This window comes from Cetorhinus maximus, chromosome 1 (genome assembly GCF_964194155.1).
Source record: "Cetorhinus maximus chromosome 1, sCetMax3.hap1.1, whole genome shotgun sequence".
Taxonomy (NCBI): domain Eukaryota; kingdom Metazoa; phylum Chordata; class Chondrichthyes; order Lamniformes; family Cetorhinidae; genus Cetorhinus; species Cetorhinus maximus.
This window is the reverse complement of record NC_135879.1, coordinates 88,910,119-90,063,551: the sequence shown is the minus strand read 5'-3', so window position 1 is coordinate 90,063,551 and position 1,153,433 is coordinate 88,910,119. Positions and strand designations below refer to the sequence as shown.

Below are 1,153,433 nucleotides of genomic sequence, written 5' to 3'. Positions count from 1 at the left end.
CTAAAAGGAGAACAAAGGGCAAGATTTCTGGAGTCCAGTCATCCTTGCTTTGATCAACAAACAGCAACACAGAATACTATGGCAGCTTTCAGAATAGTGTAAAATCCATCTCAAGTAAAGCTTGAGGAATTCAGTAAAAGGTCTTACTTTTTGATTTCATCTTCCACAGAACTGACACCATGTACTTGCGGATTGAGAATTTTGTGAGTTGCACTTCCAAAATCACACAGTACATAGTTTCCGTTGTCATTTAACAAAATATTTTCAACCTAAAAAAGATTGAAAAACAAGAAGAAACTTATACAAAGTAACTACTGTTAAGACAAGTAAATGCAATTCAAAGAGACAAACTGGCAAGGCCAACTTAATTCTCAAAATGAATCGAGAGATATACCTACCTCATATTATCTAATTTTTAAATGAAAATATCTTCTTCGTTAACTTAGTGCAGGGATCAACAGGATAGTTGTGGAGCCAATATTCGCAACGTAGAAGGTGATTAGAACTTTGTACTGATGTTATCTGTGATACTCAGTAGTATTGCAAAAATATGGAACACTTCTACTTCACTGTGATTCTTACCTTGAGATCTCTGTGAATGATTGGGGTTTTGCACTGATGCAGCCTTGCAACTGCCTCACAGGTATCACAGAAAATTTGCAGAACTTCTGTTTCAGCAAAACCGGTCTGCAGCCTCTGGTTCATTTTGTTCACCACTTGTCCCGCTGCCAAATAAAGACCATGAAATGGTTTCTGCTTGTGCAAAAACTAGTAGTTTCAATTTCAGAACAGTAAGGCAAAGAATCAAATATGTATACACGTTTAATATTACAACTGGATATGAAAAGGTCTCTGGATGAGCAAAAATTGCTACACAGTAATTGAAATTTTAATTATTTTAGCACATTGATTATCATGTAAAATCCCTAAGCATTAAAGTCATAAGTCTGTAAACTATTTCCCAATTCTGAAATGCTCGATTCTGACACTTGAATGACTTAAACTGGCAAGTAGTTAATCTCCAGTACCGGGCACACCTTACTTTAATAAGCATAAAATTGCAATAAAAAGGTAGGGTTTTTTTTTTGAAGCGCTAAGGGCTGAGCTTTGCACAGAAAACATTGTTTCCATCCTACCCTCACTGCCTTTCGTTTTTATAAATTTGAATAAACCAAGAAAATCATCATTCCACAGCATTTCCCCTTTTACTTTTTTAATGTTTCTGCCCACAGTTGCCAACAAGAAAAAAGTAATCACTGCACAGGCAGTGCAACCCAGATAATAAGGTGATTATGGTCACTTGATGGGTGGGGGAGGGGTGGTGGTGGCTGCGTTACAGATGCATCAGATTCAGCTGTTCAAACTTCACACCTGCTCATAACCAGGATCCTGAGTTTGCTCAGTTCTATAACATGTTGGTCCAAGCCAATTTGGAGGTCTGACAATTCTTCAGGTTTGAACATTCATTGCCAAAAGGAATTTGACATCTGCTGGCACTACTAAAAGTAGTAACAAATTAAACAATTTTCTATGAAGACTCCTAGGCTAGTGGAGTCTCTCTCTTAGTCCAGTCACTTGGTTTCTCAGAAGATAGTTCAGTTCAAAGGGCACAACTAAGGTAACTGAAAGAAAATATAGTGAAACCCATAACATGTGTGTGCATCATAAAACTATAAAAGACAAAACATTTCATAGGCAAGCAACTTAAAATAACACTCCTACCTCGGCAATATTCCATTAGAATAAGCACTTCCCAGACATTATCACTGATGGATGTAATGCCACAATCCAAGTAACCAACAATATTTTTATGGCCTGAGAGTTCTTTCTAAAAGAAAAGCATAACAGAGCTACTTATAAAAACATATTACATAAAGTGTTTACCCACGTTAAACTCTTATATTCTAGTTGTTAACATTTGCTGCAGTACACAGTGGCGAATATAGTGGACTAACATTTATCTCCTCACAACTGACATCATGGCTCAAATCTAGCACAACATAATAAGCTGACATAAAAGCAAAACAACAGAAGAGTCATACGGACTCGAAACGTTAGCTGTGTTCCTCTCCGCAGATGCTGCCAGACCTGCTGAGTTTTTCCAGGCATTTTTATAATAAGCTGACATTTCTTTCACCTGTTTTAAAGCTTTTTAATGAAATCAATTTGGGCACACTAAATCCACCCATCAGTGACCACAGCAATTACAGGTTAGTAATCTCACTTAAAGACAAAAAGTAGCGAATGTGGTAAATGAAAAAATTCACAACGGTGTAATAAGAGATGCTGCTTTAAAATTTAAAATTGAAATAGATAACTAGGTGCTTCACTTTACATATGCTCAGTGCTAGATTTGATTTAGGTATGTTACATGCTGAAAGAAACCTCAAAGGTATTCTATTCTCAAGCAATGTGACTCCTCAACTTGTAGTGTACTAACTTACACCAAAAATATGAATTTGAAATTTAGTACAGGACTACATTGACACAGAAATTGCTGAGGTGACACAAATTGGGTTATTTTTTTCTCCACTGTTCAAATAGTCCTATTTTTGCGACTTGAATTGCTGGGAATGCAAATTGAAAAGGCATTATCAATGGAATAATTGGGACTTTCTGAATGTCAGGAATGTTTACCTCCTTAGCCAATGAAATTAAAGGATACGGAAAGAAACTGGGTGAATGACAGAGAAGGAAATTAGGGTGTATTAGCGTCAAACTGCAGGTAGAAACAGAAATAAGAGAGAACAAAGGATTAAGAGAGAAAAAAAGTGACCAAAAGGACAAGAAAGTAAACTTTGAAAATGGTGTGAACTTGCCATTATTTTCGTAGCAATTTCTGGGCATTGGATCTCTGACATGATTAGAGGCTAATTTCTTTCAAGGAGGATAAATTGGAAGGGGGTTATTCCATGCCTTCCCAGGCAGCCTGGCTAATAGCCCAGAGCAACATTTGACAGATGCTTGAAGCAGGTTGCCAAACTTCTAACCATGATTGGTACATGGGATAGAAAGAGATAAAAGCAATTTTTTTAAAATAAAGTATCTTATTAAAAGCAGAACTGTATTTCCAGACCTCAGTTAGGTCTGTTCTACAAGAAAGGATTGCAATAATCCACGATAGCACCATGGGCGGTACTATGTTTCAGGTGCACATTAATTCATCACTTTCTTTGCATTATCCATGTTGTCTCCCAGTCCTGATGCTACACAATGTCACACATTTACATACTAAACCATTGTTTGGGCAATAACATAAAAGTAAAATACTCCAGTTGCTAGAGATCTGAAATAAAAACAGAAGGTGCTGGAAAAACACAGGTCTGGCAGCATCTGTGGAGAGAGGAACAGAGTTAACGTTCCGAGTCCAATATGACTTTTCTTCAGAACTGAAGAGAGGTAGAAATGTGATGGGTTTTGTGCTGTTGAAAAAGAGGGGAGGTGGGTCAGGTGGAACAAAAGGTAAGGTCAGGGAATGCTTAGAGGGCAGGGGAGATTAAATGCCAAAGATGTCATGGAACAAAGGCAAAGAGAATGGTAATCATAGTAGTAAAGAAGCAAAGCATTGGTCTGGAGTAGGTGTTGATAGCAGAATAAAGGTCAGCTCTATCTGAAAGCAAAAACATGAAAACATAATACAAAATGGCACTTAGAGAAGAAAATATTCAAAATGGGAAACAAAGTTCATGGTCTGAAGCTGCTGAACTCATGAGGTAAGGAGACCACTGAAATTGAATCAGGAGAAATTGGTGGGTCAAAATTCAGAAACTACTCTCCTGGATTACATATCAAATTTCAGGGAAAGATTGAACAGAGCATGTGAGTTGGCTAGGGAATATTTAAAGATATCATAGCAAGTGATGAAAGTTGATAAGAAGGCTAAAATTCATAGTTTTGTTTCTGGAGCGAAAGCGCTGTTTTGTTACCAGTACTAGGTGATCCATTAAATGCAAGATTTAGTGGGCCTTACAGAATTGAAAAGAAATTGAGTGAAGTAAATTATTTAATAAATACTCCAGATAGAAGAAAGCAACAGAGGGTGTGTCATGTAAATATGCTTAAAAAGTACAGGGAAGAGGGGCAAAAAGAGGTGTTAGTGATGGTGGATGATGAGAAAGAGGTAGAAATGCAGGACTCGGAAATTGATTTTCCTCTGATCAGATTGGATAATGAGGGGGGTGCTTGAAAATTTAAACGCAATATTGAGTTACCTTCCAAGCAAGTGTCAAAGTGATTTGGAAAAGCCATTGCAGTCACACAAACTCATTTGTGGAAATAAGTTGGGAAAGACACATTTAGCTTTACATGATGTATATATAGAAATATCATCTTCAGTGAGGCAACAACCTTATAGATTAAATCCAGCAAAGTTATCACCAGTACAAAAAGAAATTGATTTCATGCTTCAAAATGATATAATTGAGTCTAGTTGCAGTAACAGGAGTTCGCCTGTTGTACTGGTACCGAAGCCGGATGGAACACCGAGGTTGTGTGTGGACTATCGAAAAGTGAATACGGTGACAAAAGCAGATTCATGTCCCATACCACAGCTGAAGGATTGCATTGAGAAAGTGGGACAATCAAAATTTATCACAAAGATTGACTTGCTAAAAGGATATTGGCAAGTACCAGTCGAAAAGAGCAAACGAGATATCAGCTTTCTTAACACCAAGTGGACTATATCAGTTTAAAGTCATGCCATTTGGTATGAAGAATGCACCTGCGACATTTCAAAGACTGACAAAGTAATTGCGGGTCTAAGCAATTGTGTGGTTTATATTGATGATCTAACTGTTTTCAGTCAGATGAGGGAGGAGCATTTACAGCATCTGGAAGAATTATTTACTCGACCACAAGAAGCTAATTTGGTGATGAACTTGGATAAAAGTGAATTTGCAAAAGCTTAAGTTACACATCTAGGCCATCCCATTGGACATGGTAAGATGGCTCCGAGAGATGCGAAAGTCAAGGCTATCGTGGATTTCCCATTGCCTACAACAAAACGAAAAGTTTTGAGATTTCTGGGCATGAGTGGATTTTACTGGAAATTTGTACCAAATTTTAGCCAAATGGTTGCTCCACTGACTGAACTATTAAAAAACAAGAAGTTTCAATGGACACACAGACCATCATCCTTTGAAGTTTTTGGACAAATTTCGAGACAAAAGTGCAAGACTTTTCTGATGGAGTCTATTATTACAACCATTTAATCTACATATACATATTGCTGGAAGAGAAAATCTGTTCGCAGATGCATTATCAAGAATTTGAAGCTTAAAGGAAAATGGGGCATTTAAAACAAAACCTGGACACTGAACTGGAGTGATTTCTGTTGATACCAAGGGCTTGTGTATATATATTATGTTAGTGCATGCATCTGGTAATGTAATAGGGTAGTGATTATAGGAGATAGTGTGATATGGGTTATTAAAATTAAACCGTCTTTTAGAATTATGACGGTTCATTTTCTGATCGAGGGGGATGTCATGAAGCTATTAATGTATATAATATTTTGAAAGATATTTTTCTTTTAAAATTAAGTTTTAGTCTATGGGTGTGTCTTAATTGAGTTAAAGCCAACTAGTCTGGGTGCTTTGATGGGTACTAGTTTTGATATGCAAGAGAGATAGTGTGCATTTGCATTTTTTGAATAGAGCATTCAAGAAGTAGGGTGAAAATTGACACCTTTCTAGCAGCTACCAAGCAATATGTTTATATTACTAATAAAGTTGGTACTATGAAAGGGTTTTTATTGTTAGAGAGGTTTAGTTCAGAGGTTGTTAATACAATGAGAATTAACATTCGATGGAGCTGGTAGGTATAACTTCAGTAGTTTTCGGGTGTGCAGAGCAGAGGCAATGTGAGATCAAAAGGCAGCTGCAAGCCTCCAACTGGCCCTACAGGAACCAAGTGAAAGAACCTCATTTTGAATTCATAAGGTGAAAATGCTTTGCCTGGTGTTTGTTAAGTCTATGGGTTGCTGTTGCCTTAATGGAGATTAGTTTGGAAATTTGTTAAAAGTTATGATAGTGTAATTTGTAACCATGTGTATATCTATTCTAACCTGTGTAAATTAATTAAATGTTTCCTTTAGTTTAATGTAAAACCTCGAGAACTGTGGTCTGACTCCTGCTTTTAGAGTCGCATCTCAAGCATAACACTTAAAATCATAGGTTATGACAGTTGTTTAAAGTTTCTCTCTGGGATTTTTAAATAAATCCGCATTACCAGCTGCATCGGTCATAACAGGCGGTAGGACATATTGAGAAAGTGGTTAGCAAAGCATATGGAATCTTGGACTAGAGAGATAGAGATATTGAGTATACAAGCAGAGAAGTTATGCCGAACTTATATAAAGCTCTGGTTTGACCGCAATTAGAGTACTATGTCCAGTTCAGCCTGCCGCCGTGATCTTCTGGTCCCATCGCAAGTCAATGGGCTTCTGGCTGGAGCACCGCCTCGCCCGCTATGGGTCCCACCCACAACGGGGCCGGAAAACCACTGTCCTGGTCTCCACACTTAAGTGAAGTAGTGTAAATGATAAGTTGAAATCCCCGTGGTGCCATTAATTGGGTCAAGGTTAATTGGGTTAGCTGGATCAATGTGGCCAGAGAAACTCTGTCTTAACAATTGAGATATTCAATTAATAATTGGGTTAGCTGGAATAACGTGTTCACAAATACATGCAGTTCATAGCACCCTCGCCTTTGAATCAGAGGGTTGTGGGTTCATGTCCCACTCCCAGAAACCAAGAACTGTGATTGTACTCAAAAAGAGTTGCAATCTGTGACTGTTGATAACTCGAAAGAGTTTCACAAATACATGCGAGTATCTAAGAATCTGTACGGAGAACCCAGGATGGAAGTGCGCGGTGGGGTTAGAGCACTTAATGTAACAAATGCAATTGGGTCTGACACACTGGATGGAGAAAAAAAATTAATTAAAGCTGCTTGATGGACCGAGCACAGTATAATAGCGCACTTGAGGAACTGAGCGCAGGATACCCAAAAAATTAGGAAGAATTGGACTGGGGCTCAGAGGGGTCCATCACTAAATTTGTTATGGATAAACATAAGAAACAAATTAGGCCCATGCAGAAAGATGGATGGGATCCAGGTGGGACCCCGGAAGTCCAGAAGACGTGGTGGAAGGGACAAAGGAAAGATAAAGGGGAAAACAGGACAATAATTACTAAAAATATTTATCTGAACTTATGTCAGAAACACAAAAACATGCTCAGAATCAAAGGCAGACATCAGCAAATGTAGCAGCCGCACGACCAATGAGTAACCAAGATGACGATAGTGACAGTGACTGAGATGACAAAGACGAAAGATATTTGAAAAGAGATGCCGCCGAGAAATGGTGGGGTGGAATGAGGGCTGGAAAAAGCGATCTCCTCTGCCCTACAATGAAGCTAGGGATAATAAGCCATCTGCACCACCAATCGGAATGGCGCCAGTTAACCAACAAGGAAGGAGAATTAAAAGGGGAAATTGTGTGTGCATCAGCTGTAGGGATAGTTGTAATTCTTGTGTATGTCTGATTTCCCTGTGTGTTTCTAAGACAGTTTCATATATTTGTCACTGACTTGATCAACTCCTTGTGGTCTGGTTCTGTATGTTGTTTCCAGTTGATTAAGGAGTGAATGCAATTCTTTTTGCAATGGCACTTTGGGGCAGTGTGGCTGTGATTGTAAACTTTGTTGCTTTGATTATTCTGCAAGTCAACTCTTGAAGACTCTCCCTTTGTCTCCCGTATGCTGTGTGAGGCAGATGTAAAAGTTTTCTTGAGTTTTTACTTAGTTGTTTCAAAAGGTACCTTGAAGAAAGAACTGGGACTCATGCCTTAAGTTATCTTTTTGCTTTCTTTTTTAAAAAAACACATGCTATTTGTTTTGTTTTGATTTAGTTTTAAGGTGTAAGGTAAAGTGTATGAAAGAGAACGCCAGGTACAGTGCGGGAAGCTTCCGGAGAGAATGTGTGTGTGTAATAAAGATTTTGTGTGGATGTTGTACGTTTTAAGTTTTTTCCTGAAATTGAGATTCTGAAATACTAAGTTTTAGCACTTTCCAGTTTAAAAGAAATTTCACAATGGGAAGTGTTATCTAGGTTAAGGGAGAAGTAACTGAAACAAAGTAAACATTTTAAATTATAAATTTGAGTTGAATTTCAGGTCAAAGTTCTAATTAGAATTTTATTTTGCTAAACATGTGGGAATCTTAATCCAGACATAAAACTAACTCACACGCGAGGGCCTAAATTTGGAGGCAGTTAATTGGAACTTACAAAAAACCCAAACTGTTTGTTTCAAGCTCAGACTACCTAAAAAAGAGTTTAATAGTTGGGAAAATAGGGGCAATTTGAAATGGAGTTGAATAGCTCCATCCCTTTTACAGGGATACATGAAATTTTGTTTTTATAAACTGATAATATGTATTTGGACTAAACTAACTAATTTGGCCTTAAGCCAAATGAATCTTGTATTTTTTTTTAAACTAGGCGGACTATGCAATTAGCACAGCAAGCAACTGTAACATCTTTAGAAGTCAAGGAACTTTATCACAGTATTGTGATAATTTGAACTGAAGGTTTTGCCTTTTAAAAAAAGTGGCCTTAACACATGCAGATTTGTTACTATTTATTATGTTTCAACACTTGGTGTTTGTAAATTAGTGTAGTTGACTTGATTCCTACAACAGCATACACTCCTGTCTCTGATAAACTGATTTTAAAAACACCAAGCCTGGATATAATTTTTGAAATTTAAATTGATAATTTAAATTGGTATGAGTTGCTGTTCCATGCACTCCAAGAGAAAGGGAATTTGTGTTTATAGAGATCAATGGAATTTTTCAAGGAAAAGTTAATAAAAATAGTTCAGGTAGAGCAAGGAAGAATCTTTTTATTGTAAGAGAAATAAATTGAACACACATTTAGAAAACAATATTATTGTTTGAGTTTTGGACAAGTTGCATGGAAACAATATATCGTAATGATTTGGTGGGTTGCCTAGTGAAATGTTATCTAAGATACAGAACAAGCGAACATGTATCATCTGTCCTTTTAATTTTAAGCATTTATATGCTGCTAGTTTGGGAATTAACAGTACTCCTGTAAGTGAATAAGGGATGTTGTTCAATGAGGTGATTTGCATGAATAATAATGGGGTTTTATCATCAGTGGCTCTCTGGGTTTATGGAATGGAGACCAAATTACAAAAAAAAGTAAAGTATGTGCAGATCACACCACTCAGGAACTAAAGAAAAGAAAGAAATACACTAGTGATGAGATAATGGAGGAGTAATTACGGTCTTGTCCTGCAGGAAACTTGAGGCTCTAAGAATGTTTTTTTTTGAACGGTTAAAATAATCCTCATGAGAGTTAAACATGCTAGTAGGTATGTGCAAAGGTGGAATAAGAGATTTCCTTATAGCTCAACTAACTAACTTCTATTTTGAACTAGTCTGGATCTACACCGCTGGACGAAGACAAAAGCAAGAATTATTATCTAAGGAATTAAATGAATAAATTAATAGGGCATGTTAAGGCCAGAATCGGATGGAATGTTTGATTTCTGGAAGGAAAAAAAGGGACAAACATTATTGTTGTAGTGGGCAGTAATTTCTTCAATGCTCATGTATAAGATAATAGCTAATGGAATGTGTAAATTTTATGAAGAAAAGCGCTTGAGGGTAGGAGATAAATTTGAGAAAGAACACATCATAACAAATTGGGATCAAACATCATGGGTATGACCCATGTAAATTTAGTGAACATCAAGAAAGCGCAGATTAGACCAGTAGTTTGGCAATTTTCTCTTGGTAATGTTTGTGTCCTTGTTTGAGTTTTTTTTTTAAAACAATTGAATGGCAATTGATGTACTGACCATCACTGAAGGTATTGGGACCATGAAGGAGGTGGTCAGCAAAGACTTGGCCCACACACACATATACATGGCTTGAACTTTCGATAAGATTATGTGAAGTCCAGAAAGAGCAACACGATATTGGGATTCCAATACAAGTGTGTAGTTGTGGTTAGACATGAGTCTGTCACATAAATATGGAGTGACTAACATGTGAAAGTGCATGGCACTGAAGAATGGATTCCACACCTGTTTAGCTACTGGACTATGGCACGACATGGTTAAGGCAGTCAGAATAATACAAAGGAGTTTTTAGATTATCAAGGCATTGACACATACTTCCTAGAGAAACTGATTTCATAACAATTGGAATAAGATTTAACACAAGAGTAGAGGGCATAGAACAAAGTTAATGGAGTTTGTGTTGGGTAATTAAAGGGTTAGGAAAATAATGAAGGGAAAATAAGGGAATACGTACAAGATGGATACAAGTAAGGGAAGAACTAGTGGATTGGGACTAGAACTTGGAGTTTTAGAACAGGCCAAGGAGGAGTTCTGAACAATTATTGGAAAAAGGTTGCTTATAAACTGAGCAGTATAATCCCAGCAATAAAGGAGAATTGCAGTGACCGCCCAACATCGGTCACTTGGGCCAAGCATAAACTGCAGCAGCTGATCGATGATTATAAAAATCACATCACTCCTGGGATTGAGAAACCAAAGGGAAGAAGGAAGCGTGGTGTCCTTGGGATATCGGGGGTTTACTTGACAGTGCTAATTCAGCCCTAAACTCTTGTATAAATGACTATTCCTCGTAGGACGCAGGAAATTGCTGGACTTCAGTTTGCAGCCCGAGGGGCCAAATATGCTCTTACAATTGTAGATTTACAAGGAATAGGATTACTCAAAGGATTAAGACTGTTGGGCTGATCTATAATAGGCTCGGCTGGCTCACAATCTAAGGGTCAAGCCTGTGCTGTGTTAGCCCAAAATCTTGTTGAAAACAGAATAGCAGATATTGAAGATATCAGATTTGGAACAGTGCCCAGGGTACACTGAAATTGGTAGCTTGAGCCTGATTAACCTGTCACCAGAGTCCAGATAATTATTGTGACAGTGAGTGCAGGGTGGCGAGGTGGGGGGATGCAATGCAAACAATGCCCTCAAGTTTTTGTTAATCATGCCCCAAGGGGAGCATAAAGTTAAGTCCCTAGGAGTGGCACAGGGCGCGTTGGTATATAAATTGGCTCACATGGATATGTAACAAATGGAACTGATGGTATGTTGGCTCATGACTATGGATGAGTGCTGTGTGGAATCACATTATATCATGTGCACCTACATTACTTCAGGGCCACTAGGCAACAACTCTACTGTAACAATCTCGGTGGAACCACTGAAGGGGCCTTTCGAGCAGTCCAGACATCCCCATCTCAGTGGTGCTTACTAACCAACTAAAAGAACTATCTCTATGGGGGATTGAGTTGCCTGAACAATAACACGTTCTGCCTCCAAGTTTCAGATTCATTCGCCCTGGAAGATTTTCATCTGGCAGACAAAGCCTTGATGAGAATGATCTTCAACCCGTAGTGAGAATGATAAGCTACGCACAGATGACACACCAGAGAAAGCTGCCTATATGGCAGTAAAGAAAGCACATGGATCACCAAGGACTTCCTAACCCGTAGCCAACAAGTAACCACAATAGAAGAATTATGGTGCAACTGACCACCAAAGTGGCAAAAGACTAGAAGACTCAGCCAGTGGCAGCACTAGAACCAACCACTTGTCATATAACTGGTGGGAAGTGGGCCGTATGGCCGCCGGAACTGCCTCTGCAATCATCTTGATCATCAGCATCTACATTTGTTACTATCAAAAGGCAATGATTACGCACATCGTGCAAATGGTAACAATGTCAAATAGGGCTTGCCCCGGTCCTGACCACTCTGATACCACTCTCTAGGGAAATCTAATTATTGAGAAGAGATTGAAAGCCCAGATTCAACCCTATCAATTGGATACAGGAAAGATCATAAGAGGCCAAACTATTTTAGAATGCAAAACTCGTGAGAGTCCAGCAGGATTCCTGAACACCTTCATTAGCATTCTCAGAGTGGCTCCCTGGCCAGTAGTATAGCCAGGGTCCAAAAGGGGAGACTGAAGTAGTGTAAGTAATAAGTTTAGTAGTGTAAGCAATAAGTTTGAAATCCCCATATGGCCATTAATTGGGTCAAGGTTAGTTGGGTTAGCTGAAACAATACGGCCAGAGAAACTGTCTTATTGATTGATTGCTGCAATTGTTAATTGGATAAACTGGAATAACATGTTCACGGAAACTTTGTCTTATGATGCATAGCTTCCTCTATGGGGGAAGTCTAAATATGGCTACTGTAACCATTGATTAGAAGAGAAGGACTCTCCTTTGCATGCATGCTTAACAACCCAGTTTAATTCTACTCCCTTTGGATTCCGTGTGGTGACTGACATACCCCAGAACAGAAAGACGTGATTGTCCTTGAGGGGGTGCACAGGAGATTTACCAGAATGGTTCCAGGGATGAAGGATTTTAGCTACAAGGTTTGGGTTGTTTTCCTTGGAGCAGAGATTAAGGGGAGATTTGATAGAGGTGTACAAGATTATGACAGGTTTAGATAAAGTAGACAAAGAAAATATGTTTCCATTAGTTGATGGTACAAGGGCTAGGGGACACAGATCTAAGGTTTTGAACAAGAGATGCAGGGATGATGTGAGGAAAAGCTTTTTACCCAGCAAGCGGTAATGACCTGGAATTCACTGCCTACAAGAATGGCAAAAGCAAAGACAATGAATGATTTCAAAAGGAAATTGGATGGGTAAATTGAGGGAAATAAACCTGCAGGGCTACAGGTAGAGATCAGGGGAATGGAACTGAGTGGATTGCTCTACAGAGAGCCAGTATGGATTTGATGGTCTCTATGTGCCGTAATGACTATGACTCCTACAAAGACTTGACTAGTCTCATTTTAGAATTCTGCTCATCAACCTTGATACCAAAACTCTACCTAGAATTATCTCCTAAAAAGACTAAGGGGATTTAGTACAAATGGATATTTGAGAGTAGTCTTCCAGAATTCAGCACAAATTACATTTTTGATTCACAATTTATGCACCCAGAATCAAAATTTGCTTACCATAATAGTAACTTCCCTTTTGCAGATGTTCAGGTCATCCGCATCATTAACATACATGCGTTTCAGGGCACAGCGTACTCCACTGTGAGTTCGAGCTAAGAACACCAAGGAGTATCCACCTATAACATTTAAAAAAAAGATTTTAATGCAACTCAAAGCAATTACTTCAGACAAAAAGCACTTTGTGAATTGCACAAATTTAAAAACTCTGACTCCAGTGTTCTACCTTAATAGCATTCACATAGGAACATTGGACTTAGGAACAGGAGTAGGCCATTTGGCCCCTTAAGCCTGCTCCACCATTCATTAAGATCCTAGCTGATCCGGTTGTGGTCCCAATTCCACTTTCCATCTGCCCCCTTGAACCCTTGACTCCCTTGTCGATCAAAAATCTGTCTAACTCTTCCTTGAATAAATTCAATGACCCAGCCTCACTGCACTCTGGGGAAGAGGATTCCACATACTAACGATGCTCAGAAAAAAAATTCTCCTCATCTCAACCTTAAAAGAGAGACCTCTTATTCGTAAGCTGTGCCCCCTAGTTCTAGTCTCCCCCATAAGTGGAAACTTCCTTCCGGTAATCTACCTTATCAAGTCTCGTCAGGATCTTATATGTTTCAATAAGATCACCTCTCATACTTCTAAACTCCAGTGGGTATAAACCCAACATGTTCAGCCTTTCTTCATAAGGTAAGCCCTTCACCCCAGGGATCAGTCACGTGAACACTCCCTTTACTGCTCCTAATGTAATTATATCTTTTTTTCAAATAAGAAAACCAAAATTGTACACAGTACTCCAGACGTGGTCTCACCCAATGCTCTACACAGCTGCAGAATGACTAAAAAAGTGAGAGAAAGTTGAGTATGAGAGAAAGCTGGCTATTAATATAAAAACAGATCGTAAAAGTTCCTACAATCATTTAAATGGGAAAAGACTAACGAAAAAGCTAGTTTTGGTCCTTTAGAGAGAGAGTCTGAGGAATTAATAACGGAAAACAAGGAACTGGCAGAGGTTATTTTGTGCTCGTCTTCACTGTAGAAGACTTAGAAAACTTCCCAAAGATACTTGAAATTCAAAAATTGAATGGGGAGGAGGAACTTTAAACAATCACCATCACTCTGGAAAAGGCGCTGAGAAAACTATCAGACCTAAAGGCTGACAAGTCCCTGGAGCAGCTGGCCTGCATCCTAGGGTTTTAAACATCTACATAGGAGGTTCATTGTTTTAATTGCTTTTATTACTTTGCTTTCCATAGAATCGGGAAGATTTAACAATATAATCCACTAGCCTCTCGCCCAGGTTTATAGGAATTAGTAAAACCCTGAAACAGTAGCTCCACAATTTTCCAGTCAACTTTCAAACACAAATTATCTTGTATTTATATAGTACTGTTAACGTAGAAATATAGAAACATAGGAAAACAAAAGCAGGAGTAGGTCATTGGGCCTTTCGAGCCTGCTCCGCCATTCAATATGATCATGGCTGATCCTCTATCTCAGCGCCATACTCCCACTCTCTCCCTATACCCTTTGATGCCTTTAGAGTCTAGAAATCTATTTCCTTCTTAAATATATTCAGAGACTTGGCCTCCACAGCCCTCTGTGGTAGAAAATTCCACAGGTTCACCACCTTCTAAGTGAAGAAGTTTCTCCTCATCCCAGTCCTAAATGGCCTACCCTGTACCCTGAAATTGTGACCCCCTTCTAGACAGCCCCCAGCCAGAGGAAACATCATCCCTGCATCCAGTCTGTCCAGCCCTGTCAGAATTTTATACGTTTCAAAGAGATCCCCTCCCATTCTTCTAAACTCCAGTGAATACAGGACTAGTCAGCCCAATCTTTCCTCATACGGCAATCCTGCCATCCCAGGAATCAGTCTGGTCAACCTTTGTTGCAGTCCCTCAATGGCAAATATATCCTTTCTTAGATAAGGAGACCAAAACTGCACACAATATCCCAGGTGTGATCTCACCAAGACCCTGTATAGCTGCAGTAAGGCATCCTTGCTCCTATACTCAAGTGCTTTTGCAATGAAGGCCAGCATACCATTTGCCTTAACTGCTTACTGCACCTGCATGCTTGCTTTCAGTGACTGTGTTCAAGGACACCCAGGTCCCTTTGTACATCAACATTTCCCAATCTATCACCATTTAAATAATACTCTGTCATTCTGTTTTTCCTACCAAAGTGGAAAACTTTACACTTATCCACATTATACAGCATCTGCCATGTATTTGCCCACTCATTCAATTTGTCTAAATTACCATGAAGCCTCTTAACATCCTCCTCACCATTCACATTCCCACCTAGTTTTGTCTCATAAGAGACATATTAACATAATAAGACATCCCAAGGCACTTCACAGGAACATTACTGCACAAGATTTGTCACCAAGCCAAATGGAGATACTCAACAGATAGATTTTCAGGAGTGTCTTAAAGGAGGAAAGAGAAGTGGAGAGGTTAAAGGAGGAATTCCACGGCTTGATAGCTGAAGGCAGGCCACCAATGGTAGACCGATTAAAATTTGGAATGCTCAAGAAGCCAGAATCAGGGAACACTTCTAGAAGATTGCTAGGGATTTTTTTTTTCAGGATATACAATAAAAGCAGTCCAGATTTAAGTTTACAGCCGCAACATGGTCCATTACTCACTCCTGTTCTATTGTGGAGGCTTATAAGTTTGAGACAACTGCTCAATGGAGGGCAAATACCAACACAGACCGGCTGGACTAAACAACAATTTATGAGTTGCAATTTTCATGCAATTCCTATGAAACAGTACTCCTCCATGATGATCATACATTGGCGTATGCTTGGAGTGAAGCGAGGTGCACACACTTGGTAAGGGAACTTGAACATCAAGACTTGCTCAGTCATGCCTTTACTAATTGAGCTAGCCAAGTCTTGAGCATAGCTGTTCGACTCGACCTGTATCAGGTCAATACAAGCAGGTAATCCTCCTGATATCATCCTCACGAATGTACCCATCACAGACACGACCATTCATAGGCATTGGTAGGAGTCACCACCAGAAAGCCTCTTCTCCACGGAGTGGACATCCTCCAGCATGCAGAGTGGCAATGTGCAATCACTGCATAAATTGAGACAGCCGGAAGAAATAGATGATAAAAGATGGGAAAAGGCTTGAATCGACCATAAACACTGGCATGGACTGCCTGAGTTGAATGGCCTGTTTCTGTACCATTAATCCCAATTAATCATATGTATTCTTCAGTTGCCTGGATGAATGCAGCTCCACCAACCCTGAAGAAGCTCAACACCATCTTAAACAAAGTAGCCCATGTGATCGGCACACCATCCACCACTGCTGCACAGTGTCAGCAATGTGTACCATCTACAAGATGCATGGCAGCGATTCAACAAGGCTACTTTGACAGCACTTTCCAAACCCACGACCTCTACCACCTAAAAGGATGAGCATCAGGCATATGGGGTCACCACCAATTTCCTCTCCAAGTCACTCATCATCCTGACTTGAAACTATATCGCCATTCCTTCACTATTCCTTAGTCAAAATCCTGGAATTCCCTCTCTGACAGCACTGCAAATGTCCCCTACATCACATGGACTGCTGCAGTTCAAGGCAGCAACTCACCACCACCATCGCAAGAGCAATTAGGGATGGGAAACAAATGTTGACCTTTCCAGAATGCCCACTTCCCAAGAGCAAATTAAAACTGTTCAATTATGTCCAATCCACACGAGATAAGAATAAATCCAACTTTCCTATATATTAACCCATCAGACTCAGCTCAATCATCAGTCAGGTGATAGAAGGTGTCAAAGCCAACATTAAGTGACACCTACTCACCAATAACTTGTTTCCCGCTCCTCACTTCGGGTTCCACCAGTATTACTGGGCTCCAAGCCTCAGCACAGTTTTGATCCAAGCATGAACGTACCTTAAAGTGCAGCACTCTCTCATGTGTTCGTCTCCCGAGTGGAATTTTACCCCACTGACTTTGATGTTGGGCTCAATTTCCTCTATGATTAAAAAGATGCTATGACCTCAAGCTCGTATTAACAAAAATAATAAGAAATAGAAACAGCAGGAGGCCGTACAGCCCCTTGAGCCTGCTTTGCCATTCAATAAGATTGTGGCTGATTGATCTATGATCTCAATTCCACTTAGCCACCCACCGTCCTCGATTCCTCGAGAGTCCAAAAATCTATCTCAATCTTGAATTTACTCACTGATTGAGCACGCAAAGCCCTCTCGTGTAGGGAATTCCAAAGATTCAAGCTCTCTGAGAAGAAACATTTTTCAACTCAGCCTTAAATTACCCTGTAATCTAAGACTATGTCCCCAGTTCTAGGCTTTCTAACCTGGGGAAATTATCTCTCAGCACCTATGCTATTAAGTCCCCTCAGAAACTTATACAATTCAAGGTGATCACCTCTCATTTTTCTGAACTAAAGGTATAAGCTTAATCCACTCAGCCTCTCATCATAGAATATCCCTCTCATCCCAGGAATAAATCTAGTGACCCTCGTTGCATCACCTCCAAGACAGGTATGTCTTTCCTTAGATGAGGAGACCACAACCCTGCTCAATGCTCCACATGTTATCTCACCAAAGCCCTGTAGGAAGACTTCCTTACTATTTTACTTCAACCCCCTTACAATAAAGGCCAAAATGGCATTTGCCTTCCTAATTGATTGCTGTACCTGCATGCAAACTTGGGTGCTTCTTGGATGACACCCAAATCCTCACCCAATATTTAAAAGTTTCTCACTATTTAAAACATTCTGCTTTTCTATTCTTCTTGCATCTATACTGCATCTCATATGTTATTGCCCACTCATTTAACTTGTCCGTAAGCATACAAAGCGGCGAAGAGGAGTGGGAAACCAGGGGATTGGGAAGCCTACAAAGACCAACAGAGGACAACTAAAAAAGAAATAAGGAGGGAGAAGATTAAATATGAGGGTAAATTAGCCAGTAATATAAAAGAAGATTGCAAGAGTTTTTTTTAGATATATAAAGGGTAAGAGAGAGGCAAAAGTGGACATTGGGCTGCTGGAAAATGACGCTAGAGAAGTAGTAGTGGGGAACAAAGAAATGGCAGAGGAACTGAATAGGTACTTTGCATCAGTCTTCACAGTGGAAGACACGAGTAACATCCCCAAAGTTCAAGAGAGTCGGGGGGGGGGGGGCAGAGGTGAGTATGGTGGCCATTACCAAGGAGAAGGTGCTAGGAAAACTGAAAGGTCTGAAGGTGGATAAATCACCTGGACCAGATGGATTACACCCCAGAGTTCTGAAGGAGATAGCTGAAGAGATAGCGGAGGCGTATGTGGTGATCTTTCAGGAATCACTGGAGTCAGGGAGGGTCCCAGAGGACTGGAAAATCGCTAATGTAACCCCCCTGTTTAAGAAGGGAGTGAGGCAAAAGACAGGAAATTACAGGCCGATTAGCCTGACCTCGGTCGTTGGTAAGATTTTAGAGTCCATTATTAAGGATGAGATTTCAGAATACTTGGAAGTGCATGATAAAATAGGGCAAAGTCAGCATGGTTTCATCAAGGGGAGGTCATGCTTGACAAATCTGTTAGAATTCTTTGAGGAGGTAACGAGCAGGTTAGACAAAGGAGAGCCAATGGATGTTATCTACTTGCACTTCCAGAAGGCCTTTGACCAGGTGCCGCACAGGAGGCTGCTCAGTAAGATAAGAGCCCATGGTGTTAGAGGCAAGGTACTAGCATGGATAGAAGATGGGCTGTCTGGCAGGAGGCAGAGAGTGGGGATAAGGGGGTCCTTCTCAGGATGGCGGCCGGTGACTAGTGGAGTTCCGCAGGGGTCAGTGTTGGGACCACAACTTTTCACTTTATACATTAATGATCTAGATGAAGGAACTGAGGGCATCCTGGCTAAGTTTGCAGATGATACAAAGATAGGTGGAGGGACAGGTATTATTGAGGAGGCGGGGAGGCTGCAGAAGGATTTGGGCAGGTTAGGAGAATGGGCAAAGAAGTGGCAGATGGAATATAACGTGGGGAAGTGTCAGGTCATGCACTTTGGTAGGAAGAATAGAGGCATAGACTATTTTCTAAATGGGGAGAGAATTCAGAAGTCTGGAGTGCAAAGGGGCTTGGGAGTCCTAGTCCAGGATTCTCTTAAGGTTAACTTGCAGGTTGAGTCGGTAGTTATGAAGGCAAATGCAATGTTGGCATTTATTTCGAGAGGACCAGAATATAAAAGCAGGGATGTGCTACTGAGGCTTTATAAGGCTCTGGTCAGACCACATTTAGAATATTGTGAGCAATTTTGGGCCTCATACTTCAGGAAGGATGTTCTGGCCCTGGAGAGGGTCCAGAGGAGGTTCACGAGAACGATCCCAGGAATGAAAGGCTTAACATATGAGGAACGTTTGAGGACTCTGGGTCTATACTCGATGGAGTTTAGAAGAATGAGGGGGGATCTGATTGAAACTTACAGAATACTGAAAGGCCTGGATAGAGTGGACGTGGGGAAGATGTTTCCATTAGTAGGAGAGACTAGGACCCGAGGGCACAGCCTCAGAGTAAAGGGAAGACCTTTTAGAACAGAGATGAGGAGAAACTTCTTTAGCCAGAGAGTGGTGAATCTATGGAATTGATTGCCACAGAAGGCTGTGGAGGCCAGGTCATTGAGTGTATTTAAGACCGAGATAGATAGGTTCTTGATTGGTATGGGATCAAAGGTTACGGGGAGAAGGTGGGAGAATGGGATTGAGAAACTTATCAGCCATGATTGAATGGCGGAGCAGACTCGATGGGCCGAATGGCCTAATTTCTGCTCCTATGTCTTATGGTCTTGCAGCCACTGTGTCTTCCTCACAGATTACTGTCCTACCTAGTTTTGTATAATGAGCAAACTTGGGCACGTTACTTGTTGTATCTTCATCTAAATCATTAATATAGATGGCAAATAGCTGAGGTCCCCCACAATGATGCTAACAGTACTCCACGGCCTGCCAAATTGAAAACATCCCATTTATCCTACTCAGCTTTCTGTTCATTAATTAAGCTTCTACCCATGTTAATATACTACCCCACAACACATTAGCCCTTATGTTGTGTGCTAACCTGCTTTGGCACCTTGTCCAATACCTTTTGGAAATCCAAATATACTGCATCCACTGGTTCCCCTTTATCTGTCAGTCACAGCCTCAAAAGCTCCAACAGACTTGTCAGACACTATTTCTCTTTCGTGATGCCACGCTGGCTCTGCTTCATCAGATTCTGGCTTTCTAAGTGCCTTAATACCTCCTTAATAGATCCCAGTATTTTCCCGGCGACTGATGCCAGGCTAACTGGCCTATAGTTCCTGGTTTTCTTGCTCCTTCCAATCAAAACGTTTACTACTTCCAAACTACTGGGGCTATTCCTGAGTCCAGAAAATTATGGAGGATCATCACAGTGCATTTGCCATCTCTGCAGCTACCTTATTTAGAACCTGGAATGTACACCGTGAAGTCCAGTGGATTTGTTGGCTTTTAATCCCATTAGTTTCGCTAATAGTTTTTCCCTACTGGTAGCTACTTTAAGTTCCTTACTTACATTAGCCTCTTGATTCCCCACTATATGTGGTATGCTTTTTGTGTCTGCGACTGTGAAGACAGACAAAATATTGTTTAACGTTTTACTATTTTCTTATTCCCTATTACAATTAAACATAAGGACCAACATGTACTTTTGTTACTCTCTATTCACATACTTGCAGAATTTTTTTACAATTTGTTTTTAAATTTAAGAACATAAGAAATAGGAAGAGTGTACCATACAGCCATTCCAGGCTGCTTCACCAGTCAATACTATCATAGCCGATCTTCAGCTTTTCCACCCACTTCCTATATTCCTTGATTCACTGAGACGCCAAAAATCCATATCAGCTTTAAACATATTCAATAATAGAGCATCCATAACCCTCTGGGGTAGTGAATTCCAAAGATTCACAACCTTTGAGCAAAGAAATTTCTCATCTGAGTCCGAAATGATCTGCCCCTTATCCTAAGGCTGTGCCCCTGTGTTCTAGATTGACCAGCCTGGGGAAACAACTTCATAGTGTCTACCGTGTTAAGCCTCATCAGAATCTCATTTCTTTCAATGAGATCACCTCTCATTCTTCTAAACATCAGAGAATATAGACACAATTTACTCAACCTATCATCATAGGACAACCATCTCATACCAGGGACCAATCTAGTGAACCTGCACTGTAATGCCTCCAAAGCAACTATATCCTTCCTTAAATATGGGGACCAAAACTGTGCACAGTATTCCAGGTGTGGTCCCACCATAGTTCAACACAATTGTATCAAGACCTCCTTATTCTTGTACTTCAATATCCTTACAATACAGGACAACATGCCACTTGCCTTCCTGATTGCTTGCTGTACCTGCGTGCCAATGTTCCATGCACCTTGTATGATGAGAACACTCAAGTCCCTCTAAACATCAACATTTACAAGTTTCACAGCTTTTAAAAAAAATTCTGCTTTTCAATTCTTACTATCCAAGTGAATAACCTCACACTTCCCCAGATTATACTCTATCTGCCACTTTGTTGCCCGCCCACTTAACCTGTCTCTATCTCTTTGCAGCCTCTTTGTGTCCTCCTCAGTTTGCATTCCCATCTTACTTTGTATTGTCAGCAAACTTAGATACTTCACTCTCCGTCTCTTCATCCAAGTCAATAATATGGATTGTTAATCGCTGAAGCCCCAGCACTGATCCTTGTGGCATTCCACTAGTTACAGCTTACTAACTTGAAAATTAATCCCCACTCTTCGCTTCCTGTCCGTTAACCAAGCCTTTACCCATGCTAATATATTACCCTCAACTCCATGAGCTCTTTTCTTGTGCATTCACTTTCTGTGTGCCACCTTATGGAATGTCTTTTGCAAATAAAAGTATCTACTGGTTCCCCTTTATTTACCCTACTAGTTACATCCTCAAAAACTCTCAAACTTGTCAAACACAACCACCCTTTTGTAAAACCATGTTGATTCTGAATGATTATGCTATGATTTTCAAAGTGCACTATTAAGACTTCTTTAATAATAGATTCCAGCAGGTTCCCAGTGACTGATGTCGGGCTAACTGGCCATATTTCCCTGTTTTATCTCTCCCTCCTTTCTTGAAAAGCAGTTTTCCACTTGCTAACTTCCAATTCACTGGAACCTTCTAGAATCTAAGGAATTTTGTAAGATCATAACCAATGCATCCGCTATATTTGCAGTTATCTCTTTCAGAACTCTAGGTTGTGGATCATCTGGTCCTGGGGATTTGTCAGGCTTCAGTCCCTTAATTATCTTCAATACTTTTTCTTGGTTATGTTCGGTTCCTCACTCTTATTAGCTTCTAGGTTACCCTCTATTTCTGGTATGTAACTCTGTCTGCTACTGTGAAAACAGACAAAACATGTGTTGAAAGTCCCTGTCATTTCCTCATAAAAACTTCTTCTATCTGCCTCTAAGGGTCCAAACGCTTACTTTAGCGACTCTCTTCATTTTTATACACTTGTAAAAGCTCTTACAATCTATTTTCATTTTCCTGGCTCGTTTACTCATATTCTATTCTTACCCTTAACTTTGTGGTGGCCCTTTACTAGCTTCTAAAGCACTCCCAATCCCAAGATTTATTACAATTCTTTGCAAAATTATAAGCAGCTTCTGTTATTCTAATAACACTCTTAAGCTCCTTAGCAAGCCATGGACAGATCTTGCTGAGCCTTTGTTTTTCAATTAAATGTAATTTTGAATATTTTGAATAGTTTCTTTAAATGTTTCCAACTGTTTATTTACTGTCATACCATTTAGTCTATTTTAACTAAACAACCTTAACCAGCTCATGCCTCATTCCGATGTATTTAGCTTAAGTTTAAGACCTGGTTTGTGATTTGAGTATGTTGCTTTCATACTTAACATGGGACTCAGTTTATTATGATCACTAGTTCCCAGGAGATCTTTTACTTTGAGATTACTAATTAATCCTGCCTCATTATACAATAGGTCCAAAATAGCTTTATTTCTACTTGGTTTCAGTATTGGACCAGAAAACTGTCAGGGAAAAAAGTTCTACAAACTCTCTTCTAGATCACACTTGCCAATTTGATTGATCCAGTCAATATGAAGATTAAAATCCCCACAATTATTGCATTGCTTTTGTTACACACTCCAATAATTTCTTGTTTAATGCTGTCTAACGGTATAACTACTGTTACAGCATCTATAAATGACTCCCACCAGTGTTTTCTGATGCCTGCTATTCCTAATCTCCACCCATACTGAATCTACTTCATCATCCTTCCTTACTAAGGTCCTTATGTCATCCTTTATTATCGGGGCTACCCCATCTTCTTTGCCATGCTGCCTGTCTTTTCAAAATTGTGTGCGCCCTAGAATATTTATTTCTCAAACTTGATCACCATGTAAACATGTCTCTGCAATGGCGATGAGATCTAAACCGCTTATCTCTATTTGTGCCACGAGTTTATCTATCTTATTGCAGAAGTTTTGCGCATTCAGATAAAGAGCCTTTAGTTTCATTTTTTTTTTTACTACTATTCCCTGCAATTACATTACTCACTAATGCACAGTTACTTTTAAACTCATTGCCCTTTCTGCTCACCTTTATCTGCATCGCTACACTGTTTTGTTGCCTCGGCTTTTTTCTGTGAATTTCTAAATCTCTCTTCACCTGAACACTCACCCCCCCACCCACTAGTTTAAAGCCTTACCCATAGCCCTAATTATATGATTCATTACAACACTGGTCCCAGCCCAGTTTAAGTGGAATCCATCCCAACAGAACAGCTCTTTTTCCTGAGTACTGGTGCCAGTGTCCCATGAATACAAACCCTTCCTTCCAACACCACCCTTTGAGCCACATGTTTAATTCTCTAATCTGCTTGGCCTTTTGCCATTTGGCATGAGGCGCAGTAACAGAGATGATTAGCTTTGATGTTTGGTGTTTTAATTTAGATCCCCACTCCTCAAACTCCCAACAAAACATCATTCCTATATCTACCTATATCATTGGTTTGTTTGTGGACCTTGACAACTGGATGCTCCTGTTCCAGGTTCATCTCCAGCCACAAGGAGATGTCCTTAACCCTTGAACAGAGCAGGTAACAGAACCTGCAGCACTCCCAATCAAGGCTGCAGAGAACAGTATCTACCACCGCCACCCTGCCCCCCCATCCCACAATGTTGTCCCCTAACACCAACAAGTTCCATTTTGCTTCCCCCACTTGAATGGCATCTTGCACCATGATGCTCATCCATCCTGCAGTCTTTCTCCTCATCCACACAGGTAGCAAGCATATCATTCATATCTGTTGGTCGAAGTCAAAGGCTGAGGCTCCTCCATTTCTAGCTGCTGGATCCCATAGCTACCTGACTCTCAGTCACAACCTCCTCCTGACCACTGACCAACTCTAAAGTTCTACCTAGACTAAGGAGTATGACTGCCTCCTGAAAAAAAGTGTCCAGATAACTCTCCTGCTCTTTGATGCTCCCCAATATCAGCAGCTCAGACTCCAGCCAGTAACTCTGAGCCCAAGTTGCTCAAACCACAGACACTTACTGCATATGTGGAATGCTTTGTAGTCCTGGACAACCATATGTTGTAGTCACTGCTACTGCCAGGCAATTTCTATTAAACTAAGCTTAACATGCTTGCAGTTTTAAAGTTTTAAGCCAGAGCTTATTGTTGATCTAAAGTTTAGTTCAAGTAAAGCTTAACAGAGATATCCCACCTATGCTAAATTCCCGACTTAGTACTCATTCCTGGTCACGCTCAGGCCTCATCTCATTTTGTGCTTCCCTTGAAGATTAATGTCCCCACGATTATTACACAGCCTTTGTTACATGCTCCAATAATTTCTCGTTTAATACTCTGTCCAGTAATAACTACTGTAAAGGGGCCTATAAACTATTCCCCTCAACATTTTCTGACCTTTGCTACTTCTAATCCGATCTCCTCTAGTGATTCTAATTCACGATCTTCTGAGCCAAGATCTTTTCTCACTACTATCCATTATTTCATTCTTTACTGTCAAGGGTACCCCTCTACCTTTTCTATTCAGTCTTTCTTTTTAAAATAAAAACAGAATTACCTGGAAAAACTCAGCAGGTCTGGCAGCATCGGCGGAGAAGAAATCAGTTAACGTTTCGAGCCTTCATGGCCCTTCGGCAGAACTGAAGCATAGTTAGAAGAAGGGAGAAATATAAATTGGTTTAAGGTGGGGGGGGGGAAGAGACACATTGAGGGTGTGGTGATTGTGGAGATGAGCAGATAATCAAAAGATGTCACAAACAAAAGGGTCAAAGAGGTGTCGAAGGTGGTGACATTTGTCTGAGAAAAGTGCTAATTAAGAATGGAAGACAGGACACTCAAAGTACAGCTCTAGTGGGGGTGGGGTGGAAAGACTAACAAGGTTTTAGTTTAGATTTAAAAATAATGGAAATAGGTGGGGAAAGAAGAATCTATATAAATTAGTGAAAAAAAAAGGGGGAGGGGGGAGAAACGGGGTGGGGATGGGGAGGGGGAGTTTAAGATCTAAAGTTGTTGAATTCAATATTCAGCCCGGAAGGCTGTAAAGTGCCTAGTCGGAAGATGAGGTGCTGTTCCTCCAGTTTGCGTTGGGCTTCACTGGAACAATGCAGCAAGCCAAGGACAGACATGTGGGCAAGAGAATAGGGTGGAGTGTTAAAATGGCAAGCAACAGGGAGGTTTGGGTCTTTCTTGCGGACAGACCGCAGGTGTTCCGCAAAACGGTCGTCCAGTTTGCGTTTGGTCTCTCCAATGTAGAGGAGACCGCATTGGGAGCAACGAATGCAGTAGACTAAGTTAGGGGAAATGCAAGTGAAATGCTGCTTCACTTGAAAGGAGTGTTTGGGCCCTTGGACGGTGAGGAGAGAGGAAGTGAAGGGGCAGGTGTTGCATCTTCTGCGTGGGCATGGGGAGGTGCCATAAGTGGGGGTTGAGGAGTAGGGGGTGATGGAGGAGTGGACCAGGGTGTCCCGGAGGGAACGATCCCTACGGAATGCCGTCAGGGTGGGTGAAGGGAAGATGTGTTTGGTGGTGGCATCATGCTGGAGTTGGCGGAAATGGCGGAGGATGATCCTTTGAATGCGGAGGCTGGTGGGGTGATAAGTGAGGACAAGGGGGACCCTATCATGTTTCTGGGAAGGAGGAGAAGGCGTGAGGGAGGATGCGCGGGATATGGGCCGGACACGGTTGAGGGCCCTGTCAACGACCGTGGGTGGAAAACCTCGGTTAAGGAAGAAGGAGGACATGTCAGAGGAGCTGTTTTTGAAGGTAGCGTCATCAGAACAGATGTGACGGAGGCAAAGGAACTGAGAGAATGGGATGGAGTCTTTACAAGAAGCGGGGTGTGAGGAGCTGTAGTTGAGGTAGCTGTGGGAGTCGGTAGGCTTGTAATGGATATTGGTGGACAGTCTATCATCATAAATTGAGACAGAGAGGTCAAGGAAGGGAAGAGAAGTGTCAGAGATGGACCATGTGAAGATGATGGAGGGGTGGAGACTGGAAGCAAAATTAATAAATTTTTCCAGGTCCCGACGAGAGCATGAAGCAGCACCGAAGTAATCATCGATGTACCGGAGAAAGAGTTGTGGGAGGGGGCCGGAGTAGGACTGGAACAAGGAATGTTCCACATACCCCATAAAGAGACAGGCATAGCTGGGGCCCATGCGGGTACCCATAGCCACACCTTTTATTTGGAGGAAGTGAGAGGAGTTAATGGAGAAATTGTTCAGTGTGAGAACAAGTTCAGCCAGACGGAGGAGAGTAGTGGTGGATGGGGATTGTTGGGGCCTCTGTTCAAGGAAGAATTTTAGCTTTTAGCTTTCTTTTTAAAATGTTGTGTACCCTGGAATATTTTTTTCCCAACCTTAGTAACCTTGTAACCATGGGCAGGATTTTGCCCTTGGCAGAGGTGCTCGGCTGGGATGGGCGGGAAGCCGCCCATCGCCCGCAATCGGCTCCGCACTGCGATTTCGTGCGGGCGGGCTAATTAAGACCCACCCTGCGTGGATCTTGAGCGGCAGCATTGAGTGCTGCCTGAAAAGGTGTGGGGCCCGGGGGGGGGAAAGAAAGAGAGAGAGAGAGAGAGAGACAGGCCTAGTGCACAGTTCACTCATGCGCGAAAAAGGGCACTTCAATCTCCCTGAGGCACAGAGCTGCCTCAGGGAGACTGAAGCACTGTGCAAAAAAGAGAGAATAAAAATTTAATAAAACATGCCTCCTCATGTAACTGTCACATGGGCTGGGACATGTTTTTAATTCAAAAATAAAGTTTTTACTTAACGTTTATTTGCTTTAGGGAACCTCATCCTGCTCTTGGATGAGGTTTCCTTAAAAAATGTAAAGGCTGCTTGGCCTTTTCACCTACCCGCCAACCGTTTGGTCGGACGGACAGCGTAAATTTAAATTTAATTAGATTGTTAATGGCCTTAATAAGCCTTTTAATTATCGGCGGGCACGCAGTCGACTCCGGCGAGCATCCATCGAACAAAATATCGCGCATCATTTTACAGTTGGGCATGCACCCGCATGCCAATTGTAATACTCCGCCCCATGTCTCTGTAATGGCAATTTTAGTTCATCTATCTTATCGCGGATGTTTTGCACATTCAGATGAAAAAAACTTTAATATTGTTTTACTACTATTATCCGCATGGATCTTACTCGCTGATGGCATTAAACTGTCTGATCCTGTTGAAGCCCAACGTAAACTGGAGGAACAGCACCTCATCTTCCGACCAGGCACTTTACAGCCTTCCGGGCTGAATACTGAATTCAACAACTTTAGATCTTAAACTCCCTCCCTCATCCCGTTTCTTCCCCCCTCCCTTTTGTTTTTTCCAATAATTTATATAGATTTTTCTTTTCCCACCTATTTCCATTATTTTTAAATCTATAACTGTAATATCCTGTCGTCAGTCTTTCAACCCGACCCCCACTAGAGCTGTACCTTGAGTGTCCTGCCATCCATTCTTAATTAGCACATTTTCTTAGATAATATCACCACCTTTAACACCCCTTTGTTCCTTTTGTCTGTGACATCTTTTGATTATCTGCTCCTATCACTGCTTGCTTGTCCCTACAACCACCCTACGCCCCCGCCTCCAACCTTAAACCAGCTTATATTTCACCCCTCTCCTAACTTTACTCAGTTCTGCCAAAGGGTCATGAGGACTCGAAACGTCAACTCTTTTCTTCTCCGCCGATGCTGCCAGACCTGCTGAGTTTTTCCAGGTAATTCTGTTTCTGTTTTGGATTTCCAGCATCCGCAGTAGTTTTTTGTTTTTATCTCTGGTTTAAATGGAGCCCATCTTAATGGAACAGTTTCCCTCTATGTTTGATTCTATGCTAATTTACATGTGGCTCAGGTAGTAATTCAGGAGATTACCACCCTTGAAGCTCTGTTTATTAATTTAGAACCAGATTGGTTAGCAAATTATATTAAAAAGAACTCTGGTACCAGGAACGATCCTACTGGCAAAAATTTACCAAAGAAATTAACCTAATCTAGGATCCTTCGAAGTGACCATGCACACAGCACCTGAAGCATGCAAATTCCTGGATTTCCTCCAAACCAGAGCACATTTGGACATTCCACTGAGAGGCATAAGAGGACACCGACATTAAGGTCAACGTCAACTGAGACGTTACAAACAACCAAATCAGAGAAAATAATTTCCTTGCTCAGATTATGCCAGGTTGACACAGCCAACATTCCCTGCATAGTTTTGTACACTAAGGATCTGCAACACATACTCGAGAAGCTAGGATTGTAGGGGGGATTTAATTGAAGCGTTCAAACCTATGAGGGATTTTGATAACGGTAAATAAAGAGAAACCATCTCCACTAGTACGAGATGCAGTTTAAAAAATATTTGGCAAAAAAAATGAGGGGAGATGAGGAAAATTTCTTTATACACAATGAGTTGCTGCGATCTGGAATGCAATGCTTGAAAGCTTCTCTCACTCTCTTCAGGTACCATGCCCTATCAGGGACCTCCATGTTAATCTCGTCTAGATCATCTTCCTAATGGAAGCCAAACCTACAGTAACCTTCAAATGGGAACTGATTGTACTAGCATATAACTACAAAACAATTAGTGAAAATTAGCATCTTTAATGCAACAGTATGCTTTATATCCCCAACCAGGCTATTCCATCCTTCCATACCCATCTTAATTTTTTGTCCCTTTCACATCATCCTCATCCCATCTGTCCCTCCTCTGTTATCCCCATCTCATACCTCCCATGCTCTCCCCTACCCCTTCTTATGCTTTTTCCCCTCCACCCCCTCCAATGCCTTTCCCCCTCCTCTGTCCCTCCAACCAGGGTAACTTTGTTGTCCATTGTTTATTTCCTTCACCAACACCCCTCACCCTGACCCTGCCATCGCCACCAACTGGCCTGCCCCATGCCACTCCCCAAACTCAGGCAGGGGAACCTTTTGGGCTCCCCTTATCTTTGCTGTGTTTTTCCCCTTCACAAATCTTTTGTCTTCCAACCTGACAGTGCTACCAACCCACCACAACACCCCAATCTCAGCCAGGGCAATTGTTATTGGCTCCCCTTACCAACGACTGTTTTCTTCTTCCTCTTCCTTCATCAGCAGTCCCCCACACCCCGCAGCCACCAACAACTACTGGTAGGCCCATATGCCTCACACACTCCAGCTGACATCATATCAGAGGATTTACACCTCAAAGTAGCAACCAATGACTAAAGATCGCAGAAAAGTAGGCCTTTTTTCTGAGGGGATGTCAATGAGCACATGAACAGGCACAGCTTCGACCACTGCTCCTCACCGACTTCCTGATCTCTCAGCCTACCTTGATCGGAAGAAGTTGAAATGTCACCCATCTGCGAAGTGGAGGAAGGAAAGGGGACAGGAGCAGGGGAAAACCAGAAGAGAGAATCATGTCAGGTGGGCTCTGGCCTTTCCCGGCTACAGAGTATTCAGCAGTGGCTGGGGAGTCAAGTTTGAGTCCTGCCCAGCCTGTCAGCTGCAGTGTTCAGCCAATCAGAAAGAGAGACAACAAAATGACTAAATAAAAAAAAATAAACATTAGGGCTCTTTCACGATGTCTGAACTTAGCTACTTTATGACCTCAGATCAATGTGCCTCACATGCTTAAGTCCTTCAAATCAACCCACCAATCAATCAGAAAAATATGGACAGGCAAAAACTGTATTACTATTATGTAACAGAAAAATGTACAAAGCTATAAGGAAACAGTTATAACAGTGAGACCAATTGAATGGATGTGTACAGTGATAGTAATATTGACAATAGCCGTTTCCGTTATTGACAATGTGTCATCACTGCCAGTTTCTGCTGTTGACAAGGTATTTCAGTAGTGATTTCTCACCTTAATGCTAACCCCTAACGCCATCCCCAAAACCCAAGCCCAAATCTCCCATCGTCAACAACACAATGCAGGCTGCTGGTAGTGTTAATAACCACCCTGGTGCCACTGCTGATACAGTTGTCAAAAGTCATGCCGTAAAAACAACTGGTTCAGACCTGGTTCCTGAACTATTTAATTCTATTCTGTAAAGTATCTATTTGCAACCTTTTGTTGGATATGCACTGTTTATTCATTCCGATTTTCTCCCCTCTTCTCCCTCCAGTGCCTTATCAAAGACCCTATTCTTCACTTGCAAGTTTGGACAGTACGTGCTTACAGGAGGTACAACAGGGAAGTTCAGTTCTGTCCTCACTAAGTACGCACATGTAAACACACCCTTCAATAGGGGTCAGTGGATAATGACCAGCAACAGAAGATCTGGGTGACATTTTCAAACCCCAACCCTAGCCCAATTAACTGCCTCAACTAACATTATTGTCTTGTGTTATATACACACCCTTCTCATTTGTTTTCAAAAAGGTTGTCACAGGGATAACATTAGCAAGGCTATTCTTTGAACTACCCTGCCAGTAAGTGAGTTGATTGTTACTGTAGTAAAACTTGTAAACTACTTGATGAGGCAGTCACATGGTTTACATGTCTTGAGCTCAAATACATCAATTTTATATTACTTGAACAAAAGCAAATTCTCAAATAACAAAAACACAAAAAATGTGCATGCACAAAAAGAAAAATTACAAGGCATCAGGCAGAATAAAGATTATGATTAATATGGATTCTGAAGACATATTCTGCTCACTCCTCTGGATTATAAGAACACAAGAAATAAGAGGAATTGGCCCTTAAACCTGCTTTGCCATTCAATAAGTTTATGGCTGATCTTCCATCTCAGCAACATCATCTTGCACTATCCCCATATCCCTTACTGTCCAAAAATCTACTCAGCCTTGAATATACTCAACAACCAAGTATCCAAGATCACCAAGGTCCTATGTAATGTAGCAAGACTTCTTTACTCTTGTATTGCAATCCATTTGTAGCTTGGGATTCAAAATAACCTATGTAATTGAGTACATTTTATAACCAACTTCTGAAACAATTTGACTATCCCAACATCACTATATATCCTTTATATAGAAAACCTTTTTTTGCTTTATTTTGTACAGTCAGTTCAGTACAGAGGAAGTCCTCCACTGCAGCGATGCAGACTTTTGGAGAAGACATTAAAATGAGGCCTTGGCTACCCTCTCAGTTAGACATACGTTAGGAACAATGTATAGCTCTTGAGTTTAATTTATATTTGGGTGTTAAGAAAGGTGAAACCTGTTTCTTGCTTCATTTAGAGGTTTTTGAGAGCTGGGTGCCGGTCAGTCTGGGGCCCTGTTTATACACATGCATTTTTAATAAGGTTTTACAACTCTTGAAGTGAAGAGATGGGTTACCAATGGGTTAATTTGTTTTTTTTAAAAAACTGGCGCTGTTGCCTAGCGACAGACGTCCAGAGAGACACAGAGACAGGGAAACACAGAAGGAAGGTCAGTTAGTCAGTATATACACCACAGAGTGTAGGCAGAAGGTCTAATCTCTCCATTAAGAAATCCTGCAAGCCTGCTGGGGAACTGAGTTTAGGGCACTCATGTGTTTGCTCTGAAGTTGAAGGAACAGTGAGCTTAGACCACGGTATCTGGGTATCTCAGGGAGAGATACCAATTGAAGAAAAGCATCTAGGTGAATGCTCAGATTAAGTCCACTGGAAGAAAACTGTTTGAAACTGAGCTAACCCAAACAAGAAACCTTGGTGTTGAGACAGTGGTAAATCGTCACTGGGGTTGTGCCTGTACGGGTTGCTGGGATAAAGGTAATAGCGTGAGTTTGAATCATTTTCTGGTATCTGTATTGAAATCTTCCCAGTCTTTTTGTCTAGTGTAATATAACTCATTTTTTTCCTGTTTAGTAATTGAGTTATTCTTTGTGTTCACAGTATACTGGCAGACTCTTGTGAATGTGTTCAGCAACTGACCAGCAACTGTTCAGCAGCAAGTTTCTAAAGAAGAAAGGAAGTTAGGATCTGTTAAGCAAGGTTTCACTCTGAGATCTCACTTGTCCAGTTTTACCAGCTGGGATGATAACACACAAAAGATTCCAATGGCACTAGTTTGTGCAAGGGAGTTCTGGCTGATAGCAATTCCTTAAAGACCTAAAACATATTTTCTGGTCAGTACTGCTGCTTATGGGCCTTTGCTATACGCAAATTGGATATCAAGTTTCCCTACAACAGTGACCATATTTCAAGAAAATGTTTACTGCCTGCAAAGTGTTTTGGAACATCTGGAGATGAGGAAAGGTGTGTTATAAATGCAACTTTATTTTTTCAAGTGTACTAATTTTCACACACCATGATTTCTTCTCATCATTTTAAGCTTAGCAAAGAAAATCTCAGTTTTTACTATCGGGAACTTATATTCATTTCTAGGTTTGTTGAATAATCCAAAAAGGGTTATTAAATTGTAACAATGGCTTATATAATACAACATTGTACTTAAAAGTTACTTGGCCATAACATACAGCATCAAGACTGGAAATGTTTTTGCAAAAACAATCTTAAATGAAACACTCCTGATCACTTATATAAGGAAATTTCTTAAGAAGGGTCGGGCTCTGCCTTGTTTGCAGCTCTCTTGCGCAAGCCCATCCATGACTTATATTATTGGTTAAAAGTAAGTTTAATTATGCCAATTACACTTCCTATCATGTTTGTGAACACAGCTTCCGACTATGTTTCTGAGCATACTAGCTAGGAAGTCCGGAAGCTCAAGTCAGCAGTTATCTGCTTCCTGCGGTAACTGTCTACTGAAGGAATCCCGCATTAACACAGCAGCAGTCTCTAATTCCAGGTACAATTGAAAACATTCCAGATAAATTATCCCAAGTTACTTTAGTGCCAAAAATGATAGTGTTGCACATTGTGCTCAATGTCATGCATTTTAGCGGAGGAAATAAAGTCATATGGGGAGGAAAGGGAGGGTGAGACTTCTTGTTAACTGCAACACAACAAAGTTACTTAATGCTATCAATGAGGCCAAAATAAAACATGTTACACTGAAAAGGGATATGGCATGGCAAATCTCAATAAACAACATGTGCAGACATGTGGATTCTGAAATAAGGATCAATCATAAAGAAAGTGAAGCCATGTTCAGAGCTGACATTAACTTAGAGACAGATGAACAATTTTAACCAGAACAGAAGGATGGACTTGAGAAGTAGCCAGTTTGCATTGCAAGATATAAGGTGGGTTAATCATCAATGAAACCAAAATCGAGCAGCTTATTATTTTGAAGTTCATAAATTCAGTCTAAGATAATTGTTGAATGTGAAAGTTGTTACTCATCAGTTCCAAGACAAGGCCATCTTGCACAGCTTGATCTACATTCTAGCTGCACAAGGCACCATCGCGCTTGTTTATTTAGACCATTATTCTGTTATTCCAAACTCTCCGCAAGTTGCCCAGAGGTTAATCCCCAACATGAGTGAGGGTTGGCAACACTTCCCCGACTTCAATGCAGTTCATATGCCACAAGTGAGTGTATCCTGCATGCCATGAGCCCATTTTTATTATCCAAATCAGTCAACCTTGTATGTCAAGGCTCTGGGCCAAGTGCTGGTAAATGGGATTAGGTAGGTAGGTCAGGTGTTTCTCACGTGTTGGTGCAGACTCGATGGGCCGAAGGGCCTCTTCCACACTATTTGATTCTGTGACTTATTGGGCAAGATCTTACAGTCAATGCCAGGAGACTGCAAAGATAATTACAGCTCTCCTATTTCCATCCTTGCAACTAGGTCTTCCTTCGTGGCTGCAACAGCAATCCCTTGGCACAGCCATCCAAAGAGAGTAATGGCAAAGAGGAGCAGCGTAGAGGCCATGTCCATTTTTAATACACCACCTGAAAGATAAGAAATAGGAGGAGCAAGGCCATTCAGCCCCTTGAGCCTGCTCTGCCATTCAACTAGATCAGGACTAATCTTCTACCTCAAAGCCATTTTCCCACACTATCCCTATTTCCCTTGATGTCTTTAATATCTAGAAATCTACCGATTTCTTTCTTGAACATACTCAATGACTGAGTCGCCACAGCCCTCAGGGTTAGAGAATTCCAAAGATACACTTCCCTCTAAACGAAGAAATTCCTCTTCATCTCGGTCTTAAATGGCCTACCACTTTTTCTGAGTCTGTGTCCCCTGGTTCTAGGCCCCTCAGCCAGGGGAAACATGCTTCCGGCAAATCTGTCAAGCCCTGTAAGAATTTTATGTTTCAATGAGAAATCTCAATCTCATTCTTCCAAACTCTTGAGAACATAGGACCAGTCTCCTCAATCTCTCCCAATAGACAATCCCACAATCCCAGGAATCAGTCAGATGAACCTCCATCGCACTCCCTCTATGGCAAGTGTATCCTTCTTTAGGTAAGGAAACCAAAATTGTACACAATACCCCAGATATGATCTCACCAAGGCCCTACACAATTGCAGCAAGACGTCTTTACTCCTGTACTCAAATCCTCTTGCAATAAAGGCTGACATATCAACATCTTCCGAATTACTTGCTTTACCTGCATGTTAGCTTTCAGTGACTCATGAACAAGGACACCCAGGTTCCCAATCTCTCACCATTTAAGAAACAGACTGTATTTTTGGTTTTCTTACCAAAATGGATAACTTCACATTTTTCCAAATTATATTCCATTTGCCATATTCTTGCCCACTTCACTTAGCCTGTCTCAATCCCCTTGAAGCCTTTGAGTCCTCCTCAAAACTCACATTGCCATCTAGTTTGTGTGAGCACCTATGCTTTTAGTGTGTGGTGTGTGTGCGTGTAGGTAGACAGGTGTCTAATTACTCTGGTCAGTGGGGTGGGGGGGTGCTAGAGAGTCTGCTTGAGGGAGCGGTTGGTAGTGTGGTCAGAGAAAGGGGGAAAAAGTCTGGTCTACACCAGTAATTAACAGAACAAATGTGAGTGAAAATATCCTGCTAAATATCAGCAATAAGCTAAAGTCTCCGACATCAAGGTTGGTGTCAGAGACATTTTCGGATAGGCCTGGGCAGCGCAAATCAAACTTTAAACGTTCTGGGCAATTACCACATGCACATGTGTGGGTCAGGGCTTCCAAAGAATCCTGATGTGTGACATTGGTGAATATTTCAATATACACCACGGTTAAAACCAGTCTGGTCCAATGTATCAACGGGAGTCATCAATTGAAATGAGACAATACAGGCAACAATTGGTCAAATATGTTGTAAATATTTCTTTAATATGTTGATTTAGCAATATAAAAATAAATTTGTTTGCTCTTCGAGAAAAAGGGGATCTGGGAAACATGATCCACATTTTTAAACAAAGTTGAAGACATAGTGAATGTCAATGCAAACAGAAAACATATTTAAAATCACAAGGAATGTTCCTCCCCTTCCTCTTTTTACAACATCCTTCCCCCTTATCCCAGCCCTTAACTAAAGAAATTTCCTTGTGCTTCTATTCAAAGCAATCCAATTTCAAATCAGCATTAGCTATTGACTACTCATATTACAATCGTCATGTGACACCAGCTTTTCCAGCCTAAAATTGTCTGAAACCCCATGAGTAGAAAATTCACAGCTGAATGAATAGCTGAGATTAGCCAGAAACAATCGTTTGTTACTGGTTGCTATTTCAATTAAATGGCAGGGTTCAGAGACTGGCTTGGTGAGAACAGCAGGTGACGAAAGATGGTAGAACATCACAGGTGAATGACATGCAATTGTCTTTGAATAATGCATCCGAGAAAGCAAAACTTATTACTTCACTTTGTCAGCATCCTGGCACGAACAATTTTCAACATCCAACAAATGTGGATCGAAGTTAGAGAACTCAATGTGGCTCACTGTAAAGATTTCTAATGTGCTTTTAACACAACTCAGTTCCTCAGACATAAGCAGAAATAAAAGAATTTTTAAAAACAGAGATTCAAAGAATCGCAACATTTTCTTCCAAGAGAAAAAGAATAAAAATCAGAATTAAGCAGCCTGGGATGCTAACTGTCAACACTTCTCATTTAACATTCTAGAGAAATTGTGCAGTATTACTTTATTCATTTAAGTAGGCTATCAAGTTATTGTTTAAGCTTCACTGCAGCTGGAATAAAAAGGTCAAATCAAGGTCTAGAGCAAATACAGATAGAACTGAACAAATATTCTGTGGGTTAGAATGGGGTCACGGAAATGCTATGCCAAAGAATGCAACTAGAATATTTAAATACAAGATTTTTTAAGTTGCACTATGCACTGTCAGGCCACATTTAGAGGTATGGATTCATGTCGCATTCTTCTAATTATCCTAGAAAAACAGGATTCTGCTGGAAAGGTGCCAGCAGCTGTGATCCCAAAATGGATGAGTAACGGAGAAATATTAGAGAAATGACAACTCTAAGCATAGAATGAAGTCAAATAAGAGTAAGAGGGAAAATCACAATGTATGCGCAATATTAAATCAGAGTGAAGAAGTTATGGTATTTAAAAATAAACTGAAAGAATAAAAATTTAGAACGGAGATTAGGAAGACCTTCTTACTGAAATGTTTAACTGTTAATGTTTTTGTATCTGTGTCTAGTCCAGCAAATTATTTTAGTCATTCATTCAATTTGTGACTGATTGCTAAGGCAGGAGAGTGGGTACTACAAGGATGGAACAAATGATAATCCATGATTTATTTTCTTACAAAAGTAGAAGTGATAACTCGTTAGGACAACTTCAAGCAGAAATTGATATGTTTCACAGTTATGGAACACTTGAAACAGAGATTTGCACAATAGATCAGTTTAAAATCAGGAATATTAATATTGTTACTTTTCAGAATTGATCTTTTCCTCCTTCACAGGAAGGATCTGGGGAAAAAAAGTACATTTAAATTGAGATTTTAAAAGCAGCATCTATTCTTACAACTTTAAAAAAGGACATCCAAGACAAAAAGTGATCAATACGCCAAATGGAATTTGTTTATCCCCAAAGGTTAAATACTATTTAATTAATTAGTTGCCTAGCCTGGGTAATCATATAAAAAACACCCACCACCCACTGTGCAGATATACCCTTTGATCTCTGCCTTGTATGTGAAGCGTGGGTTAAGTGACGCAGACACCAAAAAAACTGTTTGGCTTTAGGAATCAGGACATTACAGAGTCAGGTGACAAAATGCATCAAAGATATGGAACTTCAGGAAGAGGTTCTGCACTGGGCTTTGGAACATAGGGCAGAATTTTGCCCTTGGCACGCGGGATTGGCAGGAGCGGGCTGGAAGCCGCCCACTGCCCAGGATCGAAAGCGCACTGCGATTTTATGCGGGCAGGTCAATTAAGGCCCACCCAGTGTGATATGAGAGCGGCAGCGCTGAGTGCTGCCTAAGTGGGTGGAGGGGGGGAGGTAGTGCGAACAGGCCTTGCACGGACTTCGTGCATGCACGCGAAAGAGCGCTGAGTAATCTCCCTGAGGCATGGAGCTACCTCAGGGCGATGAAGAAAATATTGAAAACATTATTAAACTTCAGAAAAATTTAATAGAACATGTCCCCTCAAGTTTTTAATTAAACATTAAATTTTTTTATTTCATTGGTATTTGCTTTTGGAAACCTCATCCTGCCCAATGAGGTTTCCAAAAAAAATGCAAAGGCTGCTTCAGAAAATTCAGGACAATTGATTACTTAAAAGCCTTAATAGGCCTTTTAATTGTCGACAGGGGCGCTGCTGACTTCGGCGTGCACCTGCCAACCGAGCTATTGTGCGACTATGCGTTGACATCGGCACACGGCCGACGTCAACACACATCATTTCACGCTCAGTTGGGTCAGGCGCTCATCCACCCGCTGGGCTAAAAATTCTGGCCGTAATGCAGAATCAAGGAAGACAGCCCATTGAAGTAGGATAACAGATCTATTATATTTAGATTATTTGAAGGTAAGCTTTGCTGACTGAAGTACACAAAGCTAGGATATATCTGCTGCATGGCATGATCACTTAGGGTGGAATAAAGCAGCTCAACAATAAGATATCCAAAATATTGTACTGGTCACACTTTGGGATTTCATTTTTTTCTTCACAAAGAATTTGGAAATGAGTTACATGCAAGAGTTGTTTCTTTTTTAAAAGTGCATTTTCACATTTTTTTTCAATCACAGGCTTTGGGAAAGAAGTTACATAGCAAACCTAGCCAAGTTAGTATGCAGAATGATGCAGCTTATCATCCACTTCAAACTGAGGCAAGAGTCCTGAAGTAGGAATCCAGATCATTCCTATTCATTTTGAGAATTGTTCAGAGGGGAGGTAGCCAGACTTAATGGCAAAGTAATAAACCAATACAAAGTTGACCAAGCTGGCTGCCCAATTACCTTCTTTATCCTTTCATGGAATATGGACATCACTGTCAAACTGAGTGGTTTAAGGGCAGTAAAGAGTTACATATGTATGCCAGACTGGTAAGGATGGCAGATTTCCTTCCCTAAATGACTTTAGTGAACCAGGTGAGTTTTCACAACAATCGATGATAGTTGTCATGGTCACCAGTACTGAAACTAGCTTTTACTTCCAGATTTTATTAACTGAATTTAAAATTCCACCAGTTGCCATGATGGGATTTGAATCCATGTCCCCAGGGCACCAGCCTGGGCCTTTGGATTACTAGGCCAGTGACATTACCAATATCCCGCCATCTCTCCCAGGTAAAACAGAAGAAGTAGGCAGTCAGCCAACCAGTTAAGTCTTCAGAGGAATTTTGGTCTAGTAAAGTGGGAAATCACTCACCCCAAACAGAGATGGTTAGAATAGTAAGGCTGACTTCAGAAAAATTAAGTGAACCCGCTAAGAGAATTACTGTGGGATATTATTTTACTTGCCCTCATGGAGGATTCTGCAGTTAACTGATATCAGGTGAGAGTTGATTGCAATAAATATCCTGTATATCGACTGATTGTGTAACATAAAACAGCTTAACAATTTTATCTGGCGTCATCCTCACTAGCATTTAAGTCCACCAGTGGAAATACTGGAGAAACATAAAAAAAAATACAGCTACAAAACCTAGTCCTGGCATCCTTGGAATGCGCTAACTGCTCCCAAATTTGTGTCCATCTTTTCCACAACTCCATAGTCTCTCCAAACAAGCTTTCACTCTGACAGTGCCCTAACCAAAATCACAAATTACATCCGCTGTGTCCACGACCATGGTACATTGCTCCTCCTCAGTCTCTATGCAGTCTCCAATTTGGTCAAAAATCCCACCTCAGCTGTTCAGCTGAGTGGAACTGCTCTAGCTTGGCTCTACTCTTATCTATCCACTCTTATCAAGAATATCTCAGGTTCTGCAGCATTACCTCTGCTAATATCCCCTTCACCTTCCTCATTCATTTACATACTTCCCCACAGTAAAATCTCTGAGACAAGTAATCAGTATCCAAATGTAAGCTGATGACACCCAGCGCTACTCTACCAGCACTGCCCTCAATCCTTCCAGTGCTTATTTAGACATCTAATCTTGCATGAGCCAGTTTCCTGCAATTAACCGTCATGAAGACTGAAGGCACCATCTTTGGACCCCACCACAAACCAAACAACCAATGTCAACAGCTCCTTTCTCTTCCTGAGCTACCATCTCAGGCTGAACCAGGTTATTCACAACCTCAGCATCATTTTCAAAGAAGCTGACCTTCCAACCCTGTATCATCTTCATCAAATGATGAAGGATCACCTTCATAACACCACCAACTTCCACCACTACCCTCCACCCACTTCCACCACTACCCTCCACCCGTCTGCTAAAACTCTCACCTCTAGACTTAATTATTCCAAATTTCTCCGGTCTCCATAAACTTCAGCACATCCAAAACTCCTGCCTACATCCTATCATGTACCAAACCTGTTTACCCAGTTTTGCTGAGATGCATTGATTTCCAGTCGCCCATTTTTCAAATTTTTTATTTTCAACCTCACTATCTCTAACCTTCTCCAGCTTTACAACCCAACTTTTCCAAACACTATTTCTCAGACTCTGATCTCATTCAACTTGCCTTTCTCCCTTTGCTCCATCCCTGGTGTCTGTTATTTTGACTAACTAGGTCTGTCTCTTTCATAATGTGGCCAAACAGGTTGATTATTAGCCTGTAAATCCTTCCTATATGTCAGGTGGCAGGCAGCAAGAGTGAGAGTGTTTCTTGGTCAGCCATAATGCAGAAGGCAATGGCAAACTACTGCTGTACTTTGCCAAGCATAACCATTGAGGAAGTCCATGAACACCAATGCCCTCCTCGGACATGGTACTTGAAGAAGGAAGAGGTCTGTCTCTGCTTGTCCCACCACCCCTTTTCCCCTATAAAAACCCTCCCTAAAATCCTCCATTTTTGTCTCCATTAAGACCCAAATAACATCCTATTTTTTGACCAAGGTGTTGGTCACCCCTATTAATCTCTTATACCTTGGATCAGCATCCATTTTAACCTTTTAAGAACCTGAATATTTTTTATCTAGATCAAGGGCATTATGTGCAAGCAGATTGTTGTCAAGCCATTAGCCTTATGAGGTATAGAAATAGGTGGAGCAAACATGGTCTCCAATACCAGCGTGCTGGTTAGAGCACATCCAAATAATTGGTCCGTTTGGTCTCAGGCTTACTGCTCCAGGAGAAGAAGAAAGCAGGAATTCAAGGAAGAAGCAAGTGGCAATAATGCAAGGGTGAACTACCTATATTTGAAAAACTATAGTTCAGCTTCAGGTGTACTCTTTTCAATTTGAAAATGCCACAGCATGCTAAATAACAGAACCTTAGCAGTAGACTGGCCAGACGTTTAGAAGAGGAGTCAGTTTGGGACAGCTTTTTGAGGCTTTTGACTCCTCCACAACTGTAGCTAATTAATCTGAGGAATAAAATTAATTTACCATTGGCAGATGGAATGATTTCCTTTTTACTTTAATTATCAACCATTGTAAAATGTACACTTGGAAAAGAAAACTAAAGTCACAATTGTCGGTAGCAGGCTTCCCTTGAGTAGAGGATGACATCTACTCAGGTTTGCGAGTTTCTGCCACAGATCTTCATGTGACTGAATGCGTCAGTTTTTTACCTGTATATCTTTGGGATCCAGAATGCAGGGTTTGCTTCTTAATGCTTGTTAATGTCTCATATAGGGTCTGTAGCCAGAGTAACAAAGGCTGGTAGCCAGAGGACACAGATTTAATAACTGGCAGAATAATCAAGATGGGCAATGAGGAGAAAATATTTTATAGTTATGCCTGAAAGTGGTGAAGCAAATTCAAGAACAAATTTTAAAAGCGAGCTGAATATATATGTTTGATGTTGAAAAATTTGCAACTCTATAGAGCAGGACAGTGGGACAAATTAAACAGCTCTTTCAAAAGAGCGAGCATAGCCACAATGGGGTGAATGGCCTCCTTCAATCCTGTATGATTCTGGACTTTAAAAAAAATGAATGTTGTAATTATCCATTTTTGATTGGTGTTATAGTAATGAATATGTACTCCATGAAATAGTATCCATTTGCTGATACTAAGACAATTAAAATTCTTCATGCCAAGATATTTAATAATAATTGCTCATTTAATGGACTAACACTGGATTCAGAATTAAAGAAAATGTAGAAGCAGTATATATTAAAACACAATTTTCAACAAAGTAGACCCAATGTAATACTACCAATTTGCCTTAAATTTTCAGGCAATACTCCAGTAATAGTGATGCGCACAATTCCACTGTAGAAATTGGATTATAATGAGAATTGATCAATCTATAAATTTGGCTCAAAGGGTAATCATTTAACATAAATGCTTATTATCCAAGTAATGACAGGAAGGCTATAAGATAGTAACAAGAGTCCTTGTCTACCTTGACTGCAAAAGTAAATTGGAACTTAACTGTATCTAACCCATGTTCCTCCTGAGCGACAAACTTTATAGCTGTTGACTGCAAAATACAGAAAATTTCTCAGGATTGGTATGAGAGAGTCCTTCTGGCCCATCAAGTCTATGTCAGTTCTCTACCGGTCAATCCAATCAGTGTCATTGTTCCACTCTATCCCCACAGCCCTGCAAGTTTATTTTTCTCAAGGGGTCTTCCAATTTCCTTTAGAAATCATGAATCGTCTCCGCTTCCACATCCTCATAGACAGCAAGTTCCGGGTCATGAACGCTCATTGCATAAAAAAACTTCTTCCTCACATCCCCCACATGCTTGCCCAAATGCTTAAATTTGTGTCTCCTAGTCCTTGTACCATGAGCCACTGGCTTTGTCTGCTTTGCCTAAACCCGTCATAATCTTATACATCTATATCAACTCTCACTGCAATTTCTTTTGCTTCAAGGACAAACACCACAGTCTCGCAAAAGTTTTAGAAACCAACCAAGCTACGAGACACAAAAGGTCAGCCTTGCCTGTGGTAGCATGAGTGAGAAGATTGTGGGTTCCCACTTTAGTGCATTATTGAGGGAGTCTGGCATAGTCAGGAGGTGTCATCCATCATGTGGACGTTGCAGATCCCATAGCCATATTTAAAGAGCAGCACAGGGATTCTCCTCGCTACTCTGTCCAACATTTAATCGTACTAAAACTGATTATTTGGCCATTATCACACTGCTGTTTGCAAATTGGCTGCCACATTTTCCTCCATTACAACGGCTACGCTTCAAAAGTAGTTCACTAGTTGAGAAGTGCTATACGACATCTGGAGGTTGTGAAATATTGTCCAACAAGACAAAATAACCTAGGTCTCCAAACATTCTGAAACAACTTGTATTTATATAGCACCTTTAACATAATAAAACATCCTAATACTCTTCAGTGTATCAAATGGATAGCCAATTTAGACATTTCAAGTTATTCACATCATATGAAAATAGTAGTACTACAGAGCAATGAAAATTTAATGCAAATCTTTGTTTCCTTTATTTAGCACTTTTTACAACCACTGGATGTCTCCCTTTACAGCTGTGAGGTATTATTTGAAATGTTGACACTGTTGTAATATAGGAAACGTGGCAACCAATATGCATGCAGCAAACTACCACAAACAACATCATAATGACCAGTTAATCTGTTTTTGTGATGTTGATTGAGGGATAAATATTGGCCAGGACACTGGGGATAATTCCCCTGCTCTTCTTCAAAAAAAATGCCATTGAATCTTTTACATTCACCTGGACAGGCAGATAGAGCCTCACTTTAACATCTCATCCAAGAGATGACACCTGTGGGGATTCCCTCAATAATGCACTGGAGTGTCAAACTTGGCTTTTGTTCTCTAAGCTCTGGAGTGGGGCTTTTTTTTATTCATTCATGGGATGTGGGTGTCACTGGCTAGGCCAGCATTTATTGCCCATCCTGAATTGCCCTTGCTCAGAGGCAATTAAAAGTCAACTGCATTGCTGTGGGTCTAGAGTCACATGCAGGCCAAAATCGGGTAAGGACGGCAGATTTCCTTCCCTAAAGGGTATTAGTGAAGCAGATGGGTTTTTAACAACGATCGGCAATGGTTTCATGGTCATCATTAGACTTTTAATTCCATCTTTTTATTGAATTCAAATTCTATCATCTGCCGTGGTGTGATTCAAATCCAGGTCCCCAGAGCATTACCCTGGGTCTCTGGGTTACTAGTCTTGAACCCAGAACCTTGTGCCTCAGAGGCCAGCATGCTACCAACTGAGCCACAGCTTTATAATAGGGTACTATGGTTGACTCGTATGATCCCCCGCTCAAGATATGAAAACAACCCAACTCTACAGGCTCCTTGAAACCAAACATTGTGATGATACTTTTTCACCGAGTTTGAACAATTGAAATGTGATCCTTAAAGTGGGCAGCACCACAGTGTTGCTTTTAGGTTATTAAAGAGAGGTCAGCATAAGAGCTTGCCTTTTCTATGTTAATCGTGCTGTTTGCCCAGTGGCTCTTAACATCCAGGCACTCAGATCTAACCAGAGTTCTGAAACTGCTATCTAACAATAGCTAGTTTTCACCTGCAAACAATACAACCCTAAAGAAGGCAAGGTTAGTCCCCTTCTGCATCACAAGGGAATTAACCTAATGATTCTGTGAGTGGCATTTAAATCCCTTCGCAAAAAGCTTTCACCCGATGGCCGGAAAGAACCTATCAAAAAACAATCAAGCACTTTTGACACATTACTGAAGAAGATTTGCTGAAATCTATGAAGGGCCATAAGATCTTGAGAGGAGACTGTACACAAAAATGTAATTAAGAGACTGCACTCTTACTGTAGTGAAACAATGTATATGGTCCTCCAGAGACAGGGGAAAAAATCCCCTAGCCAGCATCTACACATTTAACCTTAGTAAGTATACTCACTGATGCAAGATCTTGTACACTGTGCATCACACCAAGCTATTCTTACTTAAGAGTAGAATCAAATAAAAGAAATATCTGTCCCAGTGATGCAAACAGCTTCTTTTTCAGCGACATATGGATTGCATGCTTCCATTAGAAAACAAACTGCAACTAATGATACCTCACAAAAAGTAGTTAACAGGAAACTGACGAAGCATAAGCTGCTGACAAGAAACGGAATTAGTCAAATCAAGGAGGTATTGAAAAGTAAATTGTAGGTTGCAAAAATCAAAAGTTGTCTCCAGTGTCAAGAGATCACCACTCCTGCAAACGTTTTAAAAGGGTCTCAGCCCACAAGATATAAACACAGGATTCTTCTTGTGAACGGTGCGGGATGCAGAGCTTAATTCTATTGTAAGAGAATCTACAGAATCAGAAATTATTGGTGAAAACCGTAACATAACTGACATTAAATATGAAAAGTAAAACTAACCAATTAGAATATTCAAGACCTTAGTTTGACAGTACTAAGCTTCTCATTTTAATGATTCAGGAACTCCTCACAACAAAGGAGCAGGAATCACATTACAGATCTTTCAACCCACTTAAAATACAGATATAGAAATTATACTCCCAGTAGATATGCACACTCCTTCTCATTTGTGGTACTGAATATGTGATTTGAATTTTCACATACTTCAAATGAAATAGTGAACTGCAATGCTTGTGCAACACATTCCACAGATCAAGTGAGTCACTTGAGTTAATTTCTTACAAAATCTCCACAAAACTTCCTGCATGCAATAACCAAGTGTTAGCCAAGAAGATACAAGAGCTGTAAAACCACAGACAAGAAAAATAAGAGTAATACACTTTCCTACATTCAAAATGCACACCACTTTAACTTTTTCTGCAAAGATTCTGCAAGCTAAATTCAAACCGTCAACTCAAATGAACTGAATTCACCAGTTTCACTTATTAAAAAAATATACAAAAAGTTAAAATCCAGCTTCTGACAATGTTCTTGCCTTTTCCAAAAATGCAAAGCGGTATACTGAAACCAGACGTTAAATTTGTAAAATCATTAATTTCTCCCTGCTGCAAGTTCATTTATTAAAATTACAGTAAATGAATATCCTCTTCCAATATACAGCAAAGTATCAAAATTTAAAACCTTAATTACATTCCTAAAAAATCAAAATCGAATTTAGGAATCTCTTTCTATTCCAAAAATAGGTCGAAGATTCCCTGAGGATTTTTGACTATTTCCAGGCTACAGAATATGGAAAAATTTAACAAACCAGTACAGAAAGAAAATTAGTGGAAAACCGCAATTCATGGTCCTGCATTCTTCAGAAAAATGGAACTACACCACATAAGCTGATATTTCAGTTCTGGCAAGGAAAATCACATGCATTAAAATCTCAAGCATATGCCTGCTGACAAAGAAGTCTGAAGATCTTTCAGACAGTGCCAAAACAAATTACATTTTGAAAACCTATCATAAATGAATGATTGCAAAATGATCTGCCAGTCTACTCTACCTCTGAAGTAACTCACGATATTAATCGATAAATCTAAGACCACAACTAAATGAATCTGAAACAATGTAATTTACTAGAGAAATTGCAAAAAAATAAAATTGGACCAGTTTTTAAATGAATCTGGCATCATTCCACGTACAATCCTTATAAGTCCAAATATAAAATGTTGGAGCTCTTCTTTCTGTATAATATTAAATGCAATTGTATGTAATTATTGCATTATACAATGCAGAACACGCAAGTGATTAAACGTTAGCAACAAGTAATCCAACACTAAAATGTCCTAAAAGGTTCATTAAAATGTACACTACATGTAAGTGGTCAGAAGAATTACAATATCAAGTTGAGACTTCCAATAGCTTATAGTATTCCGATGTGGTCTATTCCAGGAACACAAGGGTACTATTCAACAAACTCCGAGTGAACATTATAACTAGTAGCAAAGAAATGAAATGAGCAAAACTGTAAATTACAGCAGTTTAGTCTTTCGTCCCTAGCACTTCTGGTGACATAGCAACTTCATGTGAAGTTAATTCAATAAACCCAGCAAGCAAGAATATTTTGGTTACAAGTACTGTTCACAGTCATTACAGTCGAGCAGGGCTGTCACATAGTACTACTTCTTAGGCAGTCCCTCAGGATCTAGGATGACTTTCTTCCACTCCAGGGTTGTGGATCCTGAGGTGACCAAAAAGTCCAATACTGGATCCTAACACTATGCCACAAGTGGGGCAGGTAGTGTTTTCTTGAGGCAGGTGGGAGGGATGTTTGGATTTCGGTACGCTCCTTCCGCTGTTTACACTTGGCCTTCACCTGGGCCTGTCGGAGACATTTGAAATGGTTGGCACCTTCACGGATCCTTCTTCTCCAGTTTGGGTGGTCGTAAGCAAGAGATTTTCACATAACGGTGCATTTTTTCAGGGTGGCTTTAAAGGTGGTTACCAAGAGGGCAAGTGAAACGTTTCACTTGCCCTCCTGGTAACCACTTGCCGTGACAAAGCTCCGAGTAGAGCTTGTTTTGGGAGTCTTGTGTCAGGCATGCAGACGATGTGGCCCAAAACAGCTCCTCTGACATGTCCTCCTTCTTCCTTAACCGAGGTTTTCCACCCACGGTCGTTGACAGGGCCCTCAACCGTGTCCGGCCCATATCCCGTGCATCCTCCCTCACGCCTTCTCCTCCTTCCCAGAAACATGATAGGGTCCCCCTTGTCCTCACTTATCACCCCACCAGCCTCCGCATTCAAAGGATCATCCTCCGCCATTTCCGCCAACTCCAGCATGATGCCACCACCAAACACATCTTCCCTTCACCTCCCCTGACGGCATTCCGTAGGGATCGTTCCCTCCGGGACACCCTGGTCCACTCCTCCATCACCCCCTACACCTCAACCCCCACCTATGGCACCTCCCCATGCCCACGCAGAAGATGCAACACCTGCCCCTTCACTTCCTCTCTCCTCATTGTCCAAGGGCCCAAACACTCCTTTCAAGTGAAGCAGCATTTCACTTGCATTTCCTCTAACTTAGTCTACTGCATTCGTTGCTCCCAATGCGGTCTCCTCTACATTGGAGAGACCAAACGCAAACTGGGCAACCGCTTTGCAGAACACCTGCGGTCTGTCCGCAAGAAAGACCCAAACCTCCCTGTCGCTTGCCATTTTAACACTCCACCCTGCTCTCTTGCCCACATGTCTGTCCTTGGCTTGCTGCATTGTTCCAGTGAAGCCCAACGCAAACTGGAGGAACAGCACCTCATCTTCCGACTAGGCACTTTACAGCCTTCCGGGCTGAATATTGAATTCAACAACTTTAGATCTTAAACTCCCCCTCCCCCCATCCCCACCCCGTTTCTCCCCCCTCCCTTTTTTTTCAATAATTTATATAGATTCTTCTTTTCCCACCTATTTCCATTATTTTTAAATCTAAAACTAAAACTTTTTTAGTCTTTCCACCCCACCCCCACTAGAGCTGTACCTTGAGTATCCTGTCTTCCATTCTTAATTAGCACTTTTCTCAGACAATATCACCACCTTCAACACCTCTTTGATCCTTTTGTCTGTGACATATTTTGATTATCTGCTCCTATCATTGCTTGCTTATCTCCACAATCACCACACCCTCAACTTCTCTCTCCCCCCGCCTCCCCACCTTAGACCAGCTTATATTTCACTTTTCTCCTAACTATACTCAGTTCTGCCGAAGGGTCATGAAGACCCGAAACGTTAACTGATTTCTTCTCCATCGATGCTGCCAGACCTGCTGAGTTTTTCCAGGTAATTCTGTTTTTGTTTTGGATTTCCAGCATCCGCAGTAGCTTTTAGCTTTTTGTTTTTATTTTTGGCCCAATATAGCTGATTAGCCATAACCAGTGGTTCGATACTCGGGATGTTGGCCTGAGAGAGGCCACTGATACTGCAGCATCAATCCTGCATTGAATTTGCACATAACATACAACAGCAGATGGAGCTCCACTGTAACCAGTTAGTCATATAATGTGGCATTCATTGTGCCACCTGCAAGTGCAACACCATTAAGATTTTGGCACCACATATGATAGTTAATAGGTTGTGAAAAGAAAGTAGGTATAATTGGACAACACTCACCCAATATTCTGCCTGGAATGTGTAATTTATGCAGTCAATGGCCGTGTACAATTGAAGTACAGACTTTTTTCACCCAAAATTATACTTTATTCATAAAATATCTAAAATTTCATTCCAAAACATTTCAAATTGAATATTATGGAACATGCAATAATGTTTAACTTTTCTCCATAGAGCGTGTTGCACTCTTAGGTGTCTCAAAATAATTATAATTACTATATACATTAAATGACAAGGATACAAGGGTTGCAGACCCTCAGTGTTCTATGGCTGAAAGGTCTTATAGTGGCCCTTCCCCACTGTGTCTTTGAGGTGACTGCCCCAAGGTTTAGTGCATCCCTCAACATGTAGCCCTCGACCTTTGAATGTGCCAGTCTGCAACACTTGGTCATGAACAATTCTTTGAACTAGAAGACCAATAAGTTTCAGGCAGACCAAAGAATTGACGATCCTCAAGCAAACAGTTGATATTTGTCTTGGTGTGCGTCCCTATAGAGCACAAAGTCCTGCATCATGGAGCTGCTTGGGATAAACCTCGACAAAAACCACTGCATCTCTTTCCAGACCTTCTTTGCAAAGGCACATTCCAGAAGGGAGTGTGTGACAGTCTCTTCCCCACCACAGTGCTTCAAAGGCAGCGTGCGGTGGTGCAGGCTTTGGGCGTGCACGAAGACTCCGAGGGTGAGTGCCCTTCAGCCAAGTACACCTTGGTGTCTGTTTGAGAGTTCTAGCGATGAGGCATTCTGCCAAATGACTTTGACAGTCTGCTCAGGGAGCCATCTGATAGGATCATCTCCTTTTCCTGCAGGGCCTCAAAGACATTACGTGCAGACCACTGGACTTGTGGTCAAAGGTGTTTTTTGTACAATCTTTTCCACGAGGGACAGGTGATACAGCACAGTCCAACTACCCGGAGCGTTCAGCGGCAAAATGCCAGGTCCATTCTTTGTAACACCGAGGACAGATAGAACTTCAGCACATAGTGACACTTGGTTTTGCGTTCAGAAGATCTATGCACAGATTGATGCCACCACACTTAAAGGTGCATCCCAAGCAACAGGATGAGGGCAACGCTGGGTATGCTTTTCCCCACTCTATCCAGAGCTTTGTACATGGTGTGCCTGCAAACACTATCCATCTTTGACCTCCAGATAAAGTAGGTGATGGTTTGGGTGGCCGCTGTGGTGCAGGATAGGGGTATGGGGCCACACGTGCCACATAGAGCAACATCAAGAGCACCTCACACCTGATGATCAGGCTCTTACCTGCAATGGAGAAGGACTGTAGCTCCCACATGCCCAATTTCTGCCACACCTTGGCTATATACATTTTCCACTTTTTGGAAAGCATGCCTTGGCCTCTCCGAACCACACCCCCATCACCTTCAGGTAATCTGACTTGATGGTGAAGGAGACAAAGGGTCAGTTGGGCCAGTTGTGAACAAGGAGCAGGAGCAGGCCATTTGGCCCCTCGAGCCTGCTCCACCATTCAATAAGATCATGGCTGATCTTATAGCAAGCTCAAATCTGCATCCTGCCTACCCCCGATAACCCATTACCCCCTTGCTTACCAAGAATCTATCCACCTCTGCCTTAAAAATATTCGAAGACTCTGGTTCCACCACCTTTTCAGGAAGAGAGCTCCAAAGAACATGGCCTCGCTCTTGCCATGATTTACTTTGGTTCCCAAGGCCAGCTTGAACTGGTCGCAGATGCTCAGCAGTCTGTGGATCCAAGCAAAAGGCAGCCACATTGTCCATGTACAGAGAGGCTTTGACCTGCATGCCTCAGCTGCCTAGGATCGTCACTCCTCTTATGTCCTAATCCTTCCTGATGGTCTCGGCAAAAGGATCTATGCAACGCACAAACAGGACAGGGCAGCCCTGCCTGACTACAGATTTGATTGGAGAGCTTTCCGATTCCAACCCACTGATTGAAACTGTGAGACTGATATTTGTGTAGAGCAGTTGGATCCAATTGTGGAGTCGCTCTCCAAACCCCATTTTGGAGAGCACTTGCAACTGAAGCACAGGTAATTAATCTGACAATCCACTGTAACGCCATGAACATCAAGCAAACTCAACAAAAACAGTTATTTCTCAGGTTAGTAACAGATCCTAACTAAGAAAAACTCAAAAGGCCCTAACAAGGGACAAGGTTTCAGAAGGTTTGAACTTTGTGGGGAAAAATGGCACACAAGCTCCCAGAAAGCAGAAGTAGCTGCACGAAACGGCTATTGATTGTGGATTTTTAAACATTTGAATTTTGAATTAAAAAAACAAATGAGGCGATGGCAGGTAAGAAAAATGGGAGAGATTTAAACCTTGATAGAATGCAAGCAAAGTGGTTATGGATGAGTTGGAGTTATGTATGGCGTTGAACCTGAGAGGCAAGCAGAACCACAAGAAAAGTTAAGCCTAGGTTACTGAAGGTGTAGCTAATGGTTTCACTGGCAGTGGAAGTGAGCATAGGGCAGAAGCAGACTGTGGCAGTTTTGGTAATGAACTGGATTTTCTTTTGTTCAGTCAAAGGATGTGGGCTTCGCTGGCTGGGCCAGCATTTATTGCCCAGCCCAAGTTGCCCTTGAGAAGGTGGTGGTCAGCTGCCTTCTTGAACTGCTGCAGTCCATGTGGTGTATGTACACCCACAGAGCTGTTAGGATGAGAGTTCCAGGATTTTGACCAGGCTTTGGGGTCTGAAACTCATGACATGGTCAAACGGGCTGAGGTTGCACCTCACTGGAGCACACTGGGTGCAGAGCTCAGGAACTGAATGGAAACAGGGCAATGGCTCTGAGTTTCGTTGGAAGTTAAACAGGGTCGCTTTCCTCTTACCAATGTTGAGTAGACAAAGTTCCGATATGCTGTTGCAAGTTTCAAGTCCACCTTAGATATTCTCTGGTGTTGTGGTACTAGTCACTCTGCAAGAGGGCTGAGCATCTTGCGTTCAGCTATGTGCCTGTAAAATTTAAATAACAAACCCAGGGATGTAACAATAGGACCCCTTTATAATTTTAATTTGATATTGCACTTATCGCATATTTGTCTCTTTCTCACCCCAGCTACCCTCCCCTTTCCCAAACACCTCTCCAGCCCTCCTAATGGCAGAAGGAGAAACACTTAGTGAGTCAAGACCTTCAAAATAATGATAGAAAAAACACTTTTATTTACAGGCATCAAGTCAACATACAGATTGACAGTCAAAGTAAATCCCACTTAACTTCTCAAATGATTTAGAGGAAAATTAATAAATGCTGTGTCCTGTCCTTTCATGGGCAACTTAACTGTTTATAAAAAAGCATTAATTGCAAATACTGCTGTCCTTCATTTTAGCTTCCAGCTCCTAAATTCGGACCTTCTTTCTCAGACTCTTACTTTTAAAACCTGCTCCACAAACATGTTTTTTCCCCTTTTCCTTAATTCTGACCCCAGGATACAGGAGGGTTAGAGTCTGATATTTGTCCTGTACAAAATTTACCAACAGGCCTGTCAACCAAGCCAAGATGCACAAATATTTTCTACCATGCCCACATTAACAGATGTCATAACCCTAAAAACGGGTAAATATTTAAGATAACAAACTGCTTAACATCTCTAATCATTGCGCAGACCTATTCAATACCTGTCTCATTGACACTTGGAGCTCTTCTATTCTGACAATTAATCTTTATTTTAAAAAAATCACAACTTTAAGTATAACTCAATCTCAAATCTTTTTAGTAAAAAATAAGAAGCAATCAATGTCTAAAAACATGATATTCACCCAGAGGTGAGCAGTTGGGTCAAGCATTAATTGGGCTTGTAGTCAAAAGTGGCAAAGAAGTGAATACAGCTTGGCATCTTCAACATGCACATATATCAGCGGTTCCCAAACTGTGGGTCATGAAGCCCAATGGAGGGTCACAGAGACAGCATCTGGGATCGCAAACTCACTTTCCTCCAAGACAGCAATGGCAGCTGTGGAGGAGAGACATTGATTGGACCGCCTTGGACCTACTGGATCAATGCTACCAAACAACAAGGTATGGACAGTGAGCTCAAAGCACCCTTTAGCCATAGGAAGCACTTCTAGTGGCAATTTCCAAGCAGAACTGGAATGTCTGTGCACCGACTTGGTGCAGGCAACTCACTGACTGAGTGCAGGAAAAACCAGGAGGTCATTAGGCTGAGTTGGGAAGGTGAGTGGCAGCTTCAAACTCTTTTGTGTTTCTACTCCTTACCTCAGGCTGACGACTCTGCTTCACAGGCACCAGCAACAAGGCCAAAGGGGAGTGGGGGAAGAAACGTGATAGAAGAGGGGCTTACGTATGTGTGTTGGGGGAGAAGGGCTGATTAAAGTGTGTATGAGAGAGGGGCTGAATACAGTGTGTGTCAGGGGAAAAGAAGGCTGATTACAGCATGAGGGGTTTGGGGTAGATGGCCTTCATTGAGTCTTCTGTCACCAGGGAATATGGAGAGCTTGGCTGAAACCTACATGAGTACATATTGCAACATTTTTTACAAAATAGATTTTCATATTTAACAGTATATGCTGATCAAAAATAAGCAAACTTTAATGATTATATTGCTGAAAGTTAATATGTTGCTTTATTGCTGTTTTGTTTTTGCTGGTGTCACATTAACTTTCAAGTGTTAAAATAGGGTGACATTGAAAAATAGTTTGGGAAGCAGTGATATACATGAAGCTGACCCTATAACTATGGATAATACTACCAATGGGGGGGCATATGGAAAAGGAAGAGACCACAGATTATGGATAGAATTTGGAGAATTAAAGAGACAGGACAGAAAAAGTCATTGTAGGAGATGTCCTAACTACATTAGGATATTTAGGAAATTAAATCTCAAAATAAATCAAGTCAAGAATCAAGCAACAGCGCAACAGAGGTGGCCCACTGAGGAGAGACTGTGGAGAAGATTACAGTTGTTGACTGTGATTGACAAGGGATGATGTTACAATAGACATTTCAGAGTCTGAACAGTTTTGGGCCTTTATACAGCCACTTCTGACATCTTCAGCCATTTCAAGAAGAAAACCATATAGTACCTGGGCTAGTGCCATAAGAAGTGTTCGACAGCATATAAGATTGAACCATTCTTTAAAAATATGAAGGTGTGCTTCATGCCTACGATTCCAATTATGACCAATTTAAAATGTTAAATCAATGTTATGAACAAGTGGAAAGCCCCTTGCCATTGGCAAATGACATGAAAAATACAAATAACATAATTTACTTAGCTGTTTTAACCACAATCTAGCTGGCCACAGCCCATTGGCAAGCACCTGCAAAGCGGTCATTTGTATGCCACCTTACATACAGGATATCTAAAGTCCCCAAGGCAACATCTCCTAAGTTATCTCGAGGGAAGTGGAAAGAGAGTTAAATTAACATTAAATACAAAGTTGCACATTTGTGTCTCTAAGTGTCTTCTTGCTCAATTTCACATGCCAGTGCAATCTACTGGCATATGTGGATTGCGTTAGCCTTGATTTATACTCAACCATCCTAATGCACCTTCAGTCATCATCTCGTCTGCCTGGCTATTAAGTGCAACTTTTTCAGATCATTATGACAACAGTATGCTTCTGTAACACCTTTAAAGTAGCAAAATGTCCCAAGGTACTTAACAAGGCCGATTACAATAGAAACATTTTTCACAGAGAGCCACAGAAAGAGAAACCTGGGCAAATGACCAATAGCTTGGTCAAAGATGTAGGGAAGTACATTAAATAGAATAGAGGAGGCAGGGAGATTTAGGGCAGGTATTTCAGAGCTTAGGGCTTTGGTACCTGAAAGCAGGATCATTAATTGTAGAGCAATTAAAATCAGAGATGCAAAAAAGGCCAGAATTGGAGAGGCATAAAGATTGCAAAGGCTTATAGAACTGGAAGAGGTTACAAAAATGGGTTTGGTGGGGGGCGGTTGCTGAGACCATGGAGGGATTTGAAAACAAGTGTGAGGATTTTAAAACTGAGGCAGTGTAAGACCACAATCCAGTGTAGGCCAGCAAGCAGAGAGGAGTTTGTTTGAATAAGACTTTGAGTGCACTTAAGATGTGAGCAGAGATTTGGATGAGCACAAGTTTAAGTAGAGCGTAAGGTGGGAGGCTAGCCAGGTGTGCATTGGAATAATTAAGCCTAAAGGTAACAGAGGCATGAGGATTTCAGCAAACGTGCTGAGGCTAGATCGGAGTCAAATGACGTTACAGAACTGCAACTAGGCGGTCCTAGCGATGGAGCGGACATGTGGTCGCAGGCTCCTCTCTACGTCAAACACAACAGCAGGGTTTCCAAGGGTCTGGTTCAGAAGGTTGCCAGAGGTGGAAACTGCAGTCAGGGAATGGAGTTTGTGGCGGCGACAAAAGACAGTGGCTTCTTTTGTCTTAATATTTAGTTGGAAGAAATTTCTGCTCATCTAATATTGGACATCAGATAAAGAGCGTGACAAATCAGAGAGGTGGTGAGATAGAGCTGAGTGCAATCAGCTCTTAAGTGGAACTTGGTGTTATGCATTCCGATGATATCACAAGGGGTAACATGTAGACGAGAAACAGAATGGAGCCAAGGATAGATCCTTGGGAGACTCCAAAGGTAACACTGTGTGATTGGGAAGTGAAGCCATATGAACATACATACATACAAATTAGTAGCAGGAGTAGGCCACTCGGCCCCTTGAACCTGCTCCACCATTCAACAGGATCATGGCTGATCTGACGGTAACCCCCCACCTGCCCCCAATAACCTTTCACCCCATTACTTATCAAGAATCTGAACATCTGCCTTAAAAATATTCAAAGGCTTTGCTTCCACTGCGTTTTGAGGAAGGGAGTTCCAAAGACTCACTATCTTCAGAGAAAACATTCCTCCTTATTCATCTTAAATGGGTGACTCCCTTATATTTGAACAATGACCCCTTGTTCTAGATTCTCCCACAAGAGGAAACATTCTCTCCACATCCACCCTGTCAAGCCCCCTCAGGATCTTATATGTTTCAATAAAATCACCTCTTACTCTTCTAAACTCCAGCAGATACAAGCCTAGCCTGTCCAACCTTTCCTCATAAGGCAACCTGCCCATTCCTGGTATTAGTCTAGTAAACCTTCTCTGAGCTGCTTCTAATGCATTTACATCCTTCCTTAAATAAGGAGACCAATACAGCACACAGTACTCCTGATGTGGTGTCACCAGTGCCCTGCACAACTGAAGCATAACCTCCCTTCTTCTATATTCAATTAATCCTTGCAATAAATTATAACATTGTATTAGTTTTCGAAGGGGCCATGTCTGAGGTATTAAATGAATACTTTGCATCGGTCTTTACCAAGGAGGTAATGCTACCTAGACCATGGTGACAGATGAGGAAACTCTGGCACTAAAAGGGTTCAAAATTGATATGGAGGAAGTGTTGAATAGACTGTCTGTACTTAAAGTTGACAAGGCACCGGGGCCGGATGAATGCATCCAAGGTTACTGAAGAAAGTGAGAGTAGAAATTGCAGGGGCACTGGCCATAATTTTTCAGTCTTCCCTAGACTCAGGGTAGGTGCCACAGGGCTGAAAAATTGCAAACATCACACCCTTGTTCAAAACAAGTTGTAAGGATAAGCCGACCAACTACAGACCAGTCAATTTAACTTCAATGGTGGGCAAAATTCTAAAAACAATTATTTGGGATAGAATTAATCACCTGGAAAAAATATGGGTTGGTGAGGAAGAGCCAGCATGGATTTCTAAAGGGGAAATCATGCTTAACTAACTCGCTGGAGTTTTTTGAAAAGTTAACAGAAAATGTGATGCTAGTAATGCTACTGATGTGGTATACATGGACTTTCAAAAGGCATTTGATACAGTGCCACACAACAAACTTGTGAGAAGATTTATTGTTCATGGAATAAAAGGGACAGTAGCAACGTGGATACAAAATTGGCTGAAAAATAGGAAACACAGAGTAACGGTCAATGGATATTTTTCAGGCTGGAGGAAGGTTTGTAGTGGAGTTCCCCAAGGATCAGTATTGGGGAACTCCACCACAAACCTTGCTTTTCCTGATATATATTAATGATCTAGATCTTGGTGTGCAGGGGACAATTTCAGAGTTTGTGAATGATGCGGAGCTTGGGAGTGTTGCAAACTGCAAGGAGGGCAGTGTAGAATTTTAAAAGGACTGGGCAAGTTGCTGGAGTGGGCAGATAGGTGGCAGATGAAGTTCAATGCAGAGAAGTGTGAGGTGATGCATTTTGGCAGGAAGAACATGGACACAATATAAAATGAGGGGTGAAATTTTGAAGGGGGTGCAGGAACAGAAGAACCTGGGTGTGTATGTACATAGATCATTGAAGGTGGCAGGACAGGTGGAGAGTGCTTTATTAATAAGGGCATAGAGTACAAGAGCAAGGAGGTTATGCTGAATTTATATAAGTCACTCGTTAGAATTAAAAAAAATTACCTCAATGGTGAGAGACTGCAGAACTCTGATATTCAGAAGGGTCTGGGTGTCCTAGTGCATGAATCACATAAGACAGTATTGTGTACAATTCTGGGCGCCACATTATAGGAAGGGTGGGAACACATTGGAGAGAGTGCTAAAGAGTTTTACAAGAATGGTTCCAGGGATGAGAAACTTCAGTTACGAAGATAGATTGGAGAGGTTGGAACTGTTCTCCTTGGAGAGAAGGCAGCCAAGAGGAGATTTGACAAGAGATGGTCAAAATCATGAGGGTGCAAGGCAGAGTAGATAGGGAGAAGCTGTTCCCACTCGTAAAAGGATCAAGAACGAGAGGGGACAGATTTAAAGTGATTTGCAAAAGCAGCAAATGAGATGTAAGAAAAAACTTTTTCACACAAGTGGTTTGGGTCTGGAATACACTGCCTGGAAGTGTGGTGGATGCAGGTTCAATCGAGGTATTCAAGAGGGTATTAGATGATTATTTGAATAGAGAAAAGGAGTAGGGATACGGTGAAAAGGCAGGGAAATGGCACTAGGTCATAATGTTCATTTGGAGAGCTAGTGTAGGCACAATAGGCCGAATGGCCTCCTTCTGTACTGTTAAAATTATGTGATTCTGTAATTACTTTCTGTACCTGCATACCAGCCTTGTGATTCATGCACTAAGACACCCAGATTCTTCTGAACACGAGCTCTGCAATCTCTCACCATTTAGATAATATGCTTTTTTTATTCTTCTTGCCAAAATGGACAATTTCACATGCCCGCAATATACTATTTGTCAGATCTTTGCCCACTCACTTAACCTATCCATATCCCTTTGTAGCCTCCTTATGCCCTCTTCACAATTTACTTTCCTAACTTTGTGTCATCAGCAAATTTAGCAACCATACTATTGACCCCTTCATCCAAGTCCATTTATATAAATTGTAAAAAGTTGAGGCCCCAGCACTGATCCCTATGGCACACCACACCATTACATCTTGCCAACCAGAAAATGACTCATTTACGCTTACTCTCTGCTTCCTGTTAGCTAGCCAATTTTCTATCCATGCCAATACATTACCCCTACACCATGAACTTTTATTTTCTGCAATAAGCTTCGATGCGGCACATTATCAAATGCCTTCTGGAAATCTGAATGCAGTACATTCACCGATTCCCCTGTATCCACAGCACATCACTCCTTCAAAGAACTCCAATAAATTGGTTAAACATGATTTCCCTTTCACAAAACCATGCTGACTCTGCCTGATTGCTGTTAATTTTTCTAAGTGCCTTCCATAACATCTTTAATAACAGCTTCTAACATTTTCCCAGTGACAGGTGTCAAGCTAACTGGTCTGTAGTTTGATGCTTTCTGTCTCCCTCTCTTTTTGAACAAAGGACTTACCATTTTTTATTTTCTAATCTAATGGGACCTTCCCCAAATCTAGGGAATTTTGGAAAATTAAAACCAATGCATCAACTATCTCACTAGTCACTTCTTTCAAGACTCTAGAATGAAGTCCATCAGGACCTGGGGATTTGTCAGCCTGCAGCTCCAACGATTTGCTAAGTACCACTTCCTAGTGATCATAATTTTCCTGAGTTTCTCTCTTTGTTCCATTTCCTGATTTACAGCTTTTTTTTGGATGTTGCTTGCACCATTTATAGTGAAGACTGATGCAAAATACCTGTTCAATTCATCTGCCATCTCCTTATTTTCCATTATTACCATCCCATACTCACTTTCTATAGGACCAATGCTCATTTTGTTAACTGTTATTTACAAATCTATAGAAACTCTTAATATCTGTTTTTACATTTCGAGCTAGCTTTCTCTCATTGCATTGCAAGTGATTTTCTGGCAATGATCCACTAGATAAGAACAGAACTAAGCAAGGGTCAATCCACCAAGCTGGACAATGGAAGTGGAGTACTGGAGAAAGATGCTGTGGTCAACGATGCCAAAGGCTGCAGTGCCAGGGCTATGGGCCCATTGAAGGAATTCAGACATGGAGTTGTGGAAAAGATGGGCATGGATTTGGGAGGTGACACCATATTCAAACAATTTAATTAGAAAAGGGAGATAGGGGCATGACCACAACTTTCCTCGACTCCTGAATAAGGTGCTAAATATATGCAATGTTTTTCATCACAATTAGTCTTAGCACTTGCTATTGGGATAGTTCACATAACTAGCTTTGTAATTCTTCTTGTTTAACTCATTTTCAATATATACACATCAGTAAGAATGTAACTCAAATATCTTTAATCTTAATTCAGGAATCAATGCCCTACATACACATCTCCACAATGCTGTCAGTTATCAGAACATTATTAGGAACATAGGAACAGGAGTAGGCCATTTAGTTGCAGGGGCTTGTTTTGTCATTTAATGAGATCACAGCTGATCTAATACTAGTCATACTAAATTTCCTCTGCTTGCAATGAGTTTGAGTATCGGGTCTGATTGAGTGACACATTGTGGAACACTCCCATTCTGTCTGCAAGCATGGCTCTGAGCTTCCGGTCGCCTGTCACTTTAATTCTCCATCTTGCTTTCACGCTGACCTCTCTGTTCTCAGCCTCCTGCATTGTTCCAATGAAGCTTAACGCAAGTTCAAGAAACAGCACCTCAGCTTTTGACTGGGCACTCTGCAGCCTTCTGAACTCAGTTTAACAGCTTGCTCCGTTCTTTGCAGGTTTTGGTTTTAGTCCCATGTTTTATTTGTTTTTGCTTTTGGACAGTAGCTGTCCATCTTTCTGCCTTTCACACCTCCTCTAGTCTCATGTTTTTTTCTTTTCTTGTACAATTACAACTCTCTTTGGCCTTGCACCCACAGCCCCTTTTGTCATTTAATTTCTCCTGCCTTTCACCCCATCACAGGCATTTAGCTTTGTTCTTTTTCCTCCCTCCCCAATTTCTCCTGCTCAAAACTTATTGTGTTTCTAACTTTTTTCAGTATTGATGAAAAGTTACTGACCTGAAATGTTAACTCTGCTTCTCCCTCCACAGATGCCGACAGACCTGAGTATTTCCAGCATTTTCTGTTTTTATTTCTAAATTATAGTTTCTGCCAAACTAATTTAAACAAAAAATTAAAATAAGTTTATTCCTCCAAAGAAGGTGGATACACATTAGTAGTGCAAGTCAGCCTAATTAGAATAGTACAGAGCAGCATCTGGCCTGTTTTCTGTACTGATTGCTGAGAAGTGAGCCTATACTTTCAAAGGCACGCACTACATTTCAAAAATCATTAGTTGTGTGAGGTGACGAGACGTTTTGATGCAATATGGCACTGTGTAAATAAACATGGGACATATTAAAGCCTTAGATTTTGCTTCCAGCAGGGTCTTTACCCTTACAAAGACTCCCCACAGAGCCTGAACTATCATATGTATTACTGTGGGTGAGAGTATCACTGGCAAGGCCAGCAACTGCTGCCCATTTCTAATTTCCCTTGAGAAGATGGTGGTGAGCTGCATTCCTGAACCACTCCAGTCCATATGTAGGTACACCCACAGTGCTGTTAGGGAGGGTGTTCTAAGATTTTGTCCCAGCGACAATGAAGGATTGGCAATATAGTTCCAAATCAGGACGGTGTGTGACTTGGAGGAGAACTTCCAGGTGATGGTGTTTCCATGTGTCTGCTGTTCTTGTTCTTCTCGGGTCACAGGTTTGGAAAGAACTGACAAAGGAGCCCTGGCAAGTTGATGCAATGTATCTTGTAGATGGTATACAGAGCACTGATGGTGAGGGAGTGAACATTTTTGGTGAGGGAAGGGGTGCCAATCAAGCAGGTTGCTTTGTCCTGGATGGTATCAAGCTTCTCCTGGAGTGATGCTGGAGCTGTGTTCATCCAGGCAAGTGAGGAGTGTCCCATCATACTCTTAACTTGTGCCTTACAGATGGTGAAAAAAGCCTTTCGGGAGTCATTCCCCCCCCAGACAACCCAGCCTTTGATCTGGTCTTGTAGCCACAGTGTGTGTATGGCTGGTTCAGTTAAGCTTCTGGTCAATGGTGAACCCCATTTGATGACAGGGGATTCAAGATAATGCTATTAAACGTCAAGGGAGTGGTGGTTAGATTCTTTGTTGAAGATGATCACTGCATGGCACTTCAGCGTCAAGCAACATTCTTCCCACACATCAGCCCAAACCCAAATGTTGTTCATGTCTTGCTGCAAATGGTAAGGATTGCTTCATTATCTGAGGAGTTGTGAATGGAACTGAATACTGTGCAATCATGAGGAAACATCATCATAACGTCATGATGGAGGGAAGAGCATTGACGAAGCAGCTAAAGGTGGTTGCGCCTGGAACATTGCTGAGATTTCCTCACCACATAGTCCTGGCGTTGAGATGATTAGCCTTCAACAACCACAACCACCTTCATTTGAGTTAGGTATGGCCCCAGCCAGTGGAGAGTTTCCCCCAAATCTCACTGATTTGAATTTTAGTAAGGCTTCTTGATGTCACTGTCTGTTAAGTGCTACTTTGGTGTCAGGGCCGTCACAAGTTCTGGATCACACATCTTCAGTACTACAGCCAGGATGTTGTCAGAGTCCACAGCCTTTGCTCTATTCAGTATCTTCTGACATTTCTTGATATCTATCTTAGCTCTGTCTACAGTATATTGTTTCCTATTTTTAGCATGCAGTCCTGTGATGTTTCTTCACCAGACTGGCACCCTATTTTTAGATATGTGGGTGTGCTGTCAGGTGTTCTGCTGTCATGCTGTCCTTTACTGCTCACTGGACAAGGTTTGGTCCCCAGGCTTGAAGGTAATGGCATGGGGTATGTTGGCCAATGAGTAGACAGATAGTGGTGGAATACAATTCTGCTGCTGCTGATGATGACCCCAGCACTTCAAGTATGCCAGTTTTGAGCTGCTGGATCTTTTTTTTTGTATTCATTCATGGGACATGGGCTTCACAGGCCGGGCCACCATTTATTGCCCACCACTAGTTGCTCTAGAGAAGGTGGTGATGAGCTGCTTTCTTGAACCACTGCAGTCCATGTGGTGTAGGTACATCCACAGTGCTGTTAGGAAAGGAGTTCTAGGATTTTGGCCCAGCGGCAGTGAAGGAACGGCGATATATTTCCAAGTCAGGATGGTGAGGGACTTGGAGGGGAGCTTCCAGGTAGTGGTGTTCCCAGCTATCTGCTGCCCTTGTCCTTCTAGACCGGCAGTGGTTGTGGGTTTGAAAGGTGCTATCTAAGGGACCTAGGTGAATTCCTGCAGTGCATCTTGGAGATGGTACACACTGCTACTACTGTGTGTCAATGGTGGAGGGAGTGAATGTTCGTGGATGTGGTGCCAATCAAGCGGGCTGCTTTGTCCTGGTGTCAAGCTTCTTGCGTGTTGTTGGAGCTGCACTTATCCAGGCAAGTGGAGGGTATTCCATCACACTCCTGACTTGTGCCTTGTAGATGGTGGACAGGCTTTGGCGAGTCAGGAGGTGAACTCCTACATGTGACTCCAGACCCACAGCAATGTGATTGACTCTTAAATGCCCTCTGAACAAGGGCAATTAGGGATGGGCAATAAATGCTAGGCAGCGATGCCCTCATCCCATGAACGAATAAAAAAAACCTGCTCTTGTAGCCACAGTATTTAAATGGCTAGTCCAGTTCAGTTTCTGGTCAATGGTAACAGCCAGGATGTTAATAGTGGGAGATTCAGTGATGTTAATGCGACTGAATGTCAAGGGGCGATGGTTAGATTCACTTTTGTTGGAGATGGTCATTGCCTGGCGCTTGTGTGGCGCAAACGTTACTTGCCATTTGTCAACCCAAGTCGGGATATTGTCCAGGTCTTGCTGCATTTGGACATGGACTGCTTCACTATCTGAGGCATCACGAATGGTACTGAACATTGTGCAATCATCAGCGAACATCCCCACTTCTGAGGTTATGATAGAAGGTAGGTCATTGATGAAGCAGCTGAAGATGGTTGGGCCAAGGACATACCCTGAGAAACTCCTGCAATGATGCCCTGGAACTGAGATGATTGACCTCCAACAGCCACAACTATCTTCCTTTGTGCTCGGTATGACTCCAACCAGTGGAGAGTTTTTACCTGATTTCAATTGGTTCCAGTTTTGCTAGGGCTCCTTGATGCCAAACTCAAGTCCAACGTAGACTTGATGTCAAGGGCAGTCACTCACACCTCACCTCGGGAGTTCAGCTCTTTTGACCATGTTTAAACCAAGGCTGTAATGAGGTCAGGAGCTGAGTGGCCCTGGCAAAACCCAAACTGGGCATCAGTGAGCAGGTTATTGCTGAGCAGGCGCCACTTGATAGAGCTGTTGATGCCTCTTCCATTAATTTACTAATCAAGAATAGGCTGATGGGGTGGTAATTGACCAGGTTGGTTTTGTCCTGCATTGTGTGTACAGGACATATCTGGGCAATTTTCCACATAGCCAGGTAGATGCCTGTGTTGTAGCTGTATTGGAACAGCTTGGCAAGGGGCGCGACAAGTCTTCAGTACTACTGTCGGAATATTGTCAGTGCCCATAGCCTTTGCAGTATCCAGTGCCTTCAGCTGTTTCTTGATATCACATGGAGTGAATCGAATTGGTTGAAGACTGGCATCTGTAATGTTGGGGACCTCCGGAGGAGGCCGAGATGGATCACCCAGTCGACACTTCTGGCTGAAGATTGTTGCAAATGCTTCAGCCTTATCTTTTGCACTAATGTGCTGGGCTCCTCCATCATTGAGGATGGGGATATTTATGGAGCCTTCTCCTCTTTGGAGTTATTTAATTGTCCACCACCATTCACGCCTGGATGTGGCATGGCTGCATAGCGTGGATCTGATCCATTGGTTGTAGGGCTGCTTAGCTCTCTCTATCACTTGCTGCTTTTGCTGTTTGGCACACAAGTATTCCTGTGTTATAACTTCACCAGGTTGACAGCTCATTTTTAGGTATGACTGGTGCTGCTCCTGGCATGCCCTCCTGCAGTCTTCATTGAACCAGGGTTGCTCCCCTGGTTTGATGGTAATGGTAGATTGGGGGATACGCCAGGCCATGAGGTTACAGATTTTGTTCGAATACAATTCTGCTGCTGCTGATGGCCCACAGCACCTCATGGATGCCCAGTCTTGAGTTGCTAGATTTGTTCGAAATCTATCCCACTTAGCACGGTGGTAGTGCCACATTACACATTGGAGGCTATACCATTCAGCACAAAATAGAGATACAACCGTATCACATGAGCTATCAAGATTTCAAATTGACATTGCCACCTTCAGTAGCACCCACCTTCCTGGGCAGGGACATCTAAAGGAACAAGCAAGGGGATAGCACTTTCTGCTGGAAAAGAAAGGCAAAGCTGACAACGACCCTCATGTCCAGAGTTGGTTTTGCACTGCCAGAATTCCCCAATTGTATGAATGAAAGACTCATGACACTTCATCTACAGCTCAGTCGTCACCAATATACCACCATCATCAACACTTATGCCCCGAACCTTGAATCCGATGAAGATATTAAGGAAAAGTTTTATTCTGATCTTGATGAAGTCCTCAGTGCCATCCCAAGAGGAAAAAAGGATAATTCTTCGTGGAGACTTTAATGCCTGGGTTGGCTGCTACTCCAAAATCTGGAGCAGAACCATTGGAAAAAAAAAAATGGGGTGGGAAAAGCCAATGCAAATTACAATTTTCTGCTAACAAAGTATGCTCAGCATGGTCTCATTATAACACCTTCTTCCCCCAGAAGGACAAATGCAAAACCACATGGAGGCATCCTACATTAAAGCATTGGCGTCTCCTGATTTATATCATTTGCCTGACCTAAGGGATGTATGCATCACTTGTTGCATGCAGGGGACTTATGCCTGCTGGACAGATCATTGCCTTGTTCAATCGGTGATCATCATCCATCTAGTACCAAGGCATCGCAAGGCCCAAAAGTCCAAGAGGAAGAAGATCAATGTCTCAGCCTATAAACAGCCTGACTGAAGTGAGGAATTCCAAGTGCAGCTCATGGCCAATCTGGAAAATCTTCACACATCAAACTCAATTCCAGAACAGTGGGATCAAATATAGTCAGCTGCACTAGATTCCTGCGCCCAGCCCATTGGTTTCAAGCATCGTCGTCAACAGGTCTAGTTCAACAAAAACAATGCTCAAATATGTGACCTCCTAGAACAAAAAGACAGCCTTTATTGCTTGGCAGAACAACCCAAGGTCACAAGTCAAGTCAGCAACATTCCAACAGCTCAAGGCTAATACCCAAAGACAAATCGAGAAGATAAAAGGATATGTGGTGGGAAGAGAAAGCCCAAGAAATCATACAATATGCTGAGCATCATGATATGCTTTTTTGGAGTCACCAGGGCCATCAATACACCGAGGTCAAATAGAGAAAATCCTCTCCTTTGACAGATGCCGTTTTTCTTCTTAAAAATGACAATCCCATCTGTCAACACTGAAAAGAACTTTTTTTTTTAACAACTCCAACTGTGAATCACAGTGGCAGTTGATTACCACAAGGCACTGGCGATAGCCTGGAGAGGGAGTACATGGGAAAACCACCATTGATGGGAGAGCTGCAAGAAGTAACCTAACAAATGAAAAAGCTCCGATGATATTAGAGCCGAGGTCTTCAGAGCTGTAGAACTTTGTTCACATTAAGACTCAATGCACTCATCCTACAGATTTGGGAGGAAAAAGAACTCCCCTCCCCCCTCCTGACTTTATAACTATCTCTAACAGGGAAATAGTTTCCATAGCATGATTTAAGGTATTTCCATAGCAGGAAAAATCCTGACACATTCTCCTGAATCACCTACTTCCTGTGGCTAAGGAAATCCTCCCAGAGATGCACTGTAGCGCAGGCTTTCCAGAAGAACCACCAACATGGTCCTTGCTGCCAGACAGATCCAAAAATGTCAAGAGCAACAATAGGAACTCTTCATTGCATTTGCTGATCTGACCAAAACATTGGACTTAGTAAATCGTGAGGCTCCGTGGATTGCACTCCGAAGATTTGGATGTCTAAGGAACTTCATTACTATCCTGCAATTGCTTCATGATGATATGACTGCAACTAACTTGAGTGGAAGATCTGAAAAATTCAGACAGGTGTAGCATAGCTGTGTGATACCCCACATACTATTTACAATCTACTGATCTAACGGTGACTATTCACCTCATCAAAGATCAAATGCCCTCTGGTGTTAGTATTAAATAACATGTAGATGAAGAACTCTAACCTCTATCGCCTCTGTGCCAAAATTAAACTGACTACCATAGATTTACATGATCTACAGTATGTGGATGACTGCTGTGTCATTGTCCACCCTGCGCCAGATTTGGAAGCCACTCTCAATCTCTTCACTTCCGCATACAAGAACCACAACCGGTTCTTCAATATTGCCTAAACAAAACTCATATCAACCACACTTGGTCAGCCAAATTTTCCACCTCCCATATATGTAGAAGGAGACACTCTGGGACATGTTGAGCACTTCTCATACCTTGGCAGTCCCCTCTCTCAAAAGAGCACCGGTGACGAAGAGATCCAACGCCAGATCAGCTGCCCCAGTTTAGCCTTTGACAGACTACAGCAGCAATTATTTGATAACAAAAACCTCCAAGTCAACAAAAGCTTTAGTGAACAGAACAGTTGTTGTCACCATGCTCTGGCAGCACAGCGAGAGCAAGACCCTGTATTAACGACATAAAACAGCGCTAAAGAAATTCCATCAGAAAGCCTCGGGCAGGGGAAGGTGGACAGAGGGGGGTGGTCACCCAACTCATGAATGCAGGTTGTCCTGAAAGATGGTGCACAGCTCTGTGAATGTCTCTCTGTAGAGGATGGAGTCTTTTCTGGCACTGCCTCAGACATCTGGTGGTAGTTCATACGGGTTCCGAAGACTCGCATCACATTGCGACCCTCCATTAGCCTCTCCCCTGCCTGGCCTTGTGCCTTCTGCCCAGCTGCAGTTGTAACTCCTGCTGCAGCGGAGTCTGTAATGGTGACTCTGCACCATGGAGTTGACTTTCTGTGCACATTTTCTCTAGCGCTCGTGGGTACAGGAGGGCTGCGTGGATGATTCCCATGTTCAAGGCACATATCATTTACTGTCTGGTAACCTTGGATGTGTTGATGCCACTCTAACCTCTTAGCACCTCAGATCTTTTTTTTATTCATTTACAGGATGTGGGCATCGCTGGCTAGGCCAGCATTTATTGCCCATCCCTAATTGCCCGTGAGAAGCTTCCCCTTAAGGCTCTGCCCCTCAGCTACTCAGATCTGCCCTGGGCTTTTCTCCAAACTCTTGCTTCTCTCTCTCCCTGGTCCTGGAACTTATTTCAACAGAAATCAGATCAACTTTCAAACTGAAAGTCAAAGGTACCTTGTGAAAACCACTAGCTTTTAAAGGACAGGTTTCTGAAGTACAGATGCCCTGGTCGCCTCCCAACAAATTGTAAGGCGTTATAAAATTCGGGTGAGTCTATGTACATTACAATTAACAGGCTTGAAAATGAGTTTAACAAGCTTCCTGCTGCTTCCGGGTAGCTTTGCCGCTTCGCTTCCTTCCTGTCGTGCAATTAATAGTGCTCCATTATCCCACCACCAGGACTCCGAAGTAAGTCCTACTGCGCCACTATCCTGTCCCGCCTGTAAACTTCATTAACTTCCACCCCATATCTATATAACAACAGTGGCCATATTTCAAAGGCATTTCGTTGACTTTTTAAAAAATATATAACAAGATACATCCTTGGATTACAATAAGAATGTAAGGTGCAGTATAAAAAATTCTTTCTCCTTTCTTACAAATTAAATGCTTGCATAAGTCCAGCATCACTACAGCAGCATGACCAAAATATGTCACAGACTTAGCCAAGTTCTCTCTTCCTCTTATTCCTGGGAACAAACAATTGATAATTCTTTCAATTCAATTTTCATTATTTTTAGAATGAAATATCAAAAACATACCTCTCAATCAATCCCAGAGGTTTTTGATGCAATGTGTTTGCATTAATATTTTAGTGGGACATAATTGGGCAGAAATAAGAAAACTGAGAAGGCGGCTCCAAGTTATGAATAGTGAGTAACGAAAGTTGAACACAATTAGAAATCAGCCAAGTAGAAAGGAAAAAAAACAAAACTAAGAAACAAATTAAATGCAGAAGAACTACACATAGCTGACAAATCAGTTACAAAATATAAACGCAAAGTTGTAGCCTGCTTATGAAACAAAAAGTAAAAAGGGGGATTTTTTCCTCTTCCCCTTTTACAAAAACCCCAGACATTTTTAAATCTTACAACAGCATCAACTGCTAATTTTCTGGTAAAGCTCTGCATTAGTCAAAGGGAGTATAAGGTTTCTAGACAATTAAGTGGATCATTTTGAAAAAAAATAGTTGACATTACAGAAGAGAAACTTGTCTGATAAGTGCAGATCAACAAATTATGACATCAATATCTTGCATTTATATAACATCTTGAACACTGGAAAAACATCCCAAGGCACCTCACAACAGGCACTAAGCTAACGAAGGAAAGATCAGTCAGGTAACCAAAATCTTGGTCAAAAAAGATAAAACCTTAAAAGGAACAGACGGAGTTAAACACATGGCTGAAAATTTAATTTGATCTATTGGGCGAAATGGAGAAAATGTACATTAGCTCGAGCAGGTGTAGTTATCGAGTGCGACTCAATCTTGACTAAGATACAGGCAGCAGGGATTTGGATGTGCAGGAAGTTTTTGGGATAAGCTGCAAGTTATGGAAGGTGGATGATGGGAGGCTGGTCAGGCAGGTTTTGCAATAATCATGTCTGAAGATAGCAAAGGCACAACTGAGAGTTCCAGCTGCAGTAAAGACAAAAGTGAACAAGGTTACCAATACTGAATTAGACAAACTTTGCGCCAGAGGAAATTAAGTTGGAAGCTCTGGATCAAATAATATAGTGAGATAACCTGGCTATTAACTATAGAGCTACTCACCACACAATACTCAGAAATCATTTTAATCTAAAACACAAGTTTGTATAGCACAAGGAAGCTTTTATCATATTATCTAATAGCAGGTTTTTGTATAATAAACACATTTCCTACTTAATTGTTTCATAGAAACTAGGTACTGTGCAATGCGTGATCAAATAAATAGCTTCCCTGCACTTAGCTTAGACTGAGATACAATGTTATATATGCTATATTCCAGTAGTCACTGTATGTACTGTGCAAAGTGAGTTGTGAAATACTGTAACAAATTAGTTTTGCAATGATATTTCTTGCAAGTATATATCCTTTGCCAGAACCGTGCCAACACAAACACTTTTGTCAACTTTCACTGGTCAGATAGTTTATTGCACTTAATCACCAAGGGGGAGGGGGGGTATCCCGTATTGCAAGCAGATTTAACAGGCTTCAGACCTAATACTGTACAGAAAGACACACACAATATCGAAGCGTATTTATCTGCTTTACAACAATGTTTACCCTTATGTTACTGTACAGTAAAGGTACACTGTCTAACATGCTCCACACTCTCATTCCTCAGATGTACTTGCTAAGTTTGATTTGCACGTGCAGTACTGCAGAGAGGAGAAAGAAAACTGAAATTTGTCACACTTACATTAAAACACACCGCTGGCTAAGGGATCAAAAGAAGACAACATTAAAATAAAATTCGACACAGAGCACGGGCAAACGGGTAATAAAAAAAGCGAAGTGTCATTTTCAAAGTATCTACAGTTCGCTCATGACAGCACCATCCGATCCCAAATCATTTCTTTTTATAAAAAGGGGAAATGCTGCCTGATCCTTAAAACGGGGGGTTTGTACATTAATATTGTTGAAGATAAAATCGTTTAGAGTAAATGCTGGAGGGGAAAATGTTGTCGGGTCCGGTCAGTGCTGGGAAGTGAGAGATGGTGGAGTGGACCGGAGTGTCAGAGACCCTTTCTTCCCCCCACCCCAAACCCCCACACACCTTCGGCGATCAGCTCCTCCACCGTCACCTGGTAACGGCCCACGCTGAACACTCTGCCCAGGTAGTTACTGGTGCTTCCCATCGAGCCGCCGCCGCCTCCTCCTCCAGCACCGACATAACCCGCTCCCTCGGGCTTCGAGATGCGGGAGAATTTCTTCATGGTTCACAGAACGTAGCGGCAACTTCCAGACCGGAGCGAAGCGAAACAAGCAGCCTGTCGTCCCTCTTCACGTTTACAGAGTGGACTTGGAGATGGGGGGGGGGGGGTGATCGGCCGCGACGCCGCCCGCCCAGCGGCTTGCAGAGCTGCGCAGGAGACGCGGTCTCGGAGCCGAGCGCCCTCCCTTCCCCCTTCTCCTCCCTGGCGGTAACTAGCGACCTAACGGCATCCCGTTCCACCGGGCACTTCAAATGATTCTAAATTCCGCTTCCAGATTCCATCCTGTTGAAGTTGGCACCGGGATAGGGCAGGAGCTGCCAGGGAGGGAGGGTTTCGCCCCGTGTGTTCTTCTATTTACCCAGCATACTCTGACCCCACAATCAACCCAACCGGTCCAGCTCCCGCCCACACTCCGCACTGGTTGGTCAGGTCACTGTCGCTCCTCCCACCGCTGCCTGCCTCCTCGATTCTAATTGGTGGATTCTGTTGCCCGTCATCAAACGCGCCCGCGCTTTTTCCGCCGTGAAGTTGGTCGTGACGCGGAAGAGTGCTGAAGCTTGGGAGTGTTTTTGTTTTCTATAGTGGTTAAACTGAACAGACTGAAAGTGCAAGTTTCTGAGAGGAAAACAAAACTTTACAAAAGTTAATTCGGACCAAGCAAACAAACAAACAGGGTAACCGATTTGCAAACATGTTGGGTGTGTCTTACAATGGACACTCTTCGCCCAGCATAACTTTTTGTGACTTCTTTCAAGCTGTAACTTAAACCTGCCATGAATTAGAAGAACCGAAATACCTCTTTTTCCAAAACCCATTATAACTTTGAAGAAGTGCATTCTAATGGCTCTAAAATGTGAAGTTCATGTGCAAACCAAATTTATTTCGGATGTCATGCATGCTTTAACTTTGGGTATGGGTTATCTAATTGCCATAATCAGAAGAACATACATGCAGATCTAACAGATTTACAGCTGTTGTTTTCCAAATTCTGTGGTGACATTATATTTGTTCTATTTGTAACAGGACATTGCTATGTGACCAACATCTCTACATTCCAAAAATCGATGGAAAATAGAGACCTCACTGGGGAAGGTGGAGTGAGGTAGTCCATGTTTTCAATTTTGGAATGATGGTATATTTTTTTAATGGTCAGCCTGGCAATTTCTAAGAGGTAAATTAGATACCAAACAGGTCTATTTTTACTTTTGCCTGAAGTGGAGTGGGGAACATTACTTAGATCATAGACTGGTGACAACACAAATTGGGAGACTAGTCAGCTCGTTGTATCTGTGCCAGTTTTCTGCAAGAGCAACTCAGTGAGTCTCACGCCTTGCCTTTTTTCATAGCCCTGCACAGTTTTTCTATCCAGATAATTATTCAATTCCATTTTGAAAGCCATAAATGAATCTTGGTGATTGGAACATGTTTTCAGGCTGCCTTAGATATCCTTTGGATTACAATGGTGAGGTTCACTGCCTATAAGTGATCTAAGCACCTTGCCTTGAGGAAAGTGCTCTTTACTACCCAATATCTAATTGTACAACAACATAATTTAGGACCCACATGTAATCGGAACTGGATATCATGGACCAGATTTTGCTGCACATCATCTAACGGCATCTGCCATTAGTTTGACTTGCCTTTGCACATTTCATTTTTAAAATGTTTTGCTTGGCAAGTGGCTGAAAGTGCATACAGTACTTGTAGCGATGCATTAGGGTGAACAGTGTGCCTGGGACTTGAGTGAATAGGGCAAGCAGCAGGGTACCTTAACTAATCAGATTGAAGGACTGAGAAATAAATGGCAGAATGTCTGAGCTGGAAGTGTGAATTAGAGTGGGTGAATTCAATTTCAAATCAGGCAGAGAAAGAGAAATGAAGAGAGGAAAAGAAAGATTTGATGAAAGGTGAAGACAGGAATAAAAGGATAGTTCTTTTTAAATTTTTGTTTTAGTCATCAGCAGTGATTAATACTTGAAGGAATAAGACTCCACTTGTATTAGAAGTATTGGCAGTAATTATCACTTATTCTGTTTTTAAAAGAGTACTTATATTTGAAATGATACTTAACTTTAGGTGATGAGTTTAATTTGCATCTACCCTGCAAATACAACAACCTCACACCATTCAATTCATGTCAATGATGAGAAAAACAGTGAAGTGTCATAAGAACATAAGAAATAGGAGCAGGAGTAGGCCATCTGGCCCCTCAAGCCTGCCCCGCCATTCAATACGATCATGGTTGATCTGCCCCAGGCTTCAACTCCTCTTTTGTGCCAGCTCCTTAATAATGGAGTTTAGCATCTTCCCAGTGACAGATGTTAGGTTGACTGGCCCATAGTTTCCTGCTTTTTGTCTCCCTTCCTTCTTGAACAGGGGCGTTGCATTAGCATTTTTCCAATCCGCTGGGACCCTCCCGGAATCCAGTGAGTTCTGGAATATTTCGACCAATGCTTCCACTATCTCTGCAGCCACTTCCTTTAAAACCCTTGGATACAGGCCAGCAGGTCCTGGTGACTTGTCTGCCTTTAGTCCCATTAATTTGTCAAATACTTTGTCCCTTGTGATAGTGACTGTTACAAGATCTTTCCTCCCATTAGCTCCTTGCTTATCTGATATCTTTGGGATGTTTATAGTGTCCTCCACTGTGAAGACCGATGCAAAGTATTGGTTTAAATTATCTGCCATTTCCCAGTTTCCCACTATCAATTTTCCAGTCACATCCTCCAAGGGTCCCATGCTCACTTAGCCACTCTCTTTCTTATTATATACCCGTAGAAGCTCTTGCTGTTTGTTTTTATATTTCTTGCCAATTTACTTTCCTAATCAACTTTCTCCCCCCTTATTAGCTTTTTAGTCATTCGCTGCTGGTCCCTAAAAATGTTCCCGATCCTCTGGCTTACCACTAGTTTTTGCCGCTTTGTATGCCTTAGTTTTTGATTGGATACTCTCCTGGACCACCATTGTTAACCATGGGTGGTTCATCCTTCTCATCGAGTCCTTCTTTTTGACCGGGATAAATTTTTGCTGAGCATTATGAAATATCTGCTTAAATGTCTGCCTCTGCTTATCCACTGACCTTCTCCTTAGTCTATTTTCCCAGCCTGCTTTAGACAATTCTTTCTTCATACCTCTGTAGTTGCCCTTATTTAAGTTGAGGACACTGATTTGAGACCCGAGTTGCTCGCCCTCAAACTGTATTGAAATTCTGCCATGTTGTGATTGCTACCCCCTAGAGGATCCTTAACTATGATATCTCTTATTAATCCCACCTAATTGCACATTACTAGATCTAAAATAGCCTGCTCCCGGGTAGGTTCTGCAACATATTGCTCTAAGAAATAATCCCTGATGCACTCTACAAATTCATCTTCCATGTTAGCCCTGTCAATCTGATTTGTCCAGCCAATATACAGATTAAAATCCCCCACGGCAATTGTAGCGCCATTCTTATACACCTCCATTATTTCCTGATTTATACTTTGTCCTACAGTAAGGCAACTCTTTGGGGGGCCGAAAGACCACTACCATCCGTGACTTCTTCCCCTTGCTATTCCTTATTTCCACCCAAACTGATTCCATATCACGATCTATTACACCTATATCACTACTCACCAGCGCACTGTTACCTTCTTTTATTAACAAAGCTACCCCACTTCCTTTTTTGTTTTGCCTATTTTTCTGGAATGCTGAATACTCTTGAATATTGAGTTCCCAGTCTCGGTCACCCAGCAACCACATCCCTGTAATAGCTATCAAGTCCTATTCATTTATTCCTATTTGTGCCATCAACTCACCTATCTTGTTACAAATGTTGCGTGCATTCAGATAAAGGGCCCTAAGCTTTGACTTTTTACCATTATTACTCATCCTGGTTCTGATTTCTGCTGCACTCTTCTGCTTATATTTTCTGCCACTTCCCTTCACACTTTGATTATCGTTCACCTCTTCACTACCGTGTACCTCTGCTCTCTCATTTTTTTATTTTTTTAAACTTCCCTTCAATTGAACCCTCCCCCCAACTAATTAGTTTAAAGTCCTATCTACATCCCTAGTTATATGATTCGCCAGGACACTGGTCCCAGCATGGTTCAAATGAAGCCCGTCCCAACGGAACAGCTCTCCCCTTCCCCAGTACTGGTGTCAGTGCCCCAATGAATTGGAACTCATTTCTCCCACACCAATCTTTGAGCCACGCATTTACTTCTTTAATCTTATTTACCCTATGCCAATTTTCACTTGGCTCAGGTAGTGAGCAGAAGAATATTACTTTTGTGGTTCTGCTTTTTTAATTTAGCCCCCAGCTGCTCGTAGTCCCTCAGCTTCTACCTATGTTGTTGGTAACTACATGGGCCACAAAAACTGGGTCCTTCCCCACCCACTCCAAGTTCCTCTCCAGCCCAGAAGAGATGTCCTTAACCTTGGCACCAGGTAGGCAACTCAGCCTTTGGGACTCTCTCTCTTTGCTGCAGAGAACAATACCTATTCCCTATGCTATCCCCTATTGCGACTACATTTCTCTTTTCTCCCCCCACTTGAATGGCGCTCTGTACCATGGTACTTGGTCAGTTCGCTCATCCTCCCTGCAATCTGTGCCCTCATCCACACCGGGAGCAAAGAATCTCATACCTAATGGACAAGGGCACTGGCTGAAGCTCCTCCAAAGCTAAATTTCGTTATTGCAGAGCTAATAATGGAGCGGTACAACGCAGAAAAGTTTGAATATTCATGTTTAGTTGTGCATCTGCTCCTTGCCTGAAGTTACTGTACCATTTACACATAAATAACAGCAAGTGCCATTAGCTTCACCTTTACCTTGATAGAAAATTTTGACCCAGTGTGCTCTGCACATCTTCATATGCACCTTTCCAATGTTTTCAAAGGTGGACAAAAACATTTGTAAGACAAGGCAGATATTAAATGTAAACTGCTTTTTTTTGCAGACAACAAATGAATTTACAGATTAACAGATGTAAAGAAGTTTCACTTTGAATTAATTAACTACTGAACCCTACTTCACAGCAAGAAAATTCAAAAAACACATCTGCTCAGTCTTCTGATCATGACCAGCTGTAGACTGGAGATGAGCGGAGTTCCCCTCGTGAGGCCAAGCCTCCTTTCTGAGCAAGCTTTATGATCCTCAGTCATTTTTATTCTCCATGTTCCAAGCTAGTTGGAAGGAAGTCCCTGTGATTGATTTCCCATTCAATAATTGTTTGATGTGTTAATAAAACAAGCTACTTTTCCTTTTTCCATGAGGGTGCAAACTTAAAGAAAACAGTTGCTATTCTCAATTTGGGACCATCCTATCTTCTTAGGAAATAGACCTTTATTGTTTCAGTTTGAAATAGAGGGTAAACCACAACATTCTGACTCATCTGGCTTCAATATATGCAGCCTATGGCTTTCTTTAAATCTGTGAAAATTCACTTTGTTTTCAAACACAACACTTAAACATAATTCATGCCCAAATCCCTGTTGTGAAAAAACAAATAATCAAAAATCCCAAGCACAGCAGGTACATTGTTGGTTTTGATGAATTTTTGGTATAAGAAAATCAAAACTCAAAACACAAGCTGTAATCTCACCTCTGCCCTGCCACCTGCAACGTTTTGAAGTCAGCAAACGGCGGAAGTTCTGCATAATCAAGAATTTGATCACATATACATGAGTTGACACAGCAAAATGTCTCAAAACATCTCACATGGCAATAGAGGAATAGCAAGAGTTAGCGAAGGTGTCCAAAGGCATGATCAAGCGGATTGGTTTTGAGGGGGCTTTTGAAAGCAATAAAAATGTTGATACGTTTTGCAAATAAATTCCCGAATACAGAGCCATAATGATTGAATACTTTGCTGCTGATTGTAGAGTTTAGGGAAATGGAATAGTGTTGTCAATCCTACAGAATTGTTCTGGAGTCTCTAGAAATTTAAGATTAATCTTCTGGACACTGCAGTGAACTGAGGAGACAAATCACAGGTAGCACTAGAATCATAGTATGGTTACAACACAGAAGAAGGCTATTCAGCCCATCATGTTCATGCCAGGTCTTTGTAAACACTTTTTTTCTTTGAACATTTTTGTTTATTCGTTATAAAACTATTGGAAATGGACAAAAAAGGCTGTTTGACTGGGCAGGGTGGTTGGAGGCAATAGGCCTGTGATGAAGCCTCCACAAATGCATTAAACCAACATTGGTGACCACAAGTGGAATTCACAATAGACTAGTGTTGGAAGTGAAGGGAATGCAAATTGGGTTTCATGAAAAGGACATTTAAGAAATAGGTAAAGTGAGATCATGGAAAATTTGTAAATAAGGACAAGGATTTTAAAACAATGTATTAATGGATAACAGCCGTAGAGGTCAATGAGATTGGAGTGATTTAAAATGGAACTTAGTGTGGAATAGGAAGCAGGTCGTGGAAGTTTCAGTGAGTGTATAGGGTGAAGCTTTGGCGAAGACAAGAAGAATTTTGTAAAATTAAAGCTTAGATATCAATATTAAATGTTAAGATGAATGTTAAGTTCATTCAACTAGCTCAGAATATGGTTATATTACTTCACAAGCCTTGTACAGTAATCCCCAGCTGAATGTTTGTCACCTGACCAGTGAGATTAAATTACAATCTTATCTTCAATGGGAAGTATTTTTATTATGTGCAAGATAGATTACATAGTGAGTCGTTTTCTTTGTGGTTCTTATGATTACAGGGCACTTATACAGTGCCAATACCATTGTCTTTACCATTTGAAACCAAGTGGCAGAGAACCAAAAGTGACTTTGGGTTCACAAGGAGCGTAACTCGGCTTTGGTGGGATGAAAAATGGGCAGTTATGGATTGGGTACCCATTATATACTCTGCCTGATTTTCCTTTCCTATTGACTTAGTAGGTAGCATTATATAGGATTACATAGGATATACGCCACAGAAACACCATTCAGCCCAGCCTGCCCATGCCAGTATTTAAGCTTCATTCATGCCTTCCCCCATCTTTTCTCATGTAAATCTATGACTGTAACCTTCTGTTCCCTTCTCCCTCATATGGTTGTCTTGTTTCCCCTTAAAGCAAATATACTTATCACTTCAACCACTCCATGTGGAATCAAGTTCCACATTCTTCCCACTCTTTAGGTGACAGTTTCTTCTGAATTGAATTTCCTTTTGGATTTCTTGGTGACTATATTATATTGATGTCCCCTAGTTATGCTCTGCCCCACGAGAGGAAACATTCTCCCTGTATCCATTCTACAAAACCTTCCACAATTTTATGGTTGGTTACCCCCAACCTTTTTTCAAAAGACGAGTGACCCAGCCTGTCAATCAATACCCATGCATTTTTAGGATCACCCTTGTAAATCTTCTTTGCACCCTCTCCAGTGTTTCAAAATCCTTTCTCATAATATGGTCATCAGAATTGTTTAAGTGTGGCCTAACAAAGGTTCGATAGTGGTTTAGCAACACTTCCTTACTTTTCAATTCTAACCCTCTCAAAATAAAACCCATTGCTTGGTTTGCTATTTTTATTGCCTTGCTAACCTGTGATGCAACTTTTAGTGATTGCTTATTTTGTACTCTGAGATCCCTTTGTTCCTGTACAAGTAATAAGTGACCTACTGTAATGTCCCTAAGAAATGAAAGAGATCATAAACTGTTTAAATCAAGCCTTACCTTTTTGCTTATTTAAAAAGTAGACTTTGCTAAACTAAAAGATGGCTACTACAGGTCACATGATTCACAAATTGGCTGCAGTTTCTAGAAATTTTTAACAGCAGTTACAGGACAAAAGCTTATCAGCATCCTTGTGGAATCTCATGCCTCTGATTGTAAGGACACATTACAATCAACAAGACCAGAGACCAGCACATGATTGGTCTCCCAGCCTGGTCCTATAACAAAGGAGCGCCATCGAAACTCGTTATATGTGCATAGGCATTAAAATCCACCATCTATTTCCTAAGGTGAACAATGGATTTTGACCAGAGACATAGAAATTGCTTGTTAGCCTGCAACTGACTCATTAATGGGCCACATCACATGGCCTAAGCTTCTGGCCTTTGGAAAGTTTTAATATTACATTTCTAGACTTGTAATCAGCCTGCTGTTTAAATTCCATCCTGCATGCATCAAAGAAGGACTCCAGGCTGACCAGCAGCCTGCATCAAGTCTAAGCATTCTCGAAGCCTGTTTTTTCTGGAAGATTCCTGCTATTGCCTACTGGGCAGACCAAGTCTCTGTGTGCCATCCTCATCTCACTGTGTCACCATCAACTTTAAAGGAATTCTGCAACTCCTGCTTCATCTAGCTAAACCCACCTAACAGTAGCTTCTCCATGAAGGAACACTCACTGGACTCTGGCTTTCTGGACTCTGGAAATTACGTGAACTGATATCCATATCGGTGATGCTTTTACTTTTAAGTTATTAATAGTTGTAAAACTCCTATCTTCTTACTAGGTGCTTGTGTGTGTGCATGAAGTTGCAATCATTACCCAGGTTTGAACGTGTGAATAAACTATACTTCTGATTTAACCTTAAAGAGAGTTTGTTGCGGGTCACTTTAAAAATTAACCTTAAATTTTAAAAATTAAGAGGGTTTAGGAAAACACAGAACAGTCTATTTCAGAAATTAAAATACCTCTGCTTACGGACAGACAGCAAGAAAAATAAAGGAGTTTAGTTTTGCCTCTCTCCCTTGTGCATAACATTACCGATGTACACCAACTCACATTTATCTATGTTGAACTTCATTTGCCAATTATTTTCCCATTCCACAAGGGAAAGTAGTGAGATGTGTAACAGCTCTCCGATCCACTACTCCTGTCCTGTGCGTATGTCAAAGTTTGATTTCACCAACTTAATGTGTTTAAGGAAAGAAATTGAAAAACTTAGATTTATGTGATGCAGTATCATGTTCTCATTGATGTCTCAAATGTTTCACATAACTCTTTGAAGTGAAATGTCTGTTCCTATATAAAAGGTAAATATGGTAGACAGTTTTACACATAGCCCTGGGCTCTGGAGTTTCCTCCCTAACCATTCTCTCTGCTCCTTTAAGACACTCCTTGAGGCCTAAGCCTTGGATCAGACTTTTGGTCACATATCCTGGTGTTTCCCTATGTGGTTCAGTGTCAATTTCTGTTTGGTGAAACTCTGTGAAGCACCTCAGGATGTTTTGCTATATAAATGCAAGTTGTTGCTGTTAGTCAGTGACCTGAACATCGAAAGGACCAGAGGCAAAATGAAGGACAAAAATTCTTATGCAATGATTGGCTAGGATTTGGAATGTACTGCCTGAACGGCTGGTGCAAACAGGCTCATTTGTAGCTTTCAAAAGGGAATTGAATGAATACTTAAAGGAGAAAAGATCAAAAAGATATGGGAAAGAGTGGAAGAGTGAAACTGATTGAATTGTTCTTTGAGAGAACTGGTACAGACTCCCTGGTTCAAATAACTTTGTTCTGTGCTATATTCTTCTATGATTCTAAGGTAGCAATGAGATGAATGACCAGCTAATGTATTTTTTACTACTATTGATCAAAGAAACAATAGTAGCCAAGTGAGTTTGCTTTACTTCTTAGAATAGAGACCTATCCACTTAAGGCACCAGAACAAACAGATGGAAAGTTGGTTTAACATTTTCTGAAGAACGGCACTTCCAACAATGCTGCATTCCTTCAAAACTTTGTTGATGTTTCAGTGTAGATTGTGATTAAATACTGCAGGAGGTCTTGAACCAAAATCCTTATGACACAGGTAAGAGTGCCACAAAGTGAGCAAGTTCAATCCAAGCATTTGGTCTTCGTATGCAGTTTGTTTTTTTTTGCACACTAATTTATTTTGTTTCATTTGTACTATTTTTAGCCTGATCTAGTTGTTTTGTGGTATTTCCTGCTGAAGAAGAACACCAATGGAATAATGTAACATTGTGAATCAGATAGGGAACCAATAAATTACAATCTAGCGTATATTATAAAACAAAATCTAAATTAGTAATCATAGTATTTTACAACTGTTTTACTTCATGTTCAATTTTGCTTCCAAATTTTATTTGTGCTTAATTTAATGATGCAAGTGGCTGGAAATGACATACCTCAGGGTGTAGGGAAGGCAGAACAATGTTGGGGAACTATTTTTTTGGTGTACAAATTTTGGTACACAATATTTCCATTACTTTTTCAAATACAAAATGTTTTAAGATAGGCTGGGTTTCTCTTACCCTTTTTAACTTCATCTAATGAAAACCTTTCCCCTCTGCCCAAAATGAAATTCAATTTTCCCTGTACATTATATCTAATGTATGTGCTCAGAGAGCACGCCACTTTTGAATTTTCTCCTCATAATTTTTTGTGATGCACATTAAAATTAGATTCAGTGATTTTGCCCACTAGGTGCTTAATAAGCAACAATTCGCGAGAAATATACAAATTTAGCAAGAATCTTTTTCCCAACATCACTTAAATTTCTCCCATTTAAAGCTGCCATTAAGATATTGGAGGGAGCTGTAGAGTTTGAGTGAACAGAGAAGCAATACTGCAAACTATACAGTGCTGTTTGCTCAGTGTCCCAGAGGAGGACCAGAAAGACCAGGAGACCCTGGTCTCATGACTCACAAAAACCCAAAGAAACGTCAGTACCACCAGCTTTTTCAACCTTGTTTCATCAAGCAGCAGTGTAGAAGGAAACTACAGCTCAACAGGGACTCAACCTCAGAAAAGCAATATTGAATGGCATCTACAGCAGAATTCTGATGCCAGTGGAGCCTTCAGGCATCAGTCAGATTAGCAGGATGGAATTCAACAATGTGACACAGAGTTCACTGATGCCTTCTCTTACTATGCATCTGCATGTATCAAGTTCAGCAGCAGATCTAGTTGAAAGAACATTCCCAATTGTTTCGCTTTGACCATCCTGGAATACAAGATCCCATTAATTGCATTCATCATCATTTATGCATGTGTCGCTATAACTACCGAGTTCATAGTTCATGGTAATATTTTAAAGGTAATTTTTAGTTCTGGGAAAATTAAGGTCTAACCACAGAAAATGGGATAAATGCAACTAAAGCCACTTGAAGACTATTACACTTAAAAGGTTGGGGCCATGTTGACTTAAACAGTTAACAGCTAGATAAGTAAAATCCTAACAAAGCAGGTGGGCTTACTTGGCTGGAGAATTGGAGACAAAGTATCTAAACTGCAAAGAAATGTAGTGAAGATGTTTCGGGGGCTAAAGCTACAATTAATTTAAAAGCGTTCATTGAGCCCTATGTCATCATGGAGATGGGTAGAGCTTAAGAAAGTTCTAGGGCTTCAATATACCTGGGTGTTTGCTGAGGGAGTGAGTGTTCTGCAGCAGGAGGAAAGGCCATACCAAATATGTGCTACTGTTAGCAGGCTCCAGACAGCAAAAGCGTTGCTGTTATGGAGAAGTCCCAGGAACCGGTTGATGGTTCTGTGCAGTTAGGTTTCAGGAAAAGGCCCGGGGAGCTGAGAATGTGGTAGAAGGTCACTGACTCGAGGCTAGAAAGGGTTAGGGCTCAGAAGAAGCCCTGGGAGCCATTTATAGCTTGGTGTAGCTGGGGAGATTGGAGCTTGGTGAAATCCTGGGGCAGTGTCAGCCCATTGAAGCTAGCCAACTACTGAAGAGCTGAAATTGCACCAATAGGTTGAGACTGGAGTGCAGAGTTAGAAATCCAGGTGAACAGAATCTCGGGGGATCAGATTGAAACCCTGGGAGGTGTGCACTTGTTGAGGCAGTCCGGGTGGGAGCGGCTTTGAGGAAAAAGTTTGGAATCCCTCATGAGACCCTTGCTGTTTGTGTTATATATTAACGATTTGGACGTGAACGTGGGGGGCACGATTGGGAAATTTGCAGATGACACAAAGATTGGCCGAGTAGTGGATAGTGTAGAGGGTAGCCATAATCTCCAAAACGATATAGATGGGTTGGTGGAGTGGGCGGTAAAGTGGCAGATGGATTTTAACATAGAGAAGTGTGAGGTCATACATTTAGGGAGGTCAAACAGTTACAGGGAATACACAATAAATGGGAATACACTAAGAGGGGTAGATGAAGTGAGAGATCTTGGCGTACAAGTACACAGGTCCCTGAAGGCAGCAGTTCAAGTAGACAAGGTTGTAAAGAAGGCATATGGAATGCTCTCCTTAATTGGCAGAGGTATAGAATATAAAAGTAAGGATATAATGTTGGAATTGTATAAAACACTGGTGAGGCCACAACTGGAGTATTGTGTGCAGTTCTGGTCACCACATGACAGGAAGGATGTAATAGCTCTGGAGAGAGTGCAGAGGAGGTTTACAAGAATGTTGACAGGGTTAGAAAAGAGTAGCTGCAAGGAGAGATTGGATAGGTTGGGGTTATTTTCCTTAGAACAAAGAAGGCTGAGAGGTGACTTGATTGAGGTGTACAAAATTATGAGGTGAATAGATAGAGTGGACAGGATAAAATTGTTTCCCTTGCTGGAGAATTCTAGAACCAGGGGACATAGAGTCAAGATAAGTGGCAGAAGGTGTAGGGGGGACATGAGGAAGAACTTTTTTATGCAGAGGGTAGTAGATGTCTTGAATTCGCTGCCCATGTCCCCCATGGTGGTAGAGGCAGAAACTTTAAACTCTTTTTAAAAGTACCTGGATCTGCACCTAAAGTGCTGTAAGCTGCAGGGCTATGGGCCGGGTGCAGGAAGGTGGGATTAGAAAGGGCACCTGGGTGTCCTCGGGCTGGCATGGACAAGATGGGCCGAAAGGCCTCCTTCTGTGCTGTGACTTTTCTACGTTTCTATGAGGGAGACAGAATTTCAACAAGATTGGTTAACTCAGTGTTTACTGATATCTGGGTGGGCTGCTGACAAATCCGAGAGATCTGCCTTGGTCGCATTTACTATTTATCGTAGTGTAGTGTGTTCGACCACAATCTGCCTGTTAGTTCACATGTGCCCCATATTAACTCTGAATGTTAGAGTATACGATAGATATTGTAAATTGAGAAGGTGGTGGTGAGCTATCTTCCTGAACCGCTGCAGTCCATGTGGTGTAGGTATACCCACAGTCCTGTTGTGGGGGGCGGGGGGTGGGGTGGGGGGGTGGAAAGGTCCAGGATTTTGATCCAGTGACAGTGAAGGATTGGCGATATAGTTCTAAGTCAGGACGGTGTGCCTTGGAGGGGAACTTGTAGGTGGTGGTGTTCCCATGATCTGCTGCCCTTAACCGTCTAGGTGGTAGAGGTCGTGGTTTTGGAAGGTGCTTTCGAAGGAGCCTTTGTGAGTTGCTGCAGTACATCTTGTAGATGGACAGCTGCCACTGTTGGAGGGAGTGAATGTTTAAGGTGGTGGATGGGGTGCTAATGAAGTGGGCTGCTTTGTCCTGGATGCTGTCAAGCTTCCTGAGTGTTGTTGGAGCTGCATTCATCCAGGAAAATGGAGAATATTCAATCACACTTCTGACTTGTGCCTTGTAGATGGTGGACAGGCTTTGAGGAGTCAGGAGGTGAGTTATTTGCTACAGAATTCCCAGCCCCTGACCCACCCTTGTAGCCATACTATTTACATGGCTAGTCCAGTTCTGTTTCTGGTCAACGGTAATCCCCAGGATGCTGATAGTGGGGGATTCAGTGTTGGTAATGCTATTGAATGTCAAGCGGAGATGGTTAGATTATCTCTTGTTTGAAATGGTCATTGCCTGGCACTTGTATGGTATGAATATTTCTTACCACTTATCAGCCCAAGCCTGAATGTTGTCCAGGCCTTGATGCATATGGGCACATGCTTCAGTATCTGAGGAGTTGTGAATAGTGCTAAACATTGTGCAATGATCCACGAAAATCCTCACTTCTGACCTTATGATGGATGGAAGGTCATTGATGAAACAACTGAAGATGGTTGGGCCGAGGACACTACCCTGGGGAACTCCTGCAGTGATGTCCTGGAACTGAGATGATTTGACCTCCAACAACCACAACCATCTTCCCTTGTGCTAGGTATGATTCCAAACAATGGAAAGTTTTTCCCCCGATTCCCATTGATTCCAGTTTTGCTAGGGCTCCTTGGTGCTACACTCGGTCAAATGCTGCCTTGATGTCAAGGGCTGATGCTTTCACCTCGTGTTTGGTGCACGTTTGGGCCAAGGCTATAATGGGTCAGGAGCTGAGTGACCCTGGTGGAACCCAAACTGAGCATCAGTGAGCAGGTTATTGCTGAGTAAGTGCCGCTTGATAGCACTCTTGACGACATCTTCCATCACTTCCCACTGTATTTCTATGGCTATCCAGTTAAGATTCTGTTAAATGGTAATTTATGTTGTGTTGTGCAGTGGAATTTTTTATGTACCACTCTTAATTATTGCCCTTTTGAAAGGAATAATTTTAAATGATTCTCAAGGAAATTCTAATCGACCTGCTTATGCTTCCACTTACTGTCTACATTTATGAGTGACAACCCTAGACAAGTCTATATGTGAACTGAAATTATTCTACCTGTGGGGCTTGAAGGCTTTGCGCGGCTACTGCTGTCATTTGGCCAGAGGCAGGTGCTAGCAAAAGGATTGGCATCAACTTGAGAGCTAGCTGCATGTTTTGCATGCTTTACATGCATTTCACTGTTAGCATGCCACTGTCCTGATGGGTTCTAATTTCCATCAGCAGAAAATGCTGCATTGTTATTTAGTCTCCATATCTTTGACACATTCATATCCCAGTTTTATTTTCAAAACTCGTCTTTATCATAGTGTGTAATGTGTATCTTACTGCCTCAGCATCATCAGCAGGAGCATTTTTGAGCTGCAAAAGCACTTGACAGTTGTGTAGCGATGTATGACATATGGTGGATGGGGGAAGATGGCTGTCTAAGACCTTTCTGCCATAGTGCACCGAGGGGTTGGGAATTGCATAGACCCCTCGGGCTGTACGGCTCACAATGAATGTATGCATTGAATACTAATTGTATTATAATTGTATTGAAGCATCTCAGAGTGCAACATGATGTATGTTGATAACTCCAATACCATTGCACTGTCTGACTGTCTGTAATGACCATATTGAAATGACTGTAATATTCATTGATTGTATTGAAGCACCTCGTGATCCACGTGTAAAAGTTGAATCTGATTGCACTTTTTGTGATGGCGATTTAGAAATGTTTTGTAATGTTCTTCCAGATATTTTATGAATAATGTATATTTTTCAAAAAAAAAGTATGACATATGGCTGTGGCCAGATGGGTCCATCAGTTCCAGGATAGACTTCCTGTTCTTGTCCCGAGCATTCACAGTCAGGTCCACCAACATCAACCCGGTGTTCTTCTCTGACCACTGCCTCCTACAGCCCGACTGTCACTTACAGGAAGGCCAGAAGATTGGCAGGAAGACATGGAAGGTGAACGTGCAACTGCTGACCCCAGAGAACGTTGAAGAACTCGAGAGGGATTACAAAGGCTGGAGAACAGTGAAACCCCTCTTTGAGCCCCTTACGCACTGGTGGGAAGCGATCAAGGAGAACATCAAGAAGCTTTTCATCCTCAAAGGTGTCCAGAAGGCGAGAAAAGAACAGAGGGAAGTGACCTGACTACAGAAAAACATGCAGCACCTGCTCCAGCTCCAGCTGATGGGGGTCATTGTCAAGGAGGAACTCCAAGAGGTGAAGAGCCAGCAAGCCTCGCTCTTTGACTTCAGAGGCCTCCAATATTGTCTTCCATTCCAGAGTCTGCTCTGTGGAGCAGGATGAGACGTGTTCACGTTTCTGTTTCCAAAAAGTACACAGAGTTCTGTGATCAACAGCCTGAAGGAAGAAGATGGCTCAGTAAAGTCATCGCAGTCCGACATTTTGAGGATCAGCACTGAATGCCCAACTAGGTCTTAGACGACAGTACAGGGGAGAGTCTGGACAAACCGCCAACTCCTGATGAACTGACTAAGGACCTTGAGTCCTTCGAGATGAGTAAAACTCCCGGAAGCAATGACTTACCGGCTAAGTTGTATTCGGCTCTGTGGGACAGGATCGGCCCAGACCAGTCAGAAGTGCACGAGAGTATGCTTCTGGCCAGCAGCCAGAATCCATGAGGAAAGGCATCATCACCCTCATCTACAAGCGGAAGGGGGAAAGGGAGGAAATTAGAAATTGGCGACCCATCTCACGGTTGAATGTGGACTATAAGATTCTGTCCAAGGTCATCGCCAATTGGGTCAAGTCTGCTCTGGAGTTGGTGATCCACCCTGGCCAGACCTGTGCTGTACCCAGCAGGAAGATCTCTGACAGCCTTGCGCTACTCAGGGATACGATTGCCTATGTACAGAACAGGGGTGTGGACACCCGCCTCATCAGCCTGGAGTAGGAGAAGGCCTTTGACGAGCATCGCACAACTACATGGTGGATGTGCTGTCCAAAATGGGTTTTGGGGAGGGAATCTGCAACTAGATCCAACTGCTCTACTCTAACATCTATAGTGCAGTTTCAATCAATGGGTGGGAATCAGAAAGCTTTCCAATTAAAGCTGGAGTCAAGCAGGTCTGCCCTCTCTCCCTGTCCTGTTTGTGTGTTACATAGAACCCTTTGTTGAGTCCATCAGGAAGGATCCGGGCATAAGAGGAGTGATGATCCCAGGCAGTGGAGACACTCAGGTCAAAGCCTCCCTGCACATGGACAACGTCACCGTCTTCTGCTCAGATCCGCTGTTGGTGCGCAGACTGATTGACATCTGCGACCAGTTTGAACTGGCCTCAGGAGCCACGGTAAATCATGGCAAGAGCTTTGGGAACTGGGCGGACCGATCCTTTATCCCTTTCACCATCAGGTCAGACAGCCTGAAGGTGCTGGCAATATGGTTCGAAGGGACTAGGGCATGTGTTAGAAACTGGAAAGAGTGAGTGGCTATGGTGAAAAGAAAACTGGGCATGTGGGAGCAACGCTCCCTCTCTATTGCGGGCAAGAACCTGGTCATCAGGTGTAAGACACTCTCGGTGTTGCTCTACATGCCGCAGGTCTGGCCCATTCCTCACTCCTGTTGCTGTGGCGATCACCTGAGCCATCTTTCGCTTTATCTTGAGGTCGAAAATGGATCATGTTCGGAGGGACATGATGTACAAACCTCTAGATAAAGGGGAAAGAACATGCCCAACATCGCCCTCATCCTGCTGGCCACCTTTGTGTGCGGCTGCATCAAGCTATGCATAGACCCTCAGTACACAAACACCAAGTGTCACTACATGCTGAGGTTTTACCTGTCCCTGGTGTTGCGAAGGCTGAGTCTGGCCACGCTGCCGTGGAACGCGCCAAGTAGTTGGACCACTTGTCCCTTGTGGAAAAATTTACGCAGCAAAACAATTTTAACCACATGACCGTCAGGCAGTGGTCTGCACATAATGTCCTAGAGGCCCTGCGGGAAAAGGAGATGATGGATCCTGTCGGATGGTTCCCCGTGCAGACTGTCAAAGTCATTTGGCAGAAAGCCTTATCGCCAGAACTTTCCAACAAGCATCAAGACATAGTTTGGCTGGTGGTGAGAAAGGCCTCCACGTCAGATCCTTCTTACACACCAAGAGTCTCACCCTCTCTGCACATTGCCCTCGAGGTGGCTATGCTGGGAAAGAGACTGTTATTCACCTCCTTGTGGAATGTGCCTTTGCAAAGTAGGTCTGGAGAGAGGTGCAATGGTTTTTGTCGAGGTTCATCCTGAGCAGTTCTGTGACAGAGGACTCTGTGCTCTATGGGCTGTTCTCAGGGACACATACAGAAAAATATCAACTGCAGCTGGAGGATCCTCAACTCAGTGAAAGACGCTCTTTGGTCTGCATGAAACTTGTTGATCTTCCAGTGCAAAGAGTTGTCCCCGACCAAGTGTTGCAGATTGCACATTCCGAGGTCCAGGACTATGTGCTGAGGGATGCACTAAAGCTTGGGGCAGCCGCCACAAAGGCGCAATGGGGAAAGGCCACTGTCTTAAGACCTTTCAGCCATAGTGCACTGAGGGGCTAGGAATTGTATAGGCCCCTCAGGCTGTATGACTCACATTGAATGTATGCAGTGAATACTACATGCATCACAATTGTATTGAAGTACCTCAGATAGATAACTCAAACACCATTGCATTGCCTGACTGTAATGACCACATTGAAATGTCTGTAATGTTCATTGATTATATTAAAGCACCTCATGATCTATGTGGAAAACTTGAATATGATTGCAATTTTTGTGATGACCATTTTGAAATGCTTTGTAATTTTCGTTCAGAGATTTTATGAATAAAATATATTTTTCCCAAAAAAAGTGTGCATGACATATGCCCTTGATGCAGCTGTGTGATGTTTAATGACAGCTGGCAGAGCAGTCAACATTTACTTTATGATATTATCCAACTGGTCGGCAGAATCCGTAATTCTGATCAGATCAAGAGAGAACTTAGTTGTTTGCCAGCCCCTGCTCATTAACTATCCTTCATGTCATCACAATTAGTGCAGAATAACAAAATTAATTCAGCAGGGCATTTGGCTGTACTTGACATGTACTCAGGAGCAGACAACCATTCCTCAGCTATCACCCCTGAACTTCTCAAGTTTACTAGAGTTCTCTGAGGCATCTGATTCTGGGGAAGGCTGCTTCCAGTAATGCTAATAGAACAGAATGCTGTGGTACTTGTGCTGTGACAAAGTAACTAGAGCAATTCTTGCAGACTATTCTGTAAATATGTAAAAGGCATCACAGGATGAGCACATGTGCATTGTTATGTACATTGCTGTTCTGTGAAAGAATACAAATATTGCTTTTAACTTGTTGAGCCACAAAGCAACAAAATTCTCACCCCCATACCTCCAGTGTTACTCAGGGCACATATGGTCTCCTAATCTATGATCTCTATTCTGACCTCATAGAAGATTTGGTTGAGATATCCATACTATGACCTATGGATCATATACAGATCATGCACTTTGGTTTACCATTCCAGTAAGTTTAGTGATTCATTATTTATTTGTGCTGAGATGTTGTATGCTGCTGGATTAGCCTTTTGTAATTTCATGGGTCAACACAAAGCTAATGTAACAAACTACACCACCTCACAATTGTGCCATCCATTCTGCTAACTCCTGCAGATTACTGTTTATTATCAATCTTCCTCTGGCGTACATGAAATATGATTGCAATTTTTGTGATGGCCACTTTGAAATGCTTTGTAATGCTCTTTCAGATATCTTATGAATAAAATATATTTTTCCAAAAAAAAGTGTACATGACATATGCCCTTGATGCAACTGTGTGATGTTTAATGTTATTGCCATAAAATACTTCCTGTGTATCCAAAACGGCTACTTTTGCATACTTTGTGATAGCATGACTGCAGTTCCACTCTAACTGTCAGTTAATGTGTGATATATTAAGCTGCAGTTGTACCCTGGCTTGCAGGTACACACTATGCAGAAATTATATTCATTTACAAAGTAAGCTGTAAACAGCATCTCCCAACTCTCCCAACAATTTCTAGAAACAATTATCCGGGATAGAATTAATAGTCATGTGGAAAAATATGGATTGATTTGGAAGAGTTAGCATAGATTTGTTAAAGGAGAATCATGTCTAACTATCTTGTTGGAGTTTTTTGAAGAGGTAACAGAGATAGTTGATGTGGGCAAGGCTGTTGATGTGGTGTATATGGACTTCCAAAAGGCGTTCGATACAGTGCCACACAGACTTGTGAGGAAAGTTATAGGTCATGGAATAAAAAGGACAGTAGCAACGTGGATACAAAATTGGCTGAGGGATAGGAAGCAGAGAGTAATGGTGAATGGGTATTTTTCTGGCTGGAAGAAGGTTTGTAGTGGTGTTCCCCAGGGTCTATATTGGAACCCTTGCTTTTCCTGATATATATAAATGATCTAGATCTTGGTGTGCAGGGGACAATTTCAAAGTTTATGGATGACACAAAACTTAGGATAATTGAAAACTGTGAGGAAGACAGTGTAGAACTTCAAAAGGACATTGACACACTGGTGGAGTGGGCAGATAGGAGGCAGATGAAGTTCAATGCGGAGAAGTACGGGGTGATACACTTTGGTATGAAGAACATGGAGAGACAGTACACAATAAAGGATACTATTCTAAAGGATGTGCAGGAGCAGAGAGACTTGGGTGTAAATGCACATAAGTCATTAAACATGGCAGGACAGGTGGAGAGAGCTGTTACAAAAGCATACAATATTCTAAGCTTCATTAATAGGGGCATTGAGTACAAGAGCAGGGAGGTTATGATGAACTTATATAAGACACTGGTTAGACCTCAGCTGGAGGATTGTGTACAGTTCTGGGCAGCACACTATAGGAAGGATGCGAACTCATTGGAGAGAATGCAGAAGAGGTTTACGAGAATGGTTCCAGGGATATGAGACTTCAGTTATGAGGAAAGATTGGAGAAGTTGGGACTGTTTTCCTTGGAGAGGGGAAGGCTAAGAGGAGACTTGACAGAAGTTTTCAAAATCATGAGGGGTCTGGACAGAGTTGATAGGGAGAAACTCTTCCTGCTCATAAACGGATCAAGAACCAGAGGGCACAGTTTTAAAGTATTTTGCAAAAGAAGCAAATGTGAGGTGAGGAAAAAACTTTTTCACAAAGCGAGTAGTTAGGGTTTGGAATGCACTTCCTGGAAGTGTGGTGGAGGCAGGCTCAATTGAGGCATTCAAGAGGGCATTGGATGATTATTTAAATAGAAACAATGTGCAGAATTACGGGGAAAAGGCAGGAGATTGGCACTAAGTTACAATGCTCAGACAGCCGGTGCAGACACGATGGACTGAATGGCCTCCTATACCATAACAATTCTGTGAATACTTATCAGTGTCTCCTATTGGCAATGTAACTTTCCAACAGAATTGTTGCACAGTCTAAGTTTATGGTGAAGGAAGGGGGTGAGTGAGATTTTGGAATTAACTGGTTAGTTTTTGAATAATGTAAGTGTTTTATATTCAAATGTATAGAAGGAAACATCACTGGGTTTAAGGGGAGATGACTCTGTCAAAGTAATGCCTGTTTTCTCCTAATCCTTCGCGGGGAAAAAAAAATATCACCCAATCTTCATTTCAAATTACCAAGAAACATCTATGAATACATTGCTCAATATTTTTAAAATTGCAAGTGTTTCCTTCCTTCCCAATTTTATTAAATTAATTGGTGGAATGTCATCATGATTTGGAGGTTCACTCAACGATACCTGGGATGGGGGGTGGGGGTGTGGTGGTTATTGTATGAGGAAAGGGTGAACAGGCTTGGCCTGTATCCATTGGAGCCTAGAAGAATGAGAGGTGATTTATTGAGAAATATAAGATCCTTCGGGGACTCGACAAGGTGGATGCTGAAAGTATGTTTTCCCTCATGGGAGAGACTAGAGCTAGGGGACACAGTTCAAAAATAAGAGGGAGAATTTTTCCTATGGCGGGTGGGAGTGGGCGGGGGCAGGCGTGGAGCTGATCACCACCTGCAATTGGCTGCGTGCCGCCATTTCACGCATGTGGGCTAATTAAGGCCCACCCAGCGTAACGCATGGCCAGTAGCGCTCAGCGATACCTGTGCGGGCGGGGGGAGGACTGAGAGTCGGGGCCTGCACTCTTTCGCACATGCGTGCAAAAGAGCGCAGCAATCTCCCTGTCACACAGAGCTGTTCTTAATAATTAAAATACCTTGCCTCTAACACCATGGGCTCTTATCTTACTGAGCAGCCTCCTGTGCGGCACCTTGTCAAAGGCCTTCTGGAAGTGCAAGTAGATAACATCCATTGGCTCTCCTTTGTCTAACCTACTCGTTACATCCTCAAAGAATTCTAACAGATTTGTCAGGCATGACCTCCCCTTGATGAAACCATGCTGACTTTGCCCAATTTTACCATGCACTTCCAAGTATTCTGAAATCTCATCCTTAATAATGGACTCTAAAATCTTACCAACGACCGAAGTCAGGCTAATCGGCCTGTAATTTCCCGTCTTTTGCCTCACTCCCTTCTTAAACAGGGGGGGTTACATTAGCGATTTTCCAGTCCTCTGGGACCCTCCCTGACTTGCGTGATTCCTGAAAGATCACCACTAACGTCTCCACTATCTCTTCAGCTATCTCCTTCAGAACTCTGGGGTGTAATCTATCTGGTCCAGGTGATTTATCCACCTTCAGACCTTTCAGTTTTCCTAGCACCTTCTCCTTGGTAATGGCCACCATACTCACCTCTGCCCCCTTACTCTCTTGAACTTTGGGGATGTTACTCATGTCTTCCACCGTGAAGACTGACGCAAAGTACCTATTCAGTTCCTCCGCCATTTCTTTGTTCCCCACTACTACTTCTCCAGTGTCATTTTCCAGCGGCCCAATGTCCACTTTTGCCTCTCTCTTACCCTTTATGTATCTACAAAAACTCTTGCAATCTTCTTTTATATTACTGGCTAGTTTACCCTCATATTTAATCTTCTCCCTCCTTATTTCTTTTTTAGTTGTCCTCTGTTGGTCTTTGTAGGCTTTCCAATCCCCTGGTTTCCCACTGCTCTTCGCCGCATCGTATGCTTTCTCTTTAGCTTTTATGCTGTCCCTGACTTCCCTTGTCAGCCATGGTTGCCTCGTCTTCCCTTTAGTATGCTTCTTCTTCCTAGGGATGAATTTTTGCTGTGTCTCCCAAATTACTCCCAGAAACTCCTGCCATTGCTGTTCCACTGTCTTTCCTGCTAAGCTCATCTCCCAGTCAATTCTGGCCAGCTCCTCCCTCATGCCTCTGTATTTGCCTTTATTCAACTGTAATACCGTTACATCTGATTCCAGCTTTTTCCTCTCAAATTGCAGGGTAAATTCTATCATATTATGGTCACTTCCTCCTAAGGGTTCCTTCACCTTAAGCTCCCTTATCAAATCTGCCTCATTACACATCACTAAATCTAGAATTGCCTGTTCCCTAGTGGGCTCCACCACAAGCTGCTCCAAAAAGCCATCTCGTAGACATTCCACAAATTCCTTTTCTTGGGATCCACTACCAACCTGATTTTCCCAGTCTACCTGCATATTGAAATCCCCCATGATCACTGTAACCTTGCCTTTCTTACACACCTTTCCTATCTCCTGGTGTATCTTGTGCCCCACATCCTGACTACTGTTCAGAGGCCTGTACATAACTCCCATTATGGTTTTTTTACCTTTGCGGTTCCTCAACTCTACCCACACAGATTCTACATCATCTGACCCTACGTCATTTCTTGCTATCGATTTCATTTCATTTCTTACTAACAAAGCAACCCCACCCCCTCTGCCAACCTGCCTATCTTTTCGATAGGATGTATATCCTTGGATATTTAGCTCCCAGTCCTGATCCCCTTGCAGCCATGTCTCCGTGATGCCCACCACATCATACCTGCCAATTTCAATCTGCCCCACAAGCTCATTTACCTTATTTCGTATACTGCGTGCAGTCAGATACAACACCTTCAGTCTTGGATTTCCCGTCCCCTTTCTCATTGTCGTCCCTTTATCTGATGTGCTTGAAGTTAGATTCCTAGCCCTTTCCAAACACTCTATCCTATTTTGTGTTCTGGGGACTTTAATAGCCTCTCCTGGGCTCTCCTTTCTTTTCAGTTTTTTCATAATTTTCCATGAAGTTGAATCCACCCCCCAACACGCTAACCTGCTGCTTTGTTTCCCATTAGTCATACTTCTTGGAGTTTTACCCTTCCCTCCCCCCACTTTCTAGTTTAAAGTCCTGTTGACCACCCTATTTACCCTTTTCGCTAGAACATTGGTCCCAGATTGGTTCAGGTGGAGACTATCCCAACGGTACAGATCCCTCCTGTTCCAATACTGATGCCAGTGCCCCATGAAATGGAACCCCTCTTTCCCGCACCACTCCTTTAGCCACGTGTTTACTTCCCTTATTCTCGCGTCCCTATGCCAATTTGCACGTGTCTCGGGTAGTAATCTGGAGATTATAACCCTTGAGGACTTGTTCTTTAATTTAGTTCCTAGTTCCTGATAATCCCCGAACAGGTCCTCTTTCCTAGTCTTACCTATATTATTTGTCCCGACGTGGACCACAACAACTGGGTCCTCCCCTTCCCTCTCCAATATCCTTCCAAGCCGGTCAGAGATGTCCCTCACCCTGGCACTGGGCAGGCAACATACCATGTGGGACTCTCGATCCTGCTTACAAAGGATGCTATCAATTCCCCTAATTATAGAATCCCCTACAACAACCACTTGTCTTTTTGCTCCCCCCTCTTGAATGGCCTCCTGTGCCACGGTGCCATGGTCAGCAGGCTCATCCTCCCTACAGCCCTGTTCCTCACCCACACAGGGAGCAAGTACCCCGTACCTGTTGGACAAGGTCAAGAGCTGAGGGTCCTCTGTTCCTGAACACAGGATCCCTCTACCTGCCTCACTTGATGTCACACCCTGCTGACCCTGACCACTGACTGAACTTGAGGTACTTAATCTACCGGGTGTGACCGCCTCCTGAAACAAAGCGTCCAGGTAACTCTCCCCCTCCCTGATGTGCCGCAGCGTCCGGAGCTCGGACTCCAGCTCATTAATCTGAGCCAGAGTTCCTCCAGCGACCAACACATGCTGCAGATGTGGTCACTGCGGCTTGCAATGGGATCTGCCAGCTCCCACATCATACAGCTACAGCACATCACCTGCCCAGCCATCTCGACTTAGATAATTAATTTATTAATTAGCTTTGCAGTGTTTTTTTCAGATTTGGTGCAGATTTCCTACCAACCAATCAGGTCACAGCTTTCCTGTGATGTCACTTTTTCAGTTTTGGCTTCAGTTACTCTGTGCCCCGAGGTCACCGCTCTGGTGCTCCTCCCTCCGAGTCTGCTCCCTGGAGACAAGGCCGTGAATCCCCGAGGTAAGCTAGGTTTATACTCACTGCTCCGGTGCTCCTCCCTCCGAGTCTTCTCCCAGGATTTACTCACCAATCAGCTGCTTTCTCTTTAAAATTCACTTTCAGAAGAGTGTCCCTCGCAGGTCTGGTGCACTCCTGAAGGCACTGCCTCTTCCTCTCTCTTTTTTTTAAGTTTGAGGAGGAAGGAGGGATGGAAACACTACAGCAAAGTCACACATATAACATTTACTTGTGGCAGTCTGTTACTTCTGAAATAGTCAGTTACAAAGCAAATTGAAAATGTAATTAAATTCAGCCAAAAGGTAACATTTAGTTCCATTGCATTTCTTGACAACTCAAAGGCAGCCTCTTAATTGGCTATCTCCAGTAAGATTGCACAGGCAGGTGGCCAGGCTTCACCAGCAGGTTCAGGACCCACTTTTGGTGCCAACCTCAGAAAATCTTCAAAGGAGACATGACTCTGCCTAATGTGTAAAAAAAAATATGTATCAATAGGTGGAATTCTGAAGCTGCAAAGCTGAGCTCTGTAGCTCCTATAACTTCAGCACGACTGATAGAGTTTTGGTACCAAAATGGTGTCCAGCATAGTCTGCTCATGATGCCATCTTAGTGAGGGCATTAGCATGGGTATTTGAGTCAGAAGTATGCAAATTGCGTCAGTTAGTGTGTAACACTGATTTGATGTCAGAGCTGCCTTTTTTGATCTCACCACTCCAACTTCTGTCCTGTCTTAAACATGCACAGCTGAACCTGTGTTCAGCAGCAGGCAAGGCTCTTCCCCCTACCAGCGCTATATAAATGGATCATCTGTAAGTTGCTGGTTAGTTGCTGATTAATTTATATTGGTTTTGCTTAAGTGTTTAGAAATTCTTGGCAGTCTGAGTGTTGTTTAAAGCTGCTGAAGTCAACAGGGACTGCTGCTACACATGGAGAAGGCCTTGGTTCTGACTTTAAGGGTCCTGGTCAGACCTCTTGCTCCTGCAGTCATAAGTACTGTAGTTACCATCCCCATTGGGCTGCAGCATGAGAGGGCGATAGAGCAGTGGTAGCAAAGAGGAGGACAGCTCCTTGCAGGGGAAGGAGGGGAAGGGGAAAATGACTATTTGCAGGAGACCTTTTTGACCTTGGGCCTTCTGGGAGTATTTTTCTTATGTCTATCTAGGCCAGGAGCAATCTGTCTGTCATCTGCACTCTACAGGTGAGATGGTCCCAGATCTGTGCCACTTCTTGCATCTAGCCACTGGTCAGAGGAGCAGTGGATGGCACCTTCCACCATGGGGAAGTCTGTTACTCTGGCAAAGACAGGTGTACACTCCGCCTGCTTTGCTCTGGTCAGAGAAAACATAATGAACGCCCATCTCCTACCATAAAGAGCCTCTATCACCTCTCTGATGCAGCAAAGCAAAGATGATGTTGCCAGTGGCTATGAAGGTGACAGTGACCCTGAATTTTTTTACTTCGGAATCCACCCAGGCGGAAGCAGGTGACATCTGTAATATGTCACAGTTCACTATCCACTGCTGCATCAGAGAGGTGATAGCGGCTCTTTATGGTAGGAGATGGGCGTTCATTATGTTTTCTCTGACCAGAGCAAAGCAGGCGGAGCGCACACCTGACTTTGCCAGAGTAACAGACTTCCCCATGGTGCAGGGTGCCATCCACTGCTTTGTGAGTACATCTAAATGCTGAGATGTACCGCAATCACAGCGGTTTTCACTCCCTGAATGTGCCAGTGATGTTCCACCATGTTCAGTACATCATGCTAGTGAATGCCAGGCACTTGTGATGCTTTTATTCTGTGCCACTCGCTGTCCTTTCAGTATTTGAGCCTCCATATCTAATTAGGGGGTGACTGCTGAGCCACAAGGGCTCTCTACTTAACATCTGACTCAACTCTCTGTTCCACAACCCAACCATAGTGGCCAGTGTGCATAAAAATGAGAGGTATGCTGCCACATGTAACCTAATCAAGCAGACCATTGTGGTGCTGAACGCTTCCCCTGCCTGAAGCGCCCTGGAGGAACCCAGCAGTACTCACTGGAGCATGTAGAGGCCTGCTGTATCCTCCACAACGTCACCATCATCCCTTGCCATCAGGGATAGGCTGAGCATCTCAAGAGCAGGAGGGAGGAAGAGAGGAGCAAGAAGAAGGGAGGAAGGAAGAGCAGAAAGGGAGGACGCAACCAACACATCCCCTTTCTGGCCGGGCTGTCCATGATCATCTCTTTCAACGACATTGAACACGACCCCAAATCCGCATTGTCCAACAGTCACAAATATTACCATACCTCCAGTACTGACCATCACAGCACCTTCTTGGCCACAGTGCTGAAATTAAAGCCACCACAAAACAAACATTCCAAACCAATTATCCAGGAAACTTTCAAATATTCGATACAAAAATCAACTATCGACCCTTGCGCATTCCCTTAGTACCTGTCTTCAGTGTGCCTTCTGCTGTCCTAGTCCTCCTACTCAGTGCTACCCCACTGGCAGCAGGATTGCTGGTGGAAGGCTGCTGACTTTCAGTAGGGGAGACTGCGAATGGCCTTGCGGCTTGACCTTGAACAGCTCTGGATTCAGACTGCACCACCTCGGCATGGGTGGAAACAATGTGAGCTGGTTTGTTGGCTGACAAGCAACAGCATGTACACCTGGCTGAGTGGCAGTGTGAGAGCAGATGCCACTCCCATGAATGCATCCAGCACTCATAACAAGATGGATGAATTGATAGCACAAATAGAAATAAATGAGTATGATATTGTAACTAGTACAGAGACATGGTTGCAAAGTGACCATGGCTGGTATCTGAACATTCAAGGGTATCTGACATTTCAGAAGAACAGGAATAAAGGAGAAGAAGGTGGGTTGGCTCTGTTAATAAAGGATAAGGTCAGTACAGGAGTGAGAGATGATCTTGGTTCAGAGGATCAAAATGTAGAATGAGTTTCATTGGCAATAAGTAATAGTGAAGGAAAGAAAAAGAATAGTTGACCCCTGACAGCAGCTACACTGGAAGACAAAGTATAAAACAAGAAATAATGAGGGCCTGTAAGAAATGTGCTGCAATAATCATGGGAGATCTTAATTTTCATATAGATTGGATGAATCAGATTGACAAGGGTAGTCTGGAGGATGAATTCAGAGACTGTATTTGGGACAGTTTCTTAGAGTAAGACATTCTGGAGCCAACCAGGGAACAAGCTATTCTAGACCTGGTAATGAGTAATGAGAGAGGATTAATTAATGACCTCATAATAAAGAATCCTCAGGATAAGAGTGATTGTAACATGATGGAATTTCAGATTCAGTTTGAGGGTGAGAAATTTGAGTCTGAAACTAGTGTCTTAAAATTAAAGGCAATTACAAGGTGCAATTGAAAAATAGGTTAAAAGGTAAGATGGTAGAGAAGTAGTGGCAGACATTTAAGGAGATATTTCATAACTCGCAACAAAAATATATTCCATCGGGAAAGAAATACACTATGAGAAGGGTGCACCATCTATGACTATCTAAGAAAGCTAAGGATCATATCAAATTGAAAGAAAAGAAATACAATGCTGCAAAGATTAGAAATAGCCCAGACGATTAGGAGAATTTTAGAAAACAGCAAAGGATGACTGGAAAAAAAAAGAGGGAGAAATTGGAGTATAATCGAAAACTCACAAAAAAATGTAAAAAACAGATAGTAAAAGTTTCTACAAGTACATAAAAAGAGAGTAGCTAAAGTAAGCTTTGGTCCCTTAGAGAGTGAAACTGGGGAATTAATAATGAGAAACAAGGAAATGGCAGTGACTTTGAACGAATATTTTGAATCTATCTTCACAGTAGAAGACAGAAAGCATCCCAAGGATAATAGAAAATCTTATCAAAAGGGAGGGAGGAACTTAAAACAATCAGGATCACTGGAGAAAAAGTATTAGTAAAACTAATGGGGCTAAGGGCTGACAAGTCCCCCGGACCTGATGGCCTGCATTCTTGGGTCTTAAAGGAATGGTTGCAGAGGTAGTGGATGCATTGGTTGTAATCTAACAAATTCTCTAGATTCTGGAAAGGTCCCAGCGGATTGGAAAACCACAAATGTAGCACCACAATTCAAGAAAGGAGGGAGACAGAAAGCAGGAAATTATAGGCCAGTTAGCCTAACATCTGTCACTGAGAAAATGATAGAATCCATTATTAAGGAGGTGGTGGCAGCATTTAGAAAGCCAGAATACAATCAAGCAGAGTCAACGTGGTTTTGTGAAAGGGAAATAGTATTTGACAAATTTCTTAGAGTTCTTTGAGGATGTAGGGGGATGAAGTGTAAAATTAGGGAAGTTTTGCTACAGTTTTACAGGGCATTGGTGATACCGCATCTGTAATACTGTGTACAGTTTTGGTTCCCTTACATAATGAGGGATGTACTTGCATTGGAAGCAGTTCTGAGAAGATTACTAGGCTGATTCCTGGTATGAAAAGGTTGTCTTATAAGGAAAGGTTCTGCAGGTTAGGTCATTACTCAGTGGAGTTTAGAAGAATCTTATTGAAACATGTAAGATTCTGAGGCAGCTTGACAGAGTAGATGTTCAGACAATGTTTCTTCTCATTGGGGAATCTAGAACTATGCGCACAATTTATGAATAAGAGATGTTCTATTTAAGATGGAGGTGGCAGGGGTGGGGGGAATTTCTTCTCTCATTGGGTCATTAGTCTTTGGAATTCTCTTTCACAGAGAGCAGTGGAAGCTGAGTCGTTGAATATATTCAAGGCTGAGTTAGACAAATTTTTGATTAGCATGGGAGTTAAATGTTAGGGGAGACAGGCAGGAAAGTGGCGTTAAGGCCACAGTCAGATCAGCCATGACGTTATCGAATGGTAGAGCAAGCTCGATGGACTGAATGGTCTATTCCTGCTCCTATTCCTTATAATCTTATGGTCAATCCGGCTGGCATCTGGACAGGGAACTTATCGGTGACATTACAGGCCCCTGCTGCATCAAGGTGCAGGGGAATCCCAACTTCCGGATTCCCTGTGACTTTGTGATCCTTCCTTTGCCCATTCCGACAACTCAGGAAAGTAAAATTCCAGGACCACATTTACAGAAAGGTCTTTTTAAAATTTTTCTGACGAATAAAATTACCCAACTCCCAGAGGAGGACTCTTTATCAGTTATTACTTTAATAAAATATTGAAAGATAAGTTCTTTTTTCAGAGTTACAGTTACTTTCTGGGTTAAACTATCCACTGGATCTGCTCACATATACAACTACATTTTGACAGTTAAAAGGCCGTCAACGATTTTGTACTCTGTTTTGCTCCATCCAGCCACTGGAAAAACTTATTTATTTCTCTTTGTTCTAGTTCATTGCATAATATATTTTGCTTTCTAATGTTGAAGTGTTTTCACTGTCTACTTAAAAATGTAATAAGTAATTCGTCTAATCTCAGTCCTTGTTTCATACCACAACAAACTAAATCAGCAGCAAAAATGATCAAACCATTTATCCAGGGCACAAAGTATTTCTTTAGAATGTTTACTTTTATGTTTTCCTTTAAATACCACCATGGCAGATGGTGAAATTTTAATTCAATAAAAATCTGGAATTAAAAGTCTGACGATGACCATGAAACCATTGCCGATTATCGCAAAAACCCATCTGGTTTACTAATGTCCTTTAGGGAAGGAAACCTGCTGTCCTTATCTGGTCTGGCCTACATGTGACTCCAGACCCAACAGCAATGTGGTTGACTCTTAATTAGGGATGGGAAATAAATGCTGGCCTAGGCAGCGATGCCTACATCCCATGAATGAATAAAAAATGTTAACAGTTTCTTTGTTAAGTTTTTTTATAAGTTATATTTTCCCTTTTTTATATATCATTATCTAACCAAGAGGACAGTGGCCTTTTAATGTCTTTACTGGATCAGTAACATTGTGGATTGCCCCATCATTTTTGCACTGCCAGGCGATCATTTCTTAAAACAGCAATCACTTGGTGATTTACCTGACCTCTTTCCTTATCTTAATCTGATATTCGCTTTGTTTTGTATGGTTTTGTTTTTACAAAAAAGTACAGTAAATGAATTGTTATCTCAAATAAACACATGTCTTTCTTGAACATTACTTGTCATTAACTGCTAACCTCTAGATTGATCTTAACACAAACAACTGGATGCCAGGCATTCTTCAAATGCTTTCCAACTCAATTATGCCATAACCTACACAAAAGCCCACAGACAACCAGGTAAGATTCATTGGTTATTCAAACACATTTCTTTTCTTTTTATTCCTGATGTTAAATCTCATTGTTGATCTCATTGAGTCAGTGATAACACTCTTGGAGTCAGAAGGTCATATGTTCAAGCCCCACTCCAGAAACTTGAGAACAAAATCCAGGAAGACACTCAAGTACAGTTCTGAGGGAGTGCTGCACTGTGACAGGTCTTTTGAATACTCTCTCAGGTAAATATAAATTCGAAGAGAAGGAAGTTCCCCTGATATCCTTCATCTAAAAGCAGATGATCTGGTCATATATTTCATTCTGTTTGTGGGACCTTATGTGCAAATTGGCGACCACGCATCCTAACAATGGCTACACTTAAAAAGCATGTCATTTGCTGTTACACGCTTTGGGACTTCCAGAGGCTATGAAAGATGCTGGATCAATACAAGTCCTTTTCATTTGTAATTCTCAACTGAAGCCCAACCAGAAGAACACTACAGAACAATAGCAACCACTTCAGATTTTTGCCTTTTGAGTCTTTTCTCAAGACAAGAATTTGGACAAAAAATTCTGAGCTGAAGGCAAGTCAGGATTTTCATCAGTGCAGGATTGAGGTTAATGTTTAGCAGAGGCAGGCAATATTGTGCAAGTAGACACAGGAAGTCTTGTGATTTATAAGATGCAGATATTTTTAGGCTTAGTTCAGACTTGAATAGGACAAGTATCCCACTGTTTGGTTCAGGTTAATAGTGGTGAGCTTTCTTTGAAATGTAAAGTGACTTCACATCTGATAATTTAAACAAATCCCCTCAAAAGGTGTTTTTAAAGGCAGTCTGTCCCTCTTAAAGGGAAGCTACACTTAATTACAGAAAGCTGCTGCTGAATACTATTGCTACAATTCTTACCACTGAAAGGTGAGGGGTCAGGAGATGCTCAAGAACAACCCACAGAAGGAATTAGAAGCAATGACTAGGGAATTTGGCATCTGACCCAAATGCAGCAGTGGCACAAGAGCTCCGTGGGCGATCAAGGTTACTGAATGTTCCACTAACCTCTCAGGCTGCTTTTTACACCACACACCTATTACACACTCATCAAAAATCCCAGGCACATAGGGCTCATACCTAACATTTAGAAACTCCACCTCACCATCCCACACCTATCAATGCTGCCAGCCCCACTCCTAACTCTTGCTGCCTCTATATACCTCCAGCTTTGCAGCTATGGCAGATACATTATCCAAACACAGTGCAATACAATCACCGATGTTCTTCCCTTTTTCTTGCAGAACAAGGTGGCACATAAGAGAAGGGAGCAGAGCAGAACTGATGGGGGACAAGGAAGCTTTCATCTCTTGAGCCTTACAGTGGAGATAGCTATCAGTATCAAGGGGCTGGTTACAACAGAGCTCAAGGCATCCAGCATTGCTGAAAACATTGAGGCATGTTCCTGCATTATGCTCATTACATTATGCATTATGATTAGCAAGGGAGTCGAAGGTTATGGGGATAGGCAGGAAAGCTGAGTTACGGCCACAATCAGACCAACCATTATCTTATTGAATGGTGGAGCAGGCTTGATGGGCTGAAAGGCCTACTCCTTCTCCTATTTCTTATGATCTTATGGCTTCAACTTGGCTGAGGAGATAGCGCAGATCTTCCCCCCCTCTGCATCCTCTGCTCCATTTTCCTGTTGTATCAGAGTCCCAGAGGGACTGTAACTACAGCCTCCCCATACTTATTGCAGCCATTGTTTAGACAGGTCACCAAATTTCCTGCCCTCCCTACAAAGATGAGGTAAAACTTCCCATGAAATCCAGAAACTCACCACAACACCTCCAATAATACTCCACCATACTTCCAAACACTTTGCAGTAGTAGAAGTCCTTGAAATTTGGCTTACTGGTAAGTTAACTGCCTAGCCCTTTAAATAACATTAGTGTTAGGCCCCACTTTCAGCTGAATGCTTGATCTTTGGTGCACAATGTATGAATTTATAAAATGGCCTTCATAGTCTAAATTTGGGCAACGTGTCACATCAGCCATTAGAGCTGTGTGACACCAGGATTGCACCAGTTTAGCTGCTTTCAGCGATTGCAGGAGATGCCTGTATGGGCAACTTCTTAAGATTGCACACTGTGCTAACTGTGTAAGGAGTGGCTGCTGACACAGCACACAACCCTGGAGAGGAATCAACTTCTGTAATGCTGCTGTAAATTTGTGGCACCCATCTAGGCTGGCTGGAACTGACCTATATAACTAAATCATGCACGCTATCAAAAATGTTGTGGGTGCTAAGTGTAATAAGTTACAGCTCATGCTATAAATGATAATAAATTTCCATTGCTAGAAATAACCTATAAATAACAAGTGTTAAAAACAATGGCTGCAAAATTCAAGTGCCTAGTGCCAATATTTTTGGTGCTGTTTCAGGTCTAAAATGGAGTCAAGTCATGCACACACAATTCTGTTGCTGCTCACACTGGATGCCATTTTGGGCAGGTACAGGCACAAGGAGCATAAGCCAGAAGTATGCAGCACAAGCAGCTCATGATGTAAGTCAGTGTGTTAGGCTGTTTTGACTCCAACAACATCACTTTCAAGTGCTCCAGCTGACACTCTCTTAATCTCACACAACTGAACATACATTCAGCAGCAGAAAAAAACCCACTAATTCCATTTAAAGGGATTATCAACCACTTTTAGGTTAGCTGTTGATTGATTTCTACTGCTGGTTGCTGAGTTAGTAGTAGTTTTTGGTAGTTTGTTATTGCTAATTAAAGTTGATGAAGTCTACAGAGAGTGGTGTGCTATGCTGTGAAGAGCTTGGTTCTCACTCCGATGCTTCTGCTCACAACACTTGCTCCCTATCATGCCGGTAAAGTTTATACCCTCCTTGGGCTGCAGCATGACCAGAAGAATGAGCAGGGACAGCAGAGAGGAGGACAAATTGCTCGAAGAGGGAGGAGGAAGAGAAAGGCCTTATTCGCGCCCAGAGTCCTCAAGAAGCATTTGTCCTATCTCACACTCACTGTGGAGAAGGCACTCACGAAAATCTGCTACCTATTGCAGGCAGACCTGCAGCATCTGAGCTGGGAGGGGGAGGGAGTGGTGGCGGTGGTGGATGGAAATTTTAGTGGCTGTGAAATGAAGAAGGGGAGGAGGAGATGGAAGGCAGGAGGCAGTTGGTATGTGGCCATGCTCAGCACATAGTGCAATGAATGTCCTAAATCCTGGCAGTATTCTGCACCAATCCACTTGTTCTCTCAGTACAATACTTGGGCCACCATAAGAGACCAGTCGGTGGCTGCTGTGTGAAAAGGCCTAGTGGTGACTACCTGGTTCATGACTCTGGCCCGCAACCAAACATGAGCAGCCTATGTACACTGTGAGCTATGCTACCACATGAAACATCATCCAGCAGATCATTGGAATGCTCAAGCAATACGTCCACTGCCTGAACCACTCTGGAGGAACCCTGCAGTATCCATCAGATCATGTGTCGCAATTCGTCATGATGTGCTGCATTCTGTTCAACCTCACCATCATGAGGGCATAGCCCTTGTCAGCAAGGATACAGCAAGCAGCTGAGGAGGAAGAGGTGGAAGGGAGGAAGCAACCAGCACATTTCCCTTCTAGCTACGCTGTCCATGATTGCCTCATCTGACTATGATACCAATGAACACAACCCCAATTCCCCATTCTACAACAATCACATATCTTACCATCCCTCCACCACTGACCATCACAGTGTTGTCTTGCCCACAATGCTGAAATAAAAGGCACCACAAAACAAACATTTCAAACCAATTTTATCAATCAGACAATCCAATATTATTTACAAAAGTCAACTAATCACCCTTGTGCAACCCCTTAATGCCTTTGCCTTGTCTCATCTGTGTGCCTTTCCCTGTCTTAGTACTCCTACATTGTGCTACTCTTGTGGCTGCAGCATGGCTAGTGGAAGGCTGCTGACTTTCAATGGGTAGGACTGAAAATGGTCATGAAGGACAACTGTTGCCCTAGAAGGCCAGGCTTCAGACTCCCGCAATGTTCCGGGCTGGCTGGCTGACAGACAACAACAGCAAGGGCACTCGTGGAGCAACAATTCATGCTGCAGTGGAAGCTGAGCCATCAGGTGATGCATCATGGTGGAATCCATTAGTGTGGTATTTGAGTTGGTCACCAATTTGAGGCTGGAAAGGCTCTGAGCACTGCACAAAGCCCCATGAAGATCTGGTGCTGGACTCCTCCATGCTCCTTGATCGTGACTGCAGCCTTTCTGACAAGCCCGCCAATGCACCAAGCCATTTCTGTGTGCTTACCCGTCAGCCTTTTTCTGCACGATGCCCATCATAGTTCTCATCTGAGTCTTCTGAAGCAGAACCTGTGTGCAACCTAGTCCTCCAATGAATTTACACCTGCCTTTTATCTTTCCCTGGACTTGTGCCTGGACTTAACCACATGGAGAACCCACCTCTAAGCTGGCCTCCAAAGTACCTTCAAGGCTGGATTATATACTCCCCCACCTGCAGGTTTGAAGATGTAGGCGCACATAAAATCCAGTGGGCAACCTGCCCGCCACTTATCCACCCACCCCTACCCCACTGCAATTTTATCACCTGCAAGGCATCGGGTAGTTAGTGGATCAGTTGGACCACTTAATGCCCATTTAAGGGCCTCACGTTACCCCTGGTGGGAGAGGCCCATGTCAAACACAGCCCAACAGGATTCCCTGCATAGGCTGGTTATGGGTGGGGCAGGTCCCTCCTTAATGGGCTCCCTGGAATGGAGTGCCCCCCAACATGTTACTTCCCGGTGGCAGTGGCACTGCCAATACTTGAGAGCTGATGGATTGGCTGGCAGCTCTCTGAAGTGGGACTTTCTGATCCAGAAAGGTATAAGTCCTGCCTCCAACCTATTAATGGCCTATTAAAAGGCTGTGGGGCAGCTGGTGTTTCCTTTGGCAGGCTCCCCCTCCCCACCCGCTGACATTTTACCCAGGGGCCAGGGAGTGAGGAATCTGGAGGCCTGTATAATTTAGACCTCAGTGTCATGTGAGCTGATGGATGCAAGTATGAGAGCGAGTGATGGTGTTTCTTCATCATCAGTTTCTCCTTCTTCCACATCTTGCTCCTGCATTACTGCTTGGCCAGGTGGCAGTTCCTGGGTAGCTAATAGGAGACAGTCTTAAGGTTGGCATTGCAGTGAGGCTGAAGTGGGGGGAGAAACCAGTAAGTGCATTTTTAGACCAACTGCAGCTTGTATATTAGAAGAGAAACTACAATGATACCGAGTACTGATTCCTCCATAGGGGTGAGGACATGCAGCCATGCTTGACTGATTAGATGCGGCTACCTCCAATTATGCACCACCTTGTCCTGCAAGAGAGCAGCAAATGTGTCAGTGAGTGTCATACAATCTGTTTGTGTGATGTGCCTACCATGGTTGAATAGTACGGTTGAAATGCATGCAAATTGTGAAATGTGGATGTGAAGCTTGCAGCAGTGTAAGAGTGAGATGAAGCTATGAATGTGAGGTATGAGTCTTGATTGATAGAAATAGTTAGGTAAGTGAGGGGATACATTAAGTAGTATGTGAGGCTAGTGGTTGAGTTGTAAGGATATGCCATATGAACATACCTTCACTGACCATGAACACTTGTATGAGGTCATTGGACTTCTTGCAGCACTGCATGCAGGCCCTCAAAACTAGACTCCTTGCATCGACTACAATGGCTATCTACTCCGGCTACTGAATGTCTGTTTGGAGGGACACTCTCCTCCTACCCACCTCCTGCATCAAGGTGTCCTGTGCTCTGTCAGAGAACCTTGGAGCCCACTTTCTGCCATGTTACAACATTCTCATCTCTTCGTCAGAGGAAACTCACTACTAGAATGATTTCCAGCACTTGCTTCAGTCAAAATGCACTTCCCCCTTAGGAAGTGCAGGTTGGTTTTGAGAGCTGGTGCAGGCTAGCTCGAGCTTGTGAAAACTTCTCACAGTTTTGAACCCCCTGCACAGGTGTCCAGCTACTCAACATTGCACTTAGTGCTAGTTTTGTAGCTGCAATCATATAAATGAACAGGCAGTACAAAGTTTGTGCACTGCCTTCATCAGAAGGAATGGGTGTGGATTAATTTTTCATTGCAATACCTGTGTTCATCATCAAGCATTATTAAATTTTGCTGGCAATAGTACAAGAGGGAGAATGGATTTTTGTGAAAGAAAAACATTTGAATAGCACTGCAAGCCAACCATGTCCTCTAATTGGTGTGTGTGAAATAACTTCTCAAGGGCAATTAGGGATGGGCAATAAATGCTGGCCTAGCCAGTGACACCCACACACTGAAAGAATAAAAAAAATATACAATTTAACAGACCTGATATGGATGATATATTTATTACCCTATTTTCACTATCATAATAAATTCATGGATTGCTGAAAAGTTCCTGTTTGATTGCTAATAGCTTAAGATTTACATCCAACTAGTGGCATACCTAAAATAAACTTTAGCAAAGTGTATCGTTGAATACCAATTATAGGACATCAGATAAATCAACAGCAACAAATTCAGAAATGGGTTATGTAGTCTCCTTCACTCAACTTCTTACACAGTATTCTATTTATACACTGTTTTCAGTTCTGTTTTTCAAAGTTATTTCATAAACATAAACTCTAGTTCATCTCTCTTTATTAGTGTCTAACTCAGTAACGTGTGAATAAATATCGCAAAAGTAAATCTCACGCCTGGCTGCAGTAAATTCTTTTTTGTTCCAAAATGCAATGCCAGACAATTGTGAACTATATTAAAAGTACATGCCACAACTGCATAGAAACTAAGCCCAATGGAAGAAATTATTCTGGCCATAACAACTTTAGTGGCGCTGGAAAATCAACAATAATGAGGGGAGAAGATGTGTTATGTTCTGTGGGTCAAGGGTGACAGGAACAAGTGTGAGGGTGACAGAAGGAGGGTGGAAGGTATAGGAACAGGTTTGGAAGGTTACATTCACCATCTTTTCTTGTTCACTTCAAACACACGCGGGGATGCCAAGATTGCAGATTGAAGCGAGAGGAAGATCATTTTTGGCGAGAGGAGTTAAGAGTGCAGACAATTGGCTGATTAAAGGGACTCCCTAATAATTAGTTAAATGGATGAGAACCGTGGACGAGCATGCTGTCACATGTATGGCTGCGCTCTTCACACCATTCAATTACTGCAATAATCATGGGTCTCATTCATCCGATATTCCTGCAAACTTGAGCGCAGGAGGAGAGAATGCCAAGAAGGAGACCTTTTGCTGTTCAGCAACAGAAGCCACAAAGCCAACAGCAGGCAGCGTCAGAGGGGAAGGCAGGTCTGGATGCAGACATCCAGGGAAGGCACTGGCGCGTTAATGCATCCAGAAGATCAGAACAAACTACCTCCAGATGTCAGAGAGGTGATGCCAGAGGCGCCTGAAGATGCCCCAGGAAACAGTGACTGAAATTTGTCGAATTGTTCATCAAGACGTGCAGCCACATGGATTTGGTGTGAATGCCGTCCTGGTTGCCCTCAAGGTTACAGGGCCTTTAATTTCTATGCCAGCAGCAGCTGCCAGGACATGATGGGTGACATATGTGGCATCTCAAAGGCTGCCACAGAGGCGCATTAAGGACCGATGCCGTATTTAGTCATGCCAATGATTTTATTCACTTCACCACCAATGAAGACAGCCAGGCAGCAAGGTCACCTGTGTTCGGTATAATCACTGGGTTTCCTTGAGTGCAAGGTGTCATCAGCTGCACTCATGAGGCCATAAAATCTCCCTGGGAACAGCCAGCTGCTTTTCTATACAGTAAAGGCCTTCGCTCCTTGAACAGGTGCTTGAAGGATCCACAGGAGAAGAATCATGCAGGTCTGTGCTCATTTCCCAGGAAGCTGTCGCAAGTCATACATCTGGCACAGCTCATGACTCCCTGAGCTTTTTGAAGTCCCAGCCAGGCTGATGGATGGATCCTTGGTGATAAGGGCTATGCTCTGTGTACATCTTGATGCCAGTGAAGCATCTCCAGAGCTACCATCAAACTCATGCCTCGACTAGACCCCTCATAGAGCACACCACTGGGTTTCTTAATATGCGCCTCTGCTGCCTTGACCGGTCTGAACGGGCTCTGCAATATGCACCCCAGAGGACCTCACGAATAGTAGTGGTCTGCTGTGCACTGCACAACCTGACGCTGCAACGCAGACAGATGTTGCAAGGGGAAGAGCATGAGGAATATCAGCCTTCTTCAGATGATGAGGATTTGTCGGAGCACGAGGAGAAGGGCATAAATCCTTGGCCTTTTATGGATGCCAGGGCCCTGGATAGTAGTGCAAGGGATGCCAGGAACTACCTGATCTGTACAAGGTTCACAGAACAATGATGCCTCTGCATGACCATCGCCCCATCAGCAGACCTCCATTGCCTTCCTGGGGCGCAGATCTAGCCCTGCCATCCTCCCTTGCTGAGTTAACTCTAAACCTGCATCCTCTACCACCTAGAATGGAATGGGGAGTGAAGCTTTGTCACACACACTCATTAGTGAGTGCTGGTGCCAAGGACATTTTAGGGGTATGTGCACATCCTGCCTTGTCCAATTATTCTGATCCAGCACCATCTTTAAAGTGCAATTGCACCTGTCTCATTTATACTCACTGAGAGTAAAGTGGGCCAATGTCCTCTGGATAGGTGGGAGCCAGCTGTATCTGCATTTTAAGCCATGTAACCACAGATTGACGATTACAGAAGTATCAATTCTCATGAACATTCAATTAAGAATGCACAAAAATGCAAACAGAATAGTATCTATGGCCATATCTCCTGTTTAGCCATCAAATTTTGAGAAACATGGGGCACGCCATAACCACTATATCTGACACTATGACAGGCTCCCACACTTGTCAATAATTACGAACAATTACAGAAAACAAATTATATAATGAGTATTTTTCCAAGGCAGAAAGACAAGGATAAATCACCTGTGCCATCTTTTACTTTTTTCAAATTCCTTTTCCTGCCACCACATCTAGGTGCAACCCCAATATCAGCGGTTGAGGTGGAGGCAGTCTGCTCAGTGTGATGTCCTGTTGCCTTGGAAGACTGTGGCGGGGGTCCTCTGGAGGGATGGGGCCTTAGGGCTTCAGCCTTCTTGGGGTCTCCTGCACTGGTGCAGGGCATCCCCTCAGCCTCACCTGCTGGAGCTGTTTGCGTCAATGGAGGGAATGAGGAGATGCCACTAACACTGGGAGTGCACTGAGAGGAAAGCCCCATGGCAGCTGTGAAACACTCCTCCTCCTTCTCAGTGCACAAAGGCGTCTCCCTCTCTCCCTGAGGGAAAGTGGCTCTTGGAGGGAGGCCCAGTGGTCGCAGCCTCCTTTTGCCTAGCCACTGCTGCACTGAGCCTATGGCTAGAGCGATGGAATGCAGGTTAGAGTGCATATGGATGGGATGTCAGACCAGGTTCTTCATGACCGTTACCATCTTTTTCATGGATGAAGCCATGCACTCAAATGCCTGGAACATGGCAGAACTCATGGAGTGCATGGACTTCTCCCTACTCACGCAAAGCTTCACATAATCCTTGGCATCTCCACCATTTTTTTCCCTTCGTCTCTGCTACATTCCAACTGCTGCTTGTTGCGTCGAACAGAAATCCATCATCAGTATGGGCTCATCAGGGGTCTGATCCCCAGCAGTCCTCCAGTTGTCTGGGACCAAGCTATCACATCCTCCCTCTGCTGCTGGGCTGTGTCTGAGGTGTGCTCACCAGATCCCGCTCCTGAATCCACACACAACGCTCCACAGCATGTGTGAAACTGTGCTGGCAGAGGTGAATGATGAGGCAGATGACAATGAATCCTCTGAGACCATCTTCAAGAAAGAGCTTCTGCCTTTCCCTGACAGCCTGGAGGAGAACATCCAGGAAAGCATCACAGAACCATGAAGCCGGTCTGCTGCAATGGTCAGATATGATGTCTGATGGGGTGTTTGAATGACCCTGTGATGAATGTGGCACTCTCCAATACTGCAGTCTTATGGAGTGATGGAGGTCCCCCCCAGACTGAACAGGAGGCTTTTTAAAAAATTAATTCATGGGATGTGGGGTTTGCTGGCTGGGCCAGCATTTATTGCCCATCTCTAGCTGCCTTTGAGAAGGTGGTGGTGAGCTGCCTTCTTGAACCGCTGCAGTCCATTTGGTGTAGGTACACCCACAGTGCTGTTAGGAAGGGAGTTACAGGATTTTGACCCAGCGACAGTGAAGGAACGGCGATATATTCCCAAGTCAGGATGGTGAGTGACTTGGAGGGGAACTTCCAGGTGGTGGTGTTCCCATCTATCTGCTGCCCTTGTCCTTCTAGATGGTAGTGGTTGTGGGTTTGGAAGGTGCTGTCTAAGGAGCCTTGGTGAATTCCTGCAGTGCATCTTGGAGATTGTACACACTCTACTACTGTGCGTCGGTGATGGAGGGAGTGAATGTTTGTGGATGTGGTGCCAATCAAGCGAACTGCTTTGTCCTGGATGGTGTCAAGCTTCTTGAGTGTTTAGGAGCTGCACTCATCCAGGCAAGTGGGAAGTATTCTATTACACTTCTGACTTGTGTCTTGTAAATTTGATAGCGGGGGATTCAGTGATGGTAATGCCATTGAACATCAAGGGGTGATGATTGGATTCTCTCTTGTTGGAGATGGTCATTGCCTGACACTTGTATGGCACGAATGTTGCTTGCCACTTGTCAGCCCAAGCCTGGATATTGTTCAGGTCTTGCTGCATTTGGACATAGACTGCTTTGGTATCTGAGGAGCCGCAAATGGTGCTGAATATTGTGCAATCATCAGCGAATGTCCCCTCTTCTGACCTTATGATGGAAATAAGGTCATTGATGAAGCAGCTGAAGATGGTTGGTCTGAGAACACTACCCTGAGGAACTCCTGCAGTGATATCCTGGAGCTGAGATGACTGACCTTCAACAACTACAACCATTTCCTTTGTGCTAGGTATGAATCCAACCAGTGGAGAGTTTTCCCCGATTCCCATTGACTCCAGTTTTGCTAGGGCTCCTTGATGTCACACTCGGTTAAATTCTGCCTTTATGTCAAGGGCAGTCACTCGCACCTCACCTCAGGAGTTATACTCTTTTGTCCATGTTTGAACCAAGGCTGTAATGAAGTCAGGAGCAATGTGGCCCTGGCGGAACCCAAACTGGGCATCAGTGAGCAAGTGCCGCTTGATAGCACTATTGATGACCCCTTCCATCACTTTACTGATGATCAAGAGTACACTGATGGGGCGGTAATTGGCCAGATTGGATTTGTCCTGCTTTTTGTGTACAGGACATACGTGGACAATTTTCCACATAGCTGGGTAGATGCCAGTGTTGTAGCTGTACTGGAACAGCTTGGCTAGGAGCATGGCAAATTCTGGAGCACAAGCCTTCAGTACTATTGCCAGGATAATGTCAGGGCTCATTGCCTTTGTATTGTCCAGTGCCTTCGGCCGTTTCTTGATATCGCATGGAGTGAATCGAATTGGCTGAAGACTGGCATCTATGACGCTGGAGAGGCCGAGATGGATCATCCACTCAGCATTTCTGGCTGAAGATAGTAGCAAATGCTTCAGCCTTATCTTTTACACTGATGTGCTGGACTCCTTCATCATTGAGGATGGGGATATTTGTGGATCCTCCTCCTCCTGTGAGTTGTTTAATTGTCCAACACCATTCACAACTGGATGTGGCAGGACTGCAGAGCTTAGATCTGATCCATTGGTTGTGGGATTGCTTAGCTCTGTCTATCACTTGCTGCTTATGTTGTTTCGCACGCAAGTAATCCTGTGTTATAATTTCACCAGGTTGACACCTCATTTTTAGGTGTGCTGGTGCTGCTCCTCCTGCACTTTTCATTGAACCAGGGTTGATCCCCTGGCTTAATGGTAATGGTAGAGTGGGGGATATGCCAGGCCATGAGGTTAAAGATTGTATTTGAGTATAATTCTGCTGTTGTTGATGGCTCATAGCGTCTCATGGATGCCCAGTCATAAGTTGCTAGATCTGTTCAAAATCTATCCCATTTAGCATGGTGGTAGTGCCACACAACACGATGAAGGGTATTCTCAATATGAAGGTGGGACTTCGTCTCCACAACAACTGTGCAATGGTCACTCCTATCAGTACTGTCATGGACAGATGCATCTGCAGCAGGCAGGTTGGTGAAGATGAGATCAAGTATGTTTTTCCCTCTTGTTCATTCCCTCACCACCTGCTGCAGACCCAGTCTAGCTGCTATATCCTTTAGGACTCGGCCAGCAGCGATGCTACTGAGCCACTTTTGGTGATGGACATTGAAATCCCCCACCCAGAATATATTCTGTGCCCTTGCCAGCCTCAGTGCTTCCTCCAACTGGTGTTCAACATGGATGAACACTGATTCATCAGCTGAGGGTGGGCAGTATGTGGTAATCAGCAGGAGGTTTCCTTGTCCATGTTTGCCCTGATGCCATGAGACTTCATGGGGTCCATTGTCGATGTTGAGGACTCCCAGGGCAACTCCCTCCCAACTGTATACCACTGTGCCACCACCTCTGCTGTGATGGTGGTGTCTGGGACATTATCTGTAAGATATGATTCCATGAGGGTGACTATGTCAGGCTGTTGCTTAACTAATGTTGCATCTACGGGCATGTCCCAATTTTGGCACTAGCCCCCAGATGTTAGTAAGGAGGACTTTGCACGGTTGACACGGTCGTTGTCGTTTCTGGTGCCTTGGTCAGTGATGTGTGGTCATTCCTTTTTTGTGACTTTGTTGTGGTTTGTTACAACTGAGTGGCTTAGCTAGGTCATTTCAGAGGGCATTTAAGAGTCAACCACTTTGCTGTGGGTCTGCCAGACCAGGTAATGATAACAGTTTTCCTTCCCTAAAGGGCATTAGTGAACCAGATGGGTTTTCCCGACAATGGTTTCATGGCCATCATTAGACTTTTAATTCCAGATTTTTATTGAATTCAAATTCCACCAGCTGCCATGGTGGGATTCAAACTCAGATCCCCAGAGCATTTCTCTGGGGCTCTGGATTACTAGTGCAGCGACAATACCACTATGCCATTGCCTCCCTCTTTAATCTCTCTTTAATAGGTTGCCTGTAGACGCAACATTGTCAGCTGATGGTGGGTTTCACCAATGAAAAGCTTCCCCCGCTTTAGCACTTAGAATCTTAATTATGTTCGCGTGAGAAATGGCAGAAAGAGAGAAAGCAGAAGTGATGCACAGTTTCGGTTATGATGTCGAGAACGGCTTGCTGTTCACAAAGTCCCAGCCATGATGTCTTATCATCTGTCCTTTTATTTCCATCAGTATTGATGTTTTTTTATTCATTCATGGGTTCCCTTCCTTAATTGCCCTTAAGAAAGTGATATACAGCCACCTTCTTGAATGGCTGCAGTCTTTGTGGTGTGGGTGCACCCACAGTGCTGTTAGGGAGGGAGTTCCAGAATTTTGACTGGAGACAGGGAAGGGTCATTATCTTTATCTTTAATGGTGTAGGTTAGGTTTTAAATATTAGAGTTATTAAATTCAAAAATTACACTAATTTTACTCTGAAGCAAAAGCAAAATACTTCAGATGTTAGAAATATGAAAAGAAAAGCAGAAAATGCTGGAAACACTCAGCAGGTCAGGCAGTATTTATGAAGGGAGAAACAGAGGGCTGAATCTTCTGAGGAGTGGCAACCCGACGGTGATTGCCACTCCACCCCTATTTTATTTAACCTTGCACCAGAGCTCCGCAGTTCTGGCCTGGTCTTCCAAAATGGACCTCTTCAGAAATGCAGAGCATACCAGTGCTGGGAGAACTTCCTCATGGTGCAGGATCACCTGGGGAAGCCAAGCCACGGCCCCTTTTTACAGCACTAGCTGCAGTAGTTTGGTAAGTCTTAATTCGCTAACACGGTGATAAGCTTTGGGTCACCTAAAAGCTTTTCACTGTGATAGTGAATGAGCGTGAGTGAGGTAAGTTGATAGGGTGGCAGAGTGGGTAGGGTGTAGGTGGTTGGGTGCCAGGTAGATAGGGAGGTGAGTTTGGGTCAGGTCAGATCTGGGGAAGTCCGATGGTTGGGAAGGGAGTTGGAGGGTTGGGGTCGGGGGGTAGTCTAGGCCGGGTAGGGGATTTGGAGGGTGGAGGGGCTCGGAGGAGAATTAGAGAGGTCAGGAGGAAGTCAGAAAGTCCTGGGGTGGGGTGGGGGTGGGGGTGGGGGGGGTGGTCAGAGGGTAGTTGGAAAGTCAGGGGGAGGAGAGGTAGTCGGAGGGGTCAGGGGTGTAGTTGGGGCTTTGGAGGAGGTTGGAGGGTCAGGGGTGGAGTTGACAGGGGGTGTCAGTGTAAGTGATTATGTATAGTTACCCAGGAATTGGACATGGTTTTTTCTGCATAACCTTTCCTGGGTAACTATCCAGGTAAGTAAATCAGCACCCTCCGAAGTTTCTGACTCTAACTCAGAGTTAGAGACTTTTACGGACGGTTCCAGAAGCAGGGAAATTTCCCATCAGAAGTCCAAACTTCCCAGGCAATTCCCACATAGTCAGTTTGTTGCGACTTTTGAGGGGTCCTGTGACGCATCTTGCGGGGTATGTCCAGGGTGCGACCATCTGGGGACTGGAAGCTCTGAGCCAGAGTTAACTTTTTCGTATGTTAGCTCTGTTTCTCTTTCACAGATGTTGCCAAACCCACTGAGTGTTTCCAGTATTTTCTGTTTTTAATTCAAATTTTAACTTTTTATTTTGGGCACCTGGCATCAGAATCAAATACTCCCAGGTCAAATAAAGTGTACATTATGTAAACATAAAACTTCATATGTAGAAATTATGGTGTTGCTGTTCCACCTCATGAAGTGTGGCAGAGTTGATCCTGTCCCAAATCCCAGGAGTAGGATTATTACCTTATTAGGTATAGGTTTGGATGCCAGTAGCAGTACTGGAGGGACATCAATCCAACATAAATACCAAAACCTTGGAATGGCATCCTTCCAGTCCAAGAAAGGGAACCACAACCCAGAGAAGCTGAAGAGAAAATGATGGCATTCATAGACTCTTCCCTGATTTTGGGTCCAGAAACCTTTTGGGATTGACTGCCATTGAGTTACTTCCAGATGGAACTCATCTACAGCCCAGAAGCCTAAGCCTGTTATCTGCTATCTGCAGGTGTAGGTATAACTGGACCAATATGATTCCTCACAGCAACTTTATAAATATTGTCAAGAGTCACCTTGTTTATTTGTAGGATTAATGGGCTCTTGGAAGAAATTCAGATTTTAATGTGTTTCTAAGTACTTGACAACCTTTATGCAGCTGCTCTGAAGAGTAAAACTGTTTATTTTGGGGATTTAAGGGTTCTTGGAAGCAATCAAGTTTTTAAAATATGTTTATAAGTACTTGACAATGTTTATACAGTTGCTCTAAAGTATCTATAAACACATTAAAGAGCTGTATTGCATACAAGAGCCCATAAAAACCCCAAATAAATAATTTAACCTCAGAACTGCTATTCTCAGCAGCTGTCTAAACTGAAAACATAAAAGTAATAAGAAGCGTTAAAAATCACTTCCCTTTTAAAACTCTTCCCACCTTCACATATCTAAAACCCAATAGCTGCTGAACCCCAGCAGCCTCACACAAAATTTTGAAAACTTTCTGGACATGGGCTGTTAATGAGCCCGCCAATTTGTAACGTAGCTTCTTAATAGTAGTGGTACTGTTCAGGTCCCATTCCACCCCCCCCCCCCACCCCGACCCTTGGGAAAATGGCAGAGGGCAGAAACGGAGGCAGGATTTCCAGCTACACCACTTGTAGGTCATTTTTTTTGCCATCCCGTTTCTGTTTGATTCAGGATGGGAAACTTCCAGCCTTTGTGTTGAAAGTCATAATAGGAAACACCAATTACATACCGGAACCAGAGGGTAACCAAGTGGTTAATAAGAGTGAGGAACTTAAAGTGATTTATAACAACAGAGAAGAAGTGTTAGGGAAACTTAATAGACTAAAAGCCAACAAATTTCCAGGATCTGATGACCTACATTCCGGGGTTCTAAAAGAGGTAACTACAGAGATAGTGGATGATTTTCCAAAGCTCCCTAGATTCTTGAACAGTCCCAGTGAATTTGAAATTAGCAAATGTAACTGTTCATCAAGAATGGAGGGAGATAGAAAACAGGGAACTACAGGCCATTCAGTCTGACATCAGTTGTCAAGAAAATGCTGGAATCTATTATTAAGGAAGTATTAAAAATGGATTTAGAAAATCGTATGATCAAAGAGAGTCAACATGGTTTTACGAAACGGAAATCATGTTTGATGAATTTATTAGTTTTTTTTGAGGCTGTAACTAGTAGGATAGATCAACAGGAGCAATAGATGTAGTATACTTGGATTTCCAAAAGGCATTCGATAAGGTGCCACACAAAAGGTTAATAGGCAAGATAAGGGATACCTGGAACTGGGAGTAATATATCCGCATAGATGGAGGATTGTACAATGGACAGGAAGCAGAGAATAGGGAAAAGCAAAACATTTTCAAATTGTCAGGCTGCAATTAGTGCAGTGTAGTAGGGATCAGTGCTGGACCCTCAGCTATTTGCAATCTATATTAATGACTTAGATGAAGAGACTGAGTGTAATGTAATCAAATTTTGCGATAATACAAAGCGAGGTGGAAATGTAGGTTGTGAGGAAGACACAAAGAGGCTTCTAGCGTATGGAGCATAATGTGTGGTAAGTGTGAGGTTTGGTAGTAAGCATTGAAAAGCAGGATGTTTTTAGAAGGCATGAAGCTTCTGAATGTTGATGTTCAGAGAGACTTGGGTGTACTGATACAAGGAACACAAAAAGTTAGCATGCAGGTACAGCAAGTAATTAGGAAGGCAAATAGCATGCTGGCCTTCATTGCAAGGTGATTAGAGTACAAAAATAAGAAAACCTTGCTATAATTAGGGCTTTGGTCAGACCACACCTGGAGTAATGTGCGCAGTTTTGTTCTTCATATCTAAGGAACAATATACATGCCTTGGAAGTAGCACAGCTTATTAGATTTGTTCCTGGGATGAGAGGGTTGACCTTTGATGGGAGGCTGAGTAAATTGAGTTTAGAAGAATGAGAGGTGATCTAATTGAAACATACAGGATTATGAAGGGCCTTGACAGGGCAGTCACTGAAATGCTGTTTCCCCTGGCTGGGGAATCTAGAATACAGGGGCATAGTTTCAGGATAAGGGGCTTGATTGTTGAGGATTGAATTCAGGAGAAATTTCTAAACTCAGAGAGTTCTGAGTCTTTGGAATGCTCTACCCCAGAGAGTTGTGGATGCTTCATTGTTGAATGTATTTAAGGCTGAGAGAGACAGATTTTGGTCCCTCGGGGAATCAGAGATATGGAGAACAGGTGGGAAAGTGGAAATGAGGCCAAAAACCAGCCATGATTGTATTGAATAGTGGAGCTGGCTTGAGGGGGTGTCTTGCTCCTATTTCTTACATTTTTATGAAACATTACATGACCTGATTCTGAAGTGGAGCAAGTAAGTGACAAAAAGATAGGGAATTAATTATTTTGGGAAACAGTGAGCACAATATAATTAGGTTCAGTGTAAGAATAGAAAAAGTTAAAGAAAAGTTCAGGACAAAAATATTTAACTGGAAGAAAGCATACTATGCTGAATAAAACAAAAGATCCTACTCAGGTCAAATGAATGGGAAAATTGGCAAACCAAACTACCTCAATAATGGAAAATAGTTAAGCTGGAATTGGAAAAGGTTTCAATAAAATATATCCTATTATGGAAAACAAAGTATAAAATCCTAAGATACCATTGATGAATAAGGAGATTACAATGGCAACAATGCACTTTTATAGCTCTTTTAATATATAAAAACATCACAAGTCAATTCACCGAGGTGTAAAGGGATAAAAAGGGCACTGAGCCAAAGGAGATATTAGGCAGGGTGCTGAAAACTTTCACAAAGAGTTGTATTTCAATGAAAATCTTAAAGGAGGAGAGGTATGTGGTGGTGGAGGGATTTCCAGAAAGATTTCCAGAATGTGGGGTCCAGATAGTGAAAGCATGACCACCAAAGGTGCAGGAGGAAGGGATGAAAAAGAGACCAGAATCAGAGAAATGCTGTATTCAGGAGGGGCTACAGAAATGAAGAGCAGTTGGCCATCAAGAGACTTACACATCAGGATCAAAATTTTAAGTTTGAGGCATTAGGGGATCAGGAGCCAATGTAGTGGCAACGAGAACAATGGTAATGAATGAGAAGGATTTGGTGCAGGATAGGCACTGTGCAGTAAAGTTTTGGATAAGCTGAAGTTTATGGAGAATGGGGGGCCATCCAGGAAATCATTTGAGCTAATCAAGTCTGGAGGTGATAAAAAACCTGGATGAAGGTTTCAGCAGAAGATGGGATGAGATATGGGTGAAGGCAGCCACAGAGGTGAAAGCAGATAGTCTTTGTGGAGATGAGATGGAATCAGGAACCTCTGGATTGAACAGGACACCATGGTTGTAAAAGGTCTAGCTCAGCCAAAGGTAGCAGCCAAGGAAAGGGATAGAGTTGATAGCAAGGATCAGGGGCTATAGAGTTTAACTTTGGTCTTCCCAAATATAACCTGGAGAAAGTTGAAGCTCATTCAATACTAAATGGAAGGCAAATTATGTGACATCACAGAGGCAGTGGATTAAAATAAATTTGAAATTACCAAAGCATTTGCTGCTTTAATAAAAAAATAGATAATACTGGAAATACTCAGCAGATCAGGCAGCACCGGTGGAGAGAGAAACAGAGTTAATGGGCCATATTTTCTTTCCCAAAGCGGTAGTTCAGGTCAGGAAATTTCCCAGCTTAATGCATCCGTTTTGGGAAAAAGTGCACCAAGTGGCGTGATTTTTGCTCTGGGGTGGGGCGGGTGCGGGGTGGAGTCAGGCCAGCCACCTCCAGACAAAGATCGGAGGTGGCCACAGAGGCTGCCAAGTGCCAAGGCGGGCTGTTTAAAAGGCAGTTTTAAAACCTCAGTTCTCTGCAACCTCATCCCAGTTGTTTTGTTAAACATTAGGCCCTCTAGCCCTGACCCTTCACACCCCTTCATCCCTCAACCACACCCTATGTCCATACATGCCAACTCATTCCAACCCATGCCCCCCACCACCCTTATGACCCATCATACCCTCCGTGCCAACCCAAGTTCCCAAGTTCCCCCCCACCCAACTCCATGCCCCCCTATAGCCCCTAAGCCAGCTTAGTGGCAACTCATGAACCCCACCCACCACCCTTTGCCCTGACACCAACCATGCCGACTCACTCAGTATCTACCATAGGCAGAGCTTAGGAGCCATACTGAGGTGAAATAAAACAAAGTTCTAAGCATCAATTACAGTCTTCACAATTTAAAAAAGCAGTCTGATTCATGAAAGCCCAATCAAAGCATTTAAATCCTCTCAAGCACATAACTCCTTATAAATACAAACATTTGTGTTCATAACCCCATATCAAAAACAACTTTTCTTTTAATAACCCCTCCTCCTCTACCCACCACCATCCCCCCCCCCCCCCCCCCCCCAACCCCACCGCGATAATGTAAGTTTTGGAAATCAGCCAAGCCTTAATAAAACTATAATGATAGCACTTAGTGTTATGTCAACAAACAGCTATTGAAACTACATTTTCCAACTCCCACAGATGCACCAGGCAAGTTTTTGTATTCAATTTTTAAATAGCTGGCCATTTAAATAACTTGAAAGCTTGACAGTTCTATTGACCTTCAAGTGGACCTGTGACCTCCCTAAAGATTTGTAACTCCCACATAGGGGATAAGGGCCTTGCCCCAGTGAAAATGGAGTCTGCTTGAACTCAGCATTGAATTCAAATCATCCTGCTCAGTTCAGATTTCCCTCATGTGGGAATCACGCCCCACCCCTGTTTCCCCACCCACCTTCTGGCGAAATTAGAACCTGTTGGAAATAGGGCGGGACTTCTGGATCAAGGTTGCGTCCACTATTTTTAAAGGCCTCTGATGCCATGACTGCAAAATCCAGGCCAATGTTTCAAGCTGATAACCTTTCATCAAGCAGTTAGTACTTGTAGGGTAAATAACAACAAAAAAAGAACCAGGATAGAAAGCTACATAAATGGAGTTTAGAAAGACCGAGGTGAGTGATGAGAGAAAATTTGCAAAAAAACAAAAAGAGCGATAGAAAGGCTTTATAAAGACACATTAAGAGTAAGAGCTTCATCAAAGGTAGGGATAGAGTTGCTAAAAATTGAAGGAGACAAGCTTGTAGTGGAGAATGAGGAAATGAGGGGAACAGTAAATAAGTGCATTGTCATGGTTTCCACTGAAGAGATGAATATTGAAGTTGTTGAAACATCAGAGGTAAAGGTGTAAATGGAGGTTATTATTCAAAAAGAAATTGTGGAAGAATAAAATACATCTACAGGTCAACTAAGGGTTAAACAGTTAGCACCATAGTGGAATACTACAGCACAGTTCCCTCTCTCGTTAGCACCATGTTGGAATACTACAGCACAGTTCCCTCTTTTGTTCTAGCAGGCACACCTGCAGCTGCCAGCTAATTGAGCAGGAGGGGAGAAAGGGGAGTGTCATGGGCAGGCTTCCTGGAGTCCTTGAGACGGGATGTCTGCCCCCAGGATCAAGCAATGGTCATCTGTTCTCTAGAGTGTACACCCCCTAGCACTAAAGATAAGGTCAAGCATGGTTATCTATTCTCTGTCTCACTTTTATTACTACGTGAGCTTCCCCCAATATCCTGTATAGTCATAAACTTAGAATAGACTAATTGTGTGACAATGATTCTCAATGTAATTGATCATTGAAAGTTAGACAGCCTTATCACCTTCAAGCTCTTTGATATGTACAACTTCTACTATAAATACGTGTGTGCTCTGATGCTTCCTCAGAGTGTCAGCTAGCTACCTTGTATGCTACTGGGCTCTCTGTGATATCACGATTAATAAAGGCTTCCGAGACAAACGTCCTGGGTCTGAGTGTTCACTCCGATTTCCGCGACAGAAATGGTACGGAAGAAATTACTCAAACTTTAAGGTAAGAAAATTATTGATGACTGGTGTTCTACATTTAAGGACCAAGTGGGGAGCTCAGAAAGATTTAGTAAAGGCTCTGAACATAATTTTAAAAATGTGTGGAAAGAATAGATGTATTTAAGGAGATGTTAGATAAACATACGAAGGAAAAAATAATAGAAGGATATGCTGATGGGGTTAGATGAAGAGCACCGGGAGGTGCCATACAGGCACAGACCCATTGGGATGAATGCCTTATTTTTGTGTTGTATATTCTGTGTATTTCAATTTAAGAATAATTGTGCCAGAGGACTAAAGAATCTTAAATCTTAAAAATGTAAACAGAGAGAAACAAAGAAAGTCTAGCCTAACTAGTCACTTTTAAATTGCCGGTAGGCCATGAAGGCAAAATGTTTCACTTTGTTAGAAAGTGGACTTTTTACTGACTTCCTTCTGGCTGACCTTGGTGAATTTCCTGAGGTCAATCTCATTATCTTAATGTAGTATTAGTGTGTTTGGGACTGAAAGGGTTAATGTGGAACTGGGGCATCAGTACCACACGTGATGATGGGAGTCACATGACTAGTAGTAGTCTGGTGGTAGCCTGAATGGAGATAGTTCATGGCTTGGACTGAAGAAGCCTACTGTCTTGTATATCTGTACATAGTTATGTTCAACAATAAATAGTTACTGTTCAGACTCTATGCCTCTGAACCACTTCCTAAGACAACCACAACAACATACAACATGGCAGCAGCAGGTGAAGGACCCCAAAATTTCTGAAAATAAAAGTTGAAAATCTGCAGTCTGGCCTGACTAAACAGCACCAAAATGGAAGACTTCAATGAAACGGTTGGAGATCACCAGAAAAGCCCCATAACAGACATGGAGGCTGAGAGGCAGAGAAGAAATCAACTGTGCAGCTCAAGAAGGACTCCACTATAGCACGTGGAGATTCGTTCAAAAATTCCAATCAGAAAAGCAGAGCTAAAGAACCCAGCAACGATCAAAGATGGGTGAGCAAAAAGTGCTAAAGGAATGCTTCTAAAGAAGGCGCAGATCAAGGCAGCACTGGGAGACAGTTCACTTTCAAGTGTGCGGTTTGAAACATGCTGCAGCCCAGGTCCAGAGTCAGTGCCACATGGCGACCGCAAGGTGAAAAAAAAGGAAAGAAAAAGATTGGCTACTAAAATTTTATTCCCCATCAACAGCAACGTAACTAACTGGCCTTAATAATTGTTTTAACAGCCTTTCCTGATATTCGGAGAAGGTTTGAAACCATTCAGTAACTGTGGCAGGTATCTGAATAACCCCGATCAGCGTGGGAAAATTCGATTACTGCAGGAGTATTTAAAAAATTTAAAACAAGCCTCTCCTGAGCTGAAAACAGCAATGGATTCAACATTTACTTTACCAGAACGATTTGGGCAGATGGAAGGCCGGACCAGACAGAATTAGACACTAAGAAGGAGGAGATTTTTAAGATACAGAATTGCATCAGGATTAAATAATAAATCAGAGCTGGGCAAGTTAATACATTTTTGTATTCAAATGGTTCCATTGCTGATGATGTGATAGCCAGACAAGGCATTAATGAGTCATCAACAAATTTGAGGAGGTCATAAAATCCTTTGACAGTTGCTTTAACCTGCAGAGTAACAAAATTTTGGACAAGGCAAAGGGTTCAAAAGGCTGGAGAACCTGTGGACACATTCAACAATGATTTGTGTTGGCTGGCTGAAGGCTGTGAATATGGTGATCTTAAGTCTGAGCAGATACGAAACCACATAATAGTTGGGGTAACTGACAATACCCTTTCTGACCTGCTTTAATCCGTTGAAGATCTAACTTTGGAGAAGACGATATAGATTGTAAGATAATCAGAGGTCTGTCTGCAAAGTAGATCCATATTAAGAGATGAAGGTAAATTATGCTACAGAACACCCCCAGTGACGATACAGCTCATTAAACAATGAAATGCGAAAGACACTCCAAGGCAAAAAAGACCTTATTCAATTAAAACTCAAGATGGTGATAAACCACATCAGTGCTGTGGCGCCAAAAAGCCTCACAGGTGCAAAAAGTGTCCTGGAAGCATGGCAGAATGCTTTCATTGTAAAAGGCTGGGACACTTTGGGAAAATGTGCAGATCAAAAACCTCTAAACATACAGAGGATCACCGGTGAATCCTCGCACAAAAAGCCATCAATGAAATAGAAGAGTCATACCAAGTCAAAGAACAACAATACTTCCTAGGCAAGATTAAAGATCCCAGATATATCTTCTGGAATGCTGACATATGTGTCAATAGGCACACCACTAATTTTAAGTTAGACATAGGAGCAAGTATGACAGTCCTGTCCAATAGAGAACTGTGGCTAGCCAACCTCTGGCTAAGGATGACAGACACATCATTATATGGCCTGGGAGGAATCAGACTACCAGTTATAGGCATGCTTCTAGAATCGCTCCAATTCAGGAACAAGCAGATACTGGAGACCCTATGTAATTCGCAATCAGGAATTTTCTCTCCTAAACCGAGGTGCCTGTGTTGCCCTCAACCTCATCAAGGAGGCTACATGGAGTCATCGCTCTAAAGGCAGAGCATGGCAGACGAAATTATTAAGAAGAACCAACATCAATTCAATGAATAAAGATAGGGAACATTGTTAACATAAAGAAAAGGATAAATTCATGACATCCGACCATGAAAGAGAAAAGTACAACAGCGGGGAGAGGAAGAAAAGGATCAAGTATTGAATCTCAAACCAACAAAACACCAAATATTGCAGCTTCTACTGAAGAACAGCCAAGTCAGAACAAAGAAATCCAAGTTCAGACTACCAATCCTCTAACCTTCAAAAGAACACAATCAGGAAGATTTGCGAAACCTTCAGACCGTTTAAACCTGTTAAGTCAGAGACTTAAGGGGAGAAGGGTTGGCATGTAAATATAAATGTAAACATATTTGGATAAAGACCTGGAGTGGGGTATAGTATTAGAGTGTTCACGACTGACAGGGGTTGTGGGACTGGGGAATCAGTACCACCCACATGATGATGTAAAGGGAGTCACATGACTAGTAGTAGCCTGTTGGTAGCCTGAATGGAGATAGCTCATGGCTTGGATTGAAGAAGCCTACCCTCTTGCGTATCTGCACGTAGTTATGTTCTACAATAAATAGTTACTGTTCAGACTCTATGCCTCTGAACCACTTCCTAAGACAAGCACAACAACATAGAACACTTAACGTTGAGGGGGGTTGGAGTAAGGGAAGAGAAAGGGATAAGAAAATGGCTTGTGCGAAACTCGACAGCGGCAGCAGAACTCCGGCAGGAGGATCAAATTAAAAAGAAAATTCAAAACCTACTGAACGCTGGATCATCTTTCAATTGATTAGATTCCTTTATGGGCCTTGCCATAGCAATCTGGATGCTGAGAGCACACTGGTGTTATTAAAAACCAAGATCGCCGTGTAGTAATGGCAGAAACTGATGTGTGATGTAATTCTGGCATCACCGTATAACATGAATGCATTTGCTCATATTTGGGCTGATGTAATCAATGAGGGGTGTTACTTTTAGAGGACAAGCTTGGCGGTGATGGTTATCAGTGGGTATCTGATGAGATGGCTCTATGTCCAACTTTATAGCCCATGTGCAACTGATCTGCCAAAAATTGGACAGAAACCATGTAAAATCTTGCCTTTAGAAGAGTCATCTATAATATGGGATGAAATTACTAAGTACTTGGAGAAATCTAAGTTAATTAACGTTAGTCAGAATGGATTGAGAAGCAGAAAATGCTAAAGCATAGAGGTAATGTCGAACTACTACAAGATCTTAGGGCTGTTGGATTTATGTGTGCACCCATGGGAACCCCATTATAGGAAGGATATAGAAACAATGGAAAAGCATAAACTCATTAGAATGTTACCAAGGATGAGGAGTTACACTCATAAATAGTGACATCAGAAGTTAGGGCTTGTTTTCACTGCAGCTGAGAAAATTAAGCAAGTGGAAAGGAATACAGGTGCTGGAAATCTGAAACAAAAACAGGAAATGCTGGAAACATTCTGCAGGTCAGGCAACATCTGTGGAGAGAACCCCAGGCAAGCTGACATTTCATGGGAATTGCATCAGAACATTACGGGGGTGTCCTGATGGGGGCTTTCAGATAATGAAAGCTTCCAATAAAGTAAATAGCAATTGTTTCCATTGATTGGCAAGATGGTAACAAAAAGGCACAAATTTAAAATGGGAACAGGTAGAAAAAATTATTTTACACAGATAGGGGTTAAAATTTACCATAGGCTGTTGTTAGACAAAAGTCTATAAATTATTTTAAAAATAAATACATCATTGTTTTAGAAAGTGGAACATCAAAGACTTTGAAGAATGAGCTGGAGACAGGGATTTGACTAAGTGGCTTGTAGAGAAAAGCGTTGGCACAGACTTGATAGGCCAGATGTGTCCCTGTGTTGTAACCTTTCAAGATTCTAGTGCAATAATGTGGCATTTCTCATTTCCTTCAAAAGCCTTACTGTTCTGCCTGAGTGAGGTTGTCAACTGTGCCAATTTTGGTTCAATGCCCACTAGAAACTAGTTTGTGCTTGTCCAACCACTTCCCACAGAGGAACATATGCACCAGCTAATGGATCTTTGTTGAAAATTTCAGACACTTTTCATCACAAAGGTGATGTAAATTGGCATTTGTGGTTTCGCTCAGTTTAATTTGAATTTATCTGAACTGAACCAGCTGTAATATACCATTGAACAACTGTTATCTTGCTAGTTATCTCCTGTGGTATGGATTGCAAGCAGATTTTTTTCTTTAATACCTCCTATAACTGTGTTGGACCTATCTCCCACCCTCCCTTTCTTCTGCTTTCTTTCTCTTGGATCTGATTTGTGAAAGGAAATATATTCTCCAACTTTTTGATATGGTACTACCGCCATGCAAACAGATTTTTAATAATGTTAGTGGATAATTTTTGGCAGTGAAGTCATGTACTGAACAGGGTAATGTAAATGGTGACACTTATCAGACATAAATTTCTGTGGTTGCAACCAGCATTCACTGGTCCTAAATAAGAACACGTCATTGTTTGAATTGAGTTTCAACTGCTAATGGCTCATGGGAAAGTGCTACAAGCCAGATTATTATCTCATTTAGACATGGAACAAGTTCCATACTCTGCAAACGTGAGATCAAGACTTGCAGCAATTCGTGGCAAAGAAAAGATATATGTGTCCTTCACAAATTGCTGGATGATTTGCATTGCTCCACCATTAGCTTCAACAAGAGAATCTACAACCTTGCATGAGCCTCCCCATTGAAATAATTGTAAGGACTGTGTTAATCAGTTGATTTATAGCTCTGACGTCGAGCTCAGTTTACAGGCCCAGAAGCTGTAGAGTCTCACTCCAGCAAGTAGTGAATTAATCAGAGAGGATGCTTACAATTTTAAAAATTTGTATTGACACTATTTTTGTGCCAGTCTTGCCAGCCAAACAATTTTCAGGGTGCAAACCTATTTTGATATTCAGAAATGCAAATTAGGTTTTTTGCTACTTGAGCTACCTTGCCTATTCCTGCTGAAGGTGTATAGTGTTTACAACCATGAAACAGTAAATTAAAAAAAACCCTAAAATTGCAGAGCTTTTCATTTCCTGCTAAACCAACATGCAAGTTGGCAAAATTTTTCCATTGAATGTTAACAAAGTATAAACACAGTTTAATCAGGCACAGCTCTGTAAACAATTCATTTTCAAGCACATTTGACCCCCAAAATGATTTTTTTTTGTTCCTTATTGTTATATAAATGACAGCCATCCTTCCTGGTGACCCGCATCCTGTCATTTGCAGACATACTTCCTTTTTAAGTCCATAGTGTATACGAAAGCAGCACACTTGTCATATTCCCTGCTTCATTACCAGTTATTAGTAAGCGTAATGATTTGTTTCTTGGTTAGTTGTAATAATCTACGTGGAATAATAAAAGAAGTTTCTACATTCAATTTTTTAGAAGCAAGGATCTCTCCAAATTCATATCTCTTTAGCATCTGAATAGCTACTTTGTAATATTTGCACTATCAGTTTGTTTTCCTGACAGCACATCCGATAATGTATCTTTGGCACTGCACCAAAGATGTTTTTAGGCCATTTAACAATAAAGAAGAATGGTATTTCCATTCATTCAGTCATTAATGCATAAGCTATTAAGAAGTGGAAATTATCCCATAGTGAGCGGAATTTTCTGTGCCCGCCGGCATCAGGTATCATGGTAGGCACGAGTGGACAATATGGCAGGAACCGGTTTCACCAGTCGTGAAACCAGTTTGCAGTTATCCGCTCTGCTCGTCAATGGTGGGCCGCGTTTCTTGCCACCGCACATCAGGAGCTTCACTGTAATGCATCTGCATATCATTATAAGCCCAGCTCGCCAGAATCACCCCCCCATGCTGGATCATCCAGGCCGTGCCAACATGTTTCACAACTGAACATAAGCGACGTGCACCTGGCGAGCTGCACTTCGCTCGGGTCTTTGAGGCTTGTTTGCCTCCCTTGCTTGGGGCAGCACTTGTGGCCATCAGCGCCAGGCTTTGCAGGCAGCACCACATCACTTTTAGGGGGGCTCAAGGGCAGGACTCTACTTATGAGACTCATTGGCACTGACTACCACTGCTGCCACCTCCCAAGCCGGAGTGGTGTCGCTGATGAGCCTCCTGCAGCCTGAGTGGGGGTAGAGGACATTGCGGCAGGTTCCAACGGTGTCCAGAGGGCGTCCCAGGGATGCGTCACTGGATTGGCGGGGCTGCAATCTTCTTGCCTTTCGGGGCCATGTCTTCTGTGCAGCAGTCCTGGGCTGGAAGCACTAAGAGTTGCGTGCACAGCTGCATTTTAAACATGGCTCCCAGAATGAGGAAGCAGCGAGGTGATAGAGTGGTGGCTGAATCGGAGGCCGCCCGCCAGCAAAACAGCCTGTTTCCGGGGAATGCATGATTAATGAGGTGGGATTGGGATGATATGGCGCGAAAACATGCCGCTGCAGCCAGTGGGTAAAACGTCCTTTTTCTTGCCCGCTACCACACTTGGTGAAAATCTGGGATGATTCCCCCAGTGTCTCTCTTTCCTAGTATAGTAATAATTTCCCAAAACTTGCTGTAAAAGTATTGGCGAATGAAAGGTGCCCACCATTATTAGTTTGCAAAGGTTGCAGCAATTCAGACCAAAGAAGAGATATACAATGAGTTCCAATTCTTCACAAATTGCTGGATGATTTGCATCACTGCACCATTAGCTTCAACAGGACAGAAAATCTACAACCTCACATGAGCCTGCCCAATGAAATAATATTGTATTGGCAGTACTTTTGTACCAGACTTGCCACCCACACTCCTGTCAGTGTAGCAAGACAACAATTTTCAAGGTGCAAACCTGTTTTGATATTCAGAAATGCAAATTAATTTTTTTTAGAAAACGATTTTGGGATACGGTTTATGATTGTAAATGTTTGTACCTTTCACTCACCTGCCCTAACAGCAATGACCTGCCATGAAAACCTGAGCCTCCTGAGGACCTGATGCTCTCACAAGTTGAGAGAGCCTATCCTCTGCCTGTAGACGCCGGGAGGAATCGTCCCAGATTTGCACTAAGTGCAGTGGCGGGCATGAATAGATGTGTTACTCACCGGCCGCAATGGCAAATTTTCACGCCGTATTGTCCCCTTCCCGCCTCATAAATTATGCAGTCTTGGGAAACACGCTGGATTGCTGGTGGCTGGCCTCCGATTTGTCCGCCACACATTTACCTCACTGCTTCCTCATCCCGGGCTCCATATTTAAACTGCTGCCATGCACACAGTTCTCAATGCTTGCAGCCCAGGACTGTTCCAGTGAAGATATGGCCCCAAAAGCCAAAAAGAATGCAGTCCCTGATTCAGTGACACATCCCTGGGACACCTTTTGGGCGCCATGGAGGCCTGTCGCGATGTCCTCTACCCTCGCTCTCGCTGCAGGAGGTCCATCAGTCTCACCACTCCAGCTTGGGAGTTGGTGGCAGAGGTGGTCAGTGCCAATGCTGCACACAAGAAGTCGGCCATCCAATGCAGGAAAAGAATGAATGATCTCATCCCTGCCATCAGGGTAAGTCAACCATCTTATCAATCTCAACTCACTCACTCACAAGCCCATCACACATTCACTGGCATCTCACTCACTGCCAGCTCAAGGGACATCACCACTCACTCTCTCACACACACCCCCACTTCTCCATCTGGCCTCATCTTTTCTGGACATTGCCTCCTTATCCCGTCCATGGCTCCACTCAGCACACTTGCACGCTGGCATCCATTTCATTTGGCCTGGCATGCGTCTTGCTCACACTTTCCATCTGTCTTTATGCAAGACAAGGTCACGCACAATCAACGGGAGATGTTCGAGACTGGTGATGGAGTGCCGGATATCACTCCATTCGAGAGTCACGCATTGGAACTGGCCGGAGAGGACCGTTCCTGTGGTGACGGTGAAGTCAGCAGCAAGCATCCATGTGAGGGTCCTGCACCAGGTCCTCCCTCTCTCAACACTACTCTTAAGTCAACTGTTCTGTGTGTAACGCAACTGCCAAGCGCTAATAATCACCACTTTCTCTCCTAGGCACATCTGCCACATCACCCTCAGGCAACCTTGACCCCGATCCAGCGCCGAGAGCGCCTTGGTTGAGGATCCTGAGGGCAGCAACCATGAAGACCCGTCATGGCACCCACCCAGACCCTCCACCATCGCAGCAACACACACCTCGATGGGAGCTAGATGTAGAGCAGCCTCGGGATCACAATCTGGTGAGCACAGCACACAATCTGTTCCACAGCAGTGGGAGGCAAGGACATCCTTTTTTTTAATTCATTCATGGGATGTGGGCTTCGCTGGCTGGGCCAGCATTTATTGCCCATCCCTAGTTGCCTTTGAGAAGGTGGTGGAGAGCTGCCTTCTTGACCGCTGCAGTCCATGTGGTGTAGGTACACCCACAGTGCTGTTAGGAAGGGAGTTCCAGGATTTTGACTTAGCGACAGTGGAACGGCGATATATTTCCAAGTCAGGATGGTGAGTGACTTGGAGGGGAACTTCCAGGTGGTGGTGTTCCCATCTATCTGCTGCCCTTGTCCTTCAAGATGGTAGTGGTCGTGCGTTTGGAAGGTGCTGTCGAAGGAGCCTTGGTGAATTCCTGGTCCGAGGTCAACGGCACTCGGAGGACTGCCGGAGGCAAAGAATCTGCTGAATCGGAGTTAGATGATGAGCCTCTGGACTCGGTTCTCAATTTGGGGGAGGCGGTGACGTAGTGGCATTGTCACTGGACTGGTGTTCCAGAGGCCCAGGTTAATTCTCTGGGGTCCCAGGCTTGAATCCAACCACGGCAGATGGTGAAATTTGAATTAATTGAAAGTCTGATGATGACCATGAAACCATTGCTGATTGTTGTAAAACCCATCTGGTTCACTAATGTCCTTTAGGGAAAGAAATCTGCCATCCATATCTGGCCTGGCCTACATGTGATTCCAGAACCACAGCAATGTGGTTGACTCTTAAAAAATGCTCTCTGAACAAGGGCAATTAGGGATGGGCAATAAATGCTGGTCTACTCAGCGACACCCACATCCCATGAACGAATAAAAAAAAAAGTTGGTGGAGTTGCAAAGCCAATCACAGGAACATCAGGAAGGGATGTCTGGTGCACTCCTCAGATTGCAAGGGACAATGGAGGAATCTGTCCGCCTTCATTCTGAGGTGATAGTGCTGGCATGTTGATGCATTGAGGTCAACACTGGCAGGATGGCAGCTGCCATAGAGACTTTGGTCCAGAACATCGGTCCTGCACTGTTGCCTAGGCTGAACTCCATCGCTGATGCCATACTTGGCCTCCAATAGTGTCAACGCGAGAGGGGTGCAGGGCAGCTCGCTCTCACTCCAGCTTCCCTTTCTCCTCAGGAGTCAGCCAGGGGCCGTTGGGCACCCATAGAGAGGTGGACCAGCAGCTCGACATCCCGGGGCCATCTATCCAGGTGATTCCGGGAATGTCTGGCCGATCTAAATCCTCTCTTCCTGTGATCCCATCTTCTCCAGCTCCACAGGCCGAGGAGGGTGCACCTGGCCCACAGCAGGATATCCAAAGCAGGCCAGGGTCCTCCAGGTCTCAGCCCTCCAGAGGACGCCCGCCAAAGTCATCACAGGCAACAGGGCGTAGCAGTCAGAAGGCTGCCTCCACCTCCACTGTGGATGTCGAGGGACGACCAAGACGTAGCAGCAAGGTTAGGAATGTTAAAATGTAACTCTTTTGTTATAAGATTTGAACCAAAGTGGGGAGACCCCAATGGATTTCAAAACCATCAGTTTAACACAGGTGTTAATCACTTGTACATAACATACACTATTGTAAATAAACTCCCAAGAATTTCTCCTTGTCTATTTCGCCTTGTTATAATGAGCCATGTTCATGTCTTTCAGATGTGAAACCCTGGTTCCTGCACAAGATAAAGGCAGGTGTTTCAGTCCAGGGCCTCTTCCCTGTGCAGTGTGTAACCATCAGAGCAAAGTGATGGTCCGGCTTCACATTCACTGGACACATCAGTGATGCCTGTACCTCGATGGTGCTTGTCATTGCTGCCAGAATGTCGTGGGCAGGCATCACATAGTTCCATCATTCTTTCTGTTGCTCTCAGCACCTTTGAGGTGGAGCTGGCTGCCCATCTCTTCAGCATCTGTGCCCGCTTCAGGTGTGTTCCTGAAGGGGACAGGTGCTAAAGGCTGCCAAAGGATAAGGTGTACTTAAAGTTTCACAGCTGTGTCTCCATGATGTGACCCTGATCACAGAGCACAAGCGAGCTGCCCTCAGCCAGGCATTCACAGAGGATCTATAAAGATCTATGGAGTGTCGCCACTGCATATCATCATCATCCTCCTGGAATTTTGTGACTATTAGGGCCTCTGCTGTGCTTCCATGACATGAGCCTGAGCACTATTGATATGCATGCTACCAGCCACACAGGAGTCAAAAGTTTACAGGTGCAAGGTGAGGATGTCAGGATTGTCTTCATTGCATCTCGGCATCATCCTCCATGAATCTTGCAGGTATTGCGCGCCTGCCTCATCTGGCCAATGTGATGTCCTCATCGACAGCATCCTTGCCTTTGAGGGCCTCATCACCCTCATCCCCTTTGATGTCCTCCTCAAGTGAGGAGATGTGCAGCTCTTCCACCTCTCCCTTAGCTAGGTCTCCCCCCCCCCCCACCCAATTGCAGAGCCAGGTTGTGTGGCAGGTAGCAACTATGATGATGTGCAACATACTCTGGGGACTGTATTGCAGTGATCCACCACATATGTCAAGGCACCAGAACTTCATTTTCAAGATACCAATCATTTGCTCCACCAAAGTTCGAGTTGCAGCTTGAACCTCATTGTAACGTCTCTCTCTTGCAGTCTGAGGCTGCCACATGAGTGTCATCAGTGATGTCCTACCCTTGTCCCAGGACCCAACTATGCAGCCTTTGTGGACCCTGGAAGATGCCAGGGACCTGCCGCAGATGCATATGTCCATGACAGTATCGGTAGGAGTGTCACCGCACAGTTCTTGTGGAGATGAAGTCCCGCCTTCACATTGAGGATACCTCCATTGTGTTGTGTGGCACTGCCACCGTGCTAAATGGGATAGATTTTGAACAGATCTAGCGACTCAAGACTGGGCATCCATGAGGTGCCATGGGCCATCAACAGCAGCAGAATTGAACTCAACCACAATTTGTAACCCCATGGCCCAGCATATCCCACACTCTACCATTACCATCAAGCCAGGGGATCAACCCTGGTTCAATGAAGAGTGCAGGAGGGCATGCAAGGAGCAGCACCAGGCAGACCTAAAAATGAGGTGTCAACCTGGTGAAGCTATAACATAGGACTGTTTGCATGCCAAACAGCATAAGCAGCAAGTGATAGACAGAGCTAAGCGATTCCACAACCAACAGATCAGATCTAAGCTCTGCAGTCCTGCCACATCCAGTCGTGAATGGCGGTGGACAAGGAAACCACTCACTGGAGGAGGAGGCTCCACAAGTATTCCCATCCTTAATGATAGAGGTGCTCAGTGGTTGATCCATCTCAGCCTCCTCCGAAAGTCCCCAGCATCATAGATGCCAGTTTTTAGCCAACTCAATTCACTCGACATGATATCAAGAAATGGCTGAAGGCACTAGACACTGCAAAGGCTATGGCCCTGACAATATTCCGGCAATAGTACGGAAGGCTTGTGCTCCAGAACTTACCACGCCCCTAGCCAAGCTGCTCCAGTACAGCTACAACACTGGCATCTACCCGGCTATGTTATAAATTGCCCAAGCATGTCCTGCACACAAAAAGCAGGACAAATTCAACTGGACCAATTACCGCCCCAACAGTCCACTCTCCATCATCAGCAAAGTGATGGAAGGGGTCATCAACAGTGCTATCAAGCAGTACTTGCTTTACAATAACCTGCTCACTGACTCTCAGTTTGGGTTCCGCCAGGATAACTCAGCTTCTGACCTCATTGCAGCCTTGGCTCAAATGTGGACAAAAGAGCTGAACTCCAGAGGTGAAATGAGAGTGACAGCCCTCGATATTAAGGCATCATTTGACCAAGTGTGTCATCAAGGAGCCCTAGCAAAACTGGGGTCAGTGCAAATCAGGGAAAACTCTCTGCTGGTTGGAGTCATACCTAGCACAAAGGAAGATGGTTGTGGCTGTTGGAGATCAATCATCTCAGTTCCAGGACATCACTGTAGAAGTTCCTCAGGGTAGTATCCTAGGCACAACCATCTTAAGCTGCTTCATCGATAACCTTCCCTCCATCATAAGATCAGAAGTGGGCATATTCGATGATGAATGCACAATGTTCAGCAGCATTTGTGACTCCTCAGATACTGAAGCAGTCCATGTCCAAATGCAGCAAGACCTGGACAATATCCAGGTTTGGGCTGACAAGTGGCAAGTAACATTCATGCCACACAAGTGCCAGGCAATGACCATTTCCAACAAGAGAGGTTATAACCATCGCCCCTTGACATTCAGTGGCATTACCATCACTGAATCCCCCACTGTCAACAACCTGGGGGTTACCATTGACCAGAAACTGAACTGGACTAGCCATATAAATACTGTGGCTACAAGAACAGGTCAGAGGCTAGCAATTCTGTGACGAGTAACTCACTTCCTTACTGCCCAAAGTCTGTTCACCATCTACAAGGCACAAGTCAGGAGTGTGATGGAATACTTCCCACTTGCCTGGATGAATGCAGCAACAACACTCAAGAAGCTTGACACCATCCAGGACAAATCAACCTGGCTTGATTGACACCACATCCACAAACATTCACTCCCTCCACCACCGACGAACAGTGGCAGCATTGTGTACCATCTACAGGATGCACTGCAGGAACTTACCGTCGGGCGAGTGTCCCGTGATATTTAAGTGGGCGGGCATGCGATGTTCTCAGATGCGTGCCCGCCATTAATTAATCAGGTACATAAGGCCCTTGAGGCAGCAATTGTCTGCAATTTTCTGGGGCCCGTGCAATCTTCAGGATGTCACACAGGCACAACGGGTAGGAGACATTTGTATAATCCACATGCTGGATAAGAGGGGTGAATGGGGTTGCAAGTGTTATCTGTTAGATATTTAATTGTGAAAGTTACCACTACTTGCCTGTGTGAGCAGGCACAAGGGGCGCAGGGCCAAAAGGTAGTCCAAAGCTGAGGCCGCAGAAGACGCCACTATCCTGCTGCCAGGGTATACAGGCAGCGAAGCAGCTAGCTCAATATGTCTGAGGTGCAGTGCCACAGGAGGCTCCGTCTCTCAAGGGAGAAAGTGACCTCCATCTGTCAGATGATAAGCCCTGAGATCTGCGCCAACTGTGTGGGTGGGCACCCCATGCCAGTGGCTCTGAAGGTCACAGCTACCCTCAACTTCTATGCCTCCGGCTCTTTCCAGGGGATGGCAGGTGATCTTTGCGGAGCCTCCCAGTCAGCTTTCCACACTTGTGTCAAGCAGTTGACAGAAGCTCTGTTCAGGTGTGCTTTGACTTTCAGACACTACCACTGGGACGAGGCCAGCCAGACAGAGCAAGCCAGAGGCTTCGCGGCCATTGCTGGCTTCCCCCATGTCCAGGGGGAACAGACTGCACACATGTGGCCATCAAGGCGCCAGTAGGTGAGCCCGGTGCCTTTGTCAACACTCCATGAACGTGCAGATAGTGTGTGATCACAAGATGCAGATTCTGCAAGTCTGTGCAAGGTACACAGGCAGCTCCAATGATGCTTACATCCTGAGACACTCCCAGGTGCCGAGGCTCTTCAGTCCTCCAGCCCGGATGGATGGCTGCTGGGTGACAAGGGCTATCCCCTCAAAAGGTGGCTCATGACGCCTCTCCGCCATCTAAGAACAGAAGCTGAGCAGTGGTACAATAGGAGCCACGCCTCCACAAGGGCTGTGGTGGAGAGAACCATCGGCCTTCTCTAGATGCGATTCTGTTGCCTGGACCACTCACGGGGCGCACTCCGATACCGCCCAGATTGTGTGTCACTGATAGTGGTTGCATCCTGCGCTCTCCACAATCTGGCGCTGGAAACGGGGGATGCTGTGGAGGAAGAAGATGTAGACGCAGTTGCTCCGGCTGCACACGATGAGTCCAGCAGTGAGTCCGAGGATGAGCACGCACAGGAGAATGCTGAGGGGGTAGACGCTGACCCGGGCATACTCCAGGGGGGCAGGGACACCCGGGAGGTTTTAATCCAAAGAACCTTCAGCTAGCCCACCACAGATGGACCTCCAACACACGCCAGGGCTGCAGGTTCCATACTCAATACCTAAGTGCTAAATCTGCCTGGATAGGAACATTAACTGAGGTCCTTGTCAATAAAGCTCAACATCAAACAACTCACTCATAACATCATGGGTTCCCTTCCGCCTGCAAAGTAAGGAATCACCCTGAGCCATGCTTACATATCAAAACTTAATAATATAACAAAATGAACTTCATAAACCAAAAAAAAATGTTGCACGTCACACCAAGTCTTAATGAACTAATAGTGGGGCAACATTAAAGTACCAGTGAGAAACTCATGGTGTGCCTAATGTCCCTTAAATTTACACTTACGGGTGCTACGCCTACGTGCTGTTCCCTCGCTGGCATTGGCATCGGAGACAGCCTGCTCACTGTGCTGTCCTGTTGGCCTTGATGACGTCCTCTGGCCCGTGGAGCCTTTGATGACCCTGCCTGGGAGGGAGCGGCCAGTTCCACAGCTGGCATCTCCCCAGTCACCGCAGCGTCATCGGATGCCACGGTCACTGGCAGAGGAGCGGAGGAGCTGCTGCCCTCAACCGGAGCATCCTGAGAGGAGCCCGCAGAGATGACAGGCAGCTGCTGCGCTGACATGAGGTTGCTTCAGACCTCCCTGCTCACCGTAGATGGATCGGCGCCGAGCTGGGATACATGGTGCCCAAACCATCTCCCACACTGGCACTGACCAACTGAGGTCAATGCCGCCGTGAGGGCTTGCAGGTCGGAGCGCAACCCCAGGAGGCCCAGATTGGTCTCCTGGAGGAGCCTCTCCACGAGAGTCCCCACTCTCTTCATGGAGGAAGCATGGTGCTTGGCCATGAGGCTTATTGCATCGGTGATGCTCTGCGTGGACTCCTCCAGCACGGGTACCATGCCGGGCATTGCCTCATATATCTTCTCTAGATCCTCCCGTATACCCTGCTGCACTTGCTGGCTCATGGACAACTCCAGAGGCACATCATCAGTCACCGACCGAGCATGTGCCTGGTCCCCAGCAGTCCTCCAACTGCCAGCGCCCTGGGCACTCTCTGTCTCCACCCGCACCTCAAGCGGGTGTGAAGTGCCTTCACCGCTGTGCCCTGGGACACTAGCCGAAGATCTAATTCCCACCGAGGTGCTAGTATCTGCGCTGGTGAGTCAATATTTTCTGGGCCCTCAGGAGGCCCTCTGCCTCCTCCTCCCAGCCTTGCTCCAGTGATGCTGAAAGGAAGAACAAGGATATTTGATTAGTTAAAGTGGAGACAATGTCAATTTGCATGTCTGTCCCCCAGATCATTATACGCTCATCCTTCCATAATCATAGAAACATAGAACATAGAAACTAGGAGCAGGAGTAGGCCATTCGGCCCTTCGAGCTTGCTCCGCCATTCACTATGATCATGGCTGATCATCCAACTCAATAGCCCGCTCCTGCTTTCTCCCCATATCCTTTGATCCCTTTTGCCCCAAGAGCTATATCTGACTCTTTCTTGAAAACATACAATGTTTTGGCTTCAGCTATTTTCTGTGGTAGCGAATTCCACGGGCTCACCACTCTCTGGGTGAAGAAATTTCTCCTCATCTCAGTCCTAAATGGTCTACCCTGTATCCTCAGACTGTGACCCCCTGGTTCTGGACTCCCCCACCATCGGGAACATCCTTCCTGCATCTACCCTGTCTATTCCTGTTAGAATTTTATAGGTTCCTATCAGATCTCCCCTCATTCTTCTGAGCTCCAGCGAATATAATCCTAACCGACTCAATCTCTCCTCATATGTCAGTCCCGCCATCCCAGGAATCAGTCTGGTATACCTTCGCTGCACCCCCTCTATAGCAAGAACATCCTTCCTCAGATAAGGAGACCAAAACTGCACACAATATTCCAAGTGTGGTCTCATCAAGGCCCTGTATAATTGCAGCAAGACATCCCTGCTCCTGTACTCGAATCCTCTCGCTATGAAGGCCAACATACCATTTGCTTCTTTACCTCCTGCTGCAACTGCATGCTTACCTTCAACAACTGGTGTACGAGGACACCCAGGTCTCGTTGCACATTCCCCTCTCTCAATTTATAGCCATTCAGATAATAATCTGCCTTCCTGTTTTTGCTACCAAAGTGGATAACCTCACATTTATCCACACTATATTGCATCTGCCATGCATTTGCCCACTCACTCAGCTTGTCCAAATCATACTGAAGCATCTCTGCATCCTCCTCACAGCTCACCTTCCCACCCAGCTTTGTGTCAACTGCAAATTTGGAGATATTACATTTAATTCCCTCATCTAAATCATTAATATATATTGTGAATAACTGGGGTCCCAGCACCGATCCCTGCAGTACCCCACTAGTCACTGCCTGCCATTCGGAAAAAGACCCGTTTATTCCTACTCTTTGTTTCCTGTCTGCCAACCAGTTTTCTATCCATCTCAATATACTACCCCCAATCCCATGCGCTTTAATTTTACACGCTAATCTCTTATGTTGGACATTGTCGAAAGCCTTCTGAAAGTCCAAATAAACCACATCCACTGGTTCTCCCTCATCAACTCTACTAGTTACATTCTCGAAAAATTCCAGTAGATTTGTCAAGCATGCTTTCCCTTTCGTAAATCCATGCTGACTCTGTCCGATTCTGTCACTTTTCCAAGTGCTCAGCTATTAAATCTTTTATAATGGACTCTAGAATTTTTGCCACTACCGACGTCAGGCTGACTGGTCTACAATTCCCTCACATTGTGCATCAATGGTCAACCCAAGTTGCAGTGTCATGGCTGCTGGAACACACAGGGTGACCTCAGTGCTCAGCAAACATATTTCCCCGTGGCATCCCAGCCTCACTGCCTCCAATGGACCTGGGCGCATGGCGCCTCTCCGGATCCATGGCCTGCTGTTCAAAAGGAGTCAAGGTGGCCAACTGGGCCGGGCTTCCGCCAGTCCACATCCGCTCGGCGGAATTGTGTGCAGCCTTCTCCTGAAAAGGAGAGAAGAGCATTGATTAATCCAGCCTGCACCTGAATTCCCATCGCATTCCTGCCAACCCATCCAGAGTGGGACATTGCAGGGCTCTAGTTCTTTGTCACCCCGCAGCTGCCGGCCACTCACACAAAGAAGCCAGGGCTAACCCCCCCTTGCCCAAATGCTGCCTCCAACACATTTGGCAGCATAAGGTGTAACCTTGCAAAGAAAGGAGGCACAAGCACGTGGAACGCAAAGGCCAACAGATGGATTGGTGCCCCGACACCTGGAAGCTCCCTTCCCAGCACGTTAGCACCCTGACTTTGACATGTTTCGCAGTTCCAGCACTTTGCCTAGGTGCAGATCCTTGACTTTCACCCCCATTCTATACTCTAGGTGTCAGTGTCACACATGCTGCGGATGCAGAACCCATCTCAGCACAACCCTCTCAGGGTCAACTATGCATGGGCAATATCTGCTGGCCCACCGAGTGAGGGAAACATGCCATGAAGGGTTCAATGCTGTAACTGCACTCAGAGTTGGTGGGGGTGGGGGTGTGGGGTGGGTGGTGCACTTTGGGGTAAAGGGTGAAGGCTGCATTAAGTGACCTCAGCCAACATGGTACTCACCTTTCCCAAGTGCAGGAGGCCGTTGAATCTTTTGTGGCACTGGACCTATGTGTACCGCACCACATCATGGGAGCTCACACTCTCAGCCACCAACTTTCACACACGTTTGGTCAGTTAGGCAGGCTTCCGCCTCCCGTCCCTCAGAAGCAGGACCTCTCACTGTGCTGCCACCTCCTCCAGGAGGGCAGCTGGGCACTCATCTGAGAAACAAGGGGCACACTGCCCCGCTGCCCTACCCTCCGGCCTGGCCTGCCCCACTGCCCTACCCTCCGACCTGGCCTGCTCCGCTGGCCTACCCTCCAGACTTGCCTGCTCACCAGAAGCCTTCTGGTGAGCCTTTCTCCCGGCCATTGTGAGCAGCCTTGCAAAGGCTGCCAGCGCTTCATTTAAACAGGCCGCCTGGTCGCCATTGGACCCGGCGGTCAGTGCACTCCCACCACCGCCCGTCCACTCCCGCTATACTCGGGAGTTGAGAAATATGCTGGGCGGGCCTTAATTAGCCCGTCCGCGATAAATGGCGGCGCGGACCTGATCGTGGGCGGCGATCAGGTCCGTGCCCACCCACGCCCGACCGCACCCGCTCCTGCTCAGCCCACCCGACATGGGGAAGTTTCTTGCCCAAAATTCTGGAAAGGTCCCAACTGATTGGAAAACCTCAAATGTAATATCATTATTCAAGAAAAGAGGGAGACAGAAAGCAGGAAACTATAGGCCAGTTCGTCTAACAACTGGAATGCTGGAATCCATCATTGAGGAGGGAATAGCAGGACATTTAGAAAATCATCATATAATCAGGAGAGTCAATAGGGTTTTGTGAAAGGGAAATTGTGTTTGACAAATTTATTAAAGTCCTTTGAGGATGTAACAAGCAGGGTGGATAAAGGGGAACCAGTCGATGTAGTGTATTTCCAAAAGGCATTTGATAAGGCTGCTACATGATGTTGAGGATGATATATTAGCATAGATAGAGGACTGGCTAATTAACAGGAAACAGAGAGTTGGATATATTTTAGGTTGGCAAAGTGTGGAGTGCCGCAGGGATCAGTGCTGGGGATGTAACTATTTATGGTCTATATTAATGACTGGGATGAAGGGGCAGACTGTATTGTAGCCAAATTTGCTGATGTACAAAGATAGGTAGAAAAGCAAATTGTCTGAAGTATACAAGAGTCTGCAAAGGTGTATAGATCGCTTTAGTGAGTGGGCAAAAAATTGGCAGATGGAGTAAAATGTGGGAAAATGTGAGGTTTTCAACTTTGGCAGGAAGAATAGAAAAGCAGAATATTATTTAAATGGAGCGAAACTGCAGAATGCTGTCGTTCAGAGGAATCTGGATGGCCTTGTACACGAATCACAAAATGTTAGCATGCAGGTACAGCAAGTAATTAGGAAGGCAAAAAGAATGTTGGCCTTTATTGTATGGGGGATGAAGTATAAAAATAGTGAAGCCCTGCTACAGTTTTTTTTATTCTTCCATGGGATGTGGGTGTCGATGGCGAGATCAGTACTTTTATTGCCTATCCCTGATTGTCCTTGAGAAGCTGCTGCCTTCTTGAATTGCTACAGTTCATGTGGTGTAGGTACACTCACAGTACTGCCATGGAGGGAGTTCCAGGATTTTGAACCAATGACAGTTGTACAGGGCATTGGTGAGACTACACTGAGAGTACGGTGTTCAGTTTTGGACTCTTTACTTCTGGAGAGATATACTTGTCTTAGAAGAAGTTCAGAGAAATTTCATTCATCTAATTCCTGGGTTGAAGGAGTTGCCTTATGAATAAAAGTTGAACATGTTGGGCCTATACTGATTGGAGTTTAGAAGGAAGAGAGGCAATCTTACTGAAATATGTAAGATTCAGAGGGGGCTTGACAGGGTAGATCCTGAGAGAATGTTTCCTCTCATGGGGGAATCTAAAACTAAGGAACATTATTAAAAATAAGGTGTCACCCAATTAGGACAGAGATGAAAAATTTCTTCATTCAAAAGGTTGTTATTCTTTCGAATTTTCTTTTACAGAGAGCAGTGAAGGCTTTTATTGCCCATCCCTAATTGCCATTGAGAAGGTGGTGGTGAAACACCTTGTTGAACTTGCAGTCAATGTGGTGTGGGTATACCCACAGTGCTGTTAGGAAGGGAGTCCCAGGATTTTGACCCAGCCACAGTGAAAGAAAGGTGATATAGTTCCAAGTAAGGATGTCATATGGCTTGGAGGGGAACTTGCAGTTGATATGCCCATTTATCTGCTGACCTTGTCCTTCTAGGTGGTAGAGGTTACGGGCTTGGAAGTTGCTGTCGAAGGAGCCTTGATGAGTTGCTGCAGTGCATCTTGCTGATGGTGCACACTGCTGCCACTGCTGTGGATCAATAGTGGAGGGAGTGAATGTTTAAGGTGGTGGATGGGGTGCCAATCAAGTGGGCTGCTTTGTCCTGAATGGCATCAGGCTTCTTAAATGTTGTTGGAAATGTGCTCATTCAGGCAAATGGAGAGTCTTCCATCACACTCCTGGCTTGTGCCTTATAGATGGTGGGCAGGCTTTGTGGAGCCAGGTGATGAGTTCCTCACCACAGAATTCCCTGCTCTTGTAGCCACACTATTTATATGGTTGGTCCAGTTCAGTTTCTGGTCAATGGTAACCCCCAGGATGTTGATTCAATCAGTGATAGTAATTCTATTGAAAGCCAAGGGGTGATAATTAGATTATCTCTTGTTGGAGACGATCATTGCCTGGCACTTGGTGGCACAAATGTAACTTGCCACTTTTGGACACAGACTGCTTCTGAATCTGAGGAGTCAGGAATGGTCCTGCACATTGTTCAATCATCAGCGAACATCCCCACTTCTGACCTTATGATGGAGGGAAGGTCATTGATGAAGCAACTGTATATGATTGGGCCTAGGACACTACCCTGAGGAACTTCTGAAGCAAGATTAACCCCCAAGAACCACAACCATCTTCCTTTGTGTTAGGTGTGACTCCAACCAGCAGAGAGTTTTTCCCCTGATTCCCATTGACTCCAGTTTTGCTAGGACTCCTTGATTCTACGCTCGGTCAAATGCTGTCTTGATGTCAAGGGCAGTCACCCTCACCTCACCTCTTGAATTCAGCTCTTTTCTCCATGTTTGGACCAAGGCTGTAATGAGGTCAGGAGCTGAGTGGCCCTAGCGGAACCCAAACTGAGCACCAGAGAGCAGGTTATTGCTGAGTAAGTGCCACTTGATAGCACTGCTGACGACCTCTTCCATCACTTTTCTGATGATCAAGAGTAGATTGATGGTAAGGGGTGGTAATTGGTCAGTTTGGATTTGTCCTGCTTTTTGTGGACAGGATTTCCTGGGCAATTTTCCACATTGCCTGGTAGATGCCAATATTGTAGCTGGGGCACAGCTGGTTCTGGAGCACAAGTTTTCAGTGATATTTGAGGAAGTTTGTCAGGGCCCATAGCCTTTGCAGAATCCAGTGTCTTCAGCTGTTTCTTGATAGCACATGGAAACAAATGAATTGGCTGAAGACTGGCATCTGTGATGCTGGTGACCTCAGGTGGAGGCCAAGATGGGATCGTGCACTCGGCACCTCTGGCTGAAACTATTGTAAATGCTTCAGCCTTGTCTTTTCCATTGATGTGCTGGGCTCCCCCATCATTGAAGATGGGAATGTTTTTGGAGCCACCAACTCCAGTGGGTTGTTTAATTATCCACCACCATTCACAATTGGATGTGGCAGGACTGCAGAGCTTAAACCTGATCTGTTGGTTGTGAGATCTCTTAGCTCTGTCTGTTGCATGCTGTTTGGCATCCTGTGTTGTAGTTTCACCAGGTTGACACCTCATTTTTAGGTATGCCTGGTGCTGCTCCTGGCATGCCCTCCTGCACTTTTCATTGAACCAGGGATGATGTCCCAGCTTGATAGTAATGGTAGAGTAGGGGATATGCCGGGCCATGAGGTTACAGATTGTGGTTCTGTGTAATTCTGCTGCTGCTGATGGCCCACAGCACCTCATGGATCCCAGTTTTGAGTTGCTAGATCTGTTTGAAAGGTATCCAGTTTAGTACTTGATATTGCCACACAGTATAAATGGGTAGTATCCTCAATGTGAAGGCAGGACTTTGTCTCCACAAGGACTATGCGCTGGTCACTGCTACCAATACTGTCATGGACAGATGCATCAGCGACAGATAGATTGGTGAGGATGAGGTCAAGTAGGTTTTCCCTCCTTGTTGGTTCCCTCACTATCTGCTGCAGACCCAGTCTAGCAGCTGTGATGCTACCAAGCCACTCTTGGTGATGGACATTGAAGTCCCCCACCAACAGTACATTCTGTGTCCTTGCTGCCACCCTCAGTACTTCCTCCAGATAGTGGAGGAAGGAGGGGTACTGATTCATTAACTTCGTGGAGGAGGGGGGGTGTTGTGGTAGGTGATAATCAGCAGGAAGTTTTGTTGCCTTTGTTTATCTTGAGACCATGAGACTTCATGGCGTCCGGAGACAATGTTGAGGACTCCCAGGGCAACTCCCTTCCGACTGTATAACACTATGACACAATCTGTGCTGGGTCTGTCCTGTCAGTGGGACGGGACATACCCAGGGATGGCGATGGGTATGGACAATGTCTGTAAGGTATGATTCCGTGAGTATTACTAAGTCAGGCTGCTGCTTGACTAGTCTGTGGGACAGTGCTCCCAATTTTGGCACAAGTCCCCAGATGTTAGCAAGAAGGACTTTGCAGGGTCGACAGGGCTGGGGGTGTCTTTGTCATTTCCAGTGCTTAGGTTGATGCCGGGTGATTATTGGGTTTTATTCCTTATCGACATTTCTGTGGTGTTATTTTACAACCGTGTGGCTCGCAAGGCCATTTCAGAGGGGAGTTAAGAGTCAATCACATTGCTGTGGGTCTGGAGTCACATGTAGGCCAGACCAGATAAGGACAGCAGATTTCCTTCCCTAAAGGGCATTAGTAAAGCAGATGGGTTTTTACAAAAATTGACAATGGCTTCATAGTAACTATTACTGAGACTAGTTTTTAATTCTAGATTTATTAAATGAATATAAATTCCACCAGCTTCAATGGTGGGATTTGAATCCATATCCCCAGAGCATTAGCCTGGGCCTCTCCATTACTAGTCCAGTGACATTATCACTGCACCACTACCTCCTAGGTCATCCAATATTTTCAAACTTGAGTTAGTCAGATTTTTGATGAACAAGGAAGTTAAGGGTGGCAGACAGGCAAAAATGGGGAGTTAATGCCACTATCAGATCAGCCATAATATTATTGAATGGCAGAGCTCGATGGGCTGATTGGCCTACTCCTGCTTCTATTTCTTATGATCTATGATCAGTGCATTAGTTGATTTCAGATAGGGTGACAGTAAAGTTCCTATAATGTAGTTTCAATGCCCCATAAATGAGACAGGTAACCTGTCAAGGTTCAATTCTTGATAGCTATCCAAGACTCTTTTTGTAAAGGGCATTTATATGAACATTACTTAAGCACTGGATATGCATTGGGTTTAGCTGTGTCTGTCTACATTCTAGGTCCTTGTATCTTATGATACTCGTTCGCTATTTTTAAAAGGAGTCAAATCAATAAAGTATTAAATTATTTTCTTGGGAGTCAATTTCAAACAGCTACTTTGATTTATGCCTCAATGATTGTGAAAGCCAGGGGAATGCATTTAATGTGCCCCTGCCGGGTGTGTTTTTGGCGGAGGGGTGGGATGTAAAATAGGGCGGGTGCCCACCCCACCACCTTCATACCCACCCTTGGTATCAAGCCAGTTGACGCTGATAATACACGGTCCATGCCATAAAATGTGGGCAGTCAGGCAGGCAGCCTGATTTTTTTTTACATTACCTCTTCAAAGAATGGGAAGGAAGGGGGGTTCTGTTTTCAGGGGCTTCCCTTTGCATATCAAGGGGTTGCCCCGCCTAAGATGAAACCCCCCTCTTTCTTTCTACCTGCCCACAGCCTTAAATCCACCCCCGCCCCCCAGCACCCTCCTCCCTGACCTGCCCCAACCCTTACAGTCCAAGATCCCAGACTTACCTGTCTCCGGGGATCCATGGGCCGCCTTCTTCCTCCTCTTGCAGTCCTGGCAGCGCCCACTAACACGCTCTTGGTGCTGCTGGGACTGATGGCAGGGCTCCCTCCTCAGTGAGGGTTGGAAGTCCCACTTGTTTACCCTGCCTGCTGGGCGTTATGACTGTAGGCCAGGCCAGTGTGAAGTGTGCCGGACTTTGTTTCCACGGGGGCGGGAGCGGTGGGGAGCTGTCAACCCCTGTATTATTCAGCCCAAGTTTCGCAGTTACTTTTATTCCAATAAACTGTTGTATATTTGGAGCCTTTTGCTTACTGTATTAAAACATCTGCTCTGCCCTTTCATCTCTAGAATTTAAGGTCAACACTTTTCAAAACAAAGGAAATAACAGCTTATTCTGTTCAATAGAGCAGTAAGGGGCTGCAAGTGCTAAGTTTGTGAAACCTCAATCCAATTCCCAGTAGATATGAAATTACAGCTTAAAACTATTTTCAAATTTTGCATTCCTGGGAATGAGCAATCTCGCACTTAGCGTCCATTGCTACCATTGACAAGGAGATCAAAAATCAGATCAGCTGTGCCAGCTCAGCCTCCTACAAACTATGACAGAGTGTTTGACAATAAAGGCATCCACAAGTCACCAAAAGTCCTTGAGTACAGAGCAGTGTTGTCACCACACTCCCGTGCTGCAGTGAGACCTGAACTGTGCATCAGCGACACATAAGGGTGCTAGAGAAATTCCATTAGTAATGCCACTGCCATGTCCTCCTATTTCAATTGAAAAGCCCATCAAACAAATGCTAGTGTCTTTCTTGAAGCCACTTCCATAAGCATTCAGACAAAACTCCTGAAAAATCAACTTCAGTGGACTGGACACTGTGTCCCAAATGTTGAAATGAGTCTCCCCCGCCAGGTCCTATTTTCTCAACTTTCAAATGGCCAACGTTCTGGGGAAGTCAAAGGAAGCACTTCAGAGACACTCCAAAGCTCCCCTTGAATGATGTCAGCATTAACATTAATGACTGGGAGAAGGTTGCTATCAATCTTTCAGTCACAATGTCTTAATGATGAGGAGAGTGGCGGCAGAGAGGAAAACAAAAGGAAGCAAACCATGCACTTCGGATACCACTGCCTAGTGGGACACCCAGCCCCATGTGTACAAAGATTTGTTGATTGAGAATCGGCCTGTTCAGTCACATGAGGACCCATGGCAGAAAGTTGTGACCCTGATTAGATGTAATCCTCCAATGGAGGGACAGCCAATGACAATGGTGACTTAGCATCCATATGGACAATGAGTGGGTGGAGGAATAGAAATATCATGATGTTATATAAAAGCTCCTCTTCTGAAGTTTAAGTTAAACTGCATTGTTCATCTTTCATATTTCCAATCACAAACTGCACATCTCAAGTTCAACTTCAGCATTATTCTACGCTGTGGTTTTTCTTATAAAATCTTCCTTTGTCCTCAATTTAACTGTCTTTAATGGTTTAAAAATTTATCTTTGGGTATTAAGATAAACAATAATACCTGTCACAGATTTTTGTTTGCCACATACCTCATGTCTCAATGTTTTTAGCAAAATGAATGTTGTCTGCTATACAAGCTGAATCTTTCCAAATAAAGATAGATACAATAAGGAAATAATGCACAGAGCTTTGATTTGAAATGTATTTGCTATTTGTTTCTTTATTAAGATAAAACAGAGGTGTTACAATGCAAAATATGAAAAGTGCCGTTGAACAGAACTAAAGTTGGCATAACTTTGAAGTAAAGATATCTCCAAACAAAGCAAATCATTAATAGTTAATAGCTATGATTCTGAATAAGCAAATTGGTTATAATTAGTTTAGCAGCTTACTAAAGATATGCTGCTACAGATTAATTGTTAAGGCTTTAATTTTTAATTTCAAAATGAACGCTAGAATACCTATGAATTATTATAAAGTGGTCAACACCAATCAGAAAGTGTACACCTGATTACTTTCTTTACCATGTTTGATATGGCAAAATATGATAGACAAAATTTTATCAGCATGAGTACACTATAATACCATTTTATGTAATTTATTGCTTTCCACAACTCTCACATGATCTGGAGACTCACTGAAATGGATATAGTTCTTCTACTCTACACGAAGACTGTATGCATCTCAGGTCTTAGGACAAAAAAATTAAGACAAACAGTTTTTTAACATTTAGTTGTGGTATAACAATTTATGTAGTTCTCACTCTATCAGATACATTTTATCCCACGTTTATTGACCTTTACATATCAGTTGATAATTAGTACAAGCCCAATACTGACTATATTATTGTAAAATGATCAATAGGGGACTCATTGTATGAGGCTGAAGATGTTGGCTAAAGACATTGGATTTGCAATGACAACAACTGGCTTTTACTAGCATAGGGATTGAATGAAAAATTGGAGAAAAGACATTTGACTATCCAGATGGTAATTTTCACCATCTGTATGCAATGATAAGATTATAGAAAGCAAAATCAAATCAAACAATTAAATGATGGATAATGTAACTGATAAATTTTGCTAATCTAAAAAGAACAAATGGCATACACAACACTACCTGTGGTTTATATCTAATTCCAGGCAACAATTTCTACACTCCCCTATTTAGATCAATCCTAAAATGGGAACACATTACAGCAGAACTCCCAGAGTCAGAGATTAGAGTAAATAAAAGATCAGAACATTAAACTCCGTCCTCTCTGTAATCTGATTTAACATCCTTCAGAGGAAGCAGAAACCAATCTGTCTGTTATCACACTTGTAAAACTGAGCAATTTAGATACAATATTGTGGATTATTGCTAGACAATTAATTGTTATTTATTTCATTCTAATTAAACATTATATAAACTCATCTATTCTCTACATTAAAGTCTAAGTGGCACCATTAATTTGTTCATCTGTTTGATGGCTGTCTAATTTCCTGTTCCGCAGAGTTTAAGCAAAGTAGTCCCGTAATCTCCAGAAGTTTCATCCTAAAGCCAAAAATAGACAGTAAGATATAATTTAGTTATAAATTTAAAATCAGTGTTAAAACAGTTAAAATATACTCACCAAAGCTTATTTAATAGTTAAGCGCAAAACTAAAACTCTGCACATAAAAGCCCTTCCTTTTTTGCTGTTTTTCTTTCATAAGAGTATATTACCCTCCTAAATCTCAATTCCATTTATATTGTTCAAAGAATTACCTTTATGAGCCGAGTGAGAGCAAGTTCAGGCTGGAGAGGGAAATGCAGAGTTCTACAGTGGGTTGTTAAGAGTGAATGGAACTGAAGGTGAATATTTGGGGTGCGTGATGGAAGGAGAGAAGGGACAGCTGGACCTGGGAGGTAAGCCCAGCACCACAGTAGTGGCTAATGTGGCAGTGATGTGAAGTAGAGTTTAATGCTCCTTAATTTAAGTTTATGGCTTGTAGAAGTCAAGGCATCTCTACATCAACATGTCGTAAAGGGAGTTGCAAGTTTGTGCAGATAATTTCACTGCAAATTTCACTGCAGTTTTATTCCTTAGACCAAATGAAATAACACTCATCAAAATCCACAATATTTAAAATGACACTATTATTAATAGCTTTCCTCACAATTTAAGCTATGTTAGCAGCTATGTCTCAAAGAAAGTTTACTATGCTGCATGAAATTTGGTAAGCAAAAAATGTGATTGGGGAGAAACTTGAAATGAGAATAAAAATTTTGCATAACTTGATTGCCTATTTTTACCTTTTCATCAATTAGAAAAGCACAGAAACTTAATTAATGAAGAAGAAAACTGACTGAAGGCTCAATGATCACAACACAGATGCCAGATCCAATTTACATGCCAGGTAAAAGAAATTTCATTATGAAGACACAATGATAAACTCAGATATCTTGCAGCCCTAGTAGTCAGGCTCATTCAATGAGCTGGATTTTACAGCCCCTACCGGCTTTTTTTGGTGTGGTACACATAGAATATGATGGGTGGGTAACTCATCGCCTTCCTGCCCACCCCAACCCAGTCCCCAAAACATAGTGTGTGGGTAAGATGCCCAGTAGGCTCATCGCCCTTAGGCCTATTGAGGCCCTTATTGGACACTTAAGGACCTCAATCCGCCTCCACTACCATAATACGCAGGGCTGTGGAAGGTGGGTGAGAGAGGGAAGGCTGTTTTTCACCAAAGTTAGTGAAAGGGTGGAAGGAACAAGGGGGAGGGGGACATCTGTTGTTGGGTGCCCTGTGCGCATTGGGAGCACCCTCCCCTCAGATCGTAATCCCTCTTTGTGCCTTCCCACCTGGCCTCCAGTGAAGCACTTCACTGAGAGAACAGGATCACTGAATAATTCTATACAGAGAATTTTAGTTATTTTTGGCCTATCTGAGTGTTGTCATTGCTGTTGCTATGTGAAACTCAATGAGATATATTTTCTGAGTAGGCTCCAATGACAAGCCAACACTGATGTGTACTTCAAAAGGTTTAGGCTTATATCTAGGTATGATAATGTTTACATTGAGAATTTAACGATTAAGTCATTATGGAACAATTTATAGCTGATTGCCAAGAAATCAATGGCAAATACATTGTACATTGATCTGTAAATAAACAAAGTAATAAAATAAATTCTATCCTGAGTAATATTGCTCAGTTTTGTCCCAAATTATTAAACATCAGGGTTTGAATTCCTACTTTTTACATGATCATAAATAAATACATTACGTTACTCATGAGGGAGCAGGAATGTGAAAATTAATATTAGCAACAATAGATCATACTGTTATACTGTGTATGTGTAACTGATCAATAAGTCTTTTCGAGTTGTTTCAGTTAATGTGAGCAGTAACAAATATTGATGTACTGAACTTTCAATAGGAACTATTTCCCTTATTCAAGTAGCATGAAAATTCTAAAAAAAAAATGCTTCCTGGTAAAATATGTGCATATTTTCCATCTACTCTCCTCTTTCTTCAGAGTTCTGCCATTATCTCCACTCTCTGCATAAAGTAGCTTATTGACACCAATAAGGGCTCCCTATGAGTAGCTCTACAGGATCCATGGGGTTTCCTGTGGAATTACTCATTGATCAGCTTCAATGCAATTTTTTTGTGCAGTGACTTCCTGTAAAGAGGTGAAAATTGAAAAAGGGAAGAGAAGTTGGAAAAATGGTGAATACTTCTCATCAGATTTTCTTTACCACAGTGTTTAAATGAGGGAAGATTTTTTATACTGAAAGCAATTTCCCCCACAAACACAAGCAATTTCCTTCTCTAAAAGATGAGCTAAAAACAGAGGAAAGCCAAGAAACTTGAAAAAATCATGTAAGAGGATGAAGAAAAGAAAAATAATGGAATAGATTTAATTGGCTGAGAGCAAAGAGAAAAGCAATTAAAGGAAAGAATGAAAATAACTTCATCTATTTGAATCACGTTAATGCCAATACTATATAATAGGGACAGTTATATGTAGTTATATGGTCGGGTGCAAGCAAATATAGGAGAGGGGGTTCCACCCTGCAGCCAGGTGATGTTTAAGAAAAGGACTTTTACTCATTTCATACATTACTGTGGGATAGGTGCTGAGGCCCGGCAGAAGACATAACCTAGTGCTCCAGTTAAGTAATTCCTCAGTGGAAGGAGGAAATTTGGTAGCATTTTGAACTGTATTCTTGAATGATGATGCTCTTAGTTGTAAAAAAGGCAGCCCTCCTTCGCAGCAATTTCTTGGGCGAAATCATCCCAGATTTGTATTAAGTGCCGTAGAGCGTGAGAAAAAAGACGTTTTACCTGCCAGCCGCAATGGTGGCTTTTCACACCATATCGTCCCATTCCCGTCTCATTAATTATACATTCCCAGGAAACACGCTGGGGGCAGCATCTAATTCACCTGCCCCGCCGTCACCTTGGGCCTTCAGTAAACCATAGTAAAAGGCCGTCCCTGCACAGAGCTGGCACTCTTCAAGGGATAGGAAGCTGCTGGGAACTGATGGCTGCCAAAGAGAGGAAACATGCTGGCCCCAGAATTAGCGATGCCTCCTTCGAGTGCCAACTGGACACAGTGGAGGCCCGCCGCAAAGTCCTCCACTCACACTGTGGGCGAAGACCAGCAAGCAAGATCACCAATCCAGCATGGGAGGTCAGCGCCAACATCCTGCAAAAGAGGACAGCCACCCAGTGCAGAAAGAGGACGGATGCTCTCATCCGTTATGCCAGGGTAAGTCATTCTTCTCATCACTCTCAACTCACACTCAAACCCATCACACATCCACTGGGATCTCACACCTCAAGGGACAACACCACTAACTCTCACACACACCCTCACATCTCCATCAGGCTCATATCTGCTGGAGCTCGCATCCTCATCCTGTCCATGGCTCACCACACAAACATTCCAAGCAGTGCCACGTGTCCTGCTCACACACTCTCCATCTGTTTTCATGTAGGAGAAGCTGGCTCACAACAGCAGGGAGAGATCCCAGACCAGGGGTGAAGTGGCCCACATTCGACCCCTCGCTTTGAGGAGTGTGCCATTGCACTGACTGGTGAGGACGTGGACCCTGCCTGCGGTGATGGTGAGGTCGGCGGCGAACACCTACGTGAGGATCCTGCACCACATCATCCCTCTCTTAATGCAACTGTGAGTGCTCTCTCTCCTGCTTTTGACTCTGCTGCCACGCACAATTGTCACTTCTTTGGTTCACAGGGAGCTCTGCCAAGCGATCAACACCCTCATCCAGCCAGTCCCTCAGCTCCATCCAGGTCTCCACCTCCAGCCAAGAGGACACCTCTTCCATTGAAGAGCTGGAAATAAGCAGCCTGGAAGACCAGTCACAGTACTTAGCCACAACCTCCAACAGCAGAGACACACACCTTGGTGGGACCTTGACCTAGAGCAGGCTCGGGTTCACAATCTGGTTGTCACCACTCGGACACGTGTCAGCAGGAGGAGGCAGGTTCAGCCGAGCTCCCCAGCACTCGGAGGACTGCTGGGAAAGAAGCATCTGTGAGGTCCGAGTCAGATGACAAACCTCTGGATTTGGCCCTCCAACACATGGAGAGTCAGCAGAAGGCGGGGTAACATCACAAAGCCTTTAACAGACTGGAAGTTAGAGGAGTGCGTCCGCCTGTACTGTGATGAAATGGTGCCCACATGTGCACATATGGAGGTCTCCATGGGAAGGGTAGCGGACGCCATGGAGACCATGGTCCAGCAGAACGTGCAGATGCATGCAGACCTGCACTCTATCATGGTAGCCATGAGTGAGTCCCTGCAGTAGCAATGTGAGAGGGAAACGGGCACCTTGGCATTCCTCCAGGTGCTCCTTCCCCCCAAGGAGTCAGGTCGGGGCCCTTGGAGGGAGGAGGAGGGGCAGCTGGACACCCCTGGGTCATCCACTTAGGAATCTCAGAGGCTGTCCTCTCCCTCTGAGTCTCCTTTGCCTGTGGCCCCCTCAACCTCATCCTCTGTCACCGCAGAGGGAGCAGGTGGCCCACAGGATGAAAGCCGAATCAAGCCGGGGCCATTGAGACCTTGGTTCTCCAGAGACCCACACCGAAGTCACAGGCTGCCTCCACCCTGCTGTGGAGGTCAGGGCAACACCTAGAAGTGGTAGGCCTAGAAAAGTTAAGAAATTCTGATCACCAGTTGTTGCATGGGTGAACACATTTTGAAACTTTATAATCTAGAAATATATTCACTTTCACCGATGATGTGTAATGTTGTCTTAAAGCTTCATTTACAGGCTTTGTGAGTCCTCTCTCTGCATCCCTCACCACTAGCAGTTCAGCTGCACACAGCCGGACCAGGAGTGATTCTAGAGGGAGAAGTGCGTGTGTAGCAGGGTCTTTCGGAGTCTCATGCACACATTCTCCCATGGAGGCTTCCTCCTTCACACCCATTTCAATGTCCCAAGCATTTCCAATGCTGCCTGCTGGGGCTCTCTTTAAGTTGTCTGTTGCTGCCCACCCATTGAGCGCACTCCCCTGCAGCACCTGTGCCACCCAACACGAGGCTCCTCTCACTTTGATTTCAGAAGTATGGTTGTTATAAAGTTGTTGTTTTCAGCTCCCCCGTCCTTTCCCCTCCCCCAGTCACCCATGTTCTTTCCCCCTTCACTGTTGAACCCCTGGCATCCCCTTCCCCACTGTCATCTGCCAGCCAGAACCCTTTTCTTTCCAGAAAGTCCAGATGAATGTGCATGTTCTCTATCTTCCCAAGAATCCCACCCCGATCCACATTTTCTTCCCCGACATCCTCCTTCCCACCCCCAACGTCAGTGTGTGCCTCTGAGTCCCCACCAAACACCTTTGCCATCCCTTCTACCACTGCCATCGCATCCTCACCCTCCTACCCTACTGGCTCACTCTGCCCTCTCTCATACTCACCCATTCCCTCCTACCACACCCACCCTCAGTTCGCTCCACAGGAGGCAGTCATTGACTCCACAGACCCCTCCGTTGCACGTTCACCTGGAAATCCCCCCCTTACTCCCTCCTCCATCCTTACTCCCTCCTCCCCGAACTCCCTCCTCCCCCTGGACTCCTCCCCCTGAACTCCCTCCTCCCGCTGGACTCCTTCCTCCCCCTGATGTCATACTGCCCTCCAAACTTCTACCCTTACACCTTCCTCCTCCCTTACATCCACCTCCTCAGTTTCTGCCTTTTCCCTCATTACACCCTCCTCCTCTGTACTCCTCCCCAACCCCGAGTACACCTTCCTCTCCCAGTCAAACCCAGACCTACCTCTCCACCCCCTCGACGATTATCCACAGCAGCCCATAGCCAAGACCCTGATGTCCCAAAGCAGACCCCAGACATCAACAATGACCTTCCATGAGCTGCTTTGCGGGGAAGCCATGTCCATGAAAATCCACCCAGCATGCGTTACACATATCCCTCCAGGGTCCGGTAGTTCTACAGCTTCAGCATCTTCTGCTCCTCAAATGTCTCCGAGCAAGGCCCTATGGCAAGTCCTGACTTTTGCACGTCTGCAATGTCAAGATGTGTTCTGGGCCAGTGTGCCTGGATGATCCAGCATGGGGGTGGTTCATTCCGACAAGCAGGGCTTATAATTACGTGCAAATATATTAAAATGACGTTCACGACATGCGGCGACAGGAAAGGCGGCCCGCCATTGACGGGTGGAGCGGCCATTTGCAAACTGATTTCATGAAGTCACGAAACCAATTTTTGGCCTTCTCGCCATATTGTCTGCTCATGCCCTCCATGACGCCAATGGGGATGCAAAATTCCAGCCCTTGATTTACATCCCTAGAGCTGTATTTTCAAAAGGATCTGTCCTGCTCTTTTTCCTTCTTGCTGCTATCCTGACCTCCTGTTTGTAAATGTTTTAAATTGGCAATGTGCAGCTCAGCATTAATTGTGAACAGCAACCCTTTGAGAGCTGCCAACTTGCCAAATATTATGTACACATACTCAATGCACCTCCTATTCATCAATAATTTTACACCTGCAATATGTCCTTAGTACGGTGAGCAACCTTGCAAGAGCATGCAATGTCATCTTTCACCCAGCTTGTGTGCAGTATGCGAAACTGGCATGATGGGATCATATAATTAGCCTCAATATGAATGTATCTGTATCACTGAAACATTTTTAAATCTATTAACCATGTGATCATGTAAAAATAAATCAGATTTTATGCCCTACTCAAATCCATCATCAAATTCTGAACTGAATGAAATTATGTTAGGAACTGTAATTCTCAGTAAAGTAATAAACAGCATTTGACTCTGAAGTAAATTAATCCTGGCATGCACTTACAGCAGTTTGCTGTTGGCTATCTGAAGCACTCATTGTGAGCTATAAAAGACTCAATGCTTATTTACAATTTAAACAGAAAGGACCAACATTGTAGCATATTTACATTCATGTCCCAGAATTATTGTGAGTGATAATGAATTCATTCTGAAGTTTTATTCGGTTCATTCAATTGCTGATCTTAGAGAATTCTAAAGCCCCATTGTATCATCTGAAGTACATGGAAGCTAAACAGGAGGCTTCACAGACAGAGACTGAGAAGGAAAACAGTTGAAAAAGAGCTATATTTACTGTCAATGATTGCAGACCTACCTTGATAGTAGCGTACAAGGATCTGCCATACAATTTCAAATACTCGTCTTGAATATCCAAGAGGTCAATTTCTGACCTGCTGACCATGATTCTTGAGAGAGCATTCTCATCAGTGCCAAGACGCTGTAAAAGAATTCCATGCTCTTACTTTATCAGTGTCACTGGTTGCATTACAATGTGAATGTTAGTTTAGATATATGGGATATTTGCATGTACTGCTTTTGTACAAGCACACCATGCATCCTTTGTTGATCACCATTGATCTTGTCTGAATGCTGGAATTTGCAATTTTAAATTCACCACATTAAAATCATGGTGTCTTTTAGTTCAACACCATTCAGCATGGTATAAATGAGGACGTATGCTAGAAAATGGTGAGGATTGACTTAATTGCTCCTTTCCTACTGACTGCCCAGGCATCCATTTCTCCCCTAAGGTACACTCTCAGTAGTCAGAGGGCCCATGTGGCTTAGCTATTTCAATATTCAAATTGGTGTCCTACAGGACTGCTGGTGCTAGTTTAAGGCAGTGTGTACTGTGTATTGTGCACCTGCCACCTCATATCAATTGGTCCAGTTGAAGGTGAGCCCAGATGATACATCTTCATTTATTCTCCTGGGGCTGGAGCAGCAGGGGTACTCCTCCTGGCTCCACAAAAAATAATCTGATCCACTGCCACACTGGGTCCACCCTTTCCTAAGAACAAACTCCACTCCCACTTCTCTTCCCTCACCTATCTTTTTTGACTTGAGTCAGCTTCAGGGTCACCCGATTTTCAGCTCACCAGCTGAATGGAAATGAGTCCTGTCCACTGGGCCTCCTATCAGGATGCATTATCTGTCCACATGGTCTGTATTACTGCAAAGTAGTTTTCATCTTGTAGTGATTCAAGATAAACAGCAGAATTGTAGCTGGGCTTACATTAGTTAAACATTTTGTGGAGGAAGTAGGTTTGCACCATTTCAGGACTCCAGTTTCAAACAGCATGAGCCAAGTTTTTAAACTTTAAGATTAAAGCATCTTTAATCTCCAGCATTAGTGAATACCAGCTTGCATCTTTGGCTCTTCTCTTTTTTAGAGTTCAAATTGATCTTGGGCTTTAGTGCAAAATGAGTGCTCATAAATCGGACACATACTTTACACCCTTATAGATATTTATTCCTTTATTTTATTGAAACCAATGGAAAGGAAAATCCAGTGGGATTTAAAACTGTCTTGCTGATTGCGTCTGTCCATCCTGTGCTATTACCCAAGATCAGAGGGATTCCCTTTATTTTTGGAATTTTTGAATTAGATAGTAATAGTTACAACGCAGGAGCATAATGAATACAAACAAAAAAAGAAATAAATTAAACTGAATTATGAAAAGATTAATATGACATTATAGTAGTGGCATTAAGTATGATACACTTGGGCACACACACTGCATTATTTTCAAATGACCACATATATATTGAAAATTGCTGTTGACATGTTTCCGAACAGACACTTGGAGGGCTGCTGTCAAATTCCTCTCTCCTCAATAAATGGAGGCAGTACTCCATTTTAGATAAATAGATTAATGGCTCTGTTCAATTGTAGAGAGAAGAATTTCATGTGTACATGTTAACATTCATAAAATAACATTGCCAACAGAAATTTCCCAGCTCATATATATATAGCAAAATGGCAGTAATCCAATAATAACAAACTTAATTTTGTGTGACTAACAATCAAATGCTTGAAGTATGATTAAAACAATCAACACTAATATCAAAAATCATTTAAGCTAAACCAAAATGCATTGATTTAAGAGTGTAAACAAGGAATAAACCCAAGAATCTTAGAAGCCCTCTTGCAGATTTGCATTCCAAGGGTGGGCCAGAACAGCAAGTCATGCAATTTATACAAGGGAAAAATCACTTCAAAAAAGCATGAAACAATAATTTGGGACAGAGAATGAACATTGCACAGGGAGGGACATAAGAGTCAAGTGCACTTAGAGGAGTGATTGCGACAGGTACAAGAATGCGTGAAGCATTCAAAATAAGATAAAACGAACAATGGCACAAATAGATCTAAATGGTTCAGATCTAATCACCATTAGAGAGACATGATCATGGTTACAAGGTTGGAAAATAAATATTGCAGTACACATAACATGTTGAAGGGGCGCGAGAGGAGACAGACGACTACACCGGGCTGAGCCGGAGACTGAGTGAGTAGCGAATTAGGCTCCCGTGGTAATTCGGTGTGCGGGGAAAGAGGTATGGTAGATACAGGAATTATTCTAAATCAGGAACAGGAGCAGCTGAGCAGAAATGGCCCTGGGTGTAAACCTCAACTTTGGCGCTATGTTTGAAAAAAAATCGAACAGTGACATCACAGGAAAACCATAAGTTCATTGGTTGTTAGGAAACTGTTCTTAGAGAGTGTCTTTAAATAACTGTAAATTAGAAAAGTTTATTATTTTTTAAAGAAGTACCTACTTGGATTTGAGTAAGAAACACTAGAAATAAAGGGAAGTTAGGGCCAGTAATATAAGTAAACCAAAGTAAAATAAAGTTAATGCGAGGGAAGTAAAGTTAAGACATGGCAGAGTAGCTGGGTCATGTAGAATGCATGTCCTGTAATATGTGGGAAGTCATGGGCTACTGGTGACCTAGATGACCACATGCAGCAAGCGCTGACAGCTGCAGAAACTTGAGCTCCGGGTTTCGGAACTTGAATGGTGGCTGGAGTCACTGTGGCGCATCCGTGAGGCTGAAAGCTCTGTGGATAGCATGTTCAGAGAGGTGGTCTCATCGCAGGTTAGGAGCATGGAGCAAAATGGGTGACCACCAGGGAGTCCAAGAGAACCAGGCAGGTAGTGCAGGAGTCCCCTGCGGCTCCGCTTGCTAATCAGTTTTCCATTTTAGATACTGGTCGAGGGTGTTGGTTCTTCAGAGGAGTGCAGCCAGAGCCAAGTTTGTGGCACCACGAGTGGCTCGGCTGTACAGGAGGGGAGGAAGAAGAAAGGAAGCGTAATTGTTATAGGATGTTCAGTAGTTAGGGGAATAGACAGGAATTTCTGCAGATGTAGACGTGACTCCAGGATGGTATCTTGCCTCCCTGGCGCCAGGGTCAAGGATATTACCAAGCGGCTACAGGACACTCCTTTGGGGGAGGGTGAACAGCCAGAGGTCATGGTCCACATTTGTACCAATGACTTAGGTAGGAAGTGGGATGATGTCCTGCAGACAGAATTTAGGGAGCTAGGTAGAAAATTAGCAAGCAGGACCTCAAAAGTAGTAATCTCCGGATTATTCCCAGTGCCATGTGCAAGTGAGTACAGAAATAGGAGGATAAGGCAGATGAATGCGTGGCTGGAAAGATGGTGCAGGAGGGAGGGGCTTTTGTTCCTGGGACACTGGGACTAGCTCTAGAGGAGATGGCACCTCTACAAGCCGGACAGGTTGCACCTGAATCTGAGCCAAGACTGAGTTCCTTGTGGGGCATTTTGCTAGTGTTGTTGCGGGGGTGTGGGAACCAGGAGAGAATATTAGAGAGAAACACCCAGGTGCACAAAATACTGGGAGAGACAGATAGCAATAGAATAGAAAATATTAAGTTAATAGGCGGAGTCAGAGTAAGGGAGAAAGTAATGCAGACTAAATCACGGTTATGCTGCATGTATGTGAATGCACATAATTTAGTAAATAAGATTGGTGAGTTACAGGCACAGATTGCCATGCGGATTTATGATGTCATGGCAATAACAGAGACTTGACTCAAGGAATGGCAGGACTGGGTGTTAAATATTCCTGGATATTAGGTGTTCAGGAAAGATAGGTCAGGAAGAAAAGGATAAAGGATGGCTGTATTGGTTAAGGGGAGCATTGCAGTGCAGGAGAAAGAGGATGTCCCAGAGGGTTCAAGGACAGAATCAATTTGGCTAGAGCTAAGGAACAAAAAGTGTGCAATTACATTGCCGGGTGTAGTCCATAGGCCGCCAACTAGTGGGAAGAATGTAGAGAAACAAATCTGCTGGTAAATTACAGAGTAATTACAATGGGGGACTTGAATTACCTGAATATAGATTAGGATAGTGATAGCGTAAAGGGCAGAGAGGGGCAAGAGTTCCTAGATTGTGTTCAGGAGAATTTTCTACAGCAGTGTGTGTCCAGTCCAACAAAAAAGGAGGCACTGCTAGACCTGGTTCTTGGAAATGAGGTGGGCCAAGTAGATCAAGGCCAGGATGTTACTTATGTGGGGGGTGCTGGGTGGGAGTGGGCGCAGGCGCGGAGCCGGTCGCTGCCTGCAATTGGCTCCATGTCGCCATTTTGCGCAGGCGGGCCAATTAAGGCCCACCCAGTGTAAATCGCGGTTCCCGAGATCAGTGGGAAGGGGCGGGCCGCGGCAGGAGGCCAATGACCACCGGGTCCAAGGGCGAACTGGCAGACTATTCAAAAATGGCGCAGGCAGCCGCCCATAGGCTGCCACTGATGCCGGACAGGAGGATGTCGGATAGCATTCTTGGAGAGCAGGCCAGGCAGGAGGGCAGGTCGGCGGGGCAGTCGGCCCCAAGGTTTGCAGATGAATGCCTTGTTGCCCTACTCGAGGAGGTGGCAGCACGCCGCAAGATCTTTGTGCCAAGGGATGGGAGGAGGAGGCCTCCCCACATAAAAAAACTTGCCTGGGAGGAGGTGGCAGAAAGGGTCAGCTCTCACAATATGATGCGACGCACCTGGGTGCAGTGCCGCAAGCGGTTTAATGACCTCTTGCAATCAGGAAGGGTGAGTACCGTGTTGGCATGGGTCACTTATCACAGCGGTTAGGTTGCCCCCCAACTCAGAATTTTGTTCTTGTATTCATTCATTCACTGAATGTGACCTTCGCTGGGTAGGCCAGAATTTAGTGCCCATGCGCTGCATGTGGTACAGGTACACCCACAGTAATGTTTGGGGGTGAGTTCCAGGATTTTGACCTAGCAACAGTGGTGGAGCACCGAAACATTTCAAAGTCAGAATGCTGAGTGACTTGGAGGGGAACTTCCAGATGGCGGTGTACCCATCTATCTGCTGCCCTTGTCCTTCTAGGTGGTAGTGCTCGTGTGTTTGGAAGGTCTTAGAGTGTGACTGGCAAATGTGATGGAGGCAGCATCTGGGCAAGGGGGTCATCCCTGGCTGCTTGGAATGAGTGTACGGCGGCTCCAGGGTCACGAATCGGATGAGCCCTGCAATGTTTCACTCAGGTGGGGGTGGCAAGGCTGCAATGGCAATGCAGGCACAGGGTGGGCTAATCAATGTTCCTCTCTCCTTTCAGGAGAAGACAGTACACAATAATGCAGAGCAGCTGTGGACTGGCAGAGGGTAGCCCCAACTTCTCATCATGACCAGATACGACCAGGAGGCTGTCGAGCTGGAGAGGTGCCATACGCCCAGGTCAACCGGCCACGGTGAGGTCACAATGTCTGTCAGTGCAAACATTCACTGCTGACTGTACATTGATTTCAGCATCCAACATGGGTTGCCCATTGATAATGGAAGGAGGAGCGCATCCTGATCCGGGTGCCAGACATGCACATTAACAGTGTAACGACTTCTACTAATCAAATGTCCTTGTTCTTCCTTTCAGCCTCACTGGAGAGACGCCCGGACTCAGGAGGCTGACAGACTGCCGCTAACCCCTGAGGGCCCAGAAGATATAAACGCACCAGCATCACACCCTCTCAGCCAGGCAGGCACCAGCGCAGATACCAGCACCTTGGTGGGGATGAGATCGTTGGCTAGTATCTCAGTGCACAGCAGTGAGGGCACTTCACACTCTGTTGAGGTGCAGGCGGAGGCAGAGAGTGCCCAAGGCACCGGCAGTCAGAGGAATGCTGGGGACCAGGAACATGCTCAGTCGGTGGCTGATGATGAGCCTCTGGAGTCGTACCTGAAGCAGCAGATGCTGGAAGTCCAGCAGGGTCTGTGGGAGGATCTGGCGGAGATACAAGAGGGAATGTGTGCCATGGTCTCCGTGATGGAGGAGTCCATGCGGGCCATGAGCAATGCAATGATCCTCATGGCCAAGCGCAATGCCTCCTCTATGGAGAGAGTGGCGACTCTCATGGAGAAGCTCCTCTAGGAGAACAATCAGGGCTTCCTGGGGATGCACTCGGACCAGCAAGCCCTCATAGTGGCATTGACCTCAGGTGGTCAGTGTCGGTGTGGGAGGTGGATTGGGTACCCAGTGTCCCAACTAGGTGTCCATCCATCAATTGTGAGCAGGGAGGTCCAAAGTGACCTCATGCTGGCGCGCGAGCTGCCTGTCATCTCTGTGGGTTCCTCTCAGGGCGTTCCGGATGATGGCTGCAGCTCCTCTGTCCCTCTGCCATTGACTGTGGCATCTGATGAGGCTGCAGCAACTGGGGAGATGCCAGCCATGCCCCTGGCTGCTCCCTCCCAGTCAGGGCCAGCACAGGCTCCACGGGCCAAAGGATGGCCGCCAAGGTCATCAAGGCCAACAGGACAGCAGAGTGAGCAGGCTGGCTCAAATGCCAGTGCCAACGAGGGGGGAACACCTAGATATAGCACCCGCAAACATAAACGTAAATCACCTTAGGCACACCACGGGCTTATAACTGGTGGTTTTCTTTTGCCCCCCCATTTCAGTTGTTTTTCAGTAAGTGTGTTGTTCAACGCCTTTTAAAGGACTTTGATTTCTGTATGCAAGTTGGAAATCATTAAATGTTTTGGTTCTCAACAAGCCTCTGGGTTCTTCATTAGTTCTGCAGGTGAAGGGGAACCCATGATGTTATGAGTGACTTGTTTGTCATTGAGCTTTATTGACAAGGCAATAGTTAATGTTCCTGACCAGGCAAATGTTACTCACAGGTATCGAGTATGGAGCCTGCAGCCCTGGTATGTGTTGGTGGTTCATCTTTGGTAGGCTAGTTGAAGGAGTGTTGGATCAAAGCCTCCCAGGTGTCCCTGCCTCCCTGGAGGTTGCCCAGGTCAGCATCTATCCCCTCAGCGTTTAATCCTGTGCGTGCTCATCCTTGGACTCACTACTAGACTCATCATCTGCAGCCAGAGCATCTGCATCTACATCTTCTTCCTCCACAGCATCCCCCCTTTCCAGCACCAGATTGTAGAGAGCGCAGCATGCAACCACTATCCGTGACACACCATCTGGGGGGTATTGGACTGCGCCCCCTGAACGGTCCAGGCATTGGAAGCACATCTTGAGAAAACTGATGGTTCTCTCTACCATGGCCCTTGTGCAGGCATGGCTCCTATTGTACCACTGCTCAGCCTCTGTTCTTGGATGGCGGAGAGGCGTCATGAGCCGCCTTTTGGGGGGATAGCCCTTGTCACCCTCCAGCCAGGCTGGAGCACTGAAGAGCTAGGATTGTCTTAGGATGTATGCGTCATGGGAGCTGCCTGGGTACCTTGCACAGACTTGCAGAATATGCATTCTGTGGTCACACACTATCTGCACGTTCATGGAGTGAAATCCCTTCGTGTTGACGAAGGCACCCGGCTGACCCGCTGTCGCCTTGATGGCCACATGTGTGCAGTCGATTGCACTCTGGATGCGGGGGAAGCCAGCAATCACTGTAAAGCCTCCGGCTCACTCTGCCTGGCTGGCCCCTTCCGAGCGGTAGTGAATGAAAGTCAATGCACGCCTGAACAGAGAGTCTGTGACCAGCTTGACACAACTGTGGACAGCTGCCTGGGAGACTTCACCTGCCGACCCTGGAAAGCGCCAGAGGCATAGAAGTTGAGGGCGCCGCTGGCATGGGGTATCCACCCACACTGTTGGAGCTGATCTCAGGGCCGATCACCTGACAGATGGAGGTCACTGTCTCCCTTGAGAGACAGAGCCTCCTTCGGCACTGCACCGCAGACATGTTGAGGTAGCTGCTTCATCGCCTGTATACCCTGGCAGCAGGATAGTGGCGTCTTCTGCGGCCCCTTCTGCCTTGGACTTCCTATTGGCCCTGCGCCCCTTGTGCCTGCACCTGTCCTCCCACAAGTGGCTCCCCTGGAGGCTGAATATGGATTCCTGGCCTCCTCCCCCTTCTGGCCCTCCTCAGAGGAGATGCTTCCAGCGGAGACCACAATCCCCATTCCTAGGGTAAGGGAAGGCTGTCTGATACTTGCAAGGCCCCAAGTACTATGATTCCTCCAGAGTCCTCAACTGAAGCCTGTTATTTCTGTCAAAGCAGCTCTGAAGAGAATTGAAGTTGCCCTGTTCACACAAGCAAGTAGCAATAAGTTTAAATACTAATGTGCTAACAACTCGCATCAGTAAGCCCATTCACCCCTCTTATCCCACCTGGGGGTGAGGTTTTTAAAAATCTGGCCTACCCACCTGCCCATTGCGCCCGTGCGACATACTGAAAATCGCATGGGGTGCGAAAAAGCATTGTCAATTGCTGCATCAAGGGCCTTAACTGGCCCGTTAATTAATGGCGGGCATGCCTTGCAACTCATAGCACCCGCCTTCCGAAATATCGCGTGTCATTTTACATGTCGCCGTGTCGGGCCTGCCCCCACATGCCAACCTGAAAATTCTGGCCGAAGTGTCAGTGGGGGAACATTTACACAACAGTGATCATTGTATCGCAAGGCTTAGGATGATGGCAGAAAAGGACAATGGGAAATCCAGAGTGAGAATAATTAATTGGGGGAGAGCCAACTTCAATGGGCAAGAAGGGAGCTGGGCCGGATAGATTGGAACCAAAGGTTGGCGGGAAAACCTGTTGCTGAACAATGGGCTACCTTCGAAGAAGAAATGGTTTAGGCAGAGTCAAGATATATTCCCTCAAAAGGGAAAGGTAGAGCAAACAAATCCAGAGCTCCCTGGATGAAAAAGGAGCTAGAAATTAAGATAAAAAAGAAAGAAAGTGTGCTTATAATAGTGTCAGGTGGAAAACACAATTGAGAACCAAGCAGAAGGCTCAGAGGGGAGGTGTAGAAGCGAATAAGAGAAGCAAAGAAGGATTATGAGAAAAAACTGGCAGCCAACAAAAAGGGGAATCCCAAAGTCTTCTATAGGCACATAAATAGTAAAAGAGTGGTAAAAGGAGGGGAATAGACCCAAATAGGTATCGAACTCCCTCAGCTGATGAATCAGTGCTCCTCCATGTTGAACATCACTTGGAGGAAGCACAGAGGGTGGCAAGGGCACAGAATGTTCTCTGGGTGGGGGCCTTCAATGTCCATCACCAAAAGTGGTTCGTTAGCAGTACTATTGACCGAGCTGGCCAAGTCCCAAATGACATAGCTGCTAGACTGGGTCTGCGGCAGATGGTGAGGGAACCAACAAAAGGGAAAAACATACTTGGCCTCATCTTCACCAACCTGCTTGCTGCAGATGCATCTATCCATGACAGTATCAGTTGGAAGTATCAGTTGGAGTGACCATCGCACAGTCATTGAGGAGACGAAGTCCTGCCTTCACATTGAGGATACCCGCGATAATGTTGTATGGCACTACCACCGTGCTAAATGGGATAGATTTCGAACAGATCTAGCAACTCAAGACTGGGCATCCATGAGGCGCTTTGGGCCATCAGCAGCAGCAGAATTGTACTCAAATACAATCTGTAACTTCATAACCCAGCATATTCCCACACTCTACCATTACCATCAAGCCAGGAGATCAACCCTGGTTCAATGAAGAGTGCAGGAGGGCATGTCAGGAGCAGCACCAGGCATACCTAAAATTAAGGTGTCAACCTGGTGAAGCTATTAACTGGACTACTTGCGTGCCAAACAGCATAAGTAGCAAGAACTAAGCAATCCCACAACCAACGGATCAGATATAAGCTCTGCAGTCCTGCCACATCCAGTCATGAATGGTGGTGGACAATTAAACAACTTACTGGAGGAGGTGGCTCCACAAATAAGTCCACCCTCAATGATGGAGGAGCCTAGCACAGCAGTGCAAAAGATAAGGTTGAAGCATTCGCAACAATCTTCAGCCAGAAGTGCCAAGTGGATGATCCATCTCGGCCTCCTCCGGAACTCCTCAGCCTTCAGCCAATTCGATTCACTCCACGTGATATCAAGAAACGGCTGAAGACACTGGATACTGCAAAAGCTATGGGCCCTGACAACATTCCAGCAATAGCATTGAAGACTTGTGCCCCAGAACTTGCTGCGCCCCTAGCCAAGCTGTTCCAGTACAGCTACAACACTGGCATCTACCCGATTATGCGGAAAATTGCCCAGGTAGGTCCTGTACACAAAAAGCAGGGCAAATCCAACCCGGCCAATTACTGCCCCATCAGTCTACTCTCGATCATCAGTAAAGTAATGGAAGGGGTTATCATCAGTGCTATCAAGCTGCACCTGCTTAGCAATGACCTGCTCACTAATGCCCAGTTTGGGTTCCACCAGGGCCACTTAGCACCTGACCTCATTACAGCCTTGGTTCAAACATGGACAAAAAAGCTGAACTCCTGAGGTGAGGTGAGAGTGACTGCCCTTGACATCAAGGCAGCAATTGACAGAGTGTGGCATCAAGGAGCCCTAGCAAAACTGGAGTCAATGGGAATCAGGGGGAAAACTCTCCGCTGGCTGGAGTCATACCTAGCACAAAGGAAGATGGTTGTGGTTGTTGGAGTTCAGTCATCTCAGCTACAGGACATCACTTCAGGCATTCCTCAGGGTAGTGTCCTAGGCACAACCATCTTCAGCTGCTTCATCAATGATCTTCCTTCCATCATAAGGTCAGAAGTGGGGATGTTCACTGATGATTGCACAATGGTCAGCACCATTCACAACTCCTCAGATACTGAAGCAGTCCATGTCTAAATGCAGCAAGACCTGGACAATATCCAGGCTTGGGTTGACAAGTGGCAAGTAACATTCGCGCCACATAAGTGTCAGGCAATGACCATCTCCAACAAGAGAGAATCCAATCATCGCCCCTTGATGTTCAATGGCATTACCATCACTGAGTCCCCCACTATCAATATCCTGGGGGTTACCATTGACCAGAAACTGAACTGGACTAGCCATATAAATACTGTGGCTAAAAGAGCAGGAGTCGTGCAACGGGTAACTCACCACCTGACTCCCCAAACCTGTCCACCATCTACAAGGCACAAGTCAGGAATGTGATGGAATACTCCCTACTTGCCTGGATGAGTGCAGCTCCTACAATACTGAAGAAGCTGGGCACCATCCAGGACAATGCAGTCCGCTTGATTGGCACCACATCCACAAATATTCACTCCCTCCGCCACCGACGCACAGTAGCATCAGTGTGTACCATCTACAAGATGCACTGCAGAAACTCACCAAGGCTCCTTAGACAGCACCTTCCAAACCCACGACCACTACCACCTAGAAGGACAAGGGCAGCAGATAGATGGGAACACCATCACCTGGAAGTTCCCCTCCAAGCCACTCACCATCCTGACTTGGAAATATATCGCCGTTCCTTCACTGTCGGGACATGTTTTTAATTCAAGTGTAAGAATTTTATTTTATTTTTATTTGCTTTAGGAAACCTCATTCCGCCCGTGGATGAGGTTTCTTAAAAAATGCAAAGGCCGCTTGGCCTTTTTGCCTGCCCGTCAACCGTTAGGTTGAATGGGCAGTGAAAAATTCAGCTCAATTGGTAACTTAATGGCCTTAATAAGCCTTTTAATTGTTGGCAGGCACGCAGCCAGCGCCTGCTGACCGAACTATCGTGAGAGTGCGCACTGACGTTGGCACACTCAGCCGATGTCAATGCACTTTATTTCATGCTCGGGCATGTCAGGCGTGCGCGTGCACACCAAGGGAAAAATCGTGCCCTTAAAGTTGACAAGGCACCAGGACTGGATGAAGTGCATCCAAGGATATTGAAGGATGTGAAGGTGGAAATTGCAGGGGCACTGGCCATAATCTTTCAGTCTTCCTTAGACTCAGATGAGGTGCCAGTGGGCCGGAGAATTGCAAACATTATGCCCTTGTTCAAAAAAGGTTGTAAGGATAAGCTCAGCAATTACAGACCAGTCAGTTTAACTTCAGTGGTGAGGAAGGTTCTAGAAACAATTATTCTGGATAGAATTAGTAGTCATATGGAAATATGTGGTTGATTAGGAAGAGCCAGCATGGATTTCTTAAGGGGAACTCATGTTTAACTAACTTGCTGGGGTTTTTTGAAGAGGTAACAGAGAGGGTTGGTAAGGGTAAAGCTGTTGATGTGGTGTACGTGGACTTCCAAAAGGCATTCAATACAGTGTTGCATAACAGACTTGTGAGAAAAGTTACAGCTGATGGAATAAAAGGGACAGTAGCAATGTGGATACAAAATTGACCGAGTAATAGGAAACAGCTAGCAATGGTGAATGGACATTTTTCAGGCTGGAGGAAAGTTTGTAGTGGAGTTCCCAGGGTTTGGTATTGGGACTCATGCTTTTCCTGATGTATATTAATGATCTAGACCTAGGTGTGCACGGGACAATTTCAAAGTTTGTGGATGATACGAAACTTGGAAGCATTGTAACCTGTGAGGAGGACAGTGTAGAACTTCAAAAGGGCATAGAAAAATTGGTGGAGTGGGCAGATAGGCGGCAGAAGAAGTTCAATGCAGAAAAGTGTGAGGTGATTCATTCTGGTAGGAAAAACATGGAGTGCCAATATAAAATAAGGGATACAACTCTAAAGCGTGTGCAGGAGCAGAGGGACCTGGGTGTACATGTGCATAAGTCATTAAAGGTGGAAAGACAAGTGGAGAGAGCAGTTAATAAAGCATAAACTATCCTAGGCTTTATTATATTTTATATATTTTAGCTTTTTGTTTTTATTAATAGGGGCATAGAGTACAAGAGCAAGGAGGTTATACTGAATTTGTATAGGACACTAGTTAGACCTCAGCTGGAGTATTGTATACAGTTCTGGGGGCCACACAATAGGACAGATGTAAATGCATTGGAGACAGTGCAGAAGAGGTTTATAAAAATGGTTCCAGTGTTGAGAAACTTCAGTTATGAAGATAGATTGGAGAACTTGGAGAGGAGAAAGCTAAGAAGAGAGGTGTTCAAGATCATGAGCGGGCTAGACAAAATAGATAGGGAGAAACTGTTTCCGCTCGTAAAAGGATTGAGAACAAAAGGGCACAGGTTAAAGTGATTTGCAAAAGAAGCAAATGCGATGTTAGAAAAAACTTTTTCACACAGCGAGTGGTTCGGGTCTGGAATGCACTACCTGAAAGTGTGGTGGAGGCAGGTTCAATCGAGGCATTCAAGAGGGCATCAGATGATTATTTAAATAGAACCAATGTGCAGGGTTATGGGGAAAAGGCAAAGAGAATGGCACTGAGTCATAATGCTCATTTGGAGAGCCAGTGCAGACATGATGGGCCAAATGGCCTTCTTCAACACCATAACAATTCTATGATTCTGTGAACAGACGGACAGAATGGAAAAGGAAGAGGAGTAATCCTGATAGTAAAGGGTAACATCAGGACTAGCGAGAAAGGATCTTGGCTCTAAAGATCACAAAGTATAATCAGTTTGAGTGGAGATTAGGAATAACAAGGGTCAGATGCTGGAGGGTGTAGTTTATAGGACCCGAGCAATAGTTATACTGTTGGACAGACCATTAAGCAAGAAATAATTGGAGCTTGTAAGAAAGGCAATGTAATAATAGTGGGGAAATTTAATTTTCATATGAACTGGACAAATCAAGTTGGCAAAGGAAGTCTGGGAGATGAGTTTGTAGAAAGCTTTCATGACAGTTTCCTGTTACAATACTTGTGGAACTAACTAGAGATAAAGCTATTTTAGATCTAGTGTTGTGTAATGAGACAGGATCAATTCATAATTTCATAATAAAAGATCCTCTGGGAAAAGTGGTCATACTATAATTGCATTCCATATTAAGTTTGAAAGCAACATACTTCAGTCCGAAACAAGAACCTTAAACCTAAACAAAGCCAATTACATTGATATGCGATGAAAGCTGGCTAAAGTTGATTTGGGTAAAGAGACTAAAAGGTATAGCAGCAAAAAAACTAGCAGGAAATATTTAAAGAAACAATTTTAAAATGTTCACCAAAAATATATTTCATTAAAAAACAAAAACTCAGCAAGAGATATCCATCCTTGGCTTACTAGGGAAGTTAAGGATAGTATTAGATTAAAAGAAGAGACTTAAAATGGTGGGAATGTTTTAGAAACCAGCAATGGGTGACCAAAAGTTGATAAAAAGGGGAAAAAAATAGAACATGAAAGTAAATTAGCCAAGTATGTAAAAAAAGGATTGTAAGAGCTTGTACAGGGAGATACAAAAGAGTAGCTAAAGAAAACATTGGTCCACTAGAAGCAGAAATAGGATGACTTATTATAGGAAACAAAATGACAAAGATATTGAAGAAATATTTTGTGTCTGCTTTCACAGCTAAGCATGCAAATTACATACCAAAAATAGAGGGTAACAAAGGGACTGATAAGAGTGTCTTAAGATAATTAACAACAGCAGAGAAAAAGTATTGGATAAACTTAAGGGACTAAACGCCAACAAATTCCTAGGATCTGATGGGTTACAACACCCTAGATTTCTAAATGAGGTAGCCACAGAGATTGTGGAGCACTGTTATGATTTTTCCAAATTCCCTAGATTCTAGAACAGTCCCAGAAGATTGGATGTTAGCAAATGTATTGCCGCTGTTGAAGAAAGGAGGGAGAAAGAAAACAGCGAGTTAAGGTATGACATCAGCTTTCCTCTCATATCTATGTAATTGGCTTTGTTTAGGTTCAAGGTTCTTCTTTAGGACTGAAGTATGTTGCTTTCAAACTTAATATGGAATGCAATTATTTGCTTGCTGGAATCTATTATTAAAGATGTCTTAACAGTGCACTTAGAAAATCATAGTACGATCAGACAGAGTGAACATAGAAATTATGTTTGACAAATTGTGATGGCCATGTACTTTGGGGGGAAAAAAAATTTCATCTTGAGGTGATGGAACCTTTAAGAAATAGGTCTGAATTTTCTGGCTGGCGGGGGGGTGGAGCAGGAGTGGGCACGCCACCATTTTACGCGGGCGGGCCAATTAAGGTCCGCCTAGCATGAATCGTGGCTCCCGAGGACAGCCAAAGTGGGTGGGCAGTGGTGGGTCTGCAATGACCACCGGGTCCAGTGGTGACCCGGCGGTCTGTTTTAAAAAGTTGCTGCAGCCTTTCCAAGGCTGCGAATTATGGCCAGTGGAAGGGCTCCCCAGAGCACTGCTGGTGATCAGGCCAGACAGGAAGGTAGGGCATGGGGCACTGTGTCCCTCATTTTTCTGATGATTGCCTTGCTGCCCTCCTCGAGGAGGTGGCAGCACGGCGGGAGGTCCTGGTACCCAAGGATGGGAGGAGGAGGCCCCCCGTACATGACCAAACGTGCCTGGGAGGAAGTGGCAGAGGTGGTGAGCTCCCGCGAAGTGGTGCGGCGCACCTGAGTCCAGTGTCGCAAGCACTTCAACAACCTGTTGCACTCAGGAAGGGTGAGTACCATGGTGGCAATGGTCACTTAACCCAGCAGGTAGGCTTTCTCCCCTGGTGACCCCCCCGCCCCTTCAAGTCTGAGTATAGTGACTGCACTGAATCATTGACGGCATGTGTCCTTCACTGGGTGGGCCGGCAGATATTGCCCATACTGAGGTCACCCTGAGAGGGTGGTGAAGAGATGGGTTCTGCCCCCACAGCAATTGGTACACTGTGATCCACATGACTGTTTTGGCGGCAGCCTGGAGGAGCTGCACCTAGGCGCAGTGCTGGAACTCCAGAGCATGTCAAAGTCAGGGAGATGACATGCTGGGAGGGGAGCTTCAAGGTGGCGCGGCACTGATCAATCTGCTGCCCTCTGCGCTCCACGTGCTTGCGCCTCCTTGCTATGGAAGGTTAGACCGTGTGGTGCTTAATGTGATGTAGGCAGCATTTGGCCAAGGGGGTGGGTGGGGGGGGACAGGCCTGGCATCTTTGTGTGAGTGTTCAGCAGCAGCGGGGTGAGAAGACACTGGAGCCCTGCAATGTCCCACTCTGGTTGGGGTGGGCCGTCCACGAAGAGGATCCAGGTACAAGTAGCACTAATCAATGCTCTTCCCACCTTTTCAGGAGAAGAATGTACATAATGCCGCCGAGCGGGTGAGGACTGGCAGAGGGCCGGCCCAGTTAGCGATTCTCAGCCGCTTTGAGCAGGAGGCCCTAGATTTGGAAAGGTGCCATGTGCCCAGGTCCACCAATGTCGGCGAAGCTGGGGTGCCACGGGCAGGTATGTTTGCCCAGCAGTGAGGTCACCATTGTTCTCCCAACAGCCATGGCAGTGCTGAATGTTCAGTGATTGAAGTTTGCAACATGGCTTGACCATTGCTTATGGAAGCATGAGTGCATAATGATCCGGGGACAGGGATACACATTGACATTGTCTCCATGTTAACTGATCCAATGTCCTTGTCCTTCCTTTCAGCATCAGCGGAGCAGGGCCGGGAGGAGGAGCAGCACAGGGGCCCCCTCTCACATCTGAGGGGCCTGAAGTCACAGACTCACCAGCGTCACACCAGGCAGGCACCAGCGCAGATACTAGCACCTCAGTGGGAATTAGAACATCGGCGAGTGTCCTGGAGCACGGCGGTGAGGGCACCTCACAGTCACTTGAGGAGCTGGCAGAGACAGAGAGTGCCCATGGCGGAGGACTGCAGGGGACCAGACACATGCTCAGTCGGTGCCTGATGATGTGCCTCTGGAGTCGTCCACAATGCAGCAAGCACAGGAAATACATCCAGGTGTGCGGGAGCATCTGGAGGAGATACATGAGGCTATGCTTGGCTTGGTGTCCATGGTGGAGGAGTCTGCACGGACTATCGCCGAAGCAATAAGCCTCATGTCCGAGTGCCATGCGTCCTCCATGGAGAGTGGCGACTCTCGTGGAGAGGCTCCTCCAGGAGACCCATCAGGGCTTCCTGGGGATGCACTCGAACCAGCAAACTCTCACATCGGCATTGACCTCAGCTGGTCAATGCCAGTGTGGGAGATGGTCTGGGCATCAAGTTTCCCAGCTCAGTGCCCATCCATCTACGGTGAGCAGGGAGGCCCGAAGCAACCTCATCTCGGCACAGCAGCTGCCTGGCGTCTCTGCGGGCTCCTCTCAGGGCGCTCCGGATGAGGGCAGAAGCTCCTCCGCCCCTCTGCCAGTGACTGTTGCATCCGATCAGGCTGCGACCACTGGGGAGATGCCAGCTGTGGAACTGGCAGCTCCCTCCCAGGTGGGGCAAGCAGAGGCTCCATGAGCCAGAGGACGACCGACAAGGTCATCAAAGCCAACAGGACAGCAGAGTCAGCAGGCTCTCTCAGATGCCACTCCCAGCGAGGAGGCAGCCCCAAGATATAGCACCCGAAAGCGTAAACACAAGGCACCTTAGTTTATTATTGTTTATCATTGGTGCTTTTGTGTTGGCCCGCAATGAGGTCTTTATGAGTTGGTGTGATTTTTAAGACATTTTTCATTTTGTTTCACTAAGTTTCTGTGGTTGCAATATTAAATTCAGGGACAATCTTGTTGGAAGTAGGCAGAAGACCCAAGAAATTTCAAACCTTATACAAATCTTCAAAGCAATACTGAGACCAAGCAGTTAATCTTCCAATTTTGATAAGTATTTGACTTGAGTTTATTGGAGGAGTAGAAGGAAAGCAGATTTAAGGAGTTCCCAGTTTAGATTATAAGTAACTGAGTTCATTGTACTTGTAATGTCTTTTACTGCAGAGATAGTAACTTACTGCTTAAGATAAAGCGTAGTTAGCAGCGTTCATGTTCTTTGATTTTTGTGTAGTAATTTTTTAAGTTTAAACTGTAAACCTTATGACTTCATTCTGGGTTTTCAGATTTTAAAAAATAATAAACCTATTATTGATCTCTACCGAGATCATCAAAAAAAACTAAAGTATTTTGAGGGTTTAACTAATAGGGTAGACAAAGGGGAGCCAGTAGATGCAGTAAACCTGGACTTCCAAAAGATATTTAATAAGCTGCTACACAAAAGGTGAGTAAGAATGATAAGGGTTCATGGAGTTGGTCATAATATATTAGCGTGGGTGGAGGATTGGTTAATGGACAGAGAGCAGAGTGTAGGGATTGATGGGGCATTTTAAAGTTCATCGGTTGTAACTAACGGATTGCTGCAAGGATCAGTGCTGGCGTCTCAGCTACATACAACATACATTAATGACATAGACGAAGAGACCAAAGAGTAAAGTATCCAAGTTTGCAGATGATACAAAGCTAAGTGGGAATTTAAGCTGTGAGGATAACACAAAAAGGCTGCAAAGAGATATAGGGTGGAATTTTATGGCCGTGTTGAGGCGGCGGCAGGGCCAGAAAATACAGCAAGCGGTTCAAAATTCCATTGACTTCAGCAGATCCAGAAGATCCCGCCGGTGGGAGAGGCTGTAAAATTCCACCCATAGACAGGTTAAGTGAATAGGCAATAAAATGGCAGATGGAGTATAATGTGGGGAAATGTGAGTTTTCACATTGGTCTTAAGAATAGAAAAGCAGAATATTTTTTAAAAGGTATGGAACTTCAAAATTTTGAAGTTCAGGAAGATTTTGGTGTACTTGTAAAAGGAACATAGCAAGTTAGCATACAGATACATAAAGCAATTAGGAAAGTAAATGGCATGATGGTCTTTATTGCAAGGGAAATGCAGTATAAAATAAGGAAATGTTGCTACAATTATATTGGGCTTTTGCGAGATTACACCAAGAGCACTTTGCCCAGTCTTCATCTCTCATATTTAAGGAACGATTCTTGCATTGGCGGCAGTATAGCAAAGGTTCACTGGACTGGTTCCTGGGATGAGAGGTTATCCTATGATGACAGGCTGAGTAAATTGGGTCTATATTATCAAGAGTTCAGAAGAATCAGAGGTGATCTTATTGAAACATAAAAGATTCTGAAGGGATAAAAGCAAAATATTGCAGATGCTGGAAATCTGGAATAAAAATAGAAAATGCTAGAAAAACTCAGCCGGTCTGGCAGCATCTGTGGAGAGAGAAGCAGAGTTAACGTTTCGAGTCCATATGACTCCGGATGGCTCTGAGGGTCATACAGACTCGAAAGATTCTGATGGGCTTTGACAGGGTAGGCATTAAGTGGTTGTTTTCCCTGGCTGGGGAGTCTAAACCACAGGGGCACAGCCTCAGGATAAGGGATCGATCATTTAGAACTGAGATGAGGAGAAATCTCTTCACTCAGGAAGTTGTGAATCTTTGAAATTGTCTACCTACAAAACCAGTGGGACCTAACGTTAGAGGAGCACCGTAACTGCATCAACATTATATTTGGAGGACAGGTGGCAGTGGCCACCTCTGCAAGGATGTCATATTGCTACTCAACTTTAATTAGTAGTGAAAGTTAGGATAAAAAAACCAGAATGCTGTTACTTTCTTGTTCACGTTAGAAATTGATCATTTAATCCCCCTCTCCCACTATGCCTTTTTAGGCAACTAGGGATCATAAAAACTGACTGTAAAAGTTTCTACAGGTATGTGAAGAGAAAAAGATTGGTGAAGACAAATGTAGATCCCTTACAGTCAGAAACAGGGGAATTTATAATGGGGAACAAAGAAATGGCTGACCAACTAAACACATTCTGTCTTCACAAAGGAGGACACTAATAACATACCTGAAATGTTGGGGAACACAGGGTTTAGTGAGAGGAAGGAACTGAAATAAATCAGTATTAGTAGGGAAATGGTGTTGGGGAAATTGATGGGATTGAAGGCCGATAAATCCCTGGGGCCAGATAATCTACATCCCAGAGTACTGAAGGAAGTGGCCCTAGAAAATAGTGGATGCATTGGTGGTCATCTTCCGAGATTCTATAGACTCTGGAACAGTTCCTACAGATTGGAGGGTAGCTAATGTAACCACACCATTTAAAAATGGAGGAAGAGAGAAAACAGGGAATTATAGACCAGTCAGCCTGACGTCGGTAGTGGGGAAAATTCTAGAGTCCATTATAAAAGATTTAATAGCTGAGCACATGGAAAACAGTGGCAGAATCGGACAGAGTCAGCATGGATTTATGAAAGGGAAATCATGCTTGACAAATCTACTGGAATTTTTCGAGGATGTAACGAGTAGACTTGATAAGGGGGAGCCAGTGGATGTGATTTATTTGGACTTTCAGAAGGCTTTCGACAAAGTCCCACATAAGAGATTGGTGTGTAAAATTAAAGCGCATGGGATTTGGGGTAGTGTATTGAGATGGATAGAAAACTGGTTGGCAGACAGGAAACAAAGAGTAGGAATAAATGGGTCTTTTTCCGAATGGCAGGCAGTGACTAATGGGGTACCACAGGAATCGGTGCTGGGACCTCAGTTATTCACAATATATATTAATGATTTAGATGAGGGAATTAAATGTAAAATCTCCAAATTTTCAGATGACACAAAGCTGGGTGGGAGGGTGAGCTATGAGGAGGATGCAGAGATGCTTCAGTGTGATTTGGAAAAGCTGAGTGGGCAAATGCATGGCAGATGCAGTATAATGTGGATAAATGTGAGGTTATCTATTTTGGTAGCAAAAACAGGAAGGCAGATTATTATCTGAATGGCTATAAATTGAGAGAGGGGAATGTGCAACGAGACCTGGGTATCCTTTTACACCAGTCACTGAAGGTAAGCATGCAGGTGTAGCAGGCAGTAAAGAAGGCAAAAGGTATGTTGGCCTTCATAGCCAGAGGATCCGAGTACAGGAACAGGAATGCCTTGTTGGTGAGACCACATCTAGAATATTGAGTGCAGTTTTGGTCTCCTTATCTGAGGAGGGATGTGCTTGCTATAGAGGGAGTGCAGCGAAGGTTTACCCGACTGATTCCTGGGATGGCGGGACTGACATATAAGGAGAGATTGAGTCGATTAGGATTATATTCGCTGGAGTTCAGAAGAATGAGGGGGGATCTCATATAAAATTCTAACAGGACTAGACAGGGTAGATGCAGGAAGGATGTTCCCGATGGTGGGGGAGTCCAGAACCAGAAGTCACAATCTAAGGATATGGGGTAGACCATTTCGGACTGAGATGAGGAGAAATTTCTTCACCCAGAGAGTGGTGAGCCTGTGGAATTCATTACCACAGAAAGTAGTTGAGACCAAAACATTATATGCTTTCAAGGAGGAGTTAGATATAGCTCTTGGGGCGAAAGGGATCAAAGGGTATGGGGAGAAAGCGGGAGCAGGCTATTGAGTTGGATGATCAGCCATGATCATAATGAATGGCGGAGCAGGCTCGAAGGGCCGAATGGCCTACTCCTGCTCCTAGTTTCTATGGGCAGAATTTTGCCCTTGGATGGCGGGCGGGCCCCACTGGCTCGGCGGCGGGTGGACAGCCGACCCCCGTCTCCGAAATGGGGCCTGCCGCCATGTTGAATGGGCGGGCCAATTAAGGCCTGCCCAGCTGCCAGCCCGACAGGAAGCACGCGAAAGAGCGCACTGCTCCCTGAGGCAAAGTCCTGTCTCAGGGTGATTAGTGACAGGTAAGAAAAGTCAAAAAATAGAAAAATTAAAAAGTTATTAACATGTCGCCCTCATGTGACAATGTTACACGAGATGGGACATGTTAATAAAAATGACATAAACTTTATTAGACTTTTTAAAAACGGACATGAAACCTCATCCCACCAATGGATGAGGTTTCATGCTTTATCAGAAGCCCGCTGGGGCTCGTGGCCTGCCCGCCAGCCTTAAGGTTGGACGGGCAGGTCTTTAATTATCTTAATTAGCCTGTCAATGGCCTCAATTGGCCATTGACAGGTCAGCAGGCGGACAGCTGATTTGGCTGTCCGCCCGCCTTCCTAAAAATATAAAGGGACCAAGATGACGTCTGGGGTTCCTCCTGATGCCATCCAGCGTCATTTTCCCGTCGGCGAGCGGGCTCCGTCCCCAAATCGCTGACGGGAAAATTCAGGCCTATGTTTCTATGTTAACCTTTATTTTGCAGGTGTGAAAACATTTTCCTGTTCAGTGCTCTCTAAAATGTTTAGATTAGCATGAGGCAGATATTAAATGGCTTAAAAAAATTCAGCCCAAAATTTATAAATTTTATCTGTTTTCTTTGTTTTGGTTAAAATGTCTGCGTGAGCAAACATGAATACTGGGTACTTAAAAGAAGTCCAAATAAAAAACAATGCAGGAGTGATGAGTAAACTAACTGAACAAAAGGTTTCTTCAACTCATTTTGCAATTCCAATGACAACATGTGTTCATATAGCACCATTGACCTAGTAAAACATCCCCAGGGGCTTCACAGGAGCTTTACAAAACAAAATTTGGCATCAAGTCACATAAGGAGATATTCTGTTAGATGGCCAAAAGCTTGATCAAAAGGGTTGGTTTTAAGTTGTGTGTTAAAGGAGGAAAGCGAGCTAGAGAGGTGGAGACATTCAAGGAGGGTATTCCAGTGCTTAGTGTCAAGGCAGCTGAAGGCATGACCATCAGTGATAGAGTGATTAAAATCAGGGATGTCCAACAGGCCAGATTTAGATGAGTGCAGATATCTCAGAGGTTTGTCTGACTGTAGGAGATTACAGAGAAAGGGAGGGGTGAGTCAATTAGATGGATTTAAAAACATAAATAACAATTTCAAAATCAAAATAGCTTAATCAAAAGCCAATGTAGGTCAGCAGGCATAGGGGAGATGGGTGAACCTGATGCAAGTTTGAATACGGGCAGCAGGGAATCTTAAGATTACAGAGGATATAACAATTCCAACATACCTTAACACTTTGGTGGATTCTTTCAGCAAAGTAGGCAGGTGTAGACTTTGAACAACTAACTAAAACAAAGTAAATAAAAACAATCATTTACGATAATATCAAAAACCTGTTTAGTGATCTCCTTTTCCCGCCATACACTGCTCCATCTACCAGCCCAGACAAAAATTAATAAACCAATGAGGCATGTGAGTTCTTATGGTGGAAATACAAGAACATACAACCAAACTCTTCTGATGGAGAGCCAAACTTCCTTTTACATGTGCTTCTGCACGACTAGAGAATAAATCTATTCCAGGTTCCCACCTCTGCTTGTAGAAGCACTCCATAATTAAAGATGCAAACCCTGACCTAAACCCTTGGAATGGGATTGTTATCTTAGTTGAAGCACATTGCCTGTACCTGCAAGAAGGTACAAAACATGAACACTTCAACAGCCGTATGAACGGTACTGAGTGGTGTCATGCCACTCAGAAGGAAGAGGACACTGAAGACTAAATAAAAGAATTGTCAAAATAAAAGAAGTTATAACCTTCAGGAAAGATTTAACAGAATGGGACTCTTTTCTCTAGAAAAGAAAAGGCTGAGAGGAGACCTAATAGAGGTAGTTAAAATTATGGAAGAGTTTAATAGGGCATATTCATAGAGAAAATATTTCCACTTGTATATAAATCCAAAACTAGGGGTATAAATAGAAGTTAGTCACTAATAAATCCAATAGAGAATTCAAGAGAAACTTACGGAGAGTGGTTAGAATTTGGAACTCGCTACCATAACAAGTAATTGAGGTGAACAGCATAGATGCATGCAAAGGAAAGCTAATTAAGCACATAAGGGAGAAAGAATGGAAAGATATGATATTAAAGTTAGATTAAATAGGGTGGGAGGAGGCTCATGTAGAGCATAAACCCTGGCATTGTAACCCTGGCATTGTCCAGGTGAGCTGAATTGCTTGCTTCTGTGCTTTACGTTCAATGCAATGCTACGTAATTCATTCCCTCCAGGAATTATTGCTATTAGTGAGACTTGGTTGCAGGTGAGGCAGGACTGGCAGCTCAATGTTCCGGGGTTCCGTTGTTTCAGACGTGATAGAGGGGGAGGGATGAAAGGGGGAGGAGTGGCATTACAAGTCAGGGAAAATATCACAGCTATGCATAAGCAGGACAGCCCGGAGGCCTCGTCTACAGAGGCCATATGGGTGGAGCTGAGGAACGGGAAAGGTGTGACCACACTAATAGAGTTGTATTATAGACCACCCAATAGACAGAGAGAATTGGAGGAGCAAATCTGTAGAGAGATAGCAGACCGATGTAAGAAACAGAAAGTTGTGATAGGAGATTTTAACTTTCCACATATTGACTGGGACTCCCATACTGTAAAAGGGCTGGATGGCTTGGAGTTTGTCAAATGTGTTCAGGAAGGTTTTCTAAATCAATATATAGAGGTACCAACGAGAGAGGATGCAATACTTGATCTCCTATTAGGGAACCAGACAGGTCAGGTGACAGAAGTATGTGTAGGCGAACATTTTGGGTCCAGTGACCACAATGTCATTAGTTTTAAGCTAATTATGGATAAGGATAGGTCTGGTCCTCGAGTTGAGATTCTAAATTGGAGAAAGGCCAATTTTGTGGAAATGAGAAAGGATCTAGGAAGAGTGGATTGGCATAAGTTGTTTTCTGGCAAGGATGTGTTCAGTAAGTGGAAGGCATTCAAAGGCGAAATTTTGAGAGTGCAGAGTTTGTATGTTCCTGTCAGGATTACAGGCAAAGTTAACAGGCATAGGGAACCTTGGTTTTCAAGGGATATTGGCAATCTGGTTAAGAAGAAGAGAGAGGTGTATAGCAGGTATAGGCAACAAGAAGCAAATGAGGTACTTGTAGAGTATAGAAAATGTAAGAAAATACTAAAAAAGGAAATCAGGAAGGCAAAAAGAAGACGTGAGGTTGCTTTGGCAGATAATGTGAAGGTAAACCTGAAGGGTTTCTACAAGTATATTAAGAGTAAAAGGATAGTAAGGGACACAATTGGTCCCCTTGAAGATCAGAGTGGTCGTCTATGTGTGGAGCCTCACGAGATGGGGGAGATCTTAAACAGTTTTTTTGCATCGGTATTTACTCAGGAAACTGGCATAGTGTATAAGGAAGGAAGGGAAACAAGCAGTAGTTTCATGGAACATATAGAGATTAAAGAGGAGGAGGTGCTTGCTGCCTTACAGCGAATAAAGGTAGATAAATCCCCCGGACCTGACATGATATTCCCTCAGACCTTGAGGGAGACTAGTGTAGAAATTGCAGGGGCCCTGGCAGAAAAATTTAAAATGTCCTTAGCCACGGGTGAGGTGCCGGAGGATTGGAGGGTAGCTCATGTTGTTCCGTTGTTTAAAAAAGGCTCTAAAAGTAAACCCGGTAATTACAGGCCAGTGAGCCTGACGTCAGTAGTAGGTAAATTATTGGAAGGTGTTCTGAGAGATCGGATATATAATTATTTGGACAGCCAAGGGCTGATTAAGGATAGTCAGCATGGCTTTGTGTATGGTAGGTCGTGTTTAACGAACCTTGTAGAGTTTTTCGAGGAGGTTACCAAGAAAGTAGATGAAGGAAAGGCTGTGGATGTTGTCTACATGGACTTTAGTAAGACCTTTGACAAGGTCCCACATGGGAGGTTAGTTCAGAAGGTTCAGACACTTAGTATCCATGGAGAGGTCGTAAACTGGATTCAAAATTGGCTGTGTGGGAGAAGACAGAGAGTGGTAGTGGATAATTGCTTCTCAGACTGGAGGTCTGTGACTAGTGGTGTGCCTCAGGGATCTGTACTGGGACCATTGTTGTTTGTTGTCTATATCAATGATTTGGATGATAACGTGGTGAATTGGATCAGCAAGTTTGCTGATGACACTAAGATTGGAGGCGTTGTGGACAGTGAGGAAGGCTTTCAAAGCTTGCAGAGAGATCTGGACCAACTGGAAAAATGAGCCAGAAAATGGCAGATGGAATTTAATGCGGAAAAGTGTGAGGTGTTACATGTCAAACCAAGGTAGGACATACACAGTAAATGGTAGGGCACTGAGGAGTGCGGAGGAACAAAGGGATCTGGGAGTTCAGATACATAATTCCCTGAAAGTGGCGTCACAGGTAGACAAGGTTGTAAAGAAAGATTTTGGCATACTGGCCTTCATAAATCAAAGTATTGAGTATAGGAGTTGGGATGTTATGGTGAGGTTGTATAAGACATTGGTGAGGCCAACTTTGGAGTATTGTGTGCAGTTCTGGTCGCCTAACTACAGGAAGGATATCAGTAAGATTGAGAGAGTGCAGAGAAGATTTACTAGGATGTTGCCGGGTCTTAAGGAGTTGAGTTACAGGGAAAGATTAAACAGGTTAGGACTTTATTCCTTGGAGCGTAGAAGAATGAGGGGAGATTTGATAGAAGTTTACAAAATTGTGAGGGGTATAGACAGAGTAAATGCGAGTAGGCTCTTTCCACTTAGATTAGGAGAAATAAACACAAGAGAACATGGCTTTAGGGTGAAAGGGGAAAGGTTTAGGGGGAACATTAGGGGGAACTTCTTCACTCAGAGAGTGGTGAGAGTGTGGAACGAGCTACCATCTGACGTGGTAAATGCGGGCTCACTCTTAAGTTTTAAGAATAAATTAGATAGATTCATGGATGGGAGAGGTCTGGAGGGTTATGGACTAGGTGCAGGTCAGTGGGACTAGCGGAATAATATTTTGGCACAGACTAGAAGGGCCGAATGGCCTGTTTTCTGTGTTGTAGTGTTCTATGGTTCTATGGTTCTATCAGCACAGACAGACTCTGGAGCATTCCTAAGAACCTCAATGAAAGTCACACACGTCTTAGCTGCCAGCTGTTCCATATCATGAATTGGGCAGTATTGGGCAGAATTCTTGATTGTAGTCTAGGAACTCTATTGGACACAACAAATTGATGTACAGACAGGAAGCTTTCAGCAGGTCTTCACAGAAGATAATTGACCCCTGGGAAACAAACTGCCAGATCATGCAGCGAGTGTGGATTGGCTGAACAAGTGATGTGCGTCTTGGTCACTGTGGTCTCCTGGAACTCATTTTGATCATTTTTGGGGGTAAGATGGTAAAACTATTACCTCTACTAAATTGACTCTTTTAAAAATCTGTTTTTGTACCCTTTCTGGAAAATTTTTTGTTGCTGGGTCAGAGCATTGCAAGTCATCATACTTAGTTGCAACATAACTGTCTGGGACAGGTTTGCTGAATCAATCATATGTATATATGTCTACCCTGCCATGCACAACCTCATCCCCCAACAGGAATTTACTGGTGAGGACACAGGGTTGGAACTACTCCAGCAGAACCAAGTTCCACTTGCAGTACCAAGTCCCAGGTGGGAAATGGAACCTTTCCACACATTCTCCGACTACCACAATTTTGGGTCCTACTTTTCCTTTTGTCCCTTAAAAAAATTACAATATTTATCATGAACACACAAATCCTGTACTGCAGCTTTTAAGTTCATCAGATAGACTTAGTTTCATACAAAAATATTAAACTACTGTACCACAATGAATCAAATTAGCTGTTCATTATTCACTACACACACTAGACAAATACTATGCCTCTTTACTACAACTAATACCACTCTCTTTGTATTTTGTTCCATGACATATTTGTCATTTAATCTCTCCCGCCCTCCACCCTATCCCAGACTTTCCCTTTTGTTCTTCCTCCTCCTCCCTCCTTTCAATGGCATAAAACTCATCATATTTCTAACATCCTTCAGCTCTGAAGAAGAGTCATATTCAACTCGAGATGTTAAGAACAGAAGAAATAGGAGCAGGAATAGGCCATCTGGCCCCTCAAGCCTGCCCCACCATTCAATGAGATCATGACTGATCTGCCCCAACCCTCAACTCCTCTTTCATGCCTGCTTCTCATCACTCTTAACTCCCTGATATTTCAAAAATCTATCTACCTCTTCTTTAAATACTTTCAGTGATCTAGCCTCCACAACTCTCTGGGGTAGAGAATTCCAGACGTTCACTACCCTCTGAGAGAAGTAATTCCTTTGCATCTCAGTTTTAAATCCGTGTCCCCTTACAGTTACTTATTCTGTAACTTTGTCCCCTAGTTCAGGATTCCCCCACTGGTGGAAACATCTTCTCAACAACTATCCTGTCAAGCCCCCTCAGAATCTTGTACGTTTCAATAAGATCACCTCTCATTCTTCTAAACTCCAATGAATAAAGGCCTAACCTGTTTAGCCGTTCTCGATAAGGCAACCCCTTCATTCCAGGAATCAGCCTAGTGAATCTCTTTTGAACAGCCTCCAATGCCAGTATATCCTTTTTTAAATACAGGAACCAAAACTGTACACAGCACTCCAGGTGCGGCCTCACTAACACCCTGTGCAGTTGTAACAAGACTTCCTTATTTTTAAACTCCAACCCCCTAGCAACACAGGCCAAAATTCCTGTGGAATTCTTAATTACTTGCTGCACCTGCATGCTAACGTTTTGTGTTTCATGCACAAGAACATCCAGATCCCTCTGTGCTGCATATTTTTGGAGTCTCTCTCCATTTAAATAATAGTCTGCCTTTTGATTTTTCCTGCCAAAGTGTGTGACCTTACCCTTTCCTACATTAAACTCCATCTGCCAAGTTTTTGCCCACTCATTCAACCTATCTATATCCCCTTGCAGATTCCTTAAGTCCTCATCACAACATGCCCTCCCACCTATTTTTGTATCGTCAGTAAATCTGGATACATTACACTCTGCCCCTTCCTCCAAATCATTAATATAGATGGTTAATAATTGAGGCCCTAGGACTGATCCTTGTGGCACTCCACTAGTTATGTCTTTCCAACCTGAAAAAGACCCATTAATCCTGACTGTCTTCTGTGTGTCAACCAATCCTCAATCCATGATAATACATTACCCCCAATACTGTGAGCTTTTATCTTGTGCATTAACATTTTATGTGGCACCTTATCGAATGCCTTCTGGAAATCCAAATACACTACATCTACTGGTTCCCCTTTATCAACTCTGCTAGTTATATCCTCAAAGAGCTCTAGCAAATTTGTCAAACATGATTTCCCCTTCACAAAACCATGCTGACTTTGTTTGATTGTGTTAAGCTTTTCTAAATGTCCTGCTATTTCTTCCTTAATAATGGACTTTAGTATTTCCCCAATGACAGGTCTTAGGCTGACTGGCCTATAGTTTCCTGCTTTTTGTCTCCCTACCTTAATAGAACAAAGAAAAGTACAGCACAGGAACAGGCCCTTCGGCCCTCCAAGCCTGCGCCGATCATATTGCCCGTCAACTAAAACATTTTGCACTTCCGGGGTCCGTATCCCTCTATTCCCATCCTATTCATGTATTTGTCAAGCTGCCTCTTAAACACCACTATCGTACCTGCTTCCACCACCTCCTCTGGCAGCGAATTCCAGACACTCACTACCCTCTGCGTAAAAAACTTGCCCCGCACATCTCCTCTATAGTTTTCTCCTCTCACCTTAAATCTATGTCCCCTAGTAATTGACTCTTCCACCCTGGGAAAAAGCTTCTGACTATCTACTCTGTCCATGCCACTCATCAAACTTCTATCAAGTCGCCCCTCAATCTCCGTCGCTCTAGTGAGAACAATCCGAGTTTCTCCAACCTCTCCTCATAGCTAATAACCTCCAGACCAGGCAGCATCCTGGTAAACCTCCTCTGCACCCTCTCCAATGCCTCCATATCCTTCTGGTAATGTGGCGGCCAGAATTGCATGCAATATTCCAAGCGTGGCCTAACCAAGGTTCTATACAGCTGCAGCATGACTTCCCAGCTTTTATACTCAATACCCCTGCCAATGAAGGCAAGCATGCCATATGCCTTCCTGACTACCTTATCCACCTGCGTTGCCACTTTCAGTGACCTGTGGACCTGTACACCCTGATCCCTCTGCCCGTCAATGCACTTAAGGGTTCTGCCATTTACTGTATAATTCCTGCCTGTATTAGACCTTCCAAAATGCATTACCTCGCATTTGTCCAGATTAAACTCCATCTGCCATTTCTCCGCCCAAGTCTCCAACCGATCTATATCCCGTTGTATCCTTTGACAATCCTCTTCACTATTTGCAACTCCTCCAACCTTAGTGTTGTCTGCAAACTTACTAATTAGCCCAGTTTCTTGAACAGGGGGATCACATTAGCATTTTTCCAATCCACTGGGACCCTCTCGGAATCCAATGAGTTCTGGAATATTTCAACCAATATCTCCACTATCTCTGCAACCACTTCCTTTAAAACCCTTGGATGCAGGCCATCAGGTCCTGGTGACTTGTCTGCCTTTAGTCCCATTAATTTGTCATTAATTACTTCGCCCCTCGTGGTAGAGACTTTTACAAGATCTTTCTTCCCATTAGCTCCTTGCTTTGGAATGTTTATAGTGTTCTCCACCTTGAAGACCGATGCAAAATATTGGTTTAAATTATCTGAGATTTCCCTGTTCCCCTTTATCAATTCTTGAGTTTCATCCTCCAAGGGTCTCACGCTCATTTTAACCACTCTCTTTTTATATAACTGTAGAAGCTCTTGCTGTTTGTTTTTATATTTCTTGCCAATTTACTTTCATAATCAATTTTCTCCCTCTTTGCTAGCTTTCTAGTTATCCGCTGCTGGTTCCTAAAAAATTCCCAATCCTCTGGCCTACCACTAGTTTTCAGAGCTTTGTATGCCTTAGTTTTTGATTGACCATGTTTGTTAACCACAAGTGGTTCATCCTTCTCATCGAGTCCTTCTTTTTGACTGGGATAAATTTTTGTTGGACGTTATGAAATATCTGTTTAAATGTCTGCCACTACTCATTCATTGACCTTCCTCTTAGTCTATTTTCCCAGCCTGCTTTAGACAACTCTTTCTTCATACCTCTGTAATTGCCCTTATTTAAGTTGAGGGCACCGGTTTGAGATCAGAGTTGCTTGCCCTCAAACTGAATTTCAAATTCTATCGTGTTGTGATCACAACCCCATAGAGGATCCTTAACTACGAGATCTCTTATTAATCCTACCTGATTACACATCTATTTCTCTCTCCACGGATGCTGCCAGAGCTGCTGAGCATTTCCAGCACTTTCTGTTTTTATTTCAGATTTCCAGCATCCACAGTATTTTGCTTTTATTGAATCAAATCATCTTTAGTTTAATATTTGAAAATTACTCCTGCCCTTTTGCCCCATTCCGGATCTGTGAAAAATGCACAGCATGTTGTGGCACTGAGCTACACTGGGGCAACCAGGGGCAACTCTGGCAAAACATGTTGTCTGCAGTGTTTCCGGCTTTAAAGAGGAAAAAAAATGATCCTGTGAGCTTCTGATCACTATCCAGCAATCCGTTTGAAGTATCTGGGGATACTCAATAAATACTAAATTGAATCAGCCATATGGTCAAACGCTCACCATTACTCACTACCAGGCTTAAAAATGAAACGTAGACACTTAAGTGAGGTGGTACAACCAAGCAACAACAACAACGATTAGCATTTACATAGCAGCTTTAACGATGAAAAGCTTTCAAAGAGGCAGCTTCACCTTTAGGAGTAGGAAAAGAAGAAAATCAGAGGGGAAAGCGAATGAGAAATACATAATCACAATTCATTTGTCTTTGGTCTTAACATTTAAGAAAGGTGCATTCATAAACAAATTGTTTATAAAACTGCAAATTTTTCCAATATACACCAATGGCAGGCAGTAAGAGAGGGAGAGATCCCTGGTCAGCCATGTGATGGAAAGAATATTGGAGCCTCTACTATCACTATCCATAGCTCCAGATTACAACATGCACGTAAAAAGTGCATGTTGCTACAGCTGGAACTCCAAGTGAGCTCTGACACACCACCACCTAACATTCAAATGATTAAATATGCCATTCCACTTACCCATTGTCAACATCAAATTCTTCAGATTCCCAGACAATTCGCTTTTAATGCTGTCTTCAATGCTTCTGTTGGTAACTGCTTTGTACTCTTCAAATGCTAACAAAAAAAAATGCTAATACATTCATTCTTTCTGTTCAAATTTTGAAGGGAAATAAAAAACAGTTTCAAACAATTGTCTTACTTATTTGTAACTGAGCAGGGCTCCTTAAGCACAGGACTTCTATAAATTTAGCTTCGTCTGTCCCCAGTCTCTTCTCACCAGCCTTGTAAAGGGCCTATAGGAAAAAATAGAACAGTTACATAAACAACCTCAGTTGCAGTAGCTACTGTTGTTGGTAAGAGTCCAACCCCTGTGTGGAAATTGTATATGTTGGAAACAGCAGCCTTCTTGAAATGCATGGTTTTTTGTCATTTCATATTTATCATCAAGGGAACAGCAAAAGTTTTATTTGGATTGAGCTCTAAGGGTAAATTTGTCTTCTGATGAAAACTGACATTGCATATTTTATTTATATAATTAATAACTTGTTAATTAAATGGTGGGAAGAAATGGGTTTGAAGGATGTAATTTCTGAGAATGAAATTACATTGCTATTAATTACAGAGAGAAAAATCATCAAATATCTATACAACATTATTTGTGAGCAAAATACAAGGCAAGCAAATTGAGGTGGTTGCAGAGATGTGAAATTGACCAGGAGAGCAAGGCTGAGGCAGAGCTTGTCTATTTTAGATTTTGTGATTGCTTTTACAATACTGCTGTCTGCTAGCTGAAGATATGACCTATCTTAATTCAGTTTGTGCATTATACTGACATGTCCTCTTACTTGTAAAAAAAGAGTACATATTAGCTTTGATAAATCAAGGATGATTAACTGAGGAGAATGATTAACAGTTTGAGGAGCTAATTGACATGGCATTCCCTGCTGTTGGTGTCATCATCATCATATAAAAGTACAAAACACACACCCTCTGTTTCTTAATTCCATACCAGGTGCCAAGATTATACTTCTTAAGTGAGAAAATTTATGCATTCCTGGAAGATCGATAAGTGTAACACCAAATGTCTTCATATATTATGGAACTTAGCAATTAGCATAATGATAGAGGGATATAATTAAAGGATGATTTCAAATCAACATTTGGATTTTAAGAAAGGACTGTTTTTGAACTCTAAAATTTCAGTATTAACTGAACTTAAGAGTTAAAGTTGAAACTAAATTATAAAAATCAGTGCCATGGAGAAATATGAGCTGGTCTGCTTTTCTTAAAATGATCCTGGGTAAATTTCTTGGTCTTAGATATTGGTGCATTATAGAAACTAATATCAATTTCTTTGAAGGCTGTGGTCAATGGTTTTTGATCCAGTTTATGACCAAATTACAAATCAGGATTTTATAAAAGCTGCCTCTATATCTAATTAATTATTTGATATAATCACAAAACTTCCCAATTCCAATCTCAGTTTAAATAAAAGAATAACATTTGTTTTTGTTTAGCTGTTAACTTAAGTGCTAAATTTCCATGGTCTGATCTTTTAACTGCAATATTGTATATAGCAAAAAATATTTGCAATCTGCAAAAAAGTTAAGTTTGTGTGTTGTAGAGGTATAGCATGGCTCCAACCACAAGGGTGGGATTTTCCGCACCCGCCCATCACCGCGATTGTCCGGTTCCATCGCAAGTCAATGGACTTTTGGCTGGGGCACCGCCTCACCTGCAGTGGATCCCACCCACGGTGGGGCCAGAAAATCCCAGCCGATGGCTGACTGACTGCTAGAAGCTTCATTGCCTGTGCATTCGTTTTGGAGAATGTACCAACACAGCTTAGTAATTATGGCTCCAGGGAGCATTCTGGCAGCATATTCAATAATAATTACCCATCACCATATCAGGCTTCTTAATTAAAAAACATACCTGGGCATCGCTCCTAAAAAGCCTTTCATCCACAACCTGACAGTTTTCATCCCTCCTTGCCTAGTAATAAACAAAATAATTAAAAGTTCACAGAACATGTGCATGACACTTAAGGCTAGATATTACAATTAGTGCTGGTCACATATCAATGCTTAATAGACTCATATCAAGTTCCTCTTCATGCTATCTTAATGCAAGCATTTAATTCTCTTATTCTGTAGCTCAGTCCTGTAAAATGCTTCAGTTCTCTTTCAATTCTGATCAGGGAACTAACACCAAAAAATTAACCTGCATTTTTTTTAGATGCCGATAGACTGGCAGTATTTTTCTAGGATTTATGTGTTTTTACTTTAGCAATTAATTATCTAGAAAACCCAAAGTATTGAAACAAGTGTGGGTTTTTGACCATAGGTTTCCTAGCCCATGGCACAGTACAATATCATGCTATTAAAAACTGGGTTAGCATGCTCAGCCTTTAAAATAACAAAGTATGACTGCGCAATACCCTCAAGATAGCATAACAGTGACTGCACTTCAAAGTAATCCAAATTTGTAAAGTACTTTGAACATCCTGAGGATAAGCTAAAGTGTTATACATAAATATCTCATTTGTTCCTAAGTCATCCATGTTGCACGAGCAGATTGTCCATTTTCGATGAGATGCATATGACATGTTCAAAAGGAAAAAGACATTCCATGCCTGGGATAACAATTCAAGATGAATTTAAATGTATAGAAAGAATTATTTGATGAGATACCTCTAGCAAAATGAGTAAAGCCCTTCTAAAATCCCCAGATGTTTCTGCAGCAACATCCTTTGCCAAGTCCCCTTTAAATTCTAGAAAGAAAATAATTATGAAGAAAAATGTGAATATTTTGCTCCTAATAATTACAGAAAAAAATAATGTACTTTAAATTGAGCTTAGGTACTAATGATAGGAGCTAGTACACCCAGAAATTATGAGATCACTAAATCACAATACAATCGAATTATTTTAAAATAAAAACTTCAAATCAATTAAGGAGAACAACAAACTAAAGAGAATTAAAATTGCGTATCTAATTGATGTCAAGTTGCTTACCTTTTAAACATTAATAATTAACGTGACTAGATTAATGTTGTAGGCTGGCCGAGTTGTACTATTAATGATAAAGTCAATCTGCAGACACTTCTTGGGTGGAAACATTATTTATAATATACTCAGCAGCAACTACGTGTATGCTTTCAACTCTAACTCTATCTCCACACTGATTGCTGAGGTAGCCCATGCTACCGTCCTATTGGTTACTATAGATCATGTGATCTTCCTTAACAAGTATTATTCTTAAAGGTACATTACACACTAAAGAAAACCATAATTACTACATTCCTCGACCTTTAGCTCGGTTATACATATATTCACAAGTGCATGTTTTTCAACACAACATAATATTTACACTGGGTGAGAAATTTATAAGTTCAGTCTTTCAGGTAGCTTCCTGGTACGTATGGAACATCGGAGCTCCACAACTTCAGATTCTTTGTCAGGGATCTCCTTTTTGGAGTTGCCTGAACATCAGCTGCTTCGGTGGGAACTTGCAGTTCTTTATCCTCACTTATTTCACTTGGTAACCACTAACCACTATGGTCCTACCCCGAAGTTTTTCATGTATACCGGCTCTCTCACAGTAAAGGTCCTCTCACGACTATGCCAGTCGTGTCTGGTTTTCTGGCTTCCCTGACTCTTTCCCACCTTCCCCTCTAATTTCTCCATTAAGCGCAATTTCATCCTGAGAGGGCGTTTCAACAATAACTCCGCAGGTGTGACACCTGTTGTTGTGTGAGGGGTAGTCCTGTAATGAAAATGAAAGCGTGCTAGCTTGGTTGCCAAGAAATTGCCGGTTAGCTTTTTCATGCCTGCCTTGAACGTTTGAACCACCCTTTCAGCCAGTCTGTTTGAGGAAGGGTGGTACGGTGCAGTTTTCACGAGTGATATGGTTGATACTGATAAACCGTTGAAACTCAGCTCTCGTAAATACCATGCCGTTATCGGAAATTACCACTTCTGGTACTCCGTGAATACCAAGGCTCTGACATAGTTTCTCAATTGTAGTGGCTAACTTTGGTGATTTCACCTCATAGATGTCCAGCCATTTTGAATGGGCATTGACAATGAACAGAAACATTGTTCCTAGGAAAGGTCCAACATAGTCAATGTGTAACCACACCCAGGGTCTACCTGGCCACTCCCATGGGTGTAATGGAGCTGCCGTTTGCAACTTTTGTAGTTGCTGACATTGCACACAGTGCTTTACTAAACTCTCCATTTCGCCATCCATCCCAGGCCAGCATAGATAGCTGCGTCAACAAGAAAAACAAAAAGTTCTGGAAAAACTCAGCAGGTCTGTCAGCATCTGTGGAGAGAAAGACAGAGTTAACGTTTTGAGTCTGGACTTGAAACATTAACTCTGTCTTTCTCTCCACAGATGCTGTCAGACCTGCTGAGTTTTTACAAAACTTTTTGTTTTTGTTTCCAATTTCCAGCATCCGCAGCATTTTGCCTTTTATAGCTGCGTGCTATGGTCTTCATTCGAGAAATTCCTGGATGGACACTGTGTAGTTCAATTTAAAAAGTGGCTCCCTTCCCTTTGGAGGAATTATCACTCATGCTCCCCACAATAAGATGCCATCCTGGCTGGTTATTTCATGTCTTCTGTTGAGGTATGGTTTCATTTTGTCAGATACAGGCTCCTGTGACCAACCATGTCGCACTTGTTCTCGTACTTGAGTTAGGACTGGGTTCCGACTTGTCCAGTCTCTGATCTGTCGAGCACATACTGATGAGGAACCTAAGAAATTTAACAGTAAAATAAGTTCCCGTGGAACTGGGATGTGCTCATCATTTTCTTGTAAAGGCAAACGACTAAGGACATCAGCGTTTGCGATTTCATTGCCAGGCCTATGTACGAAAATGTATTTGTATGCTGCCAGAATTAAAGCCCATCATTGTATTCTTGCTGAGGCTCTGGGTGGTCTAGCCTTGTCCTCACTCAACAATTCTAGCAATGGTTTGTGGTCTGAAATGATTGTAAAATGGCAGCCGTGTATGTACTGGTAAAATTTCTTGACATCAAAGATGATGGACAGGCCTTCTTTTTCTATCTGCGAGTATCCCTTTTCCGCAGTGGTGAGCACTCTTGATACGTAACCTATTGGCCGTTCTATGCCATCGTCCACCTGATGAGAGAGCACTGCTCCCACTCCGTGGGGAGATGGGTCACATGTCAGCACCAATTCTTTCGTCTGGTCATAATGCACTAATAGATTGGACAAGTGCAACAATTGTTTTACCTTTATGAAAGCTTCTTTCTGGGGCTCCTCACAAGACCAAGACTGGTTCTTTTTGAGTAGAGAATGCAGTGGGGCCAGCACTGTAGACTAATTCGATAAGAACCACCCATAATAGTTGATCATTCCTAGGAATATTTGAGCTCTGAGGCATTCTTTGGCGCAGATACCTCTCTTATAGCTCTCACTTTCTCCTCAACTGGGTGGAGGCCCTGTGAATCTACCTGGTGACCCAAATAGATTACCTCCCTCGCTTGGAACGTGCACCTTTCCATCTAGCATAGACTTTAATCTCGGCCTCCTTTTTGACTTCACTATTGGCCAGACTTCTCTCAGATGCAAACTCAACTTGTCTGAGCTCAGTGGCTGAGTCTCTCAAAATTTCATTACCTGTCTGCTTCTTGGGAAATTCTGCAACTTTTGACTCCAAAGCATCTTTGGTTTCATTTAGCTGATTCTTCAGCCCTTCCATCTCTTTTTTGTATTTGTTTGCTGCCTCCTGGAAAAGTGAGCATTGTTGTGTCTTCTCTGCCAACTCATTCTTCAGTTTGTTCAGAGAAATGCTGAATTCTTTTTGTTTCTCTTCATACTTTTCCAGAGATACAAACTTGGACCTGAGGGAACCTTGTAGTGTGTGAAGATCTTTCAGCGGGTTTTCTTTTTCCCTTCAAAGGTTGCTCACCTCGTCTTGAACTCTGTCAAATAACAGGGTTTCTTTGGGTTCCTTCTGCTGTTCTTCCAGGGTTTGACTTAAGACAGCTTGCATTTCTTCAGGTTGTTGAGTCCTTACACACTCCTTTTTCAAAGCAGGAATGCTTCCAGCTTCCTTTTGGAATCTCAGTAGTCAATCAAGGTTGATTTCCCTTAGCCAACTTTGCCCGGGAAGTTCTCTGCCTCTCAATACTAACACTGGTAGCTTTACTGATTGGCTTCCATAGTGGACAGTTACTCTGCTTATGCCGTTTACTTGAATGTCTTCACCCGTATATGTTTTTAGCTTGGCAGCTGTTTCTTCTAAACTTAATTGATGTTCACCATTATTCAAATATCTGAAGGTATGTTCACCAATTACTGCAGTGGAAGCTCCCATGTCCACTTCCATTCTACCAGGTTTGCCATTTACTTTCACTGTGACAAATATTGGCTCTGTCTTTCCAACTTTCAGATTAAATAACGAGTAAATATCTGAATTTGTTGTTTCAGGCTCTTCTACATTGTAGTGTTAATCGGACCTCTTTTGTTTACAAGCCTGCTTGAATCTTTCCTTTCATTGCCTCATCATATGTCCATTTCTATGACATTAGTAGCATTCGATTTTTTTAAACTGCCAATTGCTAAAAGACTGATTGTTTCCAACTTGATTTAAATTATTCTTCAATTTTGCTGCTAAGTTATTTTTCTTTATTCTTCGCATAGCAGGGGCTGTTTCCTGCTTCTCAGTGGAGCCTCACTTTTTCTCGCCTCTTTCAGCTGAGGTTTCCTGCCCGATGTGGAGGACGGTGCCATTATGCGCATCCTGTATTGCTTTTGAATCTCTTACAGTGCTTTGCATGGCCAGCGCTATCTCTAGTACCTTCTTGAAATCTAGACTTACTTCGGACAATAATCTTTTCTGAATAGTGTCCTCTTTCACACCACACACTAAACAATATTTGAGTATGTCGTTCGGAGTCATAGCAAACTCACAATGTTCCGTTAGCTGCTTCAGATTTGCCAGATAGCATGCAATTGTCTCACCCGGGGCTCTGTTTTGCGAATTAAACCTGAACCTCTGCGTCATGACTGAGGGCTTGGATAGAAAATGACCCTTCACGAGGTCCATCAATTCATCAAAATTCTTCGAACCTGGGGCACTGGGTACCATCAAACGTCGAATCAGACTGTCAGTTTTGCTCCCACAAGTACTCAAGAGGATCACTCGCCTCTTCTCTATTTCTCCGTAGGCTCGCTCACTTGAAAAAAGAATGTGAGGCATTCTATGTATTGAGACCAATCATCTGTGGCAGGTTCAAAAGGATCAATTCTCTCAAATTGTGGTATTTTGAGAGGGGATAACTTATCCAATTATAACGGAGCTTGCTACTTACAATCACTGGGTGAGGCACAGTGCCAATTTCTTTTTAACTTAATTTCTTCAGTTCAATCCTGTTTTATCCTCATCGCCAGTTTGTTGTAGGCTGGCTGAGTTGTACTATTAATGATAGAGTTGATCTGCAGATGCTTCTTGGGTGAAAATATTAAGTTTATTTACAATATACTCAGCAGCAACTACACTTGTGCTTTCAACTCTTAACTCTATCTCTACACTGACTGCTGAGGTAGCCTGCGCTATTCTCCTATTGGTTACTACAGATCATATGATCTTCCTTAACAAGTATTATTCTTAAAGGTGCATTCACAATAAATAAAACCATAATTTCTACAATGGTCTCATAAACAATGTGCACTCCTTTCAAGAAGACAGAATTACATGTCATTTTTTTAAAGTTAAGTCACAAAATCAAAGCTAATGGTGTTGGAGTTAACATATTAGTATTGATAATGGATTGGTTAACTAACAGGAAGCAGAGGAGGGACAAATCTTTCATTTTTGGGTTCGCAAGCTGTAACTAGTGGAGTGCCACAGGGATCAGTGCTGGGGCCTCAACTATTTGCAATCTGTATCAATGACTAGGATGAAAGCACTGAATGTACCATAGCTAAATTTGCTGATGACACAAAGATAGGTAGAAAAGTAAGTGGTCAAGAGGACTTAACGAGCCTACAAAAGGAATTTAGATAGGTTAAGTAGTGGGTAAAATTTTGGTAGATGAAATAATATACTTTGGCAGGAAGAATAGAAAAGCACTATTTGAATGGAGAAAGACTGCAGAATTCTATGGTATAGAAGGATCTAGGTGTCCTGGTTCATGATTCACAAAAAGTTAGTATGCAGGTACAGCAAGTCATTAGGAAAGCAAATGGAATGTTGGCATTTATTGCAAGGGGAATGAAACATGAAAGTATGCAAATATTGCTACAGTTGTATAGGACATCAGTTAAACCTCATCTGGAGTACTGTATACAGTTTTGGTCTCCTAACTTAAGAAAGAATATAATTGCATTAGAAGCAATTAAAGGAAGGTTCACTCAACTGATTCCTGGGTGAAAGGGTTATCTTATGAGCCAAGGTTGTGCAGGTTGGACCTATACCCATTGGAGTTTAAAATAATGAGAGGTGATCTTTTTGAAACATAAGATCCTGAGGGGACTTAACAGGGTGGATGCTGAGACGATGTTTCCCATTGTGGGGGAGTCTAGAACTAGGGGACACAATTTACAAATTAAGGTTTTCCTATTTAAGACTGAGATAAGGAGAAAATATTTCTCTCAGAGGGTCATTGGTCTGTGGAATTCTCTTCCCCAGGAAACAGTGGTCATTAAATATATTCAAGGCTGAGTTAGATTTTTGATCAACAATGGTATCAAGGGTTATGGGGGCAGACAGGAAAGTGGAGTTGGGGCCACGATTAGATCACCCAAGATCTAATTGAATGGCAGAGCAAGTTTGAGGGCCAAATGGCCTACTCCTGCTCCTAATTCTCGTGTTCACCTAGGGGAAGCATCAAGCGTAGGACTAGGGTTGAAAAAAGTACAGGGCAAAGTAAATCTGAAAATAGTGACAGGTGATGTCAAGCTTAAGTGTTTAAAAGCTTGAAGATTACAGGATGCAGAGACCAAGAGAGGTAACAAGTTCCACAGCTTAGTGGTCCCTGGAAAGAAGTTAGGAGTAGAGAATTGCATGATTTTAATACAGTGAGAATAAAGGAGGAAAGAGAAGGTAGAAAGACATATTTTCAGTTTAAGAGAGACACAAAAAAAGGTCAAAAAGAGTTTCAGTTAAAAGATAAAGAATTTGAGACCGGAAGTAAGCAACATAGAAATATTAAAATGGGGGCATCTCAAGCTTCTTCTGCCACTCTATTAGATCCCGGCTGATTTATACCTCAAATCCACTCATTTCCCTCTACTCCCACTCATCTCCTTTGATACCTTTACCTAGCAAAAATGTATTGATTTCAGTCTTGAAAATGTAATTTATCCCAGCATCTCCAGCCTTTTAGGGGCAGAGAGTTCCAGACTTCCACCACCCTTTGAGTAGGGGTAAGATAAATGATCAGATAACATGCTTCTCATATCCCGTCCAATGGTGTAAAATGTATGGGTTCAGGAGTGTGAAAACAGCATATCTACACAAATATGGGGGCAGTATTCAAATTTTGGATGGATTTGGGCTGTTAAAAAGTTGCTGACAGGAATGAGACATTTGGAACAGAAAAGGAAATTGTGATTCTTCTAGGCGTGGAAGGTTTATTTTAGATCAGAGGAGAGAGGGAAGCCAAGACTAAATAGAGGAAGGATGAAGAAAGCAGTTATTGAGTTATTTTTGTTTCACAGATATAGCTTGGTAGCAATGTAAAAGTAACAGTATAACTCTAAGTCACATCCCAATGTGAACATACAATACATCAGTTCTAGGGTAGAAGTGCGGGTTTGTCACTTTCTGGAGTAAAGTATAACCTGATGCTGCTTTTAAAAATATTTTGAAAAATGGACATTCTAGACTGTGCCCTCAAGCCACTTAAAATTTACCAATCGGTAGTGAGGCTCTGCACATTTGTGTAAATACGTGTGTACTTGTGTTGAATTCTCTCATGTAAAACTGCAGCCCATAGTATGCCAAACTAGTGCATATAACTGCAGCCTAATTGGAGACAAATGTAATATTGTACCTGTTGGCTGGGTTTATGACAGATGTGAAAAACTTAGGATAGATTTTGTGAGCCTCCGCTCCCAGCATGGAAACTTACTTGGTGTTAGTACAGATCTGTGAATCTGGCATGGATGTAATACACCCAACTCAATACTCTCCTAAACTTCTGGCCATTAATTTTAATTACTGGAAAATCAGAAGATCTCTGAATCAATTATTCAATCAGTGCTAGTGGGAAGTGAGGCTCCATAATGGAAATCTTATCTCATAAAATTTAACCTTGTGGCTTTAAGCAATTGAAAAAAATAAGATCATAAAGAATGGATGAAATCAAGATTTATTGATTCAACCACTGAACTATGGGAGAAATGGAGGTTGTGTTTACTGAGGAACTATGGTCTGAAACCGTTCAATGATCGTAGGGTGGAGTCATCAGCACAAAAGTGAAGTGTTGGATGATGAATGGAGGAGACTATTAATTCTTTGCATACATTTGTTTGAAAAGTGAGTTCTCATGTAGTAGCACAGTGTGTTGGCCCATCAACGTATGGCATTGTGTCAGTTGGAAAAGGAATACCGAGGTTTGATTTTTTAAAAATTCGTTCACAGGTTGTGGGCTTCACTGGCTGGGCCAGCATTTATTGCCCATCTCTAGTTGCCCTTGAGAAGGTGGTGGTGAGCTGCCTTCTTGAACCGCTGCAGTCCATGAGGTGTAGGTACACCCACAGTGTTGTTAGGAAGAGAGTTCCAGGATTTTGATCCAGCGACAGTGAAGGAACGGCGATATATTTCCAAGTCAGGGTGATGAGTGATTTGGAGGGTAACCTCCAGGTGGTGGTGTTCCCATCTATCTGCTGCCCTTGTCCTTCTAGGTGGTAGTGGTTGTGGGTTTGGGAGGTGCTGTCTAAGGAGCCTTGGTGAATTCCTGCAGTTCACCTTGTAGATGGTACACACTGATGCTACTGTGCATTGGTGGTGGAGGGAGTAAATGTTTGTGGATGTGGTCCAATCAAGCTGACTGCTTTGTCCTGAACAGTGTCAAGCTTCTTCAGTGTTGTTGGAGCTGCACTCATCCATGCAAGTGGGGAGTATTCCATCACATTCTTAACTTATGCCTTGTAGATGGTAGACAGTCTTTGGGGAGTCCCACACATTGTTTAATTATGGACTGAAGAGCTATTATGCAGGTTACATATGTCTCCCAGGCGGCTATTGTAGAGCAGCATCAGTGGAGACCTCTCAGATTAAGCAGTGCTCATCCAATTTTGAGTAAGGAACTTCAGCGTGGAGTAAGGTGTGGAAAACTAAAGGTTGATTTTAATGTGTGACAGTGATGATGAGCTGAACTAACATGCTTGTTACATGTTTACTGAAGTATCCGTAGCATTTACAACATTTACTGAGATTGATTCAAGCTTCCCTCACACTCATGGTTCTAAAGGAATTCCTCCCAATTTGAATGCAGATAACATCAGAGTAATAATGTTTAAGCAAAAATGCTCCCGATGTTTATGGCCAGAATCCTTACCTTGATGGGCGGGCAGGCCCCACCGGCTTGGCAGTGGGCGGGCAGCCGAACTCTGCCGCCGAAATGGGGCCCACTGCCATTTTGCGCTTCCTGTGCGGGGAGTGGAGAGATTCCCCATCTGTCAAAGTGCGCTCTTTCGTGCATGCGCGCAAAAGAGCGCACTGCTCCCTGAGACTAAGTGCTGTCTCAGGGAGATCACTGACAGTGTAAAAAACATTAAAAATAGAAAAATATAAAAATTATTAACATGTCCCCCTCATGTGACAATGTCACATGAGATGGGACATGTTAATAAAAAGGACATAAACTTTATTAAACTTTTTAAAAACGGACCATGAAACCTCATCCCACCAGTGGATGAGGTTTCATGTATTATCAGGAGCCCACTGGGGCTCCTGGCCTGCCTGCAAACCTTAAGGTTGGATGGGCAGGGTCTTTAATGACCTTAGTTAGCCTGTCAATGGCCTTAATTGGCCATTGACAGGTCGGCGGGTGGACAGCTAATTTCGCTGTTGGCCCGCCTTCCTCAATATTTAAATGGACCGGGATGACGTCGGGGGTTCCTCCTGAAGTCATCCGGCGTTATTTTCCCGTCGGTGAGTGGGCCCCGCCCCCAAATCGCTGACAGGAAAATTCTGGCCTACAAGTATTTTCATTCTTTTTAAATATGAGTATTAATTGTGATGCTTTTATTAGTAAAGGTTCTAGCACTCTCATGCCCTATTAGATTTATTTGCTATGCTAGGGGATGCTGGAGACATGTTGCTCCTAAGTGACTTTTTATTCACTTATTTCATGCATTTTCCAATTTTTGGAATAGATATAATCGTGAATCACCTTCCAGAACTCCTTCTCCCTTTTCTACCATTTCAATCTCCCTGAGAGCCATGCTTTGGAAATTCTGCCCATCTGCTACCCTTCCTATATTCTGATTTGCCAATCTTAAACATTCAAACCTTACAAGTGCAGATAATTAGGAATGGGCAATAATGCCAGTGATGCCCACATCCTCTGAATGAATAAAAAACATCGCTGACTACATATTTAACATGAGGGCTAATACAAAAGATTTCTGTAGCATTTTCACTGATGCCATTGCAAGTTCCTGGTGTGAACAGCATGGAAGATCCTATTGAGGTAGATGGGTGGGCATGTGAGTAACAATCCTCATTATTACATTTTTTTCTAAATCTAAGGATAGCTTGTTTTCAAACATGGCCATGATTATGGAAGGATGAGATATTAGATTGGCATAACCAAATCCATCCATATTGGCTTTTCCCTTCATTAAAATTCAGAAAATAACTATAAGTATGCATTTTCAACAGAAGTATCTCTTTGAGGGTTTCCCTGACTGTGGATTCAGCAAATATTCTTCTGATCCACACACAGCAGGCTTGTTTGAGGTTCAGTCTCTTATCTGAGAACAGAGAAGCCTATAGTGTTAAACTTTCAGATTTAACCAATAAAGCACCACCAAGTAAAGGACTTGTGATGATTTTTATTCCTAAAACCAGAAAGCCTGAGTATCACTTGAAGCTGCTAGTAAGGATGTTATAGGTGCTTAAGGCATTTTTATATTGCTGTGCTGGTTTTGGAGGACTAGCGCTAATTTGCTCTCTTGGCACTGATCTACCCAGATTACATTTACAGTAGACAGAAGTGGAATCACCAATTCTAGCAACACTCAATAAGAACCATGAAAAGTAGGTCATTTCATTCATTGCAGCAAGGCATATCAGGCAATTTTTATTTCTAAGTGCAAGAAATAGAGAGAAAACCACACATGTGTTGTTGACGGCTGTTTTTACAAGTGAAAGCCCATTCACAGCATTGATGGTCAGTACATCATTGAACCTTGTCTCTCCTGACACCATTTTGTGCAAGTGTTTAATTATTCCCAGTACACATGCCACACAATATTGTAGAAACAAATACTTTTCAATTTTACTCTGGTGTTTTTTTAAGTCCAAGAAAGATTGGCAAGAAAACAATAGTATAAATACCTGGCTGAATTCAAACAAAAATTACTGTGCAGGAATTCTTATGTATTGCAAGCACTCAAAATGTGTCTGTTGATTGAATGATTTGTAAAGTTCCTACCATTCACAATTACCAGTACGTTCATCACTTCTCAATTGTTTTAGTAGTTAAAGCAGAAATGAAAAGCTGAATATTAGAGCCAAGTGGTGAGATTTTGGAACTTGCTACAATGGGGAGCGGTTGAAGCAAATAGTATGGATGTGAATAAAGGGAAGCTGGACAAGCATATGAGGAAGAAAGGAATAGAGGATTATAACAGTAGATTTAGATGATGAAAGATGGGAGGTGGATCGAGTGGAGCATAAACATCGGCACGGACTGGTTGGGCCAATTGGCCTGTTTCTATGTGGTATATCCTGTGAAATCCTCTGTAATATTGGCCTGAGGGAATGCAGCATAGCTTTACCAGAATAATACCTAGAGCAGAATGTTATGCCCCTCTACACAGCAGAGGTGAGTTCAGAGGTGGGGGGACCGTTTGATTGGGCAGATGGTGGAGACCCGCCATTTTCCAGACTCCTACTGATCAATCTGCAGGTGGGAAAGGAGGAGGGTGGTCTTCCCACCTGGAGGTCAATTGAGACTTTTGCTTAACTTATGGGTTAACTTAAACCTAACTAACTTAACTTACTTCACATAAAGGGTTTCATCCCGTTGCCATGCAGAACAACTGTTCATAAAAACTTGTCGGGTATGCCTGTGTCCTAATACAGGGGTGTGGGGGGAGGGGGGGTGTGGTAGTGGGGTGGGAGAGAAGTGGGTGATCCCTCATACTCAGGCATGCTGTACCTTACCAAGGGACCTGGCATTGAGAAGGGCCAGGGGCTGCTGGAAGCCAGGACTCTAAAGGATTAAATTATGAAGAGAGATTACACAAATTAGGATTGTATTCCCTGTTTAGTCTTGAAAATTAGGAGTGACTGGATTGAAGTTTCAGATATTAAGGAGGATTGACAGAGTAGATGGGAAGAAACTATTTCTGCTAATTGGGAGTCTGGGACAAGGAGGCATAGCCTAAGAATTAGAGACAGGCCTTTTGGGAGTAAAGTTAGCAAACACTGGGGAGAATTTTTCTCCTGTTAGGGGGGTTGTGCGGGGGGTGGGCGCGGACCCAATTGGCACCCCCGATTGGGTCCGCGCCGCCATTTTACGTGGATGGGCCAATTAAGGCCCGCCGAGTGTGACGTCCGAACGGAAGCACTGAGCATTCCCTGTGCGGGTGGGGGAGGGTTCCCTGAGTTGGGGCCCACGCCCTTTCGCACATGCACGCAAAAGAGCGCAGAATTCTCCCTGAAGCACCCCCGCTCGCCGAGCCGAAAATTCTGGTCACTTGTATGCACAGAGGGTGGCAAAAATTTGGAACTCTTTATCACAAATGGAAATCGATATTAGTTCAATTGTTAATTTAAATCTGAGATTGATAGATTTTTGTTAACCAAAGGCATAAGGGATATAGGGAAAAGGCAGGTATACGAAGTTAGGTCACAGATCAGCCATGGTGCAGAATTTTCCCCCCATCAGGGGGGAAGTTGAAGAGCGGGCGCGCGGAGGCACGCCTCCGATCGGCGCCCCCGATTGGGGATGCGCCGCCATTTTACATGGGCGGGCCAATTAAGGCCCGCCCAGTGTGATGTCCGAACGGAAGCGCTATGCGCTCCTCGTGTGTGCGGGGGGGAGATTCCCTAAACCCGAGAGTGTGCTCTTTCGTGCATGCGCACAAAAGAGTGCACTCATCTCCCTGAGGCAAAGTGCTGTCTCAGGAAGATTGGTTGTACATTTAAAAATATTAATAATAGAAAAAAAATATTCCCTGACATGTCCCCTCATGTGACACTGTCACATGCGTTGGGACAGGTCCATAACTTTTAAAAACATTTTAATTAATTTTTAAAAAACTGACATGAAACCTCATCCCGCCCATCGATGAGGTTTCATGCTTTTTCTAATGCCCGCCAGGGCTTCTGGCCTGCCCGCCAACCTTAAGGTTGGACAGGCAGGTCCATTAATTACTTAAATGACTCTGTCAATGGCCTCAATTGGCCATTGACAGGTCGGCGGGCGCACAGCTGATTTTGCTGAGCCCCCGCCTACCTGAAAATTTAAATGGGGCACGGTGACATCAGGAGTTCCGCCCGACATCACCACATGTCATTTTACGCGTCGGCGAGCGGTCCCGACCCCTGCTCGCCGACGGGAAAATCCTGGCCATGATCTCACTGAATGGCTGCTAAACAGAATGAAGGTGCTAAATGTCTTGCTCCTATTCCTGCGTGTGTTCAGGGCAGAGTAGAGTTTTTGTTAATGGTCTTGGAGCTCTGCAGAACATCCATTTTATCTGTTAATCTGTAAACAGTGAACCTCCTGGATCTCCATAAGTTAACAATATGCCTTTCAATACTGTTTTCAGACTGATTAATCTAATCACAGGATACTTTTAAAGCAATCCGCATTGATTACTTTCAAGATTTTATCAAATAATATTAAAAAATAGATGTGCCTGTAATTACTCCAGCACATTTTCCAATTAGCAACTTGAACAAAACTAACAGCTCCAAATTCATTTTTGAGCATTAAATTCAGCCAAGGGTGTCAGAAAGCCCAGCTCTTTTGCAATCATTCAACAATGTGAAAGATTCCCTACATATAGATACATGTACCTGAATGGTAGGCTTCCTTTATTTCTTTTAATTGTTGATTGCTCCTTGTAGCAAGAATTTCAATTAGCGTATTTTCATCTGTACCAGGTCCCTAAAGAAATCAAAGGAAATTTCAGAACAAAGTGATATTAAAGTAAGATTTGTTTTCATTTCTTGCTGCTCTCTCCCCATTGTCCCCACTCTCTAGATGAGAAAGTTCACAAGGCTCTGCAAAAATTTCCACTGCTGTGTAATCCTGTCTGGAAGACTGACCAGAGCAGGCACAAATAAAGGCAGTAATACCAGACTACTGTTATGTACTCTTCTCCTCTGGAGCAGCATTTCATTTTTATTTTGATTTTTTATGACCAATGAAATTCAGGTATTCTAAATAACCAAACTAAAATTCAACAACATTGGAGCAGGGAAGAGTGAGATGATTCAGTGAGTTATGCTGCCAGACCTGCTGAGTTTTTCCAGGTATTTTTTAAAAATATTTTTGTTTTGGATTTCCAGCATCTGCAGATTTTTGGTTTTATCTCAGTGAGTTAACACGATGTGCTTTCATTTCTGAAACAAGACCTCAAATATCTGATGTATTTAATGTGTTGAGATGAAATTTAACAATGCTATGTGTGATGCGAAATGTATATTTTTATATCTGTGTGATTATGTTTTCTGTGTAGAAATGTGTGGGTGTGTGTTTGTCCAGGGTTAATTAAACAGGGGGAAGGTTACTAGAGACAAGTTGTCTTTGAGGCCTAAGAGATGAAAGGTCAAAGGAGTTAGGTTTGTGCATTTGTAATGAGAGGTTATGGTGGGTTTGAGTTACAAGTAAATAGGTTGGATCTGAAATTTGCATTTTGAGATCAGTTGGGGAATCGATTTTTCAGCTGTTGAATTTCAACAAGGAGTTCAGAGGTGACAAGGCATCTTACAGGGGTTCCATGAGTAAACAGAAGAAGATATCTTAAATTTTATTGACTTGAAAGTAGAGGCAAAGTAGAAAACGTGAAAGATTTATATATTTGGAGAAGTTGAGTTTCAAAAAGATGTTTGAGGACCGTGAAACCTGAGATGAAAGGGGAAAAAGATGTTTAACTATAGGGAGTTGCTGTGGGGGAACCCACTGAAGGCCAGTTTCTTTGTGTGTGAGCTGCTGAGAAGCTGTGAACATTTTGAATGGGAAGCAACCACCCAATGTTAAGCCAGGGCAATCTTTGTTTCAGAAAACAGTTTGTTTCTGAATTTCCTTTTGGAATTCCACAATAGAGTGGAAGTGTCTGAGAAGTCGTGAAGAATACCTTTATTAAAATGACAACAATTCCGCGACTTGGGTAATCCTTACTGGATTTTTATGGTTAAAAATCTATAAGGGGTCGTTGCCAGAAAGGTAGTTTGTGTATTTTTGACCAAGCATGTTTTTTGGGGGGGTTTTCTGTTTTAACTGTGTAACTTCTATCTTGTGTGCTTAGGTTTCTTTTCTTTTTTTAATAAATCTTTTAATTTTAAAAATTCTAAAGGTGTTATTGGAGTTCTGTACTTTTGAGGTCAGTAGCTCTTTCTCCTCATTTTCAAAATATAAAAAAAATATTGACAATCAGTGAGACAGACTTCACTCTGGTGTCTGGCTTCCTCAGCAATAACATCAGCTGTGGTCGTTACATGTGTAATTAAATCAAAAATGTCAGAAATCAGAACTTCATTATGTTACCAAACTTTTAAAATATGTGGCAAGAACATTTCAGCTGGAGCCCAAGCTAGCAAATGTGGAAAGGGTGAACGTGGGTATGGCTTTAGCAGAGATAGTATAAAGAAAGACATGGAGGAAAATTTACTGGTTCTTGTTTCTATGCATATTGAATTATCTGAATGTAGTGAATAAGAGAAAAATAATATGAGCAGAATTGCATGTCCCAGTTTTGTGTCCATTTAACAGAAAAGAAAGACAGGCATGCTCCCTTTTTGATTTTTTTGAAAATTGATTCTTAGGATCAGGTAACAGTGGCAAGGCTGTTATCTATTGCCTAATCCTAATAGCCTTGAAGGAATTAGTGGTCAACCAAATAATGTGTTACTGGAGTAACATGTCAGCTTGTTTCTCTGAAGGACATTACTAAGCCAGCTCTTAATGCCAATCTAGTAGCTTTTATGGCCATTTGGATCCATTGGTTGTGGGATTGCTTAGCCCTGTCTATCTGTAGCTTGCTGCTCAGCATGCATGTAGTCAGGTACTGTATTATAGCCTCATCAGGTTGGCACCTCACTTTTAGGTGTGCCTGGTGCTGCTCCTGGCATGCCCTTCTACACCTTTAATTAAACCAGGATTGGTCTACTAGCTTCATGGTAATCGTAGAGTGAGGGATATGCTGGGCTATGAGGTTACAGATTGTGGTTGAATACAATTCTGCTGCTGCTGATGGCCCACAGTATTTCATGGCTGCCCAGTTTTGAGCTATATCTGTTCTGAATCTAACTCATTTAGCAGGGTGGTAATGCTCATAACCCCACGGAGAGTTTCCTCAGCGTGAATATGGGAATTAGTTGCCACAATAACTGTATGATGGTCATTTCTCCAATACTGTCATGGACAGATGCATCTGCAACAGCTAGGTTAGTGAGGATAAGTCAAAGTAGGCTTTCCCTCTTGTTGGTTCTCTCACCTCCTGCTGTAGGCCCTGTCTGGCAGATATGTCCTTCAGCTCAGCAATAGTGGTGCTATTGAGCCACTCTTGGTGATGTACATAATATCCCCTGGCCAGAGTACATCCTGTGCCCTTGCTACTCTCAGTGCTTCTTCCAAGTGGTATTCAACATGGAGGAGTACTAATTCATCAGTTGAGGGTATGTGATAATCAGCATGTGGTTTTCTTGCCCATATTTGACCTGATGCTATGAGACTTCAGGGGGTCCGGCCTCAATGTTGAAGGCTCCCGGGGCTACTGCCTTCCCACTATGTACCATTGTTTCGCCAACTCTTATGCTTCTGTCCTGCCAGTAGGACAGGACATGCATAGAGATTGTTGATTGGCAAGTCTTGGATATTGGCTACAAGAAATGATTGGGTGGGTATTACTATGTCAGGCTGTTGATTGTCTCGTCTGTAGGAGAGCTCTCCCAATTTTGGCACAGGCTCCCAGATATTAATGAGGAGGTCTTTGTAAGTTCGACTGGGTAGGGTGTGCCTGCGTCATGTTTGGTGCCTGGGTCATTGCAGGATGGTTCATCTGGTTTTATTCCTCGTATTAGGTCTTCATAGCACAAAGCAGTTTGATACATCTGAATGGCTTAGGTGACTTCAGAGGCCAGTTAAGAGTCAACGGCATTGCTGAGTCTGGAGTCACATAAAAGTCAGATTCGGTAAGATTTCCTTCCTGAAAGGACATTAATAAACCAACTTACCTGGGTGAGATTTGAATTCACAACTTCCAGGTTGCCAGTCCAGTAGGCTACCATATATCATGAGCATGCAATATTCCCTGACAATGTTTGCTCTATGTGCTGTACTCAGGTGATCCAATATATTCAGGAATGGAAAATCTGCTACATTTTATTTGCTTTTAGACTCAGATATGTTGATACATTTAGACAACACCTGAATATCCTATCTAACTTTCTTATGAGCATACATACTTTCATACATATTCCACGCTTATTCTGTCTCTAGTTTGCTTTTCTTCCATCAAATACGCATTGCCTCTCTTCAAAAAAACTCTCTTCACTACAGAATTATCTGCAATTTGTTAACCGCAGTACGTCTGTTATTGTGCCATCAGTAAGATAATGATAAAGCCCTTCCTCCACCAGAACATTAACTCATTCGCTGCCAAGATCAATTTAAGAGCAATAATATACTGTAACAGGATACCTAACAGCATTTACTGTTAGATTTGCCCCTGCACCTTTCAGCTCAAGACTTTTTCCCTGTCAAATTGCTGAAAGTGTGACTCCTATCTGGCCGAGGGCAGTTCACATGCATTCTGTGATCAGGGTCATACCGTGGAGACGCACCTCAATGGTGCTTGTCATTGCTGTCAGAATGTCATGGGCAGGCATCACAAAGTTCCGCTATTCTCTGTGTGCTCTCAGCACTTTAAAGTGAGCCTGACCCCCCATCTCGTCAACATCTGTGACCAGTGACGCTGTGCTCCTGAAGGCGTTAGATGCTGAAGGCTGATAAAGGATGAGGTGCATTTAAAGTTTCACAGCTGCATCTCCATGATATGACCCTGATCATAGTGCGCAAATGAATGCCCTCGGCCAGACAGGAGTCAGACATTCTCAGAGGCCATGTGAAGATTTATGGAGTGTCCTCACTGCATGTCATCATCACCCTCCTGCAATCGAGCGACTATTAGGGCCTCCTCTGCGTCTCCGTAACAGGAGTCTTATCACAATGTGCACTTCCATCAGCCAGACTGCGGTCAAACGTTCATAGATGCAATGTGAGGATCTAAGGTGTCTTCTCACTGCATGTCGTCATCATCCTCCACAAATCTAGCAGCTATGATGGCCTCCTGAGCGTGCCTGCCTCATCTGGCCAGTGCGATGGTGTCATCGCTGTCATTATCGCCTTGGAGGACGTCCTCACCCTCATCCCCGTCAACGTCCTCCTCATCAGAGGAGACATCCAGCTCCTCCATCTCCTCCTCAGCCAGCTCCTCTCCCAATTGCAGCGCCAGGTTGTAAATGGCGCAGCAGGCGATGATGATGTGTGATGCCCTCTGTGGACTATATTGCAGGGCTCCACCAGACCAATCCAGGCACCGGAACCTCATTTTCAGTATCCCGCTGGCCTGCTCTGCCAAGTTGTGGGTTGCAGCATGAGCCTCATTATACCTTCGCTCTGCTGCACTGAGGCCACCGCACAGGTGTCATCAGCCATGTCCTCTGCCCTCATCTCCAATTAGCCCTCATCCCCGAGGAGCCATCCCTGAAGCTTCTGTAGAGACTGGAAGGCATTAAGGATCTGTGACTGACTGAGAATGTAGGAGTCATGGACACCCCCCGGGAACCATACGCAGGCTTGCAGGATACGTTTGTGTTGGTCACACATCAGCGAATGAATTCCTTGCGGTTGACATACTTGACCGCTTGTTGCGAAGGAGATCTGAGCACCATGTGATGGCACCCTGCACCCTGAACCTGCGATCTGAGCAAACCCCATCACTCTTGCATCCTGCCTTTCCTGGTCGCAGGTGAAATGCACAAAGTTGTGTGCCTTTGCGAAGGTGGCACCCGTGACCTCATGGATGCATTTGTGGGTGGAGACTTGCAATACCCCACAGAGGTCACCAGTGGAGCCCTGAAAGGACTTGTGTAAAAACTGAGTGCTCCGGTCATTTTCACAACCAGCCCACGGGAAAAATTTTCCCCCCGTCAGGGAGGTTGTGCGCAGGCGGGTGCAAACCCGATCGGCACACCAGATCGGGGATGCGCCGCCATTTTAAGTGGGCGGGCCAATTAAGGCCCACCCATTGTGACACATGCCCGGAAGTGCTGTGCGTGTTCGCTGTGCGCGCGGGGTGGGAGGGGAATTCCCTGAGTGGTTCACCTGCGCTCTTTCGCGCATGTGCGAAAGAGCGCAGAGATCTCCCTGAGGTACCTCCGTGCCTCTGGGAGATCCATTTGACATTTGTAAGTTTAAATAAAGGAAGGAAAAAAGTTTTGAAACATGTCCCCTCATGTGACACTGTCACAGGAGCTGGGACATGTTAAAGAACTAATGTAAGATTTTTATTACATTTTAAAACACTTCATGAAACCTCATCCCGCCTGTGGATGAGGTTTCATGAAAAACACGAAGGCCGCCTGGGCTCTTCGCCTGCCCACCAACCTTAAGGTTGGACGGGCAGCTCATTTAATTGAGTTAATGACAATTTAAATGGCCTTAATGGGCCTTTGACAGTTTGGCGGGTGTGCAGCCGACTTGGCTGCACTCCCACCGAACTGACAATCTAAATGACGCCTGGTGACGTCGGGACGCACGCCCGACATCACTGTGCATCATTTTACGTGTCGGCGAGTGGGCCCCACCCCGCCGACCGGAGAATTCTGCCCCATGTCCCTATGGCGCCAAATCCTGCAGTAGCTGGCAGATGTGACCGACCACTTCCCTAGACACGTGCAGTCTTCGGCAGCACTAGTTCTCGGTCATTTGCAGGAATGAAAGGCAGCCTCGATGGGCCCTGGGTCTAGTTAGGCGCCAAACAGTAACGGCTTGCTGTGGCTCTTCAGCGGCTTATCTGGGAGCCCTGAACACCCCTTCTTCCTGAGGGTACTGCTCCTCCCTCTGCCCAGCCAGGCGCCACTGTCACACTCTCCTCCTTTGTCGCCACTCTCTCTAAGCTATGAAGCATACAGCTAGGTCACCAGGCTCCATGATCCTGATGTACTCCACCTGCAAAATTAAAGAGAGAGACATGTGGGTTAGCTTGGGTGTTCCAAGAACCTCTCTTGGTTAAGTCTGAAGGCCCCTTAACGCATCCCGGAGAGTGCTGGCCACCACTTGGATGGCCAGAGTTTGGTACACTGCATGGGTTTCCGAGACCCCACCCACCTCCGCTTCATTCCACGCGACCAATTGGCAGCAGCTTTGCCCACTGGACTTCATGCTGTGCTCTCAGCTCAGGCGCAAGTATTCTACTAACCCACATTGCAAGGCTGCACTGTTAGCTTGAACCATAGGGGTGCCTGGCCCAAATTTGAATGGTGACATTGCAAGGATCTGTGAGTACCTCCGCCAATGACTGCTCCATGGCCAGCTTTAGCAAGCAGATTGTACAACATGCCCAGTTGTCCAACTGTTCTGCAGTCCACTAAAACGCTAATTAGTTTGCAGTTTGTACCGAGGCATGAAAAATTCAGGAGCATTTGGTAGCAATTTCATGCCTTTGCGTTGCTTGAGTGAGCAGATAAGACAAAGGCCCGACTCCAAGCATATCAATGTGGCTGCATCTGAACTGCCTCAGCTGCAGAGGAATGGACATTTTATATAAGGTTTCTCTAATGCATGGCTGCTTCCCTCCCCTCGGCCCTGCAGGTGCTTGTGCACTACCATCAACTTTGTGTAGTCCTTGATCCCCCCAACCACAGTGCAGCCCTTCATCCCTGAAGCTGACTCAACAACAGTGCAACCCTTGCCCCCCCCAACTTACCTCAACCACAGGGCAGCCCTAGCCCCGGCACCACACTGTCAGCCAGCCAGGAAAAAGTGACTTGCCTGTGCCCTCTCCTGAATGCGTGGCGCCTCAACCTTGAAGCCCAACAGAGGACCCCATAAAAGTGTTGCTCAACGTTACTGTGCACTCACCTCCGAGTTCCCTTCGAAGTGCAGCCCGCCAAGTGCACGTCTTACATATGCTGTTGTGAAACACGTTGGGGTGCAATCACACCCATGTGCTCAGATGATCCAACGTCGGGGAATGATTCCAGCGCGCTGGGCTGATGCAGATGTATTACGTTGAGGTTCCTGATGTCCGATTGTGGGAAACACGGCCCGCCATTGACAGACAAAGCGGACGGTTGCAAACAGGTTTCACAACGTTGTGAAACCGATTTTTGGCCTTCTCGCCACATTGTCTGCTCATGCTGTCATGCAAGATTTAACTCTCTGTGCCAAGTTTAATGGACAAATAGAGCAAGTGCCTGAATAAAGAGACCAGGATGAGATGACATTTTTGAGAAGTTAATGATGGAGCTGTGCAACTTGGCCAACAAAAGTTTTTGGATATTTGTATTTAGTCATGCATCTGCTCATCGTCTAAATTTGCTGCACCATAAACAATGCTGAAAACCATTAGCCTAGCCATTACTTTAAACAGAAAATTCTGATCCATTATTTATTTCATGGTTTTCAGCACAATACTGATTCTTATCTTGATCTGTATGTTCACAGCTCTCTAACCTCGGAGTATTGTGGCATTTAATTGGTTAAGTGATGGAGTCAGAATCTAAGTATCTTGGATTGGAACTCTGACAGGATTTACTTAACATTTTATTCTTTCAATTTGGATGAAACAGACCTTGAACTAGGAGAAAGCATGAGATTACACAGTGTTTGCTCTACACTCCTAATAACTGCCCATGTTCACTCCTGACTGTTCATAGAAACAGGATTAGGGTATTCAGCCTCTTAAACCTGTTCTAAAATTCAATTAAATGATGGCTGATCAACTCCATCTACCTGCCTTCAATAATTTCCCTTCATATGTTTACCTAATAAAACATCATCAAGGCAAATTACTGCAGATGCTAAAAATCAAAATATAGACAGAAAATGGTGGAAATACTCAGCAGGTCAGGCAAAGTCCGTGGACAGAGAAACTGAGCTAACATTACAGGCTGATGACCTTTTGTAAGGACTGGAAAATGTTACAGATGTGGCAGGCATTACACAGCTCCAGAGGCAAGGAAGGGAAGAAGAGAAAAGAACGAAAGGGAAGGTCTGTGATAGGGTGGAAGGCAAGAGCAAAGACAAAGCTGGAGGCACTTGCCAAGGAAGGAGATGTGCCTGTGAAGGCAGGCTTTAGTGGATAACTGATCAAACATGAGCAGTTATACTGAAAACAATTAAGTTAAACAAGCAAACAGGACGAAATTCTGTCGGAGAGAAGAGGAGGACATCTTCAAAGTGTCTCCACGGATGCTGCCTGGCCCATTTATAATGCTTGCCTCATTTTCCCATTTATGTTTCAGATTTCCATCATCAGCAATGTAATAATGTTGAATTCACTGTTACTTTTCTTCTAGCAATGCCCATATTGGAATATTGTGTACAATTGTGGGCACCATACTTTAGGAAGGATGTCAAGGCACTGGAGAAGACGTTTACTCCACAGGGATGAGGAACTTCAATTGTATGGAGAGATTGAAAAAGATGGGATTGTTCTCCTTAGAGCAGAGAAGGATAAAGGGAATCCGATTGAAGGCATTCAAAATTATGAGGGGTGTTGATATAGCAAGTAAGAAGAAACTTGTGCCCCTAACCAAAGGTCATAGGTTTAATTTAACTGGTGAAAGAACCAGAGGGGAAGTAACAAAAAATTTTTACACAGAGGGTTGGTAAGATCTGGAATACACTACCTGAAAGAGTGGTGGAATCAGATTGGGCATGTACTTGAAGAGGACTCATTTGCTGTGTTATGGGGAAAAGGCTGGTGGTTGGGGCTAAACTGGACAATTCTTTCAAAGAGCTGTTGGAGGCATGAAGGGCCAAACAGCCTCCTGCTGTGCTGTAAGAATCTGTGGGTGTAAAATTCTCTTGTGTACCACCAAGGCCTGGTGCCATTTACCAAGGGCATGCAGCACTGCCAGCAGCTTCTGGTGCAGTCCATACGTCGAGGTCTGCTCAAATTGACACCCATTCGCACATTCCCAGCATGCATGGACACCTGAGAAGCAGTGCTATCCTGATGCCACACAACCTGACTGGCTGACACGATGCCAGGATCACAAACTTGGGCATTGCTAGTACTGGCAATGTATTCATCCAGCACTTTGCAAAGACCTGGTGGGAGGCTGCAATATGGGCCCTGCACTAGCTTTGCCTATAGGGCCAGGCACTCAAAATGCAGATCAAGTGATTTTTGACAACTTTTTCTATTGTGATTGACTGGAAGTATTCTGGAGTGTTTCGGGGCATCTTTTGTGTTGAGTTCCTGAATTTGCTGGAAGGTGTTGCTACAGAAATGTAAATTTAACGTCTGCAGTAAGTCACACAGAGTTACATCAAAAACATAAACAAGCACATAAAAGTCAAGTCATTCACCAGGCCTTGTCGGAGAAGCACGGTTGTGCATGCGCGTGTACACACACACACACACACACACCTGTGCCTTAAAAGAACTTTAAGAAAGCCTACTGAATACTGATAATTTTACAAGCATGCCCTACTGGCAGGCAGTCTCACTGGCTACTGCAATTTATAACGGCAGTGCAAATGCAGGCAATGCAAATTGGAATTCCCCAAACATGAGGTAAGAGACCAGTAGCAGCATCTCCACTACTGGTGAATGAGGCTCCCAATGGCAGTTGGACTATGACTCCTAGCATTCACACAGCTCAAGTCAATTCAATGCCTCTTTGCCTTGTTGCAAGAGTGCAGAATAATATTAAAACTCTTCATACATGGAGAACTTAACTGCATAATTTTTTAAAAAATTATATTTCCAAGAGTTTATGTTCATGTGCATATTTTATGCAGCCTGTAAACATCTTGATTGCCTTGTTTGCAACTCAACACTAATACATGAAATTTTACTTTTTGGTGACTAGCTGTTTTCACAGTATTGTGTAAACAAGATCCCTCCATCTATATACAGATATACAATCAGTAACCTTGCAAAACAAATGTCAGAGAAGGTTAATTGAAAAACAAATGACAGATATTTCATTTTATATTTTTCTGGGATTTTCCCCGGACGTTCATCTGATAGTTGCCTGAAGTACAGCAGAAGCTTGACCGAAATCCTGTTTATGCACATAAATGGAATTTCCACAGATTGTCTAAAGTTATGGTGGTTAGTGTGAACTTCTTTGTGGGTTCTCCCTATGTCAGTGCAGAGCAATTTTACTTTTACATAGGTGGGGAAATCTTAACTTGCCTAGCCATGTGGTTGGCTGTACGTACAACTGGTTAATAGAGCAAAAATATCAATTTGTCAGGAAGCCGGTAGGGACCCACTGAATATCTTATCTAACAGGAGCATATTTAGTAGCGCCTGGGAAACCTCCTTGGGACACGAAAGTCTGACATTTAAATATGATAAAAGGCAATTGACTAGAATTTTAACCCTCGATTCTGCCTTTGACTTTCAGTGCATGGGTTTCTTTGGGTATCTGAAACTTGCTGGGTAAAACAAGGCAAGAGGACAGTGGACATTGATGAAATTCAGCAACTGAGAGGCTAGAAAGCCTTTAAATATGGCAGCTGCTTCTTTGTCTAAGTGAAAGTTTGCTCATAAGATTTGTTCTGACCGTGTGCTTTCACTACTTTGGAGATGATTTTCAATATTTCGAAGGTCAATTCTGCTGCCTTGGAATTAGGTCCTTTGATCTGCACTTCCCAGTTGGGGACCTGTAAAGTTTCCTGGCTGGCCTTCCCGCCACCCTCCTTCAAGGGCCTCATTTCCATTTCAGGTGCTGCGCCCCCTCCCCACTTCCCTGAAACAAGGTCTGGTACCTACCCCCTCCTCCCCCACCCCACCCCAGCCTCTCCATCGAGAAATCAATCCCCTTCTCTCCCACCACCACCCTCAGGCCTCGCCTCACTGCCCTCCCGCCCACCCCCCCCCGCCACCCCAAACACTCACCTGATCCTGGATTCTAGGACTTTGAATCTGGGGACTGCTTGTCGCCCCAATCCTGGTCACTGTTGCCACTGGTGTTGCTGGGACGACAGAGCTGCCGGCCAATCAGATTAATTGGCAGCTCTCTGAGGTGGGCCTTCCACCCGAGTGAGGGGTAGAAGTCCCATCTCCAGACAATTAACCCTCCATGGACTGTTAAATGATTGTGAGGCTGTCGTGATCGGTGGGTATCCGTTCCTTTGCTAACTAGTTAGACCTCATCTGGAGCGCTGCGTCCAGTTCTGGGCACCATACTTGAGGTAGGATGTGAAGACATTGGAGAGAGTACAGAGGAGATTTACAAGAATGATTCCAGGAATAAAGAACTATAGCTATGAGGATCAATTGGAGAGGTTGGGACTGTTTTCCTTGGAGAAAAGAAGGCTGAAAGAACACTTGATTGAGATATAGAAGATCCTGAGGGGTATGGACAGGGTAAATAGTGAGAAACTGTTCCCACTCAAGGGCACTTCAAGAATTAGAGGACACAGATTCAAAATAATTGGCAAAATGAGTAAAAGTGATGCAAGGAAACATTTTTTACTCAGAGGGTGGTTGGAGCCCGAAACAACTTCCTGAAAGAGTGGTGGAGGCATCAAGATATTCAAAAGGGAATTGGATTGCTATCTGAAAAGGGACAGGCCAGTATTTTTTCCTCATTGGGTGGGCTCAGCGGGAGCGGGAGTGGAATCTCTCTAAGGCATGGAGCTGCCTCAGGGAAATTGAAGCACTTTCTAAAAAAATCAATAAAGACAATAAAAATTTTATGAAACATGTCTCCTCATGTGACTGTGTCACATGAGATGGGACATGTTTTTAAAATCAAAATAAAGTTTTTATTTAATTTGTATTAGCTTTAGGAAACCTCATCCCGCTTGTGTAAAAATTGTAAAGGCTGCTTGGCCTTTTCGCCTGCCCGCCAACCGTAAGGTTGGACGGGCAGTGTAAATTTCAAGTTAATTTAGTTTGTTAATGGCCTTAATAGGTCTTTCAATTATCAGCAGGCGCGCCAGCGACTCTGGCGCGTGCCCACCAAATGAAATATTGCGCAAGTGCACCATGTCTTTGGGATGCAGGCCCGACGTCATTACGCGTCATATTACAGTCATGCGTGTCAGGCGCGCACCCACACGCTAAATGTAAAATTCTGGCCATAATGTGCAAGGATACGGAGATAAGGCAGGGGAGTGGGACTAGGTAGAATGCTCTTTCAGAGATCCAGTGAAGACATGATGGCTGAATGGCCTCCGCTATTTTAAAGATTCTCTGAACTCTTTGGGTGGCAAGGAAGGAAATCCACCCTCTGAAAAATTTTGCTGATCAGGTACACAGAAAGAGGATTAGCTTTCTGGATTTGACTGAACACCAGTGCATCAGGAGGCTCAGACTTTCCTCAGCAGACTTCTTCATACCCAAGGTCATACAGACAGAGCTAGTTATTAGCCATCTTTAAAAAGCCCTATCTTTACTGCTCACAGCCTACCAGGAGGCAGCCTCAGAACTTTGCCTGTCTCCTCTAATCAGCCTGCCAAGCCACACAAACCCTTATTGGAGGCCTCATAATCACACAAGTATCCTACTGAGATACTGGTTCATGACTTAATGTATTGTATGCTAAAATATAAAACATTTAGTAAAGGAGCAGTATGCTGCTGTGAGCTAAATGTTTGCTTATTTCACCTATAATCTGAACAAAACTGGTGCGGGATCAAACTGGAAGAACCATACAAACTAGACATTAGCAAATCTTCAAGAATTCATGCATTTTTAAGTCTACAGCATGAACTTCATAATTCAGTACAACCATGTTCTTATGATGCAAAGAATTTAGTGCAAAAAAAAATTCATTATTGTCGATAAGCTGACAATCCACTTCCCAAATGATATAAAAGAACAAACTCGAAAGTAACAGAAAAACAAGCTCACCCGCATTGCTCTTCCTAGCTCCTTTGCATCAAATACTGCTGGCGGCCACACCAGAGCAGTGATCACTTTTTTAAAGTCACCAGAAAGGTCACCTTTTAAATCTTCAATTAGCTTCTGAAACAGAAAAGCACATCAACCAATTCAAATTTAATAACAATGTCAAACAAAACTATTTAGTCATTTTGCACAAAATTGTTCAGCAATGACTTTTTCTGGTGCCCTACACAGTGATCTCTGAAGCATCCTGATGCTCCATCTGACATTTATATAGTACAGGTCACATCCTCAACATAGCCCAAAGCATTACACATACATACAATTTGTAGTGTAATCACTTGAAATGTAGGAAATTACAACAGCCAATTTGCACACAGCAAGGCCCCATTGACAGCAGTGAAATAGAAACTAGTTAAGCAACTCTGGGGTGTTGTTTGAGGAAAGAAGGTCAGATAGGACATCAGGAAGGCACCCCTATTCCTCAGGGATCTTTTGCATCTACTTGACCAGACAGACAAGGTTGCAGTTAAAATTTAGTCTGAAAGGCAAACTAATGGAAATGAAAATCAGGCAGTCCTTATATACACGTTGTCAGTCCACAATGCCGGTTTTATATGGAGATAACAATAAAAGTCTGTCTAGTTGCTCTGCCTGTAGAGTGGGTCTTGAAAATATAACCATCTATAGCAAAAGTGACGCCACTGACCACATTGGCATTTTGATGAGGTTAGCTTTTCTTTGCTCCTGATAGAGAAACCTCATGTTACCTGCTCTTCAATTATAACAGCCTCAATCTTAACCTCACACAAGTGTTTAATTAATGGGTATATTAATTAATCATATTATCTTACAATTGGCCTCTTCATAAACAAAATCCTCTGATAACTTATTTAAGAAAGTGTCCTGTTATAACATGATAAGAGTAGAAAATAGCTAATTTTAATTTCATCTCTATCACTCCCTGGTCTTTTCTAACAAATGTAAATATACTGTGGCTATCACTACTGGCATGCTCATGCTCTACCACACAGTTGATATAGGCTTGTGTCAGTCATGATGACTTTGTGCAATTGAATAGCAATAGGGGAAGTTATAAAGTGCCACTTTAGCATCTGCTGCTTTTGAGACTAATGGGAAAATTTTAAATTGCCCAATCTATTTATGAATTTTGTTAGCATTGATTGGTTCCACTTGTTAACAAGATTTATTTAACAACAATCTCAATAACATTCCTGCTTTTATATTGCTATTGTTGAATATCTCAAAGAAAATAAAGAGCAGAACATGCATTTGTCTTTCTGAGTCCTTTAGGAACTAGTAGCTACACACTGTTGATTCTGACAGGACTGTATTTCTTTTAAGTCCCCCATTATTTAGTGTATTTTGCCACTTTTACATTTTCAAGGATTCTCTAGAAGGAGATTTTGGGCAGAAAATTCGTTCCCAGACAATTGTGTTCTGTAATTAGGCAATGGGACATGTGGCACTAATTATTTTCATGCTTCCTTATAATACAAGTCCCCATCTTATAATTGGCAATTTCCCAGAGAACTGCTGTTAAGTGTATAAATCTTCCTCCATTTGCTAATGTGAATGATAACATTGTTGGCAACTAGAGGGAAATATATTCGTAAAGCAGGAAGTTGATGGAACTACATTTACATTGAAAAAAGTAGTATTTCCTTTAACAATATAATTAGATCTTAAGTGAATAAACAAGATCCATAAAGGATGGCATAGTTTACTCAATGTGGAGGTACGGTATTTGCAATTAACATGGAATTTGGGCCCATATCCATGATCCAGCATCACAGTGAGTTCCAATCTTAGCTATTCTGCTGTATTCAAGTCTTGAGTGGAAATCAGATAATTACCAATAATAATTATGAAGAAAAAGGCAACAAAATAGGACAATCATCTTAGGTCATTGCTGGGGACGCCCTAATGCTTATTAGTGCAGTGGAATTGATATAGGTGATGCATGGGATTATATAGTGTAAAAGTGAGGGGAGTGGGGGGAGAAAAAAACTCTTGAAGTTAAGTTCTGTCTATTTCGGAGACACAATAATTTGAGCAATGCGTATAGCAACAATTTTATCTGCATGCATTAAATTCAAGGCAAAAATCCATTCTATAGAGACCAAAATTATCTTTCTTGACAGAATATCTTAACAGCTTGAATTTTAGTACGCACACGTCCAACGGCCCCTTTATATTCTTTAGAGATCTGTTGACGTTGCCAGTTGCTTCTGTGTGTCAGAATTTCAATAATTGCTTGTTCGTTAGTTCCTAAAATTAGATTAAAAATGGATATCAGCTTCTCAGTAAGGGTACTTGTAACATTGTAAGTTTGGACAGGAGTTAAAGAACATATGATTTTAGGCACATATCCTTAAAGCATCTTTTTGTATATTGCAATAAAAATAAGTAACAAAGCAAAATACATCTTTATCAATGATACATTCTTCCCCTACCGGCACATCCTAGGGAAAAGCATAACTAATAATATTTTTGATAATTAAGGGTAAAGACTTATAATGCATCTCCTAAGTACTTGCTGAACCAGAGCTGTAAAATTAGTTCAGAATTCTGGCTGTATGTCCTGAAAAAACTGGGTATGTTCTGGAGACATGCACAATTGACATTGGAAGCTACTGAATTTACCATTGGTTCTGCAATTGTTGGAACCTTTCCTAAATTTACAATATTTCCAAACTGTTTTGGGATGACAGAAATCCTCAAATGAAGCATGTAACTGTCTACAGGTAAGGTATGTTATTTACCCAACTACTGTTACAATTCCAGAGAAACTCAACTTTCCTTCTCTAGCTTAATAGATTGCTCAGTCATTCATAGTCTTACTTGAAATAGACCAGCTCAGGTTCTAAATGATACTTCCCATTTAGAACCCCTCAACAATGGCAATCTTTCTGCCAGATTCTAAACATGATCTTTAAAATCTGACTAAAGAACTGGAAAAATTTGTAAGATTCTTACTGGTCTTTCCTGTCAATTATCCACAACTGATAAAAGAATGTAAATTGCAGAAAAGTAGACAGTAGTATCAATGGTGAAAGTCAAAACCTTTCAGATAGTTAGTTGAATCAGATGGCCAACCTCTTGGCTGATCCATCACAAATTAAAGTTGTCAGGCATGTTTACTAAAGTCTTGTCACCAAAATTAGGGTATAGCAATTATCAAAGGAAGTCCAAGACATGAATTTTTGTAAAGTGAGAAGGGCTCTGAGCCTTAGCAAAAATGGCGCTGGAGCCCGGAATCCGGGAACCCTGTCCGTGAACCAGCACCCACCATTTTTGCTGGGGTTGCTAGTGGGGGGGCAGGGGGGTGAGATGGGAGTGGTGGTGGGGGGGTGGTGGGGATGGGGGTGGACCGGGGCAGGAGGTATATCGCACATCAGAGGTTCATGGAGACAGCAGCATGTTTAAAAGTCCAGCTGCCTTCAAACAAAGCATTTTTTGTCATCAAAGTTTCTTAAACACAACTCGTGGGCTTTAGACATTTGAGGAAAAGGTCTAAGCCTAGCAGAGGCTTTGGAGAGATAAGGTACTCTTTTGGAGAGGTAAGGCACCCCTTTTGGAGAGGTCAGGTACCCTTTTGGGAGAGGTCGGGCACACTTTGAGAGAAGTCAGTTACCTTTTGAGAGAGATAAAAGCAAAAACTGTGGATGCTAGAAATCCAAAACAAAAATAAAAATAAAAATACCTAGAAAAACTCAGCAGGTCTGACAGCATCTGCGGAGAGGAACACAGTTAACGTTTTGAGTCCATATGACTCTTCAACAGAACTAAGGAAAAATAGAAAAGAGGTGAAATATAAGCTGGTTTAAGGGGGGTGAGACAAGTAGAGCTGGATAGAGGGCCAGTGATAGGTGGAGATAGCCAAAAGATGTCATAGACAAAAGGACAAAGAGGTGTTGAAGGTGGTGATATTATCTAAGGAATGTGCTACCTCGCTCGTCCTGCTTTCTACCCTTAATGTCACCTATTAGCACATCCCTTAGATAATATCACCACCTTCAACACCTCTTTGTCCTTTTGTCTATGACAGCTTTTAGCTATCTCCACCTATCACTGGCCCTCTATCCAGCTCTATTTGTCCCACCACCCCTTAAACCAGCTTATATTTCACCTCTTTTCTATTTTTCCTTAGTTCTGTTGAAGAGTCATACGGACTCGAAACGTTAACTGTGTTCCTCTCCGCAGATGCCGTTGGACCTGCTGAGTTTTTCCAGGTATTTTTATTTTTACCCTTTGAGAGAGGTCAGTTACCCCTTTGGAGAAGGCCAGGTCCCCTCTGGGATTATTCAGACAATGTCACAAATGTGCATGAAAAGCAGATATGCTCTGTGGAACTTTCAAGTTGTCAAATCATTTAAAACTCCTGCCTTTTAAATGTTTAAAAAATCAGCTTGTTGTGACTCTCAGTTGAAAAAAAAATCAGTGCTTGCAATTTCAAGAGATATTTGTTGACATAAACCTGGGGATTATCATTACAAGATTAATGCTGTTTGTCTGCTTCCACAACTTAATATTATCACAGTGGAGGTGGAGGTGGAGGGGGGGGCTGTAAAATCACTGTTTGATTGACAGCTCCAAGTGGTTATAGAGATCAGCTGTCTTTGAAGTGGGGTGATGAATACAAATGTTTGTTTTATAAGGGATTCAGTACTTGGGGGGAATGATTGTTTTCATAAGGTATTAAGCACTTAAAGGGATTTAAATGTATTGAATGGGCTTTCATCAATGAGAGTGTTTTTTTGTGATATAGTGAAGTCTGTAATAGATAGAAATTTATTTTATTTTATCTTGCCATAGCTCTTGAGGTCTGTCCATGGTGGATACTGAATGAGTTGGAATAAAGGGTGTGAGGGTAAAGGGTGATGAATGGGAGGACATGGGTTAACATGAGTAGGCACTACATTGGCATATTGGCTCCAAAGGGCTCTGGGGATGAGTGAGGGGTCATGGGTTGGTATGAGTTGGCACTCAGTTGGCATAAGCACTATAAAGGGTTATGGGGATGAGTGAGGGGTCATGGGTTGGCATGAGTTGCCGCTAAGTTTGCATATGGGCTATAAAGGGCCATGTGGGTAGGCAGATGGGCATAGGCTGGCATGGAGGGTATGAGGGGCCATGGGGAGGTTGGGTGGGGTATGATGTGGCAAAACTGGGTATAGATGGAGCCTGGAGCATGTGTGGGGGGTGAGGGGGTGTGTGAGGTGATGGCTAGAGGGCTTTTTTTTTGTTTTTTTTTAGTGTAACTGGGACAAAATCCCAGAGTACTAAGGCAAGCAATGTTTCTGGGGCAGCAGGCCCAACTTCAATTAACAACTGGCCCCCCGGAACGAAAATCAAACCATTCAGGGCACTTTCTCTCCAGTTGGGTTTGTAGAGTTGAGAATGTTACTGACCCTACTCTCCTGACTTGGAAGCAAAAATTTGGGCCCAAGTCAGAAACCTGATGTAGCAGTTAAGCAGAGCCAAGGGTATGAAAGAGTTTCTTTTGCTCTGTTTTGATGTTAATGTGTGATTTCTATATTTGTGCTGCTTTAAGACTTCTTTTAAGAATTGCACTGGCAATGTTGAAACCTCAGGACACCTCCTAAAATTGTTTGGCCAATTGAATACCCTCAGTGGATAACTGCCTCTTGGAATAAGTTAACAGGAAAGGCCAAATAAATCTGACCAGATAAATGGGTTCAATTTACCAACAATTAGATGTGTTTCCAGAAAAGGGAGGTGTAAATAGAATGTGGGGATAGATTTCTCTGATCTCCCATTGTGCGCTCAGTGGAAGATTGGTGGAATCCCCACCGAGAAATATCATACCTGGCTATTTACATTATTTCTCTGGAGTTTCCACTGAAGTTGCACCAGGAAATCAGGAGAACCCCTGTCGAAACTTCTGGTGATGGTGAAAAGGTGAGTAAATATGGTTAACTATGGCTACCAAAAAAAGATATAATATGTTGGACCTAAAGAATGTTCCTGTTCGTAAAGATTCCACCATCTCTTTGGTGTTTCAGTAGATCTTCCGCGGAGTTACAGCAGGAGATCAGAACCCCTGTGAAAATTCCAGGCTGTGTACTTATTCTGTTGGGCTGTGCCCATATTCTGTTGAGTCCATAAGATTAGAAGACTATAAGACGTAGGAGCAGAAATAGGCCATTCGGCCCATCGAGTCTGCTCCACCATTCAATGAGATCATGACTGATCTGATAATCCTCAAATCCACTTTCCTGCCTTTTACCCGTAACCCTTGATTCCCTTACTAATTAAAAATATGTCTATCTCCACCTTGAATATACTTAATGACCCAGCCTCCACAGCCCTCCGCAGTAAAGAATTCCACAGATTCACTACCCTCAGAGAAGAAATTCCTCATCATCTCTGTCTTAAATGGGCTCCCTCTTACTCTGAAATTTTGCCCTCTGGTCCTACGCTCTCCCACAAGGGGAAACAACCTCTCAGCATCTACCCCTAAGAATCTTATATGTTTCAAAAAGGTCGCCTCTCATTGTTCTAATCTCCAATGAATACAGACCCAACCTATTTCACCTCGCCTCATAGGAAAATCCCTCCATACCCAGGATCAACATAGTGAACCTTCTCTGGACTGCCTCCAATGCCAGTATATCTTTCCTTATATAAGGGGACCAAAATTGTTCACAGTGTTCTACGTGTGGTCTGACTCGTGCCTTGTATAGTTTTAGCAAGACTTCCCTATTTTTATACTCCCTTCCCTTTGAAATAAAGACCAACATTCCATTTGCCTTCCCAATTACCTGCTGAACCTGTATGCTAGCTTTTTGTGATCCATGCACGAGGACGCCCAAATCTCTTTGTGCTGTAGCTTTCTGCAGTCTTTCTTCATTTAAATGATATTCAACTTCTCTATTCTTCCTGCAAAAATGCATAACCTCATATTTTCCCACATTATATTCCATCTATCAAGTTTTTGCCAACTCACTTAACCTGTCTAAACCCTGTAGACTCTTTGGGCAGAATTTTCTGTCTGTCGAGCGGGCGGGAACGACCCAATCTCTGGCGGGCAGGGAGCCAATCCCCGCCGGAGAAGCAGGCCCCACCGCCATTTTACGTCCGCAGGGAAGCACTATGTGCTTCCTGTGCGGGCGGGGGGGGGATTCCCCAAAAGTGAGAGTGCGCTCTTTCGCGCGTGCGCACATCTCCCTGAGGCTAAGTGCTGCCTCAGGGAGATCGCTGTCAGTTCTAAAAACATTAAAAATAGAACAAAAAAAATCCTTAACATGTCCCCCTCATGTGACAATGTCACATGAGATGGGACATGTTCATAATCTACACTAAAACTTTATTAAACTTTTAAAATCGCTACATGAAACTTCATCCCGTCGGTGGATGAGGTTTCATGTTTTTTCTATTCCCCGCTGAGGCTCCTGGCCTGCCCGCCAACCTTAAGGTTGGACGGGCAGGTCCTTTAACTGTTTTAATGATCCTGTCAATGGCCTCAATTGGCCATTGACAGGTCGGCAGGCCCGCAGATGATTTTGCTGCGGGCCCGCCTTCATAGAGATTTAAATGGGATGGGTTGACGTCGGGGGTTTCCCCCGAAGTCATCCCGCGTCATTTTGCGCGTCGGCGAGTGGGCCCCGCCCCCTGCTTGCCAACGGCAAAATTCAGCCCTTTGTGTCATCCTGACTACTTGCCTTCCCACCTATTTTTGTATCATCTGCAAACTTGGTGATAGTACATTCACTTCCTTCATCCAAGTCATTAATATATATTGTAAACAATTGAGGCCCCAGCACTGATCCCTGTGTTACTCCACTAGTTACAGGTTGCCATCCTGAAAATGCCCCCCTTATCCCAACCTTCGTCGTCAATTAGTTAGCCAATCCTCTATCAATGCTAATATACTAACCCAACACCACGAGCTCTTGTCTTATTAAGTAGCCTTATGTGTGGTTCCTTATTGAACACTTTTTGGAAATCCAAATATATTACATCTACTGGTTCTTCTTTATCTATCCTGCTTGTTACCCTTTCAAAGAATTCTAATAAATTTGTCAGGCATGATTTTCCCTTCATGAAGCCATGCTGATTCTGCATGATTATATCATACATTTCTAGACTTATTTGCAGAGTCGTAAATATAAAATCTCCCATGGACCAGTGCAAATGTGTGGCTTTTCGAACCTTTAGAGAAGTAACCTGGTGCAGTGTTATTAATGCACTGAAAATGGGTTTGTCACAAAAAAGTCACCAATTTTAACAAGTGTTTTAATTAAAGAGAAACCTGATTTCAAGTCACTGAAAAAGAATTTTAAAAAGCTACACCGAACCATTTATTAGTTTCACTGGTGTACTGTTATCAGTTTCTTAACACGTTTAGATGAGCACTTGAAACGCCATGGCATACAGGGCTACGGGCCAAGTGCTGGAAAAAGGGATTAGAATAAATAGGTATTTGACGGCCAGCATGGACACAATGGGCCGAAGGGCCTGTTTCTGTGCTGTATAACTCTATGACTCTAAATGCCCTATTATTACATCCTTTCTCATAGACTCTAACATTTTCCCAATGACAGAAGTTAAGCTAACTGGCCTATAGTTTCCTGTTTTTTGTCTTTCTCATTTTTTGAATAAGGGTGGTATATTGGTAGTTTTTTAATCCTCTTGGACTTTTCCAGAATCTAAGGATTCTTGGAAGATTACTACCAGTATATCCACTATCCCTGCAGCTACTTCCTTTAATATCCTAGGGTGCAACCTATCAGGTCCAGGGGACATATCAGCCTTTAGCCCCATTAGTTTCCCTAGTACTTTTTCACTAGTAATAGCTATTGTATTTATTTCTTCTCGCCGCTTGAGTATATAGTATTTTCAGAATGCTATTAATGTCTTCTACCATGAACACTGATGCAAAGTATTTATTCAACTCCTCTGCCATTTCCTGGTTCCCCATTATTATTTGCCCAGCCTCATTCTCTAAGGAGCCTATGTTCACTTGGGCTTTCTCTTCCTTTTTATATATTCAAAGAAGACCTTACTGTCCATTGTTACATTGCTTGCTAGTTTACCCTCAAAGTTTATTTTCTCCCTCTATTATTTTTTGGTCACCTTTTGTTGGTTTTTAAACATTTCCCAATCTTTTGGCTTACCACAAACCTTTGCCACATTGCATGTTTTTTCTTTCAATTTATACTATCCTTAAGTTTCATGGTTGGTTTATCCCTTTCCTTGAATCCTTCTTCCTCACTGGGATATATCTTTGTTGAGTCATGAACTATTTTCTTAAACGTCTACCATTGTTCATCAACCGTCTTTTCTGCTAAACTCCAGAGTCATATAGACCAGGAAGAAAGTTTAAAAATGATGATTCCAGCCTTTTCTGCAAAACTTTGAATTACATAAAATTATATAGCAAAACAACAGGTGATCTGCTCCAACTGGTTTACGCTGGTGTTTATGTCCCACTTGAATCTCCTCCTACCTTACTTCATCTTACCATATCAACATATTCTATTACTTTCTCTCTGGTGTGCTTATCTAGCTTTCTCTTTAATGCGTCTATGTTTTCACTTTAACCACGTCATGTGGTGTAGAGTTTCACATAGTCACCACTCTACAACAGAGTAAATAATTAAGATCACTTTTCATGAAGACTTATCTAGACAAATATGGTTTTATAATATTTAGTATATGTACTTAATTAATATCTCATTGTTATTATCAAATAGCTTATTACAAAGCAGCTTTATAAAGTAAAAATCATTAATAGGCATGTTTAACATGATCTCTTCCAAAACAATAGTGGCAAATAATTACTGTTAGAAGTTACTTACAGAAATGATTGGAGCCGTATTTTAAAATCCAAGTCCAGATTTAACATATGCCTACCTAATCCTACTATCGCCTTGCGAAGATTATCAACATCTCTACCGACATTGAAACAGGTGCAATCTTTCACGGTCCCACGGCTCCCAAGCTAAATGAAATTATTAGAAGAGTATATTACAAATGACATTTGCATAACATGTTCAGTTACTTTAATGGCATTCATTAAAGGTAATTACTATTGATAATTACTATGACAAACTTTATTTGTAATAAACCCAGGCTTGGTACTGATCAAAATAGAAATATTCTGCTTTAATGTATCTGTGTGTAATGGCACTAGGGTGGGGAGTGGGTGGTTGCCACAGATTAGTTTGTCATTCCAATGCATAAAGAGAGGATAACAGCATAAATCTCCTGTTGGAATTCATTACACTTTCATTCCCTTGTAATATGGGCAAAAAGTATTCCAACAAAACCAGGGCCTGGAGTTGTGCTATTTTCTCAGCACAATGCAGTGACAATTGGCCAGTCCAAGAATTTCAAGCGCAAATTATATTCAGCGTAAATCAAGTTTCTGCAATCTTTTGGACTAGTTTGAAGAACATTGTGCTAGAAGCTGCTCTTGCCCTCAACACTGACCACGCCCCCAGATCAAATTGATCACCATTGGGAGATTCTGCTAATTGTGCCTGTTTGCAGGCCTTCATGGCCTTCAGCCTGTGTCATTAAAAGGGCGCATGGATTCCCTTCGCCGATGCTTTTATTCATTCATAGGATGTAGGCTTTGCTGGCTGGGTCAGCATTTATTTCCCGTCACTAATTGCCCTTGAGAAGGTGCTGGTGAGCTGCCTTCTTGAACTGCTGCAGTCCATGTGGTGTAGGTATACCCACAGTGCTGCTAGGAAGGGAGTTCCAGGATGACAGCGATATACTTTCAAATCAGGATGGTGAGTGACTTGGAGGAGAATTGCCAGGTGGTGGTGTTCCCATCTATCTGCTACCCCTGTCCTTCTAGATGATAGTGGTCATGGGTTTGGAAGGTGCTGTCTAAGGAGCCTTGGTGAATTCCTGCAGTGCATCTTGTAGATTGTACACACTGCTGCTACTGTGCGTCGATGGTGGAGGGAGTGAATGTGGTACCAATCAAGCGGGCTGCTTTGTCCTGGATGGTGTCAAGCTTCTTGAGTGTTGCTGGAGCTGCACTCATCCAGCTCAGTGGGGAGTATTCCATCACACTCCTGACTTGTGCCTTGTAGAAGATGGACAGGCTTTGGGGAGTCAGGTGGTGAATTACTCATCACAGGATTCCTAGCCTCTGACCTGCTCATGTAGCCATGGTATTTATATGGCTAGTCCAGTTTAGTTTCTGGTCAATGGTAACCCCCAGGATGTTGATAATGGGAGATTCAGTGATGGTAATGCCATTGAATGTCAAGGGATGGTGGTTATATTCTCTCTTGTTGACACTTGTATGGCATGAATGTTACTTGCCACTTGTCAGCCCAAGCCTGGAGATTGTTCAGGTCTTGCTGCATTTGAACATGGACTGCTTCAGTGTCTGAGGAATCGTGAATGGTGCTGAACATTGTGCAATCATCAGCGAACATCCCCATTTCTGACCTTATGATGGAAGGAAGGTCATTGGTGAAGCAGTTGAAGATGGTTGGGCCGAGGACACTACCCTGAGGAAATCCTGCAGTAATGTCCTGGAGCTGAGATGACTGACCTCCAACAATCACAATGATCTTCCTTTGTGCTAGTTATGACTCCAGCCACTGAGTGTTTTCCCCCTGATTCCCATTGACTCCAGTTTTGCTAGGGCTCCTTGATGCTACACTCGGTCAAATGCGGCCTTGATGTCAAGGACAGTCACTCTCACTTTACCTCGGGAGTTCAACTCCTTTGTCCATGTTTAAACCAAGGCTGTGATGAAGTCAGGAGCTGAGTGGCCCTGACGGAACCCAAACTAGGCATAAGTGAGCAGGTTATTGCTGAGCAAGTGCCGCTTGATATCACTGTTGATGACCGCTTCCATTACTTTACTGATGATTGAGAGTAAATTGATGGGGCGATAATTGGCCGGGTTAGATTTGTCCTGCTTTTTGTGTCCAGGACATAGCTGGGCAGCAGATAGATGGGAACACCACCACCTGGAAATTCCTCTCCAAGTCACTCACTATCCTGACTTGGAAATATATCGCTGATTCAAAATCCTGGTATGCCCTCCCTAACAGCACTGTGGGTATACCTACATGACATGGACTGCAGCGGTTCAAGAAGACAGCTCACCACCACCTTCTCAAGGGCAATTAATGATGGGTAATAAATGCTGGCGAAGCCCACATCCCGTGAATGGATAAAAAAAAAAAATTTTCACATAGCTGGGTAGATGCCAGTGTTGTAGCTGTATTGGAACAGCTTGGCTAGGGGCGCAACAAGTTCTGGAACACAAATCTTCAGTAATATTGCCCCCATGGTTTCCTGCACTGAGGGAGTTCTGCAGGATCCTCCAATGGAAGATTGCCCAGGACAATCAGAGGAAGGTAAGTGTGTATTTTTTTGTCGTCTTATCCGGGTTGGAAATAGGGGTTCGAAATCTGAACAGAAGGTTTGGGCCATTATGCTAAAGGTGCTATATAAATATAGGTTATATAGATATAAGTTTTTGTGGTTGTCATGATATACTTGAGCAACCTTTTACACTGCCAAATAGATGTCATTGTCATAGTTGTACTACTACAACAGGCAGCATTTTTGAGGAGAGAAATAGACTGGTTTGCAGGTGTTATTCATCAGATATATATTACTTGGGTAAGTATAGAGTTGTATTTTTATTTTTTTATTTGTTAATTAGCATGTTTTGATGAAAGATCTTTTCCTGAAACATTAACATTTTTCTTTCATACACTGGCGAACATACCATGCAATTTCAGCATAAAAAATGACACCACTAAGGAAGACTGAAACGCACTCACAAAAGCACCAGTGGGAACTGGAGTCAGATCTCCTCCGGGTGTAAGTTGCTCACCAACACCACCACAGCCTACAGGAGCGTATCCACCATTAGGCCACCAGGAATCACATGCCCCACCAGTAGACTGTCAGTAAGAAGAAAGATAAAGAATAATTTGCAAATTAAGTACTTTAAAAAAAAAAATCACATACACTCTATGAAGGATTGGAGACCCCCTTCCATGTCCCCAACCAATGCCTACTCCCAATTTCACCAAATAATATGGCTTGTAATTGCTGCTTTGTCATAGAGGGCATTTTTAGTGGATCCGGTTCTGCATGTGGAAAGGGAAAAAGGAATCGATTTTTATGATTCATGGGACATGAGCATCGTTGGCTAGGCCAACACTTGAGAAGACAATGGTGAGCTGCCTTACTGAGTCACTGCTGTACATGTAGTGCAGGCACACCCACAGTGTTGTTTGGAAGGGGGTTCCATGTTTTTGACCCATCGACAGTGAAGGAACAGTGATGAAGTTTTAAGTCAGGATGGTGTGTGGTTTGGAGGGAAACTTGCAGGGACTGGCATTCTCATGGATCTGTAGCACTTGTTCCTTCTCAGTGGTAGAAGTCACTGTTTTGGAAGGTACTGTTGAAGGAGACTTGATGAGTTACAGCAGTGCATCTTATAGATGGCATACCCTGTTGCTACTGTGCGCCTTTGGTGGTGGGAGTGAGCATTTAAGGTGGTGATAGGATACCGATCAAGTGGGCTGCTTTGTCCTGTGTGGTGTTGAGCTTTTTGAGTGTTGTTGGAACTGCATTAATCCAGGCAAGTGGAGATTATTCCATCACACTCCTGACTTGTGCCTTGTAGATGGTGGACAGGCTTCGGGGAGTCAGGAGATGAGTTGTTCACCAAGAATTACCAGTCTCTGACCTATTCTTGTCGGCACAGTATTTATATGGCTTTATCCAGTTAGGTTTTTGGTCAATGGTGACCTCCAGGATGTTGACGGTTGAGAATTCAGTGAATTCATTGAATATCAAGGGAAGATGGTTAGACTATCTCTTGTGGAGATGGTCATTGCCTTACACTTGCATGGTGTGAATTATACTTGTCAGTTATCAGCCCAAGGCTAAATGTTCTCTTGGTCCAGCTGCATGTGGGCATTAACTACTTCATTATTTGAGGAGTTGCAAATTGAATCAAGCATTGTGCAATCATCAGTGAACATCCCCCGTTCTGATATCATGATGGTTGGAAGGTCATTGATGAAGCAGCTGAAGATGGTTGAGCCTAGAACACGGCTATGATGTCCTGGGGCTGAGTTAATTGGCCTCCACCAATTACAATCATCTTCTTTTGTGTTAGGTGTGACTCCAACCAGTGAAGAGCTTTCCCCCTGATTCCCATTGACTTCAATTTTGTTAGGACTGTTTGATACCACACGGCATCAAATGTTACCTTGATGTAAAAGGTAGTCACCTCTTTTGTCCATGTTTGGACCAAGGCTACAATGAGGTCTGAAGCCAAGTAACACTGACGGAACCCAAACTGAACATTGGTGAGCAGATTGTTGCTGAGCAAGTGCTGCTTGAAAGCAAGGTCAGTGATACCTTCCATCACTTTGTTGATGATTGAGAGTAAACTAATGTGATGTTAATTGGTCAGATTATATTTGTCTTACTTCTTGTGGGCGATTTTCCACATTGTTGGGTAGATTCCACTATTATAGTTTCACTAGAGCTATTTGGCTAGAAATGCAGCTAGGTCTGGAGCATAGGTCTTCAGAACTAAAACCAGGACGTTGTCAAGGCCCGTAGCCTTTACTGTATCCAAAGTATTCAGCTATTTCTTGATCTCATGCTGCAAATTGAATTTCTGAAGACTGGCATCTGTGTTGCTGGGTACTTCAGGAGGAGGCCAAAGCGGATAATCTACTTAGCACTTCTGGCTGAAGATGGTTGCAAATGCTTCAAATTTGTCTTTTGCACTGACGTGCTGGGCTTACCCATCGTTGAAGGGGATGTTTGTGGAGCCTTCTCTTTCAGTTAGGTGGCTAATTGTACGCTGCCATTCACAATTGGATATGGCATGCCTGCAGAGATTTAATGTGATCTATTGGTTGTGAGATTGCTTAGCTCTGTCTATTGCATGTTGCTTCTGTTGTTTAGCATGCATGTTGTCTCACGTTGTATCTTCACTAGGTTGGCACCTCATTATTAGATAAGCCTGGTGCTGCTCCTGGCATGCTCTCCTATGCTCTTCATTGCATCAGGGTTGATCCTTCAGCTTGATGGTAATGGTAGAGTGAGGGATATGCCAGGCCGTGAGGTTACAGATTGCAGTTGAATACAATTCTGTTGCTGCTGATGGCCCACAGCTTCTCATGGATGCCCTGTTTTGAGCTGCTCGATCTGTTCTGAATCTATCCCATTTAGCACAGTGGTAGTGCTAAACAACACAATGGAGGGTGTCCTCAGTTTGAAGATGGGACTTTGTCTCCACAAGGGCTGTGTGGTGGTCACTCCTGCCGATACTGCCATGGACAGATGCATCTGCAACAGGTAGATTGGTGAGGACGGGCTCAAGTAGGTGTTTTCCTCTTGTTGGTTCTCTCACCACCTGCTGCAGGCCCAGTCTGGCAGATAAGTCCTTCAGGACTCAGCCAGCCCACTCACTACCAGTTGCTACAAAGCCACTTTTGATGATGGACATCAAAATTCCCTATCCAGAGTGTATTCTGTGCCCTTGCTACCATCCATGCTTCTTCCAAGTGGTGCTCAACATGGAGGCATTCTGATTTATCAGCTGAGGGAGGGCAGACAATCAGTAGGAAGTTTCCTTGCCAATGTTTGACCTGATGCCATGAGATTTCACAGGGTCCAGAGTCAAAATTGAGGATTCCCAGTGTATACCACTGTGCCACCACCTATGTTGGGTTTATCCTGCCAGTGGGACAGGACAGACCCAGGGATGGTGATGAAGGAGTCTGGGACATTGGCTATAAGATATGATTATGTGAGTATGACTATATCAGGCTGTTGCTTGACTAGTCTGTGGTTAGTCAATTGACTAGTCAATTCTCCAGATGTTCGTGAGGAGGACTTTTGTAGGGTTTTATTCTTTAGCAACTTTTTGTAGCAATTTGGTACAACTAAGTTAAAGGGTAATTAAAAGTCAACCACATTGCTGTGGGTCTGTAATCACATGTAGGCAAGACTAGATAAGGATAGGGCATTTTACCCTAATCCAGTTGTTCCAGATTATTAATTGAGAATTGAATTTAAATTCCCTGGTGTGATTTGAACTCCAGAGCATTAGCCCAGTTCTCTGGATTATTATTCCAGTAATATTACCACTACACCACTGTTCAATGATAGAGGCTATTTCTAACAACCCAATAAGTTTACAGTGCTGGCCCTACAGCCCTGACTTTGGTAGCAACACCACAATATGAATGAAACAGTGTTACAACGCTAAACTATACAAAGCACACAGAATAAACTGCTGACCAACTGCTTATACAAGTATAATTATTTGTATGGACAGAACAAAAATAATAAAACACTCCTGAATTAGAAAGACAAAGGGCAGGATTTTCTGGCCCCACCCATCGCCTGGATGGTCTGGTCCCACCAAAAGTCAATGGACTTTTGGCTGGGCCGCCGTATCCTCCACCATGGGTCCCACTATGATGGGGCTGGAAAATCCCAACCAAAGATTTGGACAAGAAACATACAATGTGAAACGTACAGCCTGTATCTTTAACCAGTATAAATAAAGAACAAATAACCCATAGTTTCCATTAATGATTCTCTCTCAATGTTAGAAGAGGATAATTCTGAAAAATTGGTCCCATGTTCTCTCAGAAAGCACTGAGCCCTTTAAAGCAAAGCCATATTATTAAATACTTAGATGTATCTGATCTGAGGGCAGTGCACTCTCCCACACCCAGTATTTGAATGCCACATAATAACCCACTTTGCTGAAGTGCATCTGCACTCCTGTAATTTCTGAGATCCCAGAAAGCTTTCCTAAGTATAGTTCAAAGAATTTAGATTCAGATGATTGCTATATATTTATGATTAGATGGAATCATAATATTTTTCAGCACAGGAGGAGGTCATTCACGCAGTCACCTCTTTGCCAGCTCTCCTGAGAAAAGCAGATGCATTTAATCTAATCCTCTGTCCTTTTCTTATACCCTTATTTTCCATTTACAAGTTTTTATCCACTTTCCTTCTCAAACTTTTATTCTGCCTCTACCACTGTCTTTGATCCTAACATTGTAATGTTAAAAAAAGTCTTCTGATTCCTCCTTTTAATCTTTTGGTGATGTCTTTTAGGTCAGTACTGATCAGTAAAAATAGTTTTTCTCCAATTTATGTTCTAATTTTGAAAATCTCGATTAAGTATTGATCCTTAGCTTCTCTTCTTGTAGAAAGAGTCCCAGATTTGCTGGTCCCTACTCATTATTAAAACCTTTAATTTCCCTTCATCATCCTTTCAACCTGCTCCATGGCTTTGACATTTTTCCTGGACAAATATTCTAACCAACGATGGTATAGATTTAACGTTACCTCAGCTTTTGTAAATTGAAAAGCTGTCTCCACAAATTTTCTAAACAAATCCCGCTCTTTGACTTCCATCTCTAATTAACACATAAGGTTAATCCTGCCAGTAATAACAAATTGATATGAAGCAGCATCAATAACAAATTTTAAAGAATCATCAACTACTCAGGCTGCTTCAGTTCCTGGAAAGGTCAAGAACAGGCAGATGAAAAATTAACTGTTGTTGGAACCAGTAGATGCCAACAAGCAGATCAGCACAACAGGAAATGTAATATTGTTTGTAGCAAGGACTTTGGTAATATAGCTTCTGCAAGCCCATGCTAATTCTTTTGACTATTTCAAAATAATTGTGGAAGTGGGTTACATTACATTAATGAATGATGTTGTTTCGTCAACAAGTGATGCAATTCTTGTTGCATGTTCCTACAAATATTACTGAAAAAGTGTGCAAAGCATTTTCAGTGGCAAAGATACCAATTTAAATCATACACCTGTAATTCAGAGGTCTCTGTTTAGACAACTAGTACCCCCTCCCCCCAACATCTTGGGAGGATGTATTTTTCAATGCTAATCTAAACTGGCAGATCTTTCCTCCTTGGACAGACTTCATATTGAATGTTACTTGTAATTTACCCATGTGGACGACATTTTCTTCTTCAGTTAAGAATGTTGTTAAGGATGCGTGCTCTACAAAACAAAAAAAAAGTTAAATAAATGAGTTACATGCTGTAGCAGAGGATCTAAAATTATCTGTAATATATGCATACAATAAATAGACACCCAAAGTTCTACAGATTATGATCCTGGCACTTACACTGAGATCGTGTATACTAATAGTAACCCTGCAGTGTACAGGGAGAGGGCATCCAACTGGTATGAAACTGCCAGGTACCGTGTTAGCAGAGGTGCATCTAGGGCACATCCCAACTTCCAAAGCTGCTGGGAGATCCAGTATCACTGGGTAGTTATTGGACCCTTGCCCCAGAAACATGTAAAATTGATTCCAAGCAGTCCCCTTTATAAAAGAACCTATTAGGCAAAAGAAAATTAACTTCTGAAGACCTTCAGGAATAGAGGACACTGTCTTGGCCTGGATTCACTTGCGCCACCAAAAAAGCTTGTCTATCTCTTTTTGCCAAAACAGCACACATTCCTTGAGTGGTTGAAGACAGGGGAATTCCCAGCATAAAGCATTCCTGTCCTTCGATCTTTTTCAGGAACAAAGGAGAGTCTGCTCCTAACAAAGCCTCACCAATACTGGTAATGCGGTACGGTACCAGGCATATTCAGCTTCCTGACAGTTTTCCAATCCCTCTACTGCACTCCTGCCAAAGTTGTGGTGGGAATGCATTGGAAGGACTGTGGTTTCCATGCCCTATGTAATTTTTCACAGCAAAAAAAAAATATTTGGTGCTTTTGTTTGCTGCAGAAACAGTCCTAACTAATAAATGTTGTGTTTTAGAATAATGGTTGGAAAGTTCCATTTTTTACTGACAGTCTATTCTCCAACTTTGGAAAGCTTAAAAGCCATATGCTTATGCACTTCTCAGTTTGAAAATGATGCATACAGTATTAGGAGGATCACAGGCCTGTGTAGAATTAGTTGACCCTTTGCAATGGCAGTTCTACAATTGACCTCAATGGTCACAGGTTGAGGTGGGAAAAGGCAAAAAGCAGCAGCAACACTTGGCCAACTCTTACCTTCTCCAGCCTCAGGATATTGCTTTCAACTAGAATCATAGAATTTTACAGCACAAAAGGAGGTAATTTAACTGATTGTACCAATGCCGTCTCTTTGAAAGAATGATCCAATAGTCCCACTTCTCTCCTCTTCTCCCATAACCTTGCATTTTTTTCTCCTTTTCATGTTTATATCCAACTATTGTAATTTCAACCAGACCAAGGATTGTGCTTGGCACAGTTTTTCTCTCTGCATTTGATTATATGTATATATACCCACTGCACCAGAGAACATGAAGGATTTTAATAACATTTAAATATAGGTCTGTATTTGCATGAGGGTTACACCCAGGACATTCTTGCAATTAGACTGATTTATAACCCAGTGTATCTCACTAAAGCTTAAATAAAAGTACAAATCTCTTCAGCTAGTTGTTAGAAATGCTTTTTCTTTCGTCAAAGGATCGTTATGTTCTAGGTACTACTGAGACATGTCATTCCATGGTCAGGACATTCTTTCAACCAAAGCACCACTCAAAGTTTTGACATGATAACATCTTGCGCTTGATATAATTATAAGAGCATAATGCAGTCAATCACAGACAAAGAAGTAATAAGAGACAACTCCAACAGTATAATCAACTGCAACCCAAACACAAGGTTGTTTGAATTTTTTTTTAAATCACTCGGTATCTCATTTTCAAAAGTAGGACATATAAAACAGAGGAAACGTATAAATTTTAAACACATTATAATGGACTCAGTTATAGAGTGAGGCAACTGGATCTTTGTTGTGGAGTTCACCATCTTTGGAAGCATTCATTCCAGCAGGCACATCATGATAACACACAAAAATCTTAGCTGCTATGGGTATGGTTATAAAGTGAGTGAATGTACTCAGACAAAGTGCTTCACATGTCTGACCCTCAGAAAGAAAGAGCTTGCATTGATTTCATACCTTCTTGCAGAATATCCCAAAGTACTTTACGGAGAACTAATTGCTTTGAAGTGCAGTTGCTGTTGGTTTGTAGGCAAAGCAGCAGCCAAATTGATGTTCATCAATCAGCAAAGTTAAACCTTTTTATTTGGTGCTGTTGATTGAGAAAAGAATATTGACCAGGCTACCTGCCTTGCTGTTCTTCAATTCATATCATGGGTTTTTTAACATCTTTTTAAATAGAAAAGATAAATAAGACATCATAGTAACATCTAATCTAAAAGGTGGCACCTCAGACATTGCCTCACCCTTTCATTATCACACACAGCTATTAAGTAATGATTGGTAGATTAGATGGTCATGCAAACTATTATATGCTCATATGAAGTGATTTCAAACTTCCCAAATCTTATCTAGAATTATTGGTACCGATGGCCAAGCTGGCAATCTTATGCAACTGGCCTGATAGGGAAGGTGAGAAATTGGGCATCGACAATGTGGAGCCAGCTGACAGTCTAAGCTGATGAGGGTGGAGTGGGTTTGCATACAGGCAGAAATATTTTTGTTGGCCCAGGAGGAGCATTCTGGCCTCACAAGAATAAAAGATGAAAAAAAAATTTAGGCCTCAATCTTGCATTCCAAGGTCGGGTGCGCACCCGACCCGAGCGCACGTAAAATTGCGCAAAAAGACATCGGGCGTGTTGCCCGTGCAATTTTTAGCTCATCGCATGGGCAAAAATGATGGGCAGAATTCACGTTTTAATCATTTCCTCATCCACGGGTGGGATGAAATCGCCGTTAGTATATACAATAAAAAGAAATATCTGGGGACAGCATTTTTATGAGGTATACTTTCAGATGCTTGATTGTGCTACGTGGAAGTTTTTGCAGCATTTTTGCGCTTTTTATTATTTGGAGGTCTGCAGCTCCCTGAGGCATCTGCCTGCCTTGAGCACTCACCAGCACTCATGGTGACATCGGCTAAAGGGTGGCACCTCAGACACCTCTTCCTGCTCCCACCAGCAGTGTCAAGCCTTTCTCAGGGCACACCGGGGGCCCGTTTCCCGTCCGCTCTGGGGCCTGTCAATCGCGCGCGCCCAGCGAGCGCAAAATTCAGTCCTTAGTCTATGTCAGCCCTGACTCATTTGGTAGCACTCTTGCTACAAAGTTCTGGGTTTAAGCCCCATTCCAGGACTTGACAAAAATCAAGGCTAACACTCTGATGAGGTACTGAGTGCTGATTTGTTCAAGGTGCCAACTTTCAGATGAGACATTAAACTGAGGCCCCTATGCGCCTGCTTGTATGGATGGGAAAGACCCCATGTCACTATTTCAAAGAAGACGAGCAGTGGAGTTATCCACAGTGTCCTGGCAAATTTTTATCCCTCAATCAACATCATAAAAAATAGATTTCCTGATCATTATCAAACTGCTTTTGGTGAGAGTTTGCTGTGTGCAAATTAGTTTCCATGTTTCCTACATTACAACAGTGACTATGCTTCACATCTGTTCCGTAATTCTGATAGGAGTGAGCTTTTGCTTGACATGGTGCAAGTCAAAATTGCTTCACTGGATGTAAAACACTTTGAGACATCCAGCATTCATAAATGCCAGCCTTTCTTTTTTGTTTCTATTCTTTGAGCTGTCTCCAGCAGTCCCTTTAAAGACCATTCTTTAGGCTTCTTAACACCACTACAAATGGGCAGAATATATGCTGCGTGTCTGCTGATTTGTACTTCAAAATGTGCAGCAAATGTGACATTTACCTAAATGTTATGAAGGGGCCCAAGAGTAGGGTAGAAAAATACAAAAAAGGACAAGGTTAAGATATCGGGGAAATTTTCACTTGCAGTGCTGGGAGGAAAACAGGCCACAGTCAACTGACCACCCGCTTTTTATTGTGAATGGGAGTCCATTTGCCGTCCAACAATAAAAATGAAAATTCAACCCAACATTTCTACAAATTAAATTAAAGAAAATGGCAGCAATAATTTTTCAAATATTAATTTGAAATCATTAGAGGAAAGGCTTTTCAGAAAGCTAAGGATAGATAACATTGTATGTTTGCAAATGTCCATAAATCATGCATTAATGTGGCTTGGCTTAATCTTTAATTCTACTCTTTTTTCTCCTAAGCTAGTGAAGACATTACCATATGTAGAAACACAGATATAAACCCAAGTCCTACCCTTTTTAATGTAATACAACAGTACACTCTATCAGTGAAGGTATCCTTTTAGCTATAATACTTCATTCAGTATGTTATCATCAGTGTGAGTAAACTGAAAGAAGTAAAACTTAATTAGAAGAATATTTACCAAAAACATCCCATGGCTTTGCTTGCTTACATCTGACGATTTTTTCTTTGAAGTAGTAGACACATTTACAGCTAAAAAAATCTGAAGATTCTTTCAATACAATCTGATTGGTGTTACTGCTAAATTACTAAATTTTCTTCCATATACTTAAAGCTCTGCATTTAATGTCGGGTAGAATGTTCTGCTATTTCTGCCAACAGCGGGAATCGTGGCAGGCAGGGGTGTTTAATTTGAATGATTGAATAGGTCAGTTTGTTCTCCTAACTTTAATGGCAGGTTAAAGGTGGGTTGAGTTTCCTGTTGCGCAATGTTGGGAAACCCATTTGCGTTCTTTTGCATTTCGTTAAGTTCCCCACCAGCGAGAATTTAGAATGTTCAGTTTTACAACTGTATATAAGCAGCATGCACATGGTGAGCTTCATCTCTGCCACAACTTTGAGGTCATTAGATGTTGCTTTCGCCTTCTTAGGGACCTCGCATAACTTCACTTGAGTGCCATTAGCAAGTGGTGCGCCAAGGCTGGAGAAGGGAGGCAAGCGGATGCTGGAGGGGAGGGGTAGGGTGGAGCGAAGTTTGGACAGGACAGGCAGGCTTATTGGGGAAGGGGGTGGAGAGTGTCTGGGGAAGGTTGTGGGGAGCAGCATCTTAGAGGGCAGCATTGGTGGTATTGACAGTGGGGTCCTGGGAGGTTGAAACAAGGTACTGGTGATAGGAGGGAACAGTCACAGTCAGTGGGATGTGGTAGGGTGGCAGGTCCAGAGTGAGAGTGTGATAAGTGAAGGAAGGTCTCATTGGTGTGGGTACTATAGAGGGAGACTGCACAGGTGACTTGGGAAACAGGACGGGGCAGATTCAGGGTGGGCATGGGGATAGTAGTGGGTGTCAGCTTGGAGGGGAGGGAAGGCGTTTGGAGATGGATCATGATTGGGTCCAGGAAGGAGGTTCAAAAGTGACAGAGGGGAGAGGAATAGTGATATTGGGTGGGTCTAGGGTGATGGCTGACCTTGAACATTCAGTTAGTTAGTCAGCGAGATCTCCCGAGGAGCGGCTGTTCGTTCTGTGCCATTTGCCATTGGCTGCAGTCAGAGGCAGCAGGGAGGGAGGGAGGTGGATGCCTTCAATGGCTAGTGGCAGGCAGTAAACTCCTGACTCCAAACCTCCATCCTCCCAGGTGAATAGGCGTGGCTGATGAGGGCTCATGTGGTTAGTCTTTTCATGCTGCCCAGGGAAGTAACGGTGTAGTGCTATTGACACTGGACTAGTAATCCGGAGGCCCAGGGTAATGCTCTTGTGGTAAAAACAGAAAATGCTGGAAAAACTCATAGGTCTAACAGCAGATCTGTAAAGAGAAAAACAGAGTTAATGTTTTGAGTCCATATGACTCTTCTTCAGAGCTAAAGAGAAGTAAAAATGTGATTAAATTTATACTGTTTAAGGAGGGTGGAGCAGGTGAAGCTAGATGGAAGGCCAGTGATAGGTGGGGACAAAAGAGAGATTGACAAAGATGTCATGAACAAAAGGACAAAGGAGGTGTTAATGGTGGTGGTAAGGGCTAAAGGTGGTGCTGATAGTGGCATTAAGGTAAGAAAAGCAGAATGTGATAATAGCAGGAAAAGGGTTAGCACTCTGAAAAGAACAACATAAACAAGTGACAGATGGCCCTTATGGGGGTGGGATGGAGGAGGGGACAGTGATGGGGAAAAAAAGATCAAAAATAGGATGAAAGGTGGGGATAAAACAATGAATAAATGAATAAAAATGAAAGTAAATTAAAAATAAAAATAAGTGGATACTGCATTCGCTGCTCCCAATGCGGTCTCCTCTACATTGGAGAGACCAAACACAGACTGGGTGACCGCTTTGCAGAACACCTTTCATCTGTCCGCAAGCATGACCCGGACCTCCCTGTCGCTTTCCATTTCAACACACCACCCTGCTCTCATGCCCACATGTCCATCCTTGGCCTGCTGCAACGTTCCAGTGAAGCCCAACACAAACTGGAGGAACAGAACCTCATCTTCCGATTAGGCACTTTACAGCCTTCAAGACTTAACATTGAGTTCAACAACTACATATCATGAACTCTCTCCTCTATCCTCAGCCCTTTTTTATCCCTTTTTTCAATATTCATTTTTATTTTTTTATTTTAATTTTTTTTTATCCACTTATTTTTATTTATTTTCATTTTTATTCATTTATTCATTGTTTTATCCCCACCTTTTATCCTATTTTCAATCTTTTTTTCCCCACCACTGTCCTCTCCCCCCCACCTTACCCCCACAAGGGCCATCTGTAACTTGTTCATGTTATTCTTTTCAGAGTGCTTACCCTTGTCCTGCTATTATCATGTTCTGCTTTCTTACCTTAATGCCACTATCAGCACCTCATTTAGTCCTTACCACCACCAGTAACACTTCCTTTGTCCTTTTGTTCATGACATCTTTGTCAATCTCTCCTTTGCCCCAACCTATCACTGGCCTTCTATCCAGCTTCACTCGTTCCACCCCCCTTAAACAGTATAAATTTCATCACATTTTTACTTCTCTTTAGCTCTGAAGAAGAGTCATACAGACTCGAAACATTAACTCTGTTTTTCTCTCCACAGGTGCTGTTAGACCAGCATTTTCTGTTTTTGTTTCAGATTTCCAGCATCCACAGTATTTTGCTTTTATCTTAATGCTCTGGGGACCCGGGTATAAATCCCGCCATGACAAATGGTGGAATTTGAATTCAATAAAAAGCTGGAATTATAAGTCTAATAATGACCATGAAACCATTGTCGATTGTTGTAAAAACCGATCTGGTTCCCTAATGTCCCTTAGGGAAGGAAATCTGCTGCCCTTACCTGGTCTGGCCTCTGAAGAAGGGCAATTAGGGATGGGCAATAAGTGCTGGCCTAGCCTAGCCGTGTGATGCCCACATCCCATGAACGAATAAAAAAAAAAGGAATGGTCTCTCTATAGAGTCTCAAGGGTAGTGGAAACAAGCAGAATAGTGTCAGAGGGAGGCTTCTTGCACATGGCTCTCATCAAAGAGCAATGTCTCCATATACAGTCATGTATGAATGGGAGAAACGCCTATCTCTGGTCCTCCAGGATGTTTGCCATGTCTAAACGGAGGGAAACCTGTAAGGGACATGCTCACTTCAATTTGTTCACGCATCCACTGGGGCTGCAGGTAACGCTGCCTTGGTAATGGCTCTCATCCAGATGAGGAGAGGGAAGGCCCATTACCAATTGGCACACAGCCAAGAGGAGCAAGGGCCTGAGCAACAAGAGACGGCGGGGCCTCTAGAAGGTCAAGGTGAACATGGATCATTGCAACGGTGAACATTGGCCCGACTATGTGTGTATTGCCGGAAGTGCTTTTATCTAGAGGTGAGCGAATGGCAATGCCCAAAACTTTGTACATTCCTGCATGTACACACCTGCCAGCTTCTCCCATATGAACTGTGACCACAAGGACAATGGAGGAGTAGTGCGGAGCTCCTGGCCTGCATTGAGTGAATGTCTGTACGAGTGCATTTTAAATATGGCACAAGGACCTTCGACCCCATGAGGTGACAGCAGGGCAGGCGACTTCCTTCCCACCCTGCCATAAGATTCTCTGAGCTCCTCACAGATGCATAATTAATAAGCTGACCAGCAGAAGATCGTGCATGTTCAGCCATCCCCCCACCGAGCGGGAATCACACCGACTTTCCTGCCCGCCACCAGACTTAGTCTCCAGAATGGAAAACTCTGCCCGTAATGATTCTTTTTCTTGTTATCAGTGTATCACAATGAAGTCTAACCATATAAGCAATTGTTTCAAACATGTCAATCTAGGTATAGAAGTCCAATCTGTCATCATTAATATTAGCTTAAGTTATGTGTACACTACACCATTGATATGTTTTCTTTTTTTTAAAAAAGCAAACCATTATATTCAATATTCTGATGAAAGGTCATTGATCTGAAACATTAACTCTGTTTCTCTCTCCACAGATGCAGCTTGACCTGCTGAGTATTTCCAGTATTTACTGTTTTCATTTCAGTATATTAAACAGCCTGGTACAAAAAAAAAACTGCAATGTTTACAGTAGGAATGCTTTACAATTTTTGAGTCTAACAGGTAAAGGATTTAGTTTAATAATTATACCACGGGACTTGCCAGAATATAATTCCATTCGATCGGCTTCACCTACCTACACTCGTACTTTCAGGCAAATGTCAATTTGAACCCTGTTCATCAATATCCATCATTGTCATTCCATTGATTATAGAATCGTATTCCTTGGCCCAATATTTATGGGAAGGTGGGGAGGGAGAGGGTAGTGGGGGCAAGGGACCATAACAACTGGGTAACCCAGCAATATGGGTACTATGGAGTTCCTGCTGAATCTAATGGCAGGACAACATTTCAATCTTTTCTCCATTTCTCATCCAGCCAGGTTGAGAGGTTGGTAGGGCTGTGAGTTGAGATCCTAAAAGCTGGAGCAGACTGGAGATTGTAAAGACTGGGGGTAGATCATAAAAACCAGCAAGGGACGTAGGTTGTGGAGCTTGTGAAGTTGGGTGCAGTGGGAAAGAAATCATAAAGATTGCTGGGGGCTTTGGGAAGATCATGAAAGCTAGGAGAGTGGGGCGAGGGGGTTGAGAATGGTGGCATAGATCATAAGAGTGGGGAAGGGGATGGAAGGTAGCTCAAAAAGGTTGGGGGGAAGGGAGATCAGAAAAACCTGGGGACGGTGGGGAGGGACTGGAAAGACTGGGCCAGGAACGGGGAGGGGAATGGAGATTTGAAAGGCCTCATTAAAATATTTGAATCACGCAGCTGCCTCTGGGGAGAAGGTTATTTGCCTGCTCCCAAACTGTTTTTTGAAATTTTAACCCCCATCTCCACCCGACACTCATGTACCCTAATTTGTTATTTCTCATTGATCAACCATCTTTCTATTCAAGTTGCATTAAAAATCACATTCTTAAAACCCATATAAACTATATCTATGGTGTTCTCTTTATGTATGGTGTGCTGAGGTAGTGAAAGGTGCTATATAAAAGGAAATCTTTCTCTTTAAAAATTTCAGATTCATTTCAATCTCTATCTATCCATAGAACTCTGTTTTTGATGCACCCCGTTTCTGTCTTCTGCGAAGGTATTTACTTTGTCTTCTATGCATCTCATATTTGAAAACCCTACTGCTGATCTGTCTATTTATTTGTTAACCTTTCTGTCCTGTCAATTGAGTTAGATGCATCTCCGTCTCTTCAAATTTCTGCCTTTTTCCAGTCTATCATGCTAATTCTTGACCCGTCATTATGTATTGTTATTCTCACGTTGAACATATCATGTTCACTTTGCTCTTCTGCCCTCTCATGAATGCTTGCGCAGTTCATTTCCTGGAACTAAAATTGAACAATGCTTCTTTTCATATTGCTACATGAACATAGTGATTTAGGAAGCAGTCATGAATACGTTCCACAAAATATGATCACATGCATTATCTTAATACCAGTTTGCCCTGCAAAAGTTGAAATCCCCAATATTATTCTTTGCTGCTTCTACACATCTCTCCAAACTGTATGAAAATTTAATCGCAATTCTTCTGTGGGCTGTAACGCACACACCGAGTTGCACCAATTCCTTTTCCATTTCTAACTAATCATGCGAGTTCTGACTTGACACAACTCCCTCGGACACACTTCCTTTCTAACACAATGGCAGAATCCTTTACTAACACTGCGATCTCACTCCTCCATAGACTGGCTTACTGTACTGAGGCAGTACACTTAGTAAAGTAATGAATTCTCTCAAAAAGTATTGCTTTTAATGTACAGTATACAAGTTATATTTTTCCACTGTCTAATTATTAATATTTAATAAAAATACATTCAAACATGAATCAATATATTAACTAATTTATAAGCTTACTCAAAAACATTTATCCATGTCAGCCAATCTATTGTTCTGTAATGGGGAACTATATAATGGACAAAATTTTGCAGTCAGTGGTGAAGGAACGGTACTTGCTGCTGACCTCAAAAAAAGCTGTCAACAAAGGTATAGTGGTGCCTATTGTGTCAATTGCCTCATTCCCGAGATTGTTTGAATCTGGCACCAAGTCAAGGGGATCTCTAGGTGTCCAGCAACAGTATTGCCATCAAGCAGGGATAAATAGCTAATCACGTTGAAGAATTCGCACAAACAGAAAACCAGGAAATGTAAACCATTGACTTCCTTCACTTTTAATCTTACAGATTAAATTTTATAGATACTGAAATAAATTATTTGGACATACACATAGGGAAGAATTTTCTCCCTGTTTGGGGGGAGGGAGGGCTGGGGGGAAGCACAGGAGCAGACGCAAGCAGGCACGCCGCCATTTTACGTGGGCGGGCCAATTAACGCCCGCCCGGCGTGACGTCCGCCAGGAAGCGCTCCTTGTGCGGGCGGGGGGAGGTGGGGGGTGGTATTCCCTCAGCCGAGAGTGTGCTCTTTCGTGCATGCCCGCGAAAGAGTGCACTGATCTCCCTGAGGCTAAGTGCTGCCTCAGGGAGATGGGCTCCAAATGTAAAAATGGTGAAGGGGCAAAAATAAAATATCCCCTCATGTGACACTGTCACAATAAATCAAACATTTATTAAATTTTTAAAAACCCTCATGAAACCTCATCCCGCCCGTGGATGAAGTTTCATGCTTTTTCTGAAGCCCGCCAGGGCTCCCAGCCTGCCCACCAACCCTAAGATTGGACGGGCAGGTCCATTAATGAGGTTCATGATTTTGTCAATGGCCTCAATAAGCCGTTGACAGGTCGGCGGGCGCACAGCTGATTTGGCTGTGCCCCTGCCCACCTGAAAATTGAAATGACGCGGGGTGACGTTGGGAGTTCCATCTGATGTCATGCTGCGTCATTTTACGCGTCGGCAAGCGGGCACCGCCCCCCACTTGCCAACTTCAAGATCCTATCCATGGAATTAAGGTAGAAGCTAAAATATTTTAAACAAATTTCGTTAAAAAATTCAAAATATGTAGAATTCTTATTATCATAATGGAGGAATTTGACATTCACCAAATATAAAATTATTCCTTCAGGGCCAATGAGGCTGGTTAGTAGTAACTATGAAATTAGGACACTGTTAAAAACCCAGCAACGTCTCATTCAACAAGGTGCAACTTTCTCAATGGTTTTTATAGCAAGACTAATGGTGCAAGAGTAAAATTCTCACCAATTGAATAATTTCTAATTGATTTTGGGGACTTCAATAATGTGTCCTTGAAGAAATGTAGAATCACTGACAGCAACCTCTGGATTTCTGTGTTATTCAGCACATGTGGGGACTTCAGAACTTGCTGTCAGGTTCAGAGGAGGAATGGCAATGAATGCTAATAATTTCACTGATAAATATTTCTGTGTTTACAGCAGTAATCCAGGGTTTATTTAATTTAGATAAATTGTGATTTAACATTTAAGTCCTCAATATTTTCTTTGCATGTGTCAACAAAGGAAAACATTAAAAAGTGCAACAATTTTGTAATTTTACAAATACACATATTTATAGAAAGAGAGAGAGACCTCAAAACACAGTACAACAATTTATTTTTTACCTTAATATCTGTGTAACCTTTCACCCTTAGTTGCAGCAGCCTGCAGAAGTGTTCTGGAACTCAAATTGACCAGTTCGCTCTGAGTCTGCTTTATATACACAATAACTGGGAGGAAGTGATGCAATTTGGGCATTACAGTGTGTTTTTGTGGTTCTCCATGAAGAGCTATCGAATTGCCTGCTTTCACCTTCAATTACAGGCTTATTTCATAGCCACACTAAAGAGGAGGGATTTACGCCACAATCTGCAATTCTAGGGACTCCACAAAATCACACTCTTTACTGTGGTTCAGCCACTAACTAAAGTAGGAATGTTCTCCTTTGGTGAAATTCCCCCCCATTGCAATAAAACTAAAAATGGAATAAAACCGCATTCAGCATACACCCTATCTGTGCATGTCGGTATAGTGATAATCTTAAATCCATATTTTAAGAATGCTTTCTACAATGGATCATTATTATTCCTGTCTCATCACTAGTGTTTCAAGATTATGATCAGATATTTCCTGTCAACCACTAAATGTTTCGCTGTTTTTACTTTCAATGTTCACCTGTAAACATTTGCAAGTACGAATATGTTAAGTGTGAGAATTTCCTTCCAATAAACTGCAACTTTACTAAAATACTTAAAAAAAATAAAAATACAGACTTTGGGGATATTTTCCTTTATGTGTGAAATGTAATTTGAAAAGATGTACAGTGTTCTGTTACTAATTATATTACTATTTATATTACTAGTTCCAGCTTTACTTTTATCCTGAAGTGGGTGTAATGAAATAGTTTTTAAATAAAGCTTGTTAAGTGCCTGTGTTAAGAAGGATATGTAATTTTGTTCTTTGAGGAATATCAAAGAAAATAGTTATTTGCTTCTATTTAGTTTGGGGAAAAGCTCCAAGAAAGATTTAAAGGAGTTAAATCTTTCAGCACAGGATTGGCACAAATTAGTTTGGCTGAGATTTGTCATCTGTATATTTTGGGTCAAGTGGCTTCTATCTGTTGTGCCATGGTGCAGCAGCAACTGCAGGAAAAGGACAACTCAAGGTTCTAGAGATATGTAAGGCACACCATTTGTAAAATAAAGAACCCGAGGAAGTAAATGCACTGTAGCAGAGTTAGTTACTTGGGTATGATGGAGAACTAACACGTACATAACAATGCTCAGCTTCAGCAAGAAGCCTATTACTGAGGTTGACTGGTTGATCCATGAAGATTTGGAGACACAGTCATCACTGGCATCTTAATTCACACTGAATGGTCTACACTCAATGATCATGTCACAGGCCAGCTTTTGAGGACATTGGAGGAGTCTGTTGATCTGCCAATTATGAAGATAACTGAAGCAGTCTTTTATAAATTCAAGGCTTTTGTAGATATCTTTGCAGGTACAATTGCGTCAGTCACTTCTCCCCCTGTGGTCTGAGCGCCTGCTTTTTATAAAAGTTGTCTCCTGCTACCCAATATCTATCTGGTCAGATTTCCATGTCTAAAGCACCTTTAATCTCCCCAAAGACAGAATGAGTAAACACCGGTGAGGTGAGGTTTGCTTTGAATCATAAGCTAGTTTACTTCATAGTTGACAAACCACACAAAGCAATGAAATTGATGAATCATTGTATACAATCGGTGCAACTACTGATTGCTAAAATGCAGAAGTGTTTTTTGAATAAGGAGACTGGGCCACAAAATGGCCATTGGCCTCTGAGAGAAACAATTTCTCATCTTGCATTGTAATGCCATCCATTTACCTAACAAGAAGCAAACAACATTTGCTAAAATGTTTGTGAAAATAACATGGGTGGAACTTTCCATTCTGGAGTCTAAGGCCGGGATTTTCCATGCCTGCCGGCATTGGGCGTGTTCAATGGCGTGAGCAGACAATATGGCACAGTCAGTTTCACAACAGCGTGAAATCAGTTCGCGATTGTTCACTCAGCGCGCCAATGGCGGGCCGCGTTCCCCACCATTGTACGTCAGGAACCTCATTGTAACACATTAGCATATCTTTACTGGCCTGCATGTCGGAATCAGCTGATGGGACGGTGAGGTGCCCCATTTCACTCTCACGTTGTCAATGCAGGAACTCACCCATGGCTGCCACGATGGAGTGTAGGTCTGCACACAGCTCTGCAGTCTGCTAGACCATGGCATCCGCCATCCTCCCCATGGAGACCTCCATGTACTCACATGTGGGCACCACTGCATCAGAGAGTAGGCAGACACACTCCTCTGACTCGCAGGCCACTCTGTAGAGGACTTTCAACAGCTCTGCGTGATATTCCGCCACCTTCTGCTGACTCTCCAGGATGAGTTGGAAGGTCAAATTCAGAGGTTCATCATCTGACTCGGACCTCACAGATGCCTCCTCCCCAGCAGTCCTCCGAGTGCCGGGGAGCTCGGCTGAACCAGCCTCCTCCTGCTGCGGATACATGTCCGTGCGGTGACCACCAGATTGTGAACCCAAGCCTGCTCTAGATCTAGAAGCTGTAGAGCTGTACCTCTGCACTTGTGGAGGGTGTGGGTAAGCGCTGTGACAGGTCTTCTGGGCTGCTTATTTCAACCTCTTCACTGGAGGAGGTGTCCTCTTGGCTGCAAATGAGAACATGGATGGAACTGAGAGACTGGCTGGCTGAGGGTGTCAGTCGCTTGGCAGAGCTCCATGTGAACCAACATAGAGATCATTAGTGCACAGCAGCAGAGCTAAAAGCAGGAGAGAGAGAGCACTCACAGTTGTGTTGAGGGAGGGATGATGTGGTGCAGGATCTTCAGGTGGGTGTTTGTTGTCAACCTCACCGTTGCCGCAGGCACGGTCCACATCCTCACCAGTCAGCGTGCTGGCATGGTCCTCAACGTGAGTGAGGGGTCGATTGTGGGCCACTTCATCCCTGGGCTGGGACCTCTCCCTGCTGTGAGCCAGCTTCTCCTGCATGGGAACAGACGGAGAGAGTGTGAGCAGTACACATGGCACTGTGTGGAATGTTTGTGTGGTGAGCAGAACCATGGACAGGATGAGGATGTGAGCTGCAGAGGCTGTGAGCCTGGTGGAGATTTGAGGGTGTGTGTGGGAGTTAGTGGTGTTGTCCCTTGAGGTATGAGATTCCTGTGGATCTGTGTTTGTGAGTGTGTGAGTTGAGAGTGATGAGAAGAGTGAGTTACCCTGGCTGAACGGATGAGACCATTCATCCTGTAGTGACACTGGGTGGCTGTCCTCTTTTGTAGGGCATTGGCAGTGACCACCAGTGCCACCGCCTGCTATGCTGGATTGGTAATGCCACTGCCTGTCCTGCGGCCAGAGCGGGGGTAGAGGACATTGCGGCGGGCCTCCACTGTGTCCAAATGGCATTCCAGTGATGCGTCATTAAACCTGGGGCCTTTCCTGGACATCTTCTCTGCAGTAGTCGTGGGCTGGAAGCACTGAGATGTGTGCACATGGCTGGACTTTAACTATGGTGCTCGGCATGATGAAGCGGCGAGGTGATGGCGTGGCGAGTGAATGAGAGCCCGCCCACCATGGAAACAGAGTGTTTCCCCAAAATGCATAACTAATGCAGTGGGTTTGGGATGATATGGCGTGAAAACCGGCCATTGCAGCCGGTGTGTAAATTGTTTCACCCGCCCGCTACTGCACTTAGTGCAAATCTGGGACGATTTGGCCCTAAGCGTGGACGAGAAAATTGGCATGATTCCCGTTGGGCGATGGGTTGGATTTATCCACCCGATTTTCTGCTTTTCGGTTTGTTAATTATGCATTAACAAGGAACTCATCAAATATCATAGTAGGGCATGCAGGGATTTGTCTGTCCCGCTGTTACTTAATAGGTTTGAATGTCCTGGCACCATATTTAAATGGCACCCACACAGATATTCACTCACTGCAGGCCAGGTGTAGTCTGAATGTCTGCTTCACCATGGCACCTAAACAGATAAAACCCTCAGATCCACAGTTCAGCAAGGCCTCCCTGGGGATTCTCCTCCAGACTGTCCAGCAAAGGCAGGCACAGTGTCATATGAGCTGAGACATGTCTATTAATTTTTTTTGAAAAATTTTATTCAAGTTTAAAAACCCTCATGAAATCTCATCCCGCCCGTGAATGAGGTTTCATGATAAATGCAAAGGTTACCTGGGCTCTTCACCTGCCCACCAACCTTAAGATTAGACGGGCAGCTATGTTAATTATTTCAATTCAAATTTAAATGGCCTTAATAAGCCTTTGACAGTTCGGCAGGCGCGCAGCCAACTCCAGTGTGTGCCTGCCGAACTCAAGACCTGAATGACGCGCGATGAGATCAGGACGCACGCCTGAAATCACCGTGCATCATTTTACACATCGGTGAGCAGACCCCACCCCCGCTCTCTGAACTGAAGATTCTGCCCATGAACAGTTATGCCCTCCTTCACTATGCAATCACTTAAATACAATTCAGTAGGCATGCATCATGGATCAGGTATTGAAGCAATACCTGATTTAGACAAAGTGTGTAACAATTGTATTGTGTAGTTCTCTCTGTGCCAGCAAGTTCTGAACTTGAATGCTGTTGTGCTCTTTTTAAGTTTGCTTCACTTTAGCAGAAGAACTCTTTGGAGGAAGATTCCTTCTGTGCGCTGTGTATAACAAAATTGTAAAGATATTTGTAAATGACAGATTACTTTTTAATTACATATTGAAAAGTCATCTCAGTTTCAGGACATCACTGCAGGAGTTCCTCAGGGTAGTGTCCTCAGCCCAACCACCTTCAGCTGCTTCATCAATGACCTTCCTTCCATCATAAGGTCAGAAGTGGGGATGTTCGCTGATGATTGCACAATGTTCAGTACCATTCGTGATGCCTCAGATACTGAAGCAGTCCATGTCCAAATGCAGCAAAACCTGGACAATATGACAAGTGGCAAGTAACATTCGCACCACAAAAGTGCCAGGCAATGATCATCTCCAACAAGAGAGAATCTGACCATTGCCCCTTGACATTCAATGGCATTACCATTGCTGAATCCCCTACTATCAACACCGTGGGAGTTACCATTGACCAGAAACTGAACTGGACTAGTCATATAAATACTGTGGGTAGAAGGGTAGGTCAGAGGCTAGGAATCCTGTGGCGAGTAACTCACCTCCTGACACCCCAAAGCCTGTCCACAAGGCACAAGTCAGGAATGTGATGGAATATTCCCCAATGGCATGGATGAGTGCAGCTCCAACAACACTCAAGAAGCTTGACACCATCCAGGTCAAAGCAGCCTGCTAGATTTGCACTCCATCCACAAACATTCACTCCCTCCACCACTGACACACAGTAGCAGCAATGTGTACCATCTACAAAGTGCACTGCAGGAATTCACCAAGGCTCCTTCGACAGCACCTTCCAAACCCATGACCACTACCGTCTAGAAGGACAAAGGCAGCAGACACAGGGAACACTACCACCTGAATGTTCCCCTCCAAGCCATTCACCATCCTGACTTGGAAATATATCACCATTTATTCACTGTCGCTGGGTCCAAATCCTGGAACTCCCTCCCTAACAGCACTGTGGGTGTACCTACACCACATGAACTGCAGCAGTTCAAGAAGGCTGCTCACCACCACCTTCTCAAGGGCAATTAGGGATGGACAATAAATGCTGGCCTAGCCAGAGATGCCCATATCCCATGAATAAATGAAAAGAAAGGAAATCATCCTATTTTGTTATCTGAATCATAAAAGAATGACAACAATGACAACAAATATTCAACATAACTGAATTTTATCATTCATCGGCATATTCAGCATTGGAATATATGTGCTGTAAAAGTGATGTCAAAGTTAATTTGCTGTTTGTATATGTGTATTGATTATATACACATTATATATTGATTGATACATTTCCCATTCTGACACATGTATTTTTGATGACTCTATATGTAGTTTAATGCAAAGCCTACTTTACCTATAGTGCATGTTTACTGAGGCATCTCACCAGCTGCATGGGTTTCATCTGTCCTGCTACCTTCAACTGTAACTGCATCTGAAGTACTGCTGGGGGACTGCTGATGGAATTCATGCGAGTTCAATTTCTCTGGATTCTGTACCTGTAATCACTTGTGAATGGCACAAGAGATACCACTGATACATGAGCTAAGTACTAGCTCCTGTGTATCTGCATGCATGTAAACACTGTCCACATGAGACCCAAAATCAAGCTGGCAGTTGCAGGCTGTCTTAATCCCACCCTCATTGTTGCTACTGTACATTCTTCACACAAATTGAATTCATTCATGATTACTGGGTGCTAATTTAATTATCAGTACAACACACTCCTGGCTTGGGTATCAATGTATGGAAACAAGTTGTAATGACTGCGAAGGTCTGAATCCTTTGATAATGAATATAGACCACAAGGCCCGTGATCTGCAGCTACACATCTGTAATCATTTCATCCTCATTCTATCATTTCATCACCCATATCATTTGTGTTTTACTCAGTGTTTGATCAACCACATCAACCACAACTTGCATTTATATAGTGCCTTTTAAGTAAAACATCATCTCCTAAATATTGCATGATGCTTCTATCTGAGCAGTACATAGTGTGAATGTATACATTTGTTTTTGCAGTAAGTGCTCCCTGGCTGCTGGCATTGCATTCAGGCAGCGTGAACTTTGAATTAATTTATATTTCACAATCTTTAAGAACTAGGCAATTCTACATTCTTATATGTAAATCAGCTGCCTGGAAAACATTGCACCTTTATCTTTTTTTCTGAAATGTTTTACAGACTTTCTACCATTGCTTCATTGTTTATGACCCTGGGTTCAATTGTCCCTGGATGGCTTCCCAGGCTTTTATCAATGACTGACAATAGTGGACTTTTCTACAAGACCAAAGTTTGTTCTTTCTTTGCATCAAAGGATAAGAATATCTATAACATGGTCTTTGAATCTTGCCTTGTAATTTTGTTTTGTAATTGAAAAGCTTTACTAGTCGCCTGTGCAGTTAACTGCTGTCTGAGTGAAAATTATTACATTTATAGGGATTAACTAATGTCACTGAGAAATGTTAAATCAGCGTTATTTTAGTTGAAGAATAAGTGAAAGAATTGCACATGTTGGAATTCTGAGACAAAATCAGAAACTGCTAGAAACACTCGGCATGTGTGGAGAGAACTGGTGAACCCAGTTTGACAGTTTTGTGCTAATTAGTATTACATCCTTTTGAATATGGGAATCCCTCTTGATCTGAGAATATAGCCACTTGTATCTACAATACAACATTATTGGCTGAGAGAAAAGTATTTAGGGATCTTTGAAATCAGTTGTTAGTAAAAGCTGATTTCTTTCCAAATTGGAGAGAAAAACTCCAAGATTTCCCATTGTTTTAACTGGAAATATTAGAAACAGATGTGTATAAATGCATCCATAATGTTTAGAAATGTTAGAGCCCTGATAATGATTACAGCTATGCTCTGAACAAGATTTGTACGCAATGATCACACTGTACTCATCATAGCATACAACTCCATTGCAAAACTTAACTTAGCATTAATTATTTCATATTTCAGTTAGAAATAGTCGCTTCATAGTACAGAACTTGAATATTGTGGAAAACAGAGATATGTGGTTGAAGCTTTTCATCTTGTACTCATCAGGACAGATGCAAGAATACCAATTTTCTTCAAAGGTGACAATGAGAAAAGGAGTGCTGATTGGTTAGTAGGTCAACACTGATTAATTATGCCATGGAGAATGCACCAGGAAACTATTATCCCTCAGGCTTTTGTTTAATTCAAGAATGGCGTAATGGCTGGAAATGTTCTTTCTGCTTACAAAGGACAGGCCCCTGCACTCGAATATTTGCAGCTTCTAGCAAACGTAAGTAAACTATATTTTGAGCCTGAGTGATAATCTTAAATTGGTTGCTAGTGTAATTATTAGCACACTTGGGATTGTTTGGCAAATGTTGTCCAATCGTGGAATCATATCTAATGTTAGACATTATGTTCTGAATTTTGCAAGCACAAGTTAATTGAGTACAGTCAGTACTCTGCCTATATGTGAACAACCAAAGGGACATGCTATTTTCAGTTAGGCTTAAAAATATTTGTGATTCATGATACTATGCCGATGATGTGCTAATTAAAGCATATATTTTATGAGTTAACGTTTTCCTACACACAGCCAATTCAGATAAGCCCAAATTTATGCAGGTGATTTCCCTTTTGGAAGAACCCTTATAGAAGTTCATGACCTATAAATATAGTTTACTGTTAAAAAAGCTTGACAGTATTTTATGATCTTAGAAACTTAAGCTACATTACCATTAGAACACTGAAATCCATAAATGTGGAGCCTATGAACAATACAAGTAATTATGGGTTGTTTATTAGCTTAACTAGGCCTTGCTATTCTCTCACTTGTTTTCTTGAGGTTTAGTGATGTTCAAACTAAGAAGCGACTTATTTTCTGTTTTTCTACAAATTTACGTTCTAATTTCTTGCCTCTGGATTTTGATGTTAAAAATAAAAATTGAAAATAAAATGCAAAAAGCCCAGACATTTTAGTTGGCAATAAAAACAAACTTTACAAACATTGTGTTACCAGCGAGGAAGCAAGCCCATAGTGGGCAGGATTTTACCGTCGGCAAGCGGGGGTGGGGCCCGCTCGCCGAAGCGTAAAATAACGCGCGATGATGTCGGGGGGAACTCCCGACGTCACCTCGCCTGATTTAAATTTTCAGGAAGGCAGGAGAGCAGCAAAATCAGCTGTGCGCCCGCCGACCTGTCAATGGCCATTTGCGGTCTTTAACAGGATCAGTTAAGCAATTAAAGGACCTGATGGTCCAACCTTAAGGTTGGCGGGCAGGCCAGGAGCCCCGGTGGCAACTAGAAAAAACATGAAACTTCATCCACCGGCGGGATGAGTTTTCATGTAGGGTTTTAAAAATTTTAATAAAGTTGTTATGAAAATTATGAACATGTCCCAACTCATGTGACAGAGGGGATATGTAAGAGAATTTTTTTTTCTATTTTTAATATTGTTGAAAGTAGAGACGATCACCCTGAGGCAGCACTTAGCTGCAGGGAGGTGAGTGCGCTCTTTCGTGCGCATGCATGAAAGAGCGCACTCTCGATTTTAGGCATCCCCCCCCTCCCCGCACAGGGACCGCATAGCGCTCACCCACGTAAAATGGCGCCGCACCTCCAATCAGGGGGCGCCGATCAGAAGTGTGCCCGCACGCGCCCGCCCATCAACTTCCTCCCCGACGGGGTGGGGGGATAATTCTGCCCAGTGAGTCTCTGATGTTTACGTGAAAGCAGCTTCCAAGTGGGGGGTGGGGGGAGGGGGGTTGCAGATATGGTGAGTTGGTGGAATTGCATGTGGGAAACCTATAAGTAAAATCAGTTGTCAGTGAGCAGATCTTCTTCTCGGAGGCTGCAGTTTTCTGTGACTACCTGATGGAGTAACCTCAGCCTATAGATGCCCTGCCCTTCCAAGAGGTCAAGGAGGCTGAGCCCCTGGCTGTAAACCCTGTGATATAAATAGTGCCTCCTACCACCTCAGCCCCCTGTTCTATGCACCTCCCTCCTGCTCACCTGCTGATCCCACCATTGCATGGCATTGTTGCTGTGGATGGTAATGGCCTTCCTCTTCTGCTGTGCTGTCAGCTGCTCCCATTCTGATCTTACCAGTTTGAAAGAATCCAAAGTTTTGAAAAATCTGCATCCAGACAAGAACTCTCTGCCACAGGTTTGCCAGGTGGGGAACTGAGCTTTAATTCAGATGGAACAATCACAGCTTTAGATACTCACATGAACTGCAGCTCAATCATGCCTTTGTTTCACTGGTCAGTTTCCTGCGCCCCAGGAAAACTGTGCTAAGGTGTTAAATTTAAAGGTCAGTGAAATTCAATTTGAAAAGACTTAATTAACTTCTCCTAAGGACATTAATTACTGCATTCAGTACCCATTTGCCTGCACTAATTGGAATATTGACTACAGCAAGCGAATTACTCGCAGGCACCCAAATGCACCTCTGTTAAAACTGAGAATAGGCCTGTTGGAACTTAGTTACATTCATGGTGTCATGAAAATATAATAATTTTCATAATATTATTGTAATTTAATGCAAAGGTAGGTTAATATTGGAGTTTGGATTAGTTTCTCTATGTGTAGGTGTGTGGGTTTTAACTGAATTACAGTCTGGGTGTTTTGATGTATCTGAAGGGGAACTAGGTTTGAAATGCTAAATACTTAAACATTGCTCAAGTTTTGGAACGTGAGGTGTGAAGAACATTGCATTTTTAGTTAAACTAGAGTAGTGAATTTCAAAGAGATGGTAAGGTGTTACGCCTAGCCATATGAAGCTAAGCCAAACAGTGTATTTATTTTTCTCAAAGATTACTGATAATATAAGTGCTATGAAAGATTTATATTATGGAAAAAGTAAAGTTGCAAAGACCTATTGGAACAATGGAATTTACATTAAAAACGGAGAAACATGTATAAAGGAGATGAGGGTATGTGTAAGGAAAGAAGGAATTCTAAGATCTAACAAGTGTGAAAAGCCTCCAGCCTCTTATGCACCAAGCTGCTGTCTCCAGGAACCGAAGCTAAAATAATTCACTTTGAATAGTGGGCAAGGATAGCACAAGTGCCAACTCCCCGGAGGGTGGGCTTGCATATGATTTCTGTTACAGAGAACTCAGATGAAGACTTGGATGACTGATGTACAGAAAAAGGCTGATGGACATTCACATCAGAGATGCTTGGAACCTGTTGTCACATAAGCATCAAGGAGCCGGGCTCGAATTTGGCACAGGTCTTCACATTGAGCTTGGAGTCTATTCTTTCCAGTGTGGAAGTGATGGACATCTCCATGAGTTGTGGACCCAGCCATGATGCAGCATCTGGTGACCAATGTCTCAGCTTCGATTGGAGCACAAGCAGAAACCATTCAACATTTGAGTGCTGTAGTGAAATCTCCAACTAAAGTTATGAAATCTCTGCTTGGTGCCACGCAGGTTCAGATTGCTGCCATCATAGCTGTGGATATTAGTGCTCAAAGGGTCTTGCAGGGTCTCACAGCAATCTTCCCACCCTGGCAGGGTGTCATTGTCTCCATGAACCTGCTGTGCTCTCTCAGGGTAATAGTAGTCACGCTCCCAACACTGTTCCTCCACTGATGCTGTTGTCTGTCAGCAGCCAGCGCAGACTGCTGCAGCCCAATCCAAAGCTGGGCCTTCAAGTCTCAGAGCTGCTTGAGGTCAACCTGCAAGGCTCTCTGTAGTCTCCTCCACTGAAAATCAGCAGCCTTCCACCAGTCGTGCTGCAGCTACTGGGGTAGCACTGCATAGGAGCACTAGGGCAGACAGACAACAATGCCCACAAGGCGATCATTTTAGAAATGCACAAGGCTAAATAGTTGAGCATTGTGTGAATTGGATGTGCTGTTGGACAAAGTTTGTATGGAATGGTTGCTTTTTGTGTCTTTATTTCAGGATTGTGACCAAGATGATCTGTAACTGAGAGTTGGTAAGGGGTAAAATAGCTGAAGAATGGAGAGATGGATTTCACCCATGGGAGCCAGAGTCAATGGATGCATTCATGGATCATCCACCTGGAATGTGAGTGTGCTCTCTGCCACCTCCCCTCCTCCTGAGGTGACTGCTGTATCTATGGTAGTAAGGGCTGTATCTTCATGATGGCCAGATTGTGTGGGATGCAGCAGACCACCAGGAATCAGGCCTCTCTCCATTGGGTATTGGAGGACTCCTTCAGAGCAGTAGAGGCAAGTGGAACTGTTGCTTCAGCTTGCCAATCCTTTGCTCAAAGATGTTCTATGTGGCAGCATGGCTCTCATTATATGAATGCTGGCCACATGTGGTTGGGTTGTGGAGGCGAGTCATCAGACAGGCATAGAGCAGATTGCCCCTGTTGCTGTGTAGCCACCTTCAGGTTTGATATGGTGGCTGAAAGGTGGACTGGAACAGGATGGACGCATCATGAGTGTTGCCAAGATAGCACGTCTTGTGGTTGCACACTAACTGCACATAAAGTGAGTGGTACATTTCAGCATTGAGATATAGTGCCCACAAAGCCACATATGTGGATTTGATGGCACCCTGCACCATGGGAAAGCCCGCTATCATGGCAAAGCCACATGCATACTCCTCCCGCTTCTCTCTGTTTAGAGAAAGGACAATGAAGTCCTCTCTCTTTGCATACAGAGCCTCTGTCATCTCCAGGATGCAGCATTGGGCAGCAAATTGTGAGATATTTGCTATGTCATCTGTTCCAGTCTGGAAGGATTCACTGGCTAAAAAATTCAGGGCAATAGTCACCTTGATGGCCACTGGCAGTTCCGTCCTCAGGCTGCAGGTCTGATTCTAAACAGTGACACTGTTCTGTGACCACCGCTTTGCTGAATTGACGCCACAGTGTCACCTGAAGACTCTGGGTGGATATGGCCTCTTGCTGAGAGCCCCTCTTCTCCTCCCTCTGTGAGCAGCTTGTCTTCTTTGCTGCCTCTGCTCCATCTACATTTGTGCTGCAGCCTAAGGGGGTACTGCAGATATAACCGCTTTGACTGGGAGCAAGTGGTGTAATCAGAGTCTTTGCAGTAACAACAAATAACTTCCCAACTTCCAGCACCACTTCTTGCAGACTTTAACAATTTTTGACAACTCTTCTAAATACACACTACTCCTCCAAACTCTGCAAGCACCAATAAATAGTAATAAGCAATCAATCTGAAAGTTGGATGGGTCCCTTTAAATAGCACTGATATCCCTTGTGCAGCTGAATGCATGTTCAGCTGTGGGTGTTTTAAAAGAGTGTGTTAACTAAAACAGTGAGGTTAAAATAGCAAATCAGCATTCAATACCAACTGGCGCCACAGTCTGCCTACTCTGCATAGTTCTGGTGCAAGCATGTAATGTCTGCACTGCCGCCCTCAAAAACATGGTCATTACCATGGGCCATTCCAAAAGTGGTCAGGAGTGCCTGCTTGATCCTACCATTTTCACCTCAACCAGCAAAATTAGCGCCAAAACTACCAGCACTATGGTGCTGAATCTTGCGGTTGTAAATTTTAAGGAAGCCCTTAAAGGAGTTGAAAGAGGTAAAGAGGCGGGGAATTTTAGGGAGTGAATTCCAGAGCTTAGAGCCTAGATAGCTGAAGACATGGCCAGCTGTGGTGAGTGTTTAAAATCTGGGATTTTCAAGTCCCCAGACTTGAAATAACTTGAAACAGGACATAGGAACAGGTGTAGGCCATTCAGCCCCTTGAGCCTGTTCCACCATTCAATGCGATCATGGCTAATCATCCACTTCAATGCCTTTTTCCCACACCATCTCCATATCCCTTTATGTCATTGGCATATAGAAACCTGTCAGTCTCTCCTTTAAACATACTCAATAACTGAACTTCTACGGCCCTCTGGGGTAGAGAATTCCAAAGGCTCGTAACGCTCTGAATAGAAAAAATTCTCCTCATTTCAGTCCTTAGTGGCTTTCCCCTTATTTTGAAACTGTGTCCCCCGGTTCTAGACTCTTCAAAAGGAGCACAGAGATCCTGGAGTGTTGTAGGGCTGGAAGAATTTGAAAACGAGTATAAGAATTTTAAAATCTAGGAAGCAGTTTATAACATCATCTAAGTTCCTTGATATATATTATGACCTTGCCACATACTCTAACATGTCTATTCTGTTTACAGTAGATATATTAGCAATTTTCTCTTTTAATAAGGAATTCAAACTTTGAACATTACTCTCTGTGTGCATAATTATGTCAGGCGCACAAGGGATTTGTTAACAAATGAAAAGTACCACTGATGGGATGCTAGTATAAAAACTGACAGCCAGCCATTAACAAGTATTATATCCTGATAGAAAAGGAAAATTGCAAGTGTGAAGGCAAGTCACAGACATAACGACATCATTATAAATGGTGAAGATAAAAGGCCTCTTTATTTAAGCCTTCACTCAGTAATAAAGCATAACCATAAAACTGAAAAATGAAAATATAAAATTTTGAAGGTACCTTGTTCAGGGTCATACGTCAGTCTGCCAATGATTCAAACATGTCCCTACATGGGGAGATTGGTTAAAGGCAACTAAGTCAAAAAGGAAAATCCAACACAAAATCAGGTCCAATATTGCATATATCAGGTGTTCTGAAGAAGAGTCATACGCACTTGAAACGTTAGCTCTGTCTTTCTCTCTACAGATGCTGTCAGACCTGCTGAGTTTTTCCAGCAATTTTTGTTTTTGTTGCATATATCAAGCCTTAATGGACTGGATTCTCTTTAAAAGCATAGTGCTCTTCATCTATTTATTTGTAAAATTAGGTTATGCACTTCTGTCTTTATGGATTTGAGTTGTTGCAGTGAACTGAAGGGACAAATATGATACTGAGCCTATTGTGCCTGCCTTGTTCTAAAATTAGCCCATGAGAAGGACCAGTGTCACACAATTGCAGTCAACTTAACTCACTAATATATAAAATAGTAGCCTTGACAGAGTAGACAGATATTTAAAAGTATGTAACTAATTACAATCATTTTTTTGAGTTGCATTACTTGAATGGAGCTTCCCGGCCCCCCAAAAATGTATAGGATTGAGATTGCATTACGCATGAATAATATTCAGAGGCAAGCCCAAATGTTATAGCTTTTTACTGTAAAAGAATATAGAATTAATTATCTAAAAACTTTTTTTTAACTCTTTATTACATTTCCCATATCATATACACCTAGGAACAACAGCAAAAAGAAAATGAAAATAACAAAATATATACAAAATAAACATCTAATCATTGATAATACCATCATTTACTTTATTTATTCATTCATGGGATGTAGGCATCGCTGGCAAGACTGGCATTTGTTGCCCATCCTTAATTGCCCTCAGAATGTGGTGGTGAACCATTTTCATTAACTGTTGAAATCTATATGGTGTAGGTACACCCACAGTCCTGTCAAGGAGGGAGTTCCAGGATTTCAACTCAGTCGCAATGAAGGAATGACAATAAATTTCCAAGTCAGGATGGTGTGTGACTTGGAGGGAAACTTGGGCGGTGATGTTCTCATTCCCTTTACTGCCTTTGCCCTTCTAGGTGGTAGAGGTAGCGGGTTTGGATTGTGCTGTCGAAGGAACCTTGCAAGTTGCTGCAGTGCATCATGTAGATGGTACACACCGCTGCCACTGTTTGGCAGTGGCAAAGGAAGTGAATATTTAAGGCGGTGGACGGGATGCCAATCAAGCAAGCTGCTTTGTCCTGGATGTCAAGCTTCTTGAGTGTTGTTGAAGCTGAACTCATTCAGTCAAATGGAGCATATTCCATCACTCTCCTGACTTGTGCCTTGGAGGTGGTAGACAGGCTTTGGAGAGTTAGGATGCGAGTTACTCATCATGGAATACCCAGGCCTGCTCTTGTAACCACAGTTTTTATGTGGCTGGTCCAGTTATGTTTCTGGTAAGTGGTGACCCCCACGATGTTGGTTTTGATTATGGTAATGCCATTGAATGTCAAGGAGATGTGGTTAGGTTTTCTCTTGTCAGAAATGGTCTTTGCTGGCATTTATGTGGTGCAAATATTACTTACCACTTATCAGCCCAAGCCTGGATGTTTCCCAGGTCTTGCTAATGTGGGCATAGATTGTTTCATTAACTGAGGAATTGCAAACAGAACTGAACATTGTGCAATCATAGGCAAACATCCCTGCTTCTGACCTTATGATGAAGGGAAGGTCGTTGATGAAGCAACTGTAGATGGTTGGGTCTAGGACACTACCCTGAGGAACTCTTATAACTCCTGGTGACAAGATAGAGGATAGAATGGTCACAGCACAGAATGAGGCCATTTGGCCTGTCAAACCCGTACTAGTTTTATCAAATCTCCTCCTAACCTTCTCTCCTCTAAGGAGAACAACCCCAGCTTCTCAAATCTATCCACATAACTGACGTCCCTCAAGTCTGGAACTATTCGTGTAATCTTTTCTTCACCCTCTATAAAGCCTTCACATCCTTTCTGATAAGCAGTGCCCAGAATTGGGAACAATACTTCAGCTGAGGCTGAACTAGTGTTTTATAAAGGTTCACCATAACTTCTTCACTTTTGTACTCAGTGCCACTATCTATAATGTCAGGATCCCATATGCCTTTTTGGATCACTTTCTCCACCTGCCCTGCCACCTTCAACAATTTATATACATATACCCTCAGGTCTCTCCATTCCTACACATCCTTTACAATTTTACATTAATTCAATTTGCCTCTCCACATTCTTCCTACCAAAATGTGTCACTTCACACTTCCCTGCATTAAGTTTCATCTGCCCATTCCGCCAGTCTGTCTATTTCTTCTTGAATTTATTACTTTCCACCTCACAGTTCCCAAGTCATCCACAGATTTTGAAATTATGCCCTGTACACCCAAGCCTAGGCTATTAATATAGATCATGAAAAGCAGTGGTCCTAATACCAACCCTTGGAGACCTCCATTATATGCCTTTCTCCAGTCCTAAAGGCAATAGTTCAACAATACTCTGTTTCCTGTCACTCAGCCAACTTTGTACCTATGCTGCCACTGTCCCTTTTGTTCATTGGGCTTCAGCTTTGCTGGCAAGCCTATTGTAATGCACTTTATGAAACGTCATTTGGAAGTCCATATACACCACATCAACTACAATGCCCTTATCAACTCTCTCTGTTACCTCATCAAAAAACTCAATCAAATTAGTTAAATGCAAATACAATCAAATTAGTTAAACACAATTTGCCTTTAACAATTCCACTCTGCTTTCCTTAATTAATCCACATTTGTCTAAGTGAAGAATATTGGCCTCCAACACCACAACCATCATCCTTTGTGCGTGGTAGGACCATGGCCAGTGGAGAGATTCCACACTCCACACCCCACCCCCACCCGCCCCCCCCCCCACTCCACCCAATGTCCATCAGTTTTAGATCAAATCCTGCCTTGATGTCAAGACTAGTAACTCTCACCTCACTTCTGGAATTCAGCTCTTTTCTCCATGGTTGGACCAAGGCTTTAATGAGGTCTGGAGCCAACTAATTGGCAAAACCCAAATTGAGCACAGTTGCATTGATTATCAGTAAGAATTGTCACTTGATAGCACTGTCAACAACTCATTCCATCGCTTTGCTGGTGATTCAGACTAGACTGATGAGACAGTAATTGACCAGATTGAATTTGTCCTGCTTTTTATGGACAGGACATAGTTAGGCATTTTTCCACATTGTTAGCTAAATGTCAGTGTTATCTTCAATAGCTTGACTAGGGGCATGGCTTGCTCTAGAGCACAAGTCTTCAGCACTGTAGCTGGGTTATTGTCAGGGCCATAATCTTTGTTGTAACCAGTGCACTCAGCCATTCTTGATAACACATGGAGTGAATCAAACTGAATGAAGCCTGGCATCTCTCGTGGTGGAGACCTCAGGAGGAGGCCAAGGTGGATCATCCACTCGGATGTTTGCATATATGTCTCCCTTGCCTTTTGCACTGATGTGCTGGGCTTCCCCATCATTGAACTTAGTAGTTTAATTGTCCACCACCATTCACGACTTAATGTGGCAGAACTGCAAAGCTCTGACCTGATCCATTGTTGTAGCTGTCTTTTCTCATGATGTTGTATTATGTACAATATAACTACCATAGTATAAAGGTGTAACATGTATCATATATCTGAAACTTTGTCTTGTCTTTTGAACCTAGATAAAATGATTTCACTAATTCACGAATAATTATTTTATCAGGCGTTTTTGTTATCTGAATGAAATAATTGTACATTGATTATCAGTCTCTTAATTGGCAGACTTGTTTAACTGGAAACTTCTTAATGAGTAACATATTAATATACAAAAATGAGTCCCTTGTTGATTGAGCTAAGAAAATTTCCATTGAGCTCTACACTTGCATAATATATTCTGATTCATGTCTTGTAGGTTAACTGAACTGTTGTAATATTTCAATGTACTGTTGTTAAGTATGTCCAAAAACCAGCTTCAGAAATAGATCATATGTTGTAAAGAGTGTTTGTTTCAGTTAAGCAATTCTTGCAACTTCTGGTGATATAACAGATGGAATGCTACGCTTTATACCAATGTGAATATAAGACAAATATGTTCAGACACAACTTCAGCAGAAACTTTTTTTATACAGTATATCTGAAGAGGTTGTTGTGAACAGTAATTCATCCGCAATGATATTTTGCATATATATAAAGTAAGGTAATTGGCCATAGTCATCTCTCTCCATTTGAGAGAGACCATAATTTATATATAGCTTGAGGGATACCACTCTACAAGGTAAGGAGGCAGGTCTCCATGAACGGCCAGTAAGGGATTGAACCCATACCTTTGGCATCATTCTGTATCAGACTCTAGCCATCTAGCCAAGTGAGCTAACTGACTCCCATTGTATGTATGGTTTGTATTATAATTTTAGTAAGTTACCTCATATTTGCCAATATTGCTCTTCATTTACAGGTAAGTACTGGAGTGGCGGTGAAATCAAATCCTCTGATCTTTGTTAGATGTTAGCCAATCCAAGCGAATGTGGGAATATAATCTGATTTTGTGTTAAATCCAACCAGCAGATTACCCCGAATAATTTAGAAGACTTCCTGCATCTAGAGACAGATGAAGCACATGCTCACATCTGTTTTCCATAGCTATTTTGTCCTGGAACAGGTTGCTAGCCTGAAGTCACAGGCTATAGCTTGAGGGGTGCCATTCCGCAACAAGCATGGATGACCAGAAGTCTCTCCCGCTCTCACCACCTGCCATTGGCATATGTTGGAAGGATTTACAGGTTGATACTTAACCTGTTTGGCCATGTGATGAACACACCTTCTATGGCCATCAAGTCCTGGAGTGGGACATGATCCCAGAGCTTTGGCTCAGAGATAGGGATGCTACCCATTGTACCGCAAGACCTCCTCTCTACCCCAGATAGGGTGGATGATTACCCTCAGGTCATGCATTCTTCCAAGGCAGAATATAGAAAAAGGACAGTTTCTAGGTCACTAGGAACAAGGCCCACTTATGGGATATGTAACTGTGGAAAGGCAAAACAATTATGTAAGACCTTGCAGTAAAACAGCGTGTGGGCAATGATTTTTTTTAAACAGAATACATCAAATTTCTTCTACCTTTCAAACTATCACAAATGTAGAACAGAGAGAGATTGGCAGTGAAGCAACATCAGTGTGTTGCATTATAGTTCCCATCATCAGGCACATGAGAATATTCCGCTCATGGTTATTTATTGCATACCAGAATAAAACAGCAATGGATAGAAGGACACAGACAGATATCATGAAAGTCAATAAGTCCTTTATTTGTATATCCTGGAATTTTGAAAATGAACTTCTGTTATCATACTCCCTAAACTTCATTACCTAACAGTTCAGATTAAGTTTTCAATTTTATAATTCCATTGAGAAACTTGCTTGGCGAAGAACTTTGTGCAGTATTTTAAGCAATGTTGGTATACCTGGGCCAGAATTCTCCCGTTGGTGCGTGGGAGTGGGCCGCTGACGGGAAAAATGACGCACGGTGACATCAGGCAAACGTCACCGTAATATTTAGGTGGGCGGGCGCACAATGTTCTCCGATGTGTGCCCGCCATTAATTAATAATTTAGTTAAGGCCCTTGAGGCAGCAATTGCAACTTTTCAGGGCCCATGTGACCTTCATTATGTCACACGGGCACAACGGGCAGGCGGGTAGGAGACATTTGTATAAACCTCATCCATGGGCGGGATATGAGGGGCGAGTGGGGTCGCGAATGTTATCTTTCAGGTATTTAAGTGTGAAAGTTACTGATATTTGCCTGTGTGAGCAGGGATACTTCAAAACTCATACCAACTGCTTGGACAGGTGTAAAAGCCTTCAGGTCAGGACTTTACAGTAAAGATCATTTTTGGGGCCTGCAGCTTTCAGGAAGCCTTCCCTTAGCCTGGAAATGCGAATTGTGCTCTCCACTGGAGGCACCTCTTCTGAGGAGGAAGGAAGGGCCAGAAGGAGGAGGAAGACAGGAGTCCACATTCAGCCTCCATGGGAGCCACCTTTGGGAGTACAGGCATGGGTACAAGGGGCATAGGGCCAACAGGAAGTCCAAGGTGGAAGGGGCCGCAGAAGACGCCACTTTCCTGCTGCCAGGGTATGCAGGCGGCGAAGCAGCTACCTCAGTATGCCTGAGGTGCAGTGCCAAAGGAGGCTCCGTCTGTCAAGGGACACAGTCACCTCCAATTGTCAGATGTTAGTCTTTGATCTCTCTGCAAACTGTGTGGGTGAACACCCCATGCCAGTGGCTCTAAAGGTCACAGCTGCCCTCAACTTCTATGCCTCTGGCTTTTTCAAGGGGTCGGTGGGTAATCTCTGTGGAATCTCCCAATCAGCTGTCCACACTTATGTCAAGCAAGTGACAGATGCTCTGTTCAGGTGTGCATTGACTTTCATCCACTACCGCTGAGGCCAGGCCATTCGTCAACAGGAAGGGCTTCCACTCCATGAACGTGCAGATAGTGTGTGATCACAGGATGCAGATTCTGCAAGTCTGTGCAAGGTACCCAGGCAGCTCTCACGACGCTTACTCCTCAGACACTCCCAGGTGCCGGAGATCTTCAGTGCTCCAGCCCGGCTGAATGGATGGCTGCTGGGTGACAAGGGCTATCCCCTCAGAAGGTGGCTCATGATGCCTCTCTGCCATCCAAGAACAGAAGCTGAGCAGCGGTACAATAGGAGCCACGCCTCCACAAGGGCTGTGGTGGAGTGAACCATCAATCTTCTCAAGATGCGCTTCCGATGCCTGGACCACTCAGGGGACGCACTCCAATACCCCCCAGATCGTGTGTCGCTGATAATGGTTGCATGCTGCGCTCTCCACAATCTGGCGCTAGAAATGGGGGACGCTATGGATGAGGATGACGTAAACGCAGTTGCTCTGGATGCACACGATGAGTCCAGCAGTGAGTCTGAGGATGAGCACGCACAGGAGAATGCTGAGGGGGTAGAGGCTGACCAAGGCATACTCCAGGGAGGCAGGGACACCCAGGAGGCTTTAATCCAAAGAACCTTCAGCTAGCCCATCACAGATGGACCTCCAACACACGCCAGGGCTGTAGGCTCCATACTTGATACCTGAGTGCTAAATCAGCCTGGATACTAACATTAACTCATGCCCTTGTCAATAAAGCTCAATGTCAAACAACTTGCTCATAACATCATGGGTTCCCGTCCACTTGTAGAAGTAAGGAATCAACCTGAGGCATGGAAACACATCAAAATTTATTGAGAGAACAAATGTAACTTCATAAACCAAAAAAAAAAGGTGTTGGACATCATACCAAGTCTTCAATAAGCTACTATGGGCCAATAAAAAAGCGCCAGTGAGAAACCAGTGGTGTGCCTAAGGTGCCTTAAATTTACGCTTACCGATGCTATGTCTAGGTGCTGATCCCTCGCTGGCACCGGCATCTGAGACAACCTGCTCACTGTGCTGTCCTGTTGGCCTCAATGTCGTTGACGGATATCCTCTGGCTCGTGAAGCCTTTTATGGCCCCGCCGGGGAGGGAGCAGCCAGTTCCACAGCTGGAATCTCCCCAGTCGCCGCAGCCTCATCAGATGCCACGGTCACTGGCAGAGGGGCGGAGGAGCTGTTGGCCTCATCTGGAAGAAGCATGGCACTCGGCTATGAAGCTCATTGCATCGGTGATGCTCCGCGTGGAGTCCTCAAGCATGGGCACCATGCCACGCATAGCCTCCGCCAGATCGTCCTGCATACCCTGCTGCACTTCCAGCATTTGCTGCCTCACGAACGACTCCAGAGGCACATCATCAGCCACCGACCGAGCATGTACCTGGTCCGCAGCAGTCCTCCGACTGCCGATGTCCTGGGCACTTTCTGTCTCTGCCCTCAAGCGAGTGTGAAGTTCCCTCACTGCTGTGCCCCTGGACACTAGCCGAACATCTAATTCCCACTGAGGTGCTAGTATCTGCGCTGGTGCCTGTCTGGCAGAGATGGTGTGACGCTGGTGAGTGGATTTCCTCTGGGCCCTCAGGGGTGAGAGGTTGGCCCTCTGCCTCCACCTCCCAGCCCTGTTCCAGTGATGCTGAAAGGAAGAACAAGGACATTTGATTAGTTACAGTGCAGACAATGTCAATTTACATGCCTGTCCCCCTGGATCATTATGTGCTCATCCTTCCATAATCAATGGCCAACCCAGGTTGCTAACTTCAATCATTGAGCATTCAGCAGTGCCATGGCTTTTGGGACACACATGGTGACCTGAGTGTTCGCCAAACATACCTTCCCGTGGCACCCCAGCCTCACTGCCTCTGGTGGACCTGGGGGCATGGCGTCCCTCCAGATCCATGGCCTGCTGCTCAAAACGTATCAGGATCGCCAACTGGGCCTGGCCTCCGCCAGCCCACATCCGCTCGGTGGAATTGTGCGTAGTCTCCTCCTGAAAAGGAGAGAAGAGCATTGATTAATCCAGCCTGCGCCTGAATTCCCATCACATCCCTGGAACCCAGTCAGAGTGGGACATTGCAGGGCTCCAGTTCTTTGCTACCTTGCAGCTGCCACACACTCACCCAAAGAAGCCGGGGCTGAGCACCCCTCCCATTGCCCAAATGCTGCCTCCTTCACATGTGGCACCACAAGGTGTCACTTTGCTAAGCAAGGAGGCACAAGCGTGTGGAGCGCATAAACCAGCAGATGGATTGGTGCCCTGCCACCTGGAAACTCCTCTGCCAGCATGTTAGCATCCTGACTTTGACATGCTTCCCAGTTCCAGCACTTTGCCTAGGTGCAGACCCTTGACTTTCACCCTCATTCTATACTCTTGGTGTCAGTGTCACACATGCTGAGGGTGAAGAACACATCCTAGCTCAACCCACTCAGGGTGAACTAGGCATGGGCAATATCTACTGGCCCACCTCAAGAGGGATATGTGCCATGAGGGATTCAATGCCGTTGTGGCATTCAAGAGTTGTCAGTGGGGTTGTGGGGGAGGTGGGGGGGTTGCGGGAAGTGGGGGCTGGTGGGAAAGGGAGACAGCTGCATTAAGTGACCTGAGCCACCATGGTACTCACCCTTTCCTGAGCGCAGGAGGCCGTTGAATCTTTTGCGGCACTGGACCCATGTTCGCCGCACCACATCATGGGAGCTCATCTCACACTCTCGGCCACCTCCTCCCACGTGGTCAGGTGACGAGACCTCCGCCTCCTGTCCCTCGGAAGCAGGACCCCCCGCCGCACTGCCACCTCCTCCAGGAGGGCAGCTAGGCGCTCGCCGGCGAAACAAGGGGCACATTGCCCCGCTGCCCTGCTGCCCTACCCTCCAGCCTGGCCTTCCCCGTTGGCCTACCCTCCGGACTTGTGTAATGCACTTTGCCCCTCTGCTGTGCTCTTCTCCCAGCCATTGTGAGCAGCCTTGCAAAGGCTGCCAGGCCTTCATATAAACAGGCCGCCGGGTCGCCAATGGACACGGTGGTCTGTGCACGCCCGTCGATGCCCGCCCACTCCCGCTATCCTCGGGAGTCATGAAATATGCTGGGTGGGCCTTAATTTGCCCCGGTGGGCCGTAAAATGGCAGCGTGGACGTGATCGCGGATGGCAATCGGATCTGCATCCGCCCATTTTTTTTTGCTATCATTAAGTTAGTAGATAACATGAAATTCTAACTCCTTAATTTGTATCCTTTGGATACAATTACCTCAGTACATCAGTGAAGTCACACCCCAGATTTGAATATGCTAATAGAATATTATATGAATAACATTTTTAAATTGTTACGATCAAGAGGGATAGACTGACTCTCCACTTTTCCCACTCCTCATTTGACCACAACAGGGATTTTTAAAAGGACACACTTGCCAATTCAGGGAGCATTTAACCAATTACATGTTCTGGCTGTAAAAGACACACACAGACAAGTTTCCTTTCAAGTTTTTAAAAGGAAAATAAAATAATGATTATTATGCTTGACGCCCGGTCTAAAAAGTAATGAAAATGTTTCAACCTTCACACACACACATAAGTAGGCTACAAAGTGGAAGGATAGATTAAGCAGTTTTTCTTAATTCCTATATAAGTTAGTGGTTTATGGATCTTGTATGATGACTCGGATGATTTCAGGTAGGACTCAATGGTCCCTCAGGATTCAGCGTAGAGATAGTTTAAAGATGTTAATAATGATTTATCTGTTCCCCTGGAGCTGCAGTTGCTGAGTTGATTCTTAAAACACTGCCTCCGGCAAGTGGATAGTCAAACAACAGGCAGGGCTTGGACTTGCATGGTTGGTGGAGAGAGAAAGAGTGTACCCATTCAGGGGTCCCACTTCTTCGACATCTCTCCTTCTTCTGTTCTTTGGCATGAAGAACAACAGTTTCTTAAACACAAAAAATGGGGTTAGTTGGGTCATCATGTGATCCCCTCTCACCAGCTGACCAGTTACCCAAACATAGTCATTGTAAGTTGCTTCCAGTTCCATGGTTTAGACATGATTATATTATGGTTGGATGAGTTCCTTTCTCAGCCAGAGTACATTGTTCAAAGTGATTACATCTAATGTTTGTTTTCCATCCAACTATACACACAGGTGATTTGTCTGGATATTGTATGAATAGGCCAGGAGATGGTCCATTCACACTCCTTCAAGGTGATTGTCTATGATGAGGTTTTCTAGACAGGCTGACTCCGTTTTAAAGGCTTTGGAATTCGTAAGGTATAGTGAGGTAAATGTTTAGCCATCTTAGTAGCTGCTGTCTTAAGTTACTTAGTTTAAAAAAAGTTGTTGCTCAGTCTTTTTAAAACTCAACCAGTGGTTTTCAGCCCAATAAATTAAGTTATTTTTGATATAAACATGGTCTTATAATAAAATTGATATGCATGTGTCACTTACTTAAGACTAAACTTAAGACTATTTTCTTAACACTATTTCTGTGCCTGAAAGGATAATTTAGCGTCCTCGTGCATGAGTCCCAAAAAGATAGCATACAAGTTCAGCAGGTAATAGGTAAGGCAAATGGAGTGTTGGCCTTTCTTTCAAAGGGAATGGAGTATGAAAATAGGGAAGTCTTGCTAAAACTGTACAAGGCACTAGTTAGACCAATCCTAGAATACTGTGAACAGTTTTGGTCCCCTTATCTAAAGAAAGATATTGGAGGCTGTCCAGAGAAGGTTCAATAGGTTGATCCTGGAGATGGAGGGATTTTCTTATGGGAAGAGGTTGAGTAGGTTGGGCCTATGCCCATTGGAATTTAGAAGAATGAGAGGCGACCTTATTGAAACATATAAGATTCTTACGGGGCTTGACAGGGTAGATGCTGAGAGTTTCTTTCTCCTTGTGGGAGAGTCTAGGACCAGAGGGCATAATCTCAAAGGGGGTGCCCACTTAAAGCAGAGATGAGGAGGAATTTCTTCTCTCAAAGGGTAGTTAATCTGTGGAATTTTTTACCGCAGAGGACTGTAGAAATTGGGTCGTTAAGTATATTCAAGGCTAAGATAGACAGACAGATTTTTAATCAGTAAGGGAATAAAGAGTTATGGGGAAAAGGCAGGAAAGTGGAATTGAAGATTATCAGATCAGCCATGACCTCATTGAATGACGGAACAGACTCGATGGGCCGCATGGCCTATTTTTGCTCCTACGTCTTATGGTCTTAATTTGAAGGATACAATTTATGAGGTTAGAACATTGTCTTGTTCCCAACTTCCATGCTTTAGTGAATACATTTCCTCGTTCCTGTGTTTCTCATCATAACTCTTATGCATTGAAGAATAAGTTTGTCTTGGGAGGTGACAGAACAGATGGGATCAGATTTTTCTTATTCAGATATTAATCGGCTGTCCATAATACACAGTGCTTAATAGTCAAATCCAATGCAGACAATGGTGTCTGCATTGCACCTTTCCCATGGCTCCAGTATGTTTTCTGTTAAAATTTTCCAAAACTGTTCATGTATTCCAAAGCTACCTAATAGCTGGCCCAGAATCTTCATTGCCGCCTTACCTTTATATTTAATGTTCCGACAGAGTCATAGGATAGAATTTAATCAGAAGAACATGGCTCCCGACAGTGGGACTGGAAGTGGGCACCACTTCTGTTCACGTTGTGGGAGCCACAATGCACACAATTATGATGCAAATTGTAAGTGTGCGCGGCACATGCCCCACCTGCAATTACACGATGAGGGTGGGCAGGAATTGTCCGCTCCCATCATCAACCGATTCAGTTCAGGTTGGGATGGCCTATAAAAGGCCTGCCTCCACAAATATTCAGTCTCAGCAGGCAAGGAAACCTGATGCTAAGTTTGAATACAGATCATTCACCTGCAGGGCCATTAGGTATTGTTTTGAAACTTACAGCCTCCATACCTCTTAACATCTTCCATCAATAGCTTCAGTGACTTATGTGCCAGTAAGAAGCCAATATCCTTGGGGGCAGCGATCTATTTTTATCATGTGTGATAAAGGTCTGCTCTCCTTGGCCTTCTAGAGGATAGAGGATGTGGGTAGTGAGGTAGCTCTGGATAGAAGCTGGCAGAGATGGGCACACATTCAGAGCAGGCAAAAGTTAGCAGGCGAGATACTGATGGTCATGTAGGTGGACAAAACAATTGAGGATGAGGTTGTTTCTCACAGCCCTGACACATTTCTCCATGCACCTGACACCTTAAGAGAGGTACCACAATATTTCTGTCCTCTTCCTCATATTCCTCTCCATCATCATCATTTTAGGAGATTAGCAGCTCCTCCGTGTCCTTTCATGGCAATTCCTCTCGAATTTGCAATGTAGTGTTGTGCAATGCACAGCAGACTATGAAAATTCCGGATACTCTCTGTGGCATGTATTGCAATTCTGCCCTGGACTGGTCAAGGTAGCAGAAGTACATTTTCAGCAATCTTATGGCCTGCTCTATGACCCTTGTGCTGTATTGTAACGCTGCTCCGTGGGACCATGGGGATGGTGCACTGGTATCATGAGCCATGTCCTGAGGAAATAGCCTTTGTCATCTAGGATCCAACTTGCACAGGGATCTCAAATAACTTTGGTAGCTGGGAGTTTTGTAAAATGTACAAGTCATGAGAGCTCCCTGGGAAATGAGCACACACCAGCATAATTCTTTTCCAGTGGTTACAGGCTAATTGAACATTAAGGGAGTGAAACCCCCTTCCGATTGACAAATGCAGCTGACTATTTCCAGTGAACTCTAGTGGCCATGTAAGTGCTTCAATTACAGCCTGTACTTGTGGGATGTGTGTGATGACCTCTCAGCCAACTGTTCTAGCCGGCTTGGCTATCAGCAGCTGTTGCAAATCAAATGAATTTGTTGGCCCTTTTGAATAGGGTATTGGTCACCTCCAATATGCATCTATGCGTTACAGCCACATATGTTCCCCATGGATCTCTTCAGCATCTACTGCTTTTCGTGGGAGACAGTTCCACATTTCTACCACCTTTTGTGTGAAGAAGTGTTTCCTAACTTCTCTCCTGAGTGGGAATTGAGCTGATAGTGTAGGAATTTAGAGCCACGGTCATGTTAAGGGTGATGGCATTGGGTTCCTTCCAGAGCCAAGGGGCTGCAGGTCTTATTGAAGGAGTGCACACAGGTTAATGACCATGGAAAGCCTTAGCGGTCTTTGGCAATGTCTCTCAGATATCTGGAGGTGGTTGATATGTGTTCTGAACACGCATTGACGTGTCAATGCTCTTCGCTGATGAATAAAGTCCTGGCTGCCTTCCTCATGACCTCTTTTCCCCTTGGCTGGTGGCGGCTGATGGCCTTGTAGCCTATGTTGCTGTGCAACCATGGCCCTCCTCTGGTGAATCCGCTCCCTCACTGCCTGAGGTTGCAAAAATATTGGGTATATGAGACCCATTGCAAATCCACAAAATGAACTGTGCGAAGAGAACAGGCAATAATATAAACATCACTTGCTTACATGGCCTTTATTCATAGAGCAGCTGTACTTGACCGATGGGCCACACCTAGAACTCGTCCCATCCCACAGTGACTTCCTCCCACAACAACCTGATCTCCTGCAAGCTCAAACTTTCTTAGCAGCCATGTCGATGACATGCACAATGTGACCCTGCAACTGCAGCTCATCCATCTCCACACTTCCTCTGTTGCCCTTGAGCTTCCTCCCATTCACCTTGACTCTCTCATCACCCTGCTCCTTTCCCCAATCATCCTGGAGCTCCAGCCATCACCCTGGACCCAGAGCCGGTGACCCTCGGCCTTCCATCTCTCACCCTCGACCCATCTCCCCCCTCATCCTCTGCCTTCCTGCTATTATCCTAGAGCCTCCCTCCATCATCCAGTGACCTACCCTTGGTATCCTTTGACCCTCTCTCGGAGACCATTGATCTGCCCTCCCTTCAGCTGGATTCTATGATAATTCTATATCTGCGCCCTGCTCCCCTTTCCCTTTCTTGATCTCTTCACGCCATAAGGAGTCGTTCAGACAGTAATAAGGAGCAGCTTTCTTTTAATCCCACTTCAAAACCATCTGTGAGGAGGAATAAACAAATGACCTGACAATACTCTCCCTCCATCTGGGAAATGTCTGGCTTCTGTTTCGTATCTCTATGTATCCTTCAAATTACACTCAGTGTCTGTAACTGTGCTGGTGGCTGCAACTGCTAAATCGAATGAAGGTGTGTCTTCATTTTCATCGTCTTCTTGTTCTTCCTCCACTGTCTGGCTGGGTTGCAGTTCTTGGGTAAATGAAAGGAAAAAGGGACAAAGATAGGATTGTGGTGAGGGAAGAGGAAGAAAATAAGAAGTGCAAATGTGAGAGCAGATTGTGGGATGAGGGAGAATGCAATGAGAGATGGAGGATTAGGACTGTAGATGCCCTCACTTTCAATGGCTTCAGCATTGCTGTTGACCACATGGCCCATCCCATAATAGCCAGCATGGTCTCCTACATGTGGGTTAGGACATGCAGGTGTGCTTTTCTGCTTCTGGTTAGCTCCTGCAAGAGAGAGGGAAATATATCAGTGAGTGTTGTGCAATCTGTGTGGAGATGTGGCTGTCACGATTGGGCAATTGGCAGTTTGTGCAAGCAATGAGATGTGGGTTTGAGATTTGCAACAGTGCTAAGTGTGTGAAGGTGATGTAAAGCATATGCTTATTAAAGGTATGTATCCTGATTGAGAGATTGTTGGTAAGTGAGTGATGGGGATATGGAGAATTGAGCAGTAGCTTAGGCTAGTGGTGCCATTGGTATGATATGGCATTAGAAGATTCATTCATGGGCCTTGTCCACTCATGTGAGATCATTAAACTTACTATAATAAAAGAAAAATACTGCGGATGCTGGAAATCTGAAACAAAAACAAAAATAGCTGGAAAAATTCAGCAGGTCTGACAGCATCAGTGGAGAGGAACACAGTTAACGTTTCGAGTCCGTATGTCTCTTCATCAGAGCTGACTGAACAGTTCTGATGAAGAGTCATATGGACTAGAAACGTTAACTGTATTCCTCTCCACAGATGCTGTCGGAGCTGCTGAGTTTTTCCAGCTATTTTTGTTTTTGTTTCATTAAACTTACTTCTCAATGCATCCATTCTCCTGGAGCCATGCTGCAGTTCCAGGCATTGACCCTCTCAGGTCTCTTACCACTGCTTTGAGCTTGTGTCTGGAGGGCCTCTGCCAACCCCCTCTCGCTCCACCCCTCTCAGCTAAACATCTCTCCTCCTTCCACATCCACCAAGACCTCAAGTGCAGCAAATGAAAACCTTGCTCCTCACTCTTTCTCATGGTCAGCCATTGTTGTTTGTTGTACAGCACACCATTCTCAATGGTCTCAGCACCTCATGCACCTTCCCTTTAAGAGGTGCAGGTTAGTTTTAAGTAGCAGTCAAACAGTGCAGGTAGAGATGGCTGCATTTAAAAATCATTATAATGAGCAAGCAGAATGAAGTTAGCATCCAGCCTGCATTCAGGTTAATCATTCATTGCAATCCTGTGCCTGTTTTGGGCGGCTATCCAATTTAACATTTAAATTCATTTTCTGTTTATTCATTCAAGGGATGTGGGCAACACTGGCCAGGCCAGTGTTTATTACCGATCCCTAGTTCCGAGGGCATTTAAGAGTCAACCACATTGCTGTGGGTCTGGAATCACATGTAGGCCAGACCAGGTGAGGATGGCAGATTTCCTCCCCTAAAGGACATTAGTGAACCAGATGAGTTTTTACAACAATCGACAATGGTTTCATGGTCATTAGACTTATAATCCCAGATTTTTGTTGAATTCAAATTCCACCATCAGCCATGGTGGGATTCAAACCTGGGTCCCCAGAGCATTACCCTGAGTCTCTCGATTACTAGTCCAGCGACAATACCACTACGCCATCACCTCCCCCCTTTTATAGGCATTTCATGCCTATCCACTAGATTTTATTGATTTTGAATTTGGACCCCAAAATCCCTCTGCTCCTCAACAGTCCTTAGCTTACTACCATTGAGAAAACACTCTGATTTATCTTTATTGTGTCCAAAGTGGATGACCTCACATTTCCCCACATAAACTCCATCTGCCACAGTTTTGCCCACTCACTTAATCTATCAATGTCCCTAAAAGGCATTCAGCTCTTTTTATGGAATTTCTGAAAAATAGTTTTATTTTGAGAGCAGCACATTAGGCTTCACATTTTAAGTAGATTTCAACTTTCACCATCAGACGTAAGCTCAGCATTCTGGATCCACTGCCTGTCACACACCCTACATGATTCCCACATTTATTTAAGTTAATAGAAAAGGAAATTTATGAGCAGTGATTAAAAGCAGACGACCCTCAAAGTTGAGGTTATTGCCCATTGGTGAAAGCTAAAAATCCACCCTTGTTTTCATTACTACATCGATTTATATCCATCATATAATCTGTAAGTGACCTCTTTCTGTGCCACAAAGAAAGAATGAACATGTACTGATATAGTCCCTTCCAAGCCAGCAGGATAGCCCAATGTGCTTCAGTGTCAAAATAGCTTCATATTCTGTGTTGATGCATAAATGTTAGTTGAAAAATGCTTTGGTGAAAATATATAAAAGAATTATAAAAATACAGACAGGATTCATTCACATTAAATAGAACGTTCTTTATTAGTTAAAAACTTCATGATAGGTAACATAGTAGTCAATTTACTCATATCATTAGCTCAACATACTGATGTAATGATAAAACTACAGCACCACAATTGGATTGCTCAGTTAACAACATGGACAAGTGCTCACTGAGAGGGCTGATACATACTGAAAAATAAATGTTGACAGTGTTTTGTTTCTCATAGATACATAATCAAATAATTGAAGACAGTGATGTGCTATTGGCTCCCACCAGCAGTGTCTGCTGGGGTTCTCTTGTGGATACAGTAATATTACAATTCAAATATGATTTGTCACACAGCTCCTTAAACAGTTTAACATAAACCCTGAAGTTTGCTTGTACTACTCCACTACACAGGATATAAAAGCAACAGTATATAATACAGTACATAGTAAATTGGTATTTGTTTAAAATAAATCACTTAAACTGAGATTACACTGGGGGTGCTAACGGTGTCCAAATATTTAATACCTTTCTGATTTTGGTTTGTCCAAAGTTCTGTTTACCACATGTATAAAAATGATAATTGAAAAATAACTTTTCAAGTTGAAATAAAGTCAATGAGGGCTACAATCATTCAGAAACACACAAGCTGATCGTTGCACAAGTTAACCTGGATGAACTTTGCCTCTAAATCAGAATTGCACTTAAAAAAGGATATTTACACATCTCATCCAGTTATAAACAAACTTTTATGTGAAACACATGAGTGCATGGCTGGAAACAAGGCAATAATACTCAAGTGTAATTTTAGTGGTTTGATCTTTCACAGGTATTTTTCAACAATTCAAATTATCATTCAACCCAGTTATAAAAAAAGAAAAAGCTTGAATATTTAAAAGCATGCACGATGATTGAGCTACCAGTAGAAAAATGTTAACAGAGATTATGGGCAGACAGAAAATACTTCACCAAAGGCATCTAGTTTTCAAAGGAGCTTATGAAGATATGCACCTGGTTTAACAAGTATTGTATTAATGTGGTACATGCTTGCCTAGAATGAGGTAGCTCAATTGCAAAATGGATCACACTGCACAATCACTACCACACAAACCATTTTCCCTTTTTTTACAATATTTTTTTAAAGACCACTCTCTTTCCCCACAAACCCTGTCACAAAAAATTACATATTTTGTAATAAAATTTGTCAATCATCAAACTTCTGTACCATCCTGTAAGTTATTCTGAAGCTTAATGTTGAGGTTTACCTGCTTAACCTTGACACCCTTTACCCGAATGATATCATCATTTTTATTTAATATGTTGATATTCTTCTCTGCACAGTGCTTGCCATTTAAATTCTTCTCCAGCCTATTCAATGCCTTGTTGCAAATTTCAACTTTTGTGTTCAGTGGATATTCCTCTGGGATCTCCTTGGGTAATTTCTTCTTATGTTTACATTTTCTTGCTAAAAAGCAAGCAGCAGTGAGGAACAGGAGTAGCAGCATTACAGCAGCGACAGCACCTCCTATTGATGCCTCTTTGTGTGAGGTCAATGCCATAGCTTCAGACTCCAGCCTTAAGTTCTTCATGTTGGTGCCATTCTTGACCTGATCATTCTCATTGTCATAAATCAAAGAGTCATCAAGTGTCAGCTTGCCATTCTTGTCCACCAGGTCTCGCTTTTGGCGTGGGAGTCGGTAGCTAAGTGAGCGTTGAACTCGTGGCCCAGAAAGTGATTCTGGACCAATAACGTAGATGACTTGCAAGTACCACTGATGGCCAGCTTCCACCTGATAAGAAATAACAAAGCTATAGCAATAAAAAGAAGTTTTGCCAATGGTGGTTTAAAATGTATAGGCAAGACCTGAGTAAGATCTGGCAATGGCCATCTTCAACAACCATTTCCCACTGAATTTCAATGGAATTATCATCACTGAATCCCCACTATCAACATCCTGGGAGTTACCAGTGAAACGTAACTGGACCAGCCATATAAATACTGTGGCTACAAGGACAGGTCAGAGGTTGGGAATTCTACATCAAGTAGCTCACCTCATGACTCCCCAAAGTCTGTCTACCAATGTACAAGGCACAAGTCTCCACTTGCCTGGATGAGTGCAGCTTCAGCAACACTCAAAAAAACTTGACACTATCCAAGACAAAGCAGCCTGCTTGATCAACATCCCATCCACCACCTTAAATGTTCACTCCCTCCGCCATCATCGCACAAATGGCAGCAGTATAAACAATCTGCAAGGTGCACCGCAGCAACTCACTAAGGTTCCTTCGACAGCATATTCCAAACCTGTGACCTCTACCACCTAGAAGGACAAGGGCACCACTTGCAAGTTCTTCTCCAAACCACACACCATCCTGACTTGAAAATTGATTGCTGTTCTTTCCCTGTTGACATGTCAAAAACCTGAAACTCACTTCCTAACAGCACTATGGGTGTATGTAAACCAAATTAACTACAGCAGCTCAAGAAGGCAGTTCACCACCACAAGGGCAATTAGGGATGGGCAATAAATGCCGGCCTTGCCAGCAACGCTCACATCCCAAGAATGAAGAGAATTTTTTTAAAAAAAAGTTTAAATTTGTTAAGAAGCCACATACAATATTGAAAAATTGCACTTGTAGCTAAAAATGTCACAAATAATCAATAATACACGTGATTTAAAACAAAATCTTTTTTCCCATACTATGCTGGAGGAGGTTCCTGTAGCACTGATCACATTCTGGTACTTCACTGAAGTGCCCATTATTGGCAGTGAGCTGACTATGAGAGGCATCATGCCCAATACCGCTGCTGTCCTGCTCGATAGATAGGGATCAGGAATGGGCTGCCTTTACCTCCCAATGTGAGGACAGTGAGGAAAATGTAGACATCATCATGGAGATCCAATGTGTAATTTTCCTGTCTGTATGGTTCAGCTACTCATTGAACAAACTTCAGTGATCCCTCATTGAGTGCACACCATTTGAGGTTGGTTGTGATATCCTCCTCAGCTGAAGGCTGTGGTTCACCACGATTATTTGAACAAATATAAGTGTTAATTCACTTGCTCACCCCAGCAAGCATGATTTGAAGAAGAATATCGGTGTTCAAGCCTTTTCCATTTATTTTGGAAAGACAGTGTGTTCTGGTGAGACTTTGTATATTTAAATATGCAGGCATGTTAAATTAGGGTACAACTTGTAAATGCCCATTGTCTGATCTATCAAGAAGATTTTATTCTGATCTGCTTCACAAGTCCAAGGTTCCAGCCGTATAGAGTAAATGAATTAAAGCTGTGTCAAGGGGAGCACAGCCTTGGTTTGGAGACAATTTAATAGTTTACTTACAAAGACAATCTGGAATGCGCTGGAACAAGGAAGATTCAATGTTGTTTCTCAGGTGCAATGCTACAAACTGTATTTCTCAAGATACATGTCTTGCCTCACAAATTTGATTGAATTCTTTGAGGAAGTGACAAGAAGAGTTGATGAAGGTAATGCAGTGGATGTTGTGTACATGGATTTTAGCAAGGCATTTGACAAGGTCCCACATGGCAGATTGATCAGGAAAGTAAAAGCCCGTGGGATTCAGGGTAATGTGGAAAACTGGATAAAAGGTTGGCTTTGTAACAGGAAACAAAGGGTAATGGTCATTGGATGCCCTTGCGAATGGAAAGTTGTCTCAAGTGGTGTTCCACAGGGCTCGGTGTTGGGACCCTTGCTGTTTGTGTTATATATTAACAATTTGGATGTGAACATGAGGGGCATGATTGGGAAATTTGCAGATGACACAAAGAGTAGTGGATAGTGTAGAGGGTAGCCATAATCTCCAAAACGATATAGATGGGTTGATGGAGTGGGCGGTAAAGTGGCAGATGGATTTTAACATAGAGAAGTGTGAGGTCATACATTTAGGGAGGTCAAACAGTTACAGGGATTACACAATAAATGGGAATATACTAAGAGGGGTAGATGAAGTGAGAGATCTTGGCGTACAAGTACACAGGTCCCTGAAGGCAGCAGTTCAAGTAGACAAGGTTGTACAGAAGGCATATGGAATGCTCTCCTTAATTGGCAGAGGTATAGAATATAAAAGTAAGGATATAATGTTGGAATTGTATAAAACACTGGTGAGGCCACAACTGGAGTATTGTGTGCAGTTCTGGTCACCACATTACAGGAAGGATGTAATAGCTCTGGAGAGTGCAGAGGAGGTTTACAAGAATGTTGCCAGGGTTAGAAAAGTGTAGCTACGAGGAGAGATTGGATAGGTTGGGGTTATTTTCCTTAGAATAAAGAAGGCTGAGAGGTGACTTGATTGAAGTGTACAAAATTATGAGGGGAATAGATAAAGTGGACAGGATAAAATTGTTTCCCTTGATGGAGAATTCTAGAACCAGGGTCATAGATTCAAGATAAGTGGCAGAAGGTGTAGGGGGGACATGAAGAAGAACTTTTTTACCCAGAAGGTAGTGGGTGTCTGGAATTCGCTGCCCAAGTTGGTGGTAGAGGCAGAAACTCTAAACTCTTTTAAAAAGTACCTGGATCTGCACCTAAAGTGCTGTAAGCTGCAGGGCTATGGGCCGGATGCAGGAAGGTAGGATTAGAAAGGGCACCTGGGTGTCCTCGGGCTGGCATGGACAAGATGGGCCGAATGGCCTCCTTCTGTGCTGTAACTTTTCTATTGAGCTTGTAAGTTATTGTAATTAACCTCCGAGAAGAAATGTGTGAACATCAGACTCTTAGTGCTTTCCTTTGTAACATGAATTAATTATGTCAGATTGATTGCAAATGCACCAATGATCCACTGGCTTTGAGAATGCTTTGAACCATGTCAACAGCCAGGTACATAAAGCAGATGCTCCCTACCAAGATGTCAACTGCAAATTCTCCATTATAGAATTTACAATATGGACAAATATTCTGAATGATGTGGAGGTCAGTGGCCAAGGGAAGGGTCCCAGTAGTCATGCGTCATCAATTATGGGTCAGTGGGGGAGCTAGTTCTGAAGTGATCTTGGTCTGGCAGGGGCGAGGGAATCCTGGGACGGGAAAGGCACAAAGTTTCCTCGTGGGACCTGCAGGAACACTCCGGCTCCCACAAAGAAACCTTTAAAAATTCAAACAGTAAAACCTGCCACAATCCTTCTTACCATTTAACGAAAGAGTTCCAGACTCGATAAGTCTTTATCAGTCTGGAGTTAAAATAGTGTGTGCGTCAGTAGTGTTAACACAGTCTTGGCACAAGGTTGGACTTGTATCTCATAACTTTCTCAGTGCATTGCAATTTGTGGAGGGGTGATGTAGCAGTTTGTCTGCTAGAAACACAAATATATTTACAGAAACAGAGTATAGGGAAGTTACAAAGCATATTGGGATATTTTTAAACTCCCCTTCGGGTGGAATCTTGTCCCCTTTAAGAATAACCATGAGGCGGGACCATTTCCAGGACCCGATCCTGTTCCCCAACTAAGCGGCCACCTCCAGGAGTGCTGTCCAATTAAGGATGACGGGCAGGTCCCTGAGACTTCAGGCTCTGTGAGAGGGTCAGCAGCTTGGAAGGATGGCAACCCCACTGGCAAAGATGGGCCTGACACTGTAGGAGGAGAAAATGGAAGGGTGCATCCATCTTGAGATGCATTCTGAGGTGGTCTTGCTATTATAAAAAATAAACTATGGTCATAGTTGCCAGGCCTCCCTTGTGGGGGTAAGTATAGGAGGCCTTGCCAGCTGCCTCCAAGAACCTGCTGGGCTTTGGCCTCAGCTGGGGGGCTTGTCCGGGAGGCAACCTAATCTGCCCACAATTGGGCACTTAATTATTCCAACTGACTACCTGCCGCTGCCAGACAGGTAGCCATTGCTGGTGGTGACATGCCTGCGGCAAGATTGTACGGAAGCAGGAACGCATCTGGCCACTGACCCAACACCCTCATTTCAGATTTTCCTCCCAGTCCTGTCTTCAAGCTTGCCTCTGTGGAACCAGGAAGTTTCCGCCTTATGTGTGCACATGAGCGCTATATTTTGTTAAAGGAATTAATGCCAATGTCCATCTTGACACAAAATGTAATTACTTCGAAATTAAAGGTAATTGTCCAATCCAAATCATTGTTTGCTTTTGCTTAAATCTTGCTCTGACAGTAACTACTGCGCAAGTGGATCACACAACCACTTCAGGGTTGTCCCATATATGAGGAATTGGGCAGGGCAATGCACCCATATTTATGCTACTAGAAAACTGCCATTGTAATGTCCCTAACAATGTAAATTGAATGAGCAGACAAACCTTGTAAAGAGCATCAACCTTCATTGTGAAACCATCCACTCCAGGCACATTCCTCATTGTGTGAAACTCTGGTGCATCAGATGCAAACTGAGCATCAAATGGTACATCATGAAAATACTGGTCAGTTACTTCTGGCTGGTTCCGATCCTTTAAAAGAGCAAATATTAATATTCAACAAAACCAGCATACAGGAGGCAATCTATAATAGGCAAACACAGTCTGTAATTAGACTGTGTAATTATTACCAAATCATGGGTAGTAATCAAGAAGAATCTTATAACAGGATTGCACAAGTTATAGTGGTTTTCCAAGCTCATAATAGGGTTGCATAATCATTATTAAATCAAAGGTAATTTTCAGGAGCCTGTCTATAACAGGACAGCATGTTTAGAAATGAAAAAATGTGGCAGACTGAGTGGAAGACTGAAAGGTAGAATATGGACTTATTGGGAAAATATTCCTCTTTCATACAATTGTGGAAGCAACATTCCAGGTCTATAGAGAATTTATAAGAGGACCCAGAGACAGGCTGAAGATTATATATCATCTCCATACCACACAGGATGATCTAAATGTTCTGGAGTTTTGAAATTCGAGATGGCAGCGACCAGAGTGCAACTGCAGGCCTTGGATTTCCTCCCACATGTTCTGGCGCAAGGCCCAGCAGAGGTATGATTCTCAGTAATCAAAGCACCTCAGGGGCAAAGTCTAATTAACTTTTAGCTTGTTTATTGTCTTCAGTAGTATAAATGGTGAAATATTCAACTATGGCACAGATGACAGCTGATCATTTTTATACACATTTTGTCAGCTAACTTCATACTATAAGACTACCAACATATCATAGTTTGAAAATGGGAGAAGTTCCCTCCATAAAATTTTGATAAGCAAATTTTTAAACGTACCAAAAGGAGGAATCTATGTTTCAGGTGTTTGTTGGGTTGGATGCAGCCATACTGTGGACCCTCATTATAAATAGTTCCAGTGGGATCAAAGAAGGGGACATAGCCATCTTTTCCGGTGCAGAGATACACCTTCTCTAATTGTAGCCTGTAGGCAGAGTTGAGGTTTTGCTCAGGATTCCAAAGCACACGTCCATACAGTCTCTGACCTATTAAAACAAGAAGGTATGAGAATCATCATAGCCTGGGCAATGTTTCATCATGTGAATATGACACATGTTCTATGGTAATTGATCACGTCTTGCTATACATAAGCACACTCTAAGATCACCATGGGCAGAATTTTATGTTTGGCGTGCGGGCGTATGCCCGAGCGTAATATGACATGTGTCCTGACATCATCGCGCACTCACGCGATATTTCGTTCAGCGGGCGTGTGCCGGAGTCGGCTACGCGCCCGCCGATAATTGAAAGACCTATTAAGGCCATTAACAAGCTAATTAAAATCAAATTAACGCTGCCCGTCCAACCTTATGGTTGGCGGGCAGGCGAAAAGGCCAAGCAGCCTTTACATTTTTTCGGAAACCTCATCCACGGGCGGGATGAGGTTTCCTAAAGCAAATAAACATTAACTAAAAACTTTATTTTTTTTATTAAAAACATGTCCCAGTTCATGTAACAGAGTCACATGAGGGGAAATGTTTTTCAAAATTTTACTGTCTTTATTAATTTTTTTAAAAAGCACTTCAATCTCACTGAGGCAGCTCCGTGCCTCAAAGAGATTGAAGCGCTCTTTTGCATGCATGCGTGAACTGCGCGCCAGGCCCGCTCTCCCTCCTCCCCCCACCCACACAGGCAGCACTTGATGCTGCCGCTCACGATCCACACAGGGTGGGCCTTAACTGGCTCACCCGCGTGAAATCGCAGAGCGGAGCCCATTGCAGGCGGCGTTCGGTCTCCCAACCGTCCCCCCCGAGCCTGCTCGACAAGGGAAAGATTCTGGCCCATGTGTTCATATCTCTTCAGGTGGAAAAATTATTTGATAATGCATAGGTCTCTCAATTACTTCTAATTATTCTTCTACTTGTATCATTTTGACTGAAAGGCAGGCGCAAAGTTAAAGAGGACAATCTGAAAATGGGCTGAGCAAGAATCAGTGTTTTTTTTTAACCCCGGTGCCAAGACAGTGTAAAGCAAAGGGCTTTAATTATGGACACTGCTGTGTAATCTTAAACAGAACTTTTAAATAGTATGGTTCAGCGCTGCCCCTCAAATTCTGCTATGTTAGGAGTCAGAAGAAGAAAAAATAATGAAAGACTGCAGTGAGTTGAATGACTTCTAAAAATAAAACTGTGGTGATTTATTTGTTTTTTTTGTAGTCAAAAATTAATCTCATGCTTTCTTTTGGAATCTTGAGAAAAGCTTTGAGTGTTCCAAACAGCTCTAGCGGTTGAACACTTACAGCAAAAACACCGAGAGCCAGGACTGCTGGTTAATTTAAGTTATGGAAAGTTTGCTAGCTCTCAGCTGGACCATTGGATAGAAAGCCATGCTGGATACAAGGTATTCTTTCCAAGGAAAGGAGTCTTGCTGGCAGGCCAGAATTGAATCCCATGCCTTGATGTTGGGCAGTGACAATAGTTATGGATTAGCCAACAGTTCAGAGAATCCAACTGCCTCAGGGGAGGGTGAACATGTGAAACTGAGCAACCTCCAACTGGAGACATTGTGGAAAAGTGACACACAGAAAAAAAGAGAAGAAACACAGTGGCCTGGATTTTCCCAATGATGGAGAGCCTTTCCATTGGTGCGAAAATGGCAGAAGAGGCCCGAATCTGGAAGCCCTGCCTCAGAACACAGCACCTACCGTTTTTGCAGGAGTGGGAATGGGCCGGGGCCAGGGTTTGCTCATGCATATTTTGTATGGTGGTAACTGCCCATAGAAATCAGCAGCTGTCTCCACTCATGTGATTTTGCTATGAGAGGTGGTGAAACCCGACATGCACAGATTAGACCTGGTAGGCGTAGTCTGAACTTTGTGGATTTGTTTGGATAGCGAGGGTACCCTTTTGGAGAGGTAAGGTACCCCTTTGGATATGATCCCGGGATTCCTTTGGGGGAGGTCAGATGCCCTTTGGAAATGTTAAAATTAGACAGGAATGTGTGCAAAGAGTGCATAAACTCATTGGAACTGTCAAAAACAACTGTCAAAGTGTCAAGATGAGCTGTCAAAGGGGGCAATCAAGCTGTCAAGGCATTAAAATTCCTGCCCTTTAAATCTTTGAAAGAAAACTCTCTGGAGTGTTAAAAAAATTTGCTTGCTATTTCACCCTGTCTGTTGACATAAGCCTTAGGGTTATCATTATTGGATTAGTGCTACATGGCTGATTTTACAACAGTCCATTATCACAGTAGGGTGCCTGCCATTTCACAGTTTGACTGCCAGATCCAAGTGATTATGGGCTCTTTGATGTGGGACTATGAATTCCAATGCTTGCTTTTACAAGGGACTATGCAATTGAATGAAATATTTAATATTTAAGGGATGATATAGTTGAAGGAATGTAAATATAGTACATGGGTTTTTTAAAAAATAAAGTCTGCAATAGTCACTTGTAACTTTATTTTGTTTACTGAAATTGGTTTGTAACATTAGAATGGATTTTCGCTTCCTGGTTGGGAGAGCAGAGTTGGGACATTTCCCGGCTCTGCCAACCTGATGTTACAAACCAATTTCAGTATCCTCTTGCTACTCATCTGGAAAGAGAGTAATTTCAATCACTGATATACAAGTTTTTAAAAAAAAGAAAACCACAAATGACAATTTGTAAGTGCACCTCATTCCATATTACTTGAGGCACAAGAAGGCTAGATACGAACTTAATGCTAGAAAATGTGCTGAGCTACTTGTTAAGAGTTACCTCTTGCACTGGAACAAGATCTCAGACCAGCCACAGAACTCTCACTCCCCAAGAAATGGCATGCGCCTTTTCTAGTCAATTAACTAGGGAATTTGCAGTGACCCACTGGGCAAACAGAATACTCTCTTTATCACTGTATTTCAGCAACTGATTGTATTATATGCTCAATGTAATCTTCCTTGATTTTGGAGAATATTCACATCAATATGACTTTGGTAAAGAACTGCCAAATATATTTATGAAACAGGAAGTGATAGGTGAACAGTAGCAGCAACACATTTTAGATTCACAGTATTTACAGGCTTACTAATTTCTTCTTGGAAGATGGAAAACAACAGTCACCTCTCCTGTGATGAACTACAATGCAATCTGAACCTGGTACAAGTGTCACTGAACATTAACATTCTGTGATGGTTCATTGTTAAAAGTCCACAGGGTTGGTTTGGTCTATCAATCTTTCTGTACTGGCTTCTGGTGATAGGCTAAGATAGAAGGGAGATTTTGAAGCCTCTTGCCTGGCATATAATGGGGCAAAAACACTCAAAAAATGGTTTGGTATGATTTTCTACCCTGTTCCTGCCAATGGTGGGTGGTGCTATATACCAAATGATCTTTGTTTGGTTGGTGACAGGGTTGACTCACCTGGTGGCTGGTTTTTTATAAATTTGCAAATAAGGGTCCTTTGATGTAAGTAGGTCTTTAAATGCCATGTTAGAACAGCACGGGGCAGAACACTCTAAAATTTCAGCTGGTGACCCAGCCGAAGAGGAACCCAGAAAATAGGCTTTAATTCATTTTTATGGGACAGAGAGGAGCAGGAATGCTCTACAGGCTTGGCAAAACAACCTGAGACACTGTAGTGCTGGTTCCATCCTTCCTCTAAGACCAGAATCCCATGCATCCCACTACCCCCTGAACTTTTGCCAGGTCTGGATGCCAACCAGGTCAAACTATTGTGGCGACCTGGAACCAGTGCACTTGTTTGCTGACTGCCGTATACTATCCATATGTTACTGAGACCCAGCTTTGAAAACAGGCAGAGTGGGCGGAATTAATGTTTCTGACGGGGGTCTTGCCCACCAGTTGGAGAACCAGTGGGAGCCCTGCGTCCCCTCCACTGGGAGAGACCCGCTGGTATTAGGTGCCCATTAGGCGCTTTAGTGGTCAGCATTAGGTCTTCCCCAGGATTAAGGATCCTGGGTGTTTAAATCCTGTCCCTTGAGAGCTGCTAGCCAATCATAGCGTGGCAGCTCTTCATTGCCTTCAACACCACTGGAAAGCGGTAGCAGCTGCCAGCAATGTACCTACCAGAGCTCCAGGATCCATGAGAGACTCCAGGCCAAAGGAGAATGTAGTAGGTTGTCGGGGTGATGGTGCAGACCTAAGGAAAGGGTGTGTCCCTTGATCAGGCATTGAGTGCCTTTAAATGAGGGACCACCCCACCACCACCACTGCCCTCCCCACCTCCATCCCATGGTAGCTCATTTTCGGATTCCCTGTGTGGCAACTCAGCCACCCACTTAAGGGCCACAACTGACGTTCGGGCAGGAAGGCCCTCCATGAGCCTTCCCGCCTTGGACTTGATTGGGTGGAGGAACGAAGGCAGCAGGGTCCCCACACATCCTTTCATCCAATCAAATGCATCCCCCGTCTCCAAACTTGCCTTAGTCGGGGGGGGTGGGAGGGGGGGCAAATTATGCCCAGTGTTTCACTGAGACAACTGGGCCACCAGCTGGCCCCACAGCCTAACTGTCCAAACAATGCTGGAGTCTGAGGGGGTGTGGGGTGGGCAAGTGTGGCTGGTGGGGGAGAGGGACTACCCCATTCTTTCAGTAATTTTAAGTGTGCATCCTCAAAGCTCAAAAGCAGCAGCTAAACAAACGAAGATTTAAGGAAAATCCACCAGATGGTTATATTTGAATTGAATGACGTGACCCCTCTCTTGGGTATTTGTTGCAGTTTGCTCTGGGACCTTTAAGCTGGGCCTGTTCTGTGGGTGAATGTGACTTTATTTTTAGTTTTCCTTCTACCTCTGGTATTTTATCCTCTCTCTACCATGAAAACGGATACAAGTCGTTGTTTAATAAAATCTGCCAGCATTTTGCTGTCTATTACATTGTCAGCTGCATCTGTCTTTACCAGACCCATATCTTTCTTAGACACTCTCTTATTGTTGATAAATCTATTAACACTTTTTTACTATTAGCCTTTATATTATATGCAAGTTCTTTTGTGTTCCTTTGAACAGCTTTCAATATTTTCTTTGTACTCCTCAGCTGATTTCTATATTTTTCTCAGTTCATTGGATGACCCGAGAGAGTGTCTCTCTTCCTGTGAGACACATAGGGCTAGAAATTGGTCCACATCGTTCGTTTTTTTGGGGCAAGGTGGGGTGGCGGGTTCATGTTTCTGACCTGACACCTGTTGCCGGAGAGGTAGGTAGCACGCAGATTTGATGCTGCCCCCTAATTGTACCATTAGTCTGAGAGGGGCCTGTGCTGCTGTCTACCTCAGTGCTCAACAGAGGGATGAGCAGCGTGTGCCGATAGTGATACAGCCAGCCTGCTCTTCCTAAAGGGCTGTCTGCTCCTTATAAAGAGAAGCTGCACTGAATCACAGGAGGCTCTTGTTGAATGTCATTGTTGCAATTCTGAAGAAAGAAAATGGGTCAGAGAAAGGGCTCCCAGGTTCACAGTTGTGGCACTGGAGGCCTCAGTCATGGAGGTGAACAGAGAGAAGGACCATGATTCTTCAGGGGGGAGAGGGGGTTGGTCACCAGAAGGTCCTCTAGGACAACCCTCAGAAAGGACTGGGAACTGATAACAGTGGCACAGGATGGCTAATGACCTTACATGCCTGATCAAGGTCAGTGCTTACATCATCTCATGACATCTCCTACCCACTGTAACACCAACCTCTCATGTTTCTCAATGTATCAAAAGAACATAAGAAATTGGAGCTGGATTATGCCATTTGGCCCTTTGAGTCTGCTCTGCCATACGTACGAACATACGAATTAGGGGCAGGCGTAGGCCATTCGGCCCCTCAAGCCTGCTCTGCCATTCAATAAGATGATGGCTGATCTAATGTTAACTCAACTTCACATTCCTGCCTACACCCGATAACCTTTCACCCCATGCTTATCAAGAATCTAACTACCTCTGCCTTAATGGTGTTCAAAGACTCTGCCTCAGCAACCTTTTGAGAAAGAGAATTCCATCTCTCAACCCTCAGAAAAAATGTTTTTCCTTATCGCTGGCTTAAATGGGTGATGCCTTATTCTTAAACAGTGGTCCCTAGTTCTAGATTCTCCACATCCACCCGGTCAAGACTCCTCAGGATCTTATATGTTTCAATCAAGTCGCCTTTACTCTTCTAAACTCCAGTGGATATAAGCCTAGTCTATCCAACCTTTCCTCATTAGACAACCCACCCATTCCAGGTATTAGTGTAGTAAACATTCTGAACTGCTTCCAATGCCTTTACATCTTTCCTTAAATAAGGAGACCAATACTGTACACCTTACTCCAGTTGTGGCCTCACCAGTGCCCTGCAAAACTGAAGTATAAGCTCCCTACTCTTGTATTCAATTCCTCTCACAGTAAACTATAACATTCTATTAGCTTTGACAATTACTTGCTGTACCTGCATAGTAGCCTTTTGCAATTCATGCATTAGGACACCCTCTGCATCTCAGAGTCCTGCAATCTCTCACCATTTAAATAATATACTTCTTTTTATTCATCCTGCCAAAATGGACAATCTCACATTTTCCCACATTATACTCCATTTGCCAGGTCTTTGCCTACTCACTTAACCTACCTATATCCTTTTGTAGCCTCCTTATGTCCTCCTCGCAACTTACTTTCCTACCTATCTTTGTGCCATCAGCAATTTAGCAACCATACCTTCAGTCTCTTCATCCAAATCATTTATATAAATTGTAAAGAGTTGAGGCCCCAGCACTGATCCATGTTGCACACCACTCGTTTCATCCCGCCAACCGGAAAGTGACCTATTTATGCCTACTGTCTGTTTCCTGTTGGATACCCAATCTTCTATCCATGCTGTTATGATATCCCTTGCATGATGAGCTTTTATTTTCCGCAATAACCTTTGATGAGGCACCTTATAAAATTCCTTCTGGAAATCTAAGTACAGTACATCCACCTTTATCCACAGCACCTGTTACTTCTTCAAAGAATTTCAATAAATTGGTTAAACATGATTTCCCTTTCACAAAACCATGTTGACTCTGCCTGATTACCTTGAATTTATCTAAGTGCCCTGTTATAACGTCTCTAATAATAGCTTCTAACATTTTCCCTATTGTAGATGTTAAGCTAACTGGCTTATAGTTTCCTACTTTCTGTTTCCCTCCCTTTTTGAATAAAGGAATTACATTAGCTATTTTCCAATCTAATGGAAACTTCCTCGAACCTAGTGAATTTTGGAAAATTAAAACCAACACACCAACTATCTCACTATCTTTGTTTAAGACCCTAGGATGAAATCCATCAGGACCCGGGGACTTGTCAACATGCAACGAGATCACGGCTGATCTTCTACCTCAACTCCACTTTCCCAGATTATTCCCATATCCCTTAATTCCCTTAGCACCCAAAAATCTATTGACCTCTGTCTTGAATATACTAGCCACACCCCCATCACTCACCCATCAGCACTCCCTGGCACCCAGGACTCATGCCTAACATCCAGATACTCCACCTCATCCTCACACACTCACCAATGATGACATCCTCACACCTAGCTCCTGCCAATCCACATACCTCCAGCTATTCAGCTATGGCAGGCACATCACTCAAACAGTGCACTGCAATCACTGACCTTTTGTTCTTTTGCTTACAGGTCCAGGTAGCACACAATAGAAGGGAGCAAAGCAGAACTGGTGAGCTGCAAGTATATCAGCATTTCATGAGCCCTATGGAGAAGATGGCTCTCTGCATCACGGGACTGGCTGCAACAGAACTTGTGACATCTGGTATTGCTGAGAACATTGAGGTTGAAGGTACATTCCTGCCTTATGCCTTTGTCAACTCCCAGCTTACCCTTGTCCTGTTATCTGGCATGATGGGCAAGCTGCAGATGATGTGACCACATGGACCTCTTGCTTCCCATCGAAACAATAACCTTCCCTGACCCCTTTTGAGTTCCTGCTTTCAGGTACCCAAGGACTGCCTGCACAGCTATAACCCACTCAGCAGCAGGAGAGGGAGCAACAGTATAGCACTGATGAAGAAGCCCTGTCATTTGATCAGGCACTCGCAGCCACCAGCTCAGATACTGGCATTGCATGTACCTTGGAGGATAACATAAAGTTGGATCAGTATGTGGTGAGTCACCAAGCATGAGGAGCTGCATCTGGGCCAGCAGGAAAGGTGCCACTGTGGGACCCACTTGGAGGACCTTTGGCTTCCATTGTATCATCTCCAGTGTTGCTACGGATCCAAATTTTGCGGCCACGCACATACACATTCTCCTTTCTCAGGGAGCAATGAATACATCATGGCTTCAGGGAATCTGGAAAGCTAAAATGACTTCAAGTGAATTGTAGTCCAGCGAGGGAAGGTTGCAGGGATGGTGTCGTGGAGCTGCTGATACCGAATACTAATTCTGTATGGACTTGGAACCAAGGCAACTCAGATTCAAATGAGCACACTGTTCTTCTTTGGGAAGGGTGGAGAAGGGTTCTTTTGGAGCTGGAAGGGTGTTTTTGGAGCAAAGTTATCAGTAAGCTTTTACTTTTTTTTAAATGTTCCTTTTCTCATATATTTCACTTTTTGGAATTCATAATGGGCTGAGTGCATATCATGGCAACTCTATATTGGAGAATTATGTGTTGGAATGGACCTGTACAGAACGTTTTGCTGGAATGTGACAGTGGAAAAAAGTTCTCCAAGCACGATAGTTGTTAGCTGTAGCTCAGTGTGTAGCCAGCACGCCCCCGAGTCAGAAGATCATGGGTTGAAGTCCCACTCTAGACACTTGAGCACATAATCCAGGCTAATACTTCAGTGTAGTACTGAGGGAGTGCAGCACTTTCAGTGGAGCTGTCTCTGAGATGAAATATTAAATTGAGACCCCATCTGTCCTCACAGCTGGACAGAAAATATCCCAAGACACTATTTTGAAGAAGGGCAGGAGGCTTCCTTGCTCGTATTTATTCCTCAACCAACATCTAAAAACAGATTATCTTGTGTTTATGGGAGCTTATTGTGCACTAATTGGCTGCTGCTTTTTGAATATGCTACATGCAAAAAAAAAGCGTATTTAGCTGTAAAGTGTTTTGTGCCTTCTTGTGATCATGAAATCTGGAGAAGGATCAAGTCCTTTTTTATAATAAAAGTTGAATTTTGTTTCTTATTCATCCATGGGATGTGGGCATCACTGGCTAGCCCAGCATTTATTGCCCATCCCTAATTGCCCTTATTCATTTTTTTTTAAAAGAGTGAACCACATTGCTGTGGGTCTGGAGTCACATGTAGGCCAGACCAGGTAAGGATAGCAGATTTCCTTCTCTAAAGGACATGAGTGAACCAGATGGGTTTTTCCAACAATCGACAATGGTTTCATGGTCACAATTAGACTTTTAATTCCAGGTATTTAGTGAATTCAAATTGCACCATCTGCCATGGTGCGATTTGAACCCAGATCCCCAGAGCATTACCCTGGGTCTCTGGATTACCAGTCCAGTGACAATACCACGATGCCATCACCTCCTCCAAAATAACCAATTAGAAAGGAATAAAGCTCACAGGAAGAGAACGTTCACAAAGGCAGCACTCAAGATATATCATGGCTGATGTTTATGGCAGATTTTATTCTAAGGTTACTGAGAACTTTATGAACATTTCCCATTGCAGTATTCGGACATTACCATATAGTAAAAAGGCAGCTGAATGACCTCAGTAGTTACTCTATGAACCCACCTCCTATCATGGTTGTAGGAGCTCTTATTCTCTACCCGACTATTGTCTTGACACCATCAATTATCATAAATGCAGTATTTTACTTCTCCATTCATTTTATGTTGTGATATGCACAATTGGGCAGATTTTGAATGATTAAGGCAATTGAAATGAGTGCTGGTCAGGATACCATAGGCCTCCAACCCCTAGTTTTCTGTTATTTTATATTAATGGGCAGAATTAAAGAGCTGCAGACAAATAATTTTCCAGCCAGCTCTCCGGGCAAGGTGTGGCCCTCGCTGGGAGTGCCCTATCAGAGAATCAGCTCTCATATTGAAAGCTTCCTCCTGTGTTCCAATGTGCTGATATCAACACTTAGCCATTACTGCTAAGCTCCATTCCTTTCCACAACCTAATCCTCATTTCTATTCTTGACTCAAATGACAGAAATAGAATAAAATCTATTTTTAACAAATGAAAAATGAGAGTTTTTTGCCTTAGGCAAAATATTGAAGAATTATTGCTTTCTGAAAATTATTTCATACAAATTCGCAAAATGGAGGAAATGATTCCCTTGGCACAGGATTGGCAGAGGGGAGGATAATTTTGACTTTGTGGAAACAGGTCCCGTACTGTAAGAGAAGTGATGTTGGATCAGACGCCCATTATGCATCTTTTCCGACATCATGGGCAGGAGTTTCCGCTCGGCACGCCCGACACGCCTGAGCGTGAAATAGTGCGCTATGACGTTGGGTGAGCGTCCCAACTTCATCACGCACTCGCATGATATTTCGGTTGGCAGGCGCATGCGAGAGTCGGCAGTGTGCCCACCGACAATTAAGAGGCCAATAAGGCCATTAATCAATAAATTAACTGCTATTTTTTGCTGTCCATCTAATGTTATGATTGGCGGGCAGGCGAATTGGCCAGGTGGCCTTTGGATTTTTGAGGAATCCAAGGGTGGGATGAGGATTCCGATAATAATTTAAAAAATAAATAAAAATGTTTGGGCAGAATTTTTATCATCAACATGTTTAGGTGAGTGATTTTTATGGGTGCAAATTTTTTCCATGATTTTAAAATCTTTATATAAGGGTTTAAAATTCTTCAGCTCTCTGAGGCAGCTCCCTGCCTTCGGGGAGATTTCATTGCGCGCTCCCCTGCGCCTGCGCTGACTGCAGCGCTTTCCCTCCTTCTGCCCCCACCCCGGCAGTACTGAGCCTTTCAGTGTGCGTTTCACACAGGCTAGCCGTTAATTGGCAAGCCAGCATGAAATCATAGGGATTGGGGGCCGATCGTGGATGGCGGGCCATTTCCTGGCTGCTCCTGGGCCTGCCGGCTGCTCCTGGGCCCGCCCGCTGCTCCCGCCCACGATCTCAAAATCCTGCCCTGTATGAAATTAAGTTGCACACACGTGGCTGAATTTTACGTGCCCCCAATGGGCATGTTTCCCGTGGAAGTGTCACGTACAATAGGGTGGCCGACCACCCCTGAGCCCATTCCCTTAATATGGGGGGTGCCCAAATCAGCAGCCCGCCTGCCATATTAAAATGAGCAATTGTTACCAAGCCTATTGACCCAAATAATATGCTACCCATGCCATAATGCATTTGGTGCGGGCAGCAGAACAGGAGTGGGAAGCCTGATTTTTAACCTGAAATGGTCAAAGGGCGGGAAGGAAGGGAGGGATCGCTCTTCAGGGGTTGCCCTTTGCCATTCACAGAGAAGCCCCCTTTCCTTCTTACCCACTCCCCCCTCTCTTAAGCTTAACCCCTCCCCACCACTGCCCACCTCCCTAACGATCCCAAACCCTCCTGGCCCAAGAACCCGGACTTACGTACTCCGGGGATCCTAGACCTTGGGCTCCATTCCAAACCTCTAGTCCCGGCAGCTGCCACTGATGCCTTCTGGCACTGCCAGGACTAATGGAGCTGCCAGCCAATCCGATTGGCCAGCAACTCCGGAGGGCGGGCCCCTGAGGCGCGGAAGTCCCATTCAGCCCTTGTTAATGAGTCCCGAAGCACTTTATTGCTGCAGGTCTGGTTGGTGTGGAGCTTATTGGCTCCACCCCGATGTGGTTTCTGGGAGAGGGGGCGTGCCATCCGCACCCCCGTAAAATTCAGCCTGTGGCGTTTAACATATCTAGAAATGAGATTTGCATGAGTTATTTTTAAGTTTGTCAGGATAGTGAGATGATGACAGTTGATTGACAGATGTAGGTGGCCACGTCCATTAAAAATAAAGCAGTAAAAGCAATGTCTGAAAAAAATTTATAACACACTGAACTCTTACACAGGGAGGTGGAGAGAGTAATCCTGATCTTGTCTAAAGCAGGTGCTAGAAAATCAGTGTGGAAGTGAATGGAAACAAAGATCAGGAGAGATGTAAAACAGGCATCTGAATTGCTTCAGCAGATTTTATACCATCACACAAAGCCAAAATCCCACCACCAGCTGTGCCAAAAAGTCTAGCGTGAATGATACTAGGTGCATTTTTTTAAACAACAAATGCTGTTTGTGGAACAAGCAACTAGTGCTTCAACCAGGGCCGCCTAAACAATTGGAAATGAGAGATTTGTAATAATTGAACCTATTATAAAAAGGTTAGGCTGTATTTCATAATGAGTTTAAAAAGCGTATACCCATAGAGAAGGCTCCTTTATAATCCATTTCAGCCAGGGACATCTCTGTTTCAGACGGATCCATCATAAAAACCTTCTCATTATTACAAAGATGAAACTCTGTATTGAGAGAATAGACAACTGGAACTGGGCGATTTGTCTGTTGAAAGGCAATAGGGACGAGGAACCTAGTCAGGAAAAAAAACACAAAGTCAATGTACTTATACTATCTCAGAAGACAGTTACTTAACAGTTATATTAAATGTTCTCTGCTATAAATGTAAGCAGCAACCACAGTTACAAAGACAAATTTCTTAAGAACTGGAAATCATATTGCAATTATTTCTTGATAAATCTACTTTATCTCTCATTTTTCACAATGGTTATTACACTGGCATTGAACACATACTGCTATATTAATGAAATAATGCTTTGAAATAATGACTTAAGAACAATTAAGGGTCAATTTAAATTCCAGGTGGGAATTGGAAGCGCAGGACCTAAAGGCGTGATCTGCCCATTCCCCCAGAGGGTGAGCTCCAGGAGATTTGCCCAACCCTGGCTCTGTTCAATGCCAATGGGGGTGATGTCAACTCTGCATTCCAAGAAGCATTGAGAAATACACATATGGCGCAGGATTTTCTGCTCGGTGTGCGGGCACATGTCTGACACGCCTGAGTGCGAAACAGTACGCGATGACATCGGGCGAGCATCCCGACATCATTGAGCACTTGTGTGATATTTCAGTTGGTGGGCGTGTGCGAGTGTCGGCAGCATGCCTGCCGACAATTAAGAGGCCTAGTAAGGCCATTAAAGTATTAATTAACTGCTATTTTTCACTGTCCGTCCAACATTACAGTTGGTGGGTGGACGAATTGGCGAGGTGGGCATTTGCTTTTTTGAGGAAACCTCATCCACAGGCGGGATGAGGTTTCTGACATTAATTTTTTTTAAAAATGTTTCAACATAATTTTTATTATGTTTCTGTTCATGTGAGTGAGTCCTACATGGGGACAATTTTTTCTGATTTTCAAAATCTTTATTTTTTAATTTAAAATTCTTCAGCTCCCTGCCTTCAGGGCACTTTCATTACGCTCTCCCCTGCACATGCACAGACTTTTGCGCTTGCCTGCCACCTGCCCACACCCTGGCAGCGCTAAGCTTCTCAGTGTACCTTTCACACTGGCTGGCCGTCAATTGGCCAGCCAGCGTGAAATCGTGGTCGGTGGCTGATCGCGGGCGGCAGGCCGTTTCCTAGCTGCTCCTGGGCACGCTTGCCCGACGACCCAAAAATCCTGCCCATGGAAAACCCAAATCTGGGATGGAAACTACAAACTTTGCAGAAATATGGTGGAAACAGGTCCCATCCCAGAATTCATCCATAAAATTGCTGGTGGACTACTCCGAGCCCCTACCTCGCCAGAAAAGCTCATTAAATTCAGGACCAATAGGTATAAGACAGCAAACAATGTATGAATAATAACTTTGTCAAATAAAGCTAAATACTTCAATTTTTTCTGGCCATTTGATAAATACAATTTGCTTTGGTTATTTTTTTCGATTGCTGATAAATCCATGCTTTTTTGCACGTGAGCTAGCTTTGCAAAACTCAAATCTGGGATATTAAACTAAATAAGGCCCTACTTATTTATCTGGGACATAGAACTGGTAATGTTGCTGGATCAGGAGATATATCCTATTGCATGTATTTTGAGGGCCTTTCTTCAGGTAATACAAGTTACACAGGTAATTTCCTTTCCTGTAAAACATGGGACAGCATGATATTTGGCAGTGGTGACGACATACTTGTCTCTTGCAGTCTTAAATCCTGTAATTTTAACTCTTTTCATTATCATTGGCATATTACAGATGGTTCAGTGATTACAAGGCTGGAAAAGGTAGTGTGAAGAAAGTTGTAAATTTAACTCCAGTTTTGCTTCTGCAACCTACTGAGCAATCTGAACCCCTCAGATAATTTTGAGCTTTTTATATCTCTAATGTTATGTGTGTTTAATGATAAAACAACACAAAGCAATTTCTCGTGACAGAAAAAAAAATGGAAAAAAAGCTGGATTTTAGATATTTTGTGCTGAAGTTGAAGAAATATTTGTGTAATGGAATTATAATACGTTCATACTTTTCAGGAGCATGTGCAGTACAGGCCAGTGGCTTATCTCCAGGGTCGATCCAAGGTTGTGTGGGTTGTACTGTGCAGGGGATCAGAAAGATTGTATATTCTCCTGAATAATCTTTTCTGTAGAAGAGAAAAGAACATCAGAAAGAAAATCATCCTGCAAATTCTTTAAAAAGCTGCTGGTATATCATATATCCCAAAATCAGCTGATTCAAGTCTACAGATATCCCACTATATCCTATTTAACCTAATACAATTAATAAAAATGCACTGAATTAACATTTGCTTGATGAAACCTTCATTCTAACAGCTGTAACTATTTTCTTGGATTCAAAAGACTTTTTAAAATAGAATGTCACAAATGGTAGTTTGCTGAGAAATGTACTTACTCAGTTTCAAATTCTGACAGGCTAAAAAATCACACAGAAATAGTCAGTAATGACAAAGAACGGTGACAATTAAAGATATAAGAATTTTTAGCGATTCTATACAAGGCAGAAAAGTCCAACATGTTTGTCCCCCTTTGACAGATCTAAATCCCAAGTTGTTAGCTTTCTAAATGTGCTCAACAGAATTCAAGGTTATCCACATTCTAGACTTAACAATACAATCCTACAGATTGGAGGGTAGCTAATGTAACCCCACTATTTAAAAAGGGAGGCAGAGAGAAAACTGGGAATTATAGACCAGTCAGCCTGACGTCGGTAGTGGGGAAAATTCTAGAGTCCATTATAAAAGATTTAATAGCTGAGCATGTGGAAAGAAGTGGCAGAATCGGACAGAGTCAGCATGGATTTACGAAAGGGAAATCATGCTTGACAAATCTATTGGAATTTTTCGAGGATGTAACTAGTAGAGTTGATGGGGGGAGCCAGTGAACGTGGTTTATTTGGACTTTCAGAAGGCTTTCGACAAAGTCCCACATAAGAGATTGGTGTGTAAAATTAAAGCGCATGGGATTGGGGGTAGTGTATTGAGATGGATAGAAAACTGGTTGGCAGACAGGAAACAAAGAATAGGAATAAACGGGTCTTTTTCCGAATGGCAGGCAGTGACTAGTGGGGTACTGCAGGGATCGGTGCTGGGACCCCAGTTATTCACAATATATATTAATGATTTAGATGAGGGAGTCAAATGTAATATCTCCAAATTTGCAGATGACACAAAGCTGGGTGGGAGGGTGAGCTGTGAGGAGGATGCAGAGATGCTTCAGTGTGATTTGGACAAGCTGAGTGAGTGGGCAAATGCATGGCAGATGCAGTATAATGTGGATAAATGTGAGATTATCCATTTTGGTAGCAAAAACAGGAAGGCAGATTATTATCTGAATGGCTATAAATTGAGAGAGGGGAATGTGCGACGAGATCTGGAAGTCCTTGCATGCCAGTCGCTGAAGGCAAGCATGCAGGTGCAGCAGGCGGTAAAGAAGGCAAACGGTATGTTGGCCTTCATAGCCAGAGGATTCGAGTACAGGAACAGGGATGTCTTGCTGCAATTGTACAGGGCCTTGGTGAGACCACACCTGGAATATTGTGTGCAGTTTTGGTCTTCTTATCTGAGGAAAGATGTACTTGCTATAGAGGGAGTGCAGTGAATGTTTACCCGACTGATTCCTGGGATGTCAGGACTGACATATGAGGAGAGATTGAGTCGATTAGGATTGTATTCGCAGGAGTTCAGAAGAATGAGGGAGGATCTCATAGAAACTTATAAAATTCTGACAGGACTAGACAGGATAGATGCAGGAAGGATGTTCCCGATGCTGGGGGAGTCTAGAACCAGGGGTCACAGTCTGAGGATATGGGGTAGACCATTTAGGACTGAGATGCGGAGAAATTTCTTCACTCAGAGAGTGGTGAGCCTGTGGAATTCGTTACCACAGAAAGTAGTTGAGACCAAAACATTGTATGTTTTCAAGAAGGAGTTAGATATTGGTCTTGGGGCGAAAGGGATCAAAAGGTATGGGGAGAAAGTGGGAGCAGGCTATTGAGTTAGATGATCAGCCATGATCATAATGAATGGTGGAGCAGGCTCGAAGGGCCGAATGGCCTACTCCTGCTCCCTGTTTCTATGTTAAAACAGACTCATTTTTTGGATATTAATTCGGAATCTTAACCATATAAGATCTTGTTGCTTGCAAGAGGAAAATGTTCCTGCTAGTCTTAGGTTCATGGAGGTGCTAGCCTTGCTGTTTTGTTTTAACCTAAATCGTATGAGTTGCCCAGTTCTTATTATCTACTATACTACCCAGTTTTTACCACCCACTATAGTTTCCCTACATAATCCCAGTCACTGCACTTCAAAAGTTACTCATTGCTTGGGGCATTTTGAGACCTTCCAATGTGACACAGCATTAATGTCTAAAAATTACTCGTGTTGATATTATCAGAAGAATGTTGCATTTGTATAACATTGCTTTTTCCCCAATTTAACAAAGAATTACAAACACATTACACATTCGTCCACCAATACAGCTGACAGAAATTTCTAGGTTTATATGAACGTAAATATTCCTATCCCACTAATTTCACAGATTGCCTTATCTGAAATGGTCTCAATTCTTTCAAAATCAGAATCCATCAATGAATCTGCCAAATCCTGCATTAAAACTACATCCACCATGAACAAGGAAACATTTTGTAGCTAATCACATTGTCTCCTTTTACACTTGCCACCTCATGTTGGGAGGCTACTGCTTAATTGAAGAATATCAGTGCCTATTGTAACGCATGATAAACATGTTCTGATTTTGACAAATGGATTAATTACTCTCTGGGATGTGTCTCAAAATGGGACTCCTGTGCTTCCCCGCCCCCTAGCATGACAGAATTTAATTTTCAAAGTAAATAGATAAACCTTAGGAACACATCAAACAAAAGGGAATTTTATTTTATATATAAAATCTCAATAGTTTAAATCAGATCTTTCGTTGAATATTTAATCCACATGCTGCTGTTTGGTGGAGATTCCGGCCTTTATGAAGGCTGCCTTACACAATAACTGGGATAACATTGGGGTTGCATTCCCACAGGGATTCTATGGATCATCCACCATAAGTTTGAGGGAAAATCCATGGAAACTCTGGAGAAACACTGTAAACAGTCTTTATGCTTTCCCCCCCCAGATTTCTGCAGATCTTCTCCCCAAGGTACAATGAATGATTGAGGGACCCTACTGGAAATTAGCACTGGTTGTCTCTCCTCCACACAATGCATTCTGGGTAGACAGTGTTCTCTGTGGCTATGCAAACATTTTTTAAAAAGAGAATTTAGGCCCATAAGCAAATCAGATATTTATTTTTTGTATGAATCAAAGCTCAATGAAAGGTTTTACATACAGGTACAGAATGCTGCATTACAGTTACTGAAATTGATGTAAGTAAAAGTTTTTAAAAATTGGCACTGTCATCCTTCCCAGAACAAACAGTATGAACATGCAAAGCATAGACCATAAGACCATAAGACATAGGAGCAGAAATTAGGCCATTCGGCCCATCGAGTCTGCTCCGTCATTCAATCATGGCTGAAAAGTTTCTCAACCCCATTCTCCCGCCTTCGCCCAGTAACCTTTGATCCCCTTACCAATCAAGAACCTATCTATCTCGGTCTTAAATACACTCAATGACCTGGCCTCCACAGCCTTCTGTGGCAATCAATTCCATAGATTCACCACTCTCTGGCTAAAGAAGTTTCTCCTCATCTCTGTTCTAAAAGGTCTTCCCTTTACTCTGAGGCTGTGCCCTCGGGTCCTAGTCTCTCCTACTAATGGAAACATCTTCCCCCCGTCCACTCTATCCAGGCTTTTCAGTATTCTCTAAGTTTCAATCAAATCCCCCCTTATCCTTCTAATCTCCATCGAGTATAGACCCAGAGTCCTTAAACGTTCCTCATATGTTAAGCTTTCATTCCTGGGATCGTTCTCGTGAACCTCCTCTGGACCCTCTCCAGGTCCAGAACATCCTTCCTGAGGTACGGGGCCCAAAATTGCTCACAATATTCTAAATGTAGTCTGACCAGAGCCTTATAAAGCCTCAGCAGCACATCCCTGCTTTTATATTCTAGTCCTCTCGAAATAAATACCAACATTGCATTTGCCTTCCTAACTACCGACTCAACCTGCAAGTTAACCTTAAGAGAATCCTGGACTAGGACTCTCAAGTCCCTCTGCACTCCAGATTTCTGAATTCTCTCCCCATTAGAAATTAGTCTATGCCTCTATTATTCCTACCAAAGTACATGACTTCACATTTCCCCACGTTGTATACCATCTGCCACTTCTTTGCCCATTCTCCTAACCTGTCCAAATCCTTCTGCAGCCTCCCCGCCTCCTCAATACTACCTGTCCCTCCACCTATCTTTGTATCATCTGCATCTCACTACCACAGTGAAAAGGTTAGATTAGCATCTAGGTTTTTTTCAAAGTGTGGCAGCAGGCAGTTCAGAATAAAACAGCAGTCTGTATTCATATCTAAAACACTAACATGTTTAAAATATACTTTTACATTGTAGCGTTCCTTAAAAAGCACTAGGTCAGCAAGGAAGATAGCTTTTTACTTTACCTGTTGTAGGAACTAGTTGCACGCCAAAGCTGATATGGGGAATCAAACGTCTGAGCACTCCAGAGCAACTGCAGGTCAAATTCAATGCCCCCTAAATGATCAGGAGCTACAATTTGAGACTTCTGCCCTGGCAGTGTATGGTGATCCATCACAAAGTGACCTGGAGAGGGACACATGTACAAGGTTCAGGCTTCTTCTCTCTCTGCTCAGAACAGCAGTTTGGTGCCATGATTGGATACACTTTCTTTTGTTCTCTATCATTAGTAACTTACATGCGCAATACTAACGCGGTCAGTGGATAGTGATACAGAATCATCTGATATTTGCTAACTCAACACAATCTGGAGTATATTTTCAACTTTAACTTCACACTACCTCCTTTATCATTCAAATCCTGTTCTACCTATTGTAATCTTTCCAATTTTTTGAAAGTGCAACAACAATCAACTTGCCTTTCTCCATTTGGCTGCCTATTTTCCACTTTGGAGGCGGGAGGAACTTATTTTTTAAGAAGAGAGTTCATTGATTATAATCAGCCTTGGGGCCAGCTTTGAAGCCTAGATGAAAAGCCTAGATTCAGAATACTGACACGGTTTCATGCCAATTTTTGCTCTATCCAAATTAGGAAATGCTGTGGGTGCTATGCTCAGAGTACTTTAACAAACCTTGAAAGTAAAATGTGATACAAAGGAAATATTTACTGAAAACAATCAATGCCTACTTTACTGTGTTATACATAACACAGAAGGGTGAACTTTCTTCATGATAGGGTTGCTACCCGAGCTGGTTGAAGCAAAGCATCTGCCCGTTGGTCTGAACCTGCTGTGACTCAGTCCTATTTTTCTGCACCTGGGTCAATTGAGTATTTCAGTGTTAATGTCAGTCTTCAGTCAGAGTCCACCTCTATGGGAGTGGATATGCTGTGCTTCTTTAGTGGCGCACTCACTGCAGCAGTTTCAATGAGCCAGTCAGCAAGGTTTCTCAACAGCAAAGACAAATGCATGGGTAGGATTCTTGGGAAGTTTCTGTTCTGTGGAGGGCTGGGAGGCAGTAGTACACCAAATTGTGGGAAGAAACAAATGCATGGTAACACCATGCATGCTTGCATCCCACTGGAGAAGTAGTTGTTTATTGGAGGCAGAGGAGCATTTAAGCAGAGAAAAATCCATATGCCATGCCTACTTGCCAATGATTTAGATGTGGTTGGCTAGGCAGGTGGAAGATACTGTGGTCCACCCGAAATGAGCAGAAGAAAATTGTGACCATTTTTGAGGGCAGTTAGTGGAAACCTTTCCTGCCTAGGACCTCCCCAAACCTGATGGCTTTCCTGAAGAAACACCACCCAGAACCTCATACCAAAGGACAAAATTTTTTCTTGACAAATTTGCAGTATCAACCCATCATTAGACCTATAGTATAACTATAATTACACAGCAATACCATGGCTGAACTGGCAGAGCAGTTGATGCAAAATGAATCAATGACTAAATAAAACCAACTGAAGAGATAAAAATAGTTACAAATGATTAAAAACAGATGTCAAGGTTGAAGTTAAAAAAAGACCCAAATCTATTGCTCTTATAGTTTAGGAAAATTCAGAAATTCTGCTTGTCTCGGAGCAGGATTCTGGTGTAGTAATTTTTTGTGCTGTAAATTTTCTGTGGTGGAGACAGAGACACTGGATTTGGTTATGGAATATGGATTTGGAATAGCACTGCTGAAATTTGTGTTCTAATCTCTCGTTAGATTATTCCTAAGTATCCATTATTTCTTTCTATTACTACATCAAAACGTAATGTTACATTTTTGGATTCAATAGTAACACAGACTTTACCAACAAACTGTTGAATATGAATTATGTTATTCTTCTAAAAGTGATTTATAGAAAACATGATTTTCTCTTGTAAAATATAAACTATAACTAACAGTTAATCCTTCAGTAAACCCTGGCTTTTCCCCTTTGTCAACATCCTTCAATCCATAAAGAAATTACTTGCCTCTAAATTTTGCATGGGTCTTGAATTCAATGACAAGGCGACCATCATCCCTTATATAAATCCGTATTATCTGAAGTCGTGCTGACAGTACACTGTCAGTTTGTATGCCTGTATTAAGAAGATCAAGTGAAAAACTTTACATTAGATAAATTTTTAAAATGTAAAATAGGAAAAGAAAACAATTTCTTTTCAACCATCTTTTTTACCTGTTCTCCATAGAACTGTGTCGTAAAAGAATGAGAACTCCATCTCAGTGTGATGCTCGAGTGAAGCCCAGCCTCTTGGTGCGGTTACGTAAATGTAAGAGACATACAATGGCACTGACACTGTCAGGAATGACTGGGCGGAATCTCGTACCTGCCAATTATAAGAACATAAGGAAATGTAACACAGGAGAAAACCTTTGGGCCCATTAAATCCTTTGTCACACAGACTATTAACATAATCCACTTCACTATGAACCCATCACAATCCACTGACCCTCCAAGAAATTGTTCTTCAAAGTCTCTCTCTGCTCTCACTCCCAAGATCATAGGCATTGTTATGCATATACTGTGGACTCAGACTAAGGCACACATCACCACACTAAATCTAAACCTGAATTGATAAGACACTGTAATTAAACTAAATAGATACTCTAATTAATAATGGCCTTAAGTGAGAAGATAGTCCAAACATAACAAGCAATATTTCAACTTTGTTTGGAATAGTCTCTTTTTCACAGAGTTCAACCACAATGTAAGTTTGCCTCATTTGTTAGGATTCCCATTCTGAGTTAGAAGACTGTGTGAGTGATTATGACTTTGGGGGCTGAATTTTCCCTCCATCGGGGGGGGGAAGTTGATGGACGGGCACTCTTCCAATTGGCGGAGGCGGGGCGCCATTTTAACTTAATTGGCCCGCCCAGCGTGACGTCCGCAGGGAAGCACTATGCGCTCCCTGTGAGGGCGGTGGGGGAATGCCTAAAATCGAGAGTGTGCTCTTTCGCGCATGCGCACGAAAGAGCGCACTCATCTCCCTGAGGCTAAGTGCTGCTTCAGGGGTTCATGTGACAATGTCACATGAGTTGGGACATGTTTGTAATTTCCAAAAAAACTTTATTAAAATTTTTAAAACCCTACATGAAACCTCATCCCGCCCGTGGATGAGGTTTCATGCTTTTTCTAGTTCGCGCCGGGGCTCCTGGCCTGCCCGCCAACTTTAAGGTTGGACGGGCAGGTCCACTAATTACCTTAATTGCTCTGTCAATGGCCTCAATTGGCCATTGACAGGTCGGCGGGCACGCAGCTGATTTTGCTGCGCTCCTGCCTTCCTGAAAATTTAAATGGGACGCGGTGATGTCGGGAGTTCCGCCCGACATCACCGTGCGTCATTTTACGTGTCGGCGAGCGGGCCACGCCCCCACTCACCGATGATAAAATCCAGCCCTGGGTGGCAGTGTAAAATGAGTGATATCAGCTCAGTCACCTACTGAAGCCAATGGAAACAAATATTGCGAGAAGTGTGTAATGGGTGACCCACTATACACCATCGTCCAAGGTCAAAGTTACTCAGTGTGAGTTCAAATCTTACTTCAGGTCTTGAGCACACTACTTAGATTAACATTTCAGCGTAGTACCAAGGGCATGCTGCATTGTTGAGGTGCCACCTTCCACATAAGATATTCAACTAAGGTTCCATCTATCTGTTATGTAGATGTGAACAATCTAGGCCAATATTCTTTCCTCAACCTCAACTATAACCATCAAAATCAGACATACTATTCATTTGATTTGCTGTTTGTGAGGCCTCCATATTAAGCTTCATGGCAGCATGTCAAAAGTAATTAACTGACCATAAAGCAATTCAAGAATGTCATGAGATGTTATTTAAAACTCTTTTAATAATTAAGAATCTGAATAATATAAACTTCTTCTCTCGTTAAAATAATGGAAAATACCAAAACAGAGCTTTTCTTTTTTGCTGTGATAGCAGTCTTTCATTTAATTGACAGAGATGCAAAGTAAAGTTGCTTATAATTTGGACCATTGTCAGTCAAGTAATTGTAGGCCATGTTCAAATAAGAATGAGCAACCAGATTTTTCTGGATCTAATCACCTGGAAGTCAGCTGTCACTGAGCCACCGCAGACATCAATGAGTTCTGTCATATCGTAGTAAGCATCAAATGTCCAGATACAGCTCTTCAGGTTGAGGTGCTTATACAGCTGGATGGTCTTGGGTTCTCTTACATTTGGGTCAAACTGGAATGGCCGATCATACCCAGGGCCAAGAGTGATGCTATCATAGTTGACATCATCCAGAAATCCAGAATCTGCAAACACATCTTTTCTTAATGCTTTGGCTATTATAACCTGCTAAGCTGATAACAGATATATTCCATCTCTGTATTAACACAGCAGGAATATTTGCTTTAAATGAATAAACAGAAAGCTTAAAATACAGACATAGTGTTGCTTTTTATTCTCTGACTTCTAAGGTGCAATTAATTTTAGAATTAGAATGATTTTGATGTGACAATCAATGTACAAATTATGGATAAAATTCAAAGGATACTAAATCAAGTAAATCAATAGCACAGATAAGGTAAAATGTTTGATATTGTTCTAAAATTGCACTTCACCCATTTCACAGAATTCCTATATTTTATATAAAAATTTATTTGTTTGAAACAAAATGTTATGGGCCTATTAAGGCCTTTGAGGAATTAAAGTAGTTAAGAATGCTGCTCGTCCAACCTTAAGGTTGGCGGGCAGGCGAAAAGCCCAAGCGGCCTTCGCGTTTTTCAGGAAACCTCATCCACGGGCGGGATGAGGTTTCCTGAAGCTTTTATAAGGTAAATAAATAAATTTTCCCACCTTTAGAAACATGTCCCAACTCATGTGACACAGTCACACGGGGGAACATGTTTGAATAAATTTTTAAACCGAATCTTTAATTATTTTCATATCCATTCATTCTCCCTGAGGCAGCTCCGTGCCTCAGGGAGGAGACCGTTGCGCTCTTTCGCGCACATGCGTTCCATGTTCTGCACATGGAACCGGTTATGGTAGTAGTACTTTGGAGTCAATAACAAGGGGATATATTTTTACAAAGACAGATGAGTTCTGCGCCTTAGCTAAAATGGTAGCGGAAACCCGAATCTTTCTCGCCCCTGTGCCCGGGCTGGAAGGGGGGTGGTGGATTGTGGGGTGGGGTGGGGGGAGGCAGGGAGTAGGGATATGGGGGCAGGACATATTTCACACATCTGTGGTACATAGAGGCAGCAGCACGTTTAAAAGTGCAGCTGCCTTCAATCAGAAGCAATTTTCTTCACTCAGGTCTCTGAAACACAACTCATGGGCTTTGTGAATCTGAGAAAGGCCTAAACATAACAAGAGTTCTTTGGAGAGGTCAGGTACCCTTTTGTGATTAAGAGCAGACATGAATGTGTATAAAAAGTGACTAAGGTCCATGGAACCATTAAGCTGTCAATCACTTAAATCCCCTACCCCTAGGAGTGCAGGGGGCAGGGGGGCATTGGTGGAGGCTAAAGTCCACAGTTTGATTGGCAGCTCCAAGTTATTATAAACTTTGATGTGGATCTATGAATAAAAATGTTTGTTTTTATAACAAATTAAGTACTTGAAGGGGTTTAAATGTATAGAATCGGCTTTTAACAATGAGAGTGTTTTTTAATAATATAGGCCTGAATCTTCTGGTCAGCGTGTGGGGGCGGGCTCCACACACTTATGCGTAAAATGACGCGTGGTGATATCAGGCGTGCGTCCCGACGTCACCTTGCGTCATTCCCATTGTCAGTTCAGCAGGCGCGCACCAGAGTCGGCTGCGATTCAGCCTAAGATGAAGATTCATCTGCTCGCTATTTAAACATAAACATATAGTTTATGGTTTCTTCCCTCAAGTTTAATTATTCAATTTCTTCAGCAGAATGTCAGAACTTTATTTAGGAAATAAAATTCTGCACTTTTTTAAAGTTTGTTTTTACAGAAATTTTTGGAAAAAGGTAAAACATAAAAATGAAGGACAGAAGATAAACAAAGACAGTTAGTTATATACAGTAGTCTGATCATGACCTGAAAACACTTTGAACATGCAGTTCCTCCTGTGAATAAAAATTCTAGGGAAAAAAATTGGCATGAGGATTCCTGCTTTGTCAAAATTACGAACAGAAAGAATTCTGCCCTTTCGAATTGATGGGTGGACATGTAAAGGTTTGCTTGCTTTTCAGTTGCCTATGAAAACGCAACACACTAAGACCTGAATTTCTGCTCTTCATCTGTGCGAAAATGCTGGCAGAGACCCGAATCCAGAAATCCCTCCCACAAACCTGGCATCCACCATTTTTGCGGGAGTGGTGGGGGTTATGGGGGCGGGTCGTAAATTGCATAGGTGTTGTTTCTGGAGGCAAATGCCTATATAAATCAGTAACGGCCTCCATTCATATGTAATTTTGATGAGATAAGTGCCTGAAATGTCTACAGATTAGACCTGGTAGGAGCAGGTCTGAACCTTGTGGATTTGATAGAATAACCAAGGTGCCCTTTTGGAGAGGTAAGGTACCCTTTTGGTCATGGTCCTAGGAGACCTTTGCGAAAGGTCAGGTGCCCTTTGGTGGAGGTAAGGTACACTTTGGGGTAGGACAGGTGTCTTTTGGGATTAATAAAAGTAGTCTACTTTTAATGTGCATAAAAAGTGCATAAACTCATTGGAACTGTCAAGCTGTCAAAGAACTGTCAAAGCTGTTAAAGAACTGTCAAAGCTGTTAAAGAACTATCAAGCTTTCAAAGCTCATTGGAATTGTCAAAGCTGATTGGAACTGTCAAAGCTGTCAAGGGATTTTAACTCTGCTGGACTTTGAATTTTTAAAAAATGTGTTGGTATTAGCTGGCTATTTCACTCTGTCTGTTGCCATAAGCCTAATTGTCATTGTAGGATTTGTGTGGCATGACTGATTTTACAACCTAACATCACAGCAGGGTGCCTGTTAAGTGAGCAGTTTGGTTGACAGATTCAAGTGGTTATAGAATGGAGATATTTGTTTTCATAAGAGATTAAGTACTGAAGTGAAATGTTTGTTTTCATAAGAGATTAGCTGAAGAAATTTTAGTGTTGCAATTTATTTGAAACAATGTTGTTTTTAAATAGTGATGCCATAAATAGACACCACTTTATGTCAGCATGTCTCTTGAGGGTTGTCCAAGGTGGATGCTAGGTGAACTTGCATGGAAATAAGGGAAAGGGTGGCAGGTTGGTACTAAGTTGGCTTTTGGGCTATGAAGGACCATGAGGATAAGTGGGGGGTATGGGTTGGCATTAGGGGTGTAGGGGCCATGGGGGAGTGGTTAGAGGGGCCTAGGATGGCATAGGGGCATCAGCAGCCATGGGGGTGGGTAATGGGACATAGCATGGCACAGGGAGTATGAGGGTCCATGGGGGTGAGTGGGGGAGCATAAGGTGGCATGGGTTAGCATAGATGGGACATGGGGAGTGTCGGGGGGGAGGGGGTTTGAGGGCTGTATGGATGTTTTTGTTTTATTGTTTTTTTCCAATCTTTCACACAGTGCCGGTGCACTGAGGCAGACCTTCTGCCCAGCCAATCTCAGCACCCAGCAGTCTCTGCACTCGTCCAGGGGAAATGGACCCAACCTCTAATCCAGCCCACGCCCCCGGAATAAAAATCACAACTTTCGTGCCTCTTTCTCCTGGGTTGGGAGCAGGGAGCCGGAAAATGCCCTGTCTCTGCACTCTGGACCTGGGAGCAAAAATCCGTGCCTAAGTTTTGAACATGATAAAACCTCAACTTTATATGTTGTAGTTTTTGTCTTTAAATTATATTAATAAAAAGATGGAAGAAACTTCACTGATGACAGTTTATGTAGCATGAATTCACACACGGTTCTACCTGTGATACTCCTCAGGTCCTTGACTGTAACCAGGTTGGAACAGATGTGCTGGTGCCGGTAGATGGATTCTGACAGGAGAAAATGCAGGTTATGCAGCGGCATGGTGGATACTAGAGGCAGCATCCCATCCTGGTGAGGGATCTGCACAGAAATGTGGATTCTGAACAAAATAAATGGAAAAGAAACCTATAAACATGCAAATTCCATTGTTTATTATCTGAATGACAAAAAAAACATTTCACAGTATTAAAAAGCATTTTATTTAATGAAGGCAATTGGGTGGTACTCCATTGTGACTGCTAATCTTGGTACCACATAAATACCGTTGCTTGATTGCTCTTTCTTTCCTCATATTCTTCAATCTGAAGATGTTTCCTGCAGAGTAGTCCTTTGCACTTCAGCTACACTGTTCCTTTAATAACAACTGTACTGGATCTCATATAGCTTTGCCCACGGAAAGACAAGACAAAGCAAACTTCCCTAAGAGACCATTAGTGATGTTGTAGGTACAGATACAAGGATCTTCAGCTTCTGGAGTTTTTGAAGCTCTTAACGGTTGTAGAAGCGTGCAACTAGGGGTGTGACTACATCACGGAATGGTGGTGCCCAATTAAGGAGTGCATGATATATTATCTGTTGACTTCAAACACAAAAGATAAAGGGCAGGATATAATGCCCCCTCCGCCATGGTGAGTTTGGTGCTGGAAGGGGTATGTAATCAGGTGGTGGGTGGGGTTACCACCGCCTTCCCGCCTTCACCCCAATTAGGCCTGTGGACAGCTGTCCTGCCCCACTGCCAATTGAAGCTCTTAAGTGGGCAATTAATGCCCACTTAAGGGCCTCATCCCGCCACTGCATTGGGCGAGGTCTCATCATGTGGAGAATACGACAAGCAAATCTATGGAGCGTTGCCTGTGGGCTTCAAGGGTATGTCCCTCATTCAAAGGCAATCAGTGCCTGATCAAGAGAACCAGCATTGGAAGGGGAGTCACCTGCTGAGAGCCACCCCTGCTCTTGCTGCTGACCCCCCTCCCCACCTGTCACCCACAACCCACCATCACTCACCCTCCTTTTTATTCATTTACGGGATGGGGTGTTGTTGGCTAGGTCAGCATTTATTGCCTGTCTCTAATTGCCCTTGAGAATGTGGTGGTGAGCTGCCTTCTTCAACTGCTGCAGTCCATGTGCTGCCGGTACACCCAGAGTGCTGTTAGGGAAGGAGTTCCAGCAACAGTGAAGGAACGGCGATATATTTCCAAGTCAGGATGGTGAGTGACTTGGAGGGGAACCTTCAGGTGGTGGTGTTCCCATGTGTCTATTGCCCTTGTTCTTCTAGATGGTAGCAGTCGTGGGTTTGGAAGGTGCTGCCTGGGAACTTTGATGGGTTTCTGCAGTGCAATTTGCAGATGGTACACACTGCTGCCACTGTGCGTCGGTAGTGAAGGGAGTGAATGTTTGTGGATGGGATACCAATCAAGCGGGCTGCTTTGTCCTGGACAGTGTCAAACTTTTTGAATGCTGTTGGAGCTACACTCATCCAGGCAAGTGGAGAGTATTCCATTACATTCCTGACTTGTGCCTTGTAGATGGTGGACAGGCTCCTGCTTTCTCCCACTCTCCCCCGCTGGCCTCCTCCACTGACCTCCCAACCTTTCCCGCTAGCCCCCTGCTTTCTCCCACTCTCCCCCGCTGGCCTCCTCCATAGAATGCCTGATTAGCCAATCAGAACATTCTGGCAGAGTGGCTAATCAGGGCACTGAAAGGCAAACCATGTGTAAGTAAATGGAACATGAGGAGTGGGGAAAAGGGGAGAGTCCTCAGTGGAGCTGAAAACCTGGGTATTTGAGCAATTTGGAGTAAGCCGTTGGGACACCAGAGCGCTTAGAGAAAAACCCGGACCGTCCCAGTGAAACCTGGAGGTCTAGTCACCCTAATATTGTTACAATTACAATACATCTCTACTCAGGTTGCTAATCTGCAATATGATGCACTTCCTTTAGCTCTTTTTAGGGTTAGATACATTTCTGAAACCTCTACATCAGCCAAACAGTATGTGAATTTTTTCAGAAAACACTCATTTATACCCAGATATCTGCAACAGTAGGGTTCCTTTCCCTTCTTACAAAAATGTGATGTGACCATCATAACAAAATATTCTGTTCCAGGAGTGAAATCATTTGTTTCATTACATGGTAACCTTTTCACTCTAATTAACATTAAAGTTGAGAAACAGTCACAGTAATTAAAAGCAAAGGACAGTGGGTGATCTAATTAATGAATGATTTCGCTGCAAGGAGCTATGTTGCCCTTGAAGTACTGAAGGACAGATGCACAGGCACCGTTGCTTAACTATGTGTAAGGTTTGCAACTATTATAGTCTACCATCTTCCTCATATGAGGAGGTTTAAAATCTACTAATTATAATAAACAAACTAGACTAATTGAATCACGTCTCTACATTTTAGATGATGCCCTGGATCCAAACTTCTCCCCTTTTCTTGTTGACTGTCATCTTCTTAGCCTGGCAACCCACATTTCACCATACTATCCACACTTGCTTTGTACTAGTGCCCTTAACTTGTATCCTTACTCCTCTAGTACCTTCCTTTCCTTTGGTCACCTAACACTCTACCACCCTCACGCTTTTTCTTCTTCTCAGCTATCATCATTCCAAGTGGCCTGGTGACTTAGCTACAATTACCCTTCACCTCAGTCAATAAATCCACATCCTTGGGTGATTTTAGTTTTCACTGAAAATCATCTAACCCACTCAATTTTAATTTCTGACCTTGCTGAAACCCATGCTCCAATAAACTCCCCATTCACAGCAGTGTGCTGGTCTTGCCACGTCCAAAGTTTCTATCTTTGACCAGTTAACCATTTCACTAAGCAATGACATTGTTCTTCATAAATGCCCCCGTGGGAAATGTTAGCTCCAGCCCGCTTTCCAACACTTTCTCTCCTCTAGCTATCCAACTGCCTCGGCACAGCTGTTGCATTTGCCCTGTCCAAAAGCAGCCCTGCTTCTGCCTTCATGACCTTCTTCTCCATCCTTAACTGTCTTCTACCCCCCCACATTTCTGGTACAATTTCCACTTCTCTTCCCTTAATTCCTAGCGCACCTGGTAGTCAGCTCTGAATTTGGATCAATCGCATAAAGCAATACTGCATTTCACGTTTCAGGTCCAAATCACTCCAATACTACAAGATTCTCCTGGGGATTAAGGATAATCTCAGGCTCCTCTTTTTGACTATAAATTACGTCCTCCAGCTGCCTTCCTCTGTCCCCTTCAAATTTTCCTCCAACATCAAAGATTGAAAGCTTATGCATTTCTTTATCTTAAAGACTGAAACTAAATACATTGCCAGTGTACAAGACTCTGTGCCAGGAACATGAATCTGTAAAATATATATTTAGTAATCAAGCTCATAATGAGAACAAGACATGAATTAATGAACAATGTAAAATTATTAAAACTTACATTTTAACTGATTTGTATACAGGTTGATTCTTTGATCTGATGCTTCTAATGAGGGGCTGCTCTCAAAGGAAGTGCATCTTGAGATATCACAGGCTCAATCCCAATGAAAGGATAATCAAGATGCACACCCTGCAAACGCTACTTCCAAATGGGAGTGCTATGAAATTGGGTCACCCTTATAGCATAATAACCAGGCCACTAGACCTCTCAGTCTAGTCCATATAAAACGATACAATAGAAGATCCACTTGTATTAAATAAAACAAAAAAATGTACTGACGTGGGTTACAGCCAATAACACCATCTCCTGGAGTAAGATAATGGTTTCAAACTTCACTGTCATGGATGCACTGACTACATTGCAGCTTTGTAACATAGTCCTGATATTCACTAAATAACACAAAACGGTATTACTGGAAATTCCCAATAAGGGGTATTTCCACAATTTATCATTGTTTTTCCCTTTCCTAATTTTCTACTGTTTTTTTCTCTTCTCACTCTGCCAGCTCATGCTGAGTTTTGGTTCCACGGGCAGGATAGAAGACCTCTGGAATTATCATTCTTCCTTAGACAATGACCCTAAAGGGATCACTGCTGAGGCTTTCCCAGACCAGGGACTAGAGTCTCACTGTATCATCCTACTGCTGCTGCAGCTGAGATCAGCTGTTGCAGCAAAGACCAGATATAGAAGTTGAAACATTCTTGATCTGTAAGGCTGAGTATCACATTATAAAGAGGGTGGAATCACAGAGCATTTGCAACAGCTTTCAGGTAAATGATTAGATGGTGAAACTAAAATTTACTGCAGCACAGAAGTATTCAGTTAAAACAGAAAATACAGCTAACAATATTGGATAATATTCTATGAATGAATGTTATCACAATACTTATGTGTTCACATTAATATGGCCTTTGATGATTATATCAATGTGTTATGAATACTCTGACATCATAATAATGATCTATTTTCTTTACAGTACCTGTTGGGATGCTCCTTGTGCTTGACATCCAAGTACTTCAGAGTTGCAATGAAGGATTGGGCCTGGAATCCCCTTGCTGTCCCTGCCACTACAGGTGTATGACATATAGAACTATCTGTTCCTATGGTGACAATATTGCTCCTCAGCGGTGTCCCAACATGGCCAGACTTGTCAACTGCTTTAGCAACACAACGGACATGGAATCGACGACTGAAGTAGATACTATCTAAGACCTAGGCAAGGGGACAAGATTATAGGAAGAGACATTAGTTTTCTGGAAAGGTACTTAAATATTTTTAGTAACAACATCAAATACATTTTGATACAATGGGAAAACCCTATTACATTTCGTTCAAAACAAGATGTCACAAATGAAATCATATGCGACTGTGACCAAGGTAATCTATCTCTCCTCATCCTTTCAACCTATGACACTGCTGACCACACCATTCTCCTCTAACACCACTCCACTGTCATCCAGCTGGGTGGTTTCATTCTCATCTACCTAATCACAGTTAGAGAATCACCTGTAATGGCTTCTGCTCCCACTCCTTCAATGTTACCTGTGTTGCCTCTCAAAGATCTATGCTTGATCCACACTAGTTGTCATCTACCTGCTACCCCTCAGTGATATCATCTGAAAACATAATGTTAGTTTCTACATGTACGCTGACACTCACCATCACCTATCTCAATCCCCCACACCCCCAACTGCATGAATTGTCAGAATGCTTATTCAACATCCAATACTGGATGAGAAATTCCCTTCAATTAAATATTGGGAAGCCATTTTCTTCGGTCCCCACCACAAACTCTGCTCCTTTGCCACCCACTCCACCCTTCTTCCTTGCAACTGTCCAAGGCTAAGCCAGACTGTTTGGAATATGGTGGCTTTTTTTGACCCCGAGATGAGCTTTCAACCACATATCTGCATTGTCACTAAAAACACCTATTTCCACCTCCGTAAAATCGCCTGACACTGCCACCTCAGCTCATTTGCTACAGAAACTCACATTCCTGCCTTTGTTACTATACTGACTATTCCAATGCATTGCAGGCCGACCTCCCACATTCGACACTTCATAAACATGAGGTCATCCAAGTCTCTGCTGTCTGTGTCCTAACCTGCCCTAAATTCCATTCACACATCACCCCTGTATTCACTGACCTACACTGGCTCCTGGTTAAGCAATGCCAGGGTTTTAAAATTCTCACTTTTGTTTTCAAATCCCTCCTTGCTCCTGCATATCTCTGTAATCTTCTCTAGACTCACAATACTGAGATATCAGGGCTCCCCTAATTGTAGCCTCTTGAATATCCTCTAATTTCTACACTGCTGGTGGCCACAACTTCAGTTGTTTCGGCTCTAAGCTCTGGAATTCCCTCCCTAAACCTCTCCACATCTCTTTCCTCCTTTAAGATGCTCCTTAAAACCTACCTCTTTTGCTAAGCCTTTGACATCTGCCTTAATATATCCTTATGTGGCTTGATGTCATATCTTGTTATCCAATGCTCCTGTGGAGTACCTTGGCACACTTTATTACCTTAAATGTGCTATATAAATACAAGCTATTGTTATAACAAGTCTCTTGAATTTGTTTCATCTCACAAAATTCAAGGAAATAAAATTCTAGAACTTCTTCCCCTCCCTTCCCTAGTCCCAGAGAAATCGGTAAAGCTCCATGGTACCAGTCAAGTTTTAGTCTGCATCGTTCAGCCTGAGTACATTCTATAGATGATGCCAAAAGGCCTGGAGCTAGAGTTGTTCAAACAGTATTTGATCATCCATGCCTATACAGTACTTTTAGACTTCAATCCTTTTGATAATCAGACATCCGTTCAACTATTTTTAAGTTTTAATTAGCATTGCATTAATTATCTTTGATGAAAGGCTATTCTACCTATCCACTAGATTGAGGGAAGCATTCTTCTAATGTCTGGTTTTGCTTGAAGCTTGCTAATTTTACAATCATTTCCTTTAATCTGTGACTGGAGTTTAAAGTTAAATAACTTTCTTATAACCACAATATCTGTGGCTTTTAGTGCTTTGTTTCCTTTTATAATTGCTCCCCCTATGTTGGCAGCCTCTCTGTATCCTATTCAGCCCCAGTCCAAAAAGCAAATAAGAGATGTTCCCCCAATTTACATCAAAGCCACTTCATAGCACTAAATTGTATTGATTTTTTTGTACTCAGTTGTTGGTGTCAATTTGGGAATTGAACTCTCAACTGCTCTATGGTTGGGTATAGTACAGGAAAGCTCTCTCTAGCCCTGATCAAAACATGTGCCTTCATCCCAAATTCAGAAGAGAACAGCCTCAACTGCATCAGTGTGAACTTTGGTGCCAGCTGTTATTGCAGCTGCACCATGGGCTATTAATCATTTAAAATAAACTTGAGAAGGGACATGATTTACACCATTAAAATACTAAAAGAATGGCAACCTTGTACAGAGGGCTAGAGCACTGCTTTTTCACCTTTATTACCTGCATTCTAATCCAATTGATACTGACAACGAAAAATAATCCTTTCCCAGCTGGTTGTTTGAGACCTGAGTGAAATCAGTGTAACATCTAACTCAACGACCTGAATCTTCTGGCCGATGCGTAAAACGACGCGCGGCGATGTCGGCCGTGCGTCCCGATGTCACCGCGCCTCATTTTGATCCTCAGTTCGGCTGTCAAATGCCTATTGAAGCCATTAATTAACTAATTAAACTGATTCTCAGGGCTGCCCATCCAATCTTAAGGCCTTCGCATTTATCATGAAACCTCATCCAGGGGCGGCGTGAGGTTTCATGAAGTGTTTATTAATTAAATAAAATTTTTTATTAAAATTCATTCACATAAGTGGACATGTCTGAATAATTTTTTCTATTTTTTTTTTAAGTTTTCATAAAGAAAATAATCTCCCTGGGGCAGCTCTGTGCCTCAAGGAGATTTCACATGAGCGAAAGAGCGCAGGCCCCGACTCTCCTTCCTCCACCCGCCTGCACAGGGAGTGCTGAGCGCTTCCGGGTGCGCGGCATGCTGAGCAGGCCTTAATTGGCCCGCCCACGTAAAATGGCAGCGCGCAGCTGATTGCGGACGGCAATCGCGGGCCCCGCTCCCGCCCAGCCCGTCCAATGGGGAGAAAACTCTCCCCCGTGGAGTGCGATTCCATAACATAAAACTGCTCAAATTAACCACATTTAACTTTACAAGCTCACTCAGTAAGACCACGTAGACAGTTGCTGTTGGCAGCAAAAAATAAATTGACACTGGTGTGACAGGAATGGATCTTCTGAATTTGGGAATTATGATAGTTGTGCATTTAATACTTATTCATCAATCAGGAGATATTCAAAACAGTCAGTATTGATAGCTGGTGCTGTTCATGATGGTATGTATTAAAGTGCTCTCTATATTTTTGAGGTCCATAAAAATGAAATAAAAATGTGAATACATTTGTAAGTAATTATTTTAAACATCCACTTATGCAAACATCATGCAGTGCGGGTAACACAGCCTGACCCAAATTTACTCTGTTTCCCTGACCTATATGTTCCTTAGTAGATTCTACATTATTTTTTTAAAAGGTGCCCCATACTTGTTATTGCTGTGTATTTGTTTCTTGCTACCCAACAAATATAAATTAATTTCAATGATGTGTCAATGTGAATCAGTATTTACATGCTGAAACAAGCTGTGGATTGTAGTATACTTTCAAACAAGCTGCTATGTTTGCACTCTGCTTAATGTTGACAGTGAAAGTGCAGAATTTTCAGTTTTCTTCAGAATAATTTTTGGCTACACATGAATTCTGTCCTTTCTATGACCATAAAATACCCATTTCCATTGTTCTCCTCAATGTAATATACTGTGAGAAAAGGCAGAGGGATCAGTGTTAGGAGTAGATGAAGAGTGTATCAAGATTAATATTTCCCCTGCATTGTATTCAGCATTAATGTCAATACATTCTCCCATCATAGTGAAATATTGATGGAGAGTGAAGCAATGCTGTCTTTCTGTCTGGGTGAAATTCCCCATTCAGTGGAAAAATGGGAGAATGGCTGTTCCTCAGAAATAATGATCTGTCAATGAAACTGCATTTTCCAACATCGCATGCCTTTAAGTTGCACAATCCTGGAATCTAATTAGCATGTCAGTATTTGCAAAGAAACAGTCAATCTCACATTTGTTGTTGGAATCGGAGCTCTACCATCTGGTTTAAACAGGTGATATTGCTTATTTTTAAAAACAGTTATTCAGCAGAGTCACCCACTGACAAAACAAGTTAAAACATGGTAAGTTTCTGTTTTGAACGCATTTGGGAAATTGCAGCCAAAATGCACTTGAAGTTGCGCTGTTTAGGCTGCGGTTCAGGGCCTGAATCTTCTGGTTGGCGTGCGGGGGCGGGCCCTGCTCGCTGACACTTAAAATGACGCGTGGTGATGTCGGCCATGCGTCTCGACGTCATTGTGCGTCATTCCAATCTTCAGTTTGGTGGGCACACACAGGAGTCGGCTGCACACTCGCCGAACTGTCAAAGGCCTGTTAAGGCCATTAATCCCCTCATTAAAGTCATTAATAGGGCTGCCCATCCACCCTTAAGATTGGCAGGCAGGCAAAGAGCCCAGGCGGCCTACGCATTTTTCATGGAACCTCATTCATGGGCGGAATGAGGTTACATGAAGGGTTATAAGTTTAATAAAATTACTAAAATTCATTGACATGTCCCAGCTTATGTGACACTGTCACATGAGGGGACATGTCTGAATAATTTTTTTTCTTTATTTCAACTTTTCATAAACAAAGTAATCTCCCTGAGGCAGCTCCGTGCTCTTTCGTGTGCATGCGCAAGAGCGCACAGGCCCCAACTCTCCCTCCTCCCCCCCGCCCGCACAGGTAGCGCTGAGCGCTTCCGGGTGCGCGTCACGCTGGGCGGGCCTTAATTGGCCTACCCATGTAAAATGGCAGCGCGCAGCTGATCACGGGCGGCGATCGGCTGCGCGCCTGCCTGCGCTTGCTCTTGACCGGCCCGCCCAACGGTGAGAAAATTCTGCCCCAAGTTTCTGATAAACTTAATTTGCATAATCAGATGAAATCTTCCATTAACCAGCTCAATTGGGCAACATAATAGCACATAACAGTATATATTTATTTCCAGTAAAAAGAGTTCCTCAAAGTATTTAAGAGTAGTAACTCGGTGCAGTTTTGCTTATTAGCAAATATATGCAATTTAATAAGGATGTCCAATCCTTCACATGTGAGAACTTGATTTAAAACAACTTTAAAACAAAAACTAAACTTTTAATACTTTCATGGTGTACATTGGTCAGCTTTCTTAATTAAATTGAATATTTTATGGACAAACTTTTCATAACTTTGAAAAGGTGACTACTACATCTTGGGTCTGAGAAAATGAAGGCAATTTGATGAGCCTTCCCAAGCCAACACCAAAGAGTGGAATTTTGCCATTTCGAGCTGAGGGTGTGACCCATTCGATGGACAGTGCCTGATCCAGGAGAACTGAATCTCAAACCTGCACAAAGGATTGAAAATATGGAAGTAAGTGGTTTGGGATGTTTCTCACATTTATAATTCCCTGGTCTTTTGTGCAAGTTTAGCCGATTGCACCCAGACTGTACTATTATTAATGGTGTAACAAGCAGAAACTATACCCCTGTAACTTTCTAATCAAACTGATTGTACCCAATGAGAACCAATGACATAATCTTCCATGGTCATGAATGGGACTTGAAGCCTTGGTCTGTTCAGCACAACAGATTTTTAACCTTGGCCACCTTGCCACTGACTTTGCAACAGGTGAGGCCAATGCCAGAATTTTCTGTGCCTGCTGGCGTTGGGCATCATGGAGAATGTGAGTGGACAATGTGGGCATCTGCATATCATTATAAATCCAGCTTGCCAGAATCATCCCTCCACACTGGATCATCCGGGCACTTTGGCATGATTGCACACCAATGTGTTTCACAACTGAACATAAGTGATGTGCAAAACAAAAACAAAAATACCTGGAAAAACTCAGCAGGTCTGACAGCATCTGCGGAGAGGAACACAGTTAACGTTTCGAGTCCGTATGACTCTTCAACAGAGCTAAGGAAAAATAGAAAAGAGGTGAAATATAAGCTGATTTAAGGGGGGGGGGGAGGTGGGGCAGGTAGAGCTGGATAGAGGGCCAGTGATAGGTGGAGATAACCAAAAGTTGTCATAGACAAAAGAACAAAGAGGTGTTGAAGGTGGTGATACCTGCTGAGCTTTTCCAGGTATTTTTGTTTTTGTTTTGGATTTCCAGCATCCGCAGTTTTTTGCTTTTATCATAAGTGATGTGCACCTGGTGAGCTGCACTTTGATCGGAACTTTGTGGTTTGTTTGCCCATCTTGCTTTGGGCAGCACTTGTAGTCATCAGCACCAGGCTTCGCAGGCAGCACCACATCACTTTTAGTGGAGCTCATGGGCAGGTCTCTACCTGTCAGTTCAGCTATAAGGCAGGGTTGGCTTTTCAATAGCTGCAGGGCTGGGGTCTGCTTGCAGAAGGAGAAGTGACCTCAGGCAAGGCAAGAAGCTGCAGGGTGAGGGCATTACTGGTGATGGAGGGTATCCCAGGGTGTGTATGGGAACACATGTTGATCTGTGCAAGTGGCCTCAAGAAGGTGAGGGCTGAGGAGGCAGTCTCCAGAGGAGATGAGTCCACATGGAGATGTGAGGGTGTGTGAGAGAGAGTGATGTCCCTTGAGTTGGCAGTGAGTGAGATGCCAGTGAATGTGTGATGGGCTTGTGAGTGCATGAGTTTAGAGTGTTGAGATGGTTGCCTTACCCTGGTGGCACGGATGAGATCATTCATCCTCTTTCTGCATTGGATGGCGAACCTCTTCTGCGCAGCATTGGCACTGAACATGGCTGCCACCGCCTCCCAAGCCAGAGTGGTGAAACTGATGGGCCTCCTTTGGCCAGAGCAGGGCTAGGTAACACCGCAGCAGGCTCCAACGGTGTCCAAAAGGCATCCCAGGGATGCGGCACTGAATTGGGGGGGGCTGCAGTCTTCTTGCCTTTCGGAGCCATGTCTGCTGTGCAGCAGTCCTGGGCTGGAAACACAGAGGTGTGCGCACAGTTGCACTTTAAACATGGCACAAGTGTGAGGAAGCTGTGAGGTGACGGCGTGGTGGTGAATCAGAGGCCGCCCGCCAGCAAAATGGCATGTTTCCTGGGAATGCATGATTAATGAGGCGGGAGTACGGCGAAATGACACAAAAACCCGCCACTGCGGCCAGCGGGTAAAACGTACTTTTTCCCCACCCATTATTTCACTTAGTGCAAATCTGGGACAATTCCGCCCCAAGTTTTTCAGTTGGATATCAGAATTATCTGGCAAGACACCTTCCTTCCAAAAATTGGCAGCTGTTACTTTGTTTTAAAATAATCCCAAAGAATAGGCATTTAAATGTATTCTTGATGATTCTCCATACCTACTATTTTATTAATAATGCAATAAATATTCAGGATTGATGCACAAAATCAATGTTGGATTGTTTTTTGCAGAACGACTATCATATTTGATGACATTCACTTATTGTGAAAAAAACTTCCAAAAACCATTGCGTGCACACAATGCAGAATTTTCAGTATGAGATTTTGACAAGAACATCCTAGGCTGGATTTGGCAATTTTGATAGATTTAAGTAAATCAGAGGAAGTAAACTTGAGAGCAAATAATGTTCTGAAAACATTAATAATAAATTAACATACTGCCATTTGAAATATTTACCCCCATAGTTTAACCCACTGGAAAATATTACAGAAATATATGGCAAGACCACTAATGGAAGTGATGCAGTGCACATCCAATAAAAATTCTCACACCAACGTGTGGTTACTTTCGCCACAACCACTCATTTTTAAATTATACTCAATTCCTGAGACAGCCTACTTTATAAAAGCTATTTTTAGGAAAGGAATAAGGAAAGTCAGGAATGAGAGAAGGCCATTCAGCTCATAAAGGTTAATCTCTCTAGGATATTAACTCTCCAACTGACAGGCAATATGACAGTTTTGGAACTGTCGTACTGGCCATTGGGGAAGTTAATCCCCAAAGTTGATATCTACTGCAGTGGGAATTTCTGCAAAACAGCCCTTTATGGGGAACTTTGACTTAAGTCGGAAAAATAATTTCAACTTCATATGGATAGAATCTGGCAGCTCATTTGGTTGAGCAGTGAACTGGATGCTTGAAAGCCCAGGTTTGAACTCTGTCAATGTTCACGCAGTTTTTCATGCTTCTGAGGTGTCATAATGAATGCCTTGTGGGGGATGGGGGTGCAGGTGACAGGGAGAGTAGAGGGACTGTAGGTATTGCAAAATGACTGCAAGATCTACCTTCAGTAACATTTGCATTTGGCAAAATAAATTGCAATCAGTATCTTCACACGCTACCATGTGGCAATAATGAGTAAAATCTCTCTCATTTTTTATATAGTTATAATTGGTGACAGAAATGACATAATTTGTGTTTTATGTTTCCAAGAACAGTGCTTTGTGCCTGTTGAACACACAAAGGTCTAAAATTTTGAAAGGGCTCAGTTGCAGAATTTTCACTACAGCATGTACAACTTGCAGTTATAGAGCATCACAACTCCTTTGACAGCACCTTCTGAACCCGCGACCTCGAACACCTAGAAGGACACGGCAGCAGATGCAAATTCCCCTCCAAGTCATATACTATTCTGACTTAGAACTATATTGCCAATCCTTAACTGTTGCTCAGTCAAAATCCTGGAACTCTTTTTTAAAATTCATTTATGGGATGTGGGCATCGCTGTCTAGGACAGCATTTATTGCCCGTCCCTAATAGGAAGGTGGTAGTGAGCTGCCTTCTTGAACCACTGCAGTCAATGTGGTGTAGGTACACACATAGTGCTGATAGGGAAAGAGTTCCAGGATTTTGACCCAGCAACAGTGAAGGGACTGACATATATTTCCAAGTCAGGATGGTAAATGGCTTGGAGGGGAACTTCCAGGTGGTCGTGTTCCCATGTGTCTGCTGCCCTTGTCCTTCTAGATGGTAGCGGTCGTGGGTTTGGAAGGTGCTGTCTAAGGAGGCTTGATCAGTTCCTGCAGTGCATCTTGTAGATGCTACATGCTGCTGCCACTGTGGACAGAATTTTCCGTGCCCGCTGGTGTTGGGCATGTTCAGCGACGTGCGCGAACAATATGGCGAGAAAACCAAAATTTGGTTTCACAACGTCATGAAACCAGTTTGTGATCGTCTGCTCAGCCAATTGGTGGCGGGGCCATGTTTCCATCAGATGTTGGGAACCTCATTGTATTACATTTGCATATCATTATAAGCCCAGCCCGCTGGAATCATCCCCACAAGTTCAATTGTCCAAGCAATCACGCCGACGTGTTTCACAACAATATGTATAAGGCGTGCACTTGGCGGCCTGCACTTTGAGGGGAACTTGCAGGTGAGTGCACAGTAACTTTGTGCAGCGCAGCAATCGAGAGGGTCACCTGTTGGATTTCAAGGTTGAGGCAACTGGGGCGGGGGGGGGGGGGAGCGGGTTGCGCAGTGGGGCGGTGGCAAGGGCTGCCCTCTGGTTTAGGTGACTTGGGGGGGGGGGGGGGGGTGGGGGCAGGGGCAGACCTGTGGTTGAGGTGATTTGGCGGGGTGGGGGTGGGCAAAGGCTGCCCTGCGTTTGAAGGTAGTGCACATGAAGATGCAGGGTCGGGGAAGGGAAGTGGCCACACATTAGGGAAATCGTGTATAAATTGACCATTTCTCTGCAGCTGAGACAGTTCAGACGCAGCCACATTGATATGCCGGGAGTCGAGCCTCTAGCTTAGCTGCCCACCCACTCAAGCAACGCAGAGGCATGAAAGTGCTCCAGAGCTCTTCACCCCTCGGGCATAGACTGCAAGCTAATGAGTGCTTTGAGAGACTGCAGAACAGTTGGACAACTGGGCACATTGTACAAAAGCTGGCCTTGTGGCAGTTATTGATGGAGGTGCTCACAGATCCTTGCAAGGTCATCATTCTGGTTTGGACCAGTCTCCCCCATGATTCAAGTTAACGGTGCAGCCTTGCAGTGCGGGTTAGAAGAATGCCTGTGTCTGAGCTGAGAACACAGCTTGCAGTCCAATGGGCAAAGCTGCTGCCAATTGGTCAAGTGGAGTGGGGCGGAGGTGGGCGGGTTTTCGGGCAGCCATGCAGCGCACTAAACTCTGGCCATAGAAGTGGTGGCCAGCACTCTCCTGGATGCATTAAGGGGCCTTCAGACTTAACCAAGAGAGGTTCTCAGAACACCCATGCTAACCTATGCGTCTCTTTCATCTTGCAGAAGGAGTACATCAGGAGCATGGAACCCAGTGAACTAGCTTTATGCCTCATAGCGTACAGAGAGCAAAGACGACAGAGAAGAGAGTGAAGGAGGCGCCTGGCTGTGCAGAGGGAGGAGCAGCACCCTCAGGAAGGAGGGGCAGCTGGGGTTCCTGCACATGCCGCCAAAGAGCCGCAGCGAGCAATCACTGGTCAGTGCCTAGCTAGACCCAGGGTTTATAGACGCTGCCTATCATTCCTGCAGATGACCGACAACCAGTGTCGCCAAAGACTGCACATGTCTAGGGAACTGGTCAGTCACATCTGCCAGCTGCTGTAGGATTTGATGACACGGGGACATGGAGGGCATCCACTGCCCATGGCCACGACAGTGACTGTGGTACTCATTTTTATGCCAGTGGATCCTTTCAGGGCTCCACAGGTGACCTCTGTGGGATATCACAAGCCTCCACACACAAATGCATCCATGAGGTCACGGATGCCATCTTCACGCATTTTTCCCAGGACCAGGAAAGCCAGGATGCAAGAGTGTTTGGATTTGCCCAGATTTTGGGTTTCCCACAGGTGCAGGGTGCCATTGACTGTACTCACAAGGCACTCAGATCTACATCGCAACACACAGTCAACTACATCAACCACAAGGGCTTCCATTCGCTGAATGTGTGGCTGGTGTGCGACCACCACAAACGCATCCTGCAGGTCTGCGCATGGTTTCCAGGAAGTGTCCACAACTCCAACATTCTCAGTTGGTCACAGATCCCTGACATCTTCCAGGATCCACAGAGGCTGCAGGGTTGGCTTCTCGGGGACAAGGGCTACCCACAGAGGACGTGGCTGATGACACCCGTGTGGCAGCCTCAGACTGCAGCAGAGCCAAGGTAGATTAAGACTCATGCTGCAACTTGCAAATTGGTGGAGCAAACCACCAGGATGCTGAAGATAAGGTTCCGGTACCTGGGCTGGTCTGGTGGAGCCCTGCAAAATAGTCCACAGGGGGTGTCACGCATCGTCATTGTCTGCTGCGCCCTTCACAACCTGGCACTTCAACAGGGAGAGGAGCTGGCTGAGGAGGAGATGGAGGACCTGCACATCTCCCCCAATGAGATGAACATCGACAGGATGATGGTAAGGAGGTCCTCAAAGGCCACGATGATGGAGATGAGGCCCTCGCACTGGCCAGACAAGGCAGGCACACTAGGGAGGCCCTCATAGCTGCTGGACTTTTGGAGGATGATGACGACATGCAGTGAGGAGACACTATAGATTCTCACATCGCATTGATGAACGTTTGACTCCAGTCTGCCTTATAGCAGCGCGCATATCCTCTGTGATGATGCTCCTGTCATGGAGACACAGTGGAGGCCCTAATAGTCGCTCGATTGCAGGAGGATGACGACGACATGCAGTGAGGACACTCCATAGATCTTCACATTGTCTCTGAGAATGTCTGCCTCCTGTGTGGCTGAGGGCACTTCGCTTGTGCTCTGTGATCAGGGGCATATCATAGAGATGCAGCCATGAAACTTTAAAAACACCTGATCCTTTGTCCACCTTCAGCACCTGAGCCCTTCAGGAACACAGCATCACTGGTCACAGATGCTGAAGAGATGGGGGCCAGCCCCACCTTAAAGGCACTGAGAGCACACAGAGAGAGTGACGGAACTCTGTGACGCCTGCCCACGACATTCTGGCAACAATGACAAGTACTATCGAGGTACAGACATCAGTAATGTGTCCAGGGATTGTGAGGCCGGACCATCACTTTGCAAACTTGAAGGCTGCACAGAGCACAGGGAAGAGGCTCTGGACTAGGACACCTGCCTTTATCTTGTGCAGAATGTCCATATCTGAGTGACATGAACACTGCTCATCAGAACAAGGAGCCATAGGCAGGGAGACATTATTGGGAGTTTATTTGCAATAGTGAACATTATGTACAAGTGATTAACACCCGTGCCCAGAATAATCACAAAACATGACTGTTAAATGGCAAGATTTTTGTTCAGTCTCATAACTGCTCCAAATTATGGGTGGAAATACATGATCCATTCTACTCAGCAACAGAGACAGGTTTGATCCCCATCTTTGCTGAGTTAACCCAGGCTGTACAACTGCATCTTCTTAACTTTCCTAACCCTGCTGCTACGTCTTGGTGCTCCCTGGACATCCACAGCGGAGGTGGAGGCAGCCTGCTGACTGCTATGCCCTGTCTGTGAGGACTTTGACGGGCGTCCTCTGGAGGGCCGAGACGTGGAGGGCCCTGACCTGCTGTTTGGCAGTGGCACCCTCCTCGGCCTCGGAGCTGGAGCTGCTAAGGTCACAGGAAGAGAGGATTCAGATAGGCTGGATACTGTTGGGTGACCTGGGTGGATGGCCCTGGGGTGTGCACCTGCTAATCCTCCTCCTTATGGGTGCCCAAGGGCTCCTGGCTAACTCCTTGAGGAGAAGGCGAAGCTGGAGTGAGATTGAGCTGCCCCACCCCCCCTCTCGCATATACACTGTTGGAGACCAACTATGGCATCAGTGATGGAGTTAAGCCCGTGCAGCAGTGCAGGAGTGACATCCTGGACCAAGGTCTCCATGGCGGCTGCCATCCTACCAGTGTTGACCTCGGTACGTTGGCATGCCATAACCTCAGCCTGAAGATGGACGGACTCCTCCATCGTGCCTTGCAACCTGAGGAGTGCAGCGGACACCCCTTCCTGATGTTCCCAAGCTTGCCTTAGCAGCTCCAACAACCGAGACATGACTGAGTGCCAGGGACCTGGGAAGTCCCTGCCGCCGCCTGCTGTGGATCAGACAGTGTGATGTGCTCACCAGATTGTGGTCCAGAGGCTACTCTAAAGCTAGGTCCTGTCAAGGTGAGTGCCTCTGCTGTTTCCCAGATGAGCCTGTCAAGGCAAGAAGAGACAATTAGTGCATGGCAGGGGCTGTGGAACAGGACACATCACTCACAGCATGGTTGTCTGATGGTAGAGCACTGCCAACCTCATTGTCAACACAGGAACAGTCCAGATCCTTGCCGGCCAGCTGGATGGCTCTATTTTCAAAGTCCATGAGGAACTTGATTTTAGGCATTCTTCCATCGGTCTGCAACCTCTCCCTCTTGTTGTGTGCCAGCTTGTATTGCATGAATAGAGATGGAAAGAGTGTAAGCAGGACACTTGCTAGGTCAGATGATAAATATGCTTGGCATATGTGGGTGGTGAGTGGTCCCATGGATGGGATGAGGGCAATGAAGGTGTGTGTGTGAGAGAGTGAATGGTGATGTCCTTTGAACTGAGGGAGTGAATGTTTGTGGATGTGGTGCCAATCAAATGGGCTGCTTTGTCCCGGATAGTGTCAAGCTTCTTGAGTGTTTTTGGAGCTGCACTCATCCAGGCAAGTGGAGCATATTCCATCACACTCCTGACTTGTGCCTTGTAGATGGTGGACAGGCTTTGGGAAGTCAGGAGATGAGTTACTCGCCACAGATTTCCTAGCCTCTGACCTGCTCTTGTAGCCACAGTATTTCTTTGGCTAGTCCGGTTCAGTTTCTGATCAATGGTAACCCCCAGGATGTTGATAGTTAGGGATTCAGCGATGGTGATGCCATTAAATGTCAAGGGGCGACGGTTAGATTCTCTCTTGTTGGAGATGGTCATTGCCTGGGACTTGTGTGGCGCGAATGTTTCTTGCCACTTGTCAGCCCAAGCCTGGATATTGTCCAGGTCTTGCTGCATTTGGACATGGACTGCTTCAGTATCTGAGGAGTTGTGAATGGCACTGAGCATTGTGCAATCATTGGCGAACATCCCCATTTCTGACCTTAAGAGCACAGTGGGTTCACCTATACTACATAGACTGCAGCAGTTTAAGAAGACAGCCCTTCTGCAATAAATGCTGCCCATGCATGAATAGAAAAAAGTCACAAGTTGCTTCAGATATAGGGGTTAAACCTGAGCAGGAAATAGAGATGTAGCCAAGGAGATATGTTTTAAAGAGATATACTTATGAGGACCTTATTGAAATTGCTGCACAATTAAACTGTAGGGATCGAGATTAGCTTACCATTTTATTTTTAAACATACTACAATGTCAGCAATAAAGGCCCATACTAAGCCAAGTGCAGTAAAAGTAGATACACACTCGAATGTGAACAGTTGCAAATGCACGTTTAAGCTGTTGTACAAATGTATTTTTACCTCACGTTTACATCCAACTGCAGGAAAATACATCAGTATGATGGGGAGAGAATAATCACAAAACATAACTGTTAAATGGCAAGATTTTTGTTCAGTCTCATAACTGCTCCAAATTATGGGTGGAAATACATGATCCACTCTACTCAGCAACAGAGACCAGAGATATGACAGGTTTGATCCCCATCTTTGCTGAGTTAAATAAAACAACACCTCACCTGCTGGCTTTCCCTGTCCTCGTCTAGAATGCACCCCTTTCTCTAGTTTCTCACCTATCTTCCCCCTGAGCTCATCCAGTCCACGATACCAAGCTCCTGCTCTCTTATCACCATTTCCCCATAATTCCTGAGCACCCAATTACCTTCCTGATCTCTATGTTAGCTGATATTTTGTTTCCTCTTTTCGGGTTCTGTCCTTGTGTTTTCAAAACTGCTATTAATCGCCCTTTCCTCAAAATCCCATCCTCAACACATTGCAAACTAGTCTGCCATTTCCAATCTCCCCTTTCTTCTCCATAATCATTGAACATGTAGTCACTTCCCAGATCCATGTCCATTTTTCCTATAACTCCATGCTCAAATCTCTCCAGCCAGGGTCCATCTCCTACCCGACAACTGAAACTGCCCTGAAACAGCCCTAATCAACGTCAAAGTCAAAGTGAGACCTACTGTGATTTTGACCAAGGTGCACTCTCACTATATGTCTTATTCAATCTCCTTGCAACCATTGACGTGGTGAACCACACCATCCTCCAACAAACGTCTCTCCACTATTATCTAGATTGGTGGGATCGTCCAGTTCCACTCTTATCTATCAAATCATCGCCAGAGCATCTTCAATAATGGATTCTCTTCCTGTCCCCTTGGGAGTTCCCAAAGGAATTTTTCTTCCTCAACAGCGACTACACTTCATTGGTTATGAAGCACTTTGGATCATCATGAGGCATGAAAGATGCTATATAAATCTAAGTTCAATCTTTACACTATTCCCTTGCTAACATTTTACCTCTCTCCACCCTTTTTCCTTTAAGACATTCCTTTAAACTCATCTCTTCAACCAAGCTTTTGGTTATCCTTTAAATATCTTCTTCTTTGTCTCAGTGTTGATTATTGTTGACTTATGCTTCGCTGAAGCACCTTGAGATGTACTTTTCTACATAATAGGGTGAAGTATAAATGCAAATTGTTGCAATTATTAGTTTTTAGAGGTTACAGTGCCATCCTTTGGAAGAAGTGAGGACAGCATGCACCAATACAATGTTACTTAATGATTTCAAAGGACTGGGAGACTAACAAGGTTACAATTCAGGTTTTCATATATTTGCAGGCTTTTCCATTGCAGCTACAATACTTCAAATGAAATGTTGAATTTCATTGAATTTGAATTCACAGACTGAGTATTCGCGTGGTATTTCGTTCGGCGGGCGCGCACCAGAGTCGACTGCGTGCCCGCTGATAATTGAAAGGCCTATTAAGGCCATTAACGAGCTAATTAAAATCAAATTAACGCTGCCCGTCCAACCTTACGGTTGGCAGGTAGGTGAAAAGGCCAAGCAGCCTTTACATTTTTTAGGAAACCTCATCCACGAGCGGGATGAGGTTTCCTAAAGCAAATAAACATGAACTAAAAACTTTATTTTTGAATTAAAAACATGTCCCAGCTGATGTGACAGAGTCACATCATGTTTTTTTAAAATTTTACTGTCTTTAATAATTTTTTTAAAAGCACTTCAATCTCCCTTGAGGCAATTCCGTGCCTCCGGGAGATTGAAGCATTCTTTCGCGCCTATGCTCGAACTGCGCACCAGGCCCGCTCTCCCTCCTCCCCTCCACCCGCACAGGTAGCGCTCCTGCTCGCAATCCACACAGGGCGAGCCTTAGTTGGCCCGCCCGTGTGAAAACACGGAGCGGAGCCAATCACGGACGGTGGTCGGCTTCCCGACTGCCCCTTCCGAGCTCGCCTGACGAGGGAACAATTCTGGCCTATAATTCCAAAAAAAAAATCACTGGTGATCATTTTTGATTTATTTAAGACCTTTATTTCTTATAAGATGGAAATAGGCTATCAGTGAATTCCAAACACTTGCTTCATGATGTATGGTCACTTGGATGAGGAATTGGAGGGCACCTGAGTATGAATTTGTGCCTTCAAGTTAAGAGAGAAGGGAAGTGGGGTAAAAGCAAACATGAAATTTCCATTACTCAGAAGGACAAGGGCAGAGGTGTATCTGAACATCACTATCTTCCACATTAGCCTGATTTGGGAATATATCCTTCATTGATATGCATCATTGCCTACCTTATAGAATTGAGTGAGCACCTTCGCCACACAGACTGCAACATTTCAAGAAGGTGGCCCAGCACAAGCTTCTCCGGGCAACTAAAGATGGACTATGAATGCAGGTCTTGCCAGTGACACTCACATCCAATGAATATATATTAAGATATATAAAATACTGTATGTCAGTTTAGAGGCAGGAGAAATAGCAGCTCGTGAACATCACTTTTTTTTTAAACAAAATAATAAGTAATGATGGTGACACTTATTACTGGTGCTAACATTTAAGAGCAGGAAAAGACCATCAGTTTGAACAAGCCTATCACATTTTAGTTAATCTCAATTCCATCAACCTGGCTATTTCATCATATCCTTCCTCCCTGAAAATTTATCTAATTGCCACAGCTATAATATCCATTACAATCACTTTCAATTTTGCACTAGTGAAGGGCCAATAAAATTCAACATTGCTTTTTGTCTGGTCTTTTAGCCATCTTGAGATCTCGAGCAGGTGTATTGTTTTCTACACTTACCATGTGGTTGATGCTGGTGAAGGGGGTATTATCTGTTACAGTCTCAAAGGGAGATCTGGCTCCACTTGCATCTGTGGGTGTGGCTACTTCCCAGCTGAAGCGAACAGTAGACTGGTTAATTCCTGCCTCGTCACAGCGTACTTTCATAACAGAGTGCTTAGGAAAATGTGTGTCACATGGTGTCACACACACCAGTGGGTAGCCAGGGGATGGGTTCTTTTTGGTTCCTTCCTTTGTCACTTCTTCAACATGATCATAATCAACCAAAGACACAACCTGGAGCGATACAGAGAACAATAAAAGTTTAAGATCAACCTAAATGTATTTCAGTTTTTAAAACACCGAATGTATATTATAGTTATTTTACGAATCTTAGAATATCTTAGGTGTAGCTTCATTTCTCCGGTATGCCACTACTGAACCCTGTTCTTCCTCCAAAAGTTTTAGTTGGGGTATTTCCATTCTGATCAGAAGATATTGGCGACAGCAATGGCACTGGTGGCAAAACTGAAGCTGCAGCAGAACAACTGGCATAAAGTCTCCTCAGCATATGAATTTCCATATACTTTCATTAATTGCTAATCCAGTGTGCTCACATCCCTGGGCTGTAACTATGGGCGGAATTGTCCGTGCCCACTGGCATCAGGAGTGTGCGGCTGCGTGAGCAGACAATATGGCGAGAAAGCCAAAAATCGGTTTCACAACCTCGTGAAACCAGTTAGCGATCGTCTGCTCAGCCCGTTGATGGTAGGTCGTGTTTCCCGCCATTGGACGTCGGGAACCTCATTGTAATACATCTTCGTATCATTATAAGGCTAGCCTGCTGGACTCATCCCCGCCATGCTGGATTGTCCACCCACATCGCATGCCGACATGTTTCACAACTGCACATAAGTGATGTGCACCTGGCACGCTGCACTTTCCTCAGGACTTCGAGGTTTGTTGGCCTGTCTTGCTTCGGGCGGCACTTGCAGTCTTCAGCTCCAAGCTTGGCACTCAACATCACAGCACTTTTAGAGGGGCTCACAGTCAGGTCTCTACCTACCAGACCAGCCATACGGCGGGGGTGGTTTTGTACAGCTGCAGGGCTAGGGCTTGCTTGGGGAAGTGGGAGAAGTGGCCTCAGGCAAAGGGAGAGGCTGGAGGGTGAGGAAGGGGGTATCCCAGGGTGTGTGTGGAGGCACAAGTTGATCTGTGCAAGTGGCCTCAAAATGGTGAGGGCTGAGGAGGCGGCCTCCAGAGGAGATGAGGCCAGATGGACATGTGAGGGTATGTGTGAGAGAATGGGTGGTGATGTCCCTTGAGCTGGCAGTGAGTGAGATGCCAGATCTCTACCTACCAGATCAGCCATATGGCGGGGGTGGTTTTGTATGGCTGCAGAGCTAAGGCTTGCTTGGGCTTGTGATGTCCACTGTGATGGGCTTGAGTGTGTGAGTTTAGAGTGATGAGATGGTTGCCTTACCTTGGTGGCACGGAGGAGATCATTCATCCTCTATCTGCATTGGATGGCCAACCTCTTCTGTGCAGCATTGGCACTGATCACACTGCCATCGCCTACCAAGCCAGGTTGGTAATGTTGCTGCCCCTCCTGCGGCCAGAGCGGGGGTAGAGGACATCACAGTGGGCCTCCATAGCATCCAAACACCGCTCGAGTGACACGTCACTAAACCTGGGATCCACAGTCTTCTTGCCTTTTGGGGCCATGTCTTATTTGCAGCAGTCCTGGGCTGGAAGCACTGAGAGGTGTACGCATGGTTGTACTTTAAATGTGGTGCCTGGCATGAGGAAACGGCAAGGTGGCGGTGTGGCGGGCGAATTGGAGCCCGCCAGCCATGGAAAAGGTGTGTTTCCCGGGAATGCATAATCAATGTGACGGGTTTCGGATGATACAGTGCAAGAAGTTACCATTGCGGTCGGTGGGCAAAATGTCATTTTACCCGCCCACTACTGCACTTAGTGCAAATCTGGGACGATTCCACTCTATTAATCGTGGGGGTAATTCATGCAGCATATCTTAATATTTAACTTATCCTCCTGTCTGTTTTAGATTTCAGTAGCTGGAAATTTGTGAGTGAATGTAAAGTACTGCAGATTCGAAGCAAAGGAATTCCGCCCATCTCACTGACCAAGTTAGCCAGTTTTCCATACAAGAGTCAAGCAAACCTGATCAGAATGTAGTCTCCATACTGTCTGGCACACAAGGGAAGTGTAGAAATACTGTGACACTCTGCTAAGAATTGGAAATGTAGATTTCACAAATTATCTAATACAACTTGGATTAAATCCACAGGATTCAGTATGAGTTGGCAAGTGACATGTCCACTTACAATAGGTGGCGCTGGCAAAATTAGACTTCCTGCTGCTTCCTGGTCAAGAATGGTCACTGTGGCCATGGTGATGTCACCAAGAATCGCCTCAACTGGATCATCTGGGCCCAGCACCAGAGAAAAGGATTCATGCCACTCTCTATCATCATTGGACAGGATTTCCACTTTAAATAGAATGTGGTCAATGCCTGTAGAAAAAGAAATCAATAGAGGTAATGAGGCTACAGTGCCTACTTCTTGTAAAATCAATAGTAGTATATACACTCTTGTCTGACAAAGCTGATGTAGTTAACCGAAAATTTTGGGAGCTGGGGGCTTGAATAAATAGGAGCAAAGACTATAGCAACATCTCCCTTTCTTAACATTATAGCATAATGTCCTAGTGCTGTGCAACAAGCTCATTACTCCTGTATTTGCAATTAGAACAGTAGATTTCCTGCCTATTATACACCCAGCATGAGTTTCCTTCCATTGACCTCACCTGTGCCTCCAATATTCACTGGATCGTAAAAAGTACAATTCATTCAGCTGCAATACAAAACTCATAGCTCGTGGTGGAGGTGCAGTTGGAACTCAGAATGCTTTCATAGTATGGGCACAGGTTATGGATGGAGAGCAACAGGCAATAAGCCAAATACTGAAGTCTCATTGAAAACCATAGCGTTATTATGGGTTCATTTCAATGCAATTTCAAAACTAATGCAGGGATGAGAGTGGCCAAAGACAAAAATGCCTGAAAATTTGTGGTTGAAGACAAGAAGGTCTGAAATATTTTTGTGATAAGGAATCACGTACACATTATAGCACAAAGCAGCAAGTTCACTGCAGCCTGAGGGACCAGAAAATCATAACAATTTTTATCATCTGTGATGAAATGCAAATAGTTCTAAACCACTTCAAATAGGTGGAAGTGCAAAAGTACCTTGAGGGAAATGCAGTTGGGGGTCATTTTTGAACTCCAGACCTAACAGTTACCTGATGTGGCCAGGATGCTGACTTTCCAGTTACTTCATTATAATGGAACAGAATAAAAACCTTACCGAAATATCAGGGATACCTGAGAGAGAGGAAAAGGAAGCAAGGGAGTGGGGGGGTGCAGAGAAGGAGGGAGGAGGAGTGGGGGTGGGGGAGAAAGAAAACAGTGGGAGCGTGGTCGTCTCCAGTGGTTACTGTGCATTAACCACAGTGTGAGCGCCGCTGTACATCTCCAGGTGAGTGCTGTTTCCAGTCTGATGTGGGGGGACAGCCATTGGGATTTTAGGAGTAGGTATGGAGCAGAGTTGGGAACAAACACCCCATCTCCCTCCCATACTAATCACGTCCTCAACACCAAACCGCAGCCCCACCCCACCAGCAAAGTCTGCACGGCGCACTTGGTACCTAAGCTGTGATTGCCTCACAGACTGACATAGCACTCACCTTGCTCAACATCACCATCTCTGGTTAACAGATGATAACTTACCAATGGCTTAATGCAGTATCACTGGAAGCAAAGGGGACTCCAGTTCTCTGGGAGTACCTCAAGCTGCGATCACGGATGGCAGCCATGTCTGGCCTGGCGCAAGGCTGAATGACAGCTCCTCCAGGCCTGCTCCGGATTCATTACTGGCAGATGCTCCCTCCTCTTTTCTCATTTTCTGATTCTTCTCCTCGGCCTCCTGGAGGATGTTGAATGATTGATGACAGCATAGCTGAAAGTCTCTTGCATGATGGTCATGGGATCAGCCCCAGAATAGCTGCTCAAGACCCGCCAATCACAGGAGACCTTGCTGCTCCTTGAATCATAGGCTCTGTCTCTGGAAGTGCAGGAAGAGCGGGAGCAGGGAGCCTGTAATTGGAGGAGCTGGAGCAGCAAGTGTGGGAGAGACAGAGCTGCTCCTCTAATCACAACTCTGCAGTCCGTTCCCACTTTCACTGACTGACAGCACAATTGTGATTTTTTAAGCCCCGAAAGTCACAATATGTATGTAAAATGGCAGGTTTCTGATACGCTATTGTTGGAAACCCACCAAATGGCAGAAATTTCTCATTCCTGCTAATAGAAGGTTATATTTTCTTAGTTCCGAAGAAGTCATATTGGACTTGAAATGTTGATTCTGTTTCTCACTCCATATATGCTGCTATAGATGCTGCCAGACCTGCTGAGGTTTTCCAGCATTTTCTGTTTTTATTTCATACTCTTATGTCACTCTTGAAATGAGTTAGTTCGCATTTTACTGTTTTTTTGCTGTCCTGATTTAGTGGCCTTTAGTTTTATTGCTTTATTTGGTAGCTGATGTTTAGTGCCCTTAATTTGCTCCACCATGCTGGTGGGCCAGTGTGTTGTGCAAGAACCTGAACAATCTATCTGACCCTAGTGATTGCCTATACCTACATTATCTGAGTGTTATCACATAGCTCCAGAGGTCAGACTTCACACTTGGGATATTGCATGCACTCCAATGTTTTTTTAAAAACAGGTAAATTGCTTGGCAGAGTACAATCAAATAACCAGCTCACCCAGTTAATCTGACACAGAAAGCATATGCTGATTATAAATCTTTTTAAATGCTGTGACATTACTCACTGGGGCTAAATTTAAGGACCCTGCTCTTGGGGTTGTAGTCGATGCCTGACTGGGCTGATCCATCCCGGGTGCTGCAGCGAACTTTTGAAGTCCTGTTCTGGTCTCCCTTCCTAATCACTTTGACATTCAGTATAGCGATGCCATCGGGGCCTGGGGGCTCATGCACCTGGTATGTTGCCTCCTCAAATTCAATTGTTGGGGCTTGAAAAAGAAACATCAAAATAAAGTGTGCATTAAAATAGAATTAAAGTTAAAAAACAGATCAATGTAAACGATTTGCTGCAAGTTAGAACAAAGCATCAACATCTCAGATTTAGACTGCACCCAATTGTACTTTATGTTAAGTGATAACTTTCTTACACTTGCAGTATTGAGGAACCCTTCCTGTTTATTCCTGATTAATTTATTTTCTGATTAATCACTTGCTGATCCAATATTTGTGTTAGTTAGTATTTTGCAAGTTGATTTTCCTGTTGAATATTTGACAATATTATTAATGAAACAATTAAGCCAACAATGTTTGCACACATTTAACCACGTGAGAATGGGAAGGAACTATTTGTGGTCTTTTTACTGCCTTGTTTACACCCTAAAATAGCAGCAGCAGTAAGGAAATGGGTCTGCCTTTAGTATTGCTCTGCATATTATAGTGCAAGTCTATAAAGGCTGAAGTATAAGAGCATAGTGATTATGCAAAGCCTTTACAATACACCAGCCAGACCACACTTGAAGCCCTGCATTTATTTCTCACCTGCGCCTATAAAACATTAGCTGGAGAGAGTGTAGAGAAGTGTTAAAAATAACCCAGGCCCCAATTGATGCCTTTGGGACAGGGTTTTGACACTTACCCTGTCCCTGCCCACTTGAAACCTGCTCCCAGTTTACTCCACCACATGTAATAGAAGGTTTTTACTGAGAAACAATATAGCTGAAGAACATAAGAAATAGGAGCAGGCCATTCAATCCCTCAAGCCTGCTCCACCATTCAATAAGATTTTGGTTGATCTGATCATGGCCTCAACTCCACTTTCCTGCCTGCCTTCTATAACCTTCACTCCATTGTAGAGCAAAAATCTCTCTAACTCAGCTTTGAATACATTCAATGACCCACAGGGTAGAGAATTCCAAAGATTAACGACCCTCTGAGAAAAGAAATTCCTCCTTATCTCCACCTTAAACGAGAGACTTCTAATTCTGAATGCTGGTTCTCAATTCCCCTAAAAGGGGAAGCACCCTTTCAGAATCTACCCTGTCTAGCCTCTCAGAATATTATATGTTTCAATATGATCACCTCTCATTCTTCTAAACTCCACTGAACATAGAACCTGCTCAACCTTTCCTCATAAGAAAACCCCCTCATCCCAGGAATCCACTAGAGAACCTTCTGTGAACTACTTCTAATGCAAGTGTGTCCCTCCTTAAATAAGGAGGCAAAAACTGTACACTGTACTCTAGGTGAAGTTTCACTAATGCCCTGGAGAGTTGCAGCAAGGCGTCCCTACTTTTATACTCCAACCCCCTTGGAATAAAGGCCAACTTTCCATTTGCCTAATTACTTGCTGTACTTGCATGTTAACTTTTTGTGATTCATGTATGGGGACACTTAGATCGCTCTGTACCACAGCATACTGCAGTCTCTCTCCATTGAAATAATTATCTGCTTTTCAATTCTTCCTACCAAAGTGGACAATCTCACATTTTCCCATATTATATATTTAACATCCGTATATCTCTTTGCAGATTCCTTGTGCCCTCCTCAGAACTTGCTTTCCTACCTATTGTTAGCAAATTTGGCTACAATAAACTCTGACCCCTCATCCAAGTCATTAAAAAGATTGTAAATAGTTGATACCCCAGCACCGATTCTGATGGAAACCCACTAGTTACAGTTACCCAACTTGAAAATGACCCATTTAACCAGTCTCTCTGCTCCTTGTTAGTTAGCCAAACCGCTATCCATGTTAAAATATTACCTCCAACCTCATATGCTCTTGGTATAGTAACATTTATGTGACACCTTATTGAGTGTATTTTGGAAATCCAAATATACTACATCTACTGGTTCTCCTTTAACCATTCTGCTTCTTACATTTTCAGAGAACTCTAATAAATTTGGCAAACATGATTTACTTTTTATTAAAGCATATTGACTCTGCTTCAGTATATTATGATTTTCTAAATATCCTGCTATGTTTCCTTAAAAAAGCATTCCAGCATTTTCCCAAAGACAGGTGTTAGGCTAACTGGCTTATTGTTTCCTGTTTTCTGTCTTCCTCATTTCTTGACTAGAGGTGTTACATTTACGGTTTTCCAACCTGCTGGGATCTTTCCAGAATTTAGGGAATTTTGGAAGATTACAATGAATTCACTAATTCTGCAGTCACTTCTTTTAAGACCCTAGGGGCAGGATCTTCCCCCCCATCAGGGGGGTTGTGTGGGAGTGGGCAGGTTGCCGATCAGCACCCCCGGTCAGGGGCGCGCCTCCATTTTACGTGGGCGGGCCAATTAAGGCCAGCCCAGCGTGACATCCGCCAGGAAGCGCTATGCGCTCCCTGTGTACGCGGGGGGGAGGGGGGGATTCCCTCAGCTTGGAGTGCGCGCGAAAGAGTGCACAGATCTCCCTGAGGCAAAGTGCTGCCTCAGGGAGATCGGCTCAGGTTTGAAGGTTCCAATACAGAAGGGTAAAATAATCACTGACATGTCCACTCATGTGCCACTGTCACATCAGCTGGGACATGTCAATTTCTTTCATTTCATGAACATTTTAAATCCCTCGTGAAACCTCATCCCGCCCGTGGATGGGGTTTCATGTTTTTTCTAAAGGCCACCTGGCCTCCTTGCCTGCCCGGCAACCTTAAGGTTGGGCAGGCAGGTCCATCAATTACCCTGATTACTTTTTTAAAGGCCTTAAGTGGCCATTGACAGTTCTGCGGCACACAGCCGAGTTGGCTGCATGCCCGCCAAACTGATAATCTAAATGACGCGCGGTGATGTCGGGAAGCACGCCCGATGTCACCCCGCGTCATTTTGCGTATCGGCAAGTGGGCCCCACCCCCATTCACCGACCAGAAAATGCAGGCCTATGGTGCAAGCCATCATGTCAGGGGACTTGTCAGCCTTTAGTCCCATTAGTTCTCCCAGTACTCTCTACTGGTACATTTTCTCTAGTGATAGGTTTAAGCTCCTTTCTCCCTTCTGTGCCTCGATTTTCTGCTATTATCGAGATACTTATAGTGTCTCCTACCATGAAGATAGATACAAAATAATTGTTAAATGTCTCTGCCATTTTCTTTGTTTCCCGTTATTAATTCCCCAGTTTCAACCTCTAAGAGACCAATATTTACGATAGCTATCTCTTCCTTTTTATATAACTATAGAAGCTCTTACTATTTCTTTTTATATATCTTGCCAGTTTACTCTTACATTCTAATGTTGCCCTCTATTTTATTTAGCCCTCCTTTGCTGGCTTCTAAAATTTTCCCAATCTTCTGGCCTACTAATACCATCCTTAACTTTCTTAGTTAGCCATGAGTAATTCATCCTTCTCACAGAGGCTTTCTTTCTCAATGAAACATTTCTTTGTTGAGAATGATGAAATATCTTATCTGTCTGCCACTGCCACAACTATTATATTCCTTTTTATTTACAATCTTACTTTTTAACCTATTTCCCCAGTCTACTTTAGCCAACTCTGTCTTCATACCTTTGTAATTGCCTTTATTTATGCTTGAGACACTAGTTTCAGATCCAGATTTCTCACCTGCAAACTGAATTTGAAATTCTATCATGTTATGATCACTCTTATCCAGGATATCGCTTACCATGAGGTCATTAATTAATCCTGTCTGATTACACATTACCAGGTCTAAAATAGCCTGTTCCCAGGTCAGTTCTGGAATGTATTGTTCTGAGAAACTGTCCTAAATACGCTCCATGAAGTCACCCTCAAGGCTACCTTTGCCAATTTGATTTGCCCAATCTATAAGAAGATTACAATCACCCACAATTATTGCAGTATCTTTTTTACAAGCCCCCATTATTTCTTGATTTATACCTTGTCCTACAGTATAGGCACTGTCAGAAGCCTATAAGCTACTCCAACCAATGTCTCCTTTCCCTTGCTATTTCTTATCTCCATCTAAACTGCTTCTACATCTTGATCTTCTGAGCCAAGATCATTTCTCACTACTGTACTGATCTCATTATTTATTAATAGAGCTGCCCCATTTCCTTTTTCTTTCTTTCTAAAATTCTGAAATGTCAAATACGCTTGAATATTCAATTCCCAGCCTTGGTCACCTTGTAACTATGTCCCTTTAACAGCTATCATATCATACCCATTTATTTCTGTTTGTGCTGTCACTTCATCTATCTTGTTTCAAAAGCTGAAATTCAGATAAAGAGGCTTTAATTCTGTCTTTTTACCACCTTTTTCTATTCTGGCTCTATTTATTGGTGCACTCTTATGTTTGTATGCTCTGCCCTTTCCTGTCACATACTGATTATCAATACCTGCAGTGCCACCCTGCGCTATTGCCATGTTCTTTCTCATTAACCTTCTAAACCTCCCCTCATGTGAATCCCCCCTCCTCCACACTATTTCAGTTAAAACTCTCTCTACAGTCCTAGTTATTTGATTTGCCAGAAGACTAATCCCAGCATGGTTCAGGTGAAAGCTGTCCCAACAGTACAGCTCCCTCTTTCCTCAGTACTGGTGGCAGTGTCCCATGAATCAAAACCTATTTCTCCGCACCAATCTTTAAGCCGCACATCAACTCTCTAATCTTATTTATCCTAATTTGCTGGACACTCGGGTAGTAATCCAGTGATTATTCCCTTTGGGGTTCTTTTTTTAATGCAGCCCCAAGCTGCTCATAATCCCTTCAGAAAACCTCTTTCTTAATCCTACCCATGTCATTGGTACTCACATGGATCACAGCAACTGGATCTTTCCCTTCCCACTCAAAGTTCTTCTCAAGCCTGAAGAGATGTCCATCACTCTGGCACTGGACAGACAACACAGCCTTCGGGATTCGTGCTCTTGGCTGCAGTGAACAGTACCTAACCCCCAAACTATACTGTGGTTTACAACTACTATATTCCTTTTTATTCCCCCACTTGAATGGCTCTCTGTACCACAGTGCTGAAATCAGTTTACTCATCCTCCCTGCAGCACCTCCAATCCTCTACACAGTCTGACCCAAACCTCATACCTGTTTGACAAGTGCAGTGGCTGAGGCTTTTCCAGTGCTACCTTCTGGATCTCCACCCCTGCCTCACTCTTATTACACACTCTTGTTCCTGACCATAGACCAAATCTTAACCCAATGGAAGTGACTGCCTCCTGGAACCAAGTGTTGAGGTAACTTTCCCCCTCCCTAATGCATCACAGTAACAAAGTTTAGACTCTGGGTCATCAACTCTGACCCAAAGTTCATTGAGCTGCAGACATTTACTGCAGATGTGGTCACTGTAGATCATATTTGTGTACATCAGCGCTACAGCTGCAACACATCACCTGTCCTGCCATCTCTACTGTATTCTGCTTAACTAATTAGGCTTTCAAGTTTTGAGATATTACTCAATGATTATTTGTAGTTATATCAACTAGTTAAGCTATAAATTTAATACAACGCTTGTATCTCCTGTGTTGTAGTTTAAGCTAATGCCCTGGTTTAGAGAAAAAAAACCCCGTTAAACTCGCCAACCAACCACCTACCTGCTCAATGAATTAATGCCTCTAGACCTCAGATCTCAGGTCTTACTGTCTGTCACTCCCTGTCTTGGACCACTCTTTGTCTTGTAAAAGACCAGAACAGCACTTCTTCCTTCTTAGAATTCCCTCACTCACCAAATTTCCGAGTTTACCACTTTGCCAAAACTGTACTCCATCAAGCTGGCCTCCATGCTACTTATTCTGTGCATTAGCAAAAGCTTCCAGTTTTTATACAAAAGAGAATTCCAAAGACAAAACAGGTGGGTGCGTTGGACACCCTGTGATAGGCCCCTTTCAAGTTGGGTCTGGACACATCATTTGTATTAAAGAGGCATAAGGCTACCAACCCTATTTTGAGGCTGTTAATGCCAAAGCGAAGGCAGTGAAAATTGACCCCCTACACCTTGGCAATCTTGATCTTGACCTTCATTTTCTACCATTTTGTAGAAGAACAATGTTCCTGTGTATAACACAATCTATAAATTACTAGTAGCTATAATGATAAGGCATAATCTACAGCCATTTAACACCTAAAAAAGATTCTTAAAAAAAAACAAAGTAACTTACCATCTTCATCATTTGTTATGGTTATAGTGGCTACATCATTTTTTCCAACTTTGGCTCCACTCCAATGATTTCCCAAGGGGTTGCCCAGGTGGAGCTGGAACCTTTCCTCGGGCTCAAAGATCGTATCATCATTTATCAACACTGTGCAGTTCTTCACCTGTTTGTTTCAAAGGTAGACATTAGAAAACAAAACAAGTGTTTCTCTTCAAGTTGAGGCTTTATTTCCGACATACTGTTTAGCTGGAGTTTAGTGCTTTCAAAATATATATTGTCTTAGGTTAAGCAGCAGCAGTCATTCTCATAAATGGAGCTCGAGTTCCCACCAACCCATTTCTACCCACCATCTAGTTATACAACCCAGAAATCATAGCATTGAATTCCTACTGCATACATCTGCCAATAGAAAGGCCACCATGCGAGGTTAATAGCAGTTTGGTAGGGTGGTGGTAGAGACCCATGCTTCAATATTAACCCGTCCTAATGAGTGGGATGGGGGGCTGTGAATTAATAATTTAAAGCCTGTGAACAGAACTTCAATCTGCCTTGAGCATGCCCATTATTATTTTTATAGCAGCGGGTTTCTTGGCATCTGACTGTCCTGCTCTGGAGAGGCAGAACATTACATGAACATATTTAAATTTGTCTCCCACTCTCCAATTGCGAACCCCATTTAAATGTTTGCAGTTGCTATCAGGAAGGGATTCGGGGCTGTGGCTTCACAAGATAAGTACCTTTTCCAGAACTTCTTGTAGGCCAGGAGGAGCTGGAGAGCTCCCACCTTGGCCCCTCAAAGAAGCTTTCTGCCTCCATTTTGCCAATGGTTCTACTCTCCATCTCCCCAAAGTCCCAATGGCCAACCTTCCCCACCCTCCCAGCTGCTGTCGATTATTGCCCAGGATCTCTGGCTGTGCCTCCTGCCACTGGTTTTTCCGCAGGCTGTCAATTTGACCATCTGCTGAACAGGAATGGAAGAAAAGAATGATAGTTAAATTTAGCAGGACCTCCTTGTCCTTGGCTTATCCAGATTATTTGGCCATTTCCGACCTCCCCATAAATATCAGGCCCTCAGGCTGACATCAGGCTTCTTTAAGAAACTGGGTCAAAATCCTGGAACTCCCTTCCTAACAGCACTGTGGGTGTTCCTAAACCACATGGCCTGCAGCAGTTCAATAAGGCAGCTCAGCACCACCTCCTCAAAGGCAATTAGGGATGGGCAATAAGTGTTAGTTTTGCCAGTGACATATCTCATAAGTAAATAAAAATTGCTTTCACCTGACCCTGCCAAGATAAGTTTAAACCATATCTTTTAGTGCCTCTGTTTCTTCTCCAACAGATTTGAGAGTCAGCAGTTAAATGCCATTTAACAAAGGCCATTTGATATATTTAACCATATGGCACCCCATTCCTTCCAAACGGAGTGGATTAAAATTGCCTGTGTACAACAGAAAGAAAGATCTCTCCTACCTCTTAAGGAAATGAGTTGAAACCCTGCCCGCTGATTTATCAATGACAGGCTCTAAACCAGGTCCTGCTCAAAGAACTGTGGGAGGAAAATTTAGTTAACCCAGAATTGCTATTTGCCAATGTTGATGTTGTCCATCAAACAACATCACTAAAAAGTGTTTATTGAGCAGGGCAACGGCCCTGTACATCTTCAAAATAGAGCCATTTAGCTCTTTATATCCACATAAGAGGACAAATGGGATCATTTTACAGAAAGCACCTCTCATTGAGTAGTGCTCTCTTAGTACTCCCTGGAGTAAGCTTCTGACTCACAGGCGAGAGTGCTACCACGGACCCAGGTTAAACACTGAAGGACTGCTACATTGTCCTTTTTAGGTGAGATGTTATACCAAGATCCTGCTTGATTTTTCATGGGGACATCAAAGAGTCTATGGCACTCTTTGAAGAACTGCAAGGAGTTCTGCTGGTCATTTTCAGTCCTGAAAAAAGTGCTGCAAACACGGGTGCATGCTTCAAACAGCCCACAATAGGGCCTCATTAGTATCATTTGGGTGAGCTGTCAGGACCTTTCACACCACTGCTGGATAATCCTGAGTGGTATAGGTATGGCACCTATTCATGTCTGCCCAAAATCAACAAGGAGGCAGGCATTAAGATCTTAACATATGTAAATAAAGTGATCATGAGGAATGTCTGAAAAATGCCCCAACCCAATATGTTGATCCCCAAAATTGGCTCTTATTGTGTTTGATTGCTGTGCATGTAAAACATGCGCATTGAGCTCCAAACAAGCTTGTGGGACTTCACTGCATGAAAATTGGCTGCTGAATGTTCCCATTTAACAACTATGACTACACTTCAAAAGCAATTCATTAGTTGTGAAATGCTTTGGGACAGCTGCTAGCTAAATAAATTCAAGTTTGTTCTTTCTTGATGTTAGTGTATGTCTAAAAATGTTGAATAAACATTTACATGGAAATAAGTGTTTACAAGTTCTAATTCAACAGATGCACCATCAACAGACATATTGGTTTTGCATTTCTGCCACAAACTTTACTGTGCCAACGCTTTCATTCTTTTTAAGAGGTTACCAAAAAAGAGAAAATCTAACCACCTCCCCATGACATTCAAATGTATTACCAGATCGAATCCTCCACCACCAACATCCTGGGCTCACCATTGGTCAGATTTCCATCCCAGATTTTATGGGATTGTCCCAAAATTGAGGTGATTATTTTGTGTCCCAGGTTGTATCTTGGCAGGACTCTGTTCTTCCTATTTTTAAGACCTCTAAGTTTTGCGCAAGCACAGTATGCATCAGTGCATTTGCACTGTTTCCAGCTGCCTGACCTGACAGGTTTGCCAGCACCTCCCCCACCCTCAGTTTCACCAGCAACCCCTGCCTCCTCATACCCCACACCAAAGTGCCCCTTAATTTTTTCCCCTTAAATTTGCTCACCCAAAGTCAGACATGTCTTTGCCAGCCACATAAATGCTGTGGCTACAAGAACAGGCTGGCTTTTCTGTGGCAAATTACCTCACTCCACAAAGCCTGTCCACAAGTCAGGAGTTTGATGGAATACTCTCCACCTGTTTGGATGAGTGAAGTTTCAACAACACCTGAGGAATTCGACATGATCCAGGTCAAAGCAACCAGCTTACACAGCACCCTATCCACTATCTTAAACTTCCTTCACTATCAGCACAATGTGGCAGCAGTGTGTACCATCTACAAGATGCGCTGCAGAAGCACACCAAGGGTGCTTCAACAACACCTTCCAAACCCACAACCTCTACCACCTAGGAGGACAAGGGCAGCAGGTGCATGGGAACACCACCACCTGCAAGTTCCCCTCCAGTCCAGACACCATCCTGACTTGGAATTATATCACCGTACCTTCACTGTCGCTGGGTCAAAACCCTGGAACTACCTCCCTAACAGCACTACGGGAATACTTTCACCGCCTGGACTGCAATGGCTCAAGAAGTTGACTCACCAATGTTCCCTGCATTTCTTTTGAGCATACAGTCAATTTCTTTAAGTACACAACCATGCAGAGGCGAAATTTAAAGCAGCGCTCTTGTACCTGGCCTGCATGGTAACGTATGGGATGCTGCATAGCCATGTGACTGCACAGCTTAGAGGGAGCATTGCTTACCACCATCTTCGCAAGGGCAACCGAGGATGGCCAATCAATGATGATCTTTCCAGTGGTCATCATAACCCATGAATGAATTTAAAAATGTTTCCCCACATCAAGATGTCTTTGTGAAGGGCAGAATGGCACAAGTACTATGAAGCGAACATTTCTGTCCAATTTGAGGGAAATGACAAGTAAGCAGATGATAAATGCCTGGACAAGTTAAAAAGAAGTTTACCTTTTCTCCCTTCTGGAATGTAAGGCGTGAGTCATCTGAATTCCTTCTTTCTTCAAAGTCTTCCATCACTTCTGCAGTCAGCTGTCGAGTATAGCATCTCACAGAGGACTCATAGCTGAGATCACCAGTTCTGATAATAGGAACATGTAATTCATCTTCCTTCTCCTTCACTCTGTAGATATCCTTACCAAACTGCATGCTAGGAACTGAAATATTAAGTAAGGCTCTTTAAATTACAACAGCAATAAAGTAATTCTGTCTAATTTTAGGTATACCAAGCATACCCTCCTTTACATTTTTACTATACATTTTATACATTGCAGCTGTAATCTTAATTCAGTGAACAGGCTGGCAACTATGATTTTAATACAGCCCTTTGTCGTAATGATGTGTTCTCACCAGAAATATTAACTTGCACCTTCTCTCCACAGATGCTAACTAACCTGAGTGTTATTAACATTTTCAGTATCTACAATACCTATTTTTTGCTTTACATTAATACTCCTTTTACCTCAATATGGCATACCAACTCATAACAGCACATACACCAAGTTTATATGACTTGGGAGTAGGATATCACCTATCTTGCATTGTCATATTCATATTCATGTTTGTGCTCAGCATGTGTTTTCCCCAACACCTACCAAGCAAAAACCAAAATCTTTCAATCCATGTAGGATATAGAAAGAAGACGACCTGTTGTTTTCCATCCCCCTGAACAATGCAGATAAACAGAGAGCGAGAGAGAAAGCCAGAGAAAGCAAGAGAGAGAGAGTGTGTGGCCCAGAGAGAGAGACACGCAGAGATAAAGAGAGAGAGAGAGAGAGAGAGAGAGAAAGCCAGAGTGAGAGAGAGAGAGAGTGAGTGAGTGGCCTAGAGAGATAGAGAGAGAGATAAAGAAAGAGAGATAGAGAGAGGAAGCCAGAGAAAGATAGCTAGTGAGTGGGCGAGTGACCCAGAGAGAGAAAGAGAGAGAGAGAGACAGAGAGAGAGAAAGAGAAGGGTCTTGGGGCTAAGGAGACTCCCCACCTTATCCAAAATGGTGCAGGGATCCTGGGTCCACAAGTCTCGTTCCTATTTCCAACAGATCCTATTTTCGGTGCAGGAAAAGGGGCGGGATATGATTTACACATGAGGAAAACCCAAACCTAGCAGGGTCATTTGAACTCAGCGCTGAGTTCAAACAGACCCCATTTTTGCTGGAGTGAAGTCCATTTTCTGCAATGCATGACTTACAATTTATGAGAATAGATGTGAATGTTCATACAAGGTAGATAAGTTCTGTGGAACTGTCAAGATGTCAAGTTATATAAATCCCCTGCCCTTTAAATTTGGAAAAATCTAGCCTACTGTGTCTCTGGGCGACATTTTCTGGGTGTTTTGGTGGGGGGGGGGGGTGGAAACGAAAATGGCTCAACCCCTGGAATTAAAGTCAGCCGGAAGCTGACTCACTACGTGTTAGCCCGTAACATGCTGCAGACGGACTAACTTGGTGAGCAGTAGGACTTCCCCTCCTCACTCGGAAGGAAATTCTGCCCTTGGGAGCTGCTGGCCAATCTGATTGGCTAGCAACCCCATCAGTCCCAGCAGCAGTAGAGCTGTGTAGTGGGCACTACCAGTATTGCAGGAAGAAGGCCCGAGGAAGGTAATAGCTGCCCAAGAAGGTAACTCCCGAGGTTTTAGGGCAGGAAGGGATCTCAGTGCCCACAGAGCGGGGGAGAGGGTGGTGGGGGGCTGGGTACTGTCGGACAGGCATCGCGGAAGTGGGGGGGTGACTTTTGGGGGGGGCAGTGCCTCTGATGCATGCAGGGCCCCCCCTCCCTCTGAATGCTGTGCCCCTCCTTCCTTCCTGTCCATTTCTCATGTAGGCTTTTAAAAATGCCTGCCCACTCCCACTCGATTTCCCATGCCAACCGTGTAACCGCCTGCCTGGCGTATTATGGGGTGAGCTCAAGGCTGGACGGGAATGTGATGGGCTAGCCACCTGAACTATTTTATGTGCCCCCCTCCCCGGCAGAAACTATGGCCATGGGTGCATGTAAAATCCAGTCCCCAGAGTTGAAAAAAGAAAACGGTGCTTGCAGTTTCAATGGCTTTTTGTTGACATAACGCTAAGTACTATCATTATACTATTATTAGTGCTCCACTGCTTCCACAACCTATCATTATTACAGTGGTGGGGGATGGGGGGAGGGCTGTAAGTTCACAGTTTGGTTGACAGCTCCAAGAGGTTAGTTAAGGACTAGCTGTCTTTATATGGGGCTTTGAATACAAATGTTTGTTTTTATAAAGCATTAAGTACTTGAGGAAATTTAAAAGTATTAAATGGGCTTTTATCAGTGAGTGTTTTTTTACATGCAGTGAAGTTGGTAACAAATGCCTAGAACTTTGTTTTATTTCATCTCAGCTTCTGAGGTCTGCCTAAGGTGGCTACTCGGTGAGTTGGCATGGAGGGTGTGAGGGTAAAGGGTGGTGGGTGGGAGGGCATGGGTTAGCATGAGATGGCACTAAGTTGGCATATTGGCTCTAAAGGGTTACGGGGATGAGTGGAGGGGGGGTCACGGGTTGGCATAGGAGCTATAAGGAGCCATGGGGATCAGTGGAGGGTCATAGGTTGGCATGGAGGTTATGGGGGCCATTGGGGTTGGGTGGTGGCATGAGTTGGTATTGATGTAGCCTGGGGAGTGTGTTGGGATTGAGGGGTTCTGAGTGAGGTTTAGAGGGCCTAATATTAAACCACACAACTGGGACTCCCAGTGCACCAAGGCGGGCCTTTTAACCAGGCTGCCTTGGCACTCAGCAGCCACCGTGGCTGCCTCCAAACTGTTTTCGAGGTGGCAGCCCCAACTCCAGCATGCACTCGTTCTCCCTCTCCCCCTTGGAATGAAGATCCCGTTATTGGAGACACTTTTTCCCAAGGTGTGGTCAGCCAGGAAATTTCTTGACACTGCACCCGCCTCAGGAGTGAAAATCCGGGCCAGAGAGAGAGAGCGGGAGAGAGAGCGGGAGAGAGCAAGACAGAGCGAGCGAGAGCAAGAGAGGCAGACAGGCAGAGAAAATAAGGAAAATAACAGCGCATTAAGAACAGGGTAGGTACCGGTTTTCTTTTCTTTTACTGGTTAAACCACAACAACCTGTATTTATATAGTGCCTTTTATGTAATTGAATGCCCCAAGGTACTTCACAGGAGCATTATGAAGCAAAATTTAGCACCAAGCCACCAAGGAGATATTAGATCAGATTACCAAAAGTTTTGTCAAATAGGTCCGTTTTAAGGGGCCCTTTAAAGGACGAAATAGAGGTAGTGAGGGAGAAGGGTTTAGGGAGAAGGTTCCAGAGTTTAGGCTATTGGCAGCTGAAGGCACAATCACCAGCAGTGGAGCAATTAACATCGGGGATGCTCAGGTAGCCAGAATGAGGGGAATGCAGATATCCCAAAGGCTTGTGGGGCCGGAGTAGGTTACAGAGGTGGGCAAGGCCATGGAATGATTCAAAAGCAAGGATGAAAGTTTGAAAATCGAGGTGCTGCTTAAAGGGATTTATGGAACCTGATTTCATGAGAACAGCCAATCCAGCAGTGGTAGGCAGGTTAAATAAATCTAGTGTTTGTTTCCATAACAAATCAATAATTTGATAATGAAATATTCAAGGCTAACAGAAATACAAAATATATCAATACGATCGCTGGTGAAATTCCCAATGCAATCTTCCTTTCAACATTTCGTGAGAAACAGCTCAGAATGCAGTTAACTTCCTTTACGGCATTTATGATTAAGAAATTGGACTCCTGCATAATTTAGCAGCAATTTACCATGTTAATAATTATTAGAAAACGACAATTTCACAGTAGACATCCACTCAAACTCTCTGACTTTCCTGCAAGAGTATAAGGTTTAAATATTAAATTTACAACGGTGCATTTCAGATTTTCTGCGTAAAGTGTTATTAAAGCAGCCTACCGTCCTGATAGGTGTCATTGATAGCAATGGTAGCTTGGTAGGGTTTAGTTAGCTCTGCTCCTTGTGCTGAGCTCAGGAATACAATGAAAGTTTCATTCCCTTCAATGATTGGATTCTGTACATCATCCAGAATAGTTAAAGTGCAGACCTGTAAGGATAAAATTGGTAGTATTTTTGAGTAACCTCAGTCATCAAATGGCTCTATTGATAGGAATTGAAACAGAAAATGCTGGACTCAGCAGATCTGCCAGTATCAATGAAGAGAGAAACAGGAGGCGGTATTTAATGAAGGTAATGGGGATCTTGCCTGCTGGCTGGAGAAGCGGCGAGAGCCCCGCGTCGCCTCTTTTCATGAAGGCCTGCCATATTAAGGGCCAATCAGGCACTTAACTGGGCAATGGCGGGTCTTCCCCAGGATCAAAGACCCTGTATGTGGGGGGGTTGCCAAGAGCTGCCTGCCAATCACAGACCGGCTGCTCTTCATTGCTCAGCAGCATCGCCGGGGAGGCGGTGGCTGATGCTGGTAATGCAACTACCCGAGACCTTGGGTCGCCATAGACCCAGGCACAGTTGAATGATTGCAGCTACACGGGTTAGGGTCAGCAGCAAGGGCAGGGGTGTCTCTCAGTGAGTACATGCCCCTTTCCTGATGCCTGGTCCCTTGATCAGACACTGAGTGCCTTTGAATTAGGAATCCCACCCCTCCCTTGCTGGAAGCCCGCAATCAAACATGCTAGGGTTTCCTGCATGGCAAGCTCCCCACTCACCTTTGGGTGAATCCCAGCGGCAGCGGGATGATGATGTTTACTGGGCACTAATTGCTCACTTAAGAGTCTCAATTGGCGGCAGGTCAGGAAGGCTGTCCATGGACCTTCCCGACCTGGGCTTAATCGGGAGAGTTGGGAAGGCGGTGGAGTCCCCACCTGCCATCCTCCCACCTGACTAAATGCACCTCGCCACCAAAATTGCCATGGGGAAAGGGCATTAAATTCCTTCCAGTGTTAACATTTCAGGTCTGTGCCTTTCACCAGACCCGGAAAAGTTTAGGAATGTAATACGTTTGAGCGTGTGAAAGGGGGGGTGGGTGGAAAGAGGAAGAAGAGGGAAAGTCCGTGATAGGGTGGAGGGCAGGAGACATTAAATGACAAAAGGTGTCATGGTGTAAAGCCAAAGGAAGTGATAATGGGACAGGTGTGAGTGGCAGGATCCTGAATAGCTGCTCTCGGAAGCAAAGGAAATAAGAGCAGGAAACAGCATCAATACAATCACCAATGTACTGGAAGAAGGGGTGAGAGAGGGGACCTGAGTAGGACTGGAACAACGAACGTTCCACATATCCCACGGAAAGGCAGACATAGCTATGGCTTAAATGTGTACCCAAAGAAACACCTTTTATTTGGAGCAGTGAGTAAAGCTGAAGCAGGAGTTGTTCAATGTGAGAATAACTTCAGTCAGGTGGAGGAGGGCAGTGGTGGATGGGGACTGGTTGGGCCTCTGTTCAAGAAAAAATCAGAGAACTCTCAAAACAGTTCTGGTGTGGGAAGGGGATGTAGTCGGATTGGATGTCCATGGTGAGGAGATGGTTAGGGCTAAGAAACTGGAAACTGCTGAAGTGATGGAAGGATCAGAAGAATCGGGGATGTAGGTGGAAAGAGACTGGACAATGCAAGAAAAAAAAGAGTTGAGTTCAGAAGAAATCAGTTCATTGGGAAGGAAAAAGCTGAAATGATGGGTCAACCAGGGCAGTCCTGTTAGTAAATTTTGGGAAGAAGGTAGAGCAGGCTAAAGGGGGTTTGGGGACTATGAGGTTTGAGGCTGTGGAAGGAAGATCTTCAGGGGAATTGTAGTTAGTGACAATATTGAAAACAATAGTGATGTTTGGTGGTGGTGACATGGTCCAGGGGAGGTAGGAGGAAGTGTCAGATGGCATCAGCATCTACTAGGTAGAGGTCAGCATGCCAGACACCAACAGCACCACTCTCATCAGCGGGCTTGATGACAATGTTGGAATTGAACCTCAGAGAACAGAGTGTAGCAAACTCGGAGGAAGATATGTTAGAGGGAATGAGGGGAACAGAAAAATGGAGATGGCAAACGTCTCACTGGCACTTCTCAATGAAATGATGTAGAAGAGGTAGGAGGTCAAAGGGAGGGGTCCAGGTAGAGGGAGAATACTGGAGACAGGTAAAAGGGTCCACTGTACAAGGGAATGACTGCCTGGTTAAAGAAGAGTGCTTGGAGGCAGAGGCAATGCTGGAAGAGCTGAGTATTGTGCTGAGCTCGAGGTGGAGATGTAAAGTGATGAAGCCAAGACATTTGCTAAAGACAAGATTATTCAGGGTCTGAGAGGGGAAGGGTATTGTGAGTACATGGCAAGGGGTAAGATTGGAAGAAGGGATGGGGTCAGAGTGAAGTGAAGGGGAGAGGACTTTACAGACCTGAAAAGTGAACTCTGTTTTTCTCTCTCCACAGACGCTACCTGACCTGCTATTTTCAACATTCTCTGTTTTATTTCAAATTTCCAGCATCCGCAGTATTTTGCTTTTTTATCAATATAAATGTTTTCCATTGTGAGAAGGGGAAAGCTACTGCAGGCTAATAATTGACACTATTAAGGGAAACATATTTTTCTCCATTTCATCAATCAGTTATGGTGACCTCAGTGAGATAAACTTGTATTATCCAGAATTTGTAAAGATCTGATAAGCTTTTAGCAAATCACTGATCTGAAAATGTACAATGAATCTTAAGCATCTTATTTTGTTTCTACTGGACCTTGAAGTTGAAGGAACCTGCAATATTATTTGGAAAGTGGATTACTCAGATACAATACAGGTGGTAATAAAAACAGAAAAAGCTGGAAGTACTCAGCAGGTTATGGCAGCATCTGTAGACGGAAACAGAGTTAACGGGCAAGATTTGCTCGGCGAGCGGGAGCGGGGCCTGCTCGCCGATGCGTAAAATGACTAGGGATAATGTCGGGTGGAACTCCCGACATCACCCTGCATCATTTCCATTTTCAGGTCGGCGGGGGCGCAGCCGAGTCAGCTGTGCGCTGCCGACCTGTCAACGGCCTATTGAGGCCATTTAAAAACTAATTAAGGTCGTTAATGGACCTGCCCGTCCAATCTTAAGGCTGGCGGGCAGGCCGGGAGCCCGGGCGGGCTTCAGAAAAAGCATGAAACCTCATCCATGGGCGGGATAAGGTTTCATGAGGGTATTTAAATTTTTAAGAAAGGTTTCAGTAAAACTTATGGACATGTCCCAACTCATGTGACAGTGTCACATGAGGGGACATGGCAGGGAAAATTTTTAAACGTGTTTATTAAAAGTTTTAAATCGGAGCTGATCTCCTTAGCCTCAGGGAAATCTATGCGCTCTTTTGCGCGCATGTGTGAAAGAGCGCACTCCCGGCTGAGGGAATCCGCCCCCCGCCCGCACAGGGAACGTATAGGGGCGGGCCTTAATTGGCCCGTCCACGTAAAACGACGGTGTGCCCCCGATCAGGGGCGCCGATCGGAGGTGCGCCCACCCACGCCCGCTCCTGCACTTCCCCCCAACAGGGGAAAAATTTTTCCCAACGTTTTAGGCCTTTGACCTTTCGTTATAACTGGGGAAAGTTAGAAATGAAATAGGTTTTGAGCAAAGGGTGGGTGGAGCAAGGACCAAAGGAAGGTCTGTGGTAGGTTGAAAGACAGGAGAGATGGAATGACAGAAGAGTTGGTCTTCCAGAGTCAAAGAGAATGGTGATGGGACAAGAAAAGAAAGAAACAAAAGATGCGCCTAGAGCAGGGGTGATGCTGCTGAGTATTTCCAGCATTTTTTTGTTTTTATTTCAGATTTCCAGCATCCACAGTTGTTTGCCTTTGGATTAGTGTTACACAGGTAGTGTTTAGTTGAAGCTTTGATAACAGTCAATCATGTTTGAATCTTTTTGTAATGTGTCTTATATTTTGTTTCCTTCTCGTTAGGGTCATTGTGACGTGTACCAGTTGCTGCCCAATAGGACAAGCTTCCAGACTTCTGTCAGGTATTTTTATAGAACATGCATAATGAAAGCTCATGCTCACTCCAAAGTCTTCGTCCACCCTGGAGAAAGCTATCTCCATGCCTCAAATTTTTTCCTCTCTTCTGTACTAAAATTCCAGTGCTCCACCTGTTTTCTTGCCCTCTGTAAGAAAATGCCTGCACTCTGCAGGAGGAATGTTATGAATTTGCGCTGCCAGTGGAGAGCATCAAACCTTGGCAATATCAGGAATCTGACCCTGAATTGCCTGTAGCTTGCCAACTATTAATTCTCACTGACAGGATTGACTTGGAAAATTATCTAGCATGTGTCTTTACCCCTCTGCAAGAAAATATTTGTGTTCCATTTGCTTCTACCTATGAGGCATGCATGAGATTGTAAACGTAATATGTGGGGGAATTACAGGTGTAAAACCATTTGCATGTGAATTCTCATTTTGTAAATATCGTCACCATACATTCAATCAATGCCTTGGTTTAAACACAGCTCTGTGCAAACGGTGATATTATTTTAGATGAAGGGCGTTTACCTCTTCTGTTTTGCCAGGTGCAAAGTCAATCTTCTTCGAACTGGGGATATAGTCAATGCCTGGAGTTGCAGAAGGAGGGTCTGAAGGGCGTGTAGCACACCACACTGAAGTGAGCGTGGACAAATCACTGCCATGTCTGATAACTGGTATTTCAATGGAGCCTACAAAAAAAAACATTTCAGTATGACACTATGGCCCGAATTTTATTGCCCCGTCGTGGTGGGGGTGGGGTTGTAAAATTCAGCCAGCTATTCTAAACTCCATTGACTTCGGCGGGACCATAAAATCGCACTGTCTTAAAATTCCACCCTATATGTCAGCCTGGAGAAAAATTGCAGCTCCTGCGCTACTTCTGAGATATTGTATTTTATAAATTTAAATCTTTGAATTACAATCACATAGTTCATCACATTAAGGCTGACACATAGGTCAGTCCCATTTACTTGAATAAAATTCCACCCAATGTCTATGTATTTGCAAAATAAATGGAAAAATAATGCAGAATATATTTTAAAAGTCCATCATGCTTTCTGCAACTTTACAGTTTGTGATGCTGCAATCAGAGAGATTCGCTGATTGATGATAACAGGAGTAATTATGCACCTACCTGCATCTTCACTAACAGTGAAAGAAGAGTTCCCAAGAAATACCAGTGAGGCATCATTGGGACCATTTATAATCACTTTGGCAGCTGCAACTTCCCCGATCCGTGCATTGTCAGACGCATCAGCTAGGGTGATCTCAAAGTCCTCCTCCTCCTCATATTCACTGTCATCAATCAACTTGACATCACACGTTGACATGCTTACACCAGGGCCAAAGACCACACGATTCTCATTTGTCAATCCTCTGGTTTTGAAATCTGAACCGGATTCCAAGGCATACAGGCTGCTGCCTTTGGCTGTTTTTGGTACGGTATAGCAGATGGCTGAGACTGTACTACTGGTGTCTCCTATGAAGTGACAACAGACCATAAGACAATAAGACATAGGAGTAGAAGTAGGCCATTTGACCCATCAAGTCTGCTCCGCCATTCAATGAGATCATGGCTTATCTGAAAATCCTCAACTCCACTTTCCTACCTTTTCCTCATGACCCTTGATTCCCTTACTGATTAAAAATTTGTCTATCTCAGCCTTGAATATACTTAATGACTCAACCTCTACAGCCCTATGTGGTAAAGAATTCCAGAGATTCACTACCCTCTAAGAGAAGAAATTCCTCCTCATCGCTGTCTTAAATGGGCGACCCCTTACTCTGAGATGATGCCCTCTGGTCCTAGACTCTCCCACAAGGGGAAACAACCTCTCAGCATCTACCCTGTCAAGCCCCCTAAGAATCTAATATGCTTCAATAAGGTTGTCTCCCATTCTTCTAAACTCCAATGAGTACAGGCCCAATCTACTCAAACCCTCCTCATAAGAAAATCTCTCCATACCTGTGATCAACCTAGTGAACCTCCTCTGGACTGCCTCCAATACCAGTATGTCTTTCCTTATATAAGGGGACCAAAACTGTTCACAGTATTCTAGGTATGGTCTAACTAATGCCTTGTATAGTTTTAGCAAGACTTACCTATTTTTATACTCTTTTATACCTACTTTTATATTCCCTTTGCCTTCCTTATTACCTCCTGAACTTGTATGCTAGCCTTTTGTGACTTGTGCATGGGGACCCCCAAATCTCTCTGTGCTGCAGCTTTCTGCAGTCATTCTCCACTTAAATAATATTCAGATCCTCTATTCTTACTGCCAAAATGCATTACCTCACATTTGCCATTATATTCCATCCGCCAAGTTTTTGCCCGCTCACTTAACTTGTCTATATCCCGCTGTAGACTCTTTCTGTCATCCTCACCATTTGCCTTCCCATCTATTTTGTGTTATCCACAAACTTGGTAAGAGTATATTCACTTCTCTCATCTAAGTCATGAATATATATTGTAAATAATTCTGGCCCCAGCACTGACCCCTGTGGCATTTCACCAGATACAGTGAAAATGCCCCCTTATTCCAACTCTCTTTCTTCTGTTAGTTAGCCAATCCTCTATCCATGCTAATATACTACCCCAACACCATGGGCTTTTATCTTATTAAGTATCCTTTTGTACAGTACCTTATCAAATTCCTTTTGGAAATCCAAATATATTACATCTACTGGTTCCCCTTTACCTATCCTGCTTGTTACCTCCTCAAAGAATTCTAATAAATTTGTCAGACATGATTACCCCTTCATGAAGCCATGTTTATTCTGATTATATTATGTATTTCTAAATGCTCTGCTATTAAATACTTTATAATAGACTCTAACATTTTCCCAATTTAAAGAGGTTTAAAGAGACAATTTAAAGAGTTACATGAATATATTTTTTTCAAAACACATCTGGGTCATGTAAAACCAGAGCTAGAGGCAATTGTTTCTGTGTTTTAATACTTTTGTAATTCTATGCTCCATAACACCTCAGTATCATGCTGCATTTGGTGTTCAGTCGAGCAGGGACAAATAAGCAGCATCTGTCTGTCGCGTGAGACAGCAGTTATTGCCTGTTGAAGCAATAGCGAAGACTGTCGACCACAGTGTTCCAAAACTCTTGGGGCTGAATTATATAGAATGCCTTAGTTCCTTCCCCCCTGCTCCTGACTAAAAAGTTAGGGACGGAGAGTCTGCCCAGGGGAAGAACACCTACAGCCATTTAATGGCCAATTAGTCACTAATAGTCTGGAGGCGGGGTTTCTGCACCTCAGGGAGAGGAGGTGCCACCTCAGAAACCTCCCAGCCAATCAGTAGCCAGCAGCTCTCAACGTACTGGTAGGTACGGTGGCCACTGAACTTGAGTGGCAAGGAAGTGAGCTGCGATAGAGTGAACTTTGTAAGTGTTTGGGGGTCAATGGGGGGGGGGGGGTTGAGGGGGCTTGAGAGGCCATGGGTGGAGTACAAACTTGGGCGGGGGAGTCCTCTGATGGGCCTGAGGGACCCTTCCACCCACCACCAGTCTGAGCAGGGAAGCCTGCTGGGCTGGCTGATGGTGTGGGCCTAACTGGCACCCATGGGGTGAGGCCTTTTAGTGGGCATTAATAGCCACTCAAGGACATTAATTGGCCCACTGGTAGGTGGGCTACCTGATGCCAGCCCTGCCACTAGTCTAATGCTGGTGGGGGCAAAGGCGGGAGGTAAGGCTTTCAAACCTGTTGGTCTGGGAGTGTTAAATCCAGCTCTTGGTACATTAATGCAGGGTTAATTTAGTGTTTCATCTTTTCTCCATGAGTTTCACTATGCACTATTTTAGTGCAATATGTTATGTAATCACATCAAATCCTTCTGCACATTATTTTAACAAAATTGTTAACCCAATTTATTAGAAGTAGAAAAATGGCACAAATGCATTTAGCAATGCACTAAAAAGCACTCAGGAATTTGAAACACTCATGTGGTTCTTGTTCTGGTGTTCTCTTTGATGACTCTATTGTTCTTCATTATTGAAATATTTCACAAATTATGCTGTAACATGTAATATTATTTAGTAGCCAAATTTTCTACTAAAAATGGTTCTAGATAGGCACATTCAGGGTTCTTAATTGCAAAATACAGTCCAAACTATAAACACGTAACCTTTGGACAATCAAATGATATTTGATTATTGTGGGAGGAACCATCCTTCAGAAAGTAATTAAAATAAAGTGATATGTCGCCATGTAACTAGAGGAGTTCTAATCAGTAAGAGAGAGATAAATTGCAAACCCATTTAAACGTGGGAAGCTGTGTTCATTTTTTAGTGTGGTATGTAAATCAAAATGGCTGATTGATATTTGTGATAAGTGTTCCTTGGCAGGACAACCTGAAATGAGAAGTATAACAAAAGCTCATCTGATGGCTCAGTGAATAAATGCACTTCATGGTTTGGTAATAAGCCTTAAGTCAAGAAGATTGCATGTTCAGTTTTTTATTTTGCTGATTTCAGCACAGACAGCAGTAGGTGAAATGAATGGAAAATCTGGCTGGTTGTGTAAGTGTGCACGAACTATCCTACTGCGCTCTACCCAAATGATAAAGATGAAATGCTACCCCATGCTCTGTCAATGGGTGTAGCTCTCTATGCCTCCAAAGCTGAGCATATGATATTACTTTTTTTTCCACAATGAAATCTGTAGTACCAGTGAGTAGGTTTACAGAGCTGATTTGGATGATACAGTCCAGTCTAAAGATTCTAGTGGTATGCTGGGGCTGATGAGCCAAAGAATAGGATAATTGGTATTAATATAGGTAACTATAGGAATGCAGTCAGATTGAAGGACAGGAACTATTTTTCTACTTTCCTCTACCCTTCACTCCAGTAAGACAAATACTGTGGAACTTCAGAGTTAATATATGAAATAAGAGCAAGAGTAGACCATATGGAAGGTCAAGCCATCCAAAATGATCGTGGCTGATTTTCAACTCCATGTTTCCACCTGCTCCCCATTTCCCTCGATTCCCTGAAAGGCCAAAAATCTGTCTATATCAATCTTAAATATGTTCAACAATGGATCATCCACAACCCCCTGGGGTAGAGATTTCCAAAGATTCACAACCCTCGGAGTGAGGTAATTTCTCCTCATCTCAGTCCTAAATGATCAGCCCCTAATCCTAAAACTGTGTCACCTGTGTCCTAGATTCCCCAGCCATGGGAAACAACCTCTCAGTGTCTATCCTGTCAAGCCCCTTCAGAATCTTGTATGATTCAATGAATTGTACGTTTCAATGAGTTACAGGCGTTAAGGTCAAAGGTTGCCCAATTCTGAAATGGACGTAACTCTGAACTATCAGTAGAAGTAGGAAAACATTGTTTCTAAAATATAATTTCGGCAAAACAATTTAGTTTCTGATGTATTGCATGGTAAACGTAAGGTTCAGGTGCATGGATCATTAAAATTGGAACAGGAGCAGGAAACTTAGCCCCTTAAGCCTGTTCTGCCATTCAATGAGATTATGGCTGATCTGCAACCTCAATCCACATACACACCTTTTCTCCATTTCACTTAATACCTTTAGTTGAAAAAATCCTTCAATCTCAGTTTTAAATTTAACAACTGATCCAGCATTTGTCATTTGCCAAAGAGAGTTCCAAACTCTACCGCCTTTTGGATGCAGAGGTGTTTCCTAATTTCACTCCTCAGGTATGGCTCTAATATTTAATCCATGTCCCCTATTTCTAGATTCCCCCAACCACCCTATGTGATTTCCCTCTATCTACCCTATCTGGTCCCCTTAACATATGGAAAATTCAATCAAATAATCCCTTAATTTTCTAAATTCCAGGGTTTACAATCCTAGTTTGTGTAATTGCTCCTCCGAACTTAACCCTGCGCATTCAGATATCATTTGATAGTACAGAACTTGAACTTTGCTGCAAAAGAGAGACATGCTGTTAAAGCTTTTCATGTTGCATTCATCAGGACAGATACTAGAATGCCAAATTTCAAAGGGAACAACAATGTATACTGAATGAGAAAAAAGCACTGATTGGTCGTTATATTGCCATGGAGAATGCCCCCCCCAACCCAAGTTTTTGCTTAAATTCAAAAAAGGTGATTGACTCTCAAGGTGTTACCATGGGGCATGCACCCGGGAACAGCTGCCCCCATGCTTTTGTTCAACTGAAAAAGACACAATGCCTGGATATATTGTGTTTGCAGGGGCCAGGGCCCTGTGCTTGAATATATGTAGCTTCTGGTAATTGTAAATAAGGCACATTGCGAGATCAACTGATAATTTTAAATTGATTGTTAGTGTAAGTCTTAGCACACTTGGGATTGATCAGTAACTGCTATCCAATCACAGAATCACATCTAATGTTGGACACTACGTGTTGAATTTTGCAAGCATAGGTTTGTTGACTACAGTCAGTACTCTGTTGTGAACAGCTGAAGGGGCATGCAGTTTGATATGATCCACTAGTCATTGGGACTAATGAAATTTGAACAGAAGGTGAAGCTAGCTGTTTCACACTGCCACTGTGCAGTAGCAATGCAAGTGCCATTCTCCACTAATAGGATGCTGCCATCCAGCCAAAAAGATGTTCTGCCTAACACCCAAATGAGAAATGTGGGCTAGGATTTTACTTAAGGCAGGCGGGCTGGAAGGAACCGGGCGTGGAGCTGATCGCCGCCTGCAATTGGCTCCACTCCGCCATTTTACGTGGGCGGGCCAATTAAGGCCCGCCCAGCGTGAATCGTGGCTCCCGAGATCAGCGGGAAGGGACGGGTGGTGGCGGGAGGCCAATGACCGCCAGGTCCAACAGCGACCCGGTGGCCTATTCATAAATGGCGCAGGCAGCTGTCCAAAGGCTGCCACTGATGTCGGACAGGAGATTGTTGGATAGCATCCTCAGAGAGCAGGCCAGATGGGAGGGCAGGTCACCCGAGGTTTGCAGATGAATGCCTTGTTGCCCTCCTCGAGGAGGTGGCAGCACGCCGCAAGATCTTTGTGCCAAGGGATGGGAGGAGGAGGCCTCCCCACATAACAAAACTTGCCTGGGAAGAGGTGGCAGAAAAGATCAGCTCCCACGAGTGCCGCAAGAAGTTTAATGACCCCTTGCGATCGGAACAGGTGAGTACTGTGTTGGCATGGGTCACTTAGCACAGTAGTTAGGTAGGCACCACCCAACTCAGAATTTTGTTTTTGTTTTCATTCATTCACGGCTTGTGGCCTTTGCTGAGTGGGCCAGCATTTATTGCCCATTCCTAGTTGCCCCTGAGATGGTGGTGCTGAGCTACCTTCTGTACCTGCTGTGGTACAGGTACACCCACCGTAGTGTTTGGGGGAGAGCTCCAGGGCTTGGACCGAGCAACAGTCGTGGAGCACCAAAACATTTCAAAGCCAGGATGCTGAGTGACTTGTAGGGGCACTTCCAGGTAACGGTGTACCCATCTATCTGCTGCCCTTCTCCTGCTAGGTGGCAGTGCTCATGGGTTTGGAAGGTCTTAGCGTGTGAGTGGCAAATGTGATGGAGGCAGCATCTGGGCAAGGGGGTCAGCCCTGGCTGCTTGGAATGAGTGTATGGCGGCTCCAGGGTCACGAATCGGATGAGCCCTGCAATGTTTCACTCAGGTGGGGGTGGCAGAGCTGCAATGGCAATGCAGGTACAGGGTGGGCTAATCAATGCTCCTCTCTCCTTTCAGGAGAAGACAACGCGCAATAATGCAGAGTGGCTGCAGACTGGCGGAGGGCAGCCCCACCTTCTCATCATGACCAGATACGAGTAAGAGGCACATAAACTGGAGAGGCGCCATGTGCCCAGGTCAACTGGCCGCAGTGAGGTCGGGGTGCCACTGGGATGTAAGAGTGCTGTGCACTGAGGTCACAATGTCTATCAGTGCAAATATTCCACTGTTGACTGTACATTGATTTCAGCATCCAACATGGGATCCCCATTGATAATGGAAGGAGGAGCGCATCCTGATCTGTGTGCCAGGCATGCACATTAACAGTGTAACGACTGCTACTAATCAAATGTCCTTGATCTTCCTTTCAGCCTCTCCGGAGGGACGCCCGGACTCAGGAGGCTGAGGGCCCGCCGCTGACCCCTGAGGGCCCATAAGATATAAACATACCAGCGTCACACCCTCTCAGCCAGGCAGGCACTAGCGCAGATACCAGCACCTTGGTGGGGATAAGATTGTTGGCTAGTATCTTGGTGCACAGCGGTGAGGGCACTTCACACTCACTTGAGGTGCAAGCGGAGACAAGGAGTGCCCAGGGTGCCGGCAGTCGGAGGACTGCTAGGGTCCAGGAACATGCTCAGTCGGTGGCTGATGATGAGCCTCTGGAGTTGTCCCTGAGGCAGCAGATGCTGGAAGTCCAGCAGGGTGTGTGGGAGGATCTGGCGGAGATACAAGAGGGAATGCATGCCATGGTGTCCGTGATGGAGGAGTCCATGCGGACCATGAGCAATGCAATGAACCTCATGGCCAAGCACAATGCCTCCTCCATGGAGAGAATGGCGACTCTCATGGAGAGGCTCCTCCAGGAGAACAATCAGGGCCTCCTGGGGTTGCGCTCGGACCTGCAAGCCCTCACAGCGGCATTGACCTCAGGTGGTCAATGTCAGTGTGGGAGATGGATTGGGCACCCAGTATCCCAGCTAGGTGCCCATCCATCATTGGTGCGCAGGTAGGTCCAAAGCAACCTCATATTGGCGCACGAGCTGCCTGACGTGTCTGTGGGCTCGTCTCAGGGCGCTCTGGATGATGGCAGCAGCTCCTCCACCCCTCTGCCAGTGGCCGTGGCATCTGATAAGGCTGCAGCGACTGGGGAGATGCCAGCCGTGCCACTGGCCGCTCCCTCCCAGTCGGGGCCAGCACAGGCTCCATGGGCCAGAGGACGCCTGCCAAGGTCATCAAGGCCAACAGGACAGGAGAGTGAGCAGGCTGTCTCAAATGCCGGTGCCAGTGAGTGGGGAACACCTAGATGTAGCACCCGCAAATGTAAACATAAATCACCTTAGGCAGACCCCGGGCTTATCACCGCGGGCCTCTGGCTCGCTCTGCCTGGCCTCGTCCAAGCAATAGTGAATGAAAGTCAATGCATGCCTGAACAGAGCGTCTGTCACCAGCTTGACACAACTGTGAACAGCTGACTGGGAGACTCCACAAAAATCACCCACCGACCCCTGGAAAGAGCCGGAGGCATAGAAGTTGAGGGAAACTGTGACCTTCAGTGCCACTGGCATGGGGTGTCCACCCACACGGTTGGAGCTGATCTCAGGGCCAATCATCTGACAGGTGGAGGTCACTGTCTCCCTTGAGAGACGGAGCCTCCTTCGAAATTGCACCTCGGACATATTGAGGTAGCTGCATCACCACCTGTAAACCCTGGCAGAAGGATAGTGGCATCTTCTCTGGCCCCTTCCTGTTGATCCTGTGCCTCTTGTGCCTGTGCCTGTCCTCCCAAAGTTAGCTCCTCTGGAGGCTGAATATGAACTCCTGGCCTCCTCCCCTTCTGGCCCTCTCTTCCTCCCCAGAGGAGGTGCCTCCAGCAGAGAGCACAATCCCGATTCCCAGAGTAAGGGAAGACTGCCTGAGGCCTGCAAGGCCCCAGGTGTTATGATTCCTCCAGAGTCCTCAACTGAAGCCTGTTCTTTCTGTCAAAGCAGCTCTAAAGAGAATTGAAGTTGTCCTGTTCACACAAGCAAGTAGCAGTAAGTTTAAAAACTAAAGTACTAACAACTCACATTAGTGAAGCCACTCACCCCTATTATCCCGCCCGTGGATGAGGTTTTTCAGGCCTACCCGCCTGCCCGTGCAAGGCACTGAAAATCGCATGAGCTGTGAAAAATCACTGTCAATTTCTGCCTCAAAGGCCTTAATTGACCCGTTAATCAATGGCGGGTGTGCCTTGGAACTCATAGCGCCCACCTTCTGAAATATCGCAATGGCACGCGGTGACGTCGGGATGCATGCCTAACGTCACTGTGTGTCATTTTATACATCGGCATGTCGAGTCCGCCCCCGCATGCCGATGGAAAAATTCTGGCACGGTAACTGATTGTCAGTGCCAGTGTGATGCCAGTTATGAAGGCCATACGTCCCAACAATGAGTGGATCATATTAAACCGCATGCCCCTTCAGCTGTTCACAACAGAGTACTGGCTGTGCTCAATCAACCTGTGCTTGTAAAACTCAGAACATAGTGTGCAACATCAGATGTGATTCTGCAATTGGACAACACTTACTGAATAATCCCAAGCATACCAAGAATTACACTAACAACAATTTAAGATCATTAGTCGAGCTCGCAATGTGATTCACTGACGCTTGCTAGAAGCTACATATATTCAGACACAGGGCCCTGGCCTCTTAAGCATGGAGGACAATTGTTCCTTGTTGCATTCCATATGGTAATGCCTCAACCAATCAGGGTTAACTTGCCTTTTTTGAACTTAAGCAGTAAACAATTGGGAGATAACTGTTCCCTGGTGCATTCACCATGGCGATAACTCGATCAGAGTCCACTTGCCAACAAATTAGCACCCTTTTCTCATGCAGTATAAATTGCTATTCCCTTTGAAATTAGGTATTCTTCTGTCTGTCCTGATGAGTGCAAAATGAAAAGCTTCAACAGCATGTCTCTTTTTTCAACAATATTCAGATATCATCTGGTAAATCTACATTGCATTCCCTCCAAGGCCAATATATCTTCTTTAAAATGTGGTGTCCAGAAATGCTCACAGTCTCTAGGTGTGATATAACCAGAGCTTTGTATAAGTGAAATATGACTTCTATATCTTTGTACACCTGTCCTCCAGATAGAAAGGGAGCATTCCATCAGCCTTTGTGACTATTTTCTGTACCTGTTCACTACATTTTAATGATCCATGCACCTGAACACCCAGGTCTCTTTGGACCTCCACTGTTTCTAACTTCTCACCATTTAGAAAATACTCTGTTCTGTCCATTTTAAGTCCAAAGTGGATGGCCTTATATTTGCCTACATTGAATTTTTTTTGCTATACTATAATTTTTCCCATTCACTTATCTATCAATATTTATTTTTAATGTTACACTTCCACTGACACATCCTACAATGCTGCCTATCTTCGTGTCATCGACAAATTTTTGGCTTTCTATCCCATCATCTAAGTTATTAATAAATATGGTGAAAAGTTGAGACCAACACAGATCCTTGCAGGACACCAGTGTCACATTCTGCTATTGTACCCACTCTCTGTCTCTTGCTGCTCAGCCAATTTCCCAACAGGTCAATAATTTGCTCTCAATTCCATGAGCTTCAGCTAACAGCTTCTTTATCAAGCTTCTGGAAGTCCATATAAATAGCATCCAAAGAGATTCCTCTATTCACTACTTTAGTCACATCTTCAAAAAATTCAATCAGATCTCTCAGGCATGACCTAGTCATTACAAATCCATGCTGGTCTCTCTCAACAGCTGAAAATTTTCAAGGTGTTTCATCACCCCAACATTAGTTATGGAATCTAGTAATTTCCCGACAACAGATTTTAGACTAACTGGTCTATAATTTCCTGGTTTCCCTCGCTCATCTTTCTAAAATTAACCAAGGAAACAAAATCTAGCATACTATAGGGGACATTATTGCAAACTGGGTAAACGTTTGCATGGAGTAAGAAATATCCACAAATAATCCATAACCCTAAGGGCCTGAGCTTCAAGAATGGACCGTGGCATGGGCTAGGATTAACCAGCCTAGTGTTGGCTTCAGAGGTCCAATTACTTACTAAGTTCACATTGCTTGTTGGAATTTAGGGGCAAACTGAAAATCTGACCTGCTGCTCAAGGTGCACGTTGATAGTATTTTACTATTAAACAGACAACCAGATTTTGCCTTTGCTTTTCTTTAAACTGTGCATCAAAAATTAAGCATCTCTTTGCTTCCTGTCATGAAGAGATTAATGTCTATAATGTTACTAGAAATTATTTTTTAAAATAGAGTTTAGTGTGTCTGTGTCTATGTGTGTGTCTGTGTGTGCCTTAACTGGGTTAAAGCCAGCTAGTCTGGGTGCTTTGATGTATAGTAGTTTTGAGATGTTAATTGGGGAAACAGTAAGGAAGTTAAAAGGCAAAGTGTATTTGCATTTGTTGAATAAACCATTCAAAAGAATGGGTGACATCTTGCACCGAGCTAGAAGACACCAATCAATGTGTTTTTTCAGTTTACTAATGAAATTGGTGGAGTGAAAGGTTATTATTGTTAGAAGATGTAACATTTAAAGCCTAGTGATACAATGGAAAATTTACATTCAAAGGAAAAGCTTGGCATAAACAGAAAGGAGCTTGTGTGTGTAAGGCAGAGGCATGTAAGCTCTAACCAGCCTGTACACCTCCAACTGTGTCTCCAAGGAACCAACTTGCAAGGAACCTTATTTTGAATTTGTAAGGTCAAATGTGCTTTGCCCAGGGTCTCTTTAAATCTATGATTTTACTGTTGCCTTAATGGGGGCATAACTGAGAGTCAGATTAATTAGGGGATTTTTGTAGTTATTATAGTAGTAATTTTCTAGACATATGTATGTGCTTACAATTTTTCTTGTATAATTAAATGTCTAATTTAGTTTTATAAAAAACCTCTTGAGACTCAGTGGTCTTATTACTACTGAATTCAAAGCCTGCATCTGGAAACAAACAAATTACAAAAACGGGTTCTGACAGTTATTTAAAATTTCCCTCTGGGATTTCAACAACTCAGCCTTTACCATCGGCTGTGTCATAATACTTCCCTTTAGTTAATGTTATAGTTCAAAGAAAAGAGATTAATACAGACCTTTCCTTTCTACTGGAGCAAACAAGAATCCAGCACTTTCATTAACTCGATATAGTTTCTTGTCAAACTGTAGTGTGGGCTCATCTTCTGTGTCATTGATATTCACTGTAGCTCTGGTAATCTTCCCAAGCAAGGCATATGCAGGCATGCTCAACTCCACGTTAAAGCTTTCAATGTTTTCAAAAACCTGGTCATCATTTATAATAATAGTACAAGCCTTTGTATCTTCTCTCTCATCAAATTGAACCTTTTGAAGAACAAACATATGGAGACTGCTTAATGTCTTTAATCCTGTACAAAGGAAGTCCAGGTCATTGTTACCTGTCAGTTCTCATGGCATTCTTACAATAAAACATTACTGCTCCACCTCCATAGAACATTAACCTTCTCTTCAAATATATTCTTCCCCGTCCCTAGTTTTCTTCCTCATCTGTTTAAGGAGTTGACACAAATTTGTAGTTCTAGAGCCTCCATGGATACAGTCCACTTTTACTTTCCCAAATTATCTTCATATAGGAGCCTAAACATGTGGGTGTGAACAGGGTATTTAGTTATAGGAGGCATCACCTGAGAGCTGATCCTCTCCTCTTCCAATATACAGACCTGTACACTTTTCAGCAGAAGTCAATGAATAGCAAATAGCTACAGAACATTTTCTGTTAATTATTATTCTCAGTTACTAACCCAGCTTAAATCAGTGAATTCATTATACGTTAGGACCTGCTAGACCTGTATGGGTCAGTCACACATTTGATAATGCATTTCTGAACTAAGTTATCAGGAAGGTAACATTTCTAGTACTCTTTTTGTAGGATGTGACCAAGCAGTGCCACGTACCAATTTCTAAATGATAGGGCAGACATTAATCATCCTGCACACAGATACCATTAAATGGCAGGTTGCAAAGGATATATAATGGATATGTCATCAACAGTTAATGATGGTTATCATCCATGGATTAACATGTAAGCATTCCATCAGGTATTACCTAGTCATACATAACCACTTTATGAGTGAAAATCTGTAAGTTTCTTGTAAAAAGTGAAAATACGAAGCAGACAAAATATTATAACCTTATTAACAAAACCATGGGCAAAACAGTTTCTCAGAATTATTTATAAACCTGGATTTAATGCTGCCAGCTACCCATTGTGGCAGTATAAATCGGGCAACAGGGAACAGAAAATGGGCAGGAGTTCCTTTTTGCTGGAACTCCATCCACTTTCTGATGTAGTTTTTGAGGGTGACGACCAGTGGCATAGGAAGGTGAATGCTTCATTTGATGATTAATTTAGGGATAGGGCTGGATTACATGCCAGTTCCTGGCATTCTGCTATGTAGCACGTAAATCACACCCATGTGAAATGATTGCTAGGCAGTGGTGAGTATATGGAAAGTCATTGCAAGAATATAATTTATTAATGAAGGTACATTTCAGCCTTAACCTTTTTCTTCATGATTTTTCCTTATTGATATTAGGTTTTTATGAGCCTTTGTGCCAACCATTGCATCATTATTGGCTCCAATAGTTTTCCAATAAGAATCTCCCTTTGTGAGATATTTGGAAGAAGGTGCGCTGACGCTGCATGAGAAGTGGTCTGCCTCTACTTGCTCATACCTGCACCCCCGCATCTCTCGATAAAGGTGAAGTTGCCTCTTATTCCCAAAGGATACCCATTTGTGTGGACCCAAAGGCAGCAATAAGACGTGTGAATGTTTGACTAATTATAATAGTGGATGCTTCCTTGAACACACCAACCTCTATTTGTCAAGCTTTCTGTGACACCTCATAAAATAAGGCCTGGGTGATCAAGAGGAAGCACAGGCTGATTGGTTTCACATGCCAAGTTTTCACTAACCATAGCTATATGCATGGATATACTTGCCTGCAATGACTTTGGTAATGGTCCAGGTCAACAGAGAACCAGCTGCAGAGTTCAGCCATCTGCTGCAAGTTCATCCGCAGCAAACACAAAGCTGGCATATTCGGTGAAAGTAATGCTGTGCTGTGCCTGGAAATATGGCTTCACCTCACACTGGCACGCAATAATGCTGACCTATGGAAATTTTGATATGGACTGGGGTGATGGGAAATACAACTTACTTCTCTCACAAGCAGCTTCATCTTCATATCAGCAGCCATAAGACAAGTGGTTGGGTATTGGATTGCTTTGTTACTCCCATGCAAATTGATGTATGCACCCTGGGGTGGAATCGTCCCAGATTTGTACTAAGTGCAGTTGTGCCAGCCGCAATGGCGGCTTCTCACACTGTATCATCCCAAACCCACGTCATTAATTATGCATTCCCGGGAAACACGCCGTTTCCATGGCAGACAGGCTCCGATTTGCCCACCACGCCGTCACCTAGCCACTTCATCACGCCAGGTGCCACATTTAAAGTACAGCCGTGCTCAGTGCTTCCAGCCCAAAACTGCAGCAAAGAAGACATGGCCCTGAAAGGCAAGAAGATTGCATCCTCCAGGTTAAGTGACACGTCCCTTGAGTACCTTTTGGACACTGTGGAGACCCGCTGTGATGTCCCCTACCTGGCTTTGGCCACAGGAGGGCAGCAACTCTTGGCTTGGTAGGCAACGGCAATGGTGATCAGTGCAATGCTGCACAGAAGAGGTTGGCCATCCAATGCAGATAGAGGATGAATGGTCTCATCTGTGCCACCAGGGTAAGGCAACCATCTCATCACTCTAAACTCACACACTCAAGCCCATCACACATTCACTGGCATCTCATTCACTACCAGCTCAAGGGGCATCACCGTTTACTCTTTCAAACACACCCTCATATCTCCACCTGGCCTCAGTTCCTCTGGAGACTGCCTCCTTAGTCCTCATCATCTTGAGGCCACTTGCACAAATCAACTTGTGCTCCCACACAACCCATGGGATACCCCTCTTCCTCAGTACAGCCCTCACCCTGCAGCCTCTTCCCTTGCTTGAGGCTGCTTCTCCGCCTTCCCCAAGCAAGCCCTAGCCCTGCAGCCATACAAAACCAACACCGCTTTATGGCTGGTCTGGTAGGTAGAGACATGCACCTGAGCCCCCCTAAAAGTGCTGGGGTGTCCATAAGATGTAGGAGCAGAAGTAGGCCATTCGGCCCAACAAGTCTGCTCCACCATTCAAGAAGATCACGACTGATCTGATAATCCTCAACTCCACTTTCCTGCCTTTTACCCATAATCCTTGATTCTCTTACTGATTAAAAATCTGTCCATCTCAGCCTTGAATATACTTAACGACCCAGCTTCTACAGCCCTCTGCAGTAAGGAATTCCACAGATTCACTACCCTCTAAGAGAAAAATTCTTCCTCATCTCTGTTTTAAATGGGCCACCCCTTACTCTGAGATTATGTCCTCTAATCCTAGACTCTCCCACAAGGGGAAACAACCTCTCAGCATCTACCCTGTCAAGCCCCTTAGGAATCTTTTATGTTTCAGTAAGGTCACCTCACATTCTTCTAAACTCCAGTGAGTACAGGACCAAGCTACTCAACCTCTCCTCATAAGAAAATCTCTCCATACCTGCGATCAACTTAGTGAACCTTCTCTGGACTGGCTCCAATGCTAGTATATCTTTCCTTATATAAGGGGACCAAAACTGTTCACAGTATTCTAGGTGTGGTCTAACTAGTGCCTTGCATAGTTTTAACAAGACATCTCTATTTTTATAATCCAAACCCTTTGAAATAAAGGCCAACATTCTATTTGCCTTCCCTATTACCTGCTGAATTTATATGCTGGCTTTTTGTGATTCATGCATGAGGACCCCCAAATCCCTCTGTGCTGCAGCTCTCTGCAATTTTTCTCCATTTAAATAATATTCAGCTCCTCTATTCTTCCTGCCAAAGTGCATTACCTCACATTTTCCCACATTATATTCCATCTGCCAAGTTTTTGCCCACTCACTTAACCTGTCTATATCCCTCTGTAGACTCTTTGTATCATCCTCAGAGCTTGCCTTTCTACTTATTTTTGTCATGCGCAAACTTGGCGATAGTGCATTCACTTCCCTCATCCAAGTCATTAATATATATTGTAAATAATTGTGGCCCCAGCACTGATCCCTGTGGCACTCCAATAGTTATAGATTATCATCCTGAAAATGCCCCCACTTATCCCAGCTCTCTGTCTTCTGTTAGTTAGCCAATCCTCTATCCATGCTAATATACTGCCCCCAACACCATGAGCTCTTATCTTGTTAAGTAGCCTTATGTGCTGTACCTTATCGAACACCTTTTGGAAATCCAAATATATTACATCTACTGGTCCGCCTTTATCTATCCTGCTTTTTACCTCCTCAAAGAATTCTAATAAATTTGTCAGGCATGATTTCCCCTTCATGAAGCCATGCTGACTCTGCTTGATTATATTATGTATTTCTAAATGCTCTGCTATTACATCCCTTATAACAGACTCTAACATTTTCCCAATGACAGATGTGAAGCTAACTGACCTATAGTTACTTGCTTTTTGTCTTTTTTGAATAAAGGTGTTACATTGACAGTCTTCTAATCCTCTGGGACTCTTCCAGAATCTAAAGATTCTTGCAAAATTACTACCAGTCCATCCACTATCTCTGTAGCTACTTCCTTCAATATCCTAGGGTGCAACCTATCAGGTCCAGGGGACATATCAGCCTTTAGCCCCATTAGTTTCCCTAGTACTTTTTCACTAGTAATAGCTATTGTATTTAATTCTTCCCGTCCCTTGAGTACATAGTATTTTCAGAATGCTATTAATGTCTTCTACCATGAAGACTGATGCAAAGTATTTATTCAACTCCTCTGCCATTTCCTGGTTCCCCATTATTATTTGCCCAGCCTCATTCTCTAAGGAGCCTATGTTCACTTTGGGTTTCTCTTCCTTTTTATATATTTAAAGAAGACCTTACTGTCCATTGTTACATTACTTGCTAGTTTACCCTCAAAGTTTATTTTCTCCCTCTTCATTTTTTTTAAGTCATTTTTTGTTGTTTTTTAAAACTTTCCCAATCATCTAGCTTACCATTAATCTTTGCTGCATTGTATGTTTTTTCTTTCAATTTGATACTATCCTTAACTTCCTTGGTTAACCATGGTTGATTTATCCCCTTCCTAGAATCCTTCTTCCTCACTGTGATATATCTTTTTTGTGAGTCAAGAAATATTTTCTTAAACATCTGCCATTGTTCATCAACCGTCTTTTCTGCTAAACTCCAGTCCATTCCAGTCAACTCTGCCCTCATTCCATTGTAATTACCCTTATTTAAGTTTACCACAGTTGTTTCCAACCCAAGTTTCTCACTCTCAAACTGAATGCTAAATTCTACCATGTTATGGTCACTGTTTCCTTGGGGATCTTTTACTCTGAGATCATTTACTAAACCTGCCTCATTACACATTACCAGATCCGAAATAGCTTGATCCCTGGTTGAATCCACACCATATTGTTCGAGGAAACTGTCCCGATTACACTCTATGAATTCTTGCTTGTGGCTGCCTCTGCTAATTTGTTTTTCCCAATCTACAAGAAGATTATAAAGTCACCCATGATTAATGTACTGCCTTTTTTACATGCCCTCATTATCTCCTGATTTAGTTTTTGTCCTACAGTATAGCTACTGTTAGGGGGCCTATAGACTACTCCCACCTGTATCTTCTTCCCCTTGTTATTTCTTACCTCCACCCATAAGGACTCTACATCTTCCGATCCAAGATCATTTCTTGCTATCATACTTATTCCATCTTGTACTAACAAAGCTATCCCACCACCTTTTCCTTCCTGCCTGTCCTTCGAAAAGTCACATACCCCTGAATATTTAGTTCTCAGCTTTGATCTCCTTGTAACCATGTCTCTGTAATAGCTATAAACTCATATCAATTAACACCTATTTGTGCCGTTAATTCATTTATTTTGTTCCAAGTACTACATGCATTTAAATAAAGAGCCACACATTTTTGCCTTTTTACCATTTTTTACCCCTTTGACCCTATAGTTGCTGCTGTTTTTTAATGTTTGTACACTCTGCCCCTTTCTGTCACACTCTGGGTATTACTATCTAAATAGCTGCCCCGCAAGGCAGCCATATCCTTTTGCTTTGTAAGCCTAAGTATACCCTCTCCAGAATCCTACCCAGTCTATTTAGTTTAAAGCCCTCTCTATAGCCCTAGTTATTCGATTTGCCAGGACACTGGTCCCAGCCTGGCTCAAGTGAAGCCCGTCCCACCGGACAGTTCCCTTCTACCCTAGTACTGGGGCCTGGCGCTGACGACTGCGAGTGCTGCCCAAAGCAAGATGGGCAAACAAACCTCAAAGTCCCGAGCTAAGGGCAGCTCGCCAGGTGCACGTCACTTATGCGCAGTTGTGAAACAGTTCGGCATGATTGGCTGACAATCCAGCGTGGGGGGATGAGTCTGGCGTGCTAGCTTTATCATGAAATGCAGATGTATTACAATGAGGTTCCTGATGTCCGATGGTGGGAAACACGGCCCGCCATTGACCAGCTGAGCAGACAATTGCAAACCGGTTTGACAAAGTTGTGAAACGGATTTTTGGCCTTCTCGCCATATTGTCCGCTCATACCACTGAGCACACCCGACTCCAGCAGGGACAGACGATTCTACCCTTGGGCTTCCTCTCCCTTCATTTTCACCAGTCACTTTGTAGTCTCTTCCACTTCAGCTTTAGTAAAGACTGATACTGGGTTGAGATATTTTCTAAGTCTGATCCTTCTTTTCAAATGTTATTTATGCACAATTTTCCACTCCCACTGCTACTGTATTCGTTGTGTTCATCTAAAACTGCACATGAAGCTATGCAAATAAGATGATCGTTGGAAATTGGGTGCAAGTAGCATGCTTTCATTTGATTGAGCGATGGAGTAATACAGGTGATATCAAATTCGCTTCCTGTTTTATGTCCTAACCGATTCTCCTTTACACTCAAATATTACAGCCAATGAAATGTTTGCTTTCGCCACCACCAGTAGTTAAAATGAGCAAAAGCCACTAAACAATACCAGGAATAGAGAATCTAGATTGCAAGATTAACCCAAGGCTGCTTGGTAGAAATTTTGCTTCCTTCGGGGTACAATTTCCACTATTTGAAAGTTTTAGTAAAAAAGTAGGTGCAAATATCAAGTATTTTTTTCCCACGTATGTCCGTGTTTACTTTTTTGCTAAAATTTGTGATTGCAGGAAAATATTTCCTGGGAACTGCTCCTGTCCCACTGCCAGTAACTCAATAGAAATGTGCTTGAAACTCAGTGTGAAGTTACAGTGACAGATCAGGACCAGCCCCAGCAAACCTTCCCGCATACCCGGCATCCATCCAACTTTGCATCAGAAAGAAGCACTTAGCTGTCAATGCAAAAAAATTTTTTTTTTAATTTAAAGGAACAAGTTCAGACAAGCAACCATCAGATATTATTTCATCTTTTACTTATTCTGTTGACACCTAATACATATCTAGTACACCGTACAGATCAATCTTGCACATACCTGCCCTGCGTACTCTACATAATCCTGTTGGCCCAGCTTTGAGCCAGCTCCAGAAGTAGAAGTTGCTGACCCCTGTTCAGTACGGCACAGCACAATGGCGTACTGATTGAGGTTCCCAGTCCTCTTCACTGTGACACTCACAGAGCCTGCCTTTTCACTGACGTTGTAACTGCAAACAGGACAATGGCTGAGATCAGGTTTTTTTTTAAGAAAACACAATCATTGTCCTTATGCCATTAAACAAACTCAAAGAATAATCAAAAATATAGTGCAAGAAATAGACATGAAGATGACAATTAGACGTTTAATAATGAAAACATTAACTATTGATAGTCAGTCATTTATATAATGTTGGTGTGGAGGGGAGAGGGGCTTCACTGAGTTAACTATCACTAGGGAATATGGAGAGTTTGGCTGAAACTGTAAGGAACATTTCTTTTTATTTCTATTGGACAGTTGTAAAGAACATATCTGTTTATTTTCTGTTGGAGTGAGGTAGAATTACAATGGCTGCAGTTTAAAGAACAGGACGAGAGATATATACAATGTTTCAGTCCTGGAACAGAGTGTGCCATGAGAGACAGGATGGTGCCAGAAAGGAGTTCTGGACCAAGGCAGCTGCCTGACAACAGCATTTTAATTGGCTCCTGACCAGGTGACCAGGCTTTTGTGTGGTAACAGTGCAGCAGAAAGCTCCTGGCCTGCAAAGAGAAAGCATCTAAAAATCTCTCTTCCTCATAGCTCTATAACCTGCTCTCTCTCTGAGGATACCCCTGTAAAAAGAAAAAGGGGAAAACAACTGTTATACATTGAAAGGCAAGTGCTCAACCAGTGAACTAAAGACTGAAAGTGCTGGAAGACCACTTTATGTCATCAACAAGAACTGAAAGGTGTTTGGAAGACATCGATCAAAATCAACCCATCAAATCCTGTACTCCGGAATTGGTGCTATCGAAATGTTCTATCCCACCCTTAAAATCCATGTTTTGTGTGTCTTTTATATCGTGTGTGTGTGCGTGTGTGTATATGTGTGTGTGTGTGTATAGGGATTTAAGAAGGGGGTAGAGTTTAAGTTACAGTGTTAGAAATTAGCAGTTTATATTTCTTTCTTTTTCCACTGGTTAACAACTGTTTGTTCAATAAACAGTTATTTACTTATTAAGTTTACAAACCTGGTGCTCGTATTCTGTTAACCTAAATTAATCCGAGGAGGATTGAAAGATTGTGGTAAGAGCATCTGCTATTTTCACTCTTGCTTCCATCAGCAACCATCTCATCCTCACCGAGGAGGATTGAAAGATTGTGGTAAGAGCATCTGCTATTTTCACTCTTGCTTCCATCAGCAACCATCTCATCCTCACCTAAATCTGTCAACAGAGCCCTCTATTCCCTTCTCCTTCATCTAGCCTCCCCTTAAATGCCATTTGCCTCAATCACTTTTGTGGTAGAAAGTTCCACATCAATGTCTAGGTAAAAATGTTTCTTCTGAATTCCCTCTTGGCTTTCTTGGTTACTATCTTATATTGATGGCCTTCAGTTTTGCTCTTCCCCACAAGTGGAGTTACTCTTTCAGTGTTTACTCTATCAAAGCTTTTCATGATTTTAAAGACCTCTATTAGGTCACCCCTCAGCCTTCTCTTTTCAAAGGAAAAGAGGCCCAACCTGTGCATTCTTTCCTGATTGGTATAACCTTGCTTTTCTGGTATCATTCTTGCAAACCTTTTTTGCATCTTCTCCAGTGCCTCAGTGTCCAGAAGCAACCAGAAATGTACACATTACTCCAAGTGTGATCTAAGCAAGGTTCGATCCAAGTTTAACATTACTTCTCTACTTTCTCTACTATCCTGTCAATCACTTGGAAAAATTATTCACATCTCAATTTTCATTTTTTAATTTATGTGCCTGTAGAATATTTTACCCTTTTGATTTATATTCCTTGATAATTTATTTTCATAGTTCCTCTTTGCTTTCCTAATTGTTTCTTTGACTTAATTCCTAATCTTTTTGCATTCTTCCTTATCATGTTCTCTCACTTTTCATATACTTAATACGTCTCTTTCCTAAACTAAACTTTTTCCTTATGTTTTTATTTACCCATGGTATCTTTTTAGTGTTTAGCATGTTCATGCTTTTAGTGGAATATATTTTTCCTAGCCATTGAACACTTTTGTGAAATGTTTTCCATTGCTGGTCTACATTATTGTTTGCCAAAACTGTGATCCTTTTTACTTTCATGAGTTATATTCTCAGCCCCTCAAAATCATGGCCTTCGACATAATTATGTCCTCCTCAACTATTATCTTAAAGCATGGTCATTATTTCCTAAACATTCCCCTACTTTTGCTTCTCTTTAGTGGCCAATCGTCTCTTGTTAGGTTTCTTACATTCTGGGGAGAATTTTCTCCCTGTTGGGGGGGGGGTTGTGCAGGGGCGGGCATGCGCACAGCTGATCTGCACCCCCAATCGGCTGCATGCCGCCATTTTACGTGGGTGGGCCAATTAAGGCCTGCCCAGCATGACATGCGCCCAGAAGCGCTGAGCGCTCCCTGTGCGGGCGGGTGGGGGGTTGCCTGAATCGAGGTGCCTCAGGGAGATTACTTTCACTTATAAAACATTGAATAAAGAGTTTTTTTTAAATTTAAGGACATGTCCCCTCATGTGAAACTGTCACATGAGCTGCGACATGTCCATTAATTTTAGTAAAAATTTTTCAAACACTATAAAAACGTTAATGAAACCTCATCCCGCCCATGGATGAGGTTCCACGAAAGATGCGAAAGCCACCTGGACTCTTTCGCCTGCCTGTCAACCTTAGGGTTGGATGGGCAGCTCAGCTTGGGCTTTAACCAACTACCCCGAGAGGCTTGGGAGTCTTCAGGGCTTTTTCGCTCCCTTAACTCCTTTCTGCCTCTTCACTTGCTGCAACACTAATTACATTACGAGATCACCTCAATTCTTCTCGCATGCTGTAGCCCTGAATACCTGCTAATCTTGACACAGGAAAATGAATCAAGGTTTTGTGGGTCATGGAAGTTCCTGTAAAACAGTGCAGCTTCAACCAATTCCAATGTTTGTGCATTTGGCTGCACTTATATAGTGGCTTTCAGAACAACCAAAGCACTTCACAACTAACGGGACACTTTTGTAGTGTGGTTACTGTTGTAAAGTTGGAAGACGCGAGAAATAAAACAACAGTATATAAAAGGATGCCAACCTGGTGTATTCAAAGCTGATTAGAGACCACTGGATGTGGAACACATTATCACTGACAATATTAGGTTTGCTATCTTTCACCAAAAACTTGAATGTGTCCATAGTCTTTTGAATCTTATCTTCATTTAAAATGTAGCAGATCAAACCCAAGTTAATATCCTCTGCAAGATAATAAAATTTACACACAGCATATTACACATAAAATATACATCATTCTTAAAGTCTTATCCTTCACACATGTTTTCAAAAGTACTGTTGAAAGTCATTAGATTTGCACAATGCTAAATGGAACAACAGTTTACCAAAAAGGCCTTTCCAGTGCACTTCTCGCTGAAGACCAATGTGTGCACAGTTTCAAGAGCTCTTCAGTAAGTATCCCCATATCCCTTAATTCACTTAGCATCCAAAAATCTATCGACCTGTATTGAATACACTCAATGATTGAGGGTTCACATCTCTCCAAAGATTCACAACCCTCTGAGTAAAGAAATTTCTCCTCTAAATGGCTGACCCCTTATTCTGAAAGAGTTACCATGTTCTAGGTTCCCTAGCCAGGGGAAATATTTTTTCAGCATTTACCCTATCAATTACCACTCATTTTTCAAAACTCCAGGAATATAGGGCTACTCTGCTCAACCTCTCCTCACAGGACAATCCCCTCATCCCTGAAACCAGTTGAAAGAACCTTTGTTGCATTCCCATAGGGCAATTATGTTCTTCCTTAGGTAAGGAGACCAAAACTGACACAGTGTCCAGGTGTGGCCTCACTAATGCTCTTGATAATTGTAGTAAGACCTCTTTGCTATTATGCTCCAATCCTTTTGCAACAAAAGCTAACATATCATTTGCCTTCCTAATTGCTTGCTGTATCTGCACGTTAACCTTCTGTGATTCATTTACAAGGACAGCCAAGTCTCTCTGAATACAAATATTTCCAGTATCTCACCATTCAAGAAATATTCTGCTTTTCAGTTTTCCTACTAAAGTCTAAAGCTTCACACTTTGCCACATAGTATTCTATCTGCAATGTTCTTGCCCACACTCCCAACCTGTTCATATCCCTCTGCAGGCTCTTTGCGTCCACTTACTTTCCCACCTAGCTGTATATCGCCAGGAAACTTGGATATATTCACTGTCCCCTTAGCTAAGTCATTAATCTTAAAGGCCTCTATCAGTTCACGCCTCAACCTTCTCATTTCGAGAGAAAAGATCCAAAAATGTTCTGTCTTTCCTGATAGGTATATTCTCTCAGTTTCTGGTATTATCCTTGCAAACCAGTTGGTGTAGTGCACTTGGATTTTCAAAAAAGCGCTTGATAAGGTGCCACACAAAAGATTATTTCACAAAATTAGAATGACGGAGCAGGCTCGAGGGGCCGAATGGCCTACTTCTGCTCCTATATCATATGTTCATAATCTTCTGATCAATGGTGACCTACATTCAGCATGATGATAGCGGGGGACTGAGCGATGGCACTGCCACTGAATGTCAAGGGAGATGGTTAGATTCTCTCTTGTTGGAGATGGTCATTGCTTGGCACTTGTGTAGCACAAATGTTACTTGCCACTTATCAACCCAAGCCTGAATGTTCTCCAGGTCTTGTTGCATATTGACATGACTGCCTTAGTGTCTGAGGAGTTGCAAATGGTGCTAAATATTGTGCAATCTACCCTACTAGTTACACCCTCAAATCCAACTCAGTAACACCTGGAATAACAGTACAATGCAGGAAGAAGTACATTGACTAAGATGTACAAAGTGAGTGATGATTTAGTCTCTACCCTCTTTTAAATAAAGGAGTCACCAGTGCCACCCTGTATTGTATGTTACAGTGTACCGCTTTGGTCTTAAACAGCATACTCTGTTTGCATATGAGGATCAACAGAAATAATGCACAAGAACTCACCTTGTGTGAAAGTCTTCAGGGGGATTCCAGGCCTCAGTTTGCTTTCCAGGTACCCATGCTTTGGTTCTGTGGTAATCTCATAAATCAGCTGCTTGTCTTCAGTGTCAGGATCCATGGTCAATAGTTCCCTCTTAGTGATCAGGTTAATGGCCTGAATTAGAAGGATCATTATTTCACAGAAAATATGCAAAATAATATAATAATATATTTAAATTATATAAATTTTGTATGGAAATGTATTTTAAGTATATCAGTATAAATAAATCAGTGTATAATAATTCCCTTGAGTTATGTTCCAATATTTGCCAAACATTTCCTCAATGCTTCTCTCTCCAGCCTCGACTTCGGCAGAAGATCAACAGAAAATCTGTTTACGTGTCGACCTGGATTTTCTACTGAATTTGTGCTTAAGTAAAGTGGGCAGAGTAGGAGGATCTCCAAGAAAATTTCTATTTTTTTGTGTTTACAGCAAAGTGCATATAATTGGAATTCTGTCCCAGGAACTGTTTCAGGAGATAAATGTGCTGTTGAATTCGGAAACAAAGCAAAATTAAACATATGGAATAAATGATTATGATCCTCTGAGCTAGCAATTCTCATTCTATTAGGCCCGGCAATAGTCATCTGACATTTATTCCATGGCTGTACAGGACTTCAGATACTCGTGCTCAACTGTGTAGGTAGTGTCCACGGCTGCATTAAATTTTATATGCAGTGGTTTGCTATCAAGAAATCTTTTTGTACCACATGCATTATTTAAAAAGATAACTCAATCAAAATTGAATCTTATTGTTTTTAGTACATAAATACAATATAAATTCAGCTCATCTAGCAATTAAAAAATTACCCACACAATTAAAAAAATCAGGGCCAGATTTTTCGACTCAGTACACCCGCTTTGATTTAAAGAGCTCTGTCACATGCTATTTTCACTCCGGGGATGCAGGGGCAGGAGTGAGTTGGGCCACCAACCCTAGAAGCAGATCAGAGGCAGCCACGGGGGCCGGTGGTGCCCAGGCGGGCTTTTAGAAGGCCCGCCTCAGTTCTCTGGGACATTGTCCAGTTGTTTTAAAAGCTGTTAGGTTCTCTAGATACCACTCCTCACACCCTGTCAGCTGCCACCCACTCCCCATTTCTCCCATGCCAACCCCATGGCCCTTACATGCCCCGTCCATGCTCACTCAGCCAGTATGTACTATGTACGGAACCAATGAGTGCTGGGTGAGTGGCCATGGAGGGCCTGGAAGGGGCATGAGGAGCGTGGAAGGAGCAAGGAGGTGGCATGGATAAGACTCTTTAAACTTACCTTCGAAAAGGTTCCCGAACCCAGACTATGATTCACGGCTCCTCTGAGGGCCCGTGAACAATGGGTCATGGAGAATCTGGCCCACCTCCGCCAAAATTCGGTGGCAGGGGTTGTACGAGTTGCCTACCCCTACAATGGAACCCGCCAGCTCAGGAGTGCAGCGTGTGGGCTACAATCTGCACCCTTAAACCAAGCTGGCGAAAACTGCTGGCGTTGTGAAAGAGGGCGGGAATTCAAGAGTTGGGGCCCAATCGTCATTTTTAAATGCCTCAAGAGTCAGCCCAATTCAGGAAAAATCCAAGCCTTAATCTGTGTTAAACTTAGTTTTAAACACAAATTTAAATGATGCATCTATCTTACTCAAGTTTGTTTTATTACGCTGCTATCATCATTCAAAAAAGAAACCAGCAGGAAATCTGTTTTTCTATTTCTGAGTTCAAATTTATTTATAGTTTTTATTTATTCTTTATAGGTTTTTATTTATAGTTTCATATTTATTTATATGAAATTGTACATTGGTTCAGACAGGGTTATCAAACTTTATTTGCATTTAAAACAAAAAAAAATTCTGTTATAGCTGGGGAGAATTTTCTCCCTGTCGGGCGGGCTGGTCGGGAGCGGGTGTGGGCGGGCAGGGAGCTGACCGCCACCCGCGACCAGCTGCATGCTGCCATTTTACGTGCATGCACTCGAAAGAGCGCAGCAATCTCCCTGAGGCAGCTCTGTGCCTCAGGGAGATTTTAAGTTCAGTTTTAAAGTTTCAGAAAAGAAACGAGAAAAATTATTCAGACATGTCCCCTCATGTGATAATGTCACATGAGCTGGGACATGTTTAAGAATTGTCAAAAAAAAATTTTATTTATTCAATAAAACTTTCACGAAACCTCATCCCGTCCATGGATGAGGTTTCAAGAAAAATGCAAGGGCCGCTTGGGCTCTTCGCCTGCCCACCAACCTTAAGGTTGGACGGGTAGCCCTGTCAATTAGTTTACTAATGGCCTTAACAGGCCTTTGACAGTTCAGTGGGTGCGCAGCTGCCTCCGGAGCACGCCCGCTGAATGGAAGATCAGAATGGCGCACAGTGATGTCAGGCTGCACGCCAAACGTCACCGTGCGTCATTTTACGCGTCGGCATGCGGGGCCCGCCCCCACACGCCAAACAGAAAATTCTGCCCAGAATGTAGGTGCTCAGTGTTACTTAAATGAGTGCTTGAGCCAATTAGAGATCTGGTAGCAGATCAGAACCCTGGGTTTATTTGATTCGACAAGTGAATTAACAAGTTGGGGACAACAGGACTGGTATTTTCCTGGGAAAGAAGGAGCTAAATTAGGTTATTTAAGATTATGTGCATTCAACAAAGAGGCATAAACACACCGACTCTCACTTAAGCAAAGCCGCGATTTTAAAATTCTTAGCTTTGTTTTAAATGACCTCGTCCCTCCATACCTGTGTTTGATGCTACATAAATGCAAGTTGCTGTTGTTATGTCGAAAGCATAAATTACACTAATTGTAAAAGTCAGTGCTTAAAAAGTTTAAAATGCCTTAGGTTTACTGGAACTATTACTTTGTTTTTAAGTTTGTCTTAAGCTTACTTTGTCTGCTGCAGCTCTACAGAAAATGGAAATCGGCACTGTGAGACAATCATATTATAATCAGCCAATCAGATACAAATTCAAGACATCCGATGAATTAGAATAAATGTAGGGATAACTATATTTTGATTAAAATTAAGAGTGACCTAAGAGAGTGATGAAAATTCACTACCTAAATTCCTGTTGTCATGCCATTTTTTTGGCTAAGCTTTCTCTTCAACTTTTGTCACTATAAATCCCGACTTCTACATTTCCCCCTCATTCTTCCTATTTCGATGCCACAATGCAATTGCACACTATGGCCACCAGATGGCTCTTTGGAGCAAATCTTATAGCTCCCTGTCTCAGATCCACCGTCAGCACTGTTTTCACCTGATTTGTGAGCTTTTACTCTTACTGCAGTTAAACAGTTCCTTTTTCATTCCCAATACTTCTTCTACTTATTAATGACCCCAGACTCCCACTTCTTTCTTCACCTGCTTGTAGACTTTCAGATAACTTTCCTTTTTATTATTTATTTATTTTAATATGGATGGTCAAATTAAAACTTATCCTGATAAATAAACTGGACCTCTGTAATGTTAGCATTACAACCTGCCAAGAAATGGAACAGGCAATAGAAAGATTATCCGATAACGGACAGGACAGTGACAACATTGATAATTCATTTTCAGCTGCAAAAATGATTTATTTGGATGGAATGGTAAACTGCATCTGCCAGATCCTGTAATTAGTCCCATTTTTCCAAGTCTTGCAAAGAGAAATGTAAGCAATGCTCCTTCCTTACTTATCTTTGTACCTTATATACAACTGTTTACTCCCATCAATAACTTGAAATTTTAGTCACTGAGAAATATATATTCAACAGTTTACCCAGTAAATTGCTACTTAGCAAAGCAAAAGATCCACCTAACCTCATCACGAAACAAAGCAAACTACGTAGGTATGAGGGGCAAGTTGGCTAAGGTAGATTGGGAAACTACATTAAAAGATACGATGGTAGACAAGCAATGGCTAACATTTATGGAATTAAACATGGGCCTGGATCGCTCAAGGAGCATCAATCATCACCGGATTGCTGCTCCACTCGAAATTTTCCCTGCCTCGACGCTGCTCCTTATTTCTTGCCACATCTCCTGAGCCCGGCTTTACCAGAAATGTGAAACGCAGCATCCCTCCAAGAGCTCCGTCACAGTGCTACTGAGTCGGGGTGCAGGCAGGACAAGCCCCATTTTTACAGCACCAGCTGCCTTATGGTAAGTTTAAATGTCCAGTGTGACTGTTAGTGAATGGGCGAATGGGTGAATGAATGACTGAATGAATGAATGGGTAGGGTGGTAGGATGGGTGATGTGGCAGGTGGTACATAGGTAGGGTGGCAGGTGGGTGAGGTGGATAGCTGGGTAGGTGGGAGAGTGGGTAGGTGGGTTAGGGAAAGTCGGGTTGGTTTGGTTGTGTAATTGGGTGGTGGGAGATAGTCAGATATAGTCAGGAAGGGTCGTAAGGCCAGGTCGGGTGGTTAGTCAAAGGGTCAGTGGGGTAATTGGGTGGTTGGGAGGGGTGGTTGAGATTGAGGGGGTGGGTGGTCAGTGTGAGAATTGTGGGGGGGGTGTCAGCTCTGGAGCTACCCAAGAGTTGTACTAAGTTTTTTCTGTCTAACGTTTCCTGGATAACTATCCAGATAAGTTCCACAGAACTGTCCGAAGTGTCCGGCTTTAGCTCAGAGCCAGAGACATTCACAGAGGGTCCAAGGGAGCAGGGAAATTGGCCATCAGAAGCTGAAACTTCCCGGACAATTCCCATGGAGGTCAGCAAGTTAGGACTTCTGCAGGGTTCCGACATACATCTTGATTCGTACGTCCAGTTTCTGATGATCTAGAGACTAGAAAATTTGGGCCAAAATTTGCAACAAATATACATTCCTTTTCGGCACATAAACCTTGCAGAAAAAGTGATCTAACTATGGCTAACAAGAGGAGTTAACAATATTATTAGATCAAAAGAAGAGGCTTATAATGTTATAGAATAGTACACTTAGCATCGAGTGTGTGCCAGTTCTTTAGAAGAGCAATCCAGTTAGTTCTACTACCTTGATATTACCCCATAATCCCTGCATTTTCTCCAACTATTTATCCAAATCCTCTTTAAAGGCTACTAATGCATCGCAGAGAGCTGTGGATGCTCAGTCATTCAATATATTCAAGATATAGGTCAATACTTTTTTGGATAATAAGAGAAATAAAGGATATGGGGATAGTGTGGAAGGACGGAGTTGAGGTAGGAGATCAGCCAAGATCTTATTGAATAGCAAAGAGGCTCGAAGGGCTAAATGGCCTCCACCAGCTCCTATTTCTTATATGTTAACGCTCACTAAAACCTAAAGGCTTTCGTCAGGAATAATGAGAATCCCCCACATCCAGGAGCCTTCGGATGCAAACTGAGTCGAAAATATCAAAGCTAAACAAAGCCTCCATTCATACATTAATTTGATTTTCCCCTTATTTGGAAATGGTTTTTGTAGTAAAATTGATAATTACAGCACATTCAAAATAAAATAGAGCTCTACTACTTTAGCTATGTACATTAGTAAACAGCACTCTCCGTATAACATCCAGAATTAATGTGTGTTTTTAAAAACAACTAAACAGGAAGAAGCTTGTGGAGACCACGGGGGTCACGGCTGCCAGCTGGAGAGCCAGTGAGACTCCTGTGTCACCTCTTTTCAAGAAGAGGTGCCATCCTGTGCCACTCAGGCATTTAACAGGCCAACGGCAGGCCTTCCTCAGGAATCAAGGACCCCAGGTACTGAGAGCTGCCAGTCAAACAGAGGCCAACAGCTCTTCCATACTCAAAGCACTACTAGGGAGACGGTGGCTGCTGTCGGTATTACATCCACCCATTACCTCGGATTGCCCATGGACCCAGGCACAGGCGACTGATGGTGGGAACGGGGTCACGGGAAGGGGGTTGTGGGTGAGGGGGTGTTGATGGGGTTGGCAGCAAGGGGAGGGGCTGGCTCTCAGAGGGCCCACTCCTTCCTGATGCTGGCTCCATCAATCAGGCACTGAGTCCCTTTGAACGGGGGACCTGCTCCAGGAGCCCACAGGCAAACACGCCTTAGTTTCCTTGGCAATTCCCCCATCTGTCGCTGGGAATGAGGCCCTTAGGTGGGCGTTAATTGCTCACTTATGATCCTTAATGGGAAAGCCCAGTGGAAGAAATAGGTTAGATGGACTAGACAGCTCTTTCTTGTCCCATGCTTTCATATGTTCTTATTGCTGTCAAAAGGTTTTCATGTAAGTATTAATTTATGTTTCTGTAGCAAATGCACTAGTTTTGGCGCTGGGCCAAAGAAAATAAATTTTTTGAAGAAAAATTACTTGTTCTCCCTGAATCTAACAAGACAAACTTTACCCAATCACCCTTTTACTGCAACAGAAATTATATCAGCTATCATTTTAATATTTAAATATTGCCTCAAACTAACATAATTTGCAGAATTTGTAATGCAAAGCACATTGTATGATTAGTTGTCAAATAAAGCTTTTAATCTTTGTGTCCATGCTGGAATTTGAATTACTTTATTATCCATGTACTCCAGCCACTGTAGTCCCAGGTTGGTAACAATTCTCGGCGTCCCGTCATCCACAGGTAGAATATCAATCTTAAACTTCTGGGGAGCAGCTGTCACAATCTGGTTTCAAATGGTCAGAACAAGATGATGTATTTAGTTAGCAACAACTCCAAATCATACAAGTGTGTCAGAAGTCACAGTATAGGGATATCACCCAGCTATGCAGTTCTACCTCTCCACCACCTCTCTAAACCCCTCCGTTGTCTTTGTGCCATCAGACTGCCTGTTAGACCACTAGCCCAAGATTCCCCTCCATGAACCCATTCAAAATGGGCATTGGAATTGTTGGGGAAATTCCACTGGGAGTTCGGCATGAGTATTAGATGAAGCCTGACCCAGAAAACTGCAACAAACTTTGGAGGCAGCTGTTCTGCAGCGCTCCAACTGCCCTCGTGCTTCAATTATTTTTTAATATTCTATTTTTAAAGGGGACACTGGGTATATCTCCCACCTTCATTGCCCAAACTCCTATCATTTTTCTTGTTTTATGCCCTCAGCTGAGAGACAAATGGTGGGATATTCCCAGGCCCCTGCTGACTCTCCAAAAGATGTCATCATGAAGGACCAATGATCACCCCAAGCCCATCCCCACTATCCACCTCCACATCTGTCAGGCTATTGCTTGGCTCTGTGACTATGCATATGCTAAAAAAAAATTTTTAAAAACACACCGTGGGCTGCATTCTAAAATTTAGTGTCAACTTTGAAATGATAGCAACATTAATAAATAAATAAAAAGTTGAGTGCAATAGAAAAATGAGTGGCTCTTTGACGTATATGTGGAAAAAAGTTGGCTGCTCCCTCCCAACTTCAAATCCCAGCCTTTATTCAGTTAACTGCTCTCAGCTGTCAGAAAAGTAAAGGTTTTACTAATGCCCTGAAAGTTCTTACGCCAGGCAGGTGAAAAATCACTTCCACTGATCTCTGCTCGATGTGCAGGTGGGAATGCTGGATAAAGGCAGAAAAAGCTCACCTCTGAATAAGAGCAGGATGAAGCTCATCTGTGGATAAGGGCAGGTGTGTGGGTAAGGGCAGGTGTGTGGGTGAGGGCAGGTGTGTGGGTAAGGGCAGGTGTGTGGGTAAGGGCAGAGGATCCTCACCCGTGCCACTCACTGATTTTGAACAGCTGCCAATACTCTGGGGGTGAAATTCAACTTACGTGGGAGCACAGAATCTGTGGTTGGCTTGGCAGCCTGCTGAATTTCTCTTCAACTGAAGTCAATGGAATGGAAAATTGCGCGGGGTGTAGAATGGCTGCCAATTTGCCATTTTCTCTACCGCTGAGTTTTACTCCCTCAGTAGGCAGCCTCACACACCAGGACAATTAAAAGGGGAAGAAAAAATATCAGGAGCTCAAATTCTCAATGCTAAAACTGAGGTTTCTGCATTGTTCCTTTTTAACAAAGTAACAACTGTTTCATTAAACCAAGTGTTTACAAGGACTCACCTCCTTCCCTGCCTCTTCAACAATGAAGAATGGATTTGTCCCATCAGACACGTAGAAAGAAAAGCGATCTTTGAGAGAATTACTGCCATCGTGATTGTAGCTGATGTGGTTCTGATAAATGTCATCCATTGTAAATGTGTTGGTCTGTCGATAGTGGTGACCATTATTAGTACGCTCAATTGTCCCATGGCGTGGTGGTTGAATAATGGTAAAGGTCAAAGATTCAGCCTGTAGGTAAAGGTCAAAGATTCAGCCTGTAGTGTTAGAGTTCGTTGCATTAATTAGTACTCAGGTTACAATTCATTTTCATTAATTCAAAATATCGCATTAGCTTTAACACAAGGGGTAATTTGCAACTTCACCGCTTGAGTGGTAAGCCAATGAAGCGGATTCACCCAGTCCCTTACAACAGTAACTAAACTCCAAAATAGTATTTCATTAGCCGAAAGTGCTTTGGGGCACCCTGGGTTCATGAAAGGTGCTATACAAAATATAGATATATCTTTTATTTCTTTTAGTACCTGCCCTATTTCTGTTCCATTAAAATCAATGGAATGGAAATCAAATGCATTCTATAAAAGGAGGACTATTTGCACTGCCAGGTTACTGTCCACTTGGAAGTGATGCATCCCAAACAGCCAAATAAACGACTACAGTGCCTTGAAGATAAAAAGTAAGAAACATTTTAAAAAGTGTGATTAAATGTGGAGGTAAAGTAAGTTATATAATGAAAGGAAAAACAATGTTTCAGTTTGCATTTAATGAAGATTCAAGTATTATTGACTTCTGAATAAATCAGAAAAATATTCAAAGTGAAATTGTCCTTTACTGACTATGATTGAACAGAAATGTTACTTTTAAATATCAGTGCATTTTATTCTGTTTAATGTTCCCTTCACAGTAATACAAAATGGAAACATACTGCAGTTTCAACTTTGGTCTCAAAAGCAGAAAAGATCGAACTGCAAATGGAATTCTCTTTCATTCACCCCTTACCATTAATTGCTATCAGTTACATGCTGGTTGTCGCCCAGGTGGGTGGGTCTCCACTCACATGTTTTCACAATGTACGCTGATGACACTCAGCTCTCTCTCACCACCACCTCTCTTGACTCCTCCAACTCTCTAAATTGTTAGACCGCTTGTTTGTCCTCTTGGACTGAATGAGCTGAAATTTGCTGCAATTAAAACTTGGGAAGACTATAACCATTGTCTTCAATCCCAATCGTGCTTCATTTGCTTACCACTCAAGGAGTGAAGTTGCAAATTGGAGTTACAAATCTATTCCCTAGACACCGACTCCACATCTCTTCCTGGCCACTGGTTATGCTTGAACCAAGCTGTTAGTGAACTTGGCATCATACTTCACCCCCAAGATGAGCTTCTAACCACATATCTGCACCATCACTAAGACCAACTATTTCCATCTCTAGGCGATTTCTATCACCCATCTCTGCCTTTACCTCAGCTCATGTGCTGTTGAAACACTCGCCCATGTCTTTGTTACCTCTCCTGGCAAACCTCCCATGTTCTATCCTCCATAAACTTGAGGTCATCCAAAACTCTTCTTTGTCATAACTTGTGTCAGGTCCCATTCACCCCTTGCCCCTATGTTCGCTGACCCACATTGGCTTCTGGTTAAGCAACACCTCAATTTTAAAATTCTGATCTTTGTTTTCATATCCACCCTGACCTCACTCCTTCCCACCTCTGTAATCTCCTCCAGCCCCACAACCCTCAGATTCCATTTTTTATTCATTCACAGGATGTGGGCTTTGTTGGCGGGGCCAGTATTTATTGCCCATCCCTAGTTGCCTTTGGGAAGGTGGTGGTGAGTTGCATTCTTGAACCACTGCAGTCATGTGGGGTAGGTACACCCACGGTGCTGTTTGGAAGAAAGTTCCAGGATTTTGACCCAGCGACAGTGAAGGAACGGTGATATATTGCCAAGTCAGGATGGTGAGTGACTTAGAGGGGAACTTCCAGGTGGTGGTGTTCCCATCTATCTGCTGCCCTTGTCCTTCTAGATGGTAGTAATCATGGGTTTGGAAGGTGCTGTCTAAGGAGCCTTGATGAATTCCTGCAGTGCATCTTGTTGATGATACACCCTGCAACTATTGTGCATCGGTGGTGGTGGGAGTGAATGTTTATGGATGTGGTGCCCAATCAAGCGGGCAGCTTTGTCTTGGGTGGTGTCAAGCCTCTTGAATGTTTTGGGAGCTGCACTCATCCAGACAAGTGGGGAGTATTCCATCACACTCCTGACTTGTGCCTTGTAGATGGTGGACAGGCTTTGGGGAGTCAGGAGGTAAGTTACTTGTCGCAGGATTCCTAGCCCCTGACCTGCTCTTGTAGTGAAAGTACTTATATGGCTAATCCAGTTCAGTTTTTGATCAACAGTAATCCCCAGGATGCTGATAGTGGGGGATTGAGAGATGGTAATGCCATTGAACGTCAAAGGGCGATGGTTAGATTCTCTCTTGTTGGAGATGACCATTGCCTAACACTTGTATGGGGCAAATGTTACTTGTCACTTGCCAGCCCAAGCCTGGATATTGTCCAGGTTTTGCTGCATTTGGACATGGAGTGCTTCAGTATGTGAGGAGTAGCGAATGGTGCTGAACATTGTGCAATCATCAGCGAGCATCCCCACTTCTGACCTTATGGTGGAAGGAAGATCACTGATGAAGCAACTGAAGATGGTTGGGCCTAGGACACTACCCTGAGGAACGCCTGCAGTGATGTCCTGCAGCTGAGATGACTGATCTCCAACTGCAACCATCTTCCTTTGTGCTAAGCATGACTTGAACCAGTAGAGAGTTTTCTCCTGATTCCCATTGACTCCAGTTTTGCTAGGGTTCCTTGATGCCACACTCGGTCAAATGTGGTCTTGATGTCAAGGGCAGTCACTCTCGCCTCACCTCGGGAGTTCAGCTCTTTTGTCCATGTTTGAACCAAGGCTGAAATGAGGTCAGGAGCTGAGTGGCCTGGCGGAACCCAAACTGGGCGTCAATGAGCAGGTTATTGCTCAGCAAGTGCCACTTGATAGCACTGTTGATGACCCCTTCCATTATTTTACTGATGATCGAGAGTAGACTGATGGGGCAGTAATTGGTCTGGTTGGATTTGTCCTGCTTATTCTGTACAGGACATACCTGGACAATTTTCCACATAGCCAGGTAAATGCCAGTGTGGTAGCTGTACTGGACAGCTTGGCTAGGACCGTAGCAAGTTCTGGAGCACAAGTCTTCAGTACTATTGCAGGAATATTGTCAGGCCCCATAGCCTTTGCAGTATCCATTGCCTTCAGCTGTTTCTTGATATCACGTGGAGTCAATCAAATTGGCTGAATGCTGGCGTCTGTGATGCCGGGGACCTTCAGAGGAGGCCGAGATGGATCATCCACTCGGCACTTCATGGCTGAAGATTGTAGCAAATGCTTTAGCCTTATCTTTTGCACTGATGTGCTGGGCTCTCCCATCATTGAGGATGGGGATATTTGTGGAGCCTCCTCCTCCAGTGAGTTGTTTAATTGTCCACCACCATTCACGACTGCATGTGGCAGGACTGCAGAGCTTAGATCTAATCTGGTGGTCGTGAGATAACTGCGCTCTTCCAATTCTAGCTAATTGAGCATCCTCAACTTTAATCATTCCACCACAGGCAGGCATGCCTTCAGCTGTCAAGGCCCTAAGCTCTAGAAATTCCTGCCTCAGCCAATCTGCTTCCCTACTTCTCTTTCCTCTTTTGAGACACTCCCTAAAATATACCTCTTTGACTTACTAAGCTTTTAGTCATCTGCTCTAATACCTCCTTATGTGGCTGAGTGCCGTATAGTGTTCGATAACATAACTGGGATGTGCTTGGAATGTTTTGCTACGTTAAAAGCGCTATATAAATAAAAGTTTTTGCTGTAGCTGTAGAGGCAACAAAACTATTCTGCTCTGTGAAAAAAGGGGTGAACAAAAGTAGACTGGAAGCACAGCAAATATACATCAACAATGAGGAAACACACAGAGATAAATTGAAAGCAGTGCTACACTGAAAACTCACTTCTGTGTCTGCATCAGTGGCTTTTAGTTCAAATTCAGTGATAGTCTTTCTCACTCCCTCTTGCACTCGCATTCCCGGGATCTGGACCACTGGCAGTGCATCATCCACAGGGCGAATAGTAATGTAAAATGTTTGAGACACCTGATTTAACAAAGCAAGCAAGGCAATGCTCTATTTAGTCAAGAATTTCAGTAACTTCAGGCAGCATAAAAACTGTAACCATTGTAACCACTGTAATTTTATACATTTATAAATAGTTATAGAATAAAATAACAAAGATTAATAATAAGTTTCAGGTAGCTTTACAGATAAAGGGCAAAAATTGCCACGAATTACATTTACTAGCTGGTTTTTTATGAAGTATCAAAGTATTCAAGAATATTTGCGTCTGTGGCTTTCTGCTTTAAAAATATACCAAAGTGTTTCATTTTAGTCTAAAAATGTCAGATATTTCTTGTGCTTTGTAAAATAAAATAATTTAATCACATTGGAAATGCAAATACTTGCAGTAATAGCTATTCTTAGCTCTAAAACCTCTTGCCTGATTTGACTAAAAAACAACTTTACATCAGAGTTCAGCTGATAGCAAGGAGGGAAGCTTCAAGGCCTGAATATTCAATTGCCTGTGGCGTTGAGGTCGTGTGCGGGCGAGCCACAATCAGATTTTCAGAAGGACGGTGGGAGAGGCAAGCTGGCAACCCACATGCCTCCAATCAATTGCTTGTTAAACTCATTGTAGAGTTCATTAGGAGTGCGGAGAGCAACAATTAGCAGTTTTCAAAAAGCAAGCACGGGGATCACAGTTGTCTGGGACATGTTTGAGTACAGCTGTCAGGAACACACCGAGGGACCATTAGTGCAAAGTTGTATAAGAGGGGAGATTTAAACTCAGTTGCTCTTGCAGTTGTACAGAGTTGATATCCCGAGAGCTGAGAGCCTTGATTTTGTGAGGAGAGTATGTTTGGACTTGTGAAAGGAACGTTTGACTGCTGGCCTCTATGGCCACCTCCAGCTATGTCTGCTTGATTTGGCTCGCTGGAGCTCTTCTTCCAGATGGAGGGGAGAATACAGTCTCCTGTCCGCTATGGCCTCAATCGGGGAGGCATCAGGAAAAGGTAGGGCCACCCAGGGACAGAAGCCCAAACCACTCCTGGTCCCCTGTTCTCCCTGCCCATCCACTTGGGAAGGCAATGGCAAGTCCAATCATGACTGCCGTTTGTCTTTTAAATTATCCCTCCGTGTCTATTTCTCACTTCCTGCCCATGCCTAACCCCCTTAATTGGGTACCAAACTCAGCTCCAAGCCAATTAGTGGCTGACACTTAGGAAATTATGTTGCATCATTGTCCTTGGGTCCCCGACTCCCAGAATGAAGATGTGGTCCCAAGAGTCTGTGCTTTTGGTGCAATGCATCATTGCCTGTTGCAATGCACATCACACATTTAGTCACAGCTGCCCATAATCTTAATATCTTCATGATATTGAGCCACAAAGCAACAAAATTCTCACCCACATACCTCCAGCGTTACTCAGTGCACATGTGGTCTCCCAATCTATGATCTCTATTCTAACCACCTCATAGAAGATTTGGATAAGATATCCTTATTATGACCTATGGATCATGTACAGATCATGCACTTTGGTTTTCCATTCCAGTAAGTTTAGTGATTCATTATTTATTTGTGCTGAGATGTTGTATGCTGCTGGATTAGCCTTTTGTAATTTCATGGGTCAACACAAAGCTAATGTAACAAACTACACCACCTCACAATTGTGCCATCCAATTTGCTAACTCCTGCAGGTTACTGTTTATTATCAATCTTCCTCTGACTAGTGTACATGAAATCACACCTGGGGAATATTTATGCCGTAAAATATTTCCTGTGTATCCAAAACAGCTACTTTTGCACATTTGTGATAGCATGACTGCAGTTCCACTCTGTCAATTAATGTGTGATACATTAATTTGCAGTTGTACCCTGGCTTGCTGGTACACACTATACAGAAATTATATCCACTTACCAAGTAAGCTGTAAATAGCTCCTCCCAACTCTCCCAACAACTTCTAGAAACAATTATCCAGGATAGAATTAATAGTCACATGGAAAAATGTGGATTGATTTGAAAGAGTCAGCATAGATTTGTTAAAGGAAAATCATGTCTAGCTAACTTGCTGGAGTTTTTTGAAGAGGTAACAGATGGTTGATGAGGGTAAAGCCGTTGGTGTGGTGTATATAGACTTACAAAAGGCCCTCAATACAGTGCCACACCACAGACTTGTGAGGAAAGTTATAGGTCATGGAATAAAAAGGACAGTAGCAACGTGGATACAAAATTGGCTGAGGGATAGGAAACAGAGAGTAACGGTTAATGGGACCCTTGCTTTTCCTGAAATATATAAATTGTCCCCTGGTGTGCAGGGGACAATTTCAACGTTTACGGACGACACAAAACTTGGGAGAATTGTAAACTGTGAGGAGGACAGTGTAGAACTTCAAAAGGACATTGACACATTGGTGGAGTGGGCAGGTAGGTGGCAGATGAAGTTCAATGCGGAGAAGTGTGAGGTGATACACTTTGGGACAAAGAACATGGAGAGACAGTATAAACTAAAGGATACTATTCTAAAGGTTGTGCAGGAGCAGAGAGGCCTGGGTGTATATATACTGAAATCATTAAAGGTGGCAGGGCAGGTGGAGAGAGCTCTTTCTGAAGTATACAGTTTTCTAGACTTCATTAAAAGGGGCATAGAGTACAAGAGCAGGGAGGTTATGATGAACTTATATAAGACACTAGTTAGACCTCAGCTGGAGTATTGTGTACAGTTTTAGGCGCGACACTACAGCAAGGATGTGAACGCATTGGAGAGAGTGCAGAAGAGGTTTACGAGAATGGTTCCAGGAATGAGACACTTCAGTTATGAGGAAAGATTGGAGAAGTTGGGACTGTCTTCCTTGGAGAGGAGAAGGCTAAGAGGACACTTGATCAAAGTTTTCAAAATGATGGGGGGGGTCTAAGTAGAGTAGATAGGGAGGAACTGTTCCTGCTTGTAAATGGATTGAGAACCAGAGGGCACAGTTTTAAAGTGTTTTCAAAAAAAGCAAATGTGAGATGAGAAATACTTTTTCACACAGCGAGTAGTTAGGGTTTGGAATGCACTTCCTGGAACTGTGGCGGAAGAAGGTTCAATTGAGGTATTCAAGAGAGCATTGGATGTTTATTTAAATAGAAACAACATGCAGGGTTACGGGACAAGGCAGGAGATTGGCACTAAGTTAAAATGCTCAGAGACCGGTAAAGACATGATGGGCCGAATGGACTCCTCCTGCACCGTTACAATTTTGTGATTCTGAGCCATGTGAAACTCTAGCGAGCAAGATGGTAGGCAACATAGAATAAATATTATTGCACACGAACAGGAGAGCGAGCACATCCTGAGTGGAGCACAGCCAGAGTGGGTATTCGGAATTTGGTGCAAAGCGGGAATTCTGTGCATAGGGGACGAGGTGCTCTTTGAATTTTTTCCTTGCTATCCAACTCCTTAAATCTTCAGAACATGCTGCAGCAGTAGAGGTTACAAGGGAAAGGAATCACTGGTAAGTAGTGGGTAAGGTATTTACTACTTTAATCGCTTATAGTTTAAGATCTTTTTGTGGTTTACAGTTTGTATACTCTACAGTAACGAGGATCAGGAAAGAAGGGCCCTAGAGTAATTGACTTAAAAGGTTTAATTTAAAGGGATAAGTCATGGCAGGAGTGCTCAAAGCCGTGGTGTGCTACTCGTGCTCCATGTGGGAAGCCTGGGACATTTCCAGTCTCCAGGACCAGCATGTGTGCAGGAAGTGTGTCCAGCTGCAGCTCCTGGAAGCTCGGGTTTCAGGGCTGGAATGACGGCAGGGGGCACTGTGGAGCATCCGCGAGTCTAAGAGCATCATGGATAGCACGTTTAGAGAGGTGGTCACATCGCAGGTGAAGGGACTTGAGGAAGGAAGGGAATGGGTGACCACCAGGCAGTCCAAGAGAAACAGGCAGGTAGTTCAGGAGTTCCCTGGGGTCCCGCTCGCAAAACAGTATTTCATTTTGGAGGCTGATGAAGGTGCTGGTTCCTCCAGGGAGTGCGGACAGAGCCAAGCTTCTGGCACCTCAAGCAGTCTGTCTGTACAGGAGAGGATGAAGGGAGGAAGAGCAATAGTAATAGGGAATTCTATAGTCAGGGGAACAGATAGGCGCTACTGTGGCCGTGAACGTGATTCCAGGATGGTATGTTGCCTCCCTGGTGCCAGGGTCCGGGATGTCACTGAACGGCTGCAGGGCATCCTGAAGGGGGAGAGTGATAAGGCAGAGGTCATGGTACATGTTGGTACCAATGACATAGGTAGAAAGAGGGATGAGGTCTTGCATCAAGAATTCAGGGAGTTAGGCAGTAGACTAAAAAGCAGGACCTCTCGGATTGTAATCTCTGGATTACTCCCAGTGCCGTGTGCTAGCGAGCTCAGAAATAGGAGAATAGCGCAGATGAATACGTGGCTTAAGAGTTGGTGCAGGAGGGAGGGTCTTGGATTCCTGGATCACTGGGACCGTTTCTGGGGAAGGTGGGACCTGTACAAGCGGGACGGTTTAGATCTGAACCAGAGCGGGACTAACATCCTTGCGGCCTGGTCTGCTAGTGCTGTTGGGAGGTGTTTAAACTAATTCGGCAGGGGGAGGGGACACAGAATGTTAGCAGAATAGGGACACATCATAATACAATAAAACAATCAAGTCAGAGGGAGTACAGCTGCAATAAGCTTCAAGGGAGTCAGACAAGGCTGGATGGCCTCTACTTTAATGCAAGGAGTATTACAGGTAAAACGGATGAGTTAAGGGTGAGGATTGACACGTGGAATTGCGATCTGGTAGCCATCACAAAGACGTGGTTGAGGGAGGGGCAGTATAGGCAGCTCAACATTCCGGGATATAGAATCTTCAGGCGAGACAGGGGAGGGGGTAAAAGAGGAGGAGGCGTTGCATTATTAGTTAAGGAGTCCGTTACTGCAGTAAGGAGAGATGATATCTTGGAGGGGGCATCGAATGAAGCTTTGTGGGTACAGCTTAGGAATAAAAAAGGGGCAACCACATTATTAGGTGTTTATTATAAACCCCCAGATAGTCAGCGGGAAATTGAGGAGCAAATATGTGCACAATTTGTGGAGGTCTAAAAACAATAACAATAGGGTAATTATATTAGATGATTTCAACTTTCCCAATATTAATTGGGATAGACATAGCGTTAAGGGCTTGGATGAAGTGGGTTTCTTGAAATGTGTACAGGAGAACTTTTTAGGTCAATATGTAGAGGGTCCAACAAGGGACGGTGCATTGCTAGACCTAATTCTGGGGAATGAAGCCAAACAGGTGGCTGAGGTGGTGGTGGGAGAGCATTTTAGTGATAGCGACCACAACATGGTATAGTTTAAGTTTGTTATGGACAAAGAAATCAACAAGTTGCAAAAAAATGTTTTGGATTGGGGAAGAGTGGATTTTAGTAAAATAAGGCAGGATCTGGCCAAGGTAGACTGAGAACAGTTACTTGTGGGGAAATCTACAGAGGAACAGTGGGGGGTGTTCAAAAAGGAAATGGGGAGGGTACAGGCTCAACACGTTCCCTCAAGGGTGAGAGGAAGGAGTAACAAGCCCAGAGAACCATGGATGACCAGAGATATTCAGGTTACGATGAGAAGGAAAATAGAGGCTTTTTGCAGGTACAAGGGAAGCAAATCAGCAGAGGCATTAGTGGAGTACAGACAGTGCAGGGTGGAGCTTAAGAAAGCAATTAGGAGAGCAAAGAGGGGATATGAGAAAGCTCTGGCTGGTAAAAGTAGGGAAAATCCCAAAATATTCTATAAGTATATCAATGGGAAGAGGATAACCAGGGAAAGAGTAGGGCCCATAAGGGACCAAGGGGGCAATCTATGGGTGGAGCTAGAGGACATCGCTAGAGTGTTGAATGAATACTTCACGTCCGTCTTCACCCAAGAGAATGGGGATGAAGGCATTGAACTCGGGGAGCGAGACTGCGAGGTTCTTGAGCAAATTGATACAGGGAGTGACAAGGTAGTGGAGGTGTTGGCAGGCTTAAAAGTCGACAAATCTCCAGATCCAGATGATTTGTGTACCAGACTGCTGAGGGAGGCAAAAGAGGAGATTGTAGGGGCTCTGACCCAAATTTTTAATTCCTCTCTGGCCAAGGAGGATGTGTCAGAGGACTGGAGAACAGCTAATGTGGTTCCGCTATTTAAGAAGGGTTGTAGAGATAAGCCAGGGAACTACAGACCAGTGAGTCTCACGTCAGTGGTAGGGAAACCAGTGGAGAAAATTCTGAAGGAGAGAATCTATCTCCACTTGGAGAGGCAAGGTTTGATCAGGGATAGTCAGCATGGCTTTGTCAGAGGGAGGTCATGCTTAACAAATTTGACTGAATTTTTTGAGGTGACGACCAGGTGTGTAGATGAGGGTAGTGCAGTTGACGTAGTTTATATGGATTTCAGCCTTTGACAAAGTCCCACATGGGAGACTTATAAAGAAGGCAAATGCACATGGGATACGGGGCAATTTGATAAGGTGGATTCAAAATTGGCTTATTTGTAGGAGACAGAGGGTGATGACAGAAGGATGCTTTAGTGACTGGAAGTCAGTGTCCAGTGGTGTACCACAGGGATCTGTGCTGGGTCCCCTATTATTCATCATTTATATGAACAACATAGATGACTATGTGGGGGTAGGATTAGTAAGTTTGCAGATGATACAAAGATTGGCCGGGTGGTTAACAGTGAGGTTGAGTGTCTTGGGCGACAGGAAAATATAGACGGGATGGTCAAATGGGCAGATAAGTGGCAGATGGAATTTAACCCTGAAAAGTGTGAGGTGATATACTTTGGAAGGAGTAATTTGACAACAAAGTATTTAATGAACGGCACGACACTAGGAAGTTCTGAGAAACAAAGGGATCTTGGCATGTGTGTCCATAGATCTCTGAAGGCGGAGGTGCATGTTAGTGGGGCGGTGAAAAAGGCATATGGGGCGCTTGACTTTATCAATCGAGGCATAGATTACAAAAGTAGGGAGGTCATGTTGGAGTTGTATAGAACCTTGGTGAGGCCACAGCCGGAGTACTGTGTGCAGTTCTGGTCACATTATAGGAAGGATGTGATTGCACTGGAAGGGGTGCAGAGGAGATTCACCAGGATGTTGCCTGGGATGAAACATTTAAGTTATGAAGAGAGGTTGGATAGACTTAGGTTGTTTTCGTTGGAGCAGAGAGGACTGAGGGGCGACCTGATCGAGGTGTACAAGATTATGAGGGGCATGGACAGGGTGGATAGGGAGCAGCTGTTCCCCTTAGTTGAAGGGTCAGTCACGAGGGGACACAAGTTCAAGGTGAGGGGCAGGAGGTTTAGAGGGGGTGTGAGGAAAAGCATTTTTACCCAGAGGGTGGTGACGGTCTGGAATGTGCTGCCTGGGAGGGTGGTGGAGGCAGGTTGCCTCACATCCTTTAAAAAGTACCTGGATGAGCACTTGGCACGTCATAACATTCAAGGCTATGGGCCAAGTGCTGGTAAATGGGATTAGGTAGGTAGGTCAGATGTTTCTCACGTGTCGGTGCAGGCTCGATGGGCTGAAGGGCCTCTTCTGCACTGTGATTCTATGATGGGCCGGCGCTGGTACCCACAAAAAGGTGTTGGAACGTACAGGAGAGAGAATGGGGGAATGAGGCCTGAGAGGAAACGAGGACTACTTGGGGGGGTGAGAGGTGAGGTCTAAGAGCACCAGGATGTTGTCTGGAGAGATGTTAAGAAGCTGGGGTTTTGGAAAACCCAAATGTGTAAGAGGGGAAGCTGAGGCTCTAGAGCTCGCAGCAGGTTGGGTACTAAAGTTGGCAGCAGGTTAGATCCTAGATCTGGCAGCTGGTTGGGTTCCAGAGCTGACAGAAGGATTGAATCCAAGAGCTACAGCTGTTGGGACCAGGAAAGGATAGAAGCCAGGGTACCCACAAAAAAGAATGCCTAAAAAGTAATAGTAAAAATGATTTCAATAGCTAGGTTGGGTTCTGCTTTAAAATCGTGATATGTCAAAGGAGGAGACAAAAGTTGACCCATGGCTGCAAAAGCAGTGTTGGCATGGTTACCACCATGGCAAAAGTGCTAAATGAACAAAGGGTTCAAGGTGACTAAAAAAGTTGCCAGGATGAAGAGTGATAGCTGAGGTCTGAAATATATTTTCTGCATGAAGGATGAGTAGGAGGCTGTGGGGCTCTGAGCCTGCAGAGTTTGGGCACTGCGGAGGCCCGGAAGGTTATACATATCTGGAAGCCCAAAAACAAAATTAGCACCCAAGGCCCATTGGAGAACAGATTTTACAGATAAAAGCTAGGCAAAGCCAAGATCTGTGAGAATGAGGGTGTCAGTGGAAGTGAAAATGGTTTTAGCTGTTGGGAGAAGGTATCTGAAGTAGTAACATGTTCCACAACTGTCAAACTTCCATGATGTGTCTTTACCTTGGAATTGTGCTACCACCTCTCCCATCATTCCATATTTCCATCTGGCTTCTGTTTATTGCAAGCAATGAGACTATGCTGGACAAAGTTGTCGTGATTGTGGTTCTTACCTTCCCTCATCCTCTTTGACCTCTTTGCAGCCTTCAACATGGTGGTCATTCCATCTTTCTCTATTATCGCTACTCTGCAGTCTATCTCTCTGTTTTTGATTTGCAAGCCAACATCTCCATCTTTGAGTGCATAGATTTTCCAAGGTGCTCCATTCTTGCTCACCTTTTTGTCACTTATATGCTACCTTTTAGCAGTGACATCTGATGGTGTTGTTGATGTTTAGCTCTGCCTTCTCCACCTATTGAAAGGTTGTTGCCATACTTTGCAACTGCCTTCTGACACAAGGCCCACATAAGGCAAAATTGCCTCTTGTTTTATGTTAGGAAAGCCAAAGCCAACCTCTAGTCTCTGCCACCATCTATGTATCTTGACTCCATCAAGCTCCCAGCTGTCAACTCAGGAGAAGTCAGGAGGTACAGACCATGATGTAAGGTACAAGCACACATTCAGCTTAATCTCCCACATCTGTTCTGAATTCTTAAATCCCTCCATGACCTCACCCAACACAATCCAACCATTATGATCACTTTAACATTGTATCAATGTAAGCATCCTTTGCTTCTCTAACACCAGGCCACCACTGGGTGGCTTCATATTCACTTGCAGTACTCTGGAAGACCCTGCAACTTGTCATTTCTCCTCCTGCTTTCAAATACAGTCCCAAAGACATACTCTTTTACTTCCCCATCCTAATCATGCGGCCATCCATTCTTCTCACCAGCTTGCCATCCTCCTTCAACTATGATGCTTTGCAACATCATGTTCTCCCTAAGGAGCATTTTAGAATGCAAATTGTCAGTCTGAACTTGACACCAGTAGTTTATCTGCTCCCATAAATATTAACTTTTACTGTACCTCATTGACACCATCGGACACTGAAAAAGTGAAATCGTCAGAATGTTTTTCCTCATCACTAGTGTGTACATACTGAATGCTTCGGGCCGCAAGGTCAGCCTGAGTAAAATAGCTAACCTTTGTTCCTTTTGGAAAGAATAAAACAGGAATAAAATGCAATGTAGAACATTCTAGGTCAAGTGGTATAAATAACATGAAAGACACTTTTGGAATATTTCACCAGATTGGTAATTTTTTAATGCAAAATTGCCCCCATTAACCACAAAGATTTGGCACAAGTTTCAGCTGATTTGATATGAGACTGTGTGAACGATATCAGCTGGACCATATTTTCACTTCATGTTATTAGCTTCAGCAGCAAGTTTAGCAGTTTAGACCTGGCACAGTTCCCAAACATGAAGATAAAGAACCATACAAAACCTTCTTTATTTATCACTAGGCATTGAGTATTTCTGCTCTCTGGTTCATTATCTAACATTAATTTACTGTACAATCTGTCCTCTAAAAAGGACTTACACCTTGATGTAACTTACACATTGAAGGGTGCAGAATGACTAAAGCTACAGCAGAATCACAATTAGGGAGAGAAAGACAAACCATAAATGAATTATTTGCAAAGCTTCTGTTTCAGAACTACAAAACTAAACAAAAAAGATTCTGAAAATGCTAATTTTACCAATTACAGTTGCAATTATTTTACAAAGAGAATTCCATCTTAAAGTCAGCACTCTAAATGGTGTAGTGGGGACAATATGACTCCTAAAAAACATAACTGGATTGCTCACTTAACCCTCGTAGAATTAAAAGAAGCTATGGTTAAAATATTCATATGTCCATTTTTTAAATGTTCAGTGTTACTGGGTCACATGAGTTTACTGGCTGTAGGCCCAAACATCTTCAGCTGCTTCATCATAAGATCAGAAGTGAGGATGTTTGCTGATGATTGCACAGTGTTCAGCACCATTCGTGACTCCACAGATACTAAAGCAGTCCATGTCTAAATTCAGGAAGACATGGACAATATCCAGGCTTGGGCTGACAAGTGGCAAATAACATTTGCACCACACATGTGCCAGGCAATGACAAGAGAGAATCTAACCATCGCCCCTTGACATTCAATGGCATTACCATCGCTGAATTCCCCCATTATCAACATCCTGGGGATTACCATTTACCAGAAACTGAACTTGTCTAGCTATATAAATACTGTGGCTACAAGAGTAGGTCAGGGGCTAGGAATCCTGCGGCGAGTAACTCACCTCCTGACTCCCCAAAACCTGTCCATTATCTACAAGGCACAAGTCAGGAGTGTGATGAAATATAAAAGCAAAATATTGCGGATGTTGGAAATCTAGAACAAAAACAAAAATACCTGGAAAAACTCAGCAGGTCTGACAGCATCTGCGGAGAGGGATACAGTTGACATTTCGAGTCCGTATGACCCTTCATCAGAACTAAGACATATAGAAATGAGATGAAATATGAGCTGGTAGAAGGGGGTGGGACAGGAGAGCTCGATAGGGGGCCAGTGATAGGTGAAGGCCAAGAAGAGACTGCCAAAGATGTCATGGACAAAAGGACAAAGGGGTGTTGATGGCAGTGATATTATCTAAAGGATGTGCTAATGGGGACATTAAGGGAAGCAATCTAGTGGCAGATGGCCCTAGTGTGGGTGGGGTGGGGGGAAGGGATCGAAATGGGCTAAAAGGTGGAGATGAAACAATAGATCGAAATAAATTTAAAATTAGGAGGGAAAAGAAAAAAATATAGTTGTAAAAAAATTATAAATTATTGGAAAAAGGGGGATCAGAAAGGAGGTGGGGAAGGAGGAGAGAGTTCATGATCTGAAATTGTTGAACTCAATATTAAGTCCGGAAGACTATAAAGTGCCTAGTCAGAAGATGAAGTGCTGTTCCTCCAGTTTGCGTTGAGCTTCACTGGAACATTGCAGCAGGCCAAGGATGGACATGTGGGCATGACAGCAGGGTGGTGTGTTGAAATGGCAAGCGACAGGGAGGTCTGGGTCATGCTTGCGGACAGACTGAAGGTGTTCCGCAAAGTGGTCACCCAGTCTGCGTTTGGTCTCTCCAATGTAGAGGAAACCACATTGGGAGCAGCGAATGCAGTAGACTAAATTGAGGGAAGTGCAAGTGAAGCACTGCTTCACTTGAAAGGAGTGTTTGGGCCCTTGGATGGTGAGGAGGGGGGGAAGTAAAGGGGCAGGTGTTGCACCTTCCGTGGTTGCATGGGAAGGTGCTATGGGAGGGGGTTGAGGTGTAGGGGGTGATGAAATATTCTTCACTTGCCTTGATGACTGCAGCTCCAACAACATTTAAGAAGCTTGAGAAAGCAGCCAGCTTTATTGGCACGCCATCCACAAACATTCAACCCCTCCACCAGTGACGCACAGTGGCCACAGTGTGTACCATCTACAGATGCACTGCAGGAACTCACTAATACTCTTTAGACACCACCGTCCAAACCCATGACCACGACCATCTAGAAGGACAAGGACAGCAAATAGATGGGAACACCACCACCTGGAAGTTCCCCTCCAAGCCACTCACTATTCTGACTTGGAAATATATCGCCATCCCTTCACTGTCGCTGGGTTAAAACCCTGGAACTCCCTCCCTAACAGCACTGTGGGAGCATCTACACCACAGGGGCTGCAGCGGTTAAAGAAGGCATCTCACCACCACCTTGTCAAGGGCAATTAGGGATGGGCAATAACTGCTGGCCTAGCCAACAATGGCAAAATCCCACAAAATGAATTTTAAAAAATGATTGCTGCTGGTGGTCAATTACTCTCTCACTTCCAAAGGAATGGGAGCCACGGAAGGAAGAAAACAGGCAAGTTAAATGTTTTAAACATGGAGATCCATCTTGCAGATAGTCTTAGTTAAATCCAGGATTCCTTATTCAGGTTCTAACTTAAATCAAGGGGTGCACTGTCACCCAATTTAAAGGTTGCAGGTAGACTTTGTCTGATTAAATATTGCAAAATTAAAATTAGTCCGGTCGTTTGAATAGTTTTATTACACTGGTATCCATTTCAGTATCATGATAAGTGAGCTGTCGCTCCTTTAGAGCTAGAAGTAACTCAAGAGTTAAATTCTCTTTGTTCTTTTTACCTGGGGAAGCAGCATGCTCAATATGACCCAACTGCGGTTGTTTGGTTAACCTGTACATCAGTTCGCCAGGCTCGCTATCCTGGTCAGTAGCTGACAGCTGAAGGGTCGTTATTTTTTTCACTGTGTTTTCTTCCAGCACCAAGCCTTTATTAACTACGATGGATGGTGGAAGCTTATCTTCTGCAAATTGAAAACACAAATTTGCTTTAATAACCAGAAAAGTAGAGTGGTTACATTGCTTAACGTAAATATGATCAGGGAAGGTTCCAATTGTGAAGTTTAATTTCACTAATAAAATGTAGGGCGGTTTTATGTCTTGAGCCTATGAGTTCACTAGTTGAGTAAACTTTGAATTGCACGCCTTCATATACACTTGTTAGATGATGCTCGCTATCAATAATGGAGAGAGACTGACATAAGAACAAACTATGATTGTTTATTGCAACAGAAGGCAGAGCACTAAATCCTTGCATGTTCCCACAATCACCTCCAGATCTAGGTTTACAGTTAAACAATAGCCCGAGCTGTACAGTGATTGGTCAGTACTGTCGCATGGTTAGTCCGCTTGCATTCTCTTAAAGGTACATGGTACTCCACTTTACCACAGGCCGATAAACCCGCAGGTTACAATCTTAACATGTGGGTGCCCTCTAGCACTGACAGTGCCTGTGGCTGCCAAAATTTTGGTACTGTCTCCCTCAGGAGTTCCCACTTTCCTAGCCTTAAAAGGGACCTGGCATAAGGTCAGGAGAATGCCTGGATCTCTGATAGAAACGTGGCCAGGATCATGGCCTGAACCTTTGAAGAAACCTCTATAATTTCTTGAACATTTACTTTGGAGTGATCTGCCTTTCAGAGTTATAGCTTCCTTCTGAGGAGGACGCAATGCCACACCAGCCCTGTCATCCTTGCTGGTCTTTGCAGCACGTTTCCAATGCCAGGTGAACTACTTGTAACTCTTGTGGCATGGGCACTTTCCATTGGTAAACTAATGAAGGAACTTTTGCCAACCATAAAAAGTCTGCTGGAATTAGTTTGCCATGTTGTGCACCACCATGGATTTTTGAGGCCTTAATGTTTTGTCAATGTTACAAAATGGCACAAGTGTTAAATGAGGTCATTTAAGTTTATAGCAGTGACAATTTACAATTAAGGGTAACATGAAACAGATTTTAATAACAAGAATAAGGGCACTCTTACCCAGCACACTAATGAAGAAGGACTGATCAATTAGTTTATTTCCATCTGGATCAATAACATCAAACTTGAAAGCAAAACTTCCACCGGGCTCTCCCTTTTCATGACGATACTCTACATATCCTGTAATGCAGATAAATAAATGATTTATGGTTAAAGTAATTGTTATTTAGTGTTTCAATTTGATTTTGACTATTTTATCATAATCCTTAAAAATTTAAATTAAGTTCTTCGATGTTTTAAAATCATTCAAATTGTTAAAATTGTTAACAAGTTACAATGCTACAAAACAGTCAGGTTTCTCTTTCAGGAGATTTATGCAAATGACCATTCTCATCAACACAAAGTACTTTCCTGTAGTCTGGAAGGCCGATAAGTATTTCAGGCAGTAAATGGTCAGAAAGTCATGGACAGCGTGTCCCTAAATTTTTGCTATGTGCTGTCGGCAGGCAAGTTTCTTGTGAGTACCATGAATGCAAACATTATACCCTGTGTGGTTTATTTTGCATTCAATATTACCATAGAAACATAGAAAATAAAAAACAAATTATTGGCAGTGTCAATTCTCAACCTGAGATAGCTAAGTATTTTCTTAAACAACTATGTATTGTCAGTATTGAAGCCTGACTTACCTTTGTTAATGTCAGCTTGGGTAAATCTTTTAATGGGTCCCCTGATTGAAATTTGAACTAAATTGTCATTTTTAGACATTTGCAAGCGTCCGACTGTAGGGTCTTTGGTTATGACAAACTTAAGCTTTTCATCGTCAGAATCAATATCTGTAGCTTGCAGGTGCTGTTGTGTGATTACTGATACGGAGCCTAAATGTAAAAGAGAGATTGCTTCATTAAATCAGCAGAAGTTGTCTAATTGACAGCTCTTTTTTGTTTTGTATTGTATATTAAAATGTTCCATTATCTGCAGTAGTATCTAGTCTATTGTCTAGCTTTAATGATTGGAAAATCATGGATTGTGTCCCTTTGATGTCCTTATAAGGGAGCACAATTCCCTTAGAAGCATGGAACTAGTTCTTACATTTCTACATACATTAGAAAAAAATAATATGCTACAGACTCCAAGTCAATTATCCATTTCAATGATAAGCTTATTTCTGTTTGAGATAGAATTGCTAGAGATTTACTATTCTTTTGTTGGTACTTTAATATATTTTCTCCCCTACTGAAGACTCCTTGCTGCAGTATGTTTGCATTGTTCCAGGATCTCAGCAGTCCCCAAGTTCATGTAAGCAAAGGCAGGGAATTTAGCAGGGTATTCAACATCAGAGCATCACAATAGAGCCCAAAGCTGCTCACAGCCATGTTCACAAATGAACTTTCTGGCAGAGGTTCCTGGACAGTGGTTGAGAATAGAAACTATTGCCCTACCACCAATAGTGGTGGATCAGGTTGCATGATAAGTGCTCTGTGTTCACACCTGTTGTTACCTGCATACCTCTATCTGCAGATCTAGGTGAAAGCACCTTTCTATTGCCGTTGACTGACAGAATCCTTGTGGCAATGTTATTTTAGATAAGATCCATATTTTTCTATCTTGAGTTTAATGGTGCGAATTTTCCTAGGGGGTTCTCCTGCTTATCTGCCATAACTTAAATAAAACAGCTGCTTAAAATACCTTGAAAAAACAGGTCTAGCATTGTTTGTCCAAGCTTTCTGCAGCTTTTCCACCAAAGTTACAGCAGACAAGAGGGAGAACTTTTATAGAAATTCACCCATTAAGAGTTTTCCAGGTTACTTGAACTCTTATTCTTACCTGCTGAGAACTGTAGGCCACGGTTAATTGTTAATCTGGGGGCCTCGTTCTTCTGCTTTTCCACATAGAACTCCATTTTCCCATTTTCTGTATACAGGCCATCTGTAAAGGCGAAGCGGAACTCATCGGACTGTACGTTTGTCCCATCATGGGTGTAAACAATTAGTTCATCCAGCACATCCTGGTACGTGAAGGAGGAGCCTTGTGTCAGTACACGGCCATTTTCCAGAGGCTCTGAATAAAACTGCCTTTTCCGTAGCTTGCCTGTTACATTCAATTAAAATAAATAAATATTTACTCAAACAGCAAGTGTTTCGTGCTTTTAAAAATGTTAAGGGCATTACAGTAGCACAAAGTGTTGAAGTAACCCATATATATGCCACGAGGCAGTGGAATTTTGATGCATTCCTACGATTCCTCATGCAATTTATTCCTAATTTTATAGATACTGTCATGGGAAATCGGCAAGCAAAAAACACAAAAAGACTAATTACTCCTGGCTGAACTCATGCAACTATTAGAAAGTAACAGCAAGCAAAAATATCACACCTTTAATATAAAGAAAAATGTTCCAAGGTGATACACAGATTGGTGTATAGACAATGACCACCAAGCCCTGGAAAGGAGCAAATAAAAGGGGTGATCAATTGCTTGGATGAAAAGATGGGATTTGAGGTTTTTGAAGAGGCGGTGGGGTTAATTAAGAGAATTCCAGAGATTAGATCCAGGCAGCTGAGGCTTCTGCCATAGGAAGAGGAGGAGGATTTTAAATGTGAAGATTTGGAGGACAGAGTGCCAATGTGAGTTAGTATGGACTGGAGTGGAGAGTGAACGGAAATTAGTGAGGACATGAAGTTTGCAGAGTTTGTGGAGGAAGGAGGTGGATGGGGGTGTTGACAAGAAATACAAGTGATAGGGTGACTACGTTTGAAGTGCTGAATATACATATGAGGGCAGATAGGTAATATTGCAGAGGCAATTCAACTCAGGGTTGAATAGGTCACTCGACTGCATGCAGCCTGGTTCAGAATCAGTGACAAGGTAATGGAGTTTGCAGCAAAGTCAGATAACGTTTTAGTGATTGTTTATTTTCAGGAATCAAGGCCATTTCTGGGTCCCAACTCAGCCTGAGCAGTATGTATTCCAGAGTAATCTTCCTGGAGGTGGCCTCCTAACTGGCCACCTCTGCTATCCAATTAAGGGAGGCTGATGGATTCCTGAGGCTACAGGTGCAGAGGGCCCACAGCTGGGGATGGCCAGCCAGAAGAGGTGGGCACTGCTCAGGCAGAAAGGAGAGTGCCTCCAAATGGAGGTGCCCTCGAAAGCATGCATGAAGTTTCAAAAATGAAGAGGAACGAAGTCTGTAGAGCAAAGGGGAAATCCTTGTTCTGTTGAAGGGTCATGAGGACTCGAAACGTCAACTGTACTCTTCTCCGCCAATGCTGCCAGACCTGCTGAGTTTTTCCAGGTATTTCTGTTTCTGTTTTTGTGTTGGGGAAATCCCTCTGTGGGATTTATTTGGGCTCCAAGCGCAGCCTTACTTACTCATGGCCTCGCCATTGGGAGCATCTAGCTCTGATGTCCATTAAGCCTGCCGCTATGAGGTTGCCCCCATGGAGCTACTGGGCACAGGGGGAGTCCGCTCTGATGCTGGGAAGATCCTGGCGGAGTGTCCCCTCCCCCCATCTCCCTTATTAGTATCTTAATTGATCATTACCCACCACTGCCGGGCAGGTAGACACTGCTCCAGCAAAATTGCTCAGATGGGGGAAAACATCAGCCTGACAACCTGAAGCCCTAATCTGCAGTTTGCTCGCAGTCCTGCCTTAAAATGTGCCTCCACAGGACTGGGAAGATTCCACCCAATATGAAATATTCTGCACTTTGAAATGTTTCAGGCCCTGAGACCATTTCCATGTCCTGACCCCCACATGGGTCTGAGGTGTGCCAATGGGGGAATCTTCCAGGAGGTTGCCAACTAAGAGGCCACCTTTGTGCTTGTTGCTCAATTAAGGGCAACAGATGGATTCCCTAGGCAGGAAGCCCAGAGGGCTCACAGCAAAGGATAGGCGGCAGATCCACTGGGTGGTGGATGCTGCTGAAGGACTCAGGCAAAATGGAGCCACCCTCAGAAGCCTGCCTAAAATTTGAAAATATAGAGGGCCCACAACTTTAGGTGCCATCAGTGTGGTGGGGAAACTCCTCCACAAGAATGGTCATTACCGAGTCTGCAGACTTTGGATTCACGTGACTCAATAATGGGGTCAGTGAGATGAGCGACCACTGGCTCTTCAACCTGCTGCTTGGGGGCCACTTCCAGTTGCTGCTGGTCTCTCGACTCAGCAGGGGGCTGTTCAGATGCTGGGGGAAACTCAGCAGCACCTGCACCTTGGCCCTAAGTGGGTCTTAAATTTTACTCTAATTGGCTACCCATTGCTGCTGGGCAGGTAGCTGCTGCTTAGAGCCCGTCTCCAGCAAGATTGCTTGGAGACGGGAACACATTGGGGAGCTGAGTCAATGTGTGACTTTCATCATTTACTCTCGGTCCCACCTCCAAATACACCTCCGCAGGGCCAGGAATTCTGCCCAATGGCTTTGGAACACCGGATGTTGAGCTAGAGGAAGTTTTGACTTATCCAAGACTGGGTATCAGGCAAGAAAGGCAGTCAAATTCACTCTGCCGACAGAACCAACCCAGAAAGTAGCAGTGGCTGAGGCCTGGGAGAAGCTCTGAGGTTCATCCTGTCAGGGTTGGGAAGTCTATGAGGGAGGAAGAGGTGCGAAAAATAAATAAATAATTTAGAAAAAAAGTTGCTGATTGTAGAACTGGGACACAAATCAGCTTGTGGATATTGGTAGATGTACAGCCTGAATGGAGATGAGAGTTCCCAGAAAAATCCAACAGCAAGAGGTCATGGTCGGAACGATAATCTCAAGGACGCAACTTTGTTAAGTAACTCAAATATGAAATAAACATAACAAGATAAGAAATAAGAGTTAAAGGTACCATTCCTAAGCCATAGAGACCAAGATGGTCCCAGGTTTGATTCTCAGTGTGTGCTCAATTAACTGGTCACATCCAGAGCAGCAATAGGGAAAGTATAATTGGCCAAACAAACCCAGATTAGGAAAGAGACAAGTGACAGAGGGCCTGCATCCCATCATACCCTACTGGTAAATACACCATATGAGGACAGGATGTTCGCTACAATTGAACAACCTGTAGCACTCACTGTTAACCCTCACAATAACAACTTCACTAATACACCAGAAGAATCCATCAGCTGTTGAGTCATACTTCACCAAGGATTCAACACCTTCAGGAGAAGGTAGACGGGGAGGGGAAAAAATTGATAAATAGAACGAAGGTGCATTCAACTCATTTAGGTCATTACAAAGTAATTTAGGGAGGGTTTGCAGAAAAAAGAATAAAAGTGTAGACTTTAGTGAAAGCATGTAGTGAGGGGCTGCCACTGCTTTGAGGAAGGGTCAAGTAAACTCGGGCAACCTCCCAGCTGGTTCCTGGGGTTTGGGGGGAGGGTCCCCCCTTTGCGGCCGCTCCCCATGGCCCACAGAGGGGCTCCCAGCTGCAATGGCCGCCTCATGGCTACAGTGCTGCCGCTGGAAGGTCCACTTCCTGATCATCAGGGCCTGTCTCGCCCTGGCATGGTGAATAAAATAAAACTTACCTCGGCTCTGAGGGTGCTTCAGCATGGTGATGCCCTCTCCTTCTTCCTGCAACCTCAGCAATGGCTGACTCTATTAATGGCGCTGTTTGGGCCAGCAGGTTCACAAGGCGGGCCATCGTCCTCAACTCGACAGTCCAGCCTCTGAATTGGCCGCCACTGATAAAATGCCACCCAGGGTCCCGCCGACACACTTGCAGGGTCAGGTCCCACTTTCAGCCCTGGCAGAGGGATTACTTACCTTTTGATAAAATTCTGATGCTTGGCCATAATTTTAAAGCTAAGACGTTGCTTGACTGGGTACCTTTAGCCAAGACCTCCCCAGTGATTCAACTTGCAAATGCCCCGTCAAATCTCTTATTAAGATCTGCCCATAGACTTACCATGGCTGGGTTTTTTGGTCACTCTTAAAACCAGTTCATTCTCTGGTGTGTCCAGGTCTTGGAGAGTAAGGGAGGTGTTTCTAATCACTACGCCAGCTCCTTCCTTTACTTGCACAGCTTCGACATTCATTTTGGGTGGTTCATCATTCTTTGGCTGGTGAGAGAAAGAGGGAAAACAAATTTATTTCAGACCTTTTGATAATATGTATGTGTAGAATAATTTCTACAGTATTAACAGTGGGCAACAACTGACTTGCACACACAATATAAAACAAATAGGAATGCTGAAAAAGGATGAAAAATTTACTATATGTTATAACAGTTAACCTCAGTTTAGAGGTCCTAGGATTGAATCTTCGGCTCAACGAGCGGGGGTGGGGCCCCATCACCGAGGCATAAAATCACGCGGGGTGACGTTGGGCGTGCGTCCCGACGTCACCGCGCGTCATTTAGATTTTCAAAGGCCTAAGAAGGCCATTTAAAAAGGCAAATAAGCAATTACCTGAGCTGCCCGGGCAGCCTTCACATTTTTCGTGGAACCTCATCCACGGGCAGGATGAGGTTTCATGAATAATTTTAAATTTTCACACAAATTTTTATTAAAATTAATACACATGTCCCAGCTTGTGTGGCAGTTTCACATGAGGGGATATGTCATAAAAATTATTTCTCCACCTTATTAACCTTTTAAAACTTAAAACTAATCTGCCTGAGACATCTCTGTGCCTTAGGGAGGTTTCTGTGCTCTTTTGCGCACATGCGCGAAAGAGCACACTCCCGACTCAGGGAACCACTGCCCCTGCCCGCACGCGCCATGCAGGAAGCCTAAAAAGCAAACCCTGTCAGGGTTGCTTACGGGCTCCTGAGGATGTAGGGGGGAGGCCTGTTGTCAGGAACTCAGTGCCTAATCGAGGGGGCCGGCATTGGGAAGGAGGGGGCTCATTGAGGCCCACCCCGCTGCCCTTACTGTTGCCTCCCCTCCATAAACCCCACGATCTCTCCACCTCCTGCCACTCCATCGTCAGTCACCAGTGGCCTGGGTCTCTTGGCGATCCTGAACCTTGGATGGGTGCATTACGGGCACTGCTGAGCAATGCATAGCTGCCGGCTCTGACTAGTCCTTGATCCCAAAGGCCTACTGCTGCCCAGTTAAGTGCCTGATTTGTGGGCCCTCCCGAAAGTAGGCGACACTAGGCTCTTCCCAGCACTCCAGGCAGCAGGTGAGGCCCCCTGGTTGTCCACATTATATTCCGCCCATCCTCTCTATGCTTATCCTGACACATCTGTTCATAATGGCCTCTAGCTATTAGGTCTCCCTTCAACCTTTTCTTTCCTACGAAGTCTTTATGGGTAGTTCTAACCTCACAATTCTCATATAATCATTGCAAATCTTTTTCACACTTTTTCCAGTGCCTCTATGGGCAGGATTTACCCTTCATTGAGCGGGCCCTGGGCAGCTGCGAAATGGACCGCTACCTGCACTCGGGCCCCAATTAACGGCCAGCCAGTGGCTCAGCACTCCCAGGTTAGTGATGGGAGGAGGGCGAACATGGAAGTCTGCACATGCACGGGGGAGCACGCGCTGAAAGCTCCCTGAGGGCACAGAGCTGCCTCAGGGAGCTGAAGAGTTGGACAAAGGAAAATAAAGATTTAATAAATGATATAAACATGTCCCCACATGTAACTAAGTCACATGAGGAGGGTCATGTTTAAAATGAAGTGGAAATTTTTTTTTAAACATTTTTTTATTTACGGTTGGAAACTTCATCCCGCCCATGGATGAGGTTTTGTAAAAAATGCAAAGGTCGCCTGGCCTACTCGCCCGCCTGCCAACCGAACAGTTGAGCGGGCAGCAAAAAGTACAACTTAGTTAATCGCCTAAGGGCCTTAATAGGCCTCTTAATCGTCGGTGGGTGTGCTGCCGACTCTCGCATGTGCCCGCTGACCAAAAGATCGCAAGAGTGCGTGATGATGTCGGGACGCTCGCCTGCCGTCATCGTGCATGATTTTACGCCCAATCGGGTCAGGTGCGTGCCCGCCTGACGAACGTCAAAGCCTGTCCTATATTTTTTTTGTAATAGTTCTAATCCCATGAGTTCATCCTGCTCCCATATCCATTTATTGCTGTTTTCAGGGCAATGTCATTAATAAATAACAAGTTTATTTTAATTTCAATAAAAATAAGACAAAACTTGGGCAGCATCAAGAACAGAGGAACAATGATTGATACAAATGAGATACAGATACTGAGGTAGATGTTTGTAAAAAAAAACTAATTGCAGGGGATTGCAAGGTCTGCAAGTGCTAGGCTATTTAGTGAAATCAGGAAGCACTTGCCCACACAAGTGTAATGGAGCTCTGAAACTCTCTCCCACAAAAGTCTATGGATTTGGGTCAACTGAAATTTTCAAGATTGAAATAGTAGTTTTCTGTCAGATATGGCTATTAAAGAATATCAAGTAAAGGTAGGTAAATGTTTCTTTTTATTCATTGATGGAATGTGGACATCGCTAGCTGGGCCAGCATTTATTGTCCATCCCTAACTGCTCTTGAGAAGGTGGTGGTGAGCTGCCTTCTTGAACCGCTGCAGTCCCTGTGGTGTAGATGCCCCCACAGTGCTGCAAGTGAGGGAGTTCCAGGATTTTGACCCAGAGACAGTGAAGGAACGGCGATATATTTCCAAGTCAGGATGGCGAGTGGCTTGGACGGGATCTTCCAAGTGGTGGTGTTCCCACGTATCTGCAGCCCTTGTCCTTCAAGATGGCAGCGGTCGTGGGTTTGGAAGGTGCTGCCCAAGGATCCTTGGTGAGTTTCGGCAATGCATCTTGTAGATGGTACACACTGCTACCACTGTTTGGCCATGGTGGCGGGAGTGAATGTTTGTGGAGCTGGAACCAATAAAGCAGGCTGTTTTGTCTTGGATGGTGTGAAGCTTCTTGAGTGTCGTTGGAGCTGCACTCATCCAGGTAAGTGGAGAATATTCTGACTTGTGCCTTGTGGATGATGAACAGGCTTTGGGGAGTCAGGAGGTCCTAGCCTCTGGCCTGCTCTTGTAGCCACATTATTTACATGGTAAGTCCAGTTCAGTTTTTGTTCAATGGTAACCCCAGGATGTTGATTGTGGAAGATTCAGTGATGGTAATGCCATTGAATGTCAAGGGGCGATGGATGGATTCTCCCTTGTTGGAGATGGTCATTGCCTGGAACTTGTGTGGTGTGAATGTTTCTTGCCACTTGTCAGCCCAACCTTGGACATTGTCCAGATCTGGCTCCATTTGGACATGGAGTGCTTCAGTATCTGAGGAGTCGTGAATGGTGCTGAACGTTGTGCAATCATCAACGAACATCCACACTTCTGACCTTATGATGGAAGGAAGGTGATTGATGAAGCAGCTGAAGATGGTTGGGCCTAGGACACTACCATGAGGAACTCATGCAATGATGTCCTGTAGCTGAGATGATTGAACTCCAACATCCACAACCATCTTCCTTTGTGCTAGGTATGACTCCCCCTGATTCCCATTGACTCCAGTTTTGCCAGGGCTCCTTGATGCCACACTTGGTCAAATGTTGCCTTGACTGAGTCACCCTGGCAGAACCCAAACTGAGCATCAATGAGTGGGTTATTGCTAAGCAAGTGCCACTTGAGGCACTGTTGATGACCTCTTCTATAATTTTACCAATGCTGGAGAGTAGATTGATGGGGCGATAATTGGCTGGGTTGGAATATGTCCTGTTTTTTGTGTACAGGACATACCCGGGCAATTTTCCACATTGCCAGGTAGATGCCAGTGTTGTAGCTGTACTGGAATAGCTTGGCTAGGGGTGCAGCAATTTCTTGAGCACAAGTCTTCAGTACTATTGCCGGAATATTGTCAAGGGCCATAGCCTTTGCAGTATCCAATGCCTTCAGCCATTTCTTGATATCACGTGGAGTGAATCGAATTGGCTGAAAAACTAGCATCTGTGATGCTGGTGACCTCCGGAGACGGCCGAGATGGATCATCCACTCGACACTTCAGGCTGAAGGTTGTTTCAAATGCTGCAGCCTTATCTTTTGCACTGATGTGCTGGGCTCCTCCATCATTGAGGATGGGGATATTTGTGGACCCTCCTCATCCTCCAGTGAGTTGTTTAATTGTCCACCACCATTCACGACTGGATGTGGCAGGACTGCGCAGCTTAGATATAATCCGTTGGTTGTGGGATCGCTTAGCTCTATCCCTTGCTGCTTATGATGTTTGGCACACAAGTAGTCCTGTGTTGTAGCTTCACCAGGTTAACACTTTTTTTAGTATACCTTGGCATGCCCTCCTACACCCTCATTGAACCAGGGTTGATCCCCTGGCTTGATGGTAATGGTAGAGTGGGGGATATGCCGGGCCGTGAGGTTACAGATTGTGATTGGGTACAATTCTGCTGCTGCTGATGGCCCACAGCACCTCATGGATGCCCTATCTTGATCTGCTAGCTTTTTTCAAAATCTATCCCATTTAGCATGGTGGTAGTACCACACAACATGATGGAGGATATCCCCTATTTGAAGACGGGACTTCATCTCCACAACAACTGTGTGGTGGTCACTCCTACCAATACTGCCATGGACAGATACTTCTGCAGCAGGTAGTTTGGTGAGGTTGAGGTCAAGTATGTTTTTCCTCTTTTTGGTTCCCTCACCACCTGCTGTAGACCCAGTCTAGCAGCTATGTCATTTAGGGCTCAGCTGGCTTAGTCTGTGGTGGTGCCATCGAGCCACTCATGATGACGGACATTGAAGTCCCCCACCCAGAGTACATTCTGTGCCCTTGTCATCCTCCGAGTGGTGTTCAACACACAGCAGCACTGATTCATCAGCTGGAAGGGGGGTGGGGGGGGTGCGACATGTGGTAATCAGGAGGAGGTTTCCTTGCCCATGTTTAACCTGATGCCATGAGACTTCATGGCGGATTGAGGCACAAGGTGGAACAGGCTCGAAGGGCTCAATGGCCTGCTTCTGTTTCTATGCTGTGACAGGAAACTAGAAGCAATGGGAGTTGGATTTTCTTTAGGAACTATTCAAAAGTGGGTGTGTGGGCGTGTGTCTCCAAGTATTGCAGAAAATGTAAGGTAAGGTCTGGGAGAACTGCAAAAGGGCCTTTGGTCTGGAAGGATTGAGGTGAGTGAAAAACATATTGGGGAAGGTCTGGTATGGATGTTTGGGTTAGGTAGCATTTTTGGCACTGAAGAATTAAGACTCCAAGAGTTTGTGAATTCCCTCCTCCCCGATGTCTTAAAAGAATATCTTCCCAGTCATGAGTTCGGTAGTGAGTTTCAGTTAAAGGTCTTAGAGGTGTGAGGTGGTGCATTTTGGTAGGAAGAATAAGGAAAATAGAAATTTAAAGGAGTAGAGGAGCAGAAGGATCTAGGAATACAGATGCACAATTACTAAAAGTTATCATGCAAGTTAATAAGGCCATTAAAAAAAAAACACTGGGGTTCATTTCTAAAAGGATAAAATTGAAAAGCAGAGAAGTTCTATTACACTTATATAGAAACTTGGTTAGACCAGACATGGAATACTGTGCACAGTTTTGGTCTTCACATTATGAAAAGGACATGACAGTATTAAAGCAGGTGCAAAAAAGTTTTATAAGGATCATACCTTAACTGGAAGGTTAGACTTATCTTATTCAAAGATTGAACAGGTTGGGGCTCTTTTCTCCAGAAAAGAGAAGGTTGAGAGCTGGCCTGATTAAGGTCTTTAAGTTTAGAAAGGTTCAGCAAAATAGATGTAGAGAATATGGATGGAATTTATTGCCCTCCCCGAGAAAAGCGTGGAGGTTGGGGGGAGGGGTGCATTTAATTAGGCGGGATGGTGCCAGGTAGGAACCCTGCCACTTTTCCCCCTCTGCCCCGATTAAGTAGTCTGAGGCAGAAAGGCTCTTGAATGGCCTTCCTGCCCAGATGACAATTGAGCCCTTAAGTGGGAAATTAATAACCACTAAAGGGCTTCAACCTGCCACCACAGGTATTCAGAGAGAGCAGCAGGCGGGGAAGTCGTCACATAGGGCACCTGAAAAGCAAACCCCGTCATATTCGCTTGCGAGCTCCTGGTTGGGGGGGGGGGGGGCTCCGTCGTTGTCAGGCACTCAGTGCCTGATCAAGGGACCCCAACATTAGGAAGTGGCTGGGGGGTGAGGGCGGAGAATGCACTAAGTGCCATCAACCTGCCATTTTTCTGCCTCCTCTAGCCAGTTATTCCCCTCTTCCCGCAATCTCCATGTCACCCTCACTCATCCGTAGCCTGGATCCCTCGCTGATTCTGGGCCGCTGGTGGGTGTATTGCCAACAGCCACCACCGCGTCCCAGGTGGTGCTGATGGCAATGAGAAGTCCCTGGTCTTTGACTAGCCGGCATCTCTTGAGGGGTACAGGATTTCCTACAGCGTTTACTTGCGGGCTCCAGGGTGGTGGTTCTTTAGTGCTTGATTGAGGGCCTGGCATCGGGAAGGGGGTGGGGGTGCTAAGAGCCACCCTGCCGTCCTTGCTGCTGACCCGGTGAACCCCACCTCCCTGCAACCTGCACACTGTGACCCCTCTCCCACCTGTGCCTGAGTCCATTGGTGAGTCTATGCCTCGGGAGGATGTAGTACTGGCAGCAGCCACCACCTACCAACAGGCGCTGCTGAGCAATGAAGAGCTGTCAGCCTCTGATTGGCCTGCAGCTCCCAGCGGGTGGGACATCCGCTCCTGGGGTTCTTGATCCTGGGGAAGGCATGCCCCTGGCCACATAAGGGCCTGAGTGGCACTTAATATGGCAGACCTTCCCCAAAGGAGCTCATGCAGGCTCTTGCCAGCTCTCTGGCCTGCAGGCGAGGTCCCTGTCGCCTGGGTTAAATTCTGCCCTATGCTTCTCCTTGCGTGGAAAGCCAAAACTAAGGGCTGTAAATAAAAGAAAACCACAAATAAATCTAAAAAGGAATTCAGGAGGAACTTGTTTACCCAGAGAGTGGTGAGAATGTGGAACACATTACCATAGAGATTAGCTGAGGCGAATGATATGGATCCATTTAAAGGAAAGCCAAATAAACACATGAAGGAGAAACGAATATGTTATGCCTTTAAGTTAAATAAAGAGAGGTTGGAAGAAGCTTGCAGGGAGCATAAACACTGAGATGGATCAGTTGCACCAAATGGCCTGTTTCTGTGCTGTTTATTCCAAGTAACTCTATACTGTATGTTCACAGTTACAGTATAAAGGCACCAGGTACTTTACAAGACATGACCCTCAGTTCAGCACTCAGGCAGTTGTTTGTGGAAACCTGTGACAAGCCATGACCCTCAAACTGACTTAAGTTCTTTAAAGCGCTTACTGCACTTTCCTATCTAGAGTCTTATTGCACTTTTACAACCAGTTCTTGGGTCACAGCTGGGAGCATGGATCAAAGTCTCTTCTCACAAGGAGAGCAACAGGAAGTGAGGGAAGGCACATGCAGCTGGGAGAGGCATGTGGAAGGGGCATCAGCTGAGAGGTCCATCTACATTTAAGATGCAAAACATGAGGTGGGAGCAATCAAATACAGGCAAGTGTTAAGTTTAAGCATGACAGACAGATGTGATAGTAACTTTGCAATAAGATGGAGTAGTGTAAAAGCATTTTGGCCATAATATTTTAGGTGGCATAATACTCTAAAACTGATGAACATCATACATCATAAGATAGTTTTAGTTTCACTCCGAGACCTAATCATTCACTCAATAATTTCCTGATTCTTAAGCGCTGATTTTTTCCCTAATGCACCCAGTGAGAAGAGAGTGTGTTTAAATCGGATGCCCAATTTCATGCCCGATTTATTTCAATGGAGTCCAATATCAAGCATGTTCTAAATTTAGTGTCCAACCCTAGTGCATCCAATCTTTCTGGGCACCTAAAGTTAAAATCAGGGCTTCAATCCTTTAGCGTTCCTTAACTGAATTTTGGTTACTTCAGTAAAAATACCTGCTAGTTGTAAAGTATTTCCTTTAAAAAGGACATAATTTTATCTCTTTCATCTCTTTGTGTTCAATATACAATGAGAAACAGAGTGAAAGCCAATTACCATTATTATAATGTTGAAGTGGTACACTGGAGACTGAATGTTACCATCGGTCACATAGAAGTCAAAGCCGTCTGAAATTGGCTCAGTGCTGCGATGGACACTCTGCACGTAGTAAATACTATTGTCGAGGATATCCTGCACGGAGAAGGGCACATCAGGACTGATGATGACAGCTTGATCAGTTCTTCCTTCTGTCAACAGAACCAAATACAAAATCCAATTAACCAAGAGGTTTGGAAGTTGGCACAAGCATGTCCTGGACATTAGATGGTTTAAAATCAACCCAACTAGTTGATCCCATTCTCTCATCTGGACAGATCAAAGCAGGCTATGCTCAGTACAGTCCCCAACATTTAGACGTTTAAAATAGGCAGTAGCTTATATTGACCAAAACATAATAACTGTTACTCATTTGCATTAAAGCCAATTTCAAAGTTGTTGGTTATAGCATCTCTGTTTAAGTACTCCGTTCATTTTGGACATTTCATGTGTTTACTCACTAGTTCACAACTTGTTAAGGTGCACTGAATAAGAGAGCCTTATTAATGACAGAACTCATCCACCTTTTCAGCAAATTTGTGCCTACAATTCATTAGTTGTAATAAATGGCCTAGATTCGAAAACTATCTGATAAATATAGATTTCTGGTAATGTCGGGCTTTTTCTGTTACATTTCTATTGTAAGACATAAATCTGCAAATGGTCAAAATTAATTAGAATTGAAATTAAACTGTTTCAAAATTGAGAATATAGGTTTTAACTGCATGAAAGCACTTTAACTCTTTGTGAAACAGATTAGTTCATTGATGTTACAGCAATAGCACAGACATGCAATAGTCATTCTACCACTAAATGCACCCATGTTGCTGCAGTGTTCTATTTTTAATATTTATCTCCAAATATTCAAAAATAGATCATTCCAACTGCATTTGATTCTACTTGGATGTTTCTGAAATTCAAATATTAGAAGTTGAATTAAGGATTTTTGGAATATAGGATCATAGGGCAGAATTTTGCCCTTGATTGGCGGGCGGGCGATTTGCATTAGGGAGACAGAATTTGTGGCAATTATCCTGTGCAAATTTCATTGGAACAATATTGCAGCTCCTGGAGGCAGCTCCACAGCATTGGTCAGCCTTCAGGGAGCTCATTGAAAATGCCTGCCTGCACCCTCATTTCTCTCGGTGCCCACCCTCTTCCCACACTGTGCCTCAATCCACCCACTCCCCAACCCAACAATCCCTGGAAGCGCTGAGCCTCTCTCAGCATGCATGTTTCATGCTGTCCGCCAGTTAACTGGCCAGCCAGCATGAAATCGCGTTCAGGGTCCGATCACGGCCAGAAGCGGAAATTGCAGACGCTTCAGGCCTGCCTATCAAGCACACCTGACAGGTGCAAAATTCAGCCTATGAATCTTTTCATTCAGCTCAGCTTTTACTTCTTCTAGGGCCTTGTGGTTTAGTGTCAGATTTAAATTTTCTGATCTAATTTCTGTCTTTTCTTTTTCTGTCTGTAACAGAGCTTTGTCCTTGTCCTTCATTTTGGATTCACTGTTGGCCAGGTCTGTCTCCGGCGAAGTCTTAACCTGTTTCAACTCCGTAATTGTGCACCTCATGACTTCATTATCTGCTCACAGTTCGGAAAGTTTTATGGCTTTTCCTTTCAATGGCTCCTCTTTTCCATTCAACTGCTTCATCAGCTATTCAGTCTGCTTCTTGTAGATTTCAGCATCCTCCTGAAATATTGAGCATTGCTGAGTCTTCTCTGCCAACTGTTTCTTCAGTTTGTTCAGAGTGACGTTAATTTTATTTTGCTTCTCTTCGGAATGTTCCAGAAGAATAGCTTTGTCCTAAGGAATTCTTGTAGCGTGTGAAGGTCTGTCAACAGGTTTTCCTATTCTTTGTGAAGCTCGCTTATTTCATCTTGAGCTTTCCTGTAATTCAGCATAGTCTCCTCAAGTTTCTTCTGCTGTGCTTCCACTCTGTTTTTAAAATTTTTTGCTCACCCTTTTGTGAATGAACCAGCTCCTTTGACTCCGCGTCACTCAGGGTCTTGCAATTTTGTAGTTTTGCTCACCGTCTTGGGATCTAACTAACTTAATTTAGCTTCACTCAAAGCTTTTTGTAGTGCTGCTCACTCGTCTTGGGATCTGAGCAGTTTTTTGCTTTGCGCCACTCAGGTGTCTAGCAATGGACTTCCACTCACTCTGGTGGATTCCTCAACTTGTTAAGTCTGTAGTGAAGCTTCTTCAACTGTTTCTTCAAATTTTCTTCATAAGTGCATGTCTCTCTAAGCCAGCTTCAGCTGCTTTTAGTTTTTTATACCTTGGGATACTGTTCTGGGTTCATCATTTAAAACGTCATATCACCGCCGACATGATATCTTTTAGAAGCGACCACCACTTCCAACCACATTGTATTCTGGTGCCAGCTGTGGTATCTCAACAATGAGATCTTGAGACTTGTATATTTAAAAATGAACCGTTATTGTTAATCTTTAACTATTTACAGATCTCAGGTTACTGTCATGCATGTACTGCTTCTCAATGCAGGCTGCTTCCAGAGTGTTCTCTCTAGACTGTCCTCTCAGTCTATTACCATGTGATTCTACGCATCATACTATGAGTGGTGCTATTCTCCAGCCCACATTAACCCTTGCTCTGCCAAGTACCTTTACATTACAATGGCATGTAGGCACATACAACAACATCATACAAGAACTGCTCACAGTACTCCAGGTGTGGTCTAACCAGGGCTTTGTATAGTTGGAGCATATATCTTATATTGGTATGTTCTTAAACTATGACGTTAACAAAACATATGAAGCTTCCTCTTTTTTCTCCCTCCCCCCTGCAGTGTCACCTCTGCCTGCCTGTGCCTCCATTCACATGGACATCTAAATACAACAAAGAGAAATTGCTGCAATGAGCTGAGAAACATTTACTCAGCAGGTAATTGCAAAATGTTTTATTGACAATATTTTATGAAACATAGTATAAAACCAAAGCAAAATCATAGTTTCCACAGGCTGGTTTACATTTTATCTTTTAAAATGTTCCTTCATTAGACCTCACTCACTCACCCCAGAATCAAGTTTGCTTAGTCTCATAAACTTATTACAAAGGATTTATTCAATCTACGGTATTTGCCCAACCATTTTACTGGTCCTGCTGTTTGACGGCTGTTGACAAGTTAAAGGCACAAGCTGTGCTTCTTTCTATATCCCATTCTCTTGTCACCTCCATGAAGGATCAACACTGAGCAAGTGTACTACTCATATCCAAGGCACACTACAGCTGGTGCTAATGGAGCAAAATGTCTGTCAGTGCCAGAAACAAGACAGCACAACATTGGTCCTGGTGACTTCATTACATCACTGCACTCTGCAGTAAAATCTGGGCTTTTTGTCTCTCCTAAAAGATTATATGGCTTCCAGGTGTGCTGATGAGTGTATGTTTGGTGCTGGACAGGCTGAATGAACCAGTAAGTTGTTTCTTATCCATCATTTTTCATATGTTCAAAGGAGAAAACAGCTATTTTTAGTTCCTTCATTTAAATCTATGGTTATATAAAGTGGGCGCAATACCTCTTTTCAGATTTTCAATGTAGCCAAATATAGGTGCAGTGGTTATCTTTATTAACAGGTCCTTCTCTGGGGTGTCTGGATCTGTTGCGAGGATATTGTGTGACGACAGCAGTATTCTTCCTCCCTCTTCCACCTACAACCAATAAGAAAATATAATTCATTAAATACAACATAAGATGACTGACACTTCATACTATCATTTCAACGGGCTGAGTGGTGTCAGTTTTTCCAATTCCTTCTCTCTCCATTCATTTTTCCAGGCCACAAAGAAAGATTGCAGACCTGATCCCAAGCTTTCTCAAAGATCATTCATTAGGTAGTTGTCATGAGTTGTAGAATTATGACCCAAAGTAGTTTGCCATCAAACACCGTGCTTCTCTCTTTCGTCCAGCAGTTCCTACATTACTGAATTCAATATTGGGAATTAACTCTTGTGGAGAATCACAGGCCATCCACAGCTTCCACACCTAGTGAGTAACTATATCCCAAAGACACAGATCATACAACACCTAGGGGAGAATATTAAACTCGGCAGACGGGCGCATGGCTGACCCGGCCAAGAGTAAAATGATGCGCGATGACGTTGGGTGAGCACCCCGACGTCTTTGCGATATTTCATTTGGCAGGCAGAGTCAGTAGCGCGCCCGCTGACAATTCAAAGGCCATTAAAAAGGTAATTAAATTCAAATTTACGCTGCCCATCCAACCTAACGGTTGGCGGGCCGACAAAGAGGCCAAGTGGCCTTTGCACTTATTAGGAAACCTCATCCACGGGCGGGATGAGGTTTCCTAAAGCAAATAAAAATCAAATAAAAATTTTACACTTAAATTAAAAACATGTCCCTGCTCATGTGACAGAGTCACACGAGGGGACATGTTTTAAGACATTTTTATTTTCTTTATTTTTTTTAAATAGTACTTCATCCCTCTGAGGCATGCGTGAAGTTCTGCCCCTGTCCACACAGGTAGCGCTGAGCGCTGCCGTTCATGTTCTATGCTGGGCGGGCCTTAATTGGCGCACCAACATGAAATCGCGGTACGGTGCCAATCACGGGCGGCAGTCGGCTTCCGAACTGCCCCCGCCAAGCCCGCACTCCAAGGGCAAAATTCTGTCCCTAATGAGGGTATCACTTCACATTGAGAGTTCTTTAATTATTTATTTTAAAACCAACAGAGCAAGCTCATTCACAATGAAATTGGTCTTTTCAATGTATGTTGCATATCCTGTAGTTAGTGACACTCCTTTGAAACCTATTATCAAACATAGAAGCCAACTTAAATTACACAAAATGTAGTTGGAATTGGGTGGCACCTACCTATGGGCACGAAAAGGACAGTATTACTGCAAACATGCCCATAGAGTCAGCCCAAGATCATTTGAAATTGGTTCTCATGAAACTAGTGAGTTGTGGATGCCAGTCAGGCATAGAGCAGGATCCACAGGCCCAGATGGCTGGAGTAGCACCGAATATGTCCCAGGGTGAGCAGGAGGGGGAGGGCAAAGATAAGCCAGAAGGGCAGGGTGGGTGCGGACCAGTATTGCAGTGGAGCTAGAGGGAACACTTTACTCTTCCTAGTCACACATTCAGGTATAAAAAGAAGTTCACTTACATTGTCTTCCAGCTGTCTCTTTAAGTACTACTAAGTAGACCGCTGTAATGTCTGATAAACTAGTCAGTGCTTGCACAGCACATGTTCCACCTAGTCTTTAACCAATTTCAGAGAAGCACCTTAAACAGGTGTGTGTCCCTATTAGTACACATGAGGAGCCAAACATCTGTTTAAGGTGGTCATGGGGGATGCTCAAACACCAAATGATACTGGATGCACTTCAGGCACCTTTGGACACAAAACACGAATCTGCATAACTGGCCAAGAGACAAGTGAAATAAGCTTCAATTACGCTCTCAGATTTTTTAGATGACACTACTGTGAGACATCAGGAAGACATTCACTCACTTGTGAGGTATGCATATGAAGTTAACAGATATGTTGGGTCTGGTTTTAACTCACTCAAAACCCATTCACTTACACAGAGTTAAAATCAGGGTCATCATTAATGTTTTGTACGGAATCAATCCACAGATGTTCTCCACTTTAGCTCATTTCTATACTTACAGTGATTTCATCCCTGACGTTAACAAGTGGTGAGTAGTTCTTGGCAGTGGTGATGGTGATGGTAAACATTTGGTTGTCGAGGCGGTTGTTATCGATGTCATAGACAGTAAAGTGGAAAATATCAGTGATGGGTTGATCATCGGTGTCAAAGTCTGTAGTGTATCTGTTTAGATAAGTAAGTAACGCAAATAGTAAGTATGACCAAAGCTACTTGTTTAACGGTTAGGTAATATAAATATACCGACTTGTCAACTACAAATTTCTGCTATATATGATAAATATGTTATTTAGCATTCTACATGGTGACAATGTATACATTAAGTTTAGTGATGATTCAAATTTAGATTATTAAGAAGCAGTAAATAACACTTCAGAGCAGTTCATAGCGCTGCCCGTCCAAAGTTACAGTTAGCGGGCGGGCGAATCAGCCAGATGGCCTTCGGATTTTTGAAGGAACCTTTTCTAAGGGTGCGATGAGGTTTCCAATATCAATTAGCAAATAAATTAAAATGTTTGAGCAGGATTTTTATTATCTACATGTTTAGGTGAGTGAGTCCAATATGTGGACATTTTTTTTTTGCATTTTTACATCCTTATTTCTTGGTTTTAAATTCTGCAGCTCCCTGAGGCAGCTCTCTGTCTTCAGCGAGCTTTCATTCTGTGCTCCCCTGCACCCACACTGACTTCAGTACTTGCCCTCCTCCAGCCCCCACCCTGGCAGCGCTGAGCATTTCGGCGTGCCTTTCACGCTGGCTGCCCGTTAATTGGCCAGCCAGCATGAAATCACGGTTGGGGGCCAAACACAGGCGGCGGGCCGTTTCCCAGCCACTCCCGAAAGAACAATTCAATTTAGTCCCATATTCCAACTTGGACCCCATAACCCTTCAAATTGGTTCTTTTCCAATGCATAACCAATTAACTTTAGAAAGTTCTCATGGAATCTGATTCCGCCACCTTTTGAAGGAGTGTGTTCCAGATTTTCACAACCCTCTGTGACATCCTTTCTCCTCATTTTTCCTCCAGTTCTTTTGCCAACTCAATCCCAGCTTCTCCAATCTCTCAATGTAAATGAAAACTCTCATCGCTGCTATCATCCTGGCAAACACTTTCTTAATAGCCTTACCAGCTTGCCCTGCCATCTTCAAGAATTTGTGAATATGCACCCAAGGTCCCTCTGTACTTGCAACTGTCTCAAAATAGCACCAATTATATTTACACTGCATCTCCATGCTGTTTCGCCCAAAATGTATCAATTCAGTTTTGTGAAAAGAACCTGTTTCTAGCACAATGTTTTTAAAACTAGCTCAAAAGATCATGGAAATTCAAGTTGCCCTGAACGCCAATTGCACTTAAAATTCTGCAAACGTTTGCATGAGTTACATCAACATTGAGCAAATTGCACCAAATAAACCAGAGCAATCAAGCTGAAACTCCAGGCCTGGGCCTCTTCAAATTGTGTATTGCCAGCAATGATTTTTCTTTGCCCCTTTCCATATCTACTTTAAGCCTAATTATAAGTACAAAGATAAGGAAGTCTTGCTGCAATTATATAGGGCTTTGGTGAGATGACATCTGATGTGCAGTTTTGGTCTCCAAATGGGCCTATATTCTCAGGACTTTAAAAGAATAAGAGGTGATCTCCTTAATGTGCATAAAATTCTCAGAGGACTTATCAAGGTAGATGCTAAGAGGCTGATTCCCCTAGAACTGGGGGTCATAGTCTCATGATAAGGGGCCAAGGTTTAGGAATAAAATTTATATTAATTTATATAGATTTTTCTTTTCCCACCTATTTCCATTATTTTTAAATGTATTCCACCCATCATTTATCTATACCTTTTATGCCCTTTTAGTCTTATTTCACTCCACCCCCACTAGAGCTATCTGTACCTTGCTTGTCCTGCTTCCACTCTTAATTAGCACATTCTTTTAGATAATATCACCACCTTCAACACCTCTTTGATCTTTTGTCTGTGACATCTTTTGGTTATCTCCTCCTATCACTGCTTGCTTGTCCCAACAACCACGCCCCCCCCCACCCCCGCCCTAAACCAGCTTATATTTCACCCCTCTCCTATTTTTACTTAGTTCTGTTGAAGAAACATGAGGACTCGAAACGTCAACTGTACTCTTCTCCGCCGATGCTGCCAGACCTGCTGAGTTTTTCCAGGTATCTCTGTCTCTGTTTTTGCCAAGGTTTAGGGGCCTGAGGTTAGGAGACATTTCTTCAGAGGGTTGGGAATCTTTGGAATTCTCTACCCGAGAGGTTGGGATGCTCAGTCATTAAGTATATTTAAGACTGATAGCAGTAGATTTTTGGACACTAAGGGTTGGGAAAGTGGAGTTGAGGTAGAATATCAGCCATGATCTTCCTAGGGCAGGCTCAATGATCCACATGGCTTCATCCTGCTCCTGTTTCTTTTGTTCTTATTCTGACAACCATTACCCAGAGGTTCTCCCACTGCAATATACTCCACTTGCTCTACTTCACTCTCCAGGGCTTGACCCAGGACATTCCTTGTTGGATTAGAAACAAACTGATTAAGAAAGTTCTCCTGTACACATTTTAGGAACTATTCACCATCTTTGCCCTTTACTTTGTTTTCCTCCCAGGCTATACTATAAGTCCCTTATTATTTCTGCTTTATTATTTTTTCTACATTTCTAGAAAAGCGTGTATATTTGCTCCTCTATCTGCATTGTATTTGGGATCTATTAGTGTTTCTTTTCTGTTACTTAATTCTACCAAACAGTTTTGGTCTTTGAGCCTGCTAGTATATCATCCTTCTCTAGTACTGTATAGTTACCCTTGATCAATACTGCCACCACCGACCCCCCTGCTCCCCTCACCTCATCTTTTCTCATTCCCTATCTCTCCTGAATACATTGTAGTTGGAAGATTTAGTTTCTATTTCTTCCCATGTTTAGGCCAGGTGTCAATTATACACATAACCCCATGTAGTAACTTGTGTCTCTAGCTTATCAGCCTTAATTGTAACACTCGTCATATTAGCATGCATGTATTCCACCATCACATTGTTGCTTTTCTCTTTCATCTAATTCCTACTGTTTCCGTACTACTTTATGCTATGTTGCTGTTTGTCCCTTCTAGTTTTTTTTTGGATTTCTCTAGCAAGATCAATTCAATGCATTTTAGGACCATATACTCTATTTCTTTGCCTTGCCTAATCTTAAAAACATGTAAAAGGATGCTGAAATGTCATTGTTTTATTAAATACATACTTGCAGATCTCTGATTATATTGCTTAAGTTCAATTCAGAGATTTTTTTAAGGACAGCATCATTATGTCATATTATGCACAACATGTAATTCTTTGCCAAAGGGAATGTGGGAGGCGGGTATGTAACCCCAGCTCCCAAGGACACAAGATACTCGTGCTGTAAGTAAACATATTCTGATATCAACTGGAGATAAATTACTCTTAAAAAGATAAAGGCAAAATACTGCAGATTCTGAAAATCTGAAACAAAACCAAAAAATGCTGGAAAAACTCAGCAGGTCTGACAGAATCCGTGGAGAGAAAGACAGAGTTAACGTTTCGAGTCTGTATGAAGAAATGCTCTGAAGAAGAGTCATATGGACTCGAAACGTTAACTCTTGTCTTTCTCTCCACAGATGCTGCCAGACCTGCTGAGTGTTTCCACTACTCTTAAAAAGACCCTGGTGTCAACTAGAAAGTATTTTATGCTGCAAGGGAAATTTTCCCTCACCAACAAGAAGCAACCATCTTTGTGAAACATGGTGACATGCTAGCAATGTCTAGTTTTGTTCACAGTAAGTTGGAGGACATATATTTTATTACAACAGACATTTAACTTTTAGGGTGCAGACACTTCCATTCAAAATTCCCCTCTACTCTATTTTAGTGGACATGTTAACGTGTTTATTTTTAATGGATTAATGCCTCCATTAAAATCGAAGGGAGGATGTTCAGAGGAATGCATGAAGCATTTGTTTGCCAGCATCTACAAAGTAGCTTCAGGGCCAATGTACCATTCTGCTGCCAAGGTGAAGCTGTGTTTAATCACTCTCATCCTTTCAGGACCACTGTCTCTAATTGCTGTAAATAGGCACCCCCTGAGGGAACTGTTGGGACAAACCTGTAGACTGACAGCTGCTTGTAATTTCTGCTCCTTGGGGAAGACAGGTTACTGAAGTTACAAGGAGCCAGCAGCTTTTTTTAAATAAAAAGTTATTTTTATATTAATAGGTTGTCCATTCACTCTTTGACTTGGGACAGGATTTTCCTGTTGTCATGCGGGGGCGGGCCCCTCATGTCTGCGCGTAAAATGACGCGTGGTGACGTTGGGCGAGCATCCCGACGTCATCGCGCGCCATCGTGATATTTCGCTGGGCAGACGAGCGATGATCTCCGATGAGCTCCCGCCATTAATTAACGGGCCACTTAAGGCCCTTGAGTGTTCAATTGGCGCCGATTTTTCTATGCCCGTGCAATCCTCGGGTTGGCGCACAGGCACAATGGGCAGGTGGGTAGGACACATTTGGATTAACCTCATCCACAGGCGGGATAAGAGGGCTCTGTGGGGTCGCAAGAGTGCACAGTCAAGTTTTTATTTTTGAAAGTTTTTCAAACTTGCCTGTGTGATCTGGTGTACTTCAAAATGCATACCAGCTGCTTTTTTTGGGCTCTTAACCTTCAGGTCAGCCCTCTGCAGTGAGGAATCTTTTCTGGGCCTGCAGGTTTCAGGAAGCCTTCCCTTAGCCTGGGAATGGGAGCTGAACTCTCCCACTGGAGGCACCTCCTCTGAGGAGGAAGGGTGGGCTAGAAGGGTGAGGAGGGCAGGAGTGCACATTCAGCCTCCAGGGGAGCCACCTTTGGGAGGACAGGTGCAAGCACAAGGGGCGCAGGGCTAACAGGAAATCCAAGGCAGAAGGGGCCGCAGAAGATGCCACTATTCTGCTGCCAGGGTATACGGGCAGCGAAGCAGCTACCTCAATATGTCCGAGATGCGGTGCCGAAAGAGGCTCCGTCTCTCAAGGGAGACAGTCAACTATATCTGTCAGATGATTGGCCCTGAGATCTCCCCTAACTGTGTGGGTGGACACGCCATGCCAATGGCTCTAAAGGTCACAGCTTCCCTCAACTTCTATGCCTCTGGCTCTTTCCGGGGGTTGGTGGGTGATCTTTGCGGTGTCTCCCAATCAGCTGTCCACACTTGTGTCAAGCAGGTTACAGACGCTCTGTTCAGACGTGCATTGACCTTCATCCACTTCCATTGGGACCAGGCAAGTCAGACACAGCGAGCCAGAAGCTTCGCGGCCATTGCTGGCTTCCCCCGCATCCAGGGTGCAATAGACTGTACACATGTGGCCATCAAGGCACCAGCAGGTGAGCCCGGTGCCTTCGTCAACAGGAAGGGCTTCCACTCCATGAACATGCAGATAGTGTGAGACCACAGGATGCAGATTCTACAAGTCTGTGCAAGGTACCCAGGCAACTCCCATGACGCCTACATCCTCAGACACTCCCAGGTGCTGGGGCTCTTCAGTGCTCCAGCCCGGCTAGATAGATGGCTGCTGGGTGACAAGGGTTATCCCCTCAGAAGGTGGCTCACGACGCCTCTCTGCCATCCAAGAACAGAAGCTGAGTAGCGGTACAATAGGAGCCACACCTCCACAAGAAGAGAACCATCGGTCTTCTCAAGATGTACTTCCTGGACTGCTCAGGGGGCGCACTCCAGTATCCCCCAGATCATGTGTTGCTGATAGTGGTTGCATACTGCGTTCTCCACAATTTTGCGCTGGAAAAGGGGGGACGCTGTGGACGTTGTAGATATAGACGCAGTGGCTGCGGCTGCGGCTGCACACGATGAGTCCAGCAGTGAGTCTGAGGCTGAGCATGCACAGGGAAATGCTGAGGGGGTAGACGCTGAGCCGGGCATAATCCAGTGGGGCAGGGACACCCGGGAGGCTTTAATCCAACGAACCTTCAGCTAGCACACCACAGATGGTCCACCAGGACAAGCCTGGGCTGTCGGCTCGATACTCGACACCTAAGTGCAAAATCTGCCTGGTTAGCAACAGTAACTAAGGGCCTTGTTAATAAAGCTGAATGTCCAACAAAGTTCTCATTGCAGTTTTGGAAACTGTACACATGCTGAAGAAAAGAGACACCCTCAGCCATGGTGACATATCTGCATTTAATGTGTCAGGCAAACCAACTTATTCCAAAAAAAATACAACAGTGTTACAAATCAAATAAAATCATAGGGGCCTCATCTCGGGCCAACACAAAAGCACCAGTGAAAAACCCGTGGTGTGCCTAAAGTGCCTTATGTTTTCGTTTCCGGGTGCTACATCTCGGTGCTGCCCCATCGCTCGGGGTGGTATCTGAGCCAGCCTGCTGACTCTGCTGTCCTGTTGGCCTCGATGACCTTGGCGGTCGTCCTCTGGCCTGTGGAGCCTGTGCTGGCCCCGCCTGGGAGGGAGCTGCCAGTTCCACAGCTGGCATCCCCCCAGTCCTCACAGCCTCACCGGATGATACTGTCACTGGGAGAGGGGTGGAGGAGCTGGCACCCTCATCCGGAGCACCCTGAGAGGAGCTCACAGAGACGACAGGCAGCTGCTGCGCCGATGTGAGGTCGTTTTGGACCTCCCTGCTCACCGTGGATGGATGGGCACCGAGCTGGGAAACTTGGTGCCCAGACCATCTCCCACACTGGCACTGACTATCTGAGGTCAATGCCGATGTGAGGGCTTGCTGGTCAGAGTGCATCCCCAGGAAGCCCTGATGGGTCTCCTGGAGTAGGCTCTCTATGAGAGTCGCCACTCTCTCCATGGAGGATGCATGGCGCTCGGACATGTGGCTCATTGCTTCAGCAAGTGTTCGCGTAGACTCCTCCACCATGGAGACCTAGCCAAGCATAGCCTCACGTATCTCCACCAGATGCTCTCGCACACCCGGCCGCATTTCCTACACCTGTTGCGTCGCGGACGACTCCAGAGTCACATCATCAGGCATTGACTGAGCATGTGCCTGGTCCCCTGCAGTCCTCCAACTGCTGACGCCATGGGCACTCTCTGTCTCTGCCAGCTCCTCCGGCGACTGTGAAGTGCCCTCACTACTGTGCCCCAGGACATTAGCCGATGTTCTAATTCCCTCTGAGGTGCCAGTATCTGCGCTGGTGCCTGCCTGGCAGAAATGGTGTGATGCTGGTGAGACGTCAGGCCCCTCAGGTGAGAGGGGGCATCTGCTGCTTCTCCTCCCGGCCCTGCTCCGATGATGCTGAAAGGAAGAACAAGGACAGTGGATCACTTAGCGTGAAGACAAAGACAAAGTGAATCCCTGTCCCCCGGATTATTATGCGCTCATCCTTCCATAAGCAATGGTCAAGCCATGTTCCAAAATTAAATCAATTAACATTCAGCAGTGCTACGGCTGTTGGGAGAACAATGCTGACCTACTGTTGGGCATAAATACCTGGCCGTGGCACTCCAGCCTCAACGACACCAGCGGACCTGGGTGCATGGCGCCTCTCCAGGTCCAGGGCCTCCTGCTCGAAACAGCTTAGAATGGTGATCTGAGCCTGGCCACCGCCAGTCCCCACACGCTCTGCTGCGTTATGAGGATTCTTCTCCTGAAAATGAGAGAAGAGCATCGATTAGTGCAAATTGCACATGGACTCTGTTCACGCACGGCCCACCCCAACCAGAGTGGGACATATCAGGGCTCCAGTGCCTCCTCACCCCGCTGCTGTCAAACACTCACACAAAGATGCTAGGCCTACTTCTCACCACCCCTCCTTGGACACATGCTGCTTACATCACATTAGGCACCACACAGTATATCCTTCCATAGCAAGGAGGCGCAAGCACGTGGAGCGCAGAGGGCAGCAGTTGGTTCGTTGCCACACCACCTTGGAGCACCCCTCCCACCATCTCATCACCCTGACTAGGACATGTCCTGGAATTCTGAGTCTGCGCCCAGGTGCAGCTCCTTCAGGTTGCCCCACACCAGTCATGTGGGACTTAGTGTAACACAAGCTGCAAGGGCAAAACACATCTCCTCATCACCCTCTCAGGGTGGCCTCAGCATGGGCAATATCTGATGGCCCACCCAGCAAAGGACAAATGCCATCAATGATTCAATGCAGTCATGACACTCAGACTTGGAGGTTGGGTGGGGGGGGGGGGGGGGGGGGGGGCAGTAGCAGGGGGCTAAGCCAACTTGCTGGGTTAAATGCCCAATGCCAACATGATACTCACCCTGCCAGAGTGCAACAAGACGTTGAAGCGCTTACGGCACTGGATCCAGGTGCACAGCACCATGTTGCGGGAGCTCACCACCTCTGCCACCTCCTCCGAGGCACGTTTCGTCATGTGGGGGGCCTCCTCCTCCCATCCTGGGGAACCAGCACCTCCCGCCGTGCTGCCACCTCCTCGAGGAGAGCAGCAAGGCAGTCATCCGAAAAATGAGGGGCACACTGGCCTTACCCTCTGGCCTGGCCTGTCCTGCTGCTCTACCCTCCAGCCTGCTCCGCTGGCCTACCCTCCGGACTGGCCTGCTCATCAGAAGCCCTCTGCTGTGGCCTTGCACTTGACATTGTGATCAGACTAGAAAAGGCTGCCAGGCCTTCATTTAAACAGGCTGCCGGGTCACCATTGGACCCGGCAGTCTGTGTACACCCGCCGCCGCCCGCCCACTCCCGCCGAGAAATACGCTGGGCGTGCCTTAATTGGCCCACCCAAATAAAATGGCGGCGTGGACCCGATCGCAGGTGGCAATCAGGTCCACGCCCACCCGCGCCCACTCCCACTCTGCCCTCCTCCCCCTCCCCCATCAACCAGAAAACTCATGCCTTGGTGTTTTATGATTTAGTACAATAAATTATGGTGTAAAAGCCAACCTGGCACAGAAGACGAGTCCATTTTTCCAGCCTCAAATATCATGTTTTTGTATATACAAGTCAATTCTCCCCACCCCTTTGAAGTCACGGCATGCTAGACTTGCACTAATAGTCAGCCTCAATTTTTCACCCCACGCATTCAAGTTTCGCTTACCAGTACCTTATAATTGGGTGTAAGGAATCAAGCAGGTGATACTGGCTGTGTTGCAAAGATGTTCAGGAATTAAAGACATGCCCGTTCTTTGCGTTGGATGCTGATGGAATATCAAAGTGGCAATCACCCACACCCACACCAGTGGTTCACTTTTATACTCGACGTATAAGTCAACCCCTGTTTTTGGAGGGATTTTTCGAGACTTCAAAAGTAAACTTATATGCCAATATCTATGGTACTAGTGCCAATCAATGTGAATGCCACATGCTCTGCATGTCTGACATTTTGAAGTGTGACTTCACTGAGTTTTATAGGCAGATCCTAGAGATCTATTTGTGTTTAAAATTTCTTTGGTCACTAATTTTGCACCTATATATCATGATACACCAATGTATAATGGGGACAATTCTGACTTTGAAAGTGAGCGGAAAACTACAGATTGGTCACACGTTACATACTCCACCCAATTTCCATATGCAGCCCACCCCTGTACCCAGCCCCCACCGCGCCAGCGGTTTCTTGACCCACCAGAAATGAAAATTACTCTTAATATGTGCCCTCACATATTTCATTAAAGCGTCATTGCACAGATGGTGCCAATGCAGCTTCTGATTTGAATTCAAAGAACGTGTTCAACAGCAGTAAAATTTGTTGTTGCACAAGACTTTTTTTGTGTAAATGAAAAACTAGCACCACTAGAGTTACTGGACCATGGAAGCAAAGGCTTGGGGCATTGTTTCTATTTAGTCCAGTCTTCTTGATGACGTGAAACCACTAATTGGCTCAATAAAAGGAAGTGGTGTCTATTATGCCTGCAATCGCTTATAAAATATATCTATTTTTATTTTAACAGAGGCATTATCCATTTCTTATCCAACAATCTAAATTCATGGCCAAGTGTGTGTTTTTCAAAATATTTTATACAAATTGCTCACTATAATGCAAACTTATCACATCAGGTAGCTTGATGGGAGGATCTGCCAACAATTCTGTAATAAGGCTGCCTCTTTAACTGACTAACTTGGATTCTGGACTGCCAACATACAAATACCATCTAACATTGTTCATCAGATTAGATTTTATTTTAAAGTCTATCAGAAGAGTATTAAAATTATTAATTTGGAGGAAAAATGAAGGACTTCTTTTCCAGGAAGAAGTGTAGCCAGTACGTTGTACATGTCCTGTATTGTACATTATGTTCAATCCTTTTACCTAATTCTTTGGTTATCAATATCTTCCATTGTAAATGTTGAAAATTCCAACAGCTCCTCATCGCCATTAGTGAGGATACCGTACATGGGCAGAGATATCAACTGAATCCGGATTTTACTGTCAGGAGAATTATTATCCTAAAGAAAAGGTAAAAGGTTATGTTCAGCTACTTGGTTTCTTTTTAACATTTTCAATCATTTTCCATTACTTAATTGTGAAAATAATGTTAATATTTCTAGAAAACCTAAGATTTGTTAATACAACAACTACTGCATAAAGCATTCAGTACAGAAGTGGGAAGCCACTTAAATGTTGGTGTAATATTATCAGGTAGAGAACACATGTAGGATTGTATTAAATTGTGGATGTGGATTTATACCTGTAATTCTCCCACATGGTGAGTGACTGACGGTCTGGTTGAAAGAATGGACAGAGTATTTTGCTCTTGGTGAATAGAAAGGAAACGTAAGCGAAGGTTTGTCTGGGCAGTTCAAGTAAGCATATTTGTTAGGATGATGCTACAGAGCTATGTAATGAAGCATGGTGCAATTGTGCCCAAAAGAAGGGAAGCAATTAAGAAATAGTGTTAAAGAATATTAGTAAGAACATTTCTGGTGATTCACAGCTTGAATTAGGTGAAGAATTTAACTGATCTACTAAATGGGTCCACGGAGTGATTGCAAGGTAGGAATCTAACTGAGGGTTTTAGGTGATGTGTTATTTCCCAGAATGGTTTATCTGCCTTAGTCTTTTTTTTAAGAAAGTAGAAGAATGGAAATTTTAAAAATGGAATAAGTGAAGCATGGCAGAAAAGACAAAAAAAAATGAAAGATAAAAAGCAAAAAGAAAAATACACAAAAAGACAAAAATAAATCTGGAATTTACAAAATCAAGAATACATGAGAAAAGTGAAATATCAGGAAAAGGGCAAAGGACAGAGAGAGATCACAGTAGAGAGGTGCTTTCTGTTGATATCTGGCAGCCAAAAATTATTGAAAGTTTTATAATAGCCACTATAAACTATAATTTCTATCATTTAATAGAAAGAGTGTACGAATGCATTATTTTTCTGGAAAGGTGATATATGTAATTAAACTATATTTTTAATGTGCCAAAAATGTGTTTAGAACAGAGTACAATGAGCTAAAAAATAGAGCCAATTATCTGTTACAGTACTAGAGTTAACATACAGTATATGCCAGATGAGATCTTGTTATGGTTCCCAAGCTTTTTTCAGGCACCGAAATAGTCAACAGAGATTCAGGTGCAAGCCTAGGACCGTCACCATCTGTCGCTGAGATATGAACTTGGAGCAGTGTTGTTGCCATGGTAACTCCATCTGTGACTAAGATTTGCATACTGTCCTCAGTTGTCAGGGTACCACCGTGCACATAATGAATCGCGTTTCGTGCCACATCATCATGTGTAAAGGTATCACCTGTAGGAAATGAGAAGGTGGATCAAAATGGGACATCAGGTAGCAATTAAGCTCTTAATGATAAACTCATAACTGTTAACTGTATAAATTAAAATGAAGTGTGTACAGGTAGGGGGCACTCAATTACTTGTGCACATATAAAATAGAGACCCCCTTTAAGGGGCTGTCAATTTGTTAATTAGTTTTACTGGTATACTCAAAAGAGTATAAAATAGAGACACTTATTGACAATGGTGGGAGGTTGTAGGGTTAGGGGCTATACGTTTGTAATGTCTCACTTTGTGAATAAATCTAAAACTGAGCAAAGATTGACTTCTGGTCTCCTCTTTCATCAACTGGCTCTAAACAATAGCAAAACTAATTTGATTAATATAAATTATTCCCTCATACTTATGAATTGGTTGCTCAAATACTGTTTATGATGCCGATATGATATGATAGTTCTTATTGGGAATAAACAATTCTTAACAAGCCTGGTTATCGATGATTGTCAATCTTCACTTCTCTGTGCATACATTTAATTTTCAGAAACAGAAACATGTTTATTTCAGAGTATAACTTAAGATCTGCTGATGAGAATATTAGCATGATGTCCCATTTAATCAACAGAACAGTGATTGAACCCAAGATATCCCTAGCATGTATTGCTTATGTAATTGTACATTTACAGTAGTAACTTGCAACAGGAAATGGATGTATTATTGGAAAGAATGAGGAGCTGCTAGCTGTTTCTTCTTTGTAGTGTGGGTTTGGAAGCTAGGTTCCATGTAAATGAACGGATCACTAATGAAAATTCTCTGGGGTGAAATTCCTCCCGTTGACAACTTTAGCCAACAAGGTCAGTGCAAGTACAAAATGAAATTTCCAACTATTTCAGTAAAATTATAGACAGAAAGAATCTCAGCAAATGCTTTAAAGGTCAATGTAAAAACAGAAATTCACAAGTAAGGTTGTTCTGTGCCAGCTCATATTCCATAAATGCTGAAGATGGAATCCAGGACACTGGCTGCAACATATTTGAATAAGTTACAATTTTACTTATTGCAAAGATTGTTGAAATAAATTATATTTCCCAATTATCTATGGATCTAGGTTTCAATCCAACTCATTCGAGGGATGAATGACATTCCTGTTTGTTGTAAAGATATTATGTGAAATGAGTTTAATTAGTCTCAGCCTAGTTGTTAATAGGCCACAGAACAATTATACTAAATTAGAAATTGCACTCAGAGAGGCTATAAAAATGATTGGTGGGGGAAGTGCAAAATTGTCTTTGTTGTAAATGTACCCTGTCTGACATTGAGGTATGGGAGGGTGGCGGGTGGGGGGGCCTTGGGAGTTTTCACTATTGGGATGCAGATCACCAATCCATTCTAGAGCCTGCCAAATTTTTATATCCATGGATCCACTCAGTCAGGTTACCGAGCAGGCAGCAAAGCTGAAAATCATCTGACTAGTTGGGATTGAATAAAAGGAACTTTGTTATGCAGCTGGTTCTACTAAATGTATTTGATCAGGCTACGCAGCTCAGTGGCTCAGACAACTCTGCTCATCTGAGAGATCACTTGCTGAAATACAACTTCACTCACAGTGTTAAAGGGGTACCACAGGTTTTAATTCTTTTCAGTTATACATTATTCTTCACATGCAAATTTAAAAACCACTGCTTTAACGTGCAACCAACCGTGTCAAAACATTACCGTGGGTCCCAATCACTGGCCTTTGCTGGATTAGTTGATCTCTGCCAGGGTGACAGTAAAGATGACACAATTACCTTCAGTGCCTCTGAGCTGTGATTGTTACTCACCTTTTACCATTGGCTGTCTGTAGTCTGATTTAATCAGTACCCCAAACTGAGGGGGTTCCATCAGCTCAAACAGAAGGTCATCAGGGTATGTGTCTGCATCACGAACTGCTAACTGGCTCAAACCTTAGCACAGAAACAAAGTGATATTTGGTTAGATAATCGCACTAGCTTATTCTGAGCAGGTCACTTGACACTAATTTTCTGTGCACATTATGGTCTTGTTAATTCTGAGTTTTGCTAATACTTTATTCTCTACAACATTGGCCAGAATTTTACATTTAGCCCCTCCACTCAGGAGTGAGCTGGCAGATGATGGAGGTGTAAAATTGCATGTGGTGGAGGGGGTAGGGGGTGCAGTGCCTGTTACCTAGCCCACTCTGCTCGAATTTTAGCAGCAGCCAAGGAAATGTTGGATGACCCGCCCACCCTTGGGCCAATTGAGGTCTTTAATTGACCAATTGACGGCCTCCTGATCATCACCTCCTTCACTGACTGGCTTTGGTGAGGCAGCCCTACTTAGCTTGTACTCAGGCTTCCATCGCTGCTCCTGGTCGGGGACTGACAACAGTTCCAGTGGCTCCCAGAGGCCTAGACCAGCGGAGTTGGGCTTGCCCCCAAACTTTCCAGTTGGTGTGGTGGGGCCACCATCTTCACATTAAATCCCAGCCATTGATTCTAAAACATGAGAAATAGTCAAGCTTCTCACCAGGAAACTATTTACTTGCTTACTATCTTTGTGGATGCAAAATACATACATGAAAACAAAGCACCCTTAACATTGCTCTGCTATATTTGAGTTTTAATATTTACAGTTAATAAACAAGCTTACAGAAAAGTTCAGTTGTAAATCAAAGGGGATTCAGTTCATCTTCGACATGGCTAAAAATAGATGGTAGTGGATCAGTTCCTCAATACTCACCACTCCCGATTTTCTTTTAAAGTGAGATGTATAGCGGGCAACTAATCTGCTAAAGCCAATTTCAAACTCAAGGATTGCTGTAAAAAGAGACATGTCGAAGCTTTTCGTCTTGCACTCATCAGGACACTTCACCAGGATACCAATACAAGGGGAAAACAATAATTTATACTGTATGTGAAGAGAGTGCTGATTGGTTGCCAAGTGGACTCTGATTGGTAGGGGCATTGGCATGGAGAATGCACCAGTGTTGGTGACTAACAGATAAGTGCCAAGCATTGTTTGAAATTTAATACAAGCAGCTTGACCCTGATTGGTCAGGGTGTTGCCCGGAGGCATGTGTCAGCGAATGGCTGTCACTTATTTTGTTTAGCTGAAACAGGCGCAATGTGTGCACCTTTCTGTCTGCAAAGAATTGGGCCCTGTGTATTAAGAAATGTAGCTTCCAGTACATGCAAATGTACCACACTGCGAGCCTGACTGACAATCTTGAATTGGTTGTCGGCGTAATTCTTAGCACACTGAGGGTTATTTAGCAAATGTTGTCCAAACGCGGAATCACATCTAATGTTGAACGCTGTTGCAAGCACAGGCTGCATCTTACCCTTTGCAAACAGAGTCTGTGACACATTGTTTGATATGATCCGCCAGTCTTTGGGACGTATGGCCTACATATCTAGCATCACGCTGGCACTAAAATTCATATTCCACATTACTCATTTGTGTGGCAGACAGAACGTCTTTTTGGCTTGACAGCAGCATCCGCCGTTGTTTTCCCCTTATATTGGTATTCTTGCGAAGTGCCCTGGTGAGTGCAAGATGAAAAGCTTCGATATGTCTTGTTCAGCAATACTCAAGTTCTGTACTACCAAACGACAATTTCACACTCCCGCTAAAGTTGAATTTTATACTCAATATTTGTACAAACACCGTGATTTTACACCAGCAGGATTTTTCATAAGGCAGGGTTTTTTGCCTCTTCGAGGAGCGTTAATAGGCAAAAGACAGAACTCCTGCCCCTCACTTGGGAGAAAGTCCAGTCTCAGGGGGATGATTCTGAATCTGATTGGCCAACAGCTCTGTAATCCAGCAGTGCCAGTGGCAGCAGGGACCAGAATTGGGACTACAAGCAAGCCCCAGATTCTAAGTCCTGGATCCAGGACTAGGTAAGTCTGGGGGCTCTCATGGCGGGAAGAGTGGTGAGGCCAGGGGTGTTGGGGGATCTTGACGGAGAGGCCAGGAGAGGAGGAAGCCCTGCAGAGGAAAGACCGGGGGGATAGGAGTTCCAATACAGAAAAGGGGAAAAGGGCCGTTGGGGGAGGTGTCCTCCCTTCCTGCTCGCGGCCTGAGCAGGGTGATGTACCAGGCTTACTCCCCAGCCCTGAACTTCCCTAGACAGCCTGAAGACTGAGGCCACTTGAGGGCTTCAATTAACACGAGGGCAGGCAGACTGCCCTAGGCCTTACCCATCCGACCATAAAATTGGGAACAGGTTGGGGATGGGCAGGAGGGTGGCGGGAAGGCCACCTAGGTAATTTTACGGGTCCACCCACCTGCAGAACTGCCAGAGAGGGATAGTAAAATTCTGCTCCATGAGTTTGTTTTTCACAAATTATAATGTTATCAACCCAAGATCGCTCCCACTCACAGGGCCTGGAAGGAAGAAATTTATTGACTGAGCATCAGAGGAAATGAACTTTACCTCAGTTTTACCCAAGAGAACAAATGAATCATGAACCATTGAAGCTGTGAATTACTACTGCACAATTGGAATTCTCTACCCTTGTAGCTTCTCCTGTAAACACTAGGCCTGGCAACAAGGAGTCACTTATAACATGGGTTAAAATCTAATGCAATTGAAGACCGAGTAAGAATTGGGCCATTCACATCTGAGACCTGGGCCAGAATTTTCCACCCCTGACTGGATGGGAACAGATGTGAGATAGCAAACAAAATGGTAAAAACTCCCAACCTGTGCCATTTTCCTGACACTGGAGAAGGGAGTAGGCCTCGTACAGTCCTGCTCCTATTAACTAGCTCATTTACATCGTGGTGGGTTCATTAAGAGCCCGTCTCTGGAAAGTTTTATGATTTTCAGCAGGGTGGCTGGGGTTCAGCTGCTGTCGGGTTTTATACCAGCTGCATCGTAGTGAGAAACATGAGATGGAGGCTGGATGAGGTTTCTAATATAGGTAAAATGGCTTTGCCTTCCTTACTGTTCACCAGAAAATTATGGGTTCTGTAGCATGATATGTATCTGTGTTCATTATAGTGAGCCATGCCTGTGCTGTGAATGGGAGATTTAACGAAGAATTAAACAAAGTATTTTCCAAATTTTCACCGCATTATCGGACATGCTATGTGAATTACTAGCTGTGTGTGTGATGAGGAGAGTAATGAACTGCTAGCAATGAACAGCAACCTGGTTGCTCAAGTGCACTTCTTTTTGGACAATTGCAAGGAGATACCTAGGTAGTTGCTTACCCATCCTCTGATGGGGAAATATGAATAACAGCAGTCTAACTTACAAAATGGGGAGTGAACATAAACTAGATTTTTGTGTTAATTATTCCAAATTCTGCTGTCAGGTAAAAGATCAACAATGTAAATGTACAGAAGTTGTGAAATGAATTTAAAAAATACTAAAAATGAAATAAATGGCAAAGTGCAGTTTTCAGTATTGTAATTGTAGCTTAGTTAAATAAGTAACAATTTAAAATTTTTAAGCACTTTTGATTGATTTTCTGTTTTCAGTTTAGTTAGCTGCTGAGATTAACAGTTCTGAGGTCAGATTGTTTATTTGGCAGATTTTTGGGCTCTTGAATGCATCCCAGCTCTTATGATAGGACTCATGAGATCATATGTTTATATAGTGGATAACGAGTGGAGGGTGGGGTAGAGGCTGGGATGGGGGAGTTTTGGGTGGGTGGAGGGAGTTAATTGTTTAGCAAATTTACTTTTAAATACATTTTGAGGCCTTCCTGATACAGTTTAACATACGTCATTAATTCTATCGGAAGATCCAGGTCGATATATTTCGGAACAGACAGGATTAGAGGGCAGGCCTCTTAACCACCCCGCTTGGGAGTCAGCCCACCTCCACTTCCGGCATGAGTCTGCCAATGACGACAGCAGACTCATCTCCAAGCAATTTAAGACCTTGACCTCAGGGAAATCCTGCTTTCTGGCAGGCTGGCAATGTAGACGGGATTAAAATGCAGGATAAGTCCTGCCTCCATCGGGAAAATCTGGCTCCGGCCTCAAATTCAGGCCAAATTAATGGAATGAATGTCTCCTCTTTCACCAAACTGTAAGTGCCACACAAAATGAAGTCTCAAACCAATTTCTTGGATGCATGGGCCTACTGCACAAACTGGCACTGTGAGTTCTCCCACATTCAAGTCTAGCTCAATGCCAGATGAGGGCCAGAAGCAAGACAAGTCTGTTTAACGTCTGGTGAAACTCCTAGTGATGTGTAAGGGAGCAAAAATGAAAAAAAAATCTGCCGCGTACGTTTAATTCATAAGATTTTAAAAGATGGTGCTGACTTATAATTTGCAGTATATGCAATAAATTGAATTATATATCCCTTTCTGTAACCACTTCAGTTCAAAGAATAATTAATTTGGGCAAACTTGGTTTCTACCCTGAATGGTGCTGGTAGCAAAGAAATAACTTGTTCAGACTTATAAGTTAAAAATGCATTCCCCCATATCTGTCAATATTATGCAAAAGATAACATGAACTGAATTGTGTTTCTAAGATGTTACATGTCCTGAGGTTGAAATGAGATTAAATAAACCACTTCTAGCCTATGCAGTTTTCTAAAGGATACATTATATGAATTTGTACTCCTGATATGCTAGACGTACATGGTGGGAGATTGGGCACAAAGGTCAGTGCATCCCATAGGATTTACTGCACCCTATTTTTAACTGATGGAAAATCCTGCAAGGCCCACTGACCTCTGAAATCAGATTTATAATATTTGCTTCTACCATGCAAAGCACTGTACTGGAAATATGGGCAGAATATTACACTTGGTGTTCGGGCATGTGCCCGACACGCCCGAGCGTAAAATGACACACGATGATGTCAGGTATGCATCCCGATGTCATCACGCAGTCTCACGATATTTCGTTCGGCGGCTGCATACTGGAGTCAGCTGCGCTCCCGCCGATAATTAAAAGGTCTATTAAGGCCATTAACAATCTAATTAAATACAAATTTACACCCCCCGCCCAAGCCAACGGTTGGTGAGCAGGCAAAAAGGCCAAGCGGCCTTTACATTTTTTAGGAAAGCTCGTCCATGAGCGGGATGAGGATTCCTAAAGCAAATAAACAGTAAGTAAAAACTTTATTTTTGAATTAAAAACATGTCCCAGAGGGGACATGTTTTATTAAATTTTTATTCTCTTCATTTTTTTTTTACACAGCGCTTCAATCTCCAGCTCAGTGCCTTAGGGAGATTGAAGCGCTCTTTCTCGTGCATGTGCAAACTGCGTGCTAGGTCCAGTTCTCCCTCCTCCCCCTGCTCTGCGCTGCTGCTTGCAATCCATGCGTGAAATCGCAGTGCGGAGCCAATCGTGGGCAGCTGTCGGCTTCCCGACCGCCCCAACCCACCCTCGCTGAGCACCTCCGCCAAGGGCAAAATCCTGCCCATGAATTCATCAAATCTATACTTATATGTAGAACATGTATGGTTAAACAAACATTTTACAAGAATGGGACCAAAGCTTGGATATTGAATATTCAGTATATTTAACAAGCAGAAGTAAACAGACATTGAACCAGTCAATTGATTAGGACAAATACCCTACCAATAGCTGCTCTTCCTCCCTGGCTGACTTCGATGAAGGGTTCTAATATTTGAAAAACAGGAGGTTGCTGATTGGTAGAGAGCAGATGAATGGTAAATTCCATTTCTGGGGATGTATGTTCACCATCAGAAACTGCACAAAGAAAAGCAAACAACATAAGGTTGCAGCCATCTCCAAATATATATGGCAAAATACATTCTTAACATTCTAAAGAAAACCACAAACAGGCCTCGAACATTAATACAGACCACTTATTATTAAGACTGATTTTTTTCAGTTAGATATATCAGTCTCTTGTATTATGCTCATGTTAACACATATATGCTACACAAGCAGGATAAGTGTTTCAAGGCTGTAGGTTCCTCTTACGTGAGAGAGTAGCTCCACAACTTTATCTGGGAGCAAACTACAATGTCAGAGTTGGTATTTCATCAGAAGGTTGGGTTTATCAGATTGACGAGGTGAGGGCTTACCCTACATTAAACATAAAGTAAATAAACTTTCTGGAGGGTCTGTATATTGGGAGTAGATTGGTAGGATGTTGATTTTCATCATGAGCTGAGCATGTTGAACTCATGGACAGGATTTTCCCTGCGAGCTTCAGGACCCCGCCACCACACTCAAATAGGATCAGAAGCCTGCACCATGTGGGAAACAGTCACGCATCTGTGATTTGCCCAAAATTGGCCCATTAGTGACCAGAAGGCAAGTTTGCAATCCAATTAAGGACAGCAGGTGGGATCTTGAAGCTGGAGGACCAATAGGAAGCAGCAACAGCAGGATGCCATGTTAGATAAATAGATAGAGGCACCCTCTCATTTTAAAACTTAAAATACAAAAAGAGGCCATGGCAGCTGCTCGCCAATTGCATGGACGGAATAACTCCATGGGGCGGCCTGCAGCTGAACCCAGGCACAGGGCTGCACTGATGCCCACCACTTGCAGGGGGCCTGGAGGCCAGCTGTAAAATCCAAGATGCCTCCAGCAATAAGCTTTAACAGGCCTATAAGTGCTCTAAGTATCACTTGGCCCCGCCAACCCCCTACCCTGCCACACGGAAAACAACTAAAAATTCAGCCCCATGTCTTCAAACTGTGAGCACAGGTCCTTGCCACAAAAAGGGAAGAGACAATTTCACATAGGTAAATCCATGTTGCTTTTGTAGATCTTTCAGCAGTCACAGGCCAGTGCTGGTATTTATTTAGTAGTAGGTAACTTGTTCCTTTTCTTTGTCTGGCAGTGGTACGTTGCATGAGATTAGAGAGAAGAGGGGACCCAAAGAACGATTCAAGTTACCTTTTTTATGCTGGAAGATAAGTATTATTCAGTTGTGAATGCAATGTACTACGTTTATCTAAGAGAAAATTGTAGTGATCATTTCAATTATTCAGGTTAAAAATAATTTTCTTTTCAGAAAAATGCAAATACTTCCCAAACAAAGCCAATACTCTAATATCACCACTGATATTATCCAGATAATATGGAAATAAAGATTTTTGTAAAGCCATTGTTATCTTGGTTTTATTTTGAACCCTGATTTGCATATCCATGCAAAGGTGTTAACAAAATACCTACGGAGATTGCATGCTTGTCTAGTAACACCCATCCCAACCAATGTATAGTAAATACTGAGAGGATTAAAGGTATGTTGATTGTCGTGTTTCTTTGGTTTTTCAGCAAATGCATCTGTTGAAATGAAGATTTAGTCTCTTCATTTATAAGATGATAATTCCACTATGTTAACATTTGATAGGTCATGAACATATTGGGAATTTTATTCCTGATATTCATAGAGAATTAGCATTTAGTATAAATCTGGGATTTGGAATTACATATTAGGAGACATGCAAGAATGGAGATAACACCTTCCCTGAAAGTCTGGAGCTGCTCCTGTATACAGTATCTGATAACCATCGCTATAGCTTTGTTTCAGGTGCAAGAATGTTAAGATTCAATTACACCACATTCAAAAGGTTAGGGTAGGACTCAAAGCCACCAGGAAGTATTTGACTGAGGGTGATAGAACCCCATTTACTTGAAGCTGTTTGCGATAAATCTATATTTAGGAACTGTATACCTGTAAAAAGGAAGTTCACCGACTCAGGCAGACCTAGGAGAATGAAACCACGTTCAAATTATTTAGTTTGGAGATGCCCACTATTGGAATGGAACAAATAAATGCACCTCTACAACAGTATAAACAATGGTTCTCAGTCTGAATACCATAACAAATTGAACTGTATGAAGTTAACAGCTTACTAAACAAAAAGCATGGTCATGACTTTCAGGATTTAAATTGTGAGACAGGATAAGCTGTCACTTAGAAAGGCAAGGGGTAATCAAGGACACTCAGCCTGGGTTTGTTAAGGGAAGGCCGTGTCTGACTAACTTGATTAAATTTTTTAGGAAGTAACAAGGATTAATGAAGGTAGTGCAGTTGATATGGTCTGCATGAATTTTAGCAAGGCTTTTGACAAGGTCGCACATGGCAGACAGGTTTAAAAAATAAAAGCCCATGAGATCCAGGTGAATCTAGCAAGCTGGATACAAAATTGGCTCAGTGGCAGGAATCAATCATAATGGCTAGCTAGTGTTTTTTCAGGTGGAAGGCTGTTTCTGTGGGGTACTGGAGGGGTCAGTACTAGGTCCCCTGCTTTTTGTGGTGTATATATGAATCACTTGGACTTAAATGTAGGGGGAATGATCAAGAACTTTGGAGACGACACAAAAATTGGCCGCGTGATTGATAGTGAGGAGGGAAGCTGTAGACTGCAGGAAGATATCAATGGACTGGTCAGGTGGGCAGGAAAATGGAAAATTCAGTTGCAAAAACACCGATCAACCACTACCCTTTGTTTCCTGCCACTGAACCATTTTGTACCCAGTAGCAAATGGAATTCAACCCGGAGAAGTATGAAGTGATGCATTTGAGGAGGTCAAACATGGCAAAGGAATGCACAATAAATGGGAGGATACTGAGAGGTCTAGTGGAAGTGAGGGACCTTGGAGTGCTTGTTCCCAGATTCCTGAAGGTAATAGCAGAGATCGGTAAGGTGTTAAGGTGACATATGGAATACTTTCCTTTATTAGTCGAGGCACAGAATATAAAAGCAGGAAGGTTATGCTGGAGCTATATGAAACACTATTTAGGCCACAACTTGAGTACTGTGTGCAGTTATGGTCACCTCATTACAGAAAGGATGTAATTGCAATAGAGAGGGTATAGAAGAGACTTATGAGGATGTTGCCAGGACTGGAAAATTACAGCTGTGAAGAAAGATTGGATAGGCTGGGGTTGTTTTCTTGAGAACAGAGGAGGCTGCTGGGAGATTACATTGAAATCTGCAAGTTGTGAGAGGCCTGGATGGAGTGGATGGAAAGGGCCTACTTAACTTAGCAGAGAGGTCAATGACAAGCGGGCATAGATTTCAAATGATTGCTAGAAGGATTAGAGGAGAAATGAGGGTCTGGAACTCACTGTCTGAAAGGGTAGTACAGGCAGAAACACTCAATTTATTTAAAAGGTGTCTGGATATGCACCTGAAATCCTGTAACCTCCAGGGCTATGGACCAAGTGTTGGGAAATGGGATTCGGCCAGCACAAACATGATGGCAGAGTGATCTCCTTCTGTGTCGTAATTGTTTCTACATTTTCTAAATACCTGAAAAGGAGGAATGTGTAGGGATGTGGGGAGAGGGCAGGGGAGTAGCAGTACCTGAATTGTTCCTTAAGAGAGCTAGCACAGACACGATGGACTGAATGGCTTTCTTCTGTTCTGTAACAATTCTATTGGCAGAATTTTGCCCTTGGCATGCAGGATCAGCGGAGACGGGTGGGGGCAGTCGGGAAGCCAACTACCGCCAGCGATCGGCAGCACTCCATGATTTTACGCGGGCGGGCCAATTAAAGCGTGATATGCGAGCGGCAGCGCTCAGCGCTGCCTGTGCTGGCGGGGGGGTGGGGGGGGGGGGGGGGGGTGGGCGAGTGCGATCGGGCCTAGCGCAGATTTCGCGCATGCGTGTGAGAGAGCGCAGAATAATCTCCCTGAGGCATAGAGCTGTCTCAGGGAAATGAAGAATTTTCAAAAAACAAAATGAAGAGCAGAAATATGTAATGAAACATACCAGGGACATGTTTTGAATTTAAAAATTAAGTTTTATTTTATTTGTATTTGCTTTTGAAAGCCTCATCCCGGCCGTGGATGAGGTTTCCAAAAAAATGCAAAGGCCAATTGGCCTTTTCGCCTGCCCATCAACCGTTAGGTTGAATGGGCAGTGAAAAATTAAAGTCAATTGTTAACTTAATGACCTTAATGGGCCTTATAATTGTCGGCGAACACACTGCCAGCTCCAGGGCCGACCAAACTATTGTTGGGACAAGCAGCCAGTGATAGGAGGAGATAACCAAAAGATGTCACAGACAAAAGAACAAAGAGGTGTTGAAGGTGGTGATATTATCTAAAGGAATGTGCTAATTAAGAGTAGAGAGCAGGACAGGCAAGCTACAGATAGCTCTAGTGAGGGTGGGGTGAAATAATACTAAAAGGGCATAAAAGGTATAGATAAACAATGGGTGGAAATACATTTAAAAATAATGGAAATAGGTGGGAAAAGAAAAATCTATATAAATTATTGGAAAAAACAAAAAGGAGGGGGAAGAAATGGAAAGGGGGTGGGGATGGAGGAGAGAGTTCAACATCTAAAATTGTTGAACTTAATATTCAGTCCGGAAGGCTGTAAAGTGCCTAGTTGGAAGATGAGGTGATGTTCCTCAAGTTTGCGTTGAGCTTCACTGGAACAATGCAGCAAGCCAAGGACAGACATGTGGGCAAGAGAGCAGGGTGGAGTGTTGAAATGGCAAGCGACAGGGAGGTCTGGGTAATGCTTGCGGACAGACCGAAGGTGTTCTGCAAAGCGGTCACCCAGTCTGCGTTTGGTCTCTCCAACGTAGAGGAAACCACATGTGTTTGGTGGTGGCATCATGCTAGAGCTGGCGGAAATGGCGGAGGATGATCCTTTGAATGCGGAGGCTGGTGGGGTGATAAGTGAGGACAAGGGGGACCCTATCATGTTTCTGGGAGGGAGGAGAAGGCGTGAGGGCGGATACGTGGGAGTTGGGCCGGACACGGTTGAGGGCCCTGTCAACTACCGTGGGGGGAAAACCTCGGTTAAGGAAGAAGTAGGACATGTCAGAGGAACTGTTTTTGAAAGTAGCATCATCAGAACAGATGCGACGGAGACGAAGGAACTGAGAGAATGGGATGGAGTCCTTACAGGAAGCGGGGTGTGAGGAGCTGTAGTCGAGGTAGCTGTGGGAGTCAGTAGGCTTGTAATGGATAGCTCTTCTCCGCCGATGCTGCCAGACCTGCTGAGTTTTTCCAGGTATTTCTGTTTCTGTTTTTGTTTTGGATTTCTAGCATCCGCAGTTTTTTGTTTTATATAGGGTGTGAATGAAATTTGGATTTTAAGATAAGTGGAAAAATTGGTAGATTTTCAAAGGGACATGATTACGACTGGCAAGATAAATAGGGCAAGGTTATTATGTTGATTTTTCCCAAAAGTGCTGACCATAATGACAACATAAAAGATTTTTATATTCTGGGAAAAGTAAATTCCAAACACATGGGGGAACAATGGGATTTACAAATCAAAGTAGCAGAAATATATTTAAAGAAGGATGGAAGGCTGTGTGGGGGTGGCTGTGTGAGATCTGAAAGGAACACCATGTGAAACAGACTTGGGGAAAAATCTCTAGCCACTGTGCAGAAGTCTGCTGTCCCAGTCACCAAAATTGTGTTAAAGGCCTTTGGAATATCAAGTGGGTGTTTGTGGTAACCTTGTTGGATTGTCTCTATAAATTTAAAATCTATTTTGGACTGTTACTTTAAAGGGGGTGTGTCATTGGGAGTCCAGTTAAGTAGGAATCTTGGAAATTGTTCTAATATTAAGTAACTGTGTAACTGTAATCTTGTGTGTGTGTTTTATTCTTTTCTATTGTTAATAAGTGTTTTAATTTAATTTTTAAAGTCTCGAAAGATGTTAGTGAACTCATTGCTTCTGAATTCAGTGTATAAACCTTCTCGCAATAAATACAAATGGCAAAACTGTTGTGGTAGCGTAGCCAAGTTTCCCTCGTGGGTTTGGTCAACCTGGCAAATACTACCTGCCGTCTCATTACACAAGACACAACAGCAAATCATCCAGAGTGTCACTGAGTGTGGAAAACTCCAATGTATAGTGGCTCTTCAGAAGTAAGGCAGAATCAAGGGAACTTTACTCTGCAACTGTTTATGCTGTAATCAGCCTATAAATGATTGGGGTTGATCAGAGATGAAAAAAGTAAAAAGATGTGCTACTCTCCAGAAGTGCCATTCTTCACCTTGACGAATACAAAATTCATCCAGTAAATTTAAATTAGGGGGCCGGTTAGCTCAGTTGGCTAGATGGTTAGCATGTGGTTCAAAATAATGGCAAACCACCATTGACAAAAAACTGCCAAGACAAACAGCTCAGGATGAAGCATCAGCAGACAATGAACCAAAGGCCTGCCTTTTGGCAGAGCAAACATGGAGATGAAAATGTTAAAAAGTAGTAGATTTCCCATTTATTGTGATTGGGCATAACAGATCTTCTGGGCACAGTGTGTAAATGAAAATTGATTGGTGGGAGATGAAAGGATCATGAATATGTAATCATTTTCGCTTGATTTTCTGTCCAATTAATGAAGGTATTCGACCTTATGCACTGCACCTATTGACCTTTTATGCCCAAACACTGTAAGAGGAAAATGTTAACTTTGATGGTCTTCAATGCTAAGACTTATTATTAAGCCTCAGAATAAGTAATATGTTTGTTTGTATATATATTTTGCATCATGTTCCTTTCGAATGAAAGAGAATTTGAATAAGCCTTAATAATTTGCCTTAATCGGGGTATGCTCTCAGTGATTAATGTGAATGAAAACCATAACATAACTAAATGGGGAAACCTAATTTTGTTAACATTACTACCTAGCAGAAACATACCACGCTAGTCATGGCATGATATAATGGAAACTCATCTATGACCGGATGTTCTTATACTTTTTTCATTAATGTTAATGGTCCAGAATCAGAAACACTAATGACATGTGCAAGCTGTGACTTCTGTCACCCAGGAAAAGAATATCTGGAACTTCCTGTCACAGAGAAAAAATACTCAATTTATTGTATAATCAAATGAAGACTGATGGAATTGCCAGGTTCTGTGCTCCTGTCGACCATTTATGCCACTATGCAAGTTATACCTTAGCTCAAAATGTGTTCAATACTGATTTATAGATAAGAAATCAATTGACTCAGAATAAGTAATATATATATATGTACATATATATTGCATCATGTTCCTTACCAGTGAAAGAGAATTTGAATAAGCCTCGCGCGTGCAAAGATGCTGCTGGAGGACGGTACAGAATCTTCCCATTGTCAACGTCAGCTTGAGTGAAGAATGTGACTGGGAAGAAAGGGCTGCCAGAGTGTTCAATGGTGCCTGAAAAAAGGCAACACAATGTTTATACAACAGCAACACAAAAACTAATAGTTGCCACCCATGTATTATAATGCAACTCTATTTTTGGCATCGATTCAGTGGATGGAATAGTCGTGAAACTGGATAGCCACCTCTGGTATCTGCACACACAGAGAAAAATGTGGAAATCCAGAAGTTGCAGTCAACTTTCTCCTGTTCCTGCATAAGCTCCACTGCTCTGGCACTTTGCCAACAGATTCAGTATTCAGGAAATTGGAGGGCATAAAGTTGTAATACTTGCCCACTGGATACCTAAAAATGCCAGAAAAGGTTAGAGCTTGTGCATAAGCGAATAATTAACAACATGATAAAACTTAATTACAGCCAAACAACCTCTCCAGCACTGAAAATTTAGTTTTATAAGCGTGGAGTCTCATTTCTACAGATTTTAATTATTGTAGGAGGTTTAATTTTTTAAAAATTCTGTTGCATTTACTTTCTTTTTTTTTAGCTCTCTCAATCTCATCCTTTTATCCTCTCTTAAATTTGCTTTCTTACATTATTTTATATTAAATTAAAAATTCCAATTTATGCTTCCTACTTTAGACATTGCAGGCGGGATTTTCAAAAGGCTGGAGAGTCAGGATTCGGTGCGAGCGAGATTTGAAAATTGCAATCTTGGGGTCGTCTCGGGATCCTGATGCCTCTGGGACAGATTTGAATTTTCAAAGGGCCTATGGGAGGGGCGAGGCTGGGGGGAGGGAAACGGGGAACCCACTCACTGCCGCTTAGCAGCCTATTAAGCTTAATGAGAATGTTAAGAGAGCTGTGCATTCATGATTGCAATTTTTAATCTTTAATTCAGCAAACCCAAACAGTCTGGTGCACATTGGTGCACACAACTTTGGGTTTGCCATGGAGCTATTTCTCTTTACTTATTTAAGACTGACCTTTCCTCGACCTCCTTGCGCCGGTTCTTGCGCTGCTCCGTAATTTAGCCCACATGGCCCCTTTTATCGCCATGGGTGCTGCTGACCCTGTAAGAAGCTGCCTAATCCCTTTAGCAAGGCAGTGGCAGCTCTAACATTTGCCACTGGTGCCAGGCAGGCAAGCAGCTCCCAACTCCCAGAGACACTCAACACAACCACTTGGTTACCTAGCTTGCCTCCTGCCCAGCTACTCCATTAGCATTAAAAAATAGCGTTGATCAACCTGAGAGGGTCGTGATGAGATGGGTTCTGCACCCGCAGCATGTGTTGGACTGAGACCCACATGATTGTGGTGGGGGCAGCCTAGAGTACCTGCACCCAGGTGCAGCGCTCGAACTCCAGGACATGTGGAAGTCAGGGTGATGACATGCTGGGAGGGGATCTTCAAGCTGGTGTGGCACAGACCGATCTGCTGCCCTCTGCGATCCACATCATTGTGCCTCCTTGCTACGGGAGGTTAAAATGTGTGCTCCCAAGTGAGATGAAGGCAGCATATGGCTGAGGAGGGGGTGGGGGAAAGGACACACCCGGCATATTTGTGTGAGGGTTCGGCAGCAGTGGGGTAAGGATGCACTGGACCCCTGCAATGGCCAACTGGACTTGCGGTAGGCCAGCCGCGAGGAGATTCACGGTACAAATATCACTTACCAATGCTCTTTTCTCATTTCCAGGAGAAGAATTCTCATGACACCACCGAGTGGGTGAGGACTGGCGGTGGGCCAGCCTAGTTAGTGCTGCTTAGCCACTTCGAGCAGGAGACCCCCGACCTGGAGAGGTGCCATGCACCCAGTTGCACCGGAGCCGGAGAGGCTGGGGTTCCACGGGCAGGTATGAATGGCCAGCACTCACCTCACCGGTAGTCTACCAACAGCCATGGCAGTGCTGATTGTTGAGTGAGGGACGTTACCAACGCGGCTTGCCCACTGCGTGTGGAATGATGAGCGCCTGATGATCCAGGGGACAGGCATGATTGAATTTCTTTACTCTTCGTTTCAGCCTCAGCGGTGCAGGGCCGGGACCTGGAGCAGCAGAGGCCCCCTCTGACACCTGAGGGCCATGAAGTTCCAACATCACAAGCATTACACCATTTCTGCCAGGCAGGCACCAGCACAGATGCTGGTGCCTCGGTGGGCATCAGATCTTCGGCTAGTGTCCTGGGGCACAGTGGTGAGGGCACTTCACAGTCACTGGGGGAGCTGGCGGAGACAGACAGTGCCCATGGCACCAGCAGTCGGAAGACTGCAGGAGCCCAGGCATATGCTCAGTCTGTGGTGATGAATCTTTGGAGTTGTCCGCGATGCAGCCAACTCATGAGATGCGGCCGGGTGTGCGGGACCATCTGTTGGAGATACATGAGACTGTGCTTGGCTTGGTGTCAGTGGTGGAGGAGTCTACGCGGACCATAGCCAATGCATTGAGCCTCAAGGCTGAGCACCAAGCTTCCTCCATGGAGAGAGTGCTGACTCTCATGGAGAGGCAGCTCCAGGGACAAGATCGTTGATTGGGAGACACCGCAAAGATCACCCACTGACCGCTGGAAAGAGCCGGAGGCATAGAAGTTGAGGGCAGCTGTGACCTTTAGAGCCACGGGCATGGGGTGTCCACCCACACAGTTAGTGGAGATCTCAAGCCCAATCATCTGACAGAGTTTTCACTGTCTCCCTCGAGAGACGGAACCTCCTTCGGCACTGCACCTCAGACATATTGAGGTAGCTGCTTCGCTGCCTGTATACCCTGGCAGCAGGATAGTGGTGTCTTCTGCAGCCCCTTCCGCCTTGGACTACCTCTTGGCCCTGCGCCCCTTGTGCCTGCACCTCTCCTCCCAAAGGTAGCTCCCCTGGAAGCTGAATGTGCACTCATGGCCTCCTCCCACTTCTAGCCCTCTCTTCCTCCTCAGAGGAGGTGCCTACAGTGTATATCTGCCATTCCCAGGCTCAGGGAGGCTTCCTGAAACCTACAAGCCCCAAAACAAATCCTCACTGAAAGCGCTGACCAGAAGGTTATGAGTCCAGTCCAAGCAGCTGGAATGCGTTTTGAAGTTTTCCAGCTCACACAGACAAGTTTCAGTAACTTCTGTACAATAACTTTTAAATCTGTAGAATCCCGACCCCACTAAGCTCTCTTCTCCCGCCCGTGGATGAGGTTTATACAAATTTCTGCTACCCGCCTGCCCATTGCACCTGTGCAGTCTTCGGCTGCAAGATCCCCTCAATTGGAGCCTCAAGGGCTTTACGTGGCCCGTTAATTAATGGCAATGGAGATCATCGCACGCCTGCCCACCGAAATATCACAATGGAGTGCGGTGACATCAGGACGCTCGCCCAACGTCACTGCGCGTCATTTTACATGCCGGCGTGTGGGTCCCACCCCCTGCACGCCAACGGGAAAATTCTGCTCCTAAACGTTAAGCCAATGGGGACTGGCAATTAATGAATAGCTTGTGTAACTAATGTAATTTGTGTGCTGCTATGTTAGGACTGATTGTGACAACATCAAGTTATTTAAGGAAGAGCTGATTTAGAAGGTTCATTAAAAACAGCAACAACCTGCATCTAATTGCAACTTTAATGTAAAAAAAAATCCCATGCTGCTTCACAGAAGCATAAGAAAATGAATGCCAGGTTAACCAAGAAGATATTGGATGGGAGGAGGGGGTTGTGCTGGGGATAGTTATCAAAATCATGGTCAGGAAGGTGTATGTTAAAGAGCGTGTTATGAACACTGGACTTTATAAGATGGTTGTGTTTCAAACTGTCTCCTTTAATCAATGGTAAAACAGGGTGGCTTGGAGTGGGGATGTGACCTCCTACAAATCCTACCCAGAGACAAGCCATGTGACCTGCTCATTGAAAATGAAGTGCAAGTTTTAACACCTGGACACAAAGGAGGCGGCAGCTGGTCTTGCTGTGTGCAGGCTCTCAGAGTCATTCAGACAGAGAAACTTGGAGAAGATGACTGGCAACATGTACTGCTATACCAGGAAGAAAAAGGACTGTTTTTTTGAGTTAATCACCAAGCAGGATGCTTGAATTCTTGAATTCCTGGTTCAGCAAAATGGGGCTTGTGGAGAGTTAAAGACCAAGGAGTCACTAGAGGGTGCCTTATTTTTTTTTAAATTCATTCATGGGATGTGGGCATCACTGGCTAAGCCAGCATTTATTGCCCATCCCCAATTGTCCTTGAGAAAGTGGTGGTGAGCTGCCTTCTTGAACTACTGCAGTCCATGTGATGTAGATACACCCACAGTGCTGTAAGGGATGGAGTTCCAGGATTTTGACCCAGTGACAGTGGAGAAATGGTGATATAGGTGAGTGGCTTGGAGGGGGACTTCCAGGTAGTGGTGTTCCCATCTACCTGCTGCCCTTATCCTTCTAGATGGTAGTGCTCGTGGGTTTGAAGGTGCTGTCTAAGGAGCATTGGTAAGTTGCTGCAGTGCATCTTGTAGATGGTACACACTGCTGCCACTGTACGCTGGTGGTGGAGGGAGAGGATATTTGTGGATTGAGTGCCAATCAAGCGGGCTGCTTTATCCTTGATAGTGTCAAGCTTCTTGAGTGTTGTTGCAGCTGCACTTATCCAGGCAAGTGGGGAGTATTCCATCACACTCCTGACTTGTGCCTTGTAGATGACCGACAGGCTTTGGGGAGTCAGGAGGTGAGTTATTCGCCACAAGATTCCTAGCCTCTGACCGGCTCTTGTAGCCACAGCATTTATATGGCTGGTCCAGTTCAGCTTCTGGTCAATGATAACCCTCAGGATGTTGATAGTGGAGGATTCAGTGATGCTAATGCCATTGAATGTCAAGGGGTGATGGTTAGGTTCTCTCTTGTTGGAGATGGTCATTGCCGGGCACCTGTGTCGTGCGAATGTTATTTGCCACTTGTCAGCCGAAGCCTGGATATTGTCCAGGTCTTGCTGCATTTGGACATGGACTGCTTCAGTACCCGAGTCGTCGTGAATGGTGCTTAACATTGTGCAATAATCAGCGAGCATCCCCACTTTTGACCTTATGATGGAAGGAAGATCATTGATGAAGCAGCTGAAGATGGTTGAGCCAAGGACACTACCCTGAGGAACTCCTGCTGTGATGCCTTGGAACTGAGATGATTGACCTCCAACAACCACAACCATCCTCCTTTGTGCTATGTATGATTCTAGCCAGTGGAGAGTTTTCCCCTGATTCCAATCGAAGCCAGTTTTGCCACACTTGGTCAAATGCTGCCTTGATGTCAAGAGCCAATAGCTATTGCTTTTACCTAGCAGTTCCCACATATCAAGGATACCAACTTATACTGCCTTGGACAGCTGGTGTTAACAACTTTGTGTCCAAAAGTGAATGAACAATACTTCTGCATAGAATGTGATATGAAACAAGAAATATGCCGGAGTGATTTAAAGATAGCAATCTAATTTCAGACAACTTTTTTCATTTATTACAGTCATATTGGAATCAATTAATTAGAGCTACAATTTCCAGGTTTATAGAAATGTGTAAATAATTATCTTAGATATAAACTTTTACAATATTAAGTTTATTACAATGTAACAGCACTGCTTCTAAACATCTGTTTATGATAGAGGCCAGTGTGGAGAATGCTTTCTCATTAAACATTTGCCCTTCTTGCTACTCAGCTGGAAAATAATGATGGTTTTGCTGTTGACCTGCACTCTCTATCCCTGGCCTTCATCACTTATTGATTAGCAGGAAAATGGAGACTCAATGTCACAAATATTGCAGATTGTAAAAGATAGTTGCATTGTTCAACTTCTGTTGATAATCAATGGTGCTTGTAAAACATTTCTAACTCTTCTGGATCATAAATCATCGATGCCAAAATTGCAATTCAGAGGCAACTGTGGGGCACTGCAATTTTAAACCAGTGTTATCTAGTTGGACAGGATTTCATAACAGCAAGATAAAAACAAAAAGCTAAATGCTACTGCGGATGCTGGAAATCCAAACCAAAAACAGAATTACCTGGAAAAACTCAGCAAGTCTGGCAGCATCGGCGGAGAAAAAATCAGTTAACGTTTCGAGCCTTCATGGCCCTTCGGCAGAACTGGAGCATAGTTAGAAGAAGGGAGAAATATAAATTGGTTTCAGGTGGGTGGGTGGGGGGGCGGGGTGGGGGGGACACATTGAGGGTGTGGTGTGGTGGTTGTGGAGATGAGCAGATAATCAAAAGATGTCACAGACAAAAGGGTCAAAGAGGTGTTGAAGGTGGTGATATTTGTCTGAGAAAAGTGCTAATTAAGAATGGAAGACAGGATATTCAAAGTACAGCTCTAGTGGGGGTGGGGTGGAAAGACTAAAGGTTTTAGTTTTAGATTTAAAAATGATGGAAATAGGTGGCGAAAGAAGAATCTATATAAATTATTGAAAAAAAAGCGGGGGGGGGGGGGGGAAGAAACGGGGTGGGGATGGGGGGAGGGGGAGTTTAAGATCTAAAGTTGTTGAATTCCGACTAGGCACTTTACAGCCCTCCGGGCTGAATATTGAATTCAACAACTTTAGATCTTAAACTCCCCCTCCCCCCATCCCCACCCCGTTTCTTTCCCCCCCCCCCGCTTTTTTTCCAATAATTTATATAGATTCTTCTTTCCCCACCTATTTCCATTATTTTTAAATCTAAAACTAAAACCTTTAGTCTTTCCACCCCACCCCCACTAGAGCTGTACTTTGAATATCCTGTCTTCCATTCTTAATTAGCACTTTTCTCAGACAAATATCACCACCTTCAACACCTCTTTGACCCTTTTGTCTGTGACATCTTTTGATTATCTGCTCATCTCCACAATCACCACACCACACCCTCAATGTGACCCCCCCCGCCCCCCCCCCCCCCCCCGCCCCCCCCACCCACCTTAAACCAATTTATATTTCTCCCTTCTTCTAACTATGCTCCAGTTCTGCCGAAGGGCCATGAAGGCTCGAAACGTTAACTGATTTCTTCTCCGCCGATGCTGCCAGACTTGCTGAGTTTTTCCAGGTAATTCTGTTTTTGTTTCATAACAGCACTTTGCCTAACACTGTAGCCAGCAGCAATTTGATTAATTGCAGAAATAAGGCAACCTGAATGGGAAGGTATGTTGAAGGGAAGTTGTTATCTCTTTCTTGCTTTTGGTCAATTAAAAATAAAATAAATTTAATATTAAGGTTGCATGGAATTAGAAACTGTTTTTAGTTAAGGCCTCAGCTGCACAAGAAAATAGCAAGTGAAGCAAGACCAATTGTTTGTGTAGGTGGTGATACTTCTTTAGATCTAAGTTCTGCAGTCCTGCCACATCCAGTCATGAATGGTGGTGGGCAATTAAACAACTCATTGGAGGAGGAGGCTCCACAAATATCCCCATCCTCAATGATGCAGGAGCCCAGCACATCAGTGCAAAAGATAAGGCTAAAGCATTTGCTACATCTTCAGCCAGAAGTGCCGAGTGGATGATCTATCTCAGCCTTCTCCGGAGGTCCCCAGCATCACAGATGCCAGTCTTCAGTCAATTCGATTCACTCCACATGATATCAAGAAACGGCTGAATGCACCAAATACTGCTCCCTGACAATATTCCGGCAACAGTACTGAAGACTTGTACTCCAGAACTTGCCGTGCCTCTAGCCAAGCTGTTCCAGTACGACGACAACACTGGCATCTTCCCGGCTACGTGGAAAATTGCCCAGGTATGTCCTGTATACAAAAAGCAGGACAATTCCAACCCGGTCAATTACCACCCCTTCAGTCTACTCTCCATCGTCAACAGTGCTATCAAGCATCACTTGCTTAATAATAACCTGCTCACTGACACCCAGTTTGGGTCCGCCATGGCCACTCAGCTCCCGACCTCATTGCAGCCTTGGTTCAAACATGGACAAAAGAGTTGAACTGCAATGGTGAGGTGAGAGTGACTGCCCTTGACATCAAGGCAACATTTAACCGAGTGTGGCATCAAGGAGCCCTAACAAAACTGGAGTCAATGGGAATCAGGGAGATAACTCTCCACTGGTTGGAGTGATACCTGGCACAAAGGAAGATGGTTGTGGTTGTTGGAGGTTAGTCATCCCAGCTCCAGGACATCACTGTAGGAGTTCCCTCAGGGTAGTGTCCTCGGCCCAACCATCTTCAGCTGCTTCATCAGTGACCTTCCTTTCATCATAAGGTCAGAAGTGGGGATGTTCGCTGATGGTAGCACAATGGTGAGCACCATTAACAAATCCTCAGATATGGAAGCAGTCTCTATGTCCATATGCAGCAAAACCTGGGCAATATCCAGCTTGGGCTGACAAGTGGCAAGTAACATTCACACCACACAAGTGGCAGGCAAAGATCATCTCCGCCAAAAGAGAATCAAACCATCGCCCCTTGATGTTCAATGGCATCACAATCACAGAATCCCCCACTATCAACATCCTGGGGGTTACTGTTAACCAGAAACTGAACTGGGCTAGCCATATAAATACTGTGGCTACAAGAGCAGGTCAGAGGCTAGGAATCCTGCGACGAATAACTTACCTCCTGACTCCCCAAAGCCTGTCCACCATCTACAAGGCACAAGTCAGGGGTGTAATGGAATACTCCCCGCTTGCCTGGATGAGTGCAGCTCCCACAACATTCAAGAAGCTTGACACCATCCAGGACAATGCAGCCCGCTTGATTGGCACCACATCCACAAACATTCACTCCCTCCACCCCCGAAGCAAAGTAGCAGCAGTGTGTACCATCTACAAGATGCACTACAGGAATTCACCAAGGCTCCTTAGATAGCACCTCCCAAACCCACGACCACTACCATCTAGAAGGACAAGGGCAGCAGATACATGGGAACACCACCACCTGGAAGTTCTCCTCCAAGTCACTCACCATCCTGACTTGGCAGTATATCACCATTTCTTCATTGTCGTTGGGTCAAAATCCTGGAACCCCCTTTCTAACAGCACTGTGGGTGTACCTACACCACATGGACTGCAGCAGTTCAAGAAGGCAGCTCACTACCACCTTCTGAAGGGCAACTAGAGATGGGCAATAAATGCTGGCCCAGCCAGCGAAGCCCACATCCCCTGAATGAATAAAAAAAAGACAGTGACATTGTTGGGGCATTGCCAGTTAATTAAAGAATTAAATTCTTAAAGAATTAAAGAAGAGAATGGTAAGATTGCCAAGTAAGGTTGATGTGTAGAGGGGCATTGTAAGGTGTGAAAGCTTAAATAGTTGGTTTGCAATTAGTACTGCGTTTAGTAAGAGATACAATGAAAGAGAAGATGGATCACATTACTGTAATCAGAGTCTGTCGGTAAAGCAGGTAGAACAGTGGACTAATAATTCAGGAATTAACAGATAGGTAACAGGATAACACAGAGTGGTATTCAAGAGGAGGAAGTGAAGGGAAACCTGTGGTGAGGAAATTAGAGATTATAGTAGCTGAGGATCCAATGGCATGATTGGCGAACAGTTCTCTTTATCATAAACAGAAATTTAATAAGCTGGTGATTTATTCGCCAGGATAATGTTGTTACTATTGCTGAAAATGTGAATGTCAGTGCAGAAAGTGGGAGTGTAGGCTATAGTGATAATCCATCTGGAAATAAATGATCAACAGAGAAGAAGCAGTAAGAGATATGCAAAGATAAGTTCAGGCATCTTGCTTGGAAACTGAAGGATAAAGGGGTATAAATGTATCTTGGGAAGCAGTACAAATAGCATTAGGGAATCCACAGCCCTTTTAACACTCCGCCCATTTTCTTTTATGTTGACTTTATTTTCATGATTATTACCAATTTTTGGTAAATATGCACGGTATATGCTGAGACTTGTGGAGTAGATGAGAAAAATTGACCATGCTTGCAGCTCGACTGGTTGACGTAGTCAACGGATTCATTAATATCCCTGAGTAAAAGGAATTACAATCCCTACCTAGCCTGGCCTAAAACCAGACTTTAGTCCACACCATGTGGCTGATTACATGGGCATTCTCCAACCAGTCTGCTGTAGCTTTGATGAAGTGCCATGGAAACCCCAGGAAAATTATGTTAACGCTGTTTTTACACTGTTTCGCCGGAGTTGCCGTAGCTCCTCTGGCACTTGGGTGGGAAACCCCCACTGAAATGTAATCCCATAATGTATTCTGAAGTGGCCTAGCTCTGCTGTATTCTAAGGGCAACTCAGGGTATATAATAAATGCAGCTTTGCCAGTGTTGGCACACCCTGAGAACAAAGAGAAAAACAAATGGGGTTATTCAACATTCAATTAGATGCCACGATGGGAAAGTTAAGGTCCTAGTTTTAGTTGGACGAACGGCCTTTTGTAATTCTTGACTTTTCTTATATAAAAATGTTAATTTTCATCTGTTTACTTTTAAATTAATTGATGGAATCGTCCGTGCCTGCTTCATCAGGCGTGTTTGGTGGCATGAGCAGACAATATGGCGAGAAGGTCAAAAATCGGTTTCACGGTGTCATGAAACCAATTTGCTCAGCCCGTTGATGGTGGGCTGTGTTTCCCGCCATCAGACATCGGGAACCTCATTATAATACATCAGTATACCATTATAAGGTCAGCCCGCCGGACTCATCCCCCTCCCACGCAGAATCGTCCGCCACGTCAGCATGGAATTTCACAACAACATATAAAAAGCTGGCACTTGGTGGGCTGCACTTCGCTCCGGACTTCAAAGTTTGTTTGCCCACCTTGTTTCAGTCAGCACTCGCAGTCATCAGCATCAGGCTTCACAAGCAGCACCACATCACTTTTAGGGGGGTTCACGGGCGCATCTCTACCTAACAGATCAGCCATATGTGGGTGGATTTTCAATGGCTGCAAGGCTAGGGCTTGCTTGCGGAAGGGAGAGAAATGGCCTGAGGCAAAGGAAGAGGCTGCAGGACGAGGGCTGTGCTGGGGAAGAAGGGTATCCCAGGGTGTGTGTGGAGGCACATGTTGATCTATGCAAGTGGCCTCAAGATGGTGAGGGCTGAGGAGGCAGTCTCCAGAGGAATGGGGCCAGATGGACATGTGAGGGTATGTGCGTGAGAATGGGTGGTGATGTCCCTTGAGCTGGCAGTGAGTGAGATGCCAGTGAATATGTGATGGGCTTGAGTGTGTTGGTTTAGAATGATGAGATGGTTGCCTTACCCTGGCAGCACGGATGAGGTAATTCATCCTCTATCTGTATTGGATGGCCAACCTCTTCTGTGCAGCAATGGCACTGAGCACCATTGCCATCGCCTACGAAACTAGAGTGGTAATGTTGCTGCCCCTCCTGTGGTCAGAGCTGGGGTAGAGGACATCATAGCGGGTGTCCACAGTATCCAAAAGGCACCTGAAGGCTGCAGTCTTCCTGTCTTTTGGGACCATGTCTTGTTTGCTGCAGTCCTGGGCTGGATGCACTGAGTACGGCTGTACATTAAATGTGGTGCCTGGCATGATGAAGCGATGAGACAGCATGGCAGGCAAATCGGAGCCCGCCTGCCATCGAAATGGTGTGTATCTTGGGAATGCATAATTAATGCAACGGATTTGGGACAATACGATGTGAAAGGCTGTCATTGTGGCTGGCAGGTAAAACATCGTTTTTCCCACCCGCTACTGCACTTAGTGCAATTCTAGGACGGTTCCACCTGTTGTCACGTTTGACAAACAAATTAATAATCATAACAAAGCAAGCAGTAAGGAAGATTTCCTGTGTGTGTTACACATATCAAAACCTTAAATCAATTTGTATGGAACAGAGGAAATTTTTCTTCACCGTATGCATTATCAATACTTGCCATGGTCTGGGAGTAGTGGAACAGTGATGTTGTAGATTAGATCATGGTTTGGTGTGTCTCTATCTACAAAGGACAACTGCGTAGCCTGGATTACTGTAACCCGATCTTCAAGTGCCTGTCAAAAAATCATTAGTTATTTAAAAGTATTTCACAAGTAAACAATTTTCCTATTTATTCTATTCATCAAATGTGACGGTTTTTTAAAATTTATTACGACACAGTCGATGGTAAAGACTGAGTTGCTCAAATCCCAGAGGGAAACTTGAAACATCTGTCACAACCCATTTTTGCAATTTGTACGTTTCAAGATGCAGACTTTGAATTCAGTAGTAAAAGACCACCGAGTCTCAAGAGATTTTTTTATAAAACTAAATTAAACATTTATTAATACAAGAAAAATTGTAAGCACATACATATGTCTACAGAATCACTACTATAATAACTACATAAATCCTCTAATTAATCCAACTTTCAGTTACGCCCCCATTAAGGTAACGGTAAAACTCATAGATTTAAAAAGACCCCAGGCAAAGCACATTTGACCTTACAAATTCAAAATGAGGTTCCTTGCAACTTGGTTCCTTGCAGACACAGTTGGAAGTGTACAGGCTGGTTAGATCTTAAATGCCTCTGCCTTACACACTCAAATTCCTTTCTGTTTATACCTAGCTGTTCCTTTGAGTGTAAATTTTCCATTGTATCACTAGGCTTTTAATGGTACATCTTCTAGCAATAATATCCTTTCATTCCACCAATTTTATTAGTAAGCTGAAAAAAAAAACACATTGCTTGGCGTCTTCTAGCTCAGTGCAAGATTTCACCCATTCTTTTGAATGCTTTATTTAAAAATGAAAATTTCTCCCCTTGACAACTATGTTTCTAAACTTTCCCATGTTTATCTAATTACCATTTCAAACCTACTTCTCTCTATACATCAAAGCGTCCAGACCAGCTGTCTTTAATCCAATTAAGACACACAAACATAGACACAGACACCACTAAACTCCATTCTAAAAAAATCATTTCCAATAACATTACAGACATTCTCTTCATGACACTTTTCCATTGCAATATCTAAAGCTAAAACAGGTATAAATAATGTTTGCAGTTAAAAAATTGCTAATTGATTAAGTATGAAAATACATTTAAATATGAATTATATTTACAACAGTAATTAAAGATTAAAAATAGATCAATGGTCAGACAACTATATCTTTATTTACCAGAAGATTTAAATGCTAGAAGGCCATTAAATCTGCAGGTAAGAAAATTCCATCTGCATTTCAACATTGCACAGAAGAGATAATTTTCAACTATTTTCACCTGAATTGGCCACACTGTCCTCTATAGAACCAACTGGATTTTCGTTCTCAAAGTTGGGCGAGATTTATTCAGGATGGGTGAACCAGGTGGCAAAGTTGAAAACTCCCCCCACATGTCCACAGTCAACAGGTCCTAAAGCCACATCTAGCTCTCTGTTGAATTTTCTGACACAATCTAACTCTACTGTTTCCCAGTAGATTGTTTTCCACACATTCAACTACTTACATAAACAGTGTTATAAGTAAATTGGCCTGATTGCATTTGCTCATTGAGAACCTCATACAGAGAATTTACTAAATTTAATTTGGAAGAGTCTACAACATGTAGCTGTTGTTGTTGAAAGAGTCCTGCAGACATACGGGCAGGGGGGCAAGAGTTGAGGTGGTGGGTGGAGGGGTGTTAACTTAACAAGGTAATGCTTACTGTGACTTGTAGAGGAGTAATAACTCCTGAAGCTAGTTGTGGAGCATCTTCATTTTTCTGTAAAATTCCAATTTGAAATATGTGGCTTTCAGCTCCAGTGTAGGTCGTGGCACCATTTGTAACCTGCAACAAAAAACAAATGTGTGGCAGAAATTGTTACCTTGATCCTTTATTAGACGGTACATGTTACATAAAAAAGTTTTTAAAATTATTTGTTCCAAGGAACTGTAATTTGTTTCATATTCAACCAAAAGAAAATCAGTGTCCATTTGATCAGTTGAAGCTCAACGCAAACTAGAGGAACAGCACCTCATCTTCCGACTAGGCACTCTACAGTCTTCCAGACTTAACATTGAGTTCAACAACTTCAGATCATGAACTCTGTCCTCCATCCCCACCCCCTTTCTGATCCCCCTTTTTCCAATAATTTATCATTTTTAAATATATTTTCTTTTCCCGCCTATTTTTAAATTTATTTCGATCTATCGTTTTATCTCCACCTTTTCGCCCATTTTGATTCCTTCCCCCCACCCACCCCCATTAGGGCCATCTGACACTTGCTTGTCCTGCTTTCTATCCTTAATGTCACCATTAGTACATTCTATAGATAATATCACCACTGTCAACACCCCTTCATCCTTTTGTCTATGACATCTTTGGCAATCTCATCTTTGCCTCCACCTATCACTGGCCCCCTATCCAGCTCTACCTGTCCCACCCCCCTCAACCAGCTTATATTTCACCACATTTCTATACTTCCTTAGTTCTGATGAAGACTCATACGGTGTTACACTCCGCAGATGCTGTAAGACCTGCTGAGTTTTTCCAGCTATTTTTGTTTTTGTTTGATCAGTTCTTTGAGTATTCTTGAACCAAGCTGTATTACTGTGTATGCTCTTTGACTTTCAGGACATGGAGGGATTTGTGTGTCCATCTCTTTTTCTTTGCGGGAACATATTTGTTCTGAACTCTCTTTAGTTCCTCCTTGAATGCCTCCCATTGTGTTGACACTAACTTACCTTCGTGTAACTCTTTCCAGTCCACTTTTGCTGAATCATATCCCCACTTAGTAAAATTGGCCTTTCCCCATTTTAAAAATTGAATCTTGGTCTAGTTTTATCCTTTTCCATAATTGCTCTTAAATCTAACAGAATTATGAACGCCATCACTAGAATGCTCCCCCACCCCTTCCACCTGCCCAATAGCTCTCAAGAAGCATGACACCATTCAGGAAAAAAACAGCCCACTTGATCGACACCCCAACTACCACTTAACATCACTTCCTCCACCACCAGCACACCGTGCTGGCTATAGGTACCAACTGCACTGTAGCATCATGTCAAGGCTCCTTCAACAGCATCTTCCAATCCTTAGATTTCTACTGCCTGGAAGAACAAGGGCAGCAGGTGCATGGAAACACCCCCCACCTGCAAGTTCCTCTCCAAGTCACACATCATCCTAACTTGGAAATATATTGACATTCCTTCATTGTCACTAAGTCAACATCTTGGATCTCCCTAGATACCAGTATTGTGGATGTAACTAAACCACAAGGACTACAATGGTTCAAGAAGGTGGCTCACCACCACCTTTTCAAGGGAAGTTAAGAATAGGCAACAAATGCTGGCCTTGTCCGCGAAGCCCACATCCCATTAACGCTCAGAAAAGCACACTTATTTTGCTGGAGCCAGATTTTATTCACCCAGTAACTTGCATATTAATCAGACTTTCTGGGATTTATTTTGAACTTGGGCCTGGACACCTGAGTGTAAATTGAAACTTTGGATGGTCTACATTATAGAAACTGCCTAATATATTTCAGTTTGAATCATCTGTGCAGTTTAAACTTTCTAAACAAAAAATTATGATTTCTCACTTGTCGGAGTACTTTCTCAAATCACACGACTAACAGTTAATGTTCCCGAATTGAAAACATGAATTTATAAAATGAACTGTTATCTTAACACAGTATAACAGTATCTGCAATGATACAAATGCCCACTTTTTACAACTCACCAAAACAAATTTTGTGCTTTGTTGCAAAATTAAATTCAATGTGAATGCCGCTTGCAATGAAATGGAAATTCAGCTTTAAACATCTGAACTAATAATAAGACACTCCATATAAATCTTAATCAAAGAGTTTTAGACAGTTTCACATGGATAGTGCATTCCACACTACTGCTTTCTGCAGTGTAGCCTGAACAGCTGAGATCATCACACTTGAATGGAATCACAACGCTTATCTGCAATGAAGTCTCAGGTCCAAAGCAGGATAAGCCTTTGTAAACTCCATTGCTTAGGAGAATGGATTTCTGACTCACTCGATGTAAAATAATACAATTGTTTCATGCATTCAAGGACTGAGACAGCTGAATTTATATTTCACCTTTCCAATGAAGTAAACTGGTCCATAGAAGTATTTTATATTGCCCATCCTTTCTCTCTTAGAGAGCTAATAAGGCACCAGGACCAGATGAGATATATCAAAGATATTAAGGGAAGTGAGAGTGGAAAGTAAAGAGGGATGGCCATAATTTTCCAGTCTTCCCAAGATTCAGAGGTGATGCCAGAGGACTTCAGAATTGCAAATGTTACACCCTTGTTCAAAAAGTGTGTAAAGATAAACCCAGCAACTAACAGGGCAGTCAGTTTAACTTTGGAGATGGGGAAGCTCCTAGAAACTATAATTTGGGGAAAAATCAATAGGCACTAAGGCAAATGCAGGCTAATTAAGAAAAGTCAGGATGAATATTATTAGGGCAAATCAGGTTTAACTAACTTGCTTAAGTTTATTGAAGAGGTAACCGAGAAGGTTGGTGAGAGTAATGCTGTTGATGTGGCATACATGGACTTCCAAAAGGCATTGGATACAGTACTGCCCAACAGACTTATGAGCAAAGTTATAGTTCCTGGAACTAAAAGGACAGCAGCAACATGAATATAAAATTGGCTGAGTGACTGGAATTAGATAATTGTGGTCAATGAATGTTTCTCACATGGAGGAAGGTGTGTAGTGGAGTTCTCTAGAGATTGGTGTTGGTCCCCTTCCGCTTCCTGATATATATTACTGACCTAGACTTTGGTGTACAGGGCGCAAATTCAAAATATACAGATGATACAAAATTTGGAAACATTGTGGACTATGAGGAGGATAGTGTCACACTTCAAAAGGACAAACAAGTTGATGGAATGGGCAGGTGAGTGGCAAATGAAATTCAATGCAGAGAAGTGTGAAGTGATTCATTTTGGTAGGAAGGATGCAGAGAGACAATATAAAATGAAGGGGACAATTCTAAAGAGGGTGCAGGAACAGGGGGACCTGAGTGTATATATGCCTAAATCATTGAAGGTGGCAGGACAGGTTGAGAGAATGGATAATAAGGCAAAAAGTATCCTAGGTTTTATTAATAGGGGCATAGGGTACAATAGCAAGGACTTGGGTCAGATGATGTAGAATCTGTGTGGGTAAAGTTGAGGAACCGCAAAGGTAAAAAAACCATAATGGGAGTTATGTACAGATCTCCGAACAGTAGTCAGGATGTGGGGCACAAGATACACCAGGAGATAGAAAAGGTGTGTAAGAAAGGCAAGGTTACAGTGATCATGGGGGATTTCAATATGCAGGTAGACTGGGAAAATCAGGTTGGTAGTGGATCCCAAGAAAAGGAATTTGTGGAATGTCTACGAGATGGCTTTTTGGAGCAGCTTGTGGTGGAGCCCACTAGGGAACAGGCAATTCTAGATTTAGTGATGTGTAATGAGGCAGATTTGATAAGGGAGCTTAAGGTGAAGGAACCCTTAGGAGGAAGTGACCATAATATAATAGCATTTACCCTGCAATTTGAGAGGAAAAAGCTGGAATCAGATGTAACAGTATTACAGTTGAATAAAGGCAACTACAGAGGCATGAGGGAGGAGCTGGCCAGAATTGACTGGGAGATGAGCCTAGCAGGAAAGACAGTGGAACAGCAATGGCAGGAGTTTCTGGGAGTAATTTGGGAGACACAGCAAAAATTCATCCCTAGGAAGAAGAAGCATACTAAAGGGAAGACGAGGCAACCATGGCTGACAAGGGAAGTCAGGGACAGCATAAAAGCTAAAGAGAAAGCATACAATGCGGCGAAGAGCAGTGAGAAACCAGGGGATTGGGAAGCCTACAAAGACTAACAGAGGACAACTAAAAAAGAAATAAGGAGAGAGAAGATTAAATATGAGGGTAAACTAGCCAGTAATATAAAAGAAGATTGCAAGATTTTTTTAGATATATAAAGGGTAAGAGAGAGGCAAAAGTGGACATTGGGCCGCTGGAAAATGACGCTGGAGAAGTAGTAGTGGGGAACAAAGAAATGGCGGAGGAACTGAATAGGTACTTTGCATCAGTCTTCACAGTGGAAGACACGAGTGACATCCCCAAAGTTCAAGAGAGTCGGGGGGCAGAGGTGAGTATGGTGGCCATTACCAAGGAGAAGGTGCTAGGAAAACTGAAAGGTCTGAAGGTGGATAAATCTCTCTGGACCAGATGGATTACACCCCAGAGTTCTGAAGGAGATAGCTGAAGAGATAGCGGAGGCGTATGTGGTGATCTTTCAGGAGTCACTGGAGTCAGGGAGGGTCCCAGAGGACTGGAAAATCGCTAATGTAACCCCCCTGTTTAAGAAGGGAGTGAGGCAAAAGATGGGAAATTACAGGCCGATTAGCCTGACCTCGGTCGTTGGTAAGATTTTAGAGTCCATTATTAAGGATGAAATTTCAGAATACTTTGAAATGCATGGTAAAATAGGGCAAAGTCAGCATGGTTTCATCAAGGGGAGGTCATGCCTGACAAATCTGTTAGAATTCTTTGAGGAGGTAACGAGTAGGTTAGACAAAGGAGAGCCAATGGATGTTATCTACTTGGACTTCCAGAAGGCCTTTGACAAGGTGCCGCATAGGAGGCTGCTCAGTAAGATAAGAGCCCATGGTGTTAGAGGCAAGGTATTAGCATGGATAGAAGATTGGCTATCTGGCAGGAGGCAGAGTGGAGATAAGGGGGTCCTTCTCAGGATGGTGGCCGGTGACTAGTGGAGTTCCGCAGGGGTCAGTGTTGGGACCACAACTTTTCACTTTATACATTAATGATCTAGATGAAGGAACTGAGGGCATCCTGGCTAAGTTTGTAGATGATACAAAGATAGGTGGAGGGACAGGTAGCATTGAGGAGGCGGGGAGGCTGCAGAAGGATTTGGACAGGTTAGGAGAATGGACAAAGAAGTGGCAGATGGAATACAACGTGGGGAAGTGTGAGGTCATGCACTTTGGTAGGAAGAATAGAGGCATAGACTATTTTCTAAATGGGGAGAGAATTCAGAAATCTGGAGTGCAAAGGGACTTGCCTCTAACCCTAACCTAACGCAGGATTCTCTTAAGGTTAACTTGCAGGTTGAGTCGGTAGTTAGGAAGGCAAATGCAATGTTGGCATTTATTTCGAGAGGACTAGAATATAAAAGCAGGGATGTGCTGCTGAGGCTTTATAAGGCTCTGATCAGACCACATTTAGAATATTGTGAGCAATTTTGGGCCCCGTATCTCAGGAAGGATGTTCTGGCCCTGGAGAGGGTCCAGAGGAGGTTCACGAGAATGATCCCAGGAATGAAAGGCTTAACAAATGAGGAACATTTGAGGACTTTGGGTCTATACTCGATGGAGTTTAGAAGGATGAGGGGGGATCTGATTGAAACTTACAGAATACTGAAAGGCCTGGATAGTGTGGATGTGGAGAAGATGTTTCCATTAGGAGAGACTAGGACCCGAGGGCACAACCTCAGAGTAAAGGAAAGACCTTTTAGAACAGAGATGAGGAGAAACTTGTTTAGCCAGAGAGTGGTGATTCTATGGAATTCATTGCCACAGAAGGCTGTGGAGGCCAGGTCATTGAGTGTATTTAAGACCGAGAGAGATAGGTTCTAGATTGGTAAGGGGATCAAAGGTTACGGGGAGAAGGCGGGAGAATGGGGTTGAGAAACTTATCAGCCATGATTGAATGGCGGAGCAGACTCGATGGGCCGATTGGCCTAATTTCTGCTCCTATGTCTTATGGTCTTATGGACTTGCATAAAATATTGGTTCTGCCTCAACTGGGTGCCGTACTTTAGGAAAGATGTGAAGGCATTAGGCTGAGTGCAGAAAAGATTCACGGGAAAGGTTCCAGGGATAAGGAACTTCAGTTATGTAGACAGATTGGAGAAGTCAGGACTGTTTTCCTTGGAGGAGGGAAGGTTGAGAGGAGATTTGATAGAGGTATTCAAAATCATGAGGGCTCTGGACAGGGTAGATGGGGAAAAACTGTTCCCATTGGTGGAAGGATCGAGAATGAGAGGGCACAGATTTAAAGTAATTGGCAAAAGAAGCATGAGGAGAAACATTTTTACGTCACAAATGGTTAGGATCTGGAATGTGCCGCTTGAGAGTGCTGTGGAGGCAGGTTCAATTGAGGCATTCAAGAAGGAATTTGATTATTACCTGAAGGATAATAGTGCAGGGTTACGGGGAGAAGGCAAAGGAATGACTAGGTAAACTGCTCATTCGGAGAGTCAGTGCAGACACGACAGGCTGAATGGCCACCTTTTTGCTGCAAACATTCCGTGATGGCATTACATATTGCTTAACAATATCTATAGCTAAGTTCCTCACTCCTGATTTATTTATTAATTAATTATTCATTCACAGGGTGTGGGCTTCGCTGGCTAGGCCAGTATTTATTGCCCATCCCTAGTTGCCCTTGAAAAGGTGGTGGTGAGCTGCCTTTTTGAACTGTTGCAGTCCATGTGGTGTGGTTACACCCACACTGACCTGTTGGTTGTGGGATGGCTTAGCTCTGTCTTTCAGTTGCTGCTTATGCTGTTTGGCACGCAAGTAGTCCTGTGTTATAGCTTCACCAGGTTGACACCTCATTTTTGAGGTATGCCTGGTGCTGCTCCTGGCATACCCTCCTGCACTCTTCATTGAACCAGGGTTGGTCCCCTAGGTTGATGGTAATGGTAGAGTGGGGGATATGCTGGGCCATGAGGTTACAGATTATGTTTGAGTACAATTCTGCTGCTGCTGATGGCCCACAGCGCCTCATGGATGCCCAGTCTTGAGTTGCTAGACCTGTTTAAAATCAATCAAATTTAGCACGGTGGTAGTGTCACACAACACCTTGGCGGGTATCTTTAATGTGAAGGCAGGAATTTGTCTCCACAGCCACTGTGCGCCAGTCACTCCTACCGATACTGTCATGGACAGATGCATCTGTGGCAGACAGGTTGGTGAGGATGAGGTCAAGTATGTTTTTCCCTCTTGGTGGTTGCCTCACCACCTGCCGCAGACCCAGTCTAGCAGATCTGTCCTTTAGGGCTCAGCCAGCTCGGTCAGTAGTGGTGCTACCGAGCCACTCTTGGTGATGACCTTTGAATTCCCCCACCCAGGGTATATTCTGCGTCCTTGCCACCCTTAGTTTCTTCCAAGTGTTGTTCAACATGCAGGAGCACTGATTCATCAGCTGAGTGAGGGCGGTACGTGGTAATCAGCAGGAGGTTTCCTTGCTCATGTTTGACCTGATATCATGAGACTTCATGGGGTCCGGAGTCAATTTTGAGGACTCCCAGAGCAACTCACTCCCAACTGTATACCACTGTGCCACCACTTCTGCTGGGTTTGTCTTGCCAGTGGAACAGAACACACCCAAGGATGGTCTGGGGCATTATCTGTAAGGTATGATTCAGTGGCGATGACTATGTCAGGCTGTTGCTTGCCTAGTCTGTGAGACAGCTCTCCCAATTTTGGCACTAGCCCCCAGATGTTAGAAAGGAAGATTTTGCAGGGTCGACAGGGCTGAGTTTGCCATTGTCATTTCCGATGCCTAGGTCGATGCTGGGTGGTCCGTCTGGTTTCATTCCTTTTTTGAGACCTTGTTACGGTTTGATACAACTGAATGGCTTGCTAGGCCATTTCGGAAGGCATTTAAATGGATGGGGCATGGGGAGTGTGTGAGGGGTGGGGTGAGAGGGTGTGAAGGGAGAGGGCTGGTGACTGTGTTTTTTTTTGTTTTATTCATATTTTTCACAGCTTTAACAAAATGCTAGAGCACCAAGTCTGGCCTTTCACCCAGGCCACCTCTGCACCTGGCAGCCTCCGAACTCTTTCTGGGGGAATGGTGACCAAACTCCCATTTTCATCCACCAGCAACCCCCACCCCACCGAGAATGAAAATCCAAACTTCTGGGACATTTTTTCCCGGGTTGGACTTGTGGAGCCTGGAGTTATCCTAACTCTGCATTACTAACCCGGGAGGGAAAATTCAGGCTGTTGTTTTGCCAATGTAGAAATGTCCAACGACTGAATGAGCAACCTGGGCGAGGAAGAAAGGTAAAGTGTGCTAAAGTTTGCACCCCTTATTGTCAATAAACTGGAGTGTATATTTCTTTTTAAAAATGTGAAAGAGATGCAATAACTTCAACCAAATAATTCTTGTTACACCTGACATTGAGGTACTCCTGAAATGAAAGACAGAAAAAATTATAGCGGATTTTAGAAGAATAACGTTTTTTATATGAATTTCCAAGCATTCTCTCTGGTTTAATGATATAAATGAACAAGCTAATTATATGTTGGCTGGGTGAGTGGGGAACTGGCAGACCCCATTTAATATTACTAAGCTTGGTCATCATTGCATGCTAATTGCTTAAAAGCTGAATTTGGAGATCAGAGAAAAACTGATTGCTTTAAAATGCTAGTGACTTTTTTACTTTACAATCTGGCTAACAGACAATTAATAGAGATGATTTAGATATAGGTGTTGGGCATTCCTTGACTGGTCCTCATCAGTCCTACATAATACGGGCTTTTGCAGCCCCACCATGCCAATTCTGATGAAGGGTTTCACCTTAAACACTAACATCTTTCTTGCTCAAATGCTGATCAGCCTGCATTTCCAGACATTTTTGTTTTTCACTTGAGTTCTGAATAGTTTTACAGGAGGTTTCCTAGTGATTCTTTCCATTATGTTCAGTAGCACATTAAACTATTGCTTCCTAAAGCACGGGGTTCATACAACTGATGGCACTTCTACAGTTAACTTGCTGGGGGGTTTTTAAACAATGTCTTCCTTGCGGCCAGTATGTCTGGCAAGTTTACTTTGATGTTGGTGCTGGCTGTGTGAGACTAACAAGTCAGAAGTCAGTAACCTAAGCTGCAATACAGCGGTTTATAAGTAACTGAAGAGTCTTAATACCAAACCTCCAATGTCAGTACCTGAAACTTGAATGAGTCCTCTGTAGATGTTAACCCTGAGTGTTGGTACCACACAATGCCGTTGTTAAGATCCTGCTGAGTAAATGAGTTTGTCACAGTTGCTATTTTTCCACCAGGCAGCCTTTGCCACCCATCTGCTGGGCCATCAGCTGGCATTGGGACCAAAAGGATCACATCACCTATTGAAAATTAAGGATCACAAAAAATGCACAGCAAGTTAGCTTGAAACATGCTTCATGTAATTATTGCTACTAGAAGCAAAAATCAGACAACACATTTTCAGCTGTTAGTCAGTCCAAAACTGAAATTGAATGAAATATAAAACTCAACAGTGCTTGGAATAATTTTCTAATCTTTATAAAAGTTTCAATTTTGTTCCACTCCTCTGCTCCAAGAAATGACATATGGCATGGTAAAATCAGATTGAGTGAGTTCAAGGGTGGCCTACACCTATTACACAAAGACCAGTCTAGCCAAATCTTGTGATGGGAATCTCTTGCACCAATATAAATGGGTTGTGGGCAATTAGACTACTGCCGAGCAGTTTGCACACAATTCTGCCTTGTACTTACGCTGGTGCAACTGCAGCTGGCAAGGGCTGTTAATTGGGTTGAAGTGCCATTCTGCCAGCTTGCCTCTGTAATTTTCCACTTGACACTAGGAATGGCTGTGTTGGCACTGGATGAGTCATTACAAGAACTGCAGCCACCAATGTGAACAATCAAAGGAAGCTTTTTAATATTTAAAAATAATTGCAACGTTTTTTGGAACAACTACAGGAGTTGCTGGCCAAACTACATTGTGCCATTATCCAAGGCCTGTTGTAGCCACTGCCACCCTCATCTGCCAGGTGGACTTCCCAATAGAGGCAGCAATCCCACTGGGAGTCTATAAGAAAATCAGCCAGGTTCAGGCAGGTGGAATTCCTCTCCTCTCAAAGTAGTGCTAAGAATTTGTCACAGTGGAAGACTCTGGCCCCTGATCTTATACCACATTTGGCTGGAGATTGGGGCAAATCAAGCTTGGCAGAAATGCTTAAAGAACTGCTGCAAGTCATTAAAAAATAGTGGCAGTGAGAAGTGGAAAGTGTAGAAATTGAAAACAATGGCTCAATATTAGTGAACAACAATACTGAAGAGTCAGAGGTCCGTCAGCTGGAGGGTGCCCATATGTGAAGCTGAAGACTAACCTCCAGTTAAAGCACAGGAACTAGTTATATGGGTGGAGGCTGCTAAGTTAATGCAGTTTATCCTTCCACCTGACAGAAAATGAGAAAGAAGGGTCATTTCCTGTGATGCCCATCAACCAAGCTACAAATCCAAGACTGAAACTCTCACACGCTCTGGAAGGTACCAGTTCAAACACTGCACACTCACTGTTCTTGTACACACCTGCTGCTCTTGTGCAGGCAGTTGCGCCAGAGCTAGATTTTTCTTGCAGGAGGAAGTGAGGAGCACAGGAGAGGTATGCAGACCACAAATTGGGACAGAAGGTGCAGCCTATGTTTGAGCTAAACTCTGCTGCAATTGAGTGAGACAGCGGAATTGGGAAGGATTCATGCAAACTAAGAACTGGCCACAAGCAGGAACAAGGAGGCTGGTGTGATATCAAACCCTAAAATATTGTTTTCATGGCTGTACTTCTGACTGGTACTTGCTAGCTATATAGTTGTGCAGGTTTGTACAGAACTAGATCTGGAGGGCCCTGCATTACATCACAGACACACATTCAATTATTGAGTTAGATAGATAAGAGAACAGTACAGGATAATGGAAAGTCAAAGATAATCCTCTACTGAAAAACAGCAATGTTCAGTGGAAGGGTGAAAAGAGTTTCAATAAAGTGATGTCAGATATATATGGCTGTAAAGCTTTACTAGGAGGAAACACTAAAGACAGTAGAGCTCTTAGCATTGGAACAAAACAGTTTAAAGCTCCAATGTGGGTTGTTCAAATTATGAGGAGAATTTAGAGAAACTATTTCTACTATTAGTGAATCAGTAACTAGAATGTTTAAATCTAAGATCATCACCAAACGAACAAAGGAAATGTTGGAAGTTTTTTAAATTATGTAGAGGGTTGTTGTGGCATGGCAATATTCAACCAGAAACAATGATGGAAGCAGAATCCATTACATCTTTCAAAAGGGAAGTGGATAAATATTTGAATAAAAAAAGCTAGTTTATGGAAAAACATCAACCAGCTGGAGGTAGCCCAGTCAAATCATCTACAGTTTTTGACAGAATGGAAGAATCAGATTGCATTATCCAAGTACCAGATGGCATAAGAGTATAGGAGTTCAAAGAGACATTTTGTGCGGTGCTCATAAGGTAAATCATTAACTACCAAATTTAGGGGATTCTTTTGCATGTATTAGATTGAAGATAATCTCGGAGTCACTGGCATCTTTGTCTGCTGCCTGCAAAAGTCTGTTGGTAATCTGTAGTAATCCACCCTCAGGGACCCATCCTCTTAAATTATTCAGGAGCTCTGGCCCTTTGTCGGTCGTCTGAAAAGAAAATAAAGGAAGTTAAAATACAACAGATCTAACAATCTGGATTGGGTGGAACAGTGGATTAGCAGAGTGTCCGCGTACTTTTAGGATCCAAGTTTGATTTGTGGAATAAAAATCTTTGCTATTTGTCAGTTGCAAGACTCCTATGTGAAATGAGCTTGAATGATCTCAAACCAAGTCCCCATGAGTGCACCAGAGAACCACAGAAGTTTAAAATATAGAAGGCCATTCAGGCATCAGCCCTCTGCTAAAACATTCTAATTCGATCCCACTATCCTCCTGTCTCCTCACAACCCCGCACCTTCCTTGCCTCCAAATACTTATCCAACTTTCACTTAATATTCTCTGCCTCAACCACTCGCTGTGCCAAAGCATCTCATCCCCATTGAATACAGACATTCCTTCTAACGTTTCTCCTCAGCCCAGTGACAATATCAACTTGATCAACCTTGACCACTGCTCCCCAGCCAAGAGAAATTCCACAGCACATAATTCAGTAAAATTGGTAGTCTCACTTCAGGTAGCTTCACATGAAAATGCAAAATTTCACTCTGATGCAGTAGGAATGCTCCTGGGAAGCTGGGATTACACTGGTAGAAAAGAACAACAGGGAGCTTTCCTCAATAAAAGTTAGACCATCACATATATCCATGTTATGCCCAGGGATGCTGCTGATTGGCAGCATGCTTTTCTTTCTCTGATACTCATGTTCCTCCTACCGTGTAAAACTGATCTATCTTTCCTCTGATTTTTTGATGCAGGGTCTTGTAAAGGCCTTTTGAAGTCAGTTTTTATTGTAAGTTTAAAAACTTATTTTTCAAGTTTTATTTTTAGCATCAATAATGGAAACAAATTGAGGGAAAATTACTGCCTAAGAAAGGGTAAATTTGCATTTTGTCACAGCACAATACAATAGTTAAGCTAAAAGACAACTAAAAACTATTCACAAAGTGCTTGAGCATTGCTGAAAAAAGGGACATGCTGGCAAAGCTTTTCATCTTGTACTCATCAGGATAGATGCAGAATGCCAAATTTCAAAGGGAGCAACAATTCATGATCCATCAGAAAAGGGTGCTGACTGGTTCTGATTGATCAAGGCATTGGTTGTTAGTGTAATTTGGTTATTAGTGTAATTCTTAGCACACTCAGAATTGTCCAGCAAGTGTTGCCCAATAGCAGAATCAAATCTACCTTTTGTCTTTTGCTCACTATGCAACACTCAATTTAAAATGATCACTTGGGCACATAATGTAGCTCATTTACATTTGCTTGAAGCTACTTAGATTCATATGCAGGGACCTGACCTCTTCAGGCAAAAGGAACCTGTCCCGGCATTGCATCTTTTAAAAAATTATACAAAAGTACAGGGGACAATAACTCCCTGGTGCATTCGCCTTGGCGATTCCTCGACCAGAGCCAACTTGCCAACCAATCACCATGCAGTATAAATTGTTGCTCCCTTTGAAATTTGGCATTCTTGCGCCTGACCTGATGAGTGCAAGACAAAAAACTTTGACAACATGTCTCTTTTCTCAGCAAATACTCAATTCTGTACTGCTAAGCGACTACTTATTTACATAATCCACAGATAAACATTTATGGACCTTAATAGCAGTTCCCAAGGTAACATAAGTTTCCATGACCATAAAGTGCTGTCAAACTTTAAAGGTAAATTTTTACAAATTTAGAAGTTATAATATTTAAGAGTAGACTATGTTCTTTAAAATGCTGGCTGTTAAAGTCTGTGTTTGAAGTTGTACACAGCCACATAGTATCAATGAGCACAAATTTATTTCAAGTCTGGTTTGAGTATGAAATAGTTGATGTTGGAATTTAATTTTGCAGTACATCAAAATGGTATTCAATGATAAAATTAATAGCATGTTCGCAGTTTGTTAATAACACAGCTGAACATTTTTTGATACTGTAGTTCCACCCTCTCAATTCTGGTAACATCCTTGTAAATCTTTTCTGCACTTTCTCCAGTACTTCAATATCCTATTGTAGCATGGAGACAGCAAGACACAATTCTTCTGACTTTATCCGCATTTCATTCATCTTAACGAACATTATAAAAGAACCCAAATGTCCTCCAAATAGCCTGAGTATGATGAAGAGCAATTATGTGATATCACAGGTGCTAGCCACTGTTTCTACAAATGGACTGGTTCTTTTTAAAGTGCCAAATGTTTCAAGCCAGCAGTAATTATATGGCATGAAATGAATATTGAAAACCGAACTGTGAAGCACTTGACTCCTTTCCAACGTGAGTTTAAAACAAAATTTAATTGCAGCCACAATACTTCCACAGGGTGGCAGTACTTAATGCAGTCATCTCCAGGTTGAACAGGAATTAGAATTCAACATATTAAGGAATTTTATTTATTCTATGCTGTTAGAGATGACACACTCTAAGGTTACGTTATGGCACAGGAATTTGAAATGTTAGCATTAATGGACATCAGCATATTTTTTCCCCCATCTCCTAAACTTGTCTCTGCAAGTAAAGAGATCAGATTTTTCACCCTCATTTCCCCACCCCAAGCATTCCCAGTACAAACGGATTGGACTTCCCAGAACATTGAGGGACACACCTTTTGGAAACCTGCTCCTTGGCAGGACCTAACACCAGTGAAAGGGGCATGAAAGCCAGATAAAGCTGCAAGTCTCTCTTCAACTTCCTTGGAGGAATGAGGGTGTGCCAGGATCCTGCACAACTCCATTCACCTGCAGGCTGCCCCATGACATCCAGCATAGCTGCAGTAGGCAATAGTGCCATAGCCTTTGATTGATCATGCATTGAGGTAGCAGGAATGGTCTTAAAGGGAAGTGACCCAAAGGAAGGCTAGGAATATCTGCTCCTGCCTCATTAACTTAGTTTCATCAGGCCACTACAGATATAGGCCAAGTTCTGTGCTGTCCGTCTCTCAAGTGAGTGCCAGAAATCCCTGTGTAACAGAAAAGGAGTGGTGACTCTAGGTTGAATTTTCCAGGCCCCATGGTGGCAGGCTTGGAGACAGGAGAGGGGAAGGGGTGGGGCCCGATCAGGACACATTCCAGCCATGGAGGAACTTTCCCAGGGCGGGATGGGAGTAGGCTCAGCTGCCCATTCCACGGAAGTGGGCAGTCAATTAAGATGTTTAAGGCACCAATTAGGGGCAATTTTGCCACCAGTGGTGTCCCCCTAGCCCCCACCACAAACCCCCACTCCAACTCTGCACCTCCCCATTCCCCCTGCCCCCATTCTTCCCTGCCACCGTCCCCAATTCCTCCCCTGCACCCCGCCCCGCCAATTCCCTTAGCCTTTGTGCTTGATGCACTGGGGTTAACCCTGGGAAATGAATGCACAGGCCTGCTGGAGCTGCTTTTTTTGTTTTACGAGTTAGCTAATTGTTAATGTGAAACTTTAAATTAGAAGTTGGATTTTCTAGCAGGCAACTCAATGCAGCATGAGTGCTGCTATCATGTCCCCTAAACAAGGAACAGAAGGAGGATGCAGATGAACAGGAACCCTATTTCAGGCCTGTGTCAAGCTCTTTTAAACAGACCAGCATTCAAGGGACAATATCCAGACAGTGAAAATGATAATGGCCACTAAACAATGGTTCTACATGAAGCCTCAATAAGTGCTTCACTTATGCTTTGAATTAGGATCAGCCAATATGTAGCTCAACACTGCATTACTGAGACATTAGGTACCAATATGTGCCACATATCATCATACATCAAGTTCAGCAACAACATGCAGTATCTGGAGGACAGCAGACCCAAATTTACAAGCCACCTGTCATTCTTTAAATAAAAGGCACTATTCATTGCACTTATGTCATTCATGCACCTGCCAAAAGTGATGTTCCTTTAGTTGGCAGATACAGTTGTTGCTCTCTCCTCATTCAAATGGTATATAACATCTGATGAAGGATTTACTATATGACATGCCCTGAGGGAATCAAAGGTTCCCCTATTGTTCAAGCGGGAAGACATGGGAGACACTGATTATGCAATCCAAATGTAGCTGGTACCACCACTGCCGGAACCCAATACTCCAAAAGAAAGTGAGTTGGGAGAATAACTGCTGTTTGTCACATGCTGAACAGTATTACCACTGAAAGTGGTAATGTGCACACTGCAGCAAATTAGGGCTCCAGAAGATGAGGATGAGAAACTAGCAGCAGCGCAGGTGTGATCAGCATTGATCTGTGACTTTTTTTCTCTTGAGACCTGTACATAATTGTTTCTGAATACAGAAACAGAATATATACATTGTAGATACATTTTGATTAAAGTTGCTAGCTTTTTTGCCATAAAACTAAACATTTCTTCTTTCTCCAAGGATGCAAAACATGTTTTAGTCAAATGTTACATTAAAAAATGATGAATGCAATTTTACATGGAATTATATAGAATTACATAGGGTATAGTGCACAGAAACAGACCATTCAGCCCAACCAGTCCATTGTAGTATTCATGTTCCACTTTAGCCATCTCCCACCCTTCCTCATCTAACCATATCAGCATAACCCTCTATTCCCTTCTCCCTTTTATGCTTAGCTAATTTTCCCTTAAATGCATCCAAACTATTTGTTTTTAATTACTTTCACTGCTCGCGAGTTCCACAATCTCACCACTCTCTAGGTAAAGAAGTTTTACCTTTATCCTATTTGTGCACATTGCGCTGATCTTAAGCACTTTTATTCTAGTGTGTTATGTTTCTTCTTACATAATATTCTACTTGAAGAAATAGCCTTGCATAATCCCTGAGCGGTTTCCTGTCATCCTGCCCGTGATTCAACTGGCCATCTGCCTCTGTATATTGTAAAGCAGACAGTCATGTCAGTATCCTGAACTAGTCTACCTATTTCACATGTAGCATTTTGATGCTCCAGGATGGTGACGATGGGCTGGTGGCATATTGAGAATCACTCAACTGTCCCTTTGCTTCTGCAAGCATGCTGCATCCTATTACTGGTAATCTCTATGAGCAGAGACCATAGCATTGTTGCAAAGTCTTTGAAACTCTCCCTGATGGATGAGCCCAGAGTGTCAAAATGTCCCATTATTGTGCTACTGTAAACCTCAACGCCTTGATATCATTAGCAGAAGCATTTCTGAAAAGCATTTCAATTGACTGTAGTAATCTTGGGTTTCTCCTGCAATACCAATGATGCCATATCCTGCAGAATAGCAGCCTGCAGAGTGCAGAAATCCTAGCTGCACAACTGGGTGACAGCATCCACAAATCTATCCAGACCAGCTCGTATCAATTTGTGAAACAAAGCAAGTGATTTCACTCACCAGCTCATACCGATGAAGCGTCCTCTAATTCATCAGCCTTCAATTCATCACACAAGAGTTATAAAATTGTTCAGCTGTAGGAAAACTATGTTGCACCTCCCCACAGTAAGTCTGTCTTTCTTTCTTGACCCTCTATCTCAGTCCCTTCTTCATCCATCACTATTGACTCATTTGTGTTGCTTTATCAAATTCACTACTAAAACCTTATAAATTAGTATTTCTCACTGTGCTATGATTCAGCAGCATCGATTTTCTCTTCCTGCATTGGCAGCTTTTCTATTTAAAAAAACTAGAGAGAGGGCAAGGTGAGCATATAGTTTTGTTTGCCCATTGCTGTTACAAAGCTAGCACATTTGTTTTGATGCAATTTTTAAAAAAATTTGCCACTGTCAAAGGCCTTGGAACATTTTTTTTTAATCAGCACAAAAGAATGCCATTCGGCCCACCTTACCTGTGCTGGCTCTTTGAAAGAGCAGTCATGCTTAGTCCCACATACCTGTTTTCTGGCATAGTCCTGTAAGTTCTTCATCCTCAAAAACCTGTACAACGCTTTTTGAAAATTATTTATAGAATCTGCTTCCACCACCTGCTCAGATACAGTGTTCCTGATCCCGACAAGTCTAAGTGAAAACGTTTCTCCTCTGGATCTTTTAAATCTTCAATAATTGACTCAGTCACCAGGGGGAATAGTTTACTCTACCTACTATGACAAAATCTCTCATCATCTTCAAAACCTCCATTAGGCCACTTCTTATCCATCCCTGTTCCAAGGAGAACAATCCTAACTTTTTCAACCTCTCCTCATCCCCGGTAGCATTCCATAGTAAACCTCCTCTATAACCTTTCTAAGGCCTTGAAATCTTTCCTGAATGCCTACAATGCTCCAGCATGATCTCTTTTCTAGGCTAAAGACGCTTTATAAATAGAAGTTACTGTTTTAATGCACACTCAGCATATATAAGGCTTGCACTTGGCAGGCTGCATTTTGAGGGGAACTCGGAGATGAGTGCACAGTAACATTGCGCAGCGCTTGTGAGAGTCGCATGTTGGACTTCAAGGTTGAGGCACGTTGGTGGGGAGGGGGGTCAAGGGCTGCCCCGCAGTTCAGGTGAGTTGAGAGGGTGGCGGGGGGAGGGGGGCGCAAGGGCTTCCCTGTGGTTGAAGGTAGTGCACAAGCACCTGGGGGGTGGGGGAGGTGGGAAGAGGCCACGCATTAGGGACACCTTGTATAAAGTGACAATTCCTCTGCAGCAGAGACAGTTCAGGCGCAGCTGAGCTCACTCAAGCAACGCAGAGGCATGAAAGTGCCACAAAGTGCTCCAGAGCTTTTCACCCCTCGGGCACAAACTGCAAACTAATGAGCATTTGAGCAGGCTGCAGAACAGTTGGACGACTGGGCACATTATACAATCTCCTTGCTAAAGCCGGCCATGTAGCAGTCACTGGTGGAGGTGCTCACAGTCCCTTGCAATGTCATCATCCCGGTTTGGACGAGTCTCCCCCATGGTTCAAGCTAACAGTGCAGCCTTGCAGTATGGGTTAGGAGAATGCCTGCGCCTGAGCTGAGAGCACAGCATGCAATCCAGTGGGCAAAGCTGCTGCCAATCGGTCGTGGAGTGGGGCAGAGGTGGGTGGGCTTTTGGGCAGCCAAGCCGCACACTAAACTCTGGCCATCCAAGTGGTGGCCAGCACTCTCTGGGATGCGTTAAGGGGCCTTCAGACTAAAATATGAGAGGTTCTTAAGACACCCAAGCTAACCCACACGTTTATCTCTCTTTCATCCTGCAGAAGGAGTACACCAGGAGCATGGAGCCTGGTGAATTAGCTGTATGCCTTATAGAGAGCGGAGACAACAGAGAAGAGAGAGATGGGGGGGCCTGGGGCTCCCGTACATGCCCCTGAAGAGCTACAGCGAGTCATCAGTGGTCAGCGCCTAGCTAGACCAAGGTTCGAAAGGCACTGCCTTTCATTCCTGCAGACGACCAAGAACCAGTATCACCGAGGACTGCGCATGTCTAAGGAACTGGTCAGTCACATCTGCCAGCTGCTGCAGGATTTGACGCCAAATGGAGGGCAACCACTGCCCGTGGCCATGAAAGTGACAGTGATGCTCAATTTGACCACCAGTGGCTGCTTTCAGTGCTCTCCACAGGTGACCTCTGTGGGATCTCACAAGCCTCCACCCACAAATGCACCCATGAGGTCACGGATGCCATTTTCACGAGGGCACACAACTTTTTGCATTTCGACCGAGACCATGGGAGCCAGAATGCAAGGGCGATTGGATTTGCCCAGATCTCGGGTTTCCCCGGGTGCAGGGTGCCATTGACTGCACTCACGTTGTACTCGGATCTCCACCGCAACAAGCAGTCAAATATGTCAACCGCAACGGTTTCCATTCGCTGAATGTGCAGCTGGTATGTGACCACCACAAACGCATCCTGCAGGTCTCGCACGGTTTCCAGTGCATGACTTCTACATCCTCAGCCAGTCACAGATACTGGATGTCTTCCAGGGTCCACAGAGGCTGCAGGGTTGGCTCCTCAAGGATAAAGGCTACCCGCAGAGGATGTGGCTGATGACACCTGTGTGGCGGCCTCAGACTGCAGCAGAGCAAAGGTACAATGAGGCTCATGCTGCAACTCGCAACTTGGTGGAGCAAACCATCAGGATGCTGAAAATGAGGCTCCAATGTCTGGATCAGTCTGGTGGAGCCCTGCAATCTAGTCCACAGAGTGTGTCACACTTTGAGAAGCCGCCATTGCGGCCAGTGGGCAAAACGTCATTTTTCCCGCCCGCTTCCGCACTTCGTGCAAATCTGGGACAATTCTGCCCAAAGTCAATGATATGAAGTCACAGCTGCACGAGTTCATGTTGCATTGGGTTTTTGCTGCGGTTTCCTGATTTTCAGCACTGATTAATGAACATTCAGGCTGTACAAAAAGCAATCAAATCAGAGTCATTACGAAACACAGTTTTTAATCCATGCCATTACCAGACAGGTCTTTAGCTAGAGGAAATGAATGCTTTCAGCTTTTCATTTTGTTGAACAATTTCTAAGCTGAAGTAAATAAAGGCAGAACAGCCACACTGGTATATGCTATCTATCTTAAACTTTATACTCCAAACCTTTTGTAAATAGTAATTGGGAGATTACAAAGAAAGTTTGCTTCACGTGACAAAATTAGTTAAATAGCCACGTTTGTCACTTAGAAAGAAGTGTGCAGTAAACTTCAGTACAAATCAGTCTGAAACATTTCAACACAATCTATAATGTCACACAGTAGACTACCACTATTTATGCATTACAAGCATTTCAAATTTGACTGAGAACTTTAGTTAAGATACCTAGTTAACAGAAACTGCTTGTCAGTGGCAGTTAATGGTCAATCAGCTGTAAGTGATTGCCTGATTTGGAGTTAACTATCGTGGTGGGAAGCTGAGTTAGCAGTTGTGGCTTGGATGTGAATCATAATCTCTAGATAAGCAAACAGTATTTGCCACTGCCCAGATTGGTTGTAAAAGAGTACTTTATTAACAGTGTTGAAGTTGGGAATTTGATACAAGTGGGAATTGGTGGAAGAAGTTGCTGAATTTTATTGTCTTATTTTTAGGTCCAGAAGCTGTTGAGTGTTTTTCTTTCACCTCTTAAGCTAGAAAACTGTAACTTGCTGTTATTTTCCTAAATTAGTAACTTAAACTTAATAAACCAAATAAGTAATCAAACTAAAGCAATCAAATCAATTGATACATAAATAAGATAAGATAGACATGGAGAGCAGTGGATAACTGCTGTACATGGAAGATTGTGGAGAACATTGCAATCCTGGAGAACCATATGTGTATAAGTGCAGCCAAACTTCGGCTCAGAGTTGGAGCTACAGACACTGAGGGCAAAACTGTCTCCTGGAACAAAGTGTTCAGGTAGTCACATGCCTTGAGTTTAGTAGAACTTTAGAACTGATCAATGGTCAGGGACAGGGGCTGTGACTTCGAGTTAGGCAGGTTCTTGTATCCTGAATGTGGTGATAGAGGAGCCTTGGCCCTTGTTTTGACCAAAGTGTAAGTGTGTTTGCTACCTTTGTGGATGAGAACAAGGACTGCAGGGTGGATGGGTAAACTTACCACAGCACCATGGTGCAGCAAGTCATTCAAGTGGGGGAGTGGGAAGGAATGTGGTAGTGATAGAGGACAGTATAGTCAGGGGATACCATTCTCTGCAGCCATGACCAGAGGCTCTGAAGCTTGTGTTTGCCTGCCCGCTTCTTACAACGAGATAAGAAATTAGAGCAGTAGGGGGAGGATCCAGTTGTCATGGTCCACAATAGGAACCAATGACAGGGGTAGTGCTAGGAATGATCTGCTGAGAGAATCCGAGGAGCTAGAGCCCAAGTCATAAAGCAGCACCTTAAAGTAACAGGCTGGAATCTTGTGGAGGCGGTCTCATGGCCTCTGAGAAGGCTCACCACATCTTGTGCCACTCAGGCACTTAACAGGCCACTAGTGGGCCTTCCCCTAGGATATAAGACCCTGGGGGGCGTAAGTCCCACCTGCTGAGAGCTGCTGGCCAATTAAAAGCTGGCAGCTCTTCATTACTCAGCAGCGTCATGAGAGAGGCAGTGGCTGCTGCCGGTACCACACCCACCCGAGGCCTCAGATCGAGGAAGGTTCAGGGCACAGGCGAGTGACGGAGGGAAGGGGGTTACAGGAAGGGGAGGGAGGCATATCAGCAGCAAGCGCACGAAGGAGGCTCTCAGCAGGCCCCCCACTTCCTGATGCCAGATCCTTCAATCAAGCACTAAGCCCACAACCAAACACACCAGGGTTTGCTGGTCATGCTCTCTGCATGATGAGCCCCATCTACCACTCCTACACCAGCAGGATGAGGCCCTTAAATTAATTGCTCACTTAAAGGCCTCAACTGCTGGCGGGGTGGGGGGGTGGTGGCGGGAGGCTGTCCATGCGCCTTTAGTTGATGATGGATGACCAGCGAATGTAGCGTATTTGGATTATCAAAAAGCATTCAACAAGGTGCCACACAGAAGCCCAAGTCGGAAGGCCTGGTGTTCAAGTTACAGTCAAGGATTTGTTGGTCATGGAAAAAACATTCATCCGGCTCAAAACAGGTTGTTAATCAGACTGCAAAATCCTTCCAACACTCCACACCAAGGGTGAAGAGAGTGTGAAGATACGCAAAAGATACACAAAACAAACAGGTGCCTCACAAAAGTTATTACACAGAATTAGGAATCTTGAGATTGAGGGTAACATACTAGCATGGATTGATGATTGGTTAATGAACAGGAAACAAGAGAGTAGGAATAAATGGGACATTTTGGGGTTGGCAGGCTGTAACTAGTGGAGTACCTCAAAGATCTGTACTTGGACCTCAGCTTTTTATAATCTGTATTAATGACTTCGACGAGGAGACTGAGTGTAATGTATCCAAGTTGGGCAGAGATACAAAGTAAGGTGGGAAATTTAAGGGTGAGGACAATACAAGGAGGCTGCAGAGGGATATGGACAAGATTTTGAGTGAGTGGACAAGAACATGGCAGATGGAATACAATGTGGCGAGTGTGAAGTTATCCATTTTGGTAGGAAAAATAAAGCTGAATGCTTCTTGAATGGCAAGAGACTGGGAAATGTTTGGATTCAGAGGGACACAAGTGTTCTTGTACGTGAATTACAGAAAGTTAACAAGCAATTGGGAAGGCAAATGGCATGTTTGCTTTTGTTACTTGGGATTGGAGCATAAGAGCAAAGGAGTCTTACTACAATTATACATGTTCTTGCTGAGGTCACACTTGGAGTACTGTGTGCAGTTTTAGTCTTTATCTAAGGAAGGATACACTTTTCTTAGAGTGCAATGAAGGTTCACTAGACTGGTTTCTGGGATGCAGGGATTGTACTCTTCGGAGAGATTGAGTAGACTGGGCCTATATTCCCTGGAGTTTAGAAGAATGAGAGGTGATCTCTTTGAAATGTATAAAATTCTTAAGAGACTAGGCATGATAGATGCTGGGAAAATGTTTCCCGCGGCAGGGGAATCTAGAACATGGATCTCAGAATAAGGAGTCAGACATGTAGGGCTGAGATGAAGAGAAATTTCTTCACTCAAATGGTTGTGAATCTTTGGAAGTTTCGCTCCAGGGAGCTGTGGATGCTTAGTCGTTGACTATATTCAAGTCAGAGCTCAATAGGCTTCTAGGTAATATGCAAATTAAGGGATGTGGGAATAGTGTGGGAAGCTGGAGTTGAGGTAGAAGATCAGCAATGATTTTATTGATGGTGCAGCAGGCTTGATATGGCCAAATGGTTTACTCCAGCTCCCATTTCTTATATTCTTATGAAAGGGGAACAGTATCTGAGGAGAGAGAACTGTTAACAATATCAGCTACCATGGAAGCCAGGAAGCTGGGTGGTCAGCAGTTTAGTGGGAATATGGTTGAAGGAACAGAAGGTGGAACTCATGGACAAGATGAGCTCACAGGGATCATGAGGGGAAGCAGGAGAGAAACTGAAGAAAAATATGAGACCATAGGTGGGGCAGGGGGAGGGGAGAAGGACTCCTTACAGGAAGTTATGCCTGGTGGGGTTAAGGTGTATGGAGGGGAGGAACAGAGGCAACTGATCAGATGGTCTCAATCTTAGTGATGAAGAAGTCAATGATGTCCTTGTACTTGTTGAAGATCAGGTGAAAAGGCAGGTGAGAGGGTTTCAAAACGACAGTATGCCGTAGAGAAACGAAGCCAAGAGTTATTGGCGCATCCCAGGATGATCCTGGAAAAGTGAGCAGGTTTTTAAATTACTTTCCATGATACCACCCTTAAGAAGTTGTAGCTTGAGCCATATTCCTGTCCCTGAATCATTGTCCAGTGATTTTTGCTGGACAATGCACATGTGGACAATCGATGAGGACAAGATCAGCCCCATAAACTAAATTACTATTGGTACTATTAGAATGCATGGAAAATGGACATCTGAGTGCAGTAGTGAGGGGCTCTGGTGCCTATGGAATTATAGGGATAACTCCTCAATCTGATGCTCCTAGTGGACACTAGTGTTCCCAAGAAATGCATGCTGAGACAATTATGGGCACATCGGTGGCATTTTCCATTCATTAAAATTAATCGCTGGAAAGTTATAGGCCGTATGCTAGATGAACTCCATGTGAACACCATCTCCCTGAACAGCTTTGTTGTGTGGACTTTCATGGAAGTTAAATGACAACATGAATTAAATAGGTACAATGCAAACAAGGTCAACTGTTTTCATCCTAAAGGTAATAGAATACTGAGTGGCACTTTCAGATATAAGTGGGTAGAATTTACCAGAAACATAACTGAACCTTCCAATTCTCCATATATTCAGAACACTGGTCAGAAAAGATGACTTCATATCATAGACACAATCAGCAGTTTCATTCATTCCAATTCAGTTCAATTTCCCAATATCTGCAAAGGATAATTTGTAGACTGATTATTGAACCATGTAGACTGAGCTATGAGGATATGTTGTTTTATCTGGATCTAGATAAGTTTGTCGACAGCCTATTAATTTGAAGATATGACCCCCATTCCTAATTTAAGGGCAACTAAAGAAAATGTCAAATTGAGGCAAGTTTTGTTCGAAAAAGAGTGACAGATGGAGCAGAGGTAGAACAAGGAAGTGAGATCGCTTCCTGTGAATATAGGATTCAGGGCTATTAAATTTAGAAATGCATCAAGAGAAGCTTGAGGAAGGTGAATGATAGACTAGATGGATTAATGGTCTGCTCTAAACTCTAAATATCTTAGTTATTATATAATTGGAAATTGGAAATAAAATTGTTACCCCAATAATCAAAACATGTTGTCCAATCAGATTTTACAACCAGAGTTTTAACCATGTAGGAGACTTTAGAGATTATTTGCATCTTGGAAAATTGTTGTTACTTGCATATGAAATTGCAGCCTGGAGCATTCCTTTAATGGATTGCAACTTATTTTATTGCATAGAAGTCAATGCCAGCACATGTACACTGATGATCATTCTGTTCATCCCTGGTGTGTCATAATGTTATTTGTTTTAGGCATAATTCATTACATGACCTCGATAATTGTGTCAAATTGGGGAAGTGACTCTCACAGGGAATTTATGTGAGCAATAAGCTCTTTATCGCTTCATTTGTTTTCTAACAACAAGGCCAGCAGTCTTTTGAACAGTTCACAATATATTACAATAACAACTTGCATTTATATACTATCTCTAACATTTCTTGGAGAGTTGTACGGCTAAAGGAGATTACAGAGATGGTGGGGTGGCGAGGCGAGGGAGGGATTTGAAAACAAGAATGAGAGTTTGAAATTCAAGGCATTGCTTAACCGGGAGCCAATTTAGTCAGCAAGCAGAGGGGTGATGGATAAATGAGACATGGTGCGAGTGAGGATATGGGCAGCAGAGTTTTGGACCACTAAGTAAACTTGACCTCAAGTTTATGGAGGGTAGAACGTGGGACGCCAACCAGGAGTGCATTGGAATAGTCAAGTCTAGAGGTAACAAAAACATAGATGAGGGTTTCAGCAGCAAAGAAGTTGGGGCAGAGGGAGAGTTGAGATATTACAAAGATGGAAATAGGTGGACCTGATGTGGATATGTGGTCGAAAATTCACCTCAGGGTCAAATGTGACACCAAGGTTGTGAACGGTGTGGTTCAGCCTCAGGCAGTTGCCAGGGAGAGGGATAGAGTATATGACTAGGGAATGGGAGTCTGTGGCGGGGTCTGAAGCCAATAATTCCCACTAATTATTTGGAGGAAATTTGGAGGATGTCAGACAAGTCTGAAAATTATAGTTAAGGGATCAAGAGAGATGGTGGTAAAGTAACGCTGAGCGTTGTCAGCACATAGGTGAAAAACAAACACTGTGTTTTCAGTGAAGTCGCCAGTGGGATGTACGTAATTGAGAAATAAAAGATCAAAGAAAGATCTTTTGGCGGGGGGGAACACCGGTGGCAAGATGCAGGAGAAAGATGCAGAGGATAGCCATTACCGATGTTTCTCTGGCTATGATTAGACAGATAAGGATGAAACCAGGCAAGTGCAATCGCAACAAGTTGGACGTTGGTAACTCTCAAAGGCTGTGGACAGGTTGAGAAGGACAAGGGGGATAGTTTGCCACAGTCGTGCAGGATGTCATTAGTAACTCTGATAAGAGCTGTTTCGGTACTTGGAGAGGGCATGAGGGGAGATAGGAGGGAGACTAAAGAAAGAATTGAATTCAGAGCAAGGATAGGGGGGAACCTTAGAGAAGCTTGGCCTGATGCACTGGGAAGAAGGGAGGAAGGCAGCAAAGACAACTCAACAGACAGTCTTAATCTTAATGACAAAGTCCAAGAGTTTATTACACTTGTTGGAGGTCAGTGTGGAAGAGACAGGGAGAGGAGTTTATAAAGATGGTGTGCGGTAGAGAAAAAGCTCAGGATTATCTCTGCATTCTAGGAAGATCCTGGAATATAGAGTTACTTTAGCAGAGGAGAGCAGGATCTGATAGGACTTTCTGCAGTTCAGTCACACCTGGTGGCAAATGTTAAATCAGTTATCTGACATATCCATTTCAGTGTGCACCACTTGGTGTTAAGGGAACTGAGATGAACGCTGTACCAGGGACAATGACCTGGGTAACTGTGGGTAATGGTTTTAATGGGTCTAGGGCATCAAAAGGGGTAAGAGTGCAGCTGAATGGATCTGCAGCTGCAGAAATGCCCTGGTGAATGGCGGGCCAAAGGCTGGATAGTTGGAACTTTGAAAGTGCAGTTGTTTTTTTCCAGGGCCGAGCACAGAACAAGTAGGATTGAGAGGGGAAAGGAGATGTGGGTAGGGGGCATTGCAAGGAAGTGGCTAGAGATAAAATGATAGTTAGGAAACTAAGTTGTGAGGAAGATACAGTGGGATATAGATCAAATCATTCCACGTGATATTAATAAACAGGTGAAGGCACTGAATACTGCAAAGGCTAGGGCCCTGACAACATTCTGGCAATAGTACTGAAGACTTATGCTCAAGAACTAGCTGCGCCCCTAGACAAGCTGTTCCAGTACAGCTACAACACTGGCATCCACCCGGCAATGTGGAAAATTGCCCACATATGTCCTGTCCACAAAAAGCAGGACAAATCCAACCCTGCCAATGACTGCCCCATCAGTCTACTTTGAATTATCAGCAAAGTGATGGAAAGCATCATTGATAATGCTATCAAGCAGCACTTACTCAGCAATGACTTACTCACTGATGCTCAGTTTGGGTTCCGCCATGGTCACTCAGCTGCTGTCCTCATTACAGCCTTGTACCAAACCTCGACAAAAGAGCTGAAGCCCAGAGGTGAGGTGAGTGACTGCCCTTGACCAAGTGTGGCATCAAGGAGCTGAGCAATGGGAATCAGAGGGAAAACTCTCTATTGGTTGGAGTCATACCTAACACCGAGGAAGATGATTGTGGTTGTTCAAGGTCAATCATCTCAGTCCTGGGGCATCACTGCAGGAGTCCCTCAGCATAGTTTCCTAGGCCCAACCATTTTCAGCTGCTTCATCAATGACCTTTACCCTATCATAAGGTCAGAAGAGGGGATGTTTGCTGATGATTGCACAATGTTCAGCACCATTTGCAACTCCTCAGATACTGAAGCAGACTATGTCCACATACAGCAAGATTTGGACAATATTCAGGCTTGGGCTGATAAGCGGCAAGTAACATTCACACCACACAAGTGCCAGGCAATGACCATCTCCAACAAGAAAGAGAATTTAATTTTCTTCCTTGGCTACTCAATGGCAGTACCATCACTGAACCCCCACTACCAACATCTTGGGGATTACCATTGACCAGAAACTGAACTGAATCAGCCATATAAATACTACAAGAGCAGGTTGGAGGCTGGGAATTCAGAGGAGAGTAACTCACCTCCTGACTCCCCAAATCAAGTCCACCATCTACAAGGAACAAGTCAGGAGTGTGATGGAATACTCTCCACTTGCCTTGAAGGATGCAGTTCCAACAATACTCCAGAAGCTCAACACCATCCAGGACAAAGCAGCCTGCTTGACTGGCACCCCATCCACCATAATAAACATTCACTCACCCCACCAATGACGCACAGAAGCAGCAGTGTGTACCATCAACAAGATGCATTGCAGCAACTCACCCTGGCTCCTTCGACAGCACCTTCCAAACATGAGACCTCTACTATCTAGAAGGACAAAGGTAGCAGATGCCGCCACATCCAAGGAAGACCACCACATCCAAGTTCCCCCCCAGGCCACACACCATCCTGACTTGGGACTGTATCGCCATTCCTTTACTGTCTCTGGATCAAAATCCTGGAACTTCCTTCCTAATAGCACTGTGGGTGTTGCGACAACACATGGACTGCAGCGGTTCAAGAAGGCAGCTCACCACCACCTTCTCAAGGGCAATTAGGGATGGGCAATAAATGCTGGCCTAGGCAGCAAAACCCACATCCCATGAACGAATATAAAAAATAGTGCCAGTGAGTTATGGGAATTTGGTGATAATTATCACACTGCCACAGTGATAGTGTTGGTGGGGCCAGTGGGAGGAGCTATAGGCAGGTGTGCAGGCTTCATTTAGGGGTAACATGTCATCATCCATCAGCCAAGTTTCCTTCAAGGTCATGATGTTGATACACGAACGGCAAGGTCCTTTTTCACAAGTGAACCAGCATTCTGGGGAAGATGCATAGTGGTGCTGTGAAAACTGATCCACATGCAGACTCCACAGTGTCAGCACGTTGAGTGGAAATTGGCAAGATTATTCCCCAGCTGACGCATTGGGCCAGAAGGTTAGTGAGAGAGGATGGAGCAGTTGGGGCTGCTGCTCATAAGGAACCAATGAGGCAATGGTGTACACTGTGGAGGGTGTTAAGAGTAGCATACACGAAAAGTGTAGACTTCCCCAATAGGAAGTGAAGCCTGGGATAGTGATGGGAAAATAGAAAGGTTAAGGAGAGCTGAAGGGTTGGATGTAGGGCTTTGGGAGGGAAGAGTACCTAATAGGGAAGAAATGAAAGGAGGAATGAGAATAGGAAAGAGGGGTCTGGGGCAGGGGATGCGGGGGTTACTAAAGAATAAAGGAAAAAGTGGAAATGTTACAGAAATACTCATCGCATTGTACTGATTAAATTGTCAACTTACTAATTTGTCAACAATGATTAACAGAAAAAATGTGTGGAAGCGAAATACCATCTAGGGTTTTACAAAGGTCATGTCAGGTAAACATCAGACCATGTACTGATAGTTTATTAACTGCACTGAAGTTTGTCTTTCACTGTACAATTCTGCTATTTTTTCAATTAAAAGATTTGAAGAGCTCAGACATGAAAAAGTGAGAAATTGGTGTAACAGATTCACAAATGAATGCACTGTGGAAAGGAGAGGCAGGATGCTGGATTGAGTCTGCAAAAGACAGGTGGGGATCCAGCATAACAGATCATTTTTCAACCCTGCTGGAACATTGCTGAAAATCAGGAAGTAAACTGGAAAGTTCAAGTGTCACACACATACACAACTCATGGGAAGCAGAATAGGCACCCGAGTGTTAACTTTTTCTCAAAAGCACCCAACAGCCCTTCATCTTCCAATTTGTCATGATGGATATGGCTGATACATACTGATGTCAGAGTATATGAACAAGCAGAAAGGGTAAGCACCTTAATAATTGGTGACATGATATGAAACACTAACATGGATTATTTAAGAGTAAAACACTAACAAGGAGTTTCTGAGAGTAAACTAAAGTGTAGATTTTCCTTGCTTTCACACCTGTTGAGGTACCTAACATGTCATGAATGCCTATTGGAATACTCAAGCAGGTTCATGTTTGTGGCACATTAGGCATCTCAATAGGTGGGGGCTAGGAAAATTTACCCTGAAATAAAGCATTTGCATGCTAATGAACTTACAGCAATAAACATTTCACAAAATATGTAAATAGTCTGAAATGCAACAAATGAATAAATAATACTACACACTTGAATTTAAGAAATGTAAACACCAAACACAGCTTGATGCTTCTCTGTGTGTAGGGCGTGACTAAATGTTGAAATTGGATCAACATAAATTAACTTGTAGACGATTTCTCTTGGACAACATCTATGTGCCTCTTCAGATGAAAACAGATTCACATGTACTAGTAATCATCAACTATTGAACCACCTACCAAACGCTCAAGCTAATAGAGTGTCTTGTGGTTGTTTTTACACAACATCAATGAATCGAGACTAACTTTTATCTGACTGGCCTGTTGCCGAAATAATGCACATATGTCTCAAGGCATCTACTGTAAGATGCTTTTTCTGCGACTGACATGTATTCTGATATCATTGGCTCACTGGTACTTTGGAACATATGAACTTCCTGTTACTTTCTACTTAAAAAAAATTGACTTGACTCTAAATCTGAGATTCCTTCTTATTGGGTTTATCAGTAGTGGGGAGAGTTCCCAGAGATCTACAGGGATGAGGGAAAGTGGAAGCGTCAGGCTTTGAGAACATGACTGAGAGATACCAGGCACTATGACCACAGGTGACAGGGAGTACAGCAGGTGGCATCACTAAAGATGGTGACGAGATATGGAGCACCGAGGGAATTTATGTGGTGTGTCACAGCTTAGGGAGCCAAGGGTATCTGGTAGTACATAAGGGTGCTGGGGAACATATAGGGTGAGGTGGTTGGAAATCTGGCAGCATTGAGTGGTTACTAGTATCATAGGAATTGAGAGCAGCAAAAAGTTTCTGGAAGCATTGGGGAACTCAACCAACCAATAGAAGATTTCTGATACATGGCAGGGAAAATCCTAGGTTCATACAGCACTTGGGGAGGTACCAAGGACTGTCAGTACTGGGGTGGAAGAGCATGGGGGTCAATGGAATAGGGAGCCCGGGAGTCAGGATCAGCTGGTACCAGGAATGGAGGGTGGAGGTTCTTGGCATGAGTATGTATGACGCGATTGGGTGGTAGGGTGTCATGATATGGTAACACAAGATTGGGCATCCCAAGATGTGGAAGCACAGAGAGGAAATCATGGAACCAGGAACATTGGGAATAGCCACACAGGATTTCACAATCCTCAGGAGAGACCTCACAGGACCTGGAAACACTGGGGTACAGGATCCTGGGATCCAGGAGAATATGAATGTGGAATCCCAAGATTAAGTAGCATTAGTGGGAAGGAAGGTCAGACAATATTTGGACTGCATGCAGCATTGAAGGAGATACTAGAATCCTTCATTTTTATGGTGGGGAGGTAGAGCCTCAACAGCACTGAGGGGCACAAGTGCCTAGGAGAATCTAAGCCAATCTACTAAATTCTCCCAATTGGGTATACGGAAACTAAACATCGATTTAACAATATGCCAGTGCATTGCTCCCATTGCTGGAAGACGTCATGGGTGGGAGTTGTCTATTGACCCCCGAAGAGTTTCCTCACTGTAGGACAAAGTATAAATCAGGAAATAGAGTCATAGAGTCATGGAGTCATAGAGGTCTACAGCACAGAAAAAGGTCCTTCAGCCTATCGAGTCTGCATCGGTCAGACTAGTACCTAACTATTCTAATCTCATTTTCCAGCACGAGGCCCATAGCCTTGTAAGTCATGGCATCGCAAGTGCACATCCAAATACTTCTTAAATGTTATGAGGGTTTCTGCCTCCACCACCCTTTCAGGCAGTGAGTTCCAGATTCCCACCACCCTCTGGGTGAAAACATTCTTCCTCACATCCCCTCTAAACCTCCTGCCCCTTACCTTAAATCTATGCCCCCTGCTTATTGATCCCTCCACCAAGGGGAAAATTCCTTCCTGTCTACCCTATCTATTCCCTTCATAATTTTATACACCTCAATCATGTCCCCCCTCAATCTCCTCTGCTCCAGAGAAAATAACCCCAGTCTATCCAATCTCTCCTTATAACTAAAACACCCCAGCCCAGGCAACATCCTGGTAAATCTCCTCTGCACTCTCTCGAGTGCAATCACATCTTTCCTATAATATGGATTCCAGAACTGCATGCAATTGGAGGCATGTAAGAAGGGTGCTACAATTGTCATGGGTGATTTTAATCTGCATATTGACTGGGCAAATCAGATTGGCAGGGGTAACATGGAAGACAAATTTGTAGAGTGCATCAGGGATTGTTTCTAAGAGCAATACGTTGCAGAACCTACCCGGTAACAGGCTATTTTAGATCTAGTAATGTGTAATGAGGTGGGATTAATAAGAGATATCATAATTAGGTATCCTCTAGGGGGTAGTGGTCATAATATGATAGAATTTCAAATTCAGTTTGAGGGCAAGCAAACCAATGTCCTCAATTTAAATAAGGGCAATTACAAAGGTATGAAGAAACAGTTGTCTGAAGCGGGCTGGAAAAATAGACTAAGGGGAAGGTCAGTGGGTAGGCAGTGGCAGACATTTTAAGCAGATATTTCATAATGCTCAGCAAAAATTTATCATGGTCAAAAAAAAGGACTCGATGAGAAGGATAAACCACCTGTGATTAACAAAGACGGTCAAGGAGAATATCCAATCAAAAGCTAAGGCATACAAAATGACAAAAACTACTGGTAGGCCAGAGGATTGGGAATATTTTTAGGAACCAGTAGCAGATGACTAAAAAGCTAATAAAGAGGGAGAAAATTGATTATGAAAGTAAATTGGCAAGAGATATAAAAACAAACAGCAAGCTTCTATGGGTATATAATAAGAAAGAGAATGGCTAAAGTGAGCATGGGACCCTTGGAGGATGCGGCTGGAGAATTGATAATGGGGAACAGGGAAATGGCAGATAATTTAAACCAATATTTTGCACCGGTCTTCACAGTGTAGGACGCCATAAACATCCCAAAGATATCAGATAACAAGGAGCTAATGGGAGGAAAGATCTTGTAATAGTCTCTATGACGAGGGACAAAGTTTTTGACAAACTAATGAGATTAAAGGCAGACAAGTTGCCAAGACCTGATGGCTGCATTCAAGAGTTTTAAAGGAAGTGGCTGCAGAGATAGTGGAGGCATTGCTTGAAATATTCCAGAACTCACTGGATTCCGGGAGGGTCCCAGCGGATTGGAAAACCACTAATGTGACGCCCCTGTTCAAGAAAGGAGGGAGACAAAAAGCAGGACACTATAGGCCAGTCAACCTAACATCTGCTATTGGGAAAATACAGAAGTACATTATTAAGGAAGAAATAGCAGGACATTTAGAGAAGCTTAACGCAATCAAACAGAGTCAACATAGTTTTGTGAAAGGGAAATCATGTTTGACAAATTTGCTAGAGTTCTTTGAGAGTACAACAAGCAGAGTTGATAAAGGGGAACCAGTAGATGTAGTGCATTTGGATTTCCAGAAGGCATTTGATAAGGTGCCACATAAAAGGTTATTGCCACAAGATAGGAGCTCACAGTATTAGGGGTAATGCATTAGCATGGATTAAGGATTGGTTAACACACAGAAGACCGAGAGTCGGGATTAATGGGTCTTTTTCAGGTTGGAAAGATGTAGCTAGTGGAGTGCCACAAGGATCAGTCCTCGGGCCGCAATTATTTACGATCTACATTAATGACTTGGAGGAGGGGGCAGAGAGTAATATATCCAAATTTGCTGACAAAAATAGGTGGGAGGGCATGTTGTGATGAGGACATAAAGAATCTGCAAAGGGATATAGATAGGTTGAGTGAGTGGGCAAAAACTTGGCAGATGGAGTTTAATGTAGGAAAGTGTGAGGTCATGCACTTTGGTAGGAAGAATCAAAAGGCAGACTATTATTTAAATGGAGAGAGACTCCAAAAAAGTGCAGCACAGAGGGATCTGGGTGTTGCTATGCATGAAACACAAAAAGTTAGCTCGCAGGTGCAGCAAGTAATTAAGAAGAAAAATGGAATTTTGGCCTGTATTGCTAGGGGGTTGGAGTTTAAAAATAGGGAAGTCTTGTTACAACTGTATAGGGTGTTGGTGAGGCTGCACCTAGAGTGCTGTGTACAGTTTTGGTCCCCATATTTAAGGAATGATATACTGGCATTGGAGGCAGTTCAAAATAGATTGACTAGGCTGATTCCTGGGATGAAGGGGTTGACTTATCAATAACAGCTAAACAGGTTAGGCCTTTATTCATTAGAGTTTAAAAGAATGAGGTGCGATCTTACTGAAACGTACAAGATTCAGAGGGGGCTTGACATGGTAAATGTTGAGAAGATATTTCCACTATTGGGGGAATCTTGAACTAGGGGACATAGTTATAGAATAAGGGGGCACTCATTTAAAACTGAGATGCGATAGAATTTCTTCTCTCAGAGGATGGCGATTGTCAGGAATTCTCTACTCCAGAGAGTTGTGGAGGCTAGATCACTGAAAGTATTTGAAGAGGAGGTCGATAGATTTTTGAAATATCGGGGAGTTGAGGGCAATGAGGAGCTGACACAAAAGAAGAATTGAGGCCTGGGGCAGATCAGCCATGATCTTATTGAATGGTGGGGCAATCTTGAGGGGCCGAATTTCTCATGTTCTTATGTAATAGAATTGATTGATTGCAGTAGGCCCAATTGAAATAAGTAAAAAATAAATTTAAAACATTTTCAAAACTAGGTACCACAATGACTTTCCACTGGCAGCCATGTTATGTTTATAACAGGTGCCAAAATGATTTTCCATCTCCAGTTACGTTATGTTACACTAGGTGAAATAAAAGATAGTTTATCTAATTTGTATTTGTGGGTGTTAGGAATAAGCTAAGCTTTAAGTTTAACTTTTAGCTTTAGGTTTGATGTATATTTTTCTATTTGTGGGTTAAAAAGGTGAAACCTGGGATCTAGTTTCATTTTGGAGTGGAGACTACAGGTCTAAGGCTTTGTGTGTCTGCATTCTAATGAGATTTTACGACTCTTGAAGGGAAATTAAAACAAACAAGGTAGAAAAAAAACTGTGCTGTTGCCTAGCAACAGGGGTCCAGAGAGAGGGACCCACAGAGACAGAAAAAAACAAAAAGCAATTTTAATTCAGTTGAAGCCAGGATTCCAGAGAGGCTGGACACGAGAGGGAACTGCAAGTAGCAGGTTCCAAAATCAAAGAAGAAAGTCCCCAAATCCAGGGGAGTGGAACAGGAAAGGTTCCACGAGGACAGTTCAGTCAAAGGAAAAGGTCAAGAACCTGGAAAAGGTCCTGTGAAGTGAAGAGTGAGAACCAGAGAAAGGCTCCAAACTTAAAGGGAGAAGCTGCAGGGCGCCGATTCAAAACAATACAGACTTGCAAGAAGCCAGAAGATTTAAGGAGACTGCTGAAAGTCTGTAACTCTTAACTATGGGCCTATGTAGCAGTGGTGTTCTGTTGGCACAGCTAAGTCTGAGAGAGAGTGCATGAAAGGAAGCTTGAATGCACATGGCGATCAGGGGGAGAGGAACATCAGAAGGAGAGCTTGAAACCCTGGAGGTGGACCCTTGCAGAAGGTTTTTGTGGGAAAGCGTCAGTTTGGGAGAAAGTTCCAAAGCAAGTTCTTTGAGAGTGGAGATTGGAAACCCTTGTGTGAAAGACAGAGTTCAGTGAGACAGGTTGGCTCACGATGTGACAAACGTCTGAGGGGAGTTGATGAAGGATCCAAAGCATCTGTTTGGGGCGGCATCTATCAATTGGTTTCAGAGTGTGGTGTGCCTCACCACAGGTTGCCTATTGGTTTACTTGGACTGCATACTTACTGTGAGCATTAGAGTATGAGATAGCTTTTGTAATTTGTGTTATCCTTATGAATCTGTATATATCTGTAAAGGTATAGTTTTGGGTGAAGGAGTATTATAATACAGTTAATCTTTTCTAGGTTAATAAATATTTTATTCTTTTGTTCAAAGTTCATCAGCTGTCTCTGGTGACTCTGTTCAGTAGCCTCTCCACATTTCTAAACAAAAAATAAAAGGATCCATCAAGTTGGCTTCCATCCTGAGATCTGGCTTGTCCAGCAGAAACGTCAACTGGGATCATAGCACCAGGTCCCACAACAACTTTCTATTGTCAGCTATGTTGTGTTACACTAGATGCCACAATGATTGCCCATCACCAATTAAGACATGTTACACAAGCTACTGCAATGACTTCCCACTACAGTATATTAGAGCAGGAGTCAAATTTTCGCTCCCGACAGCTTCCGGCAGTGGTGCTGACAGGAGTCAGGCCTGCCACCCCTAGACTTCACTATATTTTTTTAAAAACACTGTCATTGATAACAATTAAATCCCTACAAGTACTTATTCTTTATAAAAACAAACATTTCCTTCAAGTATTTAATCCCATATAAAAGCATACATTTCCTTCAAGTACTTAATCTCTTGTGAAAATATATCTTTGCATTCGTAGCCCACCTCAAAGACAGCTAATCTGTTTAAAACCAACTGGAGCTGTCAATCAAACTGTGAATTTACAGAACCCCCCCACTGTGATAACAATAGGTTATGTAAGCAGTGAAGCAGCGCTAATTCTAGAGTCAACCAACAGTGAAATAGTGAACACTGATTTTTTTCAACTACAAACTGGATGCTTCTTTTCAAGATTTAACTTGACAGCTTGACAGTTCCACTGTGCGTAAAAACTGGTAAGCTCTTTCATGTCTACTCTTAATAGCCCCAAGGCAGCTGACCTCTCCAAGATGGTACCTTACCTCACCAATTAACTGCGGCAGCTTTAGACCTTTTCCTCAGATATCTAAAACCCATTAGTCGTGTTTTGGAAATCCCAGTCACGAAAATTGGATCTGTTTCAAGACAGCTGCACTTTTATATGTGCAGTTGCCTCATTGAACCACGGATGTGCAAAGTACAACTTGTCCCCGGCAAAAATGCTTCAGGACTGGGCATTCAGGAATTAAGGCTCCAGCACCATTTGGCTAAGGCACAGAGCCCTTCCATCTCAGCAAAAATTCAGACCTAGGTGTTGGAATGACTAACCATCACCAGAAAGGGTATGTTCTGGGCACGGGGCGGGGGGGGGGGGGGGGGGGGGGGTGCAGGTGTTGCAATGATTTCTTTCTCCTCACCTGAGACAGTCAACTCGACTGGAGCAGAAATACCATCATGAGCCTGCCAGAGTTATTGTAGTTAATTGTAGCCAGTTAAGTAATTTGACCCCGGGAAATGCAAGACTGAGGAGAATGAGCAGATGCACAGCTAGGACCACCATCAAGTGGTACCCTCAATAGGATCAGATAATCCAGGCAAAGGGGAGGGGATTATATGCTGAACTCTACAATATATTTTACTAAAAGGCATTGCTTTCCACATTGGGGATGGAATTTTGCACAAAAAACAGATGGGACAAAAGCCTCTGAATCAAATCAGTACAGTGGTCTAGAGCGTCATTTCAGTTCTTCATGAATGCAAGACCACAAACTAAAAGAAAATCATAACTGGGCCTAAACTAGCAATTGCACACAGAGCACAACTTCTGTTGGAAGTAGAAGTGTCACAATGGTACACTATTTTAGACTGATAGGACAATATACTGTGAACCCGTTCTGGCTACATCTCATCTGGCATTGTTGGAGGCTTGCTCTGTGACAAAAAAAAAGGCACAATACTAATAGTCTTAACAAATAAAACATTCTACTCTCTCTCCCAAAAAGGTTGTATAACAAAAGGTTGCATAAGGTTGTATTATGATTTACAGAAACGTATTTGGGCCAATACCTGCTGAGTAATTTTGATCTGGAAGAGAATATTCAGGATGTTATGGCCATCATTAATCTGCAGTAGCACTTGGTCATGCCGGCTGTTGGTTCCATCATGAGCATAACGCAGCTGTCCCCTTCTGAGATCGTTCAATTGGAATTGCTGTACGCTAACATCTGCTGGGTGCAAAATGAGGTGCCCATGTTTTGGAGGGTCCAAAACTGATAATACCACGTCAGAGGGGTTGTCATCATCTTGAATGTCCAATATCAGATTAGAAATGGCACCGGATTCACCTCTACCAAGCAATAAGACTTTATTAGCCAGCACAAAGGGACCCTGGAAAGAGACAAACCGCAATTAAAAATCACTTATCTCTCTGTTTGATGACTTCGTTTGAAAGTAATTATCGGTAAGATTCATAAAACAAATTGAAGTTCTCGATAAAATGCTTTTATTACTATCCGACTGGAAAATTGTTGGATAATGAAAACATTTTACGAAGAACATGAAACATTTCACTGAATTAATCCTTTTATAAATATGGACAAAATATTATTTTTAAACGCAGAATCTAATCAATGTTTGTGAAGCTGCTCATCAAGAGTTACAATCCTGGAGGCTTAAAATGTATATATTAAATGTTTAATTACAGCTAATGCAATGGGTGCTAAATTCAATAGCCCCAAGAAAACAGGTGCAGGAAATGCAATGCAGGATTAACTTAATTTGCATCCATTGCTTCTGATGCAGACAGCACACTAACCCTCATACCCAATTCTCACCTCTCCCACAATTTCTCCTGATTTAGAAACTGCAGACTGTGTAAGCTTGCATATCTTGCATTCCCCCTCCTCCCCTCATCACAACCCTACCCTTGTGCTTTTCTCGTTTCAGATAACCACGAACTGCAATCTGGATAGACAATGGTGGAAGACCAGGAAGGAAGTGATGGTTAAGAAAATGGTCACTCAATCTACACATGCGCAGCCGCCAGCTCAGGTACTGGCGCTGCATTTAATTTACAGGATGCATTAGAGGCGGGATTCACATGTGGTAAGACACCATGCAGAAGTGACCTGCATCCTGAGTGGTGGAAGGGCACTGTTGGTGCCAGCTCCCAGAAGACGAAGTCACATACGAGTTCCTCTGCAGAGGAGCACTTTAACAGGATGGGTTACAGAAGCCTGATGGGTATGTATAACAAAATGATTGATGCAGTGGCAGGCCTTCCAGAAACCCTGTGATCACTATAAAGGAACATGGAGGAGGTTGACACCAACTTTGCATAGGGCTTTGCACAGAGTTTGGAACCATCCTTTTCAGCATGGAAGTGGTTGTCAACTCCATTAGCACATCTGTGGACTCAAACATGATGCAACATCTAATGCCGATGTCCCAGCTTCCGTTGCAGCACAAACAGAAGCCACCCAATGTCTAGGTGCTGCAGGGGAAGCTTAGATGTTTGCGATGCAAGCTCTGTCTGCAGACAGCATCGTACAAAGGGGTTTGAAATAGCATAAATGACCTCTGATGTAATGGAAATCTCCTCCAAAGGAGTGAAAGCACACTTTTACAACAAGACTTTCACTGAGGTAAAGAAGCAGCTGTTAGTATTTAAAACATTTACTGCCTGTCAGTTGCTCAGCCTGGTCAACTCCTACTGTCCTCCCCTTTCTCAACCTGGCGAGCTCCAGGAAACCCATGCGCAGACTGTTAAATTCAGAATCCAGGATTAAAATAGCAGCTAACAAGCATTTCACATATTTAAATGGCAGACTCATCTGTCCTGCCAGACCTTCCCGCATGCTGCAGGACCCATACTCAGTTTAAAGGCAGAAGTTGGTAGGTTCCTACCAGCTTCCCGACACACTGGAAGTTTAAGCTGTTGTTGAACACACAGAAACCCACCCACCCTGACAGGTTAAAATACCCCCCATGACACTGTATCTCAATGTCATCAAAAGAAAAGAGGAAAAATTGAGAAAAAAATTGAAAGGGACAGAGAACAAATCAGTTGTACAGTTAGTGGTGATGGAAGGACTCAGACTCAGATTTAATACTTAACGGTGCTAGTACAGATGGAACTCTATGGGTGGAATCTAAACAAAGCATATGCAAAGCCTGGTATCCGGTCGAGAACCAGTTTACATTGAACCTGGCTTTATCATGGCTCTTCAACTCAGACACGGCATTAACTTCCCGCTTTCAAGTTTTCCAACCTATAACACGCAGGATGATGCACCATATCTGTCAAAGGAAACATTTCTAATGAAATGGAGAAAATGAAAAAAGCACCCATGACAGGGGTCAGAACAGCTGAATGCTACATTCATCTCTGAGGCTTCAACAACCAAAGAAATGGAAACGACAGCTGGGAAGGCTGCCCTCAGGGTCTTGGACTCTTCCCTGGAGACCCAGCTATGAGATCTGAGGGATCGAAGTGAGGTGATGTTTCCCAAGGATAGGAAGAAGAGGGCAGCTTCTCAAACCAGCAGACATGGATGGAAGTAGCTGAGGAGGTCAGCAGTGGAAATATAGTCCTTCCAACCTGCAGACAGTGCTCCAAGAGGATCCAGGACCTTAGGAGGGTGGGAAAGGTGAGTAGTATAATACTTTGAGAAGTTAAGCCTCACACTCTGATTATCCAAGCATTCCCCTGCACAGCACTCCTCAGGCCAATACACCTCGCAGTTCCACTCTCTCCAGGAACCTCATATCCTCATCAAAACAGCCAACAATCTCACTCACTCTCATCCTATTGTCCCCTCACGCCCATGGCTCACAGTTGCTCTCCACAAATGCTGTCCTTCTTTCCTCGCCACACAATCCATTTCTCACATTCACAACTCTCTGTTTTCTGTTCTTGCAGAAGAGAGCACATAAATGTCAGGAAGGGCAGACACCCAGGAGGGGTAGGTTTTCCCCCCCTGTAATGGCTACCTTGACAGCCACTGGCCATACATACCCACTTGATCCATTGGGAAGGAGGTTGCAGATGTCAGCAATGACCGGATGTGAAATTCTGAACCTCCTGAGGAACAGGTGCTCATACGTGTCGAGAGAGCTGATCCTCTGCCCTCTGCTGGGGTCTCAGCACCTTCAATTTATATCTTTAAACCCATCTATTCCCTCCGAAGAAGCAGCAATTACCTGAGAAGAGGCAACTGCTGCTGTTCTTGTTGGTGTTCCTAATCCTTTCATTCTTCATCAGACGTCCAAGGCAGAGCTGCATAAGCTGCTACCATATCGCAGCAGTTCAATTCAAGGTGAGTGAATCTAAGTCAGGTAAGATGACTTATAAGAAGTGGGAAATCACCTGCCAAGCAGTGAAAGAACATTCTCAAGAAAAGTCCTGTAAGCACCAGCCTCTCACATGGACATGAATGCAACTGTTCAGTTTTACTTTTTGAAGGTTTTCCAGTCTGTCAGTTTCACTGAACAAAGTGCTGTACAAATACAAGTTGTTATTGTATCAATGGTAAATATCTAACAGTGATGGTATCGGAGTGGTGTACAAATGATATGTGAGTGAGCTCTCAAAAGTGATGGTCCAAAAGGAGTACCCAGCAATAATGACACTCACTCAGAGCATTAACAGCTCTTTAAATGCTTCATTTTATTTTCTGTTCAGATTTTGTTTGTCTCTTTACTCTTCCACTATGCATGTTTTGTTGATCTATCTCAAGATATTTTAGACAGGAGTCATTCTTAGGTATACTGTGACAAAGCTGTCTGAACATAATGTCCCAGATCTTCCAGTCAGCGGTGGAGAGGGTGTGCCTGCCACTGACTGTGATTTCATCTGTCCATTTACCATTTTACATTGGAGCCTTTGCACTTTCTGGTGTTGGCTCCAGAAGGGATCCAGCAACGAACAGTCAGGAAGCCAAATGGAATTCCAGCAAAGCCGTGCCCCCCTTTTCATCATGAAATGAAGATAAGCCCCTCAAGGTCTGTCTTCAGTTCACTGACTTACATTGTTTTTAAATAGAGCTGTCACACCAACACTGTTCACCTCTTTCAACGCCCCCCCTCCCCTAACAATGCTCACCCTTTCCTCTCAACCTCTCCTTAGTGTTTAACCTTCCCCAGTCACCCCTCACAATGGTCACTTTCCCCCTTCACTGCCTGACAGCATTCACCACCTCCCAAAGTACTCACTCCTCAACAACGCTCACCTTTTCCCCTCACTTCTCGACAGTACTCACCATCTCACTCACAACAATGCTCACCCCCTCCCTCCCCACCCCCTGGCTTACCCACCCACCACCCTCACCCTGAACGATGCTAATCTGCTCCCTGCACACTCCTTGACAATGCTGACCCTCCTGTCATTGGCCAAACAAGGACCAGGGATTCCAGGAAATGAGTCGTGAGAGAAAGGGTGAACGTTGATGGGGGGGCAGGGGGTGTGTGTGGTGGGGGGAGTGAGCATTTTCAGGAGTGGGGGGCGGTGAGCATTGGTGGGGGGGCAAGGGAAGTGGTATGAACATCATCAGAGGGAGGATGAGTTGCTGCTGTCCATATCAGAAACTTCAGGCCCATTTTTCTATTTAGCATTAATGAATCTGGAGTCAGTAAATGTATGGTTATATGAATTATTAATTATACTTAGCATCATTAAGCTTATCTTCCATAAAAATGCCTAAAGATGACAGATCTTCCTATTAGTATGATATGTAAATCTATGCGGCAAAGGCAGAGTACAAAGAAGATCTTGTGTCAGCCTGGAAGATAATTGTTGAGCTTGTTAATAATTCAGCAGCAATTTACTTGAAAGGACTGATAGATGATTCAATAGATACTAAAGGAAGGGGCAGGGCCACAGTGACCACTCTCTATTTGAACCCTATCCCAGCCACCTTCTTCTCTGAATCTTTGCAGTTCTATCTCCTTCCCCCAGACCATCCAGGCAGATATGAACATACCTTGCATGTCATAGCACTCAGCACAGTTAAATCCAATGGCAGAACCCTGACAGCAACCAGCAAAAATCTGACCTTGGCAGCAAACCAAACTATAGGAAGCAGTTCTCAGGCCAGAGCTAACACCACAATTGAAACCCAATGGTGTCATCAGGCCTCAGTCTACATATTTAAACAAGGGCTCTCCTGGCTTCAGGCGGTTGCTTTTGCTCTCTGGTCAGAACAGCAGGTTAAAATGAAAGATGGTGCGATTCAAATGGGACATTAGTGGGTTGGATACCTGGTTCATTTTACCTACCTGGGTAGGTAGCTTTTAAAAACCACCCCTATAAATTCTGCATTAACTCTGTCATAATGAGAAATGTTTGGGATCTGCTTATTTGAAATGCTTTAAAAGCAGAATTTAGTTTTAATTAACAAGTAGTAAATAGTAGTGGATAATGAAAATCAAACACAGAAACAAAAAGTTCTGAAAATACACAGCAGGCTAGTCCACATCTGCATGAAGGATGACACTCAACTTATTATTTTTCATTTAGATGCTTATTGGTTTGCTGTGCATTTTGTGATTTTTTTTGATTAAGTGTGAATTTAGGAAATGCAGAAATAAAACATAGTTTACCATAGCACCTAACATTCAATGTCATGAAACTGTAGATCAGAAGTTTTTGTTGCAGCGTTAAGAAACTCAAATATTTACCTTCTTTGTTTCGTAACTCAGCAACTCCAGTTCCCGATGAGCCTCAAGCCTCTTGCGCACGTGGCCAGCTGCGAAAAAGCCACACATGCGCAGTTATGTTTTTTTCCGCTCATCAGGCTGGGGACCAGCCCTGCACACCTGCGCGGAAGAAATGGAACGGTGCGAAAACGCAGGTCAGATGACCTGATAGGGAGCGCTATTGTAGTGAGTGTATCCCAGGGAGCAGAACATGAGAGGGGGACAGGGAGAAGTCCAAAAAGATAATCCCAGGTAAGGGATGAAGACAAGGGACAGGAATTGGTCCCATTAAATAAAATTAAAGAAAAGAACAGAGTAATCAGCTCCGAAGTCAAGGAAGAACTGCAGCGAGCAGACTTTAAGTGAAGTGAGCACAAGTGGAGCCCTGAAGATCTGAGAAAGCAGCCGAAGGTTGGCGACTCCATACTGTGGGCTGTTGGGGCAAAGGTACCCCTTCGCAGCAGTAGTGTTCTGCTTAGCATGACAGAAGATTTGAGTTTGTGCATGGAAGGTGAAGCTTGAGTGTACTCAGTAATCCAGGTGAAAAGAATCTCGGAAGGCAAGGCTGAAACCCTGCGAGGTGGGTCATTTCATTGTTGAAAACGTCCAAGTGGAAGCGACTTTTGAAGAGGATTGCAAGGCGTGATCTTCAAATGTGGAGATTTGAAATCATTGTGAGAAGACGAAGTTTCAGTGAGAGTGGCTGGCTCACAATGTGACAAACGCCTGGGTGGGTTGTTAAGAAATGCATGTAATCTTTTTGGTCGCATCTGTCATCCATTGTGTCATATGATGGGTCCACAGTTTGCCTGTTAATTCACATATACCTCATACTTACCATGAATGTTAGAATATATGATAGATATTATAAATGTTTTATCTTTCTAAACTCGTAAAGTTTATTTTCGTTTGTTCAAAAGCCGTGGAATCTTGTAGCTTTATTCGCTTAATAAGCATCGTGAATCTCAAATTTTATCTACTTTAAACAAAACGTTGTTGGTCCCTAACTGGACCGGCCCCCAGGTTCCATGGTCTGTCCAAGGATCAGAACAGTGGTTTCCCACAAGGCAAATTCACAACTTTGGCTGTGTCATCAGAAGACAGCCACATCGTGGGTGGATTATTTTTTGTGTTCATCAAGGTGAGAGATGGCAGTATCGTAAATGGTAACCAAATATTTTCATTTATGCCCTTCAACTCAATGCCTTTTTATTTAAGAGGTGTTGCAATTAAAGCCTGTGAAATTCTAATTTCAAGTACTTTATGGTATAGCTGAGAAACCCCATACCACTTTGTTTTTGCTACTGTTCTGACCTAAAAGATTTTTTATCCTCTCTTCCACAGTACAAAGTCCACTTGGTCCTACAAACTTGTTTGTTCAGACATTTGTGCTGTGAAAGCTCACTTTCTATAAGTGAGGTGCAAACTCCCTCAGCACAATAGTCTCAGCCATAGCACCTTGATGTCTCACTATGTCACAGCTCAACCTGTAGCAAAGCAACTACCCAAAGCTAAGTGCATTTTTTTTTTAAACTCATACTTTCCAATACCATGATAATGCTTTATTTGGCAAGATAGGAATTGAACAGAATGCAAGAAATTCCTATCTTTTTAGAAGACTGAGCTAACTCTTGTAACACACACACTTTAATAAAAACAAAAAACTGCGGATGCTGGAAATCCAAAACAAAAACAGAATTACCTGGAAAAACTCAGCAGGTCTGGCAGCATCGGCGGAGAAGAAAAGAGTTGACGTTTCGAGTCCTCATAACCCTTCAACAGAACTGAGTAATATTAGGAGAGGGGTGAAATATAAGCTGGTTTAAGGTGGGGGGATAGAAGTTGGGGGGCGGGGGGGGGCGGTTGTAGGGACAAGCAAGCAGTGATAGGAGCAGATAACCAAAAGATGTCACAGACAAAGGAACAAAGAGGTGTTGAAGGTGGTGATATTATCTAAACGAATGTGCTAATTAAGAATGGATGGCAGGACACTCAAGGTACAGCTCTAGTGGGGGTGGGGTGGAAAGAGTAACCGGGCATTAAAGGTATAGATTTAAAAATAACATAAACTGGGCGACCGCTTTGCAGAACACCTGCGGTCTGTCCGCAAGAAAGACTCAAACCTCCCTGTCGCTTGCCATTTTAACACTCCACCCTGCTCTCTTGCCCACATGTCTGTCCTTGGCTTGCTGCATTGTTCCAGTGAAGCCCAACGCAAACTGGAGGAACAGCACCTCATCTTCCGATTAGGCACTTTACAGCCTTCCGGCCTGAATATTGAATTCAACAACTTTAGATCTTGAACTCCCTCCTCCATCCCCACCCCCTTTCCGTTTCTTCCCCCTCCCTTTTGTTTTTTCCAATAATTTATATAGATTTTTCTTTTCCCACCTATTTCCATTATTTTAAAATCTATACCTTTAATGCCCGGTTAGTCTTTCCACCCCACCCCCACTAGAGCTGTACCTTGAGTGTCCTGCCATCCATTCTTAATTAGCACATTCGTTTAGATAATATCACCACCTTCAACACCTCTTTGTTCCTTTGTCTGTGACATATTTTGATTATCTGCTCCTATCACTGCTTGCTTGTCTCTACAACCACCCCCCCACCAAACTCTCTCCCCCCCACACCCCCCCCCCCCACCCACCCCCCCAAACCAGCTAATATTTCACCCCTCTCCTAATATTATTCAGTTCTGTTGAAGGGTCATGAGGACTCGAAACGTCAACTCTTTTCTTCTCCGCCGATGCTGCCAGACCTGCTGAGTTTTTCCAGGTAATTCTGTTTTTGTTTAACACACACACTTTGTTCCTTGTATTTACTACTTCAGACAAAAGTAGGGTGGGCATCATTACCCTGTCTGGTATTCTTTATTTACAGACAGGAAGTGACCTTAATGGGAGGCCCCTCGTTCTCAGGTATATCATTTCCTCTTCGTTAAATCGTAAAATGGCAATGACCTTATTCTTAAAACCTAGAAGCCAATTCTGGGAGGAGTTTATAATAGGTGAAAGACTGATTCAACAATGCCTCGGTGAAAAGAGTGAAAAATGATCAGTTCAGCTTAAAATCTGGGCATTGTTGTCCTCTACTTTTTCCAGCTAAAGAAAGATTGAATACCCAAAGCTTTGAATGTAGAAGCAGGAAATATTTAATTTCAGTGAGTACCTTGAATGAAAGAGCTTGAGTTTTAATTGTTTCTGGAAGGGAGTATAGTTGGTGGTCACTGGCTTTCAGGATAAAGTGACCCTTCCTGTCAAATAAAAAAGACAAGAGATAAAACAAAATTTTAGAGTAATAGGAAATCACTTGTTATTTTTAATTTGAACTTTTACAAACTCATACAAAACATCACAGCATTTGACCGTTGAGGTCTAATTGTTGGCTGCAGCCTCCCATTATATGGCAGCTACACAATAAAAACGGTTTCTGTGAAAATAATGAATAGCAAAATGATAGCAATGCAAAGAACCACAAAATATTCCTGTTATTCAAACCGTTTTCTAAATGGCACTAATATTAGTAATTTCAGTTCATAAATGCTCTCTGTATTCTCAGTCTGGCTGGAACCATCATCACCTTTGTTGTATTCTCCAGTACTGATGGACTTGAGCTCATAAGTTCTGGCAATAATTTCAGGATATGCCCTCAATTCATTCACTTAGTCATGCTTTTCTGTATATTTGCAAATACAGTTGGGATTTGATTACTGATATATGAAATGCATCTTATTTAACAATTTGCACAAGGTTCTAGACAGTAAGATTTTAAATTCTGTTTAATAGTTTTGACAATTCATGAAACAAATTTTTCATAAGCCTCTTACTGAACAGTGCTCTTGGTTTTCTGAAACCAAGCTGAAGAGTATGGCAAGTTAGTACAGGGAAACAACTTCATGTGAAACATATACAGGCTAAAGCACAAAAAATAGCAACAGTGACATACAAATGAATTAAAATATTCATATGATAATGTCACACAACACTATTTCATCACCTAACTGTGCAACTGTTAAAAATGCAAATCACTACAATAGATATTAATGGCTCTGATTTTGCAATCAGTGCCAAAGCAAGGATGCTTGCTGCTGACCTTGAAGACAGCTGCCCACAAAGATCTAGCGATTTCTGTGTCATGATTTTTGTGATGTTAGTTTAAATCTGGTGCCAAGTGAAGGTGGGTGTCTAGGTGTGCAGCAGCTATGTCTCAACAAGCAGGTAATGTAAGAACATAGGAACAGAAGTAGTCCATTTAGTCCCTCGAGTCTGTTACACCATTCAATGAGATCATGGTTGATCTGTAACCTAACTACAAATACCCACCATTGCCCAATATGCCTTAATACTTTTGGTTAATAACAATCTATCAATCTCAGATTTAAAATTAACAATTAATCTTGCATCAATTGTTGCTTGTGGAACCAAATTCCAAACATCTGCCACCCTTTTATGTGTTGAAGTGTTTTCAAATTTTACTCCTGAAAGGACTGTCTCCAATTTATAGACCATACCCTCAGCCCTGAACATTCCAACCAGCAGAAATAGTTTCTCCCAATTTTCCATATCTGTTTCCCTCATCTTGAAGACGTCAATCAAATCGCCCTGCAGCCTTCTAAATTCAAAGGAATACAACCCTAGTTTGTGTAATTTCTCTTTATAATTTTTAATTATTGCGGTCCAGATATCATTCAGGTAACTCTACGCTTCACTCCATCCAAGGCTAATACATCCTTCCTAAGGTGTGCTGCCCACAACTGCTCATAGTACTCCCAAGTGTAATCTGACCAGGGCTTTGTATAGCTGAAGCATGACTTCTACCCCGGTGTAATCTTGTCCTCTAGGTATAAAGACCAGCATTCCATTAGCCTTTTTGATTGCTTTCTTTACATGTTCGTGGTATTCTAATAGCCTACGTAATTGGACCCCTAAGTTTCTTTGGACCTCCAATGTGTCTATCTTCTCACCATTTAGGAATTACACTGTTACGTTCTTTTTAGGTCCAAAGTGGATTACCTTAATTTTGACTAAGTAAAATCCATTTGCCACAATTTTGCCTATTTATTTAATCTATTAATATCTCTTTGTAATTTAATCTTTCCATCTACGCTGCTTACAGTGTTGCCTGTCTTGGTGTCATCAGAAAATCTAGATATGTGACCTTCTGCCCCATCATCAAAGTCATTAATAAATACAGTGAATAGTTGAGGCCCCAATCTTTGAGATCTTTGTGAGACACCACAAATGACATCCTGTCAATCAGAGTATCTACCTGTTATCCCTACCCTCTGTCTCCTGCCATTCAGCCAATTTCTGAACCAAGCCAACAATTTTCATTCAATTTCATGAAATTCCAGCATGCTGATCTCTTCCTCAACTATAAGGAGGAATTATGTAATTATTCAACATGTCTGGCGTTTTCTCATTTTCAATGACAATATCAGTGTCATCAGCTTTTAAACACACTCATTGCTCCAATACACCCTCTTCTTACTAATATGGTGATGAAGATAAGCGGCCAATCACACAGAAGTATGAACACAACAAACCAGGAAGTTAAAAGTATTTAATACCTTTTGCTTTTAATTTCATTTTCAGAGAGCATAATAAATTATGATTGGATTAATAAAGAAGCAAAAATAAAGATTTTATTTTCTTTTTAAAGTTTAAAATAAATAGCATGCATCATCACTGTGGAGAAATTTGACATTGCACAAATAAGAAGTTAGCCTTTCGGGACCCTGAGGATATTTAGTAGTAATTATGAACTTGGTACACCAGTAAAAACCAATTATGCCTCATCAACAAGATGTAACTTTTTTGATGGTTTTTACAGCAAACACAGCACAATAGAAAGGAAGACTTACATTTCTATATTGCTTTCCATGACCATTGGACATGTTAAGTACTTTACAGCTTCGTAAGAGTGTCCTGCAGTCAGTTCTTGTTGAAAATAACAAGAGTGACATCACAAGACAGCGCGAGAGAGCGGCGGAGAGATCAGAACCAGTGCGAGTGCGGGGAAGCTTCAAAAAGTGACGTCAGCACAAAGGTGGGAGCTGATTGGTGAGTAGTGCAGAAGTGCTTTTCTCCAGTTTAAAATAGATTAAGCTAAGGAAAGGTAAGGGTTCTAGTTTTTATTTAAAGTACATAAATAGTTTAACTTTTTTAAATGTATATAACTTAAAATAAGGGGTGTTTTTTCAACTAAAGGCATGGCAGGACAGCTCAGTCCTGTGTACCGCCTGCAACATGTGGGAAGTCCCAGACGCTCCTTGCACTCTAACCAACGACGTGTGCAGGAAGTGCCACCAGCTGCAGCTATTTGAGCTCCGAGCTTCGGAGCTGTAGCAGTAGCTGGAGGCATTGAGGTGCACCCACAAGGCTGAGAGTTTCGTGGATAGCACATTTTTAGACGTGGTCACCCCTCAGCTTACGGAAGTGCAGACAGAGAGGGAATAGGTGACCATCAGTCAGAAGGAAGGTGTCAGACAGGTAGTCAGGAAATCCCCAGCGTGAATCTCGCTCCAGAACTTTTTTTATATGTTGGAAAACAGTGAGAGTGACCGTTCCTCTGGGGAGTGCGGCCACGCTCATGGCATGGTGAGTGACTCAGCTGCACAGGGTAGGGGAGGAAAAAGAGGCAAAGAGCAATCGTGGTAGGAGACTCAATAGTAGGGGGAACAGACAGGCGTTTCTGTGGCTGTAGAGGTGTCTCCAGGATGGTATGTTGCCTCCCTGGCACCAGGGTCAAGGATGTCACTGAACGGCTGCAGGGCATTCTAAAGGGGGAGGGCAAACGGACAGAAATCGTGGTGCATATTGGTACCAATGGTACAGGTAGACCATAAGACATAGGAGCAGAAATTAGGCCATTCGGCCCATCGAGTCTGCTCCGCCATTCAATCATGGCTGATAAGTTTCTCAACCCCATTCTCCCGCCTTCTCCCCGTAACCTTTGATCCCCTTACCAATCAAGAACCTATCTATCTTCGTCTTAAATACACTCAATGACCTGGCCTCCACAGCCTTCTGTGGCAATCAATTCCATAGATTCACCACTCTCTGGTTAAACAAGTTTCTCCTCAGCTCTGTTCTAAAAGGTCTTCCCTTTACTCGGAGGCTGTGCCCTCGGGTCCTAGTCTCTCCTACTAATGGAAACATCTTCCCCACGTCCACTCTATCCAGGCCTTTCAGTATTCTGTAAGTTTCAATCAGATCCCCCCTCATCCTTATAAACTCCATCGAGTATAGACCCAGAGTCCTCAAATGTTCCTCATATGATAAGCCTTTCATTCCTGGGATCATTCTCGTGAACCTCCTCTGGACCCTCTCCAGAGCCAGCACATCCTTCCTGAGATACGGGGCCCTAAATTGCTCACAATATTCTAAATGTGGTCTGATCAGAGCCTTATAAAGCCTCAGCAGCACATCCCTGCTTTTATATTCTAGTCCTCTCGAAATAAATGCCAACATTGCATTTGCCTTCCTAACTACCAATTCAACCTGCAAGTTAACCTTAAGAGAATCCTGGACTAGGACTCCCAAGTCCCTTTGCACTCCAGACTTCTGAATTCTCTCCCCATTTAGAAAATAGTCTATGCCTCTATTCTTCCTACCAAAGTGCATGACCTCACACTTCCCCACGTTGTATTCCATCTGCCACTTCTTTGCCCATTCTCCTAACCTGTCCAAATCTTTCTGCAGCCTCCCCGCCTCCTCAATGCTACCTGTCCCTCCACCTATCTTTGTATCATCTGCAAACTTAGCCAGGATGCCCTCAGTTCCTTCATCTAGATCATTAACTTATAAAGTAGATCATTAATGTATAAAGTAGAAAGAGGAATGAGGTCCTGCAAGCAGAATTTAGGGAGCTAGGAAGCAGATTAAAAAATAGGACCTCAAAAGGTAGCAATCTCTGGATTACATCCAGTGCCAAGCACTAGTTAGTCCAGACGAATGCATGGCTGGAAAGATAGTGCAGGAGGGAGGGCTTCATATTTCTGGGGCATTGGGACCGTTTCTGGGGGCGGTGGGACGTGTACAAGGTGGGCGGGTTGCACCTGAACCGGAATGGGACCAACATCCTTGTGGGGAGGTTTGCTAATGCTGTTGGAGAGGGTTTAAACTAACTTGGCAGGGGGATAGGATCCTGAGAGGAGGTTCAGCAGGGGGAGATGCACAGCCAAAATTAGAAGAGAGAGCAAGTGAGTCTGGAAGACATAGAAATTATAGGCCAGTTAAGGCACAAGGGAGTTTGGCAAGGTTGGATGGTATTTATTTTAATGCAAGGAGTCTGATGAATAAGGCAGATGAGTCAAGGGCATAAATTAACACGTGGAAGTATGATGTCGTTGCTGTCACAGAAACATGGTTGAGTGAGGGGCAGGATTGGCAGCTCAATATTCCAGGATATAGGGTCCTCAGGCAAGACAGGGAAGGAGGTAAAAGAGGAAGGGGTATTGCAATATTGATCAAGGAATCAATTATAGCAGTAAGGAGGAATAACATCTTAGAAGGCTCCTCAAATGAAGCTATATGGGTAGAACCTAAAAACAAAAAAGAAGCAATCACATTGCTGGGAGCATAATATAGGCCCCCAAACAGTCAGGGAGAAATAGAAGATCAGATATGTAGGCAAATTTCAGAGAAGTGTAAAAATAATAGGGTAGTAACAGTGGGGGATTTCAACTTCCCCAACATTAACTGGGTTAGTCATAGTGTGATAGGTTTAGAGGGAGCGGAATTCTTAAAATGCATCCAAGAGAGCTTTTTAAGCCAGTACGTAGAAGTTCCTACAAGAGAGGGGGCGGTCCTGGACTTAATTTTAGGAAATGAAGCCAGGCAAGTGGTAGAGGTATCAGTGGCAGGGCATTTTACAGATAGTGATCATAACTCCGTTAGATTCAAGGTTGTTCTGGAAAAGGACAAGAAGGGCCAGAAATCAGAGTTTTAAATTGGGGGAGGGCCTATTTTAATAAGATCAGAAATAGGGAAAGAACAGGGCCAACATATTCCAGTAAAGATAAAGGGTGGGACCAACAAATCCAGGGATTACACTTGGAGAGGCAGGGATTAATCAAGGACAGTCAGCATGGTTTTGTTATGGGGAGGTCATGTCTGACCAATTTGATTGAATTTTTCGAAGAGGTGACCAGGTGTGTAGTTGAGGGCAATGCATTTGATGTAGTCTACATGGATTTCAGCAGGACTTTTGATAAAGTCCCACATGGGAGACTGATAACAAAGGTAAGAGCCCATGGGATCCAAGGCAATTTGGCAAATTGGATCCAGAATTGGCTGAGTGGTAGGAAGCAGAGGGTGATGGTCGAGGGGTGATTTTGTGACCGGGTACCTGTGTCCAGTGGGGTTCCACAGGGATCGGTGTTGGTTCCCTTGCTGTTTGTGGTATATATAAACGACTTAGACTTGAATGTAGGAGGGTTGATCAGTAAATTCGAGGATGACATGAAAATTGGTGGGGTGGTCAATAGTGAGGAGGATAGCCTTAGATTACAGGAGAATATAGACGGGCTGATCAGTGGCAAGTGGAATTTAATCCGGATAAGTGTGAGGTGATGCACTGGGGCAGGACAAACAAGGGATGGGAATACACGATGAATGGTAGGATCCTGGGAAGTACTGAGGATCAGAGGGACCTTGGTGTGCATGTCCACCAGTCCCTCAAGGTAGTGGGACAGGTAGATAAGGTGGTGAAGAAGGCATATGGGATACTTGCCTTTATTAGCCGAGGCATAGAATATAAGAGCAGGGAGACTATGTTGGAACTGTGTGAAACGCTGGTTAGGCCACAGCTAGAGTATTGCGTGCAGTTCTGGAATCCACATTATAGGAAAGATGTGATTTCACTCAAGACAGTGCAGAGGAGATTTACCAGGATGTTGCCTGGGCTGGGGAGTTTTAGTTATGAGGACAGATTGGATAGACTGGGGTTATTTTCTCTGGAGCAGAGGAGATTGAGGGGGGGCATGACTGAGGTGTATAAAATTATGAGGGGCATAGATAGGGTAGGCAGGAAGGAGCTTTTCCCCTTGGTGGAGGGATCAATAACCAGGGGGCATAGATTTAAGGTAAGAGGCAGGAGGATTAGAGGGGATGTGAGGAAGAATCTTTTCACCCAGAGAGTGGTGGGAATCTGGAACTCACTGCCTGAAAGGGTGGTGGAGGCAGAAATCCTTGTAACATTTAAGAAGTATTTGGATGTGCACTTACGATGCCATGGCATTCAAGGCTATGGGCCCCGTGCTGGGAAATGGGATTAGAATAGTTAGGTACTTGTTTGACTGGTGCAGACTCAATGGGCCAAAGGACCTTTTTCTGTCGACCTCTATGACTCTATGCCAGCCAATCAAGTATTGCTTTTGAAGTGTAGTCACTGGGCAGAATCGTGTTGAGGCGTTGGGGATCTCTGGAGAACAGATGAGAGACCAGCCCGGCTTCTTTTCGGGAAGGCCTACACCAAACCAGATGACAATCAGGCAGTGGCAAGGCCAGAAACGGAATACCCTAGAATCAAGCCCCCGGGGGTGGAAGTCTCCCCTGCGAAGGGGTAGTTTGTGTGGGGTGGGGGGGGAGGGGTGTGGGGGGATTGGCAGCAAGGGTACTGGAGTGGCTGTCATTGGGCCCTCCCCCTTCTCAATGTCTAGTCCCTTGATAAGACACTGAGTGCCTTTGATTGAGGGATCCCCTCCCACAGGTAACAAGCTGATGTGTTGTGCATGCCGCATGGTGACAGGCCCAGCTGCAGCTGGATTAATACAAGCAGTGGCATGGGTAGGGAGGGGGTTTGGTTGAGGTTCTTATGTGGTCATTAATTGGCCACTTAAGGATCTTCGTTGGCAGTGGGGCAGGAAGGTCCACCATGGACCTCCCTGCCAAGAACTTAATTATGGCGGAGATGGGATGCTGGCAAGGTTCCTGTACGTCACCATGGCACCTAAGTAAAAGCACACCCTACTCCAAGCTTGAGACCAACGAGAACACAAGATTCCAACCACTGTTGTAATGTAGGAAATGCAGCAGCTAATTTATGCTTCACACACTCCCACAAACAGCAATGTGACCATGACTAGATAATCTGTCTTTTGTGATGTTGATGTAAGAGTGGAAGTTCTCATTAATTCTATTGATTTCCATGATTGAAGTACGGTACAGAGATAGGGGAGGGAGGCTGATATGGCAGCGGTGGTAGGGGGTGGTGGTTCTCTGGGCGGGGAGGGGGGCTGTACTTCAGTAGCACACCCTCTGGAAAAGTGTAGAATCATGAACAGAAAATTCTGGATTTCCAAGATAATCTGACTGGTGAGCAAAATCTAGGTCATGGAATGAAAGGGCAAGTAGGCACTTGGATAAGAAGTTGGCTGAATGACAGGAAACAGAGAGTAGTGATAAACAGTTGCTTTTCAGATCGGAGGAAGGTTCTGCAGGATCTGCAGGAACAGAGGGACCTTGGTGTATACGTGCATAGGTCATTGAAGATGGCAAGGCATGTTGAGAGAGCAGTTAATAAAGCATATAGTATCTTAGGCTTTTTTAATAGGATCATTGAGTACAAGAGTAAGGAGGTCTTGTTGATCTTGTGTAAGAACTAGTTAGGCCTCATCTAGAGTACTGCATCCAGTTCTGGGCGCCATACTTGAGGAAGGATGTGAAGGCATCAGAGAGATTCACAAGAATGGTTCCCAGGATGAAGAGCTGTAGCTATGAGGATAGATTGGAGAGGTTGGGACTCTTTTCCTTTGAGAAAAGAAGGCTGAGAGGAGACTTGATAGGGGTATTCAAGATCCTGGGGGGTATAGGCAGGGTAAATTGTGAGAAACTGTTCCCACTCAACAGAACATCAAGAACTAGACGGCACAAATTCAAAATAATTGGCAAAAGGAGTAAATGTGATGTGAGGAAAATTTTTTTCACCCAGGGGCTGCTTGAAGTCTGGAAAAACTTCCTGAAAGGGTGGTGGAGGCAGGTTCGATCAGGGTGTTCAAAAGGGAATTGGATTGCTACCTGAAAAGAGAGAATGTGCAACGTTACGGCAGGGGAGTGGGACTAGGTGGAATGCTCTTTCCGAGAGCCAGTGCAGACTCAATGAGCCAAATGGCCTCCTTCTGCACTGTAAAGATATTGTGATTATGTGCAGACTCCAAAAGTTGTCATTTTCAGTGGATGAATGGCAGTGAGCATTGACAGTAATGCCATCATTACCAGAGCAAAATTCGGGCCATTGGGATTTGTACTGAATGAATATTCTGAAATGATTATTCCAAAACTTGTCCAAAAACCCTAGAATTACACAGGGAATCTCTTAGCTTCCCATCATAACTCCAGTGGAATTGCCCCCTAAGGAGCAGGAAACATGATATACTTAAGTTATGCCAGTCGTTTGCTGCCTTTTTGTGGGTTCCCTTAGTTTCCTGTTCAAGTCACAACAGAAAATTAGGAGAATTCCTGTGAAATTTCAAAATCATAGTACATGGAACATAAACATTTGGTTATCATTTATGAGCCACCTGAATCACTCTTTGCTAATTCAGAAATGCTATATTACATCCACAAAAACTGCATGGAATGTTGTGATATGTTTAGTAACTGGGAAATTAGTATTTAATTATTTTGGTTCAGAAATGGTTCCAACCACTGCTGGTTTGATGATTAATGTTTAATGAATGCATCAAAGTCACTGGGTTCCTCTGCCTCATGTTCAACTGGCAGTAATGGTAATGTGGATTCACTGTGAACATTATGACTGGTGTTCAGTGAAGTTCAATGTCACAGATTCAGTTCAGGTAAAGTTCAGCTGTTTGTGAAATATCCCATTTGACCGTTTGAACAAAATGCTGAGCCTTGCCCATTGACAACAGTAATATCTATACTGTGACAGCAAGTTGCATATGAATCTTTCTCTTGTCAGGAGTTTAGTCTTCAAATGTTAGGGCATTAGAGATGCTGAATGAGCAGATACAGAGTTTATCTATGAGGAAACCTTGTCAATATTGCTGACTAGCATTATTCTTTTATTGGATTTGCCAAGCTGCATTTACTGTATCAGCAGAAGAGAATTCACAAACTCTTGGTTTTGACTAACATTGACTTGCTTATCTGAAATCCTCTGACCTCATTTACAATTGTATGCCATATAGTGTTTTCTGGTTTCATACAAATTATTAATGCTGCATTACCAGAACCCCATGACATTATCTTACAAATGTTTTTCCTGAAATTATTTTTGATGCAACTCATTTCTATTACATAGACAGTGTAATTAGATTCAGCATGCAAATTTAAATCATACTGTATATAACCACAAGTTTTGGCTTTCAAAGTTGATTTATGAAAGTTAAAAAATCTCTTCAAGCTTTGCATTACATAAAAGCAATTTATAAACTAAAATGAAGTGTATTGTTTCAACAGTGTATGCTGGTCTTAATAAGTTAATACCAGCATCACAAGGTCAGAATATCAGTCAACATTGAAGAGGTCTGCTTCAGCAAAAATGTTTACCTTGATTTTTCTTTGTCATGAATAAAGAGGATGTTGTGCATCCTCAGCTCTTGCATGGTGAATGAGTCTCCTTTCCGAAGATGGATCTGCTTCCCTTTTTCCATTTTAATCAGTCTTCCATTGTCAGGGGGGTTGACAATGTGGAGAATGAGATTTTCAACTGGTGTGTCAGCATCATAAATGTTCATAAAGGTAGGGTTCAGTACCTGGCTCCCACCGATGTCCACATTTACAGAACTGTTTGCATGAAGGACTGGTGCATAAATATTAACTGTAAAGATAAAAATACTTATTAAGTTTGGTTTACTCAAAGCACCAGGACTGGATATTCTTTTGCTATACCACCCCGAAATCCGGCAACATTAAGGATGAAAATCAAGAAACATTGGGCAGAGAGGCCTCCCACCTCATTCTTGCTCTGACCTGGAATTTCTTCCCTTGGCCTTCAGCGGTGAAAGCTCTCAGCCACTTTTTCATCACCCTGCCAAATGTGAAGGACGACAGGAAAGAGGAACCAGGCAACCTGGTTTATCTCCTTGCCTTCCATCACGGGCACCATCAATGCCAGGGACCACCAGGAGAGGGGTAGTGGTAAATCCTGGGGCAGCCCATTTAGTTGGGAGAGGGCCCGATGGAACCAGTTGCAGAGTAAAACTTCCTCCATTGTACTCTAACAAAATCCCTTAATCCTAACACCAGAAGACCAGGTCGACTGCATTGGTACAGTAGTTCTCAAGTATTTTTGTTTGAAGCACCCCTTTTCATTAGTAATCTCAGACTCCCCATCTAAATTATAATTCTACTTAATACTCAGAACATGAAAGTATACATGTTAAGAGAAATTTATTAATGTTTTTAAGAAAATAGGTATTTACTTAATTTGAGATGGGCGTGCCTAATTCTCACTACATAACATGCAGTACTTAAATATTTAATAAACTCCCCTCTCTTGATGAAGGTTGAAATCATTTGGCACGCACCACCAGATGTGATATTTGCGGGACGACCTAGCGATCTTCATGCTGCTCTCAGCATTATGCCTTCTACACTCCCTTCCTAGGTGAGACAGCTAGCCCGCTCCTTGTGCACATGTGGCAGCCGCACTCTGCTCCGTCCTTTCACACCAAGCCAGCCTCCAGCCACCGCTCAATTATTTTGTGGACTCTTGGCAACTCTATATGGGTTCACTGACCCCAGTTTCACAGCCACTGCACTTGTATGACGTTTGTTTTCTATTTCCCCCAGTCAACCTCAGGCCAGTCCAGGTAACGTTACCAATCAGCACCAATAGAAGAGGTTTAGTGCTGAAGGTTCATGCCCAGTAGAAGCTGGAACTAGATTCTGACAGCTCAAACTCATTTTAAATAGCACCCTGATAGTTAGAAAAACCTAGAAGACTTTTAATCCCATCAGCCTGGGCTGCATTTAAACCTATGTCTCAGGGGTGAAAGGCCAATTGGTACACTTCTTTCAAAATTTAAAATGTAATTTATATTTACTTTAGTGAAAGCAAAACTGGATATTTTGAAGCATCCCACAGATGTGACAACAATAATGGATTCAATGGCATTCATACATCAGAGGGGCTTGCAATGGGAGTTTTAGCAGTTTAATCTTGTGCCAAAACTATCTCTGACAAGGCAATCTCCCACTATCTTATACATGCTACATTGCTTCAAACCGCTTAACTTTAAACTTGCAGTGTAACATCTAGTCCCACTTGTCACCCTGGCTACCTCTGAGATTGACAGTTGTTGGCTCAAGTTCCATTCCAGGGACATGAGCACAAAATCTCAACTGACACTATCAGTTATGATAATGTCACTTTTCAGAAGGGACGTTAAACTGAGGCCCTGTCTTTTGATGCAGGTGGATATAAAAGGTCCCATGGCACTATTTCAAAGAAAAGCAAGGGAGTACTCCTCGGTATCCTGGAAAAAGTTATCCCTCAAACAACATTTTTAAACAGATTATTTGGTCATTATCACAGTGCTGGTTTGGGGATCTTCGTCTGCACAAAATGGCTGCTGTTTTTCCTATATTACAATAGTGAATACATTTAATTGGCTCTAAAGTACTTCAAGATGTCCTGAGGTTGTGAAAGGTGCTATATAAATGGCACTATAATCCTTGTCTGTTTGTTTTATTACACTTTCTGCTCTGGGTGACTAACTTCAAACACAGATTCCATGGATTTCACAATGGAGTCTTGCAGACAAACCAAACACAAGTGTTATTTATGCATAAGTCATCATTATTATTTGAGAGTTGTCTGTGAGGAAAACTGATGTTGCAGCTGATCTTCAATTATTCCCCATTTCATCACAAAGTTATTTTACAAAACAGTTCATTGCTTAAAAAATGCAGTCTTGTATTCAAAAATACAGACACTGATTGCATCTAAAACCCAGATATTTCTCTACCTGATGTTTCAGACAAAAGATCTAATCACTATCTGGATTCCTTGATCAAAGCCCTGCTTGATTCTCTTGTATTTTGTCTACTGCATCTGTAATCAGTACCGCAAAACGATTAACTGGTCTAGTTATTTTACTTCATACAGGTAGCTATGTTATTTTTTTACTGTGAATACAACCAACAGACTCTAGCAACAAGATGAGAGTTACAGGGCCAATTCCTTGGGAGCAGAGTGGAAACTAAGCACAAGAGGCACCATACTACTCCTGATTCAGTGGAAGATGATTTTTGACGCCCTGATGACAGCATGCACAGACCTTGATAGCTCTTGAAAATCATTAAAATGCAATTTAATAGACACTACAACAAATGTTTCTTTGCCAGTCCACTCTTTCTGCAGATTGTGTTTGGATGTAATGTTATTTCTGTATTCTTTGCTTGTACAAATAGCTTTTAAAGCTGCTTGTTGCTGAATTTCTGAAATGCAGTTCTTCTTTTTGCTCAGAACTCCAATTGCCAACCTGCTCTCTAACATCCTGTTCAACATGGGCCTTCCATTGGGCCTTGTCAATGTTGCAGAATTGGAGGTAGAACCAGGTTCCATTTGCAACTCAGGCTACAACAGTCACCTCCATGCAACATTAAGCAATACAACTTTTAGTGAAACAGCCCTTGGAGCTGCTGTACTCTTCAGTTGCTGCCTACTTGTTGCCACAATGTTACTTGCACACCCAGAAAATGCAAAAGCACCTATGGGAATTGTTCAAATGAACTTGGCAGGGTCGTAAGGCCACCCTACTTGAATGGGAGTAAGCAGGAGCGCAGGGATCACAGCTGGATTTCCCCGACCATTGAGTCATTAGACCTGATTTCTAAAGTTTCTTACCTTCACATACTCTCTTGTACACATTACCATAGTAACCTGGACCACAATCAGGAACACAGAGCTCATTCTTCAGGAAGGTGATGCTATTACATAACTTGCACTGCAAGGCGCTGTCGCATTCTAAACACCCAGTAGAACAGGCTACAATTTAAGAAAAAAACGTTTAAGAAATGAAAATGCTGAAACTGAGGAGACCTGCAGCAATAAGTGACCAATATTGTCAAGGGGATCAAAACATGCAAAGCCAAATAAATCAGTAATGATAGATGTGAATCAGTGGGGACTTTTGGGGCAAACATTAGATAAATCTCTAAGCTATTTATCAATGACTTGGAAAGAGCAAATTATTGAATATACCACTGCACAAAAAATAGTGTAATGTACTCTACCAAGAAAACTACATTATTGTCCTATTATTCTATGCACCAAACCACGGTGTCCAGTTCATGGATTTAGTCACGAACACAAAGAGCCAACTTGATCTACTGCTTGCTTTGCTTTAGTAAGATAATTGTTTTCACCTATAAAATAATTACCAGGTAATCAACATCTCTTCAGGGTTCTAATTATTCAAACACAAAACAATCAACTCCTGAAGGCACCTAAGCTATGGGATGTGTATAATTGTTTCTTAAAGGGAAGGGAACTTGTGTTTCAACAATCTGTGAGAGTTTTTCCAGGTTGTAACTAGTAAGGGAAATACAGGCAAAAAACATTTGATAAAGTGCCACACAAGGGGTTATCACACAACATTACGACTCATGGGATTGGGGTAGCATATTAGCATGGTTTGGCAATTGGTTAAGGAGCAAAAAACAGAGGGCAGGAATAAATGGATCATTTTCAGATTGGCAGGCTGTAACTTGTAGTTTTCGGTAAAGAGCAGTATTTCTGCCTCCACTGTTTACAATCTATACTACTGATTTAGGTAAGGGGACTGGCTGACGATACAAAGTTAGGTGAGAAAATACGATATGAGGAGGACATAACAAGGCTGCAAAGGGATATAGACAGGTTCAGTGAGTAGGCAAGAACATGACAAATGGAATGCAATGTGGCTAAGTGTGAAAGTATCCAGTCTGATAGGGAAATAGAAAAGCTGAAAATTATTGAAATGGTGACAAACTGGGAAACGTTGGCATTCAGAGGGACCTGTGTGTCCTTGTACACAAATCACATGAAGTTAACGTGCAGGTACAATAAACAACTAGGAAGGCAAATGGTATGCTAGCCTTTATTGCAACTGGATTGAAGTACAAGAGTAAAGGAGTCTTACTACAATTATTTGGTGGCATAATAAAGCCACACCTGGAGTAATGTGTACAGTTTTAGTCTCCTTAACTAAGAAAGGAGAGGGAGTGTGACAAAGGTTCACTAGACTGACTCTTGGGATGATAAGATTGTTCTATGAGGAGAGATGAGTAGACTGAGCCTATAGTCTTTAGAAGATCCAATTGAAACTTGTAGGAGGTTTAATTCTCAAGGGGCTTAGAAACCATAGAAAAGTTACGGCGCAGAAAGATGCCAGTCAGTTCATCATGTCTGTGCTGGCCAGAAAAAGATGAAAAAGAAACTAGCCACTCATTTTAATTCCACTTTCCAGCACCTGGTCAGTAGCCTTGCAGGTTACAATGCTTCAGATGCAGATACAAGTCCCTGTTAAATGAGTTGAGCATTTCAGCTTCAACAACCGATTTAGGCAGTGAATTCCAGATGCCCACCACCCTCTGGGTGACAGGTTAAACGCTGGAAGGATGTTTCCCTTGGCTGGGGAGTCTTGAACAAAGGGTCAGAATCACAGAATAAGAGTTTGGCTATTTAGCACTGAGATGAAGAGAAATTTCTTTACTCAAAAGGTTGTGAATCTGATTTGAATTCTCCAGCCCCAGAGAGCTGTGGATGGTCAGTCATCGAACATATTTAAGTCACAGGTCAATAGATTTTTGGGTACTAAGGGAATTAAAGGATGTGGGAATAGTGCAGAAAGATGAAGTTGAGGTAGATGATTAACCACGATCTCACGAAATGCCAGGCAGGCTCGAAATGCTGAATGGTCTATCCCTGCTCCTATTTCTTATGTTTCATTACGTGGCTGCCTGACACCCTTTCATCATTCTGATATTTACCTCTCCCTTGTGCTGAGGCTAATTGTAGAATCCCCAGTAAGATAGCTAACCAACACAGACCATGAGCCTTAATATCTACTGGACCCATACAATTCAGTTTCAATATAATACAAAAGTAAAATACTGCGGATGCTGGAAATCTGAAACAAAAACAGAAAGTTAACGTTTCGAGTCCCTTTGACTCTTCTTCAGAGCACTGGACAAGAGTTACAAACTGAGAAACTTTGGATCTAAAACTATGTTTTCACATATACCACTACAAGTATGCGAACAGACTCTGCATGGAATAAATTATTGCTCATTTACTTTAAAGAAAAAGGCATTAAATCTTACCTATGCATTTTTGTTGACTGTGATTGGAGTTATATCTTTTCCCACAGTCTCGAACACACTGTGTTTCTAACAGTAGGTAAGGTGTCTTGCACTGGCTACACAGACCGAGTCCACTACACTTCGAACAACGTTCATTACATCCTCCAGAATGAATAATTAAAACAGTATTTATTAAAGTTCAAATAAATGTGGTTTCATTTCCTAAGTACAAAGTTTTTATTAAATTCTTCATAAATGTTGATGACAATTGGAATAGTGAAAATGTTTTGGAAATGTGAGTAGAAAGCAGAATCTGCTAAATCTATCATGTGCAGAAGGAATGCTGTTGGAAATCTCAACAGCTTTAAATTTCTATAAGATGAATGTTTACGATTTTGGGGAGGAATTTTAACACAAAAACTGAGTGGATATGGGTCAGGTGGGAGGTTAAAGTGTTAAAAATCTGAATCCTTTCCCCAAGCTGCCTATTTCTGATTTTAACAAAAGCAGGACAATGGGGGTGCAGCCAAACCAGTCCAATGAGGCAGGTTGGCATTTTAATCTTTATAACCAAGCTGCATGCCTCATTGCTTTTCCCCATTTGAAATTTAACACCAGCCTTGGGAAACCTCCTCCCGAGTTTCTGATCCCATCTCGCACCCTACCCATTCCCCCAATGGCCCCCAAGCCCTTCTGAGGCCTCCAATCCCACCTCCCAGATCTCTGACCACATAACCCCAAAGACTCCAATCCAGTCCCCCAACCTAGCCTCTGATTTTCCCCATCCTCTATATCTCTCCCACAGAGGCCTTGAAGCCCCCTCCCAAGCCTTCAAACCCCTGCCCCCACCCATGGCTCTTATCACTCCTTCAGGTTTTCAACCTCCCCCCCACATTAAAACCTACATACTACACATTACTGGAAGGTGGACTTTCTGTCAGATCTGCTGAATAGCTACGAATACTAAATAATTACACAATTGAAAGATTTTCAGACCAAAACTGTGTGACAACACACTTCTGTTTATAAATGGTTATCACTGCACAAGGTGTATTCAATTTCATTTGCCAGCCATGATGAAGGCAAGAGGTTTTGAGGAACTGATTCCTGATGGTATATGCCTACAACCTAAGCAAATAATAAATCAGTACTGGCAATCAGTTACAAAAGGATAAGCAACATTATTTTGGATCAGAATCTTTTCTGCTCCTGCCCCTTCATACATCCAAACGTAACATACTGTAAAAACTGTAGTGAACTCACGTATGCATTCTTCCTCCACTTTGTAGAATCCTGCTGCACACTGCTCTACACAGGAGCCCTCTTGCAATATATAACCATCCATGCACTGCAGGCAGTCAGTTTTGAGTGGCCCCTTGCAAGCATTGCAGCTCCAGTCACACTCTATCAAAAAAAAAGTGTTGTTAACTTCTTTAAAGATTGCGGATTGACATATAATATTTAGGGTCAGAAACCTACTGCAAGAAAAGGGTGCAAACCTTGATGACAACACAGATAACACCGTTGATTACAGAGGTAGATATGTTTCCTGGCCACTAGCTAAGCTGCTCAGGTGACCCAGATATGCCAGGACAATAAATTTGCCCTCACAAGCCAGTCAATGTAGAAAGTATGATGGGTTTTTTTAACAAAACAATAAATCACAATTAGAAAAAAACTTCCAATGATCCTTCCAGTTGCTGGAAAAACACCCTGCAATATGTAAACAGTAATTTCCACAGTATCAGGACAGTAAGCCAATAATGAAGGACCATTTCAATGTAAGACTTCGCGATATAATAGGGCAATAATTAAAATAATTACAAGAGATGGTTTTGCAACCGGCATATCTTGGGCAAATCTATATTTTCCCCTGCTTGCACAAGCACCCAGACTGACCTCTCAAGTAATCAATCAAAAGTCTGCAGTGTTTGTATATACTTCAGCCATGAAGGCCACTGAAATTCAACTATTCTGGCAATGAAGATATACAGCACCATGGTAGCTTCAGTTCAGCTCTGAAAGAGGTGGTCAAATATGCATACAAATGCTCCAACATATAAATGCACTGCCATGTGGTACTCAGCCACACAGACCATACAAGTCCCCAGTTCAATTGGTGTCTGTGGAGTCAGCTGATCTCAGTTGCAATGGCAGTAGAGGCAATACAATTGACCTGAGAGAGAGAAAACACAGCCAGGATTCCTGTTCCTTATTTCTGTCTAATCACATTGTTGGAAAATGGGAATATATAAACAACAGGTGAGGACACCACTGGACTTGACAGTGGTATCTCACCCTCATCAAAAAGTCTGTTAAGACTCACTGAAAAATGAGCATTTTGAGAAGGTGCTGATGAGTTCTTAGTGCCCACTGCCTCAAGTGAAGAAATAAGAGTAAACCAGAGGAAACTTAAACAAGAAATTACAAGTGAATTTCTATAAGGTTGCTTGTCCATGGTAATTTTGACAGGGGAGCTGCAGAAATCCTGCACAAATGATGCAAATGCTGCTCATATTGTTTTTCAGGGTTTCTATGGTCCTTCAAACAAAGCTAATGGGAGAATAAAAACAAAAAACTGCGGATGCTGGAAATCCAAAACATAAACAGAATTACCTGGAAAAACTCAGCAGGTCTGGCAGCATCGGCGGAGAAGAAAAGAGTTGACGTTTCGAGTCCTCATGACCTGTTCTGTTGAAGGGTCACGAGGACTCGAAACGTCAACACTTTTCTTCTCCGCCGATGCTGCCAGACCTGCTGAGTTTTTCCAGGTAATTCTGTTTTTGTAATGGGAGAATCCCTGGAGAAATTCACTGCCACTCTGTATAGTGTCAGACTGCTTCTAAATTTAAACTGACTCCAGCAAACTGAGCTTAATAAATCGCGCTACTGGCAGGAAGCTTTGGCTTTCATGAGAGGGTATTTTCAAGATGGCTTTCATATCTGTAATAAAGTGGATATGAATTCCAAATGCCCAAGGGGGTGAATTTTAATGCCAGTTTGATACTGGCATGAAAGATTTCAAATAAGTCACGTGTTCCATCCAATCAATTTTTAAGACTGTACAAGCTGCTATTGAGCAGCTGGTAGAAGTGGTGGAATAAGAGGATGATATATGAAGCAAAGCCAAGGGCTCATTTGGTTTTCAAAGTATTTTTAAACATTACGATGCAAGGAGATTCAGGTGTGCAGTATAAGATGGATAAATCAACGTGATTGAATGTCACTGCCTGCACACAGAAGAAACTTGAAAATATGATAGTGGAAATGTCTGGAGACATCCTATGCTGTAACTAACTCAGGTCAGTTCATTTTAAATGCCGCATTCTTCATCTGCCGTTTCCACTATGAGTTTTGTTCTAAGCTAACTAACTATGGAAAAATTTCCAGTTTGGAAATGGTGGGATAAGTATTCAAGTTTCAGCTTGAGATTATGTATGACTTTGGATTTGTGAAAACAAACAAATAAAAAATGAGGAAAGATCAATAACAAAGACATTGGAGGTAAAAGAAAAAGCAACCAAACAATAAATAATTAATGAACACAACAGTATATTCAGAGTCATGTCATCAAACATCAATGATCAGATGCCTTACTCACATCGCCAAAATAACATCACCGTGCAAATCAGAGATGCAATTATATTTCAGATACTCAAGGATAAATTCTGATGTGAATGTTTTCACTAACCTTAAAGAACATTAAGTTTATTATGGGGCCAGTACAAATATTAATTTCTCAATCAAACAACTTACGTCACTGTGCCATAACTCATCTCATTGAGGGGGGCAACACGCAAACTACATGCTACCTGTTCATCAACATAATTGTAGCTTGAAGCAGTGCAAAATGTATTGCTGACTGGCTACACATTCAACAGGGTGTCCGTCTGTGTGCATAGCTCACATGACATACAGCTAGGCCATGTGTTTTAAAGCCAGCCTGCCCCTCTTAAAAGGGAAGCTGCACTCAAGCTAAATCAGCTACTGGAATAGTCTCAGGAAGACTTTTATGGATGGAAGAAGATTGGTAATGGAGCAGCAGGCCAGAGAAAGGGCTCCCAGGTTTTTTGATGCAGTGTTGGAAGCCTTCGTGATGGTGGTGGAGAGGAGAGAGATGATGTGTCCAGGTGGCCAGGAGGCTCTCATGGTACACGCTGCATATGGAATGGGAGCATGTGGACACGGATGTTGGTTCTCATAGTTTGGTCCTGAAGATCTACATGCAGTGTCAGACAATGTTCGATGGCCTCACAGCTATGGTCAATGTAAGTGAATGCATCTTCAAATGGCATCACCTATCCACTGCACCACCCTCTCGCACTGCTCAATGAACTACAGTCCCCTCACTTACCCATCAGCAACCTGGACTCGTGTTTAACATTCAGATGCTCCCCCTCACACTCACTTACCAATGCTGCCTGCCGCAGGCTCAGTTCTTGCAGATCCCATATACCTCCAGCTATTCAGCTATGGCAGACACATCACCGAGAAACACTGCAACACACTTAGTGACATTCTTCTTTCACTCTTGCCGGACAACTGTGCAAAAAAGAGCAGGGAGCAGCAGACCGGCATCGCTGCATCTCCTGAGTCCTTTGAAGGAGATGGTGCTCTGCATTATAGGGCTGGCAGTGACTGAGGCCATTACATCTGGTGTTGTCAAGAACATTCAGGGCAACTGTATGTTCCTGCTTTATTACCTTCTCAAATCCCATTTCACGTTCATCCTGCTATCTGGCATGAAGTGAAAGCTACAGATGGTATGATCATGGACCTCTTGCTTTCCACCCTCCCCTTTTTCCTTACCCCAAACCTCCCCTATTGCATTTTTGCTTTTAAGATATCCCAAGATTTGGCCCTAAAAGACATGAGCAATTGTAGACCTCTGACGAAGAAGCACCATCACTTGCCTTAATACTTGCAGCCACCAGCTCAGATACTAGAGTGCGGTATAGATGCAGGATCAGCACGTGGTGAGTCACTGGGCAAAAATGGGGTGCAGCCAGGGCAGGGTGAAAGGGTAATGTGCATGTGCTAATTCACCAGAGGGAAAAGTCACAGAGGAGTTCTGCTGCAGGGGATTCAGATGAGAACACTGATAGGCATGCAAACAGAGATGCTTGATGCATTGGCAGACCTGCCATGTTGCCTTTTGTTATTGTCAAGGAGTATAGAGGAATCTGATTCCAACTTGGCACAGAGCATTGAACAGAACTTGGAGTCAATGCTTTCCACCATGGAAATGGTAGCCATCACCATGGCAGCCCTTGTGGGCCTAGCCGATATGCAGAACCTGGTGGTCAAAGTTTATGCCTCTACCGCAGCAGAGGCCAACTCCACAAGCTTCTGGCATTCGAATGGCACACTCACGCTTGCACATTTACAGTCAGGGTACGCTGTACCAGAAGTCGACAGAAGCGGTCCAGCCAATGTTTATTTATGTTTCAGGCTTCTGTTCTACTGGAACAGTGCTATAAAGCCAAATTATGTGGCCGTGGATTTCAGATATTCTGAAGAAACAGTAAACCCTGTGGCCTGCCACAACAAACTTCAAACCTGTAGGTAATATACTGTTGTTTTAACCTTTCCTGATTAGTAACTCCAGTCAAAATCAAAAATAATTTCACAAAGCCATTTCTAGTAGTGTTACTCTTAAATCAAAGGAAGCATTTATCTGCAATTTAAGTACCAATAGATTTAGCAGCCAACAATTTAATTTCTTTGTACACTTCTCCTGCATTTAGCTGAAGAGATTTCCATAATCTTGCTGCCACAATCCACTGTTGTGCTTTGTGTAAAATAAGCAGTCTGTATTCTAAATCACCAGGGCACTCCAAGAAAATCAGGAATAGTATTTCACAAAGCCTGAAGATATTCTGAAAAGACTGAGTTGCCTGGAACCCCAGCTGACAATTTGTCCACATAGCGATGTTCACACTTCAATGTTCAACATTGTATTTTTTGAAACTCAAGTACATTTTTCAAATTGTGTGTGACAGGAATCATCAAGTGTTACAAAACATAGCTATATGCAGCTTTATATTTAGAGATTTTTTTCTTGAATCCCTCCTATTCACAATAGTACAGCAGAACAATCAGCATGAAGTTAACTAACTTCTCGCATAATCAAAATAAGCATAAGTGCACCACCAACATGTTTTGATGAATAAGTATTTTCAGGCTTTTAAAGTAAGCCAAACTAATAAAAAAAAGGAAACTCCAAACTGGGAGAGAAACTGTAATATCTGCCTGTCTTACCACGGCAAGTTCCTGTCGAGTAGTCAATGTAGTACTGCTGGGCACAGGCCTCATATTGACATTCCCCAAAGAGCAAAACTTTGGTGGGGTCTTTACAGGACAAGCAGACTGTATTGGACTCACAGGTCAAACACTGGTTACTGCATGCTAGGAGACAAAAACAAATAATCTGAAAAGTTTTTCCCCCTATAAACAGACTATAATGGAATTCATCTTACATGAAAATGAATCAGTTTCTAAAATGCCTTAGATTAACCTTAACCCTGTTATTTGATTAATAACTTTCATTTGTCACATGGCTGTTAATTTATGCTTGCAAATATTAAAAACAAATCCTATATAGACAGCAGGAGAACTGGCATTCGACTTAATGAATGATTAAGCTTTAACAGGAAGATGATTACAAAAAGCATGAACTATTACCAATAGTTACAGACTCCAAAATGGAAGCCAAAGTGTGCTGCACTTAGATCAAAACGGACAGTAATGCTTTCACTGAGTTAGAAAGAAGTCTAAATGTTTTGGAACTCTGCAATGCCAGAATTATTTCACTGGTGGCAATGCAAATGAAAACAATGTTAGCTATCAGAAATCTGAACCATTACATAAAGTGGCACGTCATTCGCCAGTGCGGCATATCATGACAGACCAAATGGCCTCTTACTGTGCTGTAAACATTCAATGATTTAAAATTGACACAGTTAAAGTACTAAATACATCAACAATACTTTGTTGATTAGGTAACATTCTGAACAGGTTATAATGGGGAATAGCCTCTTCAATTTGAGTTTTGGTTCATTTACAAAACTGCGACACTAAAATCACAAATGTACACCAAAGACATTCAAACCGGGGTCCCTAAAAACATGGAAGTTAAATGCTTAGATCTCAGCGTATTTACAAGTCAACACGTTTCTCTTGTTCTGTGATTGGTTTCTGTATTTGTTGGCTTACTGGCATGGTATTTTTGTTGTAGGATACTAATAGAGCACAAATTAGCATTGTTATTCGGAAGTAAGGGAAGGGTTTCCTCGGAGCGTGTCGATATTTACAGGCATCGCACAAGAGTGTATCAATATGCTACAATTGACCACAATACCCCTTCAGGCAGGGGAATATTTGCCACAGTTGCTGCTGTTGATTCTTATCCAGCAGTTTCTGTTAAAAATATACATGTGTAGACATCAGGTCAGTAAATAATCAGACCCGGCTGTTACAGCTCTCAGTAAATTAGCCTGGAGTATTGCCAGATGATATAAAGTACCAAGGCATATACACATGAAAACATGCCAGGCATAAGTGTCCAGCTGGCACCCACAAAGCCATGCCCTACCAAGCGTCAACACTCAGAAAAAGAGAGAAAATCGGCAAAAAACTCAAGAATTTTGTTGGAAATTGGCCTTAGCATCCCTGAATTTGGAGCAGGAAATCAACAAACAGTTCCCATTTCTGGCTGTTATCTATCAGTGCCTGCTTTAAAATGTATAGAGTAGATTTTCCTGCCCCAGTACTGGACAGAACCACCCATTCAAAGTGCACTGCTCCTCCAAGTCCAGGAACTTTAAAATTTTCTGTCCCCAACCAATAACGTATTCTGGGGCACCTCAGGCAGTGCCTGAGGGCCCTGTGTTGCAGAAGGGACAGAAAAGTTAATTGACAGGCCTCAGAGATCAGCAGCCAGAAGAGCTTGATTACCTTTAGACATTCAATTGAGGGGATTCAAGATTAAAACCAATCACTGACCATTTTTCCTTTCGTGAATCCCCAGACTTCTGCAGACTCTCTGGTTGGTGGAAATCTGGGGACAGGCCACAGTGCTCTCAGGTGCCTAGTGAGTAATTCTTAGGAAAACGTGATGGGAGACCATAATTGCCTCCTTCTGCCTCATTTGTGATGGTGAAATGGGCCAATGCCTTCTATAGCCCCAAGTGTAACTCTGCAACCGCAGAAATCCTGGCACTACATAGAATGCATGACGGCTCTGCAAAGTAGCTCTGGTCACTTTTTCATGACTCGTGCAACTGGGGAGATAGATTTTCCCTGGAAATAAAGGCCAATAAATAATCCCTTAAGTATAGAAGTCAGCTGAAAATAGAGTATGACTTGACTATGATGCCTTCCATGTTCAACTTACATCGCCTGTGCTAATGCCTAAAGCTAAAAATTGCCATTTAACAGCAGTACTGGAGACTCCTGATACTCGAGGCTGTTCACTAGCACAAATCAACATCTTTCAGCAAGAGGGGCCAGAAAATCCCAACCAGGAGGGCAAGAGAAGAGACATCAGTGGAAGGGAAAAATTTCATCTGGAATTGTTATTACTAGTAATGTGCAAAAATGCTAGCATTTACCTGCATTAGTAATTTAGATATGAGACCGGAAATAAAAAAAAATCTTGTAAATAGTCTATACATTTGCATAGTGTAGTTTTTGCTTTCACATTATGTAAGGAAAGCACCTGTTTAATTTAAAGCACCGTCCAAGATCAGTATCTGCACATCACATAAGAAGTACTTTTTTAACTACAATTCCAACACAGATCCCAAGGGTCAAATTTTCGATATGTGATACTAGTAGCCGAGGTGCTTTACTGCAAGTGTGAAGTTGAAAATGACACGTGAAGTATAAATTCCATTAGTCAGCAAATGTAGCAATATAATAGTTGCAGCAGACCAGAGATACGTACGCTGACAGATCTGTTTGTTGTCACTGTAGAAAGCTGGGGGACAAGCAGTAATGCACATGCCAGAATGGGCCAGAACCAAGTCAGCTGCACAAGCAGTGCAACCATAAGCTCCTTCGGTACTGCAAGTTTTACATGATGAATGACATCCTGGAATAAGCAAAGAGAAGACATGAGTATATCAGCATGTTTATTCCAATTAACATAAGAATATTAAAAAACTATGGAAACCTATTTCATAGTATTTTTCCCTGCCCAATTGCTTACTTTTGCAAGTGCCTCTGCTCATGAAGTATCCTGTGGGACAATGAGAAACACAATGGTCTCCGAGCAACATCTCACGGAGATCATTGCAGTACAGACAGACACTACCTGTATCTTTAAGGTCAGCTACACAGTGCTTACACTGAGGTTGGCAATCTGAAACAAAAGGCAAAAAATAATATTGGTTTTGGTTGGTAACAGTTAACCATCAGCCTAAAGCAATTGGTAATAATAAACACTAATTCTTTCATTGTTAAACTCCAGTTTAATCACACAATTATAAACACAGGCTCTGGGACTCTGCTGGAGGATTTTAAGGGGCTGGATATCCCATTAATATGCCCCTTACCCAGACAATTTTCTCAAAGCAGGTGCATTTACATATCAGATGGTTCAGGTTTGCCTTAGTATTTTACCACAATACAAGTGGACAGGCAATGCATCAGATTTTTTTTTAATGAATATTTGCTGAACTAATCGGTTTTCGCATTGTTATTAGTTCCACTTCAAGCAGCTGAAGTTGGAAAGCACTTTTAAATTTGAAATTCATTGAGTTTTATTGCCTATTTTTTCATGCTCCTATAGATTTTTTTTCAAATCAGTACAGTGATTTTGTAAAACGAAGTAACCAAATCTGGATCAAATTAGGTCATTGAGCACCTGATTCCAAGCTTACAGGTCAAGATAAAATAGTATTAGTATGTCCAACAAAGAAGGTACAGACAGCAAGAATTCTATATTGTTCTTCTTCTCGTCCACTGGGAACAACATTTATCTTCTTCCCCTTATAATCTGCTCCAGGGATGCCTCAGAGAACTGGGGGTCAACCTTCTCACACTGAGATTACATCAGCAGAGTTGCGGTCCCTCTCCTGAAAACTGTAGAATGGATCCACTCTGATCCTGTAGAGTTCTAATCCTGGTCCTGAAGGCATTGTGGGAAAGAAATGTTCTGCCCCAATCCTCGTTGAAAAAGCTAACCGCTGCTTGGCTTCAATCAGACATTTTTTTTTTGTTGGGTTCTGTTTCACAAAAATGGCTTTACATTCATTTCCAGTTACAAGAAAAATGTTGGAGAAGCCGAAAGCAGTATACAACAGGTTTCTGTTTTGCTTCTTAATCAATGAATGTTTTCTAATCATGGTGCACAATTAAACTGCTCACTTACCAACACAGTATCCAACTTGGTTCAGGTATTGCCCCTCTTTGCAGCTGATTCTGCAGTATCCATTTAGCAATGTAACATGAGGGTGACATGCCAAACAGTCAGAGTCTGAAGGGCCATCACACTGCTTGCAGAAAGGATGACATGCTGGAAAGGAAGGGAAAATTTAAGACAGTTTAATTGTTAAGTTTATTGGGAAGTTTTATTATAATGAAGGTGCTATGCAAATAAGTGCATGATGTTGATGATTTTGAAAATGTAAATCTCGGCAGGATTGTTATTTTCTAACCATGATTTAACCCCTACACCTGTGCAAAAGCATTCAAATTTACACAACATATACTTTGGATCTGATATACTGCATTTATTTGCCTTCCTTCATTTATTTATTCAATAGCATTGCTTATCAGTTTGTGGAATGGATAACATAACAGAAATCCCAAAAAGTGCTAATTATTGTTCATCAATTAGAAGTGAAAGACAAACAAACCTTTAAAAACTAGTACAATTTTTGATACATGCCCAGTGAATTAATAAATGCACAGCATGTTGTGTCAGCAGAGATTCTGTTTGCACTGAACCGACAGTTATTTCAACGAGGACCACATTAATGAATTTCTTTGGTCATCTAATTTGTCTCCATTAATGCCCCTCATAAGATACTGATTTATGTTGGGGTAAATACAGATGGCAATTCCTCTGGGCATTGGGCTGAATATTAACTTTTGGACCCACTCGCAGGAGGGGAGGCCAGCAGTGGTTCAGGAACCCAAATGTTTGTGCAGTGGTGTTTGCCGCAGTTCTTCAGCTCAGCCATGGTATTAGCACTCCACTTCTAGGTTTCCTGACAAATCAGGCATGACCACAACCTGCACCTTGACTGCTCAAGCCTCAGTATTTAAAGGGACCCCAGCAAGAATCAAAATGGATTCATTCTACGATTGTCAAGAGAGAGACAGCAACCCCATTGAAATAATCTCAATGTGGGAACCTCCAAGGCATCTCGGAAGCAGCTGTAAGTGCCCGAAAATAAATATTGTTCCTAGAGGTTTGGAAGAAGAAGCCAGCATCTGGGACACAGCATGCAGGACTGGAGGCGGCTGAGGTGAACAGTAGAAGTTTTGGTACGGATACAGTGTTCAAAGGGGTTACAGGAAAGATGAGTGGTATGCCACATTCAAATGCCAATCCTCCCACTATAACTTACCCAGCCTTCTCCTACACAGCACTCCTCAGACCAACATCTTGCACTCCACTCATTCCTCTCTCATGAGGTACATCCTCACATCCCTAACTGAACAGCCACCAATGACGCAAACACTCATCCCTCACAGTCACCCTCCACAAATGCTATCATTCCATCCTCTCAACACATTCCATTTCTTACACTTTTAGATCTATTCTTCCTTTCCTTTTAGAAGAGAGTGTAGAACACCAGGGAGAGGCAGTGAACTGAGGACAGCCCTGCAGTCATCAAGATCACTGCAGTGAAGTTCAGCAGAGTGTCAGAGTACAAGGCCATGGAGTCTTCCAGGTACACTCACGACCCTTGTGATTCTTTCCTTTATCCTTTCATGAGATATGGATGTTGTTGACAAGCGCAGCATTTGTTGTCCATCCCTAATTACCCTCAAACTGAGTGGCTTTCTAGGCCATTTAGAATCAACCACATTACTGTGCACCCGGAGTCACATGTAGACCAGAGTGGGTAAGGACGGCAGGTTTCCTTCCCTGAAGGACATTAGTGAATCAGATGGGTTTTTCCAACAATCAATGATAGTTTCATGGTCACCATTACTGAGAGTAGCTTTATAATTTCCAATTCATTAATTGAATTTAAATTCCACCAGCTGCCATTGTAGTATTTGAACCCATGTTCCCAGAGCATTAGCCTGGGCCTCTAGATTACCAGTGCAGTGACATTGCTACCCTGGCTGAGTTATAGGCAGGCTGCTTATTCCCCGACTTGGCTGCTCAGCTGCTTAAGGCTAACACAAATCAAATCTTGAAAATTTCATTTGATCTAACACCCATAATGTGTTGGCAGGAGAGTTTCAGATTACCACCACTCTTTGTATGAAAAAATGCTTCCTGATTTGCCTCAGCTCCAGTTTTAAAACTATGTCCCCTTGTTCTCTATTCCCCCATTAGAGAAAGGAGATTTTCTCCATATACCCTATGAAATTCCTTTATCATTTTAAGCACCTCAATTAGATCACGCCTCAACCATCAAACTCAAGGGGTTACAAACAATATTTATGCATATTAGTCTAATAATGCAACCCTACCTGTCCTGGTGTAATTCTGGTGAATCCCTCCTCAAAGCCTTTCAAGGCCAATATATCTTTCCTAAGGTTCAGCGCCCAAAAGTAAATGTAGTGCTCCAGATGGGATGCAATTTATGATGTGTATTGTGGAAAGCATTAATTCCTAACTTCTGTGTTCCAACCCCTTAAGGTAAAGACCAACATTTCATCAGCCTTTTTATTTATTTTTTGTACCCCTGCAATAGCCTTCAATGATCTGTGTACACAGACACCTAAATTACTTTGCTTCACCAGAGTTCTTTAAACAAAAACCTTTGATTTGAATTTCTTGGATCCAAAATGGATAACTTCACACGAACTTCATTTGCCATAATTTTGCACACAGGCTTGCTATGTCCTTTTGCAATTCCTGCTCCTATCTATAAAACTTACTGTGCCTTCTAACTTAGTGCCCTATGCAAACATGGATATACAATTCTCTATTGCTTAATCTAAGGACAGAATCTTCTGGTCGGTGACCGGGGGGCGGGGCCCGCTCGCCGACGCATAGAACGATGCAGAGTGATATTGGGCCTGCGTCCCAATGTCACCCCGCGTCATTTAGATTTTCAGTTCGGTGGGTGCGCAGCCGAAGGCCATTAAAAAAGTAATTAACATGATTAATGGACCTGCCCATCCAACCTTAAGGTTGGCGGGCAAGCCGGGAGCCCTGGCGGGCTTCAGAAAAAACATGAGACCTCATCCACGGGTGGGATGAGGTTTCATGAGGGTATTAAAATTTTTATAAAATGTTTAAATAAAAGAAATTGACATGTCCCAGCTCATGTGACAGTGGCACATGAGTGGACTTGTCAGTAATTTTTTGCCCCTTCTTTATTGAACCTTTCAAACCTGAGCCGATCTCCCTGAGGCAGCACTTTGCCTCAGGGAAATCTGTGCGCTCTTTCACACACATGCGCAAAAAAGCGCACTCCTGGCTCAGGGAATACCCCCCCCCCCCGCCTGCACAGGGAGCGCATAGCGTTTCCTGGCGGATGTCACGCTGGGCGGGCCTTAATTGGCCCACCCATGCAAATTGGCGGCACACCCCGGACCTGGGGCGCCGATCGGGAACCGCCCGCTCGTGCCCATTCCCGCAAACCCCCCCCCAACGGAGTGGGGTGGGGGGGGGGGTGGGATCCTGCCCTAAGTCATTTGGTGAAAAGCTGAAGCCTTAGTACAGATCCCTGGTCAATGCCACTTGTCACATTCTGTCAAATACAAAACATTCCTAACGTGCTCCCTCCCATCTTGCAACTAATTACCAAGCCATGGCACATGTCACCTCCAACTCCATAAACTTTTCTTTTGCTAATAATTCTTGTGTTGAAATTTATCAAATGCCTTCTGGAAGTCCATATAGACAACACCCTTAGGCATTCCCCTGTCCACCATGCTAGCGATCTCATCAATTTTTCAACTAGATTAGTCAGACATGAACAACCCTTCATTAATCTTTGCTAACTGTCTTTGATCAACTCATATTTTGTTCAAACGAAACAAAATGGTTATCGTGAATCACAGGATTCACCATTCCTGAACTGACCATTTAAAAATCAAGAGTATATCTATTAATGTGAAAGACTGCATACTGCTGTAAAATACACAAGAGATACATGAAAGTAGAAACTGAAATATTTAAATAATGGCAGTGCAAAAGAAGCAGACGTACAATAACAGGCATTGTCTTGACTGTAGAATCCTTCAGGACATGTATGCAGACACTTGCTTTCATAGAGGGCTCTTGGTGGAGAACAGGCTGTGCAATTCTGAGGACTGCTCCCTGTGCAGCTTGTGCAGGTGCCGTGGCACTCTGTATGCAAAGATATCAGAAGACACATGCAAAACAGTCATTAATATTTATTACTCCACTTCCTTAGTTACCTTTAAGTGAGTTGCGATTTTATGAGATGTAACAAAAAATAATTCTACTTTATTCAGATCCAGTGATGCTACAAACAACTTACCAATGTTATAATTGGAAAATCAACATCTCCATATATTCCTAATTCATGGAGAAATTAGTTTGCTCCACAACTGATCATAAATAACCGCTAAATTTTACATGCTGCAGTCAAACATGGTTGACATATTTATAGGTGTATTTCTGATGTGTACTAGAAGTATGATTTGCAATGGTCAATAAAATACAACTTCTTTGGCTGGATGTTACACTCCCCCACTGGCGGGTTTGGAGGCATGGGTTCGTAAAATCCAGCAGATGACCTTCCCGCTGCCTTCCATTGATCTGTCTGAAATTTTATGGGGGGACAGGACAATTAAAGGCCACTTAAGCACCTGATCTTGCTGCTGTCAGTATTTTACCCACAGCAGGGGGGAGGCCCACACCATGCAAGAAGTCTGGCAGCTTTAGCGCCACTGGCTGTTGTTGGGCAAGTGGGGGGTGGGGAGGGAGATCTTCCTTTCTGGGTCCCCTCACTAGGTCATTCCCCCACTTTAACCCTCTCCTGGCCTCTTGAACTCAGCCCCTCAACACCACCCCCCCCCAACCCCTCACCGAGATCCCCAAGCCCAGGCTTAGCTATGCTCCTCTGCATGGTGGTATTGCTTGTAATGGCCACCACACAGATCTGGTGCTGCTAGGACTACAGAGCAGCTGACCATCCGATTGGCTGACAGGCCTTTAAGGCGACAGAGTAGTGGATGTCGCACCTTAAAGCAACTAATGTTGTTCCCAGTGTTGAACTGCTGCAGAGCAGCCGTTGGGATTATGAGCGGGATCCCCCCCTCCGGCTTTTTAGCCAGTGGATGAGGACCATGGTGCCCCGTAAAATTCAGCCCTTGTCGATTATCATAGCAAACTTTAAAATACTTTATTTTTCATAAGCAATTAACTCAGGATGCACAAAGTTTGATAATCATATGTTTTATCATTCTCAAGCTCCATAGCCCATTGTGACAACAGAACTGTCAAGAACCAACAGCAAAAATAACAGAAAACAAATGGAACATGTTAACAAAATTGCACCCTGGCATGGAGCTCTGAAGTATGGATGTATTGTAATCTATAATTTTTCATTCATCAAGATTAATGGACAGGAAATGACAAAGAGCCTATGTCCAAAATCCCAGTACATGATTGTGGTGCATGAGACTCCCCACTGGGACCATAATTTCATAAAATTTTGCGAAACAGAATTAAAGAAATATTCAGAATCCATGGCCGGAATGTAATGCCCTTGCCTGTCATGAGTTTAATCGAGCAGGAGGCTGGCGGGTGGGAACCCCACTAACTTCCTGCCTCTGCCCCAATTAAGTCCATGGCGGGAAGGCTCAAGGACAGCCTTCCTGCCCTGCTGCCAACTGAGACTCTTACCTGGGCAATTAATACCCATAAAGGGCCTCACCCCATCGCCACTGGTATTCAGCCAGTGGCAGACAGGGGAATCACCTTGTGGGAAGCCCAAGAAGCGAACAAACCCTGTTCGGGGTTGCTTGTGGGGTTCGGGGGGGTTGGGGACCCTCGTTCAAAGGCACAGAGTGCCTGATTGACAGATGTGGCATCGGGAGGTTGGGGCAGTTGAGAAACACGCCCTGCCCTTGCTGCTGACACCCCTGTCCCCCGGGAGTCCCACCCCATGATCCCCCTCCTCCCATCACTTACCTGGATGCCTCGGTGATCCTGGGGCTCAGGTAAGTGCATTACCAGCAATAGCCACCACCTTCCCCTTGGTGCTGTCAAGCAATGAAGAGCAACCAGCCTCTGAGTGGTCAGCAGCTCTTGCCAGGCAGGACTTCTGCACCCAGGGTCCTTGATCCCAGGGAAGGTCCATCACTGCCAGTTGAGTAATTGATATTTAATTCAGCAAACCTTCTTGAAGAGGTGATGAGGGCTTTCGCCAGCTCTCCAACCAGTGGGCGAGAGCCCTGTCACCTACATTAAATACTGAACAATATTTTCTGTGGAGGTTGATATTAGATAACCACTTCTGTGTTGATATGAATGCAGATGAGTGTTCTGACAGACTATCCCAACATGCAGTTCAACTAACGTCCATTGCAATCGGTTAACACTTGGATGGATTTGATTCTTTTTCCCCTTCCTCCTTACAAAAAAAAAAGTGCTTTCTATCTCATAATCTGATCTATTTCTGGTCTGGCAAAAGATAGATATGCTGGAATCATGAAAGTATAAAACAGAACCCCTGAGGGAAATCAAGGTGGCTGTTCAATCATGCAATCACTATTTTTCTGTAGCTTGCAAGATATGATATGTTCCAAATAATTAGAAATTGAGACCGAATGCTTCAAATCATTCAGACACACATAACCTCTTCAAATAATGGCATGGTAAAAGACTTGTGACTTGTAAGTTAACAGGGTGAAAGTGAAAAATAATTTGCAAACACATTTATTGTACTTTGAAGAAGGAAACCTTAAGAAAAGTACTTTTAACTCTAAGCACTCCCTCCAACTCTCAAAAAACTAGAAATGGCACCTTGTAGCAAATACCTTAGATCTCTCAGGTTGTGTACACCATCATGGCGGCCATCAGCTTGGATGTCTTTTTTCCAGAGATGCTTCAGTGACACCAATTACATGGATGGTCTGCTTTCAGCCCACTGGAACTCCATTTGGCTTCAATGAGAGTTAAATGGGCTTGGGGACTGATCCACTGCTGCACTACAGGGGCCTTACTCAGTGTGAAGCAACACAAGTAATCAATAGTGTTTTTTTTTCCCCCAAGGGATCTCTAATCTGAAGTGTCATTTAGCATATAAATCCAAGTCATACTTTATAAAAGTTAATGGATGTGATCCAGGTTATATATAAAATAACATTGTTACGGTGAAATTCAGGGACATAAGAAATGCAGGTAACAAGTTACATCTATATAGCACCTTTTAGTGTAGCAAAATATCCCAAGAAGCTCCACAGGAGCAGGAGTATAGAGCAAGATGAGGATGGGGCCAAAAATGCTCTCGAAGAGGTAGGTTTTCAGGAGCTTTTTGAGGATGAGGAAAGATGCAGCAAGTTGAAGGGCCTAGGAAAGCAGTTCCAGATTATGGTAATATTGATGACCGAAGTTCCTGCCACAGATATCACAAGAATATTGAAGGAATATGGAAAAATTGCTCACATTGCTCTCGCCTTCAGGGTAATTAAACAAAAGTCACAGAGCAAAGAAAAGCATTGAGCACAAACCTCAATTTTTTCAACAAGAGTGAATACTGACTTTTGACCAGCATTTGAGAGTATATAATGAAAACATTTTGTTTACATAAGAAAACTATATTTAGCATTTATATTTAATGTTTGTTGTGTGGAATATTCATTGAAAAAAATTGGTTCTAACTTTCTGTCAAGGTTAGGTAATTACCTTCAATCCAACATAAAAACCATCTGACCTTTAAGGGATTCCATTTTGGGGGGAAAAAATGACCATCACAGGAGATTTGTTAGAATTGTGTGTAGAGCACACTGGACAATACATTTTTGTGTATATATGTGACCTTGCAAAATTCAAAGAAGCCAGCTTTCAACAGCTGCCATTAGGTATCTTTCATCAATAATTAACGCTAACTTTTATTCCGATACATGGTTAGAACGTATTAGATTACACCAGAGCTGCTATTGAGTAAAATAAGTGCGTGACTAAGGGTTTTTTATGTCCCTGAAAACGGATTGTATATTTCAATTTTTTGAGGGACTGATTGCTGTTTCGGGTAGCGACTATTTTTTTGAAGCTGTCATTAACTTTTGCTAAGGGTAGCAGGAAATCCTCCTGTATCAAAAAGCTAATTACAGGCATTGAATAATTCATGTATGTGAAATTACAAAGCAGTAACATCTTTCACAGTATCTTAAAAAAAACATTTTTTTCCCAGATAACATAAATATTTCAAAACTGTACTATCAAGTATGATAATATGAAACCTCAATATGCTCCTCAAATCTAACTGGATCAACTAAGAGCACCTTATCTGTCATGATGCACTTACCTGTGCATACTTTCGCACTGTTCATGTAGAAATGTGGTTTGCAATCAGCAACACATTCTCCATGCAGTATTCCATGGATATCCTGATGAATCTGAATAACTTGCTCTGGTTTGAGGCAATTAGTACAGTCTGATTGCTTGGGGCCTACACAGGCACGGCAAGGATGGCTACAGGCTGAGAGAGGATAAATAACAATGAACATCTAATGTTTTAAGCTTTAATTATTTTTATACAATTAACACAATGCTGCTTGATCAAACACTCTCACAAACTGATAAAGATGAAGTATTACACCTGCAATATGATCGAGTGGGTTCCCATTTTAGCCTCGTCATCTAGAAAAGCAAATCAGCTTTTCCTCCCAAAAAGGTCACTCAGCTAAGCTGCTATCCAGCATCCAGGACAAAAGCAACGCAGCAAGTCCAAGGTCGTGCCAGGTTCGATGGTGCATTGACTATGCTATTGGGATAGTCATCCAGAGGTTTGGGCAAATAACCCAGAGAACTGGGAGTTCAATTCCCACCAGAGTTTGAGAAATTGGATTTAATTTAAAAATAGTTTGAAAATAAAAAGCTGGTACTACCAACAGTGTCAGATTGTTATAAAAACCCAACTGGGTCACTAATGTACTCTATGGAACAAAACCTATCATCCTTACCTGGTCTAACCTATAGGTTACTCCAGTCCTACATCAACATGGTTGACATTTAACTGCTCTCTGTAGAGCCTAGCAATTTGCTCAGTTGCATCAAACGGCTACCAGCAGTTCAAAGAGAAGAAAGGCTTGCACTTATTTGCATTTATATAGTGCTCAGGCATCTCAAAGCACTTCACAGCTAATGTCCTACATTTGAAGTGTAATCACTATTGTAATGTATGAAACATAACAACCAATTTGCACACAGCAAAACTCCCACAAACTGCAATGTGATAATGACAGATAGCCTGATTTTTGTGCTGCTGATATTGAGAAGGCCAAGAGAAATAAATGAAGCCTTGCCAACAATTCCCACATCCCTAGAACTAGTTAGAAAAACAATTCTGTGCCCAGTCTCTGACCTGGTGAGACTGATGCAAGTGAGCAAGGAGAAGAGCAAAAATACACTTTAAAATTGAGTAGAAAAAAATGTAAGAAATTACAATTATCTTTGACAGACTATAAGGCATTTAGCATTATGCTTACATATTGCAATTTGTAGAAAAAGCAAAACATTACAAGTGCTAGAAATATGTAACAAAAACATAAATAGCAGACAGTGACAAATATCTAGTTTATGGTTCATGGCATTATTTTGGAGGTAATGTTTAGTTCTGGGGAGGTTAAAGTTCAGCTGTAGAAAATTAGGATAAATGCAATTAATGCAGCTTTGAGTCTATTACACTCAAAAGGTTGGGGCCATGTTGACTTAAGGGGTTAACAGCTAGAAAGGCAAGATCCTAAAACAGCAGGTGCGAGTGTTAGCTGGAGAACCACAGACATGGGGTAGAATTTTTAGCTCGGTCAGCTGGGGCGGCGTGAGGTGACGTCATTTAGATTTTCAGTTCGGCAGGCGCACAACCTTTATTAAACTTTAGAACTAAATTTAAACTAATCTCCCTGAGGCATAAAGGTGCCTCAGGGAGATTTCTGCGCTCTTTCGCGCACATGGGCGAAAGAGCACACTCCCAACTCAGGGGAACCCCTCCAAGGGGCACACAGCGCTTAATTGGCCCGCCCACGTAAAATGGCGGCATGGGCCTGATCGGTGGCGCCGATCGGGTCCGCACCTGCCCCCGCCCGCACCCACACAACCCCCCCTGACGGGGGGGGAAAATTCTCCCCATGATGTCTGCACTGCTTGCAAAGAAGTGCAGTCCGGAGTGTTATGATCTTTAGCTAGATGCCCAGTTGTTGGTGAGATTCAGTTAGGAACCAATAACATTCTGCTTAAAGATGACAAAGTTTGAGATTTAAGACATTTGCTCAATGAAGAAAGCCACAAGATTTCACAGGTTTTGAACAAACAATAATAACCTTTACTATACAAGTTCAGAAAGATAGAACAATTTATAATATCTATCTCATGTCTAACATTCAGGGAAAGTATGAGGTACATGTGAATTAACAAACCAACTGTGGTCAAACACACCACACTGCACAATAAATGGCAGATGTGACCAAAACAGAGTCCACAGATTTCTCAACAACTCATCCAGACATCAGTAACACTGTGAGCCAACCAAATTCACAGAAACTCTGTCCGTAATTTTCGGACCCTGAAGTCGTAGGTTTCCCTGCAGTGGATGCGGCAAACCATTCAAATGTCCATGGATTTTGGTGGGACCGGAAGATCCCGCCAGCAAGGGGGGCTGGAAAATTCCAGCCTCTCTCTCTTTCACAAGGGATTCCAATCTTCACCTTCGAAGATCGAACCTTGGAATTCTCTCCAAAAGTCACTCCAACTTGGATGGTATCAATGACAGCCCACCTCATAGGGTTTTAATCTCATCTCCTCAGGCTCCATTCCCCTGGATTCCCAAGTATGCAACCAAACACCAACACGTAGGTGAGGATAAAGCTGTTCATAAGTCCCATGACTCATAAATGGTGTTAGTATTTTTAATCTGTTTCCTGCTTATTTTTAATCATTTGAAAGATCACTCTACTTCCTCTCTTATACATGTGAGTGCTTCCACTCCCTGTTTACTTTCATTCTATTCCCTTTGAAATGCATTTTATCTTGATTTTTATTCCAGTTCCGATGAAAGATTACTCTTGAAACACTATCTTGTCTGTTCTCTCCTCAGAACCTGACTGAGTGACCTGCTGAGTGTTTTCAAGGTTTTCTCACTTTGTTTATTAAACAACGTGGGATTGTCCTGCTGTCCTGCTATAACTTCAGTGGGAGATTAACCAAACAAATGGAAATGAAATAAAAGGTCGTTTTCAGCTGTTTTGCCATTTCCTTATGCATTTCACTGATCGCTCACAAAATTTGAAGCAAGAGACTGGGACAAATCAGGATCTCTGTTTTCAGAATATAACAATTCTTCTCGATTTAAAAGAATTGTCTTCAGTCATTCCAAAATTATGTTTTTATTAAATATTTTATTCATTTTCTTATCATTTACAAGATGCAGGTGTCGCTGGCTAGGCCAGCATTTATTGTCCATCCCTAATTGCCCTTGAAAAGGTGGTGGTGAGCTGCCTTCTTGAACCACTGTAGTCCATGTGGTGTAGGTACACCCACAGTGCTGTTAAGGAGGGAGTTCCAGAATTTTGACCCAGCGACAGTGAAGGGACAGCAATATAATTCCAAGTCAAGGTGGTGAGTAACTTGGAGGGGAACTTCCAGGTGGTGGTGTTCCCATGTATCTGTTGCCCTTGTCCTTCTAGGTGGTAGTGGTTGTGGGTTTGTAAGGTGTTGTCTAAGGAGCCTTGGTGAGATTCTACAGAGCATCTTGTAGATGGTACACATTGCTGCCACTGTTCATCAGTGGTGGATGGGATGAATGTTTGTGGATGTGGTGCCATCAAGCAGGCTGTTTTGTCCTGGATGGTGTCAAGCTTTTTGAGTGTTGTGGGAGCTGCACTCATCCAGGCAAGTGAAGAGTATTCCATCACACAAAATCTATTAAGGACTTTTGGGCTATCAACAAATTGACATGTCTGCCTTGGCTTAATCAAATTAAATAGAATTTGAATAAAATTAAACTTTAATAAAGCATATTTTTCATCAGTGCATTGGCCCAGATTTTGCTCTAACAATAATATTGTGCCTAACAGCATTCACTATTATTATGGAATAAATCATAAAGGAACTTTCAATGTCCACACATGTGCACTTCAATGAAGAAATTCAGAAGCTGCTGTCAGGGATACCCAGCTCCTCCACAGGATACACTGTAAAAGTCCTCACCAATAGGCATAGCATGGAAAGACATGCAATGGAGTGAACTTGGGATACATCCTCACTAGTTTCCCACTGAAGGCGCCATAAAAAGGTGCATTCAAGAGTAAATGAATGTGTAATAGTGTGATAATGAACAATTATTGTCAAAGAACCTCTCTGCTCCTGCAAAGTACATGTTACAAGTGTGTAGACTTATGTCTTCAGGTGTTACTTGGTATTGACAATGTTTAAAAATATAACGTGAAGTATTGTTCTTTTCCGATGTGTCTCTCTACGCACACACACAAACCTGCTTTATGAGGCAAAATGTTAATGAAACTCACCCACTTGCAGTGGAGGGGCAGGGGGCCAGCAGTGGGTGAAAATCTATATCACAAAGAAGCTGACATTTCTGTGGCTCTTCAATGCAGCAGAAGTGGAAGAGGAAGACTTTTACGTTGTAGGAGGGGGGATCTCAGAAGGCGGAGGGGCATGTTAGTGGGGTGGTGAAAAAGGCATGTGGGGCACTTGCCTTTATCAATTGAAGCATAGATTACAAAAGTAGGGAGGTCATGTTGGAGTTGTATAGAACCTTGGTGAGGCCACAGCCGGAGTACTGTGTGCAGTTCTGGTCGTCACATTATAGGAAGGATGTGATTGCACTGGAGGGGGTGCAGAGGAGATTCACCAGGATGTTGCCTGGGATGAAACATTTAAGTTATGAAGAGAGGTTGGATAGACTTGGGTTGTTTTCGTTGGAGCAGAGAAGGCTGAGAGGCGACCTGATCGAGGTGTACAAGATTATGAGGGGCATATACAGGGTGGATAGGGAGCAGCTGTTCCCCTTAGTTGAAGGGTCAGTCACAAGGGGTCATAAGTTCAAGGCGAGGGGCAGGAGGTTTAAGGGGGATGTGAGGAAAAACTATTTTACCCAGAGGGTGGTGACGGACTGGAATGCGCTGCCTGGGAGGGTGGTGGAGGCGGGTTGCCTCACATCCTTTAAAAAGTACCTTGATGAGCACTTGGCACGTCATAACATTCAAGGCTATAGGCCAAGTGCTGGTAAATGGGATTAGGTAGGTAGGTCAGGTGTTTCTTACATGTCGGTGCAGACTCGATGGGCCGAAGGGCCTCTTCTGCACTCTGTGATTTTGTGATTTACTTGGGTGTTTATAACAATGTCAATCCTGTAATTTGTATGAACTTTTAATGAATCAAGGATGTTAATTCAAGTCTCTATTGTCCAGTCATCTTCATTGTTGCCTCCCACAACCCAAATGGACATTAGCATTGAGGAGAATGGAATGACCAGAATGGAAGACAAGCAAAGGGTGTAAATGAGATGGGGGGGTTTTTGATTGTGGGAATGATTTGTGTTAGGGATTTGGGGGTGGGGTGACAATAGAATTAGTAACGGAGTGCCATATTGCTTCACACATTTCAGGTTATCTGAAGTGTGCCTGTATGAGTCCACTGCAGGTTTCTCTGGCATCTAGGCAAGCAGCTGCAGGCACCTGCTGTTCCTCCTTTTCTTTCTCCTCCTCTTCCTCCTCTGAAGGTGCCAAGCAGTCAGCACCCTCCTCTTCTTGCAACTCAATTCCACTTTGCAGCACAATGTTGTGCTGGGTACAAAAGGCCACTGGACACCTTTACCAACACACACTGAAAGGAGCCCCCAGATCTGTCCAGGTGCCTGAATCACATCTTCTGCAACCCAATGCTTGCCCTTGATCATGCAGCTCAGGTTATAACTTTCAGCTGCATCATTGGTAGGGCTCTTCATTGGTGTCATCAGCACATCCTTAGAGGGCAGCCTCGTCTCCAAGGAACCATCAGTTCACTCTCTTTCGAGGTGCAAAAGCCTGTAAGTGATGTGACTGGCGCAACATGATGGCAGCTTCCAGGATATCTTGCACAGAATTGCATGAAAAGCTTCTGCTGATCACATATCAGCTGAGCCTTGACGGAATGGGGTCCTCTTTGATTGATAAATACTCCTGGTTGACCTGTGGGCACCTTGATTGCCACATGTGTGCAGTCTATGATTCCCTATACCTGCGGAAATCCGGCCACTGCAGCAAATGCAACAGCCTATCTGGTTCTGACTGGCCTTATCAACAAACTGGATGTAAATAGCAGCCTTAGCAAATATGATATCAAATCCCTTATAGGGGGCATGGGCTGGTTTAAACAGCAGATTAGGGATACACTTGCAGACTGTAAAATCCTACATATGTCACCAGCAGAACACTGGATGGAGCTGGAGGTGAAGAGGTTCAGGGCTGTGGGGACTTTAGATGGCCAATGGCAATGTGTGCCCACCTGGTCCACAGGAAAGTAGATTTTATTCCAGTAGGCTGCAGATATCAGCAACAACCTGCCTGAAATACATTGTTTCTCAGGTTTGCCAAGAAAGCTGATCTTCTGTTTGTAAAAGACCCTGTGCTGGGGGTGGTGCCTTCTTCAAACTGCATTTCTTTTTCTTATTCACTCATAAGATGTGGGCCTCACTGGCTCGGCCAACATTTATTGTCCATCCCTAATTGCCCTTGAGAAGGTAGTGGTGAGCTGCCTTCTTGAACCGCTGCAGTCCATGTAGTGTAGGTACACCCACAGTGCTGTCAGTGAGGGAGTACCAGGATTTTGACCCAGCAACAGTGAATATTTCCAAGTTGGATGATGAGTGGCTTGGAGGGGGATTTGTAGGTGGTGGTGTTCCCATGCATCTGCTGCCCTTGTCCTTCTAGATGGTAGTAGTCGTGGGTTTGGAAGATGCTGTATAAGGAGTCTTGGTGAGTTCCTGCGTTGCATCTTGTAGATGTTACACACTGCTGCTACTGTGCATCAATGGGTCGAGGGAGTGAATGTTTGTGGATGTGGTGCCAATCAACTGGGCAGCTTTCTCCTGGGTGATGTCAAGCATCTTGAGTGTCGTTGGAGCTGCGCTCATTCAGGCAGGTGGAGAATATTCCATCACACTCTTGACTTGTGCCTCGTAGATAGTGGACAGGCTTTGGGGAGTCAGGAGCTGAGTTGCTCGCTGCAGGATTTCTAGCCTCTGACCTGCTCTTGCAGCCACAGTATTTATCTTGCTAGCCCAGTTCAGTTTCTGGTCAATGGGAACCCACAGGATGTTGATAGTGGGGCATTCAGTGATGGTAATGCCATTGAATGTCAAGGGGCGATGGTTAGATTCTCTCTTGATGAAGATGGTCATTATCTGGCACTTGTGTGGCGTGAATGTTACTTGTCAGCCCAAGCCTAGATATTGTCAGGTCTTGCTGTATTTGGAAATGGGCTGCTGTGTCCATCCCTGCTGTCTGTAGAGAAGGCAGTTGTGGTGTTGCTCCTTGTTTTTCACCAGAGGTCCAAGGTAGGGCTGTATAAGTTGTTCCCATGCTGAGGTAAAGGCTGACAACAGGGAAGTGCAGATCAAGGTAGACAAAATCCAGGAAAGGTGAAATGGCTTCCAAAAAGTTCGAAACCACTCTTAAAACAGTGAAACACTTTCCTGTGAGCACAGGCCTTTCACTCAGGCAAGGAAGCAGCTAAGCAGTTTGATTCTTTGAAGACTCTCCAGCCTTTCAAAGTCACAAAGCAAAGAAGCCACATGGCGCTTTTGCCTTGTTGACCGTGGCAAGCTTTACACAGCTCAGGAAACCCATGTGCAGGCTGTTAAAGCCAAAATGCTGGGTTAGAGTCTGCATTATATGGCTCTTCATATATTTAAATTAGAAACCCACAGAGTTTCCCTCATGCCTCCAAGTTCATTACTGTAAAAAATGGAAGTGAACAAGATCATGTTGGCTTTCTGACATGCCAACCTTTTCTGGGGATTGAGCCCCCAGCCCACACTCAAACCTGCCCCAGTTGCCCATATTGCTGGTTCAGACGCTGCATGCCTTAATGTGGGTTCCTAAATCTGTTTGATTGAACAGCCACTCACACACACCAGCAATCCCTGATAGAGGACACGGTGCTGGTTTAAACAGCGGATTAGAACAAGCCTGTCAGCTGTCAGCAAGGTGAATGGCAAACACCACTCCTTCACCACTGACTATAAAATCTGGGCCATCATTTAGAGAGTTGCACCTTGTAAAGGAAAAGGATATCAGTTGGAAATGGACATTCGCTGTATCATATCTCATTAATATTCTTCTAAGTAAAGCTGCAGTGCTTCAGAAACGTGTTATACATGATTCTAAAAAATTCCAATTTGAATATTTGCATGCTATGAAATCGTGCTCCTAATACAATCAGTTGCTGAGATATTGAAGTGCTTCAAGATTAATGCAGTACAAGACTACCACTTATTAATCTGGTAGAAGATAGTGCTGTATAACTAATCAGAGATGAAAACTTATGTTGCAGGATTCACACCAGGAAATATTTATGTGTCACCTTTCTTAATCATCCTCAAAAAAATTCCAATTAAATACCCCAGCAGCAGATTGAATTCAAATCTCAGTTTCTGTGATTTAAGTTGTTTAATTCTTTAATGTTTAGAACCATCTCAGTGGGACACTCAGTCTTAGCTGCCATGTATTAAACATGTAACTGTGCTGGGTGATCAAATTTTTTTTCATTCTTCCATGGGATATGAGTGTTGCTGGCAAAGCCAGCATTTGTTGCTCATCCCTAGCTGCCCTTGAGAAAGTGGTGGTGAGCCATCTTCCTGAACCACTGCAATCCATCTGTGTAGTTACACCTACACTGCTGTTCGAAAGGGGGAATTGGTGGCATAGTGGTAATGTCAGTGAACTAGTAATCCAGGTGCCTGGGCTAATGCTCATGGTACTGGGGTCCAAATCCCACTATGGCAGTTAATGCAATTTAAATTCAATTATAAAACCTCTGTAATGGTTACCATGAAACTATCATGGTTCACTAATACCCTATAAAGAAAGAAATCTGCCATGCCACTCTTACTTGGTCTGGCCTTATCCACAGCAATGTAGCTGACTCTTAGCTGCTCTCCAAAATTGGACAGGAAAGCTTGTAGTACTAGGCCACAACCAGGGAGCAGAGAAAAGGGAGGGAGAGATGACTGGAAGGAGTTGATCATGGCTAGGATTAAGGGGTCAGGGTGGTGTGGTTTTGTGGTTGTGGGAGACACCGTGGTGGGTAGGAATCAGTGACTGTGGTCGCAGCTAGCCTATCATGGGCAGGGAAGTAGGTAAGCTTGTTGGGCCGGAGGAAATAGTCCTACTCCTGCTCCTGGCTCACAAGCGGTGCAGTTACCTTATTTATCTAGCGCTTCTTGCTTCCTTTCATCTGTCAGGTTTCCCAAAGCTTGGAAACCCGGCCAAAATGGGTAAAAAGTAAAAAGCCTGCAAAAATGGATGCATGCAAACTTCTTAATAAGGGGCCCATCCCCTTACTTTCCTCCATTAAAACCAGAAGTGGACACATTGCGGTCAGGTTTGCAATTTTGAAAATTTTTACTTCTCACTTGCATCCAACCCATCTGCTATTGGAAGTTAAATTTACTCCAATTAAGTCAATAATAAATGTTTTTCAGAATCTGTAGCAACATCGAGTAACAATAAGTTCCATCAGGGATTACCAATTAAAAGTACAACATACAAAAATTCTGAAGAATGATGGGGTTAACTTACTTCAGCTTCTCCTGCTAAAGAATAACAGTGCATCATACTGTCTTTTACAATTGTGTGTATGACATACCTTGGCATACTCCATTTTCAGAGTAAAATCCATTGGGGCAGGCTACGAGACATTGGCCTTTGTGTAGGGCAAGGTGGATGGAACAGGAAGCACAACGCACAGAAGAGCCAGTGCAGGTTGTACACGAGGCATGGCAGGCTGAAACAAAGAAATAGACACAGCTGTAAATACATAAAGAGGATTTACATGAGGAAGTAATGGATTATAGCTATGAATTACCAAGCAATATAAGAACTTACAACTCACAAGCACAAGTGCACAATGAAGGAGGCCATCAGCCCAGCCATTCCAAGCTTTTTAAAAGAGCTATCTAATTAGTCCCACTTACTGAGCCTCACCCACAGCCCTGCAAATTTTTCCTTTCTGAGTAAATTTGCTGTTCATTGTTATAACAAGGCTCAATTTTTGTAAAAGTGGCGATGTGAATAGGTGGCTTTAACACGTGACAAGCCTTGGCTGGTTGCACACTTGACTGAAAGCATAAAATATGAAGTGCATCAAAGAAGGGTGGACATATTTGGGCTGTTCATTTCATTTTTAAGCTACAATTCTCTTGAGTAAATAGTCTAATATTTCCTTGCCCTATCCCCGTAATTCTTATTGGCTTTCCAGGGCTGCAATTCAGCACTATATTAAGGGCTTTTGTGTGCTATGAACAAAATTGGGGATACTGATGAAGGTCAACCAGCTACAGCTACACAACTTACCAGCACTGGCCATCTCTGTCTACTTGCCCTGCTAAAGTCATCCTACCCTTTATGGTAATTTTTCATAGGGTTATTTGCAACTAAGTGAGAAGAATCCAAGTCTCCTGTGAGAAGCCTAAGCCTCTATATTCCATTTGCTTTCTCAGTGTATGGATGTGGACATCGCAGGGACAGCCAAAATTTATTGGCCATCCTTAATTGTCCTAAGAAAATGGTTGTGGGGGACCTACTTGAACCACTGCAGTCCGTGCAGCATGTTTAGTGGTGAACTAAATAGAATGGAGTGACCTTTCCAGTCAACAAAGTGCAGTTCAGCATCAGCCATATTGGTGTGGGACTAGAGTTACATACAGGTCACACTTTAGAGAACCAGTTGTTTTTTTTTAAACGACAGTCCAATAGCTTCATGGTCACTGTTTTAATACCAGCTTTGTATTTCCAGACTTTTGGAACCAAATTCAAATTTTTAAACTGCCATGTTGGAGTTTGAACTCAGTCCAGTAAGATAACCACTGAACTACCACAAGCTGTACTGATTAATCACGAATAGTGACCTGGATGGATGGGTGAAGCTGTGTGCCAGGTGTGCAAAATCAGAACATCTGTCCTTAGATCTCCAGGTGTGGTCCATCAATAACATATTATCTACTAAAAAAAAGTATTGCAATATTTTCAAAAATCCCCAAGCAGATAATCCAAGGGTGTCCCTTACAATGTCACCTGGCATGTTATGGATAAAGATATAGAAAAGGATGGTGATCGCACCTAATTATGCCTTGTTCCTCTTTCAAGAGAGAAAGGGTCAATGAGCCTTTCATGTATGCATGTCCTCGAGCTGAAGTGCATTTCCTGGCTAGAATCAAAATTGTGACTAAGTACTCCATAGACTCATTCCCTTCATTGAATCATAGAAGGGTTAGGGCACAGAAGGAAGCCATTTGGCCCATTGTGCCTATGTCAGCTCTCTGCAAGAGTAACATAAGGTTATGAAAGCAATACATCTCCCCCTTAGCCTCACAATACCCTGCAATCTAATATCAAATCAGAATCTTCCCTAGGTATTCCTTTTTGTTTGCCACCTGGTCCTGCAAAGCATTCCCAAATATAATCCAACTTTTTTAACACCAAGGAATGCATTTATAAAGAACCCTCTCATCCCAGGGAACAATCTAGTGAACCTTCACTATATCACATCCAATACAAATATATCCTTCCTTAAAAATGGAGACCAAAATTGCACACAGTATTCCAGGTGTGGTCGTACCAAAGCCCTGTACAATTTTTAAAAAATATATCAATTTACAGGATGTGGGCTTTGCTGGCTAGGCCAGCATTTATTGCCCATCCCCAATTGCCCTCGAGAAGATGGTGGTGAGCTGCTTTCTTGAACCCCTGCAGTTCATGTGGTGTGAGTACACCCACAGTGCTGTTAGGGAGGGAATTCCAGGGTTTTGACCCAGCAACAGTGTAGGATGGTGAGTGGCTCGGAGGAAAACCTCCAGGTGGTGGTGGTGTTCCCATCTATCTGCTGCCCTTGTCCTTCTAGATTGTAGGCAATACTTATTTTTGTACCCCAACAAAGGCCATTTATCTTCCTAGTTGCCTGCTGTCTTTGCATGCTAATTTTTTGTGTTTCTTGTATGAGTACAGCCAAGCCTCTCTGAACATCAACATTTACAGGTTTCACATCTTCAAATGTTCTCCTTTTCTATTCTTATGCTTAAAGCGGACAACCTCACATTTCCCCATATTACACTCCATCTGCTCCCTTATTGCCCATTCAATTAACCTGTCTATATCTCTTTGCAGCCTTTTTGTATCCTCCTCCCACCTAACTTTGTATCATCAACAAACGTAGATACATTACTTTGTCTCTTCATTAGATTGTGAATAGCTGAGGCCCCAGCATTGATCTTTGTGGCACTCCACTAGTCATAGCCTGCCAACTTGAAAATGCCCCCTTTATCCCTACTCTCAAGACGAATTTCTAAACCACAGGAAAAGAGACAATATCATGACTTTTATAAACTTCAACTTCATTTTTCTTTACATTGTTCTTAAAATGTACTTTCCCTTCTTTAGTTTTCTCCTCTGAACCACCCTGAAAGCTTGGAATTTGGTTCAGATTTCTTACAATCTCCATCTATAACATTTGACATTTATAATTTTTGAGGATGACTACAACTGATCAAGGATAACTCACTGATCAACATTCTTCCTGACTGTGGGAGATCTACCTTACTCCTTTTGTCAGCTCTCCATGTAGAATAAATTTACTACATTCAATGCAGGATTCCATGATTGAAGGAAACACAGTTTGGAGATAGGATTACAAAGTAGATCACAGAGTTTCAGAGCTGTACTTTCTTTGAACACTGCTCCCCAGTGAGAAAATGGGATCAGTTACTTTTTGAGAATTTACAGTCAGAAAAATTAAGGCCCAAATTCTACCACTCCACAGTGTAGCATGTTGGAATACTGGCCAAGCAATTGCTTTTAATTTGAAGACCTTTGGTGAACATTTTCTAACACATGGGAACACGCAGGATCAAAAAGCTACGCTTGAGTATTTTTTATTCGTGGAGTGTGTACATCACTGGCAAGGTCAGCATTCATTCCCCATACTTATACAACTGAGTGGTTTGCTAGGTCATTTTAGATGGCAATTAAGAGCCAACTACATTGCTGTGGAACTGGAGTCACATATACACCAGACCATGTAAGCAGATTGCCTCCTCTAAAAGGACATTAGTGAACCAGATTGGTGTTTATATCAATCCTGTAGTTTCATGATCACCATTATTGATGATCGCTTTTTATTCCAGATTTATTAATTAAATGAAGTTTAATTCCTCAGCTGCAGTGATTGGAACTCACGGGCTGAATTTAACCAGCCTTCTGGGAATGGGCTGAGAGGTGGAGGAGGCCCATAAAATGGCGAGGGAAGATGGGGGCTGGCAGCTCTAGTGGGTAGGCAGCCATCTTTAATAGGGACGGCCACCCTGGCTGCAGTCAATTAATTGGCTGACCCTGACAGGACGCATCCCTGGTCCCACAGGCTGCCAAAGTGGGGACACCCCTCTACTTTCAGGTCTTTTGGGAGGACCCCTATCGTAATTACAAAATCCAGGCATCTAGATTCCTAGTACAGTAACATAATCACTGTTACCATCACCATTTCTGATATTCCATTGATGTGACTGTTACACACTGGATATGATTAAAAACGATCCTCCTTGATGTATCCGTTCCATTTTTGCTGAACAAAATACAGATATTGTAATAGTACAGAGTATAGGGCTGCACAATAGTATAGGGCTGCACAGAGCCACGTGAATATTTGAAAAAATAATTGAGATTTCTAAAAGTAATTTATAACAATACTATATTTCCCTTTAGTGCTGCTTAACCTTTAAGATTATGTTCAGTATTTTTAATCATCATAATATACAGTATATACATTGCACTAACATAAAGTTGCACCTAAAAAAATCACAAACTTCATTCCTTAGCCACCAGCTCCATCCCCCTCCTTGGCAACTGTCCTAGGCTGAACCAGAATGTTCGCAATATTGCTGTTGTATTGGACTCCGAGATGAGGTTCCGACCACATATCTGCACCATCACTAAGAGCGCCTATTTCTACCACCATAACTTTGTCCAACTACATTCTCACCTCAGCTCAACTGCTGCTGAAACCAACACCCATGCCTTTGCTACCTCTAGGCATGACTATGCCAATGCATACCCAGCCTGTTTCCCATGTTCTATCCTCCATGAGTTTAACATCACCCAAACCTCTGCTGTCTGTGTCCTAACTCACACCAAGTTCCATACACCCATTACCACTGTGCTTGCTGATCTACATTGGCTTCAAATTAAACAATGCCACTATGTTAAAATTCTCATCCTTATTTTGAAATCCCTCCATGGTCTTGCTAACCCCTTTGTAACTGTGCAATTTCCACCAGCCCTGCACCCCTGCAATTTTGGCCTCTGAGTATCCCTAATTTTACTCACCCCACCATTAGCAACGATGCCTTCAGCTGCCAAAACCTGAAGCTCTGGAATTCTCTCTCACAACCTCTCCACCCCTCTTTTCTCCTTCAAGATGCTCCTTAAACTCTACCGGCTCACCTGCCCTAATATCTCATGTGGCGCAGTGCCAAATCTTGTTTGTTAATGCACCTGTGTCGCGCCTTGGGATGATTTACCAAATTAAAGGTGCTATATAAAAGCAAATTGTTGTTGTCCTGTGGCTGAGTGATTAAACTTCCAGCTCCTACCATTCCACAGCGGAGCAGGAGAGAGCATGGTCCAAATGCTTGCTTTTATTTTGAAGTCTTTGCAAGCAAATTGCCAAATGAAGCTTTTGTACTGAGCTTTTGAACTAAGTACTGAACTTAGAATCCAGGAACAGGCAAGATGCCAATTCAGATGTACCTCTTCAACAGCCAGTCAGGAACATATCCAAACAAAGGTCATCCAAGTTGTGCCTTTCTTGCTGGTTGAACTAACATGATGGGAATATCTCCTCTCAGGGAAGGCATATGCCATTATTTTTTATGGAGTCTTTCTTAACAGTTTACGATCTATTGTCAATTGCACTCCATGGATGTCACTTCCACGAACCCATGGTTTTTCATAGGATTGTAGATTGCTTCTGTTTACATTTAACACGAGAACTTTCAGAACTGTTCTTAACCAGATATTTGACTGACATTCTTTAAAGGCAAAATCAACACAATATTAATTGATGGGGATCCATTACATACATATCATACTTGTGGAAAAATAATTCTTCATATGTCTGCCAGGTACTTAAAGGATCTGGGAAGTGGGTGAGAAACTGGAGTTGAGGCAGAAGATCAGCCATTGTTGTGCTGAATGCCAGAGGTGGCTCGAAGGTTCATATGGTCTACCCCTGTTCTTATTTCTAATGTTCTATGTTTCATTTTTGTGTTGCTAACACGAGTACCCCGATATTTTAAGATCCCAGTTTCTGTTAAGCCAGCTCTTAACTCAATATTTTACAAAAGACATATTTTAAGGCTTTTTTTTGTAAAACATCTTAGAGACAGATGCACAGATTCAGAACGCAGTCTAGATCAGGTTAAATTTTCAGAGGCTGCTTGGCAATGCTCCAACTACTGCAATGTCAGAATGAAGTAATAAGGAACCAGGCCTACAAAATTGGGCTTGGAAGCCCTCAGGTCAGAAAATGAAGCAGGTCACCATTCCAGACGCATCCAGTGTGCTCAGTATTGCATGCAGGGAAGGAGACTAGCACAGGTATGCCGTGCATGCTCCATAAGCTTTGGTAGTTATCAGATACTTGACACACATTTTTGAAACTTGGGCCATGCAGGCCCAGTGAATGTCTGTGCTAATGACTCACAGGTGAACAAACATTTAGCTGTAGATTTAGCTATAGGAAGGACCCCCATTAGTGCTAAGGCCAGCCATTCAACTTGTAGGTGGGATGCTTTGAATTTACTTCTGCCAGAGAGAAGTTTATGGGAGGACTATGGATTGATTTTAAAGGTATTGTGGTGAGTTGGTGCATTGATACATGGACAGAGGATTTCATCAACTGTACACACCAATTCTGTAAGAGGTATAGGGGCTGCAGATGCAGTGCCTCTGAGTGTGAAACAGGACAGACGATGGAGCAGAGGGGATGCCCTACACAGAGGGAGGAGGAAGAAGGCTCTTCAAGGAAGGCCCTACTCATCATTGGTGTTGAGGGAGCACTCCTCCTACCTCCACCTCAGCCAGGAGCAAGGGCAGAGATGCCTCAATTTCAACAAGGTGGTGATCACTGAACTGTGCCACTTTCTTCAACAGGACTCTCAGCTGCAGAGCTAAGTGAGGATGATGCTGCAAGTGGCTGTCACGATAACAATGGTCCTCAGTTTCAACACCTCTGGATTATTCCAGGCAGAATCAGGCAACAATGCAAACAGCTCCTGCCATGCTGTCCATTGCTGCTTTAGAGGTCCTGTAGATGAGTAAAGGCTATTTAATCTTTTTCTCCCTAACCAGGGAGATGTAGGATGAGGCAGCACATGGCTATGCTAGGGTAGAGGGATTTCACAATGGTGCAGGAAGTCATCGACTGTGTGCACCTGGCACTGCAGGTCCCTCATGTCATTGGAGAGAGGCACAGGAACAGCATTTTATGTGCAGTCCATGCATGACTGTGCACAAACCATAATGTCAGTGAATGCAAGCTAAATTAGCAGCAACCACAATCCCTTCATCTTGAGGCAGTCTGGCATTCCCACTGTCTTCAGGCCTGACAGAAGAACCAGAAGGTGGCTGCTCAGAGACAAGGGATACCCCACTACACATCTCCAACAAGAGAGAATCTAACCATCTCCCCTTGGCATTCAGTGGCATTACCATCATTACCAAGGGGTTACCTTCGACCAGAAACAGAACTGGACCAGTCAAGTCCTGTGGCTACAAGGGCAGGTCTGAGGCTGGAAATTCATTGGAGAGTAAGTCACCTCCTGACTCCCCAAAGCCTGTCCACCATCTACAAGGCACATGTCAGGAGTGTGATGCAATATTCTCCACTTGCCTGGACGAGTGTAGCTCCAACAACACTCATGAAGCTCAACACCACCCAGGACAAAGCAGCCCACTCGATTGGCACCCCATCCACCACCTTCAACTGACGCTCCCTCCAATACCAACGCACAGTGGCAGCAGTTTATATAATCTACCAAATGCACTGCAGCAAATCACCAATGCTCCTTCCAAACAGCACCTTCCAAACCCATGATCTCTACCATCGAGAAGGTCAAAGGCAACAGATGCAAGGGAGCACCACCACACTAAGCCACACACTATCCTGACTTGGAAATATGTCACTGTTCCTTCACTATCACTTGGGCATGGGCAAAGTCCTGGAACTCCCTCCCTAACAGCACTGTGGATGTACCACATGGACCAGCTGTTCAAGAAGGTGGCTCATCACCACTTTCTCAAGGGCAATTAGGCTGGGCCAGCATTTATTGCTCATCCCTAATTTCATGGTCATCATCAGACTTTTGATTCCAGATTCTTTTATTGAATTCACCATCTGCCGTGGTGGGATTCAAACCCGGGTCCCCAGAGTATTACCCAGGGTCTCTGGAATACTAGTCCAGTGCCAATACCACTATGCCACCACCTCCCCCATGCTGTCACCAGAAACGTCGTGGAGCAGTCCATCGGCATTCTTAAGCAACAGTTCCCCTGCCTGCACCGCTCAGAGGAGCCTCTACAATACTCTCAAGAGATGCTGGAAATCTGAAATTAAAACAGAAGATGCTGGAAAATTTGGCAGGTCTGGCAGCATCTGTGGAGAGAGAAACAGAGGTAATGTTTCGAGTCTGTATGAGTGTTCTTCAGAGCTGTGCTATCCTAGTGGCTACAGCATGGCTGGTGGAAGGCTGCTGACTTTCAGTTGAGAGACTGCAAATGGCCTTGCAGGACGTTAATGAGTTGCTCTGGGCCTCGAGGGCACAGCTTTGGGCTGCAATATCTTGGAATAGATGGCTGAAGCCTGGGATGGCAGCCTGAGAGGCATCAGTAAGGGCATTAATGGAATGGCAGTGGTGGGAGCACAAATGGTGTCATCCTGAGACGACAGGAGGTTAATGCTCCACAAGGTCACTGCCACTTCCATGGGTAGCACTTCTCCAATTGTAATGATCAGCTGGAGGACAGATTGCTGGACTGCTGCAAAAGTCTAAATGCCTCTTTGAGCACTAAAATCCACAACCATGATGGCAGCAGCCTGAACCTCGATGGCAGCAAGCATGAATCTCATAACCTGCATCCAAGTTTCCACTGCTGCACTGGGATGTAGAGTGGCTTCTGCCTGTGGCACAATAGAAGTTGAGACATCAGCCATAAGATGCCTCATTACTGTTGGGTCCACAGGTGCTGTCATGGATTTAACCACCACATCTATGCTGGAAAGGATGGCCTCCAAGCTCTGCATGATGCCTAGTGTCATGTTGGAGCCAAACTGCTCCAAGTTCCTAGCCTGTGACGAGAGGCTATCTGCCAGGCCAGCCAATGCATCAAGTGTCTCAATGTGCATCCTCATCAGTGTTCTCATTTATGCTGCCTCACTGAAGTCCTCACATAAGTCCCAGAACTCATGCGTAACCTTGTTCTCTGATGGGCTGGCAGCACACAATCTGCCCTTTACCCCTGGCCTCGTTGCAGCCTACTCAGGCCTGGTGACTCACCCTGTGCAGATTCTGATTCTACACTAGTCTCTAAAGTTTGTGCAGTGCCAGTATCTGAACTGGTGGCTGCAAGGGTCAGATCAAGTGACAATGCATCTTCATCAGTGCTGTGGTGTTACTCTCGCCCTTCGTCCTGGGCTGCTGTGGCTAGGCAATGGCAGCTCTTGGGTGCTTGAAAGCAGAAAATCAGATGGGTAGGGCTGGTGTGAGGGAAAGGGGGGGCCTGGGTAGAAAGCAAAAGGCCCACTGTATCACCACATTTCCATATCAAATGGGATGGCAAATTCGGGATGAGGTGAGAGTTGGGGAGAGGCATTAGGCAGTGACATATCGTCATCCTGAATGTTCTCGGCAAAGCTGGATGCAATAGGTTCTGCCGATGATAGCCCCATTTTGTGGAGCAACATCTCCAGAGGGCTCAGGAGATGCAGGCATGCTTGGCTCCCAACAATTCTGATTTGCTCCCTGCAGTGGCACACAACCTTGTCCTGCATGAAATAGGGAAGAATGCCAGTGATCGTGTTGCAGTGTGTTTGGAGAATGCACCTTCCATTGCGAAAAAGCTGGAAGTATATGGAGATTGCAAGAAATGGGTGAGGTTGACAGCATTAGAATGCGTGTGAAGGTGCGGCGGAACATCTGAACAATAGACTTGAGACCTGACTGTAAGGGACTGCTGATGCTTGAGTGATGGGGTATATGGTGCATTGACCAACGTGAGAGGTTGGTGGCAGGGTGGGTAGGAGGTGTCATTTGAAGATGCGTTCACTGACCTTAACTACCTGCATGGAAGACACTGGAACTTCTTGCAACACTGCTGGCACGCCCTCAGGGCCAGACTAAAGGAGTTGACCTCCCTTGTCATCTGCTCCAATTCCCCTTGGAGGGTACTCCTTGCCCACACTGTGGAAACATGACCTCCATCACTACTGCCTCCAGCACCATATCTATGAACCTCAGAACTCTCTCTCTTCTCTGATACTCCATTTGTTTAGCTTTTCCTTGCAGCCAATCATAGTACTGGCAGTCAGCAGTAGTTTCCTTCTACTGGATGCAGCTCTGCTTTAAGAGGGGCTTTAGGAGATACAGGCTAGCTGGAGCAGATGTTAACCACTGGCCATGTAAGGCTGTACGCTACAATCAGGCAAATGAGGAGAAAGCATGAAGCTTACATGCTGTCTGTCTCAATTAGACCGGCCATGGATAGCTCACAAATCATGACGCCCCACCATCTAAAAAGAGGAGGAAACAAATTTTTAGCCCTGAAATTTTAAAGATAGACTGTTTCCAAAGAAAGTTTCCACTTCATGCACAATCGGTGATTCCAGCACAAATTGCTTCCAAAATTGTGACTTTTTGAAAAGCGTGCTTTCCCCCTATTTCTGCTCAAACAATTTCTGTATTGCTGAACACAAAATCTGCCCTGAACCAATGCAATTGGACAGCATTTTAAAACGTAATCTTTTTTAGAAGAAAAATTTACTTTGAAAATGATTCCCTGATATATTTAATAGTGGTAGTTTGGTAAAGATTGATTAATACAGCTGAAAGTGGTTTATCAAAAAAAAATAAACATTTCAACACACCACTTGTAAAAAACACAATTTTAAATTACTGAAAATTACTCCTAAAACATATAAAAAACTATTTTCTAGTTACATTGGGGTACAGTGGCCAATTCTTTAGTAAATTAAAAGAAAAAATTCATTCGAAACATTTCAAAAAGTGCCAATGAGCACTAGTATGCCCAAGAAGATCCAGCTTAATTCCTGTAACTTCCTTGAAGTCTGCAATCGAGCACAGTTGGCACAAACTCCCAATGGTAATTAATTTGCCCAGGGAGGGCATGGGCCAATGTTCACTGTGAGCTGTACGCATGCGCGCAGCCACCCACAAGTTGTCCCTTTTAATACACTGCATGCACACAACCGCACCAGAATATTTAAAGGTACCGCGGATTCAAATGAACATGCATACATACGTGGAAAAAAAATGGAGACGACAATGGCTTGAACAGTTTTGAGGGTGGGACCTACTTCTAGTATAATGTTTTTTAAACTAGGGCAAAAGAAACTAGAGCTGGAAAGTAGAGTTGCGCTGAACACTATTTGTTCTTAAAATGTTGTTATCCTTTGTGTTGGTTACACCGACATCAGGCAAACTGCGCCGATAAACTAGCACAATTGAGCAGTAACTCCAGGCAAGAGTATGAAAACAGGTGATCAAACTAGCGATAAAAGCATTTCTACTTTTTTACATTTCTACTTCTACTTCACGCGTTTCTACTTCTCTTAGCTCTGAAGACTCGAAATGTCAACTCTGTTTCTCCCTCCACAGGTGCTGTCAAGACCTGCTGAGTTTTTCCAGCATTTTCTGTTTTTGGATCAAACTAGCGACCTGAGTAAATGGTCTCAATTAGTTTGAAGCATGTAACTCATGCAACCTGTCCAAATACAGTTAAACATTAAAATAAAGATCAATTGTAATCACTTCAATTCCTAAATTTGATTTCTAGGTGACAGTGCATCAGGCAAATAACACACCATGATACAATGGTAAAGCATGAATTTGAGCCTGTATTTCCTCACATAGGTGGAGCATTAACCTTTCTAATAAAATCATTTTCTCCATAACTGAAGAACTGTTAGTAAAATCATAGGGATTTTAAAATGTGCAATTTCAGAGAATGTGACTTTATTAACAGGTCAGTATTTACAGAGAAGTAAAGGTACCGCTCATTTGTCACTCAAGATGGACTTTCAAACTCCAAAGGCTGGCTCTTAATCTTAAATCTATTGAAATTGCTTTAGAAATTCATCATGTCGTGAACATCCCCACACAATGAACTTTTTCCAGATATAAACTCCATGAGCTTGACATGACAACCACGAAGGAGAGATTCTAAGTAGATGCCACCCCTTGCTCACAGGAAAGTTCCCCTTTCCTTTCTCATCCAAATAGCCTATTAACAAGCAGTTAGAGAGTTTTATTGCTAAAGGATTGGTAGCAGATGGCTTGTCAGTTGTCAGACAGCGATGCTTTCTATTGCACTGGAGACCAAGCAAGGAGAAGAGGAAACATAAATACCTCAATGGATAGAGGGATGATATCATCTCAAGGCAGCCTCCCACGCTGAAAATAGTGGATTACATTATACAAGAACAACCCCTGTTCTTTGTCTCTCACACTTCTGTACATACTTCTCCAATGTTAGAGGAAACCATTCACCAGCCCAATTAATTCTGATTATATCATGTAAAGGTTACCAGAAGAAATTATCATTTATCAACATCTATCAGATGTTAAGAAAGCCAGTGGACAGTTTCTCCTCTGAACATTTTCCAGTGCTCAAATTAACAGTGATATCAAATTCCTTCCTGCACTATTTTCTGTCACGACACTACAAAGTATATTGAATCCCATCATTATTGCATGCAAGATAAATATGAATGAGCTTAATCAAGCAGAATGATAAGCTGCTCTTGCAGAGTACTCTTTATGAAAACTGCACAAATATATCAAATAAATTATATATTTTATTGTTAAAATATGGGTCCAATCACTCAATAGTCCAGCATCAACTCTTACCTGCACACCTATTAGCCACATCTTTGTAATAGCCCTGGGGGCAATGTGAGACACACTTTCCATTGTGTAAAACACTTCCTTCAGGACAGGTCAGGCAATTTGGGTTGTCATGGTAGCAAGTCAGACAAGATGAGTCACATGCTGCAGAAGAAGGGAAAAAGAGAAATCAAGCAAAATTTAACAGATTAAATTGTTCTCTAAGTAAAACGACTCAAGCCAATTAACCGAACCATTCATGTATGTAGTTAATAGGCTTAAGTTAATGTATGTTTTTAGTGCCTCAAGCAATTCCTCTACTTATAGATACTTCAGTTAGATTTTAGGACTGTTCCCATTTTGCAAAGTTATTAGGTACTCTGAAATTCAACATAAATGAACAGTTACTAAAAAACATTACATGAGCAGCAAGAGACTACTAGTCTATGAAGAGCCAGTTGAGTATTGAGTTTAACCTCAGCAGGAGTTCAGCCTCCAAGTGCACAAGGCCTAAAATGTTACTTGAGAAGATAAACCACAATGTTATTTTAGTTGTTACTTTTATTTTAAAAACCTAGGATGCAAGTCATTAGGTTCAGGGAATTTGTCACCATTTTTTGCCATTAATTTCTCGAGTGTTATTTCTTTACTTATACTGATTTCTTTAGATACCTCACTCTTGCTAGATCCCTGCTTTCCCATTATTTGTGGAATGCTTTTTATGTCTTCTACTGTGAACAAATAGAAAGTATTTTTATTTAAAGTCCCTGCCATTTCCTTATTCCCCATTATAATTTCACCTGTCTTTGCCTCTAGTAGCACATGTTTACTTTCACTAATCTCTTCCTTTTTACATACCAAAGGAGTCTTTTTCTATGTCTCTTGTTAGGCTACTCTCATATTTTATTTTCCCTTTCCTTATCAGTTTCCTGGTCCTCCTTTGTTGAATTCTAAAATACTCCCAAAGCTCAGGCCAATTACTCTTTATGGCAACATTCTAAAACCATAGAAAAGTTATGGTGCAGAAAGAGGCCATTCAGCCCATCATGTCTGTGTCAGTCAAAAAGAGAAAAAAGAAACTAGCTGCTCATTTTAATCCCACTTTCCAGCACCTGGTCCATAGCCTTGCAGGTTATAGCACTTCAGATGCAGATCTAGGTACCTTTTAAATGAGTTGAGTGTTCGAGCCTCAACCACCAACTTAGGCAGTGAATTCCTAATGCCCACTACCCTTTGGGTGAAAAAGTTTTTCCTCATGTCCCCTCTTATCCTTTACAAATCACCTTTAATCTATGCCCCCTGGTAACTGACCCCTCAGTGAGAGGAAACAGGTCTTTCCTATTTACCCTATCTAGGCCCCTCATAATTTTGTACACCTCAATTAGGTGACCCCTTAGCTACCTCTGTTCTAAGGAAAACAACCTTAGCCTATCCAATCTCTCCTCATGGCTGCAATTTTCAAGCCCTAGCAACATTCTTGTAAATCTCCTCTGTACTCTCTCCAGAGCAATTATGTCCTTCCTGTAATGTGCTGACGAGAACGGCACACAAAATTCCAACTGTGGCCTAACCAGCATTTTATACAATTCCATCTTATTTGTGTTCAATACCTCACCCAATAAAGGAAAGCATTCCACAGGTTTTCTTGACCACCTTATCCACCTGTCCTGCCACCTTCAAGGACCTGTGGACATGCACTCCAAGGTCTCTCACTTCCTCAACCTCTGTCAATAACTTCCCATTTATTAAGTACTCCTTTGCTTTGTTTTCCCTCCCCAAATGCATTACCTCACACCTTTCCGGACTGAATTCCATTTGCCACTTCTCCACCTACTCAACCAAACCATTGATGTCATTCTGGAGTCGACAGCTATCCTCTTCACTATCAAATACATGGCCAATTTTTGAATCATCTGCAAATTTCCCAATCATGCCTCCTACGTGCAAGTCTAAATCATTAATATATACAACAAACAGCAAGGTCCCCAACACTGAGCCCTGTGGAACATCACTGGAAACCATTTTCCATTCACAAAAACATCCATCGACCATTACCTTCTGTTTCCTGTCTCTGAGCCAATTTTGGATCCAACCTGCCACCTTCCCCTGTATCCCATGAGATCTCACTTTCCTGGCCAGTTTGGCATGTGGAACCTTGTCATATGCCTTACTGAAATCCATGTAGACAACATCCACTGCGCTACCCGCATCAATCCTTCTTGTTACTTCCTTAAAAAATTCTATACAGTTAGTACGAAATGATCTTCCCCTAACAAAACCATGCTGACTATCCCTGATCAATCCGTGCCTTTCAAAGTGATAGTTTATCCCTGTCTCTCAGAATTGTTTCCAATAATTTGCCCAGCACTGAAGTCAAACTTGCTGGTTTATAATTTTCTGGCTAATCCCTCACATCTGTTTTAAATAATGGTAAAATGCTCACAGACCTCCAATCCTCTGGGACCTCGCCTGTATCTAATGAGGATTGGAAAATGATCCTCAGAGCATCCACTATTTCCTCCCTGGCTTCCTTCAACAGCCTGGGATGCCAATCCCTCTGGCCCTGGAGATTTATCTACCTTCAAGGATGCCAGTCCCTCCAGTACTTCCTCTCTCACTATGCTTATTGTATTTAATGTTTCACACTCCTCTTCTTTAACTAGAATGTCAGCATCATCCTTCTCCTTAGTGAGGACAGAGACAAAATACTCATTGAGAATCCTGCCCACATCTTATGCATCAACCCATAAGTTACCATGTACATCTCTAATAGGCCCAACCTTTTTCTTAGTTATTTTCTTGCTCTTAATGTACTGGTAAAACACCTAGGATTTTCTTTGATTTTACCTTCCAATATTTTTTCATATCTTCTCTTTGCTTTCCCAATTTCCGTTCTTACTTCACCCCTGTACTTTCTATACTCCTTTAGGCTTTCTGAGGTATTGTTTTTGTGGCTGTCATAAGCTTTATTTTTCTGCTTTATCTTGGCCTGTATGCTTCTGAATAACCAAGGGGCTCTAGATTTGGCAGTACCACTTTTTTTCTTTGTTGGGACATGTCTACACTGTGCCCGTAGAATCCCCCTCCCTATTCTGCCTAAAAACTCTATATCGAGGAATGTTGAGCTGTCATTTTTGCCTCTCCTTAAACCAAGTTTCCATTATAATGATGATATTTATCATGCATCTATCTGTGCCCTCAGCTCTTCAGCTTAATTTACTATGCTCCTTGCATTTACATTTATACCTTTTAACATTGCCAAATTTCTGTGCTGTACACTTCTTAACCTGTGCTGCTTCTGTCTTTCAGAATGACTCACTAATTCTCCATCTCCCGTTCCCTGCTCTGAATTTGCCCTCAAGTTCCATCCCCCTGCCAATCTAGTTTAAATCTCTCCCAGCAGCACTAGCAAATCTCCCTGTGAGGAGATTCATCCCACCTGTGTTTAGGTGTAAACCATCCAACTTGTACAGGTCCCACCTTCCCCAAAGACTAGTCCCAAAGCCTAAGAAACCTGAAGCCTTCTCTCCTACACTAACTTTCCAGCCACATGTTTATTCGCTCAATTCTCCTATTTCTATACTCGCTTACATGTGGGACTGGGAGTAATCCTGAGATTACTGCTATAGAAATCCTGCTTTTCAATCTTCTTCCTAGCTCCCTAAAGTCTGCTTTCAGGATCTCATCCCCTTTCCTACCTAAGTCATTGTTACCAACATGGACCACGACCTCTGACTGATCACCTTCCCCCAGAAGAACGTCCTGCAGCTGTTCTGTAACATCCTTGACCCTGGCACCAGGGAGGAAAAACACCATTCTGGAGTCACGTCTACGGCCACAGAAACACCAGTCTGTTCTCCTAACTAATGAATCCCTTATTACTACTGCTCTTCCCCTCTTCTTTCTCCTCTCCTGTACAGCAGAGCTGCCTGTGGTGCCACAAGCTTGGCTCTGACTGCATTCCTCAGAGGAACCAACGCCTTCACTGGTCTCCAAAATAGAAAACCGAATGGTGAGCAGGACCCCAAGGGACTCCTGAACTACCTGCCCAATTTTCTTGGGCTGCCTGGTGGTCACCCATTCCCCTTCTGCCTCCAGGCTCCTAAGCTGCGGTGTGACCACCTCTCTGAACGTTCTATCCATGTAGCTCCCAGTCTCGCGGATGCACCACAGTGACTCCAGCCACTGCTTGAGCTCCAAAGCCCAGAGCTCAAGGTTCTGCAGCTTCCTGCACATGTGGTGTCTAGAACATCAGTAGCGTCCACAACTTCACATATATTACAAGACATACATTCCACGCGACTGAGCTGCCCTCCCATGGCTTCAATTTACTTCCATAAGCTTCTTCCTTTGATCTCATATTATCTCTAACTTCTTTTGTTAGCCACAGTTGTACCACTTTTTTTGTGTGGTTTTGTACCTTTGAGGGATGTATTCTTCTTCTTGAGCTCTCTGTCAGAAGAAATGTCCTTGGCACTATTTGTCTAACCACGATAAATTGCCATGAGTTTTTACTAAAGCTAGGGTGAGGAGGCAGCCCCCAAGTCCCCAAGTCCCCAAGTCTACCTCAGCCAGAACTGGGATTGAATCTCATGCTGTTGGCGTTAAGCTGATCCGCACACCAGCCATCTAGCCAACTGAGCTAATCGCACCCCACCCCCACCCGATGGGATGTTGCAAATTATGCAGAAATTCTTTAAATGCTAGCTATTGCTTGTCTACAGTCAACTACTTGTAATGAAGTTTCTCAATCTAAGTCAATATGCCGCTCATACCTATGTGGTTTGCTTTATTTAGATTTAAGATCCTAGTTTCGGACTTTCAAACTCAATATAAAATTCTATCATGTTATGTTCACTTTTCCCGAAAGGACCCTTTACTACAAGGTTATTAATTAAAAAGCAAATAATGCAGATGCTGGAAAACTGGAATAAAAGTAGAAAAAGCTGGAAATAGTCAGCAGGTCAGGCAGCACCTGCAGAAAGATAAACAAAGTTAATGTTTCAGGTCTGTGACCTTTCATGATCATCAGCCTGACACGTTAACTCTTGTTTTTATTCATTTATGGGATACGGGCATCGGTGGCTAGGCCAGCATTTATTGCCCATCCCTAATTGCCCTTGAGAAGGTGGTGGTGAACTGCTGCAGTCCCTGTGGTGTAGATACACCCACAGTACTGTTAGGGAGGGAGTTCCAGGATTTTGACCAAGCAAAATTGTTTCGCTCTCCACAGAAAACTATCCTGTACACATTCCAAACTCGTCCTCGACACTTAAACCATTAATTTGGTTTGCTCAGTCTATCTGAAGATTAACACCCCCCTTGATTACTTAATTACCCCTATTACATGCAACTTAATTCCCTGATTTATACTCTGCCCCACACTACAACTGATTTTAGGAGCAGCCAAGAACAACTGCCATCCTTGTCTCTTTTGCAACCCTAATAACTATTAAAAGTGAAGAGGATAAATATTTGAAAAAGAAAATTAAAAGCAAAAGTGGAAGAGGCAGGGAGTTTTTCAGTATGCTGGTACATATCTGATGGACTAAATGGCCTCCTTTCTGCTGTGAAATGTCAAGTTTGCATTGCAGATCTGTTCTGCAATAGATCTGTTTGGTGTTGGTATGGAAATTGCCCCTTTCTGCATACCTAGAAGCAAAAGACAAGCACATATGCAACTGTTTGAAAGCTACTATCATGAGGTTCATGCTGCATGATGGACCCACCCAAGATTTGGGAATGATCCACACAGGGAAATGTATTGCTAGTCTGCACAGGCAGCTAAATGCTCAAGATTGCCCATAGACAGAAAACAATGGCAGCCAGCACCATTAGAATTAAATAAGGCACCAAGAAAAAGTACCTCTACCAGGCTGTAGATAGCACTTTATTTACTACACTGCTATGACTAGCATCGACCTGGATTTAATGCAGCTCATCGCACCTGGGCCCCCATAATTGTAGGAGAAACCATACGTCAGTCTCCCAGCTCTGGGAAAACCTCTCGTGATTTAAGTTGGAGCAGAAAACTCACCTGCTCGTAGCAGCATTGTCAATTAGGCTCATTTTTGAACCAATTGACACAAATTATCCTTGAGCCCACCAGAATTGAATGGCAACTCAGAGATGAAGCGCGAGTAGCACAGCTTTCTTGTGCCTCCAGGAGGCCACCAGGCAGCCCTACAACCCCCTACCCCACAATCCCCATTCCACCCTCACTCACCTTTGGCCTGGGGTCCATCAGTGATCCTGGGCTTCTGCTGGGTGTGTTACCAGCACTCCTGGGGGTGCTGCCTGCATTGGTGAGCAGCCGACCTCTGATTGGCCGGCAGCTCTTGGCAGACAGGATTTCCTCTCCCAGGACCCTGAATCCCGGGGTAGGCCTGATGCTGGCCAATTAGGTGCCAGCCAGGCACTTAATTCTGTCGGGCCTCCCGCTTAGAGGCAATGTGCATTTCGAACAGGGTTGACTTTTAGTTTCACTTTAAAAGGTACCTGCATTTCTAATCAGAGTTTTACGAGTTAAGAAGTTAAGTGAACAAGAGTAGAAAAGAAAACAATGCTGTTGCCTAGCAACAGGAGTCCAGCGGGGCCAGTCCCTCCCACAGACACACACACACAAAAGCTAGAAACAACAGTTTTGATTTGGAAGCAGTTGGAGTTCAGGTGTTTTGAAAAGAGCTGCAAAACAGAAGCCACCTAGAAGGGACAGATAGCCAGTCCCAAGCTAAAATTGCAAAAGGGACAGATAACAAGGCCCGAGCTAAAGAAAAGACCCCAAAATCCAGGGGAGTGGAACAGGAGAAAGTCCCAAGCAAACCTTCTAGTCCAAGGGAGGACAGGGACTTGGAAAAGGTCCTGTTAATTAAGTTAAGAATGAGGGGCAAAGAGAAAAACTCTAAGTTTCAGAGTTAACAAGACAAAAGCTCAGAAAACAGATTTAAAGCGAGGGCAGCTTGCAAGAAGCAAGAATATCCAAAGGAGAGTTCAAAACCCTGGATGTGAACCATTGTAGAAGGCGTCTGAGAGAAAGCATCAGTTTGGGAAAAGATTCCAAAGCGAGTCCTTAGAGAGCTTAGATTGGAAACCCTTGTGTGAAAGTCGGAGTTCAGTGAGACTGGTTGGCTCACGGTGTGACAAGCGTCTGGGGAAGTTGAGGAGAGATCCATAGCATCTGGTTGAGGTGGCATCTGTCACTTGGTTTCAGCATGTGGTGTGTCTGATGACAGGTTGCTTATTGGTTTATATGGACTGTGTACTTACTGTGAACATTAGAGTATAAGGTAGCTTTTGTAACTTGTGTTATGCTTACAAATCTGTATATATCTGTTAAGGTATAGTTGTGGGTGAAAGAGTATTGTAATATCGTTCATCATTTCTTTTTTAATAAATGTTTTATGCTTTTGTTAGAAGTTCATTAGTTGACTCCAGTGACTCTGTTCAGTAGCCCCTCTCCACGTATCTAAACAAACAAATAAAAGTTAGGATCTATCAAGTTGGGTTCCACTCTGGGATCAGGCTTGTCCAGGGGTAACCTCAGCTGGCGATCATGACAATATTTTGTTTATATTTATATATGATACAGAGTACACATATGAAACTATGATTAACTGACAACGAATGTTTTCAAACTCAGGAGATGGTTACAAGCAAAAACAAAAAGAAGACTGTAGGTCTTTAAAAGATATTGGCTTACCATGGCAATGCCCATCTTTTATGAAATATCCAGGCCCACAGTTGACAACACAGGCACCTTCTTTGAGCAGATATGACTGATCCTTACAGTTAACACAATCAGTCTCTGAAGGGCCGCGACATATCAAGCAGGATTCATGGCAAGCTGAAAAAAACATTTTGAAATGATGCTTAGACCTTTTTTTAAATATAAGTTGTGAATCATGTCCCTCTCCAATTTACCTTAAAATTTGATACAAAATTCGGTCAAACATCATTACTCACGCTGTGGCTCTTGGAAATTTTATCCGAAGCCATTCACTACCTCATTAGGCATATGCTGACCGTATATTACACCAGTCAAATGTGTTACGATCCAATTAGGGACCAGTAACTTTTTTGTTTAATGTAGACAAAGTTTTAAGACCCAGTTACCCACTAAGGGAATAAAGCCACATGTTTCCACAGTTCTAAACAAACAAAATAAACTTTACTATACAAAGTCAGAAAAGTAAAACAATTTACACAATCTATCTTATACTCTACAATTCAGAATTAACACAAGGTACATACGAGTTAACAGGCAAACTGTGATCAAACACACAACACTGCACATTAAATAGTAGATGTAGCCAAGACAGATCTCTCAGATTTCTCAGTCAGCCACCCAGACCGCTGTAGGCCTACAGCCGACAATCACTAATTTTTGTAATTTATTTCTGCTTCACTTTTTACTTTTAAGTGAACCTTTATTGAATCTTACTTTGTAGACACTGATTTAAACCGAGGTGTGACTGTGCTTTGATTAATTAATCAATAGTAATCAGTAGTGATATTATTAACTGTTGACGTGTTTTCCCAAAAACTTGTTTTTCATACTGGCCATTCACAGCTAGTATTTGGTCTACATCGTTGTTTTCCCTTTTCAAGCTAGACCACTAAAATAAAAGTTGTTTTTTATTTATCACGAGTCATTTTTTCTTACTGCATTCGATGACCCTTGAACTACAAGTCAGAACAATGAGTAGTCTTACATGTGGGATAGTCAACTATGGTGTGGAATCAGAAGATGGCGTTTGATTGATGAACGTACAACCTGATTGATGGTAGATGGGAGACACCATCAAAAGATGCGTAAACAACCTGAATTTGGCAAAGTCTACGCAGTGCCTGCGATAGGAATTTACAAGGACTCATGTTTTCAAGGCTCCTGTTCTGGAAAGTCTGAATAAAGCCTCAAAAGGCTGGAATGGAGCCAGACATTTCACTTAAAGGGACACTGCTTCCAGGATTCGGGGCTGCAGCCGGAGTTGGTTTGTCAATCACTGAAGGCTACAGAGGAAGAGACATCAAGCTGACTGGCCGTGTAAGATTATTCAGAAATTTGGTAATGTAGGTACCAAGGGGGAGCTTTACCAATTTAGGGTCCTGTCGTGGAACAGGCTAATTTGGGATTTTCTATTTTGGGGAGTTATCAGGGTTATTGTTTGTGCTTTTTAAAAAAATATCTTTCTTCTTTTCTTCTGATATATATAAAGTGCTTTCTCCTTTCAGTAAAGTTATCTTTCTTTCTTTCATTTTACTTTTTTTTAAATATTTTCAACTATAATTGTTATATTACTATTATTATAATTATCATTATTCAATATTCAGTAAAATTGTTGTTTCAACAAAACACTTGACATTGGCTCTCATTCCTTACTCCAGAGTACGGCTCAGAACCTAAGCGAGACTCCACAAGGGACTCTCACACCCTTACAACACTATGAGTCACAAAATCTTTTTAAAACTCTGTCCCCCTCACAAGGTTTTTCACCTCCTCACTTTCGAAGTACCAGCCTCTGAATTTCCTCAAAAGCTGCTCCAACTTGGACTACCTCAATGACTGCTCACCCGCCTGATGGTTTAATCCCTTCTGCAGAGACTGCATTTCACAGGATTCAAAAAGCTACACTCCCACCTCTAATTATTGGCATAATTCCAATTCCTTCACAGACTGCTAGCTTCACTAAGCTGGCATTACTCCTGGCTTTCTCCAAGCTCCAGTTTCCCAGCTACATCGAGCTATAAATAGCTCCAGGGCTTCTTCTGAGCTCTAACTTTCTCCAGCATGCAAGCAGTGACCTTTCGCCACCCACTCAGGTCTCCTGAGCCCTAACTGCACTGAACAGCTCTCAGGGCTTCTATGAGCCCTAACTGCCTGAAGCCTGCTAACAGCAGCACCTTTTCGGTATGGCCTCTTTCCCTGCTGCATTACACTCACTCATTCAGCAAATACACAGATAAATTGAAACCAGACAACCTTCTTAAGCTCAACCCATCTCCATGATGACATAGCCTTTCAGGGATTCATCAAATGCTTTTAAATTAATTTAACTCTAATTCCCAAAAGAAAACATCTCTCTGGACTGCACTTCTTTGCAAGCAGTGTAGACATCATGTCTCCATTCCTCCAGCTAAGTAAGCCCACCTGCTGTTTTAGGATCTTACCCTTCTACCTGTTAATCCCCTCTCAACGTGGCCCCAACCTTTTAAGTGTAATAGACTCCAAGCTGTTTTAGTCACATTTATCCTATTTTGTGAGTTAAACTTTAATCTTCCCAGAACTACACTTTACATCTAAAATATTAACATGCACCATGAACTTGATATTTGTCACAAATGATACATACCTGTCTTCAGGAGGAAGTTTCATTTGGGGGGGCAGGAGGTGGGGGGAGCGGTGGAAGGGGATAGAGTCAGTTAAGGCCATGTAAGCAGCCTGGATGCCCAAATAAGGCAACAATCATTTACAAATCTATCAGTTCCAGTCCCTAAACATTAGCTTGAAGGAGACAATCAGAAGGGTCTTCCATCCAAAGGTTGGCTGATGACAAGATTTCCAAGCAGCGTGGAATAGGCAGGCATGCACAAGTATAGGTGCCTGCCAGGCCCAGGCAAAGGAAGCAGTCTCAAATTTAAGAATATCAGCACTGGAGGGTGGTCCAAAATTAACTGCCAAATTCCATCTCAACAGCGTTTTCAACAGCATTTTGGCAATGAAAATAGTACATAATGGCTGGAAGAAATCCTTCTGGGTTTAATTATTTTTGCCAGCAAATCTTTCTTGGGCTTTTATGAAGCTCTTATAGAATCTACATTAGCTGGTGTAGGTTTGATTGCGCCAATTGGTGGCACTTTGTATGGAATTCACAAGGTAGCTCCCTGCACATGACAAGGAGGAGGAGCGCAGGGGGACAACTCATCTGCCACCTGCTAACCGGAATAGCTGTTAAACAGGATGAAATCCAGTCCACCCTTTGACTGCACTGGAGTTCTGGATAGTAATTTACTAAATGTGAAGATCAAAATAATAAAGTTGGCTCTCTGGGCAAATATTAATAGCTATAAACACTCGGTTGAAGGAACATAATGGTATATTTTCTAAGTTCACTTTTTAAGAACAAGGGCGCTTAGATTTAGAGCAGGAAACACCATTTTATATTAACTTAAAGGAGTAAACTTTCATCTTGAAACACCAAATGAAACCCAATTCCTCAAATGTACTGTAGGTACATGAAGCTCTGTATCAGCAGTAGTAAAAGTGAAAATTTACCCTTAACTTTGTCGCTAAAGTAAGTAAACTGCAGGGAATATATTCCTAACCTATATATAAAAATGCCTTTTTAAATCCACATTATTTGTACTGGGCAACTATTTATTGAGGGTTTACCTAAATGCAGCATCACTACACTTTACTGTTATCATGTTAACTTTGTCCTGTATCGTTGCCATAAACATGGCTATCAATACTGTCTCCTTTCTGGTTCCCTTGAACATTCAATTGTTTAATTGCCTTGCCCATTGTGATACTAAGCTGTACAAACCAGGAAGATCCAAGAATCACACTTTGCTCTGTGTTGAGCTAATTGATTTTAACAGAAAATAGCAACAGGCTGTTATAATTGGCTTCAGTGCCTCGAGATTACAGTGGGGGAAACAAATAAATCCACATTTCCACTCCTGGTCATAGCTAGTGACCCCTGTTGAGCTTGAAATGAGGACCATTTTGTGCTCTGCTGGGCTTGAAGTGAAGATTGTTTTGTGCTCTGTTATTCTTTCCCCACACTTGAAGTGACCTTCATCCTTTACCAATCAGGCTTACATATGAACAACGGTCATTTTTATGACTATGAGGGAAATCACTGGTGCCGGCTCAGTACTGCCTGAGCCAATCTTTTGTGGGTTGTGAGCACTGTTGGCAAGGTCAGCATATGTTGCTCACCCTAGTTGCCCTTGAGAATATAGGAACATAGGAAATAGGAGCAGGAGTAGGTTAATTGGCCTTTCGAGCCTGCTCTGCCGTTCAACTAGATCATGGTGGGTCTTCTACCTCTATCCCAATTTCCCAGAATATCTCCATATCCTTTGATATCTTTACAAGCTAGAAATCTATTGAGCTCTGAATTGAATTGAGAGGTAGAAGGCCAGCAATAGCTGGGGACACACCTATTGCTGGCCTTCTATCCGGCTTCACCTGCTCCACCACCTTAAACAGTACAAATTTCATCACATTTCCACTTCTCTCCAGCTCTGAAGAAGGGTCATACGAACGTGAAAAGTTAACCCTGTTTCTCTCTCCAGATGCTGCTCGACCTGCTGAGTTTTTCCAGCATCTTCTGTTTTTGTTGCATATGATTTATGGCTTGGAGAGAAAACTCATGTACAACTTTGTTGCTCATTTATTATTTGGTCAGCACACTTTTCGATGTAAGGCACATTGTATTGTTTGTCACCACATAACCTCTGAACCAACATCTGTGCAATTTGTTTTACAAGTGCAGAACAACTACATTTTTATCATACACCACAGACAAGTGAATTCTTTACATTCACCATGGTTCCACAGACAGGCATCTAAAGCTGCAGCATAATCTGACTCTCAGCTACTTCCAGTGTCTATCGTAAAGAGAACAGCTGTTTCAGCATGCCTGATTCAGTCAAGCAATTTGTGCTATCACTGGAGCAGAAATCCATGATATTTCTTCAGAGGAATAGTTATAGAGTTTCGGTTCCCAGGCTGCCCCTAATATGTGCTCCTAAAGCATAAAGCATAAAGGAACAAGGAGTAATAGAAAGGGGCACTAAGTTTACAGATATGTGCTCCACTTCAAAGTTGATCAAGGCTGACACTTCAGTGTATTACTGAGGGAGTACTGCATTGTCAGAAGTCCTATCCTTAAGGTGATATCTTAACTGACAGCATCATCTGCTTAGTCAGTTGGAGATAAAAAAAATCCATTGCACGATTCAAGAACAGCAGGGACCTCTCCTTTTGCTCTGGAAATATTCATTTTTCAACCAAAGTTAGGTTAATTGGTCAGTCATATCATTTGCTGTCAATGGAGTTTGCTGTGAGTAACTGGCTGTCACACATGCCTATATAATCTTGGCTGCGACTCTAATACTGAGATAGTCGTAGATGCCATCTTTCACCACAGATATTACACCAAAGCCTGTTCAGGTGGATGTAGAAGGTTCCATGACACCATTCAATTAAGAGTAGAGTTCCTCCAATGCCCTGGGCAAAGTTTTTCTATTAGTCAAACAGAAAAACTGGTTATTTATTTCAGTGCTTTATGAGGAATTTGTGCACTAATTAGTTACACAAATTTGCCCACAAAACAAAGTGATTATACTTCAAAATTAATTTATTGGCCATGAAATTCTTTGAGGCATCTTGAGCATGTGAAATGCAATACTTAGGTGTATGTTCTTTCTTACTTTTATATAAGGTAGAAATATATGTAGAAATTATTGGTCAAGGACGTGCAATATATTTCCATTTTAATTGTGATCATGTGATTCTAGGAACTAATGACATTATTTAAATGAAGCAAAAATGCTGTGTCAGTTTACAGTCTGAAAATAAAAGGTTTTTGAGTCAAATGTAAATATTAATTGATATTAATATGGTGAATGTAAAGAATTCCGTATTTGATAATGATTTGACTTGTGCTCAACACCAAGATGTAATTCCGTCAAAATACAGGATCATTATAGAAATTGGAATGAGTGTATACTTCATTCAAAATTGTGCTATTCCACATTATGCCCAAGGCATGTTTCAATTCAACTCAAATTAGATGTTGCATCAAGGAATGCCCAAAATGCCAGGCTCCACAAAACTGCACATTTAAGCTTAGAGGTGAAAGAGAAAGAATGAACTTACATTTCTACATTATGTTATCATTTCTCTCAGAAATATCTTCGTCTACTATAATTGACCTTTGAAATGCAATCACTGCTGCCGGACAGGTAAACATGGCGTTCAGCTCGGTCCCACAAACAACAGTGAGATTAATGACAAGTTAATTTATTTTTAGTGATGTTGTTTGAGGGACGATTATTGACCAAAGACCAGGACAACTCTCCACATGCAGCTGGAGTCAGCTTCTCAATTACAAGGTTCCCAATTTGCATTTTGCAGCCTCACTCCCTGGCCATTCTGGAGGCCCATCTAGCTCCACCATCTTGTATTCAAACACTGCAGAAAGTAAAGTCAAAGGAAAACTCTTGAAAGGAAAAAAAAGAGTAAAGGATAGAAGCAAAAGCCAGAAAATGAGAAGTGAAGGAAAAAAGTGAAAGAGAAAAAAGTGAACAGACAAAAACAAAAATGGAGAAGAGCAAAAGAAGAGAAACAGCCATGAAGGAGAAGATTTCTCACTACCATCCTCAGAGAGGCTAATCGCTTTTCTTTATGGCAGTCCAGTCCTTAAAAGTCTGATAATCTTGTTTGAAGCTTGCTAAGTTTAATGTCGAGAGTGACAACAGGCTTAAGTCATGGCAAGCATGTTGGTCTGGCAGGCTGTATCCCTACACTCATATGTCAGTGGCTGTGCTTATACAATTTGTCAACTCAATTTAAAACAAAATAAAAAGTGGCTCTTCATGCAAACAAAAAAGTTTCTGAACTCTTTCTTGTAACTGCAGTCACATAAAAAAATAGATTAGCAGATCTGTTTGAAGTATTGTGGTTAAAAATTAACTCCAGGAAAGGCAGTCACAAATGTCAGACATTCTTGTGAAAATATTTTGCAGCACAGACAGCCAAGAGAAATCACATTAAGCAGCTTAAACATATTTAATGGAACAAGACTTTTTTTTAGCTGCTGACTGCATCTTGGCTTTACTGAACAGCCCCATCTAAGCATCACACATTTCAGTTATGTGGAGACTGCCCATGAAATTCTAGTTTTCCAACATTCTGTTTCAATTTTCATCTTTCATGGCTTGCAAGAATTAACTGCCTCCTACCCTGAAGAAAATTCTATTAAATTATCACATGTAGCTTTACAGGGTTATAAATTGATATCATGGTTGATATATTAAAATATGTTTCAGATCATGTGTAAATGCTATTGGTATAAATAGAAGGTACTCAATGGTCAACTGTGAAATAGAATTAATATCCCATGAATAAGGGAGAACAAATAACTCAGGAGTGACCAAGTCAAAGTCTGCCTTACAAAGAGGTAACATGGTCCTCCCTGATTGTTACTTATTCTGTTTCGATCATCTAGTTTAACACCTTTTAATTATTATTTTATCATCTAAGATAGAAAAAAACCAAGGGACTATGAAGGCATGCACAGAAACAAGGTCCTGAATTTTTGCAACAACAGAGAGCTTCTCCATCATTGAAGAAATGGTGGAAGAAGCCAAAAAACAGAAGTCCCACAAACAAGGCACCTACCATTCTCATGGGGGCATGAACAGGCCTGGGCCAAGATTTGCGCATGCGCATTTCGCAGAGGCAGATGCCCATATAAAACAGCAGCTACCTCTAGTCATGTCTGAATTTCATTAGCCAGGATTGGGAAACACAATATGTGCAGATTAGACCTGGCAAGAGTAGGTCTAAACTTTGTGGAGTCCTTTGAAGACGTGGGTACCCTTTTGAAGTAATAGGGTATCCCTTTCGATATGGTCCAGGTACACTTGGGGAAAGCTGCCCTTTGTGAGAGATATGATGCCCTTTGGGATTGTTAAAAGTGGACATGAATGTGCATAAAAGTGCATAAGCTCATTGGAACAGTCAAGAGGAATTGTCCAAAGCGACTGTCATGAGGAACTGTCAAAACTCTCAAAAGGAACTGTCGAGAGGAACTGTTAAAAGTGTCAAGAGGGACTGTCAAGGGAAACTGTCAGAAGCATCAAGAGCAACTGTCAAGGGGAACTGTCAGAAGTGTCGAGAAGAACTGTCAAAAGTGTCGAGAAACTGTCAAAACTGTCAAACACAGCTGTTAAGAGGAACTGTCAAAAGTGTGAGCAGGAACTGTCAAAATTGTCAAGTGAAACTGTCAAAACTGTCAAAAGCATGTGGATCTATCAACAGGAACTGCTGTGTCATTCTGATGCTTGTTTTTATAGGGGATTAATTACTTGAATGAAATGTTTGCTTCTTTAATGGAATATCTAGTTGAGGGAAAGCAAATGTAGCGATTTTTTTATGAGAGTCCTTTTTAAAAAATAACGGGCGGGATTTTTCAGTTGGCGTGTGGGGGCGGGCCTGACACGCCAACACATAAAATGACACTAGATGATGTCAGGCATGCGTCCCGACGTCATCGCGCAGTCCTGCAATACTTCGTTCGGCGGGTGTGTGCCAGATTCGGCTGCGCACCTGCCGATAGGTAAACAGCCTATTAAGGCCATTAAGAAAATAATTGATCTAATTGTTAACACTGCCCGTCCAACCTTAAGGATGGCAGGCAGGCGAAAAGGCCATGCGGCCTTCGCATTTTTTAGGAAACCTCATCTACAAGCGAGATGAGGTTTCATTTTATTAAATAAATAAAAAAATTTTACCTAAATATAAAACCATGTCTCATCTCATGTGACACAGTCACACGAGATGGGGCATGTTTAAATAAATTTTCAAACCATTTATTTAATTATTTTAACATCGATTCAATCTCCCTGAGGCAGCTCTGTGCCTCAGGGAGATTGAAGTGCTCTTTCGCGCGCATGCGTGCGAAAGTGCGCTAGCCCCGACTCTCCCTCCTCCCCTCACCCGCACATGTAGCGTGAGCATTACTGCTCACGTATTACTTAATTGCCCCACCCGCGTAAAATGGCGATGCAGAGCCGATCACAGGCAGCAATCGGCTCCGCAACCACCACCGCCCACTCCCACCGAGCCCACCCACCGCCTGAAAAATTCAGACCAAAGTCTGCACTAGACACCTAGAACTTTATTTTATTTCATCTCAGCATGGCTGCTGAGGTCTGCCCATGGCGGATACTGGGTGAGTTGGCATGGTAAGTGTAAAGGTAGGGTGGTGGGTCGGGTACATGGGTTGGCATGAGTTGGCAGTAAATTGGCATAGAGGCTATTAAGGATCAAGGTGTATAAGGAGTGAGGGCTGAAGGGCTGTGTCTTGTTTTATTGATTTTTAAAATCTATGACGAAGTGCCAGTGCACTGAGGCAGGCCTTCCATCCAGCCCACCTCCAAACCCGGCAGTCCCCGTATTCATTCCGGGGTCACCCGGCCTGACTCCCAGAGAACGCCGCCACAAAACTCCCAACTTGTGAGACACCTTCTCCAGGTCAGGTTTGTCGAGCCAGGGAATGTCCCTACTCCTCGCTCCTGACCCAAATGTGAAAACTCAGGCCAAAAACTGTGATGGCAACAGCAATTTTACATAGTAATGCACATCTAGGCAATTACAGATGAATCATGGTATTCACTATTGACGAAGCTAGCTTAAAACACCTAGATGTTTATTGTGAATCATAGAGACAAAGCAAATGTATAGTAGATCCATTGACACCACAGCTAGAACTCAACAATGACTGGTGTTATAAAGTACCAGTTTTTCTCAAGGCAGTTGGAGAACTTTTCAGAAGCAAAAAGGTAATTTTAACAATTTTAACTTTTTTAAAAAACTATCTTTCAATGGTGTTTTTAAGAGAATGTTGAAGGCTGGCTCCGGGATAGATTTTAACTAGGTGTATTAAGGTGCCAATATTGTGCCTAGCTTCTGAGAAGCTGAAGACCTGGGAATTCTCAGCACTGGGTACCCCTATCGCTAACCTTGTGACTTCCTATGCTACTGACCTTGGACAGGTAGAGGATCCATAGAAAACCTGCAGTAAGGCCCAGCCTCAGTGTATCTAAACACAGGCCTAACTTACATCCTTCCCAATGCAATCCCAGCAGAGTTTTGACAGGAGCACACCAAAAGGGCCGTGGATTTTCGGACATTACGTAAATTAACTGTAAATATGTCAAAAATTTAAAATCTGGTTTTAAATGTTAAAAAACCATCAGGATAAAATTCCTCCTGTGGATAATTTTAGCATGAGTACAGAATAGGAGTACATAGCAGAAACCCTATGGAGTTGTCCTAACGTCCTGACAGAGTAGTCAGCAAAATCCTGGGCAATTATATTTGCCCTAAACTGAATGTTATTTGGGGCAGATCTGTGCCCATGAAAGAGCAAGCTTAAATAAAGAAGGATATAGCAGGATTGAAATATTGTAGTCGAACCTCATGTGAAAGTACTGGGAAATATGAAAATAATCAAAATAAAAAATAAACTGGAGGAAAAGAAATAGCATATAATCCTCATTGGTGCTACCTAGATCATGTAGGTAATGGAAACTTGGTACTTGCTTCCCCAGAAGTCTATCGATGCTGGGTCAGCTGAAATTTTCAAGGCTGAGATGGATAGAGTTTTGTTAAGTAAGGGTGTTAAGGTATGTGGAACAAAGACAGGTACATGGAGTTAACATGTGGATCAACCATGAACTAAAAGAAAGGCAAACAGGTGTAAGGGCTAAATGACCCACTTGTTGGTCTATGTGCCTATCTTCCACTGTGTGCAGACGTTCAGTGTGATAAGCAACATTTGAGATTGTTACCAACATCTACATTCTGTTTTTAGACATTTATACTGTTTTTCAAAAGAAGCCACTGGTCTTCTTCTGAGGTAATAGTAGGAGATCAGGCTAAGAGCTTAACAAGAGATATTTAAAAATATTTAATTTAACTTAGGTAAACTTCAGTAAGGTTTTGAAAATGAATGGGATATAGGTGAGCAGTGATTTTACAAAGGATTCTAAATAGTCCAAACTAATTGTCTTGAGCACATACCTGAACACTGTATCTGATCCTGGAACAGCCCCTCCCCACAGGAAGTCACACACCGACCATACTTCATAAGCAGCGGCTCCTTACATGAAATGCATTCAAACTCATTTCGACAGATGGCACATGACTCCTCACATGCTGTTCGTAAAAACATGGTAAAGTACAGATTAGACCAACTGATTCTTCTAAAAAGCAAGGCATGCAGAAAGAATCCAAAACTCTTGCATATGGAATAGTTACTGCCACCAGATCCTGTACTTCATGTAAAACTGTACTAATGCCATTCAAACTGCAATATTCAGGACTCTACAGACTTGATTCCTCTGGTTGACCCCCACCCCCCTGCCCGAGGCTTCCAGAGGCAGACTGCAGAATGCTGTGGGACAGCACCTGAGTGTCCTCATACATTGTCATACAAGGTTAGCATGTAGGTATAGCAAGTCATTAGGAAGGAAAATGGAATGCTGGCCTTTACTGCAAGGAGGATAGAGTATAAAAGTAGGAAGTTTTGCTACAACTCTACAGGGCATGGTTGATACCACATCTGGAGTACCATGTATGGTTCCAGTCCTCTTATTTAAGGGAAGCAGGGGGGGGGGATCATACTTGCACTGGGGGGCAGTTCAGAAAAGGTTCATTCGTCTGATTCCTGAAATGAAGATGTTGTCTTATGAGGAAAGGTTGAGCAGGTTGGGTCTATACTCACTGGAGTTTGGGAGAATTAGAGGTGGTCTTACTGAAACATGTAAGATTCTGAGGGGGCTTGACAGAGCATATGCTGAGAGAATGTTTCCCCTCGTGGGGGAATCTAGAATTAAGGGACACAGTTTAGCAGTTGAATGTAAACAGATTTTTGATGAACAAGGGAGGCAAAGGTTATGAAGAGCTGGCAGGAAAGTGGAGTTAAAGCCACAATCAGGTCAGCCATGATCTTACTGAATGGTGAAGCAGGCTCAATGGGCCAAATGGCCTACTCCTGCTCCTATTTCCTATGTTCCATGCTCATGTGGAATGCGTCTTTCCCAGCAGAGAAGGGAAACCGCCTCTGTTTGTACAATCTTCAAGCCTGTGTTTGGCAATTTGCTAGCAGGAGGCCAAGTTGATTTTGCCTCCATCCATTCTTATGGGACTTGAGCTCCGTCAAATTCTTTGATGTACAATAGAGAGGATTAATGAGGGTAGTGTGGTTGATGTTGTATACATGAATTTCCAAAAGGCATTTGACCAACAACAACTTACATTAATATTATGCCATAATGTAATAAAAAGTCTAAAGGTGCTTTACAGGACCGATGGGGAACAGAATCTCACACCAAGGCACATAAGGGGATCTTAGGTCAGAGAAAAGTGAGGTAGAGAAATACAGAGATATAGGGAAGGAATTCCAGAGTTAAAGGCCAAAGCAGCGGAAGACATGACCACCAAAGATGGAGTGACTAAAACTGGCAATGTTCAAGAGACCAGAGTTGATGCTGCACAGAGATCTAGGTGAAATGTAGAGGTGAAGGAGGAGAGAGAAGGAGGGGCAAGACCATGGATGGATTTGAAACCAAGGGTGAGAATTTTAAAACTGAGACATTACTGGCCAGGGGTAAACACAGGGGAGATGGGTGAGTAGGACTAGGTATGTGTTAGGACATAGACTAAACAAAACATGAGTTTTGGATGACCTTAAGATTGCAAAGGGTAGGACATGGGAGGTAGGCCAGAACTGCTTTGGAATAAGCAAGTCTAGTGGTAACAAAGGTATGAATGAGGGCTTCAGCAGCACATAGACAGAGATAAGCTTGAAGTTGGGCGATGTAGTCAAGGTGGAAATAAGCAAACTTACGGATGGTGCGGATATGTGATCGAGGTGCCATATTTGACCAACATCATGAATAGACTGGTTCAGCCTCAGACAGTTTTCAGGTAGAGGGATGGAGTCAGTAACTACAGAACAGGATTGTTGGTGGGAACTAAAGACAAAGGCTTGTTTTTCAACATGTATCTGGAGGAAATTTCTTCTTATCCAATACTATATTGTTGGACAAGCAGTCAGACACAGAGGTGGGTTAAAGAGAGGTGGAAGAGAGTTAGAGCTGGATATCGTCAGGATACCTGTGGTGACCTGCCCCATGATTTTAGACGATATCGCCAAGAAGTGAATGAGGAAAAGGAGGGGGCCACGGATAGATCTTTGAGGGGGCAACAAAGGTAATGGTGTGGGTGCAAAAGAGAAACTATTACAGGTGATTTGCTGGCTATGACAGGGTAGGTAAGCATGACACCAGGAGCATGAAGTCCCACCCAGTTGAATGGTGGAGAGGCGTTGAAGCAGAATTTCATGGCCACCCATTCAAAAGTAGAAGACAAGTCGAAAATGACAATATGATAGAGTTTACCTCAGTCACAATCAACTAGGATGTCATTTGTGGCTTTAGTAAGAGCCATTTTAGTACTATGAAACAGGTTGAAACTTGATAGGGAGGATTCACAAAAACATAGAATGGTTACAGCACAGAAGGCGACCATTCGGCCCAACGTGTCCCTGCCAGCTGTTTGCAAAAGCAACTCAGCCATTCCCACGCACCCACCCTTTCCTCGTAAACCTGCAATTTTGCATCCTCTTAAGGAGCTATTGAAAGCCACAGTTGAATCTGCCTCCACCATATTGTCAGGTAGTGCATTCCAGACCCCACCCACTTGCTGTATAAAAAGGTTTTTCCTCATGTAGCTGCTGGTTCTATTGCCAATGATCTTAAATCAGTGTCCTCTGATTCTTGCCCATTCCACCAACAAGAACAGTTTCTCTCTGCCTAGTCCTCTCATGAGTTTGAACATCTTTATCAAACCTCCTTTCAACCTTCCCTTCTGCAAGGAGGACTACCCGAGCTTCTCCAAACTATCCATGTAACTAAAGTCCCAGATTCCTGGAACCATTCTCATAGATTTTTTCTGCACCCTCTCCAAAGCCTTCAAATTGTTCCTAAAGTACCATGCTCAGGGTGGTACACAATACTCAGCTGAGGTCAAACTAGTGTTTTAATTACGGGTCATCATAACTTTCTTGGTTTTTTTACGCTGTGCTTCTATTTGGTAGGGGTTTTACATGACTTTTAATGACTTTCTCAACCTGCCGTGCCACCTTCAATGATTTGTACACACAGACAACCAGGTCTTCTTCAAACAAGAAGTTCCAAGAAAGATGGGCACACTCTTGGAATATGATAACATATTCAAGGACATTGGAGAAGAAAGGAAGGTTCAAATCGGGTGGTAGTTTGCAAGGATGGTGGGATTAAGGGTTGATTTTTTGAGGAAGGGGTGATGACGGCATATTTGAAGGACAGGGGGGCAGTATCAGAGGAAAGAGAACCGTTGATAATGTCAGCTAACATGAGGTCCAGGAAGGGAAGTCGAGTAGTCGACAGTTTAGTAGGAAAAGGACCCAGGGATGAAGAGGTGGGTCTCAACAACAAGGTGAGTTTGGAGTGGGCATAAGGGAGATAGGAGAGAAACTAAAGACATTTGCAAATTCAGAGTTGGGGCAAGTGCCACAAAATAGACTTGTTAGTAAAATGAAACCCAAGGAATTAAAGGGAGAGTGGCAGCATAGATACAAAATTGGCTAAGAGACATGAAGCAGAGGGTAATGGTTGCTTTTTAAACTAAGGGATGTACACAGTGGTGTGACCCAGAGGACAATATCAGGACCACTGCTCATTTTGATATGTATTAATGACCTGAGCTTTGGTATACAGGACATAATTTTGAAGCTTGCAGATAAAACAAAGCTCAGAAATGTTAAGAATGAGGAGGATAGCAGCAAATTTCAGGAGGGCATAGACAGACTAGTAAAATGGGCAGATATATGCAGATAAAATTTAATGCTGAGTACTGTGAAGTGATACATTCTTGGTAGGAAGAATTAGGAGAGGGAGTATGATCTAAATATTACAATTTTGAAGGGGATGTAGGAACAGAATCCTCTGGGGATCCATATACACAAATCTTTGAAAGTGGCAGGACAAGTTTAGAAGCCTGCTAGAAAGCATACAGAATAGAGCACAAAAGCAAGGAAGTTATGCAAAACTTTTATAAAACACTGGTTAGGCCTCAGCTGTAGCACTGTGTTCAATTCTGGGCACCACGCCTTGAGAAGGATGGCCTTTGAGAAGGTGCATAAGAGATGTACTAGCATCAAGAAAACAAGAAATTGTAATATTTTTCTTCTGTTAATTTTGTCTTGGGTAAATGAGTTCGTTGGCCAGCTAAACTCTAATTGCATGCCTTCCTATGTCCTCATCAATTGCTGCTTGCAATCAATAACAGGGAGAAACTGATGTAAGAATAAACAGTGATGGTTTATTGAGACATAGGGCAGAGCATCAAATCATGCGTGCTCACTCAGAAACCTCCGGAACTAGACTTACAGTTCCCAGTTTCCCGCGCCATACAGTGGTTTGTCAGTGTCGTCACATGATCAGTACACTTGCATTCTCTTAAAGGTTCAGGGTACCTCACTTTACCACAGTTAATAACCCTGGCATATTTCTTATGTACTGGAAGACAGGCTGTTGGGGGTGTAAATAAGAGCTAGAGTGACTGCAAGAGTCTAAAGCCAACAGTAAGAAGTGGTTTTGATATGTTAATGAACCAAGAGGAACTTCAATTAGAGTGTTACATAAAGGAATATTAATAGTTATAAATTGAGTTGTTTTAGTTAGAAGGGGGATATATGCAGGTTGTAAAAAAGTGTAAGTAAATAAGGTAAGGATGGAGTAAGTTTACTTTTTTTAAAAACCTAAAAGCTAAAGTAAAGAGGAATCTAATCAAGTCTGGGAAAAAAGCATTTCTAAAGAGACTGGTTGAGACAAAATAGAGAGATCAAAGGGGAAGAACACATTTAGGGAACTACTGAAGCCTGTGTGAGGGGGAAGCTGTTTAAATCTCCCCGAAGACAGGGGGTAGCTGGTCAGGACTCCCAGGAGACAGTGTGAACAAGGCCAGATTGGGACAGCCAATGCTGTCAGCCTTAGAGGATACCCCAAGGAAAAAAGGCACTGTGTGGTAAAAATTACTGGCATTCTATAGATTTTGAAATCTATAGGCCTAGTTGCTGAACAGAAAAGGGGATGGTTAGCTCTGATGGTAGTTAAGTTAAGATCTTGTGGAACTGTTTTAAAGTACTGTTTTATGTGTTTAAGTGTAATTGTGTTTTTTTTTTCTTGATTTTCTTTTAATAAACGTTTACTCTACTAGTAGTTGGGGACACCATTTCCTGGGCCTGAATTTTGTGCTTGTCGGGCGTGCGAGATTGGCTGACCCGGGAGTGACAGGAAACGGGCCCCCAACCGCGATCGGCCCCAGACTACAATTTCATGCTAGCTGGCCAATTAACAGGCAGCCAGTATGAAACGTGCCCTGAGAAAGATTCAGCACTGCCGGGCACTGACGTCACTCCGGGTGCTGGTGAGCCCTTCCACTGAGCTCCCTGAAGCCAGACAGCTGCCTCAGGAAGCTGCAGACCTCCACGGAATAAACGAAATAACAAAAATGCTGCAAAAAAACGTCCATGCAGCACAATCAAGCACCTGAAATGCTGCTCCCAGATATTTCTTTTTATTTTATATCCTAATGGAGATTTCATCCCATCCTTGTATGAGGAAATGAGTAAAACGTGAATTCCGTTCACAGGTTTTGCCCGTGCGACAAGCTAAAAATCACATGGGCAATGTAAAATCGCGGTCAATAGGTTTTTTAATGATCTTAATTGGCCCTTTAATTGTCAGCGGGCGCTGCTCCAACTCCCACGCACATCTGCCGACCTCAATATTGTACGTGTGCACAATGACATCAGGCCGCACGCCCGATGTTTTTTAGTGCAATTTTATGCACATTCGGGTCGGGCACGCACCCAACCTCGGAATGTAAGATTCAGGCCTGATTTTAGAAACTCCCCTCATACTATACAAATTGCAACAAACATTTTGGCAGCTCTTTCAAGTTTCCCTCTGGGATTTGGGCAGCTCGGCATTTACCATCAGCCATGCCATAACACTAGTATGGTATCAGGGATGAGGGACTTCAGTTATATGAAGAGACTGGAGAAGCTAGGGTTGTTCCCCTTGGAGCACAGAGGATTAAGAGTAGGTTTGACAGAGGTGGTCAAAATAATTTTAAATACTTCTATCATATTACCCAATAGTTTGTATTGTTCTAACAAAAAACCAATTTTCAAACCTTCCTTCATATTTGCATTCTCTCACATTCCATTAGCTTCCTCATTGCTTTATCAACCTGTAGTGTTGCCTTTAATGTCTGGTGTGCCGTAGTCAAATACCATCTACTCTTCCACAACGCCAAATTTATTACTATTCAGAATATACTTGCTACTGCTAATCTACAAAAATGCATCACATCACATTTACTGACAATAGAATTCTATCTGCCACTTTTTACGCCATTACCCCATCATTACTCTGACCTTCTAAAGAACAATCATATAACGGCATCATCTGAAAATTTCAGATAATTAATTCTCTTCAATCCCCCATGAGGTTCTCTGTCAAAGGCATTTCTAAAGTTCATGTACACTACATCCACCATCTACCAAGTCTATTATTTCCTAGAAGAATTCTATGATGTTTGCACTTAATAAAAGATGCTAAGAGTTTTTCTTATCACAGATTTTAAAACAACAGGACTATAGCGACTCAGATTAGCTCCAGCTGCCCTTTTAAAAACAAAAACTACACTGTCCACTTTCTCGTCCTCATGCACATATACACACTCAATACAGCTCTGAAATATTTCAGGGTTTACTGGCTACATACAAATGTTTATGAAGTTTGCAATGATTCCTTTCTAGAAAAAAAAACCTGATATGGGGAACTTCTTGGCAAAGTTGGTAATAATCTAATGTAAAACATTTTTGCAAGTTATTGAGATAGCAAATTTGTTTTATTGAACAGTGTGTTTATGGATGCAGTCAAGGGTGAATCACTTTCCAACTGACCTTGATGAAAAAAGGTAGAGCTTAATGGACTAAGGCATCTGTCAGATTTGATGAAAACAGGAGCTGAAGCAGGTATAAGTGCAAGTGCAAGATACATTCCCATTTTCAAACAGATGGAAAAGGGAGATTTAATATACCGGAATGATATTCTTCTGATAGACCCCAATAGTGTAGCAATTTAACTATTATCTTAACAGTTATTTTGACCAGGAATGCTCATTTATTGTACATATGATGTGACAAACAAGTTAGAAAAATATTCTGCATACAGTTCTGTAAACTTTTAACATGAGTCAAATTCTTAAATTCCCAATAGATCCATCAGCACATCTGCTCACTTTGACAAGAGATCTCAGTCAACATAAAATCACTAAAGGTACCAGATGCCCAAAACGCCCTTTGGCATTGCCAGGATCACAAGGGGGAATTTCAAAGCAAGCCAAGAGTACAGTTGAATTCATCACATACCTTTACATAGTCCACCTTCTTTGTAGAACCCAGGGTCACAGCTTTTCAAACAGTGGCCATTCTGCAAGAATTTGCTCTTATCATAGCAGATGTCACAATGATCAGGAAAGCGCATACAGGTCAGGCAATCAGCATGGCACTGAACTATAAAGGAAATAATAAAGTAAAATCATTAACTTATCTTCAATAGGCTTCAAAGTACACCCACAGACATTTAGTTTCCTCCATTATTGTTTAGACAATATGGAAGAGAGGCTTTAAGTTTGACCAAACGTTTATTTAATAAATGCATGCCAACCATTGCTTTTGAAACAAACAGTCCGTGTTTTATGAACATTATCCATGCATCTGCATCGGTGAATGAATATCAGCATGGATGGGATTCTTCCCCCTCCATCTCCACTCCAAAGCTCCTGTCTCCTGATGTCATTGCTGATGTAGGTGAATGACCTCAAGCAATTCTCACAAGCTTGGGGAACCTTGCCCACAAGTTTCATGGCATCCAGTCACTAATGCAGCAGTTACAATAGGAGTTGAGAGCAGTGCTTGGGAGCAGGTGGGGCAAAAGGAAAGCAGTTGCAAGCAGCGCCAGGGAGGGTGAAAAAGAGAGCACCAGCATTAACACAGAAGGGAAAGAAAGAGGGTGCCAAATGGGAGGGGGCAAAAATTGCCATGTCAAACTAAAGATAGAAAGGGAAAAGATGGCCTACATGAAGTGGGCAAGTTGAAGAAGAACAGCACATGACTGAACTGTTGGGACATGATGGAGGTGGGTGAGTGCAGTGTTGAATTTGGGAGGAGAGGGGCATGAATTGTGACACAGTTAAAAATGGAAAGAATGCATCTGTGAATGGTTGGAGGGACACTTACTGGGAACTGGATCGGGAGGGTAACTTTGTGAGCTGTGAGGAATAGGAGTGGATAGTCAGGGGGGTGGATGGCGGGCAGCGTGGTTTGTTAAATGGGGAGAATGGCTCTGGGTCAGTAAGGGGCATGCGAGGAGACAGGCGACTTTGTTGGAGTGAGACAGAGACCGAGTGAGTGGCAAATTAGGCTCACGGGGTAAATTCTACCAAGTCCTTTTCAGGTTTAACTATAGATTAAGAATCAAGATCTGACATAAGTAAATTAGGCTAGCTTATTAAGTAGAGAACTGCCTGGAGTGGCAGTTATCTGTCAAACAGTTGAAAGCAGTTGGTTCAAGTGGTGTTAATTGCTGTAGCAGGAAGCTAAACTATCTAGTGACTCATCAGAATATCGATGAAAGAATTAGGCTTTTCAAACTGCACGGTCAGTAAGGGGTGCATGAGGAGACAGGCGACTACACTGATCTGAGACAGAAACCAAGTGAGTAGCAAATTAGGATAATGTGGGAATTCAGTGCGCAGGGAAAGAGGTGTGGCATATGTAGAAATTATTCTGAGTCGGGATCAGGAGCAGCTGAGCCGAAACAGACTTGAGTGTAAAGCTCATCTTCAAAGCTGATTTTTTAAAAATCAAGCAATGACATCACAGGAAAACCATAAGTTCACTGGTTGGTAAGAAAGTGCTGCTAGGGAGTTTCTTAAATAGCTGTAAATTAGAAAAGCATATCATTTTTAAAGAAGTAGCTACTTGGATTTGAGTAAGAAACATTAGGTATAAGGGGAAGTCAGGGCCAGTAATGTAAAGTAATATAAGTAAACTAAAGTAAAATAAAGTTAACGTAAGGGAAGTAAAGTTAAGATATAGCAGGGCAGCTTGGTCATGTGTAATGCGTGTCCTATAATATGTGGGAAGTCATGGGCACTACTGGTGACCTAGACGACCACACGTGCAGGAAGTGCTGCCAGCTGCAGAAGCTTGAACTCCACATTTTGGAACTCGAGCGACGGCTGGAGTCACTGTGGTGCATCCGCAAGGCTCAGGGCTACGTGAATAGCATGTTCAGAGGGGTGGTCACACAGCAGGTTAGGAGCATGGAGGCAGAAAGTGAATGGGTGACTGCTAGGCAGTCCAAGAGAATCAGGTAGGTACTGCAGGAGCCCCCTAGGGTTCTGCTCACTAAGCAGTTTGCCATTCTGGATACTGGTGATGGTGTTGGTTCCTCAGAGGAGTGCAGTCAGAGCCAGGTTTGTGGCACAACAAGCGGGTTGGCTGTACAGTGGGAGAGGATGAAGAAAGGAACAGCAATAGTGATAAGGGATCCATTAGTTGGGGGAACAGACAGGCGTTTCTGCGGCTGTAGATGTGACTCCAGGTTGGTATGTTGCCTCCCTGGTGCCAGAGTCATGTCACTGAGTGGCTGCAGCACATTCTTCTAGCGGAGGGCGAACAGCTGAAGGTCGTGGTCTACACTGGTGCCAATGTCTTGGGTAGGAAGGGGGATGTGGTCCTGCAGACATAATTTAGGGAGCCAGGTGGAAAACTAGCAAGCAGGACCTCAAAAGTAGTCATCTCTGGATTACTCCCAGTGCCATGTGCAAGTGAGTACAGAAATAGAAGACTTAGGCAGATGAATGTGTGGCTAGAAAGATGGTGCAGGAGGGAGGACTCTAGATTCCTGGGACACTGGCACTGACTCTGGGGGAGATGGCACCTGAGCAGAGCTGCAACTGAGCTCCTTGTGGGGTGTTTTGCTATTGCTGTTGGGGCTGGCTTTAAACTAAATCTTCAGGAGTTTGGGAGCCAGGAGAGAATATTAGAGAGTAATATCAAGGTACACAAAATACTGGGAGAGACAGATAGCCCCAGAATAGAGAATAGTAAGTTAATAGTCGGAGTCAGAGTAAGGGAGAAAGTAATGAAGTCTAAATCAGGGTTATACTGCATGTATGCGAATGTACAGAGTGTAGTAAATAAGATTGGTGAGTTACAGGCACGGATTATCAAGCAGAATTATGATATTGTGGTGATAACAGAGACCTGACTCAAGGCTGGCAGGGCTGGGTGTTAAATATTCCTGGGTACAAGGTGTTCAGAAAACATAGGGCAAGAAGAAAAGGAGGAGAGATTAAGGAGAGCATTGCAGTGCTGGAGAAAGAGGATGTCCCAAAGGGTTCAAGGACAGAATCAATTTGACCAGAGCTAAGAAACAAAAAGGGTGCAATTACATTGCTCAGTGTAGTCTATAGACTGCCAACTATAGGATGTAGAGAAACAAATCTGCAGGGAAATTAAAGAGCTGCAAACATTATAAAGTAGTTATAATGGGAGACTTCAATTAACTAAATATACACTGGGATAGTTATAGTGTAAAGGGCAGAGAGGGGCAGGAGTTCCTAGATTGTGTTCAGGAGAATTTTCTACAGCAGTGTGTGCCCAGTCCAACAAAAAAGGCGGCACTGCTAGGCTTGGTTCTTAGAAATGAGGTAGGCCAAGTAAATTAAGTGTCAACAGGGGAACATTTAGGAGACGGTGATCATTGTATCGTAAGGTTTAGGATAACAGTAGAAAAGAACAACGGGCAATCCAGAGCAAGAATAATTAACTGGAGGACAGCCAACTTCAATGGGACAAGAACGGAGCTGGGCCGGATAGACTGAAACCAAAGGTTGGCAGGAAAAATTGTAGCTGAACAATGGGCTACCTTCAAAGAAGAAATAGTTCAGGCACAGTCAAGGTATATTCCCTCAAAAGAGAGAGGTGGGCAAATAAATGAAGAACTCCCTGAATGAAAAAGGAGATAGATTTTAAGATAAAGAATAAATAGTGTGCTTATGACAGGTGACAGAAAATACAATTGAGAACCAAGTGGAATACAGAAGGTTCAGAGGAAAGATGGGAAGCAAATAAGAGAAGCAAAGAGGGATTATGAGAAAAGACTGGCAGCCAATATAAAGGGGAATCCCAAAGTCGTCTATAAGCACATAAATAGTAAGAGGGTGGTAAAAGGAGGGGTAGGGCCAATTAGGGACGAAAAAGGGGAGTTACACATGGAGGCAGGGGGCATGGCTGAGGTGTTAAATGAATACTTTGCATTTGTCCTTATCAAGGAAGCAGGTGCTACCCAGGCCATGGTGACAGAGGAGGGAACTCTACCACTAGAAGGGTTCAAAATTGACAAGGAGGTGGTATTGGATAAACTGTCGTTACTTAAAGTTGACAAGGCACCAGGACAGGATGAGATGCAAGGTTATTGAAGGAAGTGAGAGTGGAAATTGCAGGGGCACTAGCCATAATCTTTCAGTCTTCCCTAGACTCAGGGGAGGTGCCAAAGGACTAGAGAATTGCAAACATTACGCCCTTGTTCAAAAATGGTTGTAAGGGTAAGCCCACCAGTTACAGACCAGTCAGTTTAACTTCGGTAGTAGGGAAGCTTCCAGAAACAATTATTTGGGATAGAATTAATAGTCACATGGAAAGATGTGGGTTGATTAGGAAGAGCCAGCATGGATTTCTTAAGGGAAACTCGTGTTTAACTAACTTGGAGTTTTTTGAAGAGGTAACAGAGGGTTGATGTGAGTAATGCTGTTGATGTGGTGTACATGGACTTCCAAAAGGCATTTGATACAGTGCCGCACTACAGACTTGTGAGAAAAGTTATAGCTCATGGAATAAAAGAGACAGTAGCAATGTGGATACAAAATTGGTTGAGTAATAGGAAACAGTGAGTAATAGTTAATGAATATTTTTTGGGTTGGAGGAAGGTTTGTAGTCGGGTTCTCCAGTGGTTGGTATTGGGACCCATGCTTTTCCTGATATATATTAACAATCTAAATCTTGATGTGCAGGGGACAATTTCAAATTCTGCGGATGATACAAAACTTGGAAGCACTGTAAACTGTGGAGGACATTGTAGAACTTCAAAAGGACATTGACAAGTTGGTGGACTAGGCAGATAGTTGGCAGATGAAAGTTCAATGCAGAAAAATGTGAGGTGATACATTTGGTAGGAAGAACATGGAGAGACAATATAAAATAAGGGGTACAACTTCAGAGGGTGTGCAGGAGGAGAGGGACCTGGGTATATATGTGCATAAGTCATTAAAGGTGGCAGGACAGATGGAGAGAGCAGTTAATACATCATACAGTATCCTAGGCTTTATTAATAGGGGCATAGAGTACAAGAGCAAGGAAGTTATGCTAAACTATTTAGTTTACTCAGCTGGAGTATTGTGTACAGTTCTGGTCACTGCACTATAGATAGGATGTGAACACGTTGGAGAGAGTGCAGAAGAGGTTTACAAAAATGGTTCCAGGGATGAGAAACTTCAATTATGAAGATAGATTGGAGAAGTTGGGACTCTTCTCCTTGGAGCGGAGAAGGCTAAGAGGAGATTTGATAGATTGTTCCAAATCCTGGGGGGGCTGGACAGAGTAGATAGGGAGAAATTATTCCTACTCATAAAAGGATCCAGAATGAGAGGGCACAGTTTTAAAGAATTTGCAAAAGAAGCAAATGCGACGTGAGAAAAATCTTTTTCACACAGCGAGTAGTTAGGGTGTGTAATGCACTGCTTGGAAGTGCAGTGCAGGCAGGTCCAATCAAGGCATTCAAGGTGGCAATAGATGATAATTTAAATAAAAGCAATGTGCAGGGTTACAGGGAAAAGGCAGGAGAATGGCACTGTCATAACGCTCATTTGGAGAGCTGGTGTACACACAATGGGCTGAATGGCCTCCTTCTACACCATAACAATTCTGTGATTCTCTGAAGAGGAAGATGGAGAGTGTCCTTGTGAGTAGAGTAACCACTGAGGTGCATTGTGGAGAAAAAAAGGGTCCCATTGACCTGTTGAAAACCCAAATTTCACTATTGCTTCTTTTAATTTAAAAATCCATCAATTGTGAAATATAAAATTATTCAATATTTTCTCTGCGATCCCTCTCCCTCCTTAAGAAATGCACCGGCAATTGCAATAGGGAAGGGAAACCGCCTTTGGTTTGACTGTTGCAATTCTAAATTTGCTGCAGCACTGACTGGAAGGGGGCCTACAATCAATGAGACCGGTTTCAAGTTCCTTTTTTGCCTTATAAAAATTCTGGACTGAATTTTCATTCTGCGAAGCTGGTAAATTCAGAGGTGGCCATGCTGGCAATTTCATGCTATTGGGCTGGGTATGCCAGTCTGCTGCCATGTTCCCACTCATGGCCTATTTTCAGTGAGGCTGCTTCAGTGGGTGGTGTGGAGGGGAGGGGGTGATAGGGAGCTGACAATATCCCTACCGCCAATGGCAAGTAGCCATTTAGGCCAAACACCACCTGGAATTTTCCAGATGGCAGACAGGCTCCCTGCCGAGTCTAAAGCTCGACAAATGGATGGAGACGGCCTCCTGGCACCAGGCTGGGGAGCCAGCAATGCCTAATTTCTTTCCCCCAACCTCCCCACCCCCTACCACAGTCACTACTGTCAGAGGGTTCCCCTCCAAACACTGGCCTGGCAAATGTGGCCACATTTTATTTCTAAAGCCTTTGTAGGGTGCCTCCATTGTGAGGTGCACTCTCATTCCCCCACCTACATCAGCAGCGCCCACCTTTCCAGGCGAGGCTGCCAGCTGCCCAGAGCCACAGGTGCACCTATTGGCCCTCCCATCTGTGTAGCCAACCTGTTGTCCTTAACTAGACTCCCAGAGGTGGCCTCTTAATTGGCCGCCTCCTGTAAAATTTATCTTGGCTCTGCAGCTGGTATTTCCAGGTCCTGGCCCACATTTTGACCCGACGGTAGGATTGAGACCCAGGACCAGAAATTCTATCCTTTGTATATAAATAAAGTCAATTAAACTGCCCCACCAGAACCAGGTTATCTTTGGAACTGGCAGAGTTGTGAAATATAAAGATAGATACTTAATTCCCAAATTGAAAATAAAAAGTAGCTCTCAATAATTTTGAGGAGTTGTCCCACTTTAGATGAAGAAATTGCGATACCCATGTTCGTTATTGATTCCAGAACATTGGAAATGCATTAAATACAATGACAAAAATCAGCATTTTCTGAGGGGATATTACCCCATACCCTCCCTGGGAAATAAATTTTGTATCTTTCATATATTTCTGTTCTTTTTCATCCAACTCAAGAGAAAGAATGTTGGGAAATTTTACCTTATACTTAACTTGCAAGCTTATGTCCCACTGCACTTTAAGTGTAATTATTTGTTTTCCTTGGTCATGGGCATTTAATCTGGGCTTTTTTTGAGAGGTCAGCTTTTTAAACCTCTGTCAGGTTTTGCTAGCTTTCTAGTTGTCGTTAATGTATATATAACCTATAAACTTTTGCCATTATATATTCCAATCTCCACATTTATAATTTAAACTACTTAAGTAAGCTTCCCCACCAGGAAGGATGGAGTGTGACCTGTGGCATCGGCACCTAAGCCATACAGAGCTGGTTAACATTATAAATGTGGTCACAATAATGTGGGCAGAATAATGTGGATTTTACCATGGGACTGAATTACATCAATCCATCTTAGTCCAATCCAGTACAATCAGTTACTCTGTCATCTAAATTTACTTCACCTTGTTGCAATCTAGTTAGGGCCCTTTAAAGTTTAAAGAAGAAATCCAAAGACCCAGCAATTAACCAACAGAACGACACCACAAGATTTCACATTCTTAAACAAAAACAAATTCTATTGTATATCAAAAAGGATTAAACAAAGTAAGCTTGATTGATTTAACACTATAGCATATAAAACTTATGCTATAAACTCAGTTCTACTTTCTATTTGCCCTTTTCTTTACTTTTGCTTAGCAATAGTGATCCAGTGACACAGACAAAGAGGAGACAGGAGTTGAGAGAGGGTGTGTTCAGTGTATATTAGAGAGAGATGACATGGATTTTTAAGCTCTCTTAAGAAGAAAAACTGCAAGGTTAGTGGGACAGTAGTTAATTGAATAATCAGTAAATTGATCAGTTTAGCAGAGGTGCTACTGCACAACTGAGTTTAGAAACTCATTGTTTGTTCTGCAGTTGAAGAATCAGTGAGTTGAGAGCAGTTTTTTGGTATCTCAGGGAGAGATACGAGTTGGATGAGAAGCATCAAGTGAACGCTCAGGAATTCACCAGAGAAAAACCATTTGTAACTGTGCTAGTCCCAAGTGAAAAGCCTTTGTGTCAAGCCAGTGGTAGGTCTTCACTGATTTATGAGTCTGTAAAGATATTGTTGGGGTAAAGGAATAGTGGGAATTTGAATTGATTTCTTCTGTTGGTATTGAGATCTTTTCAGCCTTTTCGTCTGGTGTAATAAAATTCACTTTTCTTGATTTAACAAATGTTTTATTCTTTGTATTAAATCATCAGCAGACTCCTATGAATTTGTTCAGTAGCTTTCTGCCACGGTTTTCTAAAAGTAAATTAGGATTTATCAAGCCAGGTTTCACTCTGGGATCATAATACCAGGTAGAAATGCAAATTACCTAACTTTTTAATTCCAAAACTTTCCTTAATTCTGGGAAACCAAATGAATAACATCCTTTACTGGAATAATTCAAACATCATCTCTACTTCTTTAGCTAAGTAAGCCCACGTGCTGTTTGTGATCTTACCTTTCTAGCTGTCAACCTCTTCATTCAACATGGCCCAATATTTTAAATGTAATAAACTCCAAGCTTGCTTGAATTGCACTTACTTCAGGGCTACTTTTACTAATTTCTCAACCAGAAACCCCCATTTTGTACAGTTAAAACTTTAATTCCTAAAACTAAAAGTTATATACTAAAACATATGAATTATGATATTACGCATATGTAACAATCTGAAGATGACACTTGGTTTTGACTCCCTAACCTGGAATTTCCATGAGAGCTCTCCCAATCTATCAGGAGATCAGCGGAAACAACAAAGGGTCATTTGTACCATTGCTTTGTAGTTTCTGCTTTAGTTACAGAACGAGATTGGAAACTTCAGGCACCTGTGTGCAATGCCATGCGGGAGCAACATTAATTAAAGATAGAGAATTCTCAAGCTGCACAACAAAGGTGGTGGGTATCTGAAAACATAGGTTATCATTTAGGGTGGGATCCTGTATGAGAACCCATAGGAATTAGGAATTAAAATTTTAACTGCACACATAATCAGGCTGGAAAGGTCCCTTTTCTAGGATTAATAAGAACATGTCAAAGCATTTATCATGGACAAAGAGAGGGGAGAGCCCACAGGAGATCAAGAGGTCAAAGTGGTAACTTAGTTTTGCAACAAGACAGCTAGAAGTTTTTAACAGCCTATTAATATACTTTAAAATGCTGGAAGCAAGTAAGTGCTATAGACTAAAGGGTTAATTTTACAGATTCCTGATCCTAATATGGGGTTTCACTGCTGGGAGCACAAATTGGGAATTAGAGCAAGTGCCCAAAAGATTTCTGTTCAATTTCCAAAATGTTCTTCTGGTGGGTGAGGCTTCAAACTGTGCACACAAATGTGTAAGATGCCCCGAAGTTCTATGTAATATTATCTTGTGCTCTGCATTACTGAACTCAAGTTGAAATGATCCAGATTTCTGACCACCCTTTACAACAGCCGAATTTTGTTGTGAAGACTGCTTTAACCATTGCAAGACTGCTCATCTGATCTGGCCTATTTCCAAAATGCATGGATATATTGTGTGTTTAAATTTTAGAGTTCCTCTGTTGTCCACACCTTGCGTGTAGCACAGTAGGGCATAATGCTGAAACTTGCATCATATACGTATTTCTGCCTTTGCAACACATTTGAATGTGTCTGCCCATTTTTGGGTACATATATCGTAAGCCAATCCTGGTGGAAAGGAGAGAAGCAGAGCCCACAGAACAACTCCCAAGGGCTGTTCTGATGTATTCCACTGGAATAGAGTGCTGCCTGTCAAGATGGAAGCAGAATTGTCTGGGACGGAGTCTGGGTTCCATGACAATGATATCTTGCTCCAGCAACAATCTCTTTTTTTAGCCCTATATACAGTATCATTAATTGCGAACAAAATACAAAGCTACTTACAATCTATTTCACAGAGCTGTCAGAAGAACGGCATTTGAATCTGCTATACTGATTCTGTCAAATAAACTTCACATTTACTCATAGAATGATGACAGTAATGTATAATTTCAGTCAGTTAAGATGCTCAGTTACTAAACTGAAACCTATTGAACAGACATATATACATCGCTACCCTGTTTCTCTAAATCTAATTCCCAGCATTACTCTACCATTCAGATAAAACTTGATTTCATACCCATATAAAATAGATGTATTTGTATAAGATGTAGATATTGCTAATGACTGAATAACTTTTTTTTAAAAAATCATACACCTACTAAGTAACTATAACAGGCTAAATTTAGAACATCTTGTTTGGAGCAAGATAGCATGGTCATGGAACCCAGACTCCAGTCCCAGACAATTCTGCTTCCATCTTGGCAGCTGCAGCTTTAATTTAGAATTCTTTATTATTTATTTATATATATGCATGTGGCATGCTTAGGCTCTGAGGCACACACATTGTCACCTGTGCACAGACATGCACACATACATTTTTACCAGCAGAATTTTTACTGAACATAAAAAACAAATGTGGTTATTTATAATATAATCTGGAGAGCCAGGAGGTTACAGCTATAATCTGTAGTCAGGTTGCAAGCATCTTTTCGGATATGTTTAAACAAAAATTCAAAACACAAGTTTTATAATGCAAAATTCTCCATATACTCCTGTTTTTCTTAAAGGTTTCCCCTGCCAGATATATACAAACCTGGTTGGCATTCTGGGCAACATTCTCCCTTCACTTCGACAGCAAGACTCCCAACAGGGCAGAGAGGACAGGAGCGCTTATAACAGATCACCTGTGAATCTCGGCATTCACATTCTTTACAAGGACCTTCCTTCCATTTTTCTCCATTCTATTTTAGGAGGGATTTAAGAAAATTATGAAGTATTTTCAATAGAATAAACCATTTGTGTAAAATTTATCGAGAAGTTAATGTGGACAAAAAATGGAACAGAATTCCCTCTGCAAACCTACCTGTGAGGCAACGCTTGATTCACATTCAAGTAACACAAAACATTGAAGTGGATTCTTTATTAGCTAGGATATTAAAATGATTCTCATTTGAATCTTTATTTGGGAGGGCTGCTCTTACCTTATAAACAGACAGCAGACGTCAATAGCTACAAAAGACCAAGATAGCTACGCTGAATAGAAGTATAAAGAGATGTAGATGTACAGTATTTTTGGGAAAATAGAAATAATCACAAAGTCAATCCCCAAAAGCACCAGTAAAAATCCCAGAATACCATGTGATAGAAAAGAATTTTGGCTTATTTAATCATGGTGAATCTGTGACTGGCTCATATTATAACCCAGAAGAACTAACAGCTCTCGCTTGCCCCTCAGCGGATGTATGGTTTCTGGACCTCCATACAAACAGTAGTTTTGTGGGTTGAACAAATGTTATTCCATGTCTGATTGTGCTTCTTTCAGAGCTGCATTTTTACTCAAACACTAAAAGATCCACACAGCGATCTACATACCTGCAGGTGTTTTTCACCTTTCAAATCTGAATGATGTGTCTAAGAGAAAAAAAAGGTAATTATTTATAAATTATGCACAGAAAAATATTTTCTTCTGATATGAGCATTAGCCTCAATGTGATAAATTTTCACCAGCTAGCTGCTAATCTGGTGGAACGTATTGCTCATTCATTAAAGAATCTGTGCAATTTTCATTCTGTTGAAATCAATGGAATAATAATTGGCTGAATTTGACAAGTAATGGCTTTCCTAGATCACCACCCATGTGATAAAGATGGAAACTTACTCAATATGTTTCAGGTTTTTTTCTATTAATCTATACTTTCAATTTTTCTTTGCATATTCTTGCATAAAGACTTTTCTTTAGTCTACTATGGTGACAGACTATTAAGTATACAATGCACTGCTGGACTGAAAAAAATACAGACAACACTATTTGTCATACAATACCTCCAAATTATGTTTTTAGTTCTCCTGCACATGCATTATAAATTATTAATATGTCAAAACTTGTTTTACTTTTCTTTTGACTGACCAAAGCCTAATTCTTGAAACTGCAAACTGGGCTTCATATTACCATTTTGTTAATTAAGTGGATCAGCAGAAAACAAACTGGCACATTGGAAAAATACATTGAACTAATATCACATACTCAATTTGCCATATTGCTTTTAATACTCAGATCAATAAAATGGAGACCATAAACAAACATTTCTTCCAGCAACTGATAAAGAAGCTGCTTTAATAAGGTGTAATTATTAATTGCAGAATTACTACTGAAATAATTCTGCTACCAACCTAGATATTTTTCTTAAACTTACCATGACAGATTTTCCTGTTAAATCAAATATGAATAGGCAAATTAAAAAAAGAGGTGGGGGGGAGGTGGTTTCATTTGAGGTTTCATTAAAGCAACTGACAAAGCATATCAGTCAAAACAGCAAATTCAGAATATAAGAGGAAAATGATTTTTATTCAACTTCATCCAGCACTATCAACCACTCTACACTGTGGCAAAGGACTACAGTAATTTCCCTCTCCTCTCAGGTGGGTGTTCCAGCAGCACCCCAAATAGCTGTAAAGTGCCTAATGGGAAGATGGGTTGCTGTTCCTCAAGCTTGCACTGGGCTTCACTAGAATACTGAAGTGAACATGCTGCCTTCCACAAGAGTGCTTCTGACATGTCTTCCTTTTTCCTCAACCGAGGATTCTCCCACTGTAGTTAACAGGGCCCTCAACCATGTCCTACACGTTTCCCGCACTTATGCTCTCACCCCCTTCCCCTTCCTCCCAAAGAGTTCCCTTGTCCTCACTTTCCACTCCATCAGCCTTCACATTCAAAGGATCATTCTCTTTCACTTCCGGCACCTCCAGCATGATGCCACCTCCACCATACATCTTCCACTCCCTTCCACTGCCAGCATTCCAAAGGGACCCATTCCCTCCGCAACACCCTGATCCACTCCTCTGTCAGCCCCAACACCGCATTCTCATCCCATGCAATCATTGGAGATGTATCCCTGCCCTTGTACTTCCTCTCTCTCATTGTCCAAGGCCCCAAACACTCTTTGCAGGTGAAGCAGCGCTTTATTTGTACTTCTTTCAATTTAGTCTACTGTATTTGCTGCTCACAAGCAGCCTCCTCTACACTGGGGAGACCAAATGTAGACTGGGTGACCGCTTTACAGAACACCTCCACTCAGTCCAAAACGTGACCCTGATGTGGATGCTTGCCACTATAATTCACCACCTTGCTCTCATGCTCAGATTCCTATCCTTGGCCTGCTGCAATGTTCCAGTGAAGCCCAAAACAAGCTTGAGGAACAAGACCTCATCTTCTAATTGGCCACTTTACAGTCTTCTAGACGCAACACTGAGTTCAACAACTTCAGACTGTGAACCCTTTCTCCACTTTGATTTTTTACCCAAGTGCCAGTCTGCATTTTGTTTTCATTTTTTTAAAAATTCATACAAATCTGTCGTTTATTCTGCCGTTAACATTTACTCTGGACCCATGCTTTGCTTCTTTACTATAACCATTACCATTCCCTTTGCCTTTTGTTCCATGACATAATTGTTATTTAATCTCACCTGTCCTCTAACCTATCCCTGATCTTTTTTCTTCTACTTGACCTTACCTTCCACCCCAGTCCCCTCCCCATTTCTCAACAGCATAAAACCCATCAATCATCCCAGTCCCAGGAAATCGCTGCTGGAGTTCCTCAGGGTAGTGTCTGAGGCTCAACCATCTTCAGCTGTTTCAATGAGCTTCCCTTCATCATAAGGTCAGAAGTGGGGATGTTCGCAGATGATAGCACAATGTTTAGCACCATTCACGTAATACTGAAGCAGTCTGTTTCTATATGCAGCAAGGCCTGGCCAATATTCAGGCTTGGGCTGGTAAATGGCTAGCTACATTTGCACCGCACAAGTGCCAGACAATGACCATCTTCCACAAGAGGGAATCTAACCATCTCCCCGTGACGTTCAATGGAATTACAACTGCTGAATCCCTCTCTATCAATATCCTGGGGGGGGTTACCATTAACCAGAAACTGAACTAGACCAGCCACATAAATACTTACAAGAGCAGGCCAGAGGCTGGGAATGCTATGGAGAGTAACTCACCTCTTGGCACATCAAAGCCTGTCCACCATCTATAAGGCATAAGTCTGGTGTGTGATGGAATGCACTCCACTTGCCTGGATGAGTGCAGCTCAAACAACACTCAAGAAGCTTGACACCATCCAGGACAAAGCCGCCCGCTTATTTGGCACCCCATTCACCACCTTCAACATTCACTCTTTCTACCACCAATGCACAATGACAGCAGTGCATAGCATCTACAAGATGCATTGCAGCAATTTACCAAGGCTCATTTGACTGCACCTTCCAAACCCATCACTTCTACCACCTAGAAGAACAAGAGCAGCAGATGCACCTACAAGTTCCCCTCCAAGCCACACACTATCCTGACTTGGAACTATATCGCCATTCCTTCACTGTCACCGGGTCAAAATCCTGAACTTCCTAAAAGCACTGTGGGTATTCTTACAACACATGGACCGCAGCGGTTCAAAGCAGTATACCACGCCTTTTCAATTAGCGGTGCACAATAAATGCTGGCCTAGCCAGCAGCACCCTAATCTCATGAATGAACCTAAAAGAAAAATCACATTCCTACCTCTCTTCAGTTCTGAAGAAGCGACATATTGGACTCAAAAGGTTAACTCTTTCTTTATCCACAGATGCCAAGTTTTCACAAATTCCAACAGTCTTATGTTTGTCTTGTAATTGGCTGAACAAACCCTGTCTCTCGGGAGAAGCCACATCTATATTAATGAACAGCTTGATTCATGTAGCTACAGATGTGTCACAGACATACTTGTTTAAGCAACAAAACCCTGAAACTGAAGAACTATTGCCCGATCCATTGAGATACTGGGCAACTTTCATTTCTACAGGCAGTTGCTGATATGCAGCAGACATCCACCTCACTTCTTCCTCCCACTTATAAGGAGGACACAGTTAGGAAGTAGAAGACATATATATACACTTTGACTAAAGGGGAAGCATCAGGGCAAAGCACAGAGCACTGAATTGTACAGTGCTAGTGTGAATAAAATGTAGTTTAACTCTAATCAGAATCACAGAGTGCAGAAGAGGCCCTTCGGCCCATCGAGTCTGCACCGACACGTGAGAAACACCTGACCTACCTACCTAATCCCATTTACCAGCACTTGGCCCATAGCCTTGAATGTTATGACATGCCAAGTGCTCATCCAGGTACTTCTTAAAGGATGTGAGGCAACCCGCCTCCACCACCCTCACAGGCAGTGCATTCCAGACCGTCACCACCCTCTGGGTAAAAAAGTTTTTCCTCACATCCCCCCTAAACCTCCTGCCCCTCACCTTGAACTTGTGTCCCCTCGTGACTGATCCTTCAACTAAGGGGAACAGCTGCTCCCTATCCACCCTGTCCATGCCCCTCATAATCTTATGCCCCTCATAATCTTGTACACCTCGATCAGGTCACCCCTCAATCTTCTCTGCTCCAGCGAAAACAACCCAAGTCTATCCAACCTCTCTTCATAACTTAAATGTTTCATCCCAGGCAACATCCTGGTGAATCTCCTCTGCACCCTCTCCAGTGCAATCACATCCTTCCTACAATGTGGCGACCAGAATTGCACACAGTACTCCAGCTGTGGCCTCACCAAGGTTCTATACAACTCCAACATGACCTCCCTACTTTTGTAATCTATGCCTCGATTGATAAAGGCAAGTGTCCCCTATGCCTTTTGCACCACCCCACTAACATGCCCCTCTGTCTTCAGAGATCTATGGACACACACGCCAAGGTCCCTTTGTTCCTCAGAACTTCCTAGTGTCATGCAGTTCATTGAATACTTCCTTGTCGAGTTACTCCTTCCAAAGTGTATTACCTCATACTTTTCTAATGTGTCATCACAGTTCCCTTAGGAAGGCTAAAATAAGGCTGCAGTGATAGTTACGGGATTTGAGATAGGCCAATGCAGACACGATGAGCCAAATGGCCTCCTTATACGCCATACCAATTCTGTGATTCAATGGAGATGATGCTTTATTGGTAAGGGTATTGGGCACATGTGTAGCTGTTTGACACTTATTGGTTAGTTCAAATGCTTAAATAAATATACCTCTATTCAAGTCTTCTCTTCAGATTGTACAGTGTAACCAGTTTCCTGGGCAAACAAGTTTGCAGTCTCCTGGCTGGTGTCGTCATTTGCTGCTGGCTGCCACCCATTCTCCTGTCTGCCCCATGCATGGCTGAAGAGGTGTGAGACCCAGCAGGCAGCAATAATTATGGACACCTTGAATAGCTTGTACTGCAGCACTGCCCCCATGGCTCCAGGCATCTAAAAATTTGCTTCAGGACGCTGATAATCTGGTCCAGTAAGACTCTTCCAGCCACATGTATCTTGTTCTTCAGGCCTTGTCCACTGATCCCTCAATGGGGTAAGCAGTCGTGGTGGGTAGTGTTTGTGTCCAGCAGACAACCATCTAGTCTCCCTTGCCCTTAAGGTAATGCCAGCACTGTGGACTGGTGTAAAATGAATCACTGCCAGGGTTGTGGATATTCTTGTGAAAGATTCCATACTTATCGGTCATATATTTGTTGCACACTGAGTGGAATCCCATATATGCATGATGGGGTGATATTGGGGGTAGAAGCTTGTTCAGCTACATGCATTCCATCAATTATTACCCTAAATTAGGGAAATCCAGACAGAATATGTCAGGGTTTCATGCGAATATGGATGAACGTTTTTCAAGCAAGGCATCTGTGACCAAGGCAAGCAAAACAACTAATGAGTAAAGAAGCACTGAAGTAGGTGAAATACTTCGCAGGTTAAAAAAAAGCCTTTCTCTCGGTCAGGATTAAAACTGCTTCATAGCCGATGAAGTATTTTGAATCCAATTTGCACAAAGTAGGGTTCGATAAATAGCAATGAGATGACTGAAACAGCCTTAGTGATGCCAGTCGAGGGGTATCTGCTGTCCCCTGCTTTTCTTCAAAGAATGCCTTGGGATCTTTTTTGTCCAACTGAGAGGAGGCAGGACATTGCTTTAACATCTCATCTGAATGATAGTACTCACAGCAGAAGTAGAGAGTTCACCGAGATTATGTGCTCAAATCCAGAGTAGAGCTTAAACCCACAACGTTCTCGCTCAGAGCAAAGTGTGCTACCACTGAACCAAGGTTAACACCTAAAGCAGCAACTCCAAACAAATCTAGCCCAACATGAGGGGAAACACATCCTTTGTATTGTCCATTTTACATGGAGCACTGTTCAGGCCCCCAGTGCAATATGGGGCCCAGCACTAATTTACATATGAGTAATTAATAAGCCTAGAGCATAGCACAAACGCTATTTTTCAAAGTGAGAACAGCATCCAGGTCACATTTGACATTCACAGCGCATCAGGGGCTTAGTGGGTCTAAGGTCCCCAGAACGTGAGCCATTGGCAGACATTATTACAGATAAGTGATGGAGGTTTATGAGACAGCACACGCTAAAACATGTATTTCAACTACTTCATTTGGATTTACGCTACTCTATCTCAATGTTAGCATCAGCATTTTGAAGCTGAACTTGGGTAGTTCCATTTCCAATGTGGCTGTTTTACCCCGATTTCTCTGGAAATATTTGCACCGTCTCTATCACTCTACCTGATATCTCATAATCACGGAACTTGCAGGAACTGCCCCTTCAGAGCGCACTTCTTAGTTGCAGGTAGCGAAAGAACCAAGTAAATGCATTGGGTAAGGTTTAATATATTTGAAAAAAGCAAAAGATCTATTTTAATATACATAAGCAGAACAGCAATCTTAAATGCAATTGGGCATCTTTTACTCCTCAGTCCACAGCCATACTGGAGTAAGGGGCCACAAAATTCCTCTCCCAACCAGATTGGGGTGCCCTCCAACACCACTCCCAGCCCATACAAGTACTATAAATCACCCTAGAGCAACTCAAATTATTTAAATTAATCTGACCCTTGGAAAGTAGGCAAGGTGCAAGAAAGTGCTTGGCAGAAACCTCATCGGAACAAAAATCACCGACAATTAGGACAGACAATAACCTGAATTTTTAAAAATCTAAATTAAAGATCAAAAGAATCAACTTGTCGCTTAGATTGCTGTAGTTAAATAAAATCTAAGCAAAGTAGCTTAAATTTATTATAATCCTTTTTGCTTTCATATAATCCTTCAGGAATTGGAACAGGTAATCTTCTGTTGCTGGGAAGCCTTGCCCATTTGAAGCATAAATTGGAAATTTGGATATGTGTTGTGCATAACCCCTTAACCACTGATTTAAACAGTTAGAAAATCATTTGTAGTGTTCACATAAAATTTCAATATGTGCTTAGCAAAGCTTCCAACCAGGAGCACAAGTTGAATAATTAAACTTATAATCTCCTTGTTCAATTTATTCATTCAAATAGTTGTAATGAACTTACTTTCATAACTTAATCAAGCATACTTCGACGTTCAAACTTTAGAAACTGGGGACTGGATATACATGCCAAACCTAGTGAGTGGGCTGTATATAATTATGTAGAAATGCAAGCCCTCAAATGCAAATATTGTGAGGCTCCCACTGCAAAAAAAGTTAACTGTTTTTGTCTACTCTTTATGGTGTGGCTGTTCTTCACATTCCAGTCATGGTACGTAATTACATTGAAAATCATTTGTAGTTCAGATTTCTGTACCTAGCGTACCTCAAGGCAAGGTCGCAAGATATGTTTAAATACAGGTTGGAGAGAGGAATGATACAGACATTGTTTATGCTATGTAATTACTTCATTATGAATATATGAACCAGCTGCTTTATATATTTGAAAATTTGGATACTCCAAGTCCAAAAAGCAGCAGCAGATCTGAGGGCTTGTAGGATATGAACCAGCATACCATGCACCCTAACCACCACCACCCACCACCTCCCCCTCCCCAATAGTTTTTAGTTGAACAAAATAGCATTAGAGGACCTTCCTCCATTTCTCTCCCAGGAACCTCTGTCATCCATCTCTGTCTTCAGCCTTTTGGTTCAGCCTGCAAGTCTATTTGTCCTTGGCTTGGCTGGATTTAGTTGGCAGTCCTCCAACCTCAACTCTGTTTCCTCTTTCAACATTCTTCGCTGGGCCCTCAGTTCCAAGTTCTACCCCCTTTGAAATAGTGGAAGAGCTATGTTGGGCAGAGGAGGCAGAGGCATGGAGTTGCTTGCAAAGGCTATTGCCAATATCTGGACTTCTTATAATCCCAAATCTTCACTGGTAGCTCCACCATTGTCTGAAAGTAGCAATAAATGTCTCCTGGGCTAAAAGAAAGAAAGTGGCCTGCATGTTCTGAGATTTGTACGGTCCCAGTCCAGACCAGTAAGCTCCCAGTATAGCCAACAGCTTTGCCTGCAAGTGCACAAAACAAGAACGAACCATCGGGAGCTCTATGGACCAAATCAAAGGAGTTTGTGCATTTGACCTACAGTCAATTTGTGGATACCTCTGGTTGAACAAAGTAATCCAATTATTCCTTCATTAGATGTGCTTTACTATGATTGGTTACTGCGTAAGCACATAACTATGCTATGATTGAAACATCTTCCCTTTGATTCTGAGCACACTCTACAGATATGGAGAGGGACTCACCTCCTTAACTTGCTCTTTGTAAACACAGTAACTGTCAACCGACACACATTCAGGACAGCATTTTCCAGGTAAATGTAGCAACTCTTCACCCTGCAGATAATTACGAACATTTACTTCAATCAGATAATGATTACCACAATTTACACCACAAGTGTAAAAATGCACAACAGCATTGGAACACATTAATAGGACTAGTTTCAGCCCAAAATTCTGGGAGCCTTCTTCACCACGGAAGTGTAAGGATCATTAAACTAAGTGAACAGCGTACAGGCAGGATAGGCTCTGATAGTGGTATGAGTTAAATTGGATTAAACAAACTCTCGGCAGGCAGAGATGCCACACTGAGATGTTAAGAATGACCTCAGAATGGAATGTTAATTGCTGAACAGATGCCAAGATATCTTTAAAGATGTTAGGAGAGCCAATGAAGAATAGGCCTCAGAATAATAAACATCTGAAGAGATAAAGAAACAAAGATTCCGAAGGCCAACCTTGGCTGATCAAGCATGTGGAACGGTCAGAGAATCATAAAGAGATAATATTGTTAATGAATAAGTGCAAGAGCCACTGGCAAGTGGCCTTTGTGACCACTAGCATGTTTAAATATTAACCCTGCATGTTTGCATCCTAACTGCAGGTTCTGTGAATGTATTTACATACTAATACTACACTTAATTTACCATATAAATGTACAGTACATTGGACATAGAAGCCTTTAAGTAGTTTTGATTTGACTGCTTTGAGCTGTCAGAGGATGCAGTTCACAAGGGAAAATGAAGTCGTTGTTTGTGGTTGAATTTGACATTAATCTCATAATTCTTGCATATGTTGGGTTTGTATTCGTGTATCGATAAATAAAGATTCCTAATTAGATGTCTTTTTATCTCTTGAATCCACAGACCTGTATTAAAATGAAGGATAAGTATTTGCCCAAACCCAGAAGCAATTACCCAAATTATGGGCAGGATTTTCCCGTCAGCGAGTGGGGGGCAGGGCCCACTCACTGACACGTAAAATGATGTGCGGTGACGTCGGGTGGAACTCCCGACGTCACCGCGCCCCATTTAAATTTTCAGGTAGGCAGAGGCTCAGCAAAATCAGCTCTTCGCCTGCCAACCTGTCAATGGCCAATTGAGGCCACTGACAGAGTCATTAAACTAATTAATGGACCTGCCCAACGGAGGTGTCAGCTGTGGCTCAGTGCATAGCACCCTCGCCTTTGAATCAGAGGGTTGTGGGTTCATGTCCCACTCCCGGAAACCAAAAACTGTGATTGTACTCGAAAGGGTTGCAATCTGTGACTGTTGATAACTCGAAAGAGTTTCCTTAAGGTTGGTGGGCAGGCCAGGAGCCCTGGAGGGAATTAGAAAAAGCATGAAACCTCATCCACGGGCGGGATGAGGTTTCATGTAGGTTTTTAAAAATTTAATTAAAGTTTTTTTAAAAAGTATGGACATGTCCCAACTCATGTGACAGTGTCACATGAGGGGACATGTCAGGGAATTTTTTTTTCCTTCTATTTTTAAGATTTTTGACAGTACAGATGATCTCCCTGAGGCAGCACTTAGCCTCAGGGAGATGAGTGCACTCTTTCATGCGCATGCGCGAAAGAGCACACTCTCAGGTTTAGGGATTTCCCCCCCGCCCGCACAGGGAGCGCATAGAGCTTCTGTGCGGACGTCACGCTGGGCGGGCCTTAATTGGCCCGCCCACGTAAAATGGCGGCTCGCCCCCAATCAGGGGTGCGTCTCCACGCGCCCGCACTTCAACTTCGTCCCCGCCCGCACTTCAACTTCGTCCCCAACGGGGGGGAAAATCCTACCCAAGGGACTGGGATAATTTAAATAGTTGGGATGAGAAACCCCTGCCAGCTGAGACCCTGACTGCGCAGCAGAAAATCAGGGTAATATGTTGTTGAGGGAGCCAAAGGTTCTTTAATGGCTAAAGAAGTAACGATAACATTTTAAATCAATCCACTGGGATTGAATACTTATCCTTCTCAAGGTGCAGAGCTCTCAGCAGATGTGTCCTCTGTTGGATCTAAAAAGGGTGTAATGGGCATAATTCCCAAACTGGCTCAGAAATGCCCACAAAACTGGCAGAGGGTTGACGGTGGGGGAATTAAGGCAGAAAACTCACACCCTTTCAATTGTAATTTTGTCTACATGCTACACAGGATGGAAACAAGGTTGAACTCCAAATTCTTGCTCCCCTACAACATTGTGTCCCCGCCCCCCCTCACCCCCCCCCAACCCCCCACCCCCCACCCCACAACCCGCAAAGTGTTTGGCTCCTTCACATGTAAAGTTCCTATCTCTGAATGTGTCCGATAACAAAATGTTCCACTTTAATGTTATCTCTAGATACATTTTAATGAATTTGTGCAGGTACAATCTCAAAATAAGAGCCAATATTTTATCAAGTAAAAGTCTTTGCCTACAAAAAAATATCTGTGACTCCTCTTCAAAAGCAACTCTTCTGCTCTGAATTGTTTTGGATATTATCAAATTGCAAAAGATACCAGATAATTGCAAGTTCTTCCTTTCTTTGTTTTGTCATATTATTGATAAATCAATTGTGAATTTCAAGGGGGAGATGCTAAATTCACTGATCCTGCTCACCTAAACAAAAACACTGCAGAACTTATGAATGTCCACTGGAGAGGATTCATTGGGACCTGTCTGTCCATTGTCATTCACGTGTCCCTGTCCTGAATCTGCTTGCCTAAAGTTACATATTCCTAGGTTTTGTGGAGAAGCCACTCAATGAACAGTTCTTAAAAACTGATTTCCTTACATGGAAAGACACTGAATTTTTCACCAATGTTTCCATCCAGTCTCCCATTTGTATAATATATTTTCAATTGAGATGTGTAAGGGGGAGGCGGGGGGAAGGGATGAATAGCACCTCTCGCAGGCAGACTGGGGGCACCCGTTGGAGTGGCTCATCTTGTATTGGTCCTCACTTTCACCCAGCTCCCAATTGTGGCTCCAAGTAGTTGTGAGCATTCAGCAGCAGCCACACCCCAGTAAGCCACTGTGACGGGCAGGCCAAACCAGGTGATAGCAGCCATCGGGTCTCCGACCCCTGACAACTTAGGGATTTGTTGACTCTGGCATGTGAAGACTGATTCCAGTGGATGAAACTATTCCAGGTCCAACGGCCTTCAAGGCGGGTTAGCACTATCTCATGGAATGCGGAGAGCTCGACAAGGCACAGATGATGTCCTCTGGATTTGTCCCCAGTCATCTAGACTCATCTTACCACTGGACCAAAATAGGTCAGGCTGATGATGTGCAACTCTCCCTCACAACAATCTAATTCATGGGCAAATCCTATTCATCATCTTAAGATGATGGATATGGTCACCTTCGCCTCGAAGAATGAACAACATATTTTCAACTTTACCTATTATATGTATAGGCCAGGCAACATTGAATCTGAAATGCCAATACCTGATGAGTTAAGTTTCAAGTATGCTTAATGTGCACATAGCTGGGAAATGAGGGCAAAATTTGCTTCATAATTAATCAGTGCTTTGATTCCGCAAAAGTAATTACTTTTTCTTTGATTCAAGTTAGATGGCATGATACCAATTGTCTTTATCAGTCTTCTATTGGAAATGTTTCAGCATTATGTCCTCCTTTCAGAATGCCAAATTCCATGATGTGCTGATAATTCTGAATAATTGGGCTGAACACCTGAATATTTCTAGCAGTTAATTCAGATGACTTGTAGAAGAAATGCAGTTCTTTCACTAATTACCACACCACCCTTGTTCAATAATAACACAGGAAAACAGGCTCCCTTACCCATGAGCACTCCACTCTAGCACATTCGGCAGTCTGACAGATGACCTGTCCTCTCTCACACATGCAGAACTCGCAGCCAGTTACATTCCACATCTCTCCGTGATACCTGATGACACCTTCATACAGACAGCTCCCTTTCCCAGACACACATTCCTCGCAGCAGCGTCCAGGTCTTCTGACTTTATTCAGACCCTGTGGAAATAAATAAAACATTAAATATCAAAATGGAGATTTTTTTTGGCATCTTGAGCAGTGTACACAAGGGCCCCGATACCAAGGAGGAGTTAAGGAGGAAGCAGGAGGGTGGGTTCTGGTTTGAGATTCGCACTTTTAACATCCCATCCGAACCAAACCCACCCTTTTCTGGGGATTAAAGTTCCCCTCAATGTGCTGGGTTTCCTGTGACTTGAACACAGAAATAAATTGGAAATCCAATACACTAAAGTGGTCTTCACTATCTCTATATATTATTTACTTATATTAAATTATATAAATCAACAAAAGAAAATAGGATCTGAAGTTTGTAATTGGACAGAAAAATACTCACATTAACCTTGACCATTAGATAGTTCGACTTGGCAGTGAAATGATCCTAGCATAGGTTTTCACTCCTGCCTTTCAACCCACCTCCCAAATATTTTATCCATGATTATATATATTTATGTGGTGGCCTGATTCCTATGTGTTCGGCATGTTACTTTACAGCTGTGACTTAGTATACCATTAGAAATATACATTTGCAAGCCACAAATAAGCATACAAATAATTACCTTCAGCAGATTCCAAATACCAATTTATCATCTGTTCTTAAGAATTGGAAATTGTTATGAATTATGTTCTATATGTACTTATAAAATGTTCATGGTGTGCAAACAGCTTTAAACTGAAAAACAAGTAGAATTTGACTCAGAAGTGTCACTGTGATGGAATGTGAGATCTTCCTCCCTCTGCACAATTTCAAACTTTTGTTCAAAAAGTGCTTTCCCTTTATACTTGGGGTCCTTGAGTTAAATACCGTAAGTTAAAACGAGATGTGCATCATGCTTGAGACAGTTTAATCTAAGCACCCCTTATCTCTACGCACATTCTTCAGAACAACCCCACCTACACAGACAAACATACAATGCAAGGCCTCAGGACAAAGGAAAAAAGCTTCTCCGCAAATATACACATAACCCTGCCTGAAACTACCTCCCAAACCCACAAATTTACATAGTTCATAATTCCTAGACAGGTGAGGATCAGTTTCCTGGGATATTTTGGGAACACCCAAAAATATTACAGTTCTTTAATTACAAAAGGTACATCTGCTGGGTTAGCCATATCAAACAACAGGTGGGGATGCTTAACATTTGCTCATGGCCAAAATACACCCTTTAATCAGGATTGCAAAACCTTCTGCTTTGCATGAAGTTTAAGCATGCTGCTCACAAAACTTTTAAGCAAGCAGCAAGACATAGCTTGGTCAGTGGTGAGAAGGGTCCTACAAATTTTATGAACAAAGTATATTGTTGGGAAAACAAACACCCTACTGCTCAGAAAACATGAAAGTGCGTAATACAATGAAGGTAGCAGGACAGGCCGATCAGGTGGTTAAGAAGGCATAAGAAATCCTTTTACTTATTAGTCGAGGCATCGAATATAAGAGCAGGGAGGTTACACTGGGACTATATAAAACATTAATTAGGCCACAACCTGAGTACTGTGTGAAGTTCTGGTCACCTCATTACAGGAAGGATGTAATTGCACTACAGAGGCTACAGAGGAGATTTACAAGGATGTTGCCAGGACTGGAAAATTGCAGCTTTGAGGAAAGATTGGATAGGCTGGGGCTATTATCCTTGGGAAAAAGGAGGCTGAGGGGAGATTTGATGGAGATGTACAAAATTGTGAGGGGCCTGGATAGAGTGGATGGGAAGGGCCTATTTACTTTAGCAAAGAGGTCAGTGACTAGGAGGCATAGAAGGATTAGAGGGGAGATGAGGGAAAACTTTTTCATCCAGAGTGTTGTAAGGGTCTGGAACTCACTGCCTGAAAGGGTAGTAGAGACAAAAATCCTCAACTCATTTAAAAAGGTCTTGATATGCACCTCAAGTGCTGTAACCTGCAGGAGCCAAATGGGTGGCTCATTTTTGGCCGGCGCAGACACAATGGGCCAAGTGGCCTCTTTCTGTGTCATAAACTTTCTATGATTCTAATCTGATTCTATGCTCATATGATCAACATTACATATATAAAGCATCATGATAACTATTGTTAATATTGCTTGGTGACTGATGTAAAGGAGGACTAGCCAGACACATCTTTCCTTGAAATGATTGCATTGGTGTGTTGAAAAATTGCCTTTAGTCCGGAGCGCAAGAGATCCACATATGTAATCCAACTTCCAACATGAATGCTGTTAGATCCATAGTCCTTAAAGAGGCTACAGACTCATCAAACTAGTTTTTCATGGGTCTACAGGTCTACCACCAGTATAATGGAGATAACTTTAGCAGTATAAAATCCAGGCAGTGACTCAATGACAGTGGTTTGTCAGAATCCAAACCCAAACAGCGCCAAATTAAACTCAACAACATCCAATGAATATAAAGGCACACAGAGCTATCTGGTGCTGAAGCACACACCTGACTTCACACATCCATAGGCTCAATTAATCCACTCTTAATTAATGAGCATACATATTTGGAAAAGGCAATTAAAAATGTGTAGAAGCTGCTCAAATTATTATATTTTCTAGCCTGGCACTTCAGGGGAGATCTCCTGAACAGCCACTGTAACTTTGGTGGTTGTCCTGTCTACATGGCATCAATGGGATTTGCACTGATCCTCTGCTGAAGATCCAGTGACTAATTGGGTGTTTCCTGCCCCTCCAAGGAATTTGCCAGTGGGCTTGTTCACTCAAATGGTATTGAAATGATGCTCACACATCCAGGGGCAGGATTTCCTGTTCCTGGTCCTGGGCATATTAAATTGCCTGGACGCTGCCATAGAGAGGGGTTGTACAGGCTCTCTAATGGGCCCATGATATTTCTCACCTAAATTTCCATTCTGTGCTGCAGGAAAATCTTCTCCATGATATTCCATAAATGAACATGTGATTTGATCCAACTAAGTGATTTGTAATTACCTTTTCACAAATGAATGATGGACATGCCTGCGTATGACACCTAATTTCACCATGGTCACAAATACAACTGGTGCACTCGTTCTTCTTCCACTGATCACCATGCTGAAGAAACAAAGACCAGATACTTTTTAATAAACATTCTAGACCTAAATTACACCTTGATATATTTTTGCTTAATTATATGGAAATGCAATCAATTCCATTATTTGACCATTATTTATGCAATTCTGAGTATTTGATGGCGCTAACATATTTACTTCAAGGCTCAAATGGATGTATGACTAATATATTGGTGAATAAATTTTTTGAATACATTTTCATTGATTATATTTTTGAAAATATTCAAAAATATCTGAAATGTCAAAGTTGGAGAGCCCATGCCATCAGTGCTGCAATAACCCTGCAGTTAACTCCCTGCAAGGAATTGAGAGAAGGAAGCGGTGAGCAAGGGGGAGTGGCATGGAGGGAAGCAATGATTCAGCAGAGGTTGCAAGGGGGAAGGAAGCAGCACGCTGGACGATTGAGGAGGGAAGGAGCAAAGCAGCAGAGGTGGTGCTCTGGAAAGAGATAGAGGCATCAAGCTGGAGAGGCGACGAGCTGGATAGTTGGAAAAGGTGACGAGATAGAGAGGTGGTGAGCTAGGGAGTCGGGAGAGGGAGACGAGCTGGAGAGAGGGAGAGGCGGTGAGCTGGAGAGAGGCAGAGGTAGCGAGCTGGAGAGGGAGAGAAAGGCAGTGAGCTGGGGAGAGGCAGAGGTAGCGAGCTGGAGAGAGAGAGAGAGGCGGTGAGCTGGGGAGAAAGAGAGGCGGTGAGCTGGACAGAGAGAGGGGGGCAGCAAGCTGAAGAGAGGGAGAGGCGTCGAGCTGGAGAGTCGTGAGAGGCGGTGAGCTGGGGAGACGGGAGAGGCGGTGAGCTGGAGAGAGAGAGGGGCAGCAAGCTGGAGAGAGGGAGAGGCAGTGAGCTGGAGAGAGGCAGAGGTAGCGAGCTGGAGAGAGGGAGAGGCGGTGAGCTGGAGAGAGGCAGAGGTAGCGAGCTGGAGAGAGAGAGAGAGAGGCGGTGAGCTGAGGAGAGAGAGAGGCGGTGAGCTGGAGAGAGGGAGGGGGGCAGCGGGCTGGAGAGGGGGGAGGCAGCGAGCTGGAGAGTCGGGAGAGGTGGTGAGCTGGGGAAAGGGAGAGGTGACGTGCTGGAGGGTTAGGAGAGATGACAAGCTGGAAAATATATATTTACTTAGCGCTATACAAATGTAAATCTTTCTTTCTTTTACTTCCTAAAACAAACAGCCTTATCAGGTATATTGCACAAGTAAGATAAGCATTGCTGCCAATATAGGCATCTAAAATTCTGATCCTAAGCACTTTTAAAAGAGAAAGTGGAGCCCCAGAACAACCTGTATCGGCTTATCGCGTTGTGAGACCTGGAACTTGGCTAGCAATTGAAAAATGGATTTTAACTCATAAAAATCAAAACTTGCAGACTAGCTTCAAGGTTACCTTGTGCTTCTTCCCTGCCAAAGAACAGGATTTTGGCAGACATTCAGGACAGCAGTTTCCAACCTGCATTACAAGATCTTCATCCTAAAGTTAACAGGGAGGGAAAGTGATAAATTATAAACCTTGGATACTTCATTGTTGAGATTATAATTTATTTACATTTAAATTCCAGAAGATAAAAATAGGAATTTACAGACATAACGGGATGTGAATTGGGGTCATGACTGGTTGGCTGGTGAAGGAAAGTTTCAGTTTCATCTCCCCCCATTCTACTGTCACTTCCTATACGAACTCTGAATTAGGAGCAGGAGTAGGCCACTCGGTCCCTTGAGCCTGCTCCATCATTCAATGGCTGATCTGATTGCAACCTCAACCCCACATTCCTGCCTACCTCCAATTACCTTTCACCCCCTTGTTAATCAAGAATCTATCTAGCTCTGCCTTAAAAACATTCAAACACTCTGCTTCCACCACCTTTTCAGGACAAGAGTTCCAAAGACTCATTACCCTCTGAGAGAAAAAATTTCTCCTCACCTCTATCTTAAACGAATGACACCCTATTTTTAAACAGTGACTCCTAGTTCTAGATTCTCCCACAAGAGGAAACATCCTCTCCACATCCACCCTGTCAAGAACCCTCAGGATCTTGAAGGTTTCAATCCAATCACCTCTTACTTGTCTCAATTCCATTGGATACAAGCTTAACCGGTCCAACCTTTTCTCATAAGACAACCTGCCCATTCCTGGTATTAGTCTGTTAAAACCTTTTCTGAACTGCTTCTAACGCATTTACATCTTTCCTCAAACAAGGAGACCAGTGCTGCACATAGTACTCCAGATGTGGTCTCACCAGCGCCTTACACAACTGAAGCATAACCTCCCTACTTTTGTATTCAATTCCCCTCACAATAAATGATAACATTCTATTAGCTTTCCTAATTACTTGCTGTACCTGCATACTAGTCTTTTGTGATTCATGCCCTAGGACACCCAGAACCCCCTGAATCTCAGAACTCTGCAATTTCTCACCATTTAGATAATAAGCTTCTTTTTTATTCTTCCTGCCAAAATGGACAATTTCACAGTTGCCCACATTATACTCCATTTGCCAGATCTATGCTCACTCACTTAACCTAACTATGTCACTTTGTAGCCTCCTTATGTCCTCTTCACAATTTACTTTCCTATCTATCTTTCTGTCAGCAGCAAATTTAGCAACCATTCCTTCGGTCCCTTCACCCAAGTCATTTATATAAATTGTAAAAAGTTGATGCCCCAACACTGGCCTCTGTGGCACACCACTCGTCACATCCTGCCAATCAGAAAAAGACCCATTTATGCCAACTCTGCTTCCTCTTATCTAGCCAATTTTCTATCCATGCCAATATGTTACCCCCTACACAATGAGCTTTTATTTTCCGCAATAACCTTGATTTGGCTTTGTCAAATGCCTTCTAGAAATCTAAGTGCAGTATATCCATCGGTGCCCCTTTATCCACAGCATATCTGACTCCTTCAAAGAACTCCAATCAATTGGTTAAACATGATTTCCCTTCACAAAACCATGTTAACTCTGCCTGATTGCCTTGAATTTTTCTAAATGCCCTGCTATAACATCTTTAATAATAGCTTCTAACATTTTCCCTTTGACAGATGTTAGGCTAACTGGCCTGTAGTGTCCTGCTTTCTGTCTCCCTCCCTTTTTGCCTTTTCAATCTAAGCATTGAATTTTTTCTCATAGTCCTACTGACTTACATTGGAAAATTTTAAGTTACACTGGATTACCTACAAATCCTATCTTTCAAGCATGTTCTTCCCTCTGCATGAATCCTGATGCCTCAGACCAGAAGTTTCTTGTTCCTGCTAATTTTTTCCCTGGATTTGGCGTTGGAAAGAGGTGGGAAACAAAAGTACATCTCATCTAACTCAAAATACTACAGATGCTGGAAATCTGAAATAAAAACAGAAAATGATGGAAATATTCAGCAAATCAGGTAGCATCTGTGAAGACAGAAACATAGTTAACATTGCAGGTCCATCAATGGTCCGTTCTGATGAATTGTAATCGGCCTGAAATGTTAACTTTATTTCTCTCTCCAGAGATGCTACATGACCTGCTGAATATTTCCATCATTTTCTGTTCTTATTATGTCAGTACATCTCATCTTATTTCCTTTGTGCTAAGAACTGGGGCTAATGTTCTGTGGGGTTCACCTGATCACCCACCATAGCCTCAACTGAAAATCCATGGAAGCCCCAGAGAAAGGGCACAAATGCCGTTAATAATAGGGAGATTGTTAACTCCCGCTAGCCATCAGAAATACGGGCCAGGATTTTACATAGATCGGGTGGGCTCGATGGGAGTGGGCAGAGGTGGCCAGGACCCCGACTTCCGCCCGCGATCGGGTCTGCACCGCCATTTTATGCGGGCTGGCCAATTAAGGCCCACCCAGCATAAGAAGCGACTCCGGCATCAGCGTGAAGGGGTGGGAGCTCAATGTCCACCGGGTCCAATGGCGACCCGGCAGCCTATTCAAAAATGGCGCAGGCAGCCATGCGAAGGCTGCCATTGAATCGGAGGAGCATTGTCATGGAGAACGTCAGTGCTGGACATGGCAGGCGGAAGGGCAGGTCGGTGGGGCGGTCGGCCCCGCAGTTTTCCGACGAGTGTCTCACTGCCCTCCTGGAGGAGGTGGCAGCACACCGGAGTATCCTTGTCCCCAGGAACGGGAGGAGGAGGCCCCCCAACCTCACCAAAAATGCCTGGGAGGAGGTGGCATCCAGGGTCAGCTCCCATGATGTGGTAAGACGCACATGGGTGCTGTGCCATAAGCGTTTCAATGACCTCTTACGATCGGGAAGCGTGAGCACCGTGTTGGCATGGGTCACTTAGCCTCCTCCTCTTTCTGGCCCTCTCTTCCTCCTCAGAGGAGGTGCCTCCAGCGGAAACCACAATCCCCATTCCCAGGGTAAGGGAAGGCTGTCTGTTATCTGGAAGGCCCCAAGTGTTATGACTCCTTCGGAGCTTCAGAGTTCAGAACTGAAGCCTGTTATTTCTGTCAAAGCAGCTCTGAAGTGAAATGAAGTTATCCTGTTCACACAAGCAAGTAGCAGTAAGTAATAATGTAAAGTACTAACAATTCGCATTAGCGAGCCCACTCACCCCCTCTTATCCGGCCTGTGGATGAGGTTTTTGAAAATGTGGCCTACCCGCCTGCCCATTGCGCCCATGCGATGCCTGAAAATCACAGGGGCTGTGCAAAATGGAAATCAATTGCTGCCTCAAGGGCCTTAACTGGCTCGTTAATTAATGGCGGGTGTGCCTCCATCCTCATAGCGTCCGCCTACTGAAATATCGCGATGGTGCGTAGTGACATTGGGACGCATGCCCGAAGTCATCGTGCGTCATTTTACAATCCAGCTTATGGACTCCAGCTGAGGAGGGTCTCCAGCCCGGATCATTCAGGCAATTCACTGTAGCAAGCAATTAACACATAAAAATGGACCTCGAATGAGGGTATCTAACTATATTTAGTAACTGGCTGGGTTGTGAATCGAGGTCATGTGATAGCAAGCTAATGCTTTTCCAGAGTGAGTTAGTCACAGACAGTGAGTGAGTGGGTGGGTAACAGCGAAAAGAGAACACGTGGTCTCTCTCTCTCTTTAGTCCTTCTGTAAGCATGAGCCCTGTCTGCATATGTCCAGCCAAACACTGCAGGCAGCATCTTTGTAGACCAAACAGCTGCTGACTTCAGAGAAAAATACAGAAATCATCTGTCAAGACTTTAAATGGTCTCTGCGCAGAATCTAGGAATAATCACTGAACAAGACCTGAAACATTGCATCAACCTATAGGAACCACATATAATTGACTTTCTTTTGGACGCTCTTAAACAATTTAACCTACCGTCGCTCCTTGTAACCTAACTTTGTCTGTGTGTCTCTTGGGTGCATGTGTGAGTTTTTACAGCATTTTTAATATTTTTTATTTACCAGCATTAAGAACAATAAACAATCTGTCCTTTTCTTTTAAAGCATACAAGAAAACCTGTCTGTGTGTATCTTTATAGACACAGCATTTAAACAGCTAAACACTCACTAAATTGACAAGCAAATTCTTTTAGAAACACCTGTTGTGACTAGAAACTCAGAAGCGGAAAGAGAAAGGAGCCATGTTACCACTTCTCACCTGGCCATAACAATATAAAATTTATTTTGCACATATGCAATTTGATAATTTTCATGCCTGCTGGGCCTGGGCATCTGTTGTGGACACACTAATCAAAAGTGAATACACAGAAGTTAAGTACAAAACTTTTATTTGTAGGCCATGAGCAGCAGGAGTACTTCTCTGGGCTGAGAAAGTTTGAGGCACTGTTGACCCAGGTTCTACTGCCCCCACCCAACCCTCTCAACCTTCCCACATGACTTACCTCAATTCCAGAGAGTGGTCGTTGAACCGCCCAAACCTCTGAGCCGGTAGGTCTCCAGCAAAATATCAAAGAGGTCTGACTGGTAAAATCGACTAGGACAACGCCTGGCACCTTTTCCCTGCTTACCACTCGGAAGTTAAAATCTGTTGGATCCTTTGCCAGTTACAACACATGACCATGAGAATCCCTGTGCAGGTTTGATCGGTGTCTCCAATTAGCTCCAGCTGAGTTCAGGAGCTCACCATGTAGTAAATCTCCAGTTCGAACTGGCCTCCTATAACTACATGTTGATGTGCGCTATCACAGTTCGATTACACCACCTGGTCACATTTCAATGTTAGTTTTTTTTAAAATACCGAGAGATGGGATTAAGTATATCAGGATTTATTATGAGTGAAAATTTGTAACAGCGAAAGATTTTACAATTAACCTCTATTAGTTTCTTACAGGTCAAACACAGGGAATTCAGACTGAATCTCAAGGTGGTCTCTGTGCACATAACAATATCAGAGACCAAGGCCAGGATTTTCCAGCCCCGCCGTGGGTGAGGCGGCGCCCCAGCCAGAAGTCCATTGACTTGTGGCAGGGCCGGAAGATCGCGGCGGCGGGCTGATGCGGAAAATCCCGCCGCCAGTCTATCAAACCTACTCTACCTGGCAGGCCACATGAAATTTACACCGCCGCTGGTTTCTCCTAACTTATTAATCACTTGAGGGCGGCCAAATATTTTTGGTAATACTGACAAGAAGACAAGCCCCTGGTAAATTACTCGTTGGTATCTCATCCTAACACCAACTGAACGTAATCACAAGGACTTCAAAGTAACATTACAATCTACATTATTCAACTACTGCAATCTGTTATATCATGATGCCAGTGTTGTGTTCAATATTTGTTAATCTATAGTTATTATTCATGTATGACATTGTACTGTACAGTATTATTGTTTGTTTCATACTTGTGATACCCTAGAGCATTTGCCATGTGTTTTTTTTCCTCTCCAGTAATACTGGGGCAACACTGCCTCTGTTGAACTTCTTGGTTTGACTGGATCCTATATTTCTTTCCTATATTGATGGTGCCTGAAAAGACATATCCATGTTGTTTCTTTTTTTCATCCTTTCATCAGATCTGAGCATCGTTGGCAAGATTAAAACATGTTGACCATCCCCAGTTGCCCTTGATAAGACGGTGTAAGTCGACTTCTTGAACTTCTGAAGTCCATCTGGTGCAGGTATACACACAGTGCTAGTAGTTTGGTACAGTTTGTCTTGCTAGGCCATTTGAAAGGTAGTTAAGAGACAACCACATTGCTGTGGGTCTGGAGTCACATGTAGGCCAGGCCAGGTAAGGACAGCAGATTTCCATCCCTAAAGGACATTAGTGAACCAGGTGGGTTTTTATTACAATCACTTGTAGTTTCATTGCACCATTATTGAGCTGGCTTTCAATTCCAGATTTAATAATTTAATTTAATTTCCACCAGCTGCCATGGTGGGATTTAAACCCATGACCCCTGAGCATTAGCCTGAGCCTCCGGAATAATAATCCAGTGACATTACCGCTACGCCACCCTTTCCCCGGTTTGGTGACCCTGGGGCAGCACGGTGTCAACATTTACTGGTCCTTCAAGATAGGTTCCCCAAATATAAAATCTTCAGTCCATTTCTTCTTTAGATGTTTGCCTATCTCCCTTGAAAAGAATTTAAGTAACACAGCCATAACTATTTCGAAATATTGATTACTGCATGGGAAATGAAAATGCAGCTTATTTCTTTTTAAATCAACAAACCCCCAAAGCTAGATTTTCATTTCAATCTCAAAATGCCCTACTCTGCTGGAAATAATAGCCCTTGTCCTCAGGTAAGTATAAGCCCATTTACCTTTTAAAGTTGAAATTATGTTCCTATGTGTTTATAGGCATGGTGTTTGAAACTAAAGAAGAGTCATATCGACTTGATCTCTGTTGACTACAGTAAGTTTACAGAATTAGGGGGAATTTATGGGGCATTTATGAAACATTTATGCCATGTTAGACTTTTTTTTTTAATATGTAGGAGTGGACTCCTACATATGAACTTTCCATGGAAATCATCCTTTGATGAACTGTCCTTTCATTTAATAGGACAGAATGGTTTCTCCTTTTACCTCCAGTTAAACACCTTTTCCTCCTATTGCAGCAGGATTGCTATAGGCTGAGACAGCAGGATAACATAGCTCACACAGCCACCACTAATGGCACTGCGGATCAGACAGGAGATCAATTTCTGTGTGCTGGAACTGCTCCTCCTCCCTTTACTAGATAGTTTTCACAATTAACTTACAAGTGATCTTGACAAACTTGAAGGGGCTTAAATGTTGAAGCTCTACAAGCTGAATTACTCAAATGAAATAGAACTGTCTGCCCTCATTAAGAAGGATTCTGTTTCCAAATAGAATCAAAGCCTCTTTTTAAAATGGTCCAGAGAAGACTAACTATAAAAGGATCAATAATTGAAACATGGTAAATGTACAGTAGATACAAGAAATATTCAAGTGCAGAGCTTGAATGAAATTTCAAAAGGGAAAGCTTATTATTTATTTAAGTAGCTTTAATAAAGATCAGTTTTAGTTTGTAGCATTCTTTAATCAATTTATACAGCTCTGTCTAAAAGGAGAAATATTCTATACTGAATAAAATTGTTTGTGCAATACAAATGGTATCAATTATAAATTCACATATCATACATACGAAGATACGAATTAGGAGCAGGAGTAAGCCATGACATTTTGTTGAGATCCAGAACCTAAGGTTAACACTAGTCTGTTGAGCTAGCATCCCCTCTGGCTTACTGTTGGCAAAACTGAAGCCAGCATCTTCAGTTCCCTAAATCTATGCACCTATGCATCACTGAACCTCGAGCCTGGATTTTAAGCTATCATCTGAAGCTAAGCCAATGGTACAAACTCTTGATATATTGTTTGACTCTGAGCCCACCTTTCTCCTTGGTATCTTATCAGCCACGAACACCACTTTCTTTCACCTCCAAAACATCATCCAGCTCTGTCCCTACCTTTCCCTCTGCCATTGAAACCTTAACCCAAGCTTTTATTAACAAGAAACTAGACATCTCCAGTCATCATCTTCTAGGCCTTCTCACCTTCACTCTCTAGAAACTATAAGCCACACGGAATGCTCAGGTTCATACAACAAAATCCATATACCATCATCCCAGCCCTTGTTGGTCTTCACTGGCTTCTTATGCATCATAGAAACAAACTCAAGATCTTGGTTCTCATCTTCAAGTTCTTCCACTGCTTCTCCATATTTCCATAATTTCCTCCAACTATGACCCCCTCAACTCCATGTCCCTATATGCATAAGTCTTGTTCCCTCTCCCTACACTCCACCTTTGATATCTGTCTCTTCAGCCACTAGGTCTCGTTCCTTGGGGCTCCATATGTCAGCCAACCACCTTGTCATCTCCATCCCAGTCTTTAAAAACCTCCTGAAGGCCCTCCTCCTTTTTCAATGTGCTTTCATCCCTCCTAATACCTCTCATCTTGCTATTCAATGTCTACTCTTTATCCACCATCGCAAAAGACACTTCTGTGATGTCTCTCTGCAAGTGAACAGTGCTGCACAAATATAATCTGTTCAGTTTTCAAAAATCCTCTGACAATTTGCCTATGCATTAGACATTAAGAATGTAGAAATGGTTCGAAAACATATTTACAAATTTGTTAAAAACCTATCAGCAGCTGTATTTTAAAAATCAGATAGACTATGCTGAGTGATTGTAAATGAGCATGATTAAGACATTTCTTGCTGCAAGTTTTTCAAATTTCATGCCAGGCTAATCTTCTTCGATTGCCTATTTGAAATCTGCTATGTACAATTAATTCTTTCAATGGTCTGTGCCAATTAGAGCCTTTGTGAAATCATTTTCAGATGCCCTAGCTTACTGCATCCTGTCAACTCCTTGTCTGATAAAAACAAGTCGACACAAAACACATTACAATTTAATGCAGTTTCTCTCCACTAATTACCTTGTGAGTATCAAGACTCCACAGACTACAATTTTGCAGAGTTTGGAAATAATTCGATGATTGGGCAAAACTGTTAACAGAAGATGCAGAACAAGATAGGATATAAAAGGAACTAGCTCAGAATTAGACAGTGATCTTTGCCTTCTGCCTGAAATATGTGCAAAGTTGCTGGAACAGACACACAAGGTCAGATTTTCCTGTCCCAAAAATGTCTGGAATGAATGCGGGAATTGGCAAAATTGAGGCTGTGTCACCTTAAATTTGAGTTTTCCCCTCAAAAGGAGCCCAACACAAACTTCCCATCGGCAGGAAAAGGTTCAGGGTATGTTCAGGTCGTGACATCCTGTGACATCAGAGTCGCCATTGACAGGTCTAGGGGAAATTCGTATTTAATGTCCCACAGTATTTTCTTCAGGTCAGGCAGGTTTTGAAAACCTTTGGGAAACCCACCAAGCAAGTGAGTTAGGAAACCTTGGAGGAAAACTGCTGAGGAGTCGGGAACATTCTGACAGGTGGGTGTAAAATTATTTCCCAACTTCAAATGTCATGATTAGATGCTGTCTTCTACATCAGGTATGTTTTTACTACCATAGGGCTCTGTTCTGAAAAGTTGACCATTACATTAACCAGCATTGTGCAAGTGTCAAGATGCAGTAATGCAATTTTCCTATTGGAAAAAGTGTTATTGTGTATTCAAAACTGTATGGGCAGAATTTTGCCCTTGATGGGCGGGCGGCCCCGACCAGCTCGGAGGCGGACGGGCTGCCGATCACCGCCACTGAAGCAGGCCCTGCTGTCATTTTAAGTGGGCGGGCCAATTAAGGCCCGCCCAGCAGGCTGCCCAACGGGAAGCGCTATGCACTTCCTGTGCGGACAGGTGGGGGGGCGGGGGGGGAGATTTCCCAACTGTCAAAATGCGCTTTTTTGCGCATGTGCACAAAAGAGCGCACATCTCCCTAAGACTAAGTGCTGTCTCAGGGAGATCGCTGAAAGTTTTACAAATAGAAAAATAAAAAAATTATTAAAATGTCTCCCTCATCTGACGATGTCACACGAGATGGGACATGTTAATAAATATCACATAAACTTTATTAAACTTTTTAAAAATAGACATAAAACCTCATCCCGCCAGTGGATGAGGTTTCATGTTTTTTCAGAAGCCCGCTGGGGCTCCTGGCCTGCCCGCCAGCCTTAAGGTTGGACTGGCAGGGACTTTAACTACCCTGTCAGTGGCCTCAATTGGCCATTGACAGGTCGGCGGGCGGACAGCTGATTTCGCTGTCCGCCCGCCTTCCTGGCAATTTAAATGGGGCGGGATGATGTCGGGGGTTCCCCCCGATGTCATCCCACGTCATTTTCACGTTGGCGAGCGGGCCCTGCCCCCAATTCGCCGACAGAAAAATTCTGGCCTATAAAACAGTGCTTGTGAGCTTTCCTGTCATGATCTGAGCAGGGATTTAAATGTCCAGAGTGCTTTAACTTAGGGAAAAAAAACAACCACCTGCTCTACTCCTTTGATTGACAGGCAATCTGCTTTGAAATGGAAACTAAACAATAAGTTCTTTCAGTTTCAATAGGTTCCATTGTCTGGACCTGTAATGGTTTGTTTAATGATGGCTGATCCCATTATGAATATTTGCCTGAGTTTCAAAAGCTAATGAAACACAGTTCAGCAGCTGGTTGTTTACAGTTATTCAGCAGACTGAGAGCATGGCGTGAGTGACAGTTTTAGGAGGTTATAATAGGATTATCTGTCTTTAAAATGGTTTCTGAATAGATCTTTGTTTGCTTTCACAACTTAATGGCCACTTAAGGGATTTAACTTTTTTTCAATGGGACTGGAGTTGTTTATCTGTGCAGTATGAATGGCTGCGTGTTTGACTGCCAGTTTTATTAGATTATAAGAGCTTAATTTTTTTTGAAGTCCATTTCAAAGGCTTTCCATTGTTATTACATGGTGCCTGTGGTCTATACAGAGTAGATACTGGGTGAGTGGCCAAGGAGGCATGGGGAACATGGGGCGTATGAGGGGGCATGAGCTTGGTTGGGAGTTAGGGGGACATAAGAGCGATGTGGAGAACTAGGCCAATGTCCCAGAGAACTGAAGTAGGCCTTCTAACCAGCCAACCACAGTACCTTCATGCCTCTGTTGCAGCCACAGGCTTACCTAGGGAGATGGGTCTGCCACCTGCATCTCTAGGAGACAAGATTATAGCGGGAATGCGAGGAGGTGATGAGTACAGGTTGATGAAGTCGGGAACTGCCCTGACTCCTGTTTCCCAAACCTGAGGTGAAAATTCAGCCCACTGTCTTCCAATGTCGGAGCCCCAATCATTTTCAGGTTGAGACCTCATTCAAATGGTGAGCTGCAGGTGTCAAATTGGCATCACACTGCCATTCATCAGCTGCAAGAGGACCTAATACCGGCAATTGGCTCCATCATATGCTGAGCTAATCAGCAGATTGTGTCTGGAGAGGGTCTGCAGGGTGAGGCTTCACATGGGCTAAAGTTATTTTGTGAATGCAGGAGCTGCATTCTCAATGCATGCTCCACCAACTTGTACTTGAAAATTGCAATCACGGACTGCAATACATTGGACCCCACGTTAGGTGTAAGCATTCTGTGCCTGCTGCCAGCAATCTGTTTTACAGGTGAGAAATGGGCTTCTAGAAGTTGAAAATCTGTCCCAGGATAGCTAATTGGTGACTACTTTTCACTATTTACATGAACATATTAAGTACAGTACAATAACATGCCACTCACCTTATTACAGAATACTGGCTGGCACTCTGCAATGTAGCACTGCACCTCACCGTTACTGCAGACACACTTTGAACATCCAGTCAGGTTCCAGTCTTCACCATCTCTGTACGTTCTTCCCTCAAATAAGCATGACTCTATTCATAAAGGCAATTGATACAAACAAATGAGCAACATGGAAAAATAATGTGTGAAATTCTCTGTAGCCTCAACATTTTGACTGCGCATGAACACATTTCCACCTGAAACTAGACTGCCATTTAAATAACATCTTATTTGCTTAGGACATCCCAACAGAGCTTCACAATCAATTGATTGAATCATTGCTGGTGTCATGTACATAAATTAAGAAGCTAATTTTCACACAGCAAGGTCCCACAAACAACAAATGAGTTGAATGGCCAGTTAATCTGTATTCCATGGTGTTCGTTGAGGAATGAATGCTGGCTATGACAGCTGGTGAACCTCCCTGTCCTTTAAGTTGCACCATGGGATCTTTTATGTCCATCTGAACTGGTATTCTGGGCCTTGGTTTAATGTCCCACCAAAAAGGTGGCACCTCCAACAAAACAACATTCCCTCAGTACTGCACTGAAGTGTCAGTCTAGATTTTGCACAAGTTCTGAGTGGGGTTTGAATTGCTAACCATCTAACTCAGAGGCAAGAGTGCTATGAAATCAGACAAGCTGGCTCCTAATGCACACAAAGAAAAGATCACAAAGAGGATCTCAAGTTTTCTATTCTTTTGATAACTTTTCATTCATCAGTCCTTCATATATCGTATATATATTCATGAATTAAGAACTAAAATGAAGTAAATGGTGAAACAAATATAACAACATGGCTCTGGCACGATGGGCCAAATAGCCACCTTCTGTCCTGTAAATTTTCTTTTTTTCACTGTGACAATTAACTCACCACAACAAAAGCACAAAGTAAGCAATAAAACCTGATGTCTTACCTCCAGTCTTGACACATTTTGGACAGCAGGCTCCATCTGGGGTGTGTGTAATTTCCCCTCTCCCACAGGAGATGGGGGGACAATATTTTGAGCCACATTCAACTTTCTTGTTGATGCAGGAGCAAACAGTGCACTTTGCGGTCATCCACTCTGTCTCATGCTGCAAAAAAAAAGCAGAAAGCAGGAGCCACCATTACCTCTAAATTACAATACATATCTAGTATCCAGTCATTTGAAACTATAGTTGCTGATATTTGTATATTTAACTTTTGAGTTCCTGTTGTAGTTCTGTGTTTTTCTAGTACATTGGAGCTCTCAGATATCCACACTCCAGCAATAGACTCCTCTATCATCATTTTGATGTTTTCATGGATCTTGTCATCCAAGTCATTTTTAAAATAATTTTACAATAAGTGGAACCCAAAACAGTGATTTACATTCACTTCCCATAAGCAACCACCGTAATACATGAGGCATCAAATGTAGCTGTAAAATGCTTACAATGCTCAAATATATTATGTCATCTCATGCACAGGATATCACTCGCCTGTTACAAAAATGACATCAAATAAACAAAAAGTAAAGCAATTTGGTATCAGTGGAATACACCTTCCAGATCAGTATAAGTGATTACATAGTAAGGAACTACATTGCTGTGTAACTCCTTATTGTTATTTACATCTTACAATACACCCATCAGCAACATTTACTTTATTATCTTTAGTATCTGCTCTGTTTACCATAGTGGTTTCTGCTCGCCTTTTATTGAGCTAATGCGAGTGAATATGAGATAGAGCTTCTTACTGACAATAAATGAAAACAGAAAATTCTGCAAATAATCAGCAGGTCAGGCAGCGTCTGTGGTGAGAGAGACAAAAGTTAACATTTCAGGTCAATAACCTTTCATTAGAATGGTCCGTGTTTTAAAATATATAACTGGTAAATTTGGGGTTGACCGTCCATAGCCTTTTGATCTCAAGCAAGTGCCAGAATTGGCCTGCCAGGCTCCTCAATTGCTGACATTGCCACATTCTCAGCGGTTACAGGGAAGATTCACACTTTTAAGTAATCCAGGTAGACCCTAGCGCCTTTAGGGGAATGCTTCTCAGGTACCCACCAGATGGATGAAGCTGCAAAACGCAACAGAAACTGTCATCTTGTGACTAAGAAGAGCACACACAAAATGGGCTTATATTCCAGTGCAGTACTGAGGGAATGCTGCATTGTCAGAAGTAGCCTTTTGGATGAGATGTTAAGCAAGGACCCATCTGCCCTCTCAGGTGGATGTAAAAGACTCCATGGCACCATTTCATAGAGCAGCAGGGGAGTTCTCCCTTGTGTCCAGGCCAACAGTTATCACTCGACCAATTTAACAGAAAACAGATTTTTATGATCATTATCTCATTGCTGTTTGTGGGATCTTATTGGTGCACAAATTTGCTTCCATGTTTCCTACATTTAAACAATGAATACACCTCAAAAATACTTAATTGGCAGCAAAGCACTTTGGAGCATCCTGATTTGATAAGAAGTGCTTTATAAATACAAATATTTATTTAATTTTTACCCCATTTAAAGAAAAATTTAAAAGCAATTGAACAGGTATAGCGTAAATCCACTAGAATCTTCATACTGCCCCTTGGCATCATTCACAGGCATGAGAACAGCTTCCATGTGTATAGCAAAATAACCCAGCTCAACCCCCCAACTGCAACTGTTTTCAGACTAGTTATCTGATATTCAGTCTTGCCAAATGTAATTTCCTCCAACTTTGCGCCCTGCCACAAGCACCATTCACCCGCCATCAATTCCAAACCCCTCATCATCCATCAGATTGTTTGCAAACTCAACAAATTATTCGATCCTGGGCTGAGGTTCCAGCCGCATATCTTCTCCAGTAAAAAGATTACTGACTTCTACCTCTATAACATTTCCTAGCTCAGCACCTGCCTTAGCCTAACTGCTGCTGAAACCCTCACCCATCCTTTTGTTATCTCTAGGATGGATTATTTCAATGCTCTCCTAATTAGTCTCCCAACCGTCACACTTCCAGAAAGATCTGTATTCTGCTGCCTGTATCTTATTATGCAACAAATTCTGCTCACCTATCATCTCACAGTGCCTCAAATGTAAAATTCTCCATATGAGTACAAATGGTTGTTATTGATGAACGTCATGACAATGGCTTACCAAAACGAAAAGGCTCACTTACAATTATGAAGGGAATCTTGAGAAGTTAAGGGGTGGGATTTTCCAGCCCCGCCGTGCCGGGATCATCTGATCCCGCTGCGAGTCAATGGACTTTTGGCTGGGCCGCCGAATCTCCCGTGGCGGGTCCCGCCACGATGGGGCCGGAAAATCCCGGCATGGTGTTTTCACATGAAAGCTGACAAGGTTAAAGGATGATCTAAAAATGGTATTCAAGATTATGAATGGTTATGATGAACAGCAACGGATTGTTTCCACTTGTTGACAACATGTTACAAGCGGACACAAATAGAATATTAAGTGTAATATACATTTTAAACATGTTCTTCTATTGAACTTGATGTTACCATGAGCACATCTCAAAATGAGGGGCTAATGCTTACCCCATGAATCTGTCCTTCATATTCACAGAAGTTATGGGTCCTCAAGGCACATTCAGGGCAGCAACCATTTGGACTTATTTTGAAAACTTCACCCTTATAATTAAAAGAACAAAGCATGAGCTGTAAAATATCATCCATAAAATCTAAAGATAGAATGCTGCTTCAGGAATATTTCTTACAATTAAAAGACAACAGATGTTGAACAGTAATGATAACTTCAGCAACAGCCTTTCTTTCCACTGCTTTTAGTACTCACTCTAGATAAATCTGCTATTCCTAGTAAGCAAAGGATGTGGCATACAAAGCAATGTACTTTGCAATATTGTCACCAGGGTTTCACTAAAACATAATGGGCAGAATCGTCCCAGATTTGCACAAAGTTCAGTAGCGGGCGGGAAAAAGAACGTTAATCTCCAGCTGCAATGGAGGTTTATCGCGCCATAGCATCCCATTCCCAGCCTCATTAATAATGCATTCCCGGGAAACATGCCGGGTCGCTGGCAGGGCAGCCTCTGATTCGCCCACCCCACCATTACCTCAGGCCTTCAGTAATCCAGGCACCATATTTAAAGGGTGCCCCGATCGGAAGCTGCTGGAAAGCCATGCTGCCAAAGGGAGGAATCATGCTGTCCCCAAGTTTAGCAGTGTCTCCCTTGGGTGCCTACTAGATGCAATGGAGGCCCACCTGATGTCTTGTACCCCTGCACTGAGCAAAGACCAGCCAGCAAGGTCACCAATCCAGCATGGGAGGCAGTGGCAGCAGTGGTCAGTGCCAACACCCTGCAAAAGAGGACAGCCAACCAGCGCCGAAAGAGGATGAATGACATCTTTTGCAATCTCTCCTTTGCCTCCACCTATCTCTGGCCTTTTATACAGCTTCACCTGTCCCACCCACCCCCTTAAACAGTATATATTTCACCACATTTTTACTTCTCTTTAGTTCTGAAGAACAGTCATACGGACTCGAAATGTTAACTCTGTCTTTCTCTCCACAGACACTGTCAAGCCTGCTGAGTTTTTCCACCAATTTTTGTTTTTGTCCTGCTTACACTATCTCTATCTGTATTCATGAAGGACAAACTGGCAAACAAGAGGGAGAGGTCACAGGCTAGTAGAGAAATGCCTGATGTCAAATTCTTTGCAGACTTTGAAAATAGAGTCATCCAGCTGGCTGGTGACAATCTGGACTATTCCTGTGCTGACGGTGAGGTCGGTGGTGCTCAACCAAGTGAGGATCCAGCAGCGCAACATCCATCACCTGTGAGCCAGTTCCCCTGTTCCACAGTGCCCTGTCATGCATTAATTATCTCTCCTTGCTTTCACAGGCACATCTGGGAAGCAGCTGAGGGGGTCCATGAGCCAGGTCCTCAACTGAAGCCCTGAATACACCTCGGAAGAAGAATTTGGTGACGCACTAATTATAGACCCATCACAGCACTCATCCACACACTCCACCAGTGCAGAGGCCACAGCTCGATTGGACCTAGTTCTAGAGTAGCCTCTGAGTCACAGTCTGGTGAGCACATGGCACTATCTGATACACAGCAGGTGGCGGCATGGACTTCCCAGGTTTCCAGTACTCGGAGGACAAGTCAGATGATGAGTCTCTGGACTCGGTCATGTCATAGTTGCTGGGGCTGCAAAGGCAAGCTCGGGAACACCAGGAAGGGATGTCTGCAACACTCCTCAGATTGCAAGACACAATGGAGGAGTCCGTCAGCCTTCAGTCTGAAGTGATAAAGCTGGCATGCCAACACTCTGAGGTCAACACTGGCAGGATGGTGCCCGCCATGGAAACCTTGGTCCAAGACATTAGCCCTGCACTGCTGTGTGGGCTGAACTCCGTCACTGATGCCATAGTTGGCCTCCAACAGTGACAATGCGAGAGAGGGTGTGGGGCAGCTCGATCTCACTCCAGCTTCCCCTTCTCCTCAAGGGGTCAGCCAGGGGCCCCCAGCCACCCATAGGGAGGAGGATCAGCAGGTGCACACCCCAGGGCCATCCACCCAGGTGACTCCAAGAGTATCCGGTCCATTTGACTCCCCTCTTCCTGTGACCTCAGCAGCTCCAGCTCCTGCTTCACAGGCCAAGGAGGGTGCCATGGCCACACAGCAAGATCCTAAAAGCAGGCCGGGGCCCTCCAGGTCTCGGCACTCCTGAGGATACCCCCGCCAAGGTCATCACAGACAGGGCGTAGCAGTCAGCAGGCTGTCTCCACCTCCGCTATGGATGTTGGGGGAGCACCAAGGTAAAGTGGCAGGGTTAAGATAGCTAAGAAGATTTAGTTGCACACCCTGGGCACGGGTGTTATTCACTTGTACTTAATGTTCAATATTGTAAATAAACTCCCAAGAATGTCTTCCTGCCTATGGCTCCTTGTTATGATGAGCAGTGTTCGTGTCACTCAGATGTGAAGCCTTGGTTCCTGCACAAGATAAAGGCAGGTGCCTCAGTCAAGGGCCTTTTCCCTGTGCAGTGTGTAACCATCAGAGCAAAGTGATGGTCTGCCTTCACACTCACTGGACACATCAGTGATGCCTGTACCTCGATGGTGCTTGTCATTGCTGCCAGAATGTAGTGGCAGGCGTCACAGAGTTCCGTCATTCTCTCTGTGCTCTCAGCGCCTTTGAGATGGGGCTGGCCCCTGATATTTTCAGCATCTGTGAACGGTGATGCTGTGCTCCTGAAGGTGTCAGGTGCTGAAGGCTGACAAAGGATCAGATGCATTTAAAGTTTCACAGCTGTGTCTCCATGATATGACCTTGATCATAGAGCATAAGCGAGTTGCCCTCAGCCAGACAGGAGTCAGACGTTCACAGATGCAAGGTGCAGATGTCAGGACTGTCCTCATTGCATCGCGTCATCATCCTCCACGAGTCTTCTGGCTATGAAAGCCCCGAGCACGCCTACTTTGTCTGGCCAGTGCGATGGCCTCATCACCCACATCCTCACCTTCAAAGACCTCATCACCATCATCCCCTTGGATGTCCTCCTCATCAGAGGATACATGCAGCTCCTCCATCCCTTCCTCAGCCAGACCCCGGCCCCACTTTGCAGCACCAGGTTATGGAGCAGGCAGCAAGTGACAATGATGCGTGACACATTCTGGGATCGGTATTGCAGTGCTCCACCAGACCATCGAGGGACTGGAAACTCATTTTCAAGATACCTACAGTTTGCTCCACCAAAATCCGGGTCACAGCATGAGCCATGTTGTACCTTCGCTGTGCTGCATTCTGAGGCTGCCGCACAGGCATCATCAGCCACGTCCTCTGTGGGCAGCCCTTATCCCTGAGAAACCAACCCTGCAGCCTCTCTGCATGTATCTCTGGACCCAGGAAGATGTCAGGGGTGACCTGCTAAGGATGTAAGAGTAATGGGAGCTCCGTGGGAATCATGTGCAGACCTGCTGAACTTTCATTGAGTGGAAGCCCCTGCAGTTGATATAGTTGACTGTTTGTTGTCATGGAGATCTAAGCGCCACGTGAGTGCAGTCGATGGCACCCTGCACGTGTGGAAAACCAGAGATCTGCTCAAATCCCAGCGCTCTTGCTTCCTGATCCTGGCTGAAATGCACAAAGTTCTGTGTCTTCGCGAAGATGGCGTCCATGACCTCCTGGATACACTTGTGCTTGGAGGCTTGCAAGATCCCACATAGGTCATCTGTGGAGCCCTGGAAGGAGCCATTGGCGTAAAAATTGATCGCCGCAGTCATTTTCATGGCCACAGGCAGTGGATGCCCTCCATGTCCCCGTGGTGCCAAATCCTCCAGCGGGTGGGATATGTGACCGACAAGTTCCCTAGACACACGCAGTCTTCAGCGACACTGTTTCTCAGTTATCTGCAGGAATGACAGGCGCCGTCTTTAGACCCTGGGTCTAGCGAGGTGCCTATGAGCGATGGCTCACTGTGGATCTTCAGCTGCATGCGCAGCAGACCCTGCCGTCCCTTCACCTTGAGGGAGGTGCTCCTCCCTTTGCTGAACCAGGCGCCTCCACTGCTCTCTTTTTCTTCTTCTCTGGTCCCTGTAAGACAAGATGAATACCACTAAATCACCAGGCTATATGATCCTGATGTTCTCCTGTAGTATCAAAGAGAGAGACACATTGGTTAGCATGGGTGTACTACGAACCTCTCTTGGTTAAGTCTGGAGGTCCCTTCATGCATGCAGGAAAGCGCTGGCCACCACGTGAATGGTCAGTGTGTCATGCACTCATTGGCTATCCAAAACCCCACCCACCTCCACCCCACTCCACATGACCAATTGGCAGCAGCTTTGGCCACTGGACTGCATGCTGTGCTCTCAGCTCAGGCACAAGTATTCTCCTAACCCGCACTGCAAGGCTGCACTATTAGCTTGAACCATAATGGGTACTTGTCCAAACCTGAATAAAGGCATTGCAAGGGGCTCTGAGTGCCTCCACCAGTGACAGCGCCATGGCCACTGTTCACAAGGGGATTCTACAATTTGCTCAGTCTGCCAATTGCTCTGCTCTCCCCAAAAATGCACATTAATTTGCAGTCTATGCCCAAGGGGTAAAACGTTCTGGAGCATTTGGTGGTACTTTCATGCTTTTGCATTGCTTGAGTCGGCAGAAAAACTTGAGAGGTCCGACTCCAAGCATGACAAGGGAGCTGCAGCTGAATGCTCTCAGTTGCGGAAAAATGCTCACTTTTGACAAGCTTTTCCAAGTGCTTCCCTCACCCCTCCTTGCCCATCCCTTCGGCATGTGCTTGAGACTTTCCTTCACTCTGTCTGTGTTGCCTTGCCCCCACCACCCGCCTTCTCTTTCCCTGTCTGACCCACACTGGAGCCCTTGCCCCAGCACTGCACTGAAAGCCAACTGAGAAAAAGTGACTTGCCTGCACCCCCCTCCACCCCTGCCCGCAAATCCACAGCACCCCATCCTTGATGTCCTACAGGCAATGCTCTCCAGTGCTGTGCAAGGTTGCATACATTCACCTCCAAGTTCCCCTCAAAGTTCAGCTCACCAGGTGCACACCCTTTAAAGGCAGCCGCGAAACAGGCCATTCTGAAGTCACGCTGACGTGGGCAGTAAATTTGACGTGGGATGGTTCTGGTGAGCAGGGATTATAATTAGAGGCAAATGTACTAAAATTACATTCCTGACATCCGGTGGTGGGAGACGTGGCGCGCCATTGACGGGTTCAGCGGACAATTGCAAACTGGTTTCACGCCGGCGTTAAACCAATTTATGGCCTTCTCGCCATATTGTTCCCCCCTGCCCACCATGACGCCCAATGCCAACAGGGCCGGAAAATTCCAGTCAATGCCGGCACGGTAAAAGTAGGTCAATCAACTGTTACAGTTACATATTCTTTCCACCCAAATGTGGATTGTGTCAAGAGAAAGCTGTTTGAGCTACTTACCATAAGGATCTAACACTGATGGTTACAAGCCAACCATTGGTAATGCCCATTGTGTACCAAACAAAACCTGCACCATACAACATTGAAGAAAATTGGCTTTAGCGTGATTTTTTTTGTCCTCCGTGTAGTGGTTTGGCACCAATATACCAAATCAATCTGATGACAGCACTGACAACCTGCTCTGCTGTCTTCTAAAATGTTATGATGTCACTTAACACCAATTCAGGAAGGAGGCAGAACAAGAACACAACATTTTCATTTAAAGGGCTGCCATTGAAGGGCTGAGTGGGTTCTTAAATGAGGAAGTGAAATGGCTCCTACAACAGAGAGAAAAAGGTGGCCATTTAATTTATCTGAGGCTGATGTGGAAATGCTTTTGTCCCAAATTAGAGAATGGAGGGATGCCATTGTTGGAGACCCAGAGGGGAAGTCATCACATGGGCAGTGTGGAAGGAGGTAGCTATAGCTGTGAGCGGGACTTCCATATCTCCAAGGAACCCCTTACAGTGTAAGATGAAGTTTAACTCATAAAGCTAGCCAATCTAAGTGTCATCAGATGAATAACAGGACAGTTTAGAGAATAACAGAGAGCTAATGGATACTCTCTGGCACAGGAATCAGTGCCTTTTTCCTTTGGGGTATGACATGCATCATGTTCCTTTTCCCAGCAACAAAGTGACTTGGCAGCACTCATGTCAATTCTCTCCCATTCTAGCACACTGAAGTTCTCATCGTAGGCTATTCCTCCCTTCCACCTATCATTCCTACCATTCATTTCCAGAACTCTGAGACATTGTGATGGCAGGATCTGGGATCTGCAGCAACCAATTAACTGCAGGAATGCCAGAAACTGTCAAACCAATGGGAGAGAGAGTGCACAAATCCAACATTTAACATCACATGAAAAAACAATTACAGCTATTGGCTTCACCTCTGGTCAGGCAGTTGGTCATGGAGATGGGGGAGCCCTGTATATATCTTTAGTTATCTCATGTTTCTATGCATTCTTCAACCTCTCCACCAGCTGCCACAAAGTTGATGATTAAAATAGAATGTTGCTCAAGTGGAAGAATGCTAACAGTCCTGTTTTTCCCTCCAGAGGCTGCATGCCAGGGTACAACTACTGGAAAGCAAGATACTGTAGTCTTCGCTTCTTCTCCAGGTAGAATTCTCAATTATTCAAGGGTCACCAAACCACAGCTTATGGCATGATTTTACTTCAGGGCAGGGGGAGGAGGCAAGACCCAAGTCTACCTCAGCTAGAATGGGGATCAAGTCCTGTGCTGTTGGCAGTATTCTGAACCACACACTGGCCATCTAACAAACTGAGCTAACCAGCCCCTGCAGGCTCCTCTATTTCTCACAAAATTAGTGACTGCTCAGATAACCTGGGCTGAATTTAATGGTAGTGGTGGTTCCCTCATCCAGCAGCCATAAGGCCATTTCTGGAAGCCTCAACACAATTCATACCCATCAGGAATTAACTACCTGGCACTGGGGCTTTCATCCCTTTAAGTGTGAAGATTCCACTTTCAAGAGCTGCCAGCCAATTGGATGGCCAGCAATTCTTCAGTCCCAGCAGTGCCAGTGAGAGCAGTGGCCACTGCTGGTATTACAGCAAACCCAGAGTAGCAATATGGAGGAGGCCCAGGAACCAAGGTAAGTGGATCAGGCTCACCAGGGCCAATCAGACATGCCAGTGCTTTGCAACAAATAACTACATCTTAGATGCCAGGCCCTCAAGATAGCAAGTGGAAGAAGTGTTAGAATACAGAAGAAAAATGCTTGTGTGGACGCAAAAGGTGTGCGCATTGACAAAGCCAAAGAATGTTTCTATAAATAGTTGCAATAAATCACTTGACAATTTGATGTAAAGACATCTTGGTGCTTACCTGGGGAACAGGTAATGTGCCGATTTTAAGGCTAAGAATGAGGATGTGCTGGTTAGCTGTGAGGAACAAATATTTTGTTTTGACCATTGGGAGGTTAATGAGGAGTAGCAGCTCTTTGATGGGCTTAGACTTCCAAATAAAATGATCTGGTTCCTGCTGTCGCTGTATCTGAGCTACAGCTTCAGCATCAGCATTGTCATCACTGGGCTCTCTGGCATTTCTAGCACAATCAGCTCACAACATGCTACCACAATTCGCATGACAGTGCTGAGGGCATACTAAAAGGCACCCCAACAGTTTGCTCAATTCTTAACCATATCTGCATGTGTGTTTCATTATAGGGTTTCTCTTCAATACTGGTGACCTTATAAGTAAGGCACCATAAGCCAATTATAATAGCGGGTATCTCTCATCATCCAGCAGCCATGATGTCCCTGCCTCTGATCTTGAAGTAGTGCTGAAACACTGCACTGACAAAGTATAAAATCACCACAACAGCTCCCAGCATGCTGTGAATTCACATTAAAGAAGCTTTGTCTGTCAATGCAGATGACCTGCATATTCAGAGGTTCATATAATTAGAGGGTTTACCTTTGGGCCATATAATGTCACTCTGGTGCAATCAATAGCTTCCACAGCTTTGGGACACCCAACAATTTCAAAAAAATGTTTTGTCCTTAGAATTATTTACTACAACTTCTCTTGTAGTTTCATTTATAAACCTGGATGCCTCTCTTGTCTAGTTCAATATCCAAATCATTATTGTACACAGAACATAAATCTGTGCAGCATTACTATCTAGTTTTAACCATTCTGAAATGTTACTGAGGTATGCAAGATAGAAACTGATATGGAAGGGGTATTTTGGAATAGTGCATTAAGATAAAAATGAGAGGTCACAAGTGTACACAGGTTCAAACTAGTAAAGGTTTATAGCTGGTATCAAGAGTTTGTTCTTCATGCAGTGACTGAATAACACTTAGAATAAACTCCAGGCAGAGTAGTGGAGGAAAAGAAAACAGGATCATTTAAGAAATAACCAGATTAAGCCATGGGGGATTATCAGTGTTGTTTTAGACTTGGATAGCTTCCTGTGTTGAGAGACGCATGAGGCGGATGAAACACACACTTATGTCTACGCTTCATCTGTTTCTGTAGCTCATTTTTCCTGGAACAGGTCACTAGCCTGAAGCCAGGAGCTACAGCTTGAGGAGCACCACTCCTCATCAAGCATAGCTGGCCAGGAGACTCCGCTGCTCTTCCTGCCTGCCATAGGCTTACTGGAAGGGTTTGCAGATTGATAATCAACCTATTTGGCAACACGATGAATGCACCTTCTGTGGCCATAATGTCCTTGAATGAATCTCAAACCCGGATCTTCTGGCTCATAGACAGGGACACCACCCACATTGCCACAAGACCTCCAACATTGTTTTGAATGGATGAGTTAAGACGGTCCGACTGTTCGAGATCTTATGATATAAAATAGGAAAAGTACAGGCAGCCCCTTGTTAGGTATGCATTTTCACTTGAAAAATAAAATGCATACCTGCCAACTATGCCTTATTCCCAATACCACACACAAAGACCTCAATTCTATATTTTTCATGTATGTCAATGTGGGTAGTGACGCATTGTTTCTTGTTTCGCCTCAAGGCATTGTTTCAGTTCACTTGTTTGGCAGCTTTGCACTGCTGAATAAATATTAGTTCCTTGCCAGCATGGATTTTCTCTTTAAGTACAGGGAATTCCATGCAGGCGATTGAATGGCACGACACAAACAGTGCATTTATTTTATCCATGTTAAACAAGCAGTTTAAATTGAAAAATAATTCTGTGACCATTGCCATTGCCACAACTTTCTGCCTTGTGCATAACCATGATTGGCAAGATTTTGGCCTGGATTTTTATCTGCTATCCTGCTCTAAATTGAGGTCAGAATGTCAGTTCTCCTTCCAGACGACATAGGGCAATAATTTGCATAGGGCCTGAGACATGTGAAATTCCCCTCAGCTCTAAACATGGCACCGGGCAGAGTAATTAATTGGTGGTTTGGAGGGTGAGGTGTGTGGTGGGAGTGGGGGGTTTGCTGGGGGGGAAGGGGAGGGGGGCATTCTCAAACCAGGAAATTCTTTAGGACCCTCCTGCCTACCACCCAAGGGTCTGGACACCCTAGACTTAAGGTTGCAAGTGTGGCCTACCTGGGTCCAAGTCTGGATCTTCACCTGGGCTCTCCTTAAAATGCAGGTACTAGCCCAATTGGTCAAGCTTCAGTGTCAGTATCCCCGCTGGCCTCCCAAACAGTTCACTGGTGCCGCATTTCACATCCATTTCTTCCAGCAGGTTCCCAGGATGTAACTAAAACACCACTGGCACCCAAAGTTATGGTAACAAAGTGACTCTACCATAATCCCAGATAATCTGGTATGTTAGGAATGGAAATCAGTGGCTCCTGCTCCATTTTCCTTAAGAAAGTAAATTTTCAGATCTCAAAAGGCATAAATTATTGTAAATGAAGCACAACTATTCAGGTACAAAGTATATTTTAAATAATATAATGCATGATCTTATAAACCTGTAAAACATCACCCACTAACATCCTCAAACAAGGCTCTCATTAATCATCATCCATGTCAAAAGATATCAACAACACATAACTACATAATTACCTTCTGAAAATCACACTGAGGGTTCTGACACTGGGTAACCTTGCAGATGACAATATCACTGTGGCAGCTGCAATCTTGGCAAGAGTCTGGCTTCCAAACAGTATTATTCTGTAGAAAAGAGCAGAAAAGATGATACATTCAAGACATGTCAATATTTCTAGATTGAATTCTGCCATTTTGACTACTTTGTGGATTTAGGTTTCATCAAACGTACAACATTCTAAACATTAGACAGTCAGCATTTTGGGAACCAGTCCATATGTGGACAAAGTGGACCAAAAAATTCTCTCATCAAGGTCACTTCTGCCCTTCTGCTGCAATGGTTTGAAGTGATTCCAACCACTGCAGACTGTCGGCTGAAATTCTTAAGAAATAGGAATTCCCAACAAAGTATCGTCATGGCCATTTCAGTAACTCAGAGTAAGAGTAGAAGCACAAGACTAGATGTAGGAGGAATGAGAAGGGTAATGGAAAAAGGGAATGGAGAGGGGAAGAGTGAAAAGAGAGAACCCAGAAATGACACTGTGGGAATGAAATGGGGAGAGTCAGGAACGGCTATTTAAAAGGAGGAAGTGAGAAGCCAAATAGGAGCAGCCATTTGGGAAGAAAAACAGAAGGGTGGGAGGGATTGAAAATAATCAGGAGTAGATTGATCAGGGACCAAAATGATTTAAGAGATTGGGAAATTGGTGTGAAAGAAAATTACATTTGGTGAGACTAGGGAAGGAGAATGAACATCCAGACTATAATCTAGATGATGTAAATCTACAGGATAAAGCATATCAAAAGTTTTGGGGCGTTTGATGGACTGATTATAGAAACCAACTGCACAGAAAATGGCAGTAGCTATAAATAATGCAAATGTAGTTATACAGAAAACAATCACAAGCTGTGATTTTGAGACCATGGGGAGAATTTTCGACTCGGCGAGCAGGGGCCCAATGGCCAAGGCGTAAAATGACGCGGGGTGAGGTCAGGCGTGCGTCCCGATGTAACCACGCATCATTTAGATTTTCAGTTCGGCGGGCATGCAGCCGATTCAGCTGCGCACCCACCGAACTGTCAAAGGCCTGTTAAGGCCATTAATTAACTAATTAAACCTATTGAGAAAGCTGCATGTCCAACCTTAAGGTTGGTGGGCAAGCGAAGAGCCCAGGCGGCCTTCGCATTTTTCATGAAACCTCATCCACGGACGGGATGAGGTTTCATGAAGGGTTTCTAAATTAAATGTTTTTCATTAAAGTTCATTGACATGTCCCAGCTCATGTGACACTGTCACGTGAAGCGACATGTCTTAAATTTTTTTTAATATTACAATTTTTCAAACTTAAAGCTTATCTCCCAGAGGCACAGAGGTCCCTCGGGGAGATTTCTGTACTTTTGAGCGCACTCCTGACTCAGGGAACCCCACCCCCTGCCCGCACAGGGAATGCACAGCGCTTCTGGGTGCACGTCACACTGGGCGGGCCTTAATTGCAGCAAGACCTCTTTACTCCTGTACTCAAATCCTCTTGCAATAAAAGCCAACATGCCATTTGCCTTCCTAATTGCTTCCTGCATCTGCATGTTAGCTTTCAGTGAGTTATGAACAAGAATAACCAGGTCTCATTGGACATCAACACTTCCCAATCTCTCACTTGCAACATCCTGGGGGTTACCATTGACCAGAAACTGAACTGGACTAGCCATATAAATACTGTGCATCTTGTAGATGATACACACTGCTGTTACTGTGCATCCGTTGTGGAGCGAGTGAACCTTTGTGGATGTGGTGCCAATCAAGCGGGCTGCTTTGTCCTGCTCATTTTACATCTCTCCCAAATTTTATTTGTGTTGACTTCAAAGGAAATTTTTTAAAAAGGATGTAAAATGTCTGTTAACTCTGTATCACCTGTTGTACACTATCCCACAATGTCTAGGTCTACTCCTATGACTTCTCTGCCAGTATAATGCTCTCCTCCTCCTGAAACATTTACAAAAGCAGAAGGAAAATACTCTTAGTAATTATTAGACTACTATGAGGTTATGGGATGAATTAAATACGATGATGCGTTGATATAAAGTACATGTTAAGAGACGCGCAATCCATAAGAGCATAAGAAATTCCAATGTGAGGAAAGACTATTCAGTCCATCAAGCCCACACCATATACGATTTAGTCTCTAATGGGCTTCCCCTCCCATGCATCCAAATGTAGAGGCAAGGGGCTTTGATAAAATATGAAAAAAGTACCTTTCTTCTCTCTTCACAAAGGAAACAGAAGATGTGGGATTATACTAGAAGAGGAAAGGGAAGTTGTGGACCGGATAGTAATAGATAGATGAGATATACTAAAAGGATTAGCGTGACTGAATTAAGTCACCGGGCCCAGATGAGATGCATCCTAGGTTGCTGAAAGAAGCAAAGTTAGAAATAGAGGGACATTGGTCACAAGCTTTCAATCCTCATTGGCTGCATATGTCCTAGATGGCTGTTAATGTTTCACCATTATTCAAGAGATGGATAAACCAGGAAACCACAGGCCAGTCAACATCAATGGTGGGGAATTAATTGGAAACTATTATCAAGGAGAACCAGCATGGATTTGTTAATGGCAAATCATCTGACTAACCTGATGGAATTCTTTGATCAACTTCTCTGTCACCTCATCACAGCAGTGCAGTAGAGGTATACATATGAGTTATGTTGTCATTTAGATGTGCTTTGAGAGGGGAACAGTCCATAGGAAGCCAGTGTAGGATCAGGTTCCAGATTTTCCTAACTATATCCCTACATCTCACAGACAAGTCAGTCTACAAGAATCCAAGAGAGAGAGAAATAGATAGGTAGAGAGAGAGAAAGAGAGAGAGGAGAGATAGAGAGAGAAGGAGAGATAGAGGCAGCAAGTCTCTATTGTTCACCATACAAAATGCAGATGGGAGCTTGCAGTCAGATGGAAGATAGCAGATGTGTGCTGTGCACAATTTTCCAATACGTGCTAGTAATAAGGCTGACAGTAAATTCTGCAAATTACTAATCAAGTAAAAATCTGTGTCAAACAACAGAACACACTGCATGAAGTCAGAGGCTATTTATTTATTTACAGCAGATAAATTGTGGTTAAAATTCAAATAAGGCAACCTGAAAGGGACATTGTTGCATGCAGTTCATATTGTACCTGACATTGAATTGTACCCACTTCTTCCTTAATAAAGACAGAACTTTTCACATACTAATAAATTAAATTTCACAACTTAAAAACCTACCTGAATTTAAATATTTTCATCCATACATGCACCAATTATTCACCTGTGTGTACACATCCCATAAAAATCTCATAAAGAGACTGAGGTGTGTTTCAGTTAAGTGCCATAGTTGTTGTTTTGTTTACAACTATCAAAAGTAACAGGCAGCCACATTGAAAACTGGACCTATGGGCTCATACATCTACCCTTTGCAGTGACTGCAAGACAGAACTGTCATCACTGATTTTGAACGGCATATACGAAGAGTGGCACATAAGTCTCATCTGAAGTTAGAAACTTGATTACTGACTTGAATTCTGTCCAGGGTGCTTTTTTAAATAATGTATAATATCAATTTCTTGAAGTATTTACTCATTTAATAGGTAATATCTTCGCACTGTCAACAGCTGTGCAAGTAACTGTAAGTTAGTGTGCTGATTCTTTATCAAGTCACAAAAGGATTAATAATTATGACACTGAAAACTTTTAAGAAATTCAGGGGGGTAATGTATGCAAATTTTAAAAATCCGTTGAAAATTTTCACCTGAACCAATAACTGAACCAATTTTCTCTTTTGCATGCTTGACTGTTTTATTACAAGAAGTTTCTTTTTAAGCCAGATTTCCAGCATTTACAATTCTTTTATTAATCTTTAAAAATTAAACTTTGCATCACCAAAGGTACTCATTTTGAGCATAAGAACATAAGAGACAGAAATATAAATAGACCATACGGCCCCTCGAGCCTGCTCCACCATTCAATATGATCACGGCTGATCTTTGGCCTCAACTCCACTTTCCCACCTGTTGCCCATATCCCTTGATGCCCTGAGAGACTAAACTGTCTGTCTCAACCTCATAATGGTGGCGCATCCCCAACCCTCTGGGATAGACAATATCAAAGATTCATAACACTTTTAGTGAAGAAATTTCTCCTCATCTCAGTCATAAATGGTCAGCCCCTTAACATGAGACTGTGCCCCCACGTCATTTATTCCCCAACCAGGGGAAACAACCTCTCTGTGTCTACCCAGTCAAGCCCCTTCGGAATCATGTATGCTTCACTGAGATTACCTCTCATTCTTCTAAACTCCACAGTACACAGGCCCAATTTACACAACCTGTCATCGGAGGGCAACCCTCTCATCCAATTTCAACCAATCTAATAAACTTTTGCTATATTGCCTTCAATGCAAGTATACCTTTCTTTACATATGGAGACCAAAACTGCACACAGTATTCCTGGGTGCAGTCTCATTAAAGCTCTATACAATTGTGACATGCCTTCCTCCTTCTTATACTCCAATCCCCTGCAGTAAAGGCCAACATGCCATTTGCCTTCCTAATTGCTTGCTGTTACCTCTATACTAGCTTTCTGTGTTCCTTGTACGAGTACACCCACGACCCTCTGAAAATCAACATTTACAAGTTTAATAACTTTAAAAAAAAATTTTATTCTTACTACCAAAGTGAGTAACTCCCACATTATACTTCACATGCCACCTTGTTGCCCACTCACCTAACCTGTCCATATCTCTTTGAAGCCTCCTTGTGTTTTCCTCATAGCTTGCATTCCCACCTAGCTTGGCATCGTTAGTAAACTTTAGATACATTAGTCTCTGTCTCTTCATCTAAGTTATTAAAATAAATTGTAAACAGCTGAGGCCCTAGCACGGGTCCCTTATGGCACTCTACTAGTTACAGACTGGGAATGTGAAAATAGCCATTTTGTCCCTACTCTCTGCTTCCTGTCCATTAATCAATCCTCTTTCCATGCAAATATATTACCCCCAACTCCATGAGCCTTTATTTAGTATTAACCTTTCGTGTGGCACCTTATCGTATGCCTTTTGGAAATCTACATCTATTAGTTCTGCCTTATCTACCCTACTAGTTACATCATCAAAAAACTCAAATAAACTTGTCTAAACAGGTTTTCCCTTTTGTAAAATAAGGTTCACTCTGTTTGATCAAACTATGATTTTCTAAGAGCACTGTTAAGACTTTCTTAATAATAGATTAAAGTATTTTCCTGACAGCTGATGCCAGGCTAACTGACCTACAGTTCCTGGTTTTCTCTCTCCCTCCTTTCTTGAGGTACATTTTCTAACTTCCAGTCAGCTGGGACTGTTCAAGGATCAAGGGAATTTTAGGAAGTCATCACCAGTGCATCCACTATCTCTGCACCACTGTGGGGAGGTGATGGTGTAGTGGTATTGTTACTGGACTAGTAATCCCAAGACCCAGGGTAATACTCTGGGGACAGGGTTCAAATCCCACCATGGCAGATGGTGGAATTTGAATTCAATTAAAAGTCTAAAGATGACCATAGATGTTATTGATTGTTCACTAATGTCCTTACCTGGCCTACATGTGACTCCAGACCTACAGCAATGTGGTTGACTCTTAAATGTGCTCTGAACAAGGGCAGTATGCCATGAATGAATTTTTTAAAACCCTTGGATGTAAACCTGGGGGTTTGTCTCTGCTGATATTAATTACCTTAAGTTTCTCACTCTTATTGTTACCTGTTATTGTCCTTTGTTACCCTTTATTTAAAGACAGGCATGTAGGCCCAAATTTTCGCTCCTGAGCCGGGTGCACAGGAAATTTCCCGAATCCCCAAACCCAACTTGGGAAAAACTTCCCCAAACAGCCGAATTTTTGTTTTGTTTTACTGAGGGTTAACAGTTGACAGTGAAGTTATATTTCAGCATTAGGAAGCATGTCACCTCCAGTATGAAGAAACTTATGAAGACCAGATGGAATCAGGAGATATACTGTTGGCAAATATTTACTTTGTTCCTTTAAAATCGATTAAAATTAAGGACTTAACTGATTAAGGTAATAGACATGTCTCGTTGTCATGTAATCTGAATCAATAGGTTCATGTAATATACTTCATAGAAATGGACAGCTTCTTTTAGAAACAAATTGTTTTGTACTGTCCCTTGGATATTTTTCAAACTTAATGCAGTACTTGCCTCAAAAACAGTCTCACAGATAATGAGAACTGCAAAGTGGAAATCTCAAACTCACATTGCTAGCAATTGCTTGCTAGGTTAATTTGTTCTAGTATATTGTGGTTATTTTTGTAAGGATTTAGGAACATAGCTTTCTGAAAACACAGAAGAGCTTTTTATGCACTATTACTACAACTCACAATCTTCGGCCCGTTTTGAAATGAGAATTAGAAAGTTTACCACAGTAAACGTTGCTCTTTAAGGCCTCACTAAAATAAAGGGTGATTGTCATAAAACTTTGCAGACTCGGGGTTTTGGGGAAACTTTTCTTTCAATTTATTTTTCCCGAAGAGGACAAGTAAAATCCTATGAGTCACTACATAACGTAGGTTCTTAAAGAATTATCTTTATGATCTCCTGAATTGCCTCTAATAAATTTAAAAGGACATATAATAATGAATAGATAAAAGTAAAAAGCTGCGGATGCTGGAAATCCAAAACAAAAATAAAAATACCTGGAAAAACTCAGCAGGTCTGGCAGCATCTGCGGAGAGGAGCACAGTTAACACAGTTTTGAGTCCGTATGACTCTTCAACAGAACGAAGGAAAAGTAGAAAAGAGGTGAAATATAAGCTGGTTTAAGGGGGTGTAAGACAGGTAGAGCTGGATAGAGGGCCAGTGATAGGTGGAGATAGCCAGAAGATGTCATAGACAAAAGGACAAAGAGGTGTTGAAGGTGGTGATATTACCTAAGGAATGTACTAATAGGTGACATTAAGGGTAGAAAGCAGGACGAGCAAGGTACAGATAGGTCCATTGTTTTATCTCTATCTTTGAGCCTATTTCGATCCCTTCCCCCACCCCACCCCCACTAGGGCTATCTGTACCTTGCTCGTCCTGCTTTCTACCCTTAATGTCACCTATTAGCACATTCCATAGATAATATTACCACCTTCAAAACCTCTTTGTCCTTTTGTCTATGACATCTTTTGGTTATCCCCACCTATCACTGGCCCTCTGTCCAGCTCTAACTGTCCCACCCCGCCCCCCCTAACCAGCTTATATTTCACCTCTTTTCTATTTTTCCTTAGTTCTGTTGCAGAATCATACGGACTCAAAACGTTAACTGTGTTCCTCTCCACAGATGCTGTCAGACCTGCTGAGTTTTTCCAGGTATTTTTATTTTTGTTTATAATAATGAATAGTCAACATGGATTTCAAAAGGGAAAATCTTGCTTGACCAACCTTACCAAATTTTTTGAGGAGGTGAGAGATAGAGTAGACAATGGTAATGCATTGGATGTAATTTATCTGGATTTTCAAAAGGCCTTTGATAAGGTGCCCCATAATAGACTCATCAATAAGGTCAGAGAATGTGGAGTCAGGGGACAAGTGACAAAATGGATTGCTAGTTGGCTTCAAGACAGAAAGCAAAGAGTAGGATTAAAGGATAGTTATGGAGAGTGGCAGATAGCAGGAAGTGTGGTCCCACAAGGATCAGTGCTGGGATCACTGCTGTTCACAATTTAAATTAGTAGTTTGGACTTTGGAATCAAAAACACAATTTCTAAATTTGTGGGTGACACCAAATTGGAGAGAATAGGCAATACTGAGGAGGGTTGTAACGAATTACAGGAGGGCATTAATAAACTTGCAGAATGGACAAATGAAGTTCAACACAAATAAAAGTGTAGTAGTACCATTTTGGTAAGAAAAACAGTGTTCTCACTTATTATTTGGAAGTTGTGAGTCTAGGTAGGGTAAGGGATCAAAGGGATCTCAGAGGATAAATATACCAATCACTAAAAGTTGCACCACAGGTTAGCAGGCAGCTCCCGGAGGTGGGATTTCGTGTCCCTGAGGGTCAGAAGTCCCACCTCCAGCCTAGTAATGACCAAATGACCATTAAATTACAGTGGGCCAGCCACTCTTCTCCTGGGTGAGCTCACCAACAACTTTTTAGCTGGGGGGGTGGTGGAGTGCAGGGACCAGCACGCCCTGTAAAATCCAGCCCTTCATCTCTAAACAGAATCAACTTGTATACACATTTCAGCTTTCGTTCTGTTCCAATGTGCATAATCTTATATTTTCCCATCCTGAGTCAATTTGCTTAATACATTCAAACTGCTTTGAATGTTATTGATCTCCCTTGTACTTATCAGCTGCCATGAGCTTTGTCATCAACAAATTGTAATCTCCAAGAAATATTCTCTCCATGTCATTTATAAATAATACAAACAGTGGGGATTCAGAACAAATACGTATGGAAGCCCATTTAGTATTCAGCCGTCTTCCACCTCATGAAGCATTAGTGTACACCATGGTGATCGACTCTGTATTAAACATCACCTGATGTGGCTTAGGACCCCCACAGTAGTCTCTGCCGCATTTGCTGCAGATGAAGGCAGTGGACTAAGGTGCACAATTTGCCAAACTCTGTTTTCTCTGGGTCCTCTTCTTGGCCAGTTTCTCTTCACCTCTTCCAATGCCCCTCCAGGCAGCCGGCCTCCAGACTGTTTCTCAGTTGTGTGTATCAATGTCTGCTATCTTAATATCTCAATTCCAGGTGTCCTTGTGATGGAGGAATGGACACCCAGGAGGTCGTGACCCAGTGGGCAGTTCACTGTACAGAAGGTCTTTGAATACATGGCCATCACCCAATCATTGAACATGGCCAAGCCAAAACAGACATTGTTTGCTTAGTAATTGTTTCATCCTGCATTTGCGGTCTAGATGGGGTTCTTTAGAGTTTGACTTTTTCCCTAAGAATGTTACTCCAGACTATAGTTCATAAACCATTATTGTTTATTTACTGCTCTATGTACATCTCAGTAACTCTACACGAGGTTGCACTTCTCCTTCTCTCCAGGGCTCTGTTAATTGGTCATGTGACATTTGCATGTTTCAAGATCTGAGTTGGTGACCTTGCACTGCCAAGAGACGCCGAGGATATGTCTGAGACAGCGAGGGTGGAAACTATTCAGCATTTTCCTCTGCCCGACGTATGTTATTCATGTCTCACTACTGTAGAGGGGTGCACTGAGGACGTAGACTTGGGGAAATGCAACTAGCTGTGGTACCATTACTTTCATCAGGCTTACCAGTGATAAATCTATTAAACTAAAGTATTCAGAGAAACAAAAATAAAGCCCATCCCATCAATGATGTGAAGCAATTAAAATTCTTTTGCAACTGATCTTTGATGTTGAGACTCCCCCTTTAATATGTACAAAAGCTCTACGCCGCAAAACAGAGAGAGTTTAACCAAAAAAATGTTTGGTAAAAATAGCCTGATAAATCAAAAGGAGCTACATAAAAAGACTTGTCACATATCCTTATATCAAAGTGATTACAAACTTCAAATGACATGCTATAAAATGTAGCCTAATCTCAGGCTGAAAATACATACAGTATATACAGTAACTGTGGCGCTCATTGCAACAGGCCTCAACAGTATATTTATGGAACAACATAATTGATGGATTAACATCAATTATCTCTTTTACAAAACTGCACCTATATCAGGCAGCTTCTTTTCTGAAGTCCAGATTTATTTGGAACTATGTAATCTGAATGCAACATCATCAAATAGTTTTGAACAAATTAAAGCAACGCACACCTTGATAACACCGTATGGTGGCATTATCCCCTAACGATGACCGAAAAATGCAACTCTACTATTGAAAGTTAATCCACAGATTACAAACCTCCCAACCTCACTATAAACAAGGAAATATTCCTATGTCTGAAATTACCTTTGCAATTAGTACCATAAAACATTTTCCACTCTTCAACTATATAGAATTACAAGTTAGACTATGCACCATTTTTTTAAACTGCAATTAGAACCTGGATTTTCTAGTTTTCCCTTAACCAAGTGAGAAAGTTAATTAAGTTTTGAATATTTTAGAGGTTACATGAGATTTGAACAGAACAAATTAAGCTGATGTTAACAGCATTCAGTTTGCAAAACAGACAGCAGATAGGCTAATTTTTGTGATCTAACCAATGATAACACATTAGTATTGCATTAGTTTTCTGTTACTTTCTGCCTTTCCACCTAAAATAAATGCCCTCTATTCTGAGACATTATACAATAGCAATCTATTTGATTTAAACTTGGCTTCACACCAAACTACTGCTTTGTAAGAACTACTCTCAGCAGTCCTGGTTTTCTCAGGACAATGTGGTCTTGCATTATCTGCCTCATGCTTTACTCCTACCCCCTCACCACCTCAAATAAAAAATTGTTTCAAAGAAGATTTATCAGGTTGTTGACTGTGCTCAAAGCCAGGATATCTTCTGTTTCGATCCATCAACAATGATTAATTTGGATATTATTAAAGAAGCAATATGCACTACCTGCGTCTCTGCTTCTTGGATGTTGCAGTAATATATTGGCACATACTAGTTCAATCCTAGTCAACGGCTAGCAAAAAAACTTGTGTTTTCTTCATAAATTAATGACATGTGAATTAAAATGATTAAAAACACATTTTATGGTAAATAAATTTTAATTGGCGAGATGTTTGGTTAGTCATCAATTGTAGATACTGCTCCTCATGCTCCTGAAACATCAAAAGGTGATCCATCACAGCCTCATGAATCCACTGGTGTCTCATTTCTGACAACATTAGCCATAAAGACTGCATGCACACAGATTATTTAGAAGGATAGCTTAGAGGTGAAGCATATTGTAACCTATTATTACTAATTTCATGTCATGACAAACACTTTCAGATCATGAGGTTCATTTTGTGATAGTGCTATTGGTTGACACTTAATGGTCTGATACATTGAAGTATCGACCTACAGAATAGACAGAAGGCTTTTCTAAGCAATTCTCCAACTATCGTGTTCTCCAACTCAGCCAAGTCATTTCAACAGTTAACAAAAAATTAGACAGTGAACCAAATCTCACAAAAATTCAAATTATGTTAACAACAACTTATACATATATAGCACCCTTAACTATAAAACGTCCCAAGGCACTTCACAGGAATGTTATAAAGTAAAATTACACACTGAGCCACATAAGACGATATTAGGGCAGATGGTCAAAAGCTTGATTGAAGAGGGAGGTTTTAAAGAGTGCCTTAAGTGATGAAAGAGAACTACAGAGAGCTGGATAGGTTTAGGTAGCAAATTTCAAAGCTTAGGGCCGAGGCAGCTGAAGGCACAGCCACCGATCATAGAGTAATTAAAATCAGGGATGCTCAAGAGGCCAGAACTAGATAAGCTCAGGGCTGTGGCGTTTAAGGAGATTATAGAGATAGGGAGTGCTGAACCTATGGAGGGATTTGAAAACAACAATGAGAATTTTAAAATTGAGGCGTTTCTTGACAGGGAGGCAATATGGGTCAGCGAACACAGGAATGGTGAATGAACGGCACTTAGCGAGAGCATGAGCAGCAGAGGTTTGGATGGCCTCAAGTTTATGGAGATTAGAATGTGGGAGGGCAGCCAGGAGTGCATTGGAATAATCAAGTCCAGAGGTACAAAGGCATGAATGAGGGTTTCAGCAGCACATAAACAGAGGCAGGGTGAAGTTGGGAGCTGCTATCGCGATGGAAATAGGTGCAGGTATATGGTCAGAAGCTCAAATCAGGGTAAAATATGACACTAAGGTCATAAATAGTCTGGTTGAGACTCAGATGTTTCCAGGTAGATGGATAAAGTCAATAGCTAGGGAACAGAGACCAAAGACAATGGCTTTAGTCTTCCCAATATTTAATTTGTTTCCTGAAAGGCACAGCTTCCATGTTAGGTCATTAGGCGTTTTTCACTCACGGAAACTGATTCCAATGGTCAAGAATTTTCGGGCCAAAACTGATGAGAAATCTATAGGAATAGATTTACTGTTTGCCTGCTGTGCAGCAGGTTTTCTGTTTTTAGCAGATTCGTGCTACAGCCTTGGGTGAAGGCCTTCACCCTAGCCTGTCCCTAGCTAATACCTGGGGTCTTCCTACTTTCAATAATTTGCATGGGCTTTTGACAGAATTCACTCCGCATCAAGGAGGCCATCGCGGGGGAACCAATTAATGAGATTTGATGTCAAACATCACATTTTCTGTCTTAACATCGTGGTGATACTGACACTAGGAATGACAGTCTGTTCAAAGGATCCATTGTTGCTATGGAGGACAAAGGAGGATTTAAAATATACACTCCTCACAACACCCATCGCATTCCAGGATATTCAGGATGTTTCAACTACAATTTCCTCCCTTCTGTTCAGCTGCTCCAGAGGCATTTGGGCACAATCCAGTAGTACCAATTTACCAAACTGCCGAGTGGGCCGCCTTGATGCGGAGCGAATTCTGCCAAAAGGCTATGGAAATTATTGAAAGTAGCATGGTCCAAGGTGTCAACCAGGGACAGGCTAGCGTAGTGGTCTCCACTCAAAATCACAGTACCACTGAGCCAAAAAGAGAAACTCCACCACATGTCGGGCAAACAGTCAACCCATTCCTATGGATTTCTCTGCAGTTTGGCCTGAAGGCTCGTGAGTATTGGAATAGTTCTCAGTGAGTAGCAAATACCTGCTGACCAAACACAGAAACTCAGCCTTTAGGAAAACTAAGTGATCAAATTTTAAATCATATTTCACGATGCCGACGTATTTGCCTTACAGCCCTGCCTTTGAATACAGTGGCTAGTTTAGATGTTCAATTTGTACTGAAAGCATCAGAGTCACTTATGAGAAACCGGGCAGAGATTACACAAATATATTTCATGTGTAACCATACCATACATAATCAGAGCTCATTCTAGAGATTGCAGAAGCGAAGATTTACAGAAGTGCAAAATGCATTTTAATATCAAGCAACCTTTCAGTAGATTTGAAGTACGACCTTTCAAGGTTTTACACACAAACTTCGATAAGAACCCCTGGACATTAAATATTGAAACAGTTCATAAGAGCTACATGCAGGGAGCCATTGCCATCCTGGAAAAGAGACTTGCTTGAAAGACAACAGTAAAGATGATTTAAATTTTATCACTTATTATCAAATATTTATTATCATACATTCTAGGCAAGACATTAATTGCAGCTGCTGCTTTTGCTAATTTTAGCGCTTTCATTAATATAATGCTGGTATTTAGAAATCTCAGACAGTGGCAATGCCACAGATTTCTGTCTGCTGTTATCATGCATAATAATCAGTGAAATTTTCCTTCATGCATTCTCAACAAGCAGCAAATTTTGTCCTACTGAAAAAGCAGCTATAATGCGATAAATTTTACTGAAACTGCTAAAGGGAAAAAAGGGAAGATTCTGTGAAAAGTTTTATACATCAACAATAACCGTGAATGAAAGAATCTGAACCAACCACAGGGACAGAGATCAACATTAGTCTTACACAGGGAAACCAAGTAAAATCACTAGAAAGTTTAATTATTAGTTGAGATTGACTAATAAACTACAAAAACATATGCACATAACTGTTGCCCAATGAGCACTACGTTTTAACTATTTATGCTTTAATAATTTATCTTCTGGCTGGCAATGCTAACCCCTAGTTCAGGTGGTAGCCAATTGCTAAAGGTCTGTTTTAGCAAATGGGGGATTTACAGGGATCCATCCCAAACATTAAACATCATAATAACACCACAGGTGGAGAGAAATCTAATAAAGGTGCACTTCAAGTCAATTTTGAAAATAAGGTTCAGATACCTGCTTGCAGCAATGACAGCGAGACAACGTGTAACCCAGCATGATTTTAAGTCCAGGGTAGGAACACAGCAAAGCAAGCATCTGGTCCATTCAGGAATGGTAGGAGGGAGGCTTGGTCAATTTTGACAGCCAAACTGTATTAGGATACTGCTTCTGAACCAAAAAAAACAGCAAGTCAAATGTGAGTGGCTGCTTGGCCATTAAAATTGGACAACAGCAGGTTGCCTAGGTACCCTAGGAAATGGTCTCCAGCAAAAGGTTGGTGCTCCAGGTGGGATTTTTTTCCATAGGATAAGGACATTACTGGCACAGCCAGCATTTATTACCCATTCTTAACTGGTCTTGAGACAGTGGTGGTGAGGTACCTTCTTGAGCTGTTATAGTCCATGTGGTGAACAAAACATTCACTGTGCTGTTCGGGAGAGAAGTCCAAATTTTGACACAACAATAATGAAGGAACGGCGATATAGTTCCAAGTCAGGATGATGTGTAGCTTGGAAGGGATCTCATAGGTGATGGTGCTGCCCTTGTCCATCTAGGGGGTGGAGGTCACAGTTTTGGTAGGTGCTTGGAAGAAACCCTGGCAAGTTGCTGCAGTGCATCATGTAGATGGTACAAACTGCGACCACTGTGCGCTGGTGGTGGAGGGAATGAATTATTAAAGTGGTGGATTGGGTGCTAATAGAACTGTCTGTTTTGTCCTGGAGGATGTTGACCTTGTTGAGGGTTTCTGGAGCTGCACTCATCCAGGCAAATGGAGAGCATTTCATCACACTCCTGATTTGGGCCTTTTTGAGGCTTTGGGGAATCAGGGGGTGAGTTAGGCTCTGACCTGCTCTTGTAGCCACAGTATTCATATGGCTGGTCCAGTTAAATTTATGGTCAATGGTGACTCCCAGATGTTAATGATGGAGGGATCCAATGATGGTAATGCCAATGAGTGTAAATGGGAGATGGTTAGATGCTCTCTTGTTGGAGGTACTCATTGCCTGGCATTTGTCTGGAGCAACTGTTACTTACTGCTCATCAGCCTAAGCTTGAATGTTATCTAAGTCTTTCTGTATGCAGGCATGGAGGGCTTCATTATCTGAGGAGTTGTAAATGGAACTGAACACGGTGCAATCATCAGTGAACATCCCCATTTATGGCAGGAAGATAATTAATGCAGCAGCTGACGATGGTTGAGCCTAGGACACTGCCCTGAGAAACTCCTGCAGTGATGTCGTGGGGGCTGAGATGATTGGGCTGCAACAACCATGATTATATTCTTTTGCACTAGATATGAGAATTTTCCTCTGACTTCAATTTTATTTGAACTCCATGAACTCAAGTCAAATTGCCCTGATGTCAAGAGCAGTCACTCTCACTTCATCACTGAAATTCCTGTTTGGATAAAGGCTGAAATGAGATCTGGAGATGAGTGGCCCTGGCAAAACCCAAACTGAGCATTGGTGAGCAATTTACTACTAAGTGCAGCTTGATAGTACTGCTGATGACACCTTCCACCATTTTGCTGATGAGAGTTGGTTGATGTGGCAGTTATTCGCTGGAATGGATTGGTCCTGCTTTTTGGGAACTGGACATTCTGGGGCAAGTTGTCCTGTCAGGTAGGTGCCCCTTTCATAGCTCAACTAATAGCTTGGCTAGAGGCACAGCTAGTTCTGGGGCACAGAAAAATTTCAGTCAATTGGTCCTTTAGTGGCCTTAATAGGCCTGTTAATTGTCGGCGGGCGCACTGCCGACTCCCACACGCGCCCATTGACCAAAATGTCACGCGAGTGCACGATGACGTCGGGGCGCTCGTCCGATGAGCGCAATATTGTGCCCGTAATGTTCATGAACTACACAACCATCACTTACATGGAACTCGCTCAATTTAATTACCACCCTGCAACACAACACCCAATCACGGTTGGGGCCCAATCGTGGGCGGCAGTCGCTTTTGTGCCTGCTCTCGATCGCCCCTTTGCATGATTTAGTCAGAAAATCGGTTTTCAGAAGAATGCGATCACTGCAAATCTAAATACTGCCTTCATGGGACCTTTAAATCCAGCACTGGCAGGGTGGAAAACATGCACTTCAATGTACTTGGAATAATAATAGATCTCTTGGCGCTCATGTTAGCTGATATTGTTAATGGTTCTCTCCCTTCAGGTTTTGGCCCTCTCTCCTTTAAATCTGCCATCATCACCCCTCTCCTAAAAGAAACACTCCTTGACTCCACCGTCCTTGCAACCTACTGCCCCATCTCCAAACTCCCTTTCCTCTGCAAATTCCTTGAACGTGTTGGCGCTTCCCAAATCCGTGCTCATCTTTCCTCTAGCTCCATGTTTGAATCCCTCCAATCAGGTTTCTGTCCCTGCAACAGTACCGAAACAGCTCTTATTGAAGTCACAAATGACATCCTATGTTACTGTGACAAAGCTAAACTATCCCTCCTCATCCTTCTTGACTTGTCTATAGCCTTTGACATATTGACCACACAATCTGGAGAGGTTGGACGGCTCTCACTTGTTTCCATTCTTATCTATCTAATCATAGCCATTGAATTACTTATGATGTCTTCTCTTCCTACTTCTGCACCGTTACCTCTGGCGTCTTCCAAAAAAATCTACCCTTGGCCCCTTCCTAATTCTGATCTACATGCTGCCCCTCAACAACATCATCCAAAAGCACAGCACTCATTTCACATGTACGCCTGAACATCCAGCTCTATCTCACCACTATCTCTCGACTCCTCCACTATGGCTAAACTATCGGACTGCTTATCTGACAGGGATTTCCTCCAAAATTTGTGCAAGAAGAGCAAGGATTAGAAATTCAGATGCCCTCCTCAATTTTATGTCCATAAATTTCCACTTGCAAAATATACCCCAGAAGATAATTGAATATTCTGGATTTGATCTGTAAGATTCCTAACAAATAATGGAAACAAAAGCAAATCAGCAATGCCTGAACTTGCACTAAAGAATCCCGGCCTTACAAATGACCTACCAAAGCCTTATATTCATTTGTAGAATTTATTCCAAATTATGGTGGTTTAGAATTCCAGGCACACAAACGATGCATATTTTAACTCACAATTCTAAGCATGGTATATCATCAGGTGATTATACAATTAAATTAGAACAAATATTACATACATATATAATTTCCTGAAAGTCCACGTGTAGGTATGTAAAGTTATAACAAAGGCCAATGGAATTTGAGGTTTTAAAAAACTGGTACATTGGGCCTGAAATTCCGTGGGTCCTGCTCCCACAACTGCAATAGAGCAGAAGCCCTAGTTCTGGTGACAGGTCAGAGACCTGAAAAATTAACTCGGTTTCTCTCTCCACAGACACTGACAGACCTGCTGAGCATTTCCAGCATTTTCTGTCTTTATATTAGAGCAAAAGCCTTGCTTGCCCATGGAGTAGGTGAGAGAATCTCAGTGCCAGTCTAAATCCCACAGTTGGGCTCATTTGAATGGTCGGGTTAAAAAGTCAGTGGAAAGCAAAATTAGACAGGGTTTAAAATGGCTGCTCAATCTGATTATGTCAAATCCCCCCTGGGCGGTTTAGTTAAAAAAATTACCCCCTTACTCCTTGTCAGCCCAGCCCGTGGTTATGTGTCTGAGTATCCATGTGATATGACACGGTTCAGGCATTAATCTAGAATCTAGAATTTTCAGCATCCATTATACTCAGCAGCTTCGGCCAAGATCAGATATAATCTACATGATTGCAGACTAAAATTCCCTCTAGTCTACCTTCACAATGTACCTTAAATTCATTTTAATTTCCCACGTTAGTCATCCCACGGCCTCTCCATTCTGTGGCCTTACGTCTACTAAAACCTGGGTTTAGACTGTCCAAAACTCAATTAGCTTTGAAGCCACTGTTACATTGTTGCTCAGCTGTTGATAGCCACTCCAACATTAACCTGCCAGGATCTTTTTAGACCAGCCATGAACAAGCCCATTTTTCCACTAGGATTCTGGCTTGCCACGTGTCTTACTATGATTGGTTTGGTGGTAACGCATAACATCATTATTTCATCATGCGCATTAGTCAAATGTCATGATCAACCATGATAGTGCACAGAATGTTGAGCTCCCACCATGCTGCCAGATGACATGCAGCCCGGGCTTCACATTATAAAGCTAAATGTGGGACAGCATCTCAATTAATGTGCTCCCCCAAGACTCAGGCTGCAATGTGAAGTAGCTGAAAAATCATCACATGAGTTTGCTTTGGATTTGAATCCATATCCAAGAGGTGTCAAGACAGTGTGAAAACTGGCTGAGAGTCCCATTCTTCAAAGACCATGGAATAACACCATACACGAAGGGCGGAATCGTACGTGCCCACTGGCATCGGGCGTGATCAGTGGCGTGAGTGGACAATATGGCGAGAAGCCAAAAATCGGTTTCACGACGTTGTGAAACCAGTTTGTGATTGTCCGCTCAACCCACCGATGGCAGGCCACATTTCCTGCCATCTGACGTCAGGAACCTCATTGTAATACATCAGCATATCTTTATAAGGCCAGCCAGCTGGACTCATTCTCCCCCCCCCCCCACCCCGCTGGATCATCCGCCCATGTCGGCGGAAAAACACGCCTGTGCAGAACACGTCTTGACAGCTGTGACATGCAGAAGTCAGGACTTACTGCCAAGGCCTTGCTCATATCACAGACATCCAAGGAGCAGGAGATGCTGAAGGCCGAAAGCAACGGCACACTGGGGCAACATCCATGGCATGCTGGGTGGACTCTCATGGACATGGCTCTGCTGCAAAGCAGCGCACGGAAGTTGGAAAGTCACAGTTGATGCTCACAACAGGTGATGCTCAAAGGGGCAGGAGAGGAAGGTCTAGCATCGACTGTGGGAGGAAGAGGTGTCAGTGGGGGTGGGCGGGCGGGTAAGGTTGGGAGAGGGGAATGAAGGTGTCAGGGGGAGGTGAGATGGGGGAATGAAGTTGTCGGGGGAGTGAGGTTGAGAGGGGGGAGAGAGTATGGGGGGACGGTGGGGTAATGGGGGGAGGATGGCAACTGGGCAGGTAAGTGTAAGGGGGGGTGGAAGGTGTAAGGGAAGGAGTTTGGAGTGGGGGGGGGGGGAGAGTCCAGAGGGAGGCAGGAGTGTGGGGGTGGGGGGAGTCAAGAAGTGGGGAGCAATGCAGGGAGGGAAGGGAGTCTGGGGAAGGAACGAATACGGAGAAGGGAGGAAATAAGGGTGGAGGAAGAAGTAAGGGTGGAGGAAGGAATCGGGAAGGCGGAAGGAGTAAAGCTGGAGGAAGAAGTGGGGGTGTCTGAGCGAGTCAGGAAGGGGAAGGAATAAGGCTTAAGAGGTAAGGCTGGAGGTAGGAGTCAGGAGGTGGGGGGAGGTGCGAGGAGTAAGGGAGGTGGAAGAAGGGTGTCCGAGGGAGTCAGGGGCGTGGGGGGGTGGGAACTAAGCGGTGGGAGGGAGAGGAGTTCCAGGGAGGAAGGGGCTGCAGAGGGGGAAGGGTTCTGGAGTGGGGGGATGTCCATGTGGGGTCTGATGGGTCCATGAATGCCTCCTGGGGAGCAAACTGAGGGTGGGCATGGTATGAAGGAATGGTGAGAATGACCGAGGGTTCGACGGTAGAGACAAGGGATAGCGAGGGTGGTTGGTGGGGACTCGGAGGCAGCATGGAACCTGGGAGTGGGAAAGAGGAGGTCGGGGCGGTTAATGTGGATGAGGGTGGGATTTTCGGGAAGGAAGAGAACGTGCACATTCACCTCGACATCCCAGAAGGAAAAGGATTGTGGCTGGTAGGTCACAGAGGGGAGGTGGAATGTGATGCCAGGTGGATCAACTGTGATGGGGGAAAGGAAATGGGTAACTTGGGGAGGGGAAAAGAAGAGGGAGCGGATGAAAAAGTGAATCCAGACCATGCTGTCTAAATTGAAAGTGAAATGATAGTTGTGGTGGGTGAGATCAGGTGCTGCATGGGAGTGTGATCATTGGGTGGGCGGAGATGCAGCTCAGCTCAGATGGACAACTGAAAGTGAACCCCAGCAGGCAGCATTCAAAATGCTCAGGACATTGAGGTGAGTGTGATAGGGGAAGGATCTGTGTGCATGTGAGAGTGCTTGCACGAGTCTCCGAAAGGCCCTGCCCCACACACTTCTCCCTCCAGAATCACTCGCTGGCCAGCTGCTCCCTCTGCAGACGCACTCCTCCAATTCGCATGCCACCCTGTTGAGGGCTTCCAACAGCTCTGTATGATGTTCCCCTGCCTTCTGCTGACACTCAAGGATGAGTTGGAAGGCCAGCTAGTGGCTTGTCATCTGACTCTGACCTCACAGGTGCCTGATCCCCAGCAGTCCTCCGAGTGCCGGGGACCTCACACGAACCTGCCTCCGAGCCTGTTCTCGATCACGGTCCCACAGAGTGTGTGTCTCTGTGCTGGTGGAGGGTGTGGGTAAGCACTGTGATTGGTCTTCCAGGCTGCTTATTTCCAGCTCTTCAATGGAGGTGTCCTTCTGGCTGGAGGTGAGGACCTGGATGGAGCTGAGGGACTGGCTGGCTGAGGGGGTCAGTCACGTGGTAGAGCTCCCTGTGAACCAAAGTAGAGATAAGTAGTGCATGGCAGCAGAATCAAAAGCAGGAGAGAGCACTCACATTTGCATTGAGGGAGGGATGATGTGGTGCAGGATCCTCACGAGGGTGTTTGCCTCCGACCTCACCATCACCACATGTCATCACCAGTCAGTGCAATGATTTGCTCCTCAAAGTGAGTGAGGGGCCATATGTAGGCCACCCCACCCTCAGTCTGGGACATCACCTCCTGTTGTGAGCCAGCTTCTCCTACATGGGAACAGATGTGGAGAGTGTGAGCAGGACACATGGTTCTGCGTGGAAAGTTTGTTCGGTGAGTGGAGCCATTGACAGGATGAGGACACGAGCTCAAGAGGATATGAGCCTGATGGGGATGTGAGGGTGTGTGTGAGAGTTAGTGATGTTGTCCCTTGAGGTGTGAGATCCCTGTGGATGTGTGATGGGTTTGTGAGTGTGTGAGTTGAGAGTGGTGAGAAGAGTGAATTAACTTAGCGGTACAGATGAGACCACTCATCATGTTGCGGCACTGGGTAGCTGTCCTCATTTGCAGGGCATTGGCACTAACCATCACTGCCATCACCTCGCAAGCTGTATTGGTGATGCTGCTGCCCCCCCCATGCAGGGGTAGAGGACATCATGGCGGGCCTCCATGGCATCCAAAAGGCACTCAAGGAATGCGTCACTGAAGCAGGAGGCTGCAGCCTTTTTGCCTTTCGAGGCCATCCTGTCTTCCGTGTGGCAGCTGTGAGGTGTACTTGCGACTGGACTTTAAATATGGCACCTGGTGAGATGAAGCAACGAGGTGATGGTGTGGCGGGTAAATGAGAGCTCACCCACCAGAGGAATGGTGTGTTTCCCAGGAATGCATAATTAATGCCGCGGGTTTGGGATGACATGGTGTGAAAAGCTGCCACTGCAGCCGATGGGCCGCACTTAGTGCAAATCTGGGACAATTCCACCCTAGGTTTCTACTTGTACTCCTTTTTCAGCTCACAAATGCATTAGAGAGCATCAGGACAGGAAAGGCAGTGGCATAGTAGTAATGTCACTGGACAAGTAATCCAGAGGCCCAGGCTGTGCTCTGGACACATGGGTTCATAGACTCATAGACATTTACAGCACAGTAGGAGGCCATTCGGCCCAACGTGTCTGCTTTGGTCAACAAAGATCTGACTACACTAATCCCATTTTCCAGCACTTGGCCCATGGCCCTGGAGGCTATGGCAATGCAAGTGAATATCTAAATACTTCTTAAATGTTGCGAGAGTTTCTGACTCAACCGCCCTTTCAGGCAGTGAGTTCCAGACTCTCACCACCCTCCGGGTGAAAATATTTCTCCTCAACTCCCCTCTTATCCTTCTACCTCTTACCTTAAATCTATGGCCCCTGGTTATTGACCCCTCTACTAATGGAAAAAGTGCCTTCCTATCCACCCTATATATGCCCCTCATAATCTTATACACCTCTATAAGGTCCCCTCTCCACCTTCATTGCTCCAAGGAAAACAACCCCAGCCTGTCTAATCTTTCCTCATAGCTCAGACCCTCCAGCCCAGGCAGCATCCTGGTAAATCTCCTCTGCACCCTCTCCAGTGCAATCACATCCTTCCTATAATGTGGTGACCAGAACTGCACGCAGTACTCCAGTTGTGGCCTAACCAGCGTTTTATACGGTTCCAGCATAACCTCCCTGCTCTTGTATTCTATGCTTCGACTAATAAAGGTAAGTATCCCATATGCCTTCTTAACCACCTTATCTACCTGCCCTGCTACCTTCAGGGATCTGTGGATATGCACACCAAGGTCCCTCTGATATTCAATACTTTCCAGGGCCCCACGATTCATAGTGTAATCCCTTGCCTTGTTAGCCCTCCCCAAGTGCATTACCTCACACTTTTCCGGGTTGAATTCCATTTGCCACTGCTCTGCCTACCTGACCAGTCCATTGATATCCTCCTGCAGTTTACGGCTATCCTCATCACTATTTACCACCCTACCAATTTTCGTGTCATCCACGAACTTCTTTGTCATACCCCCTACATTTAAGACCAAATCATTTATGAACACCACAAACAGCAAGGGCCCCAGCACTGAACCCTGTGGAACCCCACTGGAAACAGACTTCCAGTCACAGAAACATCCCTCTACTGTCACCCTCTGCTTCCTGCCTTTCAGCCAATTTTGGATTCAATGTGCCACTTTGCCTTGGATCCCATGGGCTCTTACTTGCTTGACCAGTCTGCCATGAGGAACCTTATTAAAAGCTAAAGTCCATGTAGACCACATCAAATGCATTACCCTCAACACCACTCCTGGTTATCTCCTCAAAAAATTTGATCAAATTTTTCAAACACGACCTTCCCTCAACAAATCCATGCTGACTATCCCCAATTAATCCGTGTCTCTCCAAGCACAGATATATTTTGTCCCTCAGATTTCCTTCTAGTAATTTCCCCACCACTGAGGATAGACTGACTGGCTGTAATTTCCTTGTCTATTCCTTCCTCCATTTTTTAATAATGGGACAACGTTAGCAATCCTCCAGTCCTCTGGCACCTCACCTGTGGCCAGAGAAGATTTGAACATTAATGCCAGGGCCCCTAATATTTCTTCCCTTGCCTCCCTCAACAGCCTGGGGTACATTTCATCTGGGCCTGTGGATTTTAATTTCCTCTAATATTTCACAGTCCTCCACCCTGATGTCTATACCTGCGTCATCCTTTTCCATTGTGAAGACCAATGCAAAATATTCATTGAGGGCCATACCCACATCTTCCAGGTCCACACACACCATGGCAGCTGGTGGAATTTAAATTTGGTTAATAAATCTGGAATTAAAAGCTAGTCTAATGGTGACCACGAAACATTTGTCGTAAAACCCACCTGATTCACTAATGCCCTTTAGAGAAGGAAATCTGCCATCCTTAGCTGGTCTGGCCTACATGTGACTCTTAAATGCCCTCTGAAATGGCCTAGCCAGCCACCCAGTTGTATCAAAGTACTACGAAGTCTAAAAGGAGTGAAACTGGATGGACCATCTGGCATTGACCTAGGCACTGCACTGGAAATGACGACGGCACACCCAGCCCTGTCGACCTTGCAAGGTCCTCCTTACTAACATCTGAGGGTTTGTGCCAAAATTAGGAGATCAGTCCACAGACTAGTCAAGCACAGCCTGACAGTCATACCCACAGAATCATGCCATCTTCGCTGCTTCATCAATGACCTTCCCTCCATCATGAGCTCAAAAATGGGGGTGTTTGCAGGTGATTGGCACCATGTTCAGCGCCATTCACGACTCCTCAGACACTGAAGCAACCTGTACCATTGCTGAATGCCCTATTATCAACACCTAGGGGTTACCATTGACCAGAAACTGAACTGGACCACCCATGTACATTCTTCTGCTACAAGAGCAGGTCAGAGGCTGGGAATTGACTCCCCGAAGTCTGTCCACCATCTACAAGGCACAACTCAGGACTTTGATGGAATACTCTCCACTTGCCTGGATGAGTGCAGCTCCAACAGCAGAACAAAGCAGCCGGCTTGATTGGCACCCCATCCACCACCTTAAACATTCAGTCCCTCCACCACTGACGCACAGTGGCAGCAGTGTGTACCATCTACAAGATGCACTGCAGCAACTCACCAAGATTCCTTCAACAGCACCTTCCAAATCTGCAAGCTCTGCCACCTAGATGGAGATGGGCAGCAGATACATGGAAACACCACCACATGCAAGTTCCCCTCCAAGTCACACACCATCCTGATTTGGAACAACAACGCCATTCCTTCACTGTTGCTGGGTCAAAATCCTGGAAGTCCCCTCCTAACAGCACTGCGGGTATTTCAGCAATACATGGACTGCAGCTGTTCAAGAAGGCGCAGCACATCACCACCTTCTTAAGGGCAATTAGGGATGGGCAATAAATGCTGACCTAGCCAGCGACACCCACAGTCCATGAATAAATTATATTAAATGCATTAAAAAACTGTGCAATGCTAGAGTGGTCCATCAGCATTCCTGTATTCCCACCTGTTTTTTTACCTTATTGTTTCTTTGAGCTTCATATTCAGAGGTCCAAGCATCAAAGTACCTGCAGGAATCACTGCTGCAGCCTAAAATTTGTCAGACTGAAAGTGTTCACAGATTCATCCTCACTGCTGATATTATCAGGAACGAGATGTATGTTTACCACAGGGAAATCTTGACTTGGACATATATAAGACAAAAAATAGGTAACCAAGAGAAACAAGATGCCCCAACCCTATTTTCATTCGACGCTTTCTTATATTCACTTTATGTATTCAGTGTGGCATTGTATCCTCTTCAATAATAACCACACATACCAAATGTGATGAAGAAAGGCAGTTGAAAGGCTAAATTTGCATGATAATGATATTCTGTCCTCTTAAGACAAATTCTATGCTATGAGTATCCCTGAACTATAAATAGCCTAAAGAACTAAATTTGCATCTTCATTGATAGGCCCAAGATAGTTAAATCCAAATTATGTGTTGATAGTGAGCAGATGCAGCTTCCCAGTAATAATGGTCTAAAGGACAGTCATGATGCACCACTTTCGATGTGTTTGCATCAAACACATTTGTTGTGGCTGATGTCAAATGGACTAGAGGTGAATCAACAACCTTTAATGAAGGGCGATAATGCACGATATCAGGAGAAGCCAAAATGCAGGTAAGGTTTAATACTGGAGCTGAGATTCTTCCCAATGGATTTTAATTTTAAAATAATATTGTGAAATTAGAATGTGCAAACTAAGAGAATTTTTTTCCAGCAGCATTTGCCACACAGATTTTTGAAATGTCAAGTTGCCTTGATATTGCGCTGAGATTTGTGTTAGCAGCACCAATACCTAGCATGTAGGTTTTGCACGGTTGACTGCAATTCCAAAGTAAACTTGCTGGGATTTGCTAAGAAAGGTGGCCAGGAAGACTGGGGGCTGGCAGGGATGGGGGTGTGAGGGGGAGAGGGTAAAAGGGTTGTCACTGGCCGTAACAAATCTTAACAAGTTAACTTTTGGACTTTGACTGTTCAGCAAGACACATGTCATGAGTTCAGGGGTCCAGATCTTTTTTTTTGAGGGCTCTTGAGATTTTCTTGAGGGCTACTTCTTGAGTTTTCTTGGGCTACTTTTTGGTTTTCAGGGGCTCCTTTTTCATTTTCACGAGGAGTTCAGGATACTATTCTTCCTTAATTCCTTGATAGTTTCTCTCAAACTTGGATTCTAAATACAATTCCAAATTTACAATAATAAACCAAGATCAGATTCATCTCAAATTCCAACTATTTGATGCAGTGAAACAGAAATTGCAGGACTATAGAGAAAGAGCATGAGTGTAAACCTACAGAAAGAGTTTAACATAAGGAATGAGATTCAAAGTGGTAATCTGATCAAGAATTTCAACTGTAAGCCAATTGAGCTCCACTGGTGACTTAGGTGAGTGTTTCCTCACTGTGCAGGATAAATAACACCCTTGCAACTCAATTCTGATTTATGACACCTTGCTATCAGTTCAAACTACCAAGTTAATGTTCAGGGTTTAATAAAACAGAACCACAAGATAGTGCTCTAGCACCTCTCTCCACCCCCCACTGGAGTGGGAGGGAGACACACACACAGTTTGGGCTGTTGCCCACCAGGGCCAACCACTCCCAAAGATTCAAATCCACCCCAGCTGAAGCTGGGCCTGACACAGTTATAGATAGACACACCAGGGCCTGGAGCTAGGGCCTAGCAAGCCTCTGCCGACAGGGGAACAAGCGCAGGGCGGACAGCATGGAGCCCATGGCAACTCCTCCCTGATAGGCAGAAACCCTAGCGGCAGTTGCGTGCTTAGGCCAAAGTCAAGGTCTGCTCTTTCAGAACTGGCCTCCAGTTTCCCACCAGCCGCATCCGGCTACTATGCAGTGCACAAGGGTCTCTATGCCAAACATGTGAAGGCCAGAGTCCCCACCTACCTGACAACCATTGAGATCCTGGAGCTAGCCTGCAACACGGCTCGAGACAAGAAGACGACCCGCATCAACCCCCACCACCTCCAGCTCATCATCTGCAATGACGAGAATCTCAACAAGCTGCTGGATCGACTCACCATAGCCCAGGGTGGGGTCCTGCCCAACATCCAGGCTGTTCTGCTGCCCAAGAAAACGGGACAAGGTAAAAGAACAAGATCAGGAAAAAAGAGCGAGATGGAGGGGACCAATGATTGAAGGAGCTGGAGCAGCAGCCTGAAAGAAACAGAGTCTGTGATTAGAGGAGCAGCTCCTCACAGATTCTGCCTCCCACACTCGCTGCTCCTCCAATCAAAATACCTGGGGAGAATGGCGGGAGGACCTTTCTTGAATTCTTCACCCCATCGTTGAGTTTTCGCAATTATTTGTGAGGTTTTCAGGCTGAATTGCCCACTGCCCCCATATGTTTTGAACCCTGCATGAGCTGCTTCCACTCGTGCAGGTCTTAATGCAGTAATAAAAGCAACTCATATGATATGTGCAAAGTTTCTTAGCAATGTTATGACTGGGATGGGAGAAGTGCACTGTTGGTCTCTCATCCCACTACTCCATGGGTCACAATATATATTTAAATATATATGCTAGTTATACAGCCAAATATGTGCTTTCTCTAATTATCTCAATATGACCACTCAATGACCAGGTTTCTTCAATAAAGAACAAAATTATTATTAGTTTATTATAAAACCAGTCTTGTCAAATAGGAAGACAAAGCTTATTAACAGATGGTATGAAATGTGAAAGTATACTAAAAAAGAAAATAAAAATAGAGGAAGTCTGCCAAAGGTTGGAAGTCAAGGGTTCAAAGGAAAAATATAGATGGTGTTCTTGAAATGGTGTCTGGGTTATACGGTTGGTCTCTCAGCGTTGATCTGCGAAACAATCAATGACTCTTGCACTGCTTTCCAGGTGGACTCGAGGAACACTTGCAGGTACTCAATACCAGCATGTAGAGCAACTTAGGATCAACTTACGTTCACATCCGGCTTTGGACTGGTTCTGGATTGCAAAAAGGCCGCTGTCTTCTCTTCACAAGCATTTGGTCTTTTTTGAAGCAAAACCAAAACCAACTCTTTAAGCACAGCTTTCCAGGCATGGTTTATTTTTCAAAAGTATAAACTACCACGTGACCCCCCTTTGTATACAGCCTACCAGAGTCACGAGGTTTCCAACTTCTTTAAAATTGCTTAATTACCTTTTTTTTGTAAAAGTATGTCTTTTCCAGGAATAGCAATCAGAGTACTACATTTTAAAGGGCAGTGACTTTTAAAACAGAAATTCGTCCAGAACGTTTTTAGTCTTTGAAGATGAACCATATTCTGTGATTAAAGTACTCATGACAGCAGTACATTTTTGGTTTTAGTTTGTTTGCAGTCATTGTTTTTTTTACAGTGTTAAACCTCTGCTATGAGGTGCAGTGTGGGATTCACATAGCTCAGAATATCTTTAATGCCTAGGCATCATGAACTGTACTTGTGTAAAATGACTGGCATCCTGAATATCTAACAGGCAGTAATAATGTGTTAAGTATAGGGTTCAGCGTAATGGCTTGGTAGCAAACAGGTGAAAAGCACTGGGCCCAATTTTTTTTTTTGCCAATTTAGACTGACGCTCGATAAAACCAGAAATAAAGTTCTCAGCTTACTTTGTAACTGTGGAGGCAAGCAATGAGAAGTCATGCATCTTTGTAAAAATACTTCAGTGACTGCTTTACGTTATATCAGCAAAAGCAAAGCAAGCCTAGTTTGCCATCTCTTTACCCCAACAGTCTGCAGGCGCCATTGGAATCTGATTATGCTTATCTTGTAAATTCTGAAAATCATTCAACACAGGCTGCTCAACAAGACTGTAATGATGTTCTATGGTAATTTGCGTTATGGTTCTTTGCTTTTCCAAGTAAAATTTATATTACGTTGAAGTATAACCGGTGATTTGTGGTAGTTACAAACAAAATATTCCATTAACTTTCCTTTCACATTTAGGTAATGGGCAGTCTACTATGTTCTGTAGTTAAGTTTGGGAACGAGCTTTGCTAAATGTCTGTATGCAAATATGATCAGGGAATGAATTAAAGGTCTCCACCACCAGGACTATATATTGCCATCGCTGCCCTTATCCTACAGATCCACCATACCCTTGTCCTTGCTTTCACCATCTTTCGACTCAGCTTTGCCAATTTCTTCTTGTTGGCCTCCTATTCTCCACCTACAATATGTTTTTCCATATTAAAGGTCTTGTATAAATGCAAGTTATTATCATATGGAGCACACAGACACATGCTCAAAACCAACTTGGAATCAACATTCAACACATAGGCACCTTCTCACCAATTGATCTTCAGGGACCTTGTGAAATATATATGGGCCTATGTATATATGGAAATATATAACACCTAATATGATGATTGGGTTTCTCCACCCTATTGTTTTCCTAACTGAGTTAAAACATCAAAATACTACAACGGAATATATCAAAGTTCAGAACCAAGAAGTTATATGCAATTCCTTCCCTGCTCTATTTCTGATCTTAGCATTAAATTAAAGTATTTGTGTCTAATGCCATGATTCAGTATTTTATTAAGTAATGCATTGAACTACAAGTGAGCTTCAAAATGTTTTGTTTGCCCCACTTTTTAAAATAGACAGGGTAATCTGGTAAAAATCAGATACTGAAACCCCATGAAGACAGTTGGTAATGATAATATCAATTTGCTAGCATATGGAAAAACATATGGAAATGTTCACTTGAAGGAATGCATAGAAAAACAGAATGCTATTCTTTTCACATTTCTACTTCCTTTTTTCCCACTGCCCAGATAGAAAACACAATATGGAAATTTTATTTTCAAATTCCCAGTACTAGACTTATACAGGTCTATACATGGGTAAATTTTACAAATTTCCATTTGGTGCCACAGGCATAAATTTGTAAGATTACCCGTGCAATGTCAATTAAGAGGCTAATTTCACAAATACGTAACCCTAGCACAGAGCCTCACCAGCCAGGGGCATTCACAGGGAAGTCACATTGATGCGCCCATGATTTTCAGGATAGAACACTGTTGTAAATCACGCACGTGATTTGCTGATACATGCTTTCCCTGGACGAAGATCCCTGCCAGTAGCATCCATTCATAAAAACAGTCTTTTGAGGCCCTTGGCCAGTATCAGCCTTCTTATTGTGGTTAAATCCTCCAGAGCTTCAATGTGGTATTTTAAAATTGAGGCTGCAAATGTAACATCCATTTATGGTTGGAGCTGTTGCAAGCTTACAACAACCTGCTTCAGCCCCATCTTGTAGCAAATATCAATGGTATTTACTCCTGAGAGAAAGTGCACATAGCAGCAGGTATCCAGAGGTATAGGACAGCTTTAAGTGACTTTCTAAATTTGGTTTAGACCCAAATCACAGTAAGAACTGGTTGGAAAATCTGAAACCAGTAAAGCGCCTTAGGGAACAGAAGTATAGTGGTGCCTAAATAGTGCTGTCTACAACATGAACAACATGACAAGAGTATTCAGTGCATGTCATGGCAAATAGAAATGCTAAAATTAGAGCTGTAACACTGGAAATCTAGAATTCTGCTTTCCAAACTGATTTATTTACCATGTATAGGAGGCTTTTCATCATGTTCACATTCTATACTCAATAAAGAGTGTGAAGTCCATTTTTATCCCTTGAGTTAGCAAAGCTACATAACCCAAAAGGCAGTGAAGTCATGAATCATTTATAAAAGTCATCCTCACCAGTGGGATAAAAATGATTTTCATGTTACACACTGCTTAGTCTATAAATGTCAAGATTTTAAATATATACACTATATTAATAACACATTTTTAAAATACTTTGGATTTAATTTTAGTGGGAACTATTATAAGCACATATGGCACATTAGTTCTGCTAATAGTTGCATGAGACAGCTTTTCTCTCTCTTCAGCTTGACTGTCAGGTAGAAAATTCCCTAAACCAGGATTTAAGCTCAACTATGTGGACTGCTACAGGCCAAAAGCATGAGTGTGCTGATGTCACAAGACAGTGCAATGATGTGTTCTTCAATAATGTAGTGCCCAGTTCCATGAAACATAAAATGCTCCAATCAAATGGCCATGGCTATGCACACTGGGGAGGAAAACAGGTCAGGATGGCAGTTACAATTAAGTCCTCACTGTAAGTTGTGGTTGTGTTCCTGAAAATATCAACTTCAAGTGAAATAGCTTTAAGTGTATCATGGGTCCCACACAAATCAATATTAAAGCCACAGTTAGGTTCCCATTTCTTGACCAGAAAAGAACAATGGGCAAGTTGAAATACTGCATTGTATATGTGCAGCAATGTGCATTCCTATCTGGAATAACTTGCAAATTCAAATAAATAACTGAATATAACAGAAAAGCTCTTCATACTGAAATTAATCAACACTAAATCATCCAAGCAAACCCTGAGTAGCACAGCTTCTGGGCAGAATTTTATGGACACGTTTCGGCGGGAACGGGGCTGTAAAATGCGGCGAGACATTCTAAACCTCATTGGCTTTGGCGGGAACGTAAAATCTCGCTGCCATAAAATTTCGCCCTCTGTGTCTCACCCAAAGCACTCCTGAAACCCAGCTCAACTTTTTGCTTGCTTTTCTTTCCCATTGTCTCTCTCTCCTTTCCCCATTCTCTCTCTCTTTCTCTCTGTTTTCCATTCTCTCGCTCCCTTTTCCATTCTCTCATTCTCACTCTCCCTTTTCCATTCTCTCTCTCTCTCTCCTTTCCCATTCTGTCTGTCTGTCTCTCTCGCTGTTCCATTCTCTCTCTCCTTGCCCATTCTTTCTCTCTCTCTCTTTCCCCATTCTGTCTGTCTGTCTCTCTCTCTCCTTTCCCATTCTGTCTGTCTGTCTGACTCGCTCTCCTTTCCCATTCTGTCTGTCTCTCTCTCCTTTCCCATTCTGTCTGTCTGTCTCTCTCTCTCCCTCTCCTTTCCCATTCTGTCTGTCTGCCTCTCTCTCTCCTTTCCCATTCTGTCTGCCTCTCTCTCCCCTTTCCGATTCTGTCTGCCTCTCTCTCCTTTCCCATTCTGTCTGTTTCTCTCTCCTTTCCCATTCTGTCTGTCTCTCTCTCCTTTCCCATTCTGTCTGTCCGCCTCTCTCTCTCCTTTCCCATTCTGTCTGTCTGCTTCTCTCTCCTTTCCCATTCTGTCTGTCTCTCTCTGCCTTTTCCATGCTCTCATTCTCTCTCTCCCTTTTCCATTCTTTCTCTCTCTCTCTCCTTTCCCATTCTTTCTCTCTCTCCTTTCCCATTCTTTCTCTCTCTCCTTTCCTATTCTTTCTCTCTCTCTTTTTCCATTCTTTCTCTTTCTCCTTTCCCATTCTTTCTCTTTCTCCTTTCCCATTCTTTCTCTTTCTCCTTTCCCATTCTTTCTCTTTCTCCTTTCCCATTCTGTCTGTCTCTCTCTCTCTCTCTCCTTTCCCCATTCTGTCTATCTGTCTCTCTCTCCTTTCCCATTCTGTCTATCTGTCTCTCTCTCTCCTTTCCCATTCTGTCTATCCATCTCTCTCACTCTCCTTTCCCATTCTGTCTATCCATCTCTCTCGTTCTCCTTTCCCATTCTGTATCTCTCTTTCTCCTTTCCTATTCTGTCTCTCTCTCTCTCCTTTCCCATTCTGTCTCTCTCTTTTTCTCTCTCTCTCCTTTCCCATTCTGTCTATCTGTCCCTCTCTCTCTCTCCTTTCCCATTCTGTCTATCCGTCTCTCTCGCTCTCCTTTCCCATTCTGTCTGTCTCTCGCTCTCTCCTTTCCCATTCTGTCTATCCGTCTCTCTCGCTCTCCTTTCCCATTCTGTCTATCCGTCTCTCTCGCTCTCCTTTCCCATTCTGTCTATCTGTCTCTCTCTCTCCTTTCCCATTCTGTATCTCTCTCTCTCCTTTCCCATTCTGTCTCTCTCTCTCCCCTTTCCCATTGTCTCTCTGTCTCTCCTTTCCCATTCTGTCTCTCTCTTTTTCTCTCACTCTCCTTTCCCATTCTGTTTATCTGTCTCCCTCTCTCTCCTTTCCCATTCTGTCTATCTGTCTCTCTCCTTTCCCATTCTGTCTCTCTGTCTCTCCTTTCCCATTGTCTCTCTCTCTCTCCTTTCCCATTCTGTCTATCTCTCTCTCTCGCTCTCCTTTCCCATTCTATCTGTCTCTCTCTCTCTCCTTTCCCATTCTGTCTCTCTCTCCTTTCCCATTCTGTCTCTCTCTCCTTTCCCATTCTGTCTGTCTCTCTCTCTCTCCTTTCCCATTCTATCTGTCTCTCTCTCTCTCCTTTCCCATTCTATCTGTCTCTCTCTCTCTCCTTTCCCATTCTATCTGTCTCTCTCTCTCTCCTTTCCCATTCTATCTGTCTCTCTCTCTCCTTTCCCATTCAATCTGTCTCTCTCTCTCTCCTTTCCCATTCTGTCTCTCTCTCTCTCTCCTTTCCCATTCTGTCTACCTGTCTCTCTCTCTCCTTTCCCATTCTATCTGTCTCTCTCTCGCTCCTTTCCCATTCTATCTGTATCTCTCTCTCCTTTCCCATTCTGTCTATCTGTATCTCTCTTTCTCTCCTTTCCCATTCTGTCTATCTTTCTCTCTCTCTCTCTCCTTTCCCATTTTGTCTATTTGTCTCTCTCTCTCCTTTCCCATTCTGTCTATTTGTCTCTCTCTCTCTCCTTGCCTATCCTGTCTCTCTCCCTCTCTGTGTCTCCTTTCCCATTCTGCCTCTCTCCCTTTCCCATTCTGTCTATCTGTATCTCTCTCTCTCTCGCTCTCCTTTCCCATTTTGTCTATCTGTCTCTCTCCTTTCCCATTCTGTCTATTTGTCTCTCTCTCTCTCCTTCCCTATTCTGGCCCTTTATCTCTCTCCTCCTATTCTGGCCCTCTCTCTCTCTCTCTCCTTGCCTATCCTGTCTCTCTCTCTCTCCTTTCCTATCCTGTCTCTCTCTTTCCTTTCCAATCCTGTCTCTCTTCTTTCCCAATCTGTCTCTCTCCCTCTCTGTGTCTCCTTTCCCATTCTGCCTCTCTCCCTTTTCCATTCTGTCTCTCTCTCCTTTCCCACCCTGTTTGTCTGTCCCTCTCTCTCTTTCTCTCCTTTCCCACTCTCTCGCTCTCTTTCAGCAGTTTCTCTTCCCTGCCCTGCACTGCTGCTCCCAAGCCTCACTTTCACCCCGCAGTCTCAGCCTCTGGTGATGGCAGGGGCAGCTCTGGCTTCAGAACATAGCGGTGGCTGGTCCAGTGCGCAACGCTCATGGAGACAGGACCAGAGTGCAGGCGACGGAAAACCAAAAATGGCGATGCAAATCAGAAAATCTGGCCCTAAGGAATAAACAAAGTTAAACCAGTCAGCTTAAAGTGAGGACTTACTGTACCTTAGCCTAGGCCTTAGCCTTACCTATATTTGAATCAAAATGCTCTCCAACTAAATGGTAGCAGTGAAATGAAGCTGGCACATGGGAAGAAGGCAAAAAGGAACATGCAAGTAGGACTTCTCTCAAAGCCCTTTCAGTTCTCATCTGTTGCCTCTGTCTGTCAGTACCCAGCATGCTACCTCATTTCCTGGTGATTAAGTCTGCCCTGCACAGGTGTGAGTGCAGAAGTCTCTGCAAATCCCAAGGGGATTGAATGCAAACAGCCCAAAATGCTTGAGTTAAACAGGGATGTCAGTGGTTTGGAGCCAGTTTCCCAACACAACTTGCCAGTTTTAACCTCTGCCCACAGCCAAAAACAACTGCTCATCAATGGTGTAAGCTGAATGCACAACCACTTTTAAGAGGAAAATGGATAAATATTTGAATTTCTTTTAAAGATAAAGGGGGTAGGGCAGAGGTTTGGAATTAAATGGATAACTATTTCAGAGAACAGGCACAGCAATGGTGGGCTAAATGGCTTCTATCTCGACTGTAAGTTTCTGCTGTAGGGAATTTCCTTGAAGCTTTGCTGCCAACTCACCCCCTTAGCACCACCTTGTCAACAATGGACGTTTGGTGGAAATGTCGTTTATATGACTATTAAAAGAAATGTCAGCATTTACATGATCCACATGGGCAACTTAATCTGGGTTTAGTACAAAACAATATCGCATTCATCTGTATTTTACTCAGGAATTCAGAATAATTTTTAATGTAATTTTTGGGGGTGGCTAGGAAAGGTGACATTTTAAAAATACTATTCGGTAGAGAATTCTTGCTGAATAAAAAAGCTACTGGCAAAAGGAAGGTCAAGTAAATCTAGTTGTAGTAATATTCTGTATCTAATCATAAAATAACAATATTTTATTCCATAAGGATAACAGTCACAAGAATAAAGTTCAATATTTCATTTAATTCGATAATTCCTTGATTAAAAAAAGCAGTGGTAATCAGAAATTGGATTTAAAAATCCCTATGCTAAGAAAATTGTTTTGAGCTTCTGAGCGCTTCCTTTGCTTCTCCACATTTAACTTTCAAAAATATGATTTCAACCAAATACAGAGTCTCAAAACCGGCAACCATAGGGCAGAGGGGGTGCCGGATTTCAGGTCTTGCCGGATTTCAGGTTGGGCCGTTCATGACATGGGCAGTTCAGGTCAAGCCGGGTTGGGTGGGGTCAATGATCACTTAGGGCAGAATTTTACGACAGCGGGATTTTACGTTCCCGCTGTCATCAATGGCATTTTTAACGGCCCACCGCATTTTGGGGCCGAAATGGGGCCATAAAATTCTGCCCTTAGAGTGCAGGAATATTGGGTCTAAGCGGCAAAGGGGATAACTAGTCAGGTGCCACACCGCGTCAATGCAGTACCTAGTCGAATTGTCCAGGTACGTTTTTTTTTCTCAATTAAAATTGATGCATGGGGTATTCTAAAATCTCTTGAGTTTTGGACAACTCCAGTTTTTGGACAGCCAGAGTTAAGGCATTGTACTGTATTTAGAACCACAATGTTAGATATCTATGATAGCAACAAGGCTCAGAAGAGAACATTCATTCAGAGGATTGAAGTAACAAAATTGAAGTCACAAAAAAAATTATGTTTGCATCAGTGTTGATTTTGTAATTAGGCACTGGCTTGGTTTCCCAAAGTTTAAATTTCAATTTGGACTGAAATCAATCAAAACAGATTTTGGCTGAAATTATATCAGATGTTAAAATCTAACAGGACACAAAAGTACCTGCCAAGTTATAGCCTTTGTGCAAAGTTCTCTTAAGATACTTAACTGGCAATATAAACTAAAATTTCTTGGAGCCTCCACCTGAAAGTAAAACTATTTCTGAAATGAATAACCCAATCATGTGTTAAAAAAATTCACTGAACTGTGATTGTTTACACATTAAGATTGGAATCAAAATATCAAATTTAGCACAAGTTGACTAAAAGGCTTTCAGAACATGTTGGTCATTGTGTAAAACAGGTGATATGGGATCAGCCACCCACTCTTGGCTGGGGTGGAGAGATGAACAAAATTGCTAACATGTTTGTTCTAGGAAAAAAACTGAAGATGATATGAAATGCTCAATTAGTTTTGCTGGACCTGTTTGAAAAAAGTCCAAATGATCAACCCACCTCCCTGCATTCAAATTTCTTCTTTCCTCTCTTGCAGATCATGAATTTTAATGGCGTACGGAGCACATTAACCTTTTTGAGTATCGAATGTCTTTTGAAACTTATGTGTTCGTTAACTGCTAAAACCGATTTTTCTTGGGTGACAACCACCATACAGTGTCTTGGTCAGATGAACAGCAGGGAACAGCAAAATATCCACTTTGGTCGACAAGTGGCAAAGTACTTATTAGCTGATGAAAAATGGCCTTGGGTATATTTGGCCTTTCACACTTCTGGTGAAAAGCTTTATACTTTTAAGTGTGCACTTTAGGAATACAGGTACTGTTTATCCAACAATGAGAATTCATAGAAAACAATGGCTATTTGCGAGCAACTACAAAACTGTAATCCGATCAAATCAATCAAGTGATGTCAAGTGACAGAGTGAAGCTCAAAGGACATATTAGTGTCAAACTCCAAAATAGATTCTAGCCAGTAATCTCTACAAAATAGATTAAAACCAAATAATCACTCCCAGATATTATGGGTTTATTCGATTTGTGTGTTGGTAAAACCAGCGTATCCACAGTGACTGTTCATCCACTCCTCTCTCTGCTGAGAAATGAGAGTTGCACTGGGTAATAAATGGCATGTGATTGATTATTCCACATTGAAAAATAATCTGGACTTGATTAGTGATAAACTCTTACATCCAGAAGATCAACAAGACACTTATATGATTAAGAAAGAACTTACATTTATATAACACTTTTCATGACCTTAAGGTATCACAAAGTTCTCAGCCAGTGAGTCACTTGGAAGTTTAGTCACCACTGTTAGGTAGGCAAATATGGCACCCAATTTGCATAAAGGTCACCATGATTAATAACAATGGCCCTGATAGTTACAGGGACATGGAGAGAGTGTGAATGCCAGGTTTTTCCTGCGCAAGGGATTTTTTGTTCCATTTCCCATCCAATGACCAGCCAAATCAACAGAATATCCAGCAGCAGGAATCCATAGCCAGAAGTACTGGAGGTCAATCCCTGGCAATCAGAAGGGAAGGAGTAAAAGATTAGGATTTGGTGCAGTAAGGGGAAGAGAGCTGCAATTGAGAGGGAGCTAGCAAGAGATTGGACCTGGATTGGGGGTGGGGGGGGTGTGTCACTGATCATGGCAAGTGGTGAAGAGAGGCAATCCTGGTCCATACATGGAGTGTTGGAAAAACACTCTGCTTCCCTTTCACTGCTGGGTTTCCCAAACCCTGGTAAACCCAAGCATCAACTATAAAATTTAAATCCAGCTCCCAATTGTACCTTGGGAGCATGTTTTAAATATGTTAATGAAGTATCCCACCTCTCAAAGGTCGGGGGCACAATGAAACAAAACCTGGTACCGTTAAAAATTACAACAGGTACATAAGTTCAGGTTGGGAATGTTTTCATGTTTTAAAGCTTTTAACCCTCTCTCACTTGTCACATGGGTGTTAACATCAAGGCAAATCTATTTTGTTTGAGGGATAACCGGTAACCAGGAGACTATTTGAAAATAAATTGTACATCACATGTATTGGATACCACGTTTTTGGGTTATAATCTATCAGGATATAATGTGCTTGAAATCACACAGCAGGAATCAACTGTCAGATGCAACATTCTTTTGTTTCCAACAGAAATTGGTCGCATTGATCTTCCTGCTGGTGCTGCAGAGATGATGGGATCCTTCTCGCTGCTCAGTGTCCATCCTCTGAACAACCTCCTCCACCAGCTCCATTTCTAATGGAGTGAAGGGGCAGAATTTTGCTGTCGGCGAGCAGGGGGCGGGGCCAGCTCACCGACGCCTAAAAAGATGCAGGATGACGTCGGGGGAACCCCGGACGTCATCCCGCCCTGTTTAAATTTTCAGGAAGGCGGGGGCAGAGCCAAATCAGCTGTGCACCCACCGACCTGTCAATGGCCAATTGAAGCCATTGACAGGATCATTGAAAAAATTAAAGGACCTGCCAGTCCAACCTTAAGGTTGGTGGGTCAGCCAGGAGCCCCGGCGGGGAATAGAAAAAACATGAAACCTCATCCATCGGCGGGATGAGGTTTCATGCAGGGATTTAAACAGTTTAATAAAGTTTTAGTGTAATTTATGAACATGTCTGATCTCATGTCACATGAGGGGGACATGTTAAGGATTTTTTTCTCTCTATTTTTAATGTTTTTAAAACTGTCAGCAATCTCGCTGAGGCAGCACTGAGCCTCAGGGAGATGTGCGCTCTTTCGTGCACATGCACGAAAGAGCGCACTCTCGCTTTTGGGGAATCCTCCCCCCACCCACACAGGAAGTGCATAGTGCTTCCCGCCGGACGTCACGCTGGGCGAGCCAAAATTGGCCTGCCCACGTAAAATGGCGGTGGGGCCCGCTTCTCCAGCGGGGATCGACTCCCCACCTGCCAGAGATTGGGTCGGGCCCACCCGCCCGGCAGGCAGAAAATTCTGCCCAAGGTTTCTTTCAGCACAGCAGTGGCGCACAGAACTTCAATGCTCTTCTTCAAGTTGTGTGTCTGGACCTTTCACACCCATCTGACCAGGCAGACCTCAAATTTAAGCCTTACTTGTTAGCTTAAAATAAAAGTTGTTCTGACAATGCAGCACTCCCTCAATGACAGCCCAGAATATTTTTGAGTGCTGGAATGTGTCTTGAACTTATCAGCCCAGAAATTGGGGCATGCACATTTCTCAGTACATGGGGGTAGGGAGGTCATACCCATTGCACCTGGATAGTGATGCCAAAGCTCCCCTAATATTGTGCCTTGGGTTCTGTGCGAACCATAATCTTCTCACTCGGATGAGAGTGGTGCTACCGAGTCAAGCTACCATTTAGAGCAAGTTTTCAATTAAATGGAGTCAAATATGATCACAGAGAGTGTGATAAGTTTCTTGCCATGTAACTAGCTATTGGTGTGACAAAACAACTGGAAAGCCAAGCAGGCCAGTTAGCATCTGTAAGAAAACAGTACATTATTTGTTAAATTTTGTGAAGCTCGTTAAAATTAATCAACAGAAAATAAGGAAATCAAATCAAGCATGCTGACCTGCACTCCCAATTCTCCAATCTGTTTCGCAAAATTCCAAGTCAGACCTGGAGAACTTACCCTAAGCTTTCCAAGCCAGAGCAGCTATAGAAGGCCTCAACATCATTAAGTCAGGGAGGCAATAACAAAAATCAGCCAAGGTTTTCATTCCTGATCCTGCTAACATCTGTACATGCATACGTGCTGAGTGAGGACGGAATCAAATGTGGCTGTATTCCTTTCACAGTTGAGTATTCTGCTAACTCTTACTGTTGAGGCTCACCAATGAGGAATGCCCACTTGGCAGTGGGACGAGGATGCTGTCAGATCCTGTGTAATTGCCCGCAAGCAAGAGCCAGTACATTCATAACATTAGTATGAAGGTGGAAAAGGAAAATGCAGGTAACTGATATCATTTGCACATATATTATTTGGATGGCAACCAGTACCAAAACATTACAATAGGAAGAGGTTAGGAGACTGATAGAGTATCCACTTTCCATTGGTCTTGTTAGACTTCTCCATGCATCATAACAGTCATCAGTCATCAACGCAACCCTTCAGGGCATGACTGTATCAAAAGTGCCTTCACTAGCAGTAAATCTCGCTGTACAATTTAGATGAGAAGCTGCTCTCTTTGGAGTCTGTATCTACAGTAATTACAGTATGGTTCTGGGTCTGTCACTAACATCAGTAGAACTTGATACTAAAGGTTTTACCTGTGGGAACATGACGGTATTCCAGCTGAAGACAACAATGATAGTCTACATTAACTGGCACATCTCCTCCAGCCTATTCTAGTGATATAGTGGGGACATTCTTGCTGCAAGCTTCCAACATCAATCTGACATATTGTTGGGCTTTGTTCAATATAGCTCACACTAGGAGCCTGCTGCAAGGAATGGGGTGTCATGTATCTTTAGAGGAAGTTTCCACACTGACTTTGTTAAAAACCTCACACAGAACTGGGAGCAATGACACTACTGGCACAAGTACAGGCATCATCTGCATCCAATGAAGTACCTATTCTTGGCAGGTAAACAATGCTCCTTTCAGCTTGAACTTCCCATCACATTATTCAACAAAGACCACTGTTTAACAGAGCAAAATTAAGTAATAACAAAATCCAGGAAAGTTTAGACATTAAAAGCTGCTCCACAGAATTACACCAACAGACGTCAATGGCCATATGGAGGTAATCTAACCTTAGGATAAAACATGAATTATGGGTACTGCAGTTAATGTTAATTTGTTTTTACAAGATGTTTCCACTTATTCAGCACTTGCTCATGCAGATAAGGAAGGTGGCATTCAAGAACAATTTGTGATGTAAAATGATCAACTGCAATCATGGAGTAAAAGCACTAGAAAGGTTTAAGCCGTAGTCAAGTAAAGCACAATGCTGCCATGATGCCAGTAGCTTTTCTAAAATACATATATTTTTGCATTGGCTGACATAATCTTTTATCCAAGGGAAAAAGAAGTTGCATTCATATGCCTCATGAAATCATGACATTATGAAAGCACTTTATGGTCAATTAACACTTACTGAAGTGTAATCATTGTTGTAATGCAGGAGATGCAACAGCCAATTTACACAAGATCCCACAAACAGCAATGCGATCAGGACTGTTTTAGATGTTGGTTGAGAGGGTAAATTTTGGCCAGGAGATGCTCCGAGCAGTACCATGGGACTTTTTACATCCATTTAAAAGGGAAGATTGGGTTTCAGTTTGATTTGCATCTGCATTGGAGTGCCAGCCTAGATTACATGTTCAAGTCTCTGGAGTTAGGCTCAAACCTACAACCTTTTGTCCCAGTAGCAATAGTGTTAGCAACTGAGACACAGGTCACACCATCATTATAACTGCAATATGTTTACATGTTGGAGGATATGCAATGCCTGAGGTCTTTCATTCAAAAGTAAGCAGATAAGTGACTCCCATCACTGGAATGAGAAATGCCTAATATTTTTTCCAACGGGATTTCATCCTTGTATCTAATCACTTTTGTCCTGTACTATTGTTTATTCGCTGCTCAAAGGAGCAATGCATAGAATCATACCGCACAGAATAAGCCCATTGTGCCTGTGTTGATGGCTTGAAAAAGCTATCCAATTAGTGTACTTAGGTCTGGATAATGAGTTTTTAGTATAGCTTGGCCATTTTTAGGCTATTTACATTTTGTATTCATTGTACCAAACTTACAATGTCAAGGAAGTCATTTTGAAACTAACATTATACTCAAGAAGCCATTTTATATTCTGCAACTTGCATTTACCAAATGTGTTAATCAGAATTACTGTATCATTTCATCAGCAATCACAAACAGATAATTGAATAAGTAGTGAGCTTCAATTGAGTTACAATTGAAGATCAATAATTAATTAGTAATATTAAAAGACTGGATTATATTCAAAATTCTCTAAGCCTGTTTTAATGTCACTAATTAGCTAGCATAGCTCCTGTGTATGTGAAAAGAATGTACGATCAGATCAAGTGTGCTGGCAATGAATCTCCCTGACCTTGATTAGCCTCAGACAGAACTACATGACTTTACACAGAACAAAATAATTGGAACATTGGTTGAATTTGTATAAGGTAAAATAAAACCTGGAAAAATTTATTGATTTTGCTTCCAATCTGCACCCCTCCATCATTTTCACATGGTCCATCTCTGACACTTCCCTTCCCTTCCTTGACCTCTCTGTCTCAATTTCTGGTGATAGACCGTCCACCAATAACCATTACAAGCCTACCGACTCCCGCAGCTACCTCGACTACAGCTCCTCACACCCCGCTTCCTGTAAGGACTCCATCCCATTCTCTCAGTTCCTTCGCCTCCGTCACATCTGTTCTGATGATGCTACCTTCAAAAACAGTTCCTCTGACATGTCCTCCTTTTTCCTTAACCGAGGTTTTCCACCCACGATAGTTGACAGGGCCCTCAACCGTGTCCGGCCCATCTCCAGCGCATCTGCCCTCATGTCTTCGCATCCTTCCCAGAAACATAATAGGGTCCCCCTTGTCCTCACTTATCACCCCGCCAGCCTCCGCATTCAAAGGATCATCCTCCGCCATTTCCGCGAACTCCAGCATGATGCCACCACCAAACACATCTTCCCTTCACCCCCCCACCGGCGGCATTCCATAGGGATCGTTCCCTCCGTGACACCCTGGTCCACTCCTCCATCACCCCCTACTCCTCAACCCCCACCCTTGGCACCTCCCCATGCAAACGCAAAATATGCAACACCTGCCCCTTCACTTCCTCTCTCCTCACCGTCCAAGGGCCCAAACACTCCTTTCAAGTGAAGCAGCATTTCATTTGCATTTCCCCCAACTTAGTCTACTGCATTCGTTGCCCCCAATGCAGTTTCCTCTACATTGGAGAGACCAAACGCAGACTGGGTGACCACTTTGCAGAACACCTTCCGTCTGTCCGCAAGCATTACCCAGACCTCCCTGTCGCTTGCCATTTTAACACTCCACCCTGCTCTCTTGCCCACATGTCTGTCCTTGTCTTGCTGCATTGTTCCAGTGAAGCTCAACGCAAACTGGAGGAATAGCACCTCATCTTCCGACTAGGCACTTTACAGCCTTCCGGACTGAATGTTGAGTTCAACAACTTTAGATCTTGAACCCCCTCCTCCATCCCCACCCCCTTTCTGTTTCTACCCCCTCCCTTTTGTTTTTTCCAAAAATTTATATAGATTTTTCTTTTCCCACCTATTTCCATTATTTTTAAATGTATTCCACCCATGGTTTATTTCACCCCACCCCCACTAGAGCTACCCTAACCCCCCCCCCCCAAACAAGCTTATATTTCACCCCTTTCCTATTTCTACTTAGTTCTGTTGAAGGGTCATGAGGACTCGACACGTCAACTTTGCTCTTCTCCGCCGATGCTGCCAGACCTGCTGAGTTTTTCCAGGTATTTCTGTTTTTGTTTTCCATTGTATTCTTGCCTGGGATAATAAGCACAGGTGACTGTAATAATTGGGACCCAATCAAGTTAATTCAGTAATAATTGACCAATTATCAAGTTACAACAAGCCTAATTCAAAATGAGGTAATGGTCATTTAAGGGTTAAAAGCAGAGCACCAAGGAGCTTTCTTGCTCACCACGTACTAAAGACTCAGTAAACAACATTCTGAAAGAATTACTGTCAAACACAGGGTTCTGCTTCTAAGGACTGATCACCTGGATGAAGTTGTAAAAATCTGCCTCAAGTTGCTAAGTATACCTTTTTTTTTAAATAAACTTCTTTTCAAGTTTATTATCCAAAATTCTGATTTTGCCTTAGTGGATTAAAGTCTTATCTCAATCAAAATGAGTTTATTAAATGGAAAGTTGGGGTGGGTGAAGTCAATTAAGCTACAGACAACAAGATTAGATAACATAAATTTTACCAAAAACATTGTTAGTCCCACTACCCTCCTATATTTTCCTTTGTCAGATATAAATTTGATTGCCTTTTGAAAGTTGCTATAGTGCATAACAACTTGCTAAGTGAAAAAAAATCATCTCACCTGGTTTTTTTTAACCAATTATCTTAAATTTGTGTTCTCTGGTTACTCCCTGCCTATTCTATCAAAACACCTTACAATTTTAAGCACACTAAATTTCTCCTTAACCTCCTTTTCTAAGGAGAACAATCCCAGTTTCTCTATTAGCGCCATGAAACTGAATTCCCCCATCCCCAGTAACATTCCTGGTTAGGGCTGCCAACTGTGATTAAATGTATTCCTGGAAGTTTCATCATGACTTGCCCCCACATTCCAGCTATTAATCGGCCAAAACATCCATCTGTGTGATGCACTGCTTTCTTACGCCATTCGGAAAACAAAAAGACTCATTACCTGATTAGATGACACTTGACTGTCAGCCCCCTATTTTCAATATTTTTATAGCTGGTAAAGAGGAATCTTTAAAGAAAATTTTTAAGAGTTTTTTTTAATGTCCCTATCAGGATTGCACACTGCAGTGTCCTGAAGATTGATCTTCAATTCCTGGAGACTCCAGGCCAATCCTGGAGGGTTGGCAACCCTATTCCTGGTACAAAGCCTCTACAACCTTTCCAAGGCCTTGACAATCTTCCTAAACTTTGGTGCACAGAATTGGACACAGTACTCCAGCTGAGGTCTATGCCTGTCTTGAATCTTTTTTAGGAAATGAAAATTCGCTATGCACTGCCCATCCATTCTCTAAAGAGTACTCCCTAGGGTGGAGGTCAAGATCAAATCTAGTCTTCAGGTGAGGACATCTGCATCCACGATTTTAACTTACTTCTGAGCAAGCAACAAGAACAGTCACCCAAAGTTGGTCAGGTTCTTCCTATAAATGTATGTCTGGTTCTGATTTTTAATCATGACCTGACTGCAATATTAACTCGCGTCTAAAAGGGAACGGTACTGTGAGTTTCCCACTGAGCATCATCCCCAGAAGAGGCCAAAACCTGTTTGTTTCCCACCCCCACTTTACTTTGTGAAACTTAGGCTTCAGTCCTAGACTCACACCCACAACAACCCCCCACCCCCCTCACCTTCCTGAATACAGGACCCCACAAGGTCTTCCCTGAACCCAATCCAAACACCTAAGTTATTGTTAGGCAAGGATATGAAGTTTTATAGAACCAAGGTGGGTAAATGAAATTAAGATAGAAATCAGCCATGATCTCAGTGAGTGGCAGGACAGACTCAAGGGCTGAATGGCCGACTCCTGTTCCTAAGTGCCTATGCCTTGTGCTGGTGGCTGGTGGGATTTAAATGACATCCATCCGAGGTAAAATAAGCACAGCCTTGTTTCTGGAACAGTGGGTGAGCTTCCAATTCATCTTGTAACCTGCTCATCCAGAACCTGGTATCTGTCCCAAATCAAAACGTATAGCAATTTGGGAAGCAAAGAAGAGTTGATTAGAGCAGTAAGCAGTGGACCTTTCCTGTGGGAGCTGTGCTTATTTTTATATCTTTTCTGTGTCCACATTTGTAATATGAACTCCCTTTGTAAACTTCTCCTGCCATTGATGATATTGCAGCACCTTCAAGGGTGATGGGTCTATCAATAAGCTGTTTCCTGAGCCTATTCCTGCCAGTGAAACAGCACCAGATTCCATGAGAGGGACAAAGGATTGCCGACCACATTCAAACTAGCAGTTCTAAGGCAACATCAAAGCTTTTACTTGTGTTTTCCCCCTGTAACAACCATTTTAAGTTTGCATTTGAGTTGCTGAATCGTTCACGCTAAAATAGCATTTGAAACTTTGCTGGCAACACCAACTGAAGCAAACAGTTTCTTTTCTACATTTCAATGCTGTGGTCACACTAAATCATTCAAAAGTCATAAAAACCTGTAATTTACAGTATAAATGCACACTTTACTAACTATGCAGAATGGAAAGTTTAACTGCAGTAGTACAAATTGGTTTAATATTGTTTCATTACTGTGCAAAATTTATTTCTACTTCACCATGTAAATGCTTTATATTTCAGTGATTAAACCAGTACACTGCATTCCAAACACTGATGGACATGGGACCAGGCATAAATGTTGTTGAAGCCACAGTAATAATCCACAAAAATGTTGTTGGAGAAGAGCATCTTTAAGGGTTTTACAACAATCTGTCTTCCTTCTCTCCTGAAGGCAATCAGGAAGCAGTTTCCATCTACCAAGTGGCCATTATTCACTCAAGCCTTAACAAGTCAACCATAGGGGTATCATCATTGATCTGAATCATGTGCTCACACTATGCCTACCTATTCAGTTACCCCTAGAAATGCACAAATGAAGTAGAAGGGAGACTTTAGCCCAGGGAAGCCAACACCAACTTTCTAACGTCCCCATGGTTAAGATCAACCACCTCAGAACTTTCTGATGTGTAGGGCTCAGCCATTCACTTTGTGACGACAAAGAGTCATCAAGTCAAATAAGTACTTTCTGAAATGTAGCTGCTGTTTTCATGTAGGAAATGTGGTGGTCAATTTGCAAACAGCAATGTTCCGCAGACAGCAACAAGTTAATGACCAGATAATCTGTTTTTGTGATGTTGGTTGAAAGACAAACATTGGCAAGTACATCAGGGAGAACTCACATGGGATCTTTTATGCCCTCCTGAAGGGGCAGATGGAGCCTTGATTTAATGTCTCATCTAAAAGACAACACCTCTGACCTTACAACACTCCCTCAATACTACACTGGAGCGTCAGCCAGGAATTTGTGCTCTGGAGTGGGATTTCAACCCAGAATCTTCCAGTTCAGAGGTACAAAACCGGCACAATCGGGGCAGAGGCAGTACACTCCTCACCATGCAACAGCCTCTGATTACTTTCTAAAGCATCAAATTAAGACCCAAATTGTAAATATTACCCTCCACTCCAACCTGATTTATCAGTGGCTTTTTGGCATTGTCGTGCTTGGGTACACAAAGTGCACTTTCCCTACCATCCCTCAAAATCTGTTAGTTATAACGATAGAAAAATTGACACTGGCTGGATCAAACTAACATATTCATTCTGCTGAAGAGTCATAAAGTTAACTTGTCTTTTCTCATTTCAGACCCTAACACATCTAACAGATCTGATATCTATTTCCAGCATTTTCTCTCTTTTCAGCATTCTCAATTCTTTTAGCTTACACCTATCATTTGCTCCTAGAAATTACAACACAGAAGGAGGCCACTTGGCCTATAATGTTTATACACCACAAATGGAAAATTGGATTATTTTTCTATACAACCTTTGTCACCCAATTACCTCCTTTTGGGCCAATTTAGGTTCAGATCCTGTTCTGCCATTAACTCCGCAACTATTATTAACACAGCTTACAATTAGTCATTTAAAAACAGGATTTACAGAACAGATAATAGACCAAAGGGGTACACAGTCACAACAAAATACAGAAGTCATACCACGAGAATGAAAATTTCTTTAGGAATGAGTTGCTGTTGTCAGAAATTAGTAGTCCATGCTTCTTAACTCTAGGCAGCAGAATTTGTTTTTACCCAAATTTCTGAAAGTTGCTGCTATTTCAGTCCTGATTACTGACAAATAAAAAACATGAAAGGAAACTTAGTAACATACTACCACGGTCATAAAATGATAAAATTGGTGATTCTGAGAACTGCTCCCTCACTCCCATCCCAACATGGACTTGTTTGCTACCATTTTCACTGACCAGCTCCCTGCTCAACTGGAAGTCAGTCTGTCAATCAGGCTAAAAGCAAAATACTGTGGATGCTGGGAATCTGAAACAAAAACAGAAAATGCTGGAAAAAATCTGAAGGTCTGGCAGTATCTGTGGAGAGAGAAACAGAGGCACTTTACAGCCTCCAGGACTTAACATTGAGTTCAACAACTTCAGACCATGAACTCTTTCCTCTAACCTCACCCCTTTTTTTTAATCCCTTTTTCAAAATTCATTTTTTTATTTTTTATCCATTTATTTTTATTCATTGTTTTATCCCCTTTTTTATCCCATTTTTGATTCCTTTTTTCCCACCACCACAAGGGCCACCTGTTACTTGTTCATGTTGTTCTTTCACAAAGTGCTTACCCTTATTCTGCTATTATCACATTCTGCTTTCTTACCTTTGCCAATGTCAGCACCTTTTTTAGCCCTTATCACTACCATTAACACTCCCTTTGTCCTTTTGTTCATGACATCTTTGTCAATCTCTCCTTTGCCCCCACCTATCACTGGCCTTCTGTCCAGCTCCACCTGCCCCACCCCCCCCTTAAACAGTATAAATTTCATCACATTTTTACTTCTCTGTAGCTCTGAAGAAGAGTCATACGGACTCGAAATGTCAACTGTTTTTCTCTCCACAGATGCCATCAGACCCGCTGAGTTTTTCCAGCATTTTCTGTTTCTGTCAATCTGGCTGATGTCCAGGTGGGGAACCAAACAGTGACACTAGGGACATGCTGAGTGGGGGAGTTCCAAATTGCAGATTCCCAATGACTTTCTGACTGACCTACTCCCTGCAGGTCAGATAAGTTTTTAAAACTCCCCCCACACAGGGGAATGATCATCATTCAATGTAACCTGTTCATCCATCAACCTGGTCCTTGCTGATCTACAATAGACCCCAGTCCCCAGGCACCTCAAATTTATAATTCCTAATCTTGGATTTAAATATCTTCATGACCTCGCCCTTTCCCATCTCTGTAACCTCCTCAGATACTACAATCTTCACCCCACCTCCCCACCCTACAACTCTCCATACCTCGAGCTCCGACCTCTTAGGCTTCCTCCTTCCCTCCTAACACTTACATTCATGCCTTCATGATCCTCAACCCCACACTGTGGAATTACCTTCCTAAACTTATCATCTTCTCCACTTCTCTCTTCACTTAAGACCCTCTTTTAAGGATGTTGTGGGGTGAGGAGGGTACATCCTAATAATGAAGGATGGGGCAAGGACAGTATTGAGAAGAGAAATCAAATCTGTAACGGTGGAAATTAGGAATAAGATGATGTGGAAAACACTGAAGGGAAGGTTTACAGGCCCCCTAACTATGCCTGTTCCATTGGACAGAATATTAATCAAGAAATAGTAGATATTTGTAACAAACATCATGCAACAATCGTGGGAGACTTTAATCTTCACATTTATTGGAAAAATCAAACTAGTAAAGGTAGTCTGAAGAGTAAGTTCAAACAATGCATTTGAGATAGTTTCCTGGAACAAACATCATGAAATCAAGAAAGGATAAGGCTATTTTAGATCTTGTATTGTGTAATGAGGTAGGATTAATTAGTAATCTCATAGCAATATTCCATCAAATGATCCGAAACGCAGAGTGATCACAATATAAGATGATTTTGCGTTAAGGTTGGGCGTGACATACTTAAATCTGAAACAAGAGTCTTAAACTTAATTAAACACAATTACATTGGTATGAGGGGCAAATTGGATAAAATTGATTGAGAATATAGATTTAAGAGATGAGGGGAGGCATAGTGGTATTGTCACTGGATTAGTATTCCAGAGGCTCAGGGTAATGCTCTGGGGACCCCGGTTCAAATATTTTCTTTAATTCATTCATGGGATGTGGGCTTCGCTGGCTGGGCCAGCATTTATTGTTCATCCCTAGTTGCCCTTGAGAAGCTGGTGGTCACCTGCCTTCTTGAATGGCTGCAGTCCATGTGGTGTAGGTACACCCACAGTGCTGTTAGGAAGGGAGTTCCAGGATTTTGACGCAGCGACAGTGAAGGAACGGCGATATATTTCCAAGTCAGGATGGTGAGTTACTTGGAGGGGAACTTCCAGGTGGTGGTATTCCCATTTATCTGCTGCCCTTGTCCTTCTAGATGGTAGTGCTTGTGGGTTTGAAAGGTGCAGCCTAAGGAGCCTTGGTGAATTCCTGAAGCGCATCTTGTAGATGGTACACACTGCCACTACTGTAGGTCGATGGTGGAGGGAGTGAATGTTTGTGGACATGGTGCCAATCAAGTGGGCTGCTTTGTCCTGGACAGTGTCCAGCTTCTTCAGAGTTGTAGAAGCTGCACTCATCCAGGCAAGTGGGGAGTATTCCATCACGCTCCTGACTTGTGCCTTGTAGATGGTGGACAGGCTTTGGGGAGTCAGGAGGTGAGTTACCCGTCGCATGATTCCTAACCTCTGACCTGCTCTTGTAGCCACAGTATTTATATGGCTAGTCCAATTCAGTTTCTGGTCAATGGTAACCCCCAGGATGTTGATAATGAGGGATGCAGCGATGGTAATGCCATTGAATGTCAAGGGGCAATGGTTGAATTTACTTTTGTTGGAAATGGTCATTGCCTGAAACTGCCACTTGTCTTCCCAAGCCTGGATATTGTCCAGGTCTTGCTGCATTTGGACATGGCCTGCTTCAATATCTGAGGAGTCGCGAATGGTGCTGAACATTGTGCAATCATCAGCGAACATAACCCACTTCTGACCTTATGATGGAAGGAAGGTCATTGATGAAGCAGCTGAAGATGGTTGGGCCTAGGACACTACCCTGAGGAACTCCTGCAGTGATGTCCTGGAGCTGAGACGACTGACCTCCAACAACCGCAACCATCTTCCTTTGTGCTAGGTAAGACTCCAACCAGTGGAGAGTTTTCCCCGATTCCCGTTGACTCCAGTTTTGCTCGGGCTCCTTGGTGCCACACTCTGTCAAATGCTGCCTTGATCTCAAGGGCAGTCACTCTCACCTCACCTCGGGAGTTCAGCTCTTTTGTCCATGTTTGAACCAAGGCTGTAAAGAGGTCAGGAGCTGAGTGGCCCTGGCGGAACCCAAACTGGGCATCAGCGAGCAGGGTATTGCTAAGCAAGTGCCACTTGATAGCACTGTTAATGACCCCTTCCATTACTTTACTGATGATCGAGAGTAGACTGATGGGGCGGTAATTGGCTTTTTGTGTACAGGATATACCTGGGCAATTTTCCACATAGCCGGGGAGATGCCAGTGTTGTAACTGTACTGGAAGAGCTTGGCTAGGGGCACGGCAAGTTCTAGAGCCCAATAATAACAAGAAAGGAAAATTACTAGAGAAACTAATGGGACTAAAAGCTGACAACTCTCCTGGCCCTGATGGCCTATATCCTAAATAGTGGCAAGAGGTATTAATATAATGATCCTGAAGATGGAAGAGGCATATCTTTTGAAACGAACTCCATATATATTTAACTGATCTAGAATTGCTTTTACCCCTTAACTTAAAATAAACTCCATGCTTTAATTTGGCACTGATGGTGTTAAATTGCTACAATTCTATCATTAATTATTTGACTATAAAGAAGACGGTATAATATTTTTTAAAACTTTAACAGTTACTATCAGAGAACCAGGTCTATTATCACACCAATCATACGATTTTATCAATAGGCAGGCTGAGCAGACATTCACCACAATTTGGTCCCATTTTCCAGTGAGCACGTGGTACAACAACAGGTATAAGCCTGTCATCGTGTGCAGAAAAGGCACAAAGTTGGTATAAGCTGAATTTGTGTTTTGCTTCCCTAATTATTTAGTAATGGAACATAATTGTTAGCTATTGAAAAATTCATACTTGCAGAAGTGACTTAACTTACTGCTTCTAGGGCCCCAGTTAATTCCACCAGGCCTTAGTAACATTGACGTCTTCTCAATTTGTTAGCTTTAAGTCCCATGTGAAATCACTTTGGGTATTTTCAATTCTATTGTTGGTAGGTGCAAGACAAAACACACAACTATCCATAATTGGGCACTCATTTGACCATGTTACCGAGCAGTCCAACAAGCAATAGATCATGGTAAATTACTGATGTCCCTGGGGCTTGAGTAGTTTACTCAGAAGATTTCCTCTGTGCACTATAAGTAGCAACATGGGAAATGTATTAATAAGCATGTGTTTATGGTTTCACTACATGTAGTGCGAACAAGGAAATGTTCCCCCTGGATTAGCAGAGTAAAGCAAGGCCTGCTCTACATCTGGCTCATTCTGGTGAACCCTTGTTGCAGGGAAAAGCAAATAAAAATCCTTTTGTCAGCACTGATCTCCAATGCCTTTAGAACCATGGGTCACGAGGATTGCAGAAGCACAATTCATTTTAAAAAAGATTAAATGTTGGCATTGGAAAAATATGTTTTGCTGGAAAGGTAAGTGTAAGCTAATTAACAGCAAAAAGCATTTTCCACTAACATAAAAGTGCTGTGTTCTCCTAAAAATTAATTCTGTAGCAATTTAATAGAAATTGTTCAACATAAAGCAGCTATACACTATTGGCAAAATCCACAGAGCGCAATAAAAACATTCAGACTTAAACACAGGGTATAACATTGAGCACCACGCCAGTAGCGCTGGACCCACTACCTACCTGCCTTTGCCACAATTGTGCCAGTGGTGGGGGAGACATCAGGTGGCCCACTCACCTTTCGGCTATTTGAGGCTCTTAAGTGGCCAATTAATAGGATTTTATCCACAGTGGGGGAGGCTGGCAACTAGTGAAACCTGGCGGACTGGTGACTGGGCAAAGTAGTGGAAGGGCTCCTCTTCTGGCCCCTGTGCCCAGAGGTCACCTCAAGGTAGTCCATCTCGGATTTCCCCCGACAGCAACCACCCCATCCGTCCTGTCCATCCTGGCTCCCAAGGCATGGCCTGTCAGCCTGGCCCCAGAGACACCCTGGACTTACCTTGAAATCAGGGTTCAATCGCAGCACGTTTCCCTCTGGGACTCACTGCAGTCCTAGCAGTGGCCAACACTCCCAGTGGCGCTGCTGGCCATTTGACTGGCAGCTCTCAGAGGTGGGACCTTCTCCTTGATGGAGGGAAGGGTCTCGCCTCAAGCCAATTAATATTGCCATGGTTGTTAAATGGCTGCAGGGCAAGCCTACCAAGCAAGGGCGGGCTTACCCTGACTTTTATGCCGGGGGGCATGGACCCCAATGTAAAATTCAACCCAATGTCTTGCAAAGAGGGGCAGAATGTCAGTGATTGTGTAGCACTGTGTTTGGGTGATGTGCATGCTATAGCAAAATTGCTAGAGGCGTGTGAAGGCAGTGAGAGATGGGTGTGAGGCTTGCATCATTGAAAGGCATGTGAAAGTGAGGTGGAGTATCTGGATGTTTCACTCAAGTCCTGAGTGGCAAGGAGTGTTTCTGAGTGGGTATTGGGAATGTGGTGCACTGAGTAGCATGAGAGTGGTAGGATATGTAGCGGATGTCATGTGAAGATGCGTTCATTGACCTTGATCATCCGTGAGGGCATTAGTCTTCTTGGGGCACTGTTGCCAGGTCCTCATGATCAGACTCAGAGTTGGCCCCCTGACCACCTGCTCCCACTCCCTTCTGAAAGTGGTCCTTGAGGGCCTTCTACCTGCCCTCCACATCACCACCAACCCCCACCCCACCACCACCACCACCCAACCGAACCATTCTACTTCTCCTACTGCCCACTTCCCACATTTATATCTTCAGTGCTGCATCAGTCACCCTGGTATGCCATTTTCAATTTTCAAATTCTGACAATACTATTCAATGCAGCTTCCCTTTTAAGAGGGACAGCCTACCTTTTAAGAAGAGCAGGCTGACTGCCCCATTTGGTTTCTGCATAATGCTACTCGACTCCCCACTGAGCACAGAGACAACTGGCAGCACAAAAAAGACATCAACAAGGTGGTAAGCAATCAGTCCTAATCTACTATCAGGTAAATATGATGGGAGCAGAAAATATGCCTGCTGCCCAACTTTAATGGAACTGGTGAGGTCAGATCATGAATCACGACGTCCACCACTACCCCACCCCCATCCCCACACCTCTTGAGTCCAAAACCGGAGCAGCCAAATTCTTAGCCCTACAAGTTTTAAAGATTTGTGAAAAATTGAAGGCATTTGAACATGAAGATGCCAAATTAAATCCTGTAGAAATAACTAGCTTTTAAATTATTCATGGTAACAGTGTAGGTAGCTGTCCCAAATGCCCAACAATTAGACACATTCCCTTTTGACGTTCAATGAGTCTATTATTCTTGTCTAATTTATTCTCAAATGTGCATCCAAGGACCTTAAAGGAGAATTAAGCTCTAATAATGAAGTCATTAGTTTTATTGCTTTAGTCAGTCTTTTCTCCTTTTTATTAACATGAATATTTCTCATCCATTTCTTATGCTTGTGGTCATAATGTTTTGTGGTGACTTAATTATGCCACAAGGATTTCCACAGCATCTTGATTTCTGCCAACCTGCGCTACAGGATACATGTACAGAATTTTCTTTGATGTAACATCTCTCTACACTCTAAATAAATATAATACACATGGCAGAAAATATGGTATCATATTTCGAAAGATCTAAGAGGGCTGCATGTGAAATATGATTTGTTCAGTTCAGATAGGAAAAAGGCAAACAACAAAAATTTAATGGTGCAAAATGACTAGAAGGGTTCAGAAAGAGAATGTAAAAGCAAAGGGTGACTGCAACCCAGTGACAATCATGTAATAAGCTTCAGAGTGGGAATCAAAACCACATGTTAAACCTCGTTTCACATTGTCTTCAGCTTCCTTCAGCATGTGCATTTTCTTTGAATTTTTTGATTGAAAATTCAAGGGTGCCAGCAGCTCATGGGTAATTTGCCTAAATGGCCATCCTTCAGGTCCACGTCAGCAGGCAAGTTGACCACAAGTGATTTCACTTCAAGAGCTGATGCTGCTTTGCCCGACCTCAACATCATGCACATTTTCCAGCATGCATCACTGCATATCAGTCAAGTATAGAAACACTGGCTTCTCTTCCACATGGGCTGCAAGAGAAGGGCCAATGGTACTGAGCAAATTCTACTGTCCTATAACCACCTTGGCTGAAATATCGGGTGTAAAGTTCTGTTTTTTTTGGCACGAGGAGTCGGGGGGGTCGCAATTTGTGACTTGCTTGCGCCTGTTTCCATTCATGCAGGCAACATGCAAACTTTGTGCTGCCTCCTCATTGTGGGGTTTCAGCATGAAGCCCAGCAGATCCCATGCTGCTGCCTGGCAACTCATTCAACAGGGAGACTAACTGTGTGCAAGGCTAGCACATGTTTCAACTAGCCACGCATTCTTAAAGGCAGTCTGGTCCACTTAAAGCTGCACTAAATAACAGGTAGCTGCTGCTGAAATCCATTGCTGCAATTCTAAAGGGAGAAAAGGAAATGCCAGGGCAGAGAGAGGTTCCAAGGTTTACCAATTACAGCATTTGAGGCAAAAACAAAAATAGCTGGAAAAACTCAGCAGGTCTGACAGCATCTGTGGATAGGAAGACAGAGTTAACGTTTCAAGTCCGTATGACTCTTCATCAGAACATACTTTCATCCTTGTACAAGATTCCATCTCAGGTTATAGGAGGTGGCACTGTTCAATGGCCACCTCTTTGTTGAACTCGAGATGATTCAGCTGCCTCCCGAGGTCAGGTGAAGGTAGCCATGCTTTAAATAATGTTAGCTAGCAGTGTTGGGAGGGGGTCCTTGTGCTATTTACCACTTGTTCAGCTGGATGTGATCAGCACATTAGAAATGCATGAAGTTCCTGAAACTGTCGATCAGCCACAACGACTGCTTGGCATCATGATAGCACCGCTCCTGATGCTTCCATTGCATACATGGCAAACCTGAGCTAGCACTCTTCCCGCCATGGGGCACTACGCAGAAAGTTGCCACAAACAAAGGTGGTGCATTTTCTTCATTCAGACTTTCAAAGAGCCTGAACAAGCAGTGCTATGGAGCTCAGTTTTGAGCCCATAGTTTGTGTCATAACGAGAGCTATATTACAAACTGAATCAACCTTCCAATGCCAGGAACACTAAAGCGTAAACAAGGAAACAAGCATTCCGTTTTCCTACAGAGTAGAAAGGTTTAAAGTGATAGTTAAAGACTGTATTTCCTATTCATTTCCTGTTACTTGTGAAGCTACAGATGGATCTACTAAAATTGAAAAATCCAAATCTATGCATTGCTAGGAACTGTTTCATATTTACAGAGCTTGAATTCACATTTTATGGCAGAGTGTTCTCCCTTTATATAGAGGAGATTGAAAAGGTGATGGTGGATTACAAGGCAGTAATCCAGTTAAGGATTCAGGGACATTCAGAAATTGCAAGAGTGAAACTTGAGAGATTGCACTTCAGCCTAACCTGGTATTGTAGTCTTTGTTATGTTATAAATATGGAGCCTTTTTTTCAATCCAAGCTGCTTGAGTCACAAGAAACTTACCATCCTCCACATTATACATTTATCTTTGTCAAAATTAGTGCATTTCCTTGTTTAGTGGCCTATCCTATAAGTGAACAATATATATTTTTTTTATCCGTTCATGGGATGTGGGCTCCGCTGGCTAAGCCAGCATTTATTACCCATCCCTAACTGTCCTTGTTCAGAGAGCATTTAAGAGTCAACCACATTGCTGTGGGTATGGAGTCACATGTAGGCCAGATCAAGTAAGGATGGCAGATTTCCTTCCCTAAAGGATGTGAGTGAACCAGATGGGTTTTTCTGAAAATCGGCAATGGTTTTGTGGTCATCACCAGATTTTTATTGAATTCAAATTTCACTGCTGTGGTGGGATTAGAACCCAGGTCCCCAGAGCATTACCCTGGGTCTCTAGAATACTAGTTTAGATGTTTTCTGTGGAACTCAAAGAAAGAATGTTGCTTTATACATCTAAATGCTAATGCACTAGTTTTTTATTTTGCAAGAAACAGAGGAACAGAATGGAAGCAAAAATATATTGGTATATATTCATATAAAAATGTGAACAATGAGCCAGGCCTATGTTCCATTCATTTTCTTTCCTACACTATAACCATAATTCCCAAAACTCTCAGATGCAGCTTATTTTACTGAAGGTTTCATAGTCAGAAACTATTACAAAAAATTGAAAACTACAAGGAACACAGGACCTAGTGCAATTAGCGTTCAACTTAGATATCTGTGGTAACGTGTATTCAGTCAACAATGTCGTGTCAGGTAATTATACATTAGAATGCACCTAATTATATTCTTTGTGCAGCAGAGGAGGTAGAAATGAAAGAATGTGTGGAATCACAAACCAAAAACTATTTTTTTTTTAACTGCTGATTTTAAACGCAGATTTAAATAAGTGGTTCCATTCAGACCACAACTCTAATTATCCGCTCTACTAATCCTGGTGCACCTATTTTACACAAGAAGGAACTCCCTGGAAATCTAAGAATTTTGGATGAAATGTTAAACCATGGCTCCACCTGTCCCCTCAGGTGAACATAAAGGCTCACTTTGGAGCAGGCAAGTTTCCCCACAGTCTCCTGAACAATATTTATCCCTCAAGCAACATCATTAAGAAAACAGATTAACTGGTCATTATCTAATTATTCTCTGCAAATTGGCTACCATGTTTCGTACATTACTACAGTGACTACATTTCAAAAGTACTTATCTGGCTGTGAAACTCTTTGTGAGGTCCGGAGATCATGAAAAGCACTGTATGAATGCAACTTCTTCCTTTCATTCTTTACGTCCTACTTGCCAAATATGGGTAACAGTAAATAGTAGTCTAAAGATATATAAATATATACTATTTATATGTAGCTTTATGACTGGTAGAATTAACTCAGTTTTTTTTTCACCTTACCAATCTTGCTGCTGCTGCACTGATACAGTTCATGTCCATTCACTTATACCTGTGGATGTTTTTTGAGTTAACAGTTGCTACAGCATTGAGAAAAGCACATTACCACATGGTAGATTTATTGCCTGCATGATCAGGTTATATGGCAGGATAGTTGAGCTAATATATCCCATTACATCTAAGGCAATCATTGCAAATGAAAACCAAATCCAAACTGCTAAAATAGTACAATAATAAATAAAGTATCAACATCCCAGTTTGTATTATATATATATATATATATATATATATAAAATGTGTATATATATTAGAATACAGGTTCCTCTTCAGTGCACCTGGGAAATTGATTTTTGCAGTGAATGTGAATAAGGAGCTTTACCTGAAGGTTCTGAAGAGTCATACAGACTCAAAACGTTAACTCTGTTTCTCATTCCACTGATGCTGCCAGACCTGCTGAGTTTTTCCAGCATTTTCTGTTTTTATTTCAGATATCCAGCTTTCGCAGTACTTTGCTTTTCAATAAGGTGCTTTATCATTGAACATGGCTGGGCCAATGCCTGTACTAGGTCCAGTATTCCTATTAAAATGATGAGGTGGAAGGGGTATTCCATCAAACAATCCATGCCAAAATATTTGACTTGTACAGTATCTTTCCAATTTAAAGAAACCCTCAATTTCTACCCAGTTTTAAAGAAGAGTCATATTGGACTCAAAACGTTAACTCGGTTTCTCTCTCCACAGATGCTGCCGGACTTTTCTGTTTTTATTTCAGATTCCAGCATCCACAGCATTTGGCTTTTACTCAATTTCCACCCCTTTGTAATACAGATTTGTCATCTTTTAAAATACGTTCAAGCAGATTCTAAGTAATGGAGTCCTTCCTCCTTTACTATACCATAAGGCTTCATCTTATCTACAACTCACAACACAATGGAGCAATCTCCAAAGTGAAGTTTTGAACTACTGCTTTCTAATGCACCACCAGTAATCATTGATCATCAGAATTATGTTTTTTTAAAGCTTAATATGTCAATGACACTATGTAATAACACTGATTTTTCCAGAACAATTCGACAGTCTACCTCTAAGTCATACTGATAGCACACTTCTGAAGCTGCCTACTTTGAACCATTATCGCAGTGCACAAACTTGTTAATGTAATTGAATCAAGACATTTTTAAAGCATTTAATTTCAGCGGCACTCATAAAAGCCGACCCCTTTTAACGTCTGGAGTTGTTTTATCTGTAATTCTTCCACTTCTCTCTTTGTTCTGCCATTTGAAGAAATCGTCCCTGAAAATGCATAAAAACATCTGTTGCACTTTGCCCTTTCATTTAGCTGCCATTCACAGGTGCTTTAAATGAACACTGCAGCCTTTGTCTCAAATAACATTGAGCTCAATAGTGGGAAAATGCTGGATGGGTCAAAATTTGCAGCATGATTTCTTTACTCTCAAGGCTAATGGCACAAGGCAAAAGGGAAGCTACTGCCATCCTGAAATGGAGCATGTAAAAGAGTTGGTGGTTGTTATATAGCAAGCACTAAACATGACTATGATCATCGGTTTTTATACAAAGACTGCAACTTATATTTACGCAACATTAAGCTTATTTAGAGTAATCAAATGTTACGCTAAATGCAAATTTAGAACATAACAATGCCCTATTGCATTTCTTTCATTACTCTAATTATTGCCTATGATTCTCTAGAAGCTTGTTAGTAATGCAATAGCCACTAAAGGGCTCAGCCATATAGAAATTCCTACTGTGCTGATCACAGTCGAGGTGGCATGTCAAGGCTCTACTCCTGACCTCAGTGCTTTTTACATTGGGGACAGCAGCAATCAGCCTGGATTCCCCTTCCTTATTCTCATCCAATGACTTCAGCTGGATTGTGCAAGTGTATGGTTGTCACGTGAGCAAAAAGTTGGCTCAGCTGTGATGCCCTTCATAGTCAAACAGCCTGCTGAAATGGACAGTCCAGACTCTCTGTTAAACAAGGTACCATAGAACCATAATCACTGCAAGAGGTAGCAGAAAACAATAACAAAGAAATAAAAAACTTGAGGCAATGAAAATAAATTATTTCCTTCTGAGGTTATTTAGCATCTCAGAAAACAATTTGCAACACAATGGCAATCTATAAACTTGAGTCTTGAACTAATGATTCTAATGCACCACCAGCAATCACTGATCATCAGTATTATTAATCAGAATTATACTTTTTAAGCTTGATATATCAAGGACATTATGTAAGAAGAATGTGAATTTTCCAGAACCCTCTGCCCATGTGAAGAACAATTCAAAAGTCTAAGTCAAATTAACCACACACTCCTGAAGCTGCCCAGTTTGAACCATTATCTCAGTACAATATGTATTAATGTGAGATAAGGTACTAAGAAGGCAACAAACAGTTCAGATGACACCAAATCACAAGAGTGAACAAGAGGCCTACAATCATGTGAAATCTCGAATGGGAAGCATAGTCCAGTTTGAGGGCTGAGCCTCAGTATCATAAGGCAGTCAAGCAGCGATTGGAAAGCAAGCACCATACTGCAGCCCATCATCTGTAGGCTGACAGAATGTAGGGCAGCTTATCCGGCCTCTGGGCCTAGGAAAGGTAGATCTGGGTGGGATGTTCTTTAGGAGTCTGGACAGAACCTCTGCTCCTGTCAGCCCCAGAAAAACAAACACTTACTTTCTAGATTCCTCTTCAGCTTGACCAACATGCCAAACCTGTGTGTCACATGCTCCACCTAATTAAGGCCCATATGACAAATATGCGAATTAGGAGCAGGACAAGGCCATTAAGCCCGTTGAGCCTGCTCCACCAATAAATAAGATAATGGCTGATCTGACTGTGGCCTTAACTCCACTTTGCTTCCTACTCCTTATACCCTTCGATTCTCTTGTCAATCAAGAAAATATCAAATTCAGCCTTAAAAGTATTCAGTGACCCTGCCTCCACCACTGTCCTGGGGAAGAGAGTTCTACAGACTAACGGCCCTCTGAGAGAAAATAAAATCACCTCATCTCTGCCTTAAATGGGAGACTTCTTATTTTTGAACACTGTCCCCTAATTCTAGTCTCTTCCACAAGGGGAAAGAACCTCTCAGCGTTCACTTTGTCAAGGTCCCTCAGGATCTTATGGGCAGAATTTTTGGGTTGGCGAGCAGGGGCGCGGCCCGCTCACCGACACATAAAATGATGTGTGGTGACGTCAGGCGTGCGTCCCAATGTCACCGCTCGTCATTTAGATTGTCAGTTCGGCAGGCGCACAGCCGAGTACTGTCAAAGGCCTATTAAGGCCATTAAGACAGTAATTAAAGTTGTTTAGAATGCTGCCCATCCAACCTTAAGGTTAGCGGGCAGGCGAAGAGCCCAAGCGGCCTTCACATTTTTCATGAAACCTCACCCACGGGCAGGATGAAGGATTTATTAATTAAATTAAAAAATTTGAAAAAATTAATGGGCATGTCCAGTTCATGTGACAGTTTCACATGAGGGGACATGTCCTTAAAATTTTTTTTTCCCTTTATTAAATTTTTCAGAGTTTAAACTAATCTCCCTGACGCACGGGTGCATGTGCGAAAGAGCACAGGCCCTGACTCAGAGAATCTCCCCCCCTCCCCGCCCACATAGGGAGCGCACAGGGCTTCCAGGTGTGTGTCATGCTGGATGGGTCTTAATTGGCCCGCCCATGTAAAATGGCGGCGCGCACCCGATCTGGGGTGCCAATCAGGTTCACGCTCGCTCCCACCCGCCCCCGCACAACCCCTCCGACGGGGGGAAAATTCAGCCCTATATGTTTCAATAAGATCACTTCTCATTATTCTAAACTGCAATGGATGCAATCCCAGCCTGTCTAACTTTTCCTCATAGGATAACCCCCACATTCCAGGAATCAGTCAAGTGAACCTTCTCTGCAATTATGTCCTTACTTAAATAGGGAGACAAAAATTGTATACAGTACTCTAGATGTGATCTCACCAATACCCTGTACAACTGCAGCAAAACATCCATACTTTTATATTCAATTCCCCTCGCAATACACAACAACATTCCATTTGCCTTCCTAATCACTTGCAGTACCTGCATACTAACTTTTTGTGATTCAGGTACCAGGGTACACATATCCCCCTGTGCCTCAGAGTTCTGCAATCTTTACCCATTTAAATAATATACTGCTTTTTAGACAAGTCCACATTTTGCTCCATTTGCCAAATTTTTTCTCACTCACTCAATCTATGTCCCTTTATAGATTCCTTAGGTCCTCTTCACAGCTTACTTTCCTACCTATCAGCAAATTTAGCAATCATACATTCAATCCCGTCATCCAAGTCATTAATATAGTTTGTAACTAGTTGAGGCCCCAGCACTGATGCCTGTGGCACTTCACTTGTTTCATCTTGCTAATTCAAAAATGACCTATTTATGCCTACTCTGTTTCCTGTTAGCTAACCAATCCTCTATCCATGCTAATATGTTAACCCTACACCATGAGCTCGTTCTTTGTGTAGTAACCTTTGATGTGACACTTTGTCAAATGCCTTCTGGAAATCTAAGCACACCATGTCCACAAGTCCCCCTCAAAGACCTCCAATAAATTAGTCAAACATGATTTTCCTTTCATGCTGAAAACCATGCATGAGTGCATTGAGATTTTCAAAGTGCCCTGCTATAACCTCCTTAATAACAGATTCCAGCATTTTCCCTATGACAAGTGTTAAGCTAACTGGCCTGTAATTCCCTGCTTTCTGTCTCCCTCCTAACTTGAATATAGGAGTTACATTCACTATTTTCCAATCTGATGGGATCTTTCCAGAATCTAAGGAATTTTAGAAAATAAATATAATTACATCTACTATCACAGCCGCTACTTCTTTTAAGACCCTAGGATGAAGTCTATCAGGACCTGGGGATTTGTCAGCTTTTAGTTCTAATAATTTTCTCTGTATTCTTTCCCAGGTGATTATAATTGTTTAAGGTTCCTCCTCTTTCATCTCTTGATGCACACTTATTACTGGGATGTTATTTGTATCCTCTACAGTGCTCAATTCTTACGCCATATCCTTATTTTCCATTATTAAATCCCCAGACTCACTTCATTTGGATCAACATTCACTTTACTTACTCTTTTCCTTTTTAAATATCTATAGAAACTCTTGTTATCTGTTTTTATATTTCGAGCTAGCTTTCTCTCCTACTCTAATCTCTCCCTCTTTTTTTTTTAGTGATTCTTTTCTGTTTTTTATATTCTGTCCAATCTTCTAACTCACCATAGTCTTTGTGGAATTGTACGTTTCTTCTTTCAGTTTGATAATACCTTTAACTTCCTTCATTAGCCACGGATGGTGCATCCTTCTCCTAGAGTCTTTCTTTCTCACTGGAATGTATCTTTGTTGAGTGTTATGAAATATCTTCCTAAATGTCCACCACTGCATATCTATTGTCTTAGTCCTTAACCTAATTTCTCAGTTTACTTTAGCCAGCTCTGTCTTCATACCCTCATTATTGCCCTTATTTAAGTTCAAAACACTAGTCTTAGACCCACCCTTCTCTCCCTCGAACTGGATTCATTCATGTTATGATCACTGCTACCTAAGGGCGCCTTTACTATGAGGTCATTAATTTATCCTTTCTCATTGGACATAACCAAATTTAAAACAGCCTGTTCTCTTTTTGGCTGTGTACATGTCAGAAAACTCCAATTTGCACATTTAAAGGTCTTGCCTTCTGACTCAGGTGGGCGCTGCCTAGGTAAGCCCTTAGGAATATCACAATGATCACCCTATTAGCATTTTCAGGTGTTGCTGCCTTGTTTCCATTGGACAGAGGCCTCAAGATCCCTGCAATAGGTTGAGTAGTGATCATTTGTTGCAGGCTATGCTAGTGTGTTGGTTATACTACTGGTCTAGTAATCTGGAGATCTGGACTAATATTTCAGGAAACACGAGTTCCAATCTCAAAATGGCAGTTTGAGAATTTGAATGCAATTAAAAAGAAATCTGAAAATAAAAAGCTAGCATCAGTGAAAGTGACCTTGGATTGTCAGATTGTCATAAAAACCCAGCTACTTCACTAATAGCCAATAAGGGAGGAAACTAGAGCCGAACTGGCCCCTGTTCTGTCTCCAGCCCCAGTGACTCCTAACTGCTTTCTGCAATTGCTGAACAAGTGACTCCATGAAAGATGAAAAAGGGTTTGAATTTATCTTCACCCCATTCATGACCTTAGAATGTCCCAAAGTGCTTTACAGTCAACTAATTACTTTTTGAAGTGTAGTATTGTTGTAATATACGAAACCACTAGAAAGCAGCCTACCACCACCTTCTCAAGCCAACTAGGAGTGGGCAATAAATGCTGCCCTGGCCAGCAATGCCTACATCCTGAGAATGAACAAAATAAAAGTAAGATGAAAATCATGCTGGGCAGTCAGAGAACAGGATCAGATTTCCTCAGCGCATGAATTTTCGTATTTGAATGAATGACTCTCAATTTATTTTAATCATAAACAATATTTTCCTTTGATGTCACAAGTTTGCTAGTGGCGTCTGAGAAGATGAAAGTCACAGCTGTAGGTTCCAAGGTATAACAGCTGTTCATGACATATGACATGCAGAATAATTACTTCACATAACTTCAGCTAAGATAATACCATGTGCTTCCGCAGATCACAATGGAATGACAAATGTAGTATAGGCTTTTTTTTACACATAATGAAGCCCCAAGTAAAACCTCAAAGATATGTTTTAGTCATCACGCATTGAAGTTTTGCTTTGTTGGTAGGATAAATAGCCTCAATAATGGTTGAGAAAAAAAAAGTATAGTTCTGTCCTCCCTTCAACTAACCATGATCAGCACCCCTTTCTATTCGTATTATGATCCCCTACACTGTTCCAACCAAGCTGAGTGCAAGTTTCAGAAAAGGGAGTTCCATCTTTCCCATGGGTAATTTGCAGTCCTCCGGTCTGCACACTGACATTAGCAACTTTAGACTCTCCCATTTTTTGCAAAATCTGCAGGGTTTGGGGCTGTACAATAAGAACATAAGAAACAGGAGCAGGAGTATGCCATATGACCCCTGGAGCCTGCTTCGCAGTTCAATATATTCAGTACAGACAGTGGGATCTTTGGAATTGGGGGCACAAAGACAGGTCGATATTTTGGATTTGGCTCCTTTGTCAGAATTCAGTTTTCCTGAACATCAACCTTCTCAGTTGCTGGCAGGCTTACACTGCGTGCTTATTTTTTATTTCAGATTTCCAGCATTTGTGGTTTCTTCCTTTTAATTTCTCCCATTTCCTACCTTTTTTTGCAGATCTCTATTTAAGCACCATTACCCATTTAACCTTTTAGGGATCACTTCTAAGTTATAGACCTTCTGACAGGTTCAGATAGCAGGAACTTGGATCTAGGTGTTGATTTATGCACCTAAAATTCCTGGTATGTGCTCCCCAATTCCTGGTATGTGCTCCCCAATTCCTGGCACGTGCTCCCCAACATTGCTCAGCTATGATGATACTTGCATAGAATTCACCAACTTTCACCTCTTACCAAATTTGAAACAAATCATTTTCAGTGGCCATTCAAGTCATTTACTCTCATCTTGTCTCATGTGTCATGCCCAGTACAGGCATGGAGATATCACAAACTTTAAAGCTACATTTTCAAAAGTGGGCAACAAGAACTGTTTAAGATTACAGTAGCATATCATGTGACTTGGCAGTATCCAGCTCCAGACAGTCCTGAAATTCAAGCAAATACCCAATTAAAATATGAGCAACCACAGCCACTTGTGAAATTCACACACCCCTTTGTTCAGGATAGACAATCAACAGAAAGGACCATCGACAATAGATACATCAAAACTCAATGGATGCGAGATGAATAGGAAATGGATCTCATCAACCCTTCATTGTATTGTGAAGGCCCCACATCCAAACACCAAGATCTTGGGCGTCTGAAAATCTCAGGGCGTGAAAAGCCAAAACACAGGATGTTTATCGGTCTATCAAATCACCTTATTTGGAAAAGGACAATGGACATTTAATGGGTCACATGAGTAAAGTAGCCATGTTTGTTACCTGCTTTTAAAACATAACAGCAAAAGCTGTTCTAAGACAGATACTATTAGAAACACCAACTACACCATTGAAACAGCTGCAAGGCAACTATGCAGCCAAGGTAATATACAGCTATACCTTGAAAGTAGGGGAGGGACACTCCCATGACTCTGTTCCAACTTCAAGTTCACCTGAGAGCTGATCTCCTGGCAATTCAACTACAAGAAGCCTTGCAGTTTACTAAAAATCCTCTGCTTTTACAAGATCTCCACTCCAGCTAAATCACCAATTTATCTAAGAAACTAGAGGCCTGCTTTGAAAGAGGCTGAAATAATTCCAGATTGCAATCGTATTGTTTTTTCCTTCATCGCTGTCTAATCTTTGTGAGTGAGATAGTGTGTTAGAGATATTGCATTTAAACCTCCGGGGCAAGTGTGTGATAATAAATAATCTTCTTTATTTCTAAACTCACAAAAGCTTGCTCCTGGAAACATTTAAATTTGGACAAACCACTCTGAGATTAGGAAAACACACTAACCTCACACATTAAAACACTTTGATCACGGACATTAGAACCAATAAATTCTGTCCATAGCACCTGAATCAGAAGCCCTGGTTCTTCACTTCTAACAACCACCACATGCCCCCAACCTTTGTTCACAAGGGAGCTTTAACTTATCTTCCAATTTCCATTTCTCTCCATTCACCCACACTCCCACCCCCGCACACTTCCAGCAAGGATTACTGAATAGCAAAAAGTATTTTGTTGCTGGCTGACTCAGATTTATGAGATTAAAAGATTCCTTTTGATGTTTGATGATACTCCAATAAATGATTTATTTGACAAGTTTATTTATAGTTTCTCCAACTAGAAGAATCTGATTGAAATGGGGAGAAACAGTAAAGCCAATATCCTTACGTGTTATTTAAAAACAGGAGTAGAAAATTCAGCCCCTCCAGCCTTTTTGCACCATTCCACCCAATCATGACCTGTTTTTTATTTTTTATTTAATTTATTCACGAGATGTGGGTGCTGCTAGCAAGGCAACAAATCAAGTTAACTCAACAGATACTTGGGATCAGGGGGTTATCTCACGAGGATTGGTTGCAAAGGCTGGGCCTGTATCCATTGGAGTTTGGAAGATTGAGAGGTGATCTTATTAAAACATACAAGTTCCTGAGTGGATTTGACAGGGTGGATACTGAAAGGATGTTTCCTCTTGTGGAGAGACTAGTACTAGGGGACACAATTTAAAAATAAGGAGTCTTCCATTGAAGACGGAGATAAGAAGAAATTTTTTCTCTCGGAGAGTCGTGGAACTCCCTTCCCCAGAGAGCGGTGGAGGTAGGGTCAATGAATATTTTTAAGGCAGAGGTAGATCGATTCTTGACTAACAAGGGGGTCAAAGGTTATCGGTGATAGGCGGAATGTGGAGTTGAGGCCACAATCAGATCAGCCATGATCTTATTGAATGGCGGGGCAGGCTCGAGAGGTCGAATGGCCAATTGCTGCTCCTAATTTGTATGTTCGTAAGGCCAGCACTTATTGTGCATCCCTAATAGCCATTGAGAAGGTTTTTGAATACAAATGAATAGGTTGTTGGGCTATTTCAGAGACACTTAAGAGTCAATCAGATTGCTCTGGGTCAGGATTCACACCGAGGCTAGACTGGGTGAGGAAAGCAGATTTCTTTCCCTAAAGGACATTAGTGAGCCAAGTGAGTTTTTACACCAATCCAGTAGTTTTATGGTCACCATTATGGTCATAGCTTTTTATTCCAGGTTTATTTAAATAACCGGATTTTGAATTCTCCCGCTGCTGTGGTGAGATTTGAACTCATGGCTGAGGTGTACAACTCCATTTAAATGCCTTTTTTCCCATATCTCTTGATATTCTTACGCAACAAATTTGAAAATATCAATTGACCCAGCATCCATAGCATTTGTGTGATGGAGTTCCACATTTCCATGACTCTTGTATGAAAAAGTGTTTGCTCATTTGACTCCTAAGTGGATTAGCTCTAATTTTAAGATTATGTCTTCTTGCTCTGGATTCTCTGATCAGAAGAAATAGTTTTTTTGTATTTACCCTATCATATGCCTTTATCATTTTAAACACCTCAATTTGATTACCTTCTAAACTCAAGAGAATACAAGCCATGTTTATGCAAGCTGCCTTCAAAATTTAAGTCCTGGTGTCATTTTGATCAATCTGCGTTGTACCCCTTCCAAGGCCAATATATCTTTCCTCCAGTTCAATGCCTAAAGCTGTGCTTCAGATGGAGTCTGAGATAAAAGCCAACATTCCAATAACCTTTTTGATTGCTTTTTGTACCTTTGTGCTAGTGTTTACTGATTTGTGTACATGGTCACCCAAATCCATTTTGTTCTCCACAGTTCCTAGTCTCTCACCATTAAAAAAGTTTCTGATTTGATACTCTAAGTGGATCCACTTACATTTCTCCACAGGCAACTCCATCGGCCATAGTTCTCTCGCTTATTCTCTTTATGACCCTTTCTAACAGGCTTATCCAACAATATGGCCCATGGGTCACAATCTGGCCCGCCAAGCCTCTGTCTCTGGCCCACAGACTCACTGTTCAAAATATGGGTAAATTCAATGAAACATTTGCAAGGAGCTGCTACTCCAATCATAGGCCATTTCTCTCCTGCATTTGCTGCTGATAGCCTCTCCAGTGAGCCTATTAGCAGCAAATTCGGGAGAGAAACAATCTCTGATTGGAGCAGCAGCCAGCTTCTATTTAGTTTTTACAACAGGCGCTCTCTCCACCTTTAGCTGCGCTCTCTCTTATCCTCCCACACAGATGCCGGCCTCCTAAAGGAACACAGCGGAAATTACGGAGGGGCGGGCCAGGAAGGCCAAGAGGAACAGCAGTCATAGCAACAGCGGCCACCAGGCCCCCGCCCAAAGAGTGGAGTGAGGAAGCTCCTCTTAACACCATTACAACTCACCCAAATTCCTCCTTGGTGGTGAAATCTCCAGGTGTGTGAGAGTCTGTATGAGTGAGTGAGTGGGTGCATGAGGGAGTGGGTGGGTGAGTCTGTGTGAGTAGTGAGTGAATATGAGTGGATGGGTGAGTCTGTGTAAATGGGTGGTGAATCTGTGTGTGAGTATGTGAGAGCAAGAACCCTGAGATTGGTGAGCGAGCCGGACACACACACCCTTCCCCTCCTCCTCCCTCCCCAAAACCTATCCACAAAGCAGGCCAGGAGAGGAGGAAAGCCAGGCTGAAAGGCAAGCCCACTTTCGTATGAATTCTGCCGAGGCCAGCAATGATTGTATGCCACCAGAGGTGAACACGAGGTCAATGTTAGCTAAACCCAACTCCTCAGCTCGGCCCCCGTACCCATCCCTTCCCTGGTGACAAGGATATGAGACTTAGTCTTTCTCTTTAGCTCTGCTTCTTAAACAAAAAGGTTTTATTGGTTAACTCTGCTGTTTGGCACTTTTTAATGGTCAGTTTTATTTGTTACTCTTTTTAAAAAATTATCAATTTATTACTTTGACATTGAAAATATATTGTAAATAAAACCAATGTTGTGTCAAAATTTGCTCATCAGCTCCTTGAGTGAGAAAAAAATTGAAAATATTGGACAACCCTATTTTGTAACTTCTCCTCCCACTTTATATACCTCCAAACTAAGTGTCATCTGCAAACTTTGATATGCAACACTCTATTACTTCAGCTAAGTTATTAACACACAATGGCAAAAGCTGATCTTCAGTACTGATCTCTGGAGAACACCACTTGGCACATTTAACCAATCAGAAAACAAACTCTGTAACCTTACTCTACATCTGCTATCTCCCAACCAATTACCAACCATATCATGGGGTTACCTTCAATTCCACATGCTCTCATTTTTGTTAATAATCTCTTGAAGAATCTAGAAGCGTTTGGGCAGAATCATCCATGCCCGCTGGCTTCGGCGTGTTCAGTGGTATGAGTGGACAATATGGTGAGAAGGCCAAAAATTGGTCTCATGACTTGGCGGACTGCACTTTGAGGTGAACTCGGAGGTGGGTACACAGTGACATTGCAAAGCGCTTGCCCGGATCGCCTGTTGGATTTCAAGGCTGAGGTGCGTTAGGGGCGGAGCGAGCAAGGGCTGCCCTGCGGCTAAGACAAATTGGGTGGCAGGGCAAGGGCAGCCCTGTGGTTGAAGGTAGCACACAGGCACGTGCAGGGTGGAGGGGGTGGTGGATGAGGGAAGTGGCCATGCATTGGAGAAACCTTGAATAAAGTGACCATTCCTCTGAAGATGAGACAGTTCAGGCACACATCGATATGACTGGAGTCGGGCCTCTAGCTTATCTGCCCTCTCAAGCAACGCAGAGGCATTTATGTGCCACCAAGTGCTCCAGAGCTTTTCACCCCTAGGGCACAGACTGCGAAATAATGAGCATTTTAGTGGATTGCAGAACAGTTGGATGACTGGGCACGTTGTACAATGTCCATGATAAAGCTAGCCATGGAGCAGTCACTGGTGGAGGTGCTCACAGCCCCTTGCAAACTCAGCATCCAAGTTTGGACCAATTCCCCCCCATGGTTCAAGCTAGCAGCGCAGCCTTGTAACACGGGTTAGGAGAATGCCTGCGCCTGAGCTGAGAGCACAGCATCCTCATAGCTGCTAGATTTGTGGAGGATGGTGACGACATGCAGTGAGGAGACACCATTGATCCTCACATTGCATCTATGAACGATTGACTCCAGTCTGGCCAAGGGCAGCTTGCTTGTGCTGTGATCAGGGTCATATCATAGAGACACAGCCATGAAACTTTAAAAGCATCTGATCCTTTGTGTGCCTTCAGCACCTGACCCCTACAGGAGCACAGCATCACTGGTCACAGATGCTGAAGAGATCGAGGATTGCCCAACCTTAAAGGTGCTGAGAGCACACAGAGAGAATGATGGTGCCCAGGCTGTGCAACTACATCTTCTTAACTTTCCTAACCCTGCTGCTACATCTTGGTGCTCCCCAGACATCCACAGCAGAGGTGGAGGCAGCCTGCTGACTGTGACGCCCTGTCTATGATGACTTTGGCAGACGTCCTCTGGAGAGCCGAGACCGGAAGGGCCCCAGCCTACTTTTGGGGTCCTTCCGTGTGGCCGTGGCACCATCCTCAGCCTGTGGAGCTGGAAGTGCTGGGGTCACAGGAAGAGGGTCTCGGATGGGCCGGACATTCCCGGAGTCAGCTGGATGGATGGCACCGGGGGTGGGGGCGGGGGGGTACACCTGCTGATCCTCCTCCCTATGGGTGCCCAAGGGCCCCTGGCTAGCTCCTTGGGGAAAGGGTATAGCTGGAGTGAGATCAAGCTGCCCCATAGCCTTCTCACATACACACTGTTGGAGACCAATTATGGTGTTGTCAATGGAGTTGAGCCCGCGCAGCAGTGCAGGAGCGACGTCCTGGAACAAGGTCTCCTTGGCAGCCGCCATCCTACCATTGTTGACCTCAGTGCGTTGGCCAGCGCTATCACTTCAGCCTGAAAGTGGACAGACCCCTCCATCGTGCATCGAAATCTGAGGAGTGCAGCGGACACCCCTTCCTGATGTTCCTGAGCTTGCCTTTATAGCTCCAGCAACTGTGACATGACCGAGTCCAGAGGCTCATCATCTGACTCGGACTCAGCAAATTTCTGGCCTCCAGCAGTCCTCCAAGTGCCGGACACCTGGGAAGTCTCTGCCGCCGTCTACTGTGGATCAGACAGTGCAATGTGCTCACCAGATGGTGATTCCGAGACTACTCTAAAGCTAGGTTCCACCAAGGTGAGTGTCTTTGTGCTGGTGGAGGGCGTGGTTGAGCGCTGTGACGGGGCTTCAAGGAAGGTGCCTTCAGAATACTCTTCAGAGGTTTCGTTGGGGCTTGATTGGAGGCCCTGGGTAGTGGACTCCCTCGGCTGTTTCCCAGATGTGCCTGCGCAAGCCGGGAGTGGTAATTAGTGCATGCCAGTGGCCTGTGAAACAGGACATATCATTCACAGCATGGTTGTTTGATGGATGTTGCACTGCTGGATCCTCACTTGGTAGGGCACCATCGACCTCACTGTCAGCACAGGACCAGTCCAGATCCTCGCCAGCTAGCTGGATGGCTCTGTTTTCAAAGTTCATGAGGATCTTGATTTCAAGCATTCCTCCACCAGTCTCCCTCTTGTTGTATCCTAACTTCTCCTGCATGAATAGAGATGGAGAGAGTGTAAGCAGGATGCCTGTCAGGCCAGATGATAAGTATGCCTGGCATGCGTGGGTGGTGAGTGGTCCCATGGATGGGATGAGGACAATGAATGTGTGTGTGAGAGAGTGAATGGTGGTGTCCCTTGAACCGGCAGTGAGTGAGATCCCTGTGAATGTGTGCTGGGTTTGTGGGTGTGTGAGTTGAGAGTGATGAGGAGAGTGACTTACCCTGGTGGAACGGAGGAGATCATTCATCCTCTTGCGGCACTGGGTGGCTGTCATCTTTTGAAGGGCTTTGGCACTAACCACTTCTGCCACCGCCCCCAAGCTGGATTATTGAGGTTGCTGCCCATCCTGCAGCCAGAGCAGTGGTAGAGGACACCAAAACGAGCCTCCACTGTGTCCAAAAGGCACTCGAGGGACACGTCACTGAACCTGGGGGCTGCAGTCTTTTTGCCTTCAGGGCCATGTCTTCTTTGCAGCAGTCATTGTCTGGAAGCACTGTGATGTGTGCATATGGCTGGACTTTAAATATGGCGCCCAGTATGCTGAAGCAGCAAGGTGATGGCGTGGTGGGCAAATGAGAGCCCACCCTCCATGGAAACGGTATGTTTCCTGGGAACGCATAATTAATGCAGCAGGTTTGGGATGATACAGCATGAAAAGCTGCCATTGCGGCTGGCGGGTGAAATGACACCCGCTACTGTACTTGGTGCAAATCTGGAAATATTTGGCCCTCTATATAAAAAAAGTCGATAGACACTCTTATGTATCATCCTAGTGAACGCCTCAAAAAATTCAATTAGATTAGTCGGACATGATTCTCCCTTCACAGATTTATGTTGTCTCTCTTTGATCAGTTGTCCAAGTGCTCAGTCACTTGGTCTCTGATGATTGATATCAGTAATTTCTCCACAACTAATGTTCAACTGACAGGTCTATGGTGATCTGGATTTTCCTTCATTCACTTTTTAAATAATGGAGTAACACTAGCTACTTTCCAATCTGAAGGCATAATTCCAGAACTTTGATTATGAAAAATTTTGGCTAATGCATCTACAATTTCCTCACCTAGTTATTTTAATAGCCCAGGGTGCATCATGTGTTAATTGGTTAATTCACCAGCTGAACAACTTCAACAAATATCACCACCAATGACAGATTTGTAACCACCAGTACTTCACCTTATTATGCAGCTTAAAATGTTCTGTTGGACACAACCCAAGTTCACCAAAACAGAATTTACAATTGTAAAACTGATCTCCCCCCCCGGCAATTCAAGTGGAGATAGCTTGATAATTTCACCTATCACGCATCACACTTTGGATGAAATACTAATGGCAATGCTGTGCCATAGCAGATTTAAACTGAGATACGTAAGTGTGGGAGCACGGAGTTTGACAAGGTCTGAGTGTGACCATGTACGAGTGCTAACTTGAGAATTTGGTGCAGGTGGGAATTCGGTACAGAGGAGGAAGGTGATGCTGATTTTTATATTCTTATCAGCCTCCAGAAGCTGGTGAATATTTAGGGACTTAATTATGCGAGCTGATAAGTAATTATTTGTTGGGTTTTTAAGATTTTATCCCTCTAAACACGAGCAGCACTTTAAAGTGGTACTGGGGAGATATAAGTATTGCATCAAATTTACACCCTAACTAGTTAAACTATGTTGTATAACCACAGACAACAATTGAGTAATATTTCTAAACTTGAAACCTACTTGACACAATAAAGATGACAAGGCAGGTGATGTGCTGCTGCTGTAGCATGTGAGTGCTGATGGGCACCAATGTGCTCCACTGTAACCACATCTGCACTAAATGTTTGCAGCTCAAGGAACTTTGGCTCCAAGTTGAAGAGCTGGAATCTGAGCTTTGGACACTACAATCCATCAGGGAAGGGAAAATTGACAAGGGCACTTTGTTCCAAAAGGCAGTCTCATCCCTTAGGCTAGATTTGGTCTATGATCAGGGAAGAGGATGTGACTATCAGTGAGGTATGAGGATCCAGAAGGTAGCAATGGAGGAGCCTCAGTCCTTGCAATTGTCCAACAGATTCAAGGTTCTTTTAGCTTGTCTAGATGAGAGCAGGGGCTGCAGGAAGGATGAGCAAACTGACTATAGCACCTTGGTGCAGGAGGCCATTCAAGTGGGAGGAGTAAAAAGGAATGTAGTTGTAATAGGGGACAGTATAGTTAGGAGATCAATTCTGTTCCCTGCAGCCAAGAGCATGACGCCCAAAGGATGCGTTACCTGCCTGGTGCCAGCGTTAAAGACATCTCCTCAATGCTGGAAAAGAATTTGGAGTGGGAGAGGAAGGATCCAGCTGTTGTGGTAAACGTGAGTACTAACAACATAGACAGGACTAAGAACGAGGTACTGCTGAGGGAGTATGAGCAGCCAGGGTCTAAATTAAAAAGCAGAACTATAAAGGTAATAGTTTTTGGATTACTACCTGAGCCAAGAGCAAAGTGGCATAAGATAAATAAGATTAGGGGGTTAAATGCATGGCTCAAAGATTGGTGTGGGAGAAATGGGTTTCGATTCATGGGACACTGGCACCAGCGCAGGGGAAAGAGACAGCCAAACTGTTGGGATGGCCTTCAGCTGAAATACATTGGGGCCAGTGTCCTGGTGAGTTGAACAACAAAGGGTGTACAGGGGGCTTTAAAATAAATGGTTGGGGGAGGTGGGCGGGGGGGGGGGGCAGAGTTCATATGAAAGAAGGTTTGGAAAGTTAAAGAGAAAGGAAAATGCAAAACTGCAGGGTAGCAATGTAAAATTGACAATAGGGCAAACTTAAAGGCTTTGTATCTGAATACGTGTAAAAAGAGTAACAAATAAAACTGACCATTAAAAAGTGCCAAACAGCAGAGTTAACCAATAAAACTAATGAGTTAACAGCGCAAATAGAAATGAAATAGGTACGATTTGGTGGCGATTACTGAGATGTGGTTACAGGGAGAACAGGTTTGGGAGTTGAACATCCAAGGGTACTCAGTGTTTCGGAAGGATAGGCAGGAAAGAAAAGGAGGTGTAGCTTTGTTAGTAAAGGAAGAGATCAGTGCTATAGTTAGGAATGACATAGGTACTGGAGAGCAAGACATAGAGTCAGTCTGGGTAGAAATAAGAAATAGCAAGGGAATGAAGTCCCTGGTAGGAGTAATCTATAGGTCCCCAAACAGTAGTTCAGCAGTAGGGCACAGTATAAACCAGGAAATACTAGGAGTATGTAAGAAAGGCACGGCAATAATCATGGTGATTTTAATATACTAGATTAATCAAATTGGCAAGGGTAGCCTCGAGGGAAAATTCATAGAGCGTATTAGAGATTGTTTCTTGGAGCAATATGTTGTGGAGCCAACCAGGGAGCAGGCTATTCTGGATTTGGTTTTGTGTCATGAGATGGGATTAATTAATGATCTCATAGTAAAGGATCCTCTAGGGAAGAGTGATCATAGCATGATAGAATTTCACATTCAGTTTGAGAGCAAGAAACTTGAGTCCCATGCTAGTGTTCTGCAGTTAAACAAAGATAATTACATAGGCATGAGGGCAGATCTGGCACTAGTGGACTGGGCAGGAAGATTACAAGGTAGGACAGTTGATGAACAGTGGCAGTTATTTAAGGAGATATTCAATTCCTCCTATGTAAAATATATTCCAAAGAGGAAGAAAGATAGTAAGTGGGGGGAAAAACATCCATGGCTAAGCAAGGAAGTTAAAGATAACATAAAGGCAAAAACTAAGGAATATCAAATTGCAAAGGTCAGTGGCAGGCTGGAAGATTGGGAAACATTTAAAGATCAACAAAGGGTTACTAAAAAAATAATAAAAATAGCAAAGGTAAATTATGAAAGAAAACTAGTGCAAAATGTAAAAACTGATAGCATTTATATACAAGTATATAAAAGGAAAGAGAGTAGCTAAAGTGAATGTTGGTCCCTTTGAGGATGAGACTGAGGAGTTAATAGTGGGGAACGCAGAAATGACAGACGCTTAATCAATATTTTGCCTCAGTTTTCAAGGTGGAGGACACTAGTACCACCCCAATAGCAACAGGTAGTGCAGAGGGTATAGAGAATGAGGAACTTAGAACAATCACCATCACTAGAGAAAAAGTACTGAGCAAACTATTAGGATTAAAGGGTGACAAGTCCCCAGGACCTGATGGCCTATATCCCAGGGTCTTAAAGGAAATGGCAGCGGAGATAGTGGATTCATTAGCTATAATATTCCAAAATTCCCTGGATTCTGGAAAGGTTCCAGTGGATTGGAAAAAAAGCTAATATAACACCCTTATTCAAAAAGGTGGGGGGGAGGTAGAAAGTAGGAAACTATAGACCAGTTAGTTTAATGTCTGTTGTTGGGAAATTATTGGAATCCATTATTAAGGAAGTAGTAATGGGGCATTTGGAAAGTCAAAATGCAATCCATCAGAATCAGCATGGTTTTATGAAGAGTAAATCGTGTTTTACTAATTTGCTAGAGTTCTTTGAAGATGTGACAAGCAAAGTGGATAATCGGGATCCTGTAGATGTAGTATATTTGGACTTCCAGAAGGCTTTTGATATGGTGCCGCGCAAAAGATTAATACACAAATTAAGATCACACAGAGTTAGGGGCAATATATTAGCTTGGATAGAGGATTGGTTAACCAACAGAAAGCAGAGAGTCAGGATAAATGGGTCTTTTTCTGGATGGCAAGTTGTAACTAGTGGGGTGCCAAAGGGTTTGGTCCTTGGGCCCCAACTATTTACAATCTATATTAATGACTTGGATTCAGGGATAGAAGGTACAATAGCTAAATTTGCGGATGACACCAAAATAGGTGGGAAAGTAAGTTGCAATGAAGAAATAAGAAATTTACAAATGGATATGGACAGGTTAGGTGAATGGGCCAAAATTTGGCAGATGGAGTTTAACGTGGATAAGTGTGAGGTTATCCATTTTGGTCGGAAGAATAAAAAGGCGACTTATTTAAATGGAGAGAAACTTCAGAATGCTTCAATGCAGAGGGATCTGGGTGTCCTCGTGCATGAATCGCTGAAAGCTAGTCTGCAGGTATAGCAGGTAATAAGGAAGGCAAATGGAATTTTGGCATTTATTGCTAAAGGAATAGAGTATAAAAATAGGGAAGTGTTGTTGCAACTGTATAAGGCATTGGTGAAACCGCACCTGGAGTATTGTGCACACTTTTGGTCCCATTACTTGAGGAAGGATGTAGTTGCATTGGAGGCAGTTCAGGGGAGGTTCACTAGATGGATTCCAGAGGTGTGGGGCTTGTCTTATGAGGAGAGATTGAGCAGGTTAGGCCTATACTCGCTAGAGTTTAGAAGGAGATCTAATTGAGGCATATAAGATGCTAAAGGTGATAGACAAGGTAGGTGTTGATGTTTCCCCTTGTGGGGCATTCTAGAACGAAGGCCATAGTTTTAGGCTAAGGGGTGGTAGATTTAAATCAGAGATTAGGAGGAATTACTTTCTCAAAGGGTCATGAATCTGTGGAATTCACTACCTCACAGTGCAGTGGATGCCGGGACGCTGAATAAATTTAAGGAGGAGATAGGCAGATTTTTAATTAGTAACGGGTTGAAAGGTTATGGGGAGAGGGTGGGAAATTGGAGTTGAGGCTGAAATGAGATCAGCCATGATCGTATTGAATGGTGGGGCAGACTTGAGGGGCTGAATTGCCTACTCCTGCTCCTAGTTCTTATGTTCTTATGTTCAATGTGGGTAATGATAACCAGTGTTGACTGGAAGTGACAGAGCGTATAAACATAACAGCGCAACAGCCAATAAGGTCAGAGTAGGAAAAAATAGTAAAAAGACAGAATTAAAGGCTCTTTATCTGAAATCTCAGAGCATTCATAACATGATGGATGAATCGACAGCACAAATAGAAATAAATGAGCATGTTATGAGACCCATTCCAGAAACATGATTGCTATGAGACCCATTACAGAGACATGGTTGTAAAGTGTCCACAGCTGGGAGCTGAATGTTCAAGGGTATTTGACATTTCAGAAGAACAGGTAGAAAGGAAAAGGAGGTGAGGCACCTCTGTTAATAAAGGTTGAGATCAGTACAACAGTGACGAATGATCTTAGTTCAGAGGTCAAAATGAAGAATTAGTTTGGGTGGAGATAGGAAATAACAAAAGGACAGAAGACTAGTTTATAGGCCCTGTTACAGTAGCTACACTGTAGGACAGAGTATAAATCAAGAAATAATGGGGTCAATTAAGAAAAGATACTGAAATAATCATGGGAGATTTTAAGCTTCATATAGATTGGACAAATCAAATTGGCAGAAGTAGCCTGGAGGATGAGTTCATAGCGTGCAATCAGGACAGTTCTTGGAGCAATATGTTCTAGAACCAACCAGGCATCAGATAATTTTGCACCTGATAATGTGTATTGAGACAGGATTGATTAACAACCACATAGTAAAGGATCCTCCAGGGAAGAGTGATAACATGATAGAATTCCACATTCAGTTTGAGGGTGAGAAATTTGGGTCTGAAACTATTGTCTTAAAATTAAAGAAAGGTAATTAAAAGGATATGAAGAAAGAATTGGCTAAAGTGAAATGGGAAAATAGGTGAAAAGGTAAGAAGACAGTAGAGAGGCAGTGGCAAACATTTAAGGAGATATTTCATAATTCTCAACAATGATATGTTGCATTGAGATAAAGATGCTATGAAAAGGATGCACCTCTATGGCTAACTAAGGAAGTTAAGGATGGTGTCAAATTGAAAGAAAAGATTTACAATGCTGCAAAAATTCATGGTAGCCCAGAAGATTGGGGAAATTTTAGAAATCAGCAAAAGGTAGCTTTAAAAAAAGGGAGAAATTAGGGCATGGTAGAAAACTAGCAAGAAATATAGGGCAGAATTTTACCCCCATCGGGGGGGATGTTGATGGGCTGGCGCATGCGGGTGCGCTTCTGATCGGCACACCCGATCGAAGGCGCAGCGCCATTTTACGTCGGCGGGCCAATTAAGGCCCGCCCAGCGTGACGTCCGTAAGGAAGTGCTATGCGCTCCCTGTGTGGGCGGGGGGAATCCCTAAAATCAAGAGTGCACTCTTTCACACATGCACACGAAAGAGCGCACTCATCTCCCTGAGGCTAAGTGCTGCCTCAGGGAGATGGCCTCTACTTTTAACAATATTAAAAATAGAAAAAAAAAAAATTCCCTTACATGTCCCCTCATGTGACATTGTCACATGAGTTGGGACATGTTCATAACTTCCATAACAACTTTATTAAAATTTTAAAAACCCGACATGAAACCTCATCCCGCCAGTGGATGAGGTTTCATGTTTTTTCTAGTTGCCGCCGGGGCTCCTGGCCTGCCCGCCAACCTTAAGGTTAGACGGGCAGGTCCTTTAATTGCTTAATTGATCTTGTCAACGACCTTAATTGGCCATTGACAGGTCAGCGGGCGTGCAGCTGATTTTGCTGTGCTCCCACCTTCTTGAAAATTTAAGTGAGGCGCGGTGACGTCAGGAGTTCTGCCCGGCGTCATCCCGCGTCATTTTATGCGTCGGTGAGCGGGGACAGGGCCTGCTCACTGACGGTAAGATCCTGCCCATAAATCAGACAGTAAAATCTTCTACAAGTACATAAAAAGGAAGACAGTAGCTAACTCAAGCATTGGCCCATTAGTGGATGGGACTGGGTAATTAGCAGTGGGAAACAAGGGAATGACAGACTTTGAACAAGTGTTATGTGTCTGTCTTCACAAAAGGAAACACAAATAGCATCCCAAGAATAGAAGAAAGGCAGAGGACAAAATAAGGGAGGGAGGAACTTAAAACAATCATGATCACTAAAGGAAAAGTACCAGGAAAACTAACGGGACTAAAGGCTGACAAGTCCCCTGGATCTGATGGCCTACATCCTAAGGTCTTAAAGAAAGTGGCTGCAGAGATAGGGGATGCATTGGTTGTATTCTCCCAAAATTCCCGAGATTTTGAAAAGGCCTCTATGGATTTGAAAACTACAAATGTAACACCACTATTCAAGAAAGGAGGGAGACGGAACCCAGGAAACTATAGGCCAAAAGCTAAATACTGCGGATGCTGGAAATCTGAAACAAAAAGAAAATGCTAGAAAAACTCAGCAGGTCTGATAGCATCTGTGAAGAGTGAAACAGAGTTGATGTTTCGAGTCTGTACAGCTCTTCTTCAGAGTCAAGAGCACTATAAGCCAATTAGTCTAACATCTTACATTAGGAAAATGCTAGAATCCATTATTAAGGAGGTGGAAGCAGGAAACTTTGAAAATCACAATACAATCAGGCAGAGTCAACATAGTTTTGTAAAAGGGAAATCATGTTTGACAAATTTATTTGAGTTCTTTGTGGATGTAACAAACGGGGTAGATAAAAGGGAACCAGTAGATTTAGGGTATTTGGATTTCCAAAAGGCATTCCATAAGGTGCCACAAGATAAGAACTCATGATGTTGGGCTGATATATTAGCATGGATAAGAGGATTGGCTAACTAACAAGAAACAGAGTATCACGATAAATGGGTCATTTTCAGATTGGCAAATTGTAACTACTGGAGTGCCACAGGGATCAGAGCTGGGGCCTCAACTGTTTACGAAAATATTAATAACTTGGATGAAAGGACAGACCGTTTTGTGGCCAAATTTGCTGATGATACCAAAATAAATAAGAAAGCTTGTTGTGAGGAGGATACAAAGAGTCTGCAAAGAGTAAAGTGAGGTCAATAGATAGTTAAATAGGTTAAGCGAGTGGGCAAAAAATTGGCAGATGGAGTATAATGTGAGAAAATGCAAAGTTGTCCACTTTGGCAGGAAGGATAGAAAAATAGAACATTATTTAAATAGAGAGAGACTGAAAAAAGCTACAGTACAAAGGGATCTGGGTGTCCTTGTACATGAATCACAAAAAGTTAGCATGCAGGTACAGCAAGTAATTAGGAAGGCAAATGGAATTTTGGTCTTCATTGCAAGAGGGATAAAGTATAAACCTCTTGTGAAGTCTTGCGAGAACTTTACAGGGCATTGTTGCGACCAGACCAGGGGTACAGTGTACAGTTTTTGTCTCCTTACTTGTATTGGAAGCAGTTCAGAGAAGGTTCGCTAAGCTGATTCCTGGGATGAAGGGGTTGTCTTATGAGGAAGGACTGAGCAGGTTGGGCCTAGACTCAGTGGAGTTTAGAAGAATGAGATGTGATCTTATTGAAACACATAAGATTCTGAGGGGGGCTTGATAGGGTAGATGCCAAGAGGATGTTTCCTCTCATGGAACAATGTAGAACTTAGGGGGTACAGTTTAAAAATAAGAGGTCTCCAATTTCAGACAAAGATGAGGAGGAACTTCTTCTCTCAGAGGGTCATCTCTCTTTGGGATTCTCTTCCACAAGAGCCTTGGAGGCTGGGTCACTGAATATATTCAAGGCTTAATTGAACAGATTTTTGATTGGCAAGGCAGTATGGGGGCCAGGCAGCAAAGAGACATTCATGCCACAATCAGATCAGCCATGATCCCATTGAATGGAGGAGCAGGTCAATGGCAGAATGGCCTTCTCCTACTCCTATTTCTTATAATCTTATGATCAAATACTCCACAGGACAAAATTATTTCTATGCTGTGGTAGAAGAGGGTAGTGGGGAACTGTAGTTTGGAGGGTAGCAGCTCAGTGCTGAGTGATGGAGATAGGATTAGTAAATATTAGCACTTTTGCTTGATTATCTCAGTTATCAGGGAGCATCTATCCAGAATCTTTCTCCAAAAGATTAAATAAGCAGAATGAGGTCCATTATAGACCAAAATGTTCATGGTCTTTGAATTGATGAGGCTCAATAAGCTGGCTGGCTTTAAAAGAAAATTGTTGTAATTGCTGATGATGTTGAGCTTTATTTCAACACTGATGATTTTGCAGTTGCAAAATACTTCAAATCAGTTTAATATTGTACTGTTAACACTGCAATATTAGATGAAATGACACTTCAAAAAATGAAAAATTTAACTTTTGCTGCCCAGTCAATATTTAAAAAGAAAAAAACATATCCTCCTCAAAATATGGTCTGCTCAGTGAGTCACGGCAAAGATGACAATGCTGAGTTTTATATTGATATGAGGTGAGAGATTTTCTACTAAATTTATTTGAACACAAAATGACCAAAAAGAATTTATATCACAGCAGTTACACAGGTAGTAACAGTGATTAATGACTGAAGCTGCAAAGAAAGCAGGTTCTGTGAAGAATCAAAGCAAGTTGGGTTAAAACAGTACTTGAGGTAAATCTTAATCTTCACCCCATGGGCAGTAATCAGGTGGAGTTGATCACCTGTTCACTGTAGAATCCATCCAAATTTCATTCCATTGAGTTCATGACATTGTCCATTCTGACGGATTACTACAGCAAAAACGGCAATTTTCAAATGGGTTGGATGAAGGCTGCTGCCTCTAACAGAAACTGATAAACAGTATGGGAGGACTGAGGGAGTGCTGCATTATTCAAGTTGCTGTCTTTCAGATGAGATGTTAAACCAAGGCTCCACCTGCCCTCTCAGGTGGACATAGAAGATGGCACTATTTGAAGAAGAGCAGTAGAGTTCTCCACTGTGCACTTGCCAATGTTTATTCCTCAACAACCATCACTAAAAAATAACAGATTATTTGGTCATTATTACACAGCGGTTTGTGGTACCTTGCTGTGTACAAATTGGCTTCCACATTTCCTATATTCCAACAGTGACTTTACTTCAAAAAGTACTTCATTGGCTGTGAAGTTCTTTGGGATGATCCTAGCTGGAAGTATAAGTCCACTTTAACGTACAAAGTATTTGTACTTACTTCAGATATAGTAATATGCAAGCAGTCAGACAGGGGGAGAAATCTTGAACCTATTCAGTCCTCACTAAAGTGAAGCTTCAGGAAATGTTATACTTTTCAGCAGATACTAGAGCCTGAGGCTTGTCTGTCCAGTTGCCAAGCATTCTTTCTGTGCCTATTACTGTGAAATTCGCATGTGTAAATATAAACCCTTGGAAAATTCTCATAAATTCGTTGCAATAGTTTACATAAAAAAGCACGGCCAATACGAATGCATCACTTCAGCTTTACAGTTATTCAAGATATGTAATACATTGAAAAGGTTACATGTTAAATGAGTTTAGATGTACATTACAACCATACATCTGATGACGAACATATCTCCATAATTAATACCACAGTGACATATATAGTTTTACCAAGAATACCAACCCCTACAGCTTGTAACTCCAAGTTCAGATGAGATTTATTTTTATGTCATGATTTTCAACAGCTGTCAGACATTGATTGAAAAATATAAATAAATTCATTTTAGTATAGTTGATGGAGGTTTAAAACTCCACAAATGCTACAAAAATATTCAGCAGTTTTTTGTTATAAGTAGTTTTCCTGTGCAGTGATGGACCTTTTGTAAAATAAGCATTTGGTTTGCTTTAAAAAAAAATCGGAAATTCAATCCCTCAAGCCTGTTCTGCCATTCAATTAGATCATTGCTGATCTGTATCTTAACTCCATTCAACGGCTATGGCCCCATATCCTTTTATATCCTCGGCTAGCAAAAAATATCAATCTCAGATTTAACATTAATTGAACTAGCATCTATTGCTTTCTTTGGGAGAGTCCCATACTTCTACCACCCGTTTCACTAACTTCTCTCCTGAATGGCTTGGCTCAGATTATAAGGTTATGTCCCTTTGGACTCAACTCCTCCACCAGTGAATAAAATCTCTCAATTTGCCTGATCAATTCCTTTCAAAATCCTAAAAAAATCTCAATCAATCACCGTTTAAACTTCTATATTTGAAGGAATGGAAGCCTAGTTTATATAATCTCTTCTGATAACTAACCCTTGGTTTGTTTTCTGTGCATTGCATGCACTCAACAGCCTAAGCACTATTCATTTCTGAGCAAATGCCATTGGTATGAGAAATATAAATGGCATTAGATTGGAAATGTTTTCACAGCAATTCCATTTAACTCTTTATTATATATTTTTTTTACTGCAAAACTTAAAGTAACATAACATTTTCAGTTTTTGTTTTGCTTTATTATAAGTCATGCCCAAGGGATGAAAATGTTGAATAGCTTTGGCCTGGCCACAGCCTAGCCCAGTACGTTTGCAGTAGTGTTTTAGAATAAGTTTTCTTATTGATTATATGAAGCACATTGCAGCTGCTATCACTTGGGATTACAAAATAACTGGAAGGTGAAAATACCCTGCAACACCAGGGAGATTGTTTGTTGATCTTTATGTACATGATAATAAATATCAATGGAACACAGAGGTCTCCACTGGAAGGAACTATTCAAACTACCTCATTCATAGAACTGGTAAACGGTGAGCAGTGACATTTAAGGGAACTACACAAACTGGTTGACCATGAAAGTCAATTCCAAAAAACCTGTGCAATTTTCAAGGGAAACAATTAGAATGCAAAAATGGCTGAAATTAAGTGAATTATTTGGCAGCACACAACAACCATGGAAGTATCTCTGAATTTAACATTACCATCAGACCAGTACTTTGTGCATTTCTAAAGTGTGCTGCATGTGTCTGCAGTGAAATTAATTAAAGTTTTAGCATACAAGTGCAAAGATTTTGTACTGAATTAGGGAATCGTGAGTTGATTCAGGAGCCCAATTATCCCTCTGGACTTTAATCAGCTGTTCATAATCTTAGCACACAACCTTTGTCTTCACTTAATAGATCCATAGATGAAACACCAGTGTAAGGTCTAACAACAACTGGTTGTGCTGTTGGAACATCTGTTAAATGGGTCAAGTTGGTGCATGCACCATGTCTTCACACTGAATTCTCATCAATTTTAGTATCCAGTACCTCTCTGATCAAAGTACAAAACAACACAAAGACAAGACAAAAGTTACCTGTGAAAGGATCTGCGTGCACACCTTAGAAAGCAGTCTAAAAACATAAACACCCATTTGTATTTTGCTCATGGCAATTTTCACCAACACATGTCAAAGACAAAAGTCAACTAAATTTCTGGCCAGATGGTGAACGGAAAATAAAACATTAGAACTAAGTGATGTTCTAAGAATGCAAATAGTTTAAAATGATGTATTCCAGTGGCACTACTTAGGAAATGTCATTGCTCAATATGATCCTATTTCCCTTCACTTGCACCAGCATTAAGGGCATGTGCGTTGGAGGATGATACTAACTTTAATTCAATACTTGATGGGTACAGATTTTATTGATAAAAATACAAAATTATTCTGTCAATATTTATGTTATTACAGACATTCTGATCATCTGTAACAGAGAACAATTGATTAATTATGTTCCAAACTGGATTCAAATAGTGTTCTTCAAAATTGATCAGTCCCTTTTCTGTGTTTCAGTTTCTCTCTGCTCTGTTCTTCCTGTACATTTCCTTGCGTATGCCTAAGTATGTGCACATAGGAAAAACAGAGTGAAGTAATAAAACCATTTTCATTGTTTTTATCTTCTTTCTTGTGTACACACAGAAAACCCAACCCTACTGTTTACCCACCTGATGTGCTGGAAACATATGACCCCCCATGCGGCTGAGACAGTGAACAAGCAACTTGCTCCCAAGTCCGCACTGAGGTCACTTTCAGCCACTCGCTAGGAAGCATATGATACTGGATGAAAAACAGGGCTCCCTCCCAAACAGGTTCAATTATACAAATGGAATTGCTCCATAACACAGGAGCACATGGTTCACAGCTTATGGTAGAGAGCTGGTGTCATTACCCCACTTAATAAAATCTTTTATTTAAACAGAAATGACATGTATAAAATTTGGATACAGTGAGTATGCGTATTGCACTTCATACTCTTTAGTGATAGGTTTGCCCACCCATCTCAACACTCCATTTCCAAGGATGCTGATTCTTGTTGAGGTACAAAGTCCAAGTGTCTATTCAACATATCAACAGATGGCATCAAGATGCCATTTTACAGTGGGAAGCATCACAATTGGGCCTGATACTGTTCTCCCCAAAAATGCATACTGCCTGGCAGTGGTCAGTCACTGTGACAGTGATCAAGGGTAAGAGCTTGGTTTATTTTTCTTAACCCTAGCTACTAAAGTCAATTGTACAACCCCCACATCCACCCTGACCAAGGTTAGTAAAACTCAACACAGACTAATCTATATGGTGCATCAAAGAACCAAGTTAGCACTGTTTGCCTTTATGGAAAGCCTCTGAGCCCAAATTCAATAAAACTCCATAGCAATCAATTCTGGAAACAAAACATAAATTTAGCAGTCACACTGTTGGAAAATCCCAGTGCTCTGAAGATCAAGACTGTGTTCTCCCTGAAAAAGTTCTGTTTGTAACTTGGAGGGTTAGGAGCTCACAGGCTGTTATAAAATAAGTTGTGTAAAGGACCTGTAAAGTGAATGGTTTAGTACTAATTTTCTACAACTGGAATGAGATTAATTATTTACATTGCACTATTTATCTGAATAAATTGTCTCCACTACTAGAAATCAAGTACTGCAACATTGCATTATTTACCGTGTGTACCCAAACATGAGAATGTTCCTTTGTCAGCAAATCCTAAACTGATGTTTTCTACCAATTCAGTGGCTGCTAAGCTGTTTTGTCCTGATTACTGATTATGTAGAAGAGCATTCTGGCAGAATCATTGATAAAGGTGTTCTTCCCATCTTAGTCCAGTGAAGTTTGTCAGCCCTCATCCGGGTCACTGACCTACCATCTTGAAAACATTCCTGGATGATGAGTTAAAGTTTTCAGATGCTGATTTTGGATTAATTATAAAATGTCAACATTTACCATTTTTTTAAATAGATGAGTAAATAGTCCACAGCAGGTCTCATTTTCCTCCCTATGTTTGGTGCTGTACTGAAAGATGACACACGCTGCTCCAATATTTAACTGTTATACAAACCTAATCGCTGAACTAAATAAATTAAACTAAATATTTGTACTAATTAAAAGTGCAGATCAATCTTTATTCCCTGCAGGGGTGGTGAAGTCGTTCTCTCGCAGTTTTAGCTTAAGACCAGATCTTCAATTGGTTTGCAGTAACACAAACCCAAGAATGTGAATATGCACCGCATTATCCAGCAGGAATAATGAGCAGGGATAACTAATTAGGGGAAAGTCAACTTCGATGGGATGAGAATGCATCTGAGTGGAGTGAGTTGGAATCAAATGTTGGCAGAAAAGACAGCGGCTGAACAATGGGCCAGCTTCAAAGAAAAATTATTGCAGGTAATGTCAAGGTATATTCCCTTGAAGGGGAAAGGTAGGACAAATAAATCTAGAGCGCCCTGAATGACAAGAGAGATAGAGGTGAAGATGAAAAGGAAGAAATGTGTGCACGACAGATATCAGGTAGAAAATACAATGGAAAATCATGCTGAATATAAAATGACCGGAAGAGAAGTGAAAAAACTAATAAAAGCAAGGAGAGAGCATGAAAAAGAGACTAACAGCTAACAAAAAGGGGAATCTCAAGGTCTTCTATAAGAATATAAAATAATAAAAGGGTGGTAAAAGAAAGAGCGGGGCCAATTAGGGATATAAAACGGGGCTTGCACGTGGAGGCAGGAGAAATAACAGAGGTATTAAACAAGTACTTCGTATCTGTCTTTACAAAGGAGGAAGATGCTATTCAATTGAGAAGGAGGAGGTATTAGAAAGGCTATCTTTACTTAAAATTGATAAGGTACCAGGAACCGATGAGATGCATGCATTGGTACTGAAGGAAGTGAGAGTGGAAATTGTAGAGGCACTAGTGATAATCTTGCAGTCTTCCTTAGACACAGACAGGGCTGCTGCCAGAGGACTGGAGAATTATGAATGTTACACCCTTGTTCAAAAAGGGGTGCAAGGATAAAGCCAGCAACTACAGACCAGTCAGTCTGACTTCAGTGGTAGGGAAACCTCTGGAAACTATAATTCGGGACAAAATCAATAGTTACTTAGACAAGCGCAGGATAATTAAGGAAAGCCAGCATGGATTCAATAAGGGAAAATCATGTTTAACTAACTTGCTGGAGTTTTTTGAAGAGGTAACAGAGAAGGTTGATAAGGGAAATGCAGTTGACGCAGTGTGCATGGATTTTCAAAAGGCATTTGATGCAGTGCCACACAACAGACTTGTGAGCAAAATTCTAGGTCATGGAATAAAAGGGAAAGTAGGCACTTGGATAAGAAATTGGTTGAGTGACAGGAAACAAAAAGTAGTAATAAGTGGTTGTTCTTCAGATTGGAGGAAGGTTTGTAGTGGAGTTCCTCAGGGGTCACTGTTGGGACCCTTGCACTTCCTGATATATATTAATGAATAGGGCATGATTTCAAAATTTGCAAGTGATACGAAGATTGGAAATGTTGTCAACTGTGATGAGGATAGTCTTGAATTTCAAAAGAACATAGACATGTTGGTGGTTTGGGCAGACAAGTGGCAGATGAAATTCAATGCAGAGAAGTGTGAAGTGATTCATTTTGGCAGGAAGAATATGGAGAGACAGTATAAAATAAAGGGAGAAACACTAAAAGAGGTGCAGGAACAGGGGGTTCTCGGTGTATATGTACATGCGTCAACACGGCATGTTGAGAGAGCATTTGATAAAGCATATTGTATCAAAGGCGCATTGAGTACAAGAGTACGGAGGTCATCTTAAACTTGTATAAGTTACTAGTTAGGCCTCATCTGGCGTACTGCGTCCAGTTCTAGGCGCCATACATGAGGAAGGATATGAAAACATTGGACAGAGTACAGGGGAGATTCACAAGAATGATTCCAAGGATAAAGAACTGCAGCTAGGAGGATAGATTGGAGAGGCTGGGACCATTTTCCTTGGAGAAAAGAAAGCTGAGAGAAGACTTGATAGCGATATTCAAGATTCTGAGGGGTATGGACAGGGTAAATAGTGAGAAACTGTTCCTACTCAAGAGAGCATCAAGAACTAGGAGGCACAGATTCAAAATAATTGGCAAAAGGAGTAAAAGTGATACGAGGAAAAGTTTTTTCAATTAGAGGGTGGTTGGAATCTGGAACGAACTTCATGAGAGGGTGGTGGAGGCAGGTTTGATCAAAATATCCAAAAGGAATTATATTGCTATCTGAAAATAAAGAATGTGCAAGGTTACGGGAATAAGACAGGGGAGTGGGACTAGGTAGAATGCTCTTTCAGAGAACCAGTGCAGGCTTGATGGGCCGAATGGCCTCCTTCTACACTCAAAAGATTCTGTGATCAAAATTTACATAAATCTAAATAAATGGCACTCTCTATGTTGCACCTGGAGTGTGTCATACTTTCCTGACACCAAAGTCCCATGCTGCACTATTCGACCAAAGCATATGTAACACTGAAGAGGATAGTTCCAATTACCCATTACTAATTATATCTTTAATATACACTGTTATGTGACTTCCGCATCTAACAGTAAAACATTTAAGAGGCATTCTGATAGTCTTTTATATTGCTTTGCTTAGTTTGAAGAGGAACTTGTCACAAAAACATATATTTAGCTTACAAATGGTGACATTATTTTAAAATGTATTGTGTATCAAGATTCAATAACTTAACTTTATAAGAACTATTGTTCCTTTTGTCATATTTGAAGGCAATCCACTTGTGCTTTTCATTCCTGTTTAACTTCTGTAATCTTAATATTTGCATAGTTAATTTTTATGTTTTCCAATATTTGGAAAATAAAATTGATAATACCTTTTGCATTTTTCTCTAAATAATATACTTTTAGTCATAGATCTCAAATAATAATTAAATATGCTTCATGATTGACTATCAAATACATAATAGCACCCAAACAGAGGAAAAATATATTGCCACACACCCCCTTCCCTCTGTTCAGTATTCTATCCTGTGTCACACTTACCAGCATATCAACTGGGATTGGCTAATTCAGCATAAACTGGAAGTGAATCTGGGACAATAGTGACAGGTGCACTTGTTTTGTACACTTATACAATATTGTTTAGAGCAGTATTGTCAATTGTGCAGTGATTGTAGGTAACTGGAGTTCCTAGCACAGTCAAGTAACTTGTGCCATATAAGATTTACAACAGTGGAAAATGGGATAGAGCTTCCATATGTTAAACCATTGTACCAACTCAAGTGTTCCTTTTTACAAGTGGGTTTTAAAGGTTAAATTATTCTAAACAAATTCAAATACACCTAACAAAGGAATGGCACATTTCTGTACAAAATCTACCTGTCGACATTAGTCGTTTGGTAGTACAGAACCTGAATATTGCTGAAAAGAGAGAGACATTTTGTCGAAGCTTTTCATCTTGCATTCATCAGGACAATTTGCAAGAATACAATGTAAGGGAAAACAACAAATTTAAACTGCATGAAAAGAGAATGCCGATTGGTTGGCAAGTGGACTTTGATTGGCAGAGGCGTGGCCATGGAAAATGCACCAGTTGATGGTGACTGACAGTTAACTGCCAAACATTGTTTGAAATTTAAACCTGGCAGCTTGACTCTGATTGGTCAAGGCATTGCCCTGAGGAATGATCCAGCGAATGGCTATCATTTATTTTGTTTAGCTGAAACAGGTGCAATGTGCGTACATGTTCTTTCTGTCTGCAAAGAACTGGGCCGTGCGTATTAATATGTGTAGTTTCCAGTACACGAAAATGCACCACACTGTGAGCCCACTGACAATCTTAAATTGGTTGTCAGCATAATTCTTATCATACTGAGGATTATTTAGCAAACATTGTCCAATCGAGGAATCACATCTAATGTTGGACACTGTGTTTTGAGTTTAGTAAGCACGGGCTGGTTGGGTACAGTCTGTACCTTGCCCATTGCGAACAATGGAAGGGACATGCTGTTTGATACGATCTGCAATTCTTTGGAACATATGGCCTTACACACCAAGCATCACACTGGCACTGAAATTCATATACCACATTACTCATTTGTGTGATAGACAGAATGTCTTTTTGACTTGACAGCAGCATCCTGTTTGCCACTCCTATTGCTACTGTATAGTAGCAGTGTAAAACAGCTAGCATCACCTCAAAGTTTTGAGATACCTTGCTCTTCCAGGGTAATCAGAGGTAGGCTGGGCACTTCTCAGGGCCGAAAGTGATGGCCTTAGGCTCGTTCATGAGTTTTCGTGAGATACAGCAGGAAATGATCTGATCAGGGTAGACATTATCCTGCAGAATATCTTTGATGCGCCCTATTTTAGCATCAAACTTGCATGGTCGGCAAATGGCTCAGGCCCTATTTACAAGGTTGTCAATAAGGCCAATCTTACAGTGTGTGGAACTATAAGAATCCCAACGCATACACTGACCAGTGAAGGTAGAGTTGCGGTAGAGCATGGTATGTCCCAAAGACTGGCAGATCATGTCAAACAGCATGTCCCTAAAATTGTTTGCAAAGGTACATACTGTACCCAACCAGTCGTTTTCCCTTACATTGTATTCTTATCCTGATGAGTGCAAAATGAAAAGCTTTGACAAAATGTATTTTTTCAGCAATACTGTTGACATTAGTGAACTGTGCACTTAAATCCAGGATTATCTCTCAAGGTGGCAAGATCTATTTTCCAATATCAAGGAATGCAGCACTAGTATTGTAACTAAGATATTAAGCTGAATTTGCCTGCTAGTGACGAAACATATTTGCCATACATGTTAGCCCATGTAAAATAGCACAGTAACACCCACAAAAATTGCATCTTCAGAAAAGAACAATAAACCTTATCAGTTGCCTTGCAAAATAATAACATCATGGTTTTGGGTTGAATTTCACAACATTGATCTGTCAATATGTAAATACATGGATGTAGAAACCAACGGCCAAGAGAAACCAAAAAACATGTTACTTAAAAATCATTACAATAGTTCAGGCTGTCCAAGAAAGTACACGTACTAATTCATTCATGATGGAAATACCCTATGCAGTGTAATATGATTTGAAAAGTTGGCATTTCTTTTAGGATCCAGTCCAATCCATTTTTACTTGAACAGTGCAGGAGGGCATGCCAGGAGTAGCGCCAGGTATACCTAAAAATGAGGTGTCAACCTGGTGAAGCTATAACACAGGACTACTTGCGTGCCAAACAGCATAAGCAGCAAGTGATAGGCAGAGCTAAGCAATCCCACAACCAACGGATCAGAACCAAACTCTGCAGTACTGCCGCATCCAGTCGTGAATGATGATGGAGAATTAAACAACTCACTCGGCGAGAAGGCTTCACAAGTATCCCCATCCTCAATGAAGGAGGAGCCCAGCACATCAGGGCAAAAGATAAGGCTGAAGCATTTGCAACGATCTTCAGCCAGAACTGCCGAATGGATGATCCATTTCGGCCTCCTCCAGAAGTTCCCAGCATCGCAGATGCCAGCCTAATCCAATTTGATTTACTCCACGTGATATCATGAAATGGCTGAAGGCACTGGATGTCGCAAAGGCTATGGGCCCTGACAATATTCCAGAACTTGCGGTGCGCCTAGCCAAGCTGTTCTGGTACACCTACAACACAGGCATCCCTCTGGCCATGTGGAAAATTGCCCAGGTATGTGCTGTACACAAAAGGCAACCCAGCAATCCAACCCAGCCAAATACCATCCCTTCAGTCTACTCTCTATCATCAGTAAAGTAATGAGACGGGTCATCAACGTTGCTATCATCAGGTCTTGCTGCATTTGGACATGGACTGCTTCAGCATCTGAGGAGTCATGAATGGGGATGAACATTGTGCAATCAGCGAACATAACCACTTCTGACCTTATGATGGAAGGAAAGTCATTGCTGAAGCAGCTGAAGATGGTTGGGCCTAGGACACTATCCTGAGCAACTCCTGCAATGATGTTGTGGAGCTGAGATAACTGATCTCCAGCAACCACAACATCTTCCTTTGTGCTCGGACTAGGTATGATTCCGGCCAATGGAGAGTTTTCCCCCAGATTCCCATTGACTCCAGTTTTGCTAGGGCTCCTTGCTGCCACACACAGTCAAATGAGGCCTCGATGTCAAGGGCAGTCACTCTCGCCTCACTTTGGGAGTTCAGCTCTTTTGTTCATGTTTAAACCAAGGCTGTAACGAGGCCAGGAGCTGAGTGGCCCTGATGGAACCCAAGCTGTGCCTCAGTGAGCAGGTTATTAATAAGCAAGTGCTTCTTGATAGCCCTGGTAATGACCCCCTCCATTACTTTATTGATGATCAAGAGTGGACTGATGGGGCAGTAATTGGCCGGGTTGGATTCATCCCACTTTTTGTGTACAGGACATACCTGGGCAATTTTCCACATAGACGGGTAGATGCCAATGTTGTAGTTGTACTGGAACAGCTTGGCTAGGGGTACGGCAAGTTCTGGAGCACAAGTCTTCATTATTATTGCCAGAATATTGTCAGAGCCCATAGCCTTTGCAATATCCAGTGCCTTCAGCCATTTCTTGATATCAAGTGGAATGAATCGAATTGGTTGAAGACTGGCATCTATGATGCTGGGGACCTCCAGAGGAAGCTAAGATGGATCATCCACTCGGCACTTCTGGCTGAAGATTGTAGCAAATGCTTCAGCCTTATCTTTTGCACTGATGTTCTGGGCTCCCCCATCACTGAGGATGGGGATATTTGTGGAGCCTCCTCCTCCAGTAAGTTGTTTAATTGTCCACCACCATTCACAACTGGATGAGGCAGGACTGCAGAGTCTAGATCTGATTCTATGGTTATGGAATCGCTTAGCTCTGTTTATCACTTGCTGCTCATGTTGTTTGGCATGCAAGAAATCCTGTGTTGTAGCTTCACCAGGTTGACACCTCATTTTTAGGTATGCCTGGTGCTGCTCCTTGAATGCCCTCCTGCACTCTTAATTGAACTAGGGTTGATCCCCTGGCTTGATGATAATTGTAGAGTGGGGGATATGCCGGGCCATGAGATTACAGATTGTGTTCGTGTACAATTCTGCTGATGCTGCTGATGGCCCACAGCGCCTCATGGATGCCCAGTTGATGGATGCATTCAGATGGATGCATGGATGCATCCATGAATTGACACCAAGGAACAGGCAATCCTTCTCCTTAGTATTAACAGTATTAAGTGATCTCAAATGAGAGGTGGTGGCATAGTGACAGTGTCACTGGAATAGAATTCCAGAGACCCAGAGTAATGCTTTGAGGACCTGGGTTCAAATCCCACCATCTGATGATGTCCACAGAATCATTGGCAATTGTTGTAAAAACCCATCTGGTTCACTAATGTCCTTGAGGGAAGGAAATCTGCTGTCCTTAGCTGGTCTGGCCTACATATGATTCCAGGCCCACAGCAATGTGGTTGACTCTTAAATGCCCTCTGTACAAGGGCAATTAGGGATGCACAATAAATGCTGGCCTAGCCAGCAATGCCCATATCCCATGACTGAATTTAAAAAAATTAGTTACTGTACATCTAAATGCAAAGCAGTTCCAATTATGTCATAATTACACAAACTCCATACCAGGTTGTCTCTAAGATGAATGCAAAATACTGCGGATACTGGAAATCTGAAATAAAAACAAAAAATGCTGGAAAAACTCAGCAGGTCTGGCAGCGTCTGTGGGCTGCTAAATTTTCCCAGCATTTTTTGTTTTTATTCCAGGTTCTCTCTCCTGGGTAAGATTTTGATGGAATAGCATTGAGGCAGAAATTCTGCCCGCCACAAGGATGTGCCTCTGACTCTGGACGATTTTCTGGCATCGGTCCATCTGAACCAGTAACTGCCCAGAAGGCTCACATGGGAAACAGAAAAATCCCTGCAGGAAGCCTCGGGTGCCTTTGCTGATTTTTGCCTCTGAGATCCTGAAACCAATCGCTATTTATGTGCAAGTCACCTTCCATTCTTTAATGTTATGTTTCCCAGGCTACAGTGAAGCCTAACAGAACAAATAATCGTTGGTTCTTTACATTTGGGGCTGGGTCGTGTGATGCACAACATGCAGTAAAGTGTTATGGCTTTCATTTGGGCCAACTTCAAAAATGAAAGTTATTGCGTCTTTGTGCTGGCTTCATGAACATCTTGTTATAGTGATTGCAAAGAAAGCAAAACGTGAATTTAATAGCACCTTTTCGACCTCAGGACATTCCGATGAAACTTTCAAAGTGTTACAAGTTATACTGTAGGAAATGAGGAAACCAATTTCACACATCAACATCCCAGGGTAGGATTTTGTCTGTGGACTTTGGGTCCTTGATGTCAGGGTCAAATGTGGGTCAGAAACCCAGGTTGTGTGGGGAACAGAAACCAGGCAGTGATTTTCCTCAATTTGATCAATTAGTGGCCGGAGGGCATGCTTGTCGTCCAATTTAGGATGGCAGGGTGGCTCTCAAAGTTGGAGTGCCAATATTAGGCCCTCTAGCACTGGAGAAGCAGCAGACTGCCTTTTCAGGTAAGTAAGGCAGGGGATGACCCAGGATGGAGGCGCCATCTCTTCACCTTTTTAAACTTTTAAATAAAAAACAAACTCAGCAGCCACCAATGTGGAGGGGGCAGGGTGGCCTGCAGCTGCAGCTAAAGCCAAGCAAACAGGGAGGGCCTCAAAGCCTCACTGCAGCACTGGCCCATGTCAATGTGCCAAGGGGAGGCCACCTCCAAGCAGCTGGCCTAGTCCCCAGTGCCTCTGGAGGTCTGAGGTGGGCTGGAAATTTCTAGTCAGCCTCTGGCAATAGACCTTAAAAGACCTTTAAGCAGCTTAATAGGCTACTGCAACTTGCAGGTAGATAAAGTTGTCAACCCCATCCTGCCTCCAGGAAAACAGCCGGGGGAGAGATGGTGCCAGCAAACAAGCACACCAGACGGAAACTTGAATTATGACACCGGCCCGCTTTTATGTTTACCCCAATCAAGGGCTAAAAATCATGCCACCAGAGACACCAATGTGATAATGGCCAGAAAACGTTTTAGTGATATTCCATGAGGGATGATTGTGATCAGGATACCAGAGGGAACAATCCTGCTCTTCTTCAAAATAGTGTCACATGACCTTCTGTATCCACCTGGGAGGTCAGACAGGGCCTCAGGTTAACATCTCATTTGAAAGGTGGCACTTTCAAGACCATAGCACATCTTCAGCATTGTACTGTCGAGTGTTAGTCTAAATTTTTTTTTACTCAAGCCTCTGACGTGGGACTTGAATCCACAACCTTCTAACTCTACGGCAAGAGTGCAACAGTTGACCTGGCTGACACTCAAACTGAACATGCTGGTAGTGTATCTTAGAATAAGGACAGTGGTGTGCTGAACAAGCTCACTACATTTACAAAGTTGACAGTACAGCTCAGGATAACAGTTTCTTCTGCATCTCCTTTAGTTATGTTGACATCACAGGCTAATAACCATATTCCGCCAACATTTATATGTGTAGCGATAGCTAAACCAAGCATGACCTGCCGAAATACTAATCCTGATAATAAAAACTTTTAAATGGAAATAATCTAGAGATAGGTCTTGAAGATTTCAAGTGATTGGGCTGTGACTATTTCCTTTGGCAGCTTGTTCTCCATTGTACGGTTGCCCTTGGGAAGAAAGATTGCTGATGCACTGTCTTGAGAACAAGTGGTCTTTGTAGTTTGTGTGGATGACTACCTTGTGTTTTGTCATTGCCAGAGGGAACCAGGTACCCAGTCTATTCTTTATCAAGCAGATCAGATCTCAATACCAAATACCAGTAGTAGGCTAGAAAACCTCCTGGGCATGGTAGCATAGTGGTTATGTTACTGGTCTAGGAATACAGATAACATGTATGCAAATTTCACCATGGCAGTTTAATAATTTGAATTCAGTTTACAAAACTGAAAACTGTCAGGTTGTCTTAAAAATCCATTAGCCCACTGATGCCCTTTCGGGCGTTTTCCAAAATGGCACCCGCCCTCATTTCCAAAGGTCCTAGTTTCGCAGGCAGGGGAAGGTGGTGGGATGTGATGCATACATGTGTACCCGAACTCAGCAGGGCCATTTGAACTCAGGGGTGAGTTCAAACAGACCCAGTTTTTGCTGGAGCAGAGTCAGTTTCCCATAGTGTGTAACTTACAATTTTTAAGAGTAGACATGAATGTTCAGAAAAGGTGGATAGAATCTGTGGAACAGTCAACCTGTCAAGTTGGTTAAATCCCCTGCCTTTTAAATTTTGGGAAAAAACAGCCTGCAATGTCTCAGAGTTGAAAACATATTGGTGCTTGCAGTTTCAATACCTGTTTGTTGACATAGCCTGAAGGGCCATCAATATAGTATTATTACTGCCCGACTGCTTCCACAACCTATCATTATTACATTGGGGGGCTGTAAGTTCACAGTTTGACAGCTCCAAGAGGTTTCTAAGGGATTGGCTGACTTTGATGTGAGGCTATGAATACAAATGTTTGTTTTTATAATAGATTAAGTACTTGAGGGGATTTAAATGTATTGAATAGGCTTTTATCAATAATTTTTCTTTTCATAATATAGTAAACCTGTAATAGTTACTTAGAGCTTTGTTTTATTTAATCTCAGCATGGCTACTGAGGTCTGTCCATGGTGGATCCTGGATGAGTTGGCATGGAGGGTGTAAGGGCAAAGGATGGTGGGTGGGGCACATGGGTCAACATGAATTGGCACTAAGTTGGCACATGGGGCCATGGGGATGAGTGGGGGGGCAAAAGTTGACATAGACATAGAAACGTAGAAAATAGGAGCAGGAGTAGGCCATTCGGCCCTTCGAGCCTGCTCCACCATTCATCATGATCATGGCTGATCATCCAACTCAATAGCCTGCTCCCGCTTTCTCCCCATATCCTTCGATCCCTTTCACCCCAAGAGCTATATCTAACTCCTTCTTGAAAACATACAATGTTTTGGCCTCAACTACTTTTTGTGGTACTGAATTCTACAGGCTCACCATTCTCTGGGTGAAGAAATTTCTCCTCATCTCAGTCCTAAATGGTCTACCCCGTATCCTCAGACCCCTGGTTTTGGACTCCCCCACCATTAGGAACATCCTTCCTGCATCTACCCTGTCTAGTCCTGTTAGAATTTTATAGGTTTCTACGAGATCCCCCTTCATTCTTCTGAATTCCAGCGAATATAATCCTAACCAACTCAATCTCTCCTCATATGTCAGTCCCGCCATCCCAGGAATCAATCTGGTATCATGAAAGATATGAGGGGCTAGGGGTGGGTCGAGGAGCATAGATTGGTGCTGAGAGTATGAGGGTTTGAGTAGAGAGGGATATAGGTTGGCCTCGAGTGTATGAGGGGTCATGGGATTGGGCAGAGGGCATAGGCTGACATGGAGGGTCTGAGAGGCCATGGAGGTGGGTGGAGGGTCATGGGTTGACATGGAGGGTATAAGGGGCCATTGGGGCTGGGTGGGGCATGGACTGACATGGGTGGGCGGGTGACAGGGTCTGAGCAGTGAGCACAAGAGGGCCTAATATTTAACCACCCAACTGGGTTGAAGTCCCAAAGCACTGAAGTGGGCCTTTTAACTGCCCCGCCTCAACACCCAGCTGCCTCCGAACTGTTTCTGGGGGCAGTGGGTCCAATTCCAGCACACACAACCCCCCTCTCCCCGGAACAAATATCCCATTACTCGGGGCACTTTCTCCAGAAACGGGTGTGGCGAGCCAGAAAATTTCCCAACTCTGCACACCCGCCTCGAAAGTGAAAATCTCGGTCCTTAGATAGTCTGGCCTACATGTGTTACCATGATGGTTGACTCTCAACTGCCCTTATATTGGCTTAGCATGCCACTCAGTTGTATCAGCCTGCTTCACATCAAGAAGGTGGCCCATCACCATCTTCTTAGGACAACATGGGGTGGTCAATAATTGCTGGCCACATCCCAAGAACAATATATTTTTTAAAGTGAGTCTCCGTTGCAATCAGCTGAATATTTATATTTGCTGCAGCTGTCAACTACAGAAGAACTGTATATCAACAGTCTATAGAGCAGACCAGTCAAGCACCTAAAATGTATCAACATGATGACATAATTAGCCATCCAGCTGCATAATACATGTTTCTGCACTGCAGGTCTGGGCACATTCAGCCAGTACAAACAGCCCATTTTACCTTTCAAATTTGAGAGTGGTACCAGGAATATTTTAGATTAAAGCACTGGTAGCTGCTACAACTAAGGTACTGAGCAATCTTCAATTCTTTCCTCATCTCTGGGTAAGCTAGGTTTGCCAGTGATTCAATTATTACAATGCCTGATGCACTGCATTATGCAGGTTTAAGATTGAGCCACTACAGGCTATTAAAATCAATTTCAAAATGACAATTTTTCTTTCACCATTAAACTCTGTCTTTGACATTGTATGATTAGCTGGTGGAGTTGAAATCTGTTGGGATTCCTTGTTCCTTCCCATACTGTATGCCAACATGATTAATCTTACCAATAACCTTGAGCGGATCGACTTTTTCCTGCCCTATTATCTGTGCACGTTGTCATTCTTTGTATTCCCACAAAGCATACAAAGCATTTTTTGAGAGTTTTATTTGATGTTCCTCCTGCTGTGAGGTTTTTTTTAAATTAAGGTATTTATTTTCTGCCAAGTCATAAAATAGCAATAAGTTTTATACTTACTTAAACTACTGATACTTTACCATAATGTCAAGCTTTCAAGCATGAACCTAAACAACTAGTAGGCTATTCAAATACAGTAATTGTTTTTCAGGAGCTGGTTAAATTTGCTTTGTGGGACTTTCAGAAACACTCGTAATAGGTTTGTAGAGTGAAAAGCAGTGCACAGAAGGCTGCGACGGAACCTGTCACTAATATGTCACTTGTCCCCTCACTTCTTAACAAAATGAAGTTACTTTTCATCAGATTCAAAGCTTAACCATAATGTCTGAAACCAAACAATTTAGTTTATGTCTGGATTACACAATGGATCCCTTCGAGGTTGATAGATGCATTCATTGGATCCTTGTTGCCACTGCAGTCTCTAAATCACAAATTACCTCCTGTCCCTGTGAGGACATAGTCCCTGAACCCAATCCTGCCTCACCCACTTCCCAACAGAGGTCACTCGATGGTTTTCTTCTTGCTAACCCAAAACTTTTGAGATCAATTCTCCTGAGATTAGTTAACACAGTATATTCCAAAGACTGAACCCTGGACCTCCTGATCTTATACAAGGAGGACCGGGGTGTTTTCTTCATTTTAACTTATTGTCTCTGCAAAATAATTCTTATGTGGCAAATGTCTTTGTAATATTATAACATTCCCATATTATAATTCAAGCCTTTGGTTTTATTTTAAATACTAACCCAAAGAAATTGACATGCAAACAATAATTTTAAATATGTAAGCATTGACAGCACAGGAGCAGGCCATTTGGCCTAACTGATCAATGCTGGTGGTATACTCTGCATGAGTCTCCTTTCACTACTCCAACCATGCCCTTCTATCTCCTTCTCCCTCATATATACATCAACCCTTCCTTTAAATGTTTGAATGTTATCTGCTTCAAAGTATTCCTGTGGCAATGAGTTCTACATTCTCACCATCCCCTGTGTAAAAGATCTGCCTGAATTATTTTCTCAATTACCATGCAAACTGTAGCTGAAACAGCATTGTTGTCTTCCAAGGTAATTTACCAATTGATGGTGATACTTTATGTATAGTACTACTGTACTCTGAGGTTACACGTGACAGGAAAATACAGTATTTTGCTGTGCAAAGGTTGGCTTCCTAGCTAATTAGCAATGCCATTTTTCAAGTGGAAGGTGACTGTAAAGATGGTATTAGAATTGAACACACTGTACAAATAAATACTTCAGTAGAAGCCAATATACTGTAATTATTTTGATCATTTTGGCATGCAAAGGATAAGGTGGCAACTAACGCTTTTCTTTCATTTGCAGCTCTGTAATGCCTGTGAAATTCCCTCAGGTCATTGGGTCTATTGCACTGAGCTTACTCCAACACTACATTTTACCAAAACAAAGTAAATCACACAAAGGTATGACAAGGCTCATAACCGTTGGACACAAGAGAATATTTAGAATGCTGAGCATTGAAGTACCAATGCATGATAAAAGAATGATCCAATGTTGGTTTGTGCCCTTGCACTATATCACTGGAATTTTATTCTTCACTACTTCGGTAGAAGAGAAAACCTGGGGCAGTGATTTCCCCAACACTTTTCCAGCACAGCGCGGCTTCAAGTTAAGAGTGCGATAGAGAGTGTGCCCACATGCTCTCTTGACTGCAGTTGCAAAGTGACACAGTGGGCCAGAAAATACAAAGGAAGTTGAGGAGCCCTGATTTTCAAAGACAGGAGTATGAAGCTTGATTTATCATCTAGGTATCAGTACCAAACAGTTGCTGAAGTCACTGTAAGCACACAATTTTTAACACAGATGTCAGGAATATTAAATCACAAGCGGCTGGGCATGAAAATCTACTTCTTCAATGAGTTTGAAACTAGCAGTAATGTAATGAACTTGATGTACCTTACTTAGTTGATATCTTAAGGTTTCTTACTTGATACAGATAACTTTATCACAGAGTTCTTTTAGAAGCTACATGCTTGAAGCAGGTCCACGATTAGAAAGCTCCACCCCTAAGATTATCTGCGCTTCAGGCTCATTCGTCAGTACAATCACGTGACCCCTAAAGGCAGTAGGAAAGGTTAAATCTACAATCACTAAAAGTAGGTAATCCACCAACACATGGTATGGAACAAAAAGTACACATGATTATTATGCTCATGTTTCCTGAGCTCATCATATTGTACATGTTGAAAGCTAATCAGTCACAGTACAGGTAGCTTAACTACAGCCAGCTCATTTTGGGTCTTAATAATAACAGAATGAAGAACAAACCAAAGATCAATAAATGGGGAACACAAGCAAATTACTGGGGATACTGGAAACCTGAAATTATAATAGAAGATGCTCAGCAATGCAGGCAGCACCTTTAGTGAGAGAAACAAAGCTAACATTTCACGTTGATGATCTTTCATCAGAACTGTCATTAACATGAAATGTTAACTCTGTTTCCCTCTTCACAGATGCTGACTAGTCAAGTATTATGAGCATTTTTTGATTTTATATCAATAAATTGGATTTTGAAGTTATGGAAGGGGAGTGGAATGCAGCTCTAGAGGCAAAAGTATGGACTGATGAAGCAAAGAAGGGGGAAGGGCATTTTGCCAAATCCTAGTACAGTATTAAGTTTGCCTCTTATTAATTCTCTCAAAACAGTAAATGATATCTGAGAACTGCAGTACTGGAAATATTTTAGGCATTCAAGAATTTGTTTTGAGAGCATGTTGTGTGGGGGAAAAGCTTGCAGACTTAATGGAGATAGATCTGAATCACTCAACACGTACACCATGACTGCTACTATTAAGCTGGATGAGATGCTGACAGGTGCTGTAAAAATTAAAAATGGGGGAAAATGTAACTTTAAAACACTGACTGAATCACCGTTTTGAATATTTTGTTTTTTTGCAATTTTCTCTCCTCTCTTGAAGGCAGTGACTCATGTTGGGCTGAGTTACAGTTCCACAGATGTCAACCAAACCACCCTTCAAACCCTCCCCCGAGAAGCTATTCTACGCTTGTAAGCCAAGGTAGTGGCTTTCAACTCAAAACCCATCACAGTCAAGTATCTTTCAAAGCTGATTGTCAGTATTACCTATGCATCTGAAACTGCTGCATACACAAGCACAAAACTTTAAAAGTTTGCAGTCAAAAATACAGGAATAAATTGGGATTTTCTCGTGGGCATTCCCATGTGAAGTGATAAATACTAATTCTTCTGCCACACTATCTCGGAGCAACGCACTGACATAGCCACCTTTTCAAAAAAAATCTAATAGGTCCACAAAGTAGATGATCCAGAATTAGTAACTGTATATGGGGATTCATATAGCATCAACATCTGACAATGACTTGTCAACACCTACATCCCCAACAGTACAGATGAGCACCTCTGTTCTTGGCCAGCAGTGGAGTGGGACCTTGGGTGCTTGGACCATAGGTGGTCTTGACTGTGCTAAAGGAACCTCACACATCATGATTGTTGGCTAACTGTTGCATCTCCTGCGCTTTCTCCACTCACCATCTGTGCTTTAGGTCACAGGTTTTTTTTGCTGGACCTCAGCTTTCAGCCCTTTGTAGAGCTGCTTTCTGGCTCTCGAGTTGGGTTGCTGTTTCAGGTTCAGAAATGCTTTGTGCTTGCAGCTTATCAGCTCCTGGATATCCTGGTCATTCTCATCGAACCAGTCTTGGTATTTCCTGGTTGAGTGACCAAGCGTTTCTTAGCAGGTGCTGATTATGGAGGCCTTGAGGACAGACCAGGCACTGTGGACACTCTGTGTCTTTGGATCTCCGGGAGTCACCAGGTTGGCAGTGAGGCGTTGGCTGAATAAGGCTCTCCTATCCGGGTCCTTGAGTGTTGATTTTCCTGTGGTGTTGTTTCTGTTGCTGTGTTGCTTTGGGGCTGCATTGATGTTGATGACAGAATGAATTAGGCGGTGGTCCGTCCAGCAGTCATCGGCTCCTTTCATGGCGCGGGTGATATGCACATTCCTGCGGTCCCTCGCTCGGACAATGACATAGTCAAGCAGGTGCCGGTGCTTGGAGCGAGGGTGTTGCCATGAGGCCTTGTACTTGTCTCTCTAACGGAACAAGGTGTTGGTTATGACAAGGCCACGTCCTAGGCATTTTGTCAGCAGCAGGCCAAGAACGGGGAGGTGCTCATCAAGGACAGAGAGGCAGTCGGCGCCCACTGGAAGGAGCACTTCAAAGATTTTCTTAACAGAGACTCTGTCTTCAACGCAAGTGTCCTTGAATTCATCCCGCAGCATGCTACCCGCCACCATCTCAGCACAACCCCAACCCAACACGAGGTAGAAAAGACCATTCAACAGCTAAAGAGCAACAAGGCTTCAGGAGTAGATGCAGTCCCCGCCAAAGCACTAAAGCATGGTGGAGAAGCACTCCTGGTGCGAATACATGGCCTTGTCTCCCTTATCTGAAGGAAGAGAGCATGCCAGGAGATCTCAGAGATGCCATAATTGTGACCATCTTCAAGAAAGGTGACAAGTCCAGCTGCGATAACTATAGAAGAATCTCTCTGCTGTTGGCCACAGGGAAGGTCATTGCAAGAATCCTCCTCAATTGCTATCTCCTTGTGGCTGAAGAGCTCCTCCCAGAGTCGCAATGTGGATTTCATCCACTAAGGGGCACAGCAGTCATGATCTTCACTGCACGGCAACTGAAAGAGAAATACAGGGGACAATACCAATCCTTGTACATGGCCTTCTTTGACCTCAGAAAAGCCTTCGACACTGTCAACCGCGAAAGATTATGGGGCATCCTCCTTTGTTTCCGCTGCCCCCAAATGTTTGTCACCATCCTCCGCCTGCTCCACAATGACGTGCAAGCCGTGATCCTGATCAACGGATCCACCACAGGCCCAATCCACATTCGGACCAGGGTCAAGCAAGGTTGTGTCATCACACCAACACTCTTCTCGATCTTCCTTGCCGCAATGCTCCATTTCAGCAAGCTCCCCGCTGGAGTGGAGCCAAACTACAGAACAAACGGGAACCTGTTCAACCTCCACCACCTGCAGGCCAGATCCAAGGTCATCCCATCCTCTGTCATTGAACTACAATATGCAGACAATGCTTGCGTCTGTGCATACTTGGAGGCTGAGCTCCAAGCCATCGTCAACGCCTTCACCGAGGCGTATGAAAGGCATGGGCCTTACACGAAACATCGGTAAGACAAAGGTCCTCTACCAACTTGCCCCCTCCACACTGCACTGCCCACCCCCTGGTTATCAAAATCCACATCGAGGCCTTGGGGAAAGTGGATCACATTCCATACTTGGAAGCCTACTGTCAACAAGGGCAGACATGGGCGATGATGTTCAACACCACCTTCAGTGTGCCAGCACAGGCTTCAGCTGCCTCAGGAAGAGTGTTTGAAAACCAGGACCGCCACCAAGCTCATGGTCTACAGAGCAGTGGTGATACCCACCCTCCTAAATGGTTCAGAGGCATGGATTATGTACAGCAGCCACCTCAAAACTCTGGAGACCAGTGCTGCTTCCATAAGATCCTGCAAATCTATTGGCAGGATAGGCACACCAACATCAGTGTTCTCACTCAGGCCAACATCAAAGCATTGACCACGCTCGATCAGCTCCGCTGGGCAGCCCACAGCATGCGCATGCCGGACACGAGACTCCCGAAACAAGCGCACTACTCGGAGCTTCAACACAGCAAGCAAGCCCCAGGAGGGCAGAAGAAATGTTTCAAGGACACCCTCAAAGCCTCTTTGAAAAAGTGCAACATCCCCACTGACATCTGGGAATATCTGGCCCAAGACCGCCCGAAGTGGAGGGAAAGCATCTGGAAGGAGCTGAACACCAAGTCTCATCGCCAAGGGCTAGCTGAAACCAAGCACTGGCAGCGAAAGGAGTGCCTGGCAACCCAGACACATCGCTCATCCTTTCCCCATATCACCGTCTGGTCCACCTGTGACAGAGACTGTAGGTCGCACATTAGACTCCTCAGTCACCTGAGAACTCATTTTTAATGTGGAAGCAAGTCATCCTCGACCCTGAAGACCTGCCTAAGAAGAAGAAGATGATATCTGGCTTTTTTTGGCAAATAAAATTTGTTTAACTAAACTGGACAATAAGCAAGATCAAGAAAGCTAAAAAAAATTTAAAAAGCAAGTGCGAGTGATACACAACAGGTCAAACACCAGCCAAAGGGGAAAAAGTAGATAAAAGCAAAATACTGAGGATGCTGGAAATCTGAAATAAAAACAGAAAATGCTGGAAAGACTCAGCAGGTCTGGCAGCGTTTGTGGAGAGAAACAGCGTTAACATTTTGAGTCTGTATGACTCTTCAGGGTTAAAGGGAAGTAGAAATGTGATGGATTTTATACTGTTTAAGAGCAGGTGGAGCAAAATAGAAGGTCAGGGATAGGTGAGAGCTCAGGAGAGACTGACAAAAGATGTCATGGGCACAAGACAAAGGGAGTATTAATGATAGTATTAAAGACTAAAGAAGTTGCTAAAAGTGGCATGAAGGTAAGATGTGTGTTAAATGTGTTAAAATGTGTTAAAAAATATTTTGGGAGAAAATATTTTGGCTGACACAACGACAACAACAACTTAAATTTATATAGTGCCTTTAACATAATGAAATGTCTCAGGGCAATTCACAGGGGCATTAAAGAACAAGGTATGACACTGAACCACATACATCAGATGACAAAATGCTTGGTTATAGAGGTAGGTTTTAAGGAGTGTCTTAAAGAAGAAAGCAAAATAGAGTGGCGGAGAAATGTAGGGCGGGTGTATTCCAGAACGTGGGGCCTAGGCAACTGAAGACGAGACCACCAATGGGTGTGTGATTAAAATCAGGAATGCACAGGAGGTCAGAATCAGAGGAATGCAGATATCTTGGAAGATTGTGGGACCAGAGGAGATTACAAAGATGGGGAGGGGTGAGGCCATGGAGAGATTTGAAAACAAGGATGAGAATTTTAAAGTCAAAACATTGCTTGACCAGGAGCTAATATAAGTCAGTGGGTTGTCAGCAAAGCAGCCAACAATTTAATAGCATGATTGCAGCTGACAACTCCTCTTGCGCAAATCGTTATGGCCATTAAAACTACACCCTTTCTCTTGAAAATTTCCAGTGGTTACAGAGTTGTTTTGTTATACTAAATTAATATTTAAATAATTTATAATCAATAATTTTGTTTAAGCTTGTTGCATATAAAATGTGGTGGAAGAAGTACAACCAGAACAAAGGCTGCGGTACAGACTTTAAAAATATTTATGTGCAAATCAGATAAATTGGCAGCACACACAAATCTTGCTGCCATTATAATTCCACCCCTTAATCACATCAAACCTATGGTTTATCAGCTCTTAGTTCATGCGCAAACCTAAATCTAAATAACCTACAAATTATCTAAATGATATCTGTTTGCACCTTCCTGTCCTTATCAGGCACCAGCATTCAAGATAACAGGCTGCCTCCACATGAAACATAAATAAAAATATATCTAGAAACATGCAAAAGGTGTTCTTGGAAAATACTCTCATATGACTTCAAGAGAAAAAAATTAACCATCGAGAAAGAGGATATAGGGTGGCATGGGGAACAATCTGTGACATGTTGAGCTTTAGCCAAGACTACAGAACGGAGAAGGCTTCTCAAGGCCCTCTGGTAAAGTGAGAATAATCTGCAGCTTTAGTCTCTTTTTCCCTCATCAATATAAGCTTCAGTTTTTCATATCTAATTCTGGCAGAGGGCAAGGGCTATACCTTGCACGTGGGTCCTGCGTTCCATTATTAAAATAAAGGGGCTCTTTCCACATGCACATCATGTTCGGAATAGTTAGCTGTCAGTAATAGTAAATGCCAATTTTCTGAAACGACGCAGTGTTTGTCACAAAGTAAAGATTTGCACAATAGGCAGTTACGAGAGCAGACTGGGAATTTGCATGTTTTATAATACATTTATGAACTTTAGACAGCTAAAATCCAAGTAGATATGCACATGATGTATTTTGGAGAGTAGGCGAAGGTGGTTAGAAGGTGATGAAGATTTAACATAATAAAAGCAATGATTTGATTAGAAACATTATTTTCTGGCTTGCTTTCCTTAGCAGTCAATCAATGCTGAAGAAACAATGTATTGTAGCTTCTGATGGGAATGTGTTCTCACTGCTTCTCCTTTTATCTTGTATTTCACAATTTGCCTTTTCTTTTCCCCATAATACTGTTTTAAATTATTTATTTATTCCTCCTGTGTTCCCTCTTTATCATGTCACAGTTGTGGGAAAGTAAGCTCGGGAGCATCTGAATTCCAAAAGTTCCAGTAACAATAATGTGGTAATAAAATTCATAATTTATGCATAATTTACAAAATAACACACTCCCCCAGTTTTCAATCTTAAACTTTGAAGGCTGTTGCACTAACATTCACTCTACAAGGTAAACTGTTTTGGTCTATTCCAAAGCTATCCTGATAGGTCGCCCATCCTCCACCCTCTGTAAACTCTACTGTATATCTCTATCCTCCATCACGCCTGCTTGTCCATTGCTATCCTCATTGATCGGCATTAGCTCCTGCTCCCCAACAACTCAATTTTAAAATCCTGACCCACCTACTTAGAGCAGAATCTTCCGGTCGGAGTGCGAGGGCAGGCCCGACATGCCGACGCGTAAAATGACGCGCGGTGATGTCGGGCGTGCATCCTAACATCATTGCGCGCCATAGCGATATTTCGTTCAGCAGGTCCGTGCCAGAGTCAGCTGCGCGTCCGCCGAAATGTAAACAGCCTATTAAGGTCATTAAGAAATTAATGAAAGTACTTGAGCACGCTGCCCGTCCAAACTTAAGGTTGGCGGGCAGGCAAAAAGCCCAAGTGGCCTTCGCGTTTTTCAGGAAACCTCATCCACGGGCGGATGAAGTTTCCTGAACCTTTTATTAAATAAAGAAATAAATTTTCATAAATATAAAAACATGTCCCATCTCACGTGACAGTCACATGAGGGAACATGTTTAAATAAATTTTTAGTCTTTTCTTTCCATATTTTAGTATCCATTCAATCTCCCTGAGGCAGCTCCACGCCCGCCCCCAACTCTCCCTCCACCCGCCCACCATAGGAAAAATCCTGGCCTTAAATTATTCCTTTGCATCATCCCTTCCAACCTCCATAAGCTTTCTGCAGCCCTACAACCCTGTTCCTGGTGTAGGCCTAACGTTCTGCAATTCCCTTCCTAAAATCTTCCACCTATCCCTCTCCTCCTTTAAGATCCTCCATAAACTTCACTTTTTGACCAAGCTTTTGGTCATCATTCCTGATTACTCCCTTTCTAGGTTAGCATCCATTTTTTTTTGGACTACATCTCTGTGAACCGCTTTGGAATGTTTTTCTAAGTGAAAGGTACTATATAAATGCAAGTTGTTTTACTGGAGCCAAACCAGTGGAGTGTTAATCCGGTGTCAAGACCTGATGTGACTCTGAGCAAAGCAGAGTGAGATTATTCTCTCTAGAAAGTTGCACTCTTCCGTCAGGCCTGACTCTGGGTTAAGTCGTAACACCAAAAGCTGAATTTGTTTATATGTGCTGGCTTGTGTGCAAGGCCCCACCAGTGGCACAGGTCCTTGTAAAATTACCCTTATAAATGTGCTGTCAGAGCAAAAGAAAATCACATTGCACCCTAAGAAAGTACAGTGGGTGTACTGGGATCAGATATGTGGGTTCAAGATTGTATCTGTGCATGAATTACTATATTATCCATGGAAAGGGATGCAGTGGTCTTTAATGATAACAATGCTAAAGCGTCAACTAACACTTTTCTAAAATCCATCAGGTAAAGGAACATCTCAGAATATTCTACAAGGGGCAGGAGGAGGTGGACACCTCAGAAGTTAAAAGGCCAGAGATTGACTGAAAGTGCAGACTAAGACATGTTTTTAGGAGCCTTTTGCTGGAAGGAAGAAATATAATAAAATGAAGTTATTTTGGGAAAGTTCCAAGTGCAAAATTACATGTGGAGCAGAGGAAGCAAGGAATGAGTGGTAACACAGAATACTATTCAAATCTTCCTATTTTATATCTAATATAAATGGAGACCTTTTGTCCAAGGAGATATCTACATAACCCACCTCCTTGCAAGTTCTTAATCCTGAGAGAGGAAACTGATAGTTATATATTCTTCTTCGCCAGAAATAAGGTGTCATTCCAAATGCAGTAGACCTTTTGTATTTGAGAGCAACAGAGAAAGTGTCCTATGATTGAGGAAGGATTAGAGAAAGTGAACCAGAAGCATGTGTCAAGTATCAGATATTGTGTATGTAATAGCACAGTTATATTGGCAGTAATTTTCTAACTTGTCACTGTTGGTGGACATCGTTATCCACGAACAACACATTTCAGAAATTCAAGCATACACTTCTCTCAATTTTCCAACCAAGTTATGTACTCCTCCAGGCAAGGATCTCCATCAGAAGCACAAAATCAGAAAATGACCCACATGACGTGTAGCAGAACCAATATCAGTTCAGTATTAATGCTGTCTATGACCCAGCCACATCTCCTGCAAATAGGATGCTGCACAATTTATCTGGTGCAAAATCTATATACTCCAATGAATTGCCTTTATGTTGCTAATGGTAGGGCCAGTTGCCTACAGGTAACTGAGGCCATAGCATAGAGCTCTGGACTTGACTATAGAACAAAGTCAATATAAGTCAGTACTAATTCTATGACCAGGTACTAATAACAACAGCTTTTAGTTATATAGTACCTTTAACTTAGAGAAGGCACTTCACAGAAGCATTACCAAGCCACTTCAGCTAAATCGTATCTTTGACATCATTAGAGGAAAGGGTAAGCTCTGGTGGAAACCATTGAACTCTGTATTAGAAATAATCATCAAACTGTATTGGAAAAAAAAGGAATCATTTTAAAATTCGCAATCCTAGCATGAAGCTTTGCCTGTATGTTGGGAATTTGGGTGTGGAGGTCAGGGGATCTGACAGGATTGTTTGCCCATTAAAAGTAATTGATGGAAGGGAATTATTTTTTTTAAAATGACTACAGGGTCTATTGCCCCAAGATCCTGATATGTATTCTCAGTAGATGAAGTTCCGCACTGAGGGTAAATTTGTAAAATTATCCCTAATGCACTCCAAACATGATGAACGAGGTTAGATGGCTTATTAAAAAAAACCTCCAACTGAGTCTGCTTCAGTTACCTTTGAATACAACTACCACCTTAAAATGTGTGTGTAAAAAAAGAAAAATCCCATAGCATGCTACACTACCAGTTCATATTTCTTAACAACAGGTCACAGAATGAAGCTTCAGTATCAAAGTAAGTTATCATAATTTTTTTATGTCTTTAATTCTCTTAGTGACAGAGAATATGTACACCTTTTTTAAAAGCCTCTCCCAACTCATGTCCAATATCTGCAGTGAATCACACTCTCCACTTTGAGGAGTTGCTAGGTCAGAGGATTCACTTGGACTTGACCTTATATCTCTGGTGTTCAGTCCTAAGCAATGGAGGAATGCCTTTGCAAACCTAAGCAATGCAGGAATGCCTTTGTTGTCATCTATATAGGTTACAATATTCTTTTCAGTTAGAACCGTCTTTTGGCTGAGATCTTAAACCAAGTCTGCTTGTTCAGGTGGATGTGAAAGATCCCAAGACACTATGTCAGAGAAGAGCAAGGGAGTCATCCCATGTATCCTGGCCAATATTTATCCCTCAATCAACGTCGTAAAATCAGATTATCATTGCTGTTTGTGGGAGTTTGCTCTGAGCAAATTGGCTGCCCTGTTTCCTACATTATAACAGTGACTACACTTCAAAAAGTACTTCATTGGCTGTAAAACACTTTCAGATCTCTGGTGGTCATGAAAAGTGCTATATAAATAAAAGTCTTTCTCTTTTTTTTAGAAACTATGCTACAGTGTTAAGCTGTTTTTGGAAGCGAGCACCAGTGTGCTGTTGGTTACAATATTTAGTAAGGAGTCCTGCTGCATGTGTTGTAAATCTGATTCATCCCTTTTTTTATATGACACCATGAACCTTCATATACTCAATACAAAATGGCTTTTTGATGATTACCAGTCCCTTGTCTTCGCTGACTGCCACCAGTCCCTTCTCAATCCTAGAAAGGAGCAAATTGCTCACTGACAGAGTAATCCATTTGATTTGTGCTGTAGCTACAAAATGCTTGATAACAATGAGCTTGCTGAAAATGGATGGGATACATCACAGTTCAGACAGTGACTAACCCATGTTCAAAATACCCTATTCACTAAACTACAGTCTAATGTAAAATGACACGACTTTAATTCATATCTTAAGCCGTTCACACTGATGCGTGCCAGCTTGTAGCACTGTGCCCGATGTAAATGGTAACCAAAGATAGTTAAGCTGTAACTAACACCTAGTTAAGAAGGAAAAAATTATTTCAGTGACATAATTGGAAACAATTATCAACTCATTATAGTGTATTTTACTCACAGTGAAATAGATGCTCCATAAATGAAAGATCTTCTTGGTATAAATTAGGTTTTATATTCTAGAACAGGTCCCATGAGGAAACCTATTTTTAATAGGAGAGTATTCAACATTGTTCAGTTTAATTACAGTGCTTTATCCAGGGATTAACTTTTACATCCACATTTTTAAAATTGTAACCTCCCATTTTTTTATTATTGTCAAACTCTTTTAAGTACCCCACTATGCCTAGCTTCATTCTCTAAGCCTCTGTGGTCTCTGTCAATGCCACTTTCTAAGTGGACGCCAGGTGAAAACATCCTGTTTATATGAATGACAAAACATAGTGAAAATCTTTCCCCAGGAAACATGTGAGACAATCCTATGCAAACTTCCTGCTCTTGTTTTTGGGGAATAACTCACAGCCATTCTGCCTTGATTCTGGTTCAAAAACTGACAATACACAGGGAATAATATTGACTTTGGGGTGATAACAATTCAAAAGCCCGTTATACAATTCTCCCCAGAAAATTAAAATCAGGAGGGATTTACACTATCATCATGGGAAATTGTAGATATAAACCCATATCCTGTCATTCAAATACAACACTGTACTGGCCACTTTGCCTATGCATCACTTTAAACTTATATTGCAGATTTCCTTTTTAAAAAATTATGATTTACCTAGGCTAGCTAGAGGAGAAGGCAATTTTAAGTGTGTAAAAACAGCTTCAAAATTAATCACAAGTAACGTTCACTTTGCAAGATGACAGCAAAACTATGAAAGCATCTATTATTAGCCTATAGGAGGCACTATTCAAATAGGGCAAGACAGGTAGAGCTGAATTTTCTTCTGCCATCCTGTCCAGAATCATGCAAAATAGTGGCAGAAATGGGGCATCATCAACAATACTGGAGTTTCAGTGGCAGCATTAGTCAGACTACAGGACATCTTAAACTCTGAAAGGGAAGGCATTATGGGAAAGACTCAGCTGCCACTGACAGCAACTTATATCCCTCTATGCCACGTGGCATACACACCAGCAGAAGATGACAGAGGCTGGGGAAGGGTGGGGTGAATGAGAGAATGGTTTGAGAGAAAGGGTTGAGAGGTGGTGAGAAGAGAGAAAGAAGGTAAAAGTGTTTTTAATGATGCTATTCTTGTATTTTCCAAAAAAGTTATATTTTGAAACCATTTGATCGCCTCCATATGCACTTTTTGACAGTTAGGAAAAATCAATGCTAATAGTTCTAATTTCAGAAACTTATGTAACAAAGGGAGAGATAATGAAAAAGACAACGACAAAGGTAACAAAAACTTTATGAGACAAATAGAAAAAAAAGTGGACCAGCGTGTTTTCCTGATTCTAATGAATTTCTTTCAAGTTGAATTTTGAAGGCCAAGCCTTTTTAAGGGAAGCAGATAGGAAAAGGTAGAGGAGGAGAAAAGGTAAAGGGGGTAAAAAGAGAGATGAGTGAGAGAACTGAGAGAGGTGATGAGGTTGAATGATTAAGAGGAGATGTAAGAGTTTGAGATAAGGAGGTGTTGAAATAGGAGGGTTGAGACAGAGGGTTTGAGATAACCAGAAGGTTAAGAGAGGGGGCAGAGAGATGGAGAATTTGAGAGAGGGATTGGGAGGAAGTTAGAACTCCAGAATGGTAAATTTACATAGGTAATTTTCTATATAAATGTTTATATATTATGAATTTATAATTAATGTATAAAAATAACAACTATATATGGCCCTCAAATAAACTCCACCCATCCCAATCCCCAATGAGAATGGAGTGACTGAACATGGGGGTCAGTGATTGTTAAAATACTTGCAACAATCTACTAATAACCTGATCTTCACTGGCCTTCACCACATGTCATTTTAGCAGATGTTTTCTGGTCAGTCAGTGAGCTCCTCACACCGGGTAGGTTAGGAATTCTGATTTTTAGATTCTGGAGTTACCAGTTCAGCTCAACACATTTTGTAAGACTTTTTTGATGTTTGTGTGCAGATAAAATGCTGCAAATGAAGTAGTGCCAAGAACTAGATTGTGGAGGAGTGTTCTGTGTATATATTGAATAGGAATTGCCTGGAGCCTGGAGGTTTTTTTTAAACCAGTCTTTGTTTATCATCATGAATGCACAAAACTGATAAGGAAAAAATGAAAACAGTGCAGGGCTCACAATCTCACTACAACTACACAACTCACAGTCACAGAATAATGAAAAGCCACAACCTAAACTGTAATCACAAATTAATCAGTTTAAAAGATCTTTGGCACGATATCTGCAGCAGTACAGGAGCTTACATTTTTGTACAAACAAAGATGGATTTCAAACACCTAGAAATAATGGTAACAGCCTAAAACTCAGACATACAGAGACAAAATGCTCTCATATTCTCCTTTCCCAATTATACATTTCCTAAATTATAACAGTGACTACACTTCAAAAGTATTTCATAGTCTGTAAAGAGCTTTGAGAGGTCCTGAGATTGTGAAAGGCAATTCTAGATGTCTGAAGGTACAGTGGCCAATGGTGGGGTTAAGGAAGTGGTGGGAGCACACGAGAGCAGAGTGAGTTGCGAAAATAGAGGGTTCTTGGAGAGTTGCAGGGCTAGAGGTGGTTGTAGGGAAAAGATGAGGCAGAGCCATGGAAAGACTTGAACACAAGGATGAGAGTTTTAAATCTGAGGGATTGGGGAACTGCGAGCCAATGAAGGACAGCAAGATAGCCAGTTCTGTTGAAGAGTCATACGGACTCGAAACGTTAACTGTGTTCCTCTCCGCAAATGCTGTCAGACCTGCTGAGTTTTTCCATGTATTTTTATTTTTGTTTTTGCTTTGGATTTCCAACATCTGCAGTTTTTTGCTTTTATTATAGATAGCTAGAGGGGATGGGCAAGCAGGGCGTGATGCAGGACAGAATACAAACAGCAGAATTTTGAATGAGCTGCAATTTACAGCATGTGGTTAAACCAGTCAGAAGAATCTGGAGGTGTCAAGGAATTGGCTGAAGGTTTAAGAAGCAGATAAGCTGAAGTGAGCAATGTTACAGAGGCAGTCTTGGTGATGCAAAGCATACAGGGCCAGAGACTCAGCTACTTTTTGTTTTTATCTTAAAGTTTGAATGGGTCACTGAGATTGCAAACAGCTGGTTCAGTATGAGACTGTAGCCAGGAGTAGCGATAAAATTTGTGGGAAGGGTATGCAGTTTTGGGCTGGGACCAAAGACAAGGGTTTTGATCTAACTAATTTTACCTGAAGAAAATTATGGTTCATTCAACACTGGATATCAGACAAGCAGTCTGACAAAATAAATATGGCAGGGTCATGAGAGGTGTTGAAGGAGCTGAACCAGGTATCATTGGCATACATGCGGAAGCTGATCCCACGCCTATGATTATATTATTAAGGAGCAGCATGTAAATGAGGAGGAGGGGGCCAAGGTTAGATATTTTGGAGGTAATGGTGTGAGACCATTAAGAAAGGTCATTCCTAGAATTGCACTGGATACAAGAAGAGGTAAGAATGGAAACAAGCAAGGGTAGTTCCACTGAATGGGACAACAAAGGAAAGAAGGCGGTAGGGGATGGTGTGGTCAGCTAGGACAAAGGCCACAGACAGATTGTGGAGGATGTCACTTGTGACTTTGGTTAGGACCATTTCAATGCACATTTCAGTAAAGCAGGTGAGTTTTCAGCAAGGTTAACCTTATGGTTTCCTATTAGTATTCTTCCCCCACTGGTATGTCAGCAACCAGTGCCAATTGTTTGTGAAAGGTCTGCTGACTTTTGCTGTTGACTGTCTTTATCTGATGCTGTATCCTCTACCTTTGTACTCTACACTGATGTGAATGGACATATGACAGATTATACAGGCACAGGCATCTACTTCTTACTTAATACCTGCACATTCTGTACATTTTTGATTATACATGATTGTGTTCTTCTTTGAGAGATCAGTATCAACCTTCAGCAGCAGAAAATCTATTTATAATCTATGTGCAATTTATAACAGGTATCTTAACCCCCAAAAACAGGGGTTTAGGGTCATGTCAGAGGTCAAATTGTAAAAAGTCTGAAATAGGAATTCAACAACAACAGCAAGTATGTATATAGAACACTGAAATATCCCAAACTAATTTAAAGGAGCATTCTCAAACAAAATTTGACATTAATCTGCAAAAGGAGATGTTAGGGAAGATTGATCAAAAACTTGGTCAAAGAGCTAGGTTTTAATGAGACTTAAAGGAGGAAAGAGAGATAGGCAGGCAGAGAAGGAATTCCAGAGCTTAGAGCCTTAACAGGTAAAGGCAGGGTGAGCAATCACAAGTGCTCAAGAGGCCAGAGTTAGAGCAGTGCAGATATATAGGAGGGATGTGGAGCTGAAGATGATCACAGAGATATAGAGGGATTTGAAAATAAGGATGAGAATTCCGGCACTTAACCAGGAGCCAATGTCGATCATTGGGCACAGGAGCAATGTATCAACAGGACTTGATGCAAGTTAGAACATAGGCAGTAGAGTTTGGATGATGTCAAGTTTATATGGGGTAGCACGTGGTAGGCTGTTGGAATGCATAGGAGTGCGTTGGAATAATATAGTCTCGAGGTAACAAAGGCATAGATGAGGGTTTCAGCAGAAGGTGAGCTGAGGCAGGGGACAGTAAGCAATGTTGCAGAATTGCAAACAAGTGGTCCTAGTGATGACATGGATATGTGGTCGGAAGTTCATCCTGCTGTCAAATATGACATGTTGCGAACAGCCTGGTTCATCCTCAGTTAGTCACCAAGGGGAAGGATGCTGTTAGTAGCTAGGGAATAGAGTTGGTTGTGGAGACCAAAGACAATGGCTTCAGTTTTCCAAATATCCAAATCGGAGGAAATTTCTGCTCATCCAATACTGGATGTCAGACAAACAGTCTAACAATTTAGAGACATTGGAGAAGTCGAGAGAGGTGGTGGCGAGGTTGAGCCAGGTGTCATCAGCATACGTGTGAAAACTGACTTAGTGTTTCAGATAATGCATCAGGTAGATAGGAAATAGGAGGGAGGCAACGGTAGATCCTTGTGGGATACAAGAGTTAACAGTGCAGGAGTGGGAAGAGAAGGGATTGCAGGAGGTTCACTGGCTACGATTAGATAGATATGAATTAACCCAGACAAATTCAGTCCCCTCGTGTCAAAGGCTGCAGACAGATCAAGAAGGACAAGGAGAGATAGTTGAATTTTGTCACAGTCATGTAGGGTGTCATTTGATAAATCACCCACTTCAAAATGCCTCAAAATCACCCTGCTCCTGCTGTCACACTCGTCTGTCTTGCGCCATCCTCATACATCCACTGTAGCTTGTCTCCAACAACTCTGTGATGTCTGTCATCCAACTATGCCTAGGTCGACCCCTCTTTCTGTTGCCCACCACTTTGCCCTCTAGAAGAGATCTCTGTAGCTCCTCGGCTGTGATTAAATGGACAAAATACTGACGTTTTGTTCCCTGGATGTCACTTTTTAAGAGCTCATTTTGCTCTTGCAATTTCAAGCATTTCTTTATTTGTCTTATGACCTATATATGGAATTTTAAGCATATGTCTTAGCATCCACATTTCAAAGGCCTCTGTTTTCATTCTCACCAACTTCCTGTTTTAACAGAGACAGGATAAGGGGTGGGTGACCAATTTGTTCATGTAATGCATTTCCAGCAGCACTATGCAAACTTACATTGTTTCCCTGGGGCAAGCAGTGACCTGCACAGCCTGTGTGGCTTTCTCCATTGATACAATTAAAAAAACATTGCTCAGGTAGAGGTCCACAGTGCAGCCTGCCCCAGGAATTAACATAGTCTGAGTGAAGTCACCAGAAACAGGGCTACACTAATAAATTTCTCCCCCCACTGTTACTCCTAAATTCTTTCTGTTTCTTCCTCTATTTTTCTTTTCTTTGATTTTTTTTCCTTTACATCCCGTTAAACCCGATGTGACTTGAAGTCTTCTATTTCTCTGCGCGTTGTTTTAATCTGTGATATTATTATTTTGTTCCTACGTGCATGTTCCTCTTCATTTAAATCTGCCAGCTTCCTGACAATTTTGCCTGCCTTCGATGACAGCTACTCTGGAGAGGGGGGGAATGTTCTTTCATTATATTTCCTCCTGCGCCTGTTCTCTATAGATGAAAGAAAAATCTTCATCAGCATTGGTACTTCACAGAGCTGCTATGTAGTAGGCCTCTTGCGCTGACTACTGCTTGAAAGATTTTCCAAAAACTGGTCATTTTTTTAATCCAAGGGGAGTGTTACAGTTTTCTATTGGTTCAGTGCATGTTTCAAACCAGTGTTTTAGCACATTATAATTGTCTATTAAAATTATGTTTTCCATGTTATATATGTTTGTATTTCAATGAATTTATTGTTTTTGTTATTTACACTGGGACTGTATCATCGTTCCTTCACTCTCATCGGGTCAAAATCTGGAACTCCCTTCCTAGCAGCACTGTGGGTGTGCCTGCACCAGATGGGTCTGCAGCAGTTCAAGAAGGCAGCTCACCACCACCTTCTCAAGGGCAATCAGGGATGGGCAACAAATGCTGGCCTAGCATTGTTTCAAAAAAAACTCCACAAGCATGACCCTCAGTTACCAGTTGCCTGTCATTTTAATTTTCTGCCCCATTCCCACTATGACTTATCTGTCCTCGGCCTCCTACACTGTTCCAACAAAGTTCAATGTAAATTCGAGGAACAGCACCTCATCTTTTGATTAGGCACTTTACAGCCTTCTGGACTCAACATTAAGTTAAACAATTTCAGTTCATAATTGCTCCTCCCACTTTTTCAGACAGCAGCTGTTGGCAATGATTCTGCTATTCCTATTTACACCTTCTCTAGAACCATCTTTTGTTTCCTTACTGACCTCATTACCATCTCCTTTTGCCTTGCATCATAATCCTTTTCGTTATGTAATCTCTCTTGCCTTCCACCCTATGACAGATTTCCCCTTTTGTTCTTACCTGATCTCTCTCCTTCCCTGCCTCTGCACTTGCTTAAAAAAAAGTTATGTCTCTAATTTTTTCCAATTCTGGCAAAGGTCATCAAATTGTAATGTTAACTCTCTTTCCCTCCCTACAAATTGCGTCTGACCTGCTAAGTATTTCCAGCATTTTCTAATTTTATTAAGGAGAGATTAGGGACAGGTGACTAAAAACTTGGTCAAAGAAGCAGGTTTTAAGAAGCATTTTAAAGGAGGATAGAAGCAGAGAGATTTCAGGGAGGAAATTTCAGAGGTTAGTGGCTAAACAGCAGAAGGCATGGTGTTACTGATGGAGCGAATAAAACTGCAGATGTGCAAGAGGCCAAAATTGCAGGAGTATAGGGAACTCGGAGGGATGTAGGGCTGGAAGACGTTACAGAGATAAATAGCAATGCCTATGAGCTTCTTTAAGATGCTTGTAGTAACTAGATGTATTGTCCCTCCCTCCTGTCAATCACTTATCATGTGGTGCAATTACAGGGGCTTCGACCAATAAGCTTATTGTGTGGGTAAACCGGTGGACGGGGCTTCTAATGGCGAGATCGCATCTAGCATGCAAGCACCTCAACATGTCTCCTAAATAAAGTTTAGCCTTTCTTCACCAAACCTACTGCTCCATCAAGTTAATACAGTATTATAGATCAGATTCGTGGAAACCTGCATCTTTTGGTACAAAGGAAATGTTTAGTGTTGGATGATGTTGGTGGTGTTGTGGTCTATGCCCAATTTTTGCTGCAAGACGAGTATTATGTGTCATTTAAGGCAACAATGCACTCAGTTGTTACACCTATATTGATTATCCTCGAACTAGTTAGCACTTAAAAGCATTCATAAAATGAAACTTTTGGGAAATCACTGCTATAGGTTAAGATAATTTATGATGAGTTTAAACTGTGTTGTATAATTGCAGTAATTGCTCCAGAATGAGATGCTTGCTACAAGTACTCTTAGTGTTCTTGTCACCATTATAAACACACAACGATCCTTGTACTGAGTCTTGCTGTGATTCCAGGTTTATCGCAGAGTATACATACCTTCAGATCACTTTGAAGGGTTCAATTTCTTATGAATGTGAAACACATTGCCAGTGCCCAGTTCTGGAATGAAACCATATTTCGTACATGTTTTATTGGGAGATTGCTCCTGTTAGCCTCTGCTAATTGGCCTGCCTTTCTCTAGCAGCAGAAAGTGTTGTAAGTGAAACATGCAAATTATTTATTTATTTTTGTATACACCAAAGTAAATTCCCAGCGTTTTCTTTGCCTGATCCAGCACGAACTCCCATTATTTCTAAATATTTCTAAAAGTCATGTCACAGCTGCAAGCGAGATGAGTGCAGTTACTGTTTAACAGTCTCAGACAAATAATGGGCTATGGGACATTTTCTGTAGCTGAAAAGGTTTTTAAAATGCTGCCTAGTGGCTCAACACAAATAGAAGTGGTATTAGACTGGGATTACAGCCAGATAGCAATATGAATTCAGGCCATTGACAAAACAGAAACAACCCCCAGAGTTGAGTGGCATCATAGGAGAGGATTTACAAGAACAAGCTTAGACATTTGATTTCTTCTCAAACAAAGAAGCGATTTAAGTCCCATGAGTTGCAATGTGCTTTTTCTCAACAAAACCCGTTTCTTGAAAAGGTCTCAACAGATGAATCAAATATGTGTGCAGTAAATAGAACTGGGCTGAAATCCATTGGTTTTTGTGGGATCTGACATGAATTGACATTATTGCAGAAGCTGTGCTGATAAAACAACAACAACTTGCATTTATATAGCACCTTTCACAAAATAAAATGTCCCAAGGAGCTTAAAAGATTGTTTATGTGCAACAGTAGTAACAGTGAACTCTGCTCCCAAGGATAATTGCATCAACGCTTTTATTGCAGCTGCACTTTGTCACGATAAAGTAACAAGGTGAAACAGCGCAATTCTTCAGACAGCAAAGGGTATTGAGGCAGATTCATGTCAAGAAGCCACAACTAAATTCAGATGGCTATGGAACCAATGGTGACAGTCTATCATATTTAGTTTTAAACAGGGAATAGTATTTGAGTTTGTACCACTTGTGGCATTGGCATCATTGGTATAGTTGCCTTGGTGCATAATATAAAAGAAAATAAGCAAAACCAGTGGTAAATTCATTGACTCACTTTTGAATTGTGAGGCTGTTTTAACACCACTAGCAACTGTAAATTTAAGTGCATCTATTCAGGGTCAGTTTTCTTCAGCCAGGGTTCAACAACTGTTCCCACCAAAGGTGGCTGTGCGATGCATTCCTGGTTATTTTATTACTCCCTTTTCGCAACATTCTTGTGCCACCCAACATCTCAACTTGCCAGTAGGTTTTAAAAATGTCAAAGTATTTTCTCTGCGCATCTGCACTCATGTATATTGGAATGTTCCATGTACAATAACATAAAACTTATTGTATTTTAGGTATTTTTTAAAAAGTTTAATCAGTGGCAGAGTTGTCTTCTGTGGACTTGACTGCTACTTGATAATGGATATGCTAGCCAGAACAAAAGCTTCCTTCTCTATTTCTCCTTGATGATCACATGTGAAATTGTATCAGCATTTGAATGTATCCTTCCAAACCCATCATGCATAAAGTAGTTTTCTGGAGGGGAAGCGGTGGTGTGGGGAGGGCTCACTAAATTGGATTGATTTAAGGATTGGTTAAGATTCCCAGCCAAGCCAGAGGAAATGAAAACCCTCAATGGGTGTTGGATCCATGGACAGGGTGACATCTGGCCAAAGGTAGGAAGGCTTTTCACTTTTTGCTATGGATACATAAATAATCAATGTTTTGGCAACAGTTAGCATCTGTAAAGGAATCATGTTGCTAACAATTCATGGCTTGATTTGTGTTGTGTATCTGTGTAGGGTCCAGGAGCACAGAAGACTAGCATGGGCTGATGTCTCTGAATTTGAGAGGTGGGCTTTTCTTAATTAGGGATGGGGACAGTTCCCCCACTGTGCTGAATAAAGCATCTTAACTTCAAACTCAAGTGCAACCCTTGCTGGTATGATTTTTTTAAAATTTCTATTTTCTGAACAATGAGTCCTATGGCCTTGGTAGTGCATTTTGAGCTATTAGTAATGATCATCCCACACATACTAGAAACTAGGGTTGAGACTGCCAAAACGCATTTCACTTGCGATCTTTATCAAGGAAAAATCACTTTCATCTCAACAAATTGGGCTCTGTTGAAATCCAAGTAGCTAATCTAAAAGTACAACCGACCATGCTATTCAGCTTTCCTTCTCCACAGCTAATTGAGGTTTTAATGTGTATTTCCCTATACCAGCTGTAAATCACTGGATGTGGTAACCACATGTGTTTTATGAGTAAATTAAGTTGGGGGAAGGGACTGGTCCATATATGCATTACAGTTCCCGTGCGTTATGTAGTTGTTGCATCCTACATGCTATAAATAATTTTTTTTCTGATATGCCATTTATTTTAAATATTGGTTTTTATTTTAAATCCACTGAGTATTAAAAAGGGTGCACTTAAAGGAGTAAAATTCTAAAATCTGTTTACCTATCTTAAAACGATCTAACTAGTAACAAATAAATGCAGCGTTTACTGTGCTTTAAAAATTAATACTAGATTTCCCATGACAAAGTTTATGAATAGTCTGGTCCTTGAAGGTAGGTTCTATTATTCACTGTGGTGCCACTTCTCATTAAACATGACTGCTGCTTGCTTTTAAAATAAGTTACTGAAGCAATATATCAAATTAAGTGATATATTGCAAGAAAAATCAACTACATGAAATTGCCTTTTTAAAATTTTTTAAGCCTATTATTTTGGTAGTCAGCTGTAAATAGCATTTCTGAAAAAATGTATTAACTAAAATTCACTTTTTTGAGGTAGAAGTTCATTACCAGGTATATAAAATACATCCCAATGTAACATCCATCTCCTAATCCAACCAGAGATATCTAAAAAGAAATACCAGTAATTATAGTGCCTTTCCTTCTATTTTCCTTCATACTTTGGGATTCAAAAAACAGAAACTTTGAATCTTGCCCTAAAGCTATTCACCCCATAATAAAAACAAAAACATACAATGTATAGCTACAGTATTTACAAATTAAACAAAGCAAGACTTCATAATAGTAAATTTTATTTTGTAAGACATTCAAAGCCAGGTTTCACATTCCAAGTAAATGAAGTATGCATTTATTAACCTTTTTGGGAGATTAATTTCCTCGGAGCTTCTTCTTTGCTGCCATAACTTTGGCAGAAACTATGTCTATGGGCATAATTCAAGGAAATTCATACCCTTGGCAGATTTCATTCCGGCTGTTAAGTCAGCAATCCCCAAATACCAAGTTCAAAAACGATACTTCCAACTGCACTTTGTCTGAACAAGATGAAGCAACCTGCCTGCCTGAGAACAGGATTGATAACGCTAACACACAACTCTTCTTGCTGATTGGTACATATTGTTTTACTTCTAAGATGAGCAGACATATTCATATCGATTCTTAAACAACACCTGGAAGAACAGTATAAAAGCAATTTTTGTCTTTGCAGTTAACTGCTATGGATAGGGTGATTGTTTTGGGCAAAGCTATACATGAAAAGCCACATCTATAATAATAGGAGGAAGGCAGTGACAAACACCTTGAACCTGGAACTAGACTGTATCATTAGCAAGGGTTTAATTTTGTTTTGCGAGTAACTGTTGAAGTTATCATTTGGTTCAACATCAATACAGAGTTGGACGCCTGCTGATATTATGTTCAGGTGAACTATAATAAGATGGAGTTTTTTTTAGCCTGTGTTAGTACAGGTATTGTGAGCATAATTATGGTACAAAGTTCATTCATTTGTGAAAAGATAGGCTGAAAATTTTTTTTGACCATCTGGAAACTCAATTTAATCCCTACCTCCCTGCACCCACTCTCCTCATGCCCATGGCAAAGATAATGGCACAAAAACCTGAGGTCAGAGATAGTTGAAAGCTGATTTGCGCTTTGAGAGAGCAGCAATTTGGAGAAGAAGCTGTTTCTACCAGAATTTTGCTTGATATGCCCTGTTTTAAATGGTGCGTGACTCCTTTTGGATCTGAAACACTCATCTTTTGTACCCTTGGAGTTCTGCTAGTGGATTAGCTTTGGATCGCTCCACATTCTGAAAGATGGACTGGGGTGGCCAACAACAAACTGCTCTTCGTGTGCAATGAATTGCCTCTGTCATGGAAATGACCCCATTCCTGATTTTTGGAATGGCATCTCCAAACTTGGTCGCCGGAGGGTGGGATTTCTGGTCCCTTGCCCTTGCACCAATAGAGTAGGTGTCCCTGGCCAGATTTCAGGACCAAATTGCTTTCTTAGCATATATAGGTCAGATTTGATTTAAGTTAAGATCTATACGTTCAGAATCTTTAGAAAGAATGACTTAGTCAAAGAATTATTTAATGGGGATACAGTTTACTGTTGTCAGTTGTAATCTTTTTAATCATCAAATTTCAGGAATGATGGGCTAAATCTTACCTATGTCAGGCGGGCTGGGTGGGAGCGGGCGGGGATGGGTGCAGAGCCGATCGCCACCCGCGATTGGCTGCTCACCGCTATTTTACGTGGGCAGACCAATTAAGGCCCGCCCAGCATAACACGTGGCCGGTAGCACTCAATGCTACCTGTGTGGGCGGGGGGAGGAGGGAGAGTCGGGACCTGCGCTCTTTCACGCATGTGCACGAAAGAGCGCAGCAATCTCCCTGAGGCAGCTCTGTGCCTCAGGGAGATTAAGTTGATAGTAATACTTTTTAATAAAGGGGGAAAAAATTATTTAAACATGTCCCATCATGTGACAGTGTCACGAGCTGGGACATATTTGTGAATTTTGTAAAAATTTAATTAATTAATTTATAAGACCTTCAGGAAACCTCATCCTTCGCCGTGGATGAGATTTCCTGAAAAACGCGAAGGCCGCTTGTGCTCTTCACCTACCCGCCAACCTTAGGTTAGACGGGCAGCGTTGCTAACAGCTTTAATTGTTTTTTTAATAGCCTTAATAGGCCATTGACAGTTTGGTGGATGCGCTACCGCCTCTGTTGCGCACCTGCCGACCGAAATATCGAAATGACGCACGATGACATCGGGACGCACGCCCGACGTCATCGCGCATCATTTTGCGTGTCGGCGTATCGGGCCCGATTCATCCTCTGTGGCCCGTGCAGATGCATCAAGATCCTCTTCCTCCAGTGAGTCCCCACTTGGCAGTGCATGGATCTGTGTCATGTCACCAGGAATACTTTTGCTGATTGATACCAGCCATGCTAAATGATCACTTGGAATCACCTTCCCTGAAGGTAACTGTGTTAATTGTTGCAAGGAAGGTAGTCTCTGCTTCTTTCAGATGTCAACAAAACATAATGGTAATGTTGCAAATGCTGCAAAATCAGCATTTAATCAAGAGGTGATGGATATTCTTTGCGTGAAGAAAGCATTTTCTGAAGTACAAAAACTAGTAGCTTGCCACCCAGTAATGTATTTATATAAATGCTAACATTTTCACAGGATCTAGAGTCAGGACTACACACATGCTAAGCACATCTAGCCACAAATGCGTAGTCTACTGTAACATCTCAAGATTTTTTACCCATTTGCGCTGAAAGAAATTTTGGTCTAATTTATATTATAATGTTGCTTATGAAGATGAATTCAATTTTCAAAGGGTTAACTCTAAAAGACACATGATTAGGACTATTAACTGGAATACTAAATGAAGTAGTGATTAGAATTGTGTATTCATAGGATCACAAGATAGTCACGGATGAGGAAGGATACTTGGTGCATCTTAGTTCTTCCATCCAAATAGAACCTCAAATGCTCCCATTTCAACATCTAATTGCTCTCAAAAGATTCCAAGGCTTTGATCTCCATTACTCTTCCTTAACATCCATTCCATACATTGATTCCCTGATCCTAAAATTATCTTACTGTAGTTTGAATCCATATCCGTTTTTCTGTATCGCTGTTCAACTTAAACATCTTTCCTCAATCTTCTCTCTGCTGCCTTTCCCTTGTGCCTTGCAACGAGAAGTGGACACAGTGTTTAATATGCGGTCTGACCAGAGAACAAAACAGCTTGGCTGTGACTTCCAATGGTTTATATTCTTATTGTTTAGCCAATGTAGTTGACTACTGCTCCACATTAGGTGGGCATGTTAGGGATGATTCCTCCCGGGGGGAAGGCGGACGTGGAGAATTGCAAAATGGGTATTAGTGCATCAGCAGCAAAATGGGCTACCCATAAAAGTAATAATTTTACTTTGAATGGGGGAATGCTGGATCATGTGGTAAACAGGACAATTTAGCAGCTTCAGATTCACAAGATATTATAAGCACCATCTCAAGTATATAAGACACATTTAAAGGACGCTAATAAGATTCTGGGCTTTATGGCATTTGTTGCAATTCATGCATTTTACAATATAACCTAGTTTTAGGAATTAAAGCTTTAACTGTAGAAAATGAGGGTCTGGTTGAGAAACTAGTAAATGCAGCCCTGCAATTAAAATAAGCTTGGAGGTTCTTACACTTAAAAGTTTGGGACCATGTTGAATTAAAGTTTAACAGCTAGAAAGGTACGATCATAAAACAGCAGGTGAGCCTACTTACATAAAGAACTGGAGACATGGGCAGAATTTTCCCGTCAGCGATTTGGGGGCGGGGCACACTCGCCGACATGAAAATGACGTGGGATGACGCCGGAAGGAACCCTCGACGTCATCCCAGTCCATTTAAATATTGAAGAAGGCGGACGGACAACAAAATCAGCTATCCGCCCGCCGACTTGTCAATGGCCAATTAAGGCCATTGACAGGATAATTAAGCAAATTAAAGGCCCTGCCCGTCCAACCATAAGGTTGGCGGGCAGGCCAGGAGCCCCAGCGGGCTTCTGATAATACATGAAACCTCATCCACTGGTGGTCTGTTTTTAAAAACTTCAATAAAGTTTATGTGCTTCTTATTAACATGTCCCATTTCATGTGACATTGTCACATTAGGGGGACATGTTAATAATTTTAATATTTTTCTATTTTTAAAGATTTTTATACTGTCAGTAATCTCCCTGAGACAGCATGTGCGAAAGAGCGCACTTTGACAGATGGGGAATCCCTCCCCCACCGCTGCACAGGAAGCGCATAGCGCTTCTTGTCGGGCAGGCCGCTGGGTGGGCCTTAATTGGCCCGCCCACTCAAAATGGCGGCAGGCCCCATTTCGGCGGTGGAGTTCAGCTGCCCACCCGCCACCGAGCCAGTGGGGCCCACATGCCCATCAAGGTAAAAATTCTGGCCATAACGTCTGCAATCCTTGTGCTAAGGGCAGTCCAGAGAGATGTTTTTGCTTTGCAAGTTAGAGCTAAATTAGTTTAAAAGCGTTCAGTAAACCCTGAAGGGTTATAAAATCAAGTTCTTTAATCAGATCAAATAATGAATTTTAAATGAGTGATGTACTTAACCTTAGGATCAGTTCGAGGACATCGCAGAGCATGTTACATTGTCATGGAGATGGGTGAAGCTTAGGGAGGTTCTCTGATTTCAATTTATCTAAGTGTTGTTGAGTTAGTTGCAGCTTGGACCTGAGGTGTGTAGTTTGCAACTCACTGAGAAAAGATAGCCAAAGTAAATGACAGTTAGTAGGCCTGCACTCTAAGCAGAGAAAAACCTAACTTCATTATTTGCCCCATGGAATGTGAGTTAGGCTTAATCTCAGTTTGGATTTCATGAGGGAAAAGAAGTTGGAAGGTTGCCTAGTTTGAAGCTAGTGCAAAAATCCACAGTGGCCCTCACAGAGATTTGTGGCACCCAGCAGAATTGCTTGGGAGTATTGAGAAGGCAACCAGAACGAGGGACCAAAGCATCCACAGTCAAGAGGTCACTGTCTCTGAGAATAGATGGAACTGAGGAGAATTGAAATAGTTTCCAGAGGACTGTCTCATTCTTTTAGATGGTCCAGACAGAATTAAATAGATTTATGTGTCATATAAAAAAAAGTCAGGAAGTAAAAAGTGAAACTGAGTGCTTAACATAGATAGTTGTAACTTATAGTGTTAAGACTGCTTGTCTTGTTTAATTCTTTTACTTACAATAACATTTGCTTTTGTTTAAAAATATAAAGTCTTATGGCGTAGTTCTATTGGTTAAAATGAGGTGTTGGATTTCTTTAAATTCTAACGGTCCCTAACCAGATCATAACATGGTAGAGCGGGGGGGGGGAGTATTCTGGGCCTTGAGGTTACAAATTGTGCTGAGTACAATTCTGCTGCTGCTGATGGCCCACAGCGTTTCATGGGTGCTCAGTTTTGAGTTGCTAGATCTGTTTGAAATCTATCCCATTTAGCATGGTGATAGTACCACACAACACGCTGGAGGATATCCTCAATGTGAAGGCGGGACTTCATCTCCACAAGCACTGTGCAGTGGTCATTCCTCCCAATAGTTCAACCAAGACATGTGCATCTGCAACAGGTAGATTGGTGAGGACAAGGTCAAGTTGGTTTTTCCTCCTTGTTTGTTTCCTCACCACTTGCCGAAGACCCAGTCTAGCAGCTATGTCCTTTAGGATTCAGCCAGCTCGGTCAGTAGTGGTACTAAAGAGCCACTCTTAGTGATAGACATTATAGTCCCCCACTCAGAGTACATTCTGAGCCCCTGCCACTCTCAGTGCTTCTTCCACTGGATATTCAACATAGAGGAGTACTGATTCGTCAGATGAGGGGGCGGTAGGTTGTAACCAGCAGGAGGTTTCCTTGTCCATGTTTGACCTAATGCCATGAGACTTCATGGAGTCCAGCGTCAATTTTGAGGACTCCCAGTGCAACTCCCTCCTGATGATATACTGTGCCGCCACCTCTGGTGGGACAGGACAAAATCAGGGATGGTGATGGCAATGCCTGAGGCATTGTCTGTAAGATATGATTGGGTGAGTATGGCTATGTCAGGCTGTTGTTTGACTTGTCTGTGAGACAGCTCTCTCAATTTTGGCACAAGCCACTACATGTTAGTAAAGGGGGACTTTGCATGTTCGACAAGGCCGAGTGTGCCACTATCATTTCCGCTGCCTAGGTCGATGCTACGTGGTCTGTCTGGCTTCAATCCTTTTTGACTTTGATACAACTGAGTGCCTTGCTAGGTCATTTCAGAGAGCATTTAAGCACAATTGCTGTGGATCTGGAATCACATGTAGGCTAAGATTTCCTTCCCTAATGAGCATTAGTGAACCTGATGGGTTTTTACAACAATTAACACCATTTCTGGGAATAACTTTAATTCCAGATTAAATTAAACCAGCAGCCATGGTGAGATTTGAACCCAGGCCCTCAGATCTTTAGTCTGGATTACTAGTACAGTGATATTACCACTATGCTACAGCCTCCCCCTTCCAACTATAAAGACTGGCTTTCACATTTATAGCATGAATGAAATACTTCTATTAAAACTACAAGACTATTGGTTTTAATACAGAACTTGCATTAACATGCTGAGTGCTGAAATATCTCCCATGACAGCATTATAATTCTCATGAGACAACACAAAGTAAGTGCCAGAAGTAACAGTATAGTTCATGTGCAAATGAGAACATAATACTGACGGTTAACTAAATCCTGTGGATTAGAGAGGTATCTGCATAAATCTGTATAAACAAAAATCTGCAACAGAGAACCTTGCAAGATTCTTGTACATATCTGGGAATAAACATCATCAGGGACATATTTTATTAACACATTTAAGTCCTAAGTCTTGAATTAAGACAATCTGCAGCATTCATGAGAATCTAGTTTTTTTAAACTTATTCATTCATGGAATGTAGGCATCACTAGCAAGGCTATCTATTGCCCTTTCCTAATTGCCCTTGAGATGGTGGTGGTGAACCACATCCTTGAACTGTTACAGCTCCTTGTATTGAAGATACTCCCACTGTGCTGTTAGGTACAGAGTTCCAGGATTTTGTCCTAGCGGCATTGAAGGAATGGCAATTAACATCCAAGTAGAAATGGTGAACGACTTGTTGTGGAAATTGGAGGTGCATGTCTTCCAATACGCCTGCTGCCTTTGTCCTTCTTTATATAGTTCCAAGTCAGGTGGCAGCGGTCCCAAGTTTGGGAAGTGCCGTTGAAGAAGCTTTGGCAAATTGCTGCATTGCATCTTCTAGATGGTAGACACTGCAGTCACATTTTTTTTTATTCTTTCGTGGGACATAAGCGTCGCTGGCTAGGCCAGCATTTTTATTGCCCATCCCTAACTGCCCTTAAGAAGGTGGTGGTGAGCTGACTCCTTGAACCGTTGCAGTCCATGTGGTGTAGGTACACCCACAGCGCTGTTAGGGAGAGAGCTCCAGGATTTTGACTCAGCAACAGTTAAGGAATGGCGATATAGTTCCAAGTCATGTGCGGCTTTGAGGAGAACTTGCAGGTGGTGGCACGTCTGCATTCCGATGCATCTGCTGCCCTTGTCCTTCTAGGCAGTAGAGGACACAGGTTTGGAAAATGCTGTCGAAGGAGTCTTGGTGAGTTATTGCATAGCATCTTGTAGGATGGTACACGCTGCTGCCACTGTGTGTCAGTGGTGGAGGGAGTGGATGTTGGAGATGGCAGATGGGGTGCCAATAAATTGGGCTGCTTTGTCCTGGTGGATGGTGTTGAACGTCTTGAGTGTTGTTGGAGCTGCACTCATCCAGGCAATTGGAGAGTATTCCATCACACTCCTGACTTGTGCCTTATAGCTGGTGGACAGGCTTTGGGGAGTCAGGAGGTGCGTTAAATTCAGCTCTTTTGTCCATGTTTTGACCAAGACTGTAATGAGCTCAGGAGCCAAATGGGTTGGCAGAACCCAAACTGAACACCCATGTGCAGATTATTGATAAGTGCCACTTAACTATATATTCAATTAATTATCGGATGTAAATGAAATGTCATTCAAACTCTTGGCTCTGAAGAAGGAAAATTCTCACTGTGTTAAAAGGACATTGGTTTTATCAAAGGTCTTCGCAATGCTTTGTTCATTTATGTGAGATGAGAGAGTATCAGAGAAGCTATAAATGTAAACGAATTGCCACATTTATCAGCTGACCAACAAACTCTATATTTGTTTTGTCTTTGGAAATAATCTAATTAACGATTAAAATATTTAATCTTCATGGATCTTAATTTTGAAAACAAAATTACAAAATGTGTTTCAAACTACAAAGAAAACTTGTCTTAACTGATTTCATATTCTAAAGGTAAAATCATGCAGAATTGAATGGCTTTTAGTCCAAACGATTAATCATTATTAGTTAAGCAGCCAGAACACAAAAATCTGATCTTGTGATCTAGCTTTGCAACTTAAGCATATCAACTTTAAAAAGAAAAGCAGCTCAAACTGCTGAGTCACACACCTTGTGAAAAGCAAGCACCAACTGAAAACAGCTCACTGAATGAATCTATCAAGTCTGCAAATATACCGCAGGTGAAATAAATTCAGGATATTCCTTCCTGGTAAAAGGGAGGCAATAAATACAAGGAAATGTAGTCAAATCAAGCTCTTTGCAATCTGCTATGTTCAGAGCTAATATTTTCCCTACCATCTGATTCAAGGTCAAGGTCAACAGCTATAAAATAGTCCATGTTGACAACTATAAATTTGATCCATCTTTCTAAAGGACACTAATGGTCTTATGCAAGACATTGTCAGGTGATCAGTGATTACTTACTGATTGATAAAACATGGCGTACTATATCTTAAACTGTGAATCATTCTGTAAATTCTTTCACATCAGATGGCGTGGACAACTGCTGAAGCTGTCTGTAACCAATAGTTCCTGACTCCCTATTCAAGGCCAGTTGTGGACATGCATGAAGTGCTCTGGAGAAATTAATTATCATGGGAAAAGTTAGGTTAAGTAAAAATGTGTCATGAAGCATAAAATTTTATTATAAATGAAGAATGTATCTGTAGTAAACTACTTTCTAACATTTAATTTTAAGCACAATGTTTATAAAGAAAATATTCATTTTTTTTTTTCCCATCTTGTGTTTTGATTTTCTTCACTGTTGAATCCTGCCCCACATTCTGCTCTAGCTGCAACAGTAAAAATACTGAGTTGTAAGCTTTTCCAATGTTTCTGTCATGGATATGCTGTAATTAACTGAAAGAAGGTGAGCTTCTAATCGAGGGATGAATGTGTGAAAAAGTAGTTAAGCAAATCTTAGCAATCCTTCTGATAAAAAAGCACATTTTTTAACTGGTACAACAGAGAAAAATTCAACAAACACTTTAGGCCTATATTTTATAAGTCTCAATCGTTTCTACTAAGGGCATAGGATGCTATAGCTTCAAATGTACCCAGTTTTGTCTCCACAACTACTCAGGATGAGAACATTTTCTGGGTTTTTGACACTTATTCTAGCCTGCTTGGTCTCCAGGTTGTGCCTAACTCATACTGCATAGCTGAGATGGAGAACTCAATCTGTAGAGAATTGTAATATTAAATCCATACCTTAGATGTCAGCCTTGGTTCAGTGATGGAACTCAGTCAGAAAGGTGTGGGCTCATAGTCCCACTCCAGAAACTTGACTCCATAATCTAGGCTAACCCCTCACTACAGTCGAAAGGGATGCTGCAATGTTAGCTGCCACCTTTCAGATGAGAAGTTAAACCAAAGTTAAGTCTGCCCTCTCAGGTGGACGTAAAGGATCCCATGGCACTGTTTGAGGAGGAGCAGGGGAGTTTTCCTGCTTTCTTGGCCAATATTTATCCCTCAGCCAGCACCACTAAAAAAACAGATAATCTGGTCAATGTATCATTTTTCTTTCCAAATGCTCAATGCACAGTAATCTCAGGTTATTAGATTTTGTCATGATGCTAATATTAATTTCTTTAAAACCTTTGTGCTAAACTAGTACCTCACAATACATACTACCTTTCATTGGTTCCAAGTGGAGAATAGTTACCCATACTAACTTCCGAACTCAGGTAGTAATATGATTCAAGGCTGCTACAGAGAGAAGGTGAAATGTGAATTGTGCCTTTTGGAGAGTGTGCTGGAAATACAGTACACTGCCAGCAGGAAACTTGAGATCTTATTCACAGTGCTTAAAGGCCTTCATCTCCTATCTGTCTCAGTCACAAATCACTCTCAGGTCATTAACCTTTTCCATGGCAGTAAAACTCTTGCTTCCACTGGAATTCAAACATTTAACTGTACAGCACTGTGACAAAGATGTTATCACTAGGCAAACAACCAAGTTATCCTGAGTAGTTGCATTACATTCCTTTGATTTTTTTAAATATAAAAAAGTGAAGACCAAGATATACACGTACTAGACATAAATGTTTGTTCCTGATATCTATTAATGTCTACATTAAATTTTCTTTTCATTGTAAGTACATTCTACAACATTCCTTCTGTCACAAGTAATCACAAAAGAAAGGCTGAATGGCAATAATTTACCAACAAACAAGCCTGAGAGAACTCATACAATTTTTCAGTCGATTGTGACCTGTAAAATAATTTTTGATTCTTATCATCTATTGCCTTAATCAACCTTAAATGAAGTTGGCAGGGATTGGTGTGGTCTGGCAACAGGTTGTGTGGATACATAGGGCTGGATTTTACCAGCCCACTGGATACAGGTGATGTGGCGGAAGTGCTTGTAAAATAGTGGTGGAAGGTGCAGGGAGGAGAGTTCAATGTCTTTCCGCTACCATGGCATATTACAAGGGACTGGAACCTCAGTGGCTCAGCAGCCCAGCAGACAGGGAAGTGTGTCAATTAATTACCCAACTGAAGAACCGCCTCCAGCCCCAGCCAGTATTTTACAGGTATCAGGAAGGGCCAACGCCATGTGGGGAGACCGCCAGGAAAGGCCTCCCAGTGGGTTCCTGGCTGCGGGGTGGGGGGGGGCTTCATTTAGGGCCAGTCCATGGCCCACTGAGGGGCCAACCCCACATCAATGGCCACCCACACTGCTAGGATGCCGCCACTGGAAGAAGAACTCCCTGATCGCCGAGGCCTGCCTGTCTGCCTTTGGCAAAGCTAAAGAAAGAACTTACTTGGGCTGCGAGGGCACCTCAGTATGTAGGCACCATCTTTTCAAGCATCCTCAGCAATGCTCACCTCAAATGGTGGCACTGCCAAGGCTGTAGTGTTGCCAGCCCTCTGATTGGGTCAGCAGGTCTAGGAGGCGGGCCATTGTCCTCAATTGGACAGGGATCCTGGCAGGGGGCACTGGTTAAATTCCATCCAGGATCCCGCCTGCCCACGCTGGCTCAGGTACCACTTTCATCCCAGCAGCAGGACTACTCACCTTTTCATAAAATTCAGGCCCATTTTTCCCTCTACTTAATTGTATTAGGTTTCTCAGCACTTAACACAGCTGTTAGCCAGAAAACCAACTGTTCCTCTCACAGTTGATAGTAATGAAGTAAAATATTCAAATAGCTGAGATTTATTTATTTGTAAGCATTCTGCTCTGCATGGCTGGGGCAGGACTATACTGGGCTAACAGCCCAAGGATGTGACCTTTTGAAAGTGACAGAAGCTGGATCTTCTTCACATGTTTTTCATCTCTCTCCAGCAATGACAAGGAAATGTGGAAATCAATAGCAGGTCAATAGTGCTGTTTAAGTGCTAAAGACAAAGTGAAAATAAATTATACCTTGAGATCACCAACTTCTACAGCCAGCATTCAGTGAAAATCAGGTTACACCTAATGGTGGCAGGCACAACTCCCATGGGAAAACCACGCTGGGGGCTTGTTTTATCTTTTGCAACTAAGAAGGAGGATGTAAGCAAGGGAGAGGGAAACAGGGTGAGACAGCTTTAGAAACCTGTTGTGGTCAAGGTGACAGAGTTGTTCAGGTGATGGTTTAGGGTAAATAATGATGGGTATAGGGCTATAGAGCAAGGAAAGTCAACAGAAAGGTAGCTGAGTAACCAAACTGAAAAATTGCTCAAACTCAAATTGAGGACAAAGCAGCAAGAAAAATGCAGAGAGCTGTTGCAAAAAAACTGTGTGGCCTATGTAGCAACAAAAGTATGGCTGTAATATTTTGATTTCTGGAAAGCAGTCAGTAAAGCATCACTTTGAAGGCTATTGCATAAAAATAAACCCTATGGGAATAATACACAGAATTACATATAAAAGTAGATCCAAACAGCCCAACTTGTGTTTATCCTCCACACAAGCAATAGTCCTGGTCCCACCTGCCTGCCTTGTTTTATCAGCCTAAATTGCCCTTTTCATCAACCATCTAATTATTATATATTTAAAAGTTGACAAAGTCTCTGCTTCAATCATTAACCCTGCTAATGTATTCTACAGTTTCATAACCCTGTGTGAGTCACATTTCTCCTGCTCTCTGTTCCAAATCTCTTTCAATTGATCTGTTATCTATGTCCTTTTGTTCTATACTTCTCAACGATGAGATAAAGTCTGGTGTAAATTTTCATCTTCACCATATGGGTGACAAACTGGCAGAGGGGCTCACTGGCCCATTAGTCAACCAAACCAATTTTCATTCCATTGATTTCAGGTGGGTTCTATAATGGATAAATTAGATAATCTGCCTGATCACTGCTCATGCAGTTAAGACAAAACTTTTCCTATCTACTTTGTCCCATTCTTTCGTAATTTTAAACACCTTTATCAAATCACCTATAATCACTATTGGTCTTAAAAAAGTCCTAGGGCAGGATTTTCGGGTTGGCGAGCGGGTGTGGGGCCCGCTCATTGACGCGTAAAATGACACACGGTGGCATCGGGCGTGCGTCCCGATGTCCCCGCATGTCATTTAGATTGTCAGTTCAGCGGGCGCGCAGCCAATGTGGCTGCGCGCCCATCTAACTGTCAAAGGCCTATTAAGGCCATTAAGAAGGTAATTAAAGTTGTTAAGCATGCTGCCCGTCTAACCTTAAGGTTGGCAGGCAGGCGAAGAGCCCAGGCAGCCTTTGCATTTTTCATGAAACCTCACAGGCGAATGAGGTTTCGTGAAGGGTTTATTAATTAAATTGAAAAATTTTTTTACAAAATTTTCTCTTTTATTAAATTTTTCACAACTTAAACTAATCTCCGAGGCACCTCCGTGCCTCAGGGAGATTTCTGCGCTCTTTTACGCGCATGCGCGAAACAGCGCAGGCCCTGACTCAGGGAATCCCGCCCGCACAGGGAGCACTCAGCGCTTCCAGGTATGCGTAACGCTGGACAGGTCTTAACTGGCCCGCCCACATAAAATGGCAGCGCACACACGATCGGGGGCGCCGATCGGGTTCACGCCCGCTCCCGCCTGCCCCCACACAACCCCCCCGATGGGGAGAAAATTCAGCCCCTAATGTTATAAATCTTTCTTTGTGCTGTGTTTCCTAAGAAGCATATCAGTAACAAATTTAGATTGTATAGCTACTACCATCAAGTACAAAATAAATGGCACTGTACTTAGGCACGATAAAGATTGTGGCAAATTCATATTTACAATGCTGTCCATTTTTGATCCCTGCACATGATGAAGAAAATTGAAGTGCAGAGGAAAGTAAGTAGAATGATATTTAGCCAAAAGATCTCAGCATTATGCAGCTACGCTCTCTGAGTTAGGGCCATTTTGTTTAGGAACATGAAGACTTAGTGGAGGTGTGATTAAGGGTTTTAACATGATGAAGCAATTGGACTTGGTTAGTTTGGATAGGGATGGTACAATTTGAAGGCATACAAACAAAATATGTAAGCAAAAAAAAAAGTTTGGTTAAATGTTAGGAACTATTTCTATAAGAACTGCCTTTATCTGGAGCAGACTGTCTCAACATGCAGTGAAAATGGATTCACTTCAATCCTTCAAAATGAGTTACGAGTGGCAATAATCCCCTGGGGATTTACTCGATTGCCCTACTAAGTCTGACAGGAACTTCACAGATTTTTTTCCTGAATTGGGTGTAGGGTTTTTTTCCCTCTGCCAGGAGATCACATAATGAAGGGGATAAATCTGAATGGATGTACTATGTAAGGATGAAGTGGGCTTGGTGATCCTAATTGTCTTTTCCCAATCTACTTTTCATATGGCTAAAAAGCTTTAAATACTTCTAATTTATTAATGTATGTGTTATCTTACAGCTTCTAGTGGAAAGCAGATGAGTTCTTCAATCACCTGGAAGGACCTGTCCAAAGGTTCGTAGTTCATTACTAAAGCAATCTATATTCCACTCTTCTGATCTTGTGCAACGATAAAAACAGCAATGCTTGTTAGACATTAAAATTAAATAAATATGAAGTTCACTGCCTCTTTGTGATGGAGTTCAGGTTGGTGTGATTTCCACCACTTCCCAAAGCTTCCAAAACCCTAACCCAATTCCCACCATCAGGGGCAATTATGATTATGATGCATGGAAGAGTTCCCTTTATCAAATTGGGCAAATGGGATAATTGCGAGAGGGAAGAACTATGAGGATGGCATCATGGCTCCCCCTGAAAGCCTTAGCTAAGACCAAGGCATTCAATAGACAAGTGCTGGGCCTGAACTGGAGAGCCCTATCCTTCCAATGAGGGATCCTGGAACTTTTACAACTGCTTCCTTGGGCCTACTGTCACCTTCCACACAGTGGTCCCAGCAAGTGTTGAGCAGATGGTAGAAAAGATTTCAGTCTTCTTGTCTCTCATGTCTCATCCTCCTCAGCCCCATAAATTGCAGTGCAAGTGGGGGAACAGCAACTCGTGGTAGTCCATGAAAGACAGGGTGAAAAAGCCTGGCCAAAGCACAGGGTGGTGATTGGCTATACCACTTTAATTTGTCAATCTCCACTTCAATCCACCCAGTGTAACCATTAAGATTTGCTCACTGGTGCTCAGTTTTGGTTCCGCCAGGGCCACTCAGCTCCTGACCTCATTACAGCTTTGGTTCAAACATGGACAAAAGAGCTGAACTCCCAAAGTGAGGTGAGAGTGACTGCCCTTGACATCAAGGCATCAAGGCAGCATTTGACTGAGTGTGGCATCAAGGAGCCCTAGCAAAACTGGAGTCAATGAGAATCAGGGGGGAAACTCTCCACTGATTGGAGTCATACCTAGGACAAAGGAACATGGTTGTGGTTGTTGGAAGTCAATCATCTCAGCTCCAGGACATCACTGCAGGAGTTCCTCAGGGTAGTGTCCTCGGCCCAACCATCTTCAGCTGCTTCATCAATGACCCTCCTTCCAACATAAGGTCAGAAGTGGGGATGTTCACTGATGATTGCACAATGTTCAGTACCATTCGTGACTCCTCAGATACTGAAGCAATCCATGTCCAAATGCAGCAAGATCTGGACAATATCGAGGCTTGGGCTGACAAGTGGCAAGTAACATTCGCGCCACAAAAGTGCCAAGCAATGACCATCTCCAACAAGAGAGAATATAACCATCTCCCCATGAGATTCAATGGGCATTACCTTCGCTGATCCCCCACTATCAACATCCTAGGGGCTATCATTGACCAGAAACTGAACTGGACTAGCCATATAACTACAGTGGCTACAAGAGCTGGTCAAAGGCTAGGAATCCCGTGGTGAGTAACTCCTGATGCCCAAAGCCTGTCCACCATCTACAAGGCACAAGTCAGGAGTATGATGGAGTACTCTCCTCTTGCCTGGATGAGTGCAGCTCCCACAACACTCAAGAAGCTCAACACCATTCAGGACAAAGCAGCCCACTTGATTGGCACCACATCCACAAACATTCACTCCCTCCACCACCGACGCAAAGTAGCAGCAGTGTGTACCATCTACAAGATGCACTGCAGGAATTCACCAAGTTTCCTTAGACAGCACCTTCCAAACCCACGACCACTACCGTCCAGAAGGACAAGGACAGCAGATAAATGGGAACACCACCACCTTGAAGTTCCCCTCCAAGTCACCCACCATCCTGACTTGGAAATATATCGCCGTTCCTTCACTGTCGCTGGGTCAAAATCCTGGAACTCCCTTCCTAATAGCACTGTGGGTGTACCTACACCATGTGAACTGCAGCAGTTCAAGGAGGCATCTCACCACCACCTTCTCAAGGGCAACCAGGCATGGGCAATAAATGCTGGCCTAGCCAGCGAAGCCCACATCCCATGAATGAATTTTTAAAAAATTAAATTTTGGCATATAAAGGGCAGATTTACACCATCATTCAAGACCAACTAAGGGAAGTGATTTTGTGTGAATGGGCAGAAAACAGGCAAATGATACACATATAATAATGATCTTTTAACATTTCTTAGCAAGTCACTTAAAACAGCTCTAGATTAAGTGAAATAATTACCAACACAAAGACCATTTTACCAGTATATACTTATGAACTGCATTCTCTCTGCACTACAGATGTAATTACAGAATCTTTTCCATGCGGGAAGATGACTGTTAAATGGAATATAGAGGTGACAAGCATGGTGATATGTCAGGGAGAATGTGAATTCCCTGCCCAGTACTGTGAAGACATAACAGGAGGTACAAAAGACATTGTTACATCTTTAAAATAGCTGAAAGGAAAGGCAAGAATATAGATGTGAAGTAGTAGCACAGGTTAAAGGAAGGAAAGCCATGCTTCTTAAAATATGTATGGAAAATGTTGTCTTCACAAGAAGCAGTTTGGGCACTGCCAGTAAAAGTATCAGGGGTATGCAAATAACATGACTTGATGCCAAAGAATACATACTGCAAAATTCATATGCAAGTCCAAGGCAGAGTGAAAAAAGTGGTGGGCCCAGTAATTGTTGTCTACTCTCCTAGTGAGTTCCATATTTAAGCAAGATTATTGTTTATTGATTTGATTTACAATCACGGAACAGCTATTTGATTTGTCTGTTTTTTTTAGAGAAAACCGCAAGTGTTCTGGTATGTTAATTTTGGACACCAGAGAGTAGATATTAGTATGAGCAATAATGAAGAATGACTCCTTAACTCATTCATATGACATTCCTCTGTCTTTACGTTAACCCATTTAAGATAAAAAGGAAATGTGCCACTATTTGCACAAATTCATTTTTTCATTAAGATTAGTGAATGGAAAAAAATACAGCCTAAGTAAACGGAAAAAATATAGCCTAATATATTTTCTTATTGATCTACCACGTCTCCTTTCCACTCTGAGATAGAAGTTCTATTCCAGGAAGCAGCTAGTCTTTTATCATAACTTCATCCCTTGCGATCAATTTAACAGCTGTGGAGTTTGGCAGAAATGTCTCAATGCAGGAATGCTATACAGAAATAGCTGCCATGCCAATCTTTGTAATATAATTGCTCAAACATAAATAAAATATATTGCTTTTGTTGTAGCAAAAGTGTAAATATATGCTGTTTACTTTTGTAGCTTTCGAGAACAATCCAAAATTTGAATAATGTTATTCATTGATTTTTACTCCCAATTTTTCCATCACATTTCTAATGATGGGAATCCCTTGCCCCCAGATATTACCCACCAACTGAGAGTAAACAAACAATCATCCTTCATCTTGCAGGACACAACCATTCACTTCTGCACATCACCTTTAAATTGGGAGGACAGTGGAAGGGGAGGGATTTGCTCCTCATTGTGCCTGCTTTCCATTGACTTCAATGGAAAAAAAAATTAGGCATGATGTATAACAGGCAGCCAATCCAACACCCCCCGTTTCACGCCACTGTTGAAGGTAAAAATTTCACCCATTATCTTCTGGCTGCAAGAGCAGGACCACATATTGCTACATGATTGAGAGCAAAGACTGGGCTTGTTTATGCAAGTTACCCTTCCACATGGTGAATGGCATAATCCAAGCTTTAAATTTTCAACAACTACCATCAATAATGCCTTTCTGTTGGCCACAGTTGCTATGCTTGTGGGTGGATAAGCAGAGTATGCACAGAAAGTTTCTCACCCCCAAGGGAAGGCAGTGAGCTGGGTACTGCTTAGAAAAGAATGTCTGCTATAAGGAATTCAATTATGATTTTTTTAAAATTATAGACTTACAAACAAAAAATTTTAGTGCAGTAATTACAAATGCCAATTTAATTAAAGATGTAGTCTCCCACAGATGTCTTTCATTAGTTGATGCCAATACAACTGATACATAATCTCAACATTAGAAAGGAAGAGCAAAGCAGGTGAAGCATGATAGAATACTGGCATTCCGCTTCTGGAACCTGGGGCTGGATTTTTGTGTCGGAATGGGAAAATGCAAGTTTGTGGCTTCCGAAACGCAAGCCCACCACTAAACTCATTTTATGCCATGTTTATGTATCTTGGAGGCCGGGTGGGTTCCAGGTTATAGTTTGCAAGTCACAATTGGGTACAGGAAGAGGGCAGGGATGGAGGGGGTTCTTCCTGTCATCTACTCAATAAAAGGGCAATTAAAGGCATCAATGTCAAAGATCTGCTGGAGACAGCTCTGAGATGCTGCTGGAAGTGAACGGTGACACTTGCACTGTAAGTATTGTTGAGTTAGATGTTGCCTTGTGTCAGCTGACCCATTGATTGCATACCCTTAATGAAACCAACAGCTATCGTGTTCACGACTCTAAGCCAATGTTGCCACTTTATCTTATCTTTTGAGTACCCTGCTGCACCAGTCTTTTGCTCACCCCTGAAAGTCACTGACCTTTAAAAAAATATCATACAGCAGCTCATACACCACTGCAACTTGCCACAGCAGCACAGTTCACTTTCTGCATCCCACACTCAATGGCAGACCTTCTCACACCTAGAGGATACAGCATACAGAGAACTCCCAGGCTTACCTCCAGAAACAATTTAAAGCAGGCCACAAATGCTCCTGGAACCCCTAGGGCCCTTACTGCAATTGTGACCTAGGATATAGCTTGCCACCTTGTCACTTGTAACGCAACGTTTAGGCCACCAAGCCTGTTCTATGCAAACACTTCCCGCCCATGCCATGCACAGAGCAGCACATTCCCACCACTAGCATCACATCCCATGAAGTTCATGACCAGGAAAGCCATGACAACCACAAGTGCTGGCTCATGTGCTGCAGCGCAGTGAAATATAGCCTCAGGAGTTTCCTTTGGGACTGAGTATTTGGACATGCAGCAGCAGATAAGTAACCAAATGGCTGACTTCCCTGAGGCGTTGCGAGCTCATGTATTCCGAATGGAGGAGTCCATGGTGGTCAGGACCTCAGTCAGGTCTCAGGCTGAGAGGTGCACGATAAGCAGCCATGAGAGGGTGACCAACCTCATAATGAGCCCCATGTGACAGTACGTACAGTGCATGAGGCAAGAGACCTCCTGGGCAGTGGCACTAGCTCCGTAGCAGTTGTGGGAGAGGAACTAAAGTCCCTGAAAAGGTCTATTTCACAGGTGGCAGTTCAGTGACTAGAGGGGATGGCAGCTCCACCCCACATTATATCCCATCCAGCCATGAGGACACCACCTCAATGATCAGAACAGAAGGTTGAGGGAATGCATTTTGAGGGAACCTCACCGTTCTCTGATTCCTCGGCTCTTCAGCCAGAAGCACCATCTGCTAGTCGGATGCAAGCAAGGGGCGGCTACCCTATAGAGATGTAGGTAGTGCAGATGCAAGGAGTACCCCAACAGATCCCTGCATGACAAGGCCGCCCGCTAAGATCCTCACAGCCACACAGCCAGAGAAGTGAGCAGCCTGCATCCACCTTCTCCAAGGCAACAACAAAGCAATACGTAAGAGTGTCTAAGAGCAGGGGGAACCCCATCGATCAGAGCACTAGCTGGGTAACTGTGGTGTTTAGATAACTGTAGTTGTGTAGAGTAACATATGAGACATATATATAATGAAACAGAAATCACTGTGTGAAAATGTTTAACTTTACAAAATGATGCATGACCTATGCAGTCAATGTCTTTGTTTTCTCACCCTCCAACTGAGCACAGCATCCAGTTGGCCTTCATAAATACGTCTACATGGTCACATGCATTATGGTTCCAATGCCCTTCCTTTGGTGTCTGCAACACCCTCCCCTGGTTTCCAAATCAGCCTGCACACTCATGGAAGATTCCCATCATGTGAAGCCCCGTTGTATCATTAGATCTTTGGCCACAATGGTGTTCTGCATGGACTTCTCATCCCCTCGATAGCAACGTCATCTGCCTTGTCTCCAGGGTCCCACCTCTGGGCCTTCCTCCTCACTATCCTCCACCTCCTGCTGCTGCTCATCATCCGAGGAGAGGCTCCCTTCAATGCCCTCCTCCGGAACCAGTAGCAAACCCTTTCTCTGTGCCAAGTTAGGGAGCATGCAAGTGCTACAATAATTCTGGGAAGCCTGTAAGGTGCAAACGGTTGAGCCCCCTCTGAGCAGCTGAAGCACCTAAACCTCACCTTGAGTGGCCCAATGGCCTGTTCAATTCATGTCCCTGTGCAAAGGTAGCTCATGTTATACTTTCTGTTTGTGGTTGGTGCAGGGGTGTGAGCAGCCAGCTTCTCAAGGAATACCCTTATCCTGAGTTTCCATCCATTCAGCTGGGGCTTGATCGGAACATTTGTGGCAGCCCAGATTCCCTAAAGATGAACTTGTCATGGTATCTGCCAGGGCAACAGGTGCACGCATGCAGGAACCTCCTGCAGTGGTCACAGAGGAGTTGGACATTTAAAGGGTGCTGCCCCTGTGGTTAATGTACCAGTCAGCAATTTGGGTGGGAGCCTTTATTGCCTTATGCGTGCAGTTGACCACATCTTGCACCTGGGAAAAGTCAGCAAACCGAGGCCAAACCTGTCACACTCTGTATCCGAGATGCAGCATCTATCTCGAAAGAGATAAACTGGCCCACCCTGGCGAAAAGAGCACTGGTGACTTGGGTGTATGCACCTGTGTGCTGCTGACTGTGATATGTCACACAGGTCGGCCATGGAGCCTTGAAACGACCCGCTTGCAGAAAAACTCAGGGGCACCGTGACCTTCAACACCACTGGGTGTGTATGCTTCTGACAATCCCATGGATGCAGGTCTTTTCACAGAGGAACACAAAGCTTAGCCACCGCTTGTCAGGATAGAGACAGCTTCCTCCAGCATTGTCTCTCAGTCATGTTCAAGTAAGTGACCTCGTTCTTGTAAACCCATTCCAGTGGACACTGCCTCACTCTTCGATGCCACCTTCTTGCGAGCACTCAGCATTTTGGTTCCTCTTGCCCTTGGACCCATGCACGTGGCACACAAAACACTTCAGGCTGCTGCTGCATCTGTGTTTCTGTGTATTGGAGGTAGCGTGGTGCTGCAGCTGTGACAAAAGGAAGATTTCTAAAGGGTGTTGAACTGTTCAAAGCTCTGAGGCTACAATGGATATCTGTCAGCGGGTCTGCAGCTGTGCAGGTGTGGTCTTTAAAAACTTCTCTGTGCATTCCCCCCCCTCCGTGGCAGAGAATCCCTTGGCTGGCAGGCAAGCAGTAGAGGTTGAAGAAAGCACTGCAACAAAGTTGTTCCACACTCTTCTCGACCTGGCAGATGTGGTCACAACTCGATTGGGGACATTTTTTTTTTAAGGAAAACGAAAATAACGTGCATTAGGAAAAATTAATTTGCTGCACCTTTTACAATGGCAGCTCCGATGTCAGTGGACATGTGAAGGGTTGCAACTAAAGGCCTTCCCAACCTGCATAAAGGTCACACAAAAACAAAGCGGGGTTGGGAAGGGAGGAGAAATTTGTTGTGCAGGCAAAAACTTAGTGATTTCAGATTTCCTAACCCCATTCCCACCTCCTTCGGGAGACGAAAATCCGGCCCCTGGATTCAAATCCAGCCAACCTGTTAAGGTGAAAACCCACTTTCTCCAACTGCTGAAAGACTTCTACTATATGAGCTTTAGCAATTTCAACCTAATTCCTGGTCAGCATGAGAGCACAAAAGTGCCTTAATTTGGCTCTAATTGCTAACTATTTGGGTAGGCAATAAGAATGGTTAGTGTACAAAGTTGAAATGTTGTATTAGTGAGATATGAGTTATGGGATAAGGCACAATACTGGACAATGCACCAACAATTTCACTCTATGTTATCCAGGAGTTGGAAATGTTAAATGATAACAAGTGGGATTTAGATTCTGAGTTCATGCTGCCACTTATGGGCTGAAAATTGTGGACCTCACGCTCACAATTCCCTGATATCATTGCCATTGTGCCAGCTTCCTATCGGCAAAACAGACATGGAAAATTAGCCCTCGGATGTAAAAAGAGAAACATGTCCCCTTTTCCAATACTATCAGTATATAATGCTGAATATAATGCCGACATAAATGACTCCCAAAATATTTTCATCCAAACACTCTCCTCTACCCCTTTCAGTTCTCAAAATTACTTTGCTTCCTGTTTTAGACAAGTGGGAACAGGAATTTGTCCCTGAGCCTTTCTGCCTTGACACTCAGTGCCACTTAGCAGCTGTCTAACACGAGTTAAGCTGTTCTGGCCTTAGGAATTCTTTCATCTGACATAATGTACTCTTCTACTGTGAACTCTTCCAGGAGTCTGGCTGAGAATTTGCCAAAATACTCGATGACAGTAGTGAGCCCCATTCACAGCAGGTATGATTCAAACTTGATCTCTTGGTTGGCAAGCTTTTCATTTTGTTGCTTCTATCCCAGAAAAAGGTGTAATCAGACTATAATGCAAAGGTTATAGGCCTTGACTGCATTCAGTAGTAAAGACTTGTACTCCAGAACTTGCCACACCCCTAGCCAAGCTGTTCCAGTACAACTACAACACTGGCATCTACCCAGCAATGTAGAGAATTGCCCAGGTATGTCCTGTACACAAAAAGCAGGACAAATCCAACCCAGACAATTACTGTCTCATCAGTCCACTCTCGATCATTAGCATAATGATGGAAGGTGTCATTGACAGTGCTATCAAGCGGCACTTACTCAGCAGTAATCTGCTCACTGATGCTCAGTTTGGGTTGCGCCAGGGCCACTCAGCACCTGGCCTCATTACTGCCTTGGTCTAAACATAGACAAAAGAGTTGAACTCAAGATGTGATTTGAGCGACAACCCTTGACATCAAGGCAGCTCCTGACCAAAATATAGCATCAAGGAACTTTAGCGAGAATGAAGTCAATGGGAATAAGGGGGGGAAATGCTACAGTGGTTAAAGTCATACCTAGCACAAAGAAAGATGGTTGTGGTTGTTGGAGGTCAATAGCTCAGTCCCAGGACATCACTGCAGGAGTTACTCAGGGTAGTGTCCTCGGCTCAATCATCTTCAGCTGCTTTATCAATGACCTTCCTTCCATCAGAAGGTCAGAAGTGGGGATATTCGCTGATGATTGCACAATGTTCAGCACCATTCACAACTCTTCAGTTACTGAAGCGGTCCATGTCCATATGCAGCAAGACCTGGACAATATCCAGGCTTGGGCTGATAAGTTGCAAGTAACATTCATGCCACACAAGTGCCAGGCAATGACCATCTCCAACAAGGAGGAATCTAACCATCTCCCTTTGACATTCAATGGCATTACCATCGCTGAAACTCCACTATCAACATCCTGGGGGTTACCATTGACCAGAAACTGAACTGGACTAGCCATATAAATATTGTGGCTATAAGAACAGGTCAGAGGCTAGGAGTTGTGCGACGGGTAACTCATCACCTGACTCCCCAGACCCTGTCCACCATCTATTAGGCACAGGCCAGGAGTGTGATGAGATACTCTCCACTTGCCTGGATGAGCACAGCTCTAACTACACTCAAGAAGCTGATCCAATCTAAAGTGAATGATTTTGGTTTTGTGACAAATAGAGCAGATGGCACTGTTAACACGGTAGAGATCTAGGCAAGGAAATTTCTTTTGAACTTGTACAACTCATAATTTTTTTGTCGTAAGGAAATCTATTTCTGAAGATAAGCACATAAAATAATGAGTTGCAGTAAATCACTTATTACTGGAACAGTTTATTAATGATATACTCAAGTATGTTAAGATCTCTGATGGCTCAAAAATGCGCCACCGTGCTTTTTTCACTGCCAGCTTATCAAGAGGATAAGTGTAAAGTGAAGCATTTAAATTGCTAATGGCATGCAACAGACATATTGATGGTTCTAACAAAGCAGACATAATATATTATATACACAGAAAATGCTGAAATTACTTAGCAGGTAAAGCAACATTTGCGGAGAGTGCAACAGAATGTTGTATAAAGGGTTAACATGTGGGAAAGCTGACGTATGATGTAGATGATGATGTATCACTGACATCAGTCAGTCTTGTGTTAGACAATCTCTGGAGAGATTGGGTTCATGCCTAGGAACAGCGTGCCTACTCTGTTAACCTGTTTAGATGTAGTACTAAGAGAGCAGAATTTTCTGCCTGTCAGGCGGGCGGGCCCGACCCAATCTCCGGCAGGCGGGGAGCTAATCCCCGCCAGAGAAGTGGGCCCTGCTGCCATTTTATGTGGGTGAGCCAATTAAGGCCCGCCCAGGTGACGTCCGGCGGGAAGCGCTATGCGCTTCCTGTCCGGGTGGGGGGGGGGGGGATTCCCCTAAAGCGAGAGTGCGCTCTTTCACGCATGCGTATGAAAGAGCGCACATCTCTCTGAAGGCTAAGTGCTGCCTCAGGGAGATCGCTGACACTTTTAAAAATATGAAAAATAGAAAAAACAAAATTCCCTAACATGTCCCTCTCATGTGACATATGAGATGGGATATGTTCATAATTTACATAATAAGTTTATTAAACTTTTTAAAACCCTATATGAAACCTCATCCCGCCAGTGGATGAGGTTTCATGTTTTTTCTATTGCCAGCCGGGGTTCCTGGCCTGCCCACCAACCTTATTGGCCACTGACAAGTTGGCGGGGCGGACAGCTGACTTTGCTGCAGGCCCGCCTTCCTGAAAATTTAAATGGGGCGGGATGACATCGGGGGTTCCGCCCGACATCATCCCGCGTCATTTTACACGTCAGCGAGCGGGACCCACCCCCTGCTTGCCGACGGCAAAATTCTGCCCTCTGTCTAAGAGCCAAGTCCGACACCTGGACTCCAAGACAGAAGGATCCATCTTGGAACATGGTGGCAGCCGTGGAGACCTCGATGTAAAAAATACAATCGGTGTTGCCGAAGGAACCACAGAACGAAGAAACCTTTGAGATCAGCTTGTAGAAAAATTTTGGCTGTAGAAGGGGGCACACTGGAGAGAGGTAGCAGTGACTGTACCTGGTGAGCGGTCCCTGAACTTGCCCCACCCTTTGACCACCTCAAGGGCCCGCAGAGAGCCAGCAGTGGAAGTTATGGAAATGTCATTTTCCCCAGTACCAAGCAGCATCAGGTCTTCATGAAAAGGAGCCAAAGCTTCAAGTTAGTTCCTTTCTTTACGCCACAGGACCAGTAGCAGACAACATGCTCCTAAGGTAGGGTGTACAGGAGTCCACTGCAGACTTTGACTCCATTCTTAAATCCTTTGATACGCTTCTTAGTCTACCACAAAACCTCCTTATAAATCAAACAGTTCAATGAGAAATGTGGCCTCAACTCTGAGCACCAAATTGGGTTATAGTTCAAGGTGAGTCCGGGGCTTCACATGACTCCATGGATTAGATAGGCCCACAGGCAGCAGCTCCACCCACCAGAAAGCCGGCCAAACCAAGCAAAACTCCACTCCGGCAGCCATTTTGAGATATTTGCATTGTGGTGCGAAAAACCCATCATGGACGCCATGACTGCCCAGCAGGGTTGTGGAATACTTCCAGTGTGACAAAACAAGACATTTAAAGCATTTCTGCAAATCCAGTCATTTTAATTGAAGCCGAAGACCAGAAATTATTTATGAAACACATTCTCTCCAAGAAATGGAAAGTCAAAAAACAGACAAAATAACAGAGTTCCCAGGGCAAGCAGATAGTCTTAACCTAGACTACAGGTCAGCTACAGTCCAAGGCATCGATGCTACTTTAAAATTGATACTGGAGCAGCTGTTAACATATTAACAGATGACCTTGACGGGATTCAGCCAATGATCTTTTATCCATCAGACATCAAGTTACAAAGTCCAGGTGGCACAGGACTTCCAATCAAAGGTAGGATTATTGCTCCTCTTAGCTATGTGAGGCAACAGATCGTTGATTCTTTCTAACATCCTCACAATCACCATACGTCCTTATTGAGTGGCGATGTTGGCATACCTCTAGGAATCCAAGAAAAAACAAACGATCCTCATCATTTGAACGACTCACTGCCTTTCATGCAACAATCTCCAACCTTTTATTTAGAAGCAGTGGTAATTCAGCCTTCAGAAGCTGAGAAAGTTTATACACTCAGCAGTAAGTTCCTTTAGACCCAGGGCAGACATGGGAGTTATGAATCTCTCAGTTCTTCATGAAGTAAGGCCAGAGGTGGCAGATACAGAAGGCACTGCAGCAGATGGTGACCATCCCCATGAAGACCTGCTGGACATGAAGTGGCTCTTACTAGAGAGTGATGAAGAAGAATCCCTTGCAGTACTGAGTGATCTCTTGCCAAGTGGGCGGGGGCAGGCGCGGAGCAGATCGCCGCCCGCGATCAGCTCTGTGCCGCTATTTTACACGGGAGGGCTAATTAAGGCCTGCCCAGCATAATATGCAGATGGTAGCACTCAGCGCTACCTGTGCAGGCAGAGAGAGGAGGGAGAGTCGGGGCCAGCGCTCTTTCGCGCATGCAGACGAAAAGGCGCAGCAAACTCCCTGAAGCATGGCGCTGCTTCAGGAAGATTGAATCGACATTAAAATTATTAAATAAAAGGTTTAAAAAATTTTTTTAACATGTCCCCTCATGTGACTGTGTCACATGAGATGGGACATGTTTTTATATTTCAAGAAAAATTTTTTATAAACGCTTTAGGAAACCTCATCCCGCTCGTGAGTGAGGTTTCCTAAAAAACCCGAAGGCCGCTTGGCCTTTTCGCCTGCCCGCCAACCTGAAGGTTGGACGGGCAGCATTACTAATTACATGAATTACTTTCTTAATGGCCTTAATAGGCCATTTACATTTTGGCAGGCACACAGCCAACTCCGGCTGCGCGCCCACCAAAGGAAATATCGTGGGACTGCGCGATAACATCAGGACGCACACCCGACATCATCGCGCATCATTTTACGTCGGGCCCGCCCCCACACACCGACTGAAAAATTGCCCTTGGAGGTCGAGGTCTGAGGAAATTATTTGTCTTTCCCATTGGTGGATGCACCTTAGACGTCTCTGTTGTCTTTATAGAAGAATCAGCTGTGCTTTTAGAGGCTGAGCAGCATTCAGATCTTAGTTCCACTGACTCTAGCAATGTATTGTCTACTTTATCTCCTGTTGTTCACAAGGAATCTTCCAAAGAGAGTGCCTTGCCTGAGTGCAAGTCAAAGTCCATAAGGATCACACTGCTGAAGAGTTGCTGCCTTCCCCAGGTGAAAGTCTTCTGTCCCAGCTGAAAGTCTTCTTCTCTTCAGATATGGGAGTCAGCACAGAGCCTGCGGTAGAATCTTAGCACTTCTGATGCTGCAGAATCCTGTATAGCAATCTTGTCCCCAAGTTGATTGTCTACAAGAAATTCATCTCATTACAGAAGATGAGGCTGTCTTGCCTCCATATTCTAAGCAATTCTTACCATTGCCCAGTGTGGAGCAACCTCACATAGAGAAGTGTGCCTCTGTTACCACTGCCTACAGAAAGTAGAAGGTCCTCCAGGAATATCATTGAGAAATCATCTCTTCTTCTTTACCTGAAAATCTTGCAGGAAATTAGTTGTTTTTTCCTTCGTCGTCTAAGTTTATTGAAATCTCAGATCTTCACTGCCTTTTCAGTCCAACTTTTCCTCCCTACCTAACAACACTCTAGGTGTACCAACACCACATGGACTGCAGCAGTTCAAGAAAGCAGCTCACCTTCTCAAGGGCAATTAGGGATGGGCAATAAATGTTGGCCCAGCCAGTGATGTCCATAACCCATGAATGAATTTATTTATTTTTTAAATTTGATACAGCAATGGATGATGCAACTGACAATCTTCCCTGGAGTTGAATATCATTCCTCTTCTGAAGCTTCTTCCCAGAGCCCTTTTGAGGGAGCAGCAAGTTCCTCAAAGTGTCCTGAGTTCTTCTCTTCTAGCCCCAGAGGGTCCAAAGGTCGATTCTCTTCAGTCTTCTCTTGTGGATCAATCTTTTGTTGAAAAGTTTTTGTTGTCCGTGCAGTTCAGCCATCCTGCAAACTACACTCTGCTTCTGAGCTATGCTGACAGCAATGACGCTGAAGTGTCGTCCTCTTCTGCACATGATGATGCCCCACCAGATGCAAAAGAAAGCTCTCATGTCTCAAAGACGTCTTACCTAAAGGCTGAGAATACTGAGGGAGATTGATTCCCCAAGGACCGTGACTTGGGGAGGGGAGAGTAGAAGTTCAAGTTGGGTAGAATCTGTAGTTGTAAAAAAGGGGAGTTACAGAAATGTAATGTAAATGGTTAAAGACAGAGTTTCATGTTGTTCAAAAGTAGGATAGTATACTTGGGGGGAGGTATAATATCGAGGGTTAATAGATGGGATAGGCTAGGGCTCCTTGATGTCACACTCCATTAAATGTTACCTTGATGTCAAGGGCAGTCACTCTATCACAGCTCTTGAATTCAGCTCTCTTGTCCATGTTTAGATCCAAGGCTGTAATGAAGTCTGGAGTTGAGGGGCTCTGGTGGAACCTAAACTGAGCATTCATGAGCAAGTTATTGTTGAGCAAGTGCCATTTAGTAGCACTGTCAACAAGAACTTCCATCACTTTGCTGATAATTGAGAGGACACTGATGGGGTCACAATTGACCAGTTTGGATTTGTTTTTTGTGGACAGGACATTTCTGGGCAATTTTTGAAGTAGATGCCAGTGTTGTAGCTGCTGGAACAGCTTGGCTAGGAGCACAGCTAGTTCTGGAGCCCAAGTCTTCAGTACTATTACCGAAATGTTGTTAGACCTTAGTCGTTGCTATATATTGAAATGTTATTAACCATGCATTAGTCAAATTTCACTTTTAAGCTGGGTACATTATCATGGGTGCAGAAATTATCCAACCAAAATTGAGTAATGGATCTGCTCTGTGTTCTGTAATCATCAGATGTATTTTTTCCCTCAGTCTTGAGGAAATATTGTCAACTTTTTACAAATTTTATTAAAACTACTATTAGTTGATCCAATTGATTGCTTCAGAGCTCCGATGTCTCTTTATCCTTTGTATACTGGTGTCTATTATGTGATTAGAAACCTATGTTTTAGACTTAACTTATCACTGGCAAAATTTCCAGCCAAGATCAAGACACCTCTCGGTTAAGTAATTGTGGAAACCTAGGTGCTGTGAAACTTCTATCAGCCTGACATGTTTCTGACTCTGATAATTGTCTTGATCACCAGGAGACCCTCTAGTAGCCAATATAGGAACAGTCAAACAAAGATTGCCATTAATTTTGTTTGGCCAAATTACCAGGATCAAATCAGGGCAAGATGTCAAATGTTTACTGTTATCTACCACTCATATTATCAAATGCTTTCATCGCTGATGCATACCTTTGATCATTCTGTAACTCCTTCTTGATCACACCCCCCCGCCACCCCGCCAAATGTTACAACCTTCCTTTAGGCCTATGAATACATTCAGTACACTTTTACTGCTTCTTACCATGATATAGCACCACAACAACAATTTACATTTACATAGTACCTTTAATGTAGTGAAAACTTAACAAGGCACTTCACAGGAGTATTATCAAACAGAATTTGACACCAAGTCACGTCAGGAAATATTAGGAAAAATACTGACAAACTTGGTCAAAGAAGAGTGGCATTTCTCTCTCCCCACACCCCCACCCCCCCCCCGCCCACCATCTTAAACCAGCTTATATTTCACCCCTCTCCTAACTTTACTCAGTTCTGCTGAAGGGTCATGAGGACTCGAAACGTCAACTCTTTTCTTCTCCGCCGATGCTGCCAGACCTGCTGAGTTTTTCCAGGTAATTCTGTTTTTGTTTTGGTCAAAGAACTAGGTTTTTAAGGAGTGTTTTAAAAGAGGAGAGAGAGGGGGAGAGGTTTAGAGCCTAGACTGAAAGCATAGCTGCCAATGGTTGAGCAATTAAATAGGGGATGGGAAGGAGGCCAGACTTAGACTAAAACTATAAACAGCAGGAAAAGCCATTTTCTCAGACTGTCTGAAAATTTCTTGCAATCAATGATTACAATTTCAGGTATGAACACAATTAAATTGTGCTTTGTTGCTCTACGCTCTGGTATTCTATGAAAGCAGGCTAGGAGTTACACTCAAGTCAAAACAATTCCACATCCCATGCAAAGGGTTAGGTTTTAACATTTGTCACTACCTCTTTGTTGCCTTTGATGTGCAATCACTGCGTAGACTCTATCTGGGTTAATTCCACCTTCCCAAAGCAGAGTGGCTCCCCTTGCCTTCATTTTTCTCTTGATTACCAGTTTCACAAGGTACAACTTGGTACCAGATTATTTACTAATTGTACCTTTGATGTGTCAAAAAGAGATAGCCGCTTAAAAATAGATTTTGCAGGCAAATATTTGTTGTATTGCAGTTGAAAAGGCTTTGATCTGAAGTGCCAAATATGTTGAGAACATTATAATAAAACATTCACCACCTGAAATTAGCTGATCTTTTAAACTGGTATTCATCTTAACAGTTTGGCACCATATAATCAGAAAAATACTCCTGTATGTGCAGGCTGACATATTATAAAGCACCAAATAAGAGAGACCAGAGCCTCTGTTAAAATGTGACTTGGTTTATAAATTGTTTCAGATGTTAGCACGTCAGTGTTACGGAGAAAGTGAATAGTAAACTTCTTTTTAATTTAATTAGAAATAAGTCTTATGATATTTACTTCGTTTTTCATACAGCATCAAATGTAGTCAGTTTTTTTTTGCCATGAAATGAATGACTTTTCAGGGCAAGTACTACTAAAGTTATTCAGGGCAAAAAAAACACTGGGCAGAATTTTCAGGTCGGTGAGCAGGGGTAGGGCTCGCCCGCCGACATGTAACATTTTGTCCCAACGTCACCGCGCGTCATTTAGATTTTCAGTTCGGCAGGCACGCAGCCCACCGAACTGTCAAAGACCTATTAAGGCCACTTAAAAACTAATTAAACCAATAAACTGAGCTGCCCATCCAACCTTAAGGTTGGTGGGCAGGCGAAGAACCCAGGCGGCCTTCGCATCTTTCATGGAACCTCATCCACGGGCGGGATGAGATTTCATCAAGTGTTTATAAATTGAATAAAAAAAATGTTAAAAATTCATTGACATGTCCCAGCTCATGTGACACTGTCAAATGAAGGGACATGTCTTAAAATTTTTTCTTTACTTTATTTAGCTTTTTAAAACTTAAACTAATCTCTGAGGGACCTCTGTGCCTCAGGGAGATTTCTGTGCTCTTTCGCATGCATGTGCGAAACAGCGCAGGCCCCAACTCAGGGAATTCTCCTCCCCCCCCCGCCCCACCCGCACAGGGAGCGCTCAGCGCTTCCAGGCATGCGTCACGCTGGGTGGGCCTTAATTGGGCCACCCTTGTAAAATGGCGGCACAGACCCAATTGGGGGCGCCGATCGGGTTCGCACCCACCCCCGCCTGCCCCTGCACAACCCCCCCAGTGGGGGGAAAATTCTCCCCACTGAGACAAGCAAAACAGATGGAAAGTCTCTTGGACTCTCACAGAGTCAGAACATTCATCCTGCATACAAAGTCCTGAGCTATTATTTGGAATGTAACCAAATGTCCACATTTCATACTTGAGCATCAGTAACAGGTAATTAGTACTTGAAAAATAATACATGCAGAAAGTACTCTGGAGAAACTGCAAATTCCTCTATGCAGAGTATCAGCACCAGCAATGATGAAAGATCCTGGGTTTGTCTTTGAAATGTGGTGCTCTTAACCAGCTTTCTGGCTATTTGAAATTGTATCTTTTCCACCAGTCCACCAGCCTGTACAATTGCCTCATTAATGTTTTCAATTACATTAAATTAGGTTATAGAACTACAGCAGTCAAGTCAAAAAATCAAACAGGCAACAGCAGAGTGGAACATAAATTCTGCATTCAATGTTTATTTGGATGTTGATTTAACATCAAAGCCATTTGCAAAAACACCATGAAATATTCAGTTCCGAATCATGCTGTTAATTTTGGATCCATATTCTCAGTTTTAAAGAAACATGTCACGGAGAAGAAAGGAAAACACAATTAACACTATATAAGAGACATTTTTTAATGATGAAGAGTATTTACTTAGGGTCTGCATGTGTTATTGTGTCATCTGCAGTGCATCAAGTCCACGTTCAGACATACTAATAGTTAGGAAACTCAGCTTTGCCTTGCAAAATAAACACTTAATGCTGTTCAGTACGTTCCTAGCACACGTTGTGAAATTCATTAATTTATAAGAGAAAGAATACCAATAATGGTTAAATATTTAAAGCTGTTAATTTTGAATCTGTATTCTGTCATTGGGGATGTTTAGCTTGGTTAATGTCCAGTTTAAGGAAATACTCAGCATGATGCAGCTAAGGAATTATCTTTGACCTTTCTTACCCTCACTGTAACTCTCAGCAGAAATCTTGCTCCTCATGTTTCTGGGCTCCACTGACAACCTATCAGCTGTTGATATTTCTGATATTTATGTGTTACAATTTTGTTTTAAAAAATTTCTCCCTTCCATCTCTGAAGGGGTTAACTCCCTGATGGGCTATGGTTAGCTGGCAGAATCTCACCTCAAGTAATCATCATTTGTCTACGAACCTAAACTATAAGGGTTGGAAACCAGCTAGTCTCAACTGTGTCCAAGAAAGCAAGAGTAAATCCTAGACAGTTTCCTCCAACCTAACATAATGTGCACCCAACTGAGATTGAGCCCATATCCTTCTGGTCAGAATAATTTATTTATACCACAAAACATCAGTGGCTAGTGGCAGATGATGAAAAGTTAGTGAATAACCCCTGAATTAAACTTAAAATAGTGAGTAATATTTCCAGATGATATATTTTTGACACACCAACTCTTATATAAAATCACTGAGACTCCCCACATAGCGGCAGTTATTTCAACCTTCCCCACCTGATATGAGAGGATCATCTGCCTATTTTATAATCTGTCCAACTAAAATCAATGACAAGTAAATTGGGTCAGGTTTAAAAGGGTGGCCAGTTGAACCCTGTGGCCAGGATTTTCCAGTCGTCAGACGGGCTTGGCAGAAGCGGGCGGGGGTGGTCGCGGAACCGACTGCCGCCCGCGATCGGCTCCACACCGCGAATTCACACGGGTGGACCAATTAAGGTCCGCCCTGCGTGGATCGTGAGCGGTAGCGCTGAGTGCAACCTGTGCGGGTGGGGGGAGGAGGGAGAGTTGGGTCTAATACCCTTTCACACGTGCGCGCGGCAGAGCGCTTCAATCACCCTGAGGCATGGAGCTGCCTCAGGGAGATTGAAGCGTTTTTTAAGAAAATATATAAGGACAGTGGGCAGAATTTTGCCCTAGGTTGGCGGGCGGGCCCCACTGGCACAGCGGCCGGCGGGCAGCCGAACTCCACCACGGAAACGGGCCCCGCCCCCATTTTAAGTGGACTGGCCAATTAAGGCCCGCCCAGTGGCCTGCCCGACAGAAAGCTATGCGCTTACTGTGCGGGGGGGGGGGGGGGGGGGGGGGGGGGGCGGATTCCCCATCTGTCAAAGTGCGCTCTTCCACGCATGCGCGCAAAAGAGCGCACTGCTCCCTGAGACTAAGTGCTGCCTCAGGGAGATCAGTGAAAGTGTTACAAACTTAAAAAAATCGAAAAACAAAAAAATTAACATGTCCCCCTCATGTGACAATGTCACACGAGATGGGACTTGTTAATAAATATCACATAAAATTTATTAAACATTGTTAAAGCGGACATGAAACCTCATCCCGCCAATGGATGAGGTTTTATGTTTTTTCTATTGCCCGCTGGGGCTCCTGGCCTGCCCGCCAACCTTAAGGCTGGACGGGCAGGGCCTATAACTACTTTAATTATCCTGTCAATGGCCTTAATTGGCCATTGACAGGTCGGCGGGCGGACAGCTGATTTCGCTGTCGGCCCGCCTTCCTCAATATTTAAATGGACTGGGATGACGTCGGGGGTTCCTCCTGAAGTCATCTGGCATTATTTTCTCGTCGGTGAGCGGGCCCCGCCCCCAAATCGCCGACGGGAAAATTCAGGCCAGTAAAAATTTAATGAAACATGTCCCCTCATGTGACTGTGTCAAACGAGATGGCACATGTTTTTATTTTCAAAGTAAAGTTTTTATTTAATCAGTATTAGCTTAAGGAAACCTCATCCCGCTTTTCACCTGCCTGCCAACTGTTAGGTTGGATGGGCAGCGTAAAATTCAACATAATTACTTAGTTAATGGCCTTAATAGGCCTTTCAATTATCCGGCATGCGCCCGGTGAATGAAATATCACGCGAGTTCGCAATGGCGTCAGGACGTATGCCCAACATTGCACATCATTTTACGTTCCAGCGTGTTGGAATATAAAGTTCTGCCCCATTAGTATTCCACTGGATGGATTAGGTTTAATTAACCCCAGTGAATTTCTAATCCCAACGTGGCCTTAAAGAGAGGGCAAATGGATGTTGGAAGGGAACAGGTAAGGAATGATAAGAAAGCATCTTCCCACATGGATGGAAGAAAGAAATCAAAGATTTAACTTACTCCAAACTGCCACTACACAATTTCCAGATCCCAGTTATGGACCGCCCACAGCTAAAACTTCTGAGCCAATCACCTGCTACTTCCTCTCAGAGCCACGGGCAGGATATTAATTTCGGGGAGCAGGGAGCGGGGCCCACTCGCTGACGCATAAAATGACGTGGGATGAGGTCGTCACCCCGACTCATTTCAATTTTCAGGTCGGCAGGGGCACAGCCGAATCAGCTGTGCGCCCGCCAACCTGTCAACGACCAAGTGAGGCCATTTAAAAACTAACTGAAGTACTTAAAGGATCTGCCCGTCCAACCTTAAGGTTGGCGGGCAGGCCGGGAGCCCTGGCAGGCTTCAGAAAAAGCATAAAACCTCATCCACGGGCGGCGTGAGGTTTCATGTAGGTTTTTTAAAATTTAATATAAGTTTAATTAAAAGTGATGGACATGTCCCAACTCATGTGACAGTGTCAGATGAGGGGACATGTCAGGGAAATTTTATTTTTCTATATTTCATATTTTTGAATTTGGTGCTGATCTCCCTGAGGCAGCACTTAGCCTCAGGGAGACAAGTGCGCTCTTTCTCTCGGCTTAGGGAATACCCCCACCCCCCGCCGCCTGCACAGGGAGCACATAAGCGCTTCCTGGTGGATGTCACGATGGGCGGGCCTTAATTGGACCACCCACATAAAATGGCGGCCGATTGGAGGTGCGCCCGCACGTGCCCGCTCCTGAACTTCCCTCCCAACAGGGGGAAAATTCTTCCCAATCAAAACTTCATTAACAGTGAAAAGAACATCTTAACATGAGGGGACTAAACATTAAAGGGATCCAGGAAGAAATGAAAAAAGGTAAACTAAATTATACAAACAAAAACATACAGCCTGATAGTATGTTAATGCTAGTTCAACATGGAATTAGAATATTATATAGCACAGAAGGAGCCGATTTGACCCATTGCTCCTGTGCTGGCCCTTTGGTAGAACTGTTCACATAATCCCACTCATCTGTTCATTCCCCACAGCCCTATATATTTATTCCCTTCTTGTATTGATCCAATTTTCCTTTGTATGCTATGATTGAATCTGCTTCTACCATTCTTTAAGGCATTGCATTCCAAATCATCATAACTCACTGTGTAAAAATTATTTCCTCACGTCATTTTTTTTTGCAATCACCTTAAATCTGTGCCCTCGGGTTACCAAGCCTACTACCACGAGAAACAGTTTCTCCTTATTTACTCTGTCAAAACCAATAATGATTTTGAACACCTTTATCAAATCTCCTCTTTTCCTCTCTATTCTAAGGAGAACATCCCCAGCTTTTCCAGTCTCTTCACATAACTAAAGTCTCTCATCCCCAGTACAATTCTAATAAATTTCTTCTGTGAACACAAGAACATAAGAAATATGCGCAGGAGTAAACTGTACAACCTCTGGAGCCCATTCAATACGATATTGGCTGATCTTTAGCCTCGAATTCATTTTCCTGCACGCTCTCCATATCCTTCAATCCCCCAAGAGACCAAAAATCTATCTATCTCAGTTCTGAATATACTCACTGATGGAGCATCCACAACCCTCTGGGATTCCAAAGATTAACAACCCTTGTAGTGAAGTCCTTCATCCTGGGACTGTGCCCCCACCCCCACCCTCTCCCCCTGTATTCTAGCTTCCCCAGCTCGGGGAAGCAACAAATCCCTTCAGAGTCTTGTATGTTTCAATGAGATACCTCTCATTCTTCTCAACTCCAAAGAGCATAGGCTCAATTTACTCAGCCTCTCATCATAGGTCAACCCTCTCATCCCAGGATCCAATTTAGTGAATCTCCACAGTACCATCTCTAATGCAAGTGCGCTTTTCCTTAAATAAAGAGACCAAAACTGCGCAAAGTACTTCAGGAATAAAAACAGAAAATGGAGGAAATACTCAGCAGGTCAGGAAGCATCTATGGAGAAAGAAACAGAGGTGAAGTTTCAGGTCTTGATGAAGATGGTTGGGCCTAGGACACTATCCAAGGAACTCTTGCTGTCGAAATGAGTGGCCTCAACAACCACAGCCATTTTCTTTTGTATTAGGCATGATTCAAACCAGTGGAGAGTTTTCCCCCTGATTCCCATCTGCCATGTGTCTGCCCATTTTATGTCTATGTCCTTCTGAAGTCTGTTACTGTCCTCATTATTTACTACATTTCCAAGTTCATATCACCTGCAAACTTTGAAATTATGCTCTGTCTAACAAGTCCATGTCATTAAAGAGCAGGGGCCCTAACACTTACAACTGGGGAATACTACTTTATGGGGAGAATTTCCCCCCGTCAGGGGGGGTTGTGCGGGGGCGGGCGTGAACCCGATGGGCACCCCCAATCGGGTCCGCGCCACCATTTTATGTGGGTGGGCCAATTAAGGCCCGCCCAGCGTGAAGCATGCCCAGAAGCGCTGAGTGCTCCCTGTGCGGGCAGGGAGGATGTCCCTGAGTTGGGGCCTGGGCTCTTTGTCTGCCCGCCAACCTTAAGGAAGGTTTTTTTATATCTGCTCTGAAACCTCCCCTTTTTTGAACAGTGGTTTAACATTTGCAATCCTCCAGTCCTCTGGCAGCACCTCCATATTTAAGGAGGTGTGGAAGATTGCAGATAGTGTCTTTTCAATTGCCACCCAAACTTCCCTCAGTAACCAACTATGCATTTCATTTGAGCTGGGTTACTTCACTACTTTGAGGACTGCCAATCTTTTAAATACTTCCTCTTTATGTATTTTTATCCTATCCAACACTGTACTGCCTCATCCTTTACTGCTATATTTGCGGCATCCTTGTCTCTAATGAAACCAGATGCAAAGTACTCATTTGGTACTTCAGCCAATGCCTTTCCCTCCACAAGAAGATTCGCTTTTTGGTCCATAATCGGTCTACCCTTCCTTTGGCTACCCTTTTACTATTTATGTGTTTATAGGAGACATTTGTGTTCCCTTTTATGTTGGCTGCTAATCTATTCTCATTCTCTCTCCTTGTACTTCTTAATCCTTTTTTTTTATATCTGCTCTGAATTGCCATACAACTTAAATGGCTGATGTATGTAACAACGAGAGATCTGGGGTTTTTCTGGCTTTGCTGCACTGTAGGGCTTTTCTGCCGACTAAAATATGCAGTGAAAAGCTGCAAAGCTCAAAACTCCACTGTACAGGATTGATTTTATGCTCAACAACTGTCAAAGTCAATGTTAAGCAGTACCTAGTTCACTTTGCTGCCTTTAGGTTATGACTTCAACGGCCAAGGCAGAATTAATTTTCTTGACTTTAATCTTCAGATCTATCACTTTTCCTTTGCTTCAAAAGTCCACTGACTTATAGTAGATCACATAATAACCAAGAAAAGCCGGCAGATACAATACTTTGAGAATTGGAGACAGATCGAGAAAAGGACGTTAGTGATTCCCTTAGGGGTTGCTTTGGCTTAGAAACTCAACACATGTACTTTAGCCAACATAAAGCAGTACCATTAGGTCACAGTGGTGCTATGATTATATGGCATATTGTCAGTGACTCTTACAAACATTACACTCTGTAGATTCAACCTTTGTATTTGCTTATTGCAAAAATGATTTTCAACAACTAAAACTGTTTAATACAGGGCAGAATTTTCTGCCTGCCGGGCGGGTGGGCCCGACCCAATCTCCGGCAGGCGGGGAGCCGATCCCCACCGGAGAAGCGGGCCCCGCCGCCATTTTAAGTAGGCGGGCCAATTAAGGCCTGCCCAGTGTGATGCCCGGCAGGAAGCACTATGCACTTCCTGTGCGGGCGGCGGGGGGATTCCCCAAATGCGAGAGTGCGCTCTTTCGAAAGAGCGCACATCTCCCTGAGGCTAAGTGCTGCCTCAGGGAGATCGCTGACAGCCTTGTAAATTTAAAAATAGAAAATAAAAAAATTCTTAACATGTCTCCCTCATGTGACAATGTCACATGAGATGGGGCATGTTAATAACTTTTACTGAAACTTTAATAAACTTTTTTAAACCCTACATGATACCTCAACCCGCCAGTGGATGAGGTTTCATGTTTTTTCTATTCCCTGCCGGGGCTCCTGGCCTGCCCGCCAACCTTAAGGTTGGACGGGCAGGTCCTTTAATTGTTTTAATTATCAATTGAGGCCATTGACAGGTCAGTGGGCGGACAGCTGATTTTACTGTGCCCCCACCTTCCTGAAAATTTAAATGGGGCGGGGTGACATCAGGGATTCCCCCCGACATCATCCCGCGTCAGCGAGTGGGCCCCGCCCCCTTCTCGCCGACAGAAAAATTCAGCCACTGTGTCAAATATAAGACTTTCTACTAACAGTTACTGTGTTTATTCTCAACGGAAGGGTTCATCCTATTTAATTGACATGTCATCACATTTTCTATATTACCATCTACCTAATGGGCTGAATCTTAGGCTCAGCAAGCGGGGGTGGGGCCTGCTTGCTGAGGCGTAAAATGACATGGGGTGTCGATGAGCGTGTGTCCCGACATGACTGTGCGTCATTTAGATTTTCAGTTCAGTGGGCACACAGCCGAGCCGGCTGCACGCCCGTGAACTGTCAAAGGCCTGCCAGGGCCATTAATTAACTAATTAAGCCTATTGGGAAAGCTGCCTGTCTAACCTTAAGGTTGGCGGGCAGGCGAAGAGCCCAGGCGCCCTTCGCATTTTTTATGGAACCTCATCTACAGGCGGGATGAGGTTTCATGAAGGGTTTATAAATTAAATAAATTTATTCATTAATGTTCATTGACATGTCCCAGCTGATGTGACACTGTCACGTGAAGCGACATGTCTTAAATTTTTTATTTCTTTATTAAAATTTTTAAAACTTAAAGCTCTGTGCCTCAGGGAGATTTCTGCACTCTTTCGCGCGCATGTGCAAATGAGCGCACTCCCAACTCAGGGACCTCCCCCACCGCCTACACAGGGAGTGCACAGCGCTTCCAGGTGCGTGTCAATCTCCCTGAGGCAGCACTTAGCCTCATGGAGATGAGTGCGCTCTTTCACGCACACTCTTGGCTCAGGGAATTCCCCTCCCCACCCGCCTACACAGAGCGCGCATAGTGCTTCCTTATGGACATCACACTGGGTGGGCCTTAATTGGCCTGCCCACGTAAAATGGCGGCACGGACACAATAGGGGGCGCCAATCGGTTCCGCACCCGCCCCCACACAACCCCCCCGACAAGGGAAAATTCTACCCAATGGGCAGAATTCCCCCTCCCCCCCCACCAATCGGGGTGGGGGGGGGAGGGGGGGGTTCAGGAGCGGGCGCACCTCCAATCGGTGCCCCCAATTTTACATGGACGGGCCAATTAAGGCCCACCCAGTGTGATGTCCATAAGGAAGCACTATGCGCGCTCTGTGTAGGCGGGTGGGGAGGGGAATTCCCTGAGCCAAGAGTGCGCGTGGAAGAGCGCACTCATCTCCATGAGGCTAAGTGCTGCCTCAGGGAGATTGGCTCCACAATAAAAAACCTTAAAAACAGAAAAAAAAAATTTCCCTGACATGTTCCCTCATGTGACACTGTCACATGAGTTGGGACTTGTCCATCACTTTTAAATACACTTTTATTAAGTTTTTAAAAACCCACATGAAAACCCGCCTGTGGATGAGGTTTCATGCTGTTTCCAATGCCCTCCGGGGCAGGTCCACTAATTACTTTAATTACTTTGTCAACGGCCTCAATAGGCCATTGACAGGTCGGCGGGCGCACGGCTGATTCTGCTGAGCCCCCACTGACTTGAAAATTGAAATGAGGCAGGGTGACGTCGGGAGTTCCGCCTGACGTCATCCTGCGTCATTTTACACATCGGTGAGTGGACCCCGCCCCCCGCTCGCCAACTGGGAAATCTTGTCCAATGTTTTCAAACCTGACTTCAGATATTTCATGGGCAGAATTTTCAGGTCGGCGGGCGCGATCAGTGGGTCCGGGATTGGCCGGAGGAAGGTCAATTAACGGCCATCCAGTGAGAAGTGCATGCTGAAATGCCTAGTGCTGCTGGGGTGGGGGCGGGAGGAGGGTGGGCACGGGCGAGCACGGAATGAAAACTCCCTGAAGGCAGAGAGCTGACTCAGGGAGCTCAAGACTTCAAAAGTATTAAATAAAGGTTTTAAAATCAGAACAAAAATGTCCAAGCATCACAACGTCACCTGAACATGTACATTATAAAAATTCTGTCCATAGATTTTTTTAAATTAATAACGGAAACCTCGTGCTGCCCTTGGATGTGGTTTCATGAAAAATGCAAAAGCTGCCTGGCCAATTTGCCGATCTGCCACCCTTGGGGTTGGACAGAACACGAAAAATTGGGGACAATAACAACTTTAATAGGTTTAATTGTCCTCTTAATTGTCGGCAGGCATGCTTCTGACTTTTGTGCGACCGAAATATTGCACGAGGGCGGGATGACCTCGGGACGCTCGCCCAACGTCATCACCCGCTATTTTATGCTCGTGCGGGTCGGGGGTGCGCCTGCACGCTGATCTGAAAATTCTGCCCCATTATGTTTTTCAAAGATTAACATCAGAAAAGACAGAAGCCATAAAATAATTTTAAAGTTGTGTACACCTTGAGAAATACTACTTGAAATGGAATAGAATGATTATATTCCAAATAAGCTTGTTCAGCTAAAAGATCCCACTGATTGTAGCATGCAATTTAACTGTATGAATGCTTAACATGTACATATGAAATCATTTTGTCCATTATTTTAAAAGAGGTGTCCAACTGTTAACTCCTCTGCTAAAAATGGTGCAAACATAATGTCATGCAAACTTATCATACATTCAAAATTGAATTATGTGGCATAAACTTTAGGTAATGATCCTTTTGCTTATGGTCTTTGGCATATCTTATTTAGTACTTCCCTATTATTTATGAAATATAATATAGCAAATTATTGATGGCCAGTTAGACCAGATTCAATAGACATCCTGGGCCAGTTACAGCATCAAACAGATTAGTAATTTTACTGCAAAGAAATTGCCTATGATAGGACTGGTCCTCCGATGCAACAAGACTACCAGTAGTTTTCCACTTTGTTCATCAGTATTCCTGTTCATGGATGGAACACAACGAAGAATCATATGACAGAAGGGCCCATTCAGCCTGTCATGCCTGTGTTGGCTTTTGAGACAGCTATTCAATTTAATCCCATATCCCAGTTTTATCCCAATAATCCTGAAAATTGATTCTCTTCAAATACATGCCCAATTGCTTTTAGAAAGTTCCTATGGAGTCTTATTCACCACCTTTTCAGATAGTACATTCTGCATTGTATCAAACCTCTGAGTGACAAAAAACACTCCACATTTCCTCTTTAGTTCTTTTGCCTGATATTTTAAATCAAAGTCATTTGGTTACTGACCCACTTGTCAGAGTTTCTCCCTACTTGTCCTCTCATAATTTTGTATGCCCCTATTAGCTCTTCCCTTAACTTGCAAGGCTCTAAGGAGAAAGATCCCAGCTTCTCCAATCTCACCAGAAGTTTCTCATCCCTGGTATCATTTGGTAAACCTCCTCTGCATTCTCTCAAAGGCCCTGACATCCTGGCTAAAGTGCGGTTCCCAGAATTGTGCACAATGCTCCAGCTGAGGCCTAACTACTGATTTGTAATGGCTTACCAAACTTCCTTGTTTTTGTATTCAATGCCACTATTTACAAAGCCAAGTATCCCATGTACTTTTGTAACTGCCTTATCAAATTGCCTTTCCACCTTCAAGGAGGTTGAATCTTCCTCTGGGCTCGCAAAAACCCCACCTGCGCATTTTCAGGTCTCGGAAAATGCACACCCGACCCGTGTGTAACTTCATATGCCATTTTTGTCTTTTCGCACCAGGGTCAGGTTTGCAGTGCAGCTTGTAAACCGTGCTGGAGTGTGTGAAGTGTGTGGGTGTAGAGACGGGTCGGTCAGAAGGCCCGCATTGATTCTCCAACATGGTATCCAGCTCCCAATAGTGTTTAAAGGCCCCTAAACCTCACCATTCACCTCCCTTAACCAGCCCATGCCATCTCTATGCCTTTATGTGTCCTCCATAGCCACTCAACCAGTAATGCAACATATAAAGTCCTTAGGTTCCATCAATATTTTACATTCCTTGGGAAAAATATATAGACATCTCACACCTAATAAAAGCCTCCATTTCATTGATACTTTGAAAAAATGCATTCAGCCATGTGAAAAAACTTGTAATACTTGTAATACTACTAGCTTATGTCAACAAACCAGAAACCACATCAAAGGGTCAATATGTTTTCCCAACTTCTGGAAACTGCCATTCATTCTCAGATGAATGGAACATTTACTATGCTAAAACCCATTAGCACTTGGAACTCAGCTAAGCATTAATTATGGCCACAGCCATCCAAGCACCAGACTATTCTCTGGGAATGAAAGAGCAGAAGGTGCTCATTTCAATTTTCAAGTGGAGTGCCTGTCAATCAATTTAAGGGAGCTGGTGGTTAGATTTTTTCAAGTGTAGATTTTATTCAAGTGTAAAAAGGTTTTTTTTATATATATCAGCATTTAAAACAAAGTAGAAAAGATGACAGTATAGGCTAACAGGACATTTTGTAACATTTTTCATTGCATTGTGATATTTTCTCCATTGGGAAAGCACTGTAATGCATGTAAACAAATGCACAAGACTGGCCAGTGTAAGGGTCAACTTACCTTTAAAGGACAGATCCCCATGATGAATCACTGCATTAAAAACATAACTACATCACAATATAGGACCCAATAGTAACACTTGACAATGTGAAAACACTTTGCACTTATCTTTCAGAACGTTACAGACTCCTCAGCAGGCTTTCCATTTTCTTCACGAGCTCTCAAATCTGATGTGCTTTAATGGACTTCCAAAACCCCACACCAACAATGAAAATGATGCGCAGGAGGAAACCTAATTTTTATTCCCCATTTAAAATGGGGGCAGGTATGCATTTTGCACATTAGGCATTCCCGATCTGCAAAAAAAGGCCAAAGGAAAATGGCACAGGGTCGAAAATGCAGAGGAAAATCGGATCCTCGTGCACCTCAAATTGTGCCTCAGCACCCAAACCAAAATTTGGCCCCAGGTCTCTCTTGCCATTGCAATAATGTCATTTAGATGACACTGCCTCTCCATGTAGTTTCTCTCAAGGTACATCACTTCATACTTACATGCAACAATTTGCATCTTCCATTTGTCTGCTCATTTCACCAGTCTATCTTCTCCTGAAATTTACTACTATCCTGCTCACTATTTACTATGTTACAAAGTTTTGTATTAATCTCAAACTTTGAAACTGTACCTCCTAGATCCAAGTCCAGGTTATTTATACATAACAAGAAAAGTAATGATCCTAATACTGATTCTTGAGGGACCCCACTGCACACTTCTCTCCTGTTAGAAAAGAAATCTCTGCATCACTACTCTCCGTTTCCTATCCCTTAGCCAACTAGCTACCCAAATTACCACCACCCCTTTAATACCATGTGCTTCTTTATTCTGAATAAGCCTATGATGTGGTATGTTTCTTATGTTCTTAAATGCCTTTTGAAGTTCTGGACAAACAACCTCTAATGCACCATCAATCCTTTCTGTTACTTCATCAGAGAACTCAATCAGGTTAGTCAGAGACGACTTAGGCCAGGATTTTCCCCTCGGCGATTTGGGGCCGGGGCCCACTCACCAAGGGGAAAATGACGCGGGAGGAACCCCCGACATCATCCCGGTCCATTTAAATCTTCAGGAAGGAAGGCGGACAGCAAAATCAGCTGTCCACCCGCCGACCTGTCAATGGCCAATTAAGGCCACTGACAGGCTAATTAACCTTGTTAAAGACCCTGCCCGTCCAAGCTTAAGGCTGGCGGGCAGGCCAGGATCCCCTGCGGGCTCCAGATTATTCATGAAACTTCATCCACTGGCAGGATGAAGTTTCATGTCCGTTTTTTAAAAATTTAATAAACTTTTTTTTATTATTAACATGTCCCATCTCATGTGACATTGTCATATGAGGGGGACATGTTAATAATTTTAATATTTCTCTATTTTTTGACTTTTCTTACCTGTCAGTAAACTCCCTGAGACAGCACTTTGCCTCAAGGAGCAGTGCGCTCTTTCGCACGCATGCGCAAAATAGCACACTTTGACAGCTGGGGAATCCCTCCACCCCCCCGGACAGGAATCGCACAGCGCTTCCTGACAGGAAGGCCACTGGGCGGGCCTTAATTGGCCCGCCCACTCAAAATGGCGGCCGGCCCCGTTTCGGCAGCAGAGTTCGGCTGCCCGCCTGCCGCCGAGCCGGTGGGGCCTGCCCGCCATCCGAGGGCAAAATTCCGCCCTTAGTTTTAACAAATCCGCACTGGCTGTTTCTTAATTAACCCATACTTCTCCAAATGAGAGTTAATTTTCTCCTTGGCAATAGGCTTAAAAAGATTAAAAGATGCTTCTGATGTTGTCAACATGAGTGGCAAGCCTGAGGATTAAGAGTTTTAGAAAACAGCAATGGATGACCAAAAAATTGATAAAAGAGGGAGAAAGTAAATTAAGGGTAAACTAGCAAGAAATGTAAAAACAAATTATAAGAGTTTCTACAAGTTATGTAAAAAAGAAGAGCAGCAAAAGTCCCTTACGGGCTGAGACAGGATAACTTATATAGGGGAAAAAGGAAATGTCAGAGACAAATCCACTGGGCCTGATGGCCTGCATCCTAGAGTCCTAAAGAAATTGGTGCAGAGATTGTGGATGCATTAGTTATGATCTTCCAAAATTCCTTCTATTCTGGAAAAATCACAGTGGATTGCTAGACAGCAAAAGTAGTACTGCTATTCATGAAAGGAAGGTGAGAGAAAACAGGGAACGACAGGCCAGTTAGCCTGACATCAATCATCAGCAAAATGCTGGAATCCATTATTAAGGCACTGATGACAGGGTACTTAGAAAATCGAAGTATGATTAGACAGAGTCAATATGGTTTTATGGAAGGAAAATCTTGTTTGATAAATCTATTAAGACCTTTTTGGAGGATTTAACTAGCTGGGTAGATAAAGGAGAATTCCATTGCAGGTAATATATTAACGTGCACAGAGAACTGGTGAAAGTGCAGTTGAGGTTGAAGATTATTCATGTTCTTACTGAATGGTGGAGCAGGCTTGAGAGGCCATATGGTCTACCCATGCTGCTATTTCTTATATTCTTCTATGGGCAGAATTTTGCCCTTGATGGGCGTGCGGGCCCCACCGGCTCGGCGGCAGGCGGGCAGCCGACCCACACCGCCGAAACAGGGCCCACCACCATTTTCAGTGGGTGGGCCAATTAAGGCCCGCCCAGCGGCCTGCCTGACAGGAAGCGCTATGCGCTTCCTGTGCGGGGGTTAAGGAATTCATAACTGTCAAAGTGCGCTATTTCATGCATGACTGCTCCTTGAGGCAAAGTGCTGTCTCAGGGAGTTTACTGACAGGTAAGAAAAGTCAAAAAATAGAGAAATATTAAAATTATTAACATGTCCCCCTCATATGACAATGTCACATGAAATGGGACATGTTAATAAGAAACACAAGTCTATTAAATTTTTACAAAACGGACATGAAACTTCATCCCGCCAGTGGATGAAGTTTCATGAATAATCTGGAGCCAGCTGGGGCTCCTGGTCTGCCCGCCAGCCTTAAGCTTGGACGGGCAGGGTCTTTAACAAGGTTAATTAGCCTGTCAATGGCCTTAATTGGCCATTGACAGGTCAGCGGGCGGACAGCTGATTTCGCTGTCCGCCCGCCTTCCTAAAGATTTAAATGGACCGGGATGATGTCGGGGGTTCCTCCCGACGTCATCCCGCGTCATGTTCCCCTCGGCAAGTGGGCCCCACCCCCAAATCGCCGAGGGGAAAATCCTGGCCTATAAATCTTCTCTGTACCCTCTCCATTGCCCCTTATATCCTTTCTATAATGGGCAACCAAAACTGAAAACAGTACTCCAAGTGTGGTCTAACCAAGATCCGATACAAGTTTAGCATAACTTCTCTGCTTTTCAATTCTATACTTCTTGGGAGAAAACACCCTAGTGCTTGGTTTGTTACTAATGGCCTTATATGTCATAACCTGGACCCCTTTTTCATCCCTATTAGGCCTGCTATTTCTTTAACTGCTCTTATTTTTTGTATATTTGTAGAAGATTTTTGGATTCCCCTTTGTGATACCTGCTAATCATTTCTCATCCGCTCTTGGCCTTACATACAATTTTTCAATTTCTCTGCACAGTATGTATTCTGTCTGTTTTTGACTATTTTCTGTATTTCACATGGATCATAGCCCTCCTTTTCCACATAAGTCCAATACCTAAAGGCTTACTTTGCTGGGAGGGGAAGAGTCCAAAATAATTCAATTAAGAAAGATTAGCTGACCTCATTAGTAAATTGGAATGTTGCAAAATCAAAGTTCTGCACTGAAGGAAGTTCTATTGTTTATATGGCTTCAACTGAAGCATTGTATTACATTATATACTGTACTGTAATCTTTCAAATCAATGAAGTTATGAACACTTCCATAATCCCAGGTCTTCAGCAATAGTTTCCATCTTGTTGGTCATTCACAAAAGGGTGAAGAGCATTCATCCTATTAGATACACTTTATGTTGGACACCTGAATATTAGTCTTTCTCTAATTCTGACTGATGTCACCAGCATAAAAGAAATTCTGCCTTTGACATGATTGAAAATTTGCTGCTTGGCTAATACAAAATCTGTGTAGACTGACCAAGCAATTTTTTCACTTGTTTAAGAATTGCATTGGTGCAGCACATCTAATGAAGTTCGACGATATCAATCTTAAAGACTAGTCTGAACCAGCAGTGTTTACTTCAAGCTAACTCCTTAGAGCATTATACAAAGCTTCAGATGCATAATTTAAAGTGAAAAGGTCCTTAATTAGTATGAAAACAGTGGTGGCTGGAGGAGAACTTCATCTTAAATAAAATTAAAACCTCTTCTGCTTTCCAAATGTTTACACAATGCAGGCTAATTTCAAATCAACTTTACAGCGACAGTTAGTGGTTCATTTCATTTCACACTTCACAGCAGTGACAACCTGAACACAATTTGTAATCTCATGGAAAGTAAAGCAGCAGTGTACCATGCATTACAAAAATACAGTATGATATAATTGAAAGTGTAACAGATTAATTTTTACTTTGCATGTAAGATGTGCTCGTGTTTTTCATTGCTAACCCAGACTATATTATTGAACATTTATTTGTTTTAACGGGATTACTTTTTGAATGATATATAGTCCTCTTCACCCTTTTGACCTTACAGATTTTTGTAATGGAAAACTAGCATGTCCTGATGGCAGCAATGTGTTTAGCACTGGTATGTCAAAAGGCCCATGCAGAGTAAATATTGATTATGTCTGGCAGAAATATTATATGATTGTTACACACATACATAATAAAATGAAACTCTATGATAACAAAAGGTAAAGTTTTGACCTACCGCAAAAAGTGACCCCTGGTGGATGCATGCACCTGGAGAAAGAAAACAGGAAGCCAGCTCAGTGATAAAGGATTATTTTAATTCTTACAACTGATAAAAGAATTCAATTCTAATTTTACCCCAGCAATACATATGCAATCAATTTTTGTCATCTTTCATTGTTTCCTCTATTACACTGAAATATCAAATGGTAAGAGAGAAGAGACTGAAGAGCACCTACTTCCTAAATGGCTCACTGAATGAATGCACTGGACTATATAAACAAATTCAATCCCTGCCCTGTGCTGAGTTATCTAATCTCAGGCAGATTTCTCCTCATACTACAATTAGCCTCAAAAACCCATTGATAGGAAGGAGAGAGAAAAAATATTGGACTTCCTGTTCCTAATCACTATGCACTCCAAGGAATATGCAGATATGCATATCAGGCAAAACCAAGATTGTTCAGTTATAGTACTCTCACAACAACAGCTGCATTTAAATGGCTACATCCCAAGACACTACACAGGAGCATAATCAGATAGAAATAACACTGAGCCAATGAAGGCAGCATTAGGATGGTCACGGATTTTGCTGTCAGTGGGGAAGTGACGGAGCTTGCCACTGACCTCGAGGAAGATGCCCACAAAGAGCTAGCAATCTCTGATGTGGATTTCACATTTCCCAACATTAATTTCATTCCAGTGCCAGCTATGAGGAACCTGTGGCATCCAGTAACAGTGATGTCACCAAGTAGGCTGAAGAGTAATTGCCACTGAAGAATTCTTACAGACATCAAACCAGGGAGTAAAAAGCTCCTTCACCTTTTAATCATTTTACAGATAACAAAAGATTGGCATATGCACATGAGATTAAGCTCAAAACTAAAATACCGTGAAAAAAAACTTTTACAAATATATGGATGTTTTTGAATGGAGAAATGTAACATTCCACAACATATTAGCTTTTCAGGACCAGCTAGGCTGTTCAGTGATAATTATGACTTAATACACCATTAAAGACCCAGTTACACCTCATTCAGACAGATGTAACTTTTTCAAGGGATTTTATAGAGAATAACAGTATAAAAAGCGGAAGGTTACATAAATTCAGTGATTTGTAATTGATTTCTATCTGTGAGGACTTCAGCAGTGCACCCTTTGAAGGAATAGGGAATCACTGACAGAAACCTCTGGTTTTTCGTGCTTAATTATGCCTCTGCAGATGCCAGAAATTGCTGTCAGTTTCACAGGAGAATGACAGCAACCATTTTCATCATTAATATGACTGCAAAATTCAGGCCATCAGGACAGGTGACCAAACGCTTGGTCAAAGAGGTAGGTTTTAAGGCGTGCAAAAGAAATGAACAGATAATCTGTTCTTAATAAAAGCAAGACAATGTGGGTGCTGGAGACCTCAAACAAAAACAGAAAATGCTGAAAAAGCTCAGCAGGTCTGGCTGCATCTGTGCACAGGGAAACAGAGTTAACGTTTTGAGTCCAATATGACTCTTCTTCGGAATCTGTATTTAATACAGTAAACTTCCGCCGTTCATGGGGGTTCTATTCCCACGGTATCTCGCAAAGGGCAAAATCGCAACAGTGAACACAGCTTATAATGCAACTGATTTAGAGATGTTCCAGCCATACCCGAGTTTCACATTTTTACCCTAATGGAGTCAATAAAAACTATTTTTTTGATTAAATAAAAATAATTTTACTAAAGAAATTGCTTTTGTTTTCTTTTATTGACAAACAATGTAAAACTTTTCAATTACACAGTACCAGTACCCTGTAGTACAATTTACAAATCACAGTACAGTAGTACATTACTTTACAGTACAGGTACATTGAAGACAATTTTACTGAAGAAATTGTTTATCAACACAAGAAAACAGGAACAATTTAAAACTTATCAATTACAGAATAAATGCGTACCTGTAGTATAATTTACAAATCACAGTACAGGTATTGTACATCACAGTACAGGTATTGTACATCACAGTACAGGTATTGTACATCACAGTACAGGCACCATACTTGAGAGTGGATGTAGATGGAGTAGGTGATGTGGCTGATTGCAGGTGTTGATGTGGATGATTTGGATGAGAAGAACAATGTTATTTTTGACGGCTTCGCCTTTTGTTTTTCAATTTTGTAAAGTTCTCTGTCAGGAGTAACCGCTGTTTCAATCGCTGTATAAAAGGCGATGCTTCTTTCCATTCTTGTATCTGGTCTGTCGCCTGTTTTTTCAAATCTTCGGCTGACCTTATCTGCCATCATCTTGGTTGTGAACTGAGCCTTTTAGGCTCTTCTTCCTGCTCCCATTCCTGCTCCTGCTTGGGTTCATTTAATCTCATCAGTTCAACCAATTCTTCCATAGAGAGTTCCTCTTGATGAGATTGAAGCAGCTCATCCATTTCAGCTGTGGTGATGTCTTTAATTCCCTCCCCTCCAACTTGTCTTGCCTAGTCAACAATCCTGGCCACTTCAGTATCCACATTGGGGAACCCTGTGAAGTCATTCACAGTCTCAGGCCAAACTTTTTTCCAGCAGGTATTTATGGTTGAAGCTCTAACTGCATCCCATGAGTCCTTAATTATGCCTACTGCTTAGAGGATCTTGAATTCCTTCCAGCAATTATGGACTCTCGTTGAAGGGTCTGCTTCCAGAAGATGAAGGATGTGGCTGAAACTTCGTCGGGTGTCGTAAGCCTTGAATGAGGCAACGACCCCCCGGTCCATTGGTTGGATAAGCGAGGTCATATTTGGGGGTAAAAACAAAATGTCAACATCTGGATGGTCCTCAGAGAGAGAGTGTGGGTGCCCAGGGGCATTATCGAGGATTAATAGGACTTTGAAAGACAGGTTTTTTTCTCCTCAGATAAATACAGACCGCTGGCTGAAAGTAATTGGCAAACCAGTCTTCAAATACGACTGCTATAACCCAAGCATTGCTGTTAGCCTTCCAAAAGACTGGTAGATGAGATTTATTTTTCCCTTTGAAAGCTCGAGGGTTTTCTGACCTATAAACCAGAGTTGGTTTACATTTAAAGCCAGCCACATTGGCACATAGCAGAAGTGTCAGCCAGTCCTTTGCTGCTTTAAACCCAGGAGCTGTCTTTTCTTTTGAAATGTTGCTCCTACTTGGCATCTTCCACAACAGGCCAGTTTTGTTTGCATTGAAGGCTTGCTCTGCCTGGTAGCCTCTCTCCTCAATGTATTCCTGTAGGGGAGGTGGTGGCGTAGTGGTATTGTCACTGGACTAGTATTCCAGAGACCCAGGGTAATGCTCTGGGGACCTGGGTTTGAATCCCACCAAGACAGATAGTGAAACTTGAATCCAATAAGAAAAAAAATCTGGAATTAAAAGTCTAATGATGACAATCAAACCATTGTTGTACAAACCCATCTGGTTCACTAATGGTCTACATATAACTTCAGACCCACAGCAATGTGGGTGACTCTTAACTGCCCTCTGAACAAGGCCAATTAGGGATGGGCAATAGATGCTGGCCTAGCCAGTGATGCCTACATCCCATGAATAAATAAGGCATCTTGGGAAACTCTCCTGCAGCTGCATGGTCAGCTGAAATAGCAAACCCACTTCACGTTATGCAGCCCGAAACGCTTTTTAAAGTGATCAGTGCTGGCTGAGAATTCTTTGAAAATAGAAAATAGAATAGAAGGGATGCACGCCCAACATCATCGCTTGTCATTTACGCTCAGGCGTGTTGGCCACGCGCCTGCACACCGAGCATAATATTCTGCCCGTTGAGTAACTTTTCCATTTCCTCTAAGTGTAGATCTCTCCTGCTTAGAAAAGTTAACTTGGCAGAAACACCAACACTGGCCCTTATTTTATCTTCAGACTGCCTAATGTACCTGATTGTGGATTCATTCACAAAGTATTCCCTGGCCAACTTGGAAGTGCTTGCACCATTTTGCAGTCTATCTATGATTGTGACTTTTTGTTCAAATGTCATCACCTTCCTGGGATGTTTTCTGCTTGACTGTGACTCACTCATTTTTGGTAAAGTGCTGTCCTGTCTTGTAGCTGTACTGCAAAATACTGCACTACTATAGAACCCTGTAAATCACAGTAACCCACGTGCACATGGAGACTGCACATGCGCAGTGAAGGGTCTTTTGCAGTGGCACGCTTTCTTCGAGGACAAGAGGATTAACAGTGTTTCTAATGGAATTTTATAAGGTACAGAATATTCTTTGTTAATCTTTGTGCATGTGTACTGTTTAAATTGGGATTGTTACATTTGAAACCACAGATGAGCGAGGTTCCGGGTGTGGACTGCGATTTGATAGATTTGCGCGGCTAAACAAAATCGCGAAGGAGGGGGGTGCAAATGGAGGGAGGTTACTGTAATGGATTTTGAGGGATAAATTCTGTCCACGTCAATGGGAGAGCTCCCCTGGTCTTTTCAACTAGTGCCATGGAGTCTTTTGCACACACCTGACAGGGCCTCAAGAGACAGGGCCTCAATTTAACATCTCTTTTTAAAGACAGCAGCTTCAACAGCACAGCATTATCTAAGCACTGCAATGAAGCAAAATCCTAGATTTTGTGCTCAAGGTTCTGGAGAAGGGCTTCAACCCAGAACTTGCTGACTCAGAGCTTACAGTACCACCACTAACCTTTAACAGAAAAAACCATATTGTTCCTTGTCATTGATGCCCATCCTACTCAAACTACTTCATCATCTCATCTCCAGTCATCCAACATTTCATGCTGTACTTGACAATGACCCCAAAGGGTTACTTTTCATATGGTAAAGCCCCGCCCCCTGCTCACCAACCTCAATATCCTGGCCCAAGAGTAATGTATCTAAGTTTGCTGATGATACAAAATGAGCTAGGAATGCAAGCTGTGAAGAGATATAGGCAGGTTAAATGAGTGGGCAACAAGGTGGCAGAAGAAGTATACCATAGGAAAGTGTGAGGTTATTTACTTTGGTAATAAGAACAGAAAATAATATTTTTTCAAAGGAATGAAACCTGTAAATTTTGATGTTCAGAGGGGCTTTGGTGAACTCATACAAGGAATTTAGAAACTTAACGTGTAGGTACAGCAAGCAATTAGGAAAGAAAATTGCATGTTAGCCTTTGCTGCAAGGGGATCGAAGTACAAAAATCAAGAAGTTTTGCCACAATTGTACAAGGCTTCGGTGAAACCACACCTGGCGCACTGTGTGCAGTTTTGGTCTCCATATCTAAGGAAGGATATACTTTCCTTGGAGACAGTGCAGCAAAGGTTCACTATATTGCTTACTCAGATGAGAGAGGGTTGTCCTATGGTGAAACACTGAGTAAATTGTGCCTATACTTTCTGGAATTGGAAGAATAAGAGTTGATCTCATTGAAACATACAAGACTCTGAAGAGATCTGACAGGGTAGAAACTGAGAGGTTGTTTTCCCTGGCTGGGAAATCTAGAATCTAGAACCGGGGCACACAATCTCAGAATACAGGGCCGATATTTAGGACTGAGATGAGGAGAAATTTCTTCACTCAAAGGGTTGTGAATTTTTGGAATTAAGGTTGGATGGGCAGGTCATTTAATTACTTTAATCAGTTTTTAAACAGGCCTTAGACAGTTTGGCGGGCGCACAGCCGAGTCTGCTGCGCGCCCGCCGAACTGGAAATCTAAATGAAGCACGGTGACATCGGGACGCCTGCTCGACATCACCACACGTCATTTTACGCATTGGCAAGCGGGCCCTGCCCCACTCGCTGACCGGAGAATTCAGCCCCGTGAGTTTGATGATTCAGGAAAACCCATAAATGAGTGATATATCAACATTCATTGTATAAGCTTATGCATGAAGACCTATGATTTGGATAAGGCCTTCCCCAATGAAACTATACTTTGCATGAAACACCACCTTTAGAAGAGGAGGGCAGGCAGCTGTGACATAGGACTACATAAAATACACAGCACAGAAACAGGCCATTTCAGTCCAACTAGGCTGTGCTGGGGTTTATACTTCACACAAGTCTCCTCCCATTCCATTCATCTCATCTCAACCTTGCAACATATCTTTCTAATCCTTTTTCTCTCATGCATTCATCTAGTTCCGCTTTGAAAGTATTATACTACTTGTCTCAACCACTTCTGTGGTCGCAAGTTCCACACTCTAACCATTCTCTGAGTAATGAAATATCCCATTTCCCAAGTGGATTTATTGGTAACTTCTTGTTTTTATGAACCTGAGTTTTGGATTCTCCCACAAGCGGAAGCATTTTCATCACATGTATCCTATCGGACCTAGTCATAATTTTAAAGACGTCTATTAAGACTCCTCCAAATCTTTTCTTTCCTAGCCTCCTGCCCAGGGCGGCTGGAGGCTACTTCAGGGCTCAGAGCTGAATAAGGAAGAGCATCTTGGTACATTCACAGCCATCCCAAATTCCTCCTCAGAGGTAAAATGTCCAAACCTCACAGGCCCGAATGGGAAATGAGTGAGTCTGTGTGAGAAAGTGAGAGTCTAAGTCTGTCTGTGAGAGAGTGAGTCTGTGCGAGTGAGTGAGTGAGTAAGGTGAATGAGTGAGTGAGGTGAATGAAGTGAGGGAAAGTGTGAGAATCCTGAGATTAGGACTGAGCTGGACACACACACACACTTCCCCTCCTCCTCCTTCCTCCCCAAATACCTATCCACAAAGCAGGCCAGGAGAGGAGGAAAACCCAGGCTGAAAGGCAGCCTGTTTCTGACCCCCACTTTTCTATGAATTCCATCAAGATCAGCTCGGAGTGTGCACCACCCAACTCCTTAGCTCAGCCCTGGTCCCCACCCCTTCCCTGGTGACTAGGACTTAGGGCCCAGTCTGTCTCCCCCAGCTCTGCTTCTTAAACAAAAAGGCAAAAAAAGGTTTTATTAATTAGCTCTGCTGTTCAGCACTTTTTAATGGTCATTTTTATTAATTACTCTTTTTTTAAAAAAATATCAATTTATTGCTTTGATGTTGATTTTTAAAAAAAATCATGTTTAATGTTGTGTCAGACCTTATCTTCCTGAAATTTCTCATTGGCCCCTTGAGTGAGAAAAAATTGAAATATGGCAAAAAAAATATGGCACACAAAAAGGTGTGACAACCATACTATAGAAGAATCATTACCAACAGCTGCTGTCTGTAAAAAACTAGAGCAGTGATTATGATCTGAAATTGTTGGAATCAATGTTGAGTCTGGGAGGCTGTAAAATGCCTAATTGAAAGATTGCCTTTCCCTTGTCTCTTTATTCTGCTATTTTTCTGACTCCCCTGTCCTAGTTTAGCCCTTTTCCTTATCTTCTTAGCTATTCTGCTTTTTCTTTCTTTTCAGTGGAAATTGTTAGGTGACATGGCATGGTGTGGCAGGAAGGGAGATAGCAACAGCTGCCGGCTGCGTTTTGGGTGGGGCTGTGCTGATAATGCAGTCCTCAGCAGCTCCCTTGCCATCCCTCTGCATTGTATCCCCTACCTATTCACCTTCCTCGCGACTTTCTTACCAATCCCACACTCGCAGCAGTAAAATGCCTCTTCCTCTCTGAACAATCCACCAACCCCTCTATTCTCCTCTCCCCTTGCTCCACTGTCACTCACTTCACCCTTAATCCTCCATTCTCCCCACCCCACTCCCAATTTCTTCCCTCAAAAACAAATGCTGCATCTCATTTAACCTTCCTACATTTTCCTCAAAGAAGCATTATTTGGCTTCACAATTCTTGTTATTTTAATGGAGTTAAATTTAATTATGTTAATTAGAGAAACTGCCTGACTTTATTGTGTCTGCCTTTTTCTTTTTTCCCTTAGTCTCATAGGTTTTAGAAATTATAATCTTTATCTCACAGGAGTGAGCTATTAGCATTAACCTTTTCTAATTGACAGTTGGAGGTAATTGGCTGTCTTCAAAATTCAACAGATATTTACTTGAAACTACAAGTTGTATTATATTTAGGAAGACAGTTTTCCCCCATTGGGCCTCACCCTCACCCTCTCTTCATCTCTCACTTCTGAAGTTTCTAGAACATGAAACAAAGGTATAATAGGTGTGTTGTCAGAACATCTCACTTTTGTGTGCATGCACGTATACACACAGAGGCACACAGTTTTAAAACAAACAATTCATTAAAAAAGGCTAATGGAGTGTTGATTTTTATCTCAAAGGGATTTTAATTCAACAGTGAGGAAGTAAAGCTTTAGTTGTATAGACCCTTGGACAGACCCAAACTGGAGTATTGTATTCAGTTTTGGGTGCTGAATCTTGGGAAATATATTGTGGCCTTGGAAGGGACACAGTGCTAATTCACCAGAATGATATCGGAATGTAAAAAGTTTAATTATGAGGACAGTTTGCATAAATTTGGCTTGTATTCCCTGCAGTTTAGAAAGTTATGTGGTGATCTGGTGGAGGTATTTAAATAATTATGGGATTCAATAGGATAGATACAAAGGAACTATTTCCTCTGGTGGCAGAATCCAGAACAAGAGGGCATAATCCTAAAATTTGAGCTAGGTCATTTAGGATTTAATGCTGGAAACACTTTTGCACACAGTGGAAAAGTGGAACTTGCTCCCCCAAAAAAGTTATGATAAGGCTGATACAAATTTTCAAGACTGAAAGCAATAGATTTTTGTTAGGTAACTATATCAATAGATATGGAGCAATGGGGTGAAGAGACAGATCAGACATGATCTAACTGAATGGTGGAACAGGATCAAGGAGCCTATTCCAGTCCTATGGGGAGTATTTTCCCCATGTGGAAGTGGGCGTGGACCCGATCACCGCCCACGATCGGGTCCACACCGCCATTTTATGTGGATGGGCCAATTAAGGCCCGCCCAGTGTATTTCTCAACTCCCCAGGATAGCGGGAGTGGACGGGTAGCGGCGGGCGTACACAGGCTGCGGGGTCGCCTGTTTAAATGAAGGCCTGAAAGCCTTTGCAAGGCTGCTCACAATGGCCGGGGGAAGAGCACAGCAGAGGGGCAATGTGCATCACATTAGTCCGGAGGGTAGGCCATCGGGGCAGTAAGCTCCTCGCTTCTCCGACAAGTGCCCAGCTGCCGCCCTGGAGGAGGTGGCAACGTGGCGGGAGGTCCTGATTCCGAGGGACGGGAGGCGGAGGCCTCCCCACCCGACCAAACCTGCATGGGAGGAGGTGGCCGAGAGTGTCAGCTCCCATGATGTGGTGTGGCAGACATGGGTCCAGTGCTGCAAAAGCTTCAACGACTTCCTGCGCTCGGGAAGGGTGAGTATCATGTTGGCTGAGGTCACTTAATGCAGCCGTCACCCATTCTCCCCAGCCCCCACCCCCCCGCAACTTTTGAGTACAGTAACGGCATTGAATCCCTCATGGCATGTATCCCTCACTCGGTGGGCCAGCAAATATTGCCCATGCCTAGTTCACCCTGAGAGAGTTGAGCTAGGATGGGTTCTGCACCCGCAGCATGTGTGACACTGACACCAAGAGTATAGAATGGGGGTGAAAAGTCAAGTGTCTGCACATAGGCAGAGTGCTGGGAAGCATGTCAAAGTCAGGATGCTAACGTGCTGGCAGGGGAGTTTCCAGGTGGCGGGGCACCAATCCATCTGCTGGTCTTTGTGCTCCACGTGCTTGTGCCTCCTTGCGTAGCAAAGTTACACCTTGTGGTGTCAATTGTGAAGGAAGCAGCATTTGGGTAAGGGGGAGGGGTGCTCAGCCCTGGCTTCTTTGGGTGAGTGTGCGGCAGCTGCGAGGTAACAAAGAACTGGAGCCCTGCAATGTCCCACTCTGGCTGGGTTCCAGGGATGTGATGGGAATTCAGGCGCAGGCTGGATTAATCAATGCTCTTCTCTCCTTTTCAGGAGAAGACTGCGCACAATTCTGCCGAGCGGATGCGGACTGGTGGAGGCCAGGTCTACTTGGCAATCCTGACACCTTTTGAGCAGCAGGCCATGGATCTGGAGGAGCGCCATGCCCCCAGGTCCACCAGAGGCGGTGAGGCTGGGGTGCCACGCGGAGGTATGTTTGTCGAAAACTCAGGTCACCATGTGTGTCCCAAAAGCCATGGCACTGCTGAATGCTCAATGATTGAAGTTAGCAACATGGGTTGACCATTGATTATGGAAGGATGAGCGCATAATGATCCAGGGGGACAGGCGTGTAAATTGACATTGTCTGCACTGTAACCAATCAAATGTCCTTGTTCTTCCTTTCAGCATCACTGGAGCAGGGCCGGGAGGAGGAGGCAGAGGGGCCGCTTCTCATCCCTGAGGGCCCAGAGGAAATCCACTCACCAGCGTCACACCATTTCTGCCAGACAGGCACCAGCGCAGATAATAGCACCTCGGTAGGAATTAGATCTTTGGCCAGTGTCCCAGGGCACGGCGGTGAGGGCACTTCACACTCGCTTGAGGTGTGGACAGAGACAGAGTGCCTAGGTCACCGGCAGTCGGAGGACTGCTGGGGACCAGGTACATGCTCAGTCGATGGCTGATGATGTGCCTCTGGAGTCGTCCATGAGGCAGCGAATGCTGGAAGTGCAGCAGGGTGTGTGGGATGATCTGGCAGAGATACATGAGGCTATGCGTGGCATGGTGCCCGTGCTTGAGGAGTCCACGCGGAGCATCACCAATGCAATGAGCCTCATGGCCAAGCGTCATGCTTCCTTCATGGAGAGAGTGGCAACTCTCGTGGAGAGGCTCCTCCAGGAGAACAATCAGGTCCTCCTGGGGTTGTGCTCAGACCTGCAAGCCCTCACAGCGGCATTGACCTCAGTTGGTCATTGCCTGAGATGGTTTGGGCACCAAGTATCCCAGCTCAGTGCCCATACATCTACCGTGAGCAGGGAGGTCCGAAGTGACCTCACGTCGGCACAGCAGCTTCCTGTCGTCTCTGCAGGCTCCTCTTGGGGCGCTCCAGAGGAGGGCAGCAGCTACTCCGCCCCTCTGCCAGTGACCATGGCATCCGATGAGGCTGCAGCGATTGGGGAGAAGCCAGCTGTGGAAATAGCCACTCCCTCCCAGGCGGGGCCATCAAAGGCTCCAGGGGCCAGAGGACATCCGCCAAGGTCATTGAGGCCAACAGGACAGCACAGTGAGCAGGCTGTCTCTGATGCCGGTGCCAGCGAGGGGGTCAGCACTGAGACGTAGCACCTGTAAGCTTAAATTTAAGGCACCTTAGGCACACCACGGGTTTTTCACTGGTGCTTTTATGTTGGCCCATAGTAGTCTATTGAAGACATGGTGTGATGCCCAACACCTTTTTTTTTGGTTTATGATGTTACGTTTGTTCTCTCAACAAATTTTGATATGTTGCCATGCCTCAGGGTGATTCCTTACTTCTGCAAGTGGAAGGGACCCATGATGTTATGAGTGAGTTGTTCGATATTGGGCTTTATTGACAAGGGCCTTAGTTAATGTTACTATCCAGGCAGATTTAGCACTCAGGTATCGAGTATGGAGCCTGCAGCCCTGGCGTGTGTTGGAGGTCCATCTGTGGTGTTCTAGCTGAAGGTTCTTTGGATTAAAGTCCCCCGGGTGTCCCTGCCCCCCTGGAGTATGCCCGGGTCAGCGTTTACCCCCTCAGCATTCTCCTGTGCGTGCTCATCCTCAGACTCACTGCTGGACTCATCGTGTGTATCCGGAGCAACTGTGTCCACATCTTCCTCGTCCACTGCATCGCCCCTTTCCAGCGCCAGATTGTGGAGGGTGCAGCATGCAACCACTATCAGCAACACACGATCTGGGGGGTACTGGAGTGCGCCCCCTGAGCGGTCCAGGCATCGGAAGCGCATCTTGAGAAGACCGATGATTCTCTCCACCACAGCCCTTGTGCAGGCCTGGCTCCTATTGTAGCGCTGCTCAGCCTCTGCTCTTGGATGGCAGAGAGGCTTCTTGAGCCACCTGTAGGGGGGATAGCCCTTGTCACCCAGCAGCCATCCATCCAGCCGGGCTGGAGCACTGAAGAGCCTCAGCACCTACGAGTGTCTGAGGATGTAGGCGTCGTGGGAGCTGCCTGGCTACCTTGCAAAATCTGCAGCTTGTGATCACACATTATCTGCATGTTGAAGGAGTGGAAGTCCTTCCTGTTGACAAAGGCACCGGGGCTCACCTGCTGGCACCTTGATGGCCACATGTGTGCAGTCAATTGCACCCTGGATGCAGGGGAAGCCAGCAATGGCCGCAAAGCCTCTGCCTCGCTCTGTCTGGCTTGCCTGGTCCCAGCGGTAGTGGATGAAAGTTAATTCACGCCTGAACAGAGCGTCTGTCACCTGCTTGACACAATCACTGTGGACAGCTGATTGGGAGACTCCGCAGAGATAACCCACTGACCCCTGGAAAGAGCCTGAGGCATAGAAGTTGAGGGCAGCTGTGACCTTTAGAGCCACTGGCATGGGGTGCCCACACACACAGTTTGCGGAGATCTCAGGTCCTATCTTCTGACAAATGGAGGTGACTGTCTCCCTTTAGAGACAAAGCTTCCTTCGGCACTGCACCTCAGACATATTGAGGTAGCTGCTTCGCTGCCTGTATACCCTGGCAGCAGGATAGTGGCATCTTCTGTGGCCCCTTCCGCCTTGGACTTCCTGTTGGCCCTGTGCCCCTTGTGCCTGCACCCCTCCTCCCAAAGATGGCTCTCCTGGAGGCTGAATGTGGACTCCTGGACTCCTCCCCCTTCTGGCCCTCCCTTCCTCCTCAGAGGAGGTGCCTCCAATGGAGAGCACAACTCCCATTCCCTGGCTAAGGGAAGGCTTCCTGAAGACTGCAAGCCGCAAAAATTATCTTTACTGTAGAGTCCTGACCTGAAGGCTTTTACACCTGTCCAAGCAGCTGGTATAAGTTTTGAAGTATTCCTGCTCAAACAGGCAAGTATCAGTAATTTTCACACTTAAACACCTGAAAGATAACATTCGTGACCTCACTCATCCTTCTTATCCCATCCGTGGATGAGGTTTATACAAATGTCTCCTTCCCGCCTGACCGTTGCGCCCGTGCGACATCCTGAAGATTGCACGGGCCCCGAAAAATTGCAGCCAATTGCTGCCTCAAGGGCCTTAATTGTGTGATTAATTAATGGCAGGCGCGCATCGGAGAACATCGCGTGCCTGCCCACCTGAATATCGCGATGGGGTGTGGTGACGCCGGGACGCTCGCCCACCCCCGCACACCAATAGGAAAATTCTGGCCTCCGTTTTATTTTTATGCATACTAAATGTTAATTCTGTAAAGTATTTCAAATTTGTCCTCTAGCTTTCCTTCAAATTACTTTGAAAACATTTTGAACAGAAACACCTAAAAGCTAATGAAAAAATATTCCTTCATATAGCTGATTGAATGCTTCCTGTGAAATTAAATAAACTCAGGCTGCAGAATTCAAATTCAGCTCAAGAAAATAACTATGATATCACCAGAGTCACTTAATTCAAATAGAAGAACTTATCTTTGTATAATACAAAAGAAAGAAAATGTCGCCCTTCCCCATATTAATGGGTCATTCTACTTGATTTATGACAAGTTGATTACTAATTGATCATGTAGGATTTCTGATTTTAGTCTCAGCATAAACTCTTGCAACATTCTCTTTAAAAACCTGGTTCCGTGTGCAGCATTCTGTTTCACAGGCCCTCTGTCTGTCAACTTGTATTCACATTCTCTGCTTTAACTCCCTTATTCATTGCCAGGCCTTATTCAGAAACAGACCATGACAGGAAGAGACAGAAAGTATGGAGAGTACAAATCTACGAGTAAATCAACAGAAGGTTAGAGGTTCCAAAAATAATAAAAGGCAAAACTTAGGGCTCTGTATCTTAATGCATGTAGCATTCGAAACAAAATAGATGAACTGATAGTGCAAATAGAGATTAATAAGTATGATCCATTACAGAGACATGGCTGCAGGATGGCATACATTGGGACCTGAATACTGAAGGGTATGTGGCATTTAGCAAGGATAGGAAGTTAGGAAAAGGTGGAGGGGTGGCACTGTTAATTAAAGATAACATTAGCACAATAGAGAGGGGTGACCTAAGTTCAGGAAACCAGGATATAGAAGCGGTTTGGGTAGAAATGAGGAGTGATAAAGACAAGAAGTTATTTGTGGGAGTGATGTACAGGCCCCCCTAGCAATAATCACATGGTAGGACAGGGTATCAAAGAAGAAATAGTGGGAGCTTGTCAGAAAGATACAGCGATTATCATGGGGTATTTTCATCCATATAGACTGGAAAAATCAGATGGGCAAAGATAACATAGATGACGAATTTATAGAATGTTTTTGGGATAATTTCTTAGATCGGCACATTCTGGAGCCAACCAGGGAGCAGGCTATACTAGACCTGGTATTGTGCAACAAGAAAGGATTAATTAATGACCTCATAGTGAAGGCGCCCCTCGGTAACAGTGGTCATAATATGACTGAATTTTACAATTTGAATTTGAGGGAGAGTAGAATTGGTCCAAGACTAGTATTTTAAACTTGAATAAGGGCAAGTATGAGGTTATGAAAGCAGAGCTAGTGAAAGGAAACTAGCAATTTAGATTAAGGGATCAGTCAATAGAGATGGAGTGGCAAACATTTAAGGGGATATTTCAGAATACACAGAATAGATACATTCCAATGAGAAAGAAAAATTCCAAGGGGAAGACCCACCATCAATGGCTAACTAAAAAAGTTAAAGGTAGTATCAAACTTAAAGAAAAAGCATATAATTGCTCAAAAATGGGCAGAAGATTGGACAGAATACAAAAAAAAGCAAAGAATGTCTAAAAGATTAATAAGGAGGGGAAAAATTGGAGTATGAGAGAAAGTTAGCTAGAAATATAAACACTGGCAGTAAGAGTATAGGTAATTTTTAAAAAGTTAACAAAAAGTGAGCGTTGGTCCTATAGAAAGTGAGTCTGGGGAATTAATAATGGACAGTAAGGAGGTGGAAGATGAATTGAACAGGTATTTTCCATTAGCCTTCAATATAGACGATACAAGTAACATCCCAGAAATAGCTGTAAATCAGGAATTGCAAAGGAGGGAGGAATTCAGGAAAATTACAATCACCAGGGAAGCAGTACTGAGAAATTTTTTGGAGCTGCAGGCTGAAAAATCCCCAGGTCCTGATGAACTTCATCCTACACTCTTGAAAGAAGTGACTAGTGAGATACTAGATGTGTTTGTTTTAATTTTCCAAAATTCACTAGACTCGGGAAACGTTCCATTAAATTGGCAAATAGCAAATATAACTCCTTTATTCAAAAAGGGAGAGAGACAGAAAGCAGGAAACTATAGACACTTAGCTTAACATCTGTCATTGGGAAAATGTTAGAAGCTATTATCAAAGATGTTATCGCAGGACACCGAGATAAACTCAAGGTAATCAGGCAGTCAACATGGTTTTGTGAAAGAAAAATCATGTTTAACCAATTTATCGGCATTCTTTGAAGGAGTCACATGTGTTGTAGATAAAGGGGAACTGGTGGTTGTACTGTACTTAGATTTCCAGAAGGCATTTGATAAGGCACCGCATCAGAGGTTATTGCGGCAAATAAAAGGTCAGAGTGAAGGGAGTAACATATTGGCATGGATATAAGTTTGGCTAGCTAACAGGAAACAGAGAGTAGGCATAAATGGGCCATTTTCTAGTTGACAGGATGTGATGAGCGGTGTGCCACAAGGGTCTGTGCTGGAGCCTCAACTCTTTACAATTTATATAAATAATTTGGTTGAAGGGACCATTGGCATGGTTGCTAAATTTGTTGATGACACAAATATAGGTAGGAAAGTTAATTGTGAAGGAGGCTACAAAAGGATATAAATAGGTTAGGTGGGTGGGCAAAGATCTGGCAAATGGAGTACAGTATAATGTGGGAAAATGTAAGTGTGTCCATTTTGGCAGGATGAATGAAAAAAAAAGCATATTATCTAAATGGTGAGAGGTTGCAGAGCTCTGAGATGAAGAGGGATCTGGGTATCCTAGTACAAGAATTGCAAAAGTTTAGTATGCAGGTGCAGCAAGTAATTAGCAAAGCTAATAGAAAGTTATTGTTTATTACAAGACAAACTGAATACAATAGGTATATGATACAATAGGGAGAGTACAACAGGAAGGTTAGGCTTCAGTTATACAGGGCATTGGTGAGGCCAAATCTGGAGTACTGTGTACAGTATTGGTCTCCTTATTTAAGGAAAGATGTAAATGCATTGGAAGCAGTTCACTAGGTTATTCACTAGGTTAATACCTGGAATGCATGGTTTGACTCATGAGGAAAGGCTGGACAGGCTAGGCTTGTATCCACTGGAGTTTAGAAGAGTGAGAGGCAAGTTGATTGAAACATATAAGATCCTGAGGGGACTTGACAAGGTGGATGTGTTTCCTCTTATGGGTGAGCCTAGAACTGGGGCCACTGTTTAAAAATAAGGGGTCACCCATTTAAGATAGAGATGAGGAGAATTTTTTTCTCTGGAGAGTCGTGAGACTTTGGAATTCTCTTCCTCAAAAGGTGGTTGAGGCAAGGTCTTTGAATATCTTTAAGGCAGAGGTAGATAGGCTCTTGAAAAGTAAGAGGGTGAAAGGTTATTGGGGGTAGGCAGGAATGTGGAGTTGCTGTTATAATCAGATCAGCCATAACCTTACTAAATGGCGGAGCAGGCTTGATGGGCCAGGCGGCCTATTCCTGCTCCTACTTCATATGTTCATATGCTCGTAGCCATAAATGGGATCAAGGACTTTCCAATATAAAGGGCACTAGGTATTTTTCAGCTTCTGATGTAATCTAATGAATTGTTCACTATTTACAGTCTATTAAGGAACAACCAATTTAGCTCATCACAATCTTAAGTACCTACTGTGCCAGTATTTTTTAAACTGGTCTGAAGGCACTATGCTTTTATCCAAAAAAAAGTCATAAGTAACTTTTTACCCTGAATTATTTCTGTAGAAAAATGGTCCAAGATCCTAAAACAGGAGGACTGTGTGTATGTGTGCACGTGCGCGCGTGTGTATGTACATGTGCATATGCATGTTAGAATTGGGCTCAAGTGTGATGGCTGTCATGGTAGAAAAAAACTCCTATCTCAATTATCTATGGCCATATGAGTAACATATTGGAGGACTGTGGCACTCTCTCTCTCAAGGGAAGATGGAAGGTAATTGCAAACTTAAAAAGGCAATTCCATTTGTTTTTTTTCAGTCATCAATATCTGACTCTGTCTCAGAATCACTGCAGTTGTTTTCAGTCTGTCTCTGTTAATTCCCAGAGGACCAAAGAAAATGTCACAAAATGATATGGGAAAGCAAAATGCTGTGCTTAGACTTCAGTGCTGAGTCTCCTGTTGAAGTAAAATGAAATTTTATTTTTATAAGTCTTGTACCAATGCACAATCCTCATTTACTATTACTGGATAGAAGGTCATTGAAAATACTTATAAATTTTCTCTGCAGTTTGTTTATACCTAACACAGTAACTACTTCCACTCCCGTGTATTCAAAATAAACTACCAAATAAATGAAACTGGAATATAACAGACTTAGCGTGTGTATTTGTTGGGAAGGGATGGGGGGATAGGTCAAAACAATCTTTGAAATATTGTTTTCGTAACAATCTATCAAGAGCTGAATAAACACATCCGGATTAATTTTCAAACAAAGTAGGTAGACAATTAAGATGACACAGAAGTGCCCCACCACCACCATTCATGGAAGTTTCCAGTTAACCATTAAAACATTTTCCTCCTTTGAATGATCAAATGACTGACTGGTCAGCATTACATGTCATACAAGTTCTTCAAACTATAGATTATTTCTTTCAGCCTAAACATATGAATGAGCCCTGACGGTCCGGTTTACATGTATTTGTGGAACTGCAGGCAGTTGTCGTATGCACCACTGTCTCGCACACAAGCGTGGAACAGAGCACCTCTCTCAATAAACCGGCATAACTTACCGCGTAGGAGCGACGAGCAAAATGTGTTTATAAATATCTGCAGAACAGCTGCCCCTCTAAAAAACATTAAATCGATAAATAAAGGCTGTAATACGTGCTGCTTGGGGAGTAAAGTTCTCAGAGGTATGGTCAGATCAGCCCGTCTGAAACCAGGGACCCGGGTCATGCAAAGCGCGAGAAGTTATTTTTTAAGGTCACGTTTGTTTTCGGCGACATCGTAATATCGGTTTAGTGCCTTTCCCAAATGATTTCAAAGTAGTATCTCTCACGTTATCCATCCGCTAACCATTTTAACATAATCCGTGTAAAGAGGTCCTCGCTAAATTGTGGGTCCCACCAGTTAATGTCAGATTTTGCGAGGTGAAATAATAAGCATTCAGTGAAGTGCAAATCGGGTAGGTACTTGAATATTCCTAATTCCAGAGATATAATGTAAACCTATGTGTGTATATGTAAAGCCAGGAGAAATGTTGCCCTTTTAAATTGGGTTCAAAGGCAACGGCAGATTTATGAATGAGCAGCAACGACAAAACTACTCAGAAGTCCACAATTCGGTCACTTGGTCGGAGGAGAAAATAGCAGCCTAAATGCGAATCAAAAAGTAAACATAGATAGGAGGATCGGCGTTACTTCAGTGACAATGCTGGCTGTAATATCACACTGCAGTGCCTTTGAAACTTAGACGATCACAATGCTGTCTCTGATAAATGAATGGGAGTAATTTGTAGTAACTTTTGCTTCCGACCAGTAAACGCTGCTGGAACATTCGCGATTCATCAAAAGAAGGCGCAACAGAATTTCTTATAAATTGCAATTTCACCAAATTGTAACAACTCGTGAAAAACTAGGTTACAGTATTTGCCCGTCTTTACAGAATCAATAAGATTCTCAATGTACCGTCCTCGTTCCGGTCGCAGTTTAGGGAAACTCTCTGAAGTGCTTTTCATTTTTATTCTCGGTGTCGCTCGTCATTGTTAGGCAGGTTACCAAAATTAACATTATACCAAAGAATTGAATACTTCATTAAACCTAAATGCGCGGCAAGAATATATATATAATCTGTTGTAAAACTGACGATTTGATCCAAAATTTGTTGGAAAGGAAAACACTGTAAAGTACAACACTCAATAAATGTTACATGTACCAACCTTCACTCTGCTGCGGCAAGGTTACAAAGCTGATCAACACAGCAGCAACAACCCAAAGGCTCAAGTCATTCATGATGGTGATTCGGGTTTGAATAAAACGTCTCTAGATTGTTATTTTCGTTTCAGTCGAAAGCCGGCAGACAGACACTTACAAAAGACATCTCACATCCCTTGGTGCGGCTTAAGTTAATGCATCGAGGGGCGTATAAATAAATCAATGACTTTTCTTTGAGAGCACTTGCAAATTGTGCCTGAGCCAAATGTTTTCATGTGTCTCCGGGTACTGCTTCCAGTTTCCAGCACGGTGGATCCTGTTGGGGGTGGACTGAACTGCAGTTAAGAATAGTGGTGAGTTTGGGGAGCAGGGAGAATCGGCGCTGATTTACTCGCTGAGCTGTCGGTGGCTCGAAGCGGTCTCTCCTGCAGCAGCACAGATCTACCTTTCTGCCCAGCTGCTCAGTGTGAACTTCACTTTGACATCATTGCGCCCCCACCCCCCGACCCCCAATTTTTTTTTTAAAAAAAGCTGCACGCAAAATACGTCTAGCGTTTCAGCGCCGAGCACTTCACCACCTTCTTCATCGGATCACAATCGCCCCTCAATTCATCCGAGCAGAAATTTCTCTGCGACGTATTTCTCAAGGGAACCTTATGAACTTAACTTTTTTTTTGAAGACAATAACATTAGAAATGGTATTTCCCTCAGCAGCAGCTGGTGCCTGGGTTATAACTGGCGGCAGTAGACTCTGCACGAGCTATGTTGGCGGAGGGGGTGAGGGGCGGGAGTTTTTTTTTGCCTTGAATGCAGCAAATCCGGTCCTCCAAAACCTCTTCTAGCTGGTGGAGAAGAGTGATCAGACCGAGCAAGATGAGGGAAAGGGGAACAATAAAGAAAATCCTCGGGCCTTCAGAAGAAGTTTTTTTTTGAGGGGTGGGGGGAGGGGGGTAAGAGAAGTGCTGGAGTTGTGACAAAACTCGCAGTTGCTGCTTGGTAACTGGGATACATTGGGCTGAGGCCGGGATTCCAGCGAGTCACGTGGATGTAACCCGATCCTCTTCCCCCTTCATTTACTCCCCGTCCTTCGGGGCAGCTCTCTCTCTTTCTGTCTCTGTCTGTCTCTTAAGACAGGAGCAAAAAAGTTTATCAAAAACCCAACTGTTCCAAACATCGCACTGAAGCAGCTGCAGTAATCCAGTGAAATGGAGTAAGTCTCCTCAGATAATTCACACAGTGATGTGAGAAATCTCCGTTTTTCGGATGCGCAAATATTTTATTCACCGCAAAGCACTTTTTTCCCGTAAAGATTCTCATGTACACAGCTTACTTTCTGAACTAAATTTACGGAAAGGAAGGCGACCGTGTACTCTGTCTTCAGTTTTTTTTTCCCCAAAAGATGCAGCGTTTTCCCCATTTGTGGGTATAAAAGAGCTTTAGTTTTAATTTATTGTATTTATATTTTTCTTACGACAACAGATGGCGCCCTGGTGTGTAACGTCTGTGATTCGCTTGTAGCCACAGTGTGGGAGAAATATTTTCGTTAAATTTAACACCAGTAAACGCTTTGCATTCATTTGCAAACACAAGCTTTCATTCCAGCACTTTGGCTACAAAAATTAGTCTCATTGCTGTTCCTATTTACTTTTTTTAAAACGCTGAAGGTGCAGTGGACACAACGTCATTCATGTGACTAATCTTCAGGTGTGATTCCAGACAGCAAGAGCCAGTCAGCACAAGGTTGAATTGTGAGGGCAACACAGCAAAGATATTGATTTTTGGGCCCCAATGTAGTTAAGCATTATCTAACATCTACTCATACATTTCAAACAAAGTATACTAGATAGCAATCAGAAGCTTGATTCTTTGGTCAATTTTCTCTGCCATAGTCCAGGTATTCTGCCATCAGGAGTTAGTAGCCCAGTTGAGATCAGCTTAGTTAACAGTGCCTAGGGGTCAAATCTGGGACTTTGTACCACAGTATGGAGTTCATTTATCCACTGAGGCTTTGCCGAGATGCAAAGTTGGGATTCTGTTGTAAAGTTCATAGTTTGATTCCTTAAATCATAAATCATCCCCACATCACAAACATAGAAACCTATTTCTTTAAAATAATTCTTTTAGGTGTTATTTCAGACTTCTATGATCTGCAGTATTTTATTTTTTTCCTTTAGCTTTACATTTTTAGTCAACTTTGCAAATAGTAAGGTGTGGAATTATATATCTATAGTCGTTTGGCAATACAAAACTAACATTTCTGAAAAAAGAATTTTGTCGAAGCTTTTCATAGTCATAGAGATCTATAGCACAGAAAAAGACCCTTTGGCCCATCGAGTCTGCACCGGTCAAACAAGTACCTAACTATTCTAATCCCATGTTCCAGCACTAGGCCCATAGCCTTGTATGCAATGGCATTGCAAGTGAACATCCAAATACTTCTTAAATGTTATGAGGGTTTCTGCCCTTACCACTCTTTCAGGCAGTGAGTTCCAGATTCCCACCATCCTCTGGGTGAAAAAATTCTTCCTCACATCCCCTCGAAACCTCCTGCCCCTTACCTTAAATCTATGCCCCCTGGTTATTGATCCCTCCACTAAGGGGAAAAGTTCCTTCCTGTCTACCCTATCTATGCCCCTCATAACTTTGTACACCTCAATCATATCCCCCCTCAATCTCCTCTGCTCCAGGGAAAATAACCTGCCTATCCAATCTCTCCTCATAAATAAAACTCTCCAGCCCAGGCAACATCCTGGTAAATCTCCTCTGCATCTCTCTAGTGCAATCACATCCTTCCTATAATGTGAATTCCAGAACTGCACGCAATACTCCAGCTGTGGCCTAACCAGCATTTTATACAGTTCCAGCATATCCTCCCTGCTCTTATATTCTCTGCCTCAGCTAAAAAAGGCAAGTGTCCCATATGCCTTCTTAATCACCTTATCTACCTGTCCCGCTACCGTAAGGGACCAGTGGACATATGCACACCAAGGTTCCCCTGATCCTCGGTACTTCCCAAGGTCCTACCATTCATCGTGTATTCCCGTGCCTTGTTTGTCCTGCCCAAGTGCATCACCTTACACTTAGCTGGATTAAATTCCATTTGCCACTGATCAGCCCACATGACCAGCCGGTCTATATCCTCCTGTAATCTAAGGCTATCCCTCTCACTATTTACCACACCACCAATTTTCATGTCATCCGCGAACTTACTGATCAGCCCTCCTATATTCAAGTCTAAATCGTTTACATATACCACAAACAGCAAAGGACCCAACACCGATCTCTGTGGAACCCCACTGGACACAGGCATCCAGTCACAAAATCACCCCTCGACCATCACCCTCTGCTTCCTGCCACTCAGCCAATTCTGGATCCAATTTGCCAAATTGCCTTGGATCCCATGGGCTCTTACCTTCATTATCAGTCTCCCATGCGGGACCTTATCAAAAGCCTTGCTGAAGTCCAAATAGACTACGTCAAATGCATGGTCCTCATCTACACATCTGGTTGCCTCTTCGAAAAATTCAATCAAATTGGTCAGACATGACTTCCCCTTAACAAAACCATGCTGACTGTCCTTGATTAATCCCTGCCTCTCCAAGTGTAGATTAATTCTGTCCCTCGGAGCTGCTTCCAATTTTTCTCCACCACTGAGGTTAGACTGACTGGTCTGTAGTTCCCTGGTTTATCCCTTCCTCCCTTCTTGAATAACGGTACCACATTGGCTGTCCTCCAGTCCTCTGGCACCTCTCATGTGGCCAGAGAGGTATGGAAAATTATTACCAGCGCCCCTTCTGTCTCCTCCCTTGCCTCACTCGACAGCCTGGGATACATTTCATCCAGGCCTGGAGATTTATATGCTTTTCAGCCTGCCAGACTACTTAGAACCTCCTCCCTTTCTATGCTAATTTCTTTAATTATATCACAGTCCTTCTGCCTGATTTCCATACCCACATTGACCCTCTCACTTGTGAACACCGACACAAAGTATTCATTTAGAACCCTACCTACGTCTTCCGGCTCCACACACAAATTACCACTATGGTCCTTAATGGGCCCTACTCCTTCCCTGGTTATCCTCTTACTCTTAACGTACTTGTAAAATAACCTTGTATTTTCCTTTATTTTACCTGCCAATGTTTTTTCATTCCCTCTTTTTGCTCTCCTAATTTCCTTTTTAAGTTCCGCCCTACACATTCTATACTCCTCTAGGGCTTCCGCTGTTTTGAGCCCTCAGTATCTGCCATAAGCATCCCCTTTTCTCTTTATCCAACCCTGTACATCCCTCGATATCCAGGGTTCCCTGGATTTGTTGATCCCACCCTTTATCTTTACTGGAATATGTTGGCCTATACTCTCCCTATTTCCTTTTTGAATGAGTCCCACTGCTCTGACGCAGATTTACCTATAAGTAGCTGCTCCCAGTCCACTCTGGCCAAATCATATCTGATCTTATTAAAAGTGGCCTTCCCCCAATTTAGAACTCTGATTTCTGGCCCTTCCTTGTCTTTTTCCATAACAACCTTGAATCTAACAGAGTTATGATCACTATCTGCAAAATGCTCCCCCACTGATGCCTCTACCACTTGGCAGCCTTCATTCCCTAAAATTAAGTCCAGGACCACCCCCTCTCTTGTAGGATCTTCTACGCACTGGCTTAAAAAGCTCTCCTGGATGCATTTTAAGAATTCTGCTCCCTCTAAACCTATGACTAACCCAGTTAATGTTGGGGAAGTTGAAATTCCCCCACTATTACTACCCAATTATTTTTACACTTCTCTGAAATTTGCCTACATATCTGCTCTCCAATTTCTCTCTTACTGTTTGGGGGCCTATAGTACACTCCCAGCAATGTGAGTGCTCCTTTTTTGTTTTTAAGTTCCTCCCATATGGCTTCATTTGAGGGGCCTTCCCAGGTGTCATCCCTCCTTACTGCTGTAATTGATTCCTTGATCAATATTGTGACACCCCTTCCTCTTTTACCTCATTCCCTGTCTCGTCTGAAGACCCTATATCTTGGAATTTTGAGCTGCCAATCCTACCCCTCTCTCAACCATGTCTCTGTGACAGCAATGACATCATACTTCCACGTGTTAATTTGTGACTTCAACTCATATGCCTTATTCATCAGACTCCTTGCATTAAAATAAATACCATTCAACCTTGCCAAATTCCCTTGTGCCTTAACTGGCCTATAATTTCTATGCCTTCCAGACTCACTTGCACTCTCTTCTAATTTTAGCTGTCCATCTTCCCCCTGCTGAACCTCTTCTCAGGATCCCTTCCCTTGCCAAGTTAGTTTAAACCCTCCCCAACAGCACTAGCAAACCTCCCCGCAAGGATGTTGGTTCCATTCCGGTTCAGGTGCAACCCGTCTGCCTTGTACAGGTCCCACCGCCCCCGAAGCGGTCCCAATATGCCAGAAGTCTAAAGCCCTCCCTCCAGCACCACCTCTCCAGCCACACATTCATCTGGACTAACATCCTATTTGTATACTCGCTAGCGTGTGGCACCGGAAGTAATCCAGAAATTACTACCTTTGAGGTCCTGTTTTTTAATCTGCTTCCTGGCTCCCTAAGTTCTACTTGCAGGACCTCCCTCTTTCTACCTATGTCGTTGGTACCAATATGCACCACGATCTCTGTTTGCCCTCCCCCTTTAGAATGCCCTGCAGCCGTTCAGTGACATCCTTGACCCTGGCACCAGGGAGGCAACATACCATCATGAAGTCAACTCTACGGCTGCAGAAGCGTCTAACTGTTTCCCTTACTATCGAGTCTCCTACCACTATTGCTCGTTGCATCTTTTTCCTCCCTCCCCCCTGTGCAGCTGAGCTACTCACGGTGCCATGAGCGTGGCTGCACTCCCCAGAGGAACCGTCACTCTCATCATTTTCCAACACAGAAAAACAGTTCTCGAGCGAGATGTACCCTGGGGATTTCCTGACTACCTGCCTGACACCTTTCTTCTAACTTATGGTCACCCATTCCCTTTCTGTTCGCACTTCCATAAGCTGTGGGGTGACCACATCTAAAAACATGCTATCCACGAAACTCTCAGCCTCGCGGATGCACCTCCAGCTGCTGCTCAAGCTCCGAAGCTCTGAGCTCAAATAGCTGCAGCTGGTGGCACTTACTGTACACTTGGTCGGTCAGAGCACAAAGACCATCTAGGACTTCCCACATGTCGCAGGTGGTACATAACACAGGACTGAGCTGCCCTGCCATGCCTCTAGTTGAAAAAAACCCTTAATTAAGTTAAATACAGTAAAAAAATTAAATTATTGATGTACTTTAAATAAAAAATAGAACTCTTACCTTTCCTTAGCTTAATCTATTTTAAACTGGAGAAAAAAACTGGAGAAAAACACTTACCCACTACTCACCAATCAGCTCTCACCTTTGTGCTGACATCACTTTTTGAAGCTTCCCCACACTCACGCTGGTTCTGATCTCTCCACCGCTCTCTCGCGCTGTCTTGTCAAGTCACACTTGTTATTTTCAACAAGAACTGGCTGCAGGACACTCTTCCCAGACTGCTTCACCATGATACTGACTGTAGGACACTCTTTGTCTTACACTCATCAGGACAATCGCAAGAATACCAATGTCAGGGGAAACAAAACTTTATATTGTATGAGAAGAGAGTGCTGATTGGTTGGCAAGTGGACATTGATTGGTAAAGGCATTGGCATGGAGAATGCATGAGTTAATGGTGAGTGACAGTTAACTGCCAAGCATTGTTTGAAATTTTAAACCAGGCAGCTTGCCTCTGATTGGTCAAAGCATTACCCTAAGGAATGAACCAGCGAATGGCTATCACTTATTTTGTCTAGCTGAAACAGGCGCAATGTGTGTATATGTTCTTTCTGTCTGCAAAGAACAGGGCCCTGTGTATTAATATATGTAGCTTCCAGTACACGCAAATGCACCACACTGCGAGCCAAACTGACAATCTTAAATTGGCTGTCAGCGTAATATTTAGTACACTGAAAATTATTTAGCAAATGTTGTCCACTTGAAGAATCACATCTAATGTTGGATACAGTGTTTTGAGTTTTGCAAGTGAGGACCGGTACCTTGCCCATTGCAAACAGTGGAAAGGACATGCTGTTTGATATGATCTGCAAGCCTTTGGGACATATGGCCTACATACCTAGCATCACACTGGCACTGAAATTCATATACCACATTATTCATTTGTGTTATAGGCAGAATATCTTTTTGGCTTGACAGCAGCATCCTGTTAGTGGCGAATACCACTTGTGTTGCTACTGCATCGTAGCAGCGTGAAATAGCTAGCTTCATCTGTTGCTCAAATTTTTGAGATACTTTGCCCTTCCAGGGCAATCTGAGGTAGATTGAGCACTTTTCAGGACCGAAAGTGACGGCCTTAGGCCCGTTCATGAGTTTGCGTGATATAGAGCACAAAATGATCTGAACAGGGTAGGCATGATCCCGCAGGATGTCTTTGATCTGCACATTATGCCTGTTTCAGCTAAACAAAATAAGTGCTTGCCATTCCCTGGTTCATTCCTCAGGGCAACGCTTTGACCAATCAGAGTCAAGCTGCCTGGTTTAAAATTTCAAACAATGCTTGGCAGTTAACTGGTAGTCCCCATTAACTGGTGCATTCTCTTTGCCAACGCCTCTACCAATCAGAGTCCACTTGCTAACCAATCAGCACTCTCTTCTCATACGGTATAAAGTTATTGCTTCTCCTGACATTGGTATTCTTGCAATTGTCTTGATGAGTACAAGATGAAAAGCTTTGACAAGATGTCTTTTTTCAGCAATACTCAAATTATATATCTTCTAATTTTGGCATCCAGTGTACATTTTGTTCACTCCCAGGTCAAATATAACAGAGTGTAGGGCAAACAAGTGACAAAGATGATAAGAATACTTACAGAAGAATGGGAAGTCTTCAAAAAGCTTGAGCCTATATGTCAATACGGCAGTCTCTTTTCAACCATTGTTTGTAGAAACTGACACAAATATTTATTTAATGTCTCTACCATACCTTTATCTGCCACAGCTAGACTCCTCCCAACCTTATTTTAATTAGTATTTTAGTTTTAACGTTCTTGTAAATTACTATTTAGTAACATTTTTACATATTCACATTTAGCCCTTCTAATCTCTTTCATGCCTCTGCCACACTTCTATAATCTCATGGTTTTCTTTCGAGCTTCTGTTGTATTTTTGTTATGTCTTCTATAAGTATCAGTTTAGTTTTAATGTGGTAGCATTTCCACAATAATTCTTATGATGCTCCAGCACAACTATAGTGGAAGAGTAGAAAAGGTGAAAAAGCCAGATAAACGGCATAAACAGCCATTTGACTAATTTTTCCGAGTTTATGATAAGGCCTAAATGATACCAGAGGACTACCGTGAAAATTTGATGTCAGGACAAAATCACAAACAATAAGGTCTTTCATCGTGCTGTGCTTGATAACATGAAGACCACCCTCCAGAAAATTCAACCTAAAATGGGTAGGCCATGTGTCCCTCATGAATGACTATAGAATCCCCAAGCAGTCCTACTATGGGGAACTGTCTCAGGGCAAGAAAGATCAAGGTGGTCAGTACAAGTGATACAAGGACACCCTTAAAAGAGAGCCTTACTAACTTGTGCATTGCAGACTACCTCTCTTGGGAAAACACTGCAGCCAACCAGCCCATGTGGAGGCAAGCACTGAAATTTGATTCAACATGTTTTGTGGACCATCTACTCCAAGCTCGCAACATCTGTAATGCCCAGCGGAAGACCAGAGATTGTGCAGCTGCAGAAGTTCCCCAAGCACCAGCAACAACATGAACTGACCATCCTGCGGACGTCTGCGCTGATCCTGCATCAGACTCTTCAGCCATGAGAAGACCCACAGAAGATGATTAAATCACATAAAGCTTGGGTATATTCAAACAAAAAGGAGTTTACCACTATAGTTTAAATAACCCAGTATTATTTCACTGCTGCTCTTGCATTTCTTTTTGTTCAATCCACTAATGTTCACTTTTATTCTCCAAGGTTATGCACACTGAGAATTGTACATTTTCCATATCATAGGGGAAAATTTTCAGTTGTGTGGTGTGAAATATTAAAATGTACAAAAAAACCCTGAGCCCACCCACTTCCAGTTTTAATGGAAGCAGAACAGGAGCGTTGGGGGGATTGGTGACCTACCCACTTGCAAGAGGGGAGTTGCCCATTGATTTCCCCTGCAATCACCTCCAATCACACTGTGTCCTCATATGCCCACCTGCCTTCCCCCACATCCCCAATGATGTCTAACCCAAGCAGCAGGAAACCGACGTGCTGCCTTTCCAGAATGTTCCCTGCCCAAGAGGGAAACAATCCTGCCAATCATGTTGGCTTCCAAGCACGGATCCTGTTTAAAAAAAAACAGATACATGCATCCCATGGAGTTAAAACTCTGTGCTGTATAGGGTCCAGACCAGGACTTTCTTACCACTCACCACACACCCCCACTCCTCCCACCCATCTCAAAATCTCACCCCACTAATTACTGGGGCCATATCCTTGAATCAGGGTGCCAACTAGCTCAGTTGGCCAGCTTGTGGCTCTAAATAATGCAAACAGCATGGATTCAATTCCTGTTCTGGCTGAGGTAGACTCGGGACCTGCTTCCTTGCCCTGCCCCTGAAAGTGGATGGCAGTGGCAAGCCACCACTGGCAAAAACTACAAAGAAAACAGCTCAGAATGAAACATCAGCAGACAAAGAACCAAGGACCTTCCTTCAGACAGAGCATAGAAGAATGAATGAATTCTTTAACTGCAACCATGCAGGTTCTGTCTTAATGAAACTATGTAGAATAGCCTTACATTTGGCACTGTGATACAATCATTTACTAGGACTGTCACCTCGCCTGCCTATTTTATTTCTCTGGAGGACAATTTTTAATCCCCCACAATGAGAGAGAGAGAGGCATTTGGGTAGGTTAAACATTAAAAAATTGACCCTAACCCACCTTGATCAATCACAGCTACCAGCTAGGAAATGAGGGAAAAAAATCAAATGAAGTTCTGCTATTTAATTTGGCAGGACATCTTGCATTCGCCATTCTTTAGTTTTTCCCAGCCAGCACAATCAGCATCCGCCCAACCCCACTTCACTACCTCCCTGCCTCTACTTAAATGTCGGGATCTACGTTTCTCTTGAAAATATTGTAACTAGGAATATTAAGTTCCCCATCCTGTTCAAACTTGAGCCTTGGCTCCATTAAACCTATTATATGATGCATTTGCATGGTTATTAATGGTTCTGACATTCCAATTTTGTTTTGAACACTTTGTACACTCACACACCTACCACTTAATTCTGATACCAACTTTTGGTAATCTTGGCAATCTTATCCTTTTTAATTGGTCCTTTTTGTGATCTGTTCTTCATTACGTCCCTGCTTTTATATCTTTTTATCTCGCCTGTATCCATTGATCCCTTAGGTTTGCTTACTGCTTCTTCCCTCCTGATATATTAGTTCAAAACTTTATCCATAGTGCTGGTTACTCTCCCAAGTATGGCATTAAAATGCTTCATTAAGGCTTTCTTATTCTGGTAAGAGCTAGCATTAACCTTGTTTGCTATTTCTTCGTGGCAGCCATGGGTGTTTACATTGATATTCCAATCAGTCTTGCGTTTGTACATCTGGACTTCTTCAATTCCTCAATGTGAAGGTGTATTTTAACACTCTTCAAAAAAATGACTGCAGTAACATTATATAAGCTGTTTTCTTCTTGCTATCATTTTGGAATTTTGCCAGTGTTGCAGTGTTGAGTTTGGGCAGCTCTAAATTGCCCTCTGCATTACTAGTGTATCAATAACAGCCATTATCTAACAATTTACAAGCTCACGGTGCCCAATTCTCACAAAATAGCACTGTCAGAGATTGTGTTGAGTGGAGGAGGATATTATGACATGACAGGAAAATGTCCAGTATGCACCATGGCTGAACCTTAACAGTCTATATGGGAGGTTAATATTTAGAATAATTTTAGTGCCAGCCACAGAAAAAAGTTGTGATCTTAATCTCATTAAAATGATTTTAGTTTGTTTAACCAGCTTTTGATGTCCCTCCATTCTCATAGATTTAAAACCAACCTTCAGAATTTTCTGACACCAGGGAGATCCACTATACTGCACAGTCACCAAGGACATGTGTGCATAGTAATATGAATAATTAGCCACACAACTTATAGGTCATCATTAGCCCAGTGCTGTATCAGTGAGTCTGATGACTGAAATCATTCATTTGTCATCTTGGCTGATAACAAGTGAACCATAATGCCTGCTGGAGACATGATTTGGTTTCCAATATAATTATTGTAATCACCAATACAAATCAATTAATATTAAAAAGTCTTGATTTATTAGAACATAACAGCAATATAAAATTCTGTAACAGAGTGGCCATGAATTCAGGACATTTTCAGTCAGTTGCCAATCCTGGATAACACCCAGGCTCCAAAAGTATTTTAATCTTTTCTTCAAATATAAACTGCAATCTAAATTATTTCATGTGCATGTAAAAACACTGAGATCAGTAAACCAATAAAGAATATTAATACAAGGACCCCTGATGGGTCTTAAATCGTCATCCCTTCTCTAGAGAACCATTTGGGAATTTATCATCTGTGTCTAGGAAAGTACTAATGCCTGAATTTGGCTGGTTTCAACCATCATACCAGTCCTAATAATATTAACTCCCCACCCCAAACAATTGGCTGCAGGGAGTGGGGTGCTATTAAATATTAAAATATATGGGGAACGCATTTGGAACAGACCATGCAGGTGCCCTAAACCTTTTTTAACTGCAGTGGATATATCAAGCTGCCTGAGTCTGCCTCTTCTGCATTCTGCCTCTTCATTAACATCCTCGAATGTAGCTGCCACAATGCAACTGGGAGTTAATTTAAAATTCACTGCTGCTGTGCAGGTTTTCAAAGGATTGGGAAACCCGGCAGTGAAATGGAGGTGGGGCAGCTGACTCCTCAAGCTAAGTATTTCCAGCACTTCTAGTGGATTCTAGAGGATCAGGAGTGCTCCCTCTTGGCTCTTCAGGAAGTCTATAGCCTCCCCTCCCAGTTGTGGCCTTTCTCTCTCTCCAACTCATGATCGCTGAACTCCAGCATCCCCACAAAGATGCAATGCCTGATCTTCCCACCTCCTAATTGTCAGGTACCATCCACAAGGCTGTGGATCTGTCCAGCTGCCAAACAGGAAATGGATTTTTAAAAATTATAATGAGCCACCATTAACTTCCGCAGCACCTCCACGTCCCGACTTAGCTGGGTTTTTGGCTGGTTTTGGCCACCCCTGCATTTCCCTCCATCACCACCCCGACCCATATGCAACACTCCCCACCTCCCTATAAATATCGGGGCCAGCATTTCTTTTCCAAATTCAACAAAGAAGAATTCCAATTGTAAAGTTATGAACTGACATTTATTCATTAATGCACTTATAATAATACAATTAGCAACATATTAATATCTGTAAGAGTACTCAATGTGCATGATATTATTGACAGAATTAATATTTCTGGTTAGAAAGTTCAAATGTATCACAGTAATTCAGCATCAGCTGGGCTCTATTTATTCCAGGTTGATATACTCCATTTCTAAGACTGACATAAAGTCAGTAACTTAAATTTATATTATTTATAGCTGACAAGTTAATAGTTTTGAATAGATAAATTCACCTGGTATATCAAAATCTAGTGAGTCCAACCTACTGCTGATAAGCTTCTAACTTTCATTAAGATTTCCACATTTTCTACAACTCCTCCTTTCTAGTCAGTATAGCACACTTCCCTTTGGGTTGCTCAGATTCATCTTCAGGATGTCAGGGTGATGATGTTTCATCTGTCGCCATCATAGCTCAACCACTTTCTATATATTTGTTCCCTTTTTCTAATCTTGTTTCTGTTCTCATTAACTTGTAAAGGGCAAATCTTTTTATTTCTGTTGGACTGTGGATTAAAATTACAATGGCTTCAGTTTGAAAGACATGTCTACTGGAACAATGCGAGGGATATGTACAATGATGCTGTCTTGGAACAGAGTATGCAATGAAAGACAGGATGGTGCCGAGGAGGAGTCCGGTCTAACGGTGAACTGCCTGACAACAACATTTTAATTGGCTTTTAACCAGGTGACCAGGGTTTGTGTGAGAGCACTACAGCAGAAAAAAGCTCCTAGCCTGAAAAGAGAAAATACCTAAGACCTCTTTCTCCTGTGTGTGTAAGATTCCAGCAATTTGACAATAATAGCTAGCTGGTTTTCTTTTTCCTCATATCTCTATAACCTGCTCTTTCTCTGAAAACCCTCTGTCAAGAGGAAAAGGGGAAAATCATCATTAGAGACATTAAAAAGCAAGTGCTCAGCCAGTGAACTAAAGACTGAAAGTACTGGGAAGACCACCTCGTCCCATCAACAAAGAACTGAAAGGAATTTGGAAGACAGCGATCAAAATCAATCCATTGAATGCTGTACTCCAAACTGTTTTATCCCGCCCTTAACATCCATGTTTTTGTGTGTCTTATGTGTCTTTTATGTGTGTATATAGGGACTTAAGAAGGGTTGGAGTTTAGGTTATAGAGTTAGAACTTAGCAGTTCATATTTCTTTCTTTTACCACTGGTTAAAGACAATTTGTTCAATAAACAGTTATTTACTTATTAAGTTTATAAACCTGGTGCTCGTATTTTGTTAACCTGAACTAACAATTAAGTGGCTTGATCAAACTTTTCACATTTGTCACGGCTAGGGAATAGTGGGGCCTGATATTGCAGCGCACTATCGCCAGTAAGTCATGACAAACTTAACTTACATACAAGTGATATATTGAATTATTTCCCTGTTTCTGTTGAGTGGAACTCTTTATCCTCCCTGAACTTCTGTGTGCCCTCTCAAACACCTCCTATTAGTCTTCTCTAGTTAACTTATTTCTGATGTTTTGTGTTAAAATGTGCTAATTTTACACAGTAAGAATCTTCCGTTTCAGCCAATCTATATGATGAAGTCGCATGCAGGTCTAGTTGTGGAAACTCTTTTCACTTTGTTTGTCTGTAAATCATGGCCCAAGACCATTTCCAACTGTTAAGGATTGCTCTTTTTGTTATTCTAGGCCCTTATCTTAACATAACCTTCATTTAACATGATCAAGCTTGGATGTGACTAGCTCCAACCACTAATGGAGACCAGCTAGAGCTATTACCTGTGAAAGATCCTTTTGTCCTCAGGTACTGCCGGTTCCTGACAAGTCCTCACGCAATTTTACATCTCTTACATGACTGACCATCCATACCTATAGGGCACACATTACAGCTGTAACCTACAATTGTAGGTCTTAACTCATATCTTCAAAGGGTTTCACACATAAAAGGACTGCAACATAGCCTAAAATGTATGATTTATGGTTACTTAATGACACCTGCGATGATCTGGGTTTTGGCATAGTCAATGGGAAGGAAATTCAGAAAGAATGTAAAGTGGGCAGCTGATCCACTCCTGCTAGTTTCCTGATGGATGAGTTAGGTTAAATTTATTGTTTCCATGTCATTCTGAGTTTGGTAAACTTTTTGAAGTTTATAGAGCACAAAATGTAAGTTACAGCAAGTGGATAATCAAGACTGTCTTTATTTCACATCCACATGCTGTTTTTCAAAAGGTGGCTTAAGCTGATGCCACAGTTTATCGCCACAAGAATGGATGAGTTGTGGTTAGTAGTAACTTAAAATTAATGAATTTTTAATTGCAACAGCATTCTGGCTCCAACGCACACTCTTTCAGGTTTAACAAATGTTATTGAACTTCTTTGAGTAAATAACTTACCAAAATCAGTCAGAGCTTTAATTATTGCAAGCGAGTGGGTAGTTATTGTGCAATTAATGTCTTTAGGAAACTACTATCAGGAGGTGGAGGCGGTGTTAAATTGAATTTAACTTAGCTTTAAAATTAACTCCAGTGCCAGTTGCCTGGGGCTCAGGAAACTGACCAATGAAATGGGTGAGATTGAGCCACAGTTCAGGTGGGTATTTAAACTTGTGCCCCTCCTGAATAAAAGCTCACTTGCTGCTGGTGACCCAGTTTTCTCTCTAGTAAATACTTGGCAGAGAGTTCTTGTGTAAATACAGCTTTTTTAAAACTTTGGAGGCTTTCAAACTGCTAAGATCAGGATGGGAGCAGCTTTGGATTTTTTTAACAACACATCAGAAGAGAAAGATCATCATTATCCATTGTAGCGATAATGAGTGGTGGGGTCAGCACATGCACAAGAGTGAGAGGCAGAAGAGAGTGGTGGATAGGAGAGTAGTGCATGAGAGGTGTTGTGGACACACGAGTTACTACCCATGTCACAGGGTTTTCAGAGGCCAACTTCCTTGACTTCTTAGAAAATCTGTATTTCTGCAGGCTGAGGAAGCCACATCGGGTGGTCACAGAGATCACCAGCTGCTACAAAAAGATGAAGTGCACATAGATGGCAATGCAAGAACCACCACAGCAACCAGGAGCTTTTTATAAATCACAAGGGGTATTTGTCCATTAATGCACAGCTGTTATGTAACCACAGGAAGTGGTTCGTGCTGCTGTGTGTTAGATTCAATGGATGATGTCATGAGGCTTTCATGTGGCGTAAGTTTAACATTCAGAGCTTTTCATTCCAGGAAACAAACTTAAGGGCTGCTTCATGCGAACTCAGGATACCCATTTCAAACATTGGTGGGATTCTTCACAAGTTTCATGAGCCATGAGGTGCAGGAACGCTACAATGAGAGCCACATGACAATAAGGTGTATACAGAATAAGCTATCAGAAGGTTGAAGATGTGCTTCAGATGCCTGTCTAGGTTTGGAGGCACTGTTCAGTACACACCAATGAAGGTGTCCAGAATATTAGAGATGTACTTCATCCTGTACAAAATTGCACAGCAGAGGGGATTGCAGATAGTGGAGGACAAATGCACTCATCACCCAGCTTCGGTTTAGGAGAGCATATAGGATGAGGAGAAGCCGAAGGAGATGAAAATGGCGCACCGATCACCAGACCAGCCACTTGCATTCCTGCCCAATATTGCAATGGTTTGCCTATCGTTAAATATAAGAAATGAAATTCTGCATTTCACTTCCATCCATTGCACATCTGCCTAATCGGTCCTGTCTTTATTAACATCGTTAAAGAAAGTGAAAGGGTGAGTTAGCCCTCAGTATGAATAATGGACAAGACATGCAGGTGGTGTTAATCAATAAATTTAATGTAGCATTATTAAGAAAGGAAAGTTAATGTAACATTGTGTTAAACAGTCACACCTTGCTGAATTACAACTTAATGAACTTAAGAATCCTACTGTTTCTATATAGTGTGTGGCTACAGCAGAGGTAAAGGCAGGCTATTCAGATCCATTCCTTGATTGTTGAGATGCTTTTGGCCTACACCTTGTGGGTTTCAGAGCCCCCGAGGGTCCCGTCAAAGGTGGTTTCATCAGCCGTGCAGACATAACCATCAGAAGGCAAGGCAAATCTCGGGTACCAGCTGGGAGGCGCGGGAGTTCCGGTGGAGGTTAGGGTGTGAAGTGAGAGTGCTGCTTTGAATGAAATCCCCACTTCCATGTTCCTTTTCATTATCCTCCATCTGGGCTAATACCACATTGTTTCTCTCCTTCAGACCAGCTTGGTGGAGATCAGTAACGCAGTGTAAGACTATGGATATGATATCTGACATCCTGTTTAACGCAACAGACTAAGAGGAGGATGCATCAGATTGAGGGTCATGGTTGGGGACTCATTTGAGAACTATGCTTGAAGCTCCATGGGGGTGGCCACTCTCTCCATGGCAGATATCCTTACTATTCCCTGCTCCATTAAACCACTAGCAATCAAGTTCAACTCCTCCATATTTCCCACTCTTGTGAAGAATGTGCACGGCATATCTACAAGTACATAGAATCATTATGACATAGAAGGGAGCCATTCAGCCCATCGAGTCCATGGCAGCGTTCTATAGAACAATCTAGTCAGTCCCATTCTATTCCCAAAGCTCTGCAAGTTTATTTTCCTCAGGTATCCATTCAATTTCCATTTTAAATCATTGATCGACTCCACTTCCATCACTCTTCTAGGAAGCGAGTTCCAAATCATTACTACTCACTGCATCTAAAAAAAACATTCTTCCTTACATTTCCCTGCCCCCCCATATCACTTGTCCAAAGCCTTAAACCTATGTCCCTAATTAATTAGTGGAAACAGCTTTTCTGTGTACATTGTCTAAACCTGTCATAATCTTCAAATCTCCCCTCAATCTCCCTTGCTCCAAGGAGAACAACCCCAACTTCTCCAACACAACCATGTGACTAAAACCCCCCATCCCTTGGCTAAGTTGCTGATGCATCTCTTGCATTCAACTTCTCAACATTAGCCATTGGGGTTCAGAATTTGTGTTCTGAATTATTTGGCTGTGGCAGATTTGAGATAAGCTATCAAGTCTTCACACTTGTTTTTCTTCTTGAGGCCTGGAAAAATCATCTTTGTCCCTGGGATACATTTCTTCGGATTCTCCAGGTAAATCCTGAGTGTGTCCTCATTTCAATTAATAGCTTTGTTTTTGTTTGTTTCAATGTTCATCTGAGCAGAGCTTGGAGCCAATGGAGATCCTCTACAGCTGGCCCTGCCACAGATATCTACACATGATCACTTGAGAGTTAGGAATCACCAGATGAAAACCTAACTAACTAAATAAATAGACCCATGAGCGCAAGATTTTGTACTGATGCACGGCTATACATCCTATGATGGTTCACCCTCAGAAGAAATTAGGTCCTCTGAAGAATTGTTCTCATGGATGTACTACAACATTTGCTGTGCATATGAGGGCCCTGGAAAATGAAAGAAAGTGATTTACTTATGTCCAAGTCACAATCTTGACTATCACTATAGTCAATCCCCTCATAACTTTATCTCACAGTGAGCAAGCTATCATGTGTGTCAAAGATATTTGTAATTCTGTCACCACCCAAGTGTGAATTCCCAGTCTCTCTTATCTCTGACTGAGATTGACTTAAATATGTCACTTATCTCCAGGGCCTCCTTCAGGCAGCTGTGAGCTGCATTCTTTGTGCAACCCACCTCCAGTCTCCCCTGCCTTACATTTTATGCTGCCTTACCAAAAGGGCAAATAACAAACAGACCCTTGAGTGAGTGAAGATGAGGCATTCGCCTGATGGATGTTGTGCATTTGGTGAGGGTGACCATGAAACAGATGCATTCCACTGCATAAGGATTGGGGTGAGTGGCAACTGTAGATGGATAAATGGGGAAGTGAGGAAGTGCATCGAAATTGCGGGTGGTTGCTGCTGAAAGTTGAGTGGATATGAGGAGTGATGTGATAGAGTACATTTGGAAAGACAGAATGAAAGGAGATGGGCTTAAACCATAGGATGTAGGCCAATCAGAAAGCACACTTACTTTTCCTAATTTGATTAGGTAATTGGACCACTTTCTACATTGCACTGGAGATATGGGAGCAATGATCCCACTGCTCATCTCCTCAGCTACCTCCAATCACGTGTTCTTGGTGAGAGCCTCCCAATACTGGGGAAAGTATGTCCCTTCTTCTCCTGACTGCACCCAACAGTAATTCCAGTGAAAACAGAATTACCTGAACTGTTGAAGGGTCATGAGGACTCGAAACGTCGACTCTTTTCTTCTCCACCGATGCTGCCAGACCTGCTGAGTTTTTCCAGGTAATTCTGTTTTTGTTTTGGATTTCCAGCATCCGCAGTAGTTTTTTGTTTTTATTTAAGTAATTCCAGTGATGTGTCATTGAAGCTGAGTAATGCCCTTGCTCTCTGTGCACCATCCTTCACCAACACCTCCAATTTCCATTTGTATTGCCCCTTTAAATACAGCCTAGATGACCCGATGTGGGTGCACATTGTGCCCGTTGCACAGCTTGGAGACACAAGCCCTGAAGCCAAGACTAATTGCTTCAAGTCAGTTGCCATTGCAGATTCTGATCTGCTGAATTGACTTTCAGGTTTTGCCCAAACCTAACAGGGCCCACAAGTCCCAGTCAGAATGGAGACGATTGGGTATTTTTTCCTGTCAATCACACTTAGAGCCCACATTGCTATAAGTAACTAGAATTAATGTTAATTAATTTGTATTCTGTAACCATCCTCTGCTCGCTGCTGGAAAAATAATCCTGCTGTGCTCAGGAGACTTGCTGTTGCTTATGAGTAAATTGAAACCCCAAGTCCTATCCCCTTTCAATCCATTAGCAGACATAGCAGTGCTAATATTCACTTGATGAGTTTAAAAAATCTCAGGCCCCAAATTTTCTAAGGGTTAGCTGTGTTCACCCAGCACGAAATAGCTGGGGGAGAAGTGGGGGTAGCGAATAATTGGGTGGAATATAGAAAGTCCGGTCTTTCACCCAGAAGAAATTAGTTTGGGATTTCCTGTACAAGGGGGGGTATGAATGATAGTGCCAAAGATGCCCTGATATTAAAAATGGCTGGTACCACCTATTGAATTTGCTATGGGTCCTGCCTCCTGCAAGTGCAATAATCTAGACACGGTCATGGTACTAGATTAATTGAGAGTTAACAGTGGTGCCCATTGAGGTGTTCGGGCCAGAACACCCAGACAGACAGAATGGAGAAAAAATTAAATAGGCCTCCAGGAAGGACATTGATTTCCCCCGGTTACTGAATTTTCAACATGAAACATTAGCCTTGGCCCAAGTTGACATTTTGCACCACCCCCTTCTAGTGGGTGTCCAATCTAAGTTCATACTTATGCAACGCCTGCTACTTATTTGAGTTACAAGATCCTATCCTGACCTCAGATACTTCCACAGAATCAGGATGGAGAGTACTAACAGAGCAAGTATCAAGGAATTTTGGACTATCAAATATGCCTTTCCTGAATAAGGCTTTTGAAATTTGACATGCAGTTTTCCCTCAAACAATTCTTGAAAAAACTGCTAAAATCTAAAAATAAAAACAGTACAGTTAATGAAACAGTACTGATGCATCCTATGGAAGTACATTGCCCTTCCCTTCAATGAAAGCATAAAAAACACAAGAAGGTGGTTCAATGAATCAACTTAAATCGTTTTAATGTCCGTTTTAAAAATTTTGTTCAAATACTTATTTTGAACCTAGAAATTTCGGATATTGAGAGAAAAATATCAGATCAAAAATTTTTCAGAAAGTAGTTTTGGGTGATTTGGGGAAAACCTGTCATTGGGGCCACAGTGTACAATGACTGGGCGATGTGTTTATTTTTGATAAATATACTTTATTCATAAAATATCTGAAAGAATATTACAAAACATTTCTAAATCGCCATCACAAAAAGTACAATCATTTTCAACTTTTACACATGGATCACGAGGTGCTTCAATACAATTAATGAATATTACAATCATTTCAATATGGTCATTACAGACAGTCAGACATGCAATGGTATTCGAGTTATCAACATACATCATGTTGCACTCTGAGGTGCTTCAATACAATTTGTATTCAATGCATACATTTATTGTGAGCCGTACAGCCCGAGGGGTCTCTACCTTTCCCAGCCCCTCGGTGCACTATGGCAGAAAGGTCTTAGACAGCAACATTTCCCCATTGGGCCTTTGCAGCGGCTGCCCCAAGCTTTATTGCATCCCTCAGCACATAGTCCTGGACATTGGAATGTGCCAGTCTGCAACACTCGGTCAGGCACAACTCTTTGCACTGGAAGACCAACAAGTTTCGGACAGACCAAAGAGCGTCTTTCACCGAGTTGATGATCCTCCAGCTGCAGTTGATGTTTGCCTTGGTGTGTGTCCCTGGGAACAGCCCGTAGAGCACAGAGTCCTGTGTCGCAGCACTGCTCGGGATGAACATCGACAAAAACCACTGCATCTCTCTCCAGACCTTCTTTGCAAAGACACATTCCACAAGGGGGTGAACAACAGTCTCTTCCCCACCACAGCCACCTTGAGGGCATCGTGCAGAGGGGATGAGACTCCTGACGTGTTGGAAGGATGTGACGGGGACGGCCTTTCTCACCACCAGCCAAGCTACACCTTGGTGCTTGTTAGACAGTTCTGGCAATGAGGCATTCTGCCAAGTGATTTTGACAGTCTGCTCGGGGAACAATCTGACAGGACCCACCATGTCCTTTTCCCACAGGGCCTCTAAGATGTTATGTGCCGACCACTGCCTGATGGACTTGTGGTCAAAGGTGTTTCTCTACATAAATTTTTCCAAGAGGGTCAGGTGGTACGGCACGGTCCAACTACTTGGAGTGTTCCGTGGCAGCGTGGCCAGACCCATCCTTCGCAACACCGGGGACAGGTAGAAACTCAGTGCGTAGTGACACTTGGTGTTTGCGTACTGAGGGTCTATGCACAGCTTGATGCAGCCGCAGACAAAGGTGGCCATCAGGATGAGGGTAATGTTGGGCACGTTTTTTTCCCCCCTTTATCTAGAGGCTTGTACATCGCGTCCCTGCGGACAGGATCCATTTTCGACCTCCAGATAAAGCAAAAGATGGCTAGGGTGATCGCCATCGTACAGGTGATGTGTTCTTTTTTTTTTTGTAAAAATATACTTTATTCATAAAATATCTTCAATCACATTCCAAACCATTTCAAAAACAACATTACAAGGGTACAATCCAGGTTAAACTTTTACAAAATGTATCACCAGGTGCATCAGTACAAACAATATTACAATCATTTACAGCCTTTCATTTTGATCTGTACAGCCCGAGGGGCTCTAAACAGTTCCCAGTCTCTCGGTGCGCTGTGGTAGAAAGGTCTTAGACAGCGACCCTTCCCCATTGCGCCTTTGCGGCAGCTGCCCCAAGCTTTAGTGCGTCCCTCAGCACGTAGTCCTGGACTTTGGATTGTGCCAGTCCGCAACAATCGGTCGGGGACAACTCTTTGTGCTGGAAGACCAACAAGTTTCGGGCAGACCAAAGCGCCTCTTTCACTGAGTTGATGATCCTCCAGCTGCAGTTGATGTTTGTCTCGGTGTGTGTCCCTGGGAACAGCCCGTAGAGCACAGAGTCCTGTGTCACAGAGCTGCTCGGGATGAACCTCGACAGCAACCACTGCATCTCTCTCCAGACTTTCTTTGCAAAGGCACAATCCACAAGGAGGTGAACAACGGTCTCTTCCCCACCGCAGCCACCTCGAGGGCAACGTGCAGAGGGGGTGAGCTTCCTGGCGTGTAGGAAGGATCTGACGGGGAGGGCCTTTCTCACCACCAGCCAAGCTACGTCTTGGTGCTTGTTGGAAAGTTCTGGCGATGAGGCATTCTGCCAAATGACTTTGACAGTCTGCTCGGGGAACCATCCCACAGGGTCCACCCTCTCCTTATCCCTCAGGGCCTCTAGGACGTTACGTGCTGACCACTGCCTGATGGACTTGTGGTCAAAGGTGTTTTTCTGCATAAATTTTTCCACCAGGGACAGGTGGTACGGCACGGTCCAACTACTTGGAGCGTTCCGCGGCAGCGTGGCCAGACCCATCCTTCGCAACACCGGGGACAGGTAGAACTTCAGCACGTAGTGACACTTGGTGTTTGCGTACTGAGGGTCTACGCACCGCTTGACGCAGCCACACACAAAGGTGGCCATCAGTATGAGGGCGATGTTGGGCACGTTTTTTCCCCCTTTATCTAGAGGCTTGTACATCGCGTCCCTGCGGACACGATCCATTTTCGACCTCCAGATAAAGCGGAAGATGGCTCGAGTGATCGCCATCGCGCAGGAGTCTGGAATGGGCCAGACCTGCGCCACGTACAGCAACAGCGAGAGTACCTCACACCTGATGACCAGGTTCTTACCCGCAATGGAGAGGGAGCGTCGCTCCCACATGCCCAGTTTCCTTTTCACCATAGCCACTCGCTCCTTCCAGTTTCTAACGCATGCCCCGGTCCCTCCGAACCATATCCCCAGCACCTTCAGGCCGTCAGCCCTGACAGTGAAGGGGACAAAGGATCGGTCAGCCCAGTTCCCAAAGAACATGGCCTCGCTCTTCCCACGATTTACCTTGGCTCCCGAGGCCAGTTCGAACTGGTCGCAGATGTGCATCAGTCTGCGCACCGACAGCGGATCCGAGCAGAAGACGGCGACGTCGTCCATGTACAGGGAGGCTTTTACCTGAGTGCCTCCACTGCCTGGGATCGTCACTCCTCTTATGCCCGGATCCTTCCTGATGGACTCGGCAAAGGGTTCTATGCAGCACACGAAAAGGACAGGCGAGAGAGGACAGCCCTGCCTGACTCCAGATTTAATCGGAAAGCTATCTGTTTCCCACCCATTGATTGAGACTGCGCTACTGATGTTAGTGTAGAGCAGTTGGATCCAATTTCGAATTCCCTCCCCAAAGCCCATTTTGGAGAGCACATCCCCCATGTAGGTGTGCGATATTCTGTCAAAGGCCTTCTCCTGATCCAAGCTGATGAGGCAGGTATCCACACCCCTGTCCTGTACATAGGCAATCGTATCCCTGAGCAGCGCCAGGCTGTCAGAGATCTTCCTGCCTGGCACAGAGCAGGTCTGGTCAGGGTGAATCACCAATTCCAGAGCGGATTTGACCCGATTGGCGATGACCTTGGACAGAATCTTATAGTCCATATTCAACAGTGAAATGGGTCGCCAATTTCTAATTTCCTCCCTTTCCCCTTTGTGCTTGTAGATGAGGGTGATGATGCCTTTCCTCATGGATTCTGACATACTACCGGCCAGGAGCATACTCTCGTACACCCCTAGCAGGTCTGGGCCGATCAAGTCCCACAGAGCCGAATACAACTCCGCCGGCAAGCCGTCGCTTCCGGGAGTTTTACTCTTCTCGAAGGACTCAAGGGCCTTAGTCAGTTCATCAGGAGTTAGCGGTTTGTCTAGGCTCTCCCGCGTACTGTGGTCTAAGACCTCCGTGATAGAGGACAGGAAGGACTGGGAGGCCGTGCTGTCCGTGGGCTTCACGTCATACAGTCCGGCATAAAAGGATTTGCTGATCCTCAGAATGTCGGACCGTGATGACTTTACTGAGCCGTCTTCTTCCTTCAGGCTGCTGATCACAGAGCGCTCTCTGTGTACCTTTTGGAAGAAGAAACGTGAGCACATCTCATCCTGCTCCACGGAGCGGACCCTGGAACGGAAGATGATCTTGGAGGCCTCCGAGGCAAAGTGCGAGGCTTGCTGGCCCTTCACCTCTTGGAGCTCCTCCTTGACATCGACCCCCATCGACTGCAGCCGGAGCAGATTCTGCATCTTTTTCTGGAGTCGGGACATTTTCCTCTGTTCCTTTCTAGCTTTCTGGGTGCCTTTGCGGATGAAAAACCTCTTGATGCTTCCCTTGATCACTTCCCACCAGTGTGTCAGGGACTCAAAGAGGGGTTTCACGGTTCTCCAACCTTTGTAATCCCTCTTGAGCTCCTCAATGTTCTCTGGGGTCAGCAGTTGCACATTTAGCTTCCATGCCCCCCTGCCCACCCTCAGGTCCTTCTCCAAGTGGCAGTCCGCCAGTAGGAGGCAGTGGTCAGAGAAGAACACCGGCTTGACCTCGGTGGATCTGACTGTGAATGCACGGGACACAAACAGGAAGTCTATCCTGGAACGAATGGACCCGTCTGGCCGCGACCAGGTGTATCTACGCTGCGCTCCGTCTGCAGGGTTGCTGAAGACGTCGTGCAGCTTGGCATCCTTAACTGTTTCCATCAGGGATCTGGACGTAGCGTCCAATCTGCTTCCGGCCCTGCCGGATCGTCCAGCCGCATCGATGATGCAGTTGAAGTCCCCGCCCAGAATGACCGGCCTGGAGGTCGCCAGCAGCAGTGGGAGCTGCTGAAAAACCTCCAGCCGCTCAGCCCCTTGTGCCGGGCCATACACGTTAATTAACCGGAGTGGGGCGTTCTTGTACATTACGTCTGCTACGAGGAGTCGCCCGCCCACCACCTCCTTGACCTCGGAGACGGTGAAGTTGCCTCCCCGCAGCAGAATACCCAGGCCGGAGGAACGAGAGTCGTTTCCGCCCGACCAGATCGATGGCCCGTGGGACCACCATCGTGACCATTGCCTGTAGGAGCTGAGGTGCGGTATCGCACACTCCTGCAGAAACAACAGGTCAGCTTTGACCTTGGCTAGGTAGTCCAAGGTCGCAACACATCGCGTAGTAGATTTAATGCTACGCACATTTATGGATGCAATCTTTAAACCCATTTTAAAGCATTTATTCTCCTACCAAACCCACTGTCTCTGAGAGTCCCAGACCTTTAGTCTGCTCCTTCATACCCGTAGTGAGCTCAAATTCCTTCACTTTGGATGGGCTGAGGTAGATCTCCTTGGCCGTGTTCTGCTCCAGTCGTACAGGTGATGTGTTCACGTAAATGCTTTGCACTATAAATTTGTAATGGGTAATGTTGGCTTCTGCTTGATTTGGTCACCTAGCATTGCTGAACACCTCTTTTTGTAATGGTGGGTGAAACGTCAGGTGGCAAACAATCAACCAACTCATGACAATGGCTGTCTGAAATCAGAAACTAATGGATATATTATTGAAATTTGCCTATTTGTATTTGTGTAAGCACTTTCCCTTGCCAACATAACTTCTGGAAGAAATTTGCAAATATCTTTTGTGGAGAAGTGATACGATTTTTAAATGTTGTTTTCCTGTCCCTTTCTGCACTCTAGCTTGCCCTGAACCACCTGAAACCAGGTGTAAAATTATATACTAAATCCAATGCACTGAAATTTGACAAAGATTCTACCAGTTTGTTGCTGCAACTCACTGAGAACTGGTAGAATCCCTGGAGAATTTCAGGGCTAAATGAATCAGTGATGATCGTGAATTGCCGATGCTTTAATGCCCTGTATAAATGATAATATTTTTTAAAAGAACAGTTGAGTTAATTCATCATGTGGGTGAAAATGGTTATTCTGTCTCTGTTTAGATAGTATAATTAATAAATGTTGCAACTTTAATATTTTTAGGCAAATATAGTTCTAAGTTTCCTTTGTAGCCACAACTGGGAGTTCTGTAAAATCTGTTTTTGCTTGGTCTATTATACCTGCTATTTGTAATAAAAATCATGAACAAAGAACAAAGAAAAGTACAGCACAGGAACAGGCCCTTCGGCCCTCCAAGTCTGCGCCGATCATATTGCCCGTAAACTAAAACATTTTGCACTTCCGGGGTCCGTATCCCTCTATTCCCATCCTATTCATGTATTTGTCAAGCTGCCTCTTAAACACTACTATCGTACCTGCTTCCACCACCTCCCCTGGCAGCGAATTCCAGACACTCACTACCCTCTGCGTAAAAAACTTGCCCCGCACATCTCCTCTATAGTTTTCTCCTCTCACCTGAAATATATGTCCCCTAGTAATTGACTCTTCCACCCTGGGAAAAAGCTTCTGACTATCCACTCTGTCCATGCCACTCATAATTTTGTAAACTTCTATCAAGTCGCCCCTCAATCTCCATCGCTCTAGTGAGAACAATCCGAGTTTCTCCAACCTCTCCTCATAGCTAATAACCTCCAGACCAGGCAGCATCCTGGTAAACCTCCTCTGCACCCTCTCCAACACCTCCATATCCTTCTGGTAATGTGGCGACCAGAATTGCACGCAATATTCCATGTGTGGCCTAACCAAGGTTCTATACAGCTGCAGCATGACATCCCAGCTCTTATACTCAATACCCCTGCCAATGAAGGCAAGCATGCCATATGCCTTCCTGACTACCTTATCCATCTGCATTGCCACCTTCAGTGACCTGTGGACCTGTACACCCAGATCCCTCTGCCCGTCGATGCACTTAAGGGTTCTGCCATTTACTGTATAATTCCTGCCTGTATTAGACCTTCCAAAATGCATTACCTCGCATTTGTCCAGATTAAACTCCATCTGCCATTTCTCCACCCAAGTCTCCAACCAATCTATATCCCATTGTATCATTTGACAATCCTCTTCACTATCTGCAAATCCTCCAACCTTAGTGTCGTCTGCAAACTTACTAATTAGCCCAGTTACATTTTCCTCCAAATCATTTATGTATACTACAAACAGCAAAGGTCCCAGCACTGATCCCTGCGGAACTCCACTAGTCATAGCTCTCCATTCAGAAAAGCACCCTTCCACTGCTACCCTCTGTCTTCTATGACCGAGCCAATTCTGTATCCATCTTGCCAGCTCACCCCTGATCCCGTGCGACTTTACCTTCTGTACCAGTCTGCCACGAGGGACCTTGTCAAAGGCCTTACTGAAATCCATGTATATAACACCCACTGCCCTTCCATCATCGATTATCTTTGTCACTTCCTCGAAAAACTCGATCAAGTTAGTGAAACACGACCTCCCCTTCACAAAACCATGCTGCCTCTCACTAATATACCCATTTGCTTCCAAATGGTAGTAAATCCTGTCATGAAGAATCTTCTCCAATAATTTCCCTACCACTGGCATAAGGCTCACCAGCCTGTAATTTCCTGGATTATCCCTGCTACCCTTCTTAAACAATGGAACAACATTGGCCATTCTCCAATCCTCTGGGACCTCACCCGTAGCCAGTGAGGATACAAAGATATCTGTCAAGGCCCCAGCAATCTCCTCCCTTGCCTCCCTCAGTACTCTGGGGTAGATCCCATCTGGCCCTGGGGACTTATCCACACCTTAATATTCTTCAAGACGCCTAACACCTCCTCTTTTTTGATCTCAACATGATCCAGGCTATCTACACACTCTTCCCTAGACAAATCGACCGCTAAGTCCTTCTCTTTGGTGAATGCTGATGAGAAGTATTCATTTAGTATCTCTCCCATTTCTTCTGGCTCCACACACAGATTCCCACCTTTGTCCCTGAGTGGGCCTACCCTTTCCCTGGCTACCCGCTTGCTTTTTACATATGTATAAAAGGCCTTGGGATTTTCCTTAATCCTGGTTGCCAGTGACTTTTCATGACCCCTTTTAGCCCTCCTGACTCCATGCTTAAGTTTCTTCCTACTTTCTTTATATTCTCCACAGGCTTCATCTGTTCCCAGCCTTCTAGCCCTTACGAATGCTTCCCTTTTCTTTTTGACTAATCTCACAATATCCTTTGTTATCCAAAGTTCCCGAAACTTGCCATGCTTATCCTTCATCCTAACAGGAACATGCCAGTCCTGAATTCTTATCAACTGACATTTGAAAGCCCCCCACATGTCAGTTGTTGATTTACCCTCAAACATCCGCCTCCAGTCTAGATTCCTCAGTTCCTGCCTAATATTGTTATAATTAGCCTTCCCCCAATTAAGCACCTTAACCCGAGGACTCCTTATCCACCAGTACCTTGAAACTTACTGAATTATGGTCACTTTTCCCAAAATGCTCCCCTACTGAAACTTCGACCACCTGGCCAGGTTCATTCCCTAATACCAGGTCCAGTATTGCCCCTTCCCTAGTTGGACTATCTACTTATTGTCTCAGGAAGCCCTCCTGGATACACCTTACAAATTCTGCACCATCCAAACTCCTAGCACTAAGTGATTCCCAGTCAATATAGGGAAAGTTAAAATCACCCACCACAACAACCCTATTGCTTTTACATCTTTCCAAAATCTGCCTACATAACTGTTCCTCAATCTCCCGCCGGCAATTGGGAGGCCTGCAGTAAACTCCCAACATTGTGACTGCACCCTTACTATTCCGGAGCTCTACCCATATTGCCTCGCTGCATGAGCCCTCCTGTCATACTGCTGTGATATTCCCCTTAACCAGCAGTGCAACTCCCCACCTCTTCTACATCCCTCTCTATCCTGCCTGAAACATCTAAATCCTGGAACATTTATCTGCCAATCCTGTCCATCCTTCAACCAAGTCTCTGTAATAGTAATAATATCATAGTCCCAAGTACTGATCCAAGCTCTTAGCTCATCTACCTTACCTGTTATACATCTTGCATTGAAACAAATGCATTTCAGACCCCCCAGTCCCACTGTGTTCAGCAATTTCTCCCTGCCTGCTCTTCCTCTTAGTCCTACTGGCCATATTCACTGGTTCCCAGTCATTTATTTCACCTGCTGACCTATTGATCTGGTTCCCAACCCCCTGCCATGCTAGTTTAAACCCTCCCGAGTGACACTAGCAAACCTCACAGCCAGGATATTGGTGCCCCTCCAGTTTAGATGCAACCCGTCCTTCTTGTACAGGTCCCACCTGCCCCGGAAGAGATCCCAATGATCCAGATATCGGAAACCCTCCCTCCTACACCATCAGTTCAGCCATGTGTTTAGCTGCACTATCTTCCTGTTTCTAGCCTCACTGGCATGTGGCACAGGGAGTAATTCTGAGATTACAACCCTAGAGGTCCTGTTTTTTAACTTTCTGCCTAACTCCCTGAACTTCCACTGCAGGACTTCGTCATTCTTCCTGCCTATGTCGTTAGTACCAATGTGTACCACGACCTCTGGCTGTTCTCCCTCCCCCTTCAGAATGTCCCGTACCCGATCAGAGACATCCTGGACCCTGGCACCAGGGAGGCAACATACCATCCTGGTGTCTCTTTCACGACCACAGAAGCGCCTATCTGAGCTTTGAAGTTTTGTATTGATGTATCTTTTTGAATTTGTTACCAATAGCACATAGGTAACTTCTCCTAATGTTTGGAAATGCTTGTAATTTTTTTAGTTTTCTTAAAATTGTGAGCACAACACCAAGACAACTTCCGCTCCCCACCCCACCTTAACCCAAGTTACTATCTACAATCAGGATAAATGACTGTACTCAACCTGAGGCACACAGACAAGGAAGATTCCAGTTTTCATAGTCTGTGATGAGTCAGCTGATCCTCTTTTTGTTTTTATTAGCTGATCTCAGGATGGCAGTAGGAGTTGGTGAATGTTGGCCTTGCTGCAACTTTAGCAGGGAAGGGGAAAAAAAATCAACCAAGACTGTTGCTTCCCTTCGATGCCTAGTGCTTATTGATGGAAAGTTTAGCTGAGGATAAGGTTGAACTGTAATGTCCCCTCCTCCTACATTACAACAGTGACCACATTTTGATAGTACTGCCCCAACCCCCCCACCCCGCCCCCCCAGGTGGCTGGCAGCTGTGAAAATGTATCCCATCAAGATGCAGCACTGTCAGGAATGGAAAGCATGAAATCTGAGAGGGGGGGGGGGGAATCTAAAGGTTGACAAATGTTAAAAGGGATGTCTGAACGCTGTACTAACCTGTGAAAAGAACTATAAGAGTTTACCTGTGGAGTTTTAAAATCTGTGACTAATGATGACTGCAGACCATTGTAAAGGTGCTAGAATTTATGGCCTTTATCAGTTAAGTCATACAATTGTTACCAGAGTAACCAAAAGCTTATTACCATGGAACAAAAGACTCCAGCTGGTGTGTTCCTGGCCCGAGGCATTTAGCAGCTGGAGGGAAAGAATTTAAGCAAATTTCCCTGCCTTCATATTTACCATCAGCTACTGGTGATATCCAGCAGTGCATTCTGAAGAAATGGCTATTGATGACTTGTGTACAGACCGTTTGTTGCATTCATTTCATTATATTATTCTTCAATAGATTGCTCTTTTAAGGTTTATATTTTTAATTGATGGAACATACTAAAAAATTTGCAAGTCAGCACATGACCAGAAACCTTCTGTCGAAGTTAGATTATAGGAACTAACATGGGATTGAAACCAGGTGTTACAGTGGCTCTTCTAGCACTGGGCCAGGAGCTGGCTTTCCAAACATCTGGATATGATTGCTTCAGTTAATTCCTAACTAAAGTATTTAAAATTTGAATAAATTAACACAATTGCTTAAAAACTAGAATTTTTGAGTACCTAATTATATCTGTTTTTTTGATTATGTAATTCTTCTATTAGCTGCTAGTGCTTTTACCGATGTTGACTCCAAATCCCGCAGCTTAACCTTCTATTTTAATACAGCTTGTCAGGACATGTTGTGTCAGACTAGAGAATGTTAATATAAATACAACCTAGGATTGAGTTAAAAATACCCTTTCAAGACTGAAGTGCACAAGTATGCTGAAATTATGGACTATTTTGTGTTACAATCCTGCTGCATTGCTGTTAGCCTTGCTTCTCATTTTCCTCCCCTTGGAAATGTGTCACCATCTAGAGGCGAAGGTAGAAGGATCAAACCTGCAGATATGTTCATGAATACCGTAGATGTTGGCATGTAAGCCGACTTTGAAGCCTCTAGAACTCCCTCCAAAAACGGGTCAACGTATATACCAATGTATATACCAAGTATAAAATGTGAACTGCCAGCGTGTGTGGGGGTGATCATTTCGAAATGTGGAAAAAGAAACATAACGCCAATAATTAATATTAAGTTAATCTGACACATTTTATTGAATATATGAATTGTACAAATATATCAGCAATCACATAGAAACTATCTTAAAACGCATCAAATTCATTGCCTTTGGCACCGGACACAAAGTGTTCATCTAATTCATTCTGCGTCATTTTGGCCATGGTATCATCGTAAGGATCCCACTCTGGGTCAGATGCGGTGCTTTCGGTTTCAGAATCATCCCTTCACAACAAATCATCTTCCTATCCATCTATTGAATTGGATATTCTGCATTTTATGAATGATCTGATGACAGTTTGTGCATGAAAGGCATTGCATGATTTGATGACAAAACATCAAGCGGGGCAGCTCACATATTTCCATTCATTGTGAAGGTTTTTTCTCCATCAACCATCCACCTATTCCATCCAGTGTAAACATGATCCTTGAATGGCTCTTTGAGACCACATTCAAATGTTGAACCACAGACATTAGACTCCCTGGTATAAACTGCAATGTTGGTGCTATTTCTTCACAGGTACCTCTTGCTCTCATTGGTTATATGGGATCTGAACATGTACCACACTAGTAAGCTGCATTCTTTAGTCCACACATTATCAAACCATAACCTCATTCCATCCTCATCTATCCAACTGTTGTCATGGACATGTGCAAAAACTCCTGTAGGGAACTTTATTTTTGGCATGGCTTTACATTTGAAACTTGCCATCAGTGTAATTTTGTTCCATCGGACGTGCAGACTTGTACCACTTGAAGCTTGACTTCTCGTCCTGTGATTTTCACTGGAACTGTTTTTGAACCATTTTACTGTAGAGTTCGGTTGCTGGGCATATCTGAAATTCATGGATAAAAACAAAAAACTACTGCGGATGCTGGAAATCCAAAACAAAAACAGAATTACCTGGAAAAACTCAGCAGGTCTGGCAGCATCGGTGGAGAAGAAAAGAGTCGACGTTTCGAGTCCTCACGACCCTTCATCAGAACTCGGTTCTGTTGAAGGGTCGTGAGGACTCGAAACGTCAACTCTGAAATTCATGAGTGTTTCATCCATGTTGCTGATGTGACATAATGGGCACTTATATTTCTGCCACTGTCAAATGATGAACTACTGGAAAGTGGTAACTTTGGCATCGGGGTCTTTTGGTCATCTCTGAGCGATCCTGATCTTCTGCTACAACACTAGACATTTCATTCCATAAAGCAGCTACACCAACTGGCCATTGCTCTGAAATCTTTGCTGAACTCAGGGTTTGATTTGGCCCACTTAAGTGCATATATACGCATTGCATTTCTGGTGACGATGAAACCATTCTGATGATTTGCGAGGACCCATTCCAAAATATGCTTCTCAAGATCAGGCCAGTGGTTGGTCCCTATTTTCCTGGTGCATTGTGTCTTGGGCATCTTCTTCAGGGTGGATTCCTTTTCCATTCTCACACCAGTTTTTCACTAACGCCGAATTCCCTTGCTGAAACAGTTATTTGACGTGTTGGCAAATGTTACGGCTTTTAGCTTGAAACCAGCTTCATGCTTCATTCGTTTTATTGGAAGACGCATTTCTCTTCGTTCACCACGTGGAGTCTGCTCTGTGTGGGCATGTCTTAAACTCCCGCACATCTTCACAAAACAGCTCATAGCACCTGCTATGCAAGTAAAACGTGCATTTATGGGGTGAAAAACTGAGGTAGACTAGTAATACAAGTGTTGCGTGTTGTGGTTGTAAAGGGGGATCGACTTGTGCATCGAGTATATGCAAAAACATAATTTTTAGGGCTGGAAAACTGAAGTCATCTTGTACGCCAGGATGATTTATATGGTATGTTCCATCCTGCTCCATGATTGCCTGTCAAAAAAAAACAATTTAAGTGAAACACAGTAGACTATCAGTTCAAAAGCAAAATGCTACAGATGCTGAAAATCTGAAATAAAAAGCATAAAATGCTGAACTACTCAAGCAGCATTGGTGGAGAGGGAAACAGAGATAATCTTTCAGGTCAGATCAAAGACTATTCCTCAGAACTGAGAGTGCTTAGAGATGTAATAGTGTTGAAGTGAGACAGGGAAAGGGGGAGGCGAGGAAAGAACAGGAGAGATGCTCTGTGATAGGGTGGAAGGCAGGAAAGATTAAATGACGAAGGGAATGATAGTGAAAGGTACAAATAGATAGTAATAGAAGAAGTAAAGAAGCAGAAGATTCATCCAGAAGAGCTGTAAATGGGAAAATGCAAAATCACAATCAACAGCTGCAGTCCAAAAAATTAGCAGGGAGTAGTTATGATCTGAAATTGTTGAACTCAACATTGGGCTGCACAGTACCTCATCGAAAGATGAGTGGGAGTGGAGTGGACAGGCAACCAGAAGCTCAGGGTCATGATTGCAGACTGAATGGAAGTATTCTGCAAAGCAGTTACCCAATATCCTTTTGGCCTCCTTAATGTAGAGGCGGCCACATTGTGAGCAGTGACTTTTTCTTTCCCCTTCTTGAGTTCTCTACTTGAAGGCAGGTCCGTCCTATAGCGCCACAATCTCACCACAGGTGAGGCAAGGAGCCAGGTCCCAAATCCACCTGTCAGAATGGGGATCAAACGCCATGCTGTTGGCACCAATTTGATCCACAATAGTCATTCAGCCAACTGGTCCCCCAAGAGGTCTGAGTTGCTATGGCAACATACACTTTTATATGCATGTTGTAGCCTGGACCTATGGATTGTGATGGTAGAGGATCCATTTTCCTTCTATCACATGTCTGACTAGGAATCTCTCCCACTCTTACTACCTTGAATTGGCATATGTTGGAAGGATTTACAAGTTGATACTCAACCTGTTTGGCCACATTATGTACCACATTCCTTTGGCCATCAAGTCCTGGAGTGGGACTTGAACCCAGAGTTTATGGCTCAGAGGCCGGGATACTACTACTACTACACAAGACCTCCTGAGCAGCAATTAAACTATACTAAATTGAAACAAGTACAGGTGAATTGCTGTTTCACCTGGAAGGAGCGTTTGGGGCTTTGGACAGTGAAAAGGGAGGAAGTGAAAGGCCAGGTGTTACAATTTCTGTATGGGAAGGTGTTAGGGTGATTGAGGAATGGACCAGGGTATTATAGAAGGAGCAGCCCCTTCAGAATGCTGAAAAGGGTAGGAACGATATGTTTAGTGATAGCATCACATTGGGGGTGGCAGGAATAGCAGAGGATGATCTTTTTACGAATAACTAGTTCATGGTTCATGTTAATATTTTGGAGGTTACTTTGTTTTATTTCTGGGAAGGCTGAAGTTGTAAAGTTAATTAAAATGCTGGGCTTTAGAGTTAACAAGAATACCCAAAGAAATGGCAGTTCCAAAGGTGACCCATGTTTGTTTAATAAAGTCAGAATAGAGCTACAATACAGCAGGTAGGCTTACTGAGCTAAAGAGCTGGAGATGTCTGCAATACTTGTAAGTAATAGCATTCTGGAGAGGTTTTTTTTATTTTGGGACTTAGAGCTAAATTAGTTTAAAAACATTCAGTAAACTCTGAAACGTTATAAAACCCATTTGTTTTATCAGATGAAAGAAAAAATTGTAAACGAGGGATAATTCATCCAAAGTCAGTTTGAGTACAGCCCAAAAGAGGCTATGTTGTAATGGAGTTTTGTGGAGCTCAGGGAGGTTCTCTGGTTTCAATTTATCTAGGTGTTTGCTGAGAGAGTTTATTGCAGTTTGGACCTGATGTGGTTTGCAGCTCACTAGGAGAAGATAGCCAAAGTAAAGATAGACCTGCATTGTAAGCAGTGTAAAAAATACTAACTTCATTGACCATGTGCAATGAAGATGAGGCTTAATCTCAGTTTGAATTTTGAAAGGGAACAGAAGCTTGAAGATTACCTAGTTTGAAACTAGTGGAAGAATCCACAATGACCTCCATAGCGTCTTGTGGCAAAGAAAGCAACCAACAGATTAGCTTGGAAGTGTTAGAAATGTAACCAGAACAAGGGACTGAGGCATCCACAGTCAAGAGGGGATAAATGAAAGTTTTACCTCTGAAGAGGGACTGTGACATACTTATGGCTGGTCCCAAAAGAAGTAAATAGCTTTTAAGATTGATGTGTCTTACAAGAGAATCATTGCATTTTTGGTTGCATCACATTTTAGGTCATTTTTCCAGTCATGTTACCCATCATGACCAGCACCATAAGTGGTGTCACATTGGGTCTTGTCATGTTTTAGGTTGCGTTTCCTGCCATGGGACATCAGCTGAATTCTCTCAGAATTACACTAAGTGCCGGAGCGGGCGGGTAAAATGGAGTCCTACCTGCTGATGAAAATGGCGGATTTTCATGCCATATCTTCCCAAGCCTGCCTCATTATATATTCACTCCCACGAAACAACACATTTCCATGGCGAGCGGGCTCTCATTCACCTGCTCGCCAACACCTCGCTGTTGCATCACACCGGCCACCATATTTAAAATGTAGCTGTCAAAGCGCTCATCGCCACCAGCTCACCACCGCTGCCTGGGAGACATGGCATGCAAAGGCAAAAAGACTGCAGCCCCCTGCTTCAACAACTGCTGGATGCCGTGGAGGCCTGCCAAGATGTGCTCTACCCCTGCTCTGGCTTCAGGATGGGTAGCAATGTCACCAAACCGGCAAGGGAGGCGGTGGCAGTGGTGGTCAGCTCGAATGCCCTGCAGAAAAGGACAACCAGCCATTGCCGCAAAAGGATGAATGGTCTTCTTTCCGCCAGGTTAAGACACTCTTTTCATCACTCCCAACTTACACACTCACAAACCCATCACACATCCACAGAGCCCTCACTCACTGCCAGTGCAAGGGACATCACCATTCACTCTTTCACACACACCGTCATTGTCCTTATTCCATCCATGGGAACACTCACCACCCACACAGGCCAGGCATACTTATCAGCTGGCCCGGCAGGCATCCTGATACCCTCTCCCCATCTCTATCCATGCAGGACAAACTGGCTCACAAGAGGACGGAAAGGTCGCAGACAGGTGGAGGGATGCTGGAATTCAAAGTCCTGTCAGAATTTGAAAACAAAGCCATCCAGCTGGCCGGCAATGACCAGGACCGGTCCTGTGCTGATGGTGAGGTTGGCGCTGCTCTACAAAGTGAGGATCCAGTAGTGCAACATCCATCAGACAACCATGCTGTGAGTGATGTGTCCTCTTTCACAGGCCACTGCCATGCACTAATTATCTCCCCTTGCTTTCACAGGCACATCTGGGAAGCAGCCGAAGGAGTCCATAACCCGGGGCCTCCAAGCAAGCTCCGAAGAAACCTCTGAAGAGGAATCTGAAGGTACCCTCCCTGAAGTCCTGTCACAGCACTCACCCACACCTTGGTGGGACCTAGCTTTAGAGTAGCACTTTCTGACCCACAGCAGGTAGAAGCAGGGGCCTCCCAGGTTCCCGGCATTCGGAGGACTGCTGGAGGCCTGAACATTGCTGAGTCCGAGTCAGATGTCAACCTTCTGGATTTGGTCATGTCACAGTTGCTGGAGCTGCAAAGGCAAGCTCGGGAACAACAGGAAGGGATGTGTGCTGCACTCCTCAGATTGCAAGGCACGATGGAGGAGTCCGTCCATCTTCAGGCAGAGGTGATAGCACTAGCATTGCAATGCACCGAGGTCAACACTGGCAGGATGGCGACCACCATGGAGACCTTGGTCCAGGGCATCACTCCTGCACTGCTGCGCAGGCTGAACTTTATTGCTTATGCCATAGTTGGCCTCCAACAGTGTGTACGTGAGAGGGGTGCTGGGCAGCTTGATTCACTCCAGCTACCCCTTCCACTCACAGAGTCAGCCAGGGGCCCTCGGGCACCCATAGGGAGGAGGATCAGCAGGTGCACACTCCGGGACCATCCACCCAAGTGACTCTGGGAATGACCAGCCTATCTGACTCCCCTCTTCCTGTGACCTCCGCAGATCCAGCTTCACAGGCTGAGGAGGGTGCCACTGCCACACAGCAGGACTGCGAAAGCAGGCCGAGGCCGTCCAAGTCTCGGCCCTCCAGACAGGGCATCACAGTCAACAGGCTGCCTCCACCTCCGCTGTGGATATCCGGGGAGCACCAAGGCATAGCGGCAGGGTTAGGAAAGTTAAGAAGAATTAATTCTTTTGGAGTCAACCAAATAAACTAAATTAACAAAATCAGGGACAAAATAAAAGCAGCCCCTAAACTGGGGGACTGCAAAACCAAAGACAAAGTTTAAAGAAAACTTACGAACATTAAATCAAAATGTGATTAAGAGGGTTGATAAAACACCCCAGTCCCCGTGGCGCCCACCGGGCATGGAAGGCCTCGACAGTGTCTGCAGACACCGCGTGCTCCCTCTCGAGGGACATCTGGCCGCGAACGTAGCTGTGAAAGAGGGACAGACAGTCGGGTCGGACGACCCCCTCAATGGCCCGCTGCCTGGACCTGTTAATGGCTAAATTGGCCAGGCCCAGGAGCAGGTTCACGAGGAGGTCCTCCTCCCTCCCGGCCCCCCTCTGCACCGGGTGCCCATAGATCAGGATTGTGGGAATGAAGTGCAAACAAAACATCAGTAACAGGTTTTTTAGATAACTGAAAAGGGAGTGCAGCCTACAACACCCTATATATGCATGGTCCACGGACTCCACAAGACTGAAAAAGACACAGGTATCTTGGGAGTCCGTGAACCAACACATCCTGCGGCTGTAGGGGACTGCTGCGTGCAACACCCTCCACCCCAGGTCCCCGATGGAAAGCGGGAGGACACCTCCATAGAGGGTCCCCCAACGGGGGCCTCCGCCGCCGGATGGCAACAAGGCACGCCAGGGCAACGGGAGAGGGCAAGGAAGTGAGGGGTGAGCAGCAGCAGCCCTTACAGGAAACCCCTCCGCGCCGTGATAAAGGACACGGAGGGCATTTCCTCAAGGTGGCTCATATTGCGGGGCACTGACTCCCAAAGGAGGGCTTGGGGCCAATGTGGAATTCCGTCTGAACAGGGGTACGCTCAGACGGAAGACCACCGCGCACCTGCGCCACCTCAAGGCCCAGTATAACATCAGGGCCAAGCACGAACGTCCTGAGGTCTTGAATGGCATTGGCCGTGAGCCGGACATCCACGGACACGCAACGCGCGAACTCCTGTGGAAGCACCCGGCCCACTCCTTCGCCACCCAGCACATCTCTGATCCTGGTCACCCCGGCAGCTGCAGCCGCAGCCCTCCTCTCCGCCAACCACTGAAATGGATGGAGGGACGGATTCCTGTGCAGCGGTTCTCTGATGATAGCCACGGAGAGCTGCGTTGTGAGGCGACCATGTTCCAGACTTTGATCAGGTCCTGGTAAAAGACGGGCAATGCCTGCAAGGAGCCACAAAGGCCCCTCAGGTCTATAAACAGGAGCTGCACGTCATAATTCAGGCCGTGCACCTGGTGGAAGAAATACGTCGCCAGGGTACACCATCTCGGATGGGGCTCGATGTAAAGGTATCGCTGCAGGGCCTAAAGGCAGAGTATCGCTGCAGGGCCTAAAGGCAGAATATCGCCACCTGGGTGCGTAGGCACACTAGAGCCTGACCGCCCTCCCTAATCGGGAGACTCAGGACCTCAGCAGCGACCCAGTGCAGCCTTTTGTCCCAGAAGAAGCATTCTCTGGATTTTTGGGCATTCCTGTCCGACTCGGGGGCCTTTAGTGCCTCACGGGTGAACCAGAACACCATAGGATATGAATGCCACTGGTCCAAGGCCAGCTGGACCCTATCTCAGCGACTGCGATTGCTCACCAGAAAATCCCGGAGCTCCCCAGATGAGGGGGGAGTCGACAGTGGGCACCGAAGCCCGCTTCACCTCATCTTGTTCCAACAACTCAAGGTCATCAGTGGTGCTCACTATTGACACCCCATCCTCCTCCGGGTTGTCGCCTCCAGCTTCCGACCTCTCCCCCTCATGAAGTGCGGGGGCTGATTCGCAGTCTCCAGCTGGCTCTGCCTCTGCCTCGATCCTAACCCTAATCCTAACCCCTAACCCTAACCCCAGGATCAAGGCCAGAGGGGTCCTCTCTGGTCTCCTTTTCACCGTCTGGGTCAGAGGATGGCAGCGGCTCGGAGCCCCACTCTGCCTCAGGCACCGGGCCGCCAGGCGAATCCGGAAAAAGTTCTGGGCCCAGAACAGTAGTGTCCGGTGCCAAAGGCTGAGGCGGAGCAGGGAGGCCCCCCTCGCCACTGTCACCCAATGACCCGATTGTCAGGGCCAAGAACAGGCTGCTGCAGTGCCCTGGCAGGCCAGATGACATCTCGGGGTCATAAGGTGGGTCAGAATGAGGCACCACTGCAAGAGCAGTACCGTCACCGACCCACGAGGGGCGATGCTCAGGGGACTGCAGCCAGGCAACAGGGGTAACAGGTGTTTGGGCTCCCCCCAGAGGGCTGAGCGAGGACTTGCAGTGTGGAGATGCCACCACCTCTTCATCGGGGAAGGGACACATCCAACCTCTTCAGTCGGAATATCCTCCCCCTCCGAAAGGGTGATGTTGCTTCCGGAGTAGGCTGGGGGTTGGGGAGACCTCCATCTGTGAGGCCCCGTCTGCCTTGATCAGCCCTCTCGGATGCTCCGCCCTCTGGGCTTTGGGCAGATCCACCCTTTTTAAAAGGACAACCCGCTCGGGATCGCGCTCCCCACCCCTGCCGGACCCGGAAACCCGCGCGGAGACGACGCCGGGCCCAGCACATGGCGCCGAGGTGCATGTGGGCCTGGGATCACACGCAGAAACGACACCAGAGCCGGATGTTTATGTTTCCCCCGAGCCAGTGTCTTCGGGGGTCTGGTTGTCAGGGTGGTTTTGGGTTGTCTGGGGGGTTTGGGGAGTCTCGGGGGCTGCCCCCAGGTGGCGGGTCTTCCTCCACGCCTTCTTACTGCGCAGGGACTCTCCCCCCGCCTCACCGGTAACCGAGATGGTGGTGGCTGCCGGCGGCACATCCCATTGCAGAGAGGGAGATGGAGTGGTGGCGGAGGGAGGAGCGGCGGTGCCAGCTGCGGCTGCCTGGATGTTGTTGGCAGCCTTGGAGGCGTGGCAGTTCTTCCTCACATGCCCCAACTCCTTACAGGCGTGGCACCGCACGCCATCCGTGGTCCAGAATACTCTGTAGGCGGCCCCCTCGAATCCTAGGTTGAAGGCCCCCTCCACACACTCCTCAGGGCCAGGCAGGCAAAAACCTGGCACCAGAAGGAGTAGATGTGGCGGAGGGCCACGTCCTTGAGGCCGAGCAGGATCGGCACAATCCCGGACCTGACCTCCCCCAGTTGATGGAGGTGGACGAGAAGGAGCCCACTGGGGGCAAAGGGAGTGATGTTGGAAATAATCAGCCTCTGGGCGATGGCATCACGGGGGTCCACTGCCAGAAAGGTCCCGCCCACAGTGAGCCCCTTTTCAAGGGCCAGGTGCACCGCCCACTCAATCCTCAGGAAAAAGACAGTTTTGCCGTACGTTTTTGAGGCGGCGACTATGGCTGAGGGGCTGATGACCCCAGCCATAGTCCTGACGCAGGCCTCGATTGTCATGTTGGGGTGGGTGTAGCTCTTCACCCCCAAGGCCTTGGTGAGGAGGCGGAAAGGTGACGGGGCCGCAGAAGCAGCTGCTCCCGCATAGGGTTTCTTAGGGGGCCCTGTGACCGTTTACAGCACTGCCTCCATGTTTGCCTGTGAAGGCCTGGCTATAAGCGGCCCTGTTGCAGCCATAGGAGCTGAGCCACACCCACCCCGAGAAGTATAGGTATTTACGTCCCTCCCTTGGGAGAGGGGGAGAAAGATGGTGTAACCTCCCCCTCAGGGATGATAACAAGCAAAGAGGAGGGAGAGGGGTAAAGGACAGGGCGACACAGGAAGGAAAGTGTAAGGTGCAGGTGGGTGTCTCTCAGTGGAAATGGAGCGTGGGTGGGGGCTTTGATGATCTTCCAGTAGGAGGAGGGCGATATCTTCACCAGGCAGCTGGTACTGCCTGGCACACAGGAGTTAGCCCTAATCCTCTTCACCAGACAGCACCAGCTACCAAAGTAGCTTTTGGCCAAAGTGAGAAGGGGTGGTGGGTTGGGGGGGAGGGGTGGTGGCAAGATTTTAAACAACACACACACACCCTTTCTCCCCCAAGTCTCTGCAGCAGTCTTCTGCCCTCCCCCTACAAAACACACAGTTCTCTTCAGCCCCCCACCACACAAAAAGTCCAGACACCCACCTAGGATGTTAAATCACAGTCTTTTGCCTCCTAGCCTCCCTGTCATGCAGCAGCAGTTGTTCTTCCTCTCCCTCTGTTTCTGTCTCTGTTTTTTCTCAGGCCTTAGGCCTTGCAGGCTCCAGGTCCCCGACAACAGAGAATGGAATCATGCTTGAGGCAGGGCAGCAGCACATTAGCAGTCAGTAACAGCCAAAGGGAAATCCAAGAGCAATCCAGCACGGAGTAACAACACCCAACTCTCCACACTCCCAGACTGCAGCAGCAGCAACAAGCCACAGGTGAAAGCAATTGGGGAGAATTAACTCTTTTTTTGGAGTCAACCAATTAACAAAATGAGGGACAAAATAAACACAGCCCCTAAATTAGGGAACTGAAAAACCAAAGACAAAATTTAAAGGAAACTTACAAATATCAAATCAAAATGTGATTAAGAGGGTTGATAAAGTACCCCAGTCCCCACGGTGCCCACCAGGCATGGAAGGCCTCGATGGTGCCGGTAGACACCCGTGTGCTCCCTCTCAAGGGACACCTGGCCGCAAATGTAGCCGTGGAAGAGGGGCAGACAGTCGGGTCGAATGACCCCCTCAATCACCCACTGCCTGGACCTGTTAATAGCTAACTTGGCCAGGCCCAGGAGCAGGTTCACTCGGAGGTCCTCCTCCCTCCTGGCCCCCCTCTGTACCGGGTGCCTGTAGATCAGTAGCGTGGGACTAAAGTGCAAACAATGTTAATCACTTGTACACAATGTTCACTATTGTAAATAAACTCCCAAGAATGCCTCCCTGCCTATGGCTCCTTGTTCTGATGAGCAGTGTTCGTGTCACTCAGATGTGAAACCTTTCTGCACAGGATAAAAGGCAGGTGTCTCAGTCCAGGGCCTCTTCCCTGTGCTCTGTGCAACCTTCAGACCGCAGTGATGGTCTGGCCTCACATTCCCTGGAAACATTATCAATACCTGCACCTCAGCAGTGCTGGTCATTGCTGCCAGAATGTAGTGGGCAGGCACCACAGAGTTCTCTCATACTCTCTGTGTGCTTTCAGCACCTTTAATCACAACAGCATCTGCAACCAGTGATGCTGTGCACCAGCTCCTGAAAGGCTGAGGTGCTGAAGGTGGACACAGCATCAGATATGCCTAAAGCTTCATGGCTGTGTCTCTGAGATGGCCCTGATCATGGAGCGCAAGTGAGCTGTCCTTGGCCAGACAGGAGTCAGACATTCTCAGAGGCCATGTGAAGATCTATGGAGTGTCCACACTGCATGTTGTCACCATCCTCCTGCGATTGAGCGACTATTAGGGCCTCCACTGCATCTCCATGACAGGAGCATTCTCTCAGAGGGTATTGACGCTGCCATAAGCCAGACTGGAGTCAAACATTCACGACTGTGATGTGAGGATCTACCGGGACACCTCACTGCATGTCGCCATCATCCTCCACAAATCTGGCAGCTATGAGAGAGCGCCTGCCTCATCAAGCCAGTGTGAGAGCCTCATCACTGTTGTCATTACCACTGAGGACCGCCTCACCCTCACCTGTGTCAGTGTCCTCCTCATCGGAGGGGACATGCAGCTCCACCATCTCTTCCTCAGGCAGCTCCTCACCCCGTTGCAGCGCCAGGTTGGAAAGGGCACAGCAGATGACAATGATGCGTGACACCCTCTGTGGACTGTATTGCAGGGCTCCACCAGACCGGTCCAGGCATCAGAACCGCATCTTCAGCATCCCCATGGTCTGCTCCACCAAGTTGTGAGCTGCTGCATGAGCCTCATTATAGCGTCGCTCTGCTGCAGTCTGAGGCCGCTGCACGGGTGTCATCAGTCACGGCCTCTGCAGGTAGCCCTTGTCCACAAGGAGCCAACCCTGCAGCCTCTGTGGACCCTGGAAGACTGCAGGGACCTGCGAGCACTCAGGATGTAGGCATCGTGCACACTCCCTGGAAACCGTGCGCATACCTGCAGGATGCATTTCTGGTGGTCGCACACCAGCTGCACGTTCAGTGAGTGGAAGCCCTTACGGTTGATGAAGTCCACTGAGTGTAGTGATGGAGACCTGAGCACCTCATGAGTGCAGTCAATCTCACCCTGCACCTGTGGGAATCCCGAGATCAGGGCGAATCCAATGGCCCTTGCATCCTGGCTGTCCCGGTCCCAGGCGAAATGCACAAAGTTGTGTGCCATGGAGAAGATGGCATCTGTGACCTCATGGGTGCATTTGTGGGTGGTGGATTGTGAAATCCCACAGAGGTCACCTGTGGAGCCCTGAAAGGAGCCACTAGCATAGAAATTGAACGTCATGGTCACTTTCACAGCCACTGGCAGCGGATGCCCTCCATGTCCCCTTGGTGCCAAGTCCTGCAGTAAGTGGCAGATGTGAGCCACCAGGTCCCTAGACATGCACAGCCATCGGCGACACTGATTCTCAGTCATCTGCAGGAATGGCAGGTGGTGTCTATAGATCCTGGGTGTTGCTAGCCGTCAACCAGCCATGGCTCGCTGTCGCTCCTGGGCAGCGTGTGCGGGAGCCCCTGTTGCCCCTTCTTCATGAAGTTGCTGCTCCTGCCTTTGCACGGCCAGGAGTCTCAGTCGCTCTTTCCTTTGTCTTCTACGGTCTCTGTAGGCCAGCAGGCATACAGCTAGGTCACCAGGATCCATGATCCTGACGTGGTCCTCCTGCAGCATGAAAGAAAGAGAGAGACGTGGTTATCATGGCTGTACTTAGCACCTTTCCTGGCCCTGTGTGACCACCCCTTAATGCTTCCCGGAGAGTGCTGGTCACCCCTCGGATGGTCAGAGATGAGTGCGCTACATGGCTGCCCTGTCAACCTGCGACATGGGGAACACTGGTCCAAACCAGGGTGCTGAGATTGCAAGAGGCTGTGAGCGCCTCCAGCAGTGACTGCTACATGGCCAACGTTGGCAAGGAGATTGTATAATGAGTGCAGTCCAACCGCTCTGCAGTCCAATAAAGTGGTGGTGGACTTGAAGTCTGTGCCGGGGGGTGGGGTGAGTGAGGTTAAGGTCTGGAGGGCTTGGTGGCCCTTTGGTGCCTTCGCATTGTTTGCGTGGGCGGGCAGGCTAGGAGCCTGACCCTAATTATATCACTGTGGCTGTGCCTGATCTGTCTCAGTTGCAGAGGCATTGTCAGTTTATACAGGTCTCCCTAATGCGTGGCCACTTCCCTTGCTTACCCTGCCCCTGACCTATGCACGGGATGCAGCGCCAGGGCAGCACTTGACCGCACCCCCCACCTCCCACCATTCAGCAGTGGACTCCGAGGCTGGCCAGCACTTGCCCCAGACAACCCCACCCCTCAGTAGTTGCCTGCGGGGCCAGGCATCAGTTTCCCCCGCACCACCCCCTCCGGTGCCCCTGAGGCCTGTAAACAATGGGTGAGCTGTGGAGGACGCTGCTGCTCTCTCACCTCAGTTCCTCCAAAGTGAAGGCCGCCAAGTGCACGTTGCCTGCGTGCTGTTGTGAAACACATCAGTGGGGCGATGGATGATACGGCGGGGTTCCAAGAGCCTGGTGGGATGGCCTTTTATTTATATGCTAATGTATTACAATTGGCTTCCCGCCAACCCATCAGTGGGTTGAGTGGAAGATCACAACCTGCCTTCATGCTGTCGTGAAGCAGGTCGTGCCATATTTTCCGCGCATGCCACCTATCACGCCCACCGCCAGCGGGCTCGGAAAATTCCACCCTTTATGTCATTCCGCATTTTATGTAGCGTCACGTTTTCTGTTGTGTCGCATTATAGGTTGGGTAACATTTCCTGGCGCATCACATTTTGGATCTGTTCCATTTTTTGTTGTGTTATGTTTTCGATAATGTCACATTTCCCATTACAGGGTGTTATAGGTTGGTTCACGGTTTAGTTTGTGCCACATTATGATCACATTTCCAGTTGCGTTACATTTCCTGCCATGGCATGTTATAGATCATGTTGCATTTTATGTTGTGTAATGTTTCAAGCCATGTTACGTTTCCTGTCAGGTCATGATTCAGATGGTGTTGTATTTTGAAATGTGTTTCAATTTGTGTTCTGGTTCCTGCTGTGTTGCTTCTTAGGTCATGACATATTTTAGGTCATGTTGGTTTTTAGGTAGCATCAAGTTTTCTATTGAGTCGTGTTATCTTTCACTTTGTGCTGCATTGCATTTTCCCGTCATGTCATGTTTTAGGACATGTGTTTTCTTTTGTGTCACATTATAGATTATATCATATTATAGGACACGTTATCACAGAATCACAGAATCTTAATGGCACAGAAGAAGGCCATTCAGCCCATCGTATCTGCACCAGCTGTCCAATGAGCATTATGACCCAGTGCCATTGCCCTGTCTTTTCCCCATACCCCTGCACATTGTTTCTATTCAAATAATCATCCAATGCCCCCTAGAATGCCTCAATTGAACCTGCTTCCACCACATTTCCAGGCAGTGCATTCCAGACCCGAACCACTCGTTGCATGAAAATATTTTTTCTCACATCACATTTGCTTCTTTTGCAAATCACTTTAAATCTGTGCCCTCTCGTTCTTGATCCTTTTGTGAGTGGGAACAGCTTCTCCCTATCTACTCTGTCCAGCCCCCTCGTGAGTTTGAAATGAGTTTGAAAACTTCTTTCAAGTCTCCTCTCAGACATCTCCTCTCCCAGGAAAACAATCCCAACTTCTCCAATTTATCCTTATAGCTGAAGTTTATCATCCCTGAGACCATTCTTGTAAATGTCTTCTGCACTCTCTCCAATGTGTTCACATCCTTCCTATAATATGGTGCCCAGAACTGTATACAATATTCCAGCCGAGGTCTAACAAGTGTCTTATAGAAATCCAGCATAACCTCCCTGCTTTTGTAATCTATGCCCCTATTAATAAAGCCCAGGATACTATATGCTTTATTAACTGCTCTCTCCACCTGTCCTGCCACTTTAATGATCTATGCACATTATCACCCAAATCTTTCGGCTCCTGCATCCTCTTCAAAATTCTACCTTTTTTTTAATATTGTCTGTCCATGTTCTTTCTACCAAAATGCATCACCTCACACTTCTCCACATTGAACTTCATCTGCCACCTATCTGCCCTCTCCACCAACTTGTCTATGTTCTTTTGAATTTCCACACCATCCTCCTCGCAGTTCACAACACTCCCAAGCTTCATATCATCTGCAAACTTTGAAATTGTCCCCTGCACACCAAGATCTAGATCATTAATATATATCAGGAAAAGCAAGGGTCCCAATACCAACCACTGGGGAACTCCACTGAGAAACTTCCTCCAGCCTGAAAAACATCCATTGACCATTACTCTCTGCTTCCTATTTTTTCAGCCAATTTTATATCCACAATAATACTCCATTATGATTTCTGCTGTGTCACATCATAGGCCACATCACATTTTGAGTTGCATTGTGGTTTAGGTGTGTTATGTTTCCTGCCATGTTGCATTTTAGGCTATGTTACAGTCCTTTAATGTGTGAAACATTTTGAAAAGGTGTGTGTGTATCTGTGTCAGGGCCTATGATTGCAGGTTACAGCTGTAGTCTGTGCCACATAAGTCTGGATTGTCAGCCATGGAAGAGTTGTAAGTTTGCAGGAAGACTTGCCATGGGCCAGCGGTGCCTGAGAGCAAAAGATCTATCACAGATAGGAATTGGTCCCCATCGGTCACACACAAGTTTTTCCATGTTAAATGGAGGTTACATTAAGATTATTTGGGCCTAGAATTACCTAAAGAAGAAGCATTGTTAACTTGCATGATTTACAGACAAAAAATAAAGAGTTTTCACAACTACACTGCAAGCGGCTTTATCACATGCAGTGGCTGAAATGGAAAAGATAATTGTATAAAACTGGCATGTTTTAACACAAAAGATCAGAAACAAGTTAACTTAGAGAAGACGAATGAAGGGCTTTTGAGAGGGCTCACAGGAGTTCAGGAAAGGTAAAGGAATCCACTAGACAGAAACAGGAAAATAATTAATTGTATCACTTATACGTAAGTTAAAGTTCCTGAGAATAGAAACAGGAGTTAGGAATATCTTAAAGGAAGGAAGCAAGGTACAGCAGTGAAGGGTTTGGGGAGAGAGTTCCAGAGCTTAGGGCCTTGCTAGCTGAAGACATGGCCACCAATATGAGCTGTTCAAGAGACCAAATTTAAAGGATCACAGATATCTTGGAGAGTTGTAGAGCTGGAGGAATTTTCAGAAATAGGGAGGGGAGTGTTGTGGGGCCAGATGAGATTACAGAAATAGTGAGGGGCAAGATCATGGATTTTGTTTTTATTCATTCATGGGATGTGTGCGTCAGTGGCTAGGCCAGCATTTAATACCCATCCCTAGTTGCCCTTGAGAAGGTGGTGGTGAGCTGCCTTCTTGAACCGCTGCAGTCCATGTGGTATATGTACACCCACAGTGCTGTTAGGAAGGGAGTTCCAGGATTTTGACCCAGCGACAGCAAAGGAATGGTGCTATATTTCCAATCAGGATGGTGAGTGACTTGGAGGAGAACTTCCAGGTGGTGGTGTTCCCATGTATCTGCTGCCCTTGTCCTTCTAGATGATAGTGGTCATGGGTTTGGAAGGTGCTGTCTAAGGAGCCTTAGTGAATTCCTGCAGTGCATTTTCTAGATGGTACGTACTGATGCCACTGTGCATCGGTGGTGGAGAGAGTGAGTGTTTATGGAAGGGGTGCCAATCAAGCAGGCTGCTTTGTCCTGGATGTTGTCAAGCTTATTGAGTGCTGTTGGAGCTGCACTCATCCAGGCAAGTGGAGAGTATTCCACCACACTCCTGACGTGTGCCTTGTAGATGGTGGACAGGCTTTGGGGAATCAGGAGGTGAGTTACTCGTCGCAGGATTCCTGGCCTCTGACCTGCTCTTGTAGCCACAGTATTTATATGGCTAGTCCAGTTCAGTTTCTGGTCAATGGTAAAGCCTAGGATGCTGATGGTTGGGGATTCATTGTTGATAATGCCATTGAATTTCAAGGGGTAATGGTTAGATTCTCTCTTTTTGGAGATGGCCATTGCCTGACACTTGTGTGCTGAGAATGTTACTTGCCACTTGTCAGCCCAAGCCTGGATATTGTCCAGGTCTTGCTGCATTTGGACATGGACTGCTTCAGTATCTGAGGAGTCGCGAATGGTGCTGAACATTGTGCAATCATCAGTGAACATCCCCACTTCTGACCTTATGATGGAAAGAAGGACATTGATGAAGCAGCTGAAGATGGTTGGGCTGAGGACACTGCCCTGAGGAACTCCTGGAGCTGTGATGACTGACCTCCAACAACAACAACAATCTTCCTTTGTACTAGGTGTGACTCCAACCAGCGGAGAGTTTTTCCCCTCCTGATTCACATTGACTCCAGTTTTGCTAGGGTTCCTTGATGCCACACTCAGTCAAATTCTGCCTTGATGTCAAAGGCAGTCACTCTCACCTCACCTCAGTAGTTCAGCTCTTTTGTTCATGTTTGAACCAATACTGTAATGAGGTCAGGAGTTGAGTGGCCCTGGCGGAACCGACACTGAGCACCAGTGAGCGGGTTATTTCTAAGCAAGTGCCACTTGATAGCACTGTTGATGACCCCTTCCATCACTTTACTGATGATTGAGAGTAGACTGATGAGACAGTAATTGGCTGGGTTGGTTTTGTCCTGCGTTTTTTTTGGGGACTGACCTGGACTATTTTCCATATTGCTGGGTAGGTGCCTGTGTTGTAGCTGCACTGGAACAACTTGGCTAGGGGCGTGGCAAGTCCTGGAGCACAAGTCTTCACTGTTATTGCTGGAATATTGTCAGGGCCCATAGCCTTTTCAGTATCCAGTACCTTCAGCAGTTTCTTGATATCACGTGGAGTGAATTGAATTGGCTGAAGACTGGCATCTGTGATGCTGGGGACCTCCGGAGGAGGCCAAGATGGATCATCCATTCAACGCTTCTGGCTGAAGATTGTTGCAAATGTTTCAACCTTGTCTTTTGCACTGATATGCTGGGCTCCCCCATCATTGAGGATGAGGATATTTGTGGAGTCTCTTCCTCCAGTGAGTTGTTTAAGTGTCCACCACCATTCACAATTAGATGTAGCAGGACTGCAGATCCTTTGGTTGTGGGATCGCTTAGCTCTGTCTATCACTTGCTGCTTATGCTGTTTGGCATGCAAGTAGACCTGAATTGTAGCTTCACCAGGTTGACACCCCATTTTAGGTATGCCTGGCGCTGCTCCTGGCATGGCCTCCTGCACTCTTCATTGAACCAGGGTTGATCCCCTGGCTTGATGGTAATGGTAGAGTGGATATGCTGGGCCATGGGGTTATAATTGTGGCTGAGTACAGTTCTGCTGCTGCTAATGGCCAACAACGCCTGATTGAGTTACTATACCTGCTCAAAGAATTTAGCACAGTGGTAATGCCATACAACACAATGGAGGGTATTCTCAATGTGAAGATGAGACTTTGTCTCCACAAGGACTGTACGACGGTCACTCCAACCAAATCATGGACAGATGCATCTGCGGCAGGCACATTGGTGAGGATGAGGTCAAGTATGTTTTTCCCTCTTGTTGGTTCCTTCACCACCTGTCGCACTCTGAGTCTTGCAGTTATGTCCTTTCGGACTCAGTCAGCTCGGTCAGTAGTTGCGCTACCGAGCCAGTCTTGGTGATGGACATTGACCCCCACCCAGAGTACATTCTGTGCCCTTGCCACCCTCAGTGCTTCCTCCAAGTGGTGTTCAACATGAAGGAGTACTGATTCATTAGCTGAGGGGTGAGGGAGGACGATATGTGGTAATCAAGAGGAGGTGTCCTTGCCAATGTTTGACTGGATGCCATGAGACTTCATGGGTTCCAGAGTTTATGTTGAGGACTCCCAGGGCAACTCCCCCCACCGACTGTATACCAGGGATGGTGATGGTGTTATCTGGGACATTATCTGTAAGACACGATTCTACGTGTATGACTATGTCAGGCTATTGCTTGAATAGTCTGCAGGACAGCTCTCCAGATTGTTAGCGAGGAGGCTTTTGCAGGGTCGACAGGGCTAAGTTTGCCATTGTTGTTTCCAGTGCCTAAGTCAATGCCAAGTGGTACGTCTGGTTTAATTCCTTATAGACTTTGCAATGGTTTGATACAACTGAGTGGCTTCCCAGGGGGCAGATGAGAATCAACCAAAAAACAGGTAAGGATGGCAGATTTTCTTCTCTAAAGGGCATTAGTGACCCAGATGGGTAATTCTTACAACAATCGACAATGGTTGCATGGTCATCATGAGATTTTTAATTGCAGATTTTTGTTAAATGCAAATTCCACCATCTGCCATGGTGGGATTCAAACAAGATTACAGCTACACAATTATAACAGTTCCCAAATTTCTAGTTAACCAGACTCCCAACTACACACTTCCCTTAAGGCAATAGTCCAAATAGATTCCAAATTTATAAAGTCATCCAGTAATTTTACCACAAGCACCCACTGGACCATGGACTTCCAAAGGCTTTTAACACAACTTTGGTTACTGGAACAGCAAATTTTCTCAGGGTGACTTGAGGCTTTTTTCCCCCAAATCTGTTTCACACGGTCACCATTCCAGATCTCACACAGCCACACCGCACACATCCTTCTATCCTTCTTTAAATATATTTCTCCCTTTTTGATCTGTAAATCCCATTGTTTCAATTTGTCTTCAGAAGTTACTTTCTCCCAGAATATAAAAATCTTTCATGTTACCATTATGGCAGCACTTTTGGGAAAACTCAATAACCTTGCTTTATTTATCTTGCCAGTTTTAAACATTTCCCATGTCCTTTTGAAAATCAAACACTTCTCCACTTATCTAAAAATGCAAATTTCACACCGTATCAACTGACCTCACCCTAGCTTGACTCATCTCCATTTCAAATGCCTGTTTTACACCTCAATTCTTTGATAATGTAAACCTTGCAGTCTAAACATCTCTAGTTTAATTAACTTAACCATACACATAGAACCATTCACACCAACACACACATAAACTTGCTTTAAAATATCCCACAATAATATTTGGAAAAAAAAAGATGACAATTCCTTGACACTTGCAAAGTGAGTGCAGCAATTTAGCATGAGTCTCAATTTTGAGGCATAAGGTGAGGAGAGAGCTGCAGCCATTGGGAGCGGGATTATGGCACCCAGAGGGACACAAGGAGAACCAAGCTGGAACGGGGTGCAGATGAGGAGAGTGGAGAGGAGCATGCAACCAGTCTCTTGTGCACAAAAGATGCTACCCACCAGAGAAGGTCTATAGTCAGAGTCTCTGTTTCCATGTTGGAGCAGCAATGTCACCGAAGACTGTGGTCACTGAGCTGTGTGCCATGATGGAGGAGGATCTGAGCACAGAAGGAATTGGTGGAAACCTATTGCCTGTGGTACTGAAATTATATGCCTCAGGATCATTCCAGGGATCTTCTTGAGACATCTGTGGGATTTCTCAGCCTGTAGCAGTTCATCGCTGCATCAAGATGGTCACAAATGCCATGTTCAAGAGGCCAGCCTATATGTGTGCTTTTGCACCAATCTGGGCAGTCAGGCTGAGATGACCAGAGGATTTTGGGCCAATGCTGGATTCCCCTTGACTGGATGCATGTGGTCTTTTAGTCTCTCATGGGTCAGGCAGCAGCCTTCACCAGCATGCTGAATGTGCAAATAGTTAGCATCCATCGCAAACATTTTCTTCAGGTCTGTGCAAGGTTCCCGGGAAGCTGTCACGATGCCTTCAGTCTAAGGCAGCCCCAGGTGCCCAAGCTTTTCAGGCCCATCATGAGCCTTCAAGGACAGATACAGGCTATGAATGAGAAAGAGCTCCTTACGCCTGTTCAGAGTCCCAGCACAAATACAGACGAGACATACAGTAGCTGCCACACAACAATTTGAGTGACCTTGAGCATGCCATAGGACTGCTGAAAATGCAGTTCAATTGTTTGATGGATCTAGTGGAGCCCTTCATTATGCTCCATCAAGGGTCTCACCTAACATGGTCATGTGCTGTGCTCTGCACACTCTGGTGCTACAGAGGGGAGAGTTTTAGACAAGGATCATGTCCTACAGGAGGATGCCTCCTCCAAGGATAAAGATTTAGAGGGGGCTGCTGACCAGGTATACCATGACGATGCACTCGAGGGACTGTAGGCAAGGTACAATGAAATGTTCAGAAGGAAGGTTCACGAGTCACTACTACAGACATATTTTTTATGAGCCTTCCATGTGAACAAATATATCTTCTACCTTATTTAGCCCTGTTGTCCTTTCCTTGAAAAACCTTGGTATCTCACGGGACCTGTCAGCACATCACGCCATTGCATGGATAATGTATTAACCTTATGTGGCGTGGAACCTTTCCATCACATTCTTTGCAAGACCAATCAAACTCTTAATGGCCCAGTGGTGCTGAAATGAGTAAAGGATTCATTTTGTGGTGCAATATGTCAGGTTTCATTAATCATAATTAAACAAGGTAACATCAAACTGCACACTATCACCCAGTGAAATCCAAGTACAAATAAATGGACATTCTCACATGGTTGTGGGTGCTCCAATATGGTACTCTCCCTGCACAGTCAGCTGAGGCGGAGGCTGGCTGCTTACCTTTATGCTCCATGGGTTTAGATGAGCGTGGCACCTGTGCAGGAGTGGCCTCTATTTTCATGAGCATTGGTGCCACCATCATAGGGGATGAGGGCTCATTATCCATGCCAGGAGCACCTTGGGAGAAGCCCCCAAATGCTACAGACAGATGCTCCACCACCATTTCAGGCCACACTTGTCCCTCTTTGCTCACATGAGGAACATGAGCACCTGACAATGACTCCAGGAGGCAGGCATCCAGTGTGTGATATGCTGAATGTGATTCTCCATGACAGTCACCACTTGAAGATGCCAAGCGTGCATATACCAGAGTCATATCTGCACTCATTTCCTGGATGGATTTCTCCACTGTTCGTGCATAGGTACACAAAGCCTGTGGAAACTCAGTCAGATGTTCAGACACCTCATACTGCAGCTGCAACATCTGCCAATTTGTTGTTGACTGCAGAGACATGTCATCAGCCTGAAGCTGAGCACCACCATACCCTTCCACAGTTCTCTCAGTGTAATTGGATGCAACTGCCACTGCCTCAGTCAGCTGCTTGGGTGCATTGGTGTTGTGCTCAACAGATTGTGCTATGTTGCTACATGCATGGGACTGCACCCTGATATGAGAGTATCTGTGCTGGTGGAGGATGCACATGAATGATTTGATGCTGCACCTTCTTGTGGTCTCTTTCACCTCCTCAGATGTGGAAAGCTGTCCCACAGGCTCATTGGCTGTCTCTTCTTCACTTATCTCTCTCGCAGGTTAAGTAGAAGAGAGGGCACTGCACATTGCAACATGCCATCTGGAGATCCATGTGACCAGTGATGGCCACATGAGCCCCATTGCTCATCAGAGGGTATATTGCATTCATCCATTAGGGCACTGAGTGTTTGATGGCTCCACACACATTCCACTGTCAGTGACGGGCTGCCTGCTTTCAGGCTTCCTAGCTCCATGGCCTCCTCTTCCATTGGCATCAGGACCGCAGGACAGTAAGATATGGCATGCTGCCTCCAGTTCTCCTCCTCTTACAGCATTTGGACTTAAATGTGGGAGGCATGATTGGGAAATTTGCAGATGACACAAAAATTTGCCACGTAGTCGATAGTGAAGAGGATGGCTGTTGTCTCCAGAATTATATCAATGGTTGGTTGAGTGGGCAGAAAAGTTGCAAATGGAATTCAGTCCAGAGAAGTGTGAGATAATGCATTTGGGGAGGGCAAACAAAGCAATGGAATACTCAATAAACGGGAGGATATTGAGGGGGGTTGAAGAAGTGAGAGACATTGGAGTGCATGCCCACAGGTCTCTGAAGGTGGCAGGGTAGGTGGATAAGGTGGTAAAGAAAGCATATGGAATGCTTTCCCTTATTGGATGAGATATTGATTACAAAAGCAGGGATGTAATGCTGGAACAGTATAAAATGTTGGTTAGGCCACATATGGAATTTTGTGTACAGTTCTGGTCACCACATTACAGGAAGGACATAATTGCTCTGGAAAGAGTACACAGGATATTTACAAGAATGTTGCCAGGACTTGAAAATTGCAGTTATGAGGAAAGATTGGATAGGCTAGGGCTGTTTTCCTTAGAATAGACGAGGCTGAGGGGTGACCTAATTGAGGTGTACAAAATTGAGGGGCCTAGATAGGGTAGACAGGAAAGACTTGTTTCCCCTAGCTTACGGGTCAGTTACCAGGGGGCATAGATTTAAGGTGATTTGTAGAAGGATTAGAGGGGACATGAGGAAAAACTTTTTCACCCAGTGGGTAGTGGGTGTCAGGAATTCACTGCCTAAATTGGTGGTTGAGGCTGAAACGCTCCTCATTTAAAAGGTACCTGGATTTGCAACTGAAGTGCTGTAACCTGCAAGGCTATGGACAAGGTACTGGAAAGTGGCATTAAAAATGAGTGGCTAGTTTCTTTTTTTATGGCCGATGCAGACACGATGGGCTGAACGACCTCTTTCTGTGCTGTAACTTTTCTATGATTCTAGTATTGTGAGTTCTCTAATATGCACTAAGTTAACTTTGGCATTTGCCCATCATAGATATACACCACACCTATGCTGCAGCCTCACTGTCCATCATGTTGCCACAGTGATGCCTGCTATGTGCACCCATTCAGTACTGGCAGTGCAGGTGTCAACTCTGACCAGTGTCCTTCACAGGGAGGTATTCATGCATCTGACAGTTGATGCTGCTTCCTGGGCATTGATGCTAACAGGGAAGTGGCAGTGGTAGCTGATCAGATGGTCTTGAGCTTACTGGTAAAGAAGTCCGTAAGCTCTTCTCTTTGATTTGTGGAGGAGGCAAGGTGATTCAGTTGAAAAGGAGAAAAGAAGCTGGGAGATGTAATCCAGGACGGTCCTTGAATAATATGCAGTTTTAGCAGACAGGATTATTATTAGGACTGTGGATGCAAGACAGTTCAGAACAGCCAAATACAGGCATTTGTGCTTTCCTAGACACAGACAGCAAATTCCCAAATAATTCTTTGGCAAGGAGACGAGCTGAAGGGTTTATAGAAGAACTCGTTGGGGGGGAGGTCTTTTATTAATGTTCCTTTACAAGGTTTATGGTTCACTGATCCAACTGTTTTTACACATATGTTCCAATGTAGAGCTAGAACCAAAATTAAATGCAAAATAATTAGACCCTGAGTGTTATCCAGGATTGGCAACTGACAGAAAACTTCCAGAATAGATGGCAAGTTTGTTACAGAATTTAATACTACTGTTTAAATTGACTTGTACTGGTGACTGGAATAATTACATTGGGCCTTAACACAACATGACCCATTATTAAAAGCAGCCTATAACATGACTTGACCTAAAACACTACATGGTGGGAAACATGGCATAACCTACAACGTGACGTGTCCTAAAACGCGATGTGATGGGAAATGTGACACTGTCTACAATGTAACACGATCTCAAAGCAGCCAGAAATAGAACACAGAACACTATAATGTGATTCAGGACCAATAAAGCATCTATAAAGTTTTGTGACAGGATGGAGAGGGGAGCTTTGTAAATCAGCCAGAGATTCAGCTCTTGGACATCATCTGGAATCCCCAGTTGGAAACTGTGCATATCTGGATATTGCCCAAGGTCGAGATCTGGTTTGATTATGATGCTATCTTTCATGCTTAAAAAGACATTGTCTAACCTCACACGTGTCAAACCACCACTGTGTTAGGTATGGGAGGATTGCCAGTTTCAATATATGTTAATATATGTCATTGTCTGGAACAATGGTCCAGGTTGGCCCACTCAGATCTTAGATAATGATTTTTAAGAGTTCTTAAGAAGGCTGTACAATCAAAACGTTAATGTGTCTTTTCAATTTTAAGATATTGGCAGACCTGCTGTGCAAGTCCAGCATTTTAAATTTGCTTATTTTTCCAGTTTCCAGTTTAAGATTTATGTGTTGTTCTTTTGGCAGTGCAATCTCCAAGTGTTTTCACAAGGAATTAATGGTTGTTGGGTGAATATTTTATTCTAGCATCTATATTTCACTGAAGGATACATCATCCAGATTGCTCCATTTCTTTCTCTTTGTAGGTCTTTCTGAACATTGTTCACAAAAATATGTATTAAAGTTTTTTGTGCATATATGGTAACATCTGAGTATGTGAATTAAATATCCAACATTCTGAAAACTGCTTCAGTTTAGAAAATGCTCAGCATATTCGACAGAAGACCCAAGTACTTTTAAACCTGCCTTGTTGCTATACTAAAATTATACTCCATGTGGAGTCAACCTCAAGATGAACTCCTTTGCAACGACTTAAAAGTGACAACCTTTAATCTTTTAATTATGATAGCATTTTAAAGGAGAATGTAGAAGGTCTGGTAAAATGGGACATTGGAGACATCCAGATTTTAGCAGACAGTATGTGAAAGCTAGTAACAAGCTATGTTGAGAAAATATTATCCAACCATGCTCACTGAACAAACATGAGCAGGACTGTATCTATGCAACAGCAAATATTCCTTTTAAATGACATTAACAGGATGTATATTGATTGTTTACTTGATTAGGTTTCAGTGTACACAACTCCTGTTTAAGCAGTGCTGACAAAACAACTTGTTCATTCCTTTCACATGCTTTTATTGCATTACAATATACCATATGGACACAAAATGGCAATGGACAGTGCATCTGTACGTAATAATACGATGGTCAATTATTGACATTTTGATTCTCCTCTTCATTGTCTTCTGTTATTTGAGGAAGGAAAGGTTCTATATTGAACAGTAAAGACTCACTAGTAGCACTGCAAATAATAGCTCTTTCAACAAATGGTCCTGAAAAAGAAAAAAAGTAGAAAACATCTGCTAGCTTAAACTGTTTATGCAAAAAATAGAACAGAGAAACTAACAATTGCCTAAATACAAAACTAAACCCAGGATGTACAAAAAGATAAAATTGCAAATTTAAAATGATTATATTTTCTAAATTACGCAATTCAAAGGACTTAGTAGGAAGAATAATCTTTAAAGTAGTCGGATTTACTGCAAGTTAACTCACATCCTTCTTTGTGGTATACCTTTTTGTTCAATTGAGTTATTTGATCATTGGTAATTAAAAAACGAATAATGGAATTCTGGAAGTCTGTTCTCTTTAAGCATGTTTTGTCTTGAATTATGTGGTTTATTTCCTTTTGACCTGTAAACTTGTCACTCTTCTCTGCCATATTATGTTAACATCTCACATCTGTATGTATTTGCCCACTTTCTTCATATCAAATTCCTATGTCCATGATTAAAATGGAAATTTCCTGTGTAAACCTGTCATGGTTATGGCCACCCCTCTCTTCAAACATTACCACTGAATGGGATACAAATGAACCCGATATTGTCTGAATGCAATACCCATAGATGTATGTCAGCAGGTTGCTGGATAGCAGTCTGGAGCAAAAACTCATCAATTCTCCTCTCCCTATTACATCATTCTACTACCACTCCTGCTAATTCAGCACAGACCAGGGAGCAAACAAGGAGCTTCTTGGCTCTTAGTTGCCATAACTGGGGAGCCATGATTTCAATTTTTAAAAAAATTACACACATACAACAAAAACATTTTGAAGCTCCCAATTGTCTCCCTGATCTGTGCTGAATTAGGAGTGGCAGTAGAAATTATATAATTGGAATTAATGTTGGAATAGGGAGAGGAAAATTGATGAATTTTTGTTGTATTGAGTGCTCCCATGTCACAATAGACCTCTCTAATCTGCTTTGATGTATATTAAGTGCAAATATTGAATGTATTTCCCCATCCCACTCTAGAGCTTGAGCACAAAAATCAAGCCTGACATTCCAGTTCTGAGGGAGTGTTGCACTGTTAGAGGTACTGTCTTTCGGATGCGATGTTAAACCAAGCCCCGTCTGCCCTCAGATGGATGTAAAAGATCCATGACAGTAGAACAACAGCAGGAGAGTTATCCCCTGGTATCTTGACCAATATATCCCTCAATCAGCATCACAAAAAAGCAGATTATCTGGTCATTATCACATTGCTGTTTGCGGGAGCTTGCTGTGAACAAATTGGGTGCTACATTTCCTACATTGTAACAGTAACGACTTCAAAAAAGTACTGCATTGGCTGTAGGGCACTTTGAGATGTTTGGTGGTCATGAAAGGTGCCATATAAATATAAGTCCTTTTCTTTTCACTTTTGTCATCCTTGTAGTCTCACTCAAGAAAACTGGCTGTAACATATTTGGTGTGGGGCTCACCACACAAATTGGTAAGAACTGGGCTGAGATTCACTAAACTCATTCAATCAGGATCTAAATTCCTAGCTAGATTCTGACCACAGCCCTAAGAATGAAAAGTGAAATAGCATTTGTATAGTCTTAGTGCAGGTTGCATCCCTCTTCTCTCCCCCAACTTCTGATGTATCTTATCACGTGGATGATGTTTGGTTTACTTCTCCAAAAGATTCCAGATGTGTATGTTAAAAAAACAGTTAAAACTCTAAACAGAACACCAGTATTACTCACCAAAACTCACTGGTCTTTGTGTACAAGCATCCTTGATAATTGCGGCAACATTAGCAGCAATATGTTCCCTTGGCATATCCAGCTGAAAAACAACAGAATAGCTGACAAAAAGCTACGCAGTTGAGGAGATCACAATACACATAACCAGAATGATCTGCAACTGACTGAATTTACTGTCCTATATCCTCTTACTGCTGAACCTGCTGGCTTATTTTATATTGTATAAATTGCCAACTTTTTTTATTCTGTTCTCGTCAAGCATTCATTTTCTTCAGTGCTTCTCCCTCGCATTCTGTCTGCTCTATCCTAGTTTTCAAATCGCCTCCACAGCCATGTTATCTACCCAATGTCAGCAACTTACTGAAAACTTAAAGCCCCTGCAACATTCAAGGTTTTACATACGAGAAAGGAGAAGTAGGCCATTCAGCCCCCGGAACCTGCTTCTCCATTCAAAAAGATCATGGCTGATCTGTTTGTGTTTCGAGTTCCATGTTCCCTTCTATCCCCGATAACCTTTGATTCCCTTGCCTAACATGAATCTATCTGCCTCCGCCTTAAAAATATTCAGTGACCCCACCTCCACCGCCTTCTGAGGCAAAGAGTTCCAAAGTCGCACAACCCTCAGAGAAAAAAATTCCCCTCATCTCTGTCCTATAAGGGTGACCCCTAATTTTAAAACAATGTCCGCTAGTTCTGGACTCACCCACAAGAGGAAACACCCTTTCCACGCCCAACTTGACAAGACCATTCAGAATCTTATACACCTCAAGCAAGTCACCCCTCATTCTTCTAAAACCCAGTGGAAACAAGCCCAGCCAGTCCAATGTCACGAAGATATAAGTTTCATAATATTATTGTGGTTTATTGTAAAGTAAGTTTATAGGCGAGAGGGTAGATGGTTCTGCCTGTGATTTAATTAAGTTAGTCAGATAGGCTGCAAGCTTGAAATTATCAAAAGAAGTTGGGGTAAAAGGCATTTGAAATGCTAATGAGTAAACATGAATGAGGTCTTAGTATGTAGGATGTGAAGGAAATTTGCATTTTTAGATAATTGAAGGAGTTGTTTGGGTTTCAAAGGGATGGTAGGAGGTTTACAACTAACAAGATAAACAGGGCAAGGTTATTATGGGCAGAAATTTCCCCCTGTCGGGGGGGGGGGGGGAGGGGAGAGAGAGAGTTCAGGAGCGGGCACATGCAGGCGCGCCTCCGATCGGTGCCCCCAATCAGGGGCACACCGCCATTTTATGCGGGTAGGCCAATTAAGGCCCACCCAGCGTGACGTCCGCCAGGAAGCGCTATGAGATCCCTGTGCGGGCGGGGGGGAGGGATTCCCTGAGCTGAGAATGTGCCCGTTCGCGCTTGTGCACGAAAGAGCACACTCATCTTCCTGAGGCTAAGTGCTGCCTCAGGGTCACCGGCTACACATTTAAAAATGTTAAAAACAGAAAAAAAATTTCTGCCACATGAGCTGGGACATGTCCATCACTTTCAGTTTTCACTTTTATAAAAAATTTATAAACATACATGAAACCTCATTCCACCCGTGGATGAAGTTTCATGCTTTTTCCAAATGCCCGCCAAGGCTCCCGGCCTGCCCGCCAACCATAAGGTTGGACGGGCAGGTCCACTAATTACATGAATTACTTTGTCATTGACAGGTCGGCGGGTGCACAGCTGATGCGGCTGAGCCCCCGCCGACCCGAAAATTAAAATGAGGCAGGGTGACATCGGGAGTTCCGCCCGATGTCATCACACGTCATTTTATGCGTCGGCAAGCGGGCCCCACCCCCTGCTCACTGAACGGGAAATCCTGGCCTATGTTTATTTTTCCCAAAAGGTGCTGACCATATTGGCAACATGAAAGATTTTTATATTATGGGAAAAGTAAAGTTCCATTGACATATAGAACAATGAAATTTACAGATTAAAGAGAGACAGATGTATTTAAAGAGGAATGAAAGGTTTTGTTGGGGTCACGTAAGATCTGAAAGGATTGTGTAAAACAGCCTTGGGGAGGCCTTCAGCCATTTTTGCAAAAGTCTGCTGTGTCCAGTAACTAAAGTTGGAGAAAAGCTTTTGGAATTCCACTGTTGAGTGGGTGCTGTGGTAAACTTGCTATTTGAATTTAAAATCTATTTTGGACTGTTGCCTTACAGTAGGTGTATAGTTGGGAGTCAGTTTAATTAGGAATTTTGGGATTTGTTATATTAAGTAGCTGTAATCTTATATATGTGTTTGAAATCTTTTCTTTTGTTAATAAATGTTTTAATTTAGTTTTTAAAATCTCTAAAGACGTTAATGGATTCATTACCTCTGAATTCAGTGCCCAAATGTTCTCATAATAAATACAAATTGCAAAACTGTTGTATTAGAGTGGCCAAATTTCCCTTATGGATTTGGTCCACCTGACACACATCACCTGCCATAATATATCACCAACCTGTCCTCATAAGACAACCCACTAATTTCAGGTATCAATCACATAAACCTGAACTGCCTCCAACTAATTTACATCCTTCCTTAAGTAAGGAATCCAAAACTGCACACAATAATCCCCATTACACAGGAGGTTTAGATCCCTTCTTTGTCAAAGAAATAACATATACACTTATGTTTTGCCATAATGACAGAGACAAGGAAGGAGGCGTAACATTTGGCCATCAGCTATCTACAATAATGCAATTCAGTTCTATAATATCCACTTTAATAATTTAGGTGAGCCACTGTGCTTAGCTCAGTCAAATGCTTCCCATGCTTTTTCTTCCATTTTATTATAATTCTATGTCAGTAATAGCAACTTCCATCTAATTAGACTGCTCATTGGTGAAAAAAAAATTAAATGCAGTATAAATGGATATAATTCCGCTTGTATTTGTGTAGGAAGAAGAGCATGAGCTAATACTTTATGATGTTTACTTTAGGTCATTGAAAATAATCTTGTCAGAATTCCCTTTAAAATGTAATGGTTACAAAGATTATAATTAACTACAGATTCTTTCATTCTTTCCTCTCATTTATTTGTATTTTTAAAAGCAGGGAAATGTAGCTTGCAGGAGTTATCAGATCTAAAAGTGCAAAGAAGTTGTCTTAACATATGTAATTAAAAATATTACTGAATCAGCCTTGATGAAAGAGCAATGGTACATTACTATGGTGGCGATTAGCTGATATACCAAGGAAATATGCGGGTTTACTTTCCTGAAAAAGTGATCAGTTTTTAGGTTTACTCTCCAGTTTCAGCCACACATACTGTTTTGGCTCTGGCAGCTGGCAAAGAGTTATTCACCGATTCTGGGACCAGTGAATTCAGTTGAAGGTCAGATTCCTTTTCATCCCAGATACCAAGCCTTAGTATTTGTTTTTTAATTCGGTCCTGATTGAGTATACTATACATCTCTTTGTCAACCACCAGTCTCCACAAGACTGTGGCAAAGGCATTGTAGTTAAAATCGTAAAAGGTCTTAGGGGAGGGTCTTCCGGTCGGTGAGCGGGGACGGGGCCCGCTTGCCGAATGGAAGACCCTCCCCTAAGATCTTTTACGATTTTAACTACAATGCCTTTGCCGCGTAAAATGAAGCGGGATGACGTTGGGCAGAACTGCCGACGTCACCCCGCGTCATTTCCATTTTCAGGTCCGCGGGGGCGCAGCTGCGTGACCTGTCAACGGCCTATTGAGGCCATTAATAAACCAATTTAGGTAATTGACAGGGCTGCCCGTCCAACCTTTGGGTTGGCGGGCAGGCTGGGAGCCCTGGCGGGCTGAAGAAAAAGCATGAAACCTCATCCACGGGCGGGATGAGATTTCATGAGGGTTTTAAAATATTTAATAAAGGTTCGAGTAATCGTGACAGTATCACATGAGGGGACATGTCAGGGAAATTTTTTAAACATTTGTCTTAAAAGTTTTAATTCCGAGGCTATCTCCCTGAGGCAGCACTTAGCCTCAGGGAGATCAGTGCGCTCTTTTGTGCGCATGCACACAAAAGAGCGCACTCCCGGCTGACAGAACGCCCCCCTCCCGCCCACACAGGGAACGCTTAGTGCTTCCTGGCGGACGTCACGCTGGGCGGGCCTTAATTGGCCCGCCAACATAAAATGGCGGCGTGCCCCCAATCCAGGGTGCCGATTGGAGGCACGCCTGCTCGCGTCCACTCCTGCACTTCCCCCCCACAACTGGGGGGAAATTTTTCCCTTAATTATGTCAATACAACCTTGCAAGGCTGTTAAAAATATACATAAATATTACTTCTGCTTGATGAGTTTATACAGAAACTACAATCCATCCCTGGTTTAATACCCAATCGTGCACAATACTCATGTAATTCTTATCCTTCATTTACCGCTGAGTGATTTTTACAACAGTGTATAAACATATGGTGCAGCATTAAGTTAAATGTTTTATACTGCATAAATTAAATCATCTTAACTCTTACATTTGCTGATCCTAACCTCTATCACAAGACATTTACTGGTACGGTTCAAGTGCACAGATTCTGCAGGTTTCTCCAAGAGCTTAAAACGATTAAAGTACATCAAGTTGGGACCAGTGAGCAAATGCAATGCTTGATGTGCTGCTGACCTATTCAAACAGCAAAATTCCATGTTTGATCCCTCATCTTAACTAAGTTAGCCAAGGTAATAGTGAACACTACAATTGGTTTCAATGTCCCAGGAAAGGCCCTTTTGAAAATGTTTGGTGGGTTTTCAGATTGCTATCCAGTGACATCTGTTGGAGATGCATGCACGAGGATATGTGAAAACAAGAACAAACTCTGGGTGATGCCTCCAAGTGGTGAATAACCTGTCAACATTCACTCGAGACATTCATATTGAACAATGGATACTGGAGCCCTTTAGGTTTGTACTCCAGCAAAAGATACTGCCTTCACAATAGGAGAGTTGAGTTATGTAGAGAAAACTGTGTAAATATTAACATTTGGATCGAATTAATGATAAAATCATGGCCCATCACCATAGTATGTCCTAAAAGGGTTACTACAATAATGCAGATTATTTAAAATATATACTCAATACTATGTTTAATATTTAAATCTTCACAAAACTGCAATACAGAGTTGAAAATTTTGTGAATTTTAAAAAATTCATTCATTCATGGGATGTGGGCTTCGCTGGCTGGGCCAGCATTTATTGCCCATCCCTAGTTGCCCTTGAGAAGGTGGTGATGAGCTGCCTTCTTGAATCGCTGCAGTCCATGTGGTGTACGTACATCCCCAGTGCTGTTAGGAAGGGAATTGCAGGATTTTGACCCAGCAACAGTGAAGGAATGGCAATATATTTCCAAGTCAGGATGGTGAGTGACTTGGAGGGGAACTTCCAGGTGGTGGTGTTCCCATGTATCTGCTGCCCTTGTCCTTCTAGATGGTAGTGGTCGTGGGTTGGGAAGGTGCTGACGAAGCAGCCTTGGTGAATTCTTGCAGTGCATCTTGTAGATGGTACACACTGCTGCTACTGTGCGTCGGTGGTGGAGGGAGTGAATGTTTGTGGGTTTGGTGGCAATCAAGCGGGCTGCTTTGTCCTGGATGGTGTCAAGCTTCGAGTGTTGTGGGAGTTACACTCATCCAGGCAAGTGGGGAGTATTCCATCACACTCCTGACTTGTGCCCTTGTAGATGGTGGACAGGCTTTGGGGAGTCAGGAGGTGGATTACTCATCGCACGATTCCTAGCCTCTGGCCTGCTCTTGTAGCCACAGTATTTATATAGCTAGTCCAGTTCAGTTTCTGGTCAATGGTAACCTTCAGGATATTGATAGTGGGGGATTCAGTGATGGTAATGCCATTGAGCATCAAGGGCGATGGTTGGATTCTCTCCTGTTGGAGATGGCCATTGTTTGGCACTTGTGTGGCCAAATGGTTGTAATGAGGTCAGGAACTGAGTGGCTCTGGAGGAACACAAACTGAGCATCAGCGAGCAGGTTATTGCTAAGCAAGCGCTGCTTGATAGCACTGTTGATGACCCCTTCCATTACTTTACTGATGATGGAGAGTAGACTGATGGGGCGGTAATTGACCAGGTTGGATTTGTCCTGTTTTTTGTGTACAGGACATACCTGGGCAATTTTCCACATAGCTGGGTAGATGCCAGTATTGTAGCTGTACTGGAACAGCTTGGCTAGGGACGCGGCAATTTCTGGAGCACAAGTCTTCAGTACTATTGCCGGAATATTGCCAAGGCCTATAGCCTTTGCAGTATCAAGTAACTTCAGCCGTTTCTTAATATCACTTGGAGTGAATCGAATTGGCTGAAGACTGGCATCTATGATTCTGGGGATCTCCGGAAGAGGTCGAGATGGATCACCCACTTGGCACTTCTGGCTGATGATTGTAGCAAATGCTTCAATCTTGATGATGGATAGTAGACTGATGGGGCGGTAACTGGCCGGGTTGGATTTGTCCTGCTTTTTGTATACAGGACATACCTGGGCAATTTTCCACATAGCCGGGTAGTTCCGAAGATATTTACTATATGGTATAGGGTGATCTGCTACTAGCTATAAGATGTGCTATGAACAGTTTCTCACATCTACACAGTGCAATTACTGCCACATTTTGGCATTTTTATATTTTATTTACTTTGTTATAGTACCACTAGAAGTCTGTTATCTGCCAATACTGAAACAGGAACAGGCACGGTTCCATCAATTTATCAACTAATATTATGGACACTGCTAACTGATAACTGATAAAAGCACTTCTTGTGTTGTATATTTTTCCATTTTCTAAATTTAGATCATTGTATGGTTAACATTTGATTCCAGTTTTAACATGATCAATTGCTGCAGCACTTTGCACTATGAATAAAAGTGCAATGAAGCAATAAATGGTGCTACACAGGAGAACTGTAAATCTCTCATAGTATGACTTTTTTTTTGTCATTTTAAGTGTGATAGTAATGATTTGGGGCAAGCAAAATAAATACCAGATTTTTGTTCTGTATCATTTGCAAGTTGTCAAACTCCATTTATAATGACTATTACAATCACAGCAGTATGTAAGTAGATAAAACAATTTAGTAGTCACCAATTGAAATGAATTGAAATAGCAAACCCTGCTAGCAATTTTTCTACTTCCTTTCTAAAAGGTAATTTAACTAGCCCAAGGAAAAACAAAAAATGGTGAAAACTCAGCAAGTCAAGAAGTACTTGTAAAGAGAAAAGATAGATTAACATTTATCCCTTTACTGTTATGACAAAAGGTTGACATCCAAAATGTTAATGTCTTCTCTCTTTACAGATGTCGACGAGTCTGTTGCATATTTCCAGGATTTGCTACTTTTTCTTCAGTATTTGTCATCTCCTTTTTATGCTAATTAATCTAATTTACTGAACTTGTTTAACAATTGCCAGGCTTCACAGTTTATAGTAAATCTCAATATTACCCTTAACGAACAGTGATCAATAAAAGACAAAACAAAAGTTAACATCAAGGAGCAATGTGAACATTATAACTAGTGCACTAAGAACCAGGCGGATGTACTTCTACCGCCATTTGCCACCAATACTTCAGGTTGGCTTTTAGAAACATTGAAAGGTTTAGAGCACCAAAGGAGGCCATTTGGCCTATCGAGTTAATGCCAGCAGAAAAAGAGCTGTCCAGTCTGATCCCACCTTCCACCTCTTGGTCCATATGTTATGGCACCTCAAGTATGTATCCAAGTTTTTTAAAAATGTGATGTATTTTCACCTCTGCCACCTTTTAAGACAGTGAATTCCAGACTCCCACCATCCTTTGAGTTCCTTCTTGGCAAGAATTTAATACACCTGGTCAAAGTAGAATAAAAGCATTTCACCACAATGTCTGAAATAAAATCTCAAAATGCTGGAAAACTCTTCTTCAGAGCTCTGAAGGAGAGTCATACGGACTTGAAACATTAATTCTGTTTCTCTCTCCAAAGATGCTGCCAGATCTGCTGAGATTTTTCAGCATTTTCAGTTTTTATTTCAGATATCCAGCATCTGCAGTATTTTGCTTTCACTACAATGTCTGTCTGGCATGTAAATTGTTCAATTTATGACAGTTTGCTTCTGTAACATGGCTTCATAGTAGCTTACAGTCCAACTGGGATGTTTTTGTTCCACAATTTAAATTAATCAGATTAAAGCTGATTCACCCTAGCATCTCACTTTATCATGTCATATCTGTAGAGAATGTAAATAAAATATTAAAATTCGTTTCTATCTTTTAGTAAGATCCCAAAGTACACTTTTTAAAAAATAAATCAGCTCTCAAAAATATGGCAATATCTTGCATATCTAAATGCATAAAATGACACTGAACATTTCATCAGTTCTGTATTTGGACTATTAATTTGGTTTGGTTCCTTCTATTATGGAAGTCAAACATGAATGTTTAACTTATATAAACATGGTCAGAAGTAAGTGGAAAATAATGTCATCTCCAACTTATTTACTAAGAAGGCTTAACCCTAATTGAAATTTATTGTTAACTATGAAATCTGAAACTTAAAGTTACCTTTTAATTCATAAAGATGAATTACATAACTGTCAACTTTAATCTTGGAAAGATTTCCAACCTTACTGGTGTTCTTTAAAAATGTCTAACTGGCCATCATATTTACATTGGACATAGCTTTTGTTTCTACTTAGATCTAAGCCTTTTTCTTTTTTGGAAAAGAAACCTACAATTTTAGCTTTATGTAAATTAGTGCACATTTCCCAAATACGATTGCATCATTAAATATGTAAAAGACATGTGCTGAATTTAAATCCACAGTAAAATAAAAGACACTTAGAAATCAATATCCCACAACGTAATCAGAAAATCTACCAGATAAACCTGCATGAAGTTAATGTAATCCTCTTCAAGCACCGAAGGTTCACAAGCAACATCGAAATATATTCCCAGTTCATTATTCAAATCATTCCAAGGTGCCAAGGGCTGATGAACGACATCTTGTTATATGGACTTAGAGACCTCTGCATCCTTTTTACAATCACACATTGAATACGTCTTCACAATCCCAAATGCCGATGTTTTCAAACCAGAGTGGAAAACACAGTGTACTAGTGTTTAAGTATATTTCTTTAGCATGCTATTGAAGGAGTACAGTATCACACAGTTTTAACTCACTGTGCCTCTTTTTTCCCCCCAACAAACACGAGAAAACACAGTCTTCATCTAATCTGTCCATGGTCCATGTCAGACACTTTCTGAAAGCTCCTCAGTTGGCAGAGACTGGTTTTCTACACAGCGATTATTATTTTGCACTTTGCAGCAAATTGAATACAGAAGTAGAAGGCACACAATGACATATAGTCCCACTATCAGCCAAACTATAGTTCCAAAGATAGCAAAACAGATCAGTCCTCTTTCCATTTTGTCAAGCTTCTGGGGCTTTCATTTAAATGAGCTGAGACAAGAAAGGATGATAAACTGATTGCATATAACTGCATCAATCAAAGCACATTCTGAGTAGCTGTAACCAAACAGTTGCTACAGTTACTGTGAATGGAAACAGCTGTCATGATCTCAGTAGGTGGTTCAAAGTTCAGGGGATTTTTAAATAGATATTTACATTGTGAATCATCCAAAATAAATTATAAATCCTGAAACAATAGATCAAAAGCTTCCAGGCAAACTTACTGAGTGACAAATCTATACCAAATGACCTCAGGATCATGAATTAAATTGCAGCTCTTTTATAAAATGAAAGGAAAAAAATACTACCTGCATCCTGATAATGATGCTGAACTTGACTGTTAACTCCTCTAAAGACATTTTCTGATTCAATAAAGTCAAAATGTTATCCATCATATACTACACACAGGGAGTGGTAGCAATGTTCTAATGGTATTGCCATGTTTGTGACGCTGTGGGCATAACGTTATGTCACCTATACTTGCATGACGATAGATCAACTGAACTCAAGCCCCTTATGTCAATCATACTGCAGAACTCAACATTCACCATAGAGTGGCACTATACCAGAGAATGGCAGGTACCTTGTTAAAGGCATTTCCAGTACACTCACCCTTCTGTTACCCTTGCTCCTTTTTTTTACTTAAGTAGTTTGGGTTCTGCTCCTGTCACTAGCTCTACCTGGCAAACCCTTCTGTTTAATGGCAGTATCGCCACCACAGTGTGCCACTCTTCCCCAGAATTTGTTAAATGGCTGTCTTGGCTGGTGGATTGTTGTTAAGCAGCCTCGCTCAACTTTTACCAGCCGGCCAGCCTGGTTGGTCTCGCACTCTCTCACTGCTGCCACTCTCAATAGCTTATGGTAACAAGAAGGAAAAGTCAGTTGTCAGTGCTAATTCTCCCCCCTCCCCTCAAATCACGGTTTAATTTTCTCTACAGCAGTCCCAATCTTTATTTAATGAATTTTCCCCGAGTGAAGCCCCAGGTTTTTCTTTAATTAGTGCTTCTATAGTTAAGAACCCTTTCAATTTATTTACTCCAAATTTTGTTCAGTTATGAGACTGTTTTGTCAAGCACTAAATGGGTGTACTATGGACAGTAGTGTTTGCCATCTGTTGTAAGAAAATTAGAAAAAGTCTTAATATTCTGATCTTTAAATAGGGCAGAATTTTGCCCTTGTTGGGTGGGCTCGGCAGGGGCGAGCGGGAGCGGTCGGGAAGCCGACTGCCACCCATGATCGGGCCACGACCATGATTTCACGCTGGCGGGCCAATTAAGGCTCGCCCAGCGTGAAAGCCGGCTGTAGGATGTCTGAGAAGGGGTGGGCAGGGGCCTGTTTGCTGCCAGGTTCAATGGTGACCTGGCAGCTGGTTCAAAAATGGGGCAGGCAGCCCCAGGGAGGCTGCCCGCATCGGGAGTTGCAGCAGTGACATGGCTGCAAACGGAGATGTAGACACCAGGCGGGAGGTGAGGTCGGCTGGGCACTCAGAGTCCTGTTTTTTCAATGAGTGCCTCGCCGCCCCCCTGGAGGTGGTGGCTGCCAGAAGGGACACCCTTGTCCCCAGAGATGGGAGGAGGAGGCTACCCCACCTCACAAAGGGGGCATGAGAGGAGTTGGAAGCTTGGGTGAGCAGCCACGATGTGGTGCCACGCACCTGGGTGCAGTGCTGGAAGTGCCTAAATGATCTGCTGCGCTCAGGAAAGGTGAGTACCGTGTTGACATGGATCAGTGCATTGAAGTGGCCACCCTCCCGTGGAGCTCAGGGGTGTTAGAGTCTGAGTGCCAACTATCAATCATGCTGGAGCTGGCTAAGGGGGTGAGCCCTGGCTGCTCAGACTGAGTGCCTTGTGCCTCGAGGGCCATGACTCGGATCTACCCTGCAAGATGCTTCTCAGGTAGGGTTGGCCAGAATGCAATGGCGCTGCAGGTAGAGAGTGGACTAATCAATGATCCTCTGTCCTTTCAGGAGAAGACATCCCATAACAACATTGAGAGGTCGCAGGCTGGCGGAGGACCCCCACACCTCCTCATCCTCTCCAGGTATGAGCAAGAGGCCTTGGAGCTTGAGAGGCGCCAGGCACCTCAATCAACCAGCCGCAGTGAGGCTGGGATGTCGGACGAAGGTAAAAGTGCAGTGCATTGAGGTGAGAGTTTCTTGTGCAGTCTCATCATTGATGGGAGCCTCCAGGCTGGATTCCTCATTGATCATTGAAAGACGATGGCACCATGATGCAGATCTCCATTGTCTCACCAGGGTGCCTGGGTTGCACAGTGACAGTGTCATGACTTAAACTAATGACATGTCCTTCTTCTCCCTTAGATCTGCCACCAAGCAGCCAAGCGCAGGACCTCCAGGAGCTACCCCTGATGCTGGAGGACAGCCATGCTCCAGAAGCCCCTGCGTCACATCCACTCCCTGAACCAGGCACCAGCACAGATACCAGCAGCTCAGTGGCTGTTAGTTCAGCGGCTAGTATCTTGGTGCACATTGGTGAGGGCACTTCACACTCACTTGAGGTGTAGGCGGAGGCAGAGAGCTCCCAGGGCGCCGGCAGTGGGAGGACTGCTGAAGACCGGGACGATGCTCAATCGAAGGCTGATGATGGGCCTCTGGAGTTGTCCATTAGGCAGCAGATATTGGATGTCCAATGGAGTGTGTGGGAGGATCTGGCAGAGATCCAAGAGGGTATGTGTACCATGGTCTCTGTTGTGGAGGAGTCCCTGTGGAGTGTGAGCACTGCGTTGACCCTCATGGCCGAGCGCAATGCCTCCTCCATGGAGAGAGTGGCGACTCTCATGGAGAGGCTGCTCCAGGAACAGTATAAGGGGTTCCTGGAGTTGCGCTCAGACCTGCAAGCCCTCACACAGGCAATGACCTCAGGTGGTCAGTGCCAGTGTGTGAAATGGATGAGGCACTCAGATTCCCAGCTAGGAGCCCATCCATCAACGGTGAGCAGGAAGGTCCACAGTGACCTCATGTTGGCACACGAGCTGCTTGTCGTCTCTGCGGGCTCCTCTCAGGGTGCTCTGGATGACAGCAGCAGCTCCTCTGCCAGTGACCATGGCATCTGATGAAGTTGCGGCAACTGGGGAGATGCCAGCCGTGGCACTGGCCTCTCCCTTCCAGGCAGGGCCATCAAGACAGCAGAGTGAGCAGGCTGTCGCCAAAGCCGGTGCCAATGAAGGGGGAGCACCTAGACGTAGGACCCGTAAACTTAAGTTTAAAGCACCTTAAGCACAAGAGGGACTGGTCACAAGTGATCTTTTGTTCCCCCATTTTGTTTTACTTTTTTAATGGTGTGACTAACAACACCGGATATTGTTCTGTTCAATAATCTGTGAGTTCCAACATTAAATTACATTTTTGTGTTATTGGCCTGAGTATGCTTCATTTATTTTGTAGGTGCAGGGTACGCCAGTATGTAATGCTGGATGTGGGTGGCTTGAAACTTTATTGCACAGGCACTGAGTATATCTTGGGGGCAAAGGAAAGGGTAATTTCTACGATCCAGGATGGTGGCGGCAGCCCTGGTATGAGGTGGGGATAGCCCTTATTTGGCAGCCTAGCTGAAGGAGTGTTGGATCAAGGTGCCCCTGGTGTCCCTGCCTCCATGGAGGTTACCGAAGTCTGCTTTCACACCCTCAGCATCCTCCTCACCATGTTCCTCTTCTGACTCACTACTGGACTCATCACCTGTGCCTTGTGCAGCTGCATCAACATCCTCTTTCCCCAGTGGATCCCCTCTTGCCAGTGCCAGATTGTGCAGAGTGCAGCATGCAACCACTATCAGTGACACCCGCTCTGGGAGATATTGCAGTGCACCCCCTGAACTGTCCAGGCATCGGAAGCGCATCTTGAAAAGACCTATGGTTCTATCTACCACCACCTTTGTGGAGGCATGACGCCTATTGTAACGCTGCTTGGCCTCTGTTCTTGGGTGGCAGAGAGGTGTTGTGAGCCACCTTTTCAACAGATAGCCTTCGTCACCCAGCAACCATCCACTTAGTCGGGCTGGAGCACTGAAGAGCCTCGGCACCTGGGATGTCTCAGGATGGGAGCTCGTCATGGGAGCTGCCTGGGTACCTTGCACAGACTTGCAGAATTTGCATCCTGTGGTCACACACTATCTGATGTTCATGTACCCGCTGGCGCCTTGATGGTCACATGTGTGCAGTCCATGGCAACTTGGACACGGGGGAACCCAACAATTGCTACAAAGCCTCTGGCTCATTCAGCCTGGCTGGCCTGTCCGTACAGAAATGAATGAAATTCAACACCTGCCTGAACAGAGCTTCTGTCATCAGCTTGACGCAACTGTAGACAGCTGATTGGGAGACTCCATACCGATCCCCCACCGACCCCTGGAAAGAACTGGAGGCATAGAAGTTGAGGGCCGCTGTGACTTTCAGAGCCACTGGCATGGGGTGTCCGCCCACACAGTTGGAGCTGATCTCAGGCCTGATCATCTGACAAATGGAGGTCACAGTCTCCCTGGAGAGGTGGAGCCTCCATTGGCATTGCACCTCAGACATATTGAGGTAGCTACATCGCTGCCTGTAAACCCTGGAAGCAGGATAATGCTGTCTTCAGCAGCCACTTCCACCTTGGACTTTCTGCAGGCCCTGCGCCCCTTGTCCCTGCGCCTCTCCTCCCACAGGTCGCTCCCCTGGAAGCTGCATTGGGGCACCTGGCCTCCTCTCGATTCTGCCCCTCTCTTCCTCCTCCTCAGAGGTGCCTCCAATGGAGACCACAATCTCCATTACCAGGGTAACGGAAGGCTGTCTGATACCTGGAAGGGTCCATACGATCCAAATCCTCAGGGGCCTTGAAGACACCAATGAGTCCTGAATTGATGTGTGGAAATGCTAAGAATGAAGCCCTGATCAGAGATGAAGCTGCCAAGTACCAATAAGCAACCAGCAGCAAACTATCTCCAAAACTCCTCACTACTCACAATGGCAATGCTGCTGACCCTTTGTATCCTGCCCGTGAATGAGGCGTTGCAAATTATGGGCTGCCCACCTGCCTGTTTTACCTGTGAGACGAGCGAAAAATCGCATGGGCGACATTAAATCGCCGTCAATTGGGTTATCAAGGGCCTTAACTGTCCTCTTAATTAATGGCAAGCGTGGGTCCGACTCTTGTACACGCCCGCCAACTGAAATATCGCCTGAATGCGTGATGATGTCGGGACGCTCGCCCAACGTCATCGCTCGTTTGGGTCGAGAGTGCGCCTGCCTGGGCAGAAAATTCTGCCCGTAAATTCTGAGCCACTGCTGATGATGACAAACTGGTAGCAGTCGCTTATTTTTTTTTTAAACCAGACTATGGTGACTGAACAGTATTGACTGGAAAACTACTGAAGCTGAGCGTACTGGGTGGCTCACTAAATACCCACATCAGCTGAACCCATTTCTCCAAATTCAATCCCACTGTGGAAATCCTCCTCCTTTTCATGTTTCTTACTCTTTTTTTTGGCAACAAAAACCAGTGGCTGCCAACATAATGACACATTTCTTGAACACAGCGCAGCATCCAACAGAAACAAGTTGCAGCAGCACAATCAGAATCTTTAGAAAACTCGGACTGCACACAATAAGGCATCCGAAGGGACAGCACCTCCAATAAATTACAGCATTCTCCAACATCAGCTTCATTGAATGGATCAAATAAGCCTGTTTTGCTAATTCATAGCAGACTGATAAAATGGTGTCAAAGTCATTCATTAGTACATAAAGTTGTTACAAATTTTGCCAAAATATCTTACATCATCATCACCATCATTAATTTACTGGAGGTCAAACACGGAATGCAAAAATTCATTAAAGTACTAAAGTGACCTATTGCTACCAGTGATATTAAAAAACAGTACTGTCAACATTTGAGACCTCTAAAGTTTTCCCTTCAAGAAAGATACATCAGAGCATTACACAAGCAGAACTAACAGCAGGAGGTTAAGAGGTAAAATAGAGTACTGGGGAGTGTGGCTGGGTGGGAGGTGCACTGAAAATAATGAATTTTAGTGGAAAAGAAATTTTAAATTGATTTTGAAAGCTAAAAAGGAGGAAGAGCTTAGGAAAAAGTGCAGTGACATTTCAACAAGTGTTGCTATTACCCAAGTATTTGATTGCATTAATTCTATGCATTTACAAAGCCGTAAGTTACAAATTTACCCATAATTACACAGCAGCTCCTCTAATTCACAAATCTCATACAGCTTTCATTTACCATAACATTTTCCTAAATGCTCAAGATCTGCTTTCTATCTGCTGATACACAAAGATTAATTCCTTGTACATGATCTTTTTGGGAACATCAAACAATAGATGGTCAATCTTCAGATGACAATTTATTTCACATGAATGCAAGAAAACATTTTTTTAAAGTCAACTGTGGGAATAGCCAAGTCTAAAATGTGTTGAGAGCACAAGGTTTAACCTGTGGCTAATGTAATTTTACATGCTACATATGCCAATGTGAAACTACACTTGCTAAAAGGTAAAATAGAAAACATTAAATTACTGGAGGTCAATTTAAGAGCAGAAAATGGAAAATGCAACTTTTTCCTGCACGCAAGTGTAAAATTTGGTATATTATTTGGTTCACTAAAATTAATTACTAATATTACTGCAGATATAATCTGCTTGAGAGTACAATAAATCAAAACACCCAAAATACAGTAACTCATGAGTTAAAGCTAGACACTCCAGGCTAAATGCTGAAATTAGCTTAGCTGGATTCTGTCACAATTTATTTGAATTTTTTGGGAAAATTGCAGTTAGATTTGATTTTCATAATCAAAACCAATTAGTACATAATGTCTAAGTTATATCAAACAATCTATCCAACATGGCAATATTGGACTGAAACAATTATTCAGCAGATGCTGAAAGTATCTAAAGCTGGGCACATTTACATCAATTAAAAAAGCAACATTGTAATTAAAGTAGCTTTTTTACAAGTTGTAAATGTTGCAACTGGTGCTGTTCAAATGAATAGGCTTGACAGACAGGCTTTTGTCAGTAACATTTTTTCATAAACTAAAATAATTGTTTTTGCAATCAGCAATTTTAAATGCCAAGCATTAAGTGCAAAAGGTCTTGGTTGTTCCAGTTGAACTTACTGTCCCTATTTTAGATAGAATGTAACAGTCACGCTCCACCAGGTATTCATGGCCGGTTTTAAATATTTTTATCATTTCAGGAATATTATACCCAACAGAACCTGGAAAACAAAATTTAAAAATACAAGAGGAATTCAGAGAATCAGTTATATAATTGCATTTGATTAACACAAGTGAATTAAAAAACAGAATTTCAAACAGGCAAAACTTGCTGCAATATTTCTAAATAGGAGCAATGTATTACTTGAAGTTGTTATATTGTTATGAAAGCTGGAATTTACAAGATGGTTATGTGTTAAAATGTTTTGTTATTGTAAAGTTAGGATTTCCTGAAAGCACCCCAGCCCAGATGCAGGTCTATAGAGTTTAGTTGCCACTGGGGTGAAACTCAAACAGAAACTTATTGAAATCAAGGCCAACATTTTTAGGATGGCGGGGTTTCCCTTCCCGCCATCTGAAGAGTCGGCGGCAAGCATATCCCTGCCGATGCTGGCTCCCTGTAGTTATTTAACGCTCCAATGAACATTAATTGACTGGAGATGCGACTTACGCCCCTCAATTGGGAGGAAGTCCCGCCTCAGGGAGCTGCCAGCCGATCAGATTGGTCGGCAGCTCTCTAGTCCCAGCAGCACCAGAAGCTGAAGCGGACAGGACTGCAAGCAGTCCCCAGAATCAAAGTCCCAGGAGTTCAGGGCCAGGTAAGTATGGGGAGGTGTCTGGAGTGTTAGTGGAGAAGTCAGGGAGTGCAAGGGAACACCTGCAAGGCTGGGGGAGTGGGTATGGCTATGTTGAAAGGAGACTGTTGATAGAGGCAGCCCCCCACTTCCCGCCTGAGGCCTGAACAAGGTCACTTTCTGGGCTTCCCCCTCTACCCTTGAACTTGCTGCGCCAGCCTGAAAATTGAGGGTGGGTGGGAAGAGGCCCTTAAGTAGTCATTAATTGGCCACTTACGCACCTCAATTGGGACAAGGAAAGGTGAGCTGACCTAGGCCTCACCTGCACCACCATAAAATTGCGTAGCGGTTGGGCGGGCAGGAGTCCAGTGGGTAGGCCATCCGAGGAATTTTGCAGGCCTTCCTGCCTGAAAACCCGCTGGAGGGGGAACGTAAAATTCTGCCCCAAATAACAGTTTTCACACCTTTACACAGTGACTCATAATAAAGGGACAGCTGCTTTTGTGAGAAGCAGAGACAAGGTAGATACCTCTGTGGAGAAGCAGGATGCTTGTAAGAATTTGTTTTCTGTTCGAAAGGAAGGGAATAGAACAGATGGAACTTTGAGATTTAAGGAACACAGAGTCACCAAGGTGGCCCTTACAGGAGGAGAATGGATCTGGAAAGCTCAGGCTGAGTGGAATGACTTTTGAAGGACACTGGAAGTTGTAACCTAGCGTGACAGGGAGAAGTGAGCCTGATGAAGAGCTAGGAATAAAGTTGGACTTGTTCTTGTAATGCTACATATTTGACAGAAGTGCGGAGCACAGAGAAAGGGGCTGTAGGACGTAGCTCTAACGCATTAGTTAGCTAATGTGAAAATACCTTTTCTTTAGTTCGAGGTATTAGTTGACTGTTAAGTTATGATTGATTTATGTTAATTTTAGTTTGTTTGTTACAGTAAAAGCCTTAAAATGTGAATCTTATCCTTCAGATCTTTCGCTTGGGAAATTCATCTCTTTCTGAAAGATCTCCACTGGGATTGGAACAATATCATGCAGGACATACTGCTGCAGACTGAGCGTCAGTAGATTACTTTCACATTTGAAATAGTACACATGCTTCATATGTTGCATGTATATGCCCAATAGAAACATCTTTTAAACTGTAGTGATGTTACAGGAAACTGGATCACTTTGAACATTTAAAATTGCACTAATAGAATTACTGATTCAGAATTAGTTCCACTAAGTATCTTTGTTTAAAATAACAATTTCATGGCAACTGATATTGAATCAAATAACGGCAATAAAAATTTTGTTTATTCAATTTAATCTGTTAAGGCATCATTAAGTTGGACTGCAGTAGGATTTCTTTTAACAAAATGAATAGAAGAACTGAAAGACAGCAAAACACAATTAGATTTAGAAAAGAGCAACTTGCCCACTTATAATTTTATACACCTCAATTAAATTAACCCTCAGCCTCCTGCATTCCAAAAAATCTCCAGTCTACTCAATTTTTCCTCATAGCTAAAATTCTCCATTCCTTGAAAGTCTCCTCTGTGCACTCTCCAGTCCTACCACATACTTTCTATAATGCAATAATATGTTTCTATCTTGATGGTGTTTGATGGTGCATTATTTAGACTGTTGTTGTATCTGATCCTAGCTGTTAGTGTGGGACAAATTGCACCATAAGCTACAAATTTTCTGCAGTCTTAAAAAATGCACTAATTTTGTGACTAACTGAATCAGTTTTTATTTTCCTTTACAATAGAAAATTTTCCTGTTTGCCTGTGATCATTTAGCATTTGATTATTCCCAGTTGGGTGATGCAGTATCTAATTTTGATTAAAAAATATCCTGTTGTAGTAGCTGGTTTGAGTCACTTGGTGGTACTATACTAAAACACAATGTTACACAGAGTAGCAAAAACAAATGGAATACTAAACAGGACTGAGGTGAAGATGTCTTTACCAAACTGGAGAGTTGGGAAGTCAAGCTGAAAACTGTCAACAACACTGAAACAAATTCAATAGCCACTGAAACCTTTGCAAACATGAAAATACATCACAGAATTCTAACTCTCAAACATTGCATGCATTTTATTATATATTATGCTGTGCGATTTCTTCCCTAAACCTTTTTGCCTCTTTCTGCTTCTTGCCTCTTTCTGCTTCTTGCTCTGTGTAGCATCTTGGGATATTTTGTGACAGGTGCTTTATATACATGTGGGTTATTGTTGATGTTAAAGGCAGACAGAACTTAGTTTTGGTAATTATTTTTAGTTTTTCCACTTCATTGAAGTTTCCATTACCTTCAGAACAGCCACCAAATACCCATTTGCAGCCCTACATGAGCAAAATTGCATTTGACATCATAATAACAAATCACATTCCTACCAATATCAGTTAACAGGAAACATTGCTCTATTTTATACAAGTGTCACACACTTCATTTCAATATAAAAGTTGGCTTTAGCTTCAAATGGTAAAGATCAAGTACAATGACAATAGTATGTAATGCACCATCCAGATTTCTATTCTTGGCATAGATCAAGGGATTGTAGTAAATTTCCACCTTTACCACTGGGCATGGAGCATCAAAAGCTGTTTAATAAAACGCCACATAACAGCCTGTTTTATAAAGTTATGGCACTTGGTATTAGGGAATGTGACAGCACGTTTAGGAAGTTGTTTGAAGGACAGAAAAAAAAGTAGCAATTAATGGATAAATCTGAACTTGGTCATGAGGGTGCAATATGAAAAACTGCAGATAACACTCAATTGCAAAGTATGGTTAACTGTGAAGATGACTGCAAGCAACCTAAGGAGGACATGGACAAATTAGGAGATTGAGCAAACTGAAGTTAATTGAAATTTAATGCTACATTTTGAAAGAAGGAATAGAAAGAACTTACACTAAATGGTAAAATTTAAAAACAAGTAGAGGAGCAGAGGCTTGGGGATTCATATAACTGGGAGAACAAGTTTGTAAAGCTTTAAAAAAAACACCATCTTGAATCCTAGGATTTTATACAGGCAAATAGATTACAAGAGCAAAAAGGTAATGCTAAACGTATATTAGTTAGGCTCATTAGAATATTGTGCCCAGTATTGGGCAACTTACTTTAGGAAGGATGCTAAGGACATAGAAGGTACAGACAAGATTCAAGATGACATCTGGAATGAGGAGGCTTTAGTTACGAGGAAACATAAGAGAAAGGAAGACCCGTTTAATTCCAGCAAAGCAAGTTAAGAGGTGATCTAAATAAAGGTATCCAAAATTAGGAAAAATTTTGATAAAATAAATTGGTTAGATCAGCACCAAAAATAAAGACTTTTATGAGAAGGGTTGTTAAAACATAGAACTTCTTACCAGAAACAGTGGTGGAAGCAAAATCCGTATTAAGGTTTAGAAAGGAAGTGAATAAATATTTGAAAAAGAAAAAAAATGATTGTGGGGAAAGAACAAAGAAATGAGAGTCAAGAAAACACTAGTGGTGTTTTCCACTAACAGGGTGCTGCTTCAAATAAAAAAAAAGGTTCTGCCTAGCGCACAAATGAGTAATGTGGTATCTGAATTTCAGTGCCAGTGTGATGCCAGGTATGTAGGCCATGCATCTCGACTGGCAGATTGTATCAAACAGCACGTTCCTTTGGCTACTTGCAATGGGCAAAGCACTAACCGTACTCAACCAATCCATGCTTACAAAATGCAGAACATACTGTCCAACATTAATTGTGATTCCACAATTACATGCTGTGAGCAGTACTTGCTGAATAATCCAGAGTGTGCTGAGAATCACACTAGCAACCAATTTAACATTAGCAGTAGGGCTCACAATGTAGCTCACTTACGCTTGCTAGAAGTTACATATATTCATATACATGTCCTCTGCAGGTTAAAGGAATTTAAAATAAACAATAGCTCCCTGGTGCATTCACCACAGCAACATCTCAACTAACCAGAGCTGACTTGCCAACCAATTAGCACCCTTTTCTCATGCAGTATAAATTGTTCCCTTTGAAATTTGGCATTCTTGCATCTGTCCTGATGAGTGCAAGACGAAAAGCTTCGACAGCATGTCCCTTTTATAGCGATACTCGAATTCTGTACTATTAAGCAACTAAACCTGGAAGTATGGGTATCAGGAACATCCTTCAGTTTAAAAACAGACAGCAGTCAGATTGTTTGGTTGGGGGTCTGCAGAGGGTTGGGGCGGGCCTGATTTATTGGGTATCTTGTTGAGTGGCCTGGAGGAAACATTACTGCTCCTCTTGTATCATTAGCAATGCTATAGACATTAACATCCTGCATTGAGTCCTTCTTGCCTCTTTCACCTGCTGTATTTCCCTGGCCTATTGTGGTTAACAATAGAATCACTGTTAAAATGAAGCCACACAATCTCATTAAAATATTTAAATAACTAATCTGCCTCCTGAGAACAGATAGGATCGCCCAGCTCTTGTATCCTCCCCACTAAAACTGGAGGTGGGCGACTTCAAGGCAGATTGGGTTCCTCTTTCAGATCTTTGGCTTACCACCCACCCAAACCAAACTAAACCCACCTCACCCATTTTGGAGGCTAAAATTACCCCGTAGATCCCAATTGTAATAAAAATCCTCATTTGTCTCATCAAGCAGGCAACATTTAGTAAATTACTTGTTGTTCTTATGGTTGCTGTAGGGAAAGATTAATAATGGAAGGTTCCATATTATAATTCCACTGTAGAGTTTATATTTTCTCACTTTTTACTCCTCACAAGTATATAACTATGGCCATTACTTCCTTACCCCGTTTGGTTTTAGGAAATTTTTTCCTTAACTTGTTCTTCAGAGGCACCAGTTTTGATATCATGTCTGGAACAGTCACATAGAAATCCGCTTGAATTTCATCATCCAAGATCTGAAAATAAGACAAAGTGTTTGTAAGGTTTCTATGATGAAGAATAAAGTGCTTACTGAAGTGGGTTGCACTACTGAAAAACACCTTCATATCGGTTTCTCAATGCACCTTAATTCAACAATTAATAGTGATTTGTGTTTGTACTCCAACGTCATATGTAAGGTGACTAAATGGCATAATGAGTTAGAATGCTTTCCTTTTACTTACGGAAACTGGATTTGAATTTAGCCCATTTTATTGATGAAAGTCTAATTTCTCTATTTTGTATAAGGGTCCTATGTGAAACAGGATGCATTGTTGCAAATATTAAGTGAAACTGCCTACAATTTAGCTGAGGCAATTTCTCTGAGCAGCAAATGTTAGAGATTGTGGAAGTGGAAAAATGCACTAGTGGGGGATGGAGTGCTCTTCTGAGCTTGGGGTTAATGCAAATTATTTGAGAAAGAACTTTCCTTTACAAGTGGATGTGGTGTAGCTGACCTTGGAGTGTTCAATGCTAACAGGGGATTGACCAACTTAAGAGATGTATTTTGGTACGGGGGATGAAATCTCCAAAATAAGTTTAGAAAAAGGAAATTTAAAAACAAAGAATAAAACGTATTCTATGCATGCAATAATAGTCAATTGAATATTTATTAACAGTACTTAATGAAAATTAACACTTGCTTACTTACACCAACTTATTGCTAACTTATTATATAAAAACAGCAACAGTTCAAAGAGGTGCTTAGGTCAATGGAGTCTAAGCTTAAAAGGGAAAAGGATATTAAAGGAACGATGTTGAGCTGAGTTGTGTGGCTGTGTGTGAGAGTTGTCCTGAGACCAGATCAGTGATGGGAGAAGGTGTGAAAGTTGTGAATTTGAAGCAGCCATCGAGGTTTCAAGCCAGAGAAGTCTTTGTTTTCAGAAAGCAGTCTGTTTCTAAACCTTTTTTTTTGATTTCCACAGCAGAGTGGAAGAGAGTGAGAAGTCATGTGGTATACCTTTATACCTTGGACAACATTACTGGACTTTTATGGTTAAAAATCTATAAGGGAATTGTTGCCAAGTAGTTCACTTGTGTGTTCTGACCAAGTGGGCTTTCTGGAGGATGTTTTGCAAGGTGGTTTCAACTGTGTAACTTTTCTGGGAGTGGAAGACGTAACTGTGGAGTATTAGAAATCTCTGACTAAAACTCAGCTGTAAGAGTTAGCAGATGAAGTGCAGGTAGAAGTAAAAGCAGAATTTCGTACAGCTGATATGGTTAAAGTACTTAGCAGTTAAAAAGTTAGAGGAGGGGACACCTGAAGCTAGTGTGTCACAGCTAGAGGTAGTAAGACATCAGTTGCAAATGAAGCAGCTTAATATGGAAAGAGGCAGAGAAAGGCAGAAGTTGAAAAAGAAATGGAACTGAAAAGACTTGAATTGGAAGAAAAAGAGAAAGAAAGAGAAATGAGAAAACTTGAATAAGAAAGAAAGGGCAAAGAGAAGGAAAAGGACAGACTGGAATAGAAAAGCTTGGATGGGAAAAAGAGGAACAATAAAAGAAAAAGGTTGGAAGAAATAGAAATGCGAAGCTTGAACTTCAACTTCGTAGAGAGAGAAGTTAGCAATTGAGGAAAGAGAGAAGAGATAAAGATAAAGAACTTCAGAAAGAGAAAGAAGGCAGACAATGTGAATTGTCTAAAGTGAAGCTTAGAATAAAGGAGGAAAGGAGAGATAGTGACTCAGATGGTGACTTTTATTCCTTTGAGGAATTTGACTTAACTAAAAATCTTCTGTTAGTGCCTAAATTTACAAAGGTTGGAGTTGAAAGATATTCCACCTCGTTTGAAAATATAGCTATAAAATTGAATTGGCCAAAAGATGCTTGGACCATAATGTTACAGGGTGTTTTTTCAGGTACAGCAATGAATGTGTATGCTAGCTTATCAGAGGAACAATCTGCAGACTACGAGGTAGTTTAAAGAGCAGTACAAAATGCTTATGAGCTTGTCCCTGAAGCTTATCAGCTAAAGGTTAGGACAATAAGAAAGAGACCTAATCAGGCAAGAGAAAAAGAAACTCTCTGGGATCAATTATTTAGGGCATTGAAGTTAGACAAGGCTTTTGAAAATGTAAGAGAAATTATAATTATGGAAGAATTTAGAAATAGTATTCTAGTAACTATCAAGACATATTTAGAGGAAAGGCAAAGTAAAAAGATCAGGTAAGCTGCTGTCTTAGCCGATACTTATGATATTCCACACAGACAGTTGAGTGTAGGAAAAGGATCATTGGGAGTCAGCAAGGGAATTGTAGGTATAGAAAACCTAGTAATGGTAAAAGTGTTAGTAACAAGGGGCCAGTTAAGGACGCCAGTCTATTAAAGATGGAAAAGTAGAAGGCAAAGGTGAAGGAAGAAAAGCAGTATGTTACCATTGTAACAAGGCTGGACATACAAGATCGAATTGTTGGAGGTTAAATGGGAAACCGATTGCAGTGTTAGAAACTCAGAAGAGTTTTGTAAGTAAAAGTGCTGTGGGCTCTGAGACCCAAGTGCAAGACAGACCAGTAGCCTTTGTACAGGTGAACAAGGAAGAGTCAGTATTAGCTAGAGAGCTGTAAATTGTGTTTACAACCTACCCAAAGAAGTTCTGAAGGGCAAGTTACAGAGGTGTTTAAAGATTTTATATGCAAAGGGAAAGTATATCCATGTGTTCCAGGAGGACCAGGAAACACTGTTAAGATCTTGAGAGCACGGGGGCTAGCCAATGATTAATGTTATGCAATAGTGCCATCTTCTGTCCAGAAGGGTTATTGCAGGAGAAAGTGTTGGTTAGTGGAATTCATGGAGGGTTTAAGTCTATTACATTAAATAAATTTAAAGAGTGATTTGAAAACAAGAGAGGTGATTGTTGGGAGTGGTGGAGAAATTGCCTATTGCAGGGGTTCAATTTATTCTTGGGAATTATACAACTGGATTGCAAATATTGACTGTGCCGACTATAGAAGGGGACCTTGTTGAGATACAATTAACAGTGGTTTTACAGAAAGAACATCCTGGATTGTTTCTAGATTGTATGGTGATGAGGTCACAGAGACACAAATTTAAACAGGAAGAGAGAGAATCTAAAAGGCAGGGGGAGGATACTAAACCTCAGTTAGCTGGATCAATCTTTGAAAAGATTACTCAGGAGGAGAAGATTAGAGAAAATGAGGTTGAGGAATCTTTTAACAAGGTCCTGATTGATAGTGTAGAACTCCTCCCTAAAAATGGAAGTCAGTGTTTACTGACTGACATGGATGTGTCCACAAGATTTCCAGAAGCAATGCCTTTAAGAAAAATCACAGCAAAGGTGATTGTGGAAGAGTTGACCAAATTCTTTACAATATATGGGTTACCAAAAGAAATACAGTTGGATCGGGGTTCAAATTCCATGTCACAGCTTTTTAAAGAGGCAATGAACAGCCTCGGAATAAAGCAATTTAGGTCGTCAGCCTATCATCCCGAATAACAAGATGCTTTAGAAAGGTGACATGAAACTTTAAAGACTATGATTAGGGAATATAGTCAAAGTTACCCACATGATTGGCATTGAGGGATTCCAGTCTTGTTGTTTGCTATTAGGGATGCCTAATAAGTAGACAGGGTTCAGTCCTTTTGAGTTAATATATGGTCATGAAGTAAGGGGACCATTCAAACTGATTCAGGAGAAATTAGAGAGTCAAACTTCTGAAACAACTTTCCTGGATTATGTGACGAAATTCAGAGAAAGATTGAGTAGGGCACGTGAGCTAGCTTGGGAACATTTAAAGATATCTCAGCAAGTGATGAGACAGATAAAAGGACAAAGGTTTGTAGATTTGTGGCTGGGGAAAAATTATTAGTATCGTTGCCAGTGTCAGGCGAACCAGTAAAGGCAAGGTTTAGTGGACCTTACCAGATCGAAAAGAGACTGAGTGAGATAAACTATGTAGTAAATACCCAGATAGAAAGAAAGAGTCATTAAATGTGCCATGTAAACATGCTAAAAAGGTTCTTTGACAGAGAGGATAAACAGAAGGAGATGCTGGTAGTGGTAGATAAAGAGGGGGAAACAGAAATTAAAGATTCTGAAATTGACCTTCCTTTGATTAAATTGGACAATGAGGAAGTACTTAAGAATCTAAATATATTAAGATACCTTCCAGAAAACTGTCGAAGTCATTTACAAGCATTGTTACAGTCACACAAAGCAATTTGTGAAAGTAGACCAGGGAAGACAAATTTGGCTTTGCATGATGTTGATGTGGGGGTTCAGCTTCAATCAGACAACACCCATGTAGATTAAATCCAGTAAAATTGGCTCATGTGCGGAAAGAAATTGAAGTTATGCTGTAAAATGACATCATACAGCCCAGCCACAGTAATTGTAATTCACCATTGTAATGTGCCAAAACCAGATGGCTCCCAAAGGCTATGACCAGGATTTTGCCCTCGGTGATTTGGGGGCGGGGCCCGCTCGCCGAGGAGAAAATGACACGGGAGGAACCCCCGACGTCATCCCGGTCCATTTCAATCTTCAGGAAGGCGGGCGGACAGCGAAATCAGCTGTCTGCCCGCTGACCTGTCAATGGCCAATTAAGGCCACTGACAGGTAAATTAACTTTGTTAAAGACCCTGCCCGTCCAAGCTTAAGGCTGGCGGGCAGGCCAGGAGCCCCAGCGGGCTCCAGATTATTCATGAAACGTCATCCACTGACGGGATGAAGTTTCATCTCCATTTTTAAAAAATTTAATAAACTTTGTGTTTCTTATTAACATGTCCCATCTCGTGTGACATTGTCACATGAGGGGGACATGTTAATAATTTTAATATTTCTCTATTGACGTTTCTTACCTGTCAGTAAACTCCCTGAGACAGCACTTTGCCTCAGGGAGCAGTGCGCTCTTTTGTGCGCATGCACGAAAGAGTGCACTTTGACAGTTGGGGATTCCTTCCCCCCCCGCACAGGAAGCCTGTCAGTCAGGCCGCTGGGCGGGCCTTAATTGGCCCACCCACTGAAAATGGCGGTGGGCCCTGTTTCAGCGGCGGGGATCGGCTGCCCGCCTGCCGTCGAGCCAGTGGGGCCCGCTCACCCACCAAGGGCAAAATTCTGCCCTATGTATTGATTACCACAAAGTAAACATAGTAATAAAGGATAAACAGAAGGAGATGCTGGTAGTGGTAGGTAAGGAGGGGAAACAGAAATTAAAGATTCTGAAATTGACCTTCCATTGATTAAATTGGACAATGAGGAAGTACTTAAGAATCTAAATATGATATTAAGATACCTTCCAGAAAACTGTCGAAGTGATTGACAAGCGTTGTTACAGTCACACAAAGCAATTTGTGAAAGTAGACCAGGGAAGACAAATTTGGCTTTGCATGATGTTGATGTAGGAGATTCAGTTTCAACAAGGCAACATTCATATCTCATTCCACAGACTAAGCAATTGTGCTGTCTATATTGGTGACTTAGTGGGATTCAGCAAACCCTGGGAAAAACATCTACAACATTTAAAGGAATTGTTTGAACCACTACAGGAAGTCAATTTGGTTGTAAATTTGGCTAAAAGTGAATTTGCGAAAGCTAAGGTTACATATTTAGGCCACACCACTGGATGTGGTCAAGTGACCTCAAGAGACACAAAAGTAAACGCTACTGTAGAGTTCCCAGTCCCTACAACAAAATGTGAAGTTTTGAGTTTTCTGGGTATGAGTCGATTTTATCGGAAATTCGTGCCAAATTTCAGCAGTGAAAGTTGCTCCACTGAATGGATTATTAAAAAACAGGAGATTCCAATGGACACAGGAGTGTTAGACTGCTTGAAAGCTGTACTAACCACTAAACCTGTTCTAGCAGCACCTGATTATACAAAGCAGTTTTAAAATGGATGTTGACACCAGTGATGTGGGTTTTGGTACGGTGTTGCTATAGGAAGCTGAACTGGGACTTGAGAAACCAGTGGGGTATTTCTCATGGAAGTTATATGTGCATCAGAAGAAATATTCAACTATAGAAAAATAGACTTTAAGTTTTGTTTGAGCTTTGCAGCATCATGAAGTAAACAACTCTTCAGAGACAGCTGTACATACTGACCATAATCTTTTGAAGCTTCTGGAAAAGTTTCGAGATAAAAATGCCAGACTGTTCCAGTGGAGCTTGTTATTGCAACCGTTCAATTTAAAAATTATACACGTGGCTGGACGAGAGAATTTAATTGAAGGTCAAGAGCTTAAATTCAAAAGGACTTGGATGTTGAGAAATTGAGAATGGACTGGAATTAATTTTATTCTTACCAAAGACTTGTATATATTTTCATGGGTTGATGCAGGTACACCATTGCATAATAATTTTTTTTTGTATAGATAAGTATAGTAAGTGATATGAAGTGGATTGAGAAAATGAAAACATCTTTCGAAATATGACGTTTCATTTTTTTTTCATTGAGGTAGGTGTGAAGATTAATGTTATTATTTTAATACTTTGGGAATATGGTGGCATTCTGTAAAGTAGGCTGTGTGTGTATGTGTGTCTATGATTAATTAAACTTGGGGAGAGTTAGTAAAGACAGCTTGTCTGGGGAACTGAGAGATGAAAGGTAAAAGTGCTCGATGCATGCATTTGTAATGCAAGGCTATGGTGAAGTTCAATGTACGAGTAAGTAGGTTGGGTTTTAAAATTTGTATTAAGTAATAGGTAGGGACTTGACTTTGTAGTTGTTAAATTTCAAAGCGGAGTTTAGAAGTGACAAGGGACTTTTACAACTGACAAAGGTTTCACAAGTAAACAAGGGAAGATTATTAAATTTTATTTGACCCAAAAGTGGAGGCAATAGGAAAAGATTTTTATATTTTGCAAACGTTGAGTTCAAAGAGGTGCTTAGGACAATAGAACCTAAGATGAAAGAGGAAAATGATATTTAAGGAAAGATTATGATCTAGGTTGTGTGGCTCTGTGAGGGAGATGTCCTGAGACCAGATTTGTGCTGGGGGAAGATGTGAAAGTTGTCAAAGATGTCAATTTGAAGCAGCCATTGAGTTTTCAAGCCAGATAAGTCTTTGTTTTCAGAAAGTAGTCTGCTTCTGAACCATTCTTTGGATTTCCACAGCAGAGTGGAAGAGAATGAGAAGTCATGTGGTATACTACCTTTACTAAAGTGAGAGCAGTTTGTGCCTTGGGTAATATTACTGGATTGTTATGGTTAAAAATCTATAAGGGAACCGTTGCCAAGTAGTTTACTTATATGTTCTGGCCAAGTGGGTTTTTTGGGGTGGATGTTTGTTAACTGTGTAACTTTAATATTGTGTCTTAAGTTTTTTTTGATCTTCTTGTAAATAAATCTTTTAATTTTAAAATCCTAAAGGCGTTATTGGAGTTCAATGCTTCTGGGATCAATGCCTTTTCCTCCTCCCTTTCAAAATACAATAAAAAAAAGGTTACGATCAGCAGGACAGGTTTCCCTCTGGGACCTGGCTTGCTTAGCAAATAACATCGGCTGTGGTCGTAACAAAGGTTTCCTGTTACTCACAATAAGTGCTTGTGGTGGAAGAATGAATCCAAAGCTGTTTTTTTTTTACTTCAAGCTGGCTTATTCTGAAGACGGCTCCTCAGTGCTACAGACTTCTTAATAGCTTTCACCCAGAGTGTTCCAGCTGTATCTGTTTATACTGTTTAGATGGCAGAACCAATGCCCATCGACTGTTTTAACTAGCAATTGTCTTTAATAAAGATAATTGCTATGCAATGTGATTGTTGATACATTGACAGATTGCCCTCTTTTATTTTTAAATTAAAGCTTTAATTTTTTTCAACAATCACATTTTCACATTTATAGATCCCACATTTCCAAATGTGGGATCTATAAATGTGAAAATACGTGACTTTATTTCCTTCTGTTTGTTTTGAAAAGGATGTTTTTTAATTTTTCAAAGCTTTAATTTATATAATATATAAACAATTATGAAGCAAAATAAAAGTATTTTTTCCATTTCAGCATATAACATAAGATGCCCCTCTTCCAATACATTTAGTAATTTCTTAGAGCAGGCATTTCTTTTCGTAAAACAATCTGTTGTTGGTAACTTGTGTCAACCCATCTCTCTTCTCTCTCTAACATCTTTTATGCTGGCTAGGTCTATTCTTAAACTTTTTTCAGTGGCACTCTTCATTGAATGAACATTATCCCAAACAGACCGGTTGTCAACATAACATTCTATGGGCAAACTATTCTCACATTGCCCCTTATATAATATTTCTGTCAGTATATTGGATAAGTAAACCCCCATATCTATCGAATCTACTAATGCCAACGTTTCGGGAGCTACGGTACTTTTCGCTCCCCTTTTTATTTTCTTGGCCTCCCAAGCCATCAGGCAACATCATTCTTTCCTACCAAGATACCCATCCGGAAGATTAACATGTAAAGCATTGCTAAAAATTAAAAACCTCATCTCTGGTCCATCCAAGGCTGAAAGCTTTTTTTAAAGAATTCATTCATGGGATTGGGCAGCGCTGGCTAGGCCAGCATTTATTGCCCATCCCTAATTGTTCTTGTTCAGACAGCATTTTAAGAAACGGCCACATCGCTGTGGGTCTGGAGTCACATGTAGGCCAGTCTAAGTAAGGACGGCAGATTTCCTTCCCAAAAGGACATTAGTGAACCAGATGGGTTTTTATGACAATCGACAATGGTTTTCGTGGTCATCATGTGCATCTTTCTGAATGTAGTTTCTCTGATATTTAATTTTGTCTCAGAACTTCCTCAACTGTACCATGTTTTTTTTTTTACTCGTCATAGCATGTGGGCATTTATTGCTCATCCCTAATTGCCCTTGTTCAGGAGGGCATTTAAGAGTCGACCATATTGTAGGCCAAACCAGGTAAGGACACCAGATTGCCTTCCCTAAAGGACATTAGCGAACCAGATGGGTTTTTATGACAATCATTAATGGTTTCATAGTCATCATTAGACATAATTCCAGATTTTTATTGAATTCAAATTCCACCATTTGCCATGGTGGAATTCGAACCCGGGTCCCCAGAGTATTACAAAACAAAAACAGAATTACCTGGAAAAACTCAGCAAGTCTGGCAGCATCGGCGGAGAAGAAATCAGTCAACGTTTCGAGCCTTCATGGCCCTTCGGCAGAACTGCAGCATAGTTTTCGAACTATGCTGCAGTTCTGCCGAAGGGCCATGAAGGCTCGAAACGTTGACTGATTTCTTCTCCGCCGATGCTGCCAGACTTGCTGAGTTTTTCCAGGTAATTCTGTTTTTGTTTTGTTTTGGATTTCCAGCATCCGCAGTAGCTTTTAGCTTTTTGTTTTTATCCCCAGAGTATTATCCTGGGTCTCTGGATTACCACTCCAGTGAGAATACCACTATGGCACCGCCTCCCTTTCATCATAGTACTCAGCTCCAACACATCATAACTAGCGTCAGGCCTAGTCAGATTGCAACTGCCCAATCAAACTTCCCAATTGTTCCGTTTCTTCCTCGTAAACAGGGTCCTCTTTTTGTGAGGTTCTAACCTGACTTATGGGATATGATTAACATTTTCTAGGTAAGATTGTTGATTCAATGTCACTCCTGACTTGCTCTGCTTAATGTCTAAACCTATATATTTAAAGGCCCCTGGAGCCTGACTTCCAACCTTAAATTCCTTCTTTATCTTCTCGATTATCCATTGCTCAAATTTTACAGATCCTCCCCCACAGGAAATCATCAACATGCATGATAAAGATTCCAGCTAGTTTCTCCTTATGGTACCAGTAGAACATCGCAGGGTCTGCCTTCAACTGAATGCAACCTGTTTTCAACAGGGCAGACCACACAGGAAAATATCATACTCTTGCTGCATCATTCAATCCTTAAACACACTTGTTAAACTTCCACAACCTTCCTTCTACATCACTGGCTTCTTTGGGTGGTTTCAAAAAAACTTCCCTTGAAACTTCTCCCCTTGTAAAAGCGCAGCTTTTATGCCAATCGATTTGCACTCCCAGGAATAGGATGCCAAAACAGCTGAAAAAAAAATCTTTAAACTCACTTTCCCCACAGGTGGCGAGTCCACCCTGACATCCTGATCCTAGAGTCTTTCTTCAATGCCCCGGGCTGTTAATCTTGCTTTAGCCTTATATGTGCCGTCTGGAAGTACCTTTTCTGTACAAAACCACCTGTAAGATAAGACTGGCTGTCCCCAGTCAGGTAATTCAGTATATATCTCAAATTCCTTCCATCTTTCCAACTCTTTCTGCTTTGGCTTCCTTTATCAGCTTATTTTCCAATTTGTTAGCAGCTACTAAAATCTCTTGTCCATAAGGACTTCTACTGACATTCCTAGCTTGCTCTCTAGTCCTTGTTCTTAAGCTATGGCCTCTACTCACATTTATTTCTCTTTCTGGACTACTACTATATCATCTTTCTCCCATGCAAGCAGAACCCCATTCGCAAGTCCGTGATTTTCTTCTGGGGTCACGACCACTTTCTGGTCCAATGTCAGAACTCATGCTGCGCTTTCTGGGTTTCCAGGTCGTTACCTCGGTTTGCCAATCCATAAGTTTTGTCTCCTGACCTTCATCCTGCATGTTTAGCCAATGTTTGTATTTACCAGTGGCCTTTCTTGCTCATCCTACGATGGTGGCATCCCTCCATACACTGGTCCCTTCTGGCATGTGTGTTACCTTTGTTCCTACTTTGGATAGTTGCCACTCTGGATAAATAGTGCTATCCGGTACCTCAGTATTATTTTGTTCATTGTCAGTCGACCCTGTATCTGCCATAGTCTGTCCTCATAACTGCCGTGTGTGTGTGTATATATATATATATTTATATATATATTTTTTTTTAATGTGAATTGCAAAGTTGCCTCCTCACTTTGTATATCCTGTTCAGAACCTGTAAAGGTATAGTCAGTACCAATTAACCTCGAAGAATGTACCCTAACAGTTTGATTGCCGTGTTGCACAATTACTATTTTTCCATCACACCTTTTTACCTTGCCAGGTCCTTTCCACTCTTTCCTGCCTTCCCTTTCATAATATACCATGTCTCCTTGTCTAAACTGTATTCCCGATGGTCTTATGCAGTGCCATAGGGCTTCTCAAATTTTCTCCGAAACCTCAGCTTTAATGAAAGCTTTTCTGCCTGCATTTAGATAAGCAGATAAAGTGGAGCTAATGCTAGTCCCTTCTAGAGCAGGGGGAGTATCTGATAACACCGAAGGCAACTTTGGATTTCTCCGTACACCAACTGGTACGGACTGTAACCCCCAACCACTTGCAGAGTTCTTTGCGTGCACCCCACCACGCTAGCGCTGTTTGCAATTTGCAATCTGGTTGATTGGCCAATATTTTGTGTAACATGTTGCCGATTATCGCATGGTTTCTTTCACAAAGATTATTACTAAACAGGCTTTCAGCTAAAGTGTGCATAACTATGATGTTCAAATTTTCACATGCCTCGAAATTCCTCACTGGCAAATTCCCCACCATTATCTGTCAGGAACTTCATTGGTGTTCCTAATCCTGTTCCTACCCATTTCTCCATGACCTTATTGACAATGGTCCTTTCATCTTTACTATGTATTGCAGAGGATAGGCTAAATCTGGTTACCATACCTATGAAATGTAGTAAAAAACCCCAATCCTTGTCCCAAACTTTTAAATCCATAGCCACTGCGTCGTTAAATTCAGAGTAATAGCAAACTCACAACAGTATGTGGTTGTGTCTTGTGATATTTAAAACAAATTTCACACTGAGCAGTGATTTGCTCAATAAGGTCATCATATCCTTTATCAACCACTCCCACATCTTGAAGTAGAATCTTCGGTTTCTGTGGCGCCGGATATGCAAGCTGTCTATGTAACTTCCAAATGATCATCTTTATGTCCACCAAATTCTTATTCCCAGCAGTCAGCAAAACTTCATGAACTTCTTGATGAGAAATCTCTGGCTTCTTCAGTGGGAGGCAGTAATAGCATGACCGAGTAAAACGTAGATCCACATTTTTTTTCTAACACGACCGCTATATCTTTCTTCATGTCAAGCGTCATCAGAGCCCTTTTTACCAATAGCAGTATCCTGCTAGAAACCACAAACAGACTGATCCCTGCTATCTTACAAGGGAAGACCACCCTTTTGGAGGATGTTAATGTGTTATCACCTCTGAACCTTAAACAGGTAGAGCTTTCATACTCCTTGATCTTCTGCTGGTCTGCCTCATCGAGAGACTCCAGGTAGCATTTAAGCCAGTCCGTGCCACACACCGTAGAAGAAGTGCAACCACTGTCCAGGACAGCACTGTTGAAGGAATTGACCTTCAAGATACTCATCACTGGATTCAAACTTTTAATGACAAATAGAATTCCATCATGGCAGTCACCATTATCATTTTCAGTCTCAGAAGAATCCGTTTCATGGGTCACTTCAAAAAGCGATTCTTTTACTGTGGGCAGTTCATTATGTAATATTACTGGGAATCACACCGGAAACACCAAATAACCATCCCCTGTACAGCACTTTTTGGATTTAAGCACCTATGGTCACCGTCCCAGGTGCACTTTTTGTCCTAAATCTCAAATTGACTAGGGTTACCACCATTTTCAGACCTCCTGACATTAACCCCATCTTTGTACTGGAATCTTTGTCTAATACTTGGTTGACCTTGAAATTCGGCCACAGTAGAGTCTTCCAACTTTTGTTTCACAGCATTGTTGTTTGTAATTGCTAAGAAAGTGACTGGGAACAACTATTTTCCTAGAAATCATTTTAGGGTAGCAGCCATTTGATCCAGGAGAGATTTTTCCCCCCGGAATTGAACCCGTTAGTACTAAAAGACTATCAACGTGGGAAATACGAGCACAGTCTAGTAACTTAAATGCCAATACCGACTCTGGAATTTCAAGTTCAAATCTCTGCAGTCTCCTGGATTTTGATGAATGGAACATGATATATTCTTCCATGGATTGATCATCTGATTTCCTAAATCTATCAAAAGATTGTCCAAGCTTCACATGCTTCCAATAACTCATCCTTTATCTAAAAATTGTAACAGAAGCTCCAATCCCTCTTCATGATCCACGTCATCCACTTTCCACTCTGAAAATACTTTACTTCTTATCTTACTTTTGGCTGGTGACGATAACGCCAAAGCCATACTGGCATCTTTCTGGGTATGGAAGTAACCTGGGTCCACATTTCAACTTCAGCCTTCCACTGTTGATAAGGTTCAGAGTAAAAAAAATGGTGGACAGTCAAAGCTTGTGATTTTGCGCTGTCCTTCTGCAATTCCACAACTTAAATGTCAGCAACAGTACACTTCTTTTCCCACAGAGGATCGAGACAAAAAGCTTCATATACAGCAATCAATCAACAAAGCTTAAAGTTCATCCTCTGCTACCGTGTTACTCACAATAAGTGCTTGTGGTGGAAGACTGAATCCAAAGCTGTTTTTTTTTACTTCAAGCTCCTCAGTGTTGCAGACTTTCTAGTAGTTCCACCCAGAGTGTTCCAGCTGTATCTATTTATACTGTTCAGATGGGAGAGCCAATGCCCATCACCTGTTTTAATTAGCAATTGTCTTTAACAAGGTAGTTGCCATGCAATGTGATTATTGTTACATTGAAATTTCTTAAACATTAAATGAAATAAATGATCAGTAAACCTATATTTGGTGGAATTAGGAATCTGGTTTTGATAGTGATAGCCGAGGGACAAATGTTAATCAAGACATAGGAAAACTTGCTACCCTTCTTTGAATAGTGCACGTAGATCTTTTTTATTTACCTAAAAGCTTGGTTTTACATCTCATCCAAAAGATATAATGCTTAACGATGCAACACCATCAGCTAAAACGTGAGCCTAGATTAGGTTCTCAAATTCCAGAATGGAGCTTGAACCTATAATCTTCTGATTCAAAGGCTAGAGTATTACTAATTGAGTCAGGTTGACAGTCATTCAACATTTCTCCAAAAACATCAGATGTTCCTCATGCTATGTTCATGGGTAATTTAGAAATTTCTTAAATCTAACCCTCACATTCACTCATCTCAATGCAAAACTGTTTTACCATTTGGCATTCACCATTTGCTCCTGTCAGATGCTTTGTTTCAAAAATGAATGTGTTTGGTTAAAGGGACCTAACATTTGCAACAACTTACAATTCTGGACTTAAGGAAGCTACAGCGTTTCAATGGGACTGATTATAGCAGAAAAGTTGATGTTGCAAATCTACCTGCCAAGTTCACCAGATCAAATTTTTTTGGAACAGCCTACATTTTTAAAAAAGTTAAGAGAAGGGACCAGCAATCCATCAGGGTTACCATTTTCAATACTGGGCACCAGGATGACATTGACAGGTGCAACAAACCAGCTGATAGAGGATATGCTGCTCCGATTATGGGAACTTGGATGATACAGGCTATAACCTAGTGCACAGTGAAATCTCTAAATTACATATCCCTTAGGGACTGGTATCAGCTGTTCTTATTTTCCAAATGGTCAGTATAATAGAAACAGTTTTTTTTTTATTTGTTCATATGATGTGGGCATCGCTGGCTAGGCAAGCACTTATTGCACATCCCGAATTGCCCTTGCCGTGGGTCTGAAGTCGCATATAGGCCAGACTAGGTAAGGACAACAGATTTCCTTCCCTAAAGGGCATTAGTGAACCAGATGGGTTTTTACAACAATCAACAATGGTTTCATAGACTTTTAATTCCAGATTTTTATTGAACTCAAATTCCACCATCTGTCATCGTGGGATTCAAACCTGGGTCCCCAGGGCATTACCCTGGATCTCTGGATTACTAGTCCAGCAACAATACCACTACGCCATTGCCTCCCCTAAATTGAGATTAATTAGTTGCAACAAGAGTCAAGGGACAAGAATCACCATGCTTCCTACAGGCATTGGCTCTGTTCACTTTGCATTTTCAGTCTAAATTCCCATTTCATTTCAAACGGCTCTCATTTTGAGCAGAATTAATGAATTGGGTTTCTCAGTTTCACTTAGCAGCATAAAGACCGTAACAGGACAAATAAGAAAGGAAATGTAATGAGTGGCTGTGCTGGTATACTGAAGCTTTCAGACAAGTCTGAGGATGGATTGAGGGAGATTTGGGAGGGAAAACACAACAGGTTACATTATGTATCAGAGTGAAATTGCAGGTTTCTGATTGAGCATCAAATCTGCAGGAAGACTGAGTGATAGCTAGGCATTACAGGCCAGTCCATCACTCTATAAAGCAGCAGAGGCATTCAGGACGGCCACCCATCTTTCCTTCCCAAAGCCAAAGTTTCTCAAAAAAAGAGATCCACCATCACCAGAAGCTGAAGGAAAGAGGACAATGGCAGGATCAGGAGAAGAGGAGCAGTTAGACACTGCTGAATGAGTGTATGAACATGGCAATGTGGGCAGGAAACAATGGTCACTCTTGATGTTTGCAGGCGCTTTCCTTGATTTGGAAGGCTGCTGAGGTTAGTGCACGTAGGTCAGTACAAGGAAGCAGTGGCTTGTGAAAGAAACAGCTTTTGTCAAATGGGAAGTTATTTACCCAGCATCCATAATGGCAGAGACACTGTTCTATCCATGGGATAGGGCCGTGTAAGCATTCAATCCCAGAAACAGAGCAATTTCTCTGCCGTTATGGATACTGGGTGAAAAGCTCCCAATTACACAAAAGCCATTTGTGTCACAAAGCCTGCTGAATCCTCATGTTGACCTGGATGCAATGACCTCAGAGAAATGATAGACCCAAGAGAATTTGAGGGCAGAGAGGAAGCATCAGTGTTTATGATTTAGTGAAAGTTCCAGAAATAGCAGCTTTGGAACAGGCCATGCCTTGCGTTTTAAGTTGTAAAAGGGTTTAGTGCTTGGCCATTCTGTTCATTTGTAAAATTGCATTTTGAAAACATATTGCTGCATTTAACAAACTCTTAATATTTTAGCATGATAATATCAAGATGATCACTTTTGGTGATGCATACATTTCCAATTATACTGTTAAAAATCATTCTGGTCATAAATACATACTTTCTGAATGAGCTCTATTCCACCCACAATATCTGCTCCATGTTTCTGAGCGACAGCAGCTTCTTCTGGACTCTGCAAGAACAATATTTCAGAGACCGAGTTCATCATACTAACAATTTACTACTGAGGGGATTTTCATGTATCTTTATAGATACTGCCTTTGAAGTTATTCCATAAGTGAAATAAATCTTGTACTTCACAAGTGGCAAAATCAATAGCAGAATAAACACAGCAATTAAAGATGTACATATTTCACAGAATAGTTGGGACAAACTGTAGCGTTTTTGGCATCCAAAAAGAGACAAATTTCTCAAGTTATGCACAGACAGAAAATAAATCAGAGTTGGTATCTTCAATAGGCAACCTATCAGCTTAACCATATTTCTCAATCATCTGCAGGAACAGGAGAATAATTTGCTTCTTCGTCAATTATAAGGCTTTAGTGAAACTAGCAGGAAAAAAAAATGGATATGTAATTCTTACCTCTGTGAATACCAGCACATTGTTGACAGTTGTCATAAAAGGATAAGGCAGGTGTACAATTTTGACAAATGGATCCACTTTTTTCTGGGATACAAGGAAAAGAACAAGTTAGAAACCAAGTGCAATTTACATTTGTATCCAAGTTATTTAACAAGGAGAGTGGTGAGCTGCTTCCTTTTGACTTCATCATATTTCAGCCCTCAAAGTTTCTGATATCACACCTATGTTGTAAATATGTGCTGAAGAATGCATTTTAACCAAGAAGGAATAACTTAAAAAAAGACACAAGACCACTATAGCCTATTCTCATCCCTTCTTACAGCTAACTCATGAGTAGCTTTGAGAGAGCCATGAGAGCAATTAATCTTCCTGCTCTCTTAACTGGAGGTTGGGCAGCCTACAATGGAGAAAGAAAATTGAAGAGAAGATTTTAGTTATTTTTAAACATTTCTTAAAAAGTACAAGGAAACTATTACTGTTAAAATATAAAAGCAAAATACTGCGGATGCTGGAAATCTGAAACATAAACAAAAATCACTGGAAAAACTCCAAGTCTGACAGCATCTGTGGAGAGAAAGACAGAGTTACTCTGTCTTTCTCTTCACAGATGCTGTCAAACTTGCTGAGTTCTTCCAGCAATTTTTGTTTTTGTTTCTGTTATACTCTGGCCTAACCATTTTCAATTTTCCGGCATATAAAAAAAAACTATAGTCTATAAGTCAATTGAAAGTCTCCTATCTTTGTAAACAAATAAGGCACATACATAAAACCCCAACTGAGGGGAGTGGGGAAATCTATTTCACTCCATTCTTTATTTTAAATTCAACATCTTTTGACATGCAGTTCATGATCATCTGAGGAACAGCAGAATCAAAAGGAGAAAAAGACCCAACACCAACAGGTTTGATTCATTCAACCTAACAGGGCTGCAAATTTGAACTGACATGGGAACTGATCTCAAGACAGCAATCCTGAGAGAGTGCGCTATCAGGTATATAAACAGCAGGAGCTTTTCAGGATGTTTGTATCTAACAGAATGGTCTGGGAACTGGAAGAAACTGATACTTCAGCAGGTACTTGTTCTGAATGCAAGCATTCCAAAGAGACATACCTAATTACAGCAAGCTTAATCTACAAGTGGCACACCCAAAAACACAGAAACACTTGGAGAAACTTAATCAATTACTCATCAAAAAGACAATTTAAAAACAAGTAACTTGGATGATTCTTTAAAGTTCTAAAGTTTTCTATAAGATCAAGCTTCTACTTAAGAATGTAAAGCACAGGCTTGCAAACTTCACCTTCTTCTCCAGCTTCATGTCAAGCCGCAGATCAATATAAACAGGTTGCCTGGGGTAAGTAAAGTCTAACTGCTGAAACTTCTTCAGCATATCAATTGCTGTCTCAACATCATGCATTTTCTTTGGGTAATACTGGATCCGGTAGACATCATCAACTGGCTCCCAAGCTGTCAGACCATATGGCTTATGTCTGTTTAAGTCTGTCTTTCTTTCACTTTTAGGTTTCAGGTTTTCCTTCTTTGGGTCTTTCTGTTCTGTTTTGGAGGGTCTGTCATTTAAAAAAATGGGAAAATTATCGAACAGTTTCATATGGCAAATACAGGACAATGCACAGGACATGTTTTTTTTTTAGTTTGAATTCCACGAGTTAAGCTGTCTTCATAACTCACGAATGAACAAATCAGGAATTATACAGTAAAGGAAACTTCATGTTAAGTTATAGGAAATTTCTTATGCAGTATGTTGCTCATCTAAAGGAATAACTTGTCAAACTGCCTGACTTAAATTTTTTGTGTTTATAAAGAACCCAGATAAGCTGCTGGGACTGCTTTAAGTTTCTAATGTTACAAAAGAACTTCTAATCCCACTGCCTCTCTTCTGCCTTTAGAAAATTAATTGGCCCTTGCTGCCATGGAGCAGAGCTGTGTAAGTCAACTGTCCAGGGATACTGATTTTGTTGTCAAGTGGTTTAATTAGGGACAACTCATGGCTTCATGTGGCACTGAGATACAGTGACAGGCTTGCTAAATGCTCCATATCCCCCTGATTGCAAAGCTCAGCCCTGAAACAAGCTGATCACTCCATGTTACATTCCACTGATTACTTGTAAGTTTAATAAAATAAATGTTTTAAACTTTATGAATTTAGACTTTTTCACAATTTTTTGAGCTCATCAAGGAAAATAATATGAGTACTAGGAAATGCAGCATTCTTTCACATTTAGCACCCAAGTGTCAATCAAACACAACACAAGTGACTGTGGAGTGTGCCCCAACCACCTCAAAAGGCAATCGTGTTCCTAAAACCATCCAATGATCTTGTGAGATTTGGAAGTTGTACTTCAGATTCTAAGGAACTTACAAAGACAGCTTTAACTAACAATCCTCTTGTGCATTGAGTCAAAGGATAGGTACAGGAAACTTTCACCAAATTTGTCTGATGAATATTCTGAGAGGTAAAAGAAGTCCATATGCTAACCTAGCTCCATTAATTAACAAATAGAATGGTCACAGCACAAAATGAGGCCATTTAGCCCATCATGTCTATGCCAACTCTCTGCAAGAGCAACTCACCTCATCACATTCCTCCATCCTTCCCTTATAATCTTGCAATTTCTTCTCTTTAGGTGCTTACCCAATTCCCTTGTGAAAGCACCAATTGAATCTGCCTCCACCACTTTCACAGGCAGTGCATTCCAGATGCTAAACACTCATTGCATAAAAAGGTCTTTCCTCATGACACTGTTGCTTCTTTTCACCATAAACCAGTGTCCTCTAATTGTCAGCTTTTCTGCCAATGGGAACAACTTCTTGTGCTCTACTCTGTCATGACCTCACAAGATTTTGAGCACCTCTTACCAAATCTCCTCTCAACCTTCCCTCCTCTTAGAACAACCCTAAATTCTCTAATCATAGAGTCATAGCAACACAGGAGACCATTCAGCTCATCGAGTCCATGCTGCTCTCTATAAAGCAATCCAGTTAGTCCCATTTCCCCACTCTATCCCCGAAGCCCTGCAAGTTTATTTCCCTCAAGTGCTTATCAACTTGCTTTTGAAATCGTTGATAATCTCCACTTCGACCACTCTTGTAGGCAGAGTGTTCCAGGTCATTACCACTCATGGAGTAAAAATTTTCTTCATTTCACTCTGTATCTCTTGCCCAAGCCTTAAAATTTATGTTCCTTAATCCTTGTACCATCAGCCATAATCTTGTACAACTTCATCAGATCTCCCTCAATCTCCTTTACTCCAGGAGAATAACTCCATCTTCTGCAAGCTAACCTTGTAGTTGAATTCCCTCATCCCTAGATCCTTCTAGTAAATCCCCTCTGCACACTCTCAAGGACCTTTACATCCTTCCTAAAGTGTGGTGACCAGAACTGGACACAATACTCTAGCTGCAGCCTAAGAAGAGCTTTATAAAAGTTCAGCATAACTTCCCTGCTTTTGCACTCAATACTTCTATTTATGAAGCTCAAAATACGATAAGCTATGCTAACTACTCTCTCAATATGTCCTGCACCTTCAAGGGTTTTGCACATGAACTCACAGGTCCCTCCATCCCTCACACTTTTTAGAACAGTGTCATTCATTCTGTATTTTATCTCTTTATCCCTTCTACCAAAATGCATCACTCACACTTGTCTCTGTTAAATTCCATCTGTCATCCGTCTGTCCATTCTGATAACCTTTCAAGTCCTATTGCAATAGATGAGTATCATCCTCACTGTTTGCCACACCTCCAAGTTTGGACCAGATTTTCAGTTTTACTCTACATCCCAATAACCAAGTCATCACATATATCAAAAAAACAAGTGAAGAGGACACTCACTAGAGTGCATACCTCTGCCACACTGTGTTGACTCAACATTATTACAATTACACAGCTCTTTCTCTCTCTTGAGGTTTTTCCCTGCTTGGTTCCCTGCTCCATAACTACAAAGCTGAAAAATTAAATCTTTTTATGAAGAGCTTCCATCTTACTAAAGAGGCCTCAGGTCAATCTACATTCAACAACCTGCGCTGAAAGCTCTGCTCCCATTTTGAAAGGTGACAAATCCACCATAGCAGCAGAGACAATCCAGAACATTCTAAAACAATCAACAACATTCTAATTAAAACAAGCCGCAACATTCTAAAAAAAAAGTCAATCACCCTATCTCCTAATGTTAATGGGTCCTTCAAAAAATTCCAGGATCCGGATCCACATCATTGCCAAGTTAGTTTAAACTCTCTCCAACCGCACTGGTGAACCTCACTGAGAGGACAGTGGACCCAGTCCTTTTGAGGTGCCACCTGTTTCGAATAGGTGCCTTTTGCTCTAGAGCTGGTTCCAATGCCCCAAGAATCTGAAACCCTCCCTCCTCAAGTACACATTGATCCTCCCTATCTTCCTGTTTCTACCCTCGCTGATACATGGCACTGGCAGTACTCCAGAGATTACTACCTTCGAGTCGTCATTCCGAGTAGTCCCCAAGGATGCGTACTAGTTTGAGAGTGGCACACACCCTGAAGAATCCTGCACCTCCCGCCTCTTTCTATTTTTCCGGATGGCCACCCATCTACTATCTTGAACTCCCACTGCCTGTGGGGTGACCAACTCCTGGAATAGCTGATCCAGGAAACTGTCGGCCTCACTGATGCTCCACAGTGACTCCATCGCCCCTCAAGCTTGGAAGTCCTGAGCTCGAGCTTAAGCAGCTGGAGACACTTCCTACACACCCCAAGGTACATGAAGCATCCTGAAGTTCCAACATGGTGGAAATTGCAAGCAACAGATCTCAATTGCTCATCCATGATCTAAAAAAAATCTATACCGTCTTTCAGAATCCAGTTAGTACCTTGTTTAAATTATTATATTTAAATTTACCCATATAATTGAAGTCCCTCATCCCTGGAACCATTCATGTCAATCTTTTCTGCATCCTCTCTAAAGCCTTAACATCCAGTTGAGGTGGAAGCGGTGTTTTATAAAGGCTTTCCATAACTTCTTTGCTTTTGTACTCTATGTTCTATTTTGACCACTTTCTCAACCTGCTGTGCCACCTTCAATGATTATGACCACAAATATCCCCATGTCTCCATTCCTGCACTGCTTTTGCTAGATAATAATGATTAATAAAACTCTCAAGCAGAATAGAAATTTATAATGTATACATTGAAAAAAAACATATAATTTATGTTCAGCCTACGCAAAATAAAATATTTCAACAAGTCTGAGAAATCATACTTCACAGCAGCAAAATGCCTGACCAGAAGGTGCTTCTCCAATAAGGTGGATATGCCGGTAATGTTTTGACCTCCCATTAATATGTGCTTATAGCATCCAGTAAGCACTGAAACATAAGAAAAAAATATGAAAATCATCCATAATATTACATCTAGATACTCATACATTAATAGTTCTTTCATTAAAGTGAACAATAATAGAAAGGGCATTTTGTAGTTGTTTGGTAGTAAAGAACTTTTCATCTTGCTGGATTTGTGTAAGAGCGATGAGCTGTCGCATGATAGATATATGTCAGGGCTTGTCCTCAAGGCTTGCTGCCTTGCTCCTGCACAAAAGTGATGTCCCTTTACACCCTATCTTATCTACGACCAGTTTTGCACAGCAATAATTTGCTGTGATTTGCCAAATGGTTGGGATTTGCCAATAATTTGCCAAATGGTTGGGGAAATTGTTAGTTTTGAACAAGTTTTCCACGGTTTTCACATTTGCGAAGACCATCCAAGACTTGCAGATTGATAGCAATGCTTTGTCCATGTGCTCATTTGGCTTTGCTAGCCTATTCACCAATGTCCCACTAAGGAAGCCATAGATACTGACGCTGCAGCACTATATAACGATGATCTAGTCCCAACACCATTATATGCTGAAATAGGGCGCATCAAAGGCATCCTGCAGAATAATGGCTACCCTGATCAGATCATTTTGCGCTGTAAATCACGTTAACTCATGAACGGGCCTAAGGCCATCATTTTTGACCCTGAAAAGTGTCCAGTCTACCTCAAACTACCCTGGAAGGGCAAGGTATCTTAAAAATTTGAGCAACAGGTTTCATGCTGTTACTATGCAGTAGCAACACGAGTGGTATTCACCACTAACAGGATGCTGCTGTCAAATCAAAAAGACATTCTGCCTATCAGACAAATGAGTAATGTTGTATATGATTTCAGTGCCAGTGTGATCCTAGGTATGTAGGTCATACATCCCAAAGACTGGCAGATCGTATCAAACAGTATGTCCCTTCTGCTTTTTGCAATGGGCAAGGTACCCACCAGCCCCTGCTGGCAAAACTCAAAATGCAGGGTCCAACGTTAGTTGCGATTCAGCGATTGGACAATATTTGCTAAATAATCCTCAGTGTGCTAAAAATTACGCTGATAGCCAATTTAAGATTGTCAGTCGAGCTTGCAGTGTGGCGCATTGGCATGTACTGGAAGCTACATATATTAATACACAGAGCCCTGTTCTTTGCAGACAGAAAGAACACGTACACACATAGCACCTGTTTCAGCTAAACAAAATAAGTGATAGCCATTCGCTGGTTCATTCCTCAGGGCAATGTCTTGACCAATCAGAGTCAAGCTGCCTGGTTTAAAATGTCAACAATGCTTGGTAGTTAACTGAATGCACTATTAACTGGTGCATTCTCCATGGCAACACCTCTATCAATCAGAGCCCAATTGCGAACCAATCAGCACTCTCTTTTCATACAGTATAAAGTTTTGTTTCCCCTTCATTGGTATTCTTGCAATTGTCCTGATGAGTGCAAGATGAAAAGCTTTGACAAAGTGTCTTTTTTCAGCAATACTCAGGACTAATTTGCAGCAAATAAAAGAATTTTTTTAAGATATGTCAACCTTTGTCCAGTGTTCAGACCTGCCAATTGTCACAGTGTAAAAATATACTACTTGAGAAATGCAACACATTTTGAAGCAAATCCATTTATCTATCTGTTAAAAGCCTTTGGAATTCTACTGTCGAGTGGGTGCTGTGGTATCTTGCTGGATTACTTATTTAAATTTAAAATCTATTTTGGACTGTTGCCTTAAAGGGTGTGTGTAGTTGGGAGCCAGGTTAATTAGGAGTTTTGGGATTTGTTATAGTATTTAAGTGCCTGTAATCTTATATATGTGTTTGGATTCTTTTCTTTTGCTAATAAATGTTTTAATTTAATTTTTTAAATCACTAAAGGTGTTAGTGGACTCACTACTTCTGAATTCAGTTCACAAATCTTCTCATAATAAATACAAATTGCAAAACCATTGTGATAGCGTGGTCAAGTTTCCCTTGTGGATTTGGTCTGTCTGGCACATATCACCTGCCACATCATAACAAAGCTGGGGGCTCTTTGCAGGATTTTTGAAATTCCTTGATTGGTTTGGAGTTGGTGAATCTTAAGGCCATGAGTACAGGAAGAACATTAAACTCAGGAGTTGCTGTGAGGGATTTTAAAGTGGTAAGACTGCAAATATGGCTTTATCCATTGCTAAGACTTTTCTGGGAGTGAAAGATATAACCCTGATTGGTTTACAAAAAATATCTAAAGGTAAATTAATAGAATTGGCGGATAAGTTGCAGTTGAGGTTAACTATAGGGGAAAAGAAAGCAGACATAATTGAAGTAATAGTGCAGTGTTTGAAATTGGGAGGGATACCTCAAGCTAGTGAGTCAGTTGAATTGGCTAAGATTCAGTTGCAAATGAAAAAAATTGAGTTGGAGGTGAAAGAAAAGGAACAGGAAAAAGAGAGAGCATTTCAAAGGGAAATGGAAATGAAAAAACTTGATCTTCAGAGGGAGAAATTAGCAATGGAGAAAAGAGAAAAAAAGAGGGAGAGGGGATATCAGCTTAAAAAGCTAGAGTTTAAAAAAGAGATCTCAGGTGCTGAGGAAGGTTCCGATGTGTATATGACCACTCTTAATTTAAAACCCAGTGGGGAGATGTTTAAGTTTGTGCAGGCACTTAACGAAGTTTAAGGAAAGGGATGTACAGGCGTTCTTTATTTCGTTTGAGAAGATAGCTCAGCAGATGAAATGGCCACAAGAAATCTAGACATTGCTTTTACAGTCTAGGTTGGTAGGTAGAACTCATGAGGTATATGCATCGCTGTCAGAAGAGATGTCGATGGATTATGATGCCGTAAAAAAGGCTATTTTGAGAGCATATGAGTTGGTTCCTGAGGCATACAGGCAGAAATTTAAGAATATAAGGAAACAACCTGGTCAGATTTATATTCAGTTTGAGAGATTAAAACAAAGTAATCTTGACCATTGAATATGGGCATTAAAAGTAGAGACAACATATGCAGATTTTAGAGAAGTAATTCTTTTGGAAGAATTTAAAGATTCAATTCCTTCGGAAGAATTTAAAGATCCAATTTCTTCGGAAGTGAGGACTCACGTGGATGAACAGAGAGGTGAAACAGCTAGGCAAGCAGCAGAGATAGCTGATGATTTTGAGTTAGTTCATAGATGCAAACCTTTTTTTGTCACCCTTTTAAATCAGAGAAGGATAGGAAGTGGGAAGGTGAAAGGAAGATAGTTCGTCAAGGAAGAGAAGGAGCAGTTCGAAATTTTCAAGAAGTTTCTCTTCAGACCAAGCAGGAAGGTGCTGAGGGTAGAAGTGACACTTGAAAACTGAGGTGTTTCATTGTAATAAGGTGGGGCACACAAAGTCAAAGTGGTAGAGTTTACAGGGAAAACCCATTGTAGTAATTGGAATGCAGAAAAGGTCTGGAAATAAGAGCACTGTGGGTTCTGAGATCCACATTTATTTCGAGAGGATTAGAATATAAAAGCAGGGATGTGCTGCTGAGGCTTTATAAGGTGGACCACATTTAGAATATTGTGAGCAATTTTGGGCCCCGTATCTCAGGAAAGATGTGCTGGCCCTGGAGAGGGTCCAGAGGAGGTTCACGAGAATGATCCCAGGAATGAAAGGCTTAACATATGAGGAACGTTTGAGGATTCTGGGTCTATACTCGATGGAGTTTAGAAGGATGAAGGGGGATCTGATTGAAACTTACAGAATACTGAAAGGCCTGGATAGAGTGGACGTGGAGAGGATGTTTCCATTAATAGGAGAGACTAGGACCTGAGGGCATAACCTCAGAGTAAAGGGAAGACCTTTTAGAACAGAGATGAGGAGAAACTTCTTTAGCCAGAGAGTGGTGAATCTATGGAATTCATTGCCACAGAAGGCTGTGGAGGCCAGGTCATTGAGTGTATTTAAGACCGAGATAGATAGGTTCTTGATTGGTAAGGGGATCAAAGGTTACAGGGAGAAGGCGGGAGAATGGGGTTGAGAAACTTATCCGCCATGATTGAATGGCGGAGCAGACACGATGGGCCGAATAGCCTAATTTCTGCTCCTATGTCTTATGGTCTTATGTAGCTGGGTCACAGATGTTGGTGATGCCTACTGTAGTCGAGCAGCATGTGGAAGTGCATTCAACAGAGGTATTGCGCAAAGAACATCCTGGGTTGTTTCCAGATTTTGTAGTAACCAGATCATAAACTCTCAGGTTAAAATAGGAAAAGGGGGAGTTTAAAAGGCAGGGAAAATTTGCTGATATTCAATTAGCTGGATCTGTTTTTGAAAAGATTGTACATGAAGAGAAGGTTGAAGGCAATGAAGTAAGGGGACCACTTAAGTTGATTCAGGAGAAGTTAGTGGATCAGGAGTCGGAAACTACTCTCCTGGAATATATGACAAACTTCAGAGAAAGATTGAACAGGGCTTGTGAGTTAGCTCAAGAACATTTATAGATATCACAATGGGTGATGAAGGTGAAGACAAATAAGAGAGCCAAAGCTCGTAATTTTGTTGCTGGGGAAAAAGAAGTGTTAGTTTTGTTACCAATATTGGATGAACCATTAAAGGCAAGGCTTAGTGGGCCTTACGGGATTGAAAAGAAACTGAAGTAAATTATTTAATAAATACACCAGATATAGGAAAGAAACAAAAGGTGTGTCATGGAAATATGCTTAAAAAGTAATTTGACACGGAAGATAACCAAAAGGAGATATTAGTGGTGGTAGATAAAATGAAAGAGGTAGAAATGAAAGATTCTGAAGGTGATTTTCCTCTAATCAAGTTGGACAATGAGGGGGTGCTTAAAGATTTAAAATAATATTGAGTTGCCTTCCAGACAAGTGTCAAAGTGATTTGGAGAAGCAGTCACACAAAGCTATTTGTGGGAATAAGCTGTGGAGGACAAATTTAGCTACACGTGATGTAGATGTTATGATTCAGTTTCAATAAGGCAACATCCTTATAGATTGAATCCAGTGAAATTATTATAAGTACAGAAAGAAATCGAAATCATCCTTCAGAATGGCATTATTGAGTCTAGTTGCAGTAACTGGAGTTCGCCTATTGTGATGGTACCCAAACCCGATGGGACACAAAGCTGTGTGTGGATTATCGAAAAGTAAATGCAGTGACAAAAGCATATTCATATCCTATTCCACGGTTGGAAGATTGCATTGAGAAAGTGGGACAATCAAAGTTTATCACAGAGATTGAAAAGCTGAGAGGATATTAGCAAGTACCGTTATCGGCGAGAGCAAAAAAGATATCAGCTTTTGTGATGCCAGATGGAGTATATCAGTTTAAAGTTATGCCATTTGATACGAAGAATGCACCAGCAACATTTCAAAGCCCGACAAAAAAAGTAATTGCAGGGCTGAGCAATTGTGCTGTTTATACTGACGACTTGGTAGTTTTCAGTCAAATGTGGGAGGAGCATTTACAACATCTGAAAGAACTGTTTGCTCAGCTAATTTGATGATGAATTTGGCTAAGAGTGAATTTACAAAAGCACAAGTTACATATCTAGGCCATACCATTGGACATGGTAAGGTGGCTCAGACCGATGTGAAAGTAAAAGCTATCGTCAATTTCCCAGTGCCTACAACAAAACGAGAAGTTTTGAGATTTCTGGGCATAAGTGGATTTCACTGGAAGTTTATACCAAATTTTAGCAGTGTGCTTGCTCCATTGACTGAATTGCTAAAGAAGAACAAGAAGTTTCAATGGACACAGGAGTGTCAGAATGTATTTGACAGTTTAAAAACTGTATTAACTACAACGTCAGTTTTGTCAGTACCTAATTATGCCAAGCAGTTTAAGTTGATTTAAGTGATGTAGATATTGGTGCTGTATTGTTACAAGAAGATGAAACTGGAATTGAGAAGCCGATAAGGATATTTTTCACAAAAGCTGGGCGTACATCAGAGAACATATTAAACCATCAAAAAGGAGACTCTAGGTCTGGTGGTAGTGTTGCAACATTTCAAGTTTTATGTTGCAAGCAATTAGTCAGAAACAATTATTTATACAGACCACAATCCTTTAAAATTTCTAGACAAATTTCAACAACAGATTGCAAGACTGTCCAGATGGAGTTTATCACTGCAACCATTCACAGGTTATACATGTGGCTGGGCAAGGAAATCTAACTTGTCAAGAGTTTAAAGCTCAAAGGAAATTGGACATTTAAAACCTGGACGCTGGACTGAAATGACTTCTGTTGATACAAATAATTTGGATATATTGTTATGTTAATGCATGTACCGAGTAATGTAATAGTTTGTGTATATAGTTAAGTACAGTAAGTAATGCAAGATGGGTTGAGAAAATGAAGCTGTCTTTCAAAATTATGATGGTTCACTTTTTACGTAAGGATAGAGGTGTTACGAAACTATCACATTTTTCTTAATAGTATTGTGGGATATTGTAAGGTAGGTTTATGGTTCTGAGTGTGGATGGTTCTGTCAGTGCAATTGATTTAATTGAATTAGAGTCAGATAGACTGCAAGGTTGAAATTATCAAATGAACCAGGTGTAAAAAGGGTACTTGAAATGCTAATGAGCGAGCTCATGTACAAGAGTCAATAAGGTATAAATGAAACATGTATTTTAAGAAAGTGGGAAGTTGTTTGATTTTCAAAGGGATGGTAGGATGTCTGCAACTAACAAGATAAATGGGGCAAGGTTATTACGTTTATTTATCCCAAAACGAATAGGCTATATTGACATCATGAAAAATGTTTATATTATGGGAAAAGTAAGTTTCTAAACACATGTGAAACAACGGGATTCTACACATTAGCGTGGCCAAGTTCCCTGTGTAGATTTGGTCTGCCTGGCACATGTCACCTGCCACATCATAACACACTCTCTCACCCTCTCCCTCCCCCCTGGATGATAACTCTCTCTGCCACCCACCCCTCCCAGGACAATAACACACTCTACCTCCCCCTGGATGACAACACACTCTCTCCCCGGATGTTAACACAATCTCTCTCCCTCCCCCTGGATGATAACACACTCTCTCTCCCTGCCCCCGATGATAACACACTCTCCCTCCCTCTCCCCAGATGATAACACATTCTCCCTCCCTCCCTCCGATAACACACTCTCTCTCTTCCTCCCCCTCCCTTCGGATGATCACACACACACACACACTCACTCCCTCCCTCTCCCCGGTTGATAACACACTCTCTCCCCCCCCCCCCCCCAAATGATAACACACACACACTCCCTGGATGATAACACACTCTCTCCCCCCCCAGGATTATACCCTCTCTCTCCATCTCCCTCCCACCGAATGATAACACACACTCTCCCTAACTCTCCCTGGATGAAAACACACTCTCTCTCTGGATGATAACACCCTCTCCCTCCCCCCGGAAGATAACACGCACGCTCTCCCTCCCCCCTCCGGATGATAACACGCACGCTCTTCCCTCCCCCCCCCCGGATGATAACACGCACGCTCTTCCCTCCCCCCCCCGGATGATAACACGCACGCTCTTCCCTCCCCCCCCCCCCCCCCCGATGATAACACGCACGCTCTTCCCTCCCCCCCCCCCCCCCCCGGATGATAACACGCACACTCTCCCTCCCCCCGGATGATCTCTCTCTCTCACTCACTCTCTCTCCCCCTCCTTTATGTAAATATTAGAATTGTTCAACGACGTCATAAAGATCTCCGGGCGAACCAGAATGAGCTTAAATTACGTCACCAACTGACCTCGGCCCGCAGCCGCCATGCTGCCGATATGCAGAATGTTCCGTTTGTTTAATGTGTCCCTCCCGCTGCAGACTCCCGCACATCAGTTCCGGGCTCCCTCGGATCAAACCAGTGCTTTTGAACAAGCCGCAGCTACAGATTTTCAATTAACACTGAATATTTCGCGGTCTTTGTCTTCTCCCCAAAATCAACTATTCATAAGGCTGAATTAGGGAATTAAAAATAGACATGGCGGACTCATTCCCAGTGTAAATAATTATATTAACTGAGAAAATGTACAAATGCCAAATCAGAAAGGAGAGCACATTGGTGCAGCTAGGAAAGGGGACCATATTCAGAAAGATGAGGAGGCAGTTGCAGGGTGAACAAATGTTTTGAAATAAAATAAGGGGCATTTGGACTTTGAGACCGCGGCGGGTGTGTTTCTGGTTTCCAGAGGGTCTGGAATGGGGGAGGTGTGCATGTTGACAGAGAAAAAGCGAAGGCAAGGATCTCCCAGGCTCAGTGTGCCACAGGCTGTCCGAGAAATAAGGGGAAAAAAGCATCCCCATCAGTGACGCAAGACAAGCAATCAAAATAAGGGACAATCCCTTAAAATAGAGGACAGTTGGTCACCTTAAGAAGGTTTAAAAGTTTGAAAGAGTAGTGTGGAGCTAAAGATTCTGCCACCTATGGTGGAACAAGATAAAGGGGGTATTGAAAATACTTGAATCAACATGCTAAACAGCTGGGACTCGGGCCCTTTTTTGATTGACCTGTTGGAGGGACAAAGTTGATCAAGTGTCTTTTTTTTTGTAAAAATATACTTTATTCATAAAATATCTTCACATTCCAAACCATTTCAAAAACAACATTACAAGGGTACAATCCAGGTTAAACTTTTACAAAATGTATCACCAGGTGCATCAGTACAAACAATATTACAATCATTTACAGCCTTTCATTTTGATCTGTACAGCCCGAGGGGCTCTAAACAGTTCCCAGTCTCTCGGTGCGCTGTGGTAGAAAGGTCTTAGACAGCGACCCTTCCCCATTGTGCCTTTGCGGCAGCTGCCCCAAGCTTTAGTGCGTCCCTCAGCACGTAGTCCTGGACTTTGGATTGTGCCAGTCCGCAACAATCGGTCGGGGACAACTCTTTGCGCTGGAAGACCAACAAGTTTCGGGCAGACCAAAGCGCCTCTTTCACCGAGTTGATGATCCTCCAGCTGCAGTTGATGTTTGTCTCGGTGTGTGTCCCTGGGAACAGCCCGTAGAGCACAGAGTCCTGTGTCACAGAACTGCTCGGGATGAACCTCGACAGCAACCACTGCATCTCTCTCCAGACTTTCTTTGCAAAGGCACAATCCACAAGGAGGTGAACAACGGTCTCTTCCCCACCACAGCCACCTCGAGGGCAACGTGCAGAGGGGGTGAGACTCCTGGCGTGTAGGAAGGATCTGACGGGGAGGGCCTTTCTCACCACCAGCCAAGCTACGTCTTGGTGCTTGTTGGAAAGTTCTGGCGATGAGGCATTCTGCCAAATGACTTTGACAGTCTGCTCGGGGAACCATCCCACAGGGTCCACCCTCTCCTTTTCCCTCAGGGCCTCTAGGACGTTACGTGCTGACCACTGCCTGATGGACTTGTGGTCAAAGGTGTTCTTCTGCATAAATTTTTCCACCAGGGACAGGTGGTACGGCACAGTCCAACTACTTGGAGCGTTCCGCGGCAGCGTGGCCAGACCCATCCTTCGCAACACCGGGGACAGGTAGAACCTCAGCACGTAGTGACACTTGGTGTTTGCGTACTGAGGGTCTACGCACCGCTTGATGCAGCCACACACAAAGGTGGCCATCAGTATGAGGGCGATGTTGGGCACGTTTTTTCCCCCTTTATCTAGAGGCTTGTACATCGCGTCCCTGTGGACACGATCCATTTTCGACCTCCAGATAAAGCGGAAGATGGCTCGAGTGATCGCCATCGCGCAGGAGTCTGGAATGGGCCAGACCTGCGCCACGTACAACAACAGCGAGAGTACCTCACACCTGATGACCAGGTTCTTACCCGCAATGGAGAGGGAGCGTCGCTCCCACATGCCCAGTTTCCTTTTCACCATAGCCACTCGCTCCTTCCAGTTTCTAACGCATGCCCCGGTCCCTCCGAACCATATCCCCAGCACCTTCAGGCCGTCAGCCCTGACAGTGAAGGGGACAAAGGATCGGTCAGCCCAGTTCCCAAAGAACATGGCCTCGCTCTTCCCACGATTTACCTTGGCTCCCGAGGCCAGTTCGAACTGGTCGCAGATGTGCATCAGTCTGCGCACCGACAGCGGATCCGAGCAGAAGACGGCGACGTCGTCCATGTACAGGGAGGCTTTTACCTGAGTGCCTCCACTGCCTGGGATCGTCACTCCTCTTATGCCCGGATCCTTCCTGATGGACTCGGCAAAGGGTTCTATGCAACACACGAAAAGGACAGGCGAGAGAGGACAGCCCTGCCTGACTCCAGATTTAATCGGAAAGCTATCTGTTTCCCACCCATTGATTGAGACTGCGCTACTGATGTTAGTGTAGAGCAGTTGGATCCAATTTCGAATTCCCTCCCCAAACCCCATTTTGGAGAGCACATCTCCCATGTAGGTGTGCGATATTCTGTCAAAGGCCTTCTCCTGATCCAAGCTGATGAGGCAGGTATCCACACCCCTGTCCTGTACATAGGCAATCGTATCCCTGAGCAGCGCCAGGCTGTCAGAGATCTTCCTGCCTGGCACAGAGCAGGTCTGGTCAGGGTGAATCACCAATTCCAGAGCGGATTTGACCCGATTGGCGATGACCTTGGACAGAATCTTATAGTCCATATTCAACAGTGAAATGGGTCGCCAATTTCTAATTTCCTCCCTTTCCCCCTTGTGCTTGTAGATGAGGGTGATGATGCCTTTCCTCATGGATTCTGACATACTACCGGCCAGGAGCATACTCTCATACACTCCTAGCAGGTCTGGGCCGATCAAGTCCCACAGAGCCGAATACAACTCCGCCGGCAAGCCGTCGCTTCCGGGGGTTTTACTCTTCTCGAAGGACTCGAGGGCCTTAGTCAGTTCATCAGGAGTTAGCGGTTTGTCCAGGCTCTCCCGCGTACTGTGGTCTAAGACCTCCGTGATAGAGGACAGGAAGGACTGGGAGGCCGTGCTGTCCGTGGGCTTCACGTCATACAATCCGGCATAAAAGGATTTGCTGATCCTCAGAATGTCGGACCGTGATGACTTTACTGAGCCGTCTTCTTCCTTCAGGCTGCTGATCACAGAGCGCTCTCTGTGTACCTTTTGGAAGAAGAAACGTGAGCACGTCTCATCCTGCTCCACGGAGCGGACTCTGGAACGGAAGATGATCTTGGAGGCCTCCGAGGCAAAGTGCGAGGCTTGCTGGCCCTTCACCTCTTGGAGCTCCTCCTTGACATCGACCCCCATCGACTGCAGCCGGAGCAGATTCTGCATCTTTTTCTGGAGTCGGGACATTTTCCTCTGTTCCTTTCTAGCTTTCTGGGTGCCTTTGAGGATGAAAAACCTCTTGATGCTTCCCTTGATCGCTTCCCACCAGTGTGTCAGGGACTCAAAGAGGGGTTTCACGGTTCTCCAACCTTTGTAATCCCTCTTGAGCTCCTCAATGTTCTCTGGGGTCAGCAGTTGCACATTTAGCTTCCATGCCCCCCTGCCCACCCTCAGGTCCTTCTCCAAGTGGCAGTCCGCCAGTAGGAGGCAGTGGTCAGAGAAGAACACCGGCTTGACCTCGGTGGATCTGACTGTGAATGCACGGGACACAAACAGGAAGTCTATCCTGGAACGAATGGACCCGTCTGGCCGCGACCAGGTGTATCTACGCTGCGCTCCGTCTGCAGGGTTGCTGAAGACGTCGTGCAGCTTGGCATCCTTAACTGTTTCCATCAGGGATCTGGACGTAGCGTCCAATCTGCTGCCGGCCCTGCCGGATCGTCCAGCCGCATCGATGATGCAGTTGAAGTCCCCGCCCAGAATGACCGGCCTGGAGGTCGCCAGCAGCAGTGGGAGCTGCTGAAAAACCTCCAGCCGCTCAGCCCCTTGTGCCGGGCCATACACGTTAATTAACCGGAGTGGAGCGTTCTTGTACATTACGTCTGCTACGAGGAGTCGCCCGCCCACCACCTCCTTGACCTCGGAGACGGTGAAGTTGCCTCCCCGCAGCAGAATACCCAGGCCGGAGGAACGAGAGTCGTTTCCGCCCGACCAGATCGATGGCCCGTGGGACCACCATCGTGACCATTGCCTGTAGGAGCTGAGGTGCGGTATCGCACACTCCTGCAGAAACAACAGGTCAGCTTTGACCTTGGCTAGGTAGTCCAAGGTCGCAACACATCGCGTAGTAGATTTAATGCTACGCACATTTATGGATACAATCTTTAAACCCATTTTAAAGCATTTATTCTCCTACCAAACCCACTGTCTCTGAGAGTCCCAGACCTTTAGTCTGCTCCTTCATACCCGTAGTGAGCTCAAATTCCTTCACTTTGGATGGGCTGAGGTAGATCTCCTTGGCCGTGTTCTGCTCCGGTGGCATCTGGAGGTTCACGTAGAGAGTGGGTTTTGAGATGACCTTTGCTGGAGAAGCTTCTCCAAAACTCACCCCCTCTGGGGTGTTGCTGTTCCCGGCTTCCTGGAGCTGGGGTGCGATGATTGCCTCACTGCTCCCAGATTCCAGGGGCTGTGGTGCACTGGCCTCCTCAGGTTGCAGGCAAAGTTGGGGTGCGCTGGTCTCCTTGTTGTCTCCAATTTTCTGGAGCTCGGGTGTCTCGTCCTCCAACGCCCTGGAGCTTTGCCGCCTCTTCTGTCGGTGCCGCCCTGGCACTTCATCATCCGAAGAGCTGCTGCCCTTGTCATCCGTGTCGGATGGGAGACGCCTCTTGCCGCTTCTCTGGGAAACGCCTTTGCTTCTTCTTCGCTCCCTCTTACTTTTCTTGTTCTTCACCGTCCGCCACTCCCCCTGCTGCTTTTCCACTGCTGCCTCCTCCTCCATTGATTCGCTGTCCTGAGGACTGGGAGGTTCAGGGGGTAGTGCTGTTGATTGGCTCTCTGTTGCCTCAATCTCTTTCTCCACCTTGTCTCTCTCTGTGTCCTCCTTTGTCCCGTTGAGCTCCCTGGGGGCCTTGGTGGTTGGAGTGACACGAAACATTTCTTCTGCTTCCCCCTGGTCGGCTTTGGCTGCCTGTGCGTAAGTACGGCAGCGTTTGGTGCAGGTCCTGTAGAGGTGACCTGCCTCGCCACACAGGTTGCAGCACTTGGCCTGTTTGCAGTCTTTTGTCTGGTGCCCTTCCTGTTTGCAGATCTTGCAGAGGGAGGCGCTGCAGTTGGCCGCCACATGACCAGCCTTGCCGCATGAGCGACAATGCTTGGGTTGCCCAGCGTAGACCAGGTAGCCACGGTTTCCCCCGATAGCGAAACTGGAAGGAGGGTGGAAAATGGCTCCCTTACCATCGGTCTTTAGCGTGACCTTAAACAGGCGTTTGCCTGTCCAGATCCCCAAGTCGTCTCGAATCTCGGTGCCGCTCCCCACCTTATCGAAGTACCTGGTGAGGAAGGTGACCACGTCGGCGACAGGGACGAAGGGGTTGTACACATGCACCATCACCACACGTTCCCGTTGCAATGGCAGAGAAAAGTGCGGCTCCGCCGTCAGGATCTTCATCTCCGGCAGGTCTCTCTTCTCCTCGAACACCCTCAGGAGCCGGACGCATGACAAAGTTGATCAAGTGTCACCAAACAGAAACATTGTAGGCGGGTTTATGGAGCCTGCAAGAGCAGGAAAGGTGTGTGGTGTTGTATATGTCTGCATGCCACTGTAATGTAAAAATGCTCAGCAGAGCAAGGTTGAACATAGGATTGGAGAATAGCACCACCCAGGATGTGATGCATATGATGTAATAGACTGTGAGACCAGTCCAGAGAAAAAAAACACTGGAGCCAGCATGCATGGAGGTGACAGCACCCTGCATGACAGTAACCTGGTACCTGCAAATAGCTAAAGGTTAAGAATAAACAGTTCATGTTGTAATATACAAGTCTCAAAATCTCATCTTTGAGACATTTGAAGAACCCATAATACAACATGTGGGGTGACTGGTGCTGGCCAAAATGTTGATTTCCTGACAGCAGGTTGAGATACAGATATTAAGTCAGTAGCGTGTTCTGGCATGTCGGGCCTCATGCTGTCCTGTGGTGGGTTCGTACTTGTGATACATTTGCATGTCATGAATAATTATTACTGTAAGACTTTTAAAAACTATGTCCTACCTTCAAAAGTCAGTGGTACACAAGAATCTTGTGGGACCTGGTTCAAGCTTGCTTAAAGGTAGCATGCAATAGTCGGTTTTGGCTATGGTCAGTGGTTTTCCTTGTTGAGCACTATGGCACAAGTGGGGAGAGCAGAAGAATGGCAGCTTGCATGGAGGCTCGGGACTGGCAAGGGTGAGTCAGTAATCAGGGCAATGGTTGTGGGCTGGGATCGGGAGCATGGAGGAATTGACAGAGGATCCAAGGGAAGACAGAAGTTGAGGTCGGAGACATGAAGGAGTGGAAGAGCGAAGGGCCTGGTGTCTTAGGTGTGGTGGAGGGGTGGTGGGTACAGTCAGTCAAGGTAAGAAAATGAGGGGCTTAAAGAGTGGTGTCAGTACTGTCCACAAGTGCGTCCATCTCAAGAGTGTTAGCTAGCACAGTCCTTACAAAGGGCTTTGAGTTCACCTACAACATTTCAGTTATCCCTGCTGAGAGGATCTCGGACAATGTCCTTTACAATGCATAGAAAAGAAGGTCAGCTGAGCCTGGAACCTCAGCTATGTCTTACAGATTGGCAAGTACAACATTGGACACTAAAATGGACAATCAATAAAGAGCGAACACAAAAACACATCATTGTTTCTTCCACAATAAAGAAATGTCCCTCACTCCCCTGTAAGGATGCATGCCAACCATAAGGCATGGCAGTACATTTAACTCTCTGATTAAGCTAGTCTCAACAAATAATGATGATGCACACATGAATAAAGTGAAACCAATGTAATGTGAAATATTTTCAAGTGAAATTTAAATTTGAAAAACAACCGTGCCACCTTTATTCTCTCAATACGTCTTATGTTATTGGCAATGGAGTTGGGCAGGAAAGATGTGGCTGTGATGCATAGCCTCCCTGTTTCTCCAGGGAGCCCACCCGTACCTGCAGCGTTACCAGTTGATGATGAAAAGCTTCCCCTGCTGTGTGATCACACATTTCTGCCATGCATGTCGCCAGAACTTTAGATTTTAATTGTAATCACGTGAACTAGCAAGAAACAAGAGGGCCCAACTGGCATCCACTTCCTATTCTGCCATAGGGAACAGCGCGCCACAGCTAAAATTCCATCCATAAAGTTTATATTACAGTTGGCCTTGTAAGGCAACATTAATAAATAAGCAAAAGATTCCTATTAAATAATATGCTCGGTAAGCAATGAAAACGAATACCAATTACATTTATATTCTCATTGGCGCCTACAGTCCATTCCATATCTTCAATGCTTCAAAACTACAAACCCTTCATTTCTTCTTGTACCAGGTGACGGGGAGAGCAGCAGGGCCTGTTTTATATTTGTTCTGATCAGTGGTAACCCCCCACGATATTGACAGTGGGGGATTTAGCGATGGTAATGTCATTGAATGCCATGGGGTGATGCTCAGATTCTCCCTTGTTGGAGTTGGTCATTGCCTGGCACTTGTGTGGCGTAACTGTTACTTACCACTTGTCAGCCCAAGCCTGGATATTGACCAGGTCTTGCTGCATTCGGACATTGACTGCTTCAGTATCTGAGGAGTTGTGAATGGTGCTGAACATTGTGCAATCATCAGCAAACATCCCCACTTCTGACATAATAATGGAAGGAAGGTCATTGATGTAGCAGCTGAAGGTGGTTGGGCTGAGGACACTATCCTGAGGAACTCCTGCAGTGATGGCCTGGAGCTGAGATGATTGACCTCCAACAACCACAACCATCTTCCTTTGTGCTAGGTATGACTCCAACCAAGAGTTTCCCCCCTTATTCCCATTGACTCCGGTTTTACTAGGGCTCCTTGATGCCACACTTGGTCAAATGCTGCGTTGATGTCAAGGGCAGTCACTCTTAACTCACCCCTGAAGTTCAGCTCTTTTGTCAATGTTTGAATCAAGGCTGTAATGAGGTCAGAAGCTGAGTGACCCTGGCAGAACGCAAACTGAGCGTCAGTAAGCAGGTTATTGCTAAGCAAGTACTACTTGATAGCACTGTTGATGACCCCTTCCATCACTTTGCTGATGATCAAGAGTAGACCGATGGGGCGGTAATTGGCTGGGTTGAATTTGTCCAATATTTTGTATACAGGACAAACCTGGGCAATTTTTTTACATTGCCAGGAGATGCCAGTGTTGTAGCTGTATTGGTACAGCTTGGCTAGGGGCATGTTCTGGAGCACAGGTCTTCAGTACAATTGCCTGAATATATAAGGGCCCATAGCCTTTGCAGTAACCAGTGCCTTCAGCCATTTCTTGATATCATGTGGAGTGAATAGAATTGGCTGAAGACTGGCATCTGTGATGCTGGGGACCTCCAGAGGAGGCTGAGATGAATCATCCACTCAGCACTTCTGGCTGAAGCTTGTTGCAAATGCTTCAGCCTTATCCTTTGCACTAATGTGCTGGGCTCCCCCATCATTGAGGATGGCAATATTTGTGGAGTCTCCTCCTCCAATGAGTTGTTTAATTGTCCACCACCATTCACGACTGGATATGGCTAGACTGCAGAGCTTAGATCTGATCAGTTGGTTGTTGAATTGCTTAGCTCTGTCTATCACTTGCTGCTTATGCCATTTGACATGCAAGTAATCCTGTGTTATAGCTTTACCAGGTTGACACCTCATTTTTAGATATGCCTGGCGCTGCTCCTGGCATGCCCTCCTGTGCTCTTCATTGAACCAGGGTTGATTCCCTGGCTTGGTGATAATTGTAGAGTGAGGGATATGCTGGGCCATGAGGTTCCAGATTGTGGTTGAGTACAATTCTGCTGCTGCTGATGGCCCACAGCGCCTCATGGCTGCCCAGTCTTGAATTACTAGATCTGTTTGAAATTGATCCCATTTAGCACGGTGATAGTGCCACACAACATGATGGAGGGTATCCTCAATGTGAAGGTAGGACTTCATCTCTACAAGGACTGTGCTACCGATACTCTCATAGACAGATGCATCTATGACAGGCAGGTTAGTGAAGATGAGGTCAAGTAGCTTTTTCCCTCATCACCTGCCACAGACGCAGTCTAGCAGCTACGTCGTTTATGTCTCAGCCAGCTTGGTTTGTATTGGTGCTACCGAGCCACTCTTGGTGATAGACATTCAAGGCCCCAACCAAAGTACATTCTGCACTCTTGCCACCCTTAGTGCTTTCTCCAAGTGGTGTTCAACATTTTTAGGTTTGCCTGGTGCTGCTCCTGGAGGAGTACTGATTCATTCCCTGCGCCACCCCCCCCCAACAAACCCACTGGCGGTATGTGGTAATCAGCAGGAGGTTTCCTTGCCCATGCTTGATCTGATGCCATGAGGCTTCATGGGGTTCAGAGTCGATGTTGAGGACAGTCCCAGGGCAACTCCCTCTTGACTGTATACCGCTGTGCTGCCACATCTGCTGGGCCTGTCCAGTGGGACAGGTCATACCCAGGGATGGTGATGGTGGTGCCTGGGACATTATCTGTAAGATATGATTCTGAGTATGACTATATCTGGCTATTGCTTGACTAGTCTGTGAGACCGCTCTCACAATTTTGGCACAAGCCCCCAGATGTTAGTTAGGAGGACTTTGCAGGTTGACAGGGCTGAGTTTGCTGTTGTCATTTCCAGTGCCTAGGTCGATGCTGGGTGGTCCGTCCGGTTTCATTTTTTATTGACTTTCTCGCAGTTTGGTACAACTGAGTGGCTTGATAGGCCATTTCAGAGGGCATTTTAGAGTCAACCACATTGCTGTGGATCTGGAGTCACATGTAAGACCAGGTAAGGACGGCAGATTTCATTCCCTAAAGGGCATTCGTGAACCAGTTGGATTTTTACGATAATCAACAATGGCTTCATCGTCCTATGTCATCGTTCTATTATTAATTCTAGATTTTTATTGATTGAATTCAAATTCCACCATCTGCCGTGATGTGATTCAAACCCAGGTCCCCAGAGCATTACCCTGGGTCTCTGGATCACTAGTCCTACATTTCCTGTTTTTATTTCTAGTTTCTAGTAACAGCAGTATTTTGCATTTCTATTAATAACTAATTCTTGCAAAAAATTCTTGAAAATTAAGTAAGAATGAAACTTTCTGGTGAAATTTAATTGTTCTTTGCATTTGCATTCCAAAGAGGGAAGAATGAGTTCATGGGGCAGGATTTCCTGTGGGGAAATTACTTTTGTTTACTCAACGAGTTGTTATGATTTGGAATTCACTATCTAGAAGGGTGGTGGAAGCAGATTCAGTAACTTTTGAATGGGAACTGGAAATATATCTAAAACGAGAAATTTGCTGGGCTACAGGGGAAAGAGCAGAAGAGTGGCACTAAATTGGTTCCTCCTCCTCCATGTCCTAAGAAGGCTTTGGCGATCATGGACTTCCATTGGATTGGCCTATGATTATGCTTGGTAAAGTATGGCAGTGGTTTGCCATTACCTTTTTCAGTATAGCAGACCAAGAAATTCTCCTGCTCTTATCGCCTGCCATCAGGTGTATTGGAGAGATTTACAGGCTGGTAGCCAATCTGTTTGACCACATTATAAATGAACTTTCCATGGCCATCGAGTCCTGAAGTGAGACTTAAACCTAGAGCTCCTGGCCTTGAGGTGGAGACACTCCCACTAAATTGGTTAGTTCTTTCAAAGAGCTGGCACAAGCATGATTGGCTGAAAGGCCTCCTTTGGTGCTGTAAAATTCTATGGCATAAATACAAAACCACATGGCATGACATAACCATCGTTGCATAAAAAAGTTTTCATCATATCACCTCTGGTTCTTTTACCAAGCATCTTGACATGCCTCCCAATGGGAATATTTTCTCTCTATCTGTTCTGTGAGGACAACTCATGGTTTTGAACAACTCTATCAAATCTCCTTTCAACCTTCTCTCTCTAAGGAGAACAGGCCCAGCTTGTCCAATCCATCCATGTAACTAAAATCCCTCGTCTTTGGACTATTCTGTAAATCTTTTCTGCTCCTTCGCCAAGGCCTTTACATTCTTCCTAAAGAATGGTGCCCAGAATTGTAGAGTACACAATACTCAATTTGTGGCTGAACCAGTGTTTTGTAAAGATTTTTGCATTCTATGCATCTGTTAATTTTGTTTTGGATTATTGTTTCTAAAGGATTTTGCATCACCAAGGTTAAACTGACTGGTCTGTTGTTGCTGGGTTTATCCTTACATCCTTATTTGAAGAAGAGTATAACATTCTCCAGTCCTCTGACACCACTCTTGGATCTAAAAAGGATTGGAAGATCATGGCCACTACCTCCACAATTTCCAGCTTACCTCCTGAGCACCCTTGGATGCATCCCACCTGGACCTGGTAGCTTATCTACTTTAAGTATAGCTTTAAGTTTCAGTACCACCTTTTTATCAATTATTAGCCCATCCAGTAACTCCACTATTTTCACTTTTACTGAAACTCTACACCACAGTTGGCACCTGTGCCTGCACCTATCTTGGCCTCACATTCTGAATTCCCTTCCTAAAGCTCTCTGCTTCCCTACCTATCCCTTTTCCTTTGAACTCCATAAAATCTCCCTTTTTTTTTACTAAACTTTTGGTTGTTCCTCCTAATGCTGTATCTCCTTTTGCTTGTCATCTATTTTTCTATAATTACACATTTATGAAGCAGTTTGAGATTTTTTCTATATTGTAGACAATTTATAAAAGCAAGTTGTGTTTACTGTGCATGTACTGTGCTTTCTGTATATCTTATAAACAATGTCTTTTGTGCATATATATTATGCACCGTGTTTATATTATGAAAAAGTTATATGTTGTGAACAATGTAAAGACTGCATACCATAAATTGTGAATAGAGTATATATGGAAAATATTGTATATTATAAATATTGTGCAATGCACTATAATTTCTGCATGGTGAATATATTGGGCACATTGGACATACTGTGGACAATGTATATTTTGCATTGTGTATATATAGCTCTCCCTCTATTTATAATGTATACAGTTATAGGTTAAATACAATGTACATGTTCTATACATTCTGTATAGTGCATGGATTGTGAACAGTGTGTAGATTACATATATTGTACATACCGTATATATTTTGCATGGTACATGTACATTAAACGATCCATGTTCACAATGTGCATATCGTATAGAATGCATATATTTTGCAATCTGTACATATTTTGCACCATGTATCACATAGGCAAGGTGTATGTTTTTGTATTTATTTTGCATGGTGTGTATTTCTGTAGTTTCTATATATTATGCAGCATATATATTGTGTGCATTGTGAAAACAGGAAACTATAGGCCAGTTAGTTTGACAAGTGTCGTGGGGAAGGTATTAGAGTTGATCATTAAACAGGTTATAGCTGGGCACTTAGAAAAGCTCAAGGTAATCGGGAAGAGTCAGCATGGTTTTATGAAAGGATAATCATGTTTAATCAATTTATTAGAGTTCTTTGAAGAAGTAGCATGTGCGATGGATAGAGGGGAGCCTGTAGACAAACTGTACTTGGATTTCCAGAAAGCATTTGATAAAGTGCCACATCAAAGGTTATTATGGAAAATAAAAGCTCGTATTGTAGGGGGTAACATATTAGGCTAGTGGAGTTCCACAGCTGTCTATGCTGGGACCCCAACTTTTTACAATTTATATTAATGACTTAGATGAAGGGAGCAAAGGCATGGTAGCTAAATTTGCAGACGACACAAAGATAAGCAAGAAAGTATGTTGTGAAGAGGACATCAGGGCCTGAATTTTACCTTTGGTGGGCATGCGTGATCGGTGAGCCCGGGAGCAGCTGGGAAATGGACCACCAACCGTGATTGGCCCCTGCCCATGATTTCATGCTGGCTGGCCAATTAACGGCCAGCCAGCCTGAAACACGTGCTGAAAAGCTCAGCGCTGCTGGGGTGGGGGCGGGAAGGGGGCGGGCGATGATGTCACCATGGGTGCGGGTGTGCACTACGAGAGAGCTCCCTGAATACAGACAGCTGCCTCAGGGGCTGCAGACATTCAAATGATTAAATAAAGGTTTAAAAGCTGCAAAAAAATGTCCAGGCATCACAATCAAGCAGCTGAAAATAGACTTCATAAAAATGCTATCCACAGATATTTATTTTAATTTTATTTCATAACAGAGATTTCATCCCGCCCTTGGATGAGGTTTGATGAAAAATGTAAAGGCCGCTTGGCCAATTTGCTTGTTCGCCAACCATAAGGTTGGATGGGCCACAAAAAATCTGAGGCAATTGCACCATTAATGGGCTTAATTGCCCTCTTAATTGTCAGCAGGTATGCTTCCGACTTTTACGCATCCCTGCCGAATGAAACATTGCACAAGTGCGCAATGACATTGGGGCACTCGTCCAATGTCATCTTGTGTGATTTTATGCCTGTTTGAGTTGGGTGTGCACCGGCCCGCAGGACTTAAAATTCTGCCCATGGGGTTCGCAGATGGATTTGGATAAGTTGAGTGAATGGGCAAAAATGTGAAGTTATTCACTGTGGCAGGAAAAATAAAAAAGCAGAGTATTACTTAAATGGAGAACGACTGCAGAATTCTGAGGTACAGGGGGATCTAGGTGTTCTGGTGCACGAGTCACAAAAAGTTAGTATGCAGGTACAGCAAGTAAACAAGAAGGCTAATCGAATGCTATCCTTTATTACAAGAGGAATTGAACATAAAAGTAAGGATGTTATGCTTCAGTTATACAGGGCATTGGCGAGACCGCATCTCAAATACTATGTGCAGTTTTGGTTTCCTTATTTAAGGAAGGATGTAAATGCATTGGAGGCAAACAGAGGAGGTTTACTAGATTGATACCTGGAATGAGCAGGTTGTCTTATGAGGACAGGTTAGACAGGCTGGGCTTGTTTCCACTGGAGTTCAGAAGAGTGAGGGATGACTTGATTGAAGTATATAAGATCCTGAATGGCTTGATAAGGTGGACGTGGAAATGACATTTCCTCTTGTGGGTGAGTCCAAAACTAGGGGCACCGTTTTAAAATTAGGGGTTGCCCTTATAGAATAGAGATGAGGAGAATTATTTTCTCTCAGAGGGTTGTGCGACTTTGGAACTCTCTGCCTCAGAAGGCAGTGGGGGCGGGGTCACTGAATATCTTTAAGGCAGGGGTAGATAGATCCTTGTTAGGCAAGGGAATCAAGCGTTATCAGGGCTAGGTGGGAATGTGGAACTTGAAACACAAATGGATCAACCATGATTTTATTGAGTGGCCGAGCAGGCTCAAGAGGCCGAATGGCCTACCTTTGCTCCTATTTCGCATGTTCGTATTTTGACCAATCTATATATTGAATACATTATAATGCTCATGGAATGAAAGGGACAATGGCAGCACAGATACAAAATGCCTAAAGGATAGGAAACAGAGAATATGGTGAACTGCTGTTTTTCGGACTGGAAGAAGGTACACAATGGGGTTTCCCACTGTTTTTCTTTATATATATATTAATGACTTAGACTTTGGTGTACAGGGAAAAATTTCAAAATTTGCAGATGACATAAAACTTGGAAGTACAGTGAACTGTGAAGATGATAGTGATAGACTTCAAGAGGACATAGATAGACCAGTGGAAAGGTTGGACATGTGGCAGATGCAATTTAATGCAGAGAAGTGCAAAGTGATACATTTTGGGAGGTAAAACAAGGAGAGGCAATATAAACTAAAGGGTACAGTTCCACAGGGGGTGCAGAAACAGAGACACTTGGAGGTACATGTGCACAAATTGTTGAACGTGGCAAGGCGGAGTGGTTAAAAAAAGCAAACGGAATTCTGGGCTTTATGAATATGGCATAGAGTACAAAACCAAGGAAGTTATGATGAACCTGCATAAAACACTAGTTCGGTCTCAGCTGGAATATTGTGTCAACTTCTGGACATCACGCTTTAGGAAGGATGTGAAGACTTTCGAAAGGGTTTTTTTTCTTTATTCTTTCATGGAATGGGTGTCACTAGCAAGGCCAGCATTTATTGCCCATCCCTAATTGCCCTTGAGTTGAGTGGCTTGTTAAGCCATTTCAGAGGGTAGTTAAGAGTCAATCGCATTGCTGTGGGGCTGGAATCACATGTAGGCCAAACCAGGTAAGGATGGCAGATTTCCTGCCCTAAAGGACATTAGTGAACCAGATGGGTTTTTACAACAATCAATGATAGTTGTCATGGTCACCATTATTGAGAGTTAGCCTGGGCCTCTGGATTACTAGCCCAGTGACAGTACCACTATGCCACAATCTCCCCAGGTGCAGGAAAGATTAACCGGTGTGATTCAAGGGATGTGGGATTTCAGTTCTGTGGATAGATTGGAGAAGCTGTGGTTGTCGTCCTTAGAGTAGAAAAGGTTGAGAGGAGATTTGATAAAGTTGTTCAAAGTCATGGGGATCAGAGAAACACATAAAATGTATGACACAGAAGGAGACCAGCCAGCCCATCATCTCTGTGCTGAAGACCTACCTAGCCTAATCCCACCTTCCTGCACTAGTTGCATAGCCTTGCAGGTTACTCTCTGGTGAAAACATTTCCTCATTTTTTTTTTATTCATTCCCGGGATGTGGGCTTCGCTGGCTGGGCCATCATTTATTGCCCATCCCTAGTTGCCCTTGAGAAGGTGGTGGTCAGCTGCCTTCCTGAACTGCTGCAGTCCATGTGGTGTAGGTACACCCACAGTGCTGTTGGTAAGAGACCTCCAGGATATTGACCCAGCAATAGTGAAGGAATGGCGATTTCCAAGTCAGAATAGTGAGTGACTTGGAGGGGAACTTCCAGCTGGTGGTGTTCCCATCTATATGCTGCCCTTCTCCTTCTAGAAGGTGCTGTCTATGAAGCTTTGGTGAATTTCTTCAGTGTGTCTTGTAGATGGTATACACTGCTGCTACTGTGCGACGGTGGTGTAGGGAGTGAATGTTTGTGGGTGTGGTGCCAATCAAGCAGGCTGCCTTGTCCTGGATGGTGTCAAGCTTCTTGAGTGTTGTTGGAGCTGCACTCATCTAGGCAAGTGGCGAGTATTTCATCACACTCCTGACTTGTGCCTTGTAGACGGTGGACAGGCTTTGGAGAGTCAGGATGTGAGTTACTCGTTGCAGTTTTCTTAGCCTCTGACCTGCTTTTGTAGCCATAGTATTTATATGGCTGTCCAGTTCAGTTTCTCGCAATGGTAACCCCCAGGATGTTGATAATGGGGGATTCAGTGATGATATTGCCATTGATCGTCAAGGGGCGATTGTTGGATTTTCTCTTGTTGGGGATGGTCATTGCCTGGCACTTGTGTGGTGCGAATGTTACTTGCCACTTGTCAACCCAAACCTGGATATTGTCCACATCTTGCTCCATTTGGACATGGACTGCTTCAGACCTGAGGAGTCACGAATGGTGCTGAACATTGTGCAATCATCAGCGAACATCCTCATTTCTGACCTTATGATGGAAAGAAAGTTATTGATGAAGCAGCTGAAGATGGTTGGGTCGAGGACACTACCCTGAAGAACTCCTGCAATGATGACCTGGAGCTGAGATGGCTGACCTCCAACAACTACAGCCATCTTCCTTTGTGCTAGGTATGACTCCAACCAGCAGAGAGTTTTTCCCCTGATTCCCATTGACTCCAGTTTTGCTAGGGCTCCTTGATGCCACATTCAGTCAAATGCTGCCTTGATGTCAAGGGCAGTCACTTTCACCTCACTGCGGGAGTTCAGCTCTTTTGTCCATGCTTGAACCAAGGCTGTAATGAGGACAGGAGCTGAGTGGCTCTAGTGGAACCCAGACTGGGCATCAGTGAGCAGGTTATTGCAAAGCAAGTGCCGCGTGATAGCATTGTTGATGACCCCTTCCATTACTTTACTGATGATCGAGAGTAGACTGATGGAGCAGTAATTGGCCGGGTTGGATTTGTCTTGCTTTTTGTGTACAGGACATACCTGGGCAATTTTCCACATAGCTGGGAAGATGTTAGTACTGTAGCTGTACTGGAACTGCTTGGCTAGGGGCGTGGCAAGTTCTGGAGCACAAGTCTTCAGTACGATTGTTGGAATATTGTCAGGGCCCATAGCCTTTGCACTATCAAGTGCCTTCAGCCGTTTCTTGATATCACCTGGAGTGAATTGAATTGGCTGAAGACTGGCATCTGTCTTGCTGGTGACTTCCAGAAGAGGCTGAGATGGATCATCCATTTGGCACTTCTGGCTGAAGATTGTAGCAAATGCTTCAGCCTTATCTTTTGCAGTGGTGTGCTGGGCTCTCCGATCATTGAGGATGAGGATATTTGTGGAGCTTTATACTCCAGTGAGTTGTTTAACTGTCCACCACCATTCGTGGCTGGATGTGGCAGGACTGTAGAGCTTAGGTCGGATCCATTGGTTGTGGTATTGCTTAGCCCTGTCTATCACTTGCTGCTTATGCTGTTTGGCATGCAAGTGGTCCTGTGGAATAGCTTCACCAGGTTGACACCTCATTTTTAGAAATGCCTGGTGCTGCTCCTGGCATGCGCTCCTGCACTGTTCATTGAACCAGGGTTGATCCCCTGGCTTGATGGTAATGCTAGAGTGGGGGATTTGCCAGGCCATGAGGTTACAGATTGTTATAAAAGCAAAAAATTGCGGATGCTGGAAATCCATAACAAAAACAGAAACAGAAATACCTGGAAAAACTCAGCAGGTCTGGCAGCATCGGCGGAGGAGAGCACAGTTGACGTTTCGAGTCCTCATGACCCTTCAACAGAACTAAGTAAAAATAGGAAAGGGGTGAAATATAAGCTGGTTTAAGGGGGAGGGGGGTGTTGTTGGGACAAGCAGCCAGTAATAGGTGGAGATAACCAAAAGATGTCACAGACAAAAGGAACAAAGAGGTGTTGAAGGTGGTGATATTATCTAAAGGAATGTGCTAATTAAGAGTAGAAGGAGGACAGACAAGGTACAGATAGCTCTAGTGGGGATGGGGGAATACTAAAAGGTAGAGATAAACAATGGTTGGAAATACATTTAAAAATAATGGAAATAGGTGGGAAAAGAAAAATCTATATAAATTATTGGAAAAAACAAAGAGGGGGAAGAAACGGAAAGGGGGTGGGGATGGAGGAGAGAGTTCAAGATCTAAAATTGTTGAACTCAACATTCAGTCCGGAAGGCTGTAAAGTGCCTAGTCGGAAGATGAGGTGCTGTTCCTCCAGTTTGCGTTTAGCTTCACTGGAACAATGCAGCAAGCCAAGGACAGACATGTGGGCAAGAGAGCAGGGTGGAGTGTTGAAATGGCAAGCGACAGGGAGGTCTGGGTAATGCTTGCGGACAGACCGAAGGTGTTCTGCAAAGCGGTCACCCAGTCTGCGTTTGGTCTCTCCAATGTAGAGGAAACCGCATTGGGAGCAACGAATGCAGTAGACTAAGTTGAGGGAAGTGCAAGTGAAAAGCTGCTTCACTTGAAAGGAGTGTTTGGGCCCTTGGATGGTGAGGAGAGAGGGAGTGAAGGGGCAGGTGTTGCATCTTCTGTGGTCGCATGGGAAGGTGCCGTGGGAGGGGGTTGAGGAGTAGGGGGTGATGGAGGAGTCGACCAGGGTGTCGCGGAGGCAACGATCCCTACGGAATGCCGCCAGGGGGGGTGAAGGGAAGATGTGTTTGGTGGTGGCATCATGCTGGAGTTGGCGGAAATGGCGGAGGATGATCCTTCGAAAACGGAGGCTGGTGGGGTGATAAGTGAGGACAAGGGGGACCCTATCATGTTTCTGGGAGGGAGGAGAAGGCGTGAGGGCGGATGCGCGGGAGATGGGCTGGACACGGTTGAGGGCCCCGTCAACCACTGTGGGTGGAAAACTTCGGTTAAGGAAGAAGGAGGACATGTCAGAGGAACTGTTTTTGAAAGTGGCATCATCAGAACAGATGTGACGGAGGCGAAGGAACTGAGAGAATGGGATGGAGTCCTTACAGGAAGCGGGGTGTGAGGAGCTGTAGTCGAGGTAGCTGTGGGAGTCCGTAGGCTTGTAATGGATATTGGTGGACAGTCTTTCATCAGAAATTGAGACAGAGAGGTTAAGGAAGGGTAGGGAAGTGTCAGAGATGGACCATGTGAAAATGATGGAGGGGTGGAGATTGGAAGCAAAGTTAATAAATTTTTCCAGGTCCCGACGAGAGCATGAAGCAGCACCGAAGTAATCATCGATGTACTGGAGAAAGAGTTGTGGGAGGGGGCCGGAGTAGGACTGGAACAAGGAATGTTCTACATACCCCATAAAGAGACAGGCATAGCTGGGGCCCATGAGGACTCAAAACATCAACTGTGCTCTCCTCCGCCGATGCTGCCAGACCTGCTGAGTTTTTCCAGGTTACAGATTGTGTTTGAGTATAATTCTGCTCACCCCAATCCCACTACAAATTACTTTAAATCTGTGCCCCCTGGTTTTTGAGCCTTCAGCTAAGGTAAATAGGTCATCTCTATTTACTCTATCCCGGCTCCTTATAATTTTATACGCCTCTATGAAGTGATCTCTTAGTCTCCTTTATTCCAAGGAAAAGAACCCCTGTCTATCCAATCTCTCTTCATAGCTAAAATTTTTCATTCCTGGCAACATCCTCACAAACCTCTCCTGCACCCTCTCAAGTGCAATCATATTGTTACGGACAGGAGGTGGGTTAATTTAAACAGCACTGAATTCTCCTCTTGCCACCCATGTATAAACAGAGAGGTGTTTTGATTTGCTTCCCTCTTTATAAGCAGTGGTGTATTTTCCAACTCCTCAGTTTTGAAGTGATGCAATTTCTATTAATAGCCCCACAGCAAACTCGAGATAGGATGAACTCAAAGGGTTAGTTTATTTGCACACACACAAATGCGGGAGGAAGGTAGCAACGTTTCCCCCTTTTCACTCATTCAGCAAAAGAGGGATTGAGAAAGAAAGATCTACAGGGCAAAGACCACAGAGAAAGGATTATTGTTTCACGTGAATCCAGAGTCCAGATCAAAGTCCATTGAGGTATTCCTTCACGAAGGTTGGCAGCTGAAAACCAATGCTATATAATTTAGTTTTCCAGTGGCATTGACTTCACACAGGGAGATAGGCATGCAGAGATGAATCAGTCTTGTAGGCGATGGCACAGAAGTTCCAGTAGAAACAGTGTAGATTGGACCAGGTACTCAGGCTGGACAGAGCCCCTTTTCTGTGCTGTTTCTTATAGGTGGTAAGATGGCAGACTGAGTTTTCAGTACTGCAAGGCAATACAACTGGTTCCACCAGCTAGAGGTTCATGTCACATGACTCCCATCTCCCCACTCTGGTTTTGATAAAGGGTTTGTACCCCTTTGCCTGGGTCAGTGAGATTGTTAAATGTTCCAGCCATTAAAGACTTGAAGGGAAGGTTTTGGGGTCTTTTGGCCTAGCAGATGAATAGGCTCCGGTTGGCAAGGCTTGGGTTATGAAATGCAGATGGCCTTTGTACAGTTCTTTTGAATTTGGTCTCTGCAACCCACAGGGGTCAGTAATGTCTCTTCAGAGATAACAAGGTGCAAGTTTCTGTGATACTGCCATGGTAGCAGGTTATTATCTGAATGGCTATAAATTGAGAGCGGGGAATGTGCAACGAGACCTGGGTGTCCTCGCACACCAGTCGTTGAAGTTAAACATGCAGGTGCAGCAGGCGGTAAAGAAGGCAAATGGTATATTGGCCTTCATAGCGAGAGGATTCGAGTACAGGAGCAGGGATGTCTTGCTGCAATTATATAGGGCCTTGATGAGACCACACCTGGAATATTATGTGCAGTTTTGGACTCCTTATCTGAGGAAGGATGTTATTGCTCTAAAGGGAGTGCAGCGAAGGTTTACCAGACTGATTCCTGGGATGGCGGGACTGACATATGAGGAGAGATTGAGTCAGTTAGGATTATATTCGCTGGAGTTCAGAAGAATGAGGGGGGGTTTCATAGGAACCTATAAAATTCTAACAGGACTAGACAGGGTAGATGCAGGAAGGATGTTCCCGATGATGGGGGAGTCCAGAACCAGGGGTCACAGTCTGAGGATACGGGGTAGACTATTTAGGACTGAGATGAGGAGAAATTTCTTCACCCAGAGAGTGGTGAGCCTGTGGAATTCGCTACCACAGAAAGTAATTGAGGCCAAAACATTGCATGTTTTCAAGAAGGAGTTAGATATAGCTCTTGGGGTGAAGGGGATCAAAGGATATGGGGAGAAAGCGGTAGCAGGCTATTGAGTTGGATGATCAGCCATGATCATAATGAATGGCGGAGCAGGCTCGAAGGGCCGAATGGCCTATGCCTGCTCCTATTTTCTATGTTTCTATGTATGTAGCTCTTTTTGTTAAAGGCCACAGACAGACATGGCTTCAGCCATTTTAAAAGGTCATTGTCCAGTTTTTAAAATTTTGGAAATTAGCCATGAGGATATATATGTATACAAATATATATATAATATATCATAAAAATATCCAGTGTGAGGTCTTAGTCCCTGACAATTTCTTTCCTGTACTGTGGTGACCAGGACCACAATACAGAAGCTGTGATCTAAATAGTTTTGTAAACTATAGGGTATTGTGTAACCTCCCTGTGCTTTGGCTAATAAAGGAAAGCATGCCATATGCCTTCTTAACTACCTTATCGGCCTGTTCTGCTAACTTTAAGGCTCTGTGGACATACACTCCAAGATACCTCTATCCCTTCACACTACTCAGTATCCTCCCATTTATTGTGGATTCTCTCACCTGTTCCACTTACCAAAATCCAATACCTCACACTTCTCAGGATTGAAATACATTTTCCACTTTTCTGCCCAACGGCTCCAGATCATCTATATTTTCCTGCACTCTAAAGTTTTCCTGTTTGCTATTGTTAACCACATGGCCAATTTTTGTAAGATCTGCAGACTGCTTTATCATGCCCCTACATTTGATTCCAAATCTTGAATATAAACTGCAAAAAAGCAAGGGACCGAACACTAAGCCCTGTGTTAACTGCCTTCCAGTTGTGCAACTGTCTAGACAGAGTAGATAGAGAAAAACTGTTTCCATTGAGAGAAGGGTCGAGAACCAGAGGACATAGATTTAAAACAACCAAAGGCAGCATGAGGAAAATAATGTTATGGAGTAGCAATCTGAAATGGCCTGCCTGTAGTGTGCTGCAGGCAGATTCAATTGCAGCTTTCATGTGGGAATTAAATTAGCATATGAAACCTCCCAAAAAAATTGCAGAGCTATGGGGTGTGGGACTAGCTAAATTGCTCATGCAGATAGATATGTTAAATGAGTGAGCAAACAATTTGCAGATGGAGCATAATGTGGGAAAATGTGAACTTCACTTTGGCAGGAAGAATAGAAAAGCAGTACACTATTTAAGCAGAGAGAGATTACAAAACTTGATGGTGCAGAGGCATCTGGGTGTTCTGGTACCTGAATCAGAAAAGGTTAAAATGCAGGTACAGCAAGTTATTAGGGAGGCAAATGGAATGTTGACATTTATTGTAAGAAGAATGAAATATAAAAGTAGGGAAGTTTTACTGCAGCTGTACAGGGCTTGGTGAGAACACATTTGGAGTACTGTGTCCAGTCTTGGTCTCCTTATTTGAAAAAGGATATAATTGCATTAGAAGCAGTTCAGAGAAGGTTCACTTGGCTCATTCCTGGGATAAAGGGCTTATGAAGAAGAGTTGAACAGGTTGGGCCTTTATCCATTGGAGTTTAGAACAATGAGAAGTGAACTTTTTGAAAAGGGACTTGATAGGGTAGACACCAGGAAAATGGTTTCCTCCTGTGGGAGATACTAAAACTAGGAGGCAGTTTAAAAATAAAAAGTTTCCCTTTTCTGACTGAGATGAGGAGAATTTTTTTCTCTCAGAGGGTTGGAATATGTGAAATTACCTTTCCCAGAAAGCAGTGGAGGCTGTGTCATTGCATTTATTCAAGGTTGAGTTGGATAGATTTTTGATAGACAAGGATGTCAATAGTTATGGGTGGGGGAGACAAGAAAGTAGAGTTTAGGTCACAACCAGATCAATCATGATCTTATGGACTGGTGAAGCAGGCTCGAAGGGCTGAATGGCCTACTCCTGCTCCTAAATGCCTATGAGGGCTGGAACATGCATGATACTGATTGGCCTCCTGCTGTACTGTAACCATTGTATGATTCAATATATACACTGTACATTGAGTATATTATGTACATTAAATGCAGTGTCCCCATATATATTTTGCATGGAGAATATCAGTTGTTTACATTAGGCGTCTATATGACGTAATGTATAGGCTGTGACATAGCGCGAATTATATATTTTGCATGCTGTATACACTGTGTACATGATATATGTACATATTGCACACACTGTATATATCACACCCTGTGCTGTATATATAGTGCATATACTGTACCGTGCACCAGCTGCTGGGAGGGAGGGAGGTAGGAGGTTGGTTGCCTGGTCGGTCGGTTGCCTGGTCGGTCGGTCGGTGGCAGCGCCATGACAGGGATCCAGTGAGTCCGCTCGGCTCCGGGGAAAGGGGGGGGGTGGGGAGGGGGATCGGCACTTGGATCGCTCGCTGGCGGGGGCGGCGCTGGTGTCTTTCGGACTCTCCCGCGCCGCGGCTCCGGGGAGATGTGAGCGCCGCTCGGGCCTGGAGGTGAGTCTTGAGTGCGGGGCCTGGAGATGGGCTCCGGTCCGGGCGGCTCGGTTGCTGGGAGCCTGGGTCGTGTCAGTTGGCAGTTGAGATGCCGAGATCTGTGTGAGCTACGGCACGGGGGGGGCGGCGGGGGGATGGCCGAGATGGAGTTTAAATGTCGCCGACAACAGCGGAGGGGGCGGGTGGATGGTGGTTGGCGGCGGCCTGGGCCGCGGGGCCCGGGCTTTGCCCCTTTGCTGGCGGTAAGCAGCGGGAGTCCCGGGTGCGGCCTTCAGTGCTCCCCGAGCGGCAGAGACTGGGGGTTTTGTTTTTGGGAATGTCGCTGGAAATGTTTCCTTTGGTGTTTGGGGGGCGGGGGGAGGGGATAGAAGTTTAGAGACTTTTATTTTAATGTCTGTACCGCAATCCAAACCTTTGCTGAGGAAGTTATATGCAGAATTTCACTTATAATGGCCTATAAGTTAAATTCATGGTATATTCGTGAGAAGAACAAAAACTTTATTTTGGAGTAGGAAGTTTTTGAGGTTGGTTGTACTGTGGGCCCACTTGGTGGTGAGTTTCAATTATTTGGTTAGTTGGAGTCTTGTTGCTTCCTCTGTGTTTTGCGAAGAAATTCGTGCAGAAGTGCAGAATAGAAAGGACTGCATATGAAATTTATACAGAAACAGGTAGTGTATTTTGCCAGCTTCTTGATGTCCATCATTTAGATAATTTTCTGTATTGTTCTTAGTCAATTTTGGTTGCTTCATGTATTGTAGTCTCATCAGCCTGACTTAAGAAACCCACTGATGTTCATTCCACATGTATTATAATTTTTATGTAGTTCAGACAAGTACTGTTTGAAAATTTGAAACACAGCTGTATATCAAATTAGATTATGTTTTGAACATTGAACAAAAATGCACTTGGAACTTTTCAGTGTTGCACCCTGAGTCATAGCTATTATGGCACGGGAAGACCAGTTGGCCTCTTGAGTCAATTATGGCTCTCTAGAGCAATCCAATTAGTCCTGTTTTCTTGCTTTATTTTGTAAGTTTATTTCCCTCTGATACCCATCTAATTTATTTTTGAAACTATTAATTGTCTTCACTTCCAGTACCCTCATAGGCATGGTGTTCCAGGTCATTACCATTGCTGTGTGTAAAAAAAAAGTTCTTCCTCTCACCCCCCTCACCTATCTTGCCCAAAATCTTAAATATGCGTCCTGTAGTCCTTGTACCCATCAGCTTATGGGAGTAGCTTTTTTTTTGGCTACCTTGTCTAAACCTGTCATAATCTTGCACACCTCTATCAAATCCCCCCTCAATCTCCTCCTTTGCTCCAAGAAAAACAACCCTAGCTCTTCAACCTAAACTTGTCCCTTGTTGTGAAACCATTCTGGTAAATCTCTCACCCTGTCAAGGACCCTCGCATTGTTCTGAAGCCTGGTGACTGGAATTCTACAATATTCTAGTTGTGGCCTAAGCAGCGCTTTATAAAGGTTCAGCATAACTTCCCTGCTTTTGTACTTAATATCTCTACTGTATTTATGAAGCTCAAGATCCCATATACTTTCCTAACTACTTGCAGTATGTCCTGTCAAAGATTTATGCCCATGAATCCCCAAGTCCCTCTGTTCCTGCACTTTCTTTGGAACTGTGCCATTTAAGAACATGAGAAATCGGTGCTGGTTAAGACCATTTGGCCCCTTGAGCCTACTCTGCCCTTCAGTATATCATGGCTGATCAGATTTTGGCCTGAACTGTACTTTCCTGCCTGCCCCCCATAACCCTTGACTCCCTTGTAGATCAAAAATTCATCTAACTCAGCACTGAAAATATTCAGTGATCCAGCCTCCACTGCTCTCTGGGGTAGAGAATTCCAAAGATAAACAACCTTTGCAGAGAAGAAATTCCTCCTCTCCATCTTAAATTGGAGACCCATTATTCTGAAACTGTGTATCCCAGTTCTAGATTTCAGCACCCCCCTCCCCATGAGGGAATGCATTCTCTTGGTATCAACTGTGTCAAGCCCCCTCAGAATTTTATATTTCATAAGATCACAGCTCATTTTTCTAAACTCCAATGAGTTTCAGCCCAACCTGTTCAGCCTTTCCTCATAAGACAATCCATTCATCCCAGAAATCAACCTTGTGTACCTTCTCTGAACTGCCTCTAATGTAAGTATATCCCTCCTTAAATAAGGAGACCATAACTATACTCTAGGTGTGGTCACACTAACGTCCTGTACAGTTGTAAAGACTTCTCTACTTGAATACTCCATCCCCCTTGCAATAAAGCACTTGTCTTCCAAATTACTTGCTGTACCTGCATGCTAACTTCTTGTAATTCATGAGCAAACACACCTGGATCCCTATTGTACCACAGCATTCTATAGTCTCCCACAATTTAAATAATCTGCTTCACTATTCTTTTCACCAAGGTGGATGACCTGACATTTTCCCACATTATACTCCCTGTGCCAATTTTTGCCCACTCACCTAATCTATCTATATCTCTTTGCAGACTCTTTGTATCCTCCTCACAACTTGCTTTTCCACCTATCTTTGTATTGTTAGCAAGTTTGGCTACAATACAGTCACACCCTTCATTGAAGTCATTAACACGAAGTGTAAATAGTTGAGGCCCAGCAGTGATCCTGTGGGACGCCACCAATTAGTTTGACAACCTGAAAGTGACCCATTTATCCCAACTCTTTCCCCTGTGAGTTAGCCAATCCCCTAGCCATGCCAATATATCATTGCCAACACCATGAGCTCTTGTGTAGTAACCTTTTATGTAGTACCTTATTGACTGCCTTTTGAAAATCCAAATACACTGCATCTCTTGGTTCCTCTTTATCCACTTTGCTTGTTACATCCTCAAAGAACTCTAATAACTTTGTCAAACTTGATTTCCTTTTTACAAAACCATGCTGACTCTGCCTGATAGTATTATGATTATCTAAAGTGTAAGAGTATTAGTGAGTTGAGGGAATCTTAAATTTCTTTATAAAAATCTAATATTGTATATATTTAATGTTTAACTGCAAGTGCTATTTAAATTCTAAGTCTCATCCAAGGCCTAAGCAGGGAAATAGAAGCTATCCATTGGCAGCAACTGAAACAGTTAATTAAGGAAACTAGCTCGAACTGGTTTGTTCTGTACCTGGGCTCAGTCCCTTTGTTTCAGAAAATATAAATTCATACATTCTCTGTGTGACCAGCACTGAGTGTGACTTTAACAGTGTGAGAGTTTGATGAGCTGAGGGAGTTTGGTGGAGAGGGGAGGGAGGCACCCCTTTTTTTCACCCAGCAGGAATTGGTTCTTGCTCTACTACAGAGAACAAAGGTAGCTATTTGGCAAGTATCTTGTAAGTGGACAAGTCTATTCTATTCCTGAGGTTCAAAATAGTACAGGAATTTGTGGTAAGGTTTATAAAATACATACAAGAAAATAAATACTTGAATAAAATAAGTAATTAATTAAAGCACATAAAGATGGCAGGACAGGTGATGTGTCATCTTTGCAGCATGTGGGAGCTCTTGGATGCCAGTGTGATCTAGGGTAAACATGTTTGCAGTAAGTATCTGTGCCTTGAGGAGCTTCGGCTCACAGTCATTGAGCTGGAGGCTGAACTGCAGACACTATGTCACATTAGGGAGGGGGAGAGTTACCTGGGCACTTTGTACCAGGAGGCAGTCACACCCCTTAGAATGAGGTCTTCTGATTTGGAAGGTAGCCAGGGAAAGGAGGTTTTGACTGCGAGTGAGACAGGTAAGGGGACTTAGAGGCCAGGAGTGTCAGCCTCTGCAATTGTCCACCAGGTTTGAGTTTCTCTCAGCTTGTTTGGATGGGAGTGGGGGTTGCAGGGTGGATGAGCTGACTGACCATGGCATTGTGGTACAGGAAGCCATTCAAGTTGGGGGGTCAAAAAAGGAATGTAGTAGTAGACGACAGTGTAGTGAGGGGGATTGACGCTGTTCTCTGTAGCAAAGAGCAAGAGTCCAGATGGCTGTGTTGCCTGCCCTGTGCCAGGGTTTGGAACATTTGCTCAGAGCTGGAGAGGCACTTAAAGTAGGAGGGGGAGGATTCAGTTGTTGTGGTCTGTGTAGATACCAATGACATAGGCAGAACAAGGAAGGTCATTCTGCATAGGCAGTATGAGGAGATAGGCACCAAATTAAGAAGCAGAACCTCAGGTAATAATCTCTGGATTATTACCTGAGCCACATGCAAATTGGCATAAGGCAAACAAGATTAGAGAAATGAATGCATGGCTCAGAGACTGACGTGGGAGAAGTGTGTTCAGGTTTGTGGGGCACTGGCAACAGTACTGGGGAAAGTGGGGGCTGTACAATTGGGATGGCCTACATCTGAACTGAGCTGAGACTGATGTTCTAGTGAGCCACATATTTGGGGAAGTGGAGAGGGCTTTAAACTAGATAGTGGGGGCAAGGGATCAAATTTGGGAAGATGTGGTAAACCAAAGAGTAGAGACAAGGCAAGAGAGAAAGGTGCTAACTTGGGAAATGACAGACAGAACGTGACAGGAAGGGACTGAGAGTACAAATCTAATAGTAAGTCAGCAGATAGGACCAGACATTACGAACATAATGGAAGGACAAAATTAAAGGCCCTGTGTTTAAATGCACTTAGCATTTGAAACAAAACAGATGAACTGATAGTGCCAATAGAAATAATGAAGTATGATCTGATAGCCGATACAGAGACTTGGCTGCAGGATGACATAGATTGGGCCCTGAATGTTGAAGGGGATTTGACATTTAGGAAGGACAGGAAGCTAACCAAAGGTGTGGAGGTGGCTCTGTTAATTGATGTTAGTGTTAGCACATTAGAAAGGATGACTAAGTTCAGGAAACCAGAATGTAGAAGCATTTGGGGTTGAGGTGAGGAACAATGAAGGCAAAAGGTCACTGTGTTCGTGGTGTGGAGTCCCACTAATTGTAAATACATGGTCGGACCGAGTATAAAGGAAGAGAAAATGGGAGCTTGTCAGAAAGGTACAGTGATAATCATGGGGGATTTTAATCTACATATAGACTGGAAAGATCAGATGGGCAAAGGCAGCCTAGGTGAGGAGTTCATAGAATGTTTTCGGGATAGTTTCTTGAAACGTTCTGGAGCCAACCAGAGAGCAGGCCATACTGAACCTGGTTCTGTGCAACAAGATGGGATGAATTGATAACCTCATAGTGAATGCACCCCTGGGTAGCAGCAATCATAATATGATTGAATTTTACATTTACTTTGAGGAAGAGAAGAATGGGTCCAAGACTAGTATTTTAAACTTAAATAAGGGCGATTATGAGGACATGAAAGCAGAGCTAGCTAGAGTAAACTGGCAAATGAGGTTTTGGGATAGGTCAATAGAGGTTCAGTGGCAGACATTTGAGGGTATACTCCAAAATACACAGAATAAATACGTTCTAATGAGAAAGAAAACTTCCAAGGGGAGAACCCACCCTCTGTGGTTAACTAAAAAGCTATAGACAGTATCAAACTTAAAGAAAAGTATATAATTGCGCAAAGATTGGTGGCTGGTCAGTAGATTGGACAGAATGTAAAGGAGCAGCAAAGAATGACTAAAAGATTAATAAGGAGGGCAAAAAATAGATTATAAGAGAAAGCTAGCTAGAAATATAAACACAGACAGTAAGAGTTTCTATAGATATTTAAATAAGAAAAGAGTTAACAAAGTGAGCGTTGTTCCTATGGAAAGTGAGCCTGGAGAATTAATAATGGAAAGTAAGGAGATGGCAGATGAATTGAACAGGTATTTTGCATTGATCTTCACTATAGAGGATACAAGTAACATCCCAGAAATAGCTGTAAATCAGGAAATGGAAGGGAGGGAGGAACTTGGGGGAAATTACAATCACCAGAGCAAATTGTTGGAGCTGCGGGTTGACAAATCCCCGGGTCCTGAAGGACTTCATCCTCGGCCCTTGAAAGAAGTGGCTAGTGAAATAGTTGATGAGTTGGTTTTAATTTTGCAAAATTCCCTAGATTTGGGGAAGATTCCATTGGATTGGAAAATAGCAAATGTAACTCCTTTATTCAAAAAGGGAGGGAGACAGAAAGCAGGAAACTACAGTTCAGTCAGCTTAACATCTGTCTTAGGGAAAATGTTAGAAGCTATTATTTAAGGTGTTATAGCAGGGCACTAGAGGTCTAGGGAAGAGAGATGTGAAACTTTGGTCATTTCCATATGAGTAGTGCTGAAGTTGGGATTGCGAAGGATCAGGGCTAGAATAACGGGAAGTGTGTTTCAAGAGGGAAAGACAGTAACTGACTGCATCGGCAAAGGATCTTATTTAAGTCAGTTGTTGCAGACACAATTCGTGTGAAAGAATGGCAGCACTAATATATGGTGAGTTTCATTTGTTGGCCATCCTGTCAGTTGCAGTTTGGGCATGCCTGTGCCTAGCGTTCACATCCTTACTAAGGATAATCAAACAAGGCAACCTGGCCAGTCTCAGCAGCCTACTATCAATGGATTATTTGCAGCAGAAAGTTAATGCATGAATGATGCTTATCTACCCCCAAGATATCTCTAGTTTGTGAGCATAATGCCAATAGGATTTCAGTAAATAGTCTGAGAGTTTCATACCATGCACTTGAACTGTGGGGAAAACGAAAGCCAAAAATACAATTATCAATGTGTCCTTTTGAAACTTGGGTTGTATCTGAAGAGGAAGCTTTGAGGTGTATAGCACAAGGGTGAAGTCCTGGTGATTACAGCTCTACCACTGCCATTGGTGACTGCAGTATGTAAAGAATTTAATATGAAGAATTTATATCACAAAGTTAAAATGTATTGCTTTAAGCATATAGTGTATTGGGTGCCAATATAAGAAGGCATATGGAATGCTCTCCTTCATTGGCAGAGGTATAGAATATAAAAGTAAGGATGTAATGTTGGAATTGTATAAAACACCGGTGAGGCCACAGCTGGAGTATTGTGTGCAGTTCTGGTCACCACATTACAGGAAGGACGTAATAGCTCTGGAGAGAGTGCAGAGGAGGTTTACAAGAATGTTGCCAGGGTTAGAAAAGTGTAGCTACGAGGAGAGATTGGATAGGTTGGGGTTATTTTCCTTAGAACAAAGAAGGCTGAGAGGTGACTGATTGAAGTGTACAAAATTATGAGGGGAATAGATAGTGGACAGGATAAAATTGTTTCCCTTTATGGAGAATTCTAGAACCAGGGGATATAGATTCAAAATAAGTGGCAGAAGGTGTAGGGGGGACATGAGGAAGAACTTTTTTTATGCAGAAGGTAGTGGGTGTCTGGAATTCGCTGCCCAAGTTGGTGGTAGAGGCAGAAACTTTAAACTCTTTTAAAAAGTACCTGGATCTGCACCTAAAGTGCTGTAAGCTGCAGGGCTATGGACTGGGTGCAGGAAGGTGGGATTAGAAAGGGCACCTAGGTGTCCTTGGCTTGGCATGGAGAAGATGGGCCGAATGGCCTCCTTCTGTGCTGTAACTTTTCTATGGTTCTATGCTAAATAAGCACTTAGATGAATTATAAAGTAATCAGGCAGAGTCAGCATGGTTTTATGAAAAGGAAATCCTGTTTTAACCAATATATTGGAGTTTTTTGAAGCAGTCACATGTGCTGTAGATGAAGAGGAACCGGTGGATCTACTGTACTTCGATTTCCAGAAGGCATTTGATAAGGTGTCACATCAAAGGTTATTGCGGACAATAAAAGCTCACAGTGTAGGAGGTAACATTGGCATGGATAGAAGATTGGCTAGCTAACTAGAAACATAGGGTAGCTGTGATGGGTCTTTTTCTGGTTAGCGGGATGTAATGAGTGGTGTGTCACAGGGATCAGTCTGGGACCTCAACTTTTTACAATTTATATCAATGACTTGGATGAGGGAACAGATGATATGGTTGCTAAATTTATTGACAACTCAAAAGATAGGTAGGAAAGTAAGTTGTGAAGAGGACGTAAGGAGGCTACGAAGTGACATAGATAGGTTAAGTAAGTGGGCAAAGACCTGGAAAATGGAGTATAGTGTGGGAAAATGTATAATTGTCCATTTTGGCAGGAAGAATAACAAAGAAGCATGTTATTTAAATAGTGAGAGATTGCAGAGCTCTGAGATTGAGGGATCTGGGTGTCCTAATGCATGAATCAGAAAAGGCTCATATGCAAGTACAGCAGTTAAGTAGGAAAGCTAATAGAATGTTATCGTTTATTGCCAGGGGAATTGAATACAAAAGTAGGGAGGTTATGCTTCAGTTGCATAGGGTGCTGGTGAAGCCACATCTGGAGTACTGTGAACAGTATTGGTCTCCTTATTTGAGGAAAGATGTAAATGCGTTAGAAGCAGTTTAGAGAAGGTTTACTAGGCTAATACCAGCAATAGATGAGTTGTCTTTTGAGGAAATGCTTGTATCCACTGGAGTTTAGAAGAGTAAGAGGTGACTTGATTGAAACATATAAGATCCTGAGGGGTCTTGACAGAGTGGATTTGGAGAGGATGTTTCCTCTTGTGGGACAATCTAGGGATCATGGTTTAAAAATAAGGGGTCGCTCATTTAAGACAGAGATGAGGAGAAATTTTTTGAGTGTTGAGTCTTTCAAACTCTCTTTCTCAAAAGACAATGGAAGCAGGGTCTTCAAATACTTTTAAGGCAGAACTAGATAGATTCGTGATTAGCAAGGGGGGTTAAAGGTCGTCGGGATAGGTGAGAGGTTACAATTAAATCAGTTCTGATCTTATTGAATGGCAGAGCAGGCTTGAAGGGCCGAGTGGCCTACTCCTGCTCCTAGTTCGTATGTGTGTTCACTGTGCTCTAAATGTCCTCTTACTACTTCCTTTATAATGGATTCCAGCTTTTTCCCAATGACAGATGTTAGGAAACTATAAGCCAGTTAGCCTATTCTGCCTCCGTCCTTTCTTGAATAAGCGTATTATGTTTATGGTTTTCCAATCTATTGGGACTTTTCTAGAATCTAGGGAACTTTGGAAGTTCTCTGATAGTATAGTACTACTGTTTTGCTGGCTGTGTTTGCTGTGTCTTATTGGGTCACCCCTGGATCTCTTGCTGAGAGAGCATCTGTAACTCTTCATCTTTGCTGATCCCAGCTTTAATTTGACTCAGTTTTGGTGGTGTTACATTCACGAGGTGATGGATCTTTATACCTAAATCTTTTATGTCATGTTTCTCCTATGTACTATTTCTGTTCCTGGCTTGTATTTCAGAGTGAAGTCATAACTCTGAAGCCTCGAGTAATTTCTGCAGTCTTGCTGGTGCTTTTCACAGACTCTTCAATGGACGATGATCACTCTCCATTATGAACTTTCTCCTGTAGAGATATGTATGGAGTTTCTCACATGCGTACATGACTGCCAAAAGCTCTCTTTCTTTGGCATATCTGCTCTCAGCTGACATTAGAGCTTTGGATGTGAATGCTATTGGTTTCCCCTCTTGTACCAGGGCTGCTCTCAGTCCTTTATGTAGAAGCATCTACTTGCAGAGTGAAATGTTTCTCTTTGTTGTAGTATGGCAGACTTGTCTCCTTGCACACTACTTTGAGTTTGTTGAAACTCCTGTTCTGTGACTGCTCTTGTAAATTTGTTGTGTGGTCCAATATGTGAGGTACGAAATGACTCGTACTGGATCAGGCCAAGGAAACTTCTCTGCTCTTTCTTGTCTCTTGGAGCTTCCATCTCCAAGATAGCTGTGACTTCTACAGGACTTGGCTTGACCGTCAGATGTATACACCATGCTGAAGAATTGGAATTCTGTCACCTTCACAATGCGTTTGTCTGCTTGATCCTGGCTTTTCTGGTTTTCCCCACTGCTTCAAGTAGGTGGTGGTCATGATCTTTATCATCTACACAGTGATCTGGTGACTGCTCCTTTACAACTTCGGTATGTATCATCTACTTTTGGCTGGAACATATCCTGGCTCACTTCATGGCCAAAAGACCATAAGACATAGGAGCAGAAATTAGGCCATTCGGCCCATCGAGTCTGCTCCGCCATTCAATCATGGCTGATAAGTTTCTCAACCCCATTCTCCCACCTTCTCCCCGTAACCATTGATCCCCTTACCAATCAAGAACCTATCTATCTCTGTCTTAAATACACTCAATGACCTGGCCTCCACAGCCTTCTGTGGCAATGAATTCCATAGATTCACCACTCTCTGGCTAAAGAAGTTTCACCTCATCTCTGTTCTAAAAGGTCTTCCCTTTACTCTGAGGCTGTGCCCTCGGGTCTTAGTCTCTCCTTCTAATGAAAACATCTTCCCCACGTCCACTCTATCCAGGCCTTTCAGTATTCTGTAAGTTTCAATCAGATCCCCCTTCATCCTTCTAAACTCCATCGAGTATAGTCCCAGAGTCCTCAAACGTTCCTCATATGTTAAGCCTTTCATTCCTGGGATTGTTCTCATGAACCTCCTCTGGATCCTCTCCAGGGCCAGAACATCCTTCCTGAGATACAGGGCCCAAAATTGCTCACAATATTCTAAATGTGGTCTGACCCGAGCCTTATAAAGCCTCAGCAGCACATCCCTGCTTTTATATTCTTGTCCTCTTGAAATAAATGCCAACATTGCATTTGCCTTCCTAACTACTGACTCAACCTGCAAGTTAACCTTAAGAGAATCCTGGACTAGGACTCCCAAGTCCCTTTGCACTCCAGATTTCTGAATTCTCTCCCCATTTAGAAAATAGTCTATGCCCCTATTCTTCCTAACAAAGTGCATGACCTCACACTTCCCCACATTGTATTCCATCTGCCACTTCTTTGCCCATTCTCCTAACCTGTCCAAATCCTTCTGCAGCCTCCCCGCCTCCTCAAAGGTGGAGGGACCTGTCCCTCCACCTTTCTTTGTATCATCTGCAAACAGGAACCTGTATCAGCCAAAGGGTGTGTTGAATGCTGTCAACAGCAAAGATTCCCCATCAAGCTACATGCCCCAGTAGCATTTCTGGTATCAAGCTTGCTGAACACTTCTGCCCTGCCAGTGCTGGAAAGATCTCTTCCAGTGGTGGATTAGTGGAGTGATTCTTCTTTATTGCTTGAATGATCTTTGGGATCCAGGCAAATTCCTAGCTGTCCATTTGGCTTCTCTTTCACCACGATGAAATCTGTTGACTCTGGTGAACCCAAATGTTTAAAATGAATTTAATGCTGAATTAGATTGGGGAAAAAAAAACCAACCTGAAATAGTGTGAGCAAGAGAAAAACAGTGAATCGTACAAAACCAAAATGGTCACCGTCACAGCAATGAATGCACAGCTCTAGTCCATGATCAGTATGTGGCTGATGATGTCATAGAGGCATTTCAGAAGTTTAAAGCAAAAGTGCAGACTGACATTCAGTAGCTTTCTTCATCTGTTGAGCTCTCTTCTAAGCTTTCCTTTTAGTCCTATTGGTACTTTACGTGGGGGATGAATCACTGGTTTCAGAGCTAGGTCAATAGTGATATACTCAAAACCTTCAAAGCACCCAATCATCTCATTAAAACAGATTTGGGTTGTTCCTAACTGTCAAATTTCAGCTTCCCCTGTATGCTGTTGCTTGGTTTCAGAACACCTTTTCCTTAGGTAACTGTTGTCTTCTTTTCAGGAAAGTTCTTCTGATACGGCATGAGGGGGATGATGTTATTCTGAAACTGAAGATTGATACCAGAGCACAGATTTATAGTTGAGGGAGGGGTTGGTGAGGGGCCGGGGGATAGCTTATTTTTCACCCTTTTCCTGACCTGAATGGTTGTACAAATTTCTTTTCTCGGGAAATCTGTTAGCCAGCCTTTATATTCAGTTGTATGGTTCCTATGCCTATCGTGTCCTCAAGCTCATGGTCATCTAGGGTATGAATATTTTGCCGCCTTTTACTTCTCATTTGCTGTACATCTGAACTCATTTATGATCTTCTTTCTTTGCCCTGCACATCTTTTTCCAGTGATTGGGTTTTTCCACAAGCTCTACAATTTGATCCATATGCAGGACATTTCCTTCTGTCTGTGAACTCATATGATTGTCCACAGCTCTTGCATATTTTTATCTCTGGTGTGCATTTTTAGTTGCTGTTTCAGAGCATCAATCCTGCTGCCTTTCTCTTGACTTAATTGATGTCTAGTTATTTGGGTAGTCAGCATCTTCATCTGTCTCCTTGTGGCTTCATGTACCCTGGTAGTGTTTACAACCTGTGATATTATAAGCATATTTTTTACAATGAAATCTTTTTGTAGTTCAGGATGTAAAAAGCCCCAAATGAGCTGATCTATTAGCCTTTCACCTGTTTCCTTGATTTTACGTTTCCTGGCTGCATTTTTCAATCTTGCTTATAATAAAAAAAAATTGTCAACAGGCTCACCTGATTCCTGGCTTAGGGTTTGAAATCCATAACAGTAGATCTGATGATTTGACTTTGGCTAGCGACGTGTGCTGAATTTTTCAAAAATTTTGCCTGGGTTTTTACTGTCATCCTCACTCATCTCCAAACTATTAAGAAGCTTAACCCTTTCCTGCCACAAAAAGATGTAGCTAACCCTTTCCTCTTCACCAGTGCCTTTTTAGAAAGCTACTGAATGTCAGTCTGCACTTTTGTTTTAAACTCCTGAAAAGCCTCTATGACATAATCAGCCTCGCACTTATGGACTGGAGCTGTGCATTCATTTCTGTGGTGGTGGTCATTTTGATTTTGTACGATTCACTGTTTTTCTCTTGCTCACACTTGGTTGATTTTTTTCAATCTAATTCAGCATTAAATTCATTATAAGCATTTGGGTTTTACTGCTGCCACCATTTCATGTCTTCTGGTGTGCTCTTATGTTTGTACGCTCTATCCCTTCTTGTCACATTCTGATGATCGTTGCCCGTGTTGCTCCTGCACCTTGTCCTTTCTTTTAAACTTTCAAAATTTCCCCTCACATCAACTCACCCCCTACTATTTTGATTAAAGCCTTCTCTGCAACCTTAGTTATTTGATTTGCCAATACACTAGTCCCGTTGAATTTTGTCCCAATGGACTAGCTCTCTCTTTCCCCAGTCCTAGTGGAATCAAAATCCATTTCCCCCAAAACAATCTTTGAGCCGCACATTCAACTCTCTGATCTTATTTACCCCATGCCAATTTGCTTGTGGCTCATGTAGTTATCATGGTTATTACCTTTTGTCTTGGCTGCTCATACTCCTATAAGTGGAACTAAGAAAGAAATTTTGCTATGTTGTTTGCACCCATGTGGTCCATGCTAACTGGATCCTTCCCCTCCCACTGAAAGTTCCTCTCCAGCCCTGTAGAGATGTCCTTAACCATGGCACTGCACAGGCAACACAGCCTTTGAAGCTCGTGTTCTTGCCTGTAACTTAGTTTAGATTGCCTCTCCCTATGCCTTTTGCCAAAATGCATCACTTTACACTTCTCTTTACAGATATTCCCCATTTTGGAGCATGTTCTATTAGCTTGTTTTCATTTTGGCATGGTTTGTCAATTTGGGAACTTATTTGAATAGCGTGTGCTCAGTGCTGAATCTATTCTTTAAACACTTCCCACTGTTTTGCTTGCTAGCCCAACCCAATTTCTGCTTGGCGGCACTCCTGAGCCTTTGCTCACAGGGCGAGGGCCAATTTAGTGAGGCATGCGGGATGGCACCAGGAGGGCCAGCTAGCACGAAGTGGCAGGCGGTAGATAAATACAAGCAGTCGTGCGACGAGTAAGAATAAAGGGGATATTTTGGCTAGTTAGGTTCAAGGCAGCCAATAGCTTTCTAATACAATGAGGTAGGACCTCTAATTTTTATGGTTTATTATGGTAAATTGTTTCTCGTTTAGTATGCCAATCAAATTAGGAGTGCTAAACGAGGGATAGCTGTTAAATTCCATCTGTCACTTGTCTGCCCATTCTGCTATGTCCTATTACTAAAATTCGAACGATACAGAGAAGATTAGCATGGCCCCTGCGCAAGGATGACATGCAAATTCGTGAAGCGTTCCATAAAAAAAAATAAAATAAAATTCTCAGGCACACTTTCAAGTTTGGTAGTGTTGGCAAATTTTAATTTTGATCAGTATTCCACTATCCAAGTCATAATTGCTATGGTTCGACACACTAATTAACTTTTACATTCCAGCAGGCATCTTAATTCAGCAAAGTTAACTGAACGATCTTCAAAGTGTTTTTTTTAAGTAGTTCATGCTGGTGCTGGTGTGTTACAGTTCACTAACTCCAAGTTGCTGTGGTAACATGCACTCTTACCTGCATGTTTTGAAGCTATGGATAGTGACGGTAGAGGCTCCAATGTCCTTTCCATCACATGGCTGATCAGGAATATCTCCTGCTCTTACCACCTGCTATTGGTGTGTGTTGGAAGGATTTGCAGATTGATACTCAACCTGCTTGGCTGCGTTATGAATGCACCTTTTTCACCATCAAGTCCTGGGATGGGGCTTGAACCAGGAGCTTCTGGCCCAAGAGGCAGTGATTCTACCCACTGCACCACAAGAACTTCTCTAATGGTCCATAGGCCTTGCTATCTGTGAAAACTGCTAGCAACATTCAGCAGTGTTTATTTTGAAAAGTCTTTTGGTCTTGCAAAAATTCCTGGCATACAACATCTGGCGAATTCAAGTTACAGCAAACTGTACCATGTGAGATCTATATTCTTCAAAGTGTGAGTGTTGGATATTTGGGATGCAGATGTAAGGAGGTTCGTGGAGAGAGAGGGATAAGTGGGGCTGCAAGGTGTGTTCTGAGGATTGCTGTGCAGGAGAATGTTTTGGAATTCAGAGTGTGGGAGTTTGCAGTTTTTCAACTGTTACACCACTCTCCTTTCCTGATCTTAAGTTCTTAAATTGCTTGTTGCAGACACTCTTTCTCAATTCCTCAGTGACTTCAATCAAGCCTGCTTGGTTTGAGAGACTGGTGCCTTCCTCCCATCCTTAGCAAACATTACCTGGGAACTTCTAGGGTTTGGAGGGGGTGTAGGGGGTTCCCTAGCGTATCTTTGGGGTACCCCCCAGTTACACTGCCCTGGAGCTCAGAAGTTATGGCCCATTACGTCACTTCACTTCCTCAGATCCTGCAGCAGAGCCTCCAGATAAGAGTCCATGATCCAGGAGGTAGCTTTCCCAGGTCTCCTTTGCATTCCCGTGTTTAAGCCACACAATTCCTGAAGCTTCAGCAATGTCTAACTTTAGTCCCATAGCTCTCTTTGTGAAGCCTCTTGGGAAGTTTTATTGTTGGCTTCTAGGGATTGATTTCTTAATTCTGGTCAATTTTACAGGAAAGCCGTAAATTGCTAACTTTATAGCTTAGTTTTGCCATTTTGGTATTTCAAAATTAACTTTGTATATCTGCAACTGTTTCAAATTCCTTTTTAAATAATTTAAGTTCTTATTATGTGCAATGGTCCTAAAGGGGAAATCTCTTTGTTCTGACTTGCATGTTTTTTTTTCTTTTCATTCAGACAAGAGAATTAATTCATTATCTTGAAAGTGTGCTAATTTATCTAGAGCTGTGCAGAAAAAGTGGAGGCATGACTTTTTTAAATTCAGGGAGTGCAATGAGAAAGACAAGAATGATTGTGATGTGAAAAAAACGTCTGCATTTCTTTGTGTAATATTCTGGATGAGCCCTCACTGAAGTGCCTGTCAGACATGCAGTTTGGTGATCTGTCTGAGTTAATTTTTTTTCTCTCTCATTAGAATATTTCTGTTGATCTTTCTCATGGGTACTCTGGGTTCTTGAAGAACAGTTGTGAATATTTATTTGCTAACTTGCTGTTTTTTTTAAGACCATTGCTTGAGCAATGAAAATAATTTGTTTACAGATTATTTGGAAGAATTAGAGATCAGTAAGTTGCTTATAAAGTATGGGCTCAATATCAGTGGTTGACTTTGTTCTTGATGTTGAGCTGGAGGAAGTTGTCTTGTTCAAGCCTTGATTCCGGGCAGTCCGACAGCACTGATGCAGCCCTGTGGTTGAGAGAAGCAGTAGAGTGGGTATCTTCAGCTTCCATGTGATTATGTTGACTCGACCAGGGGATAATATTGCAAAGGAGCATCATGTGAAAGAGGAGAGGTCTGAAGATAGATGGAGAATTGCCTTTGAAGGGTTGGGAAGAGAAGCAGTTGTTGAGGATGCACTGGATGTGTTTGCAGCAGTAGGAATTGAATCATGCAAGGGAACCCACATCGAGCTGGTTTGTGGAGAGAGATGTCAGCGGGAGATGGTGTGGTCAATGGTGTTTATATTATGTGAAGGGCAAAGAACTTTGAAAAAATTTAGAAATTAAAAGATACCTAACATTGTTTTAAAAAATTACCTAGTGATCAAAAATCAAGTTTTACATGGTATTTATAGTTTGATACGCCCAAAACAAAAGATGCTTGCTGATCTACATTGACTCCTGGTCTCACAATGCTTTGTATTTCAAAATGCTCACTGCTTGAATTAAAATCACTTCCTGGCCTTGTCCCTCTCTGTAACATACTTCAGACCTATAACCTTCTGCGCATGCTCTGTTCCTCCCATTCTGCCACTTGCTCATTCCCTGTTTCCTTTGCTTCACCATTGGTGACTCTGCGTTCAGCTGCTGAGGATTAAGCTCTGCAATTCCCATTAAAACCTTTACTTCATAAAAACCACATATCCAAAATTGCCAATGGCAGGAAGGTAAGAGGCATTGCAGTGTAGATGGAAGCTTAAAATTACAAAGACATTGATAGATAAGTGAATGGCCAAGCTATGCATGGGAAATAGATTTCGGTACAGGCAAATGTGAGGCCATCCACTTTGGATCTAAAAAGAACAGAACAGGGTACTTTCTAAATGGTGAAAAGCTAGAAACTGTGGAGATCCAACGAGCCTTGGGGGTCCAGATACATAGATCATTAAAATGTCATGGACAAATGCAGAAGATAATCAGAAAGCCCAATGGAATGCTGGCCTTTGTATCTAGAGGAATAGAATACAAGTGGGTAGAAGTCCAGCTTTAGCTGTATAAAACCCAGGTTAGACTTCATGTCTTGAGTACTTAAGAAGCATATATTGGCCTTGGAGGGGTGCAGCGTAGATTACACAAACTAGGTGAAAAGGAGAATGCTATGGATACTGGAAATCTGAAATAAGCAGGAAATGCTGGAAATACTCAGCTTGTTGTGGCAGCATCTGTGGAAAGAGAAAAGAACAGTTAACATTTCAGGTCAATGACCCCATGATCTCATTGAATGCAAGGGGCTAATGGCCTACTCTTGTTTCTGTGCCACTTTAGGAAAGATTGTTCATCTCTGCTAAAAGCCCTGAAGTCTATGGTTGGCAATGTTTTAATCCCCAAATAATCACATTACTTCATATTCCTTTATATATTTTTGTGTTTTCCACTTGACTCCCAGGGCTCTAAAAGCAACCAGGTGCTGATACTGTCGGGGCATAAAAGGTCTGTACAAGGAATGATTTTGCTTGAATTCTGGGAAATCAATAGAAAAAAAAGTATGTGGTTTCTCTCGCCCACCTATAGAGTAAATAAATGCATGGCTGCTTTGATAAACATAAACGTGACGTGAATTACCATATAAAATATTCAATGGCAAGTGCTTTACAGTGTTTCCATATTCTTAAAAAAAATTACAATGCAGCTCTTTGTTCTGTTGACCTTTTGTGAATGTTACCAACTTCATTCAGGCCAACTTAATGTTATGGTGTTAAATGTTGAGTTAATCATAGCAAAGTGTAACATGCAACATAGGAATGAGAGTAAGCCATTCATTCCCTCAAGTACGTTGAGTGAGATCATGGCTGATCTGCATCTCAACATCATCCACCTACCTTGGCTTCATATCGCTTGCAGAGCAAAAAATGTATGGATCTCAAAATTATTTAATTGAACTAGCATCTATTGCCTTTTGTGGAAGATAGTTCTGTCTTTTTTCCCACCCTTGTATGAAGAAGAGTTTCCCAACTTCTCTCCTGAATGAAAAACAAAAATACCTGGAAAAACTCAGCAGGTCTGAGAGTATCTACGGAGAGGAACACAGTTAACGTTGGCTTGGCTCTGATTTCCGTGGCCCTTGACCTAGACTCCTCCACCAGCAGATCAAGTTTCTTGCTATATACCTGATCAATTGCTTTTAAAATCTTAAAACCTTGTTCAGATCACCCCCTGGCCTATATTTTGGGGAAAATAAACCTAGTGTATGTAATCCCTCTTCATAATCTAACCCTTAGGGCCCTGGTAATGTTCTGGTGAATCTATGTCGCACTCCTTCCAACGTCAGTGTATGCTTTTAAAGTTGCGGTGTCCAGAACTGTACTCAGTGCTCCATATTTGGTCTAACCAGTACTTTGTATAGTAGCAAAGTTTCCTCTGTATTCCAGCCTTCTCGTTATATAGACTAATGTTCTATTAGCCTTTATGATTTTTGTACCTTACTACTTCATTTTAGTGATGAATGTGCATGGACCTTTAAATCTCTTGACTTCCACTGTTCCTAACTTTCACCATTTAAATAATACTCAAATCTGTCCATTTATTGGTTAAAATTGGATGACCTCGCACTTGCCTGCTTCAAAATTAATCTGCCACAGTTTTGCCCGCTCACACAATCTATCTTTTTGGAAATTCTCGTCGGCATGACTTACCAGGTGGCTTCTGTATATTACATTGCTCAGTGTAATTATCTCAGCCAAAATTGTTTCTTTTTATCTCAATATTTTGGTCACAGTACACAGGCACTTTTTTACAGTCTTAAAAAAAAATCTAAATACAAGTACTTTCTAAAGTGTATGAACTTCCTGTTTAATAAATATTCACAGTTAACATAACACATTGGTGCAGAATAGAATGCCATTTTGACATTTGGGGTTAAAGCATGTTAAGGGTTAGTGTAAAGAATTTCATGTCGCACCTTGCCTGTGGTGTAACTGATCTGCTGAAATGACACTTGTATTGTTGACCATAACCCCTAGCCCCACCCTTCTTTCTCCCTCCTCCTCCCTCCCCCACCAAAAAAGTATATATTAAATTTTGTTTTGACTATTCATTGTTCTGTTGTGGCATTGCTCATGACAGGAAGAATATGATCTCCCTCGTGGCTGACTCTGCTGTCTCCATATTGCTGTTTTTCTCATTTCCTTGTCTCTTCAGCTGATCTCTTCCCCTTTTTTGTTACCTTTTCATGTTTTTCTGTTTCACTATTGGGTGAAGTGAGTTGCAGAGAAATGCGCAGCTAAGAGTTGCTTTTGGGGGAGTTTGCAGGGAAAACCTGGCCCCCTTCCCTTTGCAAACTATTTACCTTGCCTTTTCCTGCTTCATCCTACAACTAGTTCACTCCCATTGCTATCCCACCTATTTTTTCTTTTTGAGCTATCTGCTACCCTCTCTACATCCATGCTGTAACTTGCTTCATCTGTAAACTTCTGCTTTCTCCCCTACTTCCACTTATGGCCTAACCCCCCACAAAGACTGAGAGACTAAAGGCCCCACACTTCCTCTGCTATCTTTCCTCCTTCATTCCATATTGGTTTCCATCAGAAGCTTTATTTACTCTTAAAATCCACCCTGCTTGTGTTTTTTTTAAAAAGAAAAAAAATCAATAAGAATAAGACAAGACCATGTCTTAGCCTCTGCTTAATACACTTTCTGAGATTTGAAGAGCACAAACTAATAGCTACGGTTTATACAGACAGCAGCCAGGGAGGGGGGGAGGGGGGTCATTATATACAGACGGTGGCTAGGTTAGCAGTCAGTATAAGCAGATGGAATACAGTTTCAAAATTTTCCTACAGCACCCAAGTTGGGGATGCAGCTAATATAGGTGAGGACTGTGTGGGAGTGTAATTGGCAAATGCACATCACTATATCCATAAGTGTGATGTGGTACATTTTTGTAGGAAGATTAAGGAGGCTGTACACTCCTTGGGAAAAATAAGTGTCTAAATAGTGTAGAGAAGTAGAGGGATCTAGGAGTACAGATACACAAATTACTAAAAGTAGCAACAGAAGTTAATGAGGACATAAAAATATAAACGAGCATTGGGGTTCATTTCTGGAAGGATAGAATTGAAAAGCAATGCAGTAATGCTAAACTTGTATGGAACTTTGGTTAGTCTACACTTGGAATACTGTGAACAGTTCTGGCTTCCATAACTATGAAAAGAAAAAGAAAACTGGATGAGGTGCAAAATTTTTTTCACAAGAATGATAACAGAACTGAGAGGTATATGTATCAAGAATGATCGAACAGGCTGGATCTCTTTTCTTTAAAAACCTGATTGCTATCTTTCAAAATTATGAAAATGTTTGATCGGATTGATGTCGAGAGGAGGCTTCCACTTGTGGGTGAGACCAGAACAAGGGCTGTAAATATAAGAGAGCCACAAATAAAGGGAATTCAGCAGAAATTTCTAAGGAGATTACTGAGCAGCACCTTGGAGGTAGTCATCTTTAGATTATTTGGAATGCCACATACTAGTGAATATAAGAGCATATGGTAGAACAGGTGGGCATGTGACGGCGAAATGGCGCAGGAGGGAGGACTTCAAATTCTTGGGACTTTGGGACCTGCTCAAGATGGATGAGTTGCAAATTCAAATAGACTGGGACCAATGTCTTTGTGTGGAGGTTGAACAGTGCAGTGGGTGAAAGTTTAAACCAATATGGCAGATAATGAACACCAGGATGAAACATTGGAGAGACACTAGATGACCAAACAGTGAGAAGCAGATAGACAGCAAATTTTCAGATAAATTACAGAAACATACAAAAACTGCTGAATAGTGATAATGAATAGTGATAACAAGGGACTTCAGTTGTCATAATATAGACTAGAATAGTACCAGAGTAAAGGGAAAAGAAGGGAAGGAATTGGTACAATGTCTGGGAGATGAAGAGGAATATATTTCGATGGGGAATTATTTGGGGAACAGCAATTATAATACCAGATTTAGATACTTGGAAAATAACAAGGAACAATCGAGCATAAAAATACTTCAGTGGAGGAGGGCTAATTTAAGGAATTTATAAAAGGAATTTGACACAGGTGGATTGAAATCTAAAATTGTTAGGCAAAACAATAACTGAAGAGTGGGTAGCCTTCAAAGCAAAGATGGTTCCGATACAAAAGGGCATCCAAAGCTGGAACTTCTGGAGGACTGAAGATCTGGAGATTGAAGTTAAACAGAAAATGGAGGCTTGCGACAAATGTAAGGTTCATAATACAGTGGAAAATCAATCTGAATATGGAAAGTACAGAGGAGAATCAAAAAATGAGATGAGCAAAGTAAAGGAGTGTAGGAATATATCTGAAGGTTAAGAAAAGGGAAGCCAAAATCTTTTATAAACATGTACAAATAGTTTTAAAAAAAGGTAGTTAAAGGAAGGTTGGACTGGTGTGCATCAGCAGTGATGTCAGCAAGCTGGTAAGGAGCAAATCACACTGAAGTATTCACACACAATAGTTCACAAATGATTGCGATTGGATTAACAGAGAAGTGAAAATAAACATTTAAATGATTTTTTCAAGAAAGAGGATTTTTAAAATATATCACCATGGAGAAATTTGACATTCTACAATTACAGTATTAGCTTTTCAAGGTATACCAAGGGTATGCCACTTTAAAAACACAGTTACACCTCATTCAACAAGGTGAGTCAGTGAATGGCTGTCACTTATTTTGTTTAGCTGAAACAGGAGCAATGTACACGCATCCATTTGCTGACTCATTCTTCAGGGTAATGCCATGACCAATCAGGGTCTAGCTGACTGTTTTAAATTTCAAACAATACTTGGCAGTTAATTGTCATTCACCATCACTTGTGCATTCTCCATGGAAATGCCTCTACCAATCAACACTCTTTTCATACACAGTATAAATTGTTTCCCCTAATATAGGTATTCTTGTGAAGTGGCCTGATGAGTACAAGACAAAAAGCTTTGACATGTCTTTTTTTTTCAGCAATACTCAGATTTGCATGCCTTCCTTGCATAGGGCCCATGCTAATCTATATCATTTCTAGGGTCTATTATAAAGGATGTGATAACGAGACACTTAGAAAATAATGGTAGGATTGGGCAGAGTCAGCATGAATTTATGAAAGGAAAATCATCTTTGTCAAACCTGTTGGGAATTTTTTGATGTGGGGACCAAATGTAATATTTCCATGTTTGCTGATGACACAAACTAGGTGGGAATGTGAGTTGTGAGGAGGATGCAAAGAAGCTGCAAGAGGATTTAGATAGGCCAAATTGGGTGGGCAAGAACATTGCAGATGGAATGTAATGTGGATAAGTGTGAAGTTATCCAGCTGGTAGGAGGAACAGAGGTGCAGAGTATTTCTTAAATGGCAAAAGTGTTGATGTCCAAAGGGGCCTTACCAATCAAGAACCTGTCTATCTCGGTCTTAAATACACTCAATGACCTAGCCTCCACAGCCTTCTGTGGCAATGAATTCCATAGATTCACCGCTCTCTGGCTAAAGAAGTTTCTCCTCATTTCTGTTCTAAAAGGTCTTTCCTTTACTCTGAAGCTGTGCCCTCGGGTCCTAGTCTCCTACTAATGGAAACATCTTCCCCACCTCCACTCTATCCAGGCCTTTCAGTATTCTGTAAGTTTCAATCAGATCCCCCCTCATCCTCCTAAACTCCATCGAGTATAGACCCAGAATCCTCAAACGTTCCTCATATGTTAAGCCTTTCATTCCTGGGATCGTTCTCATGAACCTGCTCTGGACCCTCTCCAGGGCAAGCACATCCTTCCTGAGATACGGGGCCCAAAATTGCTCACAATATTCTAAATGTGGTCTGACCAGAGCCTTATAAAGCCTCAGCAGCACATCTCTGCTTTTATATTCTAGTCTTCTCGAAATAAATGCCAACATTGCATTTGCCTTCCTAACTACCGACTCAACCTGCAAGTTAACCTTAAGAGAATCCTGGACTAGGACTCCCAAGTCCCTTTGCACTCCAGATTTCTGAATTCTCTCCCCATTTAGAAAATAGTCTATGCCTCTATTCTTCCTACCAAAGTGCATGACCTCACACTTCCCCACGTTGTATTCCATCTGCCACTTCTTTGCCCACTGGTTGAAAAACTTATCAGCCATGATTGAATGGCGGAGCAGACTCAATGGGCCGAATGGCCTAATTTCTGCTCCTATGTCTTATGGTCTTATGGCCTGGGTGTCCTTGTTCATAAGTCACAGAAAGCTAACATGCAGGTGCAGCACCAATTACGAAGGCAAATGGTATGTTGGCCTTTTGCTACAAGAGGATTTGAGTCAGGAGTAAAGATGTTTTGCTGCAATTGTCTAGGGACTTGGTGAGACTGCACCTGGAGTATTTCGTAAAGTTTTGGCCGCCTTACTGAAGGAAGGATATACTTGCCATGGAGGGAGCGCAGCAAAGGCTTACCAGAATGACTGCTGTTGTGGCGTGTGTGTCCATAGATCTCTGAAGGCAGAGGGGCATGTTAGTGGGGTGGTGAAAAAGGCATATGGGACACTTGCCTTTATCAATCGAGGTATAGATTACAAAAGTAGGGAGGTCATGTTGGAGTTGTATAGAACCTTAGTGAGGCCACAGCTGGAGTAGTGTGTGCAGTTCTGGTTGCCACATTATAGGAAGGATGAGATTGCACTGGAGAGGGTGCAGAGGAGATTCACCAGGATGTTGCCTGGGATGAAACATTTAAGTTATGAAGAAAGGTTGGATTTGGGTTGTTTTCATTGGAGTAAAGAAGACTGAGGGGCGACCTGATCGAGGTGTACAAGATTATGAGGGGCATGGACAGGGTGGATAGGGAGCAGTTGTTCCCCTTAGTTGAAGGGTCAGTCACGAGGGGACACAAGTTCAAGGTGAGGGGCAGGAGGTTTAGGGGGGATGTGAGGAAAACCTTTTTTACCCAGAGGGTGGTGATGGTCTGGAATGCACTGCCTGGGAGGGTGTTGGAGGCGGGTTGCCTCACATCCTTTAAAAAGTACCTGGATGAGCACTTGGCCCATAGCCTTGAATTTTATGACGTACCAAGTGCTGGTAAATAGGATTAGGTTGGTAGGTCAGGTGTTTCTCATGTGTCGATGTAGACTTGATGGGCTGAAGGGCCTCTTCTGCACTCTGTGATTCTGTGGCAGGTTTGTCCTATGAAGAGAGCTTGAGGAGACTGGGCCTATATTCTCTGGGGTTCAGAAGGATGAGAGGTGATCTCATTGAAACTTACAAAAATCTTAATAGGGCTCAAAAGTGTAGTTGCAGGAAGAATGTTTCCCCTGACTGGGTTGGGGGCTGGTGTCCAGAACCAGCGTAGCCTCAGGCTAAGAGGCTGGCTATTTAGGATTGAGATGAGGAGGAATTTCTTCACTCGGAGGATGGTAAACCTTTGGAATTCTTTACCCCAGAGATCTGTGGAGGCTCTGTCATTGAGTATGTTTAAGACAGAGATTGAAAGATTTCTAGATTTGTAAAGACATTGAGGGATATGGGGACAATGTGGGAGGTAGAAGATCAGCCATGATCTAATGGAGTGCTGGGGTAGGCTTAAGGAGTTGAATGGCCTACTCCTATTTTCCTATGTTTCAATTTCAGTGTATCTGCTGCTAAAGCACAATTGCAATCTAGGGGTGCCTCAACAGTGCAACTTCTGGAGGAGCATAGAATCAGTGTCAATAACGTCTGGATTTCCACTTTATTTTGTGCCTGTGTGCCACTCGAAGTTCTATTCAGATTTAAGTCATGATGGTGAACATCACAGTTTTGCTGTCATTACCACAGCAAAATGTGGGCCAACATTGATTTTTGAATCAACATTGTGACATCCAGGCTGGTAAATTCTGTGACATTGTGTCTATACTGTATTCCAAACTCCAAAGGTGGAAGCTAAACATATTTCATTTTTATTGGAATATGATACTGGGGACAGTTAAATGTGTTGTGCTTTTGATTAAGTATACCTGAAGCTGGGACGTCTAAACTATAGCCCCATGAAGTCCCAGTGATTTATTCTGTACTTGAAATTCTACCCTGTTCACCTCTTTAGATTTTGTGAGTTTAGTGACTTAGAATGGTCTCCTTTCTCTGCTGTCGAGCTCATTTTAAGGCCGTTAATGAGAAACTAAGGCAATGTTGCACCATAGACTGCACTCGAGCACTGCTGTCCCACAGTCTGAACTAAACTTGTGCCAGTGCAAAAATGCCTTGGGATTTGCTGGAAGGTGTCCATATTGAGTGAGATTAAGATGAAAATTTTTTCTGATGTTTCTTGCTCTTTGCATGGATAAATAGCTGGCTAATGCACTCTTTCTAAGCAGGCAAATGACGAATGGCCATTTGGGTGAGGTAATGGAAGGCTGGCTGTACACATGGGGCCGTACCCCAGCCTGAGTTTGAGAGCAGAAACTGGAATAAGGTAACTGCAACATGCTTCTTCAACGATGTCTGTTTTGTTTTTAATATACAATAGTTAAAGCTGGAATTTTTTTGACCCCTGAGTTAAGTTAAATTTTGGGGAAAGTACTGAAACCTTTGTGTTTGGGTGATGAATGATCCAAAATGAGGTTTAACATCAAATGACAAGTATGTCACATATAAAATTGGAGGCATTGTCATCCTGTGGCTTGACCTAGAGTGATGCATGTGGCTGTCTTGCTGTTAGATGTTTAAATCAATATACAGAAGTGGCAAAGATCTTACCCTAAAATGTTATTCATGTATAAGAAAGAAAGGCTTGAGTTTACATAGCACCTTTCTGAGCACAATGTCCCAGTGCTTTATGGTTAATAAAGTATTTTTCAAGTGTAATCATTGTAATATAAAAACTGCAGCAGCACAATTTGTGCATAGCAAGCTCCCATGAACGCCAATGCGATAATGACCAGATAATCTGTTTCTGTGATGTTGATTTGAGGGATAAATGTTGGCAGGATACCGGGAATAACTCCTGCTCTTTGAAACAGTGCCATAGGATCTTTAAACGTCTGCCCAAGCAGGCAGATGGGGCCTCAGTTTAATGTCTCATCAGAAAGATGAAGTGCTGAACCGTCAGAGAAACCTTCAGTACTGCAGTGGAGTGTCACAACTGGAGCTTTAGGGAGGAGAATTATAGAGATGTAGGATGTGTGCTGTTTGTGATATTCCTCTTTTCAAAGGAAGAGGAATTTTAAAAAAGACTCTAAATGACCTAGCCATTATCAAATTGGTGTTCTTTGGACATTTCTGTTTTGAATTGAGAAGTATTGATTCCTTTTGTATAACTTTGACCCATTAGCTCAGATATCTACTAAAGTTGTTTTTGTGCAAAGTATTATTTGGTAATCCATCTAATTCTATCAAGTAACTTATTCCCTTCAAATCCTTATTTTTATAGATATGGCTCTTTCTTATTGCATGCCATGGAAGCTTTGTAATTATTGTCAAGTTGATGGAAGTAGGAATTAAAATTGAACTACAGAAAGGACCAGCACCTCCTTGTATAGAGGAGCATGAAGCTCTTTATAAGCACTAGACATGTAAAAACTGGTTAGTATAGAGAATGGAATATGTGGTCATCAAAGCTCCTGATATTGAGTGATTTTGGAAAAACATTTACCCAAACACTATTGGAATATGTTGCTTAAAATTAAAAGTGGAGTTGATTTTAAAATCCCCAATTGTTCTCACACCAATTATGACACATGATCTAGGCTTGCCCTTGTGCATGTGAGGCAAATTTTGAGAGAGACATGATGAGACATTAAACAACCACACTACAAAACTTCATTTTATTTGCCACTCTGTATCTGTGTTTCCCAGCATACAGCTGAGGGCATTGGTTTGGACTAATTGAATCCAAACAGCTTCAGCTGCTGCTGATGTGCTAATATCTCTTGCTCCAGCAAGCAGATTGTCTTTGACAGATAAGGCTAGCCCTCCACCCCTTCTAACTGTGGTGGTGTTGTTGTGTTGGAGAAGATAAGGAGAATTTTTTTTTAATTATACTAGATCTGCTTCATTTGGAAAATGGTTGTAGATTTAGCTGACACAATTTGTTGAAGTTTGATGTAGTTTGGTGATGCTGGAAAAATCATTCTCTGAGCTTGGATGAATTTTGCCAATACAAACTGACTTGGACAGATGAAAGTAAATCATTGACAACTTCTGAGCATTTAATCAGTTTCTTGAAGTGTTATTGAATTTCTGTTTAAGTCTGGCACTTCTGAAAGACGACTGAAATGGGTAACATGTAGATCTTGGATCAATACCTTAGGGACTCAATACTCTGTATGAATTTGCCCTCTTTGTCTTGAATTCATTAACTACTTTCTTTTAATTTGGCTTCCTAGCCTTCCTACCCATAATTCATTTTACTCAAGTCTATCTTCATACATCATAAATTGATGCTGGAAAATGTTTCTTGCTGGAGTAACTATGTAATACAAGGAATATTTCTCCTACGTTTTTGATTTATGATTGTTTTGAGAGATGTTTCAGCTATCTTTTGTAGTCTGGTGACATTGATTCCAATGTTGATGATTATTTAAAGCATTTGAGAGGGAAAAAAAAAACTCTTCCTTGATGACAAATTTCAGTTGGTAGGTGCTGTAGAATTTCCCTAGCTGGCATAGTGAGGTAATGGATTGCTGTGACATCTGAAAGGCAGGATGTAAACTGAGCGCTAAATCAGTTGCGTGAGGTGGATTGCATTACCAGTACAGGTACAGTAGTTGGGTGCGGATTTCCACAAAGTGCATATTCTGATTTTCCTACAAAGTCTTCAATTTTGCATATATTGATTTTAAGCAAGAGTAGTATAGCAAAAAGCAAACCAGTATAGATCAGAATAGGTTTATGGTACTGAAAATGAACATAGATTTGTGATGATTTTACGAAGAACAGAGTACTCTGTATTCCAAGTATAGGCAAAAGTTTGTTTACAATCTACGTATAGCACCATTAATCGGAAGCAGTGTTTCCATTGTATAAGTGAAGCAATTATTATTGTTTGTCAAAGAGATCATGGGCAGGCTCCCCATCTGAAGGGGACAGGAAGAACTAAAGAAAATAGAAATTTTAGATAAGATGGTCACTCAGCAACTGAGGAAGGCAAGGTAGCAGGCCTAAGAGAGACTTTATTAAAGACTACTTACACTGAAGATATTCCTTATCATTAGAAATGTTTGTGGTGCCTAACAGAGCCCCCATCTTTCAAAGGGGTGATAGGGATGATTAGCAAATATAAGCCAGTGAGCTTAATAAGTGGATAAAGGATTGGAAGACATCATGAAAGAGGAGATAGCTGTAATTAAATCCCTAGCTAGGTATAGTATTGAACATAGGAACAGGTGTCTGTCAGTTAGCTCCTTGAGCAAATTTTGCCCTTCACTTTGAGGTTGACTGCTCTGTGTTCTAGCTCTATGTCCCTTTTTTATACATGTTAAGCTATTAATTTCAGATTTAAATTTGATTGAGCTAGCTCCTGCTGCCTTTTGTGGGAGAAAAGTGCATACTTTGACTATCCTTTTGTATGTAGAAGTGTTGACTAACTTAACCTTCAAATCAGAGCCAGGCTATTCAGGAGATATGTCCCCTTGTGTGAATAGTCAGTTTTATGGAGAGGTTGTTTCTGAGCAAATTTACTGAAATTCTCCCAAGTTGATAATTGACCTTGTTGACGAGGGAAATTCGGTGGCTCTGATGCATTTAAATTTTGAAGTGGCTTATGCAATTGTCCTGTGCCATATTCATCCACAAGAAAGTAAGTCTTGGACAAACTTTTGAAGCAGGTTGGAAATTGGCTCAACCAGCCGAAGCAAAGGATGGTTGTGAGTAGTGCTGTATTCACATTGGAAAGGGTTATGAGCAGGATGCAGCAGGGATCAATGCTCAGGCCATTGTTGTTGTTAGTTTCTGTAAATGATTTGGAGCTAGAGGCAAAGCCTCTTTGTTTAAAATCCAGAATCCCATATGTCTTTTTAATGGCCGTTTCTAATTCTACTCTCACCGTTAAAGATCAGTAGGCCTGAATGTATTCGGTTACTGCATCCTGTAATGAGCCTTACTGTCATTTTTTAATGTACTACTGTACATATTTTTTGGCTTCAACTACCATTCATGCCCATTCCACTAATCTAGAGCAATGATAAATAGTAAAACTACTTTAAAGCTTGGATAACTAGGCAGTGAGGGATAGGGCAATGGAGCCTGTAAGCGTGTGTGCACATGTCAAAACAGCAAAGCTAAGTCCTCAATTAATACCCTCCACCTGAGTAAAATTAACACTCAATTGATATTCAATTAACAAAGGGTGGGACCATGATGTTATGGAGGCAGATGGCATGGCTGGTCTACTAAAGAGTACTTTGCTAACACCGACATCTCCAGCAAAGACAAATGCAATGCAGCAGAAAAGAGGGAGGAAGTAGCATAGGATATGATAGAAATAAAGGAGCTACTTACAGGGTTGGCAGTCCTCAAAGCATAAGTATCACCTGGTCTGGATGGGATGCATTCTAGGCTTCTCTCATAACCAAAAAACGTTGCCAGAAGACAGGACAATTGTAAATGTTACACTGCTGTTCTTAAAAAAAAAAGTGTTGGAGTGGTCATCGTCATCGGCTGTCCTCGATTTGAAGATGTCTTCTCAGGGTCATGAGTTTGTCATGGGACCTCATGTGATTGAACAGACTGCTACTCAACCCACAGATCTTAGGGCACATGGGGCAGGATGTCCAAAGTATATATACCAAAGTATATTACTTCACAATTCTCTGGATTAAATTTCATCTGCCACATATCTGATTATTCTACCAGCCTGTCTGTATCCTCTTGAAGTCTAACACTATCCCCCTCACATTTCACAATACTTCCAAGTTCTGTATTCTACAAATTTTGAAATGGTATCTGATGCATTCAAATCTCAGTCATTAATATATATTTTAAAAACACTCTTAAGACTAACCCATTGGTATACAGTACAGTGGTTTAACTTCCTCCAGTAAGAAAAGCAACCGTTTACCACTATATTCTGTTTCTTGTCGCTTAGCCAACTTTGGATCCATGCCACCACTGTCCCTTTTTTATTCCTTGGGTCTCAATATTGCTGATCAACCTATTATTATGAAGCACTTTATCAAATGCCTTTTCGAGGTCCATGTACACCAAATCAATCATATTGCTCTCATTAACCCTCTTTGTTATCTCCTATTTAAAACTAAAGCTGGATATTGGCAGATTTCTAAAGATGGAAAGTGAGAAGGCGAAAGACAGAAGTGTTTAGTGAGCAACTCCCAGAGAGTTGGGCTGTGATGCTTGACGGCTTTGCAAAAAATTAGAGGGGTGTGCACAACTTAGAACTGATGGACTAAAGAAGTTGGGGCCGGATAGGGTGGAGGATGTTGCAGAGATGAGTTGAGGAACATGGAAGTATTTGAGGATAAGGATTTTAAATTTTGATGCATTGGGAGGCAAGTAGTTTGAGGAGTTGGGTAATGAGTGAGCAGGGCAGAATTATGGCTGTTGAATTTGAAGAAGTTTATGGAGGAACCCAGCTTGATAGATCCCAACTTTTTCTTTTATTTGTTTGTTTAGATATGTGGAGAGAGGCAACTGAACAGAGTCACCAGAGTCAGCTAATGAACTAGCCCAAAACATTTATTAAACAAGATGAGCTATATTACAATACTCCTTCACCCACAACTATACCTTTACAGATTTGTAAGGATAATACAAGTTACAAAAGCTATCTTATACTCTAATGTCCACAGTAAATATACAGTCCATGTAAACTAATAGGCGACCTGTGGTCAGACACATCACACTCTGAAACCAAGTGACAGATGCCATCTCAAACATGCTATAGATCTCTCATCAACTCCCCCCAGATGCTTATCACACCGTGAGCCAACCAGTCTCATGGAACTCTGTCTTTCCCATGAGGGTTTCCAATCCCCACTCTTCAAGAACTCGCCTTGGAATCTTCTCCCAAACCAAAGCTTTCTCTCATACGCCTTTTGCAAGGGTTCACCTCCTAGGGTTTCAAACTCTACTTCCGATGTTCCTCTCCCCTGGGTGATCACATGCTTTCAAGCTTCCTCTACGCCGCCTCTCTCACTGACTCAGGTGTCAACAGGACACCACTGCTTTATATGCCCATAGCAAAGAGCTACAGACCTTCAGTTGTCTCTTTAGACCTTCTGGCTTCTCATAAGCCTTAATCTCTTTAAGCTTGGAGCCTTTCTCTGCTGCTCACAGTTAACTCCACTTAACAGGACCTTTCCAGGTTCCTGTCCTTCCTTTGACTAGAAGGTTTCTTGGGACTTTCTCCGGTTCCACTCCTCCCCTGGATTTGGGGACTTTCTTCTTTAGTTTGGGACTGGCTATCTGTCCCCTTTGCTCCAGTCTCTTCCTGGCAGCTACTTTCAACCAACTTTAGCTTGGAATTGGCTACTAGAGCCTTCTAGGCTGCTTCTGCCTAGTAGCTGTCTTCAAAACTGAAATCAAAACTGCTGTTTCTAGTTTATACTGTGTGTGTCTGGGAGGGACCTGCTCTCCTGGACCCCGGTTGCTAGGCAATAGCCCAGTTTTTTCTACTCTTGTGTTTGCTTAGCTTCTCCTACAGTCGTAAACTCTCATTAGAAATGCAGACACCTTTTAAAGTGAAACTAAAATTCAACTTGACCTTTTCTTAACGCACACATACAGAAATACAAATCAAACTTAAACTTCAAAGCTAAAACTCATTCTTAACACCTACAAATACAAATTTAACTTTCTTAAACTATCTCTATTTCCTATCTGCCATTTCTTGCAGCCCTTGCCACAATTCCTGTTTCCAAAGATCTATTGAAAATGATTCATCCATTGTCACCTCTCCAGTTTCCTTTGATATTGTTTTCTAGTTATTATGCAAAAATTAATGGGATTATATTTCCTTGTTTCCTTTAAATATTTACCTCCAGCAGTGATTTGTCCTTATCCTTCTCAGTTACTCATACAGCTTAATTCTCAATTTCCTCTAGAGTAAAGTCTCGCCGTTCACGACTTCCTCTTTTGCAAATTCGCTTATCCGTGCAAAAGTCCTTGTACACCAGTTCACCCATTGCAGGTCCAAATGTTCACTTATCCGTGATTTTAAAAATGTAAAATAGAAGCTATCTTCGGAAAGTGCCGAAGAAAAGAAAAAACACACAAATAAAGTTTGTTTTTAAAAAAAGGGTGTCCATGACTTATTTTCAGCAGGAGAAAGTGTGCACAACGTGTGTTATCTGCCATTGTTTGCAAGTGGGTGTTCCTTGTTGCTGCGATTTAATTCCTGATTGTAGTCTGCCTTCACTCTAAGTACTGTAACTGTAACAAATTTTACACTTTTCTTGTTTTATTAAACAATTTCTCCAGTAGATTTCTCTTTAAATTTATTAAAAGCATAGTTTTTATTACCTTTGATCCTTTATACGTGTAAAATTTTAGGATGGCTGGAACCTATCTAATTGACTCTCATTGTAAAGTATGTTCATCGTTTGCAGTTTTGCCATTTGTGAGGTTTCGCGGGAATGTAACCCCTGCAGATGGCGGGACTTTACTGTATTTAAAAACTGATGGTAAATATTTTTTGAACATCTCTGCCAATCCATCACTCTAACATATGAGATTGTTATCTTTGTATCTAAATGGCTTCACTCCTTTAAATGTTGTTTTGCCTTTAAATGTTTACATAAAAGCCTTTACTGTTCCCCTTTCTATTGACTGTCTTCTTTCAAAACCTGTAGTTTTTCTAAACACTCGGTTTCTTTTTTAATACTTATTAGCCACACTTTCCTTCTGCATTATCCTGTCCAAATATGGGTTATTTGCTTGCTAAGATTATTAGTTCTGACCCTGAAGAAGTGCGCCCAACTTTCAATATCTCTAGGCTTAAATATAAATAATATAATTAAGTACAGTATATCTAAGCATGATTGTTAGTGGCACAGAGACCTTGCCGAAAGAGCTGATTTTCAGGTTCATTTAACTTAAAACTCAAGGGTTTATTAACTTCCAGCTATCATTTTTCTTATAACGGGGAAAGAACGTGAGCAGCCATTTTATCGTATGTTTTTCTACTGCGTTCATCTCACTTGCAGATTTGACAGCAAGTCCATATTCTTGCACTGCTTTCAATGTTTTGTTTCCATTCTCTTCCCATATCTTTTCATGGTTTGTTTCCAGCTTCATTATTGTCCCACTGACTGACTTGCCCACATCCCAGGCAATTTGCTTGAGCTAAAATGATGTGCCTGGCTTCAAGAGAAAAGTTAGTTTGAGTGCAGATACTGCCCACCTATCCCCACAGTTCAGACCAAGTGATAGGGGGCCCTTCTGAGATTTTTGATTTTCTGGAGTTTGTCTTCTTCTGAACTTTAGTACTGTCAGATTATGGCGGGTGTATTCAACAGAATACTATTATAAATTGATTGACTGAATGAGGATGCATAGTTGTCTGCTCTACTCAGTTTGTACTTTTTCATCTTTAGAGACAGAAGCACAAGCCCCACATTAAGACTTATTTTGCACCTATTTATATTAAGTAGATTTTAAGTCTACTTTGAGTTGAAGAAGATTTATATGGTGTGGAAGATGAGATATTATGGGATACAACCTGAAAAAGAAACTAAATTCTTCGATCTGTAATCTATTTTAAAAGAGGCACTGGTTATGTTATAGAATGTAAGAATATTGTGATTTCTGTGAATGAGTTAATCTTGACAACTTTGTTCATGATCTGAAATTATCTTTTATATTTTGTTTTGTGGAAGCAGTGTGTCACAGTACGTATGCATGTGTCTCTTACCACCTGTAATCAGTGTGTTTTGTATGGAAAGAAGTGTCTTTTTCCTACCCTTGGGGGGCGTATTCAACCTAAATTATCACCAGCAAGCGTTTGCGTTTAAAATAAAGATTCTTTATTCTCACACACTTACTCTGAATTAACACAATATCACATGCACACAGGATACAGATAAAGATAATGCACTTTTACAGATTACGGTTAAGTCTGTCTGATTTATGGTCTCCCATGTGGTAGGCCTGTGGTTTCTTGAATTAATTAGATGATTTTAAGGTTGAAGTGAGAGCTTTGTAAAGCCAAGGTTTTGTAGCAAGTTGAGAGGACCTTGTAGTCAAATATCTAGGAAGTTGTTTCTTAAGTGAATTTTGAAACTGAAACGGGTTAAGTCCTTTGGCTGCTTGATAGCTTGCTGATTTCAAAGTCTGGTTCTCAGACAGGCTGACAACTGACCTGATGGCTCTGTTGGGTCCTAGGGTAATACGGTGTAGTTCCTGAAACCAGCTTCGACAACATGACCGCTGGGTAAACACTTATGAGGCCCACCCAGTCTGGTTTGGATTGTGGAGGCCATTGTGATATAATAGGAAGTTGATAGTGGCCATTGAGTTTTGATCTTGTCTTTTGTCCAGTATGAAGCATGGAGACGGGCAGTCTGGAAACTTCATAGGAGTTCACTGAGGCTCCTTCGACAGCACCTTCCAAACTCATGACCACTACCATCTAGAAGGACAAGGGCATTAGATAGATGTGAAAACCAGCACCTGGAAGTTCCCCTCCAAGTGACTCACCATCCTGACTTGGAAATATATCATATATGTTCCTTCATTGTCGCTTGGTCAAAATCATGGAACTCCCTCCCTAACAGCACTGTGGGTGTACTCACACCATATGGACAGCATGCGGTTCAAGAAGGCAGCTCACCACCGCCTTCTCAAGGGCAACTAGGGATGGGCAATAAATGCTGGTCCAGCCAGTGGAAGCCCACATCCCATGAATGAATTTTTAAAAAGTCTTTAGATATTGACCCATTCTTGAACAATGAGATGTTTGAATTTCACAAATGGCTGTGAGGTACCCTCATCGATGCCCATATTTAATAGGTGTTCACCAGAGATTTGATACAGCCTGTAATCCAAATGCCAAAAGTCACATGATTTGCAACAGCTGTTTTAATAGTTTGTGTTCCATTTTTAAAAGTATTGACTAAGTAGTTCATGTCATGCCCAGTGCAGGCATGTCATAAGTGTTCAAACTTTGAAGTAAATGATTTTTTAGTGAAAAATGTAATTTTTTTTCTCTAATATAACTTGCATTTGCTAATACAAGAAAGCAGTAACAAAACTGTGTTCAAGCAGAAAAGTCCATGTGAATTGATAAGTCCACGAGGGTTTGTGCAGAAATAAACAGTACCAAACGAACTGCTCATCAGCATGACCTTACTTCCTTAGAATCTTTGTCTGCAATTAACTCAGACTTGACACTACCATAAATAATTAATTTTGTGCAGATAGTTATGACACTGGTTGAAGTTGCAAATGGTAAGTTGGCGAATATTGTCTCTCATATACTGTTTGTGTTGGATTTTCTCTCTGCTTTTCTATTTCATACTTCCCCTCTCCGCAGGACCACACATAACTTTGACCCTTCTTTCTGTTCCCCAACCTTATTTTTGCTTCTCGGCCTTCTCTTTTTTTTTTTACTAGATGTTCTAATGGAGAAAGGTTGATGCATTTAGGATGGAGTTAGATAAAAATGTGCCCATCAGTGGCCCCCTTTTTCATTCTTCCCCAATCACTCATGCTTCCACTCATTCCTTACTCCCGTCATGTCCTATAACCTTTCAGCTTTCCTCTCCTTTTTACCACTCATAACTGGAACATTTTTTTACCTCTTTATTGACTACTTGCTACTCCAAGGTCAGTTTGGGAGAATGCAGAAGCCCTTGGGAATATCAAACTAATTTCTCCCCCCTGCTCCCCCACAATCTGTTTCTCTTGGAGAGGGTATTTGTTTATAAAGCTCGTTTTTTTTTCAAATTTTAACAAAAAAAAAATCAGATTAGTGCAAGGAAAAGTCTCTGCTCCTTTCGGTCTGTACATGTCTCCATCTCTCAAAAAAGCATTGTGTAAATGTTAATTTGAAAAATGCTTTTCAAATTAGACTTCAAATTTTTATTTAAATTAGACTGAAAAACAACCTTGTAGAAGCTGAAGGAAAACACTGGGCATTAAGGTAGACTGCACAATTGAAATTCTGTGAGCAGCATCACTGCTCTGATAACAGCAATATCCAGTCAAAGCACAGACCTTGGGAGGAGTCAAGACCTTCAGTTAAGAACTTTTAGGCATTATCTGGTATTATGAAACATGTATTTTGAAATTTGTTTTTAGCTTTCTTGAAATTTAAAATTTCAGTTACTAAGGGGGGAATTTATCAGGTGAGTTATGATCTGGAACTTGATGTCTGAAAGAATGGTGGAAATAGATCAGAGTACCTTTTTCTAAGGGAAATTGGGTACAGGAACAGGAACTCAAATCCCGCTGTCTGAAAACTGGGCATTTATTTTTTTTAAAGCAGGCCATGCAAGAATATTAAGTGTTATTAAATTAATGAAAAAAGCTTTCTGGTGTGTTCAGGGAGTTGCTGCATTGGCACAGCAGCATGCTATGTAGTTAGTTATTCGCTTTGCATGTCTGTCGTTTCCTGGGCTCCGAGTGGTAGAGTAATCCTTAACCCCACCCGACCCAGCTTGGAAAAGTTTGGAAGGTTGCATTTCTCTGCACAGCTTCCACCTTGAGTGTTTCTCGAGTGCTCCAGTGAACCGCTGGCCTTATCAAAGCACTATCCAACTTCAGTGTGGCTGACTTAGATTTGATTGCTGTCAATATTTATCTAATTACACTACAGGTACTGTGAAATGCTTCAGGACCTTTTTCAGAAAGATCCAAAATCCGGCACGGACTCAGTCCCGAGGTTGCCAGTTTTGAGGCACTCTACCTGTATATACTTGAAAAAGGCTAAGGTATATACTTGAAAAGGGCTAAAGGAAGAACTCTTTCAGTGAGTCAGCATATGCATGATGTGCTGTAGAATTCTATGATTTTGATTGATTTGTAGATGAGCATGATGTCACTTGATAGTGAACTTGCTAATGATTAATTTACATGTAAATGACTAATTTACACAAGATTTCCATTATAAGAATGCACATAGTCATTTATCATGAGGAAGAGGTTGACGTGAACAGAGCACCAGTAGGAAGTAAGGTTTTGTACATGGGGGGGTGGTGGGGGGTACAAATGTAAGATTTTTAATATATAGAAGTATGTACATGTGGTAGTGCGGTGTGTTTTGTACAGAAATGAAATTGGATGCTGACTCTGTTTTTCGTGTAGGTTTTTTGAAAAATATTTTTAGCTGATCTCTTGTAGCATTGTTTATTGGTAGCCTGAGGTCCAGAGCAAATCATGTTTAGCTGCTCATCAGACCTGCCTGTTCAAATCACTGCCCATGCACTTTATAGATATGTCATGAAGTCACTTAGAAAGTGAAAAGGGTTTACTTGACTGGCAGTAGCTTGGTTCTGTTTTTGCACAACAGCCTCTTCAAGCTGTCTCAAGATCAGAAAATGACTTTTGTATTCTTCAGTTGTGTTTTGGTAATGCTTTATAAGTACAGTAGAAAGACTGATTCCCTCACTACATTAACATGAGGCAATCTCCTTTGTCAGTCAGCAATCTCTGGCTTGTTCCTTTAAGACCACTCCTGAAATACACCCTATAAAGAAACAATTAAGATTGACCAACACTGAAGCTGCACAAATATGACAAATATAGTGTTGAAAATTCCAACATGTAATCTTAGTGGCAAGATTGGACGTATTTTCCTTTCCCAACAGGTACACATTTAAAATGGGATTTTTTTTTTTAATGTGCTCTCAATCATATGCCCCAGATTCCTTCACAATTTAGAAATTTGTGGTTTTGATTCCAAAGTCCAAATTGTTAAAGTCAGTTATGAACAGCAGTGGTTCCAGCACTGATTCTTTTAGAACACCTCATCCTACCTTCTGCCACTCTACATAAATATCCTTTACTCCCATTCTCTGCTTTTTCTGTCTTGAAGCCAACTAGCAATCCATTCTGCCACTCGTTCGTTCTCTGACCTTATTAATCTATTATTGGGCACTTTATCAAAGACCTTTTGAAAATCCAGAAATTACATCACCCTTAACGTTGTTTAGTGTCTCTGTTACCTCCTCAAAAAATTCAGTAAGGTTGGTCAAGCAAGATTTTCCCCTTTAAAATCCATGATGACTATGCATTATTATATTTATCATTTCTAGGTAAATTGTAATAACTGAAAGTTCAGGCCCTTACAGTGGAATGAAAAGTGGAGGATTTAGAAACAAGAGTCATCATGGCACAAAAGTAGTACATTTGGCTTATCAAGTCCATGCCAGGTCTCTGGCGTAATCCCATCAGTCCCATTCCCCCGCCCTGTTCTATTCTCGTAGCCCTGCAGGTTTATTTCTTTCAAGTGTTATCCAGTTTTTAAAAAATCATTCATTGTCTCCGCTTCCTCCACCATCATAGGCCTGGAGTTTCAGGTCATTACCACTGTATTTTTAAAAAAAATAGTTATTCTCATTCCTCCCCATATCTCTTGCCCAAAACCTTAAAGCTGTGTCCCCCAGTCCTTGTACCATCAACTAATGTGAACATCATTTCTTTGTCTACCTTATCTAAACCTGTCATAACCTTGTACACCTTGGATCTCTCCTTAACTTCCCCAGCCCCAGCTTCGCCAACCTAACCTTTTGGCTAAAATCCCTCATCCTTGTAAGCATTCTGGTAAATTTCCTCCACTACCTTCTCAAAGACCCCTTCCTTCTTCCTAAAGTCTGCAGACTTTAGGAACTGAATACAATATCCTAGTAGTGGTCGAACCAGAGCTTTATAAAGGTTCAACATAACTTCCCTGCTTCTATATGTGATACCTCTATTTTTGAAGCCCAAAATCCCATTTACTTTGCTAACTGCTCCTTCAATATGTCCTGCTACCATTTTAAAGGTCTATTTGCATGAACCCCCAGGTCCCTCTGTTCCTGCACACTCTTTTAGAACTGTGCCACTAAGTCTATCTTGCCTCTCCCTATCGCTTCTGCCAAAATGCATCACCTCACATTTGTCTGTCTTGAATTCCATCTGCCACTTAACCTGCCCATTCTGGTGGCCTATATATGCTCTGTTGCCGTCAATTGGCATCATCCTCACTGTATGCCACATCTGCAAATTTGGTATCATTGGAAAATTTTGAAATTTTACTGTATTTCAGTGGGCTGAATTTTTCTGTCAGCGAGAAGGGGGTGGGGCCCTCTCGCCGACGCGGGATGACGTCGGGGGGAATCCCCAACGTCATCCCGCCCCATTTAAATCTTCAGGAAGGTGGGGGCACAGCGCGATCAGCTGTCCGCCTGCCGACCTGTCAATGGCCAATTGAGGTTAACAGGATAATTAAAACAATTAAAGGACCTGCCCGTCCAACCTTAAGGTTGCTGCGCAGGCAAGGAGCCCCGGCAGGAACTAGAAAAAACATGAAACCTCATCCGCTGGCGGGATGAGGTTTCATGCCGGTTTTAAAAAAAGTTTATTAAAGTTTTTTTGTGCAATTTATGAACATGTCCCATCTTGTGTGACATTGTCACATGAAGGGGACATGTTAATGATTTTTTTTATTTTTCTGTTTTTAAAGTTTGAAAACCTTTCAGCAATCTCCCTGAGGCAGCACTTTGCCTCAGGGAGATGTGTGGTCTTTCGTGCGCATACGTGAAAGAGCGCACTCTTGCATTTGGGGAATCCTGCCCCTGCCCGCACAGCGCATAGCGCTTCCCGGCAGACGTCATGCTGGGTGGGCCTTAATTGGCCCGCCCACTTAAAATGGTGGCGGGGCCCGCTTCTCCGGAAATTGGGTCGGGCCCACCCGCTCGACAGGCAAAACATTCAGCCCAATATCTTATTTATGAACATCAAAAAAAGTGGTCTGAGCATAACCTTGGTTTGAAGTACTTTATTAATTACGCCATTCAGTGTTTTGTGCTCAATGCTGCTGATCTGAAGTAGGACAGGGGATTATGATTCATGGAAGGTCCATGACCAGTACTGTGAGACTATTGTGGAAGTAAATAAGCTGTTCCAAAGTAGCGCAACAATTAAATATAAAACGCAGAACAGTATGTTTATTTTCTTCGCACAAAGCTTTGGCCAGGTCACATCTTGTGTTAACTCTGTCCAGTTTTGGTTATGTGATGTTAGCACATAGTCTAATTTCAGTTTCTTTTGTTTTAATGAGCATTGTTCGTGAAGTTTATTAGACATATAAGCTGGCCCTGGAAAAAGTTCACAGAGCCACTAAATTGTTACATGATTTAATAACCCTTAGTTACCTGGAGAACTTTAGAGAGCTGAGGCTTTTTAATTTTGGAAAGGGTAAACTTTCGGCAGATAGAATTTTGAGGTTTTCAAAATTCTAAAAGTAATGAAACTCAGTCCAAGTGGATAGGCTGTTTGAGTGAATTGGCTAGAGTGGACCAGGGGATACAAGCAAAAGCTACAAAAGCATTGAGCTGGATTAGATGCAGGCAAGATCTGGAGCCTGTGGAATGGGTTTCCGTACTTGTGGTGTGTGCAAATTCACTGCAAGCATTCGAGGGAGAGCTGGGAAAGTTCCTGGGAGTGGCAAACATCTTTGCACAAAGAAGGGAATGGTTCATTGGTGGGGTGGGGGTGGGGGGGGTTGTTGTGATCTCCCTGGAGTGTACTTGATCACCTTTGGGGATCAGAGAAGAATTTCCGAGAGAAATTTCCGAAATTGGCCTATAAATTTTAGGTCTCAATTTTTAACTTCATCAGGAGATTATTTGGCGGCAGAGCTGGAGGGAATGGAAATAAGGTTATGTGGAAGTTACACCTTGCCTGGACAGGGCAGGCTTGATGGATGAGTTGGCCTTTTGCTGATCTTTTTCACTTCTGCATGAAATTGCTCTGGCAAAGAGCATGTTGAGATCTGGAAATAAGGATGAGGCCAACTCGTGGACAAGGAACCAATAGAACTCAATGACAACAGAGATGTCGAAGTGTGAGAGAGGAGTTTTGGCAGAGTTTTGGATCAACTGGAGTTTGTGATGGGAAGGCACTTAAGATGTTCAAGAAATTTAATGACAGACTGACGTTACACAGTGACCAAATTTTTGGCACATATTAGGTCTTCAGCCTCTTGAATTAGGTCTTCAGCCTCTTGATAGTGTATGCTTTATTTTTTTAATCATCTTTATTATACTTGCATTGTGCACTCTGCCACATTTGTGTTCATTTTCTCTTCCTCTCTCCTCATCTGAGACAATAGTTTAAAAATGTATTAATACTGTATAAGTTTTTGGGAATGAGTTTAAGGCAATACTTCAGCCTTGTGGTTCTGCAAATGTTCATTAAACTTGCTGAACTGGATTGTTGTATTGTCACATGTTCACATGCAGATGGTTGTCAGCTGGAAGATTTTTGCATTTTTAAATTCATCTTGAGGAAAAGAGCAAAGTGCAATCTGTTATATTGACCAGAGGTTTTTCCACCCCCTCCTAGACTTAATAGGAATGCCAAAGGAAAAATATGATCCAAAAGATCTACATAGAATTTATGCAATCATGTCAATGGAAGAGGCAGCCAATGGGAAGAAATCACACTGGGCAGAATTAGAAATCTCGGGTGAGTAGATGTGACACTTGAATGCTGCTTTGTTTTCCTCATGTAGTGAGAGTTTTTAGGCCACATGTATACAGCTATTTGCAGGGTTGAATGTGAATGTTCCATTCATGTGAAATTTTGAAATGTGAAAATTCAACTTCTGAAATTTACATTTTGGGCTCAATGTTATGGACCAAAGGTGGGAGAATGGCACTAAGTGAATGGCTCATTCGGTGAGCCAGCGCAGACATGTTGAGCCAAATGGCCTCCTGTACTGCAACATTTGTGATTCCTATCCTACTTTCAGAATCAATTGACTTCTTATTGCTTGTTGTCTCAGTCATTTCTCTATTCCCTGCTTGTTTTGCAGGCTGCCACAGTTAATTGACTGAAGTACTAGATGCTTTCAAACCACAGCCTGAGTTTTAGAGGGTAACCTTGTGTTTAACAGTACATAATGCAGACTGCTGGTTTTGCAGTAAACCCAATGCACTGTGGGGCCTGTCGCTTTGCATACGTGCAGACTGTCCAGAGACCGTTTAGCTTGTACACATGAGCAAAATCATGTCGCTAGCAGAAGGCATAGGGAGATGTGATGGTGAATAACTTGTGCTTGAAGTCCCAGGCTACCACCCTGTGTATCAAACAAAGAGTACATTAGGACAAAGATCTAAGTCTAGATTTAAAATCTTGGCTTAACTGCATTATCAGAAGATCCTCACCTACAGCCAGCCCTGTGATAAGTTAAACCAGTTTTGTTTTGAGTTTGAAAGCAATGGTATGGCAGTTATTTTCCATTGGAAGACAGTGCTTTTTTAAAATCTGATGTCCACATTTGCTCCCCATTGCAAGATTCCAAACAACAATCACTACTAATTTGGAATATTTTAAGCCTTGGTGGAACAAAGGTTAAAACAATGCTACCTGAACATTTATCCTGGACCTAATAAAGGTGCTGTGACCACAGACCAGAAATCTAGTGGATTAGAAGTGCTCATGTTAACATTGGAGCCTCTAAACGATTGTTATTTAAAGATTCACATACCAGTATTCTGACACATAATCAGCGACAAGTATTTTATGATGTACAGTCAATTTAAGCAGAAATATTTCCAAATTCCAGTCGAGGTAAATAACTAATTTTCTTTTGTATTGCTAAATTCCTTTTCCTCATGCAGGTAAAGTGAGGAGCTTGAGCACTTCGCTGTGGTCTTTAACACACTTGACTGCACTGCACCTGAACGACAACAACCTTGCACGCATTCCACCGGATATTGCCAGGCTCCATAATCTAGCTTACTTGGATCTATCATCTAATAAACTGCGCAGTTTACCAGCTGAGCTCGGAAACATGGTGTCACTCAGGTAAGTAACAAGGACCAATTTCTCTACAAACACTTCAGCAACTGCATGTCAGAAGTTCTCATGGGCTAGTTTCGTTAGTAGAAATGGATGCGAACAGTCCTAAAATGTTTACCTTGTCGAGATAATCCCTATTTTTCCTGAACAACTATTCAACAGTTCAATCCTGAAATAAATAACTTTGCTTTTGTATGCTTGTGTTTGTATAAACATTTAAATTCATGACTGAAATTTTACAACCACGAAAGTCCCATTTCCCCGTGTTCGCTGATCTACGTGAAGCAGTCAAGCAACATCTTGATTTTAGAATTCTCATCCTTAAATTTTCAAATTCCTCCTTGGCCTCTATTTCTATAGTCTCCTTCAACCCCACAACCCTCTGAGACATCTGTACTCATCTAATTCTGACCCCTTGAGTATCTCTAATTTTAGTAGCTCTGTCATTGGTGGCTTCATCTTCAGTTGCCCAGTCCCTAAACTCTGGAAGTCCCTAACAACACCCCTTGGCCTCTCTGCCTCATTTTCCTCCTTTTAAGACACTCACTCCTTAAAATCTATCTAGCTCTTTGACCAAGCTTGGTTACCTGATGCAACATCTCTTTATGTGGCTTAGTGTTATATTTGTATAGCGTATTTTGAAACAAAATGTAAGTTGCTGAAACAAGATGGTCTCCGTAAGATTTTAACTGTTAGTGATCATTTGCATTGTTTATGATGTACGTTTTCTGCATTTGAAGGTTATCTTTTTGATGTTTTAAACCACTATATTGGAGTTATGAATGAATAATTCAAATAATTAAGCTGGGAAGGACTCCATTTCCCATGCCCCAATGTTCCCGTGGCTGAGTGCACATTGTTCAGTCTTTGACTAGTAAACTGTAAGTTGGATCTGTCTAGTTCTGACTATATATAGCTTAGTAATGAGGCATTTGGGTCTGCGATTTTTTTTTTTTTTGTTTTTTTTTTTAGCTTTTTCCTTTTGTTGTAGTTGCTCATCAGAAGACTTAAAAATGAAACTATACAATTCAGAAGTCCCAAGAAATGAATGGATACATAAAGCCTGGTGAGACAGTAATGCAAAGTGCATTGAAACCTAAAGCTTAAATCCTAAAGAAAAGAAGCCTCTTTCTCCTGTACATCTACGGAACTGGAGGTGTGTACTCAAATTGTGGAAGAATGCAGTATCAAAACATCATTCTTGGCAAATGCAACATAGTCAAGCAATACACCAAGTATTGATTCAAAAGTTGCCAAAAATTCCAAGAAACCGAACCTATTCAAGAACTACCCAATAACATCTCAAGCTTGAGGTATACAAGTTTAACTCCTTAGATATCTGGAAGGAAATCAATCTGACTGTACGGAGCCCATAAACCTTGAAATGGGAAAACAGAGTTGCAATAAATTTATTTAACCTTGCTCAAATAATAGTTTTTTTCTCAGAAAGGAGACTGAAGCAATTCCCTGCTCAGCTAGGATGACAATTGGGAAAAGGGGGCACTGCATGAGAAGAAAGCTAGCTAAGGGAAGGCAAAGTACCTAGGATGAGGGAAGAAATAATTGGGAAACCTACTGGGTGATTCTGAAAACTACTTTTTTTGATGAGTGATTTTAAAGAACTTATGCTTACTTACTAAAAGCCATGTTGACATAAAACGTCCTTCAGTTGCCAGGCATGTTGCTCTTCATGTTGAATTGAAAATGCTTTTTACTATAATATAAACATAACTACAGTGTATTAGTAGCAATGGAAACAGTGCTTCAGATAGCTCATTTTGTTTTGGTGCAAGTAACTCAATTCACATTCATAGACCAATGATGCAATCTCAATGTAGCAGGCTTGTGTGTGAACCCAGTCTAACTGTGGGACAAAGCCTGGTGGCCAGAAAATAGTCACAGAATATAGATTTCAAATCTTCTGGTGATGTGGAAGCCATCCCAAAACCAAACTGGATGAATTTTATAGCACTGCAAGTAATACAGAACCGGCTCTTGAAGCAATGCTATGATGTAAATGTAGAGATCATTTAAGTGAGGTCTGCATATATATTGAGAGGTTCAGACAAAATTTTAGACATAAATTTTCACCAATTACAAAGGCAACTACAAAGGTATAAAAGCATTTACCATGCAACAAAAAATCTCAATAGAGAGAAACTGTGATCAAAAGGCTCTACAATTTTTTCAAGACCCCACACTAAGAGCAGTCTTGCAGATCATTGCATTGTTTGAGTCAACAGCAGGGACAAAATGTACTAAGCCACAAGACCTATATTAACAGAAACCTGAGTTCATCTGAAATCTGATTGTTTCAGCATTTTTTTTGAAATGGGATCCTGCAGCAATGACTGTCTGTCTGAAAGGGGATGAGCTTAGATGCAATTACTCCATGTGCTTGAGCCTCCATGACACCTTTTGGCGTCGGGGCCAAGTGTGACTACGAGCACCTGTATGGCTTTGACTAAAGGCCGAACATAGCACCAGGACATCCAACTCACTCCATTGCCATCCAGTACATCCACGAATCTGGCCTTCCTCTCTGCCAGGTGTATGTCTCCAAAACCGACAAGATGCAGATTTGTGTTTTTAGAGGAGTGGTTCTGATAACTTAGCTGCTACCGCAGATAAGGAAGACCTGAAGACAAGCATGTTCCAGACTAGAAATGGATCCCAATAGGTGTTGGCTACTCCAGCAAGCTCTTAGGTTTGGCATGAAGAACAGCTAGCTGCCTGTTACGCTTCAGGTCATGTATCTGGCAGAAGAAAATTTTTGCTGTCACCCACCATTCGGAAGCAACTTCCAAGTAAGTTTATCTCTGCAGGGTCTGAGAGCAGAAAGTTGCAACATGTATGTAAACACACAGAAGCACCTGACTACCCTCCTTAGCGCAAAACTCATAACTGTGTCAGAGAATCCATGCTTTTTGTCCCACAAATTGCCAAGATCCACAGGAAGCTTATTTGACTATGTGTGCAGGGGAATGGATCAAAGTGACCAACCAGTGCTATAATCTAGCAGTCATCAGTTGTTTTATAACCAATGGTCAACCCATGTAGGAACATAGTAGCCCTGTTCAGCACTCAGGATGAGCAGTGACTTTCACTTACAGCACTGTTCAGTTTGTTGGCCAGGCTTTCTCAGTGGGGCTCTGAAAGATTCATAGATACAGCAATTGGGTTCTTGGTGAAAGCACGAAGCTCCTTTGGTAAGGAGTACACCTGCCACTGACATGTCAAGAGTTTAGCACATTTGTCCTGATGACCCTTGTGGAGGACTGGCACATGGATCCTCCACTAATCAATTGGATCTCTGATCGTGAGCATGCTGTCAGAGTAAGCTGAAAGGACAATCACTACACCCAGCTTGTACAAAGCCAATCTCCATTGCCTCTTACGCCTAGTTTGTACATAGCCAATTTCAATAGCATTTTATGTAAGAGTCACAGGAGTGGCTCCACGTTATGAGAGGGCACTGAATATGAGATAGGTTAGTTTTGTTGTGGCTAGAATGTACATGAATAATTGTATATCTTGTGCGATAAATGCAAGTACCATAGATGCACAGAAGCAGTTTAGTTTGAGGGGATGACTAGTTCTGCAACATAGATCTTCGTCGCTGCAACCAAGTTGCCAGATCATATAATCTTTACTGTGTCCAGTGTATTCAGCAACTTGTATTATTGTCATGTAGAGTGAAACAAATTGACTGCAAGCTGGCATTCGTGAAGGTTAGAATCTCAAGAGGAGGCCAAGTAGGATATTTCACTTAACACTCCTGTCTGCAAGTGCTTTTAAACATCAACTCTTGCACTCGTGATTTAGGAGTAAGGGATGTTCATGGAGTCTCTTCCATTAATGCCTGATTGATTGATTGATTGATTGATTGTCTACTATCACTGTCTCTTGATTTGATGTGATAGGGTAGTTCTGCAGAATATGCTGGGGCTACTTAGCTTATGGAATGCTGCTTTTGGTGTTCAACATATATATCCTATATAGATGGCTAATATTAGTACAGCACAGGGCCATCTGGAGGAGCTTAACTTCCAGGAGGTGATTCATATTTCATACTGCTTTAAAAATCCCTTCATAAAATTTAAAGTTGTTTTTAGCAGTAGATCTAATTCTGTAATGATAATCACTTATGCTTGCAAATATGTCACTCAACATAGTGGTAGGGACTCTTTAAAAATTGAAACCAAGATATACCATGATTTCTCAGTAGAAACATAAAAACATAGAAACTAGGAGCAGGAGTGGGCCATTCGGCCCTTTGAGCCTGCTCTGCCATTCAATATGATCATGGCTGATCCCCTATCTCAACACCATATTCCCGCTTTCTCTCCATACCCCTTGATGCCCCTAATATCCAAAAATGTATCAATTTCTTTCTTGAATATGCTCAGTGACCTGGCCTCCACAGCCTTCTGTGGTAGAGAATTCCACAGGTTGACCACCCTCTGAGTGAAGAAATCTTTCCTCATCTCAGTCTTAAATGGCGTGCTCCATATACTGAGATTGTGGCCCCTGGTTCTAAACTCCCCAACGAGGGGGAACATCTTCCCTGCATCCAGCCTGTCTAGCCCTGTTAGAAATTTATATGCTTCAATCAGACCCCCTCTCATTCTTCTAAACTCCAGTGAATACAAACCCAGTCGAACCAATCTCTCCTTATATGACAGTCCTGCCATCCCCGCTATCAGCCTAGTGAACCTTCGCTGCACACTCTCTATGGCAAGTATATCCGATCTTAGGTAGGGAGACCAAAACTGCATGCAATACTCCAGGTGTGGTCTCACCAAGGCCCTGTATAACTGCAGTAAGACATCGCCTGCCACCAAGATAAAGACCCATTTATTCCCATTCTCCGGTCTGTCAACCAATATTACCCCCAATCCCATGTGCTTTAATTTTGCTCTCTAGCCTCTTAAGTGGTACACCACATCTACTGGTTCTCCCTTATGTATTCTACTAGTTACATGCTCAAAAAACTCGAGTAGATTAGTTAAGCATGATTTCCCTTTCCGTTACCACGTCTTTTATAATAGACTCTAGCATTTTCCCCACTACTTATGTTAGGCTAACTAGTCTGTAATTCTGTTTTTTCTCTCCCTCCTTTTTTAACTAGTGGGTTTACATTTGCCACCCTCCAATCTGTAGGAACTGCTCCAGAGTCGATAGAATTTTGGAAGATGACCACCAATGCATCCAATATTTCCAGGGCCACTTCCTTTTGTACTCTGGGATGTAGATTATCAGGCCCTGGGGATTTTTCAGCCTTTAACCTCATTAATTTCTCTAGCACCATTTTTTTTTTACTAATACTGATTTTCTTCAATTCCTCCCTCTCACTAGACCTTTGGTTCCCTAACATCTCTGGGAAATTATTTGTGTCCTCTTTCGTGAAGACAGAACCAAAATATGTTGTTCAATTCTTCTGCCTTTTCTTTGTTCCCCATTATAATTCCTCCCTTTTCTGACTGTAAGGGACCTACAGTCTTTGTCTTTGCTAATCTTTTTCTCTTCACATATTTATAGAAGCTTTTACAGTCAGTTTTCATGTTCCTTGCAAGTTTACTCTTGTACTCTGTTTTCCCCTTCTTGATCAGTCTTTTTGTCTACTTTTGCTGGATTCTAAACTACTCCCAATCCTCAGGCTTGCTGCTTTTTCTGGCAATTTTAAATGTCTCCTCTTTGGAGTCACATCCCCAATTTCTTTTGTAATCCATGGTTGAGCCACCTTTCCCGTTTTTTTTTTGCTCCAGACAGGAATGAATGATTGTTATAATTCATGCATATGTTCCTTAAATATTAGCCATCGCCTAGCCACTGTCAACCATTTTAGTAAGGTTCCCCAATCCACCATTGCCAACTCGCGCCTCATACCCTCGTAGTTCCCTTTTATTTAGATTCAGGACCCTAGTTTCGGATTCAACTTCTTCACTCTCCATCCTAATGAACAATTCTATGATTTTATGGTCCCTCTTTCCCCAAGATTGTTTGTTTGTTAATTAACCCTTTTTCATTGCACAATACCCAGTCTAGGATAGCCTGCTCTCTAGTTGGCTCCTCAACGTATTGGTCTAAAAAAAACCCATCACATACACACTCCAGGAAATCCTTCTCCACAGTATTATTGCTAGTTTGGGTTGTCCAATTTATATGTATTTTAAGGTCACCCATGATTACAGTTGTACCCCTGTTGCATGCATTTCTAATTTCCTGCTTAATGCCTTTTCTTGCATCTCCATTACTGTTTGGGGGCCTATAGACAACCGCCACCAACTAGAGAGCAGGCTATCCTAGACTGGGTATTGTGCAATGAGAAAGGGTTAATTAACAATCTTGTTGAACAATCCCATTGGCGTTTCTTATCTCCACCCAAACAGATTCCGCATCATGATTTTGTGAGCCAATATCCTTCCTCACTATTGCATTGATTTCCTCCTTTACTAACAATGCTACCTCACCTCCTTTCCCTATTTGTCTGTCCTTCCTAAATATTGGATGTTCAGTTCCTATCCTTGGTCACCCTGCAGCCATGCCTCCGTAATTGCAACTATATCATAACCGTTTATATCTATTTGTGCTGTTAATTCATCTACCTTATTGTGAATTCTCCACACATTAAGATACAATGCCTTTAGACTTTTTAACCTTGTTAGTCATTTTGGCTTTATTTTGCACTATGACCCCATTTGTTTTTTGCCCTTGTTTTTTCTGCTTTCCACTTTTTTGCTTCTTACTTTCCTGTCTTTTGTTTCTATCCTTGTTTCCTCCTCCTCTGTCTCCTTGCTCAGGTTCCCATCCCCTGCCATTCTAGTTTAAACCCTCCCCGATCGCACTAGCAAACATCATTACCATCAACGCCCCCCCCCCCCCCCCCCCAACCCCTGGCTGAGGACATTGGTCCTGGCCCTGCCCAGATGCAACCCATCCTGTTTGTACTGGTCCCACCTTCTCCAGAACTGGCCCCAGTGTCCCAGGAATCTGAACCCCTCCCCCTTAGATCATTTCTTCAGCCACGTATTCAGCTGATATACCCTGTTATTTCTACCCTTGCTAACATGTGGCACTCGTAGCAATCCTGAGATTACTACCTTTCGAGATCCTATTTTTTATGTCCCAACTCCCTATATTCAGCTTGTTGGACCTCATCCCCCTTTTTTTACCAATGTCATTTGTACCAATATGACCACTGGCTGTTCGCCTTACCCCTTCAGAATGTTCTGCAGCCTCTCCAAGACATCCTTGATCCTGACACCATGGAGGCAACATACCATCCTGGAGTCTGTTTTGCGGCCGCAGAAACGCCTGTCTGTTTCCCTTACTATTGAATCCCCTATCACTATAGCCCTGCCACTCTTCTTTCCTCCCTTTTGTGCAGCAGAGCCACCCGTGGTGCCATGGACTTGGCTGCTGCTGCTTTCCCCTGAGAACTCATCTCCCCCAACAGTATCTAAAATGGTATATCTGTTAGAGAGGGGGATGGCCACAGGGGTATCTTATACTACTTGCCTCCTCTACTCTGCCTGGTGGTCACCCATCCCCTTTCTGCCTGTTCAGTCTTTACCTGCGGTATGACCACCTCACTGAATGTGCTGTCCATGATAATCTCAGCATCGCGGATGCTCCACAGTGAATCCACCCGTAGCTCCAGCTCCGAAATAAGGTTAGCCAGTAGCTATAGCTGCAGCTGCACACGTGGTCTCCAGGGACACTGGAAGTGTTCATGGCTTCCCATGTAGCGCAGGAGGAGCATATCATTGGTACGAGCTCTGCTGCCATGACTTCCCTTTAGACTAAACTCGTTAGTTACTCCTAGGGGCCATATTCCACTCCAAACACCCCTAACACAGTCCAAAGTTCTAACCTTATTTAGTTTAAGCTAATGGACTGCAGCAGTTTAATTAGTAGAAAATGTTGAAGTAGAAGTACTCGCCTGATCCTACTTACCAATCAGCTATCTCGAGTCACTTTTTGAATCGTGACGTCACTTCGAAATCCACCCCATGAAGGTCCTGAGGGTAGATGTATTTGAAGCAAAATGATTGCTGGCGGAGTATGGATTTAAATTGTAGTGAACATGAACAGGTGAGGATCCAGGCACATGACAATCTGTGATTAAGATTCATGCCATTAAAGCTGTCACAAGGCCAGAGATGTTGGTGGAATGTCCCTGTCCAATGACTCTGGAAGCTAAAGGTTTTCCTTTGTTTTTCTGAACGGTGTGCTACTTCTGTTTGGTAAAACAGAAGCTCTTTTACATGTTTTTGTGTTTCAGGTGAAGAAAATTCTACATTTAAGTATTTTTCCTTCTTCTACAGGGAATTGCTTTTAAATAACAATCTGTTACGGGTTTTGCCTTACGAACTAGGAAGACTGTTCCAGCTACAGACCCTTGGTTTAAAAGGTCAGGGCTAGTATCATTATACACATATGAATGATCCTATCTTGCATTTCTGACAACTTTTAGAAGTTTACTGATGATTTTGTTGAGCCCCCTTTTTCTTTCCCCTGCTCCCCCACCTCCATTTTCAGGGTAATGCTTTATGGCCACTTTGTACATTTTGCTTTGTAGCTTTTGCATGTTTTGTATCTCGTTTATTTTATTCTGTTCTGTGATTTCAATTTTAAAAAGAAAGGGGCAGGAATGATTGAATATCATGAGGTGGCCATTTGCTTTGGGGCTTTTGTCAAATAATTTTACATGTTTTTTTTTTGAATAGCTCCTTAATTGTGATTTGCTGTGCAATACTTGCTAAAAGATGTTTGAAGTTCACAGTTGTCAAAAAGACTTGAGTAGCAGCATTTTCCTGCTGTTGTTATAATTGATTACATTGGACCACAGATGAAACTTCCCCTCCCCACCATTCTTTCAATTTAAATTATTGATAGAATGTATACATTTCAAAACTTATTTCTCAAACTTGGCTCGTCCAAAGGAGTGTTTTTCAAATGTTTCTAGGAAAACTCCCCTACAAATATTGACCCACTCTTAAGGATCCAAAGCCCTCACTTACAAAAGACATCATTAGAGGAAACATAAGAACACAAGAAGTAGGAGCATGAGTAGGCCATTTGACCCCTTGAGCCTTATCCACCATTTAATAAGATCATGGCTAATCTGATCATGGCTTCAACTCCACTTTCCTGCCGATCCCCTGTAACCCTTGACTCTCCTATCAAAAATCTGTCCAATTCAGCCTTGAATATATTCAATAGCCCAGCCTCCATTGCTCTCTAGGGTAGAGAATTCCAAAGATTAACAACCCTCATAGAGGAAATTTCTCCTTGTCTCTGTCTTAAATGGGAGCCTCTTTGAAGCTATGCCCCCAGTTCTAGATTCTCCCAGAAGTGAAATAATCCTTTTAACGCACAACAGCTTGAGTACAGCAACAGAAATCAGGAGCTAATAGTTCAAATATGCAGAAATACAAAATTGAATTTGTGACATGATGTTTACAATGCAAACGTCTAGTCCTGAGTGGATGGAGTCCACTAGGTCTTTCAGGGTTCATGGACTCTCGAAAGCAGTAACCTAAAATTATTTTTAAAATGCATTGCATAGATTTGTTTGAAGATATTAGATCTGAATGCAAATATAGGAAATGTACTTCACATGAGTGACTGAGACATGGCTTATGTCATTGCCAAAATTTTTTTGTCACTTTATTCCTTTTATTTTTGAATTGCTTGCCATCCTTAATGGCATGCTCCAATTTCCCTGCCAATGTGACAGGTCATTGATTTCGGTCAAATTTTTTTCCAGTGCTCCTAGATCATTATCTGTTGGTTGCGTGGAAGTGACTGATCAATTAGTCTGATTTTGCTCCTGCTCCCATTCCCATGGGAGGACACTCTTGACCTCTCAGCTGCTCACCTTAGTGGCTGAACTGAGAACTTTAAAACGTGATGAAATCAAATTGTACCACTCGTTGAAATGACAAGATGATATTATTTGATTTTATGGCAGTAAGTCACCTTGTGTATTATCAAGATACACACTTTTAATAGGTTATTAATACTTTTTTGGTGACAGGCAATCCTTTGTCACAGGATATTTTGAACCTCTATCAAGAACCAGATGGAACGAGAAAGCTACTGAACTACATGCTTGATAACTTAGCAGGTATTTTCTAAGCTCCTTCTATTGATGAGATTAGCAACATTTTAATTTTTGCTTATAGTTGTTTCTAGTTAACATATAAAATGCTTTCAAAAATTACATGTCAGAATTCTAATAAACTGAAACGCAAATACTCATGAGAAAGTGAAAATTGTGTTGCACGGTTACAATATGTTGTATTTTGATTTATTTGCGTATTTACAATTTAACAAAGCCACAACCTGAGGCTTAATTGTGTCTAGCGTTTCTTCTCCTCTACCACTGTTGGCCTCTCATTTTCTGCCTTCTCAATACAGCAATTTAAAAAAAAATTTACTGGATGTGGGTGTTGCTGGCCAAGGCCAACGTTTATTTTCCCACCCCTAATTGTCCTTCAGAAGGTGGTGGTGAGCTGCTAGGTCATTTCAGAGGATAGTTGAAGTAAACCACATTGCTGTTGGTCTGTAGACATATACAGACCAGACTGGCAAGTTTTGTTCCCTAAAGTATGTGAGTGAACCAAATGGGTTTTTAGGATAATCCGTAATTCCATGCTCATTATTGATGCTAGTTTTTTTAATTCCAGATTTTTACTTAATTAATTGAACCTAGATTACCCAGTTACTCTGGTGGTATTTGAAATTGTCTCCACTATGAGTATCTGCTTGTGGAGTAAGACGAGTAGGCCAGTTTGAGTGAGCTTTATCGCAGCCTTCAGTGATTGATTGATTGCTTCAGTAATGCAATGTGCTACTACAAATTGTCCATTCTCTTAGTTGTGGCTGATGTGTAGCCAACGAGACCAGGGAACAGAATAGGAAAGTATGAATCTTGCATTTTAAAGTGTTTTTTCCCCTCTTCTAAGTTCATCCAGAGCAGCTTCCTCAGAGGCCATGGATTACTTTGAAGGAAAGAGACCAAGTGTTGCCAACAGGTAAATGTATACTGATGTCACTAAATCTGGATATATATTTGAAATGGATTTGCCTCTTAATCTCCCTGGTTCCTTGTTGCACAAATAGTGGGAAAGAGTTTTCTTGTACATCTTAAATTACTGCTTCATGCGCAACCTAATTTGTATTATGAGCAAATTGATTCACTACTCGAGCCTCCATCTAAATTAATTAATCATGTTTTGCTGTCAGTAGTTAACAGAATTGAAATGAAATGTAATGCAATAGTAAACATTGATGTAAGCTATAGTACTTCCATCAAGTTTCATTTGAGAGTTTACTGAAAGTATATTCTGCTTATCCTAAACATTTATCTTGCATTGAGAGTGGTGGTTCAGTTGGGATAATGTGCAAACCCTTGTTATTTCTAAGATTATTTAGGCGAATTGTGAGTATTATAAAGGATGACGTATCAGCTTGATATTCAACATGGAATGTGCCAAACACAAACCAGGTTTGTGTACTGAGGAATAGGGCTGTATCTGTTGATGGCTTATCACTAGGGGGAGCACTTCCTGCACGTGTGCATTCCATGGTTAGACAAGTGAACTGCTTAGTAAATTTAGGAGTTGCAGCGCTGTTTAAAACTTGCCATCTATATCCCCAGCAACAAAACATCATAAAGGAGTGACAATTTGCAGCATTTAGTGTAAAATAATAAGTTACTTCTAAAATCCTTTTTCTGACCTTTTTTATTTAATCAATTCTCATATAAATTTGAGATCTGATGAGTAATTAAATTGGATTTCTCTGAGAGAGAATGGAATTGAAATGCTGCGCTAAGTAAATACAATTATGAATTTTCATAAAGAACTGAATTTCGAGCTTGGAGTGTGGTGAAGCATTTTATTGTTGTGATTTTTTTTTCCACAGCAGCTTTTATCGCAGTTGTCAACACTAAATAGAGTGGGGACAAAACAAATTCAAGGCATATACTCATTACTTTAATTACTTTCAAGAGAATATACCTATTTTAAAGAGCAGTAGTGCCCAAGACCAAGAGAAATTGCACTTACGCTGGTGGCCACAGTGTGAGCCGAGTGTGTATGTATAACTGTTCCTGGTGCTTGGCTGGTCAATGTCAGGAGTTACAGTGGAGAAATAAAGAGTAGTACTTAGGATTCATTATGAACTATTTATGAGCTCATTGGATAACTATTTTAGTGAAATGCTTTTATTTTATTGCCTTATAAAAGAATGTACCATCTCACATCTTAATGATGGCATTTATGAACAGCACTCCATTTGACGGACAACATTGTAGATGGAAGTTAAAATCTGACAACAAACATCATGCTCGACCATGTTGTGCTTATTACAGTTCCCCTGCTTTTATTCCTCAAAGACTCCATTTTGATCAATCACCTAACTTCCCTAGGGCTTGTTATAGTGTAGATATAATGCAATGCCATTTATTTTCCTGTCCTCCACATGTTTTTGGTTCAAATGTCATCCTCTTACTGAGAACTGCTTTTGCAGCTGTTGTCAATAATATTCTTTTATATTTATGGTAATTGACTTCTGCTAGTCATTCCACAGTTTCTGCTACCCAAAGGGCTATCTTGCAATAGGTTGGCCAAGTATACCTGCTTTTCATGGTGGCATAATTAAAATGCTACGTCATGTGGCCTGCAAGTTCTTTTTCTGGGGTGTTAAGGAAGCACTAAAACAGTGTAAAAATATAAGGGCAAAACTTCAAAGACAAATCTTATTCCTTCATAGAATCGTAGAATGATACAGCACAGGAGGAAAGGGTCAGCCCATACAAAAGCAAAATACTGCGGTTGCTGAAAATCTGAAAGAAAAAGAGCTTGTTCCAGCTCTTTGAAAGTACTACTCTGATATTCCAACGCCCTTGCTTATTCCACATAGCCCTGAAAATTCTTTTATTTATCCAATTCCCTTTGTTGAAGTAATTATTGAACCTGCTTTCATCACTCTTTCAAGCAGTGCAGTCTATATCAAAGCAACTCTGCACCTTTTTCAATGATTATTTTGGCACTTATCTTTAAATCTGAATCTTCTGGTTTCAGACCCTATTGCCACTGGAAACGATTTCTCCTTATCCCATCAAAAGCCTTCATGATGTTAAATACCTTCTAGCAAATGTTCTCTAAACCATTGCTGCTCTAATGAGAACAACCCCAGCTTCTTCAGTCTCTCCATGTAGCTGAAGTCTTTCATACCATTTTAGTAAATGTCTTCCGCATCCTCTAAGGCCTGATTCATTCCTAAAGTGTGGTGCCCAGAATTGGCCACAATACTCCAGCTGGGGCCTAACTATTTTATAAAGGTTTAACATAACTTTCTTGCCTTTTGTACTCTTTATGCCTCTATTTATAACGACAAGGATCCCAATCTGACTTTTTGACAGCCTTCTCAACTCATCCTGCCACCTTCTAAGACTTGTGTGCAAGTCAAAATGATATTTGTCATTTTAAATTGTCTTTCCTCATTCTTCTTAAGTAAATGAATCACTTCACACTTCTCTGCATTAAATTTCATCTTCCATGTGTCTGCTCATTTTGCCATAGGAACAGGAGTAGACCATACAGCCTGGCAAGCCTGCTCCGCCATTCCATATGATCAGGTCTGATCTTTGGCTTCAATTCTGCTTTCCCTCCTGCTCCCTATATCCCTTGATTCCCTTTGAAACCAAAAATCTCTCTATCTCAACCTTAAATTCAATGATGGAGCATCCACAACCATCTGGGTTAGAGAATTCCAAAGATTTGTAACCCTTTGAGTGAAGAATTTTCTCCTCACCTCCATCCTAAATGGTTGCCCTCTATATTCTGAGACCGTGCCCCTGTATTCTAGATTCCCCAGACTAGGGAGACAACCTCTGTCTACTCTCTTGAGCCCCTTAAGAATCTTGTATGTTTCAGTGAGATCACCTGTCATTCTTCTGAACTGCAGAGAATATAAACCTAATTTATTTAGCCTCTCAACATAGGACAACCCTCTCATCCCAGTTTGCTGCAATGCCATCAATGCAAATGTGTCTTCCTTTTTAAATGACCAAAACTACACATACTACTCCAGGTTTGGTCATGCCAAAGCCTTGTACAATTGTGGCAAGACTTCCTTATTCTTGTACTCCAATCCCCATGACCAACATGCAACTTGCCTTCTTGATTGCTTTCTGTATCTGCACGCTAGCTTTGTGTTCCATGTATCAGTTCACCTGAGACCCTTCAAATATCAGCATTTACAAGCTTCATGCCTTTTAAAATGTTCTGCTTTTCTATTCTTATGACCACCAAAGTGCATAACCTCTCACTTCCCCACCTATACTCCATCTGCCACCTGGTTGTCCACTTCACCCATCTATATCTCTTTTCAGCCTCTTGCATCGCAACCTAGCTTTGTATTGTCAGCAAAGTAATGTATCTAAGTCACTAATTTAGATTGGAAATAGTTGAGGCCCCAGCTGTGATCCTTGCAGCACTCCTCTGGTCACAGCCAACTGACGTGAAAATGCCCTGTTTATGCTTACTCTTCTTGTCCATGAACCAATCCTCCATCCGTGTTAATATATTACCCCCAACCCCATGAGCCTTTACCTTGTGTATTCATCTTTGTGGCACCTTATCAAATGCCTTTTGGAAATCCAAGTAGTCTGCATCCACTGGCCCTCCTTTATCTGTCTTATTCGTTATTTCGTTGACAAACTCTTAAGTTTGTTTCATAAACCATGTTGACTTTGTCTGATTAAACTATGTTTTTCTAAGGACTTCCTAAATAGGTTCCAAGATCTTCCTGACAACTCATATCAGGCTAACTGGCTGTTGTTTCCTGTTTTCTCTCTTCCTCTTTTCTTGAATAGTGGTGTTACATTTGCTGACTTTCAGTCTGCTGGAACCATTCTAGAACCTAGGGAACTTCAGAAAATCATAACCAGTGCACCACATTCTCTGCAGCTACCTCTTTTTGAACCCTGTGATGTAGGCCATTCTTGGGCATTCGTCGGGTTTTAGGTTCCTTAAGGGCACTTGAGGATGGGCAACACCACATACCATGAAACAAAATTTAAAAGTTTCTCAACTTTTTGTCTATTAATTACTTTTAATTCCCTCAGTCTTAACCTCTAGATTGCCCTCTCTTTCTGGTGTGTAACTTGTGTCTGTCTTCAAAGTAGAAAACACAATATTTATTTAACGTCTCATCCTTTTCCTCATTCACCATGATAATTTCTCCTGCCTCTGCCTCTACTTTAGCTACTCCTTTTTTTTCTTACATATTTATAAAGCTCTGACCATGTTTTTATATTCCTGGCTAGTTTACGCTCATTTAATTTTCCCCCTTTTATCACCAGCCTGAAGTCTGCTTGCTGGTTACTATATCGGATATTTTGTGTCATCGGCAAACTTTTAAATTATGCCTTTTATACCCAAGTTCAGGCCATTAAGTGACATTAAAAAGAGCAGCTGTACAAAACTGACCTCTGGAGACATCACTGCATGCTTCCCTCTAGTCAGAAAAATAACTGGTTAGCACTACTGTGCTTTCTGTTGCTTAGCCAATGTTATATCCTCACTGCCACTGTCCCTTTTTGCCAACCAATCTACTATGTGCTACCTTTTCAAAAACCTTTTGAAAGTCCATTTATACATCCTCAATCACCCGACCCTCATAAACCCTGTCCATTACCTCATCAAAGTATTCAATCAAGTTAGTTAAATACAAATTCATGCTGGCTTTCATTTTACTAATCCGCATTTTTGCAAGTGTCAATTTTTGCTCCGGTTTAATGCCTCTCAAAGCTTCTCCAGCATTGACATATGGGTTGACTAGCCTGTGGTTGTGGCTTTATTCTCTATCCTTGTTTGAACAGAGGTGTAATATTTGTATTTAAAAAAAGCCAAAGCAAATGTTGATGGAATATACTACAATAGGATGTGTTATGAAATGTATTTTATGTAATGTTGACCAGCCTGGGTCATGTGAAATATATATTTATCATAGCCCATGTGGAGTGTAAATAGAACTATATAGGCATTGTGATGACTATAATTTTGTTAGGGTTTTGCAGTTGATTTGAGTTTTCATCACTTAATGGTATTGCTATATACTGATGATATGCTGGTAGTTTTGTATTGCCTGTTTTACTATTGGACAGAGATCATTATTGGATGGTCTAACTTGCATTTAACAGTTGCTCAATTTATTCTGCTGTGTCATGAACCTTTCAGTTACAATAGACACTATAAAACTTATGGCCCTTCCTTTAAATAAAAAAGTCATTTAATGTGTTATGACCCTGCACCAAACTCCCAAGTTTTTGGTACGATCTGGTTAGAGGCCAGTAACTTTTTGTTCAAATTAGACAGGGACTCAAGACACTTGCTAAGAGAATAAAGCCATAATATTCCGCGATTTCTGAACAAACAAAATAAACTTTACTGTACAAGCTCAGAAAGATAAAACAATTCACAATATCTATCTTATATTAACCCCTGAATGATAAAGTATGAAGTAAATGTGAATTAACAGGCAAGCTGTGGCCTAATACCCACACTAAACATTAAACGTTAAACAGCAAATGTGACCAAGACTGATCCCATGGATTTCTCAGCAACCCCTGACATTGGTAAACATGGTGAGACAACCAGACTTGTTGAAACTCTGTCTCTCTCACGAGGGATTCCCGTCTTCACTTTTTGAAGATCTAACCTCTGAATTCCTTCCAAGCATTGCTCTGACTCTGCCTCAATGACTGCATACCTTGCAGTGTTTCAACCTTGTCCCCCGAGACTCCGTTCCCCTGGATTCCCAAGTCTGCACTCTAGCTCTAATCCGCAAGCACAACTTCAGCTCTTCAGCCATGCTAAGCAGAACACCTCTACTGCAAAGGTTACCCTTTGCCTCCATGGCCGGCATCATGGATCACCAACCTTCTGCTGCCTTCTCAGATCCCAGGGCTCCTCCTGAACCCTCACTACTTGAAGCATGTTAACTGCAGCACTTTTACTACTTAGACTCTCTTTCTTTGCTCCTCCCTGATGGTTCCAACCAGTGGTCTCCTTCCCACCCAGTTCTCTCTCTTTAACTGGGAGCTTTCTCTCCCTGGATTCCCTCTTTGGGATCCTACTCTGGGACTCCTGCCCAGTATGGTGCTCCACTACTGGGTCACATAACCGGGGTTTTTGCACCTTTTTTTCACACAGACGCACTGGGTCCTTGTCCCTGGCCCAAGGAACTCTAAAATGCGGTTCCCGATCTGCGCATGTGTGGAAACTACTGGGGCATGCTTAGTCGTTTCCCTTGCTCAAAGTTAAGGTAAGTTTGGATCTCATAACAACCATCCCCTTGGGAGAAAGAGAACATCACCGTGGTGAAGGCTTCTTTACAATGGCTTTACATTTTTTTTTACAAGAAGTACTTAATATCATAAACTTCCAAGAAATAACTTATTACAAGTAGTCTTTTCAGTTTGCTCCACAATTACACGTAGTATTAAAAATTTATAAAGGCTTAACCAAAACAAAAGCCAGTACATGTAACAACTAGGAATAGCAGGATTTAAGCATCATAAAATTATACATCAGAACCTGCCTTTTCTCCTACACCCATTCTTTAAACTCTCAACAGAGCGCCAACAATTATATGGTTTTATTTCCATAATCTTTCCATGGTTAACAAAAGGTAGCGAAGGTACATTACAGTTTTTTCTTTAAAAACATCTTGGCCAGCTTGTATTTCTATTTTGTACCATGGGTTTTCAACTTCTGGTGTAACCGCCAATCAATACCACCGGCCTCCCACTCTTCACACATGGATGCATATCAGGCATGCTATATGCTTCAAATGACCTTTGCTTAGCGTTTCTCAATTTTAATATTGAAAAACATAGGGTTTTTCTTGCTCTTCTCTGGCAACATGCCTTCAGTGGGTCATTAAGTTTGCCAAGGTAACTGTCTGTGTCTGATTGACAACCAGCTTCTAAATTCTCTTCCTCACTCACTTTGCTCCATAACAGATTTTTTCGTTTCATTGTTTTGACCAACACTGGATAAATAAACTTGCATAAAGGGAGTTTTCCTCTTTCTTAAGTCATTTTCTAGTTTATTCAAGAGATGTGCCATAGCCTTCTGCACACGTTCACAATCTTCTCACCGACACATGAAAAATGGAACGTTCATCTCCACTTCTTTCACAGTTTCATCCAAATATTTGTTTACGCTCTTATTTTCCAGCTCTTTGCCAAGTTTTAATCTTCTCATTTGACTCAGTAACTGCTCTGGTGAGTTCAGTTGCCTTTGCTTTAGATTCACAGAACCATAGAAAAGTTACAGCACAGAAGGAGGCCATTCAGCCCATCTTGTCCATGCCAGCCCGTGGACACCTAGGTGCCCTTTCTAATCCCACCTTCCTGCACCTGGCCCATAGCCCTGCAGCTTACAGCACTTTAGGTGCAGATCCAGGTACTTCTTAAAAGAGTTTAGAGTTTCTGCCTCTACCACCAACTTGGGCAGCGAATTCCAGACACCCACTACCCTCTGCGTAAAAAAGTTCTTCTTCATGTCCCCCCTACACCTTCTGCCACTTATCTTGAATCTATGACCCTGGTTCTAGAATTCTCCATCAAGGGAAACAATTTTATCCTGTCCACTTTATCTATTCCCCTCATAATTTTGTACACTTCAATCAAGTCACCTCTCAGCCTTCTTTATTCTAAGGAAAATAACCCCAACCTATCCAATCTCTCCTCGTAGCTACACTTTTCTGACCCTGTCAACATTCTTGTAAACCTCCTCTGCACTGTCTCCAGAGCTATTACGTCCTTCCAGTAATGTGGTGACTAGAACTGCACACAATACTCCAGTTATGGCCTCACCAGTGCTTTATACAGTTCCAACATTATATCATTACTTTTATATCCTATACCTCTGCCAATGAAGGAGAGCATTCCATATGCCTTCTTTACAACCTTGTCTACTTGAACTGCTGCCTTCAGGGACCTGTGTACTGGTACACCAAGATCTCTCACTTCATCTACCCCTCTTAGTATATTCCCATTTATTGTGTATTCCTTGTAACTGTTTGACCTCCCTAAATGTATGACCTCACACTTCTCTATGTTAAAATCCATCTGCCACTTTACAGCCCACTCCACCAACCCATCTATATCGTTTTGGAGATTATGGCTACCCTCTACACTATCCACTACTTGGCCAATCTTTGTGTCATCTGCAAATTTCCCAATCGCGCCCCCCAATTTCACGTCCAAATCGTTAATATATAACACAAACAGCAAGGGTCCCAACACCGAGCTCTGTGGAACACCACTTGAGACAACTTTCCATTCGCAAGGGCATCCATTGACCATTACCCTTTGTTTCCTGTTACAAAGCCAACCTTTTATCCAGTTTGCCACATTACCCTGAATCCCATGGGCTTTTACTTTCCTGACCAATCTGCCATGTGGGACCTTGTCAAATGCCTTGCTAAAATCCATGTACACAACATCCACTGCACTACCTTCATCAACCCTTAAAAGGCAAGACCTTTTAATAAATCCATGCTGACCATCCCTGACTAGTCCATGCCTTTCCGCTTGACAGTTAATCTTATCTCTCAGGATTGATTCTACTAATTTGCTCACCACTGATGTAAGACTAACTGGCCTATAATTGTTTGGCATTTCCTTTGATCCCTTTTTAAACAATGGAACTACGTTTGCATTTCTCCAGTCCTCCGGTACCTCCCCTGTATCTAGTGAAGATTGGAAAATCATCCTCCGAGCATCTGCTATCTCCTCCCTGGCTTCCTTCAGCAGCCTCGGAAACAATCCATCTGTCTTTTTCTTTCTCTCTTTTCCTTTCATTTTTCCAAGTTCAAGCTTTTACATTTTTCAATTTCAAGCTGCTTCATCTGCAACTGATTCTAGCTAACTCAAGCTGTGTTATACTCGCATCAGGCTTTTCTTCTAATTCCAAGTGCTATGTTATGCTTGTTTTCTTAACCCCAGCTTTTAACTCTAACTCCTTTGTTAATGCGATTAACCTAAGCTTGGTTAATTGTTGTAAATCACTGAGATAAATCCTCCCTCTCCAGATAAGTCATAGCAATTGACAAAGCCATTCTGCTTTTCAGTCAGTAATAGTAAAATTCACTGTGGTAATCTTATCAGCCTTAACCCCAGTAAGTATCAATCCATGAATTTGAAATCCTGCAAGAGCCTCCAATTTATGTTATAACCCTAGACCAGACCCCATTATTGGTACGATCTAATTAGGACGGGTATTTTTTTGCTTAAAAGTAGACAAAATTTGAGATTCAAGGCACTTGCTAAGAGAATAAAGCCACTTGGTTCCACTGCTTTTGAACAAACAAAATAAACTTGACTATACAAGGTCAGAAAGATAAAACAATTTACAATATCTATCTTGTACGCTGACATTCAGGGGTTAATATGAGGTAAATGTGAATTAACAGGCAAACTGTGGCCTAACACTAAACATTAAATAGCAAGTGGGACCAAGACAGATCCTATGGGTTTCTCAGCAACCCACCCAGACATCAGTAAACATGGAATCAGCCAACCTCGTTGAAACTCTGTCTCTCTCACAAGGGGTTCCAGTCTTCACCTTCAAAGATCTAACCTCTGAATTCTCTCAAAATTGCTCCGACTTGGATTGACTCAATGACTGCACACCTCGCAGGGTTTCAATCTTGTCTCCTGAGACTCCATTCCCCTAGATTCCTGAGTCTGTACTCCAGCACCAACTCACATGCACAACTTCAGCTCTTCAACAACGCTGAGCAGAACTTACTGCTCCAAAAGGTTGCCTTTGCCCCAACTGCCCACAGCAAGGAATCGCCAACCTCCAATCTCCATGGCTTCTCCCGAACCCTCACTGCTCGAAACCTGTCAACTGCAGTCCTTTTACTATTTGAAGCCTCTTTACTTGCTCTTCTCCCTCGTGGTTCCTACTGGCGGCCATCTCCTGGTGGCTCTTTCCCTGGCTCTCTCTCTCTTTAACTGGGACCTCCCCCTGTCCAGCACTCCCTGCCAGTATGATTCCCTACTCCTGAGTCATATGATCAGGGTTTTTGCACAGTTTCTTTCTTGTGCAGGCGCACTGAGCCCTTGTCCCTGGCCGAAAGAGTTCTAAAACATGGAACTGCGGAAGCGCAGCCTGTTCCTGAATCATGCAATGCTTGGAAATTCCCGGAGCAATCTGGGACCTGTAGTTCCGAGCTCCTGCTCAGCGAATTTGGATTCTGTAACAAACGGGAAACAACTTGTGTTGAACCACAGGCGTAAAATCATTTGCTCTCATCAAGAAAATAAACATTTTCCTGAAAGCATTAACTGTTTCTGCACACAAATCCTTGTATCAGAATTTTGACACCTTTTACACAGGACATGCCCTTCATCTCGGTGCTTGATTCTGTATACACTGAACTGTTGTCTCAATAATGTAATATATTTAAGTAAGTCACTTTTGACATTTAGTTGAAATACCAGACAAAGGCTGCACTACCTCTGTTCTAAAGTATACCTGACGATATATTTTTGAATTAAAATTCACATAAGTGCTTTCCCCAGACGTAAGTGACTTGCCTAACCTTTTATAATTTGTTCCTTTTCAAATATGTATCAGTTTCCTTTGAAAAGCTACTATTGAATTTATCGGCTTTCAGCACCGTTTCAGACAGTGCCTTCCAGGTCATCACAAGTTGCATTAAAAAAAATTCTAATTATTTTATCATTGTCAAAAATAAGAAAGAGCAGTTCTGTTACATATATATCCAGTTTTTTTTTGTTTGAACTACAATCTTGACCAATTTTTAGATGTCGCAACAACTTTTATGCTAAAAGTGCTATATAAATATAGGCATTATAAATATAACACTTAGCCATATTCGAAGATCGTGGTCAGATGACCTAAAGTTTGCGCTAAGATATAGCTTTTAAACAGTGTCTTAAAGGAAGAAAGAGAGCTAGAAAAGTGAAGATATGTAGGGAGGGAATTCTAGAGCTTGCAGGCTATGTAGATGAAGGTATGGCCACCAGTGGTGGAGCAATTAAAATCAGGGATGCTTGAGGCCAGAATTATGAGCGCAGAGATCTTGGGCTTGTGGAACTAGAGAAGATGAGAGATTTGGAGTAGGAGAACCATAAAGAGATTTGAAAACAGTGATGGGAATTTTAATCAAATCATTGTTTGACTGGGAGCTAACTCAAGCCAGCGAGCACAAGGGTGGAGGATGAACGGGACTTGGTGCAAATTCAGATATAGATAGCAGAGTTTTGGATAACCTCAAGCTTAAGGTGGAGGAGATCAGCTAGGGGCGAGTTGGAATAATCCAAGTCTAAATTAACAAGGGCATGAATGAGGGTTTCAGCAACAGATGAGTTGAGGCAGAGAAAAAGTTAGATGATATGGAGGACGCAGAAGTATCTCTGGTGGTGCAGTGGATTAGAACACAAACATGCCACCACACTCCAAAAGACATAACGCATTTTATGAATGTGATCCCCATAATGTTTTTCGGCTTTGTTGTCCCAATATGAAGAGTGCAAAGCACACAGCGAGTGCTTCCCTGCAGAGAAGGGTCATTCAAGCTGCATCTAATGCAATTTTCAATGGTTGGTTAAAAAACAACATTTGCTTGGGCCCCAAGAACAGATTAGCTTCTCATCTCCTTTAGATTAATGCTATGTGGAAAAGGAAGACAGTATAGCATTTTAATGGCCTGCATTTTGCAGTCAGCAGCGAAGCGACAATGCTAGCCTTTTATTGAGCTTTATAGCTGCTCAGAAACTTTGCAGAACTTTGAGCAGCAACTTTGCACTATTTAGAGATCTTTTTCAGTGTGACACTATCTGAAACAACAACCACCTACATTCATGTAGCAGCTTTAAAGTAGAGAAATGTCTGAAGGCGCTTTATTAGGATCTTGGACCTTCTGTGAGTAGGTTGAGCAATAGTCTGTCTTTTCAAGTAACCAGTTTGAAGAAACCTCTGAAACAAGCGGTCTAAACTGGGAAGTATAAATTAGAATATTTAATTTGCTGCTTTTGCAGAAAGCAAAATAGAGAAGGAAAGAAAGATGGGATTGAGAGAGGGATAAATCAGTTTTTTAAATCTCCAAAATAAATTTTGAAGGAATGAGACCCATACTTTTCACATTAAGTTTTCAGAGTTGGCACTAATTAAGGCTTAATCTCACTGTTTATAAAATTCACTTATACCTGAAAATTCCAGCCCTAATGTTTTCTGATGATTTTAGTGGGTAACTGGTGTGCAACTTATCCTTTGTGTCAATTTTTAATGTTTGATCTCGCAACAAGATGCTGTTTGTGAAGCTTGTGGAGGGATAGGGCAATTCTGATTCCATCTTCCTGATTTCTGCATTTAACTGGACATGAATGGATGCCATAAGTTGCTGTCTGATTATCTCCATAATAACTGAGTGCTGATAGTCTCTGTCATTCCTACCTCAAAATCCAGGTCTGCTTTTTGTGTCAGCTAAGGCGCTATTGGTCATGCACTTGGCACTGAATTGCAAGGTTCTGAGTTCACTTCCCCTCTAGGGCTTGAGTACAATTGTCAAGGCTGACACTCCAGTGTGGTACTGTGGGAATGCTGCATTGTCAGAGGTACTGTCTTTCGGGTGAGATATTAAACTGAGGCCCCATCTGCCTGCTTGGTTGGATGTATGAGATTCCATGGCACTATTTCAAAGAAGAGCAGGAGAGTTATCCCCAGTGTCCAGGTCAATATTTATCCCTCAATTAACATTGCATAAACAGATTATCTGTTCATTGTCACTGCTGTTTGTGGTAGCTGCATCTCTGACATTGCAACAGTGAATACACTTAAAGTATTTCATGCGCCGTAAAGTGCTTTGAGATGTCTGGTGGATGTGAAAAGCACTATATAAATGCAAGCCTGTCTTTCTTTTGATTTAATGAAATTAGTGTTCTGATGAATGGTCTCGTGGATTAGTACACTGTCCTTGCCACTTTGGGACCTGAATTTAAATCTACCTCTGGTTAATGGAATGAAAGTTTTCTCTCTCTAGGTGGTATTAAATTTCTGTGCAAAATGACATTGGAAAAGATTAATCCATTTCCATTATAGTGCATAACTACTTATGAATGGCTCCCTCAGTGGATTAACGAGGAAGTTCACCCATTCACAGAATCTCTCAGAATCACAGTGCAGAAGAGGCCCTTCAGTCCATCGAGTCTGCACCGACACGTGAGAAACACCTGACCTACCTACCTAATCCCATTTACCAGCACTTGGCCCATAGCCTTGAATGTTATGATGTGCCAAGTGCTCATCCAGATACTTTTTAAAGGATGTGAGGCAACCCGCCTCCAACACCCTCCTAGGCAATGCATTCCAGACCATCACCACCCTCTGGGTAAAAAAGTTTTTCCTCACATCCCCCTCTAACCTTCTGCCCCTCACCTTGAACTTATGCCCCCTTATGACTGACCCTTCAACTAAGGGGAACAGCTGCTCCCTATCCACCCTGTCCATGCCCCTCATAATCTTGTACACCTCGATCAGGTCGCCCCTCAGTCTTCTCTGCTCCAACGAAAACAACCCAAGCCTATCCAACCTCTCTTCATAACTTAAATGTTTCATCCCAGGCAACACCCTGGTGAATCTCCTCTGCACCCCCTCCAGTGCAATCACATCCTTCCTATAATATGGTGACCAGAACTGCACACAGTACTCCAGCTGTGTCCTTACCCAGGTTCTATACAACTCCAACATGACCATAAGATATAGGAGCAGAAATTAGGCCATTCGGCCCATCGAGTCTGCTCCGCCATTCAATCATGGCTGATAAGTTTCTCAACCCCATTCTCTTGCCTTTTCCCCGTAATCTTTGATCCCCTTACCAATCAAGAACCTATCTATCTCGGTCTTAAATACACTCAATGACCTGGCCTCCACAGCCTTCTGTGGCAATGAATTCCATAGATTCACCACTCTCTGGCTAAAGAAGTTTCTCCTCATCTCTGTTCTAAAAGGTCTTCCCTTTACTCTGAGGCTGTGCCCTCGGGTCCTAGTCTCTCCTACTAATGGAAACATCTTCCCCACGTCCACTCTATCCAGGCCTTTCAGTATTCTGTAAGTTTCAATCAGATCCCCCCTCATCCTCCTAAACTCCATCGAGTATAGACCCAGAATCCTCAAACGTTCCTCATATGTTAAGCCTTTCATTCCTGGGATCATTCTTGTGAACCTCCTCTGGACCCTCTCCAGGGCCAGAACATCCTTCCTGAGATACGGGGCCCAAAATTGCTCACAATATTCTAAATGTGGTCTGACCAGAGCCTTATAAAGCCTCAGCAGTACATCCCTGTTTTTATATTCTAGTCTTCTCAAAATAAATGCCAACATTGCATTTGCCTTCCTAACTACTGACTCAACCTTGGACTAGGACTCCCAAGTCCCTTTGCACTCCAGATTTCTGAATTCATTTAGAAAATAGTCTATGCCTCTATTCTTCCTACCAAAGTGCATGACCTCACACTTCCCCACGTTGTATTCCATCTGCTACTTCTTTGCCCATTCTCCTAACCTGTCTACATCCTTCCAATTTTTTTACTCACTCAATCTATTTAAATCCCTTTGTAGATCTTGACCATTTACTTGCCCATCTATCTGTGTGTCATCAGCAAATTGTGCTACCCTACATTTGGTCCCTTCTTCCAGATCATTAATATAGATCGTAAATAGTTGAGGCCACAACACTGATCGCTCTGGCACTCCACTAGTTTGTTTGCCAACCTGAAATGACCCACTTATTCCTATTGTTTTCTGTTAGCTAAGCGATCCTCTATCCGTGCTAATATGTTATAGTCTATGCCATGAGCTTTTATTTCGTGAAGCAACTTTTGAAGTGGTACCTTTTTATGGAGAGAAAATTGGAAGAACGTATTTTTTTTTAAAAAACTCTAAAATACTAGCACCCTCAATGAACTGAAGGGGAAAGGCACCAACTGATATACTGTAAAGTGGTTGGTATGGGAAGTGGAAATGTGTAGCCAATGGTTATTCTACTGAGATTATGGGCCACGTATACTGCTGGAGTAGTGTAGAGGGATCTTTAACTGTAGAGCAACACATTGTGTCTAACCTGAAAATGCTTATGGTTGATGCTCTGACTGCAGTACTGAGTAGTGGAGTAGCCAAGTAGCCAACATTTAAAGAAATTAATAAAATTTCTTCATATCTCACAGCTGTTCTTAAGTCACACTAAAGGGGCTGCCAAATTCTAAATTGCATGCTTGTGCATATATTTTAAGTGTTAAAGTTTCACAAATGGTATTCCGAATGTTCTTTAATACATTTTTTTAAACAACATGGATTTCCATTTATGATGTCTACCTGATTTTTTTTCTTTACGTCTGCTCTGTATCAATAGAATGTTTGATTTATTTTGTGTTCTATTTTGTTTGGATTTGAGAGAATGGTGATCAATATGCTCTTGGTATTGGGTAAACTGCTAATGTTTCACACCTTTTAATGATGTATGGATTTTCTTTACAGCATTGTTCACTATCATGTGTTATAATGTTCTGTGTGACAAGTATGCCACAAGGCAGCTGTACGGTTACTGTCCATCCTGGGCTTTGAACTGGGAGTACAGGAAAAAGGGAATCATGGAAGAAATTGTAAACTGTGATGCAGACATCCTAAGCCTTCAGGTAAGGCAGATGTGCAACTAAAACATTCCCTCTCTATCTATCTACTGCTCTTGCTCTGTCTTTCTTTCCTCCCCCCACACCCTTCACATGAGGAAGGATAAGAAAGTCTGTTGCATGTGTTTGTGCAAGTTTCCTTGCTCCCCCGCCGCTCCTGGGAGAGTGAAGCAAAGAAGAGAAAAATATGCAACACCTCATCCCCATCCATCAAAAACTAAAAAAAAATGTTGCATCTAAATACTAATTCACGCTTTGCTTCAGAGAACTGTAAGCCATATATATGATCGATATCGGCAACATTAAGAAATCTTAAGATTTAAATAAGTGCACCGTAATCTTTTTTGGATCTTCTACTTCGTTCCAATTCAACAAATTTGGAAGCCCCATATTAACTATTTGGAATGATTTCCCCTTTTTTGTGGTTTCCTAATGATAAAATTTTCCTAAAAACTCGATTTTGCTGTGCTGCTTCTCCAAAAGCCACTTCAATAATTACAAAGCTCTGTTGATTCAGCTAAGGCTACCTTAAATTAGTCTGATTACTTTTGGTCTTTCAGTGCAGTTCTAAGGTTTTATATGGAAAATAATAGTGCTAATAATAAAAGAGCAGCTTAGTGGCATACAGGGACGAGTATACAAGAGTAAACTGGAAACTTGCTCATGATTTCAAAAAACTATACAGGTAACTTGTTAGCCTTTCACCTTGAGAAGTCTCTTGAGACATACTGCCTCTAAGATAAGGGAGTGTGTTGTGTGCGCTTTTGTGCTTCATCTCCAATCCTGGTTCCAGGAGACATGTACCAAGGGGGAGAAAAAAAAACCCCAAAGGCTGTTTCAAAATATTAAGCATTTGAATACCAGTTCTATTATTTCTTCAAGAATAACCCTATGTGTAGTAAAAGGAGAGTCAAACAAAAGGATTAGCCTAGTTTTAGGGATCAAAAATCAGATTTTCTTGTGGCGGCATGTCTGAAGTTACTAAATGAGTACTTTGCATCTGACATCACTAAATAAGAGGATGCTACCAATGTCACACTAAAACGAGGAGATAGGAGAAAAATTGGATAGCATAAAAATTGATAGAGGAGGCATTTAAAATATTGTCAGTGTTCAAAATAGAAAAATTACTCGGCCTGGATTGAACACATCCTAGATTGCCAAAGGAGGTGAAAGTAGAACTGCAGAGGCTCTGGACACAATCTTCCGATCCTCCTTTGATATGGGGGTGATGCCAGAGGACTGGAGGTTTGCAAATATAACACTCCAGTACAAAAAAAAAGTACAGGTTTAAACCCAGCAACTACAGGCCAGTTAACCCAATGTATGTGATAGGAAGACTTTGATACAATCTGGGACAAAAATAATTGGCATTGAGGGAAAATTTGGGTAAATAATGAAATCCGGTGTTGATTTGTCAAAAGCAGATCATTGATTTACATGAGCCTGTTGAGTGGGTTGATGATGTGTATATGGACTTCAAAAAAATGTTTTATATAGCACTACATAGTAAACAAAGTTGAAGCCTTTGGTATTAAATGGTCAAGAAACAGAAAGCAGAGTCGTCACGAGCGGCTGTTTTTCAGACTAGAGGGAAGTGTGCATTGGTGTTTTAGATATCGATGTTGGAAGCACTGCTCTTTTTGGCATTGAAATTATGCCCTGCATAACCAAAGATCAAGCCATTAATATAAAGTTTGTAGATGGCATGAAACCTCAAAAGTGCAGTAACCAGTGAGGAGGAGAGTAACAAATTGTAGGAGGACATAGAGTGGTGAAATAAGCAGGCACAAGGAAAATGAAATTTAATAGAGTAATGTGGCACGATTAGTTTTGCTAGGAAGAATGAGGCCAACAAATATAAACAAAATAGTGCAATTTTGAAGGAGGACCAGCAACAGAGAGACCTTGGGGTTTATGTACACCAGTCTTTTGAAGGTGGCAGAACAAATTGAGAAGGCTGTTTAGAAAGACAGATTGGATCTTTGTCTTTATAAGTAGAGGCATAAGGTACAAGAGCAACAAAGTTACACTAAATCTTGTATAAAATAGAAGTTTGGTCTCAGCTGGTGTACTGTGTCCATTTTTGGGCACTGCACTTTAGGAAGGATGTCCAGGCCTTGGAGAGAATGCAGAGGGGTTTTACTAAAATAGTACCAGGCGTGAAAGACTTCATTTGTGTGGAGAAGCTGGGTTTGCTGTACTTAGAGTAGAGAAGGTTAAGGGAGATTTTGATAGTAGTGTCAATATCGTGAAGGGGTTTGATGGAGTAATTAATGTGAAACTATTGTAATCCGAGGACTCATTTAAAACAAATGGCAAAAGAATCACGTGGAAAAAAATTGCATTATGACCTGGATGCATTGCCTTGAAAGCATTCAGGGAGCAGATTCAATAACTTTCGAAAGGGATTTAGATAAATACTTGAAAGGGGTTAATTTACAGGGCTTTGGGGAAAATGTGTAGGTGAGTGGGATTAAGTCGCACAAGTACGAAGGGCTGAATGGCTGCCTTTGTGCTGTAATTCCATAATCCTGTCAATTATAGGCAGTATGATGGTTAATATACAATGTGAAACAGTTTTGTTATTGCTTGCTTGCATTGGGCTTGGTGCTGTTCGAAGCTTAGGAATAATGGAAATTGGGGCAGGTCTCCAGCTTGTTGCTGAGGCTGTCCAGGCATTTCATCTTCAGGGATATAGTTTCACTTTCAAATGAGGTTTTATGGTTGGTTTTAATTCAGTGGCTGACCCTTTTAAATCCATTTCTCAAACTTCTTTTAGTGCATTGGTGCCAATTTTGTTAATTAAAGCCTGGAAAATTAATTTGTATTTGAGCAAAGCTGTGAGATTTTTTTTTGTTCAATTTAACTGTCTATTTGAATTTGGTCAAAAATTTAATATCCATGAGATCCTGGTAACACTCTTATGGGATTTAAGGAGGTGTTCTGTTCAAATCAAGGGGTCAGTTTGAAAGCTCTGAAAGCAAAAGTTGCTTTGAAATTTCAAGTAACAGTGTAGGCTAAGTGGCTTACTAAAGTAGTTTTTTTAAAATGAGAGAAAAACATGTTGAAAGTTATTAACAATGCATTTCTTAAGAATTGCAATCTTATTTACCTGCTTGAACGTGGATGTTTTAAAAATAGAGTATTGTCACTAGACTGGTAATCCAGAGACCCAGGGGATGCTCTAGGGACCGGATTCGAATCGCACAATGGCAGATGGTGGAATCTGAATTCAATAAAAATCTGGAATTAAAAGTCTAATGATGACCATGAAACCATTGTCGATTGTCATAAAAACCCACCTGGTTCACTAATGCCCTTTAGGGAAGGAAATCTGCCATCCTCACCTGGTCTGGCCTACGTGTGACTCCAGATCTGCAGTAATGTGGTTGACTCTTGAATACCCTCTGAAACAGCCCAGCAAGCCACTCACTCACATCAAACTGCTAAAAAGTCAATAAGAAGGAATTAAACTGGAAGGACCACTCGACATTGACCTAGACACCGGAAACAACAACAGCAAACCAGCTCTGTCGACCCTGCAAAGTTGCCCTTAGTAACATTTGGGAGCTTGTGCCAAAATTGAGAGCTGTCTCAGACTAGTCAAGCAACAGCTTGACATAGTCATACTCACAGAATCATACCTTGCAGATAATGTCCCAGCCACCACCATCACCATCCCTGGGTATGCCCTGTCCCACCGGCAGGACAGACCCAGTAGAGATGGCAACACAGTGGTATACAGTCCGGAAGGAGTTGCCCTGGGAGTTCTCAACATCGACTTTTGCCCCCATGAGGTCTCATGCTATCCAGTCAAGCATGGGCAAGGAAACCTCCTGCTGATTACCATGTACCACCCTCCCCCAGCTGATGAATCAGTGCACCTCCATATTGAACATCACTTGGAGGAAGCACTGAGGGTGGCAAAGGTGCAGAATGTACTCTGGGTAGGGGACTTCAATGTCCATCACCAAGAGTGACTCGGTAGCACCACCACAGACTGAGCTGGCTGAGTCCTAAAGGACATGGCTGCTAGACTGCATTTGCGGCAGGTGGTGAGGGAACCAACAAGAGGGAAAACATGCTTAACCTCATCCTCACCAACCTGCCTGCCACAGATGCATCTGTGCATGACAGTATCAGTAGGCGTGACCACAGCACAGCCCTTGCGGAGATGAAGTCCTGTTTTCACATTGAGGATACCCTCTGTTATGTTGTGTGGCACTGCCACTGTGCTACATGGGCTAATTTCGAACAGATCTAGCAACTCAAGACTGGGTATCCATGAGATGCTGTGAGCCATCAGCAGCAGCAGAATTGTACTCAACTGCAATTTGTAACCTCATGAACCGGCACACCCTTCACTCTACCGTTACCACCAAGCCAGGGGATCAACCTTGGTTCCGTGAAGATTGTAGGAGGGCATGCCAGAAGCAGCACCAGGCATACCTAAAAATGAGGTGTCAACCTGATGAAGCTACAACACAGGATTACTTGCGTGCCAAATGTCAAAAGCAGCAAATGATAGAGCTAAGCGATTCCACAACCAACAGATCAGACCTAAGCCCTGCAGTCCTGCCACATCTAGTCATGAATGGTCATGGACAATTAAACAACTCACTGGAGGAGGAGGCTGCACAAATATCCCGATCCTCAATGATGGAGGAGCGCAGCACATCAGCGCAAAGCAGAAGGCTGAATCATTTGCAACAATCTTCAACCAGAAGTGCAGAGTGGATGATCCATCCACTCACACCATATGATATCAAGAAACGACTGAAGGCACTGGATACTGCAAAGGCCATGGGCCCTGAGAATATTGTGGCAATAGTATTGAAGATTTGTGCTCCAGAACTTGCTGCGCCCCTAGCCTAGCTGTTCTGGTGCAACTACGGCACTGGCATCTATCCAGCAATGTGGAAAATTGCCCAGGTATGTCCTGAACAGAAAAAGCAAGACAAATCCAATCCAACCCAACCCATTACCATCTCATCAGTCTACTCTTGATTACCAGTAAAATGATGGAAGGGGTCATCAACAGTGCTATCAAGTGGCATTTGCGTAGCAAAAACCTGCTCACTAATGCTCAGTTTGGGTTCCACCAGGGTCACTCAGCTTCTGACCTCATTACAGCCTTGGTTCAAACATGGACAAAGGAGCTAAACCCCTGAGGTGGGGTGAGAGTGACTGTCCTTGACATCAAAGTAGCATTTGATCAAGTGTGGCATCAAGGAGCCCTAGCAAAACTGGAGTCAGTGGGATTTGGGGAAAACACTCTGCTGGTTAGATTCATACCTAGCACAAATAAAGCTGGTTGTGGCTGTTAGAGGTCAATCATCTCAGTTCCAGTACATCACTGCAGGAGTTCCTCAGGGTATTGTCCTAGGCCCAACCATCTTTAGCTGCTTCACCAATGACGTTCCTTCTATCATAAGGCCAGAAGTGGGGATGCTCGCAGATGGTTGCACAATGTTCAGCACCATTCGTGACTCCTCAGATGCTGAAGCAGTCCATGTCCAAATGCAGCAAGACCTGGACAATACCCAGGCTTGGGCTAACAAATGGCAAGTAACATTCTTGCCACACAAGTGCCAGGCAATGACCATCTCCAACAACAGAGAATCTAACCATTGCCCCTTGACATTCAATGGCATTAACATCACTGAATTCCCACTATCAACATCCTGGGAATACCATTAACCAGAAACTGAACTGGACTAGCCATGTAAATACTGTGGCTACAAGAGCAGGTCATCTCCCAACTCCCCAAAGCCTGTCCACCATCCACAAGCACAAGTCAGGAGTATGATGGAATACTCTCCATTTGCCTGGATGAGTCCAGCTCCAACAACACTGAAGGAGCTTGACACCATCCAGGACAAAGCAGCCCACTTGATTGGCACCACTTCCTCAAACGTTCACTCCCTCCACCACCAACGAACAGTGGCAGCAGTGTGTACCATCTACAAGGTGCACTGCAGAAACTCACCAATGTCCTTATAGGCAGCACCTTCCAAATCCACAGCCACTACCATCTAGAAGGACAAGGGCAGCAGATGCAGGGGCACATCACCATCTGGAAGTTCCCCTCCAAGCCACTCACCATGCTGACTTGGAAATATATCGCTGTTCCTTCCTGGAACTCCCTCCTTAACAGCACTGTGGGTGTACCTACACCACAGGGACTGCAGCAGTTCAAAAAGGCAACTCACCACCACCACCTCGAGGGGAATTAAGGATGGGTAATTAATGCCAGCCTAGCCAGCAATGCCCACATCCTGTAAATGAATTTTTAAAAAAAAAATTACATAACAGTTACATATGTGTCCATCTTTTATTTAACATGTTTTACATTTGTTTCAAAATGAGAACTGATGTAATGCTCTGTTACTTAAGACTGTAATTAAATCCATGGGGACAGAAGATAAATCAAGTAACAAAAAAAAAACCTGTCCTGAGTATGTCATTGCAAATTGGCCCATAACTTCCATTCTCCAGGGTGTTGTACTTGAAGGACCACCCCAAGAAGTCCCCATTATGGCACAACTGATGGTAAATGCTGAGTTGTTCAAATCCCAAAAGAAAACTTGAAACAATTCCCACAACTTGTTTTGCAGTTTGTATAAATTTCGAGATGCATGCCTTGAATTCAGTAGTAATAAGACCACCAAGTCTTATAGGGTTTTACAAAACTAGATTAAATGTTTGTTAACAAGAAAAATTATTTTTAAGCACATATGTATGTCTACAAATAGCTACTATAATAATTCCTATTCCCCTACTTAATCTGACTCCCAGTTACACTTTCATTGACACACAGATTTTAAAAGACCCAGGCAAAGAAACATGATACCCTGAACTACGCGAATTCAAAGTGAGTTTTCTTAACTTCAGCTCTTTGAAGACAGCGGCTTGAGGCATAAATGCTGAAGGCTTTTCATACTTGTAAGATTTTAAAATGCCTGCCTTTACACACAGCCTTCGGTCCTCCATACATATTTTCCGCTTTGGATGCAAATTCCCATTGTTTCACTATGTCTTTAGACTTTACCTTTCTGATAACCTCTCAGAGCATTAAGTTTCACCAGTAATCTTTAGGGAAAATAAACACACAGTTTCTAAACTTCGCCTAGCTAGGTGACACATTTCACCCCCTCCTTTGAAAACAATCAAGTCTGGTTTATTTAAAAATGCAAATATCCTTTTATACCGTACATTCTAAACTCCCCCCATGTTTTACCATGTTTACATCAAAGCCTTCAGACCAGCTGCCTTTAATCCAATTAAGACACACACACACACACCCCCACACCCCCCTCCCCCCCACTATTTTACAATAAATTCCAATAACATTATGAGAATTATTATATCTTCCTGACAGCCGCCACATAAGGATTGCATGGCAGTTGCCTGGGAAGTTAAAACCTCCATTGGGCGATTTAAATTGTAGTCTTCGGATGGTTGCGACTGTGTCGTACAGGAATAGTCACCCAGGAAAAGATTAAGATGACTTCTGACTCCCTGGGTAATTACCATACTGGGTACCCCACCCCCCCAAACACAGGAAACCTGCACAGAGGGAGGCCATTCAGCCCATTCACTCCTTCTATACGTAATCCTGTAAGATCCTCATCCTCAAATACATGTCCCATTCCCTTTTAAAGTTATTCATGAAATTAGCTTGCACTACCTTTTTCAAGTAGACTACGGCGACTCAAGAAGGCAGCTCATCATCACCTTCTCAGGGGCAGTTAGGGATGAGCAATAAATGTTGGCCTAGCCAGTGAATCCAACAATCCTTGAATGAATAAAAAAAAAACCCAAATCCGGCATGAGTGAAGAAACGTCATCACATTTTCTCTTTTGATCTTTTGCCAATCCTCTAAATCTGTGGCCTCTAGTGTTTGACCCTGAGAAAGCAGTTTTTTTTCTATCTACTATACCAAATCCTCTCTTCATTTTAAACCGCTTGTTATGTCACCTGATAACCTTCTGTGTTCCAAGAAGAACAGTCCTAACTTTTTCAATCTCTTTCATAACTTGAAGTCTCTCATCCCTAGTAAACCTCCATTTCTAACTCTTCACATTCTTCCTGAAGTGTGTGCCCTGAATTTTCCACAGTACTCCAGCTCAGGACTAACCAGTGGTTTATAAAGATCTACCATGATCACTTGGCTTTATTCTCCTGTATATATAAAGCCAAGTAGCTCATATGCTTTTTTAAATCAACTTTCCAACTTGTCTTACCACTTTTTTTAAGGATTTATGTTTATTGGCACCAGGGCCTCTCTGCTCATCTGCACTTTTTTCAAAATTGTGTTATTTATTGTTATTGTCTTTTCATATTAATCCTCCAAAAGTGAATCACTTCACATTTCCACATTGAATTGCATCTAACCTATTATACCATTCTGCCTGTAATCCCGCAACCTATCATTATTCACTATTTTGCCAAGTTTTAACATCATCTGTATAATTTATAACACTGCTCCCTACACCCAAGTCTGGTTGTTTATAAAAAAAAAATTGTAAAGAGTAATGAACCCAAAACTGACCCTTGGGGAACATTTCTACTAACCACCTCCCAGTCTGAAAAACATTCATCCACCACTACGCATTGCTTATTTGTATAGATATATAAAATCAGAAAAGAGGGTTTCTGAATGTACATGTGTTGGGAAGGTGTCTCTGTTGGTAGAGGCTAGTGATGTAACTTGTATAACTAAGTAGAAATCAGTCCTGGATGATAGGTCCTGGAAGTTCATAGCATTTGTACATTTTGACTAAGCTGTAAATCTACATAATTTTTAAAAAAAAACTGAAGTAGGAGCTCCAATAATTCAATTGATTTATATTAACCTCTCAAATTAGGATAGTCAAATTCAAATTTCAGCCTTGATTGTTATCACCTTGTTATTGCTGCGTGGTCCAATAGAGAATGAGGAAAATCTTTTATTGAGGAGACTTTGAACACTGCTAAAAGTTCCTTCTATTGTTGAAAAGGTGCAGAGGCTAGCATTGACAAGGAATCTGAATATCAATAACTCCAAGTTCTGAGAATTATTTTGTTTGAAAAAGAGGAGAGGAAACTTTGAGGTGATTGAATTGAAACTTTTAAGATAATGTAAATTGATCATATTGATTCATGGAAACTTTATTAGGTGAAGGATTCACAACAATTTTGTATGTGGCAAAGGAACAGAGTAGAGCGTTTTGGTCTAACAAGTAAGGCAATAATGTTGTGGATTAAATTGCTAGTAAGGACCATTTAGAATGGAGTCGACAAATGGATATGAGACAATTGTATGCTTTCATGAGAGATGGGATTGAGAGTTATAGTGAAAATTGGGAACCTTTTGAGTTGATGTGTCAAAAGCGATGGGCTTTCTAGCTCTACTGTTTTTTCCCTGTTCCTAAAAAAAAAACTTGTAATTTTAGAGTGACTGTGTATAGCAGTTTTAATAATACCACAACAGATATTAAGAGCATCTGCTCCCCCATCCAAAAAAAAATAACTGGAGGGCTGCCTTGAGCCAGAAAAAGGGTTGCAAAGAGTAGATTCTCCTTTTGGGTCCAAGCTTACAAGCATCTGCCATGAAATTCATATTGAGTGCCAGGTTTTACACTTCAAAAATTAAATTACATTCACTTACACATTTTTTTAGCCAATTGTGCTGTTATTGTGTTTTGATAGATGTTCCAGATTAAAATGTATATATTTTTTCTTTAATAGGAAGTAGAAACAGAGCAATACTTTAACCTCTTTTTGCCTGAGTTGAAGCAACGTGGATATGATGGGTTCTTCTGTCCAAAATCTCGTGCCAAATTAATGTCTGAGCAGGAAAGGAAGCATGTAGATGGATGTGCAATATTCTTCAAAACAGAGAAGTATGTGTAGACGGACAATGTACTGCTTATGTCTCTGTCATCTACTGTTGATTCCTGTTCTGAATCTGTTATAATCCTTGTCAATTTTATTGACACTGTATGTTGGTGACATTAATTGCACTAATCACTGGCATTTATAATGGCTGCCACTATCAGCGAAGTGCAATCAGTTCAGTGTGTGAATTTATAATGCAGGTTTAAAAAATAATTCTATCCACTAGAACAGGTTAAAGGCTATAAACCTCATTTTAGAGTTAAGGTGAAAGCTGATGTGGTTTGATATCTTCTAAGCACTGAAAATTGCTTTGACTAGCTAGATTATTTCTCTTACTGTAGGTTTATTCCTAAAAACATCATTAACTGTAGCTGAATGTATCTTGCTTTCCAATTTGGTGTTTCTAATATGCTTTATGATAATAGAAGTGAGGAACTTTTTCATGGAGGGGGAATTTGAGGGCATGTCATACCAACCTGCAATTGTACACTTCTGATATTGTGGTACTGTTCTCCCTAACAGGACCAGGGTCAAGCCAGTTGCTTTACCAACTTTGCTAGGAGATGTTAAGTGTAACAACAGGATCAAAAGTTGAGGTGTTTGGGGAGGAGGAAGATAAAGTTTACTGAAATTGAAATGAAAGGCCTAATTTAAACTCTGAGTAAACTTTTCATTTGATCCACAAATAAAGCTTTTCAGTCTAAGACTTGATATGGTGAATTCCTGGGAACATCCAGAGAATGTATTTTCAAAAAACGAAATGTTGTATGAGATGCTTGGGAGTCTTGCTTTGCTCCAGAGCCAGATTGGTCCCTAACTCTGGGACCTGGTAGAACCTGGAAGTTAGACTTGAAATTGGCAGAATGGAGATTGGATATCATGTTCAGTTACACCTCAATTTCATTAAAATACACCTGAATGTAAATGAGCCACAAATCAATATTTTTTTTAAAATGGGGACCACAGGAAAGTGCAGACACTCTTTAAGTATGAAAATTCGAGATTCAGCTTACTTAACCATCATTCATGTACGTTAAACACAACATATTCAGCAACGTGTGATCAGGAAAACTATTCAATTTTTTTTAAGTAACGTGTCACAAAGCATTCAAGAAATATAAGTACAGTACAGGTCTCAAAGGAGAAAGGTTTAAAACATTGCAGTAAATCATGAGAAATGCCCTGATTCCTACTTTGCCTGAAAATCAGGCTGTAATTTGAAGAGAGCCTCTAAGCAAGTGCAATTGCAGGTAATTTAAGCTCTATCTTTGAGGCAGGCCATTATTATAGTCAAAGATGTCTATTTTTCAGTCCACTCGAATATAATGGTTAAAAAGTTGAAGATATTTGGGTATAATGTGTACGCGTAGGTAATTCACTTGTGTTCCGAGCTCTTTTTAAAGCATGAATTTGCTTTATGTCCATATTGTGCATGTCTCTGGGTGCCAATATGGGAAAAATTCCAGGCTTGAATTTGTACGTTTAAGTTAGTGTTTGTGAGAAGAAGAAATTGCTTTTACAGATATTAAAGTTATAGTGTAAATCCACCCTCAATGAGTTAAATGCAGCTTTGAAGCTCAGGTTATCTTTATGCTTACAGTTCAGATGTTTCAGTTGTTCTACTGCTGCATGGGACAATAGTCTTTGCGTAAGTTGCATTTTGTTTGTTTGTGATGTGTTATTTTGTCTAGGGTGGATTTAGCTGCAAGTCAAAGCTTCAGGTGTTCTCATAACATGAGGGAAATGGTACATGTAGGCCAAGGGAGATCAGGATCTTGACAGGGAGAATGAAAATGTACCAGAATATCCTGAGGAATCAATAATGATATTGCAGACTATATTCTTCTGCATGAACAGAAGTTTGAAAATCATTATAACCATGAGCCCAAGCTTTAAGTGTTTCTTGCAACACATCTGATCTTAATATCTTAACTTTTATGTTAAGTAGTACAATATAGGAATACAATTATTTTCCATACCTATAGGAATCCTCTTGCTACCGTTTATTTGAGTATGCATTAATATTTATTCTTCACATGAAGAGGTGTGTAGGTGATAGGAAAGAGGTAAGTAAAATTCTGAATCAGTTGCACTATTTTCTGCTCAATTTTCTTCTCTCTTATATTTGATCTCCTGTAAGTTTCACATGCTGTAGATCATTCCTACTCTGAATGTTCCTGTGGGTTTTCATGGAGAGGAATGAGAGACGGGTTGCAATACCAATTAAGAAACTGAGTGCAAATACTTGTCAAATGCTCATATTTTGGGCGTAGTAATCATATTCTGCCACTTGAGGGAACTCTAAATATTTATATAGTTTACTTCAACCACTGGATAATTACAACATTACTGCATGTACATAATTTTTCTGTTTTCCCCCTAATTCCTGTTAAGAGTTAATCTTAGTTTCATAGTACACTTAGTTGTTTTACACAGTATAAACCTTGTTTAAAATGAGATCATTCTCACTGTAGTTCAGTTGTGTACAGTTCTGTTTTTTCCTCTAAATCTACTGTAAGAACTTGTAGATTGGTTTCTGGTCATTTATCCATGTGCTGTACATAATATATGGAGTTGTTTTTGTCCAAGAGTAGACTGTAAAGGAGGTGATCCTTGAACTGTGAACTAATTAGTGACAAATTTATATGTTTTTAAAATACGTTCAGTTTAATCTCTATAATAGAGCCAGTCTAAGTTCACTACCACCTTTATTGCTATGAGTTGGAATGAAGGATACAGTAGCCTCTTTTACTACATCTGTCATTGTACCTCATCCTGCTATAGAAATGAGACCAAGCAGGCGAGAATAACTTCTGTCTTGTTCAGTACATTCCCATTCCAAATGATGGGACTGGATAGATTAAAAATAGTGCCCTGAATGTAGGTGACACTGGGGTTGAATTTATTGCTCATCCCTAGTTACTGAGAAGGTGGTGACGGACAAGCTTTTTGGACTGCTGTAATCCTTGTTGTGACTACCTGCACAATATTGCTAGGTAGGGAATTTCAATATTTTGTCCCAACAGTGGTGAAGGGTAGCAAGAGTTACAATACTTGCAATTCACTTTTATTTGAGAATATAATGGTTTTATTGTAGCATCAAAAGTTGTAGAGTTTGTCAGACTAGCTTTCATAAATTTTCTATGACTTATAACCCTTTCTAAGCTCATTTAAAGAGCTTTCCCCTTCCATTAATTGCAATCTGCCATTCCTTTCTCTCTTTGATTTTTTAAAAACTTATCTTCCTCAAATTTCTGTATGTTGGCTTGGCATGTCCTTATTTACTCTACAATTATTCAAATGTTGTAATGTCATTTCTCTCCTTCCTTCCCCACAGATTTGCATTAGTGCAGAAGCACACAGTGGAATTCAACCAATTAGCAATGGCCAATTCAGATGGCTCTGAAGCCATGCTAAATCGAGTTATGACAAAGGATAATATTGGGGTAGCAGTGCTCTTAGAGGTCCACAAAGATCTTTTTGGAGGTACATGTTTTATATTCTTAAAACTGCAAATGAATTGACTTTTTTGGGGTAAAGCCAGTGCATGTGAAGTTTTGGCTCACTGCTCAGATGTTTCCTTTCAGGGGATAATTTAAAATGTCTGGTTGGAATGTGTTTGCTTTCTTACTGATGAGCTTAATTTTATAATCAACTTATTTTTGTCTTCCAACTTACTCAAGCTTTTATTATAACTCTGTATGCTGCATTTAAAAGGCAAGCTGTGAACTTGCATTTCTTCCCTATTTTTAGTTTCCTCCAGTCCATTCCCCATTTTTTTTAAGAAAAAGGATGGAATGTTGGCCTGTTAATGCTACTTGTCAGAAAATTGACAGGTGAGCGAGCCATTGTGGCCCATCGTGACTTCTCTTTTTGATTATTTTTCATACAGAATATGCTACTGCGTGACTTTAGCTATCATTGTTATAAATATATTCAATGTGCTTAAAGAATAATGCCAGCAAAACAATATTTGGGATCCTATTCATTTTGTGTTGCTATTTTGTAAAACTTCACAATGAATATTTAACTATATTGCAGATACTTCAGAATGACTTATTCCAAACAAAATAGGGTTATCCTAACAAACTGATCATTTGCTCCCCCGCCCCCCCACCACCATCTTGACTTGACATTTGTTATGAGCTTTATTGTGTATTTTAATCATGGAATGAAAGCAGTACAGATAGATTATAATAAAGTGAATGTAACTGATCTGAAAAAGAGATTGAGATCTGTAATGCATAACATTTAGACATTCTGTTACGACTGGGATGGGAGGAATGTGCAGTTTGACTAGCTCCACTACTCCACAGGTTGTATCATTAGTTTAAAAGTTTGATCCACTCTCCAAAATGGCCAATTATTTACCTTCACTACTGTTGTACAGAATAAAATAGACTTTAACCAGGCTTCTTTCAATAAACAACAAACGTCTGGAGTTTAACGTGGTTAAGTATGAGGTTATCCATTTTGGTTGGAAGAATAAATAGGCGACTTATTATTTAAATGGAGAGAAACTTCAGAATGCTTCAGTACAGAGGGATCTGGGTGTCCTCGTGCATGAATCACTGAAAGCTAGTATGCAGGTTCAGCAGGTAATAAGGAAGGCAAATGGAATGTTTGCATTTATTGCTAAAGGAATAGAGTATAAAAATAGGGAAGTGTTGTTGCAACTGTACAAGGCATTGGTGAGACTGCACCTGGAGTACTGTGCACAGTTTTGGTCCCTTTACTTGAGGAAGGATGTAGTTGCATTGGAAGCGGTTCAGAGGAGGTTCACTAGATTGATTCCAGAGATGTGGGGCTTGTCTTATGAGGAGAGATTGAGCAGTTCAGGCCTATACTTGCTAGAGTTTAGAAGGATGAGAGGAGATCTAATTGAGGTATATAAGATGCTAAAGGGGATAGACAAAGTAGACGTGGATGTTTCCCCTTGTGGGGCATTCTAGAACGAGAGGCCATAGTTTTAGGCTAAGGGGTAGTAGATTTAAATCAGAGATGAGGAGGAATTACTTTTCTCGAAGGGTCGTGAATCTGGAATTCACTACCTCAAAGTGCAGTGGATGCCGGGACACTGAATAAATTTAAGGAGGAGATAGACAGATTTTTAATTAGTAACGGGTTGAAAGGTTATGGGGAGAGGGCGGGAAATTGGAGTTGAGGCCGAAATGAGATCAGCCATGATCATACTGAATGGCGGGGCAGGCTTGAGGGGCTGAATTGCCTACTCCTGCTCCTAATCCTTATGTTCTTATTAGTTCATTATAAAACCAGTCTTGTCAAATAGAAAAGCAAAGCTTAGGAACATGCAGTATGAAATATGAAAGTATACCAATTACCCCCAGACAGACAGACACACACGCACACCACACACACACCAAAATAAAGAAGACATATAAAATAGAGGAATTCTGCCAAAGCTGCCAAAGGTTAAACATCAATGGTCAAAGGAAAAGGGAAGATGATGGAGTCCTTGAAATGGCATCCAGGTTATGTGATTGGGTATCAACACTGATCTGCGAAACAATCGACTCGTGCACTACTTTTCAGGCGGGTTCGAGCAACACTCACACGGACCCGCAGCACGTAGAGTAATTTAGGAGCCACTTATATTCACTTCTGGCTGTGGACTGGCTCTAAACTGTAAAAACGCTGTTGCCTTCCTTCACAAGCAGTTGGTCCTTCTTGAAGCAAACCAACTTTTAAACACAGTTCCAGGCATGACTTTTCTCCCCAGAGCCATAATCTACAATGTCACCCCTTTTGTACACAGTCTACTCAGGTCAAGAGGTTTCCAGCTTTACAACTGCTTAATTATCTTGTAAATGGTTGTCACTTCAAAGAAAAGCAATTAGAGTTCTTGCATTAACCCTTTAAGGAACAGTGTCTTTTAAAACACACATTTGTCCAGAATGTTCTTGGTTCTTGAAGATGAACCATTTTCTGTGATTGAAATGTTCATCAGAATTCCTAACACTATTTAATCCACCCAGTATCTAAGGAAGTTAATTTAAAGAGCTTTGTAAGATGATCTTTTTGCACAACTTCCAATCAATTTGTCGATTTTCCTTTTTTTTTTGCTGCGGTCACTTTGACGTTCAGGAATCATTGTGGTCCTGTCTCCTGTTTCTTCTCTTCTCCCCACCCCCCCGGTGCAGTGCTGTCACAGTGAGTTCTTCCATGGGAATCACCTGTATCAAGTGCTTTTTGTAGGAAGAGTAGAAGCACCATTGGAAAGATGAAAGACAGGTCAGGCTTGATGGTCTTCTGCTAGTACTCAATGACCTCATTTACAAACCCAACCTTAAATAACCACCCTGGGTCTGAGTTAGAAGGTCATGGTTTCAAGTTCCACTCCAGATTCTTGACACATAACCCAAGATACCACTTCAGTGTGGTACTGAAGGAGTCTGTCCTCTCAGGTGAACACTGAAGATCCCATGCCTGCGTTCAAAGAAGAACAAGAAGTTTTCCTGTTATCCTGACTAACAGTTGTTCCTCAATCAATACCTGAAAGAGATGACCAGGTCATTTATTAATTGTTGTGAAAATTCACTTATCTTTCCTACAGTGACTACACTTCAGAATTGCTTCATTGCTTGGGATGCCCTGAGGTTGTTAAAGTGCTACAAAAATGCTAGTTTTGTTTGTCCTTTCAGTTGTTTCATACATTTAAAAGCATCATTCCTTTCAGGTGTGAAGACACTTCATGGAACAGAAAAGCAGCTAATTCTTGTGGCCAATGCACATATGCACTGGGACCCTGAGTACTCTGATGTGAAGCTCATCCAAACCATGATGATTATCTCTGAACTCAAAACTATTCTAGAGAAGTCAGCTGCTTCTCTTAGGCCAAGCTGCCCTTCTGCAGATCCTAACTGCATCCCATTGGTGCTGTGTGCAGATCTCAATTCACTGCCAGATTCAGGTAAGACCATCAAAGACAACTTTTGGCTAGTACCTGTACTATGCTTGGTGAATTTTAAAACAAAATCTGTCCATATTTTATTAGGATTTTGAGGAAAGGTGCACTCTTTGTTCCTCATAGTTGAAATCTGTGCCCTTAATAAGTCTAGTTCAATTTAGTACAAGGGAGCTTCCTGTAATTGACAAGAGTGCCTTTGGGGAAAAAAAAACTAATCAAAATAGAAATACAGATAATGTGTTCAATTTAGTACAATGTAATTAGATGCAACATTATTTTAAGAGGTGCTTTATGCAGTTACTGTTAAATTGCTGTGCATCTAAAACTTAACACAGCATAGAGGGTATTGTACTAGAAGTTGTAAACCAAACTTAGTGGCATATCCAGTCTGTCAACTCTACTGACTCCATTTGTTGTGTAGGTGTTGTGGAATACTTGAGCACTGGAGGTGTTGCACAGAATCACAAAGACTTCAAGGAGCTGAGGTATAACGAGTGTTTGATGAACTTCAGCTGTAATGGGAAGAATGGAACTTCTGATGGCAGAATTACTCATGATTTCCAACTAAAGAGCGCTTATGAAAACAACTTGATGCCTTACACAAATTACACTTTTGACTTCAAGGTAAGTGGTAGGCTGCACTGTGGTTTCTGTCAAATTGGGCTTGTGGAATCTGTTTGCAGATAATTAGCTACAAGGATGAATATTTAACTGCCCTTTTGATATGTTTCTGGTAGGGCTCGTGATGGTATCAAATGAAAGTCTGATTTTCTCTCAAAATCAAGGAGTGTGTATTATGGGAGAAAATTAGGCTCTGGATAGTATTTCTGAACAGTCGTCTCCTAGCTTGTTAACTAAATGATTACTGTAAAAATTTACCTGCCTGTGTCCTCATGTTTCAGGCCTCTTACAGCTTTCCCATGCATTAAGAGCAATTGTGGTCTGGAGCATTGCTTTAATTATCTTGCATGTCTTTTAATATTCTCATTTTAGTGCTAATCAGCTTAACTCTATTAGAATTGATATTTTAGTTCATTAGGTCATGTCAAATATTATTTAGTTTCTGTTTCCGATCTAGTTTTCTCTCACTCTTGCTACTTCCTGCTGTATGTACTGTTGCGTGGTTGAGGGATCAGGTGGGTGGCCTGCCCAGCAACTTTGCCAATATCACTCCATGGCTAACATTTGCAGCCTATCCTGATGTATCACCCCTCTCTGTTCTCCTCTCTTTTCCTGATGGATACTTCTGTGATACCCTTCCATTACCAATTACTGCCCCATCTGGCTGCATTTCCCTTTTTTTCCACTGCCAGTCTTTTGCTATGCAACTGTATCATATATAAGTGTCCACCTGCCTCATCTTAAAGCATTGTCCAGAGCCTTAACTGTTCCTTTCCATGTGAGACAACAGCTTGCAGATGTTTTCTTTTAATATACTGTACTCATTGTTCAGTATGGTGGTCTACATTTTGGGTGACTTCCTGAGCTGAATAGTTCTGCTCTGACTTGAGCAACGTCCTGATCTACCTGCGGCTCACTACTATATCCTTCTCTCCGAATTCTACTCTTTTTGTTTCCTCGTCTATTTTGACCAAACTTGTTGCAAGCTAGAGTGAACACTATTTCATCTTTCTCCTTGGTACTCAGCATTCTAACATATTTCCAGCATTTTTTATTTTTAGATTTTCCAAGTATCTTCACTGTGTCATTATTGTTTTCACACTATGAATTGGCCCAATGTCATCCTTTGGTATGGTGCCTTATAGCTTCGGTGCCTGTACTATTTCTGTCAGTCACCTAGGTGACCCCTCACACCACTCATCAGTGAAATCTTTTCTATGGGCAGTTTTCCTCTCCACTTTCCTGCAACCTCACTGTCTTGAAATTGAGACTCTTGGAAATTACTGGCACAGAAGACAACCTTTGGCACATCTGCTTACATAACTAAGTACGCTTTCCTTTACTAACTCATTTTATTCCAGGATCTTGAAACTGTAATCTTCTGTCTAGGATCTCATGTTGCTTATACAATCAACCTTTTGAAACCTAAGATGGATACCATTTAAGCACTACTTCATATTTCACTTTATCTTTTCTCTTTTCAATTTGTTGGTTTGTACTATTGACTTTACTCTTCACTTCACTTTCTCAGTTACACATTAATTAGCATTACTCGTAGCCCCGCTCTTTCATCACCAGCAAAAAAAAAAACCCATATGAGTCTCCTTTCTGAGCTGTTTTTCACCCTTTCTTTGATCAGGGACTGTTCGCATCATGGGACCTGCTCCAAGTGACAACCAGGGCCACAATAATATTGTCTCTGTGTTTTGAGGGAGTGATTGACCACTGTCCTTTCTCTGTAGTAACGTCCTGTCTTTTGCTTATCCCTGCAGTAGCATGGCTGAGTGATTAGTACCTCAATATGAAAGGAGTCATGGGTGAAAATTCATGCCTCACCATTACAGGTGTAATATGTCAGAATTGCAGCACCAATTCCAATTTCACTTCTGAAATATCTTCACAAAGATATGAGGAAGATACTGCTGTTACGATGGTTCAGAGGGCATAGTTTTATGGTAGTGCATTTACATTAAGTGAGTTGATGTTACTCGTGACATGCTGACCAACTCAGTTTTTAAAAAGTTCAGCTTGCAATACTCAGCTTTTCTTACTAAGTGTGTATTGCATGGTACTAATCCTTGCTGAAGTTACATAATTTGGTGCGTTCTGTCATGTGGCTGCCAGTTTATGCTGTGGTTTTATTTGAGATTGCCTTGGCATCAAGCCAACTCTATGGAAGCAGCTATTGAGTTTAAAAATATATATATTTAGGAAGTGTTGATGCTGTAGCAATCCTAAAAAAAATGTATTGACCACTGAAAGAGAATTACACAACCAAGTCACTCACATATCAATTTTCCCCTTGCATTTCCTTTTGTAGTTTTGTTATAGCTGTATGGAGTAAAATATTTAATTGCACAGCATAAGGTTAAGTGGTATAGAATTAGGGGACGAATAGCATTGGATTAAAATTGGCTGGAAGGAAGAAAGTGGAGTTGGGGTTAAAGGTAGTTTTTCCAGAGTGAATGGAAGTGGGTGATGATGTCTGAGGGTGCACACCTGGGGCCACTTATGTTCACTGTATATATCAATAATTTGGATACAAGTCCAGTTGGATTGGTAAAAGCTGTAGAGGAATATTGGTAAGGTGGGGAGTAAGCTAAAAAGTGATGAATGGAATACAATCTCCTTAAGGTTATTCCATGCATGTTTTGAGCGGGCCAAAGGTGGTAGCTGCTTGGTAGCATTTCATGGAAGGACAAAATCGCAAATGCAGCCGTTCTCTTAAAGGTAAATCTCAGAAGTATGTTGACACTCAACAAGCAAAGGTGATTTCACTGCCTTGGGCACATTCGAAGTATGGAAGACTAATGTATAACCAAGGATTTTCTGTAAGAAAGTAAGTTAAAGATTGTATTAGATCAAAAGAGGCTTATAAAGTTGCTAGAAAAGGGAATAAGCCTGAGGATTGGGAGCATTTTTAGAATTCGGCAAAGGAGGACCAAGAAACCAATTAAAGTGAGAATTGAATATGAATGTAATGGACTGTGAAAGCTTCTATAGGTAGGTAAGAAGGAAAAGATTAGCACGGACAAATGTGGGTCCATTACAGGCAGAGACAGGAGAATTTATAATAGAACAGGGGAAAATGGCAGAGAAGTTAAATATTTACTTTGCGTCTGTCTTCACAGAGGAAGATACAAGAAATCTCCCAGAAATAATAGTGAACCAAGGGACTAGTCAGAATGAAGAACTGAAGGAAATTAATATTAGTAAACAAAAGTGGCACTGGAAAAATTAATGGGACTGTAAATTGATAAATTCCAGGAATGCTGTAGCACTATATGGATTAGCATTCAAGATAATCCCACATGATAATTTTATAATCTGAGCTCTGTCCTCAGATCCACGCCCTTAAAAGTATTACCCTTCAGGAAGAGACAAACATGCAAATCCAAAGGCCAGGTTAACTTGGGCTGCTCTTGTATATGTCCTAGTGGTTGGCTGAGGGGAGGTTGCACATTTGTCTCCCCATTTGCTTGAGCTATCTTCCCACTTTGTATAAGAGAAATGAGCATTACTGTGCTAAGATCACAAACGTATAGAAGGGTGTTGAAAAAAATGTAGGTTCATATTAGTCAGCACTTTGTCATATAAAAACAGAAAATGCTGGAAATCTTCAGCTCTTAAAGGCGTGCAAAGTTGTAAAATCAAAATGTGAAGGAGTGAACTATGGCCTGTAAAACCATTTTTGTTCTCTTTGTTTAAAAAGTGTCCTGTATGTTTCTAGCATTACTCCTTATTTCACTGTAATGTCATAAGACTGGAGCAAACAAAAGCAACTTACTTCAAAATGTTTATTACTCAGATTTCTGATGCAGGGTCATCGACCTGAAACATTAACTCTTTCTCTCCACAGATGCTGCTTGACCTGAGTCATTGTTTTATTTCCGATTTCCAGCATCTGCAGTATTTTGCTGTTGCTTTGTTGATAATCTGGTCTGCCTTTGTTTTGTCTCCCAGGGTGTTATCGACTACATTTTCTATTCCAAGACTCTGATGAACGTGTTGGGTGTTCTTGGCCCTTTGGATCCTCAGTGGCTTGTGGAAAATTCTATCACTGGATGCCCACACCCTCATATCCCTTCTGACCACTTCTCACTGTTAATACAGCTTGAATTTCAGCTTTCCTTGCCACCATTGATGAATGGTGTGCACTTACCCAGCCGGAGGTAGTGGATTCCTGTCCTGGAGGCACTGCCTGCTTTTATGGACATGTACAGTTGTAAAATCAAAGTATGAAGGAGTGAAGTATGGCCTGTAAAATCTTATTTGTTCTCTTTTTTTTAAATGTATGTGTTCTGTATGTTTCTAGTAATACTGTTTATTTCACTGTCACTAAATCTGGAGCAAACAAAAACTTAATTTAAAAAGGTTTATTACTCAGACCTTTGGAGACACTGGAGATCGCATTCTTTGTAACTCTGAAAACATTTTATCACCATATTATGTGTTAAGTGTTTATGTTTTCTTGTTGGATTATGTACATAATCTGGCATTGAAACAGCAGCATTACATGCTTTGCAATATGGTGCCATTGATTGCTCCTCCAAAGACCGACAGGCAGAACACTGTTCTGAGCTTTGCCCCACCCTAGTTGCCTTGGATCTATTTATATATCATTATTGAAATAATGTAGATCATTTGGTGAGAATTTGGTATCTTTCCATTTGTTACTCTTGCTTTCTTTTCTGTCTCGATCATATATTCTTATAGTTCACTTTAATTCTTTGGCTAAAGTTAAAAAGAGAAGCACCAATCAGCAACTCCACTCATTCTCTGACCCTGTCACAGCTAAGTAGAATCTCTGGTCCTGAGTAGAGAGATAATTGAAGCCAAAAGGGAGGAGGTGGGTCATGGGGCGGGGTGGGGGCTGGTTTTGGCGCTATCCAGCTGTGATTTTGGTTTGAAGTTATTCTGCCTTGTTTGGAATGAGATTCATATCCGGTTTCACTAAAGAAGATGCCCATTGCTTATTGATTTGTAGAGCGAGACAGACAGATACGAGATTCAGATTTTCCAAACTGATTATTGAACATGTATTGCAGCTAATGGAAATTAATCGTAGAATTTAAAATTTATCCCACTGCCTTAGAAAGTGTTTTTTGTAACAAAAACAGCTCCCACGTGGATTGTTTGTCTTCCCAACTGAACTGGAATAATTAGCTCCTTCCAGGGGAGCAGGATGATCATGGACATTAGCTCAATGCTGCTCCGTTATCAGCCAGCAAGAAGTACAATTCAATGTTGGCCCATCGGTCAAGACCACATTTTCCTTTCCACAATGAAATAAACATGCAGTGAGCAGTGATTGAGGTGCATCATAAATAATTCGGGCATGAAGTCAGGTAAAGCACCTAAAATATTGCTGTGTACTAAATAAGCACCATCTAATGGTCGTTAATTTTCATGTTTTGTATTCCAACAACCTACTGCACTTTATAAAGAAATTGAGTTTTCATTGATACAGTATATAGCGCATCAGTCCAATGTGACCCCTAACTATCGCCCCCCCCCACCCAAAAAAATCTGCATTTTAAGAACCCACTTGCAGGTTTAACCTTTTTTGAATCAGCAGAACAAGATCTTCTGATGTGTAAAATCTGTTTTTAGTTTAATGTATAATGATAGAATGACATCAGATAAAGTTTACAAGTGGACAAGACCTAGTTATAGAATTTACGAATAACCTCCTTTTGATATCTATATGACTGGATTCATGACTTCAAGATTGTCTGTCTGAAATCTGAAGTTTTAAGTCAGCACTTTAATTCTATGGCCTCGTAACTCTTTGAAAGGATGTCATGTTTTTAAGGACATGAATTATGGAGCAAGATAAAGTTAATGAGAATGAAAGACAGGAGGCTCCAAGTAAATTCTAAAACTTTTCATTTTGAATTCTGTTTTGGTGAAAGAATTTGAACTTTTTAAGACCTTTTTTTTTAATCCTAAGGCTTCATGCGCTTAACATTTTTGTGATGACCCTGCTTCTTAAAACTCCATGCATTGTTTTAGTATCTCTAAGCAATATTAACTTCCCATACTTCACTCCCAATATTTTGTCAAATCAGTTTGTATAAAATGGAATTTAAAATTTACCGGGAATGGTTGTATATGAACTACAGAGGAGCCCATTTACTGGATTTTTCGCTTTCTTTTTTATAATTGAAGAGGAAAGCAGTTTTTGGGAAAACTTACTGTTAATAACTACAAATTTTGTCTGCTTTCAATATAAAATAAATCAAGACACTCTGTTGCAAGAGGATGTTCATCAGGTTTTCTTTGCTTCTGTATGCATTTTTCCAGAGTTCCAATAACTGTGTACTTCAAAAATATATATAATTGAGGGAAAGAACATTTTAAGAAAAACAGTGAAATGGAGATGACAGGAAGTTTGTCGTGTGTTTATCCTAATTGTTCAGGCAAAAAAATAAAGAAAGCACAGTCGGATTCATGTATGTTTCTGTTATGTTTTTGTCCCTCATTTCATAATAACGTGCCTCATTCAATTTGCTCAAACAGCTGCACTGCCCAAGCAAGCAGAGAAAACCTGACAGGCCTTCTCCAGGCAACTTTTAAAATTCTATACAATAAATCTGTTAAGATTTGTGAGATTTTATGTAAAAAAAAAACCCACCTAAAAACAACTTAAAAACAGTTTTGTACAAACGCTGTAATGTGTTTAACTTTGGTGTAAGGAGTGTGGGACATTGGAAACCGCACAATAAGTCAGGTATGGCACAATGATTTCTGAGACCAGCTTTATTTCCATCTCATTCCCAGCACGGCTTACCTTTTGTCTTTGTGCAATGCAGGAGTGCTATCTTTGGTGACAAAGCCTGCATATGCGTAAAGGTTTTTGTCACTTGGGTATTGTGCATTTGATGTGGAGAGATTCCCTTCTTTGTTCAGTACCCTTCACTCCCTTAACAAATGTACTTACTAGCTCTCAATGGATTGAAAAGCTACTGAATTCCAGTCTTTCAAGGTTTCATATCACTCAGTACAAAAGCATACATATTGGATAATGTTGTTCAAAATGAAGTACGGGTCTCATGACTTAAGACAGTCACAAAAAGCAGGTTTTTGTAGTAGTAATTATATATTTCTATGTATTGTATATTGGAGAGCCTGATATTCATTATGCTGCAGATAACCAAAAGAGTGCTTATTTGAAACCATATGGCACTGTCAAAAATACACCATATAATCAGCTTTTAATTCATAGGTGCTTCAAAAGCTAAATAAAAGAGCACTCCTGAATTGGCCTAATTAAATGGTGGGTTTTCCAAGCCATTTCTCGGAGGCAATTTGAGTACTGCTGGCATTTTTAAATTGGATCAGACTCGAAGAACTGGTGACGTGTTGCACTTTTGTTGATTTGTTCTAGATAAATGATTTATTTTGACATTTCTGCCTTGTTATTCCCTAATTGAATCAGTAAAATTTTTTGTGGCTTTGTTGGCTGATTGTAGCTTCCCCCTCTAGCACACATTTCCCCCCATCCCCCATGGCATTAGGGAAGAGAACAAGTTCTGATCATGGGGGACAAGTGGGTTCAGAGTTTTTGCATGTTGTACATCAGCTGTTTATGTTGTATTACAAGTTTTATGTTTAAGTGCTAGAAGGTCTGAGGTGTTGGTGAAATGATTCTAGTTATAGATATTCTACCCTGCAGACAACTAAAAAGGATGCTTGTTGACAGTTTTTTGTATTCTGCAGTTAGATTCTATTCTGGAAAGCGGAGAGGAATTTAAATTAAAATATTTTGGACGGAAATTCCAGTTAAGTTTTTTAAAAAACACTTGGTATAGATGTTGGGAAGTGGGTAGCGGGATTTTTAGAGTGAGCTGTAGTTAAATATTTGTTACGTAACTTGGGGATTTTGTGCATGTTTTTAGATGTTGCTTTGTTCATTTGCAACACCAAAAATAATGAGTGATATGACTCTTTTTGAGACCTATGGTGCTTCTGTCTGCAAAACTTTGCCTATATTGTATTAAATGATTATAGTTTGTAAATGTGGTAGCAATGATTTAGTTTTTTTAAACGTGAATCAGACATTTTCAGCATTTGACCACCTTTATTTTTTTAACATCCTTTTTAAAAAATATATAGTTTTTGCTATTAGAAAATTATCATGGTGGTTAATAGGAAATGAAAGTGGACTGTGCTGCATCACCAGTGTCTGTATAGAACCGTTGGTCACTGGATAACATTCATTTCCCTGAACTCTGAGCAGGTGGATGTTGCTTTTCTCTCTTTCCTCCCTATTTCCCCCCATCTCCCAACAATGGTATTTTTGTATATTATTTCTTCCTAAACTCACTCCATGGGTTAAAAATGTACTGGTTTAGTAAGACTAAATTACCTCTTACTGATGTGCCAGGTAGCTTTTTACTTGCACTAAATAAGTAGGAGGAAGTATTTGGATTTTCACCAGCTGAATTTTTTTTCTTTAAAATGTTACTGGTCAAAAAAGTGAAAACTCAATTTACACAAGTTACTTAAGTATTTTGCATTATCCAATCTGCTGTAGTTTGTATTTCAGTTACTTTACTGCAATGGAAATATACCAACTAAGCCAGTAACTGTACTCAGTCTGTCTTTGAACTTGTGGCAGCTCAGATGGGGATGCTTCACTTGTACTACTATGTGAAAGATTTAAAAAGATAAAGTATTTTTCCATATGGAGTTTGGGTACTGCTCTCAATGTATGGGGCTAAATTATGTCTGCTTGTTCCCTTGCGCCTGTATTTTTTTTTTCTTTCCTTTGACTGTAGGCAATAAATGGTCATTTGAAAATTGTTCTCTTGTGTTTAATGAGTTGAAACTGCATGGGAGAATACCATTTGAGGTTTCTGCCTGCATCCCTTTTAAGGCTGATGAGTTAAAATTTATTTCCACATTTTGGAGTACAGTAGCATAGTGGCTATGTTATTGGACTAATAATCCATAGGCCTCGACTCATGATCTGAAGACATGAGTTCAAATCTCACCATGGCAGCCGGGGAATTTAAATCTAATTAAATAAATCTAGATGGCTAGTCTCAGTAATGGTGACCATGAAATTACTGGATTGTCATAAACTATCTGCTTCATTAATGTCCTTGTAGGAAAGGAAATCTGCCATCTGTACCTGATCTGGCCTATATGTGATGTCAGACACACAACAATGTGATTGACTGTTAACTGCCTTCTGAAATAGCTGAGCAATTTACTCAGTTGGGTTCAAGAAGATAGCTCAAGGGCAATTAGAGTTGGGCAATAGCAACATCCACATCCTGAAAACCGCCATTTTATGCAAATTGCCACAAGTTATTCTATTTGGTGCTGTAAATTTGAAACTAAAACTTGCTATGTTTAGTCATCTAAACTTCTCATCAGGCTGCCACTATTTTTGCTAGTGCATTGGAGCAAAATGGCTTCTTCATTAGAACCGACAATTTATCTCGATTAATCTCCACATGCAGATAGGACAAGGCCATGAAAGGGAAAAAAAATCTGGGCACAATCTCTAAAAATTATTTTTAGGTGTAATGGTTAATCAATGTTGTTCAAAATGCCTTGTACTGACTTACATTGCTTATTTTTTTCTCTTCCCCCAAGATTCATGGCAGAATTTTCTACTGTATGAGAAAAAAATTGAATATTTTTTAAATGTTGATTTCCTGCACATTGGAAAGTGGTTGAAAACCTCTCCTGCAATCAAACAACTTATATAGAGAATGTCCATTCAACATTTCCTGATTTGGTCTTCAGTTCTCCCTGCCACCAACCTGAGTAGAGACCTATTGCAGCTAAAATGGTTTTAAAAATAACCTACAGCAACACTATCATTTAAGTTCAAAGCTATGGAGATTGATGGTAAGTCTTGCCTATTGCTAAGGGTAGCAAACATTGAGTACTCATTTGAGGAGTTAGGTTAGGGTGGGGAGGGGTGCCACTAAGTAGAGTGCCCCAAGGATCAGTGGGAACATTACTGTTTCTAATTTATGTTTGTAAATTGATTTGGAAACGCAGCATAAATTGGTCAAATATGCAGATGATGTTTAACTAGGAGGGCAGATGGGCTGAAAAGAGACAACTCAAATTGCAAATTTGACAACGTGTAAGTGGACAAAATGCTGGCAGATCAGAGTTAATCAGAAATTTGGAGCATTGCATTTGGATTAGAAATGAGCAAGGTACATACTCCATGAATGGTTTTGAAATAACTTGGAATGAATTTGAGACACCCAAGACTTCAGTCAATTTGCTTGCCTAATTAATGCAGGCTAGTAATCAACAAAACTAATAGAATGTTGAATTGTATAGCCAATACAGGAGAATAAAAGTCAGAAATTGTGATCTAATTGTATAATGCTCTGATCAAACTCCACCTGATATAAAAAAAATCTGGGAAAATGGACAATTTAAAAATTAACCAATTTATTTACTTGCCCTGGATATGTCAAGAGCTAATGGTTCCAATTTTAACCAAACTCATCTGAACAGAAAGCAAAGACACATACACCCAAAAGATGGTGGCGTTCTTTTTCCATATGTTGGGACCTGATGACACTATTAGGATCCAACCGCAATTTTAACTTTGCAGCCTGAGCCGAGAAGTCACACTGGATTTTCCGCCAGATGAAGACAGTGGGAATGAAGATCGGGGGGGTAGAAGAGATGCAAAAAAAGTTTTTAACTGTACTTGTCAGACAGAGCTCCTGCAGACCTCTGACTTTCTTGGATCTGAACAGTTCAGTCATTGCTAAGTTTCTAGTGGCTATAATGCAACATAAAATTAATATTCATGAGATAATTAAGGACAACAACATGGATTTGTGAAAGTTAAGTTGAATGAAGTTTTTTTCAAGTGCATTGACAAAGGGAATGCAATGAATTATGTGTATGAATTTTCAAAAATGCAATATAGGGCGGGCTCGATCAACTTAAGGCACAATAAATTGACATGTTATGGATGGAAAGTTGGTCAAAGGACAGAAACTAGGGAGTTGCACTTAGTGTTTAGAGGACTAAACTAAAATGAAAAAATTTTAAAAGAACTTGGAGGTTTAGATTTACACAAATTGATCAAGCTTTTTTTAAAAAAAGATGGCATTCTAGATTGTATACGGTTATATAGATAAGGATACTGGCTACAAAAGCAGAAGTAATGTTAAATATATTCAAATCATTTGTTGGGTCATTGTTAGAATGTTGTGTCCAGATTTGGATTTCTAATTTAAGGATGGATGTCAAAACTATGCAAATAGTGTAGCACCCATTCACTTAGCTGGTGCTCTGGATGAAAAACTTCCGTCATGAGGAGAGACTACAAACCTAGGCTCTTTCATCAGATCAAAAAAGGGTAACAGGCGACCTGATTAAAAATGTTCAAAATTATATAGAATTTTGATGAGGTACGTAGGAGGAAAAGCTATTTTCTCTAGCTAGTGCATCAGTAGCTAGAAAGCATAAATTTAAGATCAGCAAAAGAAAAAGCGGTTGGGAGATTTTTTTAAAAAGACATTGGCCTGAATTTTTCAGTCAGCATGTGAGGGTGGGCCCGACACACCAGCGCGTAAAATGATGCATGATGTTGTCGGGCAAGCGTCCCGACGTCATCGCCCTGTCTCATGGTGTTTTGTTCGGCGGGCGCGCGCCAGAGTCAGCTGCGCGCCGGCTGACACTTAAACGGCCTATTAAGGCCATTAAGGAAGTAATTAAGATCATTGTTTAGGCTGCCCATCCAACCCCAAGTTTTTTTAGGAAACATCATGCACGAGCGGGATGAGGTTTCCTAAAGCTTTTATGAATTAAATAAAAAAAATTTCTGAAATATAAAAACATGTCCCATCTCATGTGACACATTTACATGAGGGGGCATGTTCAATTAAATTTTTGATCCATTTATTTAATTCAAAAGCGCTTCAATCTCCCTGAGGCAGCTCTGTGCCTCAGGTTGATTGAAGCGCTCTTTGCGCACGTGTGAAAAAGTGCTGGCCCTGACTTTCCCTCCTCCCCCTGCCTGCACAGGTAGCACTGACTGCTACCGCTAGCTTCTTACACTGGGCGGGCCTTAATTGGCCTGCCCGCATAAAATGACGGCATGGAGCTGATTGCGGTCAGCTTCGCGACCGCCCCCACCGAGCCCACCCGCCGACTGAAAAATTCAGGCCATTGGGTTCTTAGGACAGAGTACCAGCTTTTCTAGAAAGAAAGGAATAAATATTTGAATGAAAAATTGAATTGGCCCCGGGGGAAGGGCAGGGGAATGGGACTAAGTCGAAATTCTTTTAGAACTACCACAGGCATCATGGGCTAATGGCCTCTTTCTGTGTTGCTACTTGAAGGATCTTTATGGACCTTTCCTCCTTTAAACAGCTGTAGACCTTTAAATTTTGCAACAGCTTGCCTCTAAAAATTGTGAGCTCCCAATGAGAGGTAGTGATACCACTGTGGTATCAAGTGACACACGACACAGGGATGGTTAAAGTTCCAAACAACCCAATGACTTTATTCTACCAGCATACGTACGGGGATGCAACTCAGGAGAGACTGTTCCACGAACAAAGTTTGCTTTACATGTTTGTACACTTTACAATTGTGCTCGTTACTCAGGTATCCAGTCTGTCACGTAACCACAAACAGTACTAGACAATTTCAATGTTGATGTCTTATTAGAAGACTAGATTAGTCAAGTTGAAATAAATGCTTCCTTTGTAAAGCTAATCCAGCTCCTGCTACGTCCACATTAGTGACCCTGTTTGGATGCAAGCAGGTTCCCATTCGCAGCAATTATCTCTGTAATGCTAAACAAGTCTTTACTTACATTATCGTGGTTATGTCTCATTGTGTAGCTAAACTGCTCAAATCTCTTCTCTGGGTCTTGAGCAGATTCTGAGTTAACCTTGAATTAAATATGTTTTTAACCCCTTGAAAGCCTCAGCCTTGTGTCACCCTAACACTAAGCTCGCAGCCTGCTGTGTACCAACATATGTCTAGTTGTCTAATTACTTTCTGTACTGATGAGTCCCTGGTAGTGTAGGGATAAATCAGTAATATTAAAATGAGATTTACCATAGGAAATGAGGCAACTGTAACTTACTTCGGATGCAGTGGAAACAAATCATGCTCTGCCTTATTTCCACTTAGGTTTTCACCAGAGTAGAAAATCTAGGCTGTTAAGTTTGAGACAGTAAATTACTCCTGTATGTTGAATAAACAAAATGTAGGGGTCCCCCTTTTCCCTCAGAGACCCTCCCTACACTCAAGTGTGTGACACCAGATTCACAGTTGTATGGCTTGAACAGAATGACCAACGAGACAAGTTTCTTATAATTCACAATTGCTTTATTGAATCACCCACAATCCCACAGTACAAAACCCAAAATTTAAAACAACCTATTCCCAGTACCTGACACAAAGTCACCACGACTTGGTTAAAACGTACAAAAACACGGGCAAAACACCACGTCCTGTCCTGAAACCTTAAGAAAAAACCCTCAGACCAATATCACCAAGATATGGCTGAAACAAGTTACAAGGTACTGGCAAAAATCGCCAAGTTTTCACCCCAAACCTTCAAGAAACCCTCAGACCAATATCACTACAATTTGGCTGAAACTTACAATCCCCAACGCGGCTGGTCTGTCTGGTGTTGACTGTAAGCCTGAGTCAAGGTGACCAAACTCAACCCCTTTTCTGACTGCAGCCCAGATGCTCAGATCTGCTCTGCTTTTATAATAATAACTCAGAAATGTCAAAACATATTTAGTTGATTCCAAGCAAAGTCCAGACGAATGTCATCAGCTCCTGTTGGTTGAAGCGATACAAGGTTTTCCATGGAAGATGTATCCAGATGAATATTATCAGCTCTCATTGTATGAGCAATTCTCCTGCAGTTTGAGGTGGCACAGTAACAGCACCTGGCTTCAAAGTTAATGAGGGTTTGAATGACCCTGTTCCAGTACTTCTGTCTGTGGTGGTGGAATAATTCCTTGAGCGTATTGTATTGATGCTATATCCTTTCTGTCATTGTATTGGGTATTCGGATTTCTTGATTGCATTAGCCAGTGTCCAAACCCTTTTGATGAGTCACTTTGTTTTCACTAAATGTCCAATTAACCCCTTGCTGCCCAGCCCCAACTGCAGCTTTTATAAGTAATGCAAATAATTATAGTCAATATTTTTCTAGGTAAAACTGGCAAGCAACAGCAACTTCAAAAATCTGATTGGGCTGTTGGAGAACAGTGTAGAGCAATTTGTATCATCACAAAAATGTATGTATTGAGGAAATCCAGCAAATTGTTTTAAAAAAAACTCCACGATTTAGCTGTCCTTTTCTTTGCAAAAGCAGTAACTTTGCAAATTGCAGGTTTATAGTTATAGAGAAATTAATAATGTGCTTTAGATTATATACCAGGGCAATAAATTGATTCACAGTGATGTATTTAATACAAGGTAAATAGCAGTATTATAATCTGACTGGAGCCCCCACACCTTTTGGCTTTGTAGTTACCAAAAGCTGCCTCTAATTACAGTTGAGCCTAGTCCTGTCTGAAGATCTGTTGTGTGCTGTTTGCAGAAGAATATCTGATTATCAGACACTGATTTTTATATGAGAAGCATTCATTGACTTTTTTTCCTCCTTAGTCCTAGGAATGTACTGGCTGTTATTTTTTTTAAATTGAGGAATTATGTGGAATGCCATAAATTGGGAAGGTGCACTCCTGCTCAGCAGTACTGTGACTTGAATTGAGCAGTTATCTTCTGAGCAATCAGCTTTAAAAAGAAAGAGCTCTTCACATACTCGGGAAGGTGCAAAGTGCTTCACAGCCTATGGATTACTTTCTTTTGTAACATAGTAAACTGCTTTGTAGGCAACATGGTAGCAAATTGTCACATGGCAAGTTCCCGATAGTAATGAAATGAATGTGATCAGTTGATCTGTTTTTGTTTTTTTTAAGATTAAGGGATGAATATTCGGCAGGATACCAGAAAATACTAAACGAAAACAGAATTACTTGGAAAAACTCAGCAGGTCTGGCAGCATCGGTGGAGAAGAAAAGAGTCGATGTTTCGAGTCCTCACGACCCTTCAACAGAACTGAGTATAGTTAGGAGAGGGGTGAAATATAAGCTGGTTTACGATGGGTGGGGGGTGGGGGTGGGTGGGGAAGAGAGAGAAGTTGAGGGGGGGTGGTGGTTGTAGGGACAAGCAAGCAGTGATAGGAGCAGATAATCAAAAGATGTCACAGACAAAAGGATCAAAGAGGTGTTGAAGGTGATATTATCGAAGAAAATGTGCTAATTAAGAATGGATGGCAGGACACTCAAGGTACAGCTCTAGTGGGGGTGGGGTGGAAAGACTGACAAGGTATTAGTTGTAGATTTAAAAATAATGGAAATAGGTGGGAAAAGAAAAAATTATATAAATTATTGAAAAAAAAAAAGGGCAAGAAAGACCCAAACCTCCCTGTCGCTTGCCATTTTAACACTCCACCCTGCTCTCTTGCCCACATGTCTGTCCTTGGCTTGCTGCATTGTTCCAGTGAAGCCCAACGCAAACTGGAGGAACAGCACCTCATCTTCCGACTAGGCACTTTACAGCCTTCCGGGCTGAATATTGAATTCAACAACTTTAGATCTTAAACTCCCTCCCCCCATCCCCATCCCGTTTCTTCCCCCTCCCTTTTGTTTTTTTCAATAATTTATATAGATTTTTCTTCCCACCTATTTCCATTATTTTAAAATCTACAACTAATACCTTGTCAGGCTTTCCACCCCACCCCCACTAGAGCTGTACCTTGAGTGTCCTGCCATCCATTCTTAATTAGCACATTTTCTTAGATAATATCACCACCTTCAACACCTCTTTGATCCTTTTGTCTGTGACATCTTTTGATTATCTGCTCCTATCACTGCTTGCTTGTCCCTACAACCACCCACCACCCCCTCCTCAACTTCTCTCTCCCCCACCTTAAACCAGCTTATATTTCACCCCTCTCCTAACTATACTCAGTTCTGTTGAAGGGTCGTGAGGACTCGAAACGTCGACTCTTCTTCTCCACTAATGCTGCTAGACCTGAGTTTTTCCAGGTAATTCTGTTTTTGTTTTGGATTTCCAGCATCTGCAGTAGTTTTTTGTTTTTACCAGAAAATACTGTTCTTTCGAAAAAAAACTCCAACGGATCTTTAATGTGTCTCTGGCTGAATGAGGTCTGTCTGCAGTAACCAGGGGCATGTTACTTATCTGAGTTCCTTGACTCTGAGATATAAATGCCTTTGTTGTTGGTCTTGGAGCAATGTTTCATATTTTTTCAGTGTGGGCCAGAATTTGACCCTTTCATATAAAAAAAAATTAACTGAGCATTGAGTTTTAGTAGTGCGGTCTCAAGTGGCACAGAAGAAAATAAGAAATGTTTATCTCAGTTTTGTGGGGTGGTCCCTGAATGGGTAGTGAAGAATTCTGCACTGCTTACTGCAGAGTGTTCTCTTACAGTATGCATAGAATTATTTTCCAGAACACTGTTTAGGCGCTAAAACTATTTTGGAGTTTCAGTATTGGTGCAGCATCCTCGTGAGCACAAACCTGATACCAGAAGTGCAACAATGGGAAAATACCGTTTATTGTTTCAATCACGGGAAAGTTGCATTGATTGCAACCAATTAGCAGTGGATTCATGTATTTATTATAGTACAGAAGCAGGCCATTCAACTTATTAGAACTATGCTGGTGTTTATGCTCCACATGAGCTTCCTCTCGGATTTCTTCATCTAACCCCATCAACATTCTCTCTTCCTTTCTCCCTTGTGTACTTATCCAGCTTACCCTTAATGCATTTTTGCTGGTTGCATCAAATAACCTTTGCAGTAGCCAAGTTTCGCATTTTAACCACCCTCTGTAAAGAAGTTTCTCCTAAATTTCCTATTAACTGTGTTGGTGACTATCTTGGATTTATGCCTGTTTTATTCTGGTCTCTCTCACAAGTGGAAGCAGCTCTACGTTTTAAGCTACCAAACCCATTCCGAATCTTAAAGACCTCCATAAGGTTACCCCTTAGCCTTTCTTCTAGAGATAAGAGCCTTAGCCAGTTCAATCCTTCATAATGGGTAATCACCTCTCAGTTCTGGTATCACGTAGTTATTTTTTAGCATCTCATCTAGTGCTTGTATATCCTTTTTATAATTATAGAGACTAGTATTCCAATTGTGGTCTAACCAATGTTCCATGTAAATTTAACATAACTTCTCTGCTTTTGAATTCTATTCCTCTAGAATGCCATTGCATAGGATTATATATAGGATATAGGGCACAGAAGCAGGCCATTCAGCCCAACCAGTCCATGTGACCGCCCTCACATTTTGTGTGGAGCTTCATTTGCTAATTATTTGCCTAATCATTTGATTTAGCTTGTGTTTAGAGCATTGATGAGCAACAAAGACCTATTCACTTTTTAAGTTCCAAGAAACACTAACCACAAACCACATCAAACTTTTGAACTGTGACAGATTCTTAAATCAGATGTCAAAGTAAAATGGTTGAACTTCTTTTAGAACTTGTATTTAAGATGTGCACAGAAGGGACTTTCTGTAGTGTGAGTTGTCATTGCTGTATTTATTTGGAGAAGGATAAATGGTTATATTATTATTAGGATATAGCAGATTTCATTGTAACTGAACAAATTTAATAAATAATATAACATATAATATAATATATTCAGCAGGGCTGTGCATCTGTCTCTTACTTCCTGACTAGAAATTAACTAGTTTCTGATGAAGTTTATCTTCTTTTCTATGGCAGGTTGTTTATCTGATAAGTTTAATACTTGACCATCAATGAACCAACAAGCAAGTTTTAGGGTTTTAGACTCGATTGAGTACTTCACCAGTATCTCTGCACCATTTCTATTTTTAAAAAAGCATCTTTATTTTGATCCTTCCACCACAATGAACAGTTTCTATCTGCTCTGTCCAGACCCCTCATGATCTTGACTACCTCCATCCGATCTCTTCTCAACCTTCTCTAAGGCGCATGGTCCAAACTTCTCCAATCTTGCTACATTACTGAAATTCCTCATTCCTGAAACCATTCTTGTGAATCTTTTCTGCACCATCTCTTTCTAAAGTGTAGTGCCCAGAACTGGATGCAATACTCCCAGTTGAGGCCCAAACCAATGTTTCATACAGAATTAATACTTTGTACTCGGTTGTCCAGTTGCAGCTTTCCCTACTAATCTTTGATTCCAGCTTATCTGGGTCAGATCCATTCTTACCCCATTGAAGTTGACTATCCCCCAGCAATCCTCTGGATTGCTCCTTATTGCTTTTGCATAGCCAAACCAAATCTTATAATACAGTGACCACTGCCTGCTAAATGTTCCCCTACTGACACTTGATCCACTTGACTACCTCTTTCCCAAGAACCAAGTGCAGCAATGCCTCCTTTCTCGTTGGACTGGAAACATACTGCTGTAGAAAATATTTTTCAATACACTCTAGGAACTCTTTCCCTGCTCCAGAGCCGTGCCTAGGGGGTGCAGGGCCTGGGGCAAATCACACTGTGTGGGCCCCCAGTAACATTTTTATACAAGTCTCCTCTGATGGCTGATCCCTTGAGCATGTGTGAAAAGGAACACCAGCAGCGTCCCAGCTACTGAGCACTCGGTTACAAACATGTACTGCACTATTGACTCTAATAACTGTGTCGCACGTAAAACTACACCTTGCTTCCAAGGCTGAACATAACTGTTGGCTCTCCTTTTGTTAAGGAGAAATCAATGATCTCTGTGGGACTCGGTTATAACATTTTTACTAGCACATTCCAACATGTCAGAGTGAGGACATTCACTGCGTTCAACTTAAAAAAAATACTAACATGATGCAATAAATAATTCTATGTTTTTTTTTTGAAAAAACTGTCTATCTTCCAACATTAAGCAAATGTTAGTTGCAAATGTGTACTGGAAAACAAATAAAATAAAAAGTGGAGGATTCAAATTGCCCGGGACTGAAAATAAACACGCTGGGCTGAATGATACAGTCACTCTCCAACGGCAGGTTGTGCACCCAGAAGTTAGGGTGTTCCAACTTTGGGGCCTGCTGTTGGGGCATGCCTGATAATACTCTACTTGCTGTGAATTCATGGCAAGGGCGGCTTACAGACCATCATATTGCTGAAAGAGTGCTAGAGAGCGGAATGTCCAATCTGATGCTGCAGAACAAGGTAATGACTAGCAATTTAAAGGACCCTCTCATACTTGACAGCGTCAGTTGACCCATCAGATGATCAGTCGAGCGCTTCTGCTATATATAGTGAAGATTTGTGCATCTTCCAGTCTGGTCAGGTAAGTAAATTTTAAATTTTAGCTAAAATAAAAGGAAAATACTGCGGATGCTGGAAATATGAAATAAAAACAGAAAATGCTGGAAAAACTCAGGTCTGGTGGCAACTGTGAAGAGACAGAGTTAACTTTTCAAGTCTGACAGTAGAAATGTAATGGGTTTTATACTGTTAATGAGAGGGGGTGAAGCAGGTGGAGCAAAATAGTTATGGGATAGGTGGGAGCTCAGGAGGGATTTGACAAAGATGTCATGGAGACAAGACAAAGCGAGTGGTAATAATGTTAAAGACTAAGGCATGTGCTAATAGTTGCATAGCAGAACAAGGGCCAGTGCCCTCTGAAAGCAAAACATAAGAACAAGTTGCAGACTGGCCCTGTGGGGAGAAGGCTTTGGGAAAAGAATATCGAAATGGAGGAGAGAGTTCATAGTCTGAAATTGTTGAGCTCGAAGTGCAGAAGGCTGCAAAGTGCCTAATTGGAAGGTGAGATGTTTTTCTTCCAGTTCCCCAAAACAAACTAGGGGAACAGCACCACATCATCTGATTAGGCACTTTTCTGCCTTCTGCATTTAACAATGGGCAGAAATTTTTGCCTGGTGGGTGGGCGGGCCCGACCCAATCTCAGGCAGGCGGGGAGCTGATCCCCGCTGGAGAAGTGGGCTTCACTGCCATTTTACGTGGGTGGGCCAGTTAAGGCCCGCCCAGTATGATGTCTGGCGGGAAGTGCTATGCGCTTCCTGTGCGGGCGAGGGGGATTCCCAAAAAGCGAGAGTGCGCTCTTTTGCGCATGCACACAAAAGAGCGCACATCTCCCTGAGGCCAAGTGCAGCCTCAGGGAGATCGCTTTCACTGAAAAAGATTAAAAATAGAAAAAAAAAATTCCCTAACATGTCCCCCTTATGTGACAATGTCACATAAGATGGGACATGTTCATAATTTCCACTATAACTTTAGTAAACTTTTTAAAACCCTGCATGAAACCTCATCCAGCCGGTGGATGAGGTTTCATGTTTTTTCTATTTGCTGCCGATGGACAGGCAGGTCCTTTAATTGTTTAAATGATCCTGTCAATGGCCTCAATTGACAGGTCAGTGGGCCTGCAGCTGATTTGGCTGTGCCCCCGCCTTCCTGAAAATTTAAATGGGGTGGGATGACGTCGGGGGTTCTACCCGACATCATCCCGCGTCATTTTACGCGTTGGCGAGCGGGCCCTGACCCCTGCTCGCCGACGGCAAAATTCTGCCCAATGAATTCAACAAATTCAGACCCTGAACGCTGCTCACCAGAGAGTCATAGGGCTGGATTTTACCATCAGCGAGCGGGGCCTGCTCGCCGATGCGTGAAATGACACGCGGTGACATCGGGCGGAACTCCCGACGTCACCGCACCCCATTTAAATTTTCAGGAAGGCGGGGGTGCAACAAAATCAGCTGCGGGCCTGCCGACCTGTCAATGGCCAATTGAGGCCATTGACAGAGCAATGAAAGTAATTAGTGGACCTGCCTGTCCAACCTTAAGGTTGGCGGGCAGGCCAGGAGCCCCGACGGGAAGCAGCAAAAACATGAAATCTCTTCCTCAGGCAGGATGAGGTTTCATGTAAGGTTTTAAAAAATTTTATTGAAGTTTTTTTGGAAATTATGAACATGTCCCAGCTCATGTGACATTGTCACGAGGGGACACGTAAGGGAATTTTTTTTCTCTATTTTTAATATTGTTGAAAGTAGAGGCGATCTCCCTGAGGCAGCATTTGGCCTCAGGGAGATGAGTGCACTCTTTCGTGCACATGCGTGAAAAGAGCGCACTCTCAGGTTTAGGGAATTCCCCCGCCTGCCCGCACAGGTAGCGCATAGTGCTTTGGTGCGGACGTCACGCTGGGCAGGCTTTAATTGGCCCGCCCAGATAAAATGGCAGCGCGCCTCCAATCGGGGGGCGCCGTTAGGAAGTTAGCATGCGCCCACCCATCAACATCCCTCCCCAACGGGGGGAAAATTCAGCCCATAGAGTTTTACAACATGTATAGAGGACCTTCATGTCCACATCGGTCATCAAACTCCTATCTACTCTAATCCCATTTTCCTGCACTTGGCCAGTAGCCTTGTGTGCAATGGAGTTTCAAGTGTTCACCTAAATACTCCTTAAATGTTGAAGGTTCCTGCCTCTACCACCCTTTCAGGCAGAGAGTTCCAGATACCCCCACCCTCTGGGTGAATTTTTTTTCCCCTCAAATCCTGCTCCTTACCTTAAATCTATGTCCCCTGGTTCTTGACCCCTCCACTAAGGGGAAAAATTTCTCCTTATCTGTCCTACCTGTGCCCCTCATAATTTTGTACACCTCAACCAGGACCCCCCTCAGCTTTCTCTGCTCTAAGGAAAAATAACCCCAGCCCATCTAGTCTCTCTTCATAACTGAAACACTCCAGCCCAGGCAACATCCTGGTGAATCTCCTTTGCACCCTCTCCAGTGCAATCGCCCTTCCTATGGGGCAGAATTTTAAGGCCCCGTTTCGGCAGGGATGGGGCTGTAAAATGCGGTGAGACATTCTAAACCTCACTGGCTTCGGCGGGAACGTAAAATCTCGCGGCCATAAAATTTCACCCATAGTGTGGCGACCAGAACTGCACACTGTACTCCAGATGTGGCCAAACTAACGTTTTATACAGTTCCATCATAATCTCCCTGCTCTTGTATTCAATGCCTCAACTAGTAAAGGCAAGTATCCCATATGCCGCCTTAACCACCTTATCTACCTGTCCTGCTGCCTTCAAGGATCTATGGACATGCACACCAAGGTCCCTCTGGTCCTCTGTACTTCCTAGGGTCCTACCATTCATTGGGCACTCCCTTGCCTTGTTAGTCCACCCAAAATCATCACCTCACACTTTTCAGGATTAGATTCCATTTGCTACTGGTCTGCCCATATGACCAGCCTGTCTATATTGTCTTGTAGTCTAAGGCTTTCCTCCTCACTACTTATCACGCCACCAACTTTTTTGTCACCTGCAAACTTACTGATCATACTTCCTACATTCATGTCTAGCACCGAACCCTGCGATACGCCACAGGACACAGGCTTCCAGTCACAAACCACCTTCAACCATCACCCTCTGCCTCTTGCCACTACCCCATTTTGGATCCAATTTGCCAAATTGCCCTGAATGCCATGGGCTGTTACCTTCTTGACCAGTGTCCCATGCGAGACCTTGTCAAAAGCCTTACTGATGTCCATGTAGACTACATCAACTGCACTACCCTCATCTACACAACTAGTCACCTCCTCAAAATTCAATCCCCGCTGACAAAGCCATGCTGACTATCCTTGATTAATCCTTGCCTCTCCAAGTGGAGATTAAATCTGTCCCTCAGAATTGTTTCCAAATGTTTCCCTACCACTAATGTTAGACTCACTGGCCTATAGTTATCTGGTTTATTCCTACCACCCTTCTTGAATAATGGTATTGGTACCACATTAGCTGTCCTCCAGTCCTCTGGCACTTCCTGTGGCCAGAGAGGATTTGAAAATTAATGCCAGGGCACCTGCAATCTCCTCCCTTGCCTCCCACAGCAGCCTGGGATACATCATCTCACCTGGGCCTGGGGATTTATCCACTTTTAAGCCCGCTAAAACTGCTAATACCTCCTCCCTTTCAATGCTAATTTGTTCAAGTATATCACTGTCCCCCTCCCTGATTTCTATACCTACACCATCCTTCTCTATAGTGAATACAGAGACAAAATACTCATTTAAAACCTCACATCTTCCGGCTCCTCACAGATTGCCACTTTGGTCCCTAATGGGCCCTACTCTTTCCCTGGTTATCCTCTTTCCCCTAATATACTTATAAAATGCCTTTGGATTTTCCTTTATTTTAACCGCCAGTGTTTATACTTGCCCCCCTCTTCGCTCTCCTAATTTTTTTTTAAGTAACCCCTTGCACTCCTCTAGGGCTTCCTCTGTTTTGAGACCTTGCTATCTAACATAAGCTTCTCTTTTTTCCTTATCCAATCCTGTACATTCCTTGACATCCAGGGTTCTCTGAACTTGTTGGTCCCACCCTTCATCTTTTACAGGGACATGTTAGCCCTGCACTCTCTCTCTCCTTTTTGAATGACTCCCACTGCTCTGATGTAGATTTTCCTACAAGTAGCTGTTCCCAGTCCATTTTGGCCAGATCCTGTCTTATCATATTAAAATTGGCCTTCCCCCAATTCAGAACCTTTATTTCCAGTCCATCTTTGTCCTTTTCCATAACTACCTTAAATCTCACTGAGTTATGGTCACTATCACCGAAATGCTCCCCCATTGACATTTCTACCGCTTACCCGGCTTTGTTCCCTAAAACTAGGTCCAGCACTGCCCCCTCTCTTGTCAGACTTTCTACGTGTTGGATGTATAACCTATCTTGGATACATTTTAAGAATTCCGCCCCCTCTAAGCCTGTCACACTTTGTCTATCCCAGTTAATATTGGGGAAATTGAAACCCCCTACTATTATTACCCTATTATTTTTACACTTCTGAGATTTTCCTACATATCTTCCCTTCTATCTCTCCCTGATTGTTTCGGGGTCTATAGTACACGCCCAGTAATGTGATTGTCCCCTTTTTGTTAAGTTCTACCCATATGGTCTCATTTGAGGAACCTTCTAAGATGATATGCCCCCCTTATTGTAGTAATTGACTCCTTGATCAATATTGCTACACCATCTCCTCTTTTACACCCCCCTAACCTGTCTCGCCTGAAGATTCTATACCTGGAATATTGAGCTGCCATGTTGATACTTTTCCCAACCCACTCCTACATCAAGGTCAGTCTGTAACTTGTTCTTATGTTTTGCTTTCAGAGGGCGCTGACCCTTGTCAAACTTCATAGATGGTAGAAGTTTTAAAATTCAGCAAGTCTCCCACCTTTTGGCATTGAGGAGTTGTACATTTATTACATATGGCCAAGCATAGATGTCTGCACCACCGGAGCAAGGAGAGAGGCATTCTAGAAGGGGCAAAGCTGTCCCCAGATTCAGTGAGGCTGGCTTGATGCCCTCCTGCATGCAGTACATGATAGATGTCACCAGCTCATGCTGAAGGCTAGGAAGAGGAGGAAGCCCAGGCAGACTTGGGTTGCACGGGAGGAGGTGTCCAACAAGTTCAACAGTGTTAATAAGGTGAGGAGGACTTAGTCCCAGTGCCACAAAATGCCCAATGACCTCATGAGGTCAGTTGCAGGTAGCTAGACCTCTGCCTGTATACACTTGGGCGGCATAAGTTCATCTGTGCCCCCGCTGAAGTTTTCTGGGTTCTTCCTAACCCTCGGGGTCTGGCACTGCCCTATCTCCTTCCTGAGGAACCACAACGTTCTGAGCTTCCCTGTGTTCCCTTTTATCCTCTTGCCTTTCTCCTCGTCCTCCTCCTCCTTATAATCCTTCTCTCCTCACTGGAGGTTGTGTCTCCAACTGAGACAACAACCTCCATCTGTCTTGGACACTTTTCACCCCTTGGTAATGGGCAGGAAAATAATCCATCAAAAGAGCCCTCTGAGCCAGCGGAGAGTTCTCCTCATGAAAAATATCCAGGTGGTTCCCCTGTCCCCTCAAATGAGCAGTTCCTGCAGTCAATAGAGCTGGAACTGCAAAGCTGAGACTCTGGTATCAACTGCAGTTTAAAACCCGCCCAATCAAGCTTGCCCTTTTAAAAAAAACGGATTCCCCACCTGTTGTAAATCTCGCCCTGACCCTATTATTGCAGTGAGATGGATAGTTAATTAGCTCAATTGCCTGTTAAATTGATATTTAAGTAACACGGTCAGTTCCTGACTCTTTGACCCGCCCACATGCCGTATTATCAGAAGGCGTGATGATGTCGCAAATGGCACCCGATGACGACACACCCCATAATACACTCTAAGAAGATCGGAAACGTTTCCGATCTTGGAGCGTAAAATTCAGCCCAGCAAACGTGACTCTTCCCGCAGGTCAGACGCTATGTGCTATATGTCCGCTTTAAAGACGTTAACTAGTTCAGGATAGTACATATTGCTCCTCAGAGGCGAGTAAGAGTTGGAATAAAATCTGCTCCATCGCTGCCGTCTCCAAGGGTGACTGATGGTGCTGAACCTGCGCTGTGCTTCTGGTCACCTGGCCCGCTGCCTTGACAACCGAAACAAAAACAAAATTACCTGGAAAAACTCAGCAGGTCTGGCAGCATCGGTGGAGAAGAAAAGAGTTGACGTTTCGAGTCCAACATGACCCTTCAACAGAACTGAAGTATAGTTAGGAGAGAGGTGAAATAAACGCTGGTTTAAGGTGGGGGGCGGGGGGAGAGAGAAGTTGAGGGTGGGGTGGTTGCGGGGACAAGCAAGCAGTGATAGGAGCAGATAATCAAAAGATGTCACAGACAAAAGGATCAAAGAGGTGTTGAAGGTGGTGATATTATCGAAGAAAAGTGCTAATTAAGAATGGATGGCAGGATACTCAAGGTACAGCTCTAGTGGGGGTGGGGTGGAAAGACTAACAAGGTATTAGTTGTAGATTTAAAAATAATGGGAATAGGTGGGAAAAGAAGAATCTATATAAATTATTGAAAAAAAAACAAAAGGGAGGGGGAAGAAACGGGGTGGGGATGAGCGGAGGGGGAGTTTAAGATCTAAAGTTGTTGAATTCAATATTCAGCCCAGAAAGCTGTAAAGTGCCTAGTCGGAAGATGAGGTGCTGTTCCTCCAGTTTGCGTTGGGCTTCACTGGAACAATGCAGCAAGCCAAGGACAGACATGTGGGCAAGAGAGCAGGGTGGAGTGTTAAAATGGCAAGCGACAGGGAGGTTTGGGTCTTTTTTGCGGACAGACCGCAGATGTTCTGCAAAGCGGTCGCTCAGTTTGCGTTTGGTCTCTCCAATGTAGAGGAGACCGCATTGGGAGCAACGAATGTAGTAGACTAAGTTAGGGGAAATGCAAGTGAAATGCTGCTTCACTTGAAAGGAGTGTTTGGTCTTTTGGATGGTGAGGAGAGAGGAAGTGAAGGGGCAGGTGTTGCATCTTCTGCGTGGGCATGGGGAGGTGCCATAGGTGGGGGTTGAGGAGTAGGGAGTGATGGAGGAGTGGACCAGGGTGACCTGGAGGGAATGATCCCTACGGAATGCCGCCAGGGGGGGTGAAGGGAAGATGTGTTTGGTGGTGGCATCATGCTGGAGTTGGCGGAAATGGCGGAGGATGATCCTTTGAATGTGGAGGCTGGTGGGGTGATAAGTGAGGACAAGGGGGACCCTATCATGTTTCTGGGAGGGAGGAGAAGGCGTGAGGGCGGATGCGCAGGATATGGGCCGGACACGGTTGAGGGCCCTGTCAACGACCGTGGGTGGAAAACCTCGGTTAAGGAAGAAGGAGGACATGTCAGAGGAGCTGTTTTTGAAGGTAGCGTCATCAGAACAGATGCGACGGAGGCGAAGGAACTGAGAGAATGGGATGGAGTCCTTACAGGAAGCGGGGTGTGAGGAGCTGTAGTCGAGGTAGCTGTGGGAGTCGGTAGGCTTGTAATGGATATTGGTGGACAGTCTATCATCAGAAATTGAGACAGAGAGGTCAAGGAAGGGAAGAGAAGTGTCAGAGATGGACCATGTGAAAATGATGGAGGGGTGGAGATTGGAAGCAAAATTAATAAATTTTTCCAGGTCCCGAGGAGAGCATGAAGCAGCACCGAAGTAATCATCGATGTACCGGAGAAAGAGTTGTGGGAGGGGGCCGGAGTAGGACTGGAACAAGGAATGTTCCACATACCCCATAAAGAGACAGGCATAGCTGGGGCCCATGCGGGTACCCATAGCCACACCTTTTATTTGGAGGAGGTGAGAGGAGTTAAAGGAGAAATTGTTCAGTGTGAGAACAAGTTCAGCCAGACGGAGGAGAGTAGTGGTGGATGGGGATTGTTCGGGCCTCTGTTCGAGGAAGAAGCTAAATGCCCTCAGACCATCCTGGTGGGGGATGGAGGTGTAGAGGGATTGGACATCCATGGTGAAGAGGAAGCGGTTGGGGCCAGGGAACTGGAAATTGTTGTGTTCTCCGACAGGATTTCCGCCTGTTTCTTCTGCCCTGTTCACCTTCATTGCTTTCCATTTCTCTCCTGGTGTTTGACAAGGTGTTTACTAAAACCTGCTTTCACAGCCATATTTCCTTTCTCAGTGACTGTCTCCGTCTCCGACTCACCCCACGTGGATTTCAGCTGGAATTGCATCCCTCTTGTTTCGAACCCACCCAGGATTACAGGTATCTCCGGGACATAAAACGTTTCTCGGACTGCTGTTCCCGTCGCTTTCTGAGATCCACACTCAGTGCCATGCGCCGCCATATGAACACACTCGACCTCTCCCTCCAGCAGCACCGCCGCACCCTTTTTCAAAGCTGCGCGTGCCCCCAGTTTCATTTTATTCTTTGCCTCATCCGACGCCTCAACAAGAAACTTTTTCTCTTTCTCTCAAGTGCTAAGGAACGCAAGCTCCAACAACTCATCGACACCAACACCCATCTGGGACCCTCCACCCCTGCTTGTCCCTCCGTCCCCACCCCATCTTCCAATCCCAGCCCCAGTCGTGTATTCACTATACCCCCTGACCTTCCCCTCTCCGATGCTGAACGTTCAGTGCTCAGCAAAGGACTTAGTTTCATACCCTTATGCCCTCATCTCAATAAATTTCGGGCTCGGCATGATGCTGAACTCTTCTTCCGCCGTCTTCGTCTCCGTGCTTGCTTCTTTGGGCAGGAGTCCTCTCCCCATTCAACGGATCCTTTTACCCACCTCCAATATTCTCCCTCCACCTGGACCCCTCCCTCTGGATTCTTACCTTCTCTTGATCTTTTCATTGAGAACTGTCGGTGTGACATTAGCCGTCTCAATTTCTCTGCTCCTCTCACCCATTCTAATCTGTCTCTCTCTGAACTTACTGCACTCCGTTCTCTCAGGTCCAACCCCAACATTGTCATCAAACCCGCTGACAAGGGTGGTGCTGTTGTTGTCTGGCGCACTGACCTCTACCTCGCGGAGGCTGAGCGTCAACTCGCAGACACTTCCTCCTACCTCTCCCTGGACCATGACCCCACCACAGAACATTGTTTCCAGGACTGTCACTGACCTCATCTCCTCTGGAGATCTTCCTCCCACAGCTTCCAACCTGATAGTCGCCCAACCTCAGACAGCCCGCTTCTACCTCCTACCCAAAATCCACAAACAGAACTGTCCTGGCAGACCGATCGTGTCAGTCTGTTCCTGCCCCACGGAACTCATTTCTCGTTATCTTGACTCCCTTCTCTCTCCCCTTGTCCAGTCCCTTCCCACCTACATCCGTGATTCCTCTGACACCTTACGTCACATCAACAATTTCCAGTTCCCTGGCCCCAACCGCTTCCTCTTCACCATGGATGTCCAATCCCTCTACACCTCCATCCCCCACCAGGATGGTCTGAGGGTCCTTAGCTTCTTCCTTGAACAGAGGCCCGAGCAATCCCCATCCACCACTACTCTCCTCCGTCTGGCTGAACTTGTTCTCACACTGAACAATTTCTCCTTTAACTCCTCTCACTTCCTCCAAATAAAAGGTGTGGCTATGGGTACCCGCATGGGCCCCAGCTATGCCTGTCTCTTTATGGGGTATGTGGAACATTCCTTGTTCCAGTCCTACTCCGGCCCCCTCCCACAACTCTTTCTCCGGTACATCGATGATTACTTCGGTGCTGCTTCATGCTCTCCTCGGGACCTGGAAAAATTTATTAATTTTGCTTCCAATCTCCACCCCTCCATCATTTTCACATGGTCCATCTCTGACACTTCTCTTCCCTTCCTTGACCTCTCTGTCTCAATTTCTGATGATAGACTGTCCACCAATATCCATTACAAGCCTACCGACTCCCACAGCTACCTCGACTACAGCTCCTCACACCCCGCTTCCTGTAAGGACTCCATCCCATTCTCTCAGTTCCTTCGCCTCCGTCACATCTGTTCTGATGACGCTACCTTCAAAAACAGCTCCTCTGACATGTCCTCCTTCTTCCTTAACCGAGGTTTTCCACCCACGGTCGTTGACAGGGCCCTCAACCGTGTCCGGCCCATATCCCGCGCATCCGCCCTCACGCCTTCTCCTCCCTCCCAGGAACATGATAGGGTCCCCCTTGTCCTCACTTATCACCCCACCAGCCTCCGCATTCAAAGGATCATCCTCCGCCATTTCCGCCAACTCCAGCATGATGCCACCACCAAACACATCTTCCCTTCACCCCCCTGGCGGCATTCCGTAGGGATCGTTCCCTCCGGGACACCTTGGTCCACTCCTCCATCACCCCCTACTCCTCAACCCCCACCTATGGCACCTCCCCATGCCCACGCAGAAGATGCAACACCTGCCCCTTCACTTCCTCTCTCCTCACCGTCCATGGGCCCAAACACTCCTTTCAAGTGAAGCAGCATTTCACTTGCATTTCCCCTAACTTAGTCTACTACATTCGTTGCTCCCAATGCGGTCTCCTCTACATTGGAGAGACCAAACGCAAACTGGGTGACCGCTTTGCAGAACACCTGCGGTCTGTCCGCAAGAAAGACCCAAACCTCCCTGTCGCTTGCCATTTTAACACTCTACCCTGCTCTCTTGCCCACATGTCTGTCCTTGGCTTGCTGCATTGTTCCAGTGAAGCCCAGCGCAAACTGGAGGAACAGCACCTCATCTTCCGACTAGGCACTTTACAGCTTTCTGGGCTGAATATTGAATTCAACAACTTTAGATCTTAAACTCCCCCTGCCCTCATCCCCATCCCTTTCTTCCCCCTCCCTTTTGTTTTTTTTTCAATAATTTATATAGATTCTTCTTTTCCCACCTATTCCCATTATTTTTAAATCTACAACTAATACCTTGTTAGTCTTTCCACCCCACCCCCACTAGAGCTGTACCTTGAGTGTCCTGCCATCCATTCTTAATTAGCACTTTTCTTCGATAATATCACCACCTTCAACACCTCTTTGATCCTTTTGTCTGTGACATCTTTTGATTATCTGCTCCTATCACTGCTTGCTTGTCCCTACAACCACCCCACCCTCAACTTCTCTCCCCCCGCCCCCCCACCTTAAACCAGCTTATATTTCACCCCTCTCCTAACTATACTTCAGTTCTGTTGAAGGGTCATGTTGGACTCGAAACGTCAACTCTTTTCTTCACACCGATGCTGCCAGACCTGCTGAGTTTTTCCAGGTAATTCTGTTTTTGTTTTGGATTTCCAGCATCCGCAGTAGCTTTTTGTTTTTAGCCTTGACAACCGAGTTGGGCGAAGCGGATCTGACATTGGGGCAACGTCCGCGCAGGCTGGGCGGGGTTTAAGGTGCCATCAGCTTTTCCACCTTCTCCCTCTGACCCGAGTGTCAGCAGCAGTCACCTCTCTGTGACTGGTTGGTTGAAAAACAATGCAAATGAGTAAGCAAACTAGCCAATCAATGGTAAGTGGCCATTGGTAAGTCAATCCCCATCCCGACTACACCAGCAGCGCCAATCTCTGTTGCGCCTTGGGACTTGTAGTTCTATTTTAAGGATAACTCCATCTCCCGGAACAGCTCACGCCTCACAGGTACTCCTGTCACTCAAGCTTCCCGGGAAGTGTTTGCAGGTGCAGTGAGAGTAGCATTACCTGCACAACACTTTGCATTATGGTATAATACAAGTGCAGGGATGTTTAAGGAATGGAAATAGAAAAGATGGAGGATTTTGCAATGTATTCTGTGCAAACATCAAACGTGATCAGTCCCATTGAAGGTGACACCATTGTGCGACTGCAACGCCCACGATCCAGTGCACCAAAATCAAATGTGCTGTGCAAAGTGTAGGGTATTCATAGTCATAGGGCTGGATGTTACCATTGCCAAGCGGGGCGGGGCCCACTCACGACGTGTAAAATGACACACGCGGTAAATGTCGGGCGGAACTCCCGATGTCACCGCGCCCCATTTAAATTTTCAGGAAGGCAGGGGCGCAGCACAATCAGCTGTGTGCCCGCTGACCTGTCAATGGCCAATTGAGGCCATTGACAGAGCAATGAAAGTAATTAGTGGACCTGCCTGTCCAACCTTAAGGTTGGCGGGCAGGCCAGGAGCCCCGGCGCGAACTAGAAAAAGCATGAAGCCTCATCCACGGGCAGGATGAGGTTTCATGTAGGGTTTTAAAAATTTTAATTTTTTTTTGGAAATTATGACCATGTCCCAACTCATGTTACATTGTCACATGAGGGGACATTTTAGGGAAATTTTATTTTTCTATTTTGAGCTTTTTCATATTTAGAGCCAATCTCCCTGAGGCAGCACTTAGCCTCAGGGAGATGAGTGCACTCTTTCGTAAGCATGCGCGAAAGAGCGCGCACTCGATTTTAGGAAATCCCCCCCCTCCACCCCCCGCCCGCACAGGGAGTGCATAGTGCTTCTGTGCGGACGTCACGCAGGGTGGGCCTTGATTGGCCTGCCCACGGTAAAATGGTACCGATTGGAAGCGCGCCCGCCCATCAACTTCCCCCCTGACGGGGAGAAAATTCAGCCCATAGAGTTATACAGCACAGAAACAGGCCCATCGTGTCTGTGCCAGCCATCAAGTCTAATCTTATTTTCCAGCACTTGGCTCAAAGCCCTGTATGCTATAGTGTTTCAAGTGCTCATCTAAATAGTTACGTCAAAGATGATTTCAGGAAGATGTAGAATTAAGCCTTTAATCTAGGCCAAAAAAAATTGAAAGTAACAAAAATGGATAAGAAAATGAATATCTCTTTGCAGAATTTACAAATTGATCCATAATTAATTTTAAACCTCAGTTATATCATGCATTTGGTAAAATCCAAAAACGTTTGTGCATTTAAAAACTTCTAACTAGTTTGAAGGAAATTAACCATTAATATAGATAAAATCTACATATAGACAGAAGCACACATCATTGTGAAAATACTATTAAAGAAATTTTATTATGCATATTTTAGCAACATCCACGTTTTGACATGTTTCTCTGCTTGACAATAGTAGTGGTCATTTGCCAGTATAAATACAGTTTTGCCAAAGATTAAGCTTTTAATCTAGGCCATAACAAAAATAGATTATAAACAGATGAGAGCAAGCAATCTCAATTAATCGTTAACATGCAATAATATTACCAAAGCATGGCATTGTACAAGTTTAAAAAAAAGACATTATCATGTTGAGGGGCTAAATACAACATTCAGTCCACTGATTAATTTTGCAGGGCAGGAGATTTGGGGAGCGATTGCTTGATGAGATTGCCCGCAGAGATATGGGCTTGAGCAGAATAGCTGCTATAAGCAGACTAAGAGAATTAAATAAACCGGGATATGTTCATGTTCTGGTGGAATCAAAGGAGATTACATCTATTGATCGGCAGTGATTTATCCCAATTCGTATGGTTTTAATCTGCTTTTGCTGCTACCCTTTTATGATTTTTGGAGAGGGGATACGTACTTCATTTATTCGCTTATATCCACCAGTAAACACTCATTTTGAGATTAGAGAGACAGTGAATCAGCTGTTCTGTACTACAGGTACAGGCTGTAATACATCTAACACCGTGATGTCGAAGCGCAGGGCCCTGGGTTGTCGCCCTAATTTGCTGTACCCCAGGGACGGCTCTGCCCCTCTCTCCCCTTTACTTATTCAAATATAAACTGGGATAGTGGTATTGTTAAGTCCCTCACTGTAACTACTCCATAATTCTTGCACTTCTCTGTAATTTCCTTGCAATTTGTTCCTCTACTTCTTTTCCACTAGTTGGCAGCCTATGGACTACATCAAGCAATACAATTAAACCTTTTTATTCCTTAGCTCTAGCCAAATAGATTCAGTCTTTGACCCCTCTGGGCCATCACCTCTCTTTCTCTCTCTCTCTCTCCAGCACTGCAATGCTCTCCTTAATCAATACTACACTCTCTCCTTTCCTCCTTCATGAGCACCTTGTACCCAGGAATATTTAATACCCAATCCCGATTTTCTTTTGAGTCAGCTCTCTTTTATCGCCACAATATCATATTTCCACATGGTTATCTGAGCCTGCAACTAACCAATCCTATTTACCACACTCCATGTATTCATATACACGCACTGTAACCCTAATTTAGACTTTATTCCTTTTCTCCTATGCTGAACCCAACTAATACCTTACCATTTCCTATCCTGTAACTATCTGTCTTTCCCAATACTTTGTGTACCTTGGTATCCCGCTCTCATATTACTTCCTGGTTCCCACAACCCCTGCCAAGTTAGTTTAAACCCTCCCCAATAGCATCAGCAAATCACCCTGCAAAGAAATTGTCCCAACTCTGTTTTGGTGCAATCCTTCTGGCCTGTACAGGTCCCATCTCCCCCAGAACTGATCCCAATGTCCCAAACATCTAAAGCCCTCCCTCCTATACCATCTCTCCAGTCAAGAATTAATTTGCTGTATCCTTCCGCTTACCTGGGAGTCAGAGGGGCGGCGGACCTGCAAGGAAGCAACCTAGAGCAGGAGAGTATGAATCAGGACTGAGGCTTGAGGCCTACACCAGTTACCTGGGAGTCGGAGAGGCACACCAGTCAGCCGCTTGGAACTGGCTTGTGCTGAGTTTGAAAGGAGAATGAGAACAAAAAAATAGTGACATCACAGGAAAACCATAAATTCATTAATTGATCCGAAACTGTTGTTGGGGACTGCCTTTAAATTGCTGTAAATTAGAAAAGTGTATTATTTTTAAAGAAGTAGCTACACTTGGATTTAAATGAGAAATACCAGGGATAAGGGAACACTAGGGCCAATATCATAAAGTAATATAAAGAAGCCAAAGTAAAATAAAGATAAGACGTGGCAGGGCAGCTTGGTGGAGTGGAATGTGTGTCCTGTAATATGGGGGAAGTCATGGACGCTACCGATGTCCTAGACGACCACAAGTGTAGGAACTGCTGCCAGTGGTAGAACCTTGAGCTCCGGGTTTCAGAGCTCGAGCAGTGGCTGGAGTCACTGTGGCACATCCGCGAGGCTGAGAGCTCCGTGGATAGCAGATTCAGAGAGGCGTGCCCACCTCTCTGAGGAGCCTGGAGACAAAGGGAATGGATGACCACCAGATAATCCAAGAGAACTTGGCAGGCAGTGCAGGAGTCCTCTGGGATCCCGCTCACAAATCGGTTTTCCGTTTTGGAAGCTGGTGAGGGCATTGGATCATCAGAGGAGTGCAGTCAGAGCCAAGTTTGTGACACCACAAGTGCTCGGCTGTACAGGAGGGGAGGAAGAAGCAAGGAAGAGCAATAGGAAATTCACCAAGGCTCCTTCGACAGCTCCTTCCAAACCCACGTCTACTACCACCTAGACGGACAAGGACAGCAGATAGATGGGAACACCACCACCTGGAAGTTCCCCTGCAAGTCAGTCACCACCCTGACTTGGAAATATATCACCGTTCCTTCACTGTTGTTGGGCCAAAATCCTGGAACTCTCTTCCTAACAACACAATGGTGTACCTACACCACACGGACTGCAGTGGTTCAAGAAGGCGGCTCACCACTACCTTCTCAAAAGCAACTAGGGATGGGCAATAAATGCTGACCCAGCCAGCGAAGCCCACATCCTTTGAATGAATTTTAAAAAATAGTAGTAGGGGATTCATTAGTTAGGGGAACAGACAGGTGTGTCTGCGGCTGTAGACGTGACTCCAGGATGATAAGTTGCCTCCCTGGTGCCAGGGTCAAGGATGTTATCAAGTGGCTGCAGGATATTCTTCTGGGGGATGGTGAACAGCCAGAGGCCGTGATCCATGTTGGTACCAATGACTTAGGTAGGGGAAGGGGGATGTGGTCTTGCGATCAGAATTTGGGGAGCTAGGTCAAAAATTAGCAAGGAGATCCTCAAAAATGTAGTAATCTCTAGATTGCTCCCAGTGCCATGTGCGAGTGAGTACAGAATTAGGAGGATAAGGCAGATGAATGCGTGGCTGGAAACATGGTGCAGGAGGGAGCGCCTTAGCTTCCTGAGGCACTGGGAATGGCTCCGGGGAAGATGGCACCTGTACAATATAGCACTAGTATAGACAATAGAAAGTTAATAGGTGGAGTCGGAGTAAGGGAGAAAGTCATGAAGTCTAAATCAGGGTTACTGTGCATGTATCTGAATGTATGGAGTATAGTAAATAAGATTGGGGAGTTACAAGCGCAGATTGCCATGTGGAAATATGATGTTGTGGTGATAACAGAGACTTGGCTCAGAACTGTGTTAAATATTCCTGGGTACAAGGTGTTCAGAAAACATAGGAAAGGAAGAAACAGAGGAGGGGTGGCGGTATTGGTTAAGGAGAGCATTGCAGTGCTGGAGAAGGAGGATGTCCCAAAGGGTTCAAGGACAGAATCAATTTGGTTGGAGCTATGGAACAAATAGGGTGCATTTACATTGCTCAATGTGGTCTATAGACCGCCAAATAGTGAGAAGGATGTAGAGGAGCAAATCTGCAGGGAAATTGCAGAGAGATGCAAGCATTTCAGAGTAGTTATAATGGGGGACTTTAATTACCCAATTGTAGACTGGGACAGTGGTAGTGTAAAGGGCAGAGAGGGGCAAAAGTTCCTAGATTATGTTCAGGAGAATTTTCTACAGCAGTATGTGTCCAGTCCAACAAAAATAGATGCTCTGTTGGACCTGGTTCTTGGAAATGAGGTGGGCCAAGTAGATCAAGTGTCAGTGGGGGAACATTTAGGGAGTCAGTGATTATTGTACCATAAGGTTTAGGATGATGGTAAAAAAGGACAATGTGCAATCCAGAGTAAGGATAATTAACTGGGGGAGAGCCGACTTCAATGGGGCAAGAATGGAGTTGGGCCACATAGACTGGAACCAAAGGTTGGTGGGAAAAACTTTAGCTGAGCAATGGGCTACCTTCAAAGAAGAAATGGTTCGGGCACAGTCAAGGTATATTCCCTCAAAAGGGAAAGGCAGAGCAAACAAATCCAGAGCTCCCTGGATGTAAAAAGGGATGGAAATTAAGATAAAGAAGAAAATGTGTGCTTATGACAGGTGTCAGGTAGAAAATACAATTGAGAACCAAGCGGAATATAGAAGGTTCAGAGGAGATGTGAAAAAGCAAATAAGGGAAGCCAAGAGGGATTATGAGAAAAGAGTGGCAGCCAACATAAAGGGGAATCCCAAAGTCTTCTATTAGCACACAAATAGTAAGAGGGTAGTAAAGGAGGAGTAGGGCCGATTAGGGACCAAAAAGGGATTTACTCATGGAGGCAGGGGGCATGGCTGAGGTGTTAAATGAATACTTTGCTTCTGTCTTTAACAAGGAAGCAGATGCTACCCAGGCCATGGTGACAGAGGAGGAAACTCTGTCACTAGAAGGGTTCAAAATTGTTTAGGAGGAAGTGTTGAATAGACTGTTGGTACTTAAAGTTGATAAGGTACCGGGACCGGATGTGATGCATCCTAGGATATTGAAGGAAGTAAGAGTGGAAATTGCAGGGACACTGGCCATAATCTTTCAGTCTTCCCTAGACTTGGGGGAGGTGCCAGAGTACTAGAGAATTGCAAACATTATGCCCTTGTTCAAAAAACGTTATAAGGATAAGCCCAGCAATTACAGACCAGTCAGTTTAACAAGTGGTGAGGAAGGTTCTAGAAACAATTATTGTGGATAGAATTAGTAGTCACATGGAAAAATGTGGGTTGATAAGGAAGAGCCAGCATGGATTTCTAAAGGGGAAATCATGTTTAACTAACTTCTTGGAGTTTTTTACAGAGGCAACAGAGAGGGTTGATGAGGATAATGCTGTTGATGAGGTATACATGGACTTCCAAAAGGCATTTGATACAATGCCACACAACAGACTTGTGAGAAAAATTATAGCTCATTGAATGAAAGGGACAGTAGCAATGTGGATACAAAATTGGCTGAGTAATAGGAAACAGAGAGGAATGGCCAATGGATATTTTTTGGGCTGCAGGTTTGTAGTAGAATTCCCCAGGGGTTGGTACTGGGACCGTTGCTTTTCCTGATGTATATTAATGCTCTAGATCGTGGTGTGCAGGGGACAATTTCAAAGTTTGAGGAAGGTACAAAACTTGGAAGCATTGTAGACAAGTTGGTCGATTGAGCAGATGAAGTTCAATGTGGAGAAGTGTGAGGTGATGCATTTTGGTAGGAAGCACATGGAGAGACCATATAAAATAAGGGGACAATTCTTAAGGGGGTTCAGGAGCAGAGGTGTATATGTGCATAGAGCATTGATGGTGGCAGGACAGGTGGAGAGAGCAGTTAATAAAGCATATAGTATCCTGGGCTTTATTAATAGGGGCATAGAGTACAGGGAGGTTATGCTGAACTTGTATAGGACATTAGTTAGACCTCAGCTAGAGTATTGTGTGCAGTTCTGGGTGCCACACTTTAGGAAGGATGGGATCACATTGGAGAGAATGCAGAAGAGAATGGTTCCAAGGATGAGAAACTTCAATTAGGAAGATAGACTAGAGAGGTTGTGACTGTTCTCCTTGGAGAGGAGAAAGCTAAGAGGAGATTTGATAGAGGTGTTCAAAATCATGAGGGGGCTGGATAGAGTGGATAGGGAGAAATTGTTCCCACTCATAAAAGGATTGAGAACCAGAGGGCACAGATTTAAAGTGATTTGCAACAGAAGCAAATGTGATGTGAGAAAAAACTTTTTCACACAGCGAATGGCTTGAGTCTGGAATGCACTGCCTGGAAGTGTGGTGGAGGCAGGTTCAATCAAAGCATTCAAGAGGGCATTCGATGATTGTTTCTATTCAAATAGTGTTCAAGGGTATGGGGAAAAGGCAGGAGAATGGCACTGAGTCATAATGCTCATTCGGAGAGCCGGTGCAGACGTGGTGGGCTGAATGGCCACTTGCACTGTAACAATTCTGTGATTCTCTTTCTGTATGCAGTTGCATGTGGTGCTAGCAGTAATCCAGAGATTATACTTTTGAGAACAAAAATAAAAATACCTAGAAAAACTCAGCAGGTCTGGCAGCATCTGTGGAGAGGAACACAGTTAACGTTTCGAGTCTGTATGACTGTTCAACAGAACTATGTAAAAATAGAAAAGAAGTGAAATATAAGCTGGTTTAAGTGGGGGGGTGGGGGGGGGGTGTGTGTGGGTAGAGCTGGATAGAGGGCCAGTGATAGGTGGAGATAGCCAAAAGATGTCATAGACAAAAGGACAAAGAGGTGTTGAAGGTGGTGATATTATCTAAAGAATGTGCTAATTAAGGGTAGAAAGCAGGACATGCAAGGGACAGATAGCCCTAGTGGGGGTGGGGTGGGGTGAAGGGAAGGGATCGAAATAGGCTAAAATGATCCTTTGAATGTGGAGGCTGGTGGGGTGACAAGTGAGGACAAGGGGGACCCTATCATGGTTCTGGGAGGGAGAGGAAGGTGTGAGGGCGGATGCGCAGGAGATGGGCCGGACATGGTTGAGGGTCCTGTCAAAGGACCATCCTCCGCCATTTCCGCCAACTCCAGCATGATGCCACCACCAAACACATCTTCCCTTCACCCCCTCTGGCGGCATTCCGCAGGGATCGTTCCCTCCGGGACACCCTGGTCGACTCCTCCATCACCCTCTACACCTCAACCCCCTCCCACGGCACCTTTCCATGCAACCGCAGAAGACGCAACACCTGCCCCTTTACTTCCCCTCTCCTCACCGTCCAAGGGCCCAAACACTCCTTTCAAGTGAAGCAGCATTTCACTTGCACTTCCCTCAATTTAGTCTACTGCATTTGTTGCTCCCAATGCGGTTTTCTCTACATTGGAGGGACCAAACGCAGACTGGGTGACCGCTTTGCAGAACACCTTCGGTCTGTCCGCAAGCATGACCCAGACCTCCCTGTCGCTTGCCATTTCAACACTCCCCCTGCTCTCATGCCCACATGTCCATCCTTGGCCTGCTGCATTGTTCCAGTGAAGCTCAACGCACACTGGAGGAACAGCACCTCATCTTCCGCCTAGGCACTTTACAGCCTTCTGGACTGAATATTGAGTTCAACAATTTTAGATCATGAACTCTCTCCTCCATGCCCACCTCCTTTCCAATCCCCCTTTTTTTTTCCAATAATTTATATAGATTTTTCTTTTCCCACCTGTTTCCATTATTTTTAAATGTATTTCCATCCATTGTTTTATCTCTACCTTTTAGCCTATTTCGATCCCTTCCCTTCACTTCACCCCACCCCACCCCCACTAGGGCTATCTGTCCCTTGCATGTCCTGCTTTCTACCCTTAATTAGCACATTCCTTAGATAATATCACCACCTTCAACACCTCTTTGTCCTTTTGTCTATGACATCTTTTGGCTATCTCCACCTATCACTGGCCCTCTATCCAGCTCTACCTGTCCCACCACCCCTTTAAACCAGCTTATATTTCACCTCTTTTCTATTTTTACTTAGTTCTGTTGAAGAGTCATACAGACTCGAAACGTTAACTGTGTTCCTCTCCGCAGATGCTGCCAGAACTGCTGAGGTATATACCTTTTCCAGGTATTTTTATTTTTGTTTTGGATTTCCAGCATCCATAGTTTTTTGCTTTTATTATACTTTTGAGGTTTTGCTTGCCTATCTCCCTAAATTCTGACTGCAGAATTTCATCCCTATTTCTACCTATGGCATTGGTACCAATGTGGACCATGATCTCTGGCTGTTCACCCTCTCTCCTCAGTGTGCTTTGCAGCTATTCAGTTACATCCTTGACCCTAGCACCAGGCAACATACCATCCTGCATTCACGCCTGGGGATGTAGAATGTCCTGTCTCTTCCCCTATCTGTCGGATCTTCCATTACTATTGTCCTTTCAGTCATCTTCATGCCCCCTTTGTACAGAGCCACTTATGGTGCTGTGGACTTGGCTCTGGCACTCCCAAGACGAACCATCACTTTCTTCAGTCTTCAGAGCTGAATACTGGTTGGAGAGTGGGATGCACTTGGAGGACTCGACGACCTGCCTGTTGCTTCTTGACTGTCTGGTGGTCACACATTCCCTCTCTCCCTGGATAATCTTAAACTACAGGGTGACCACATCTATAAATGTGCTATCCACAAACCAGTGATGCCAGCTGCTGCTCAAATTCCGCAATCTGGGACTGGAGCTGCTCCAGCTGATGACACTTCCTGTACATATGGTTTTCCCAACATGGGAAATATCCTGGAGTTCCCACATAGAGCATGATGTGCACTCCTGGGATTGGAGCTGCCCTGTCATTCTGCTATCTATTAAAGAAATAAATCTTACTACTTAAAATAAAGACACCAGCTACTCACTTCTCTTCTTTTGTTGCCTCTTTAACCTCCATTTATTTAGTTAAATGCTTTACTTAACGCTTATAAAAAAAAGAAATTGAAATTGATCTTTAAATTTTGAGGCCCTGTAACAAGTAAACTGAGTATGGGGATAAACTGTTTTACTTCTGAATTATTATAACTACAGTGAAACCTTGTTCTAATATTAAATTCAATTCACCATGAGTTTTATCCTAGGTTTCATTGAAGTGTGTCTCAGCAAGCCATTCAAGAACCATGTTCATGCCGAATGGAATAGGTGGATGGTTGATGGAGCGATAAACCTTCACGGTGGAAATATTTGTGCTGCCTCGCTTGATGTTCTGTGGTTTCATCATCAAATCGTGGGGTGCTATTAATGCACAAACTGTTATCAGATTGTTCAAAAAATGCAGAATACAGGTACCGGCCCCTGTATTGGGAAAACTCAGGACCGGACGCGTACCACATATGGAGATTTTCTGGATCTTGGGCCCTGGACTGGGAGGTGTTGGGTTAACAGGGTATCTTAAAGCCAGGCTGATTGCTCCACCGAGCTGGACGGGGCAAGGAAGGGATGAGGGGTAGACCAGGCCAGCTTCTGTCATTAATCCCAGACCCAAAGAGCAGGGGATCAGTGTGCTGTGACCTGGACATGACGGAGAGCAATGCCAGATGGGGATTGTAGTTTCCAGGGCAGGACTCAATTTTTGAGTCCTTCTAGGTTTTGGGACACGGGCTTAAGGGATCCAGGACCTGTATTCAATTAAATGGATTGAGAGAAAGATGATCTGTTGTGGAGGGATGATTCTGAAACCAAAAGTACCAAATCTGATCCAAAGTGGGATCCTTACGATGATGCCGTAGTCAAAGTGACTCGATGAATTCGATAAACTCTTTGTGTCAGATGCCAAGAGTGATGAATTTGACGGTTTTAAAAATATTTTGATTGTGGCTAAAGGTATCCTTGCAGAATTAATTAATTAAGTATGTCACATTGGTTTAATTTGAAGTACCGGTGTTATTATTTTTCCATATTTCCAAATGACAACCACCTAAACCCACACTAGCGGTTCACGTTTTATACTGGGCGTACAAATCGACCCCCATTTTTGGATGGACTTTTTGAGGCATCAAAGGTTGATTTATATGCCACGATCTACGGTAATAATCACAATGTCGATGGGTTGAATGTCATAACAGAGAAGGGTAAAGTAAGAGTGGAAGAGAAAGGGGCTAATTCAGAAATGTGTGATTGAGTAGGGATCTGGCAATGAAAAGTCTTCAAATTTAAATGAACAAAGTGCGAAATAAATATATCCCAGGTGGCAAAAGAAGGTGCATCAAATTATGGAGCTCTTTGGATAATAGATTAAAGCTTGACTAAATCTTAAAATGAAGGTATATACTAAGGCTAGGGTTAACAATACTGAAGATAATGGGAAATGTTGTATGGAATCACTTGCTTATTTTGAGTTTCTGGCAGCAGTGCAGTCTTTTAGAATTTACTCCAGTATCCAAGCACACAATGTAAAATGGATTAGAGCTGGAATTCATACAATCAGATACTTTGTCAGTTTTTGAAAATCAATTTAATAGAAAGCTACAAGCAATTTATACATATAACATATGAGAGGAAGATTTATTTCTTTGGATGTTTATAGAAAAATCAAGTTAAATCAATCTTAAAATCACTTTGTCAATTTATTGGCTCAAAGTATTTTGACACAAACCTATACCCGAGAAGCAGTAAGTAGCACCAAAGACTATTAGCACTTATTAGGGTTACATAGATCTCTGAATACCGTGATATTGATTAGAGCATAAGCAAGTGAAATGGCAGCAAACAAATCTCATGGCACAGGCTGGTACAGTAAATCTTAAACAACAAAAGCTTGGCTCCTAGTAGAATTTCGTGTTGTAGGGGCACTTCACATTCATTGAGTCGATGACTCCTCTGTGATGACTTCATTAGACCTTTCTGCTCTGGGAAATCCAAAATATAGAGTATGTTTGTTGCAGTAGATAGGGAATTCACTTGATTTAAACCATAAACCAAATTCACTTGATTTAAACCATAAACCAATCATATTTATTATATATGGATGAGCAAAGCCATTGGAGAAATGAAAAAGAATATTCTTGTTTTTCCATAAATTTCAAACTTGTTCAATCATCTTCCAAAGGAGGATAAGAGTGCAGTAGATGAGGTCCATGTGGATTTTCAGAAGACTTTTGAAAAGTTGTTTTTATAAAATTTCAGGCACATAATACAAGAAGAAATGTAGCAGCATGGTTAGAAAGATGGTGATGGATAGGGTACAGTGTTTGCATTCATTAGTATTGCTCAGATTGGAAAAGCATTAGAAGTGTTGTACCCCAATGATCAATGTTGGATCCAGTTTTGTGAAGTAATACATTCTGGCATGAAAAGGGTAGTATACATGAGGGACAGATCCTGAAGGTGTGAACATAGAGAAATGGGTGGGACCAAAATTGAAAGTGTGTGCAGCTAGATTAATCCATTAAATCTGTCATAAGCATTTTGTATGGGGCATAGAGTACAAATATAAAGAAATAATTTATAAAAGCCACTGATTTGACCACTGTTCAATGGACACACATTGTAGAAAGCCATGGAAAACATAACAACTTAGATTCTCACTGGGTTGATAGAAGGGAAACCAGAACTAGGATGAGAGAATCGAAATAGTTGGGGTTATCTCTACTGGAGTGGGGAAGCTTGAGATTTAATAGAGGTTTTCGCAGTAAGAGGAGATTTGATAGGCTGAGTAAGGTCGGATTATTATCTCTGATGACCCTTGTTACTGACTCCTCAATAAATCTAAAATTGTCATTGAGGGAGGTTGGGAAAATGTTTACTCAAGAGACTCTTGGAGCATTGAATGCTTTGTCATAAAGAATGATTGAGTGAGAGATCATGGTGTGTTTTAAGGGAAGGTTGAATACATATTTGAAGAAGAGTAAGTTACAAAGCTAAGGGAAGAAACCTGGGAATTGAGATTTATTTTGAGTTGCTCTGGCAAAAACCTAGCACTGAAATAATGGTCTGAATTTTAACCCTACAAGAACAGATGGGTTTGGATCAGATCGGGGAGACTCTGAACCTCGTTCTCATTCAGGTTTCACTTTTAGCCCTGGCTGGATTTCCCAAGTTTTGGAAGCCCAGCAGCTACTTTGAGGCCAGGACTTGGTGGATTCAGGAGGCAAGTGCCTTCACAACTACTGCTTCGATCCAGTTGCCTGCTTGCAGAAGCCTCTACAATTGGACACTCCCATGATCCTCTCCCTGTCTTCTCACCGAGCTCCCTGATTTCCATCCCCACCAAGACTCCCAGTTTCCCCCTTGCCTTTGCATTTATCTATGGGCAGCATTTTCCTGTTGGCGAGCAGGGGGTAGGCAGGTCCTGCTTGCTGATGGGTAAAATGACATGTAGTGACGTCGGGCATGCGTCCCAACGTCACCGCGTGTCATTTAAATTGTCAGTTCGACGGGTGCACAGCCGACTGCCAAAGGCCTATTAAGGCCTGTTTAAAAACAAATTTAAACGATTAAATGAGCTGTCCATACAACCTTAAGGTTGGTGGGCAGGTGAAGAGCCTGGGCGGCCTTCGCAAATTTCACGGAACCTCATCCACGGAGGGGATGAGGTTTCATGAAGTGTTTAAAAAATCAGTAAAATTTTTTCCAAAATTTCATTAACATGTCCCAGCTCATGTGACACTGTCACACGAGGGGACATGTTTCAAAAGTTTAAAAATCCTTTATTTAAAAGTTTAACATTGAAACAAATCTCCCTGAGGCACCACCATGCCCCAGGGAGACCTCTGGCTTCTTTTGCACACATGCGTGTAAGAGCAAAGGGAACCACTCAGGGAACTCCCCCAACCCCCACCCCCCCACCCCAGCTCTCACAGGGAGTGCACAGCTTAATTGGCCCGCCCATGTAAAATGGGTCCACGCCTGTCCCCGCACAACCCCCCCAGATGGGGGGAAATTTCTGGCCTATGATTTGCATTTTGTGTGTGTGTATTCAGCCAAGCTAGATAGTGTAGACCAATAATACCCAACCGCTGAATTAGCCATATATGCACATGCTTGTCTATTTGTCTCCAACTAGGCTTGATATTATAGTTCAATAATATCCCAAGCTGCTGAATTATTCATGTTCACCCATCAGTAAATGAGTAGAATGAACATTTTACCGTTTATTGAGGAAGGAAATAATTCTATTGACCCATTGAGCTTCGGGATTGATGCAGACCTTTTTCCCATTCTTCAAGGTAATCCTGTAAGTAGAAATTGTTCAAGCAGAGACATTAGAAATAAAGAACAGAATCTTCTGTTTGGCGTGTGGGGGCAGGCCCTGCACGCCGATGTGTAAAATAACACGCGGTGATGTCGGACATGCGTCCCTGCGTGTTATTTTAACCTTCCATTCAGCTGGCACGCACCGGAGTCTGTTGCATGCCCGCCGAACTGTCAAAGGCCTATTAAGGCCATTAGTAAAACTATTAACTCCATTGAGAAAGCTGCCCGTCCAAGCAAAGAGCCCAGGCGGCCTTTGCATTTTTCATGAAACCTCAGCCATGGGTGGGATAAGGTTTCATGAAGGATTTATTCGTGAAATAAAATTTTTTATCAGAATTCATACACATGTTCCGGCTCATGTGACACTGTCACATTAGGAAGGCAAATGGAATGTTGGCTTTATTGCAAGGAGGATGGAATATAAAAGTAAGGAAGTCTTGCTACAACTGTACAGGGTGTTTGTGAGAGCACACCTAGAGTATCACGCACAGCTTTGGTCTCATTATTTAAGTAGGGATATACTTGAATTCAGAGAAGGTTTATGAGGTTGATTCCTAGGATGAAGGGATTGTATTATGAGGAAAGGTTGAGCAGGTTGGACCTATACTCAAAGTTTAGAAAAATGAGAGGTGATCTTATTAAAAGTTTTAAGATTTTGAGACGGCATGACAGGGTAGATGCTGAGAGGATGTATTCCCTCATGGGGGAATCTAGAACTAGGGGGCATCATGTGACACTGTCACATGGGGATATGTCTGAATAATTTTATTTTTTTTTTACAACTTTACAACTGCGCTTAATCTCCCTGAGGCATGGAGCTGCCTCGGGGATTTTCTGCGCTCTTTCACGCGCAGACCCCAACTCTCCCTCCTCCCCCTGCCCGCACAGATATTGCTGAGCACTACCAGGTGCACGTAACACTGGGCGGGCCATAATTGGCTCACCAGTGTAAAATGGTGGTGCACAGTCTATCGCAGATGGAGATCAGCTCCACGCCTGCCCGCACCCGCTCCTGACTGGCCCGCCCGACAAGGAGAAAATTCTCCCCAAAATCTATAAGCTCCTGCAGCAACTCATGCCACGTGTGCCCATTAGAAGAATGTAAGAGCAAAAGAAATCGGAGCATGAGTAGGCCATCTGGTCCATTGAGCCTCCTCCACTTGCAATGAGATCATGGTTGATCTGATCTTGGCCTCACCTTCACTTTCCTGCCTGTTCCCCATAACCCTTGACTTCTCTATGGTTCAAAAGTCTGTCTATCTCAGCCTTGAATATATGCAATGACTCAACCTTCACAGTCTTTGGGGTAAAGAATTCCAAAGCTTCACAATCCTCTGAGAGAAGAAATTTCTCCTCATCTCCATTTTAAATATGCAATCCCTTATTTTGAAATGATACCCCCTAGTTCTAGATTCCCCCATGAGGGAAAACATCCTCTCAGCATCTACCTTGTCAAGCCCTCTCAGAATCTTAAATGTTTTATTAAGATCACCTCTCATTCTTCTAAACTTTGAGTATAGGTCCAACCTGCTCAACCTTTCCTCATAATACAATCCCTTCATCCTAGGAATCAACCTCATAAACCTTCTCTGAATTCAAGTATATCCCTACTTAAATAATGAGACCAAAGCTGTGCGCAGTACTCTAGGTGTGGTCTCAAACACCCTGTAGAGTTGTAGCAAGACTTCCTTACTTTTATACTCCATTCACCTTGCAATAAAGCCAACATTCCATTTGCCTTCCCAAATAATTCTGCAGCTGCATTCTGACTTTGTGATTCCTGTATGAGGACACTAGATCCATCTCTACTGCCACATTTTTATATTTTTTTATGAGGTGTGAGTGTTGCTGGCAAGGCCAGCAGTTATTGCCCATTTCTCATTGTGCCTGAGCAGGTGGAACCGCTTGAACTGCTTCAGCCCATTTGATGTAAGTAAATGCACAGCATAAAGTGAAGGAACGGTGATATAGTTCCAAATCAATATGGTGTATGACTTGAAAAGAAACTTTCAGATGGTGGTGTTCCCATGAGCCTGCAGCCCTTGTCCATCTACATGGTAGAAGTCACGGTTTTGGAAGGTGCTGTCGAAGGAGACTTGGCGAGTTGCTGCAGAGTGCACCTTGTATATGGCACACACTGCTGCCATTGGTGTGCTGGTGGTGGAGGGGGTGAATATTTTTTAACGTGGTGAATGAGGTATTGATCAAGTGGGCTGTTTTGTCCTGGATGGTGTAGAGCTTTTTGAGTGTGGGAGCTGCACTCATCCAGGCAAGTGGAGAGTATTCCATCATACTCCTGACTTGTGTCTTATAGATGGTGAATAGGCTTTGCTGAGTGAGGAGATGAGTTACTCATCATAGTATTTCTACCCTCTGACCTAGTCTTGTAGCCTCAATATTTATAAAGCTGATCCAGTTATGTTTCTGGTCAATGGTAACTGCTGCTGAAATGAGCTATCTACCTAATATGTGTACATAATCAGCTTGAAAGGAATAGACTACTGCTGTAAATTTTGTTTCACTGGAAACTGCTCAAAGTTTCGCTTCTAGGGAAATGAAACTAACAGAATGATTATTCTTAGATGATGGCAATGGTGCCTCGGCCTGCAAAAGGGCCCATTGACAGTCCCGGCCTAGTGTGAGAGCAACTGTTAAATACTTAAAACAAACAATCATAGTACAAAACTGTATAAGGCTATTCATTCGACCTTGCTTAATTAGGACTACACTGATATGCAAGTTCATTAGTGTGTGGAAGGAGAATAGAAGTTATTTTAGTGAACAACGGCAGGGTTCACCAGCATGATAAGGAATAAGAACAGCTGAACTGAATGGCCATTTGGATTGGCTTGTTAACAAGTCTTGCAACCAGCCTTAGACGTAAATAACAGATTGTGGAATAGAAACAAATGATGAAAATTTTAGGAGTTTGATGCTGTGAATGGAATGTTACTGGGGTTGAAACTGGTCAGGGAGAACAATTTGAGATGTGATAAGGATAAGAGTGATTTATCAAGTCCAGAGGGTACTTGTGAAGACTTAAGCTAATGGCACATGAATGGCAGTAAAGGTGGGATTTTCAACCAAAGGTTCAGACAAAGAACTTAGTGTTTTATAGGGTATTTTGAAATAAAGTGAGCTTTTATATGATCATAAGGACTTGTAAATAATTCGTCCAAGTCCTCCCCTGAAAAAGAGTTTAAAGTAAGAGACTTTGGGAGACCTTGGTGCAGTAGGTGGTGGAAAAGAACTCTTGAGGAAGACTCCACAAACCACTCAGGAGTATTTAACAGAAGTCGAGAAGACTTGAGAACCACAAAGAGAAATGGAAGGGGAAGGAATGAGTTGTTTACGCATGCCAGCCATGCTGCCCGATCTGAATCAAAACTCATTACCTGTGAAAGCTGTTATGTTTTTGCTGTATAACTAGTCTATTATATCCTGTCTTAAACTCTGATTAAACTCATACCCCACCATATTGTTTCACTCGATCCTAATTGATTGATTAGGTAGTGATACTCTCGATCATCTTTTAAACATTGAAATTAGTGCACCTCCAGGATGTTGATGGTTGGGGATTCAATGATAATACTGTTGAATGCCAATGGGAGATGGTTAGATACTCTCTTGTTGAAGGTGTTCATTGCCTGATGCTTGTGTGGCGCAAAATTAAAGAACTAAAAGCTGACAAATCCTGAGGACCTGTTGGTCTACATCCTAGGATTCTAAAGGATGCAGCTGCAGAGAGTATGGATGCACTGATCATGATTTTCCAAAATTCCCTAGATTCTAGAATGGTCCTAGCAAATTGGAAGTCAGCAAATGTAACATTCCTATTCAAGAAAAGTGGGAGAGAGAAAATGGGAACTGCAGGCCAGTTAGCCTGACGTCAGCCTTCGGGAAAATGCTGGACAATTAAGTTTCTCCAATGCTTTTTCTCTAATATTAATTACTTTAAGTTCCTCACTCTTATTAGCCTCTTGGCTAATTTCTGGCATGTAATTTGTGATTTACTGTGAAGACAGGGACAAAATATTTGTTCAATGTTTCTGCTATTTCCTCATTCCCCATGATAATTTCTCCTGCCTCTGTTATTAAGGGACCGACATTTACATTAGTAACACTCCTTTTTTATGCGCTTGTTAAAGCCCTTGCAATCTGTTTTTATATCCCTATCTAGCTTACTTTTGTTTTTTTTTCCCCTCTTTTTCATATCAGCTTTGGTGGTTCTTTGCTGGTCTCTAAAACTCTCTCAATCCTCAAGCTTATTACTATTCTTTGCCACATTACAAGACTCTCAATCTAATACGACCCTTAATTTTCCTTTTAAGTCATGGATGGATATTTCTCTGTGTTTTTGTTTTTTAATGGAATGTATTTTTGTTGAATATTTTGAATCACTTTTAATGTTTCCCACTATTTATTTATGGCCTTACCTTTCAGTCTGTTAACCCAATCAGCCTTTGCCAGCTCTCCCCTCTTATGTGCTTACTTGGCTTTGTTTAAGACTCTTGTATGGAGTAGAGAATGTTGCTCTCAACCTTAATGTGGAATTCAATTATACTAGGATCACTTTTTGACAGATGATCTTTTATTATGAGATTGCTAACTAAAATGGCCTCATTACACAATCCCAGATCTAAAATAGCTTTATCCCTAGTTGGTTCCACAACCAGTTGTTCCAGGAAACTGTCTACAATGAAAGTATTTTACAAATTCATCTTCCAGACTACTTTGCCATTGGCAAAGAATACACAAGGAGCGCAAATACATAAATCCTATGAATGTCTTGGGGACCCAACCCTAGCAGTTACGCTGGAATTGCCTGCTGCTGAATTCCGTTCCTGATGCTGCGGAAGTTCACAGCTGAAGAGGAGAGGCCACAAGGAACAATCTTTTGGTGGTTTGAGTGTACCTTCTGCTAAAGGTACAAAATCTGTTGGTGGGAGGTTACTTGGGTCAGAAGGGATGCTAGGTTACCTCCTGGTTGTGGGCAGGGAGAGGGTGCTTGTAAACCTTTACCATGAAAAAAATGTCTCCCCTAGTTTTCTGAGGCCCAGGCCTTGATTCTAGCTAGTTTCATTAGCGGCCCCAATTCTTAGGTGACGGGAGGTGTGCAGGCTGTTCGTAAACCAAGTTCCAACTGAAGCCGTGAGTGTGGGATCTCTACTTAAGGTTCTCACCCACAGTTCTATCTCCTCTTCTATCAATGGCATTGCAGGGGGTGGGTGGAAGCTGGAGGCTACCATGGAAGCTGTACCCAACAGATTGTACCCAGAATATATGAGTCTTTGTGAAGTTTGTGCTTATTTGCGATGGACTCTTCCCCATTTGCAGTGGGAGTCCACTGGAACGGTGAAGAAATTTTGTCCCCACCTGTCCACTGCTTTAAGTGCCTAAAATAAATGTGATTCAGGATTGACCATTATAAAATGACTAGCTACACACTGAAATCTGGGAGATTTGTCTCCAATATGGTCCTTTTTTAAAATTCACTCATGGGATGTGAGCTTCATTGGCTGGGTCAGCATTTATTGCCCATCTGTAGTTGCCCTTCAGAAGGTGGTGGTGAGCTGCCTTCTTGAACTGCTGCAGCCCCTGTGGTGTAGGTACACCCACAGTGCTGTTAGGAAGGGAGTTCCAGGATTTTGACCCAGTGACAGTGAAGGAATGGCAATATATTTCCAAGTCAGGTAGGTGAGTGACTTGGAGGGGAACTTCCAGGCGGTGGTGTTCCCATCTATCTGCTGCCCTTGTCCTTCTAGATGGTAGTGGTCGGGTGTTTGGAAGGTGCTGTCGCAGGGGCCTGGGTGAGTTCCTGCAGTGCATCTTGTAGATGGTACACACTGCTGCTAATGTGCGTTGGTGGTGGAGGGAGTGAATGTTTGTGGATGTGGTGCCAATCAAGCGGGCTGCTTTGTCCTAGACGGTGTCCAGCTTCTTGAGTGTTGTGGGAGCTGCACTCATCCAGGCAAGTGCAGGTTCCACTGTATGCAAATTAATTAAACACTAACTTCAACTTTTTAATCTTTAAACGTTTTAATTTGTTCTGATTTGAGTAATTTAAATGCTTACTTGAATGTTGCTACAGTTTAGGAGACACAATTTCCTTCAATACTTACACAATTTCTACTTTTCTGCAGTAGGAGCCCTGGTGAAAGATGTTGATTTGTTGATATCTTTTCGGAGGAATGAAGCGCGAGAGGACTTTCACACATTTGCACCTTGAGTTTGTTATGGGCCCTATACAGAAACCTATCGTGTAAGAGGAAAGAATTGGATGAGAAGACAGAAGAACAAGAGAGGCTCAGAATGGCAAATATAAGTGGAAAAATTCTGCGTTACATAGACAAAAATTACACATGGAATGTACAGCACAGAAAGAGGCCATTCAGTCCAGTTATTCCATGGTAGTGTTTATGGTCCACATGAGGTTCCTACTATTCCATCTCATTTGTTTTTCTGCCTTTTCCTTAAATGCATCTATGCTATTTGTCTCAGCTAATCCCTGTGGCAATGAGTTCCGCATTTTAAACACTCCCTGGGTAAAGAAGTCCTTCCTGAATTCTGTATTGTATCCATTGGTGACTATCTTATATTTATGGGGCCTTTTTTCTGCCTAGGGATGCAAGAGTGTTCACATGGAGCCTGGTTACTCGGAAGCATGGATAGATCTTCTGCCTCCACCCCCTTTTCAGTGGAGTTCTTGAAAATTCTACCCATTATGTCCTAGAAAGATCTCAGCAGAACCCAGACAAAGCAAGAACTGACATGAATCCTTTGAGGACTTAAAAATGACCTGACCTATGTATTCAGGCAAGTCTGTCCTTGTCATGCAAAGGAACATATTCACATAGTCTAATCAGTAGGTTCTGCTTGTTCTCCATACACTTCAAATATTCCTCTATTTCAAGCAACCATCTAGTTCCCCTTTAAAAATAAATTATGAAAATTTTTTTTGTGGTAGTTCCTAACTTTAACCATCCTGTTTTGTAAATAAGTCTTCTAGCCACAGGGAGGAACCTGACTGTCGGTAAAGAGAGGAAACTTCCATTCCATCCATCATGATTTTAATTTGGGACAAATAACATTATGTACTCACTGAACCATCCAATCCCCCAACATCAGACATCTTATGGTCTAGTTGAATATCTGGAATTTAAGCCACAAATTGGCACACACACGGTATTTGACACTTGGACCTTTTTACTGCATTTAAAAATCATTCATTCATGGGATCTGGGCTTCGCTGGCTAGGCCAGCATCTAGTTCCCATCCCTAATTGCGCTTGAGAAGATGGCGGTGAGCTGCCTTCTTGAACCGCTGCAGTCCATATGGTGTGGGTAGACCCACAGCGCTGTTAAGGAGGGAGTTCCAGGATTTTGACCCAGCGACAATTAAGGAATAGCAATATACTTCCAAGTCAGGATGGTGTGTGGCTTGTGGGAGAACTTGCAGGTGGTGATATTCCCATGTGTCTGCTGGTCATATCTGGTTATTTATAATAGATACTTGAGATTGTGCTTCTCCACTGGTTATATATCTCTCTATCTCTCTACTCCTACGAACATCCGAACATGTGAACAAGGAGCAGGGGTAGGCTATTCAGCCCCTTGAGCTTGCTCTGCCACTTAATAAGATCATGGCTGATCTGATAGAAACCTGAAATCTGCATCCCGTCTACCCCTGATAACCTATCACCCCCTTGCTCACCGAGAATCTATCCACCTCTGCCTTAAAAAATATTCAAAGACTCTGCTTCCACTGCCTTTTCAGGAAAAGAGTTCCAAAGACTCATTACCCTCTGAGTGAAAAAAATTTGCCTCATCTCTGTTTTAATTGAGCAACTCCTTATTTTTAAACAGTGACCCCTCGTTCTAGATTCTCCCACAAGAGGAAACATCCTCTCCACATCCACCCTGTCAAGACCCCTCAGGATCTTATATGTTTCAATCAAGTCGCTTCTTACTCTTCTAACCTCCAGCGGATACAAGCTTAGTCTGTCCAACCTTTCCTCATAAACCAACCCACCCATTCCAGTTATTACTCTGGTAAACCTTCTCTGAACTGCTTCCAACATATTTACATCCTTCCTTAAATAAAGTGACCAGTACTGTACACAGTACTCCAAATGTGGTCCAACTAGTACCCTGTACAATTGAAGCATAACCTTCCTAACTTTGTATTCAATTCCCCTTGCAATAAATGATAACATTCTATTGGTTTTCCTAATGACTTGCCTCACTTGCCTACTAGCCTTTTGTGATTCATGCACTAGGACACCGGCGGCGGGATTTTCCAGTCCTGCCGCAAGTCAATGGATTTCTGGCTGGGACGCCACCTCACCCGTGACGGGTCCCACCTGCAATGGGCCCGGAAAATCCTGGCCCCAGATCCCTCTGCGCCTCAGAGCTCTGTAATCTCTCACCATTTAGATAATAAGCTTCTTCTTTATTCTTCCTGCCAAAATGGACAATTTCACATTTGCCCACATTATACTTCATTTGCCCACTCTCTTAACCTACCTATGATAATTTGTAGCCTCCTTATGTCCTCTTCACCACTTACTTTCCTACTTATCTTTGTGTGTTCTTTTCCCTTTCTTACTCCACCAATCCCTCAATCACCGATTACTCAGTGACCAGAGTCAGCTGAAAAGCAATTTTCATTTACCATACTACTGAAGTGATTTCATCAAATAAGCAGATTGTTAGAAAATAGACATTTACCATCAAGCCAGAAGTCACAGATATTAAATAATCTACTTTACAGTTTTTTCATGTTTTGTGCGGGTTTAGAGGCACAAAATACAATACTCTGAGCAAAATTAATACAAATTATAATGCCTTTCAGAGACTGTTTCAACCTAGCAGACTGTACGATTATTGAAAACGCTGGCTGTGGTTTTCCAGTCCCCGATGCGACGATCCCTGCCACAGACAGGGCCAGAAAATCCGGGCCACAGGCTTTTCCAATAGGTTAATAATAGGCAAAAAGAGTGCCTTTTTTTCCATGAATCTTTGTAATTTAATTTCCTGTCCCTCAAACCTGTCCTTGATATCGATCTATGTCTAAATTCAAGACCTGCTTTGTTGAGCTCCCTCCTCATTTGATTGGCACCTTCTAACAGGATTTCCCTTCTCCACCTTAATCATTTCTCGACTGCTTTTGTTTGTTTCTACCTCAATTATATTTGAATGAAAGAAATGAAACTGTCCTCAACTATCATAATAATAGATCACAAAATAAGAAAAGTTCAAAATATAAAATTTCACTTGCGGCACATGTAAGAGCATGGTCTGCCTACAATGAGACTGAACATGCATTTTGGGCACTTAAGCCAAAATACTGTGCAATGACACACCTGCTTAAGGGCAACTAAAGCCGCCGTAAGGCTATACAATCAAATTTAGTTGACTCAGTGACTGTAAATAATACATATCAAATCTTGATCCTACTTCTTGAAACTTCTGTGAAAATCAAAAAAGCCATTGAATTTTTCATAGATGAAAGCACAAATGAAACAAAAGCAACTTTTCGATTAGGTTGTTATTGGTTTTCACGCCCAAATGTTTAGTCCAATCAGGCTCCTTGTCTTGGCAGTTTTCTAATTTTAAGGATTTGCTGTGGAAAATTTTCAGGCTGAGAATGTTAGCAATTGAAAATTAAGTAGGTTCCTATCATTGACTAACTTCAGAACTAAAAATAATATGAATCAAAAGATCTTACCATGAGTGGCCAAGCAGATCACAATGGTACTTAACAGCAAAAATATTACTTGGATCTTCATTGTTGAGCGTGTTTAGGTCTCTTCTAATTTTCGGTTACAAGAAGCCTTCAGAGTGTTAGTTTGGCACATATCAGTCTTGTATTTAATAGAAAGATTGGGGAAGTTGCAAAAGATGAAGTTGCCAGATCCTCAAACTGCGTCATTCCATTCAAATTTCCTTCACTGCGGTATTTGGTGAATTCTGAAATCGGATATGCAATTTCAGCACAAAACACCTTTGATGCATGGATCGAATTTTTTCCGCTTTCATTTCAAGCTGCAATGCATCTCAATGATCTATTATGTTTGTAATCCTCTTTGTCCTGTACCTTTAGTAATCACACAAAATACATTCAAATTTATTTTGAAGATTTATTGCATTTAATTACTTTGCCAAATCTTTAGCCTAATGGCTAAAACCCAATGAGATTCAAATGAAATTATTTTGTCCACAAATTTCATGTTTAAAGTAATGGACAAAAGTCTTCTAAAGGCTTATAAATAGTAAAATGGTAGTAAAAGGAGGGGTGGGGCCGATTAGGGACCAAAAAGGGGATGAGGTACTAGAGGTTGAGGTGCTAAACGAGCATGTTGCATCTGGCTTTACTAACGAAGAAGATGATGCCAAGGTCACATTGAAAGAATAGGTAGTTGAGACACTGGGTGGGTTAAAAGTTCATTTATTCAAGCTGTGCCCTAAGGCTGGCCTTGGTTCATTGTCGTCTGATGCTTCATCCTGAGATGCTTTTCTAGGCAGTTTTTTTATCTGTGGTGATTTGCTATTACCTTCCACTCTCAGGAATAGGGTGAAGAGGCAGCTCAGAAATCTACCTCATGCTAGAGCAGGAATTGAACCTGTGCCGTTGGCATTCTGAACTGTGTACTCATTATCTACCCAAATGAGCTAACCAGCCCTCATCTAAAAATTGAAAAAGAGGAAATATTAGAAAGGCTGGCTGTAGTTAAAGTTGATAAGTCACCAGGACCAGATGAGATGCATTCAAGGATACTGAGGGAAGTAAGGGTGGAAGTTGAGGAGCTTCTGGCCATAATCTTCCAATTCTCCTTATCTACAGGAATGATGCTAGGGGACTGGAGAATTGAAAATGTTGCACATTTGTTCAAAAAAGGGTATAAGGATAAACCAAGCAAGACAAATTGGGTTTAATTAACTTGCTAGTGTTTTTGATGAGGTGACAGAGAGGGTTGGTAAGGGTAATATGGTTATGCATGAACTTCTAAAAGGCCTTTAATAAAGTGCTACATAACAGAGCTGTCAGCAAAATTAAAACCCATGGCATAAAAAGAACAGTGGCAGCATGGGTATGAACTTGGCAGATTGACAGGAAACAAATTAGGAATGAACAGTTGTTTTTTGTACAGGAGAAAGGTATGTAGTAGGGCTCTCAGGGATCGATATTGGGATCAGTGCTTTTGTTAATATATATTAATGACCAGGATCTGCAGGGTACAATTTCAAAATTTGCAGATGACACAAAACCTGAAGGTATTGTGAACTATGAGGAGGTTGGTAATGAACTTCTAGAACATAGACAGGGTGGTGGAATGGCAGATGAAATTGTGTGCATAGAAGTGTGAGTGAAGTGATGCTTTTTGTTAGGAATATCAAGGAGGGGAAATGTAGAATAAAGGTTACAATTCTAAACTGGGTGTAGGAGTAGAGGGACCTGGGGATATATGTGCACAAATTGTTCAAGGTGGCAGAAGGTGATTGGGAAGGTGGTTAATAAGGCATATGGGATCCTGGGCTTTATAAATTGAGACATGGAGTCCAAAAGTAAGGTTATTTTGGTAAGCTTTTATAAAACACTGATCTGACCTGAACTGGAGTATTGTTCCAATTTTGAGCACCACTCTTTACAAAGGATGTGAAAGCTTTAGAGAGGTTGCAAAATGGTTCCAGAGATGAGGAACTTCAGTTATGTGGATAGATTGGAAAAGCTGAGGCTGTCCTCCTTGAAGAAGAGAAAGTAACAGGTTTGATAGAGGTATTCAAAATTATGAGGGGCTTGGACAGAGTAGATAGAGAGCAACTGTTCCTATTGGCAAAATGGTGGTAAAGCAGATGACACAGAATTAAACTGGTTGACAAAAGAACTAAAGGCATCATGATGTTAAATCTTGTTTGCAGTGAGTGGTTAGAATCTGAAATGCAATGGCTCAGATTGTGGTCGAGGCAGATTCAATCTTGGTTTTCAAAAGGGAATTAGATAATCATCTGAATAGAAAATATATGCAAGGCTACAGGGTAAAGGGGGGAGAGGAAGACTAGCTGAGTTGCTTTTGCGGAGAGGTGGCAAGGATACGACAGGCTGAATGATCTGCTTCTGTACTTTAACCATTCGATGACTCTATGATAAGTAATTTCAGAGAAATATATTACGGTTTTGCAGATTAATATGGCACTGCATAATTTCTTGACTTCTGGCATCCAATTTTTCAGCTGCCTCTTGTCCATCAGTGCTCTTTTCTACAGTGCAGCAAACATTGCTGATTCATCCAGGAGTGGGGTACATAATGACTCATAGCATGAAAAGTCTGTTTTCAGCAAAGGTCGTTGTGCTTCCTCTTTCGATGTATGTATCTATGTGTTCCATTAGAATTTAACTGTAAGATTAGGAATTCACCCAAGACTTTTGAGAATTGTAAACACAGCTTTCAGTTCAAAGGTCAATAAATTAAAACTGTCTAAGAGTGGAGGACTACAAAATTATTATTTCATTATTGCGCAGCAATTGCATTTTTATTCATTTATTTTACTATGAGATGAATTTTATGTTACACTAATAGATTTGCATTAAAATGTATTGGGATTGAATGTCAGCATAACATTCTGCTTTGAATTAGGAATTGCCATTTGGGAAGATACGTCATTGCTGGCATCTGCCCGACAGCAAGTTTGTACTACTTACAGATTTATTCTGCTGATAATTGGGGCAAAATTTTTAGCTCAGTGGGCGGGCGGGCGCGCTCCTGACCCGCTCGTGCACAAAATAACGCGTTTTGATGTCGGGCAAGCGCAGTCGCATGGTATTTCGTTCAATGAAAAGGCCTGTTAAGGCCATTAACAAGGTTATTGAATGTCATTTTTTGCTGCCCGCCCAACCTTATGGTTGATGGGCAGACGAAAAGGACAAGCGGCCTTTGCACTTTTTAGGAAACTTCATCCACGGGCGAATTGAGGTTTCTTAAAGCAAATACAATTAAAATTAAAAATTAAAAAATTAATTAATAACGTGTCCTTGCTCATGTGACAGAGTCAATGAGACATTGTTTATGACTTTATTTGTTTTTCAAAATGCTTTGTCTCCCTGAGGCAGTTCTGTAACTCAGGGAGATTATGAAGCATGCACTCGCTTCCCCCAACCCCCGCCCGCTTGTGTTTCATGCTGGGTGGGCCTTAATTGGCCTGCCAGCGTGAAATTGCCTTCCGGCCCCGATCGCAGGCAGCAGTCAGCTTCCCAACTGCCCCCGCTGTGCTCATCCGACAAGGGCAAGATTCTGCCCTTGGTGTTTTAGTGGACAACACCAGAAAAGACAAGGTGTGACCAAATAGAGTTTTAAAAAATTATTATGGTGTTTGATGGGGTAGACATAGAAAAGATGTTCCCATTTGTGGTGAGTGCAAAACTAGGGATCAAAAATGCCATGGTCATTATAAGCTGACTAAAGAATTCAGGAGAAACTTCTTTACTCAGAACATGGTTAGAATGTGGGGTTGCTGCCACATGAAGTAGTTGAAGTGAGAACACAGATGCCTTTAAGGGAGGCTAGGTAAGTACATGAGGGAGAAAGGGTTAGAAAGATATGCAGAGAGGTTTAGATGAGAGGGAGGAGGCTTATTTGAAACATAGGCCTGAATTTTCAGGCGGCGGGCGGGCTCGCCGTACACGATTGACTCCGCGCCGCTATTTTACGCAGGCGGGCCAATTAAGGCCCACCCAGCATAAGACGCGAGCTGTAGCACTTAGCACTACCTGTGCGGGCGGAGAGAGTCGGGGCCGGCGCTCTTTCGCGCATGCACGCCAAAGAGCGCTTCAATCTCCCTGAGGCACGGATCTGCCTCAGGGAGATTGAATCGATATTGAAATAATTAAATAAATTGAGAATAAAATTAATTGAACATGTCCCCACAGTCACATGAGATGGGACATGTTTTTATATCTCAGAAAATTTATTTATTTATTTATTAAAAGCTTTAGGCCACCTCATCCCACTTGTGGATGAGGTTTCCTAAAAAGCGCGAAGGCTGCTTGGCCTTTTCGCCTGCCTGCCAACCTTAAGGTTGGACGGGTAGCGTTAACATTTACCTTAATCACTTCCTTAATGGCCTTAATAGGCTGTTTACATATTGGCGGGCATGTAGCCGACTCCGGCGCGCACCCACCAAACGAAGCATCACTCATCATTTTACGTGTCGGCGTGTCGGGCCCGCACGCCGACTGAAAAGTTCTGCCCATAAATGCACCAGTACGGATCAGTTGGGCCAAATGGCCTGTTTCCTGTGCTGCAAATTCTATGTAACATTTAGCGCGTTCAAATTACATTCCTCAATCTATTACTTTAATGCAGGAATTAATTAATTCATAACAGGCAAAGGAATGCCATAAGAATACATTACCTGTTCATCAGGTAGGATTAATGACAGTCGTTTCTGGTTTGTAATGTCCAACACCCTGCTGATATAAATAATGGTAATGGTCTTTGACAAGCAGTGTGGAAACATACATATGAGAGAAGATGGTGTCTGCTTTAAGTCCTGAATGTACAGTTCTTCTGATCAGGTTTGTGGTTTCATTTTTTTTTCACCTGTACACTACCAAATCGACCTTTACAAAGCTTACCAGGATGACACCAAGTGTTACGACCCATCCCCAGGTGGGGTTCCCCAATGTTGTGGATCCAAGCGAGACTCCTCAATTTGTCACTGTCTGGCTGGGACACCCCCAAATCATTATTCTCCAAGTGAAAAGGGATGAAGTGGCTTCTTGCCTTTATTCAGCACCCCGCCCCCCCACATCCTTTGGTCGCAACAAGATTTAATCTAAAAAGGATCCTTTTTGCAGATACCTTTGTCCCACACTCAATCATTCTGGTTTTGAATGAGCCAATTTGATCAGACTTTCTTGAGTTAAAAATGAGTAAGTTTATTAACTAGCAAAGGCAAAAAAGGATAAAACACATGCATATACAGTCATACAGGTTAAAAGCAAGAATTTAGCTTGAAGTAAGTGAATATATATATCTATTTTTAAAAAAAAGGTATACAGAACAATCCTTGACTCGTGGGGAATAGGTGATTGAGCGCTGTGGCCATTGCGATTCGAGATTCCAGTAGAATTGACTCCGGTTGACGAATATTTTGATTCGAGGTTCCAGTAGAGTTGACTCTGGTAGACAAATGGTTGGTTTTGAGATTCCAGTAGTGTTGAATTCGGCAGATAGGGAGAGAGATCGCAATACCTGCAAAATGACAATTTGCAGGGGTACTGTGTATGGCTGTTACTTCTGAGTCAAACTCCCAGCACTTGCTCTCTCTCAGAACATCCACATCCACAGAACAGACATTGGGGCAGCTTTTCAGCTCACTTTTAACCCCTTTGTATATTCCAGGTGGGAAGTGAATTCGCAAATCTGTCTGGGCAAAGCTCACAGGATTTCTTGATGAGACGATACTTAACTTCCATTATGTCCCATTGTCTCTACCGGAGGGAGCAATTACTTTCTGGATGTCTTTAGAAGTACCTTGTCTGGCAGCAGGGTGGGGTTCCATTACCTCTCAGGGAGTCACCTTGAAGCATTCCAGCCAGTGACTTGTGTGGTCTTAATTTTAAAGTCCAATATTTCCGGATGCAATCCAGTGTTTTTTCCTTCATTATCATGACAGAAGGACAAGGTTCTTCAGTAGTGTGGAAATATTGGAGCAATTGGGATTGTTCTTCATGCAGCAAAGAAGTCTAAGAAAAAAGTATTCAGAATTTTGAGGGGTTTTGATTGATCAAGTGGGGAGAAATGGTTTTCTCTGGAAAGTTGGTGGATAATCAGAGATCATAGGTTTAAAATAATTGGCAAAAGAAACCAGAGGGGAAATTAGAAATTATTTCATAGATGACTGTTAAGACCTGGAACGCATTATCTGCAAGTTAGGAACTTCCAAAAAGGAACTTGCTTTGTAATTGAAGGGAATCAATTTGCAAGGTTATGGGAAAAGTGTGGTGTGAGGGATTAAATTGGACAGCTCTTTCAAATGGCTGGCATAGGCATGACAGGCCAAATGGCCTCCTTTGTTGCTGGAAAATTCTATAGATACAAGATTTAAAAGCGTACCTCTACTTCTAGAGGTCACATACCCCTATCTTAGTGGTGCGGGAGATACCACTAGCTGCTTTCCATATGGGCTGCGCAGCCTTAGGTGATGGGGTGCTGCATGCAGGTACGTCTCCTGTGTGAGCCTCGAGAAGTTGAAAAGGTCACATCATCACTTCGGCACATGCAATGCACAAATATAAAAACTGGCCAACAAAGGTGCTGGGAACACTTTCCATTCATCCCTGAAGCAACCAAAAGTGTTAGCAAGCAAGCTAGGCCGTGTTCTGGGGCTATTTACAGGGTGACTCAAGGTATTGCAGCTGAGGTGCTTTTGTCTTGCTATGCTCAGGCAAAATTGATGGAAGCATTGTAATGAGTTGTTGGGGGTGTTTGCTGACCACAGAGAGGCTACGCGGTAGCCTTTCATAATTCTGGTGGTAGTGGATACAGTGCCACTTACTCTGTGGCCTGAGCAGGAGAGGCAGAGAGGAGGAGAAGGAGGGTTCTCCTTAGAAGACCCTGCCCACCTTGGGTCTTCTGGGAGTACCAGTCCTACCATGGGATGAACCAGGAGCAGTGCCTCAGGAGGCTTCTGTTCACCAAGAAGGTGGTGATAGAACTGTGAGATCTCCTGCACCAAAAAGACGTGAAGCTTCAAACCAGGGCAAGGATGCATCTGTGCATCCAGCATCTGTGAAGGTCTCTGTCACCCTTTCCTTCTTTGCAACTGGCTCCTTTCAGGCAGCAACTGGAGACATTAGCAACAGGCCCCAGTTTGCAGTCCACTGAAGTATCTGGGAAGCATCCTACAGGAGGAGAGGGGACTTCATCCTCTTCTCCTGAGGAGGAAGAACAGAATGAGAGGCCATGTTGGTTCACCAGCAGAACAAGCTTCATGATGGTGCACGGCACCATCGACTGCACATGTGCCCCCGCAGGTTCCTCATGTCAACGGAGAACAACATTGCAATGGCAAGGGCTCCCGCTCAGTTGGTGTGCGACCACACCAAGAAATTCTTATCATTGAACCCCCTGCTATCCTGGCAGGGTCCATGATGCTTTCATCCTTTGACAATTTTCCCTATCCACTGTCTTCAGGCCTCCTAGACAGCCAAAAGGATGGCTGCTTCAACGCATTGTTCATGCTCCCCTTCTGCCATTCCACCATGTGGGATCTAAAGACCTTCACTGTGATCCATGGGGCCACATGCAACACAATAGAGCAAGCCATTGGGCTGCATGAGCAGAGATTTTGCAGCGAGGTCACTCTGGCGGTAAGAGGGTATCTGTAGTACCGTTCTACCCCAGGGGCTGCAGCATGGCTGGCAAGAGGTGGCTGACTTTCACTGGGAGACTGCAGATGGCCTTTCAGGACACCCTCGAGTAGTTTTGGGCCTATAGGGCCCGGCTTCAGACTGTACCACCTTGGTATGGGCAACCGTAGTTTGGGCTGGCTGTCTGAGGAACAACTGCGGGGGCACTGGCAAAATGACAAGGGTTGGAGAACAAATGCTTTCATCTTGAGGGAGGTTTGTGATCCATGATGCTGATGCCACTACCATTCCCACGGGACTGCACTTCAGCCATCCTTGTCATCTACTGGAGCAGATTGCTGGACTCACCTGAGAGCCTGCACACCCCCTTGAGCACTGAGATACGCGACATCTGAGCCTGGATGGCAGGAGCTAGCCATCTCATGACCTTTGTCTGAGTTTCCACTGCAACATTGAGCCATCAGGATGCGCCACTGCCCCCCCAACTCAATCTACCCCCCAACCACAACCCCTGTGCTGCAGTACAAGATGAGACCAGCAGACTCGTAATCGTGGGCTGGTCTAGCAGTGTTGTTGTGAAGGTGCCCACCACTTCCATGATGGTAAGGATGGATTCCAAACTCTCCATGATGTGCTGTGCCACAGCGCAGCCAGACTCCTCCATGTTCCTATCCAGTGATGGAGACTGTCTGGCAGACCTTGGTGTGCATTTTCATCTGTGTTCTCCTATAGTCCACTCCAACAAAGACCTCATCTGAGTTCCCTGCTGCAGGGCTATTGTGTGACCTGGCCCTTTGGGGAGTTTCACACATCCCCTCTGTGCTAGCTTCAGCCCACATATGCCCAATGACTCACCATGAATTTAAGCTGGTGACTGAGTGTTAGGCTGAGCGGTGGTGCTGCTTGTCAAGGCTCCCTTCCTCTTCTCACCCTTCCACTTGCTTCTGCTGTCGCAGTCAACAGTTCCTGGTAATCTGGAAACATTGAAGCATAGCTGGGAATTAAAGGAGGAGGAGGAGGGGGGTGGTAGTGGGGAGGAAATCAGGAAGCCCAAAGTCTATTAATGTGCAGTTTCCATTTTCATGGCATTTTTCAGGATGAGGGTGAGGAATTAGTGTAGAAAGTGCTTGAGGCATCAACTTGCTGTCATCCAGGATGGCCTCCGATGCACTGGATGCCACTGGCTTTTCTGTCTGTGATTTGAAGGACCATCTTCTCCAGGAAGCTGAGGCGATATATTTGTCCTTGCCCTCTGGCTTTCCTCCTGAAGTCGGTGACCTTGCCCTACAAGAGAGAGGGCAGAATGTCATTGACTCCATTACAGTGTGTTTGGCTGATGCCTGCCATAACTAAATAGCTGGAGGTATGTGGAGGCAGTGAGAGACCTGTGTGGCTGGCATGCTTCAGAGGTAGTGTAGGATGTTAGTGGTGAGTCCCGAGTGTTAGGGTGTGGTGATGGGAATGTGGTGCATTGGGCAATGTGAGAGGTGTGTGTTGTGGTTGCGAAATGTGTTGATCTGATGCATTCACTCACCTTGACCACCCGAGTGAGGTCATTAATCTACTCAGCACTGCTGCCAGGTCTGTGGTGCTGCATTCTATGTATTTATTTACCCTCTCCACATGCTCACAATCCCTTTTCAGGGTCATTGTAGGGTTTCTTGGACCCCCCCCCCCCTATTCCTCCCCTCGTAAACATGGTCTCCTTCCTGGCATCAGCACCTTGGCTGAGTGTGTCCAGGGTAGCGTTGCTCAGCCTGGGAGTCCTCTTCTTCCACTGCTGTGACATGGCTTCTCTGTCTGTGGCCAGAAGCAATTATTCAGCAGCTTGCAGTATGTTGCTGTATCTTTCTTTTTATAGGGCCTGTGCCATTAACTATAGGAGGCTGTCTAGAACACATGCTTTCTACTGATTACTACTTGACTCTCTGGAGTGTGTGGAGGGGCTGCACCCTTCAACACTGTGAACCACAAACCCATGCCCAAAAAGTGAAGTGATAGAAATCTCTATGTGTTGTGGGATGTGCTGACACCTGTGCCTGAATTCCTGCTTCCATAGGCTCTAAATTGAGAGGACTCATTTATAAAATCTGCTCCTTACTGACTTGTGTGCCTCTAATTGAGGCATTAATTGTATCTCCAGTAGTCACAATCTGTTGGAACCACCCTTGATGCGGCAGGTCCTTATATAATCTACAGAAGGAGCTTGTTCTAGCCTTTAGTTGAAGTTTTGCCTCTTGTGTGCGACAGCCATGGTCTTTGAGAAGGGTCCCTTGCTTCCTGCAATCAGCTTTGATGTTATTGGGTGGAATTTTCCATTTTTGAAACTAAGTGCAGTGGCGGGCAGGATCCATTGCATCGTTCCTGCTGCTTGGAATGGTGGAAATCATGCCCCATTCAGTGTCTGGAAGCTTATTAATTGTGCACAAGTGAGTAACTCTCCGAATTTCCTGGCAGGTTGGGAGGTGATGCATCCACCCTGCTGTTACTTGACAGGTTCGAAGGTCCGATATTTAAATGCCAGCCAAGCACACACATCTCACTCTCTCCAGCCCAGCAGTTTCTGGGAGACATGTCAAGATGTCTTGGTGAACACAGAAAGAAGGCAGCGAGCCACAAGAAGAAGGCTGCTTCTGCCCCAAAGCCCTCAAGGCATTGATATGAGGAGTGGCTGAGCATAGGGATGTGGTTTATCCCAGGGTTGGCACCAGAAAGCACATCAGCCTCACCTCTCCGGCCCAGGAGGCCATTGCAGAGGATGTCAGCACAGCTTGCCACTGCATCCACAATGCCATCCAGTGCAAGAAGAGGATGAATGATCTCATTTGCTCCACCAGGGTAAGTCATCCTTCAGCTCCCTCCAATATCAAACTCTCATCATGGCATCATGCACTCAAAGGGCTTCTCTTTTCAGGGATCTCACACAACCATTAGCGGGGGACACCTATCAACACTGATTGTCTCACGGAAACTTTCACATCATCACCATCTCATCTATCGTGCTGCTCATACTCCACCCTCAGCCCCTTCTGGGGAAGGCTCGCCACAAACAGGAGGCATGCATCTCCTAACCTCTGCTCCATCCCTTCTCAGGATATGCCTTTTTTTTGTCTTCATCCAGGCAAGTTTGCCCACAACAGGCGAAAAAGATCGCAGACCAGGGGAGCGATGGCTAATATCATTGCCCTCATGCAATTCGAGGAGGATGCCGCTGAGATTGCTGGGGAGGACAGGGATCATCACCATGTGGGGCAGGGGAGATCGGATTGTCCCAGCAATGTAGCACAGATTACACCTCCATGAGTTCATTACATCCTGACATTCACAGTGAGTGACATGCAATCTTGTAATCCACCTGCTCAACTACCTTCTCTGTATTATAGGCACCAGCAGGTTGAGGCCCACAAGCTGGCCAACATAACCTGTCAGATGAGAAATTTATGATCCCAGCTGATGTTACTACTAGACAAGCCAGATCCCAGGGATGAACCCGGCTTGAGAGATCCTAACTTTTATTTTTTTGTTTAGAAACGTGGAGAGTGTCTACTGAACAGAGTCACAGGAGTCAGCTGATGAACTTTTAACAAAATAATAAAACATTTATAAAACAAGAAAAGATGAACGATATAACAATACCCCTTCACCATCTTATACTTTCATGTTCACAGTAAGTACACAATCCATGCAAACCAATAGGTAACCTGTGGTCAGACACACCACATTCTAAAACCAAGTGACCGATGCCACCCCAAACAGATGCTATGGATCCCTCATCAACTCTCCTTAGATGCTTGTCACACCGGTCTCACTGAACTCCGTCTTTCATTCGAGGGTTTCTAATCTCAACTCTCTAAGAAGCTGCTTTGGAACCTTCTCCCAAATGATGCTTCCTCTTGGATGCCTGCCACAAGGGTCCACCTCCAGAGTTTCGAACTCTCCTCCTGATGTTCCTCTTCTTGGATCACCTTGTGCATTCGAGCTTCCTTCCATGCACACTCTCTCAGATACTCAGCCATGCCAACAGAACAACACTGCTTCACATGCCCATAGTAAAGAGTTACAGACCTTCAGCTGTCTCCTTGGATCTTCTGGTTTCTCACAAGCCTATTTTGCATTAAGTCTGTGTCCTGCAGCCTCTTTTTTGATCATTCATAGGATGTGGGCTTTGCTGGCTGGACCAGCATTTATTGCCCATTCCTGGTTGCCCTTTAAAAGGTGGTGGTGAGCTGCTTTCTTGAACCGCTGCAGTTCATGTGGTGTAGGTACACCCACAGTGCTGTTAGGAAGGGTGTTCCAGGATTTTGGACCAGCGACAATAAAGGAACGGCGATATATTTCCAAGTCAGGATGGTGAGTGACTTGGAGGGGAACTTCCAGTGATGGTGTCCCCATCTAGCTGCCGCCCTTGTCCCTCTGGATGGCAGTGGTCATGGGTTTGGAAGGTGCTGTCTAAGGAGCCTTGGTGAATTCCTGCAGTGCATCTTGTAGATGGTACACACTGCTACTAATGTGCGTCAGTGGTGGAGCAAGTGAATGGCTGTGGATGTGATGCCAATCAAGTGGGATGCTTTGTCCTGGATGGTGTCAAACTTCTTGAGCGTTGTGGGAGCTGCACTCATCCAGGCAAGTGGGGAGTATTCCATCACATTCCTGACTTGTGCCTTGTAGATGGTGGACAGGCTTTGGGGAGTCAGGAGATGAGTTACTCATTGCAGGATTCCTAGCCTCTGACCTGCTCTTGTAGCTACAGTATTTATATGGCTAGTCCAATTCAGTTTTTGGTCAATTGTAACCCCCAGGATGTTGATAGTGGGGCATTCAGTGATGGTAATGCCATTGAACATCAAGGGACGATGGTTGAATTCTGTCTTGTTGGAGATGGTCATTGCCTGACACTTGTGTGACACGAATGTTACTTGCCACTTGTCAACCGAAGCCTGAATATTGTCCAGGTCTTGCTGCATTTGGACATGGACTGCTTCAGTATCTGAGGAGTCACGAATGGTGCTCAACATCATGAAATCATCAGCGAACATCCCCACTTCTGACCTTATGATGGAAGGAAGGTCATTGATGAAGCAGCTGAATATGGTTGGGCTGAGGACACTACCCTGAGGAACTCCTGCAGTGATGTTCTGCAGCTGAGATGACTGACCTCTAACAACCACAACCATCTTCCTTTCTGCTAGGTATGACTCCAACCAGCAGAGAGTTTTCTCCCTGATCCCCATTGACTCTAGTTTTGCTAGGGCTCCTTGATGATCTGTCAAATGTTGCCTTGATGTCAAGGGCAGTCACTCTCACCTCAGCTCGGGTATTCATCTCTTTTGTCCATGTTTGAACCATGTTTGTAATGAGTTCAGGAGCTGAATGGCCCTGGTGGAATCCAAACTAGGCGTCAGTGAGCAGGTTATTGCTAAGCAAGTGCTGCTTGATAGCACTGTTGATGACCCCATCCATTACTTTATTGATGTTTGAGAGTTTGATGGGGCAGTAATTGGCCGGATTGGATTTGTCCTGCTTTTTGTGTACAGCACATATCTGGGCAATTTTCCACATAGCCGGGTAGATGCCAGTGTTGTAGCTGTACTGGAACAACTTAGCTAGGGGCACAGCAAGTTCTGGAGTACAAGCCTTGAGTACTATTGTCAGGACCTATAGCCCTTGCAATATCCAGTGCCTTCAGCCGTTTCTTGATATCATGTGGAATGAGTTGAATTGGCCAAAGACTGGCATCTGTGATGCTGGGGGCCTCCAGAGGAGGCCGAGATGGATCATCTACTTGGCACTTCTGGCTGAAGATTGCAGCAAATGCTTCAGCCTTATTTTTTGCACTAATGTGCTGGGCTCCTCCATCATTGAGGATGGGGATATTTATGGAGCCTCCTTCTCCAGTGAGTTGTTTAATTTCCATCACCATTCACAGCTGGATGTGGCAGGACTGCAAAGCTTAGATCTGATGTGTTGGTTGTGGGATTGCTTAGCTTTGTCTATCACTTGCTGCCTATGCTACTTTGGCACGCAAGTAGCCCTGTGTTATAGCTTCACCAGGTTGACAGCTCATTTTAAGGTATGCCTGACATGCTCCTCCTGGCTTGATGGTAATGGTAGGGTGGGGGATATGCTGAGCCATGAGGTTACAGATTGTGTTCGAGTACAATTCTGCCACTATGATGGCCCATAGCACCTCATGGAGCCCAATCTTGAATTACTGGATCTGTTCGAAATCTATCCCATTTAGCACGGTGATAGTGCCACACAACACGATGGAGGGTATCCTCAAGCCCCCAGATATTAGTAAGGAGGACTTTGCAGGATCGGCAGGGCTACTTTACTTTCACCAGTGACCGGGCATTCAGGGGCAAATGTTGGGGCAGTGTTGTCACCGGTGGTGGGGTCTCTTAAAAAGACCTATGCGGGAGTGGCTGCTCCTGCAGCTCCCGCGGCCCTGTCACCTATCCGCCTCCTCACAAGGGCCTGGGGGTAAAGAGCTACGCTCACCCCGAGATGACTATTGAGGCCTGCGTTAAGGCTATGGCTGGGGTCATCGGCCCCTCAGCCATAGTCGCAGCCTCTAAGATGTATGGCAAAGCCATATTTTTCCTGAGGTCCGAGCAGGCGGTGCGCCTGGCCCTAGAAAAGGGGCTCACTGTGGGTGGGACCTTTCTGGCGGTGGACCCCCTTGAGGCCACCACCCAGAGAATTATAATTTCAAACGTCCTGCCCTTTGTTTCCAGTGAGCTCCTCCTCCCCCACCTCTGTAAACAGGGGGAGGTCAGGTCCGGGATTGTGCCAATCCCGCTCGGCCTCAAGGACGCGGCCCTCCGCCATGTGTACTCTTTCCGGCGCCAGGTTTTTGTCCGCTTGGCCCGGGAGGAGTGCCTGGAGGGGGCCTTCACTGTAGATTTTGAGGGGGCCGCCTACCAGGTCTTTTGGACAGAGGATGACGTGCGGTGCCATGCTTGTAAGGAGGTGGGGCATGTGAGGAAGAACTGCCAAGCCTCCAAGGCCGCAGACTCCATCCGAGCGGCTGTAGCTGGCACCGCCCCTCCTCCCCCCACCACTACTCCATCTCCCTCCCCACAAGGGGAGGCGCCGCTGGCAGCCACTACCATCTTGGCTGCCGGTGAGGCGGGGGAGAGTCCCTGCGCCGTAAGAAGGCGCAGAGGAAGACCCGCAACCCGGGGGCGGCCCCTGAGACTCCCCAGACTCCCCAAACCACCCAGGACCACCAACCCCCTGCAGACACCGGCTCCGGGGAAATATCAACATCTGGCCCCAGTGTCGTCTCCGCGTGTGATCCCGGCTCCGTGTGCGCTGAGGCGTCGTGTGCTGGACCCGGTGTCATCCCTGCGCGAGTTCCCGGGGCCGGCGGGGGCGAGACTCGTAATCCTGAGCCGGTGGAAAAGCCCAAACCCCAGAGGGTGGGGCGTCCTGGTAGGCTAGACGAGGTGGAGGAGGCCTCGCAGTTGGAGGTCTCCCCAGCCCCCAGCCTACCCCGGAAGAGACGTCACCCCTCTGAGGAGGAAGAGTAGGGTGACACCCCGGCTGAAGAGGCTGGGTGTGTCCCCTCCCCCTGTGAAGATGTGGTGGCATCTCCAACCTGTGACAACTCGCTCTGCCCTCTCGGGGAGATCCAAACCCCTACCCCCACTGTTCCCCCCATAAACCTGCTGCAGTCCCCTGATCAGGGCCCCTTGAGGGTCGCTGAGGGTACCTCCCTTGAGGGGGTGCCCTTCAATGACCCACTAAATACCCCCGAGGTATCCTCTGGCCCGTCGGGGGACTGCAGCACCCCCTGTTTAAACCAATTGACTGGGTCATTGGGTGGCGGTGGCGAAGAAGGCCTTCCTGCCCCTTCCCAACCGTTAGCACTGGGCGTCCTAGTTTTAGGGCAGGAGCTGCTCCTGAGCTTCCCGGACAACCTGGTGCCTTGGGGGTGGGGGAGGGGGGGAGCGGGTATCCGAAATGCCGCTGCCCCCTGACGCAAAATCGCTAGTGGAGACTAGAGGACTGCTCTGGCCTTGATCCTTGGGGTGGGATCGAGGTGGAGGTGGAGCCAACTGGCAGCTCCTGACCAATACTCAATACGAGGGAGGGGTTGGAAGCTGGAGGCGACGACCTGGAGGAGGGCAGGGTTTCGGTGGTGAGCACCGGGGACAACGTTGAGTCGTTGTCGGGTGAGGTGGTGGATCCCCTGGTGCCCCCTGCTGACTCTCCCCTCATCCCTGCACGGGAACTCCAGGACTTTTTGGCGAGTTATCGCGGTCACCGAGACAGGGTCCAATTGGCCTTGGACCGGTGGCATTCTTTTCCGCTGGTGTTCTGGTCCACTCGTGAAGCTCTCAAGGCTCCCAAGTTAGACAGGAATGCTCGGCGGTGGGTCCATATGTTTCTCGCTGGGCTCCTGAAGGAGAGGAAGGATTAAAAGTCCTCTCCTTTTAATTAAGGTGACGGTTGTATGTACTTTTGACAATGAAGACAACCATAGCCAGCCTCAACATCCACGGCAGCAAGGACGCACAGCGCAGGTTCCAGAACTTCTCGGTCCTCCGGGACGGGAAGTATGCGCTGTGTTTCCTGCTCGAAACCCATACCGTTCCGGGAAACGAAGCTACGTGACTCATGGAGTGGTGAGGGGGGGTCCACATGAGTCACCTAGCCTCCAATTCTGGCGGGGTGGCTATCTTGTTGGCCCCGCATTTTCAACCGTTATTGCTTTTACAGCTGACCTGATTTAGGGGCTGTGTTTCCTTTATCCCTTATTTTGTTAATTTAGTTTAATTGACTCTGAATGAGTTAATTCTCCTCAACCTCTGCTGGCACCATCGAGGCCTTCCATGCCCGGTGGGCACCGCGGGGGCTGGGGTGCTTTCTCGACCCTCTTAATCACATTTTGGTTTGTTGATGTAAGTTTCCTTTAAATTTTGTCTTTGGTTGTGCAGTGATCCTAATTTAGGGACTGCATTTATTTTATACCTCATTTTGTTAATTTAGTTTATTTGGTTGACTCCAAAAGAGTTAATTCTCCCCAACTTCTGCCGGCACCGTCAAGGCCTTACGTGCCTGGTGGGCACCGTGGAGACTGGGGTGCTTTATGGACCCTGTTAATCACATTTTGGTTTGATAGATGTAAGTTTTCTTTAAACATTGTCTTTGGTTTTACAGCTATCCTAATTTAGGGGCTGTGTTTTCTTTATCCCTCATTTTGTTAATTTAGTTTATTTGGTTGACTCCAAAACAGTTAATTCTCCTCAACTGTCCTAACCCTGCCGTTATGTCTTGGTGCTCCCAGACATTTACAGCGGAGGTGGAGGCAGCCTGCTGACTGAGCCGCCCTGTCTGTGATGACTTTGGCGGGCGTCCTCTGGAGGGCCGAGACTTGGAGAGCCCTGGCCTGCTTTCAGGATCCTGCTGTGTGGCAGTGGCACCCTCCTCAGACTGTGAAGCTGGATCTGCGGAGGTCACAGGAAGAGGGGAGTCAGATGGGTTGGTCACTCCCAGAGTCAACTGGGTAGATGGCCCCAGAGTGTGCACCTGCTATTCCTCCTCCCTATGGGTGTGCCTGAGGGCCCCTGGCTGACTCCATGAGTGGAAGGGGTAGCTGGAGTGAGATCGAGCTGCCCAACGCCCATCTCGTGTACACACTGTTGGAGGCCACCTATGGCATCAGCGATGGAGTTAAGCCTGCACAACAGTGCAGGAGTGACGTCCTGGACCCAGGTCTCCATGGCGGCCACCATCCTGCCAGTGCTGATCTCAGTGCATTGCAATACGGACGCTATCACCTCTGCCTGAAGATGGATGGACTCCTCCATCGTGCCTTGCAATCTGAGGTCCTGAGCTTGCCTTTGCAGCTCCAGCAGCTGTGACATGACTGACCCAGTGGCTCGTCATCTGACTCGGTCTCAGCAGTGTTCTGGCCTCCAGCAGTCCTGAGTCCACGCACCTGGGAAGTCCCTGTCTCCGCATGCTATGGATCAGAAAGTGCGATGTACTCACCAGATTGTGGTCCCAAGGCTATTCTAAAGCTAGGTCCCACCGAGGAGTGTGTCTCTGTGCTGGTGGAGGGCGTGGGTGAGCGCTGTGATGGGACTTCAGGGAGGGTGCATTCAGATTGCTCTTTAGAGGTTTCTTCAGAGCTTGCTTAGAAGCTCTGGGTCGTGGACTCTGTCTGCTGCTTCCCAGATGTGCCTGCAAAAGCAAGGGGAGATAATAGAGCAGTGCCAACCTTACCATCAGCACAAGACCGATCCAGCCAGCTGGATGGCTCTGTTTTCAAATTCTGAGAGAACTTTGAATTCCGGCATCCCACTACCTGTCTGCGACGTTTCCCTACTTTTGTGAGCCAGTTTGTCCTGCATGGGTAGAGATGTGGAGAGTGTATCAGGATGCCTGCTGGGCCAGATGATAAGTATGCCTGGCCTGTGTGGGTGGTGAGTGGTCCCATGGATGGGATGAGGACAATGATGGTGCGTGTGAGAGAATGAATGGTGATGTCCCTTGCACTGGCAGTGAGTGAGGGTCCTCTGGGTGTGTGATGGGTTTGCGAGTGTGAGAGTTGGGAGTGATGATAAGAGTGTCTTACCCTGGCGGAATGGAGGAGATCATTAATCCTTTTGTGGCACTGGGTGATTGTCCTCTTCTGAAGAGCGTTGGCGCTGCCACCGCCTCCCAAGCCGGGTTGGTGACATTGCTACCCATCCTGCGGCCAGAGCAAGGGTAGAGCACATCCCGGTGGGGCTCCACAGTATCCAGCAGTTGCTTGAGGGACCCGTCGTTGAAGCAGGGGGCTGCAGTCTTTTTTCCATTGCTGGCCATGTCTCCCAGGCAGCGGTGGTGAGCTGGTGGTGATGAGTGCTTTGCTGGTGGCTGCCACTTAAAAGATGGTGGCCGGCGTGATGCAACAGTGAGGTGATGGCAAGCAGGTGAATGAGAGCCCAGCCTGCTATTTTCATCAGCGGGTAGGACTCCATTTAACTCACCTGCTACCGCACTTAGTGCAATTCTGGGAAAATTCAGCCCCCTTTGTGAGAATCATGTTAATGTGATGTCAGCTCCACCTGGGATAGTTTCTGCACCCTTGTGTGATGTCATGGAGATGTGTTAAAATCGTTATTGGAAGTGTGTGATTAAGGCACTTATAACCTTCTTCCGCACGAAACAACGCTGTGTGAGGGCAGCTCAGCAGCCGTGAGGGATTAGCGGCAGTTGTGTCTCCTCAATGGCAGTGCCAAAGGACAAGACCTGGAAGGGAGTTTGATATCCCCAAACATGTCCTCATCTCACTGGCCGCTGTCGTTTCTCATGAATGTGGCGACAACTGCATCAAGTAAGTTACCTCAGTGTTCTCACTGTTGTGTCAACTTTCACATCCTAGAGCAAGCGCATACAGTGTGTACCAGTGACATTCTTAGAGATCATGGCCTGGTGAATCATTGGACCAGAAGGTGCAGGTCTGAATGCTGAACCTGCTCTCGATGTGACTTGGACATCCCTTTCAATGAAATGGAATGACATTTAGGGCCAGAAGAAATGTGGCCAATTCCTGTTGCCTTCACTTTACTCCTCCTGGAATCTGGTAGCAATTAAAGTGGCACAGGCACATCTTCCACATCGTGCTTCCTCGATGCCATCGTCCCGTGGAAGCTGACCCGAATCACTCTCTTGAGGTTCCTGGGCCTCCTGCTTGTCATCCTCCAAGGAGCTCTCATCCTCCTCCATTTCACCCTCTGGCAAGGGATCACCCCTTTACAGAGCCAGGTTGTGAAGGCTGCAACACACAGCAATGATGTGGGATACCCTATTGGGAGTGTACTGCGGTGCACTACCTGAGCAGTCCAAACATCGGAAGTGCATCTTCAGAATGCCAATGGTCTGCTCTATTAGGGACTGTGTGGAGCTGTGAGCAGCGTTGTACCTCTCCTCCGAAGCATTTGAGGCTGATGCACCAGTGTCATCAGCCAGCCTTTCAGTGGGTACCCCTTATCCCCAAGCATCCACCTCTGAAGATGCTGAGGCTGTTTGAATATCTGAGGCACCTGGGAGTGAATCAGGATGTAGGAGTCATGACAACTCCCACAAATGTGCATTATGTGCTTCCAAATGATCACACACCAATTGAACATTGATGGAATGAAAACCTTTATAGCTGATAATCATTAGCGGCTGCTGCCATGAAGCTCTTAAAGCCACATGGGTACAATCGCTTGCACCCTGCACTCTTGGAAGCCTTAGAATGCTGCAAACCCACTGAATCTCGCATCCTCGCAATCTTCATCAAGTGCAAACCTCACATAATGGTGTGCCTTGTTGTAGAGGACATCTGTGACTTCCTTGATACATCAATAAATAGGATTTTTCCCTTGGCGATTTGGGGGCGGGGCCCGGTCGCCGAGGGGAAAATGACGCCGGATGACGTTGGGAGGAATCACTGACGTCATCCCGATCCATTTCAATTTTTAGGAAGGCCAATTGAGGCCATTGACAGGCTATTTAAAGTAATTAAAGACCTGCCCGTCCAACCTTAAGGCTGGCGGGCAGGCCACGAGCCCCAGCGGGCTCCAGAATATTGATGAAACTTCATTCACTGGCGGGATGAAGTTTCATGTCCGTATTTTTAACAATTAATAAAGTTTATGTGGTCTTTATTAACATGTGCCATCTCGTGTGACATTGTCACATGAGGGAGACGTGTTAATTTTTAAATTTTGTATTTTTAAAGTTTTTCGGACTGTCACACTTATTCCTGAGGCAGCATTTTGCCTCAGGGAGAAGTGCGCTCTTTTGCGTGCATGCACGAAAGAGCGCACCTTGACAGATGGGGAATCCCCCCCCCTGCATAGCGCTTCCTGTTGGGGATGCTGCTGGGCGGGCCTTAATTGGCCCGCCCACTCAAAATGGCGGCTTGGTGGCGGGCGGGCAGCCGACCCCCGCCACTGAAACGGGGCTCGCCCACCATTCAAGGGCAAGATTCTGCCCAATGTGTTGTGGACTGCGAGATGCCGCACAGGTCACCTGTGGATCGTTGGGATGACCCGTGGACAAAGAAATTGAGTGCAGAGGTCACCTTCAAAGCCACTGGCAGGGGATAGCCTCCCACTCCATGTTGCGTTGGGTCTTCACAACGCATGTGATCCACCAGAGCTCAGGACAAGTGCATTCATGCTCAGCATTGTCTGTCAGTCACCTGTAAGTAGGAGAGTCTTCTTTGATAGACCCTAGGTCTTGCGAGTCACCTCAGTGGTTGGGGCCTATGCTCCTGAGACTCATGTTCCTGCTGTGGCTCCCTTGCCACCCTGGAGCTCAGGTGGCCCCTCCTCCTGAAGCTGTGCTCGGTGTTGCCTCTCCCTCTTCTTCTCCTCCATTGTATTAGAACCCTCAAAAAGGTAGCATTGAACCCTGGATCCTTAATTGTTTTATCCTTATCTCTGAAATGATAGATTGAATAGATTAATGAATAATGGGTGAGTGAAGCTCACAATCTTGAACCAATTGCAACTGCAATGGTCTATAGTTGCTTTTGCCCTACTACTCTTGCTGCTGATGCAGTCTTGCACCTGAGGCGCTAACACATACATGGAGGTGACCAAGATGTCATCTCTGAGGCTTAACACCTGAATCCCTCTGTGGCTGGAGAAGGTTTGAATGACAGGCGCAACCTGACCAAGCTCAGTGCTCCAATCTCAGACCTGGCATATTAATGAACAAAAGTTGCTCAGGATTAATGACTGGATGCCCTTTGGTGCATTAGGAATGCCAATTCTGGAAAACCAATGCCATATACACAACACCTGTGCCTCCTTAATAGTTGCCTGCATTCCTAAATTTCACATGCCTGTGTCTTAATGTTGAAATACAGTGACTGTGAGGTTAAGCCAGATACTCCTACATTTCCCTGTTACTGGAAAAGGAATGGGTCCCAGTGGCTGGCTTCTCAAGGGTGTCTTCCTCCTTTCTCTTGGCTCAGACTCCAGTTTAATCTTGTGGCACCAACAAGTTAGAGATCGCCCCCAGAAAGGGCTCCTTGGTCCAGCAGTGAGCTCCTCCCACTGCCTCAGATTCCACTGTGCAGATTCGCTTCTACTTTCAATTTAACATTGCACCATTAGTTTGAGATTGCAAGGTGATTGTTCTGGGCTATTATTTTAGACCAGTTTCAATGCTCCCTCCCTCACTGTCCGCGTCCCAGAAACTTACTTGAAATCTCACAATGTGAAGGTAGAGCTCTCTCCAGTATTCTTCAGCCTCCCCCAGTAATACTGGATCCCATTGTTTTTATGGTCAACATCCATACCCTCCTCCCGAGCCTGTCACTGTTGACGTGCCCCTGCCCCATGTGGACCTCTACCCTCCGTATCTAGAGGCTGTGTGTATGGTCGCCGACTGAGGAGAACCCCCAGGAAACTCCACACACCGCACCTCCTCCCCTGCCCCAAGCCCTTTTTCATGTTTTCCACAAATACAGGCTGCAGATAACCATCCCAGCTGCAGCCCAGTACAGAGACAGACAAGTCCATGGACAGCAACTGTGAAAATGCCCCGCACACCAAGATGTGCCTGATTCCAATTGAGCACACAGCTCTTGCCCCTCTCTGAAGCGGGAGTACATTGTGCAATTCACAAATAGACCTGGAGCATGGCCCGCTGCATCTCAGGACTGTCTTAACTCTCTTACACTTGACTGTGTGATCCACAGATCCCCACGACTGTCTCTATTATCTGACTCCTGACTCTGAGCCCAAGACGTGTCTCTACTCTCTGAATGTGACCTGCTGGCCCCAGACCAAGGAATTTGACTGTCAATGAGTTTTCCATTGCCTTCATGACTGAACACTACACTGGCCAGAATCTTACATCCTGTGGGTGGGAGCTTGCCCGACCCTTCCGGCCCCGAAATAGCGCCAGATGACGTCGGGCAAGTGTCCGGATGTCATTGCGCACTCGTGCGTTACCTTGCTCCGTGGGCGCCCGTGGCAGTCGGAAGTGCTCCTGCCGATAATTAAGCGGGCAATTAAGCCCATTAAGGAGGCAATTGAAAGTGATTTTTTTTGTGGCCCGTCCATTTATACAGTTGGCGGACGGGCCAATTGGCTCAAACCTCGATCCAGGGCGGGATGAAATCTCTGTGGGGAAATAAAATAAAAATAGATATCTGGGGAATTTTTCATGAGGTATATGTTCAGGTGCTTGATTGTGCTCCATGGACACATTTTGCAGCATTTTTGTTGTTTTGTTTATTCAGTGGAGGGCTGCAGCTCCCTGAGGCAGCTGTCTGGCTCCAGTGAGCTCAGTGGAAGTGCTCACCAGCATCTGAGGTGATGTCGGCGCCTGACCTCTTCCCGCCCCCACTGGCAGTGCTGAGCCTTTCTCAATGCGTATTTCATGCTGGCTGCCCGTTAACTGGCCAGTCAGCGTGAAATCGCGCCTGAAGGCTGATTGCAGGTGCTGGACGAGCGAAATTTTCAGGCCACTGTTTCCCTTCCCATCCCCCCTACTTCATGACCCTCCGTGTGATCCATCCCTCTTGTACCACACTAACACACCCCACTTTTCCTATTCTAGATTCTGTGTGCATCCCCTTCCATTCATACATGTAGTATCCCATTCATCCTCTTGTTTGTCAGTGTTTCTGTTTCCCTTGTTGGGCTCCAGCTTCCCACTGCTCGGCCTCCCCTGTGCCTGATATTCTTCCCCCTCCTCCTCCACCCCTTTGCAAAGCCTTTCTGCCCCTCTGCCTTCCATTGTAGCCCATCCCTCAAATCCCTTGCAAAGCCTTCCTGCCCTTTGCCCCATGTGTGCTTGTTATCCTGACCTTTCCCCAGCCCCCCAACCTCCACTTGAAATGCCCGTCTCTGAATTTTCAGCCCTATCTGAACACCGCTGCACAGTTGTGTCCTTCAGGACAGCTGTGGCACCCATCTGGACCAGACCAACCCTACAGCCCAACTGGTTGCAATACTGGTGTCTGTCTAAAGTTGAGCCCTGCCTGAGTAATGCTGCACCGTGGTGTCCTTCTGACTACGGAGGCAACCACTGGGAGCAGACCAACCCTACACCTTGATCAGTGTGGCATTCTACTGGCATCACAATGAGACTGGCGCAGCATTGTGGCAGGTAGGGTATGAATGTTGCACTCACCAGGAACTCAGGTCTGACCGCTGCACACCACACTACTTCAAGCGAGATTCAGACCAACGTGATTTCCTGCTGGCGTGACGCAAAATTGGAGGGCAGCACCTGATTTCGCCAGGAAGCAAATTTATTGAGCATTCCCCCCCCCACCGGCAACATGTGTTTGTGCACTACCATCAACCACAGGGCAGCCCTTGACCCGACACCGCACTGCCAGCCAGCCGGGAAAATGCGACTTGCCTGTGCCCCTCACCTGACTGTGTGGCGCCTCAACCTTCAGGTCCAACAGGTGACCCTCACGATCGCTGTGCAACGTTACTGTGCACTCCCCTCCGAGTTCCCCTCAAAGTGTAGCTCGCCAGCTACACGCCTTATAAATGTTGTTGTGTAACATGTCGGCGTGCAATGATGCTTCCGTGCTCGGATGATTCAGTGTGGGGGGACAATTCCGGCAAGCAGGGCTCATAATGATATTCATTACAATGTAATATGTATTACTGTGAAGTTCCCAATGTCTGGCCTGAAAGTGGCCCGTCATTGACGGGCGGAGCGGATGATTCCAAATGTGCTTCATGATGACGTGAAACTGATTTTTGGCCTTCCCTCCATGTTGTGCGCTCAGGCCTGTTATGACTCCTGATGTCAACATCAATGGAAAATTCTGCCCTGTGGCCAGAATTTTCCAGCCCCTTGCTGCAGGTTCCCCGCGGTGGGCCTGGTGAGCCATTGAAATCTCCATTCAAATTGGCCGGTCCGGTCGATCTCGCTAGTGTGAGGGGCGGGAAAATTCCGGCCTGTGTTATTTTTATGTTTGTGTGTGGTTCTTTTTTATTTGTAAGTTGTAACACCTTTAATCTTGCGGACACTTAATAGGACCTTAACCATACATAAAAGAGCGGAAACAAAGATTAACACAACTGAGTCATTTATTTAGCAATCGCCTCAAATATAAAATTCACTGAATACAAAAGTTATCATCTTAGTGACAACAAAAATATAAAACCATGTTTGTAAAGTCGATCGTCATATTAGTAATTGTCACAGCCTAACAACTGAACTATGCTAAATTTCAGAGCACTCTAATTAATCATCAATACCTAATCAGTGATATAACAGGTGATATTGCCTTCATGTTGTCATTGCATTTGATTACGTTACAGATCTAGAATTCCTAAAGCCAAACACTCCCACAGTTTTAGAAAACCATTATAAAACATGTACATTTTCGAACAATTTATTCGTACCTGCAATGAGAGAATAATTATTTCTTTCGATATGTGTACATACAAACATACGAATTAGGAGCCAGACTAAGTAATTCGGTCCCTGGAACCCGCCCTGCCCTTCAAGATGATCTGATTGTGGGCTCAACTCCACATTCTACCTACCCCCCCTATAACTTTTCACTCCCTTGTTAGTCAAGAATCTATCTCTACCTCTACCTCTAAATGTGCGGGGACAGTAAAAAATCAAACTAAAATCCCATTATACATAGAGCTTTGTTAATACGTTTCAATTTACTGGCTCAAATATTTTGACGCATTAACTCTTATGTCCCAGAAACTATATAAAAATAGCATAAAAAGACACTGGCATGCTACAAGGATTTATGTGCATCAGTGATATTGGCTAGAGTGTGTGTGAGCAAAATAGAAAATAATTCAGATATTGGTAAGTCTGCTACAGTTTAGCTTAAACAACAAAAGCTCGGCTCAGTAAGCAGTAGAATTTTGCCTTGTGTCGGATCAATTCATATTCATTCAGTTGAAGTCACTTCAGCAGGTGGAACAGTGACTTCTGATCTGGAAATGCCAAAACAAAGATGGAGAATTACACTTGTGCCCTGACCAATATTTATCCCTCAATCAACATTGCTAAAACACATTATGTGATTATCAGCTTATTGCTGTTTGTGAGAACTTGTTGTGCACACATTGGCTGTGGTGATTCTAACATACAGTGACAATACTTCAGAAGGACTTCATTGGTTGTAGGTGCTTTGGGATGTCTTGGTGCCATGAACGACACTATATAACTTTCACATCACTGAAAAGCCCTTGTGAAACTACTGTTGTGTCATACTAAATATGGAGTTAAAGGTTGAGAGCTGCATAATGTGTAAATAAGTAATGCTGATATTGCAGACCAATAATATCTAGATGATAGGAAAAGGAAATAGTTTTGCAAAATTGAACATTGAAAGTCAATATTTACTTTTCAGTAAGGAGACCAACAACTCTTTTGACCCATGGAGTTTGGGGATTCACACAGACCTTCACTGTATTCTTCAGGGTAATTCTGTAACACATGAACAGAACATCTTTTGGTTAAAATGTTAATGACAATTTGTAAACTGTATATTGTGCTATCAAGATGAGCAATTATACAGCAGCTAAACCAGAGTCAGTCAGCAGTGGATGATTGAATTCAGAAACTAGTGTTTATTTTAATAATCAAAAGCAAGGCCATTCTGTACACTGATGTGAAATTAAATTGTGATAAATTACAGAAAAACCTTTGTTGTCCTACAGGTGATAAAGAAAGATAACTTTTGCTGTATAATACATAATGAAAAACTTAAGCGCATTTATAAACCATTTGTCTATAGTGACTGCCTTAGGAGACAACAATAAATGTGCAATGCAGATAAGACCGTATTGAAAGATCAGCTGTCACATTCGAAACTATAAAAGATTTGTTGCAAAAGATAGTCATTTCACCTGGCTTATACTGTAAAAATTAATTGAATAATTTTTCTAGGCTTGTGAAATTTGAATAGCCGATAAGTTTGCTTTGTTGTTGGCGATCGATTTATTGTAATACTTACATAATCTCTACTTTCCTGCAGAAGGAGCCCGGAGGAAATATGTCGATATGCTGATATCTTCGTGGTGCAATGAATTGAGAGCTGACTTTCACACATTTGCATCTCGTGTTTTTTGAGATTCCTAAGGACGGACCTATAGTGAAAGAAAAAGAACGTGGCGGGTTAACAACGGCATCATGAAACTTCAGGAAATATACGAGTTGCATTAACAAAATTGATGTTTATTTTACTTCCTTGAAAGGAATAAGCATTTATTTTTACAATGTAGAAGATTATATGTAAGGTGCATTTTTCTAAATTCTCACTCCTGTTCTGAAATTTTGCCTAGTGGAATGCAAATCAGGACATTAGGTTCAAGCTCCAATCATTTTTTCTGCATTAAAATGAAGGCAAAATTCCTAAATAACCTTTCATTTTACAGAATATAATATTTGTAGTGCGGTAAGTCCCCTCACAACGACAACAGATTTCAGCCTCCTTATGGCCAGAATATTGCTGTTGGCGTGTGGGGGCGGGCCTGACATGCTGAGGCGTAAAATGTCACGAGATGACATCGGGCGTGTGCCCTGATGTCATTGCGCATCATTTCAATATTGCATTCGGCGGGTGTGTGTCAGAGGTGGCTGCGCGCCCGCCGAACTGTCAAAGGGCTATTAAGGCCATTAGGAAAGTAAATTACCTCATTAACAGCCCTCCCCGTCCAACCTTAAGCTTGGCGGGCAGGCAAAGAGCTCGCGCGGTCTTTGTGTTTTCCAGGAAACCTCATACACAGGCGGGATGAGTTTTCCTGAAGGTTTTATAAAATTAATAAATAAGTTTGGTAAACTTGAGAAACATGTCCCAGCTGATGTGACACGGTCACATGAAGGGACATGTTTATATTATTTTGTTACTTGAATTTTTAAAAACTTTTATTGTCTATTCAATCTCCGTGAGGCAGCTCTTTTGCCTTAATTGGCCCGCCCATTCAAAATGGCGGCGCGCAGCCGATCGCAGGTGGCGATTAGCTCCGCACCTGCTCCTGCCCACTCCCGCCCAGCCTGCCTGACATAGGTAAGATTCATTTTATTATTGAACCTGTCATTAGACAGGTAGAATGTCTGTGTTTCTGATTCTTAACCTACTTTGCAATAATGCCATACACCCAGTAAACGATGTAATTTACTGAAAGTTAATGCACAGTCACAATGGAATATACCTTGAGTGTTTCTGATCTGTTTCTGGTTTTGGATTGCTCTAAGCAAAAGAACTGACACAGGCCTGATGGGTTATTTGGTCTCTTGTGCAGTAATGTTCAAAGGTTCTTAGTATCTATTTAAAATTTCTTAATCTGAAATCATGCATGAGGATTTCCAACACATATCTTTTACTATTTTCATCTGTAATCTCAATCATTTTGCTGAGGGGGAAAAAAAAATCACAAAGGATGATTTGTTTGATATGACATAGTGTACTCCTATTCAAAGCCAGATCTGAACCAATGAAAACCCTGCAAACAAATTGCAATTATGTTTTCTCTAGATCAGACAGGAAACCCTTCACTAAACAACCTTACTGGCCTGGTTAAATTAGATTGGACTGGTTTTGAAATGGCAGACAGCTAGTGCTCATCTCTGCCATTTAGTAGCCTTTTCTTTGTTTTCTATATCTGAAGACAATGCAAACTTTGCTGTGAGAGTGTTCAGACTATAAAACAACATGAAATATAGTGAGCAGAACCAAATACTTTCCCATCATTTGTTTTCTTCAGAGTCAATAAATGTCATATCATCATCCTGCTTTAAACACTGGAAAACAGTTACTTAGAAAGGCTATCTCATCAAGTGCAATCTAGGTAATGAATACTCACCATGAGTAGCTAGGCAGATAACAGTTGTTGTTAACAGCAAAAAGATTGTTTGGATCTTCATGGTTGAGTGTGGCTGGATCTCTTCTAGTCTTCAGGCGAGAGCAGCTGGCAGCCTTTAGAATGCATTGGTTTGGCTTATCGTGTCCTGTATTTATCAGCAAGATTTGAGGAACTTGTGTCACCAGAATTTACATAAGGAAATATCTTGTCAGCACATTTGAACAATTACCTCAATGCTATTTTCCTTTGAAGCAGTTTTGCAAAGAACCTTTCATACAAGGGTGCATTTTTTCCATTTAGCCATTATTTTTTTTTAGTTACAATGATCAAAAATCATTGTGAAGCCTTTAATTAAATATTCCTACAGATGGGGTTTGGTAAAAGAATGACTTATAATTCTGTAAGTTAGAACCTAGAATGCCGAGCTAATTTTGGACATTCCAGGTATTGGAAAGGCTAAATATCCCAGCATGCTTTTCCAGCCGGCCAAGAAGCCCCCAATGAAATGTTTGCCATTAATTTATAACACTAGCCAGCCTAGCATCCTGTGTATGATGAACAAAAGGGGGAAGTCCTTGACTATATCTGGCAAGTTATCAATCTCCCTCAATAGCCAGATTTTAATAAATGAATAATGACCAAGCTTTTTCCCTCGTTGGGCATGCTTGGTGGGGGTGAGCAGGATTGGTCAGGAAGCCGACTGCCGCCTCTGATTGGGGCCAACTAAGGCCCGGCCAGCATGAAATGTGCTCTGCAGTGCTCAGCGCTGCCTGTGTGGGGAGAGGAGGGTAAGCGGGGAACTTTGCGCATGCGCGTGAGTGCGTGCAGGAAAAGCTCCCTGAATCACAGAGCTGCCTCTGGGAGCTGAAGATATAAAAAATCAAAAATAAAGAATATAAAATGTCACAAAACATGTCCCCTCATGTGACTCTGTCACATGAGCACGGACATGTTATTACGGAAAAGTTAATATGTTAATTTTATTTTTAATTGCTGTTGCAAACCTCATCCCGCCAATGGATGATGTTTTCGAAAAAATGCAAAGGCAGCTTGGCCTTTTCACCTGCCCGCCCACCATAACGGTCGACAGGCAGCAAAAAATTACATTTAATTGTTACTCTCATGGCCTCAATAGGCCTGTTAATTGTTGGCGGCTGCGCTGCTGACTCCCGCGCGCGCCCGCGGACTGCAATATCATGTGAGTGCGCAATGATGTCGGGATGCTCGCCTGACGTCAATGCGTGTCATTTTATGCTCGTTCGGGTCAGGCTTACGCCCGCCCGATGAGGTAAAAATTCTGGCCAAATAAGATAAGGCAAGATATTCAACGTTACAAACTGTGAGTGGTGTCTTGTCACATTCCACCCAACAATACTGCAAAACATTGTGATTTTGTATTAATCTATTGTTGAAGTGCTAGGGCCTTCTTCAGAGTGAAGATTGTGGTTTGCCAATGAGTCAGCTTATTATCTCTGTGATTGCTGTGTGCTCCTTTAAGATTATCAATTTATCAAATTTATCAAGCTTCACCCTGAAGCAGACCCAGAACCCTCTGCACGCAGTAAATATGGCCCAAGGAAAAGACTTAAAACTGATAATTCCATGCAACCGTTTGGTTCTTGAAGCTATCAATAATGGAAAATGTGATCATTCAAAATAAAAGATCTCATATACCTTTAAAAATTCTGCAGAGGTGAGGAAAAAATAAGCGTTTATATCTGGAAACAAGTCTTTACATGCAGATCAACCAAGGTTTGGATTTAAAGAAAGCAGAGAAGTACAAATTGAAGACATTTTACTTTAGTTAACAAATGAATATACACTCTGGTCAGCCAGTAATCGCAGGTAAAGCCATTGAACAATGTGTTAAAATGAGCTTTGCTTTGATCATGTTCTGTCATTCATGAAATATTCCAAATGAATGAAGAACTGAATACACCAGGGAAATCACAAACTTTTTGTTTTCAAAACTTGTAGGTTTCAAAAGGTTCTCTGAAGCCACATAAAGACCACGGCCCAGATATTCGCTCCTGGGTTCGGTGCGCAGAGACCGGAGAATTCCTGGCTCCGCAAAACCGACCTTTCAATTTGGCTGCCCGAAGTTCTGAATTTTGGTTCGGGGGCGGGGTGAGCTGCGAGAATAGGAGTTTGAATGGGCAACCCCAGAAATATTGACGGTTTGGAGGCAGGCGCAGCGTGGGATGGGTGACTTGGAAGATTATAAAAAGTGGTCCTTCAGAAAGGCCCATTTGAGAGGTGGGCCTTCAATGGGGAAATCCCTGTGCCTCGGAGGAGTCGTCATTTCCCTGTCAGGTGAGTGTGAAAGCTGTAATTGTTGTGCAACTGTTAGCTGACCCTGGAACAGATAGCCCATCATGGGCTTTCCCTATGGAGGAGTTGTCATTGTTGCTGCCTAATCAAAGTGTACCTCTGGAAACATGGAGTGGATTCTCAAGACACAGCCATGGAGATGGCATTGTCTTGCCATCACTGCCTGCTTTAGATATTATGTACTTATGTAGTTAGCTATCTTGACTCAGTGGGTGGATGAATGATGAACAGTGCCATTTTACCCCTTCCAATTGCCCTTTTCCACCCATCTATCAGGATGTACCCACACTGTTGACCCTTGACCACGTCCTTCACATCTGCACACTCTCATGGCAGTCGTATGATTCAGAGGGAAGAAACCAATAGGGCTGTTAGTCGTTGTGGACCACAGCATGCTACCTTGAAGTCACAGTCACTAACTTATATGGCATCAAGAATTTGCATGGCGCCCGTTTCTCTACCAAATCTTACCAGTAATCATTGATGATATGGTGAAAATGATTAGTACATATAAGCACACAAAAGTGAATGAGAGCATTGTAATCTGAATGGCTCACCACTCTTTCCCCTTATATTTTTTATTCATAGAATGTCACACAGAAGAGACGGCAGAAGAAGATAAAAATGAAAGGGCTATCTTAGGAGAGTCCATGATTTTTTTGAGTGAAACAGAACTTGTCACAAATTTGACTCCCCCACCCCATCCCCAAACAGCCCTGGAGTCCGTAGACAAACTTGTGTTCCAATAATCACCAGAGGCCTGCCGTAGCCATTTTCTGTTGCCCTGCAGGTGAGCTCCTTGGCAGACATGGATATGATGTCAGCCAGAAGCTGACATAAAATTAGAGTAATTCATTGATATTAAAAAAAAAAATCAGAACCCAGGTTGGGCCAATGGGGTGGATGGATGGAATTCCACAAGGGCACCTCAAGCCAGACAAACTGGAAAATCCCATCCAACATATCTGATTCAAGGAGGACCTGCTTAACTCAAATATTCAACCCTCTCGAGTAATTATAAAATGAACAAGAAATAAAGAATACACTGTACATCACTGATCATCCTGTCCCTTCTGTTTATCATCGGTTCTCATTTACAAACTCACTGTGACAGCATGCTCTTCACTCAATAAAAAGTACTCGGACTTGCAGAGTTGCAGTAACATAAAATAGAAACATCAGAGATCTTATATGATCTCCAAATCTTATCTAACATCCATAGTAGAAGATTGCCTGGCTTCAAACTCCGTTATTCTACCTAGTAGTCCTTTGAAGTTAGTCTGTTTTAATTGGCTCCAATTTCTGCTTAGTTGTTGTGTTTTTAATTTAAGTGAGCTGTGGGGTCTGCAATGGTGAAGATTTTATTTACTTACCACCAGACATCTGATCTCACTGATGCTGGTAAGTACTTACCTATGCATGATATTGAAAGCAGAATGAGCACACTGACTGCTCTGCTCTGATTTCCTGTAAGGCTAGTGCCATTGTGCATGTGCAGAAACAATTGTATAAGGGCAGCATTGTAAATTTCAGGAAGATTACGCTTTGACTTTCTACCATCAATCTAGCTGATTCTAGAATTGAAATTGTGTTTCTGCATTTGTTAGCTTTCCTTCTAAATTAAAGGTGATATATAAAATCAAGTTATTTTGTGCCCCCTCTCTTATTCAATTGGGCATGGGAGTTTACAGATGGTTAAAAATAAGTCCTTTTTACCAATGATGTGATTGCACTGAATCAACCACAACCACCAGATATTGATTTGTAATTCAAAGTTCACAAATATTACATAAACTTTCTTATAATTTTTTCCACGCCTCTCGAATGTTCACAGATGCAAATGTTCTGAACAAAATGAATATGAATTATAAATGACCTTTCAGAAATAGACCCAAAGTTGGTCTTATCTATAATGATCAAATAAGAAGGCTGTCCCATTGGGCTAGAGGATAGTTCTTACAGAGATAAACAAAACTTAAAAATATTAGCTTTCATGTTTTTGCTTACCAAAGATATCTGTAATAACTTTTATTAGAATTGGTTTTCATTACACAGCAATCACAATTCTACCTTGTTTTGTGAAGCCAGTGAGTTATTATTTCAAGCAATTGCATCAAATATGTCCATACTATCATGATAAATAAAAGATTGAGATACTGTATTATGAATGGAAGGGGTAGCTAGAGTGAGATTGAGCTGCCAACACCCCTCTCATGTACACACTGTTGGAGTCCACCTATGGCATCAGTGATGGAGTTAAGCCTGCGCAGCAGTGCAGGAGTGACGTCCTGGACCCAGGTCTCCTTGACGGCCACCATCCTGCCAGTGCTGACTTAGGTGCGCTGCAATGCGGGCGCTATCACCTCTGCCTGAAGATGGACGGACTCCTCCAACGTGCCTTGCAATCTGAGCAGTGCAGTGGACATCCCTTCCTGATATTCCTGAGCTTGCCTTTGCAGCTCCAGCAGCTGTGACACGACTGATCCAGAGGCTCGTCATCTGACTCGGACTCAGCAATGTCCTGGCCTCCAGCATTCGTCTGAGTGCCGGGCACCTGGGAAGTCCCTGCCTCCGCCTGCTGTGGATCAGAAAGTACAATGTTCTCACCAGATTGTGGTCCCGAGGATACTCTAAAGCTAGGTCCCACCAAGGAGTGTGTCTCTGCACAGGTGGAGGGTGTGGGTGAGCTTTGTGATGGGACTTCAGGGAGGGTGCCTTCATGTTCCTCTTTAGAGGTTTCTTCGGAGCTTGCTTGGAGGCTCTGGGTCGTGGACTCTGTCTGCTGCTTCCCAGATGTGCCTGCAAATGCAAGGGGAGATAATAGAGTAGCGCCAACCTCACCGTCAGCACAGGACCGATCCTGGTCATCGCCGGCCAGCTGGATGGCTCTGTTTTCAAATTCTGTGAGAACTTTGAATTCTGGCATCGCTCCACCTGTCTGCGACCTTTCCCTCCTGTTGTGAGCCAGTTTGTCCTGCATGGGTAGAGATGTGGAGAGTGTATCAAGAAGCCTGCCGGGCCAGATGATAAGTATGCCTGGCCTGTGTGGGTGGTGAGTGGTCCCATGGACGGGATGAGGACAATGACAGTGTATGTGAGAGAGTGAATGGTGATGTCCCTTGTACTGGCAGTGAGTGAGGGTCCTCTGGATGTATGATGGGTTTGCGACTGTGTGAGTTGGGAGTGTTGTAAAGAATCTCTGGTGGAATGGAGGCGATCATTCATCCTTTTGTGGCACTGGGTGATTGTCCTCTTCTGAAGAGCGTTGGCGCTGCCACCGCCTCCCAAGCCGGGTTGGTGACATTGCTACCCATCCTGCGGCCTGAGCAGGGGTAGAGCACATCCTGGTGGGCCTCCACAGTATCCAGCAGTCGCTTGAGGGACCTGTCGTTGAAGCAGGGGGTGCAGTCTTTTTGCCTTGGCTGGCCATGTCTCCCAGGCAGCGGTGGTGAGCTGGTGGCGATGAGTGCTTTGCTGGTGGCTGCCACTTAAAAGATGGTGGCTGGCGTGATGCAGCAGTGAGGTGATGGCAAGCAGGTGAATGAGAGCCCAGCCCCGATGGAAACAGCATTTTTCAAAGGAGTGAATATAAAATGAGGTGGGCTCGGGGAGGTACGCTGTGAAAACCTGCTATTTTCATCAGCGGGTGGGACTCCATTTAACTCACCTGTTACCACACTTGGTGCAATTCTGGGAAAATTCAACCCCTTTTGTACGAATCGTGTTAATGTGATGTCAACCTCACTGGAGATAGTTTCTGCACCCTTGTGTGATGTCATGGAGATGTGTTAAAATTGTTATTGTAAGTGTGTGATTAAAGTGCTTGTAACCTTCTTCCTCACGAAACATCGCTGTGTGAGGGCAGCTCAGCAGCCGTGAGGGATTAGCGGCAGTTGTGTCTCCTCAATGGCAGTGCCAAAGGACAAGACCTGGAAGGGAGTTTGATAACCCCAAACATGTCCTCATCTCACTGGCCGCTGTCGTTTCTCATGAATGTGGCGACAACTGCATCAAGTAAGTTGCCTCAGTGTTCTCACTGTTGTGTCAACTTTCACATCCTAGAGCAAGCGCATACAGGGTGCACCACTGACCTTCTTAGAGATCATGGCCTGGTGAATCATAGGACCAGAAGGTGCAGGTCTGAATGCTGAACCTGCTCTCGATGTGACTGGTTGGACGTCCCTTTCAATGAAATGGAATGACATTTAGGGCCAGGAGAAATGTGATCAATTCCTGTTGCCTTCACTTTACTCCTCCTGGAATCTGGTAGCAATTAAAGTGGCATGGGCACATCTTCCACATCGTGCTTCCTCGATGCCATCGTCCCGTGGAAGCTGACCCGAATCACTCTCTTGAGATTCCTGGGCCTCCTGCTCATCATCCTCCAAGGAGCTCTCATCCTCCTCCATTTCACCCTCTGGAAAGGGATCACCCCTTTACAGAGCCAGGTTGTGAAGGGTGCAACACACAGCAATGATGTGGGATACCCTATTGGGAGTGTACTGCGGTGCACTACCTGAGCGGTCCAAACATCGGAAGTGCATCTTCAGAATGTCAATAGTCTGCTCTATTAGGGACCGTGAGGAGCTGTGAACAGCGTTGTACCTCTCCTCCGAAGCATTTGAGGCTGATGCACCAGTGTCATCAGCCAGCCTTTCAGTGGGTACCCCTTATCCCCAAGCATCCACCTCTGAAGATG

The 1,153,433-nt window shown here is 43.0% G+C and overlaps 7 protein-coding genes, 1 long non-coding RNA gene and 1 other non-coding gene across 16 annotated transcripts in view; 3 read left to right on the top strand and 6 right to left on the bottom strand.

Annotated features, from left to right (window-relative positions):
- bmp2k (BMP2 inducible kinase) overlaps positions 1 to 70,911 on the bottom strand; it is a 140,847-nt gene extending 69,936 nt beyond the window's left edge. For both annotated transcript variants that reach the window (XM_078543643.1, XM_078543653.1), the window contains exons 1-5: positions 70,373 to 70,911; positions 13,041 to 13,159; positions 1,723 to 1,828; positions 583 to 725; positions 148 to 269 (exon numbers count right to left, since the gene is read on the bottom strand). In XM_078543643.1, the coding sequence (XP_078399769.1) occupies positions 148 to 269; positions 583 to 725; positions 1,723 to 1,828; positions 13,041 to 13,159; positions 70,373 to 70,532 (650 nt within the window). In that variant the 5' untranslated portion in view covers positions 70,533 to 70,911. The remainder of the gene's footprint in view (positions 1 to 147; positions 270 to 582; positions 726 to 1,722; positions 1,829 to 13,040; positions 13,160 to 70,372) is intronic.
- A 77,927-nt stretch (positions 70,912 to 148,838) lies between these two features.
- Positions 148,839 to 249,044, bottom strand: anxa3a (annexin A3a). 2 transcript variants are annotated; one of them, XM_078543608.1, is made up of 15 exons: positions 248,262 to 249,044; positions 236,373 to 236,426; positions 235,746 to 235,839; positions 231,182 to 231,304; positions 228,267 to 228,354; positions 220,561 to 220,655; positions 218,370 to 218,483; positions 205,117 to 205,207; positions 191,566 to 191,645; positions 190,808 to 190,867; positions 189,072 to 189,165; positions 188,891 to 188,986; positions 179,969 to 180,027; positions 157,257 to 157,379; positions 148,839 to 150,172 (listed from the first exon to the last, which is right to left on the bottom strand). In XM_078543608.1, the coding sequence occupies exons 3-15, from the start codon at positions 235,812 to 235,814 to the stop codon at positions 150,113 to 150,115; spliced, it is 1,152 nt and encodes a 383-aa protein (XP_078399734.1). In that variant the 5' UTR covers positions 235,815 to 235,839; positions 236,373 to 236,426; positions 248,262 to 249,044; the 3' UTR covers positions 148,839 to 150,112. The 2 variants fall into 2 exon arrangements, with proteins under 2 accessions (XP_078399734.1, XP_078399744.1); XM_078543618.1 differs by lacking the exon at positions 235,746 to 235,839.
- Positions 249,045 to 279,351: 30,307 nt separating this feature from the next.
- Positions 279,352 to 842,089, bottom strand: fras1 (Fraser extracellular matrix complex subunit 1). The gene is made up of 74 exons (XM_078543632.1): positions 841,524 to 842,089; positions 822,490 to 822,521; positions 651,943 to 652,050; positions 641,991 to 642,083; positions 639,400 to 639,559; positions 638,442 to 638,575; positions 627,216 to 627,299; positions 625,727 to 625,828; positions 622,597 to 622,788; positions 618,785 to 618,874; positions 610,595 to 610,633; positions 609,816 to 609,963; positions 599,176 to 599,319; positions 591,711 to 591,845; positions 580,590 to 580,733; positions 572,915 to 573,055; positions 560,371 to 560,508; positions 550,814 to 550,987; positions 546,523 to 546,663; positions 542,548 to 542,691; positions 541,384 to 541,536; positions 541,120 to 541,266; positions 538,434 to 538,580; positions 533,436 to 533,576; positions 532,194 to 532,334; positions 529,735 to 529,875; positions 526,431 to 526,701; positions 516,085 to 516,169; positions 507,286 to 507,606; positions 481,110 to 481,272; positions 478,765 to 478,943; positions 469,492 to 469,614; positions 467,746 to 467,860; positions 455,886 to 456,023; positions 450,574 to 450,606; positions 448,497 to 448,628; positions 442,761 to 442,883; positions 440,706 to 440,953; positions 439,516 to 439,652; positions 429,261 to 429,423; positions 427,143 to 427,275; positions 423,558 to 423,748; positions 415,481 to 415,634; positions 411,412 to 411,675; positions 410,274 to 410,462; positions 409,645 to 409,764; positions 408,445 to 408,624; positions 405,311 to 405,435; positions 395,813 to 395,953; positions 391,760 to 391,987; positions 390,259 to 390,372; positions 383,779 to 383,929; positions 381,874 to 382,033; positions 378,660 to 378,828; positions 371,166 to 371,412; positions 359,500 to 359,844; positions 358,893 to 359,053; positions 354,337 to 354,484; positions 350,378 to 350,583; positions 346,535 to 346,691; positions 340,252 to 340,452; positions 337,686 to 337,873; positions 335,359 to 335,634; positions 318,030 to 318,262; positions 313,568 to 313,728; positions 309,762 to 309,976; positions 307,871 to 308,021; positions 307,665 to 307,772; positions 305,668 to 305,827; positions 301,113 to 301,229; positions 298,997 to 299,163; positions 286,509 to 286,714; positions 285,604 to 285,750; positions 279,352 to 281,113 (listed from the first exon to the last, which is right to left on the bottom strand). The coding sequence occupies exons 1-74, from the start codon at positions 841,594 to 841,596 to the stop codon at positions 280,535 to 280,537; spliced, it is 12,009 nt and encodes a 4,002-aa protein (XP_078399758.1). The 5' UTR covers positions 841,597 to 842,089; the 3' UTR covers positions 279,352 to 280,534.
- LOC144685633 (uncharacterized) lies at positions 772,997 to 788,595 on the top strand. Its single transcript, XR_013577753.1, has 3 exons — positions 772,997 to 773,128; positions 773,255 to 773,305; positions 788,478 to 788,595. It is a non-coding gene; the product is annotated as an uncharacterized LOC144685633 (long non-coding RNA).
- Positions 842,090 to 898,768: 56,679 nt separating the features above from the next.
- Positions 898,769 to 952,476, bottom strand: mrpl1 (mitochondrial ribosomal protein L1). Its single transcript, XM_078543595.1, has 9 exons — positions 952,340 to 952,476; positions 944,526 to 944,631; positions 940,576 to 940,843; positions 939,275 to 939,358; positions 938,792 to 938,863; positions 922,660 to 922,771; positions 917,208 to 917,308; positions 900,687 to 900,768; positions 898,769 to 898,989 (listed from the first exon to the last, which is right to left on the bottom strand). The coding sequence occupies exons 1-9, from the start codon at positions 952,356 to 952,358 to the stop codon at positions 898,865 to 898,867; spliced, it is 969 nt and encodes a 322-aa protein (XP_078399721.1). The 5' UTR covers positions 952,359 to 952,476; the 3' UTR covers positions 898,769 to 898,864.
- A 23,489-nt stretch (positions 952,477 to 975,965) lies between these two features.
- On the top strand, positions 975,966 to 1,072,069 carry cnot6l (CCR4-NOT transcription complex, subunit 6-like). 5 transcript variants are annotated; one of them, XM_078543522.1, is made up of 13 exons: positions 975,991 to 976,069; positions 1,001,494 to 1,001,591; positions 1,017,620 to 1,017,742; positions 1,018,900 to 1,019,086; positions 1,027,411 to 1,027,496; positions 1,029,126 to 1,029,215; positions 1,030,057 to 1,030,125; positions 1,045,678 to 1,045,835; positions 1,055,566 to 1,055,720; positions 1,059,053 to 1,059,201; positions 1,062,413 to 1,062,646; positions 1,063,065 to 1,063,267; positions 1,067,228 to 1,072,069. In XM_078543522.1, exons 3-13 carry the CDS (start codon positions 1,017,631 to 1,017,633, stop codon positions 1,067,438 to 1,067,440), a joined length of 1,656 nt encoding a protein of 551 aa, XP_078399648.1. In that variant the 5' UTR covers positions 975,991 to 976,069; positions 1,001,494 to 1,001,591; positions 1,017,620 to 1,017,630; the 3' UTR covers positions 1,067,441 to 1,072,069. The 5 variants fall into 5 exon arrangements, with proteins under 5 accessions (XP_078399668.1, XP_078399648.1, XP_078399640.1 ...); XM_078543514.1 differs by having other exon boundaries at positions 975,999 to 976,069; positions 1,001,491 to 1,001,591; XM_078543506.1 differs by lacking the exon at positions 975,991 to 976,069 and adding an exon at positions 976,094 to 976,215.
- LOC144689092 (U6 spliceosomal RNA) lies at positions 990,090 to 990,195 on the top strand. The gene has a single exon (XR_013578561.1). It is a non-coding gene; the product is annotated as a U6 spliceosomal RNA (small nuclear RNA).
- A 33,387-nt stretch (positions 1,072,070 to 1,105,456) lies between the features above and the next one.
- LOC144681702 (interleukin-8-like) lies at positions 1,105,457 to 1,118,237 on the bottom strand. Of its 2 annotated transcripts, none has more exons than XM_078543565.1 (4): positions 1,117,950 to 1,118,237; positions 1,114,343 to 1,114,475; positions 1,108,115 to 1,108,198; positions 1,105,457 to 1,105,868 (listed from the first exon to the last, which is right to left on the bottom strand). In XM_078543565.1, exons 1-4 carry the CDS (start codon positions 1,118,008 to 1,118,010, stop codon positions 1,105,859 to 1,105,861), a joined length of 288 nt encoding a protein of 95 aa, XP_078399691.1. In that variant the 5' UTR covers positions 1,118,011 to 1,118,237; the 3' UTR covers positions 1,105,457 to 1,105,858. The 2 variants fall into 2 exon arrangements, with proteins under 2 accessions (XP_078399691.1, XP_078399680.1); XM_078543554.1 differs by having other exon boundaries at positions 1,105,457 to 1,105,873; positions 1,117,950 to 1,118,236.
- A 24,398-nt stretch (positions 1,118,238 to 1,142,635) lies between these two features.
- Positions 1,142,636 to 1,146,524, bottom strand: LOC144681705 (interleukin-8-like). The gene is made up of 4 exons (XM_078543581.1): positions 1,146,404 to 1,146,524; positions 1,144,555 to 1,144,675; positions 1,143,942 to 1,144,025; positions 1,142,636 to 1,143,529 (listed from the first exon to the last, which is right to left on the bottom strand). The coding sequence occupies exons 1-4, from the start codon at positions 1,146,462 to 1,146,464 to the stop codon at positions 1,143,484 to 1,143,486; spliced, it is 312 nt and encodes a 103-aa protein (XP_078399707.1). The 5' UTR covers positions 1,146,465 to 1,146,524; the 3' UTR covers positions 1,142,636 to 1,143,483.
- Positions 1,146,525 to 1,153,433: the final 6,909 nt, after the last annotated feature.

Excerpts from the sequence above, each read along its gene's own strand:
- anxa3a (XM_078543608.1), bottom strand. The coding sequence starts at position 235,814 with ATGGAAGTCAAAGAGCGGGATTTGTTTAGAAAATTTGTGGAGACAGCT. Across the intron at positions 188,987-189,071 it reads CCCTGCTCAGTTACAAATAA|CATTTGAAGAGTACAAAGCA; the intron begins GTAAGACAATTG and ends TTTTTTTGTTAG. Across the intron at positions 157,380-179,968 it reads GAATCCACCAAAGTGTTAAG|CGTCTTGGCACTGATGAGAA; the intron begins GTATGTTGGAAT and ends ATTCTTTTACAG.
- fras1 (XM_078543632.1), bottom strand. The coding sequence starts at position 841,596 with ATGAATGACTTGAGCCTTTGGGTTGTTGCTGCTGTGTTGATCAGCTTT. Across the intron at positions 541,267-541,383 it reads GAGCAGAGGCACTTGCAAAA|GATGTCATTCATCATGTAAA; the intron begins GTAAGCAATTGG and ends TGCTTATTCCAG. Across the intron at positions 408,625-409,644 it reads CTTCTTCATTAGTGTGCTGG|AAGATAAGCTTCCACCATCC; the intron begins GTAAGAGTGCCC and ends TTCAATTTGCAG.
- mrpl1 (XM_078543595.1), bottom strand. Across the intron at positions 939,359-940,575 it reads ACATGAAGCTGGAGAAGAAG|AAAAAAGTGGATCCATTTGT; the intron begins GTGAAGTTTGCA and ends CTTGTATCCCAG. Across the intron at positions 917,309-922,659 it reads ATTTCCTAAAACCAAACGGG|GTTCTGTTGGGTATAATATT; the intron begins GTAAGGAAGTAA and ends TTTGTTTTCCAG.
- cnot6l (XM_078543542.1), top strand. The coding sequence starts at position 1,017,631 with ATGCCAAAGGAAAAATATGATCCAAAAGATCTACATAGAATTTATGCA. Across the intron at positions 1,030,126-1,045,677 it reads AGACCAAGTGTTGCCAACAG|CATTGTTCACTATCATGTGT; the intron begins GTAAATGTATAC and ends TTTTCTTTACAG. Across the intron at positions 1,062,647-1,063,064 it reads CAATTCACTGCCAGATTCAG|GTGTTGTGGAATACTTGAGC; the intron begins GTAAGACCATCA and ends TTTGTTGTGTAG.
- LOC144681702 (XM_078543554.1), bottom strand. The coding sequence starts at position 1,118,010 with ATGAAGATCCAAGTAATATTTTTGCTGTTAAGTACCATTGTGATCTGC. Across the intron at positions 1,114,476-1,117,949 it reads GATCTGCTTGGCCACTCATG|GTTTCTGTATAGGGCCCATA; the intron begins GTAAGATCTTTT and ends CTTACACGATAG. Across the intron at positions 1,108,199-1,114,342 it reads TGCAGAAAAGTAGAAATTGT|GATTACCTTGAAGAATGGGA; the intron begins GTAAGTATTGAA and ends TTCTACTTACAG.
- LOC144681705 (XM_078543581.1), bottom strand. The coding sequence starts at position 1,146,464 with ATGAAGATCCAAACAATCTTTTTGCTGTTAACAACAACTGTTATCTGC. Across the intron at positions 1,144,676-1,146,403 it reads TATCTGCCTAGCTACTCATG|GAATCTCAAAAAACACGAGA; the intron begins GTGAGTATTCAT and ends GTCCGTCCTTAG. Across the intron at positions 1,143,530-1,143,941 it reads GTTGGTCTCCTTACTGAAAA|ATCAGAAGTCACTGTTCCAC; the intron begins GTAAATATTGAC and ends TGGCATTTCCAG.